Source organism: Eretmochelys imbricata, chromosome 3 (genome assembly GCF_965152235.1).
Source record: "Eretmochelys imbricata isolate rEreImb1 chromosome 3, rEreImb1.hap1, whole genome shotgun sequence".
NCBI classification, from domain to species: Eukaryota; Metazoa; Chordata; order Testudines; family Cheloniidae; genus Eretmochelys; species Eretmochelys imbricata.
Genome location: NC_135574.1, coordinates 39713950 through 40816137, shown reverse-complemented (window position 1 = coordinate 40816137; position 1102188 = coordinate 39713950). Strand labels below are relative to the sequence as shown.

The window sequence follows — 1102188 nt, the reverse complement described above, 5'->3', positions numbered from 1 at the left end:
CGACTGGTTTATGAATGTTATCATTCTTGACATCTGATTTGTGTCCATTTATTCTTTTACGTAGAGACTGTTCAGTTTGCCCAATGTACATGGCAGAGGGGCATTGCTGGCACATGATGGCATATATCACATTGGTAGATGTGCAGGTGAACAAGCCTCTGATAGTGTGGCTGATGTGATTGGGCCCTATGATGGTGTCCCCTAAATAGATATGTGAGCACAGTTGGCAACGGGCTTTCTTGGAAGGATAGGTTCCTGGGTTAGTGGTTCTGTTGTGTGGTGTGTGGTTGCTGGTGAGTATTTGCTTCAGGTTGCGGGGCTGTCTGTAGGCAAGGACTGGCCTGTCTCCCAAGATTTGTGAGAGTGATGGGTTGTCCTTCAGGATAGGTTGTAGATCCTTGATAATACGTTGGAGAGGTTTTAGTTGGGGGCTGAAGGTGACGGCTAGTGGCGTTCTGTTATTTTCTTTGTTGGGCCTGTCCTGTAGTAGGTGACTCCTGGATACTCTTCTGGCTCTGTCAATCTGTTTTTTCTCTTCAGCAGGTGGGAATTGTAGTTGTAAGAATGCTTGATAGAGATCTTGTAGGTGTTTGTCTCTGTCTGAGGGGTTGGAGCAAATGCGGTTGTATCGTAGAGCTTGGCTGTAGACAATGGATCGTGTCGTGTGGTCTGGGTGAAAGCTGGAGGCATGTAGGTAGGAATAGTGGTCAGTAGGTTTCTGGTATAGGGTGGTGTTTATGTGACCATCGCTTATTAGCACTGTAGTGTCCAGGAAGTGGATCTCTTGTGTGGACTGGTCCAGGCTGAGGTTGATGGTGGGATGGAAATTGTTGAAATCATGGTGGAATTCCTCAAGGGCTTCTTTTCCATGGGTCCAGATGATGAAGATGTCATCAATATAGCGCATGTAGAGTAGGAGGATTAGGGGACGAGAGCTGAGGAAGCGTTGTTCTAAGTCAGCCATAAAAATGTTGGCATACTGTGGGGCCATCCGGGTACTCCCATAGCAGTGCTGCTGATTTGAAGGTATAAATTGTCCCCAAATGTGAAATAGATATGGGTGAGGACAAAGTCACAAAGCCAAGCTCTATGATACAACCACATTTGCTCCAACCCCTCAGACAGAGACAAACACCTACAAGATCTCTATCAAGCATTCTTACAACTACAATACCCACCTGCTGAAGTGAAGAAACAGATTGACCAAGCCAGAAGAGTACCCAGGAGTCACCTACTACAGGACAAGCCCAACAAAGAAAATAACAGAACACCACTAGCCGTCACCTTCAGCCCCCAACTAAAACCTCTCCAACGCATTATCAAGGATCTACAACCTATCCTGAAGGACGACCCATCACTCTCACAAATCTTGGGAGACAGGCCAGTCCTTGCCTACAGACAGCCCCGCAACCTGAAGCAAATACTCACCAGCAACCACACACCACACAACAGAACCACTAACCCAGGAACCTATCCTTCCAAGAAAGCCCATTGCCAACTGTGCCCACATATCTATTCAGGGGACACTATCATAGGGCCTAATCACATCAGCCACACTATCAGAGGCTCGTTCACCTGCACATCTACCAATGTGATATATGCCATCATGTGCCAGCAATGCCCCTCTGCCATGTACATTGGGCAAACTGAACAGTCTCTACGTAAAAGAATAAATGGACACAAATCAGATGTCAAGAATGATAACATTCATAAACCAGTCGGAGAACACTTCAATCTCTCTGGTCACTCGATTTCTGATCTCAAAGTGACTATCCTTCAACAAAAAAACTTAGAAAACAGACTCCAACGAGAGACTGCTGAATTGGAATTAATTTGCAAATTGGATACAATTAACTTAGGCTTGAATAGAGACTGGGAGTGGTTGAGTCATTATACTAAATGAAACTATTTCCCCTTGTTTATTCCTCCCTCCATCCCCCTCCCCCCCAACTGTTCCTCAGACGTTCTTGTTAACTCCTGGAAATGGCCCACCTTGATTATCACTTCAAAAGGTTTTCTCTCCCCCCACCCCACTCTCCTGCTGGTAATAGCTCATCTTAAGTGATCACTCTCCTTACAATGTATATTTTTTCATGGTCTGTGTGTATATAAAATCTCCTCACTGTACTTTCCACTTTATGCATCCGATGAAGTGAGCTGGAGCTCACGAAAGCTTATGCTCAAATAAATTGGTTAGTCTCTAAGGTGCCACAAGTACTCCTTTTCTTTTTGCGAATACAGACTAACACGGCTGCTACTCTGAAATTCAACAAAAGAAAATGCTTCTTAAGTTGCCCAGCTTTCATCTACATTTTTAGTTAGGCTGTATTTTACGTATTTGCTCACATTGTGATCATGTACAACTATGCATTATCAGTACACAGGTACACCATACTACTAAACTAGCACTTAAAATCCTCACACCCAAAATGCATGGAAAAAATTACAAGATATATCTTTTGAAGTGACTATAAAATGGTGAATTAAATTAATTTTCATATTACTTAATTTGTTTTAAAATATCAGAAAAAGGAAAATAGAGAAATAAAAATGATATCATTCATAAGCTTTAAGAGCAGAAAAGACCGTTATGATCATCTAGTTCAGGGGTGGGCAAACGTTTTGGCCTGAGGGCCACATCTGGGTATGGAAATTGTATGGTGGGCCATGAATTCTCATGAAATTGGAGTTTAGGTTGCAGGAGGTGGTGAGGGCTCCATCTGGGGGTGCAGGCTCTGGGGTGGGTCCAGAAATGAGGAGTTCAGGGTGCAGGAGGGGGCTCCAGGCTGGGGCATCGGGTTGGGGTGTTTGGGGGCTCCAGCTTGGGGTGCAGGCTCTGGGATGGGTCTGGGGGTGAGGGGTTGGGAATGAGGGGTTGAGGGTGGAGGAGGGTGCTCTGGGCTGGGACCAAGGGGTTCAGAGGGTGAGAGGGGGATCAAGGCTGGGGGTTAGGGTGCAGGAGGAGTTCAGGGGTGCAGGCTCCAGGCAGCACTTACCTCAAGCAGCTCCCAGAAGCAGCGGCATGTCCCTCCTCTGCTTCCTATGCGGAGGCGTGGCCAGGCAGCACATGTGGGGCAAGCCCCAGACCCTGCTCCCCAGTGGGAGCTCGAGGGCTGGATTAAAACATCTGAAGGGCTGGATGTGGCCCCTGGGCCATAGTTTGCTCCCCCCCCCCCCCCCCCGATGTAGTTTGACCTCCTACATAACAGAAGCCATGGAATTTACCCAATAATTTCTTATCAAGCCCATATGCTGTGATTGAGTTAGAGCATGTTTTTAGAATGACCTCCAATCTTAATTTAACGATTTCACGGGATGGAGAATCCACCTCATTCCTTGGTAATCTGATCCAATGGTTAATTATCATTAAGTGTTAAAACTGTGTTCCTTATTTCTAGCCTTAATTTATTTAGCACAGCTTCAAGCCTTTGTCTGACTGCAACATTATAAACATCTCTAATTGTCACAAATCTTCTCTTCATTTAGGTGCTTGTAGATTGTGATCAAATCAACCTATTAATCTTCTCTTCGATAGCTAAATAGATAGAGCATCCTAAATCTTGCACTATAGAGCAGGTTTTCCAGACCCCAAATCCTTCCTGTTCTTTTCTGCCTTTTGTCATGTCTTCTTTTGAGTGTGACCACCAGAACTGGACACCATTCCAGTAGTGCTCACACCAATGCTGTAATTCCTCCTTGCTACTTTTAATAAATTCCCATCCGATGAAGTGAGCTGTAGCTCACGAAAGCTTATGCTCAAATAAATTGGTTAGTCTCTAAGGTGCCACAAGTACTCCTTTTCTTTTTGCGAATACAGACTAACACGGCTGCTACTCTGAAACCATTTATACATCTGTAATTCTTCTGCCAGGTGTTGTCAGCAGCAACAAGTGCCAGGTTCAAATACCTAGAGGATCCTTTAAGGGGTACATCTAAACAGGGATGTGTAGGGTCCCAAGCTCAGGCTCCAGCCCGAGCCCAAATGTCTACACAGCAATTTTTCAGCCCTGGAACCCAAGTCCTGCCAACCTAAATCAACTGATCCCAACCAGCCCCGGGTTTTTTATTCCTGTGTAGATATATCCTAAAATTCTAACAAATACCACCAGGTGGCACCCCTTCCTGGAAAAACTAAGTACCTTCCCTGGGCTCCATTAACAGGCAATATTTCCCCACTCACAAGCACTGAGTTCGTGTATGAAACAGGGGAAACTTTTTAAAGGGGAAAAGGGGATACAGAATCAACTTGGAAGAACAAAATAACAATAGAACTCTCTCTCTCTGCCCCCCGCCCCCCTCCCACAAATACCCACCACCACTGTATGTTCAGCAGTAGTACTTTAACAAAAAGGAGTACTTGTGGCACCTTAGAGACTAACCAATTTATTTGAGCATGAGCTCAAATTGGTTAATAAATTGGTTAGTCTCTAAGGTGCCACAAGTACTCCTTTTCTTTTTGAGAATACAGACTAACACGGCTGTTACTCTGAAACCAGTACTTTAACAGTTTCCCACCTGCTGGTGTCATGCTTTATAAGGCAATGTCCCTTTAACAGTCAAGTTCCCCTCCATATCCACTTACAGCCCACTCACCACTGGTGTCAGCAGTTAGAGAAATCCCAGAGTTCAGGCAAGTCTGTCTCTAGCTTCTAGGGGAAGTATTGATTGGTTCATTAAGGTCAGTACCACCAGCTATGGTGGTTTCAGCTTTATTGGTGCTGGGGGACCTCACTGGAATTCACTCAGCTCTGATGCTGCTCTCTGTTGCTTCAGCAAACATCCACCTTTCACTGCCAAGCCACAAAGCTGTCATTGCACTATCTCTTTGCAATGTGTGTAAGGATTTGTTGCATATAGGGCCCTTGAGCAGAGTCCTTGCCATCTGGAATGCACTCCCTGCCAGAAAGTAAGAACCCCTCTCTCACTGACTTGTATCTATTCCACCATGCAACCATGCTAGACTGGTGTTAGATTAGGATGTCCCCTCACCCAGGTGCCCTTTTGCCACCCAACAAAGATAACATTTCATTGTCCTTTCACCCAAAACTAGCTTTTCTCCAAAGCAACCAAAACTTGCACATAACGAAGATGCAAATGAGGCCTCGCTCATTCATTCTCTTGCCCCTGTTCACAAGTAGATAGTGGCAGAGAGATCCTTCCCTTTCGGTTTCAGAGTAGCAGCCACGTTAGTCTGTATTCGCAAAAAGAAAAGGAGTACTTGTGGCACCTTAGAGACTAACCAATTTATTTGAGCATAAGCTTTCGTGAGCTACAGTTCACTTCATCAGATGCATTCAGTGGAAAATACAGCGGGGAGATTTATATACATAGAAAACATGAAACAATGGGTGTTACCATACAAACTGTAACCAGAGTGATCACTTAAGGTGAGCTATTACCAGCAGGAGAGCGGCGGGGGGGAACCTTTTGTAGTGATAATCAAGGTGGGCCATTTCCAGCAGTTGATAAGGACGTCTGAGGAACGGTGGGGGGGAATAAACATGGGGAAATAGTTTTACTTTGTGTAATGACCCATCCACTCCCAGTCTCTATTCAAGCCTAAATTAATTGTATCCAGTTTGCAAATTAATTCCAATTCAGCAGTCTCTCGTTGGAGTCTGTTTTTGAAGTTTTTTTGTTGAAGTATTGCCACTTTTAGGTCTGTAATCAAGTGACCACAGAGATTGAAGTGTTCTCCAACTGGTTTTTAATGTTATAATTCTTGACGTTTGATTTGTGTCCATTTATTCTTTTACGTACAGACTGTCCAGTTTGCCCAATGTACATGGCAGAGGGGCATTGCTGGCACATGATGGCATATATCACATTGGTAGATGTGCAGGTGAACGAGCCTCTGATATTGTGGCTGATGTGATTAGGCCCTATCATGGGGGTGTCCCCTGAATAAATATGCGGACACAGTTGGCAACAGGCTTTGTTGCAAGGATAGGTTCCTGGGTTAGTGGTTCTGTTGTGTGGTATGTGGTTGCTGTTGAGTATTTGCTTCAGGTTGGGGGGCTGTCTGTAAGCAAAGACTGGCCTGTCTCCCAAGATCTGTGAGAGTGATGGGTCGTCCTTCAGGATAGGTTGTAGTTCCTTGATGATGCGTTGGAGAGGTTTTAGTTGAAACTAAACTGAAGGTGATGGCTAGTGGCGTTGTTATTTTCTTTGTTGGGCCTGTCCTGTAGTAGACTGACAAGGGAGGTGCTGTCGTCATCATGAATAGGTTGTGTGAACATTTTTCACTGTCAGGAAACATTTACATGGGTGAAAAACAGTTTACTCCATCAAACGTAGGCCTTGCAATGATTTTTACAAGTGTGCCTCAGTCTCAGGGGGCTTCACAAGTAAAGCAACAGACGTGTTCCTTTTTTGTATATAAAGACCATGGTCTCACTGCTTTGCCTTCTTTTTTGTTCCCAAAATAAGCAAAATTACACTCCAGTGCCACAGAACATATGTTTAAAGGTACCAACGGTTGAATAACACCTTAGCACAGATCCATTTTAATGCTTCCCATTTTATATAATCTTTGGGGTGTTAGATAAGACCTGTAAGTTTGAAATATATTTGCTTAAATTGTTCATTTCTGAGTAATAAACACATTAATAAAAAAATCAAGATCTGTTCATAGAGAATATACTAGAACTAATGGGGCTTCACACCCAACCACCTCTACTTCCCCTCTTCCAGTGAGCCTTGTGATGTTTATTGATCTCTCTGATCACCTCTTGTGGGTGTCATTGCAGTTGTAGCTACCTAAAATGCCAGCCATCACAAGGTTCATTTATTTGTGTTCTAGCTCCATCCCCAACTATTCATCAGTTTCTGTTTCTTTTAGACTGTAAATCCTCCAAGTCAGGGCTCTCTCTTTATTTGTGTTTGTACAGCACCCAGCACTGTAGAGCACTAAGCCTGGTTAAGAACGTTGTGTGCTAATGTAATACAGAACCTTAATAATACTAATATGGACTTTGCAATTTCTCACCATAAAAATGGATTTCTCATTGTGGCATTGTGTAGTTTAGTTTGAGTAACTGTGAGGAAGGTTGTTGGTTGGAGAGCAATTCATGCAGCAGTCAGATTCAAAAATCCAATAGGCCATGATGGCACAAAAACCTGAGGAAAAACTACTAGTAGCAGCTAAAAAGAATAAAATGTATGTGGAGGAATTGGTTTTATTGAGAGTTTATTACTATTCTACAAAATGCTATTGTTAGAATAGTTATACACAGAGCTATCCTATGAAATACACAACACCCACTTTATACAAATTTACAGTAGTTACATTGTCTGGCCCCTAAATTCATGGATATTCTAATGCTATTCTTGAATGTCAAACATTTCAACTTTTTCAAAATCACTGTTGTTAAAATTAAGAGGAATTCTACTCTATTTCTTCTGTAGTATCTGGGCACCTTCCAGTGACCTCCAGAAGAGCTCTGTGTAACTCGAGAACCTGTCTCTTTCACCAACAGTAGTTACTCCACTAAGAGATATTATCTCACCCGCCTTGTCTTGCTTTCCAATAGTTCCTTAAGCAATGTGACTAAGATCTGCCGTGTGTTGTTTGTTCTGTTATCCTCTCCCTGGAAGAAGCAGTGCTTACAGTGAAGCACACTTGTTTTGGTAGGGTTTTAGACTTTCTGAGTTTTTTTTAATATTATAATTATGTTAATTTTATTTTAATAATATTTAATTTTATTTACGTTAGAGAAGGCACCATCAAAGAAAAGCACCTTGAACTTGGATGTGATGTTCCTTAGGAAGATGTCTGAATAGTTAGCAGGCAGTGGCTTATTAAAAGTGTGTTTTCACAGATAGCCAACATGTAAGTCTGAGCTCTACTTACCAGAAAAGATTATCCTGCTACCATGTGCATTTATTTGACCTTCATGGACAATCACTCATAAAAAGGAGCAAACATATTTCACAACAATATCTGTTTTTCATATGCAACTAACCTGTTTCTCCATTGCAAATAGATAGTCCACGCTGTTCCCTTGTGGAGTGCAGAAGCCAATGGAGGAGATTAATCAGAAGGAAAGGGGAGAGGAAAACAAGCAGCCCTGATGCAAAATCACTAAAATTATTCTGAGACACCTTTATTTTAGAAGTTTTCTAAATGGGAGAACACACAGAGACTGGCTCTCACACATGGCTTACGTGTGTGGGTCTTTATTATCTTGCAGTTGGTCCAAAGAGGACAAAAAAAACCAATATTTTTCAGCAATGTATATCACATCCATGGATTTAAACACAGTTGATGGTTCTTTTTAAAAACACACATCACAGTGTACAGTGGTTTCCTCTTTATTCTAGATTGCGTGTTCTTAGGGAAATAGACTATCTTTGTTGTGTGTCCTATACAGATCCTAGCAAAGGTTTGGTACTCAGAATCATTCCTCTGGTTCAATAAAGGAAATTTTCACACCTGTTCCTGGAGTACTCTGAAGTTACGTTTCCTGTCAGATTCCTGGGTTTGGAGTAATGCAGAAGCTTCAGAATTAGACTCAGCCTCTGTTTTCTCCTATTGGGGCCTCTAGATCTTAAATGCCAAAGAGTTAACATGTAAACATCCTGGAATCACTTGGGCAGATCCTCAATTGATGTTAATTGACCTAGCTACATTAAAGTCCACGGAGCTATGATTCGAAGCCCATAGAACTGTGGACCTGCCCCCATATGTACAATAAACAACAGATAGACGGCAATGACAAACCTAAAATCAGGAATGCCTTATAATAATAAAATGTCTTTTTTAAGGCACAAAACACTTAGGAATCTGAGAGCTTACATTATTTAAAAAAATCAAGCCAATATACAAATATGTAGACTACTCAGGTACGTGTCTCAATACATTGCTGAAAGTCATTAACTGTTATCTGTGAACTAATATTCAGCAGAATTAGTAATCATCTAAATGTCTGCTCAGTAAGAGCGCATCGTATCATCTCTTCAGCCCACCAACTTTGAGAACGATACACCAAGTACATCCGAAATCATAACAAAAGTGCACTGGACCCTGCTAGTTTTATTGTTCTGCCACCAGTTCTGCGAAGGGCCAAATAGTGACAAAAATAGTGGTTTACTTCCTAATGGATTCTCGTCATTATGACATTTAGGGCTAGATCCATAAAAGGACTTTGGAGTCTAAGGGTATGTCTACATTATGAAATTAGGTCGAATTTATAGAAGTCGGTGTTTTAGAAATCATTTTTATATATTCGAGTGTGTGTCCCCCCACAGAAAATGTTCTAAGTGCATTAAGTGCATTAACTCGGCAGAGCGCTTCCACAGTACCGAGGCAAGCGTCGACTTCCGGAGTATTGCACTGTGGGTGGCTATCCCACAGTTCCTGCAGTCTCCGCTGCCCATTGGAATTCTGGGTTGAGATCCCAATGCCTGATGGGGCTAAAACATTGTCGCGGGTGGTTCTGGGTACATATCGTCAAGCCCCCGTTCCCTCCCTCCCTCCGTGAAAGCAAGGGCAGACAATCGTTTTGCGCCTTTTTTCTTCAGTTACCTGTGCAGACGCCATACCACGGCAAGCATGGAGCCCGCTCAGGTAACCGTCAGCGTATGTCTCCTGGGTGCTGGCAGACGTGGTACTGCATTGCTACACAGCAGCATCAACCCCTTGCCTTGTGGCAGCAGACGGTACAGTACGACTGGTAGCCGTCATCGTCATGTCCGAGGTGCTCCTGGCCACGTCGGCCAGGAGCGCCTGGGCAGACATGTGCGCAGGGACTAAATTTGGAGTGACTTGGCCAGGTCATTCTCTTTAGTCCTACAGTCAGTCCTATTGAACCATCTTATGGTGAGCAGGCAGGCGATACGGATTGCTAGCAGTCCTACTGTACCATCTTCTGCCAGGCAGGCAAGAGATGAGGATGGCTAGCAGTCCTATTGTACTATCTTCTGCCGAGCAGCCATGAGATGTGGATGGCTTACAGTCCTTCTGCACCGTCTGCTGCCAACCAAAGATGTAAAAGATAGATGGAGTGGATCAAAACAAGAAATAGACCAGATTTGTTTTGTACTCATTTGCCCCCCCCCGTCTAGGGGACTCATTCCTCTAGGTCACACTGCAGTCACTCACAGAGAAGGTGTAGCGAGGTAAATCTAGCCATGTATCAATCAGAGGCCAGACCAACCTGCTTGTTCCAATAAGAACAATTACTTAGGTGCACCATTTCGTATTGGAACCCTCCGTGAAGTCCTGCCTGAAATACTCATTGATGTAAAGCCACCCCCTTTGTTGATTTTAATTCCCTGTAAGTCAACCCTGTAAGCCATGTCGTCAGTCGTCCCTCCCTCCATCAGAGCAACGGCAGACAATCGTTCCGTGCCTTTTTTCTGTGCGGACACCATACCAAGGCAAGCATGGAGGCCGCTCAGCTCACTTTGGCAATTAGGAGCACAGTAAACACCACGTTATCCAGCGTTATCCAGCACCAGAACCTGGCAGAGCGATACCGGGCGAGGAGGCAATGTCAGCGCGGTCACGTAAGTGATCAGGACATGGACGCAGATTTCTCCCAAAGCACGGGCCCTGCCAATGCATGCATCATGGTGCTAATGGGGCAGGTTCATGTGGTGGAACGCCGATTCTGGGCTCAGGAAACAAGCACAGACTGGTGGGACCGCATAATGTTGCGGGTCTGGGACGATTCCCAGTGGCTGCGAAACTTTTGCATGCGTAAGGGCACTTTCATGGAACTTTGTGACTTGCTTTCCCCTGCCCTGAAGCACATGAACACCAAGATGAGAGCAGCTCTCACAGTTGAGAAGTGAGTGGCAATAGCCCTGTGGAAGCTTACAACGCCAGACAGCTACCTGTCAGTCGGGAATCAATTTGGAGTGGGCACATCTACTGTTGGGACTGCTGTGATGCAAGTAGCCCACGCAATCAAAGATCTGCTGATATCAAGGGTAGCGACCCTGGGAAATGTGCAGGTCATAGTGGATGGCTTTGCTGCAATGGGATTCCCTAACTGTGGTGGGGCCATAGACGGAACCCATACCCTTATCTTGGCACCGGAGCACCAAGCCGACGAGTACATAAACCGCAAGGGGTACTTTTCAATAGTGCTGCAAGCTCTGGTGGATCACAAGGGACATTTCACCAACATCAACATGGGATGGCTGGGAACGGTATATGACGCTCGCATCTTCAGGAACTCTGGTCTGTTTCAAAAGCTGCAGGAAAGGACTTTATTCCCAGACCAGAAAATAACTGTTGGGGATGTCGAAATGCCTATAGTTATCCTTGAGAACCCAGCCTACCCCTTAATGCCATGGCTCATGAAGCTGTACATAGGGAGCCTGGACAGTAGTCAGGAGCTGTTCAACTACAGGCTGAGCAAGTGCAGAATGGTGGTAGAATGTGCATTTGGACGTTTAAGGGTACGCTGGCGCAGTTTACTGACTCACTTAGATCTCAGCAAAACCAATATTCCCACTGTTATTACTGCTTGCTGTGCGCTCCACAATATCTGTGAGAGTAAGGGGGAGATGTTTATGGCGGGGTGGGAGGTTGAGGCAAATCGCCTGGTTGCTGGTTACACGCAGCTAGACACCAGGGCGGTTAAAAGAGCACAGGAGGGTGCGGTACGCATCAGAGAAGCTTTGAAAAGTTTCATGACTGGACAGGCTACGGTGTGAAAGTTCTGTTTGTTTCTCCTTGATGAAACCCCCCACCCGCTGGTTCATTCTACTTTCCTGTAAGCTAACCACCCTCCCCTCCTCCCTTCGATCACCGCTTGCAGAGGCAATAAAGTCATCGTTGCTTCACATTCATGCATTCTTTATTCATTCATCACACAAATAGGGGGATGACTACCAAGGTAGCCCAGGAGGGGTAGTGAAGGAGGGAAGGAAAATGCCACACAGCACTTTAAAAGTTTACAACTTTAAAATTTATTGAATGCCAGCCTTCTGTTTTTTGGGCAATCCTCTGTGGTGGAGTGGCTTGTTGGCCAGAGGCCCCCCACCGCATTCTTGGGCATCTGGGTGGAAGCTATGGAACTTGGGGAGGAGGGTGGTGGTTACACAGGGGGTGTAGTGGCAGTCTGTGCTCCAGCTGCCTTTGCTGCAGCTCAACCATACATTGAGGCATATTGGTTTGATCCTCCAGCAGCCTCAATATTGAATCCTGCCTCCTCTCATCATGCTGCTGCCACATTTGAGCTTCAGCCCTGTCTTCAGCCCGCCACTTACTCTCTTCAGCACGCCACCTCTCCTCCCGGTCATTTTGTGCTTTCCTGCACTCTGACATTATTTGCCTCCACCCATTTGTCTGTGCTCTGTCAGTGTGGGAGGACAGCATGAGCTCAGAGAACATTTCATCACGAGTGCGTTTTTTTTTTCTTTCTAATCTTCACTAGCCTCTGGGAAGGAGAAGATCCTGTGATCATTGAAACACATGCAGCTGGTGGAGAAAAAAAAAGGGACAGCGGTATTTAAAAAGACACATTTTATAAAACAGTGGCTACGCTCTTTCAGGGTAAACCTTGCTGTTAACATTACATACATAGCACATGTGCTTTCGTTACAAGGTCGCATTTTGCCTCCCCCCACCGCGTGGCTACCCCCTCAACCCTCCCCCCTTCCCGTGGCTAACAGCGGGGAACATTTCTGTTCAGCCACAAGCAAACAGCCCAGCAGGAACGGGCACCTCTGAGTGTCCCCTGAAGAAAAGCACCCTATTTCAACCAGGTGACCATGAATGATATCTCACTCTCCTGAGGATAACACAGAGAGATAAAGAATGGATGTTGTTTGAACGCCAGCAAACATACACTGCAATGCTTTGTTGTACAATGATTCCCGAGTACGTGCTACTGGCCTGGAGTGGTAAAGTGTCCTACCATGGAGGATGCAATAAGGCTGCCCTCCCCAGAACCTTTTTGCAAAGGCTTTGGGAGTACAGCCAGGAGAGCCGCAAATGCCAGGGCAAATTAATCCTTTCACATGCTTGCTTTTAAATCATGTATATTTTTTTAAAAGGTACACTCACCGGAGGTCCCTTCTCCGCCTGCCGGGTCCAGGAGGCAGCCTTGGGTGGGTTCGGGGGGTACTGGCTCCAGGTCCAGGGTGAGAAACAGTTCCTGGCTGTTGGGAAAACCGGTTTCTTCACTTGCTTGCTGTGAGCTATCATCATCTTCGTCCCCAAAACCTGCTTCCGTGTTGCCTCCATCTCCATTGAAGGAGTCAAACAACACGGCTAGGGTAGTAGTGGCTGAACCCCCTAAAATGGCATGCAGCTCATCATAGAAGCGGCATGTTTGGGGCTCTGACCCGGAGCGGCCGTTCGCCTCTCTGGTAGGCTTGCCTCAGCTCCTTAAGTTTCACGCGGCACTGCTTTGGGTCCCTGTTATGGCCTCTGTCCTTCATGCCCTGGGAGATTTTGACAAAGGTTTTGGCATTTCGAAAACTGGAATGGAGTTCTGATAGCACTGATTCCTCTCCCCATACAGCGCTCAGATCCCGTACCTCCCGTTCAGTCCATGCTGGAGATCTTTTGTGATTCTGGGACTCCATCATGGTCACCTGCAGCTTGCCACGGTGGACAAACAGGAAATGAGATTCAGAAGTTCGCGGTTCTTTTCCTGTCTACCTGGCCAGTGCATCTGAGTTGAGAGTGCTGTCCAGAGTGGTCACAAAGGAGCACTCTGGGATAGCTCCCGGAGGCCAGTACCATTAATTGTGTCCACAGTACCCCAAATTCGACCCAGCAAGGCCGATTTAAGCGCTAATCCACTTGTCAGGGGTGGAGTAAGGAAATCAATTTTAAGAGCCCTTTAAGTCGAAAAAAAGGGCTTCATCGTGTGGACGGGTGCAGGTTTACATCGATTTAACACTGCTAAATTCGACTTAAGTCCTAGTGTAGACCAGGGCAATCTGCCACATTAGGCACCACTGAGATCCTCAGAATGCTCATTCAACTGCCACTTAACCTTGTAGGTGCCTATGCTTCTACTGCTCAAGTCCCCAGCTGTCTACGTTTCTGCTAGTGAACATATGCACAGTAATCTCAGTTTAGGCAGATGGGTGCCTAGTTCATGCCTAAACCCCAGCGGGATCCTCAAAATAAGCATTCCCCCAGCTATCTCGCCTGTGGGGCCCAACTGAGTAGATGTGCTCTGAGTAAAGCTAACCCCACACAAAACAGCTAGAAGAGGAGATGGTTGTGGTGATGGTGCCCCTAATAATATTTAGGCCGGTGGTTAGACACTCACACAGTTTTTATTTGGCTGGAGGGGGTTTTTTTGGGGAGTGGGGGCTGGGAGGGATTGGCATCAAGGCAATTCATTTAAGCAACATTTTAAAAACAAGTTAATGTTATTTTTTAAAAGGCTGGGATAGTACATCTTTTAAACATTAAATTGTAATTTATTTCACTAGACCTCTTCGGTTAAGATAAACCTGAAAATACTTATACATGTGTAAAGTTACTAACATGCAGGTACTCAAGTAGGGTCTAACTCAGACACAGACCACACGGCTGGGACACACAATACACAGACTCAAGGAGTAATGTCAAAGTGCTGCATTTTTAATCCCCTTTATAAATGAAAAACATTCTGACCCTGCACTGATATTAATGATCTGTAATCATTAAATGGGCAGTTTTCACCTGTTTCTTTATAAACATTGTTAATATGAAGACCTTTATCCTTTAGTTATTCACAATTGCTGAACATGATGTTATCCTTATCAAATGTAACAAAACATTATAAATACACAAAATGATACATTTAGTATATACATTGCAAGCTTATTTAATCACTGCAGGTTATCAGTGGACAAAGTTGAATAGTCAAAAAGCACACATTTCATCAGTAAAACAGTGAATGGAAGAGTCACGCAAATTATAATAATTCCACAAAATACTTTTAATGATGCAAAGAAGCCAGAGTGCCATCTAAAAAAAAAAAATGGTATATTGTACAATGAACCCAACTACATTCAGTATTTTAAAAGACAGTTTAAACGGACTTCTAAATCCATGTCAAGTGGGAGTCTCCCTGAGGGCAAGAGTAGAGTGTTAGAGAAAGAGAGGGCACAGTATATAAATCCTCAATTACTATACAAGAAGAAAAATTTGCAGGACTTGGATACAGTTGGGAATGTAGAGGAGGGCTTGAGAGTTTGGGCTGGAATCTATACAGCATGGATGTCTATGTGCTTAATGCATGATCATGGTAGGTTTGTAGTTAAAAACAAAAACATTTATTTAACAAACGAAAAGAAAACACAACACCAAGTCAATGCAAAGTACACAGCCCAGAAGTGTGGAAATCGGAACAAGATACGTGGCTGGAGTGTTTTGGATCTGTTTGAAAAGGTATGGAGCACTGGCAAGAAGGCTGACAAAAAGTACTACTGTTGTAGCTGTGTTAGCCCCAGGATATTAGAGACACAAGGTGGTTGAGGTAATATCTGATGTTGGTCCAATAAAAGGTATTACCTCAAACACCTTGTTTCTCCAAGAAGCACTAAAATGATTAATCCTGTTCATGACAAAGGCAAAAGATAAAGTCTGGAGCACTGAACTGGGGAAGGGTGTACATTAACTGGCCAGCATTCAGGGTTATCCAAAAATTTTGCAAGTGATGGCAGCAACATACTTGATCCAACTCTTGCTGAAGTCAATGGGAGCTTTTCCATATGGGAGTGTGATGAGGTCCTCCTAAAGGAGTACACTAAGTTTTACATTAGCAAAACCTACAAATGAACTACAATTAGTCTGGGCCTACCACAATAAAGTCTTAGCAGCATTTAGACAGGATTAATATCTCATCCTTCAGAACTAAAGAAACAAAGAAAATAGATGCTACTGGTCTAGGTCCAGAAGAAAGAGAGAGATATCTAGATGTATCTGCATAACAGCAATAAACCTGACCAAACTGCCTACAAGTGGCAGCATAGCTAGTCCAGATAGGTAATTTTGAACACTTAAGGTTACTTGTTGAGATTATAATTTTAGAGGGATTCATGTTATACCAATAAAATAAAAACCAGCAGGATCTTATTAAAGGGGAAAAGGCAAAATACCACATTTATTTTGAATACAGAAAGAATCATAGTAAGCAGTTAGTTATAGCGATAACATTCCATTCAATCTGATATTTATTCACACACACACAGGTTCTGCAAGGTTGTTATCATAGTTACCAGCCTTAGACTTGCTCATGCCAAGCCACTGGCCAGGTGGCCTGGACATGAGGCGGGAGCAGGGCCTTGACAGATGCTCATCTGATGCTCCTGGAAGTTGGTTTGCAGAATCAGACCCCAAAGTTCTCACTTTCTAGAGTCCATTTTTATAGGAATTTCTTCCTATGCCAGTCTATGGGAATTGCTTCATCATGCTGTTGCTGAATCCATCAGCAGATGGCACATTCCTGACGGCTCTGTGCTGCCAGATGTTATCTTGTTCTTTGGTTCTCCCATTCTTGAGGCTGTTGGGTGGATTCCAGTCTGCCCTCCGGGAGTCCTCTGCTTATTTCCACTTGACGCCTTCTTCAGCCGATGGACACTGGATTCTTAGGCTGGCACCTCCCTGATCATTCAGTTATTATCCACACCAAGCATCCATCCACATACATCCTCTATCTCTATTTTAATCACAATTGTTAACAAAGTGAGATGAATACAACAAAAGGGTAGGGAGTCTCTGGGTGTTGTTTCAGAGTATTGCTTTGAGTCTCTCTCTGTGTGAGTGGTTGTTGTTACAAAGAATTGCTTTGAGAACAGACTCTGTCTTAGAATGTACTAACACAATTAGCAGCTTGCAAGTTCCACACAGAGGGAGAGAAATAGTTCCAAAAACCAAGAGACCTCTTAATTAGTAATACCCTGGAATTTAAACTATGGGGAATCAAACTCATTTGTGATTTTAATCCAGAACTTCTTTAATATGATCCACCATTCAGACCAGAAGAACTTCCTTTATCCTTTCATTTAACAAGTTCTGAGCCTCCCTCCTTCTCCACTGCCCCTCTTCAAATAAAGCAAAATAAAGTATACTACACCCAAGATATCTCAGTGCTCAAGGTACGCTATCAAGGTGAAAGTCACATTAATAAAAATAATGCCCTAGCTACATTTTTCACAAGACCAAAGAACACTTCCTCCACCCAAATAAAAATTCAGTTTAGATACATAAACTTCACTCTCTGGCTCTTTTGTGTTAGCAAACACGGGTAGGTTACCAAAATTATTCATAAAATACCAATGAGGTGCAGGATGCTTTAAGAAGTATAAAATATTACAAGGTTCCTGTCCTGAGCATTTTACACTGGCTCCAGGATTATGTTAAAATTTCCTCTCGACCTTTTCCTAAAAAAGAAATGCTATTAAAATTGTATATATATATCTGTGTAATAAAAGGTATTCTGTTCATAACAGGTTTCATAAACTCAGTTTTACAAAACCTATTATTTCCCCAATTGTTTAAAAAAAAAAAAGAAAAAAAAACAAACTACACAGTTCCTTCGAGATACCTATCCAGCTGCCTAATCCCACTGGGGAACACCCTTCCAATATCCTTTTGAATCTCCAGCACTATGGCTAATCTCAGCCCCTCTTTAGCCCCTTGGCTAAAACCAAGGCCACGCAAACTACTACAAAAATTACAAGTATATCCCAATCTCCTGTTTCACCCACTTCTGAGGCTATTTCTCTCCTGTCCTTAGGCCTCTACAAATTCTCCAGTCTCCTGGTTTCAAGAAATTCCCCAACCTCTTTGTCTTCTCATCTCCATGCCTTCTCCAGGTAGCATCTTGCTTCCAAGTGACCAGACTTGCTGAGCACCCAACACTGAAACCTCTGGCAGTGAGGTATGGCCTCTCTACACATTTGGGTCCCAGATTTTCTTTTCTGTTTATGAGGAATTGATTCATCCTCAACTCTTCTCAAGCATTTTGTGTGTGACTTTTCTGCTCCTGAAAAGTGCTTGATTGGATTCCCTAGGGCAGTCAGTTCTTTATCTGCAGGACAGGATCAATGTGTGCCATGCTGCCCAAACAACAAGACTTTACTCTGATCTGGAGGGGCCACACCTATGGATAACAGGGTAACTGATTTTCATGGCCTCTCTCATGAGACTGCCAAAAAGGTGGGGGTTTGGAGTACTGTCCACTGGGAACTGGACTGAGACCACAAAATATATTTCACGTAGTTCATTAGACAGCCTTCAGATAATCACTCTATTGCCATGAACTGAGGCTGGATTTGAACCCAGGATCTAGAGGTGAAAGGGTCTATATCTCAGGAACAGATCTTTGATGTGTTCCCTAATACATTTCTGCTTGGGCCCAACAGCATTCTGAGCATTCAGTATTTCCCCATTCCACCTGGTTATATGTCAGTGAAATGCTTCATTTTACACTACATACAATGTGCTAATTTATGCTTTTCCCTTATAATTAGGAAAACAGTGTATGTTACTCACACGTCCACATACAAAATGGTTAGGAAAATGAGCCTTGACCTAAAATACTTCCATGTGTCTTATAGAAGCTAGTTACTTTGGGAAATAAATTTACAATTAAGCAGAGTTCTTGTCAGATTGTGGGATATGCCCCACGCACATTTTTGTTTTTGCCAGTTTTATATGTTAAAACTAATGCATCACTCCTGCCATTAGGTGCTACTCCTGCACAGAAGAGTCTATTAGTCACTTGTCTACAACCTCAACCAGTACTGGTCCAATCAAGCCTGTAACTGGGTACGATTACTTTAACCAGTTGTCCAAGGCTAGTTAGCCTTAAACCAACAATATTTTCTTTATGTCAGGGAAAGATTTAGGGTTGTGCTAGATAGATGCTAGCAAAGTATTATCATCCTCAATGAGCCATTTTATTGTAAAGAAAATAAAGATCCTAAATAAAAAACCAAAGAAGATGCCAAAAGTATGTTGTAGGAGTGTTATCATACAGAGGAGTGTCCCTGAAGATTAAAGCTCTCTGTGTGGTCATAGAAGAGGTTCCAGAACAGGCAACAACCACATCCTTGACTTGGAGGAAACATCTGCACGAGTGAAAAAGATAGCTCAATTTCCCTCTAGTCAGCTGGCCAACCAACCAGGTTGTCAATCAGTGCCAACAGCTGGGATGATTTTGTGCAATGGACCCTCGTACACTAGAAATTGGTCTAACAAACAGCTCATTATGGACTCTTGTGGTACTTTGCATTTTCATAGATTTTTAAGGCCTGGGGACCAATATGATCATCCTCCTGCATAACCCAGGCCATGGAACCTCACCCAGTGATTTCAGCTCTGCACCAAGCCCACATCTTCTGTTTGATCTACAGCATTCTCTCATATCTTTCAGAAAGATATCTAGTTTTGATTTAAAGGACTTCAAATGATGGAGAATTCGTTATAGCATTTTATGGGCTAATGGTAAAAGCATGGGTCTGGGAGCCAGGTGTTTTGCATTCTAGTCCCACTTTTGCCAATGACTAGCAATTTAACTTTGGACATCTCCCACGCATATTCAGTGGGATTAATGCTAATCTCCTTCATGGAGGAGCTGTGAGGCTTAATTAGCTATTTGTAAAGCACTTGGAGATTCTAAAATGAACAATGGAAGCTTACTTTTCACTGCTAAATGACAGAGCACTGTCCAGCATGAGAAAAAATGCTGGCATAAATCCTGACTGAGTTAAAGATTTTGACTGTTATTTATATTATATATATAAATAAAGCAACAATTTTAAACACTTTTGATAAATGAGTATAGAATACGGATATCAATCTACCAACTGATCAATATGTTTATAAACGTCTTGTAAGTAATTCTATTTTCATGCACTCAGCAGTAAACCTGCCCCATGTTCTTCTGGCCTTATTTTACTGTTACCATAATATCTGTTGCAGCACTATAGCCTCTTCTTTTCACCTGTTTCACCGTTTAATTTTCCAGAAGATCCATTTTTCACTGCTGTCTTTGAAAAGTTCCAGTCAACTGGCCTGAGGAGCTGCTGAGTCTTTTTGTATGTCCAGTATGGGTTAAGTACTATTGTAAGTGCACATAATCCAATGAAAAACACAGTAAAATATGGAAGTCCCATATTTTCCACCACATCATTCCAATTGGAAACGCACACCCACCACATGTGATAAGTAAGGATCATGCGACAGTGAAAAAGGTGGATCATTACCCACTGGTTTGCCTTCCAAAAAAGGGTATTAGACCAGCCAATCTGGAAAAGACAACAAAGAGAAATGAGATTGCTGGTTCAAGATAAGGCAGTCAGTGTTTTCTATAAATAAGACACATTCAGCTTTCCTGTTGTGTTAGATGCAAACAGACATACACATATATTCTCAATCATTTTCCTCTGGAGTGATAAGAGGTGCTATATAAATGTGCAATCTTTTGCACACAAGAATTATAAACCATTTCATAAACTACGGGCATCTAAGCTCCCTCTAAGCTGCGTGGCAGACTATAAAGGGTCACCCAGGCACGCAGCCACAGGGGCCTGAAGAGGAGAGAGGTAGGGGATGGGCAGGGAGGGGAGCAAGTTGGGATATACAGGGCTGCCGTGGGCCTCGGCCCCAGAGCTGCTGCCGGCAGAGAGAGGGCTTGGGGGAGTCCTCTAGCCCCAGTCCCAGGGCTGCGGCAGGTGTGGAGAGGGCTGGGGGAGGGGGAGTCCTCTGGCCCCAGCCCCGAGGTAGCCTGCACCACAAACTCCTCATCCCCAGCCCCACCCCCCCGAGCCTGCACCCCCCCACCCCAATTCTCTGCCCCAGTCCTGAGCCCCTCCCACACCCCTCATCCCCGGCCCCCCCGGAGCCTGCACCCCCAGCAAGAGCCCTCACCCCCCTGCACACCAAGCCCAACCCTCTGCCCTAGCCCTGAGCCCCCCCCCGCACCCCAAACCCCTCATCCTGGCCCACCCAAGAGCCTGCACCACCCACACCACACCCCAACCCTGAGCCCCCTCCCACACTCCAAACCCCTCGGCCCCACCCCTGCCACACATCACCTCCATATTTGTGCACATAACAAAATTCATTCCGTACATGGATATAAAAAAAAATTAGAGGGAACATTGATGGGCATACAGCATCACTTACATGCACATTGTCTTCCTCCATAAACCATTTTGTAAAGTATCCGAACAAAGCACATGTCACAATATTGCAGTGGGGGCTAGTAGGGTCTGGGAATTTTGGCTAACACCACTTAGACAAACGATGACTCTCTGCCTGCTCTAGCATCTATATACACAAAAAGTACCTCCGCGTTTTTTTTAAGTTTTTATCAAAAGCACCTCAGAAGGGCTGAGGCGAGCTGCAGTTTTAAAGAATCCAAATATTTTAGAACTGAAGTTTAAACCACTAAGACGTACCCTTTGGAACTGATTAAGACTTGGGAAGCAGGGCTGTTTTCTTCTTTCCCTACAAGCATGGCAGATTTCTAGTCTATTCTCCCTTCCCCACATCCACAGGGGATATAGAACATACATAAACACTCATGTGAGCACACAGCTTTATTCTCCAGCAGTAATTTAATGGCCTATATCATGATTGTTGGACCTGATGAGCCACTCTCACGTTACTATTTAGACGTAATAAAAAACCTTCTAAAATTAGAATTTAATCATCTAATTTTTGGTCCTATGCACAAGATCCCAACAAGTGAGTCAGAAAACTATTTCTTTTAAATCTCTTACATTTTGTTTCTTTGTTATGAAATAGGGAAAACAAAAAAATGTTTGTTTTACACTAGTTAACTATTTTTAGGGTGTTTCTAATTAAGGATTCTCTTGGTCAATTCATTTCTAGTTTGGAAGAAAAAAAAAAAAAAAAAATCTACCTTCATCCCAGAACTCATCTCCAAATTTGGAGGCCATTATTTATTTGTTTCCAGATATATATGTTCATGGGGAGGGGAGTGAAGGGGCAACATTTTTAGATGATTTTACTACCACCAGTAATTAACACAAAATCATTAGCAAGTTCTTACCTTTAAAAGTACCCAGGAGAAGCAGGTTGAAGGAGTGCTCATCTCAAGTAGCAGTCCAATCAGGGGTAGATAGTGTCCAGATTTTATGTTTGTTATCAGCCCAAGAAAGCCACCAAGGGCCAGTAAATGATGAACTACCAAGAACCCATCAAACGTCTTGAAAACAATATTATTCAGATGAACACCTACATTTTCAAGCAAAAAGAAGCCAGAGGCTATTAAACAATTAAACCAGCTCCACTTTTGCTGTGAATACACTTTGTCAGCTTGAAAAACTGGATCTACAAGCATGGCCCACAACCCAGCTACGCAACTCTGAACTCCAAACACGCCACGTGTGATAGTCATATTCCAGAAGACCTTCTCCTTTGCTGACAAAACACAATAAGTGGCACTGATCCATGAGGACAGCCAGTGAGCTAGAAGAAATACTCCCAGGTAGATGAAAAAACCAGCTGCTAGTAATGTCAAACGAACTTCCCACAGAACATAGTCCCAGTCAAATATGGCTCTGGACATTGCACCATCATTTGCAAGATTCATTTCTTTCTTCTATACTTCGAAATATCAGGAGGGAGTCTGAAGCGCCTTACTCACACGTTGGTCTGTTTTAAGGCTGCTGAGCCTGTGCCATTACATACAGCAGGTACCCATCTGAAATTTAAAAAAGAAGAAGAAAGGAGACTTGGAAAGAATGGTTCTGTGTGTGCGCGCGCATGTATAGAATATAAATAAATAAAACACAGGCACAGCCATTCTTGAAAAAGTCATTTATGAAAGCTCACTAGTTTCACTACAGTAAAGAGTTTGTCCTTCCTGGTCTTTCTTCCCTTCCTGTTACTTCTACATACATAGAATAATTTTTTTTTTTTTTTAAATCTTCAAGTCTTCTGTTGCCTTTCAAAATCATTCCTCAGGAAGACCTAGTAGTGTTAGCAAAACATCTCAACTGTCAATATTGTCACACTGTTAAAATAATTAGACAGTGTATCTGCCAGTTCCTTACAGGATCCTGTTATATGACCAATGTTTATTACTTCTAACAAGGTTCACAATTCAAGTGCAAAGAGCAACAATTACCATGGGCATATTAACAGACCTTTGAAACAAAGAAGAATGTACTTTTTGTCTGTTATAATGAGAAGCTTTTACAGTCTTTTTCTCTATTAAGTCCTATGTTGTGAAAAATAAATACAACTTTTCAAAGTTGTAAAATTAAAAAAAAAGGACAGCCCTGCTTCATAGTTCTTTCTTCTGTGAGTTGTTTTAATTATGTATGTAGGATAAGAGGTGTGCATGTTGTTTTGTTTGCAATTTGGAATATCAGACACCAAAAAGAACAAGGCATAATTTGACAACACCTTATGCTAGTAAATGAGACGATTTACATGAGCAAGGGGCTTGCAGATTATCTGGTGAACAGAACTGTACAGTCAATTTCTGAACAGAATTAGACCACTTTCCAAAAGGTCATTTATTCCTGAAGCTAGCTAACAGGATACGACATAGAGAAACAACCTCTCTATTTCAGAGTAACAGCCGTGTTAGTCTGTCTTCGCAAAAAGAAAAGGAGTACTTGTGGCACCTTAGAGACTAACCAATTTATTTGAGCATGAGCTTTCGTGAGCTACAGCTCACTTCATCGGATGCACACCGTGGAAACTGCAGAAGACATTATATACACACAGAGACCTCCTCCCACCCCACTGTCTTGCTGGTAATAGCTTATCTAAAGTGATCATCAAGTTGGGCCATTTCCAGCACAAATCCAGGTTTTCACACCCTCCGCCCCGCCCCACACAAACTCACTCTCCTGCTGGTAATAGCCCATCCAAAGTGACCACTCTCTTCACAATGTGTATAATAATCAAGGTGGGCCATTTCCTGCACAAATCCAGGTTCTCTCACTCCCTCACCCCCCTCCAAAAACCACACACACACAAACTCACTCTCCTGCTGATAATAGCTTATCCAAAGTGACCACTCTCCCTACAATGTGCATGATAATCACAGTAATATCATTATTAACTATATAGTCCAGAATTTTCAAACTTGGGGGTATAAAGTTACATTAAAACTTCCTCAACATGATGTGGTTTAAAGATGCTGAACTTTTTTGTTTAAAAATATCATAATCACCAGTTCATTTTGCTGATGCATCAGAGTGGAGTCAGCAGTGCACCACCGCTGGACACAGCACATCCTGTCAAATATGGCCATGGGAAGAACTGCCAAAAGAATATCTAATTTAACACAGTTTGGGGGGATGCAGAAGGGGAAGCTATATGGATCGTTAATAACAAATAAAAAGATTCTGTGAAAATGCTCTCCCTCCCTGCTCCCCAATATAATAAATCACAGAAAAGGGGGACAATATCCTCATAGCTACAGAGCAAAGGAATGTTGCTTATCATCATTTACACCAGAGCAATCCCATTGCTTTGCATCTTGGACGAGTGGGAGTTAGTGACACTCTCTCTGCACAGATGTATACAACTATACAACATGAAAGCAAGTAGAGAATCAGGTCCGTTAATGTAAGTGTAAGGGGACCGTTGCCCCCTTACTAACATTCAGTGGGGGTGTTTTGGTTGGCTAGCTCCCAGTACTAAAAGGGGAAGGGTCTATGGGAAACCAGGACCCTGAGACTGATAGTCTCCAGGAACAATGGGGAGAGGCTAATGCTCCAGGTCAGCCTGAATGACAGGGCGTGCAGGCAGGCTAATCAGAGAGTCAGGAGGACAGGGAGGTCCGGTCCGTGTGAGCTGGAATTGCCTAGGTCAGACAGAGTGGGGCCGAGCTAAGGAGAAAGCAGGGGCCCAAGCTGAGCTGGGGAGCAGAGCTGTGCCAGATCCAGAGGGACCAGAAAAGCAGCCCAGAGAGAGCAGACGCTGTCCTGGGAGCAGAGCTGCAGCCCCAAAGCTAGAGGCAAAGCCCAGAGAAAGCAGACGTGCCCTAGGAGCAGAGCCGCAGCAACCAGAGCCCGAGGGGCCAGAAAAGCAGCCCATGAAGCAGGTTAGTGCTGGGAGCAGAGTCACAGAAGCAGCCTGCAGAGCAGACCTGTCCTGGGAGCAGAGCTGCAGCAACCAGAGCCAGAGGGGCCAGAAAAGCAGCCCAGGGAACTGGACGCAGAGCAGCAGCGCTGAGACAGAGTGGTGGAGCTGGGCCTGGAGCAGTCCGGAGCTGGGTGTAGTGAGCAGCTGGGGAAAGCGAGGGGGACCCTGGGCAGCGGGCCCAGCACAGGGAGACACCTCAGCCAAGAGGCTCTGTAGGCCAGGCTTGGATCGTAACCCCGACAGGGTGGGGGCGACACTGGGAAGAAGGGTCCTACCACTTAGAGCCTGAGAGCGTGTGGCCACCACCAGAGCAAGCGTCCAACCCACAGCATCCCTGCAGCACGGCCAGGGCCTGAGAAGAAGGCCTGGGACTTACAAGGAACAGACTGTGAACTGTCCTGACATTCCAGAGACACTGCTTGTGATGTTCCCTGCCAGAGAACAGCTTGATGTGTTTCCTTTAACCTATCCCATTTTTCCTTATTCTTTTTAAAATTAACAGTTGATTAAATAACTTGCATTTCCTTTAACTTGTATATAATGGTCAGTGGGTCAGAGAAGTGCTCAGTGCAGAGAGAGTACCCCAGAGTGGCGACACCCTAGCTCCTGTCCTAGGTGACCACAGCAGGGTTGGGGATCGAGCCCCCCAGGAATCCTGGGCCCAGCCTTGTTGGGGTTACGAGGACTCTGCCAGACAGGAGAGTGGAAGGGGAGTCCTCAAGGGCAGGGAGGCCACTGGGTAAAGGAAGTGGGAGCGAGGACTCAGATCCTTTCACTAGCCCACTTCGCTGGGGCAGTGCAAAAGCCAGGAAAGTTCCCCACAATAGCGGGACTATTCCCCCCACTTACATAAGCATAGATACATTGGTGTGAAGAGAAAGCCCCAAAAACATTTCCTCTCTAAACTCCCCACAAAAAAACAAAACACACTCACCCCACCTACATTCAGAACTCCCCCGACTTCACGCAATGCCATCATACTTCCAAGATAGAGACTTTCCTGAGCATTTAACCGAAACCAGCGGTTACCAGCGCTGTCTAATCCCCATTTCCCCCTCAGAAGAGGAAACAATACAACACCCAGAAAGCATTTGCGAATGAATCAGCTCAGGAGGGGGAAACAACAACAACAACGAAATAACCACGTGCGGGTTCTCCGAGGCCCACCCTTAACATTCAGCAAAGCGAGCGCGATAGTTAATAAACCCCTTCTCCACCCGGCACCTTTTGCTCGCTACTTACTGGCTGGTCTGCTTCAGCAGCACGCAGGCCTCCTGCTGGCTGTGAGCTTTCTCCCCGCGGCCTCTGTGCTTTCCTGTCATGCGCTCAACACACAGCGATCAGCCGACTGCATAGCAGTGCAGTCCGGGCTGCTGCGGCTGCTGCTGCTGCCTTCGCAGAGGCAGCTGGAAAGGAAGTGAAGCAGCCTTGAGTCCCCGCTGCTGCGAAGAGGCGCACCCGCACACGGGATAATGTGCAGCTGCCCCGGTCCCACCCTTTGCGTCTGGCTGACGTAAACCATCGCTCCCGCCCCGGCGGGGGGAGGGGAGCGCCAGGGCGGGGTGTTTGGTGCGCTCCCCTCGCCTTGGAGCACAATTCCGCAGCGCGGGGGGGGTCAGGCCAGGCCAGGCCAGGCCAGGCCAGGCTCTGCCAAGTTTCGTGTCGCACTGAGGGAAAGGGCGATCGCGCCCCGCCCAGCGCGGAGTCCTGACAAAACACTGCACGGTGGAGTGTGTTGTCATGGGCAGCCGCAGCGAGAACCACTGAGCTGTGGAGACACGTGGGAGCTGGAACCGAGGGACAGACCCCTCCAAGACCCCGCTGTGGGGCAGGACGTGTGTGCGTGACCCGCACAGAAATCGTGTGTCACACACGTGGGGTGGCTGTCTCGTATGTGCCCGCCCTGTGGTATGTTGTTATACCATGCCGTGTTATTTTATCAGGGCTGCCACGTTTTGTGCAACTTGGTGTGGGGCATTTCTCAGGGAGAACAGTCGAGTGATTTCCCTCGCGGGGGCGGTAGGAGAGGGGTGTCCAGGGAAATCGGTGGGGATTAGGGTTGTGGAAGGAATCGGGGAAGGACAAGAAGTAAGATGCTTGGGGTTTGTTGAGTGGGGAAGGGAGGAAGAGAATAAATTAACCGGGGTGGGGAAGAGCCTGGACCAGCTGGTGTCCGGAGACAAGAGGTTGGGAAGCTTTGGGATCCTCACCCCTGCCTAATGCGGGGAATGTTTGGAACAGCCTCCCCCCAGCTTGCATTTCTTCCAGTTATCTAGCCCCCTCCCCAGCTCCTTTCCCTGTCTGCCCATCCCCCAGCTTTTCTTCTCCGGGAGTTCGCGTCTCGCTGTTGCCTGGGGCGCCACCATCTGATGTTTGCTGCTGACAGCGGTTCACACGGGCTGAGCACCAGCGTGGGGAGCGGGGCAAGCCCTGGTTAGCGACCTGTAAGTTTGCTTTGCAGTTCTGCCCTAGCCCAATGCTGCAGCCTTTGGGTTCCTGCTTTTTCTGTGTGTTCGTTTATTTAATTCTCAAGATTTCTACCATATTAGGTTTTATTTATTTATTTAAATGTGGGGCTTAAGCAACCTGGCATTGGCCCTCAAGACAAGGTGTTATACCAATAAAATAAAAACCAGCAGGATCTTATTAAAGAGGAAAAGGCAAAATACCACATTTATTGTGAATACAGAAAGAATCATGGTAAGCAGTTAGTTATAGCTATAACATTCCATTCAATGTCATATTTATTCACACATTCATTCATACAAACACACACATACACAGTTTCTGCAAGGTTGTTATCATAGTTACCAGCCTTAGAGTTGCTCATGCCAAGCCACTGGCCAGGTGGCCTGGACATGAGGAGGGAGCAGGGCCTTTCCAGATGCTCATCTGATGCTCCTAGAAGTTGGTTTGCAGAATCAGACCCCCCCAAAGTTCTCACTTTCTAGAGTCCATTTTTATAGGAATTGCTTCATCATGCTGTTGCTGAATCAATCAGCAGATAGCACATTCCTGACTGCTCCGTGCTGCTAGATGAAAAGGAGTACTTGTGGCAACTTAGAGACTAACAAATTTATTTGAGCATAAGCTTTCCTGAGCTACAGCTCACTTCATCGGATGCATTCAGTGGAAAATCCGATGAAGTGAGCTATAGCTCACGAAAACTTATGCTCAAATAAATTGGTTAGTCTCTAAGGTGCCACAAGTACTCCTTTTCTTTTTGCGAATACAGACTAACAGGGCTGTTACTCTGAAACTTGTCATTGTGCTGCTAGATGTTATCTTGTTCTTTGGTTCTCCCATTCTTGAGGCTGTTGGGTGGATTTCAGTCTGCCCTCCTGGAGTCCTCTGCTTATTTCCACTTGACGCCTTCTTCAGCTGATGGACACTGGACTCTTAGGCTGGCACCTCCCTGATCATTCAGTTATTATCCACACCAAGCATCCATCCACATCCATCCTCTATCTCTATTTTAATCACAATTGTTAACAAAGCAAGATGAATACAACAAAAGGGCGGGGAGTCTCCGGGTGCTGTTTCTATTGTTACAAAGTATTGCTTTGAGTCTCTTTCTGTGTGAGTAGTTGTTGTTACAAAGAATTGCTTTGAGAACAGACTCTGTCTTAAAATGTACTAACATAATTAGCAGCTTGCAAGTTTCACACATAGACGGAGAGAAACAGTACCAAAAACCAAGAGACCTCTTAATCCAGTAAAACCCCTGGAATTTAAACTATGGGGAATCAAACTCATTTGTGTTTTTAATACAGAACTTCTTTAATATGATCCAACAAAGGCATTTAATTAGGAACACCCTAATACAGCAGTATAAAGTACATTTAATCCCAATAGATTTAGTCATTTAAATATCTGCAACACAGTTGGTATCTCACTGGCATCTATTCTCTTCCTTTCACACTGACTGCAAACTGGCTCCCAGTTCAGCCAATTTTTCTCTGCCCCTGACAGTTCAGCATTTGTCCCTGCACTGTGTGCTCCAGAGCTTTTCCAAGTCTAGGTTGAAATGTCTCAAGAAATGAGGATAACATTCTCGTTTTATTCAGTTAATAGTTACTGAAATAATTCAGCTGGTACACTTTGTAATTTGTAATTCACCTGTTAGTTTCTTCCCAGTACTTACCCTTGTTGGCAAAGCACCTTAAGGATTAATGGATAAAAAGCTCTGTGTAAGACCTAGGTATTAATTATTCTGCAGTACCATAGTAGACAAGAGAAGTACGTTCAAAGAATTACACTGCTGCCTGTTTTTTACCCCCTGCCTATGTTTCTTCCTTTCTTGTGCTTTCTTGCTCTTTGCAAAATTCCTCTCCTAACTCAGAAACACATTAGAGTGACTGGAATTCAGTAGCTTTCATTTATATCAGTGCACATCACATACCTTATTACTATAATAGATTAAAGCAAAATAGCATGGATTTATTATGGCACACCTGTAATTTTTAGTACACCTTTCAGTTAAAAACAATGCAGAAGGTAGACTTGTTCACAATGTATTTACCCTATAATTTGCAAGGTGTGTTTTTAAAGCCTAGCATCCAACAAATACAATTTCTAAATAGTCATGTACAGCTAACATTTCCAGAAATACCTATGAAACAAGGAGTACTAAGACAAGGGAAAACAATTTAAACTTATGGGCCAAATTCATCTCTGGTGTATCTGTACTGGCTTCAATACAATCACACCAGGGAAGGATTTGGCCTAATTTTTGTAAACAGGTTGTATTATTTTTAAAATCTTAATTTCCTAGCTAGAGATTTTGAAAAATTAAGTTAAATATGCATGTTAAATCAAAGATATGGGTCTTTTCTTTCTGAGTTAGTGTTGGTTTGTACTCTACAGCAAATATTAAAATGGCCAGTAACATATTAAAGCGCAGTATTTTAAGGATGTTTTGTTACAATCATAAATCTAAATGCTGCAATAGTCACATAAAGTGTTAATGATACATTCACATAGGAAGATAGTCAAAAATTGTAACTTACAGTTCACCCAAGGTTTCTCCCTTATTTTTTATCCTCCTCCTTTACAGAGCCTGCTGCTCAACTTTAACTTCTTTTTGCTGCTTCCCGAGAAGAGCAGAAACAAACAATTAGAGATGTGAAACTATCAAATCAGGTGATCAAAAGTCACATTCTATAGTTATAAAACTCTATCCCTTTAGTGCAAAAGGCCAAAGCAATATATAGAAATAGAAACAACCTCTGATTTTATAGTTAAAATTAGCTGATTGTAATTAATTGCTTTGTCTCAGTTTCATGTTTTGAGTGTCAACTGTTAATGAGCAACAAAACTGAACTACCACTCCAGTTTTAATCATACAGTAGGGAAGGATGTCAGTGGACAAACTGTGCATAATCTGTTAGTCTTTAAAGTGCCACCGGACTCCTTGTTGTTTTTGTCAGTGCACAAGATGATCTGATGCTTACAACATGGAGATCAAGGGCCTAATTCACCACTGCAATGCGCCTTGGGTGCTCATTTACACTTCATTATGAATTATTATTTGTATTATGGTAGTGCCTATGGACCAATGAAAAATGTGCCCCAGTGTGCTAGGTGCTGTACAAGGAGAATAGTAGACAGTCCTTGGCCTGAAGAACTTAGAATTTAAATAGACAAGAGAGACAAAGGGTGGATGATTGGGATATAGGAACAATAGTCCTGCTCCTGGACTAGGGGTTAAAATCAGCCCAATAGAAGAATTCAGTATCATCTTAAAGTTGTATCAACGAAACATAGGAAGGTTAGGGAATTGCTTCATTCACTCTCTCCCCTCCCAAAAGCACTGACAAGTCAATTAACAAACACAACTTTGGACCTAATTTCACTATTTTTAATTTTGTTCCAAACCAGTACAAAACATGGTAAGTGAGCAATAAATCCAAGAATTGTGTTTTAAGTTTAGCAAGAATCTAGAGTTCCCACCATCAGCATAATATAAGCAATAGAAATGGATCTGAATTCTTGGAATTGACAGGGCTTTGTCAGGAAAATTAAAGAAGACAGCAACAAGCAGAAACAATTGAGAAAGAGGTAGACAGAAATGAATATTGTTAACATGAACACCCCATCTGACAGTAACAAGAAATAACTAGAAAGAGTAACAGGCCTAAGTTAAAAGAAAAGGAGTACTTGTGGCACCTTAGAGACTAACCAATTTATCTGAGCATAAGCTTTCGTGAACTACAGCTCACTTCATCGGATGCATAAAGTAGAAAGTACAGTGGGGAGATTTATGTACACACAGACCATGAAAAAATACACATTATAAGGAGAGTGATCACTTAAGATGAGCTATTACCAGCAGGAGAGTGGGGTGGGGGGAGAGAAAACCTTTTGAAGTGATAATCAAGGTGTGCCATTTCCAGCACATTTCCAGGAGTTAACAAGAACTTCTGAGGAACAGTGGGGGCAAAGGGGGGAGGAATAAACAAGGGGAAATAGTTTTACTTAGTATAATGACTCATGGGCGGGGGGGGGAGGAATAAACAAGGGGAAATAGTTTTACTTAGTATAATGACTCACGTTGAGTCATTATACTAAGTAAAACTATTTCCCCTCGTTTATTCCTCCCCCCCCGCCCGTGAGTCATTATACTAAGTAAAACTATTTCCCCTTGTTTATTCCTCCCTCCCCCCACCTGCCCCACCTGTTCCTCAGAAGTTCTTGTTAACTCCTGGAAATGTGCTGGAAATGGCACACCTTGACTATCACTTCAAAAGGTTTTCTCTCCCCCCACCCCACTCTCCTGCTGGTAATAGCTCATCTTAAGTGATCACTCTCCTTACAATGTGTATTTTTTCATGGTCTGTGTGTATATAAATCTCCTCACTGTATTTTCTGGACTAACACGACTGCTACTCTAAATACAGACTAACACCACTGCTACTCTGAAACAGGCCTAAGTTAGAAGTTCTAAAGAAAAGTTGCCATGAGCTTGTGATGCTCCCCAGAACTACCCAGATTTCTGAGGCATCTAGTCACTACTTGCCCTTAGTGTGAAACAGTCTTGTCTTTGCCTGCTGTGGTTCTGCTCCCTAAACCCAACAGCCTCTGGACTGCCCTCACCCCCCAACATTGCCTTCCAGTGTTCGCAGACCTAGCCCTCTCTGTGCAGGCTAGTGCTGAGTACACACCAACCCCCTCAGAGTGCTCCCTGCAGTATCCAGCCCCTGTATCTAGACCAGGGATCGGTAAGCCCCCTGGCAGGCCGGGCCAGTTTGTTTACTTGCTGTATCCGCAGGTTCGGCCGATCGCAGCTCCCACTGGCCGCAGTTTGCCGTTCCAGGCCAATGGGGGCTGTGAGAAGCTGCAGCCAGCACATCCTATGGCCTGCGCTGCTTCCTGCAGCCCCCATTGGCCCGGAACAGCAAACCAGAGCCAGTGGGAGCTGCGATCAGCTGAACCTGCGGATGCGGCAGGTAAACAAATCGGCCTGGCCCACCCCGCCAGGGGGCTTGCTCTGGCGGGCCGCGTGCTGAAGATTGCCGATCCCTGATATAGACTCTGACAGTTATTACCAGGTAAGCCATTTCCAAAAAGAGAGAGAGTACACATAGCTTGAGTGGTACAGCTCAGGATCAGGTCCTTTATAACATTACAGCACTGAAATATATTTACAGCGAAAACAATCTTAAGTTTATTAACAGATTAAGACTTCAGACACACTGAGAAAGGAAAATGAGTGGAAACAGATCTGGTTACACATATAAGACAAAACATAAAATACAATCCTAAGTCGATACTTATTAATGGTTATCTTTCCTATTTTATCAAGTAGATATTCTCCCAAAGATCAGGGCCGGCTCCAGCTTTTTTGCCGCGGTGAAGGAAAAAACAAAAAAACCAAGCCTGGTTGAGCTGCCGCTGAAGAGGAAGAGAGAGACTGCAGGGCCTGCCGCCGAATTGCCGCCAAAGACCTGGACGTGCCGCCCCGATGACGGAAGGAGTGCTGCCCCTTTCTATTGGCTGCCCCAGGCACCTGCTTCCTTCGCTGGTGCCTGGAGCCGGCCCTGCCAAGGATTCAGTCTTTGACGGAACTGCTGGTTTTCAGACAAAACCAGGATCCAAATTTTCATGAATATCCCTACACTCTTCCAGTGGTTTCCTCAGTACATGGATTCCAAGATGGCTTTTTGCTTGTCCTTATGCAGTACTGAAGTGTAGTACTTGATAGTATTTAAGTAAGCCAATATAAGCAATACAAGGAAGAAGTTTATAAGGGAGGGGTATACAGCTTCCAAAAAGAACATTGGATCTAATTCTTAGCCTGTACGCTGTATCCAAAAAACAAACATTAAAAATGTGGTGTGATGTTATTGACATAAACTGTGACGGTATAGATCGCTGTTGCAACCAAGGTCCTATAGTTGCATCAAATCTTGTACAAAGGAGGTCAAATAAGGTGTCTATGAAAAGGTTGTAATTTGCTGGTTATGATTATGCTGTCTGTATGTGTGTATCATTTTTGTATTTGAAGTTATGAATATTGGCTATGTACTTGTATCTCAATGTGTTTGATTCTAAGTAGCATCAGTGAAGCATTTGGTCAGCTTCTTGAGAAAGGACTATTCTGAGTAAGTGCCCAGTCAAGAAACATTTGAATGACAATGGACCTTGGGAGACTCCAATCCACATCTGAGGAGCCTTCCTGAGACCGTTCAAGGTAGCATGTGAGCAATGGCTGCTGCCTGCAAACTGAGTCATGCTTGGACATGTGACTTGCCCATGTGACTCCAAACTCCATCTTGCTGCTGTGATTTTCCACAGTAAGAACAAAGGGGTCCTTCCACATGGCAGAGGATATAAAAGGCCCTGGAAACCCCTCCATTTTGTCTTCAGTCCTGCTTCTGAGCTCTGGATGAACTATGCTTGAAACTAAAGCTCTGAACAAAGGATTGAACAACCCATCCAAACTGGGATGTTTGTACTCCAGAGACTTGATTGGTTTAAATCAGCAGTAATCCCATCAAGCCTGAAGCAAGCCTGAACTAAGAACTTTGCAATTATTGTATGTATTTGATTCCATTTAACCAATTCTAACTCTCTTCTATATTTATTTCTTTTTATGAATCAACCTTTAAATTTTAGATTCTAAAGGATTGGCAATGGCGTGATTTGTGGGTAAGATCTAACTGGTATATTGATCTGGGTCTGGGGCTTGGTCCTTTGAGATCAGGAGAACCTCTTTTTATTTTACAGGGGTATTGGTTTTCATAACCATTCATCCCCATAAGGAGCAGTGCTGGTGGTGATACTGGGAAACTGGAGTGTCTAAGGGAATTGCTCGTATGACTTCTGGTTAGCCAGCGGGGTAAAACTGAAGTCCTCTCCATTTGGCTGGTCTGGTGTGCCTTATTAGTAAAGGACCCCTGACCTTGGGCTGTAACTGCCCTGCTCTAAGCAATTTGTCCTGAATTGATACTCTCAGTAGTGTCACACCAAAGGCCGCTTTATTACATGCAGCTAACATAAATTAGGAGAAATCTTAAAGGAAAAAAAACTCTAACAGGTGAGAGAATTTGGGCTTGTGAAGTGGGATTTCTCCTCCTCTCTAGAGACTGAAACCAAGCAACATGGACTGAGGATGCTTTGCATATGCCCAAAACGGAATTATCCTTGGACATGCAGCAGAGACTGCCTGTAGGGAGCCAGGGTGGCTTCCCTCTGAACCAGAGGGTAAAGAGCCTCCCTCTCAACGTGAGTGGGCAGGGCCAGACCAAGTTTATGCCAATCCCCGGAAGGGGAGGGATGGGACAGGAAGTACAAAGGGCAGGGCCCTTTGCCCAGTGGGGAGCGCACCAGGGAGGGAGACAGAGACAGGCTGCTCCCTTGCGATCCTGCTGCCGACCCAGGGGAGGCCCTGGGACAGGAGGAACCTGACCGGGAAGAAGGCCTGTGGCCAGCCACTGTGTACCTGGAGGGGCCCAGCTGTAACCCAGGCCAGCGTGAGTCCGACACAGAGGGGGAGCTGGAGCTGCCAGTGGCAGAATACCCAGACAAGCTGGAGGGACCGGAGAGACCCACTGGAGAGACCGGGTAGGAAGTAGCCTAGGGGCAGAACTGCACCGTGGGGTGGGTGTGTTTGGTCAGTGGGCGCAGATGGCCCCCCGCTGACCGAGCAGCAGGACCTTCGCCTTCTGCCACTGTCAGGGCCCTGGGCTGGAACGCAGTGGAGTTGGGTGGGCCTGCATTCCCCTACCCCGGCCAACCTGCCTTGTGTAGCAGAACCATGCACGACAAACCCGTGCCGGCGCTCCCCTGCCTGAGGGGTGCGCTGCAGACTCGTGCCGGCGCTCCCCTGCCTGAGGGGTGCGCTGCAGACTCGTGCCGGCGCTCCCCTGCCTGAGGGGTGCGCTGCAGACTTGTGCCGGCGCTCCCCTGCCTGAGGGGCGCGCTGCAGACTTCGGCCAGCACACCTTTCCCGCTAATTCCCCAGTGCCCGAAAGGCGTGACTAAGGCCTACCACTGGGACCGTCGCTCTCCATCACCCCCTAGGAGCGCGGAGGACTGACTGAAACCTGTCACAAGTGGTGGAGAATGCGGGCAGGCGATCCCTATTCTTGCAGAAAGGGGTTAGCGCGAGGGGGCCTCTGAAACTCCCCTACTGGAAAGAAGGAGATGGAAAGGCTTATCAAGTTCCTGGCTGAGAGCCAGCAATAGCAGCAGCACCAACTCATACAGCAGCTGGGGGCCCACCAGCAGCAGTTGCTTCAAACCCTGGGGGCCCAGCACCATGAACACCAAACCCAATGCTTCCAGCAGCTTGCAACCCTGTGGCCGGGCCATGGTGGGGGCAACCGGAGAGGGCAGCCACCCTGCCCCCTCCTGCCCCATTGATCCGTCTGGCCAAGATGGGGCCTGAGGATGACCCAGAGGCCTATCTGGTTGGGCACCTGACCAATGGGCGACCCTCCTCACCCCATATCTGAGGGGGCCGGCCCAGAAGGCTTACCGTGGGCTCCTAGATGATGAGGCCCGCATTTACACTCGAGTGAAAACAGCTATCTTGGATGCCTTTGACATTACCCCGGAGACTTTTCGGCGATGGTTTGGGAAAAGGTCTACCCACCGGGCACCAGACCCCGGGCCGTGGCCCAGGAACTGAAGGACGCAGGTACCCAATGGCTCCAACCCGAGCGTCGAACCGCAGCTGAGGTGACTGAACAGGTCATCCTCGAACAATTCGTGCACATCCTCCCACCCCAGGGGAGGGCTTGGGTGTTGCGGCACTGGCCACAAAGTCTGAGCACAGCCATCGCACTTATGGAGGACTTTCTCGAGGCAGAGGCCCCAATAGGACCGGCCGCCTGCCCCCCAAACCCTGGACCCAATGCACAGAAACTTGAAAGGAGGGGGCCCACCTCCCAAACCAACGCACCCCACCGTACCCGACGACCAGATGGCAGCAGGACCGAGATTTCCCGACGCCCCGAGTCCTCACCACGCTTCAGCCCTGGACGCTTAACCCAACCACCGGGCCCCAGCCAACTCTGCAGCCCCACTGGTGCCCCCACGCGGCTGGTGCGCCCAGAGGTAGGACCTTGTTTCCGATGTGACGAGTATGGTCATCTGCAATGGGGCTGTCCTGCGATGGACTGCAACTTTGGTCTGGTGTGCACCGGGGAGTGGCGGGCCTGTCCGCCCTCCATGGCCAAACTGACAGCTCCCATGGAAGTCGCCGGGGTCCCTGTGGTGGGTCTAGTTGATTCAGGCTGTGGGCAGACCCTTGTCCGCCAGGCACTCTTCTTGGACACCAAGCGAACCATTGGGGAAGTACGGATTCAGTGCATCCACGGAGACATAAAATCGTACCCCACGGTTCGGGTCCCCATCACGGTGAACAGAGCAACTCGGTTAATGAATGTGGCGGTGGCATCATCCCTCGCCTATCCAGTGATCCTGGGCCACGACTGGCCAGACTTCGTCTAGGTGCTCCAATCCCTACCCACCAAAGAGGCGCTCGAGGGAGCCCCGCCTGAGAGGAAGACAGGACCTGACTCGAGCTCTGACCCTGGAGCTGACCCAGGTCCCACCCCCGCACCGGGTGGCCTGGAAATGGCTGGTCCCCCTCCTGACCTGGTGGACTTTAGCTGGGATCAAAGGGAGGACCCTACACTCTGGTTTGCCTACGATCAGCTGGCCTGGGTGGATGGTGAGGTCGTGGAGGCGCGGCGCACCACCCAATGGCCCGGGTTTGAACTCAACCACGAGCGGCTCTACCGCCTTGACCAAGACCCCCAGACCCAAGAGGTCTGGACCCAACTCGTGGTCCCCCGTATTCATTGTCGGGCTGTCCTGAAGCTTGCACATGACATCCTGGCTGCTGGCCATTTAGGGCAGGAAAAAACTGTGGCTAGGGTGCTGGCCAGGTTCTTCTGGCCCGGCGTCCACTGTGAGGTGAAGGATTACTGTGTGTCGTGCCCAGACTGCCAAAACTTGCAGCCCGAGCAGGGGTACGGAAGGCCCCCTGGTTCCTTTACCAGTCGTAGGTGTACCGTTTGAGCAGGTAACCATGGACCTGGTCGGGCCTTTTCCAAAAAGTAAGGCAGGCCATCAATACATCCTCGTCCTGATGGACTTCGCCACCCGCTTCCCCGAGGCCGTCCCCTTAAGAAGTATCACCACCTGCACTATCACTGCGGAGCTCTTGAAGATCTTCGCAAGTCAGATTCCCACGGGAGATACTCACTGATCAGGGGACCAACTTCACGTCTAAGCTGTTCCGTCATGTATGTGCCCTATTGGGGATTAAGAAATTGCAGACCTCGGTCTACCATCCCCAGACTGACAGATTGGTCGAACGGTTTAACCGGACCCTGAAGGGAATGTTGCAGCATTTCCATACCCAGGACCTCCGCCAGTGGGACCAGCTGCTCCCTCCTTTACTACTGGCGATTCGAGAAGTCCCACAGGTGTCCACGAAGTTCTCCCCGTTCGAGCTCCTCTATGGATGGCAACCCTGCAGGGTGTTGGACCTCTTGAGGGAGACTTTGGAACACAACCCGTCCGCAACACAGGGTCTCTTGCAATACGTCTTACAACTGCAGGGGCGAGCTCGCGAGGGAGAACTTAAACATAGCCCAAAGAGCCCAGGAGCAGCACTACAATCGGGGCGCCCAGGCTCGATCATTTGGGCCAGGGGACCAAGTGCTCCTCCTGCTCCCCTCGGAGGAATCAAAGCTTTTTGCCCGCTGGCAGGGTCCGTATGAGGTCCTCCGCCAGGTAGGGCCTGTCACCTACGAAATTCGGCAACCTGGTCGCCGTAAGGAAAAACAGATTTACCATGTAAACCTTTTAAAACCCTGGCAGGATTGGGAAGGGCTCCTAGTTGCCCCATATCCCCCCCAAACCAGACCTGGGGCCCCAACCGCCCGAGGAGTCGGATAATGGTGAGCCCCAGCTAGCAGAGACTCACTGTCGAGCAGCAAGAACAGGCACTCTGCTTAGTGAGCGCGTTCCCCAAGACATTCACCATGAAACCCGGGCGGACTACGCTCACCTACCATGTGATCCAGACGGAACCCGGGGTGGTGGTCTGAGAGACAACCCGGCCATTGCCTAGACGAATGTGGGAGGCCGTAGAGGAGGAAGTCCAGGCGATCGTGGATCTGGGTGTTATTGAGTGCTCCTAGAGCGAGTGGCGGAGCCCCGTCGTTCTCATACCAAAGCCAGATGGGAGCCGGCGGTTTTGCATTGACTTCCGGAGGGTAAACGCCATGTCAAAATTTGACGCCTATCCGATGCCCTGCATTGATGAGCTCCTCAACCGGCTCGGGGAGGCCTGTTATATCACCACTTTAGACCTCACCAAGAGGTACTGGCAGATCCCCTTGGATCCCAGGTCCAAGGAGAAGACCGCGTTTGCCACCCCTTCAGAGTTATACCATTTCACCCGGATGCCTTTCGGCCTACATGGGGCCCCAGCAACCTTCCAGCATTTGATGGACCCGGTGTTGCAACCACACACAAAGTACGCTGCGGCCTACCTGAACGATGTGGTCATCTATGGCAATAACTGGGAGGAACATCTTAACCAAGTAGTGGCGGTCCTCCGGGACCTCCGCGCAGCCGGGCTTACGGCCAATCCAAAAAAATGCCGACTTGGGCGGGAGGAAACCACTTACCTGGGCTACACCTTGGGCCGGGGACAGGTCCGCCCCCTCATTGGGAAAGTCCAAGCACTCCAGGAATGTCGGTGCCGACCACGAAGAGGCAGGTGCGTCAATTCTTGGGCTTAGCTGGTTATTACCGGCGGTTTGTACCCCACTTCGCAAGCATTATGGCCCCGCTAACGGAGCTCCTGACGAAGGACAGTCCCCGCCGGGTGCATTGGTCCAACGAGTGCAAACGGCCTTTTGAACTGTCAAAGAACGGCTGTGTAGCGATCCAGTACTCTTCATCCCTGACTTTCATCGTGCCTTTATCGTTCAGGCTGATGCCTCAGGCGTAGGGCTTGGGGCGGTGTAGCCAGATAGCCAGCCTCCCCCCCTCAGACCAGCATTGCTGGAAACACAGGAGGAAGCCGGAACAGGGCACTTAACATATATTCCAGCACAGCCTTTGAAGCTGTGAAAGCACAGATGTGCTGCTACAATGTGCCTCTGGGAACAGATACAACGATTAAGCTCACAGCAGGCAGAGGCCCTGTGACAGACATGGCTCTTAGCCCCTACTAACTAGCGTGATGCACACACACCAACATCCTAGGTGGGAAAATATTTACCCTGATAAAAGAAATGTCCAGTAGTCGACACTTATTGTTTCTCTCCCTTGCAAGTGTAAACTACTCTTGCGAAAGCTGACGTCACCCCGACAGACCAGCCTCAATTTGGCATAAGAAAGGAGAAAGAGAATAAAGGAGTACAGAGGTATAAGTAGGGGACCTACAGCACCATGATTTTTGAGTGCTTTTCACTATCTATCTGCTGGTCAGATAAGTGACAGCCTCCCAAGGCTTCTGCAGCTAAGAGGGTCCCTAAGCCTTGTCCCTTATTCGTCTTTCCGCGGAATTGAGTGACCGATCCTGGCTTGGCACCGCTGGAATTGAGAGATGCAAGGAGGGTAAGAAGCACCCACACCTGATCTCCTATCTTTAGTGTACACATATTTTGAAATAGAGCTCTATACTTTGTTTTCTTTCTTTGGGATTGTGGCTTCAGTTTTGTAACTTGTTTGTGTGTGTAACATCTCTACATTTAAATAAGTAGGCACTAGCAATTTTGTAACCACATGATTAGAATCTAGCTTAATAAATTTTGGTAACCATTTATGCATAAGCCTGACTTGTTTTCTCTGGTTTACTGTAAAGCAGCCAACACAATTAAAGAACCTCAGCTGTTTTGGCTCTAAAGCCTGGCCATTAGGTGAGAGTACTAAGAGCCTAGCGTTGAGTTGTGCCGCCTCCATGGGGCAAACTCTTGGGGCACCTGTCAGTCAATCCTGGCTGCCCGCTGCGAAGGAGCTCTGAGCTCTAGCAGTTAAAGTCACGGGTGTGGATAGGCTCTTAGTGCTGCCATTGGGGCACCTGTCAGTCAGTATTGACTGCCCGCTGCGAAGGAGCTCTGAGCTCTAGCAGTTAAAGTCACGGGTGGTTAGGACCTTGGGGCATCCGTCAGCCTAGCCCGGGCTGCCCGCCGCGAAGGGACAGTGTGTCCTAGCGGTTAAAGTCACGGATGGTATAAACAGGCATAGCTGGCACCTCACCAAACATCCTTGGCCGTCGGCTAACAGGCGGTCCTCTCACAGGAGGTTGACGGGGAGGAACACCCTATTGTTTACCTCAGTCGGAAGCTGTTCCCCAGAGAATGGAACTACTCCGTCGTGGAGAAAGAGGCCCTAGCAGTTAAGTGGGCAGTCGATGCTCTCTGCTACTACATCCTCGGGGCCCCCTTTATACTGGTTACGGACCACGCACCCCTGAAGTGGCTTAATAAGATGAAGGACAATAATGCCAGGCTGATGCGGTTGCATCTAGCCCTGCAGCCCTATGCCTTCACGATTCACCATTGGGCGGGACGAGACAACGCCAATGCGGATTTCCTATCCCGCCTTGGAGAGGGTGAGGACGCCAGCTCCGAAGATCGGGAGCTGGATTTGAGGGGTGGGGTATGTAGGGAGCCAGGGTGGCTTCCCTCCAAACCAGAGGGTAAAGAGCCACCCTCTCAACCTGAGTGGGTGGGGCCGGATCAAGCTTACGCCAATCCCCCACCCAGTGTTACCGTACACACTGTAATGAGAGTGATCAGGTAAGGTGAGCTATTACCAGCAGGAGAGCGGGGGAGGAAAAAACCTTTTGTAGTGATAATCAAGGTGGGCCATTTCCAGCAGTTGACTGTTCCTCAGATGTTCTTGTCAACTGTTGGAAATGGCCCACCTTGATTATCACTACAAAAGGTTTTTTCGGCCCCACACCCCCCCCTTGGTAATAACTCACCTTACCTGATCACTCTCCTTACAGTGTGTATGGTAACACCCACTGTTTCATGTTCTCTATGTATATAAATCTCCCCACTGTATTTTCTACTGAATGCATCCGATGAAGTGAGCTGTAGCTCACGAAAGCTTATGCTCAAATAAATTGGTTAGTCTCTAAGGTGCCACAAGTACTCCTTTTCTAATATGCCACAGTATCTGGGGTCACTTACAGTATCTGACACTACAGCCAGGCTTAGCGAGTGCTGTCTAATAGGTCCTTCATTATTACTATAATTACAATTTCTAGAAGTATTTGAAAATGGCCTTTGGGTTATGTCCTCCTGAATGTGATGTAGATCATGTCTTACCTCATTTCTCAGAGCCAGGTTCATAGTATCAGAGTTCTCCCTGTTCTCCGTGCCTGAGATTTGTTAAGATAGTTAGTTCCTGGGTAACTCCCTGGGTTGCCTTGTAGGAGGTGTAGTCATCTAATCTGTACTATTCCTGGCCTGTTCTCAGGTGAAATCTCTGGCTTTCTGTGGTAAGCCAAAAATACTGACCTACCAGGGAGAGACAAGGCCATTCCCCTGATAGCTATATGTAGCATGGCAGGGTAGCATTGGCTGAGAGTGGCTCTCTTTATGATTTATACAATATGTCAAATATGCCTGATCAGGGGTCTAGGTACCTTTGCTATAAATTAAAAGTACTGTCCTAGTAGTTCAAAGCAAGGTTAACAAAGCCAAAAACCAGAGAGGAAAAACTTATCTCAGTTACAAATACCAGCACGCAGTATAAAGGTCTCAGCCCCCGATCCCAAAACCATGGGGGAGGAAATGGAGAGGGCACTCTATTCTGGTGGATTTTTCCATATGGAAAATTTGATGATCTTTTATGTCGTCACATAGTTTTAACACCAAATTTTGCCTGACATCTTCATCTTTATTGAGATCTGTTCTTCTAATAGCCACTAATCTGCATTCTATATTAAAACCTCTGGGTCTCGATCTCTGGGATACATATATGCACACCCTGCCTCCAGGGCGTCAGCTGCAATACTAAATGCACCATCTCACTTAATAAATTTTATACTAATTTTATAGTATAAATATACTCGTCCAAATCTCTCTAACCACATTGCTTCCTCCCATCTCAAACCCATACAATATGCAAATTTCTTTCCCTTGTCTTCTCCCTGGGTCCCAGCTCCTTAAGAAAAGATGGACTCTCCCTCCCCTCTCTTTTTAGGTGTCTAGAAACAAACACTGGTGGTACTACTATCTCCCCCTTTTGTCCCTAGAAATAAATAAATAATAAATATTAACGTACCCAGGTTTGATGAAACTTCTGGTTATTGTTGGTTCCCACTGAGTAGGATACTGTGGGTGACAGCTCAGCATTCAAGCTCTTCCCTTATGTCTGGACAAGTCTTAACAGTGTTGGGTGCATCAGACCAATCCGCACTGGTAGTCAGACTCTTTCTTCATAGCTTTACTCTTCAGGGGCTGGTCTAACTGGTCTTTTAGGCATAGCCTGCCTCTTCAGAACTTGTTTCTCTACCTTTCTTCTCAGATTCCTCACATCAGGTACATCTGATGCCTCTGTAGGAGCTGGTGAAACAAATCCTTTCATCTGTGTCTCACTTGGGGTATTTATAAGACCTCTTAGGCCACCGTTTCTCACATGTGGCCACCAGGGGGTTTCCCTGCGGCCACGGCAGTTTCCTGGGCAGTGTGTGTGGGGGGAGCATTAGCCCCTGCCCTTCCTCCCTGTTGCTCCTACATGCCCTGCCACTCTGGAGACAAAGGTGGGATGCACAACGCTTAAGGAGCAAGGTGAGGAGGCAAGCAGCAAGATGGGTGGGGGGGGGAGGCAGGGCAGTAAGGAGATGAGCGGCAAGCCAGCAGCAGAGTGAGGAGGCAGGCGGGGGGTCTGGCTGTGAGGAGGTGAGTGGGGGTTCTCGCAGCGGGCTGGGGGGTGAGTGGCGGGTGGGCGAGTGAGAGGAGGCAAGCGGTGGGTGGAGGACTGAGGAGGGATGCAGGAGGCAAGCAGCAGGCAGGGGACTGAGGAGGCAAGCAGTGGGTGCATGGGCAGCAGGTGGAGCCCCCCTTTGGGGAGGCTAACACCCGACTCCACCCCTTCCACCCATGTCTCCCCGCACTCCCAGCAGCCGGATCCCCAAGACCCCAGACTCCCCCTGCAACTGGAGCCACAAGCCCCCCGCCTGGAGAAGCCCCGAGCACCGCCCCCCTCGGCTGGAGGAGCTCCAGGTCGGCCGAAGCCCCAAGCCCCCCTCCACCTGCCTAGAGGAGCCCTGGGTCAGGTGTAGCCGTGCCTCCCCTCCCCAGACCCAAGCCACCCAATTATGTTTTTCATTATTATTTGGACTTCTGTTATGTCAAAGCATTTTTAAATTTATTTCAGAATTGTTGTACAGACAACCACATTTACCAAAAAAGCAAAAGAAACAATAATAAAAAAAGACAAGAACATGCAAAGCACCTTATTTGTGTTTCTATTCTGTTATCTCTGTTCTTTACTAGACCTAACTGTGCATTATTTTTATTGAGTCTGCAAAAAAACCAAAAACAACCCCCCCAACCTTACATAAATAAATTACTATGATTCAGATGTATAATATGTGCATATTACTTTATTAACTTTAGTAAAAATAAATAATTTTAGGAAAAAGTGTCAGTGCAGCCACCAGCAAGAGTTGGTGGCTACACTGAGGTCACCAAAAATTTGTTGCAAGAACCCCTGGCTCAAGATAATTTCTGCTCAGGCAAGGCTAGGAGTTTTGTTTTTGTTTTTTTCCCCCTCTCTCTCAAACTATAGCAACAATTTAGGGAAAGAACTCTGAAGGGTTTATTTAGATTATGCTGGGCCCAGATGTACTAAAAGTTTGGTGCCCCATTCAGATCATCACATACATCTCTAGGTAGAAAATCAGCATTGCACTGTACAATCATTTTCTAATTTAGCTTTGTATTGAGAGTGCCTACCTGTTACTGTTTTGTCTTGTTCTTACACTATTAGATGATTTACACCAACTGATGATCTGGCCCTCCCTCTCTCTTTTGTACTGACACATTCCACTTCTTTCTGCCTAGTCCTTGCTGACTGCTTCAATTTTTCTGAATTATCCCTATCTCTTTTACATTGATTCACATCTGTTCCTGCTGCTTGTGATGAGTTTGTCAGATGTTCCAATTCCGAGTGGATAAAACTGTAGATTCTTGTTAGCCTTCTCTATGGAAATATTCACAACACAGTGAGATAACAGAAGAAACACTTTTTTTTTTCTTTTTTGTGATCCTATTGAAGCCTGCCCACTGCTAAAGGACCTCCCCCCAGCCTAAGGGGAGGATCCACAGGACCTGGAAGCCAAATGATTCCGGGGGGCAACTAATGAGATAACAGGGACAGGAGTGAGGTCAAAGGGTCAAACGAAGGGAACCTGACGGGGACACCAAGCAGAGAACCCCAGACAGTGCCCACTGCTCCTCAAAGGTGTCAAGGGAGCCAGTGGACGCCGCCCGGAGGAACTCTGCCTGGATGTGTGAGTGGACAGAGGATCAGAAATAGGCTCCACAGTCACAGGAGACCCCCTTGATGGGCAAAAGGAAAAGAAGTTGCAGGGTATGAGAGGAACGCAACAGACAAACAGATTTTTAGCAGCCAGTTATATTCTAGTATTCTTACAGGAATCTTTCCATTGACGTCAATGGACTTTGAATAAAACCCACAGTCTTTTCTCTTACATCGCCAAGTGTATCTCTGTTTCCCTGAAAGGAGTATTGTTTTGGCTTCCAAAGCCTAGGATTTAAAAATCTGCAAAATGAGATGATGCAATTGTTTTAACTTCACTAGCAACAACTGTTTAGATTAAGGTCTGGCAGGCTCTTGAGGTCCCAACCCTGCAAAGATTCACTCATATGCTTAAATTGACACATTGAGAGTCAGCCCATTGACTTCAGTGGGACTACTCACAATGGATAAACAAGTACATTTTTTCAGGATAATGGCCAAATCTAGTAAAATGGGTCTAAGGTTTCCTCAGACAAAGATGATGCTATGCATGGTCCCCCTAATGGGCCTAGTGATTGCCAGGCTAGGAAAGTCAAACCTCTTTGCACTCTGCGGTTTATGCTGTCTATACAGTCTTTTGACCATAACCCCTTCTTTTCAGACTGACAATTATTGCCTACAGTGCTTTAGCAATTTGCTAGCTGTAGCAGATATGCTGTTGCTTGCTGCACCATTTCATTTGGAAAGCGCTTGAAGATGTTTTCACTTAGCATTTCCGAGATTCAGCACAATGAGATGTAAAGCATATTCAGTACAGTTTTGCAACACCCGTAAGGCATAATTGATAAGACACATGGGCATTTCTGAACAAAGCACTTTTCACCAGAGAAACTCTCCCCACTTGTATAGAATGACAGTACAGCAAATATGAAGTGGATTTTGTTTCGATCTTAGAAAAGAGGAACAGCTTTTATAACTAGAAGTCTTTTAACCATTCCTAGCTCTTTATGTTGGTGTTTTGGTTGTTACAGCAGAATCATGTAGAACAATGATAAAGACTGAGAATGAAAGCCCTGCTGGGAGGCATATTAAGAGGTCTTTACTGTGAACAGAGAGTAAGCTAAGCTACCAAGGAAAGAGCTGGTACTGTACTTTCAATGCTGCCTATATCAATGTGCAGAGAACAGACACTTGCTCAGCCAGGGCTGCAGGAATCAATGGATCTGATTCTGCATTCTGTTACACCAATGTAAATCAGAAGTAAGTCTACTGTATTCGGTGGACTAACACTGCTGAGAACAGAATATGGGCCAATTAGTTTGTCTCTCTCTGCAACACAGGTTTCACTGTGCAGATCTGGCCATGTGACAGACTGATGGGATGAAGTTGTGAGACCTACACTACTCAAACATTCAAGTACATAAAAGATTGTTACAAAGGAGGAGGGAGAAAATTTTTTCTTCTTAAGCTCTGAGGATAGGACAAGAAGCAATGGTCTTAAATTGCAGAAAGGGCAGTTTAGATTGGACATTAGGAAAAGCTTCCTAACTGTCAGAGTGGTTAAGCACCAGAATAAATTGCCTGGGTAGGTTGTGGAATCTCCATCATTGGGGATTTTTAAGAGCAGGTTTGTCATAAATATAAAGGGAAGGGTAAACCCCTTTGAAATCCCTCCTGGCCAGGGGAAAGCTCCTCTCACCTGTAAAGGGTTAAGAAGCTAAAGGTATCCTCGCTGGCACCTGACCAAAATGACCAATGAGGAGACAAGATACTTTCAAAAGCTGGGAGGAGGGAGAGAAACAAAGGGTCTGTGTCTGTCTGTATGCTGGTTTTCTGCAGGGGATAGACCAGGAATGGAGTCTTAGAACTTTTAGTAAGTAATCTAGCTAGGTATGTGTTAGATTATGATTTCTTTAAATGGCTGAGAAAAGAATTGTGCTGAATAGAATAACTATTTCTGTCTGTGTATCTTTTTTGTAACTTAAGGTTTTGCCTAGAGGGGTTCTCTATGTTTTTGAATCTAATTACCCTGTAAGATATCTACCATCCTGATTTTACAGGGGGGATTTCTTTATTTCTATTTACTTCTATTTTTATTAAAAGTCTTCTTGTAAGAAACTGAATGCTTTTTTATTGTTCTCAGAACCAAGGGTTTGGGTCTGTAGTCACCTAGGCAAATTGGTGAGGCTTTTTACCAAACCTTGTCCAGGAAGTGGGGTGCAGGGTTTTGGGAAGTATTCTGGGGGGAAAGACGCGTCCAAACAGCTCTTCCCCAGTAACCAGTATTAGTTTGGTGGTGGTAGCGGCCAGTCCAAGGACAACGGGGGGGAATATTTTGTACCTTGGGGAAGTTTTGACCTAAGCTGGTAAAGATAAGCTTAGGAGGTTTTTTTCATGCAGGTCCCCACATCTGTACCCTAGAGTTCAGAGTGGGGGAGGAACCTTGACAAGGTTGAACAAACACCTGTCAGGGATGGTCTAGCTAATACTTAGTCCTGCCTTAAGTGCAGGGGACTGGACTAGGTGACCTCTCGAGGTCCCGTCCAGTTCTATGATTCAGTGTTCCACCAACAGCTAGCCCATATCTATAAAGCTTATGTTGTTGATTCAAATTTCCACCTGGCCTTTTTGAAAGTGTCTGACTTTTTGATGGGCTAGTGGGATGTCCTACTGTGACCATCTGTCGCTCTTGTACAGTGGGTGATGAGCAGAGAACACCTAGGGTTTGTATGGAATAAAACTCTCCTTAAGGTCTGCCCTTGTATGTATTAGGACTTTTATTTTAGACTCTATACTTGCAATGATAAAAGTCAAACTCTGATTACATGGATTGCACATTTGCACATGGAATAATTTCATGGGATTTTGCAGCTCTTTCAAATCCACCATACATTTCAAGGGACAGTGCTGTACATTTTAGCCAACAGAGATGATGCTTGCTTCTCATATAGAAATGTGGTGAAGTATGAGTAGGCCCCAAAAATGTATTTCCTAAAAGTAGACTTGACAATTGTCAAGCAAGGCCTGGTAAAATAAAAGGAAACTGAAGTGATACAAATCAGAGGCAAGTTAGAGGTAAATTAGGGCATAACCCCAGGTGATGCTGAACATATGTTTTGGTCCTAACTAGTTTTTATAAGTGTTTTAGATAAGATATTCATGTTTTGGAAAACACTATCTATATTGATAGTTATTGGTATGGCACTGTTGGGGACACTGGGGCATGGCCACTAGGTAACTCGAGGGGATGGAAGACCACGAGTGTCAATGAAGCCCCCCTCGCACTAGGCCCAAGAGTCCTTGGCCCCCCCTCTCCCGCCTGGAGGCACTCACAGCAGCTCTGCATACTAGGCCCAAGTGTCCTTGGCCCCCTGGCCTGGAGGCACACACAGCAGTTATGCTGAGGATCTGCAACAATATGTTGCAGAGTCAGACTGCCTGAAACTAAACAAGGCCAAACAGGGCAGATATGGAAGAAAAATGCTGAATAAAGCAGCTTTATGTATAGTTTAACAAATGATACAAAAAAAAAGGGAACTAGCTGGTAACTGGATTGGCTGGCTATATGGATACTTAGGGCAGCTTGCTATTGGATAAGTATGCTGAAGAAAGGATGTATAAAAGCCTGTGTAACTTCCTGCTCTGTGTGCAGGATTTGAGATTCTATTCTCCCTGTACCTTTTTGAAGCTTTTGAAGAATAAACTTTTCTGCTTCTCCACCCCATTGTGATTATTGGGTGAAGCACACCGGGTAGCGAACCAACCCCTGCTGTTGTTTTGCCTCTCGGCACTGGGTGCCGACAACAGCTTTTGGTGTCCCTGGGTGGGCGACGAGGCTGCTATTTAGCCTTGCCTGGACCCCTCCTGGAGGTCGAGGATTGCGGCGAGAACCGACGCCCACTGCGCACCGGTGAGTTCATCGGGGGGCCTCGGAAGAGACATGGATTCGATCGACCCCAGAGGGCACAACGGTGCAACGCACTCATATAGTGGAGAAGCAGCTGTGGACGACGGTGAGGAACCGGTCTCTTGGACGTAGGGGAGAAACAGCTGCGGACAACAGTAAGGAACCGGTCCCTTGGATAAGGTAGGAACCTTTTGTAATCCGGATTGTATGCTCTGTTGGAACCTGGGGACGGCCAGAGTTACCCTGTAGGTATGGGACAGGGACAGAGCTCAGGGGTTAGGGCACGGTGTACGCCCCTAGAGTGCATTCCAGCAAACTGGAAGGTATTTGGTGCGGATCCGATGACTAAGAGCCAATTAAAACGCTTCTGTACAGTTGACTGGCCTCAATATCAACTAGAGGACCAGGAGTGGTGGCCACCAGGAGGGTCAATTAATTACAACACGATCCTCGAATTACTTTTGTTTTGTCAGTGAATGGGTAAATGGAATAAACATTTCTATGCACAAGCATTTAGGGCTTTAAGAGAGAGAACCTTGACCTGCTACTCACAAACCGGGAAGAATTAGTGGGGGAAGCAAAAGTGGATGGGAATCTGGGAGGCAGTGACCATGAGTTGGTTGAGTTCAGGATCCTGACACAGGGAAGAAAGGTAAGCAGCAGGATACGGACCCTGGACTTCAGGAAAGCAGACTTCGACTCCCTCAGGGAACGGATGGGTAGGATCCCCTGGGGGACAAACATGAAGGGGAAAGGAGTCCAGGAGAGCTGGCTGTATTTCAAGGAATCCCTGTTGTGGTTACAGGGACAAACCATCCCGATGAATCGAAAGAATATGGCAGGGGACCAGCTTGGCTTAATGGTGAAATCCTAGCGGATCTTAAACATAAAAAAGAAGCTTACAAGAAGTGGAAGGTTGGACATATGACCAGAGAAGAGTATAAAAATATTGCTCGGGCATGTAGGAATGAAATCAGGAGGGCCAAATCGCACCTGGAGCTGCAGCTAGCAAGAGATGTCAAGAGTAACAAGAAGGGTTTCTTTAGGTATGTTGGCAACAAGAAGAAAGCCAAGGAAAGTGTGGGCTCCCTCATTCAGTAAGGCAACCTAGTGACAGAGGATGTGGAAAAAGCTAATGTACTCAATGCTTTTTTTGCCTCTGTCTTCACTAACAAGGTCAGCTCCCAGACTGCTGCGCTGGGCATCACAACATGGGGAGTAGATGGCCAGCCCTCTGTGGAGAAAGAGGTGGTTAGGGACTATTTAGAAAAGCTGGACGTGCACAAGTCCATGGGGCCGGACGAGTTGCATCTGAGAGTGCTAAAGGAATTGGCGGCTGTGATTGCGAGCCATTGGCCATTATCTTTGAAAACTTGTGGCGAACGGGGGAAGTCCCAGATGACTGGAAAAAGGCTAATGTAGTGCCAATCTTTAAAAAAGGGAAGAAGGAGGATCCTGGGAACTACAGGCCAGTCAGCCTCACCTCAGTCCCCAGAAAAAATCATGGAGCAGGTCCTCAAAGAATCAATCCTGAAGCACTTAGAGGAGAGGAAAGTGATCAGGAACAGTCAGCATGGATTCACCAAGGGCAAGTCATGCCCGACTAATCTAATTGCCTTCTATGACAAGATAACTGGCTCTGTGGATGAAGGGAAAGCAGTGGATGTATTGTTTCTTGACTTTAGCAAAGCTTTTGACACGGTCTCCCACAGTATTCTTGTCAGCAAGTTAAGGAAGTATGGGCTGGATGAATGCACTATAAGGTGGGTAGAAAGTTGGCTAGATTGTCGGGCTCAATGGGTAGTGATCAATGGCTCCATGTCTAGTTGGCAGCTGGTGTCAAGTGGAGTGCCCCAGGGGTCAGTCCTGGGACCAGTTTTGTTCAATATCTTCATAAATGATCTGGAGGATGGTGTGGATTGCACTCTCAGCAAATTTGCGGATGATACTAAACTAGGAGGAGTGGTAGATATACTGGAGGGCAGGGATAGGATACAGAGGGACCTAGACAAATTGGAGGATTGGGCCAAAAGAAATCTGATGAGGTTCAATAAGGATAAGTGCAGGGTCCTGCATTTAGGACGAAAGAACCCAATGCACAGCTACAGACTAGGGGCCGAATGGCTAGGCAGCAGTTCTGCGGAAAAGGACCTAGGGGTGACAGTGGACGAGAAGCTGGATATGAGTCAGCAGTGTGCCATTGTTGCCAAGAAGGCCAATGGCATTTTGGGATGTATAAGTAGGGGCATAGCGAGCAGATCGAGGGACGTGATCATTCCCCTCTATTCGACATTGGTGAGGCCTCATCTGGAGTACTGTGCCCAGTTTTGGGCTACAAGAAGGATGAGGATAAATTGGAGAGAGTCCAGCGAAGGGCAACAAAAATTATTAGGGGTCTGGAACACATGACTTATGAGGAGAGGCTAAGGGAACTGGGATTGTTTAGTCTGCAGAAGAGAAGAATGAGGGGGAATTTGATAGCTGCTTTCAACTACCTGAGAGGGGTGGTTCCAGAGAGGATGGTTCTAGACTATTCTCAGTGGTGGAAGAGGACAGGACAAGGAGTAATGGTCTCAAGTTGCAGTGGGGGAGGTTTAGGTTGGATATTAGGAAAAACTTTTTCACTAGGAGGGTGGTGAAACACTGGAATGCGTTACCTAGGGAGGTGGTAGAATCTCCTTCCTTAGAAGTTTTTAAGGTCAGGCTTGACAAAGCCCTGGCTGGGATGATTTAATTGGGGATTGGTCCTGCTTTGAGTAGGGGGTTGGACTAGATGACCTCCTGAGGTCCCTTCCAACCCTGATATTCTATGAACAGAGTTGTAATTCTGCAGAGCTGTAATTTGACTCCGACTGGTTCGGTAGTAGCTAACGTTAGTCCCCAGACCCCCACCCCCACTGTAATGGCAGAGCCGGTGTCCCCTTCGGCCCCCACACCCCCACCTTATAAGAGTAGGATGCCTCAGGTTACAGAGAATGCCCCCTCAGTGGGACTCTATCCCTTGCTTACCAAGACTGTTGTGGCTTGCCCAGGGGCAGAGGGACGTCAGGCTACCACTATGCAAGTTTACACTCATGTGCCATTCAATCCAATAGATTTAGCAACTTTTAAAACCAGGCTGGGGAATTCTCCACGAACCCAGGCCGGTTTATTTCAGTCTTTGAGGGGTGCCTCAATAGTCACAAGCCGGATTGAGACGACTGTAATATCCGGATTGAGACAACTGTAATAACCCTGTTGTCTGAGGTACAGCGGAATCAGGTTACAGCTAAGGCAAGGGAAGCGTCAGCTTTCAAGCGAAAGAAAGCAAGCTATCTGTCAAGTTCCTACCCCAAGTAATCGTAAGCGGCTCAGGGCATTTCTGGGTATGGCAGGCTTTTGCAGGATACGGATCCCAGAGTTTGGACTGTGGGCTAAACCCCTGTATGACTGTGTAAAAGGAGCAGATCATGACCCCTTCTATTGGATCCCAGAGGCTGATAGGGCATTTAAAATCCTGAAAAGAAAATCGATGGAAGCCCCGGCACTGGGCCTGCCGGATCGCTCTAAGCCGTTTCAGTTGTATGTACATGAACGAAAGGGGGTGGCCCTAGGAGTGCTCACACAGCTGTTAGGAGCATGGAGACATCCCGTGGCTTATTTTTCTAAGCAACTGGATCAGGTTGCAAAGGATTGGCTGGCATGTTTATGGGCGGTCACAGCTACTGCCCTAGTGCTTGAGGAAGCCGAGAAGCTAACTTTGGGAGGGGTTATGCAAATCTATACTCCCCATATGGTCTGAGCCTTATTGGATGCAAAGGGAGGGCTTTGGCTCACCCAAGCTTGGATTGCCTAGTATCAGGCTAAGCTGTTAGAGAACTCTGAAGTCACCTTACAGCCTTGCCCCAGCCACCCTCTTGTCAGAAACAGAGGAAAAGAAACATGACTGTTTAGAGATCATAGATGCCCAGTACTCCAACTGTCCGGATTTAAAGGATGTACCCCTCCCAAATGCAGATTATGAGTGGTACATTGATGGTAGCAGTACTGTAATAGATGGGCAAAGGAGGGCGGGTTATGCTGTTGTGACCCTCCATGACAATGTGGAAGCTGAAGGTTTGCCTGCTGGGACCTCTGCCCAGCTTGCCGAACTAATAGCCCTGACCCGTGCACTTGAACTGTCAAAAGGAAAGCGGGTCAACATTTTTACCGATTCAAAGTATGCTTTTGGTGTGCTACATGGTCATGCTGGCCTATGGAAGCAAAGGGGAACGCTGACAGCCCAAGGCTCCCCAGTCAAGTACGGGCCCCAAATCCTCCGGCTCCTAGAAGCCGTACAACTTCCCTCAGAAGTGGCGGGTGGTACACTGTAAAGCCCATCAAAGGGAAGATCAAGACGTGGCCAGAGGTAACGCCCGGGCAGATAGAGACGCCAAGCATGCTGCCACCCTGCCATCCCCTCAGACTGAGAACGTCCATATGCATGCCCTTATCCCATCAATAGGGGAGCTTCCAACCCCTCAGTACTCTGGGGAGGAGAGACAGCTAACTGACAAACTTGGTCTCCAGGAAAAGGAGGGATGGCTCCATTCCCCGGAAGGGAAGGTCCTCCTACCAAAGGGCCTGATCCGGCCGGTGCTGCAGAAACTACATCAAACCACTCATGCTGGCAGGGAAGCACTTATCCAGCTAATGGAAAAATACTTTATCACTTCCGGACTCCAACCCCTGGCTGCCCAGGTAAAAGTGGACTGCTTAGTCTGCCAAAAGAATAACCCCCGACCGAGACATCCTGTGCCATCAGCTGCCCTAGAACCCACTCCGGGTCCCGGAAAAGTGTGGCAAATAGACTTTACTGAGTTTCCCCGGGCCCAAGGGTTCAAATATCTCCTTGTCATAGTGGATCGGTTCAGCGGATGGCCAGAAGCCTTCCCATGCCGTAATTGCACTGCCAGAACAGTGGCCCTCAAGTTTGTTAAGGAGATCATTCCTCGCTTTGGACTCCCCCTGTGGATGGAATCTGACAACGGGACACATTTCACGTCAAAAATCATTCAAAGCATCTCACATGCCTTACAGATCCCCTGGAAACTCCATACGCCTTGGCGACCGCAAGCCAGTGGTGTAGTGGAGCGTACCAATCAGACCCTTAAACGGCATCTCTCAAAAGTGTGCCAAGAAGCCTCACTGCGATGGCCTGATGCTTTGCCCCTCATCCTACTTCGTATCCACGTTCTCCCTAAGGGTAGATTGGGGCTTAGTCCCTTTGAAATTATGTTTGGAAGGGCATGGCCTATGAATGGCACCCCGGATCTGTCAGGGGAATGGGAGCTGGGTAATGGTTTTTTGTCACAATATATGTGTTCCCTGTCTGCTGTTCTCTTGTCTCTTCACAGGTATACAAAGGATTCCCAGCCTCTCCCCTTGGACTCTCCCGTCCACTCCTTAAAGCCCGGTGACTCTGTGCTTGTTCATACCTGGAAAGACGAGCCTCTCCAGGAAAAGTGGAAAGGACCCTATACCGTCCTGCTGATCTCCCATACAGCGGCAAAGATCGAGGGACACAAGAACTGGATCCATCACTCTCGTCTGAAGGCAGTACCTGCCCCCTCGTCAGCAGGACAGTGGACCGTCCAACCTGCTGACTCCTCATCTAGTGACGATCTCGGGCTAAAGCTACTGTTTAAAAGTCACAAATAGTGGGCACCTTAACGCTAAAATGGGCCCACCCAGGTACTGGAGACCCTGGGTTGGAAAGACTCTGGTGATAATTAATTGGGCAACATTGTTATTCTCTGTATTGGTATTTCCAAACCGTGCATATCGGGAGCATAACTCCTTTGTTTCGCTTGCGCACCATGTTGCTACTTTAACAAACCAGACTGATTGCTGGGTATGTGCTCCAACTCCACTGTTCCCCAAAATGGGAATGCCCCTTGACATGCTGCCCCTGACCCTAGCAGAATTATCTGCCACCAAAGAGCAGGAAAGAAAGGACTCGCTGTTCTGGAATAAGACCTCTTTACAGCAAGCCACCTATCAGGACCAGGAGTATTCAGTTGCAGTACTCACTGAGGGAGTATTATGTTTTACCCAAAACCAATCTGATGGGCGTCCTGTGGGAAAAAGCTCCTGTGTTATTACACAGTGGGCTGATGGGTATTGGATAAAGACCAAAAGGGGAGGCCAGCAGTGTGGGTGTAATGGTTCCTCCCCTTTTAGGGAAACTCTTACAAATAATCTTACCACAAAAAAAAAGGGTTTGGAAATATAACTTGCTGTCCAGTTAATATCTCCAATGTAGCAAGCCAATGGTGGGCTTGTAGTGGTCCCTATGGCGAGTGTAATTTGGCCGGCACAATTAGAAACACCCCCACTTGTACCCAATCAGGAGGATGGGATGCCCCCTTAGGGGCATATGAACTGTTTGGAAAAACAGCCTTAAATATCCCAGGAATCCCCTTAAGAAACAGTCCTTAATGGGCCCTACGGGGTCACTATTTTGTACGTGGCCGAAAGGCTTACAAGGTGCTGCCAGCCAACTGGACAGGTAGCTGTTATATAGCTCATGGAGTTCCTCATCTGTCAATAACTGCCACACTGCCCAAAGGAAAGATTAGAAATGCCCGAGACGCCTTTGTTGCGTCACGAGAAAAGACCCTGTGGCGACTGACTACGGCATTGGAGGGCAATATGAAGAATTCCCTCACAACCGAGAAGCTTGTAGGGTGCTCTGTATTGGGAATAGCGCCACTGTTTTCAGGGCCAGCCATGGCATGCATAGGCCGCTATACTGTAAGGCTGCAAATGGTACTTGAGAAAGTGACCCTAGAGTTAGAGGACTCGGTTAGTGATTTAGGGTCAGCAGTAAAAACATTAAATAAAGAGGTACAGCAGTTCAGGACGTTTTCCCTCCAAAACAGGCTGGCTTTGGACTATCTCTTGTGCCCTCGTCGGGCCCCGATGTTGTGTATATGTAAATGATAGCAGTTATGAAATCTATGAAAAGGTGGTACAGGCTGAGGGCCATGCCCGAGCCAGAGGACAGGTTGCCTATACTGCCCCAGAGAGCGATTGGTTGCAAAACTTGTTTTCAGGCTGGGGTTTGTCGTCTTGGCTTGGTGGTTAATTTAGCCTGTTATTGAAATTTCTCTTTCCTGTATTGCTTGTATTAATGGTATTATGCTGTGCAGTATCATGTGTCAGGGCCCTTTTGCAAAAGTTAATAAGTCTTCAGGGCTATCACAAAGTGCTTATGCAAAGACCTACTGTAAAAAAAAATAAGTAGCCCAAGTGAGAAAACTCAGAGCCAAGGCTGTTGAGTGTTCTCAAAGGAGGGAGTTGTTGGGGACACTGGGGTATGGCCACTAGGTAACTCGAGGGGATAGAAGACCACGAGTGTCAATGAAGCCCCCTCACACTAGGCCCAAGTGTCCTTGGCCCCCCCTCTCCCGCCTGGAGGCACTCGCAGCAGCTCTGCATACTAGGCCCAAGTGTCCCCCCGGCCTGGAGGCACTCACAGCAGTTATGCTGAGGATCTGCAACAATATGTTGCAGAGTCAGACTGCCTGAAACTAAACAAGGCCAAACAGGGCAGATATGGAAGAAAAATGCTGAATAAAGCAGCTGTATGTATAGTTTAACAAATAATACAAAAAAACAAGGGAACTAGCTGGTAACTGGATTGGCTGGCTATATGGATACTTAGGGCAGCTTGCTATTGGATAAGTATGCTGAAGAAAGGATGTATAAAAGCCTGTGTAACTTCCTGCTCTGTGTGCAGGATTTGAGATTCTATTCTCCCTGTACCTTTTTGTAGCTTCAAATAAACTTTTCTGCTTCTCCACCCTGTTGTAATTATTGGGTGAAGCACACCAGGTAGCGAACCAACCCCTGCTGTTCTTTTGCCTCTCGGCACTGGGTGCTGGCAACAGCACCTACACAGATGTTAATTAAGACAATGCTTAATGTTAAATAGCCAATGAGAAAATAAAAATTTTTTATTGTAAAAAGGTGGATTTAATGCTAACTAATTAAGGGGCATTAATGTAACTGATTATAAAAAGGGTAGTATGCTGAGTTTAGATAGGTGCAGCCATCTACCCATAAGGAACCATGAGAGAAAGGATTATAACAATGCTTCCTATTTAGGATCTGATCTCCCCTGGATGCATCATTTCATCTTAGGATGTGAGTATCAACATAGTGTATGGTTATACTGAAATATGTGCTTGCTTTAACTCGTGGTTTTCAACATTTTTTCATTTTCAGACTCCTAAACATTTCCAAATGGAGGTATGGACCCCTTTGGAAATCTTAGGCATAATCTGCGGACCCCCAAGGGTCTGCAGACCACAGGTTGAAAACCACTGTTCTGTGGTAATGACAACCTTTCACTGACCCATTAGACATAGTCTGTGGGTCTCCAGGGGTTCATGGACCTCAGGTTGAAAGCCATGGCTTGAGCTAATTATTTTATTTTCAATCAAGTCTAATTTTTGTGATGCTGGCAAACTCAGATCCCAACTCTTGCCCAGGAGGCAGGCATAAACTCAGAACTAACAAACTCATAGCTGGAGACCAGACCAGTTCACTTGTATGTTAGTTTTGTTCAAAACAGGTATTAGTTCGATAAGAATATTTAGTGTTTAGGCTCTATAAAATGCAAGTAAGTTGCTGCATGCGTTAATCTCACTTGAAATGTCTGAATTCCATGCAATAAGAAAATATGTAAGTTTTACTTTATAATGTTGAAAATGTTTGTTCTGAACTTGTGAACTCTGGACCAGGAATCGTCACCCCTGCCTATCCAGAAGGGCTGTCAAAATCAGATGGGTCATCAAGGAATATCGCAATACTAAGGATTGGCAAATGGCCCTATTACTACTGGGAAATGCTACGGGCAAGGAAGCTTGTCCTGTGGTCTTAGAAGCTGAATGAAGGAAATAAAACAAAGCCACAGGAAAATTTTCCAACTTTGGCTGTTTGAACTTTGAAGGGACAGAAACTCTAAATTGAAGCTAGAGATCCCCAGGGGCTGCCTCCTGGGGCTGCCCTAAAAAACACTTTGAATTGACAGATCACCACAATTCTGTCACTCTTAGGATTTAGGTGTTAACTCATTTGTGTGTATATGGTTGCTTGCTTTAATCTGTAAATATCTCTTATTCCTTTATCCTAGTTAATAAATCTTCAGATAGTTTATTACAGGATTGGTTACTGGCATTGTCTTTGGTGTAAGACCTAGGGTACCAATTGATCTGGGGTAAGTGACAGGTCTCTTGGGACTGGAGCAACCAGAATGTGATGTGATTTTTTTGGTGGAAATGACCATTTATCACTAAGCTCTGTTTGTCTGGATGGCACGATAGATTGGAGAGTCTAAGGGGACTGTCTGTGACTCCATGGTGAGACTGTTATAATCCAGGAGTTCACGTTTGGTACTGGTTTGGTGAAATCTAATTATAGAACATCTCACCAGTTTGGGGTATATGTCCTGTTTCTGACAGTCTGCCCTGTAGTAGGCACTCACAGTCGTGACTCACTCTAGATAGCATGACAATTTTATCACTCATTGTATCATTCACAGCCCGCCACTAAATTAAATTATCTGTAACCACCCTGGAGGCACAAACCTTCAAGAACTCAGTTTGATTTTATTGCTTCTCTTTAAACTACTAACTGGGAACACAAAAAAATCAAAGGTTACAACATGCTGTCACAAGCTGCTTATGATATACACTGTTAAGAACATAGGGCCTATTTTCTTTTATGTATGTTCATTTTACACTGTTGTTATTCCACTAAAGTCAATGGGTTTACTCCTGATTTACACTTTTATGACAGGAGATTCAGGCCAATAGAAATCACCAGTGAAGGGACGCAATCAGGGCCATGCAGTACATTGCAAATGACTACTCTAATAACAAAAGGAAAGACAGAAACTTCCAGGGAAATCTGATCAGCTGCAATGTTCTCCAGTAGCAACAAGAAGTGAAACACTGAATTCCTGGAATCCAAATATAAGGGGCCGGATCCTATACTTTGCCCTGCTGTGATTTACTCCCTTTCGCAGTAGTTACAAAACAAAGGAAAGTAAAAGTTCTGCATACTCTACATTGTGTACTGCGTGCAGATATATGGGAGTGGTTGGAAGACAGTGGCTGCCAAGGTGAGGTGCAGGTTTGCCTCAGCAACAGATTGCTGGCCAACAGCAATCTAATAAACTAATCATTGGTGACATCAGCTGCATGCATGTAAACTCATCATGTCACACTGGGACAAGGTTCTCAACACCTTAAATGATTTCTTCTTGGAACAGCTAGACCTGGAGCATGGAAGATGAGAAGCTGTTTTCAACTTCATTCAAAGTAGGAGGGGTTAGGTCAAACAGTCCCACCATTTAGCAGCCATCACACTGCATGGGGCTGGTCTTGACTCCCAGAGGAGAGCCCAACGTCCTGGGCAAATCATGTTCTCCATCCTTTATTGGGCAGAGCTGGGCTAATGAAGACAACTGCCCAACTGACTCTAGACAATATGCAGTTACTGCAATGTGTGCCATGTAATGCAATTTCTGATACAAAAGGGTCCTAAGACATCTATCCATTACATTAGAAAGTGTGCTGCAAGGGACCCACAGGAAGGAATACTTGTGCAAATAGTAATCATTACAGCACAGACCAAACTTCCTGCAGGCCAGGCACATTGTATAGCTACAAGGTGTGAAACATGGACTTGTTATCAATGACACATTCAGAAGCCTGACTGCTTCCATTTGTGACACCTACAACAATTCCTTGGTATCAAATGGCAGGACCAGGTTTTCCCACACTGAAGTCCTCGTGAAGGCTGGCTTAGTCGGCATTGAAGCTCATTTGATCTGCGCCCAATGGAGATAGACTGGCCATAAAATTTGAATTCCTGAGATCCATTTACCAAAACAAGTCTTATATTCCAAATTAAGCTCCAGCAACTATAAGCATGGAGCACAGATGAAACGCTTTGGAGTCACAAAAATTTCAGATTCAACCTTTAAACAACTGGTGATTGATCGCATTGCATGGTGCCACTCTAATGGTTGGTGTTCACAACTTTGGGAAGAGTCCCGTTGAACAGCTGGAAGCACGGCACCAGGCAGAGAAAAAAACCTACAGCTCAATTAGCACAGCTAGGGAAATGGCTCTGTGGCCAGTGGTAAAACACAGTGCTTCCTGAATTGGTCTATGGAGTTATGCGAAGACCCATTTGTACAAAGTATGATTGTCAACATCGTCCTCAAAATCAAGGTGACTAGCATCGTGGCTATAAGTGGTAGGAGAAACAAACCCCTGGGACAAAGAACAAAATACAGTAAGATTTGGTTAGAACAGGATGGGAGACACAGAATCCACAACTCCGGCACATGAATGGCTGGTACACAGGGGGGATGCTAGCAGTTGTTGAAATAGCCCCACACCTGAAACCACTACTCATACTTACCCTCACAAGAACATAGCTGTCAGCAAACATCACATGGAAGGGAAGGAACAAACTGTACTAAAGGAGATGGGCAAAGGACTGTCATAGCGCTGCAAATACAAGTGATAAGGGAGTGGTACATGCAGTCCATTAGATAGTTAGACATCCATATTACAAATCCAATGGCCACTTTTCTTGTCTGGTTTCCAGTGTGTAAGAGCTGTGTATGCCTTCAGTCTCACAGCGATTCCTGTAGGCTCAGACAACAGCTTACATCGATTTGATGACCGTAGGCCATGGCATTTGTCAGCCTGTGTGCCACCAATCCTGTTGTACAGAGTTAGGTGAGTCACCATAGCAGTAGCAGTTACATAGGAGGTGTTATCACATAGCTACTCTGTCTGAAGGAACTGAGAGGGACATCAGTCTCCCTAGTAGCTTTACAACTTCAGAATACTGTATAAACATTACCTAATCCTCCCTACATCCTGAACAGAAGGTTAGGACTGTTCTTCCCATTGGACAGATGAAGAAACTGAGTCACACAGAGGTTAAATGAGTCACCCGCAAACAAACAGCAAGTCATTAGTCGAACCAAAATTAGGACTCAAGAATGTGCGACTTCCAGTACAGATCACTAGATTATGCTGCCGTGCATATCCCCCAGGTGCCAGTCCTAGCACTAATTTGTGCTCAGAAATACGCTAATACCATGTGTGATGGGGGTGCGACTCACCACTGCAGCGCCTCTGGCTGGCTGTCTTCGGAATTAGCTCTGCACCCTTTTGGTGGTGCCTTGCCCACTGTCACATCTGCTCCTGGACCACTGTTGCCCCAAATACCGTGGCATCCTCTTCAGGACACAGCTCTCCAACTGTGTCACACTCAGTTCTTCCCCCTTCTGGGGGAACTGGGGTCAACTGTCCAGCCACTTCCTTCAGTGGCAACCACAGCCAATTGTTTGGCTACTTCCTCAGTAGCGAGGGGGGACCCAGGCCCACCCACTACTCCGGGTCCTGGCCCAGGGACCCTGTAGATGGTAGCCACGATCTGTGTCCCCTCCAACCTCTCTGTACCTCTCCCTGGGCCACTTCCCCAAAACCCTCAGCACTTTCTTCACCCTTACCTCAGGGTTTCAGTCTGCCAGTGTTAGCAGCTAGCCAGGAGCTCTCTCTAGCTTCCCTGGTCCCTGCTGGTAGCACTGCTCTGTCCAGGTGCTGGCACTCATTCTTCATGCTAGGAGCCTGATTTTCCCTCCTCAAGCTCCAGGCAGCTACTGAACACTGCTCTGCCCTGCAGTCCTATATGAGCCTATATTGGATAACTTCTCTCAGCCCCTTTCTAATTGACTGCCTCCAACACAGCCTCCCTAGGGCTACATTAACCCCTTACAGGCCAGTGTGGGGCAGGTGCCCCATCACACCAAGATTCACACATGACAGTGCCATAAGTAGTGCCATACCTGGCAGCTGCACATTTATATTCATTGTGGTGTATGTAGCTGTGTTTTAGGAGTATAACACTACAGCTGTGTGATACATAACAAGTTAACCTATTGGCTCACCAGCACATTGCTCCTAGGAAGTGGTGCAGTACCTTCAGAAAGTGTGCAGGGAATGGAAACCAGGAATTTCATGATGGATAATGGCATGAGACACCCATAAGTAGTATGTAAATACAGCCCTAAGTTATGATAGCCTCCCTGGGCTGCCCTGTGGGCAACTGTGCCATGGAGAATGCTCCTTTGTGCTGCTACCATGTCCCCATGCTAGAGCTTTCTGGAGAAGGGCTGGTGAGACTCTTAGGGCAGTATAAGCTACTCAAAGGAATTCTCCCATGGTCAGGCCTAGTGTTTATATTGCCCTGTATTTGGCTGCTGCAACAGCATACAGGGGCTGTGGCAAGATGGAGAATCCCTCCCCAGTGTACTCTGGGATATTGAGGACCAGATGTGGACTCTGGGCTCAGAGCAGAGACTGTAGCTGTGGGGTCACTGCAGTACAGTAAATTCCGCTTATTAGCAACTCCTTGGCTTCCAGCAAAAAGTTGTAGGTAGAGGAGACCCTAAACATAAACTCTTGTATCAGAGGCCCAGTCTGAGGCCTGAAGCCTGAACCAAAGTACTTCCAGGCAGTGTTAAGCAAAGCTGGGCTGTGGGCCAGAGGCAGGTCCCACTCACAGAAGTTGCCAAGAAAAGGTTGTTAGGAGCACGTGCACACACACGTAAGTGCTAACGAGAGGAACTTGTGCCAAGACGGCATCAAAACACTCCACAGACATAACAAGGAACAGGCAGGTGCATCTTAAAGACAAGGTCAAAAGGACAACATGATGGATAGATTTGTTTGAACTATGATGAGTAATCTGTCCTGCAACTGTATAAAAGTAGGTCCGGGAGCGCACATCTTTGTCCAGTCTAGGGGGCCGTGGAGTGTCCCGCCACTGACTGAGCTGTGTCCATTGCCAGGGAGCACATATTCGTAGTATGTCCAGTAGTGTCTATAGGGAACTATTACTGTGCTTCGTTTGACAATAAACCTGGCTTGGGTTCCTTTGTACCTTACTAGACTCTGTGGTTTTGGGGAGTTCTCTCGGGGTCTGCTGTGTCAGCTATCTGCGCAGAGCTGGGGCAGCACACAGAGGGAACACGCACGCAGCCGACTATTATCATCATCGAACAACAGCAGAACACCACACTGGTAGCTATCAACAACAAAAGTTATTACTCGGTAGTTGCTGATAAAGCAGGTGTGTAGGGCAGCAGACAGGGAGGGAAGTGCTGGGATGAGTCTTCCCTGGCTGCAGCCCTGCAAACCTGTCCACAGCCAGGGCGGCAGTAGATAGCTGAAGCCCCGATGAGGGGGCTTTCTATGTGGAGCAAGGGCCCTAGGGATCTGTGGTGCTGCATTATACTCTCTTCAGGAGCCAGGGCTCATAACATCCCAGCGCTTTCTTCCCTGCTTGCAATCTTGTCGCAGAGTGCAGCCTGGAGAAGGCATGGTAAGGTAAAGTGCAGCTCTGACATTCAGGCCGCGTTTCCTTTCCCTACTACTGCCCTGCTCACAGCCTCCCCTGCCACCTCGCAGCCCCTTACCTTCTGGTGCAGTCCCTGGGAACAGGTTTGCCAGGCTGCAGCCCCACAAGGAAGCACTGGGTCAGGGCCACAGGCAAGTTTGCAGGGCTGCAGCCAGGGACGGCATGTCCCAGTGCTTCCTTCCCTGGCTGCAGCCTCACAAACCTGCATGTAGATGGGGACTTTCTTCAAAGAAAGTTGCTAATAAGCAGCATGTCATCGCCACTCTCTGCAACTTCCTTCATCTTGGCTGGAAATTCAGGGTCGTATTCTGCCCTGGAGCTACCTTATCTAATCTAATAAGGTATTTTAAAAGGCCCCTCTCAACAGACCATCCAAAGCTTACTTTCTCAAGAGCTATTACTGGTTTTCATTGCCTCAATTTTTGTGTCCCCAGATTTCCACACCTAAAAGGAACCAGATTTCCAGATATGCTGAACACTCTTCTTCCAAAAATCAGGCCTTTTCTGATGTCTCAAGTTGGTTACCCAATATCACAAGCGTTTTTTAAAATATAGGTGTAACTGCATGCAGGATGGAGGCACACACATCTGATTCACTCTGGCTTCAATGGGAGTTGTGTGTGTGCACAGCACAGGGCAATGAGAGGCCTAAACCTTTTAGGTTGAAGTGCATCATGAGCTTTTAAGTGTATTGGGTAGTGTCCATGAATGCCACTGACTGCTCTCTACTTCACAGACTATTAGACCCACTCCAGTGTTTATGATATAATGGCCCCTTCAAAATCTCATAAATCCCCTCTCAAAACCTAAAATCCTACAAAAACAAGACACTCCACTGTAAACTTCCAACCCTCTCCCCTGGAGGAGAAAACAACCCCGGGTTAGATCTATCATATTACAGGTGTGCAGTGCATCCGATGGCTTCAAAGCCCTCTGTGGCTATGGCTTCAAATCGTTTGCTGAAGCTCTAGTTCACATATAAGCCCCTCACTTCAGTGAGATCTCATATCACCTGGTAAAAAAAGTGCTGGTCATTCAGATTTAAGTGCCATGTTGGCATCTTTAAATTATGCACAATATTTTTTTACATTTTTAAACAGATATGAGAATATCTCCCTTATAGCTTACGTGTTCAGACCACTTCCTCTCTCTTCTCCACACACCTTGTGCACAAACTCTCACATAAGTAAGTGTTTCTCAGAATTGCACACAATTCTATGAACGGAAGGGTCTTATCCTATTTTGTCAAATGGAACCAACCACATAATTTCAATTCCAATGTTTATTTGTGTGACAGAGATGTGTATCTGTGAACAAGAGTTATAAAAAGCCCTAGAGCTGTGTTATCCTATAGAATCAAGTTAAAATTGAAGTTAAAATGTACTTGACAAATATCATGTTAATTAATTATTTGTTTATAATTCTTCTCTGTGGTAGTTAAAGATGAACATTAATACTGAAAGGACTCAGTGAAAAACAGCTGATGTTCCATTCCTTTAAAAGGAAGTTAAGTGCAAGGAGCTTGCATTTTTTAGATCACATGTTTTTAAATTTACTGTAGAGAGAATGATTTTGGATGCCACATTCTCATTTCACAGACTCACATCTGACTTTTGATGTTCCCGCAGGTGTGACCTTGCTGCAATATACATATAATTTACTTTTAAATCTCATACCTGTTACTACAAGATATTCCCGCTGAGCTCTATTACACAACGAGTAGAGTAAGATTTACTGGGCCTGGTTCTGGTCCCCATTGTGGCTGCTTTCCACTGGTTTGCTAAGCAGCTGCTCAGACATGCCACATATCTTCTCAAAAGTGAAGAGGATTTGTCAGATGGAAGTGAAGCTGGGCTCTGGCAATCTTTGGTTGCAGGAACAGCCTCTAGGGAGTGTTACAGATGGGTACAAAGCACAGCTATGAGGCTGCTTGTGCAGAGGGCAGTTCAAACCAGCCCCTGAGTAGCTACTTATATAATCAGCTTTGCTCCCCAGCTGTATGTCCTGCTGAGCAGCTCAACTGGATGCTAGGATCTAGGCCCCTGTATTCTGGAATCACTTTGATTTCCTTTTATCTTGAAATTAAGCTCATTTAAAATTAATAGATTCAAAAAAGTCCACTTAATTAGCAATGTATCAAAAACTTAATAATTCTCTATTACAATTACTATCAATTTTAACTTGATCATTTCCAAATTTTTACTGTGTACTCCTTTTCCCCTCTTACAGTTCCTTTTTCTTTGAATATGATAATTATCTTACTATAAATCACAGAAAATCAATATGTTCCAGGTCCAAAGCCAATGAAAACTAAAGCACTGCAACAGTAGCTCGTAGTGCTTATTGCTGTAAGTAGTATATTAAATAGTTTGTGCATTTCCTATGCCTTGGATTGAGCACATCACATATGTGCATTTTTCTCTAACTGAACTGAAGACCATTATTAGTTTTTTGTTGTAACAAACTGAAAAAGTTGATGGAAAACTGGAATGGTTGATGTTGTTGGGAACATACGTGCACTGTCCTGTATATCCATAAAGAGATACTGCCACCTTGTGTGGAGAAATGTAGATGCTTTTAAATACTCTTTCAATATTTCATCTATTCTAGGGATAATTGCACTGTATAATATATTACAGTTATTGCTGTACTGTGTAACGTGCTTTGGGATACTTGGAGTATGAAAGGTTCCTATAACTAAATGCTGTTCTAGGATCAATACATCCTCCTGTTGTTTGATGCTGAAGTGTTTTAGACCCAGATTTTTAAAGCAATTTAGGCATTGCTGCACTCAGTGTCACAACACCTACCAATCTAGGAGCCTAAATCCTATCAACAGACAATGAGATTTAGGCTCCTAAGTGCTTTTATCCCTTTTAAGACAACAAAGCATAAATATCTTTAAAATGTGAACATCTACATGATGGGATGGGAAATTGATTGGAGCATGCAAGCTCAATCAAACAGAATATGTACAATGATAGACAATTCAATATGCTACCCTAAAGATTAAGTAGAGATTTTATTTTGCAGTATGGCAATTCAACAAAAGAAAATGCTTTTTATGTTGCCTGGCTTTTGTCTATAATTTTAGTCAGGCTATATTTTATCTATTTGTTCACACTGTGAATGTGTACAACTATACAGTAGCCAGTACAGAGGTAAATTTACACCATCTTACTAAACTAGCAATTAAAAGCATCACACCCATGAATGGGAAAAATGAAAAGATGTTTTCTTTTTAAGTAACTTTAAGGTGGTGAGTTTAATTAATATTCTTATTACTTAATTTTTTAAAAAAAAAATCTGCAAGAGGAAAAATAAAGGAAGTTAAGTGATATCACTCATAAGCTTTCAGGCCAGAAGGGACCATTATGATCATCTAGTTTGATCTACTACATCACAGAAGCAATGGAATTTACACAATAATTTTTGCATTAAGCCCATATGCTGTGATTGAGCTACAGCATGATTTAGAATGATGTCCAATTGTGATTTAAAGTAATCAAGTGATGGAGAATCCAACACATACCTTGTAAATTGCCATTGGAGTAATGTTCCTTATTTCTAGCCTTAATTTATCTAGCATCGCTTCCAGCCTATGTCTGCGATATTAAAAAACTCTCTATCAGAAATCTTCTTTTCTAGCAGGTATTTGTAGACTGTTATCAAATTGCCTATTAACCTTCTCTTTGATAGATAAATAGATAAGAGTGTCCTAAGTCTTGCATTGTTAGGTAGGTTTTCAAGAAACTAAATCGTTCCTGTAGCTTTTTTCTGAACCCTTTCCATTTTTGTCTATATCTTCTTTTAAATGTGGCCACCAGAACTGGACACAGCATTTCAGTAATGCTCACACCAATACTGTAATTCCTCCTGCCTACTACTACTCAATATTCCCTTTTATACATCTTTCAGAGTAGCAGCCGTGTTAGTCTGTATCCGCAAAAAGAAAAGGATGCATTCCGATGAAGTGAGCTGTAGTTCACGAAAGCTTCTGCTCAAATAAATGTGTTAGTCTCTAAGGTGCCACAAGTACTCCTTTTCTTTTTATACATCTGTAACCCTTCTGCCTGGTGTTGTCAGCAGCAAGATGAGCTGGGCTCAAATATTTAGAGGTGCCTTTTTAAAAGCTAACAAATGCCACCAGGTGGAGCTACCTCCCAGAAACCTGAGAAAAACTAAAGAAAAGGAGTACTTGTGGCACCTTAGAGACTAACCAATTTATTTGAGCAGAAGCTTTCGTGAGCTACAGCTCACTTCATCGGATGCATTCAGTGGAAAATCCGATGAAGTGAGCTATAGCTCACGAAAGCTCATGCTCAAATAAATTGGTTAGTCTCTAAGGTGCCACAAGTACTCCTTTTCCTTTTGCGAAGACAGACTAACACGGCTGCTACTCTGAAACCTGAGAAAAACTAAATACCTTCTCTGGGCTCCCTTAACAAGCAATACTTCCACACTCACAAACACTGAGTCTGTGTGAAAAAAGGAAAACTGTATAAAGGGAACATAGAATCAACTTGGGTATGGGGGAAAGGAACAATAGAACTCTCTCCACACATACATATATACTCACACATACACTCTCTCTCTCCCTAAAATACCCACCACCACTGTATCTTTCGCAACAGTACTCAGTTCCACACCCGCCAGAGTGAAAATATTGTAAGGCAATGTCCCATTAACAGTCACCTTTCCCCTCCACTACAGTCCACTCATAGCTGGTCTCAGCGGCTAGAGAAGTCCCTGACTTCAGGCAGGTCTGTCTCTGGCTCCTAGGAGAAGTGTTGCTTGGTCTGGTCAGATCAGTACCACCACGTAACCCAGCTATGGTGATTTCAGTTTTTGTGGGTCCACTGGAATTCAGCAAACATCCACCTTTCACTGCCAAGCCACTTCAGATCACAAAGCTGTCACTGTGCTTGCTGCTTCTTTGTAATGTCTACAGGGATTGTGACAGATAGGCCCCTTGAGCAGACTCCTTGACATCTGGGATATACTCCCTGCCACAAAGTAAGAACCCCTCTCTCACTGGCTTGTATCCATACTCCACTACGCAACCACCCCAGACTGGTGTTAGGTCAGGGTGACTCCTCACCCAGGATATATTTGGTGAAGTTCTTTTGCCCTTTTGTCACCCAACAAGGATAGCAACCAAAATAAATAGTTACCTACCTTTCTGTCGCTGTTGTTCTTCAAGATGTGTTGCACATACAATTGTAGATCTGTGCATGCCTTGTGCACAGATTTTTTCCATCAGCAATAGCTGTCAGGATGGCTTGAGGGTACTGTCAGTGTGTGCCACTGCATACTGGTATAAGAGAGCAGAGCACCCTCATCCCCGGCTGCACCCCAGAGCCCGCACCCCCAGCTGGAGCCCTCATCCTCCCCCCTCCCCTGCCCCAACCCCCTTCACCAGCCCTGATCCCCCTCCTGCACCCGGAACTCCTCATTTCTGGCCCCACCCCAGAGCCCGCACCCCCAGCCATAGCCCTCACCCCCTCCTGCACCCAACCCCAATTTCATGAGCATTCACGGCCCGCCATACAATTTCCATACCCAGATGTGGCCCTCGGCCAAAAAGTTTGCCTACCCCTGACTTAAAACCTGGCGAGCGAGGCATCCTGCTGATATCAATCCCAGTGCCAAAAGAGAACAGTCCACAAAGGATGCAAAAAAGAGAAACTTATCACTAGTTTATGTAAAGAACTATCTAACACAGACAGCTGCAGCGGCACAGGAGCTCGCAAACAGAGCTGTAAACAGGGAGTTTCAGTGGGAGTTTGTCTTGTGGTACTTGTTTGGGGTTGGTTTTTGCTGTGGGTGGTGGTGTTTTGGTGTGGTTTGTGTTTCCCAGATTAATAGGATTTAGGTGGGAAGGCTATGACAGATACAGAGGCAGCAGTGGGAGTGACCCATGTAGTGGAAGACACAATGAGGATGACTGGATGTGGAAGCTGCGGTATGTACATGATCTTGGAGAGGGTACCTGGTAAGAGTTTTGTCTGCATGAATTGCCGTCCGATAGAGCTGATGGAGGAAAAGATCTGAGGTCTGGAGATGCAGGTGGAAAGCAGAAAGCCTACAGGGAGTGGAAGATGGGAGGGATCAGCAAGGAAAGCTACCTTATTGAGGTCAGAACATGTAGGGATAAAGTGAGACAGGCTAAAAGTCAAGTAGAGTTGGACCTTGCAAAGGGAATTAAAACCAATAGTAAAAGGCTCTATAGCCATATAAATAAGAAGAAAACAAAGAAGGAAGAAGTGGGACCGCTAAACACTGAGGATGGAGTGGAGGTCAAGGATAATCTAGGCATGGCCCAATATCTAAACAAATACTTTGCCTCAGTCTTTAATAAGGCTAATGAGGATCTTAGGGATAATGGTAGAACAACAAATGGGAATGAGGATATGGAGGTAGATATTACCATATCTGAGGTAGAAGCGAAACTCGAACAGCTTAATGGGACTAAATCAGGGGGCCCAATAATCTTCATCCAAGAATATTAAAGGAATTGGCACATGAAATTGCCACCCCATTAGCAAGAATTTTTAATGAATCTGTAAACTCAGGGGTTGTACTGTATGACTGGAGAATTGCTAACATAGTTCCTATTTTTAAGAAAGGAAAAAAAAGTGATCCAGGTAACTACAGGCCTGTTAGTTTGACATCTGTAGTACGCAAAGTCTTGGAAAAAATTTTGAAGGGGAAAGTAGTTAAGGACATTGAGGTCAGTGGTAAATGGGACAAAATACAACATGGTTTTACAAAAGGTAAATCGTGCCAAACCAACCTGATCTCCTTCTTTGAGAAAGTAACAGATTTTTTAGACAAGGGAAACGCAGTGGATCTAATTTTCCTAGATTTCAGTAAGGCGTTTGATACTGTGCCACATGGGGAATTATTAGTTAAATTGGAAAAGATGGGGATCAATACGAAAATTGAAAGTTGGATAATGAAATGGTTAATAACAAGAATTTTAGTTATAAACTGGGGACGCATCAATTAGAAGTAACGGAGGAGGAGAATGACCTTGGAGTATTGGTTGATCATAGAATGACTATGAGCCGCCAATGTGATATGGCCGTGAAAAAAGCTAATGTGGTCTTGGGATGCATCAGGCGAGGTATTTTCAGTAGAGATAAGGAGGTTTTAGTACCGTTATAGAAAGCACTGGTGAGACCTCATCTGGAATGCTATGTGTGCAGTTTTGGTCTCCCATGTTTAAGAAGGATGAATTCAAACTGGAACAGGTACAGAGAAGCTACTAGGATGATCCAAGGAATGGAAAACCTGTCTTATGAAAAGAGACTCAAGGAGCTTGGCTTGTTTAGCCTAACTAAAAGAAGGTTGAGGGGAGATATGATTGCTCTCTATAAAGACATCAGAGGGATAAATATCGGAGAGGGAGAGGAATTATTTAAGCTCAGTACCAATGTGGACACAAGAACAAATAAACTGGTCATTGGGAAGCTTAGACATGAAATTAGATGAAGGTTTCTAACCATCGGAGGAGTGAAGTTTTGGAATAGCCTTCAAAGGGAAGCTAGTGGGGGCAAAAGACCTATCTGGCTTTAAGATTAAACTCAATAAGTTTATGGAGGAGATGGTATGATGGAATAACATGATTTTGGCAATTAATTGATCTTTAAATATTCATGGTAAATAGGCCCAATGGCCTGTGATGGGATGTTAGATGGGGTGGGATCTGAGTTACTACAGAAAATTCTTTCCTGGGTATCTGGCTGGTGAATCTTGCCCATATGCTCAGGGTTTAGCTGATCGCCATATTTGGGGTTGGGAAGGAATTTTCCTCCAGGGCAGATTGGCAGAGGCCCTGGATGTTTTTCGCCTTCCTCTGTAGCATGGGGCCCGGGTCACTTGCTGCAGGATTCTCTGCTCCTTGAAGTCTTTAAACCACGATTTGAGGACTTCAATAGCTCAGACATAGAAGAGAGGTTTTTTGCAGGAGTGGGTGCATGAGATTCTGTGGCCTGCGTTGTGCAGGAGGTCGGACTAGATGATCATAATGGCCCCTTCTGACCTTAATATCTATGAATCTATGAATTACTAAGTATAACTATTTACAATGAGTGAGCAAACCACTTGAATTAGCAAGTCTGGGATCTCGCTGACAACCATCACTGACAGTAAGAAGGAAAGGGTGGGGAGGGAGAAGGACAGGAGGCTGGGGTGGCTCCCCTCTCTTATACCAGCATGCAGTGGCACATGGTGGTGACAGAGGGTGCTTGAGCCATCCCAACGGAGGGAAAAAAACTACAACATCTGTGCACAAATCACACACAGACCTACAGTGGAATGGACATGAGCAATCACTCAAAGAAGAACTGAGTTGGATCCAAAACAACCAACACTTTCACATAACAAAAATGCAAATAAGGCCTGGCACATTCAGTCTCTTATCCCTGTTCACAAGTAGATGGTGGCAGAGAGTTCATGCCCCTATGGAGTTTCTGTGTTTGGAGTTCTGAAGCTACTTTGGGGTGCTTTTTCCTTTGTTCACCAACAAACAAAAGAATTGAGTGCCCTACCCTCCAGAGCTTCAGGCCACAGGGCTTACACATCTAAGAATCGCATTAGCCCACTTAGCCACAGCACCACACTGGAGCTCCTGTTCAATTGGTTATCTACTATGACCCCTAGCTCCTTTCCAGAGTCACTGCTTTCCAGGATACAGTCCCCCATCCTGTAAATGTAACCTACAAGTTAGAAATGAACTTTCCTTGTTGGATGCTCCTTGTCTACTCAAAATGCAGCCTGTGCAGATATGGCAATGTCCTGCAATGTCCCTGGAAAACCTTATTGAATTAAGTTTCATTATCTTTAGAGCCCGTTGTACGAAATGCAGAGGTTATGTAATACTCTGGGACTGGATGCTCAAAGAACTATATTGAACATTGTGGCAGACAAGAACAGTATTTTGGGACAATGTCTGACATAGATTTCCTGGGAAATATCTAGTGGGCTGTGAATGCAAATTCCTCCCCCACTCCCTCTGGTTATGCAAAATCCCAGCCTTTTGAAGCTGCACCATGAGGAAGGGTCCACTGGAATCTGAAGATCAAAGGCCCATGCTGTAGAAAGAAACAGGCTGATCTACCCCGTCTGGGTGCTAGTTCTGAGCCAAGGCTATTATAGACTTGTAAGCACAGAAAAAACCCTCTGTGGGGTTTGAAATACAGACTCCTACTCCTGTGCTTGTTGTTGCTGAAGGGGTGACCACTGGTAAGTCTTTAGCGTGCATGTAGGAACTTCTATTGTTTTTAAATGTTTTCTCTGCAATGCTTTCACCTTAGGAATAAATGTGCTTGCTTATAAAAGACAGTGTGGTAACTTATAACTGCTGGCAGCTATGCTGTTCATAAGCCTTCAAAAAGAAAGCAAAGCGTAGCTGTTGGCCTGTTCAGGCAGTCTGTATCACTGAGAATATCCTGGAGAGAACCCTGGTCAGGAGGGAGAGAAAATGGATCTCCGTCCAATAGAGGTGACAGCTCGGGAAGCTGAAGTGGGTGTACGCAAGGGATCATGGAGGAGGAATAATGATGCAGTTCCCCTGAATTGTGACACCACCATTAGTTCACTGAACATATCTAGCTTTTTGTGCATGAGAGGCGTATATCAGACTGGCTCTGACTTGATTTAGTGGTGTCAAGGTTCCTTCCCCACTCTGAACTCTAGGGTACAGATGTGGGGACCTGCATGAAAAACCTCCTAAGCTTATCTTTATCAGCTTAGGTCAAAACTTCCCCAAGGTACAAAATATTCCACCCTTTGTCCTTGGATTGGCCGCTACCACCACCAAACTAATACTGGTTACTGGGGAAGAGCTGTTTGGACGCGTCTTTCCCCCCAAAATACTTCCCAAAACCTTGCACCCCACTTCCTGGACCAGGTTTGGTAAAAAGCCTCACCAATTTGCATAGGTGACCACAGACCCAAACCCTTGGATCTGAGAACAATGAAAAAGCATTCAGTTTCTTACAAGAAGACTTTTAATAAAAATAGAAGTAAATAGAAATAAAGAAATTCCCCCTGTAAAATCAGGATGGTAGATATCTTACAGGGTAATTAGATTCAAAAACATAGAGAACCCCTCTAGGCAAAACCTTAAGTTACAAAAAAGATACACAGACAGAAATAGTTATTCTATTCAGCACAATTCTTTTCTCAGCCATTTAAAGAAATCATAATCTAACACATACCTAGCTAGATTACTTACTAAAAGTTCTAAGACTCCATTCCTGGTCTATCCCCAGCAGAAACCAGCATATAGACAGACACACAGACCCTTTGTTTCTCTCCCTCCTCCCAGCTTTTGAAAGTATCTTGTCTCCTCATTGGTCATTTTGGTCAGGTGCCAGGAGGTTACCTTTAGCTTCTTAACCCTTTACAGGTGAGAGGAGCTTTCCCCTGGCCAGGAGGGATTTCAAAGGGGTTTACCCTTCCCTTTATATTTATGACAGTGACAGTACTGGAAGGTTGGCTGGAAAGACCAAATTATTTTACAGGAAGGCATTTCATTCAGCCTCTGGAGACTCTCTCCTTGCTCTCAAGGTGCTCAGAATGGCTCAGGCAGTCACTGTTGAGGTCACAAGCGCACTACAGGCGTTCATATGCTGAGTTTACCATTTGAAAACCAACTTATGACACTTTCAGAGCTACATAGATGGATGTTTTCCAAGCAGCAGACAGACAAATATTGCCATTGACAAGAAATGCATTTATACCTACTATCAAGCAATGGAATAGCTCCAGGATGATCAAGTGCATCCAAAGCTACCCTCCCCCACTAGGCACAGATGGGTCTTGGAGGATAGACTGATCACACCAATTATGCAGGAAATACCATGCGCTCCCAAATCAATCCTTCTGCTAATCAAAATATCATGTGCAAAGACCAGATGCTCACTGTCTCGCAAATGTCTGGCTAGCCATCTGCCTTATACAGAGATGTATTAGTGTGACACAGATGAGGATCAATGTGACAACATGTCTAGCAGTGGAGCCATAGATGGAGATGACCCTGATGATGACTTTGACAAATAAATGTTTTCAGTCCTACATGTCAAAGCTAAGCTCCCTGGGATTACCAAAGGTCAATGTGTTTTTTTTCATGTTAACAATGCATTTCTGTATTCAAGAATAATTAAAAAAAGGGGATATATATTTTAGAAAATAATGAACTATCTACATAATTGTTTTGGGTTGGTCATGCTTCGTACCACTGTGTTCATGGGAGAAAGGGCTTTTGAATAATACCCAGCTTGACCAATTTCTGACAGTTATATTATCAGAATTTCCACTAACAGGAAACCCAGAGATGGGACAAGCGGATGCCAGTGAGACCCACCCTGCCACATTGCAGAGGGTGACACCACTGAAATTATGATTCTCTAGATTTTTACAAATCAAACAATGCCTCCCTTACCTATCGCTAACTTGCCACTTTCCCCAAAATAAGATTTTATTACATAATGCTCTGACATGAATCCTGACTGAGTCAAAGATTGTGTGTGTGTGTATTTTAAATATAGACACAATTTTAAAACACTTTTGATAAAGGAGTATAGTGCACTAATAGCAATCTACATAGCGATCAATATATTCATAGACTTCTTGTAAGTAATTCTGTTTTCATGGACTCAGTAGTAAACCTGCACCATATTCTTCTGGCCATACTTTATTATTATCCCAATAACTGTTGCAACACTATCTCCTCTTCTTTTGGAATGTTTCACTATTTAATTTTCCAGAGGATCCAAAAACAGCAGTGAAAAATGAAAAGTTCCAGTCCACTGGACCAAAGAGCCGCCGAGTTGATCTGTATATCCAGTACGGATTAAGTATTAATGTAAGTGTACTTAACCCCACGAAAAAGACGATAAAATGTGGAAGTCCCAGATTTTCCACGACATCATTCCAATTGGAAATACACACCCACCACATGTGATAAATAAGGACCATGCGGCAGTGTTGCATATGGATCAGTACCCATTGGTTTGCCTTCCATAAAAGGGAATTAGTATAGCCAGTCTGAAGAGAAAAACAACAAAGAAAGAAATGAAATTGCACCTTCAAGATAAAGCAGTCAGCATTTTCTAGAATTAAGATATTGTGACAAAGTTCCTCCTCTGCCTTGGTGGGTCCTGCACTTTTTGGCAGATTTGCTCGCCTCAGAGGTTCTTGGCAGCCCTCAGTTTGGCCGCTTCTGCTAGAGGCTCAAACCTGCTGTTCACTCAGCTAACCTCATCATTGGCCAGCATGGGGGAAAACAGACAACAATCTCCCTAGTCTCTGTTGTCCCACCTAGTGGGTCGGGACAGGCCAGATCCCTTTCCAAATTAGACCTTCCCTTTGGGTGTTGCTCACAGACCAGGTCAACTCCTCCTGTGTCCAATCAGGAGTTTTTTTTGGGGGGGAGGAGGAGTTTGCGGGGGTGGGCACCCTCTACACCAGGTTCCAGCCCAGGGCCCTGTAGATAGCAGCTGTCTATGTCTCCTGTATCAGCTGCACGACAGCTACAACTCCCTGGACTACTTCCTCATGGCCTCCCCCCAGCACCTTCTTTATCCTCACCACAGGATCTTCCTCCTGAGGTCTGATCACACTCGTACTCCTCAGTCCTCCAGCAGCACACCTTCTCACTCTCTGCTCCTTGCACACTCTCCACTAACTGATGGGAGGTCCTTTTAAAACCAGGTGTCCTGATTAGTCTGCCTGCTATAACTGATTCTAGTATGTTCTTAATTGGCTCCAGGTGTCTTAATTAGCTTGCCTGTCTTAATTGGTTCTAGCAGGTGCCTGATTGCTCTAGGGCAGCCCCTGCTCTGGTCACTCAAGGAACAGAAAACTATTCATCTAGTGGCCAGTATATTTGCCTTCTGCCAGACTCCTGTAACCCTCCCCTTAGGCTTCGCCCACCCACTTCCTGGATCCCAATAAGGCCGGACTCCTGTACCCCACTGCTCTGGGTCTGTCATAAACTATATTAACTGTGTTTAGTGTAAACTGCCAAACAAACCTTCTCTAAATCATTTTTCTTGAGTGCCAAGAGATTGCACATTTACATAGCACCTTTTGCCCAGAAGAATTCTAAACCACTTTGCAAACTATGTGCATACAGCATCACTTAGATGCAGCCACCTGTTGGATGGAGGAAGACAATCAAAACAAAGCACATGTTACAAAAGTGCGGGGGGGGGGCTACCAGGGTCTGGGAAGTTTTGGTTAACACCACTCAGGCAAACCATGATTCTCTGACTGCTCTAGCGTCTATATGCACAGATAGGACCTTCATGTTTAAGGTCTCATTAAAAGCACTGCAGAAGGGCTGAGGTGATCCTGCCAAGGCTTGTGGCTGTAATTCTAAAGAGTCCAGATATTTTATAATTTAAGATTAAACTACTAAAAACTTATTGCTGGGAACAGATAACAGTTTGGAAAGCAGGGCCGATTTCTTTTCTCCCCACAAGCATGGAAGATCTCTTCAAGGCTGTTCTCCCTCTCTGCATCCACAGAAGATACATAAACACTTAACAGCTCTAACATTCTCATGTTACTATTTTCACTCTTTAAAAATATCTTTAAAAAAATAGAGTTTAGTCACCTAATCTTTAGTCCTGTGCACTAGATCCCAACTAGTGAGTCTGTAAAGTAATTTTTAAAATCTTCCCTTTTCATTTCTTTGCTACAAAATGGGTAAAAAAAATTTAAAAAACATTTGAACAATATTTAAGTATTTTAGGGTGTTATAATTAAGGATTCCCAGGACTTCAAGTTTGGAAGGAAAATTCTTCCCTGATCCCACCACTAATCTCCCAATTTGAAGGCCAATATTTCTTTGCAGATTTTTTTTTTTTTTTTTTTTGATGGGGAAGCAATGGGAGTTTTACAATGGAAACTTCTATCACCAACAATTAATACAGCAAGTTCTTACCCTTCGAAGTAGCCAGTACATGCAGATTGAAGGAGTGCTCATCTCAAGTAGCAGTCCCATCAGGGGTAGATAGTGTCCAGATTTTATGTTAATTATCAGACCAAGAAGCCCACCAAAGGCAAATAAATGATGAACTACCAAGAACACATCACATGTCCTGAAAACAATATTAGACACATGAACAACTACATTTTCAAACAAGATGAAGCCAGAGGCTATTAAGCAATGAAACCAACTCCACTTTTGCTGTGAATACACTTTGTCAGCTTGGAAAACTGGATCTATGAGCAAGGCCCACAACCCAGCTACACAACTCTGAATTCCAAGCAGGCCACGAGTAATAGCTATATTCGAGAAGACTTTGTCCTTCCCTGACAAAGTGCGATAACTGGCACTGATCCATGAGGCCAGCCAGTGAGCTAGAAGAAATACAATGAGGTAGAAGAAAAATCCAGCTGCTACTAACTTCAAACGAACTTCCCACAGAACATAGTCCCAATCAAATATGACACTCAAGGTTTCAGCAGCATATGCAAAATTCATTTCTTCTCCTCTAATTCAAAATATTTGGAGAGAGTCTGAAGCTTCTCAACCACACGTTGGTCTATCTTAAGGCTATTGAGCCTTTGCTGTTACATGGAGCAGAAACCCACCTGCAATGAAAAAAAAAAAAGATAGAAGAGACTTGTAGAGATTGGCTGCGTGCATTTTACACACACACACACTCACACACACTCCCCATTTATGAAATCTCACTAGTTTCACTACAGTTTAGAGTTTGTTTCTCTTTCCACTGATATTTCCAAACAATTTAGAACTGACATTAAAAAAAACCTACTCAAGGCTGATAATTAGCCTTCAAGAACTCTACTGGGTATATAAAAGAAGATGAGAGAGGGAAACTCTTTGTTTCCTTACTGGCAGAATGATTAGTGTCAATGGATGTTACAGTCACAAAACCTTTACTTTTTGTTCCCAAGTTATATAAAAATATAATACTTTTTCCTCGTCATTTTCCTTACTGGTTTTTCTTCCCTTCCTGTTACTTCTATATACGTAGAATACTCGCTATTCTTTATCTTTTTCAAGTCTTCCTTTGCCTTTATAAATCATCCCTCAAGAAGTCCGTCTGGCTGAAGTGTTTTGCTAACGCTACTGACACCATATTTTTAAAACAATCTTTCACCAGCTTATATGCTACTAGCATCCCCCCCACACCTTCCTCACAGAAGACTTGAAAATTGTTCTATGACCAATGATTTTTACTTCTAACAAAGTTAACATTCTAGGTGTGAACAGAAACAACTCCTATGGACATAAACAAAGGGGGCCAGTGCTAAAGGGAGAAAAAAAAAAACAACTGAGGCTTACAATTCTTTAGCAGCATGTTTAAGCATAACTGAACCTTCATTTTTCACCTGTACAGCCCTCTGGATAGGTCTACACAGTGAGTCTCAAGCTCCGATCTACACACTCGGGCTTGCACCATGGTACTACAGACTCAGGCTCAATCTACAGCACTAAAAACAGCTGTGTAGATGTTCAGGCTCGAACTGGTGCTTGGATTCTGAAATCCAGGGAGGAGGTGAGTTTGAGATCCTGAACCATGACGTCTACAGTGCTGTTTAGTGCCATAGTGTGAGCCTGAGTCTGTAGACTTGGGCTCTGGGACTCACATTTGTTTTAAAACACAGAGTAGACGTACCCTAAGAATTTTTAGGAATCAAACGTACACACCCAGTTTACAGGGTATAGATCAAAACTGCAACAAACCAGCCACTCTGAGCCTGATTCTCATTTACACTAAGGCCACTTTACATGCCTGGAAGTATAAAGGAGCCCTGAATTGTTGGAACAGAATAACATGGTTGTGACGTTATTGACATAAACTGTGACCATACAGATCATTGTTGCAACCAGGGTCCTATGGTTGCACCAGGTCTTGTACAGAGGAGGCCAAGTGGGGTGTCTATGGGAAGGTTGTAGTTTGCTGGTTATGATTATGCTGTCTGTATGTGTGTATCATTTTTTGTATTTGAAGTTATGAATATTGGCTATGTACTTGTTTGATTCTAAGTGGCCTCAGTGAAGCATTTGGTCAGCTTCCTGAGAAAGGACTATTCTCACTAAGTGCCCAATCAAGAAACACTTAGGTGACAATGGACTTTGGGAGATGCCAATCCACATCTGAGCTTTCCTGCAAACGTTCAAACTAACATGTAAACAATGGCGTCAGCCTGCAAAAAGCTGAATCATTCATAGACATGTGACTTGCCCAGGTGACTGCAAACTCCATCTTGTTGAGGAGATTTTACACAGGAGAACAAAGTTCTCCACCCACAAGAGAAAGACTATATAAGGTCCTGGAAACCCCTCCATTTTGTCTTCAGCTGGCTCAAGAGATAGCCTCTCCACCCCAAAGAGATGCCTGAAAGAAACTGGAACAAAGGACAATAACTATGGGGGCATGAGTGATTGCTGGACCCAGACTAGGAAGGAGTCTAGTCTGTGAAAGAAGCTTATTGGAACATCTCTGAGGGTGAGATTTAGCTGCATTTAGTTTCCTACTGTATTAGGCTTAGCCTTGTTTTATTTTGTTTGGTAATTTACTTTATTCTATCTGTTATTACTTGGAACTACTTAAATCACTTTTTGCTTATTAATTAACCCAGAGCAAGTAATTAATTCCTGGGGGAGCAAACAGTTGTGCATATCTCTATCAGTGTTATACAGGGCAAACAATTTATGAGTTTACCCTGTATAAGCTTTATACAGAGTAAAACAGATTTATTTGGGGTTTGGATCCCATTGGGAACTGGGTATCTGGGTGCTAGAGACAAGAGCACTTCTTAAGCTGTTTTCAGTTAGGCCTGCAGCTTTTGGGGGACCTGGTTCAGACCTGGGCCTGTGTTTGCAGCAGGCTAGCGTGTCTGGCTCAGCGAGACGGAGTACTGAAGTCCCAAGCTGCCAGGGAAAACGGGCTCAGAAACGGGCTCAGCACATCAGCTGGCAGTCCCAAGGGGATCTCTGTGACCCTACCCGTCACAGTGGCCTCAATGCAAATGAGAATTGTGTCCTATATCTACGGTACGTATGTACACACACTTTATTATTTTGTTTAGGAAAAAAAGAAAATCAGTAACGTTATAAATATTCTTCATTAGAGGTTTACATAAATGGACCTTTGATACACGCAAGCATGTACTATTAGCCTGTTATAATTAGAACTTTTTAATCTTTTTCTATATTAAGTCACAGTATGAAGAATAAATAAACTTTTCAAAGTTAAAAAAAAAAAAAAAAAAAGACAGCCCTCCTTAGAGTTCTCTCTTCTGTGAGGTGTTTTAATTATGCATGCAGCATCACAGGAATGCACGTTTGTAGTCTTGCATACACAAAGAAAAACAGAAGTAGAAAAACAGAGGTTAACAATGGACAAAGCATGAATTCCCAAGGGATCTTGTAAATAATATGAAGCTAGTATATAAAGAAATAGAAAAAGAGTAAAGTGTGATAGGCTTGCAGCTACAGCTTTGCTTACTAGTAGTTTGTAGCACATGGATAGCTTGTGATTCATACAGGGCCTGTTTCACAGAATTAGTAAGCCAATTATAAAGCATGTGATACAATGTAGAATATAATGCATGTGTTAGTCTGTTTTAGAATATGTATATAATCTGATTTATAACTATGTACTTTGGAGTTGTGATGCACCCTAACCTGCCCCATTACATCTGAGTCTGATCACCTCAGGTACAGATTTCCGAAATGCCAATAGAGAAACTTTAGTAACGAGTCCTGATCTGGACTGAGTTTTTGGATTCCACAGAACTGGATAAAAGTGTTCTTGCAGAACTGAAGTGTTCTGAATCAGTCGAGTGGAAAAGGTCTCGGAGGGAATCCCAACAGTGTTGTTTTGCTTGCAATTTGGAATATCAGACACCAAAAAACAGAACATAATTCTACAAAATGATAGTCTAGTAAATGCATGAGTAAGGGCTTGTAGGATCATCTTGTGAACAAAATTGCATGGTCAACTTCTGAACAGAATTAGACCACATTCTAAAAAGGTCTTTTATTCCTGAAGCTAATTAAGGACATAGAGAAACAACCTCTTTATTGTCCACCCCAGCATCACAATTATTATTAATTGTATCGTCCCGAATTTTTAAGCTTGGGGGCGTAAAGTTAATTAAAATACCCTCCACATGGTATGGTTTAAAGAAGATGAACATTTTATTATGTTTTTGTTTTAAAGTATCCATAAGCACAGGTCCATTTTGCTGACGTATTGGACAAGATTGCCACGACCGCTGGACACAGCACATCCTGTCAATGTGGCCAGGGGAAGAACTGCCCAGAGAGTATCTAATTTCACACAGTTTGACTGGCAGCTCTGGTGGGAGGCAGAAGAGGAAGCCATATGGATAGTTAGCAGTATAGGTAAAAAGCTTCTATAAAGATGCCTTCCTTTCCTGCACCCCAATATAATAAATAACAGAAAAGGAGGATGGCAGTCTTATAGCTAGAGAGCAAAGGAATATTGCTTATTTATATTCTCAGGGGGCCTGATTCTGCTCTCCTTTACACCAGAGCAACCCCAAGGGCCCTTCCTTCCCACTGCCTTGCATCCTGAAACAGTAAGAGTTAAGAATTCTAAGTTGCTAGAATTTTACACTCACTCTGCACAGATATATAGTAGACACCAGAATTACAAACACCTCAGGAATGGAGGTTGTTCATAACTCTGAACAAAATGCTATGTTCTTACTTTCAAAAGCTTACAACTGAACATTGACTTAATACAGCTTTGAAACTTTACGATACAGAAGAAAAATGCTGCTGTCAACCATCTTAATTTAAATGAAACAAGCAAAGAAAGTTTCCTTATCTTGTCAAAAATTTTTTTTAAAGTCTCCCCTTTTTTTCCAGTAGTTCACTTTTAACACAGTACTGTACTGTATTTGGGGTTTTTTTTTTTGGCTCTGCCATTGCCAGATTGCTTACTTCGGGTGTACTGTAGTAAACTGCTTTGCATCCTACTGTACCAGCTACGGGTCCTGAGCATGCTCAGTTCATCTGCTGAAGCCACTGCCCTTCACCCTGCCCTTATTAGCTATATGTATGTGAGAAATTCCTATCTGTAGGATAGTACTACCTGCAGCAGTGACAGGTTCTACTTTGCTAAAAAGGCCATCTGGTGTAGCTAATTCAAGAAGTCTCACATGTAAAAGCAACCTGATAGCTTTCTTTAACAGTGTAACAAGTCTTGTGGATTGGGGGAGGTGGAGGGGGTGGGAGGAGAGTGGTCAACATGGTCTCTCTTGCCTTTAGTGAGGCTTTTGATACAGGTTTCAGAGTAACAGCCGTGTTAGTCTGTATTCGCAAAAAGAAAAGGAGTACTTGTGGCACCTTAGAGACTAACCAGTTTATTTGAGCATGAGCTTTCGTGAGCTACAGCTCACTTCATCAGATACGTACCGTGGAAACTGCAGCAGACTTTATATATACACAGAGAATATGAAACAATACCTCCTCCCACCCCACTGTCCTGCTGGTGATAGCTTATCTAAAGTAATCCTCAGGTTAGGCCATTTCCAGCACAAATCCAGGTTTTCTCACCCTCCACCCCCCCACACAAATTCACTCTCCTGCTGGTGATAGCCCATCCAAAGTGACAACTCTTTACACAATGTGCATGATAATGAAGTTAGGCCATTTCCTGCACAAATCCAGGTTCTCTCACCCCCCTCCAAAAACCCACCCCCATACACACACAGAATCACTCTCCTGCTGGTAATAGCTCGTCCAAACTGACCACTCTCCAAGTTTAAATCCAAGTTAAACCAGAACATCGGGGGGGGGGGGGGGGAGGAAATAACAAGAGGAAATAGGCTACCTTGCATAATGACTTAGCCACTCCCAGTCTCTATTTAAGCCTAAATTAATAGTATCCAATTTGCAAATGAATTCCAATTCAGCAGTTTCTCGCTGGAGTCTGGATTTGAAGTTTTTTTGTTTTAAGATAGCGACCTTCATGTCTGTGATTGCGTGACCAGAGAGATTGAAGTGTTCTCCGACTGGTTTATGAATGTTATAATTCTTGACATCTGATTTGTGTCCATTTATTCTTTTACGTAGAGACTGTCCAGTTTGACCAATGTACATGGCAGAGGGGCATTGCTGGCACATGATGGCATAAATCACATTGGTGGATGTGCAGGTGAACGAGCCTCTGATAGTGTGGCTGATGTTATTAGGCCCTGTGATGGTGTCCCCTGAATAGATATGTGGGCACAATTGGCAACGGGCTTTGTTGCAAGGATAAGTTCCTGGGTTAGTGGTTCTGTTGTGTGGTATGTGGTTGTTGGTGAGTATTTGCTTCAGGTTGCGGGGCTGTCTGTAGGCAAGGACTGGCCTGTCTCCCAAGATTTGTGAGAGTGTTGGGTCATCCTTTAGGATAGGTTGTAGATCCTTAATAATGCGTTGGAGGGGTTTTAGTTGGGGGCTGAAGGTGACGGCTAGTGGCGTTCTGTTATTTTCTTTGTTAGGCCTGTCCTGTAGTAGGTAACTTCTGGGAACTCTTCTGGCTCTATCAATCTGTTTCTTTACTTCCGCCCATGACCTTCTCATAAACAAACTACGGAAATGCAACCTAGATGGAGCTAAAATAACACTGGTGCAAAACTAGTTGGGAAAACAGTTCCGACAGTAGTGATCAGTGATTCACAGGCTGAAAGGGCTGAGTCAGGCTGAAAGGGGATAACAAGTAGCGTTCTCCAGGAATCAGTTCTGGATAGGTTTCTATTCAAAATCTTAATCAATGATTGAGATATGTAATAGAGAGTACACTTACAAAGTTTATGAATGATAACCTAGGAAAGAGTACTGGGGAAAAGGATCTGCAGGTCATAGTGGACCACAAACTGAATATGAGTACTGTGGAAAGGGATCTAGGGGTCCTAGTGGACTACAACCTGAATGAGTGAACAGTGTAACGCTGCTGCAAAAAAACAGAACATCACTCTGGGACGTCCGCTCTACTCTGCGCGGATTAGGTATTGTGTCCAGTTCTGGGTGCCACATTTCAGGAAAGATGTGGACAAATTGGAGAAAGTCCACAGAAGAGGAGGAAAAAAAAGTAAGGTCTAGAAAACATGACCTATGAGGGAAGTAGCATCTTTTTACAAAAGCTGTTTCTTACAATCTAAACCTATCAATAATTGCTACAGATAGCACTTTTCTATCTGTAGCAATTTCACATACACTGCAGTGCAAGGAACTGCTACCTGTAGGCATTTGTTACATCAGTAGCAGTTTACTGCAAGAGCAGTTTCTTACAATCTATACACATCAATAACTCCTACTGGTAGCACATTACTACACTGAGCAGTTTACTACACTACAGCTGTTCCCAAAGAGGTGTATGGTTAGGATGAAAAATCGGGACAGGGGGTGGAGAGTTATAGGACCCTATATAAGAAAGAGACTCCAAAATCGGGACTGCTCCTATAAAATCAGAACATCAGGTCACCCTATGTGTGGTTGACTGAGCAGTTCCTGACTCCGGTAACATTCTCCTGTATATAAATAGGCAACGTATAAGGAAGTGGAGAATCAGGCCATTAACATCAGCATAGTCACAAGGGTGTGAAGAGAAAGCAACAGAAACTTCCCATTCTTACCTCCCCACAAAAAAAGACAAACACCTCCTCACCCCTCCCCAGCTACATACAGCCCTCTAAATATGGTGGTTCACAGGCTGTGTGAAATTCCCCTGACTTCATACAACAGCCTCTCCTGGAAGTAGGATGTTTTCTCAGCATTTAAGCAAAACCAGCAGTTAGTTAACGCTGTCTCATCCCCATTTCCTCCCCCTCCTCACAAGAAGAAACAGTAATGCTACTTACTGGCTGGTCTGCTTCAGTTACTCTGCAGTTCCTGCCCGCAGCCTCTGCGCTTTCCTGTCTTGTGTTCAACAGCTACAATCAGCCGAAAAGTCCGGGCTGCTTCTTCCACCTTTTATGCAGAAGTAGCTGCCCCTAGAATGGAAATGCAACAGCGTGGAGCCCTAGTTCAGCACCGCAGAAAGAAGAGACCCCTGCACCCAGAATAGTGTTACGTTTATCGCTTTTCCTGCCCCACCCTGTTTCCGCCCCACGTAAACTGTAGCTGCTGCCCTGGGGGGAGTGGAGCGCACGAAATAACCCGCACTGGCAAGCCGGACTCTGGGGTTGTTCACAGTTCTCCTTGGATCTTAATTCTGCAGCGCAGGAGGGGGTCAGGCCACACTCTGCCTTGCTGCTGCAGCCAACTTTCGCATTACACTGAGCAAAAGGGCGATCGCCCCCCCCCCACAGAGGCGTGAGAAACATTGCATGGTGGAGTGTGTGTATATATAAAGTCTGCTGCAGTTTCCACGGTATGCATCTGATGAAGTGAGCTGTAGCTCACGAAAGCTCATGCTCAAATAAATTGGTTAGTCTCTAAGGTGCCACAAGGACTCCTTTTCTTTTTGTGTTGTCATTGGCAGCCGCAGGCGGTAGGATGCAAAAACATGTCCGCTGCAAAGCCATCCTGAGCCCAGCTAGAGCCACGGAGAGAAACGTGGAAGCTGGAACCGAGGGAGAGACCGCCACCTCTCCAGTACCCCGCTGTGGGCAGGACGTGTGTCTGTCCTGCCCAGAAATAGTGTGTCACGCGTGTGTTGGCGGTATCGTGCCTCGACTGTGGTATATGAAGGGACCCACGTCTTGGTTTTGTGCAGCTTGGTGTGGGACATTTCTCACCGGCCACAGAATGACAGATTTCCCTCACCGGCCCCGGCAGGGTGGGGATGCGGCAGGATAGTCTCCAACGTGCCCTGCAGAAGCAGGACTGGGGTGCAGTACCGGGTTTACCACGGCACCAGTGGCACCATGGCGCCGGGCCCAGAGTCAGAAGGGGCCCCGGCCAGCCCGATCCCCCGGCCGGCTGAGACGGCCAGGAAAGCTGCCCCCACCCCTGATCCGCCCCCGCCCGGCCTCTTCCTACCCCTGCTCCGCCGCAGCCCCACTCGACTCCTTCCCCTGAGGACTGCAGCCGGTGTCGGGCGTGCACTCACTGAGGGGCAGTAAGTGGAGCGACCCGGCCCCAGCCTGCTCCGCTCCGCCGGCTCCCAGCTGCGCCACCGGTGAGTGCTGGGGGGCGGTTCGCCCCCACCCCCCCCAATCCCGAGCCAGGGGAGCAGAGCAGAGCGGGCTGGGGTCGGGTCACTCCACTTCCCACCGCCCCGTGAGCGCGGGGTCGGGCCTGCCCTGCAATCACTGGGCAGCAGGAAGTGGAATGACCTGGCCCCAGCCCGCTCCCCTGGGTCGTGCTGGGGGGGCAGTTTCCAAGCCTGGGGAGGAGATGGAGTGGTGGGGAAGGGGCATGGGATGGGGAAGAAAAGGGGATAGGGGAAGTGGGGGCAGGGGGGAAGCTGGAGCCCAGCATATGGCATCCCCTTGACCGACTGGGTTACACTTGGAATCACACTTTCAGGCTTTTCTTCCCAACCATAGGGGTATAAACTTTTTTTTTTTTTTAATTACAATTTGAATCACACAAATGTAGGTGCTGGACTGTAAAAAAAAACATCTAGTATTGAGAGAGACTATAAAATCCCACCAGTTGGCAACATACTGTGACAAATTTTATTTACCAAATTAAGTTGGTTCCTCAGGAGAAATTAAGTGCATTCAACTATCTTTGGCATTTTGTGCTAAAAGATCACTGCAACAAAAGCTGGTTTTGAGATACGGATGAGGTGCTTTGTTCCTCAGTAAAGTTTATCTGATCGAAGATTATTCAGGACTAGCCAATTACATCTGGAAACAAGCTCCCTTGTTAAGCAGGCCCATTGAACCCTCACCCTGAAAAGCGCCACCTCCCCTGCATCTGTACCTCCCTGATGAGCCTCAACCACCTCTCCCTGGACTCCCACCCAAATGAACCCCACCTCCCCTGCACCTCGACCCCCCTGCTGAGCCCCAAATACCTTCACCTGGATCCCCTGCAGAGTCCCATTGCCCCTGCACCTGGAAACCGCCCCCCCCCCCCCCAATGAGCTTCTGTGCATCCAGATCTCCCACTGAGCCACCCACACCCAGATTGCCCACAGAGAACTCTCTTACCCCCACCTGGATCCCCCCACACTAAGTCCCTCTGCACTTGGATCCTGCTGCCGGGCTGAGTCTGCTCACCCACATCTGGTGCGCCTGGCACAGGGGGGCAGGGCCCCAGCGCGTTTCTGGGGCACGCCTGGCCCTTGCACTGTGTCAGGGTCAGGTGCAGCCTCACTGCTGAGTCCCTGCCCTGAGGTGGTATGGAGGAAGGCTGTAGGGTATTCTCCCGCCTCATGCAACCAGTGGCCTGTGCTCCCTACTGCCATGTTGGAGCCTCCACATTTATTTATTGACAAATAAAATTTTCAGAATTTTAAAATATTGTTCACAGAATTTTTAATTTTTTGGTGGAGAATCTCCTCAGGAATATGGGGTGCTGTGCAGCTGTGATGGTGGGACTGTGAGGAAGGTGGTGGGCAGTGGGGAGGTCTATGGGCAGGGGGCGCTGGGCGAGTGGTGTGGTGTGCAGAGTGCTGTGCAGTTGTAGTGGGAGGCCAGCCGGGAGGTCTCTGGGAGGGGTGGGGGCTGGGCATAGAGATCTGTGGTAGAGGTCTCTGGGTGAGGGGGCACTGGGCATGGGGGGGGGGGGGGGCTGGGCAGGGGGGTGATGTGGTGCGGGCCTGCCCTCAAGGAGAAGGGGCATGCTGGCAGCACAGGGATGGACAGGCCAGTGTGTGTCTGGCAGTTGCAGGTTCGTAAACAGTGCACTCCTGCTGGCTGCGCAGAGCGGGGCTGCTCTCACCGTGCTGTGCCTCACTGCCCCCAGCCTGCCCTTCACTCTGGAGGCTGACCATCCCACCCCCTGCAACTTGCCCCATGGGGGCCCACAAATATGTTTGGTGCCAGGCCCACAAAAAGTTAATCTGGCCCTGCTGCGGTAGGGATGAGCGGCGGTTGGCGAAGGCAGGGTGACTGGGGAAATCGGTGAGGATTTAGGGTACTAGAGAGAGTCTGGGGGAGCAAGATGCCTGGGGGTTGTTTGGAGAGGGACTGTGGAGGAGAACAGGCTAACTGGGGGTGGGAGGGGAGAAGAGAGAGGAGAGGTGGGTGATGGAGCCTGGACCAGATGGGGAAGGGTGATTGGAAGCATTGAGACCCTCAAGCATTATTGGGGGGGGGGGATTTGGAGCTGCCTCCCCCACCTACATTACTTCCACTTAGCTTCCCCCACTCTAGCTCTGTGCCCCACTATTTAGCTCCTTTCCCTGTCTGCCCCTTCCACCTTCCGCCCAGCCCCCAACTTTGCAGCTCACCAAGTCTCCTCTCGCTGTTGCCTGGAGCGCGACCATCTGCTGCTTCCTGCTGATACTGGCTGGGAACGAGCGTGGGGAGCGGGTTAAGCCATAGTTAGTATGGTTTCAGTTTCATCTTGCAGTTCTCTTGCCTTGGCAAAATGCTGCCGTGCTTGGGTTCTTGCTTTTCAAAAAATTCTTAGAATCTAACATGAATAGAAATATTATGTATTTATTTCTAATTGATGGAACCTAAATTTGTGGCTTAAAGAACCTGATATTGTCCTTTTAATTATCACAAAATTAATTTTAGAAGCCAGGGCCGGCCCACAACATTTTGGCACCTGAAGCGGGGAGCTCAAATGACGCCCCATGCCCACTTGCTTGGGCCAAAGCTTTGAAAGGTCTCAATTCTGCCTTCTTCCTGTTCTACTCCTCTCATGGAAATGCTCTGCTACCTACCCCAATAAAGAAGAACTAACAACTTAAAATGCCTTGTTCAAAAATTTTAGTAACACTTAACTTTCAAATGCCTGAACAGCAAATGTAACTTTTCTTGTCTGCATAGTAAACACTGGCATTTTTATCTGTTTTGTTGGATCATATTAAAGAAGTTCTGTATTAAAATCACAAATGAGTTTGATTTCCCATAGTTTAAATTCCAGGGTATTACTAATTAAGAGCTCTCTTGGTTTTTGGTACTGTTTCTCTCCCTCTATGTGTGAAACTTGCAAGCTGCTAATTGCATTACTACATTCTAAGACAGAGTCTGTTCTCAAAGCAATTTACACAGAGAGAGATTCAAAGCAATACTCTGTAACAACAGAAACAGCACCCAGAGACTCCCCGCCATTTTGTTGTATTAACAATTGTGATTAAAATAGAGATAGAGAATGTATGTGGATGGATGCTTGGTGTGGATAATAACTGAATGATCAGGGAGGTGCCAGCCTAAGAATCCAGTGTCCATCGGCTGAAGAAGGCGTCAAGTGGAAATAAGCAGAGGACCCTCGGAGGGCACACTGGAATCCACCCAACAGCCTCAAGAATGGGAGAACCAAAGAACAAGATAACATCTAGCAGCACGGAGCTGTCAGGAATGTGCTATCTGCTGATTGATTCAGCAAAAGCATGATGAAGCAATTCCCATAGACTGGCATAGGAAGAAATTCCTATAAAAATGGACTCTAGAAAGTGAGAACTTTGGGGTCTGATTCTGCAAACCAACTTCCAGGAGCATCAGATGAGCATCTGACAAGGCCCTGCTCCCTCCTCATGTCCAGGCCACCTCGCCAGTGGCTTGGCATGAGCAACTCTAAGGCTGGTAACTATGATAACAACCTTGCAGAACCTGTGTGTGTTTGTATGAATGAATGTGTGAATAAATATGAGATTGAATGGAATGTTATAGCTATAACTAACTGCTTACTATGATTCTGTCTGTATTCACAATAAATGAGGTATTTTGCCTTTTCCCCTTTAATAAGATCCTGCTGGTTTTTATTTTATTGGTATAACAGTTTGAATAATCACAGTGATGCTTTCCGTACTTTCTTGGTTGCAAAGATTTGAACTGCTTCCTGAAAGTCCACAGTCTGGGCCAGCTCATGCTCTATTGAGATGGTTGCAAGGCCGACCAGCCTCTCCTGTGTCATTGTGGAGCATAGATTTATTTTTATTAACTTCAGCTTGGAGAAGCTGTGTTCTCCACTGGCAACTGTTACAGGAAGCGGCCTCAGTTTGCCTTATGGTAAGGCCAGCCCTGTAGGCAGGATTAAGCTCTCATCCTTCAGAGCTAAAGAAACTTAAAAAGAAAAGATGCTACCAGTCTAGGTCTAGAGAACTGAGAGCAATCTATGTATATCTGCATAACAGCAATAACCTGACCAAATGGTAACTCTGTACACGTAAGTTTACTTGTTGATGTTATAATTTTAGAGGGATACATACCAGGTGAACTTCTCTTATCCTCCCCTTTAACAAGTTCTGAGCCTCCCTCCTTCTCTGCCTCCTTCCCAACCCCCTTCAAATAAAGTAAATGAATTTGATCCAGCTTCTTATATTATGCCCATATCTGGGTGCTCAAGGTACACAACCAAGGTGAAAGTCACATTAATAAAAATAATGCCCTAGCTATATTTTTAACAATACTGAAGAACACTCCTCCCTTCCAAATAAGAATTCGGTTTTGATACATATCAGCTTCTCTTTCTGGTTCTTTTGTGCTAGCAAACACTGGTAGGTGAACAATGTTATTCATTAAATACCACTGATGTGCCGGATGCTTTAGGAGGTATAAAATATAACTAGGCTCCTGCCCTGTCCCTGAGCAGTTTACACTGGCTCAGGAGAATGTTAGGGGAAGGAAATTTACTTTTTCCTAAAGGGAAATACTTTTATTTGAAATTGTAAAAGAGTGTAATATAAGCTATTCTGTTCATTATATGTTTTATAAAATCAGTTTTAGAAAACCTATTTTTCCCTGTTAATACTTAAAAAATAAGAGATACAGCACGCACTGCACAGATCTATGGAAATACCTATTCATCTGCCTAAACCCATTAGGGCCCACCCTTCTAATATCCTTTTGCATCCCCAGCCCTACTGTTAATTCCAGTACTAAAATCAAGGCCGGCTTCACTGAGTACTGCTTCACTGAAGAGACAAAAGCTATACCCTCAAATGATCCAGACACCCAGATACCATACTGCACAATTTCAGGAGAAAGGTACATTCCGACATGGTCAGCCTTTAACTCAGCACTACATGAGGTGCCAGACTTCCTGTCAGAATTTACTACATACATTATACTGAGCATGCTCACATGAACTGAGTACGCTCAGTAACATCTGCTGAAGCCACTGTCCTCACTCTGCCCTTACTTGGAATCAGATTCTGCTGTATGCTCTTTGGCGGAGTAAAAAGGGGGCAAATTGGAGTGGGGGGGGGATAGGCACGGCCTGAGCAGGAGGCGGAAATTTACTGGATGGTGGAGTCAAGCAGCTGGAGGCAGGGGCAGGAGAGGGGCTGAAGAGGAAAATCAGGGATGTGGGGGCTAGAAGCCAGGGTTCACCTCGGGGGACAGCGCTGCAGAACCATGACAGAGGGCAAAGTCCTGGCACAGGGAGGGGCAGAGGGGGGTAACAGTTACCCCAATGGGATGAGCCACCTGCTGTGTTTTCAAAAATAGAGATGGGGGGAAATGGGCTTTTTTATTTCCCTTCGCACAGGACAGTATGCCTCAGCACGGGCTTCCCAGGGCTAGGTTCTTAAAGGCACAGTGTATCCCAATGCTGAGACACTATAGCTCCTCTCTATCTGATATAACATGCTGAGGTGATACAGGAGACTTGATTCAGTGAAATATTTTACATATAGCCCCTCAAAAACTGTGTGTCACATATTTTAAAAATAAAAAGAAGCCCTTATCAGTTTGTCTACATGAAGTCTCATAACAGTTCACAAATTTGTCTTATCTGCTGCGATTCCCTGAATTGTGCTCCTTCCTTGTAATCCATTTTGAATATAGCTTGCTCCTTTTACAAAGTTATTTTTATTACTCTTATTACTCTTACTACGTCATCATTTACCTTTTTTATCATTATGCAGATGCATGTCATCGTGCTATTTTTATTTGAATAGCAAATAGTCATCAAAATATTTATATGTAAATAGTTGCTAGGAGTTTGAGCAATGATTCTAGTATAGCACTAGCTATGTTTTTTACTGTGATTTTTAATTCTAACTTTTTCTTTTTATTTTTATAACACAAGTTTATTCTGTTGGATCATGTGACTTCCAGTCTGACTGATGTCCTGGCCTGTTGTCAAAACTTCACTGGCATTTGATCCACCGAAGGGGATTGCCTTTTGCAACGGTTATTTTGCCTCCCAATCCCAGCCCCAAGTGCTTTTTCACGTCACTGCTTGTGTGTAGAACTTGAGTCTCAAATATTCAATAAGAGCAGTACACTATCTCATATTACATCCATCTCAAGGGCAAAAATCTTCTGTAACTGCTGAACATAAGAACGACCACAGTAGGTGAGACTAATGGTCCATCTAGCCCAGTATCCTGTCTTCCAGCAATGGCCAGTGCCAATGCTTCAGAGGGAATAAACAGAACAGGCAATCATTCAGTGATCCATCCCCCGAAGTCCACTCTCAGCATCTGGCAATCAGAGGTTTAGGAACATCCAGCCTCAGAGCATGGGATTGCATCCCTCATCATCTTGGCTAATAGTCACTGATGGACCGATTGTGAGGAAATTATCAAATTCTTTTTTGAACCAGTTAATAGTTTTGGCTTTCACAACATAATGAAAACACATCTACAACCCCAAGATAGCATGAAAACCACAAGAATTCCAAAATCATGAATTATACACCCTCAAGTCATGACATTAAAAAACAAGAAATTAATTATACTGTTTCTTTTTATGTGCCTCTTTGTTCTTCAGCCTTTAGGATGCAGTAGGCCTAGTTCCACAAAAGCAGGAGCCTAAACACTTGAATGAATTAGACTAGCCTCATACTTTTCCTGTTACCTCTCCCAAACATTTCATATACCTAAGGCCATACCTACATTACAAACTTATATTAACTCAAGTTACATCACCATAGAATCTCCACGTTAGTATGTCACATGTGCGCATGCCGATTTGACTCCTTGTATTGGCACTGAGCATATAGAAATCCTTGTATCGATTAAAAGTGTGGTGCATCATGGATAGATATCCCACTGTGCAACTCGCCACGGTTGACTGTACTGTATTTTTGAAAGTTTTGGCAATGCACACTGGGGCCAAAATGCGTCGCACATTGATCAACTTCACATAGTGTGGTGTTCACCATTCCATAATTTTATACATATCCCATATGTAAAATTATACATAATTTTTGCACCTTTTTTCCTAAATCCCACAAACCCATGTGACCCTCCTCACCATCTGCCATCTCTGACAGAAGCATAGACCCTGCATAGCTCTGACACAGCAAATTGAGCGATACAGAGCATAAAACTGATATGATAATATGAAACCAAGTGTATATATATATGAGCACTAAGTCATTGCAACCATTCATTAAATAGAGAAACGATCACAAAACATGTACAGCAACTGTAAGAAAAAGCGAAACCTACTTCCACATTTCTATTTAGAGTTTTGGTCACAACGTAATCATCATTTGAGTACATTGTATTGATTTTTCAGAGCGCATGGTGTACTGCATATGCTGCAACTTTGTCACTTGCAGAAAAGAAAATGAAGATTGCATGATGGTAAGAACACAACATTGTATGAGAAACACACACTGTATGTTGGAACAGATAAGTAAGCAGAATATGATGGTCTGTCGTACAAAAACAAAAGCCATGGCTCAACATCTAGCCTATTGCATAGAGACCCAATGTAATAACCAGCCTAAGGATCAAGATTCTTGCAATAATTCTAGTAATAAACATTTTCACCGCTGCTGATAGTCATATCTTGAGTAATGATTATATGTTGAAGGAATATCATTTTATAAATGTTATGAGTAAACAGAAATTATGTTTAGTATTGGTAGTTCTGTAATTTCATTTTCTCATCTAGAACTTATCAAAGATCCAGTGTGACTCTTGTAAGAGGAGGGAACATATGCCTTGCCTTCCAGAGGGAACTAATGAAGAAAACCTAATTGATGAGAAGAAAGAGTACAGGTGCAACAAGTATGCATAGTTCAGATGTTAACCTAATATGTACATTATATAATTGTTTTTTTAAGAGAAATATTTTAGTTTTCTTGGAATAACGCAGCTGGAATATAAACAAGTAATAGAGAAGTTTAATTTTACTGTTCATTTCAGTATAGAAAAAAGGTGTTAATAACTATCAATACATATATTTCGATGCTTGTTTTTTAAAATTTTTTGGAACGGAAAGTAAACGGTTCTTGTTTATATACCTGGTTACAATAATAAAGTTTGTAAATACCTCTCTTTGAGTCCATGTTTACAATGGTGATTTCAAAATGGTAGCAAATTGTAACAGGACATCAATATACACCATGGCTTGCTACCTTTCACCTTTGTCCAGGGGTAGCTAATTGAGATGGGTGGTGATGCCCTGTCACAATCTGTAACCCATGGACCAGAGGATGTGAAAGGTACCCTGAATCAGATGATGTGAAAGGGGAGAGGTAGCAAACTGCAACAGATGACCCACCCATCACGATTAGCTACACTGACCAGACAAAAACTCAAAGGTAGCAAATTACGACAGAGGGAACCTACTTCTTCAGAATTCACTATCACTGCCCAAAAATTGGGGAAATGTAGCAAATTCTGATAGGGCAGCTTATGTGTCAGAGGCTATTACTGGTAGCACAATGTGTCGGTAGCGGCTTTTCATGCCTCGCTGGCCAGCCATACATGCTAGACCCAGGGATCGCTCAGTTCAGTTAACATTCCTTATGCAGCTGGAACACATGAACAAATACATTGTCAGAACTGAATAAAAATGACATGGGTGTTTACTGCCCTGTTCAACAGCCGCACTGCCAAGTTTCAATACCTTTTCAGAATGTGACACTACTGGAAGGATGGCTGGAAAGGCCACATTATCTTACAAAAAGAAAAGGAGCACTTGTGGCACCTTAGAGACTAACCAATTTATTTGAGCATAAGCTTTCGTGAGCTACAGCTCACTTCATCGGATGCATACAGTACTCCTTTTCTTTTTGCGAATACAGACTAACACGGCTGTTACTCTGAAACCTGTCATTATCTTACAGGAAGGCATTTCATTCAGACTCCGGAGTCTCTCTCTCCTTGCTCTCAAGGCGCTCAGAATGGCTGAGACAGTCACTGATCAGGTCATAAATGCACACTAGAGGCATTCATATGCCTAGTTTACCATTTGAAGAACAACATTATGACACTTGCAGAGCTATGTTGGTGGATGTTTACCAAGCAGCAGACAAACGGAGAAAAAGCGTCATTGACAAGGGATGCACTTGTACCTGCTGTCAAGAGGGCAAAGTATCAGGCAATAGAATGGCTCTGGGACAATTGACCACATCCAAAACTGTCTTCCCCTATCGGGCACTAATGGGTCTTGGAGGATGGAACGATCACACCAGTTATGCATAAAATACCATGCGCTCCTTCAGCTAATCAAAAGCTCATGTACAAAGACCAGATGCTCACGACCCTGCAAATGTCTGGCTAGCCGTCTGCCTTAACAGAGATGCGTGAGTGTGTTGTGGATGATGATCCATGTGACAACGTGTCTAGCAGTGGAGCCCTAGATGGAGATCACACAGATAATGACTTTGATGAATAAATGTTTTCAGTCCTACATGTCAAGGTTAACTCCCTAGGATTACCACAGGTCAATATCATTTTCATCTAAGCAATGCATCCCTCTGTTAAAGTATAATTTTAAAAAGTTGATATTTCAATATTTTCTCAAATAGATATATACACAATTGTTTTAGGTTTGTCACTATTATGTTCGTGGAGAAGGATGTTATTCAAAAGGCCCTAACTTGACCCATTTCTGACAAAGTTGTATTATCAAAAATTCCACCAGCTGGAGGACCTGGAGATGGCAGCTGAGGGAGGGGAGAAGTGGGTAGGCAGTTAGTCCTTCTTGCCACTGAAATTATGATTCTGTAGATTTTTACATACCTTGCCTTTTTATCACTAATTTGTCACTTCCCCCAGAATGAGATTTTACTACTTTATGCTCAGGCTAAAATTATTGATATGAATCCTGACTGAGTCAAAGATTGTGTGTATGTGTGTGTGTGTGTGTGTGTTTGTGTACTTTAAATATAGACAGAAACAATTTTAAAACACTTTTGATAAATGAGTATAGTACACTGATAGCAACCTGTGAGAGGATCAATATATTCATAGACTTCTTGTAAACAATTTTATTTTCATGGACTTGGAAGTAAACCTGCACCACATTCTTCCAGACAGATTTTCCAGTTACCCTAACAGCTATTGCAGCACTATAACCTCTTCTTCTGAAATGTTTCACTATTTAATTTACCAGAAGATCCATTTTCCACTGCTGTATTTTGAAAGTTCCTATCAACTAGACCAAAGAGCCGCTGAGTTGATCTGTACGTCCAGTATGGATTAAGTATTAATGTAAGTGTACTTAACCCCATGAAAAAGACAACAAAATATGGAAGTCCCAGATTTTCCACCACATCATTCCAATTGGAAATATACACCCACCACATGTGATAAATAAGGACCATGCGGCAGTGAAACATATGGATATTTACCCATTGGTTTGCCTTCCAAAAAAGGGTATTAGCACAGCCAATCTGGAAGAGACAACAACAAAGAAAGAGAAATGAGATTGCAGCTTCAAGATAAGACAGTCAGTGTTTTCTATAAATAAGGGACATATTTAGCTTTCCTGTTGTGTTTAGTGTAAACTGCCATACAAACATTCTTTCAATCATTTTTCTCTTGAGTGCTAAGAGATTGCACATTTATATAGCACCTTTTGTCCAGCAGAATTCTAAACCACTTTGCCACCTGTGTGCATACAACATCACTTAGGTGCAGCCACCTGTTGAAGGGAGAAAGACAATCAAAACAAAGCACCTCTCACAAAAGTTCAGGGTGGCTACCAGGGTCTGGGAAGTTATGGCAAACACCTCCCAAGCAAACCTTGACTCTAACTGCTCTAGCACCTTGTCATAAATATAAAGGGAAGGGTAAACCCCTTTGAAATCCCTCCTGGCCAGGGGAAAGCTCCTCTCACCTGTAAAGGGTTAAGAAGCTAAAGGTAACCTCGCTGGCACCTGACCAAAATGACCAATGAGGAGACAAGATACTTTCAAAAGCTGGGAGGAGGGAGAGAAACAAAGGGTCTGTGTGTCTGTCTATATGCTGGTCTTTACCAGGGCTAGACCAGGAATGGAGTCTTAGAACTTTTAGTAAGTAATCTAGCTAGGTATGTGTTAGATTATGATTTCTTTAAATGGCTGAGAAAAGGATTGTGCTGAATAGAATAACTATTTCTGTCTGTGTATCTTTTTTGTAACTTAAGGTTTTGCCTAGAGGGGTTCTCTATGTTTTTGAATCTAATTACCCTGTAAGATATCTACCATCCTGATTTTACAGGGGGGATTTCTTTATTTCTATTTACTTCTATTTTTATTAAAAGTCTTCTTGTAAGAAACTGAATGCTTTTTCATTGTTCTCAGATCCAAGGGTTTGGGTCTGTGGTCACCTATGCAAATTGGTGAGGCTTTTTATCCAACATTTCCCAGGAAAGGGGGGGTGCAAGTGTTGGGAGGATTGTTCATTGTTCTTAAGATCCAAGGGTCTGGGTCTGTAGTCACCTAGGCAAATTGGTGAGGCTTTTTACCAAACCTTGTCCAGGAAGTGGGGTGCAAGGTTTTGGGAAGTATTTTGGGGGGAAGGACGCGTCCAAACAGCTCTTCCCCAGTAACCAGTATTAGTTTGGTGGTGGTAGCGGCCAATCCAAGGACAACGGGTGGAATATTTTGTACCTTGGGGAAGTTTTGACCTAAGCTGGTAAAGATAAGCTTAGGAGGTTTTTCATGCAGGTCCCCACATCTGTACCCTAGAGTTCAGAGTAGGGGAGGAACCTTGACACACCTACATGCACAGACAGGACCTTCAAGTTTAAGTTCTCATGAAAAGCATCACAGGAGGGCTGAGGTGAACCTGTCGGGGCTTGTGGCTGTAGTTTGAGAGTCCAGATATTTTAGAATTTATGCTTAAACCACTAAGACAGACCGCTTGGAACTCACTGCGGTTTCAGAAGCAGGGCTGATTTCTTCTCTCCCTACAAGCATGGCAGATCTCTTCAAAGCTGCTCTCCCTCTCTGCATCCATAGAATATATATACACACTCAGATGTGTGAGCAAGCATGCACACACCTTTAGTCTCCAGCAGAAACTGAATGGTCTATATTAAGCTTGTTGGAGCTGATGAGCTTGTTACGAATTACACCTGGTAGGACTCGCACACAAGTGCCACGAATTACACCTGGTAGGACTCGCACACAAGTGCCACGAATTACACCTGGTAGGACACGCACAGTTCGAATCTAGGCTGAGGCACAGAAACAAAGTCCACAACTGCAGAGTTCCCAAAAGACACTAAGTTTATTACGCTCGAGCGTGGTGCCCCCCTGCTAGCCAGGAGGGGACCCTGAATGCAGATTATACAAAGATTATATACCTTTTAGCAAAGCATGTTGCCCTCGTGCATCGGAAACCTTAGCCAATAAACAAACCCTTGTTTTATCTACCACCTATCCCTGCTTGGTGCATTCCTCGTGCTATACCAGTATGTTAATTACACAGCATGGTCCTAAAGCCATGCATCAGTAACTTTTATTATCAGGATGGGAGGCCTCACATCAAGGCCAAGAAACCGGGAGTTAAAGACTGACAGAAACCAGATACTGGGAGACAAGGCAGGCTGGAAACAAGGAGGAGGATTTTCACAGGGATTCAATATCTAAGGATTACTCCTCCTGGTGTATGATGTGCTGGCATTTAAACAATGGTGGGCCCCAAACCAAAATGGAGTCACATGTGCTAACTTTTCCTTAACAGTCCTTCCTTTTTTTTTTTGTATGTCAGTAAGCTATATCGGGGCTGAGCAACCGCGCTGCAGGGTTAGCAACTGCCGACAGCACATACTGCAGCATTGTAGGCATACAAAAAATAACGCAAAAACAATAACAGTCAAAAAAAGTAAATACAAAATACGCCGTCCCCAAGTCCCCACATCCGGTAGCCATGAGGTTAGCCAGTCCCAGACCTCCTGGAATCCGGCGCTGGTAGTGTCGAGGCTGATGTGGTGGAATAGGGCTGCCTTTGCTTGAGGATGTGGATGTCAGTTTCCACCCTCTGATGCTGATTTACAAATACGCAACAGCTTGAATTGACCAGAGCACAAACCCCGCCCTGATTTGCAAGGAGATAATCCAGGGCTAGGCGGTTTTGCAATGTAGTTTGGGATAGCTGGGTGACTTCAATTTGAAGGGCAGAGAGAGCATCTGCAGTAGCATTTGCCATTAGTTCCAAAGCAGCTGAAATGTTAACTATAGCTTTTTCCAGCTCGCTTACTCCCAACCATGGCAGAAACCAACGCACAAAGGAGTGAAAGCCTTTGGGCCGATAAGAAAGGGGGTTTAAAGGAATACTTCGTCGGTCCCGCCATACTAGATTGCGGATCTCTCCCCGGGTCAGGTTCTGGTGTACTGTCACGGCGGGTACTATAGCCCCTAAGGTACATATACCACACCATCCTGCTGGGAGAACCTTATAGGCTGTGTGATTGCATAACCAATACCAGCCAGACCCCTCGGGGACTGGCCACGGGGTTCTGGAGTAGGTAGAGGGGCCTCCTGCACCAGAGCTGATTTGGGTGGTGTCCTTGCACCCTACAAAATTCCCTACAAAAACTGTATTTTCTATGCCCTTACGTCGTGACACACATAAAGCATAATTACCCTGGGCCACCATATCAATAGACCATATTTGGATTGTAACATTCCAGTTAAATGTAGTGTTTGCCCATAGCTTGGTTTGGAGCGTTCGATTAAGGGGGATAGGTACCTCTACCAACGGGACCCCCTGACCTAAATATGTGGGGGTATGAATACAAATCCAACACTGCGTTCGATTTACACCCTGTTTGATAGCACGGGTTAAATTTAAAAAGCTATTGCCCTCCCATCCTTGTACTGGACTTGGGAATAGGGAGAGGATCCCCCAGGCAAACCATACCAATGTCGACATCCTCCCCTGTACCATACAAAAAACACTACCCCCAATGTAAGTCCAATAAACAGGAACACAAAAAGTCCTGGTGGGCTATGAAGGTCCCAGTACCTGGAAAGCTCAGTCCATGGGTTGGTTGTAGTGTTCATTCGTGAAGTGGCTCGTCTGCTGGCTCGCCAGGGTCAGGTGGGGGTTCTGTTGCCAACTTGACGTAGCTATGGTGAATCCAGGAACCTTTACCTGTAACTTTTAAAGCAGAATAAGTACATAACAGAACCTGGTACGGCCCCTCCCACTGGGGTTCCAGGGGGTCGGTGCGGGGGATCTTTTTTACCATTACCCAATCCCCTGGCTTAAAGGAATGAACTTGTAACCCTAAGGGTGCGGTTTGAAACAACTGAGCTTCAGACTGGTTGTCAGTCAGCTCCTTTTGCAGTCTAGCAACATATCTGGCCAAAGTTTCATCTCCATCCAAGAGGCTAGCATGTACAGGAACATAAGTTCCCGGGACCAAAGCTGGTCTCCCAAACAGTACCTCAAATGGGGACAGGCCTAGGGGCATGCGTGGCGTTCGTCTTATATGCCATAAAACTATAGGCAAGGCCTCTGGCCACTTAAGTCCAGTTTCCTTACAAAACTTTGCTACCATTGTCTTTATTGTTCGGTTCATGCGTTCCACCTGACCTGCAGACTGGGGGTGGTACGGGGTGTGTAATTGTCGAATAATCCCCAAGCACCGGTACAGTTCCTCCAAAATCTTTGCAGTAAAGTGTGAGCCCCGATCTGAATCAATGACTTCAGGGACACCAAACCTGGGTACAATGTCTTTCATTAAGAACTTGACCACAGATCTTGCATCTGCCTTTCTGGTTGGTATTGCTTCAGGCCATCCGGAAAGTTGGTCCACTATAACAAGGAGGTGGTGAAACCCTGAGCATTTAGGCATTTCTGCGTAGTCCATCTGCAAGCGCTGAAACGGGAAGTTTGCCCAGGGTCTCCCCCCTTTTGAGTTGGCATCGAGCCGAGTCTTAGCAGAGAAGGCCAGGCAAGTAGGGCAGGAGCCAAGAACTCGCTTTACCGTGGGATAAACATGCGGTGCTGCCCAGAACTTTAGTATGGCAGCCACCGTGCCCTGAATACCAGCGTGACCCAGGGAATGAAAATAATGAGCAGCTGCGAGTAGATAACGACGGGGGAGAATAGGTTTGTTCCCGATTCGCCAAACCTTATCGGAGCCCTTAGATCCCTCCCAGCGTTTCCAGTCATGCAGCTCCTCCAAGGATACGTCAGCATACAGCAGTGTCCAGTCAGCAGGTGGGAAGGACACATCCGGGGGGGGGGAAGCCGAAACCAGAAGGGGCTGTAGAGCTGCAGCCTTTGCGGCTGAATCAGCTAATGCATTGCCCTGAGATACAACACTGTTAGACTGCCTGTGCGGATAACAATGAACCACCGCCACCTGACGAGGGGCCTGAATAGCTTCCAAAAGGGCAGAGATTAGAGGGCCATTAGCGATTTTTGTGCCTGAGGAGGTTAAAAATCCTCGTTGCTTCCAGAGCTGGCCTGTAGCATGACAAACCCCAAAAGCATACTTAGAGTCCGTATAAATGGTAACAGTTTTTCCTGAAGACAATAAGCAAGCCCTGGTAAGCGCGTGTAACTCTGCACCCTGGGCGTTGAAGGAAGGTGGTAGAGGGGCAGCCTCGATAACGTCTGCCTGAGAGGTAACCGAATAGCCCGAGACCCGGTGGCCATTTAAATAGTATGAGGACCCATCTGTGAAAAGAAGTAAATCGGGCTCTACTAAAGGGGAGTCCGCTAAATCCGGGTGGGGCTTACCATTCTGCGCGACGACATCCATGCATACATGGTAAGGGGTACCGTCCTCTGGGAGGGGTAGCATTGTGGCTGGATTGAGGATGTTACAGCGGCGTAAAGTAACGTTGTCAGCGGCCAACAGGATTAGTTCATATTTATGAGCCCGCTGTGGAGACAATGCCTGTGTAGAATGCTGTTTTAAAAGAATTTCAACCTCATGAGGGAGCCAGACAGTCAGAGGGTGCCCCAAAACAATAGGTCGTGACCGTTCAACCATGACAGCAGCAGCAGCAACAGACCGTACACAGGAGACAGAGCCCTGAATCACAGGGTCCAGTTGTACTGAATAATAGGCTACGGGGCATGGGCGATCCCCCAGGTATTGCAAAAGGACGCCGCTAGCCACTCCCTGCCGTTCATGAGTGAAAAGAGAAAATGGTTTACCGTAATCCGGGAATCCCAAGGCGGGCGCAGAGATCAGAGCCTTTTTGACGGATTTAAAAGCATCTTCCATTTCCGGGGTCCAGGAGACAGGATCGAGGGTCAGTGTTGTAGTAGCTTGAACTAACGGTTTTACCAATTCTCCAAAAGCCACAACCCAGGGTCGACAGAACCCCGCAGCCCCCAGGAAAGCCCGTAACTGCTTTTTTGTAGTCGGACGTGGGTAATCCTGGATTGCCCGCACCCTATCAGGGGATAGTAAGCGCTCCCCAGGTCTAATTACAAAACCCAAATAAATTACCTGATCTAGGCACAGCTGCAACTTGGATGGGGAAGCACGATGACCCTTATTAGCTAATGCAGTAAGCAAAACAACAGAGTCAATTAAACATGCGTTATAATCTGAGGCAGCGATTAGCAAATCATCCACATACTGAACCAGGACAGACGAACTAGGCAAAACAATGTCTTTTAAATCCTCGGTGAGAATCCGGGAAAAAATAGTAGGGGATCCTGAGAACCCCTGGGGAAGACGCGTCCATGTTAGCTGCTGACCCTTCCAGGTAAATGCGAATAAATATTGAGAATCAGGGTGCAAAGGAATACTGAAAAATGCTGCACACAAATCTATGACAGTAAAGCAAGTGGCTGACTGAGGAATTAGCGTTAGAATAGTGCTCGGATCAGGGACAACTGGATGGGGGGCTATAACATAACCATTTATAGCCCGAAGATCCTGAACTAATCGATAGACTGGACGCCCGTCTGGTCCCGGTTTAGGCTTCCTTACTGGAAGAATGGGAGTATTACAGGGCGAACTGCAAGGGACTAAAACCCCCTGAGTCAAATAACTGTCAATAAGGAGTGAGATGCCTTCTTCCGCCTCCCTCGGCAAGGGGTATTGTTTTACGGACGGAGGCGGTCCGCCCCCTGTTTTCAGACTCACTGGAACTGCTGATTTAAGAAGACTCACATCAGTAGGATTTGTGCTCCACAAAGCGTGGGGAACACTGGACAATTCAGAGGGCACACCAGGAATAGGGGTAACCGATGTCATAAGAGAAGCAACCGCCGAGTCCGGGACGGACATGCGGAGCCCCTCGGGGGCGCAATATATATGTGCCCCCAATTTGCCCAGCACATCCCGCCCGAGGAGGTTTGCGGGGCCCTCCGGCATTACAACAAATCTGTGTGATAGCTTTAAAGAACCAAGCTCGATAGGGACAGGGTAGGATAAAGGGGCCGGGCAGGGATTACCTTCTATACCCTGCACCCAAACCTTGGTATCGGACAGAGAGCCCGGAACAAAAGTTAAAGTGGAGAGAGTGGCCCCAGTATCTACTAGAAAAGGCACAAGGTGTTCCCCAACCTTTAAATAAATTTGTGACTGTAATCCCAAGTCCCATTCCAACTCTCCCAAAGTCCCCAAAACCTCCGCCTCTAGTCACTGGGGGTTAACAAGGTTCTGGGGGGCGTTAGGGGAAAAAGAAGGATTAGCCTCTACCTGGCTGTTCCAAGGAGCCCCTCGGGGAAGCAGGGGACACTCCCTCCTCCAGTGCCCTGGTTGTTTACAATAATTACAATTCCCGTCCCTCATTCTATCCCAACCTCCCCCTCCTCCTGTCCCCCGTCCATGCCCCCTTCCCCTCATCTCTCCGCGCCCTCGCCAATGCTGGTTTCCCGAAGGAGCCTGCAAGGCAGCAGCTAACATACTTACTTCCTCCTTCTTCTGTTTACGTTTTTCCCGTGCTTTTTCCTCGTCCCTGCCGTTAAACACAAAGGTGGCCAGGCGGACAACCTCCTGGAGGGGTTTTCCTGGCCAATCGGGCACATGCTTAGAAAAATATTTTTTTATATCTGATGCTGCCTGATCAACATAAAAGGAGACCATCATAGGACGGTTTTCCTCTGCCTCAGGGTTTATACCGCCCCCATATACACGAACTTGCTTGGACAACCGGGCCAAAAAGGCGGAGGGGTGCTCAGTAAGCTCTTGCTGACATTCACGAATTTTAGACCAGTTAGCCGTTTTACTACCAGCTTTACGTACAGCTTCTAAAAGGCCGTTTCTACCTGCCTTTAAAAGGCCCATTTGAGTAGGCACATTAGGATTCCAATTGGGATCAGTCAGGGGCCAAGAAGCCCGGGTACTATCCTCCCCTGCCCAGCGCCTATTAGCATCCAGAATGGAATATTTTTCGTCAGGGGTAAAAAGTGTGTCCAGGATTACCTGGACATCTCCCCATGTAGGATTAAATGCGGTAAATACAGACCGAATGGTTTGCAGAACCTTCTCTGGATCGTCACGCAGGCGAGGCATCTGCTGTTGCCATGTTACTAAATCGCCTGGGCCAAAAGGGCGGTGAACATAGGGAAAAGCAAACCGTTCACTTCCGTCCGTATTATGAGTAACAAGGGGTTGCTGAATGAGGGGAGCTTGCAGAGTAACCGGTGGGTCAATGGTGGGCCCGCACGGGCAGGGGGGTGGCGAGCAAGGAGATGATAGGCATAAGTCAGAAAGCCGAGGGTAAGCTGGGGGAGGGGCAGAAACAGGCCGGGGAGGAGAAGAAACAGGCATAGCACAGAGCGGGGCTGAAGACCCCTGAGATAGATAGGAAAAGGAGGAGGAAAGAGGACGTCCTTTCGCAAGCGCATAAGCCCAGTTGTCCCATACATACCAATAATCCATTTGGGCTGGAGCTTTGTCCTCCAGCCTTCTTCTAAGCGTTGTTAATGTATCCCCAGCAAAGGACCCATCCGGTGGCCATTCAACAGATGTTTGAGTTGTTAGTGCTGGCCACTCAACCTTACATAAAATAACAGCATTTTTCCTGCCTAACCCATGGGTGCCAGAGATATTCCCCCAATTCTCGAGAATTTCAGCTAGAGGGGTCCCCTTACTTACACTCTGCCCAGAACCCATAATGGGCTACCAAAATAACACAAAATGTGCCACCTTATCGCCTAAGCGACGGCTCACACCCCCCCTCCTCGGAGTTCTCAAAGGTGAACTCACCCTGTGCCGGCTGGAGCTGTCCGAGAGGAGGAGTGTAGTCTCGCTTGTTGGGGCGAGCCTAGAGTCCCTTCGTGGTCGCCAAAACTGTTACGAATTACACCTGGTAGGACACGCACACAAGTGCTACGAATTACACCTGGTAGGACACGCACACAAGTGCTACGAATTACACCTGGTAGGACACGCACACAAATGCTGCGAATTATACCTGATAGGACACGCACACCAGTGCTGCGAATTATACCTGATAGGACACGCACAGTTCGAATCTAGGCTGAGGCACAGAAACAAAGTCCACAACTGCAGAGTTCCCAAAAGACACTAAGTTTATTACGCTCGAGCGTGGTGCCCCCCTGCTAGCCAGGAGGGGACCCTGAATGCAGATTATACAAAGATTATATACCTTTTAGCAAAGAATGTTGCCCTCGTGCATCGGAAACCTTAGCCAATAAACAAACCCTTGTTTTATCTACCACCTATCCCTGCTTGGTGCATTCCTCGTGCTATACCAGTATGTTAATTACACAGCATGGTCCTAAAGCCATGCATCAGTAACTTTTATTATCAGGATGGGAGGCCTCACATCAAGGTCAAGAAACCGGGAGTTAAAGACTGACAGAAACCAGATACTGGGAGACAAGGCAGGCTGGAAACAAGGAGGAGGATTTTCACAGGGATTCAATATCTAAGGATTACTCCTCCTGGTGTATGATGTGCTGGCATTTAAACAATGGTGGGCCCCAAACCAAAATGGAGTCACATGTGCTAACTTTTCCTTAACAAGCTAGTCTTATGTTACTATTTTCAGTCTTAAATATTTTAAAAATAGAGTTTAGTCACCTAATCTTTAGTCCTCTGCACTAGATCTCAACTAGTGAATCTGTAAAGTAATTTTTTAAAAATCTTTCCATTTTCTTTCTTTGTTACAAAGTGGGCAAAATTTTTTAATATCTAACTATTTTAGCATGATATAAATAAGGATTCCCATGGTCATTTCACTTCAAGTTTGGATGGAAAAGTTCTTCCTTGATCCCAGAACTAATCTCTTAATTTGGAGGCCAATATTCCTTTGCAGATATTTTTTGAGCAGGAGGCAATGTGAGCTTTATAATGGAAACTTCTATCACCAATAATAAATACACCAAGTTATTACTTTTAAAAGCACATTGGAGATACAGGTTGAAGGAGCACTCATCTCAAGTAGCAGTCCCATCAGTGGTAGATAGTGTCCAGACTTTATGTTTGTTATCACACCAAGAAGCCCACCAAAGGCAAATAAATAATGAACCACTGAGAACACAACAAACATCCTGAAAACAATATTAGACACATGAATAACTACATTTTCATGCAAGAAGAAGCCAGCAGCTATTAAGCAGTGAAACCAGCTCCACTTTTGCTCCGAATGCACTTGGTCAATTTGAAAAACTGGATCTATGAACAAGGCCCACAAGCCAGCTCCACAACTCTGAACTGCAAACAGGCCACTTGTTATAGACATATTCCAGAAGGCCTTCTCCTTTCCTGACAAAGTGCGATAACTGGCACTGAACCATGACGACAGCAAGTGAGCTAGAAGAAAGAGTCCCAGGTAGATAAAAAAGCCAGCTGCTAGTAACTTCCAACGAACTTCCCACAGAACGTAGTCCCAGTCAAATATGTCTCTGGATGCTGCACTGTTTGCAAGATTCATTTCTTCTTCTTTAATTCGAAATATCTAGAGGGAGTCTGAAGGTTCTCAGCCATGTGTTGGTCTATGTTGAAGCTACTGAGCCTGTGCTGTTGTACGGAGCAGAAACCCATCTGCAATTAAAAAAAAAGAGAGACACATGTACGGAAGGCCCAGTGTATGTATATATATGATCTCCCCATTTATGAAAGCTCCACTAATATTTCCCAACAGTTCAGAACTGACAGAAAGACCTTCAAAATAAAATAACCTACAAAAAGATGGCCCAGTGGGCTAAACACTGTTAGGTGGCTACCTTACTTTTTTCAATAACCTAAAGAAACCACAACTGAGGCGTACAATTCTCCAGCGAAATATTTAAGCATTTCTGAACCTTCATTTTTTCATCTGTAGAGCCCTCTGGAAATGTCTACATCAGTGGTTCCCAAACTTGTTCTGTCGCTTGTGCAGGGAAAGCCCCTGGCGGGCCGGGCCAGTTTGTTTACCCACTGCATCCGCAGGTTCGGCCCATCGCGGCTCCCAGTGGCCGCGGTTCGCTGCTGCAGGCCAATGGGAGCTGCTGGAAGCAGTGGCCAGTAGATCCCTCAGCCTGCGCCGCTTCCAGCAGCTCCCATTGGCCGGGAGCAGCGAACCGCGGCCACTGGGAGCCGCGATCGGCCAAACCTGCGGATGCAGCGGGTAAACAAACCGGCCCGGCCCACCGGGGCTTTCCCTGCACAAGCGGCGGAACAAGTTTGGGAACCACTGGTCTACATTGTATTTGAAAACCTGCAGCAGTGAGTCTCTGAGCCCTGATCTACAGACTTAGGCTTGTTCTATGGCACTAAAAACACCCGTGTAGATGTTTGGGCTTGAGCTTGAGTTCTGGAAACCACGGAAGGGGTAAGTTTGAGCGCCCAAGCTGCAATGTTTACAGTGCTGTTTTGTGCCGTAGCATGAACTTTGGACTCTGAAACTTGCTGCCACTGGTTTTAAAATGCAGCATAGAAATACCCAGGAGGAAGGATGTTCACTGTGGGCTTCAGCCCGGGAAGTGCCAGAGGCTCCAACAGTGGGAACCAGGGACATTGAAGCCCAGGAGGAGACCCAGAAAATGGCGGAGGTCTGCGGAAACCCAGAGTTGCTGGGAGCTATCCGCGCTGAATAGCATGGAAACTCCAGAGATGCTTCATGCTCAACTACAAGGGACAAGGTAGGAAGTAGCCCAGGGGGAGGAGGCAACCACACACCCTGGAACACTCAGAGTATTTCAGTCTGGATCCCTGCTGTCTCTGATTTGCCTCAGCCTGTCTTGTTCATTGGCAGCTGAGACCACCAGTGACCCTGGGGGAGGGTGGGAATACCTGTACTGATTGTCCTTGGCAGGGACATAGTAGTACTTCTCTGCCCGTTTAGGTGTTGGGGCAGAGAGGACGGGGTATGCCACAGTGTCTTGAATTGCTTGAGTACCCCATCATGCACTGGGAGTGCCACCTTAGAGGGAGCTGCAGCAGCCAATATATCAAAAAGGCTGTCCGTAGGCTCCTTAAGCTGCTCTGCCTCCAACCCCAAGTTCGAGGTGACAAATTTGAGGAGCTCCTGGTGGGCTCGAAAATCATCTGGTGGCAGCAGGTTGTCTCATCTGGAGAGGACAAGGAAGAGGCCATCATCACGGGAGGGACTGACTCCTCCTCCACAACCAGGGCAGACGGCCCCAGGGCCATTGTGGGTTTTGGTACCGGGGTCTGGTTTCAATTCAATCTCCGGTGGCCAGGTCGGTGCTAGGCTCTGCCTCTCAGAGACTACTGAGGACATTGGCGAGGAATACGATCCTGACATCGGTGGGAGCCCGTAGGGGTCCAATAAGGCCATTGCACTGGCCATTGTCCCAGTGGCCAACCCATCGATGGACACACAGCGAAGTCTGGTCCAGACGGCCAGTGTCATGAAGGGGAAGGGATAGCTTCCTCCTCTGACTCAGACTCCTCCCTCAGTGACCCAGGAGGAGCTGTTGCTACTGTCTCCAGTTGGCTGTGATGCAGAGACAAAGGTGGTGCTGCACTGGAAACTGGTGGCGGGGGCTGGAGACTGGTGCCAGAGACATACGGTGCGGTGATGGAGAGCGGAGCCAGGGGGCCAATGACCGGGAAGCTGGAGAATGGTGTCATGACGCTGGAGATCAATGCCGTGGATCTGGCGACTGGTGACAGGTCAGGCACCTGCATCAGGTTGAGGCCCACTGGGGCAGCCCCATCGAGGGCTTCGCTCTTGAAGTGACCACCTTCGCCAACTCCACAGACGGGCGAGAGTCTCTAGGCATGGACAGAGCTGAGAATGACATGAGGTCCTTTGCTACCTGAAAAGCCTCCAACATTGAGGGAGCTTGGAGGTGTAGGGGTTCCGAGCTGTTCCCAGGTGTCAGTGGTGGGTCCTTAACAGGCTGGATGCCTTAGAAGGCATAGCTACCGCCAACTACAGCTCTAGGGAAGACGAGCAACCTGGCACGGGTCTCACTTTGTCAGAAGCTCCGCACCTGTCCCTCCGCAGCACTGGGGAGCGTCTCCTGTTGCCGTGCTGTTTTTTGGTGCCTCTTCTTTGGCATAGGGGAAGGGAATGGTGCCAGGAAGAGCCCGATGCTGGCGGAGCACTCCGCACCAAGGCTGACATGCTTGGTGCCAAGTTGGAGTGGCAAAGCTCTGAAGCTGAACGAAGGGCAGCTTCTATTAACAAGGCCTTCAAACAAATATCCCTGTCCTTAAGCATGAGAAGCCTGAAGCCCTTGCAGACCCTGCACTTTCTTTGATGTGAGCTTCCCCGAGGGACTTTAAGCAGCTCACCACTCTAACTGAACTACTGCTAACACTAAAAATTATGTCTAGAGAAAAGTCCAAGGAAGTCCACAGACAAAACCACAAGGGAGCTTCCAGTTGTAAGAGACAGTCCAGCAACCATCACGGGTAGTAAGGAACTGAAAGGGCACGGAGCTGATGGCACCCCATATACCAGCGCATGAGCGCGGGGCACCAGGGGCGCTGGAGCTGTCCGTATGGATACCACAGGAGCTGTCCGTATGGAAAAAGTTCCAGCAGTCATGCACACACCTAGCATGTAATCGACATGAGCAAACACTTGAACTTTTTAATCTTTTTGTGCATTAAGTCATGTTATGAAAAATTTAGGTCCGTCAAGCGATTAAAACAATTAATTGTGATTAATTGCATGATTAATCGTGCTGTTAAACAACAATAGAATACTATTTATATAAATATTTTTGGATGTTTTCCACAATCGCTCAGACAAACAAGTTTGTTTACATTTGCAAGAGATAATGCTGCCCGCTTCTTGTTTACAATGTTACTTGAAAGCAAGAACAGGCATTCACATGGCACTGTTGTAGCTGGTGCTGAAAGATATTTACATGTCAGCTGCTCTAAAGATTCATATGTCCCTTCATGCTTCAACCACCATTCCAGAGGACATGGGTCCATGCTGCTGATGGGTTCTGCTTGATAAAGATCCAAAGCAGTGCAGACTGATGCATGTTCATTTTCATCACCAGAGTCAGATGCCACCAGCAGAAGGTTGATTTTCTTTTTTGGTGGTTTGGGTTCTGTAGTTTCCGCATTGAAGTGTTGCTCTTTTAAGACTTCTGAAAGCATGCTCCACACTCCGTCCTGATCAGATTTTGGAAGGCACTTCAGATTCTTAAATCTTGGGTCAAGTGCTGTAATTATCTTTAGGAAATCTCACATTGGTACCTTCTTTGTGTTTTGTAAAATCCGCAGTGAAAGTGTTCTTAAAACGAACAACATGCTGGGTCATCATTCAAGACTGCTATAACATGAAATATATGGCAGAATGCGGGTAAAACACAGAGCAGGAGACATACAATTCTCCCTCAAGGAGTTCAGTCACAAATTTTAATAACACATTATTTTTTTAACTAGCGTCCTCAGCGTGGAAGCATGTCCTCTGGAATGGTGGCCAAAGCATTGAGGGGCATACAAATGTTTAGCATATCTGGCACGTAAATACCTTGCAGTGCTGGCTACAAAAGTGCCATGCGAACATCTGTTCTCACTTTCAGGTGACACTGTAAATAAGAAGCGGGTAACATTATCTCTCGTAAATGTAAACAAACTTGTTTCTCTTAGCGATTGGCTGAACAAGAAGTAGGACTGAGTGGACTTGTAGGCTCTAAAGTTTTATATTTTGTTTTTGAGTGCAGGTATGCAACAACAAAAATCTACATTTATAAGTTGCGCTTTCACAGTAAAGAGATTGCACTACAATACTTGTATGAGGTGAGTTGAAAAATACTATTTCTTTTGTTTATCATTTTTACAGTGCAAGTATTTGTAATAAAAATAATATAAAGTGAGTACTGTACACTTTGTATTGTGTTGTAATTGAAATCAATATATTTGAAAATATAGAAAAACATCCAAAATATTTAATAGATTTCAATTGGTATTCTATTGTTTAACAGTGCGATTAAAACTGCAATTAATCATTATTACTTTTTTTACTCATGATTAATTTTTTTAGTTAATCACACTAGTTAACTGCAACCAATTGACAGCCCTAGAAACATTATTTAAAGTTTTCAAAGTTTACAAAAAGACAGCCCTGTTTCTTACAGTTCTCTTCTGTGAGGTGTTTTCACAAAGTATGCAGCATCACAGGTGTGCACATTTGCAGGCCTTGCATGCACAAAAATAACAGAAGTAAGGAAACAGGACAAATGGACCAAGCATTAATTCACAAATGTCCCTGGAAATCATATGTAGCTAGTAGATGAAGAAATAGTCAGAAAAAGAGTAAAGTGTGATAAGCTTGCAGCTGCAGCTTTGATTACTAGCACAGTTTGTAGTGCATGGATACCTCATGATGAAGGATACGATTTGGGCATGGATTCCATGACTTTAACAGATCTCTGTAAATTTGGGAGTGCTCTGGCTGTGCAACTCTCCCCCAGTGTGGGGCTCCCCAGAAGCTCCCCCATGCTCCCGGAACAGTGGGGCTCCAGCTGTCAGCCCAACTCCCTCATCTCCAACCCCTTTACCCACAGCGTGGTGGGGCTTAGGCTTTGGCTGTCAGCTCCACGCAGCGTGGCTCAGACTTTGGCTGTCAGCCCCACCATGACTTGATTTTGTACATTTTTACAATGACTGTTCTGTGAATTTGGGTTAATTTAACACAGTTTGACTGGGAGATAGAAGAGGAAGCCATATGGATGCTTAGCAGCATAAGTAAAAAGCTTCTACAGCGATGCCTTCTTTTCCTGCTCCCCAATATAATAAATAACAGAAGCATCCTTATAGCTAGAGAGCAATGGAACATTGTTTGTTTATATTCTCAGAGGGCCTGACTCTGCGCTCCTTTGGACCAGAGTAACTCCACTGGCCCTTCCTTCCCACTGCCTTGCACCTTGGACCGGTGGGGCGGGAGAGTTAAGAATTCTAATCTGGGTGCATTTTGCACTCACCCTGCTCAGATGTAGACAACTATGCACCGTACAAGGAAGTGGGGAATCAGGCCATTAACGTCAGCATAGTTTACACTGGTGTGAAGAGAGAGTCCCAGAAACCTTCCTTTCCCGACAGAGAAAGCAAAACACCCTCCAACCCACTCCCTCCCCTCAGCACAAGCACAGTTACATCCAAGCTGTGTGAAATTCCCCTAACTTCATGCAGTAGCCTCTCTCCAGGAAGTAGGGTGTTTTCTCAGCATTTAACCAAAAACAAAAGTTACTTAACGCGGTCGAATCCCCATTTCCTCCTCCCCACATGAAGGAACAGTACAACACACAGGAAAATATTTGCAAAAGAATCAGAACAGGAGGGGAAAACAACAACAACGAAATGCAGGTTCTCCGAGATGCAGGTTCTCCGAGGCCCGCCCTCAACATTCAGCAAAGTGAGTGCTGTAATTAATAAATCCCTTCTCCACGCGGTAGCCTTTGCAGGCTACTTACTGGCTGGTCTGCTTCACTTGCTCTGCACTTTCTCCCCGCAGCCTCTGTGCTTTCCTCTCACGTACTCAACAGCAGCGACCGGCCGACTGCAAAACAGAGAAGTCCGGGCTGCTTCTTCCACCTTTGCAGAAGCAGCTGCAATAGCCTTGAGTCCCAGCTCCCCACAGCAGCAAGGAGAGACACCTGCACACACGGGATATTGTTGCTTCCTCCTGCCCCAGCCTTTGTTTCTGCCTGAAGCAAACCGTCACGCTCTCCCTGGAGCGGAGAGTGGAGCGCAGCAAATGACCCGCTTTGGCAAGCCCGACTCGGGGGTGGTTGTTCCCAGTTCTTGGATTTGAATTCCGCAGCGCAGGAGCGGGGGTCAGACCACACTCTGCCTCGCCGCTGTATCCAAGTTTCTCGTTGCACTGAACAAAAGGGCGATCGCCCCCAGTACAGAGTCCTGAAGTTTGTTGCACCCTGGAGTGCGTTGCTATTGGCGAGGATGCAAAACGTGTCTGGTGAAAAGCCAGCCTGAGCCCAGCTCGAACCACTGAGCTGTGTAGGAACGTGGGAGCTGGAACCCAGGGACAGACCCCTCCAATACCCCGCTGTGGGCAGGCAGTGTGTGTGTGTGTATCCTGCACTGAAATAGTGTGTCACACACGTGGGTTGGCTGTACCGTGCCTCGACTGTGGTATACGAAGGGGCCCACGTCTTGGTTGTGTGCAGCTTGGTGTGGGACGTTTCTCATTGGCCATAGTCACGGATTTCCCTCTCTGGGTGGCGCCCCTCCCCAGGGCAGGAGCCTCTCCAATGTGCCCTGCAGAAGCAGGACTGGGGCGGGGATGAGCGGGGGTTGGGGAAGGCAGGGTGACTGGGGAAATCGGTGGAGAGTACTGGAGAGAGTCTGGGGGAGCACGCGGAGTAAGGTGCCTGGGGGTTGGGTGGAGGGGGACTGCGGAAGAGAACAGGTTAACGGGGGGTGGGAGGAGGAGAGGCGGGTAACTGAGCCTGGACCAGGTGGGGAAGGGTGATTGGAAGCACTGAGAGCCTCAAGCATTATTGGGGGGAGGGGAGATATTGGAGCAGCCTCCCCCACCTACATTACTTCCACTTAGCTTCCCTCACTCTAGCTCTGTGCCCCATTATTCTGCTCCTTTCCCTGTCTGCCCCTTCCACCTTCCGCCCAGCCCCCAGCTTTGCTGCTCGCCGAGTCTCCTCTCACTGCTGCCCGGAGCGCTGCCACCTGCCGCTTCCTGCTGACACTGGCTGGGAACCAGCGTGGGGAAGTGGGAAGTTGTCCCGGTTAATCTTGTTTCAGTTTCATTTTGCTTATCTTACGCCCTAGCAAAATGCTGCCGTGTTCGCGTTCCTGCTTTTAAAAAAAATCGTAATATTAGGTTTTATGTATCTATTTTTCTCTGACGGAACCTAAAGTTGGGGCTTAACCAATCTGACATTTGTCCCTTTAATTATCACAACATTAATTTTAGAAGCCAACACCCAGATGGCCCTGATCAGGAATTTCCAAGTGCAACTTTCTGGTGACAGCTTCAGAATGAAATTCACCTTGTGAAGGGGTTCAAGTAAGGTTCTATCAGTGATTAGTATTCAGGCTTAAGCAGGTAACGTGAATTTCAGCCCCCCCCCCCCAGAACTTCTCCCCACCCCCTCAACAAGCTTAAACCAGCTTTTCTAGATAGCATTTAGAATACCTTCCATCTATTAACCAGACAGAGTACATGTAGATTCTTCTGTATGTAACCCTTCTACCCATCAAAGTTGACAGCAACAAGGGCTGGGTTCAGTATCAAATTTGGGACAGGGAGTGCCTGGACAGACACTGGAAATGGTATTATTTATGAAACCCTTCTACCAGGTTGAGTCAGCAGCAACAAGGGCTAGCTTCAATATCTAGGGGTTCCTTCTGTCAATACAACACAGATCAGGCTGGAGCCACCACTCGTTAATGTGGGAAAATTACATACCACCCGTGGGTGCCTCTAGAGACAATACTTCCCCTCTCGCAAGCACTGAGTCTGGATATACAAAAGAAAACTTTCATTAAAAAGGGGAAAGGAACGGATCCGGGAATTAATTTGGGAACACACCACAAGCGTGATTCAAAATCATATGACCATGATGAAAACACCCACCCTAGAGTACATTGGGCAATGTCCTTGGCCTCAGGTTCTCAGCTTGCAGTGAGAAAGTCTAACGAACAAATGTTCATTTCACACCCCACTCTCCACTCCCTCCACTGCACCCCTCACAGTTCTTCCCCTTGGTCAGTGAAGACTCATAGTTCAAAGGTGCACTCACATGAGTTCATCTCCCACTCCAGGTATGCCACTCCACCATCGTTCACTCTGCCCCTGCGCTATCAGCCACTGCATCATCCACTCACTTCACCACTGCGCTGTCGGCCACTGGGTCACTGTTCACTCCACCTCTGTATAGCAACATCTGTGATGATGTGATGGGGTGACCACCCCACACAGGACTGGAAGGGGTTAAGATGACCTGATGGGCTAATTAACTCCACAAGCTGCCCCCAGAGGAGAAGCCAGGGAGCAGGGAATTGACTGAAAGCAGGCTCAGCTGGAGGGACCTATATAAGTCAGGAAGCTGGCACAAATGAGGCTTCAGAGGTATAGTCTGTAGTCACTCCTTGGGAGGCATGTCTGGGACTATAAAGGGTCCACAGTTACTCCCTGAAAGGAGAGTGTGGTTTGGCAAACCCAGAGAGGGGAAGAGCCAGAGATGTAGGTAAGGCTCCAGGGAAAAGCAGTGAGGTGTGGGATAGGTCAAACCTTGGCTGCTGATGAGAGGGCCTCTGAGCTGGGACCCAGAGTAGAGGGCCAGCCCAGGTCCTCTACTAGCCATTGATGAAGTTGCACCAGCGGAGCAGGAAGACTCCTTGAGCCCATTTGTTAAGGGAGACTTTGATACCTGGAAGGGGGGAAACACAGATGGTGACCCACCAGGGCTAAGTCATAGAAAGGAGGCTGCGGTTCCTGGAATGAGAGGGATCTGCAGGGTGAGAGGATGACAGAAGAGACCCCACAAGGGGAGGGAACAATGCCTGGCTGGAGCTAATACCCAGGATGGCCATCAGGAGGCACCATCAGCAGCGAGTGAACCCCAGGACAGAAGTTTTGAGGTCCCACCACTTAGCTCAGTGATTTCAGCTTGTTAGTGGGGGAGCCTCACCGCTAGTGCTGGCTGTGGCAGTCTTTCACTGGAGACACTATCCCACAGCAGGCTTAAGCCTAGGCCTGATTATCAGTGATTTCAACTCCAGTGGTCTGTAATTGAGAGTCTTTTGTTTTCTTAAGTTTAATCAGCTCAGTCTTTAAACAGTGGAGGGGGCAAAGTCAAAGGGTGTCTAGGACTGTTAGGCAGAACCCACACCACGATTTACACTTTATTATGAGTTATTATTTGTATTATGGAAGTGCCTAAGGACCAATGGAGAATGGTCTCCCGGGCGCTAGATGTTGTACAAACAGAGTCACAGACAGGTCTGTAGGCCTAACTTGACATGAGTAAGTTGACATAAGTAAGGGGAGGGATAGCTCAGTGGTTTGAGCATTGGCCTGCTGAACCCAGGGTTGTGAGTTCAATCCTTGAGGGGGCCATGTAGGGATGGGGCAAAAATTGGGGATTGGTCCTCCTTTGAGCAGGGGGTTGGACTAGATGACCTCTTGAGGTCTCTTCTAACCCTGATATTCTATGAACTGTGTCTGAGTTCTATGAACTAAGACCTTATAGAAGGTGAATGGAGGACTAAGCTGTAAATAAGGGCTTAACAAGCACTGGACTGGAGTCAGTCTAGCTAAGATAAACAGGGACACCTTAAACTAGGGACAAATAGACCAAATAAACTTGGAATGTGGAGAGCAGCTTATACTTGAAGAGCACATATAGAGCATGATGTAGAGGGAATGGTTTCTGAAAAGCAGCCATGCCAGTAATGAAATGAATAATCTTCCATAATTGGGAAATGTCTTATAATAATCAAATGCCTTCTTTAAGTCACTGTCATAAACATACAGCTAAGGGTAGCATAAAATCCCTCCTTTACCTGTAAAGGGCTAATCAGTTCCATTAACCTAGTTGACACCTAACCAGAAGGATCAATGGGGAAAGAAGATACTTTCAGATCTGGTGGAGGGGAAGGTTTTTGTTTGTGCTCTTTGTTGCTCTCTCTAAGACCAAGAGAGACCAAGCAAGTAATCCAGCTCCTACTGAATGATACATCTAAAAATACAGAAATAGTAAGTAATAGCAAGGAAATGCGTTAGAGTATCTTTTGTTTTAGCTTGTGAATTTTCCCTATGCTAAGAGGAAGGTTTATTCCTGTGTTCTATAACTTTAAAGTTTTGCCTCGAGGGGAATCCTCTGAGTTTGAAATCTTATTACCCTGTAAAATTACCTTCCATCCTGATTTTACAGAGGTCCTTCTTTTACTTTTTTTTCCTTTATAATAAAGTTCATAGAATATCAGGGTTGGAAGGGACCTCAGGAGGTCATCTAGTCCAACCCCCTGCTCAAAGCAGGAAAAATCCCCAACTAAATCATCCCAGCCAGGTCTTTGTCAAGCCTGACCTTAAAAATTTCTAAGGAAGGAGATTCCACCACCTCCCTAGGTAACGCATTCTAGTGTTTCACCACCCTCCTAGTGAAAAAGTTTTTCCTAATATCCAACCTAAACCTCCCCCACTGCAACTTGAGACCATTACTCCTTGTTCTGTCATCAGCTACCACTGAGAACAGTCTAGATCCATCCTCTTTGGAACCCCCTTTCAGGTAGTTGAAAGCAGCTATCAAATCCCCCCTCATTCTTCTCTTCCGCAGACTAAACAATCCCAGTTCCCTCAGCCTCTCCTCATAAGTCATGTGTTCCAGTCCCCTAATCATTTTTGTTGCCCTCCGCTGGACTCTTTCCAATTTTTCCACATCCTTCTTGTAGTGTGGGGCCCAAAACTGGACACAGTACTCCAGATGAGGCCTCACCAATGTCAAATGAGGGGAACGATCATGTCCCTCGATCTGCTGGCAATGCCCCTACGTACACATCCCAAAATGCCACTGGCCTTCTTGACAACAATGGCACACTGTTGACTCATATCCAGCTTCTCGTCCACTGTCACCCCTAGGTCCTTTTCTGCAGAACTGTCCTTGTTGAACCTCCTCAGATTTCTTTTGGCCCAATCTCTAATTTGTCTAGGGCCCTCTGTATCCTATCCCTACACTCCAGGATATCTACTTCTCCTCCCAGTTTAGTGTCATCTGGAAACTTGCTGAGGGTGCAATCCACACCGTCCTCCAGATCATTAATAAAGATATTGAACAAAACCGGCCCCAGGACCGACCCTTGGGGCACTCCACTTGATACCGGCTGCCAGCTAGACATGGAGCCATTGATCACTACCCGTTGAGCCCGACAGTCTAGCCAACTTTCTCTCCACCTTATAGTCCATTCATCCAGCCCATATTTCTTTAACTTGCTGGCAAGAATACTGTGGGAGACCGTGTCAAAAGCTTTGCTAAAGTCAAGGAACAACACGTCCACCGCTTTCCCCTCATCGACAGAGCCATTTATCTCGTCATAGAAGGCAATTAGATTAGTCAGGCATGACTTGCCCTTGGTGAATCCATGCCAACTGTTCCTGATCACTTTCCTCTCCTCTAAGTGCTTCACAATTGATTCCTTGAGGACCTGCTCCATGATTTTTCCAGAGACTGAGGTGAGACTGATTGGCCTGTAGTTCCCAGAATCCTCCTTCTTCCCTTTTTTAAAGACGGGCACTACATTAGCCTTTTTCCAGTCGTCCGGGACTTCCCCGGATCACCATGAGTTTTCAAAGACAATGGCCAATGGCTCTGCAATCACATCCGCCAACTCCTTTAGCACTCTCGGATGCAGCACATCCGGCCCCATGGACTTGTGCTCGTTCAGTTTTTCTAAATAGTTCTGTTTTTAAGAATCTGATTGGGCTTTTAGTGTCCTAAAAACCCAAGGGTCTGATCGGTGCTTACCTTGTTTACTCTCAAGCCTCCCCAGGAAAGGGGGTGAACGGGCTTGGGGGGATATTTTGGGAAAACAGGAACTCCAAGTGGACCATTGCTTAATCTCACTTGGTGGTGGCAGCAATATCGTCCAAGGACAAGGAAGAATTTGTGCCTTGGAAGTTTTTAACCTAAGCTGGTAGAAATAAACTTAGGGAGCCTTGCATGCGGGTCCCCACATCTGTACCCTAGAGTTCAGAGTGGGGAGGGAACCCTGACAGGCACATGACACACTTTGGAATCAGAGATTTTATTTTAAAAAATAGTAATATACAAATATATAGACTACTCAAGTATGCATCTCAATACATTGGTGGAAGTCATTAACTGTTATCTATAAACTATTACTGGGCCATATTAGTAATCATCTAAATGTCAGCTGGGTAAGAGTCCATCCTATCAGCTCTTCAACCCACCAAATTTGAGAACAATACACCAAGTGCATCTGAAATTGCAAGAAGAGTGCACTGACCTTTTCATGATTTCTAGTTTTATTGTTCTGTCACCAGTCCTATGAAAGGCCAAATAGTGTCAGAAATATTGGTTTGTTTCCTAATGGATTCTTGTAATTATGACATTTAGGGCTAGAGCTATAAAAGGACTTAGGAGTCTAACTGCCACTGAGATCCTCAAAACCCTCATTCAGCTGCCACATAACCTTTTAGATGCCTATATGGCCACCATTAAAGTCCCATAAGTGCTTACGTTTCTGCATATGCACAGCCACCTCAGTCTACATGCCAGGTTGCCTAAGCTCATTTCTAAACCCAGGCTGGCTCCTCAGACTAGGCACTCCCCCTGCTACCTTGCCTGTCCGGCCTGATCCAGAAGACCTGGTCCGAGCAAGTCTCACCCCACACAAAACAGCTAGCAGAGGTGGTAATAGTAGTGATGGTGCCTCTAATAACATTTAGCCCAATGGTCAGAGCACTCACCCAGGATATGAGAGAGCTGGGCTCAGTACCCCCTCTGCCTGATATGGAGAAAGATTTTAAACATGGTCTCCCTCCTCTTAGGAGAAACCCTAATCACTGAGATATGGGGTATTCTGGAACCGGTGTCTCTTCTGTTGGAGGCTAGGGACAGTTGTCAAAAGGATAGGAAGTAAGGCGAAGACATTTGCAGGCTTACTTTGTACTTTTATATTTTATACTTCATCAAACACAACAGTATGCTGTGTGTTCCTCTGAGAAGGGCCACATTTTCTTGAGCATCTGGTAGGTGTATGTGCGGTGGGGAATCAGACAGCATAAAGTACCCTGAGCCACGCAGCTTCTCTTTTCTTCAAGTCTCCTCTTAAATCACACACTCTTCAACTTCAACTGGGTCTTTATTTCTCCCCAATCACTCTGCAGTAAAACTTATTGAGTGTAACGCCATTATTTTCAATGATTTCTCAGGTCTTTCATCTACTATCTTGTGTTATTTAATGCTACAAAGTATCTAGGATTACAGCTCAGTAAAAGTAAAATGTAGAGTGTTTATGAATAGATTAATTCTTTGGGGGCCTGTTGCTGTGATGATAAATACAAAAAATATAATTATTGCTCTGCAAGTACTGCTAGAAAATATCACCTAAATATATAATACTACCAATGCTTTTGATTGGTTTTTTTTTTTTTCAGTTTGACACCCCATAAATGACTAGAAATTTGGCAAGACAATGGAAGAAATAATGCCTCATAAAGATATGGATTGTTTCTGTATGACCAACGCTTACTGATGCTAACTCATCGTAGCTAACACAGAATGGATAAAAAACTGTTTGTCTAAAAAAGGATTTCAGTCATTTGTCAGTTTCCCTAAAATCAGTGTAAGCTCTCTTAACCCCATGCCCTGTTTTTTTTCATATTAACCTTTTAAATGTTTAGGATCGTTTAATTTTTTTAAAATGTATGCTATTAAAAACAGAATGTTTAGCAAAAGGATATGGAGAAGCTGTCACTTTTAGGTTTTTTTTTAAAAAAAGCTCAGGAGCAGAGGATGTAGAGGGGGTGGACATGTCTCATCAGGGAACGGTAGTAGTTAACGGCTCCCAGTGTCTGATGCTACAGCTATTATTTCTGTCCTTCATGCAGTTACAAAGCTATGGCTTTTTCTTTTGAAATGTGGTTATTTTTAAAACCCTTCTCAAAATTTGTATATTTCTTCCCAATTTACAAACAATGAGCCGATTTAGAATCCTACATCTTAGCTCTGTAAATAGCCTTTAGAAAGTTTTTATTTGGTTGTGGGTTTTTTGCATGCTGAGCAATTCATTTAGGCAAAACTTTAAAAACAAGCTAATGCTATTTTTTTTTAAAAAAAAAAAGCTTGGGATAGTATCTCTTTGAAACATTGTACTGTAATTTTTATTTCACTAGACCTCTTCCTCTTTGGTTAAGATAAACCTGAAAATGTTTATGCACGTGTGTAACGTTATTCACATACATGTCCTCAGGATCAGGGCCTATCTGAGACACACAATACACAAACTAAAGGAACAATCTCAAAGTGGAGCATTTTTCAAATCACCTGTACACAAGACAAACATTGTGAAGCTGCATTGACATTAATAATCCATAATACATGAAAAGTGGGTAGGTTTTTTTTACTTATCCCTTTCTAATCAATGCTAACATGAAAAGTTTATACTATGGTATTTCCCAGTTGCTGAACTTGAAGTTATCCTTAACCTATGTAATAAAACAGGTCAGCAATCTTTGGCATGTGGCCTATCAGGGTAATCCACAGGTGGGCCATGAGACATTTTGTTTACTTTGACCATTTCAGGCACAGCCACCTTGCAGCTCCCATTGTCAATACACAAATGATATTTTTAGTACATATATTGCAAAGCTTATTTCATCACTGCAAGTCACCAAAAGAAAAATGTTGAACAGTGAAGAAGCAGACATTTCATCAGTAAAACAAATGTACACTCCTGAATTACTATAACCTGGCCATGAAGTCACAAATAGTCCCCTTAGACACTCCTGCCATTCTCTACCACCCAGACAAACTGGACTTTATAATGAAAAGGTTGTTAAAAACAAATTTCATCACACATTAGGTCTTTCAGCCCCAAGGGGTCAGTTACTCACCCAGGTCAATGGATTCTCAGGATCTTCCCCAAAAACAATGCTGTAGCCAATCCTTTAGTAAACTCAAACTAAAGAATTATAAGATAAGAAAGAATATAGAGTTATTGCAAGGTTAAAGCAGATGAACTGTATTACACCTGAATTAGAGTTTGTAGTTCAAATGATAGCAGAGATTAAATAATGTGCCAGTCTTGGAGTCTTTTCATAAATCTCTCAGGGCTTCCCAAAAGGTTTTTTAGGTATCTCAGTCTTGTATGTGGAATACCCCCTGACCGTGTTCAGATGGATCAGAGATAAAAGAATCGCTCTGTGCCTTCTTATAGAAGAAAACAGTCTAGCGCTTGTCTCTAGTCCAGCATAGGTTCGTGCTGTGTTGACTCAATGCAGACAAAGTTTTGTGGATATTTCACTGTCCTACATAATGACCATGCTCTGAAGCTAATGAGCTTCTCATTCAAAGTTTTAAGGCCTCCATTTTCGTTGGTGGGCCATTCCATTACAAAGACATACGAAATCTTATGGTTACAGACATCCATACCTTTCATTAGTTTTCATTAACAATATGATATCCAGTAAATTTTTTTATCTAAATGCTAAATACAGCCTTTTTGGTCTAATGTTGATTAAGAAGAGTTGTATTCATAATGTAGAGGGAATTACCGTTACAAGGCATGAAAAGGATACAGCAACAACAGGTTAATTTAGTTACACTAGCATACTTTGAACTGGATGGAGGGAGACAAAGACAAATACAATTAACATCTATTTTAACACTGAATGGTCTAGATGCAATAATCCCTTTTAACCTTCCCTTGATTTCCCTCAGCCTGTGATTGAATTATTAAACTGCTTGTCTGCCTCATAGGAAGAGTCAAACAAATCAAATTATTCAATAAAATACTTATTGATGCAAACAAGCCAAAAATGGCATATCACCCACAAATGCTTTATTGTACAACGAACCCAACTACATTTAGTGTTTTAAACAACAGTTTAAACAGGCTTGTAAATCCATATCAAGTGGGAATCTCCCAGAGGTCAATGGTAGGACATTCTAGAAAGAGAGGGCACAATACATAAACCCTCAATTACTGTACAAGAAATTTTTTTTATAGGATTTGGTCACAGTTGGCAATCTAGAGGAGGGCTTGAGAGAATGGGCTGGAATGTATAGGACAAGAAAGCCTGTATTGTTGGTACTTCATCAGTGGTTTTCAACTTTTTTTCATTTGTAGATCCCTAAAAAATTTCAAATGGAGGTGCAGACCCCCTTGGAAATTTTAGACAGTCTGCGGACCCTCAGGAGCCTGCAGACCACAGGTTGAAAACCACTGTTCCATGGTAACAACAACCTTTTACAGAACTTAGTCTGTGGACCCCTCTGAGGATCACGGACCACAGGTTGAAAACCACTTTGCTACATCATGGTAGGCTTTGTACGTAAGAATAAAATTGATTTAATAAACAAAGACACAAAAAACACAACAAAAAGTCAATGCACAGAACACAGCACGGGAGTGCTGCAATCAGATAATTAGTACAAGATACTTGGCTGAAGTTTTTGGATCTGTTTGAAAGGATATACAGAAAGATCAGATGCTCACTACTCTGCAAATGTCTAGCCAGACATCTGCCTCATACAGAGATGTGTGACTGGCATGGATGAGGGACAATGTGTCTAGCCCTGGAGGCCTAGACAGAGATGACTCCGATGAGGGATTTGATGAATAAATGTTTTCAGTCCTACATGTGAAGGCTAAACTCCCTAGGATTACTAAAGATCAGTGTGTTTTTCATGCAAGCAAAATGCATCCTTTGTTAAAGTATAATTTAAAAAGTTGGTATTTCAATATTTTGAAATATATTCAAATATTTATCTACATAATTGTTCTGGGCTGGTTATGTTTGGTACCCTTGTGTTCATGGGGAAAAGGACTTTTGAATAATACGCAACTTGACTCATTTCTGTCAAAGTTCTCTTCTCAGAATTTACACCAACGGGAGGACCTGGACCTGGGAGCTGGATGGCAGGGGAGGCAGCCAGTCCTCCCTCCCATGCTGCAGAGGTGACACCATTGAAATTAGGATTCTGTATAATTTTAAAAATGAAATGACACCTCCCTTACGTGTCTATGATTAATTTGCCACTTTCTCCAGAATGAAATTTTTTTACATTATGCTCCCAGGCTAAAATTACTGGGCACGAATCCTGACTGAGACAAAGATTGTGTGTGTATTTTAAATATAGGAAGCAACCATTTTAAAACACTTTTGATTAATGAGTAGAGTGCACTCATAGCAAACTACAGAGGGATCAATATAATCATAGACTTCCTGAAACAATTCTGTTTTCATGCCCTTGGTCATAAACTTGCACCATGTTCTTCTGCCCATATCTTACTGTTACCTTAACAGCTGTTGCAGCACTATATCCTCTTCTTTTGGCATGTTCCACTATTTAATTTTTCAAAGGATCCATTTTTTCACTGCTGTATTTCGAAAGGTCTTGTCAACTGGACCGAAGAGCAGCTGAGTCGATTTGTATATCCAGTATGGATTAAATATTAATGTAAGTATACTTAACTCCACGAAAAAGACAATAAAATATGGAAGTCCCAGACTTGCCACCACATCATTCCAATGGGAAATACACACCCACCACATGTGATAAGTAAGGTCCATGGGGCAGTGTTCCATGTGGATCAGTACCCACTGGTTTGCCTTCCAAAAAAGGATATTAGCAGAGCCAAGCTGGAAGAGACAACAAAGAAAGCTTCAATCTTATTTCTCTTCAAGATGAGGCAGTCAGTGTTTTCTATAAATAAGATACATAGTTAGTTTTCCTGTTGTGTTTAGTGTAAACTGTCAGACAAACATTACATAAGAACAGCCATACAGGGTCAAACCAATGGTCCATCTAGCCCAGTATCCTGTTTTCTGACAGTGGCCAATGCCAGGTGCCTCAGAGGGAATGAACAGAGCAGGTAATCATCAAGTGATCCATCCCCTGTCGCCCATTTCCAGCTTCTGGCAAACACAGACTAAGGAGACTTCAGAGCGTGGTTTTAAATTCCTGCCCATCCTTGCTAAGAGCCATTGATGGACCTATTCTCTATAAACTTATCTCGTTCTTTTTTGAACCTTGTTATAGTCTTGGCCTCACAACATCCTCTGGCAAAGACTTCCACAGGTTGATTGTGCATTGTGTGAAGAAATACTTCCTTTTGTTTGTTTTGAACCTGCTGCCTATTAATTTCATTTGGTGAGCCCTAGTTCTTGTGTTATATGAAGGAGTAAATACCACTTCCTTATTCACTTTCTCCACACCAGTCACGGTTTTATAGACCTCTATAATATCATATCAGTCATCTCTTTTCCAAGCTGAAAAGTCCAGGTCTTATTAATCTCTCCTTATACGGCAGATGTTCTGTACCCCTAATCATTTTTGTTGCCCTTTTCTGAAACTTTTCCAATCCCAATATATCTCTTTTGAGATGGGAGGACCACATCTGCATGCACTATTCAAGATGTGGGCATACCATGGATTTATATAGAGGCAGTATGATATTTTCTGTCTTATTATCTATCCCTTTCTTAATTATGCCCAACATTCTGTTAGTTTTCTGAAAACATCCACTCAGTGTGCAGTGGCAGTCAAGAAAGCTATCTACAATGACTCCAAGATCTGTTTCTTGAGTGGTAGCAGCTAATTTAGACCCTATCATTTTATATGTAGAGGTGGGATTACGTTTTCCAATGTGCATTATTTTGCATTGAATTTCATCTGCCATTTTGTTGACCAGTCACCCAGTTTTGTGAGATCCCTTTGTAACTCTTCGCAATCTGCTTTGGACTTCACTAGCGTGAGTAGTTTTGTATCATCCTCAAATTTTGCCACCTCATTGTATTCCAGATCATTTCTGAATATGTTGAACAGTACTGGTCCTAGTACAGACCCCTGGGGGACATCACTATTTACCTCTCTCCATTCTGAAAACTGACCATTTATTAAACCCTTTTCTCCTCTATCTTTTAACAAGTTATTGATCCACCTTCCCCCCTTATCTCAAGACAGCTTACTTTAGTTAAGAGCCTTTGGTGAGGGACCTTGTCAAAGGATTTCTGAAAATCTAAGTACACTATATCCACTGGATCACCTTTGCCCACATGTTTGTTTGACCCCCTCAAAGAATTTTCGGCGATTGCTGAGGCATGTTTTCCCTTTACAAAAACCACGTTGACTCTTCCCCAACAAATCATGTTCATGTATATGTATGACAATTCTGTTCTTTAGTATAGATTCAACCAATTTGCCCGGTATTGAAGTCAGGCTTACCGGCCTGTAATTGCTGGGCTCACCTCTGGAGCCTTTTTAAAAAATTGGTGTCACATTAGCTATCCTCCAGTCACCTGATACAGAGCTGATTTAAATGATAGGTTACAGAGTTAAGTTAGTAGTTCTGCAATTTCACAGTTGAGTTCCTTCAGAACTCTGGGGTGAAGACCATCTGGTCCTGGTGATTTATTGCTGTTTAATTTATCAATTTGTTCCAAAACCTCCTCTAATGTCACCTAAATCTGGGACTGTTCCTCAAGATTCATTTCTTCTTCTCTAATTCAAAATATTTGGAGGGAGTCTGAAGCTTCTCACCCACACGCTGGTCTGTGTTACAGCTACTGAGCCTGGACTGTTACACAGAGCAGAAACCCACCTGCAGTAAATAAAAAAAATTAAAAAAAGAGAGAGAGACTGGCAGAGAATGGCTGTATGCCTATCTATCTATACATTATCTCCCTATTTATGAAACCTCACTAGCTTCACTACAATTTAGCATTTGTTACTGTTTCCACTAATATTTCCCAACAGTTTAGAAATGACATAAATAAACCTCTTAAAGGCTGATATTTTAACCTTCAAAGTCTCAACCAGGTATATAAAGGAGAAGATGAGACTGTGACAGGTTGCCCCACCTTCTGGGATGCTACCTGATGTATTGGGGTACCACTGAGCCTGCCTGTTCCATCAGCCAGGGCTCCCTCACCCTGTCCTGCTAAGCCAGGCCCTCAAGCCTTCTCTAGTGCACACACACACACACGGGTTGGGAAACACCCAGCTGCAGAAAAACACAGACACTGAAATCAGTACTGCATGGGAAGACTTTCAGCTAAGGAATTGCCCAGCACTCACGTGCACTCCCCCTCTGGAGAGCAAACCTAAAATTGTCTTGTCTTGCGCTGCACAGAGAACTGTAAAGCACAAACTAATTGAAATTCTCACTCTCCCTCAATGTGGAGAGAGAGATGCACAGTTTTTTGCCCCCCACCCCCAGTTATGAATTTCACAAACTGGGTTTAAAACAAAAACAAGTTTATTAAGTACAAGAGGTAGATCTTAAGTGATAAGGAATAGCCAACAGATCAAAGCAGATTACCTTAGTAAATAAACAAAAACCACAAACTGAGCTTAACACAGTAGAAAGGTAGGATATAAATTAGCAAATTTTCACCCTGAGTGATAAACAGGCTGGCAGACTCTTAAGGCACAAGTTGCCTTGGCTTTCCCAGGTTTTCATATACAGGCTAAAGATCCTTCTAGCCTGGGACCATCACTTCCCACAGTTCAGTCCTTGCTGCTTGGGTGTTTCCAGGTATGTTGCTGCAGGGAGAGTGAGGTCCCCCCATGATGTCATTGTCCCCCTTTTATATCTTCTTCCCACTTGCTGGAAAGCTCTTTTGCTGTGACCTGGGCCTCACAGTTCCCATTGTGTAGTGCTATCTCTGAGAGGTTTCTATTGTACGCAGTTCCTGAAGCAATCCTTGTGCTTGTGTGTATTTCCCCAATGAGCCATTAACACTGTTTGGCCTTTTTACTGTTGTGCCTGAAAGGCTGCTTGTGGGTGCTTTCAACCTCACAATGTGTTTCAGTAACACATACATAGCCAAGCTTCATAACTTCACATACGACAATACCACATACAATCCAATGAGATATTAATGTCTAGCAGATCAAGACTTTTAGAGTGATACCTCAACAAGACATACTTTGTACAAAACATATCCTAATTACATGACAGTGGTGAATAGTGGGATGTCAGGGTTTCACAGAGACATATGGAGAGCGAGAGATTCCTTTTTCCTTACTTGCAGAATTATTAATGGAAATGGATGTTACAGTCACCTTTTATTACCTAGTTATACAAAAATGTAAAACCTTTTCCAAGCCATTTTCCCGACTTGTTTTTCCTCCCTTCCTGTTACTTCGGCATATGTAGAATACACACTATTCTTTTGTATCTTCTCCAACTCTTCCTTTGTCTTTATAAATCATTCCTCAAGCAGTCCTTCCAGTTGTAGTGTCTTGATAACACTACTGTCAACACATTTTTAAAATAATCCTTCACCAGTTTATAGGCCAATACCAGTCTCCCCACCCCTTCCTCACAGAACACTTGAAAATTGTTTTATGACCGGTGATTTTTACTTCTAACAAAAGTTAGCAATCCAGGAGTGAACAGAAGCAACTACTGTGGACATAAAAGGAATTAAAACATAACAACAAACAACAACTGAGGCTTACAATTCTTTAGCAGCATGTTTAAGCATCACTGAACCTTCATTTTTTCCCCCAATAAAGCCCTTTGGAAACGTCTTTACTGTATTTTTAAGCCTGCAGTGGTGAGTATGAAAGCTCCAGTCTACACACTCAGGCTTGCACTATGGTGCTACAGACTCAGGCTTGAGCTACAACGCTAAAAGCAGCTGAGTAGATGTTCAGGCTCGAGCTGGAGCTTGGATTCTGAAATCCAGTGAGGAGGTGAGTTTGAGAGCCCGAGCTGCAACATCTGCAGTGCTATTTAGGTCGTAGCTGTTTAGTGTCCGTAGACCTGAGTTCTGATGCTCTCTGCCACTGATTTTAAAATGCAGCATAGATCTACCCTAAGAGTCTTTAGGAATCAAACATACACACCCAGTTTCAGGGTACAAATTTAAGCTCCAGCAAACCATGGGCCTGATTTTCATTTACACTAAGGGCACTTTACACTGCCTGGAAGTATAAAGGAGCCTTGAACTGTTACAGCAGAATAACATGGCCTAAATGTAAATGAGAATTGGGCCCTTTATCTATAGTACATATGTACAAACGCTATTATTTTGTCTAGAAAAAAAAGAAAAAAGTAATATTATAAATATTCTTTATTATATGTTTACATTAATGGACCTTTGATAAATGCAAGCTATACAATTTTTGTCTATTATAATTAGAACTTTTTAATCTTTTTCTGTATTAAGTTATATTACGAAATATAAATAAAACCTTTCAAAGTTAAAAAAAGACAGCCCTGCTTCTTATAGTTCTCTCTTCTGTGAGGTGTTTTAATTATGTATTGTGACAAAGTTCCTCCTCTACCTTGGTGGGTCTTGCGCTTATTGGTGGATTTGCTCGCCTTGGAGCTTCATGGCAGCTCTCAGTTTGGCCGTTTTCATGAACCCACAGTGCAGGTCAACTCCTCCTGTGTCTGACCAGGAGTTGGGAGGTTTGGGAGGAACCCGGGTCTGCCCTCTACTCTGGGTTCCAGTCCACAGCCCTGTGGAATGCAGCTGTCTAGAGTGCATCCTGGAACAGCTGTGTGACAGCTACAACTCCCTGGGCTACTTTCCCATGGCCTTCTCCCAACACCTTCTTTATCCTCACCACAGGAACCTTCCTCCTGGTGTCTGATAATGCTTGTACTCCTCAGTCCTCCAACAGTCCGCGTTCTCATTCTCAGCTCCTAGCGCCTCTTGCTCCCAGCTCCTTACACACGCACCACAAACTGAAATGAGCTCCTTGTTAAACCCAGGTGCCCTGATTAGCCTGCCTTAATTGATTCTAGCAGCTTCTTAATTAGAACACCTGCAGCCAATCAGCCTGTCTGTCTTAATTGTCTCCAGTAGGTTCCTAATTGTTCTGGAACCTTCCCTGTTGGGAAACGGAACGTCTTTTGCTTGCTCCTCAGCTATCTGCTTTCTGTTCTTTTCTAAAGCCCCCTGGCCCGGATTTTTCTTACTTTTTGTACCTGCCTTAGTCCCCCCCCGACCGGGCCAGACGCTTTTTTTGTTTTTTCTTGATTCTTTGTTTTTTTTTTCCCCGTCTACGTCCTTCGCCAGCACCCGCCGCCCCCCACGCCTGCTTTTGGGCGCAGCTACTTGCCTCAGCTGAGCCCCCGGAGGAGGGGGGGGAAGATTGCTGATTTTGCTGTCCGGAGGGGGGAGTGAAAACCCCCAGACCCAGCCGTTTTGCCAGCAGCTCGGACCTTACAACATTCTTAACATGCCGGAAGCCTTGGAACACAGCCAACACAGCCGGAGAAGAAGATTCAGCAGACAGACGAAATAATATAAATCATCGTGAGAGGGCCGTAAGACTGAGTAATTTTCTGAATTACACTCTCGTGGGGGGGAGTTTGACTGTGATTACTCGCGTTTGTGGCGGCACAGGGGGTGTGGCGTGGAGACCCCCACCCCCGATCCATCGGTGCCCCCACCCCCCCCATCGTTATTACAACTGTCACGGCCCCCCGCCGTCTGTCCCTGCTGGCAACCTGCCATCTCCCTTCGGATCCAGCTGTTCGCTTTGGACTTTGCCTTCCGGACCGGACAGAACAGCCGACCAACCGAGACTCTTTGGACAAACGTGTGTGGGTCTGCACCCGCCCCCCCCACCCCCGGATTGCTTATCCCACAGCTTGCCCCTATTACTGGACCCCGATTTTGTTTCCCTCCCCTCCCCCAGTTTAACCCCCTCAGTATTTCTCCCCTCCCTGCCCGCAGCCTAGCGGAAGGAGGGGCTACCTCGTCTTCTCCCCTCCCCCCTCCTCCTTCCGGTGTCTTCCTGTCTCTCCCTGCTTACAATGGCGGGGAACGAGAGCGGCGAGACTGCTTCAACAAACCTAGTTGTCCCTCCCCCACCACCACCCCTGCCCGATCCCCAAGGTCCCCCCCCTACCACTATTGTTAAGATATTTGCCACCCCCCCTGCTGGGGCACCGGTAGCAGGAAGCACCAGGGTGATCGCTGCTGCTGCTGCACCCACTGCCCCCCCAGATTTTAGGAAACTCCCCCCGGTTCGCCGGAAGGGCCAGGGCGGGTGGAAGGGAAAGGGCCCCGCTAAAACCACTGAGCCCTCCCTGGCAGGGGCTGCCCCCACCGCTGTGGCCTCGTCATCAACCGTGGCGCCCCTCCCTGCATTTCCCTCCACCAGCTCTGCGATTGTCCCTCCCCCGGCCCCCAGGACGTATGCCCGGGCGGCAGCGGACTCCCCCCTGCCTGCCGCCTCGTCATCTCGCCCCCCCCCCCGCCTCCGCCACCATCACCAGCGGCCGAGGCCCTTTCCCCGCCTTGACCAGGAAGCACGGCGTCCGTTGCCTCCTGGTGCCCGCCTCGCCCCACGTGGAGACCTACGTGCAGGCGTTGGCGAAGGTGGTAGGACCCACGGCTATTGTGGCGGCCTCCAAGATGTATGGGAAGGTCGTCTTCTTAGCCTCGGAGGATGCCGCCCAGGAGGCGGTAGAGAGGGGCCTGACGGTGGGAGGGGTGTTTGTCCCCCTAGAACCGTTAGAAGATTTGGGCGTTCGCCTCGTCCTTACCTCCGTTCCTCCCTTCCTACCCAATGCTGCCCTGTTACCCGCTCTTTCCACCCTGGGGAAACTTGTTTCTGTCATCAGCCCTCTCCCGTTGGGCTGCAAGGACCCCACCCTCCGTCACATTTTTTCGTTCCGCCGGCAAGTGCAGCTTCTACCACCGGCAGGGGCGCGTGACGAAGAGGCGCTTGAGGGGTCCTTTCTAGTCCCCTACCAGGGAGCCCGCTATCGGGTCTTTTATTCTACCGGAGAGGCCCGGTGTTACCTCTGCCGTTCAGCGGGGCATGTCCGCAGAGACTGCCCTTTGGCCCGGGGGGGAAGGGCACCCGACACCCCCGGGACCCGGCAGGCCATCGGCCCCGTCGCTGCCGACGCCCCTGGCTGCCCAGCACCTGAAACCAACCCTCCTCCTACTCGACCCATCGCTGCTCCCGTCCGGGCCCAAGAGATACCTTCCCTACAACGCCCGGGCGAGCAAGGGAGTTCCACCCTTGCTACTACCACTCCAACAGAGCCCATGGAGGAGGGTGTAGCAAGGATATCATCGGGTATAGGAGAGGGCCCTCCCCAAGGAGAAACCCCCGCCCCTCATGTTGCCTCACCGCTGCCTCCCCGAACCCCTAAACCATCGCCTCCGCCCCCCGACACGACCCCTGCTAACCAGCCCCCAGATGACGCTATGGAGGGCTGGACCTTAGTCCAGGGGAAGCGAGGCAAGCGGAAGGCTCGAGCTCCGCTGCATCCACCCGACGCGGAAGCCCCCCGGAAGACCAGGAAGGGAGGCACTGCTATCGAGCCTCCCGCCACGGCCACGAGCGAGATCCATCCGCTGGTGTCGGGAGAGGAAGACGGACTGGCATCGGAGGGTAGAATCCCCCCTCTACGGGAGACCCTCCCCTCCGAGACTTCTGAGGACCCCCCTGCTGCCTGGACATTACCCGAACCCCTCGCGGACCCCGGGGCGACCGTCGAGGCGGGCCCTAGAGGAGAGGCCCCCGGGGTGGCAGGAGTTGGCCTCTCCCCCGTGTACGCGGAGATTGAGGCCCTAGATTTGACCCCGGTCACCCAGGGAGGGGATGATCTGCTGCCGGCTGGCCTTGAGCTGGGCAGCCTTACCCCAGCCTCCCTTTCCCCATGCTCCCTCCCCCTAATTGCCTTCCCGGGTGAGCACCCTGCAGAAGGCGGTCCACCACCTGATGCCATGGCCGCTAAGACCACCATGGAGCCAGCGCCTAGCATTATTGGGAGCCCCCTCCCTTACCCCTTAACCCTTGACTTTGCTCAGGAAGCACTTTCCTTTAGCTGCTTGCCTCCTGCACCCCAGAGCCTTACCCCTGCCCCTGCCCCCACCCCTGCCCAAGTTCCCTCCTCCTGCAATGTTAATGCCGCCCCTGGGGTTATTTCCTTTCCGCCTTTTGCAGATTCCCCCCAGGGAGCAGTCTTTGCACTTTCTAGCCGCGACCCATTAGGAGTGGCAATTTTTCCCCTGCCATCCCCCTCCACCCCAAGGCGTGAAATGAATTTAATAACTCCAGCCTGTCAGACGCCCCGTCGGTGGTCCGCACCCTGTCTACCCGCCTTAGCGGACCACGAGGCTGCATTAAGAAGCCCATCAGGGAACACCTCGGGAATTGTAACCCCACCCCCCCATGAGCTGCGGCATGCGCTACGGAAGTTCCTAGAGCACACCCGTGGCGCCCGCGATAGGGCACAGCTGGCTCTTCAGCTATGGGGGGACTTTGATCAACTCCTCCAGGCCACAAGGGCCCTTATAAAGGAGGGCAGGGGGCAAGGAAGGCGCGGTGCTGCGGCCTACGAGCGAGCCCGCAGCTTCCGACGCGATCTACTCACCCACGGGATGGGTCACGGGTTGCTGGGCAACCCGCCGGGGGCCCTGAACACCCCCGCCGATACGAGGCCCCCACCCCCCCAGCCCTCCGCATGACGCCTCTTATTATTGCGACCCTGAATACCAGGGGCTGTAGGATGGCTCTCCGCAGGTCCCAGGTGCTCTCTTACCTTCGGGAGGGGAGGTACTCTGTAGTTTTCCTGCAGGAGACCCATACGGACCCGGCCGCCGAGGACAGGTGGCGGCTGGAGTGGGGGGACGGGGTATACTTTAGCCACTTCGCGACCTGGCAAGCTGGAGTGGCGACCCTTTTCTCCCCCGACCTACGGCCTGAGGTGCTAGGGGTCAACGAGGCCGTGCCGGGCCACCTGTTGCACCTTCGAGTCCGTATGGAAGGGCTTGTTGTTAATTTTGTTAATATTTATGCCCCGCAAATGAGCTCCAGGAGGCCACAATTTTATCAGCAGGTGTCCGACTTTCTCGGCACCCTGGATTCGCACGAGTGCCTGGTCCTGGGAGGGGACTTTAACACCACCCTCGAGGAACGGGACCGCTCAGGGGCCGAACCGAGTCCGGCCGCTGCGAATATTCTCCAAGGGATAGTTGACCATCACTCCCTAGTGGACGTCTGGCGTGACCATCACCCAGATGACACCTCCACGTTCACCTTTGTCCGGGTGGAGGCCCATCGGTCACACCACTCTCGTTTGGACCGTATTTATTTATCCCGTTTCCATCTTTCACAGGCCCACTCCTCCACCATTCGGCTGGCCCCATTCTCCGATCATCATTTAGTCACTGTAACGGTCTCCCTTCGTGCAGAGAGACCGGGGCCGGCCTATTGGCACTTTAATAACAGCCTGTTGGAGGACGAGAGCTTTGTGATGTCCTTCCGGGAGTTTTGGCTGGCCTGGCGAGAGCAGTGGCGTGCCTTTCCCTCGGTGCGGCGATGGTGGGATCTCGGAAAGGTGCGCGCCAAGCTCTTCTGCCGTGACTACACTCGGGGCACCAGCCGACGGCGAAATGCGGTGATCGAGCAGTTGGAACGGGAGGTCTTAGAGATGGAGAGGCGCCTGGCCGCCGATCCCGAGGACCCGTCCCTCTGCGGAGCGTGCCGGGAGAAGCGGGAGGAGCTCCGGGCCCTTGAGGACCACCGGGCCCGAGGTGCCTTCGTTCGGTCCCGCATCCGCCTCCTTCGGGAGATGGACCGTGGCTCCCGCTTCTTCTATGCCCTGGAGAAAACGAGGGGGGCCAAGAAACACGTCACCTGCTTTCTTGCGGAAGACGGCACCCCCCTCACGGATCCGGAGGAGATGTGTGGGAGGGCCCGTGACTTCTACACAAGCCTTTTCTCCCCGGACCCGACCGATCCTGACGCTTGCGAGGTGCTCTGGGAGGAACTCCCCACGGTCAGCATGGGCGACCGAGACCGACTAGAGTTGCCTCTCACCCTGGCCGAGTTCTCGGAAGCCCTCCGCCGCATGCCCACCAATAAATCTCCGGGCATGGACGGGCTGACCGTGGAGTTTTACCGCGCGTTCTGGGACATTCTCGGCCCAGACCTAGTCACCGTCTGGGCTGAGTCCTTGCAGAGCGGGGTCCTCCCTCTGTCATGCAGGCGAGCGGTGCTCGCTTTGCTGCCGAAGAAGGGGGACCTCCGCGATCTACGAAACTGGCGTCCCGTCTCACTCCTTAGCACGGATTACAAAATCGTAGCGAAAGCAATCTCGCTGCGGCTAGGGTCCGTGATGGCGGACGTGGTCCACCCAGACCAGACCTATACTGTCCCGGGTCGCAGCATTTTCGACAACCTCTTTCTAGTCCGAGACCTTTTGGAACTCGGGCGGAGAGATGGTCTATCGTTCGCCCTCCTGTCTCTTGATCAGGAGAAGGCGTTCGATAGAGTAGACCATGGGTACCTCCTGGGCACTCTGCAGGCGTTTGGATTTGGACCTCAGTTTGTGAGTTTTCTCCAGGTGCTGTATGCCTCCGCGGAGTGTTTGGTTAGGCTCAACTGGACCCTGACTGAACCGGTCAGCTTCGGGCGAGGAGTGCGGCAGGGGTGCCCCCTCTCGGGCCAGTTGTACGCTCTGGCGATCGAGCCTTTCCTCTGTCTCCTCCGCAGGAGGATGACAGGGTTGGTGCTGCGGGAGCCGGAGCTGCGGCTGGTCCTGTCGGCGTACGCCGATGACGTACTCCTCGTGGTCCAGGACCCGGGCGACTTGGCGCGAGTGGAGGCATGCCAAGCCATCTATTCGGCAGCCTCCTCCGCCCGAGTCAACTGGGTCAAGAGCTCTGGCTTGGCGGTGGGGAACTGGCGGCAGGTAAGCTCCCTCCCATCCGCACTTCAGACCATCCGGTGGAGTGCGGGTCCACTGCTCTATCTCGGCGTTTACCTTTCCGCCACGCATCCTTCCCCGCCGGAGAACTGGCAAAATTTAGAGGGCGGGGTGATAGAGCGGATCCGGAGATGGACGAGGCTCCTCCGATGTCTCTCCCTCCGAGGGAGAGCACTGGTGCTTAACCAACTAGTCCTGTCCACGCTCTGGTACCGGCTCAACACCCTGGCCCCGGCCCCGGGTTTCCTGACCCACCTCCGGAGATTAATTCTAGAGTTCTTCTGGTCAGGAATGCACTGGGCCCCTGTTGGAGTTCTTCATCTACCCCTGAAGGAAGGAGGGCAGGGCCTGAAGTGTCTGTACACTCAGGTCCGCGTTTTCCGCCTCCAGGCCCTGCAGAGGCTCTTTTATAGTGCAAGTAGTTCGGCGTGGAGCATACTGGCGCACGCCTTCCTGCGCCGTTTCCAAGGGCTTCGCTACGACCGGCAGCTCTTTTACCTTTCTCCGAGGGGTTTTCCGCGAGACCTCTCCGGGCTGCCGGTCTTCTACCAGGACCTCCTCCGGACCTGGAAACTGTTTCTAACGACCAGGTCCATGGCGGCCACCGTGGGAGCAGATCTCCTCACGGAGCCCCTGCTACACAACCCCCAGCTCTGTGTGCAGGTGGCGGAGTCCCGCTCGGTGCGCCAGAGGTTGGTCCTGGCGGAAGTCACGAGGGTCGGAGACCTCCTGGACTATGACCGGAGAGACTGGTTGGATCCCCTGACGCTCGCTCGGCGCATGGGGCTCTCCAGCCTCCGTACCCCCCGGCGCGTACTTCAGGAGGTGAAGGCCGCCTTGACCCCCGCTGCTCAGGCTTACGTTAGCCGAGCCTTGTGCGAGGGCGCACCCCGCCCATCCCTTACCCCAGGCCCGCCGGACCTTTCCATCGGGCCCCTACCCCGTAGATCCCAGCAAACCCCTCACCCTTTCACTGCAAGCCGGCTGCACGAACTGCAGCCGGTTAGCTTTCACATTGCACCACGGAAATACTTATATACACTTACACTTCACACCCTTCACGCCCACACCCTGGTGTCCCGCCCTGATACAAAGTGGCGGGATCTCCTGCCACCTTTGGAGGGTGAGCAACCTCGGTGGGCCAGCCTGTATTCCACCTTGGTCCCAAGGCCCGTCGGGGACATCAGTTGGCGGCTCCTTCACGGAGCTGTGAGCACGGGCGTGTTTCTGACACGGTTTACCCCAATTCCGGATACTTGTCCTTTTTGTAATGTGAGGGAAACCCTGGCGCACGTGTATTTAGAGTGTGCCAGATTGCAGCCCCTTTTCCGGCTCCTCACAAATCTTCTGTTACGCTTTTGGCTTCATTTCTCCCCTCACCTTTTTATCTATACACTTCCCATCCGTGGCCCCACAAAGTCGCGGGATCTTCTGGTCAACCTCCTCCTAGCTTTGGCTAAAACAGCCATTTATAAAACCAGAGAGAGGAGGTTGGCCCATGAAACGTCCTGCGATTGTGGGGCCGTTTTCCGATCCTCAGTACATTCACGTATCCGGGCGGAGTTCCTCTGGGCGGCGTCCACCGACTCCCTTGACGCCTTCGAGGAGCGGTGGGCGCTGTCTGGGGTTCTCTGCTTGGTGACCCCGTCCGGTTCCCTCCGTCTGACCCTTTGATTGAGGGGAAGAGCGAGAGACGCCAGCCCCAGCCGTTGCTGCTGTGGATACCATCCTTTCTGTCATCTAGGAGGGGTCCTATAATGCGTGGGTGTCTACCCCCCCACCCCTAAACCGCCCACCCCGCAGCCGTGCCCATCTTACCGGGCACTCTCAGGAGAGGGAGGATCGGTGACACTGGGCGCGGCACTGGGTAACTCGAGGGGGTGGAAGACCACGAGTGTCGAGGAAGCCCCCCCGCTCTAGGCCACCAGGTAACTCAGGAGGGTGGAAGACCACGAGTGTCGAGGAAGCCCCCCCGCTCTGGGCCCAGGCTAGCCTGAACACTTCTCCCTCCTGAAAGCTGCTGTGTTATACCTTCTGATTACGTTGTTTTGTTGCATAGTTGTTTTGTTTTCTTTGGTAATTCTGTAAGCGTTACCAATAAACTTTCTTTCTGTTTCAAAAAAAAAAAAAACCTTCCCTGTTACCTTACCCAGGGAAAAGGGACCTACTTAACCTGGGGCTAATATATCTGCCTTCTATTACTCTCCTGTAGCCATCTGGCCCGACCCTGTCACAGTATTCAGCATCACAGGTGTGCATGTTTGTAGGCCTTGCATGCACAAAGAAAAACAGAAGGAAACAGAGGTTAACAATGTACAGAACATGAATTCACAAGGGGCCTTGTAAATAATATATAGCAAGTAGATGAAGAAATAGTAAGAAAAGTAAAGTGTAATAAGCTTGTTGCTGCAGCTTTACTTACTGGCACAGTTTGTAGTACATGAATAGCTCATGACTGACATAGGGCCTGGTTCACAAAACTAGTACTCCAGTCATGAAGCTTGTGATACAATGTAGAATGTAATGCACATATCCTAGTCTGTTTTAAAATATGATCACAGGTGCAGCTTTCTGAAATGCCAGTAAATAAACCTTTGTGAAAGTCCAAATTTGATGAGTTTTTCGATTCCAGGGAACTGGATGAAGTGTTCTGGATAAGCCAAGTGGAAAAGGTCTCAGAGAGAATCCTGACAATGTTGTTTTACTTGCAAATTGGAGTATTAGACACCAAAAAAATAAAATGAAATAGGGGATAATTCTACAAAACCTTATTCTAGTAAACGGGAGAATTTGCATGAGTATGGGCTTGCAGGATCATCTTGTGAACAGAACTGCTCAGTCAACTTCTGAACAGAATTCGACCACTTTCTAATTAGACCATTTTTTTTATTCCTGAAGCTAGCTAAGACGATAGGATGTACAGAAACAACCTCCCTATTGCCTCTCCAGCATCATAGTTAATATTAACTATATAGTCCAGAATTTTCAAGCTTGGGGGCAAAAAGTTGATTAAAACGTCCTCCACAGGAGGTGATTAAAAGAAGCTGAACGTTTTCTTTCATTTTTGTTCTAACATATCCATGATCACAGGTCCATTTTCCTGATCCATTAGACTAGATCGCTGGAACTGCAGGACACAGCACATTTTATCAAAGTGAGCAAAGGAAGAATTTGAGATATTCCCAGAGAATATCTAATTTAACACACTTTGATTGGGAGCTCTGGTGGGAGGCAGAAGAGGAAGCCATGTGGATCACTAGCAGCATAAATAAAAAGATTCTTCTGATAAGTTTTCCCTCCCTGCTCCCCAGTAAATAACAGAAAAGGAGGATGGCATTCTTATAGGTACAAAGCAAAGACATGTCAAGGTTCCTTCCCCACTCTGAACTCTAGGGTACAGATGTGGGGACCTGCATGAAAACCTCCTAAGCTTACTTCTACCAGCTTAGGTTAAAACTTCCCCAAGGTACAAACTATTTTACCCCTTGCCCTTGGACTTCCACTGCCACCACCAAACGTTTATCTGGGTTTATTGGGAAAACGTTGTTTGGAAATGTCTTTCCCCCCCAAATCCTCCCAACCCTTGCACCCCACTTCCTGGGGAAGGTTTGGTAAAAATCCTCACCAATTTGCATAAGGGACCACAGACCCAAACCCTTGGATCTTAGAACAATGAAAAAAGCATTCAGTTCTTAAAAAGAAACATTTTAATAGAAGAAACAATAAAAAGAATCACCTCTGTAAAATCAGGATGGTAAATACCTTACAGGGTAATTAGATTCAAAACACAGAGAATCCCTCTAGGCAAAACCTTAAGTTACAAAAAGACACACAGACAGGAATATTCATTCTATTCAGCACAACTTAATTTCTCAGCCATTTAAAGAAATCATAATCTAAAGCATATCTAGCTAGATTACTTACTAAGTTCTAAGACTCCATTCCTGTTCTGTCCCCGGCAAAAGCATCACACAGACAGACTCAGACCCTTTGTTTTTCTCCCTCCTCCCAGCTTTTGAAAGTATCTTGTCTCCTCATTGGTCATTTTGGTCAGGTGCCAGCGAGGTTATCCTAGCTTCTTAACCCTTTACAGGTGAAAGGATTTTTCCTCTGGCCAGGAGGGATTTTAAAGGTGTTTACCCTTCCCTTTATATTTATGACACTTAATTATATTATAATTTACACCAGAGAAACTCAACTGTATTGACCCTTATTTTTCCCACTGCCTTGCATCTTGGATAACTGAGAGATAAGGATCCTCATTTGGTAGCATTTTACACTCTCTCTGCACAGATGTATACACCTGTGCACCATACCAGGAAGTGGAGAATCAGGCCATTAGTGTCAGCATATTTACTCTGGTGTGAAGAGAAAGCCCCAGAAACCTTCCTCTCCCACCTCCCCATAAAAAAGACAAAGAAAGCAAAACACCCTTTTCCAGTACCAGCACAGCTAAATACAGCCCTCTAAATACAGTAGTTCACAGGCTGTGTGACATTCCCCTACTTCATGCAGTAACCTCTCTCCTGGAAGTATGACGTTTTCTCAGCATTTAACCAAAACAAGCAGTTATTAGACAATGTTAACTCCCCATTTCCCCCTCCTCACAAGAAGGAACAGTACGACATATGGAAAATATTTGCAAAAGAATCAGTACAGAAGGGAAAAACAACAACAAAATAAGAATATGCAAGTTCGCTGAGGCCCACCCTTTACATTCAGCATGAGTGTTTAATAGTAGAACCTCGGAGTTATGAACACCAGAGTTACAAAGTGACTGGTTAACCACACACCTCATTTGGAACCAGAAGTACGCAATCAGGCAGCAACAGAGACAAAAAAAAAAAAAAGAAAAAAAGAAAAGCAAATACAGTACAGTACTGTGTTAAACATAAACTACTAGAAAAATAAAGGGAATAATTAAACCAAAAGATTTGACAAGGTAAGGTAACTGTTTTTGTGTTTGGTTTCAGAGTAGCAGCCTTGTTAGTCTGTATCCACAAAAAGAACAGGAGTACTTGGGGCACCTTAGAGACTAACCAATTTATTTGAGCATAAGCTTTCGTGGGCTTGTTTCATTTAAATCAAGATGGTTAAAAGCAGCATTTTTCTTCTGCACAGTAAAGTTTCAAAGCTGTGTTAAGTCAATGTTCCGTTGTAAACTTTTGAAAGAACAACCATACATTTTGTTCAGACTTATAAACACCTTCCATTCCTGAGGTGTTCCTAACTCTGAGGTTCTAATGTAGCATCCTTTGCATGCTACTGACTGGCTGGTCTGCTTCAGTTTTTCTGCTCTCAGCCTCTGTTTTTTCCTCTGTGCTTTCCTGTCATGTGCTCAACACCAATGACCAGAAGTCAGAGCCGCTCTTTCCACCTTTGCAGAGGCAGCTAGAAAAAAAATGAAACAGCCTGTAGCGGTTAGAGATACTTGCACACTGGGTAATATTGCCTATTACATCCTCCTGCCCCACCCACTCTTTGTTTCTGCCGGAACTAAACCATCACGCCCTGACAGGAGGAGGGAGTACAGGCAACAAATAACCCGCTTTGACAAGCCAGACTCTGGGGTTGTTCACAGTTCTCCACACACTGCCCTGGTGCTGTAGCCAAGTTTTGCATTGCACTGAGCAAAAGGGCGTTCACCCTCCAGTACAGCGCATGATTGGAAAACATATGACCACGAGTAAAATGCCAGCGTACATTGTGCAGCATCCTTTTCCTCAGTTTCTCACCTTGTGGCATGAAAGTCAAACAAATGTTCCTTTAACACACCACTCCCCTCTCACAGAATCACAGGGTTGGAAGGGACTTCAGGAGGTCATCTAGTCCAACCCCCTGCTCAAAGCAGGACCAATCCCCAATTTTTTCCCCAGATCCCTAAATGGCCCCCTCAAGGACTGAGCTCACAACCTTAGGTTTAGCAGGCCACTGAGCTATCCCTCCCTCCACTTGCACCTTGCTCACAGATGTTGTCCTTGGTTAGTGAAGGCCCAGAATGCAGAGGTGTGTTCACATGAGTTCGCCTCCCAGCCTGCAGAAGAGAATGCATGAAGCAATGCCTCAGCTGTTGCTGCCATGCCACTTTGTGTCGCTGTCTGCTGCCATGCCGGTGTTCACTCCACTGCTGGGTGCTCCGCTGTTGTCCACTCTGCCACTGCGTTGCCGTTCACTCTGCTGCTGCGCTGTAAGCTACTGCATTGTCACTCAAGCACTGTGCCAGTGTAGTCATTCACGCCGCTGCTGTCCCTGTACTGCAACCTCTGCAATATCTTGAGGTACCACCTCTCAACACAGCTCTAAGTGATTTCAGCTTGTTAGTGGGGCAGCCTCTTTCGCTTGTGACGCTGTCCCACAGCAGGTCTAAGGCTTAGTCCTGATTATATGTGATTTCAACTCTAGTGAGCCATAAGGAAACAAAAGACTCTGAGTTTAATTAGGTCTGTCTTTAAACAGTGGAGTGGGGCAAAGTCAAATGGTGTCTAGACTCTTAGGCAGAGCCCACACCACCATTTACACTTTATTATGAATTATCTGTATTATTGCAATGCCTAGAGACCAATGGAGAATGGTGCCCCAGTGCGCTAGGTGCTGTACAAACAGAATCACAGACAGTCCTTTATTGGACTAACTTGACATAAGTAAGACCTTATTTCTCAGTGGGCCTGACTGAACAAGTGAATGGAAGACTAACTTGTAAGTAAGAGTTTAACTAGCATTAGAATAGAGTCAGTTTAGTTATGGTAAGCAGGAACACCCGGGTAGTAGGGACAAATGGACCAACTAATCTTGTAATGTAGAGATCAGGTTATAAGTGAACAGTATATAGAGCATGCTGTACAGGGATTGGTTCCTAAAAGGTAGCCAAGCCAATCATGAAATGCATAATGCAATGTACAGTAAGGAATGCAGGTCTTAGTAATGACGTATATAAGGAAAAGTTTTGTCGTGTAACTTTGGATTTGTAGTGAATCCTGCATCCACCCCCTGCATTTAAGCCTGGCCAGAGTGTGCATAGTGTTGCTATATGTCCAATAAAAGGTACCTGAATGAAAAATTCTGAAGTCAAACTGAGTTTTTGGGAACTGAGTGAAAGAGGGTCTCAGGGGATTCAACATGCTTGCCCTGAAGAACTTAGAATTAAAAAAGACAAAAGAGACAGACAGGGTGGGAGAAAGAGATATAGGAACATAACTCCTCTTTGCTTCCCAGGTTACTCGGGAGCAGGCAACACTCGCATGTATGCCAGAAGGTCTGATGCTGTCAACAGTAGAGGAGATCCTGAGTATCCCAGTGGTGATGTTGCATAGATGAGAATCCTTCTATTTCTATGGAAATTAACCTTGGTGGCATTTCCACCTGGCTGGGCCCTGCACACACACACACACACACACACACAGTCTGACTGTAACAAGAAATAACTAGAAAGAGTAACAGGCCTAAGTTTAGGACGTTCGAAAGAAACATTTCCATGAATTATAACTGAATACAGACTAACACGGCTGCTACTCTGAAACCTGAGTTACTACGTTTAGGTGTATAGAGAAGGGAAACATTTTTCTTCTGATTCTCTGAAGATCTTCCTTTGTCAGGATTCTCAGTCCTGGGTCATGGCACTCAAGGGAGAGAGACAGGCAGAACTTTCCAGTCTCTCAAGATTTCTGAGCTTCCTAAGGGTAGCAGTGGCATGTAGAAGTGTGTACTTTCCTTCCTTCCCTCCCACTGATGGTTGAAACACTACCCCTGAGCTTAACTGCTGCTGTTGAAACTTTCCCTTCTCCTCCTAGTTAGAGCTAAAAGCAAAGGTTCCCCAAAGAACAATAGATCAAGCAACAAAAAACTGAACAATCAAGACCTTAAATGAACAGAAAAATAACAGCCTGAAACTGGAGAGATAGACACCACCTCAAACAGATCTCCCTCCAACCTCTGATGGAGAGGAGTGAACAGATGAGGATCTATCAAGAAGATACTTTCAGAGAATCAGAATCAGCAGGTAATTTGTCTAAAGAGAGCATCTAGCTAGGATTCTCAAGCTAGGGAGTAAGCAGCTGAGGGATACCACAAAACCTAAACAACAACACTAAATGTTGTCAGCAAGAACTAGGCCAATGCAAGCAATGTGAGGAAGAGGTATGACAAGTCTCATGTTCTTTTTGGGAGCTAACTCTTAACCTGTATGGTGTATCCAAAACACAGCAATGTGGCCAACTTAAATTAGGGGACATTCAAAGGAAATAAACCCTAATGGGTGAGAGAGATTGGGCTTGTGAAGTGGGATTCCCTCTCCCCTCTAAAGTCTGAAAGCAAGAAACAGGGTTTTTTAAATGCATGGAGTGAGGATGCTGTACATTTGTCCAAGATGGAATCCTCCTTGGACACGCAACAGAGACTTCCTTACCTGAGATCAAAGGACCCCAATATGGCCTTCCAGATTTAGGCCCGCCAGATTGCATTTTGCAGTAGTACAAACAGGAAGCCATTTTTATATGGTTCACTCAGTGATGTCACTGCCCAAAGAACTGGTGTCAATTAAACAAATAGAATCCTTGAACATAAAGCATATGGAAAAGGACATCTCTGGGATAGACATATGGCCATGGAAAGAGAATAAGTAACTCCTGATGTCAGATAGGAGGGATTGTGGCTGGAGTATGGTGTCTTCCAGGAATTTCATCAACCATTGATGAAATGGTTCCTAAGAAGCTGGTATGAACTAGTGCACATTATAATAGCTTCAAGGGTGCTTTAACATGTGCTATCCCCAGTCAAACCCAGGATTGGGGGAAGGAAAATGGCTGAAAGTCATCTTTGCCCCTCACCTCCTCTGCACCAAGCACAGCTTCCACATCCCTGAGGATCTGACTCTATTTACCAAGTATGATTGGACTTCTCACAGTATCTTTTCTTGACAAATTCTCCAAGAGTACATGAATGAGGGATTGAGATACCTAAGGCTCAAGTATAGCAACAAGTAGAAAGCAGGGCTGTCAATTAATCACAGTAAACTCACACAATTACCTAAAAAAAATTAAGCACAATTACAAAAATTAATCACGATTAATTGCACTGTTAAACAATAGAATACCAATTGAAATTTATTAAATATTTTTCAGATGTTTTATACATTTTCAAATATACAGTGCTCACTTTATATTATTTTTGTTACAAATATTTGCACTGTAAAAATGATAAACAAAAGAAATAGTATTTTTTAATTCACCTCATACAAGTATTGTAGTGCAATCTCTTTATCATGAAAGTGCAACTAACAAATGTAGATTTTTTTTGGTTACATAACTGCTCTGAAAAACAAAACAGTGTAAAACTTTAGAGCCTACAAGTCCACTGAGTCCTACTTCTTGTTCAGCCAATCGCTAAGACAAACAAATTTGTTCACATTTACAGGAGATGCTGTTGCCTGCCTTGTAACCAATCTTGTTTGTCTGAGCAATTGGCTGAAGTAGGACTGAGTGGGCTTGTAGGCTCTAAAGTGTTACATTTTTTTATTTTTCAGAGCAGTTATGTAACAAAACAAAATCTACATTTGTAAGTTGCACTTTCATGATAAAAAGATTGCACTACAGTACTTGTATTAGGTGAATTGAATTGAAAAACACTATTTCTTTTGTTTTTTACACTGCAAATATTTGTAATAAAAATCATATAAAGTGAGCACTGTACTGTTGTAATTGAAATCAATATATTTGAAAATGTAGAAAACATCCAAAAATATTTAAATAAATGGTATTCCATTATTGCTTAACAATGCAATTAATCGCGATTAATTTTTTTAATCGCTTGACAGCCCTAGTAAAAAGGATGGCAAACAGTGTAAGCAGGGTTGAGAAATTCAGTTTAAAAACAGATTTCAGTTATGAGCTTTTAAGATGTATTTTGCAACTTAGTAAATTATGTAACACATTCATGAAATTTGCTCCTTATGCCATGACCAACCCGGGAAAAATATGTGATTTCTCTGCAATTTAAATAGACCACCTTCCTAACAGAACACAATTGTTTTATGACCAATTTTTTTTACTTCTGACAAAGTTAACATTCCAGGTGTGAACAGAAACGACTCCTATGGACATAAATGAAGGGGGCCAGTGCTAAAGGAATAAAAACACAACAACAACAGAGGCTTACAATCCTTTAGCACCATGTTTAAGCATCACTGAACCCTCATTTTTTTCAGCTGTAGAGCCCTCTGGATACACCTACACTGCGTTTTAAAACCCACAACAGTGAGTCTTTGTGCCCCGATCTACAGACTCGGGCTTGCGCTATGGTGCTAAAAACAACTGTGTAAATGTTCAGGCTCAGGCTGGCTTGGGTCTGAAATCCAGGAAGGGGGTGAGTTTGAGAGCCTGAGCCGCAACATTTACAGCCCTGTTTAGTGCCATAGCGTTAGCTGGAATCTGTAAACTTGGTCTCAGAGACTTGCTGCCACTGGTTTTAAAACTCAACACAGACACATCCTAAGAGTCATTAGGAATCAAACGTATGAACACAATTTACAGGGTACAGATCAAAGCTGCAGCAAACCAGCCACTATTGGCCTCCTTCTCAGTTACACTAAGACCACTTTACACTGCCTGGAAGTATGAAGGAGCCTTGAACTGCTGGAGAATAATAACATGGCCTCAATCCCTATCTCTATAGTACACACACTTTATTATTTTGTCTACGAAAAAAGAAAATCAGTAATATTGTAAATATTCTTCTTTATTATATGTTTACATAAATGGACCCTTGATACACACAAGTATGTACTTTTGGTCTGTACAGGTGTAGGAGAGGGCTCCGGGCTGAGGCAGTGGGTTGGGATGTGAGAGAGGGTGAAGGCTCTGGCTGGGTGGTGCAGGCTCTGGAGTGGGGCTGGGGATGGGGGGGTGGAGCCGAGGGGTTAAGAGTATGGAAGGGGGCTCCAGGCTGAGGCAGAAGGTTGGGGTGTGGGAGGGGGTACGGGCTCTGGGCTGGGGATGCGGGTTCCAGGGTGGGGCCAGAAATGAGGGTTTCAGAGTGTGTGAGGGGGCTCCAGGCTGGGACAGGGGGTTGGGGTGCAGGGGATGTGAAGCTGGGGGTGTGGGCTCTGGAGTGGGGCTGGGGATGAGGGGTTTGGGATGTAGGAGGGGGCTCCGGGCTGTGATCGAGGGGTTTGGAGGTGGAGCAGAGCTGGGCAGGGGGTTGCGGGGGGGCAGAGGAGAGGTGCAGGCTCCGGGCAGCGCTTACCTCAAGCAGCTCCCAGAAACAGCGGCATGTCCCCCCTATGGCTCCTACACGGACACATGGCCAGGCGGCTCTGTGCACTGCCCCATCCGCAGGCACCGCCCCCGCAGCTCCCACGGGCCACGGTTCCTGGCCAAAGGGAGCTGCAAAGCCAGCGCTTGGGGTGGGGGCAGCGCACGGAGCTCCCTGGCTGTCCCTATGTGTAGGAGCCAGAGCGGGGGCATGCCGCTGCATCTGGGAGCCACGTGGAGCATGGCAGGCAGAGAACCTGCCTTAGCCCCGCTGCACCGCCGACTGGACTTTTAACCGCCTGGTCAGCAGTGATGACTGAAGCCGCCAGGGTCCCTTTTCGATGGGGTGTTCCGGTCAAAACCAGACACCTGGCAACCCTATTTGTAAATAATATGTAGCTAGTACATAAAGAAATAGAAGAGTAAAGTGTGATAAGCTTGCAGCTGCAGCTTTGCTTACTAGCACAGTTTGTAGTACAAGGATAACTAATGATCTAAACAGGGCCTGGTTCACACAATTAGTAAGCCAAACATAAAGCGTGTGATACAATGTAGAACAAGCGTTCTCAAACTTTATTGCGTCACGACCCCCTTCTGACAACAAAAATTACTACATGACCCCAGGGTGCGTGGGGGGAGACAAAGCCCAAGCCCTGCTGCCTTGGGGAGTGGGGGGCCACAAAGCCAAAGCCCAAGTCTTCAGCCCCAGGCAGGGGGCCTGTAACCTGAGCCCCGCCACCCAGGGCTGAAGCACTCATGTTTCGCCTTGGGTGCTAGGGCTCAGGCTTTGGCCCCAGGCGGTTGGGCTCGGGCTTCACCCCTGGCTCCAGCAAGTCTAATACCAGTCCTGGCAACTCCATTAAAACAGGGTCGCGACCCGCAGTTTGAGAACCACTGATGTAGAATGTAATGCATGTGTTAGTCTGTTTTCGAATAGATAGGTATAAAATCTGATTTACAGCTATGTACTTTGGAGTTGTGATGCACCCTAACCTACCCCCTACACTTGAGCCTGATCACCTCAGGTGCAGATTTCTGAAAAGCCAATCAAGGAACCTTAATGATGAATCCCAACTTGAACTGAGTTTTTGGATTCCACAGAATTGGATAAAGTGTTCTCCCAGAACTGGACCAAATGTTCTGGATAAGTTGAATGGAAAAGGTCTTGCGGGGTGACGGGGGAAATCCCAACAATGCTATTTTGATTGTTATTTGTCATATCAGACACCAAAACAGAGCATAATTCTACAAAACCATAGTCTAGTAAATGGGACTACTTGCATGAGTAAGTGCTTACAGGATCATCTTGTGAAGAAAATTGCACCGTCAACTTCTGAAAAGAATTAGACCACATTCTAAAAGGTCTATTATTCCTGAAGCTAACTCAGAGGGTAGGACTGAGAGAAACAAACTCTTTATTGTCTCTCCCAGCATCACAATTATTACTAATTGTATAGCCCAGAATTTTCAAGCTTGGGGGCATAAAGTTAATAAAAACTTCCTCCACATGATGTGGTTAAAAGAAGCTGAACATTTTCTTTCATTTTTATTTTAAAATATCCATAATCACAGATCCATTTTGATGATGCATTAGACTAGATTGCCATGACCGCTGGACATGTGAATGTGAATGTGGCCAGGAAAATAGCTGCCCAGAGAATATCTTCTAATTTCACATAGCTTAACTGGAAACTCTAGTGGGAGTTAGAAGAGGAACCATGGGGATTGTTAGCAGCATAAATAAAACAATCCTACAGAGATGCTTTGCCTTCCTGCTCCTATAATAAATCACACAAATGAAGATATTATCCCCCTAGCTATAGAGCAAAAGAATGTTGCTTATTTATAGTCTCAGTTACACCAGAGGAAATCCACAGGGCCTTATTTCCCACTGCCTTGCATCTTGGACCACTGAGAGTTAAGGATGCTCATTTGGTAGCATTTTACACTCACTCTGCACTTATGTTCTTATTATACACCTTGGCAAAGTACAAGGAAGTGCAGAATCAGTCTCATTAACGTCAACATATTTACACTGGGGCATAGGTGCAGGGTGTGCTGCAGCACCCCTGGTTTGAAGTGATTTCCATTATACACATGGTTTACAGTTTGGTTCAGTGGATCACAGCACACTCTGTTCTAGCACCCTGCACTGGGGTGAAGAGAAACACCCAGAAACCTTCTTTGCTCAACTCCCCACAAAAAAAGGAAGCAAAACACTTCCCTTTCACCCAGCACCAGCACAGTTACAGACAGACCTCTAAATATAGTGGTTTGCAGTGTGAAATTCCCCTGACTACATGTAATAACAGTTTGGGACTACAATGAGGTAATGCTCACCTGACTCTGAAGGGGGGGGGCAAAGCCAAGAGGGAAGAAAGGACATGATAAAAGGGAGAGACGATTGCCATGCTCTTCCTCTCTCTTCCACCTCCATCTTCAGACACTATCACCAAGCAACTGAAGTGCTGATCAAAGGGGAGAGCCTGGCTGAAGGGCAACCAGACAGCCTATGGTGAGAAGCATCTATGTTTGCACTGAAAATGTTAAAATCAGCTTAGAATGTGTTTTGCTTTTATTTCATTTGACCAAATCTGACTTGTTATGCTTTGATTTATAATCACTTAAAATCTATCTTTTGTAGTTAATAAATTTATTTGGGATAACAAGCCTGGTACATATCAATTTCTTTGTTAAATTGACAAACTCATATAAGCTTGCAGTGTCCAGTGGGCATAACTGAAGGTTCCTAGGGTTGTGTCTGGGACCGGAGATATTGGCTAGTGTCATTCAGTTGCACAATCCAAGCAGTGGCTCACCAAAAGTGCTAACTCACGTAGCTGGGAGCAGCTTCCAGGCTAGAGGCTATGCGTGAACAGCCTGGGAGTGGGGATTCTCACAGCAGAGCAGGGTAAGGCTGGCTCCCAGAGTTGAGAATTGGAGTGACCTAGCAGATCACCAGTCCAGATTTCACCAGGGGAACGTCACACTATGTTGACAACAGGGGGCTCTACTACCCCTGAAATGGATCTTAACTGGCTCCCGGTGGAGCAGATTACGGTCATACCAGTGAAAAAGGTCCACAGTAATTATCTTCAATACACAGCAGTTTATTGAGAAGGAATTACAGAAGTGGTAAAGGGTTATATTAAACACATAACTCCTATGTGAGACATTAAGAGCTATACATTAAGAGCTATACATTCCTCTTAATGAGTCTCTCTTTCACAAACATACATAAAAAGGCCTGCGCTGGTCCCACACAGTTCCTGCTTGGCAAACAGAGAAGGTGGTTGCCAATTTTATAGACGGCTTCTTCTCTCCTGGTCTGTTTTTCTCAGCCCTCTGGTCTGTCTCGGATTCCCTCGAGGCAAGGTCTTGGTTGCCTTGAGGCCCCTCTGGTTCACAGTCCTACTTGAGCCCACGGAACAGAGTTTTGACTACTCTGTCGAGCAGCGTTGCTTCTTCAAACATCAATTAAGGAATCCCAAACACAGTAATTTACTTTGCTTGACTCTTATACTCTTTTTCCTCAGAGGAGTCACATGCCTTAAAAGCATGCCCAGTGGGTGTGTGGTGACTAATTTTTACCTAATTAGTGTTTTAGAAGGAGCTGGGGGTGGTGGTACCAAACGAAGATCACCCCACTTTTACTCATCAGTCATTCACTCTGGCTCTCTGTGTGAGTCCTTGCGATAGGGTCACTATAATCAGGTCGACCTGTGCTCCATGCTAGAACTTTATACATGTGATATTTATTTTTGCATGGGTCCATATTTGCTGACCAATAGGTTCAATATTGATTGTACACGCAGAATTTTCCAGTTTTTTATCAAATTTGCTTCTGCTTAAAGGGAACCTGCTCCCAGGATCCTCTGCAGCCCTTCAGCCATGTTTAACTTATGTCAGGTTATGCTCTCACCGTTCATTCCGTATGGCCACACCAATTTGGCACCATCCCAACAATGCTATTCCCCACTCATCGCTCAGTTCAGTAAACATTCCTTATGGAGCTGGAATATATGAACAAATACATCTTCAAAATTGAATCAAAATGTGTTGTGTCACTAGACCTGGGTCTTTATAGACCTGTTCAACAGCCGCATTGCCAGGTTTCCAGACCCTTTTTGGAATGTGACACTGCTTGGAGGCTGGCTAGAAAGACCAGATGATTTTACAGGAAGGCATTTCATTCAGCCTCCGAAGACTCTGTCCTTGCGCTGAAGGTGCTCACCAATGGCTGAGACAGTCACAGATGAGGACGTAAATGCACTAGAGGCGTACATATGCTCAATTTACCATTTGAAGATGAACATTATGACACTTACAGAGATTCATGGTAGATGTTTAAAAAAAAAAGCAGAAAAATGGAGAAAAATTGCCATTGACAAGAGATGCATTTATGTCTGCTATCAAGAGGGCAAATTATCAAGCAATGGAATGGCTCCAGAATGACTGCGTGCATCTAAAACTTACCCTCTCTTATTGGGGACAGATAGGTCTTGGAGGATGCACTAATTGTACCAGTTATGCATGAAATACCATGCACTCCTAAATCAATCCTTCAGCTAATCAAAATCTCATGCACAAAGACAAGATGCTCAACATCTTGCAGATGTCTGGCCAGCTGTCTGCCTTATACAGAGATGTGTGAGCGTGGCATGGATGAGTATCAATGTGATAACGTGTCTATCACTAGCCCTAGACAGTAATGACACTGATGACAATGTTGACCAATAAATATTTTCAATCCTCCATGTCAAGACTAAACTTGTTAGGATTGCCAAAGGTCAGTGTCTTTTTCATGCAAGCAATGCTTCCTTGTGTTAAAGAACAATTTTAAAAGTTGATATTTCAATATTTTCTCCAATATATATTTACCTAACTGTTTTGGGTTTGTCATGTTTGGTACCATTGTGTTCATGGGAGAAAGGGCTTTGAATAATAGGTAATTTGACCCATTTCTGACAAAGTTCTATCATAAAATTTCCACCAACTGGGAGGACCTGGAGATGGGGAGCAGGGGAGAGGAAAGTCAGTGAATCCCTCCTGCCACGCTACAGACAGTAACATCATTGAAATTATGATTCTGTAGATTTTTATGAATCAAATGACACCACCCTTACATTTCTATCATTAATTTGCCCCTCCCCCTCAGAATGAGATTTTATTACATTATGCTCCCAGACTAAAATTACTGGCATAAATCCTGACTGAGTCAAAGAGTGTGTGTGTATTTTACAGATGGACAGCAACAATTTTAAAACACTTTTGACAAATGAGTATAGTACACTGATAGCAAACTGCAAACAGATCAATACATTCATAGACTTCTTGTAAGCAATTCTATTTTCATGGACTGGCTAGTAAACCTGCACCATTTTCTCCTGGACATATTTTACTGTAACCCGAATAGCTGTTGCAGAACTATATCCTCTTCTTTTGGAATGTTTCACTATTTAAATTTTCATAGGATGCATTTTTCACTGCTGTTTTTGGAAATTTCCTGTCAACTGGACCAAAGAGCCGCTGAGTCGATTTGAATATCCAGTATGGATTAAGTATTAACGTAAGTGTACTTAAACCCATGAAAAAAACAATAAAATATGGAAGTCCCAGATTTTCCACCACATCATTCCAATGGGAAATACACACCCACCACATGTGATAAATAAGGACCATGCGGCAGTGAAGCATATGGATATTTATCCATTGGTTTGCCTTCCAAAAAAGGGTATTAGCACAGCCAATCTGGAAGAGACAACAACAAAGAGAAAGAAATGAGATTGCACCTTCATGTTAAGGCAGTCAGAATTTTCTAGAAATAAGAGACACACATATTTAGTTTTCCTGTTTTGTTTAGTGTAAACTGCCATACAAACATTCTCTCAATCATTTTTCTCTAGACTGCTAAAAGATTGCACATATATATGGCACCTTTTGTCAAGCAGAATTCTAAATCACTTTGCATAATACAGCATCAGTCAGATGCAGCCAGCTGATGATGGAGGAAAATGATCAAAACAAAACATATGTCACAAAAGTGTGCAAGGACTAGCAGGATCTTGGAAGTTTTGGCCAACACCACTCAGGTAGACCATGACTCTCAAATTGCTCTAGCATCTACACATGCAGAAGGGTTGAGGTGATCGTGCCAGGACTTGTGGCTGTAGTTCTAAAGAGTCAGGATATTTTAGGATTTAAGTTTAAACCTCTAAGACAGTGGTTCCCAAACTTGTTCCGCCGCTTGTGCAGGGAAAGCCCCTAGCGGCCCAGGCCAGGCCAGTTTGTTTACCTGCCGCGTCTGCAGGTTCAGCCGAACCTACAGATGCGGCAGGTAAACAAACTGGCCTGGCCCGGCCCGCCAGGGGCTTTCCTTGCACAAGCAGCGGAACAAGTTTGGAAACCACTGCTCCAAGACACACTCTTTGGAACAGATTATGGTTTGGGAAGCAGGGCCGATTTCCTCTCTCCCTACAAGCATGGCAGCTCTTCTCAAGGCTGTTCTCCCTCTCTGCATCCACAGAATATACATAATGTACATAAACACTTGTTTGTGTGTGAGCACACATGGACATATTTTTAATCTCCAGCAGATATGTAATGGTCTGCATTAAGCTTGTTGGAGGTGATCACACATTCTCATGTTACTGTTTTCAGTCTTAAAAAAAAAATCTTTTAAAAATAGAGTTTAATCACCTAATCTTTGCTCCTGTGCACTAGATCCCAACTAGTGAGTCTGTAAACTAATTTCTTAAAATTTCTGTTTCTTTGCTACAAAATGGGTAAAAAAAAAAGTTAAAAGATTTTCCAGAAAATATTTAATTATTGTTAGGGTGTTATAATTAACGATTCCAATGGACACATCACTTCAAGTTTGGAAGAAAAATTTCTTTCTTGACCCCAGAACTAATCTGCCATTTTAGAGGCCAATATTTCTTTGTTTGCTGATTTGTTTTGAGGAGGAGGAACTATGAGGACTATGATGGTAACTTCTCTCACCCATAATTAATACAGCAAGTTCTTACCTTTGCAAGAATAGAGGATATGCAGTGTGAAGGAGTGTTCATCTCAAGTAGCAGACCCATCAGGGGTAGATAGTGTCCAGACTTTATGTTAATTATCAGACCAAGAAGCCCACCAAAGGCAAATAAATGATGAACTCCTTCGAACACATCAAATACCCTGAAAACAATGTTAGACACATTAAAAACGATATTTTCAAGCAAGAAGTAGCCAGCGGCTATTAAGCAATGAAACCAGCTCCATTTTTGCTGTGAATACACTTGGTCAACTTGAAAAACTGGATCTATAAGCAAGGCCCACAAGCCAGCTCCACAACTCTGAACTGCAAATAGGCCACGTGTGATATCCATATTCCAGAAGATCTTCTGCTTTGTTGACAAAGTGCAATAAGTGGCACTGATCCATGAGGACAGCCAGTGAGCTATAAGAAATACTCCCAGGTAACTGAAAAAACCAGCTGCTAGTAACTTCAAACGAACTTCCCACAGAACATAGTTCCAGTCATAAATGGCACTGAACGTTGCACCATCATTTGCAAGATTCATTTCTTCTTCTATTATTCAAAATATCTGGAAGGAGTCTGAAGTGTCTTACTCACACGTTGGTCTACTATAAGACTACTGAGCCTGGGCTGTTACACAGAGCAGAAACCCATCTGCAAATAAATAAAATAAAATAAATAACTCAATACTTGCAGAGAATGGTTGTATGTGTGTGTATATGTGATCTCCCCATTTATGAAAGCTCGCTAGTTTCACTACAGTTTAGCATTTGTTACTGTTTCCACTAGTATTTCCCAACAGTTTAGAACTGACATAAAAAAACCTTGGTCAAGGCTGATAATTAACCTTCAGGGTCTCAACGAGGTACATAAAAGAGAAGATGAGCTATAGAGAGAGACTCCCTGTTTCCTTACTTGCAGAACTATTCATGCCAATGGATGTTACAGTCACAAAACATTCACCTTTTGTTCCCTAGTTATGTAAAAATATAATACCTTTTCCTTATCATTTTCCTTACTGGTTTTTATGTAGACTGCATACAGTTCTTTGTCTTCTTCAAGATTTCCATTGCCTTTATAAATCATTCCTCAAGAAGTCCGTCTGGCTGAAGTGTTTTGCTAACACTACTGACAACACATTTGTAAAACAGTTTATATGCCAAAATCATTCCCCCCCACGCCTTCCTCACGTAACAGTTGAAATCTGCTTTATGACCAATGTTTTTTACTTCTAACAAAGTTAACACTCCAGGTGTGAACAGAAACAACTCCTACATAAACATAAACAAAGGAGGCTAGTGTTAAAGGGAGAAAAACACAACCACAGCCGAGGCTTACAATTCTTTAGCAGCATGTTTAAGCACCATTGAACCTTCATTTTTCACCTGTACAGCCCTCTGGATAGGTCTACACTGTATCTTAAAATCCACAGCAGTGAGTCTCTGAGCCCTGATGTACAGAGTCAGGTTTGCGCTATTGTGCTACAGACTCAGGCTCCTGCTACGGCACTAAAAACAGCTGTGTAGATGTTTGGGCTCCAGTTGGACCTTGGGTTCTGAAATCCATGGAAGGGGTGAGTTTGAGAGCTTCCTGCAGTAACCATTGGCCAGGAATGGCGAACCATGGCCACTGGGAGCTGCAGATGGCCGTGCCTGCAGTCAATGTAGTCAACGGTCAATGTCTCGTGGCCCACCAGTGGATTACCCTGATGGGCCACGAGCGGCCCGTGGGCTGCAGGTTGCCCACCACTGGGTTAGTGCCATAGCATAAGCTTTGGGCTCTGAGCCTCTCTGCCACTGATTTTACAAGGCAACATAGACATGAGTTTTTAGGAATCTATGAGTCTTTAGGAACAAACGTACACGCCCAGTTTACAGGGTACAGATTAAAGCTGCAACAAACCAGCCACTATGGGCCTCATTCTCAGTTACACTAAGGCCACTTTACACTGCGTGGAAGTATAAAGGAGCCTAGAACTGTTGAAGCAGAATAATGTGGGCTAAATGTAAATGAGAACTGAGCCCTATCTCTATAGTACATGTACACACACTTTTTTTTTTAAGAAAATAATATCAGTAATAGTGTAAATATTTTTCTTCATTATATGTTTACATTAACAGAACTTTTGATACATGAAAGTGCATAGTTTTTGTCTGTTATAATTAGAACTTTTTAATCTTTTTCTGTATTAATTCATATTATGAAAAATAATTAAAACTTTTCAAAGAGTACAAAAAGGTAACCCTGCTTCTTACAGTTCTCTCTTCTGTGAGGTGTTTTCACTATGTATGTAGCATCACAGGTAAGCACATTTGTATGCCTTGCATGCGCAAAATAAAACCAGAAATAAGGAAACAGGACAAATGGACAATGGACAAAGCATGAATTCACAAGTGTCCTGTAAATAATAAACAGGAAGTAGATGAAGAAATAGTCAGAAAACTAGTAAAGTATGATAAGCTTGCAGCTGCAGCTTTGCTTACTAGCACAGTTTGTAGTGTATGGATAGTTCATGATGAAGGATACAATTTGGTCATGGAGGTCATGGATTCCATGACTTTAACTGACCTCCGTGACTTTGGCAGGGCTCTGTCTGTGCATGTCCCCCTCTCTGCCCTCAATGTGGCGGGGTTCAGGCTTCGTCTGTCAATCCTTTGCGGTATGGCTCAGGCTTCAACTTCAGTCCCACCGTGACCATAACTGATTTTGTACATTTTTACCATGACTGTGAATTCGGCTTAATTCTACTGTGACAAAATCATATCCATACTCATGATCTATACAGGGCCTGGTTCACACAATAAGCAAGCCAATCATAAAGCCTGTGACACAGTGTAGAATGTAATAAACATGTTAGTCTGGTTTAGAACCTGTATATAATCTGATTTATAACTATGGACTTTGGAACTGTGATGCTCCCTAACCTACCCCACTACACCTGACCTGATCACTGGAGATGCAGCTTTATGAAATACCAATAAAGAAACCTCAGTGACACACCTAGATTTGAACTGAGTTTTTGGATTCCAGAGAACTGGGTGAAGTGTTTTCCCAGAACTGGACAAAGCATTTTGGATAAATCGAATGGAAAAGATCTCAGATGGAATCTCAACAATGTTGTTTTGCTAGCAAATTGGAACATCAGACACCAAAAAAAATAAATAGGGCATAATACTACAAAATCTTATTCTAGTAAACAGGACTACTTGCATGAGAAAGGGCTTGCAGGATCATCTTGTGAATACAATTGCATGGTCAACTTCTGAACAAAATTAGACCACTTTCTAAAAGTTTTATTTTTCCTGAAGCTAACTAAGAGGGTAGGACATACAGAAGTAACCTCTCTATTGCTTCGTCAGCATCACAGTTATTATTAATTGTATAGCCCAGAATTTTCAAGCTTGGGGGCACAAAGTTAATTAAAACTTTCTCCACGAGGTGTTTTAAAGAAGATGAATGTTTTGTTTCTTTGTTTTAAAACATCCATGCCACAGGTCTATTTTGCTGATGCATTAGACTAGATCGCTGTGACTGCTGGACATAGCACATCCCGTCAATATGACCAGGGGAAGAACTAATTTAACACGGTCTGACTGGGACCTCTGGTAGGAGATAGAAGAGGAAGCAATATGGATTGTTAGCAAAACAAGTAAAAAGCTTCTACAGAGATGCTTTCCTTCTCTACTCCTCAATAGAATAAATAACAGAAAAAGAGGATGGCAGCCTAATAGCTAGAGAGCAAAGGAATATTGCTTATTTATATTCTCAGAGGGCCTGATTCTGCTCTCCTTTAAACCACAGTAACTCCACTGGCCCTTCCTTCCCACTGCCTTGCATCTTGGACCAGTTAAGAAGAGTTAAGAATTCTAATTTGATAGCATTTTACATTCACACTGCACAGATGTACACAACTACGCAACATACAAGGAAGTGGAGAATCAGGCCATTAACATCATCATAGTTACACTGGTGTGACGAGAAAGCCCTGAAAACCTTCATATCTCAACTCTCCATATAAAAGACAAAGAAAGCAAAATGCCCCTTCCCTGCCCTCCCCCTGCCCAGCACAGTTACCTACAGCTCTCTAAATACAGTGATTCACAGGCTGTGTGAAATTCCCCTGATTTCAAGAAACAGCCTCTCTCCTGGAAATAGGGTTGCCAGGCGTCCAGTTTTCAGCCGGAACGCCTGGTCGAAAAGGGATCCCGGCACCTCCAGTCAGCACAGCTGACCAGGCTGCTAAAAGTCCAGTTGGCCACAGTGGGGCAGGCAGGCTCCATGCAGCTCTACACAGCTCCTGGGAAGCAATGGCATGTCCCTCCGGCTCCTAGGTGAAGGGGCGGCCAGGGGGACTCTGTGCGCTGCCCCTGCCCGCAAACACCGTCCCAAGTGCCAGCTCTGCAGCTCCCTCCGCACAGAAGCCAGAGGAACATGCCAGCCACTTCCTGGGAGTCGCATGGACTTCCTCCATCCCGGGAAATGCCGGGGCTGCCCAAGGTCAGTGCTGCTCAGACTCCGCACCCCCCCACACACCCCAACCTCCTGCCCCAGCTGTGAACCCCCTCCTGCACTCCAAACCCCTCATCCCTGGCCCCACCACACAGCCCACACCCCCGGCCGGAGCCCTCAGCCCTCCCACACCCCAACCCCCTGCCCCAGCCCGGAGCCCCCTCCCACACTCCAAAATCCTCAGCCCCACTCCCCAGGCTGGAGCCCCCTCCTGCACACCAAACCCCTCATCCTCAGTTCCACCCCAGAGCTCGCACCACCAGCCGGAGCCCTCACCCTTTTCCGCACCCTAAACCCCTGCCTCAGCCCCGTGAAAATGAGAAAGTGAGCTAGGGTGGGGGGAAAGCACAGGAGAGACAGAGGGAGTGGGGGCAGGGCATCGGAGAAGGGGCAGAGCAGGGGTATTTGGCTTTCTGCAATTAGAAAGTTGGCAACGCTATTCTGGAAGTATGATGTTTTCTCAGCATTTAACTAAAACCAGCAGGTAGTTAACACCGTCTAATCCCCACTTCCTCCTCCCACAAGAAGGAACAGTACAACACACAGAAAATATTTGCAAAAGAATCAGTTCAGGAGGGGAAAACAACAACGAAATACCAATATGCAGGTTCTCCTAGGTCCACCCTTTACATTCAGTAAAGTGAGTGCTGTAGTTAATGAAGCCCTTCTCCAGGCACCACCCTTTGCATGCTACATACCGGCTAGTCTGTTTCGGTTGTTCTACAGTTTCTCCCCGCAGCTTCAGTGTTTTCCTGTCATGTGCTCAACAGCAGTGAATTCAGTGAAGTCAGGCCTGCTTCTTCCACCTTTGCAGAGTCAGCTAGGTATAGTTTGACTTCTATATTTGGGAGGCTGGCTCCAGATAGGCCAGTGCGGTGTGCATAGCGAGACGGGCAAATTCTGGGCCTGCCCACAGGAGTGTCATTTCAGATTGGACAGGGGGCACAATTTTAACCATGACTCCAGGGGCTACTTAGGCAACTGAAAACCCTAACATTTTTCCAGATAGTAACTTAGCAATATCTGACAGGAGCACTGTATCTAATTCTTATATCAAGAAAGAAAATTAAATAAATATTAGACCCACTCAGCTCTAACACTAATATGTTCTGACATCTTGTGGCAAGTCACTTAAGGGTCACTGGTTAGGTTTAAAATTGTAATGTATATTCTTACTCAGATACTTTTACTAAAGTCAGAAGGGACCATTATGATCATCTAGTCTGACCTCCTGCATATTGCAGGCCCCAGAACCTCACTCACTCACTCCTGTCATAGATCCAGAACCTCTGGCTGAGTTACTGAAGTCCTCAAATCATGATTTAAAAACTGCAAGTTACAGAGAATTCACCATTTACATTAGTTTAAACCTGCAAGTGACCCCATGCCCCATGCTTGGGGCTGGCGGTAGGGGAGGGAGCTAGGGGGCAGAGAGGGGGTATGGGCTCCTGGGTTAGGGTGCAAGCTCTGGGGTGGGGCTGAGGATGAGGGGTTTGGGATGCAGGAGGGGGCTCCAGGCTAGGGGGTGGGGCCGAGGGGTTTGACGTGTGAGAGGGGGCTCCGGGCAGGGGCAGAGGGTTGGGTTGTGGGAGGGGGTATGAGCTCCGGGTATGGGCTCAGGGGTACAGGCTCCAGGGTGAGGTCAGGGATGATGGGTTTGGGGTGCAGGAGGGGGCACTGGACTGGGGGTGGGTGGGACCGAGATTCAGAGTGCAGAAAGGGCTCAGGGCTGGGCAAGGGGTTAGGGTGCAGGACGGGGGTGTGAGATGCGTGCTCTGGGATGGAGCGGGAGGGGGGTTCCAAACTGGGGTAGGGGGTTGGGGCTTGGGGGGTGGGCTCCGGGCAGCTTTGGCTGGTGCAGTTCGCAGGGGCTCCATGACGTGCTGACCTCAGATGGCCCCTTAAATAGCAGCCTTACCAATTCTTCCCCAGCATTTCCTGGAGATGAAGGAAGCTGGATGCGTCCAGGATTCACTCCCACCGCAGATTCCCAGCCAATGGGAGCTGCGGAGCCAGCGCTCGGGGTGGTGCTGGCAGGAGGCGGCAGCATGCATAGCTCCCCTGCCCCAGGCTGCCCCTGCGCCTAGGAGTCAGATGTGCTGCCGTTTCCTGGGAGCTGTGCGGAGCTGGGCATGGAGCCTGCCTCAGCCCCGCTGCCCCCTCCCCCCGCACAGCCTGGTGCTTGCTACCTGTAGCAGTTACTCATATGAAAGGGATTATAAAAAACTGCTATCTAATGTAGCAAATTCCTACAGACAGCAGTTTCTCGCACTATACCAGCAAAGTGTGTGGTCAGTCACAGTCTGCGGACTCTGGGAATCCAGAGCTGCAGCTACTGCTCCCTGTGCGGCAGTATACTTTCCCCAAGCAGCAATTTTGCTCCCTTAACATCATAATTATCTGCTGCTGCTTGTCACAAGTGTGCTGCAGCCTTTCAATCTGCAGTGCTTCCTTTACCGCTTTTACTTGCAGTGTGGAATTCTCAGTCTTACACTGAGTCTTCTCCCTAAGGCAAAACTCCAGTTGCTGCTGAATCTGATTTAAGGACTCTCCCAACATTTTTGATTCCTCTAACCATAGGCGCCAACTCCATGGGTGCTCTGGGGCTGGAGCACCCACAGAGAAAAAACAGTGAGTGCTGAGCACCCACCGGCAGCCCCGCATCAGCTTCCCCCCACACCCCTAGCACCTGCGGCCCGTCGGTGGGCCCCACAGATCAGCACTTCTCCCTCCCTCCCTGCGCCTCCCGCCCACTGCGATCAGCTGTTTCGTGGCATGCAGGAGGCTGGGAGGGAGGGGGAAGGAGGAAGGATGCGGCACGCTCGCAGGAGGGGGTGGAACTGGGCAGGAAGAGGTGGGGCGGGGTAGAGAGGGGCTGGGAAGAGGCAGGGCAAGGGTGGAGCTGAGTGGGAAGAGGTGGGGGTGGGGCCTTGGGGCAGACCGGGGGCTCAAGCACCCCCGGCACTTTGGAAAGTCGGCACCTGTGCCTCTAATTTCTGCATTCTTAAACTGTACTCCTTATTCAGGGGACCCTTGAACTTGCCCACTGCCCTAATTGGTTCTGGGGTGTAAAGTCTCTGAGAAAGAGGGGTTGTCCCTCTCATAGTACAAATCAGAGGAGTCCTTGTCCCAAGGGTTGGTCCCTTCCTCTTCGTTGCACAATTTAGGGAAATCACCATCAAAGTTTCTTCCTTTGCCTCTTTACTCGCTTTACACCTCTTTTCTCGCTTGCAACGCACTTTTCAGAGCACATTTCTGGCACGGACCAACCATTCTTCTCTTTCGTATCGGTGGGCACAGCTCTTACTGCAGCTTGCCCATCTGATGCTTTTTGTTTCCATGCTGTCACTTCCTGCCTTAACTTGCCCTATTCTAGCAGTGCATCATTCGCTTCTTTCTGCACGGCTACAATCTGAGCTCCTTGTGTTAAGATAGTTGCTCTTAGAGTGTCAGCCTCTACTTTCAGCATATTAGTGTCTGCTTTTAAGTTAGCTGTTTCGGCCTTTGCATTAGCTACTTTCTTTTCTTTCTCCTCTGATTCCTTCTGTGAGGTATGACTCTAGCGCTAACATATGCTATGCTTTCCACATATTAGCCTCCACTCTTAGACTAGCCAATTCCTTGTCCTTGTCTTTTAATGCCTACATTTCTGCCCTCAGATTGTTCACTAATTCTTCTTCTTCTAATTCTTCTTTCCTCATCCTTAGGCTAGTCACTTCTTTATTTAGGATCACAGCTACCATTTGCAAATGTTGTAGAGAAGGAGTTTTCAACCTTTTTCTTGCCGAGGCTCCCTCCGACATGCTATAAAAACTCCAGGATGCAACGGGAGAGGCTCCAGGCTTCAGCCACCAGGAGGCGGGGAAGCTCGGGCATAGGCAAAGTTTGACTGATATTTTGGAGGAGGGGGCAGGGCCTGGCGGGTCTCGGGCCAGCTCCACATGGTGGTGCCCAAGGAGAGGGCATCACTTCCACCCCCTAAATTCATCCCTAGTGTATCTAGACTGCCTTCAATTCAATCACATGAGGGAAGGATTTGACCTAATTTTTGTACATAGTTAGGGTGACCATCCATCCCATTTTTAACGGGACAGTCCTGTATTTAAGTCTTATTGCACGTGTCCCGCCTTTTTTTAAAAAAATGGGCAAATGGTCCCATATTTCCTGATCCCCCTGCTGCTCAGTCAGTGGTCAGTCAGCACAGCCCCAGCCATGTCCTGGCTTGAGCCCTGCTGGCCCCTGACCCCCAAAATAGAAGTCATACTACGCCTATGCCCGAGGCCACCCCCTCCCCCAGACCCCTGAGCCTCCCCTTTCCCTGCTGGACTCTGGAGTTTTTATAGCATGTTGGGGGGGTTTCTGCATAGTTCTGATTGATTGCTGTGGAATACAAGCAATTTTACAAGGTGTCCCATATTCAGCATAGGGAAATACGGTCACCCTATACATAGCTGGAATTATTTTTAAAAGTTTACAAGGTACAGATTAAAGCTTCAACAAACCAGCCACTATGGGCCTTATTCTCATTTACACTAAGGCCACTTTACACTGACTGGAAGTATAAAAGAGCTTTGAATTGCTGGAGCGGAATTATGTGACCTAAATGAAAATTGAGCCCAATATCTAAGGTTCATGTGAACACATTTAATTTTGTCTAGAAAAAAAAAAAAGAAATTATTCATTATATGTTTACATTAACAGACCTTTGATACACACAAATATGTACTTTGTTGTAATCAGAACTGTTTTATCTTTTTCTGTATTAAGTCATATTATGAAAAAATAAATACAATTTTTCAAAGTTTAAAGAAAAGACAGCCCTGTTCTGTGAGGTGTTTTAATTATGTATGCAGCATCCCAGGTCTGCAGGTTTGTAAGCCTTGTATGGACAATGAAAATTAGAAGTAAGAACACAGGACAAATGGACAATGGACAAAGCATGAATTGACAAGGGGCCTTGTGAATAACATGTAGCTAGTAGATAAAGAAATGGAAGATGCGTGATAAGGTTGCCTCTGCCGCTTTGCTTACCAGCACAGTTTGTAGCACATGGATAGCTCATGATGATCTATACAGGGCCTGGTTCACAAAATTGGTAAGCCAATCATAATGCCTGTGATACAATGTAGAATGTAATCTGCATGTGTTAGTCTCTTTTAGAATAGGTGTATAATCTGATTTAAAACTATGTACTTTGGAGTTGTGCACCCTAACCTACCCCACTACACCTGACCTGATCGCCTCAGGTGCAGCTTTCTAAAATGCCAGTAAAGAAACCTCAGTGACAAGCCCAGCTTTGAACTGAGTTTTTGGGTTCCAGAGAACGGGATAGAAGTGTTCTCGCAGAACTGAAGTGTTCTGGATCAGTTGAGTGGAAAAGGTCTTGAAGGGAATCCCAACAATGTTGTTTTGCTTGCAATTTGGAATATCAGACACCAAAGGGCATAATTCTACAAAGCCTTAGTCTAGTAAACGAGACTACTTGCATGAGAAAGAGCTTGCAGGATCATCTTGTGAACAAAATTGCACGGTCAGCTTCTGACCAGAACTGGACCACATTCTAAAAGGTCTTTTATTCCTGAAGCTAACTAAGCGGATAGGACATAGAGACACAACCTGCATATTTCCTCAGCCAGCATCACAGTTAATATTATTAACTATAAAAACAACAAGGAGTCCTTGTGGTACCTTAGAGACTAACAAATTTATTTGGGTATAAGCTTTTGTGGGTTAGAGTCCACAAAAGCTTATGCCCAAATAAATTTGTTTGTTAGTCTGTAAGGTGTCACAAGGATTCCTCGTTGTTTTTACTGACACAGACTAACACAATTACCCCTCTGAAGCCTGTCATCATTAACTATATAGTCCAGAATTTTCAAGCTTGGGGGCATAAAGTTAACTAAAACTTCCTCCACATGCAGTGGTTAAAAGAAGCTCAATGTTTTCTTTCACTTTTGTTTGAAAATATCCATGATCACAGTTCCATTTTGCTGAAGCATTAGACTAGATTGCTGAGACTGCCAGACAGCACATCCTGTGAATATGGGCAGGGGGAGAACTGCCCAGAGTGTATCTCATTTCACACAGTTTGACTGGGAGCTCTAGGGGGAGGCAGAAGAGGAAGACATATGCATTTAGCAGCATAAGTAAACAGATTCTACAGAGATGCTGTCATAAATATAAAGGGAAGGGTAAACCCCTTTGAAATCCCTCCTGGCCAGGGGAAAGCTCCTCTCACCTGTAAAGAGTTAAGAAGCTAAAGGTAACCTCGCTGGCACCTGACCAAAATGACCAATGAGGAGACAAGATACTTTCCAAAGCAGGGAGGAGGGAGAGAAACAAAGGGTCTGTGTCTGTCTGTATGCTGGGTCTTGGCCGGGGATAGACCAGGAATGGAGTCTTAGAACTTTTAGTAAGTAATCTAGCTAGGTATGTGTTAGATTATGATTTCTTTAAATGGCTGAGAAAAGAATTGTGCTGAATAGAATAACTATTTCTGTCTGTGTATCTTTTTTGTAACTTAAGGTTTTGCCTAGAGGGGTTCTCTATGTTTTTGAATCTAATTACCCTGTAAGATATCTACCATCCTGATTTTACAGGGGGGATTTCTTTATTTCTATTTACTTCTATTTTTTATTAAAAGTCTTCTTGTAAAAAACTGAATGCTTTTTCATTGTTCTCAGATCCAAGGGTTTGGGTCTGTGGTCACCTATGCAAATTGGTGAGGCTTTTTATCCAACATTTCCCAGGAAAGGGGGGGTGCAAGTGTTGGGAGGATTGTTCATTGTTCTTAAGATCCAAGGGTCTGGGTCTGTAGTCACCTAGGCAAATTGGTGAGGCTTTTTACCAAACCTTGTCCAGGAAGTGGGGTGCAGGGTTTTGGGAAGTATTTTGGGGGGAAAGACGCGTTCAAACAGCTCTTCCCCAGTAACCAGTATTAGTTTGGTGGTGGTAGCGGCCAGTCCAAGGACAACGGGTGGAATATTTTGTACCTTGGGAAGTTTTGACCTAAGCTGGTAAAGATAAGCTTAGGAGGTTTTTCATGCAGGTCCCCACATCTGTACCCTAGAGTTCAGAGTGGGGGAGGAACCTTGACATGGTGGCATAGTGGTGGGATTAACCTGAAATCATTTTGAGATCCAGTTGAGATTTTTTGAACTAGAAATACAGATTTTAAAAAGGAATTTTTTTTTTCCTTTGGAAAGGAAGTCCAGAAAGCAGCTGAAACTGAAAGCAGCTTTTTTTTCTCTGCTTTGTGGCCAAGCAGAGACAAAAGGGGATATTATCTTTGTGAATTGCAGGTTTTCTTTGCCTGGAGGCAGGGTACTTAACTCCTGCAGGGAAATTCACAGTCTTCCAACCCAGAGTTTTTTTTTCTTTTCTTCCTAAAAGTAAATAGGGGGTGTGTTCTACCCATTTGCTTTTTCTTTGGGCTGGGTAAGCAGGTTTCCAAGTAGTTGGAAGTTTTTTGCTTTAATTTGGGCCCAGAGCAGAGACAAGGGAATTGTCTTTTTCTGTAGGCTGACAATCACTATCAGAGAATAGGTATTCTATTCCAGCACAGCAAAATTTTACAGCCAAGTTTTGTTTCTTTATTTCTAAACCTCGGGTGTAAAGTTAGTTAAAAACAGAGAGGTTAGAATGACCAAATCCTCAGCTCGACTACAGCTGGAATTAGCCAAATTTCAGGCTGAGGAAAAACAAAGGGAACATGAAAGACAGATAGAACTCATGCGGCTGGAGAAGGAAGTACAGGAGGCTGCCCACAAGAGGGAAATGGAGGCAAGGAAGCATGTGGAGGAGGAGAAGGAAAAAGAGAGGAAGCATGTGGAGGAGGAGAAAGAAAAAGAGAGGAAGCATGTGGAGGAGGTGGAGAGGATAAAGGCCCAGCAGAATATACCAACAAACCCTAGCAATCCTTCTCCAGGTACCACTTCCCATCCCAGAAAGTTCCCCACCTACAAGGCAGGTGATGATACTGAGGCCTTCTTAGAAAACTTCGAAAGGGCCTGCCTTGGGTACAACATCTCTACTGACCAATACATGGTAGAGCTGAGGCCGCAGCTCAGTGGACCCTTAGCTGAGGTGGCAGCTGAAATGCCTAAAGAACACATGAACAAGTATGAACTGTTTAAATCCAAGGCGAGAGTCAGAATGGGGATAACACCCGAGCAGTCTCGTCGGAGGTTCAGAGCCCTAAGGTGGAAACCAGACATGTCATTTACCCGACATGCCTACCACATTCTGAAACATTGGGATGCCTGGATATCAGGAGCAAGTGTTGAATCTCCAGAAAATTTGCCCTTCCTAATGCAAATGGAACAATTCTTAGAGGGTGTTCCTGAGGAAATAGAAAGATACATCCTAGATGGGAAACCCAAAACTGTAATCGAGGCAGGAGAGATTGGAGCCAGATGGGTGGAGGTGGCAGAGAAGAAGAAAACTGGTCGCAGTTGGAGCGGAGACCAGAAGGGACCACCCCAGACCACATCCTATTACCGGGGGCCGCCCAAGGCCCCACCTACCTCCCAAAGAACCCTCCAGACCCCTTATCGTCCCGCCACCCCGTTCTCCAGCAACCCTCCTCGCCCCAGTGACCCGTCAGCTGGACGATGTTTTAAATGTAACGAGATGGGGCATGTAAAGGCCAACTGCCCCAAGAACCCCAACAGATTACAGTTCATTGCACCGGAATCACACCAGAGGTCTGCAGGCCCAGATACCTCCCAGATACCCTTGGAGCGGAGGGAAACTGTGAGTGTGGGCGGGAAGAAGGTCACCGCGTGGAGGGACACCGGAGCACAAGTGTCAGCTATCCATGCTTCCTTAGTGGACCCCAATTTAATCAACCCAGAGATCCAAGTGACGATTCAACCCTTCAAGTCCAACTCTTTCAATTTGCCTACAGCCAAGTTGCCTGTCCAGTACAAGGGCTGGTCAGGAATGTGGACTTTTGCAGTCTATGATGATTATCCCATCCCCATGCTGTTGGGGGAAGACTTGGCCAATCATGTGAAGCAGGCCAAGAGGGTGGGAACGGTCACCCGCAGCCAGGCTAAACAAGCCGTGAAGCCTAGCTCTGTTCCGGAAACTTCTATCAGGACCCAGTCAGAGGTGATGGACCCGGACCCCAGGCCAATGTCTGCAACAGCAGTAGTGGATCCAGTCCCAGAGACCCAGACGGAACCAGTCCCAGAACCGGAACCAGCCGAACAACCAACACCAGACCCCGTGTCAGACCTGAATCCAGTACTTGCAACCTCAACACCAGAGGGCCCCACCAAACCTGAACTGGCAGCAGCCGATAACCCTACACAAGAGGCTCAGCCGGAGCCTGAATCCCAACATAGCGCACCAGCGGAGAGCGGTTCACAGTCAACAGAAACAGCTTCATCCCCTATATCGCTTCCAGAGGGACCAAGCCTAGGTCCACAATCCAATGAGGGACTGATGTCTCCAGCATCAAGGGAACAGTTCCAGACCGAACAGGAAGCAGATGAAAGCCTCCAGAGAGCTTGGACGGCGGCACGGAGCAATCCACCGCCTCTCAGCTCTTCTAATCGATCCAGGTTTGTTGTAGAAAGAAGACTTTTATACAAGGAAACTCTTTCTGGGGGACACCAGGAAGACTGGCATCCTCAGAGACAGTTGGTAGTCCCAACTAAATACCGGACCAAGCTCTTGAGCTTAGCCCACGATCACCCTAGTGGCCATGCTGGGGTGAACAGGACCAAAGACCGTTTGGGGGGGTCATTCCACTGGGAGGGAATGGGCAAGGATGTTTCTACCTATGTCCAGTCTTGTGAGGTGTCCCAAAGAGTGGGAAAACCCCAAGACCAGGTCAAAGCCCCTCTCCAGCCACTCCCCATCATTGAAGTTCCATTTCAGCGAGTAGCTGTGGATATTCTGGGTCCTTTTCCGAAAAAAACACCCAGAGGAAAGCAGTACATACTGACTTTCATGGATTTTGCCACCCGATGGCCGGAAGCAGTAGCTCTAAGCAACACCAGGGCTAAAAGTGTGTGCCAGGCACTAGCAGACATTTTTGCCAGGGTAGGTTGGCCCTCTGACATCCTCACAGATGCAGGGACTAATTTCCTGGCAGGAACTATGAAAAACCTTTGGGAAGCTCATGGGGTAAATCACTTGGTTGCCACTCCTTACCACCATCAAACAAATGGCATGGTGGAGAAGTTTAATGGAACTTTGGGGGCCATGATATGTAAATTCGTAAATGAGCACTCCAATGATTGGGACCTAGTGTTGCAGCAGTTGCTCTTTGCCTACAGAGCTGTACCACATCCCAGTTTAGGGTTTTCCCCATTTGAACTTGTATATGGCCGTGAGGTTAAGGGGCCGTTGCAGTTGGTGAAGCAGCAATGGGAGGGATTTACACCTTCTCCAGGAACTAACATTCTGGACTTTGTAACCAACCTACAAAACACCCTCCGAACCTCTTTAGCCCTTGCTAGAGAAAACTTACAGGATGCTCAAAAAGAGCAAAAAGCCTGGTATGATAAACATGCCAGAGAGCGTTCCTTCAAAGTAGGAGACCAGGTCATGGTCTTAAAGGCGCTCCAGGCCCATAAAATGGAAGCATCGTGGGAAGGGCCATTCACGGTCCAGGAGCGCCTGGGAGCTGTTAATTATCTCATAGCATTCCCCACCTCCAACCGAAAGCCTAAGGTGTACCATATTAATTCTCTTAAGCCCTTTTATTCCAGAGAATTAAAGGTTTGTCAGTTTACAGCCCAAGGAGGAGACGACGCTGAGTGGCCTGAAGGTGTCTACTACGAAGGGAAATGTGCTGGTGGTGTGGAAGAGGTGAACCTCTCCATGACCCTTGGGCGTATGCAGCGACAGCAGATCCAGGAGCTGTGCACTAGCTATGCGCCAACGTTCTCAGCCACCCCAGGACTGACTGAACGGGCATACCACTCCATTGACACAGGTAATGCTCACCCAATTAGGGTCCAACCTTACCGGGTGTCTCCTCAAGCTAAAACTGCTATAGAACGGGAGATCCAGGATATGTTACAGATGGGTGTAATCCGCCCCTCTGAAAGTGCATGGGCATCTCCAGTGGTTCTAGTTCCCAAACCAGATGGGGAAATACGTTTTTGCGTGGACTACCGTAAGCTAAATGCTGTAACTCGCCCAGACAACTATCCAATGCCACGCACAGATGAACTATTAGAGAAACTGGGACAGGCCCAGTTCATCTCTACCTTGGACTTAACCAAGGGGTACTGGCAGGTACCGCTAGATGAATCTGCCAAGGAAAGGTCAGCCTTCATCACACATCTCGGGCTGTATGAATTTAATGTACTCCCTTTCGGGCTGCGAAATGCACCCGCCACTTTCCAAAGACTTGTAGATGGTCTCCTAGCGGGATTAGGAGAATATGCAGTCGCCTACCTTGACGATGTGGCCATATTTTCGGATTCCTGGGCAGACCACCTGGAACATCTACAAAAAGTCCTTGAGCGCATAAGGGAGGCAGGACTAACTGTTAAGGCTAAGAAGTGTCAAATAGGCCTAAACAGAGTGACTTACCTCGGACACCAGGTGGGTCAAGGAAGTATCAGCCCCCTACAGGCCAAAGTGGATGCTATCCAAAAGTGGCCTGTCCCAAAGTCAAAGAAACAGGTTCAATCCTTCTTAGGCTTGGCCAGTTATTACAGACGATTTGTACCACACTACAGCCAAATCGCTGCCCCACTGACAGACCTAACCAAAAAGAAACAGCCAAATGCTGTTCAGTGGACCGGAAAGTGTCAGAAGGCCTTTAACAAGCTTAAAGCGACACTCATGTCTGACCCTGTACTAAGGGCCCCAGACTTTGACAAACCGTTCCTAGTAATCACAGATGCATCTGAGCGTGGTGTGGGAGCAGTTTTAATGCAGAAAGGACCTGATCAAGAATTCCACCCTGTAGTGTTTCTCAGCAAAAAACTGTCTGAGAGGGAAAGCAACTGGTCAGTCACTGAAAAAGAATGTTACGCCATTGTCTACGCTCTGGAAAAGCTACGCCCATATGTTTGGGGACGGCGTTTCCACCTGCAAACCGACCATGCTGCACTAAAGTGGCTTCACACCGTCAAAGAAACTAACAAAAAACTTCTTCGGTGGAGTTTAGCTCTCCAAGATTTTGATTTCGACATCCAACACATCTCAGGAGCTTCTAACAAAGTGGCTGATGCACTCTCCCGTGAAAGTTTCCCAGAATCAACTGGTTAAAATCGTCCTTGAGATGTGGAAAATATTGTTAGTCTTTATGTACTTGGTAGTATATTTAGAGATGCATGTGTCTTATTAACTCTGTTTTTCCTAGAGCTCCAGGAAGAAATCCCAGCCAGTGTTTCACCCTAGCTGAGATTTGGGGGGCGTGTCATAAATATAAAGGGAAGGGTAAACCCCTTTGAAATCCCTCCTGGCCAGGGGAAAGCTCCTCTCACCTGTAAAGGGTTAAGAAGCTAAAGGTAACCTCGCTGGCACCTGACCAAAATGACCAATGAGGAGACAAGATACTTTCCAAAGCTGGGAGGAGGGAGAGAAACAAAGGGTCTGTGTCTGTCTGTATGCTGGGTCTTGGCCGGGGATAGACCAGGAATGGAGTCTTAGAACTTTTAGTAAGTAATCTAGCTAAGTATGTGTTAGATTATGATTTCTTTAAATGGCTGAGAAAAGAATTGTGCTGAATAGAATAACTATTTCTGTCTGTGTATCTTTTTTGTAACTTAAGGTTTTGCCTAGAGGGGTTCTCTATGTTTTCTAATCTAATTACCCTGTAAGATATCTACCATCCTGATTTTACAGGGGGGATTTCTTTATTTCTATTTACTTCTATTTTTTATTAAAAGTCTTCTTGTAAGAAACTGAATGCTTTTTCATTGTTCTCAGATCCAAGGGTTTGGGTCTGTGGTCACCTATGCAAATTGGTGAGGCTTTTTATCCAACATTTCCCAGGAAAGGGGGGGTGCAAGTGTTGGGAGGATTGTTCATTGTTCTTAAGATCCAAGGGTCTGGGTCTGTAGTCACCTAGGCAAATTGGTGAGGCTTTTTACCAAACCTTGTCCAGGAAGTGGGGTGCAGGGTTTTGGGAAGTATTTTGGGGGGAAAGACGCGTCCAAACAGCTCTTCCCCAGTAACCAGTATTAGTTTGGTGGTGGTAGCGGCCAGTCCAAGGACAACGGGTGGAATATTTTGTACCTTGGGAAGTTTTGACCTAAGCTGGTAAAGATAAGCTTAGGAGGTTTTTCATGCAGGTCCCCACATCTGTACCCTAGAGTTCAGAGTGGGGGAGGAACCTTGACAGATGCTTTGCCTCTCCGCTCCTTATAGGTACACAGCAAAGGAATATTGCTTATTTATATTCTGAGAGGGCCTGATTCTGCTCTCCTGAACAACTCCACTGGCCTTTCCTTACCACCACCTTGCATCCTGCATCAGGGGGAGAGTTAAGAATTCTAATTTGGTAGCATTTCGCACTCATCCTGCACAGATGTATACAACTAGAGAATGTACAAGGAAGTGGAGAATCAGTCCATTCATATCAGCATAGTTACACTGGGAAAGCCCCAGAAATCTTCCTCTCATATCTCCACAAAAAACGAGAACGAAAGCAAAACGCCCTTCCCCGCAGCACCACCACGGTTACGTACAGCCCTCTAAATACAGTGGTTAACAGGCTGCATGAAATTCCCCTGACTTCATACAATAGTCTCTCCTGGAAGTATGATATTTTGCAGCATTTAACCAAAACCAGCACTCAGTTAACGTTATCTCATCCCCATTTCCTCCTCCTCACAAGAAGGAGCAGCATCGTACAACACACAGAAAATATTTGCAAAAGAATCAATAAAGGAGGGGGAAAGAACAACAACGAAATAACCATATGCAGGTTCTCCTAGGCTCACCCTAAAATGAGTGCTGTAGTTAATAAACCCCTTCTCCACACAGCACCCACTGCATGGTACTTACTGGCTCGTTTCTGCTGTGCTTCCAACTGCAGCAGCGATCAGCCGACTGCAAGATAATGAAGTCAGGGCTGCTTCTTCCACCTTTGCAGAAGCAGCTGCAATGCAACAGCTTGGCGCCTCAGCTCGTCACTACAGTGAACAGCTAATATTGCTTTTCGCTTCCTCCTGCCCCACCCTTTGTTTCGGCTTGACGTAAACCATAGCTTCCTCCCCGGAGGGGAAAGTGGAGCGCACCAAATACCCCGCTTTGGCAAGCGGGACTTTGTGGTTGTTCACAGTTCCCCTTGGAACTTATTTTGCAGTGGCAGGAGTGGGGTCAGACCACAGTCTGCCCTGGTGCTGCAGCCAGGTTTTGTGTTGCACTGAGTAAAAGGGCGATCAACTCCACTAGCGAGTCCTAACAAAACATTGCACAGTGGGGTGTGTTAGTCTCCACAGCCCCGGTTAGTCTCCTTTCAGTTTCACTTTGCGTATCTTATGCCCTAGCAAATGATGCCGTGTTCGGGTTCTTGCTTTTTTAAAAAAATCCTAATAATTCTGTTAATATTAGGTTTTGTTTATTTATTTCTGCTAACGGAACTTAATTTTGGGGCTTAAACACTGTCCTTTTAATTATTAGGAAATTTTAGAAGCCAACATGTCTGTGTGACACTGAGATGGTCCTGATCAATAGTTTCCAAGAGCACACTTTCAATCTCACGACACCTACAGCATGAAATTCACCTCGTGCAGGGGTACAAATAAGGCTCTAGCTAACAGTGATGAGTACTCAGCCTTTAAGTAGGCAAAGTGAATTTCAGCCCTGTTGAACAAGCTTAAACTAGCTTTGATACATCGCATTTAGAACAGGGTCCATCTATTAACCAGATAGAGTAAATGTAAATTATTCTGTAATTTTTCAGTACATGAGCAGTTTTTATTTTACAAAAGATTGCTAGAGTTTTTCATAAATTGCTAAATTCTCCTGCATGTATTTTTTATTCCTAGTGTTGTATTAAAACAATATTCAGATGATTTTATTCACTGTACAAAATGTTTCCCAGTCTTATGACATACTTGCAAGCAGGGATTTCCCTACCCTAGCGCCCCCCCCCCCCCGCAATTTCCCCACCCCACCCCCTAGTTTTGTGAACTAGTTACATGCAATGTTGCCAATTTAGTGATTGTTTGGAAATTTGAATTGAAATTGAAACATTAATACACACTTTAAAAGCATCGGAGTCCTATACTGATTTGTATATTGCGCAAGAGACGTGTAACAGATTTGCAACCCGCACATGATAAGTAAACAAACATGGAGGACTAGAAGTTTAGTCTAGAATCCTGCACGTTCATTTATGACCCAGCCAGACCTATTTCAATGCCCATTTGTCCACGTTGCCACTACCACATGCAAAGCTGGTACATCGGGTGCCTGGGCAGAGACTGGAAATGTTATTATTTATGAAACCCTTCTGCCAGGTGGAGTTGTTGGCAACAAGGGCCAGGTGCAATATCCCAGGGGTTCCTTTTGCTCATACAACACAGAACCAGCTCGGGCCCCACCCAGCAACCTGGGAAAATTACACGCCACCCTTGGGTACCTCTAAGAGGCAATACTTCCCCTCTCGCAAACACTGAGGCCTGGTCTCCACTGGGGGGGCTGGGGGTGAGCTAAGTCGATCTAAGTTACGCAACTTCAGCTACAAAAAAAACGTAGCTGAAGTCGACGTACTTAAAGCTACTTACCACGGTGTCTTCACTGCAGCAGGTCGACTGCTGACGCTCCCCCACAGACTCCACCTACCGGAGTAGAGAACCGGAGTTGACGTGAGAGCGCTCAGTGGTCGATTTATCGTGTCTTCACTAGACGTGATGAATCGACCCCCACTGGATCAATTGCTCCGGAGGTAAGTGTAGACATGCCCCAAGTCTGTATAGAAAAGAAATCTTTTTCCACAGCCTCACATCCCCTCGGGCAGGCAGGTTTGCTGGATTGCAGCCCCAGTAGGAAGCACTGGCCATAGGCAGGTGTGTAGGGCTGCCACCAGGGAATTGGTGGAATTGGTGGAATTGGGATTGGCTCTGAGCAATAGGTTCCCATTAACAGAAGTTGCTAATATCAGGATTGCTATTAATTGTAATCTACTGTACATAGATTCACAGCTTTTGTGGCTCGAAAGGACCTTTGTTATGATAATTCTAGTCTGACATCCTGCATAACACAGGCCATGGGACTTCCCTGAATTAATTCCTTCTTCAGGTCAGTTGTACTACAGCATGGCTAGATTTAAAAATTCCCAGTGATGGAGAATGCACCACAACTGTTGGTAAATTGTTCCAGTGGTTAACAATTACCCTCACTGTTAAAATTTGTATCTTATTTCTAGTCTGAATTTGTCTAGCTTTAGCATCCAACCATGGGATCTTTTTATACCTTTGTCATGTAGGTACTTACAGACTATGATCAAGTCACCCCTTACCCTCCCTTTGGTAAGAAAAATAAATTGATCTCCTTGAATCTATCATTGAGACATGTCTTCCGTTCCTTTAATCATTCTCATGACTCTCTTCCAGTTTTGCCAGCATTGTTCTTGAATTGTGAACACCAGAAAAGGACACTGTAGTGAGGAGGAGTGGCCCCCTCAGATGCAGATGCAGAGGGAACGCTACAAGCTGCCTGGTGGGAGGAGTCAGGAGGGCCACACCATGCACGCCGGAAGCAGAGGGGCAGGACAGGAAGGGGAAATATAAAAGGCCAGCCCAGCTGCACAGTTGGGAAGAAGCCGCTGGAGGCAATAGATGCTTCTTCCTCACTGCTGGAGGTGAGCACCAAGGAGAACTGCTGTTGCCCCAGGGACCAGCAGGAGCTGCCAGGGAGCCCTGTTGCTCTCAAGGCAGAGGAGCTGCTACCACTACCCTTGGCCGTGTACCCAGAGGAGGTTGAGGATGACCCCTGGATCCAGGTACGCCCGAGGGGGAGAGAAGGAAGCAACCCAGGGGAACCAGGCAGTAGTCTGATGGTAGTCTGATGACCTGAAACCAGGTCAGCGTGTTGTGGGTGGATCCCCGCTAACCCAATAGTAGACGGGGCCCTGGGTTGGGACATGATGGGGTTGGGTGGGCCTGCGTCCCCCCGCCACCCTACCCCTGGGGTGGCAGTACTGCCCCCTCAGTAGGCCAGGAGGCCTGTACTCCTCAGCACGCCCCAAACCCGAGCCCCATGGACTGCATGTGTGTGCGGCACTTGCCCCAAACCCGAGCCCCATAGACTGGACTGGGGCTACAGTTAGGCCGTATTGCAGGCCTTAGCCTTAACTGGCAGCTGCCCTGCCCTTCCTAAAGGCTAGGTCACCAGCCAGAGCCCAGACTGTGTACAGCCCGCCCCACTTGAAGGACGCGACCCGCTGTGAATTGCTAATTCTCCCCTCCCCCACACTTTTCTTCTGATTAGAGAAGGCTCTAGAACTCACTGTAGTGAGGAGGCATGGTCCCCTCAGACGCAGACGTGGAGGGATGGCCCCGCCAGCCTACGGACACAGTATTCCATCAGCGGTCACAGCAATGCCAAACACAGAGGTAAAATAACCTCCCTTCTCCTATTGAAGATTCACTCTGTTCAGACATCCAAGGGTCACATTAGCCCTTTTAGCCACAGCATCACACTGGGGGCTCACGTTCAGCTGATTATCCACCACGAGCCCAGATTCTTTTTCAGGATTCTTGCTTTCCAGGACAGAACCTCTCATTCAGTGAGTGCATGTCTACACTACAGCAGCTCCAGTGGCACAGCTATGGTGCTATCGATGCGTCCTACACTGACAGAAGGGTTTTTCCTGTTGCTGGTGTTAATCCATCCCTCTGAGAGGTGGTCGCCAGGTCAAAGGAAGAATCTGATATTTTTAGGTATACATCAGGCCCACATATGGCCGAAATTCTTTGTTCCTATATGGATGACCTTACATTTGGCCATACTGAAACGTACACTGATTCTCATCATATCAAATCTGGTATGTGTTTATTTTTATGTCAGCTCGGAACATCTGCATCCCGTCTCCACTCACTTGCTCCAGCGTTGGAAGTTCCCTGTGACAGAGACTTAATGCAATATTGTGTAAATACTTCTGTATGCATCTTGTTCAGTATCATAGACCCATTCCAGACACACTGTGACAGTGAGAAGGTTCAGTTTGCTTTCCCTCCATTCTTGGGTTCATTCTGGCCCTGCTGAAGGCAAGTTTTGTCACTGATTTCAGTGGGCCCAGGATTTCCCCCTGGGTGTTTAAGTAACCCACACACCTTCTGGGTGTGGTGTTCTGTCCCATCTAGTGGCACTGAGACCACTTAGCGAGAGAGATAAAATGAGTCTGCTCTACAGCCTTAGCTAATAGCCAGTTGGCTTTTAGCTCACGCAGTAGAGGCTCATGCACTAGACTCCAGAGGTCCCTGGTTTGATCCCGCCCACCGAGAACCAGGGTGTGTCGGTGTTACATTTACACTTACACCATTTGTCAACCTTCAAGACTCTTTTTAGACATCTCAGATCAAAGATGCCTTTAGTCTTCCCTCAAATCAATCACTCCACCCCTTCAAATCATTTTTGTTGCTGTTCTCAGAAGTCCTTCCAATTTGTCAATATCTTTCTTGGCATGGCCAGAAATGCAATTTTGAAAAAAAACATTTTGTTAAAAAAAAAAAGAAAATCTGGTGGAATCCAGATCTGTCACCAATACTGTATCTGTTCTTTAACATTATTAGAGGGGGCACTGGTAGCAGCTCCTATATCTAGTTTGCCTAACACTTTCCATTATAAAAGATTTGCAACATTTTTGAGAGACTTTAGCACCTCCACTGTTTGAAGCAGGCTTTTGAAGTTAGGCTGAGATAAAGCTTTGGGGCCAGAGAAATGCCTTTTCTTTTTCTACTGAAATTCCAGTCAGGTTAGATGGAGATATAAGCTTTAGAAGACTCTCATTTCCCTTCTGTCACATGTGCTGTGAGCCACACGTTGGCAGCCTGAACAAATAACACCTGACCATGAACATTATAATATAATGCTGCTACCTGAGAAGGCTGACTCTTGTAGGCCATCCTCCAGCATCTCCCGGGCAGACCACATAGGGATGGAGCAATACTTGCAGGGGCAGGACTCCCTGACAGTGGCCCATCCTACCAGGCACCCTCAAACAGCTGACCATGGCGTGACAGCTCCCCCTGAGTCAGTTTTCCCTTCTTCAGTCCTCAGATCCAACCAAGGCCCATCCTTAGTTTCTGCCACACAGCCACAGAGCAGCAGCCATCAAACCCACCCAGGAAAGGAAAGTTGTCCCTCTCAGTCTAACAAAAGGCCTGCCGCTGGGCGTTATTTATTAATGTAAGTGCATCCATTTTCATGCCCTGCCAAGTGAAACAGTTCTCTGATCCTGAGGTAAAACAAGTACAAAGGCAGCCATCTCAACTGTACTAATCCACAGGTAAAAACGACTAGTTCGAGCAATGAATTTATCTGTGCTTGGTTGAGGCCTAAAGCCTTGCCAAGAGCAGGCATCTGGTCTGCCAGCATCATACTCAGTGCCCTTGCCTTCCGTAGAGATTGGACTGTATACTGGAGAACATGGTCATACAGTACGGCCAAGATTTTCAGAAGGGATTAGTAATTTTGGGGGCCCAATTTGGAACACCTCTGAAAATCAGGCCCCTCTAAGGTGCCTCATATTGGCCACCCAAAATTACTCGTCACCCTTTGAAATCTTGGCCTGTATTCCTACCATTTAGCTATTTTACCCCTTTGATTTCAAACTATGAAAACAAATATAAAATTAATTGTAATTTGATCTCCTTAAAATAACCATAAAGTTGTTTTCCAAAGTCTTATAGCCATATTTCCGGTAACACTAAAAGCGCTGTAAAAAATAATAGGGCTTTCAAGCGATTCAAAAAATTAATTGTGATTCATCGCGCTGTTAAACAATAATGGAATACCATTTATTTAAATATTTTTGGATGTTTTCTACATTTTCAAATATATTGATTTTAATTACAACACAGAATACAAAGTGTACAGTGCTCACTTTATATTTTTTATTATAAATATCTGCACTATAAGAAACAATTAATCAATTCATCTAATACAAGTACTGCAGTGCAATCTCTTTATCATGAAAATTGAACTTACAAATGTAGAATTAGGTACCAAAAAACCTGCATTCAAAAACAAAACAATGTAAAACTTTAGAGCCTATAAGTCCACTCAGTCCTACTTCAGCCAATCGCTCAGACAAAGAAGTTTGGTTACAATTTGCAGGAGATAATGCTACCCGCTTCTTGTTGACAATGTCACCTGAAAGTGAGAACAGGCGTTCGCATGGCACTGGTATAACCGGTGTAGCAAGATATTTACATTCCAGATTCGCTAAAGATTCATGTCCCTTCATGCTTCAACCACTATTCCAGAGGACATCCGTCCATGCTTATGACGGGTTCTGCTCAATAATGATCCAAAGCAGAGCAGACTCATTTTCATCATCTGAGTCAGGTGCCACCAGCAGAAGGTCGATTTTCTTTTTTGGTGATTCGGGTTCTGTAGTTTACGCATCAGAGAGTTGCTCTTTTTAGACTTATGAGAGCATGCTCCACACCTCGTCCCTCTCAAATTATGGATGGCACTTCAGATTCTTAAACCTTGGGTTGAGTGCTGTAGCTATCCTTAGAAATCTCACATTGGTACCTTCTTTGCGTTTTATCATGTCTGCCATGAAAGTGTTCTTAAAACAAACAACATTCTGGGTCATCATCTGAGACTGCTGTAACATGAAATATATGGCAGAATGCAGGTAAAACAGATCAGGAGACATACAATTCTCCCCCAAGGAGTTCAGTCACAAATTTAATTAACGCATTATTTTTTTTAACGAGCATCATTATCATGGAAGCATGACCTCTGGAATGGTAGCTGAAGCATGAATGGGTATACGAATGTTTAGCATATCTGGCACATAAATACCTTGCAATGCCGGCTATGGAAGTGCGATGCAAACACCTGTTCTCACTCTCAGGTGACATTGTAAATAAGAAGCAGGCAGCATTATTTTCTGTAAATGTAAATAAACTTGTTTGTCTGAGCGATTGGCTGAACAAGAAGTACCATTGAGTGGACTTGTAGGCTCAAAAGTTTTACATTGTTTTGTTTTTGAGTGCAGATACGTAACACCAAAAAATCTACATTTGTAAGTTACACTTTCACGATAGATTGCACTACAGTACTTGTATGAGGTGAATTGAAAAATACTATTTCTTTTGTTTATCATTTTTACAGTGCAGATATTTGTAATCAAAAGTAATATAAAGCGAGCACTGTACATTTTGTATTCTGTGTTATAATTGAAATCAATATATTTGAAAATGTAGAAAAACATCCAAAAATATTTTTATAAATATCAATTGGTATTCTATTGTTTAACAGTGTGATTAATCACAATTAATTTTTTAATCAAGATTATTTTTTTTTGAGTTAATCACATGAGTTAACTGCAATTAATCAACAGCCCTAAAAAATAACAACAAAAAAGAAAGTAAAAACCACCTTATACTTACAAGTCTAGATAAATGCTGCTTTACCATGTCACTTTACTGCCATCTTGTGTGAAAGCAGAAACACTACATGAGTTTATTTTCTATGTATCACCAAGAAAAGGTACCCTTAAAATATACTAACAAGAGTCAAAAGGAAAAATGGGGTGGGTGCAGGAGGGGTTATAATAAAATCTGCAATTTAAACATTTGGCCATATTTAGTCCCTCTCAGAGCCTGAGCTTTGAGTACCTTTCAGAGGACCAGGGAAAGGGATTCATTTATCCTCAGCAGGCACCCCAATTTTCTTTGTGGCTAAGAAGGATGGCTTCCTGTGCCCTTGTGCGGACTATCAGGCTCTGAACAAGGTTACCATTCTGAATTGATGCTTTTGGCCACTCATGAATGTATTTATTGAGAGACTTCATTCCACAAACATTTTAACCAACTTGAACCTCTACAGGGTCTACAACCTGGTCTGTGTCCAGGCAGGGAATGAATGGAAAATGATGTTCTACACCCACTACAGGGTCTTCGAATACCTAGCCATTCCCTTCTCGCTATGCAGTGCTCCCACAACCTTTCAGGACTTTATCAACAACACATGTAGGGATATGTTGGACCAGTTTGTAGTTATTTATCTTGATGACATTCTTATCTTTTTTGAGAACCAGACCCTTCCTGACCAACGTGCACTCCATGTTCTGGAAAGGCTCCACCAAAACTACCTCTGTTGTAAATTAGAGAAATGCTAATTCGATTGTCGCACAGTCAAGTTCCTTGGATAGGTAGTGTCCTCAGACAGGTTAACTATGGATCAATGCAAAGTGTCTGGCATCTCCAAGTGGCCTGCTCCCATCGACATATGTGGGGTATAATGGTTCCTCGGCTTCACCAACTTCTATCTGCATTTCATCAAAGGGTTTTCCCACCTGGTAGTTCCAATTACAGCACTCCTTCAGAAGAGGAGCCTGTACATCTGGTCCCCTGAGGCCCAGTCCACCTTTGACCAGCTGAGGAAGGCTTTTACTATTTCTCCCATCCTTGTCTATCCTGACCCTACCAGGGTTTTCATAGTGGAGACTGATGCATCAAACTTTGCTCTAGGAAGTGTGTAGGATTCATGCAGGGTTCATGCACTTGGCAACATTCAGGGCACACCCGGAGTGTTGTGTAGGAGCAGTGCACACACGGCTCCTCTCAAGGGCATGAACCTTGGAATCTCGCCCAGATGACATGAACCGTGGGAAGCCTCCCAGGACTGGGCTCAAGGCCCGAGAGCAAGGAATGCGGTAGATAGATATTGGTAAATAAGAATATTAAACAAAGCCAGTGTATTCCTTTTATCTGTTGGAGTATGTAATGCACAGGAGGAGGGAGAGAAATAAAGGAGAGGGTGGAAAGCTGACAGGCAGACCAGCCCGTCGGCAGACCAGCCTGCTTGCTTGCTTAAAGCCTTGTTCTGTCTTGTATTTGGACCGCAACAGGAACTGTGTTATTGGAATAAGAAGGGCTGTTGACTGGTTTTAATCAACCGGGGACCAGTCCTAGAGATTCTCTCCCTTGTCCCACATCTATCGACAGGGTTTATATGCCCCAACGTAAAATTAACAAAATTTGTGGGTGCAAAACACAAGGTATGTTTATTAATAAAGTAACAGTTAATCAGGTAAGGATAAACAGGTGTAAACTATAAGGACTCCCAACGCAGATAACAAGGAAAACAGGTAAGGGTGAGACTGCGATTCTAGCTGTGACCAAAAAGCGTTTACTTCCTCCCCGGAACAGGTCCCAGGCAGGGGTATGGAGGACTAAAAGGTCTCTACCATCTTCTTGCAGCTTTATCTGAGGACCTCAAGATGGGGACCGGCTCCAGATTCCGTTCAGGTGGATGAGCAGGTGAAGAGTGGACCTCCGGATACAGGCAGGTGTTGGCTCTGTTCAATGTTGATGCCTCTTCTGTTCTTCCCCTGCGACATCATGGGCATAAGTAAAATCCCGAACAAGGATGGCAGTTGGCAGCTCACCCTCGCGTGCAAGTATGATAAACCCTCCCACAACCCTACAGCACGATGCTCAGGCCTGCACACCTGAGGTAAACACAGCACCGCGATATTCCCCTTTCGAGGTAGATAGCAGCACTACCAGCACTTTGCCACGCAGATGGGCAGCCCTGTGTTGCTGACGTGCTAGCCCCAGATATATATATATAAGTGCTAGACCCCCCCCACACACACACACACTTGGTAAGGCAACTCCCATCTTTTCATGTGCTGTGTATTTATACCCGCCTACCGTATTTTCCACTCCATGCATCTAATGAAGTGGGTTTTAGCCCATGAAAGGTTATGCCCAAATAAATTTGTTAGTCTCTAAGGTGCCACAAGGACTCCTCGTTGTTTTTTAGAAAATACATTGACTCTGTGACCTGTGTTCCTGGACCAAAAACCCTCACAGAAGGGCATTCAGTCTCTTTGAGCCCTGACCCTCCCCATCACAGCCCTGGTCAACTGTGTCCCTGGGTTTCACAGTAGAACTACTCTGTTCCCATGGATGTACAGTTGTATTGGTCACTCTCCTGACCAAGATGGCACACTTTTGTGTGGTTCCTACTGCCCTGGGAATCTCCAACCTCTTTCTTGAATATGTCTTCTGTCTCGGTGGATACTGACTGACATTGTATTGGTCCAAGGCCCACAGTTTGTTGCCTGTTTCTGGCAAGAGCTCTTCAAACTCTGGATTGTAGAATGCCTCACCTTGTCTGCATATTATCCACTGCTTAACTGGCAGATGGAGCAGGTAAAATGGATTCTTGAAGAGCACCTCTGATGCATCCTGAATTACCATCAGGGTGACTGGGTCTCCATGCTCCCTTTTAGCAAATTTCCTTATAGCAAAATGATCTATGCCTCCATGCAGCAGAGCCTGTTCTATGCCAATTACAGCTTGCACCCTCACTTCCATCCAGCACTTCCTAAGAGCTCCTCAGTCGCTGAACCTGCTGATCTGGTCACCTGGCTGCATCACATACCACAAGAGCTCATAGACTATCTAGAAGCTGCTAAAATGCTCTATCAGCAGTATAAAGATAAGAGCTGTCAAACCACGCCTAACATAGCTGTCAGGGACAAGGTCTCGGTGCCAACATCTGGTCTCCCCAATCTGTGGCCAGGTTAGGTCATCAGTATGTGAGGTTGTTCAAGATCATCGAGCAGGTCAATCCTGTAACATTCAGGCCTTGTCTGTCAGAGTCAATAAAAATCTACCCAATCCAATATGAGCCAACAATGTGATGCTTTTTCCCTTCTAGCCCTATATTTCTATGATTCTATATGAATTTCCAACATACATTTGTACTCCTGTGGCTAGAACCTGTGACATAGGCCAGTTCTCTACTAAAAAATTATGTCAACCCAGCTACGTTGCTTGGAGATGTGAAAAATCCACACCCCTGAGCAATGTAGCTAAGCCCTGGTGAAGACAGTACTAGGTTGATGGAAGAATTCTTCCATCAACGTTGCTACTGTCTCTCTGGGAGGTGGATTAACCACAGCGACAGAGACAACTCCTCCCATTTCTGTAGTGAGTGTCTACACTGAACTGCTATTGTAGCACAGCTGTAGCATTTCTAATGAAGACGTAGCCTTAGTTCACTTTTGTAGCCATTGCCAATGACCTTTATTTTATTTTTAGTATGTGACACTAAATCCACACTGTAAACTTCAACTGTTGTTCCTCTTTAACTCGTTACTTATCTCTATAACATTACTCAGCACAGAGATTACTAAATCAAAGTAAGAAAGAGATGGTCATCACAGGCATGTTATTGATGCAGCCTAGTGGGTGGAGTGTCTATTTCTAACAGGAAACTGATGTCAAAAGAACTTGAGACAGACGGTACAGATGACAGGGAGCAGCCACTGTCCTCCATACTCTGCTGGAATTCTAACTAGGATCTCTAATAGTTCCTTTTGCTTCTCTGCCTTGATTCTCTCCTCAAACAGTGACTATTAGTAGCCTCTGGGAATTGATCCTTTACTGATGCTTTGAAAGTCCACAAAAGTAAGGCCTAACTCATCTCTGAACTCTTTTCTAGAGAGGTAAACAGAACACATATTTAAACTTCAGAGGATGAGAATGGAGATACCTGCAAGGTCTTTTCCACATCCTATCTGGAAGTTATGTTACAATCCTCATCAGAGAAAGGTTACTGAGCACGGCACAGTGCCACCTGGAAGCTAGATTTCCTTTACTGACTGTTCTTCTCAGCCACAGAAGATGTTGGATACTCCTGGGGGAATTCTGCACCATTGCACGTGCGCAGAATTCATGTCCCCTGCAGATTTCTTTGCTTCCCCACAGAAAAATGACGTTCTGACAGCGAAACTGCAAGAGCAGTCACACACCACTCCCAGCTGCATGGGCACATTGTTTCAGGCACATGGAGCATCCATCAGAGAGGTGAATCACTGCAGGGCTGGGGACACCCCAGCCAATGGCTCCTACCCTGAGCCAGGATCGGCTGCTAGTCCTAGCTGGGTTGGAGTCAGGAGAGGATGGGACTTCCTCTTCCCCTGCAAGAAGTGGCTGAGGTGGTGTCCAACCCATCCCCAGAAACCTCTCCCAGCTGCAGGAAACTCAGCATCCTCCCCTGCTTCCTGCCCACATCAATGCTCAGCTGTGGGGGGAAGGGGGTCACTATACGGAATCCTCTGCAGAGTCCCAGTGCCCCTGCACCTGGAACCCGCCCCCCCGAACAAGCCTCTCTGCATCCAGATTCCCCCACACCTAGACCCACCTACTGAGCTGCCTGCACCCAGATTGTCCTACACAGAATCCTCTCACCCCACACCTGGATCATCCCCATATTGAATCCCTCTACACTTGGATCCTGCCTGGTTGAGCCTGCCCACCCATACCTGGTGCAGAGGGGCAGCGCCCTGGAGTGTTTCTGGGGCAGGCCCAGGCCTTGTGCTGAGATAGGTGCAGCCTCACCACCAACTCAGTGTCTGTGGGGTGGGAAGGCTGCAGGGTGATCTCCCACCTTTGTGCAGCCAGTGGCCTGTGCTTCCCATTTTCATGCGAGAGCCTCTGCATTTATTGATTGACAAATAGAACATGCAGAATTTTAAAATATTGTGTGCAAAATTTTTAATTTTTTGGCACAGAATGCCCTCAGGAGTACTTGAAGAGGGATAGCTGAAATCCTCTCAGGACTCATATATTGAGAGCCTATAGTTACAAAGAAAAAAGCGAGGGATACTAATGGACAATTTGTGGCACCTTAGAGACTAATCAATTTATTTGAGCATAAGCTTTCGTGAGCTACAGCTCACTTCATCGGATGCATCCGATGAAGTGAGCTGTAGCTCACGAAAGCTTATGCTCAAATAAATTGGTTAGTCTCTAAGGTGCCACAAGTACTCCTTTTCTTTTTGCGAATACAGACTAACACGGCTGTTACTCTGAAACCTGTCATAATGGACAATTGTTTTTCTCAAGTCAGCCTTCCATCCACTGTGAAAAAATCAGTCTGCTTTTAACTTGCTGTTCTGAGTTCCCTTTTCATCTCCAGATTCCATTTTTTCTTTCCAAATCACAAAATTAATTTTTAAAGAACTTTGTAAAATGTCACTAATTCTCAGGCCACCAGTCTACATATCCCACAATTTTCCACACACAGAATGGCAGCCTGTTTGCTAAAGCAAAGATTTAATGGCCATCTATTGTAGTATGGTTTCATGTAGCTGACACTCCATTATATTTACAAAATATACCGCAACTGGGAGACTGTGACTTATTATACATTATTGAAATTAGATGCCCTTTTTTGTTGTTCTGTGCTATTTTTGATCTATTGAGTTTTTCATGCACTAACAAGGATTATACATCACCTAGAGCTCTGCTTAGATGTTTTTGTAATTTGAATAAAAAAACAATAAATAAAATAAATGAACACCATATATTTTGTGATGCAGCATCCTTGCTTCTTTTTTTAACTCCCCCTACGCCTTTTTGCTTGTCCAGTAATTTACAATGGGTCTCCAAGTCATTAATTAAAATTAGTGAAGTTCTCCTGTGTTCAGGTAGGAACTTATCTTAATGCCATAGTGTAGAACTCTGCTTGCTTGACTATAAATTCTTGAATTTGCTTGTAGCATCCTCTTGCTTACATGCAACACAAGAGCACTGATATTGGAATAAGAAGGACATGCAAACAGAATGCAAAAGAAATGTAACTCACACTCTGCGGCCCAGGACTTTCTTTGTGACTAGTGGGCTCTGAAGGAAGCTGAGATTTTTCTAGTGGTGACATTTGCCTGGTTCTAAAATGAGCTGTTAGAGCACCTCAGTAAGATGGGTGCAAGAATTTTTAAATATGGGCAAAACAATGTATTTTTCCTTGATCTTGTTTTTGCAACAGGCTAAACTATTTTTGTTGCCATATTGCAAAAACTTCAGCCCGAAGCTGACTCCTGGCATGAAAATTTTCAGGTTAAAGTATGGCAAAATAATAAGCAATTAAAACCAGAGTCTTATGCTATTAACTCTCGGTGGCACTACCCGCTCTGCCTGCAAGTACAGTCACTTTCAATGGTGACTCTTTGTGGGTGTGGGTGCGCGTGGCGGGTGGGAAGGGAGAGGAGATTATACTGAATGTTTCCAAAGGGTTAAAAGAAACGCAAAATAGAAATAAAGGTCCTGATTGCAATGGTATGGAATCCGTCATAGAACTGGATAAAGACCCACATTTAATCTTATGAATAGCTTGTTGCATAGGGCATTTTTTGTTCAAAAGCATATAGACACATGAAAAATGTTGTCGGCTACAATATACATTCAGTACAATTGACAGACACACTAAATAAAGTCTTTTGCCCTCCACTGCCCTCCCAAAAAAACTACATGGACAAGCAAGGAAGCAACTACATCGTCCCCATGGAAAATGCTTTGTTGTTCCACCAGCTGCAGCTAGCTAGTTATATGTAATTAATCCATCTTCATATACCTTTAAGGCTTCAGCTATTTAAGAAAAATTGGGACCGATGGTAAAGCGACTGGAGTAAAATAGCTGAAATAATAGGAGCTACTGCCCCAAACAAAGGTCGCATGCTAAGCCAATCAGGAGCTGAGCTGGGGGGAGGGACGAGCTGAATGACAGTGCTATTCTGTGCCACTGCACAATGCAGAATTTTGCAGAAATTAATGTTGTGTATGCAGAATTTCCTTTTTTCATTCCAGTAATGGGCTGCAGAGCTGTTGGCTGCCATTAGGGGCCGCTGGACCTGACAGAACCCAGCTTGCAAGTAGAAGACAAGGCCGGGGGAGGGGAAAGGAACTGGAGGGGTCCCAGAGGCTGTAGTTCTCAGCATGCCCTGAAGAAAGGAGGAGGTGATACGCAGGAAACTCTGTGCAAGCCCAGGACCGAGCATCAGGCTGTTTCTCCCGCTGGCTGCCTGGGCTCTGGGGGGGTAGAGGGTGTGAGTGTCTGGGCTGGGCAAGGCTGTGGCTGGGCTCTGCAGGGACAGGGTGAGAGTGTCTGGGTCATGGGGGACCTGGCAGTGGACCTCTGGAGAGTAGAGGATGTGAGTGTCTGGGCTTGTGGCTAGGTGCTGGTGGGGAGGAGTGTGAGTGTCTGGAATGTGGGGGAGGGAGTTTCTGCACTTGGCGGGAGGGTGCAGTTGGCCTCTGAGGAGTAGAGAATGTTAGTGTCTGGGCTGGGGGGGCATGGCTGGGCTCGGGCGGGGGGAGAGGAGGGAGAGTTTCTGTGGTGGGGGAGGCTCCCTGAAGCTGGCCTTGGGGGATAGGAGGTGTGAGTGTCTGGGATGGGGGGGGTATGGCTGGGCTCTGTGAGGGAGGCGGTGTGAGTGTCTGGGCTGGGGAGGGCCCCATGGCTGGGCTTTGGGCAGTAGTGGGTGTGAGTGTCTGCCCCCCCCGGTTGGGCTCTGGATGGGAGGGGGCAGAGAAACAGGTTGTCATAGGAGTTTCTTTAACTCTCTGCTACTGTTACAGACATACTTGCTGACAGGTTTTTGAAATAAATAACCAAAATAATTGAAATTGGTTTGATTATATAGTATTATTTTGATAATTAAAATTTGCAGAATTTTAAAATATTGTGCACAGAATTTTTAATTTTTTTGCGCAGGAGTACAGTGCAGAGGGCTGTTTATTGTGTCTGTGGAGCTGTGTGTAAGAGTTTGAGCATGAGAGAGAGCAAGAGCAGACAGAACTAAAAACACCACAGAAGCAGACAAAGCAGAAAGCCCAAGGACAGCTAGGGAAGCACTGAAGCTGAGAACAATCTAAAACAGAGAACTTTTTGGGGAGAGTGCTGGCTGGAGAGAGTCCTGAGATATTGAACAAGGAACCTGTCTCCTGGTTGATTCCTACTGGGTTCAGGAAAACAGAACTTTTGAAATCTAAATATGGGGGATCAGATTATGAGCTGCTCAAATCAGCCGGCACAGCCCATGTGCGCTGGGAATAAGGTGGCATTAACCTTTCTTTATGCTGTCTGAATTTTGGACCTGGCTGAAAATTAGAACAACCCCAGAGGCCTGGGCAGAAACAACTGAGAACATATTCCAAGTAATGTATTTGATTTTCAGCTACTGCAAAAATGTTTGTGAATTTCCTTGTTCTCTGTTACCATCTGTGACAATATGGTTCCCACCCATTTTTGCTCCCTATGTAATTTCCCCTAGGTATTTTCTATGCATACCACACCTTTTTCTTCCTTCCATCCTGACTCAGAGTTGTTGCCACATCTTGCCCCCCATAATCTTTTCCTAGCACAACTGGAAATACAGCATCAGCATAATCAGAAGCATTAAAACTTTCTGCAGAGAGACCAGGGTCCCAGTGTACTATCTGACACAATATTCCATGATGGATCATCCCAGAAAACATCTACAAATGTGTCACTTGTGACAATAAAGTCAAATATCATGCAACTTATGGGCTAGACATACTGTCATACTTCCTGACAGTGAGATGCTAGGTCCCAGAAAAATGAGAAATGGTCGCAACATTTTAGGGCATGCGGGTCAAATGGCACTGAAGTGAAATACTTGTCCTAGTTGTCAAAGGCTCAATGGAAATTGCTTCATATGACAAGTCTTTCGAATTGCCAAGCGGCATGCCTCATGCAATGAAATAGTGCAAATTGCCTTTCCAGTTGTGGAAGCAATTTCTCTTTTGTCGTACTATTTCAATATGTTCTGAAGTGGTTAATTAAAGAGAATACTTTAACTCTGAACATAACAAACTGTTTTGATTATGCTTGGTTTATTTCACAAATGAAAAACATCCATATAAAATATCAAAGATAAGGAGAAAATACCTACATATAGCATCATATTCACTTCAGTCATTTATTCATGATCCTTAAGGTCCCCTCTTTGGCTATGAGGATACAAATCCATACTATCCCCAAGTGTTGGATTCTTTGCTCTTCGATTATGATTATAATCAGAAAGTAAAATCAGATATAGTTGTACAGCTTCCTATGGATTATTACAAAGGATATCTGTACATTGTTTATTCCACCTGCACATAGAATAAGTTAATTGAGATTTCTTGCTGATATGTCTGCTTGAGGAAAGTCATGAGAATAAATGATAAGAGGTCTTGATTTTGACCAAACATTGTGGCATTCTATCCCTCCTACAAAGAAGTAGGTAGCTGTCCTAATTCACAGCCTGCAGGATGCCAGGATGCTGTGAAGTAGTCATCTAAAGCAGGGCTCTCAACCTTTCCAGGCTACTGTATCCCATTCAGGAGTCTGATTTGTCTTGTGTACCCCCAAGTTTCACCTCACTTAAAAAGTACTTGCTTACCAAATCAGACATAAAAAACACAAAAGTGTCACAGCACATTATTACTGAAAAAATTGCTTACTTTCTCATTTTTACCATATAATTCCAAAATAAATCAATTGGAATATAAATATTATTTCAGTGTATAGTATATAGAGCAGCTGTCTGTGTGAAATTTTAGTTTGTACTGACTTTGCAAGTGCTTTTTATGTAGCCGTTTGTAAAAGTAGGCAAATATCTAGACGAGTTGATGTACCCCCTCAGAAGACCTTTGCATACCCATGGTTGATAACCACAGCTCTAAAATCAGATTATTGGCAACCGCTGGAGGCAGGAGCCTTACAGACAGGTTCATAATAGGGACTAATCAAAAGTTGCTTCTTCACATATGTACTTTAAGCAAGATATGGTGAAATAAATTTTTACATCCCCAGAATTAAGCTTACATTCCTGATTTGATCATAAGAAATGTAGAATTTCTAGCTGTATTAATCTGTACATTTCCTTTCCCCAGCAGCTTTCTCTTTAGCTTCCTTTTCAGCTTCCCCTTTCTGTGTTCCTTTCAGCAGTACTCACTGAGCAGCTGTGCATGTAAACACTTTGAATCAGTTCCTCTGCTGGTGTAAATCATTAGCCCCAGTGGAACCACGCTGCCTTTCACCAGCAAGTGGTGCGGTCCATCATATCTATCAGTTTAATTGTATGTATAGATACACTTTAAAAATCAGGTCAGTTTTTTCTAAGGTGTTGTCAATTTCTTTCTAGTTTAGATGCATTTGATCAAATTTATTTGGACATATTCCAATACCAGATAATATTTATGTGTCTTCTTCACTCCTCATTTGGAGTTTGTTTCCTGAACTGTCAAAAGTACATTATGTCACATCTCTAATATTATTTCTGATGTCATTTGTAATACGTCATTGATCTTTACCATATTATTAATAGTTATGTATTCATTGCATTACAGCTTAATTTCCTTTTTATAGCCTTTCATTTAAAGGAGTTTATTATATTGAGTTCCCAGATTCCCTCTAGAGCTGTATTGCAATTGGTGGCCATCATATCACACATCACCGACCTAAATACAGAGATTTCTGAAGCATTTCAGTGCCAGGTTCTGCATCAAGTGTGATGGGGTTCAGCTGCAGTGGCACTGAGTTCTTGTAACATTTTAGGGCCTGATTTTCAGAACTGCTGAGTGTCACAGCTCCAGTTAAAGTTATGGATGCTTAGCACCTCTGAAAATCGGGTCCTTGGGAACCCTGCAGAAGACTGTCGTTAGGTATTTGTAGCTAGTAATAAATAACATTAGCACACAGCAACACTAAACAGTTTAACTGACTACAAACTATTCAGTTTCAAGTATTTGCAATCTGTAAGGGGCCATTATTCTCTGTTAATGAAAAATACTGCATCCACGGGAAATTTCAAAGAGACTTTAGAGAGGCACAATATTATTACTCAAACTGGAACTTGGTCAGGACACCAGGCTTACCAGCTTTGTTCACATGGGAAAAGCTAAGGGATCTTTAATGATCACCAGTAGTCAGGACCTTTCTTTTATGTCTCTGTCTAAAGACTGCACCTCTAGAGTCCCATTTCCTGCTAATACTGTGCTGGGACCTTAGCCCAGTATGGACTCGGGGGGAAGAACATCACCAAGTAAGTCACTAGCACTTCGGTGGCACCTACATTTACCTTGAAGGCCTTTATCGAAGCACTAACCTTGCCTCATGTTGCTTTTCTTTAGATTGGACAGAAACACAGCTCACAGTAATGGCCTACCTTTCTCTACGCTTAAAAGTATAACTATGCTGGCATAGTTAAAGCAGCAACTCCCTCTCCACCTCCGAGTGTGTACACAATTATAGTAGTATAAAAGTGCTTATATCAGGATAGCTTTGCTTATTCCAGTTCTGGAACTGACCTAAGCTATACTGAAATAACTGTATACCTGGATAACTGTGGCCACAACTAGGGCTTTTAGCAGCTGGCATATTTATATTGGCAAATAAGCACACACATCTCAACCCCGTATATGTACATGTCAGTAAAACTATGTAAGTGCAGGCCAGCCCTAAAACTACTGTGCAAGAAACAGTATACTTTTTAAGAAAAACAACATTAACAATTCTGAGAGAATGCATTTCCAGAAAGGATCCTTGATTTTAGAGAACCCCCAAAAGTTGATTAGGGAAATGGGTATTGGAATGGCCACTGCTTGTGATCAAGGCACATCTTGGTTGCAGAATATCAATGCAGAACTGCTACTAATGCCTCTTTCTGCCAAAACAGAACTTGGACTGGAGACAGATACAGACAGAAAGAAAAGCTAGGCTGCCTTAGGCCCTCTCCCTGAATTTCAGTTCTTATAAGAAAATCACAGACTTTTAGCACCGAGAAAAAAATTCTTGGGATTTCCCCCATCTTAATATTAAAAGCAAAAATCCTCTCATCCAAATTGTGGGCAGGCAGACTACTGAGTTTCAAACAGATACTAAGCCAGCTAAGTAATTTCCCCCTAATACGTCTGCCTGCCCCCAATAAATTCATGATTCTCACAGTGTCTCTTGTACCGCCTTCTTCTATTCTCAGAGATTCCAAACTCATCTTCATGCACTCCGACTGGCATATCAAGAAGTGTGGGCAGTGCAAAGCACTACTCAGGTTTTCTTCTGAGACAACTTTGACCATTTGCTCTGGAAGGAGCTGCAAAAACATGACACACTAAAGTTCTTATTGGCTAATTATTTGCTAAAAGGTCAAATACATACATGGAGAAACACTGGGATCCATCTTGTACAACCAATATGATCTTCTGTTGTTTTTTTACATTCCAGTACAAACTAATTGCAAACAATTCAGTTTCAATTATTTTAAATCTGTACGAGGCCATTATTTTCTCTGTTAATGAAGAACAATGAATTGATTCAAAATGTATGCAGATTAGATTCTATATCTCTTGTATGAATATTAATCAAACAGTGTAACTGTTAGTATTGCTCGATTCCAAATTGATTTACCACATTCCTTCAGATATTAAGTATGCATTGCTTTGGCATTCAAACAACTATTTGTTAAAACTATTACATTTAAGTTGAAATTGCAGGTACATGAAACTTTGCATCTGTAAAGTTCTTTCACAGTTATCATATGATTTGTTACACTATAATAGTAGGGGGGTCTACGAGTTTCCTGATTGGGGCGGATATTCATTTTCCTGTGTATTTTCAACTAATGCAAACTGTTGAATTCATTAAAGAGTAAATTCCAGTTTTCTCAAAAAATTTAATTGCAGAATTATGTACAGGAGATGAACATAAACAATACATAAACCAGTTGAAAGAGGCAACTTCATAAAAGAGCCTGGGGCAAAAGAGTGAAGCACATTTTCTTACAATCAGCTGGAGGTGAGTAGAGAATCATGAAAAGGAATAACTCAAGAATAAAACAATTCTCAAATATGTCTTCAAAATAACAAGTAACATTCTGGTAAAGAAGATATTACCTAGAAGCAAGAAATTATTGTAGCAATGAAACAGCATACTGTACATTCAATTTAGGTATCCTGCATGCTACTAAATAGAATTTATCAAAAGAACCATAAAAGCATGAAAAGAGAATTACATAAAATAGTTTAATTCTAGTGAAGTGTAGCTTTGTACAGATGGTGAATATTTGGCACTCAGTTCATCCTCATTGTTGATATGATTTCTTATGTATATATATTTATATATATATATATTTATATATATTTTAATGTTAACTAAACAGCTAGTTTCCTGGTTCTAACATTCCTTGAAATTTTATAGGAGGCATTTAATTTAGTCCTTAGGCCACACTTAAATATTTTGGCATGTTACATGGTAAATGGATGTAGGAGTTTCATCTCTGTACAGAAGAAACTGCACAGTCATAGTGTCTTTTCTTCAAGAAAGAACAGTTCTAGAGCAGTAGAAGTCACATGACTTCAAAGGGAAATTTTGTTAATTGAGAAAAATCGCTATATAAAATGGAGTAAAGAATACATACATGCTGAGCCCTTTTAAAGTGAGATGGCCATACTATTTAAACCTCCAAGGGGAAAATCAAAGATGGAATGAGGATGTGGATTCCACAGGTAACTATAAACAAAGCTAGTAGTTTTCTATGTAATGACAGTTTTCATAGACTTGAGCCCAGTTTCAAGCACTCTGTGGTGACTATGACCTAGTTGAAAGGGAAGATCTACTACAAAAAGATTTGCATGCGCTAACTTCCCCAGTAAGTGATTTCCACTTCAATAGGACATGCTGCATCAGATTCTGATCTCGGTTGTACTGGTACAAATCTGGCATAAACTCTATGGATTTCAGTGGCGTTTATCAGTGTTTACATTAACATAACTGAAATCAGAATCTAGTCCCAAAGCTAAAGAATATTTATCACATAGAGTTGGAGCTTTGATTGCAGTTCAGCCCCAAAGATGGAAACAGCTTTGTGTAGAATGACAAACTAGAAAGAGAAAATTCTCAAAATGGGCTATACTGATTTGTGGATTTTAAACATCTCTGTGGCAAAACTAATGAGCATGTCTTCAAATAAACTCCCATTCGTTCCTCGTTTAAATACTGTCTTGTCTGTCAGCTCAGTGTTAAAAGAGTGCAAGACTGTTTTGCAACAAATTACCAATTTAGAAATGTGACTACCAATGATCGTTAACTGCAGATATAAGGCTAGATTCTCATCTGGCATATATAGGCATTAATGTCAGTGGAGCTACAGGGATTTACACCTGCTGAGACTCTGACCCATAAAGCTCAATTCTGACCTCAGCGAATGGTAAAGGGTACAACACCCGTATCACCAAGGGCAAAATTAGGACCATAATGTCGTTCCCTAGTCATTACCTTTTATGAAAGGTGGTACATGTTTAGTAACAGAGGTTCTGGGATGTGTCTTTCATATGTAATGAAAACATTGTACTGGCCACATACAGTCATTAAGAATTACATTTATTTGATTATTTTGTAAATACAAGGAGGTGTGTTAATCTCAGTATCCCAGAGAAATTCAATGTTGGGCAAGTTTCCTTTTTACTTTCACTTTTACACATAGTGTCCTGAACATACTGTTGTGTAGTGTTTCAGCTGCTATATTTCACCTCAGAGATGGGTGCATTTCAGTGATGGACTAAGTGATCCCTATGCTTCTAGAGAACTTAATTCTAGCTAGGAATTTGGGTGTGCACATGAGCATGCCACAAAAATGTGGCATCATTTATGACGGATGATGGCTACCCCTAATCTGCTCCCGCCCAAATATTGCATAGAGGTTGTCTTATCAATCTTTCATAAAATGAACTGTTAGGGTCATAAAAGGTGTAATCAAAGAGCCTGGTCCACACACGTGCAAATGCCTGCTCTCTACATACAGTTTCAGAATATTTTATTTCTTTTTACTTCTACTTGTGGCCTTACTACAGTCCACAAGGGGGCAGCGAATAGAGCAGGTTTCTCCTATAATACAGGCATACGTTGACTGCTTTTGCAGCAGATAGTCCAGATCATCCTCTGCTGAAAAAACCCATGGGAAGGAGTTCTGGTGGAGGAGATATCTGCTGAAGATCCCTAATGGAGATTCCTCCATATCATCCCTTGTGGGAGAGGGATGGTTTGCCTCAATGGAAAAGACTGAGAGGCGAGATAGAAAAAACCTGGCAAACTTGTACTACCCACATACTCTGTGCCTTCAGCGCCGGTTGTGGCTCCTTCGTGAATCATTATCCAGTTCCCTGATAGCATAGCTCCTAATAGACTCTCCCTTGGCCACAGTGGCCCTAAAGACTATCAAGTATGAAGGAGAGGCAAAGGCTGTTGCTGAAAAGGTGCCATAACCTGAGGATGCACTCTCTCTTCTGCCTAATTTCTTGAGGGACGACCATGTGCATTGCCCCCACCTCTGTTATGGTCATTCCTTTCTCTTGACTCATCCAATTTCTACCTCTTCCTCCTCCAGCCCAGACCCTGGACTATGCAAAGAGGCCTCCATACTGTTCTGAGGGGATTATAAAACTCCCTTTTGGTGTGGAGGGAAAGAGGACATGGTCTAGCCCTATACCAGTTAAACCACTTTCCCTGCATGAGCCAGAATTTTGCCAACCCTTTGCAAACCAGCTAGTAAAGTGCTTTGAGATCCTTCTGGATGAAAGGCACTATATAAATGTAAGTGTTGACCTCCCATACACCAGAGAAGCACCACTCTGAATATTAAAGGAGTTACTGATATTTGTCACCTGAATTTCAATTTATGTGTGACAGCATTGTCTAGTGATTTGCTCTGAAAGCAGTGCGGAGGAATAACTGACTACTGTTGAGCATTTTAACTCAACTATCAATCAGCATTTCTAAAGCCCCTCTCACAGTGGACTTTATGCTTTTATACAATATTAAAGGAGGCAGCTGTACGTAATTTCCTATTGGATAAATTCAGCCTTCAGATTAACATGCACAACACACAATGCAGTCAGACAGGCCAAACTCTGGCCTCCTCCACTGACATTAATTCTGTAGTCCAGGTGTAAACAGGAACAGAATTTGTCTCAGAATGTGCTGCATGCAAATGACTGAGTAAATCTGGTCCTCAGTTTGCTAATATAGCTACCAAGTAGACTAAATACGTACCGGAATAAAACAGTACAGGGACCTAACACAAAGTTGACGTTCAGAAGAGTTGGCAATGAGCAGTAGAACTGGATAATGTGTGTTGTGAGAGAGGAATGAACAAAGAAGCCTAGGAAGAAAGAGAGGCTGTTGAGAAGCAAAAGTCAAAGAAGGATTCGGTGAGATTCCTGGTACATTTATGGCCGATAGCTAAACTACAGTGCATAGTCTCTTAGTAGTAAATTCTATCCCTTTCAATATCACCAGCTGAGTGGAAGTTTCCCCAATTTGTTGAATCAACAGTGTTAACGCAGTGAAAATTAGGGCACTGATTTACTGATACAGCAGGAGTTATGATTTAAAAAAAATAACTTGTGTTATATGAAGTGCATTATCTGTATGAAATCCACACACCTTCCTATTTATGCTTCAATTCTTTTCTAATTGACCTCAAATTTAACATACAGTGACAAAGTTTAAGCATGAACTAAAATGTAATTTTTGGTATTAAACTGTACAACATTTTCAGTTTTTACACACTGCCAAGGGCCATTCTGATCCAAGCTGTCAAGAAACAATAAAATGCGTTTTAACTTATTTCAGCAATTTACAATGAACTTTAAATCTAAAAAAATATACAAAGCAAAAAATAAGTATAACACGTATCGAACCTTAAACCGGTCAGGTCTTGTTCCTACATCAAATATAATACTCTTGAGAATTCTGTTTATTATACTTGTGTTTTACGGACAATGAAATAACAAATGGTGGCTTTCTGTATCTTTCATCCTTTACGGATAAAATCTAGTATACAAATGGCCTAGCTAATGAAATATTTTGTTGTTATGAGAATTCTGACTTTTAAAGATGTTCTAAGTATCTGTAGAGCATGAAGTCGCTAAGAAAGAGATATTCAGCTACACCTCTACCCTGATATAACGCGACCTGATATAACACAGGTTCGCATACAACGCGGTAAAGCAGGCCCTCCCCCCCTCCAAGGTCTGGGAGGCAGGAGCTGTGCAGGGGCACTTCTGGGGGACCTGCAGGCCCAGAGTGGCCCGGGTGATTAGCGGGGGGCCAGGAGCAGCCTGCTTCGCTTCCCTCACTGCGGCCCCAGCCGTGTCGCTCAGGGGAGGGGGCTTGGTGGAAGGGATTCCCCCTCCCCCCCGCACTCATCGGCATGGCGGAAGTGAAGCAGCCCAGCCCCAGCCCGCGGAGTGGAGAGGGCTGGGGCCACGTTGCTCCGCTTCCCGCTGCCGGCGGTGAGTGACTGTCAGGGGGCAGGGGTGTGGATGGTGTCGGGGCAGTCAGGGGACAGGGAGGTTGTGTAGGGTGTGGGGTCCTGGGGGTGATTAGGGACGGGGAGGTTTCTGGAGGGGGCCACCAGGGGACAAGGAGCAGGGGGGCCAAAGCAAGTTCGACATAACGTGGTTTCACATATAACGCAGTAAGATTTTTTGGCTCCTGCGGACCGCGTTATATTGGGGTAGAAGTGTATTATGTTAATAGAACATTGTAAGTTACTGAATTTTCTCCTACATGGTCCTGTAATCCATTCCTATGCATGAAATGAATGCAATTTCCAGATTTGACAGGACCTCTCTATAAGCGATAGTTACTGAATACTGTGTATCTTATAGCAATGATTCAAGCAGGTTGGGTGTGACTGACTTTCAACACAAGTATTATAAACATAATTTTATTTTTTCCAACTAATTAGATGTACAATACATAGGTAAACATGGCTTATCATCTGCCTTTATTGATAGAATGTTACCTGCACAAGTTGAATATATTGCACTTAAAAATGTAACATGCACAGATAATATTTTATCAGATTTAGCAGTAGGCATCTATTTTACTTTTAATTCTTCTTCTTTGGAACAAAGAGGTGGAACAGACAGGGAATCATACATATCCAAAGACTCACGGTGAGCATATTCCCAACATTGCATGGACATTGTAAAATTTAGGGTCTGATTTGCTCACACAGGTCTGTTTTAGCCAGACATTTAGAGTCCAATTTACTGATGACATACTAACATAAAATACCCCAAAATATTTACCAAAATCTGATGTGTAATTAAAACCTTTATGGACTGCTCCAAGTCAACATTATAACATAATCTGGTATCTAAATTTAACAGCTAGTCTAATTTTTACAATTGGACTTTACAAGTTCTGAATACTGACAGGTCAAATGCTGTTTGCCTTAATCATGTGATCCCTTTGTCTTCTGTGGGATTACTGAAGTGAATAAAACAAGTGTGATTTAGCCTGGAAGTATCCAAGGAAATGAGATAAAACATATCAGGTGCCATAAATATATATATAGGTCTATTTTAAATTTCCTACATCTAGGAAATACACTGGCTTTATTTTCATGTGGATAGTTCTAATTCGCAGCTCCACTTAACATTAAATATCACTTTTAAAGACTAAAGATGCCAATAGGTATTTAACATTTGTATTTAAAATAGTACAACAAATATAGGAAGCAGCATCAATATTGTACACTACCCAGGATTCAGCTCTTTCCGTATACAGAAAACGCTTTGAACACCCTGGGGGGTGAGGGTATACTAAGTTTTCATTTATATAAGAATATTTTAGGGAGGGGTTTTTTGTTGTTGTTGTTTTTGGAAGGATATACATTCATCTTGGTTTTTGCTTCCAAATATAGTTTAAGGCTATTTGGTAAAATATATACCAGATATCAGGCTCAATTTACAGAGTTTTCTCCTTACAGAAACTTCTCAGCTATTCAACTCTAAAAATTCATATCTTGAAGCTAAACATGCTTATATCAGCTTTGCTCCAAAACCAGAACTCATGCTTAACAAAATGCTCAGAAGGAAAAAAAACAAAGAAACTATCCCCAGATTTGAAGCAATATCAGATCTATGTAACCTGTGTTACTTAATGTTCTCAGTCATGTGGCAGGCTGCAGGGTGTACCAAGTACATATTTAAAGTGCTCATCAAGGTGAACAAACCAAAGTGCTGGAGTATAATTAAGTAGCTGTTCTGCCTATGGCGAAGTACATAGTATTTGTTAAAGCAGTAAACAAAAAATGAGTTAGTTGGGATGATCTGTGCCATAGTATTCAGAGTAGCAGCCGTGTTAGTCTGTATTCGCAAAAAGAAAAGGAGTACTTGTGGCACCTTAGAGACTAACCATAGTTGTAATACTCTTTTGACCTAGAGCAGGAATCAGAACCCTGGTATCAGGATCTGTGGGTTATATCTTTTATTACATCTTTATCTGAAGATGTCTAAGAGCTGGGATGCTCAATTATGTCTGGGAAGGTAGATGAAGTGGAATAATACAATCTAAATTTATTTCAGATGAACATTTAAAGCCTCTTGATTGTCATGATTCCTACTTTTCTCTTGTAATAATCAGAGGCTTGAAAAAATTACTTTCCTTATATTCCATGTCTGGAAGTCATTTTACAATCAAATCATTCCTTTAAGTCTGACACAAGCAAGAGAATCATCTTGCCTTAACTGATACTGCATAGGAAAAAGATTTCTGGAAAAAAAATGTAAACCACAGTTCACCTTTACCTTAAGATAACCATTTAAACTTAGATATACTTACCACTCACATTCATATTTCTTAAATTGGTTACAACATCACAACTGGCATTTTAAACAAGCAAATATTTTTTTCAAGGATACCCTGGAAACTCAATTGATATAGCATTTTGAGAGTTTAAAATATCACATGTAGCATAGCTTTTGAAATTAAAGAGAGAAGATTGTTGGTAAAATAAAAAGTTAACATATAAAAGAACTGTTAAAATGCAATGAGTGTTCCAAAGGAGTAAGTATAACTGTTCTCTTTACACATCTTGCTACAGAAGATCTAACTTTTTAAGGCTTCCACTTTCCTTTCCCCATCACTCAAGTTTTCTTGCATTATAATTTTGCTTTGATTTCTGAATGTCGTTATACTGCTATCACAAACATTTCTCAGTGGGCATTCCCAATAGGACCAGGTTTGTATGCTTCTTGGTTCCTGATGAACTTCGGAGTTTTAGTGGCTGGATATTCCTGTTCATCTCCAGAAACTTGACTTGACATGAGAGGCCTAATGTTATTCTGCAGTAACAAAGATGGGTAGAATGGCAGAGCACATGGGCAAATATTTTAGCTGGGTTCAAGGAAAAGAAACTGGAGGTCAGAGAGATAAATGGGTTCTTTCTTTCCTGCACTTCACATTTGTAGCACCTTCTACTTGTATTAGCTAATGCCTCTAGTGAATGGTGAGATGCACCCATTTATAGTTTGTTATTCTTATCCTTAATTATCACACAATTTATAAAAATATAAATAACAAAAAAGTAAGCTGGGTTCCATCTCAAGAGGTGTTTCTTGTTGTCCTCTGAGAACATATTGGATAAGTCAGGTCTCAACAAGCCCTATCCATTGTAGCTGATTGTAAGTCAGACAATAAATACAAAAAGAAGTAGTTCTTGCAAGGAGCTCAGCAAACTCTGAGGAAATCAAAAGCATTCCACTGTGCTTATGGCACAAAGAACACAACAGCAAGGGCATATTCAGTGGAGAGAATGAGAAAAAATTACCAGGTAAGTGACAAACTGTACAAGCATTTGTTTTTAAAAAGGACACTCTGCAGCGCTCTGTCTTTAAAGCCGGGTTTGGGCTTCTGGGATATAGATCTCAATGCTGTCTGCCCGCTCTGTGGCTGAATTCTGCCGAAAGGAGGCTGCTCTCTTAGCAGCCATTAGTCGTCTTCTGGCTTCTTGACGTTGTCTGTCAGGTAGGTCGAGAGACTTTTCTCTCGTTATAGGGAATTTTCCTTTTGGGGGCTTCTTTGGTACTGGAGGAGGAACCTTCCTTTCTTCCTACAATGGTTATTGAAAATTGAAAAGTGAGTTAAATGTGAAAGGCACCATATCAATAAAACATGCACATTAGAGAAATGTCAATTGAAAAAATACTTGTCACACAACTAATAAACATGCTCAATTTATACTCTGAGATGAGCTAATTAATGTAAAACATTAATCACCATCAGTTCTGGGGACTCCGGGGGGGTGGGGGGGGAACAGCTATTGCAGAATCCAGTGCAAATTCCAATGCATTGCATTGCAGTACAATAGCACAGTATAAAGAGTGAATCTCCATTTACTCTCATTGCAGGTACTGTACACATGCACGCTGCAAACCTCACTTTCATGTTTGTGATAATTTTATTTTACCTGGCACATCATTATATCCATTATGTTCAGAAGCACAGGCTGATAAGAACTCAGTGTATCTGGATGTTCTGGTCCAATGAAAAGCCTGTCTAAGATTAGCAGGACAGGATTTTAATTAAATTAATCATACTGAGTTTAGCCTCAGCTGGGTATGAGATAGCAGCTGTGTATATATCTCTATTAGTGTAGTCTCCTCTCTGAATTGCAAAAAGGTAACGTACAAAAGCAAACTAGACCGATGGAAATGTAGGGCTAATGGTTCCATACATCAGCCCAGAATACCTTAAAAAAATCATATTGAGAAATTATTAGAATATAAAGTGCTTCTTAATACATGTTTGTATAATGCTTGTGGTAGCTCAATTCTGCAGCTATTAAGCCTGATATTGTTTTGAAAAATGAAATGCAGAGTTTATTTCAAAATTTGGATCTCCTATTTTGACTCATTTGCTGAGTGGGACTGTGAACTGAAAGCTTTGGATGATATGTATCCTCCTGCGTCAGTGGCATTGTTATCATGATGCAGCTTTCCGCCATTAGTACATGTTAATGCTGCAATAATGATCAATACAGTGGGTCACTATTTACATAGGACATTGTTAATTTAATCCACTGCAAGACCTATGTCATAAAGATCTTTTGAGGGGCATGAATTGTGTAGGTTTTCTTATTGCAACTAGTGAACCTAATAGTCAAATGCACTTATCACTGGTTAGATTTTACAGTATTTGGCAGTCTTGTTCCAACTTTCCAAATTAAAGGACTTATTGCAGAGTCCTGAGAGGGGACACAGGCACCGTTCTTCCTGAAAGCATGTTCTGCCAGAATACTTTGTTTTTATTTGCTATTTTCAGCCAGCAGCATTACATCCCAGTGCCCTTCCTCCCATCTTCTCTCTCTTTACTAGGATTTAGTTTCCTCCTTAGACAATCACCAATGCCGCCACTATAATCATCTTTTACTTTCACCCCCACCATCAGCAAAAGCGAAACTCCCTACCCACCAGCTACCTGGCCAAGCAACTCAAGATGAGGAGCAGGCAGTTATACTAAATGCCTGAAGAAGTGAAAGAGCACATCAACTTCTGACAAGATGCCTCCAGTCGCATTCCAAAACCAAATAAGTATTCAGTTGGGGCCAGCTTCACTGACTCTAAGCTAAAGACACCCTCCCTGTTTGTACAATATTGTAATCAGCAGAGATGGAGCCAGGAGCGTAAAGAAGAAAGCAGATACACAGCAATATTGCCACTGTGGCTCATTTGCAATCTGTGCTGCTACTGGTGTGAACAAGGGGGGCCGCAGGGATGTGGAGCCTGAGAGCCCAAGTGCAGACAGCATGAAATTCACAAGGATGCAACCTCTATCCACACAAGGTTCACAGGCTGATCTGCAGTCCTCGAGATTCTCAGAGGGGATGGTGCACAGCCCCAGAGAGCCAGAGATCTTGGGGAGTCAGATCTCCCCATTAGGAAGGAAGTAGAGGATGCAGTCCCCAGATATTAACTGCTCGCAGTGTGACAGCATGAGGGACTTTATTTCAGTTGCATTTTCAATCTGAATGAATCAGAGCATCTTTCAATTCCAATCTGCTCCTAGTCATTTGTTATCAGAATTCAAGGGGCCAAATGACAGTGACTAGGCACAGGGCTGGTAGGGATATTTATACCTTTATTATTTATAGCTTACAATTTAAACCAAAAATGGGAGAAGAAAGCAAAAATAAACCTCAAGGCCCTGATTCTGGACAGTGTCGTCTGTTAATGAGGCAATGGAAAATAGTCACTTTCTATTTTCAGGTTTGAAACCAATCACTTTCTGGACTGACTGTAACACTAGGAGGCCTTATCACTATAATCTGAAGGGAAATTTTATTGTATCTGGCCTGCTTACCTTCCTTTCAGGTGATTCTATTAGTTTCCATTCATTGAGTTTCAGCTGGTGCAGTTCATCAAACTTCATGCTGACGTCTTCAATTGAAAGCTGCAATAAGTCCCAGAATCCTGCTAGGTCCTGGGAAGTTGGCCTTGGCATGGCACTGGGGTCCTGACATATGCACAATAGAGAAAATATAAATAGACTGGAAGCCATTGAACAACGTTCTTTAAAGCGCCTTTGTATACAGTTGAAAATGCCTGGTGACCGTTTCTATTGTTACAGTGATACACAGTGCTAAGGCAATGTAAATTATGAGGCTGGGAACTGTGACTGAAAATATGTGCCTCGCATACAACCCCAAAATCTATGAGTTATACATTATACACTGATTCTTGTAGCTTGTGCAGATTCTTGTGCAAAGCTGACCTGCATTTTTAAAATGTAGTAAGCTGTCATACAGACTATGTTTGCGGATCATTACAGAGGAAGGAGAACATGAGAAACCAATTTTTTTTATCCCACTAGTGATATCTGAGTAGAAGACAAAAATAATCATGTTATGAATTAATTTCGAGCTTATGCTTACTGTTGCTATTACATTTTCTCAGGTCTTAGGGTTTATGTACAGCACAAATATCTTATCTAAGACATTTTAAAAGTTCTATTGGTTGGTCCCAAAAGGGCTGGGCAAGTTCTTCCCTCAAAATATTTTGATTAGGTAGTTTCTATGCCAAGGGCAGGCAGTATGACTTAATGGACAGCCAATAATAGTGGTAATGAATTGGCCTGAAGACCCTTCATCTGATTATGAATCCATTTGGGTACTAAAGGGAAATTATATAAGAAAAGCTATTATGGGGACATAATCCTTTGCTGTGTAGGCATTTTCTTGAGAGTGCTATACCAGCTGGACAACTTTAGAGAGAGATGGCCTGAGTGGTAAGGATCTCTGTGAAGACAGCAGTAAGGAATCTTTCCCTCTAGGCCTCAGAGCAGCCGTGGAGACAATCTACAACCACCACAGTAGACCTTTGCCTGCAGCAGCCTCCACACACACTGTAGCCCAGTCTGTGGGGAGTCAATGGCTTGTGAATCTGATAAGAAGGGGGAAGGACATCCCCCTTCATGAGTAGGTCTCTAATTAGTTCACTTGAAACCCCGCCTTTCGCTGCTAAAGGAAGTATCTTTTTTTATGGGAGCTCAGTGGATTCAGTGGAAACTTCCTGTGGGGAAAGATGACGTTTAGAGGGACTTAAAACATTTAATTTAAAAATTGTGTCTATTCCAACATAATTTGTAGCCTGTGTCCAAGTAAGTCACAGGAGCCAGATCCTGAACTGGTATGTAAACTGGTGTGACTCCACTCATTTTAAGATATTGGTCCCCTATATGCAGTCCACGTCAGGTGAGTCTTGTGGCAATGTACAACATTTAAAATAGCTTTTATTTCAACCTGTTCTTCCTCCACTATAACACAGCCTTCTCAATCCTTCTTGTCATTTTCCCAATTTACATTACAGACCCATAAGAAGATGCCTGCTGGAGGCTACTTATTGTGCGTTGTCATCCCCTTCTGAATTGAAGGCAATGGCTCTTCTGTACACCCAGCTCTGCTCATACCTATTTCAGTACAGTATATTTTCCAACATAGCTGCTGTTGACTGGAGCTTGTTTTGTATTCTCTGGACCACAAGGGGGCTACCTCCTGCTGCTAATATGTATAAATCAATAATGTACATTATTTTCGAAGGGTAACCCCAGCCAAAAGGACTAATATTAGAAACATCTAAGCTTGGAAAAGCCTTGTTCAAGTTTGAATTTATTCAGCAACTTTTCATTTGTTTGTACCTAATTTTGAATTCAGACTTTGCTTCTAAAACTAGATTATTTATGACTGCAGCCTTTATCCTGCAGGGAGCAAAGAACTAACAAAAAGGGCCTTGACAATGCTTATGTGTTGGTCTGCTGCAACCATGACACCCTTGAGTGTGATCTCATTAGATCTCACAAGCTGAGCAGGGTCAGGGCTGAATAGAACATTGGTGAGGAATCATCAAAGAAAACTCAGCAGTTACAAACACTGGTGCAGGTGGTTGTGTAGGGAGTAGTAATGAACCAACAATGCTCTTTCTAGTTGTTAGTATGGGCCAGATTCTCAGCTGATGTAAGTTGGCATATCTCCTTTGAAGTTGAAAGAGCAATGTGATTTACACCAGTTGAGAGTCTTTTCTAAGAGACTTTTAACCAAGAGCTTGACCAATTGTGCTACTCAAAGATCTCAGAGCACTTCTCGCAAGTCTAAGGATGAGGGTTCATTGTCTTAGATAAATTCTTTTTTGGGTAATTATATTCTGTCTTCCTAAATCCTCACTGTAGTTTCAACTGGTATAAGGTGGAATTTTCCCACTTCTTGTCCTAAATATTTATTTAGTCTTATTGTGTGCTGTTGGAAAACTGCTGTGTTCTACCCCAAAGAGAGGCTATTGCATTTAAGTGGTGGATTTAATGCTAAATGATCTGTATCTGGCTAAGTTCCCCACTGACGTCAGTGGGCTGGGATCAGGACCATACACAATATTCAAAGTAAGACATTTTTTAAATGACTTTCTCAGTAACATTTTGGATACAATTTTCAAACCCTGGATGTTTAACTTTGTAGGTGACAAGCAACAAAATGTGCATCTGCAGTGTGAATATACTGCCATGCCTTTAAAAGGTTATTCAGTAAATATTAATGAATGATCAATTTTGTATAGCTAGTCACCTAGGTCATGTCTTCTGTGACACAAGCTACAGAATTTAGCACTTTTTAAATAGAAGCAGAGAGGGAAACAAAAGGTAAAGATTATATTCAACGTTGAAAATGAACCTGAGTAAGTAGGAATGGGTTTATCACAAAATGTACTTCACTAGAAGAATGATGTTCTTGTACAGATAAATATCTTGTACCAACAGTTTCCATATCCCTGATAGCAGTTGTCATATTATATTAATGAAAATAACATTTAGAACTGAATTAGACTCTTGGGGACTTCCAAAACAATCATTTTACCAGATAATGCACTGGAGCTCCTCTAGCTCTAGGACTTTTTATATATCATTGGCTAGGCAAAATATGGGGCCCAATGCTGTAAGCACTCCATGCATTCATTTCCCATTGACTTGACAGGATCAGACCTGTATATATGTAATTATATAACCGAAACACATGCCAATTCTGTTCTCTTTGTACTGAAACTTTAAATCAAGGGAAGTCTTCTCTTCCCTACTACTAAGGTGGCTGCCATTCTCAGTTTAGATACAGAATATTACAAAATGAAGTCACTGTGTTTTCTGTCTCACAGAGAGTTTATATTTGTTTATTTTCTTTAATCTGAAATAAAAGTTGCCTAGCCTGAAATTACGTTTACTCTGTGGGAAAAATAAGAAGCTCCATTCTATATTTTTATGGCCAGACTCAGCTTAAGAAGAAAAAAAGAGAGTTCTAGGACAATAAGGGCCATGGGAACCCTCCAAAGTGAAACGGCAGGACTTGTACAACTTTATGCAGGTGCAGTAACTAGATGGTTAAATTTGGCTCTGAACTGGAATGTTAAAACCAATTTTTTGTGGATCAATGTAGGTATTAACTTGCTTAAACTATCCAGTAATATGTATGCCATGCAGTTGTAGCTGCCAGTCCCAGGATATTGGAGGGATTAGGGAGAGGTGGGTAGGGATATTGACTTACCAGATTCTGTTGACAAAGCCAATAAAACTGCTGGAATTTCTGAGACATAAGGAGCTGAGCACTTCCAACAGCACTTCGGATCTTACCTAGAACTGAACAAGCAGACAGGTTTTTGCCAACCGGTGTCTTTGAAGCAATGTTAATGCAAAACTGTGATGAGATACAAGTACTGAGTTGAACTCCTATTATTTCAGAATATTAGTAACTATTTTGTTATGTTTTAGAGACTATGTAGACAAACTACTTCTGAGGAAGATGCAGTTATCAGGAGACTCTGAGGCTGTGTATAGCATTATACCCAACCTCCCTGCTCCCCTGGCAATAATAAACAATACATTACTAATTGGAAAGAATGCAGGGACGGTTAACGTAGGAAAAGAGGGCAAGCCTAACACTGTCTCCACTTCCTAGGAAATCAAAGATTTGAGAAAATATTAAATAACTTGCTGAGGTAGGCACTCAGATTTTAGTTTTAAGGCAAACCTTGATTTATACAGTAAATGACAAAACCAAAGCTCAGTCCCAAGGGTCATCATCCTGAAGTTATTTTAGCAAATGCTTTAGTCCCTATCCAGCAAAGCACTCAAGTATGCACTTAACTTTAAATACTTCAGCAGCCCATGAAAGTCAATAAGACCAGTGGATTGTCACAAGCACTGTTCTAAATTGTTATTCAACTCCACAGTCCATCAGTTTTTCTAACCTTATCTCACAAGCATCTTCAGGCACAACTAACAATCTGGAGCTCAACCCAATAATATCTTTACTCCACAGTGGAATATGATTTATTGATGATGCTAACAGGCTTGGGATCAGGGCCTAAGAGCACATCGTAGGCAGCAGGGCTCTGTTAACTAGCCAGGGCTTATTCCATGCATTAACATTCTAGTAACTAATTAAAGTACTACATCTTTCTAAAGCACAGTCTCTATAAAATATTAAGTGCTAGCTCATGTGTTAATATCTTAATATAAAATAATTATGAATCAAGAACAATATTGTATTAGTTTTCCTTAAAACATTGTTTTATACTGAAAAGAGACTTTGTAAAATGGCATTCACAAAAACAACAAGGAGTCCGGTGGCATCTTAAAGACTAACAGATTTATTTGAGCATAAGCTTTCGTGGGTAAAAACCCCACTTCTTCAGATGCCTGGAAATGCATTCTGGACTTCTTTGTTAATTGTCTTTGAATGATGTTAATACTAAATTTGCCCAGTTTATGGGTAAAAAGATGATGCCTGCTTTGTAAACCCAGTCTGGGAATCTCACAATCAAAATGTTCTCTCTCCTGGTGAAATCCAACCCCCACTGGAGTTTTGCCATTGATTTCAATGAAGCCAGGATTTCACCTTCTACCTCTGAAAGCTCAAATGATAAAGATCCTTCACTCGGAACTACACTAACAATTCTGTGGATGCTGCCCCGACCCTGACCAGAACCCAGTACCCTACTACAAGAACCTCAGAGGAACCTGAGCCTGAATGCCTCCCAGAGATCTTCCTGGAATGGTGCAGGTACATGTTGACCCATACTTAGGACTATCCATAAAGGCCCAAATTAAACAGAGCACCTAAGCATATGAGCTTACCTTAGAGACTAACAAAGCATATGAGCTTACCTTAGAGACTAGCAAATTTATTTGTAGCTCACGAAAGCTTATGATCAAATAAATTTGTTAGTTTCTAAGGAGCCACAAGTACTCCTTTTCTTTCTACCAAATTCAGTAAACCCTACTATACTGATTTGTGCCAGTCTTGTAGAGGTCTAGAATGATATTTCAGCAGTGCTAGAAACAAAGGACTGAAGCAGATACTATATCAGAAGTACACTGCAACACATCACCTTTCAAAAGTTAGCTCTTAGCAGGGGGTAACATGTTATAGCACTGGGATTGGTGAACCAATATGTATTATTAAGAGCCTACCTTTTGCTACAGTCTTTCTTAACTTTATTTACATTTAAATAAGTAAATCATACTTAGAAAGTTATAACAAGTGAGAATCTCTCTTATTCATGTTTCTCAGCTTTACTGTAATTAAATTAAGTATTAAAATACTTCAGTTCATAATCTTTAGCACAGAATTAATACACAGCCAAAACCTTGTTATTAATTTCATGCATTGGGGAGTTATTCTGATGAGTGCAGATTGATTATCTCCATGAAGGGATGATGAATGTTAGAGACTGTAGAGGTTGAGATGTTTGTAATCCGTAGAAAGAATTTTGCTAATCAATGAACGATGATGAAATTAACCAACATATCTATCAATTCCATATAAGAAAAACCTACTAAGAGAAAATCAAGGTTGTACAGTTAACCACTCAAAAGTCAGGAAATGGTCATGCAACTTTAGCTCTGTTCCCTCATGAGTGTGAATTACAATACACTCTTTAATTAATTAACTAATCTTCTCCCATTGAGTACCACTATTTAGGACCCTGCTCGTGCTCCATCTGAAGAGAATGGGAATTGTACCACTGACTTCAACAGGAATAGGTTCAGGTCTTATAGAGAGATTGTGAAAGTTATTTGTATACAAGATGCACAAATAATGCCACAGAAACTTTTCCACATGGACCAAGCATGTTATAATACTGCAGAAAAAAATCCTGTGTGATGCGAGATCATATTATTTGGGATATATGATGTAATCATACAATCGAATACAGTTCTATATCACATGTGCACAAAGGGGTAGATAAAGGTTATACAGATTTACACAAAAGTAACCATGATTCTGCTTAAGCGCTACTCCCCGTAGGTTAAAATAGTTCTGCTCAGTTGCAGTCGATATGATAATAATGAGGAAACTACCAATAATAAATGTGTTACTGAACCTCTTAAAACACTATCGTTTTTTAATTCTCAGGCATTAACATCTAAGTTATATATAATACATATATATGAAATCATAATTCTATATGAAAGTTGTCATTTTGATTGTAATCTACTTCTAATTTTTTGTGCTTGTGAGTAAATTATATTTAGTACTTACTATATAAATTTTTTTTAAACTTAAATCTTCTTACTGAACTGCAAACCTCGTTCACAACACACATGTTTTTTAGCACTATGTATAGGTTTGTTAGTCTGGGATGGCATTTTATTGCAGCACAAGTTGTGTCAGTTAAAAATGTCAAATAGTGTAACTGTCAAATATGTCTATTTTAGTTCAATAAGTTGTATAACCATGAGAATGGAAGATTAAAAATATATGACATATGTCAGTGGGGTGGTTTGGAAATCAGAAATAAACCTTCCTCTACTGAGTCAGTGGGAGTTTTGCCATTGACTTTAACAAGCACAGAATCAGGCCTATGCCATGAATCTTACATAATTGATAAAGTACACTACAGAGTCTTGACTACACACCAAACCATTGACATTCTAGCTGCTTTTTAAAAATGAAAGTGGGGAGCCGCTGTCTCAAATCTGCAGTGAAATCTTACAGGGCACGCTCAAAAGCACGACACGCTTAATTTTAGCTTGAGTAATCCCACAGCTTTTCATGCTATTGAGATGTTACCTAACTGACAAATTTCCATGGAATTAATCTTACATTATGTCTACTGTCACAAAAGTTGCACAATGGAATCCTTGTGAACAGAATGAGAATATATGTAGATCCACTTTCCAGCTAACTGAAGGAGGATTCAAAGAGGGAGAAGATATAGGCAGAACACTTAATGTGCTAAGAGAGATTCTTAGATTCCTTACACAGTGTTTTATTGGCTTTAAAATACTGTTTTGGGGAAACAAAGATATTCTTTAGCCATTTAATTTTTTATTTAAATTCCAACAGATGCTGATGGACTGGATACCTGAACAGGAAAGGGAAAATATGTAAGTAAGCTTTTTAGTTAAAATAAAAGTATAACTTTTACTTAGAATAAGACACCTGGAACGCTTTCTTATTAATTGGTGGACATAACAAAATATACTAATTGAGATTTTCAGAGCAGTATAGGGGATTTAGCCACACCTCTTTCATTAATTTTAATATATATTGCTTAATTTCCTGCACTGCTTGGGAAATGTGAACCATTTCATTTAGGAAATGTGTCTCCAAAGCATGGATTCAAGACGAACAAGAGCCCAGTTGCAGACTGAGCTTGCTCCCCTCCTGTCCAGGCATCAAGTATTATGCTAATCCCTTCATTGGGAAAGCAATTTTCCCCTCCACTGGGCAGTGTTAGCTTTTAAAAGCTCTAGAGGGCTGCATCCAATTTTCATCATTGTGGGGAAGGGTCACTTCACTGTGGCCCAAGACTGCTGTGGTGAGAAGGGAAGGCAAAGTAAACTTGTTCATTTCTAATGAGAATCTTGCTTTGCTACTGTTAGTATTTGTAACATGCTGCTGGGGATACCCAGAATTGTGAGACACTGTGTTACCTCTCTTCCTCAGCAAGAGTGAGCTGGCAGCTAGACTGTGTGTCAGCTCCCGGTCACCCTAATCTGTCTCCTTCACCAGCAAACTGCTCCAGGCTTGCCTGGCCCAGATCTTGCCTAGCAGGTAACGATCGATAAACTTCAGCCCGAGTGCCTCAGAGATGTTTCTCTGCAATGCACAGCTCCTACCACTGTGCATCCACAGACAATATTAAGATTGCTGCTCTGTTAATTAGTCAGTACATCACATTTTATTAATTTAACTGGGGTAGATACACCCTTCCCTTCAAACACAGCACAGAACTGGCTTGTAATAAATGTAAAACAAGTTTACTAACAAAAGAGCATGGATTAAGTGATACCAACTAAAAGAGATAAAAAGTAGAGATAGTTACAAGCAAATAAAAGTGAAAACATGCATCTGAAAGTCTAAACTTTAATGTAGCAAGTTACAGTCTTTGTTCAAAAAGGTTTATTTTACCCCCAGTCTCTTACCCAACTTTTTACTGGCCAGGACACATCACAGATATCAAATCACTTGGTTTCTTTGTCTCCTAAGGTGAAGGATCAAGATGGAGTATCTCTGTGTTCCTTATATCCCAAAGGGATGTCTCTGTCTTACAAGTCAGGACGGCCTCCTGGGGGCTCAGTCTGCTCTCTCGAGTTCAGCACCAGGATAACCCCTGCTAGTTTAGCAATGGCTTTGTTTACTGCTAATATGTAAATTGAGGTCAATCCACATTCCTTTGTCTAGCACAGACCTGTTTATCGCCTTTACCTAGATTAGGCTGTCTTGTCTTAAACATGCTCTAGTAACATCATACAGAGGGAATTTCTAACTTCACATATAAGGTTAACACATGCATTTTATAATAGTATTAATAATCAGCAGGTTCCTAGCTTTCACATGATACCTTACAAGGCATACTTTGTACAAATATCATTGCAGTTGTATGTAGGGTGTGACTACAGGTGTGCCTAGGGTCACAGTATTTTGCTGCAGATAACCATCTCGTCCCTGAAAATCCAGAGTGGTGCAAATCTATGGGTGCTGCAAGGTAGGTGGAGCGTCTGGTATATAGGTCTTTGTGTGGATTCTGGAGAAACTTGGAAGGAACAGCAGCATGGGAAGGGAGAAAGAGTAACAGGTAACCACAGAAAAGGGGCTCCACCAAGACCTGGAAAGTAGAAGAAATAGTAGCAGAAACAGGTGAGGGAAGGCAAGAGGGAAAGCTGGAGAATCGGAACAGAGGCGTGCAAGCAGGATGGGAAAAAAATAGTGAGGAAAAGGTAGGCATGAGGTGGAATAAGGGTCATGGGAGCAAAACAGGTGGTCGTGGGTGAAGCGAATGTGTCGAGATGATGAGTCAGGAACATACCAAGAAGGTGGGGGAACTGATCAGAGAAGCTAGGAGGAGACGCAACACTGTAAAAGAGGGATAGTCTGCAAGAGAGGAGGAGATGCTGCTTTCTGCCTGTGTAAGAATCAGGATTGCAGTGCAATAGGACCTACCACGAGAAATCCAAATATATACCTTCCACCTGGAGGAATCTACTGTCTTATGGACTGAAGTGGTTACAAAATGAATCAAGGTAGTTTGAACAGTAAATTTCATTCCAAATCTTTCCAAGTCTTGTTTTTTTTTCATACAGAATTCCACAAATAGTAGACTATTTTTTAAAAGTTTGCATTTTAGGCCTACACACACAAGTTGCCCTGATATATGTAAAGGTGTGATTTTAAATCAGTTTAGTTAATTCAGTAAAACTTTGTGTGTGGACACTTAAATTAATTTAAAGTTGGTTTATATGCATTTAGCTGGCCCTGCAAATTTACAGGGCCAAGCTAAACTGATATAAGTCTGTCCACTCAGGAGTTTTCACTAGTTTAATTAACCAATTTAACTAACTTGGTGCAAACTGATATACAGACAAGCCTTTAGTGGGTCTTGAAAGCTGCCAGATTCACAACACTAGAATTTAACTCCTCCCAGTATATTTAGCAATTCAATAGATCCAGCTCAAGTAGCAGCAATGTAGATCTTCTCCATAGTGCTCTGCTAATATGCCTCTCCCATCTAACCTAGAGACACTGCCTCAGGGGCCAAAGGGTATCATAGTTGCCATACCCATTCTGTGGCCTCTCACATCAGCAACAAGCGAGCCAATGGTTAATGTACTTTGTGATATGGAGAATTTTGCCCGAGAAACGCATTGCCACTGACAAGTAATTTTCACCCAAAGCCCTGAACATCTGGAATCAGAGTGCAGTGACATTTGGGCTGTCTTAGGCATTCACTGCGTGTAATTCACCATAGTACTTGGGAATTGGGTACAGTATCTAGACTAGGTTGGGTGACTACACTGAGGCAGAATGAAAATGCTTTTGGACTAGGCATACTTATTTAGGGTACTGTATGAACTGTAAATGTATCTGAGTGTTTATCTACTTTCCCTCATCTCTTAATTTCCATATATTTGAATGTTTGGGTGGCTTTGGCTGTTGGTTTGGCTTTCCACTGTAACATTCCTTGATGTGCTACTCCTGGAGGTATTCTGTGCCTCTGTGTGTGTGCAGAATTCATGTCCCCCCACAGATTTTTTTTTCTCCACAGAAAATACATTCTGACAAAGAGTCACTGCAGTTATGCCTTTTGCCCATCAGGGGCCTCTGTAGCACCAGAACAGAGGGCAACCGGCTCACTGGCCGTAGCAGTGAGCTATGGAGGAAGGAAGGAAGAGGAGGCTGTGTTCCTCACAGCGCCCTGCCCCTGGGGCCAGGTCAGGAGGCACATATGGGTGGGGGGATAGACAGAGCAGGGTACGTGGGGTTGTTGGGGGGGTCACATAGACTGGGGTTCAGAAGGGCTAGTGGAGTGTCATAACCTGGGGTGGGGGCTGAATGGGAGTGGGGAGAGGGATGCAGGGACACATGAGGACACAGGCAGATGTGCCTGACTGATTGGGAGAGGCTAGGGGTCAGCCAGGGTCTGCATGGGGGAGGCTCCCCAACTCCCTAACAGTCCCTTCCCTCCAAAAAAACCCAAAAAATCTGTTCCATACTTCTCTCACACCGAACAACCCTCCTGGTTCACTCACAGGCTCCTCTCCAGAAATTATTTCCCCCTCCGTCAGCTCCTCTGTTACCCCTGACTCCCCCAAGCCTTTGCACTGCTTCTTAGGGGTGCAGGAAACTCTTTTCTGTATTGTAGTTTAAATGAAGTATTATTCAAAGTTCTGTATTAATATGCCTAGAAAGGAATCTATTTGTAAAAAAAAAATCCCGAATCTTTTTTATCATCTGTATTGTTACAGACATACTTGTTGACAAGTATTTTGAAATAAATTACCAAAATAACTGAAACTGGCATGATCATATTGTGTTATTTTGACACATAACATATGCAGAATTTTGCAGAACTTTAAAATATTGTGCACATCATTTTAGATTTTTTACTGCAGAATTCCCTCAGGCATAACAATGCACATAGGTAGTGTCTGCTCGTTAATTTCCAGGTTCTGAAGAAACAGGACAAATGTGGAACTTAAGAGTACCATAGTATTCCTGGCTCCCCTGCCTCTCCCTATGTTGTGGTGTGGTGTCTTTAGCTCCCACAACTCTCAGTGCCCTGCACAGCTTACTTACTCACTGCCTTATTTTGCAAGTCTCCCAGCTGCCATTAGAAATCACTCCCCTGCTGCACTCTGAGCACCACATGGCTCCTCACTCTCTTTGTGCTGTGGAGCTCTGGAACATGGATAGTGATCTTCTCATTACCACCCCTCCAACAGTGGTAAGCCTAACGTAGTTTCCTGAATGCAAAACTGAGACTCTAATTGCTGTTGTTTAGAAACACATATCTTTGCAAAATAGCGTGGGCCACTTTTCCAGTGAACATGGTCAAATGACTTACCCTGGAAACAGCCAGAATTTCCTAACTATAAAAACACCAATATCTACCCACATAAATAATAAATGACATTTACAGAAATAAATGCACTAGTATAATTTACTGTTAACTGAGCAAATAAATAAGTAAATAGATAAATAAAGAGAGGGACTTTGAGACATGAAAGGTTATTTTTGGTGCAGTGATTATTCTTTCCTTCTCAATGAGTGAAGATCTTAAAACAACATTATGGGAGAAAGGCTACAGTAAAAGAAAAAAATCAATAGGGCAATCAAACAGTTTTCTAAGATCTCAAGGCTATTGTCCTAACACACAAAGTGAAATTGCTTTTTAAAACATAACTCTATTTTAAGCCCTCTTTTTCAAGATTATCTGTGAAATATAAATGGTTGTGTAAAGTACGAGGTTCGCCTATGGGATATACATCTATATCTGCACTTGTGGTACAATTAATAGATCTGACACTCAAATAAGGGATTCAGCATTAACAGTGACATTTTGAATGGGCAAACTCTGCTGTGAAGTTTCTTGGGTATAGTATGTTCCAGTGGAAGATGAAAAAATACACTTGGCTGCCTCTGGCCCAGGCACTTCTGATTATTTTCTTCATGGATCTGCCAAATGTTTAAATACATCAAGATAAATTTCATGCTGGGTTATCACTAAACCTGGGGTATGGTAGATAGAATAGCACTCAGTCTGCCAAGGCCTAAATGTGGGATGCAGTGTGTGAAAAAGACCCCAAAATGAATAAAATTATTCATGCAGAAGACTCAAAATGCTGTGGAATTCATTCCTTTAATATAAATAACTCTGTTGATAACTTCATGATTCTTTTTTTTCCTGAAGCAAATCATATCAATGCAAATTTGTTTGTAGTTAATGCATGTAAATTTGGGAGTAAAAGGAGGGATGTCCATTGAAATGAGGGACCTTTGAGACATATAGCTATATAAAGCAGCAGTATGAATGCCACATGTTACAATTAGTTGGAGCCAAAATCTGCTCTCAATTACACCACGTAAACCTGTAATAACTCAATTGACTTCAGTGTCAGCAACAGCAGAATCTCCGCCAACGTGCAGCTCTCTGAAACATAATCCTGTAAAAACAGCATCACAGGGAGTCCATGTTTATTTTATCTCAGTGACTCCATCTCAGCAACAAGAGGCTGGCTTTTCTCCTTCTCTTGCACCACCACCAGTAATAGAGTTGTTCAGCAAATGGGAGAAAAATAAAGTCATGACATTTCAATTCTCATTTCCTCCACATTTATTTTTTGTTGAAATTGTCTCACCAGATCTAAACAGCAATAAAAATGCAGCAAGCCAAATGATGTCCTCATGGACATCTGTCCCACACAACTATCTGAAAAGTATGGTTACACTGGTGCAGCACTGTACTTTATGGTAATCTAAACTGCAGGATGCTATAAGCACAGGGGATGTTAAGGATCCAGATATCAATATTAATCCAACATGACATAATCAAAGCTTCCTAAGGTATTTAGAAGACTGTTTTATGTTCCGGAAAGTAATGACCCCAACCAAATGTAGCTGTATCTACCAGTTGAGGACTGAACAGTGACTGAGAACAACAGAGAACCTTGGAATCTGTGTCTTTGAGCTACTTGACTTCATCAAAGCAAATGATTTACAGATTGCAATAGTACAAGGGCATTCGATTTGGGGGAACTGAGAAATCTGATGAATAAGGTACATGAGAGGGGATATTAAAATCCACCGAAGTCTAGGGAGTCTTAAAAGCCACTCTAACAAAAGCACAATATTATAAAATTATTATTATTATTATTTAATAGCACCTAAGAGTGTACTAAGAAGTTCACAGTATGAAGATAAACTTCCTCATCTGAATTGCTTACAATCCAATCTCAGACATAACACAATGAAAGGAATGACAAAAGAGAAAAGGAGGGGGTTGAGGTGGAAAGACTGGCCTTGCAGCAGTATGATAATGCAGTTACTCAGCAAAGGCTTTTGCACAGCATGCTGGAGCAAAATAATTAAGGGCAAATAAAAATGAATTAATAACAGAACAGCCTGTCTTTCCTCTGAAAAAGAGGAGTCAAGAAATAGAAATGGGACTGTGGACTGTGCGACTGTCCAGAGATGTGAGGGTAAAACATGAATCTGACATAGAAGAGAGGAAGCAGTCAAACAAGAACATTCAGAGTCAGGCAGGGCTTGAAGAGGAAATATGTGGGCAGCAAAAGTCTAAATGAATTGATCCTGTGCCTGAGGAAGTCTGAACTGAAAAAAAACAACTCAAATTGGCTGCGATAGGAACATTGTCATGCAAACTGAAAACTGGCCAAAAAGCCTGTCGACAAAGGCTAAAATATACATGGCAATGGATAGAGTTGTGGGGAGGCATCTAACAGATTGGTAGGAGCAGTTTTATTTATCAGCATCATTCATGCCAACATGGCTCTGGCTCCAAGAAACCTGCATCACTTTTTAGTTCACTCCATCACTTCTCTCATGGTCTCCACAAGAAGCGAGCAAATAATAATGATTCTCTCTAAAAATGCAACAACAAAATGTAACTGAACCATCTAAAAGGACACATGCCCAAATAACTACAGAATCCTGTTGCTGTAACCATTGTCTTTCCTCACTCTATTTCCTCTCCAATCTTTGTTTCCCCCACCATCGCTCCTGCCCCTTTATGCCAGGAAAAGGGCTGGAGTAGAGTAAAAGGGTTCTAAAAGGCCTGGATCCAGCTGGGAGAAAAGTTTTGCGGTGCGGAACTGAAGAAGACTGTTGGAGGCTGTCTCTCAAGAATCCTCTCACATGCCCTGGCACAGGATTGCCAGAAAGGTTGTGTAAGGGGTGGGGCTCAAGCATGTAGCACTAAAGAGATTCTGGGCAATGCTCCTGCCATACTTAGGCATGGGCAGGCTGCCATAAGATAGAAGCTCCTCAGGACTAAATTACACCGAGGCCTGCTATGACCCCTGGAGCAATTCAGAATCAGGTGAGCACAAGAGTGACTTATTGTGACATTAGCTCCTCCTCTCTCTCTTAGAGGCAGAGCACAGAATCTCACTCATGATGTCAAAAACCATGGCTGATCCTGGAACTGACTGTACAGATGGACCCTCTTTGACTTCAGTGGGGCTCCATTCAGATACAGCAGTTTGCCTGCACAGTCAACTGCGGGATTGGGGGCTTTAACTGTAAGCGCCTCAGAGTGGAAACCTTCTCTCTGTTTGTCTTGTAGAGGGTCTAAGACATTTCCAAGTGGTATATAAATTGATTAATATATAAAATTAATATATACAATTAATGATAAATATAAACCACAGCTTCACATTCTCTGTCAAATGTATGTAACAAAAGATACTGAGGTGTTCTTACTTTCTTCAGAAAGATCATTTTCTTCTGCTTCTCTCTCCATCTCTTTACACCATCCTTCCATCCTCTTCGTTTCAGTATGTAGCAACTTCATAAACCAAGACCCATCCCGTCGACATGGGGACATCCGACCAGTTTCAACTGTCTCAATGGCTGGCTCCAGCCAGGGTTCTGGTGGTGGAAGATTTGAGGTGTCAACCTGGGTCCTGTAATCTTCTCTGTAACTGAACAGTCCCTGTGTCCGTACTGTTCTTACTGCACCATATTGGGTAGGAGTGCTAGGCTCTGAATGCCTCTGGAATGATGAACCAAACTGAAGTCCCTTGTCCTCCATTGTTATGTGTCCTGGAAAGCCCTCCAGTTCCAGGTCAGCCTGAACAGCTGCTGTTACACTATTTGAACGTTTAAACCGTCCATGTCTTGGGCAAGGAAAAAAAAAGAAAGAAAAATACGTACATTGAGAGGGAATAATGTACTGGCAAAACACATCTGATTTTCTTTCTGCATCTAATAGTAAAAAATATTTTTGCTGGCATACAGGATATTTTTCAATTAATCTTTGTCAAAATCTACCCTACAACTGATTTAGTTACTTAACGTAAGAGAGTGAATGACAACACAAAAAATCTATATGTCGTCTATCTGGTGTCATTATTGATCTGAACAAAGATATAAATGAAAATGATTTAAACCACCTTTGGAAGCGAATATTGATCTTTTCTCATATTACATTATATTGCACAACATTAATAAACAGAACTTAGAAATCGCACCAAAGACCTGCAGTGCTGCATGTACTGTTGAAATGAAGACTATCAAATAAATATTTACAATTATTTCAAGTACTAAGTGTCTTACTCAAAGACATTCTGAGTTAAGGCTGTCAAGAATTTTGTAATAAATGTAAAAAGTGGTAGGAGGCTGGTGTGGTTTTATGTTTGTTCGCGTTTAAACACTGTATAGAACTATTATGAAATGGTGAGTGTGTCGTGATATACTTACCTTGGATACTGAAATATTAGAATAAATTCATGTTCAATAGTTGTAACAGAGGCTCAAAGGATTGTTCATGAAATATACAGGTCAATTGTTCAATTTTAGCTCATGTCAGTTGTAAGCAAAGGTGATTACTATCCTCAAAGGCTGTTTGATGGCTTCTGTGAAATTAGATAGTAGTCCCAGTCCAAAGCCAGGTGGACAAGTGTCTAAATAAAAAAACCTACCACCACCAGAATTAGCACATTTGTCAGCAGTCTCAGGACAATCCTGGACAAGGATTGATTGACCATGGAAACTGACTCCTAGAAGTAGTCCCTTTAGGTCAGGGTTGAGGTAGGCCCCATCCTGCAAATGGACTGTATAGCATAAAGATTCAGCCATGGGGATCCCTTTGCAGGGCTGGCGCGTCAGTGTGCTTGCACCTATTCTGTGATTCCTCTCATTAAGTAGGAGCACTAAGTTCACCTTACAAACATTAACTTCCTCCCAATCAAAGAAAAAAAACCCTGGAAACTCTGAGTAAATATGAAGGGAGAGCTAAAGCATCTCTTATAACATTAGCAGTTGGCCAACATGCACGTATAAGCCTGGCCTTGTGAATTATTTCTAGACAGCATCATCTACGTGTTTGCTAGCAGTTTGTTCACAAAAGTGTTTTGTCTTCTGAAAGGTTACACTTTTATTTTGCATGAGTTACCGTTTGTCATCTTCCACTTGCACTCCAACGGAATGGTATTCCCGTAGGCCTCTGCTCTCGGTATCTGAATCGGTTGCCGTTTCCACCTAATTCAACACAAAAGATACATCTGCAGAAGTGAACATTGACAATCCAACATTATATCTACCTACCTTTATATCAATTAATTATATATTTCTTTAATCACTTCAAAGAAACACCTAGCCCAGTAAAATCATTTAAATAAGCATTCAGTCTGGCATTATTGTTTTGGTGCTGTGTTTTATAAAACTGCATAACCACTTCTGCTCTGCTCTGTAATTCCCTTTCTTAAATGTATACAGATACAATTACTCAGTTTAATGCAGGCAGAAAGTAAGATTGGCTCGACTATTCTATTATTAGAACTGGGAACCCATAGTTTAGCCCCTTTATATATTATTAGCATACAACCTCATTATTTCCCAGGATTTACAAAATAAAATAAAGAAAATAGCCCCATAAAAATTGCAAGTCATAAAAAGAAATGTTACAATGAATGGATTCTACTGACAACTGTGCCGACAAATAAAGAAATATTTAAGTGATAAAGAAGATACAGCATAATACCATAGCTCACCTTTCTTAACAACATAATCTTGAGAATACTGTATCAACTAAGTCAAGAATTTTTAAATAGTATTCCCCTCTGCAATACTCTTACAAAATATATTCACAATAGAGTTTTCACCTTTATTGGCACTACACATCAAAAAAACGACTACTACTACTACTACAACAAAAATTACTGCAGGCTTTACTATAAACACACACACACACACACACACACACATATGTTGCAGCATGAAAATTATGTGGAATCTAAGGAGAGTCAAAGAAAAAATAATTAAAATAGAACGTTTTTCTCTTTTGGAGGATATTTTGTTTGTTAAACAAAATGAACGGCAGTTACCCATAAGTATAGTTAACATTACAAAAATATGTTTCCATAATATATTGGAAATATATATATTCCATTATATATTAGAAATAATTGTTAACTTAAGATACAGTGTCACTTTGAAATGGGACTGTATAAAACTGGCAACCATTTATTCACCAGGTCTCTCTCTGTGCATTCAGAGTCACATCTGCTGACTTAGAAACAAACATATATTTCTAGTAGCTTTTACTCCTGTTAGTTAATCATGTTGAGCCAACACAGCTAAGGTAGAGTAAACTGGTTTCTATTCCTTCTAGTCCAGTGGTTCTCAACTGTGGTCCACCGCCTGTTCAGGGAAAGCCCCTGGCGCGCCGGGCTGGTTTGTTTACCTGCTGCGTCCGCAGGTTCGGCTGATTGCGGCTCCCACTGGCCACGGTTTGCCACTCCAGACCAAGGGAGCTGCGAGAAGGGCGGCCAGCACGTCCCTCGGCCTGTGCCACTTTCTGCAGCCCCCATTGGCCTGGAGCGGTGAACCACGGCCACTGGGAGCCGCGATCAGCCGAACCTGCGGACCTGGCGGGTAAACAAACCGGCCCGGCGCGCCAGGGGCTTTCCCTGAACAAGCGGTGGACCACAGTTGAGAGCCCCTGTTCTAGTCCATCATCAACAGAATTATTCACTAAATTACATTTAAGAAGCAATAAATTAAACCTGCATAAATATACTGAAGATAATGGTGTTGCACAGATCTCACTAGGAGAATCATCTGAAGATAAAGGTAAGCTCATGGCAATTTAGCCAGATATTTAGCCTCCATGTGGATTGCCCAGTGCCTCAGAAACATCAGAGAAGATTTCCCTATGTGTTCAATGTGGGCTAAATCTTTGCACTAATGGAATGATTTGGGAACATCTCCATGGAGAGAGCATTTCAGAGAGTTCCTCTTCCAAAGTGCCCTCCTATGGGCATTTCTGCAGGAGCTCTGGATGACTATAATTTACCTAATATGTAACTGACACAGGAATTTATAGGAATGTATATATAGTTGATCTACACTGAACTTTTATATGACTGAAAACACAGTTATCAGTAAAATTACAGTCCAGGTGTCAAAATGGCTTTGGCACGAGTTCCTTCTAAACAGGAAACTCTGCCAAATTATCCTCCCATCCAGCTTGCCAAAGCTGACACTAAGTAAATGCTCTGATGATTGCTTTCACATTTTAATACCTTTCATTTGCTTGCTGTGCCCTGCAGCAGGAGGAGGATGCCAAATAAGGACTTTTGATGTAATTTGGAGAGCAAATATTGTAACACCTGACAAACAGAAAACAAACCTGCAAAATGGAAGCAAAGGCTGAAACAAGTAAAAGCAGGAAAACATCAGTTTCATCTAACAATGCGGGGGAGGGGGGGAGTGGTGAACAATTTCTGCGAAACATAGGCAGTGTAAGGTCACCTTCTGCGAAAAAAGGGAGATAATTCAAATTTGATCAGATTGGCCAGGTTTCATTTAGAGCTGGTCGATAATTTTTCAACTAAATGTTTCTTTCTAAAAACAAACAAACAAAAAACAGACTTTTTGTGGAAACGTATCCATTTCAACAAAACCTTCAAGGAAGGTTTCTCAGGATGAAATGTCTGGTCAAAAACAGAGACCCACTCCAGAATAGCTAATAGCCCAGTGGTTGGGGCACTCCCCAGGGATGCAGAAACCCAGGTTCAAATCTCTCTATTTGATTTGAAGCAGGAACTTGACCATGAATCTCCCACATCCCAGGTAAGGGCCCTAACTACTAGGCTCATGGCCATCCTGAGGTGGGTTTCCCTGTTTTTTGTGAAATATTTTGAAAGGTCTTAGTTTCATCTTGATGCAGAACAAAAAACAAATGTAGAGACCTTGAAATATTTTGCAAAACAGAATTCTTGTCTTCCAGCCAGCCTCAGCTTAATTTACATAAGATCGGGCATAGACACCAATGATCCAATTAGCCCAACATCCTGTCTTCTGACAGTGGCTAGTGCCAGATGCTTCAGAGTGAATTAAAAGATCAGGGTAATTATCGAGTGATCCATCCCCTATCATCCAGTCTCAGCTTCTGGCAGTCAGAGGATTAGGGACACCCAGAGCATGAGGCTGTGCCCTGATGATCTTGGCTAATAGCTATTGAGGTACCTAGCAAACTTATCTACAAACTTATCCACAAAGCAAACTTATCCATAAGCAAACTTATCCACAAACTTATCTAGGTCTTTTTTTTAACCCAGTTATACTTTTGGCCTTCATAACATCCCCTGGCAAAGAGTTCCACAGGTTGACTGTGCACTGTGTGAAGAGGTACTTCCTTATGTTTGTTTTAAACCTGCTACCTGTTAATTTCATTGGGTGACCCTGTTTCTTGTGTTATGTAAAGGGGTAAATAACACTTCCTTATTTACTTTCTTCACACCAAAGTCATGATTTTATAGACCTCTATCAGATCCCCCTTTAGTCGTCTCTTTTCTAAGCTTAAGAGTCCCAGTCTTTTTAATCTCTCCTTGAATTTTTGCTGCCCTTCTCTTTACCTTTTCCGATTCTAATATATCTTTTTTGAGTTGGGGCGACAAGAACTGCATGCAGCATTCAAGGTGTGGGCATACCAGAGATTTATATAGTAGCATTGTGATAATTTCTGTCTTATTATCTATCCCTTTCCTAACAGTTTCTAATATTGTTAGCCTTTTTTACTGATGTACATTGAGCAGATGTTTTCAGAGAACTATCCACAATGATTCCAAGATCTCTTTCTTGAGTGGTAACAGCAAACTGAGACGCTGTCATTTCGTATGCATAGTTGGAATTATGTTTTCCAAAGTGCATTACTTTGCATTTATCAACATTGAGTTTCATCTTACATTTTTTTGCCCAGTCACCCAGTTTTGTGAGATCCCTTTGTAACTCTTTGCAGTCTGCTTTGGACTTCACTATCTTGAGTAACTTTGTATCATCTGCAAACTTTACAACCTTACTGTTTACATAATTTTCCAGTTCATTTATGAGTATGTTGAACAACATGGGTCCTAGTACAGATACTTGGAGGAGCCCGTTATTTACCACTTTCCATTGTGAAAACTGACCATTTATTCCTACTCTTCCCCCCCCCCCCGTTTTTTAACCTGTTACTAATCAATAATAGGACCTTCCCTTCTTATCCAATGACTGCTTACTTTGCTTAAGAATTTTTGGTGTGAGGCCTTGTCAAAGGCTTTCTGAAAGTCGCAGTATACTATGTCAACTGAATCACCCTTGTCCACCTGTTTGTTGACCCCCCTCAAAGAATTCTAATAGATTGGTGAGGCATGACTTCCCTTTACAGCATATCATGTTCATCTACATGTCTGGTAATCATGTTCTTTACTATAGTTTCAACCAATTTGTCTGGTACTGAAATTATTTGCCTGGTATCAACTCAGTTCAAGTTATTTGCCTGGTATCAACTCAAGTTCAACTCAGCACAGGGGAAAAGGTAACACGTTTGGTTTTGTCATGTGGCTCCCAAAACTTGGATGAATCTTACCGAAGTAGATTTATTCTCCGTGATCCATGAATATTTTATTACTCACTAGCATGCATTCCAAATAGTTTAATATTTGAAACCCTGGCCATGCCATCAGCAATATGATATATGGTGAAAGACAGTCATGTAGCCCCAGCTCCACAAAGTGACTTAGGTGTTGCAACACTGAGCATCACAACGCCTAACTTTTAGGCACCCAGAAAATCACTGGAACAACACTGGTATCCACAAAGCCTAAGTTAGGTACCTACATTCCCTATATGATGAACAGGGAGAGACAGGTGCCTAAAATGAGATTCACAAAATCCAGCACACTATGTGGGGTGCCACCTAAAGTAAGAAATGGGAGATGCAGAGGAGAGGATGGTGTGCTAAACCACCTTTAAACATCCACCCTTCTTATGTAGTTAGAATCATAGAAATGTAGGGCTGGAAGGGACCTTGAGAGTTATCTAGTCCATCCCCCTGTGCTGAGGCAGGACCATGTATATCTAGAGCATCCCTGACAGGTGCTCTCCTCCAATGTGCTTGCAACCAAGGTCGGTATCATCCAAAATTTTATAAGCATATGTGAACTTTCAGAAAGCCTTTGACAAGGTCCATCACAACAGTCTCTTAAACAAAGTAAGCAGTCATGGGATAAGAGGGAAGGTCCTCTCATGGATCAGTAACTTGTTAAAAGGCAGGAAACAAAGGGCAGAAGTAAATGGTCAGTTTTCAGAGTGGAGAGAGGTAAATAGTGGTGTCCCCCAGTGACCTGTGATCTCTACTCGGACCAGTGCTGTTCAACATATTCATAAATGATTTTGAAAAAAGGGTAAACAATGAGATGGCAAAGTTTGCAGACAATACACCATTACTCAAGAGAGTTAAGTTGAAAGCAGACTGAGAAGAGTTACAAAGGAATTTCACAAAACTGAATAAACGCAGAGCATAAATTAGAGTATAGCTTGATTTGTTTTGCAGCCACTCAACGAACTGAAAAAAAGATACATGAATTGACTAAACTATTTTTTGCAAATTATTTGCTCAGCTCTTTTAGCTATTAATGTTTAGCCAATAAATGGCACCGCTTATTTCAGCATTATTTGTCTGCTCTGAACATTGACTCTGTGAAAATCGCATAATAGAGTTTCAGATTTACTGTCTGTCAATGAATTCCAAACCAAATACGCTCAGTTTTGAAGAAAACAGACCTCAACCTACTATCTGAAAGTAAAGCCGGGCTCTTCCCTTTTCCCTTATCACCACCAGCAATAAAAATTTTTGCAGGCCACATTATGCCTCTCATGACCCCATGCAACCTCATTGCCCGCAGTGGCTTTGCCCTGCTATAACTGCTTGGCTCTGTGTGCAATTATAATTTAATAAACATTTCTGTTGATGGAAAAGAGTTCAGCTCACTCTCCCTTACCTCTATTGGCTTTTCAGAGCTAACAAGAGTAAAAAGCAAGAAAACCTTACTTTTGACACAATAACAAGCAAATCTGACTCTAAACACACAAGGATTAGCACTTACACACACTAATCTGATGTATGAGAAAGTTTCATTTGTACATAGTCACTTTTCAAAGTAGAATAATAGCTTAAAGTAAAACTGCAGTGAGAACTTCCACTGCTTTAATTAACTGAAGGAATATTTACAACTAACAGATGCATATGTTTCAATTTTCAAAACACTTTTTAGAAATGCACATCAGGGATTATCTCTCTCTGTATCTGTGAATGATTTCTGTGTTTTGTAGAGGGGGAGCATTTTACTGCTATAATACTTCTCAGCAGGAAGTCCAGGTTGCTGAATATGGTGGGTGACAAAATAAGTGCTAATTATCAGATAAATGCATGAAGCAGGTTGGAAACTTTCATGGTTCTTTTAAGTGAGTTCTATTGGATAAAAGAAATAATTCAGAAAATTTAGAAAACAGGATTCATATTAAACTAAAGTTAGATTACCAACAACAAATTCTAATACATAACAGAACGGTGACTATTTTCAACATCTTTTATGAATTCAGAGGCTAAATGGCAATTCTTCCGTAACAAACTAAATGAGCAGACAGTCTGCATGACAACATCCTGGATCTTTAGTAATATGAACTTTTCATTATGTTACATGACAATTAAGAAAATCAATAGGATAATTTGTGAAAGAAGATTACATCATTACAAGCTTTTTTTTTTAAAAAAGTCGTTTTGTTTCAACTACAACCACTTCTGCTAAGCTTTTTAGCAAGGGAAGAAATAGCTATTGGATGAGGCAAGTCCATTAATTGGTTACATCCATTATTTTATGTGCACATATGGGCAAAGAACAACTTTAGGGGTCAAATTATGGCTGCTTCACAATGGATGTGCTGGTGGGGGATAGGGCGCACAGGGAGATCCTTCTCTGTGCTCTGCCCTCATTGCTCCCATATTTAGTATCATCAGATAGCCAGTGCTCTTCAAGTACCTAGTGAGTGTGTATGTGTGATGAGGGTGAGGGGGAGTGAGAGTGAAGGTGGGAATGCTAGTGTGACCAACGCTGGTTTCCTGCTCAGAGAAGGTGTGTGTAGGGGTGGTATAAGGAGTGATTATGATTCAAAGATTTTTAGGGCCAGAAGGCACAGCATAGCTCATATAATTCACCAAGTGATTCCTGCATCAAGCCCATAACTTCTGGTTGGGCTACAGCATATTCTTTAGAAAGCCATCCAGTCATATCTTAAAGATGTCAAGTGAGAGAGGATAAGTTGTGTCAATGGTTATTACCTGCACTGGGTGTGTCTACACTTCAATTAAGAACCCCTGGCTGGCCTCTGTCAGCTGACTCGATGCAAACATTTGAGCTCGGATATGGGATCCTGTGGGGAGAGGGACCAGCCTGAGCCCGGGCCCAACCTTCTATGCTGCAATTAAACAGCCCTTAGCTCAAGCCCCATGATCCCAATTTGGCTGACACGGGCCAGCCGCAGGTGTTTGATTGCAGTATACACATACCCACTTTTAAAAATGTGCATTTTATTTCTCGTCTGGATTGAGTTTCCAACCACTGGCTCTTGTTATGCCTCTGTCTGCTAGACTGAAGAACCCTCTGCTATCAGAAACCTTCTCTCCATGTAGGAACTTACAGACCATGATTAAGTCACCATTAAAGCTCTACTTGAATAAACTACGTCGACTAAACTTCATAAGTCTTTTGTTATAAGGCAGATTTTCCAGACCTCCACTAATTCGTGTAGATCTTTTCTGAACCCTTTCCAATTTGTTTACATCTTTTTAAAAGTGTGGACATTAGTATTCCAGTAGTGGTCTCCTAACGAATATACAGAGACAGTAATGCCTCCCTACTTCTAGTAAATATCCCCCCGCTTATACAGCCAAGGTTTGTATTTGCTGTCTTAGGATGCATCTACACACAAAAGTTGTGCTGCTTTAAGTATAGCTGTATAGTTAAAGCAGTACAACCCCCTAGCGTGCATGCAGTTATACTGGTAAAGGTGCTTTATACAGGCATAACTGCATGTTAGGGCTCGAGCCAGTATTGCTGTTTCAGGGAAAAAAAGAAAAGGACAAAATAATCACACTTGACAGTGCAAGATCGTGTTTAGACCAGTCTTTAGCATCAGACTGGCAGCTCATGCTCAGCTGGTCGTTCACCACAGCCCTAACTCCTTTTTTGAGTCACTTCTTTCCAAAGTACAGTTCCCTAGCTTCTGCGCGTGACCAACATTCTTAGCTCCTGGAGTATGACCTTGGATTTAGCTGTAGTAAACTGCATGTTGTTCAAGCTTATCATGCAATACAGATAGCTCTGTAGAAGTGACCTGGCCTTATCGTTATTTGCCACTCCACCAATTTTTGTCTCATCCACAAACTTTAATAGCAACAATTTTATGTTTCCTCCCAGATCATGGATAACAATATTGAACAGCACTTGACCAAGAACAGATCTTGATGTGCCTCCAACAGAAACACCCTCACTGGATGATGATTCTCCATCTACAATTACTTTTTGAATTTGCTCACCTCCATGGTGACAAGGCTGCATTTAGAGGACTGTTTGCTATACCTGTTTAAAAAGTAAAGCAAGGGCATAGGTACAAACATTACCACTTGGGAGGTGCCATGAATGCAACTCTTGCTCTTAAGGTAGTGCTGCAGAAATCTGCATTTTGGAGTTGCCCAAGAAAGGTTGATACCACAGTAGGGTCTTCTAATTAAATGCCTGTATCGTGACTGTGACTCAGGAAAGTGGCACTTGATAGGTTCTTGTCTCACAGAATGCTACTATGAGAGAAAGGAGAAAAATAAAACAAGAAATTTCTAATAATCTCTAATGTTTTCCATGCAATATATACAAAAATAGTGGAATCCACTTCGCCTTTCATCCAAGGCACGTATTCGGTTACATCATGTCATAATGTAAAAAACTCATGGAGTACAGCTGAGACTAATTGTACCACTGCAGCCCATGAAGCTTCATATTACAGCAATCATACAGTGGATTGGCATAACATCATAGAAATGTAGGGCTGGAAATGACCTCAAGAGGTCATCTAGGTCATTTCCCTGTGATGAAGCAGGATTAAGTATACACAGACCATCCCTGACAGGTGCTGTCCTCCAACGTGCTTGTAACCTTCCCATCTTGGGGCAATCTGAAAATTTTAAAAGCATACTATCCACTCCATTATCCAAGTCATTAATGAGGATGGTGAATAGTACCAGACCCAGGACAGATCCCCGCATGACCCCACTAGATACATCCTCTCAGATTAAGAGCAAACCATTGACAACTGGTCTGTGAGTACAGTCTTTCAACCAGTTTTGCACTTACTTTACAGTACTTTCACCTATGTCGTATTTTCCTAGTTTGCTTATGAGAATGTCATGCCAGAGAGTGTCAAGAGCCTTACCAAAAACAAGATATATCACATCTACTGCTTCCCCCCATTCACTAGGCCAGTAACCCTGTCAAAGAAGGAAACTAGCTGGGTTTGGCATGATTTGTTCTTGACAAGTCCATGCTGACTATTCCTTATAATCCTATTATCCTCCAGGTGCTTACTAACTCGTTGCTTAATAATTTGTTCCATTATCTTTCCAGGTATCAAAGTTAAAATGACTGTTCCATAATTCATCAGGTTCTTTTTGTTCCCCTTCTTTAAAGACAGATACTGTCTCCAGTACTGTCCTCTTCCCCAGTCCCAGGTGACCCGTACCTGCTGATAGTGGGAGCGCAGAGTAAGAGCAGCAGCTTCAACAGTCCATGTGAGCATGCTCAGTACAAGCAAAGCAGCAAATCTGGGAGGGCATATGACCCTGTGTGGTACCCCCCCCCCCATGTCACCTCTGCCCAGTCCTCTGGGACCTCACCCAACCTCCAGGAGTTCCCAAATATAAATGCCAACAGTTTCGAGATTGCTTCATCTACTTCCTTAAGTACCCTAGGATGAATTTCATCAGGCCCTGCCGACTTGAATACATCCAACTTATCTACATAATCTTTAGCCCATTCCCTTCCTATTTTGGCTTGCATTCCTTCCCCCTTGTTGTTAATATTAATTGTGTTGAGTATCCGGTCACCATTAACATTTTTAGTGCAGACTAAAGCAAAATAGGTTTTGGATTTGTAACAATTACTATAGAGAGGGTCCTGCAAAAAATAAATACAAATTACCCATTTTGAAGGGTCCCTGTACATGACAAATGAAGGGAAAAGAGTCCATTTTTCTATACTACATATCACAACTTTCTCCAATAATGTAATCATGATTTGGTCTTGGCATACATTGGGTTTGTTTTTATATCAAAGTGCTTTCTTGTAACTCCCATGACTTTCTGGTACTTTCATGACTCTCACTACAGCAATGACAAAACTGCAGACTTAACTGCAATTAATGTAATAGAACAGTGTCTAAATTTTAACCCAAGTTTAACATTTTACAGTTTGCCCATCTTTGGGAATAGCGGGCTATTGAAGTCAATGACAAAACTCCCTGGCTTGAATGGTGCAGGATTAAGGACAGAAAATGTTTCTTTTTCATATAAAGGGCCAGGCTCGGTAGCTGTTCCACATGCAGGAACTCTACAGTTCCACGTGCAGCAGCATTGCTAGATTGGTGTTAATGTTAGTAATCTATCATCTTCACAACCTGTACGGTAGCAAGACTTTCATAGTAGCAGACTGCCTTATGTTTCAGACGGTCTCATATTGTCTAGAACCGTAATAGCAGTCATTTTCACACCAATTTGTTAAATCAGTGCAACATTAATAATGCACTAATTATCCATCCTGGAAGATGCAAAATTTATTAATGCAAATATATTCAGATGCAACATAACAGCACTGCATTGCATTCTAATGAGAAAGCTAATAATGCAGTCTATCAAGGTAATATGTAAATAAAAACCATCCTTATCTTAGGTGCTTTGATGCAGAAGGCTAACGTAACTGAAGTAGTTTAGTCTTATTTCTGAGGCAGGAACTAAATTTTTTCTGTATTTCGAAATAAAATTATTCTACTCTGCTTTATTATTCATAGCAAACAAAGCAACAGGAATATGACAAAGTGTATTTTCTGCTAAGAAATGTTGCCAATGAATATTTTTCACACAGATGTAACATTTGGAACCTACTGGAGAAATCACCAGTACAAATATATTGTGTCCTGGGATAATTTTGTAACTTTAATCTTATATACAAAATCCTCCAAAAGATGCCCAGGAGGTATCTGCACTTCTGAAAATATGTGCTTCAGCCTTTTTAGACTCTGACCTTTCACAAACAGCTTTTATCATTTACAGTGATCAAACCTGAAAACCAGAATTAGGAGCCAAGCACCAAATGCTGTGTGGCTGCAGGTATTCCACTGTGCCTGTGTAAATCACTGCATGGATGTATTAAGGGATTATGAGCACACATTACCAAAAATACTGCACACAAAGAATCATCAGAACCCTACTAAAAATGTTGGTCATCAGCTGTAGGAAGAGACTGATGTAATCAAAGCTTCCGAATTAATTGTTCAAAGACAGGAGTTGAGGGGAGGCACCACTATTGTTATATACCTTTAGTTCCAGCGGCTGTCAAGAACAGACGAGAACCACCACACGTACCTTTCCTGTTTGAACTGTGAATTCTGGGTTAAAAGTCTAAAAGTAACAAAATTATGCACTGCTCTTTTCAGCTTTCCATCATTATCCACTTAGCCCCCTTTTTGAACAACCTCATAGGATGCACTACTGTAATGGATAGTGGCAAGACTTAATTCCTTCCTAAAGCATTTGAAAAGTGATACCTGAGTATTTTGCTGCTAATGTCAAATTGGATTCTAGTCTTTAATATAACCAGCTGTGGCAAAGAACCTTTACACTGAGAGGTGAGCAGGCAATGTTACCCTAATCCTGTGCCTTTTCATAGGTCCAACACCTGAGCTGTGTAACACCAAAATGTTATCATACTGTGATGTCACTTATGAAAGTTCTTCATCTTGGTTGGTTAATCAGTATTTTTTCAGGGAACATATTTAAGCCTAATGGCAATGGAAGAACTGCTGTATAAAAAGAACAGTAGATCCACTTAATGGGCTTGCCTCTTAATGGGGACTACAGGCCATCCACTGGGATGTCTCGATTTACTAGATTCCATTGCACTGTCCTCTGGAATGATGCTGCAATATCAGTACACTCACTGTCACATGTACCCTTATTCCAGGAGTGGTGTAAAAACCCAAGGCAATTACTTTGTGTGTAATGAAAGGCAGAGGAATTTAAACAGATGAGTAGTCCCACTGCAGTTAATGGGAACATTTGCATGCCTAAAGTTAAGTTTATGCCTTAAGTGTTTGCAGGCACAGAGCCTGCTCCTCCCTCCTCAAAAGTTCCCGAACTGTTTGCATGGTTACCTGCAGTATATTTATTAATAATCAACATTTGCTAGAGATATAACTAAATGACAACCAGCACCTAGTGTCTGCCAGTCAGCAGAAGAAATATGATTTAAAATTTGCATTCTAGATCATCATATGTCATTCACCTGAAACTACAGTGTGACAGTATGTTCTATAGACTGGCAGACATTTTGTAACCAAAAAAATATTTTTTGTGTCACACAAATTTACTCAAAGGACTTTCTTATTAATTCTACATAATGTCTGTTCAGTTTACAATTCCCTGTTCATCTATACTGACACATTTTTTATCTTTTTATCCCCAACAAAGCTCCTGGTTCTGGTTTGCTTTGGGTGAGTTGAAGAAGTTATTTTTAAGTAATAATTAAAAAAACCCCAAACCAAACAACCAAACAATAAACACAGAAGCAGCATCAGTACCTATCCCCCATGGTCAAAAAGGAAAGATAATGAAAAAATGCAGTCCAGGATTTTAAAGCTGACATATTTCTATAAAAAAGACTATGAATTCACAGAGTGAAGGAGATGAACATTCTGTTCACCTGTAGATCCTCAATATAATTTCATATCAAGTGTGAATGACAGGTAACCTCCCTAGAGATTTATTCATTCATTTCACTTCCAGGTTATTGCACAGCCACTTTGCCATGATGCGAATTACAATTAATGCTAAGCAGCCAGGGGTTGTTTGTTAAATTATTAGAGTCAGTGAAGCTCAATGACTCATTCTATGCTATTTACAGAACCAAGGCAAGCAATTCATCACAGAACAGATGTTAATGATAGGCTACCTGAATCCCTATAGAGGACCGTCGACTCTTAAGAAACTCCTCAGCTTTTGTCACTAAAATGGCCTTGTCACTGGTTCGTACTGAAGTGATTTGACTCTCAGAAGCATGGCGCTGTGCAGCGGCAGTTTCCATGGCAAGATTCATGGCCTTGTTACTGTCCAAACTGTCTGTAGAGTTGTACATCCCTCGACCATCTTGTGGCCATGGGGAAATCCTCTGAGTCCGGCTATCATGATATGCATCCTGGGTGGATTCTGTGCTGCTCTGTGCTGTAATTGAGATGAGTGGCTTGGAAGTGGTACGTGGGGGTACCGGTGGTGGCGTTTTTTTGTAACTTGTATAAGTTACAGCTACAGAAGGAATAAAGAAAAAAAGAAATCAAGATTAATTTGTTAATGGCAATATTGTGCTTTATTGGAGAAAAATGTAAAACAGAGACTGTGCTACTTAAAAACCAAAGACAATTGCAAAATAGTGTTCATCTGCAAAGCTCGCTATCAGCACAAACTCTTTCTCATCCTAAGATGGGTATCCATAGCAACAGGTTTATTTTATTTCATCAGGGAAGCAAGGATTGAAAACGCTCCTCATACTAAAATGAGAACCCTTGATTACAGTGAAGATGAAAGGAGTTAGCACGGATTTGTGTGTGTGTGTGTGTGTGTCTGAGTACTGAGAGTGATGTTCAGATTTGCACCCGTTAGTGCCCATGGGTTGGTTCTGCATGGGATAAAGCTGATAACAGGAATGAGGGATGATTTTTTCACCTCATGTAATCATTTGAACTCTGGACTCTTCACTGATTCAGTGGGGATTTAAGAAAATGACAGCAATATATTGAAACAAGAAATTCTTCGACAGACTCTTCCACTGAGCAGCAGCACATTACACTTTTGATCTTTTTAATACTAATTTTAGGTTTACTGTTGGATATAGATTTACTATCTAACAATAATATGACTACTTAAATGGGAATAAGGATTAAAATATATATGATTAAAACAAGCTACAAATATTAGTCAAGCAGGAAATTCTGTACATACAAATGTTTCTAAAATGCAAAGGCTAAGAATGACCTTTAAAACCAAAACAGACTAAAGTACTTTAATCTACAGTGACATTTTATCCCTATTCCTGTAGTAAATTTTAAATGCAGTGAGAGTATATTGAAGGGTACTATTTTGAAATAGACAGAACCAGCAAAAGTACAGATCTATAAAGTAGGATGAAATTGATGCTGAAAGAACGGGCTACACATCAGAGGGACAGTGAACTAATATCAACAGGATGAATCAGGTTTGCTTCTGGTTTGATTCTAATCCCATCACCAGCAGAGAGTTTGACAAAGCATCAGGTGCATCAAGGAGAGACTAAAAAAGGGAGAATCCCGACCAGGAGAAATCTTTTGCTTTTTGGTATTTCAGGGAACAGAAAAATAACAGTTTGCAGAGTGGTAGAAAACACTTTATTTATTTTGTGATCACTATCATACCATAAACAATCTGAATTTTTAAATCCAACCCACCTGACTCGAAAGGGGCTGCACTAGTGAGAGGTCCATTCACCAGTTCGTACTGTTTTGGTAGAGGAGTGATTTGTTACTGAAATAGTTAGACCAGTACAACTCCTAGGGTGGATGCAATTATATGGATACAATAGTGCCTTATAGCAGTATAACTTACTCCCCTTCCCATACAGGAATAGCTATAGCACTTTTACATTGATATACTTGTGCCCACATGAGCGGAGTTGTACTACTTTAACTATACCAATGTAGTTAGCGGCACAACTTGTGAGTGCAGATACAGCCTAATAAATCGACTATTAACAGCAAGGCTTTGCATTTTGCAGGATTTCGTAAAGGTGACCCAGGTAAGCCAGGGCCTCACGCAAAGAGTGCCTCCCGCTGTAGAGAGGTCACATGATAAGCGAAGAAATAGGACGATCCAGTTTTTTCCAGCTAGTATGAGGTCTATGTTACAGTTAGAGAGAGAAGGGGCTGGCTAAGAAGCTGCTAGCCATTGTAACTTCTGCTGAGCAAGAATGAGAGGGTTACCACATAGGGAAAGTAGAGCCAGGAGAAAACCGCCATTCTTCCATTTTCTTTTTATCATTGGTAATCACAGATGAAATAAGAAAAAGAGTGAGTACTGGGGAAGAAAACCCTTCAGTAGGAGCCCAGTTTGAACCTACCACTTATTTAAACTGCTCCAATTCTGGTGGAAATTTGAGGAGGCTCTTGCCTTTGAGTTAAAGAAGTTTAAAGGAACAGGGTCAATAGATAGTGCCATCAGATTCAAGAGATGTCAAAGACCTCACAGACCAGACCATCAAATGTTTGAAATACAGAAGGTGTTGTGGTGTTAGTGGTGGGCTGAGTGGACATTGGTGACCAAATTCTAGACACAGGACAAACAGTTCTTGTTTGTCACTGCACTGACTATTGCTACTTTACTTAAAGGGCACTTGTGGTGACATATAGACATAGCAATATTAAACTGATTAGAACTAGTGGGAATGGGCAAATGACAGGTTAATGTGTAAAGTGTTTGAATAAAGAGGAAATATGTTTAAAATGTTGAATTATAAAACTGGAAAGTTCATCATTATACATCCTTACATACTATTCAGAAATCAGATTATGATTTTTCTGCCTAATTCTGGTTTTGCCTTGTCTTGCTTCCTTGACACGGAAGGGAAACTGCAAAACTGGGAAGGGGTCCTGAGTGTAAATCTGAACATGGGGCTCAAAAACATAACTGTTCCAAGTGGGTGCTACCATCTAGGTCTGGTTGTCATTCTTTAGTGGATTGTATGCCCAGGCAACTAGATTCTAGACAGTAAACATTAAGGTTACCGGACTGAAATGGCTGTTCAGGAATACTGAAACAACACTGAATGATCTAGAAAAACATAAAACATTTATCTTTAATCAATAATTACAAATATCTTGATTTATAATTTTAATCAACTATGAATATTTTCACTTCTCCTTAAAACAATGGAATGCCTGTCTCATCAATTTCCCTTAAGCCATCCTTGTCTGTAAACACTAGGGCAACTATTCATAAAAATCAGAATAGACTATAATAAGAACAGACTTTAATAAAAGAGTTTATTTGAGAAAATGAGACTGAAGAGACAGTCCAGTTTCTGAGAGTTGATGCATTTTTTTAAAGCATGGTTGTGCTGTTCCATCACCAAACTTATCTCCTATCAGATTTGTAACTACTGGTTGAGAAGACAAAACCAAATAAAAACAAAACAAAAACACTTTTCAAATGCCAAGTAAGAGGGCAGCTTTTCAGAATATAGTTGTCCTCTCAGAGATGGAGATGACCACAGTATTTGGAAATTATGATAGTATCTGCAAAGCTTAAACTATAGCTCAAATTAATGATGGTGCTAGAAAAGGTAGATGCAGGTGGTCACAGTGCTGGAAAGCATTAGAAATAGGGCTACTGGGATGAAATGAAGTGGGTGAAATCCAGATAAGGAGATTAAACTAAGACAGGTTATCTGTGTTATAACTAATTTATTTTATTTCACCAGCTGTCTTCATCCCAGAGAACAGCAGTGAGCAATGAAGCATATGGTGAATGTAACAGTGAAACCTCATGGGCAAGCATAATCCTAATATACAGGCAATAGGTCCCATTTCTACCTAACAAATGTAAATATTGAACTTGTTCAACATACTTCCACTGTTAGCTTAATTTCTATCTAGCTTTTCTAAAGGTCCTCTCTTAGAAGAATTAGTGTGGTTGTTGTTTGAATATTACTTTTTGGGGGTAAGATTTAAGAGTTACTTCTGTGAACTTAATATTGCTTTTGGCCTTCTGCTGGGTGAGCTGTCTTACAAATACATTTTATGACTTATTTCTGCAAAACACTGGAAAGCATTTGCGTCATAATTTACCCCCCCTGCACCCCTAGATGTGCAATGAGAGGGAGAAACCAGGAAAGAGGTAATGATGAAAAAAGATCTAAGCACATAAGCAATCTTAATATATATTTACAGTGAGACATAGCAGCAAAAAAGTCCAATGAATTTCCAGGTTGCAGACACAGAGAAAGGGTTTCCAACTTTCTAATCGCACAGAACCGAACACCCTTGCCCTGCCCCTTCTCTGAAGCCCTGCCTCGTCTCCAAGGCCCCGCCTCCCACCGTCGCGCTCTCTCCACCACCCTCACTCACTTTCACTGGGATGGGGCAGGGGGTTGGGGTGTGGGACGGGGGTGAGGACTCCGGCTGGGGGTGCAGGCTCTCTGCTGGGGATGAGGGGTTTGGGGTTTAGGAGGGGCTGTGGGCTCCGGCTGGGGGTGTGGACTCTGGGGTGGAGCAGGGATGAGGGGTTTAGGGTGAAGGAGGGGACTCCAGTCTGGGGCAAGAGGTTGGGGTGCAGGAGAGGGTTCGGGGTGCACGGTCCTGGCGGCGCTTACCGCAGCTCCTGAGAAGCGGCAGCCAGGTCCCTGCAGCCCCTAGATGGATGGGCAGTTCCTGACCAATGGGAGCTGCAGAACTTCCCTGGTCGCCCATGCATCTAGGGGCTGCAGGGACCTGGCGGCCACTTCTGGGAGCCATGCAGAGCTAGGGCAGGCAGTGAGCCTGCCTTAGACCCCAGCCCCCACTGCCTGGACTTTTAACGGCCCGGTCTGCAGTGCCAACTGGTGCCGCCAGGGTCCCTTTTCAACCAGAACGGTTGAAAACTGGATGCCTGGCAACCCTACACAGAGATCAGATCATTAGGCAGGGAAGTTAAAATCCATAGCTACACAGCTGGTGAGAGCACACCTGGATCTGTGTTCTATAAGGGCTGCTTTACTGCCAGAGAGAAATAGAAACTTGGAGGCACTAACAAAAATTGTTAAAATACTGGAGGGGCTGATTTATTGGGAAAGATTAAAGGGCCAATCCCAGTGGTTTAATCACTCAAGTAGTTCCAGTGAAGCCAATGGGATTATTTGTATGAACAAGATGAGCAGGATTTTGCTCTAAATGAACACAAAATGTATTGCTTAGCTAAGTGATAGCTAAATAGAAGGTGATGGGGGCAAAAGAACCCTGCAGTAGGCGGATGTGGGAGCTGTCCCCTACATTAGGCCTCATCTTGATCTCTAATATTTACAGATTTGCTAAAACCTGAAGCATCAGGGTTAGTATCCCTTCCAAAACTTTTGTCAGCATTAACTATTATGCCTCTGGATATTCTTCTTATCTATAAAAGTGTCCAATTCCTTCTGAATCTTGCAAAGTTCCTTGCCTCAGTGATCCCCTGCAGCAATGAGTTCCAGAGTCCCCTGTGGCAATGAGTTCTAATTGCATGTTGTGTAAAAAAATATTTCCTTTTCTCAATTTTGAATTTGCCACCTTTTAATTTCATTAAATTTCCCCCTTGTTCTTATGTTCTGACTTGGGGAGAACAGAAGCTCTCAGTCTACCTGCTCTTTACCATTCACTATTTTGTACACTTTTATCAAGCCTCCTTTTATTTGTCTCCTTTCTAACATAAACAATTCCAGTCTTTTCAATCTCTCCTTAACTCAGTTTTTTCCTATACCATTTTTCCTATAATGTTCTATTAGCTCCGAAATCCTGCCCTTCAGTGGAACAATTCACACACCAGTGTGAAGAGGCCTGGAGCAAGTCAGTGCGGCCACTGAATACATAGTGCGAGTTGAGCAGAGGCATGCCCAAGCTTCCTTAGAAATGCCCCGATTCCGTGTTTATGTAAAAGCTTATTTTCAATGTAAAACAGCATTCTTGGATAACACAGAAAATGCCCAATATATTGTGAAACATGCAAAATTTGATGTGAGTTTTTTATTTCCCTATTTTGCATGAATGATTTTGGTGTTTAATCGCTGGCCATTTTCAATACGCTGTGCAACAATCTTGCTGTTGAACACAGAGGCACATACAAAGCAAAAATGACAGATTGGTTCCACACTGACAATTGATCTGTGACATCTGCAGCAGCTGTGAAGCACAAACAGAAAAATGAGTTGGCACCAGTAGTCAAGACATATTATGGGATAGTTTTAACCTGAACACGTAAAGAAGTACGAATGAAAGAGGTTGAGACTGTCTTTCCTTTTACATTTGTAGGTTACCTCAGCAAAGACAGTTTTAAATTTATAAACAGGAAAAACCTTTTTCTGGACATCAGAATTTACAACTTGTCTTCATCAGTTAGTTACTGATCATCCCAAAGCAAGGAAATGAAGTGTACAGGTCAAGATACACAAAAACCTCCCTCCTTATGCTAAATTATACAGATGTCTTATAGGCCCTTTTGAATAACAGTATGGGCTATTTAGATACTTGCCCATTGTTATTACAAACATATACAAGCAATTCCCTTGTGTTTTCCTATTAGAAAATAAATTTTTAGGCAAATTTATGTCAGGACAATAAAATGCTTCTATGTTTATTCACAGTGGACTCGATGTCTAGTTGGCAGCCGGTATCAAGCAGAGTGCCCCAGGGGTTGGTCCTGGGGCCGGTTTTGTTCAAGATCTTTATTAATTATTTGGATGATGGGATTAATTGCACCCTCAGCAAATTCGCAGATGACACTAAGCTGGGGGGCGAGGTAGATACGCTGGAGGGTAGGGATACGGTCCAGCGTGACCTAGACAAATTGGAGGATTGGGCGAAAAGAAATCTGATGACGTTCAACAAGGACAAGTGCAGAGTCCTGCACTTAGGAAGGAAGAATCCCATACACTGCTACGGGCTGGAGACTGACTGGTTAAGAAGCAGTTCTGCAGAAAAGGACCTGGGGATTACAGTGGACGAAAAGCTGGATATGAGTCAACAGTGTGCCCTTGTTGCCAAGAAGGCCAAAGGCATATTGGGCTGTATTAGTAGAAGCATTGCCTGCAGATTGAGGGAAGTATGCCCTTGTTGCCAAGAAGGCCAAAGGCATATTGGGCTGTATTAGTAGGAGCATTGCCTGCAGATCGAGGGAAGTGATTATTCCCATCTATTTGGCACTGGTGAGGCCACGCCTGGAGTATTGTGTCCAGTTTTGGTTCCCCAACTATAGAAGGGATGTGGACAAATTGGAGAGAGTCCAGCGGAGGGCAACAAAAATGATTAGGGAGCTGGGGCACATGACTTACTAGGAGAGGCTGAGGGAACTGGAGTTATTTAGTCTGCAGAAGAGAAGAGTGAGGGGGGATTTGACAGCAGCCTTCAACTACCTGAAGGGGGGTTCCAAAGAGGATGGAGCTAGGCTGTTCTCAGTGGTCACAGATGACAGAACAAGAAGCAATGGTCTCAAGTTGCAGTGTGGGAGGTGCTATCTTCCCTCCAGTTACACGTGGTTTGCACACCCACACAGTGCCAAATTGGCACACTATATAGTCACTTATTACATCACGTATAATATATATATAACTCTCTATCACCACTGAGTTTGGCCCAAATATGCCCATTAATGACGCATCCTCTGAACCATGTTCAACTTTCATTAGTATTTGCATTATGATATCTCTTATGAAGCATAATCAGAAATCAGTATGGTAGGCACTGTACAGATACGTTGTACAGAAGACAATCTCTGCCCCAGAAAGCTTACAGTTTAGGTTTCAGACGGCACACAACTGGTATAAATCCGAAGTATTTCTACTGATTTATCTCTTCAATGAAAGGCATTTTTAGATGTAACTGGTATAACTGAAAGCGGATTTTCTCCCTTAGACCTCGTTGCATTTTGCTGAATTTTCTGAGTATTGTAGAAACAGTTCTAGGAATAATTCAGTTACTCAGTCTAACCAGTTTTTTTCAATGCAAATATAATTTCTACTAGAAATGAAATGCTCTTCAGACTGAGATTATTACAAATAACTAGGCCTAGGATTATCTAAGTGAATCAGAAGATTTCAAGACGAAAGGCAAGAGGTGAGACCTAGTATTTTGGATCGGACATCGAATTTCATGAGGTCACAGTTCAGCCACCTTCAAGGGATGCAGCTTTCTAATTCACCCACAGTTGTCAGTGCATGTGCACAATGTGATCACCCTTTTCTTATGAATCAACATAACCATTAATTTAATGACATTAAACACTAACTCAAGGGGAAGATGCCATTATCCAGGGGAAAGCACAACAGATTTCCTGAGTAACAAGCTTTATTCATCCTGGGTCTGGTTACTTGCTTCAGGAAGATACAATGTGCCCCAGATTTCAGAGGAGCAAGACAACTGAGCTGCTGTTGGAAAGAATGCACTACGTTTTCTCCTGTTCTCTTGACTAGTGCAGAAGGAAGGCGAGGCTAGTACTACCTTGGAACTTCCTTTGCTCTGCCAGAGTGCAAAACCTGCAACTGTGCAAGAGGAAAGTTTCCTTGTGCCAGCCAGTTTAAGGGCGTGACAAAATTTGGACCCAAACATAGAGAGTACTAAATTCATTTTGTGATCTTCTGATCATTATGAGAATTCTTATAATCAAATTCATTTACATCATTGAAAATGGTCACCTATCAAGTGTCCTTAAAGCACCGCCTTGCTTTGTTAGAAATGCTTTCGCATGCAGCAGGAATATGGAACCTTTTTTTTTTTAAGTACTCATGGCTGCAAAAAAAAATCACTTTTAAAAACAAAGAATAATGAACATTAAAAGACTACTGACTGCAGAAAGCAAATGGAGCTTTTGAATTATGATATCTTGAGCACTTAAATGATTTTATTTGCTGATCAAAGGATGACCCCTTTGAGGGATTTCCTATAAATCCATGCCCCATTTGAAGGATAAAAGCCCTTCCTTTAAAAAAGAGGTGTCTGAGACATGGTTTTTATATTTAATAAGCAGGTCATCAATCGACTTCACAATGTGGTCTCTAATGGCCATGTAAAACAACTTTCAGAGATTAGGATAATGTCACATAGGTTCATTTCATATGTACATAGACAAAAGGAAAGTAGAAGTGTGAGATCTAGCCAGTGGTCTCTTACCTGCATCAACACATTTCTGCGCTCAATAATAATGAGATGCTTTAGAAATGATTAGATATAATGACAGGTTTCAGAGTAGCAGCCGTGTTAGTCTGTATTCACAAAAAGAAAAGGAGGACTAGTGGCACCTTAGAGACTAACCAATTTAATAAATAAATTGGTTAGTCTCTAAGGTGCCACTAGCCCTCCTTTTCTTTTTGCGATCAGATATAATGCATATGTGGCTTTGGGTAAACAAAGATGGATCAACTGAAGGAATGGGCAAAAGTTAACATAAATTAGTCACTTGGGGCTAGCCAGAGAGTCTAGTAGCACCTGTAATGCACAGGATCCACATTTACAGTCTTGAGCTTGGTCCCTCTCTTACATGCAGAAACAGTATGTACTCAGTATGGACCGCAAGGAAAAAATGCCTCCCCTTGCTGTGACCCTCCCCACTACCTGACATTGAGTGCTGACGGGCTCCCGAGGGAAAGGAGGTCACCATGATGTAGGGCATTTAAAAAGGAGAGCCACAAGAAACTGGGAGGATTCTGAAACATCTCAAACAAAAATGAGTCTTCTGGGTATAGATCTTAGGGAAATATTCCAATTCGTAGGAATTTTTCATGATCTGAATAGAGGAAAATACATTTTTGCACTTCTCCACAGACAACTGTTACAATGCCCATTCCTTGCCATCCAATTTAATTACTCCATGCAATTATTATTATTTAAAATCAAAACTGATCAGAGAGCAAAAAGCACATGAAAGTCAATTAATCTGGGCCAAAGAAAGTTAAATTGCAGGGAAACTTGTAATTTATAGAATACTATTTAAGACACAAAATAGAAGGAGACACAACACTTGCACCTGGTAAAATCAATAGTATGTGCGCAAAGTGAATGTAAAATGCTACCATATCAGAATGGCAGTGTTTCACAGACATTTTGCATTTACACTGGACAAGTGTAAATTACTACACAAGGTGCAGAGTGGTGGCAAATCAGGCTTCAAGAATATATCCTTGTTATCCACTGGCCCTTCCACCCTGCTGGTCTGCTCTTTGGTTTCTCAGTCATTTCCTGCCTGGGTGCCCACTTCGGCCTTTTGTTCTACTGGAAAAGGATCTTTTCATCCTTATCCTAGGACCAGAGTGCCCCAGACTCCAGAGCCCTTCTCTTTTGGAATATTTCTGGGTGTTTTACTTCTAGGACAGAATTGGATATTGCAAACTTACAACCAAATTCTTTAAAAAACAAGTTATTTTGGAAATTAAGGAAAGAGTATATTTTAAACAAAAATTAATGATTTTCTTATCATAGCTACATTTTTACTTTTCCCCAAAAGCTAATCAGATTGGTGATCTTAATCACCATTCCAGGACAAAGAGCCTTACGTGCTCACATGTTTCCAGAGATCAAATCTGAGGCTTGGGGTATGCTACCAACTTATGTCGGGATAACTATGTTGCTCGGGGTATGCAAAATCCACCCCCTTCAGTGACATAGTTATGCCGACCTAACCCCTGGTGTAGAAAGCAATATGTTGATGAGAGGGTCTCTCCCATTGACATAGTCATCGTCTCTCATGGAGATGGAGTCCCCACACCAATGGGAGAAGCTCTCCTGTTGGCTTAGGTAGCCTCTTCACTAAGCACTACAGTGGAGCAGCGCTGTAAGTGTAATCAAGCCCCTAGTTTGGCCCACTAGCATGCCCTCCTGCCTATTGCCAGGGAGTTTCTCTTGTCTCTCTCTCTCTGTCTCTTTAAAAAGAATCATTCTTGCTGCTTTCCAGAGATGGGCAGGTGGGAAACCGTTAATATAGTCACAGTGACCTGTGTGCTGGTACTTCCTCGGGGAGTACTCTGCTTTCCCTGCACTTCAGTTCTACCAGAACTTTTATCTGTTTTTATTACAGACTAGAGTGAAATCTAGCTAAATATTTAAAGTTAAATAGCTTCTTACATAGTTTGGTTGTTGGGCCATTGTGTTGTAATAGTTCCTATTCATTTTCCCGGCTGGGTCACTCAAAGGTAGATTGGTTGTCAGAGATCAGATTTAACTGATCACAAAATACAATGTTTAGAAATCAAGGATAGGAGTACACATCTGTCACACATCTAATATATAATTAAAAATTGGCCACATATTACCACATTCTGGCACAATCCTTAAGATTAAAAAGCTGCAATTAACCATGTGCTCAGGTTTTTTGATGGAGCGGTTTAGTTACAAAGAATTCTACCATGCCTTTGAGGCACCGGCCTTACTTGGGGGGCAGTACATACATGCTTCATCTCAGGGTATATCTATACGGCCATCAGAGGTGCAGATGCACTGTGTACAGATGTACCCAAGCTAGCTTTCATCTAGATAACACAAGTACCAATAGCAGTGAAGCTGCGGCAGGACAGACTTCAGTGTGGGCTAGCTGCCCAAGGAAGTACCCAACACGCTGGGCAGGTTTGTATAGCTCATGCTGAAGCCCGTGCTGCTGCAGTTTCAATGTTACTGGTACTTGTGCTAGCTAGAGTTAAGATAGTTTGGTTGTGCTGCAATCACACCCCCTCACCCCCCTGACTGCAGTATAGACATACCCTCAGTGGCAGCTCATCTGGAGCATTCTGGCATGCAGCAGAGCAAAGCAACTGCACTGTGTGTTACTCTCTGCAGTCAACCAACTTTGCTGGTCCAGGGCAAGGGTTGCTGGTTGTGATTGGCTTCTGCAGGAAGAGAGGAGATAGCTCCACGATCTCTTTCCCCATGCATAGCCACACAGCAAATCGTAATAATCTGGTCCAAAGTCTTGTCTGAAGACCTGCTGTATAGAAATGTTAATGGATGGGACCAAATCCTATATATTTCTGTAGTTCTGAATTTGCTTGTAAAGTATTAAACATTGGGCCAGATCCTCAGCTGGCGTAAATCAGTGTAGCTCCAATGAAGTCACCAACATGGAAGTCAATGGAGCTAGGCCAATTTGCACCAGGAGAGGATCTGGCACATTATCATTATCACTGTGTGCAGTACAGATGGGCTAGGTTAGTGTCTATTGTGTTTGTATTTAAAAAAATATAGGACTGTTTTCTGAAACACCAGGTCACTGCTGCTGGACAAGTCTTATACCAAATGATACTTTTAATGCAGCATGTGATGTATCATCTGTTCTTGACATCTCAGCACTGAATCGAATCCATGAAGCCATTTGAGACAATACAAAAGATTTATTGTTCATGTGATACGCAAGATGAATTACAAGCCATTGGGTGTGGTGCAGAAATGACTAGTTACAATTCTGTGGCTTACTTGATGATCACAACAGACCCTTCTAGCTGTAAAATCGATGAATCTATGTGATATCGTACAGGAAACCAACAAAACAAATAAACTGGGAAATGTGACCACTAAATTTTGAAAATGTTGAAGTCTAAAGAGTAGCATTTTAACACACAGCAATCTCCTAATTAGAACTTGAAGGAGAACAATATAAAAGGAATTACAATATTCAAGTCATTCAGTGTGTAAATCATTGCCTCCATATTGGAAGAATCTAGCTCTGAAGGTAGCTCATTCTACATAGACGGTAAGATCTATTTTGACAGTGTAATTAATGTTAATCTCAGAACAGAAATGTAAGTCAAGCAAGACATCAAGGTCACACACTGTAAGCGTGTACTAAAGTTAAAAGAGAGATGTGGGCAACACCAACGTTGTGGAATCGTTGATGGACTAGTTACGAAGGGTTCTATTTTAGATCAGTTAATTAGCAAGAAATTATAGTCTAACCAGAATTTAGCATCCTGTAGACAGCAAAGTAGTGTTGACAGCTGTTTCACCGTTCTAGACAATTTCTTTGTTCTTCTAAAATATTTAAATTGCACTACAAAACATGATCTTAGATTTTCAGCAGCAGGAAGGAGGTGGGAAAAATGTGAATTTAATAATGCGGCATTTAAAAATATATTACAAGCATTGAAAATATGTTCTTCACTTATCAAAGGGCAGCAGAGAGGAAAAGGAACTACTGGGTAATCCTGCTCCTATTAAAGTCAATGGGAGTTTTGCCATTGGCTTTAAGTGAAGTAGGATCAGTCCCCATATTAGTATAATTCAGTGTTTCTCAACCCCCTCCCTGGCCCAAGGAGGGTCATGAAATATGATCAGGGGAGTCACAGGTTATTGAATATATTATTACAATCTACAGCCAAGAAAATCTTGTCCCCCAGCCCGCCTTCCCACACACTTTATCCTTCAACGTCAAGTATTTCTGCCAATCTCTAAACACACACATACACACACAGACACACAGGGTTATCATTATGATTGTTGATACGTTTTTACTCTTACTTTTATAGGTGGTTGTGAAAATGTTTGACTTTCATTAAGGAGTCACCAACCTGAAAAAGCTGAGAAATACTGGTATAATCAATTAACCTTAAAAGAAGTATCATGCAATGAAATGGTACAAGATGGTGCAAGATGACAGTTCTCCTAGATTAATGATAATTATAAATTACTAAACCAACTTTAATAATAAAAATAATACAACAATTCATTTTATATGGTGCCTTTCATTTTAAAGGGCTCTACAAACAGCTAACCCACACAATACCCAAGTGAGATGGATAATCATATCCTGTGTGTACAGATGGGGAAACCCACTTACCCAAGGATTCAGGAGTCACTATCAGAGCCCAAAATAGAGTGGCTTCCAGTCCTGTGTTCAGACCAAACATCTGACTCTTTTGTACACAGCATGACTGATACATTTCCCTATATTCAGTATCTCCATAGCCTTGAAGAGGAAGTATAACTCATCTTTATGGTTCAGATGGCAAGAAAAATGCTTGCTGGTTTAGTAACAGGCACTGTGCTGAACTGCAGCTCACCAGCTAAATGAAATATCAGGCATCAGGGGAGTCCTGAAGCATGGTTGTTGGAACATAACCTCACAAGTCTCATTTTCATTAACAGGACTTCTGTGACTAAATACCTACAGATCACACTCAAAACTTCCCCATTTGGATCTAGTTATTAGAGATAGTTTTATAATGACAGAACTGAAAATAATTTTCGGCAGGAGAAAGGAAATCTGAAAGTCCGAGGATATTTTGTTATTGACTGGTGGAATGAACTATAACTAGGGCCCTACCAAATTCACGGTTCATTTTGGTCAATTTCATGGTCATAGGATTTTAAAAATAGTAAATTTCATTATTTCAGCTATTTAAATCTGAAATTTCATGATGTTGTAATAGTAGGGTCCTAACCCCCCAAAAAGTAGTGGGGGGGGTCACAAGGTTATTGTAGGTGGGGTTGTGGTACTGCTACCCTGACTTCTGCGCTGCTGCCTGCAGAGCTGGGCCCTCAATCTGCAGCCACCACTCTCCGGCCGCCCAGCTCTGAAGGCAGCAGCACAGAAATAAGGGTGGCCTGGTATGGTATTGCCACTCTTCTGCGCTGCTGCTGGCGGAGAGCAGCCTTCAGAGCTGGGCACCCGGATAACAGCCGCCGCTCTCTGGCTGCCCAGCTCTGAAGGCAGCAGCGCAGAAGGAAGGCTGGCAATACTGCGACCCCCCTAAAATAGCCTTGCGACCCCCCCACAACTCCTTTTTGGGTGAGGACCCCCAATTTGAGAAACGCTGGTCTCCTCTGTGAAATCTATATAGTATAGGGTAAAAGGACACAAAAGGCCAGATTTCATTGGGGGAGACCAGATTTCATGGTCCATGATGTATTTTTCATGGCCACGAATTTGGTAGAGCCCTAGCTATAACTGAAACTATCTCATGCTATGTGACCAACTGGATTTGGAATTACAGTTCAATTGTTTAATAAATATGGAATTCTATTTATTTTTCACAACCCTTTACTAGTCTGAGTGCAACTGGTTGAGATAGGTTCATTTAACTAAACAAATTCCCCATTATTCACCAGTGGCTATTTGCTAATCCATAGATTCTCCCAGCTACCAGCTGACAAAAAAGGGTCAAATACTGGTTCAAATTATGGTGAATGATTCCAAGGAACAGGTACCTTACAAGTTCCAGAACTGGTTATTGGTCACTTTACCACCCTCTAGAGCAAGAGTTTTCTGCTATACCAATACAACCCTTCCCTCCAGTTGTTAAAACCTAAATGGGTCTGGGATTCCTTCTGAGAGACAGCCTCTCACCTTACATCCCAGTGACTCAGTGAAGATCAACTGCAGTGCACTCGTTATTCATTCCTTTGGGGTAAAATTCTCATAGTCCAGAGTTGGGTCTTTTTTTCATTTAAGAATCCCTGGCTTTGGACCTCATTCCCTTTGGTGGTGCTCCAAGACCAGTTTAACGAGCTTCAGGGCACACAGGAAGATGGTTACTATGCAGATCAGCTCTGTTTGAATGTGGTTGTGTTTTTTTTTCCTCTTTTGGTTTTATTTTAATTGATAGTTTGGGGATTTTTTTTCCTATTAAGGCATTAGGATCAAATCATCTCTCTCTCTCTCTTACTCACACACACACACACACACACACACACGCACAAATCCTCTATCCAAACCTTTAGTGGGCAGCACACACCCGGAACACTACTGAATGACAAGGGGGAAGCAGCAGACACCCGGCTTGCCTTAGAGATGGGACTATGGATGCTAGTATCACCATTTGATGTACTTGTTCAGGTTACTTTGATCCACCTTATCTTGGAAATAAGAAAGTAACAGGAATAGAAACCCTCTCCTTTGCTGCTGAGGGATCTCCTCTATAGCAAGCATTTGGAGGAGACAGATAATTTCATTCTTTAGTGCTTTCTCCTGATACGGATCATTCAAGAAGTATTAGGAAGGGAAGGTTAGGAGACTGCAGAGTGTGAATTGGATGGAATAAACCGTTGAATAACCTCAGAACTGACTGGTCTGAAGTAATTCCACTCCCTGCTGCCTGAAAAAAAGAATGTAAGTGGTTGGAAATGGAGTATACTGGCCTTTTAAACTGTTGAAAAAAATCCACTGGGCCCAGCAGTGTTGCATTCTAGGTTTTTACTCTGGGAACATACCAGGGCAACAAGGAAGGCAGCTAACAAGGAAGAAGAAGTGGTCTCAGGGTTGCAGTGTGCAGTTTGGAAGAAAAATCCAGGCTGCTAACTCTGTTTAGAGCCTGAGGCCACAGTTTCAGAGTGTAGGTGGGTACAAACTCCATATTCCTGCAGTAATGAGGACACACTGAGCATTGTAGTTTCCTGGCAATGCTGAGAGTCATAGAGCAGGATTTCAGCACGGCATGCTGGGAAGCAGATTTTGTATATTAGTAGCTTTCTTCCCTCATAAGGAGAATTTGACAGACCTGCAGAGATCCAGAAATACTAAGGGTCTCTCGCTGAGTGTCATAAATATAAAGGGAAGGGTAAACCCCTTTGAAATCCCTCCTGGCCAGGGGAAAGCTCCTCTCACCTGTAAAGGGTTAAGAAGCTAAAGGTAACCTCGCTGGCACCTGACCAAAATGACCAATGAGGAGACAAGATACTTTCAAAATCTGGGAGGAGGGAGAGAAACAAAGGGTCTGTGTGTCTGTCTTATACTGGTTTCTGCTGGGGATAGACCAGGAATGGAATCTTAGAACTTTTAGTAAGTAATCTAGCTAGGTATGTGTTAGATTATGATTTCTTTAAATGGCTGAGAAAAGAATTATGCTGAATAGAATAACTATTTCTGTCTGTGTATCTTTTTTGTAACTTAAGGTTTTGCCTAGAGAGGTTCTCTATGTTTTTGAATCTAATTACCCTGTAAGATATCTACCATCCTGATTTTACAGGGGGGATTTCTTTATTTCTATTTACTTCTATTTTTATTAAAAGTCTTCTTGTAAAAAACTGAATGCTTTTTCATTGTTCTCAGATCCAAGGGTTTGGGTCTGTGGTCACCTATGCAAATTGGTGAGGCTTTTTATTCAACATTTCCCAGGAAAGGGGGGGTGCAAGTGTTGGGAGGATTGTTCATTGTTCTTAAGATCCAAGGGTCTGGGTCTGTAGTCACCTAGGCAAATTGGTGAGGCTTTTCACCGAACATTGTCCAGGAAGTGGGGTGCAAGGTTTTGGGAAGTATTTTGGGGGGAAAGACGCGTCCAAGCAGCTCTACCCCAGTAACCAGTATTAGTTTGGTGGTGGTAGCGGCCAATCCAAGGACGACGGGTGGAATATTTTGTACCTTGGGGAAGTTTTGACCTAAGCTGGTAAAGATAAGCTTAGGAGGTTTTTCATGCAGGTCCCCACATCTGTACCCTAGAGTTCAGAGTGGGGGAGGAACCTTGACATGGTGGCATAGTGGTGGGATTAACCTGAAATCATTTTGAGATCCAGTTGAGATTTTTTGAACTAGAAATACAGATTTTAAAAAGGAAATTTTTTTTCCTTTGGAAAGGAAGTCCAGAAAGCAGCTGAAACTGAAAGCAGCTTGTTTTTTCTCTGCTTTGTGGCCAAGCAGAGACAAAAGGGGATTATCTTTGTGAATTGCAGGTTTTCTTTGCCTGGAGGCAGGGTACTTAACTCCTGCAGGGAAATTCACAGTCTTCCAACCCAGAGTTTTTTTTTTCTTTTCTTCCTAAAAGTAAATAGGGGGTGTGTGTTCTACCCATTTGCTTTTTCTTTGGGCTGGGTAAGCAGGTTTCCAAGTAGTTGGAAGTTTTTTGCTTTAATTTGGGCCCAGAGCAGAGACAAGGGAATTGTCTTTTTCTGTAGGCTGACAATCACTATCAGAGAATAGGTATTCTATTCCAGCACAGCAAAGTTTTACAGCCAAGTTTTGTTTGTTTATTTCTAAACCTCGGGTGTAAAGTTAGTTAAAAACAGAGAGGTTAGAATGACAAAATCCGCGGCTCGACTACAGCTGGAATTAGCCAAATTTCAGGCTGAGGAAAGACAAAGGGAACATGAAAGACAGATAGAATCATAGAATATCAGGGTTGGAAGGGACCCCAGAAGGTCATCTAGTCCAACCCCCTGCTCGAAGCAGGACCAATTCCCAGTTAAATCATCCCAGCCAGGGCTTTGTCAAGCCTGACCTTAAAAACCTCTAAGGAAGGAGATTCTACCACCTCCCTAGGTAACGCATTCCAGTGTTTCACCACCCTCATAGTGAAAAAGTTTTTCCTAATATCCAATCTAAACCTCCCCCACTGCAACTTGAGACCATTACTCCTTGTTCTGTCATCTGCTACCATTGAGAACAGTTTAGAGCCATCCTCTTTGGAACCCCCTTTCAGGTAGTTGAAAGCAGCTATCAAATCCCCCCTCATTCTTCTCTTCTGCAGACGAAACAATCCCAGCTCCCTCAGCCTCTCCTCATAAGTCATGTGTTCTAGACCCCTAATCATTTTTGTTGCCCTTCGCTGGACTCTCTCCAATCTATCCACATCCTTCTTGTAGTGTGGGGCCCAAAACTGGACACAGTACTCCAGATGAGGCCTCACCAATGTCGAACAGAGGGGAACGATCACGTCCCTCGATCTGCTCGCTATGCCCCTACTTATACATCCCAAAATGCCATTGGCCTTCTTGGCAACAAGGGCACACTGCTGACTCATATCCAGCTTCTCATCCACTGTCATCCCTTGGTCCTTTTCCGCAGAACTGCTGCCTAGCCATTCGGCCCCTAGTTTGTAGCGGTGCATTGGATTCTTCCGTCCTAAGTGCAGGACCCTGCACTTATCCTTATTGAACCTCATCAGATTTCTTTTGGCCCAATCCTCCAATTTGTCTAGGTCCTTCTGTATCCTATCCCTCCCCTCCAGTGTATCTACCACTCCTCCCAGTTTCGTATCATCCGCAAATTTGCTGAGAGTGCAATCTACACCATCCTCCAGATCATTTATGAAGATATTGAACAAAACCGGCCCCAGGACCGACCCCTGGGGCACTCCACTTGACACTCATGCGGCTGAAGAAGGAACAAGAAAGGGAGGCAGCGAGAGAAGCAGAACAACACCAAGCGGCTGCTCACAGGAGAGCTATGGAAGCAAGGGAGAAAGAACTGGAGGAGAAGGAAAAAGAGAGGAAGTATGTGGAGGAGATGGAGAAGATAAAGGCTCAGCAGAATATCCCAACAAACCCTAGTAATCCTTCTCCAAGTACCACTTCCCATCCCAGAAAGTTCCCCACCTACAAGGCAGGTGACGATACTGAGGCCTTCTTAGAAAACTTCGAAAGGGCCTGCCTTGGGTACAACATCTCTACTGACCAATACATGGTAGAGCTGAGGCCGCAGCTCAGTGGACCCTTAGCTGAGGTGGCAGCTGAAATGCCTAAAGAACACATGAACAAGTGTGAACTGTTTAAATCCAAGGCGAGAGTCAGAATGGGGATAACACCTGAGCAGTCTCGTCGGAGGTTCAGAGCCCTAAGGTGGAAACCAGACATGTCATTTACCCGACATGCCTACCACATTGTGAAACATTGGGATGCCTGGATATCACGAGCAAGTGTTGAATCTCCAGTAAATTTGCCCTTCCTAATGCAAATGGAACAATTCTTAGAGGGTGTTCCTGAGGAAATAGAAAGATACATCCTAGATGGGAAACCCAAAACTGTAATTGAGGCAGGAGAGATTGGAGCCAGATGGGTGGAGGTGGCAGAGAAGAAGAAGAAAACTGGTCGCAGTTGGAGCGGAGACCAGAAGGGACCACCCCAGACCACACCCTATTACCGGGGGCCGCCCAAGGCCCCACCTACCTCCCAAAGAACTCTCCAGACCCCTTATCGTCCCACCACCCCATTCTCCAGCAACCCACCTCGCCCCAGTGACCCGTCAGCTGGACGATGTTTTAAATGTAACGAGCTGGGGCATGTAAAGGCCAACTGCCCCAAGAACCCCAACAGATTACAGTTCATTGCACCGGAATCACACCAGAGTTCTGCAGGCCCAGATACCTCCCAGATACCGTTGGAGCGGAGGGAAACTGTGAGTGTGGGCGGGAAGAAGGTCACCGCGTGGAGGGACACCGGAGCACAAGTGTCAGCTATCCATGCTTCCTTAGTGGACCCCAATTTAATCAACCCAGAGATCCAAGTGACGATTCAACCCTTCAAGTCCAACTCTTTCAATTTGCCTACAGCCAAGTTGCCTGTCCAGTACAAGGGCTGGTCAGGAATGTGGACTTTTGCAGTCTATGATGATTATCCCATCCCCATGCTGTTGGGGGAAGACTTGGCCAATCATGTGAAGCAGGCCAAGAGGGTGGGAACGGTCACCCGCAGCCAGGCTAAACAAGCCGTGAGGCCTAGCTCTGTTCCGGAAACTTCTATCAGGACCCAGTCAGAGGTGATGGACCCGGACCCCAGGCCAATGTCTGCAACAGCAGTAGTGGATCCAGTCCCAGAGACCCAGACGGAACCAGTCCCAGAACCGGAACCAGCCGAACAACCAACACCAGACCCCGTGTCAGCACTGAATCCAGTACTTGCAACCTCAACACCAGAGGGCCCCACCGAACCTGAACTGGCAGCAGCCGATAACCCTACACAAGAGGCTCAGCCGGAGCCTGAATCCCAACATAGCGCACCAGCGGAGAGCGGTTCACAGTCAACAGAAACAGCTCCATCCCCTATATCGCTTCCAGAGGGACCAAGCCTAGGTCCACAATCCCATGAGGAACAGATGTCTCCAACATCAAGGGAACAGTTCCAGACTGAACAGGAAGCAGATGAAAGCCTCCAGAGAGCTTGGACGGCGGCACGGAGCAACCCACCGCCTCTCAGCTCTTCTAATCGATCCAGGTTTGTTGTAGAAAGAGGACTTTTATACAAGGAAACTCTTTCTGGTGGACACCAGGAAGACTGGCATCCTCAGAGACAGTTGGTAGTTCCAACTAAATACCGGGCCAAGCTCTTGAGCTTAGCCCACGATCACCCTAGTGGCCATGCTGGGGTGAACAGGACCAAAGACCGTTTGTGGGGGTCATTCCACTGGGAGGGAATGGGCAAGGATGTTTCTACCTATGTCCAGTCTTGTGAGGTGTGCCAAAGAGTGGGAAAGCCCCAAGACCAGGTCAAAGCCCCTCTCCAGCCACTCCCCATCATTGAAGTTCCATTTCAGCGAGTAGCTGTGGATATTCTGGGTCCTTTTCCGAAAAAGACAGCCAGAGGAAAGCAGTACATACTGACTTTCATGGATTTTGCCACCCGATGGCCGGAAGCAGTAGCTCTAAGCAACACCAGGGCTAAAAGTGTGTGCCAGGCACTAGCAGACATTTTTGCCAGGGTAGGTTGGCCCTCCGACATCCTCACAGATGCAGGGACTAATTTCCTGGCAGGAACTATGGAAAACCTTTGGGAAGCTCATGGGGTAAATCACTTGGTTGCCACTCCTTACCACCATCAAACAAATGGCATGGTGGAGAAGTTTAATGGAACTTTGGGGGCCATGATACGTAAATTCGTAAATGAGCACTCCAATGATTGGGACCTAGTGTTGCAGCAGTTGCTCTTTGCCTACAGAGCTGTAGAACACCCCAGTTTAGGATTTTCCCCATTTGAACTTGTATATGGCCGTGAGGTTAAGGGGCCATTGCAGTTGGTGAAGCAGAAATGGGAGGGATTTACACCTTCTCCAGGAACTAACATTCTGGACTTTGTAACCAACCTACAAAACACCCTCCGAACCTCTTTAGCCCTTGCTAAAGAAAACTTACAGGATGCTCAAAAAGAGCAAAAAGCCTGGTATGATAAACATGCCAGAGAGCGTTCCTTCAAAGTAGGGGACCAGGTCATGGTCTTAAAGGCGCTCCAGGCCCATAAAATGGAAGCATCGTGGGAAGGGCCATTCACGGTCCAGGAGCGCCTGGGAGCTGTTAATTATCACATAGCATTCCCCACCTCCAACCGAAAGCCTAAGGTGTACCATATTAATTCTCTTAAGCCCTTTTATTCCAGAGAATTAAAGGTTTGTCAGTTTACAGCCCAGGGAGGAGACGATGCTGAGTGGCCCGAAGGTGTCTACTACGAAGGGAAATGTGCTGGTGGTGTGGAAGAGGTGAACCTCTCCATGATCCTTGGGCGTATGCAGCGACAGCAGATCCAGGAGCTGTGCACTAGCTACGCGCCAACGTTCTCGCCCACCCCAGGACTGACTGAACGGGCATACCACTCCATTGACACAGGTAATGCTCACCCAATTAGGGCCCAACCTTACCGGGTGTCTCCTGAAGCTAAAACTGCTATAGAACGGGAGATCCAGGATATGTTACAGATGGGTGTAATCCGCCCCTCTGAAAGTGCATGGGCATCTCCAGTGGTTCTAGTTCCCAAATCAGATGGGGAAATACGTTTTTGCGTGGACTACCATAAGCTAAATGCTGTAACTCGCCCAGACAACTATCCAATGCCACGCACAGATGAACTATTAGAGAAACTGGGTCGGGCCCAGTTCATCTCTACCTTGGACTTAACCAAGGGGTACTGGCAGGTACCGCTAGATGAATCTGCCAAGGAAAGGTCAGCCTTCATCACACATCTCGGGCTGTATAAATTTAATGTACTCCCTTTTGGGCTGCAAAATGCACCCGCCACTTTCCAAAGACTTGTAGATGGTCTCCTAGTGGGATTAGGAGAATATGCAGTCGCCTACCTTGACGACGTGGCCATATTTTCGGATTCCTGGGCAGACCACCTGGAACATCTACAAAAAGTCCTTGAGTGCATAAGGGAGGCAGGACTAACTGTTAAGGCTAATAGGCCTAAACAGAGTGACTTACCTTGGACACCAGGTGGGTCAAGGAACTATCAGCCCCCTACAGGCCAAAGTGGATGCTATCCAAAAGTGGCCTGTCCCAAAGTCAAAGAAACAGAAAGAAAACAGTCAAAGAAAAGAATCCTTCTTAGGCTTGGCCGGTTATTACAGACGATTTGTACTGCACTACAGCCAAATCGCTGCCCCACTGACAGACCTAACCAAAAAGAAACAGCCAAATGCTGTTCAGTGGACCGGAAAGTGTCAGAAGGCCTTTAACAAGCTTAAAGCGACACTCATGTCTGACCCTGTACTAAGGGCCCCAGACTTTGACAAACCGTTCCTAGTAACCACAGATGCATCCGAGTGTGGTGTGGGAGCAGTTTTAATGCAGAAAGGACCTGATCAAGCATTCCACCCTGTAGTGTTTCTCAGCAAAAAACTGTCTGAGAGGGAAAGCAACTGGTCAGTCACTGAAAAAGAATGTTACGCCATTGTCTACGCTCTGGAAAAGCTACGCCCATATGTTTGGGGACGGCGTTTCCACCTGCAAATCGACCATGCTGCACTGAAGTGGCTTCACACCGTCAAGGAAACTAACAAAAAACTTCTTCGGTGGAGTTTAGCTCTCCAAGATTTTGATTTCGACATCCAACACATCTCAGGAGCTTCTAACAAAGTGGCTGATGCACTCTCCCGTGAAAGTTTCCCAGAATCAACTGGTTAAAATCGTCCTTGAGATGTGGAAAATATTGTTAGTCTTTATGTACTTGGTAGTATATTTAGAGATGCATGTGTCTTATTAACTCTGTTTTTCCTAGAGCTCCAGGAAGAAATCCCAGCCAGTGTTTCACCCTAGCTGAGATTTGGGGGGGCGTGTCATAAATATAAAGGGAAAGGTAAACCCCTTTGAAATCCCTCCTGGCCAGGGGAAAGCTCCTCTCACCTGTAAAGGGTTAAGAAGCTAAAGGTAACCTCGCTGGCACCTGACCAAAATGACCAATGAGGAGACAAGATACTTTCCAAAGCTGGGAGGAGGGAGAGAAACAAAGGGTCTGTGTGTCTGTCTTATATTGGTTTCTGCCGGGGATAGACCAGGAATGGAGTCTTAGAACTTTTAGTAAGTAATCTAGCTAGGTATGTGTTAGTTTATGATTTCTTTAAATGGCTGAGAAAAGAATTATGCTGAATAGAATAACTATTTCTGTCTGTGTATCTTTTTTGTAACTTAAGGTTTTGCCTAGAGGGGTTCTCTATGTTTTTGAATCTAATTACCCTGTAAGATATCTACCATCCTGATTTTACAGGGGGGCTTTCTTTATTTCTATTTACTTCTATTTTTATTAAAAGTCTTCTTGTAAGAAAACTGAATGCTTTTTCATTGGTCTCAGATCCAAGGGTTTGGGTCTGTGGTCACCTATGCCAATTGGTGAGGCTTTTTACCAAACCTTGTCCAGGAAGTGGGGTGCAAGGTTTTGGGAAGTATTTTGGGGGGAAAGACGCGTCCAAACAGCTCTTCCCCAGTAACCAGTATTAGTTTGGTGGTGGTAGCGGCCAATCCAAGGACAACGGGTGGAATATTTTGTACCTTGGGGAAGTTTTGACCTAAGCTGGTAAAGATAAGCTTAGGAGGTTTTTCATGCAGGTCCCCACATCTGTACCCTAGAGTTCAGAGTGGGGGAGGAACCTTGACACTGAGACAGGAAAGTAAGCTGTCAGTTTAAGCTATATTTTTCCTTTCAGGCCAGTGTTGCCCTGGGTAAAGTTTGGGGGTATGCATGTATGATTTTGAACTTAGCTATAAAGAAGAGTTTGTGATATGTAAACAAGAGTGGGGAAAAAGGCATCTTTGGGAATGGGAATTCTTGGTGTTTGTTTTGGACTTTGCCATATACCCTCTTAACCAAAATAAGAACGGGGCTGGGCAGTGGAATCTCAGAATATGGCATCACTACTAGCAGCAGCGACAAGGGTGAGCAGCTTCAGTGACAGTATAGCTACAGTGGCAAAGAGATCACTTGTTCACTCTCCCCACTCCCCTGGGGATGGAGGTTAACCCACTTGAGCACACCCCTGGACTCAGGGACTTCATTGAGCTCAAGCAACAAACTGTGAGTGAGGTGCAACAGTGGGGAGTGGAATGTTAAAGGGACATTTGTCCACTGAACTATCACAGCACAAGATGGGAAACTGAGGCAAAGTGTTGCCCAAGATACAAGGGGGCAAGTGTTTTACTTATTGTCTGCATATTGCCGAGTCATTGTTTTCCCAGATTAATGCTGGACAACACAGCATTAATACTCCCCTTAATAAAATTTTCTTTTGTTATACACTGACTCAATGCTTGTAAGTAGGAAAGTAATGCCTATCACAGGTGCCCAGGGGTGGTGTTTAGTTTTCCCAGATTTCTGGGTGGGGGCTTGAGCTGGTTTTGTTTAAAAATTGAATTCAGCCTTTCCTGCTATTGCCACCACTTGGCAGAAAGGTTACAACATTATCCACTTAACAAAACAATGGAACATAAGAACGGCCATACTGGGTCAGACTAAAGGTCCATCTAGCCCAGTATCCAGTCTTCCAACAGTGGCCAGTGCCTGGTGCCCCAGAGGGAATGAACAGAACAGATAATCATCAAGTGATCCATCCATTCCCAACTTCTGGCCATTCTTATAGAAGATGGACAGAAAGTTCTTAACCACAGTGAAGTATAATTAGTCTTGGCAAGAGTCATACAGACGAGTGGGATTTACCATTGGTCTCCAACAATGTGGACTGCTTTCGGTCATTGTCACTTATTCTCACTGGACCATAAGGATGAGTGGGGCACTGGCTTCTTCCTGATTTAGATAAGGCCAAAAGTATAGGTACTGTCCCTGAGTCTTCATGTTCACATTTGTCGCCAATCTAGTGTTTCCTTTCTTGGAGTAAGATTACATCATTTTGAATTCTACCAAGTAAGTAGCCTCAGTTCGCTGTTTAGGTGGTATGGCAAAAAATAACCCTGTTTTACCACCTGGCTGAGGTTAGGAGAGAGTTTTGCTTCCTCCTACAGAAGAAAAAAATCAATCTGACAAGTAAGGATGGATAGGGATTCGTCCAATGGATAGCCCAGTTTACCGGCACAAAAAGCTAACCCATAGTAATCATGAGTACTCAAGAGCATGTCCTGGGATCACGTATGTCTCTGGAAAGTGGTTTAAATATTGGAAGAGTTGACTATGGTAACCTTCTTTCCAAATGTTATGAGGACATCCTAATGCTTCTAACAGGATGAGCAAATATGTCCCACGTACTATTGAATAAAGCGGTAGCTTTCCTGCCATTCTGAATGAAACCTATGTGTCTATTCACATTTGTAAGCATCTTTTGACAAACTAAGTTTTATAAATGTATATATAAATATACATCCAAAATAGATAGTTCCATAATTAAATTCAGAGATGAAATATTTACATTTTCTCTTACATTATTAAATCTTTTAGCTAAGTCTAGTGCTACAATTTCTAGTCTGTGCTACAATTTCATTTCTTTACAACATTGATAAAAGGCAGCCACGGCTCCTATTACTAATATTTAAACTAATAATGAAATTGTGTTTCCTGTTAATTTTCTAAGAAATGGCTTTAATGACTTTGCCAAGAAGGGCTTATAATAGCAGCAGCGGGGAAAAAATCTGACCAAAATTAATCTTCCTAAAGATTCAAAAGGGTGAATTTGCACTGAAGATTGAAATGGAACTTTAACCTTTGTCGCTTTTATTTGAAAGAAGCCTATGGGCATGTTAAATATCGGCCAGCCTCTTACATTGTATTGTATCTAATAACTTCTTTTACAATTTTCAGATAAGTAAAGGAGGAACTAAGGGGTTATTTGAAATGTAGCAATAATATGAAAAGAAGCATCTGTCTCTAAAGTGCTAAATGCTGAAGAGAGAAATATGAAACAGTTATTCCATGGTTTTACAGCTAATGACTTGTTTGGAAACTGGAAATTTCAATTAATATTGAACCACATAATCAGTGCTCTCCCTTGCAAATCTAATAAATATTTCTGATTTGAATATTTGTCTTAGGTCAGTAACCCCATAAAAGCTACGAACAAACTTGTTCCGTGGCACAGGGATAATAATTTTTATTAGAGAATGTCACAAACTGAAAAATCTGAATACAGATCCAGATTCGGAACCTTCTAAAGTCTATGGGATTTGGAAACAGAGTTCTCTTTAGGGCCCCATTTCTAATTACCAGTTTTCCTATAGTCTTTTTTTTGCTATGGTGTCACTATTCCCTGACCTTGACTAATAAGAAATATTATGTATTTAGACAACAAAATCTATCTGATAAATCATTCCAGAAATAGGAAGGAAATCATGCGTGAAATGAAGGTTAGAGTTTTCAAAACCACATAATTTAACCAGCAGACTGCTAATCAATGTATAGCATTTTTCATGAGGAAAGAACAATGGGACGCAGTCATATTTATTGTCTAATCTGATGATTTTGCCAAACATATCATATTCTATTCAACTTTATGACTCCGGGAAAAAGAAAGTGCTCTCCTGAATCGGAAGGCTGTGTTTAAGCTGGAATGCAAAGTCACAGTATCTCAGGTAGATAAGTCAACCAACTTGTCTTCTAAGTTAGATCTAGAAATGTTCTAACGTCGGTGCCTAAAGTCAGGTATAAAAACCCATATTTAGGCACCCACGTTTGACTGCTTTGGTCTCAGTCCATGCAACAGTATCTTCATATTCATCATACGGTCCTATACAACAGCTGGGAAGAATGTAGTCCCATTGGTGGCTATTAAAAGTTTTATTGCTTTATATATTTTATCCCTTGATGAAAGAGTTATTAAAGCTTCTAAACGTGGGATGGAAATGTGTATACATGTGGTGAGGGAAGTAACAATAACTATTTGTATTTTAGGAGTTGCTTACAATATCTCATTAAGCTGTGTTGTATAAAATGATACATTGAAGATAAAATAACACAGAATGCTCTTGGTAGCACTGTATGCTGATGATAATGAAAGACAACAATTGCTTTCTGCTCAATAGCTCCTACTGCTCTGCTGTATAGTAAATATGTCAAAAATCAATTTAAGTAGGCTTGTTTCATTTTTTGTTTGGGCTATATTTTTACTTTCTGTGAATGTGGAATCTCATTTCAGCAATATGAGGATAGGTCAGTATCACTGAGTGTGACAGGAATATATTTGGGAATGTAAAAATAGATTTGGATAACTTCACAAATGTTATAATGGATTCAGTTTAGTTTTTTAACTTATCTGTACAATATTTGTTCACCTTTCTCTATAAATGACAGTTAAAAATAATAAAATAATAAAATTAATCTCTTTGTTAAGCAACTTAAAAGAAAAAAAGTAGCTCTAAAGGTGTGAAAGAATCCTAAAAATGAGTTGAATAATAATGAATGATAATGATTACTGATGAGTAACAGTGAAGATACGTGAAATATGCCACTGTATATGATCCTTATCTGTCATATCATTTCCAGAGTTAAGTAAGTTACACCCTGCCCTATCCCTAAGAGTTTGGACCAGATATTTAAACCCCATCTTCCCTTCTTGTACCTGCAATTTAAGGGCCTAACTGATTGTGAATGTAACTGATCTCTTTTAGATGTTTAATTTCAAGACAGGCAGGTGCAATCAGTTATTTAAATATCTAAATAACACCATTTTTTGCCTGCAATTATTTGCACTTGCAAAACTGTGCAGGTGAGCAAAGCAGGTGAAGTTAAGTCTATGCTCAAATTCAGGCCCATTATAGTCCAGGCCCACTTACAAGTTCTAATGAAAATGAAATTATTCATAACTACACATTCAAACATGCAGACACTACAGTACAATATTAAAGGAAGGCCTGATTCTCAAGGTACTATATCAAAATAAAAGACAATATCAATTATGATAATTACACAGGGAAAAACAGGCTTTCAGTCTCATGCACCATTTTCCATCCTGATTATTTTTACATGTGAAGGAGGCCAGAATAGATTTTCTTACCTGTTGTTGACCTGACAGTTGAGGTGATGTTGGAAGATCCCATAGCAGGGATACATTCATCATCTTGGGAGTAACCTGCCTGAATGGCCCTCAGGTAACTGTGGCTTCTTGTTCGGAAGCATCCAGGGAGGTCAAGGGCATCCATTGCCTGAGCTTCAACTTCACTAAACACTGATTCACACACCGACTCAAATTGCCCATTGACCTCTGCTTCACTCATCTGAATAAATAACAACAATGCATTTGATTTTTGACTTGCTTTGTTTGTGATCATCATGGCTTCAACGTCTCTCAAGTGGACACCTGTGCGTTGATGAAGAACTGTTTAGCAAATAATTAAAGATTAGGAAACCCTTCTGAACACATTCACATTTTAGCACTTTACATTAGCCATATATAGTATGTTTGAGATGACCATCGTTAGTTTCCATTTGGTTTATTTATATTTAATAAATATGAAGAACACTAACAGATACATCCAAAAATCCAAATCTCTATACACTGATTAGGAAATCTATCCACTATCACAACTGGAGAGACAAGACCCATTCAATACCATTTAATTATACCTGGTCTTTTACCTGAGACATTGAATCAAACGAGTCTGAATTTTCAGACTCTTGAGTTGTATTTACCCTAGCCTGCAAGCATAGTGGAGAAGTGGGCTGAATAGTACCTTCTGTGCACAACTCAACAAATTTACTGGCCACATAGCTTTGTGTGTACAGCACCCTTTAAAGGGGATGTTGCAGATTGTTCTTTTCCCCTTGCTATGCGGGAGCTCCAGGAGCTATCTATGTCACCCAGTGCCACAATTTAAGCCCAAAGTGTGCTAACTGACAGAAGAAAAGAATCACTTGCCACTTGCATTGCAACAGAACAGATGCGTCTGCAGCTGTATGAGTTGCCCTCGATTGGGATGGTGAAGTGTCTGTCTGTGATTGAGAGCTAACACCACACTCTGGACCTTTTTTATTAAAAATTGTCAACACAAATCGGTACCTGGTCCATGAGTAATTGGACATGGGCGAGGCCTTATTTTTTTCTCTAGAGACAGGATTAGGGAGGTAAATGGACCAGCAGGCTGGAAACAGAATGTCTGTATTTAGCTAGGGGCACCAAGGAAACCATTTACCATGGACAAAATAACAATGGATAAGATAAGTTGGGACCATAAAGATGAGGTAAACAGTAAGCTGTACATGGACAGTGCAGGGGGCAGGGATTGGTTTCTATAAAGTACGGTAACTAAGTCAAACCCCAAACACATGTTGGAATGTCTAGTGAATGAAATGTGATGTGTACATGTATATAAAGGAAGGGTTTTTTTGTGTGACTTTGGATGTGTGGTACACCCCATACCCACCCCTTACGGTTGAGTCGGATCAACTCACCATAGCTTTGATGCATGCCAAATAAAGGAACCAAACTGACAAGACTGGAGTGAGACTGAATTCATGGGGAACCAAGTGGAAGAGGCCACAGAGGAACCCTAACATAGCGGTGGCGTGACTTGGATACGCTCGTCTAGAGCTGGTAACATATATACCCTTATATCCTTAGTATGAGGGTCGCAACCTAGCATTAAGAGAAATGGCATTGGTAGGGTTTAAGGGTTTAAATATGAGGAAGTTAGCATCATGCTGGAGAAGTGGATTAAATCTAAGGGAGGACCCTATAGAGAAAGATTAGAGGGAGACTGGATCCAGGTGAAAAAGGAACTCCAGGGAGTCGTATTCAATTTTTTTTAAAAAAGAATATTTGGCAAAGCACAGCAGAGGTCTATTGAATGTCACTGACATTTTCAAAAAATAGGATCCATTGGCAGCCATAAAAATAGCTTCTAGTTTGTTTGTTTTTATATTAATGTAAAGAAAGCCCAGATCAAAGCAGCAGCTTTACAGGGATTATTTCTAGTGGCTAAAACATTACAAACAAAATGTACTACTTTGAAAAATGAATGCTAAAAGCATAAAAAGCAAATGAAAGTTGTAAGAGGAGGAAAGAAACTAAATGGAAAAGATTCCTTAAAAAGTTAAAAAAAGAAATCCAAAGTAAAAAGCAGCCATTCAATTTAGAGAGTACAGTTGTGCAGGCAAAGTATACTAACTTAAGAAATAAGAGCAAAAGTCATAAACAATAAGCTTAGACCACTGAGGAAAAGTCAGCTGAGAAATGTGTTATTCTAGGAAATAAAATAGAAGAGTTATAGTCCCAGAATTTGGCAGCTAGTAAGGTCTAGGGAAATGTCTTATTAAACAGTGAAAAACTGAAGTGACTACTTTAAAAAAAGTACATACAACTAAATTTTTGCACAGATTAACACTGGAGATCTTGGAGGGGAATAAATAGTCAGGGGCAGTAAAAGTAAAAGTGTTAAAAAGGACTTTAGTGTACAAAATGTTAAAAGGGACTTTAAAGTGTTAAGAAAAAGAAAGAAAGAAAAAAGAATACTTGGTTTAATAATGAACCCCAGTTATGGCAATATAACTCAGTGCAGTCATGCCTAGTGAAATTCTTAGTAATCAAACTATGCAAAGGAAGGTCAAGTGGTGACAACTACCACCACTATGCTTTTCTCTCCAACATGACTTACGGCCACTCTAAAAAAAGGGGGTGGGGCACTTTGTGTCTGTAATAAATTAATTGTGCTGGCTGCTGCAGGTATAGGGACAATCTGATTTAAATTGTCTGACTATGGATGAGTTAGTTAAAATCACTGAAGAAATTAGGGATTTCTCTATGGCTTAACTGCTTCTGAATGTAGTAGGGGAAATGCAACCTGGGTACAGCAAAGTAGTGGAAATGTAACCTGTGTAAAAAAATAATTTAAAGCAATGCAAGGGGCATTGATCAGCTCAAACAGCAAACTGTGAAAAAAGAAAAAAATGTTTTAAAAAAACTTCCTGTCAAAAAAAGTGAAGTGTAACAGTCAACTTACTAAAACCTCAAGTAGCTAAAACGCCAAGAAAAAAAGAGAAAGAAAAAAGGAAGTAACAACAGTAAAACAAAATGTTGCTAAAATACAGCGGTTTTTGTATTTTAGCTATTTGAGATTTTAGTAAGTTTATGTTACACTCTATATAGTATACATATTGCTGTAATTGCTTTTAAAGAAGTTTGGCATTAAGTCAATGTGTTCTAATAATAATATCTTGTGTAATATATGAGGGATACATGCTATACAAAGTAAAAGCAGCCTCGAGTGATATGGATCAAGAAAAACTTGCCCTCTTTTATCACCACATAAGAGTTAAAAATTTGGCACAAGATAGGTAACACCAGTTGGAGAAGGGCACGAAAATTAACTAGGGTCCAATACCATGAAGTTAAATGTAAAACCACTGTAACCCATACAGTGTGGAAGAAATTTATTTTCCCTCCTCAAATACTGTGGAAAGACCATGCAAGATCTGGAAAGCCCCAGACTTGTCCTGCTGTTGGCATCTAGGAGACACTTATGGGTGCAGGTGTACTGGTTTACAGACAGAGTTTTCAGCATGTATGTTCATTCTGGGGGAACAGTCTCTAAATTTCACAGTACAGTTGAGATGCTGGGACACTGGTGAAGTAAAAACTGCTCATGGAGGTAATAAGTATTGTGTGGTGGCTGAAGAAGACCACTCCTGGTACAGGCCCTGGAAATGTTATTTTAATTGGCCTATATTTTGTTTCATACCTACATTTCCTGTATTAATAAATGAAAAAGTACCAGTTTTTATAATGTAATTAAAATAAAAGCAAAGTTAAAATTACAGAAGGAGGCTTTAAAGGCAGAGCAAGCCTATAATGTCATGGTAGGATAGACCACCAAACCAGGAAGAAGTGGACAAGGCTTTTTTAAAAAAGAACATTATAATCCAAAATACAGGGTTTGGTGGTGATGGGGAACTTCAATTACCCAGATATCCATTTGGAAAATAATACAGCAAGGCAGATTATCCAGCAAGTTCTTGGAATGCATTGGAAACTATTTTTTCTTTCAGAAGGTAGAGAAAGCAATTAGGAGACAGACTGTTCTAGATTTGATTTTGACAAATAAGGAGGAACTGGTTGAGAATTTGAAAGTGGAAGGCAGCTTGGGTGAAAGTCATCATGAAATGATAGAGTTCATGATTCTAAGGAATAGTAGGAGGGAAAACAGCAGAATTAAGATAACGGATTTCAAGAAGTTAGACTTTAGCAAACTCAGGGTGTTGGTAGGTAAGATACCAAGGGAAGCAAACAGTTCAAGAGAGTTGGCAGTTTTTGAAAGTGATATTATTTAGGGCACAAGAACAAACTATCTCACTATGTAAGAAAGATAAGAAGTATGGCAAGAGACCACCCTGGCTTAGCCAGGAGATCTTCAGTGATCTGAAACTCAAAAAAGAGTCCTACAAAAAGTGGAAACTAGGTCAAATTACAAAGGATGAATATAAAAAACAACACAAGCATGTAGGGACAAAATTAGAAAGGCCAAGGCACAAAATGAGATTAAACTAGCTAGAGACATAAAGGGAAACAAGAAAGCATTCTACAAATACATTAAAAAGCAAGAAGAAAATCAAGGACAGGGTAGGCCCATTACTCAATGAGGGGGAAAGACAATAATAGAAAATATGGAAATGGCAGAAGTGCTAAATGCCTTTTGTGTTTCAGTTTTCACCAAAACGGTTAATAGCAATTGGACGTCTAACAAGTGAATGACAGTGAAAATGAGGTAGGATCTGAGGTTAAAATAAGAAAAGAACAAGTTAAAAGTTACTTAGACAAGTTAGATGTCTTCAAGTTGGCAGGGCCTGATGCAATACATTCTAGAATTCTCAGAGATCTGACTGAAGAGATATCTGAGCCATTAGTGATTATTTTTGAAAACTCATGGAAGATGGGAGAGATTCCTGAGGACTAGAAGAGGGCAAATATAGTGCCAATCTATAAAATGGGGAATAAGGACAACCTGGGGAATTACAGGCCAGTCAGCTTACCTTTGAGTACCTGAAAAGATAATGGAGCAAATAATCAAGCAATCAATTTGCAAACACCTAAAAGATAATAAGATGATAAGTAACTGTCAACATGGATTTGTCAAGAACCAATCATGTCAAACCAACCTGATAGCTTTCTTCGACAGGGTAACAAGCCTTGTGGATGTGGGGAAGTGGTAGATGTGGTATACCTTTACTTTAGTAAGGCTTTTGATACTATCTTGCATGACCTTCTCATAAAGAAACTAGGGAAATATAGCCTAGATGGAGCTACCTAAAGTTGAGGGCATAGCTGGTTGGAAAAACCATTCCCACAGAGTAGTATCAATGGTTTACAGTCAAGCTGGCAGGGCAGAACGAGTGGGGTTGTTTCAAGGAGGAGGGTGAAAAATTGTATTCCTTAACTTCTGAGGACAGAACAAGCAATGGGCTTAAATTGAAGCAAGAGAGGATTAGGTTGGACATTAGGAAAAACTTCCTCAGCGTGCGGGTAGTTAAGCACTGGAACAAATTGCCTAGGGAGGTTGTGGAATCTCTGTCATTGGAGGGTTTTAAGAACAGGTTAGAAAAACACCTGTCAGGAATTGTCTAGTTGTTACTTAGTCCTTCCTTGAGTGCAAGGTACTGGACTAGATGACCTACTGAGGTAGCTTCCAGTCCTACATTTCTAGGATTCTATGTAGAATTACACTCTAGTGGGCTATACCAGAGGAGGCAAGTTTGCACACCCCAGTTCATACACCGAGCCTATTATTAATGTTGGTTCAAATTACTAAAACTACTGTTGTCATGGGGTAAAGAGTAAGTTGTACATGGACAGTGAGTGGACAGAGCATGGTGTACAGGCAGTGATTCCTACAAAGCTACCAAGCCAATGCCAAAATGAGTGATGCAATGTAAAGTGAATGTATGTATATATAGAAGGGGGGGTTCTGTGTACCATAGGTATACCCTATGCCCACCCCTTATGGTTCAGTCTGATTAACTCAGCGTAGGTTTGCTGTATGCCAAATAAAGAAGTTTAAGTGATGAAACTGGAATTACACTGAATTCTTAGGAAACGCAGTGGAAGAGATCTTGGGGAAACCCCAACAGAAATAATCTGCTCTGTACTGACAGAAACTATGTAAATACCATGTGCCACAGCCATAAATGGTGTTAACTGGTGTTGCTCTATTAAATATAGTGAATTAGGCTGATTTAAATCAGCTGAGCATCAGTTCCCACATACTGATTTCATTTTTAAAAACTCTTTCTAGCCCTATTCACGTCATATTTTTCTTTTTTATTATTTTTATTTAGCCAATCACAGCATGGACTGAAATATATTAATGTCAAGTGCCTGGTGTTAAAAAAGAGCTTAGTTTTACTATGTCCATTTACTATCTCTTTTTACACTGGACAATTGTTAATTTCACCATGAATTTGTATGATTCATTTTAGAGACATTCTCGGATAATTATTAGGAATGTACTAAATATCAAATTGTAGCATTTGGCTGGATAAGTGGAAATAATATTCGTCCAAAGAGAATTTAGAAGCTGAATAATGGAGAGAGCAGTAAATGACAATAATATGTATTTTATATAATCATTTATTAAAGCAGAATGAAAGAAACAAAATCATATAAATATCTAGTCAACCTCATAACCTCACCAGCCTCCACATCTGGATGATATTGCTTTTTATTATATATTGTGGTCAATAACTCTTATTCATTTTGGGGGGAAAAATCACTGCAAATTTTCCATAGTTTTCATTAATCAAGCATATAGAAATTTCTTACAGAACCTCTGAGCCCCATGAAAGGCTGTTATTCTAATTTTCTAGAAAGGCATCTTGGCAATTAAGTCCACTGTGAAATGAATTATTTTGTCCTTCATAAAATTATCATTTTTATATTTCTAATAAATGAAGTCTGGGAAGGGAAAAGAAAACTTATTCTAAATCATCTTTTGCTTACATGATTGACCAAGAGAGTTATGATAACTTATGCCAAGATTTTCAAAAGTGACTAGTAATTTTTGGAGCCTCCCAATTTGAGATACTTTAACAGTGCTTAATTCAAAGTATTAACATTCATCACTTTGTGAAAATCAGGGTCCTTGAAGGCATCTCAGGTTGGGCACCCACAAATGGAGGCACCCAGAATCACCTGTAACATTTGAAAACCTTGCCCTCAGTCAATAATTACATGATGAAATTCCTTACTACTTTTTTCAAACAAAGTTTGTTGACACTTGCAAAATAATAATTTTAAAATACAAATTGCAAGAGTGAATATATACTTCTTAAATATATAGTCCATCAGTATCCCTCAATTCAGTCCTGAGCAGTAGAGGGTGGGAAGGGAACCCATTGATATAACAGAAATAAAAACACTGAACTGCTATCATATTGATGGAACATGCAGAGTGCGATGTCATAGGAAGGGACCAGGAAATAGCAAAGGCTCAGAACTTGTTAACTGAATGTATTTAGTTTATATTCTGTGTTATTTAATATATATGTTTCTGAGTTGGAAAAGATTGAACAATGAAATGGCAAAATATGTAGATGACACAAAATTATTTACGTTGGTCAAGACCGAAGGACATACTGAGGAACTTCAGTAGGATCTAATTAAGCAAGATAATTGAGCAAAGGATGGCAAATGAAATTCACTGTGGACAACAGCAAGGTTGCGAATCCTGAAAGAATATGAACCATCATATACACTACTCTAATGAGTTAGGAAAAGGTCCTAATTATTATTAGGGACAGCTCAATGAAAAACACTTTCTCTGTGCATAGTGATTGTCAAATAAGGCAAAGGATATTAATGTATATTAAGGAAGAAACAGAATACTACTTAACATAGTATCATTATATAAAGTGATGGTATACCTCACTGAATTCTGGTCATCCCATCTCGACAAGGATGAAGCAGAAATGGTAAATGTCCAGACAGGGGCAATGACATTTTTTAAAAGCCTGGACAGACTTCGACATGAAGGGACATTGAAAAGGTTAGGTTTGTTTAATTTAGAGAGGTATGAAGATGAAAAGGTGACATGAGAGAGGTATACATAATAATGAATGGTCTAGAGAACAACCTCTGAGTGTTCCTGTTCATGTCCTCTTCCTGTACAAGACAAAGTGGGAACCCAGTGAAACTAAAAGGCAACACTGTATATATTTATATGTAGGGTGGATTTCTTAAAAGGGAAATTCTGATTTTGCAGTTTTTTGGCATAATTTGCAATTTGACTGTCTCTTTTTAATCATACCATCTTCATTCAATATTAAATTACTTGAAGCTTGAATTACTTTGTCACTACTTACATCCTCACTCCTCTAATATTAATCAAGAAAAACAAATTTTCCATTTTTAGTAGCTAGTCCTGTATATGTAAATAGCCCACAGTAAAAGATTTAACAATAGATTCCCACCTGACTAACACAGCTGGCCTGACTGAGTGTGCTCACTGCTCTCATATAGCTCTGATTCCTTGATCGGAACTTTGGGGAATTGTAGTTTGCGGAGGGATCCATGTTGTGGCCCCCAGGCACATCACTTGCAGCTTGAAGGTAGCTCTGACTATAAAAGAAAGGGGAAAAAAGAGGAGGCTATAAAAAAACTCCAGATGGAATCAGTTATGACACTGAAAACAGCAATTGGTATTAGCATCATAAATGCACTCCCTGGGGCCAAATTCTTGATCAACGTAAAAGGAACAGTGCTACTGAAGTCAGGAGAGCTGCATCATTTAATATAAGCAGAGAATCTGGCCTTAAGTTTACTACCAAAATGATTTGAAGCATTCAGCATTTTTACTGTAAATTAATATCACTAATATTCCCCTGGCTACAAATGTTACATTTTACTAAAATAAAATGTGAACATCAATATGAACAACAACTACTGCAGGAATGGAAATGTATCTACAGGGATAAAAATCACTCTTCTCTGTCATCTTGTTTCATCGAGGTGCTGGATTTCAAGATGTCTTATAGGTTAAAAGTATCAATACATTTACAGAAGATCAAAATATCCTGTGGATCAGCTAAAGAACATGATTTGTAATGACACACAGCACAACCGCATAAATCTCCTGAACCGGTCTTTTTACAACACACCTCTCAAGGTACTTTTCCCTGAGTGTCCAGAGCTTACACCACCACCATCACCTCCTGTCCCAGAGGATGGTCTTGTTTAAAGAGACACTGGCTATGTCTTCCCTGCCGAAAAAGTTTTCTTTTTTCTTTAAACATGATAGCTAACCTGCATTAAGTTCTCTTGCTCTCCTAGTGGAGAAAAGACATAAATAGGGTTTACTATGATGTAGCTAAGCAAGGTCAACACTATATTCCCAGCGGCAGCTGACCTGCCCTAGCTACATCACATTAAAAACTACAGAGCCGTGTCTCCAGTAGGATTTTACAGCAGGATACTGCATGTCATTATCTCACTGTAAAGTCATAGGTTTTTAGGCAGCTTGAGCTAAAAGCAGCTGCCCTCAATTCTCCCCTTGCCAATGTCTGCAGTTTTACTACATAAGCCTGGTCTGCTATGCCCATTGCTGTAACTGACTTATGGGACTGGGAAGGAATGTTCCCCTCACTGCTGGATTGATCAGGGTGGGATTTTTTGCCTTTCCCACAGGAGCTCACATACCCAGTGGGTAGGTCAGGAGTTTTAAGGTTCAAGTTGTCTCATCTTAACAGGTGTCCAGGCAGTTGTTCTGTAGTGGGTCCAGTTCTGTGATAGCTGGCACTGGAAGGGGACTCAGGGAAAGCATCACCTGAGGAAGCTGAGGAATGGGGTTGGGGGTCCCAATGTATGGTACAGCAAAGGGATAACACCCTTTCCTCAGCCCCTTAACCCTCAGATGGGAGGAGGGCCGTGGTATCCCAGCAACGGGCTGGGATGAGCTGTGGAGGGCTTAGGGTCTGACTCATTTCCACCGAATGACTAAGAAAGGAATCATGCACTGTACAAGCTGTAGTTCCTAGATAATTTAATACATTTGCTGCCCACTTAAACCACATCCCTCACATCTTGTCTTTCCTTCCATGCTTCTGGGACAAAGATGCTCATTGCTCCCTCTCTCTTACACCTCATGCACTAGCATGGGCACTAAAGCAACCTGCACTTGCATTCCAGGCCTGAGACGAGATCTGTGCATGTCCACAGGGTGCAGGAAAAAGAGCAGGGAGCCTCCGCATCCATTTACAGCATGCTCAAGCACCATGCACAGTCTAGGCACGCTAGGAACAGGGAACTCTAACGCCAACAAGACATGGCAACACTAGACTTCTTTTATCTTGAGTTAATTGGCAATTAATTTGAGGTAGTTAGCGCATTGGTGCCAGTGTGAACACTCCACAAACATTTGATGCAAACTACAGATATTTATTCTTTACCCCAGGTGAAGTAAAGTTCTTTTGTCCCAAGTTAGCAGAATCTTATCATCATTATTATTTGTATTATAGTAGCATCTAGGAGCCTCAATCATGGACCAAGACCGTACTGTGCTAGGCACTGTATAAACAAGAACACAAAAATGGAATGCTAGGTTTGTTCTTTACCCATGGCAGATGGGCAATTAATTCATTTGAGGGTTAAAAAAATACCCTAGTACCAACAAACCCCTACAGTGTTAGGAAACTCAAAATGGGCTGCAATATGGTTCCTTTTCCCCTGTGTTGGTATGTCATGGGGTCAGCACTCTGTTACAACATATAGCATGTAGCAGCAGCTGCTCTGTGCTCGGACCCAACGCTGCTGGAGGCACGGTCTGCCTCATCATCCAACATACTGTGTTTGCACCACTGTACTTCCTCACCACGCCATTGTAGCAGTGGATTAAAGTCAAAGATTGCCTTTTTGCCAAGGAAAAATCACTTTTCTGATCCCAGTGTCTGCTTCTCAGCAGGCTGCTGAATGCTCTACATATATTATTGCAAATAGTGTTAAAATAAATTAAAATAAAAATCATTTTTTAAAATAAAATGAAATAAGCGTCAAAGTTTGGTTTCTAATTTGTCCTCACTGGAACATTTGGAAATGTATTTGTAGATATGGGGTTCAATTAATAAACTTTTTATGTCATTTTCCTGCTGATCAGAATGTGAAATATGATTGACCAATATTATTTATGGACTAAAATTGTGCAACTGTGACAGCCAAAGGTCACAGTTCTACCACTTGATCGAGAAGATAACTGTAATTTATTCTTAGTACCAGAAGATCTTATATTCTCCTCACAGACCAATAGCAGAGGCCAAGACACTGCTAAATGCTGGAGAAGGTCTAACATTCCATACAGCAGAGCTCTATAGTACATATACACACATTCCAGTCATGAGGGTTGCAGCCATTTCCTCTCCTCTTCCCCTGTTGTAGTGGTGGATGTTAATGGAGGAGATTTGGCTACCAGCTCTTTGCCTCTTCAGTTGCTTTCCCAGGAATCCAGGCTCTTTTCCCAATAGATAGCCCAGCATCCATAACGGGAACTGGAAACAAGGAACATCTAGCTCTGCCTAGACCAGCAACTGCCCTGCAGAGCACAGTGTGAGAACCACTGCCCTAAGAAGAAAGGCTTAGGGGTTATTGAGAATTGCTCAGTGCAGATTTCCTATTCTGCCACAGCACTTAGCATACTAAACTGGTTGCTCAGGTGCAACTAAAGAGGGCAACATGCTGTGTTATGATGATATAACTGAACAATGGCATGGCATGGCATCTTCTGGAGTACTGCGAACAGATTTGGTCATTTCACCTTGAAGATACACTGGATTTTGAACAAGTCCAAAGAAGGACAAGAAGGATAGAGACACAGCAAGAAAAAATTTAAGAGCTAGCAAAAACTATTTATTTACCTTTGTAGATGCCCTTAATTTTTTTCTTTTATCTTTTTTCCCATTTAAGGGCAACCACTGGACACTGTATTTATCTCAGGCTTTATTTATGCTTGGAGCTCAGGGTGTGATTTCCATCTTGTGTAGATGTACCTGCACTAGCTCTACTCAAGCTAGTGCACTAGAAATAACAGCGTAGCTGGGGTACTGATGGTGGCTTGGGCTAGCCACCCGAGTATGTATCCAGTGGGTCTAAGTGAGTATATACTCAGGCGGCAATGGACAGGCAGCAATCAGCTGGCTTGCGGCGTTTTGGAGGCAGGAGGGAGGAGCGAGGACTTGGCGCACAGGCTCCCCTTGCCTCCTGAATGCGGCAAGCCAGCTGATTGCCCCGGGCAGGAGGGAGGGGGAGGAGCGAGGACTCAGTGTGCCTTCCCCCTCCCTCCCCTGCCTCCTGCCCACAGCAATCAGCTGGCTTCTGGCATTTAGAAGGGAGGGAGGGTAGGGAAGGAGGCGGAGCCTGTGCACCAAGTCCTCACTCCTCTCCCCCCCCGCCTCCAAAACGCTGCAAGCCAGCTGATTGCCACCGGGGGGGGGGAGGGCAAGGGGGGAGGCGTGCCAAGTCCTTTTGTCTGGCAAAAAAAAATTTCCCTGAAACCTAACCCCCCCATTTACATTAATTCTTACGGGGAAATTGGATTCTCTTAACATTGTTTCACTTAAAGTCACATTTTTCAGGAACATAACTACAACGTTAAGTGAAGAGTTACTGTATTTAGGAACCAGGTCTAATTTTATTTATCCTGAAAAGGAAAAAAAGAGGAGATTTGAGAAAATTATGGAAGACTTAGTGAAATGTAATCTGTCCATCTTTTCCTCCTACCCAATTTTAGAAGAAGAAAAAGGAGATGCTCAAGGAAATTAAAGGGCAGTACTGTATGTTTAGAACCAAAGAAAGGAAGGATTTTTTGTTTTATTGTTTTGACATTTTTAAGGTAGCATAATATCTCGTCAACCTGTGGAATTCATTGAACCAAGGAGTAAACATAAAAACTAGTGTGGCTGAATTTTAAAAGACTGGAATTACTAATAACATCTGCAGTTAGGCAAGATAAGCTAATATCATGGATGATCAAATATCATGCTGTGCCTAGGGATCCATTTCCTCCAGCATTATATATCTAGCTTTGTACTTTATAGCTGAATTTTCAAAAGTAACCGCTGGTTTTCTCTGCTGCCAGAGAAAATAACAATTAGTTTGAACCTTTGTGTCTGCTATGGTCTATTGCTATATTTATTGCAAAGCTAATTTGAAATCAATAATTTTAATCATTATTTTTAAAGTATGCATTTCTGAGGAGAGCGAGGTGCTAACTTCATATGATTTATAAATGGCTGTATCTCTTCAGACTATCATCACAAAAGGGTCTTCTGTTAAGTTAACAGCAAGCACTTTTATTTTCAGAAATCTGCTTTCCTTTACTTTTTATGTGGCTGTTAAACAGATACAATGGACACAAAATATATTCACATTGCAGCACAGGGAAGACACAGGGGTAAGTCGACCTAAGCTGTGTCGACTCCAGCTACGTTGTTCACATAGCTGGAGTAGCGTAACTTAGGTCGACTTACCCCGGTAGTGAAGACAAGCCCTTGGACACCTCTCTAGAGTTACACTGGGAGTTGGTTCAGCCTCTGGAGCAGCCCAGGGCTAGAAGGGTGCAAACGGTATATTGAAACCATGTTAGTTGCATTCTCCAGGGCTGTGAGTTCCGTGCTTAGAGGCGAAGCACAGAATCTCACTGTTGAGTTCCTAAAATTCCACCAAGTTTGTGAAGGGTGTGTCTGATTTACAGGAACCCAATATCATTCAATGGAATTCACTCTGAGGGCAAAACATGCCCTGTAGGACATAGGTAACTGTAATGTTCCAACACTGTATTTCTGACTTTTTAAAAAAATGTCCAGGATCACCACCGTATTAGTACAAAATCTAAGAATGAATGATAACGTTAAAGAAAATACAACCACCTTTAACTGTCAGTAAGTGAGATGCAGAAGCATTATTCTGTGATAAAAAGGTTACATAAAATTTGTTAAAAACCTGAGGCTTCACACTTAACAAGCAGGTATATTAATATTAGCAGTGTTTCATCAGTCATCATAACCTATTTTATTGAGGGATTTGCATTTCAATGGATATTCATTTCTCTACCCAGATGTATCTTAATTCAGTGTTTGGATATGCATAAAATAGCTCAGAAACCTGGATCTTACAAATGAACAGTACCATTCTGTAGAAGCTGAGATTCACACAGTAATTGTGGAGCCCTGCTGACGTCAATGGGGCTTTCTGCATGGGAGAGTGGAAGTGCCCACCTTCAGTCAATTGCAAACCCAGGACTGTAGATACTAAGTTTGACTTTCCCTTAAGGGTAGAATAGCTATTTTGGGTTCCTTGAAATATAGCAGGTGCCTATAAATCTAGTTAATTTCTCTATAGTGGAAAATTTACTTTCTATGCTTTGCCAAACTATAATACTTTCTTTTTGGTCTGACTATGATAGAGATCAGGTTTTGGGCCAAATGAAATTAAAAAGGTTTTCTGCATAGGAAAGTAGCCATCTATTTTCTTTTTTTGACAAACTCATCTTAGATATTGCACATTCCATTTATTAAAGTGAGACCGTGTTAGGAACAGGGCATAGGATGCTGTTTCTTTCCCTGTGAAATTTCTATTAATTATTGGAAGGAAACAGAGGTCCTCTTTTTTATGTCAGAGAAATTTAATGCCTTCTTAATTCTTAATATTATCTTTAAAGGAACACTTAAAGATGATTTAATGGCTGGTTGTTATGGTGAACGATTTATGATGTAAAATTTTGAAAAAAAATTTTTTAACGTTGGTTGTGTTTAGCTGTGATTAATGTATTTAGGCAGGAGCACGACCAACACTGTGATTTATATCATAATTCAGTATGCAGAATATTTTTATTGTAGCAATTTTCTAATCATTACCCTCACTTCATGCTTTGCTTCCCAAAACGGTGGCCTACAGAAATCAGAGATACAGGGTAAAATTGTCAAAAGCCTCTATATGACTTAGGCACCTAAGTCCCATTAACTTTCAATTAAACTTAGGCTTCTACGTCACTTAGGTACTTTTGAAAACTTTACCCATTTTCTCTGACAGGCTGCTTCTTATATTCTTCTGCTTTTACTTGATTTATTTTTCCATTATGTACATATCTATATTTTTGTAACAGGCCCTAATTCAGCAAAACACTTAAACATGGGCTAAAGTCCATCTGTACTGAACAAGGCACGTAAGCAGGTGCTTAAGTTCCATTATAGTTGATGGGATTTAGTTGATGGGATTATAGTTGATGGGACGAAGCACACAAGTACTGTACTGAATAGGGCCCTCACAAGATGACTTCCTGTAACCTAAAAAATGAAATAAAAGTCACATCAGGAAAACCAGAATTTAATTTATGCATTTTTTTCTGCTTCTCTAACTAAAAACATCTTATTTTTCAAATTCTTGCCTCTGGCAGAGAGCATTTATATGCATTGACTTTTTATGGTAGGAGATTAAATAAGAAAAACAAAAACAAAAAAGCCTCTTAACTCAGCCTTTTAAATTAAAAGAAAAGTAAAAGTAAGACACAAGTTGAGAGCAGAAGTGAACAGGCAACTTTGGGAAAAAAAGGCTTTGTCATCAGAAGTTGTAAATTCATGGTTGTGATACTTGCCCTTGTACATGATTGTTTCTGTACATCACTGGGATGAATTACAGGTCTGTGAAGCTTCACACACTCTTGTCAGAGCCTGAAGATTTACCCCCATCACCCACTGACGTTCCCATCCTAATCTGGTGGCCTTGTATTTCAAGCCAATAACATAGTGGTAGTGTTCTCTACTGGTCAGGAGTTTGGGGTTTGGAACGAATTTCGTGGGTTTGGAACGAATGCTGGTAAAGGGCAACATGCTCAGCAACTGGGGGAACAAAGGTATCTTGCATAGTTCAAGACCAACGACTATTCTTTCTGCAAGGAAGAATGGATGGGACTTTCCTCTGAACCCATAAAACAGTGATACTCAACAGGTGGTCCATGGGCCAAATGTGACCTATCAAGGCTTCCTGTGTGGCCCACCAGCTCACCTTAAAAATATTTATAATTAAATTCCCAAACAGTGATGATCGGCCTATCATTTGCCTATGACTTCCTTAGTAAGTAACTTACTGGCAGTGCTTAATTTGTAATGAAAGAAGTGCCGGGCTCAGTCCTGGCAAGCCCCGGCACAAATTAAGCACTGGCTGGGTGGCTGGAGAATGGCCGGGTGCTGGGGTTATGAACTGCCAAGCTTAGAGGTGCCGGGACAAATTCAGCCCTGGAACAAATTGCTTACTGGATCTTAAGTTCTCAAGATCACATTGGCTATGACTGAGCTAGGACACCACCCATTTTTCATTAGTGATGGAAATGGAGCCAAAAATGAATGTGAGTGGGAGTAAACGTCATAAAGTCGAGAGCAAAAAACAAGCTTTTAACCCAAACTGGACAGCAGATTTTCTGCCACCTCATTTAAACACAAAACCTTTGTATTTAATATGCCAAACCACCATATCCATCTATAAGATGGTCAACATGAGCACCACTTTGAATCAAAGCAAAGTAACTTCAACATGGCTTATCCTCCTGGCAGTGTTGCAAGGTGTGACAAACCTGAAAATCTGAAGTCTTCATATCACACTTCAAATGTCATTCTCACAACATCAGTGACTGTGCAGGAAAAAGCAACAGCTGCTCAGAGACATCCTGTGCCTACTGATAGTGGGGAAGCAGAGTGAGGGTGGCTGGCTTCAGCAGTGTTACTGAGATCAGTCTGTGTGACCATGCTCAGTACAAGCAAAGCAGCAAATCCGGGGGGAAGGCACGTGACCCTGCATGTCCCTGTCTCCCATGCATTGCCTTTGCAGCTGGTTCTCTTTGGATAATGTTGGTACTAGCTAAAAAGAAAAAGCCTTTCCTGGATGCCAAGTCTGCGAAGGAGTGCATGTTGGAAATGCTGGAGGAGCTTTTTCACGGAGACAAAAACAAAGATGACATTTCATTGACATTGTGAACCATGTGAAGCAAGATCCCTCTCTGATTCCATGGCAATGTGAAGATTGGAAGTAATTTATGAGGATGATTTGTCAGCCCTCCTTTCCAATAAAAAAAAAAAGCCAAATACATGTCTCTTGCAGTGGACGAATCAAGTGATTTAAGTGACACTGCCCAGCTATCACTGTTTGTTACATTTTATGAGGGTAAAATTTTCAAGGAAGAAGTTTTGTGCTTAATACCATTAGAAACCTACACAACAGGAGAGATCATTTTTGAAAAGGTAAAAGGCATTTTTGAATAAAACAGTTTAGATCTGCAGAAAGTAAACTTACTTGTTACACATGGAGGTCCCTCCAGGACAGGGAAAGAGAAGGGCTTTGCTTCACATTTGGCAGCAATATACCCATCATTCACCAGACTGACCTGGGCAGTAATTTGTCTGGGGACTTTAAAAAAAGAATGGGTCTTGTAATCAGATTGGTGAACTACATATGCTCAACTTCTAGCTTGCAACATCATCTTTTTAAAGCTCTTTTACTTGACGTTTCAGACGAATATAATGACCTGTAGCAGCACAACAATGTTAGTCGGTTAAGGGGGGATACATGTTACAAAGGTTTTCATAGAATCATAGAATATCAGGGTTGGAAGGGACCCCTGAAGGTCATCTAGTCCAACCCCCTGCTCGAAGCAGGACCAATTCCCAGTTAAATCATCCCAGCCAGGGCTTTGTCAAGCCTGACCTTAAAAACTTCCAAGGAAGGAGATTCCACCACCTCCCTAGGCAACGCATTCCAGTGTTTCACCACCCTCTTAGTGAAAAAGTTTTTCCTAATATCCAATCTAAACCTCCCCCACTGCAACTTGAGGCCATTACTCCTCATTCTGTCATCTGCTACCATTGAGAACAGTCTAGAGCCATCCTCTTTGGAACCCCCTTTCAGGTAGTTGAAAGCAGCTATCAAATCCCCCCTCATTCTTCTCTTCTGCAGGCTAAACAATCCCAGCTCCCTCAGCCTCTCCTCATAAGTCATGTGTTCTAGACCCCTAATCATTTTTGTTGCCCTTCGCTGGACTCTCTCCAATTTATCCACATCCTTCTTGTAGTGTGGGGCCCAAAACTGGACACAGTACTCCAGATGAGGCCTCACCAATGTCGAATAGAGGGGGACGATCACGTCCCTCGATCTGCTCGCTATGCCCCTACTTATACATCCCAAAATGCCATTGGCCTTCTTGGCAACAAGGGCACACTGCTGACTCATATCCAGCTTCTCGTCCACTGTCACCCCTAGGTCCTTTTCCGCAGAACTGCTGCCTACCCATTCGGTCCCTAGTCTGTAGCGGTGCATTGGATTCTTCCGTCCTAAGTGCAGGACCCTGCACTTATCCTTATTGAACCTCATCAGATTTCTTTTGGCCCAATCCTCCAATTTGTCTAGGTCCTTCTGTATCCTATCCCTCCCCTCCAGCGTATCTACCACTCCTCCCAGTTTAGTATCGTCCGCAAATTTGCTGAGAGTGCAATCCACACCATCCTCCAGATCATTTATGAAGATATTGAACAAAACTGGCCCCAGGACCGACCCCTGGGGCACTCCACTTGACACCGGCTGCCAACTAGACATGGAGCCATTGATCACTACCCGTTGAGCCCGACAACCTAGCCAGCTTTCTACCCACCCTATAGTGCATTCATCCAGCCCATACTTCCTTAACTTGCTGACAAGAATACTGTGGGAGACCGTGTCAAAAGCTTTGCTAAAGTCAAGAAACAATACATCCACTGCTTTCCCTTCATCCACAGAACCAGTAATCTCATGATAAAAGGCGATTAGATTAGTCAGGCATGACCTTCCCTTGGTGAATCCATGCTGGCTGTTCCTGATCACTTTCCTCTCATGCAAGTACTTCAAGATTGATTCTTTGAGGACCTGCTCCATGATTTTTCCAGGGACTGAGGTGAGGCTGACTGGCCTGTAGTTCCCAGGATCCTCCTTCTTCCCTTTTTTAAAGATTGGCACTACATTAGCCTTTTTCCAGTCATCCGGGACTTCCCTGGTTCGCCACGAGTTTTCAAAGATAATGGCCAATGGCTCTGCAATCACAGCCGCCAATTCCTTCAGCACTCTCGGATGCAACTCGTCCGGCCCCATGGACTTGTGCACGTCCAGCTTTTCTAAATAGTCCCTAACCACCTCTATCTCCACAGAGGGCTGGCCATCTCTTCCCCATTTTGTGATGCCCAGCGTAGCAGTCTGGGAGCTGACCTTGTTAGTGAAAACAGAGGCAAAAAAAGCATTGAGTACATTAGCTTTTTCCACATCCTCTGTCACTAGGTTGCCTCCCTCATTCAGTAAGGGGCCCACACTTTCCTTGGCTTTCTTCTTGTTGCCAACATACCTGAAGAAACCCTTCTTGTTACTCTTGACATCTCTCGCTAGCTGCAGCTCCAGGTGCGATTTGGCCCTCCTGATTTCATTCCTACATGCCCGAGCAATATTTTTATACTTTTCCCTGGTCATATGTCCAACCTTCCACTTCTTGTAAGCTTCTTTTTTATGTTTAAGATCCGCTAGGATTTCACCGTTAAGCCAAGCTGGTCGCCTGCCATATTTACTATTCTTTCGACTCATTGGGATGGTTTGTCCCTGTAACCTCAACAGGGATTCCTTGAAATACAGCCAGCTCTCCTGGACTCCTTTCCCCTTCAAGTTAGTCCCCCAGGGGATCCTGGCCATCCGTTCCCTGAGGGAGTCGAAGTCTGCTTTCCTGAAGTCCAGGGTCCGTATCCTGCTGCTTACCTTTCTTCCCTGCATCAGGATCCTGAACTCAACCAACTCATGGTCACTGCCTCCCAGATTCCCATCCACTTTTGCTTCCCCCACTAATTCTACCCGGTTTGTGAGCAGCAGGTCAAGAAAAGCGCCCCCCCTAGTTGGCTCCTCTAGCACTTGCACCAGGAAATTGTCCCCTACGCTTTCCAAAAACTTCCTGGATTGTCTATGCACCGCAGTATTGCTTTCCCAGCAGATATCAGGAAAATTAAAGTCACCCATGAGAATCAGGGCATGCGATCTAGTAGCTTCCGTGAGCTGCCGGAAGAAAGCCTCATCTACCTCATCCCCCTGGTCCGGTGGTCTATAGCAGACTCCCACCACTACATCACTCTTGTTGCACACACTTCTAAACTTAATCCAGAGACACTCAGGTTTTTCTACAGTTTCGTACCGGAGCTCTGAGCAGTCATACTGCTCCCTTACATACAGTGCTACTCCCCCACCTTTTCTGCCCTGCCTGTCCTTCCTGAACAGTTTATAACCATCCATGACAGTACTCCAGTCATGTGAGTTATCCCACCAAGTCTCTGTGATTCCAATCACATCATAGTTCCTTGACATCACCAGGACCTCCAGTTCTCCCTGCTTGTTTCCAAGGCTTTGTGCATTCGTATATAAGCACTTGAGATAACCTGTTGATCGCCCCTCATTCCCAGTATGAGGCAGGAGCCCTCCCCTCACAGACATTTCTGCCTGTGCTTCCTCCCGGTATCCCTCTTTCCCACTTACCTCAGGACTTTGGTCTCCTTCCCCCGGTGAACCTAGTTTAAAGCCCTCCTCACTAGGTTAGCCAGCCTGCTGGCAAAGATGCTCTTCCCTCTCTTCGTAAGATGGAGCCCGTCTCTGCCCAGCACTCCTCCTTCATGGAACACCATCCCATGGTCAAAGAATCCAAAGCCTTCTCTCCGACACCACCTGCGTAGCCATTCATTGACTTCCACGATTCGACGGTCCCTACCCAGGCCTTTTCCTTCCACGGGGAGGATGGACGAGAACACCACTTGCGCCTCAAACTCCTTTATCCTTCTTCCCAGAGCCACGTAGTCTGCAGTGATCCGCTCAAGGTCATTCTTGGCAGTATCATTGGTGCCCACGTGGAGAAGCAGGAAGGGGTAGCGATCCGAGGGCTTGATGAGTCTCGGCAGTCTCTCCGTCACATCGCGAATCTTAGCCCCCGGCAAGCAGCAGACTTCTCGGTTTTCCCGGTCAGGGCGGCAGATAGATGACTCAGTCCCCTGGAGGAGAGAGTCCCCGACCACCACTACCCGCCTTCTCCTCTTGGGAGTGGTGGTCGTGGAACCCCCAACCTCAGGACATCGCATCTCATGCCTTCCAACCAGCGGAGTCTCCTTCTGCTTTCTCGCCCCAGACATATCATCTGGTCCACTCTCCGCAACGGTACCTGCGGAGAGAACATGAAAGCGGTTAGTTACCTGTGTCTGTGTTACTGGAACCCGGACATTCCGCTTACCTCTTCTGGAGGTCACATGTTGCCAAGCTTCTTCACTGGCCTCTTGGCTCCTCTGTGCAACCTGTTCTATATCTTTAGAGCTTTGTGCCCCTAGAAGCCTATCCTGAGTTTTGTCTAGAAAATCCTCAGTTTCTCGTATGCAACGCAGGGTCGTTATCTGTTGCTCCAGACCTTCAATCTTCTCTTCCAATATGGAGACCAGCTTGCACTTTGTACAGACAAAGTCGCTTCTGTCCTGTGGAAGAAAGACAAACATGGCACATCCAGTGCAGGTCACAACAGCTGAACCGCCCCCTTCCATATCACCTTCCTACTATGAGCTTCCTCAGAGCAGTTTGCAAGACGTAAGCCTCACTGGGCTCACTCCAGGCGAACTCCCAGTTCTTTTTTGAACTTCAAAAAGAAATAATATAATTTCCTTCAAACCACGAGACCAACAAGGGTTGCAAGTTCTTGGAATTTATGAATTATGCCCCCTCTATGTCACAGGTAGCTTTTCTGTGGGATATTACTGGTCACTTCAATTCCCTCAACTTGCAGCTCCAAGGCTGTGCAAGCAGTGTTGGGGAATCTGTTTGAAAAAGTGTGTGCCTTTCAGAGGAATCTTGAAATCTTTCAGACAAGCTTAACAGGAAAGATGTTGCACTTGTTGTGTTGTTTCTACAGATGAAATTTAGTTGAAAACTGAAGTAGAATGAGAAAGCTTGACACATGAGGCCTGGTATGAAGCCTAAGGCCTGAACTAAAGTAGTCAGGACCTGCTGATATAAAGCAAAATCAGGCTGTGAGCCGAACTCAGGTCCTGTTACAAAACATGCCTACTTGCAGGTTCCCAGAACAGGCAAGAACAGGGCTGGTATTTCAAAAATGCAAATGTTCCTAAGAAGTGCTAGGCACAGGACACTCACGTAAACACATTCCAGAAGGGTGGTACCAGAACACCCTGATATCAAGTAAAGTCTAAACACACTTTCCGAAGATAATAGGGACACACTGACTCCTCCTGAAGATAAGATCAGGATGACAGCTAATGGATAGAGACGTTTTAATCAAATTGAACCAACACGTACAATGCAAAGAGTGGTAACTAACCAAGTCAGAGGGGCAACAAGTAACTTACTTGTAACAGTATATAAAAGAGGGGTCACAGAAGGTGTGTCTTTGTCCAGCTGAGAGGGGAACAGAAAGTACCGCTGTTCACTGAGCTGAGTCCATTGTAATGGGCATACATTGATCCAGGAAACCAGGAACATGCTTTGTTGACAATAAACCTGGCCAAGCGTTTTCGCTACTGATCAGAGTCTGTGGTCTTCTTGGGCAGTTCAATCAGAGCCCGCTGTACAGGTTATCTGGCCAGAGCCAGTAGCACGCAGAGAACACACACATGAAACAAACAACTGATGACAAAAACAATGCACGAAATTCTAAACAATCTGACTGAAAATTTTAAAATGTGATTTGAGAATCTTAAAATTCCCAAGGATTTGCTTTTATTTGTTCATGAACGGTTTGCTGGCTCTGCCAATGGACCTTGCCCTTCTGATGCAAAGAACATTCTTGATTCAGTTGATGAAGATGTCTTTCAATTAGAAATTGTAAAGCTCCAGAGCTCAGTTGTCTTCAAAGCAAAACTGAAAGAAGTGAGACTTTGTAATTTCTGGACTCAGTAGGCTGACCAGTTTCAGAATAGCCAGAATCTAGTCTTTTAATGATGTTCAAATCAACATACCTCTGCAAATCTGGATTTTTTACCAGGAACATTATAAAAAACCAACATCACAATCATTTGACAAGTAAGTATCTTCACTAATGCACGCGCCTTCTCCTGACCTCCTACAAATCACTCTTCACAAAGCTTGCCAGAGATTGTCGATGTCACATCTCCCATTAGAGATTGCCAGAAACAAAGGTAATAATGTTGATTTATAAACTTTGTTAGAAGATAGAACAGTAACACGTATGTTGCAATTAAGGTCTTTATGTATTGGCAGCTGAAGTTTTTTTTGTTTTTGTTTTTTTGCCAGCCTTCTGCGCAAATGGCCTGCCTCTTGTCATAAAATTCTCAAATGGGTCCGTGGGTAGATCTAATTGAGTATCACTGGCATAAAAGATACTTTTTACTTTACAGGCTCATGGATTCCAAGGCCAGAATGAATGATTGTGACCTCCTGTATAGCACAGGCCACTTAACTTCCTCAAAATAATTGTTAAAGTATATCTTTCAGACAAACATCCAATCTTGATTTAAAAATTACAGTGATGGTGAATCCACCATAACCCTGGTAAACTGTTCCAAGGGCTAATTATTCTCACTTAAAAAAATCACACCTTCTTTCCAGTCTGAATTTGTCCAGTTTCAACGTCCAGCCATTAGCCAGATGGCTTGCTCTTCAGCACTGCAAAACATCTCTTTTCCCAGGGGCTAAGCCTGTTACCCCTCAAGCATTCTCTCCCAACCCAGGGAGCAGTCTAACCCACATCTCCTGAATGACAGTAGAGGAAGTAGCTATGCCATTGGCCTGGCAATTGCCCTGTTAGTTTGATAAGACTTTGTAAAAAGCTATCTTGTTCTTGGTAAATCTCCGCTTTCAGCCCTTTGGGTAAGTCTACATGGGGATAAAAAACTCGCAGTATGACTGCCAGGGCTGGCCTGAGTCAGCTGACTTGGGGCTCGGGCTGCAGGGCTAAAAATTGCTTTGTAGATGTTCAGACTTGGGCTGGAGACCAAGCTCTGGGACCCTGCAACCCCAGCCTGAGCCTGAATATCTACACAGCAATTTTCAGCTCCAGAGCCTCAGCCCTGCAAGTCTGAGTCAGCTGACCTGGGGGAGCTGTGGATTTTTTGTTCCTGTATAGATGTACCGTCTGAGACTCCTAGCTGGCTGCTAGTTCACTGCAGAAACTTGGAAAGCTGCTAATGAAGTGTGCAGCTGGACTTCTACTGTCAGGAGGATGAAAAAAAGCAAAGATTAATAAAAAGAGCAAATACAAGATTAACATAATTTTTCTGCAGCTAATTATTCTTCCCATCTCCTCAACTGAAATTATTCCGTCAGCACCACACTCTACAGAAGCCATGTCTAAAATAAATACAGAACATATTTTTTAAAAAATAAGTTTTAAACTTAACAATTTAAACAGGGATGGATCAGCTACATGCAGCAAAGGGTGACAGTGAAATAGTGTATTAATTAATATAGCATGGAAGCAGGATTAAATTTGGCCCCTGCATGATCCTTCACAAGACTATACAAAGACAAGCTTCCTGTCTGCATGCCTACCAAGCAGTATTTCATGAGAAGGATGCAATATCTAAACTCACCATAACTGCCACCACCCTGTGAGCATGGGGTGCTGGCCACTGTCAGAGGCAGATGATTGCAGAACAGATCCAGTACAACAAATTCTATATTTCTTTTTTGTTCTTATGTTATACTTGGGCTATAAAGGGTTAAGCTTCAGCAGGAAGTTCAAATGTTTTAAATGACACCATGCAATGTCATACTTCCTGTTCACTCCAATGGACTCACTCACACACATAGACAGGAGAGTCTCTCCTGAATGCAGAATACTGAGTACAGCCAGGCTAAATTATAGCAGTATCAATACTGTGCTTATTTCTTGTTGTTAGCCAAATACATAATTTGTCCTAAATACCTGTCAGATTCATAAATTAAATATCACAACACATACCATATATATCCAATGCATATGGAGGATCTATTGCTATAGTAAAGTCTGTTATTTAGAGAAGCAGTAGGCAAAATATACACAACACATTGTCATTTTTATTGTTACCTGACCTAGCTCATTTTCACTTCACTCTTCATATTTACAAAGGTAAGTTTCTCTTGAGGTGCTTCAAAAGCATAATGGAAAACTCTAGCACCACATGATTATTCATCTGCATGACTGTTGCCAATAAGATCAGAAATTCTATAACTTGAGGTTAAATGCTTTTCTACCAGCAAACAGTGGACTGAATGGAAAAAGTTGGTGTTTTACTTCCTAAAGTCCATATTTTGATGTAGGATCCCAGATTATATATCAGGCAGCCCCCTTGCAAACCTAACCACAAAGCAAAAAATGTTGAATTTTTCCACTCCTGACCAAAGGAAGTCAAGACAATTTCCAAGACAAATATGAGCATTGGCACTATTCCAAGAAGGAACAAACATGAAATAGGACAGATATTTGAATCTGCTTCTGTCTCCAACACAGAAGGCTTTATTATATTATATTTTACTTAAATGCAGTAAATTATACTGGTAAGTCTTTCACACAACGTTATAGCAGTAGGATTTGCACTATTCTAGTGTTTGCTTTCTGTATCATGATACTATTAAAAGAAAATGCATCTGTCAGATGAGAGACTAAGGGACAGATTTTTAAAGGGATTTAAAGGTATGCTATCTTTTGAAAAAGCCACTATCGGAACCTACCTGCATCTTTAGCCACCTAAATACTTAAAAAACCTCTTCCTTAGGGCTTGTCTACATTTAAAATGTCAGTGCAGTTTTTTTTTTTTGAGTCAAAGACATTAGTGCTCTTGTAGAGCTCAATTCTGAACCATTTTATGTACCGGAACAAGGGAGTAAGGAGTATAAGTACCTACTTACTTCTCTTTACAAGCTACCTGATCACTGTGGACAAGCCAATCAATGCAGCTGAGCTGGTGCATCAGGGAACATAACCTGTATCTGGTATGGGGCAAGTTGATAACCAGGAATCAGAAAGTGGCTCTCAGTCACAATCTTGTTCATGGTCTGGTCCTGAAACAGTTCACATACGTGCTGCCCTTGGCTCAGGGCTTGTGGCAAAGCCACAAATAAGCCTTTAATCATTTTCTACAATGCTAAAATGAACCTGATCCTGCTACAATTGAAATCAGCAGCAAATCTGCCATTGATTTCCGTCATTTGTAGTATACTGCATTAGTACTGTTCTGTGTTTTTAATATTTTGGTTTTGTACAGTATATTTGCAAAACATGGCAAAATCGATAGACTATTTTCACAATGACCTACTGATAAGCTCCTGCGTTATGAATACCGTGGATTATAAAAGGCTGCCCTTTATAACATATATCTTATTTAAACATGCGTAATTTTTGATTTCTACGAAGAGAACAGAACGTCCTTTACGTTGCATAAATAAATAGCACACTACACTCTTAGAACTGTCTTCTGAAGCAAGATTTTAGATTCCATGTTGCTTTTATGACATTGGTTATTGTTGGTACTGTGAACATTATTTTTCCTCCAATCTGCTAACTAAATTCTTTTATTTAATGAAGCCAAACAGATGATAATTTAGTTGAGGTTTTTTATTATTACTATTATTATTATAAAAGTGTGCATCACTAAGGTACTGCATATATGGTAATATCTACAGCACAGTTGGTGGATAAAGGTCAAATTGTCAACCAGCCTCAGCCTCAGTTTCTTTGCTTGGTGCATTTCTCACAGAATTCCGAAGCTATGTGGAATGTCCATTAATGGAAGTTGCAGAACTGGAGCGATGCTACCGCTTTGAACATTTACCCCTCAAAAATACTCAAATGTGTAGTGTTGTAATGGTACATTTTTAAAAAAAGACAAAAATAAATACCTACTAGAAGCACAAGGCTGGCTCCATTATGTAAATACACATCCAGACAATTATAATATGTAAAATCATAGAATATAAGGGTTGGAAGGGACCTCAGGAGGTCATCTAGCCCAGCCCCCTGCTCAAAGCAGGACCAACCCCCAATTTTTGCCCCAGATCCCTAAATGGCTCCCTCAAGGATTGAACTCACAACCCTGGGTTTAGCAGGCCAAGGCTCAAACCACTGAGCTATGTACATTACTTATTTGACAGACCACCCATTATGGATGCTCAGAAAAACATGTTATACTGTTTTTTAAATGAGTGTGATACAATATACTTGATACATGGGAAAGTTGCAATATGGAAAGAATCATGTTATAACTAAAAGTTATAGATGACACAAATGTAGTATTGCTGTATTTTTTGCTGTGTGTATTTATCTATTTATATATTAAATATATATATTTCATGAAACCCGTTTGTTGTAATCACATCAAAACATCATAAAAAAATGACCTGAGTCATTGTGGCTTTTAGTAAGATATGTGACAAAGTTTGGTGAAGCTTACTTTGGGTGATCTCCAAGTGGTCTCTGTCCAATGGATTTTAATAATGACTCTGGTCGAACTGCTACCTTTGGTGATGTTTTAGGGCTAGTGTCAGAATCTCCGCTTTCCTCATCTCCCATGGCTTTAATATAACTCCCACTTCTCATTCTCCTGCAGGGGATCTCCTCGTCTTTACCGCCAACAGGGTACCCTCCCCATTCATCTTGAGGCACCTGGTACCAAACACAAAATATGCAGGAATCTCATCATATTTTAAGAGACAGCCTTAGATATTCCACACTTCAAGACATAGTCATTTAGGTTTGACTCTTCAGGCACAATGACACTGGGTAAAATTTTCAAAAGTTCCTAAGTGACATAAGAGCCTAAGTCACACTTTTGAAAGTGGCTTATGTGCATAGGAGCCTAAAACTCATCGAGAGTCAAGCACTTCTGAATACTTTACCCATTATCCTCATATTGGGATTCTGTAGCCTTTCAGACATACCATCGCTAATGAAATATAAAAAAACTGCATTTAAACAACATTAAGATGTAGTTCTGTCACAACCTGATGGAATTCAGAGAGATGACTACTGTTGTTCATGATTCAGACTCTTATGAAACAAGTGTAATGGCAGGAGTTTTCTACAGTAATTTTTGTAAAGAACGATAAATAAATAATTCAGAGAAGGCTGTAGTATAATCTCATTCTATACCAGCAAAACAGGCAATTAATTATTAATACATACATTTTAGGCAGTTTTTGAAATGCTCATTATGTTTAGTTACTAGACAATCCATCACTCCTCACTAGCTTTATACATCAGGAGATCTAGGTTCAAATTCTGACTTAGGAAACAAGTGAAAATGAGTTTGATGGTTACATGCTCATAACTGTCTGCATCACAAATCTTCCAAGTAATTCAGCATGAGATGAAGTCTCTACCCAACGTAAACTCAGAATTGGAAGCAGTGCTGTTTCAAGCTATGATATAGGCATGCAGAAACTCACATGGTTAAAATTAAGGGCATACATTGGTGCTTTGCTAGATCTGGGCCATAGATCTCAGCACCTTGGAAGATCAAGCCCTTTATCAGCATAATGCCTTCACATATTATGTAGAACCATTAAAAAAAATATATATATATAGATACCCTATAAAGCTGGAGGACTGCGAGGTAAGAATCTATAGTGGAGATTCTGAAAAGTCAGAAGGTCTAGTCAAGTCTGTCAAACTAAATATATTTGGGGCTGATCCAAAGTCCATTCAGCTCAATAGAAAGGCTCCCATTGACTTCAACAGGCCTTGCATCAGATCCATGGAGAGTGACACTAACTTATTCTCTAAGCTCCTCACTCTCCAAAATGCACTCATACCCCAAATGTAGGTGAGCAGGACTTGTGCTGTGGACTCCATCCAAAGAGGGTCAAGGGGGAAATGAAAAAAGAGGAGGAGCAAGGGGAGGGGGAGAGAGAGAGACAGAGAGTGAGTGGGAGGGAGACGCTGAACCAAAGACAGAGAGAGACACACGCACACTCTAAACACTAACGGTAACACTTGATAGGGAGAGCAAGCGCAAATCAGAAAAGAAAAACAGCTTGAAAAGAGAAATTGTATTAGAGAAAAATATACTCTGAAGTATTTTAAAAGAAGAAAAAACATAGGGAAAACACCGGCAGGAGAGAGGAAAGAAAAGATGCAACAAGAAGGAAGAATAACAAATAAACAAAAAAGTTGCCATCTGAAGCACAGGAACAAATCTTAAAGTTAGCCAGATTTGGATTTTGGAAGGAGGTGATGGGAAGCTAAGAGAAGAGGGTGATTATTTCTCCCCAAGCTTGAGATCTCTAGATACAATAAATCACCCACATTTTCCTTTTAAAACTAAACACATATGGAAGTTCTCTGTGGGGAAGGATTTTCAAGGTTTGCTGAGAACTCAAGAATATCTGCGAGCAGTGTTAGGGTAACAGAAGGAAATCTTTAACGTTTTGAAAAATCAATACTTTTTCTTAAACTTTATTACAACACATCTGGCAATTCTCTTGACTGCCAAAGACTGAACGATATATTGCTAAAGAATTAGATCAGTAAATTCATTATGATGAAATACTTGATACCAAACAAACTTATTTATACCTTTTGTTTTGTTGCTCGTGTTCTGATGCCGGCATGGCTACGAACAAGGTTCAAGTAACTGAAAAGCATTCTGGTTACTGGCATAGAAGTGGGTTCCTATGTGCTTTATTTCATTTCTCAATTTCCAACATTAAGGATGAATTGCAGCCTCTGGTCTAAACACACTTTTCCAAATGCCCATAACTTATTGTAACAACTTGATTTTGCTCTGAGATTTTCACTGCTTTGTCTCAACTCTAAGATGATTTTTAAAAAAAAAAAAAAAGTGTGAGAAAAATCAGGTCAGTTGTTTTTGAGTTATTCAAGTAAGAAAAAGCCTACTTTCCCCATATGCTCCAATCTGAAATTCTGTACTTCTGTAACTCAAAAATGGCTGAAAGCTAAACATGTTAAAAACAAGTTTATATTTTAAGATTCTTATTTGCGACTCAAGCTCAACTCAAGCCTTGTTTGTAAAGTTATGAATGTTTAAAGTTTGCAATTTCATCCTAACAGCAGTTCTAGCTAGAAAGCTGGTAAACAGCTTTTCCAGGACAAGTTTTCCACCATGGACACATTAATCACATCCTGTTTGGGCTGATTAGATTTGTATGGCTAAGTGACCTGATACAGGTAAAGTTGGTTTTGCAGCTAAGTTCACAAGTACACTGGAATCAGGAAAAGCCCTTCACCGAATTATTCTTGCATGTAATATAACAGAGAGAACACAGGTACACCCAAAACCACTCTGCCCCTTTTACATTAAGAGCCCTTACTGGCTAACAAAAGACCCCTGTGATTGAAAGAAGGTGATTGGTAGTCCAGTCCTCAAAAAGGAAAAAAACCTTCTGGAAGATCCAGAAGAGAGAAAAGGCCACTAACCCCATAGCAAATGGTAACTGTGAGTGGGATTTTCCGGATCCTGGGTAGAAGGAGGGATGTTGCATAGTGGCTCAATGGAAACATGTTTTAGTGGGGTACACATTTCTTCACATGGGACAAGATCCAAGCCCCAGAGAAGATAATTGGAGTCTTTCCATTGACTTCAAAGGACCCTGCATCAGCCCCTGTGAACTTCTTCCTACAAGATTTGAAAAACATGGCAATACTAAAGCTCAGCTTCAGTATGAGCAGGTTAAAGATTCACTTCGGCTCTTTGTACAGTCATTATACTGTAGGTTAAACACCTGCATTTTTTTTTTAAATTCAGCCCATCTCAGATGCCAACATTTTCCTGAAGCACAGCACAGCACAGCATGAACATAGTTCTCCTTTTTTATTATTTTGAAACACTAACAAAAATCTGTTACAGATCGTGTAGGGGGTATTAAATGTATGCATTCCAAAACGTTAAAGTGGTTTTACAGCTTGCAAAAATGCCTTTTACAATAGTTATCAGCCCCTGAAATTCCCATCTGCAGAGTTTGCAACTGCTAATTGGGAATAATTACCCTAATTACCTACTTGCATATAGTGATGAGTGCTGATATTTATAATTTCAAACGAGCCTTCTTCCTGTTCTAGATGTTCCCATAAAAACTTGTATTTGAAGTTTTTATCCACAAAGCAATAAGACTGCATATTACCATATGCATTTTCCTTCAAAAGAACAATAAGCTGATAAGGTCAAGATCTTTTCATTTAATTTGTCATTTGCTGCTGATTTGGTTATAACAATTATGGACAATGATGAGTTTTCTTTAACAAATTCTGTGCTCTTGTGGTGTGAGGAAGAGAAGGGAGTGCAGGAGTTAGGGAATCTCTTCATTCTTGTGTTCCTGTTCCACTGTGGGATCTTAGGCTAATCACTTAGGGTCAGATTTTCCAAAGAGCCCAACCCCAGCATTTGAGATCAGATTTTCACATCAGGCTCAGCTTCCATTTAGGTATGTAGCTAATTTCCTGAGTTTCAGAAGTGTTCCATAGTGCTGGACTCATACAAATCAGGCTGCTTATTTTGGAGTTTAAACAGGAGCTGATGGCTTTTGAAAATCTGGCCTCAGTTGTGGGTTCTAAGCTCCTTTGAAAATCTGACTGAAATCTTTGTTGATCCAAGGTTAAAATGAGCATTACCTACCTCACAGAAACACTGTGATGTTTAATTATCATGTAAATGTAAAATGCTTTGAAATTTTCAGATGAATGGGGCTATATAAGTTAAAATTATCATCAAAATCTTACTTTATTAAGATAAATCTAAAATCTTATCATCATACACAATCTATACATGAAATTAGGCTAGAAATATAAGAACAAGAGTTGAAGCTGTAGCCAAGGATAAAAGTATCAGGTATATTTAGGATATAGAGATGAAATTAATGTTGTAACACAAGACCCATAGTCCCCAGGCTTGTAAAATATTTAGTTTAGCCAAATTAGACTTTAGGAGTTAGGATAAATTACCATAAGTAAGTCAGTAGTAAACCTGCTGAGCTTCTGTTTATGTTTGTGATATGCTGATGTTTTGAAAATAACTGCTGAGTTTGAAAATAACTGCTATACTATACCTACAAGAGATCTGTAGACACCACAAGATGAGGTAGGTAGAGTGAAATGTTGGAGACTTCCTTAATTGCCTGTTCCTATGGTGACAACATGACATAAATGTTAATGAGTATTAGTGGGGTGTGGAAGTTCAAATAAGGAAAAGGGGTCAAAACCTTTATAAATATGTATGAACCCCACTCAGCGTCAGCATAAGACATTATAAAGGCTGTATCACAGTCTGTGTGTCTTGGGGTGGGAGACTCTAGGATGGCAACCACTGGTGGTGATGATGATGGTGACTGTGAGGACTAACACTTCAGGTTTTTCCACAAGGGATGATGTAAGTAATGCAAACATTGTGCATTTTGTACTGGCCTCTCTACTTTACCAGATTGCAGTACGTATTGTTTTGATGGCTAAAAATTATAATCATTATAGAAAGAGCACCATGTAGTCTCTGCTGGGCACCATGGGGTTCCCCCTTCTATTGATAACCACTCTACTGTAGTCAATCTTGGGGGCTAAACTCTCACAGATTACAGTAGAGGTAAACCCTCACTTTGGGATGGGTAATTGGTTAAACTAAGTAACTCATTACTATAGATAAGGCTACACATGCAATTCTTGTTTTCATTTAAAACTTTCTAAGCCTGATCAAGAAGATGCCCCAACAAAAAGGAGAGGGCAAGAACTAAAATTTAGATGACAGATTCCTTTCCTCACCCCCAATCTAAGATTTCTTCAAGAGTACCCAGCATGTCATTGTATATAGCTATAGATGGGCAGATAAATGGAAAAAGGCTAATGTAGTGCCAATCTTTAAAAAAGGGAAGAAGGAGAATCCTGGGAACTACAGGCCAGTCAGCCTCACCTCAGTCCCCGGAAAAATCATGGAGCAGGTCCTCAAAGAATCAATCCTGAAGCACTTATATGAGAGGAAAGTGATCAGGAACAGTCAGCATGGATTCACCAAGGGAAGGTCATGCCTGACTAATCTAATCGCCTTCTATGATGAGATTACTGGTTCTGTGGATGAAGGGAAAGCAGTGGATGTATTGTATCTTGACTTTAGCAAAGCTTTTGACACTGTCTCCCACAGTATTCTTGTCAGCAAGTTAAAGAAGTACGGGCTGGATGAATGCACTATAAGGTGGGTAGAAAGTTGGCTAGATTGCCGGGCTCAACGGGTAGTGATCAATGGCTCCATGTCTAGTTGGCAGCCGGTGTCAAGTGGAGTGCCCCAGGGGTCAGTCCTGGGGCCGGTTTTGTTCAATATCTTCATAAATGATCTGGAGGATGGTGTGGATTGCACTCTCAGCAAATCTGCAGATGATACTAAACTGGGAGGAGTGGTAGATACGCTGGAGGGCAGGGATAGGATACAGAGGACCTAGACAAATTGGAGGATTGGGCCAAAAGAAATCTGATGAGGTTCAATAAGGATAAGTGCAGGGTCCTGCACTTAGGACGGAAGAACCCAATGCACCGCTACAGACTAGGGACCGAATGGGTAGGCAGCAGTTCTGCGGAAAAGGACCTAGGGGTGACAGTGGACGAGAAGCTGGATATGAGTCAGCAGTGTGCCCTTGTTGCCAAGAAGGCCAATGGCATTTTGGGATGTATAAGTAGGGGCATAGCGAGCAGATCAAGGGACGTGATCGTCCCTCTCTATTCGACATTGGTGAGGCCTCATCTGGAGTACTGTGTCCAGTTTTGGGCCCCACACTACAAGAAGGATGTGGATAAATTGGAGAGAGTCCAGCGAAGGGCAACAAAAATGATTAGGGGTCTAGAACACATGACTTATGAGGAGAGGCTGAGGGAGCTGGGATTGTTTAGCCTGCAGAAGAGAAGAATGAGGGGGGATTTGATAGCTGCTTTCAACTACCTGAAAGGGGGTTCCAAAGAGGATGGCTCTAGACTGTTCTCAATGGTTGCAGATGACAGAACGAGGAGTAATGGTCTCAAGTTGCAGTGGGGGAGGTTTAGGTTGGATATTAGGAAAAAATTTTTCACTAGGAGGGTGGTGAAACACTGGAATGCGTTGCCTAGGGAGGTGGTGGAATCTCCTTCCTTAGAAGTTTTTAAGGTCAGGCTTGACAAAGCCCTGGCTGGGATGATTTAATTGGGGATGGGTCCTGCTTTTGAGCAGGGGGTTGGACTAGATGACCTCCTGAGGTCCCTTCCAACCCTGATATTCTGATTCTATGATTCTATGATACTATGAAATGGATGCACTAGAAACTACTTCTAGATGTGTAGAAAATGTCTCTGCAGCCATGAAGAAAACTTCCCAAGATGATAGAGGAACCATTCAACTAGAGTGCTAGCTTTTTTGAAAGACCCACATGCTTCTTCAGAGGGTCCCTATAGGTGAGGGTAAGCAATTCTTCCTAGCATAACCATCCACTACAGAATCTACATTAAGGCTAGTGCCCACACTCTGATTTTGTCATGAGTATAACATGTATAATTTGGAGGAAAAAGTGTATATATTAAAGTAGATATTGATGCTTGCCTGAATGTTTACTAGTTTTTGGTCTGCTGTGTGGGAAGCATGAACACAGATGAGCTTATTCTCTTGAGAGTTAATAGGAAGAACCCAGCATTCCTATGAAGAAGGCTTAGGAGAACCTTAGAGGTTTGCACAGAGCTAGCAGTTTCTCCATGGAAAACTGCCAGGACTAGTCTGGAACTTATTTGCTAGTCCTTGCTCTTGTTTTGCTCTTTGATTTCTCCATTTTGTTTTCTCAGAGAACCCACTTTGGAGGCCTATCCAATCAGAAGAAACTAAACTAGAGAAAGTTCTGGAACAAGAGGGAGCTCGGTCATGCTGTTTTTTTGGAAGACTCCTGAATCGCTGTTCAGAAAATCGAAAAGGACAAAAATACTACCCTGGTCTAAATGTTTTCTTCCTGGGGTGGTGGTGATGGCTCTATAAAACCCAAACTGAGTAGACTATTCCTGGAATTATATGTGAAAGGACAAGAAGAATACTGTGAGCCTGACTGATAGTTACACTGAGACTTGGATTCTTAATAGCTTGTCTCTGTTGGTTGCTTTTTTTCCTGAGGCTTCTTCTTTGCTTTGTGACTTTTCTCTGAATATAGAGGGCTATGCTTTTTGTTTTCTCCTCAAGCAGCACCTGTTCAATAAGCATCTAAAGACAATATTCTATTGCTGCATTTTAAAAAGAAAATAAAAATAAGAGATTCATTAGGTATTGACTGTTTTCCTTGATTTACTGTGTTCTTAGAGGGTAAATGCCACAATGTCATGCTTGGCATTGTGGCAAGCTCCTGTTGGCATATGAAATATTTGCAGCAAAATTTGAAATGGTACAATTGAAAATCTTTTCACCTTAGATTGTGGATTTGAGAATTTGGTCCCAGTTTTGAAGGAAATATTTTTTTCCTGAGAAGACACAAAACCCTGTGAGTAAATGTTTTTTGAACCAGTTACTGGGCCAAAAAAAAAAAAAAAGGGAGAGAAATTCTATGAAAAATATGTATGCAATTTTCCATAAACATAAAAACGCAAATAACTTTATTGTCACAAATTCTAGAATCAGATGTCTCTAACCCCATACAAATTTGACTGGCTCTATCTCCTCCAGCCCTATTGACTATGACTCTCAAGATTTTAGAAGTAGGGAGGAGTTATAGGATGAATCTGTACCTATAAAGAAGGCCTTGTTTCCTTAAATACATAACCTTTTATCTCCTCAACACCATTTTCAGTGCACATATCTTTCTCAATGCACGTTATTTAGTTATTCTGATTTTTTTTAAAGTGCTGATTCATTGCTCTACGTACATGTATTATATAATTAAAAACATTCAAAATGCTTTATAAAATGTACCAGGAATTCCTCCTCAACATCAATGAAAGCCACCCCCTCCATTCCCTTCAAATTTCATAAGCCGCCCCCATCCCTGAACATGTGGGAGAACAGAGAGATCTTGCAGCATGCCCTGAAGGTCAACTGACACTGTCAAACAAGTGGGTAGTTAATTTCAGAGCTGAGGACCCCTTGCTGGGAATGTCCTACCAACAACTCTCCCATTTAAACCAGGAGGACATCATCGTGAGAACCTCACCTGATATAATCTGTCATGGTATCACATGCAGAAGGAGGTGGTCAGATAGATCCCAAACCATTTAGGGCTTTTATAGGTCAAAATCACACCTTCAATTGCACCTGGAAATGACCTGGAAGCCAATGCAGATCACAAAGCACAAGCGTAATATGCTGTGTGTGAGACACTTCATGAAGAAAGTCAGCCGATACATTCTGTATTAGCTGCCATTACCAAACTTTTTTTTCAAGAGTAGCTCCAAGCAGAGCACAACTGCAGGAACTGAAATTTGAGGTGAAGAAGACATGGGTCCCATGTATTCAGGGATTCTGTATCCACAGAATATCCACTTGCTACAGAACTGTGCTCCAAAATCTCAGCTTAAACTGAAAGACATGAATCTAGTATAAATATATGAAGTGTCACCTGCCTTACTCTTCAGAGAGCCTTGAAGCAAAAGCTCAAAGAGGTGTGAAATGCCCCAGTCAGGGCCCCATAGTCTCTGTGATTCCATGGCAAAGGACTCCATAGCCAGAGATGAAGAATGATTTAGTGGCTAAGGTACTAGCATGAGACTCTGGAGATCTGGGTTTGCGTCCCTGCTTTTCCACAAACTTCTTGTGTGACCTTGTCCAAGTCTCTTTGTGCCTCAGGTCCCCATCTGTAAAACAGGGACAACAGAACTTCCCTACCTCACAGGAGTGTTGGGAGGATAAATACATTCTAGATGGTGAAGTGCTCAGATACATACCATGGTAATGGGGCCACACTGTGGCACAGATAAATAGAGGGACTTTTCCAAGTTGCCACAGAATCCAGCCTTTCTGATATGGTAGTTGCTATTTTGTTGTAGCCACACACCCAGCCTTCTGTTTCCCTACCCTTACCAGGACCTGCCTGTAGATGCACCTTGTTCTCCAGCTTTCCCCAAAAGCTGAGTTAATTGAATTACAGAGCAAGTTATAGGGAGCAAAGAAACAGGGCGTAGGGAGCTAGAGCTGGAGTCCAGCTTGTAACCAGGGGGATCTGGAAATGTAGGCTAGCCAGCTGGGCTGCCTGGATGATGGGACAAGGCCCAGAGGACTAGGAAGATGACCAAATGAACCTGACCACAAGCTTCCCTGGCACATATGGGAGGAAAAAGGCTTTGAATGATTCCGGGACCTTTGCCTGGAGTGTGGAGCCAGGCTACCTAGAGGATATAATGGAAACAAAAAAAATCCTTATCCATTCACTATAAAAAGAATCACTGTAAGAATACTCAGATGAATTTTGCATCCATTAGTATTTTAAACCAGGAGCCATAGTTGTGCATCTTTATATGAAGAGGTGCAAATAAAGGTGTTTATATGAGGAGGTGGGAATGAAGGGTATTTCATAGTGACAGACAAAATTACATTGCCCTGGAATTTAAGGGTGGTGGTGGTTTTCATTGTGCCACAGAAGTAGATGGAGCTCTGGGCATATCTTTTTTGCTACAAGTCTTCTCAGGCAAGAAAGGCTGAGTAAAAGCTGACTCTTTTGGAATTATTGGTAACTAACCCCTTCTGAGGAGCTACATCATTCTACCTTTACATTTCTCCAGTCACTCTACCTCATCTAAGGGTAATCATGCGTCTTCCCTCTCTGTGGCCACAAAAGGCCCTGCCTGAAGTACAAGTGGTGTCGTTCTGATGTACAGAGGAAAGAAATCCCACATGCTGGATTCAAGCCCTCTGCAGATGACAGAGCCAAGACTATGGGGCTCCCTCTGCATCTTCCACAGATGGGTTTGGTGTGTGAGAAGGGTGAGTTGGAAGATCAATCACTGACCATTATTTCAAATAGTGAGGACACAGCACAGCCTACAGTAGTAGTCAAGGAGAAGCTCTGCTGTTGCTCTGGAGTCTGGGGAGAAGAGAAAAGCCTTTATTTCCTGCTGCCCTGGAAATCCGCACACCAACTTTGGCTATTCAGACTTGATGAGAGGCAAGAGGATTTGGCCCATAAGGAGCAAGTGACATCCAGGGCATTATTTCTAGATAACCTAGCTGGCCTAATGTACCCTTGCTGCATGAACCAAAAAGTGTAGCCCACTTTTTAAAAATATTCACTTTCAGGACTCCAAAAATCTTAGCTGTTAAACAACTGTAAAATCTACAAGAGTGCATCAGTTTATAATCACTGAGGTACATGCAGAAGATTGTTCATTGTAGGAGTTGTAACAGAAAGCCTATTTTGTGATTGAGTAAAGTAATAATAGAAAAAGAAAAGTTCTCTGACTGCATTTCCGGGCACCAACACTTACTGCACAGCAAACTAGGGTGTAAATCTGCATTGCTGCAGCATGCTGTGCGCTAACTGTTGGGGTGAACCCTGCTACTGTGCACTAGACGTTCCGTAGAGCACATTGACTTACTGCTGTTTCAAGCCACCTATTTATTCCAAGCAAGACACATTTTTCCTCCATGGGCTTTTCCCTCAGTCATTATTTGGGCATTACTGAAATGATAGCACAAATGTCTTTTAAAACCCCTCTTTTTAAAAGAGCTATATAGAAATGCACATATATTTTATCTCTCATCTACTCTTCTCATCCTAACAAATGAGTTTTATGGTTCTGATCAGCTGACTCAAAACTCCATTGGCAATTATTTAGCCGCCAGAGGAAAGTCAGTATTTTTGTTACTTTGCAGCTGTTAGGAGACATTTTACTGTCTGTACAATTCTAAAGGGGGGTATATTTATTCCCTTACTTGAAGTAACAGGGACCATGAATACATTGCCACTAAGATATTTAAGCACATAAGCAACTAACTTCAAAAACATCCTTTAAAGATGGGACTATAAGATGACCCAGAAAGGGTGGTAAAATCGTGACCATTTGGGGTCAGAGTCCATTCTTTAAAAGATGTTTTTAAAGTGAGTGCTGTGACCTCCATGACCGAAAACTGCACTATCTGATCAGCTCAGTCCTAGGCAGCCAAGGGGAGTGTGTGGTTATCTAGCCTCAGTGGCAGTAATCTGAGCAAGCACCCCCCGTACATGTGTGAATTGGTCCAGGGCTCTAGAATATCAAGTTACTTGTGGCTGCAGGCTTCTTGGGCCCCTGCGGGTAGCCCTGGACAAATGTGGCAAAGACCAACTTTCAGCCTACCTCTCTGTTTAATGTTGAACCTTATTTTGACAACAAAAACACACTGGAAATATAAAGGAGAATCATTCTTAATAAAATATTGGTAGGAATACAGCCTCTCTCCCATCCTGGTGACACCACTTGTGCAATAATGTCAACTTGCACTGGCTGTTAGAAGGATATGAAACTATGAATATTTTTGTTACTTTGTTTGGAAAACCAGCTACGGCACATCTGCAGCAGTATTTTAATCAGAAATGGTAAGTGGCTTCTTAGCACTTAGAGGCAGCACGCTATCATGTCATTAATCACTGTAATTACTGGAGACGCTCAGTGGTTTTAGTCATAACCTTGACCAATGGTGGAGTCCATATAATTATTTCACTTTTCTCTTGCAAAGAGCAGCACTTCAGCCTTGGCCATGTAGAGACCTCTGCATCCCTGGAAACTGGGAAGGAGGAGTGTCAGTTTAGTGTAAAGTCCCTAGATCTTTAAAGCCGTTCAGGGAGCAAGTAGAGAATTGTACAGAGATATATAATGGATACTGGGAACATTATGAAATGAATGCATATGAGTAGTTCATTGTAACACACATTAGGGGTAATTTATACTCAATAGTTATTCAGCACTGGAAGTAGTTGTGTATAGTTGGAATATAGGGTTTCATGTGACAAAATCTGGAGCTTGTAATCTGCCTTCGTGACAGTGTAGTGCATATAGAGTTGGGTTAGGATGAATTCCACCCTCCCAGCCATGAGACAGCACACAGCTGTGGCACAGAGCTTCTGAGACTGTAACTCTACCGTATTGAAGCAACAGTGGCCTCAGCGGGGTTCCAAAACTAGGACCTGTGTAAGTGACAATTCAGTGGTCCCCTCCGCTGGCCCCTCCTCAGCGCTCTTCTCCACATCGGCGTACCTAAATCCAGAGTGCAGCCCAACTGACACTGGCTCTGTTTTTTTCAAGATAACATGAAACGGAAGGAGAGATAAACCCAGTGTTTTCCTTTCATGCTACAGAGTCCACTGCTGCTATTATTACCTGCGTGCTAGCAATGTCAATGCAGATAACGGATGACGCTAGCACTTCAATGCATCAGGAAGGCAGAAGGGGGCGGTAGCCATTTTTAGCACAACATGCTAGTTTCTTTTTTAAGTGCTGACTCATTCGCTGTACCATTGATGTGTTTACCTCGATTTTATGCTGCTGCTTCAACTACTGTTGAATGGCTGAGGACGGAATATCCATCAATGGCACATAACACTACGCTCCCAAACTGTACTGATTGTTAGTTGTTCATTTTTGCCTGAAGTACTTTCCTTTTCTCTTCCAGCTCAGAGATATTTGAATACTGGAAACTGTAAAATCCTTTTAAGTTTATAATTTTACTATTGATACTTAGTTCACTTCCAGCTTTCTCCCTGAAAATCCTTGTCACACCTAGGGATTCATGTCAAACAGTAAAATAAATCAAATAATAGGCTTCAGCTTCAAATGTGTTGTACCTACTTAGCCAAAGAATCCAATAATTGAAGATTATAGACATTTCCTTGCTCCCAACATCTTCCTACATAAAGGGATAAATTCTTTGGGGAGCAGCAGCAACCACTATAGTTAAAGCTGCACAAGAGTTTCCATTCTAACCCTCTGTTTTCAGTTATTCATATTTTTTCAAAATTGTCATCTTTCACACTGAAATTTTCCTGGCTTGGTCACTCCCCAAAGATGAAAATCTGAGTACACACAGTTCAGCTGTTTCTCGGCAAGAGGAAGAGTAAGGATGAGACAGTGATTAGGGGGTAGCCTGGGACTTGGGACACCTAGATTTAAGCGCCAGACCTCAGGCCCTGCCACAGAGTTCCTAAGTGACCTCAGGCAAGTCACTGGTCTCTCTGCGCCCCAGATCATCACCTGTAATGGGGGGCAGTAGCATTTCCCTACCTCATAGGGGTGTTGTGAGGATTAATAGATGGACAATTGTGAGGTGCTCCGATACCAAAAGTGATTCAGGCCATATAAATACCCAAGATAAACAGAAAGGAGTTAAAAATATACACTTCCTCTGTGTGAAAAAAAATATCTGCCTAGGATTCCATAGTTACATGGCCACGATCTAAAGGGACAGTTCGAAGTTTAAATTTGGTATGGAAAACACCCTTGTCTTTGAACCTTTGAATGTCACATACTTTTAACGCTATACCCAGAGAGGTTTTACATGGATTTTTTTTTTCTGCAAAACTGATCATGTGGACACCTCAGGTAAATGCTTTGCATGGCTGATTTAGCTGAATAATCAACACCTTAATATCTTCAATTATTCTGAACTAACCAGGATCCATTTCCAAATATGTCTGTCAAAAAGAGGTGCTAGCAGTGCCTTTACTTTTACCACGGGGTCCTGAGAACTGTCTCTACCTTTCTGATTGACCAGCCTGAGTAAATCTTATCATTTAGTAGGCACTCCCATGTAAGGTAGGAAAATATTCTCCAATTTTACACATGATGTAACTGAAGCCAGGGAGATTAACAAATGATTTAATCCACTTCTGATAGGAAATATGTGACAGAGCTGCTAACACAGCCCAACTCTCTTATATGAATGATTCATGTCTCATCTAATAGATAGTACGTCTGAAAGAAAATGCCTCAAAGCTATCTTTTTAATTACGTCATCTGTAGAATGGGATTTCTCATACTTGCTTACCCAACTAGGTCTAGTGCAGAGGTGTCTAACACCCAGCCAGCTTGATGCATTTATGTGACCTACATGTCATGTTCAGAGTCCACAGAATACAAACTTCAATACAAAAATTAACCATCATATTTCTGAAAAAACTCTCTCTAATATAGAGCTACGTGCAGTACTCTTTTTTGGTACTTCTGTGGCTCCTATTATTGTGGCATCTAAGCACCTCACAATCTTTAATGAATTTATCCTTGAAATATCCCATGAGTTAGGAAAGTTCTATTATCCCCATTTTACAGATGCAGATCTGAGGGAGAGGCTAAATGATTTGCCCAACGTCACACAGGAAAGTCTCTGGCAAAGTACAAGCTTGAACCGGGCCTCCCAAATCCTAGTTTAGAATCCTAATCTTTGGACTGTCCTTCCTTTCTAATATTTTCCTGAATTTGCAAACAGCCTAAAATAATGATTTTGAGAAGAATGAAGTCTCCTGCATCACACTCATCTCACTGGGCTGTAGACTCTAAAGCTTAATGATAACGCTTCCAATTTCAGCATTAACTGTTTCACTACTGATCATTTGAGCAGAATGAAGTGTGGGGGAGTGAGGCTAACTGGGGTTAAGAACTGAGAGTTGCTCGGGGGAGAAAGAAGGAGACACAAAGACAGGATTGAGTGAGAGAGAGAGAGCGCAACACAGAAAGGACGGAGAAAAAGAAAGTGAAATAAAGGACAGAAATTGGAAAGATATGGAATGTTTCTACAGATGTTTGACAAGATACAGCTCTTGCAGCATTGGTTGTTGGGGGAGAGTGCTATTTCACAGCTGACCCCCTGGCGGCATGGGTTTGGCCCTGCTGACATGCCATCCTCGTTCCCTCCTGCTTCTCCCAAATTACTTTAAGTAATATTTAACTGCAATCAAGTTATATTCACTTTCTTGGGGCCTAGTCTTTACAAAAATACAGTCTCCCTGGGCATAGCTGGCCCAAACCCTATCCCCTGGTTAAGGGAGTCCACAGCCCTCCTTCATGAGGCTGTGCAGTGCTTCAAGCCAGTTTCCCCAGAGCATCAGTAGCTGGGTTCCAGTGCTGTTTCACAGACTCTCCTTTCTCTCTCCTCCGTTAACAGCTGGGTTTTTATCCTATTCAGGAGATAGCTCTCTGATTAACACCTTGGCCCTATTCCCCTGTTTGTCTGCTGCTCCCTTAAATACCTGGTCCTTAAAAGGGACATGTTGTGGCATAGGGTTGGCTGCATGAAATCCCACTTCCTTCAAGGGGCCAGACCACCCTGTTACAGTCCCGTTCAGCTTGGAGAGACCAAAAGCACTGCACAGGACTAGAACAAACATCCCTCCCTTTATTCTACATTTATTGGCTTCCACAGAAACCAAAGAGATTTGGAGATACTCAAGACACAAAAGGTGAGACGGGATAGAGTGGGTTAATGTATGGGACAAACAATTTCTATAGAGAGAAAATCTGATTTTAAAAGAAAATGAGAGTGAAGGCACTCACAACAGCAATGGAGTTTTCAGGCTAGTTAAGTTGTCTAAATATCAAGATTTGAAATATTTACTCTCCCTGAGGCCATCTATTCAAATTTCAACAGGAATGGCTCACACCTTCATCCTCATGTTAGATACACTAAATGTCATGCAGCTCAGCACCTGAGTTTTTCAGACAAAGCCTTAAAGAGACAGGACCAGATTCACTGGTACCCTCAGCTGCCTGGCACCATTTCAGGGATGCAAAGCAACCCTAAACCCAGTTTCTCCAGCCAATTAAACTACTTTGCATCACGACATCAGAGCAGCAAAAGCAACTGAGCTTACCAGTAAATTTAGCCCCGTGTTGTTAAGAAGGTTTGGGAGGAGACGTGGGAGTGACAGAACAGAAGGAAAGATCTCTCAAGCTCTCACCCTGACTAGCTTAATATCTTTAATTTATAATGGTCTTCTATACATTTATTCTAGACAAAAACTGCTGTGCAAAGTGCCCCTTTCTGTAATCTGAAACACAGACTTCATTAAGATTTAAATACAGTATAAACCCAGGTACTGAAAACAAATTAATTAAAATTAGACTAGTTAACATTATGTCAATTTTATTCACATTTCAATCTGAATCCTATTAATAAAGAATAAATACTGCAGATTTCTCACCTCCAAGATATCTGCAGTAGGTGAATACCATAATGTTTGAGAGACATTTACAGGGCATCCATGTAATTTTACAATGACTTTCTGGCATAAATTATAACTAATTGCTTTTCTATTACAAATATTAACCAAATCTGGCTTTTACCTGAAGGTAATGGCACGGCCTCAAGGAAGGTTTGATTTCCTGATGAACCAGAGGCTTATCTAGGTTAAGGGATGACTTGCGATACGCTTCTTTAGCCTGGCTTACTGTAAGTGTAGACCAAGAACTCCTTTTCATGTATTTACCATCAGGGGTCATTGCTAGCCCTTCACAAGCAGAACATTTCACATCATTGTTACTTTTGGAAGTCTTTAGTGAGAGATCCCCAAAGTGCCCCTGGAGAGCTTCAGGGTAGCAGTGGGAGATATGATCTACATGATGCCTATTAATCACGCTAGGTGTGCGATAAGTGCTATCGCTGTCCAAATTATCATCAGAACTCCACCAGCTACTCATTCCAGATTTATGCTTGGTCTCTGGTTTTCGCTCCTTACTTTTACTCCTTTTGCTATGCTTGGAATGATGTCCATGATGATGGTCGTCCCCTCGACTGTCTCCCTTTGTCCCATTGACATTGCCCTTGGATGATCCTTCCAAAGAATGAGACTTAGTGAAAAGTTTCTGGACTGAATGAACAAGATGGCGTATTCTTCCTGGGCTTTCACTGCGTTGTTCTGCAGCTGTTGAGGTCCTCTGATATTGTAAAGTGTGAAATCCATCCCTGTGGAGAGGAAGTTGTTTCTCAAACTGATCCAGGAGATTGGCAGGAATTCGGTTAATCTTAGGGTTAGCGTGAGACATGACGCAATCGTCCCTCGTTTCGTAATGTGAGCTGTAGTGCATTCTGGGGAAAGTGCTACTTGACATGTGATCGCCCATAACCATGGGCATCATCATGCACTCTGAATGGATGGAGCTTCGTGGTGAGCAGCGATGATGGTCCAGTGGGCAGCTCTCTGTAGGGCTGAGAAGATAGGATTGCCTTGGCTCCTGCCCATGGTGGATATGATCGTGGGTATGTTCACAATCTTCAGGGGATGCTAAGCCACAAGTATGAGCAGAACATAATTGTGATTGGTTACGACTACCAGATAATCCTTTCATGTTCCTCGGAGCAGGCGAGAATCTTTCTTCATTGAAGTGCTGAGAAGGTGACCAGGAGTACTGCTGGTCTGTTGACAGAACACACACAGTTCAGTATTGTAGCTAATTAAAATATTAATTTTAAAAGTACAAATATGAAAATAAAGCATTTTTTTCATAGAAGGTCTCAGGGACTTCAATCAGAGACTTCAATCTCCAAATTAAAGCTGGTTAAATATTTGCTGTGAACAATTTATTTGGTGAATTTAGACCTTTTTTCCTGTTTACAAGTTGTCTACGAACAGATCTAGATTCTTCTGAATGTGTTCATTATGCAAATCCATTCAAATAATTTTGATGGATACATTATGAGCATTTAGTTAATTAATTGATATTTTGACTTCACTACTCAAGCTTTGTGACTGGTCACCTAAGTCATGTGGTATTGTTTCTGTTCCCCAATTGGATGACCTAACTCTTATAAACTGTTTTGTCACAAACTGAACTTCATTTTTGATTAAGTGAATCTCAACAAAAGACCCCGAATTTGCTATTCAAAAACATATATACAAACTAAACTACAAGTAAGAAACAGCAAATAATAAAGGACTATGAACACACTGAATTCAGCCTGGTTTCCATTTCCCTAAACTTTTCATGAGCAGGTGTCTGACATTATTTGAGCATCTCTCATCAGTAATGCTATGTTTTAGTCACAAGTATTTTTAGTGGAAGTCATGGACAGGTCATGGGCAGTAAACAAAAATTCACAGCCTGTGATCTGTCCATGACTTTTATTATATACCCCTGACAAAATTTTGGGGGGAGGGGCAGCTCAGGAGGGCAGCCCCAGGGGGATCTGTGGGTACTTGGGGGAAGGCACAGCCCAGGGGCACCACGGGTGCTCGGGGGGAGGGGGGGCGGGCACTGCGGGTACTGGAGGGAGGGGTTGGCAGGGCTGGGGCAGGTTCCTTACCTGGCTCCTGAGAAGCGGCTACCCCAGCTCCTAGCTTCACATGCAGCTTCCGCTCCACCCCAAGCCCTGGTTTGGCAGCTCCCATTGGCTGGGAACAGCGGCCAATGAGAGCTGCGGGAGCGGTGTTTGCAGGCGCAGGCAGCATGTGGAGATAAGATCTGAGGGATGGGAGTTGCTGTCACCCCTCCGAGGTGACCCCCCAAAGTAAGCACCGCCCCACACCCCAACCCCCAGCCCTGAGCCCCTGAACTCCTGCTGCTGCGAGGTGTGGGGGCCTGAGACTGCCCCAGCAGCAGCCAGTGCGCCTGGCCCAGGGGCTGCCCGAGCTGCTCAGGCTGCCCCCAGTCCAGGTGCACCAGCCGCTGCAGAAGATACAGAGGTCACGGAAAGTCACAGAATCCATGACTTCCGTGACCTCTGTGACAAACACGGAGCCTTACTCATCAGCTACTCAGATGCACTCCCATAGCAGTCACTTTCTTATACTGTACAGTCATCTCCAAAACGTACTATTTGTCTCAATTATACATTTGTCCCAGAGTACTGTAATAAGATAACATTTCTTTCAACCACTCTGTGTTATTAGTGGTGACAGCAGATACCAAATATATACATGTAGAAGCTATTGCTTCTATTATAGTTAATTATTTGCTCCTGTAGTTTTTGTAGTAAAGTTGTGGCTACTAAACAGGAGTGATTACTAATCAAGGGTGGCTTGTAAATGAAGGTATATGGTATTCAGTTTTTGATTAATTCATCTCCTTTTCTTATGCAAGTCCTTGCAGCTGTCAAATTCTGCAAACAAAAATTTGAAAACTCAAGGAATATTTCAGTTTGATTTCGGCATTCATATTCCTCCTCAAAATTCAGCTTATGAAGGCAAACTTTTCAAAAGCCGATAAATATCTAGGCTATTTAAACCAATCCGTTAGAGGATCATCTATGCATTTAAGAATTTACACTTCCAACTCACTTCAGCACCATCTTTTTGCAAACTTGCTCTTGAGAACGCAGTAGTGGGTAAGTTACTGCAGGTGCATGCTACAAACAAGTAGAGACTTCAACTGAAATGGAAGCCGGAGAATATGCTGCTTGTCATAATCTGACATCAGCAACCAGCTTTCAAAGGCAACACAATAGTGAAGGAGTAGCTGGAGTGATCTTTATACACCTGTGAAAAGTCTGTCTCCCCTCTCAGGTCCCCATTGGTTGTCTAAAAATCAAAGCCTGGCTCTGGCTACAGTGCAAATGGGTATCTTCCTCTTTGCAAATAATACAATACCCATGATAAAATAGCAATTCATTGATATTCTTTGGCAAGAGCAAAGTTATAACCAGAGCAGTCTGGTATATTGTTGGATACTTAAGTAATAATTTATTATATTTAATAGAATTTTAAGTAAGGTTTTAAAGGAAATTCAATATTCAATTAAAACAACAAAATCTTATTCTGTATCTTGGGTGAAATCCTGACCTCACAAAAGTCTAAACTGACTTAAATGGGATCAAGATCTCATCCCCGGCTTTACTGTGGTATTAAATTAACCTTTCTCTACTCTTTTCTACTTCTGTTTTGCTTGTATCAATCTATTTTACCTATTTCTGGCCTGTTATCATATTAAAATGAAAACTCATTGTTCTATACACAGATTCTAGTCTATTGTGGTGGTTAGCCCAGAATCTCCAGCACAAATATGGCTACACAAAAGAAACAAAAATAGAAATGTTCCACTGGAATGACCTAATTTTGATTATCCAATGAAAAGCAGAACTATTATATAGACAAAGCAGTAAATTATTATAACAGTCCATTTGGATTTAGTCACATCACTAGCACAGTATTTAATGGTAGTTAACTCACTATATCACCAAGAAGTATCATGAAAATAGTAATACTCCATGCTTTGCATTTACAAAGCATCTCCCATTAAAGGATCTCATAGAACCTAACAAACATTACTGAATTAGTCCTCACAACATCTCTGTGGATAGAGAAGGTATTACTGACCTCTTTTTTAAAGATGGAGAAACTGAAATACACACAAACTTATGGCAACTTTTTCCAAAGTGGCCAGTACTTTTAGTTGACAGCCCAAGAGCAGTGAAAGAAGGCCCCTCAGTCAAATCAAGGAACCAGCAAAAGTCAACTCTCCAGCACCGGTTAGGGTTGCCAACCCTCCCGGATTGGCTGGGAGTCTCCCGGAATCGGCCTCAATCTCCCTGTGACTATTAAAGGCAATACGGGAGATTTTAATAGGCCAAAGTCCGGTTGGCAGCGCAGCAGGGCTAAGGCAGGCTCCCTACCTATCCTTGCTCCTGGTGGCTCCCAGAAGTGACCGACAGGTGCCTGCACCCCCCTAGGCACAGGGGCGGCCAACAGGTCTCTACGTGCTGGCCCCGGCCCGAATGCTAACTCCGCAGCTCCCATTGGCCGGGAACCACAGCCAATGGGAGCTGCGGGGGCAGTGCCTGCAGGCAGGGGCAGAGCATCAAGCCACCCTGGGTGACCCTGAGCCTATGAGCTGGACACGCGAGTCGCTTCTGAGAGCCGCCTGAGGTAAGCGCTGCCCAGCCAGAGCCTGCACCGCAGTAGGTTGCAAATATTTTCAGCTGGCTATAGCTCTAGGGGTGTAATCATGTTAGAATGGGTGATCTAAGAGCAACTTTTCCATCTCTAACGTCTATGATTCTTGCACAGTAAGATTGCACAATGATTGGGTATAATTGCCTGTATACTGTTATATAAAATCACATCTTTCACATACTTGGGTGGGATTTATGTATTTTTGTCACCATTAATTGTGTTCTCATTGACTAATGCGCAACTTTATGACAAAGCATATTTTAAAAAATTAAAAATCAAAACAAAAAGGAGATTTTTTTCCAAGGAAAAATACCTTATAATAAATAAAATTCATAATTACATTGATATGCCAACAATCACCTGCAGCAAGGTCCCAAATCACTCAGCTAAGGACTCTACTTTGGACACAAAACAGAATGTTCTTGGGCATCACTCGTGTCCCATTACCAGTCTTCTAAAGAATTTCATTTACTTATTTACTTTCATTATGAATTTATCAAATTCTTGGGGTTTGTCCTGTACATTTCCTCTCCTCACTATCTGCCCTACTCCTGAGGATCCCAGTACCTGGCCTAATTTGAATATCAATGTCAGAGCAAGCTTAAAAAAAATAATATAAACAAGCCAGAATGTGGCAGAATTTTTGCCTTGTTTCTTAAAGGACACAATAAAAATGACAGAATGATCTTAGTCAGTCACTTTTCTACAAGAGCAGGCCTTATATTTTCTTATAACAATATTTTACATTTTTTCATAATTGAGGATACTAATGTCTCCTACAAATAAAGTTGCACTGCCAGTTAATATACAAAACTAAGGAAGCTTTGAACATAGCAAATTAGAGTAATCCAGACCAGTTTGGCCAGATTAACTAGGGGCTGAGGAAATATATCATATTAATCCTGCAACAAGAGCTGTGGCTTTTACTGGGGTTCTATTGGAGAAAGAGAGGAATCTTTCATTGACTTCAAGGGACTTTGGATGAGGCCATTAGAGACAACAGGACTAGTCCATATATACGATTTATTCCTTTCATGGCAATGACCCAGATATATGTTGGCATACATGGATAGCATATAAGGATGGCCCTTGACCCTTAGTTTGAAGACCTATTAACAATTTTTAAAATCCTGTAAAACTCTTTAAAGCTTCCCTTTCTATGCTATGGAACACTGCACCAAACTTAAACTCTGATGGATGTCAGAATTGCATCCTTTCCCATCCATTTCCTCTATTCCCCCAGCATCTGTCCCCTCCTCTTCCTTCTTCCACCTTCTCCTGGGTACTCCTTTGCACTTTCCAATTTTAAAAATGCTGCTCTTCTATTTCAAGTAGCTGCTAGGCTGTTCTCTTCTCTCTAAGCACTGACCATAATTCTTGAGAACATGCCAGTTTCTCTACCTTGTGTCAGCATCAAGGGAGGGGAGGCAGCTAGCATCAGCTTTAATTACTGAAAGCATTGCTTGAAATTGTGAAGTAGCTCTGTTAACATTAGTGTGCTAGGGCAAGAGACCTGAAAACCTTTAAGCAATGAAAAATCAAGGATCTGCATCTGTAACTTCCTGGAACTCTGCTCTTTGCTAAAGGGAATCAGTGTGAAAAGAACTGGAAATTTCTCAGACATTCAAAGCAAGTATCTATCACTGCAAATTTAGCTCTACAAATCTGTCTGTATGTCTCATATTGAATGCAAATTGAGAAAGCATAAAAAATGATAATGCCTGGAAGTAATGAACCATATCCACTTGTATTGGAAAATTGCTCTGATTTTCATTGAAAAATTAATTTATATTTGCAAATGTTTCATCAGTAAAGCAACACGTATCTGGCTGTTGAATCTTGCCCATATGCTTAGGGTTTAGCTGATCGCCATATTTGGGGTTGGGAAGGAATTTTCCTCCAGGGCAGATTGAAAGAGGCCCTGAAGGTTTTTCGCCTTCCTCTGTAGCATGGGGCACGGGTCACTTGCTGGAGGATTCTCTGCTCCCTGAAGTATTTAAACCACGATTTGAGGACTTCAATAGCTCAGACATAGGTGAGAGGTTTTTCGCAGGAGTGGGTGGGTGAAATTCTGTGGCCTGCGTTGTGCAGGAGGTCAGACTAGATGATCATAATGGTCCCTTCTGACCTTAGTATCGATGAATAAACACACTTAACTGCTCACATTTTAAGTAGACTAGTTCTTTATTTCTAAGTATGCCATGCAAATAACTTAGGAGCCTAACTACTGCACATTGCAGGGACTCTGGCACACTAGTAGGAGGAAAAAGAACTAATAATTTAAAAAAAGCTTGCATGGATGTTTTGCCAATATACAGAGGGAATTTAAAAGAATTCCTCTGTTTTTGCAAAATTTTGAGGACCTCTGTCACTTAGGGCCTGAGCCAATGGTCCTGAACTGAAGAGGTGTTGAGCAACCACACTTCCAGTTGTATTTAATGGAGCTGCAACTGCTCAGCACCTCTGAAATCTTGCCATAGGTTTCAACGGGAGCAGGAACAGGCCGTAGGGCCCATTCCTACAGACATTGTGGCTTTAAAGGGAATTTTGCCTGCATAACAACACCAGAGCAGTTTTCCCCTGTTAAATTTTTTATAACTTATTGTTTAATTGCTTATAACTTATTCCAGCACTGAAATTGAACCTTTTGTTGGTTGCAGTGGTTGACTAATTGGCCAACTGGAAGTAGAGTGACCAGATGTCCCAATTTTATAGGGACAGTCCTGATTTTGGGGCTTTTTCTTATATAGGCACCTATTGCCACCCACCCCAGTCCCGACTTTTTACACTTGCTATCTGGTCACCCTAACTGGAAGGAACAAATACTGGAAAGGAGCTATTCTAGTCTCATGAGATTTCCACTAGATTTTCTAGTCTCAAGGAGCTAGTCTAGTCTCATGAGATTTCCACGTTCAAATAACATTTACATAAGCATCCAAATCATTTGGATGCTTACCTGATCTGAACCTCTGAATTTCAGAGGCTGGCTTTTTACTACCTTTATACTCACCCTGCAGCTGCATTTGCAAATGAGGATGTGTATACAATATACCATATGTATGGATCCAGGCATAACACAATTGCAATTTTATCTGAACCAAGCATTTATGCACTAAGGCCCCAATTTTGCTATTCATCCTGCATGGGGGCATCTCTTGTCCTGCACGGAACCCCAGTGAGATAAATGTAGTGAATGGGGCTGGGTATCGGTGCAGTGGGTGACTGATGCACAGTGAACTACAGAATCAAGGCCTTTGTTACTCTGGAGTATATTTTAATAGAAAGGAAATTCAAGCTCTTTGAATTGCTCTGTGGTACGATAAAGATGTTTCAGGGAAGGGATACCTAATATTAAATCTATATAAAAGCTTTGATAACCCAAGATAACAGTGGGAGGCACAATAAAAAAGATGTCTACGGATAGGGTAACACCTCTACTAGATGACTGTGAAGCTGCAGTGATGGAAGAGAGCCACACATCCTACCTCTAGACTAAAGATAAAGCACTGGATTGCTTTTGCTCCAGTGAAGGGACCAAGAATAAATTTTTGAAAAGTGCTTCTGTGACGTGGGAGGCTAAATCCCATTTTCAAAAATGATTTCAGTATTTAGAAACCTACATCCCATTGAAATTCAATGAGACTAGGGCTCTGTCTGAAGTGCCTGAGCCATTTTTAAAATTGGGTTTTAAGTATCTAAGTCACTTGGGTGTTTTCAAAATTTTACCTCATGTTTCAATTTTAGGCAATTACCATAATTAGGGCTGTCAAGCGATTAAAAAATTAATTTTGTGATTAATCATACTGTTAATAATAGAATACCATTTATTTAAATATTTTAGATGTTTTCTACATTTTCAAATATATTGATTTCAATTATAACATATAATACAAAGTGTACAGTGCTCATTTTATATTTATTTTTATTACAAATATTTGCATTGTAAAAAAAAATTAATAGTATTTTTCAATTCACCTAATACAAGTACTGTAGTGCAATCTCTTTATCATAAAAGTTGAACTTACAAATGTAGAATTATGTAAAAAAAATAACTGCATTCAAAAATAAAATGATGTAAAACTTTAGAGCCTAAAAGTCCACTTAGTCCTATTTCTTGTTCAGCCAATCACTCAAACAAGTTTGTTTACTTTTGCAGGAGATAATGCTGCCCATTTCTTGTTCACAATGTCACCTGAAAGTGAGAACAGGTGTTCTCATGGCCCTGTTGTAGCCGGCGTTGCAAGATATTTACGTGCCAGATGCGCTAAAGATTCATATGGCCCTGAATGTTTTAAAAACCATTCCAGAGGACATGCGTCCATGCTGATGATGGATTCTGCTTGATATAATCCAAAGCAGTGCAGACGAATGCATGTTCATTTTCATCATCTGAGTCAGAAGGTTGATTTTTTTTTTTGGTGGTTTGGGTTCTGTAGTTTCCGCATCCGAGGCTCTTTTAAAACTTCTGAAAGCAATCTCCACACATTGTCCCTCTCAGATTTTGGAAAGCACTTCAGATTCTTAAACCTTGGGTTAAGTGCTGTAGCTATCTTTAGAAATCTCACATTGGTACCTTCTTTGCATTTTGTCAAATCTGCAGCGACAGTGTTCTTAAAATGAACATGTGCTGAGTCATCATTCAAGACTACTATAACATGAAATATATGTCAGAATGCGGGTAGAACAAAGCAGAGACATACAATTCTCCCCCCAAGGAGTTCAGTCACAAATTTAATTAACACATTATTTTTTTAACGAGCTTCATCAGCATGTCCTCTGGAATGGTGGCCGAAGCATGAAGGGGCATACGATGTCTAGCATATCTGGCACATAAATACCTTGCAATGCTGGCTACAAAAGCCCTATGTGAATGCCTGTTCTTTCTGGTGACATTGTAAATAAGAAGTGGGCAGTATTATTTCCTGTAAATGCAAACAAACTTGTTTGTCTTAGCGATTTGCTGAACGAGAAGTAGGATTGAGTAGACTTGTAGGCTCTAAATTTTTTGCGTTGTTTTGTTTTTGACTGCAGTATGTAACAAAAAAAGATCTATATTTGTAAACTGCACTTTCATGATAGAGAGATTGCATTACAGTACTTGGATGAGGTGAATTGAAAAATACAGTTTCTTTTGTTTATTATTTTTACAGTGCAAATATTTGTAATAAAAAATAATATAAAGTGAGCAGTGTACACTTTGTATTCTGTGTTGTAACTGAAATAAATATATTTGAAAATGTAGAAAAACATCCAAAATATTTAATAAATTTAAATTGGAATTCTGTTTAACAATGCAATTAAAACTGCAATTAATTGCGCTTAATTTTTTTGAGTTAATCGCCGGAGTTATTCGACAGCCCTAATCATTATCTAAAGGATACCTCTCATTTTGGGCCCAATCCTGCAGCTTTCTTATCCCACTGACTTGAGTGGAACTACTTGCATAAGTCAAGGATGCAAGACAGAGCCCTTCAGGTGTAAGTTTACCTCCTCATCTTCTTATACACAGAATTTCATGTCAATTTAAGTTATTTACATCCGTTCATAAAGATATTGGACATTCAGTTGTCACTCATCCTATGCTAGAGGACGTATTACAACATTGTCGTTAAAATGTACATTCCCACAGAAATTCTTGTATAAATAATATAACTTAACTGCCTGTTCATTGTACCACAATAAAAAAAAATATTTGGCACAAACACAAATGAAGCTCCCAAGCCCTTCAGACAACCTGCTCCCAGATACCTGGAAAAAAAAGATGGACCTTGCACAATGTCCAAGTAGGTTCACAAATTTATGGGCATCAGAAACCCCAATCATGAATCTGACGTTATGGTTTCAAGTAGACTTAGAACTTGCTATCTTATATAAGTAAAAGAATTGGAATTCACAGGCTTGCAAATGCTATGGGGTCTGATCCTGCAAGCCTGCCACTTGCAGAACTCCCATTTAAGACTGGCCCCTGTAAATCCTTATGCATATAAGTAACTTTACACACATGAACAATCCCACTGAGTTTAATGGGACAACTCATGTGCATAAATGCATGCAGGACTGGATCCTAAGTCAATAAGAGCTCTGCATGTGCAGGAATTGTAGGATGGTACCATATGTTGGTATTTTTACTGACATTTTTCTGCAAAGCTGACTGCATTTAAATCTACAGTACATTTAGCCACAGAAGAAGAGGCCCCAAAACTTCATTTTTTTACATGAAAATTTGGATTCCATAGAATACAACAAAATCTGTGAAAGTAATAATAATACTTAATACTTAGCACTTCACAGTGCTTTACAATTTCAAAGTGCTGAACAAACATTTCATTATTAGTCACAATATCACTGTGAGGGAGGAGGTAAGTGAGCAAAATGATGTTTTAACCCATCATTTTTCACAGAATCTGTCCATATGTGGAATCTAGTGAAAAAATATGAAGATCAGAGCTTGACAAGAACATAAAGCACTGGCTTTTGCTGACCCATGTAAGTGTCATCTTAGAAAGAGCTAAACTAACTTATCAGTTATTTCCTGCCACCTTTTAGAGACAGAGCTGTTTGGAATTGAAAGATGAATACCTTGTAGTTAGTAGGCCAAATACAGCCTGGAAGTAACACCTCAAACTCCACTGACATCACTGAAATTGCAACTGCTTATTCTAGGGCTGAGTTTGGGAAACTCACCAGTTCACCATGAAACTCAGTAAGAAAGGACAGCAAAATCAATCTGTTAGTCTAATTCAAAGACCCATATGAATTTGTCCACTATTCTCCATGTACAGATGAAATCCTGGTCCCATTAAAATCAAGGGCAAACTTCCCATTGACTCCAGTGGAGCCAGGATTTCACCCTAAATGCTTACTGGATCAGCTTTAGCTAGGGTTGAATATTATCAAATTGCAATTTGAGCCTGATTGGTACAAGTACATTAGAAGCCTCGACAAATCACACAGCACAAGAAAGTAACATTCAACAAACTAGACATTTACATGGTACAATTCCAAGTAAGCATTGTTTGACATTTACCAGGCCAAATCATTTAGCAATGGCTATCAGTTTTAATCAGTTTTAAAATTTCTGTCAGATGCCATTTCAAGCCTAATAGGTAGCAGATTTGCTTAAAGTGGAATTGAGTTACCGGGAGGTTGCTGTAGTTGATAGACATTTATGCAAATATTCCCGCAGGTACAGAAAATGGCCATTTTGGTCAAAGAACCTAAAGGCATCATCGACTGATTAATTCTCAAAGTGTTCCCATTTCACTATTTTAATGTGGTTTATTTAAGAAAATGTAAACCATGATAATCTTTCAGATTCCCTATTTTTTTACATCATTCACCCAATGATGTTCCCTAGTCCTACAATCTATGTCTGGTTGAATAACCAGTCCCAGGGGTATTTACGATTTCAAGTTAAAGACAAATTTTTCCTCTTTTTTTCCCCTTACGTTAAATAAATCTAAAGATTTAACCTCATTTTGTTGGAGTGGGAGAGTTATGATGGAAATGGAAAGGATAGGAGAGGAGTTCCTAGGGAGTTGCTGAAAAGGAGGAAAACTGAGGGTGGCCACTAATTGAGGGTTACAGAAGGTGAGGATCAAGCTGGAGGACTATCAGAAAATAGTATGATTTTTCTGAGCCAAGGCAGAAAGTTCAGTAGTGAAATCTTGACTCTTCTGAAGTAAATGGGAGTTTTGCCATTGATTCCAGTGGGGCAAGGATTTCACCTCAAGGATCCAAACCTTTCACTGTTCATCAGAATTGAACCACCAATCCCTTTTGGATTCTTCCCATTTCTCACCATTAATAAACTGCATTGGAAAAATAAAATCTGCATTTCTGAACCTTGTCCTGGCAGTGCTCCTCTGTCTGATTTCAGAAATATGGGAACCTGATGTAAGAGAAAATAAAATGCAGGCTCACTTAAATTACTTCTATGTCAGTTCACTGGGTAAGCATGACCTACCATTTCCAACTCTATTGTATATTGTACCTTTCACAGCACATAAGTGCTTTCATAAAGCTCTTCTGGCCTTAGATATAGTGGATACCATTTAGAGGCCAGCATTTGCCAACAGTTATAATGCAATGGTATCTGAAATATATATCACAAGTCTCCCCTATACTTAGACACCTATAAATGTTGACTTTTTAGATGGTAATAGGTACATAATATATTTCATTTTTCTCATGTAGTTTATAAATATGCTATATTCATAATTCTTAACCAAGCTCAGGCAACATGACAGCAGATGATATTTTGTGTTAATAAATGCAAAGTAATGCATGGTTCATGGAAAAATCTGAATCATTCATACATCTAACTGGGTTCTAAAGTAACTCTAATCATCTTAGGAAAAGGACCTGGCAACCCGCTCAGTGAAGACCTCTGTTCAACATACAGCTGAAGTCAAAAAGCTAACAAAATGCTAGACTACATAAGAAATGGGATGGAGAAAAATATGGAAAATATTATGAAGATGTTATATAAATCAATGGTTCATCCTCCTCTGGAATACTACATGCAATACTGGTCACCCCATCTCAAAAAGCTTTTCAGATTAAAAGGGGTTCAGAGATGAGCATGAAAAAATCATTAGGGGATAGGAAAGCTCTCATCTGAAGAAAAATGGAAAAGATAAGGACTAGCAAGGAAATGATTAAGAAGAGACAATAAAAGTATACAAAAATAATGAATGGTATTGAGAAAGTGGTTAAAGAACTTCTATTCTCACTGTTTCATAACTCAAAACCAAAGGGACATTCAATAAAACTGAAAGGCAGCAAACTGAAAATTGATAAAAGAAAATACTCTTTCACAGACTGTGGAACTCATTGCCTCAGGATGTCACTGAAGTCAAGAGCTTAGCAAGATTCAAAGAGAAATTGCACACATACATGAATAGCAAGAACATCCACAGCTATAATAGTAAGAACTACAACGAGAAGTTTTACAGTGGATCTAAAGCTCATGCTTCAGAGTTTAAGCCAATCTCTAAATATTAAGGGTTAGGTGGAAACTCCCCTAGAGGCCAGATTATACCACCTTTGCCTATTGCAGGATTTCTTGTACCTTCCTCTGAAGTGTCTATCACTGTCCACTGCCAGATACAGGATACTGTAGTACATGGACCACAGCTCTGAGCCAATATGGCAAATTCCTATGTTTGAGCTGCACTCAGCAACAGCATAGAGCCTCTTAACTTCAGCAAGAGCAGATGCTCCTTGAACAGTTGAGAAGCGATGATAAAAGATAGGCAAGGGGGTGGAGCTGGCATTGCAATGGAGGTAACCAGGTGGCTGGAAGCACACACATAGTCTGGGTTTCTGGTTGGTGCCCTCAAAATCTCTCACCAAATCCAAGTCCTGAAAGGGAAGAACTAACTGAACATTTCCCAGCCTCACTGAGCCTTAAATCCCAGGTGGACATTCAGAATTAAAAGACAACATCTGAGATGGTCTGGTTAGGGCAGCAGAGCAGAACTCAAGAGACCTACAGACATCTTATACAGTTTTGGAGAAGTCACTTAATCACTCTGTACCTCAGTTCCCCACCTGTAAAATGACTGAAATAATCCTATTTAGTTTGTTCACTCTTCAGAGCAAGTATAAGGGATTATCTCTCACTGTATGCTATATAAGGCCTCTCACAATGAGGTTCCAATCTAATTTGGGGCCATAGGTGTTACTGAAATACAAATAATAAATTAAAATATAGTTTTATCATAAAAAGACAGTAAATATCCAGTCAAAAGAATGGGAACAAGTACGCAGAGTCTAATACAATATGACAACTGAGCAGTTCATGAGGGGGCACAGCTAAAATTAAACCTGTGTCACTCAGCATTCTTATGCTCTGCCTCGGATATGGCTGTACAGTTGAACAAATCAGTGCCTCATTTGAATGCTGTATTATGCAGATATTCTGACAAGATATTGTCTAATATAAGGGTTAGTGAGAAAATATTGGATAATAGCCCAGAATACAAATATATATTCTTCCAAACACACTTCAAACTCTGAAATCTGTATTGGCCCTTTGAATATGCAGCAAGAGCACAGCAGCCTGGATAAACACAACGCTACAGTGCTGAATATGAGTAAAAGAAAGTTGGACTGTAATTGCTATGATTTTCCTTTGTTATTTGAAACTTTTCATTTGGATGGAGTTTGAGTGTTAGGAAAACAGCAAGAGAAACTGCCATTCAAGCCTAGTTCTTTTACATATGAAAGTGTCAACACAGCTGGTGGATTGTCTTTTTAAGCACTTTGATCTGCTTTGGGAGAGAATTGCACCGTGGACTTTTGCTACAAAGTAGTAGAACTTGTTACCTTTAATGGCTCTTAAATATGCCAGCACATCAAAACAATGGTTCCTCATGTTTGACAGTAGGAACTAATTTAATGCCTGGACATTCCAAGGCAAGTTTTATATATTGTAGATACTGTTCCTAGAAAAGTATATTCTGAGAATCTGTCTATTTGTCCGTAACATCTTCATGTACCTAAGCAGAGGGTGTTCTAATAAATTGTTTCTTTATTTAAAGACTGTCTTTATCAGCCAATGACTATTCTCTGTGCAAATACTGAGATTCCAAAATGGCCCCCAAAAGAAGAAAATAGAGATGCCTTAACCAGAACAAAGAAACTTGATACCTATTAATAACCATCACTGAACGGCAGTAAACTTTAAATGAGAAGGGAAATGTCTATCTGCGATCTTGTATAGGCCTTTTCAAGGTCTCCAGTTGTCCCTTGCTATGGTTAAAGTTACACACAGAGACTTTCACTTAGGAATCCCCAGAAGGATTTCTCATTAAAAAGCCCTCCAAAACTGGCAGATCCCTTTGATCCATGGGAAGCTAGCGCCACTCTGGCTCCTGGCTCCATTTGCTCCCAGGGACCCAGGGCTGTACTAACTTTTTTGAGAGGTTTCAGAGTTGTAGCTATGTTAATCTGTATCAGCAAAAAGAACAAAAAATACTTGTGGCACCTTAGAGACTAACAAATTTATTTGGGCATAAGCTTTCATGGGCTAAACCCACTTCATCAGATGTATGCAGTGGAAAATACAGTAGGAAGTTAGAGAGAACATGAAAAAATGGGGGTTGCCATACCAACTCTAATGAGAGTAATCAATTAAGGTGGGCTATTACCAGCAGGAGAAAAAAAAACTTTTGTGGTGATAATCAGGATGTCCCATTTCAAACAGTTGACAAGAAGGTGTGAGTAACAGTAGGGGAAAAAGAAAAGGAGTAAATTAGCATGGGGAAATAGTTTTTAGTTTGTATAATGACTCATCCACTCCCAGTCTTTATTCAAGCCTAATTTAATGGTGTCCAGTTTGCAAATTAATTCCAGTTCTGCAGTTTCTCGTTTGAGAATTGATACCCTTAATTGATTACTCTCATTAGAGTTGGTATGGCAACCCCCATTTTTTCATGTTCTCTGTGTGTGTATATATATATATCTTCCTACTGTATTTTCCACTGCATGCATCTGATGAAGTGGGTTTAGTCCACAAAAGCTTATGCCCAAATAAATTTGTTAGTCTCTAAGGTGCCACAAGTACTCCTTGTTCTTTTAAACTTTTTAGTAACTTTTGGTACTGAGTGTGAACTGCCCCTGTCCTTCCCTATTTTCTTCCCTGCCTTCCCCAGCTCCATTCCCTTCTTTGTCTACCTGGGCATGTGGAGAGATTCAGGGTGGCTGTATTCACATCCTACATACTGTTGTAATAATCTTTGTAAAAAATATGCCCAGTTTGGTATAATTTGAAAACTAATAACTCACTGAGCATTAATATTCATGTGTGATGTATGAAAATAGCGTGTATTAAGAGTTATGGATATATGCTGGGATTATGACTAAAATGTATTTAACCAGGCATGTCAGGGGCAGATGATAAACAGATCTGCCCTGGCAAAGAAATGAGTTTACTTCTCTGACCAACCCAGTCATCAGGCAGACAATGAAGGCACATTTACATGTAAACAGTAAATAGGGCCATCAAACTAACAAGGAGAATGGGGGAGATTGCAGGAAATAGAACAATTTGCATTTTAGCAGGTACCAGCAGGGGAAGAAAGAGCATGGAGCTTCCTCCACCACTAGACTCCACTTCACATTCCTCACAGTTTGAATAAACTTTACTTTGAGAGTTGACCCTCAGAAGAATCCATTTCAGAGGTTTACTGATCGATAAACACAGGGGGACCGAACCTCAAGTGATAAGCAATTGAATCGAAAAACTCAAGGATCTGAATGTACAGGAGGCTTGGAATTACTTGGACGTATGCCACCAGTAGAAAGAAACCTAGATATAATATATATATTTTTAAAGTTACCATAGGGATAATTACTCCAGCCAGGACAGGCTGGGCATTTTAGAACTCACTACTCAAAGAATTAAATTTAAGCGTAAGAGAGAAATAAAAATTATGAAATGCATAGACCAGTCAAAAAACTAAAACAACACACTTTGAAAGAAGTATCAAGTAATAACAACAACAATAATACAAGTATGTGTTGGGAGGTGAGTGTGAAAGACAGAGAGTGTGTGTGTGTGTGTGCGACAGAGACACACACACAGTGTATGTGTGTGTGTGTGTGTGTGACAGAGAGAGAGAGAGAGACACGCGCTGCCCTGTACGTACACTGCCCTTCGTAGATCGGCACTCAGAAGTCTGAAACCCGCTTAGATAAGTTATATTTTACACAAAGGAAATGCAGTAGATCTAATCTACCTGGATTTCAGTAAGGCACCTGATACAGTTCCACTTGGGAAATTATTAATTAAATTGGAGAAGACAGGGATTAACATGAAAATTGAAAGATGGATAAGGAACTGGTTAAAGGGGAGACTACAATGGGTCATACTGAAAGGTGAACTGTCAGGCTGGAGAGAGGTTACCAGTGGAGTTCCTCAGGAATCGGTCTTGGGACCAATCTTAATTAACATTTTTATTAATGACCTTGGCACAAAAAGTGAGAGCATGCTAATAAAATTTGTGGATGACACAAAGTTGGGAGGACTGGAAATACCATACAAGAACATCTAGACAACCTTGAAAACTGGAGTAATAGAATTGGGATGAAATTTAATAGTGCAAAGTCATGCATTTAGGGACTAACTACAAGAATTTTTGCTACAAGCTGGGGACTTATCAGTTGGAAGTGAGGGAGAAGGAAAAAGACCAGGGCGTACTGGTTGATCACAGGATGACTATGAGCGGCCAATGTGATATGGCTATGAAAAAGGCTAATGCAAACCTAGGATTTCCAATAGAGATAGGGAAGTGTTAGCACCATTATAAACAGCACTGGTGAGACGTCATCTGGAATACTGTGTGAAATTTAGTTTCCCATGTTTAAGAAAAATGAATTCAAACTGGAACAGATGCAGAGAAGGTCTACTAGGATGATCAGAGGAATGGAAACCCTACATTACGAGAGGAGACTCAAAAAGCTTGGCACATTTAGCCAAATCAAATGAAGGCTGAGGGGAGATATGACTGCTCTCTATAAATACAGCAGAGGGATAAATACCAGGGAGGGAGAGAAGTTATTTAAGTTAAGTGTCAGTGTTGACACAAGAACAAATGGCTATAAACTGGCCATCAACAAGTTTAGGATTGAAATTAGATGAAATTTTCTAACACTCAGATGAGTGACATTCTGGAACAGACTTGCAAGGGGAGTGCTGGGAGCAAAAACCTAACTGGCTTCACGACTGAGCTATCATATTGGTTATTAGTGCTATGTTACATTTTAACCTTATGTTTGTAGAGCTGTAGAAAGTGATACTGTTTTAACAAATTTGGAACTAATGCCCAGGCTGGTTTATGTGTCTGTAAGGAGTAGAGCATGACCAGACAGTTGCATAAACAGGCTGAACTCAGGGTCAGCTGAGCCTGTGCATTGGTTGACTTGGGGCTAAAGGTAAGCAGAGGAGAATAGCACCTGTTCCACTGTTGAAACTGTATAGCTAATCAGGGATTTTCAGGAGCTACTGCTTGCCACAACCTCTAACAGCTCTACCACGTATAATGAATTTTCTCTCCCACTCAAGCCACCAGAACTGAAGAGCTTTCTTCATCCTTAATGAGTTCCTACAGAGAGCAGGGAGAGACTGGGAAAAAAAATATTTTCAAATATACTACCATGGTAGGCAGGTGGAAAATACCCTTTTCTCTGCTATCTTCAGACTGAGATTTTTTAACCAGTGTCACTCTCTCTTTTCTACTAGGCTGACAGCTCCATTTTGAGTGTTTGGGAGATAATGCAAGTTCTCAATGCCTCCCCTAATTTTCATTGGGACCTAGTGCACCTATATGGCAGGCAAGGAGGACCGTCATAACCTCAGCCCATGAGAAGGTGTGACTGTGTATGTGCTACATGACAGTCTCCAAAGTGCTGAGCTATAGCCCTGAGAGTGAATGGTCTAATTCTGCCGTTGTCTGATTACTGATGAAGACAAAGTTACTTTTGGCTGTAATGAACTGCACAAAGGAAAGGGAACTGTGTGTGAAACTCTCAGTTTTAAAATTTTCGAGATAGCAAATGAACTCAGAATTGAAGTTTCTGAGCATCTGTATAAGGGCTTGGCTAGAGTTGGGAAATTTGACCTGGTATAATTATGCTGATTTAATTACACTGGTGTAAACCCCTAATGGAGACACACTGCACCAGTGCCAACTGTGACTGGTACTTTGTGAGATTTCCCATGGTCACTTATATCCACACTGGGGCTTGCACTGGCATAGCTATATCAGTTCAAAAATTCCAGTAAAGATAGGGTCTAAGGCTTACTATGGAAGAGCAGCAAGTGGAGGAAAGGACACTGAGTGCAAATCAGGATAATTATTTTGTTTTTAAGGAATAAGAAACCCCAGCATTTTAGCTGTCTGTAATGAGAGTAAATTTAAAACATACAATATGTCCTTGCAAGATGTAAAGACATAAAGACGGAAGGAGGGATAGCTCAGTGGTTTGAGCCTTGGCCTGCTAAACCCAGGGATGTGAGTTCAATCCTTGAGGGGGGCCATTTAGGGATCTGGGGCAAAAATTGGGGATTGGTCCTGCTTTGATCAGGGGGCTGGACTGGATGACCTCCTGAGGTCCCTTCCAACCCTGATATTCTAGATGTAACATCACGCTGAAAGTACTTGTGCATCTCTAGCAAGCTGGCCAGGTAAGAGGGCAAAAATCATTTGTACCAAAAACCAACTTTACTTCTTGACAAACAAATGAATAAATAAAACCACTGTCTATTCAATAGTAGAAATGGGCAAATAATTCATTATGAATATTAGCTCTTTTCCTGTTTGAAAATTGACTGCGAGATGAAGTGGCGCTAAAGCAGAGGAGAATAGCACTTGCCCCACTGTTTTCATTTTCTAAATGAATTATTTGGAATTATGAGCTGCATCATAATTATTGGTCAATAGACATAGGTAAGCAGTTAATTGCCAGGGGTCAGTAATTAAAATCCAGGCTGTTTAATCAGTTTTCATTGGATATTTAGGTCACGTGGCATGGTTCTGTTCCCTGGTTGGATGGGTAACACTTAGAATCAGATTTCAGGTAAGAATATATGCAATTTCAAGTTCAAATTTGTTTTCCAAAAATATTCTCCAATATTTGATTAAAATTCTCTGTGTTTATGGCCATTCCTGACAGTAAATGCTCCACTAAAATATTTGCAGCTGAGGAACAGAAAGGGCACATAGTAGCTATATTTAAAAATATGAATACGTGTTCATAGAACTATTTTTCTTCTTAGTATTTGCACAGGTATAAAATACACAACACAGATATGTAAAGAAATATTAGCACACCTTCTATTTAAGAGGCAGCAGATAAATTTTAAGCTTAAGAGGGACTTTCATGCCTAAATATAAAAGCATAATTTTATATCTTTTTCAGCATATAAGGAGGAAGTATCGTCCTTGGGACTTGTGAGACCTGGCTTCAATTCCCTACCCTGCCACAGACTTCCTGTGTGACCTTATGCAAGTCACTTTGGCTCTTTGTGCCTCAGTTTCCATACGTAAAATGGGAATAATAGCATTTCCCTCCCTGTCAGGGCTATTTTTAGGATAAATACATTAAAGATTCTGAGGTCGTCAGATCCTAATGGGGGCCATATAAGTACCTAAGATCTTTTTTTTCTTAGTGTGTTTACTAATTACAAATTTACATACCACTCCGGCAATCTGGGGTGTGTGGGGAGAAGGCCTCTGAGTCTCATTGACTCCCATTACATTCCATGATGCTCTAATGGTCTGCCATCAGGAATCATTAAGAAGAGAGATGGCCTAGTGGATAGGATACTGGACTGGGATACAGAAGTTTTGAGTTTTATTCACACTTTTTGTGACATCTTAGGCAAGTCTGTAAAATGGGGATAATACTTCCCCCTATTTCACCAGGCAGTTATGAGTGTAAAATCATTTAATAACTGAGAGATGCTCAGTGATAAGGGTTTTATAAGTACCTAGCGAAACATATCAAATTGAAGGATCAGGGTTTAAATGTTTATTTCAGAAAAAGTTGTATCCATCCTAGCTTTCTTTCCTATCAATACTTCCTTAAGTCATAATGTTCAATTTGTGACATTAAAACCATTTTTACAGCAATTCCTCATATGAATAGAGTCAAACACAAGACGCTGCCCGACGAGTAGTAAAAACTTGTAAAACACAAATATCTTTATTGCTACAAATGGGAATTAAAAAAACAACTGTCTCAATACATTTTTAATAATGGTTATCTTTTCCCTATTTATTCCAGTATGAAAATCACCCATTAAAACTTTTTTGAAATGCAGCCTCTCCTCCCACCCCCCACCCCAAACTTTTCTTTTACAATTTGGTCCCTTGAAATATAATACATTTTCCTTATTTCTCTCAGTGACCTTAGGCTAGCATTATTTCTGTCGTGTCCAAAGTGAACAGTCACTTTACAGGCCAAAACGAGATGAGGTCTCTGCTCTACGACTTTACAATTTAAATACTAGCATAAAGCATAGCTTCACAGAATGCTACTCTCTATGGGCCCATCCTACATTAATAATAATATTAATAAAACTGTGTATTTAGAGATCACACATCATCATAGATCTCAACATATTGCATTGCGGCCGGCAAGTTTTAATAACTGAAGTTTTGCAGATCCAGAGATTTAAAGTGACTTGTTCAAGGTCATGCAGCATGTCAGACTTTATGACTCCCACTCTGAGGCCCTTCCTTGTTGACCATGTTGCCTCTCAGTGGATGTTCCCAATGGAAACAATGGGGATTTGGGTATGGGAGGAATGCTGGATCAAGCTGGATAGTAGATTTCATAATAACGAAAGCTCTTTCCATATTGTGATCTCCATTAAACAAACAACAATGTAGAAACCTTTGAAATATTACTCTACAGAATAAAGTGGGTTCAAAAGCTTTGGTAAGCCTTTTTAAAAGAATCCAATAAGCTTTTGGCTGTATAAACTGATGAGCTGTTTTGCAGAATCAATACTATGCCAGAGTTGATCTCGGTCCTGTCCCTTGATAGCTTCTCTCACTTTATGCAGGGGATTATAAATAATTCTATTTGGCACTTACACAGTGCTTTAAAATTTGTGAAATACTGTACACACATTAGTTAATCCTGACAATATCCCTGAAAGCTAGGCAGGTAATATTATCCAAATTTTAGAAACAGGAGAATGGAGGCAGAGAGATTAAGTGATTTGCCCTAGATTAGGGGCAAATCTGTGTCAAAACCAGGACTTCTCGGGTCAGCATTCTATGCCTAGATCAAAAGCCCACACCTATGGGGTTGGAGTTCATCAAAGACATCATGTATTTTTTCTCTACTGCAGACTGTTTCTAATATCATTTTAATATTAGAAAACAGGGGCCTGTTCTCTGCCAATAGGAGACTTCCACTGATTTCAATTGGAATTATCCATATCCTGCTGGGGACAATAGGTGCCTACACTTCTCCTGTACTAACTGTTGTTTGGGTTAGAGTACAAGTGATAAAAGCAAGCTTCCCTTTTAGGATCTGATCTGGTTCCCACTGATTTCAATGAGCACAAGACCAAACGCCTTATCAGAGACATCTTACTCTGGTTCACATAATAATGAATTGGAAATAATGGAACAAATTCTATGGAATCCTCCACCCCCAGTCATGCATACTGAGGCTTTACATAAAATTGCCATGAGGGTGCCTCTTGTCTATCACGTATCTTGGTGATCTGTCAGTTAAGGAAGCAGAATCCCTGGTTTCTTCTGCAGAAGTAAGGTGGGAGGATGCACAACACGTCCATAAGGAAAGAATTAATTGGAAGCTTAAATTGAAACTCACAGAACTTCCTACCCCTACATAGGTTATTCTCCTATATGGGAAGAATGGGGACCTCAGATTCTTTGGACTTAGAATCCAAGAGAACAATACTGTGATGCTGCACCCCATATTCATAAAAATATTGTTGTAATATGAATATGACATAACTTTGCATATGTTTTATGCAAGATGTGACATGTGAGGTATCATTGGAAAGGTTATGATTTGCTGAATGTGATTATCCACTTTGTATGCATGTATCAGTTCTGTACCTGAAGTTAGGAATATTGACTATGTAACAATTACAACTGTGTGTACACTTGGGGAACGCCTACCAGACAGTAGGCAATCAGCCTGAATGGGCCATTAGAAAAGACAACAGAATGTGTCTTTGAAGATGTTGATCTCTCATCATCCTGGAGTTCCTTCCTGTGGACCTTACAAATAAACCTTGTCTCTTGGTGGCTTTAACACTGCAAGGTCATGTGATAACGTTACCTGGTAGGGAGTACCACCTTGGACACTGCTGGTATTTTTTCCATTGGAAACAAAGGATTCCTGCCTTATGTACATCCTATTTGAGGCTGGAAAGTGAGTCAATCAGGGCTCTTCTCCACTGCCTCTCCACACAAGAAGGAAGACTGCTGAAAGCACCAGAAGAAACAAAGGAACTAAGCTGGGGAAAGGCAAGGGCTAAGTCCAGGCTGAGACGGGCTCTAGCTTCTGAAGAGAAATAACTGGAACTCTAAGCAGCAGAAACTCTGCAACCTGCCTTAAACAACATTTAGGGTGAGAAATTACTATTTTTAACCTGTTTCTTTAGTGAATTAAGCTTAGGTTGCGTGTTTTGTTTTATTTGTTCAGTAATCTACTTTATTTTGTTTGCTATCCCTTATAATCACTTAAAATTTACCTTTTTTAGTTAATAAACTTATTTTTTGTTTATTCCAAAACCCAGTTTGTGCAACTGTGGCAGAGGAGGGCAAAGAGCTGTGCATATCTCCCTCCACTTTGAGGGAGGGGGAGATTTTTATGAGCTTACGCTATACAGATCTCTATTCAGTGCAAGACAATATCATTTTGGGTTTACACTCCAGAGGGTGTGTGCACAGGAGAGCTCGGCATTCCCCTAGCTGAGCCCTCCCACAGAGAGTTAATCCCAGACTCTGTGTGATTCTACAGCTGGATGTGTTCCTGCCTCTGTGTGTGCTGGAAAGGGGCTTGAGAGCCTGTCACAGCAGCACAGAGTAAGGTAAACCCAGGCTGGTAGGACAGGCAGGCTCAGTGGGACCCCAGCACATCCGGTGGCACCCCAAAAGGGGGGTCCAACCCAACACAAATACCTTTGTGTGGCATGACTGGTATGACAGCACACAGTATTTAGTGAATGCTTATACTGGAACAATATCATCTCTCTTTGTGTCTTCTGTTCCTTTCCTGATGCAGCTTTTTTTCTGATTGACTGTTCTTTACATTTGCTACTGGTTTTAATGACTTTTATACAATAACCCCACAATCTTTTCCTAATCAGGATGCTGGATGATAGATCAATTTAGCACATATTCCCGAGGCAGGTTTCTTATTCCTTGATTAATTATTTTCCATTAGCTTACATGGAACTCCACTAGCTACTGCCTACCCCATCACCTAAAGGAGCCGCATATTTCTGCACCAGCTTGCATTGACCTATATATTATTTGCTTTGTCTTCAGAAATGCTGCAGGGGAAAGTTCCCAGTAGGTAGGCTGCAGTGGCACAATGTGTCTACAACTCCCACGTGCTAGGGAAGGGGACAGCTGGGAGCCAGAGCGGCATAAAAAGGAGGCGCAGTGTTGCCTCCATTGATAACAATCCGGTGTTGCGTCCATCGATAGAGACTACTGAGCCAGAATTTTAAACCATGCCTACCCCATACAGTATGAGAACACACAGAGGCCGGAGGTGGAAATATTTAACTTGTGACCCCTTACTAAACTGAATAGTTTTCATCACTTCTTAGTACAATCTTCTATCCAGCACTATTAATGCCATATCCCATAACTCTTTCCCTTAACCTTTAATCTCTAATGTGCAATCTTGGTAAATGCACATTTTTCAAAACTCATATATTCTTCTAGTGATATCTACAAAACTCCCACTGACTTCAGTAGGTGCAGAGTTGGGCCAGCACTGATTGCTTTTGAAAATCCCACCCCAAGAGATGAGCTAAACACAATGGCCTCCTGTCCCTGAATCACTACTCCTTAATCGAACTGTGGTCTTCTGGGGTTTTTTTCTTAACCAGACCCTTTAGGATAATGATCAAGATTTACTTTCAGTTTACAATGTAGTGGTCTAGACAGAAATGCTAAATATTCCTAACAAAATGCAAAACTACTCAATAAGAAAAACAAACAGATAAACCACACCCCTAAGATTTTAATTAATTTGAAAATATGCACATATGGGTGAAGACCTTTACTAAGGTACATTAACATTTTGATAAAGACTATATACCTTTTTAGTTTATTTTCCTTTCGGGTCTTTTTTTTTTTTTTTTTTAAAAAGGTTTTCTGTAGTACTTCCCAAATAATTGGGAATTGAATCTAGATAGCTTAGGAAAAATTAAAGCTCCATCAATTTCCTTGCTCACTGCTTGGTTGCATATTATCCAGACCTGATTCTTAGTCTATTTCAAGTGCCTCTAACCTTGCTTAGCATAAAGTTATCTGAGAGAGAATATCTGTACCTAGCTCCTCCTCTGTTGTCCCCGGAAAACTGATCCCCGACTTGAGCAGATCGCCACCCTCTTCCTCTGTAAAGACAGAAACAAAGTAACTATTTAATAACTCTGATATTTCCATATTCCTGGCTATAAGCTCTCCATTCATTTTTAAATGACTCACCATACTGTATGTGCTGAATGATGTGGCCAGAGTGAGGGGAAAGGGATCTTAAATTCTCAAATATTTGTTGCCCTTCTTGCTTTTCTAAATTTATTTTCATGCTTTTTGTTTGGTTTTGTAACTTTCCCACCTAGGCAGATCCTTTGTATCAATAAATGCCTTTTGTTTTAGCTTGCATGTTGCTTTTTCCATCTCTGCTTAGTCCCATTGATTTCTGGTGCCCTTTTAGGTTTTCCTTTTTTAGTTACTTTGGAAAGAATTCTTATTGTAACTTCTCCAGTTGTGTCGTAAATACTTCCCATTTCTCTCTGCTTATTTTACTGCTATAAATGCTTTTCAGCCTATTTTCTTTCACTCACGACTTAATCTTTTGAAGTCTGAATGTATAAGGTCCAGTAATTTTCTGTTTGTGACTCTTCTGCCATTTTAGTTCATTTTAGTTTTGCCATTTTAGTTCTCTTCACCACAGATTTCCTTGTGACCTTAGGCGAGTCACTTAGCCTCACTGTGCCTTAGAATAACTTTACTTGGTCAGAAACTACAGTAACAAAGGGCATATAAGTACCTAAAATTATCCTTATCCTTACATTCTCTATTTTTTGTCATGTCCCTTTTTTGGTCCTTTCTTCACTTTTTTTTCTGATACAGTTCCCAGGAAATTCTTTAAGTCAAAACGGTCTTTCATAGTATTTCTCCCATACCCTGTTTTTTAATCAAAAGTGCAAGTGGTCCAAAGTAGAAGAGTGAGTGGAAGTGAAGGGGGAGGTACTTCCTGTCTACCACTGCTTAGGCAACTGGGAAACGGGGCACACATTTTCAGAGAACAAACACAGTGACATATTGGGCTTCTCTAGACTACTTTTTGTTGAGTTGTAACCTGAGTAGCTGATTTCCAATTAACTCACATTCATGAATACAACTGTTATTCTGAGGTGGACATTCAACATTTGAAATAGGCTACAAATTAGGCCACACCTGCTTTTCTTTTCAGGTACCAAGATTATATAATTACCACATCAGGTATGTAGTTTGTGTGGTTTGACTTATAATGAAAACAAAATTACAGTTTTTGCAGATTTCAATGCTGTATTTAATAAATGTATACACCTTGTATATTTCTTGGCCTAGTAAATTTTCTAGTCTGCTGTTTTTAGTTGGGTTGTAATGTGAATTAACTGATTTCCAATTAACTCAAATTAAATAACATGGTTGCAAATGTTAATTTAGACATTTACAGATGTTTGTTCCTGGTCATGCTTCACTCTAGGCTTCAGCTAATATAACTGATTTTATAAGAGTGGGAAGTAGAATCCAGATAGTGTATGGAAAAAAGAATCAGAAAATATTTTAAAAGTTTCAGAAAAAGTAACATGTATTCCTACACTTATCATAGTTAAATAAACTTTTTCATTCACGTTCAACCTCCTAGAAATCTAGTCAGTCAAATGACAGAAAAGGAATATCATACGATTTTAAAAAATGACTGGCACATGTATTCAAATTAAATTTCATTTGGAGAGGTAATGGACAATTCTAATTGAATATAAGCACAAATTAGACAGTTTCCATGGAGACTGTGTCCATGTGATCTGCATATACTGTAACTCATAAGTGAAGCCTCTAATTCTGCTGCATTGGAGTCTGGAATCAAGAGGAAGGCATGAGAAAAACAGAGTCCCCCCAAAACCCAGAAGATCCTTTAAATTCTTGCAAATAGTTAGCAAATATCACAGGAAACTTGGTGAAAAGGAAGTTTTCTTTTAAGACAGTAATTTTGTGCAAGTAGCTGTATTTTGAAATCACAAATGATGTATCCATCCAAAACACCTAAACCATCATCAAAAGAAAACAAAAAGGAAAACAGAAATGTATGCAGTAACTCCTCCCACGCTAGAAGTCTGTAAAATTCATATTTACTCAACCCCAAACTACACTAAGATTGTAAGAAAATTTCTGAAAATACCCTGCATACGTTTGACGTATTTTAGACAGAAGAGGAATATAATTCTTCTAACTTAATTCTTTTTCAACTGCCCTTGCTGCTAAGGAGCGGGGGCGTGGGAGGGGAGAGGAGAGAATGGCTGCTACACAAGCAAAGGGAGATGAAGAAAATGGTTGAATAAACCCAAAAGAGGTCAGAGAAAAGATGTAGAAATGGGATATTAGCACAAACAATCAAGGAAGGATGGTCTGTGGTTACAGCACAGGATCAAGATTCAGGAGACCATGACTGTGATTCTGGCTCTGACACATGATTTCCTGTGTGACCTTGAACAAGTCATTTAATCTCTCTGTGTCTCAGTTCCCCATCTGTAAAATGAAGATAATCCTTCCCTACCTTATAGGTCCCTTGTAAGAATAAATTCCTTACTGCTTGAGATGCGTTCCACTAGTATAATGTATGGCAGTAGGTAGACAGTTAAATTGCATAAGGATGTAAGAACTGCCATACTGCAGAGTAGTCTTCTGCCTTGAATGGTGGCCAAATGCTTCAGAGCAAGGCATAATACTCATGTAAAACACCTTGATCTATAACTCTGCTGTGGGGGAGAGAATTACTTCCAGTTTATGTTCCAGGCATGAGGAGTAATTCTCCTTATATTTTTTATCATAAATTTATAACTATTCACATGTAACCTCACTGCTTAGATTTTTTTTCCCCCAAATGGCTAGTGTCAGTTCAGTCAGCCTTTGAATAAATTCAGTTCATGCCTTCTGCACTGATGAAGCCAAAGTTAATCAAAGGTCTCAGTGACTGATGTGGCATTACAAGGATAATCTTTGACTGAGGTTCTTAAACGATTACTCCAACATACTGTAATTCCTTTAACAAAGGCATGGATAGCTTTTGTTTGGTCTGGTTACATTTTTTCCTATGAATAATCATTTTTATTACCGACTAACAAAATTAAAATAATCTGTCAGTCATTAGTGTTTTCCCTATGTAATGGTAATGCAGCAGGGCACATTGTGTGGCATGCTCATAGCATTCTTGTGTCATTCTAGCATTCTTCTAACATTCTAAAATACTTACATGCATGGATCATCTGTTACTTTCCTCATCCTAGAACACAGATCCAAATTGTGCCCGCTGCCCCCCCGCCTGCAGTGGCACTAACTCCGGAGGATTTGAAAGCAGCTGCTTTACATGATAATGCTAACCTTAATGTGAAACTACTCGATGAGGGATAAAGTGCAAGGGCTTAGAAAAAAAAAGACATTGACAATAAAGGTGAGATTATGAAAATAGGATGATTTACATTTTAAGGATTTGAATAATATAAAGAACTCACATTCTGCAGACAACAGATACAATTACTAGTTAAGTCTCCTTCAAGTGCACACATTCTCACATTACAGATTAATATAAAGTGAAGTCCAAAATCTGTCCTCAGAAGAACATAACACTCCTGTTGACTTCAATAGGAGTTGTATGCAAGTCTCATGGGGAAAATGAACAGGCTAAAAAATGCCTGGATATCTATTTGCTTTTGTGAAAGCTGAATTTCTAAGAAAGCGATGCGGTGATGCACTCATCTATGAAAGCAGCCATGCCTCAGGCCCCAATTTTCTGTTCTGGCTGAACTCTGCTTGGTGCAGGAATAAGAACATAAGAACGGCCATACTGGGTCAGACCAAAGATCCATGCAGCCCAGTATCCTGTCTACCAAGAATGGCCAATGCCAGGTGCCCCAGAGGGAGTGAACTTAACAGGTGATGATCAAGTGATCTCGTGATCTCTCTCCTGCCATCCATCTCCACCCTCTGACAAACAGAGGCTAGGGACACCATTCCTTACCCATCCTGGCTAATAGCCATTAATGGTCTTAACCTCCATGAATTTATCCAGTTCTCTTTTAAACACTGTTATATGTAAGGGGACTGTTGCCCCCTTACTAACATTCAGTGGGGGTGTTTTGGTTGGCTAGCTCCCAGTACTAAAAAGGGAAGGGTCTATGGGAAATCAGGACCCCGAAACTGATAGTCTCCAGGAACAATGGGGAGAGGCCAACGCTCCAGGTCAGCCTGAATGACAGGGCGGGCCGGCTAATCAGCGAGTCAGGAGGCCAGGGAGGTCCTGCCCTCCGTGTGAGCTGGAATTGCCTGGGTCAGACAGAGTGAGGCCGAGCTAGGGGAAAGCAGGGGCGCAAGCTGCGCTGGGGAGCAGAGCTGTGCCAGATCCAGAGACAGCAGACACTGTCCTGGGAGCAGAGCTGCAGTCCCAAAGCCAGAGGCACAGCCCAGAGAGAGCAGACTTGTCCTGGGAGGAGAGCTGCAGCAACCAGAGCTATAGGGGCCAGAAAAGCAGCCCAGGAAGCAGGTCAGTGCTGGGAGCAGAGTCACAGAAGCAGCCTGCAGAGCAGACCTGTCCTGGGAGCAGAGCTGTAGCAACCAGAGGCAGAGGGGCCAAAGAAGCAGCCCAGGGAGCTGGAGGCAGAGCAGCAGCAGCGCTGAGACTGAGTGGTGGAGCTGGGGCTGGAGCAGTCCGGAGCTGGGTGCGGTGAGCAGCTGGGGAGAGCAAGGGGGACCCTGGGCAGCGAGCCCAGCACAGGGAGACGCCTCAGCCAAGAGGCTCTGTAGGCCAGGCTTGGATCGTAACCCCGACAGGGCGGGGGCGACACGGGGAAGGAGGGTCCTACCACTTAGAGCCTGAGAGCGTGTGGCCACCACCAGAGCAAGCGTCCAACCCACAGCATCCCTGCAGCACAGCCAGGGCCTGAGAAGGCGGCCTGGGACTTACAAGGAACAGACTGTGAACTGCCCTGACATTCCAGAGACACTGTTTGTGATGTTCCCTGCCACAGAGCGGGTTGATGTGTTTCCTTTAACCTTTCCCATTTTTCCTTATTCTTTTTAAAATTAATTGTTGATTAAATAACTTGCATTTGCTTTAAATTGTATGTAATAGTCAGTGGGTCAGAGAAGTGTCCAGTGCAGAGAGAGAGAGTACCCCGGAGTGGGGACACCCTAGTCCCTGTCCTAGGTGACCACAGCAGGGTTGGGGATCGAGCCCCCCAGGAATCCTGGGCCCAGCCTTGTTGGGGTTACGAGGACTCTGCCAGACAGGAGAGTGGAAGGGGAGTCCTCAAGGGCAGGGAGGCCACTGGGTAAAGGAAGTGGGAGCGAGGACTCAGATCCTTTTGCTAGCCCACTTCACTGGGGTAGTGGAGAAGCCAGGAAAGTTCCCCACAATAGCGGGACTATTCCCCCGCTTGCATATAGTCCTAGCCTGAACTGAGGTTCAGCGAGTCGAGGTGGTCACTTTTGCTCCTCATATTCTGGGGCCAGTCAGCAGAAGTTTCAGCCTCCAGTACAGGTTTAAAGCAGTCTCAGATCAACTCTTAACTACCTCCCCACTGTTTATCTGTTCTCCAAGGAACTCTGCTGGCAACCAGGAAGAGCCTCAGCCTTATGAAACACTTCATCTACACTTCAATTTTTTTTATCTGAATTAAAACATATGCTCTTAACTGTTGCTCAGAGCATAAATTGTAAAATAATATTTTAGTGAACATGATTGAGTCCTGGTCCCTTCCTACCTTTATAACAGCAACTGCCTCCTCTTAGGCAGCACCGATTCCCACACCATACCCACCCTGTTCATATAGCATACTTCTACTAATAATAGCCTCCTCCCACATTGTCAATCCCCTGTAACCTTCCGGGGAACAAGCTCCCAATCCAAGTGCAGTAAGGGCTCACCCTCTGCTCATTGACATTCCTTCCAAAGGTGCTCTTCAGCAAGGCTCCCAATCAGTTATCTGCCTTCACCACCACAATGCTGCATAGGAGACAGACTGAGCTAAAATTGATATTAAAATTTGTAAATAAATTAAAAATCGATGAACTGAGTTATCAGCCTCCTCTGGGTCTCCTAGTGCATCTTTCCTTAGCTATGTCTCTCTTTTAGCCTGTAAACTCCTTAGGCAGGTACTGTTCTTTTTTGTGTTTTGTATAGCACCTGGCATACTGCCAGTGCTTAGCAAATAACAGACTACCCTTGTACGTTGTTTTGACAGTATACCAGTGTGTGGCAGATACACAGAGCAGGGGAAGCAGTGGATTTAAATTGGAAACCATGATTGTAACAAAAATTAAAGATTACTTGAAAAGGTTTAAACTCTTGGGGGCCACTTTTTTGGGTGCCCTCCTTGGGTAATGGGAATAAAAAAAGAAATTTTGTCACTTTGCCAAGTTGCTCTTATTTTTCCTATCAACACCACTATTGGTTTTATCCCATTTCCTTTTACATCCCATCTGGCCACTTCACAAACTGGAGAATTCATTGCACATGTAAATTAAGATAATGATTAGTTTGGCTTTTCTCCTTATACAGGCAAAGTTTTCTGATAGGTTATGTTAGTAAATGTTGAATAAGTCCTTGTATTTAATTTAGTCCCGTTTGCTACTATCAGTGCAGCAGATAAGAAAGAAGGATTGATGAAGCCTAGATCTCTCTTTCCAGTCTAATCCTTCCACTTTGTACATACAACATAGTTCCAGCCAGCTGAAACCTGACTACACAATCTGGCTGTTTGAAAATGCTAGTCAGTCACGGAGCCTGTTAAATAAAGCTGAAGAAGTTGCCTGTGTCTGTATGGTTCTATTTCCCAGGAAGCCTAAACGAAATATGCTGTTGGGGATTGCTGGATCCATCTGGGTGCAGCATATCCTCCCTTTTAGCTGGAAAGCATACATAGAGCCCAGGATGCCTTGGCACTGCTCTAGTGATTGCACTCTGAGGTCATGGATCCAGAGGGTAGCCCTTTCAAGCTAGCCAATTAGTGGGTGTTCACAGAGCCAGCCAGAATAGCTACATTGCTTGGACTCCTTTCCGAGCTCCTCCATTTATTTTGTGCAAAACGTTTGCATGCCCACCTCTGCCCCAAGAAGTATTAAGGAGTTTTAAAGATTGTCACAGCAGATACACTTTCAGTCACTGCAGAATTTCAGCAGCCTACTTCCTTAAAAAGCTGATTTGTCCTTACCGAAATCAGCAATGATCTTGTAACGAAAAGAGGAAACCTGCAATAATGGCCCTGTAGAGAAAAACCCTTAGTTCTGTGAGACAGTGTGCTTCATAGATCCTAAAAATTCCCCAAAGCCCTTTTCTGCTGACTTTTCAAAACTAGAAGGGTTCGAGTCCCATTTCAGGCTCCATGGTAGACAACCAAAAATGTACACTGTTAAATAACAATTCGTTACTAAATAAAATTCATTAGCTAAGCAGCACGGATGACGTCCTTATTCAGCAAGCCAAATATTTCTGAATCTCCTGACTAAATCTCCAGTCCTTTGACTTCCTTCTGGGCTGATCGCAGGGCTTTGGCTCCATCCTCCAAGACTTCCTCAATAAAATCAATATGGTAAAAATGTTGTACAGTAGATTGCATTTGTTGGCAACCCCACAGCTGCCAACATTATCCAGCAGCTGCTAATAAGCAGAAGGCAGGTTTACAGGGCAGAAGCCAGGGAAGGAAGCACTGGGATACGCCTTCCCTGGCTGTATTGCTGCAAACCTGCCTGTAGGCAGAGCAGCAGCAGGGAGCAGGAGCTACACCCGAGCCTGGGGCTTTTTACAGGGAGTAGGGATCATGCTGGGCACATGTGGAGCTGTACGTCTCTGTGCACTCTCCAGTGGTCGGGGCTCAGTACGTCCTAGTGCTTCCTTCACTGGGTGCAGTTCCCCAGCAGGACATAGTCCAAAGAGCACAGAAAGAGGTACCATGCACCTCCAACATCCAGGCTGCTGCTCCCCTCCCCATAGCTTCCCCTCCCAGCCTGCAGCCCCTTGCCTCCTGTGTAGTCCCTCTATGCAGACAGGTTTGCGGAGCTGCAGCCCCAAAAGGAAGTGCTGGGACGAGCTGAGAACCGGCCGCAAGCGGGTGTGCAAGCCTGCAGGCAGGGGAGACACGTTCCAGCACACCCTTCCTTGGCTAGAGCCCTGGAAACCGGCCTGAGGTGGGTGCTCAGGACCCTTCACCACTTTCTTCCCTGGCTGCAGCCTCGCAAACCTGCCTGAAGCTGGGGCCTCTCTTCCAAAAATGTTGTTAATAAGCAGCATGCCATTGCTGATATCTGAATCCCACTGACTTGAAAGTCGATGGGATTGGTTCCGGCAAAATGGTGCTATTAAGCAGAAGTTGTCAATATCTGGCTTCCTATTAATCGGAATCTGCTGTATATGTTTTCTGTGCCTATTGTACCCTCCCTCAGATGGGAGCATGTAGAGGGTGCTTTCACAATGATCTTCTGCTGATGTTTATACATTCTTCATACGTCCTTGCTGTACACTGAATGGTAAATGGGGAAGCCATGTCAGGAAACTATGATGAGTAACTCTGGCATCATTGTGTGCTTGTCATTTCAAAACGAATGCTGCATCTTGGTGTCAGAATGCTTGTTTAGTGTGTTAATTTACTTGAAATCTTACTAGAAATGAGATCAAACTGTGGGTCAATGCACAGACTAATGATTAGTGTGGAACTTATGGTAATTCTAGTTGTGAGAATGTACTAGTGGTGAGTCAGACATTATAGGCCCGGAATCTCCTCAGGCAAGACAAATTTCCATTGCTTTCAGTTGAGTTGATCATGTTTGTGGAAGAAGAATCTGGTGCCTGGGTTTTATTCACTGATTTTCAGGTTACATTGACCAGCTACTATACCCCTCTGTATCTCAGCATATCTACCTGGGAAATAGAGATAGGCATTGATCATTTGTAAAACATTTTGAGATCTAAGGCATCATTGTAAGTGCAGTATGAGTCCATCTAGAATGCACTTTAAGTCAGCATTTTAAAATCCAATAACTTCTTGCTTTAAATGATTAAGAACATCATGTCAAATTGTATTAGGCACAACACAATTTTTGTAGCATTGTAGCTGCAAATGGAAAGATAGACAAGCAATGTGCCCTTACTACATTTGCGTCCAATATGTATTACTTGGCTGTAAGAAATATATACAGCTTTATTGTAATTATTACCTAGGAAATCATGGCATTCTACTTTTATAACTGACTGGATTGCAAGAGGCCCACATGTACTTTGAATCACTGCCAGGTTTGTCCCAGTTTTCCAGATGTGCTGTCATAACCTCTAACAACAGAGACAAACTGAATTTGCTGAACAAGAAATATTGGATTAATCATAGTATTCACTGGTTTATGAATACTGAAGACATTTAATATGAGAAGGATCTGTCGCTGATGAGGTATGGAATATGAACAAAAGCAGGAGTTCTCCTTCTGGAACTAAAAGAAAACAGTAATTAGTGTCAATTGTAGCTTTGATCACTTAAAATAAAGCCTTTTGGCACTAGATCACAAAGCCACCATATATTTGTAGAGATGTGACAAGTTTGGGTAGTTTGTTTTTTGCAAATCCGCACTCATATTTTGTAAGCTCCAAACCAACACAATGAAGCTTCTTCTGAATACACATGCCTCGTGAGGAGAGAGAAGATTCAATTAGAAGAGACTCAAAATTGTTCCCCTCTATTCGACACTGGTGAGGTCTCATCTGGAGCACTGTGTCCAGTTTTGGGCCCCACACTACAAGAAGGATGTGGAAAAATTGGAAAACGTCCAGCGGAGGGCAACAAAAATGATTAGGGGACTGGAACACATGACTTATGAGGAGAGGCTGAGAGAACTGGGATTGTTTAGTCTGCGGAAGAGAAGAATGAGGGGGGATTTGATAGCTGCTTTCAACTACCTGAAAGGGGGTTCCAAAGAGGATAGATCTAGACTGTTCTCAGTGGGAGCTGATGACAGAACAAGGAGTAATGATCTCAAGTTGCAGTGGGGGAGGTTTAGGTTGGATATTAGGAAAAACTTTTTCACTAGGAGGGTGGTGAAACACTGGAATGTGTTACCTAGGGAGGTGGTGGACTCTCCTTCCTTAGATATTTTTAAGGTCAGGCTTGACAAAGCCCTGGCTGGGATGATTTAGTTGGGGATTGGTCCTGCTTTGAGCAGAGGGTTGAACTAGATGACCTCCTGAGGTCCGTTCCAACCCTGATATTCTATGATCTGATCTCCTTTAGCATTTTTCTAACCAAGTGGGGAATTTAAGTATCGATTGTAAACAATGCACCATTCCCCCTCAGATATAAGAGTAACCAAAACAAGGAGTCAGAGATCAGTTGCCCCTTTTCAGATATAGTCCTGTCCCTCAGCTCCCATGAGCACTTCAGGGCTTTCACTTTAGTACAGGGACTTTGGGGTCTGGGCCCTTGAAGAGTCAAGGTCTTCCCCAGCTGCACCCCCTACGAAGTTAAAGGCTTCTGTTGTCCGGTCGTTGGGAAGGGGGCAGTGGAGCCCAGGCTCACCCTCTCCACCAGGCTCCAATCCAGGGTCTGATGGCAGGCAGCTACATTCTACACTTTGAGGTGCTACGTAGCTGACCCCAGGACCACTTCCTACCCAAGTTTCCCTTTTCCCCATGGAGTAAATTACAGAATTACACATAAAATCTCTGACCTTCCAGTCAGTCACCAGTCTCTCCTTTGTAGGTTTCTATCGGGTCTGTTTTTCTAGGTCTTTGGCCATGAGAGCTCCTGGGAAGTACTTCCTCATAGCTCAGAGCAGAGGTCTGCTCCCTCCCTGCCTGACCCCTTCTGAGCTACTCTGCATCCCCTTTAAAACCCCACCTCCAGCTGGTGCAGGCTTTGCAGGTGCAACTGGACAGGGCTGCCTGGGCCCAGAGCTGCTCCTTAACCCCTTGCTCTCCAATGTGTGATTTCTATACCCCATCACATACTCCAGTACAAATAAATAATAATAATGATGATGTTGATGCATAAAGAAAAATATAGGGCAGTCTCAAGATGTGTGTGTGGAAAGAGCGGAAAGGGGAGAATCAATGTATAGGATTTTATTTAAAAATGTGTACAAATGTATTTTGTTCATTTCCTAAACACTGAACAAAGAGTAAAGGACAAATCAAAAACTTGACAGGGTCCTTAATGTCTATTTCTGCTCTTAGAATAATGATAGGTTTCAGAGTAACAGCTGTGTTAATCTGTATTCGCAAAAAGAAAAGGAGTAATTGTGGCACCTTAGACACTAACCAGTTTATTTGAGCATAAGCTTTCGTGAGCTACAGCTCACTTCATCGGATGCATACTGTGGAAAAAACAGAAGATGTTTGTTTTTATACACACAAATAATGAAAAAATGGGTGTTTATCACTACAAAAGTTTTCTCTCCCCCCCTCCCACTCTCCTGCTGGTAATAGCTTATGTAAAGTGATCATTTTCCTTCCAGTGTGTATGATAATCAAGGTGGGCCATTTCCAGCATAAATCCAGGTTTTCTCCCCCCCCCCCCCCCCGCCACACAAACCCACTCTCCTGTTGGTAATAGCTTATCTAAAGTGATCACTCTCCTTACAATGTGTATGATAATCAAGGTGGGCCATCTCCAGCACAAATCCAGGGTTTAACAAGAACGTCTGGGGGAGGGGGGGTTAGGAAAACAAGGGGAAATAGGTTACCTTGCATAATGACTTAGCCACTCCCAGTCTCTATTCAAGCCTAAGTTAATTGTATCCAATTTGCAAATGAATTCCAATTCAGCAGTCTCTCGCTGGAGTCTGGATTTGAAGTTTTTCTGTTGTAATATCGCAACTTTCATGTCTGTAATCGCGTGACCAGAGAGATTGAAGTGTTCTCCGACTGGTTTATGAATGTTATAATTCTTGACATCTGATTTGTGTCCATTTATTCTTTTACGTAGAGACTGTCCAGTTTGACCAATGTACATGGCAGAGGAGCATTGCTGGCACATGATGGCATATATCACACTGGTAGATGTGCAGGTGAACGAGCCTCTGATAGTGTGGCTGATGTTATTAGGCCCTGTGATGGTGTCCCCTGAATAGATATGTGGGCACAGTTGGCAACGGGCTTTGTTGCAAGGATAGGTTCCTGGGTTAGTGGTTCTGTTGTGTGGTATATGGTTGCTGGTGAATATTCGCTTCAGGTTGGGGGGCTGTCTGTAGGCAAGGACTGGCCTGTCTCCCAAGATTTGTGAGAGTGTTGGGTCATCCTTCAGGATAGGTTGTAGATCCTTGATAATGTGTTGGAGGGGTTTTAGTTGGGGGCTGAAGGTGACAGCTAGTGGCGTTCTGTTATTTGGGAGTGGCTAAGTCATTATGCAAGGTAACCTATTTCCCCTTGTTTTCCTAACCGCCCCCCCCCCCCCAGATGTTCTTGTTAAACCCTGGATTTGTGCTGGAAATGGCCCACTTTGATTATCATACACATTGTAAGGAGAGTGATCACTTTACATAAGCTATTACCAACAGGAGAGTGGGTTTGTCGGGGGGGGGGTGTTGGGGAGGGGGGAAACTTGTGCTGGAAATGGCCCACCTTGATTATCATACACATTGTAAGGAAAGTGATCACTTTACATAAGCTATTACCAGCAGGAGAGTGGAGTGGGGGGGAGAGAAAACCTTTTGTAGTGATAAACACCCATTTTTTCATGATTTGTGTGTATAAAAACAAACACCTTCTGTTTTTTCCACAGTATGCATCTGATGAAGTGAGCTGTAGCTCATGAAAGTTTATGCTCAAATAAATTGGTTAGTCTCTAAGGTGCCACAAGGACTCATTTCTTTCTTAGAATAATGACACCTTTTTTCACAGATCTGCATTCTGTGTGCATTCAGAGTCATAATTTCTTAATCTGGGAACAAAAGTATGTAACACCATTCACATGTGGTAATCCAGCTAAGATAACACAGCTAAAAAAGAATAAGCCAGATTCTATTCTTTCCAGTTCATCAACAGAATCACTAAGTTCCTGATCCTGCAAGCTATTGTACATGGGCAGACACCTGCAACCATGCAGAGCTGAAGTCAATGGCATTCCACAGAAGCACAGGGGTTCACTTACACAGTACAGCTTACAAAGGCAATCACGTACACCTTAGCTAACCCACTAAAGGCACTGGCATTAGATAAATGTCACTGGAGAATAAATTGGCCTTTTCCCCTGACTTGTAACAATGCATGATCAGGAAAGAACCCCGCCTGAGTCTCGGCTCTTAGGATGAGTTTGCAGTTAGAAGAAAAACTATGTATCTATTTGTAAACTGAAAATATTTGAACTGGAAATGACTGAGCCCCTGTAAACACGTAACTTCACAATTTTATTTTTACAGAGTCACTTAGCAGAAAATAATTTCACTTTAAGCATGTCAGAATACATGCAATAAAATATTAAATATAGTATATTTGTATTCAGTGATTTCTTTTTGAAGTGTATTTGTTTTAATAATCTTTAGGTATAGCATTATACATTTGCTATTGTGTTATTCAATTCTGGGGGACTGGAAGGAGAATTGTGTGGTAGTCTTAAAGTTCACATTGAAAAAGTAAAACCAATTACTGGCCTTCGAAATCATATTTTCTGCTCCATGTCTTTGTTTACTGAAAGATATAAATAGGGGCATAGAGTGGGTCAGGGAAGTGGAACTAGAATATTAACATTATCACTTCTGCTTCAGTGCTTAGTTCAAGACTGAAATGGTAGTGGCAAACTCATTGGCTGAAAATGAATCGGTAGGGTCTGTACAATTCCCAAGGGAAAGGTGTCTACATCTCAAAAACCAACACTCACAATTAGCTGTCTCAGGAAGAAAGGGGAAAGGAGAATAAACTAAGCTCTCAACCATTTAGATGCCCTCTTGGTCAAGGTCGAGTCACATCAGTATGGCAATGTGGGGAATTTTGCCTCCACATGACCATTATTTACATCTAATTAGACAAATTCCAGGGCTGTCCCTCTGGCATTTTAAAAAGATACTGCAATTGCTTTAAAATTTAGAGTTTGTTTTATTTTCCAGAAAGGCATGAATAAGACCCATATGTTTTCAGCCAGTTGGTTCCCCAAGGACGGGATTTCCAATGTGCTTAATTAATGCTTCATTGCTGCTCTGTTAGGACAATGGCAGTGATTAGTTTTAATGTTGGACTTCCAGCTCCAGTTGGTGTACAACCAGTCCACATTCCACCACTGCTCTAACAATTACTAATGGCTTTACTTGGAGAGGAATACAATTTTTGCATTTGTACTCTGGATTCAGGGTAAAAAAATAATCTGAATGAAATTATACAGCCTGTCTACCCACAACCTTCACATCTGAAACAGACCAGAGGGAAATTCAAAGTCACCAAAACCACACCACGTATTAATGTATGACAGAACGAACACGATTGTGTGAAAGTGGACAGCAGTTAAAATTAATTACAGCAAAGTCACATTCAGATAAACAGCATACACAAATCAATTCTACAACCCTTCCTCTCTAGCCTAGAAGGCCTTATCATGTTAAAGCCAACCACTGCCACCACAGGTTTCTCATGCAGGTTATGAAGTCATCTCCTAAAAGAAGTCAGCTATGACTATAAGATAAAACACCTTAATTCCAAAAAAATGTGCATAGCCAGGGAATGCATAAAAAGGATCCATTTGTGAAGCACTAAAATGGCTTCCATTTAAATACTGTAAAATCTTCACCATGAACTAGTGAGGTTTTCATTTTTAAGTGCTATCTGTGTTGAGTAAGGCAGTCAGTCTAAGCATCATCCATACTAAAAGCAGTATTCATTATATCCTAATTTAAATACAAGTCCGACCTGAATGCAAAGCTGAAGTCTTCATTCTACCACTATAATTGCATTAGGCTCTATGTTAAAACTTCTGCATGGACTGAGTATCTTATTTTATAAGATGACTATGTTCTAATGTCAATATACTGACATTTATCAACAGTTATAGTCCTTTAGATATTCCCAGGCTTAATCAGCAAACAAAATGTGTCTGTTTAAAAACTTCTGAAAGATTTCTGAGGAAATGTGTTAAAACATCACGAGAGGTTTTCTTTTGGTTAGTAATGCACAGATGTATCATTGGTAACAGAAATATGTTATATCTTGTCCTCTCATACCCATGCAGATTGTCTGATTTACTGTCTAAGGCCACTTTTGACTCCTGGTTTTTGGGATGAAAGGCATGAGAAATCCCACAGGTTAATGGAGCTAAACTCATTTCTTACACAGAACTATTCCAGGAAGGTGAGGAAACATGTGGGAAGGAAATGTATTTATCATCCCAATCCAGGGATTTATTTCACACATTTTGTTCTAAACTATAATGCTAGGGCACACCTATTGTTTTCTAGTGTTGTGCAACATGCCAAAATTATAATTCATGTATATGTACTCTGTGTATGAAACCTGTCTACAGTACAGCTGGATACATGCTGTACTGTACACACAATAGCAGCCTCTTCATCAGAACAAATTTTTCAATGCCATTCTGGGGAGAGATCCTGCATTCCTGGATTTCAGTGGGACTTTTCGTCGTTCACAGAATGGGAGGATCATCTAGCTCAGTGGTTCTCAACTGTGGTCCACTGCTTGTTCAGGGAAAGTCCCTGGCGCACCGTGCCGGTTTGTTTATCTGCCACGTCCACAGGTTCGGCCAATTGCGGCTCCCACTGGCTGCAGTTCGCCGCTCCAAGCCAATGAGGGCTGTGGTAAGGGCGGCCAGCACATCCCTCGGCCCGCACCGCTTTCTGCAGCCCCCTTTGGCCTGGAGCGGCGAACCGCAGCCAGTGGGAGCCACCATCAGCCGAACCTGTAGTCACGGCAGATAAACAAACCAGCCCGGCGTGCCAGGGGCTTTCCGTGAACAAGCGGTGGACCAGAGTTGAGAACCACTGATCTAGCTAGAGTTATGCCTGTGGAGCATTTAGAACCAATGGGGCTATTTTTCAACTGCCCTGCATCTTGTGTAGTTATTTATTTCTGGGCAAAGTGTGGGCCAAACACGTGTAAGACACTCCTAATGAGAGTAGTAGCATTTTGTGCTTGCTTCGCACAGCTGCAAATGACATCACAAGATGCATAAGAGTTCAGGGGTATTGGATGAGGATTCATTTCATTACATTTGGGAGAAATGTCATAACCACTGATGTAGTTGCTGATACCCATTCTCTGAAGTTTTCAGTTATGGAAGAAAGGGGAAATGAAATTATCCAATTCCAGAGGAAAGTTCCATCTGACATTATGGTATCCTCTAAGAACTCAGGGAGCCTCAGGACATGGAAATTAGGCATCTTTTGTGAAAATTCCAATCTTATCGTTACGGCATGCGAGCAAGAGGCACTTATCAAAAGCTGGTAAGAATAATGCGTAAGCCACCCACAGCTCTCAACTTGGAACCATGCAGAAGAGATCCTCTCTTCTGGGAGCACTAGGGCTATGTGGTCCCACTCCTCCCACAAGCCATGCATGTGGCCTTGGGGCAAGAAATTGCAGGAAGGAACCAGCCAGAGACTTAAGCTAGGTCTACACTAGAAAAGGTTTTCTAATATAGCGATACCAGAAAACCCTCTTAGTGTAATCAGATCTTATGCGGGCAAAAAAGTACTTTTGCTGGTGTAGCTTATACCCATGGTTTCCCAATCAAAATAAACTTTCTTGCTGATTTAACTAAACCAACAGTAGGGGTTTTTCTGGTATAGAAATGTAAAAAAAAATTCACACTCCCAACTTACATAATTATACCAGCAAAAGTTATTAGTGTGGATGTGGCCTTAAACTGGCAGGAGCAGCTGTGAAGTAGTGTAAGCAAGCATGCCGGATAGTGATGTCATCAGGCTGCTTTCTGCAGTCTTCACTCTGAATGTTCTTCTCCACTGTACTGATTGGCTGTTCGCTCCAACCCCCTCCCATCTCCTTCCTCACAGGCTCCAGCTCTTGCTAGCATGCTTCCTTCCTTTGTCTTTCCATTTAGCCACTTCTCTCCTAACAAAACCCCATCCAAAAGAGTTCACAACAAACACAAACCAATAAAAAGCACAATCAGAGAATTTAAAGTTTACAAACCATCATGACTCCCTCTGCTTGTGTGTTGTATCCCTTTCCTCTCTATTTTGTCTTGGCTATTTAGAGTGCAAGCTCTTTGGGGAAAGGACTGTCTCTTATCTTGTGTTTACACAATGCCTTGCACAAGGGGGCCTCATTCTCAGTTAGCCCATAGGCAGTACCATAACAAACATAATACATACATAATCATAATGAAATAAATATGTATGATTGGCCACAAAATTACGGTGCTGCATATAATGCACTTACGACAGAATCATTACAGTGCGGTGCAACACTGAAAAGAAATTCAGACAGCTCCAACTAGACTGAAAGCACTTTAACAATGGCATTTCCCTCCCTCCTCATTTCATGGAAGACAATAAGAGTGAAGATGAGAGACAAGATCAGGAAGAACAATATAAAACATCAAGAAAACAAATGCTTGAGAGTGGTAAGTAGGAAGATGAAATTAAGGCATTTAACTTCAGTTGCTGACAAAGACTGGAATAAAATAAATGGCAAGTAAATATCATGACAAAATATGGAAACACAACAGACTTCCAGATTTTTAAACTCATCAGCCTACGGTAATACTAATACAAAAGTACCTATGAATGGATTAGCAGTGTACCTTTACCCTTGTAGCATGGAGCCTGCATTGGCAACTTGTCTCAACCTGAGGGCCATGAATAACTTGCATATATATTTACTTTAATTTACATGACTCTGAATTGCCCCCAGTGATGAATCCAAAAATAAACAAAACGTAGCATGAATTAAAATAATTGTAACATTACATCCCACATTAATGTAGCTTCTTCAAAAGCACTGTAGTACTGTAAGTGGTTTATATTTTATGATATGTAAGGTACTATAATTACGCTATTGTAAACTATTTCTGGGTCCCTTTCCACTGGTGCCTACTGACTCCCTTTTTCTCTTGGTAGCTTTGTTTCGTCTCCCTGGCATACAACTAGGAGCCATGTGAAGAATTTATGAAAAAGAAAATGTAAACATGAAAAATAAAAGCTATCCACAGAGAGATTTATTAATGGAATAATATTCTTCTAAGGGCAGTGACAGAAGCCCCATTGCTTGTTGTTTGACAATAGACTAGACAAAACTGTGGAAAATATGTCATTTGAAAACATTCTCCATTAGTTGAGGAATATGTTTCTAGACCTTTTCTGTCACTAATTTCTAAGACACCAAAACGTAGGCATAAATGCATAACATTGACAAAAAAATGTTAACGCTGGTGAAATGAGAATTAAATATTATTTTAGCTATATTAGCTGAAACTGATGCAACCCTGTGGTCAGTTTGACAAAATTATGAGCTTGCCATGCCAAAAAACCATGGTGTATACTGATAGGAATATGTTTATATAAAACAAGACCATTTGTAACTTTTTCACAAGAAACCAAAGGAGTCAGAAAAAAATCCAACAAAATGTTTTCATCGGAATTCATGGATTCATCAAAATGTTCCACTTAGATGGTTTGATTTTGACTATTTCCTCCAGAACACTGCTTGCCAGGCAACTTTTGAAACCTGCCTGGTTTCTTGCCAGCTTGCCTGGCTGGCCCACCTGGAGGGCTGCTGGGCCTTCCATGGTCCACAGCTCTAGGGCACCCAGACAGGTGTACTGCCTCAGAGTTGGGGACCCTAGGGACTTTCAGGATCTGTCATTCCAGAACAGCCATTCAGGCAGACTGCTGAAGAACCTGGATCCCAGGGCTTAATGTCCGTGCCCTCAGTGCAGCCTGTCATGCGAACTGTCCCAGAGTCATGCAAGTGAGACTTTCCCTTTCACAGAGATTTTTTGAAATTTTTGGTTTCAAATCTGAATTGAAATGAAACTAAGTTTCAAAATATTTCTCTGTGACTTTTTTTTCTCCTTTGTTTGCTATTCTCCAGTCATACAGTGCCACCCTGATTTGATAGATATTTTTAAAATCCTTGCTACCAAACTTGCAATTTCATGTGCCAGTTCTTTCAGTATTCTGGGATGGAGATTATTGTGTGTGTGTCCCCCCGCCACCCTGACTTGAGCGCATTAAACTCTTTGAGAGTTTTGCTTCCACTTCAGACGTGGTAATTTCTATTTCTGTGTTCTCATTCCCATTAGTCATCCTGCCTTGTCCCTCATGTTCTAGATTGTCATCCTTACTGAAAACTGAGGCAAAGTATTCATTTAGTTTTTGGGCCATACCTAGATTATCCTCAATCTCTATCCTATCCTTGCCGCACGGCAACTCCAGTTCTTCTTTTCTTGTTTCTTTTTATACTTACATGGGGAAAAAACCCTTTTACTATGGATTTGAATTTCCTTTACAAGGTCTAACTCAGCTTGACTTTTGGCCAGTCTCACTTTATCTCTACAATTTCTGACTTCCAAGATGTAGCTTTATTTGCTGATCAATCCCTCCTCCATTCTAGGTAGGCTCTCTGCTTACTCTTATTTCAGAGTAACAGCCGTGTTAGTCTGTATTCGCAAAAAGAAAAGGAGTACTTGTGGCACCTTAGAGACTAACCAATTTATTTGAGCATGAGCTTTCGTGAGCTACAGCTCACTTCATCAGATACATACCGTGGAAACTCTTACTATCATTGAGTTATGTCTGGAGCTCTTCCCTATGTCCCCCCCCACCCCTTACTTAGGATACAAATTCCAGATAGCTTTTGCACTTTTGACTTAAAGAGGACTTATTGTCTTCAACCAGCTCGTCTATAACATCCTCACTACTTAGGCAAAGCAGCCTAAAATAGCATCACCTATTGCTGTTCAGTGACTATTTGCTGAAGAAATCTGCCAGCTATTACATCAGAAAGCCCACAGATGGTACCATTACTAGTAGCATTTGTTCGCTAATATATATCTGGAATGTTAAGGTCTCCCATCAGTTCACAGCCTTTCCATACTTACTCCCCTCACTTTTCCCCCCTCCTTCCCGTCAATATCCCTCATCCTTTTGCTACCCTCTTATCCCTGTTGACTCATCCTTTCCACACTGACCTTGTCTGGAACAAGCATGGCATTTGCCAAGCACCACTCTGACCACTTTATTTTTATGCTATCTCTTTTAGCTACTCTTGTCAGTTTTCTATTTATATTGTAAACTGCTTGGGGCAGGAACCTTGTCACGTTGTGTTTGTACAGCAAGTAACAAAATGAAGCCAAGAATAGAGACTTTGGGTGTTACAATATTTTGGGTCAATACAAACAACAGTAAGAACAAAGAGCCTTTAAAGTGAAGGTAAGGAGCTTGAACTTACTATGGAAGATAATGGGAAAACAAGTGACAGGGAATCACACAGTCAAAGTAATAGAAAAGGAAAATGACGTTACCTATGGCTTTTTGGATACACTGGATGGGAAAGAGAGGAGAGCAGAGAGAGGATGATATTGCTGTGGTTAATAGTGCAGCATATCATGACAGAGAACATGTTTTAGAGACAAGAAGGGGTAGTTTTGAAAAAGGATTTTAAAGAGATGATGACGACAACCAGGTTTCAGAGACTAAGAGAGAAAGGAGTCAAATACAACACTGGGAGCACGTCTGAAACAAGATAAAAAGTTCTGCAGCTACTGATGGGGCTACCAGCAGGCTGCAAAAGTAAACCTTGCAGGTCATATGCAGACTGCATATAAAGACTTTTGTCAGCTAGGAGAGGATCCAGGATTTCCAAGTAATTTCCTACTTGTAGATCATTTGCAGATAATGAATCAGGCCCTAGATAAAGCTATTGATGATCATGAATCATTTTAAATAGACTTTGGCTCTGCAGAACCACTTTTAACTGTGGAGAACACGGAGCAGCAGCAGCTCCAGGCACTGGAGGGATAAAGGAGAAAAGAACAGTATATAAGAATCCAGAAGCATCACTCTCTTAGGTGAATGGCAATGGGCCAAAGCTTGGTGAGGTAAGTGGAGAGACTGAATTGAAGCCTGGAGGTAGATAAAGAGCTGCTTTCACTTCAGGTATTCATTGGAGATCTTAACAACTTTCTGTCAACTTCTTTGTTACCATGCCATAATGGGAAAATTTACCTTTTCAACAGAGATTCAGGCTATAAGATTAAAAAAAGTTTTCCCAATATTTCTCTGATACATATTTTACCTGCCAACAGGCAAAATTCATGTCAAATTCCCCATTTCAATTTTCAAGGGGAAAACGGAAGTAGGTCTAATGCCTGTCTCTTTTGAAAACAGAAAAATTAAGATCAGAGACTTTATGCTAAATATTAATGAAGCAGAGACACAAACACATCTCGGGGAATAAGGTCAGCGTTGGGAGTCAGGAATTCCTGGGTCCAAATCACTGTTCTGCTACTGACTTGCTGTGTGACCTTGAGCAATTCACACAATCATTCCGCCTCAACTTCTCCATCTGTACAATTTACTTATGTGCCCAACACATATTGTGAAGATTAATTCACGGTGCACAGCACTTACAAAGCACCATACAATTGCTAAGAATAATTGCACTATCAAAGGGCCAAATCCTGAGTGTCTGTCTTAAGTTTTACTCAGCAATATAAGTTTTGCAAAGCGGGAATGCTCGCTCCTCAGCCAGCGTGTCTGCAATGACCCTCTGAAAACAACCTTACTGAAACCTGGATGAGACAGAAGCAGTAATTTCAGGGCTATGAGCAAATCTGATCTATTTTGCTGGTGCCACCACTAGTCATCCTTCAGAGTGGGGGGTTGTTCTGGGAAGAGTACGCTTACATAAACCTAGATTTAGGGTGACCTTGGGTTCCCTCCAAATTCAGAACATAGATCTGTTGACCTTCCCTAAGTCCAGCGAAGTATGTTACCAGGTAGATATGTGATATATAAAGTGTTTTATTTTTTGGATATGAAGATAACTGGTTTTCTTCCTGGCATTCTAGTCTTCCATGGTTTTTCATTCAAAATAACTGAAGAAGAGAACACAAAACCTATTGAATGGCTTTCTTTTGGGTGAAAAATTTAATTTCACTCACATGCTATTTTTTATACAGCAGAACAGATATATGTGGGGGAGGTTTTCCAATCTTATGAGAAGAGAGGGTCCCTGCTACAGGGAGCTTACGATTTACGGGCTTGATCCTGCACACACTGATTTCACTCCGAGTAGTTAGACAGATGATTTCAGAGTATGACCTCATCCCATGAAGGGAGGAAGAAGGAAACAGGGAGATAACAAAACAACCATAAGAAAAAAAAATAAGGGGAACAATTTTTCCTTGTCCTTTAAACTCATGTCATATAAAGGGCAAGTGTTAACATGAAATATAAAAAGTGTCCTTATTCACTTCAACTATATTTTAATTTTGTATTTTGGCAGCTAGACTATCTGCCTAGTGTCATATACATTTGAGTTTTCTTTTCAATTTGATAATATAACTTCAGGTTGTGTAGATGCTGATGATGGTAGAAATTTTCAGTGTGTTTAAAAGTAATTGTATTTTATTATTTTTACAGTAAAAATAAGGGGAAGAAATCAGACTTGAGTATGTATTCAGAAGCTATATATGATACCCAAGAGAGAGAAGATGGGTAAGGTAATGGTTTTTATTCAACCAACTTCTGTTGGTGGAAGTCACAGCTAAATACAAGGTAGGACAGATTGTTACACATAGGGGGCTAACACACATATTTAGCTGTGACATTCTGGTTACCTTCTCCAGACCCGAAGAAGAGCTCTGTGAACCTCAAAACCTTGTCTCTTCTACTAACAGACTTTGGCGCAATAAAATATATTACCTCACCCACTTTGTCGCTCTCATATCCTTGGACCAACATCGCTACAACAATATGGCAAATAAACTATAAAATACATGGTAGTTACTGTGACACTCTGGGGTTCAACTCAGACCAGTAAGGGGTTGTGTCACCACCTGCCCTGTAACCTGGGTGCCTCTGTGTCATGCAGCTTTGGTTCAGAGCCCTGACACCAGGAGCATGTTTACAGCACCACAGCCTCAACCCAGGCTTCCACCAACCTGGTTACTCCTTCCAGGGTGACACCAACACCCTCCCAGTCCCAGCTTTTCCCCAAAAATGTCTTTCTCTACCATGCTCAGCCTTTCTTACCGTAGCATCCACAAAACCTTAACAAATTCACTGTTCCTTTAAACAAACTGTACACGGCAGTTTATTACTTAACTGGGATTGGAAAACCTTCTGTTTCAGTCAAAGCACTGAGTTTGTTTGTGGTAAAAGTAAAACATGTTTACTAACAAAATGACATAGGATTAAGTGATACTAAGTATAAGGAATAAGGATGGAGATGGTTGGAAACAAACTAAAGTAAAAATAACTTCTAAGCCTAAAGAAGTTTTTCTCCCCAAAGTCATTCTTTCATCATGGCTGGCCTGTTTTTTAGCCAGAACCCAATACACAGAGCTCAAAGCGCTTTGACTCCTTACGTGAGGGATCAGTTAGGAGTTCTCTCCCCCTCTCTCTACAGTCTAGTAAGCCTATGAAATATATCCTTCTGAAGTGCATCCCTCGAAGTGTAGATGCCATGCTGTCTGATGTAGACGCCAAACTGGCCTCTCCTACACTTGTGATTTTTACAATGCCAGTGAAGGTCTTGGTATTTCTGACACACTGTCCTTGGGCATACCTGGCTTGAGGTGTTAGTCCCTTTTCTTTGTCTGGAAAAACCTGTTTATCAACTTTGACTGACATTTCTGGTTTAAGCACATTTTAGTCACATATTTCCAGCACATCTCTATAATTCTTTGAAGGTTAACAACACATATAACATACAAGAATATTAATTATCAGTGAGTTATGAGTTTTCTAATGATATATTACATGCCAACATTTGGATAAATATCATGAGAACAGTGTGTGAGGTGTAGTGAGTATGTCAGGCCTGACATGAGTTGCTGAGACAGAATAGTGAACCACCACGAGGCTTCTGTGTCACAGTTACTTACGAAACCTTCAGAAGAGGGCTCAAACCCCTAATATGATTATGGTCCCATATTTCAATGCCACGTGAGTTAGACATTTTATAATCATTTGAAAGGAGGCAAACAGCTGGAATTGCCACATTTGGAATGCATCATCTGTAAATATTATACATGACTCTGTTAGCCCTAGACTATGCTGCCCTGGACTATGTGTAAAGCCTGTTTCCACGGCATCCTTTACTTTTAGATGTACTGTGTTCATTATTTAAAAGCCTTATGAAACGCGAAATATTTCTCTGTATTGAGTCATCATAAGCTGAGGGAAGGAGGAAACAAAGTAACGCAAGTTATAAAAAAAATCACTGGACGTCTTCCTCCACTTTCTCCATATCCCACAGGTCACTGCCTTTTAAAAAAAAATTCAGCTTGAGCCTACCTTTATACTACAGGAAGGACCAAGGCACTCCGGTTTACACACACCATTACTGTATTGCTTTAGGTTTTAACTATATTTAAGGCTAAGATTTTGTCACGGATATTTTCAGTAAAAATCACAGAAAGGTCACAAACAAAAAAGAAAAATTCATGGAAGCCGTGACCATTCAGTGACTTTTACTAAAAATGTCCAGGAGAAAATGGGGATCTGCGGATCCCCAGGCTGCCTAAAAGGCGGCAGCTGCACAGTGACTAGGAGTTGCCTGCAGTAGCTGGGGGCTGCGGGATACCCCTGCCACCTGCAGCTCCAATTTTATAGGGACAGTCCCAATATTTGGGACTTTCTCTTCTATAGGCACCTATTACCCCAACCCCATCCCGATTTTTCACACTGGTCACCCTAATTACAACCCTGACTGAGCTCTCCCTTGTGAGTGGTGACCAGGGACTACTAGCGTGAGTGAAAGCGGAACACCTTCAGCCATGTAGGCTGAAAGCATGGGAGGTAGATCAGGGCAGCACCTGAGGAAGAACCCAGGCTAACTCTGCAGTGGAGGAATAACTGATGTTCCCCAGAGAAGACTAAGCTTTTCTTTATTTTAAAGAGGCATTTATATGGCAGTCACCATAGTAATCTAAGTGCCTTTCAAACAGTGATAGATTTAGCCTCACAATTCCCCATAAAGTAGAGAAGTATTTAATATCCCCATTTTGTAGATAGAAAATAGGGAAACTAAAAGATTACAATTCAGATTTTTGAAAGTGACTAGTGATTGTGGAAGTTTCTGGTTTTGGGTGCTTTAAGTGGGACCTGATTTGCAGGCAGTGCTGAACACCAACCCTTTGCAAAATCATGCTTCTTTAAGGGGTCTCAAGTTGGGCAGCCAAAAACTGAAGCACCCAAAATAGCTTGGCATTTCTAAACTTTGTTGTTTGTAAAAAACACCATCCTTCCTCCTTAAGGTCCTAAGGTGATAGTAAGGACATGGATCATGCCTTGGTCAGCACCAAGCATGAGCAAATCCTCATCAAATCAGCAATAAACCATCCACCAGAGTCCATCTGCTAACTGGTATGATGGCCTGGGGAATAATATTCAGAATTGTCGATCTTCTGCTCCTCCCGAAATACAGGCTTCTACCAGTTAAGCTTAGGAGAATCTCTATTAGTTGTAACCACTTTTGAAGGTTTTTATAAGCTTTTCAAATCAGCTGCCGGGGAGACGTTCACAAATGTTTAATTTCTTGATTTTATCCAGTGGAAGGCAGTGCTGCAGAGCCATTGTCATCAGTGCATTACAGTGCCCCAGATGCCATCATCCACTTTGAAGATGAGACCTGTATCATGTGATCTGTTCATGTTCTAGGGCAGAGGTGGTGAAACTCACTGACCCTCTGAGCCACATCTGAAAATCTTCAGAAGTTCGAAAGCTGCAACCCGGCAGCCCTCTGTGGCTGAAGCCCCAGGCTCCCCACCATCTGGTAGGTGGAGAATGGTGGGGTTGGAAGCGGTTCTGCAAGATGCACTTTAACTGTAAAAGAGCCCATGCAGCTCACATACTGCAGTTTGGCCACCCCTGTTCTAGGGCAAAGGTTCCTAGGTCCATGAACCTCTGGTAGTCTACAGCGAGCAGTCTTCTCCTCCCTATTTCCACATGCTAAATGGCATTAAAATGTTAGAATAGTTTTCCAAGACTACTTTCCTATGAAAGCAATTGTTGTAGTTGCTACAGGGATATTATGTAACTAGATGGAGAAGTGGTCTGGGAAACAATCTCTATATTAAAACAGTGGTCCAAAATATTCTGCACCCCCTCTCCTCCTGCCTGGCCTTCTCTTTTCATTCTGGTCTGGTCCTTTTAACAGCTCTTTCTCATGCCATGTGTATTCCTTCACTCCACTGGGGTTTTTATATTTGCCCATCCTCTGCGTTTGTTACTGTAGATAAAAACAAGTCAATAGTCTCTGACTAGTAATCTACATGGTCATGCTAGGGCTGCTGGCTCTGCCTTAAGATGGGGTTGGTTGTTTTCCGTCTGGACGGGGCAAAACAACAACAGGTCATGGCACCTGTATTGTTTGTTAAGTATCCATGATTGTGCTGTCTACAACCATGTCTGCCATGCTGCAGGACTCTGCCTCATCTGTGCTGGAAAGGATTTGCTAACCTTGCTATAGAAGTAAACCTATGGCAAAGATACAGCTTATACAAGGGATATATCTACATTACAATGGCTACAGAGGCACAGCCCCAGAATAGTGCTGCAGTATACACAGTTCCTACATCGATGGAAGGGGTTTTTCCATCGATATAATTAATTCATCTCTCCAAGAGGCATTAACTAGCTCAACGGAAGAATTGTTCCATCGACCTAGCTGCACCTACAGGGAGCATTAGTTCCATCGCTCAGGATGCAAAATTTTTCACAGCCCTGAGCAATGTAGATAGGTTGATCTAATTTTTAGGTGTAGACCAGGCCTGGCAAAAAAAGAGTTATTTTGCCGATATAGCTTAAACCAGTTCCCTGAACGGATTGCGTTATAGCTGCAAAATGACTTTTTTGCAGGTGTAACTGTGCTTGCAGCAGCATAGCTGTTAGTCGGGGGTGAAAGGAAAAAAAAATCACACCTCTGACTGACAGTTATGCTGTTAAAACTTATAAAACAGGCCAGACTTAAGTTATTACTTTGCACCCATGCAGCAGACACCATGATAGCAATCAGATGGACAGTGGTACATATAATAATCATTAAAAATAATCCAGGCATCTCATACATTCTTCACAATGGGTATAGGTCTGTCCATTAGCTACAATGGGACTACACACATCCTTAAAAAGTAACGCATGTTGCTTTGCTGGATTGGGGTCACAGTGCTCAGTACCTGGCAGGACTCAGCCCTTAGTAACATGGGCCCTGATCTTGCTCCTATTTAAATCAACCACAATACTTCCATTGACATCAATGTGCAGAATGGAGGCCTTGAGCAGTCTTTCATTGTCTAAATGGCCATTTACATCCATATTCATTCTTAACCCAGAATTCCCTTACTTACGAGAATTTTAATCAGAACCATTTTTAACATTCTTTTTTTCAACAATCCTGAAGTTGATGAATCAAGTGGCTGACTGCTTTGGAATTTCTATATTCACATCAGCGTGCACCTCAGGAATATCAAACTGCACAACTTTTTAAAGTACTAAAGAGTGCTCTAAAAATTGAAATTTGGTGATTTTCACTGAAAAATACTTCTGAATTTCAACATACAGGAAAGTTATTTGTTAAAATTCATGAAATTCTATAGGTCTACCCGTTATTCCCTTGAGGACTATTGTCCAAGGTGTCCTATCACATTAAAGCATAAAAAACTACAGTATGTTATTCATAAAACCATACAACCTCACAATAGTTAACAAGCACCTTACTTACTTCTATTGATTTTCCTCGTCCCTTGAATTTCATATTAATTTTTTGCTGAACTGATTTTGTAAATCTTGACATGATATTGTTACCAGAAACTGTGATTGGCAAACAGTGGCATCTTGGCCAACTACAATATTTTCAAACACAATGTGATGGCTGATGTCTGTGGGTTACCTAGCAATGATAACAGTAACAAAAGAACAGAAAGATTCCCACAGCGACTCTTCCAGGTATTCCTTCTGTTAATGTTTCACAGGGTTAGCAACTGCATAATTGCATGTATTTTTATGTAATTTAGTGACACAAGTGCATGATTATCACACTGACAGCTTCTCTGAAAATATATTTGCCTTCAACGACTTATCTTTTCAACAATGAGAATCCTGGCAATTTCATTCCGTTTGGCACAAAGCACTTAAATATTATTCACAGGCTGGAAAAACAACAGAACATAAATACCCCACCATTAATGCTGTAGCTTTTCCCCGCCATGTTTACAAGCCCTCAGCTGTGCCACAGCTGATACTAACCTGTTGCTAAGGAAATCAAACGATATGAATAAGCAACCTTATTTTTGGTCTCTTCGAATGTGCCAAGGAGATGGTGCTTTAATAGAATTTCCTTGTGGTTTTTGCAGCAAAATCATTTCGGGCATGTTGGGCCCATGACAAACATACTGAAGGTTCTGATAAATGTGATTCCATCCTATACTGCATTTTGTATTAGCACATATCCTCCACTTTCTTTCTTATTTTTGTCCTTTACACTCTGTTGTTTCCTAATATTATAAAATTGTAGTTAATGGAAAAAAGGAAAAACTTTGTCCACATCTTTGTAGAAATGGATGAATCTATGTAATTGCAGCCTACTTGTCATGACTGGGATGTGGGCGCTCTGGTCTACCAGATAGGACCGGGGATCATGCCTACTGGTCACAGTAGGACTAGGGCCTGGTGGTTGGAGCAGGAGTCAGGCCTAAGGTCAGAGCCAGAGTCAGGAGTCTAGCAAGGGATCAGAACTGGAGTCAAGGATCAGAAGTAAAGCCATTAATCCCTTCATGCTTAAATAGTGCACCTAGACCAATCAGAGGTCACAGGGGGCTGCCAACCAGGTCTCCCATAGCTAGTATTTCATGTGATGCTTAGTTCCACAGGCTTGATAGTGCATAGATCATGGCTGTCCCATGGGTAGTGGCATAGACGTGTCAGTCATAAGGAGCCCTGCAGCCCCAGCATCTAGTTCTCTTGATCCTGTCACTGCTTTATCTGTGGGAATTATTCTGTGTACATGTATTATTCCCTTGAAGTTCACATTTGTTTGTTTTTTATTTAAGGGATGTTGGCTATATTTTCTTGAGAGGAAGGATGGTCTGGTGGTTAGCTCAGAACTTGGGAGACTTAAGTTCCTTGGCCTGCCACAGACTTCCTGTGTGAATTTGGGTACGTCACAGTCACTCTGGGATTCAATTCCTCATCTGTAAAACAAGGTTAAAACCGTACAGGGGTATTGTAAGGACAAATATATTAACAATTGTGAGGTACTCACCTCACATCACAAGGGGGCAAGGGCATATATCTACCATAGATAGAGAAGTTTAAAGGAATGGGTACGCTTCTTAGTTAAAGTAGTTTTATAGGGGAGAGGAAATTTGACAAACCAACCTATTATATATATCCTTGCCTATCATCTTTTCGCTCACAACATCCACTCTGTGCCTACAGATTCCAAGATGAACAGGCAGCTCAAAGCTCCTTACAAATTTCCTATTTGTAATGTAAAGTGCACGTAGAACTGGACAGAATGTATGACACCTCTCTTTGATCTCCACCTTGAGTAAAGTCAAGCAATAAATAAAGTCTGGGAAATAGAAAAGACAGAGGCAGCAGAAATGCCAGTCATTTTCACAGACTAATGATTACCCTTTACTCAGTTTTCCATTGCAATGCAGAAAACATGGTAAAATTAAGAGCATACTGTTAACCCTTTGGCCGAGGAGAAAGCTGAGATTCAGGGCCTTATGGGGTGGTTTCTGTTTGGATGAGAAATTCGTGATATGCAGTCAGATTAACCTTTGATGTAATCCATTTATTTGTAGAAATATACACCAATCCTGATTCCCTGAACCGCAGTAGAACTCTAGGGCAAACAGCCTTTGCAGAAAATCCAAGCTACACACTCCAGCCCTGTGCTCAAGAAGCCTGTCGGTCAGTCTCTGCTTCTTTTCAGGGTCACACTGCAACTGTTTCTCTGTCAGGGCTCACTCAGACCTCCAACTCAACACTATTTCCAGCAGCTTAAAACAAAGGGTCTCTCCAAGATGACATAATATTACATTACTGTTTGGAAACAGCCTCCAATTGAGTGCGTAACCCACAATACCTTTAATTACCCTTTGGGGGTGCTGATTATATATCATTTCAACTTTCTAATGGCAGTTTTGCCCTGGCTGACTAAATCATGGAGTGACAACCATTATAGGTGGTCATTTCCTATTTAAAAACAATATATTATCTTTGCACGTGCTTTTCTAACACAACCGTAATCATAGTGTCTAAGTGTCATAGGAGGATAACTGCGTTATTCAGTCTCCTAAAATGATGATGTAATCTTAGTTAAAGAAAAGAGATTCAATATAAAAAGTCTGTGTACAACGCATCATTTGTAGAGCTACAGCCAGAACACGCTTATGCTGTAACTTTGTAGGCACTAGTGCTACTCTTGTTGAAGGTGATGAGCACACTCCTGTGTGGAGCTGAATGCAGGACTGGGGCCTGTGTTGCCCATCTGTTGCTGTAGAGGCAGTTCAAAGAGACTGCTTAGCCACTGCTTTATTGAGCTACATTTGCCTGAGTATAACTGTTTATACCTTTGTAAAGAAAAACTAACACTGCAATTACTCAATTTAGGAATATAACTATGTGCAAATTTGTAAATGCTCATCATAATGCACTGAAATAATGTAACACCCCCCCCCCAAAAAAAAACAAACAAACAAACAAACAAACTCCAATCCTGGAAAAACTGGGGAGAGTCTCAACCAATACCTCATGTAGATTTTATGAAGTTTCCTGTCTTGTTTTTTACTAGGTTTGTTTTTCTCTATGTAGTCTTTCAGGAAGATGCTTTGCACTTCAGAAGTGGCAGAAGTACCAAGTGATGCAATGGTTGCCATGGTGAGAAGATTTTTTAACTGAATGGCAAAGTGCTGCAATACATAAAATCTGCATACCTTGTTAGCACATAGGTTACCGCCATCCTGGGGCTGCAGTAACATGTAGCCTGTCTTTTGAAAAGCAGAGTATGAAGCTGTGCTTCATTTTCAGTCGCGGCTATTTCTTTTGGGGCTGAGTGCCCCCTTGGGTGCACAACTGAAACATCCACTGAGGCAGAATTCAAATCAGGCACATTAATTACAATTTTTACATGATACAAGCACACCCTAAATTGGTTCTGTTGCATCTGCAATGTGACTTTCACAGGGACACAGAGCATGCTCTTTTTTATCTTTGTATATATTTATTTAGGAATTAGGCCTCCAGTCACACAGAAGCCTTTCTGCCTCCATAGAAAGTATCCAGGTAAACATTTACTATTAATTAATGGTTAAAGATGCCCCTAAGTTTTGGCACTTCAGGAGTACAGTAAATCCTGTTATGTCAAAGACACAAAGGAGTTACATGCATAAAGATGCTGAGCTCACTTTCATCTCTGTTTACTACATCTGTAGCCAAAAGAGCTACATGCAGTGCTGGTGAATGGTGTAATTGATCTCTTTGATGTTCACATTTTATAACAAAGAAATGGGACAGATACCTGAGTTTTGTGGTTTTTAATGATGAAAAGATATAGTCTACCTTCACATTGGGAGAGCTCACACTGATATGACCACATCTATTATTTGTTTTATGGAGACTCAGTTCATAAGGATCCTAAAGTTCAAATGCTTATCTGAACCTCTGATTCTGTCTGCTTTGTCCTTCTTTACCCAAACAGCCTCACATAAGACCATAGATCGTACCACACTTTGGCAGGAAGTACAATCTATGCAGATCCCCTGAATATGGAGAGGAAAACTGGGCCACTCTGCCACCTTTTTCTCCATTTGCCACCAGAAAAGACAGGAGCAGGCAACCTGACCCCATAGGTGCAGGAATTAGGGGTGTGTGTGGGGGTGCTGCAGTACCTCCTACTTTTGTGCGGGGTCCTGGCTGTGGCCCCAGACTTGGCCCCCTTACTCCGTCCATGTTCCCCATTCCCGAAGCCATAGCCCTGCTCCCAGCCACAGCTCTAAGGGGCAGTGAGGGGTGTGGACAGAAGTAAGGGGAGAGCACAGCTCAGCACCCCCACTCTAAAAACTGCTCCAGCGCCATTGCCTGACCCCATACTTGTGTGAAATAGGGGAGGAAAAAAACCTTTCCCTGGCATGATAAAAGGTTTTGTTCAAGTTCAGTTACACGCTCTTCCACATCTGGGGGAGAGATATGAGTACATTTCACACATGTCCCCTGAGTAAGGCACTATTCTAGCCCAAACTCCTGTCTACTTGCCTCTTGCCATGCCCCACAATCACTCTTGATCTCAGGACTGCTTCCTTCTCTCTCCCCAGTAAGGTACCCTGTCCTGTGATTGGTCCCCACCTAGCCTGGGAGGGGGAGTCCCCTAAACCATGGCCGATTGCTCTCTTTCACACACACACACACACACACACACACACACACACACACACACTCTCTCTCTCTCTCTCTCTTACTAGAAGGTGTGTGCTAATGAAGGGGAGGCCAGAATTGGGAAGAACTTCCACATAAGCGGCTGCTGATCAACAGGTTTGGTATTTATGTTCAGAAAAGTTCCCCAGAGTTTAGCTGCTTACCATTATCCACACACACAACAGCTTGGATGCTTCATCTTACAACTGAGCTGCAAGTCTTATACTAGAATAGATTTCAGGTAAGGTTGGGATTACTTCAGCAAAGCTTATTCTTACAGTATTTCTGCACTTCACTCACCTATGATCCCTGCCAGTTAATATTTTAATTTTAGCTAAAAACTTTAAACTTTAACTTTTTGCAGAGGTTATAATTTGAAATGAAAGTTTAGATGTGTATAAGTGGGCCTAATAAGAACCCTCTTTCAGGGGGTGAGAGTGGTCCAGCTACAAAGTTCCTTGGAAATGTTTGGGCTATGACTCAACTTAAGGACAGGATGGCATTAGGCTGACTTTGGCCAGTATTGTACATTACTGGTCAGATTCTGATTTGTATTGACAACGCATAAAAACTCTTAGGCAGAGCTTCCTTTTAAAATCTATTAATTTAAACTATTTCCAGAAAAGGAGAGCATAAGATATAGGTACAGATACATGTTTTCAAATGCGACTAATGATTTTGAGTGCCTAACTGAAGGTGCTCAGCTTTCAAAAAATCTGGCTCAATAAGGTGTCTCAAGTTGTGAACCCCGAACAGAGGCATCCAAAGATCGTCAGGTTTCAGAGTAGCAGCCGTGTTAGTTTGTATCCGCAAAAAGAAAAGGAGTACTTATGGCACCTTAGAGACTAACAAATTTATTTGAGCATAAGCTTTCGTGAGCTACAACTCATTCAGTCACTTTGAAAATTTTGTGAGTTGTCCCTTTCTATGGATTAGTCAAACAAACACGATTCTGCATCTTGAATACTGCATGCAGATGTGGTCGCCCCATCTCAAAAAAGATACATTGGAATTGGAAAAGGTTCAGAAAAGGGCAACAAAAATTATTAGGAGTATGGAATGGCTGACATATGAGGAGAGATTAATAAGACTGGAAATTTTCAGCTTGGAAAAAAGACGACTAAGGGGGGATATGATAGAGGTCTATAAAATCATGACTGATGTGGAGAAAGTAAATAAGGAAGTGTTATTTACTCCTTCTAATAACACAAGAACTAGGGGTCACCCCATGAAATTAATAGGTAGCAGGTTTAAAACAAACAAAAGGAAGTATTTCTTCACATGATGTACAGTCAACCTGTGGAACTCCTTGCCAGAGGATGTTGTGAAGACCAAGACTATAATAGGATTCAAAAAAGAACTAGATAAATTCAGGGAGGATAGGCCCATCAATGGCTATTAGCAGGATGGACACAGATGGTGTCCCTAGCCTCTGTTTGCCAGAAACTGGGAATGGGCAACAGGGGAGAGATCACTTGATGATCACCTGTTCTATTCATTCCCTCTGGGGCACCTGGCATCAGCTATTGTTGGGAGAGAGGACACTAAGCTAGATGGATCTTTGGTCTGACTCAATATGGCTGTTCTTATGCAGAAGCTCCATGATCCTTTCTGGCTCAACAACAATAGAGAATGTTTCCTACATGGTGGCTGAATAGATATTTATGAATTCACCCAAACTCTCATCCTCTTATGGAGTGAAGTCTGTTATTCTACTAGATGATAAATGGGGATGTACAAGCATGCTCACTGCCTCCTCTGGTATCTTATCAGGACTTCAAGTTGACCCACTGCTGTCTTAGAAGAAAAAGACTAATATGGGCCATGTGGCCCAAAGCCTACACATAGGTTCCTATTTTTACTTGTTGCATGTTCTCAGGTCACTTTGCCAGTGCTATAGCTTTTAATTAGATCAGTACTGATTATACAGTTGAGTCACATGTGCTGATTAGTAATGAAGCCAGCTCATATCTGCATTTATAATCGGATATAAAGAGAAATACTTATTATCTTTTTTCCTAGGAGATACAAAAGAAATATTTCATCGAAGGATAAAATGCAGAAAAGTATTCTTGTACTTAGTTATAATAAGGATGAAATTCATTGATCATTCTGATTGGCTGTTCTCCACTGTGAAAGTTTGTTTGTGAACCACACACTCGAAACCACATTGAATAATTTATTAACCTTTCATTAACATGAACTATGTGGTTCCATAGTGTCAAGGAGGTGATTCCAGGCATTGAATATTATGAGATAATTGGTTGTGATTTATTTACCTCGTGATGTCCTGGGCTACATGTAGTCCTGGGCTACATGTCCTGGGTAGTTAGGAAAGACTTCATTGCTAGTGGGTTTGAGCCCAATACTGTAAACCTTCAGTATGAACTTCACAGGAGTCACAAACATGGGACTTGCAGGATTTGATTTGATTTTATGTGGGGATTAATGTCTGGTTGGGAATTACAGGCCTGAGACAAACCTGAACTGGGGAGTAATCCTCAAATTCATATTGGTATTAAAAAAAAGTAATGCAACAGTCCCTGCTGACAGACAAAACAGAAAAAAAGTCTAGGAATGGGCTGGGAGAAAGAGGTAATAGTAAAATGACAGTTTAGCAGATTGAGTACAAGACAAAAGTTGTCTATAATATTACTTAAAAACAGCTGCATTCACAGACAGTCAAATAGAGAAATGTCATTGATTTGAGTGTTAGGCCTTACTTTGCTCAGAAAATTACTTAAATGCAGCAGACTAAAAACATCTTAAAACAACAATATAGCCATTCAACACACTGACACAGATAAACTGTAAGAAGATTTATAATTGCTGCTGTACTGTGAACGTATTCTTTACGTTATATTGCAATACAGTAGTTTTTTACTATTAAAGTGTTTTTCCATTGTGCTACCAGAGGTGTAATATCTCAGTCATCCTAAATTGTACTGGACTAACTGGCATTATAATAAAATGAAATTGTCTCAGTCATTCAGGAGTTCACAAATGCTGTATAGTTAGTGCAGCCCAACATGAGTATTTAGTTGCAAAGAGACTATCTAGGTAATTAAGGTGATCAGGAGCTGTCTCTTAGTCTTTCAGTGTAAGAGCTATAAAATAATATGCTCTCCTGAACAACTGTAATAGTGGTTCAATTTCTTATAACAGACTTATGGCTCCCTGATTCTCAGTCTATTTCTGATATATGTTAGAGCTAGCTAACAGTCTAATGATCATAGACCAGCTGGGTTTAGCCAAGTCAAAGCATGGTCTGGACACTCCTCATTCTCTGAACCTGACACATCTCCACTGGCCCCTTCCACACTTCTTGTACCAGAAGGGGTAACAAGGGAGGTATAGGAACTGGTTATACTCCCTGTTGGTGGTTATGACTCAAGAATTAGTCCCATATCTAAAACTCAGTAACAGAAAATGTTTTCTGTTAAAACCAAAATCTCATGAAACTAACCAGGTTTTAGTTTTTATTATTAACTTGAAACTTGCCAAATTAGAAACTAACATTTAATTTCCCTAGATTATGCTTTCTAAGGCTGCCTATGTGGAACCAACTCCAGGACATCATGAACAATCTGAAGTCCCAAAGAAGAAGACTACAGGCATTCCCTTGTGCAGGTTACAACATCAAGTGATGCAGGTTCGATAACAAGAACAAGAGAAAATACAAATAGACATTCATTTAATGCCACTTTCTGCTATCCTGGTATCCACTTGGGGCTTGAAAAAGTGACCGTTTCATCAAAACTACATTGTTATTGATTATTCACAGGGTAGCAGAACTTGAGAAAAGGCTAATGGACATTAATGCCTATATTTTTTTAAAAAAACAGGTGATGACAGCTGCACTCCGTTTGTTTTATGGAAATATGCGTATGAGTGTGAATATGATGTAACTGGAATATGCTTTATGCAAAAGGTCTCTTGTAAGCTAACATAACAAAAGTTATAACCTTCTGAATATATTCCTCCTATTTGTATGCATGTATCATTCTTGTATCTGAAGCTAGAAATATGAAGTATAACTCTGAGGTCCTATTGTAATTATGCAAAGTGTGGGCCATCAATGGTGGTTTAGAATCTTAATGGCTCCCATTGACTAGGACAATTCATTGTAAATGGTTTATTTACCTGCAAACCTTCCTGTGGTGTGGGTCAACCCAGGAAGAATGAAGACTAGGGGTCTTACAGACCATGTCACATGATCCTGGAATCCATCTAAATCCTGCTGGAACTAACAAGGACTGTAACAGGGGACAGGATTGGGCCCAGACTAAGAAGGAGTCTAGTCTGAAAGAAGCTTATTGGAACATCTCTGAGAGTGAGATATTACCTGTAATCAGTTTCTTAATGTATTAGGTTTAGACTTGCGTGTTTTTGCCTCATTTTGCTAGGTGACTTGCTTTGTTCTGTCTGTTATTACTTGAAACCACTTAAATCCTACTTGTTATACTTAATAAAATCACTTTTGTTTATTAATAAACCCAGAGTAAGTGATCAATACCTGGGGGAGCAAACAGCTGTGCATAGCTCTCTATCGGTGTTATAGAGGGCAGACAATTTATGGATTTACCCTGTATAAGCTTTATACAGAGTAAAATGAATTTATTTGGGGTTTGGATCCCATTGGGAACTAGGTGTCTGGGTGCTGGAGAAGTAATCTGCTGAGCTGTTTTTGGTTAAAGGCTACAGCTTTGGGGGCGTGGCCCAGACCCTGAGTCTGTGTTGCAGCAGGCTAGCATGTCTGGCTCAACAAGGCAGGGTTCTGGAGTCCCAAGCCGGCAGGGAAAATGGACTCAGAGGTTATTTCAGCACATCAAGTGACAGTCCCAAGGCGGTCTCTGTGACCGAACCCATCACAATGGCAACTACAGACCATTTAGTTTAACCCACCCCCAAATAACATACTCAGTTAATCATTAAGAGAAAGATTATGGGCTTGCCTACACTACCGCTTTGGTCAATGTAACTTATGTTGCTCACGAACGCGAAAAACCCATCTCCTGAGCAATGCAACTTACATCGACCTAAGCGCTGTCCACACCAGCACTACGTCGGCAGGAGATGCTCTCCCACCGACACAGCTTCTGCCTTTCGCTGAGGTGAAGTAATTATGCCGATGGGAGAGCACTCTCCTGTTGGCATAGTGCATCTTCACCAGATGTGCTGCAGCTGTGCCAGTGTAGTGTGGTAGTGTAGACTAGCCCAATGTAATTAGAGGACTATGAGCTAAAAAACAAACATCAAGATAGATTTCCTATGAATGTATCTTGTCAGTGAAATATGAATAAGTTTTTTAAAAAGATGATCAAGGAAGTAGATGATGGGAAGGTGATAGAAGCAATCTATCAGAATTTCAGCAATGCAGTTGATAAAGCGTCACATAAGAAACTGATGGATAAAATAGAGGGTAGGCACAAGTACTATACTGACAACTTGGATTAAAACTCGGCTGTCAGCCAGACCTAACAAACATGAAATATTTGGGTAACTGGCTAAGATAAATAGTCCGGGAAGCACAAGCCTCAGCTTCAGCATTTCCAGACATTTGACTTCATCTTAATATTCTCTTAAATATTTTATGTGGAATTTCTTAGGCTTCCTTTAAAAGGAAAAAAAGAGGTCTGGGGAAATCCACAGAAGGAGCTACAGCCTTCATGGTTTTGAAACTCTTCTGGCACAACAGATCCCACCATCTTTGACTAAGCCACAAGAACTCAACAGCATCTGGAACTCAACCCTCTATGCTTATTTCCCCCCATTCCGTCTATTTCCAAACAGCTAAACTGTTCTTCCTCAAACTTAACAGAATAATTCACCTCTGGACAAAAAAAATCACTCAAAAAATTGCAGCCTTAATGGTTAAAGTTTCTGGAAGGTCTGAGCTAACAAAACAAGAAGTTACTTTGGAAATTATTTCATGATCAGGGCCCTGTTGTGAGTGATGCTGTGGAAGACACAGAGTAAAACTTTGGCCCACTGCAGTCAATGGCAAAAGTCCCCTTGACTTCAATAGGAACAAGATTTCAGCCACAGTCTCTGCCCTAAAGTACTCACAGTGTAAGCCCCCACATAATGCTGAGGAGCCCTATTGAAGTCAGTGAGCTTGCATGAAGGTAGGCATGTGAAAAGTGACGATTTCAGGACAAATCTTTGAAACAGAAAGCAAAACTGAGTGGAGAGGCATGAGAATCCATGTGGATTGAAACAAAAGGAAATATTTGCACAAAGGTCATTTCACACAGCCCTCTATGGTTTAAAACTTGCATTTACTTCAGTGGGAGCTGAGGTCCCTCAGCAGCTCAGAGTCGTGAAGGAGGTAAGTATATCTCAGGATCAGACCTTGTGTAACGTATCAGTTTCCATAAAAAAACATACATTTCAGTTTACATTCAGATTTCATGTAAAAAGAGAAACCTATGCAGATTAAAGGAATTGTGACAGAATAAAGCAAAAGAGTATACTTGCCTGACACAAATATCTGCAAAAACATTCTCTAGCTTTATTAATAATAAATGTATAAAGAATATTAACAACTACAAAACAAAAATATGTCATACATAGCTTTTCTTTATTTTGCGATGTTCTAAGTAATTGCTCATGAAAGCTTTAGCCTAGTCTCATAAGACTTACTTACAGAGATGTACATTTTCATTTGGATATGAGATCAAGCCTTTAAAAGTCCCATGAACAGTGTAATGTTTTAATGCATAGCCTGTGTTAGAGGGCTTTTCCTCAACCCTCCCACTGCCCTGGTTTTTGTCACGCAGACAGCAAGCAGCAAAAGACCGGAAGTCCAAAGTGCAGACAATGTGATGTTTACTGGGGTTAGTTTCTAAGCAAGCATATTCCGAAGCCCTTCACACCAGTCGGGCTTATCTCTATACACCAACAGAGTCTGTTCCCCAGTGTTCTGTTCCCAGCTCTGACGCCGCAGAGCGTTTACGCTATGTCCCCCTTCCCAGCTCTGACAACGCAGAACCTTGCCTGTGTCCCTGTTCCCCATTCCCTATTCCCGTTTCCTGTCCCGCCCTAGCAAGCATGATTCCAATTTCCCTTCCCCCCACTTCCTGTTTGACCCCAGTTTACAGAGTAATATTCTCAGCTGTACCTTAACCAATCATTTTACTGAAATTTAACTAACCGATCCTAACATATTGTAACATAATTCTCGAACCAATTATATCCCACTACCCTAATTAACTTACACCTAGCAAAATTAATTATACAGCAGACAGAAACAATTATAGAACCAGACAGATTAACAATAGAAAAGTGGGGGCCATAAAGATAAAACATACAATAATGAGGGTTTCACAACCACAACCATTGATAAGTGATTTCTTGCCAGACAGGATGCTATCTTAAGATCCGTTTCTTTATCTGGTGGTGATGGGTATTATCAGGACAGGATTGTATTCCTAACAGCCCAATTCCACCTTATTTCAGTGTGACTGGTTTGGAATGTGAGGATGTGACTGTTCGCTTCCCAGTTTATGGCTTCCCCTGCTGCTTAGCCAAAGGCCTTAGCCTAAGAACAAGGCCTCAGACTATCCTAGTGAGAGAAAGCCTTTACACAGATGGACTGTGATTTTGAGTCTGTTTTTATACCCCTGTAACTAGCTAAGTGATAAAAATACACCTAAGTTCTTAAAGTATAGGCTTTACAGGCAGGCTTGAATATCTACATTCTAACAGCCTGTACAACAGAAGTATAATATCAAGGAAGTAAATAACTCAAATTTCAGCTTTTATGATATGCATGGATGTATTTTCAGATATAGCACAGTAAATACAAATTGTATGCTGGGCTAGTCTATGCAAAAACATGCTCTTATTAGTTACCTTATCACTGTTTTATCCTCCTGCCACAATGGAACCCTAATTCCTTACTTCTGTAGGTACTACTGTAATCTAAACAAACATTATCATCATGAAGGCAATCTCTGGGAGATAAGGAATAGAGTAACTGCAACAATGCAAAGGATATAGTGGAATAAAATAATATACTGCAAAATAACATGGGAGATGCTTGGAATGAAAGTTACTGATCCTATTCAATGTATATTTGAACTGCCGGCTAGTGCTGGGTGAAATTTTTCAGACAACATTTTTGCCAAAAAATGCAGATTCAGACCAAAACATTCATAAATTTGTGCTGCATTTGCTAAACTGTGTCAGTCAATACAAAACAATGTTTCATTTAGAATTTTATTTAAAAAAACCCTGCAAAATACATTTTGTTTGACCCAAAATTAAGTTTTTTGATTTGCCAAATATACATTACTTACTATTCTAGGATATATATATAACTCTGCTTTCATTTGGGTCATTTGGTTTTTAGAGCAGAAAGTGAATGAATGAAAGGAGGCATTTCGTTTTACTACAAAATGTGGTCAAAAGGAATCACCTACCTTGTCTTATCAGCAATTACTAGTGCGGTTTTCACTTGGCTGCTTAGACTGCCTCTGTCTAAGACATGCGGTAGGATTCAAATTGTTAATGAAAAGGTTTATTAAAGCCAGCTAAAAAAAGAGCATAAAAGGATGTCTGAATAAATAATAGGCCTTCTCTAGGGAAACTCCTTGATGTAATTATATTTTAAATAATGTGTAAAACAATGGTACTTGTTTTAGAAAAAGATGGTTGAAATACCATAATATTCCCCTTGGCCTCCTTTAAATCTTATCTCATTTTATCTTTAACTTCTATATTGGAATTATGCTATAGATTTCCTCCCTCTATTATTTTATGCCAACTACAGACACAATATGAGGGATCAGGGTCTCTCAGGCCCCAATACCAAGTAGACAAATTCATGTATGCATAGATCTGCCTTTTGGGAGGAGTGTACTTTGTTGTTTTAATTTATTTATGAGTATAATCAAGCTGGGAGCATCATCTTCTTTGAAATTTCAGAATACTGACCTAAAAATAATGGCTGTAAACCCTCCTTCAAAATGCCATCACACCTTCGGGAGCAGGATTATATTTCTCCAAACACATACAAGTAACTGCTCATACATGGAAGCAAAAATTTCCAGGGAGCATCTCAGATCTGTATGTTTGTGAGTGCTAAAGTTAGTATAGGGACATGTACACGTTTGAAAATGCAGCCAGTCAGGCATTTCTCTAGACTACTCATGGAGAGAGTGCAAGTTATTCTAAGAGTAGGAAAGTTACATGCTTTTCAGAAATCAGAATAGAAATCTGGGGATAATTTCTGGACTGGTGTTCTAATACAAATACATCCAAAACGCAATGGCTGAGAGAGCCATAAGGCAAAACTGTTATGCTCCAATGCTGGCTCCTCCCTAACTTGTAAAATTCTTTTGTTGTTTATTTGTTATTATATGGTGTTTTTCACCATAACATCTTGGCCCCTAAAATGTCACCAGCCATCCACACATGCCTCATGTACTGAGACATGAGTGGCCATTTCACAGTAAGGGCCTTGCAGACACTATAGACATGCTGGCTTCAAATGTTTTTGTTTCTGTCTTGAGGAACCTATGCTGGAGGCTGTGCAGGAGTCTAGAGTTGGCCAGAATGTGGCTATAAAATGCTGCTATTTTACCACTATGAGGACGTGATCCTGCACTTCTTGCATTTCCAAAACTCAGTAAAGAGCATTGTCCCTTTTTGGAAAATGCCCTTCCTGTGTGGCAAACCATTCTGCATGAGACATGAGTACTTGTAGCAAAGCACTTTTGAAAGTATGATAGAGTCCTGAAGATCAAGTTAGGTGTTTTAAATTACAACTACACTGTATTCACACTTGAGTGTTATGTTGATAGCATACACACAGAGAAGCTAGATAAAAAGATATATACTTTTGCTGGAAGGTTGCAACCTAACATTAATTTATTTCTTAGAAGCCAGAATGTTAACACACACAGTAACCAGAAACAGAGCAGGTTGCTCCTTAAACAAGGAGGCACAACTCTCCCACCTCACTGTAGGCTGTCTGGCTGCAAACTGCTAGGTTCAGATTGCACGTTTCCCCACAGAGCCACCTACCCTGCAAGCAGGACCAGGAAACCCCCACTCTTAAAGTGATAGCTTGCAATTCCAACATAGTCCTCAACACACATTGAGACACTTTCTTGAGGTCTTATTCTGCTCATACTTCCACCAATTTTTCAGTGGTGTTACTCCATTCACTTCACTCATGTGTGAGAAGAATCAACCTCTTGGAATTAAGCAAAAAGTCTGATTCAAAGTCCACTGAAATCAATGGGAATCTTTTCATTGACTTCAGTGGCCTTTAGATTAGGCTCATATAGAGCCAACGTCATCATTTGGCCCCAATGACTACTTTTGAAATATTCCCTTATCAATTCATTAGGAATAGCACTCAAACACAGGATAAAAAAACCCACAGTCTCCCCTCATCCCCCCCCCCCAACCTCCCAAAAAACCCATCACTGAAGGCCTTTGGGGACTTGAAGTAGGAACAACTCAACAACTAGAAACAGCTCACTGCATTTAGTGACTATATATTTAATCATGTATTGAACTGTCATTTACACTTTCTAGGACAGAACAACAACAAAAATCAATTAATTAGGATTAAGGAACATCATTAACATTTTCTATAAATATATAGACAAATAGGTTTATAAAACACAAATAGTGCATGTATATTTTATAGTAAATTACAAAAAGTTTAAGTATGGTAGATATTTTATCAATCATTCTCTGCCCATTTTTCTATTGAATGAATAGATTTGTGTTTCAGAGCTTTCTTTGGACACCATATTTAGTATAATGCTCAGTTCAGCAGAAGATGGGGGCACTTTTGATTTAATTAAAAGAAAAATATTTTTGCAAACCAAGGCTGAAAGATCAAGAGATTAAAGTAAAGCTTGCTCACAAGCTGGCTATTTTCTATCTAACAAGATATTTGCTGGAGTCTGGTTTATATGGTTTAGTGACCACACTAAGTCTGCATTCTATTTGTAGCATTCACTTTTTGCCTGATAAATCTAATGAACAATTTTTCTTCCTATCTCTGGTAAACCAATTTTTCTCAGCATAAAAAGGGTAAAAAAAGAGATTTAATAACTTTGTATATACTGTGAGGCAGCAACTATGTAGCACTGTGGATATATTGCATAAAACGTGCCATTCGATTGCAAACAATGTTGGGTAGTTAAAAGGCTTATCTTTGAGTATCCATAACAACCTGTCATATGGAAGTTAAATGTACTAATTTCCTTTTTGACAACTGACCTATTTTGTATCTTTCCTTGAACTTTACTTAACTTGCTTTCCTTGAAATGTCTTTTTAGAAGCCTGTGGATTTTCATTACTAGCAAACTGAAGAAATGGCTGGATGGAGTTAGCTGGCAGCCTTTGAAGAGAAATTAGAGACTGTTCTGTTTAGTAGCTTGGAGGCAGCAAAGTTCTTTACTGCTGAGATATATTATATGCTCATGTTCTTGTCACAGCATCGGTATAAGTATCAAGCTTGTTCTCTGTTGTATGTTGATAATTTTCTAGCTCTGCCTGTCTGAATTGCTAGGTTCCGGGTGTCATTTTTCTCGTTTCCTGTGGTTTCTCATTTCTCTTTACTTTGGCTATTTTCTCCTTCCTGACTTTTCCTAGAACATAAAGCACTGAACAAATGTAATATTGATGCATGTGGCTTATATTGTAACCCCCTTTGATTTGGGTTTCTATTCTCCCTTATTTCATTGTAACTGTTGTAGTTCTTCATACAATGAAAATATATTTAATTAAAAAAATCAGAGCAAGCAAATACTTTATGAAGAAGAAAGCCATAAGGGGAGAGAGAGAGAGCTACTAATGTCCTTTCATGTTATTTATTGGGATGAGGGGTGTTTTGTTTAGTACTAACATACCCCACTAAAAAGAAAAGGAGTACTAGTGAATACATTGGTTAGTCTCTAAGGTGCCACTAGTACTCCTTTTCTTTTTGCGAATACAGACTAACACAGCTACTACTCTGAATACACCACTAAGTAATCACAAAATACCCACTACTCCACTTCCTGTAAATTAATATCAGATATTATCAACATCCCAGTAACAGCGCTGTGAAGGAATAACAGCAAAAATAACCGATACTGCCATTTCCTCTTTCAGGGATAAAGTAACTGTTCACCTTGCTCTTGAGTTAGTGAGGTACCAGAATGTTACTCTTTGTGAGGCTACCAGAGATTGCTTTACTTGATTTGGAATTAAGTAATACAGTGCTTCTTCATTAAAAGACGATTCTCAAGAGCCAAGAAAAAATAGCTTTGATTTAACTGTAGTGGTTTTTCCTCTTCCTTTTCCTGTTTCTGCTGGAATACAAAGAGCCAGTTGAAGTGGAATGTGACACTGCCCATACTGATAATTGTCTGTTTCAGGCCTTCCACCATTTCAACTGAACTGGGGGGAGGAGAAGGGGTCCAGCAGCAGTGTGCTGACCATGCATATTCTAAACATTGGACAATATAGTTCACTGGACAGAATTTTTACAATCAAGTAAAAAAATAGACATCGTGTGTACCATACTGCGGGAGACCTGTATTTATCCCTTCAAAGAGATCATTTTTGCCATGCCAGTCATTCAGAAAGATCTCACTAGCCTGCTGACAGTACATATGGCAACACCATTTAATTGGGATTTCACAGGTTTCCCCCCACACACACCAGCACATATCCAAATTTTGTGGCACATAAAGACTCGAAAGACAAAAATAACACATTTGAACATTCAGTTTCTATGGAGACTGAAATAAAAGTAAAATGTCTAATGTAGTTCTTATTCTGCCTGATGTTCCATAGATTAGAGTACTTCACAATGCCTTAGGGACAGTTATTATTCCAAAAAAGAATTTTTCTGATATGCAACCATGTGTTCTAGTTACATAAGAATTACTGCTGACAGTTATTCCAACCTCACCCTACCCCACCTTCTTCATTTAGGGTATTTCATGTAATTTTCAATACCAAAATTAGTCAGAACATGTGATGAATTTCAGAGGTCAGGCTCTGAGAACTCTACTGTTTACCCCCAAAGAATTAGAGAATCATGGTTGCCATCCATAAGAGTAAGCAGCTCTAGGATGTCTGATGCTGTTGGCACAGAGTAATGAATGTTACATGAACTGTCTGACCTTTTTATTCAGTATCAGCAAAAAATTCCTGAAAAGCACAGCATTGTGATTAGAGTTGTAGCAGTACTCATGAGACTTCTAGCTGACAGCTGGTACAGAGACCAGCTTAAAAAAAATCCATTTTAATTGGCACGCCATTCAGTCTCAAAGATAATAATTTAAAAGATCCTGTTCAAAGTGATCATCAGCATTAACAGTGTTTTCCTGATTTCTGTGCTTCTTTAAGGCTCATTAGCTAGCCTAACATATCAGCCAACTTTTATTTTGAATATGCTGCAGGTAAATTTTACTGAGATTATAGAATAGACATAAATCTTGTAAACATACAAGATTCAACATATATAAATATGGATTCCATCTAGAGGGCCAGAATCTCAACATAGCTCCACTGATTTCCATGCTGATATGCCTGTTTGCACCAGCTATGGATCTGGCCTGGTTTGTTTTGTTATAAAGAGTTGATTCTCTGGTCCACTAAGCTCAGTTTGTACAAAAATGGAACAAAGTTGCTTAAAAGTGACTGGAGGAGGCTGTGAGGCAAACTTGAAGCCAAACCAGGGCTGTTCACTCAGCTGTCCTCAAACAGCCCGTATTAATTTGAGACCTGGGTTCAGAAGCTCCTCCCCTTAAGCTGGAGGGGGGCCGTTATATGTGGGCAGGCCAGAGGTGAAAATAAGCCGGTACGCCCTGGTACGGCGTACCGGCAAGAGCCGGTGCACTGTACTGGGGCAGCCCGGCTTCCCCAGGGGGCAATTTAAAGGGCCTGGGGCTCTCAGCAGTGGCTGGAGCCCCAGGCCCTTTAAATTGCCTCCAGAGCCTCGCTGCTGGAGCCCTGGGGTAGCAGCTGCAGGGCTCCGGAGGCTATTTAAAGGGCCCGGGGCGCCCCTGTTTCTACTACCCCGGCCCTTTAAATAGCCACCGGAGCCCCACCACCGCTACTCCAGGGACTATTTAAAGGACCAGGGCAGTAGAAGCAGGGGAGCCGCAGACCCTTTAAATAGACTCCAGCTGCTTTTGCTGCCCCGGTCCTTTAAATAGCTGCTGGAGCCCCGCCGCTTCCCCAGGGCTCCAGCAGCTAATTAAAGGACCAGGGCAGTAGAAGCAGGGGAGCCCCGGGCCCTTTAAATAGCCCCCGGAGCCCCGGGCTGCTGCTGCCCCGGTTGGGGGGGGAGGAGGAGGAGAATGGGGGGCACTTACCTTACAGGGTGGGCTGGGGCTGGCTCTGACCCCCTCAGCCCCGCCCCTTCTGCCCTAGGTCCCGCCCTTTCCGGGGCCCAGAGCTGGCCCCAGCGTACTGGTAAGTCACTCGACTTACTTTCACCCCTGGGGCAGGCTTGCATCCACCGATTCCTTTTGACACTTAATAACTGCCTCTCCAACAGAGTTGTAGTGAGTCACCAATCAGGTATGAGGCACCAACTCAGCCGCACTAACTTATTCTTCCTGCAGGTTTCAGAGTAACAGCCATGTTAGTCTGTATTCGCAAAAAGAAAAGGAGTACTTGTGGCAGCTTAGAGACTAACCAATTTATTTGAGCATAAGCTTTCGTGAGCTACAGCTCACTTCATCAGATGCAAACTGTGGAAAGTACAAAAGATCTTTTTATACGCACAAACCATGAAAAAATGGGTGTTTACCACTACAAAAGGTTTTCTCTCCCCCCACCCCACTCTCCTGCTGGTAATAGCTTATCTAAAGTGACCACTCTCCTTACAATGTGTATGATAATCAAGGTGGGCCATCTCCAGCACAAATCCAGGGTTTAACAAGAATGTCTGAGGGGGTGGGGGGTAGGAAGCCACACTATCAGAGGCACATCCACCAATGTGATATATGCCATCATGTGCCAGCAATGCCCCTCTGCCATGTACATTGGTCAAACTGGACAGTCTCTACGTAAAAGTATAAATGGACACAAATCAGATGTCAAGAATTATAAGATTCATAAACCAGTTGGAGAACACTTCAATCTCTCTGGTCACATGATTACAGACATGAAAGTTGCGATATTACAACAGAAAAACTTCAAAACCAGACTCCAGCGAGAAACTGTTGAATTGGAATGCATTTGCAAATTGGATACTATTAACTTAGGCTTGAATAGAGACTGGGAGTGGCTAAGTCATTATGCAAGGTAACCTATTTCCCCTTGTTTTTTCCGACCCCTCCCTCCCCCCAGACGTTCTTGTTAAACCCTGGATTTGTGCTGGAGATGGCCCACCTTGATTATCATACACATTGTAAGGAGAGTGGTCACTTTAGATAAGCTATTACCAGCAGGAGAGTGGGGTGGGGGGAGAGAAAACCTTTTGTAGTGGTAAACACCCATTTTTTCATGGTTTGTGCGTATAAAAAGATCTTCTGTACTTTCCACAGTATGCATCCGATGAAGTGAGCTGTAGCTCACGAAAGCTTATGCTCAAATAAATTGGTTAGTCTCTAAGGTGCCACAAGTACTCCTTTTCTTTATTCTTCCTGCAGTGACTCATTCTTCAGGCATGTGGCAGCAGCCTATCCAGGGGCAGAGTCTAGGTTAGATGTTGCACAGGCTAAGGTATTTCCCCCACCATGCCAGAGCTACAGATCAGTCTGTGCAATAGCACAACCCTGCCAGGAATTCTCTTGGTACCTCAGAGTGTATCAGATTCTTGAGACTCCCAGACTGCTCTTGACCCTCTTCCTGTTCCTGCTCACACTTGCCTGAGCCCTATTCCAGTCTTGTCCTTGCCCTATCCTAATCTAGTTCCAGCCCTGTTGCTGACCTACTCCAGCCTTGCTTCTGCTTCCTCACTCTCCCTGGACCCTCAGACTCTGACTGCCCAGCATCAACCTTTGGCCTGTATCTGGACCCCAGCTACAACACTGACTTGGCTTGTCCCTAGACTCTGACCATCCAGGTTCAACCTCTGGTTTCACCTGGACTCTGGCTACAGTACTGTTTCTGGCTTGACTATGTACTCCAATTTCTGTTCTGATCCTGGCTTGTTCCTTCAAGGAACCACCTTTTCCCAGTCCCGACCAGATGTCCAGCTTTGACCTCAGCTCCAACCACTGTTCCTCCACTTATTCTAATGGTGTAAATTAGTGCTGCTCCTGTTCAACCCTGACTTGCACCAGGGCCATGTGGCTCTGAATTGAAGAGCCACAACTGCCTCCTTGCACCACCTCTTCTCCATAGCCTTGTTTTATTTATGGTTCTATTCTGCACTACTAGTACCGTATATTATCGTTCTTTACTGGCAATGTACACAAGTGATACACTTTCCAACTAACTTAGTGTAGTACCAGCGTTGTTACTGCAGAATAGCTCGTGGAGAATGACTTGGCTTATTCCTCACTAGAACTCAATTGGCAATTTTATAATACATCATAAGGTCTAGGTTTAAATGCCTGAAATGACAGATAAATTTATAGTCACCTTAGAATGGGTATAATCTTTAATTCCTTGCATATCTAAACTTCCATTTGAATCAATGAAAGTTTGGGTGCACATGAATGAAGAATTGGGTGCTTAATAAATAAAAGTTTTACACCATTACAGTACATCAAGACTCCACTGATAACTCATATGAAATTGCATAATAGTGAAAGATGGATGAAGCTTATGGAATACGAGGTAAAACTTTCAAACTAATTACTTAGATGAGTTTATAAATACTTTTGTCCTATAATTTTAAATGCACTATTTTAAAGAGTAAGTCAGTTTAAACTCCTTCCTAGCTGAAGAGGAACCCTTTGCAACATATTAGATACAGAACCACAATCCTAAAAGCAATTAGGCTGATATACAGGCCTGTCGAGAGAAATTTAGGGCCCAGGACATCATATTTGCTGGCACCTCCACCCTCTCATTTCATCCCACTTGCAGATGTTTTGGGGAGCATCCTGAGCTCAGGGGCCCAGTACAATTGCCCCCTTCCTCCACACCCCCATCAGCCCTGTTGACACATAAAGTTCATGTGTATACAGTATATGTGTATATGGTGGGGGTTGGGGGGGAGATTGGACAGAAACACTGGTTACTGGGCATGCATGGGTTGTGAAGGTGGGGGAAATATGCTGCATTGTTACTGCTTTCCCCTTTCATGGTTTTAACATAGCTTGACCCTTTTTTCTACGTATTACCTCCCTGCACATAGTGGAGAACAGCCTAAGTGTGCTCAACTGTAAATATTCTCTAGTCAAAGAAATCAACAGTTAAGGTGGTATTAACATTTAGACCAACCTCAGTTCCTGTTTTACCAGGAGCCTTTCCATTGATTTAAATGGACCTGGGAGCAGGCCATACAGAGAGACTGACAGAATCCAATGTCCTTACAATACCAAAATGTACTCAAAGACATATCTCCCCTTTGGATCCTACAGCATCCATCTATCCAAAATGTACATATCTAGCACACTCAGAGGCATAACCTTAACTCTGCCCGAGATTAAGGTCACTTACTAATGGATATGCTTTCACTTTCTTACTACCTAAATAAACCTGAGTGCTTTTTCTATTATATTAATTCTATCTCTAAAAGATTCTTCAATTATTAAGCATCAGAGGGGTAGCCATGTTAGTCTGGATCTGACTATTAAGCTATCAAGGGCCCAACTGTTCTCACAAGCCCTGTGGTGAGTTGGTGTGCAGCCACCATATCACATGGGATCTAAGGGGGTATTCTGCAGGCTCAGGAGGTGCATACTCCCATGAGAGTGGTGGAGGGAGTGGGCAATGACATGGCCCCACTTTCTCCATTCCTTTTTCACTATAGCTATGCTTGTTTGCTGTATAGAAGTACAAGAGGGGAGGGTCCTCACTGTGCCCTCTCTCATTTGTACACTAGTGAAAAAGTTGTGGATAATCTGATCCTACATATATGTGCTTATCTACAGTAAAACAGTATGGGATTTATAAATTAATAGGGTACTAATTTAGTGCTTGAGAATAGCCATCAGCTCCTTTTCTGAAGAGCTGATGGGAGAGACCAGAGGGGCTGGTGTGATATTTCTGCAAATGGGTAAGAATGATTTTACTTTGTTATTTTTTCAAGAGTTTTGGAACATATAGGGTACCATCAAACAGTTCCAATCCTGAAGGGCCTATGGTCTGCATCTTGCACTACATAACTGTGCTAAAATCCAATCCAGTACTCCTTGTGCACCCAGCACTCCCAGTGGAAGCTCTCTGGAGGAAGGAAAGATGGATTAGACTTTAACCATGTAACTATAAAAATAAAGAATAAAAACAAAATTTATTATTCATCCTTGCTTGAAACAGAGACATGCCACTTTTTAATGCCACTGCATTTCTCACGACAACAGAGTAATAGATTTCTTTTTAATTTTAGAAGTTTCTGTTTGTGATCAGACTTTTTTCTTGCTGGTCATAAAAAAAAGCCTGCAGAGAGACTTAAAGAAACTGTAGTTTTAATAATTCACATTATCATCTCAATACATTCTCACTTCACTCTGCTTCATATCATAGTACACTCTATATTTGAAAATGAACTGCAAAAGATGTTGAACAAGTACTACATGTGTTATTTTAAAGACTGAGGATTGCAATATTGTATGAGAATTCAAAAAAGTCAACCAATAAAAGCTAAAAACTTAAACAACAAAACAAACATTTTACATCAACTTTTTATACTTTGTCGAGACTGAATAAGTCAACATTTATTCAAAGCATAATGTTCATTAACACAGAAAATATACGCAATAGTCAATTAATACAGCCCCACTGCAATCTAACTCTTTGCATTGGTTACTGAAGTTTTACCACTGACTTGAGTGGGGTCAGGATTTCACCCAATAACTTTATTTTCTCTCATAGTAAGACCCGTAAACCTTTATCAGGTTAATTGATACCAAGAGAAGACAGAAATTTAAAAAATGAGACAAAAGAGAAAAGTTTCCGATCAGATTTGAAAACAGAGACAACTGCTGGAAATCTATTGCTGATAACAGAAGGAAAGGCTCCCTTAACAAAAGTAGCAAGATAATGTGCTGGAACATGGTCTATGAGACAGGGTGAGGTAAGTTCAGAGAAATTTGAAAACAAACAGTCAATTTTGAACAGGATCATGAAATGTATCCCCATGAGCCAGTGCTTGGAGAGCAGGGATGACACAGTTAATCTTCTTTGTGCAGGTCAGAAAACAAACAGCAGGGGGCAGATTCTCAGATGATGTTAACTGTCCAAACTCCACTGATTGGTGTCATAGCTCCTCCACGGATGTAAATGGACATAGCTCTGTTAATGTCAATGGAGCTATGATAGTTTACACCAGATCAGGATCTGGCCCCCAGACTTCTGCGCTGGCTGGAGTCTGGAAAGCTCAATCATAAGAAGACTTTAGAGAAGGCAGTTGCAGTGGCCAAGGTGAAAGCAAACTAAGGTATGGATGGGGATTTCAGTCCAGGTACAGGCATTGTCAATAATATGGGGCTGAACCAAAGGTCCACTGAAGTTGATGGGAGCCTTTCCATTGATTTAAATGGATCTGGGAGCCTATACTTTGCACTGCTACCTAGTGGTTGGTGGGGGAGGGATTAAGTTTGCTCTCAGAGTAGACTAGGAGACATAAGTGTGTGTATGTCACTTCCTTGTCTGGAGGGAATAAATAGAGTTGTTAAGAAACTGGCTGAAACTGACCCAGTCCAACAAGGGGTCCAGAGATACAATGCAAGCTCCAATGACTCATGGATTGACACTCTCAGCAAGGACTATGAGCAGAGAACTCAAGAACAAAGGACTGAGAGATATGCAATTGGGAAATAAGTGTGGTCTTTGAGCTCTGGAGGAAGCATGGGCTGTCACCTGGGAACTGACTGAAGGAAGGAAGGAAAATCAGAGAGAGACAGAGCCTGAAAACAGAGTTCATTGCAGCTTGGCTGGTGAATTGTGGCTTGGCCGGTGAATTGTGGCTTGGGCAGAATGAACTATGCTAACCTAAGGACTTCCTATGCTGTGTTCCAGCTGACTAATAAATCCCACTCTGTTTTGAAAGCATGGTTTTGGGTACTTGCAAACAATTGTTGCGGGGCATTAGTCCCTCAAGAGTGTACAAGTGCCTACCAGGAGTCTATCTTCTCACGGGGCAGAGTGCTGAAATAAGAGTGCTAAAGTCCCAGAGGCTGAAACTGGGAGGCTGAGAGTTTGAGTGGCCTACCCTGAAGGAAGAGTGTTATCCCTTGGGTCTGGCACACACGAGGGGTTCCTTCTGGAGACTGTTCAAAAGCTGGAGGTGTAGCACAGATCCTGTGGATCTGTGACAAATGTTATTTTATAATAAACCAAGACAAAATCACTTTGCTTTTTTCAACTACAGGTAGCGTGACCAGATAGCAAATATGGAAATTCAGGACAAGGAGTACGGAGTAATAGGCACCTACTTAAGACAAAGGCCTTAATATCAGGACTGTTCGTATAAAATCGGGACCCCTGGTCACCCTAACTACAGGTATATGAAAAGTAAAGGATTACTATGACATGAGTTGGTTGAGTTCAGGATCCTGACGCAGGGAAGAAAGGTAAGCAGCAGGATACGGACCCTGGACTTCAGGAAAGCAGACTTCGACTCCCTCAGGGAACGGATGGCCAGGATCCCCTGTGGGACTAACATGAAGGGGAAAGGAGTCCAGGAGAGCTGGCTGTATTTCAAGGAATCCCTGTTGAGGTTACAGGGACAAACCATCCTGGTGAGTTGAAAGAATAGTAAATATGGCAGGCGACCAGCTTGGCTTAATGGTGAAATCCTAGCGGATCTTAAACATAAAAAAGAAGCTTACAAGAAGTGGAAGGTTGGACATATGACCAGGGAAGAGTATAAAAATATTGCTCTGGCATGTAGGAATGATATCAGGAGGGCCAAATCGCACCTGGAGCTGCAGCTAGCAAGAGATGTCAAGAGTAACAAGAAGGGTTTCTTCAGGTATGTTGGCAACAAGAAGAAAGCCAAGGAAAGTGTGGGCCCCTTACTGAATGAGGGAGGCAACCTAGTGACAGAGGATGTGGAAAAAGCTAATGTACTCAATGCTTTTTATGCCTCTGTCTTCACTAACAAGGTCAGCTCCCAGACTGCAGCGCTGGGCATCACAAAATGGGGAAGAGATGGCCAGCCCTCTCTGGAGATAGAGGTGGTTAGGGACTATTTAGAAAAGCTGGACGTGCACAAGTCCATGGGGCCGGACGAGTTGCATCCGAGAGTGCTGAAGGAATTGGCGGCTGTGATTGCAGAGCCATTGGCCATTATCTTTGAAAACTCGTGGCGAACGGGGGAAGTCCCGGATGACTGGAAAAAGGCTAATGTAGTGCCAATCTTTAAAAAAGGGAAGAAGGAGGATCCTTGGAACTACAGGCCAGTCAGCCTCACCTCAGTCCCTGGAAAAATCATGGAGCAGGTCCTCAAAGAATCAATCCTGAAGCACTTGCATGAGAGGAAAGTGATCAGGAACAGCCAGCATGGATTCACCAAGGGAAGGTCATGCCTGACTAATCTAATCGCCTTTTATGATGAGATAACTGGTTCTGTGGATGAAGGGAAAGCAGTGGATGTATTGTTTCTTGACTTTAGCAAAGCTTTTGACACTGTCTCCCACAGTATTCTTGTCAGCAAGTTAAGGAGGTATGGGCTGGATGAATGCACTATAAGGTGGGTAGAAAGCTGGCTAGATTGTCGGGCTCAACGGATAGTGATCAATGGCTCCATGTCTAGTTGGCAGCCGGTGTCAAGTGGAGTGCCCCAGGGGTCGGTCCTGGGGCCGGTTTTGTTCAATATCTTCATAAATGATCTGGAGGATGGTGTAGATTGCACTCTCAGCAAATTTGCGGATGATACTAAACTAGGAGGAGTGGTAGATATGCTGGAGGGTAGAGAGAGGATACAGAGGGACCTAGACAAATTGGAGAATTGGGCCAAAAGAAATCTGATGAGTTTCAACAAGGATAAGTGCAGGGTCCTGCACTTAGGACGGAAGAATCCAATGCACCGCTACAGACTAGGGGCTGAATGGCTAGGCAGCAGTTCTGTGGAAAAGGACCTAGGGGTGACAGTGGATGAGAAGCTGGATATGAGTCAGCAGTGTGCCCTTGTTGCCAAGAAGGCCAATGGCATTTTGGGATGTATAAGTAGGGGCATAGCGAACAGATCGAGGGACATGATCGTTCCCCTCTATTCGACATTGGTGAGGCCTCATCTGGAGTACTGTGTCCAGTTTTGGGCCCCACACTACAAGAAGGATGTGGAAAAATTGGAGAGAGTCCAGCGAAGGGCAGCAAAAATGATTAGGGGTCTAGAACACATGACTTATGAGGAGAAGCTGAGGGAGCTGGGATTGTTTAGTCTGCAGAAGAGAAGAATGAGGGGGGATTTGATAGCTGCTTTCAACTACCTGAAAGGGGGTTCCAAAGAGGATGGCTCTAGACTGTTCTCAATGGTAGCAGATGACAGAACAAGGAGTAATGGTCTCAAGTTGCAGTGGGGGAGGTTTAGATTGGATATTAGGAAAAACTTTTTCACTAAGAGGGTGGTGAAACACTGGAATGCGTTACCTAGGGAGGTGGTAGAATCTCCTTCCTTAGAGGTTTTTAAGGTCAGGCTTGACAAAGCCCTGGCTGGGATGATTTAACTGGGAATTGGTCCTGCTTCGAGCAGGGGGTTGGACTAGATGACCTTCATGGGTCCCTTCCAACCCTGATATTCTATGATTCTATGATCTGGGCATTATTTAAAAAGAAATCTGAAATCTCACCTATCACAATCCATATGTAGTGTTGGATCTTTAGTTTTCCAAAAGCTGCTTATTTTAATAATGCTTTGAAATAGGATGTTTTGTTTATTGTAATGAAAACATGAGGCCATTCCATACTTAAAATAATTTAAAGTAGGAGAAAGTTCCCTCACTTAAAAGAAGTTGCCTATACTGTTCAAAGTGACTATTCCATGCTATTAGATGAATGAAAAGTATTATCCTGCTTGAGGGAGAAATACTGTTTGGAACATTTTTACATTAATTTTATTTATGAATATAGAGCTGCATTAATTATTAATTGCTTTCCTCTTTTATTTTTTTTTACATGGATCAGCACTTAATATAAATGCAGTTTTTCCACCCAAGGCAGCCTCAAATCAATTTATTTCCAGTCTCTTGAGTACAGGTAGATAAACCTTAGTTTCTTACTGGGGTGCACAACTTCATAAAACAGTGTCCAGGGGGAAAACAGGCATTTCCAACTCAAGCATATAAAATGTGTGTATTCCAATTTAAAAAAAAAGACAACACAAAACAGTTTCAAACATGAAAATAAATAGTTTGTCTTTGAGAAAACTATAGTACTTGGTACTAAATAAGAAATGAACAGTTATCATAACAGCTGCCTCCTACTATGGTATAGCATGCATGGTACCAATTTGTACTGAATGTTTGCAGAGACAAAAAATTATTATGGATGCATTGATGTGAAATTTCATATAGTGTTAGATTTCACGCAATTTGGATTTTTTTATAGTTTAGTTCAATGTAATAATTTGTTTAATAGAAAGTATTTGAAATTGGGCTCTGACTAAAATTCCCCAGGGTTTCTAATATTTTATCGTGGACTAATATCGATAAACAACATTGCCTTTCTACATAAAAGTGGGTGACAGGTGAATCTTGAGTATAGGGGGTACAATGCAGTTTTTTAAAAGAAATACTTAGGATGAAAGCTCATATTTTGCTGTTATTTGTTGTTACCTCCACAAATAATAATTTAGTGGTAAAGAGACTGTGCAGAAGAGAAGGGTGAGATGAAGTCTAGCGCATGATTGCAATGTCCTGAATACATAGTGTGTGGTAGCCTTGTTCAAAGCTCAGACTTCAAAAATCACATTCTTCTATACCTTTATGTATTTTAAAACATCAGTAATGTCTAACTTAAGTCAGGATGCTATCTCCCCATTGTATTGAAAATTGCTAAGTCTATCTTTATGAGGGATGTTTCCAGGGGATAGTATATTATTTTCTCCAGTAGAATTATTGCTCCATATTGCCAATAAAAATAAAAATCTAAAACTGCAGGAAGTATTAATATTATTATGTTAGCATAAGATGCCATATAAATTCTAGATAAAGTTCTTATATAAAACATTCTACAGTTCCCATAGCAACAGGCAACATACTTGAGCTAACACAGGTGCTTTCCATTCTAAGACTTTCATTGTCATCACAAATACAAAAGTGATTCTTCTAAGAAGCTCATATTGTGACAGATAAAACACCAGAAAACATCTGATGGCGGTATAGCCCTCATTTCAGAGGGAGCTTGACAAATTGTTCCCCTCTCTACCCACCTGACTTTCATAGGGTTTTCTAGGGTGCCCATCACTGCAGTGTTTTAAGTTAAATATGCCAGGCAAGGTTCCTAATCTTCTGCTTTTCTCTATTAATTGATAGAGAAGGCACTAGTTATGATACTCATCTACATGGTTTCCCATCTTCCATTAGTTGGTTATGGTGGGGAAGGTCCAAATGAGAGCCTTTCACCAGGCACTTAAAGTTTGTCAAACTCTGAATTAATCTGACTCCTCAAGTTCCACCCAAGGCAGCCTCAAATCAATTTATTTCCAGTCTCTTGAGTACAGGTAGATAAACCTCAGTTTCTTACTGGGTGCACAACTTCATAAAACAGTGTCCAGGGGGAAAACAGGCATTTCCAACTCAGGAACTGACTGGAACTTGAGGAACAAGCTGGAGCTACTCCCGTGGGCTCCATCTTCCCCCCCACCAGTCAGACAGTATGGGTAACATTCACCCTGTCTTGTTGCAGGAAGGCCAGCACAACAAGTACGCTGAACTGCTTAAGTCTCTTGTGCTTACTCCACCCTAAATGCACTCAAGTCAGATATACACAGTCCCAAGTTCCAAAATGGATCTTATTATCAGGCCTGAAGCACTTTCAATGTTGCATTAAAAAAACCCTGGTTTTTTTCAATACTTCATAATCAGCAAAAAGTGGCTGTGAAAATTTTAAACAGCTGATGTAGCATGATGCCAAAGCATATTCTCCCCAAAGTGATGCTTGATTTCCATACCCAGGTAGTTGTGGCCTAAGTCAGAAGTTTGGAGCACCATAATCTACATATGCTCAGAGCCAGATTGAAATGCCCTGGCTCACAGTGAGAAGTTTATCCTATTCTGAGTAGCGTCTTTTGCCAAAAGTGGTTCCAATGAAGGCAAAAAGACTCTTTCTGCAGAACTACTCAATCATTGAGTCTCATTATGAGTAAGAGTACCACAATCTGTCCCCTTATCATTAATGGTACATTTGAAAGTGATCTTAAGACCACCACTGAGCCTGACACCCATCATAAATCTTTCCCCCAACCCACAATATTTGGATGGTGAAAGTGCAACACTGTTATCTTAACAGCTGTCAATTAATTATGCATGTTTTGGGGATAAAGATAATTTTTTTGACTTTCAATTTATTTTCTCATATTTTTGTGTTGGACAGTGCCTCAAAGGCAAAACTGACAGTTACTTGGACAAGCAAATGTGGTGCTAGAATACAAATACCCAGCACTGTGGGTAAGTACGGGAAACGTGAAACAAAACGAGGAGACAATATTACAGTTCAAGGATGAACATCTGAAGTACAGCTTCTAATGCTGATGAAACTAAACTAAAAGATGCATTTAAAAATTAAATCCTGGCAACTAGTATTTTTCCATCTGCAGTACAGCATCTCTCTGTTTTGTGCACCCATACAAAGTAGTAATCCTTTTTTTTAATTTTGTCTTAACTCCTCCTATCGACCCTTCTTCTGAACATACATGGCCTGCCTCTGATCTCATTTACTCCAGTATCAATCAGGAACAAGTCTAATTAAGTAAAGAGAATTAAACTGATGCAAAACCAGAATTAGGCCTACCAGGTAGAGAAGGAAAATTACCACTACAAATAAATAGTAATTATTATTTCCACAGTAATTTGCTCTATGCATTTTTACTCCACACACAGGCTACTCTACTTGCTCACATATGATAAATAGCAAATTAACCCCTATACTAAGGGTCAGCACAAAGCCATAACGCTCAAGTGGAACTTAAAGAGTGCATTTGCTTTCTACTGACCCACAGCACAGGCATGAATTTCACCCTCATGATGAAGTACTTCCTCCCATACAGATTTCAACACAGTATTCCGCTCTTGAGTCACAGGGCAGGTTATCTGCTCCTAGAGGATAGGATAAGCAGCAAATTTCCTGCATCTGCACAGTGACAAAGTACTAGCCACCAAGCCAGGAACTGGCTGTCTCCATAGTGTACCAGCAGCGCACAAACTCCAATATTAGAAACCCAGAAAAATCACTGATTTTTAATAAACAAATCTCAACTCTAGGACATCAAAGACAACTACAAAATTACAGAATTTTCCAAAATTTCTGGACACAGGACTCATGACAAATGCACCGCTACAGACTAGGGACCGAATGGCTAGGCAGCAGTTCTGCGGAAAAGGACCTAGGGGTGACAGTGGACGAGAAGCTGGATATGAGTCAGCAGTGTGCCCTTGTTGCCAAGAAGGCCAATGGCATTTTGGGATGTGTAAGTAGGGGCATAGCAAGCAGATCGAGGGACGTGATCATTCCCCTCTATTCGACATTGGTGAGGCCTCATCTGGAGTACTGTGTCCAGTTTTGGGCCCCACACTACAAGAAGGATGTGGATAAATTGGAGAGAGTCCAGCGAAGGGCAACAAAAATGATTAGGGGTCTAGAACACATGACTTATGAGGAGAGGCTGAGGGAGCTGGGATTGTTTAGCCTGCAGAAGAGAAGAATGAGGGGGGATTTGATAGCTGCTTTCAACTACCTGAAAGGGGGTTCCAAAGAGGATGGCTCTAGACTGTTCTCAATGGTAGCAGATGACAGAACGAGGAGTAATGGTCTCAAGTTGCAGTGGGGGAGGTTTAGATTGGATATTTGGAAAAACTTTTTCACTAAGAGGGTGGTGAAACACTGGAATGCGTTACCTAGGGAGGTGGTAGAATCTCCTTCCTTAGAGGTTTTTAAGGTCAGGCTTGACAAAGCCCTGGCTGGGATGATTTAACTGGGAATTGGTCCTGCTTCGAGCAGGGGGTTGGACTAGATGACCTTCATGGGTCCCTTCCAACCCTGATATTCTATGATTCTATGACCACGTTAGGTAAGAGGGGGAAAAATCCAATTTTTAAAATATATTGTCTGCAGTAAACCTGATTCTTCTCTGATTTACACTGGAGTAAGATCAGTCAGGCAGCATTTACTGGGCTAACTAAAAAAGAAAAATGGCAAACACAAGCTTTCAAGAATTACACTAAAATCATACCATCCATCAGTCTAATCTTAAAACAGTAAATACTATGGTTTATATTTCTACTTTTAACATTCTTATTATAGTAACTGTCTGGAGAGTAGTTTCATGTCATACCACTACTTATTCTTGTTAAAATCTTTGCAACAGGAAAAGGTATCAGAATTTTATTCTATGCAATACATTAAACTTGTCTTAGTATCCATTCAGTTTTCAGTAAGTTGGTTAGCTGCCAATTCCTTCCCTTCACAGCCTTGGTAACATGTGGGCAAGGCTGGTTGCTTATCGCGTCATGAACTAAGTAGAAGTCATGGCTTTGTCACAGTAAAAAATGTAAATGTTAAAAATGTACTTAGAAAAAAACAAAAAGTGTACTGGTGTCACATTATTTTGAGGACGCTGTCCTTTATGTATAATAATAATGATTAACTAATAGCTTAAAACTATTTTAAAATATAGGTTGCTCTCCCATATTCCACTGTGCTGGATATATAAAGAGCCAAAATTCATAGAGGAACCTTACTTAATATTGAGCTGTCTGGGGTCATAAAGATTATGAATGTTCTTGTAACCCTGACAAAAAGCATACTGTGGTATAGAAAAGTGTATGATACTAAATGAAGCTGTCATTTTGTAAAGTGTTCTGGGAATAATCTACAGCTGGTGTAAATTGGAATTGCTCCACTGAAGTCATGAACTCTGAACTACGGAGCAACATCTATATGATATATGTTTCAGAGCAGCAGCCGTGTTAGTCTGTATCCGCAAAAAGAAAAGGAGGACTTGTGGCACCTTAGAGACTAACAAATTTATTTGAGCATAAGATTTCGTGAGCTACAGCTATATGGTATGTTAGCAAGGTTAGTTAGAAATGTTACCAAATATTTAATAATACCACCTCTGTATTTTAGAGCACCTCGTAGATGAAGGTTTCAAAGCATATGATACATGTTAATGAATTTAGCCTTGGAGATTTTTTATCCATATTTTTAAGATAAGGAAACTAAGTGACTTGCCGAAGATCACATAAGAATCTACTTAGAACTATAACTTCTGACTCTTAGACCACAGACCTTAACAACAGACCATTCTTTCTACTCCAGACAGTATGTTATGCAAAGTAGTTAGTTTCTTTTCAAGCAAATGTAGGATTTAATGCAATATCAGAACAGTACTTTTACATTTTCTGCATGTGTCTAACAGCTACAATAATTTTATACACAATAATTCAGAGAACTGCCAGAACCTATATTTTAAAATATCATGTTGGCAGATTAATGACACAAGCCAACCTAATTGACCACTTCTGCAACCCTTAGTTCAAATTAATTTCCTTTAGGATTTGCCCTTGGCTATAATTCCAATTTTACACCTTCCTTCACATGAGTTCCCATAGAATATAGAATTAGCTTACAACATCTGAATATCATTCTTTTGAAAGAATGGAATAGATTCTTCATTCTGACCTGTTTCCTTCAACATACTGATGCATTGGAGCTATTTAAGATGTATTGCAATTTAACAGGCTTTTGACAATGTCATTTCGAGCTGCGTCCCAGACTAATGTAGAGCAAGAATGGATGACTGACAATGCAGAAAAATCACTGCCTTAGTAGAATGTTCAGAATAACTTGACATGCCCAACATCAGAATTACTGCTGCCTCTGCTGCTCTCAAATAATTATGTTTCAGATTTTCAAGGAAGAAAATGTTTAATTGAATAGAGATCAAGTAATGAATTAATTTATTTTGTAAATCAAAGATACATCATCCTGCAATAACTATGGTCCAGATGAAATTTTCATTTTCTTTTCCTTCAATTCTGTTTTAACGTAAAGAATGAGACATATAATCACGCTGTTTTTATATTGCAGCCTTAATATCAAGCACCCCCAGAGCACTTTACAACAACAATTAATTAATAAAATGACAAACAAAATTAATTAAAAGCACAACTGAAAAAATAAGTCATTAACTTAACATTATATACAGTCAGGAGTTCACCAGACTTTATCTAGAAGGACAGCAAGTTTCACAAATGACTGGGAAGCAAGAGATAAAATCTCTCGCACTTCAGCTATATTCAACTGTTATCAAAGAAAAAAGAAAAGAAAAGAAAAGAAAAGAAAAGCGTGGCGACAGACAAAGGAGATGGAAGCCGACTAATCATGTGGCGAGAAATATACTCCGACTAATCATTTGGCGAGAAATATACTCCTCTGCAGAGGGTCACCACCTTACTTCTCACATGTACCTCTTTTCAAAGAATGTTACTCATTTTGGTTCCAAAGTTATCTTAACTCCAGTGTCCTCTTGGTTTTTCTTGTTGAAAAGTATTTATTTATATCGAAAATAAAGTATTATGAAACTGAGATTATAGAAAGAGTTATTTTCACCAAAGGAAAGAACCCCACATCATTTTCAGATTCCTGCATGAGTAATTTTCTGTGTCCCTCATTTTGGGTCTTTAACACACACTGCGTTCCATGTTTGGCAACAGAGCTTTTGGCAATTTTCTAACAAACCATTTTTAATTGAAATTGAAACATTCCACTGGGAATGTTTTCATTTTGACAAAAAACAGTCATGTTTCCAACAGATGCCTGCCTCGTTTCCTGCCTCCTCAGCAGAATGCCTTTCTGGCTACCAGATAGATCAAGCTCCTTGGCCTTCCAGGCTCCTCAGCAGCTCACCTGGTGGACTGCCACAGAGCCGGGGATCTCAGGGCTTCCAGCCTCTCAGCACCTGAGCAGCTCATCTAGCAAGCTCCTGGGGAGCTCAGGCTCCCAGGCTTCCAAGTGGCTCAATAGGCAGGCTGCTGAGAACTCAGAAAGTCCTGGGAGCTCCAGCTCTCAGGCTCCTTGACAGCTTTCCCAGCAGGCTGCTGCAGATCCAAAAAACTGAAAAGCCCCTGGGAGGTGGGACTGGAACTTTTTGAAAAATTTCATATTAGTTCTTCTGAAACTGATTTCTTTTATATTCCTTCCATGAAAAATTCTGTATCTGTGTCTTTTTGTTCTGATTCCGAATGGTTTTTTTTTTTTTTTTTTTTTTTTTGGAACTGCAAAATTTTCTGTGGAAGAGAAATTCCAGTTCCCACACAGCTCTGCTTGGCAGACTGAGAGTTACGGTCAGCAAAAAGCATATGAACCACTTAAATTCCACTTCAGATGTTGAGGGCTTACGTGAAATTTATTTGGTGTATAGGCCTTTTACTAGCATTCTGCTCAGGTGAAAATTTCATCCAAGTTGAGCCGCGAAAGGCCATGCAAAAAGTATCCAGAATTAATGCAACTTTAAAATTACTGCTGAACCATGGACCAGTGGCACCCACCAAGACAAGTGCAATTTATGAGAATATTCACTCATTTCTGACCTTACCCACAGAATTCTGCAAAATATGGGAAATACCAGGAATAGTCAATGAGTCACAATAGTTCTTTTTGTTTTGTCATCACACCATTCCCTGTACATCGGTGATTTGATGTCTTTACTTTTTGTGTTATCTATCAAGATTGCACTGTTTGTTCCTCAGCTTGGGTCCTCTGCTCTAATTTAGTGTGGTGTAAATCAGGATTAATCCCAATTAAACTTCAGTTTAAGTGTGAGATTGGAATTGAATCAGTCTTCAAGAGGATAGTTAGAAAGTAGCATCTTTATAATATAATATCTCCAACAATGTCTTTGAACAGATTGATTTGTCATCCAAATGGTAATGACTTTAGATGTCACAGATTTTTGATGCTGAGAATCTTGGATTAAACACAGCCCCTGATCATCTGTTTTACAATGTCCACCTCTCCCTAATGTTCCAAAGAATTCTGAAAAACCACACAGAAAATTTAGAGAATGTAGTTAGACAATGTAAGATTTACTCTAACTTATTACTGAATGCCACAGTTGCCAACAGCATGATTGAGCAGGCACTGGCTGGTAAACTATGATTTCAACCACAAGCAATGGAGAAGAATACAATGTTCACATAACATCTAAACTTAACAGGATGGTTAGTCTGAAATACGAACAGTTCAACAGATTACTTACTAGCTGTAACCCGTGGAATAACACACTCTCTCTAAAAGGACAAAGTGCTATTTCTTCAGGTATAAAAGTAGTCATAAACCAACTATCTTTCATTGTCAGGTGCATTCAAGGAGTTAGAATGTATTCTTATTGGCATTTTTTAGCCATCCCTCCCCTAATTCTTCCTGTAAGACAATATACTACAACAGCTGTATGAAGATTCGAGACATATCCTGTTTGCCTCTTGAAAGTCCCTGAGTTACCATGCAAATCTGTATCTAAGGATAGATTTTTGAGTTCTGAGTACAATGCTGAAACCTCAAGTACCACAAACCCTGAAGATTCTTTTGCCAGCATTGGTGAAAAGCTATCAGAATAAAAAATAAGGCATTTTAAAGTTTGGCTTCATTACCCAAAATGAATGAAGAACTGTTGGAACAAGTATTCACCCACAATCTTAATCCTGAAAGAGGTTTGGGCTTCATAAACTGTGAGCTACGCAAAAGATGTGCAAAAGCTCAGCCTTTGGATCTTATTGAAAAGGGCCTATCAGGAAGCTTTTATCAATTTGAGAAGTTAGTAAAGAAAGGAGGAAACATTCCAGAGCTGGTGTTGGAATGGAATTTGAAGAAGATATAACAAAAAGCTAAACTAATACAGAACAATTATACAACCTATTTATCAGCCGAAGGGAGAAAAATCAAGCATCTGGACATCCTGAAGTCTCTAGTAACTTCTATGCAACTATGTCAATTTATATCAGCTGAGAATCTGGCATTATGAATAGACCCTTTTTTTCATCCACGATGATGTGTATTGATATGTATTTGGCAAGTCCTGTGGATGACAAACACAAAAAGAACAGGGTCTACCTGGAAGTGAGATATGCTTGTGATACATCACTTTCTCTACTTAAAACGAGTGACATTTTCCACCTGGTAAAAATCTATCAGAAACTTCTAATAGACACTATTCTACCTATCTCTAATTCTACTTAGGCATGCTGTACTCAAGACACAAGTGACAATACAGGATTTGAATCTTACAGTGGAAAAGATTTCTATACATTATAGATTCCTAAAATCACATCAATTTTAAAATTATATTACTAAGTTTGCCTAATGATTCATGTGAAAAGAATGCCAAAGGCTTGTAGAACATATTTTGTATGAACTTTATATTGCTATTATTATGTTTAAGCACTGAACAGATTAACATTTGTAATACTGGTACTGCAGGAAATAACTATATTGTTGAATCATTTCAAAATTTCTACAATAGTCATGTAGAAAATTCAGACCATATGTACAGCAGAGTTAAAATAGTTGACTTCGTGTTTTTAAATGTGTTTTTCTATCTTAAGTGTTTCTTCTCCATATTTTAAGACCTGCACAACATAAAACAGATTGTTATTAATAACCACCTTTAACCTAAGGCACTATGTAAATAATACAAACAGTCCTATATCTGTCCCAATTTACAAGAGTCTAACATATAGGCCTGAGGCAGAAATTACTGAGGGAGATCCAATGGCCTGTGGTATGCAGGAGGTCAGACTAGATAATCATAATTCATTAACAGATTCAAACGCCAGAAGGGTCCATTGTGATTATCTAGTCCAACCTTGTGAATAAGACAGGCAAAAACTTCCCCGAATCAATTCCTATTTCAACTAGAGCACATCTTTTAGAAACAGATCTAACCTTGATTTAAAAATCACCAGTCATGGAGAATCCATCAAAACCTTTGGCAAATTGCTCTGGGGGTTATTTCCTTTCTGTAAAGTATATATGCCTTATATCCCGTCTGAATTTATCTAGCTTCATATTATACCTTTGTCTGCCGATAGAAGAGCTCGTTATCACATATTTGTTCCCCATGTAGGTACTTATAGACTGTGATCAAGTCACTCCTTAACCTTCTCTTTGTTAAGCTAAATAGATTGAGCTTCCAGCATCTACCACTGTAAGGCATGTTTTCTAACCCTTTGAAGTGAGCTGTAGCTCATGAAAGCTTATGCTCAAATAAATCTGTTAGTCTCTAAGGTGCCACAAGTACTCCTTTTCTTTTTGCGAATACAGACTAACACGGCTGCTACTCTGAAACCTGTTATTTGTTCTTGTGGCTCTTCTCTGAACTCTCTCCAATTTATTAATGTCCTTCTAGAATTGTGGTCACCAGAACTGGACACACCATTCCAGCAGTGGTTGCATCACTGACCAAAAAAAAAGAGATAAAATAACCTCTTTACTCCTATTTGAGATTCCTATTCTGGCATATGAATCTATGAATGTCGAGTCCAAAAACCCTTCTAGTTTTCTGTCTGCTTTGCTTCTGACTGGGAGAGTCACATTGGACTTCTGGGGAAAGTGAATCTATATAGCGAAAGCTGCCAGTAAGGGATTACTGGCATCAGACCCACTTAATTCCTTCCTTTAAAGACTAAAAGCATTAGTGGCAGTTGCCCTTCTTTTTTCCCTTCTCTCCAGCATCACAATGGAGAAAGCACAAGGAGTATATGAGGGAGGAAAGAAGAGGCTGATACAATCTGTCCCTTTAATGCAGCACCGTAGAGCGCAGTCAGGGAAAGAGGGACTAGTAGCATCCAGTCCCATCAATACAGCAGCACCAGAGTGCACCCAGGGGAGCAAGGGGCAGGCCGGGCTTGTTGAGGTCTTGCCCCTCAAGTGAGCTACTTCATTCATTGAAAGGGTGCAGAGCTAAGAGCTGCACATGCTTGCAGGCTGCCTTTGTAGCCCCTCTGGGCAGAATCAGGGTACTCCAAAGGTTTGTGACTTAGATGCAGAGCTCCACGCCGTCCCCGCCCCCCACCCCCCAGCAGCAGCAGCAACAGCAACAGCAACAGGGACCAATCAAAGGAAAGCTGAAGAAGAAGAAAGAAGGAGCTAGCCAGCCCATGATTTCAAGAGGGCAGAAGGTCGGAGCCTGTACTTGGGAGCAAAGGAAGAGGAAGGGTGCTATGCCCTGGCAAGGTAAGTGGGGTAGATAAAAGTGGAAACAGAGGGCTGTCACCTGGAGAAAGGGAGGGAGGGAAGCAAGCAAAAGGGGCTAGCTACTCTCTCATTGTCAGGAGAAGCAGTGGAATGATGGTGCGAGTCATAGCCCAGGAGCTGTTGGGGAGCTAATGTATGTATTGAGGGAATGGAGAGAGCCCCTAATGGATTTGTCAAGAACAAATCATGCCAAACCAACCTCATTTCCTTCTTTGACAGGGTTACTGGCCTAGAGGATGGGGGCAGGGAAGCAGCTGGTATAGCGATATATCTTGATTTTAATAAGGCTGTTGACACTATCCAACATGACAGTCTTATAAGTAAACTAGGGGAGTGTGGTCTATATGAAATTACTGCAAGATGGGTGCATTGCTGGTTGAAAAATAGTACTCAGAGAGAGTTACCAATGGTTTCCTTTCAACCTGGGAACCCATAAGAACGGCCATATTGGGTCAGACCAAAGGTCCATCGAGCCCAGGATCCTGTCTACTGACAGTGGCCAATGCCAGGTGTCCCAGAGGGAATGAACAGAACAGGTAATCTTCAAGTGATCCATCCCCTGTCATCCATTCCTAACTTCTGGCAGTCAGAGGCTAGGGACACCCAGAGTATGGGGTTGCATCCAGTGTTCCCTTCCATGTGCGGAATTAATTTTGTTACGTGCACCACTATGGAGGTGATGTGTGGTGAGGGTGGAGCTGAGGGATTCGGCGTGTGGGAGGTGGCTCAGGGCTGGGGCAGAGGCTTGGGGTGCAGGAGAGTGAGTGCTCTGGCTGGGGGTGTGGATGGTGATGAGGGGTCTGGGGTGCAGGCTGCCCCAGGGCTGCGGTAGGGAGGCAGAGGAGTCCCTCAGCCCTCTCTTGCCATAGCAGCTGGGGGCCAGGTGAGAGGTGCCTCTCCCTGGCCACAGCAGCTCCGGTGGGGCTGGGTTGGGCTAGGCCAGGGAAGAGGCACCTCTCCTGGGCTGCGGCAGTTCTGGCGGGGCTGGGCTGCGCTGGGCCGGGGGAGGGGCTCCTCTCCCTGGCAACTCCGGGGGCCTGGGCTGGGCCAGGCCGGGGAAGGGGCTTCTCTCCCCGGCAGCTCCTGTGGGGCTGATTGGGCCAGGCCATCGGAGAGACGCCTCTCCCTAGCAGCTCTGGCAGGGCTGGGCTGGGGGAGGGGCACCTCTCCCTGGAAGCTCCGGTGGGGCTGGGCTGGGCTGGGCCAGGGAAGGGGCGCCGCTCCCTGCCTGCATGGCTTTTGATAGCCTGCTGTGCAGCCACCTTACAGGGAACTTAGGTTGCATCCCTGACCATCTTGGCTAATAGCCATTGATGGATCTATCCTCCATGAACTTATCTAATTCTTTTTGAACCCTATTATCCTTTTGGCCTTCACAACATCCACTGGCCACAGGTTAGACAGATTGACTGTGCGTCATGTGAAGAAGTACTTCCTTTTGTTTTAAACCTGGTGCCTATTAATTTCATTGGGTGACCCCTGGTTCTTGTGTTATGTGAAGGAGTAACACTTTTATTCACTTTCTCCACACCTTTCATGATTTTATATCCCCCCTTAGTTATCTCTTTTCCAAGCCTGAAAGGTCCTAGTCGAATTAATCTCCCCTCATATGGGCTCTGTTCCATACTCTTAATCATAGCTGTTGCTCTTTTCTGTACCTTTTCCAATTTTAATTTATCTTTTTTGAGATGAGGTGAGCAGAACTTCACAGAGAATTCAAGGTTTAGGCATACCATGGATTTATATAGTGACATAATGATATTTTCTGTCTTATTATCTATCCATTTCCCAGTGGTTCCTAACATTCTGTTAGGTTTTTGACTGCTGCTACACACTGAGCAGATGTTTTCAGAGAATTATCCACAATGACTCCAAGATCTCTTTCTTGAGTGGTAACAACTAATTTAGATATCATCATTTTGTATGTAGAGTTGGGATTATGTTTTCCAATGTGCATTACTTTGCATTTATCAACACTGCATTTCATTAGCCATTTTATTGCCCAGTCACCGCGTTTAGTGAGATCCCTTTGTAACTCTTTGCCGTCTGCTTTGGATTTAACTATCTTGAATAATTTTGTATCATCTATAAATTTTTCCACCTCACTGTGTACTCCTTTTTCTGGCTCATTTATGAATAGGCTGAACAGCACTGGTTCCAGTACAGATTCCTGGGGGACACCACTATTTACCTCTCTCCATTCTGAAAACCGACCATTTATTCCTACCCTTTGTTTCCTAACTTTTCACCAGTTACTGATCCATGAGAGGACCTTCCCTCTTATCCCATGACTGCTTACTTTGCTTAAGAACCTTTGTCAAAGGCTTTCTGAAAGTCCAAGTACACTATATCCACCAAAAAGGATCTGAGGTTTATAGTAGATCACAAATTGAACATGAGCCAATTATGTGATGCTGTTGTGAAAAAGGCTAACATAATTATTGCGTGTACTGACAGTAAGACGCAGGAAGTAACTGTTCCATTCTGCTCAGCACAGGTAAGACCTCAGCTGGAATATTGCATCCTGGTTTGGGCATCTCACTTTAAGAAAGATGTGGACAAACTAGAGAGTCTAGGGGAGAGCAACAAAAATACAAAGACCCATACATTTTGGGTGGTTAGAGTTTCCTCCAATGAAGAGCCTTAAATCTCATAACTAACATGTCCATACAACATAGTGATTTTATGCTAGGGGTGTGAATCCACTTAAAGATCCACAGCTTTAGACCCTTACACCCCCATAGTATCTGTGTGAAGTCAGTGGGGATCCATATGAATATAAACAGGACAAGGGCCTAAGTCAGCAAAGCTAACATAGTTACACCTGTGACTAGCTGAACTACCACAGTAGGAGCCAATTAATAACTAATGACCAAAGATAAGCATACAGTCTTCGCCTCGGGGGCATTGTAAAACATCCCACACTGGGGATAAATCTCTCTGTGAGGAAAAAAAGTGTCCCAGCTCTGCCAGAAAAATTGTGTGCGTGCAGGGGACAGGTTATTTGCTGCATTTGCCAGGGAATGACATCTCTTTCCATAACAAATGCTAACAAACCAAAAGCTGGTGCCTTGGCTAAACTAAGCTATGATGAAGAAACAGCAGCCAACTGAGCAATATCAAGCAGCACTGAAACTGAGGAAATTGTTTCTCTGGGTTAAATAGATCTCCATTTTGAACCTATATAAATCAAATCCCCATTTCCAGGCTTTTACTCCTCATGGACACAGATATTATCAATCTGCATCTCTTTGACGGTCGACTATGCACAGGATATATGTGTCCCTGCCATGCAAAGGGCCACTTGATAGAGTTGCATGTGCTTACACTTGGGATGCATTTGGCCTTTACACTGGATGTTTTCTTAGCAGAACAAACATGGAGTCTCCTTCCCACTACTTTGCTTCACACAAAATAATACTGAAGCCCTACTGTTAGTCTGCTTGAGTAATCTCCTTCTGTTAAAGTGGCCATATTTTCAAACTAAAAAGGCTGTTTTTTGTTGTTTTTAATGAATGTGTACTGATGCTACTTCTGCCAACTTCTGACTCAACAGCGATTTTATTCCTGTCTTAAGAAACAGATTTACAGAACCCTTAGATTGACTGGGGGTACATTACTCCATGAGTATTCTCATTTATACCAGTGGGACTACTCAAAGTACTTAATGAGTAAGGATGGCGAAATCTTGCCCCCACATAAGCATCTGAAAAGCCCAGCACAAAACCGTCCCCTTTCTGTAGTTATTTAAAACAACACATTTATTGATTGCATGAAAACAAAGATAAACTTGATGTGTCCCAAAAGACATTTGGGCACTTAGATATCATATGAAAGACCAAGACTGTTCTAATAAAACGGAGACATACAATCTCTACCTTTGGGTCAACAGCTCCTTGGATACCTAACATGTTATGACTTGGATTTCACCACCTGTTTCATTTTATTGGACTCATTGCTCTACCATGAAGGGAGATTTTGAGTAGAGGTAGACATCTGGACATTTGTAAAACAGAGAAAGCTTGCAGCATTATGGAGACTGCTTATTTAAATGGACTATTGCATCAGAATTTTGATTGATTACGTAAAAACTACATTCCAGGCACAATGTAGAAATTCACTTGATCAATGAGCATCAAATCTAGCTCCTGACTGGAAAATTCCCAACCCAAAATGTTTACATTGGTTAAGCAAATTATGGCTCCGAGGATATAATAATGCTAATCCAGCCATCACAGAGACTATTTTTATTTTAAATCATGTTGGTCATGTCATATTAGATATAATTGTATGCAGGAAAGTTGTGAGAATTACTATAACGGTGTACCCCACCCTGGTTTGTCTCTCTACAGGACACCATCCCGTGATTGTTCAAAACTTCAGCAGGGTGGAAACAGAATCTTACACTTCCTAAATCATGATCCAGGCATAGGCTTGTTAATGTTACCAGATTATTAAACTGATCTCCACTTTGAACTCATTTCAATTATTCTAATTTGGATCTGAAATTTTTAGTTCCACAATCTTTTTCCTTTGGTTTGCTTTTACTTTTTAAAGATGGTGTTATTCCCATTGCAAACAGATTTTCAGTTATATTTTTTTAAGATTGATATTGGTATCTCCTCTTCATGTACCTGCACTAAAAATCTTAAGGCATAGCCTTCACATGAAATGGCATGTGGGGGAAACCACACAATTTGACAAAAAAACAAACAAAGAAAAAAGCATATAAACAAAATAAATATAAAACGCACAAGGTTACACAATATCTAACTGAAACTTTACCTGGAAATGCATGCCCTGTTAGAGAATCCAAACCTGAAATTAAAACAGTGAAAAAAAAATCTTTAACACTAATTTAATTGGTACCAAGATCACGTATCATTAATATAAAATTTGTCACAGGCAGCAAAGATAAAAACCTCATTAGGTAGTGTGTATAAATTTGGGTCCGTATGACATAGAAAAAGCAGTATGTAAATATGAAACTCTTGTACAATTTAACAAGTTCACTTGCTTTGTTATAACAACTTTAATCATGCTTCACTATAGTTAGGTTGGGTTTCGCAAGTAATTCCTTTACAAACCACTGTTTTCAGAGGTTTATTCCTTGAATGTGAACATGCGTTCTGAAGTTGTACATATGAATTTTTAGCCCATAGTAATATTTTTCTTTTTCTTACAAATATAAAAAAAATGATTCTTTAAAGATCTACGTTCAAAAGATGATAAGCCTGATATACTACTGCAGGAGCAGGGAAGTGTAAATTACTCCCTTAATCCAAGGAGAATTCACTTTGAGGGAAAGCAGACAATGATACCAACACAGCAAATCCTTCAGGCTTTTTCCTACTGGTAGGACAAGAATCTAGAATTGTAGCTGTCAGGAGTAGTACCCTGCCATTTACAATTCTATATTTTTAACAGAGACCCATTCGGTAACTTATGAAAGATGCTCTATAACTCACACACTTGTGTTCATATTTAGGTCTGTAGATGGAATTGAACCCAAGCTCTGCTTTGTAAAACAGGGTCACAGAATCATGACTATTTAACAAGACTAGCAAGGGCTCCTTTTGTATTAGGAAGACAAAAGTAAAATATATTTGATTGGCCAAAGAAGTCTTCCTACCTAATGTAATATGGAATGGGGTGTGCAGACCTTTTGATCATACAGCAAAGCCTCATAGGTCAATAGCACCCCATCCCAGTTACGACTATCACCCTCACAATGGTATTATAAAATATATGCCACCATCAAGAGTTCCTTCCTCCCTTCACTCATATTGTGAGATAAAAGTAAGCAGCTGTGTGTTCCCCAGGACAGCAGAGCAGGGGAGTTCTGTGCTTCCCATTAAAAGAGAAGAAGAGAAAAGGTGTTGGAGGAGGAATTGGAGGAGAAAAGCTCAGTGGCGAGTTTACTCCCCTATGTGCTTACTCCCCTATGTGAGTTCACTTGGTGTTATTCTGAAATTATTTTAGTCTTTATTTTTACCTGGAGATGGGTTGCTCAAGGATCTGAGTAAATTTATTAGAAATGTGCAGTAGGAGTTTTAAATAAACACAGCCTTGAAAAAGGATTTTCCTTCCTGTTTGTAACAAACATACAAAAAAGCGGATGTGATTTGAATATTTGTTGATGCAGCTCAAATGTTGAGCCTCCTACAGTACAGTTTTTATTTTTTTTAAAAATAGTTGTGGTGAAAAAATATATCTTCTGCTGGATAGGCTGACACACAGCTTCTCCCATTAGAAGGTAGAAGGAAAACATTCCTGACTGTGATGATATATAAATGTCCAAATGAGAGAAATTTACTGAGTACCAATAACATGCTCAATGCTATAAAAGAACAAAGAAAACATGATTCCTGCCCTAGAAAATACAGCTTTCCAAAAATCATACAAAGACACTGCACACTACACATATTCATGCATGTCAGATCAGTGGTTCTCAACTTTTACCATCTGAGTTACAACAGAAAAACACATTTTTAGATCTCCCTCTCCCATAAGAAAGGGATCATGGTCATGACTACTTTCAGTACCTGTTCATGACACCCTTGACCATCCATGTGTTACAGATTATACACAAGTGCTAACACTCACCTTCCCCCAAGTTAGGCGCCTAAATCCTTTGGTGGATCTGGGGCTTGAGTAATTGCTTGTTTATATAAAATAAAATAAAAATAAAAACATGGACGTAGACTGTTACCTATGAAATACATGTGTACATCCACTGGGACTCTGGGTAGAATGACTGCAAAACTGGATACTCTGCAGGCAATGCACATAATGCATCTGTCTCAAAATAAATCAGCACTAGTTTGTTGTACTACATGAATAGCATGTGTTTATTTCCTTGCAACTAGACCTACATGAGATGAAAATAAGGTAGTTCGTCACCCTCTTACAGCTCTACTGTGTGAAGTTTTGAATAAAGTAAGTCCTCCTTTGCTAGTTGAAACCACTGAATTTTAGGATACATTGAACTCACAAATCATGATCCACAAGCCCCGCTTCCATCATTACTTTCCCACAATAAGTGATATGAACTAAAGAAGGCGAGCAGTGTAAAGGTTTCCCAAATGCAGACAAATACAGTCTGCTGCTCTTCCTTGCTAAAAACTTAAGTACATGCAATTATTACAGTTAATAATGGAATGAAATCTTTGCTGTGCCTGGAACAACTGGGGTTTCCAGTCTCTGCCATAGGGATTCTACAACTCTGTTACACCAATTAAAGGCCAGGATGATAGGAAGGGTTTTGAGCTGCTCTGTTTTGTTTCTTATGCACAGAACTGAAAATGGGAAGAACTGAACTAAAATTAACTAAATTGGTAAGAAACGGGGTGGCAGTGATAGATCATAACATTAAGGTCCATATGTTACCATTAAGCATATATTAAAGAAATAAGAAGATGGTTTATAGTTCAAACGGTTGGTAATTTAAGCGTGCATACAATGTTGGCACACAGCCAAGGACAGAGAGATGGCAGTTTTGGTCTCTGGCTAGTGCATTGGTAGGTGGATATGGACTGAGGTCAAGTAAAGGTCACTCCAACGCTGCAAGGAGAGGTCAGTCCAAAACTAGGTTAGGGTCACCATCCCATAATAGCAAATATCCCATAATACTACAACTTATTGTGTAACAGCTTTAATTGACAGTTATAGACCAATCACAACTGCTAAATGTAAGTATGGACCAATCAGAGAGGGTCTGAAGGTGATTAGAGGATAGGTATGCTAATGCTAGGATTGGGAGACAAGCCAATCAGAACAGGCCAAAAATTTTATAAAAGACAGAGCGAGCAGGCAAAAGTCAGTCAGTCAAGTAAGGAGCAGGAGATAAAGAAGGAGAACCAAAAGAACATCAGAAGAAGCAGCAGCAGTGCTTCTAGTGCAGAGCAGAAGGATCCTGACAAAACAGAGGAAGAATAACCTATGGAGAGTAAGCATGCTAGGTATAGTGTAGGATATAAAACAGAAGTAGGGATAATGAATATGTATGGCTGGGATACTAAAGATGAGTGTCTGTAGTGTGTATGTTTATGTTACCATGTATAAAGTTTAGAGTTTATTAAAATTGCTGGCAATGTCCTACGTATGACTGATCACCATGTGCAGAACATAATCACTTAAGCCATTCCAACTGTATAACATTACAATATTGGGTACTTTAGCTTGTATACCTGTGCTAAGGAATTTATGTTTTAACTGATGTTTAGATGAATTGCATTAGGAAAGGCTGCTTACATTAAATAAAGAAAATACTTTTGGAAAAGTATTGCCTGGGTGTCAATCTTTTGACCAGAGGACTGTATCCATGTTCTCCCAGGAGTGAACAAATCTAGTCTGTTCTGGGGAGTTTCCTGAAGGACATAGGGAGATCCTTGGTTAAGCCTGGCAATTCTACTAGGGCAGGCCGCCTCCTTTCTCCTTGCAGGAACTGATTAACAGGTCAACATCTTGGGAACCTGGAAGTAAGATACAGGAGGGATACTCGGGGATCCCTGAGTCTGTTCTTGGGATAACAAGAAGAAAAGCAATAGTCCTTATTATCAAAAAGACTTTGCATTCCCTGGACTGATTTTCAACTAACTATACGGGATCAGGTGGAATAAAAGTTTCTTGGATTCCATTTATCATATCTGTTGCTCTGATGTGGTGGTTTTCAGTTTGATTCACACAAGATTTCCCAAACAAAAAATAGGAACATTGATTAAAGTGATGTACATGCAGATGAAACACATTTCCAAACAGCATAACTACTATGTCCACAGTAGCAATTAGCAATAAATTATATTCACAAAATGCATACCTGATTGAGACAGTAATTCATTCATTTAAATAGAAGAGAAAAAAGACTGATTTGAAGTTAGTACTGACTTCTATTTACACTGTAGAAAATGTAGATGATTTTAGAAAGGGAATGGGGATATACTGTTCTTTAGTACGTTGCTATCATTTCATTAGCTCAGTGCAGAACAGGCATTGGAGAGAGTACAGGCTTTTTATATAGATAAGATCATTGTTTATTTCTTAGCATTGATTTGATTAGGATTTCCAGCATCACAAAGATGAAGTCTTCTCTATTTCCTGTCTCCAGGGCACAATTCTTCACATTTGAATAATAGCACATATTGTACACTGCCATATGCAGAGCTTCATCTTTCACCTGGGTGGTTCCTCTAAAGCAGGATTTGCACTAAAATAGTGATGTACAATATATCTTCTTCCTGGATTAACATCCCAGGTTCGTACTGCTGCTGCATTGTATTGAAAGAACACTGACACCTACTCTGGAAGCACAGTCGTGATGCCACACTGGGAAATGTATTTCATGTAGAACACATGTAAGTAATTGTAATGTTAGGAATCCTTCCCTGGAATATCAGTGAGATACTGAAATGCCAAATTTAATATCTGTGCACTGATTCATTCATAGCAGAGTGAAGAGAAGCCAAAGAAACTCTAAACTATGCTTCTTTGCAAATATATGTTCCTTGGTTCTAAATGTTCAATAACTTCCCTGCCAGGAATTATATTTTCTCCTCTAATTCTTTGTGGTAGGCAAAAAAATATTACAAGAAGGCTGGATCCTAATTTACTCTGGGCAGGAGAACAAGAAAGCAGCAGTAGAAATAAGGGACCAAGAGTCATTCTGGGTGTGTACTGTAAAATAGCTCAGAGGACCTGGGAACAGTGCATTTTATAGTGGTCCTTTAGAAAGAAAAAGGGGTGGAGTCAAGGGCCGAGGGCTGGATCCAGAAGAACTGCCCTACAAAAGTTTGGGACATGAAGAAGGGATATGAAGAGATGTGAAAGACTGGTCAGGGCCTCACAGAAGCAGGAGAAGTGGAATGGGGATGGACAGCAGAGCTGCAGTGGCTGGAGAACTGGGATGACTTGCACAGGTCAGAAGCTGCAGTTGCAGCTCTTCCAGCCAGGACATGGGAAATAAAAATCTATGTCAGCCAGTGTGGGGATGGGGGAGGGAGCAGAAGCAGTGGTGGAGCAGCAGTTGGAAAGTATCTGAGTTCTAAAGTTATCTATTAAAAGTTGATGAGAGCTTTTGTGTTTTAGTCCCATTATTTTTTCCCCTGATTTAGGAGAAGTGAGACATGAATCTCAAGCTCTTCTCTTGCATGTCCTATCTGGCAGACAAAGTGGGCTGTTTTTGGCAGGATACATTTTCTCCATCTCTTCCATTCTCTATCTCTTCCCTTACTTTGTTGTCTTTTCTCTCTTGTGTTCCATCTCCCCAAGCCTCTCCTGATTTTCTTTCGGTCCCCTCATCCTTCTTAGATTTGGGATGTTGGGAGCTCAGCACCTTCTTCCCTCCCTGGGATCTAGCTGAGACTCTTGTGAAAAACATCTCAAGAGTTGACAAGTCTGCACTCCCTAGAAGAAGATGGCCACTAGTGGATATACCTTTTAGGTTTGGGGACCATCCTTAAATAAAACTAGTAGGTAAGACAGAACGGCATCCGTGCCTCTGTATGATGGCACTATAATGGAAATTTGCTTCCGCTGCAGAAACAATATACTTTTAATTATTAATTAAAAGACTGTTGTTGCTGTAAAGACAATTCCCAAACAATTCTCATTTCTAGACCTAGATCTTCAGTAATTATTGTTATTTTATCCTCTTGCCCCTATCTCAATTAATAAGACTCAGTTTTCAGACTCTTTCTCATGGTCATTGCTACATTATCACACTTGTCTGTCATTATTTCTGTTAACAGTGCAATTATGATTTTTAATGTGAATTTATGTTTTCTATAATGATCCATCTGATAAAAATGGAGAAAAATGAGTCTGTAGATTACACAGACATTCATAATGTTACAGTAGTCAGCTTAAGAACCCCATAAATCATTTGCACTGGTTGTCTGAACTCTGTTTTTTTACCATCTCAGCAATAATGCAAGAAGAAAAATAATAGTTTGGTTAGATAGTTATGAAAACTGTCCAACAATGCACTATATAAAGCTATTTATTTCTTGTTTTTTTTCTAGGTACAGGCATAGTAGTGATTAAACTACACATCAAAATGGGCCATTCAAATCAAATCCACAGGGGCAATCATGTATTGGTTCTGTCAGCTTTCGATCCAGTGCTGTCACTTGTTTCCCAAAGACACTAAATTCATTTTTATCTATTCTGAGTATAACCACATGAACAATGCAAGAACTGTTTGGGATAAATGGTTGTATGGAAAATTAAGTATCTTACTGTTAATAAATCTGATAGTCGGACATCTCTAAAAAGCACAAGTTAAAGTGTCAGGACAAAAATGAACTTAGTATAGCCAAACCAAAGCATTCAAAATTCATGAGTCAAGCCCTCAGAATCATGACACTGGTTTAAAAAAATCACGAGATGACAAAATATAATGAAGGTTGGGTTCTTTTTATTTGTATACTGATTTTTGAGTCTTTAGGCTTGAACTTTCAAGCCTTTCACTGCAACAAGGGCTAGAAACACACTTTTTTAAAAACTAAAGTTGGGATTTTCAGGAGCTGGGGCTATAAAAAAACCCACCAAATATTGAAAGATTTGTGATAAAATCCCAAGAATTGGTAATGTTGTAAAATGTACGCTACCTCCAAAGCTACATTATTCCCGGGACATTGTCAACTTACATAATATTACAAAATTTCTGTACCTATCTTACTAGAAACACCTTATTAACACAGAAAGAACTGTAAAAAATACTGTTGACTCTTGCATTTATTTCAGCTTGGACAATGAAAACCAATTAAATCAATTATCTTTAGTTTAATTAGTTTCACCTCATCATTCTTGGTACTATAGAAACTTCAGTGGAATGTGTATTTGTAAAATAAATAACTCTTGCATGGACTTTTTTAAAAATGGTTTTAGGTTTTAGATTTAACTTCCTCAAAAATGTAAAGCTAAGCTCCAGGTCAACTTTGAATCGACGGAGTCCCATTAAGGCAGCCTTTGATGAGCATACCCAGAAACATTTTTTCAAGAGAGAAAAACTTGGGATCTATTGAAACCAGCCATCTTAACTGGATTGCACTTTATATTGTCCTCCCACATTCCTTCTGTTTTCCTTCCCCCCCCCTTTTTTTTTAAACTCTGCTGACTGAAAAATTACATTTTCTATATATTTAGGTAGTGTTCATTGGTCCATCTTTTTCCTTCTGTTGATCCCAAGCAAGCTGCTTGCTTAATGTTTCTGAGCGTAACCACAGTCTTGAGACTGATTTATCTAAACTCAATAGAGTAAAAAAACCAACCCTATTCTTTAATATCCTACAGAACATTCAGCCACATACAAGTGCCTCAAGTTTGAAATACTAATGCTTTGTACTTGTCTTACTGCCTTTCATCACAGCAATTCAAAGAACATTACACCACATTCCTCTAATTCACACTCTGACAAAACATTGTAACTCAGCAAGGTCCCCACGTACATAATACATAAATGCACACCTGATGCATTAAAAGTAAATGAGAAAAGTCTAAAATTGGTAATAAGGTTTTGTGTTAAGAGTGTCAGAGAAATATGGTGTGTGTATTGTATTATTTAAATGTTGCCAATGCAAGGCAGATTCTTATGAAGGACCATTACTGTGAGGTTTAGGTCTTAGACTCATAGACTTTAAGGTCAGAAGGGATCATCATGATCATCTAGTCTGACCTCCTGCACATTGCAGGCTACAGAACCTTGTCCACCTACGTCCGTGATAGACCCATAACCTGTGGCTGAGTTACTGAAGTCCTCAAATCATTATTTAAAGACTTCAAGTTACAGAGAATCCACCATTTTCACTAGTTTCACAAGTGAACTGGACCCTATGCTGCAGAAAAATTCCCAGCGTCTCTGTCAATCTGACCTGGAAGAAAATTTTTTCCCTACCCCAAATGCAGCAATCAGTTGGACCCCGAGTATGTGGGCACGCTCGATCCTGAGTGATCCCTTTTAAGGGATTGTGTTGGAGATTTAACACTTAAGTAACCTAAACTGCAATGAAACTAAGTTTTTGTTTGATTTATATTGATTTACTGATGGACAAACTAAGACACAGAGGTATACAAGATCCGAAGCTGGTCATTCTGCAGTGGATGGAAGCAAGCACTAAAGGGCTCTGAGAAAGCAAGGTGAAATCTTAAAGCAGAACATGGATAGTTCTTGTGTTCTGAAAATCTCTTGTCTAGCTATTAAACTCCTGAGTCCTCACTTGCAATATTATTAAAAATAAACCGATTTTCACCATAGCCTTTTCTTTCTTTTAAGGAGACTCAAATGAAAGGCTGCTTTTTGACCACTCTCATGATTCCAGGGAAAGCTGTACCTTTAATTTCTCTCTCAGTCCCTCATGTGACAATCTTATATCTACCCTTCTCATACTGTGGAATCCCACAATTCATCCACTTTGAGATAGAATCAACAGGCTACAGCACCTCTGTTTATCAACCAAGTTTCCTCAGCAGGTCCAACTGGGTTTGACCCCTGCCATAGACCTCCACCCGGGAGCCATGACACTAGACAGCTTCTTCAAAACGAAGTAATATTTATTTGTCCATAGGAAAATACCTATAGGATAGCAAAGGTTAAAACTCAAAAGCCTAGCATTTCCCTCATGGCTTAAGTGGGCCAAACTACTATTACTCTGCAGACCTTATATCTCTTTCTTTCCTACCAGAGGCTCGGCTTTTAACTGCTTTCAGTCTCTGTGTTTTGGATTTCTCACCTGGATCCCCTTGAGGCTACAAACTGCAAGGGTCTCCCTCCTCTCAGTCTGACTCCTGATTCCACACTAGTGAAGGTAAATGTCAAAGGAATTAACACAGTGATGCTCAGACTGAGGCTTACAAGTCGCAGGTGAATCTTTAATGTGTCTTTTGTGGCTCTTTGTAGCACATGATATTAAAACACTGTTATATTTAACTCTTAACAAATCTAAGTTATTAACCAATCAGGATGCTTTTGTTATGCTTTTAACCAATTGTAGTTGATAAAATAATATTTCAGTCATTTTGCTGTAAGAATCTATCTATATGAATTGTATAGGAAACCATGAATTCACACTATTGTGGCTCTTTTGGGTAACGTTGATCACTAATTTGGCACCTGAGCCACTGAGGTCTGAGTATCACTGAATTAACATCTACATTGTCCATTTGAATATCAGCAGCTGATGTTGTCTATAGCCATTGACTTTTGTTCCTACAGACTGAGGTCTAACGAAGACTGATTTAACCCTGAGTTAACATTTAGCCAGCAACACAGTAATGACCAAACCCACAGGACTCCATGTTGGCAGGGGGTTAGATTAGATGACCCTTGCCATCCCTTCTAACCCTATGGTTCTATGAATACAGATATCTATATATTCTTTACAAGCCCTTTACTTTTACCCCTGGTTTAGTCATGCCTGAAAACTGGCTTATTTCTAACTAAGTGAAGCTGCGCTTATGAGCGCTGAGTTCTTTTGAAAATACTAGTTAGGTGATAATTCTGTAAGGGGTATTCCCTCAATATTGCTGCAAAATGGCTATCAATAAAATTATAATTTATTCTTATGTTAGGTCCTTATAAACTTGCCTGCACTGTTACTGAATTCAAGAGAGACATGTTTTTCTACATGAGTCTTGGAGAATATAATAATTTACATGCTGACATTTTTGATTGCTTGTTTTATTAAATAAGAAGTTTAGGTTAACTATAGAAATTCAGGTTTCAGAGTAACAGCCGTGTTAGTCTGTATTCGCAAAAAGAAAAGGAGTACTTGTGGCACCTTAGAGACTAACCAATTTATTTGAGCATGAGCTTTCGTGAGCTACAGCTCACTTCATCGGATGCATACCGTGGAAACTGCAGCAGACTTAAAATACACACAGAGAATATGAAACAATACCTCCTCCCACCCCACTGTCCTGCTGGTAATAGCTTATCTAAAGTGATCATCAAGTTGGGCCATTTCCTGCACAAATCCAGGTTCTCTCACCCCCTCATCCCCCTCCCAAAAACCACACACACAAACTCACTATCCTGCTGGTAATTTTTGCCAAAAGACAAGCCGAGCATCAGGAAAGAGAGCACCTTTTTGACTAAAAACCATATTCGTTAAACCCAAGTATGTTTATACAGACTCTAAAATGCAGTTTTTATAACATCAATCTTGGTTTAACTTTCAATACTATATTCTTTTCTGCTATGATTTGGAAGGTGTATTTAAGCATTGGTTACAGTGATCTGTGCTGTGTATAAAATCTATATTAGAAATCTTTAGTTGAACATTGTAAATATACTGCAAATGGCAGGACATAAATCCAAGAACCATTTTGGTCAAAAGACAAACAACCAATGAATTGTCTTATTAAAGAACAGGACATGTCTCTTGTAGAAAATATCATCTGATTCAGATAAGGTTTTATCTAAACAACAGGCTTTACAAAATATTTAGTTGTGAGAAAGATTCCTGACTTTAAAAGAATATAAGGATTCACAAAGAAGTGATTCATAAGGAATGTTACCAAAAGCTACAAACCTAAGTCATAAAAGCAGGCTTCTCTTTACCCCATCCTCCTTTGCAAGAAAAAAACCTCAGTTTCAAAGCCTCCAAAAAAATTATAGAAATACTGAAAATAATTTTTTACAGTTGGAAAAATGAAGTCTTATGGTTGGGAAATGTTTTGTGGAAGACCTTTCTTCTAAACTACCGTTTCTGCATAAAGGTGAAATCTTTCTAATTCCTTAGATTCTTAAAGATGGCATGAGCCTCTTTTGAGATGTATGTTTGCAAACATTTTGCATTTAAATGCAAGCATCTAATGTAATAACTTCCTATCAATGCAATGGTAAGATATTTTATGTATGATATGGCGTTCAGTGACCTCATTTTAACTGATTACTAATGAAAGAAGCCATTTGAGTATAGACTATTTATATTAATTGGGGAATTAATTAGTTATCTGGCAATGCTTAAGCAATTTCCTTACCAAGCAGAGATAGACAAGAGCTCTCTCTCTAAAGACCATTTAAAGAAGAGATGATGCATTCTTGGATGGCTATTTAAAAGACACTAAAAAGAGTTTTAAAAGACTATTTTAGAACTGAAAAACTTTTACATAGAAAGTAAAGGTCGGGACTTATTTGAAATAGAATTTCAGTTGGTATTGGCCCCTAATGAAACTGACCAGGTCTCTCAGAAAGTGGACTGAATTAGAGAAAAAGCTAACTCTAACTTTAAAGATGTTCTGAGGATTTCCTAAAAAGGAATGAGGAGTACTTGTGGCACCTTAGAGACTAACAAATTTATTTGGGCATAAGCTTTCGTGGGCTAAAACCCACTTCATCAGATGCATGCAGTGGAAAATACAGTAGGAAGATATATATACATACACACAGAGAACATGAAAAAATGGGAGTTGCCATACCAACTCTAATGTGATTAATCAATTAAGGTGGGCTATTATCAGCAAGAGAAAAAAAACTTTTGTAGTGATAATCAGGATGGCCCATTTCAAACAGTGGACAAGAAGGTGTGAGTAACAGTAGGGGGAAAATTAGCATGGGGAAATATTACACAAACTAAAAACTATTTCCCCATGCTAATTTTCCCCCTACTGTTATTCACACCTTCTCTTCCACTGTTTGAAATGGGCCATCCTGATTATCACTGTAGTGGGGCGGTCACCCCACTTCGGCTCAGAAGGGGTTAAAAGACCAGCCCTTGGAGAGGGCCAGGGCTGAGAGAAAAGGCTAGGCTGATTGGGGAAACAGCCAGAGCTGGGGCCACGCCCCAATCAGGCCACAGCAGGCCTATAAAAGGGCTGTGAGCCAGGTGCTCAGAGAGACTCTCTTTAGCTTTTGAGAGAGAAGGACTGGCTGCCTGGGAGAAAAGAGTACCTGCAGTGAAGCAGGGCTGGGGAAGAGCCGAAGGAGCTGGGGAGCTCCAGCCTGGAAAACCCCCAGGCTGCAGGCCTTACTAAAGGCCAGGAAAGGTATGGAGGCTACAGAGGTGTAGCCTGGGAATAGGCAGAGGCAGCTTGTCCAACCTCCTTGCCACTGATAGTGTTTTACAGACTGCAGCCTGCCCCAGTGAGTGGGGGCTAGAGGGTGACTGAAGCAAGGAGGGGATAGAGGGTTGGGGGTTCCCCTGGGAGTGGAGACCTAGAATGCAGGGGCACTGCCAGGGGGAAGTACCCCAAGGTAAAGGGGCACCGGGGTCAGGGAGGAACACAGGGCCAGTGGAAGGTGAGACACCGGCCTGCAGGGGGTGCTCCAAGCTGGCTGAACTAATTCCCAAGACAACCAGCAGGAGGTGTGGCACCTGAGAGTCTCAACCTTGCTACAATCACAACAAAAGTTTTTTTTCTCCTGCTGATAATAGCCCACCTTAATTGATTAGTCTTGTTAGAGTTGGTATGGCAGCCCCCATTTTTTCATGTTCTCTGTGTGTGTGTGTGTATACACACACACACCCCTTCCTACTGTATTTTCCACGGCATGCATCTGAAGTGGGTTTTAGCCCACAAAAGCTTATGCCCAAATAAATTTGTTAGTCTCTAAGGTGCCACAAGTACTCCTGATTCTTTCCGCTGATCAGACTAACATGGGTACCACTCTGAAACCTGAGAATAACCTGTTACAGAGACAAAGGCAGTATAACCATCAGCTGAGGAAAAATTACAACTCCACCACATATGTAGTAGCAGATCACCTATTTATCAGCTGAAACTGCTAATAAGCAACCCATGAAGATGCTGAGCCAATGACAGGATAACAACAGCCAAGCCTGAAAAAGGTGTGTTTTCCTTCTTGTATGAGGTTATAAAACCCTCTAGATTGAACAACCAATGCACTCAGATCTTCATCCACTCATCGCAGCCACACATCTTTGCTCAGCCTGTCTCTAGAAGCAAGGCTACTAAGAAGATAGTCACAAAGCGCCATCAAGAAGCAGCAACCTTTCATTTCAGAGGACACCACCACCAAAACTTCAATATGAATTGGTGAGATGAAATTGTAAAGCACTGCCAAGGAATCTGATTTCTACTTTCCTATGATTATTTTAAGGAGAAACTGAAATGCAAATGTAATTTAAAATACTAAAAGCTTCTCTTGTTAGACTCCAAATTGTTTAGACCACGTATTCGTAGAGAGGAGATACAGGCTAACCTTTTGTAAACAGAAGGAAACAGTGGGATTTAATTTTGGTCTGAGATCCTTGCATGAATTCTTTTGAGTAACAAGGTGGGTGAGGTAATATCTTTTATTGGACCAACTTCTGTTGGTGAAAGACAAGCTTTCAGGCTGCAAAGAGCTCTTCTTGAGATCTGTGCAGAAGAATGAAAGATTTTTTTTCTTTTGAGTAACTGATGTAAATACTTCCTTTGCATAGGACTTAATTAAGATTACTCACTTTTGCCCATTTATAACCTGAATGTTATCTATGGTATACCAAACAGGACTCACTATATCCTTAAATGAAATTTGTTTGCCCATCTACAAACTGTTTTGTTTATCTATGATATACAAAGACAGGACCCTCTATTAGTTTTGGGAATATAATACTTCAGTCCCCTTCAAGGTTAGGCCCACTCTCAAAGGTGTAATCTACACATAAGGCTCTCCAGAAGAGATTGTAGCAACCACTGAAATAACCATCGTTTTCTGTTTGTGGGTTTTTTCTTTTCCTTTCTTTTATAAGAGTCAGCATTAATAATTGTGGCGTCCACTAAGGCATGGCAAAGAATGTAGGAGTAGGATTTTATATTTGTATTAGAGATTATGATTGACAGTTATAATGATGTAGCATGTATTAATGTATGATAAGTCATAATGTTTACTATGTAAATATTTAGCATGTTGAAGGCCCAGGCCGCAATGTGAACTGTTCTGGTCACAAGATTTAGTAAGGTTTAATTTACAATGTCTTTTGCTCAATGTAAAACACGGCTGTTTGTAGACCTTTGAAGGTCTCTGTACAAGACTGTGTGAATGAGGAGTGTATGCATCAGGAAAAGATAAGGTGTGAAAGCCATTGTTAAAGTCAGATGGTCAAGGAAGGAGGAGTGAAGAGACTTGGACACCAGAGAACCATCAGAGCACATCCATATTTGAGGAAGGGCAGATTGATGACCCTGTGGTAGAGGCTGGCACCCCTAAAGACAAGGTAATTGATTAAATTGAAACCAGGACAGGATGACCCTCTCGGAAGTGCTTTGGAGTGTTAACATCAAAAGATAACACCAATTAAGGTCATAAATAAAACAGCAAAATCCACAGACTTCAGTGGAGGAAAAGGATAATACGTACAGTGTACTTTGCCATGGAACTTTGGGTTCGTCTTGCCACAACTCCAGGAGCATTGGATCGCGACTGACAGAGGCTGGCTCCCCTCTGCAACCGATCGAGCTGGCCACTAGATTGATCCAGATTCTGGATTGGTAACTATAAACATAGACTGGGGGGACTGTATGCATGGTGTATGTGTTGTGTAATAGAATAGCTATGCTAACTGTTGTATTTTCAATAAATGTGGCGTATTGTCTTTCTTCCCTGAAAAGATCCCATGTGCTTTTTATAAGCATAACATTTTTGGTGGAGAATGCAAAGGGGGAAGAATATGCTTTGTAATAGTTGAAAATACTGCCAAATATTACCAAAAGGTATACCATATGTACAAAGGGATTGATAATTCAGGTGTGCACACCCCCAGTCATAGAAGTGCCAGGCAATAGGGGGAGGATTAGAGTCCTCGCTCTGACCTGTCTGTAAGGCAAAACTACATCTGTAAGATATAGACACAAACTGTCTAGGTATATGACCCAACACTCCTGCAACCAGGGGGTTATAAGGGGGAGGATTAGAGTTCTCACTCCTACCCATTTGTTGGGGAAAATTGCACAGGTGAATATACCCTCAGTTGTAGCAGGATTGAACCCAAAAGGTAGGGGGCTTAGAGTTTCCCCCTCCAGTTCCGTCAGGAAGATTTCTTTTTTAGTGGGTATAGACTTGTGTTTTATAAGTCCCAGCACAAGTGTGGGCATGGAAGAGTTATAAAGGTAAAAGATTCATAAAGAAATAAGTTCAGGTGGTATTTTCTATGTGAGGCCCAACTGAAGGATATAGGAGTGTGGGCAAATAGTGTTAGCACTTGTGTAAGAAATGTTTAAAAGGAAGCAATCCAAAGATGATACTTTGTTAAGAGATGACTCCTTTTAAACAAATCTTGTTCTGTTAAACCAAACTCTGAAGGATATAGGAGTTTGGGCAGTATAGTATTTTTTTGTCAGTGATATTGTGGTGATTTCACAATTTTGAAAGAAATCTTTAAGGAAAGAGACCAGGAGTGGTAGGGGCTAGTTGAGGAGCCCACCCTCCTTGCTAAATTGGTAGTGGACCAAAGTATGTGCCCATGGAAAGGGATGGTTAAGCGAGGAAAGCAGGATTGGGCCCAGACAAGCAGGCAGGCAACAGATAAAGAAATTGGGAAAACAGGTTGGAAACCCTGAGGGCATAGTGGCAGGAGTAAGAAATGGAGTAAGTGCAGGCATGGGGAATTCAGATCCCTGAAACAATACTTGGAATGGTAAAATCTGATTTGATTAAGGTGTCCTTTTGGGAGATAAGCAAGTGATTTAAGGAAAGAGTGAAAAGTTAACTCTACAGAGACTGCAGGGAATTAAGCAGTCAAACTTTTAAAAATGTTAAAGGAAAAGTGTTAGAGAAAAAGCATTCTTGGTTTCCTTGCAGCTATTCTGAAGGAAAAATCGGCCCTTTTCCAAAGGAATGTTTGTAAATAAGCCAGGCAAAAAGAGACAACCTGATTTAAATAATTTGACTATGGACAATTTAGTCAAATTTTCATTTGCTAAAAGAACATAAGGAGTTTCTATTGGAACTTAAGTGCCCCCAAATGTGTAAAGGGAATGTAATCTATGTACAGCTATGTAAAAACGGAGCAGTGTAGAAGAGATGTAAAGAAAATGTGTATGTCTCTGTGTGTAAATATGTAAGGTTCTAAGGACCAACTGATTTTGTTTTGAATAATGCCACTAAAAATCCATTTGACTCCTTAATTCTAAGTTGCAAAACTGTCCGATCTTTTTGCCAGACACAGGTATAGTGTTGTTTGGCTTTGGAAATTGGCATTTAACCCTTAAGGAGTAACTCGATACTTTACAAAATTTAAAATGTTTTTAAATACGACCAAAGTCGTGGCTGCAGCAAAGCAGTCAAAATCAGGAGAATAGGAAGAGATTCTGGATTCCTTTTGTTTGGTTGTTTTTGGTAACAAACTAGCAGATGAGAGCTGTAGTAAAAGAATAAAATTTTAAAAAAGACAGTGCCCCTCTGAAGCAACAGCAGGGGTGAGGTGCACAAAACAAAAATAAGCAGTGGTAGAAACTCTGAGCCTTAAGATGGCTCCATGTAATCAGACTGTCACTTTGATAAGGGTACATGAAAATTCTAAGCACAAAAGAAACAGTTACACCTTAAGTAAAAATTGATATGACTAATATAATATTATCGAAGCTAAACTACAGAAGGAATGTGCATTTTCCCCAGGACATGTGTAGTGTATATTGTAGAAGGGGTAAAAGAAATGCAAACATACCATGCTACTTAATTAAAATCCTATTAGGGCTCCAAAGGGAGCCACAATAGGTTGTGTTTTCTTTTTCAGATCGCTGTATGTTTTGAAAGCGGGAGTTAAAAGTGAAAAGTAATCAAACTCTGAAAGTTGATTGTGTCCCTTTTAAAAACAGAATCTCTGAGCTGCTGATGGCTTTGAAGCCAAAAGCAAGCCAGAAAGCATCTGTGTTGATGCAAATTACCTAATTAATTTAAAAAAACCTGCCCATAAATAAAGCTGCAGATAAAGGACATACCTGGTCAGCAAACAAATTGTCTAAATAAAAGGTATAGTATAACAAGATACCTTTAAATTTATTTCAATGTTTAATAACTAATATTAGCATTAAATCTATTAATGTTAATAAGTACCCCTGTAACAATGTATAGTGTGTATGATTTTTGGAAAATCCTTTCAGGTCATTTGGTAATGATGCTTCTCACTATTACCTATAAATAAACTTAAAGCTTAACACAGCAGGAAAAACATTACAAACCTGGTCTGCTGTATGAAAAGGGAAACTGAGGTACACCACCTCATGAATTTAATAACTGAACAGTGGAACAATTTCCCCTAAACCCCTAAAAGGTAGAAGCCATTAAAACTTGGTGGGCCTATAGAACAAATACAGAAAAGTATGCAGGTAATTCCTCTGTTTTGCCTGCAATCAGCAAGGGTATTTGTAAAAGAAAGGGATATTTTAAGCAATCTGCCACCCCAACAGGGGTAGAAACATATTTTTTGTCTTTCAGAAAATCAGGAAAAGCTGATACCAGCTGAAGAGCAACCCAAAATACCATGACCATCAACTGGCGGGACTGTGTGTGTGTGAGACACTGAAAAGCATATGCTAACTACTGTATTCTCAATAAATGTGGCGTGTTGCCTTCTCCCCTATATAAAAAGTTCACAAGATCTTTTTAAGCATAAGAACCCTATGTGACTGAAATAGCGTGTCAAGTACCCAAACAAGCATTAAGAGAGAAAATTATACCACTTCTTGCTTCTCTAGACTATGAATTTTAGTAGTTTGAGATAAAATTACTTGGCTCTTAAACTGAAATGCCCCTTTCATCCCTACAATTCCCCAGATAACATTTTAAACCAATTTTCTATGAGTCCACAACTTCAAGTGATTTGGACATGCCCACCAACAACTTAATTTGAAAATCAACTAGCTATCAGTATATAGGCATCCAAATGGCTTTTTTTCCCAAAGGCTGCATAGGAGAAATGTGCCTTAAGTGACTTAAGATCATACAGCAATGATGGGAATAAAAAGCAGGCATTCTGACTCCTAATGGCCACATAACCATTAAATTGCATTCACTCCCTACCTGCATACATTTATAAATCATTGCTTTATAAAGCAATGACTGTTTTGCATGAGTTAGTGTAAAACACATGCATGCCAAAACACAGGACAGGCAATGTTAATTTCTGTACTTCATATCATTACTGATAATATTGCAACATCATGCCATCACAATTTGCATCTGTCATAAATATAAAGGGAAGGCTAACCACCTTTAAATCCCTCCTGGCCAGAGGAAAAACCCTTTCACCTGTAAAGGGTTAAGAAGCTAAAGATAACCTTACTGGCACCTGACCAAAATGACCAAAGAGAAAACAAGATACTTTCAAAGCTGGAGTGGGGGACGACACAAAGGGTTCGCTCTTGTGTGTCTTTTGCCGGGGCCAGAGCAGGAATGCAGGTCAGAACTCCTGTAAAGGGTTAATAAGCAATCTAGTTAGATATGTGTTAGATTCTGTTTTGTTTAAATGGCTGATAAAATAAGTTGTGCTGAATGGAATGTATATTCCTGTTTTTGTGTCTTTTTGTAACATACGGTTTTGCCTAAAGGGATTCTCTATGTTTTGAATCTGATTACCCTGTAAGGTATTTACCTGTAAGGTATTTACCATCCTATTTTACAGAGGTGATTCTTTTACTTTTTCTTCAATTAAAATTCTTCTTTTAAGAACCTGATTGCTTTTTCATTGTTCTTAAGATCCAAGGGTTTGGGTCTGTGTTCACCTATGCAAATTGGTGAGGATTTTTATCAAGCCTTCCCCAGGAAGGGGGGTGTAGGGATTTGGGGGAGAAAGAAGTTTCCAAGTAGGCTCTTTCCCTGTTATATTTGTTAGACGCTTGGTGGTGGCAGCAATAAAGTCCAGGGACAAAAGGTAAAATAGTTTGTACCTTGGGGAAGTTTTAACCTAAGCTGGTAAAAATAAGCTTAGGGGGGTTTTCATGCAGGTCCCCTCATCTGTACCCTAGAGTTCAGAGTGGGGAAGGAATCTTGACACATCCCTGCATTTTAAGGCAGGATGATAGATTAAATAGAGTATAAAACAGATTTGTATCTAGTACTTTATGCAAATCTCAATGTAGAGAGATTTGTGGACTAGCAACGGAAGTCTACTGCTCAAATTATGGGTGTGGGCATTGGACACAAGTGCCAGGTTAGATTCAATAGTGATGTAAACAAAGGCTTGTGTTACATGAGAGCTCATTGCATATTAGGTCTAAATGGTAAACTTGTTTAATATAGACTGAATGCAAAAATTAGTGTATGTACAAATTACCTTACATGCAGAAAGTGGTAGCAGGCCAAGCAACTAACAAAGATATAATACAAACTACACCAGCCCTTCACACATGGCATCTTTGTGTCACTCAACAACACCCAATATGTAACATCCAAGAGTGTTTTGGTCATCATGGAATCTGGCCAGAGATGCTTACACCAGGTTTCATTTGGCCCATCATGCCTAGTTGTACACATTTATTTCATTAAAAGTGCACAGTTGCATGCAGTCAGACCTAAGAATATACTTAAAATATGCAGAATGTTATTCCCCAAAAGTTTAAAGCTGACTGTGTTAATTTAATTTATTTGCTAAGTTTTATTTTAACTAACCTAACTCTGCATAAAATATGGGCAGAAAAATGCAGAATGCAATTGTCCCATTTAATGCTACCATTCATGTCAAACATACCAACATATTCCTTTGAGACCATTCCTTCCTGTCTCCTAATTCTTTCATTCTGTCTTAACCCTGCTCTTTTTTTTCTTAACTACTCCATTCCTCTCCTCTGACTTTTCCTGCTTTGCTCAAGTACACTATAGTAAATACTTATCCTGAAATAATAATACTCTCTTGGCCCAACCAACATCTGCAAGCACAACACCAATTTCCTCATCTTTTACATCTAGAATCTTTGAGTGTGCTATCTCCTCCCACTGCATCAGCTTCCTTTCCTCTAATTCTGTTCAGAGCACTCTCCAATTTGGGCTGCAACCCTCCGCTCAACTGAAACGACTCTCACTAACATCATTGATAAAATCGTCCTCACCATCAAAGGGCTTTTTCTGTCTTCATCCTACTTGAGCTTTTGCTTGTATTAGATACCATTGAACACTCTCTCCTCTGTGGGTTTTAGTGACTCTGTGCTCTCCTAGCTCTTCTCTGTAAGGGTAGAGATCATCTTCTATCTGAGGGGTAGCCGTGTTAGTCTGTAGTCACAAAAACAATGAGTCCAGTGGCACCTTAACGACTAACAGATTTATTTGGGCATAAGCTTTCATGGATAAAACAAAACACTTCCTCAGATGCATGGAGTCAAAATTACAAGATTTTCACTCCATGCATCTGAAGAAGTGGGTTTTTTAGCCCATGAAAGCTTATGCCTGATCATCTTCTAGACACTAGTATGGGAATGACCATGCTAATAATTATGTTAAGCCTCTGAGCATATCCTGTGTGAACTGGATGTTTTCCAATGCCTGTGAGGAACCCAGTTGAGCTGAGTGTCACAAAATGGACTCAATTACTGTGACTCAAGGCACCCCTGTATTCACACCCAACATGCTACTGCAATTATTTTTGTACAAAATATGCCTTGTGAGGTATCATTTGAAAACTAACACCACATTGGTCAATAATATTGTAAAATATATGTAACTGTGCTGTATGTGAAATTATGGATATTTAGCGATATTATGCTTTAAAGTCTGAGACTAAAAGTGTTTAAACTAGCCATACTGGGGGAGTTGATAAACGGGTTTTCTCCTGACAAAGAAAAGAGGCAGACAACTCAAAGCAGGTGTGGCCAAATGGGCTATTCATTTGCATGGGAGGCTGAAGGAGGAAGACATAATTTGCATAGTAGTAATCACCATCAGGGTGGGAAGAGCCAGTATGGAGCTTATCCTCCAGACTTCATGGCTCCTTTAGTTAGCATGAACTAAGGAATTTATCTGAGGGTGCCCTTCAGAAAAATACATTTCAATGAATCACTGGACTATACAGAGAGGGGGTGAGAACCCATAAATTATCCTTCATTTTAAGGAGACAAAGAAACTGAGCTATTTGATCCCTGCCATGGGTCCTGGCCAAGCCAGCCAGTAAAAAACTGAGAAGACAACCATGGGTGAGAGAAACCATCTTGAACACAGGCTGTTGCTAGATTAAGTTTTAGAATTTTAAATGCACATTTCACTTTTGTTTGTTTGTAATCATATCTATCTTTATTTCTTTTACTTGGTGTCACTTAAGCCATGCTCTTTGGTTAATAAACTTGTTTTGCTTTTGTTGTAAATCATCAGTGCTGGGTAAGTTCAGTAACGTGGGTGCTTACAGTAAGCTGACACAGGTTGGAGTTTTTTACTGACTCCGCAGAGGCAGCAAACTTAACACTTTTTCTGTGAGGGTCCAGCAAGGGACTGGACTCTACAGTAGGATGATTGGAAAGGTACAAAGGTCAGCCTGCAAGGAGTAACCAAGTTGGGCAAAGCTAGGTTGAGGCTGCTGCTGGCAAGCTGTTGGATATGCACAGCCACCAACGGTTACAAGGCAGATATTCACTGACCCTCTTACTGGCCTGGGTGAACCCCCAAATGTTACTATTACTTATTAGACAGTAGATGGAGCTGTCCCAGTCACAGGGTTAGCTGCGCTGCTGTCAACTCTTGTTGGCTCTCTCCATATCTGCCAGGTCTCAGGCTTTTTCCTCTCCCGGGTGGAACTCCAGAATTCATCCACTTTCACACCTGGAATACAGCAACCTGGCACCAACCACGACTAGTCCCGCAGGTTCCCCTGGGGTTGAACCCTACTTTGGGATTGTCATAAATATAAAGGGAAGGGTAAACCCCTTTAAAATCCCTCCTGGCCACAGGAAAAATCCTCTCACCTGTAAAGGGTTAAGAAGCTAAAGGTAACCTCGCTGGCACCTGACCAAAATGACCAATGAGGAGACAAGATACTTTCAAAAGCTGGGAGGAGGGAGAAAAACAAAGGGTCTGTGTCTGTCTGTATGCTGCTTTTGCCAGGGACAGAACAGGAATGGAGTCTTAGAACTTTTAGTAAGTAATCTAGCTAGGTATGTGTTAGATTATGATTTCTTTAAATGGCTGAGAAAAGAACTGTGCTGAATAGAATGACTATCCCTGTCTGTGTGTCTTTTTTGTAACTTAAGGTTTTGCCTAGAGGGATTCTCTATGTTTTGAATCTAATTACCCTGTAAGGTATCTACCATCCTGATTTTACAGAGGTGATTCCTTTACTTCTATTAAAAGTCTTCTTGTAAGAGAACTGAATGCTTTTTCATTGTTCTAAGATCCAAGGGTTTGGGTCTGTGGTCACCTATGCAAATTGGTGAGGATTTTTACCAAACCTTCCCCAGGAAGTGGGGTGCAAGGGTTGGGAGGATTTTGGGGGGAAAGACGTGTCCAAACTACATTTCCCAGTAAACCCAGTTAAAGTTTGGTGGTGGCAGTGGAAATTCCAAGGGCAAAAGGTAAAATTAATTTGTACATTGGGGAAGTTTTAACCTAAGCTGGTAAAAGTAAGCTTAGGAGGTTTTCATACAGGTCCCCACATCTGTACCCTAGAGTTCAGAGTGGGGAAGGAACCTTGACAGGGATCTTGGACAGCATATGTTTGCAGCGATACAGAAAAAAAGCTTCTTCAGAATAAAGCATCATTTATTTTGCCAAAAGATTTTTGCAGTGCTTAAAGAAGCAGATTTTAAAATGACAATGAGAAGTGTACACATATTCCCTTACCTAAGCTGTTACCTCTCTATCCACAGCTCAGGCAGTGTGCCTAAATCACACCCTACAGACTGTTGTAGTAATCTTTGTACAATATGCCTTCTCTGAGGTATCATCTGAAAACTAATAACTCACTGGTCAATAATATCACAGTAAAATGTGTGTAGCAACATTAGATATAAAGTTATGGACATAAATAGAAGTGATGACTGAAATGCGTTTACCAAACATGTCTAAGGAGGGGGTAAATCTGTTCCTCAAAGACAAAGACAAACTAAAACTTCTAACCAGGTGTCATCAAAGTTGACCGGCAATCACCTGTCAAGTGGCCATTTTTTAGCAATGAAGGGGGGCAGGAACAGATTTGCATTTTAACAACCAACAACACGGAACCTCTTTCACCGTGACACTCCATGTTTCCATCCTCACAGCGGAAAGGAATTTTATCTAGGGATAACCTTCCGGAAAATGGTGACAGGTTTCAGAGTGGTAGCTGTGTTAGTCTGTATCAGCAAAAAGAATGAGGAGTACTTGTGGCACCTTAGAGACTAACAAATTTATTTGAGCATAAGCTTTCGTGGGCTAAAACCCACTTCATCAGATGCATGCAGTAGAAAATACAGTAGGAAGATACACACACACACTATGAAAAAATGGGTGTTGCCATACCAACTATAACGAGAGTAATCAATTAAGGTGAGCTATTATCAACAGGAGAAAAAAACCTTTTGTAGTGATAATCAGGATGGCCCATTTCCAAGAGTTGACAAGAAGGTGTGAGTAACAGTAGGGGGGAAAATAAACATGGGGAAATAGTTTTACTTTGTGTAATGACCCATCCACTCCCAGTCTTTATTAAAGTCTAATTTAATGGTGTCCAGTTTGCAAATTAATTCCAATTCAGCACTTTCTCATTGGAGTCTGTTTCTGAAGTTCTTTTGTTGAAGCATTGTGACTTTTAGGTCTGTAATCGAGTGACCAGGGAGATTGACATGTTCTCTGACTGGTTTTTGAATGTTATAATTCTTGACGTCTGATTTGTGTCCATTTATTCTTCTATGTAGAGACTGTCCAATTTGGCCAATGTACATGGCAGAGGGGCATTGCTGGCACATAATGGCATATCTCTCATTGGCAGATGTGCAGGTGAACGAGCCTCTTATGGTGTGGCTAATGTGATTAGGTCTTATGTTGGTGTCCCCTGAATAGATATGTGGACACAGCTGGCAAAGGGCTTTGTTGCAAGGATAGGTTTCTGGGTTAGTGTTTTTGTTGTGTGGTTGCTGGTGAGTATTTGCTTCAGGTTGGGGGGCTGTCTGTAAGCAAGGACTGGCCTGTCTCCCAAGATCTGTGAAAGTGAGGGATCATCCTTCAGGATAGGTTGTAGATCCTTGATGATGTGCTGGAGAGGTTTTAGATGGGGGCTGAAGGTGACGGCTAGTGGCGTTCTGTTACTTTCTTTGTTGGGCATGTCCTGTAGTAGGTGACTTCTGGGTACTCTTCTGGCTCTGTCAATCTGTTTCTTCACTTCAGCAGGTGGGTATTGTAGTTGTAAGAATGCTTGATAGAGATCTTGTAGGTGTTTGTCTCTGTCTGAGGGGTTGGAGCAAATGTGGTTGTATCTTAGAGCTTGACTGTAGACAAATGGATCATGTGGTGTGGTCTGAATGAAAGCTAGAGGCCTGTAGGTAGGAATAGCGGTCAGTAGGTTTCCGGTATAGGGTGGTGTTTATGTGACCATCACTTATTAGCACTGTAGTGTCAAGGAAGTGGATCTCTTGTGTGGACCGGTCTAGGCTGAGGTTGATGGTGGAATGGAAATTGTTGAAATCATGGTGGAATTCCTCAAGGGCTTCTTTTCCATGGATCCAGATGATGAAGATGTCATCAATGTACCACAAGTAGAGCAGGAGCATTAGGGAAAGAGAGCTGAGAAAATGTTGTTCTAAGTCAGCCATAAAAATGTTGGCATACTGTGGGGCCATGCGGGTACCCATAGCAGTGCCGCTGATTTGAAGGTATACATTGTCCCCAAATGTGAAATAGTTATGGGTGAGGACAAAGTCACAACGTTCAGCCACCAGGTTTGCTGTGACATTATCGGGGATACTGTTCCTCATGGCTTGTAGTCCATCTTTGTGTGGAATGTTGGTGTAGAGGGCTTCTACATCCATAGTGGCCAGGATGGTGTTTTCTGGAAGATCACCCATGGATTGTAGTTTCCTCAGGAAGTCAGTGGTGTCTCGAAGATAGCTGGGAGTGCTGGTAGCGTAGGGCCTGAGGAGGGAGTCTACATAGCCAGACAATCCTGCTGTTAGGGTGCCAATGCCTGAGATGATGGGGCGTCCAGGATTTCCAGGTTTATGGATCTTGGGTAGCAGATAGAATACCCCTGGTTTGGGTTCTAGGGGTGTGTCTGTGTGGATTTGTTCTTGTGCTTTTTCAGGGAGTTTCTTGAGCAGATGGTGTAGTTTCTTTTGGTAATCCTCAGTGGGATCAGAGGGTAATGGCTTGTAGAATGTGGTGTTGGAGAGCTGCCTAGCAGCCTCTCGTTCATATTCCGACCTATTCATGATGATGACGACAGTACCTCCTTTGTCAGCCTTTTTGATTATGATGTCAGAGTTGTTTCTGAGGCTGTGGATGGCAGTGTTTTCTGCACGGCTGAGGTTATGGGGCAAGTGGTGCAGCTTTTCCAGAATTTCAGCCCGTGCATGTCAGCAGAAGCACTCTATGTAGAAGTCCAGTTTGCTGTTTCGACCTCTGGAAAATGCATTTCATTATGGGGGGCAAAAATATCCCAGGTTCTCTCTCCTTCACTCTTCAGCTCTCAAGCTTCCGCCTGAGCTGCAGTGTCTACACAACTATTTTTAGAGCCCCAGCATAAACCCTGCTAGCATGACTCTTTGGGCCTGGGATGGGGGGCTTGGTCCCAGAGGCAGTGTAGACATACTCTGAGTGTCTCAGTCAGACTGCCACCTTTTCACTACCATCCTGGCAGCCTCTGGCAGCTCACAAAAAACACCCCTCCTTTTCTGCCCGAGGCACCTTTTTATCTGGTCAGTGTCTTTTTAGATCTCAGGTTTAGGCTTGGGAAGAGTAAAATATCCTAGCCTGGATGGAGCCAGCTAGGTAACTTGTCCCCGCAGCTGATGGCCCATCCATTGTTACCTTAACTCCTTTGAAGCTGGGTACCTGAGAGTTTGTGTCATTGTTTTACCTCTCCTGCTTGGCCCTTTACCAGGTCCTTTACAGCCTCCTTTGATATAGCTTGATGCATTCAGGCAGACAGCCGTAGACAATTCAACAAGGAAACCAAGTCACACATAATGTTCATATGAAATAAAAACAGACATTTTCTCTGTTTGTCACGTGTGTCATGTTATACGACTAAAAGAGCAACTATTTCCTCTGAGTACACTGGATTTGCAAAGAAACCTTGTAGGAAAAAAATGGCACCTACTTAAGCAACATTGAAATTTCTCACATCACCGTGAAGGCTGCAGAGAAATCACCAACGTGCAGGCAATGATGTGTTCCATGTGGCAAGCCCAAGAGTGCTGCTGGTTAATAATGCTTTTACGTGCGGAAAGGAACAGGAGGCAGAAGATAAAGGGGATTTGGCATAGATTATGCATAAATTTTGTAACCTCCAAAAATGCTACTTTATGAGAGATGTTTAATAGTCTCAGGAGAAATCTGAAGCAAAGCTTGTCTAATTATCAGGAGGATATAAAATAACAGGGCAAAGGCATGCAAAGTGACTAATACAGCTTATTTGAAAAAACACTATAACTTGACTTTCCATACAGAAAATGCAGATATATGACCTCTGTTAGGATTAAAAACCTGCCAAGGCACGAAGCTGGTATAAGTAGTAGTTTGTTGTAAATGCCACAGAACTAAACACAGAGAGTACAGACAACATACTGGGAGAATTCTGAGATGTCTTCCAAGGCATGGGGTGTCTGGAAGGAAGACCACAGATTAAGACTGACAGATTAGTACCAGAAGTGATCCACCCACCAACAAGAAAACTTACTCTAGATTTAGCAGCTAAAGTAAAAATTGAACTTGATTATATGGGAGTTGTTGAAAGTATAGAACAACCTATACACTGAGTTAGTTAATTCCATTATTGCAATAGGAAAGCCAAATAAAATATGGATATGCATTAATACAAATGATTTAAATAAAACAATATAATTAATATTGCTGACAAAATGGCAGTGATGCTTGAAAGAGAAAAAATATTCTCAATATTATATATGGAATATTTTTAGAATCTGAAATAGAAACTTTTAATTAATTGCCTTAATACACTAATAGTCTTTGTGTGTGTAAGCAAATGCTATTTGGAATTAGTTCTACTCCCAAGATGTCTCAGGAAGTTTAAAGTGGTAAAGTTCTAAATGGATGATATTCTAATTTAAAGACAGGACTCTTTTGGAGGCCAAAGGTTTGTCAGATCAACATACTGGTGTTCTGGTTCCAGGAGAAAAAAAATCCCTTTTCAAGTCTGTTTTAATTATGGAGAGATGATTGCAGTCAACTCCAATTATAAAGCCCTATTTTAGCTCTCCCCACCCCAAATCTTGGCTTGGAAAATAAAGTATGATCTGAAAATGGCCAGATTTACTATGAAGGGAAAGGAGAATAGTTAGCTTCAGACTTTGCAGAAACAGTCAAATTTTCTATGAGTTACAGGACATTAAAAATATACCCTAAAATGAAATTTAGATTTCTCTGTCTCCCTCCAGCTCAAACAACTTACTATCCTTTCAAACTTTCCATATATATCCACATGCCCATGGCTATATTTGAAGAGATTAGATTAAAATTAAGCAAATCTATTACTAATTTTTGGGCCCAATCCTCCTTCTACTGATATTGATGGGAGTTTTCTTCTTACTGAGATCAGTGAAAGCAGCATCAGGTCAATAGCTGTCAGCTGTTCTCTCAACACAACTAACAGAAGCCTGTATTTTTAGTTGGGGGAGGTAAGGCGGGGGGATCAGTGGTTGGATTTTTAGCTAGAATGCCAGGTTCAAGTCTCGTCTATGACAGTCTCTGTGCTATTTCATTATGGAGAGGTGATAACCTCTCATTAGTTAAGCTTTCACAATCCCATTTATAAGGCTAATTTTGACCCTCCTAAAAATAGAATTTCTGCTGCTTTCACATTTTTAAAGTGAAGTCTCATTGACAGCTACAATGTTTTATGAAAATTTTGGTTAGATGGATGAAATCTTTGAGATTAAAAGACAAACACAGCTCCTCTTTTAATTTTTGTGTGTCTTAATTTTTCCTTCAGTCCTTTTATTACATTACATCATAGCATTTGAGATGTAGATACCTTTTGACTATGGTTTGTGTAAGAAGCTGTTTTCAAGGGAAGAATAATAAAATATTTAAGGAACTATCATTAACTGTAAATTAAACATGAGTCTCTGTCAATGAAGCAAACAGGAAAAATAACAATGACAGATAATATATTAATGCTGTATTTGTGAGCAAGCTAGGTCTGCTTGGATGAACAGTTAGGTATCAGTACATAACAGTTAGGTTTTACTATAATTTTCAAATATGCAAATAAACAGCTCCAGGATGTAGTAAAATAATCCATCCTGCATACACCACCAAAATGCCCATTTGGCTTATGTACATGTCCAGTCTTCAGAGGAATAACTGAGGTTCAGAGAGTTTAAGTGACTTGATATAGGTGACACAGGCAGCTGCGTCAGAGATGGGACCCTATTTTATCCACTAGACCACAGTGTCTCTCATAGAATTGATTCACATAGTGGCTCGGAGGCCAAATATGAAATGGTAACAGTAGTGCCTCTCAACTTTTGTACAGTGCTTTGAGAGTCGCAGATGACAAGACAAATTGTAAATGCAAAGAATTACCTGCCACTTTTTTTTTTTTAAATAGGGCAACTAAGCCAGAGTGGTTCAGTGACAGCTGCTAGGCATTGTGGTCAAGTTTGTCAGGCACTGGCTCTAGAATCAAGATAATAAGTTCTAGCCTTAGGTTAGACACTTCTTGTGCTATCATTTTTCATGAAGTACTCTTCACCATCATTCAGAATGACAGAAGGCTGTTCTGTGTAAAGTTATGACCTATGCATTTCTTTATATTTGATAAGCATCCCATTTGTTTATTTGGACAAGAAAATATTTTTGATGTGCTTGACTACTCATTTCCTTATTTTTAAGTGCTTGAGTCTGTAAAATATGTGGTAAATTACTGTAATCTAGTTACCTAGCAATCTTAACCGGTCTTTAAAATGAAGTTATTTTTGTTTGTTTTGAATTAAAAAACTCAATCTCGTCTCTACAAAATAATAAAGTGTCCCAGACATCTGAATCCAGATACTACTCACAGTTAAGATATGGTATACTCATCCAGGTCCTTCAAAGTCAGACAGTAAGTCATTCTCTCTGAGGAGGGTCCTTTCTATTATAGAAATAATAACCCTATCTGATCTTACAAGTGTGGCTGCCTTCCCTCTTCCTGCCATCAAAGCAGCGGGAGGGTGGCAGTCATTTCCAAATAACTCATGATATAGAATTTGGACTGCATGCAATGGATGAGGTAAGGCAGCACACAATGAATAATGAACATAATAATCTTACTTATCTGTCTCATTCACTGAGCAACATCCAAGCTATGCACTGAGGGCACAATCATGTTTCCATTGAAGTCAGTAGGAAAACTCCTAGGGTGTAAAACTGACTCCACTAAAGTCAATGGCAAAACTTCCTTTGACTTCAGTGGGATCAGGATTTTGTTCCTATTGATTACAATGGGAGTAGAAGAGAGCCCTAAACAGGGCAGAGGTCTTGTGGGGCAAAATAATACAGTATATGATAATAGAACTAAAATCTGTACCATCCTACATATTTACAAGGGGCAAAGCTAAGGCTGCACTGACATTTCCAGACTTTTGACTGCTTCACTCGGCTACCTTAGAATTCTTTTATAATATTCTTTACGTTTTTTGTACGAAACGTATGATCAGAATAGGTCACATTCTTCTATGATATAATCCCATTGGAGACAGTGGAGTTACTCCAGTATTGCCTTTGGTCCAACATTTAATATACTTACTTTTATAGGTATTAAATAATGAATAGCCATAGTAGCACTTAATAGGCTTAATCCTGGACATAGTCCTTCTGAACATGCTTAGATTAAAAAAAACACACACAAGCACATGGCTGTGGCAGAATAAGCAGTTGAGTTGGACTCTAAGTAATCTCTAGACAACATACCTGAGAGTTGGAAATTAAATCTTGCTACTGATATGCAAACAAGTACACAAAGCATCATATTTGATTTAAAAAGCCAAATTTTCAGTGGCTTGGTCTCCCTTTGAGCCTGCAAATAATCTCTGGTAAAAATCTTAATGAAATATCTAACTATAGATCAGGATGGGGGGCAAGTTGTTAGATGTGCAGCTACTAAGATTTTCACCCCCAGCTTAACCTCTGGATGCAAAAACCTGTATTTACATTTTTGTGGGCACAAATTATAACAACAAATTGAAAGTCTAGGTCTCAGCCGCAAAATAGTCTTGTCATCATACAACACTAATTCGGGAGTTAGTTTTACCCTGGCTTGATATTCAGTCACAGACAGATACCTTGCATCCTTTTTGATGAGACCTAAATTACGACATCAGAGAGGATTCCACTAAAACATATCACACAGTTAGGACCATTGTAAGACTTGAAGGTACGTGATGTCTTGGCATGAAGCATTTTATTTAAACACAGAATAAGAGTAGTTTTCTACTGATCATAAGGTTATAGATGAACACAGAGTATGCCAAATTCTGCACTGTTACTCTTTTGTAACTCTGGAGCATCTCCAGTAAAGTTAATGGAACTACTTTGGAATTACACCAGGGTAACTGAAAGCTGAATCGGGCCCAAAATGTGTAGTTTTCCATAATGGTATTTAAACAGCAACCTCTCCTTTCCATGATTTTAGCATACCTAAATACTGAATGTTCTACACTATTTTATAAAGAGTATTACTTAGATATGGGATGGAATATTCATAAACTGAGTAATTGTGCTCAAAAACTGGATCTGTGTAGTCCCTATTTCTCTAATGGATTGAACCAGACCTCTGGAATACCCCCTGATTTGGGGACAATTTGGATTTAGAATTGACCTTTGTATGTCAGGCTCATCTCTCATTCTTGCATGAGATACTAATTTTCATGTCATGTTAGCAGTAAAGAATACATAGCAGCTGTAACAAAATACGTTCTGCAATTTAAAAGAGCTATCACACAAAATCTTTCAATGGCCCATTACCAGGAAAAGAAACTCTTGTTTCCATTGGTAACAGTAAAAAGTGTTAATTGCCTTTATAGCATTACTTGTGTCACTTTATTTTATAGTATCCCTGCCAGAAACTTGAGTTACACTGCAAGAAAAATCAATATTTCCAGCTACAAACCACTTGTGGTTCTTTTTCTCAAGTTTAAATTTAATGGTTAAACTGAATGGTTTTGTGCTTATTTATTAGGCATAATATCTTCACTGAGTTACATTCATGAAATATTTTATCCATCTTTTGCATTGATTATTTTAATTGTTTTATTGCAATTGAACGTAGCATGTAGAATGTGTGAAAGATTGAAGATATAACAGTGAGGTAAGAGAGAATTGCAGTCAACAGCCCAAGGCAAGTTACGTTCTCAGAATTTGCCTTCAAAATCTTGGGAAAGATACAATCATACTCAAACAATTTTGCATTCTTTATCTTCTTGCTGGGAGGTATATTTTTACTCAAGACTATAGCACTCCAGGGGATGCTTTTCAGGCTGATTTTTATCCTGTAAGCAAATCTGCAGTCTTCCAGTTTTTAAACAAATATATTTTTTCAGTGATTGCAGAAGTGTTAAATCCTTAAGGTGTTTCATCCAAAGCTTTGATTTTTATTTATTGCTTCTGAAACTTGCTTAGAGTCACAAGTGTTATAAATAAACAAACATGATGGTGTTCTATAGTTTCTGTCATAATTGTCAGAGGATTATCTATTATAGATTTCATTTTTGTTTGCTTTCTGTATTTGAATGAACAACACCTTCTTCTTCTCTTACATGGAATCCTAAAATATCTCAATTAACTCTTGGCCCCAAAAGATAAGTATTCTTAGATCCTGTACCTAAAGAGCTCCTAGATAAATATTTTCTACTCCAGTACCACTCTTTCCACTCCACTAGAATCCCTACCATTTTGCTTCTCCTCTTCTCTTGGAGAGCCCTCCCAAATCGTTAGACTTCTCCTTTCTTCTTCCTGCACCAATCACCAAAATACCTTGCTTCCTCTCTTAGCAGGTCAACATCTGAATATTGACGACATGTATCCCCTTCCATTGCTCAACCTCTCTTTCTGCATGTGGCCATTCTGGGTCCTACATCACTTCTCCTCTTCCGCAAGCTTTAGATCCCAACGTGTCCCACCTTTCCCTGATGGTTCCTGGCCACAACAAGGCATGAGAATCAGATCACCATCAGGACAAGAGGTAGGCTGGGACTCATTCCTCAAAAAAGTCCTAACCTGTACTATCCCACAACAGCCAGAAACCCTCCATCCACCACAGCACATTACTTCCCAGCAGTTTGGCAGTAATCACAGCTCTCAGGCTGTACGAGCTGGCTAGCTCCCAGGAAGCAGCCAGTGCTCTAAGGATTAAGGACCAAATTTTGTCCTTGGAAACATGCCCTAGGGCTCCCACTAAATCAGAAGGGATCCTGGTGGATTCAGCCAAGGGCAGAATTAGATCCTAGGTATAATTTATTAATGTGATCAAGTTCACCTCTTCATAAGAGCTCACCATTCTTATTAATGTCAACAACCGTGGAGCAGCACATACCATCTCAACATTTCATCTCAAGAATATAAAAATGTTGTGAACCTTGCCATATTTAGCCTGCAGGAACCAAATGAGCAAGAAAAAAAAACAGTACTAAATGGCTCAGTCATACCTGACACATACTATAACCTCCATTTCAATTTCCCCTCCAATCACCTGGCTGTGTGTGTGTTGAAAATTGGGTAATAACATAATCAATAAAAAATAAAAGAGGGAATTTGATAAAGTAGAACTAAACTGACCTCCTTAAGTATGATGTACATTACCTCAAACTGCTATGGTAATTTTCCAACTTATGCCTTATGGTGTGTTGCATAATAGTTGGAATAAAAAAAAATTAAAAAAAGATTCTTACCAAATTCAAGAACTGTATAAAACTGTGCAACTCAGCATTCCTCCCTCAACCCCCCACTGATTACCCAAGTCCATAAGAAAATACTGAATAGCAATCAAGAGAGATCAATAGTTAGATTTCTTAAACTTCAGTGGCACTCTAAGCTTATGTTGGAGAGTTGCTCTTGGGCTACAGTTCACAAAGAGTTAAGTTAGCAGGCAGTATGACCTAGTGGATAGGTCACTAGATTGGCACCCAGGAAACTTTGATCCTATTTTCAGCTCTGCTGCTGGCCTGCTTGGTGACTTTATGCAAGTCACTTCATGCTTGTTCCTCAGTTTTCCCATCTGTAAAATGGAAATCATTAGACTTATCTGCTCTTTGGAGCTATGCAAGAGCCAAGTATTACTAATTATTAGTATTATACAGTATCACCTTTTCTACTGCAATGTTCATTAATTCTGTCTCAAGCATGTCATTTGTACACAATTAGAATAATGTGTACATGCTGTGTATATTACAGGAAGCTGCCAGCAGTATTTTGAACAAACAGTGGATTGGAGTTTGTCAGCCAGTCAATAATAAATCTATATAGTTTTTATTCTATCAACACAGGAGGACTTTATACAAAGTTGAAATGCACTACAAACAAACCATCTTAAAAAATACTGAATCAAACAGGTAGTTTAAGACTTACAATGGGATAGTGCAATTCAATACAAAAGGTACATTCTATGACTGAGTGCAGAGTGTAAATGCACACAAGCCCTGAGAGAAACAATCTGTTCAGACGGCAGTCCAGATCAAACCAATGTAGAAGAAAAAAATAAGTGAACAAAATAATGTAGAATATTGTAAATAACAAAACCTAGCTGTCAAAGCACTACCTTATATTGAGTCCAAATTGTTCTCTTATTGCCTGCAATGTGATGAATGCTTACAACTCCATACTAAAATCACTGGGATGTGAGGGGAGTGAGCACCTCCCTGGACTAGGCCCTTAATATGACAGTAAAAGTAATGGATATTCTTGCAACTGGTGAAACTACCTATTAAATCCTTTGCTAAGTGTTAATATTGGCAGACTGGCAAACAAAGAGTTGCAAACTGGCATGAAAAGGTTTCATCTTAGTGATTGGCTTAGAAAGTGATGGTCTCTTGACATTAGGACATTTTACATGATCAGTGTAAGCTAAAAAATAAAATGCAGTATTTTATGTGAATGAAACCCTCAGTATTAATGCAAAAAGATTATTTTTTAAAATGATTCAACTGAAATTTATTTTTGGGTTAGAGGCATGGTATGAAGCCAATGTTTCATCTTTCATGAGCTGTAAGAGATGCACAGCTTCAAATATTTCTACTCATTATACTTATTGGTGTATTATATTATTATTATTAATGTTATACTGGAGCTGAGGCCTCCCAGGGAGTGTGTCTTTGATCTATGGGAAGTCACAAAACTCTTTTAAGCTCTGGGCATGATAGCAGCCTTCAATTCAAGCTAAATGAGGGAGCAGTTTATGAATAGCTAAAACAATAGAAGCCACTGCCCAAATCACAGATGAGCATGGCGAGGCCTTAGTAGGAGTTTTGAGCTATGTGGTCTGAGGGGTTTTCCCTGGGGTGTGAGTGGAAATGCAGGGGCTGGATATTGTTTGGTTGAACTGTGCACATGTCTGTTAAGCAGAAAAGCTAGCAGAAAAAGCAGAAAATCAAGAGAAATGCTGATAATGTGACCCTGAAAGAAAGCTGAGAGAGCGCTTTTGGGGCAGAGCGCTGGCTGGAAAGAGGCTTGGAATTATAAGCAAGTAAATAATCTCCTCTTGTTTGATTCCCACTGTTTGGGAAAACAGGACTTCATGAACATTTTTTGTGAGAATACAGGATTGCATCAGAGAAATACCTGATTCCATCATCAATTTCTCCTCCTAATATCAACAACCTGCAAGGCCCCAAATACTACCTCAGCCGAAAAAGGAATAACTCTCTCTCTTATTATTGTTTTTTGTATTACATAAATAATCAGAAATCTGGAATAAGGAGATAAGAATGAGGGGACTTCTCCCACTTCAGTGCATTCAGAGAGAGCACAAGTTTCAGGGTATAAAACTTGAATCTCAGGCAACTGTGACAAAATCTCATTATGCAACAGGAAAAAAAGATCCTGTATACAACAGAAGAATATCAAAAAGATACATTTGAAGGCCACAGAGCCCAAATAACACAGAAAAATGGAGAAAGAGCAGAGACCAGACAGACAAGAAGCCTCAGCATGAAGAAAGGACCAGCAATGAGCCCAGCAGTCAGAAAGAATGTCCTTCAACAAGAAGCCATCATCAAGCCTCAGGCTTCATTTGGTGAGATAAAGTCTTGCATCTGTGGAGCCAAGGATTATGTTAACTTTATTTTTGACCGTTACATTTTATTGTAATTTGAAGTTAAACAAACAGCTTCTGCTATTAAACCTTGAACAACTGGACATCGTGTATCTGTGAAGAAAATATAAGATGGCGGAGTTAAATAAATAGATTTTGTGGCATTGAAACTTGAATGTAAGATTCTTAAATTTTATTTATCCTTTATTAGTATTTATTAGTTGTATGGCAGTAGAGCTTAGAGGCCTTGACCAGGCACTGTACAAACTGATAGTAACATGCCTGTTTTAAATCCCTCTTTAAGTGAGTCAGTGGTGTGACAGACATTTCAATCACCTGCAATATCTTTGGGGACCTGTCATAAATATAAAGGGAAGGGTAACCACCTTTCTGTATACAGAACTATAAAATCCCTCCTCACCAGAGGCAAAACCCTTTCACCTGCAAAGGGTTAAGAAGCTAAAGATAACCTCACTGGCACCTGACCAAAATGACCAATGAGGAGACAAGTCACTTTCAAAGTTGGAGGGTTGCGGGTGGGGGAGAGGGGGGAACAAAGGGCTTGTCTGTATGTGTGATGCTTTTGCTGGGAACAGAACAGGAATGGAGTATTAGAACTTGTTCGTAAGTAATCTAGCTACAAATGCGTTAGATTTCCTTTTGTTTAAATTGCTGGTAAATAAGCTGTGCTGAATGGAATGTATATTCCTGTTTTTGTGTCTTTTTGTAACTTAAGGTTTTGCCTCGAGGGATTCTCTATGTTTTGAATCTGATTACCCCGTAAGGTATTTACCATCCTGATTTTACAGAGGTGATTCTTTTACTTTAATTAAAATTCTTCTTTTAAGATCCTGATTGCTTTTTCATTGTTCTTAAGATCCAAGGGTTTGGGTCGGTGTTCAATTGGTGAGGATTTTTATCAAGCCTTCCTCAGGAAAGGGGGTGTAGGCTTGGGGAGATATTTTGGGGGGAAGACATCTCCAAGTGGGCTCTTTCCCTGTTCTTTATTTAACACACTTGGTGGTGGCAGCATAATGTCCAAGAACAAAAGGTAAAAGTTTGTACCTTGGGGAAGTTTTAACCTAAGCTGGTAAGAATAAGCTTAGGGGGTCTTTCGTGCAGGTCCCCACATCTGTACCCTAGAGTTCAGAGTGGGGAAGGAACCTTGGCAGGACCATACTGTATTAAGTGTATTAATAGTGTATGTATTGCTGAGGGCCTGCAACTGTAAGCGACTGCAGGGGTGAGGGTTCCTATAGCTCCTCCAGGAATCAAAAACAGTGGGGGGTGATTAAGGTGACTCACTTAGGTTGTAAACATCTCCAGAGGGGTGCCACCAGAGAGGCTAGCATATACTGGTTTAAACTGGGGGTTTTTTTTTAAGAGACAAAGTGATTCTGGCACAAAAAGGGTAGATTTAAACTGACTCAGGACCTTCTTTCTGATCCAGCAAATGGACAGGACTTTCTGTACAAGGGAGGCCCCAACCCTGGCAGAAGGGTTGGAATGGCTTTGGCTTACTAAGGCCCAATAAACCAATGGGTGATTCCTGATATGTTTTGTGTGTATTTAAATCGGTTTAATATTTTTATGAGTCTTCTGTAATATTTTTACCTTAAGAATAAATGTACTTGCTTAGAGAGAGTGGTGTGGTAACTTGCAACTTCTGGCAATATGCTGTTCATAGCCCTCAGAGAGAACACAGTGCAGCCTTTAAACCTCCAGTCAGAAAGGAGAGGTATCAGGGTCCCTGCCAGAGACAAGTGATGGCTTAAGACCTGATACCTGAGTGGGAACTCCTGGAGTAGAGCACAGAGGGGGCACACAGGTGCAGTTACCCTGAAATAGAGACAGATGGACTAAGAGAAAGTTGAGAATATTGAGCAATTTGTTTTAGTAATTATTTAAAACATTACTCCAATCCTTGTTGGGGCCTTTGGGTGCTTCCATAGTACAATGAATACAAATAAAAATAATATGGGCTCCTACCAGAGGCAGGATAGAAAATTAGCCTGACCAGCGTTTTCTGGTCAGGTATGGCAGTGTTTCCCAAACTTGGGAAGCCGCTTGCTCAGGGAAAGCCCCTGGCAGGCCAGGCCGGTTTGTTTACCTGCCGCATCCGGAAGTGGGACGTACCGTCCGCCGCTTCCTGCGGCTCCCATTGGCCTGCAGCAGCGAACCGCGGCTAGTGGGAGCCACATTGGCTGAACCTGCAGACGCAGCAGGTAAACAAACCGTCCCGGCCCGCCAGGGGCTTTCTCTGAACAAGTGGCGTTCCAAATTTGAGAAACACCGAGGTATGGCAATTCTTATGCTTGTAAAGGGACACTACTCGCATTCAATGTCAAACATCAGAGAAAGAAGAGGAGTTTCTAAGGTGCCACAAGTACTCCTTTTCTTTTTGCGAATACAGACTAACACGGCTGCTACTCTGAAACATCAGAGAGTTTTCTCACTCCCATAAAAACTAAGTATGAAAACTGGTTTTGTTCTCCTGCAAGAGAACCTTCCATGCAAACAGGATTGTTCCTGTTGGAAAAAAGTTTGGAAGAGAGCATTGGAAATGGCTAAAGTGGAAGTAAAATGACAGGCCTGATTAAAATTACTTAAGCAAATAAATATGGTACTTGTTCACTTTGCTAATACTACTGCCTAACCTTAATATTAAGGGAAACTGAACTGGGGCTTTAGCTTCCTCCTGACAATAAAACGGTGTGAGAATTTCAGAGTAACAGCCGTGTTAGTCTGTATTCGCAAAAAGAAAAGGAGTACTTGTGGCACCTTAGAGACTAACCAATTTATTTGAGCATGAGCTTTCGTGAGCTTTCCGATGAAGTGAGCTGTAGCTCACGAAAGCTCATGCTCAAATAAATTGGTTAGTCTCTAAGGTGCCACAAGTACTCCTTTTCTTGGTGTGAGAATTGTTATGTTCCTCAAAAAACGTACCACAATATTGAGCCCATTTTGCCACCTAGTCCTGGGTGTGGGGGAGGGAGTCTGATGTAAGTGGCAGAGGGCATGGCAAATTAAATCATCCATGCCCCCTGCTTGCTTAACTGACAGAGTTCTTACAAGCAAGTACCCAAGCACTGAATACCAAATAGGAAAGTGGGGCATAAAGGGGTCATTTTGCGGTGCAGGATATTTTACTGCAATATTTTAATGCAATTTAAATGACTGTGCTGATTTCATATTAATTTAAGAGCTTTCATAGTAAATGAACATGAAGCACTAATTCATCAGGATGGGGGGGGAGAATCCTACAATAGCTGCAACTGCAGTTTTATATTACTAATTAGCTACTCAATACAACATACATTAATGCAGCTGTTCTGGTGAACCATTAAACTATAAAGATATGAAGACAATGAAAGGAGAATGACCTTCTATATGTCAGAGTATATTGCTGAAGGCATCTGCAGCTAATGAGCCTGTGCTTGATCATTCAGAAAGAGTAAACAGGTTTATTAGCTTACTCAGCTGGAAAATGCTTACTGGCTGCTGGTCATATGACACCAAATTTAATTCATGGCTCCTTTAGCTCTAAACTGAACACGATGTTTTCAAGCTGTTATTCAAATGTCCTGAAATGTGAGTGGGGAGCAAGGGATTAATGTGAACACTGGAGAGAAAAAAAGTCTCTCTATTTTCTGTCCTAAACTCTTACAACATCTGATTTCAATTTGGGGCTCTGACAACTTTAAGTACCTATTTAAGTACTTGAAGCTATGTCTACACTACAGCTAGGATCCACGCTCTGAGATCGATCCACCGGCGGTCGATTTAGCAGGTCTAGTGAAGACCCGCCAAATCGATAGCAGATCGCTCTCCAGTTGACCCCTGTACTCTACTTCCGACGAGAAGAGTAAAGTAAGTCAACGGGCGAGTTTCTCCCATCGATCCTCCACGGTGTAGACCCTGTGGTAACTTGACCTAAAATACATTGACTCCAGCTACGTTACTAACGCAGCTGGAGTTGCGTAGCGTAGGTTGACTTACCGCGGTAGTGTAGACGTAACCTAAGGAATCAAACAAAGCAATTTCAAAGCTGCCTGAAGTCCATATCAGGGTTACTACAACTGTAAAATTAGAGTCCCGCATAGGTACCTCACATTGTCTTCATAATTTCATATTATCAGACCTAAATCAGCATGTATATTCAGAGTAAAACTATAAAATTTATTTTTCAGAATACATTTCATTGGATCTGATTCTGCCACTCATACTCACATTGAATAGTACCATACTCCACCAGCTATGCACTACATCTGGAATCATGGTCAGGCACTTGAGCCCTCGGACAAGCCTGTACAACCTAGATCCACAGTGGAAGGGACCCTTTACACCCTCCCTCACATTAGATACAGAAGGAGTTTCCATCCACCGCAGTGACACCTTTCCCACCCTAACTCTGGCCCTATGGAAGCCTTTCCACATGGTCTGCTGAGGAAGGAATTGGAGATAAGACTGACTAAAAGGAGCGCTGGGTGGGCAAGGAAGGATACAATTTACACATGTACTTGCTCCTCAGAAATTAGTAAAAAGGAGATAATACAACTTTGGGCCTGTTATTTTTTCCAAGGAACCCTGCTACTCATCAGAGGCCACTGCAACCAGGCAGAAGCTCTAGTAGTACAGATCCAACAGACTCTTGCTTCCAGAGAACCCGAGTGGAGGTGGTCAGGCTCTAGAGCTGATGTAAATGGCCTGGGGTTGCACCAGGTTTAGAGTGTCCCTTGAGGACTTTTCCATAGGGGTGACAAATTCCACCCCCACATTGGACAATATTGGAGAGGTTTCTGCAAAGGGTGTCCTCTGGAGAATTCTTTCCTCTGAAAGTGAGCCCCACTTTGACTGTTTTTTCCATGGGAGGGGATGATCTGGATCTTTTAACTAAGTACACCTAAGAAGGATTCAACAGGTATTTGGGAATCAATCTTGCACCACTGAATTCAATGGGAGCTTTGCCATTGACTTCAATGGGATCAGGATCAAACTCTTTGTTTGGGTACAATAATTCTCTAATATTTCATTCCTTGAGCCACTTCTACTTCTATGCAGTCATATTTGTTGCTACGTTTTTATATATATGTACAGGATGTTTGCCAGAATGAGATTTTAGATCAACAAAATAATGATGTTAATAGAAATGTTTCTGTGGAAACTCAATTGCTTTTTTTTTGCTTTCTGGAGACAAGTAAGTATGGCCATTACCATTAACTCCCAATGTGGCTATTTTGTGATGAAGTTAAAAAAAATAAAAAGGTACTGTAGAAAACAGCAGGGCTTTGCTAAATTCCTGAGTTATGCTTTACAAACCCTAGTAAAATTTGGTAGCTCGTATTGTGGTCTGAAATATTATTCAATTTTGCAAATTGTCCATTTTGTAAATTATGCGATTATTCTGAATATTTTCACGTAATTTTGAGAACTCGAACATCAGAAAAATTTCCCATTATTGTATTTCATTGTACAAACCACAAGCCAGGTTTTGCCGAATGAAACTTGCCTTTTGCTTGTGATAGAATATATGTAAAATTGCCATGACGACAAGTGATTCTAATCAAACTTGCCAGTTTCACTTATCAGTGTGAACCTTCCACACAGTCATACAAATCACATCCAAGAAGTTGCGGGTTTGTGACCTAATCGTCATTTTTTAAAGATATGATACATATATTTAAATGAAGGTAAAGTATGTATATTATAAGTCTGTTTTAAAATAAGTTAATACACATCTTCACTTATAACTGCATATTCAGTATTGCAACTTAAAATGGTATTTACCATATTGATCTGATTACAATACATTTTGGCATTTTCCTGTCCGTTGAATGTAGCTTAGAGGTGAGGGATTTATAGTAAGATAAAATAAATGCTTCCTTTTGAACTTGCCAAGTATAATACATTGCTAAAAGCAGCAGCAATACTGGGTATGATTTTTATTAGAAATTTTATAGTTTTCATATACAATATTAGGTTTAATAATATGTTTCGGATATATGATAAGCATATTAATTCATATTTGCTAACTTACTTAAAGGACAAGTGTACTAAAACTTGATACATCATCCCACACTACAGCTGCCTGCATCAACTGCAAAACCCATATAAAAAAATCCAAATAGCTTTTTCAAGTGAACACATTATTCTTGCAACGCGGCCATGAAGGAAACAAGTTTTATTGAATCTGGCCCTCCAGAAGTAGAATCTAAGTAACTTTCAATAACTTAAATTACTGTATCTTTAACATTTCACCTTTTCATAGAATCATAGAAGATTAGGGCTGGAGGGGACCTCAGGAGGTCATCTAGTCCAACCCCCTGCTCAAAGCAGGGGCAACACCAACTAAATCATCCCAGCCAGGGCTTTGTCAAGCAGGGCCTTAAAAGCCTCTATGGACAGAGATTCCACCACCTCCATACGTAACCTATTCCAGTGTTTCACCACCCTCCTAGTGAAATAGTGTTTCCTAATATCCAATCTAGACCTCCCGCACTGCAACTTGAGACCATTGCTCCTTGTTCTGTCATCTCCCACCACTGAGAAAAAGCCGAGCTCCATCCTCTTTAGAAGGCTGCTATCAAATCCCTCCTCACTCCTCTCTTCTGAAGACAAAAAAATTCCCAGTTCCCTCAGCCTCTCCTCGTAAGTCATGTTCCCAGCCCCCTGATTATTTTCGTTGTCCTCCGCTGGACTTTCTCCAAATTTTCCACATCCTTTCTGAAGTGGGAGGCCCAAAACTGGACACAATATTCCAGATGTGGCCTCACCAGTGCCGAATAAAGGGGAATAATCACTTCCCTCGATCTGCTGGCAATTATCCTATTAATGCAGCCCAATATGCCATTAGCCTTCTTGGCAACAAGGGGCACACTGTTGACTCATATCCAGCTTCTTGTCCACTGTAATCCCCAGGTCCTTTTCTGCAGAACTGCTGTTTAGCCAGTCGGTCCCCAGCCTGTAGCAGTGCATGGGATTCTTCTGTCCTAAGTGCAGGACTGTGCACTTTTTCTTGTTGAACCTCATCAGATTTCTTTTCGCCCAATCCTCCAATTTGTCTAGGTCACTCTGGACCCTATCCCTACCCTCCAGCGTATCTATCTCTCCCCCCAGCTTAGTGTCATCTGCGAACTTTCTGAGGATGCAATCCATCCCATCATCCGGATCATTAATAAAGATCTTGAACAAAAACAGCCCCAGGACCAACCCCTGGGGTACTCCGCTTGATACCAGCTGCCAACAAGACATGGAGCCATTGATCACTAGCCATTGAACCTGACAATCTAGCCAGCTTTCTATCCACCTTATAATCCATTCATCCAATCCTTTTTTAACTTGCTGGCAAGAATACGTGGGAGACCGTATCAAAAGCTTTGCTAAATACAGGGCACATCAAGTCCAGTGCTTTCCCCTTATCCACAGAGCCAGTTAACTCATCATAGAAGGCAATCAGGTTGGTCAGGCATGACTTGCCCTTGTTAAATCCGTGTTGACTGTTCCCGATCACCTTCCTCTCCAAGTGCTTCAAAATGGTTTCCTTGACGACCTGCTCCATGATTTTTCACCATAAATCTTTCTGGTTTTACTTAAAACATGTTAAACATATCCAGCTAGACAGAAATGCCTAATCAAGTGATCTTTTTCGAGAAAATGCTTATTGTAAATAAATAGACTTGTTACTCCTGAATGCAGATCTTTAAGATGCTATTTACTCTTGTTACTCTATTTACTCTCTTTACATCACAAAGGCTACGTCTACACTGTCACTTATGTCGGTATAATTTATGTCGCTGAGGGGTGTGAATAAACTCCGCTCCTGAGCAACATAAATGATACTAACCTAAGCGCCGGTGTGGACAGCACTATATCGGCATGAGAGCTTCTCTCATCAACATAGCGACTGCCACTTATTGAGGGTGGATTAATTAAATCGACAGGAAAACTCCTGGTTTACAGCAGCTACACTAGAGAGCTTACAGCAGCCCAGCTACATTGGTGCAGCTGCGCCGCTGTAAGGTTTCTAGTGTAGCCACAATCTAAATTACACACACACACACTTTTGATGGAAATTATATAATGTATTACTTGTATTATGGTATGGCCTAGAGACCCAAGTCAGGACGTCCATTGTGTTAAAATGCTGAACAGAGACAGTGGCACAGTCCATACCACAAACATCTTATATAAATAAAATCTAAGCATGTGATACTAATTTTGATAAGATTTATAAATATTTCATCATAAACTTCTAATTTTTAGTACATTTACAGCTAATAGACTTTTTATATTGAGGATACTTTAGAAATCTTACACAAACCTTACGCAAAATACACATGTGCAGATACACACACACGTTCACACTCTTCTGTAGTGGAAGACCTATATAAATTGTTATATTCTAAAGTAACAAGCACCCCATAGTATTGGGGGACAAAAGGCCCCCATTGTTGTTTAATTCTCAGGAAGGCTGCGAGTTTATCCCACACACCACAGTGTAGGCTTATTCCCCCAGTATTTTTATGAATATAGATTTTTGCCATATGATACTCTACTCCTAGGCAGGGAAAATGTATAATTTGTAATAAAAGATTAAGAATATTTTAGAATACGATTATTTTACTACTGGATTTTGTATCCAATCATTTAATACTGCCCAGCTCCAGAAGAAATCACTGGAACCATGACACTTAAAGGATCGCTTTCATATTTGTCATCCTCTTTGCAACAGTTTGCCCTTCGAACAGCACCAGGAGAAATATGAGTGTGGTAATTTTTTTGGTTCAGGTTAAAATTAATTTTCAACATCCATCTGGTAGTGGTTATCAGGCTGCTATCCCCAGTATCCTAGCCATTTTTCAGTTTGGTTAATTAAATTCTGCCTCTCTAAAATTTTCATCTGCAGTTTACAATTGCTTATAGTATTATTTACCACTCATTCTAAAGTATGGTGTAGAGTTACTGTGGGATTTCATGTTCTATCCCAGAATCTATATCTATCTAGATATGCCCCATTCACACAATGAATTCCAGGTGGGAAATGGGGCCATAGGCTATTAATCATAAACAGGCATTACATATTAGAGTGGTCATTGTTTTACTGTATGTTGGAGTCATTGTACTTATTAGGACCTTGACACAATCAAACAATTTAAATAAAAAGTGTGTTACATTTAGTTACATATGTTAAGCACAATTATAACTATTATACATCACTTTACTATCACAGAGCACAAATGCTCCAGAATTAATAACAACTTGGTATGGCATACAACCTCACATGGTGGGTGCTAAGTAAAATTTGAAACATCTGACCCCAACTGTGGGCACTGAGCACTTCTGAACTTGGGGCCCTACATACACAACTCCTATAAGAAAGAAATGCCATGTGAATTTAGTCATACGTGTATAAATAAACCCATACATGCCGGGATGTTTACATGGATGAAATTCACCCTAGTACAGAGACCACAGCACCACTTCAGCATTCAAAACAGGAAAAATTCAGACTTGCACTAAAAGGGTATCTTTCTGATCTGTTTGGGCAACAAAAGTGACACAACAGGGCCAGAGCAGGTGCTGAGGATCTGGCCTTGTGATGGGGTGCACAAATCCCACGCTAGAGAAGAAGGAGCAGCTCTTGAAGTGGCCCTGCCCTTCTGCACGGGCAAAGCCTGCACAAGCTGGAGGCAGAGACTGCAAAAGGAGGCTGACAGTGGAAGGGAGCAGACCTATGCTCTGGGCTCTTGGGAGGGAGCCCCCCCCCCAGGAGCACTTGCTGCCTGAGGCTTGGCGATACTGACCACCTAGCCTGCAAAGAAGGGACAGGTGACTTTTGAAGGTCAGAAACTTTAATTTTGTGTTTGGTTCCTTATTTTTCCTGTGGCAAGAAGAGACACTGGTAGGAAGTGATCAAGGGAGGCAGCTACATAGCACCCCAAGGTGCAGATTTTAGCTGCCTAACTTTTGGCCCTGAATTAGAGTCCAGTGGAGAGTGTGGGCCTGGGCTACCCTACCAACTCTTTAGGAGGGGACAATGACCAAAGTCTATCCCTTGCTAGGGAATCTAAATTGGGGAAGATCCTGAAGGTGCAAGGGTCTGGACCCTAAGTCCCCCACCCAAGAAGGAAGTGCTGAAGCCCTTGCTGACTTCTGAAGATTTCCACAAAACTGGATTCCTTATGTGTACCCTGAAAGAGGTGACTTGAATTTGTGACCTGGCCAGAGGGATGAGTTGCCGAAAGGACAGATCCCCCACATAGCGGATCTGAAGTGAGAACAGGGAATGCCTGGGAGGAGGATAGCATGCCACACCCAGCCTGACCATTAGGTGTCACTGCAGGTGAGCATTCCCCTTCACAGGCCTATAACGTCAAATTTTGCAGCTCAATATTGTATTAATTTCTCCACTGGGTTTGTAATGTTTAAAAACAATCATTCTAGTAATGCTGGAATTAAAAGAGCAATGTGTGCTTCTGTACCAGGTCATCTTTGGGGACTGAATGAATTTATAAAATTAATGTTACATATGAGAAAGGGACCCATCTGTCTTTACGTACTATTGTTTCTTAAGTAGTTCTTCACAAGGAAGCGTATATTGTTTACTTTTGCAGGTTTGCCTTATAGCCCAGTGATGTTATGTATGCAGACTTCCAGATCTAACCACCCACATGCAAAACATAGTTTGCATGTGAATCACTCACTGCAGCAGAAAAGACTCACCCGATTTCCAAAAAGGATTATGTGTATCTAAAAGGAAAGCATATATAAGTCGTAAAATAACAGTAGAGGACATTTTTATATATATCACTGTTTGTACTTATTTATTTATCATGGCTATTATGGCAGTGTCAGGGTGCCAACTAAGAATGGGACGCTGTTGTGCTAGGTACTGCAGAAAAACAGAATGAGGGACAGTCATTGCCCCAAAATGGTTTAATCTAAACAGACAAGAGAGACAAACAGTGGGGGGAAATATAGAACACACAATGGGATGGTGACTGTTAATTCTACAATTTTATTTATTTGCTTTTGTTTTATGATGTAAATCCTTTGAGGTTATGTTAGATTGGGATTAGTTAGATGGAAAGGCAAAGGAAGGGAGGGGCCCTAGAGGTTGGAGAAAACAGCCATTAAACACAGGGGAGAGGAAGTTCAGAGTGAAAACTATAGAAAGCAGTGTGATATGAGTGTCTATTAGTCCCTGCTTGAACTTTTCTAAACCTGCTGTGCTGACTTCAGTCTCTGGCTGGCTCCCCCCGCAATCTCTTCCCCAAAGCCCACGGTGGGGAGGAGGAGAAACCACATGGGCCATAGTGGTCCCAGAGGAAGATGGGGTGTCACCTGCACAGTTCAGAGTCTGCTGCTCAATGTTTAAGCAGATACTACTACTACTATTTTTTTTTTTTAAGATGGGATTTCTGTAAAATTCTGGTGGGAGAAGGTACCACAGACTCTGCAGTGAGGATATTGCCTCTTTCAGTGGGCTTTACCATTGACCCTTTTTAAAAATACAGTTATGGAGTCTTCATTACTAGTAACTCATGAAGACATGCTTATCCCAGTGGATATTTGTGATCATATGTATTTTATCATAAAAATAAACATCACAGTGCAACACAGTGTTCTCATTATGCAGCATGTTTGATCATTTTGCCTTCAGTATTTTGTTTTGTTTGCCACCTTCCAGTATACATGCCTTTTCTGTGTCTCCATGTAAGCTACAAGATCCTATTTTTCCATTAGCCTGAAAACCTAAAGAAACCTGCAATGAAATTGATGTGGGTGTTCTGCATCTTGTAAACAGGCCAGGCATATGATAGTCCTTTTCACTTCCCCCACATTTTTCCTCAATATACTTTGGAAAAGAAGAATCAGGCGAACTGTAGGAAAAACACCACAACTCATGCTGTGTGAGGTATTACCTGGCAGAGTTTTGTTCTTGGGAGTTTCAAATAGGTAACTATAAAAAGATCTAAATCCATAACATTTGCTCTTTTGTTGCTTGTTTTAATCTCACTCTCTTCACCTGTGTTGCACTGGGAATGCTTTGGACTGTTGTAGGTGAGATACATGCACCTCAGAAAAAAGTGGAAGATGATGATGGTCAGAAGAGCTAACTATTAAGTACTGTGCTATCAAGAACAGTTCATCTTTTTGCATAAGGCAGTGGGACCCAAGAAAAGTATTTTAGCATTGAAACAGTACACTTATTTACCAGCATACTGTGCTGTAGGATGATCACGTGATGGGTTCCCCCAGGGTACCACCTGGAACTGGGGTACTGCTGAGCCCTCTGACCCACCAGCTTGGGCTCCCTCTCACACTGTGCTGCTGTGACAAGCTGCAGACACGCTCCCGGTATTACACTTCCACCGGCATACACACAGGTCGGGACCTATCCAGCTGCAGTTACATGCAGGCTCTTTGACTTGCTACTGCACGAACCAACAGTAGAAAGGCTAAATCCAAGGTAACACTCAGCTCCCCAGGCAAGCTCAGCTCAGCCCCTGCCCCTCAATGTGGAGAGAAATATGCATCAGCCTCTCTGAGCGAAGATTCCTATGCATTTCACTCCAAACTCACTGGTTTAGATTAAAACATAAAATTTTATTAATCACAAAAGTTAGATTTTAAGTGATTACCTAGCAAATCAACAAAAATGCAACCTAAACTTAATATACTAGATAGATTGGATATGAATTACCAGATTTTCACCCTAACTGATGGTACAGGCAAGATTCTTAAGGTACAAGCTGCATTAGCTTTACAGCTTGGGTTTCTCAGGTCTTTATACACAGGCTAGAAATCTCTTTAGCTTGGGTTCAGCACTTCCCCCAGTTCAGTCTTTGTTCCTCAGGTGTTTCCATGAGTCTTCTCGTGGGGGGAGTGAAGAACTCCAGGTGATGTCTCTCCCTGCCTTATATAGCTTTAGCATATGACAGGAACCCTTTGTTTCAAAACTTGGTTTCCAGACCAGTTTGTGGAAAAATATTGACATCTCAAGATGGAGTCCAGAATCACATGGCCTGGTCACATGTTCTTGTGGAGTCATAGCAGCCATTACTTACACACTGTGTGGAGTGTTGTCAGGAAGACTCACCAGGTGGGAGATAAGCTTCTCCTAAGGCCTACTGGTTATCCTAATGGCTCATTGCCTTGAATAGGCCCTTCCCAACGAGATATCTAGACTGAAAGCATCTTGTCTAGTGGGCGTTACTCAGGAGTAACTACATCTGAAGTAGAGATACATATTCAGTATTTATATCTTCAGATACAAAAATGATAAATGCATACAAATAGGATAATAATATTCAGCAAATCATAACTTTTCCAAATACACTTTACATAACCCATCTTGCATACAATACATCATAATTTTGCTATAATCATATCAGAATTATATCACTATGAATAAAAAGGGGTGCAGTGTCACATATCACTCCTAATTTTATATTATTTGAAAGGAAAGCTTTTGTATTATGTCTATTTTAAAAATAATGTAGGGAAATCCAGCAAATCTGAAACAAGTTGCAGTTACTGGGAGATTAAAAATTAGTTCTTTACTTTCAAACTGGCCTACCTAAGGTAGGTGGACACCTAAATCCATATTTAGACCCTTAAGCTATAGTGGTCTGGTTTTAAGAGTTGCTGAGAAACTTGTAGCTTCTACTGAAGTTCCTGGAAGCAGCAACTCAGAAAAGAGGACACTTGTTTAAGTTCCCAATTTCAGACACCAAGTCTGAAAATTTGGATCTGTATCTGACCAAGCTTTGAGAGGGCTACAGACAAACTGACTCACCTGAAGATCCACATGTACTGGCTCAGAATCAGTGATGAAAGATGAAGAAAATACAGCAGCAAAACAAAATACTTGTTGTTAGATAACAAATATTGCCACATAAAGGACCAAATCCAGTTCTCTTCTGTATGAGAGTGAAGGCTCCCCAGGAAATAAAATGGGTATGCAGAGGCACGCAGGCATAGGTGAGCCAGTGAAGGGAATAGAGACTAAGGGGCTGCATAGGCACATTCAGCTTTTGGGGATGAAGTAACCTATATAAGCGTAACATCGACATACCCCGGTTAGGATCTGTGATCTCTGAACTTAGTGTATAAGCCTCTCCTGCATTAGTTAAAAGCCCCATGCCTCTTAGCCAAGGCTGTAGCAGACTCATCAGTCTCTAGCTGGGGTAGGTTCTACACCAAGGGAGCATGGGTTACATTAGTAGATCTGCAATCACAACGAAGCCTGCTGGTAAGATTTTTGCCCTCTCTCTCCAGCTAGTTAGGCCCCAGGGTTCTTGGCTCAAGTTTGTGTCAAGGAAAATTAATTAGATAAAAGATATTTGAGATTTGTCCTAGAAATACATGTATGAGTAGCCCAGCCATGTGAAAACTAAGACCTGAATTACTAAATTTGCCACTTCTCTTAAAAAAAAAAAAAAAAAAAAAAGGGGGGCGGGGGGAGAAATGCCTAGCTTTGTGTAACTGTTACCACAAGTTCTCCACTTTCTTCACAGTTATATGACCAAATAAGAAAAGTTAAGTTAAGCAGATACAGAACTGAATGTCTCCTTTGGAGAATGAACATGAGTATTGTAGATACATGCCAGGGAAATACCACACTATAGCATAACTATAAGCATTTTTTGATGTCTTCGAGATAAGAAAGCTTTCATGTAAGCAACGTTAGCCCCCCCCACACACACACACATATATACACAGAGCGAGAGAGAGCACGAGTGCGCGTGCTTCGGACTGAAGAAATGTTGAAGGAAAAGAATTAGCAGTTGTGAATATCTGATATCTAAAAGTAGCATAATGTACAGGGATCAAGGATGTGCCATGTTTAGAAAATGTCAGGGTTTTTATGGGCACCCCAGTTAAAAACCATAGAAAAACACAGATATATGCCTATGTAGCCATGGTATATTGTATTTAAAAACCCAGAGACTGGCCAACTCTTCTGGTAACACACTACGTGGCTATGCAGGAGATACTTTCAGGACTAAGGCTCCTACACCAGTGAGGATTGAATATACAAGGGTGGTGGAAGTGTCACCCTCCTGCTACACGCAGATCATAGCTAATGTTACTCTATAATTCACCTCTGAAAAAGCAGCTATGAGTGGTTACAGAGGGAGCTCTGAACTGGCCCCTTTGGCCAGGAAGATGCATATAATAAACTTGATGATTCAGAGAGATAGAAAAATGGAGGAGAGCATGAGGGGTCTGGAGAGAACTTTGAAGAGATACAGGGGACCCCTAGGAAAAAAAAATGTATACTTCTGAATTCAACATGACAATGACTATAATTATACCCCTCAGTAAGCACCCCGCACACACACACACACACACACACACACACACACAGCACTCAACAATGATTTCTAAATGCTTGTTAGTCACTTCTGACTTAATCTACCCATTGTTCCTTGAATATGGATCGCTGAGAATTTTGTGGTCTATTGTAAATTTTGACTGTAGAAGATAAAGGTAACATGTCTGTTTATAGTGCACAGGCAACCAGCCTATCATTAATCCTAACTAATAACTACCGCCCTCACCAAAAACTTGACATCAGGATGAAATTGTCAGAAAAAATATCAAGGGAGGTTTTAGGGACTGCTTTCAGAAGCTGTTCTGAATAACCAAATAATTAATCCTGATATAAATCAGTTGGCTTCTCTCAAAAGTGAGAAATAGTTGGCAATATTATCTTTATAGTACAGTAAAAGCTTTGTTATCTGGCATGTTGCGGGAATGGGGGGTGCCAGTCAGTCAAAAATTCCAGTTAACTAAGAGTTATACTTACCAATGGAATACCAATTTTCAAAGAACTAGAATACAATTAAATGAATAAAGTATAAAATACTATACTGGTTCTCACCAATCCAGTAATGGTACTGCACTGCAGAGTGGTTGGTTTCTTAAAGCACTTAGGTATATTCAGGTAAATTTTTCTATACAGTAGGTTATCTTATGACACTAAATACAGTATCACTACAGGCAGCACATGGCATATGCCCAGATCACTAAAAATACACTTAACACTAAAACTATACTGCAGATAATTTAATCTTTCTTTGATGATTCAGAAGGCACGTCAGGATCTTGCAGTGCCTCAGGGTCATCATTATCAACATCACTCATCATTGTAGAGGTAAATGGTGTAGAAGATTGGGCTGAACCTGTAATGACCCTATGACACACCCTGGAAGCAGTTCTTTTGAATAAATCCCTGATATCAACTTGCTTACTTGTCTGCTTTTTTGCATAAAAGTAGAGGGCAGAATGTGCAATTGCATAACCTCCTGGGCAGTATACTAGTTCCGATTACTAGATTGAAGATTTGTATTGGGAGACATCAGAAATGCTGGTTAATAGAGCTTTCCAGTTGATAAAGTGCCAGATAACACAGCTTTTACTGTACAACTACACTTAGCATTATTCACCATTCCTTTAAATTTAAAATACCATATGTGGAATCTATTCCTACACTGACTTCCTTGTCTAAGTTGCTAAATATTCATAATTATTATTAATTTATATTACAATAGCAACTAAATCCCTAGTCAAGGGCCAGGGACCCAGTGTGTTAGCTGTTGTCAACACACGGAATAAAGCAGACCCTGCCCACGAAAGTTCATACTCTTGGCTCCCGACAAAATGTAACAGGTAGCTGAAAGGGGAACTAAATCAAGGTAACAGTAAAATGAACATACTGTATATTGCAGACCAGGGATTCGGCACGTGGCCCATAAGGGTAATCCGCTGGGGGGCCGTGAGACATTTTGTTTACATTGACTGTCCACAGGCATGGCCTCCCGCAGCTCCTACTGGCCGCAGTTCATCGTTCCTGGGCAGTGGGAGCTGCGGGAAGTGGTGGCCAAGACGTCCCTGCGGCCCGCACCGTTTTCCAGAGCTCCCATTGGCCAGGAACGATGAACTGCAGCCACTGGGAGCTGCGGGAGGCCATGCTTGCGGTCGGACAACGTAAACAAAATGTCTCATGGTTCACCAGCAGATTGCCCCGATGGACCACATGCTTACGGTTGCCGACCCCTGTTGCAGACAATACTCTCAGCTCACCACCTGCCTACCCAAGAATACAATTTAGACTATGTTGTCAGATTGCAGTTCAGCAGCATTTGCCATCTTGTATGAACAATATTTATTACTGACCTGTATTGACAAAGTATTACAGCTCAGTGTTCTTGGTATTTCTAAATTTGACTCTGACAGAAAATGTGACTATTACAGGACAGGAAAGAACATGAGAAGCAAGTTTTAATTAATATAATTACTTCATCAGGTGTATTTCTATTGTGGTTCCACAGGGATTGGTTCTGTTTAACATTTTTATAAATAACCAGGAAGAAAACATAAAATTGTCAGTGATAAAGTTCACAGATCCACCAAAAATTGGGGGAATGGTAACTAAAATGGAATAATCTGGATCATTTGATAATCTGGGCACAAGCAAATCATATGCATTTTAATATGGCTAAGTATATACATCTTGGAACAAAGAACGTAGGCATACTTACAGGATGGGGGACTCTAGCCTACAAAACAGTGCTTCTGAAAAAGATCTGGGGTTTGTGGTAGATAATCAGCTGAACATGAGCATCTAGTATAATGCTGTGGACAAAAGAGCTAATGTGATCCTGAGATGAATAAACAGGGGAATCTTGAGAAGGAGTAGAGAGATTTGCTTCTGTATTTGGCACTGGTGTGACCACTGTTGGAATACTGTGTCCAGGTCTCTGGTCCACAATTCAAGAAGGATGTTGAAAAATTGGAGAGGGTTCAGAGAGGAGCCATGACAATAATTAAAGGATTAGAAAACACGTTTTATAATTGAACTCTCTAAATCTATCTATTTAGCTTAACAAAGAGAAGATTAAGGGGAAACTTGATTACAGTCTATAATTACCTACTTGGGGAAAAATATTTATTAATGGGTTCTTCAATCTAGCAGACAAACAATGTCTGGAAGTTGAAGCTAGACAAATTCAGACTGGAAGTAAGGCACAATATTTTAAGCATGAGAGTAATTAGCCATTGGAATAATTTATCAGGGGTCACGGTGAATTCTCCATAACCGCTGATTTTTAAATCAAGATTGGACGTTTTTCTAAAAGATATGATTTAGGAATTATTTTTGGGAAGTTCTCTGGCCTGTTATATAGGAGGTTGGATTGGATTATCACAATTGTCCTTTCTGGCCTTGAAATCTATGAATCTTTTATAGCCTTTATAAAAAAACATTTAACCATGTCTGGAGAAAAAAAAAACACTAGCCTGTCACGGGTGTCAAACTAGAGGCTGCTGATCAACACTTAGTCAATTAAAACATAAGAACGGTCATACAGGGTCAGACCAAAGGTCCATCTAGCCCAGAATCCTGTCTTCCAACAGTGGCCAATGCCAGGTGCCCCAGAGAGAATGACTAGAACAGGTAATCATCCAGTGATCCATCCCCTGTTGCCCATTCTCAGCTTCTGGCAAACAGAGGCTAGGGACACCATCCCTGCCAACCTTGGCTAATAGCCACTGATGGACCTATCCTCCATGAACTTATCTAGTTCTTTTCTGAACCCTATTATAGTCTTGGTCTTCACAACATCCTCTGGCAAGGAGTTCCACAGGTTGTCTGTGTGATGTGTGAAAAAATAATTCCTTTTGTTTTAAATCTGCTGCCTATTATTTTCATTTGGTGACCCCTAGTTCATGTGTTATGAAAAGGAATAAATTACACTTCCTTCATTACTTTCTCCACATCAGTCATGATTTTATAGACCTCTTTATCATAGCCCCCCTTAGTTGTCTCTTTTCCAAGATGAAAAGTTCCAATCGTATTAATCTCTCCTCATATGTCAGCCGTTCTATATCCCTAATAATTTTTGTTGCTCTTTTCTGAACCTTTTCCAATTCCAATATATCTTTGAGATGAGGTGACCACATCTGCATGCAGTATTCGAGATGTGGGCATACCATGGATTTATATAGAGGCAATATGACATTTTCTGTCTTATTATGTATCCCTTTCTTAATGGATTCCCAATGTTTTGTTCACTTTTTTGACTGCCACTGCACAATAGTGGATGTTTTCAGAGAACTATCCACGAGTCCAAGAACAATTGAGTGGTAACAGCTAATTTAGACCCCATCATTTTATATGTACAGTTGGGATTATGTTTTCCAATGTGCATTACTTTGCATTTACCAACACTGAATTTCATCTGCCATTTTGTTGCCCAGTCACCCAGTTTTGAGTGATCCTTTGGTAGATTTTTGCAGTCTGTTTGGGACTTAACTATCTTGAGTAGTTTTATATTGTTTGAAAATTTTGCCACCACACTATTTACCCCATTTTTCCAGATCATTTATGAATAGGACTTGTCCTAGTACAGACCCTTGGTGGACACCAGGATTTACCTCTCTCCATTTTGAAAACTAACCATTAATTCCTATCCTTTGTTTCCTATCTTTTAACCAGTTACCAATCCATGAGAGGATCTTCCCTCTTATCCCATGACAGCTTGCTTTGCTGAAAGCCTTTGGTGAGGGATCTTGTTAAAGGCTTTCTGAAAATCTAAGTATACTAAATCTACTGGATCCTCCTTGTCCACATGGTTGTTGATCCCCTCACAGAATTCTAGTAGATTGGTTAGGCATTGTTTCCCTTTACAAAAACCATGTTGACTATTCCCCAACAAATTATGTTAATCTATGTGTCTGACAATTTTGTTCTTTACTATAGGTTCAACCAGTTTGCTTAGTATATCACATGTGGAGCCCTTTTTAAAAATTGCATCACATGAGCTATTCTCCAGTCATTTGGTACAGAAGCTGTTTTAAATGATAGGCTACAAACTACAGTTAGTAGTTCTGCAATTTCACATTTGAGTTCCTTCAGAACTCTTGGGTGAATACCATCTGGTTCTGGTGACTTATTACTGTTTAGTTTATTGATTTGTTCCAAAATCTCCTCTAACGACACCCTCTGACGCCATATTATCTTATGCCAACAATTGATACCTGAGCCAATCTGATTTCCTGGCTTGTTTAGCTGAGTTTTAACCTATGATAGGACGGAGTTTGACTTTGGGATGATGTGCCAATTTAGGGAATTCCTCTGTACAAATTATGAATTCTTTGTGAGGTTATGCACTCTATGAATAGATCTGTGCCAAACTGCAAACTCCATTTTGAAGATGCAGCCTTTCGTCTTCTCTATACTTTCACCGCTTTGTTGGACTGCAATTCCAACAGGGGTAGTGGCAAAGACCTAACAATAGGCAGCTGTTACATTGTGATGGACCCTATTCAAAAAGGCAAGGCAAAAGGCTGGTTTCTATTCAGGAAACTGGTTGGTTAGGGAAGAGGTGCAAGATGCAAGGTCTGTGCCCTGAGAGTTTGCCTAGGGAACCAAAGACTTGTGAAGTGGCTGGGCTCTGTTCAGGCTCCAGAGGCTTAAAACACCTAGGGACCCAGCAGCTGGGCCCCTCGACAGTATTCTGGTGGGTGGTCAGTAAGGGAAGCCCAACCGGATCTGTGATAGAAAACAGAACCTTGCAAAAACCATTTAAGGTATAGTTTGACAAGTTTTCTGTTTTAAAATTGTTCTAATACACTTAGAAAACTTCACAAATATTGTTTAAGAAAATAACTAACATCTCTATTGTAACCATACATTTTAAGTTCTTTGGGAAATGACCAAAGAATCTGGATAACACTGGGAGTGAAGCTCAAAAGGGGGAATCCAGTTGCTGAGGTAGGAATCCAGGTGCTGAACTGAGCTGCCAGGGATTCAAGACCCTCTCCTAGTAACATTTCGGATCTGAATTTGCCTGAAAAACTGAGTGCATATGTTAGACTAGTGTGATACAGCATGGCCAGAGGGCAGCAGGAGAGTGTCAGAAGGGAGCCTTATGCCCTGTAGAGGGAAGAAACTTTGCTATAAATTAATTAAAGCACCTGAAGCCAGTCACATGATAAAAACTCCCTGCTTCAATCAGACAAAAGGAGGACTTAAAGGAGAGTGGATTGGTGTTGGAGCAGAGAGCAGTTTGGAAGGAAGCAGAGAATATGGAGAAGTGCTGCGGTGGGCTAAGAAGACCAAGATCCTAGGTAAAGGGACACCTGGTTTGTGCAGAGGGAGGGCAGGAAGCCCCACAAGCTGAAGGGCAGGAGAGGGAAGTAGCCCGGGGAAGGAATCGCTAGTTCTAGTGGTTTACCACTATCCCTAGGGCCCCTGGGCTGGGACCCGGAGTAGAGGGTGTGCCCGGGTCCCTCCCTCTCCACTCCTCTCCTCTAGGACACTAGTGGGGCAGTTAATACCCCAGTTCAGGGGCAAGAAATGGTGCCCTGAACCTCCCCCTCCCTCCCCAAGAAGAGAAAGCGCAAGATCCATCGTAGTAGTGCCAGCAATTTGCCACACTAGGCTGTAGGAAAATCATCCATATGTAGTTCATCAGCAATCCCTTGGAGTTTGAGGATGACTGTCTTCTATAAAAAGAAAGCCAGTTATCACTGGTGGATCTGTAGGTGGCTAATGAGACCAGTCTGGGATCCACAGATCTTGTCACAATTGGGGCAGCAGGTATTTCCCAATGGAAGGAGAGGATCTGGATTGTTGAATCAGGCTGAGGGGCATACTTTCCTCGTTTCTCCATTTCTTGTTGTCTCAGTCGGATCTCAAAATACTTGGATCCTTGCCACAGGGTCCCTTTCCATTTTGCTTGGTTGAGGGGTGGGTTTCCTATAAGCTTGTCAATATTGCACTTCATGTTACCTTATTTGGCTATCACATATATGGTAAATAATTTAGAACCAGATTCTGCCACTTATGCAGAGTATCAATTTACTATGCACATAGTCCTAGTGATTTCAGTGAGATTAACTGCAAAGTAAGGTGCTATATCAGTATGACACAGCATGAATAAGAGAGGCAGAATCTGGTTGTAAGTTTTTGATATAATTACAGGGAAAATATTTTACAAGGAAACTGCTATTGAACAATTTCTCTAATTTATTAGGCACAAATGTATTATCTTACAGCATCAGACATATATGTCCCTTCCCTCCTGGAGACCATCATCCCCACACCATCTGTTATAGAATGTCCAAGAAGATCAAAAAGTGTTCTCCTACTGGCTTTTGTATGTTATCATTCCTGATGTCAGATTTGTGTCCATTTATTCTTTTACGTAGGGACTGTCTGGTTTGGCCAATGTACATGGCAGAGGGGCATTACTGGCACATGATGGCATATATAACGTTAGTAGACGTGCAGGTGAATGAGCCTCTGATGGTGTGGCTGATGTGGTTGGGTCTTCTGATGGTGTCGCTAGAGTAGATATGGGGACAGGGATTGGTTCCTGGGTTTGTTTTTGTGGATGTCAGAGGTTGAAAGCAAACACAAAGCAATGAGAAAGCCAAGAGAGAACAAACAGAACACTGGGCGTCCTTCAGAGGGAGAAGAGAGACTGTTCTTTGGGACCGGCGGGTGAGGGGTGAGAGGGGCTTGGATGTTGTGAGCAAGGAAACTTCCTGCTATTATTTGTTCTTAAAGGCCTTTGTGTACATTCTATGTAAATAAACAAACATGACTGCACCAAAGAAATAGCTGACTTGTATCATCAATTCTTCCTTGATGGCGAGGCTTCAAATATTAAGACCATAAGAATGGCCATGCTGGGTCAGACCAAAGGTCCATCTAGTCCAGTATCCTATCTTCCAAAAGTGGCCAGTGTTAGTGTTTCTGTGGTGTGGCGTGTGGTTGCTGGTGAGTATTTGCTTCAGGTTGCGGGGCTATCTGTAAGCAGGGACTGGCCTGCCTCCAAGGTCTGGGAGAGTGAGGGATCTTTTCCAGGACAGGTTGTAGATCATTGATAATGTGCTGGAGAGATTTTAGCTGGTGGCTGTACGTGTGCCAGCAATGCCCCTCTGCCATGAACACTTCAATCTTCCTGGACATTCTATAACAGATTTGAAAGTAGCTACACTTGAACAAAAAAAAAAAATCAGATACAGACTTCAAAGAGAATCAGTAGAACTAAAATTCATTTGCAAATTTAACACCATTAATCTGAGCTTGAATAGGGACTGGGAGTGGCTGGCTCATTACAAAAGCAGCTTTGCCTCTCCTGGAATTGACTCCTCCTTATCTATTGTTGGGAGTGGACTACATCCACCCTGATCGAATTGGCCCTGTCAGCACTGGTTCTCCACTTGTGAGGTAACCCCCTTCTCTTCATGTGCGGGTATATTTATGTCTGCATCTGTAATTTTCACTCCAGGCATCTGAAGAATTGGGGTTTTTACCCACGAAAGCTTATGTTCAAATAAATCTGTTAGTCTTTAAGGTGCCATCAGACTCCTTGTTGTTCAAGGTAAAGTGGCCCATTAACACCTCTCCAGTCAAAGGGGGGAAAGGGGAAACAATGTTGTCGGGGGAGGGGGGGTGCTTAAATGGGTTATAAGCCATAAATTCAGTGTGTCTATTCAGTCCATGATTGTTAGTGTCTAGCGACATTATGAACTTAAATTCCCAGGCTCATCTTTTGAAGGTTTCCTTTGAGGATGAAGACTGAGAAGTAAGATATAGAGAAGTGGAGAACCTTTTATTCAAGAGTGTTGTAATTATCTTATTTCTCCCACATAGCTGTTATTTTGGGGCACCAAGTCCACTGGATGAGGTACATCACATGTTGTGATAAACATCTGAAGGATTCATAGATCTTGAAAGGTATGTTGTGCGGGGTGTTAATCATCATAGCAATGGAAATATGTCAACAGGTTTTTCATCTGTGGTCTGGCAGGGTCTGGTACCACTTTGACTACCCCAGGGACTTTCTACATGCTTCCCAAGATGCACAAACAAGGGAACCAAGGCAGATCCATCATATTTGGCTACAGCAGTCTTACTGAAGGAATATCAGGACTCTCAGAAACCATCATCAAACCACTCACCACACAAAGGGCCAGCTTTGTCTAAGACACAGCTGACTTCCTCCAGAAAATCCGAAACATTAAAACACCATCTCTCAAAAGACCATCCTGGTCACTATGCATGTCACTTCCCTATACACCAGCATCCCTCACAATGATGACTTTTACAAGACCATGGCCAGCCCTCAGATATCCACTCTAAACACATCACCAAACTCATTCATTTCATGCACCCCAAAAATCAATGGCATACCTTAGATATATCTATGATATTTTCATCTTCTGGAGAGATGACCTAAATGATGAGGATGTGGAAAAAGCTAATGTACTCAATGCTTTTTTTGCCTCTGTTTTCACTAACAAGGTCAGCTCCCAGACTGCTGCGCTGGGCATCACAAAATGGGGAAGAGATGGCCAGCCCTCTGTGGAGATAGAAGTGGTTAGGGACTATTTAGAAAAGCTGGACGTGCACAAGTCCATGGGGCCGGACGAGTTGCATCCGAGAGTGCTGAAGGAATTGGCGGCTGTGATTGCAGAGCCATTGGCCATTATCTTTGAAAACTCGTGGCGAACTGGGGAAGTCCCGGATGACTGGAAAAAGGCTAATGTAGTGCCAATCTTTAAAAAAGGGAAGAAGGAGGATCCTGGGAACTACAGGCCAGTCAGGCTCACCTCAGTCCCTGGAAAAATCATGGAGCAGGTCCTCAAAGAATCAATCTTGAAGTACTTGCATGAGAGGAAAGTGATCAGGAACAGCCAGCATGGATTCACCAAGGGAAGGTCATGCCTGACTAATCTAATCGCCTTTTATCATGAGATTACTGGTTCTGTGGATGAAGGGAAAGCAGTGGATGTATTGTTTCTTGACTTTAGCAAAGCTTTTGACACGGTCTCCCACAGTATTCTTGTCAGCAAGTTAAGGAAGTATGGGCTGGATGAATGCACTATAAGGTGGGTAGAAAGCTGGCTAGATTGTCGGGCTCAACGGGTAGTGATCAATGGCTCCATGTCTAGTTGGCAGCTGGTGTCAAGTGGAGTGCCCCAGGGGTCGGTCCTGGGGCCGGTTTTGTTCAATATCTTCATAAATGATCTGGAGGATGGTGTGGATTGCACTCTCAGCAAATTTGCGGACGATACTAAACTGGGAGGAGTGGTAGATACGCTGGAGGGGAGGGATAGGATACAGAAAGACCTAGACAAATTGGAGGATTGGGCCAAAAGAAATCTGATGAGGTTCAATAAGGATAAGTGCAGGGTCCTGCACTTAGGACGGAAGAATCCAATGCACCGCTACAGACTAGGGACCGAATGGCTAGGCAGCAGTTCTGCGGAAAAGGACCTAGGGGTGACAGTGGACGAGAAGCTGGATATGAGTCAGCAGTGTGCCATTGTTGCCAAGAAGGCCAATGGCATTTTGGGATGTATAAGTAGGGGCATAGCGAGCAGATCGAGGGACGTGATCGTCCCCCTCTATTCGACATTGGTGAGGCCTCATCTGGAGTACTGTGTCCAGTTTTGGGCCCCACACTACAAGAAGGATGTGGATAAATTGGAGAGAGTCCAGCGAAGGGCAACAAAAATGATTAGGGGTCTAGAACACATGACTTATGAGGAGAGGCTGAGGGAGCTGGGATTGTTTAGCCTGCAGAAGAGAAGATTGAGGGGGGATTTGATAACTGCTTTCAACTACCTGAAAGGGGGTTCCAAAGAGGATGGCTCTAGACTGTTCTCAATGGTAGCAGATGACAGAACGAGGAGTAATGGTCTCAAGTTGCAGTGGGGGAGGTTTAGATTGGATATTAGGAAAAACTTTTTCACTAAGAGGGTGGTGAAACACTGGAATGCGTTGCCTAGGGAGGTGGTGGAATCTCCTTCCTTGGAAGTTTTTAAGGTCAGGCTTGACAAAGCCCTGGCTGGGATGATTTAACTGGGAATTGGTCCTGCTTCGAGCAGGGGGTTGGACTAGATGACCTTCAGGGGTCCCTTCCAACCCTGATATTCTATGATTCTAAATTACCTCACAGATTTCCACCACAAATTCAACAACTACCACCCATCCATTAAACTCTCTCTAGAAAACTCCCACACTGGCATCCACTTCCTGGACACCACAATCAGCTTCAACAGTCCTTTGACCCTACAGACAACTGTCTGTTGTCTGGAATGGGTTACGCCTGTGAGTGCCTGCCAGAGGGCAGGATGTCAAAAACAGAGCAGACACTCCAAATCTGTGGTACATTCTATAATTAGATTTCACCACGCCAGTGAAAAGACAAGGGAAGAACTCCTGGATCACTGTAACAGTTTTACCATGCAGTCATAGACAGTCCCCTTAGAATCTCCAGTCAATCTTGCACCAAGACAAGCTGAACTTAGTGATGAATGGTCACTTACACTAAAAAAAAAAAAAAAAAATCACAAAATATTCAGGTTGCTTCCAGTCCCAGGAGACCAGCCACTTATTCCAGATCATTTGGTACCCTAGATCTTACGCTAAATACAACACCTGTAGCCAATCCTGTAATAATTATCTAAAGGTTTATTAACTGGGAAAAATAAATAAGAGTAATTTACAGGTTAAAGCAAACCAACATATACTGTACACACAAATGAGTTGCAATCTAAATTCTAAGAGTGACCAATTCAATTCAAAATGTCTTTCAGAGTGGACCCAGGGGGAACCCTTGGGAATCTGACTTCACTTGAGTGTGTCTGGCTCTGTGAGAGTTCAGACAACTTTAGATGAAAAATATTCATGTCCACTATTTTTATTTCCCTCTTCCAGCACTCAAATGGATGGGGCAAGGTCTTCGGCGCATAATTGTCCCATCCAGACATGGTGAAGTAACAAGGCTTTTGTCTTATAATGGCCCACTTACTTTTCGAAAGTCCTCTCGGCTGGGTGAGGGGGATGATTCCCGAGCCTGGGTTCACAAGTTCAGAGCAAACATTTTCACAGTTACTAAGCAAATCTTATATATTTCCTTATACTATGGAATACAGACATTACAAGCAAGATTAATGCATGCATCAACAGACAAGTATTTCATAGAGTCTAAACACATTCTTATAAGACTAATACTGATTTTGAACAAAATTAACATACAGATGAGCTGGTTTGGTCTCCAGCTATGAGTTTATCAGTTCTTAGATAATGCCTGCAGCCTTGGCAAGAGCTGGCACTTGGTTTACCAGTGTCACAACAGCTATACATAATTGCAATACCTACTTTCACAGATCCCGTAACCACTCCAAATACACCAAGAAACTCTTAGCCAGCCACTCAGACATCACAGAATATGCTCTGGAGCAGAAAATCTGGGATATGCACCTTAACACACATGAAAATGTTGTGCAGTTTTTCTTTGAAGATGAGGACTTGTAACTGTGCACAGGTGGGCCCCTCGATCTTCTGCTGCTTCTGCTCCCACAAACCAGCCAGAAACCTCTGCTTTGGTGCAATCTCCTGTGCTCTTTATTTACAGTACAAGTTCCCACCACCTTGTAGCTGCTGACAGTCTCAGGGACTCCTAGCTTCTGCAGCCAACAGGGGAGAGCAGCCTCTAACTCCCTGGTTCCTCCCCTTCCTCGGCTTCCTTCCTGCCAGCCTTTATGTAGCCCCTGGCTAACGAGGCCAGCAGATGTTCCCTATTTGTTAGTTAGGCCTGGGCTTACTCAGCCAGCTCCAACTCCCCTTTCCTGATTGGCGCTGGTGTGACAGAGGTCTGGCTCAGGGTTTCCTAGCCAGCACCCTGTCACAGGACTCATAGGTCGGACACAGAGTGATCACTTAGTGAAAATTGTTCACCCAGAGGTGTTTTTGTCTTTCACAAAGCAATCACCCTGTATCTGACCTATCCGTCCTCATCCTCAAAGGAAACCTGCACAACATTTTCAAAAGATGAGCCTGAGAGTTTAAAAATCATCACTCTGCTAGACACTAAAAATCACAACCTGAACAGATACTAGATTTATGGCTTATTACAACAATCTGTAACCCATTAACCCCTCTTTTTGTCCTATGTCTGCAGTGGTGTTAACAAGCCACTCTACCTTGAATGGTCCCTTACAATATGTGCTAACTATGCTAAACAATCTGTTCCACCTTGCGTTTTACTGTGACACTAGCAATGTCTTTCCCAGATCTGAAGAAGAGCTCTGTGTGACTTGAAAGCTTGTCTGTCTCACCAACAGAAGTTGGTTCAACAAAAGCGATTACCTCACCCGCCTGGTCTATCACAACATATGGTGTACCTCAACCAGTGCACTAAATGCCCCAATAACAACTATGTGTGTGAAATGAGACAATCACTGTGCTCTTGAATGAAAACACCATTTCACCCACAGGTGAACACTTTTCACAAAGCAACCACTCTATAACTGGCCTCTCAGTCCTCATCCTCAAAGGAAACCTGCACAACACTTTCAAAAGATGAGCCTGGAAGTTTAAGGTCATCATGATTGTTAGGGTCTAGCAACACTGACTGAATAGAGACATTGGATTTATGGCTTATTACCACAGTCTATAACCTGTTATCCCACCCCACCACCTCCATCCCCCTCCCTCTCCTTTGCTAACTATGACAGGGGAGGTTTTACCAGGCCACTTCAGCTTGAATGGTTCCTTGAAATATGTGTTAACTACTTATGCTAAACAATCTGTTCCACCTTGTATTTATCTGTGACACTGAGTACATTTCCTAAACCTGAAGAACACCTCTGCGTAATCAAAAGCTTGTATCTCTCACCACAGAAGTTGATCCAATAAAAGATATTACCTCACCCTCTTTGTTTCTCTCATGTCCAGGGACCAACATGGAATACACGAATGACAAATGGCACACTCTGTCATATCATTTTGTTATTGTTTTCATACAAAGTGAGCAGCAGCAATGACATATAGAATTTATTACTGATTAATATGGAAAAGGCATGTCTATAAAGAGCTCAACAAGAACATTTGGGCATCAATCCTGCTGCCATTGAAATAAATGGAAAAGGAGTACTTGTGGCACCTTAGAGACTAACCAATTTATTTGAGCATAAGAATTTTGCCATTGACTTCAGTGGAAGCAGAATCAGACCCTACATAAATGTGTTCATAACTATGTGATAATAATTCAAAAATTAAGCAGAGATAAGAGTAAGGGTGGCTGAAAATAATGTAGACAGGAAAGAGATTATATTACATAGACTGTCTAGAACAAGGGTTCTTAAACTGGGGTGGGACCCCTCAGGGGGTCATTAGATTATTACATCAGGGGTCACGAGCTGTCAGCCTCCACCTCAAACCCCACTTTGCCTCCAGCATTTATAGTAGTTTTGAATATATAAAAAGTTTTTTTTAATTTATAAGCGGGGGCAGGGGAGGGTCGCACTCAGAGGCTTGCTATGTGAAAGGGGTCACTAGTACAAAACTTTGAGAACCACTGGTCTAGAACATATAAGACAGAATGCCTCTTCTGGAAGTTTCTGCTGGTCAGTCCTGTACCACTGGAACATTTGTTTAAAAAATAAAACCCTAAGCTTTGTACTGGAAAAAAACCTTGTGATTATGAATGGATGCCCTGTTGCATTCCTGAGTTAACAGAAGGGAGTTCTTGAAGAGGCATCAATGGGGAGTTAATTCTAAAGCTTATTTATGTAGCTGTAAAGTGCTGACTAACTAACTATTTCACATCTAATCAAATTAGATGATGAACCACCCAGACTGATGTTATATAACAGATACCTAAGACAGAAAAGATTTGGGCTATTGTCATCATATCCAGCCACTGCATGATTGTTCCTGACAATATTATTTGGGCATAAGCTTTCATGGGTAAAAAAGTGGGTTTTTTTACCCATGATAGCTTATACCCAAATAAATCTGTTAGTCTTCAAGGTGCCACTGGACTCCCTGACAATATTGTTGACCTACCAATCAAGCAGTTAGCCAATATTTGGAGCCTTGCCAGGTTGTTTCCATTAGGAGGTTAGGAGAAAAAATTAGAACATAAGAAGGGACAGGATACAGAGATAAAGTTTCTAGATACCATTAGTGACTGTTTCTTGGGGCAGCTAGTCCTGAAACCCACAAGGGGAGAGACAATTCTTGATTTAGTCCTAAGTGGAACACAGGATCTGATCCAAGAAGTGAATATAGCTGAACCACTTGGTAATAGTGACCATAAATTTCATTATATTAACATCTTTGTGATGACAGGTGAGGGGTGGAGGGGAATACCAAAGAAGCCCACCATTAATTTCAGAAAGGGGGACTACACAAAAATGAGGAAGCTAATTAAACAGAAAATAAAAAGAACAGTCACAAGAATTAATGTTAGGAACCAGTAGGAAAGAGAGAGATAATAAGACAGAAAAATCATAATGCCACTGTGTAAATCCATAGCACACCCACACTTTGAATACTGCATGCAGTTCTGGTCACCCCACCTCAAAAAAGATAGGTTAGAAATGGAAGAGATACAGAGAGGGGCAACAAAAATGATGAAGGGTATGGAACAGCTTCCATAGGAGGAGAGATTAAAAAGACTGGGACTTTTCAGCTTGAAAAAGAGAGGATGGGGGGATATGATAGAGGTCTATAAAATCATGAATGATGTGGAGAAAGTGAATAAGAAAACATTATTTACCCCTTCACATAACACAAGAATCAGGGGTAACCCAATGAAATTAATAGCCATCAGGTGTAAAATAAACAAAAGGAAGTACTTCTTCATACAACACACAGTTAACCTGTGGAACTCATTGCATGGGGATATTGTGAAGGCCAAAACTATAATGGGGTTCAAAAAATAATGAGATAATTTCTTGGAGAATAGGTCCATCAAAGTCTACAGTCAAAATGGGCAGGGAGGGATGCAACCATGAAGCCTCGGATTGCCAGATGCTGGGACTGGACGATAGGGGATGGATCACTTGATAATTGTTCTGTTCTGTTCATTCCCTCTGAAACATCTGGCACTGGCCACTTTTGGAAGATAGGATACTGGACTAGATGGACCATTGGTCTGACCCAGCATGGTCATTCTTATGCTCTTAATATTTGAAGCCTTGCCATCAAGGAAGAATTGATGATACGAGTCAGCTATTTCTTTGGTGCAGTCATGTTTATTTACATAGAATGTACACAAAGGCCTTTAAGAACAAACAATAGCAGGCAGTTTCCTTGCGCACAACATCCAAGCCCCTCTCACCCCTCACCCTGCCGGTCCCAAAGAACAGTCTCTCTTCTCCCTCTGAAGGACACTCAGAGTTCTGGAGTAACAGCCGTGTTAGTCTGTATTCGCAAAAAGAAAAGGAGTACTTGTGGCACCTTAGAGACTAACCAATTTATTTGAGCATGAGCTTTCGTGAGCTACAGCTCACTTCATCGGATGCATACCGTGGAAACTGCAGCAGACTTTATATATACACAGAGAATATGAAACAATACCTCCTCCCACTCCACTGTCCTGCTGGTAATAGCTTATCTAAAGTGATCATCAGGTTAGGCCATTTCCAGCACAAATCCAGGTTTTCTCACCCTCCACCCCCCCACACAAATTCACTCTCCTGCTGGTGATAGCCCATCCAAAGTGACAACTCTTTACACAATGTGCATGATAATCAAGTTGGGCCATTTCCTGCACAAATCCAGGTTCTCCCACTCCCTCACCCCCCTCCAAAAACCCACCCCCATACACACACAAACTCACTCTCCTGCTGGTAATAGCTCATCCAAACTGACCACTCTCCAAGTTTAAATCCAAGTTAAACCAGAACATCTGGGGTGGGGGGGGGTAGGAAAAAACAAGAGGAAATAGGCTACCTTGCATAATGACTTAGCCACTCCCAGCCTCTATTTAAGCCTAAATTAATAGTATCCAATTTGCAAATGAATTCCAATTCAGCAGTTTCTCGCTGGAGTCTGGATTTGAAGTTTTTTTGTTTTAAGATAGCGACCTTCATGTCTGTGATTGCGTGACCAGAGAGATTGAAGTGTTCTCCGACTGGTTTATGAATGTTATAATTCTTGACATCTGATTTGTGTCCACGCAATCACAGACATAAAAGCAATATTCACAGTTGCAATCAGTCAATGCCCATCCCCCTTCATTTACAGTCAATCCCCAGGAGACTCCTCTTACTCTCCTTGAGTTACTTCTTGATCAGGCCCTTTCATCAGGCCCAACAAGGTGGCTTCTATTGTTTCAGCTTTTTACTCTATAAAAGAGCTTAATGGCGTCTTCCATTGAGCTGGAATGAAAAGTGATTACCACATCCATCAGTTTTAGTAATGTCTGTGATTGCCTATAGGTCAAAGACATGACCACTGGCAGCTGCTAACACCTTCCAGAATAACAGTGTATTTTCCAGTCCAGTTTCAAATGTCCACGCAATGAGCGCACAGTTTCCCAAGGGAAGTGGTGTATTTCATAGAGTCCCAGATCTCGCTGTTAGGAAGGTCCCTGATTTTACCAACCTACATTTTTCTGAATTCCATCCCTTTTCTTCCACTGACCACGTCACCCACCCTGCCATCATTGTTCCTCTGCATTATTCTCTCCCTCCTTTTTTCACACTCCCTTGCTTTTATTTATTCACCTTTCTCCTGTAATCTGCCTTATTTCAACTCTGTCTCCATAACAATTTAAAAAAAATAAAAAATGAAAAATGAATATTTTTAGAAAGAGCACTACCAAGCATCTTTGCGAGCAGGCTGGCTAACCTAGTGAGGAGGGCTTTAAACTAGGTTCACCGGGGGAAGGAGACCAAAGCCCTGAGGTAAGTGGGAAAGCGGGATACCGGGAGGAAGCACAGGCAGGAATGTCTGTGAGGGGAGGGCTCCTGCCTCATACTGAGAATGAGGGGCGATCAGCAGGTTATCTCAAGTGCTTATATATGAATGCACAAAGCCTTGGAAACAAGCAGGGAGAACTGGAGGTCCTAGTGATGTCAAGGAATTATGACATGATTGGAATAACAGAGACTTGGTGGGATAACTCACATGACTGGAGTACTGTCATGGATGGTTATAAACTGTTCAGGAAGGACAGGCAGGGCAGAAAAGGTGGGGGAGTAGCACTGTATGTAAGGGAGCAGTATGACTGCTCAGAGCTCCGGTACGAAACTGCAGAAAAACCCGAGTGTCTCTGAATTAAGTTTAGAAGTGTGAGCAACAGGAGTGATGTAGTGGTGGGAGTCTGCTATAGACCACCGGACCAGGGGGATGAGGTGGATGAGGCTTTCTTCCGGCAGCTCGTGGAAGCTACTTGATCACATGCCCTGGTTCTCATGGGTGACTTTAATTTTCCTGATATCTGCTGGGAGAGCAGTACAGCGGTGCATAGTCAATCCAGGAAGTTTTTGGAAAGCGTAGGGGACAATTTCCTGGTGCAAGTGCTAGAGGAGCCAACTAAGGGGGGAGCTTTTCTTGACCTGCTGCTCACAAACCGGGAAGAATTAGTGGGGGAAGCAAAAGTGGATGGGAATCTGGGAGGCAGTGTCCATGAGTTGGTTGAGTTCAGGATCCTGACACAGGGAAGAAAGGTAAGCAGCAGGATACGGACCCTGGACTTCAGGAAAGCAGACTTCGACTCCCTCAGGGAACGGATGGGTAGGATCCCCTGGGGGACTAACATGAAGGGGAAAGGAGTCCAGAAGAGCTGGCTGTATTTCAAGGAATCCCTGTTGAGGTTACAGGGACAAACCATTTCGATGTGTCGAAAGAATAGTAAATATGGCAGGCGACCAGCTTGGCTTAACGGTGAAATCCTAGCGGATCTTAAGCATAAAAAAGAAGCTTACAAGAAGTGGAAGATTGGACATATGACCAGGGAAGAGTATAAAAATATTGCTCGGGCATGTAGGAATGAAATTAGGAGGGCCAAATCGCACCTGGAGCTGCAGCTAGCGAGAGATGTTAAGAGTAACAAGAAGGGTTTCTTCAGGTATGTTGGCAACAAGAAGAAAGCCAAGGAAAGTGTGGGCCCCTTACTGAATGAGGGAGGCAACCTAGTGACAGAGGATGTGCAAAAAGCTAATGTACTCAATGCTTTTTTTGCCTCTGTCTTCACGAACAAGGTCAGCTCCCAGACTGCTGCGCTGGGCATCACAACATGGGGAATAGATGGCCAGCCCTCTGTGGAGAAAGAGGTGGTTAGGGACTATTTAGAAAAGCTGGACGTGCACAAGTCCATGGGGCCGGACGAGTTGCATCCGAGAGTGCTAAAGGAACTGGCGGCTGTGATTGCAGAGCCATTGGCCATTATCTTTGAAAACTCGTGGCGAACGGGGGAAGTCCCGGATGACTGGAAAAAGGCTAATGTAGTGCCAATCTTTAAAAAAGGGAAGAAGGAGGATCCTGGGAACTACAGGCCAGTGAGCCTCACTTCAGTCCCCGGAAAAATCATGGAGCAGGTCCTCAAAGAATCAATCCTGAAGCACTTACATGAGAGGAAAGTGATCAGGAACAGTCAGCATGGATTCACCAAGAGAAGGTCATGCCTGACTAATCTAATTGCCTTCTATGATGAGATTACTGGTTCTGTGGATGAAGGGAAAGCAGTGGATGTATTGTATCTTGACTTTAGCAAAGCTTTTGACACGGTCTCCCACAGTATTCTTGTCAGCAAGTTAAAGAAGTATGGGCTGGATGAATGCACTATAAGGTGGGTAGAAAGTTGGCTAGATTGTCGTGCTCAACGGGTAGTGATCAATGGCTCCATGTCTAGTTGGCAGCCAGTGTCAAGTGGAGTGCCCCAGGGGTCGGTCCTGGGGCCGGTTTTGTTCAATATCTTCATAAATGATCTGGAGGATGGTGTGGATTGCACTCTCAGCAAATTTGCGGATGATACTAAACTGGGAGGAGTGGTAGATATGCTGGAGGGCAGGGATAGGATACAGAGGGACCTAGACAAATTGGAGGATTGGGCCAAAGAAAATCTGATGAGGTTCAATAAGGATAAGTGCAGGGTCCTGCACTTAGGACGGAAGAACCCAATGCACAGCTACAGACTAGGGACCGAATGGCTAGGCAGCAGTTCTGCGGAAAAGGACCTAGGGGTGACAGTGGACGAGAAGCTGGATATGAGTCAGCAGTGTGCCATTGTTGCCAAGAAGGCCAATGGCATTTTGGGATGTATAAGTAGGGGCATAGCCAGCAGATCGAGGGACATGATCGTTCCCCTCTATTCGACATTGGTGAGGCCTAATCTGGAGTACTGTGTCCAGTTTTGGGCCCCACACTACAAGAAGGATGTGGATAAATTGGAGAGAGTCCAGCGAAGGGCAACAAAAATGATTAGGGGTCTGGAACACATGACTTATGAGGAGAGGCTGAGGGAACTGGGATTTTTTAGTCTGCAGAAGAGAAGAATGGGCGGGGATTTGATAGCTGCTTTCAACTACCTGAGAGGTGGTTCCAGAGAGGATGGTTCTAGACTATTCAGTGGTAGAAGAGGACAGGACAAGGAGTAATGGTCTCAAGTTGCAGTGGGGGAGGTTTAGGTTGGATATTAGGAAAAACTTTTTCACTAGGAGCGTGGTGAAACACTGGAATGCGTTGCCTAGGGAGGTGGTGGAATCTCCTTCCTTAGAAGTTTTTAAGGTCAGGCTTGACAAAGCCCTGGCTGGGATGATTTAATTGGGGATGGGTCCTGCTTTTGAGCAGGGGGTTGGACTAGATGACCTCCTGAGGTCCCTTCCAACCCTGATATTCTATGATTCTATGATTCTAAGAGGTACCCATTGTTACCTGATCACTTTGTTTGCATGGCCTGCCCCTTCCTCCAATCTTTTGTCTGTAATCTTGCTTTTATACTGTAAACTCTTCAGGACAGGCACTTTTCTGTGTCCGTGCAGAACCTAGCACCACAAGGTTCTTATAATGATTAGGGCATTTGAATATAATAAATAAATAACCACACTTCTAGCTAGCCTCCAGAATTATGTGTGCCACGAGATAAGGGGCAGAAGCAGAGGAGGAAGATGGGCAACAATTTCCAGGTGTGAAGAGAAGGAGTTTACCATCCACTAATGAGAAGGTATGAGCAAACAAGGAAGATGACAAGGTAAGTTGAACAAGAGAATTACACCAGATTTTTCCTATACTTTGACGCCTGAATTAGAATCAGAGCGCAGCTAGCCAACCAAATAATTTCTTCAACAGTCTGCTCACTGCTTTAAATCTATGTCAGGCATATGGGCAAGGATGACTTCACAAATATATAGAACCAATATTCAAAGTAAGATTGAGGCAGTTCTTTAATTTAAAAGGCAGTTCCATAAGTCAGAAACCATAAATTGGTGGAATTCAACTGTAGTAGTTACAAGTATAAACAGAAGGTAAAGATAATTACTCTTTGTGATGATTTCTCTCTCTGGGAATTTCTGCTTCTGTACTATTTTCATAAAAATTGGGACTCAAGATAAGAGCTCACATTTTTCAGTTATGATGGTAAGAGCATTATTTGACCTCACAGAGTCATAATTAAGGAACAAAAGTTAAAAGCATTGTTTTGAATATTGATTTTTTCTATTAATCAATTTTTTATATTCTTGTATCCAAGTGTCCCTCCACACTCTATGTAAAATAATCAAAGCATCCCTTTGGATGTATCATTGAAAGTTTAATATTGTTTAGGTCTGCACATTCATTCTGTTTTCAAAGTTCAATCAATCCTTTGCTGAGTAATGATTAGTCCCTAGAATGTAATAGGACTAGGCCTTTTTCTGTTTTGTGACAAGAATTTTTACTGTTTTTCTACGTCAGGCATGGTAGCAAATTAAAAATTGCAATTTAGGAAGAAAATTAGTCCTCTTTATCTTAAGACGTTTATTCTCAACAGAGTTTGCAAAGAGATGACTCCATCAATTAGAATGCAGTTTATTTAGGAGTAAACAAAAGCTGTGGACTTGGAGCTGAAGTTAATACAATGTTCATTTCCCAGTTGCAAAGACCTGGTCAGTACTGCTGTGCTACAGTGGAAGGAACCCATCCATCTTGAAAGAATAGTCAAATTAATGTGAGCAGAGCAGATGCCTCAGCTGATCAATAATATCCCCTTGACAGTCACTAACATATGGCAAAACATAACATCTGAAAAACAATGAGGAAGAATAAAACAATAAGCACCTGTTACACTACCCTGATTTTATAGCTAAGGTGACACTTAGCATTTTGAGTTGAATGCAGAGCATCAGATACAAAATTTGATATCTTGTTTAAATGTTTAATCTATACCAAAATCAGTCAAACTGGGGGGTCCTGATCCAAAAGGGAGTCACAAGAAGTGTACCCTCTATTTTTTCTCATGCATGTGCGGAATAAATTTTGTTATGTGCACCAATGTGGAGATGAAGTGTGACACATCACCTCCATACTGGTGCACATAACAAAATTCATGTGGCGGGTATGGGGCCGAGGGGTTCGGAGTGTAGGAGGGGGCTCAGGGCTGGGGCAGAGGTTTGGGGTGCAGGGGGGTGAGGATTCCAGCTGGGGGTGCAGGCTCTGGGCTGGGGATGAGAGGCTTGGGGTGCAGCCTGCCCTGGGTGCGGCAGGTCCGAGGCTGGATTGGGGCCGGGGAGGGGTGCCTCTTCCCCAGCCGCAGCAGGTCTGGGGCTGGGCTGCGGCCGGTTGGGAGAGGCGCCTCTCCTTGCTGTGGCAGGTCTGGAGCCGGGGCCCTGAGCGCCTGCACGGCACGTAATAGGCTGCTGCATGGCCACACCTCTTAGAGGGAATTTAGGTGACAAGGCTATTGTAGGAGGGTTACAAGATCAGAACATAACCAAGGCAGGGTGAGTGGGGCAGCCACTCAGGGTGCAAAGCCAGGGAGGGGAGGAGTAGAAAAAAGGGGCAGAAAATTCCAAAAAACCCCGATACGGGATAGAGCCCTGCAGCGTGCACGGTATTGCAACCTTTTCTTCTGCACTGCTGCTGGCGGCAGCGCTGCCTTCAGAGCTGGGCGGCTGGAGAGCAGCGGCCGCTGGCTGAGCACCCAACTCTGAAAGCAGCGCCACCACTGCCTTACCATTGGGGCTTGCTGTTCAGAAATATTCCAGCAAGTGAACTCACTTGCAGTTTACAGGAGTGTTTCTGCCACCTATAAGGAACAAGTGCCCATTATTAATAGAAAGTAAATTATGAATTAGTGAAAATTAGCATTTGCATTCTTGAACTTCATGGCCTGATATGATTATTGCAGGACAAGGCAAGAACAACAACATTTGCATCAGAAGTCTGAGTCTATGAATTATGCTCATCCAATCAGGAATCAAATGTATCATGTGACCTCTGTGTCCAATATGACTTGAATTTCAATTACTCAATTTACTGAATACTTGCAACAACTTGCACATGGACAGTCTAGACAGTAAAAAGTTTTGGAAGAAATTATTTGCCACGTGATTTTGCATAAGAATAGATTTGAGACAAATATATTGTTCACCAAGAATTTGCAGAGATCGATGAAATTCAACCTGTTATGAAATTCAACCATTACTCACTGCAAAATTGTTCACTCAGCTCTAATTCTTACAATAGTTATTGGTCATAAAGGGTTAGGTTCTGCCTGGCCTTAATGTCAGCTCACCGAAGTCTCCCTCAATCTAAACAACATGCATCTGGCCACATTAAGGGTAATAAATTGCATCTCATAAAGGGGTGCAGAGGTGTAGCTGCCTCTGCAAACCCAAGAACCCTGAAAGTCTTTTTTCTCCAGCCACTCACTATTACTTACTCAGAGCTGTGCCTAACTGCCACAGTGTGGTCCAAAGGAAGCATATTTGTTGCAAAACTGATCATCAGTAAGGACAAAAATCATTTGAACAACTGGGGAAGAATATGTACTACTTCAGACATCCATGCAGGAGAATGGGTCTCCCACTGGCTCCAGATCATGGCTTGCCACAAAGCAGTAACAGAGCAACTACTCTGAAGAAATATACTACTGAATGCAAGAATATTAATAACCTAACAAATGGTATTCTCCAAAAAATATGAATGATCTCTGGAAAAAAAAAAGGAAAAGCGAACAGCAATATTGCATTTTGAAAAAAGGACCAAGTACAGCTAACAAATCACTCAGCAAAACAGAACACAAAGTAGTCTATTACTGTTAGACATTGAAAAGACAACAACCCACTGATCAAAATCTAACAATCTCCCACACAATAGATAGCTCTGTAAGAGTCCCATTAACAGCACACAAAAGCAGCTGCAGTTTCTATAAACCCACAAGGGACATAATACAGGTACACAAAGAAAAGCTGTGTCTATACATGTAAAAGCAACAAACCAGAGAATTGCCTCTACTTCTAGATATTACCTCTACTAGCAAAATTAATATCTGTATTTGTAATTATAAGGCTCTTTGCAAATCAGCAATATATAACTCATAATGGGGCCTGATCCTGATTGGGGCCTCTGGGTACTATTATAATACAAATAATAACAGCAGCAGATAAAAGCTAGAGTAGCACTGCAGAGCTATAAAACAATGTATTTATTCGCATCTGAGAACTTTACGAATATTTACAAACTTAATCCAGGGCAGATTTGCATATTTTCAGTTCTGATCTGAGCAGGGGCGGCTCTACCAATTTTGCCACCCCAAGCAGTCACCGCCGAATTGCTGCCGTGGGACATGGACTGCCACCCCATTCTAGATGCCGCCCCAAGGACCTGCTTGCAAAGCTGGTGCCTGGAGCCAGCCCTGGATCTGAGTCATATTATAACTAGATTAAAACATGCCATGATAGATTGCTGGCATTCAAAAGATGTACAGTATAAACTGCCTCACAGAAAAAATCAGCCATGATAATTCACTGAATCTAGGACAGGAAAGGTACCAGATGCTAAAGGAGGGTCCAGATTTCAGCAGGGATCTGGGGTTTTGGTTTGGGCCATGTCTACCAAAAAATACGTAAACAGAATTTACACCACGTAAAATATACAGTATACCTATATGCATCAGAACAGTTCCCTTTAGTAGCAAAGCTAAACTACACAGTGCTCAGGGTGCAACTTTGATTGGCCCACCAACCCCCCCAAAAGTGAGGAAATTTAAAAGTAAGGCTGCAAATCCAGGTGAAACCCTGGCCTCATCAAAGTGAATGGCAGTACTCTCACTGACTTCACTGAGGCCAGGATTTCACCATCTGTCATGAATCTATTTATTGTGCCTATGTCAGAATGGATTTTCAGCCTTCCCTTTGAACTTCCTTACACTAGTGGCTTTAAATCAGATCCTTTACTATATTTTATTTTGGCATTATCAAAGGAATAATACATGTCTAAAAACAAAAGTTTGTTCACTGGATATTATATTGATAGCTTATTCCTCAAACACATCGAAAAGCTAGGCACAATACATGGCAAAGTGAAAAGAGTTCTTGCCTATTCCATGTGTTCACAGTGACTTACAAATATATTTTAATTTTATTCAAAGACATTCATTCCTCCCTCCAGTATCTCTCTTACACTTAGGTTTTAGCTGCATGTCTCTACACTACTCAACACACTTATAATGTACCCCACACACCGCAGAATCTCCTGTTCACTATGAGCTTTGGTGTGTCATTTGAAGGACTTAAAAATATGCACTAATTCCAGCAAACTTGGTCATCATTTATTATCTTTCAAGAACATCCTTTTTATTTTTGCCTTATAATTGAAAAAGGGAGCAGGGGAGAAAATTTTGAAACTAAAACCCAGGAAATGACATCACTGAAGGAACGTTGGGGAGTTTTTCTTTCTCTCTCTCTTATTATGTATTATTTGTATTTGACATGCTTTGGGACCCCACTGTCCTGGGCATTGTAAAAGCATAAAATTCCTCCCGCATACAGCTTACAGTCTAATAGGGACCAGAAGCGAGGTGTGGGTGGAAATCCCAATGGAGAAGGGAAGGGGTATGTCATAAATATAAAGGGAAGGGTAAACCCCCTTGAAATCCCTCCTGGCCAGGGGAAAGCTCCTCTCACCTGTAAAGGGTTAAGAAGCTAAAGGTAACCTCGCTGGTACCTGACCAAAATGACCAATGAGGAGACAAGATACTTTCAAAAGCTGGGAGGAGGGAGAGAAACAAAGGGGTGTGTGTCTGTCTATATGCTGGTTTCTGCCAGAGATAGACCAGGAATGGAGTCTTAGAACTTTTAGTAAGTAATCTAGCTAGGTATGTGTTAGATTATGATTTCTTTAAATGGCTGAGAAAAGGATTGTGCTGAATAGAATAACTATTTCTGTCTGTGTATCTTTTTTGTAACTTAAGGTTTTGCCTAGAGGGGTTCTCTATGTTTTTGAATCTAATTACCCTGTAAGATATCTACCATCCTGATTTTACAGGGGGGATTTCTTTATTTCTATTTACTTCTATTTTTATTAAAAGTCTTCTTGTAAGAAAACTGAATGCTTTTTCATTGTTCTCAGATCCAAGGGTTTGGGTCTGTGGTCACCTATGCAAATTGGTGAGGCTTTTTATCCAACATTTCCCAGGAAAGGGGGGGTGCAAGTGTTGGGAGGATTGTTCATTGTTCTTAAGATCTAAGGGTCTGGGTCTGTAGTCACCTAGGCAAATTGGTGAGGCTTTGTACCAAACCTTGTCCAGGAAGTGGGGTGCAAGGTTTTGGGAAGTATTTTGGGGGGAAGGATGCGTCCAAACAGCTCTTCCCCAGTAACCAGTATTAGTTTTAGGTGGTAGCGGCCAGTCCAAGGACAACGGGTGGAATATTTTGTACCTTGGGGAAGTTTTGACCTAAGCTGATAAAGATAAGCTTAGGAGGTTTTTCATGCAGGTCCCCACATCTGTACCCTAGAGTTCAGAGTGGGGGAGGAACCTTGACAGGGTAAGACAACAACAACTGCAATAGCAACATTAGATATCAGAATCACTGCTTCCCAGGATAGAGTCCCCCATCCTGTAATTATGGCCTACATTCTTTGTTCCTAGATTTATATACATTTACATTTTGCTGTATTAAAACACATACTGTTTGCTTGTGCCCAGCTTAGCAAGTGATTCAGACAGCTCTGTATCCGTGACCTGTCCTCTTCATTATTTACCACTCCTCAATTTTTGTGTCATCTACAGACTTTATCACTGATGATTTTATGTTTTTTTTCCTGATCATTAATAAAAATGTTAAATAGCATTGGGCCAAGAACTGATCCCTGCTAGAAAACACACCTGCCCAATTATGATTCAATGTTTACAACAGACCCATCAGTTAGCCAGCTTTTAATCCATTTAATGTGTACCATGTTAATTTTATATCATTCTAGTTTTCTCGTCAAAATGTCATGGGGTAACAAGTCAAAGCACCCTAAAGACGTCTAAGTTCATCAACGCTCTTATCTTTGTCAACCAAACTTGTAATCTCATCAAACAATTATATCACGTTAATTTGACAGGATCTATTTTCCATAAACCCATGTAAATTGGCATAATTATATTACCCTCCGTTAATTCTTTATTAACCAAGTCCTGTATCACAGTTCCATTATCTTCCCCAGGATTGATGTCAGACTGCAGGCCTATAATTACCCAGACAGGCCTTTTAAAATATTGAGACATTAACATTCTTCCAGTCTCTTGAAGCTTCCCCAGTGTTCCAAGACTTATTGAAAATCAATAGTAATGGTCCAGTAAGCTACACAGTCAGCTCTTTTAAAACTCTTGGATGCAAGTTATCCGGACCTGCTGTTTAACATCCTCCTAAGATATTAGCAGAATGGAAAGAGTATTATCATCGTCATAAGATAAGACTTCATCATCTGTTCTTTTCCAACAAATACAGAACACGAATATTTATTGAATACTTCTGGCTTTTCTGGGTTATTATAGATAATTCTACTGATTCCATCTAGGAATGGACTTATACAATTGTTAGGATTCTTTTTTGTTTCTAACGTACTTAAGCAACTGCTTCTTATTGTCCTTAATTCTGCTGGCCATAGATTTCTCATTGTGTTCCCTTGCTTCCCTTATCAATTTTCTACAATTCCCAGCTTCTGATTTATATTCATTACCATCAACTTCCCCTTTCTTCCACTTGTTACATTTTTTATTATTATTTTTACAGCTACCTTCATTTCTTCTCTAAAGCAGGTTATTTTTTAACCTTCTTCCTCAGTTGGGGGACTGTGGCTTTTTGGGCATCTAGTGCAGTGTTCTTAAACAATTCCCAATTATCATTCAAATTTTTCTGATTGAATTCTTCCTTTCAGTTGATCGGGTTCATAATTGTTTTCAGCTTTGTGCAGTTGACCCTGTTAAAGCAGCAAGTATATCTATTACTGGTCTGGACTTTATTCTGTTTGCACATTATAAATGTGATCAAGTCCTTTCCACTTGCACCTAAGCTGCCATTAATTTTTAGTTCTGTGATTTAGAATATTTACACAAAAGTATACCTATAATTCAAACCTACCCACAAAAGTAAAGGAAACTGTTTAGTGTTTAAAATTTATAGCTGTGTTTTAGAAAGACACAGATGTTGTCAAAAACAAGAGATGTAGTCAACCAAGTGATAATAGCAACTGTGCATTGGTTTTATAGCTGAAAGACCCAACAGATGGCCCAAGATGGTAGCAAGTGAGCTCAACATGTATGTGATGTGTCTAGTGTTAAAGAACAGGACTACAGTCACAATATTAATTTATTTAACACTGAAATGCTTGGAAGCATGATTATTGCTTTTCTTTCCCACAACACATTTTTAAACACTAGCTGTACTCATGATCAATGCGAATTGCATTGCATAATTCCATTTTGAGCAAGAAAGTCCTGCCAGGCCGGGCCGGTTTGTTTAGCTGCTGCGTCCGCAGGTTTGGCCGATCGCGGCTCCCAGTGGCTGCGGTTCGCTGCTCCAGGCCAATGGGAGATGCTGAAAGCGGCGCGGGCTGAGGGACGTACTGGTACCGGCCCGGCCTGGCAGGGGCTTTCCCTGCACAAGCGGCGGAACAAGTTTGGGAACCACTGCATTAGACTAACAGAGGGATGTGGAATGGAGTAAAAAAAGCCTTGCAATGATGGGAAAATGCCAGCCTGTAATAGCATAAGGAAACCATCCCTTTTCCCAAGAAACTTTCTCCAGTCTTAAGAGCTCTAATAGATTGCATCCTCACATTACTGTTCTGCCAGCAAAGGGACTATTGGCAATAGGGTGACCAGATGTCCCGATTTTATAGGGACGGTCCCGATTTTGGGGGATTTTTCTTATATAGGCACCTATTACTCCCCACCATCTGCCCTGATTTTTCTCACGTGTTATCTGGTCACCTTAACTGGAAATAAAGGCAGATTTTTCATTCATTTCACTGTGATTTTACTGTACACACTTCAGGCAGAAATGATTGTTCTTAATTCAGAGGAACTAATAAAAAGTCAGAACTGAACCAGTTTCGCTTTCCATTTACTTCTCCTGTTAAAACCAAAGGGCCTGATTCTCATCTGGTGTACACTTGCATAGCTCCACTGACTTCAAAGACCCAGCACTGATTTATATCACTGAAGGATCTGGTCCATGATATGATTACACACAACAATAAGCTAATGGAACCATCAAGCATACAAAGAATATCACTTGTAATGTTTGCTACCTTACACTTTCCATTACATATCTTAGTTTTTTATACAGTTTCTGTGATGGGGTGTATAGATCCCATACAGATCAGGAAGATGCCAGTGAGGCCCTGGGAGCAGAGGTAGCCTCTCCCCTGAAACCCTGTCAATCATGTATAGGGAGAAGGCCTATAAAAGGGAGGAAACTGTAGCCATTGGGGGCGTGGGGGAGAATTTAGGATTGCCATAAACAGCAGACTTCAGGAGCAACTCCTGAAGTTACAGAGTGAACTCCCAGCCAGAAGACCTTCACCCTGACACTATAGAGAGTGCAGCAAACTCTCAGGGTAAACCAGACAGACTGAGCTTGACTCAGAAGCCGAGCCAGGGAGATTTCTCGAAACCCATGATGTGGGTGCTGTATCATTGGCATTTTCCCCTACCATCCTTTTGAGGGGCCCTGGGAAGGGCGGGTACCCTTGAATGCATTGGTATTTGTGACTTTCGTTTTGATCCCCCATCTGGAGAGACTTAAGAAGGCCTACAAAGGCCTGCAAGGAACTGGGGCCTGTGTTGGAACCTCCCAATGCAAATAACTGGGTGTGGTCAGGTTCTCCCACTACCTGGGGGAAGAACCACAGGGGACTCTGTTACAGATTCAGATGGTTTTTATATCATCTATCACTGTGGTATTAACATTAGATATGTTAGTAGTTCCACTGACATCAACAGGACTATCTCCATGCTTAATATTAAGCACATGCTAAAATGCTCTGCTGGATTGAGGCAGAAAGTATTCCACTTGTCATCTCAGGGAGAGACTGTGTAAAGTCTCCATACTTCATGGAAGTTCCTAGTAGTCTTTTTAGTTTATCTTTAACATGAACAATTTTCCCCTTGGTAATGAGGTTGGGAAAAACAAAGAAATTCCAAGTTTATTAACAGTGCACTAAACATCTTCAGGAGACTAAGGAAAATCAGCAATACTAGTTTTTGTTGTGTTTTTGTTTTTTTCTTTTTTTGCGGGGGGGCTTCTGGTAATTGGTATTGGTTAGTTTGTTTGCATTATGGGGCAGCGTTCTCTCCTTACCGACTGCAGAAAAGAAAAAACAGCAAAAGAAGGAAAAACACTTAAATATAATAACAATAATGCAGGGTTTCTTTTTGTTTGTGATTTATGCATTTGTTTAACTTTTCTTGATGCAGCTGAGCTAATTATAATAAAGGAACAAATTGTATCCTGGCATAACAAGGTACAACTCCCAATCTTGTTCTTGGATGTTATGTGGTTAAAAAGCCCTCCGCTCCAGTGGAGCCCATATTAATAAAATGTCTAGGCTTGTATCTCCATGTATTTTGATAAATATGCAACACTGAGGATAGCTACAAGATACACACTGGTATATGATCATATAAGGCATTAAAGAATTTAATGCAACATATACAATTTGTAGCAGTAATTGCAATAAATCACTTCACAGCCTTTAAGACTGGTATAGGTTCATCTTACATGCACTTTACTAAAGTAATAAAGACATTTCATTGTCTGCAGTTCCTCTTCTCCCTCCATCACCATCCACAACCAGAAGACCCGTCCATATCTATCCCGATGTTTCCTCTCTCCTTCCTCACCAGTCACCTCTTCTAAATGAGCCTTCTTTCACCTTTCTAGCTTGACTAGTTCCTCTCAAAAATCCCAGTCTGACTTGGCACTCATTTCCCAAAACATGCTCTCTTTCCTTGTACAGCCCCCGGGTTATGCTCCAGCAACCCAACTGATTTAGTAGCAAACTGTACCAAATCTCCTACAGTGACTATTTCGGAAACTTCTCTCTTGGCTAGCCTGGGCACTGGGACAAGATTTCATTTCCTTTGCACTGCAATGACAGCAAAGTCACACCTCTTTAAGTTAATAAGACTGAAAAATGTAAGTGTCGGTGCACAAATGTGTAATGTTTTTAGTGTTTAGGCTCATTGAACACAGCCACTGACTTCATCTCCACACACTGCACTGATAGCAATGTCACATACTCATAAGTTAATGTGTGAGAGAAGAAATAATAATAAAGAAGGATAGCCAGAGGCAGACAGGACCAAGGGCAAAAACAGAAGTTTTAACAATAGTATGGGAGGTTTTCTAAGGTCTGTTTTAAAGTTAGATACAGAACAGAAATACACAATAGCTACCACATAAATGTTTTTACATGTCCATTCTTGCTTTCAGTCCTGCTTGACACTGAACTATGATGGGTGCAGATGCGTGTATGATATACTTGTGGGGAGCGTGTGTGTGCGTGCCCTATCCCTATTATCAAGATACTGACATGCCATGGGAAGACTAGCTGGCCCAATTATTGTAGCCCAATAAATAGCTTCCTGAGTCATGAAAAAGCTAAAAAAAAAAGTACAAATAAACAATAGTATTGAAAATACAAACAAAGAGAAATTCCCATGCTCAGGCCTGGTCTCAGACCAGAATGCTAGGATTTACTTGTAACCCTAACTTACTCTTTTCTCCCTTATGTCTCTAGTTTGCTAATTTACCCAACACCTCCAGAACACTGTGAGAGCTCATCCTAAATGGGCTGATTAAATCACTATTTATCTCTTACCTTCCTGCCTCAACCATTTTACTATGTACTATGGTCTTCCAAAATCTCTGTCTCAGGGTTTCCTGAATGCTGTAGCCAGAACTCTCATTCCAGAAAGCAAGACCACATCACCTCTGTCTTTACTGGCATCCTATCCCACCCTAAATCGTGTTCAAAAGCTAGTTCCTAGCCATTGGCAGTGGGTGAAACGCCGGCTGACGGAGGCTAGCCCCCAGCCGGTCCCACCCCCCCTTCTGGCCCCACCAGCCCACTCTCCCTGCCATCACCAGCCTCCACCCTTGTCCCAGGCCCAGGCCCAGAGTACCGAGTGCTGGCAGGCAGCGCGTGGCCCTCCCCAGCCCTCAAGCCGTGGGCGGGCAGGCAGGCAGCACACGGCTCCCGTGGCCCCAATGCCCCCAGGGCCCCCCGACACAGGGCAGGCAGCCTCAGCACCCCTCCCCTCCCAACCCCCCCCAAGAACTGGGCGGTGGAGCAACACTGGGCAGCCCAAGCCACGCCAAGTCCTGGCCGCAGAAGGACCGAAGAGGAGCAGCCTGCCTGGGCTGGGGCAAAGGGGGAAAGTGCAAGCAGGAAGGGGCTTTGGGGAAGAGCATGGGCAGGGTCAGGGCTGTTTGGGGAAGCACAGCCTTCCCCAACCTATTGGATGCACCACTCATGTTGCTAGCCATTCACTACACTCTGGTTGTGGCCTTCCTGTTGTCCTTTCTTGTCTATTCCCCATTGTTGTGAGGGGTTACTCTTTGTTCTGTGCTGTCCTAAACAACTGGCACATAATCTTCCTGCACTCAGTAATTTTATTTCTATACATCATATGGTAAAACTTTCCTTTACGCCCTCAGTGGTGAAAGAACAGGTTAAGGACTATTTAGAAAAGCTGGACATGCACAAGTCCATGGGTCCAGATCTATGCATCCAAGGGTGCTGAGAGAGTTGGCTGATGTGATTGCAGAGGCATTGACCATTATCTTTGAAAATTCGTGGCGATCGGGGGAGGTCCTGGATGACTGGAAGAAGGCAAATATAGTGCCCATATTTTAAAAAAGGGAAGAAAGAGAACTCAGGGAACTACAGACCGGTCAGCCTCACTTCAGTCCCCGGCAAAATCATGGAGCGGGTCCTCAAGGAATCCATTTTGAAGCACTAGGAGGAGAGGAAGGTGATCAAGAACACCCAACATGGATTCACCAAGGGCAAGTCATGCCTGACCAACCCTGATTGCCTTCTATGATGAGATAACTGGTTCTGTGGATATGAGGAAAGTGGTGGATGTGATATAGCTTGACTTTAGCAAAGCTTTTGATATGGTCTCCCACAATATTGTCGCCAGCAAGTTAAAGAAGTATGGATTGGATGAATGGACTATAAGGTGGATAGAAATCTGGCTAGATTGTCGGGCTCAACAGGTAATGATCAACGACTTGATGTCTAGTTGGCAGCCGGTATCAAGCAGAGTGCCCCACGGGTCAGTCCTGGGGCCAGTTTTGTTCACCATCTTTATGGGATGAATTGCACTCTCAGCAAGTTCGCAGCAAGCTGGGGGGAGAGGTAGGTATGCTGGAGGGTAGGGATAGGGTCCAGAGTGACCTAGACAAATTGGAGGATTGGGCCAAAAGAAATCTGATGAGGTTCAGCAAGGACAAGTACAGAGTCCTGCACTTAGGAAGGAAGAAAGAATCCCATGCACTGCTACAGGCTGGGGACTGATTGGCCAAGCAGCAGTTCTGGAGAAAAGGCCCTGGGGATTACAGTGGACGAGAAGCTGGATATGAGTCAGCAGCATGCCCTCGTTGCCAAGAAGGCCAACGGCATATTGGGCTGTATTACTAGGAGCATTGCCAGCAGATCGAGGGAAATGATTATTCCCCTCGATTCGGCACTGGTGAGGCCACGCCTGGAGTATTGTGTCCAGTTTTGGGCCCCCCACTACAGAAGGGATGTGGACAAATTGGAGAGAATCCAGCAGAGGGCAACGGAAATGATTAGGGGGCTGGGATACATGCTTTATGAGGAGAGGCTGAGGGAACAAGGGTTATTTAGTCTGTAGAAGAGAAGAGTGAGGGGGGATTTGATTGCAGCCTTCAACTACCCGAAGGGGTGGTTCCAAAAAGGATGGAGTTAGGCTGTTCTCAGTGGTGGGAGATGACAGAACAAGAAGCAATGGTCTCAAGTTGCAGTGGGAGAGGTCTAGGTTGGATATTAGGAAACACTATTTCACTAGGAGGGTGGTGAAGCCCTGGAATGGGTTACCTAGGGAGGTGGTGGAATCTGCATCCTTACAGGTTTTTAAGGCCTGGTTTGACAAAGCCCTGGCTGGGATGATTTAGTTGGTGTTGGTCCTGCTTTGAGCAGGGGATTAGACTAGATGACCTCCTAAGGTCTCTTCCAACCCTAATATTCTATGGTTCTCTGTGTAGAGCTTTTTCTGATACTCTATAGGAAGGATGCTATAGATACAAATCACATTCTACTCTGGAATGGATATCACTACTAGCTACACATGGTTTGGAAACAAACCACACCTTTTGTGTTATTTCACAGGAGTTTTGAGTGTGTAGGAACAATTTACAGCAGGGGCTAAGAGTTTTGACAAAAACTAATGCAATGTGGTGCACAGATGAAATCCAGACTCCTATTTCTTATTGGTTGCACTGGATTTTTAATTTAATCACAGCAGGTAGGATAATGTCAGACCTACATGGATTTTAAAAGCTCTTACACATGTATGCATTAACATACTTTTTATTAACTCTATTTAAACCGTTACTGCTTTAGCAGTACTTAACTCATTAACTTGGGAACCACCTTCCATAGCTTGAATATGAAAGTTCCTGTATTCTGTTCCATATTTTTCTTCTGAGTTAATATCTCATTGCTTATAGAAAATTTTTGGTCTAACAACATTTCTGTAGAAAAGAAAAACACAGAAATATTTTAAATTTCTCTTTACGTATTATTTGAATAGGATGCAAATAAAAAATCCCACATATAATTTTTGGCACTCAGTGGAAGCATTTATTATATCTCCCAGTAAATGTTCCTGGTGCAAAATGTATTTGGCCCATTGTACAAAAAGGACATTTATAGAAAATCACTTGAAAAAGTACCCAAGAAGTTACACTAGCTAGAAAATAGTGAAGCCCAGCCAGGGTTCCTCACTCCTCTGCGTGGCCAAGAAATGGATGTAAAAATCCATTACTGAAATGTTGTGCTAATACTGGCTTGTTAACACGAGCAACATGGGCACCAACTCCATGGGTGCTCCAGGGCGCAAGCACTCACAAAAGAAAAAAAAAAGGGGGGGTGCTCAGCAGCCACCAGCCACAGCTTTCCAGCGGGGCCACGGATGAGCTGTTTAGCTGCTGGCAGGGGGCACTTGGGGCAGGGCGGAGAGTAATAAGCAGTGGGCCTAGGGGAGAGGGCATAGTGGGGACAGGAAGAGGTGGAGCAAAGGCAGGGCATCAGGGAGGGGTGGAGCCTCAGGGCAGAGTAGGGGTGGAGCATCCTCGGGGAAAAATAGAAGTCGGCACCTGTGAGAAGCAGTACATTCCCACATAGAGAGTCTGCCAAGTTGTATAGCTGTGGCATTGATATTAAAGGCCCTGTTATTGTTGAATACACTTCTCATGGGGAGGAGAGCTGAGGGATAAGTGTCTTTCTATAGTCTTCCCTTATACAAACAGCACATGTTTGGTCCTTCCAGGCGCTGCTGGAGCGTTATCAGGGCTGTTGCCAAATTATACATTTCTTCTACTGATGTTAAGGGTCCCCTCTATATGTGTCACTGCTGCTTGTGAGGCACTGTGAATCTGTCTCTCTCTGAAACAGCATATGTGCTTCCATCATGCCCCTAAATATTTTACTCAGTGCCTATTTCAACAAAATTTGTAAGTTGGAGTCCCAGGATAATTTTCAGTACAATCTAGCAGCTGAGATTCCCCATGTCCAAAACCGCTTGAAATTGTTTGCGCTTCTTTAGGATTTTGACTAAAGGAACAGCCCCATGTGAAGTGATCTTTCAAAGTTTTCTTCACTGATTACATAGCACTGGCTTCCCTTAGCAGTAAAACAGATTTGAAAACTGAATCGCCTTTAAAAGAGTGAGGGTGTCATTTACAGAAAAAAAGAAAGATTTTTTAAAATGAGCTCCTTTGTAAATTGGCCAGATTTTTTTAACACACTGTGACACTTGCAATCTCTCTCTGCCCTGGCTTTGCCCATCCCTACTTAAGAACATAAGAAGGGCCATACTGGGTCAGACCAAAGGTGTATGTAGCCCAGTATCCTATCTTTCGACAGTGGCCAATGCCAGGTGCCACAGAAGGAATACACAGAATAGGTAATCACCAAGTGATCCATCCCCTGTTGCCCATTCCGAGCTTCTGGCAAACAGAGGCTAGGGACACCATCCCTGTTCATGCTGGGTAAAAGCCATTGATGGACTTCTCCTCCATGAACTTATCTAGTTCTTTTTTGAACCCTGTTATAGTCTTGGCCTTCACAACACCCTCTGACAAGGAGTTCACAGGTTGACTGTGTGTTGTGTGAAGAAATACTTCGTTTTGTTTGTTTTAAACCTGCTGCCTATTAATTTCATTGGGTGACCCCTAGTTCTTATGTTATGGAGAAGGATTAAATAACATTTCCTTTTTTCCTTTCTCCACACCAGTCATGATTTTATAGACAGCTATCATATCCCCTGAGTCATCTCTTTTCCAAGCTGAAAAGTCCCAGTTTTATTAATCTCTCCTCATATGTCAGCCATTCCATACCCCTCATCATTTTTGTTGCCCTTTTCTGAATGTTTTCCAATTCCAATATATCTTTTTTTGAGATGGGGGGACCATATCGGCATGCAGTATTGAAGATGTGGGCGTACCATGGATTTATAGAGAGGCAATATGATATTTTCTGTATTATCATCTCTCCCTTTCCTAATGATTCCCAACAGCCTGTCCGCTTTTTTGACTGCCGCTGCACATTCAGTGGATGTTTTCAGAGAACTATCCACAATGACTCCAAAATCTCTTTCTTGAGTGGTAACAGTTAATTTAGACCCCATCATTTTATACGTATAGTTGGGATTATGTTTTCCAATGTGCATTACTTTGCATTTATCAACATTGAATTTCAATTATGAATACTATATGACAGAGAAGACACATAACTCCAGTACTGATTTAATAACAATGGTGGCTCAGATTCTGCGTTAGTTTCAGAATGCAGTACACACTTCATTTGATCTACCAAGCTCTTCAATCTTTGTCCAAGTGGACTTTCTGACCAAGCCTGCTTTTCAGTCACTACTGACAGTGGAGGTAATCTGATGCTATCCTACATTCATCACCAGTATCTAAACAGTAGGTGCTTGGTGGAATGGCTATTGCTTTAACCATTCATCACATTCTTTGTGGAACTCTACACCCAGCTATATCAGGGATATTCACTCTCTAAATCAGAACTGATAACTCACTTCTTTCCCCTTTGTGCTTTCTGTCATTTTGATCAGCATTCGAGACTGTATTATTAAATGATTGTACATCTTCTGCAAAGTGCCTTGAGATGTAATGGCATGATAAGGTGATACAGCACATAGCTCAAAGCTGTCTTCTCTAGCTGTCTTTTTTACAAGGTACACCAACTCCCTTTCATAAGATGTATAACTTAGTGCACTGCAAAAGGTAAATGCCAGGGCTATTAAGTGATTCTGCAGCTATGGAAAAAGGAATGTACAAGTGAGAGAGCTTCAGGAATTAGGTAACAGACAGTGGAATTGTCATTGGCTAAAAAATGTTACCACTGCAACAGAAGGTTGCAAAATACCATCAAATCTAAGGGATTCTTTGCATTGAACTCAGCCGTGGAGTATCATGCTACCTCAGAAAATGTAGAGAAAAGCTGCTTTATGAAGGATTCCACCCTCTAACACTTGCTTTTATTAAGAAAATGTAATCCCAAAGTGGAATGGAAACTGAATTTTACTTGACATTTCATCTTTCTAGCTGTCAGATCTTTTAATAATCATAATTTGAAAAAAAGAAAACAAATCTTGGTGTAAACAGAATCAAAAGTAGTAGTATATGAGGCAAGATTAAATGGCATATGGGATCAGGGAGATGATAAAGATGTTATGGGAGAAAGTGTGAAAGCCCTTTTGTAAGCAGATTACATAGACAGAATGAAAAGAAGCAGAGTGCATGGTGCAAGTGTAACCCACACACCTTCAGGGCGTGGTGTTCTGTTGCATCTAGTGGCACTGAGACCTCTTAAAGAGAGAGAGAAAATGAGTTTGCACTACAGCCTTAGCTAACAGGCAGTTGGGTTTTAGCTCATGCTGTAGAGGCTCATGCACTAAGCTCCAGAAGTCCCTGGTTCGATCCTGCCTGCCGACTACCAGGGTCTGTCGGTGTTATACAAGCAGGAGAAAAGAGGCAGGAAGTAGAAAGGAACTGAACTGTAAATAGCCTTGAAGGTGAGGAGAAGAGTTTGAATATGATGTAGATACACAGGAGGTGAAAGGAAACAAAAGTGGAAGGATTATTGGTAAGAGTAATGTGAGAGAAAAGTAAGCATGGAGGTGGCATGCTGAGTAGAGGGGAGAAGTGCAACATGATAGTCAAATAGGCCAGAAAGAAACAGGCTGTACTAATCCAGCAGAAGATTACTAGTGCACAGTCAAGGGTTTTGGTAGCAGGGATTGCTTTTGGAAGCAAGGTTTGCTTTTGGAGATGTGCTATGATAAGAAATGTAAGTTAGCAACAGCTTGGATGAAGGAGAGAAAAGCCAAAGAAGAGTTGAGCCCAGGAGAAGGGACAATGGTTGTGTTATCTAGTGTGACGAGAAGGGAGTGGGCAGGGAAGATCTGAAGGGGGAAAGATGATGGTTCTGACAAATGCTGACAGTAAATGAAATTCTCCCTCAGAAAACCAAATGCGTAATTAGTTCTGGTGAGTACTGGTGATCTAACTCTGCAAGGATCTGCTTTTAATATTTCCTCCCTCTTCTTGTTTGAAATGATCAGTTCCAGTGAAAAGCATGTAACATCCAAATACTGTACCTCCTTTACTCCAAGAATTTTTGATAAATTAACTGTATTTTCTGGCACAGTCAATACAATTGTTGCTTATAAGATCACTATGCCCTACAATCAAAAGTGATTAAAAATTATTTGTTTCTTCAAAAATACAATACAAAAAGTCTATTAATATAGGGAAATAGTTTATAAATAAATACAATTATCCCAGTGCTTTAAATCAGAAGTACTGTAGATGCACATTAAAGTTTAGTTCAATAAAATAGTAATCTTTTATGAATTGTCAAGAAAATTACCTACTTCTGAGATAACAGAAAATTTACATGTATCCATTCAGGGGAAAAGTACAGAACAGAACTAAAATATCTTATTCAACACCCCTCCGGTGCAGTCCAGCAGAAAATGAAGAACGCACAATTAGTGACCATCTCTGAAAAGTTTGGTTTAAGTGACTTGACGAGCATCACACAGAAACTCTATGGCAGAGATAGCGAGAGACACCAGTTCTCCAGGGCAGCATCCAACTGACTGAATCGTAAGACCATCCTTTTCTTCCTGCAATCTCCTGCCTCATTCACAACACAACACTGATCCTTCCCCAGAGCAGGTCCATCTTGTGGACCGAATGAGGAAGGGGCTCTGTGGAAAAAGTAGTAGGTAATCATGTAATAAATGACTGTATCATAATACATGCACATATGAGAGCTGGATTAATGTTGCACAGCAAACCTTAAGTTTTGGTACTTCCTAACTTTGGAGCACTTGACTATGCATCCTTCAGTTTTACTGGGTCAGCAAAAGACACACCATGGCCACGGCCCTGCCAAATTTCAAGTCACTGCTCCAATATAAGTCCCTGCTCCCAAAAAAAGTCACCATTTTTTATTTTTTTTTAAACAGAAACAACTTATTTTTCCCAAGCTTCATTCTTGGTAAGGGCTGAACCGTTTTGGCTGAAATTTTCCAAAACCCAGACTGAAGAAGACACCTGGCATGGAAAGTTTCAGCATGAAGGGTTAAATTTGGCAAAGTATAAGCTACTAGGAAACTGAATCTTATAATGCACAGGTTTGGATAATCTTAATAATAGGCAGTGTTAGCGGTCCCACTTTAACATATAAATATGCATACAAAACAAATCAAAGTAGCAGCTTTAGCACCATTCAGTGACATAGCCTCAAATTTCCCTCCAAGACCTGTCAAACATCATTTTCAGACTATTTCAAACCACGGAGCAGAGCAACCTCCAAAGTCTAAGGGACATCACAAAAGCCCTCTATGAGTGTGGTCTGGCTGAAACTATACTCCTTTGCAACTTAGAAAAAAAACCTGTATACTAAATATCCTCACAAGTTCACAAATTGTACCTTAGTCTGTGCAGCTGAACCTGTATGCATTATACCACAGGTTAAAAACAAAAGACGACAACGGCAGAATTTAAAATTTTGCTGTAACTAAATGAGAAAAGTCCTATTCTGCATTAAGAACAAACAATTGAAATTGGATATTTTAGTGTACTTTAATCAGGATCTTTTTATAAAGACCAAGTATGTGAAGTATTTTTCATAACTAAGTACCATATAGTCAAAATTATCTTTGATTAAGATTGAACATGAAACCATTCGGCCTCTAAAAACGCTGCAATGCCATGTGTGATTATGTCAAATTTGATTTCCATTTTTAGTTCCTTCCTAAGTGATTGTCTTCTATCAGCTCCTTATATATTAGATGGTGCTGTTAGTAAGGGTCACTAACTTCCCCTGAAATCTACCTCTGGAAACTGACACATTAGCAGTTATACACATTTTATATTTCTTTTTAATAAAACATTACATTAAAAAACACTTTTGGTACAAGAAGCCCAGTGCAAACTTAAACACTCAAAAGTCAGGAAATGTCAGAAATAAGATTGTTTGTGCGATCATAATGTTATGTGTATGCATTTTGATATGGTCTTTACATTACATGATCACATACTATTTTTTCCCACAGGGCCCCTGCTTCATTCAGTTCATAGGAAACTTACTTCCACATCACCTCTCTCTCTCAGACTTTACACTTAAACATATGTAATGTTACTCTTAACCAAATTGTTTCTGTTATTTTCATCTTCAAATAGCACCATTTAAATAAATACAAAATCAACTCAGATTAAGCATCCATCTTTTCTTTTCTAAGGTCCAGCCCTGCATATTAAGCATATTCATGCATTATTCATGTGAATAGTCCCATGCAAGTATGTGGGTTATTCATATGAGTAAAGCTATGGAAGGGCTTAAGAACCCTCAGGATCAGGGCTGACATGTATATTTATGTCAGAAAATGGGAGCTGATTTTCTGTTGCCCTATACCTTGTATAGTCATCACCTGTGGCAAGTGATTGTAAAGTGGATGTAAAATGCTACTCAATCAGAATGGTGGTAGTTTAACATACTCAGTCTCCTGCCCCACTCTACACCCTCCACTTGCCCCCACACCCCCTCCGGGTTCTATAGTAGTCACATTGCTTCACAAGTTATAAGCCCATAAAGAGGAACATGAAAGAATAAGGATATACAAGGCATGTAACCCCATGCTCTGGGCATCCCTAAACCTCTGACTGCCGGAAGCTGGGACTGGATGACAGATGATGGATCACTCAATAAATTGCCCTGATCTGTTCACTTGATCTGAAGCATCTGGCAACAACCATTGTTGGAAGACAGGATACCAGGCTAGATGGACCACAGGTCTGACCTAGTATGGCCATTTTTGTGTTTTACACTTTCAACTATTCTGATGATGATGTGGGCTCTATCAGCTATTTTTAAAAATAGCACCATTTCAAATTACGTGAGATGGCATTGAGCCTTTGAAGTCCACATAACGGTATGAAAGAGAGTGTATAAGTGTCTGTTCCAGTGTGTGCTGTTTTTCCACTAAAGATGAAATTATTTCAGCTGGTCTATAAAATATCATCTGGCAGCCATACTTCTTAACTTTTCAATTACTTTTCGACCCAAGCAACTGGAAAACAACCAGTAATGACTGGTAACTTTAAATTATAGTTGGCCTGGGCCAGATTCCAAACAGCAACCTAGAATTGAAAAGCTGTGAATCTCATCAACCTCCTTAAACTTTTACTATTACTATCAGAATAATTCTGGAATGATAAATTATGTTAAATAAATCATGCTCATAAACACAATACATTGCATCTTGCAACAAAACCAAACCAAAACCAAGATGAAGAGAGAAGAAACATCTGCAAAAGTGGTCAAAATACATTTAGAATATCTATCCACTCTGAATCCAATCCTGCTCCCATTTAAAAGATATGCCTTTTGAGGATTTACTACTGTTCTTTTTGGGGAGAAATTTTCTTAAAGACCTTTACCCTAGACCAGAGATTCAGATGAAATTATAACAGTAGCACTGCAAATAGGAGAACAGATGCATATTCTGCATACCTTTAGGTTTGTTCCCTTGCAAAAGAATTTGTGTACCAGGAATGCATACTGACCTCAGCAGCAGAACTGCAGATCATGACGTGATTTTACTACAGTACTACAATATAAATCAAAGGAGGTTTGTAATTTCCATTGTGGATTTTGGTGGAGACACATGGGGAATCAGAAGATTCAGACTAAGCCCCAGTCTACACTACAGGGTTAAGTCGAATTTAGCCGCATTAGGTGTCTCCCTTGCGATAACCTCAGGGACGGAGATGATAGGGGGAGCAAAGAAACATTTGCACCTGGGGAGAGATAAAAAGGGAGAGTAAAATTTAAGATGATACATTTCTGAGAACAAAAGGGAGACTCTTTCACAGTGAATCAAACAATTCACAGCAGACAGCACATGTGCTTTAGGTACAAGATCACATTTTGCCTTTTATATTGAGTGCCTGCCAGTAGTTTGACACATCACACACGGCTGGGCAACAGAATTCGGTTTCCAGGCAGCCATGATAAGCCTTTTGGTATGCAGGGTTGGCTTCTTCCACCTTCATAACATGTGGAAATGGTTTCAAACTGCGGCGCCATCCTTTCCCATAACAAGCAATGCTGGTTGGGTTTCGCATTTAAAAGGAGGGGCTGCGGTTTTCGGGTGGATGTGCAGCACACACCTTCCCCCACCTCACCGCATGGCTATTCTCCAGGATGATCCCTGTTAGCCAAGCGCAAACAACCCAGCATGAATGGGGTCCTTTTACTGTTCCCAAACAAAAATTCTCCTATTTCAACCAGGTGACCATGAATGATATCACTCTACTGAGGCTAACACAGAAAGATAAAGACCGAATGTTACTTGAATGCGACCAAAACCCAGGACCATTCGCTGCCATGCTTTGTGCTGCAATGATTCCAGACTACTTGCTATTGGCTTCGCGTGGTAAAGTGTCGTACCGGGGAGGACGAAATAAAGCAGCCCTCCCCAGAAACCTTCTGCAAAGGTTTTCAGAGTACCTCCAGGACAGCTTCATGGAGATGTCCCTGGAGGATTTCCGCTCCGTCCCCAGACACGTTAACAAAATTTTCTAGTAGCTGTACTGGCCGCGAATGCATCCAAATTCTTCAAGGCAAATCAAACATTAAACACTCTTGGTTTTTAAACCCTACACTTTAGTTACAAATGTGCACTCACCAGAGCTGCCTTCTCCAGCTTCAGGGGATCCCGCCTTGGGAGGGTATTGGCTCCAGGGTGATGAAAAGGTCCTGGCTGCCGAGGAGAACGGATTCACCACTTGCCTGCTGTGCATTCTCCTTCTCCTCTTCCTCATCCACAAAATCCTCCTCCCTGTTGCGTGAGACTCCCCCCTTGCAGGTGTCCACGGACAGTGGTGGGGAAGTGGTATGGTCCCCCCCAGAATGAAATGTAGCTGATCATAGAAGCGACATGTATGGGGCTCTGAGCTGGAGCGACCGTTTGCCTCCTTTGTCTTTTGGTAGGCTTGCCTGAGCTCCTTAACTTTCAAGCAGCACTGTTGTGTGTCCCTGTTGTAGCCTCTCTCCACCATGCCCTGTGCGATTTTGGCATATATATTAGCATTTCTTCTTTTTGGTCGGAGTTTGGCCTGCCTGCACGGATGGCGCTGCGATTTGAAACCATTTCCACATGTTATGAAGGTGGAAGAAGCCAACCCTGCATACCAAAAGGCTTACCATGGCTGCCTGGAAACCGAATTCTGTTGCCCAGCCGTGTGTGATGTGTCACCATACTGGCAGGCACTCAATATAAAAGGCAAAATGCGATCTTGTACCTAAAGAAACATGCGCTGTCTGCTGTGAATTGTTTGATTCTCTGTGAAAGAGTTTCCCTTTTGTTCTCAGAAATGTATCATCTTAAATTTTACTCTCCCTTTTTATCTCTCCCCAGGTGCAAACGTTTCTATGCTCCCCCTATCATCTCCGTCCCTGAGGTTATCGCAGATTAGAAGGCGAAAAAAATGCACTCGCAATGACATGTTTTCTGAGCTCATGCAGTCCTGCACTGATAGGGCACAGCTTAATGCATGGCAGTGGCAGAGGCCAGGAAAGCATTAACTGAGTGCAAAAAGCAGAGGCAGGAGGTGATGCTGAGGCTAATGGGGGAGCAAATGGACATGATGAAGCATCTGTTGGAGCTGCAGGAAAGCCAACAAGAGCACAAATCCCTGCTGTATACATTGTATAACCGCCTACCCTCTTCCCCAAGTTCCATATCCTCCTCAGCCAGATGTCCAAGAATGCGGGGGGAGGGGGAAGGAGGACAGGGGGGAGGTGCTTTGGGCACCCAGCCACTCCACTCCAGAGGATGACCCAAGCAACAGAAGGCTGTCATTCAAACAGTTTTGATTTGTAGTGTGGCTACAATAAGCAATGTGGCCTTGTCCTTCCCTCCTCCCACACCCCACCCCATCCATGCTACCTTGTCAGTTATCTCACTTTTTTATAAAGAAAGAATGCATGGTTTCAAAACAATAGTTACTTTATTACCTTTGCCAGCTGTGATCGAAGGTGGGAGGGTGGTTAGCTTACAGGGAATTAAAATCAACAAAGGGGATTTGCAGCAAGGAGAAACACACACAGCTGTCACACCGTAGCCTGGCCAATCATGAAACTGGTTTTCAAAGCCTCTTTGATGAGCAGTGCGCTGAGCTGTGCTCTTCTAATTGCCCTGGTGTCTGGCTGCTCAAAATTGGCCGCCAGGCGATTTGCCTCAACCTCCCATCCTGCCATAAATGTCTCCCCCTTACTCTCACAGATATTATGGAGCACAAAGCAAGCAGCAATAACAATGGGAACATTGGTTGTGCTGAGGTCTAATCTAGTCAGCAAACAGAGCCAGCGAGCTTTTAAACGTCCAAAGGCACATTCTACCACCATTCTGTACTTGCTCAGCCTATAGTTGAACTGCTTCTTACTACTGACCAGGCTGCCTGTGTACGGCTTCATGAGCCATGGGAGCAAGGGGTAGGCTGGGTCCCCAAGGATAACTATTTGCATTTCAACATCCCCAGTGGTAATTTTCTGGTCTGGTAAGTAAGTCCCTTCTTACAATTGCTAGAACAGCCCTGAATTCCTAAGGATGCGAGCATCATGCACCTTTCCCGGCCATCCCACGCTGATGTCGGTGAAATGTCCCTTGTGATCCACCAGTGCTTGCAGCACCATTGAGAAGTACCCCTTGCGGTTTATGTACTAGTTGGCAAGGTGGTCCAGTGCCAAGATAGGGATATGCGTTCCGTCTATCGCCCCACCACAGTTAGGGAACCCCGTTGTAGCAAAGCCATCCAGTATGACCTGCACATTTCTCAGAGTCACTACCCTTGATGGCAGAACGTCAGTGATTGCATTGGCTACTTGGATCACAGCAGTCCCCACAGTAGATTTGCCCACTCCACATTGATTGCTGACTGACCAGTAGCAGTCAGGTGTTGCAAGCTTCCAAAGGGCTATCACTACTCGCTTCTCAACTGTCAGGGCAGCTCTCATCTTGGTATTCCTGTGCTTCAGGGCAGGGAAAAGCAATTCACAAATCTCAAGGAAAGTGGCCGTAAGCATGCGAAAGTTTCGCAGCCACTGTGAATCATCCCATACCTGCAACACTATGCGGTCCCACCAGTCTGTGCTTGTTTGCCGGGCCCAGAATCGGCATTCCACTGTATCAACCAGCCCCACTGCCACCATGATGTCCCAATTGCCACAGCCTGTGCTTTCAGGAATGTCTGTGTCCATGTCCTCATCACAATAATACTCGTGCTGGCATCTCTTAGCCCGGTTCTGCATGTACTCTAGGATAATTCACAAGGTGCTTACAATGCTCATAACAGAGCGGTAAGCTGAGCGGGCTCCATGCTTGCTGTGGTATGGCATCTGCATGGGTAACCCAGGAAAAAAGGCGCGAAACAATTGTCTGCTGTTGCTTTCACGGAGGGAAGGGAGACTGATGACATGTAACCAAAACCACCCTTGACAATGTTTTTGCCTCATCAGGCATTGGGAGCTTAACCCAGAATTCCAATGGGCAGCAGAGACTGCGGGAACTGTGGGATAGCTACCCACAGTGCACCACTCCGTAAGTAGATGCTAGCCACGGTATTGAGGACACACTCTGCCGACTTAATGCTCTTAGTGGGGACGTACACAATCGACTGTATAAAATCAATTTCTAAAAATCGACTTCTATAAAATTGACCTAATTTCATAGTGTAGACATACACTACGAAAATGTATGTGACAATTTCTGTATGTTATTTTCTCTGTTGCTTTCAATAGCCACTTAGAAATAATCATAGAATCACAGAATATTAGAGTTGGAAGAGACCTCAGGAGATCATCGAGTCCAATCCCCAGCTCAAAGCAGGACCAACACCAACTAAATCATCCCAGCCAGGGCTTTGTCAAACCAGGCCTTAAAAGCCTCTAAGGTTACCACCTCCTTAGGTAATCGATTCCAGGGCTTCACCACCCTCCTAGTGAAATAGTGTTTCCTAATATCCAATCTAGACCTCCCCCCACTGCAACTTGAGACCATTGCTTCTTGTTCTGTCATCTCCCACCACTGAGAACAGCCTAACTCCATCCTCTTCGGAACCCCCCTTCGGGTAGTTGAAGACTGCTATCAAATCCTCCCTCACTCTTCTCTTCTGCAGACTAAATAACCCCTGTTCCCTCAGCCTCTCCTCATAAGGCATGTACCCCAGCCCCCTAATCTTTTCCATTGCCCTCTGCTGGACTCTCTCCAATTTGTCCACATCCATTCTGTAGTGGGGGGCCCAAAACTGGACACAGTACTCCAGGCGTGGCCTCACCAGTGCCGAATCGAGAGGAATAATCACTTCCCTCGATCTGTTGGCAATGCTTCTACTAATACAGCCCAATGTGCCACTGGCCTTCTTGGCAACGAGGGCACAGTGCTGACTCATATCCAGCTTCTCGTCCACTGTAATCCCCAGGGCCTTTTCTCCAGAACTGCTGCTTGGCCAGTCGGTCTCCAGCCTGTAGCGGTGCATGGGATTCTTTCTTCCTTCCTAAGTGCAGGACTCTGCACTTGTCCTTGTTGAACCTCATCAGATTTCTTTTGGCCCAATCCTCCAATTTGTTTAGGTCACTCTGGACCTATCCCTACCCTCCAGCATACCTACCTCTCCCCCCAGCTTGCTGCAAACTTGCTGAGAGTGCAATTCATCCCATAAAGATGGTGAACAAAACCGGCCCCAGGACCAGCCCGTGGGGCACTCTGCTTGATACCGGCTGCCAACTAGACATTGAGTCGTTGATCATTACCTGTTGAGCCCGACAATCTAGCCAGCTTTCTATCCACCTTACAGTCCATTCATCCAATCCATACTTCTTTAACTTGCTGGCACAATACTGTGGGAGACCGTATCAAAAGCTTTGCTAAAGTCAAGCTATATCACATCCACCACTTTTCCCCATATCCACAGAACCAGTTATCTCATCATAGAAGGCAATCAGGTTGGTCAGGCATGACTTGCCCTTGGTGAATCCATGTTGACTGATCTTGATCACCTTCCTCTCCTCCAAGTGCTTCAAAATGGATTCCTTGAGGACCCGCTCCATGATTTTGCCGGGGACTGAAGTGAGGCTGACCGGTCTGTAGTTCTCTGGGTTCTTTTTCTTCCCTTTTTTAAAATATGGGCACTATATTTGCCTTTTTCCAATCCTCCGGGACATCCCCCGATCGCCAAGGATTTTCAAAGATAATGGCCAAAGGCTCTGCAATCACACCAGCCAACTCCCTCAGCACCATACATGTTTGTTTTGTATTTTATTCTTTTTTACCCAGCAAGCATTCATTTCTCTTATGATTCCTTTAGGGAACTGCAAACAGCAACATGGCTATGGCTTGTTTAAATTTTCTGTTGACCAGTGTTAAAAGTATGAGGACAGTTTGTTAGTTGACTTGCTCTCTCTCTCAGGAGGCTGCCGGAGTGGCAACCAAGCAACCAACCAGAGTAGTCATTCAGACATCATATAGTCTTGCCTGACAGCAGAGTGAATTTTATATATATCTGCAGTGTGTGTGTGATAAACCTTTATACATATTAGATCCAATTCTGAACCTTAGTTACTTCATAATAGCTCTCTAAATTATAAAGACTCTTTAGAAAGAAAATGAGTCTCAGCTGGATCTCACATGTTTCATTTTTTGTAAAAGCAAGGACTTAACCTGCCACTGGATCTGTATGGGTGCAGTATCTTCCCTTGCAGATCTTTTTTGTGGCTTTAATGTATATAAGGAATGCATGTTTTATATATTATAAGGCAAATCCTGCTCCACACTCCCACTAGGACTACTCATGTGAGAAAGGAGAGCAGGATTTGACCTTGTGTATTTTCAAAACAAGGCTTTGGTTATATTCAAACCAGGCATGTAGATTTGTTCCTGTACTACATTGCCACAAACAAAATGATTTTTTAAAAAAGGCAGACACAATAAGAAGTTACTTCAAAATCTAGTTGACTTTGATAAGAAAGTGACAGTGCAACTTGATCATTTTTTGCAATCCATGTCTGCACAAAGCCAGACTGGAGACAGTATTGATAGTCTTGGCTGGGTCAAAATGACCTGTAGCTCACTAAGATCAGCAGCTACTGAATTATACAAAAGAGACTTTTTATTTGGTATAAGCACTGAATAGTTTGTCCCAATTCAGAAAAGGTTAAGGGATATGCAAAACAGACTGTATTAGTAAACACATCTGTGCAAATCTTGCAAATATGTTCTATTAAAAGAGTAAGAATATTCAACAGGCCTTGCTAAATTGAGACACTGTTCTCCGGACTGGGAGTGCATAGGAGAATGATGATAGACTTATCTATCCATCATCTGAAAAAAGGAAACGACTACTGAAATCACCCTCATTTGAGAAAAGGAATTGATTTCATCAAGAATAATTTTTTACACTCTTCCTTACTATTTCAACAATGTAAGCATCAATCCTACTAAATGGTAATTAACACATCCAATGATCCTCGAAGCATATGTTTTTGTTGTACAGTATAATTACCCATAGCTTTCTACTAAAGAAGGAATTGTGTTAAGATTTATGAGAAAAGTAAAGGATTAAGCAGTTTTTATGTTGAGATTTTTAAAGTGCAGAAAAATGTTTTCTGCACTAGTCAGACAGCCTGGAAAATGCATAAGGTCTTCATGATGTTATGCAATACAAGGATTTAAATAATATGCCATGGTCTTACTGTTGTGGGGCTGTCACTATTCTTCACATACCTTAGGTCATTGCTGGTTGTGAAGTAAGATACCACAGAGCATGACAATGCTAGCTAATGTTCCCACTTTCACAAAGCGCTTACCACCAAGGGTTCACTTTCCTGCATGAGGCTGACAGCTGGCGCTAGTGAGGGCCAATGCCTCTGCTTTCTTAGCTGACAAAAGAACAAATTCGTGCCGGGGAGAAACAGACACAGCGAATTTCATCCATTGTCGGTTCTGGTACACTGTATATTAGAACCGTCCTGCTACACTACATATTAGATTTCAGCGATACAGGAAAGCCTCCGATTTATGTGCTTGAGCTGTGTTTAATTACATGGTAAGGATAATTGCTTATGAAACCATTCACTGATATTCTGTCTTAATCAGATACTTCTAGCAACATAACACATGCTTATTGCATTAAAGTGAAATCCAAACTACAGAAGAAAAATGCTTGAAAAAAGAATCTGTTAAAAAAAAAAATCAGGAGTGGCTGAGCATCTCAGGAGATCGTCATGGCAGTTATTTGCCCTCCCTGTGCAGCTGCCAAATTAAACTTCCACTCTGTCACGCTCAGTTCGGCTCCGGACTAAATTCAGAGGTGATATGTAAAGGTGATGGGCAAGTGACCCACTGGAAAGTGAGTATGAGTCTAGGTAAGTAAGCATATGGGATTCTAGAGGGGGGTCTACCTTGGGGTAAAATACATTTAGAGGAAGCTAAAAGATGGTATAAGTTTCATCAGTTCAGACACCCTTATTTAGGCTGAACTCTCAACTTCACCCTACATTTTTAAGTGCAGAATTCTGGTGCTCTGCAGTCCAGTTTTGAACTGTTGAGTTGCTTGTAGTAGTGAATGGGCTCTGCCTTGAGTGGAGGAGTGAAATGGAGAATGCAGCTTAGCAACATGAGTCTGCCTGTTTCTAAAATAGAAAGCTTTTGTCCTCTACTCACTTGTCTAGAACTGCTTAAATAAAACCCTTATTATATGTGTACCAAAAATAATTACAAAATGTCTAAAGCAAAGCTGGCTTTGTTTTCTTCCAGCACAAGGATTGAAGCAAAGCAAAATGTCGCAATGCCTCCTGTCATAAATATAAAGGGAAGGGTAACCACCTTTCTGTATACAGTGCTATAAAATCCTTCCTGGCCAGAGGCAACATTCTGTTACCTGTGAAAGGTTAAGAAGCTCAGCTAACCTGGCTGGCACCTGACCCAAAGGACCAATAAGGGAACAAGATACTTTCAAATCTTGGGGGAAGGAAGGGTTTTGTTTTGTGCTCTTTTTTTTTTTTATACGTGTTTGTTCTCTCTTGGGACTGAGAGAGGACAGACAAAAATCCATCTTCTCCAACCCATCCTAATCCAAGTCTCCAATATTGCAACCAGTATAGGGTAAGCCAGGCAAGGCGGATTAGTTTATCTTTTGTTTTATGTGAATTTTCCCTGGGTTAAGGGGGAGGTTTATTCCTGTTTTTTCTGTAACTAAGATTTTGCCCAGAGGGGGATCTTCTGTGTTTTGAATCTGAATACCCTGTAAAGTATTTTCCATCCTAATTTTACAGAGGTAATTCTTTTACCTTTTCTTTAATTAAAATTATTTTTAAAAACCTAATTGATTTTTCATTGTTCTTAAAATCCAAGGGTTTGGGTCTGTGTTCACCTGTACAAATTGGTGAGAATTATTTTCAAGCCTTCCCCAGGAAAGGGGTTGTAGGGCTTGGGGGGATATTTTGGGGGAAAAACATCTCCAAGTGGTTTCTTTCCCTGTTCTTTGTTACAAACGCTTGGTGATGGCAGCATACTGTTCAAGGACAAGGCAAAGTTTGTACCTTGGGGAAGTTTTTAACCTGGCACAGGAGCCAGCAAACAGAGCTGTAAACAGGGGAGTTTCAGTGGGATTTTGTATTGTGGTACTTGTTTGGGGTTGGTTTTTGCTGTGGGTGGTGGTATTTTGGTGTGGTTTGTGTTTCCCAGATTAACAGGATTTAGGTGGGAAGGCAATGACAGATACAGAGGCAGCAGTGGGAGTGACCCATGTGGTGGAAGACACAATGAAGATGACTGGATGTGAAAGCTGAGGTATGTACATGATCCTGGAGGGGGTACCTGGTAAGAGTTTTGTCTGCATGAAATGCCGTCTGATAGAGCTGATTGAGGAAAAGATCCAAGGATTGGAGATGCACGTGGAAAGTCTGGCTGAGCTGAGAAGGGGGTTCGAGCAGATTATGGAGCAAAGACATGAGGTAGCTGAAGGGAAAAGCTCAGACTTGCAGATGGGGAGACTGCTGGGTGAGGAAAGTAGACAGTGGAAGCATGTGACTAAAAGAACCAGGCAGAGGAAAAGACGGGCTAGTGAAGGAGAAATAGAGCTCAAGAATAGGTTTGCAGAGTTGGAAAATGAAGAAGGGGCTCAGCAGGTGGTCACTGAAGGTGGAAGGGCAAGGAAGAAGAGAAGAGCAGCTAGCCCTATTGGAAAAGGGGAAGAGCCAATGGAGACTACACCAAATATGAGTCCAGGAAGATACAGGATGGGTTGAAGAGGATTATAAGGGAGAATAGGAATAGAAAGAACTTGTAGCCAGAAGGAACAGGGGATAGACTGGAGAATAGCACAGTCACCAGGAAAAGGCAGGTCTATGTGATCGGGGACTCCTTACTGAGAAGAATAGACAGGCCTGTAACCAGAACTGATCCAGAGAATAGAACGGTGTGCTGTCTTTCAGGTGCTAAGATACGGGATGTAGACCTGAGGTTGAAAAGGATCCTAAAGGGAGTGGGAAAGAATCCCCTAATTATCCTTCATGTGGGAACAAATGATACCGGTAGATTCTTGCTGGAATGTATCAAGGGAGACTATGCTAGGCTGGGGAAGATGCTTAAGGAAATAAAGGCTCAGGTGATCTTTAGTGGGATTCTGCCTGTTCCTAGAGAAGGGCAACAAAGGTGTGACAAGATTATGACTACCAACAGTTGGCTTAGGCAGTGGTGCTATAAGGAGGGCTTTGGGATGTATGGCCACTGGGAGGCATTCATGGACAGAGGACAGTTCTCTTGGGATGGACTTCATCGAAGTAGGGAAGGAAATAGACTTCTAGGATGGAGGCTGACACAACTGATTAAGAGACCTTTAAACTAGGAATTTGGGGGAGATGGTTGGGAGATGTCCAGGTAATCTCCATGCTGGATTTTAGCACTGAGAGGGAAGAAAACAAAGTAAGAAAGGATACAGCCATGGGTAGGAGAATGGACATAAGGAGGAAGGGCAGTGAGGATACAAGTCTAATAGGTCATACTGGTAGAATGACCATGCCCAGTTGGGTACAGAATATGAGTGAGGCCAAACATCAAAAATTAAGATGTTTGTACACCAATGCAAGAAGCCTAGGTAACAAAATGGAGGAACTAGAGCTACTGGTGCAGGAAGTGAAACCAGATATTATAGGGATAACAGAAACATGGTGGAATAATATTCATGACTGGACTACAGGGTATTGAAGGGTATGTGCTGTTTAGGAAAGACAGAAATAAAGGTAAAGGTGGTGGAGTAGCATTGTATATCAGTGATGAGGTGGAATGTAAAGAAATAAGAAGCGATGGAATGGATAAGACAGAGTCCGTCTGGGCAAAAATCACATTGGGGAAGAAAACTAGTAGAGCCTCCCCTGGGATAGTGCTTGGGATGTGCTATAGACTGCCGGGATCTAATTTGGATATGGATAGAGCCCTCTTTAATGTTTTTAATGAAGTAAATACTAATGGAAATTGTGTGATCACGGGAGACTTTAACTTCCCAGATATAGACTGGAGGACGAGTGCTAGTAATAATAATAGGGCTCAGATTTTCCTAGATGCGATAGCTGATGGATTCCTTTAGCAAGTAGTTGCTGAACCGACTAGAGGGGATGCCATTTTAGATTTGGTTTTGGTGAGTAGTGAGGACCTCATAGAAGAAATGGTTGTAGGGGACAACCTTGGTTCAAGTGATCATGAGCTAATTAAGTTCAAACTGAATGGAAGTTCAAACAAAAATAAATCTGTGACTAGGGTTTATTTCAAAAGGGCTGACTTTCAAAAATTAAGGAAATTAGTTAGGGAAGTGGATTGGACTGAAGAACTTATGGAACAAAAGGCAGAGGAGGCCTGGGATTACTTTAAATCAAAGCTGCAAAAGCCATCGGAAGCCTGCATCCCAAGAAAGGGGAAAAAATTCATAGGCAGGACTTGTAGACCAAGCTGGATGAGCAAGTATCTCAGAGAGGTGATTAAGAAAAAGCAGAAAGCCTACAGGGAGTGGAAAATGGGAAAGATCAGCAAGGAAAGCTACCTTATTGAGGTCAGAACATGTAGGGATAAAGTGAAAAAGGCTAAAAGTTAAGTAGAGTTAGACTTTGCAAAAGGGAATTAAAACCAATAGTAAAAGGTTCTATAGCCATATAAATAAGAAGAAAACAAAGAAAGAAGAAGTGGGACCGCTAAACACTGAGGATGGAGTGGAGGTTAAGAATAATCTAGGCATGGCCCAATATCTAAACAAACACTTTGCCTCAGTCTTTAATGAGGCTAATGAGGATCTTAGAGATAATGGTAGCATGACAAATGGGAATGAGGATATGGAGGTAGATATTACCATATCTGAGGTAGAAGAGAAACTCGAACAGCTTAATGGGACTAAATCAGGGGGCCCAGATAATCTTCATCCAAGAATATTAAAGGAATTGGCACATGAAATTGCCAGCCCATTAGCAAGAATTTTTAATGAATCTGTAAACTCAGGGGTTGTTCTGTATGACTGGAGAATTGCTAACATAGTACCTATTTTTAAGAAAGGGGAAAAAAAAGTGATCCGGGTAACTACAGGCCTGTTAGTTTGACATCTGTACTATGCAAGGTCTTGGAAAAAATTTTGAAGGAGAAAGTAGTTAAGGACATTGAGGTCAATGGTAAATGGGACAAAATACAACATGGTTTTACAAAAGGTAGATCGTTTACAAACCAACCTGATCTCCTTCTTTGAGAAAGTAACAGATTTTTTAGACAAAGGAAACCCAGTGGATCTAATTTACCTAGATTTCAGTAAGGCATTTGATATTGTGTCACATTGGGAATTATTAGTTAAATTGGAAAAGATGGGGATCAATATGAAAATTGAAAGGTGGATAAGGAATTGGTTAACAGGGAAACTACAGCGGGTCATACTGAAAGGTGAACTGTCAGGCTGGAGGGAGGTTACCAGTGGAGTTCCTCAGGGATTGGTTTTGGGACCAATCTTATTTAATCTTTTTATTACTGACCTTGGCACAAAAAGTGGGAGTGTACTAATAAAGTTTGCGGACGATACAAAGCTGGGAGGTATTGCCAATTTAGAGAGAGACCGGGATATCATACAGGAAGATCTGGATGACCTTGTAAACTGGAGTAACAGTAATAGGATGAAATTTAATTGTGAGAAGTATAAGGTCATGCATTTAGGGATTAATAACGAAAATTTTAGTTATAAGCTGGGGACACATCAATTAGAAGTAACGGAGGAGGAGGAGGACATTGGAGTATTGGTTGATCACAGAATGACTATGAGCTGCCAATGTGATGTGGCCGTGAAGAAAGCTAATGCGGTCTTGGGATACATCAGGAGAGGTATTTCCAGTAAAGATAAGGAGGTGTTAGTACCATTATACAAGGCACTGGTGAGACCTCACCTGGAATACTGCGTGCAGTTCTGGTCTCCCATGTTTAAGAAGGATGATGTTTAAGAAGGAACATGTACAGAGAAGGGCTACTAGGATGATCCAAGGAATGGAAAACCTGTCTTATGAAAGGAGACTCAAGGAGCTTGGCTTGTTTAGCCTAACCAAAAGAAGGCTGAGGGGAGATATGATTGCTCTCTATAAATATATCAGAGGGATAAATACCGGAGAGGGAGAGGAATTATTTAAGCTCAGTACCAATGTGGACACAAGAACAAATGGATATAAACTGGTCATCAGAAAGTTTAGACTTGAAATTAGACGAAGGTTTCTAAACATCAGAGGAGTGAAGTTCTGGAATAGCCTTCCAAGGGAAGCAGTGGGGGCAAAAGACCTATCTGGCTTTAAGATTAAACTCGATAAGTTTATGGAGGAGATGGTATGATGGGATAACATGATTGTGGCAATTAATTGATCTTCATGGTAACTATTCATGGTAAATAGGCCCAATGGCCTGTGATGGAATGTTAGATGGGGTGGAATCGGAGTTACTACAGAGAATTCTTTCCTGGGTATCTGGCTGGTGAATGTCGCCCATATGCTCAGGGTTTGCTAATCACCATATTTGGGGTCGGGAAGGAATTTTCCTTCAGGGCAGATTGGAAGAGGCCCTGGAGGTTTTTCGCCTTCTTCTGTAGCATGGGACACGGGTCATTTGCTGGAGGATTCTCTCCTCCTTGAAGTCTTTAAACCATGATTTGAGAACTTCAATAGCTCAGACATAGGTGTGAGGTTTATCACAGGAGTGGGTGAGTGAGATTCTGTGGCCTGCATTGTGCAGGAGGTCAGACTAGATGATCATAATGGTCCCTTCTGACCTTAATATCTATGAATCTATGAAACCTAAGAATAAGCTTAGGGGGACTTTCATGCGTGTCCCCACATCTGTACCCTGAGTTCAGAGTGAGGAAGGAACCCTAACACCTCCTTCAAAGTGAAAAACAGCATGAGGAACTGAAAATGATAGACCCCTGAAATTCATACCAGGCAGACAGCCAGTACAAGGCCAATGTACTCAATATGGGACCTAAGTGATGTATGGTAACTAATCCTGAGTTGCCACCAGGATCTCTAGCACTAAAAGCATGGGCCTCTATCATTTGAGTTAATGACAAATAATTATGCGAGCTGGTTTTAGTAACAGTCTCATGTTTTCTGTGGAATAGTCACTAGAGGGGGATGCATGATAGAACACTAATCATGTAGGCTTAATGCTGACCTGCACAAGAATGTGCTCCACCCTCAGTCCCCATGAGTAACAGATCTAATCCCTCTGTCCTTTTAAGGGTCCAAAGCCAAAAACCCCCAAACAAATATATAAAAAATGCAGTTGAAATGTCTGGAGTAAATGGAAGTGTATAACTCCACTTAGAAAAAATACATAAAACAATCCAGAGGAGGAGTTCAATATTCTGTGTGTGTTAGACAATGCAGATTGAACAGACTGGAGCATTTATGAAGGGTTTTTTTTTAAATCTACTCCTTACCTTAAATCAAGAGATGTAAATTGACACCATAACTGCTCAGGAAAAATCGTCCTGGGATGGAGCTATGGGTCATGACTGTTGACTCTTCAATATGTGATGTAGATCATGTGGTTATGTATGTAACTGATGTGTTGTGTTTCAGTACTCTGTATGATGTATACATTTCTAACCAGACAGATCTGAATTAAGCCCCAGTGGCTCCTCCTCAGCCTTTTGGAACACTGTCACTACAGGCTAGGAATCAATTCAGATGGGACTCTGTGTTGGTGTAGCATCCTCTTTCTCCTCTCCCCTCAGTCCCCACCAGAATATATACCAGCTTTGTCCCCTCTAGACCTACTTAGCCTAACACTGTTATTGTAGGTCTGATAGGTCTTAGTTTTCAAAAGAAAAGGAGAAAAACATTCTTAATATGGCACTACAGTAATAAGGAGCACCTGTGCTATCTAATGAGAACTTATACTCAACAAAAAAAATTGATGGAACATGCATGACAGAAGAAACTAGATCTATATAGTTTACATTCCAGTCAATATTTTGAATCTTCCTACACAACCTTCAAAAATCAAAACAGATTAGTAAAGGGAGTGCAAATGTTGAGCTAAAACTGAATGGTTGGTTTTAGAATTCAAATGAGGGCTCCAATCCCCCAAAGATTTGCAGAACATCTGTCACCGTTAGAGTGTGTCGTATGATGTAGTTCATACTTACAGGCAGTGCTTAATTTGTGCCAGGGCTGAGCTCCAGGACCGCTAGGCTTGGCAGTTCATAGCCCTGGTACCTCTGGGATTGCTGCATCAGTTATGAATGTAATGAAATTGCTTGAGCTGCTACACCTCTTTCATTACAAATTAAACACTGCTTACAAGATAGGGAAGCAGTGACTGAAAAAGATTTGGGGGACGTGGTGGATAATCAGCTGCACATGAGTTCCCAGTGTGATGCTCTGGTCAAAAGAGTTACTAATATCCTTGGATACCTAAACGGGGGAATCTCAAGTAGGAGTAGAGAAGTTAGGTTATTTTACCTCTGTACTTGGCACTGGTGTGACTGCTGCTGGAATACTGTGTCCAGATCTGGTGCCAACAATACAAGGATATTGATAAATTGGAGAAGGTTTAGATTGAAGTATTAAAAAACATCCCTTGCATGACTCAGGGAGCTCAGAGTATTTAGCTTAACAAAGAGAAGGTTAAGGGTGACTTTATCACAGAGTATAAGTACCTACATGGGGAACCAATATTTAATACTGGGCTCTTCCATCTAGCAGAGGAAGGTATAATACAATCCAAGGGTGGAAGTTAAAGCTAGACAAATTCAGACTGGAAGTGAGGCTCACATTTTTTAACAGTGAGGGTAATTAGCCACTGGAACAAGTTACCAGAGGTTATGGTGGATTCTCCATCACTGACATTTTTAAATCAAGATTGGATGTTTTTCTAAAATATATGCTCTAGGAGTTATTTTGTGGAAGTTCTGTGGCCTGTGTTATACAGGAGGTCAGACTAGATGATCACAATGAGCCCTTCTGGCCTTGGAATCTATGACTCTATTATGGCAACCATGCAATTACCCACCGATGGGAAGAAGGCCATGAGTGGTTCCCCCAGGAATTATATTTCAAATCTAGAAATGATAATATATTTAGCCTGTAATGTCATTCCAACTGAGTTTTTCTAAAGATGGTGTTGTTAGGCCAAAGCTGCCTGCAGGAACTAAACTAACTCAGCAGCCACTTGGGAGTCCCACTCAGTCCTGCTCAGAAACTTAGCGCTCATCCCTCATTCTCCCCGCCCCCTTAGCAATAGAACCAGAAGTGGAAACAATTTTCTTCCCCCTTTCCTGCAGCTGTTTGAGTCCCAGATGGTTGTAAAGCTGGCCTTGTCCAGGAATGGCATGGTACTGCAACATGCCTTTTGGAAGAGGGTAGTTTAAAATTGGATAGATTAACAAGCCTGGCAGGTATGGGTATAAAAGGCAACATAGTCAGCAAATGATGACCCTCTTCCCCTTATGTAGCTCCTGCTCCTTCCTCTCCTTGCAAGGAATTACCTGCCTGCCTCATCCCTCTGGCAAATAAACTCTCCTCCTCAGGGTGAGATTAGCCGTTAGGCAGTACTCCATGGTGGTGTCCTAGAGTGCCTTACTTCCAGATGCTCTGGCTCCAGCAACACTAACACTTTTCCACCCTTCCAGCTAGCATGCCCCAACTCACCTTCCTGCTGTACAGAGGTCAGTAGTGCTCCCTCCTCAAGGGGAGGATTAGAAGAACTTGTGGAGGCCCCAGAGGTAGGGCCAGAGCTGGCATTTACTGGCCTCATTTGCTAGGTATGTCATTAAACATGCCAGGACTTCCAAAATAGGTGCTGCAACTGAGAGCTCTTCAGGCTAAGTGCTGCCAGTTACTCAATGTTTAGACTTTATAGCACATAGTTCCATGGGGCTCTGACCTGGTTAAGGCCACAAAGCACCATTACAATAGACATGTTAAACAATAAATAATAATGCAGTATATCATGTAATGTCAAAAGGAGACAAAAAAATCAGGATGCAAAGCAATGAAAATGGAATATAATGGCAATATACAGAGAGAAGCACTGGGACAGGTGGGAGAGAGTCAACCAAGAACTGGATATGGGAAAGGAGACAGAAAGAGGAAGGGGAAAATGAGAGAAATCTCTACTTTGAAGAACAAACACTAGAGGGTTAGTGGTTTCTATTTATTCAGGCTCCTAATTGAATTGCTTGAATTACTGATTCTTTACATAGTACAGTTGGTGCACTCAGCATTTTAAAGACATAAGGAGAAAGTTTACAATCGAACAGACTCAAACCAGAACTAAGATTCATTTTTTTTAAACACTGAAGGTAATTAACCATAGAAACAGATTACGAAGGGTTATGGCACTTTTCCCATCACTCAGAGTCTATAAATGAAGAGTAGATGACTTCCTAGAAGACACTGTGTGCCTAGTTCAACCACAAGTTGTTCAGCTACATTCAGGAATCACAGGGAGAAATCAATGGCCTGTGTTATACAGAAAGTGAGACCAGATGATCATAATGGTCCTGACTGGCCATAAAATCTATCAATCTATGAATCTACTGATATCATTTGTGGGAAGGGAAAGTTTGTTAAATTGAGTTAAATGAAATTAAGTGGTTGAAGGGCAGTGGGATGCTAACTGGAAGAGGTGGATTTTAAGGTGTGAAAGAGGACAGAAGCTGTTCAAGGCACAAGGAGCAAGATGACTATATTGTAGATGTTAAAGGTTCTGAAAGGAGGGTAGAGTGTAACATGCCCAGAGTTCTAGATGGGGGCATTTTGATTAAACAAACGTATAGCAGGCCATAGTTCAGCCCCCAACTAAAACCTTTCCAATGCATCATCAAGGATCCACAACCTATCCTGAAGGATAACCCATCACTCTCACAGATCTTTGGAGACAGGCCAGTCCTTGCTTACAGACAGCCCCCCCAACCTGAAGCAAATACTCACCAGCAACCACATACCACACAACAAAAACGACTAACCCAGGAACCTATCCTTGCAACAAAGCCCGTTGCCAACTGTGTCCACAGATCTATTCAGAGGACACCATCATAGGGCCTAATCACATCAGCCACACTATAAGAAGCTCGTTCACCTGCGCATTTACCAATGTGATATATGCCTTCATGTGCCATGTACATTGGTCAAACTGGACAGTCTCTACGTAAAAGAATAAATGGACACAAATCAGACGTCAAGAATTGTAACATTCAAAAACCAGTCGGAGAACACTTCATTCTCTTTGGTCACTCGATTACAGATCTAAAAGTGCAATTCTTCAACAAAAAACTTCAAAAACACACTCTAATGAGAGGCTGCTGAATTGGACTTAATTTGCAAACTGGATACAATTAATTTAGGCCTGAATAAAGACTGGGAGTGGATGTGTCATTACACAAAGTAAAACTATTTCCCCTTGTTTATTCCCCCCCCCTACTGTCCTTGTCAACTGCTGGAAATGGCCCACCTTGATTATCACTACAAAAGGATCCCCCCCCTCCTGCTGGTAATAGCTCACCTTTCCTGATCACTCTTGTTACAGTCTGTATGGTAACACCCATTGTTTTGTGGTCTCTGTGTATATAAAATCTCCCCACTATATTTTCCACTGTATGCATCCGATGAAGTGAGCTGTAGCTCACGAAAGCTTATGCTCTAATACATTTGTTAGTCTCTAAGGTACCACAAGTACTCCTTTTCTTTTTGTGGATACAGACTAACACGACTGCTACTCTGAAATAGACAGGGTTGTCACTATATAGATACTTAAAGGTGAGAGTGAGGAAATGTGAAGATGCTGAGGAATGAGATTGGACAAAGACAAAGGAATATGAGAACTGGGTGACATGCATAGAGTGAAGAGCAAGGATTGTAACTGCAGCTGCAGTATGATGGAGGGACCAGAGTGGAGAGAGAGAGAGAGAGAGAGAGAGAGAAAAGACAGACTGGAGAGTAAATGGCATTAATTCCCTGGCAGATGCCTCATAACTCATGCAGACTCTGCCTTCGGGGGGATTCCCAGTTTATTTGCCTTGTGGGCCGTTATCTTTAATTCTAAGATATAGCACACTCCCAACTTTTAAAATAATGTGTAAAGTTATATATACACCATTCACTATTCTGCTGTTAGCTAGCATTATAATGCACAATTTGTGTATTTACATATTAGATACATAGATTCACAAATAGATGGTTGGATACATCTAGCTAAATACACACATTTTGCACTTCAAAGCAAGTTGGCCCTTTATCTGGTAATTCCTCACACTGGGGAATTGTGCAGCAGGTGAGTAATCGACAGATAATCTACTTAGGTTCTTAGAAACAAGTTTATGAATCTCTATAGAGATTAATAATAAAACATGCTATTCAATTTTGTTCCCCAGGAATACTATAAGTTGGATTTTTGTGTTTGAAAAGCAGGTTAGCATTTAGCTCTTATAGAGAGAGCCAACACTTTTAAAAATTGTTTTATGTAATTACAAAAGTAGTTAAGTGGGTTGTGGGGTGCAGAAATGTACCTGCACAAAACAAAAGCAAAACAAATGTTCATTCAAAACTAATATTACAGAAATGTGTCCTTGTGTTAGATTACTGCCATAGCAACATATTCCCACCACCCTAAGAGTACTCTTTTTCCCTGATTTTTTTTAACCTTATATCAATAAAGGAACAAACAGCAATCAAGTTGCAATCTAAGATAATAAGAATGTCATCTTATGAGCAATGTGGGTGTGAGGCCAGTCAAACTAACCTTTCTACCATGGCTGGTACTTTGCTGTCAAATCACAAAGTGAGGTATCAGAGTAGCAGCCGTGTTAGTCTGTATCCGCAAAAAGAACAGGAGTACTTGTGGCACCTTAGAGACTAACAAATTTATTTGAGCATAAGCTTTCGTGGGCTACAGCCCACTTAGATTCATAGATACTGAGGTCAGAAGGGACCATTATGATCATCTAGTCTGACCTCCTGCACAACGCAGGCCACAGAATTTCACCCACCCACTCCTGCGAAAAACCTCACCTATGTCTGAGCTATTGAAGTCCTCAAATCGTGGTTTAATGACTTCAAGGAGCAGAGAATCCTCCAGCAAGTGACCCATGCCCCATGCTACAGAGGAAGGCGGAAAACCTCCAGGGCCTCTTCCAATCTGCCCTGGAGGAAAATGCCTTCCTGACCCCAAATATGGTGATCAGCTAAACCCTGAGCATATGGGCACTTTCATTGGATGCATGCAGTGGAAAATACAGTAGGACGATTTTTCTACCCAGAGAACATGAAACAATGGGTGTTACCATGCACACTATAACTAGAGTGATCAGTTAAGGTGAGCTATTGCCAGGAGGAGAGAAAAAAAGGCATTATGGCTGTGATTCACCAAAGAACATGTAGACGCCAGTCACTTAAAATTGAGCATATGCTTCAGTGCTCTGCTGAATCAAGACCTTAAATAATAATCTGCTAAATTATTTTAAATAATACTGAGCAATTTACCATAGTTGTATTTTATATTCAGTGATGTGTCTACTGCTCTTGATCCAAGGTGCTGACAGCCAAGTACTTCAGAATGTCTCCTGAGATCCTGCTGAGAGATTTCTTTCTTTCCTCATGGCCTTGTGGGTCAGTAGCATAATGCAAAAGTGTCTTGTGATAATGATACTTTGATTAACTCATAGGCCTATCTACTTCATAATATGGCATGAGCGATCTTTTCACTGCTCCCAAGCCAGACTACAGACTCTCCTTTTCTGGATTCTTTCCATGTACAAAATACTTCAGCTTCTTCTGCTGAAGGTGTTAATAGGAAGTTTGTTCATATTTAGGTACTGAAATATTTATCTTATGCCCATTCCAAACACGGCCCACATCATATTAGTAGTTGCTGCACATCCCAAAACATTTCAACTAACTGTGATTCTGTTGTTTTTATTCAGTCCGCTCAGTCACACTGTGCTTTGGGACAAGCCAAAGCCCAGAGATGTCTATTCTTTGTAGTTACTGAAATACTTCAATCTCCCTAGATCTTTAATAGTTATGCCATCATTGATCAAACTGTTGCCAGTCTGCTGCAGTCCTCCTGAGAGCTGTAACAGTTTTCATTCATCATCACGGAGCCCAAGTAATTGAAGCTCCAGGGCAACTCTGTCAACTGTCATACTTACTGGGATATGATACTTATTGTGTTGTCATGACTGCAGTTTCATGGACAACATGTTAGAGAATGCATTGGAAATGGAGCAAGATCACTCTTTTTACAGATATAGACACTTTTCTATATGAGATGAGTAATAAACTGTTCCTAAATCTTGAATTACAGTTAATTTTGTCATCCGTTCTCTCTGTCCACAGAGCACCAAGCTGATTTTTTCTCCTTTGAATAAGGGCCTGGCAAATAACTGGTAAGTGATCTGAAAGATAATGAGAGGTGATGACCTGATACTTGACTCAGTTTTGTAAGAAATCTACTGTATTGAAGAAGCAAGAAGAACATGAGGTAAATACATAATATTTCAAGAGTGGCAGAAAACTCTTTGTCAGTGTCAATTAATCTAATCTTCCATGTAGATCAGCATTTGGCCTAAACTGCAAAAATCTGTATCTGGATTTGGATCTCAACTTCCCCAAGCTCAAGGGTTTTGCTTCAATTCCAATTTTATGTTTAATTACAATATTATTTGATATCTTTGAACACCTAATTTAAATACCTAGTTTTTCATAACAACAACACACTACAGAGCTGTAAATGTCACTGAGATAGCTGAGCTATTGAGACTGTTACCTCCCATTTCCTTCGTGTGTGTCCACTTGATTTGAGGATCATGACCATTTCATCACTCACCCTAGTAAAACGGTAGGAGTCACAATTAATTTGCCTGTAAACAAAACTGGCTAAGGAATAGGATATTTCTCCCTCTTCTTTATACCTCTCATAAACATTGAAAGCATGAAATTGAACATTAAATGGCCAAGCTTGGATTAGTCAGTTACTGTAGGAAGTCATTTGTTCTAGATCCAAAGTTTGAAATTAACACTTGGGTACAGATGACTACAGGAAAGACTGCTCCAATAGGCTGTACCCACAGGAACCAATCACCTTCCTATTGTTCAAACTGGGACTGTCAACTCAAGCACCTGAGCTGGTGCAACTGCTGCAAGGTCACACAAAGGGTATGTCTACACTGGCAGAGTTACTTTGCCAGCAGTTACAGCACCGCTCAGAGAGTGGTGAAGGGAAACCACTGTTATGTGTTCACACAGTCAGCTGCCTGCACAATAGAGTGTTCACAGTTACGGCACTTGCACTGTTATTTGGAGCGATGCACTCTGGGCAACTATCCCATAAAGCATCTCTTTCTCTCCTTCTGCTAAGAATTGTGGGAAGGCGGAGGGGCATCCTGGGTCCTTTCCCAACGCAGGGCATCCTGGGTCCTGTCCCAATGCCCCTGTGAAGCACTGCTTTGCATCCCAGCAATCCCTGTGCTTCTGTCCGCATTTGGTGCCATCTTTCAATGGTTTGTGTACTGCGCGCTCTGCCTCTTTGGTCTGCAGGAATGGATCCCGCACTATTGGCCAATATGCTGCTCACTCTCACTAACACGTCACAAGTGGCGGTGGAGTTATTCCTTAAACTACAAAGGCAAGAGGAGTTCTACATTGATCTCGCCACACATAGCAGCTACAACACGAGATTGTTTGTGGCATTCATGGAGGTGCTGACCACAGTGGAACGCTGCTTCTGGGCTCGGGAAACAAGCACTGAGTGGTGGGATTGCATCGTCATACATGTCTGGGATGACGAGCAGTGGCTGCAGAACTTTCAGATGAGGAAAGCCACATTCATGGGACTGTGTGATGAGCTCGCTCCAGCCCTGCGGCACAAGGATATGAGAATGAGAGCTGCCCTGTTGTTGGAGAAGCAAGTGGCAATTGCACTGTGGAAGCTGGCTAGTCCAGACTGCTATCAAATGGTCTCTAACCAGTTCAGAATGGGACTCGTTGGACTCATGTTGACGGAAGTGTGCAGGGCCATTAATCGCATCCTGCTCCGAAAGACTGTGACTCTGGGCAACGTGCGTGACAATGCGGATGGCTTTGCACAAATGGGTTTCCCTAACTGCAGAGGGGTGATAGATGGCACACATGTTCCAATTCTGGCACCAGATCACCTAGCCACTGAGTACATTAATTGGAAGTGGTATTTCTCAGTGGTTCTCCAGGCACTTGTGGATCACCATGGGCCTTTCACGGATATTAATGTAGGCTGGTCCAGAAAGGTGCATGATGCATGCATCTTTCGGAACACTAACCTGTTCAGGAAGCTGTAAGCAGAGACTTTCTTCCAGGACCAGCAGATCACCATAGGGGAAGTCGAAATGCCCATTGTGATCCTGAGAGACCATGCCTACCCCTTAATGCTGTGGTTTATGAAGCCATATATGGGCACCTTGACAGTAGCAGGGAGAGTTCAGCAACAGGCTGAGTGAGTGCAGAATGACTGTTGAATGTATTTTTGGCCATTTAAAGGCCCGCTGGCATGGTCTATATGGGAGGCTGGACCTGGCTGATGACGATATTGCTATGCTTACAGCTGTGTGCTGTACACTCCATAATATTTGTGAAGGGAAGAGTGAAAGCTTCACACAGGGCTGTACCACTGAGACTCAGTGCCTAGAGGCTGCATTTGAACAGTCAGAGACCAGGGCTATTAGAGGGGCACAGCATGAGGCCATAAGGATCAGGGATGCCTTGAGGCAGCAATTTGAAGCTGAAAGCCACTAATATTTGTTGCTATGCTCAGGAGTGCAGTGCTTGTAATGCTAGGAGGTGATTGTGATTGGTACAGACGATGCACTGTGAAGGTTTAAGAAAATTTGCTCTTGCTTTGTTGGGCTCTGTTTGCGTTCAATTAATGGAAGAAAGATTGCTTTCAAACCAAAACAATTCTTTTATTAAAATCAACAACTGGAGCAGAGAGACAAAACAAAAAAGACATCAGCACTGTGGGGGATGGGGGAAGGGAGGGTCCCAGGAGGAGGTGAAGTCCCAGGACGGTTAAAGATTTGTGTATGTCCAGGTATCATATGCAACCTTGTCCTTTGGAGTACAGTGAAGTGGGTACTGTTCTTCAGCAGGGCTAAACTGCAGAGGGATGGGTGTTGAGTGCAGAGGGCACTGGGAGTCCGCAGGGCTGGATTGTGATGGGGGAGGAATGGTATGCAGCGGGTACAGACTGGAGCCAAGAGGTTGATAAGAGTGTGTTGGCAGCGTGCGCAAAAAAAGAGTTTTGCGACAGCGGCTGCGGAGCTGCTTGGTTTGCAGTGCTAGTAGCTCCTGGAGCGTGTCTGCTTGGCACTCCATAATGTTTAAGAGCCGCTCCATGGCTTTGTTCTGGCACGCCACATGCTCCTTTTGGTCCTTCCTCTCACTGTCCTGCCACTCCTTCAATTCCTGTTTTTTGGCTGTGGAGTGCATGATGACATCACGCAGAAAGTCATTTTTAGTTCTTCATGGCCACTTTTTAATTCTGCACAGCCATTCAGTCGGCGATAACAAAGAGGGAGGTTGGGCTCCCTAGGTCATATCTGTGAAACCAAAATGCAACATTTTACAGAAGCAGTACTGTTTGCAACACACAGACCACTGATTCCATGATTTAAAACACAGCCACTATTCACATACTTGTCACTAACTGGTTGACCCCAGGCAAGCACACATGAGCCACAAGACCCCCAAAATGGTGAGTAACCGCAGGGGCAGGGGAAATCAGTGTACCAGGATCATACTGTACACTGGTTATGTGGCTCTTGGGGAGACCCAGCCTTATCATCATTACTGTCCTCACATTTTCCACAGGCTGCGTTCATTATGGAAGATATCTTGCTGCTGAGGGAGAGCAGGGAATCAAGGAAGGGTCTTCTCCAAGACTGCAGCTTCCGCCTTGACCCTTATGCGGCTCACCTGTGTGCAGAAATGGTCCCTCCCCACAATGACAGCAGAGTGGCGTAGGAAAGTTACCCTTAATGGGGAAGGAAACAAAGCAACTCTGCCAAAGACCCTGTGGCCGCAGATTACCCAGTATCTCTGTAAGAATTTCATGGAGATCTCTGAGGCAGATTCCCTCAGAAAAGTGAGGGAGTCAATCAACACCCTGTTCCACCGCTCAGAGTAGGCATGTGGTGGTACGTGCATCATACAGACACAAGCCTGATTTCTGCAACCCTCCTGCCCCCAACAACTTGCTTCAGCGATTCCAAAAATCAAAGCCACTTACCAGGGGCCTCCTCTCCTGTTTGCGCTTTGCCAACATCTAACAGCTGAGACTGGCTAGCCTCCTCCGAGATAGAGAAGAACTCCTGGCTGCATGCATCTCTCCCGAGTCGTCCTCTGCCTCTGGGTCCCTTTGCCCCTCCACATGCTTGTCCAAGATCTCCTCCTCCTCCTGGCTTGGTCCACTCTCGACTACCATGCGAGCCATCAAAGTATCCACAGTGGTCTTTAGAGTGGAGGTGGGGTCGCCACCATGTATCACGTCCAGCTCTTTGTAGAACCAGCAGCTCATGGGCTCAGCACTGAGACCAATGCATGTGTCACTGAGCAAACAGGAAGGGGACTTTCAAAATTCCCAAGGAATTTAAAGGATGGGGCTCACGGTTGGTCACCTGAGAGCAGCAGGGCAGTAGAGTTCAAACCGATGACCAGAGAGGCGAGAACAGGCATTGTGGGACACCTCCCCAAAGCCAGTTGCAGTGCTGTAACAACCAGGGTTTCTACACTGGCACTGCGGTGCAGTAGCCCCAGCACAGAAAGCTGTATGCCTCTTCATGGTGGGTTTTTTACAGTGCTGCAACAGCGCAGCTTGGCAGTGTGTACACTTCGGGAGTTACACCGCAGAAAGCAGCTTCACTGTGTAAAAACTTGCCAGTGCAGACAAAGCGCCAGAGGCAGTCAGGATGGTAACCGGAAATGAAAATATATAGGTAAAAACTAGCTCCAGAAACTTCATCCAGAAATGAGCTGGCAATCAGTGCAGTAATATTTTTGTTTTATTATTCCAAGTAATAAACATTAAATTTGCCTTTGTAAATACGGAATCATTAACCCTATTAATTTAGCTTGTGTTCCGTCCAAAACATGACATTTTTGTAAATGCCACCAAAACACTGGTTTTGTTCATTTTGTTTTTGATTATCCACATCAACACTGTTTATGAGGAAAATGTGACAAAGGGAAATATTAGACTTGCAGTTAGTCACTCAGGAGAACATGGAACAATTCACTAACTACGTGATCTCAACTGTATGCAGCAATGTGATGAGTTCTGCTTCATTTCACTCTTCCACCATATATAGCTTGGGACTGCACAAACAGGACAGCAGAGAAGTTCACAGTCATTTACTTCCATTAGTGGAAGCCCATAACACCCCCCACAGATTGCACCTTTTGTTCACAAAACAAACCACACCCCCGAAAAGGTGAGTTTATATTGACTGTTGACACTCAAAGGGGCCCACTTCTGTTCTCAGTTACATTATTGTAAATCAGGAGCAACACTGAAAACTGAAGTCAGTGGAACTGAACAAGTATAAGCAGTATAAAAATAGGTCCAGTATGTGCATCCCTACTGGTATTGCCATAGTATGAATTTTGAGATGGAGACAAATATAACCCTAGTCATGTTAATGTTATTACCTCTTCTCCTGAGCACAGAAGATGTTGAATGAGTTTATTTTAACTAATATTAGAAGTATAAGAAACAGAAATAGCGGTTTGGCAAGAAGTCAATAGTGCTGGGAAGCTAGACTTATCACACTAAGAGCAATCATTTCTCCAATAAATTATGCAACACTCAATAATCAGTATACCTGTGCAAACACGTAAAAGCCCCTGTGTACATATATAAACGCTGTTTAGAGTAGTCTTCATTTTTCTGAAAGGAAACAGAATGAAGAGTGGTGTGGGAATCCAGAGTTATAAATACAAGGTGTGACAGAGGAGATGATTTCCACTGGGCGAAAAATATTGTGTAAGGAGGTAGTGAGTTGGAGGGAATGTTAAAGCTGTGAATATTTACAATGTGTTTACCTATTTCTACATTGGTATGAGAGGAAAAATCCAATGTTTCCTGGAATCACCCTGTTGTGTTCCCACATTTTGGTGTAAAAATAATTACCATTTGTTTCCTTAAATTACACTGCAGTGTTGCTTCTTCTGAAAAGTGTCACTTAACCTGTGCAAATTTTATTTGGCTTGGCTGTAATGTATTATTGATTCTTTTATTAGATCGCTAGGCCAATCAAAAGTGTATCAAGGAAGTTAGCCAAAAAACACAGGAGACTTGACTTTATAGTTCCAATGTACAAACACTGTCATAATACTCCCAGAGATTATTTTAATACATATAATTTTGGGGGCCAGATTCTCAGCCATTGCAAATCAAGCATGCTCCACTGACTTCAATAAAGCTAGACCAATTTACACCAGTTGAGGACCTGCCCTTGATTTTTTATTGCAAAATATTTTTAAAAGCGATTCCCCAAAGGAGTACTCATTTATAATCAGGGGCTATAAACCTACCAAAATATCCTTATCTGGCATACCTACAGCACCCACATATTTTAACAATTGTTTTAGAATATAAAATGCACTGCTTAGTACTACATCTCTGAACGTTTGAAGGTCATCTAGGCATGATTTGTTTTCTGCATAGTTCTCAACTAGAGCACTTATATTCTCTTTAGGCAATGCTATCCATTATAATTTATCCTGGAAAAAGGACCTCTGAGATAGAAAATAATAATCCCCCATATCTTGTTGGTCATTCTCTCCTTTTCTAGCTGGATCATTAGCTGTAATTATATGTTATATTTAATAATGGATCAGACACAGTGGCCTCAAAACACCAGTGTCGAGCCACTTTTGTTCTTTTAATTTATTAATTTTTAAAGTAATTTTCTCACCATTTTCTTTCTAAAGATACCCTTGGAAAAAAATAAACTGACATATAGTGATATAGTCCAGCTGCTACAACTGACAGTCTGTCACTGTGATTTTTCCTAAAAATAATAGTTTATTCATGGGGTTCAGGGTTGGCTTTGAGACACAAGACCCACAAGCATAATTCTTTTGATCATTGTGGATCTCAGCAGACCAGACCAGTTTTCCGCTGTAGAAATAATGCTTGATCGCTACAAGTTCCCTCCAGCCACTTCTTACAGGTAAGCTGGCTCCTCTGCTGAGAAGTCAAGGTGACCTCTACACACAAGGCACACACTCAGTATCATGCGACTCAACATGGTCAAGTGAAATAAGCGTAGGACTGAGAACAAGGGACCTTATATTCTTTGTCTAGCTCAGGTGGTGACTCCCTTGGTCACCCTCATCAAGTCCTGTAGCCTTTCTGACTGTGTTATTTCCATCTGCAACCTCCCTATCTTCCTGCAGAAATGTGATAGTTAGTTAATGACTAGTTAAAATTCTCTACAAAGCCTCAAGCATCCCCCTATACCCTCACTATGGTTGCAGACTTGGCCTTTTGAAAAGTTAAAATGCTGGCAATGATGAACGGCCCCTGGCACAAGGATCTGGGCTCCTGTGTCTTACAGCAGGACGCTAGTGAAAAGTTCCTCAATTCCCCTTTTTCACTATTTAATCAGTTAAGTTTGGTGTGTGTGAAAGAATCCTCTTACTTATCCAACCCCAAATCCTGTGGCTGTTACAGTGGACAGTGATTTAACCATGGTGGACAGGAGTTGGTTGGGCCGGGCAGAATAGAAAAAGTGTTTTACAGGCCTACTCTAAAGCAGGTATTTTATTACAAAAATCACTGTAGGCTTTAATACTACCATCACTAGCCTAAAGTAAATTCTAGTTAGTGACTACTAGCAGCTATCAAAAGATTTGTGCTAGAAATAGACGATCTATATCGGCCAGTTATCCCTGAAGTCAAAGAGAGTTCTGCAATTGCAGGATCTGTCCTCTTCCATGTTTTAAAGGAAAGAGGTGGTTATGGGCTAGAATTCATTATCACTCATTTAAATTCTAAAATATACCACTCCACGGAAAAGGTATCTAAGGCAATTGTTTAGTTTTTCCCCCCAGACCTGTGCTCTCAGCAGCTGGCTAGCTAAAATATACAAAGATGTAGAGTAGGATTCAGATAAAGAAGAAAAAGACAGAAGTTGAACAGATAGACTTTGCTTGATCATAAACTCTCTACTATCTTTGTGTAGGCATAAATTGAATATTTTGACCAAATTCACAAGCACCTTACAGCTAATTTATGCTGCTCCTTTGATGCAAAGCAACCATTAACTTAAACAGCTAGTTAAGCCAAGTTTTCAGCTGCTTTCAGCTACTTATATACCTCCACCTCTCCAAAAAACCTAACAAAAACAAAAAAGAAGCCACATACATGTTTTTCTTCAGCACCAAAGTATTTTACTTTTCTTCCATGCCAATAAAATGATCCAAAGATGATTGAAGAAAAGGTGAAAGTCATAATCTCACGGGCTACAGTTCATGCTCACACTAAACTGTTGAATGAAACAAACTTAGAAGCCTCAGTTCAGTTCATGATTAACAATAATGCACATCATAAATGTGATTCTGTTGCTTTAGTTTTGAGCTCTCTCCCTGAAACATATCAAATGGATATTGAGTTAGAATACTCTTTCTAATCTCTGAACACTGTAACCTCTGCAGGACATCTTTTATATGAGTGATAAAGCAATAATTTGTAAACCAGGTTCAGCTGTGCTCTATTCACAGCTAAACCTGGTTTATAAATACTGACATCCAAGTCCTATCAATAAACTGTAATCTGTTTTGAAAAATTTTGAAAGATGCAGTATTAGCAGTTTCAGAAGTTGCTATTGTAACGCCGACAGACCTCGGTTGTCGGTGGGCGGGACCGAACCCGGGGTCTCTGCAGCTTAGTGAATGAGTCTCTCCACATGAGCTAAAATCCAAGTGCCTGTTAGCTAAAGCTGTAATACAGACTCATTTTATCTCTCTCTCTAAGTGGTCTCGGTGCCACTAGGTGGGACAGAACACCACACCCAGAAGGCGTATGGGTTACACTATGAACAAAGAACATTCAAGTTAAACTTTTATCATGTATGTAATAGTATAATGAAAATATAACATTAAATAAATCCTGTGGGATAAGGGTTTCTACAACATTGTGGAAGGCAAAGGCTTCTCCTTATTAAAACATGGGCACGTTATATAAAAGAAGTTTGTATTGCAATGCACACGAATTAACACAAATGCAACAATGGATGTTTCTTGTAGCCAATTATTTTAGTTTATTATCCATTTATTGTATGATGTTATGATTAATCAATATGTTGTATGACATTCATTTTATCTTAATTAGAGTTCATTTGTAGGATTATAAACATATAAGATTGATAGGACTATAACAGGGTTTAAAAGAGAACTAGATAAATTCAAGTCTTTTAATGGCTATTATCCAGGATGGGTAAGGAATGATGTCCCTAGCCTCTGTTTGTCAGAGGGTGTAGATGGATGGCAGGAGAGAGATCACTGATCATTACCTGTTAGGTTCACTCCCTCTGGAGCACCTGGTGTTGGCCACTGTCGGCAGACAGGATACTGGGCTGGATGGACCTTTGGTCTGACCCAGTATGGCCATTCTTATGATCAGTATTTAGAAGAATCATGTATTAGACCTGAGTAAGACAAGCTAAAATGCAAGAACCTGTAGGCTGAGGCCTACAAGAGTTTAGCTTAGCTATTTTAGGCCATGGAGACAAGAAATGGATGACATAAGTGACCAGAAAATAACCTGATGCCCTAAGATTATGGGAAAAGAGGTACCAAATATTGCAAAAAATTACCCAGAAGGTTAATAAAGATCATATTAATAATCATAAGATAATAAAAATACTGTAAAGGTGCATCTGTCTCCGACATGCATCATAACCACAGCATACTAGTTGTGCGTCAATGCTAATGAGAATAAAGGGAATGTACACAGCCTATAGAAAATTAGGGTTCCTTAACTTTCCAGGGGACACAGACTAATAGGAGAAAAGAGGGTTGACACTTTTATGGACATGTGCACAATGTATGTATAGACAGAATCACATTATAAAAAGGGGATGCCCAGAATGGGAAAATCGAGCTTCCTGTGGGAAACTCCAGGAGGAACCCTCCCTCTACTGATGATCAAGCCATGAGAGACCCATCAGACCCTAACATTATTGTTAAGGATGGGAGTATAACTGTATTTGTAACTTGTGTATAGGTCTGTATAGAATTTCGATATGTTTGGATAATCACAACTTTAATTGTAACTTGAATAAAACTTGTAAAACAGTCTAAACATTGTACTTGTGAATATATGTGTGGTCACTACCCTTGGTCTTTATGTGTTTCTAGAGACTGACACTAAAACAAGTAGCAAAGGTGACTTTCACTCTGTTAAGCTTGAAACTGTAGCTGCCAGAGCTGAACCCACGATGGTGTAATACCATATTACAAAATTCACTTCAAATAAAATAAAAGGGCTGCATTCTAATTTAAAGAATGGGTCCACTCTGAAAAGTGACTAAGTAAAAATGATTCTCCTTTTCTTAGTTAAGCCACCTGTTCCATTTATATATTTGAGTCACATCTGTGACAAAACAGATTTTACTGTCATTACTGCAGAGTTTACGAAGGTAAGAGAAAAGGAGCTGGACTACATTCCATTGTGTATTATATCACAGAACAGTTTATTGCATCACAACAGTTACACCTCTAGAAACACAGTGAAGGCAGTGGATTTGTAAAAGCGGCACTGAGGAAAAAATACTGGGAGTCTAATTTGGCCGGCAGAATCTTTAGCATAGGTGAGAAGGTGTAAGAAGAAAGAATCCACGCTGACTCTCAAATCTCAGCGAGATGGTCCAGGGCCAGCAGTTAGAAAATTATCTTTTTATTTGTAAAATGAGCATATTAGATCTGGAAGTCAAATTAAAAATTGAACTACACAATAACTTATGGTGGGGAGGGGTAGCTCAGTGATTTGAGCACTGGCCTGCTAAACCCAGGGTTGTGAGTTCAATTCTTGAGGGGGCCACTTAGGGATCTGGGGCAAAAATTGGGGATTGGTCCTGCTTTGAGCAGAAGGTTGGACTAGATGACCTCCTGAGGTCCCTTCCAACTCTGATATTCTAGGATTATGATTTATTTCAGAGTCAAGCAAAAATGTTCTAAATACTATGAATGGAGCACCAAAGAGTATGCATATCACAAACCTGTGCAATGCCATTGCAATTAACAGTCATTTGTATCATATAACTTATAATAATAGGCAGTCAGTTACAAAATACAATAAGGTTCCAGCCACATATTCAGTGCTATATATTTATCACAGACAAATTTTGTTTCTAACATTTTATTAGATGTCTGAGCTAGTCTCAGGTCTAAAGAGGATGGGAGAGCTGATGGAAAAGGATCAGAAAGTCCATAAGCCAAAAAGCATTCTGCTTGAAGGTACACGCTTTAAAATTTTATTGCATGGTCTGCACTCCATCTCCACAGAATACTTTGATTAATATCAACAATAGTTCGGCACATGGTAAAAGTGCAGAATTTTCATGGATCATGGAAGTGAATGGTGCCCTAAATTATCTAAAATGTGTGATTCACTGATTCAGTAACACTTCATCTGATACTTTTTGGAATACCAAGGGACAGACAGCATCTTTGCACCTTGCTGGTGAGGAATTCTGCCTGTAAAGCTGGCTTTACTGGTTAGCGCAAGGGGGAAGGGTATTCTCTAGTAGCACAGAAGCTCCTACTAAGGGGTTCTCAACCTATTCACCACTGGGGGCCGCATATGTGACTCTCTAGGTGTTATTTGGAGTGGGCAGCATCTACACAATATATATATTACCTGTGTAGTCCTGAGGATGTCACATGGGCTGCAAATGTGTGCTGATTGGGCCAAGAGTTGAGAACCTCTGCCTACACAAAGGTTGTGTATTCAGTAGAATTCTACACTGTTTCTCATCAATCAAAGGTTGAACAGGGATAGTGAAGATATACAAAGTAACAAGATTGAGGAAAAATTTGGGAGATGTTACTGTGTAACTTAAAGGCTTACAAGTTGCTGCTTTACATATTCCAAGGAATACAGTTTTTTTAAAAAAAGATAAACCTGAGCATTACAATCTATTGAAATGAGCAGTTAAGGGAAAGCAGATAATCTTCAAACACTCAGACTATTCATACAGTCTTAAATAAATAATGGGTAAGATACTGCACTGCATATTCAAAGAACAACCTTAACCCTGCAAAGAAGTTTCAACAAAATGCTGAAGTAGAAGTCGGCATATAAAAAGGAGACTTGAAATCCTCCAACAGCCCTCAGGTAGTGCAGTACTTATGTCCGCTTTTATTTTTAAAAAATGCAGTATAACAAATAGTAGAATAGCAGTAACCAACCAGCCAAAGAATTTATTCCTAAACCAAAGATACCCACATCTTGGAGGTGGTATTGACCTTGTTTATAATGGTTCTGAGCCTGCAAATGCTTAAATATGAATGTAACTTTATTCATGTGGATAGTCCAATTGACATAAATAGAACTAAAGAATGTGTGTAACTTTACTCATATGAACAGACCCATTATTATCCCTAGGAATAGTCACCTTATAAACGTTACACACATCCATAAGTGTTTGCAGAATGTGGGCCCTTGAGACTGACTCTCCAATTATTGAAATGAAACAGGGTTTTGCCATTGACTTCAAATGAGAGCAGGTTAGATGCACATTTATTTTAACCAGTGGCATGTAAAATGAATGGACAGACCTCGCTTTCTGTGGCTGGGATTACATTTCATTTGAACAGATTAATTTGGTTTGTCTTTATCTGCACATCCCCAGTAAAGTGAATGAGGAGTTCAGAAAATGAAGCCCAGTGGTGTAGGATTTCATACATTTGAAAAACAGGGGTATGTGAACAATAATGTGCTGAATTTCTCTTCAACACAAGTGACATATAAAGATAAAGAGAGACTTTGCCCTGGTCTACACTAGGACTTTAGGTTGAATTTAGCAGCGTTAAATCAATGTAAACCTGCACCCGTCCACACGATGAAGCCCTTTATTTCGACTAAAAGGGCTCTTAAAATCGATTTCCTTACTCCACCCCTGACAAGTGGATTAGCACTTAAATCGGCCTTGCCGGGTCGAATTTGGGGTACTGTGGACACAATTCGATGGTATTGGCCACCGGGAGCTATCCCAGAGTGCTCCATTGTGACTGCTCTGGACAGCACTCTCAACTCAGACGCACTGGCCAGGTAGATAGGAAAAGAACTGTGAACTTTTGAATCTTATTTCCTGTTTGGCCAGCGTGGCAAGCTGCAGGTGACCATGCAGAGCTCATCAGCAGAGGTGACCATGATGGAGTCCCAGAATCGCAAAAGAGCTCCAGCATGGACCGAACGGGAGGTACGGGATCTGATCGCTGTATGGGGAGAGGAATCCATGCTATCAGAACTCTGTTCCAGTTTTTGAAATGCCAAAACCTTTGTCAAAATCTCCCAGGGCATGAAGGACAGAGGCCATAACAGGGACCTGAAGCAGTGCCGCATGAAACTTAAGGAGCTGAGGCAAGCCTACCAGAAAACCAGAGAGGCGAACGGCCGCTCCGGGTCAGAGCCCCAAACATTCCGCTTCTATGATGAGCTGCATGCCATTTTAGGGGGTTCAGCCACCACTACCCCAGCCGTGTTGTTTGACTCCTTCAATGGAGATGGAGGCAACACAGAAGCAGGTTTTGGGGACGAAGAAGATGATGATGATGAGGTTGTAGATAGCTCACAGCAAGCAAGTGGAGAAACTGGTTTTCCCGACAGCCAGGAACTGTTTCTCACCCTAGACCTGGAGCCAGTACCCCCCAAACCCACCCAAGGCTGCCTCCTGGACCCGGCAGGGGGAGAAGGGACCTCCGGTGAGTGTACCTTTTAAAATACTATACATGGTTTAAAAGCAAGCATGTGAAAGGATTAATTTGCCCTGGCATTCGCGGCTCTCCTGGATGTACTCCCAAAGCCTTTGCAAAAGGTTTCTGGGGAGGGCAGCCTTATTGTGTCCTCCATGGTAGGACACTTTACCACTCCAGGCCAGTAACACATACTCGGGAATCATTGTACAACAAAGCATTGCAGTGTATGTTTGCTGGCGTTCAAACAACATCCGTTCTTTATCTCTCTGTGTTATCCTCAGGAGAGTGAGATATCATTCATGGTCACCTGGTTGAAATAGGGTGCTTTTCTTCAGGGGACACTCAGAGGTGCCCGTTCCTGCTGGGCTGTTTGCCTGCGGCTGAACAGAAATGTTCCCCGCTGTTAGCCACGGGGAGGGGGGAGGGTTGAGGGGGTAGCCACACAGTGGGGGGAGGCGAAATGCGACCTTGTAACGAAAGCACATGTGCTATGTATGTAATGTTAACAGCAAGGTTTACCCTGAAAGAGTGTAGCCACTGTTTTATAAAATGTGTCTTTTTAAATACCGCTGTCCCTTTTTTTTTCCTCCACCAGCTGCATGTGTTTCAATGATCACAGGATCTTCTCCTTCCCAGAGGCTAGTGAAGATTAGAAAGAAAAAAAACGCACTCGCGATGAAATGTTCTCTGAGCTCATGCTGTCCTCCCACACTGACAGAGCACAGACGAATGCGTGGAGGCAAATAATGTCAGAGTGCAGGAAAGCACAAAATGACCGGGAGGAGAGGTGGCGGGCTGAAGACAGGGCTGAAGCTCAAATGTGGCGGTAACATGATGAGAGGAGGCAGGATTCAATGCTGAGGCTGCTGGAGGATCAAAACAGTATGCTCCAGTGTATGGTTGAGCTGGAGCAAAGGCAGCTGGAGCACTGCCACTACAGCCCCAAGTTCCATAGCCTCCACACCCAGACGCCCAAGAACGCGGTGGGGGGGCCTCTGGCCAACCAGCCACTCCGCCACAGAGGAGTGCCCCAAAAAACAGAAGGCTGGCATTCAATAAATTTTAAAGTTGTAAACTTTTAAAGTGCTGTGTGGCATTTTCCTTCCCTCCTCCACCACCCCTCCTGGGCTACCTTGATAGTCATCCCCCTATTTGTGTGATGAATGAATAAAGAATGCATGAATGTGAAGCAACACTGACTTTATTGCCTCTGCAAGCGGTGATCGAAGGGAGGAGGGGAGGGTGCTTAGCTTACAGGGAAGTAGAGTGAAGCAAGGGGCGGTGGGTTTCATCAATGAGACACAAACAGAACTTTCACACTGTAGCCTGGCTAGTCATGAAACTGGTTTTCAAAGCTTCTCTGATGCGTACCATGCCCTCCTGTGCTCTTCTAACCGCCCTGGTGTCTGGCTGCGCGTAACCAGCAGCCAGGCGATTTGCCTCAACCTCCCACCCCGCCATAAATGTCTCCCCCTTACTGTCACAGATATTGTGGAGTGCACAACAAGCAGTAATAACAGAGGGAATATTGGTTTCACTGAGGTCTAAGCAAGTCAGTAAACTGTGCCAGCGCACCTTTAAACGTCCAAATGCACATTCTACCACCATTCTGCACTTAGGCAGCCTGGACAGTAGTCGGGAGCTGTTCAACTGCAGGCTGAGCGCGTACGGCTTCATGAGCCATGGCATTAAGGGGTAGGCTGGGTCCCCAAGGATAACTATAGGCATTTCAACATCCCCAACAGTTATTTTCTGGTCTGGGAATAAAGTCCCTTCCTGCAGCTTTTGAAACAGACCAGAGTTCCTGAAGATGCGAGCGTCATGTACCATTCCCGGCCATCCCACGCTGATGTTGGTGAAATGTCCCTTGTGATCCACCAGAGCTTGCAGCACTATTGAAAAGTACCCCTTGCGGTTTATGTACTCGCCGGCTTGGTGCTCCAGTGCCAAGATAGGGATATGGGTTCCGTCTATGGCCCCACAACAGTTAGGGAATCCCATTGCAGCAAAGCCATCCACTATGACCTGCACATTTCCCAGGGTCACTACCCTTGATATCTGCAGATCTTTGATTGCGTGGGCTACTTGCATCACAGCAGCCCCCACAGTAGATTTGCCCACTCCAAATTGATTCCCAACTGACCGGTAGCTGTCTGGCGTTGCAAGCTTCCACAGGGTTATCGCCACTTGCTTCTCAACTGTGAGGGCTGCTCTCATCTTGGTATTCATGCGCTTCAGGGCAGGGGCAAGCAAGTCACAAAGTTCCATGAAAGTGCCCTTACTCATGTGAAAGTTTCGCAGCCACTGGGAATCGTCCCAGACCTGCAACACTACGCGGTCCCACCAGTCTGTGCTTGTTTCCCGGGCCCAGAATCGGCATTCCACAGCATGAACCTGCCCCATTAGCACCATGATGCATGCATTGGCAGGGCCCATGCTTTGAGAGAAATCTGTGTCCATGTCCTGATCACTCACGTGACCGCGCTGATGTCGCCTCCTCACCCGGAATCGCTCTGCCAGGTTCTGGTGCTGCATATACTGCTGGATAATGCGTGTGGTGTTTAAATGTGCTCCTAATTGCCAAAGTGAGCTGAGCGGCCTCCATGCTTGCCTTGGTATGGCGTCCGCACAGAAAAAAGGCGCGGAACGATTGTCTGCCGTTGCTCTGACGGAGGGAGGGGCGACTGACGACACGGCTTACAGGGTTGGCTTCAGGGAGCTAAAATCAACAAAGGGGGTGGCTTTACAGCAAGGAGTATTTCAGGCAGGACTTCACGGAGGGTTCCAATAAGAAATGGTGCACCTAAGTTATTGTTCTTATTGGAACAAGGAGGTTAGTCTGGCCTCTGACTGATACATGGCTAGATTTACCTCGCTGCACCTTCTCTGTGAGTGACTGCAGTGTGACCTAGACGAATGAGTCCCCTAGACGGGGGCGGGGGTGGAAGCAAATGAGTACAAAACAAATCTGGTCTATTTCTTGTTTTGATCCACTCCATCTATCGTTTACATCTTTGGCTGGCAGCAGACGGTGCAGAAGGGCTGCAAGTCATCCACATCTCATGGCTGCTCGGCAGAAGACAGTGCAGTAGGACTGCTAGCCATCCTCATCTCTTGCCTGCCTGGCAGAAGATGGTACAGTAGGATTGCTAGCAATTATAAGATGGTTCAATAGGACTGACTGCAGGACTAATGAGAATGACCTGGTCAAGTCACTCCACATTTAGTCCCTGCGCCCATGTCTGCCCAGGCGCTCCTGGCTGATGTGGCCAGGAGCACCTCGGACATGACGATGACGGCTACCAGTCCTATTGTACCGTCTGCTGCCACAAGGCAATGGGTTGCTGCTACTGTGTAGCAATGCAGTACCGTGTTTGCCAGCACCCAGGAGACATACGGTGACACTGAGCTGAGCGGGCTCCATGCTTGCCGTGGTATGGGGTCTGCACAGGTAACTCAGGAAAAAAGGCGCAAAACGATTGTCTGCCCTTGCTTTCACGGAGGGAGGGAGGGAATGGGAGCCTGACAATATGTATCCAGAACCACCCACGACAATGTTTTAGCCCCATCAGGCATTGGGATCTCAACCCAGAATTCCAATGGGCAGCGGAGACTGCAGGAACTGTGGGATAGCTACCCACAGTGCAACACTCCGGAAGTCGACTCTAGCCTCGGTACTGTGGAAGCTCTCTGCCGAGTTAATGCACTTAGAGCATTTTCTGTGGGGACACACACACTCGAATATATAAAACTGATTTCTAAAAAAACGACTTCTATAAATTCTATCTAATTTCGTAGTGTAGACATACCCTTTGTGAAAAAGGATTTGTGCCCTTAAATTAATCTCACCACAAATTAAATCAGTGGGGGCCATTGTCTGGCTTTTTGGAAAGACTTCCTGTTGCAGCGGCAGACAAGATCAGCATGGGGATTCTGACCCATTTCCCCACCCCCCAGGGGACTGGAAGGGAAGGGGGACTATATACGTCCCCACTGGTCCCCAAAAGCCCTCTTACTTGGACCAGGTGGGGCAACACCCACCCTCCTAACCATGTGAGTGGTGAAATACTGGGGTTTTTTGGATTCACTGTGGGCATTGTGCTAGTCATTCATTTCTTGGGGGGCTGGGAAAGAATTTCCACCTGATCATCTGATTGGCCAAGGTGAGGGGGAGTCCCCTTCCCCACAATGAGTTTGGAGGAGAGGGAACTTATCTGGGGTAAAACATGGAATGGCAGTTAGGCTATAATGTTGCAACTCATTATATAAACAGGGTGCTTGTCCAGAGCAGCAGAGGGCCAACTCTCCCCTCCTTTATAGGCCCGCCCCCTTAACCCTCAATTGAGAGGGCTGGGGAATGGTGAGGTCCCAGCAGGGGGTTGGCTGGGGATCAGGATGGGTAATGGGGAGGGCTGGCTGAAGCCCCCTGGGTATATATTTAAATGATTATGGGATTACTTGCACTGTGCACTTTTATCTGCTGAGTACTCCCAGACATTTAAGAATAAAGTTGCTGCCTAATTAAACCACATCCAATGTCTTGCAACATAACCAGATAACATGATATTGCAGCATTTTCAGCATTGCAGCATGTTGAGATCCTTGGTTTAAATTACCAAAGGATCCACTGTAGAGAAAACTTTTATCAAGTGTTAGAACAACACATGCATAAAATACCAATATTGGAAGATTTCACTGTTGCTTCAGCAGTTTGAGAAATGCTCTAGACTGCACTAAGTGTAATCAGCTGCGGAGAGTTTCTTTTCATAAACTAGTCCATTAGCTGACAGACTACCTGAATAAATCACTTCTATGTGCCCAAATGCAGTTTTGAAGACTATCATGTCAATACAATAGCAACATGCTGCTCAACGCTGTTTTAAAATATTAAAATTATTGTAATTTATTAGACAGCATTGCTTAAAAACCATAGCAGACTCCATGAACTGTCATAAGATACATATATTACAGAAGAAAATGACAGGAAGCAGTACATTTCATCTCCTCACATCATGTCAAAAAACAAAACAAAAGCGCACACACACAAAACAAGGCTCAATGAATAATGTAGAAAACATGCTAATTTGTTGCTTTCAAAAGATATTAAAGAACCATGTCAAGATGCATCAACATTAGAGGTATTGAAAGACATACAGGACTACTTGATCTCCATTATATTTCACTGATGCCTGAACACCATTAGGAGCAATGCATACAACTGATGAAAATGCAGTTGAGTTGGTTAATCCAAATTGTCAGCATTTTTATTTTAATATTTTATTAATCTCATTTCAAAAATCTCTAACACATCCTTTTGATTTCCTATGACCATTAGTCTTATTTAAGCTAGGTGAAATATAAATACTATGGAGCCATCATATAGCCATACAGATGGAACAGTATATAGCAATATTAAGAAATTCTTTTGGAACTAAATATTGCCCAGATTCCTTATTTTAATAAGGAAAACAATGAGAATTTCTCCAGAAACACTCATCTTAACCAGAAACACAGCTGGCATGAAAGCTGGCAGTATCTGAAATAGTATAGTTCCAGTACTTTAATAATGACCTTTAAAATGATGGATATTAATTTAAAAAAGGAACTTTTTACATAGAGCAGGGTTTTTTGCAACTAAAAGTTATTCTTCAGTTTAGTTTTTAAATTTTTCAAAATATTACCAGATAATTAAGCATAAGTAGAATTAGGCAGCCAAAAAAGAATTTGAAGAGCAACTAGCCAAAGGCTCAAAAACTAATAGCAAAAAAATGTTTGAGCACATCAGAATCAGTGGGGCTACTGGATAACAGAAGTGCTAAAGGAGCACTCAAGGAAGATAAGGTCCTTGAGGAGAAACTAAATGAATTATTTGCATCAGTCTTCACTGCAGATGTGTGAGGGAGATTCCCACACCTCAGCCATTCTTTTTAGGTGACAAATCTGAGGAACTGTCCCAGACTGAGGTGTCAACAGAGGAGGTATTGGAACAACATGATAAATTAAACAGTAATAAGTTGCCAGGACCAGATGGTATTCACCCAAGAGTTCCGAAAGAACTCAGATATGAAATTGCGGAACTACTAACTGTAGTATGTAACCTATCATTGAAATCAGCTTCAGTACCAGATGACTGGAGGCTCAATTACAGGCCAGTAAGCCTAACTTCAGTACCAACAAATTGGTTGAAACTATAGTAAAGAGTAGAATTATCAGACACATAGATGGACATGATTTGATGGGGACGAGACAACATGGCTTTTGTAAAGAGAAATCATGCCTCACCAATATATTAGAATTCTTTGGAAGGAGTCAACAAACATGCGGACAAGGGTGATCCAGTGAATACTGTGTACTTAGATTTTCAGAAAGCTTCTGACAAGGTCCCTCACCAAAGGCTCTTAAGCAAAGTCAACAGTCATGGGGTAAGAGGGAAGGTCCTCTCATGAATTAGTCACTGGTGAAAAGTTAGGAAACAAAGGATAGGAATAAAAGGGTCAGTTTTCAGACTGGAGAGAGGTAAATAGTGGTGTCCCCCAGGAGTCTGTACTAGGACCAGTGCTGTTCAACATATCCATAAAGAATTTGGAGAAAAGGTGGAAAACAGTGAGTTGACAATATTTGCAGAAAATGCAAAATTACTCCAGATAGTTAAGTCCAAAGCAGACTGTGAAGAGTTAACGAAGGGATCTTACAAAACTGGGTGACTGGGCAACAAAATGTCAGATGAAATTCAGTGTTGATAAATGCAAAGAAATGCACATTACAAAATGTAATCTCCATACAAAATGATGGGGTCTAAATTAGCTGTTGCCACTTGAGAAAAAGATCTCACTCATTCTGGATAGTTCTGACAGTTCTAGATATTTTACACATTTGGCTAGTTGTCCAAAACTCAACAATATTGTTGGTTTTGATTACAAAATATTCATGATTTGTTTTCTTTTATTTGGATAAAACCCTAACAAAATCAGTATTTCTAGTTGTTTTTTCCCCAGATGGGCTGGTAGAAAGATATTAATATGTGGAAATTAGCATATTTATCTGTCCAGGAAAGAAATGATTTAAAAAACGAAAATCACATAAATTCTGATCAGATCAACCACTTGCTAGTGTCAGCAATGGGAAGGTATTTAGAGTCTAGCAATCTTGAAACTTGAGTTTTTTGCCAAAATGTAGTACTTAACACAAGTTGGTTTCTCCTTAGACAAAAATACAACAATCTAGATATGTTCTTCATTTGAAAATGTAAATCTGCAGCAATACAAATAACTCATCTTTTCATTATTAATATGTATCCAATTTGTTACTTCGAAATGTCCGGGGTCAGAACAACTGAACAAGACATCTTCACGAGCTGTAAAGGCAACGAGAATAAACCCATCTTAATTTACAGGCACTTGAAATTAAAACAAAAACATGTATTCCACATCTTGCAGCCCTTCCTCCAACTTTGCAGGACATAATATTATCACATATAATATTCTGTATGCTGATATAACTTTGCACATGCAACCCCAGAATATTTTCTGAAGTTCTTTAATGGTACAATTACGATGACAAGATGACCAGCCCCGATTTGCTGAGTCACCAGTGAGGCTCAGCTGTCTTGTCCGAGCTCACACAGTGTGGAGAGGGAGAAAGGCACCTGAGAATCTGGGCCTAACTCCCATTGATTTCAGTGAATTGGCCCAGATCCTCAAACAGTATTTAGGTACCTAAATTCTTCCCTTCCCACTCACTCAGAGGTTTGACTCTCAGGGACCCACATGATCCAATTAAAATCAAGGTTCACAGAACCATAAGAATTGTCATACCAGATCAGACTAATTAGGACTACATCCAGTATCCTACCTGACTACAGCCAATACCAGATGCTTCAGAGGAATAGGCAAGAAAATGGGTAATTATGGGATAACCTGCTTGTACAGTCAAAGTTTCTTCCTAATCCCTTCAATTAGAGCTTGGTCTCTGCACTAATGCCTAAGAATTTATGTACCTAAAATTTGTTTTTCTTTAATTTTTTTCTAATATAGCTGTGGACATTCTCATTATTCATGGAAGCATCTAGTGCTTTTAAAACCCTCTGTAACTCTTCTCCTCCTCCTCAAAGGTATGTTGTGGCAATGAGTTCCACAGGTGAATTGAGCATTGTGTAAAATAGTATTTCCTTTGATTAGTTTTGAATTTTCAGGCTTTGTAATTCACTCACTGTCCTCTTGCTTTGGTTTAAGTATGAATAATTGAAAGGGCCCATTTTTAATAGAATTTGTTGTTTTGTACTTGTTACGTTCCCTCATTTGCATCCTCTTTAGAATAAAGGATCCCAATCTTTTCAATTTCTATTGATGCAATTTTTTCCTCAATGCATCTGAATTGTATTTGTCATCTGTTTCTACATCTCTGCTATTTCTAATAAATCCTATTTGAGATGGAGTGACTGCCAGATCATCCAACCTGACATTCTGCACATCACAGGCCACTAAACCACACCCAGTTATTCCTGTATTGAGTCCAATGACCTCAATCAGTCTAAAGTATTACAGCCCTTTGGAGACCTAGCTAGTGTGTGCCACAGGCTAAGAATAGGAGATACCAAGGTGCACTATTATGTGCCACAAGCAGAGACCAAGAGGGAAGGAGGGGCATCAATTCCTAACGCCCTTGTAATGGGAACCAATTTGGAGAGATATATCCAGATGAATCCTATCAGTGGGGCCAGAATCATACCATAGCCTCTGACATTACTCTCAAATATATGGCATAGTATTTCTTGTTCCCCACTCCCTCTTCACATCCTAATCTTTTCCATATGCATCAGATGGAGAAAAGGTATCAAACAAATTTCATTGTTCACTTTTAGTGTGATTTAAAGGTAAGCCCTTAAATGAACATCATCTCCCTGATGTTTGTTCTGTAACATGAAGCACTAACAGTAGTTTGTATTTGCTTTAATCAAGGTCTTCATCCTTCTGTTTTTCTGGCAGAGTTGACAGCAGCTTAGTATGGTATATTATCTTCCACTTTTTCTGCCCCTAGTTCTGAAGCCAATTGTGCATAGCTTGATGAATGAACACTCACTCCCTCTCCTTGCATATGGGATGTTCAGAGTAAAAAAAATCTCATCAAAATATGATCTGATATGTAAATTACCTTGTGAATATGTAAATATGTGTATTCCTTAAACTCACTGAAGCAAAAGAGTGTCAGTGGCACTCCAGTGAGTACATATCTAAAAACAACATGTAAAAACAACTACCTTTAAATTCCATATGCAAATTAAGGGCTTCATTCAACCTTTTTTGTGTATATGTGCATAAATACAAAATCACGACAGATCCTGCAATGCTATAAGGTCCGCCAAGATCCTTCTTTTTAGATCTGTCTGAGAGCATAGTCTGAGTGTATGTTTGGAAGTAGTCCTGATAAACTTCCAAAGGGAAGGTTTTAAAGAAAAAAAGGTATTGATCTGTTCAAAGCGACACTTGTATCAAATTCTGAGTGAAAAGAAATGAAAAGTGATGATCTCCAAATAGTCACATAATTGAACATGGGTACTGTTCTGATACTCCATTCATTTAAGACCAGACAGCACAGGGAGCTCTCCACATTCTACAACAATATGAAGCTCTCATATGAATACATCTGGATTTTGGAAAATTCAATCCAAGTTGCTACACACTAAGGGATAGTTTTACACAGGGTTGAAGCCAGTCTCCTTCTTGTAGGCCAAATTTGTGCAGGCATTTTGCACCTTCAAGAAATCAACAACTCAGGGGTGGAGAGAATCTGAATACTTGTCCCTCTGAAGTGCCTGACTGGCATCCAAATGCAGGTAGTAGGTTTGTGGGTACATGCTCAGGTTGTGCCCACATATGAATTGTATATGCAAACTGCACCAATAATTCAAGAGTGGTTGCAATTACTATGGAATACTTGGCCCTAAGATCCCAATTGTAAAGTCTAACCCCTTCATAACATACATTTAAGATATGATTATATTGAATACATACAAAAATATATTAAATATTAAGTTGCTAAGTCAAGCATTTAAAAATTAGGATATGTTAGAATGAAAGTTAACTTAATTGACCTATCTTTTGTATATGTCTTATGAGGCAGTCTTTAATTATATGATCACATACTTTTTTTCCCCCCACAAGACACAGGATGGACCTGCTTTGGGGATGAATCAGGACTGTGTAATAAAGGAAGAGCCTATGACAGATAGGGAAACTTCTTGCAATATCTTTGGGGGTCCATTGTTTTAAATGAATGGTTTGTGTGTGATTGTATTCTACTTCCTGGGGGAGGGCTACCACAACTCCTCCTCAACAACAACAAAAGTGATGATTAATGCAAGTCAGCCAGGCTGAAACCCTGCCAGAGAGGTACCACCTTCTGGGAAAGCTCATATAAGATAGCTGAAACTGGATCTTTCAGAGACTAGACAAAGAAAGGGTTTCTTGGATAAACAGCTTGAGTTTAAACCAACTCTTGGGGTTCTTTCTAATGCAAAAAACAGACAGAACCTTCTGTCCAAGGCTGGGCTCCAATCCTTGTGGAAAGGATGGAAAGACTTGACCTACTAAGGGCCACATAAGGCTAATAGATGACCTTTAGTAAGTTCTTAGCAGATGTGTAGGTTCTTCTACTGTTTTAATGTGTTTTTTTTGTAATGCTTTCCCCATAAGAATAAATGTGCTTGCTTAGGATGAGTTTTGTGGTAACATAACTGCAGACAATACACTGACCATACCCTTCTGAAAGAAAGAAAAGCACAGGTGTGCAGTGAATGAGGTAAGGGATTGCAGAAAGAGAAAAGGATGGTCTCAGGTTTCAAGTAGTTGAATGCTGCCCTTGAGAACTGGATTCTATCCCTGCCTTAGCCACAGAGTTCCTGTATCATGTTAGTCAAGTAACTTAAATCAAACTTGTGACAGGTGGTCACTAATTGTATGTTCCTCCTTTTCTAGTGCCTGATTTAGGACCCTGAGATCTGATTTGTAGAAGTGCTGAGCACTCATAGCTGCCACTGTAAGTCAGTGTGTCAAGGGAGCTGTGCTTTGAACACTAAAGAGCACCATATAGGTTCAATATTGTGAAAGATCAGGTTGTAGGCATTTCACACTAGACATCCAGAAAAAAAAATCACTGGATACTTTGAATTAAGTCTTCAGCTTCCTGCCATTGGTGGTTCTTATGTTGTTCTCTGCTAGATTAAAGACTCCTTGACTACCTGGCATTTTCACTCCATGAAAGTTCTTATACTTTTCAAACAAGTCACCTCTTACTCTTTACCATCCTTTAAATGTGGACACCAAAATTTTACACAGTATTCTAGTATCAGTCTCACCTATAACCTATACAGAAGTAAAAATCACTTCCCTGCTCATATGTATTACTCCCTTGTTTACACGTTTAAGGATTGCATTAGCCCTCTTTGCCACAAGATTGCACTGAGAGCTCATGGTCAGTTGCTAATCCACTCTGACCCCTAAATCTTTTCAGAGTCACTGTGTTCCAGGATCAGCCCCCCCATTTTGTAGGTAAGGCCTCTATTGTTTGTATCTGTAAAACGTTGCATCTGGTTGTATTAAAGTACATTTTGTTTGAATAGACCCAACTTCTCAAGCAACCCAGATCACTCTGTATGACTTCTCTGTCATCATTATTTAGCATTACATCAATATTTGTGTCACCTGCTACTTTTATCTGCAGTGATTTTCTATTTACTTCTGGATCATTGGTAAAAATAGGGAATAGCCCAGGGCTAGTCCCAATCCCTGTAGAATCCTGCTAGAAACACTCAAATTCAGTGATGATTCCTCTTTGACAACTACTTGGAGATTTGTCAGTTAGCCAGTTCTTAGTCCATTTAATTTGTGCTTTATTTTATTGTGCTAATTTTTTAATCAAAATGCAGTGCAGTACTAAGTCAAACACCCTACAAAAGTCAAAGTATATTACATTTATGCAGTTACCTTTGTCAACACAAGGAAAACCATAACAATAGAATACATAAGCTACAAGCTAAAAATGGAAGTGAAAGCTTTATGAGAGTGCTGGCATGCGTTAATATTGTAAGCAATATGAAGATGGAAAAGAATGCATAAGTCTCTCCCCATAACTTAGTTCCATACTTTTAAGGTTCTGAGTAGCTGGAGTGTGCCCTGCTACCAAATGTAGTTTTTGTTTGCTAATTTCCCAATTTTTTTTAATATAGTGTATTTCAGAGGACAGCCCATGAAAGTCAGGAAAAAGAAGAGCTGCATATACCTAGAGATCACAGGGAGCAACTGCTGCTGAAGTTACTCTTGACTTCATCCACACTATTCAAGAACATGAGAAGCTATGTTCTGCCTCAGTAAATTCTTTGTCTACAACATTTTCTCTCTGTTTAAAAAGTTACTCAAAGTCAGTACAGCAAGAGCAACCCTTCATGTTTAGCACCAACAACCTTTCAGCACAAGGGAACTTCGGTGAAGGAATCTGCACCATCCCTCACTTCCCAAAACAGCTTGTAGCCTCTCATGGACTCCTGGAAATTAGATGACACCAGCAGCAGCTACAGCAATAAGGTGAGAATGTCTGTATTGTACCAGCAGATCTGACTAATGCACTCCCCCTTCCCTACTAATATGAGGAATAACTCTCAACAATTAAATATGCTAATGTGGTACAGCTGCAAGTGTGACAATCGCCATCTTAGACAGTAAAAGGGACTGAACTGATGAGCTCTGGATATAAACACTTGAATCTTTACAGCTTGTGCTAAAGAACCAGGCTTTCAAGCTGAATGTTGTCACAGTCTCACATCCTCTGTGAGCTTAGAAAAGGCCATGTTACACATACACTGAACAGTTGATCGCACAAGCAAAATGAGTGATAAATAACAAATATGAAAAATGTATTTTATTGATTCACATGACTATTTACAGATCATAGGGTTTTAAGTAAAAAACCTGTTTTGAAGTGGCCTTTTCGTCATGGGAATCACATAATCCTTACCATGTCTCCAAATAGATCAGCAGCAGGGTTTGAATCTCTTAACTTTCAGATCACTACCTTAAGTTCTTACTATTTGAGCTGCAGGAGTAAGCACAAACTCCTGTCTAGATGAGGCACTGGAGAAGGACTTCACATGCTCTTCCCAGTGTGTTTCACAACTAGTTACTAGTCCACAGTAGAATACTGGTGATCAGAAATCCTGGATTCCTCCTGGTTCTGGCAGAGCAATGTGGTTTATAGTGGCTAGAAATAGGATAACTCAGTGTGACTAAACCCGTATGGAAAGCAATGTGGTATAGTAGATCAGATGGGGGTTTGTCATGTTAAAGACCTGGTGTCCGGGCCTGCCCAACCTTGAATAAACATTCTGCTGATTTATTTTAAAATGGGGGAGGAGGGGAGGAGTGTTCAGAAGCACTTTTCTAACTGTCTTCTAGGGAGGGTTCCCAGCCTTAGTCAATCGTGAGCATAATCAACTGGACAGAAATTTAAACAGCACTTAGAAGAGGTAAGAACCTTGCGGCATCCTCTTTCCTAGATTAGGGAACTGCCCCCTAAGGTACAGGGGTAGAGGATGAAACAGTCTCTGCCTCCCTCCCTTGGAAATGAATATAAATGTATTTTCCATGACTAAAAAAAGTTGGAAAATTCTCTAAAGACAAATACTATCTAGCTGAGCAACAGTGTAGCCAATGGACAGATCCTATAGTGTTTTAGATTTCTGGAGTGGGGAGGAAGAGACAATCCAATGAAATAATTGCCAAAATGGGTGATTTTTGAACTCTCATTAGTCTCTCCCTATCAATTCATTTTTCATCAAACCACAATGAAAAATTCATATAGTGCTCAAAATTTATATTGTGTGTGTGGAGTTTTTTGCCATTTTATTGAGACCGCTACAAAACAAAAGTGTAAAGCTCATGTTAAAATGAAACTCTGTAAAGCAACCTTAACTCTGGTGCAGCTACCACTGCTCCATAATACTATGGTTAAAACCACTGAGTTTGCTCCGCACGTGGAGATCAGAAAGTACACTCAGAAGGAAAGAAAAAACAGACTGTAAAAATCCTTTTCACTTATCTTTGCTGAACTTAATGAGTATGCTTTAAAAACCGTAGCTAAGATTTAACAATTAGCATACCAGCAGCACTGCACTCAAGGAGTTAGTTGGTGCGCCAGAAGAAATTCTCAGCTATAACAGTTTGTTTCTGCTCATCTAAACACTGAATATCAAGTTAATACAGGTCCCACCAACAACACACTCACTGACCATGTGATAGATTTTTTTTAAACACATAAAAATAAAGGGCTTGTTATTGAGTAACTGTTTTTAAAAAAAAGTCTCAACCCTGTTGTTCACTTTTAAGGACATGAATTTTTGAATTCAAGTTTGCAAAACTGAGTATGTACTTCTGGTTTTCTGGGGAAAATGAGCAGGATTGTGGAAAATCAGTTTAGTCATGCACAACAACAACAGTATTAATCCAACACACAATTGTACACAGAGAGATAGTGAAGTCCTCAGTTTGCCACATAAGGCCACTGAACATCTGTTTTATGCTTTTCCTTTATTTGGTCTAACTTTTTATAAAGTGCATGGAAAAAGCACTGCAACTAGAACGGTAGCTTTTTGTAAAAAGAACACAAAAACGTCGAAACAAACCTCTCAGGATGGCTAACAAATCAATACAAGCAGATGAAAAATGTTCTTATGAACTGGATTGTTTCATTAATTGCAACACCCCAAGACTTATGACATCAGACACCATCTTTAAATCTCCTGAATACAGTTATTAGCTTCTCCTCCCCACCTCAAAATATAGAAAGCTTTGTTTTGCTTTTCAGAAACTATTCTGAACAGATAAAGTGCTGAAAAATTAAGCTGCTAGTGCATAATCATGCTTCTGAGTTTTGTAAAATGGATGGACATGGATCCATCATGGCCAGTATTTTGGATTACTTTTGACAGAGAGGTTCCAGATAGCTGAGTTAGAAGATAAAATGTAAGAGGAAAATTGTTTAATAGCAATAAGGGTAATAGAATATGAGGTTTTTCTCCAGTAATGGACTCTTTGCTTCGAAGAGTAAAACCCTCAGATTCACATCAATGCTTATTTAGGTAAATCCTACATCTCATCTTAGTGTTAATCTGGCACTGAAAAATAAATATCATTGGTGCATATGTTTGCATTAATGTTATTGCCTAATTATCCTTGTTTCAAAAGTAGTATTTATTCACTTCACCTGTTAAAAAAGAGCCTCTCTTAGTACTCTGAGTTACAATAAACATGAAAATGTGACCCTTTACAGATTAAGTCATTTTCATTTACATTATCCAATGTCCTTTTTTTTCCAAATAATATCTTCAAGTGCCTCATCAGTGTTTCATATCCCATATTACACTGGCAAACACAAAAACTGAACAAAAAGCAAATATTTCCATTTTTACTATAATGGAATATTTGTCATTTAAGATAATTTCCTTCTGCCTGGAGCGTGTACTGTGCTTTACTCAGTTTAATTTGATTCATTTTGGTATCTAGCACAGCAAAGTGTGAGTGTTTCTTGTGTTAGCATCATTTCTAATACCATGTTCAATCTACTGTTACCCGTACAAATGAACTAACAGACTAAACAGATCACTTGAGTCAAGCCTGTGCACTATCAGCTTTGAAAATGATTAAGAATATAGAAACACACTCACCCTCAGGCTCACCACAGAGTGTACACTGTGACTCTGAAAAGAAAAAAGAAGAGAGATAAAAGTCATTTCTTCTGCTCATATTTGAGATCATTACTTCTGCTCAAGAGATACCAAATCACAATCATTTACAAATGTAACTCAAACTGGCAGTACTCAAACTGTGCATGAATGAGAAGTATCACAAGAATGATAGCTCAGACCAATGGTCCATCTAGCTCAGTATCTTCTTTTTCGACAGTGACCAATGCCACATGCTTCAGAGGGAATGAACAGAACAGGGAAATTATCAAGTGATCCATCCTCTTTCATCCAGCCCCAGCATCTGGCAGTCAGAGTATGGGGTTGCATCCCTGACCATCTTGGCTAATAGCTATTGATGGACCTATCCTCCATGAACTTATCTAATTCTATTTTGAACCCTATTATACTTTTGGCCTTCACAACATCAACTGACCACAAGTTCCACAGATTGACTGTGCATTGTGTGAAGAAGTACTTCCTTTAGTTTGTTTTAAATCTGCTGCCGATAAATTTCATTGGGTGACCCCTGATTCTTGTATTATGTGAAGGGGTAAACAAACACTTCTTTATTCACTTTCTCCATACCACTCATGATTTCATAGATCTCTATCATATCTCCCTTTACTTGTCTCTTTTCCAAACTGACCAGTCCTAGTTTTTTAATCTCTCCTCCTATGAAAGCTGTTCTGTACCCTTCATTATTTTTGTTGTTCTTCTCTGCACCTTTTCAATTTTTAATATATCTTTTTTTATATGGGGTAACCAGAACTGCATGCAGTATTCAAGATGTGGCCATACCATGAATTTATATAATGACATTATGATATTTACTGTCTTAGTATCCAACCCTTTCTTAATGCTTCCTAACATTCAGTTAAGCTTTTTTGAACGATGCTGCACACTGTGTGGATATTTTTCCAAAAACTACCCACGACTCTAAGATTTTTTTCTTGTGTGGTAATAGCAAATTGAAACCTCATAATTTTGTATGTATAGTTGGGGTGGTATTTTCCAATGTGCATTACTTTGCATTTATCATCATTGAATTTCATCTGACATTTTGTTGTCTAGTCACCCAGTTTTGTGAGATCCCTTTGTTAAATCCAAAGGGAACGGCAAAGAGTTAACTATCTTGAGCAACTTTGTGTTGTCTGCAAGCTGTGCCCCCTCACTGTTTACCCCTTTTTCCAGATCATTTATGAAAATACTGAACAGCAGCAGTACCTGTGGGACACTGTTATTTATCTTGGTTCATTCTGAAAAACTGATCACATATTCCTACCCTTTATTTCCTGTCTTTTAATCAGTTATTGATCTTCACGAGAACTTTCCCTCTTATCCCATGACTGCTTGCTTTCTTAAGTCTTTGGTGAGGGATCTTGTCAAAGGCTTTCTGAAGTTCAAGTACACGATAGCCACTGGATCACCCTAGTCCACCAGCTTGTTGAACCCTTCAAAGAATTCTATTAGATTGGTGAGGCATGATTTCCTTTATAAAGTCATGTTGACTCTTCCCCATCAAATCGTGTTCCTCTATCTGTCTGATAATTCTGTTCCTTTACAATAGATTCAACCGCTTTGCCTGGGACTGATGTTAGGCTTACCAGCCTGTAATTGCCAGGATCTTCTCTGGAGCCTCTCTTAAAAATTGGGGTCACATTAGCTATCCTCCAGTCATCTGATAAAGAAGCTAATTTAAGAAGTACCACAGTTCATACTTCCTCAATTTCATATTTGAGTTTCTTCAGAATTCTTGGGTGAATACCATCTGGTCCTGGTGATTTACTACTGTTTAGTTTGATTAATTTGTTCCAAAACATCCTCTATTGACACCTCAATCTGGGACCATTCTTCAGATTTGTCACTTAAAAAGAATGGCTCAAGTGTGGGAATCTCCTTCAGATCATCTACAGTGAAGACTGATGCAAAGAATTCATTTAGCTTCTCTGCATCATCCATGTCTTCCTTCAACAGTACCTCAATCATCCAGCAGCCCCACTGACTGTTTGGTAGGCTTTCTGCTTCTGATGTACTTAATTATTTTGTTGTTAGAATTTGAAGAGCAACTAGCAAAAGACTTTTACCTTATTATACACTTATTATACACTTTTACACTTGAGTTGCCAGAGTTTATGCTCCTTTCTATTTTCCTCAGTACAGTATGTATGACTTTCAGTTTTTAAAGGATGTCTTTTTGCCTCTGCCACTTGTACTTTGTTTAGCCATGGTGTCATTTTTGGTCCTTTTACTGTTTTTTTTTATTTGGGGTATACATTTAATTTGAGCCTCTATTATAGTGTTAAAAAGTTTCCATGCAGTTTGCAGGCATTTCATTCGCATGACTGTTCATTTCAATTTCTGTTTAACTAGCTTCCTCATTTTTATCTAGTTCCCCTTTCTGAAATGAAATGCTACTGTGGTCAGTTTCTGGTATTTCCCCTTCCCCTCCCCCCAGGATATTAAATTTGATTACACTTTGGTCACTATTACTGAGCAGTTCAGTTATATTCACCTCTTGGACCACATCCTGTACTCCATTTAGGATTAAATCCTAAACTCCCCTTGTGGATTCCAGGATTAGCTGCTCCAAGAAGCAGTCATTAATGGTGTCTAGAAATTTTAACTCTGCATCCCATCTTGAGGTGGCTTGTATCCACTCAAATATGGGGATTGTTGAAATCCCCCATTACTGAGTTTGCTATTTTTATAGCCTCTCTAATCACAATTACCATCACCATCCCAGTCATGAGGTTGATAGTATGATTCTACGGTACAATTTGATTCATTTAATATCTTGACTATGTTTTCTTTCACATATAGTGCCACTCACCTACTAGCACAACCTACTCTGTAATTCCTATATATTTTGTACCCTGGTATTACTGTGTCCCATTGATTATCATTGTTCCACCTAAGTTTCTGTGATGCCTATTATATCAATAGCCTCATTTAATACCAGGCATTCAAGCCCACCCATCCTAGTATTTAGACTTCTAGCATTTGTATACAAGCACTCATAAAATTTTTCACTTAATTGTCTGCCTCCATGTGGTATAACTGAATGTGACTCCTTTGTTTGATTGTTTCTCTTCTCTTGTACTTAATCAATTTCTATTGTCTCCTCTTTATCAGGATATAGAGAATCCCTGTTAATAGATCTTCTCCAATGGAATGTCTGTCGGACTCATATGCTCCTCTGCACCAGTCAGCATTCCCCCAGACAGACAGTTTAAAATTTCTTCTACCTTTTTCATTTTACATGCCAGCAATCTTGTTCCATTTTGGTTTAGGTGGAGCCTATCCTTCATGTACAGGCTCTTTCTTCCCCAAAAGGTTCCTAATAAACCTAAAACCCTCCTGCCTACATCATCATCTCATCCACTCACTGAGACCCTAAAGTTCTTCCTAACTGTCCCTGAGCATGGAACTGGAAGCATTTCAGTGAATACCAACATGGAGGTCCTGGACTTTAATCTCTTACCTAAATTTGGCCTCCAGGCCCTCCTACCTTTCCCCTATGTCACTGGTACCTACATGTACCATGGTCACTGGCTACTTCCTAGCACTGCACGTAAGTCTGTCTCGATGTCTTGAGAAATTCATGACCTTCGCACCCTACAGGCAAGTCGCCATGAGAGTCTCCCGGTCAACATAAACTCAGCTATCTGTATGTCTCATGATCAAATTCCCCATTACTATTACCTGACTTCCTAGTAACTGTGATTCCCTCCTGTGGAGAGATATCCTCTTGCTCAGAGGATATCATGATATCTGGAAGGTGAGTTCCAACTATGGGATCATTTCCCTCCTCTTCAGTTTGATGTTCTCCTTTCCCAAGACTTTCATCCTCCTTAACAGCAGAGAGGCTGTCAGACTGCGGGTTGGATTGCTCTATTGTGTCCCTGAAAGTCTCATTCCATTTTTATTACACCAAAATTGCAAAAATTACTTTTAATGAAAATAAAGTTCTGTACAAGGAATTTTTTAAAAATAGGTTTTACTCAAATGTTTAAACAATGACAGATTTGACTCTCAGTTACAGCCATGAAATCCCACAGATTCTAGTGTAGTGCAAGGGTGTAACTAAAAACATTTGGTACCTTAATATTTTGGATAGGGAAAACTGCATGTAGTCATTGGCATCTGAATATATAATGCGCTCTTAACTTTATTACTAAGAATAATAAATAATAATGGGGGCAGAGTTTACACTCTTTTCTTCCAGAAGGTTTCTAAATTCTCTGGGTCAAGTCCTGCAAATTAGTGAATAATATGAGTTATGCCCCTCATTAAAATATTCAGCAATAACACTAAGGAATAAAGACCCCTGATGCTTCTGTCCCTCATGTACATATCCCCAATGCAGTGTTTGGCAAAGCATGCGAGCCCCCCTAGTCACACCTACAACATGCTCCTTTCCTCCTCTCTGAATTTCTCTGTGGGGAAATGCCAATGAGTTCTGCTCCTCAGCAAGGAGGGGAATGCAGAGACTTCTTGCAAAAGATTCCTTCTTCCTGATATCTCAGCGCGTGCTCTCTCTCTCTCTCTCTCTCTCTCTCTCACACACACAGTGTTTCAGCTGAGTTTTCACCCTTACTTGGCAATGAAGGGCTGCCTGTGATTAGGCTGTTTGTCTTACAATGTGTTTTGTATAGCAAACACAAAAAAATCTCTAACCCCTGAAATACCACTACCTCTGGTGTGGTGACTGTATCAAATTGTGGGATAACTCTATAATGTAGGACAAAACCTGAAAAATACCATCATCAGTTGAAATCACAGGGAGTAATTAAATCAGTGGAATATAATGACATTGAAGTAGCCCATTAACATCTCTACTCGTAACTATATAGCACCATATACTTAATGACCACGAACAGTCAGAGCCTCTGCTTATTTCCCAGATGAAACGTGGCAGAGAGACTGCTACAGCCATACTTAGACAGAAGTTCAATACTGACTCACAAAGAACACTGCCATACACTGAATCACCATCCCAGAAACATTTTTTTTAAACTATCCGCATATGTTAAGATTTAATCTGCAAATCTACATTTTCAGATTTTGTCCCTTTAAAAAAAAAAAACGAACAAGAAAACCCAACAACCACCCTCTTCTCCTTGCCAAAATAATGCCACTCCAAGTAAGTATTTTTAAGATGCTCTGCAAATAAATAAGAATAAATTGCATATCGGCAACAAGTACAGCATAGACATAGCCACATGAGTGAGATTTCAAGTCTCCAAGCACAAAAATAAATGTGAACCAATGTCTTAATACTAAAAGTTTAGCAACTAATGTACTCATCCTCTCAGTGGCATATGTTACAGCCTTGACTATGCTTTATCTAGGTAGATGTTACATAAATGAACAGCAGCATTCTCCCCCTCGGCCTCTGCCTCCACCTTTTAAAAGTTTGTTTCCATCAGAATCACATGTAAGTGGTTTTGGTGATGCATATTTTAATTTTCAGTTGGCAGGCACAACTTCTAAAATGTCAATAAAAAAGTATTCATTTAAATCAACCCATAACAGTATTTGTACTGTAACAAGGAACTTCAGAACTTATTCCATAATTCATCCCTTTTATTCCCTTGCCTTTTATTGACTTAACTCTTCCATTGCATTTTGTCCTTTTAGGCCCTGATACCACAAACACTTAAACGAGTATTTAACTTTAAAGCATTAGCACATGTTGACTAATATGTAAAGACTACTCACATGTGTAATTCAATAATTAAGAACAAGACACAATAAAATGATTTGTTAAAACAAGTTTATTTAATTTTATTTCATATTTCTTATTTTTGTTATAGTAATGTGAACAATCTGTCTGATGGGTGGCAAAGTCAGATACACTGATAAGCAGTTCCTTCTGGAAAACTCTGAAACTGATTTTTTTTTTTTAAATACACGTCCTTAAGCAGTAATGGAAGAACCTCAAGAGAGTTTCAACATGACTGATTGAGACACTGCGCCCAAAGTACATTAGCTTGACTAAATTATCTCATCTTCTTTGACTTAAGGGCCCAACCCAATTTCTACTGAATGGCAAATAGTGGACGGGATTTAAAATCCCCTAGAAGCTGTTAGTCTTGACATTAAGGAAGAACCACCTCTGTGTAGGAAAAGGGGCATGGGGGCTGAATTGATTACCAGCTTGACATTTACGGTGAATCCATGATATTATCCAATTTATAGAAGTCTCTCTCAAGACAGAGAGCTAAGCCTGACAAGGCAATCAGAATTTTACAACAGGAAACCAGCAAGCCCTTCCTATATTTTAATACTGTCAGCTGGGTGTAACATGGGAAACAGATGTTTGAGAAGAAAAAGAAGGAAGTTAACAGTGTAAGTAATTAACAGTGCAGTTGGTGGATGGACCAGAAGACTAAACAAAAGGTAAAACAATGTCAAAAAGATAGTGACATATGTTGTGTGCAGTTTAGTAAGGGAATGATGCTGACAAACATGTTGAGGGTCTCTAAAGCACAGAGGTGGACATACTGCCTGCCTCAGTGCCAGGACCGGCTCCAGGCACCAGCGTTCCCAGCAGGTGCTTGGGGCAGTAGTTAGAAAGGGACAGCAGTGTTTCTGCAGCGGCAGCTTCTCCCTTTTGCCATCCGCGGTGGCAGTTTTTTTTCCACTGCTTGGGGCAGCAAAAACTGTAGAGGCGGCCCTGCTCAGTGCCACTACCAGTGGAAAGTTAGAAAACATGTACCAGAGTAAAGCTTAAAAACCAATTTAAATCAGGTGAGACAGGCTTGTTTCTGGGTCCCTGATGGGTGAATGATGCAAGGGGCAGCTCAGAAGATCTCCTTCTCTTTTTTAAAAAAAAAAGTACAGGAGTACTTGTGGCACCTTAGAGACTAACCAATTTATTTGAGCATAAGCTTTCGTGAGCTACATCCGATGAAGTGAGCTGTAGCTCACGAAAGCTTATGCTCAAATAAATTGGTTAGTCTCTAAGGTGCCACAAGTACTCCTTTTCTTTTTGCAAATACAGACTAACACGGCTGCTACTCTGAAACCTTTTTTTTTTTAAGTCTTTCTTCAGGTTTCATTGAGAGAGGCAGCATGGCCATTCATAGCTGCTTATACTGACCTCTGGGAAAGAATGGGCTCCAGACTCAGAACTTCTGGCTCATTTGCTGACCCTGTGTGTTCTATTAATGATTGCTATTCTGGTTTGTAGGCTTTCACAGCATGACCAGTGTGGTGGTCTCATTATTCTCAAGAATTCTCAGCAATGTCTTCCAAAGGTCCTCATTCACTGATGTAATCACCATTCACTGATGGCATCACCATCTTCTTCCTCCCCTGTTTCTAGTGCATCATAGTACCAGTTTGTTTGTTTGGCCAATATTGCTACAGGATTGCTGTAAATCTGTAGCAGAGTATCTACTCTAATAGCACACATTGAAAAATAAGGCTCAATCACCATGGCTAGTGCCAAGTGGAGCTTTCATCTCAAGACTTCACTGGCACTTTCTTCCCCGATTTGTTAGTTTCAGGTCCTTGCTATAAGCAAGTCATAAGCTTCCTCCTTTACCTCTCAGCACACTAAGAGAAGGCTGACTGGGGATTTTCATTTTGAAATTCTCAATTCTTGCCCTGCTGAGAATGAAAAACACTTGAATTGACTGATGTCTCTGTGTGGATTGGGAGGAAGCAGACTAAGTGGATGTTGATGATTCATAAGTGATCTTATGCTTACAAATTTCCTTTATTCCAACCAGCTACTTGTGGAGCACCAGGTCTCCTTAAAGTTCTGCTTGGCTCAATCAGAAAAATAAAAACAATACTTGTTCTATTAGACATGTGAATAAGAAAATGTTTGAGACACTGTATCACGTGATTATTGTTCATAAGAGTACAATTCATTCTAAGAGGTCTCAGTAGTGATTGTATGTTTGAAGATCCAGCATAACTATAGTAAGGTTTCTGTGGATATATCCATTTGAGAAAAACCTTGAAGGCCACACTGGCTTTGCTGGTATGCATGGCAGGACATAATGTATTAGTATGCTACCTATGAGAGAATGAACGATATTCTGTTTGGTATTCACAATAGTACTGTTCTAAAATTAGATCCACTAAGTTTCGAATGACCACACAAAAATACACATTATGGTTGTGTGTACATATGTATCTATAAAAACCAAGGACTTGAAATCTCATTTAAAAGTTATTTCTTAAAAAAGTCTTTCAACTTTTTTTTCTCAGCTAGATCTAATATCTAGGAAGGGAAGATTTCTCTGGGAGGTGGGTCCATATTTCAGTGTTCTCTCTCCTGTCGGTCAATTAGCCCTCAATTCTGTGAGCACTCACATGTGAGTTGCCTGATTAAGGAAGTATTTGTGACAGGGTCATTCCTGGGCTCCTAACAAATTACTTCTGGGTCCCTCGCCAGGTGCAAAAGACAAAACTGTTTTAATTTGGCTGTTCCCCCTTCCAGTGAAGCACCATTTGAAGCAGTCATACTCAGAAACAAACAAGCAAATCACTCATAGCAATTCAAAACAATAGTTCCACGTCAAACCTACCTTCCCTCAGGAAGGTTCTGTCAGGCAGGAGTCTACTCAGTTCCTGGTCCTAGCCAGGCTGCTCTCAAGGAACGGAAGCTGAAGAACTGCTCTCCCTCCCAGCCAGCTCCTAACTGAGCTGGATCCTCCCTTCTCACCTGCCTCTCTAAGCCTGATACCTATTGCACATGGAGCAGGGCAGAGCTGATTGAGCCCACAGCAGATAGTTAACCCTTTACAGTGTTTTTATACCCCATCACAGTATTATGTTAAATATCATGTATTAAATCTACTTGGGGAGTTGAAGGCAGTGTTTCCCACTGCTGATACTGGTCCTTTCACCAGGTTCACAAGAGCTATAGATAGATACCTAGATACAGATTAGCACCTTATTTGTTGTTCCTCTCTTGACCTGAGATTCTCAATTCAGTCTTTAATTCCACCCCCCCCCTTCACAGAATATCAGGGTTGGAAGGGACCTCAGGAGGTCATCTACTCCAACCCCCTGCTCAAAGCAGGACCGATCCCCAATTAAATCATCCCAGCCAGGGCTTTGTCAAGCCTGACCTTAAAAATATCTAAGGAAGGAGATTCCACCACCTCCCTAGGTAACGCATTCCAGTGTTTCACCACCCTCCTAGTGAAAAAGTTTTTCCTAATATCCAACCTAAATCTCCCCCACTGCAACTTGAGACCATTACTCCTTGTCCTGTCATCCGCTACCACTAAGAATAGTCTAGATCCATCCTCTTTGGAACCACTTTTCAGGTAGTTGAAAGCAGCTATCAAATCTCCCCTCATTCTTCTCTTCCGTAGACTAAACAATCCCAGTTCCCTCAGCCTCTCCTCATAAGTCATGTGTTCCAGTCCCCTAATCATTTTTGTTGCCCTCTGCTGGACTCTCTCCAATTTTTCCACATCCTTCTTGTAGTGTGGGGCCAAAACTGGACACAGTACTCCAGATGAGGCCTCAATGTCGAATAGAGGGGAACGATCACGTCCCCCGATCTGCTGGCAATGCCCCTACTTATACATCCCAAAATGCCATTGGCCTTCTTGGCTACAAGGGCACACTGTTGACTCATATCCAGCTTCTTGTCCACTGTAACACCTAGGTCCTTTTCTGCAGAACTGCTGCCTAGCCATTCGGTCCCTAGTCTGTAGCGGTGCAGTGGATTCTTCCGTCCTAAATGCAGGACTCTGCACTTGTCCTTGTTGAACCTCATCAGATTTCTTTTGGCCCAATTCTCCAATTTGTCTAGGTCCCTCTGTATCCTCTCTCTACCCTCCAGCATATCTACCACTCCTCCCAGTTTAGTGTCGTCTGCAAACTTCCTGAGGGTGCAATCCACACCATCCTCCAGATCATTTATGAAGATATTGAACAAAACCGGCCCCAGGACTGACCCTTGGGGCATTCCGCTTGATACTGGCTGCCAACTAGACATGGAGCCATTGATCACTACCCATTGAGCCTGACAATCTAGCCAATTTTCTACCCACCTTATAGTACATTCATCCAGCCCATACTTCTTTAACTTGCTGACAAGAATACTGTGGGAGACTGTGTCGAAAGCTTTGCTAAAGTCAAGGAACAACACGTCCACTGCTTTCCCCTCATCCACAGAACCAGTTATCTCACCATAGAAGGCAATTAGATTAGTCAGGCATGACTTGCCCTTGGTGAATCCATGCTGACTGTTCCTGATCACTTTCCTCTCCTCCAAGTGCTTCAGAATTGATTCCTTGAGGATCTGCTCCATGATTTTTCCGGGTACTCAGGTGAGGCTGACTGGCCTGTAGTTCCCAGGATCCTCCTTCTTCCCTTTTTTAAAGATTGGCACTACATTAGCCTTTTTCCAGTCATCTGGGACCTCCCCCGATCGCCATGAGTTTTCAAAGATAACGGCCAATGTCTCTGCAATCACATCCGCCAACTCCTTTAGCACTCTCGGATGCAATGCATCCAGCCCCATGGACTTGTGGACGTCCAGCTTTTCTAAATAGTCCCGAACCACTTCTTTCTCTACAGAGGGCTGGTCACCTCCTCCCGATACTGTGCTGCCCAGTGCAGTAGTCTGGGAGCTGACCTTGTTCGTGAAGACAGAGGCAAAAAAAGCATTGAGTACATTAGCTTTTTCCACATCCTCTGTCACTAGGTTGCCTCCCTCATTCAGTAAGGGGCCCACACTTTCCTTGACTTTCTTCTTGTTGCCAACATACCTGAAGAAACCCTTCTTGTTACTCTTAACATCTCTTGTTAGCTGCAACTCCAGGTGTGATTTGGCCTTCCTGATTTCACTCCTGCAAGCCTGAGCAACATTTCACTCCTGCATGCCCTTAGTACACTGTTGGAGACATATGGCTAACTAAGGTCCTCTCAATCTTATAAACACTTAATGTGAGCAACTTCTATTGGACTAATAATAGTTATGATTAATTCATGGTTTTAAAGTGATTTGAAGTGGTGTATCTCCACACTGTGTACAAGGACTAAGTATTATTTTTGGAATAAGCATGAAGTAGATAGCTAACATTTTTTGCCTTCACACTGACTTTAATTTCTCCTTGTTTTGACATCAAAAGAAATAATATAAAAAAGTAACAGCTGAATCATGAAAAGCAAAAAAACTCGGAGTTATATTTATCCTTATATTTCAGCATAATGATTTACAAAAGAAAATATGCCAAAAAGGCCAAATATTACTGTTTGTGAAACAGAACATTCATATGTTACACATAGCACACACCACAATTATGATTTGTTATGCCATAAACTGAACTCAAATGGCCAAGTTCATTCCTGGTGTAATTTCACTCAAGTAAATGAATGAGCTAAATTTGGCTTAGTCACTAGTTATTTACCAAACTGACTAACATTTTTTCACAGTTTGAATAGTTTAATTAAGATACACAGAACACACAATATTCTTTTCTTAACCACTTGCTTTTATACAAAGTAACAGTTTTCCCTCTTTAATATGGCCAGAGAAGTCAATAGGCTTCAACATGTAATACAAATAGTTTTACAGAGCCATAGATTTTAAAGCCAGGTGAGAGCATCATCATAATCTAATCTGACCTCCTCTGTAACAAAGGTCAGAACTTCACCCAATAATTTCTGCATCGGGTCCATAACTTCTATTGGGCTATAGCACATATTTTAGAAAGCTATCCAGCCTTCATTAAAGATTGCAAATGATGGAGAATCTACCATGTCTCTAGGTTTGCTTCAATGGTTAATTACTCTCAGTGTTAAAAATGCATCTTATTTTTAGTCTGAATTTGTCTAGCTTGCACTAAAAGATCATAAAATAGACACAACAATCTTCTTCCTATAAAGTAGTATAGGCTAGCCAAGACTTTCAGAAGTGAATAGTGATTTTGGCACTTAAACCGAAGTGCCTCAGAGGATGGATGGTCAGAATGTTCTAAACTGCTATTCCACCAACACTGATATACAGTAACTCCTCACTTAACGTTGTAGTGATGTTCCTGAAAAATGTGACTTTAAGCAAAATGATGTTAAGCAAATACAATTTCCCCATAAGAATTCATGTAAATGGGGGGGGTTAGGTTCCAGGGAACTTTTTCTCACCAGGCAAAAGATTTTATATATATAAAATATATACACACATACATACACACACACAGAGTATAAGTTTTAAACAGTTTAATACTGTACAGAGCAATGATGATGATTGTGAAGCTTGGTTGAGGTGGTGCAGTCAGAGGGTGGGATATTTCCCAGGGAATGCCTTATTGCTAAATGATGAGCTAAATGATGAACTAGAACAGCTGAGCCCTCAAGGGTTAACACATTGTTGTTAATGTAGCCTCACACTCTACAAGGCAGCACAAATGGAGGGAGGGAGACAGCATGGCAGACAGAGACACACCCCCTGTGTGTGTGAGAGAGAGAGAGAGATGCACATTGCCCCTTTAAGAATGCAGACTCCACTCTAAGTACATTGCCTTTTTAAGTAGATCAACAAGTTGAGACAGCCCCTGCTGCCAGCACGCTCCCTCTGTCCTGAGCTCTGTTGCATTTCCGTCCCTGCTATGGAAATGGGGTAAGCGAGGAGCAGGAGCAGACCCTGACATTAGCTTCCCTCTTCCCCGCCCCTGCACAGCAAGCAGGAGGCTCCTGGGAGCAGCTCCAAGGCAGAGGGCAGGAGCAGCACATGGTAGTGGGGGGAGGGACAGCTTTTTCACTTTTTGGCTCTCTGCTCTTTTCCATCTACTGTCTATCTTTGTGCTTTTATCTCTATCATTATTCTTAACTATGAATTTAACAGCGATAATACTAATTTTTCATCACTTTTAAAGACGCTTATTTGTCTTAATTTGTTTCAGTGACAGTAAATGCCCCAAAAGAAAGGTCTTCTCTTGGGAATGAAGAACGTCCTCAAGCACAATTTCACATTCTCCATCTTACTTATTCTTAGCGTATGCACAATGTGCTTTAGGTGGCACATGACCAGGATTCATCAACATTTTTGGTCTTCTGGTGGATCATTAGCTTTCCTGGCTGAGGCCAGGTACTGACAGGGAGTGCAACATGAACGTTGATCCCACTATTTAATTCCTATTAGCCTACATAGTCCATAATCTGAGTGTGATTCATGACCTTGAACTTTTCTCATCCTACTGTATCTCCTCTTTCTGAAAACCTACCTATCACTGTCACTGCAACATGTGTCACTGTCCTGTGTCCTGACTCCATCTCTGCTAAATCATCATTCGCATTTTTGTCTTGACTCATGCAACATTCTTCTCCATGTGGGTCTCCCCATGCTCCACCATGTGCAGAATGCTGCTCTCAGCCGTCTCTCAAGTAAAGAGAAGGATGGCCACACCAGCCCATATTCAAACAAACTCATTCTTTACAGGATCTAGCTCAGAGTTGGTCTCCTTTTTTATAAAAAAAAAAAAATCTTCCTACCTATTAAGGAGGGATGGTCTTGTGATGAAAGCATCATGATAGAACTCAGCAGATCAGGGTTTTGTTATATCTTTTGTGTGATCATGGACTAATCATTTAACCTCTCTCCATCTCAGCTTCCTGTCAGTAAAATACTGACTACAATACTTCCCTGCCTCATAAGAGTGTTTGTGATGTAAAATTCCATAGCACATGAGGTGATCCAATACACTGATGAGCATTCTAAATGAGACTACAAATAAAATATTTCACAGACCGTGTGTGTGTGTGTGTCTCTCTCTCTCTCTCCTCCACTTCCCTATACCCTCACTCTCTGTGTAACACCAGTCTTTTCTGTCTCTCCCTCATGTGATCTGACCACTGTTGATTTGAAGAAACAACTTCTCTTCTGCTGCTCCTGTCTTCTGGAATAACCTTCCTGAATCTCTCTGCCTCAACCACACTCCATCTCATTTTAAACCTCAGCTACAAACATGTGTAGTCTCTCTTGCTTATATTTCTTAAAATTTCCTCTCTTCCAGTTACTACCTAACTCTGTAGGTCACAGGTTTGAATGAAAGAAGCTATAAAAATAAAGTATTATTGCACGGCACTGTGCATGTCACACTGATGAAGAAGGGAGTTCATAGGATTTTGAAAATACACGAATTTACAGAACAGCAAAAACCCATAAGCTACGTAATATAACTGAACACCACTGCTGAAAATCAGAATTCCAAGCATTACAAGAAGAATGGAGATTATTTCTGTTATGGAGTGAAATATAGTTGTCCTCCCAGTAAAATATAGTTTTCTTTGTTAGAACATAAATCTTTGGAATAAAACAAAATCAAGTAGGAATTCCAGTAAACTTTAAAAATCCATTCTAACGTTAGCATTTAATACTTCAAATTTTCATTTCACTGATATCAGAGGAAGAAGGGTGCTGCAACTGTTTGTAATGCAATAGTATTACCATCAGTATGTGTCTACCCTGATGTCACTGAAATGGAATTTACAATTCTTTCTGTGCCATTTAAAGAGAAATAAAGTATCTTGCGATTTAGTGAAGCTAGTAGATAAGGCACAATTTAGGGGTGTGCTGAGAGACCATTAGTCATTTTCAGGATTTTGGTCCAATATTTGTATCTAAACACAACTATGAATAGTGTCCATTAAAGCTGATTGTATTATGAATTGTGTTTCATTCTCTATTTTATGTCTCCCTATTTATGACTCACTATTTTATCTACGATCCCTCTTCTTTTCTTTATCTGGAGCTCTCTCAGCCTGTTGATTTCACACTGTAGCACAGTGCCCTCAGATGAAATGCAAATGTGACAGACCTGTGGAATAAATCCAAAAGATTTTGTGGTGTCCCCCAGGACTCTAATTTCACAACTAGCATGTTTGATTCACTCCAAAGAGCGAGTGAGTCCTTCTGACAGTTTCCCAGTTCAAAATGAATGTGTGAGCATTTCCTGCCCTATGCTCACATATTCACATAACTAAGAGAGAGGTCTCATCTCACACAGATATACATAGGCAGAATTTTTAAACTCTACAAAAATGTCTTTAGGGATCAATTGAGTGAAATGGTGCAAGTACAGAACACTTTGTGAATGCAGGGGTGTCTCGTGACACAAGGTTTCACCAGATCCAGGACTCAGTCCTATTTTTATAGTAAGGGCACTATTAGCCTTATCCAAAGCCCACTGAAGTCAGTGGAAAGGGTCCTGTTTTACCTCCCTGTCATGCAGCCAAGAAGTGGTAAGAATAACTGTGCCAGCATCACTTCCTAATACTATTTAACTATTTCTTATTGATTTTGAGTGTGTTCATGCAAACACTGCAAACAAAAAAAACAGACTCCAGAGAATATTTAAAACATACCAGGGATTAAATAGGAACTTGGCTTATTTCTATGAACAGTCGTAGAAGAGACAAATCTGAACAGATTCAGATAAGTTATGCAGTCAAATAAATAATTATTAATAAAATTTCTATTTTAAAAGACCTTGCCTGAAAAGCACTGCACTAACATTTAAATGCAACAGCCAAACATCAAAGTATCACAGAGAATGTATATAAAAATTGAATGATACTAGCTATTTAGAATCATTGTGACTGTAAGCCAATAAATGCATTTCATCCCTGTGGACCCATTTCTACAAAAACACTTATTACTGAGCACATTGCTTGCTTCCAAGAATAATCTCCTTCATTGCTAGTCTAACTCTGACCCTTCCTTCTGTTCATTTACAGTGTGGCCACTCTTGAATGGGGTGTGTGGTTCCTGCCAAAAGGAAAAGACTTCTTGAATATCTTAGACCTTCCACATCAGTCAATTCTGTTCGCTATCTTCAATTATTTAGATAATGGCATAGAGAGTACGTTTGTAAAGTTTGCGGATTATATCAATCTGGGAGGGGTTGCAAGTGCTTTGGAGAATAGGATTAAAATTCAAAACGATCTGGACAAATGGAGAAATGGTCTGAAGTAAACAGAATGCAATTCAATAAGGACAAATGCAAAGTACTCCTATTAGGAAGGAACAATTAGTTGCACACATACAAAATGAGAAATCTGCCTGTGGAAAGGGATCTGGGTGTCATAGTGGGCCACAAGCTAAATATGAGTTAACATTTAACACTATTGCAAAAAAAGTGAGCATCATTCTGGGATGTGTTAGCAGGAGTGTTGTAAGCAAAACACAAGAAGTAATTCTCTACTTTGCACTGATTAGGCCTCAAATGTAGTACCATGTCCAGTTCTGGGCATATTTCAGGAAAGATGTGGACAAATTGGAGAAAGTTCAAAGAAGAACAACAAGAATGGTTGAAGGTCTAGAGAACATGACCTGTGAGGGAAGATTGAAAAAACTGGGTTTGTTTAGACTGGAGAAGAGAAGACTGAGAGGCAACCTGATAACACTTTTCCAGTAAATAAGAGGTTTTTACAAGGAGGAGGGAGATAAATAGTTCTTGTTAATCTCTGAGGATAGGACATGAAGCAATGGGTTTAAATTGCAGCAAGGACGGTTTAGGTTGGAGATTAGGAAAAACTTCCTGACTGTCAGGGTAGTTAAACTGTGGAATATATTGCCTAGGGAGATTGTGGAATCTCTATCATTGGAGATTTGTAAGAGCAGGTTAGACAAATGTGTCAGAGATGGTTTAGATCAGAGGTTCAGGACCCCTCAGGGGGTCACGAGGTTATTACATGGGGGGGTCGCGAGCTGTCAGCCTCTACCCCAAACCCTGCTTTGCCTCCAGCATTTATAATGGTGTTAAATATACAATAAAGTGTTTTTAATTTATAAGGGGGGGGTCACACGCAGAGGTTAGCTATGTGAAAGGGTTTACTAGTACAAAAGTTTGAGAACCACTGGTCTAGATAATACTTAGCCCTGCAATGAGTGCAGAGGACTGGACTAGTCCCTTCCAGTCCTACGATTCAGCAGGACTCCTAATGACAGCAAGCTCTATACCCACAAGGATCAGGCCCTAAGGATAGAAAACAAAATACCGACTGCAAAGATGGTCAAGAGCTGAAGAGAAAAGGAAAGACCTACTGGCTATATTAGATTAGCAGCTGAACTATATCAGGAAAGATGGCCCAAGTGGGGTGAATGAGTTAAAAATAAATTACAGACATAACTTTTATAACATACATATGTATTCTTATTGTGACTCACATCTTACTTTACTTCAACCACACTATACTCTTTTCTTGTATATACCACCTTCCCTTTTGCTGCTTACATAAAACAATAACTTTGTACAGTCAATTCTGCTAATCTTTAATAAAAACTAGAAATTAAGAATTCACAGTGGCATCAGCAAAAATAAATGGGGAGAGTGTGGAAATGGAATAGAACAACAAAAATGGAAAGTACTTCTTAAAAAGAACTGTGGTCAGTCAATTTTTAGAAAGGGGGAAGGAATAAGGGACAGATGAATGAAGCAGATATTTGTGTAACCAAAATGGTGAATCAATTTATACCTAGAGTCAGGAGTACCACCAAACATACTCCATCTCCATCCCCCTTTTATTTCTTTATTTTCAGTCTGTCTGCTGCATCTTCAGGTTTGGTTTTGCTGCTGGTTTTACTGTTAGCTATTAAAGGATATGCAGAAGAATATACACATGATATCCCCCTCCCACCCAGCAGTGCAAGGGGGGACATCATGAGACAGAAATTGCAACAATTAAACTGACTACAGAGAATGTGCTGCCAAATACACAATAAGCAAGCTCTACTCTCTCATATTTTAGTTATAGTAATCTTAGATGTTCCTTGTAACAATAGCCAGTACAAAGTTTCCAGATGAAGACATGATTTCCAAGTTGAAAATGTTCCACCTAGCCAGGATGGTCAAGACCCAGGACGGCAGATCAAAGACATATGGGATCCCAGAAAATCACTATCATATAGGTTAAAATCCACTTTGAACCCAACCAGGTGTAGTGCTAAGAGCTTAAGGTTCTTCTGAAGATGGAATAATAAAAGGAAAAAATTAAAGGATTTTGGCTAAGGTTATCAGTTAAAAACTGCAACATAAAAACATTTGAGAGAAGAGATAAAGGTTTTATAGTGAAATGTCCAAAAGCATATAAATGGCCGATGGGACCACTAAGAAAATAAGAAAAACACAATTATATAAAACTTCTTTCCTTGTCAAGATTCTAGTCAGGAAAATATCAAAGTAGTTTTTGACAATTATATTTGAGAGGGACGGGGACTAAAACAATATACAATGAAAACAGAATATAAAATGGCCATTAGAGAGAGGAGCCTAAAGCAGAAAAAACTCAACAACTTTGCAATGTTCCAAAAACTTGACAACTAACTTCACAATATCCTTTAAAACAAATGAAATGACAAACAATAAGACGTACGCAGCAATCACTAACACCTAACATTGTATTTTCATTGGGGTGAAATAGTTAATGCTCAAACCATTGCCAGAATGCATTGGCAGTGCTTTCACAGCAGATCTTTCACTATAAAGTGAGTGGCTGGGTCATTACACATATTGAATCTATTTCCCTATGTTAAGTACCCTCACACCTTCTTGTCAACTGTCTAAATGGGCCATCTTGATTATCACTACAAAAAAGTTTTTTTTCTCCTGCTGATAATTGCTCACCTTAATTAATTAGCCTCTTACAGTTTGTATGGCAACTTCCACCTTCTCTGTATGTGTGTGTATATATATATCTTCTTACTATATGTTCCATTCTATTCTATAGAGCAGTTCACATGCTCTATGCATCTGATGAAGTGGGCTGTAGCCCACAAAAGCTTATGCTTTAATAAATTTGTTAGTCTCTAAGGTGCCACAAGTACTCCTGTTCTTTTTATAAAGTTACGTTATAGTTGATAAGCAATAGTAAATAATTGCTCAACCTGTACTTCAAATTCATTTCCAGAATTGGCATTCCTAAAGGTTTGAGAAATAAAATACTTATGATCGCCCACCAAAAAAAAGTATATTTTATTTAAAACAAATCAAAAGAAGTGAAAACCTGCTGTTGATGCAGTTTACCAGAAAGAGAAAAGGACTGGTAAACAGCAGACATCTAATCTGAGTTGAGTCAAGAACTCATGACGTGACTTTGAGCAAGTCCTTTGATCTCCTTATATCTCATTTAACTAAATCATGAACCTGGCTTCTGCTTTTAAGAGAAGCTTCTAAATGTAAGTACATTATGACTACTGACTCAAAAGATCAGATATTAGAATAAATCAGGAGCTATGTATGACTTCACGGTTGCCACTAGGCTGCACACCATGGCTACTTGGGACTCCACTACTGCGGTGGGAATAGACTACAGCAGCGGTTCTCAAACTTCAGCAACCCGAGGACCCACATTTTGATTTAAAAATTTTTGAGGACCCCCAAGCCTCCGTGCTCAGCCCTTGCCCTGCCCCTTCTCTGAGGCCCTGCCCCCCCTGCTTACTTCATCCCCTCTCCCTCCATCACTCGCTCTCCTCCACCCTCTCTCACTTTCAACAGGCTGGGGCAGGGAGTTAAGGTGCAGGAGGGGGTGCAGGGTGAGAGCTCTGGGAGGGAGTTTGGTTGTGGGGTGCAGGCTCTGGGCTGGGGCAGGGATTTGGGGTGTGGGAGGAGTTGAGGGGTGCAGCGGCAGATCCCTCTGGCAGTGGCTCTTAGGTGGTGGTGGAGGTCAGGAAGTCTCCGTGTGCTGCCCCAGCAGCTCCCAGTGGCCTCAGTTCCCAGCAAATGGGAGCTGCGGAGTCGGTGCTTGGGGTGGAAGCAGCACGCAGAGCCCCCTGCCTCCTCTCCTCCCCGGGGCCACAGGGACATGCTGGGCGCTTCCGGGTGCGGCACAGAGCCAGGGCAGGTAGGAAGCCTGTTCCCCGGTGTGCTGGGAGGGAGGGGAAGGAGTTTTTAAGCGGGATCCATGGACCTCAGGGACACACAGGGGCCCACAGACCCCAGTTTGAGAAATGCTGGACTACAGATTTGCCTGCTTCAAAAGCACAGCCCCACACCACTAGAATTAATGGAAACTCTCTTAGCAGTAGACAGACAATCTATAAAGACACACATCTGATAAGTTCTGGATAGCAGCCTGCTCCAAAGCACCCTGAAGTCAACAAGACGCTTTTCACTGACTTCAGTGCGCCTTGGATCAGATATTACACACAGCAGAGTGCAGTAGTACACATACAACCTAGTTATTCATTACTATTTAATCACGGACTATCTTCTAAACTAAGCATACCGTACATATATTACTTTGGAGGTCATTCTCCATCAACAAATTAAAAATTCTGCGCACAATATTTTACAATTCTGCAAAATTCTGCAAATTTTATTTGTCAAATAAATGTGGAGGCTACAGCATGGCATTGAGGAACATAGGCCACTGGCTCCACAGAGGTGGGAGATGACTAAGGCATTTATATTCTCTGGGAGGATAGGGATCTCAGAATGGGCAATAGTACTGTTGTGGAATTCTCTACTCACCTCTGGGGCACCTCCATATGGCTGCATCTGGGGAATAGTTCCATCCAGTATGACAACCCTCTCTATCTCTTGTTCATACTGTTGCCTCTCTCATGTTCCAGGAGTTGCAGTACTTCCTCTTTGAGACTCGGGATGCTCCCTCTTCATGGCTTGGCCCTCTGGCCAGATCACTGTAGTCTTCCCCCATCTGGGGTATCAAAGTCTCACTAGACTGGCTGACCTCATCCCCAGCAGTCCTCCACTTCAAGGCTATGCCACTCCCTTACTGGCTAGTAGGGGAACTTGGGCCCACCCTCTACTCCAGGTCCCAGTCCAGGGGCCTTACAATCAGCAGTCAAGGTCTGCTCTATCTCAAATGCTGCCATTTTCTCTGGGCTCCTTCCTATTCTGCATCTAGCAGCTTCATTCTCCACTACCTCTCTGGGTAACCCTTCCTTCAGGACCTGGATTCCAGGGTGTCTCCCACTGCATTTCCTCCTTTCCCTATGTAAGCCCAGAGAATGACTGTAAGCTTTCACACTGAAGCTTCCATTGGTCCTCACTTGCTGGCCACATATCAGCCCCACTGCTCCTACACAGCTGGGCTCAGCACCTCCTCAATCAGTGCTCCCCTATGAAACCTAATTTTCCCTCAGGTGTGGCCTATCAGATTACTTAACCCATTCTGAGCCACATTAACCCTTTCCAGCCCATCACAGGTACAAACAAGGAAAGGGAGTAATAAGCACAGCTCTGCTGAAATCAATGGAGATACTTGATGGAGGTAAATTGGTGTATCTGGCCCAACCTCGGCCACTTTGCAGATGATAATACAATTATAGACAGAAGCAATAATTTAAAAGAATGCCATCAGATTTAAAAGGAGTTGGATTATTTTTGTGATTGGATGAACAGATGGTGAATGCAGTTTAATGCAGAAAAATGTGAGATAATTAGCATGGGAGCCAGGCATCAAGTTAGAGAATATGTACTAAATGGACATCTTCTCCTGCATGCTGATGAAGAAAAGAATTTGGAGGCTATTGTGAACAAATAATTGAAACTATCAGACCAGTTCACAGCTGCTGTAAGAGGCAAGATGATAATAGGTTATATTAATAGATGCAATATGAAATAAAAGAGGTTATATTATTAATGCCTAACACACTTGTTAAGAACCATCTGGAATGTACAGATCTGGCAAGGGCTGAAGTGGATAGAAAGGAAGTGGTGTTACTGCTCAAAAGCACAATCCTGCAAACAGATCCACAAGTGCAGGTTTTTATTCCTGTGCAGAGTCCCACTGAAATCAACAGGGCTCCATCTTTGCAAGATTCATATTCCCATGATTACTCATTTGCCAAACACATATTCTCCAGTATCACTTCTTATCTGATGGTTTGGTAGCAGCAATTTGGGGTGGAGGATCTGGGTGATGCCTCTGGAAATGCATGCAATTTTAGGACCTGGAGCCTGTAAACTCTTACCAATGTGAGTAGCTTAATCATCTCACCCAAGTGAGCACTGTTAGTCATAACACATGTGAGTCAAGTTAGTCGTGTAGGTGTTTGCGGCATGGACTGGGTACTTCATACAAAGATGGCCATAGAATATTCAGTTTTGGTCAAGTCTTGCACCAACCACAGAAATCATTTGGAGTTTTGACACTGATTTCTTTGTCACTATGTTAACTATGGCATTTAACAATGACTTTATCAGTCATTATATTAATGATAATTTGATCAAATAATCTGACTAATTTAATCTATAATATTTATTCAAGTTTCCTTTAATTGTGTTTGACTCTTAGTTTATTAAAATTATGTTAAATGATCAGCATTTGATTTGATATCTTATCCAGTGCAAGAACACAGATAGGAGAACTATATGCCAAGATCCAAGATAGCTTGTTTATATTCACAAAAAGTCTAGTACTGATAATCTGCAGAGCTCTAGAAACAATTGGAAATAAGAATTTTCTCATAATAATCCCCCATTTTATCCAAAGAAGAAATATTCTGAAGGAAAAAAAACCCCAGAAGAGTCAGAGGAAAAGACATGTTTCTTATGGGCATTTGTTAAGATAAAAAGCTCCAATCCTGCAGAGTGATCTGCCCACACAGCCCCTTACACCTACACAGAGTAACATTGACTTTTTAAACATTTTCTATTAATCAAGATTGAGAATCTTTGGCCCAGAATTTTAAGAAAACTGTGAATCTTTAAATTATTGAATTTCAGCATATTCTCAAAGGGCTTGCTTGTCTTTTGGCTTACACTCCCCCACAAGGCTGTAAGGAAGAGTAAAACCTTCTCCTTATGCTTCTCTGTGGGTTACCTAGATCTTGGATTCAGATGTGCAGGAGCAAACAGATGCTTTGTGCCTGCTACTTCCCACCTGCTCCTTCCCCATACCCAGAGCAAGTGAGTGGGAAGTGAGTGGAGCCTTGTTTTCATTACCAATGCACTGGGGATCAGTGGAAATGAACCAACAAGGGGGAGAGTAGTGATTTGCTGCTGGTATTGCCCACTATTCTTCAGCTATTGGTGCACCTATGTAGCAGAGTTGGTTAAAAAAAAAAACACACCGGAATTTCCATGTCAGGGAAAATTTCAATATTTGACATTTGCTTTCATCCTGAATTGAGACATAGTCAAAATGTTAAATTTTTGTGGAATTATACATTTTGACATTCCTGAATTGAACTACATTGAAACATTTCATTTTGGCTCAGTGCAACATGGAACCGAGTCTGTTTGTGTTGCCACAGTGCCTCATGGGAGTTGTGATTCAGGTGCCTCAAGCCCCCATTCTCTTCTATAGTCTGGGCTTCCTAACTAGACTGCATCTCCCATGATGCACCAGGCATGTGACGCCTATAATGTGCCACAGCATTTTGGAAGACTGTAGGCCAGCCAGAGAGTTTGGCCAATAGACAGAATGGGGGCATAAGGCATCTGAACTACAAATCCCATGAGGTGCCACAGCTATTAAGGGGGATGCAGTTCAATATTGAATTGACTCAAAACAAAACATTTCAACTTAATTCAACAAAATAAAATATTTTGATTTGGGTTGACTGAACCCAAAGTGGAATTACTACATTTCAATTTTCCTGATGGGGGAAAAATTTCAGCAAAATCAAAATGTATCTGGGGAAAAAATGGAGTCTGCAGAAATTGCATTTTCTGTCAAAAAAAGAAAAAAAGATGGATGGAAATTCCTGACCAGTTCTCTTACACAATAACCACCCTTCCATAAAGTATGGCTAATACAATCCTCTCCATGTGCAATAAGGTCTGAATTCAATTAAGCCTTGCCAATACAAATCCAAGTTTCTGCCATCCCAAAAGAACATTTATACCAGTGGTTCTTAATCTGGGGTGCACATACCGCCTGGGGGTGCGAGATGCCCTTTCTGGGGGTGCAAGACATGCCAAATTTTTTTAGAAGGTAAATCATCAAAAACACAAATTAAGCACAGGCACATAAGTACAACTACTTTGTTTCATCAAACCTATGTATTTATTAACATTATACATTTTTTAATGATTACTGTAATATACAAACAAAAAATATATCTAGGTTTAAAGAACTGACCTACTTCAACAATCTTTGATAATGGATGCGAGAACATATTTTGAGAACCAAAGGGGTGCAGGCTGCAGTAAAGGTTAAAAACCACAATTTATACAGTATAATTGCGCTTATTGCTTTTGATTAAACTCTGTCTTTTTTCTAAATTAATTATCATCTTATGCACAGATGGGGAAGCAGGATACAATTTTTTAAAATAAAAAAAAAACGAATTGGAAAAAAAAATCCTTGTGGGCCACTACAGGCTACCTTGTTTCTTTATTACACTTCCAACTTGGGCAATCAGAGCAAGGCTCTCCTTTCTCCTGGTCACTACCCATGTCTATCACACATTTTCTCTCTCCACCGACATGGGCAACCAGACAGACTGTTCTAAAATGGAAAAGCAAACTCCTCTTCCTCACAGACTCAGGTTAGTGACAAGGAGCAGAATGTTTGACTACTATAAAAATACATTACAAAGCATTCAAACATTTAAAACCTACCCATAAAAGAACCTCAGATGCATTATAATGCCCTTTTAAGTGCTCCCTTACTTGTTTCTAGTAGATATTATGAAGTGATGGGGTTTGATGTTTGTTTTGTTTTACTGTCTGGGCAATTTATTGCTGCATAGTTTTTCAAAGAAAAAATGAGTAGTTATGAACTGGACCTAGTGGGTGTCTGAGGCTGAAGATGTTATGATTTTGATTCTAGGAATGGGTGTGAATATGCACTATTAGTTAATATCCATGTGTGTGTGCAAATGGTTTCTAACAGCCTGTTGTGTACAGCCCATTGTAAGCAGGGTGTGGAGTTGCAATGCCCCAACAGGAGCAATCAGAGGCAAAAATTCCAGCATGACCTGAGTGAGGAGCTCACCTATTTCTAATGGTTTCATGCTTGAGGTATGGTGTGAAGTGGAAGCCGGGGCATAGGGTACAAAGCAATCCCTGCACTCTCCTCTACACAGGGACTGAAATGATCACTGGCCCTGATGAGAGCTATGCAAAGGCTCCTTGCACCCTCCCCAACCTGTGCACCTGCATAAATCAGATAGTATCTGTTAAGTGAACACATTCTTCCCACACTTTCATGCTAACTGAAGTAAACAAAACCAAACATTTTCACAAACTTTACATCAATTAAGTGTATCTTATCTGTAGCTCCAAAGACATTTTTAATCGTATGCTTTTAAGCTTCTGTAGCTCCCTAACTTCCTCTCCCACATTGATTATTCCTCAAATATATAGTTACAGTCTTTTAAAAAATAATATTCATTCATTGGAAATTACTATATTTGACAAATACAACTGAGGTGCAGAAGCTCTGTCTCTGTCAGCTACAAACATCTGATCTTTATTGAAATTGATTAAAGAAAACACCTTAGAAGGAGGTGGGAATGGTTTCTCTGTCCCTGTGCCTGTGTTGTCTATCAACTCAGTCTCTTCTGATGAGAGTTTGTGTGTGTTTGTGTAAAGGGGAGTGATGGATTGGCTGGCAAAAAACGTTTTCGGTAAGATATTTGTAGACAATTATCCTCTTTGCTCAAAAATCCCATTATTCTAGGAAAGTTTAATCTTATTATACCTATTTGTTTAATCTTTCATTATGAAGGGAAAACAATGTAGTTACAAATAAACTGAGACCACATTTATAAATTAGATCACAGAGGCTGAAAGATAAAGTATTTATATGAAAAACATTAAGACAGAGCTTAGTTAATGCAGGCATGTGGAAAATACATTAAGATGTATTATGAAAGTAAAATGATGTATAGGGACTCTTATCTAGAATTCATCATGGCAATCTCATATCCCTTGCCAATTTAGAAAAAATTAAGACAATAATCAGTTCAGAAGTTGTAGCCATTTAAAAACATTCATGCTACAATATAACGCCCCCCCCCCCAAATGAAACCATTCTCAGCCAGTTATCACCTCACCCCCTCCTCAGATTTCCATGGGATTTGCAGCATGTCCAAAGAGTTAACAGATCTGAGCTCTGGCAGACCACTGGTAAAGCCAATTCTAAATGAAAGGAGCCTTTCTCAGAGAACGCCCTGCCAGCAGACCCCTCCTGTTTAAACTGAAGGGGCTCCAGTTTGAGTGTCTATTCTGATTGCAACCATGGAAGGGTTGCACAAAGGCAGAGGTGGCAGCCAGTGAGGATTACAGACCATGGGTATAATATGCTCTTTCTGTGAAGCTCCTCTGCTAAAAAAGCAGGTGGCCTCATTCTGCACCAGCTTCAAATTCTGAACAGTCTTAAAGTGCAGCCCAAGGAAGAGCCCACTGCAGAAAGGCACCATTGAGGGGACTGCATTGGGAAGGAAACAGGGACAGAACACTTGAATTATAAATCCTCCCACTACAGTAAAAGTGCTAATTGGCTAAAAAAGTCAGTTTGCATGCATTGGGGGCAGGCTGTGAAGACCCTATTCATGAGGTAGAATTGCATCTCCCTGTGCATCCAGGGCTCTTTTCCATGAATGGTCCATCGTAGCAAGATGTGAGAAGCGGGGTTTAGAAGAAAGCGCAAAGAGGTATGGAACTATGCAAAATCAACCAAACCTCCCATGTGTGGAGGGCATGGTGACTGTGGAGGCTATTATAGCCAATGGATGGCAATAGAATCTCCACTGGCATTCTGTGGCCTGGGAGTGGAGGCAGGATTCCCCATCTTGATGCAAAATAACATGCTGGAACTCTGAGGTATTTCTAACAGCTGGTATTTAAAAAATATATATATGCCCCAGATAAATGTTCCATTCTTCTCCCCCAACGTGTGTGCACTTTTTACATCAACACCTCTCCCACTCGGACACTGTCCTGAGGCCCACCACATACAATGAACAGTTCTACACCTGTGACAGGCTTAAAATTCACTTTCTTGCAATCCCACAGAACTAGTAGCAGGAGCTTCTTCTCACTGGAAAGTTTATTTGGGGGCAATAAGTAACATCAAAGGCTAAATGGGAGTTTTGTCTGAATAGAGACATCTGGATTTTGACCAGATTACTAATACAAATATCAAAACTCCTATTTCTGTGTTTAAAACTGAAATATGCTATCTGGCTATATCAGAAAGGGGAGGATAAATCCAGTCCCCCTTCTTATTTTACGAATCTTTTTTGTTTTAAATTTGTGAGCCTGGCACACTAGAAGACAGTAGATTATTTCACTTGGGATGTGCACCATAATAGTTCAATAGCTACAATATACACATTCTACATTCCTTACTCAAATGAATGACACAAAGATTGGCTGTCATATGTGAAGTCAGTGAACATAACATGCCAAAGACATCAGAACAAAGGAGATAATTTGCAGATGATGTTAGTTATGTGAGAATAACAGTGATATTTTATCACTGCAGAGTCAGAACAATAGAACTAATTTGCAAGATAAAGTTTGAGACAGAAACTAGAAAAATGGCATTTTAAATCATCGTTAGAGTCTTAAGTTTGTGATTTTTACTTTCCTGGAGATTGGTATGATTCACTGTGGAAAGATGAGGCTAGATTAGATATTCTCCTCCACCCAGCAGTACTTTGTGGACTAGATGCACAAAGGGCACTATTAGGTGACTGCCTGGAGATTTAGAAAAATAGCAATCATGTCCAAGTTCATGAACCTCTGAGCGAGTCAGTTCAAGTTTGGATAGGAATGCACGGCAAAGCTTCACCTCTTTTTTTATATTCCTCTCCCCTCTAAGGCACCCTTGGTGTCATGCTGACTCTGACTTCCACAGACTACCAGGATAAGATCCTTCCTTAATTTCCCCTGGGGCACATAGATATCTGATAAGAAAAATAAAAATATTTACCTTTTTTCTTGACTGGTGATTGATTACAGCTGGCTGGAAAGTAGGGAAAACCCCTTTCACAATAAATTTTGGAAAAAGAAAAAGAACAGATTGACTTTTTCTGACCTTCTCTATTTAATATTGAAAAGAATGAGTTTGTATTGATTATGCTAAAGAAGTAAAATATACCCAAGATTTTTCCTGGAAGAATTAAAAAAAGTCTCTTCCAAGTATAAAATTGAAAGAAGTCATCCTTTTAAATGTGATGAGCTGATGTCTTAGTGCATTTCCAAATGTACGGGAGTCCATATGAGAACAAATGCTGTGTCATGGGTTCAAGATTGAGTCAGAGGGGAAAGTGCTATTTTGAGTTAACAAAACCATTTCCAGAAACACATGAATAGGGTCTCCTGTTAAAATATTGACAGGCATGACTTACCCTACTTATTTTATGAGATTTCATAAATTAACCAATTAATTAAGATGCAGGATTAACAGATTAGAAAAAAAAACAGACTTTAATTTACATCATCACTTGATGAAGCTCAGGATATTATAGAGATACCCCTATTGCTTTTTCCTGGGAAGTACTGTTTTAAAAACACTAAAATCCCTATTGTGCAACAGAATCCACATGGGCAGATCCCCATACAGGATAGAGGATTCTATCCTGGGAAGCAGTGACTCTGAAATAGATTTGGGGGTCATGGTGGATAATCAGCTGAACATGAGCTCCCAGAGCAACACTGTGGCCAAAAGGACAAACACAATCCTTGGATGCATAAATGGAAGAATCTCAAGTAGGAGTAGAGAGGTTATTTTACCTCTGTATTTGGCAATGGTGCAAGCATTGCTGGAATACTGTGTCCAGTTCTGGAGACCACAGTTCAAGAAGGATGTTGAAAAATTGGAGAGGGTTCAGAGAAGAGCCCTGAGAATGTTTCAACTCCTTTAATATCTGTTCTAGTGATAGACTCAAGGAACTCACTCTATTTATCTTACCAAAGAGGTGGTTAAGGAATGACTTGATGACAGTCTATAAGTACTTGCATGGAAAACAGGCCCGAGGTGCTGGGGGTAACTGAGGTCATGCTGGGCTGCCTGCTGCACATCCGGGCCCATGTGGAGGGGCTGACCTCAACGTTTACGCCCCAAACACGGGCCTGGACTGGGTGCGCTTTTACCTGCATGTGTCGGCCTTCCTTGGCATCCTGGATCCTCATGAATGCCTGGTTCTGGGTGGGGACTTCAATATCACCCTCAAGGACCGGGACCATTCAGGACTTGAGAGTTCCCAGGCTGCCGCGAGCATCCTCATGGTCCACGATGTCCCTAACTCCCTGGTGGACATCTGGCGCGACCACCACCCAGATGACAGTACCACCTTCACCTACATCTGGGTGGAGGACAATCGGTCGCGCCACTCCAGGTTGGACTGAATTTATTTCTCATGTTTCCATCTGGCACGGGCCAACGCCTCCAGCATCTGGACGGCCTCGTTCTCGGATCACCACTTGGTGACGGGACGGCCTCTCTCAGTTCAGGGGCCGGCCTATTGGCCTTTTAATAACAGCTTGCTGGAGGATGTGGGCTTCGTGGCATCCTTCCAGGAGTTCTGACTGGCCTGGTGGGGGCAGTGACACACCTTTCCCTCAGCACGGCGGTGGTGGGATGTGGGGAAGGTATGCGCATGGGTCTTCTGCCGAGACTACACCCAGGGCGCCAGCTGGCGGAGGGATGCGGTGATAGAGCAGTTGGAGCAGGAGGTCTAAGAGCTAGAGAGGCATCTGGCCTCCAGCCCCAAGGATCCACCCCTCTGTGCAGCGTACCGGGAGAAGCAGGAGGAGCTCCAGATCCTGGAGGACCATTGGGCCCAGGGTGCCTTTGTTCGATCCCGCATCCGTCTCCTTCGGGAGATGGATCGTGGCTCCTGTTTCTTCTAATCTGTGGAGAAAAAGAGGGGGGTCAAAAAGCATGTCACCTGCCTCCTGGCGGAGGATGGCACCCCTCATGGATCCGGAGGAGATGCGTGGAAGGGCCAGGGCCTTCTACGCCAGCCTTTTCTCCCCAGATCCGACCAATGCCGAAGCCTGTAGGGTGCTCTGGACCGAACTCTCGACAGTCAGCATGGGCGACCGAGACCGACTGGAGCTGCCTCTCTCTCTGGCCGAGTTCTCGGAAGCCCTCCATCTCATGCCCACCAACAAATCTCCAGGCATGGAAGGGCTGACCGTGGAGTTCTACTGCGTGTTCTGGGATGTCCTTGGCCCAGACCTTGTCACTGTCTGGGCCGAGTCCTTGAAAAGCAGGGTCCTCCCTCTCTCGTGCAGGCTAGCTATGCTCGCCTTATTGCAGAAGAAGGGGGACCTCCACGACTTACGGAACTGGCGTTCCTTCTCGCTCCTCAGCATGGACTACAAAGTCATAGCAAAGGCCATCTCGCTGTGGCTGGGGTCCGTGCTGGTGGACGTGGTCCATCCCGACCAGACCTACACCATCCCAGACCGGACCATCTTCAATAACTTGTACTTGGTCCCAGACCCTTTGGAGCTGGGGCGTAGGGATGGTCTGTCGTTCGCCCTCCTGTCCCTGGACCAGGAGAAGGCGTTCGGCAGGATGGACAATGGGTATCTCCTGGGCACTCTGCGGGTGTTCGGCTTCGGGCCCCAGTTTGTGGGCTTTCTCCAGGTGCTGTATGCTGAGGCGGAGTGTCTGGTGAGGCTCAACTGGATCCCGAGCCTGTCAGCGTTGGCGGTGGGAGGAGTACTGCAGAGGTGCCCCCTCTCAGGCCAGCTGTATGCTCTGGCGATTGAGCCCTTCCTCGGTCTCCTCTGCCGGCGGTTGACGGGGTTGGTGCTTTGGGAGCCAGAGCTGCGGCTGTTCCTGTCAGCGTATGCCAACAATGTGTTCCTTGTGGCCCAGAACCTGCGTGACCTGGTGCGGGTGGAGGCCTGACAGGCCATTTACTCGGCGGCCTTCTCCGCCCGGGTCAACTGGGTCAAGAGCTCTGGGCTGGTGGTGGGGGACGGGTGGCAGGCGAGCTCCCTCCCACCCGCGCTTCAAGACATCCGGTGGAGCGCGGGTCCAGTGCTCTATCTCGGTGTTTACCTTTCTGCCACATATCCATCTCTGCCAGAGAACTGGCAGGATTTGGAGGCTAGGGTGGGTGAGCGGATGCGGAGATGGACAAGACTGCTGAGAGGGAGGGTGCTGGTGCTGAACCAGCTAGTCCTGAGCCAGTGCCAGAGCATGGACAACACCCTGGTCCCGCCCCCAGGATCCTGACCAGGCTCTAGAGGACAGCCCTGGAGTTTTTCTGGACAGGACTGCACTGGGTCTCTGCAGGGGTCCTGAGTCTTACCCTGGAGGAGGGAGGGCGGGGCCTAGTCTGCCTTCGTAGTCAGGTCCACGTCTTCTGCCTCCAGGCCCTGGTGCAGGTAGTCCGGCACGGAGCATGCTGGCACATGCCTTCCTCCACCACCTCTGAGGGCTCTGATACAACTGGCATCTTTTTTTTTCTTCACCCAAGGGGTCTTCTGCAAGACCTCTCATTGCTGCCGGTCTTCTACCAGGACCTCCTCTAGATCTGGAAGCTCCTTTTGGTGTCCAGGTCTGTTGTGGCCACCGAGGGGGTGGACCTCCTCACAGAGCCCCTGCTACACAACCCCGATCTACGTGTGCAGGTGGCAGAGTCTCCCTCGGTGCACCGGAGGTTGGTCCTGGCAGAAATTACCAGGGTCAGAGACCTTCTGGACTACGACGGGGGGACTGGGTGGATCCCCGTGCGCTCGGTCGGTGCATGGGACTCTGCACCGTTCCGACCCCACTGTGTTTACTCCAGGAGGTGGGCGCTGGCTTGTCGCCCGCTTCTCTCGTCTTCCTACGGCGGGCCCTGCGAAAGGGCGCTCCCCACCCACCCCTCATCCCGGGTCCTCCAGACCTTTTTATTGGGCCCGTGTTCCACGAGCCCCCCTGGGCTTCCCCATTCCCATACTCCGAGCCGACTGTGCACGCTGCAGCCAGTTCGCTTCTGAACCACGCCCAGGGACCAACTGTACACGCTCATGCTCAACACATTGCATTTCCTCACCCTCTCGGCCTGCCCTGATACCAAGTGGCGGGACTATTTACCACTTGTGAAGGGTGAGGAGCCCTGGTGGGCCAGCCTTAAAGCCACTTTGGTCCCAAGGCCCGCCGAGGACATCGGTTGGCAGCTCCTTCATAGAGCCGTGAGCAGGGGCATGTATCTGGCGTGGTTCACCCCTATACCTGAGGCGTACCCCTTCTGCGGCATGAGGGAGAACCTGGCGCACACTTACCTCACATGTGCCAGGTTGCAGCCCCTATGCTGGCTCCTCCAGAACCTCTTGTTGAGGTTCTGGCTGCACTTTTCCCCACACCTGTTCATTTTCGCACACCTTATCCGAGGCCCCACAAAGTCATGAGACCTCCTTGTCAACCTCCTCCTGGCTGTAGCTAAAGTCACCATCTATAACACCAAGAAGAAGATGCTGGATGAGGGGGTGCTCTGCGACTGTGGGGCCTATTTCCATTCCTCCTGGTCTCACGTCTCCGGGCAGAGTTCCACTGGGCAACGTCCGCTGGCTCCCTAGATACCTTTGAGGAGCATTGGGTACTGTCTGGGGTTCTCTGCTCGGTGTCTCTATCTGGTACCCTTATTTTGAACTTGTGACCACCACTCCGATCCCTGTTTTTCATTAGTTGTCCCGCATATTCATTTGGTTCCTTTGTCCAGTGGTCCCTCCTGCTAGGCTGGGGGAGGGGCCTTTAGAAGTGGGCGGGATTGCACCTGCCCACCTCCCAGGTTTTCCAATAAGTCCTCCTACTGCTTGCTGCCAGCTCACCCTTGGGGGCAGCAGCCTACCCACATTAGGCCGGATGACCTGTGTTGGCTTGGTGCTTTGCCCCACACAGAGGTGCCAGAGCTCTGAGACTGCTAATTCCCCTGTGAAGCATTGTACTTCTAGGTACAATGTAGTGAGGGGGTGTGGCCTCTCTTCAAGACTGAAGGGGGAGGGATGGTCACAAACCATTACACATCAATCAAAATATTGACTAGTACCAGATCCTGGACAGGCCCTTGTGGGACCCAACTAGTTACATACTCCCAGTTTGACAGTGAACTGTTAATAACTATTCTTTGAGTACAGTTTTTCAACCAGTTGTGCATTCACATTACAGTGATTTAATCTAGATCACATTTCCCTAGTTTGCTTATTAAAAAGTCATGTGGGATTGTGTCAAAAACCCTTACTAAAATCAAATCTACAGCTTCACTCCTTTGACAGTGCCACCGGCCTAGTAGATGAAGGACAGTAGATTGGTTTGGCATGATTTGTTCTTAATAAATCCATGTTAGCTGTTCCTTCTCACCCTACTATCCTCTAGATAATCAGTTTCTATGTGTTTAATAATTTGTTCTGGTATTTTTCCAGGTATCAAAATTAGGCTGACTGATCTGTAATCCCCCAGTCCTCTTTGTTCCCTTTTTAAAAAATAGCTACTAGGTTTGCACTTCTCCAGTCCTCTGGGACTTGACTCATCCTCCACAAGTTCTAGAAGACAATCACTAATCTTTCCGAGATTGCTTTAGCTAGTCCTTAAGCACCATAGGGTGAATTTCATTAGGCCCTGCAGACTTGAATACACCTAACTTAACCTGTTCTTTCCATATTCTGGTTTGTGTTCCTTCCCTCTTGTTATTAGTTGTGTTAACAATTTGGTCACCATTAACCTTTTCAGTGAAGACTGAAGCAAAACAGACATTCAACACCTTTACTGTCTTTGTGCTGCATGTTATCAGCTCTCCTTCCCCACCAAATAGAAGACCTATATTTTTCTTCATCTCTCTTGCTAGATGTAATTTACTTTGTGCTTTAGCCTCTCTTTTTATCCCTACATGTTTGTTATTCTTTTGTACTCATCCTTAGCAATTTGTTTCTACTTTCTACATCCAATATATGCTAAAAGAAAAGGAGTACTTGTGGCACCTTAGAGACTAACCAGTTTATTTGAGCATGAGCTTTCGTGAGCTCAAATAAACTGGTTAGTCTCTAAGGTGCCACAAGTACTCCTTTTCTTTTTGCGAATACAGACTAACACGGCTGTTACTCTGAAACCTGCCAATATATGCTGTACATTTATTCCCCATAGACCTCCAATCCCTTTAATCCTCCCATACCTCATAACAAAGTGCTTCATTTGGATCCTTCTTCCATGCTGCCCTTTCCATGTAAAGTGTAGCAAGCACTATCCCTCTTCCTCAAGCACAAACATTTAAAAGATAACCAATAGTTACTGAACAGCACAAATACATTAGTTTTGGGTTCTGTTAGTTTTGTATTAAGGCACTGGACTGGATTCAGGATACCTACATTCAGTTCCTTATTCTGGTGATTGACTTTCTGTGCAGCCTCAGGCAAGTCACAATCTCTGTGTGCTTAAGTTCAGCATTGGTAAAATAAAGGAACTGTCACTTTCCTACCTCACATGTGTTTTGTGAGGATAAATCCATAAACACTTTAGAGGTGTTAACTTGTAATACTAGTGTAATTAGGGCTATCAATACCTTAAACTGATACCTTAAACTAGAAACAAGATTTCTGTTTGTCCACAGACTAGACAGGAGCAGGATATGGACGTCCAAACTTCCTCATAATTCCTCAAAATTCCTGCCCACAATTATAGAAATTCTAAGACATCCGTTCTGTTCTGCATATTACAGATTAATTATTCACAAGTATGGCAGAACAGACCTCTTAGAGTTGATGTCATTGGATAAAATGTCAAGGAACTTGCAACTGAGCTGGGAGCTTTGTGGCATGCGCCAGGAAGAGAACAGACCTTCCAGGGATTGCTAGATTCAGTCCTGCGCCAGACTGAAACAGAATCTATCCACTGTATTAAATGATGAGAAGTTTGAGAAATAAAAGATTAGTTCATGGATATGAGTCCAATGTCCAAGATTTTTCAACTTGTAAGCATGGATCATTGATCCAAAATAAAGTGTTATTTATTTGATCTATGCTACCTAATCACATTTGCAGTTTCCTCTAGGAGGTCTAGCTTGTAACTATGCACCCACACACAAGAGTATGGTAGAATAAGAACCCCACACCGACAGCCCTATGCAAGCTACCTAAACTTTGGGCCTGAATGAGTAGGAATAAGTCAGACCATTCACCTGCTTATTCCCTCCTTGGAGCAGATGGGCAGAGAAAGGGCATGGCTGGAACTTTAGCTCTCTACTCCTACTTGTTGACCAGAGCATCTGAGCTGCTGCAGAGGGGTCTTAATTTACTAATAGTAAATCAGCAGTAAATTACTATTTCCCAGGAGCGAGGAGGAAGCAGGGGAGAAAATGTGATTCAGAGGGTATCTGAGTCACCATGCTTCCCAGGGCTAACATCAGGGTAATATAGCATACATTGCTCCTGGCTTGGGGCTGTGCCTAAAGGCATGATGTAGCCCCATATAAAAATAGTAAAATTGTGTCAGCAGTTGCCAGTTTCTCTAAGCAAGCAAACAATGCTTATATAATGCACCTTTAAGAGTTAAGGGAAGAGGAAGAATCTACGAAGTTATGAAGCAGAGCGTTTCCTGTGTTCTTGTACTAAAATAGCCCTGTATTTCATGTTTGTGTCTGTACATAGCACAGGAAGTCCTCTCTGAGGAACAGAAATCCAGATGGGTAGTTTTATAATGATGGTTTAAATGAGATACCATGAATCATGGGTCTGTTATAGGAGTGGGTGGGTGAGGTTCTGTGGCCTACAATGTTCAGAAGGTCAGACTAGATCAGAGGTGGGCAAACTATGGCCCATGGGCCATATCCGGCCCGTCCTGCCCAGCCCCTGAGCTCCCAGCTGGGGAGGCTAGTCTTCAGCCCCTCCTCTGCTGTTCCCCCTCTCCTGCAGCCACGCCTTCGCATGGGCAGTGCTCTGGGCGGCGGGCCTGCATGCTCATGCAGGGCAGCGCGTCTGGCTCCGGCTGGGCAGCGTGGCTCCAGACATGCTGCTCTGAGCGGCATGGTAAGGGGGCTGGGGCCAGGGGATTGGATATGGGGCAGGGAGTCCTGGGGGGCAGTCAGGGGACAGGGAGCAGTTGGGTAGGGCAGAGGTTTGGGGGAGGGGGGGGCAGGCAATGGGGAACAGGGGAGATTGGATAGCGTGTGGGGGTGTGGATAGCGGTCGGGGCAGTCAGGGGACAGGGAGCAACGGGGGTTGATAGGGGTGGGGTTCTGGGGGTCGGTTAGGGGAGGAGGTCCCGGTAGGGGGCGGTCAGGGGACGGGAAGTGGGAGAGGTCGAACAAGGGGTGGGGGCCAGGCTGTTTTGGGGGCACAGCCTTCCCTACCTGGCCCTCCATACAGTTTTGTACCCTGATGTGGCCCTCAGGCCAAAAAGTTTGCCAACCCCTGCACTAGATGATTATGATCCCCTTCTGGCCTTAAAGTCTGAGTGCCTATTCAAAAGAGCATGAGGTTTTAATTAAAAAAAAAAATTGGAAAAAACTATTAGCTAGGTAAAAGAACTTACATAAATGTCTCAAGGTCACTTTCCAACTCAAAGTTACTGGTATGTCAAAGCAGTGGCATGAAATTAGCAGCACTGGTATAACGAAGTTTATGGTGAGCAAGTATCTGACATTCGGTAGCATTTTCCTGCTTCAGCAAAACAATCTACATTTCCCTGTCCAGAGGTACAATAAGTTAGCCACACACCCTGCCTTTTGACACTACTGTCCTTCTTTGTAAGAATAAGGCATGAGTTAAAGTAAAGGGAATGGCAGGGAAGATATCTCCCTCTATGATTTTGTGATGGGGTCTATCAGGACGCCTCTTCTACTTGTTGGAGGTATAAATACCCAGACGCTCCCCACCCAAGAAAAATCCACCCAGACTGGGTAACCAACATGACAGTTCTCCAAAGGCCTACAAGGGCTAGGAGGAAATACTGACCAATCAAGAACCACCAGGACAGTTAAAAAGGCTTGCCCACTTTTGCTCAAAGACTGAGCTGAGCCAGAGGCAGAGCTCCTCAGGGTCAACCCAAAACCTTTCCCAGAGAGTTCCAACAAGCATTTGCATTTTTTCTTCTCCGTTTAACGGTGCAGACAGCTGAATCCTGAGTAGCTATTTTTCTTTTGGAACCAACACCAAGCTTACAGCCCAGGCTGCCCTGTCCCAGGTGGCCAAAAATTGCAAATTAGGTAGGGTGTAGCTACAATACCACATGTGGTCCTTAAGAGGGCACTGCAGAGTAGCTCTGCCTGCCACAGACCTGCTTAAAAAGTAGAGTGGAAAAAAAACAAAACAAAAAATTGCATTTTTAAATTGTATAGGATTTTAATTAAACATGTGGGGAGTTAGCGGAAGCACCACGCATGTATAAATAAGACAAACGGTCCTGGCATGCCAAGGGTTTCTTTCCAGAGGGGGTGAGTGGTTGAGTGGAGGAGGTGAAAGTGAAGCTGAAGGACAAGGAGATTGTAACCCACTTCCCATACTGGGGGTGGGGTCTTTTACATCAGGCTGCACGTGATGTTTATATAAAGTTTATCCTTTTACAATATATACTACATGTTTTATGGGAATGCACCTTCCTCCCATAGTGCAATGTTTACCCTTTACTTCTCATAAAATTATGTTTGCCACATTAATTTTTACATGAAGTCTAACTTCATTTTGTGCTTATAGAGTTTTTATGAACCCGCCCCATCAAAGTGACTGTCTGATTTCTCAGAGCTATTTTAAGGCTCAGTGTTTCTAACACAGCTACTTTTGTGACCCCTCCCCACTTGCTGTTACTTTTGAGGTACACCATGTCTTCAATTTTTTATCCTCCTCCTGCAGCTCTTTCAGCTGTTTTATTAATACAAAAGGATTTAGTGATTTTTTTTTTTTTACTGTCATGGTTCTAGCCATTTCTACCACAACTACAAGCTAGTCCTTATTTAAAAAAGATATTGAATTAAAAAAAACAAAAAAACCACCACACTGAGGTACTTAAATGATTAAATGCTAAGTAATAAATCCAAACAACACCAGCTACTTGTGTCTGGCTCGAGAAGAAATAAAAATTTAGCAAAGACTACCAGGAAACATTGACAGCTGCTCAGAAAGTATATCTGTCAATTTTTGCAACTTTAAATGAAAGAATCAAGTGGATTTTTAGTGGAAATAAAAAAAATGATTTAAAAAACATATACAATGGGACTTTACAAGCCAGCAGTGTTTGTTTAGGTCCTTAAAACCTTGCATAATTACACAGAATGTATTTTGTATTTCTTTTAAATATTTTTCTCAACACCCCTTTTATTGCTCTAATTATTTTTTACAAAACTATTCTCAGATTACATTCCCTCCTTGTACCATCAGAGGCAGCCAAGTTCATACAGAAACCCCTTATTTCCTTTTTAGTGATTTTGACTAAATTGTTCATAGTCAAATGAGTCAAGTCAAATTCTCTCTCTGCCTACAGCAGTCATTTACAATTATTTACAGATCATTCCTTTGGGAAAAGGCCCATTTCCCTTTAGAATCACTGTAAAGGTTCTTGGGGAGAGAAGCATAGTGGTGGGGTCACCACTTGACCTCCCCTTGCATAATTTGTTTGACTACCAGGGTTCCACTGGGTGAGACTACACTGAGTTGCACTGCCATAACCAGGTTTTACTATCAAACCAAGCATTCTTTTTTCCCTTCTTATTGAATGTTATGTTAACTTAACTTTCTTCTTGCATTTCTTTTCTAATACTATTTTCTAGAGTTCCTTTTTCACCCATTCCAGTCTACCCCATCACTTCCCAGGGAGTCCATGGGGACCTCTTCAGATTTAACCCACTCCTCCAGTGCCTTGGGAACCTCAAATTTGAACCCTTCCAATGTCATTGCTCATTGGCTGTGATCCTTGTCAGCAAAGCTACATGTATAATAAACTGTATGTTACCTGCTCCAGACGAATAGGATCTGAGTCAAGGCACCACTATGTTGCGATTCCCTCCAAGACCTCTTTCCACTTGGAGTCCTAAGAACTCAATATTTCATCACTCAAGTATCTTTATTTGGCATACAGCAAAACTATGCTGAGTTGATCAGAATCAGAAATAGGGGGTGGGGATAGGGCATACCACACATCCAAAGTTACACAGAAAACCTCTTCCTTTGTATACATTTACAGGTTACTTTGCATTTACTATACATTGCATCACTTGTTTTGGGATTGGCTTGGTTATTTTGTAGGAACCAATCCCTGTAAAAGGAAGCTCATCCACCTACTGTCCATGCATGATTTACTCTTTACTTAATTTTATGTTCCAGACTTACCTTGTCCATAGGAAATGGCTCCCTGTGCATTCCCTCTTATCTAAAATAGTACAGACATTCTGCCTCTTAGCTTACTGACCCATTTACCTATTTGAGTTAGCACAGATATTCTGTTTCCAGCCTACTAACTCACAGACCTCCCGAATCCTGTCTCCAAAGAAATGAAGTCTCATCCACATCTAATTACTTGCGTCAAGCCAGGCCCATAGTAAGAAATGCTCCACAAGAGCTGTGCCATTCTCCTCTGATGGAGCAGTGAGAGCTCTCCTTCCTGTTTCTATCTACTTTAACCACTGAAATAAGACATCCTGTGCCTGCCCTACCTGTTAGAAAAGCAGGAATGTTCACCCTGCAGGATACATTTCAAAGCTGTATAACTTATTTCTGAATGAAATGTCTACAAATATCAACAGCACTTTTCCTCATCAGGAGCTAAATCCATAAAAAGTTTGGAAATCAAGTCCTTAGCCTAAAAAATCATCTGAGCAATGTCTAATGCACAAAGAAAAAATATGAAAAATGGCCACCCCCTCCGTTCTTGCTGGGGTAACTCTGAAATGACCAAACTAAATTTTTATGAAATTTTCCAAAAATAATTCATTTTAGGCTGAGGAAAAATGAGAAAAGTTTAATCCCAAAAGTCAAATTTTCTAAAAAGTTACAATAATCCAAATATGGGGTGTTGGGCTTAGACAGAAAGTGTGAAGTGTCATCCCAACCATAACTACAGCACAGCCAGAGTGCACACTAGTCACCATTTTAAAAGTCCGCATTTGCCAGTAGTTACAACCTAGTGGCATATGAGACACCATAATTTATTCCTATATTTGTGATAACACTACCATTTCCTATCTAAATTCCCTGAAGTAATAATGGTCAGAAAATGCTGAGTTTTAATAGCATACACTGTCATGTCAAAATCATGTATTTCTTAAATAACTGGCCAGGGCTTTAGTTTCATCTTTTTTCTGTAAGTCTGCCCCCCTGTCCTGTGTCCTACTTTCTTTTCTTACTGTGTCTTTTTCCCACCTCTTTGTGTGCTCACACCTACCCTGTATATTTCAGCCTTACACTATGCATCCGATGAAGTGAGCTGTAGCTCACGAAAGCTTATGCTCAAATAAATTGGTTAGTCTCTAAGGTGCCACAAGTACTCCTTTTCTTTTTACTAAACCACTAGAGCAGCTTCACCTTCATAAAACTGTGAGGAGACAAAAGGCAACTCTTCATTCCCTGTGCCCAGGTGCTGCCCTTACTGAATGAGCCTGGATCTGAGCTCCACATTCAGCAGAGTAAAGCTCCTATTTGAGAGGCTGAAGTAATAGTTCTGGAGGGGGAAAAATGGAACTACATCACACCTACATCCAGTCTGCTGGCCAGCCCACATCCTAAGGAGTGACACCAAACCTCTGCACTCATCTGCAAAAACATGCAGCTATTCCTCCTCAAGAAATGAGATGATGTGACTAGTTTAAAGCTGTAACATCCCCTGGATCACAGATGCAGCTGAAAACCCAGGTTTGTTTGTGATGCTGAACATTCTCTTTCAAGTAGATTCTCTTGTTTAAGTATCCACACACAGAATCAGCCAGGATGGGCCATGCTCTTATAACATGCACAGAATGCCCCAGGCTTTTAGCTAAGTTATGCTCACTCAGGCATAAGGTACAAATATTCCAAAATACATTCACCTTATTGCATTACTTTCTTGATGAACTAATGAAGTGTCCATTTTGAAATCCTGCCAGGGAAATTTAGGTGCCTCACTTTTTGGCTGACAATATCTGGTCAGTTTAAGAACATAACGTAATGTAGTGTGAATACAGAAACATATTTTTATTATGGACATTTCTGACTATCTATGAGTGGGAAGTTTGATAGAAAAGGAACTAGGAAAAAAGAACAGGATGAACAATGTACTCAGAGTAACAGACAGCTAGCCATAATTAATCACATGAAACAGGTAGTGTATGTAGGGAGAAGTTAACACTGGCAACAGTACTCTTGCACTGAACAGCTGGTTTAAGTTAGTGGTTACCTGATTTTGAATATAGTTTGTTAAAAGAGGGAGAGGGCCTCCACAGTCTGCCGCAATAGTGCAGCCAGAACTCCAGGGAAAGACTGGGATATCATTTTAGTACTGTAGGGGGAAAGTAATGAACACATCTTAAATACTCTTTTATACTCTGAAACCCATGCTGAAAAATATACCAAATTCCCTGTTTAGCAATCACACTAAACTGAGAAAGGATTAAACACCAGAAAAACTTTTGAGGAACTTTTGCTATGATCAACCCATCTCTCACTTTTTAGGTTGCCAGCAGCATACTCATCTGTCTCATAAAATCTTCCTCACTAGAATTCCAGCAGTTATTTTTGCCCTTTCAAATGGTACGCCCACTTCTACTCCATTATACTCAGCTGAGCTGTCTTTAGGCTTTCAGATCACTACTCTTAAAGGAAACCTACTTTTAAAAAATATACTTGCTTTATCTTAATTATAAAAATGTGTTAATTAATATAATAATACATTAAAGTAAAGACCACCATCTTATCTTTCTGCTATCTTAGGTTCTGATCCTAAGCCTTGTGCTCATTTGGAGTCCCACATCCTCAAAGGACTTGGTAATGGAACAGGGGACTGCCCACATGGCTCCAGTCACAGGATGAGGATAAGTGTACCGGAACTGAGTAGTCTTCCTTTAAATAATCATGAGTCCCCCAGTGGCACTCACTGTGCTGTTTGTTTTAGAAATCAGCCAGAGATGTAGTAAGTAGGCAGTTAGACCTTTCATATCTGTGTATAGTTAGTAAACACAGTTATGTGGAACCCAACTATGCCCATGCATACCTCCAAGTGTTCTCTAAAGTAAGTTAGGTCCTGCCCTCAATGTGGGAAGGTGCTTCTCTTGAAGGGGGAAAGGCCAGGGGAAGGAATTGCAGAGTGAGTCCACCCAACACTCACTCCACAATGGCAGTTCCCTGTCCTGTGGGCGTGGGAAAGGCCGGGGTGGGAAGTAAGGCTGGGAGCAAGGAGTGAATGGGAGAGCAGCAGGGCTAAGAGGGAACTGAGTCCAGGTAATCCCTTGGGACAGGAGCCATTTTAACTGGGAAAGCAAGTTTTGTAGGTCAAAGCGTGACAGTCCCACGAAACCTGGGACTGTTGGGAGGTCTGCCCATGTGGTTTCTTCATATTGTTGTTGTTGTGTAAAGAGCAGAAGACATAACAAAGGGACTGGATGATGAAGCCAGCGTCTTATGTCTTCCACTTAAGAACATAAGAATGACCCTACTGGGTCAGACCAAAGGTTCATCTAGCCCAGTATCCTGTCTTCTGACAGTGGCCAGTGCCAGGTGCCCCAGAGGGAATGAACAGAACAGGTAATCATTAGGTGATCCATCCCCTGTTGCTCATTACCAGTTCTGGCAAACAGAGGTCTGGGACATCGTATCAGAAAATGCTGCTGCACTATGTACAGAAATATTGCAGTACATACTCTGGTTAAGCGATATCATTAGTAATGTGTACTTTGTGATGCAAAAGTCCCATATAGAAAATAAGAAAAGAGAATTATTATACACTGTATATTTTATTTCCTGCTCTCAGATAAGTTGGCTAAGCTGTTTAACAAAATGGCTATGAAACCTGTGCTTTATTGCTCAGAGTAAGGCAAAAAGTGTTGCACAAATTGCAAATCACAGCTGAGGGGCAACTGTATTCTATTAAACTGACCAAGTGGGATGGAGCCAGGACTACAGGGATCTGTCCCCATCTCTGCACTTGATTCCCTGCATGACCTAAGGCAAGTCATAATTTTTAATCTTCAGTGTTCTAGTTTGAAAGATATGGTGACAATATATCTTTATCACTTTGACAAAGAGCTTTGATTGATACTGTATATTATATAGTAAGCTCAGTGTAAGTGCAAATTATTTTAATATCTTAGTTAAAAATACAAATAGATACTAACATCCTGAATAAGTGTTATATTAACACCGTTTGTATTTATCAGAAATATGGATGTGGAAACCCTGCCCACAGACTCACCTACAAACAAAGCCAGAAGTATACAATTTGAGATGCATGCCCCTATAAAGTGCAGAGAAATACTTCACTCTGTATCTGTATGTTACTGATTCTTGAAATAAAGATCCTAAAGTTACTTTTTAAAGTAATCTTAGTTACTGAAGAGTTTAAAAAAAAGAAAATAGGACAATGTACAATACCTACTATTATACACAGGCCTGGACTCAGGCCTTTAGTCATTTCACATGAGTATTCTCATTCAAATCAGCGGGAGTTTAGCATGTGAAGGACTACAAGTTTGAGGGTCTGAATATGTATTAGAATACTGGCCTATAATTAATCCATCTTGTTCCATTTCCTGTATCCACTAATTTAAGACCACTCCTAGAATCATAGATTATCAGGGTTGGAAGGGACCTCAGGAGGTCATCTGGTCCAACCCCCTACTCAAAGCAATACCAATTCCCAATTAAATCATCCCAGCCAGAGCTTTGTGAAGCCTGACCTTAAAAACTTCTAAGGAAGGAGATTCTACCACCTCCCTAGGTAACGCATTCCAGTGTTTCACCACCCTCCTAGTGAAAAAGTTTTTCCTAATACCCAACCTAAACCTCCCCCACTGCAACTTGAGACCATTACTCCTTGTCCTGTCATCTTCTACCACTGAGAACAGTCTACATCCATCCTCTTTGGAACCACCTCTCAGGTAGTTGAAAGCAGCTATTAAATCCCCCCTCATTCTTCTCTTCTTCAGACTAAACAATCCCAGTTCCCTCAGCCTCTCCTCATAAGTCATGTGTTCCAATCCCCTAATCATAATTTTTGTTGCCCTTCGCTGGACTCTCTCCAATTTATCCACATCCTTCTTGTAGTGTGGGGCCCAAAACTGGACACAGTACTCCAGATGAAGCCTCACCAATGTCGAATAGATGGGAACGATCACATCCCTCGATCTGCTGGCTATGCCCCTACTTATACATCCCAAAATGCTATTGGCCTTCTTGGCAACAAGGGCACACTGTTGACTCATATCCAGCTTCTCGTCCACTGTCACCCCTAGGTCCTTTTCCGCAGAACTGCTGCCTAGCCATTCGGTCCCTAGTCTGTAGCGGTGCATTGGATTCTTCCATCCTAAGTGCATGACCCTGCACTTATCCTTGTTGAACCTCATCAGATTTCTTTTGGCCCAATCCTCCAATTTGTCTAGGTCCCTCTGTATCCTATCCCTACCTGCCACTCCTCCTAGTTTAGTATCATCCGTAAATTTCCTGAGAGTGCAATCCACACCATCCTCCAGATCATTTATGAAGATATTGAATAAAACCGGCCCCAGGACCGACCCTTGGGGCACTCCACTTGATACTGGCTGCCAACTAGACATGGAGACATTGATCACTACCCGTTGAGCCCGACAATCTAGCCAGCTTTCTACCCACCATACAGTGCATTCATCCAGCCCATACTTCTTTAACTTGCTGACAAGAATACTGTGGGAGACCGTGTTGAAAGCTTTGCTAAAGTCAAGAAACTATACATCCACTGCTTTCCCTTCATCCACAGAACCAGTAATCTCATCATAGAAGGCGATTAGATTAGTCAGGCATGACCTTCCCTTGGTGAATCCATGCTGACTGTTCCTGATCACTTTCCTCTCGTGTCAGTGCTTCAGGATAGATTCTTGAGGACCTGCTCCATGATTTTTCTGGGGACTGAGGTGAGGCTGAATGGCCTGTAGTTCCCAGGATCCGCCTTCTTCCCTTTAAAGATTGGCACTACATTAGCCTTTTTCCAGTCATCCGGGACTTCCCCCGTTCGCCACGAGTTTTCAAAGATAATGGCCAATGGCTCTGCAATCACAGCCGCCAATTCCTTTAGCACTCTCGGATGCAACGCATCCGGCCCAATGGACTTGTGCATGTCCAGATTTTCTAAATAGTCCCTAACCACCTCTATCTCCACAGAGGGCTGGCCACCTACTCCCCATGCTGTGTTGCCCAGCGCAGCAGTCTGGGAGCTGACCTTGTTTGTGAAGACAGAGGCAAAAAAAGCATTGAGTACATTAGCTTTTTCCACATCCTCTGTCACTAGGTTGCCTCCCTCATTCAATAAGGGGCCCACTCTTTCCTTGGCTTTCTTCTTGTTACCAACATACCTGAAGAAACCCTTCTTGTTACTCTTAACATCTCTTGCTAGCTGCAGCTCCAGGTGCTATTTGGCCCTCCTGATTTCATTCCTACATGCCCGAGCAACATTTTTATACTCTTCCCTGGTCACTTGTCCAATCTTCCACCTCTTGTAAGCTTCTTTTTTATGTTTAAGATCCGCAAGGATTTCACTGGTTTCAGAGTAACAGCCGTGTTAGTCTGTATTCGCAAAAAGAAAAGGAGTACTTGTGGCACCTTAGAGACTAACCAATTTATTTGAGCATGAGCTTTCGTGAGCTACAGCTCACTTCATCGGATGCATACCGTGGAAACTGCAGCAGACTTTATATATACACACAGAGAATATGAAACAATACCTCCTCCCACCCCACTGTCCTGCTGGTAATAGCTTATCTAAAGTGATCATCAAGTTGGGCCATTTCCAGCACAAATCCAGGTTCTCTCACCCTCCACCCCCCGACACAAATTCACTCTCCTGCTGGTGATAGCCCATCCAAAGTGACAACTCTTTACACAATGTGCATGATAATCAAGGTGGGCCATTTCCTGCACAAATCCAGGTTCTCTCACCCCCTCACCCCCCTCCCAAAAACCACACACACAAACTCACTATCCTGCTGGTAATAGCTCATCCAAAGTGACCATTCTCCCTACAATGTGCATGATAATCAAGGTGGGCCATTTCCAGCACAAATCCAGGTTTTCTCACATCCCCCCCACCCCCATACACACAAACTCACTCTCCTGCTGGTAATAGCTCATCCAAACTGACCACTCTCCAAGTTTAAATCCAAGTTAAACCAGAACATCGGGGGGGGGGGGTAGGAAAAAACAAGAGGAAATAGGCTACCTTGCATAATGACTTAGCCACTCCCAGTCTCTATTTAAGCCTAAATTAATAGTATCCGATTTGCAAATGAACTCCAATTCAGCAGTTTCTCGCTGGAGTCTGGATTTGAAGTTTTTTTGTTTTAAGATAGCGACCTTCATGTCTGTGATTGCGTGACCAGAGAGATTGAAGTGTTCTCCGACTGGTTTATGAATGTTATAATTCTTGACATCTGATTTGTGTCCATTTATTCTTTTATGTAGAGACTGTCCAGTTTGACCAATGTACATGGCAGAGGGGCATTGCTGGCACATGATGGCATATATCACATTGGTGGATGTGCAGGTGAACGAGCCTCTGATAGCGTGGCTGATGTTATTAGGCCCTGTGATGGTGTCCCCTGAATAGATATGTGGCACAATTGGCAACGGGCTTTGTTGCAAGGATAAGTTCCTGGGTTAGTGGTTCTGTTGTGTAGTATGTGGTTGTTGGTGAGTATTTGCTTCAGGTTGCGGGGCTGTCTGTAGGCAAGGACTGGCCTGTCTCCCAAGATTTGTGAGAATGTTGGGTCATCCTTTAGGATAGATTGTAGATCCTTAATAATGCGTTGGAGGGGTTTTAGTTGGGGGCTGAAGGTGACGGCTAGTGGCGTTCTGTTATTTTCTTTGTTAGGCCTGTCCTGTAGTAGGTAACTTCTGGGAACTCTTCTGGCTCTATCAATCTGTTTCTTTACTTCTGCAGGTGGGTATTGTAGTTGTAAGAAAGCTTGACAGAGATCTTGTAGGTGTTTGTCTCTGTCGGAGGGGTTGGAGCAAATGCGGTTGTATCGCAGAGCTTGGCTGTAGACGATGGATCGTGTGGTGTGGTCAGGGTGAAAGCTGGAGGCATGCAGGTAGGAATAGCGGTCAGTAGGTTTCCGGTATAGGGTGGTGTTTATGTGACCATTGTTTATTAGCACTGTAGTGTCCAGGAAGTGGATCTCTTGTGTGGACTGGACCAGGCTGAGGTTGGTGGTGTTAAGCCAAGCTGGTCGCCTGCCATATTTACTATTCTTTCGACACATCGGGATGCTTTGTCCCTGTAACCTCAATAGGGATTCCTTGAAATACAGCCAGCTCTCCTGGACTCCTTTCCCCCTCATGTTATTCCCCCAGGGGATCCTACCCATCTGTTCCCTGAGGGAGTCGAAGTCTGCTTTCCTGAAGTCCAGGGTCCGTATTCTGCTGCTTACCTTTCTTCCCTGTGTCAGGATCCTGAACTCGACCAACTCATGGTCACTGCCTCCCAGATTCCCATCCACTTTTGCTTCCCCCACTAATTCTTCCCGGTTTGTGAGCAGCAGGTCAAGAAAAGCTCTCCCCCTAGTTGGCTCCTCCAGCACTTGCACCAGGAAATTGTCCCCTACATTTTCCAAAAACTTCCTGGAATTTCTGTGCACCACTGTAGGGCTCTCCCAGCAGATATCAGGATGATTAAAGTCGCCCATGAGAACCAGGGCGTGTGATCTAGTAGCTTCTGCGAGTTGCCGGAAGAAAGCCTCATCCACCTTATCCCCCTTGTCCGGTGGTCTATAGCAGACTCCCACCACTACATCACTCCTGTTGCTCACACTTCTAAACTTAATCCAGAGACACTCAGGTTTTTCTGCAGTTTCATACCGGAGCTCTGAGCAGTCATACTGATCCCTTACATACAGTGCTATTCCCCCACCTTTTCTGCCCTGCCTGTCCTTCCTGAACAGTTTATAACCATCCATGACAGTACTCCAGTCATGTGAGTTCTCCCACCAAATCTCTGTTATTCCAATCACGTCATAATTCCTTGACATCACTAGGACCTCCAGTTCACCCTGCTTGTTTCCAAGGCTTTGTACATTTGTATATAGGCACTTGAGATAACCTGCTGATCGCCCCTCATTCTCCGTATGAGGTAGGAGCCCTCCCCTCACAGACGTTCCTGCCTGTGCTTCCTTCCGGTATCCCAAGGAGGAAGCACACTCAAGCAGTCAGCATTTTCTTCTGTTTGTTTTTTTTACAGTTTCTTCCCCTCAAAGCAGACACTGTGCTCTTATATTCCACATCTTTACAGATAACCTTATCACAGCTAAATTAACAGTGCATATTCTCCGCAAACAACCACTCTGAAAGGCTTTTTAGACTATGTTCTAAAGTTAATAATTTATTGTCTTGCTTCATTAATAATAAAAGGTTTAAATTTTGCTACAAACTTTTGTGTAAAGGAGATCTAAGGAAGACCAACTTTGGAAGTGATATATAAAAGCAATACTCCTACAGAGCCATGTTATTTTAAACAAGGAAAACCTGTCTTTATCAGCATTCATGAATAGTAGCTCCTATTGTGGAGCATGACCAAAAGATCATTGACCTCAAAACAGGTTATGCATCTTCAATCCAGAATGCATAACATCTCACAGTCAATTAAGACACAATAGAGCCTGTAATCGTGAAGCCCATTGCCTGATCTGGAGGATCCACATCCAAGGGCATTGCAGCTTAATTGAACTTCAACTTTAGTTCACAGCTGACCTAATAACTTGAATGCTTCAGGTGCTCAGATACCACAGCAATGAGCTCATTAGAAATACTTTGATATACAGATGTCTAATAAATATTGACAACCTTCAGTGATGCTCAAAAGTGAACTACAAAGCTTTTATAAAACAAATCATAAAACAAAAATCAGACCCCAGCCAAAACCCAAAGCCCTCTTTTTTAAAACCACTAGCAAGTGAGAACATGGGCCAGATCCTGGTCCCCACTCCAGCTGCTTTATGCAACTCTAGCAACCATAAGAGACAGTAGAGCCAAACACTAGCATTCCTCCTACCTAGGAGTATCTTTGTGTGGCAGAAAGCTACTGTCCAGGGAAAATGGATCATAGACTATTCCCTGTTGATCCCCAGCTTTTGAGACAGCTCATTGCAAACATGGGTGGATGGTCATAATATAGAGAAGCTCTAGCTGCTCAGTGCTACCACAGTATAAGGCAAGCATAATGGAGGGTGAATACACCACCCACACTCTTCTGCCAGCAGTCACTTGTCCAGATTGGATAACATGGGGCCACATGTTTAGATGTAAAAGGATAACTGGGAAGCTACAGCAGAAAGTATGAGATCATGCATTTGAGCACATAGATTAACTGCACACAAATGTGGATGGGCATTTTTTTAAATGCGCACACTTGTAATAGGTAAGCACCCTCTTTTGCTATACAAGAGCTCAAAGTCAATGAAACAATACGTATTTATACCCATTGGTAACCAGGCTTTCAAATTTTTTGTGCACACTCAGCTTCACAACGGAAAAAGATAAAATAAATAAAAAAAATCAGAAGTTTAGCCCTAGAATTACAATTGTTTTTAAAATTGGAAATCAGCTCTACATTAGTCCTGCAGCAGCTGATAATAAATAAATAATAAATAAGATACTTTACAATTACAGTATTTGGAGCCTTTAATCTGAGGATTTTAATAGTGTTTTGAAAAGCATTAACTAATTAAGTCTGACAACATTACTGCAAAGAGATAAGTCCACATAACTCTGTCTCTTCTTTTTAAGCTCACAATAAAAAAATAAGTGGAAACTTACTTTCAAAGAGAATAAAAATGTTATCTTTTTCCTCTCTCCCTGCTCTGTGCTAGTTTACAATCAGCAAACCTGCCTGTTCTCTCTGGGCACGTCTTCACTGCAGTGTTAGCGCAACATATAACTCAAATGTTGCCCGTAAACCAAGTCCCATCTACATACAAAATTTCCATTTTCAGATTAATCTTGAGCTAGCTAGCCCGGCAGGGCATGTGGGTTGAAGCTTGAGTGCACTGACACGGGTGCTAGGAATGCAGTGAGGACACAGCTACTCTGTGCTGCTAATCCAGTCTGTGCTGATCAGCTGTTATTTTGCAATGTGACTGCTGTCACTCAAGCTAAGCTAACTCAAGAGTAGTTGAGAGTTGGGATAGGGTCCAGAGTGACCTAGACAAACTGAAGGATTGGGCTAAAAGAAATCTGATAATGTTCAACAAGGATTACAGTGGACAAGAAGCTGGATATGAGTGAACAGTGGGCCCCTTGTTGCCAAGAAAGCTAATGGCATACTGGGCTGCATTAGTAGGAGCATTGCCAGCAGATTGAGGGAAGTGATTATTCTGCTCTATTCAGCACTGGTGAGGTCACATCTGGAGTACTGCATCCAGTTTTGGGGCCCCCACTACAGAAATGACGTGGACTAATTGGAGAGACTGTCCAGTGGAGGGCAACAAAAATTATTAGAGGGCTGGGGCACATGATTTATGAAGAGAGGCTGAGGGGACTAGGCTTATTTAGTCTGCAGAAGAGAAGAGTGAGGGGGGATTTGATAGCAGCCTTCAACTACCTGAAGGGGGGTTCCAAAAGAATGGAAGCTAGGCTGTTCTCAGTGGTGGCAGATGACAGAAAAAGGAGCAGTGGTCTCAAGTTGAAGTGAGGGAGGTCTAGGCTGGATATTAGGAAAAATTATTTCACTAGGAGGATGGTGAAGCACTGGAATGCATTATTTAGGGTGGTGATGGAATCTCCAACCTTAGAGGTTTTTAAGGCCCGGCTTGACAAATCCCTGGCTGGGATGATTTAGTTGGGGTTGGTCCTGCTTTGAGTAGGGGGTTGGACTAGATGACCTCCTGAGATCTCTTCCAATCTGAATCTATGATTCTGTGAATGCTGATAACCAAGTCACACCTCTCTCTTTAATTTCTAAGGGGGGGATAGTTTCCTATTTTATATAAATGGGGATTACTGGTTTGGGGAAAGTTGTTCTGAGGGAGGCATCATTTGCCAATCCTAATGAGAGTGTTTATTTTGGGAGGTTTCAGAGTAGCAGCCGTGTTAGTCTGTATTCGCAAAAAGAAAAGGCGTACTAGTGGCACCTTAGAGACTAACCAATTTATTTGAGCATAAGCTTTTCTGAGCTACAGCTCACTTCATCGGATGCATTCAGTGGAAAATAAATAAATTGGTTAGTCTCTAAGGTGCCACTAGTACTCCTTTTCTTTTTATTTTGGGAGTGGCTCTCCACTTCATTTTGGTTTTTGCAACCCTTGCTCTCCTGGTAATTAGGGACATGATGAAAGCTGGTGACTCAGGATGCCTGTATTAGGGTTAAAAGAACGAGGAGTACTTGCGGCACCTTAGAGACTAACACATTTATTTGAGCATAAGATTTCGTGGGCTAAAACCCACTTCATCGGATGCATGCAGTGGAAAATACAGTAGGACGATATACACACACATACAGAGAACATGAAAAAATGGGTGTTGCCATACACGCTATAATGACAGTGATCAATTCAGGTGAGCTAATATCAACAGGAGAAAGATTTTTTTTCTCCTGCTGATAATAGCTCACCTGAACTGATCACTGTCATTATAGTGTGTATGGCAACACCCATTTTTTCATGTTCTCTGTATGTGTGTATATATCATCCTACTGTATTTTCCACTGCATGCATCCGACGAAGTGGGTTTTAGCCCACGAAATCTTATGCTCAAATAAATGTGTTAGTCTCTAAGGTGCCGCAAGTACTCCTCGTTCTTTTTGCTGATACAGCCTAACACGGCTACCACTCTGAAACCTGTATTAGGGTTAAAATGCTTTACAGCAGAGGAGTTGTGTGTGTGTGTGTTGCTGGTGAAACCAGTGAGGATTAACCAGCAGAATGCAGGCTCTGTAGGACCGAGAGAAACCTTTGAAGAAGATCAAACTACTGAAGGGAGGCGAAGTCAATAGTCTAATATAAGTTTAAATATTGCTATATTGGTCTAAGTGCTTACTGGCATCAAGATTTGTGCTCTAGGTCTTAAAAAAATGTCTAGACTGTAATGGCATACCCCTCCCGCATTACATGGATTGCAGTGGGTGTTGTTTGAGACAGGCTGGGGGGATGGGATTTCAATCAAAGGTGGGTTTTTTAGTGGGGGGGCAATGTTGCCTATCACCAGCTCTAGAGGCAGCAGATGGTGCTGTGTGAAGATGCAGCCTGCATTTGCAGGATTGGTGGGTTGCTCTACAATGTGGTCTCCTCTCATACCTCTGGTGCGACAATATTACTCATTAACTTTGTACTGGAAATGGTTTTATATCATGGAAAGGTCCTAAGACAGGATCATTGGGCAGCCAACCTCTCTTATTAAGATCTCAGTTCTATAGAAAGCTTAGAACAGTGCGTTTAGCATTCTCAGAGTCAAAGTACTGAGCAAAGGGCTGTCCTGAGCCTTTCAAGTGGACTACCCAACAATTTGCCCTGGGGTCTGCTGAGAACATCTATTTATCCTATTTAAGACTATGTATTGTGAAGATCTTCTTCTTTCTATTAAAATAAAGCAATTGATTCAAGCCCCAGAAGTGATGTCTCATGGAAAGCTGTTAAATTTAAACCACAATTTTCCACACACCACTTCACATGATTAGGACAATATCACCATCCTCAAGTCTTCAGGCACCATGAGATGAAAAATAGGGGGGCTATTTTATTTCCCTTTGGCCTGTCTGTGGTCATGCAATCTATCTGGTCCTATACGCAATCGCCCTACTTCTAATCCTCTATTCCTGAGGCCAATCAAGGGCCACTCTGCCATCGGAATAATTTAGAGTAGCCTAAGGGCCACAACTTAATTATGCTGGTTGTATGGGTTGCCCCCTTGGGACAATTTCACCTGCTAGGAATTCACTGGAGTGAAGTGTGCCTTGACCCCACTCTCTCATGCCCTCAGCCACAAGCCTGGAATGCCTTCTGTGCTGAGGAGGGGAGCAGAGCCGTCAACTTTACATGACACAGGGCGCCTAAGCAACTCAAAGCAACTGGACAGTGGCTGAACATCTGACCCTATATTTCTAGCTAACTTTTAGCCCAAAATTTCTTAGTAAATTATGCTAAAAATGTGTACTTGTGTTCCCTAATGCTGGTATTATATATAGTTATGCACAACATGACAAGATTAATATTCCAGAGTAAACTTTAAATGAGACTCCTAATTTGAATCACTCTTTCAAGCAATGTTTGCCATCACCACATTCATCATAGGATAGTATGTAGTGAGGTTCAGTTTCTGTATTAGAACTGAGCATGACATTTCTAGAAAGCCTAAAAGAGCCTTAAGTTAAAATTCATGCCAGAAAAAAAAACTAGAAAATACGTATTTTTATATTCAAAATTAAAATGCACATGACAAATGCAGTAGTACAATTCGTGTGACCAATTGAAAATAGCACTTCCTTGAAATGGAGGTATCTGTATTATATCAGTTTTACAAGTTGATTAAGTACAAGACATTTACTGATAAACAAATATTGATTTTTAATAAGGTCACTATGAAGATTTAGTGCTGAGAGGTTAACACCAGAGTATTGGGAATCGGATTTCTATTGACTGCAAAGATCAATAGACTTTAATAGTGACTGAAAAAAAACAAACATTTCAGGTAACATATGTGTTTGTCACATCTATTTTCTACTTCCTTTCAGATGGAGATATGTGAAGGACAGATGCAAAGGGCATGAAAAGCATGAAGATCTGGAGCCTGATTTCTCTCTCAATTATAAAAGGAGGAGAAAGAATGCATAAAACTGGAGGACAGAAGTTAAGGCAATTGGACAATCTATGCAAAATCCCTCTTTAAGACAGCTGCAAAGCCAGCAATGACTGGTATCAAACAGAATACACTGCGACCATATGAAGGGAGTTGCCATAAAACCTTCCTCACCAATGGTGTCTACCAAGAACAAGTAGAGCAAACCACAGCAACTGATATCACTGGGGATGTGAATGTAAAAGCTACCACCACTTCTGCAGCAGACACATGATATTTACAATTCTGGACAAAACAGACCTTGGAATGTGCTATGTAGGAGGAAATGTTATGACCTTTCTGTACCTGCTACTGGTTTGATGGCCTTCTAGAGACTCTTTCTGACAGTACCTCCGAGCCACTGGAGGACTGGATTTGTGCTGCAGTTGGGTTAGACAGGCATTGTACCTGTTGTATCTCGGTTGTTTGTACAGCCATATGGCCTGCCTGTTTGAAAAACCATATAATGCAGTTTGGTGTGCTGCCTCCTTGGCTCCAGAGTACCTGTGCTGGGCTCTCATGTTTGTGAATGCACGGATAGCATAATGGACCTGTACATTCCAGAAGTTTAGGACTCACCCCTCATACTTACCTTACAACCTTGCCACTTTCTGTAAGTAACTGAGCATTTCTTGCTGTCCGGAACAAGCTTACCTTGTCATCTCACTCACCTTCACATCTCCTACCTAGATGAGTGTCTAGCAGCTCTTATTGCCATATCTAATTCCATTGTCCTGCCTACTCTAAATCACAGGCTGAAATGTGCCATTTAAAGTAGCTCCAAGCAGCTTTAAATTGAACCTCCTTTGTGCATTTTATGATTATGGAGGACAGAAATCCACACAGTAGGTTTAATATTGACTGCACCTACATTTGTCCTGGCCATACCCTCTAGTCTCAACTGACTGTGCTCATCAGAACTATTAATCACATACATCACGACAATCAGTGGGAGTATAATAGCAATACTTTCCCCTAGTCTGCATCAATTTACTTTACATCTGGTGCAATATGCAATGGTTGTCTATGTACATTGGAAATTATATTTGGGCCCCTGGAATGAATTTAACAATGCAGGTAATAGTGCCAATATGCAAGATTAAGAAATCCAGTTAAAGAGTGTTCTGACCCCACCTTTTTGTATACAGCCAGTAGGTTCAGAAGCAGGTGGTTATTTATTGGTGAAACAATTATCAGTATTGGCAATGATCAGTTAGGAGTGAGATTTTCAAAAGCATCCAAGGGACTTAGGCACACAGTTCAAAATGACTTAATGGGCTTGTGCTCCTAAATCCCCCTTAGGTAACATTTCAAAAAAGTTCAGTCAAACCAGGGAAAGAAGTTAGTGATTTATTTTGTTTTTACCTCCCTGTCTCATCTTATACTTTGTCTTGTTTATTTAGACTGTAAACAATTCAGGTTAGGGCTTGTTTCACCATGTATTTGTCCAGCAGCTAGGACAATGGGACCTCTATTATTACTTATTTGTATTACACTGGCACCTATAATAAAATATGCTATTTTTCTTACCATTTCTTCATATTTTTCTTTCCCGCAAATGCCTCTAAATCTTATTTCTGTTCTGCCTCTCCCACCAGCATCTCTCCTCCTGCTGGCCTCTCACCTGAGCACTGCCTTGTTTCATTGCTGCTATATTTTGACTTTCCTTGCCCTTTTTTTCATCTTTGACTTTCCTATCCATTTTGCTACTGCACTAAGTTTTGCTTTTACAGAATAAGTTGTATTTGATCCTTTATTAATATTTAAGTTAATGAAAGTATGTCATTTGAGAAGTAGGTCCATCAACTGTCTCTTCCAGTTAGGAATTATGCTAATCCTTTCAGAATTCATAGCATTAGTATTACATTGCCCAGGCATGATAGCTTGAATAAGCTTTCAGGATCTGGTGTGCCACCCATTTCATTGTTCCATAGGGAGGATGATTAAGAATACAAATAGATCATTGGATAAGATCATTTTGCTGAATAAAAGGAAAATGAATTTTTCTTTGGGGCGTATACTGTCTTGTAATGGATTGGTTGAAACTGGTGGGTATAACAGCTGCCCTTCATTCAGGATAAATGTAAAAACAATTGAGTTCCTTTATGAAATGGTAAGCTGAAATAATATTTGCTTCCACCCAAAACAAAGCCACATGCAAGGCTGGAGTAGGAATTAGCTGCATAGCACAAGGAGGGTCACCTGTGATTATGATAAACTCAGGGATGAGGTTTCAGAGTAACAGCCGTGTTAGTCTGTATTCGCAAAAAGAAAAGGAGTACTTGTGGCACCTTAGAGACTAACCAATTTATTTGAGCATGAGCTTTCGTGAGCTACAGCTCACTTCATCAGATACCTGGTATCTGATGAAGTGAGCTGTAGCTCACGAAAGCTCATGCTCAAATAAATTGGTTAGTCTCTAAGGTGCCACAAGTACTCCTTTTCTTTCAGGGATGAGGGAGTGACTGAATTGGAGCAGTGTGTCTGTGTCCGTGTGTGAGAGAGAGAAGCAGTGAGAGACACCACAGAAACAGACACAGAAAAGCCCTGGCGACAGCAGAACAAGGACTGAAAGCCTACAGACAGTGTCTGAGAAAATGCCTCGAGAGAAAACTTTTGGGGCTGAGTGCTGGCTGAAAGAGGCTTGGAGTTGTGAGCAAAGAAACTATCTCCTGTTCGATTCCTCCTGTGTTCAAGAGGACAGGGCGGGGCTGTGTACATGCTTTGTAAATAAAAAAGACTGCATCAAATAAATACCTGACTCCATCACCAATTTCAAGTCCTAATGAAAACAACCCACTGAGATGATTTTTTTCCCTTTTACTCATCACTAGCACCAATACTTTATTTATTCTTAGAGTAAAGATATGAAGATACTCTCCTTCTACCAGTTTCACAACTAAAGTGCAGTTTTGCTCGGAAAAGGAACTATGTAAAAATGATAACTTAGTAATCAACAGAATTGCATTCTGGATACATTCAGTCATATCTTTTTGACTTGAATGACAAAAATAAGTTTGTGATGCTACTCCCCATATTCTTCATAGAAATATTGTTATAAGGTGATATTATCTAGGATGTATTTTATGCAAGATAGGTCTCATGAGATCATTGGAAAGGTTATGATTTACTGAATATGATTATCCTATTTGTATGCATGTATCATTTTTGTATCTAAATTTAGGAATATTGACAATGTAACAATTACAAGTGGGTTTACATCTGGGGAATGCAGAATGCAATCAGTCTGTATGGGCCATTAGGGCGAACAATAGGACTTGAAGATGCTAATCTCCCACCTTCCTGGGAAGTCTTCCTGAGGACTTATGGCTGTTTTGACACTGCAGGGTCATGTGATCATGTCACCTGGTAATGGACTCCATCTTGGACTGCTATTTTTCCACAAATAGGGTGGGGCTCAAACTGGGAAACAAAGGATTCTTGCCATATGTAAATTCTATTTAAGGCAGGGAAGTGAGTTAATCAGGGTCGGTTCTTCATTGAATCCCTGCCCAAGGTGACTGCTGAAAACACCTAAGATTGATCTGGGGAAGAAAGGACTGGAGCTATGCTAGAAGCTGTGTAACCTGTGAAAGGAATACTAGGAGTTCTAAGCTGCAAGCAAGAGCAGTTTGTCTTCAAGAAACGCTGCAACCTGCTTAAAACATTTAGGGTGAGAAATTACTACTTGTAGCCAGTTTCTTTAGTGTAAGCTTAGTTTGCGTGTTTGATTTCTTTGCTCAGTAATCTGCTTTGATCTGTTTGCTGTCCCTTAACACTTAAAATCTATCCTTTGTAGTTAATAAACTTGGGTTTGTTTTCTTTAACCAGTTTGTGCAATTCATAATTGGGGTTCAAAAAGCTGTGAATATCTTCCTCCACATTGAGGGAGGAAGCAAATTTCATGAGCTACACTGTACAGTTTTCTGTGCAGCGCAAGACAATATAATTTTGGGTTTACCCTCCAGAGGGGGTGTGCACTTGAGCACTGGGCGATTTCCAAGCCGAGTCTTCCTATGGAGAGCTGATCTCAATGTCTGTCTTTCTGCAGCTGAGTGTGGCCATAGATGCATGTGTGCTGGAGGAGGTTTGAGGGCCTGGCCCAGCAGGGCAATGTAAGGGAACCCAGACTGGTGGAACTGGCAGGGTCAGTAGTATACCAGCACATCAGGTGGCACCCCAGAGGGCAATCCTTCACAAAGTTATTGTGCTTTTGTTAGATCTACAGAGCCAACACAGTTCAGAAATCAAGCTGGATTCTTCCTCCTCCTGTGTATCCTCAATAGGACTGTTTAGCAAATTCTACTCAGCTAAACCTGCACACAGCTCTTGAAGACATTGGGGTTATGAGGATATCTTTCAGAACAGAACCTCACAGCTCAATTAGTGACTGGAACAGTAAGCATACTTCAGTAAGGAGAGAGGCAAACTTGATTTGCTCAGACTTTACCTTTCTTCCCCTAGATAGAATTACTTTATTCTGAATAGTTAAAAAAAGTGTTTACAGTTATTTACTCAATCCCAAATTTAGCAAAGCCATAACACAGGGAGTTAGAAAATATAATACTATACTCCAGCACAGTCTTGCAGCAAATTAGAGGGGCTGGTGTAAGGAATTTTAAAATGCAGATTTAAGTCATCTTCAGTTAGTTACAAATAGAGTGGTAGTCTTAATGCTGAAAACTATGAGCCAGAGCATGAACCCCAAAATCACTGCCGGAGTGACATAAAGTGACCTTATCATTGCCATGAAGGGAGAGAGCATCCCCCCTGCATGGGAGAATCCTGGACTGACCAGCTTTATGCCAGCTCTTCTGGTCCTTTTGGTGTAGGAGGTATGTTTGGGCTAGCCGAGGCATTCCAAGGAGTGGCTGGAGCATGATGTACTCTGCCAATCCCTGAACAGCAGGATTTTCACCTCAGGACCATTCTAACCAGTATAAATTAGAGCAGTCATTTGGCTAGTCTGATTTATTCCAGGATCTTCTGCCGCCTCACTGCAGAGAGATCAGAGGAAGTGTAAAGGTGACTGAACGTCTCAGTTCCTTTGGGGCCACTGAAGATTGCACCATGTCTTCTATGGGCTGAAAAAACTAAAACACTCAATTTCTTTACTATTTAAGCAGTATCTTTAAGGGGAGAGGAGGGGAAAGCCCTCAGGTAAAATTAGATCAAATTTAATATAAGCTGGGAGGAGAGGTAGATATGCTGGAGTGTAGGGATAGGGTCCAGAGTGACCTAGACAAATTGGAGGAGTGGGCCAAAAGCAATCTGATTAGGTTCAACAAGGACAAGTGCAAAATCCTGTACTTAGGATGGAAGAATCCCGTGCACTGCTACAGGCTGGGGACCGACTGGCTAAACAGCAGTTCTGCAGAAAAGGATCTGGGGATTACAGTGGATGAGAAGCTGGATATGAGTCAACAGAGTGCTCTTGTTGCCAAGAAGGTTAACAGCATATTGGACTCCATTAGCATTGCCAGCAGATCGAGGGAAGTGATTATTCTGCTCTATTCGGCACTGGTGAGGTCACATCTGGCTTACTGCGTCCAGTTTTGGTCCTCACCACTACAGAAAGAATGTGGACAAATTGGAGAGAATCCAGCAGAGGGCAACGAAGATGATTAGGGGGCTGGGGCACATGACTTATGAGGAGAGGCTGAGGGAACAGGCATTATTTAGTCTGCAGAAAAGAAGAGTGACGGGAGTTTTGATAATAGCCTTCAACTTCCTGCAGGGGGGTTCCAAAGAGAATGGAAACTAGGCTGTTCTCAGTGGTGGCAGATAACAGAAAAAGGAGCAATGGTCTCAAGTTGAAGTGAGGGAGGTCTACGTTGATATTAGGAAAAACTATTTCACTAGGAGGGTGGTGAAGCACTGGAATGGATTACTTAAGGAGGTGTAGAAACTCCATCCTTAGAGGTTTTTAAGGCCCGGCTTGACAAATCCCTGGCTGGGATGATTTAGTTGGGGATTGTCCTGCTTTGAGCAGGGGGTTGGACTAGATGACCTCCTGAAGTCTCTTCCAACCCTAATCTTCTATGATTCTAATATAGCATACATTTGGATTATTTATTAAAATTAGTTTGTATGTTCTGAATATGGAATTATCAGTATTTACAGATAGATTTTCAACAGCACATTATGTCTATATCAAGCCTAATGGAATTGAATTCAATTGATAGCAATTCTCAGGGGGGAAAAAAACCTCAATTACATTTGAAAAATTACATATTTTAAATGTATATTAATTTACAAGAAACATTTAAATTTCATTTAAGATTAATTACATGAATAAAAAGGGCCATGTGTGTCAATTTCTGAGGTTTTCATAATTACCTACAGGATAGTTGTTAAAAAAAAATACTATTGTGGCTTAAAAGCTGTTTCAAGGTCTTTTCTTCAGACCTAAGTAAAAGCTTCCTACCTCAAAACATCAGAGGAAATATTTTAACTCACGCATTAATAGATAAATATTTTATTAAGTGAGAACACTACTGTATGTACGCAGAACATGCTCCCACTATTCCTCCATTGTAAGGAACTCCCTGAATATCTGGAATCAGCTCTTTTCCTCTTGTTAATTAGAAGAACAAAGCTTTTTATGAATGCCCAAAGAATGACATTTGCCTGGCAGGCACATCACAATCTGCAGTTTAAAGCCTTTTGCTGGTATGAGGTTATCGAATTCATTTTTTTCATATTTAGAGGATAAAATATTAGATGAATCATTCATCCAAAACAGCACAATTATTAATAGAGTAAATGTTTCTATTGCCTCAGATCTGTTTGCAAGAATGCAATCTCATCCAGAATGGTTTACTTCTCTTCACCTTCAGCCTTGGTGATTTTGTCATATTTATGTTCTCTTAGAATGTTAACTTCTATTAGCTGATCATGAACCACCAACAGGGAAAATATGTCCTGGATTTGCACAGAAGATATTAAAGTAATTTACTAGTAGGTTGTGTGGAAGACAGAAAAGAAATATTATGTTATTTATGGCCTCCTTCATGCCTGGCCAACTTTCTTTTCTTATTAGATCATCTATTCGTGTGTTTTCTCCAGAGGACACTTCTCTCAAACGTGTCCTGCCTTAACTTCTGCGTTTTCTGCTTCAATATATTGAGTTTACCATAAATCTCTTCCTTCTAGATCACATAAATTCATTCTTCAGAGAATATAGGAAGTAGTATGTTATCCTTCAAATTAGAAACTCCAGTTCAAACCCTGATCATTGCCTTGTGATGGAAGGCGAAGCAGTGTGAACTCCGAAAGAGTTCATGATTAGTGCACACTCTTGGCTTCATTGTTTTGATTCCAATTTATTAAATCAGCAGATTTAAACTGCTGGATAGTGTGAGTAGGTGCTTTTCCCAGTGTGTTTTTAAAAGGAACTCACTGCACTGTGCAGAGTCACATATCATAGCTCAAAGAGCAGTGAATCAGATAGGCACTCAGAAACCATGGTAATGGGTGCAGTAAAAGAATGTGAATAGTCAAAACTTGCTTCCCTTCCTGAGGTTTGCTTTTACTTTATTAAAAATAAGATAATGAAGTTCAACTCAAGCCTTTTCCCTTAGCTTGAGAATATAACATTCCAGGCTGCAATCCAGACCAGTGACGGGCTGTGTCACTCCTGCCCTGCAACCTTAGGTGCCTTATAATGCCTTGCTGCTGTCGCTCCCACGTGGGCCATTCACAAACTGCCTTCCAGCATCCAAGCCACATGCTGAGTGTCTTTCTATAGCTGCAGTCTGTCAGCACACTCCAGCCACAGTCTGGCTTCGACCAGTCTTGATTACCACATGCAAGGTGACCCCAACACACTCAGAGTCCTAAATTTCCCCCCACCCCAAATGTCTATTCTGTACTGCACAGTCTAGCCCTCTCCTGGACAGTTCAGATTACAAAGATCTGTTGTCCCTGTAAGGGAACAATATACAACAATTTGCCACCTTAAATGGAGTTATCCACTGTAATGCGGCTAGCCGGGGCTCGACCCTCTCCGGGCCAGCAGGGAGCCACACCAGCTCACGACATACAGATAATGTTTGGGGAAATTAGTCTGGCCATGGGAGTCTCCCTCAGCTGCCCTTGCGGCAACTGGAACAAGCACCGTAAGCCCAAGCCCTAGGTCAGGGCGCGGCAACAATAAGTCAGGTGCTCAGGTTCTCCGGCAGGGGCTGAGCCATAGCAAACAGTATATAGAAATAGGCCCAGGCCTTGGATCAGGGCAGGGCAACCAAGTCAGTAGCTCAGACCCTCAGGCAGGGGCTGAGCAAACAGTTCAATGTGAGCAGGCCCAGGCCTCTAAAGGACCTGGAAGAGGGGGAGACTGCCACCCACAAGTTGGGTGGCAGGGGGGGCCGCAGGCCCTCCCACTCTACTGCATCCCAGCCCAGGGCCCTAGCAGTGGCAGAAGACCCGCTTCTGTGTCAGTGAGGCTCCTGGCCGCAACACACTGTCATAGGCTCTGGCAGTTCCTCAGCCAGACTACAGTCAGCTGCCCCCGGAGTACTTCCTGATTCCCCCTCTTGGGGTACCTGGGTCCAGGCGGTGTCCTCCGCAGCATCCAGCACCATGGGTTCCTCAGGGTAACGGGCAAGTGGCAGGTAAGGCAACTCCTCTAGGTAGCGGCTTCAGGGCAGGTCCGGCAACTCCTCTGGGTAGCCGCCACAGGGCAAGTCAGGCCAATCCTGGCATGCACCTTGGGCCACGGGGGCTTCCCAGTCACAGGCCAGGCTGGAGGCATCTTGCCTCCCCAGCAGCTGGGCCCCCAATGAGCTCTGAGGGTGAGCTTTTATGCTTCCGGGTCACCGCCTGACCCGCTGAGGGGCGGGCACAGAGCTCCCTAGCTCCGTCCACTCCGGCACCCGGATGGCACCCAGCACTCCGGCACCCTCTCCGGGACGGCAGGAAGCCACACTGCCTCACTACACCCACATAGTTCACAACACTAGATTAATATTAATTAAAGAGCAAAAAAACAGGTTTATTTAACTACAGATAGGTTTTGAGTGAGTACAAGTAATAAGGCATTAAAGTTTGAAATGGTTACAGGAAAAATAAAGATAAAACACTTTCTAAATTTAAGAAACTAGCCTTGGTTTAAGGTGAAGTTCTAACCACTGGTTCCCAGTATCATTGCTGACCAAGTATCAGGTCAGGATCTGCATCCAAAGTCTATAGGTTTTTTATTTTGTCTTCTTGATGGAAAAGAGAGAAATGGACCGGGAGAGAGAACCTGGGGAGGGTTTGCTGCTCATTTTTATAGTTCAGACACCCTTTGAAAATGCATTTCCCTGAGAGTGACCCTATATAAAGTTATTTTTAGGCGAGAGCAAAGAGACAGGGAGTCTCGTGGCAGGGAGAGGAGAGGTTGTTTGCTAAGATCAGATTGCTTTGTTCCTCCACCTCCTCCCCTCCCGCACCAGTCCTTGCCAAAGAATGGCCAACTTGATCAGTGATGGCCCATTAGTTTTGATGACACCTGGCTGGGGCCTCAACTTGCCCTTTGTCTTTGAGGAACAGGTTTACCCACTTTCCAGACTTGGCTGATAAACACACGGGAGTCATGATTTCAGCTTATGTTAATCACTTGACATATAATGATGCTATATACATTTTACCATGATATTATTGACCAGTTTTAACTGACACCTTACAAGGCATATTTTGTACAAAGAGTATTACAATAGCATATAGGGTGAGAATACAGGAGTGCCTTCCATCACAGAGTGTCCTTAGGCTTGGGGAGCCTCATGACTTGGAATTCTCAGTTACACTAACGCTCCTTTTCACCACTCTGGCAGCATAAAGAGCCTTAAAATGAGTGTACATGTATTTTAAACCAAATTTAACATCCCTTTATGCTGCCAGAGTGATGCTCCATTTCAAGCTAGCTACTCCCTTATATCTGGCTAGAGGAACAAGCCACCTGCCTCAGTGGGTCAGCCCCCCCACAACATCACCCTTTCCCTACAGTAACATCTGCTAACGGGTGAAGTGTTTCAAGCAAAAACTGACAACCTTTTACAGCTTGTTTAATAAATATTTCATCATTCTAGCTTGGATTACTTACTTCTTCATTTGACTTGACTTTGCTCTCTCTAAATGAGTATCCCATCTCATCCTTCCATCATCCACTAAAAAAGAATTTTCCTTCACTTCTCTCAGAAAACACTCATTTTTTTCTAAGTGTTTCATTTGGTGACCCTGTGTTCTCAGTCTAGTAATACCTACTATTCTATCCTTTCTGGGATGATGAGCAAATTATCATTATTTATTATTTTATGATGTCTAAAAATATCATCATCATCGGCGATCCCGCAAAGTTGAGGATGATTATCTTTCATGGATTGTCCACTTCAAGTTATCTGTGGGTCCGCTGATGACTGATGAGGCCTATTCTAGAGCCACAAACTCTTCCACATTGCAGACATGTATTTCCACATGGGTGAACCTGGGATGTTGGTTCGTGTCAGGGTGTGCTCTTTCTGTTGCTCCCATTTTTCTGTTACATATACCTGGTTCTCAAATTGCAGAGTTCCCTGCCGCAAGCAATTCCTCCATTATTCGGTCCTGGGCTATACATTCCCAGGAGTTAATGTCAATGTTGCATTTCCTCATATTAGCCTTGAGGACATTTCTATAGTGTTTTTTCTGCCATCCTCTAGCATATTTCCCTTGGCTGAATTGAGAACAGAAAACTTATTTTGGCAATCTGCTCGTTATATCAGCTTGCAAGAGGACCCTGATATTAGTGCATCTATCAGCCCATTTAATTTGAATAATCTTACTCATACAGCATTGCTGATACTTTGCCAGCACCTTTAGAGGTCTCCTATATGTTGTCCACATTTCAGCCCCATACAATAGGGTGGGTATCACAACAGCTTTATAAACCAGAAGTTTGGTTTTAATTCTGATGTTGCAATCTTCAAACACGCTCTTTTTCAGATGACCAAGAGCTCGGCTAGCACATTTGAGCTGGTGCTGGATTTCTCCGTCAATGTCACCTGTCTGGGAGAGTTGGCTTCCAAGATATGGGAAATGCACAACATTCTCTAGAAGGTTATCAAGAATCTTTATTGCTGGTGCTAGGAGTTGTGCTTGCTGATAGTGGACCTTTGTCTTCTGGATGTTGTGTGTCAGTCCCACTATCTGGTATGCTTCAGCAAAGACACTGATGACCACCTGAAGATCTGTTTCCGAGTGAGCACACACTACACCGTCGTCCGCATACTGAAGCTGAACGACTAAAGTCAGCAACGTTTTGGTTCTCAATCAAAAGTGGCCCAGGTTGAACAGCTTACCATCCATTTGATAGATTAGCTGCACTGCTGTTGGGATCTTGTCAGTGATCAAATAGATTATCACAGTTAGGAAGTTGGAGAAGAGCATCAGGGCAATGACACAACCCTGCTTAACATCTGTCCTAACCTTACCATAGTAGATCCATTACAAAGGATCACTGCTTTGCAGGACCAGAAATGTAATAGTTGCTTCACAGAACACATGGAAAGAGATTACCTATCTAGATTTATAATGTGGTCCAATGAGTATTGGTGACCAACAGTAGAGAAGGGTATATAGCTATATAAATCTATATTCATATATAAAGAGGGATAACACTATAATTATGGAATAAAAGTCTTTAAAATCTGACCCTTGCATTGGTTCCTGGTTGAAGCCAATTTTACTTCATTATTTAACAGATCAGAAGCTATACTATGTGGCTAGCCAAGCTACTGCTTTTTGGCCATAGTAGAGATAATAAGGTTTACGAGGCTATTATTTTATTATTTGATGGATGCTGACAGTACTTTCAGTGCTGTGCAGAATATAAATATGAGACTGCCAGATGACAACATTTGCTATAGCCTAAGAGGTTGCCATGTGGAAGAGATACCAAATATCACAGGTATGCTACAGAGATTCCAACATGCTGGAATTGCAGTACATGAGAAAATATGCCATGTCAGTGCTTGGGTTATTCACACACTTTGGGACAAGCAGGAAAGGACCAGCAGGTCTCATAATTCTTAGGGTTTTTGTACATGTGTAAACCCTCCATGGGCTCAGCTGCACAAGAGGGAGCACAACTCCTGGAGGTGCTGAGTAACTTCAAGCTCCTGTTGACTTCAATGGAATTTAAAAGCACTCAGCGCCTCCGGGATCTTCTCTGCACCTTGCAGGAGTGACCCCTCTATGGAGCAGATTTAAGCCCTGATACTGCAAATACTTCTGCACGTGCTTAGTTTTACACAGTCAATGGGACTACTCGTGTGAAGTTCAGCATGGGCAGAGTCACGGTCTTACACAGGATCTGTCCTGTTACATACATGTAATAAGGGACTGTTTATTCATCTTATGTCAGGTTTGTCATATTTAGTCTTACCGGGAATGCTAATTAAAATCCCACAGGATCAACTTGGTACATCCACAAAGAAGTAGATAAATTGATAGCCATGAGACTTATAATGTGAGAAAGGGTCTTCTGAGCTAGCTGTTAACCACTTTATATGCACATTTTCTATTTTAAAGATTCCATGTCACTGCATGGAAATAGAGGTTTGCCCCAGTGACCTAGATCAAAATCTCTACGCATCCCAGTTGTACGGCATATCATGTGCCACTTGTCTGCATTTCTCCCACCCTGAAACCATTTCTGTGTATTTCTGTGGTGCTGTACAATGCTTTGGGATCTTTTATGATGAAAGGAATTAAATGTGAAGTAGTTTACTTCACAAAACATAAAATCTCTCTCCCCAAGGTCATATCATCACTGTAAAATTAATAGGAGTAGCTTCTGTGGACAAGGATAGTACATGGCCTTCAGTATCATTAACTGAAGAATTCTCCAATATGTTTCTATGTGACAGAATTCTAGTTTTGTCTAATTCATTACATAATATAGTTTGTATGCTGTTGCTTATAACTATATCGATTTCACTTAATAAACTTAGTTGTTTTGTAAAAAATGCAGTATAAGTTAAGTGTAAAATGTATGCAAAATGTATACCAGTGTATCAGTACACTGTTTGGGCATGCACTCTTGCAATATTACTGTGAGCATACTACTTCGTTGTCACTTTGACAGTCCACATATCCACAATTCACACACAGAAACATGCTATCTCCCCACTTCTTGGCAAACGTTTAATAGCCAAGAGAGTACTTCCATGAAGATCATAATTTCTTTTACAAAATAGTGATGGCTAGTGGCGTTCTGTTATTTTCTTTGTTGGGCCTGTCCTGTAGTAGGTAACTTCTGGGTACTCTTCAGCCCCCAACTAAAACGTCTCCAGCGCATCATCAAGGATCTACAACCTATCCTGAAGGATGACCCATCACTCTCACAGATCTTGGGAGACAGGCCAGTCCTTGCTTACAGACAGCCCCCCAACCTGAAGCAAATACTCACCAGCAACCACATGCCACACAACAAAAACACTAACCCAGGAACCTATCCTTGCAACAAAGCCCGTTGCCAACTGTGTCCACACATCTATTCAGGGGACACCACCACAGGGCCTAATCACATCAACCACACTATCAGAGGCTCGTTCACCTGCACATCTACCAATGTGATATATGCCATCATGTGCAAGCAATGCCCCTCTGCCATGTACATTTGTTTGTACATGGTTTGCCATGTACAAACCGGACAGTCTCTACGTAAAAGAATAAATGGACACAAATTAGACGTCAAGAATTATAACATTCATAAACCAGTCGGAGAACACTTCAATCTCTCTGTTCACTTTATTACAGACCTAAAAGTGGCAATATTACAACAAAAAAAGTCAAAAACAGACTCCAACAAGAGACTGCTGATCTGGAATTAATTTGCAAACTGGATACAATTAACTTAGGCTTGAATAAAGACTGGGAGTGGATGTGTCATTACACAAAGTAAAACTATTTCCCCATGTTTATTTTCCCCCACTACTGTTCTTCACACATTCTTGTCAACTGCTGGAAATGGCCCACCTTGATTATCACTACAAAAGGTTTTTTTTTTCCTCTCCTGCTGGTAATAGCTCATCTTACCTGATCACTCTCATTACAGTGTGTATGGTAACATCCATTGTTTCATGTTCTCTGTGTATATAAAATCCCCTTACTGTATTTTCCACTGCATGCACCCAGTGAAGTGAGCTATAGCTCACGAAAGCTTATGCTCAAATAAATTTGTTAGTCTCTAAGGTGCCACAAGTATTCCTTTTCTTTTTGTGGATACAGACTAACACGGCTGCTACTCTGAGTTCCAGTGAGTGGCTGTCCTGCAAGAGGATGTGGTACTGTAGCCTAAGTCAGAGAGGATGGCAGGCAGCTGCAGCAGCCCTGAGGCATTGGAGTGGCAGCCCAAGCTGAGGTAACTGGCACCCCTAATATAAAATACAGACACCTATACAAATACCCCTAATATAAAATGCACTAAAATACAGACACCCCTAACAATGCCAGTAATCTGTGTATTTGCACAGAGGGAGTTTTAGCGTAGATGGTGCCAAACACCATGGATGCTGCCTTTTGGAGTGACTTATTATTTGTGGCACTTGGCCTACATGCTTGCACTTTTTGTTTGGAAGCCATACACTCAACTGCAGTCTACTGAGGCTATTTGAAACCAGCCCTCACGAAGTCTCTCACACCAATCCTTCACCTCCAAAAACACACAGACTTTCAAGAAGAGAACTGTCTAAAGAAAATTATAGTTTGGATAGTAAATAAAACAGTTCAGATGCACCAGTTCCAAGTACCATGGGTTCCTTACATTATATACCATATATGTAAATTACTGTATGTGATGTACACCGATTTGAAGGATTTTCTACTTTGTCCATGTAAAATGCTCAGGAAATATAGAAGTCATGTTACTAGAATGTAATAAAATTGTAATTCAATAATTTTGTTCAAACTGCTAAACCTCTAATAGAAGGGTGATAGTTTAATACTGTAGTAATATAAGAGAGGGGTTAACACAACATGTAGGAGAAGAATACTGTTAAGTAATTCCATTAATTTACAGAAGGATAAATTCTCTAGTCTTTAATCCTGAAATCAAAGAGAGTTTTTCCTCAAATAAGAAACTAAGAATTTGGCCCAGTGTTATTAAGAATGCTAGTTGTTTTAAAAAAGGAAGCAGTGTCAATGCCCTAGTTTTGTGGGTTCAGATTTTCAAAGTCGATTTAGCCACACACTGTCTATTAATTGTAAAGAAAGACATGCAACTAAATCTCCTGACCTGCTTTGACAATCTCAAACATAATTTAATTGATGTATATACAGAATACTTAAAATAATATATTCTGGATTTAGGAGTATTATTAGCATGCAAACAACTTGATTCTATATATTTGGTACTATGTATACTGCTAGAACAAATAAGATTGTAACCTTGGTTAGATATCTTGATTTGATTTTGTTGGTAGAAAACTTCTCATGTAAGTGAGAGGCTTTTGGAGAGTTTGTTTTCAAAACTTTCAGTGAATTCTTCTCTAGTGACTGCAATTTGGGAGTGTGAAGTGCTGTAAAGTAAATGAAAGCTGACTCGAAACCTTGTAGAGATCTTTGAGATGCTCTCAGGAAAACTCTGAACAGCTATTGAGAGATTATGCATTGTGGAATGGTCATGAATTTAATCTGCTTCCAAATATATGTATTCTGTTACAGTACCATTTTTATCTATTCAATTCAATTAATATATGGCAGATCTACTCATAACTCCTAATGGCATTAGCAGAATACTGTTGAAAGGCTGGGCAGTCATGGAACTACCTATTAGGATCCCCAAATGAGAAGAAACAAGATACTGGCCATGAATCAACCCATACCTACCAGGCTCTGGTAAAGTATTCAATAGAGGTAGCTCTACTATGCTTTTATTTTCTATACCATGCATTTTTTTCTTGAAGTAGGGCCACCGTATAAAGAGACTACAAAGCGACTTTCATTTAAAATCAATTAAGCTTGTATCCCTTCTGGTTGTGAAGATTCCCTTCCAAATATGAGTTGATGCAAGATTGTCTTCCTGAGTCTACAGAGGCAGCGTGAAACAATTGTTCTAGAAAAGGTGTTAAATGAATGGTAGATATGTGGCCATATTCCCTTTGAGAGTCTCCACCTAATATTTCCTCAGGCCAGTGAAACATCTAGCATAATAAAAATAATACTTTGTACATATATAGCACCTTTCATCTGAGATGTTTGAGCACTTCACAAATTTTAACTGAATCCCATAAAGCCCAGATCAGACCATTATTATTCCCATTTTGCAGATGGGAGACATTGATGCCCAGTCAATGATGATGGTTAACCATCACCATGTATACACTGCATTTCATGCATATACAGTATTTCAAAGCTCTTTACAAAGAAGGGTAAGTATAATTTTCTTCATTTTCCAGATGGGGAAATAGAGTCACAGAGAAGTGAAGAGACTGACCCAACATCACACACTAGACCACTGGCAGAGCTGGGACTAGAACCCATGTCTCCTGACTTACAATCCATTGTTTTAGCCACTGGACCCTACTGGTCCCAAAACCTTAACTTCACTGTATCCATGGTATTTAAAATCATAAGGTCTTACTTCTTTACCCAAGACCTAGAAATAGAATACATGCATTCTGACTTCTAGTCTCAAACTTTAATCATTAGACCCCCAAATATCTCTACGGTAAGAGTAATAATAATACACCTACAACCATGTAGGAAATACAGATACTTTTGCTTAGTGAAACTCTGAACAGAAATGTTGAAATAAATGTGCATATTTCAGGAATGTCCTTTTTTAAGAACTGTAACCTCTTTCAAGCAGTGATATAGTTATTGATTGTCACCATAACAAATCTATACTGTAATACCATACAGTTTTTACCAAGTTCCTTTAGTAGTTGAGTATGTCAAATCAATGCACAATATAATTTAAAAAATTACAAAATAATTCATGCATAACGTAAAGTATCAAGCAAGACAAAATTAAATAATATTAAGCTCAGTGGAGATCATTTTTAGGTGGGAATTGAGTTTCTCAAATCTCCTGTGGAAATTTGTGCTATCGCAAAAATAACAGCACAGTTCTCAGTGTAATACTATAAAAATATTCTTAAAAATTAAACTAATCAAAAACATCACTTTGTTTCTATTGAATCTATGTACTCACAGGGGCCCTGTTAACCTAGCATCTGTGATGACGAACCCCTGCACCAGTACAGAGCCCCACTGACTTCAACAGGGCTCCATGCAGGTGCAGGTGTCCACCTGTACGGAGTCACATGCAGGATCAGGGCCAGAGAGTGTGTCTAGGAAACTACTAAACTATTAAACTTTACTACATGGCTATGTTCCTATCTAGAACAACTGTGCTACTTTCAGGCAGCACTGTGTGGTAATGCTGATGACCATTGTATGTGTCGAAGGTAAGTGGATACTACAAAAGAAGAGTGATACAGACAACTGAAACAGAAGCCCTGAGAAAAAAGGAAGGAATGATGCATGGATCACTTGATGATCACCTGTTCTGTTCATTCCTTCTGGGGCACTTGGCATTGGCCACTGTTGGAAGACAAGATACTGGGCTAGACGGATCTTTGGTCTGACCCAGTATGGCCGTTCTTATGTTCATCTATATCATTCTGTATCAGGATGTGTTTTTGCTGCAAGTGTATTGTGAGCTGCCAAGCCCCCTGTAAAATGCACTGTCTATTCCTGAAACCACTTTTCTTGGCATATGTTATTGCTTTCATGCCACAACTTTATGTTAACAGTGATTTCATCTCCTTGTGTTACTTGCAGAGCTCTTGCTAGCTAAACAGATTGTTTTTCTTATCCAGCTCATTTTATACATCATTACCCTACACTTTTCTTCTGTTATGTATTTGTAATTTAACATGACATTAAACTATCTTCATAGTGCAGTGCACTATGACACAGGATTTGATGCCCCCTTTTTAACATCTGCCTCCATGCTGATGTTTCTATTTAAGGGTCTAAAAGAATTCCTATTGAAGTCATTGAATATCTAACTCCCCTTTACTTTCTGCTATGGATAACCTAGCAGCTACTTTAAAAAAAATTCCCTATTAAAATAATCACAAATTAAATATTTATGATGAAAACTCAATGTTTTGGCTTTCCTAAAAAGGCTAATAAGGACATAAGAACGGCCATACTGGGTCAGACCAAAGGTCCATCCAGCCCAGTATCCTGTCTACGACAGTGACCAACGCCAGGTGCCCCAGAGGGAGTGGACCTAACAGGTAAGGATCAAATGATCTCTCTCCTGCCATCCATCTCCACCCTCTGACAAACAGAGGCTAGGGACACCATTCCTTACCCATCTTGGATAATAACCATTAATGGACTTAACCTCCATGAATTTATCCAGTTCTCTTTTAAGCCCTGTTATAGTTCTAGCCTTCACAACCTCCTTAGGCAAGGAGTTCCACAGGTTGACTGTGTGCTGTGCGAAGAAGAACTTCCTTTTATTTGTTTTAAACCTGCTGCCCATTAATTTCATTTGGTGTCCCCCAGTTCTTATGTTATGGGAACAAGTAAATAACTTTTCCTTATTCTCTTTCTCCACACCACTCATGATTTTATTTATCTCTATCATATCCCACCTTAGTCTCCTTTTTTCCAAGCTGAAAAGTCCTAGCCTCATTAATCTCTCCTCATATGGGATCTGTTCCAAACCCCTAATCATTTTAGTTGCCCTTCTCTGAACCTTTTCTAATGCCAGTATATCTTTCTTGAGATGAGACCACATCTGTTCACAGTATTCAAGATGTGGGCGTACCATGGATTTATATAAGGGCAATAAGAAATTCTCCGTCTTATTCTCTATCCCCTTTTTAATGATTCCTCTGGTCCTGTTTGCTTTTTTGTTTGCCGCTGTACACTGCGTGGATATCTTCAGAGAACTATCCACGATGACTCCAAGATCTCTTTCCTGATTAGTCGTAGCTAAATTAGCCCCCATCATATTGTATGTATAGTTGGGGTTATTTTTTCCAGTGTGCATTACTTTACATTTATCCACATTACATTTCATTTGCCATTTTGTTGCCCAATCACTTTGTTTTGTGAGATCTTTTTGAAGTTCTTCACAGTCTTCTTTGGTCTTAACTATTTTGAGCAGTTTAGTATTGTCTGCAAACTTTGCCACCTCCCTGTTTACCCCTTTACCCAGATCATTTATGAATAAGTTGAATAGGATTGGTCCTAGGACTGACCCTTGGAGAACACCTCTAGTTACCCGTCTCCATTCTGAAAATTTACCATTTATTCCTACCCTTTGTTCCCTGTCTTTCAACCAGTTCTCAATCCATGAAAGGATCTTCCCTCTTATCCCATGACAACTTAATTTACATAACAGCCTTTGGTGAGGGACCTTGTCAAAGGCTTTCTGGAAATCTAAGTACACTATGTCCACTGGATCCCCCTTGTCCACATGTTTGTCGACCCCTTCAAAGAACTCTAATAGATTAGTAAGACATGATCTCCCTTTACAGAAACCATGCTGACTTTTGCCCAACAATTTATGTTCTTCTAAGTGTCTGACAATGCTGGCAATGCATTGAGTAAGCATTATATAACCCGACAGTGAGACTGAAGCTACATGTTTTCTTTTCCCTTGATTATGATGCTAACCACATAATAACATGCCAGTTATATAAAACTTGTGTTAAAGAGAGAAGAGTTTTTAAGGAAAATGTTTTACTCCTAGTGGTCCAAGTCCTGAAATCCTTACTCAGGCAAAACTCAAAGTGAAATTCAAGTTCTTTTAAAAAAATAAATAAATCTTTGCTGTTTTCCCATTGCGTTTATTCCTATGCTGTAGAATTTTTCACTCTTTTAAATTCTCCTCTTTTCATATTAATGATGTTGACTCGTACAGTGTTCTTGAGATGTCGTAAATGAAATCCACACTAGAATAGGCTGGAAAGGGAGTAAGAGTCTGTCCTGAAAAGAGAGGCAGAGAACTAAAGGTGTAGGCTGAGAAGGGCTGCCCAGATCTAAGAACCATGGTATCAGATAAACCTGTCTGAAAACATAGGTTGGAGTTTATGTTGTCTTACAGAGCATTTGTTCATTGATAAACTCAAGAGTTTGTTTTGACCCCACACAGAGTGTGCACACTGTGTTTTCACCTGCTTAACATTGTCTTGTAGCCCAGGATTTGAAACACTAACTGCGTGTCTATCCTGGATTTAAACTGAAAAAAGCTTTACATACATTAATACTCATGGAACTTTTTATGAACTGAAGAGCTTTGCCTTGGCATTATGAGTAGAGAATGAAAACTACTGAAGTAGAAGAGCTAAGCAGACTCTGCCAGCCTTTCAACAATTCTGAAAGTTGCAGAAAGCCCAGAAGAAGAAGAGTGGACAACATATGACCAAGGATGAGAATAATCCAATTTTTTCTCCTATTTCCTTTCCTTTTCCTCCTCATATATTTGTTCATCTGACTTTGTCCCAAAAGGAATACTGTAATTGTGGTAAATGGTTCAAATAAAAGAGGGTTATGCTAATTGAACTATGCAAAGATGTTATTGTTCCTGCTTGAGATGGGGTGTCCATCCCACACTTACCGTGAAGGGGTCAATGGAAGCCAGATACAGTCTATATCTCCCTGCCAGATTATATCCTTGATTAGATGGAATCTCACCTGAGCAGAGGTGGACAGGGCTAGTATAAACCCAGGAAGCTGGCAGCAGCAAGGGTGGCTGGGAGGAAGTTTGTGGTCACCCTCTGCTTAGTAGTGCAGGAAGGATGGGAATCAAGGGAAAGAGTAGGATGCTGAAGTCTGGCCCAGAGGCAGGGTATACCCTGAAAAGAGCAAGGTGGAGAAGAGAGCCTGTGGGACATGGAGCAGGGAGGAGCCCAAGGAGGAAGCAGCAAGGTTGGGGACTGAACAGACCTTGGCTGTGTGTTGTAGGGTCCCTGGCCTGGAACCCAGAGTAGAGGGCTGACCCGGGTTCCCCTACCTGCCACTGGGGAAGTGTCACCAGCAGGACAGTGAACTGGATGACTTCCTGGGTCACTGTGGGAGAGAAAGAGACTTTGAAGGGCAAAACCCCAGAAGGGGGGAATGCTGAGTGACCTCACCAGAAGGCTGAGTTATGAAGAGGACGCTGCGGTTACTGCAGTGAGAGGGGGCCATAGGCTGAGAGGGAGATGGTGTGCAACCGCAGAAAGAGGCATCGGCCTCGCACAGCTAATCCCCAGAATGGCCAGGAGGAGACACCATCCTTGCGGTGAGTGGAGCACCCTGTTACACTCCTCCCTTACTGGACAAAATAACCTCAATTTTAATATCCAGAGGCATCTTAACAGAGTAGACTAAAATGCAAGCTAGTTATCAGTTAAAATATGGCCAACGATCAAATCACCTGTTCAATCTGTAAATATGACATTTATGACTGTCATATCAACCTCTTAAAACAAATTTGTTTTGAACAACCTTGACATAGTTGAACCTTTGTTGCTTTCTAGCTGTGAGCTATCGGCTCATGCTACAGGCAAAATCATGGTGTGCTGCTTTTGTATGTATGGCTAAATCACAGTTGTCTTAACTGTGATTCCTACATAAACCTGTGTACAGCTTGCTCTTGCAAACAACAACTCTAACCTCACTATGCTTCAGTGGAGCAAAACTCCAATTGACTTCAGTGGGACCCGAAATGGACCAATGCTCTAGAGAACAACATGTAAGCATTTAACTCATCAGCAGTGATTTAGTCTTCTGTTCTGAAGATACTTTATTTTGCTTTGCAAGAGAACCGAAGCCACCCTTCACCAAAAAATGAATGAAGTTTATACTATCAAACCATACTCCTACTTTGCTCTTAATCAACAGACTATTTCCCAGTGCTGTATATCTATAGGTCAAAATTTACAGCTCTGTAACTTGCTTATTTCTGGGAGGCTTTCTGTGCATGTGTCATGGTTGCTCTTGTTGCCACTGAGGATTTAAAACATTTCTATATTATTTTTAAAATATAATTCCCATCTCTGAAAATACAGAGTTGCAGGCTGTTCAGTCCTGGAGCTCTATTTATTTCTACTTATATACTTTTTGCCACAATCTGCCTTAGTGTGACCCTTAATTTAAGTACGATATTCTCTTTTCTTTCCCAATAAATCCAATCTGTTATGACATGTTTCTTCTCCCCATGATGAACATAAAGGCAAAGAAATATTTCAATTTCTCAGCAATATATGTCTTCTCTGCCACCAAGTCCCTTTCACCCTGCCATGAAGTGTCTACACTTGCAGCAACCGGTCTTCTTATAGATAAGTAAAATTTTGTCTTTACTTTGTTGCAGTCTCTTTTCATTTCCAGTTTTTGCCTCATTTTTATGTGCATTCTTTCACTTCACACTAAGACAATCCCTCTTGCAGAAATAACCCTGGTGATGTATTAATAAGACCCTTGTATTTATATAATGCCTTCTATCCCAAAGCACTTTTCAGTTTACATTGATAAGCTATTAGGGCATGTTTATACAGCGAATTAGGGCATGGCACACTAGAGAACTGTAGTTTCCGACGCCAGCTTGCCATGCAATATCTGTCCACATGGACCCTGCTGATGCACACTAAAAGTTCCCTACAGAAATAAGTCAAAGCACACTAAGGAACTTTCAGTGCACAGTAACAGGGCCCATATTGGCAATCAGTGTACAACACTGTAGATTTGAACCCAGGCTTGTTGCATACTAACTCGTAGTATAGATAAATCCAAAGTGTTATTTCACCAACCAGTGGAATGCAGCTACCTCTGGAGTGAAGCATGGTAACTGCTTAACACCAACATTACTCAACACTTTAGGACAGAAAGTGAAGAATATCAAACAGTGAAACTTCAGCTAGGCAGAATACAATTATGAAACTGGACTAGCCAAGTGCATTGGAGTTAACCTCCTGACAACTGAAATGAAATGCAAGGAAATACAAATGGATATTTAAGGGCCACAAGCATTCAGGTCCTTAATTTCACACCAATACTTTCGGCCCCACAATTTTCTTTTCTTTTATCACTCTTTGTATTCTGATGCTTATTCACACTGGTAATTTTCTCCTTCTAAATTTTGGACATATGCATTCAGCTTCTCTGAAACTTGCCTTGAGGTACTTTCCATTTCCCTCCTACCTCTTCATTTCAGTTTACGGGTGTGATTTGTTCATTATGCATTCCAATTAGTGAAGTGGGTAGTGAGTTGTTACAGTTGATATCCTATGATGGCATCTCCATTTCCTGGGGACTGAAAAGTTGAAAGCCCAATATCATGAATCAAAGATGCCCAAGAGATACAGCAAAAATATAAAGGCCAGCTAGCTTACCACTTAATTGTGGTATATACATAATGAAAACAAATTGTTTATTGAGGAAGTACCATGCAAAGCTTAATTCCATTAGAGTCAGCCAACATTAATTTATAAGAGGAAAGTCTTGCATAATTAAGTCAATAGAGTTCTTTGAACATAATACTGCCATGGTAGATAAGAGAATGATGTAGAAGTTATGTACTTTTCAAGAAACATTTGATAACCAATTATCCTTCATGTGGAACCTTAACATAAAGAAGCCTGACATAGAGTATAAAATAGTTTATAGAACTGGAAATTGCAAGTAGTCCTAAAAGAAAACCAAAAATGATATGACTCTTTTTGGCAACCATAAACCAATAAACTAAATACTATACTCAACCAATCAACTACCAGTCAGGATACTTGGATGCATCAGAATGTTAGAACACAAGTCCCAGGAAGGGACCACATACTGCTGCGTTCAAATGGTTGAGTAGGTATCTTTCAAATTTAACCAAATGTGGTGGGGTGCTTACCCCACACGTGCTGTGAAAGGCTTAATATAGGCCTGTGAGACCAATTAACCAACATGGGTGCACCTCCAGGGTGGGCCAGGCCTAACTCAAGGGGGGGGACTGTTTATTTTCCCCATAAAGAGCTAGATGAGCCCAGTTGTGGGGAGGAGACCTGGAGGAGAGGAGGCGGAAAGTTCACTCTCTCTGGGAAGCAGCCTGAAAGAAGGCTGAGCAGGAGAGGTGAGCAGATAGGCTGTTCCAGAGGTGAGCTGCAAGCCTGACTGGAGCATAGGCCCTGAGGAACTGTAGCCTGCCTGAACCAGAGTGAGGGGAGGACTGTGCCAGCCCCTTATTGAGGTACAAAAGCTAGCGGTTAGACAGGAGAATAGTCTAGACAGAGCATCAGAGGCACACCTCTGAAGAGGTGGCTGCCAGCTGAACCCAGTCAGGCTGAAGGTTTGGTTTTGTATATGCTTGTGTTGGACTTTAGTAAAGTACTCTGTGGCCCCAGAAGGAGCAGAACCCTGCAGAGTAGTCTGGCCAGAGGATGAGGCACTGTGACAGCGAGAATTGGCTGACGGACAGTGGGGGGAAACTGAAGCAAAAGGTGCTGCAATGGTACAAGGGGGCATGTTGGGGCAGCAACTTGCCACACTATGAAATTCATACTTATTCTCAAGCAGGAATGAGAAGTAAGCCTTACTATAAAAATATCTGTACTCGTTTTAAAAAAAGACTGGATATGAAGATACAATATTATGGAAGTGTAGTCAGCCTGCAAGATAAACTCAAAGCTTTGTAAGACTCACAATCTCATTGCTATTTTTTCGATTCACTCCTTTTTTATTAGGAAGTAGTTCCAAGCACTGAAGTCTATTATACTGTGAAATAATCTCCATAGAGAAGTCATGAAATCCTACAATGCTTGGATCATTTAAAACTGGATAAAGAACTAAAAAAGGTGTACCATAGTGAACAATCTTGCATAGGCAGTGAGAGAAATTAGATGGCCTGAATATTATCTTGGCCAGATTTGCAGCTGGTATACGCTGCCATAGTGTCATTGAAATCAAGTCCCTGAAATCACTTGTAAGTCATTTACACCATCTGAGAACATAGCCCTATTACTCTATCTTTTCAGAATGAAGACCCCTACAGGACCTGTGAGTCTGTCATGATTTCAGAGCAATGGTGCTGTACTGAGGTCAATACAGTATTCATGAAGTACCATCCAAACTCTGCAATTACCAACTCAGTTGTTATGTATCTATTTGGAAATTTCTACTAGTAAAATGCCATTTATTCATAAACATTCGAAAAGCTAATCATATCTAACTTTTATGCTTTTGATGAATCTTGAAAAGTTACTGGTTATTCTTCACTTGAAATCCCATGACAAGTTTTTAAATCTAACCTCTGATGTCATTCTACAATGTAAGTGAAAATGATGGACTAAACTGCATCAATGCCTATAAAATTCACTGATTGACTGAATGCTGAAATCATTTCTTTTTTTCCTGCATCCATGTTCATACAGCACATACACAAATCTGCCTTGATTTGAGTTATTTTAATCTTATTCCTATTTTTCCTATCTAGTTTCTATCACTCTATAACAAGCCTATCAGTGTTGTATCTGAGTGCCTATGCTGCATGTGCCCTGTGCACCCACTGAGAAGATCTTCCAAAAAAAAAACCCAACCCCTCCCCCCCCCCCGACACTTTCTCTGAGGCCTACAACCAAATTGGCCTCACACTTAACACCAAGAAAACTAAAGTACTCCACCAACAGGCTCCTGTAATTCAGATCAGTAAAGAGATCCTGAAGAACGTCAAGCACTTCCTTTAACTTGGCAGCTATCTGTTGTAAAAAGCTGATATCGACAGGGAAATTCAACACTGCCTTCAATGCGCCAGTGCAGCTTGTGAACACTTGAGAAAAGGTTTCTTTGAAGATCAGGAGATCAAGAATCAATCCAAGCTTCTCATGTACCAGGCCGTCGTTATTCCTGCTGTCTTGTACGGTGCCAAAATCTGTGCATGTACAGTAGACACTTCAAGGTGCTTGAAAGCTACCATCAACGGTGCCTCCGAAAGATCTTCCAAATCGAGTGGGATGACCGACACACCAACATTAGTGTTCTGTCCCAAGCCAAAACCTCTAGCATTGAAGCTATGGTCATCTGCCACCAACTCCCTTGGGCTGGTCATGTTCTTTGAATGTCTGTAAGTCAACTCTAGAAGCAGGTCATGTTCTTACAACTAAGCCATGACCAATGATCAAGGGGCAGGCTAAAAAAGCATTTCAAAGACACCCTTAAAGCCAACATGAAGAAGTGCAATATTGACATAAACTCATGGGAAAACCAAGCCCTCGATTCACCAAAATAGAAAAGGACTTTGTGGCAAGGATGCCAGTATTTTGAGCTCGAACAGAGACAACAGGAAATGGAGAAACGGGAAAGGAGGAAAAAATATGCAGCAGCCCAATTTAGCAATCCAGGTCTGCCCCTTCCATTGGGAAATGTCTGCCCCAACTGTGACAAGGTTTGTGGATCCCAGATAGGTCTCATTAGTCACCTGCAGATCACCAGCGACAACCGGCTATCATTTTATTGGAGGACCACCATCCTCAAACTCTGAGGGATCAGCGACAGACACTGCATAATGAACCTTCTTCATTCCACATCTTGTCAGCCCTCTGCTTAAGTTACAGGAAAGTATTTGTGATCAGACCCAATTACTCTTTCTTTCTCTTTCTTATATCTATCTACCTTTGTGTTTTCTGCCATAGAGAATACTTCATCACATTGAATTTGAAACTACTTTGATAAGTCTTTTAATTCAAATGCCAGTAAGGTTGGAAAGAAAGACTGTATTTTTTCAGAATTAAAAGTTGTTTGCTGATTATTATCTCATTTTAATAACTCTTCCCAGCTGTCATCCTATTGCCATTTTAAACCAATATGAGCCCCCCCAAAACCCAAGGCCATAAGTAATTTGTCTAAAAAGTTGATACGAGGGATCACAGGCCTTGAACCCAGGTCCATGGGTCCCAAGCCACTGCTCAGCAGCTTGCTTGTATCAACAGGGAGTGGGAAGTGTTGGACCCTAGCTCACTGCACGTACTGCCTATGAAATTCCTGATTAGGAGAGATGTCCAGCCTCTCCGATTGGTTCAGACTTGCTATTTAAGCCATAAGAAGGTACCAGAAGTTGTCCTAAGTGAATTCCTGGCTGGCTGCTACACTGGACATTGCCTCCTCACCTGAGCTCTGCCTTATTCCTGGTTCCTACCCTGCTGCCTTATTCCAGGTCCCTGCCCTGTTTCTGGTTCCCACCCTCCTGACTTGTTCTGGATATTGACTCTGACCCTCGGCTTGGCTCTGGGACCTGACCCCTGCTTTGACCACCACTGCTCTAACCACTAAATCTGACCACAGATGTCCTGGTCCACCACCGTTGACAGAGTATGCTTCAAATATTTCATTTCAATCTTAAAAGCAATTACTTCATCAAAACTATTGGCTTTGACAGTTTTTAATGTACTTTCAAGTCTCATTCTTTCACCTACAATGTTTTGTTGCTTTCTTAATTTTGTAGAGTCAGCATTTTTGCCAAAATATCACTTAGAAGCCATGAGAAAAAGCACATATTCAACTTCCCTTTCACTCCTCCCACTCCGCTTCGCTTACAGTGATGTGTTTAGTTCTTTCCCAACACGAATGTTCCATGCTTTTATTTCCAGAGCATATCTTTTTTAACCTAGCAAAGTCCAGTTACAAGGGGATTAACAGCAACTGATCATATGGGAGGAAACATCTTTGCAGTTTGGACATAAAACTGAAAGCTCATGATGGATAGAATGGAAAAAATAGTGATCACCATTCCAAGAAGTTAACTTATCACATGAGATATGAGAAAAGCTGTCTTGTCTTGAAGACCAGAATGAGAAGGGACATAAAGATACATCTCTGGAAACCAGCACCATAATTTCATCTTAGTCCACACAACTGTCCCAAAGTTTGGAAATGTTCAGCAAGACCTAAGCACAGTGGAGTGATTAAGGTCAATATTTAGCTTTCAGCTTGAATCTCCTAGTTATTATGGTTATTATGGTTAAGTAAGATCTTAAACATTGAAGTCTTGATACTACATGGTGTTGAGCAAATCTTGGGAGCTGAGAACCATCAAATTCCTCTTACTTAAAAACCTGCTCTTATGTGCAGATATTCATTTGTACGCGCAATGGATGTTTGTACAATTTCAACGATCTGGCTTTGTATCTTCTTTAAAAAAATAGATAAAAGTACAAATTGCTGTCATTTGACTTGGCACTGAAATACATTTTGATATGAAAACAAAGTGTTCATAATGTGACTTGGCTGAGCCAAGTGAAATGTAATGCACACATTTTGTTGAAGATACTGAAAATACCAATAAATTCATGATCCCCTCATATTATAAACTTTCCTTTTATGTATTCATGTGACTATTGGATTATTTGGACAAATGCCTGTTGTCTTCAATAGGCAATGGATGGGTCCCAAAGTGAGCGACCAAAAGATGTTTCCAGCTCCAAACAATAAAATAAAATGAGCATATTCATAAACCATGAATTGCAGTGTATAAATTAGCAGTTATAGTGAAAGAGACACAAGCAAGAGAGGAAGCCTCCAACCCTTTTAAAAATGAACCAAAATCAATATTCCTTTTCTATTATCTTTCATCCTGTAAAAAGTCATTTCAACCACAGCTTCCCTCAATTCTCTTCTTGTGATATTAGAGCAATTAACTTTCCACTCATGAAGTCTCTAAAAAATTGTGTGACCTCCAAATATTCTATCTTACAGGTTTTTTCCCCCTTCCTTTAACATATCTACAGATCTTGAAGTGCTGTATCTTTACCCCGCACAGCCGCCATTAAACATAGCAGAATGACAACATTCCTTAAAGCTTATAGTAGGATATCCTCAACATTCTCATTACAAACCAGTGGAATCACTGAACATGTGAACAACTTTTCTGTGAGGGGAAAAATGAATTATACAACCTCCCTTCTCCATTCAGGAAGCCAAATTAGTAGAAAGCGACCGAGATACTTCTCCCAAGAACTTATACAGAATATTGGTTCTTATACATTTTCCTCTTTTTCCTGCTCCTCTTTATGTAGCCAAATGCTACTCAAATTATTCTTGAAAGATTTTATACATTATTAATCTCTTATAAGAAACTCCTGAGAGTAAGCATAAGTCAAATATCACTGAAATTTTAGTCTTTTATCACCCCTTATCTCTGTGTGATCAATGTTCCCTCTAATTTTTGGCAGGCCGTGTGCACAAAAAATTTCTTCTGTGCAAATTGTTGTGCACGTGGTGTTTTGCCGTGTGCACGGGTGTTTAGGATCTGTGTGAGCGTGCACGCACACGTGCACAGCTTAGAGGGAACAGTGGGTATGATATACTGGTTCCAAGTTATTAGCACAATGTATTAAGTACAGTAACTCCTCACTTAAAGTCGTCCCGGTTAACTTGTTTCGTTGTTACGTTGCTGATCAATTAGCGAACATGCTCGTTTAAAGTTGCGCAATGCTCCCTTATAACGTCGTTTGGCAGCCGCCTGCTTTGTCCACTGCTTGCAGGATTCTGTGGAAGGGCAGCCCCTCCTCGTGGAGATTAGAACCGGGGGGGGGGTCCAGCAGCCCCCTCTCCCCATCAGCTCCCCTAAATTCTCTGTAAGGGGAGGGCAGTTCAGCTGTCCCTCCCCCCACTGCTGTGCTGCTCCTGATCTGCCCTCTGCCTTGGAGCTGCTCCGGGGGGCTTCCTGCTTGCTGAGGATGGGGGGGCGGGGAAGAGGGGTGCTGATGTCAGGATGTCCCCCTGTTCCTGTCCCCACTCCACAAAGTGGAGGAGGGGACAGTGCTGGGGACAGAAGAGGGGGGCAGATTCAGGAAGCTGTTGCTTCCTGTCTGCACTGGCTGATCTGCTTAAAAGGGCAACATACTTGATGTGGGGTCAGCGTACGTAAAGGGGCAATGCCCGTCTTTCTCTCTCACTCATGCATGCACCCCCCAGCACTTTGGACAGTCAGCACCTGTGCAGCCATGCATGTGCTGTCAGGAGGAGGGAGAGGTGCACTCCGGCTGGATAGCGTGGGGTCATCATCATGTTCAGTTTTTGCAGGGAAGTGTTTGCAGCTGCTGCCCTGTGTCTATTGTGTTTCCTCCCTCCTGCCTCAGCTCATGCTGCATTGTAGGGTGTGAGGTGAAATTAACAACAGCGTATTAACCCTTGAGGGCTCAGCTGAAAGGCATTCCCTGGGAAATGTTCTACTCTCTTACTCCACCACCTCAACCAAGCTTTACAATCATTCATTGCGGTGTACAATATTAAACTGTTTGTTTAAAATTGTTTAAAACTTATACTGTATATGTATATAATGTATTTTGTCTGGCAAAAAAAAATTCCCTGGAACCAACCCCCCCCATTTACATTAATTCTTATGGGGAAATTGGACTTGCTTAACATCATTTCGCATAAAGTCGCATTTTTCTGGAACATAACTACAACATTAAGTGAGGAGTTACTGTATTCTACTCTGTGATTCTGAAGAGAACAGTGGCAGTTGCTTAAATGATGATAGAGATTAAAGGAACTGTACTGTATTTTTATTCATTGCACTATATGTAGTTCATTAGAATGACCAGGGCTTTGAATTACTCTTACAGCAAGTGCGGACAATTTTTGTAATATACTAAATGGTGGAGAGAGACATTATTGATGGAAAGAGTAGAAAATGATCATGAACAGCTTTCTCTATTAAAATATTTACTTTAGGTGCGAGTGAGCAGGTAACTTTGCCTACCTGTACAGTCCACACTGCACAGAAAGTCCAAACTCATTCCCTTCCAGGAGTTTGGCTTTAACAAAGAAAACAATAAGATTTAAAAAAATCAGCTTGAGGCTTCTTCCCAGATCCAGCTACTCCTAGAGTTTCCCCTTCAAGACCTCTCAGGCCACAACACAGATCCTTCCCCAGGCAGAGAGTGGTTCCCATTTTCCTGGGAGAATCGGCATGTCATCGATTCGCAGCAGGGTATCAGTACCTGCTGACTTGGTAGGGTGTTTCAAGCAAATACTGCTAGCCTGTAACAGTGCCACTGAGAAATCATGGCCGTAGATCCTCCTGAGACAAGGAGGAAATATTGCTATAATCTAGAATTACATTATACCTAATTTTCAGTTTTATATGTTACTTGGTTTAAAATATCCCTGAATCATATGCAATGACTAAGATCCATAAAAGTTATTTGGAGAGGAGACCTTTGAAAGAAAAAAAAGATTGAATAGTGTTCCAAAGTGAAGGCTTTGAGAGATGCGGTCAGCATCTCGTCTTATTTGTTTGTCCACCCCCTCCTATATACCCACTCTGTTCATTCCTTTTTAAGGAATATTATTGTTATACACTTAAACAGAAGAACAGATGGAAGAGAATAACTTTCACTTTTTTCCTTATGATGTATTCTTCCCATTGTGCCATAAATGACGCAATTCGCTTAATTTTATACATGAAAGGTCTTTAGGTTTTAAAGACAAGCAGTCAGCAGAGATGTAAGTCATTCACAATATGTGTATGAATTCATCTCAGAGGAAAAGTCCCTCATATGTTCCACAATATAAACTAAAATAAATAGATGTGATTAATAGTGGAATCTCATGACCTCTGCAAAATAGAAACCTCACTTTTTTTCAAGAACAGATACAGAAATAGATCTAGATACTTTCATACCGAAGGAAACTTTTGTGGTGCTTTTAGACACAATGAGAAATACAATAATTTTTTCAATTGCAGTTGTTTAAGGTTACAGTGGTTTATATACATTAAAACACAGTTAAGTTATTCCAAAGGTAACACCTTTCTGTTCAAGGTATATAGATCATTGGGAAAGATACAAGGATGTCTCATTGAGAGACAGATATTGTCCAGTGGCTTAAACCCACGATTTGAAATTAGGAACCACTGAGCTCAAATCATTGTGCATGGTCATTGACTTGGCTTGGGGCAAGTCCCTTGGGGCAAGTCTCTCCTTTGATAAAATAGCACTAAAATTAATTCATATTACATAATGTGTGTTTACTATGAAAACCACTAACATTAAGTGCTAAGTAGAAGGGGTAAGACAGAGCTTCAGGATTTCCAAATAGGAACTAAACACCAGTGCTAAATTCCACTTATGACTGAACCGAGAAAACATTTCCCAGAAAAGTAAAGGTAACGAAAATGCAAAAATAGTAAGATTATGTTCACAATTTCTTTTTGTACAGTCATTAACTAAGGAATCAATTATTTTATTGTCCTAACCTTGCATAGTTTATTTGGATAATTGCTATTGTTCAAAAGAGCCTAATTTCTGCGAACATGTTGTGGAATTCATCATAGGGCAAAAAGCTCCTAGGCGGGCTACTACTTTAATCTATTTATAGGCCTCTTAAATAATAATGCAGATCAGTTGTATTCACAAAGTAAACATTTTTCTCTTCCTCTGCTTTCACTTTATAGTTTCCCTTTTCCTGGGGTAGATTGTGTTCCCCCGCATAAAAGGTGGTGGATAGCCATTCTTCCGGAAAGGAAACATACCTCAAAGTCACAATTCCTTCCTTGCTCCGGGGGAGTAATAAGGTGCTGCTGGCTCATACCAGTAGCAGATTCCTTCCCTGAATCCTGCGCTGGTACAGCTATGATGGCCGGAGCATTGGAGAGCAGAGCCAAGGTTCTCCATCTACCCACGCCTGTCTGTCTGCACCCTGCACATCTGCTTCAGGGGGGAATTCAGGGGTGCATATTGCTGTTTTACCCCTACATGCCCAGAGTGGTCTGAGGAATCCAAAGATGGGCATGGAGGAGACTCACTTGACCTTACACCTTTAAATGACCATGCAGTTCAGGATATAATCTCACTCTTAGTTAATATGTCAGTAGCAACCAGAGGCCCCAGTACAATGTATTTCTGCCAGGTACTTTACATACATGTATAACTTAGAATGTAAGCTCCTTGGGGCAGGGACTGTCTTTTTGTTTGTAGAGAGACTAGCACTACAGGGTCTTGGTCCATGAGTGGGGATCCCAGGTGCTATGGTAATACAAATAATTAATAATAATACTAATATGACAAAGTCTAAGTATTTAACCCTTTTCGGATGTGTGTAAGATATTATCCAAAACAGAGTTTTAATGTCTTTTAATTTAATCTGTTCAGAAAATAGGTGCCACCTATCTGAAATCACTGCTAAAACTTATCACTAATAAACAGACTTGCTAAATACAATTATTCTTTAAAAAGCAATAATATATATCAAATAATTCCCTTGTCACTTTTCAGTCTATTCTGTTAACAGACTTAAATGTTCTCCAGTCCCCCCGCCCTCCATTCAAATTTAGCCAGGAAGTAAAATAGACAGCTGCGCCTTCTCCTAACTCCAGAACCTCCCCCTAGGTTTGCTGACAGGTAGAGTAATTTTTAAACTGGGAAACTGAATTGAACTTATGCACATACCATGCCTAAAATGCTTACTGAACACTATCTATAAAATTGCAAAGGGAATATTGGATTGATTTTCATTTTTAAGCTAGTTCTGCTCTAGAGAAATACTTGTTTTAAATAATAGTTTATAAAATAAATTTTAAAAAATTAACTGTGTTGTAACTATAGGGGAGTGATTTTACAACCATCTATAGCCATAACGGGGCTTAAGAAACAAGTGCTTCACGCATTAGGAACTTTACAGGCATCTGGTAGCCACTGCACCAGTGCAGTTCAGTCCCAGCTTCCTGGAACAACAAAGGGATGAGACTGATCCCCTTGTGGATGGGACCTCTGCCACTGAGAGTACATGTACATTGCAGCTGGGGTGTGAATGGCACTTCATATAGACATACTCACACTAGCTGTACTCTAGCTAGCTCACTAAAAATAAAATATAAGATGTTGTATGCAGGCTTCACAAGCCCACCTAACCCACGGGAGTAAGTACTTGCTTGTGCAGCCCATACTGAAGCCCGTGTCTCAGCAGCCTTGCTTCTAGCAAGCTAGCTAGAGTGCAGCTAGCATGGGTATGTCTACACAAGCTGCCATTCATACCCGCAGCTGCAGCGTAGGAATACCCTCTCAGGGACTCCACCCAGTACACTCTGGTAATTGTGGAAGAGTGTGTGTGGGTTTTTTTTTCCCCTTTGGTTGGAAGTACTCTAGGCTAGGGATGTATCTCGGAATGGGCCAGAGGATTATGAGAAGTGAGAAGTTGCTTTCTGTATCTTGATTCAGTACTGGTGGGTGTGAGCCTTCCTACTCTTGGTTACGTGTTGACTACTGTCCGCATTCTGTGGCAGAGAGTGGCAGTAACTATAGGAGGTATTCCTCTTCCATTGAGGGTGACATCCCCTTCACTGAATCTTTACTTCCAACTTCCTCCTCTCTTGTTCACACTCACCAATGACCTATCCTCAGTGGTGGGCATGGGGATTGAGTAGGTTGAGCATCATGGGTGTGTGAAAGGTAACAGATGGGTGCCTGAGAAGGAGATTAATTTCACTTCTAGGGTGAAATGAAAGAGGACAGGAGGGTTGGATTTATTGGATTTAGGCAAGGGAGAAGTTATGCAATGCATGTGCCTCCCCAGCATTTTTGGCTCAGTCAGGATCAGGGCCTCATTTTGCTGGATGGTGTACAAAAACAGAAAGACTGTCCCTGCTTTAGGAGATTACTATCTACCGTATGTAGATAGTATGTTTCCATTCAATCTGATCCAGCCAGTGCAGTTGAGCATCTCACCCAGGGTATAGCTAAGACTGGGGCACAGATGACAGCTGGCTGGCTAAGGCACGTCCCCCTATCTTAGAGGGGAGGAGAAAGAAGGTGGAGTCTCCATCTGAGCACCCAGGAAGAGGCGGACATTTTTGTGAGCATTAAGGGTTGACATTTTATCCCCAAATTCTCTCTCACACTTTGGCAGAGGAGTAGAGGGCATTAAAAAGTTGAAAGACAGTCTAAAGACACTCATGATTTTGGGGGGCAATCTCATCATTTTTCAATGTCTGACTCATGATTTTCTATCTTTTGGGTGGGCCTGACTCTGGATCTGCCTCTGCTGGTGGTTGTTCAGATTTGCTGTGGGTTTGGCTAGATTCCCACCTGCTGTTACTAGCAGTCATAGGCAGAAGGTTGCAAGCATCTCTTTCAGGTGTGGATCTCTCTGCCACCATCCACTGCTCAAGACGGGACTGCTTCATGGTGCACTACATTTTAAATTCATCTGTAAACTGAAGGTGGCACTGCATGCTTGGTAAGTGGTGTGAACCCCAATGCACCACAATCTCAGATGGCTGCTGTTGATTTCCCAGTGTATTTTTAATCTCAGTGGCTAGGGACTTGCCCATTTGAGGCACTGTCTTTTCCCAGTTCCATACTGCTAGAGTCTGCAATCAGCAGAGGTGCCTGCGCTGGAGAGCTGCTGGCAGGGAATTCTCTGTCTGGGCCCCTCAGCTTTAGAACATAGCCCTCTAACCTTCATCTACAATAACCTCAATGTATTGACCTTAGGAAATGGTGCAAAACTCATCAGTTCCCGGGGAGGAGAGAGAACAACAAAGAGAAGGTGTGTGATGGGATGTGTGTATCTGTGTTCAATTCCCTGGCTGGATATTTCTGGTTATGGGAATTGGGCTGAAATTGCTGGATGTATAATTTATTAAAGAGACTGTATTTTAAATATCTGGCAAGGCTACAAGTGCTTGGGATTAATGCCTTTTGTTATTCTGTACAGAACAATCATAGAATCATAGAATATCAGGGTTGGAAGGGACCTCAGGAGGTCATCTAGTCCAACCCCATGCTCAAAGCAGGACCAATCCCCAACTAAATCATCCCAGCCAGGGCTTTGTCAAGCCTGACCTTAAAAACTTCTAAGGAAGGAGATTCTACCACCTCCCTAGGTAACCCATACCAGTGTTTCATCACCCTCCTAGTGAAAAAGTTTTTCCTAATATCCAACCTAAACCTCCCGCACTGCAACTTGAGACCATTACTCCTTGTCCTGTCATCTTCTACCACTGAGAATAGTCTAGAGCCATCCTCTTTGGAACCACCTCTCAGGTAGTTGAAAGCAGCTATCAAATCCCCCCTCATTCTTCTCTTCTGCAGACTAAACAATCCCAGTTCCATCAGCCTCTCCTCATAAGTCATGTGTTCCAGTCCCCTAATCATTTTTGTTGTCCTTTGCTGGACTCTTTCCAATTTTTTCACATCCTTCTTGTAGTGTGGGGCCCAAAACTGGACACAGTACTCCAGATGAGGCCTCACCAATGTCGAATAGAGGGGAACAATCACGTCCCTCGATCTGCTGGCTATGCCCCTACTTATACATCCCAAAATGCCACTGGCCTTCTTGGCAACAAGGGCACTGTTGACTCATATCCAGCTTCTCGTCCACTGTCACCCGTAGGTCCTTTTCTGCAGAACTGCTGCCAAGCCATTCGGTCCCTAGTCTGTAGCGGTTCATTGGATTCTTCCGTCCTAAGTGCAGGATCCTGCACTTATCCTTGTTGAACCTCATCAGATTTCTTTTGGCCAATCCTCCAATTTGTCTAGGTCTCTCTGTATCCTTTCCCTACCTGCCACCGTATCTACCACTCCTCCTAGTTTAGTATCATCCGCAAATTTCCTGAGAGTGCAATCCACACCATCCTCCAGATCATTCATGAAGATATTGAACAAAACTGGCCCCAGGACCGACCCTTGGGGTACTCCACTTGATACCAGCTGCCAACTAGACATGGAGACATTGATCACTACCCGTTGAGCCCGACAATCTAACCAACTTTCTACCCACCTTATAGTGCATTCATCCAGCCCATACGTCTTTAACTTGCTGACAAGAATACTGTGGGAGACCATGTCAAAAGCTTTGCTAAAGTCAAGAAACAATACATCCACTGCTTTCCCTTCATCCACAGAACCAGTAATCTCATCATAGAAGGCGATTAGATTAGTCAGGCATGACCTTTCCTTGGTGAATCCATGCTGACTGTTCCTGATCACTTTCCTCTCGTGTAAGTGCTTCAGGATTGATTCCTTGAGGATCTGCTCCATGATTTTTCCGGGGACTGAGGTGAGGCTGACTGGCGTGTAGTTCCCAGGATCCTCCTTCTTCCCTGTTTTAAAGATGGGCAGTACATTAGCCTTTTTCCAGTCATCCAGGACTTCCTTCAATTGCTATGAGTTTTCAAAGATAATGGATAATGGCTCTGCAATCACAGCCGCTAACTCCTTTAGGACTCTCGGATGCAACGCATCCGGCCCCATGGACTTGTGCACGTCCAGCTTTTCTAAATAGTCCCTAACCACTTCTTTCACCACAGAGGGCTGGCCACCTACTCCCCATGCTGTGTTGCTCAGTGCAGCAGTCTGGGAACTGACCTTGTTCGTGAAGACAGAGGCAAAAAAAGCATTGAGTACATTAGCTTTTTCCACATCCTCTGTCACTAGGTTGCCTCCCTCATTCAGTAAAGGGCCCACAGTTTCCTTGGCTTTCTTCTTGTGGCCAACATACCTGAAGAAACCCTTCTTGTTACTCTTAACATCTCTTGCTAGCTGCAGCTCCAGGTGCGATTTGGCCCTTCTGATTTCATTCCTACATGCCGGGGCAACATTTTTATACTCTTCCCTGGTCATTTGTCCAATCTTCCACTTCTTGTAAGCTTCTTTTTTATGCTTAAGATCCGCAAGGATTTCACTGTTAAGCTAAGCTGGTCGCCTGCCATATTTACTATTCTTTCGACACATCGGGATGCTTTGTCCCTGTAACCTCAATAGGGATTCTTTGAAATACAGCCAGCTCTCCTGGACTCCTTTCCCCCTCATGTTATTCCCCCAGGGGATCCTACCCATCCGTTCCCTGAGGGAGTCGAAGTCTGCTTTCCTGAAGTCCAGGGTCCATATTCTGCTGCTTACCTTTCTTCCCTGAGTCAGGATCCTGAACTCGACCAACTCATGGTCACTGCCTCCCAGATTCCCATCCACTTTTGCTTCCCCTACTAATTCTTCCCGGTTTGTGAGCAGCAGGTCAAGAAAAGCTCTCCCCCTAGTTGGCTCCTCCAGCACTTGCACCGGGAAATTGTCCCCTACATTTTCCAAAAACTTCCTGGATTGTCTGTGCACCGCTTTAGGGCTCTCCCAGCAGATATCAGGATGATTAAAGTCGCCCATGAGAACCAGGTGTGCGATCTAGTAGCTTCTGTGAGTTGCCAGAAGAAAGCCTCATCCACCTCATCCCCCTGGGCCGGTGGTCTATAGCAGACTCCCACCACTACATCACTCCTGTTGCTCACACTTCTAAACTTAATCCAGAGACACTCAGGTTTTTCTGCAGTTTCATACCGGAGCTCTGAGCAGTCATACTGCTCCCTTACATACAGTGGTAGTCCCCCACCTTTTCTGCCCTGCCTGTCCTTCCTGAACAGTTTATAAACATCGATGACAGTACTCCAGTCATGTGAGTTATCCCACCAAGTCTCTGTTATTCCAATCACGTCATAATTCCTTGCCTTCACCAGAACCTCCAGTTCTCCCTGCTTGTTTCCAAGGCTTTGTGCATTTGTATATAGGCACTTGAGATAACCTGCTGATCGCCCCTCATTCTCCGTATGAGGTAGGAGCCCTCCCCTCACAGACATTCCTGCCTGTGCTTCCTCCCGGTATCCTGCTTGCCCACTTACCTCAGGGCTTTGGTCTCCTTCCCCTGGTGAACCTAGTTTAAAGCCCTCCTCACTAGGTTAGCTAGCCTGCTCGCAAAGATGCTCTTCCCTCTCTTCGTTAGGTGGAGCCCATCTCTGTCCAGCACTCCTCCTTCATGGAACACCATCCCATGGTCAAAGAATCCAAAGCCTTCTCTCCGACACCACCTGCGTAGCCATTCGTTGACTTCCACGATTTGACGGTCCCTACCCCGGCCTTTTCCTTCCACGGGGAGGATGGACGAGAACACCACTTGCGCCTCAAACTCCTTTATCCTTCTTTATGTTTTTTCTCCGATCTAGACACTGGTGCATCTGTATATAACTTAAAATTTGTATCCACTTTTTCCAGATTCCTGCTTCCTTCCTTTCTAAATTCATCTTGGACAAAATCTTCAGTTTCACTTGCAAACCCATGTGATATTTACAACACATGCACAATCTTATTAGTCAGCAATATTTTCATTCAGCTGCTGCTTTTGCAGCCTCCTGGCAGAGTAACAGTAAACATTCCAGTAACAAACAAGTTTTTAAATGCACCAGACCGTACTACACAGCTGTTGGTGGTCTCTAATCAAACCTTCAAAGGATTTATACAATCTCTGTGGTAGCTTACAATAAAAATCATTACTATATAAAGACATATCAGATCTTGACTTATAGTGGGCCTGACTCTCCTCCAAATTACACCAGTGCTTGTCTATTGATTTCCATGCAGTTTTTCCTGACATGCATTGGTACTCCATTGAATTATGCTGGTATAAGCAATAGGAGAACAAGGCCCATTAAAGCTGCCTAAACAATCTTCTTCCATTGCTTAACTCTAAGACTCAACACTGTGTGTGTCACAATGGGATATCCCCTCACTTCATGTTGCTCACTGAGCATGAGATAGAAGGCTTAGCACATAAAGAACAAAGCATGTTGAGATATCTCACCACAACACACACCCTGAAAAGTCTTACTGGAAATATAAACTGGGCCTAGAGCAGCAATAGGCAAAATAATAAATGGCTACCCCACACTGTGTGTGTGTGTGTGTGTGTGCGCGTGTTTAAAAGCACCACTAAAAATAGCCCCACAAAGTGTAAATAAAAGTAAAAAACCCCTGAAACTTACCTCTTAGTTTACATTGATTTAATACATTTTTTCTTCTATTTTTCCATTTTCCTTGCATCTTGGGAATATAGTGGTTTTCTCCACCCACTTCCTTCCTCTCACCTCCTCCCCCTCCAATCTGGCCTCCTTTCCTTCCCGGGAGGTTTTTAAGCTTTAATTTGAGAGTAAAAAGCTGAAAAATATTTGATAAAATTTGTTTTTAATTAGAGAATTGAGCTCCTCACCATGACTGATACATTTGTGGGAACTGTACCAAACTGCTCGGAGCTACTGCACTGAGTAGCCAGTACTTCTCTATTAAACCCACCCTGTTTATTTTATTCCAGAGTACCACGGAAATGTTATTTTGCTGTTTTATCTGTAGGCATTCCAGTTTAGAAGGCTGCAGCTAGAAATGGAGCTGAATCCTAAAGTTCTCTGAACTTGAAAGTGACTCTGAACCTCAGATACCAGAATTCCAGTGTGGGCCCCATTTCCAGCTAGAACTGGAGTAGGAAGCAACAGCTGTGATTCTAGCAGATGCTAGAATATGATCCCTGTCTTGACCCAGTCACACAGGTTACAAGTCATGTTTTTGTATGAGTTTAACAAGATGTTGGATACCACGTTGAAAATGACCGTTCAGAGTTGGCAGGGAGTTGTATCTTTCTACCACACATGAGTTACTGGAAGAGGAGGAGATGAGTGGAAAGAGAGATTTAATTCATTTGAGTCTGAGACTGAGAGTAGTGAGAGGACTGAGTGGAACACTTTGGAAAGGTCTCCCCTCCAATAGGCAGAAGCCTGGACCTAGTGCAAAGCTAGCAGTTCATGAGCTCAGTGCTGCAAGATTCTGGGCAGCTCCAGGGTATGCCAGGGGCCTGCAACTCCCAGCCATGTCAGTGGGAGCTGAAGGCATTCACTATTTCCAGGAGCAGCTAAGCACCCTACAGGTTCAAGTACTGTAGCCTGTTTGTGCTGTAAATTAGCAGATAACTCCTTGCACTAGGACGGTGGCCCCAAAACTTTTCACAATCATGTCCTCCCCTTACCTCTGTCTGCACCCCCTTTGCCCCAGGAGCCAGGGCCGGGGGCTGAGGGGGCTGCAGACAGGGGTAAGAGGCCGGGGTCGCAAACGGAGGCAGGTCTGGGGCCGGGAACAGAGCTGTGGCCGAGGGCTGGGGCCACAGCCACAGCCGCAGCTGAGGCTAGGGCCAGGGCCAGGGCCAGGGTGGAGCTGGGGGCAGAGCAGGGCTGGGTGGTGCTCCCTCCCCACTCCTTGTGAGGGCTGACCTGGGCCCCACCATGCACTGCCAAATGTTCCTCTGTGCCACCCTAGGAGGGTGTGCCCCACAGTTTGGGGACCTCTGCACTACGAAGTGTTTTGTATCTTGGCTGTATTTTATTTGATATAATCTTTTCCTGATTCTTTGATGAGAGATTCGTCATCTCACACCCTGCATAACTCACCTACCTCTTGAATGTTTACAAGTATTTCAAGGGTGGAGACTGTTTTATTCCCCCTGTCCCCATTGATTACTTAACAAAACTATGTACATTTAGCTCTTTCAATCTTCCCTCATAAGTCAATCTCCCTAACTCCTGAATTCTATTTACTCATCTTTGAACTCCCTCCAATTCACCTGTTCATGTAAAAGATGACAATATCCTCCCTGCTCTGTGGCACGATCCATCTGCACATGCTTCCAAATATTGCATAGGCCCTTTTGCTACCATACTGAATTGCAAACTACTGCCCTGTATCACCTACAGGTGTCTTTCAGGATTACTGTTTTCCAGTATCTACCTACCTACCTAGGATTAATTTATCCCAGATGGATTACCTTCCATTTTCCCACCTGAAATATGTTACTTTTTTGTCCATGTTTCTAATCTTTAAATATCTTGTATTTTCTGTGCTCCCTGCTGTTTACATCATCTGCTGATTTCATTAACATGCTGTTTACTCCTGCTTAATATTGTTAATGAAGCTACTAAATAAGGCCGAACCTATGTCCAATCACTTTGGTACAACCCTGGACAATTGATATTTCCCATCAGGAAAGCTCCTACCATCACATTGGTTCACAACAGACTTACAAACTGATCTGTCAGAACCACTTATTTTAATTGATTTTAGTATATTAATAATTGCAGGATTGATTGCGCTTCATTTGTCATGTGCCATAAAAGCTGTTTGGGAAGCCTGGCATAAAAAGGCTCAGTGTTTATCTAGATACGTGGTTGTACTGGGAGAATGACAGGAGACACTGGATATGTTTAATTAGGCCACAACTTCATTATTAACTGTCTGGGAGTACTCAGCAGATTTAAAAAAAAAAAGAGTACAGTGCAAGTAAATCTATGATCATTTCACTATTTCTCTGGGCAGGGGGTCCATTAGCCCCCATTCCCTTTTCTATCCTGATTCCTAGCCAACCCACTGCTGGGATCTTGCCATGCCCCTCCCTGAATGAGGGTTAAGGTAGACTAGGAATTGTTGTGGGGCAGTTGGGTCCCTGCCATGCCAATCAAGGGAGTTCAACTCCCCATTTCCACTCCTTTAACAAACACCTACTTTAAATCTTTTACAAATCCATTTATCTGATCACTGTATCTCTTTCCTATGGAGTACCTGTACTGGACATTTATCACAAGGAGGTGCCAACTATTAGCTTGGCTGCCTCCCCCATCCCCATACCCCACTGGGTTCCCAGACATCTAATGCCTCCTATAATATTGACCAAAAACGTCAGTCCCCAAGTGTGAAAGGTGAACTCCATCCTCCCTGATAATTCTGGTGCCCCATATGCTATGTCAGGATGCAAAATTACTGATTCCCTTATGACCCCTCATGAATTTGGGTCATAAGAGAGTGGGCGAGAGGGGGCTTTTCCTACCTGGTTTTCCCCTATATACTCTCCTCTCCTTTCTGGTCAGGTCACCTTGGGGGGATGAATCATCATACCCATACCGATCCGCTCTGATCCATGCTTCTCTGCCTCTTAATGAAGTATTCCCTTCCTCAGGCAAGCCAGACAATGCCCCTCTCCAGCCTCTCTCCCTGGCTTAAGGTGCAGTGAGGTCATGGAATTTGGATTGATACTTGTTTCTGTTCTCTTTTTACCTCAACACATTCCAGTTCTCTATTTTACACTACATTTTTTCTCTTTATAGAGCATAGGTGCTTCAATGAACTCCATGAAAACCATAAAACTGATTTGTCTGAAAACTGATAAAAAAAAGTTGGATAGCAAATAAGAACAAAGAACAGTATTAAATAGAAGAATATTATATTTATCTATCTATATATTATAAATACACAACACACACATAGTTACAACTAGAATTCCATTATAATGACCTAACCAAAGAAACAAAAATCAACTTTGAACAGAAACATGCCTTTGTCCTCAAAACTAGCGATTATTCTCGGGTTAATTTTGTTGATTGTTCAAACTTTTTTTCATTATAAGATTTAAAAAAATCCTTGAAATTAGGACAAAAATGTCAGATATTTTTAACCCTCTAAAACTAAAAAAAAATCTTGTCTTTAATATTTCACACTTTTACTACTTAAAATTCCTTATGCGAAGGCCACATTTAGAAAAAATATTGAAAATAAAATAATCTGTATTTTTCATCGTTAGTGATTAGCTCCCTGTCAAAAATACTGGCATGCAAAATTTAAATGTTAAAGTTGTAGCATTTAAAATATAATATATGAGTGAGTTTGTGGAGGAAAAAGCTTCACGGGCAAAGGGACTCTTGAAAGCGATGGACTTCAGCACATATAATTTTTTTGTTAGTTTTTGTTAGTTTGAAAGTTTTTGTTCTCTCCTCACTCCACACTGCTGCTACTTCCCCAGAGAAAGCGAGATCAAGGATCCACATTCCCAGTCAACAGACATTTTCTAAGAGCTACAAACACAGTCAAACATTGAGACCAACAAGACAAGTCCATGCTGTTCTTCTAAGTTCAGGGTCAGTGAACTTGGAAGCCCCCCATGGATTGGAGCAGCTGGGAAATGTCTGGATCTAGAATCTAGGTCTTCAGACTTAGTTTTGAATCAGAGCGAGGAGAGAGCTGATAAGAAAGGAAGACCAGGTATATTTAAGCTCATGAAGTTTTTTCACATAATTCATTATGCACCGAGGTTTTGATTTCAGAGTGTCCTTTCTGTACTGCAAATAATTCAGCAATTCAGTTTTATGCATAGAAAGCTATGCAGAATGAAAAAAGTTCAGTGCTTAAAGACTTGAATGGAGCTTGGTACTCTGGAATCCCGTCTCTAAATCCTCATTTGTGGGAATATGGACCTTAGTAGACCAATGTGGCTTTACCTATGATTTGTTTATTGACAATTCAAGCTGTAAACCCATTTCTAACATGGCTATTTTTCTAGATTATCACATCGTTATATGGCTGAATTGTTCTTTTTCTGTATTGGCTTGCTGTTAACATGACATACCTTTTCTGGTCCATCTTTTATAACGACATGAAGAAAATCACAGTAACTGCAGAACAACCTCTATATACGTTATATTTAAAAAGCTTTGTTCATCCCTGTTCTAACTCCACCAACTTCTGTCAAGAACAGGTTTATGTTTAACTATATCTGTTAGAGTACATAATTTTAGTTAACATCCTTGGTAAAGCAGTGGCAACAAACAAATTTAGTGATTTAAAAAAATTAAAGATGGAATGTAAAGGTCCATAAAGGTAAAACAAAGCACATTCACTGAAATGTCCTAAAGATTAGGCTTAATGTGCTGTCTATTTTACTATGTTAGTTCAGCAACAAAATGAGAATGAGGTGCACAAAAAAAATTATATATTTCTGGGCTACATTATCAGTTACTAGCATACGTGGTAAACACATTTTATTTTATTTATATTATTATTTATTGCCATAGTACCTAGGGACCCCAACCACAGACCAGGACTTCCTTTTGCTAGGTGCTTTAAAAACACACAATAAGACAGTCTTTGCCTAGGGGAGATTACATTGTAAGTGTAAGACAAGAGACAACAAGAGATACAACAGACAGATGGGGAGTGCAAGGAAACAACTAAATAAATCAAAAGCATCAAAAAGCAGCATCAAAAGCAGTGGTCAGCATCAAAAGCAGTGGTCTTAGCACACCAATTGCCTAACAATTATATATCATCTGTTGCATGTAGCAAGGTGACTGTGATGGGATAATCAAACCCCACACTGGACTGGAGGGGGTTGAAGCACAGTTCTGGACCCAGGTGGCCCTACCCCTCCAGCCCTGTAGAGCATGCTCCACTGGAGACAGGGTTGAAAAGGCAGCAACCCAGCTCAGAAGGGAGGAGGCTGGGGAGGGGGACAGACATATCCAGAAGGCTCCTGACAAAGGCGCTGGAGATATCTCCCTGAGGGAATCGGACTATATGCCGAGACTAGCTGGAGCTGACAATTCAGTTTCTTTTTCCCTGATTTTGGACCAGAAGCTGAGGAAGGAAAGCAGTGGCAGGAAGTAAGCCTGGGAAAGTAACTCAGAGGGCCCCTCGGAGGTCAAACATATTGACCTTCCTAGGGTCCTGGGTGAGTGCCCAGTGGAGTGGATGGGTCAGGGCTCCCATACCACTGCCCCAACTTGGGGGGTCCTAGCCACAAGGCCACCCAGCCCAGCAAGAACTCTTACAGTGACTTACAGAATTTCAACATATACACAATATATGACTTCAGTGTTAGACCTGTGCAAGTTCTATCTTACAATACTGGAGCAGAACACCTATTTATTTCAACAGAATATGATTCCCTTCCCATCCCAGCTTCAGTTCTTGGTATTGCCCTGACAAGCTTTGGTTGTCTATTACATTCAGCTGCGGGATATCTTATCTCCATTGAACTAAATGAGAACTCTGTCACAGACACTTCATGGGGTCAAGATTTCCTTCGGTAATAGGAGCGTGCTTTGGCATCATATCACCCTCATGATTCTTATTAAAAACACTTTATACCTTATAGTATACTTCTAATAAAAACAGTAGGGTTTGCACTTATCTTGTGTCCTTAGTCTGTGAATGTCAAAAGCACTTTACTAACACATTAGGCTGTAGGATACAAATGTTGGCTTCAATGGGAGCCCTGGACACCCAGACACAAAACATGGCCCTACATAATTAAGCCCCACAGCACCACCATGTGATAACTAAATGTTATTAACCATCTTTTACAGATGGAGAAACTGAGGCAGAAATTCTGAAGCACTTAGAGGAGAGGAAAGTCATCAGGAACAGTCAGCATGGATTCACCAAGGGCAAGTCATGCCTGACTAATCTAAATGCCTTCTATGATGAGATAACTGGCTCTGTGAATGAGGGGAAAGCGGTGGACGTGTTGTTCCTTGACTTTAGCAAAGCTTTTGACACCGTCTCCCACAGTATTCTTGCCAGCAAGTTAAAGAAGTATGGGCAGCATGAATGGACTATAAGGTGGATAGAAAGTTGGATAGATTGTTGGGCTCAAGGGAAAGTGATCAATGTCTCCATGTCTCGTTGGCAGCCGGTATCAAGTGGAGTGCCCCAAGGGTCGGTCCTGGGGCCGGTTTTTTCAATATCTTCATAAATGATCTGGAGAATGGTGCGGATTGCACTCTCAGCAAGTTTGCAGATGACACTAAACTGGGAGAAGAGGTAGATACCCTGGAGGGTAGGGATAGGATACAGAGGGACCTAGACAAATTGGAGGATTGGGCCAAAAGAAATCTGATGAGGTTCAACAAGGACAAGTGCAGAGTCCTGCACTTAGGACGGAAGAATCCAATGCACCACTACAGACTAGTGACCGAATGGCTCGGCAGCAGTTCTGCAGAAAAGGACCTAGGGGTGACAGTGGACGAGAAGCTGGATATGAGTCAACAGTGTGCCCTTGTTGCCAAGAAGGCCAATGGCATTTTGGGATGTATAAGTAGGGGCATTGCCAGCAGATCGAGGGACGTGATCATTCCCCTCTATTCGACATTGGTGAGGCCTCATCTGGAGTACTGTGTCCAGTTTTGGGCCCCACACTACAAGAAGGATGTGGAAAAATTGGAAAACGTCCAGCGGAGGGCAACAAAAATGATTAGGGGACTGGAACACATGACTTATGAGGAGAGGCTGAGGGAACTGGGATTGTTTAGTCTGCGGAAGAGAAGAATGAGGGGGGATTTGATAGCTGCTTTCAACTACCTGAAAGGGGGTTCCAAAGAGGATGGCTCTAGACTGTTCTCAGTGGTAGCAGATGACAGAACAAGGAGTAATGGTCTCAAGTTGCAGTTGGGGAGGTTTAGGTTGGATATTAGCAAAAACATTTTCACTAGGAGGGTGGTGAAACACTGGAATGCGTTACGTAGGGAGGTGATGGAATCTCCTTCCTTTGAAGTTTTTAAGGTCAGGCTTGACAAAGCCCTGGCTGGGATGATTTAGTTGGGGATTGGTCCTGCTTTGAGCAGGAGGTTGGACTAGATGACCTCCTGAGGTCCCTTCCAACCCTGATATTCTATGATTCTATGAAATAGGTTAAGAGACTTTCTTGTGGTCGAACAGCAAGTCAGTTAGTGTGAAAGGAATAGAATACAGAGATCCTGATCTCTTGGGTTCACCACTATACCATACTTCCTGTTATTTAAGAGGTCTGAAGAATCATATGATTATCTTATCTATCATGCCATATACAACATAAGTAATGGAGGTTAAGATTACACTCCAGCTAAATCATAAGATAACCATGCTGGTCTGTACCATTAAGTTTAGAGAAGATTGTCTGTTTACAGATAGGCCGTGGCCAACAATTCTAACACAATGCTATATACAGTACCAGTCAGTATGTGTCTGTGTCTGTGTCTGCATGAAACAAACAACAGAGAGCACAGTATACTGATTAGGTTCAAATTAAAAGAGAAAAACGCAAAGCGTTGGAAAAACACTGAAGCAGCCTAGCATTGTGATGTGCAGAAGAATGCAAACTGCAGTTCATGGGTGTCTCCATAGAAACAAGACATATTGGAGGGTGTAAGACATTGTCAGAGGACTACAAAATTTAAGCCTCAGCAGAAAACAGAAAAGCACCTCAGGGATTTTTTTTTTAACCCAGGAAACAAATTAATTATTCATTTCCTATCTCTGAAGCATCTATATTTCCAGATGATGAATTATTTGATATACATCAAGTATTAATCTGTGGACCATCCAATCCTGCAATTTGGTAAAACATAGAATCTATATAAAATGTACTGTTAATTTTAAAAAATAGATTTCAGAGTAGCAGCCGTGTTAGTCTGTATCCGTAAAATGAAAAGGCGTACTTGTGGCACCTTAGAGACTAACAAATTTATTAGAGCATAAGCTTTCGTGAGTTACAGCATCCGATGAAGTGAGCTGTAGCTCACGAAAGCTTATGCTCTAATAAATTTGTTAGTCGCTAAGGTGCCACAAATACTCCTTTTCTTTTTAAAAAATAGTAATTCTAATAATGCCGAACAAGTATACAAGTAAACCTGTAATGATGAATAATTAGCAGCTCTATCAATGTACAGTAAATGCTCAACACTGTTTTCATACATGATTTCCACACACTGCTAATTTATGCAGATGAATCCTAGCCTGTTTGCAGGACCTTGTCTTGGACAGTTCATGCAGGCTTCCTGAGGAGAGAAAAAGGAAGCAGAGAGATGCCATTTCAATAAGATGAGACTCTCCAAACCTCTACAGCATTCCTCCTATTTTAAATGAGCAAAGAATCACTGTGTGCAGCTGCAGTAGCTATTTTTAAAGGCTCATCTCCTTAACTAAAAATGCCAGATCTGAAGATCATAGATTCCAAGCCATTGTGATAATCTAGTCTGACCTACTATATAACACAGGCCACAGAACTTCTGCAAAATAATTCCTACAGAATATCTTTTAGAAAAACATCCAGTCCTGATTTAAAAACTGTGATGGAGTCTAAATTTGTCTAGTTTCAACTTCCAGACATGGATCATGTTATACCTTGGATTGAAGAGTCCATTATAAAATATTTGTTCTTCGTGTAGATACTTATAGACAGTAATCAAGTTACCCCTTAACCTTCTCTTTGTTAAGCTAAATATATTGAGCTCTTTGATACTATCATTATACGTCCTGTTTTCCTTTAATCTTTCTTGTGGACCTTCTCTGAACCTTCTCTAATTTAGCAATATCCTTTGTGACTTGTGGGCACCAGAACTGGACACAGTATTTCAGCAGTGGTCACACCAGTGCCAAATATAGAGGTAAAACAACCTGTCTACTCCTACTCAAGATGTTCATCTGATTATCCACCACCTACCCCCTAATCTTTTTCAGAGTCACTGCTTCCCAGGATACAGTCCCCCATCCTGTAAATATGGCCTAATTTATTTGTTCCTAGATGCATACATTTACATTTAGCCATATTAAAATGCATGTTGTTTGCTTGCACTGAGCTTACCAAGCAATCTATAATGTTCTATACCAGTGACCTGTCCTCTTCATTATTTACAACTCCATCCATGTTTGTGTCCTCTGCAAACCTTTATCAATGATGATTTTATTTTTTCTTCCATATCACTGATGAAAATGTTAAATAGAGGAGAGCCAAGAACCAATCGCTGCAGTACACACTGGAAACACACTCTATCAATGCCAATTATCCATTTACAATTTCATTTTGAGACCTATCAGTTAGCTAGTTTTTAATCCATTTCACGAGTGCCATGTTAATTTTATATTATTCTTGTTTTTTTAAATCAAACAGCATACAGAAGTCTAAGTCAATCACATCAATGCTATTATCTTTATCAACCAAGTTGAAATTTCCTCACAAAAAGGTATTAAGTTCATTTGACAAGATCTATTTTCCATAAACCCATGTTGATTTGCATTAAATTACATTAGCCTCATTTAATTATTTATTAATTGAGTCCCATATCAGCTGCTCTATTATCTTGCCTGTGATCACTGTGAGACCAACAAGCCTATAATTACCCAGGTCACCTTGTCTCTCCTTTTTAAAAATTGGCACAATGTTGTCTTTAATCCTGTCCTCTAGAACTTCCCCTGTGCTCCAAGATGTATTGAAAACCAGCATTAATGGTCCAATAAGCTCCTTAGACAACTCTTTTAAAACTTTTTGATGCAAGTTATCTGGACCTGCTGATTTTAAAATGTTTAACTGTTGTACTGTTTAGCATCCTCCAGAGATAGTAGTGGAATGGAAAGGGTGTTTTCATCACCGTATGCTGAGACTATATATCTGTTTCTTTTGCAAATACAGCACAAAAATACATATTGAACACTTCAGCCTTTACTGCATTATTATTGATTGTTTTACTATTTACACCCAGTAACAGACCAATTCTATTTTCAGGGTTCTTTTTGTTCCTAATATACTTTAAAAACTTCTTATTGTCCTTGACTCTGCTTACCATGGATTTCTGATCCCCTTAACAATTTTCTACAATTCCTAACTTCTGATTTATATTCATTACCATCAACTTCCCATTTCTTCCATTAGTTATATATTAAGTTAGAGAAACATAATTTGTTTGTATGTAATCAGGAAACCCAGGCCAATTTCTCTGCTTTGCAAGTTTTGTGGTGGGGTGGAGGCACCATCAGGCACCCAGTTACAGATCCCTGATTTTCTGCCTAGACCTGGCACATGTTAGAGTAGCCTCTAAGCCCATCTGCTAACTAAACATAGGCAGAGTAAAGCATAACCAAGCCACTTCTGTTTACTACCCTAATATATCCCCTTCACCACGGGCTGTAATTGTTAGGAGAGGGCTCACTGGTTCTGTGTCCACTGAGGACTATCTCATGCTGGGGGGAATTCCCAGATAGGAAGATATGTGAGGTTTCCATTCCCTTTGTGCCTTCAAGTAGAGCGAGGCCATGAATTTGCCAGTTTCCAAGAAGCTGAGATGATGGATGCAAATAGCTATTTTGTGCTACAAAGGTGAATAGGGCTTTGATTTGGGTGAGAGATACTCTAACTTTTGACGGAGGTCATTCTGCAGGTTCAAGAACTCCTCTGGGGGCTACATTAGCAAAATCCTTCACCAGTAAAGAATCTTGCCCAACCCAATGCCCTGGCATGGAACATGTTGTTACCTACTAAGATGCCATGTCAGCAGCTATGGTGGCTCCAAAACAACTAGGACTGGGATCCTAGTTGTTTTAAGGTAACTAAAACTGTGAGGGTTGGGGAAAAGAGGAAGAGGATGTTAGGGAGATTCTCAAACCTGAGCCGTCTTTTGTAGGTGACAAATCTGAGGAATTGTCACAGATTGAAGTGACACTAGAGGAGGTTTTGGAATTAATTGAGAGACTTAACAGTAACAAGTCACCGGGACCAGATGGCATTCACCCAAGAGTTCTGAAAGACTTCAAATGTGAAATTGCAGAACTAATAACTACGGTTTGTAATCTGTCCTTTAAATCAGATTACAGTCACTGTACCCAATGACTAGAAGATAGCTAATGTAACGCCAAGATTTAAGAAGGGCTCTAGAGGCGATCCTGGCAATCACAGACCAGAAAGTCTAACGTCAATACCGGGCAAATTAGTTGAAACAATAGTAAAGAATAAAATTGTCAGACACACAGAAGAACATAAATTGTTGCACAAAAGTCAACATGGTTTCTGTAAAGGGAGATCATGTCTTACTAATCTATTAGAGTTCTTTGAGGGGGTCAACAAACATGTGGACAAGGCGGATCCAGTGGACATAGTGTACTTAGATTTCCAGAAAGCCTTTGACAAGGTCCCTCACAAAGGCTCTTATGTAAATTAAGTTGTCATGGGATAAGAGGGAAGATCCTTTCATAGACTGAGAACTGGTTAAAAGACAGGGAACAAAGGGTAGGAATAAATGGTAAATTTTCAGAATGGAGACGGATAACTAGTGGTGTTCCCCAAGGGTCAGTCCTAGGACCAATCCTATTCAACTTATTCATAAATGATCTGGGTAAAGGGGTAAACAGGGAGGTGGCAAAGTTTGCAGACAATACTAAACTGTTCAAGATAGTTAAGACCAAAGCAGACTGAAGAACTTCAAAAAGATCTCACAAAACAAAGTGATTGGGCAACAAAATGGCAAATGAAATGTAATGTGGATAAATGTAAAGTAATGCACACTGGAAAAAATAACCCCAACTATACATACAATATGATGGGGGCTAATTTAGCTACAACTAATCAGGAGAAAGATCTTGGAGTCATTGTGGATAGTTCTCTGAAGACGTCCACGCAGTGTGCAGCAGCAATCAAAAAAGCAAACGGGATGTTAGGAATCATTAAAAAAAGGATAGAGAATAAGACGGAAAATATCTTATTGCCCTTATATAAATCCATGGTACACCCACATCTTGAATACTGTGTACAGATGTGGTCCCCTCAACTCAAAAAAGATATACTGGCATTAGAAAAGGTTCAGAGAAGGGCAACTAAAATGATTAGGGGTTTGGAACGGGTCCCATATGAGGAGAGGTTAAAGAGGATAGGACTTTTCAGCTTGGAAAAGAGGAGACTAAGGTGGGATATGATAGAGGTATATAAAATCATGACTGGTGTAGAGAAAGTGAATAAGGAAAAGTTATTTACTTGTTCCCATAATATAAGAACTAGGGGCCACCAAATGAAATTAATGCGTAGCAGGTTTAAAACAAATAAAAGGAAGTTCTTCTTCACTCAGCGCACAGTCGACCTGTGGAACTCCTTGCCTGAGGAGGTTGTGAAGGCTAGAACTATAACAGGGCTTAAAAGAGAACTGGATAAATTCATGGAGGTTAAGTCCATTAATGGCTATTATCCAGGATGGGTAAGGAATGGTGTCCCTAGCCTCTGTTTGTCAGATAGATGATGGCAGGAGATGGATGGCAGGAGAGAAATCACTAGATCATTACCTGTTAGGTTCACTCCTTCTGGGGCACCTGGCATTGGCCACTGTCGGTAGATAGGATACTGGGCTGGATGGACCTTTGGTCTGACCCAGTATGGCCATTCTTATGTTCTTATGTTCTAATCTTCTAAAAATACCCTATTGGCAGATGAGAATGAGGGGCTACAAAAATACATAGAAGTGGGTGGATAGTATAAGAGGATGTAAGTTAAAGATAAGTGGGGACTGTTTTTATGTTACACCTTCTTCTGGCTCCTCAGGGTATAAGTCATATCCAATTATGTCTCTTAGAGAGCAGCAGAGCTCGTGAATGTAGTCAGTGATTCTGAGAGCAGTATGGAGTCCAAACATCTTATCTGAATTTGACCGAAATTATCCAGGCCCTAGTACTTTCCCAAAGAATGAAGAAAGGACTCTCCCATTTTCTTCAGACTTACTCCAGGATGTATCCAAGAGCAGAAATATTTCTATAATTAATAAAGCATATCACTTTCCAGTAAACAACCAAAACTGATTCCAGACACTTAGGGCTAGGAATAAAAGTGATTATAGCTCAGTTGTGCCCATGTTTATGTTTTTCAATATTTCTAGGAAAAATAAAATGATTGTTATATACACAGGGGAAGAGTGCATGGAAAGACACTTATTTACACCAGAAGAAGATATACAAGTTTTCTGATTTGTGCACAGCAGCTGAAAGCAGCTCATTGGCCACGGGGCTGCTTTTGGTTCACAAATGGCAATCTTGAACACTGCACAAATTGGAGTCAAATGCTAACAATAAAATCTGATTCTCAGAGGAGCTAGGAGAAGTTAAAATTTTCTTAAAAGCATATACATGGGATGAAAATAATTTGGAAGACACAGCAAAAAAACATGAAAAATAGTTACAGTGACTCTGCTCTGGGTGGATAAATGAAGAAAGATCTAGGAGGATGTATTTTTGCTCAATGTCAGTCTTACTATTGACTTTGGATCAGGTGCATAGTTATTGGTTTGATCTTGCAAATCTTGCTCATGTTTCTCATATAATTAAGGACTATTCACAGAATGAGAGCAGTCCATTTAAAAAGCCTGAAGAAAGTTCTGTGTAGGATTTTACATTAAGTTGTTTGCTTTGATGACTTGGAAGACTGACTATGCTTCTCCTTTAAAATTAAAAAAAAATTGACCTGTAAATGCTAAAATATTTCATTTTAATTTACTTTGCAGTGGTCATCTCTCTATTCATCCTGATTAAATATAGATGCTAACAAAGACAAAGAAAGAATAGAGAATTCTGAATTCTACCCCCACATCTCCCTTTTTGTACATGTTGGCCATTTGCATAACAAAATAGTTTAAAAAGAAAAGATCAACATTTGCATTAGTCAAGTTATACATGAATAAAAATGAGACTGAATCACAGATAGGGACACCAAGGGATAGCACTCAGGAACAGTCAGAGGGAGGGAGGGGAGGAGACACACACACACATGCACCCAGAGGGGTAGCATTCAGGAACAGTAAGAGAGAGAGAGACACTAATAAAAATATTACTGAAAAACAGAAAAGGGAAAAATACATGCCAGAGATGTATTTTGCCCAGTGTTTTGTATAGGGCACAACACATGACATGTTGCACACTAATTCTGCTTGAGGAAAATCCCTGATATTACATTGAGAAGTATAAATCAGAACCATGTGTGTTTCCTTGTAAATTTAATTGTCTGTGTGCAAGCTATCAGTCTACCTTTGGACTGGATTTTCCCATCAGTGTATCCTCATGAAGCATTTTATCTGAAACAATATGATTTTATCAATTAGATTATTTCCCCTCCATGATAATCTGAGTAGTTTGACCAAGGCCTGGGCCAGAGTTGCATGACAACAGTATGAAAAATAAGCATTTGCTTTTGAAACAGTACATAATATTTAGCACAGCAGGATGGCTCTTGACAGAGATTCTGAACAATTTTTTTTTCCAGTATGGATCACTTTATAATACAGGACAGTCATGCAGACCACCATCTATTGCTATTTCCATATTGTGGACCTTGTTCTCTCCTATTTGTGATCACACAACATACCTGTGATAACTACAGTAATTATTTACACTCTAGAGGGACATTAAGAAAGTATCTAATATTATTTGTTGCCCTGGATTTGAGGGCTATGTATACCAAAGAATGTGATCAAGCTAATTGCAAGCATATTATGTGCATTCAGCCACCCTGAAGTAATGAAATAGAATGCCACATAGTTAAGGGTTAGACAAGCTTTTAGAAGCAAGGTCAAATCTAGCTACAGTTTTTGCTAATCAGAATGGGAGGAGGGGACAAACAAGTAAACAATTGAGACTAAAAAAGTTAGTGGTTGGAAAACCTTGAGTCTAGACGCCTCTGATATTAAAAGTTTATTGAAAGTTAGAAAAGTGATGATATAGTAGGGGTCATTATGACCTTTGCGTTTCGTAGAAGTTAGTTGTAAAAGATTAGCTAATAGAGTGTACTTTGGGGCAGTCCTCTGAAGCCATCTTGAGAGATGTTTTTTCCTGACACCCTTTTTCCCCGGTGGGTGAGCAACTGGCCACTGAGAACCTGTGTTAATTACTCAATACCGTTCCAGATGTTAGGCAACTATCTGGGATGTGCTAAACCTATTGCTTAGGTTTGTGTGTGCTTAAATCTAATAAACTGCAGTGTTTAGACAAGAGCATGCTTACTTGCATGAATCTTATCAGACGGAAGTGCTGTGTGCCTGGAGTGAAATAGTTAATTTGCCCCTGTTGGGGGTTCTGAAAACCCCAGGTAACACATTTAGCAGTTAGAAACAAGATCAGCCATCATTGTGTCACCAACCAATTCTCCATGTACCACATATGATCCTTGGACTACAATTTGGAGATCACTGGTTCTGGAAATTGGTAGTGGCATACAGGGCTCAGATTACTGATTTAATGACCTACATGAAAGCAGTTTGTGTTCTCAGTATAGTTATTCTTTAAGAGCTGTCCACACCACAGTTGGAAGCTGTGGTAGATCAAGATCATGTCTGAGGCACATCACTGAGGCAGCAATGGGGATTCATGCATGGACACTGTCCATGCTATGCCTGTCTAATACCTTTCATAATCATTACATTCATCTAAAAAAACAGGCATGGATGAGTGCAATTCTGCCATAAAAATGGAGAGACTGAGCGTTATACTGGTCAGTGAGCTATTATTGTTAGTGGAGATTTAATAGTTAACTAGTCCATCAGTGAGCTGATTGTGCACCTAATTTTACAATTTAGAAACACTGTTACATACTTCAGATATCCTTAAGGAAACTCCATGGATGGAACTGAATTGATGGTTACTCCTTTAATAACAATTAAAAACACAGTCTTGACACAATAAGAAAAACCCAGAGAAATGAAGACATTTTGAGTAAAAACTTGGAATTCAACACTGCAGCACAAAGGATAATGATACAAAGTATGCTGAGTACTCATCAGTGGCGTATCTAACTCTCTATGAATGAATGTCACCGTGGTAGGCAATCTTCTATACCCTGGCTGAATGTCTTCAAATTGTCTACATTGGTGTCATCGGTATACTCCAGGATACAAAATCTATGCTTTTTTAGATTTCCCTATGTTTTATTATTTTTATAATTATATAAATTTAATTCCCTTAGTTTTTTTTTCATTTTAAACGGTAGAAAAAATATTAATGTCTTTCATTGTGATGAAGGCTCTGTAGATTTATACTGATGTCACTTTGCAAGCAGGGTTCTAGAAAGACATGCACTAGTACAGTTTGACATTGAAACCATTTAGCCATTGTACATTTGCATTACGTCACAATGCCAATAAATCTGCATCTGCAATATTGGCTTGAAATCAGTGTCACAATGAATTCCCATTCAAGTGAGCTGGGAATTAGCCTTAAATATTCTATATATTATATGGAGTAACTTGTGTTCACAAATACAGCCAAATCCAAATCCTATCCTGGTTAGAGAACACAGACACACTGGCTGATACCTCCTAGAATCATAGAATATCAGGGTTGGAAGGGACCTCAGGAGGTCATCTAGTCCAACCCCATGCTCAAAGCAGGACCAATCCCCAACTAAATCATCCCAGCCAGGGCTTTCTCAAGCCTGACCTTAAAAACCTCAAAGGAAGGCGATTCAACCACCTCCCAAGGTAACGCATTCCAGTGTTTCACCACCCTCCTAGTGAAAAAGTTTTTCCTAATATCCAACCTAAACCTCCCCCACTGCAACTTGAGACCATGACTCCTCGTTCTGTCATCTGCTACCACTGAGAACAGTCTAGATCCATCCTCTTTGGAACCCCCTTTCAGGTAGTTGAAAGCAGCTATCAAATCCCCCCTCATTCTTCTCTTCCGCAGACTAAACAATCCCAGTTCCCTCAGCCTCTCCTCATAAGTCATGTGTTCCAGTCCCCTAATCATTTTTGTTGCCCTCCGCTGGACGCTTTCCAATTTTTCCACATCCTTCTTGAAGTGTGGGGCCCAAAATTGGACACAGTACTCTGGATGAGGCCTCACCGATGTCGAATAGAGGGGAACGATCACGTCCCTCGATCTGCTGGCAATGCCCCTACTTATACAGCCCAAAATGCCGTTAGCCTTCTTGGCAACAAGGGCACACTGTTGACTCATATCCAGCTTCTCGTCCACTGTAACCCATAGGTCTTTTTCTGCACAACTGCTGCCTAGCCATTCGATCCCTAGTCTCCTTTGTAGATAGAATCCTGGAGGGCCAGGTATCATAGAATCATAGAATATCAGGGTTGGAAGGGACCTCAGGAGGTCATCTAGTCCAACCCCCTGCTCAAAAGCAGGACCCATACCCAATTAAATCATTCCAGCCAGGGCTTTGTCAAGCCTGACCTTAAAAACGTCTAAGGAAGGAGATTCCACCACCTCCCTAGGCAAAATAGGGGTGTAGAATAGGGGTGTGGTCAAGATGTGCTGGTATGCACTGACAGCAGCATGCATGCTAGATTTCTGGGGACTGGACTCTCCATGCTTTCTTTTTCCTGGACCATAACCTTTTGGGTTAAATTGTTTAGGCCAACATGTCACTTTCTTCTTTCTAATGATATGGAGATATTCTAGCCCACTGCTTGTATTTGGGAGAGGAGAACATGCCTCACAAGAGCTGGTCAAATTTTTTTGAATGATTTTTTCCATAATAAATGCCCTTTTTCTAAAATTGAAATATGTTATGAAAAATTGCTGATGTCAAAATTTTGGTGTTCCGAAAATAATGCTAGGAAAAAAGACTTGGAATTTCTTGTGAAATGCTTATTGAAAACACTATAAAACTTATCTAAATAGTTACCACATTTGTCAGTTTACTGAAAATTGGGGTTTTGGCAAATCATAAATCTCAACCATTTTGCTAATGTTTTTGATAAATATGTCAAAAAAATAGGAAAAAATGTGTAAAGTTTTGAACATTTGTAATTCAAAACAACTTTGATTTTTTTGTGTACAAATCTAACTCACACTCTTCCACTTTATGTGCACTAGTGTTTCAAAAGGGCAAGTTTTATCCGTGTTTGCTTTTCAATTGTGCATGCTCATAACTAGCTATACTTTCCCATATTTACTATCTAAGGATTAAAAAAACATTTGCTGAGTTATATGACCATCTATATTGGGCACTCATTATTATTCTTTAAATCATTTTTAAAAACAGATCATCAGACCAAGTACAGCATTGAAATCAGAAATAAATGCTACTCTATAAATTGCTCATGTTGAATATTTTGGTAATTAAAAAAATCGTTTTTGGCTCTCTCTTAATATTAGATCATCAGTATAAAAAATACTGTCTATACTCCGTCCAAATATATAACATATGTTTTAAGTTCACTAAATATTTGTTCAAAGTGGAAGACAACAGCTGCTCGCAATGTAGTCACAATATCCCCTCTGTGCCTGATCCAGTCACTGAGAGACATTTTTCTCTGTTATTATTTTCCTGGTGCTGACACAATATAATTGCATGGCAAAAATATTTAATTTTAGCACAAAAACATTACTTTAAAATGGCAGGTTGGAAGTATCCCAGTTATCCAATAGTTCAAATAAAATAATAATAATAATAATATGTAACTCTTTATATAGTGCTTTTCATCAGTGGATCTTAAAGTGGTTTATAAAGAACATTGGAATCATTACCCATTTTACAGATGGGGAAACTAAGGCATCAAAGAGACTTGCCCACATTCACCCAACAGACCAGTGGGAGAACTGGGAATAGATCCATAATGGACTTGATTAGTTCAAAACTTACAACATTTTAAACAAAATTAAAAGCATATTGGCATTGATTTCATGCGACACACATGAAAGTGCTAGATCCATGGTGACTAGGGGTTACAAAATCTTACTGTCTGTACTCCAGGAAAACGGGATTTTCCTTCTTTTAAAATGTAGCACCTGTCCCCAAATTAGATTCTTAATGGAAAACTGACTTGACAAGCGTGATGTAATTTCTTTTGTTTTCAGACTAAATCATTTGAAGATCTCCTAATTGTATTTCTGATTTCAGAACTATCTTGTAATAATGAAGACTGGAAACTCTAGAAAGCAGATACGCTATCTCACCCGTGAGAAAAAAAAAATGAAAACATGCAGCCTAAATAAGATTGCTATCAATACAGGGATATTTAAAGTGCTAAAGGGAACCAGCCAGAAATTTAGAGTTGAAATTTTTAAAGAAGAGTTGTCTAATTAAATTAATACCCTAACATTCTTTTGAAATTCACCACAATTTAGTCAATTAGGAAGGTTTCCAGGGCACCATGCTGCTTACAGACATGTACAGCAGTTCTGCAGCACTTTCAAGCCAAACGAAGCATAACTCATGGGTGTCTTACAGTTTAGCCACATCTGTAGACTTATATCAAGCTGTCTACTCCTTACTGGACACCCATGGGGAGAGTACCAATGAAAACAGGTCTTTCCTCTTGTAGAAATGATTTCCTCTTCCCCCAGCAAGTACAGAAGGACTTGCTGGCGGAGTCAGGTGCAATTTCTATTTAGGTACAAAGTGGCACCCATCTTCATAGTATCTGAGCACCACCCCTGTATATATCCTGAAAACAGCCTTGTGTGAGGTAGGGAATTATCAGTATCCCCATTTTGTAGACAGAGCACTGAAGCACAGACTGATCAAATGGTGGGATCAGCATCACAAAGGAAGTCTGTGGCAGAACCAGATCTTCTGAATCTCACTCTAACACCTACACTACAAGACGTTCCTTCCAGAATCTCCTCTTCATCAGAGAGGATGAATATAACCCAGATTTGTTCTTTCATATGTCCACATCCTTTTTCACTGTTGTCTAGCATATTAATGATGGCATCATAAAACTGAAAGGAGCACATCTGAACCAGTTGGATTATAGTGTGTACTTCAGGCACATGCAGGAAGCTGACATAATTGGCCCATCACACTTCAGGAGTCTGGCATGTTGGTGTCGCAGAGGCAGACCGACAGAATTAGACTCAAAGCTGCTGTGTAGAATGCTGAAGGTTGAGATCTTTATGAAAGGATTAGTGAATGACCCTATGGACCAGATAGTTTTTGTTTGTTTATTTAAGTTAGGAGTGGGGTACTCAAAAGCACTTAAGTAATCAATAAGCAGATGTCCCATTTAGTTTCAAATCCCACCCTAAAAGTACAATGACAATATAACCAGACTTGATCTTTGGCTCACTTAATTACTTGATTTCTTTAAGCAATTGCCCACGTTTTGCTTGAATAATTGCAGATCTAAATAATAAAATCAGGCCAAAATTTCCAGGCCTGCCACTGGAGCGATCATACATCCTAGAGCTCCCATCTGAAGGAGGCATTTGTGGTGTATGCAGGTGTGAAAGATGTGCAGTACACAGAAATCAAGGCACCATTAAGCATCGACATTCTTCCTGTGCCCAGAGTTCAGAAACAGTGGTTGTTCTCACACTACAGAACAGACTCTCAGAGGACAGACATACTGTGCTCTCTCTCTATATCTGACCGAAAGTATGTTAGCTCTTTTTCGTGTTTGGATGATGCATACATAACAGCATTTCTTTGGGAGACCTGGTGAGCAAGGTATGAGCTTCTACGAGAACAGAAACTGCAAGTATCTCTCACTTTTACATAACAAGCGTAGATGTGCTTGGTCCTGTCTTAGCGTGGGGGGCTGGACTAGATGACCTAGATTCATAGATATTAAGGTCAGAAGGGACCATTATGATCATTTAGTCCAACCTCCTGCACAACGCAGGCCACAGAATCTCACCCACCCACTCCTGTGATAAACCTCGCACCTGTGTCTGAGCTATTGAAGTCCTCAAATCGTGGTTTAAAGACTTCAAGGAGCAGAGAATCCTCCAGCAAGTGACCCGTTCCCCATGCTACAGAGGAAGGTGAAAAACCTCCAAGGCCTCTTCCAATCTGCCCTGGAGGAAAATTCCTTCCCAACCCCAAATATGGTGATCAGCTAAACCCTGAGCATATGGGCAAGATTCACCAGCCAGATACCCAGGAAAGAATTTTCTGTAGTAACTCAGATCCCACCCCATCTTGATGTCTCTTCAATTCCTACATTTCTATGATTCTACAATAAAGGCATATTAGTGCTTGCTTACTGAAACACAAACATACACAAACATACAGTCCTCTATTCTCACATTCATAGATTTAATAGAAATCAGTCAGGATCTGGACAACATTGTGTTATCTGGGGTCAGGAGAACAATAAAAGGCAGGTCCTCACTGCACACAAGTTCACATGAAGGATGTGTGAGAGTGGTACTACTTAAAGCTTCCAAGGAATTAGGACCCAAAAGGACTGCAGGAGGTGTTATGCATATTTCAAAGGTGCCTGATCCCAAGCCCATTGAAGTCAAAGGGAAGCCCATAGTCATTTACATCTACAGTACACATGGTGCTTTTTAAGCCCTTCTACATTCTTTTCGGAGGCAGAGTTGCATTACAAGATTGGATTGAATCAGGAATGGAACAAGGAACCTGGCTCCCATAAAACTACATGTGGATTTTCAGTACATGAAAGAAGTGTAAGACTCAGTCTTACCACATTTACATGAATAATCCCAAGGAATTCAATAGACTACATATGTGGGTGCTACAAGATTAGATACTAATTACACAAAATGATTTTATGGCTTTATATATGCGTATTTTTGCTAATTGAAAAAAAAATACATGCTTAAACGTAAGTTTAAACAGAAATTGACATCCGTTTTTGTTCATTTTGTTACTTCATCATCCCAACTCCCATTTGTCTGCTTGATCCATCTACTGAATCCTGTCTGATAGCTAAATTGTAAACTCTCTGGGGCAGAGACTATCTTCTTTGTTATTTGTTTGTATGGGGACTAACACAAGGGGGTCCTAATCCTTGATTTTGGGATTCAAAGGTGCTTCTGTAAAAGAAATCAAAATAATAAACAAGTTTCAGAGTAGCAGCTGTGTTAGTCTGTCTCCGCAAAAAGAAAAGGAGTAGTTGTGGCACCTTAGAGACGAACAAATTTATCTGAGCATAAGCTTTTGTGAGCTACAGCTCACTTCATCGGATGCATTCAGTGGAAAATGCAGTGGGGAGATTTATATACACAGAGAACATGAAACAATGGGTGTTACCAATACACACTGTAACGAGAGCTCCATGTCTAGTTGGCAGCCGGTGTCAAGTGGAGTGCCCCAGGGGTCGGTCCTGGGGCCGGTTTTGTTCAATATCTTCATAAATGATCTGGAGGATGGTGTGGATTGCACTCTCAGCAAATTTGCGGACGATACTAAACTGGGAGGAGTGGTAGATACGCTGGAGGGGAGGGATAGGATACAGAAGGACCTAGACAAATTGGAGGATTGGGCCAAAAGAAATCTGATGAGGTTCAATAAGGATAAGTGCAGGGTCCTGCACTTAGGACGGAAGAATCCAATGCACCGCTACAGACTAGGGACCGAATGGCTAGGCAGCAGTTCTGCGGAAAAGGACCTAGGGGTGACAGTGGACGAGAAGCTGGATATGAGTCAGCAGTGTGCCCTTGTTGCCAAGAAGGCCAATGGCATTTTGGGATGTATACGTAGGGGCATAGCGAGCAGATCGAGGGACGTGATCGTCCCCCTCTATTCGACATTGGTGAGGCCTCATCTGGAGTACTGTGTCCAGTTTTGGGCCCCACACTACAAGAAGGATGTGGATAAATTGGAGAGAGTCCAGCGAAGGGCAACAAAAATGATTAGGGGTCTAGAACACATGACTTATGAGGAGAGGCTGAGGGAGCTGGGATTGTTTAGCCTGCAGAAGAGAAGAATGAGGGGGGATTTGATAGCTGCTTTCAACTACCTGAAAGGGGGTTCCAAAGAGGATGGCTCTAGACTGTTCTCAATGGTAGCAGATGACAGAACGAGGAGTAATGGCCTCAAGTTGCAGTGGGGGAGGTTTAGATTGGATATTAGGAAAAACTTTTTCACTAAGAGGGTGGTGAAACACTGGAATGCGTTGCCTAGGGAGGTGGTGGAATCTCCTTCCTTGGAAGTTTTTAAGGTCAGGCTTGACAAAGCCCTGGCTGGGATGATTTAACTGGGAATTGGTCCTGCTTCGAGCAGGGGGTTGGACTAGATGACCTTCAGGGGTCCCTTCCAACCCTGATATTCTATGATTCTATGATTCTATGAGAGTGATCAGGTAAGGTGAGCTGTTACTAGCAGGAGAGCGGGGGGGGGGGGGAAGGGGAGAACCTTTTGTAGTGGTAATCAAATTCCACCATAATTTTAACAACTTCCATCCCACCATCAACCTCAGCCTGGACCAGTCCACACAAGAGATCCACTTCCTGGACACTATGGTGCTAATAAGCGATGGTCACATAAATACCACCCTATACCAGAAACCTACTGACCACTATGCTTACCTACATGCCTCCAGCTTTCATCCAGACCACACCACACGATCCATTGTCTACAGCCAAGCTCTACGATACAACCGCATTTGCTCCAACCCCTCAGACAGAGACAAACACCTACAAGATTTCTATCAAGCATTCTTACAACTACAATACCCACCTGCTGAAGTGAAGAAACAGATTGACAGAGCCAGAAGAGTACCCAGAAGTTACCTACTACAGGACAGGCCCAACAAAGAAAATAACAGAACGCCACTAGCCATCACCTTCAGCCCCCAACTAAAACCTCTCCAGCGCATCATCAAGCATCTGCAACCTATCCTGAAGGACGACCCATCACTCTCAAAGATCTTGGGAGACAGGCCAGCCCTTGCCTACAGACAGCCCCCCAATCTGAAGCAAATACTCACCAGCAACCACACACCACACAACAAAAACACTAACTCAGGAACCTATCCTTGCAACAAAGCCTGTTGCCAACTGTGTCCACATATTTATTCAGGGGACGCCATCATAGGGCCTAATCATATCAGCCACACTATCAGAAACTCGTTCACCTGCGCATCTACCAATGAGATATATGCCATCATGTGCCAGCAATGCCTCTCTGCCATGTACATTGATCAAACTGGACAGTCTCTACGTAAAAGAATAAATGCACACAAATCAGATGTCAAGAATTATAACATTCAAAAACCAGTCGGATAACACTTCAATCTCTTTGGTCACTCGATTACAGACCTAAAAGTGGCAATTCTTCAAAAAAAACTTCAAAAACAGACTCCAGCGAGAGACTGCTGAATTGGAATTAATTTGCAAACTGGATAGAATTAACTTAGGCTTGAATAAAGACTGGGAGTGGATGTGTCATTACACAAAGTAAAACTATTTCCCCTTGTTTATCCCCCCCCTACTGTCCTTGTCAACTGCTGGAAATGGCCCACCTTGATTATCACTGCAAAAGGTTCCCCACCACCACCCCTGCTGTCCTGCTGGTCATAGCTCACCTTTCCTGATCACTCTTGTTACAGTCTGTACGGTAATACCCATTGTTTCATGTTCTCTGCATATATAAAATCTCCCCAGTATATTTTCCACTGTATGCATCCGATGAAGTGAGCTGTAGCTCACGAAAGTTTATGCTCTAATAAATTTGTTCGTCTCTAAGGTGCCACAAGTCCTCCTTTTCTTTTTGCAGATACAGACTAACACGGCTGCTACTCTGAAACCAATAATAACCAAGTTTCTCTAGTTGTTGCAGCTATATCAAGAGACATAAGGTTGAAAGTTTGGCCCCCAGAATCTCTCTGAAACTTTTCATCTGAGGATAGAATGTGGGCATGTGACAGACATGTGAGAACTGCAGTCTTGAATCATTGGTCACGTTAAGTCTTATTTAATGCTGGCTACAATATAGTACACTATATGGCCTCAGTCTTCAGTCAGACGTTGTCATAGTTGGCTTTCAGTGTCTATTTGGTGGTTGCTGGGAGAAGTGAGGGATAGAAAATCCAGACTTTTTGTATTGTGTTAAATCAATTTTAAACATTATTTGGGAATTCACAAAATCTAGGCTGCCAAAACATTTGGGTTGCAATATTTACAGAAGGGACACCACCAACTTCACCTAGTCAGTTAAAAAAAATTAAAAAGGCATCCACTATGAGTTGAAGGTACTTCACCTGTAGAAATTTGTGGTAATACAATCAGATTTTCCTGTTTTAAGATGTTTTCTCATTTCTGCTGCTATGTGTAAATACCTGCATAAACAGGGGGAAACCAAATGACTGTACACAGAGAACAATAAAGCTGACTAGATACAAAGGGCTGTCAAATACACCAACTGAACAAACAGAAAAAATATTTCTTTCATCTCTTTCAATTACTTCTATCAATTGGAGGCACAAAATACATCTGATACAAGTGTGAATACTGAGCTGACAGTGACCTGTTTAAAGAGATACTGATAAAGATGACAGGCAACTAGAAAAGTAGTTTGGGCTAGAAAAGTAAATTCCATGGAGAACTGTGCAAAGAGGCCAAAAAATTCTGTGCACAGTCAAATGTAGTGCTTACTTGCTTGAGTCCTCATTCATCTGAATGGGACTATTCACAGTAGTAAGCGCTGTGCCTGGTAGTGCAAGCTTGCAGATTTGGGCTATCTCTGAGACAAGAGTTACCAACCAATCGCACTCTCTTCAGTGAGCTGAACGTTTACTTCCCAATCATGGAGACTCACAGGAATGAAAAGACTCAGTGCCACAAAGACAGAAGGCATCAGGCTCCATGCATTGCTACGCTGCCTTCTGCTTCCAAATTGTAGCATGGCTCCTTCAAGAGCCACACTGCACTATCTTTGCTTTGGGTTCCCCTGCAGCTGCACAGTACTAGCCATAGAATGAGAGTTAATCTTGCTTCATACTACATTAATGCCTGATCTGTTTTCTGCTTGCAAACACACTGGTTTCAGAAAAGGGGGAAATATAGGTGCAAATATATAAACCAGAGAATGGCTGGTAACCCTATCAATCATCTCTTGCACCAGTACCCCACAGAACTCCGGCAGGGTCCTAAGGAGCTACAGGTGGATGATGCTACAGCCTCAAAGCTCCCCTTTGTGTCAGCTGAGGAAATCTGCTCTATCTGACTCCCATAGCAACACTCACAGAAGTACAGGGCATTAAGCATCCATTTGCTTTGGTTCACAAGAGCGTGCATCATGCCATCCATTCACTCTGCCTCTTCCCCTCTTATGAGTAGGATTTGTATACAAAGTCCACAGAGTTCTGCTCTTGGAAAATTCCAGTAGCCTGTCTGCTCATAAGAATAGTTCCAGGCAGCTAGCAGGTGAGGAGGTAGGACAGCATCCATTAGCCATGCAATGAAAAATAATGTATTGCCCTCATCTTGATCCCAATGAAGTCAATAGAACTTTTGTTATCAACTTCAGAGGGAGCAGGTTCGGGCCCCCTGTGCCCAGAATTTGATTTGGTGGGTCACCCATCAGATTACCTAAGATTTATACACACTGTTGCTGGTCTCATTTTGGTTGATAGAATGATCAGGATCTAGAGGAAATGTTTGTTACCATACAACAACAGGTTACTAAGAGGCAAGTTTAATTTGGGATCTACCAACCAAGAGTGTTTTTCTAAGAAACTGGACGTTCCTGTACAATATGCATGTGACTTTCAGCTCTGGATTTTTTTTATGGTCATTGGTCATCTTTAAAAGCTTTACAACTTTGCCATTGTAACTAATTACCATTACTTCTTTCTCAGATATTGCAGTAATATTTATTACAGTACTTGCAAATAGCATCTGTCAAGATTTTAATGGTGTTCACTGCACAATTTCATTTCACTACAATAAAGCAATATATGCACTACTTTGTGGCTCCTTCTGTCTTCCCCTAAATGCTTTATGGTGGTTGCTTGATAGTAACAGACTCATTACCCAATTTTTCCTTTGGCAAGATACTACTAAGAAGAATTACTAGCTTGGTAAGCAGAATAACTTTGTTCTTTCCTGTATATTTAGCTGACATTAATACTGTTCTGTATGATTTTCAGCACCTTGTCAGTCTTAATATCCATTTTGTAAATGTACCTGTCGAAGACAGTTAAATTATATCCGAGATACAATTCATGCTAGACCTATGAATACAAATATTTCATTGTTGAATTTATAAATATTTCCTAATGTACAATGAGAAACCAAAAACAATGTAATTAAATTTAACTGCAGCCTTTCTGGTCAATGGTGTGTGGCCTACCATGTACTCTACCCCTCCAGACAAATGTTTGAACCATGCTAATAAAAGTAACACCGGTGGTTACATGATGTATATGAAATTGACAGCCAGCGTAAAATGTCTTTCCATGCAATCATATTATGCTGTCATGTGTATGAAGAGCTCCCCTTTGAAATGAGTGTGGAAAATTAGCAAACATTGTTACCCTCAAATATCTCATTATTATTTAATATTTATATTATGGTAGCACCGAAAGGCCAAAAAAAAGCTGGGCTCATATTTGCTCCTTCATGTGTGAACATAGCTCTTTTATGTCAAGAGTTGACCAGGGGCCTCTATCAGAGATCACTTACCCCAGTATTATCCTAGTGTAATTCCAATGCAATTACTCTTGATTTACTTTGGTGTACATTGGTGAACTAAGATCAGATCCAGGCCTTTGTCCCCTAAGAATATATTTAAATTAGAAACTGTGCAAGTTGTTGTTTTGATTTAAGCTAAGAGCAGCCTTAGAATTAAAAAGCTTAATTTTTTTTTTTTTACTTTCCAAGTGCATAAACCCCAAATTTTTCAGAAAAATATGGTCAAGATACTACTAATATAACACAGCTTCAAAGAATACTTATGAATAAAACCTATGGAATCTCTTTAATATGACACAATCTATATTATATAGCTGTATGACACTAGGGTACAAAATTTCCTTACCTGACATAACTGTTTTGAAATGTGGATCATTGTATATGCTCTTTGCCATGATTACTGATTAAGTTCCCTGTATCTGTTAAATATTTTTCTTTATGAATAGTATTAAAGCAATAATAATATGAAGTTAAAAAAAATAACATGATTGCATAGCTTTCATTCATATGATCTTCAGAATAGCAACTGTTATTCTAATTATGTTGGTTTACTTTGTATTTCATAATTAATAAGCTGTTATCAAATAATTTTCTATTGCAAAAAGGCAATGAAGTATATATCCAAAATTGCTATTAATCTTAATTTCTTGAAAATAAAATTTTAAAATTGTAGATAGTTTAACAAAAAAAATCAAATTGTAACTTGCTCAAAAATATTTTTTCTAAAAGATACACTATATCAACCACCTTTTACCTCAGATTAGATGAACCAGAATACATAAAATGTTGCATGCCAAAATTACAAAGTATGTAGCAGTGTGACATATAATAAATGCAGAAACTGAATTACATCTTTTGCTTAATGTAGATGAATGCAGTCTATGGAAATTCCTTCCTTTCTAGATCACTTTAAGATGTATTTACAATTAAATAACTTTCACAGAATATATTTAGAAAGCCAACTCTATGCATGTTTTAAATTTAAAAATAGTCTTTATTTGGGGAGATGTTAGCAAAAGCAGAGGGTAATGCCTGACAGTAATCTGATGCTTAATGTGCTTATGAGCTGAAGTAATTTCACTTGCCTTCCAGCATTTCAAACACAGTATATGCAATGTAAAACTAGATACCTAGGGCCACAAATTTTGTCGAACATGTAGATTTTATAAATCTAGTAAACATTATTTAACTGCATTTACATATCAAAGCTTGCATTTTAAAATGTACTGTATTGTGAGATGAATAATCATGCTGATCACTTGTTGCTAAATAAAGAGCACAGGAAATGACTGGAAAGCATGCTAGATATTAATCCTATGAACAACTTATGAACAAATGTAAAGCACTGATATTAATGCATGTTTACAGAATAATTACTCAGCTAGTGCACATATCAAGCCTTCCCTAAAACTTAGCAATAGGAATGAAAATAATTGAAGGTCATTAAAACTTGTGAATATATGACAATTATCCTATAGCCTTGTTTTTATATATATAATACACAGTTTACTTCGGTTTTCTTGATCACTAAAGAGGATGCCTTTTGCTACTACATCCCTGTACAAACTTAAAAAAAGAGAAGCTATTTTAGCTAGATACTTGAGAGTTAATTAAAAACATGGGCAGTGTCCATAGTATAATTTTACTAACAACTTTTGATAAGTATAATCTGGTGTGTCAGTGCTAAATATTCAAGACAGAAAAAATGTCAAGTGTTGAAAAGCATGAGCCATGAAAAATAGCTGTGAAGGATGCACATAAATTCATACATATCAATCCATCCAGACACCACTCACTTGTTACAAAGTTTCCTCATTCTAAAGACCCTACTGAATGAATTTTACCAGAAGAGACCTAGTAACCTAGTGATCCTCCAGACCCCTACTTAAACATATTTCTTCTAAAATAATCCTTAGATAAAATTGTAACCGTCACTATACAATTAATATATCAGCTAATTTGGAGTACTATCTTTGAGTGCACTGACACTAGTATTTTAGGTTCAAAGCTTTTTCAAGGGGGTTTCTTTTAGATAGCATATTTTTACCAGTAGTGTTTCTATATTATGAACCAACATAGCACTTCACAGCATACTAAATCTGCCTTTTCTCTTTTATCCCATTCAGAGCAGCTGATAAGAGATACTACTGAATCTTCTTCTGCACTACAGAGAAAACTGCCTTTTGGTAAGGCTTTTCTTTTCACAGCTTTCAATAAAATAAAGGGGTTTGTACCTGCAGGTCCTTATATTTACTAATTCCCATCAGCAACACATCTACTTTAACAGAAGTATCAAAACAAAATGATTCTTGCCTTACAAATTATTACAGGATTTACTGTAATGAAGATTAATACTGGACTGAACTTATTTTATTTTAGTAACACATGTTTAGTTCTAGACTTCTTTATGTGAGCTGTTTTCCTATTTACTGCTACAATTAAGGTATACCATGTAATGCAGCAATATTATAATAAAAAATAATGTAGCAAAAGCATTTTCCTTAAAGACAATACAAGCCTATTGCTTGCATGGGGGAAAAAACATGGTGCAAAGTACTTGGGGAGGAAGAAAGAGAGCATGTATTGGAAATTAACTAGTTTCAGGATAATTAATACATTATTTTCTGACTGATAAAATGGTGTTGAAGAAAGTATACACTGAAGGTAAAAAGTAAGAAATGAGTCATCTTTGACTTACCGTCTTAAAGACTAATGATGTATTACAGGCAGCATCCAAATACAGAGCATGGAGCTTCTCACAAATCAGAAAAATATGCAGTCAATGAACAATTCAAATTCATTGTAAAAAATGCAGGCCAGAAATCAAAGTATGTATCCAGGGGTCTGGTTACTCACAGCTTTGACTTGCCTGCTAGAGAGCTCTGCAAAACAAGTATACTGCAGCAGTGTGGCAAGCATAGGATTGCAATGCATGTCCCATATATTCAAGCATAATAGAAAACATGGTCTGGAGCTTATTCCATGTGGATGTGGGCTTTGTTTTGTGTAGGCAGAAAAAGGAGGGGTTTATTTTTTTCAGATAATAGAATTGGAAATGAAGATTTGTCTTGATTATGGTACAATATGATTCCCCAGGATATCAATTACATAAAGCAGGTGCCTCTGTCTCCTGTTTTCCAGATAAATACTTGTAATCTCATTTAACAAATGATCCCTATTTAGACAGGAGCCACCTATTGTGATGATATCATTTGCTCTAGTATCCATAAATGGACAACTTCCTACACAGCATCACGGCCCCTGACAACACAAATCTTGATAATATTGAGGGGGCAGGGTGATTGATGGGGTCCCATCAATCTACAGCAGCTTCTGCTGATGTGATATCATGAATCCTGCATAATCATCCACAGAGCTGCAAATGAAGAAGAAACTGCCTGGTGGAGCTCATTTTAAAAAAAAAACCTTTTAGAAAAGTGTTGAAGGCAAATAAGATAAAACCACTGGCACCTTCTCAGAATCCTCATGTTTTCAGGGAAGCACTGGGGAGTTTAGAAAAGCGAAATCCATTAGTGGTTAAGATGTGTAGGTGACAGTTTCTTTTTAGCAAAGTAAGAAATACTGTATTTCTTGTTTCTAGCGACTGCAAAACATATATTGACAGCAAAAGTACCAATGCTTCCATGCTGCACATATATTAGGCACCCTTATGGAATATTTTTAGGACTCTGCCTGGCAGTGCTATTTGCTCAGTAGATAAACTTCTAATAAAATATACTTAGACTGTTTTCCTTTTGTGTTTCGAATTCGTTCGGATAGATTCATTTGGTTAAAACTCTGACTGCATCAGAGCAACGCTCAAGCTGAGATTTGCTCAGCAAAGCATTCTGTTAGACATGTTTATTTGTGAAGTTTTCTGGTGGAGGTCACAGCTAGCTAAAATCAGTTGCCACTTTGCCGGTTCCACATGTGGCCCCACTGGTTTCAATAGGACTGTTCGTGGAGTAAGGTACAATTCAATGTGACTAAGGGTGTTGCAAATTGACACATGGTGGGCAAATCAAGATTTGAGGGGACAATTAAAGTAAATGGTAATGCAGGGTGTTCTTACTCTCCGTCTCTCTTTTTTTTTTTTTTTAAGTCTAGTGGCTCGGTTGCTAACAATAGGTAGACACAGTTTTTGTACTTAGTAACTATTATTCCTCTGGTCAACGATTGGTGAAAATGGTGAAATACAAACATTCAAGGCAGAAAAATGTCAAGCATTGAGAAGCACGAGCCACAAAAACTAGGTATGTAAAATGTGCCTTAATCCACACATGGATCTTTAAAAAGGCAAGGGATTGACAAAATAGCCGATGGGTATCTTCCAGAATCTAGCTTAATTGCCCCTGTGCCAAAAAGACCAAGAAGTGGCTCAACTCCTCTTTAGTCCATAAACAGAAGGCTCTATTTCCTGCCATTCAAGACAGTGTACTAGGACCCGTCTACACTATGTCTTGAGCAATGCATATTACAAACACGTTCAAGATGGTTAAGCATGTTTTCTCTGAAAATACAGACAATGCCACTGCAATAACAAGCATAGTTGTAGCTACAATAAATTCCACATCAGTGTGTCCAAGCTTTTCCTCTAAACAAAAAGGCTAATGGGAAAGCATTCAATACACTTTTGCACAGTTTCTTAACACAGTTATAGCATAATTAGTCATAACTGTTTAAATATGGAGCCATACTTGAAAATTACACATTGATAATGGGTAGACTGGTGGCCTTTTAAGAGATTTAATGAAGTATCTTCGTTTCCATGAAAAGCTTTATATCTGTCAGTTATGCACATAGCTACCTCCGAAATTATGTGTTCCTATTACCATTACCCTCATCTTCTTACGCATTCCCTCCATTGTGTACTACACTTGCCTGTTGCATCTTGTTTTTTTAGATTGTAAGCTCTGTGGGGCAGGGAGTGTCCTTTACTATATGTTTGTACAGCACTCAGCATCATGGGGCCCATATTACAAGCAGCACAGCAATAAATAATAACATTTCAGACATGACTAACAAGCTCTGTGACTCACAGCAGGGCTACAGCCACGTCCTGCCCACACCAGTGCTCCCACTGTTCTACCAGTGAAGCTACACTAGTGGTATTGAAATGTGAGAGATTTCCTAAAAAATGTCTAATGTAGACATGGCCTCACAGGGTTCCAAGTGAAGTAGAAAAAGATGTCCATTTGAGAACATTTAAGGGTGATTTAAACACTGGTAAGCGCTTTCCTCCTCATCCTTCGTTTACTGATTGTTTGCTTTTGGCATTGCTTGTCCTCATGTTGCAGCTAGTTCCTCTTTGCTCTGGGTGTGGTGTACAGGCAATGGCAAAAATGCAGCCTTGACAGAGGCATCTGGGGATCATCACACCTTAGGCTTGGTATTGAGATAACATTGGGAGGAAGCAGGAAAGCATAACATTGGGGTCCAGAAGACACTAAGAATTTTCATGCATTTCCATGATAAAATGTGAAGAGAGGCAGTTAAGGAAAAAATGGGACATATGTGGGTGTAAGAGGGATGCAAGACTTCAATTTCTCCATGGCCTAAAAATTGTCATTTTGGCCTGGTGTGAGATTACAAAATGGGAAGGGGAAAGCAGCAACCTAAAATGAAAGTTTGTGAGAGCACCATCATCCACAGAGTAGCCTAAAGAGAAGGCCCATTAAGTGTTTCATGATAAAGATTCTCTGAAGGATATGCCAGAGGTAAAATGAAAATCATTTATTTTCTTACAGCTGGAGCACAATATAGGGTTTCTTGTGGCACCTGAGCCAAGAGACACACATATGACACATCCTGCCACGTTACATTAAACTGGTTTTGTGCTCACCAGCATACATAGCAACAGCAGTACATGAGAGAAGAGACTACCTCCTTATTTGCCTTCCTAAGCAAGGGTGTATGCCAAACGGAGTTAAGGAGCAACACTGACTCTGGGCCTTGTTGGGGAAACCCAGATTTAGCAGTAGGTGAGAGGCAGAACAGTAGGTAGCAGTACCGCATCCTGCTAATTGCTGTCAGAGAGACAGCAGTTAGGGTAGGCTGGGCTGCCCCACTTTGAAGGAAGAGATGAGACCATTTGGGGGTACTGAGAGGAAGAGTTCAGGTGAAGGATTAGGCTGGGAGGCACAGTCACTGCATTGAAAAGGTATCTGGGAAATTCTGTCTGAGGGGAATGGTGATAAATCAGACCAAGTAGAATTGATTGAACAAAAAGATTCTCATAAATGGTAAGATTGTACAGAACATAAAACAAGATCCTAGCCCTTTAAGAGCAAGTGGATTTCTTCTGTCACAATGTAAATTCTTCAGCCAAGCTCACAGGAACACAGTACTTCAGCCAAGCTCACAGGAACAATGTCCATTGTCCACCTCTGATCCTGTCTCTGGATTTCCTTTCTGCCCTTCCTTCCATTCAGGTTTGTCCCTTTCTAGCATACCTGGGAATTAACTTTGTCCCCACATTTGGGCCAGCCCATAAACCTGCATGGATGGTTTAGTTGGGGATTGGTCCTGCTTTGAGCAGGGGGTTGGACTAGATAACCTCCTTAGGTCCCTTCCAACCCTGATATTCTAGGATTCTAGGATTCCTGCACTGGGGGTAAGCAGCTTGGACCTTCTTGAAATTTCTACACCCTACACTAAGTATAACTTATGACCTAAGTGGTGATGGAGTGTCCAAGCCAGCACGGTGGTGACTATGAGCTGATCCCTACATGTACTTGGCTCTCTGAGTTTATGAACTTGAAGGAAAAGATGAGAACACCTGGGGATACTGAGAAGAGAGTTCAGTTGAAGGATTAGGCTGGGAGTCCACTTTGCTTTGAGGAACTAACACAAAGCATCTCATGCCCCATAAGTTTCCGAAGCTCCATTCTAGTAGGGAGGAGAGAGAGCAAGATATTATATCCCAGCCTTAGCTTCCAAAATACACACATTGACATGTCCAAGAGCTAGTTGCTTTTGAGAAGAAACAGAAAGATCTGCTGCAGTGAAATGAGGTTTATCTACTGAATTAACTGAGAGGAAAGGCTGCCATCCCCAGTAGGTGCCATTGTAACTGATATTAATTGGAAATAGAAATATTACAACAAGCAGAAGTATACAACATATGATTTAAAATACACACCACATTGGAATTATTTACCCTTAAACTGCAAACAACCAGTAGTAATAAAAATAAAACAGAGCTCCTCACGTCATCCAGTTACAAGTGCACAGTATGAGAACAATTACTGTGCACTATGTGAAATTTGATGCTTCCTTCTTTAATTGTATTACTAAAGACACCTCTTATTTGTGACTATTAACTAGAAACAGGCAAATTGGCACATGGAAAAAACCTTAGGATATAACCTCCACCTGTAATCTTTTCTCAATTCTAGAACAAAATTGAAGTTTTATCACGGTTCCTGAACATTCAGATTTTGTAAGTTGTTTTCACATTTGGTTTCCAGCCAGGACCAGAAATATCCTGTAAAGGGTAGACATGTAAGGGGTAGACATGTCAGAAATCTCTTGCGGAAGCCTGTTCTTCCAATGTTTCAGCCCAGCTTAGTGGACACATTGGGTTCAGATAACACCACAATGAGGTATACCTAAATTAGGCACGAAAACTTAAGCAATGCTTACACAAACCTACATACTGGACCTTCTGGGAATCACCATCAGAGCTTTAGTATGAACAAAGGGACATTTTCAAACTGTTCAGGCCCAAATGTAATTTACTTTAACACTACTATGATGTTGGGGAACAACCTCTAGTTTCTAATTATTTTTCAAACCTCACTATACACATATTACATAAGTGTTATAATATCCAGTAGGAAAATAAATTACTTTCAATCTTCTACATGAATACTAAAATAATGGAGAATAAAAAACATGCAAAAAACTGTAGATGGAGCAATGAGGTATTTAGTTTTTGCGAAACCTGGCTACTACAGTCTTAAAAATCAAGAAAAGCAGCAGTGGTTTGGATCTAAGTCCATCTTATCTAATTCATTAATAAACAGTAATGTTACTCTCCAGTTAAAACTGAAAGCACAATTACAATGGGCTATCTTGTGTCATACAATCTTCAGTGGAATTTTCCTATTGATTTGGAAAGGGAGTTTTGTTTAAACACTCAGGGCACAATATGGCTTAAGCGTCCATTTAAACTGCCTCTGAATATAAACAGTAACTAAATACAGCCTCCTACAACAAACCTCAACACTGTTATTGAGAGAAAGATATTGCAAAGAGGGGGGGTCCATAGTCATTGTAACATCTACTAAAAAGCAGTTTTACAGCTGTAGGTGAGCCACTGATGATCACCTGCGTCTACAGGTCTAATGCTTGGTGCTGTTGCATCGTTCCTGATAACTGCTGCTGTTCTGGCAAGACAATCCCCCCAGGGACAGCAAGAGGGTCTCTAAAAAGCTAGGGCTCTGTACATTGATGATCAAAGCCATACTTTCACCCCATCAAAGAACCAGGCTGATATGATGTCATAAACTTGTGCTGCTCAGAAAGAGGGTAGTTATGCCTTGGGATAGCTAGGGTTTCTTCATCCCAGCCTCTGTCATTACCCAGCTGCAGTGTGTTGCTGTAATTAAGCCTGGAAGCGATGAATATGTGGATTACATGTCCTCATTCAACAGGAGGAAGCACAATTTACTGGCCAATCAAAAAAGGTAAAAACAAAACAAAACAAAAAAATCCTACCATATTCCTGCCCATTCTGTTATATAAGCCTCCAAGAGCAGAAGAGAATTTAGAAGACTCAAAAACTAGGTAGCACCGTGAAAAAAGGAGGCCAACCATCTTCAATCAAAGGTGGTATTATGGTTTTGGACAACTCTTCAAAATATTTTCCTCTTCTAACCAACATCACCTCAGTCTTACGAGGGTTTCACTTAGAGATTATCTCTGTTCCTGCTAGTCTAAACTTTTTCTTTTTCTTTTAAAATTTGCAACCTGTTTCCTTGCAGAAATAGGCACTAGGCTACTCACAGTGATTATTAGGAAAAAAAATATGCCACTCACTCACCAGACCTGCCCTATCATGTATAAATTTACAGTGGTCAAGATATAAAGCCTTACTGTGTTTAAATTTCAGTCATTATTAAAATGATCCATAACTGAATTGAAGCATTATTTTTAGCCAGACTTACAAATAGTTTTCACAGGTAACATTACCTCAGGCATCCCTGGATTGGGAATGTTAGCTTTGCCTACCCACTTGCAGAGTTTCCACTGATCTGAGTAATAATTACCTGAGGTTACCTGTGCCATGTGCTCAGGGTATATAACATTTTACAATCCTGACCCTTGTCATGCAACTGTGTTCAGGAAATAAAGACCAGTATCTTATCAGCACTCCTATGTGCTGATTTATTATACCCTGGATTAACTGGGTAGTTCAAAGGCTTAAAAGGAACCTCCAACAGTGATTCGTGGTGAAACCATGGCTGTCTTTCTACTTCTCTTGGGGCTTTGTACATGTTCCTCTCCTTGCGTGCCTTTCTGAGGTAATTAGACAGTGACGTCTTTGGTGGAGGTGGAGGAAGAGGGGGGTTCTGATGTGGGACAGGGAGCTGTTGCTAAAAAAGTCATTCTGGTTACGATGGAAATGTTTTGGCATAGAGGAAAATCTTCCAGCATGACCTAAAAGCGATCAGACTCTGGTTAAGTATAGTCTCTTCTGGAATTCTGCTCCCTTGACCAAGAATGTCTTACCCTCCAGCTCTCTCATGTTTAAGCCTAGATTTTGTGAACTGCTGACATTCACCGCAAAGTGCTCTGGCTTGGTCTCACCATGAATTAGAAGATGTTGTAAATCGGTGAAAGGGCCACTGCCATTTCTCCAACAGGACGCAGAGCTGCTGCAGATTCATAAGAGTTTAAGTCCAGAAGTGACCATTAAGAACATCTAGTCTCTATGTCACAGGCCCTTAAATTTCACCCACTTACCCTTGTATTGAGCCCAGTAACTTGTGTTTGGTTAAAGCATAACTTGTGGTTTGGCTAAAGAATATCTAAGCATGTAGCTTTAGGACTGATCAAAGACAGATGTTTTGATACAGAGCTGATTCCTCTCAGCTACCAGATCACATTCGGATGGTACTGGAGACAGCAGACATCTTGGAACACTGGACAGTAAGGCTGCAGCTCTGGGAAGCAGAGGAAGCTCCTAGAACCTGTCCTGAGGGAGGAAAAAGGAGCCTTTCACTTGAGACCCAGGCAAACTTCTGGTTTGAAGAGAGAGCTGGAGGGTCCATGGATCCAGCCTTGGGAAGGTAAGGCCTCAGACAGGCTTGAGTATGATACCAGAGAGAACGGACTCAGGACAAACAGTGTGAAAAGAAAGGGCTCTGAGGAACCCAGTAAATGGCCAGAGGTGGCTAAGGAGGTGGGTTAGGGGTCAGTAGGGCCAGAGGATGGAAGCAGGCACTGGTTCACAGTCCAGCCTGTAGTTATCACTGTTAATTTTGCTATGCACTAACAATGTAATCTATTGCTGTTTAGTGTAATCCCCTTACCTGCATTCCCTTTACATTGTGTCTGACCTCATCTCTGCCAGACTGTAAGTAAAGCTCCCTGCTTGTTTTGTGACCTCTGCAGAGAGTGTCCTTCCTGCATGAAGCCAGTGAGTGTTCGGTGTCTACATGGCTGTAACCGCTGGAGCACCTACAGCACTTGCCTCCAGAGTTTGTGGTGCTGTTGTGACTAGAGTGACTCAGGACACTTAGTCACAGCTGAAACATTTTATGGAGATGTATGTTTTGACACAGCTTTCATCAGGAAGTTGGGAGGGAGGGAGGGAGGGAGGAAGGGAGCAAGCAAAAGTGTGAGCTCATGCTCTATAGCCTAGTGGTTAGGGTAATGGTCTAAAATAGGGGAAATTCTAAATTCCAGATTCTAGTCCCCCTACTGCCTCATTCAGAATGGCTTGGGATGAAAATCTGTGCTCTGAATGTGAAAGGAATATAAATTCCAAAGCCTCAAAAGTTGCTGTGACGTGGAATTGTCATCCTCTGCTCAGCTACAGTCATGGCTACTGGCTCTAACCAATTTCTGAATACGACTGCTTGCTCCGGCCTATCAAAGAAAGGGTGAGATCATTTATTTAAGTCAATTGAGGTAGAATCCTTCAGCTGGTCTGGAAGTGAAAATGAAGAACAGTATTTTTATTTGTTTTGCACTACTGTGACTAAAGACACTTTTGAGAGGCAGTGTGGTCTAGTGGATAGGCACTGGACTAGGCCTCAGGAGACCTGGGTACTGAGCTTGCCACTGACCCGCTGTGTGATCATGGGCATGTTGATTCATCTCGCTGTGCCTCTGTTTCCCCACACAACCTTTGTCTTATCTATTTAGTTTGTAAGCCCTTCAAGACAGAGACTACTTCTTACCATGGGTTTGTATGGTGCCATGCATAACGGGGCCCCAGTCTCTGTTGGAGCCTCTTCAGGATACTGTGATACAAACAACAGCAACAACTTTACACTCTGCTTATTTATCTTCTATAAATTTGAGAGGTCACATTTTAAAATATCAGCAAGTCAATGTTACGCTCCTCAAAGGCCAATCAACCCACTGTGATTTGTTCAAGAGAGTTTTCCAAAGCTTCTGAAATTGGGATAGAAATTAAAGAAGGTGAAGTCGTGGTGCTGAGAGGGGATGCAGTGCACTAGTTCCTTTAATTATTCATTACAGAAAGTGAATTATGAAGCAAATTATTTTGGGCAGGTTTTAACCTTGCAGTCCTCAAAACAATGCATCAGTATTAGGGTGTGCACTTTATTGCTGCCTTACTGAAACACACACCATGCATGGATCTGTGGATGACAAATGTCAAAACAGTGAATAAAGCCTGCTAAAGCTTGCAACACGATATTTAAAAAGGAAGGCTATTTTATCATGTGACTTTGCTTTACTGTCTTAAGAACAAATAGAACCATAGCGAATGCTGCATGTGCTATTTACATGCTTTCAGAAAAGAACAGCTACCGTTTTCATGACAAAGTCTAAGAAAGCTGTGGTTATTTTGTTTCACTGGGTTTTAAAAGCAAAAATAAAAGGCATTCATGAAATCCCATGGCAATGAAATCCCATGCTTTATCATTTTTGGTTCACCTACGTATTTGTTTTTACAGCAGTTTGTTCCCAGTCCAAATAATAAGCTTTTCAGTTTGAGCCAAAGTAGTTTTCTAACCCATTTATGAGTTGTATCACTCCAGAGACTTTGAGCAGAAACTATGATGGCTGAAATGTGCAATAAGAAGACTACTTAGTGGTGGCTACTTAAAATAGTCCTGTTATTTCTGGCACAGCAAACAAAATAGAGGCATGCATTTCACCAAGTCCTGTGTGTCTGCAGAATGATAAAAGGAGCTAGACTCTGCCAATAACAGCAAAAAGGATCAACAAATGAAATCCTCTAGAAATATTACAGAATAGCCTCATGCTGCAAGTATCATGGGGAATCCTGGTAAATCTGGCTACAGGCCTAAGTATAATATGGCAAATATACTGGTTTCATTAATAGATGATCTGTCCCTGACAATGGACAAAGGTAAAGTGTCCATGCTATTTTTTATATATCTGTTGATAGCTTTGAAACCTTTGATCATGAGGGTTTTTTGACTAGACTCGGAAACCTAGCACAGTTGAGTTGTACTTCTGTGATTCTAGTCCTTTTGGGACAGGACACTTATACACCTGAACCCACTGTATCACATTGTTTGCAATGGTTGCCCAAATCTGTTCAGGAAAAGCTCACTGATTTTTAAGTTGCTAGGATGTTGCAGACTAGGACCAAAGAACACTGGCAATGCTTATATGTGCAGAAGTCACTATGGTTACTGCCCGCACTCACTATGCCTAGAATGAAATCCTTCATTTTCATAAGCATTAAAATTCAGCAAATGTGCCAACAATATTGAAACAGAGAGAAACGTTCTTCATGTGATGCAGCTCTCTTAGCTCTGTTGCTTTTATCATTTTAAGTTAGGTCTTTAATCAAAATATAGTTGTGTATATATATAATTATTTTATGCCTGTTTAAAGTGAAAAGACTTGCATTAGAAATCTTGCAGTGTGAATACCTCATTAGATGCAAGTTTCAGCACTCAAAGATGAACAGCTCCCAGTTGCTGAGAATATAAAATCTGCAACCCAGGAAATATTTCATGTGTAATGCCAAATAAGTAGCACTAGTTGTGGCTTTGGCGTGCTGATTCAGAGTAAATGCTCATAATAATATAGGAGTACTTTCAGTCTAAGGGTATGAGCCTGTGCTGTGGGAAAAGTTAGTCTTGGTTAGTTTAATTGTCTCTTGTGATGAAAAATAAATGTATAAATCTAGAATCAAAACTTTAAAACATTACTAGGACTACAAATACATTTTTGTTTTGCTCTATTTTTGGTGTCAGAATGACTATTTTTTTTAATCTTCTTATACGCATTATTTCATTTGCTACCTATACAACATCCACTGGTGAGGTGTTTCACAAGGGTTTTGTTCTCACTTTATACTCCAGAAAACCCCATACACTCTGAGTAAGTTGTGTACACTAGCTGAATCCTTCATGGACACTAAAAATCTTTCCTTACTTTTTCTCTTCCACTAGCTTCTTCTCATTGCAGTTCCTCTCAGGATGTCAAATGACTTTGCTGACCACGATTACCTATTATTCCGAAAACCGGACTAAAAAACAGTCACCACATGCCTACATCTAACTTGGTAACCTGTGCCACCAAATCCTTATTACAGCAAATTCTCTCCAGCAGAGGAACAATGGCCTCTTAAAATTTTCTTTATCCTTCTCTAGTTTTACTTTTCCTTGAAAGGTAGTTCGAGGTCTTTGTACATTAATTTACACCACTGAATTGGAACTTCTTGGTTTCTATGGTACATGGAGCCTGCAGATGAGATGACAATCTAGGAGTTCCTAACAAAAAGAATGTCAAATCAAAGGCGAACAAATGGCTTTGCATTATACAAAATACAATTTTTTGCATAACTTTCCACACTTAACATGAGGACATCTCATGTGTTCTTCCACAGAATCACTTGAGCAGATTGCATTAAATTGCCCTGTTCTCCTTCAGGCAGTAAAGCTAGGATGCACAAGTTCGGCATGAGACATACAAAAAGGTTCATTAACTTATTAGTAGACAATTAACAATTACTATATTGAACTACATTTATAGATATTTAACTACTCTACCATCACAATGGCGGCTATTCTAACAGGGCTTTCACACAGCTTATATGTGCCTCCCTGGGGGGCAACTCACATTTCCCTCCCAGATCCCCCCTTCCCCATACACACACACACACTACATGCATTCTCCTTGTGGTATTGCTCACCCCAAGCATTCAAGAATCATGATTAGCAGCGCCCCCCACCACCAAAAAAAAAATCACGAGAGTGGCTTAAAAATCATGAGAACGTTCTAAAATAGTAAATTTTGGGTTCTATTTGCCTTGGTTCATGATTCCAAGCTTTTCTCAACCACCATGAAGGCTAGAAACTTACTTGTTTTTATTTAAGGAAATTGAAATTCTCATGTAATCACCTGAGTTCAGCATCGTGGACACTCAATGTCACAAGAAATCATGAGTAGGAAACACTCTACTTTTGACGCATAAATCCTATTACTGTTCATGGCAGTTGGGTAAGTCAAGGGGGAACGTATTACGCAGAATTTCAAAGTGGCTCAGCTATTAGTGAAGAATAGCTGAATGCATGGACTGTGTTTACAAGCTTCAAGGAAAAACACACCACAATCTGCCTACCTGCTGCTGCCTTTCATAAGGCTTGGCACCAGCCAGCCAAACTATAGTACACCTTCACTGTAACACTGTTCATAATTACAAACCTTCGGCTATAACGAACCTGGTCCCTGGATCCTAACTACAATACTGTACAAAAAATGGCTTCTGAGCATTCATGCACAATTTTTATCCAGTGCTTCCGAAAAGGAAGTGTCACAAAAAATCGCATTGTGCCTCTGAAACAAAAGCGTCACAAAAGTATGAGCCAGTCCCCCAAAGCGAAAATCAATTTCTGTTGCAGCAAAGCTAGAAATGATTGATCATTTGAAAAAAGGAGCAATGTAGGCAGATCTCAGTCGTGAGGATGGGCTATCAAAAAGCACAATTGGAACATTAAAAAAAATAATCTCCAAGCATTTGTCCATAAAGTCAACACTGACAAAGGACTGTCACAGAAGAAATTAAGAGAATCTGATGATGATGCACTAGATGAAGCAATCTTGTTGTGGTTCCAGCAGTCCAGAAGCAATGGTAATCCTGTATCTGGACTGAGCATCTGCAAAAAAGCAAACATCCAGGCAAAGCAAATTAATCTTGAAACAACATTCAAAGCATTTGATGGATGGCTGTGGCAATGTCAAAAAAGACATGGCATTTGGGAACTGAATGTTGTTGGTGAGTCCTGTTCATGCAATGACAAGGCTACAGGCAGCTTTCTCCCAAAACGAAAGCAACTTTTGTTAGAAGGAGGTTATACGTTGCAGCAGATATACAATGCCGATGAAACAGGGTTGTTTTGGAAATGTGTGCCTGACAGGACATTTTCCCAGAGGGCAGATATAGTGAAGGGATATAAACTGCTGAAGGAAAGGGTGACATTTCTGTTCTGTACATATGCAAGTGGAAGTCACGAAATTATCCCGCTTTGAATCAAGAAGTCACAACAGGCACAATGCTTTCATCACATTAATATGAAGTCACTTCCAGTCAGTTACAAGAACTCCAGAAAAGCCTGGATGATGGGGGGAAATTTTAAACAGTGCTTTTTTGAAGACTATGTCTGTAGTGTTAAGAAACATCAATGTCAAGTGCATCAAAATGGAAGAGCCCAGTGACTCCTGGACAACTACCCACACATCTCCCTGCAACCCACTTAGTGACATCTGATGGAAAAATTAAAGTTGTCTACTTACCTAAAAAGACAATGTCAGAAATCCAGTTGATGGATGGTGGGATTATTGCAGCATTCAAGAAGCAGTACAGAAGAAGGCTACTGAGAGAAATCCTAGTCACAAGGAATACAGGCTATGTGACTTTTTTGACATCCTTCACCCTGAAAGATATGATATATCTTGCAGCTGATGCACGGTCCAGTATTCATTCAGGAAATGTCAAAAACATTTGGAACAAGACATTAGGACCCTCCCTGCAAACTGTCAATCAAGATGCAGAAGTGCTGCAACTGGAAAATAACAACAATGAGCAACTTCTGTCAGATGTCCGGATGCTTCATTTGCTGCATGGTGTAGAGAATCCTGAAGCTGTAGTGAAGGACTGGCTTCATGTGGATGATGAGTGTGCAGTGACCACCATGCTGACAGATGAAGACATTGTTGACAAAGCATTGGGAGCTTAGATGCCCAGGAAAATGAAATTGATGAGGCAAACAAACCAGCGCCCCCTACCCCACTTGCATTTGAGGCAGTTAAGCGGTTAGAGGCTGCTCTTGCATGGATGGAAACATAGGATCTGGAGGCAATAAAAATCCTCCAACGCTGGTTCTCCACTTGTGAGGTAACTCCCTTCTCTTCATGTGTCAGTATAATAGCATCTGTAATTTTCACTCCATGCATCTGAAGAAGTGGGTTTTTTACCCACAAAAGCTTATGCCCAAATAAATCTGTTAATCTTTAAGGTGCCACTGGACTCCTTGTTGTTTTAATAAAAATCCTGGAACTCCATCCAGTGCTGATGTTGGCTCATACAGCTTCCATGCAACCATTACGGCAAAGAAAAATTGATTATTTTTTTTAGAACTGAGACTCAAATCAACATTTGGACTTTTTATTTTTTGAACTGAAACAAAACTGAAAATGTGTTGATAAACTTTTACATTTTTCACATTTGACTGGTTTTGAATGTTCTCTTTCAATTTGGGATTTGTGATTTTTTTTGTACTGTATTCTTTAAGGAAATAATGCAGAATACTGGATGCATGTTACAAATAGTTATTAATTTTTATTATTATTATTAATTGATTCAGCTAACGTCTTTATCCAAGGTAACTTCATTAAGTTACTCCAGCAATGTATCATTCGTTTTGATTGTCCTTTCATTGTAACGAATCCCTGGCTATAACGAACAAAAGGTTTGAATCCCAACAGGTTCATTATAGCAAGGGTCTACTGTAATTTTAAAAGCTACAACAAATACTTCTGAACAGCTCTCTTTTTTAGCATTTTTCAGCAGATATGAATACATGAAATGGGCCTGCCTTCTGATGAAGTACTAGTAATTGCACCGATTGTTGGGTCCAAAACAAATAGAATAGCAATTTAGTACCAGTTTGTCAAAACTGTATAATTGTGGGAGGGGATCATGCTAAATGGCTAATATGCATTTGGAAAGTGCTGCTCCATGGATTTGTTTTGGTAGTTTTGCTGTCGTTCTTCACCTCTTATTTGAACTCCTGGACTATTCGCAGGGAGAAATGCCAAACAATAAAAGTGTGACTATTTTATGCAACGTACTATTAGCTTTGTAATGCCATGTAATATGCAGCATGTGACAGGCTGGTTGGCATGTAAACATTCTCTTTGTTTAATTAACATGCATGCAATGTATCACAAAAATGCTGCAGCCCTATAGCTTTCATTTGGAACCTAACATCTTGACAACAGACTTGACAGGACAGAGGGTGTGGCTGAGATTTTACAAGATGTGGCCCATGTGTGACTTTTAACATTTTGAAAACATGGTCTGGAATAATCCATTATGGAACAACCCTTTGGACTAGCCCTTGCGACAAATATGGATGTGCTTCACTCCGAGTTAGGGATCTTAATCTCTATGAATCTATGAATTATTATTTATGGAGCATTGTACATAACACCACAAATACATAGAAAGCATGGTCCCTCTGTAACATAAAGACTGTGCAGTCTAATACAGACTCACAAATATAGTACATGAGAAGGTAGTACAAAGGGAATGTGGGAATGTCATCATCATGGAGAACCCCACTAACAGGTTAAGAAAAGAGGTGGGTTTTAAGGAAGAAAAACTGAAGATGCAGACGAGAGGCCACCAGGGGACAAAAAGGAAGAGCTTGTTTCAATGCTGGGCATGAAGCCTGGAAGATGATGCTAAGCAAAATGTGGGATAAAGAGATAAAGGAAGTGGCTACGAGTGAGAACTAGGAGGAGTATAGAAAGCTTAAAGAAGAGTATATAGGGCTGAAAGCAGAATTAAAAGGTCATGGCTGTAATTGGGGAGAAATGGACCCTAAAGCCAGGTCCACAATGTCCAAATCTGCATGGAAGACAGAGGAAAATTTGTAATTGTATCCATTGACATGCTCATGTATGGTAATTTACAGGCAAAAGCAAGTTCTGCCATCAGATCTCCAGAAAGATTTCACCCGTAGTAATTATATATTTGTAGTCATCTTTATTGTAACACAAGTGGACAGCTCCATCTAGAGGGCAAACAATCCCTCAGCTGTTCAAATTTTATAACCATATCTCTAAAGCCTTTTATTTATTTTTTATGTCAGTACATAATCACAAAAAATATCCATTCCAGGCACCCTTGACAGATATTTAAAACTCACAGTCCAACTAACATCGTAGTAGCTAACCAAAACCACTTCTCCACAAAGAGAAGCCAGTTCATAGAATCAAATCTCACCTATCGTACTTTCTGTAAAACTTTAATCCCTGAAAAAAAAAAAACGCACCCCCACACCTCCACCAATCCTGCTCCCAACCTCAACCCTTCTCAGTGGCTGCCCATTAGACTGACTTTGCTGAATCCCTAAAAGTCAACAAAACCTGGGCTATTACAAACCTAGTGGAGCAGAGGAAATGAATTCCAAAGTCAAAGGGCATTTGAATGCTTGCCAGTAGTTCCCTCTTTTATATACTAAGAGTTGCAGCTCAGGTGTTTCCCACTGATCTGTCAACAAATAGATAGGTTTACATTTTTATTACATACCAAACTTAAGTCAATAGTTTGAAGTGATAGCTTAAAACTGTTATCATGGACTACTGAGAAGGATGTTTATAGTCCTTTCTGTGGCAAAGACCATCCTTACTGCACTTAGAGTAAGTCAATTTACTATTAATTAATAAATATCTCCAGCCAAACAGCAGCAGCATTATGGAGCAAAGCAATCTCAAAAACAAACACTAAATCACACACCTTAAAAACTGCATTACATTAGAATCTCACCCCACCTCCTCCATTGTTCTGGTTTCGACTCTCTGCCAACCATTTGTCACAGCAGAACTTTCCTGCTGCACTAAACAGACTAAAAAATTTTGCTTTGAATGGCTATTTCTGAACGTTTCGTTTGGCCTTACAGTTACACAGTAAATTAGAACTCAAAAGATGTGCCACAGTTTAATTAACAAAACTAATTCCACTATAGGTCAAGTACTCCTACTATCCATATTTATATAAATAGGGAAAATTCTATACAGACGTCATCCCATTTCCTCAGAATTTTTCAGGCTCCCTAGAAATACACTGCCAGATCTACAGCTGGTATAAATCCGTATTGCTCCACTGAAGCTATTCAGATTTAAACCAGCTGAGGATCTGGGCCACAGCACAGCAAGTAGAGTCTCTGACTGTCATTGCATTAAATTAACTCAGATTACTCATTTATGCCTGTTTAAAAAACGTCATAGTGTATTATGCTCTGCCCATGACTAGCGGATGCATTAGTTTATTGTATTCATTAGTGGGGAAAGGTGGAAATCAGAGAGCGAGTGTACTCACATTAGCACATTATGGAAGTTGTGTAATTAATTTTTACCAGTTCAATATGCACAATTTATAGAAAATTGTTGTAGGTACATGAACTGGGTACCACAAGCAAGACATTTGAAGGGGGAAAGAAAGAACTCACTATATGCTTTATTTGCATGACTGGCTGTCCAATTATTATCTTCTATTGCAAATACAGTAACTTCTCATTTCACATCATCCCGGTTAACACTGTTTCATTGTTACCTCGTTGATCAATTCGAGAACATGCTCATTTAAAGTTGTGCAATGCTCCCTTATAACGTGATTTGGCAGAAGCCTGCTTTGTCCACTGCTTGCAGAAAGAGCCCCGCTGGAGCTAGCTGGTTGGGGCTTGGAACCAGGGTGGACCGGCAGTCCCCATCAGCTCCCCTAAGTTCCCTATGCAGCAACTACCCAGCAGGCTATTAAGTGCTGGGCAGTTCAGGTGTCCCGCCCCACTCTGCCATGTGCTGCTCCTGCCATCTGCCTTGGAGCTGCTCCCAGGAGCCTCCTGCTTGCTGTGCAGTGGGTGGGGCGGAAGAGGGGTGCTGATGTCAGGGTGTCCTCCTCCCCCCACTCCTGTACCCCATCTCCACAGAGCTGGGAAGGGACAGGACAGGACTCAGGATGGAGGGAACTTGCTGATCTACTTAAAAAGGCAGTGTACTTAGAGTGGGGTCAGTATACTTAAAGGGGCGTCACTCTCTCACACACGGTGTGTGTCTGTCTCTCCCTCTCTCTCTCACACACAAACATAGACGGTGTGTGCCTCTGTCTCTCACAGAGACACATGGTGTGTGTCTCTGTCTCTCTCTCTCTCTCTCTGGTCACACAGGCACCCTCCCCCAGCACTTTGGAAAGTGGAGGGAGTGGTGGGCTCCAGTGGGATAGCATGGGTTCATCATCACGTTCAGTTTCTTCCACAGGGAATGTTTGCAGCCACTGCCATGCTGTGTCTCCTCCCTCTATTCCTGCTGCCTTGTAGAGTGTGAGGCTACATTAACAACAGTGTGTTAACCCTTGAGGGCTCAGCCAAGTGCTAGTTCATCATTTAGCAGTAAGGCATTCCTTGGGAAATATCCCACCCTCTGATTCCACCACCTCAACCAAACTTCACAATCATCATTGCTGTGTACAGCATTAAATTGTTTGTTTAAAACTTATACTGGTGAAAAAAATTTCCCTGGAACCTAACCCCCCCATTTACATTAATTCTTACAGGGAAATTGGATTTGTTTAACATCATTGCGCTTAAAGTAGCATTTTTCAGGAACATCACTACAACATTAAGCGAGGAGTTACTGTACTTCCCTGTCTCTGATTTTTCTTATTTATCCTCCCTTTTCTGTGTTCTTTTTACAGTAGGCAAATAAAGCTAAATAAGCTAAACCACCATTTTTTTTACAATTCTACTGACATTTTACTTTTAAAAAATCAGGCATTTCCCCCCTAAAGTAATGCATATTCTTTAAAAGGAGCATCATTACATTCTTTAAACAATTGCTTCTACAATTTCTTCATTCTTTCAAGATTATAACTTGACTAAGAATTCCAAAACATTTTAGCATCCTAATGTTATCCAACACAGAATTCTATAAGTTAATGTACTTTTATATTTAGGATAAAATAAAGAGGCAGGCTACAGGATCCAGATATAAATTAGGTTGAGCTTGAATTAATATGCAAACTAGATACCATTAACTTGGGTTTGAATAGAGACTGGGAGTGGCTGGGTCATTACACATATTGAATCTATTTCCCCATCTTAAGTACCCTCACATCTTCTTGTCAACTCTCTAAATGGGCCATCTTGATTATCACTACAAAAGTTTTTTTCTCTTGCTGATAATAGCTCATTTTAATTAATTAGCCTTTTACAGTTTGTATGGCAACTTCCACCTTCTCTGTATGTATATATATATATATATCTTCTTACTATATGTTCCATTCTATGCATCCGATGAAGTGGGCTGTAGCCTACGAAAGCTTATGCTCTAATAAATTTGTTAGTGTCTAAGGTACCACAAGTACTCCTGTTCTTTTTGCAGATATAAATCAGTGGCTAGAAAGTGGTTAAAGCAAAGAGCTAAGAATTAGAAGATGAGGACTCTATGCTTGGATTTACCACAAACTTGCTTTGTGACTTTAAGCAAATTTAACCTCTCTGTGGCTCATTTTTACCTATTCGTTAATTGGGGAATGACACAGTGACATGGGCCTTCTGTGATAATGGAGACTATTAAGAAATGAGTGGCTGCCTGACTACAAAATTTGTGACAGTTTTCTTGAAATTTTGTAAAAGGAACAGGATTACTTGTGGCACCTTAGAGACTAACAAATTTATTTGTTAGTCTCTAAGGTGCCACAAGTAATCCTGATCTTTTTGCAGATACAGACTAAACTTGAAATTTTTATGGCTACTCTGAAACTTGAAATTTTGTGGCATCTCTTCTGACAGAATTTTGAAGTCATTCATGCTGGGCAAGCTTAACTGGCTTAGACACAATTGCTATGTATGCTCTCATATGTTTTATACATACAAAGTTGCAAAACTGTATGTTACTCAGTGGGGTTGAACATCTGTAAACACACATGTGAAGGAATGTCTATAGGCCAAACAGACATTGACTTTATATGACATTGACTAGTTCTCCTTTTTGTTTTTGCTCAAGTAGTTTCTCAGGCTGTGAACTCAGTATGGTGCCATGAATTCTAATTTGAATTCACAGGTCCTACAGGCATAAACTGACTTTTTGCTCAAATTGCTTGCATTGTACTTCTCTGGCCATGCTGTACAGAATTGTGAATTGTTTTAACGGGGCTTAGTCAAGGCTTGGTCTGCTGGGTAAGGCAGGCTGAACAGCTCCAGAGGTAGAGGCACCAGTGCATCTTATAGCTACCTATTCTCACCATGTCTGAAACAGGTCCTTGCCCTTGTCTTTGGACTTGTCTACACGACGAGTTAGTGCACAGCAAGCTAGGGTGTGAATCTACATTGCACCAGTTAGCCATACACTAACTTGTGTGGATCATACTACAGCAGAGAAAGTTCCGAAGCATGGAGTTAGTGCATGGCAAGTTGTTGCACTTAGATTCACACCATGGCTTGCTGCTTACTAACTCTCTTAGTCTTTTTGCATGGCATTGAGAGTGAGACAGCTGCAACGCACCTTTACAGACACAGAGGTCAGCTGACTTGATTCATACTGAGAAAGAATGATGAAGTCACAGTGCCACTGTTAAATGGCATCCAACTTTTGCAAATGAATGTATTAAGCAGAAGGCCCATTGTAATATCAGCAACTGGTAATCACTCTTCTGGTCGCTATTTTGTTCTGCTTCAATAGGATGCAAACCCATGCAGTGGAAGAAACGGTTACTTACTGTAACTGTGAGTCTTCAAGATGTGATGCAGACATGTATTCCACTTAGCGTGTGTGCACCCTACATGCTGGAACCAGAGATTTCACCTAGCAGCTCCTGTAGAGGGGCAGCACTCACACCTTGTCTCTGTAGCCCCTCCCTTGGCTAGATAAGGTGGCACCACCCTGGACCCCCTCAGTTCCTTTGCACTGAATGTCCAGAGGAAGACGCTAATGCAGAAGGGACAGCAGGTGGGTTGGGGAATACTTGTCTGCATCATATCTCGAAGAACCACATTTACAGTAAGGAACTGTTCCTTCTTCTTTGAGGAGATGGAGACGTGTATTCCACTTAGGTGACCCACAAGCAGTCCAGCTTGTAGAAGGTGGGACTTGGAGCCTATCAGAGTAGGGATTGCAGGACCACCCTTCTGACATTAGCGTCCACTCTGGAACATGCGGTGATAGCATAATAATTGGTAAATGTACGGCTGGATGACCATGTGACTGCCTTACAAATGTCTAATATGGAAATGTCATTGTGGAATTCTACCAACATTGCCTGTGCTCTCATCAAATGAGCCTGTGTCTGCTGAGGAGGCGTAGCTGATGCTTTTTCATATGCAGTCCTGATACAATATGTTATCCATCTAGAGAATGTCGCACCAGAGACTGCTTGTCCCTTCATGTGGTCCACATATGACATAAACAGGTGTGGTGAAGCACGAAATGGTTCAGTCCTGTTCAGATAAAGGCTAGATACTGTCTAACATCTAACATATTGAGGCGCTGCTCCTCCAGGGAGGAACACAGCTTAGGGAAGAATGCAGCCAAGTACACCACTTGATTCGAACGAAACTGAGAGACCACTTTGGATAAGAACTTTGGGTGTGGCCGATGCCTTACCTTGTCCTTGAAGAACTCTATGTACGGTGGCCACGCTGTCGGTGCAAGGACAGTGCAACTCTATGTAAGGAGATTGATCCAGGTGCAAACAGCTGTACCGGAGCACTGTGATGCCTTGACATCAAGGGTGGGGACAGCCACCACAGAAGCATCTGTAGTGTCAATGCATCGGTACTGAGAAGGGTCCTGGTACCAAGGTCCTTGTATTAATTCTGATGCCATTTCCATCCCTACCACTGGGAGGGGTGCACCTGAGTACAGTGCTGAAAGTCCTGACAATTTGGTGGTACGCTCCATCGGGGGAGCCACTGAAGCCACCAGTCTTGGAAAGTCTTGGACCAATGGTAAGGATGGGACCAAAAGGCATAGTAGGTCTGCCACAGCCTGGTATGCTGTCGTCACAGACATAGTTGGCACTGGCATCACTCCCATTGGTACTGGACTAGGTACCAGTCCCCAGCTGGTCCATGCTCTTATTAGGGAAGGCAGAAGAGTCTCCCGTGACCTGCTGTGCTCACAACTGGTCTTATGAGATCTCTTCTTTGATGCTGACAATGGAGAACGACTCCTGTGCCTCTTCAGAGAGGCACCTGTCCCAACGAGAGAAGAGGCAGCACTTTCCGAGTCCAAGGGCGATCTGTGGCCCAAGAAGGGCCTCAGTATCGGGTCAGGCCACATGGCCTGTTTGAGGCGAAGATGCCACGCCACCTCAGTCCTTTCTCTGAAAGATCTACAGTCTGAACCTGCATTCTTTAAGGTGGGCTTTTCCAAGGCAGAGCAAGCACCACGTGTGTGGGTCACTGTTAGGAATCTCCACTCCACACGTAGGGCAATGTTTGAACCCCGATTAGGGCACCATCAGTGAGCACTACCGCTAACACTATATTACTTTTTTTAAAATGACACTAACTAACTAACTATGTACAATAAACTAGGCTAAGAAAGCATGAATACAAGGTTGTGACACTACAACCACACAAAGTTCCAACTCCAGCCAACAGGCGGTGAGAGGGAACTGAGGGGGGCCAGGCCGCTGCCACCTCATGTAGCCAGGAGAGGAGCTACAGCCATGAGCACTGCTTCTCTATGGGTACTGCTAGGCAAAAGTCTCTGGCTCTGGCATGAGGGGCATGCACACACCTAAGTGGAATACATGTCTGCATCTACTCGAAGAACCATCAGTGGGGTAAAGGAAGAGCCCGGCCTGGAAATGCCCTTGGCATCAGCAACTGCCATAGTAGCCTTTGCAAGATGCTGCTGACAACACTTTCAGCCACATAGCCACCCTAACTGTGAGGCTAATACAGCCTAGAAGTATATGGTGTAAGCCTTTGCAAGATGCTGCTGACAACATTTGCAGCCACATAGCTACCCTAGCTGTGAGGACAATACATCCTATTTGACTCTGCAAATTTCACTGGGTTTTAATGGCCTGATATAATGCATGAACAGGTGTCTTTATTACTGTCACTTATTTACATAATCACAAGCACCCACCACAGCTTCAGCCTAGTTATATGTGGTTAGAAAGTCAGGAATACACAGAGGATGATGTAGACTACACTACTCGGCTTTCACGGAAATTTTGGAGGAAGTACTTTTATTAAACCTAATAATCAGTTTATATCATGACACAGAGAAGAACAGTTAGGTGCATGGTGAACAGCCCAGAAAACCTGCAAAATATACAAGCCATATATCATAGCTTGTATACCAAGAAAATCTCAGTTTAGGTCTGAAACTACATCCTTAAATTCATATATCAGTGTATGTGCCATGGTAAGGTAGATGGATTTTACTGTAAAATACTAGATTTCCCATAATATTTGCACTTTGCTTTACTTATCTCCCTGTTTCATCTAAAAACAATAGGACAGCTGAACATCTTCAGTGAAACTTAACCACAATAACATTCATCAGTGTAATCCTGCAATTTCAAATCTTGAAACCAGAATTAGACTATTCCATTCACTGTAAATCAAATGTTCTTGGTCTAAATTAGTCATTTGCTTTTTATGCCAGATAATCCTTCCTGCTATTCACTTTGCAGGGAATATACAGCACAATATGAAGGAATTTATGAGGATCAATACTAAAGGTAGAACTATTAGGATATCTAAAAAAGTGTGTACAGGAGAAGCATCCAGGCAAGCCTATTATATATTTCTTAAATCTTTATAGGCCATAAAGTAAATAGTTTTGCTTGTTTTGCGATGTGTGTTTTTGCCAGCTACTTCCACTGCAGTTTATGTTTAGAAATAGTTCGTAAAATCCAATATTTGGGAAAGTTTAGTTAGAGACACTTTCACACTCTAATAACTGGCAGGAAGGCAAATTAATTTTAATCCCCCCAAAGAACATTTATGTTCATGTTTGCAGTGATCAGAATTACAAGGATACAGTCTGGACTTTTTGTTTGTTTTGTTTTGTTTTAAATACAGCCTGATTCGACTAAAATCTTGCCTCTTCTAGTCCTTTCCTTTTCCAGGACACTTGTTATAGTATGAGACAGTCTTTCATCATTAAAAAGAGCTAAAAGCAAACCCTATAACTTGTAGCATTTTACCCTGCACTTTTCTTACCATCTTCTAACACACTTCTAATTTGCACAAGATAAGATATTTTGCTATTTGGCTTGGAAAGATGCTTGATCCTATGTAGGTTTTCATCAAGGTGAAATAATTCTTCACTGTTTAAAATCAAGCTAAAAGTTCTCTTAATGATGGGGGAGGGAAACACAAGTAAAGTGAATGTAAAATGAGCAAGCTACATAGATCTACATAGCCCAGCATTCCAGCCCTTGTGTCATATGTCATCATTGTTCTGCATGCAGATAGTTAACTCCATCATTTTTATATCACTACACTGATGAAGGGAAGGAGTTGGAAAAAGTGTAAGCAAGTATTATTCTGATTTTTCATTATTATTTTTACTATTTTTACATTAATTTGATAAGAAATATACCACAGGAGCAGGGCTTTGGAGCGGAGCCCGGAGCTGGAGTGCGGAGCAGTGGAGCTGCAGGTTTTTGCCCCGAGCTGGAGCACATAAAATCTTGACTGCTCCACTGCTCCAGGTTTTTTTTTCATTTTCAATCCAAAATGAATGATATTTAGCAAGAAAGTCAAGGTGCCAAAAAGTTTCAGATTGTATAACAATTGATATTAACATCTACTTTACCACTTTACGTAACATGTCACAGTTATTCTCGCTTTGGCTGAAATCAAGATTTAATGAACAGATATAAAATTACAAAGTTTTTTGGAGATATGTTTTATTAAAGAATCAAATAATTATCAGACATCCGGCAACACTGCAGACTGCTCCCACCCTTGTGTCAAGGTTAGGTGAGTACGGATTCGCATAGATTAGTTAGATAGTTAGATTAGTATGTGTTGTTACTTCTTTTGTAAGGGTTGATCAACGACATGCACTGAGTGCTGCGATTTCGGAAAAGTGTGATGCAACATGCAACATTTAAGATATTACAAACAGGTATATTGCAAAAAAATGTTTTTGTTTATTGATATATTAAGATATTGCAAGAGATATTAACCACTTAAGCTCATTTCTCACATGGCCTCCCGTTACCGGTACATTTGTTCATTTGTACATGTTCCCTTATCATTCCGGCGGACTTATTTTATTTTATTTTATTTCTGTTCAACGGTCTTTTGGTAGCGTTGTTTGTAATTTTTAATTACTGAAAAAGTCGCATGCAGCAGGCATATAAATATACAGTAAACATTTTTGCATAAATTAGGAGTGATTTTTGTGATATATCCAGAGTGATTGGAAAATGTCCAACACAACTTTGGGGGTGAATCCTTAGGTCATTTTAAGAAAAAAAGTTTCTGTGAACACGTGTCCTAAAATTCTTCCTAAGGGAGCTACAGTCCCCTCAAGGAGGTGATGAAAAGTTAATTTCTGATTAATATCTCAAAAATGCTTTAATATAAAGTAATGAAATTATGTCTGTGTCTTAGCGTTAGTATGTGCTACCATATTACTTTATCCAAAATTATTTAAACCATAGGAGTCCCAAACTGGTGGTTGGTCATTTTTATTTCAAATTTCAAGAAAGGCTTGACGACTGCCCCTGGCTACGAGAGGTAATATTATGTTCCATAATAAGTTAATAATTTTTGGTTATTATTTATTATTACATTTAAAATTTATGGTTCCAAAGTTGAAAAATAAGTAATAAGTAAAATTGTTTGTGTCATTCTAAGCATCTAAGCAGATTAAAATTTTTAAACAGTTTTCTCAGAAATGGTTAATTATACAAAATAAATTAAGAGTACCATTTTAATGCCTTTTTTAGCATTAAATCATATTCCAGGGTTGTATCTGTTAAATAGTTGAAGATTTAAAAAATATTAAATAAAATTGGCCTAGTCCCCCCAGTTCACGATGCCTGTAGTTTAAATAATTTTATTTGAATGATGTTGCATGATAGAACATTGGAAATAAACTTTAACGGGAAAGCGGATTCAAACTGCAAGCACAGTCCTTTCAGTAAAGAGAACAAATTTTCAGAAATATGTTTTTCCTTCATCAGGCTGGAAACATTGTAAAAGATAGAACCTGTTATTTGCTCTATCTTATATAATCTATTCAGGCTGATGAAGCAAAAACATTTTCTGAAAATTTGTTCTCTTTACTAAAAGGACTGTGCTTGCAATTTGAATCCGCTTTTCCATTAAAGTTTATTTTCAACCTTGTAATGTGTAGCCTTGTTACTTCCCAACAATTAATGTTGTAGAACAGCGATAGCACGTACTAATGCTATGGCACATACCAAATTCCATTGATATATCTATATAAAAGCATTTTTGAGATATTAATTAAAAACGTGGAAAATATTTCAAATATTTTTACTGCAAAATTTCATAAGAAAAACTAACTTGCAATTTATAAATAAATTTTTATATTAATTATTGTGACGGGGCAAGGCGAGATGGTTATAGAAAAGTAGTGGGAGATAAATATATTAGCTCCAGGCTAAACAAATCCCTGGTACCAGATAAGTGAAATGGCAGCTGCTCCAGGTCAATTAAGACACCTGGGGCCAATTAAGAACTTTCCAGAAGGCAGGGAGAATGCTAGGTTGATTGGGACACCTGAAGCCAATCAGGGGCTGGCTGAAACTCATTAAAAGCCTCCCAGTTAGTCAGGTGGGCGTGCATGTCAGGAGCTGTGGGAGGAAATTGCGCTGTTGGAGAGACTGAGTAGTACACACCATATCAGGCACAAGGAAGGAGGCCCTGAGGTAAGGGTGAAGTGAATCTTGAGGAAGCGAGGGCTGCTGTGGGGGGGGAGTAGCCCAGGAAATTGTACATGTCATGTTTCTAAAAGGTCAGCTACCATAGCTGATACTATTAGGGTCACTGGCTGGAACCCGGAGCAGAGGGTGGGCCCGGGCTCCCCCCTTCCTTTGCCCCCTGATTAATCACTGAGACTGGGAGACAATAGAGACGGTGCAAGGAAGGATAACTTCTCCTCACCTCCCTTGCTGGCTTATGATGAAAATGGCTCAGTAGACTGTGACCCTTGTCTCTAGAGAGAGAAGGGTTACGTGGGTCACAGTGAGCCTCTGAGGCTAGCAAAATCCACCAGGAAATGTGGGACCCACGGAGGCAAGGACAGAGCTTTGTCACATTATGTATATTAAAAATACTTCTTACTTCATCAAGACTGCAAGAAACATGTTAAAATATTAAAATATACTTTAATAATAATTTTGTGTAAAAAGAAAATGCAATAATTTTTGTCCAGAAAATCCAAAATAAATTAGAAGTACCTTAAGTGGTTAAGATATCACAAGCAGGTACATTATAAAAAAAATGTAATTATTCTGCTCATTGCTTTTCAAAGATCACAACAAGAAACATTTGGATGCAGAAGCAGCACAAGAAGATTTGGCCATGGCTTCAACAAAAAAATTAAATCTGCCCCCCATGATTGATAGCCGATTTACAGAAAAAGGATCTCAACCACATCTTTACTTTTGAATTTGAAAAGCCCAAATTTGGGCTTTTGGGAAAAGTAAAGAAGTAATCGGCAATGTGCAAGGTGGAAAAGGAAGTGAATGGCAAGCTCAAACCATGTAGCTTCAAGACAAGTGAAGCAAGTGCCATTGTCATAAATATAAAGGGAAGGGTAAACCCCTTTGAAATCCCTCCTGGCCAGGGGAAAGCTCCTCTCACCTGTAAAGGGTTAAGAAGCTAAAGGTAACCTCGCTGGCACCTGACCAAAATGACCAATGAGGGGACAAGATACTTTCAAAAGCTGGGAGGAGGGAGAGAAACAAAGGGTCTGTGTCTGTCTGTATGCTGTGCTTGGCCAGGGATAGACCAGGAATGGAGTCTTAGAACTTTTAGTAAGTAATCTAGCTAGGTATGTGTTAGATTATGATTTCTTTAAATGGCTGAGAAAAGAATTGTGCTGAATAGAATAACTATTTCTGTCTGTGTATCTTTTTTGTAACTTAAGGTTTTGCCTAGAGGGGTTCTCTATGTTTTTGAATCTAATTACCCTGTAAGATATCTACCATCCTGATTTTACAGGGGGGATTTCTTCATTTCTATTTACTTCTATTTTCTATTAAAAGTCTTCTTGTAAAAAACTGAATGTTTTTTCATTGTTCTCAGATCCAAGGGTTTGGGTCTGTGGTCACCTATGCAAATTGGTGAGGCTTTTTATCCAACATTTCCCAGGAAAGGGGGGGGTGCAAGTGTTGGGAGGATTGTTCATTGTTCTTAAGATCCAAGGGTCTGGGTCTGTAGTCACCTAGGCAAATTGGTGAGGCTTTTTACCAAACCTTGTCCAGGAAGTGGGGTGCAGGGTTTTGGGAAGTATTTTGGGGGGAAAGACGCGTCCAAACAGCTCTTCCCCAGTAACCAGTATTAGTTTGGTGGTGGTAGCGGCCATTCCAAGGACCACGGGTGGAATACTTTGTACCTTGGGGAAGTTTTGACCTAAGCTGGTAAAGATAAGCTTAGGGGGTTTTTCATGCAGGTCCCCACATCTGTACCCTAGAGTTCAGAGTTGGGGAGGAACCTTGACATGGTGGCATAGTGGTGGGATTAACCTGAAATCATTTTGAGATCCAGTTGAGATTTTTTGAACTAGAAATACAGATTTTAAAAAGGAATTTTTTTTTTTCCTTTGGAAAGCAGTTGAAACTGAAAGCAGATTGTTTTTCTCTGCTTTGTGGCCAACCAGAGACAAAAGGGGATTATCTTGTGAATTGCAGGTTTTCTTTGCCTGGAGGCAGGGTACTTAACTCCTGCAGGGAAATTCAGTCTTCCAAACCAGAGGTTTTTTTTTTTTTTTTTTTTTCCTTCCTAAAAGTAAATAGGGGGTGTGTGCTCTACCCATTTGCCTGGAGACAAAAGTGGCAGGGGTTTTTTTTTTTGGATTTTGATTTTTTTGTTTTACAAGGAGCACAGGTTTGAAAGGGAATTTTTTTTTTCTTTGGGCTGGGTAAGCAGGTTTCCAAGTAGCTGGAGGTTTTTTGCTTTAAGTTGGGCCCAGAGCAGAGACAAGGGAATTGTCTTTTTCTGTAGGCTGACAATCACTATCAGAGAATAGGTATTCTATTCCAGCACAGCAAAATTTTACAGCCAAGTTTTTTTTTTTTTATTTCTAAACCTCGGGTGTAAAGTTAGTTAAAAACAGAGAGGTTAGAATGACCAAATCCTCAGCTCGACTACAGCTGGAATTAGCCAAATTTCAGGCTGAGGAAAGACAAAGGGAACATGAAAGACAGATAGAACTCATGCGGCTGAAGAAGGAACAAGAAAGGGAGGCAGCGAGAGAAGCAGAACAACACCAAGCGGCTGCTCACAGGAGAGCTATGGAAGAGAGGGACAAAGAACTGGAGGAGAAGGAAAAAGAGAGGAAGTATGTGGAGGAGATGGAGAAGATAAAGGCTCAGCAGAATATCCCAACAAACCCTAGTAATCCTTCTCCAAGTACCACTTCCCATCCCAGAAAGTTCCCCACCTACAAGGCAGGCGATGATACTGAGGCCTTCCTAGAAAACTTCGAAAGGGCCTGCCTTGGGTACAACATCTCTACTGACCAATACATGGTAGAGCTGAGGCCGCAGCTCAGTGGACCCTTAGCTGAGGTGGCAGCTGAAATGCCTAAAGAACACATGAACAAGTATGAACTGTTTAAATCCAAGGCGAGAGTCAGAATGGGGATAACACCCGAGCAGTCTCGTCGGAGGTTCAGAGCCCTAAGGTGGAAACCAGACATGTCATTTACCCGACATGCCTACCACATTGTGAAACATTCGGATGCCTGGATATCAGGAGCAAGTGTTGAATCGCCAGTAAATTTGCCCTTCCTAATGCAAATGGAACAATTCTTAGAGGGTGTTCCTGAGGAAATAGAAAGATACATCCTAGATGGGAAACCCAAAACTGTAATCGAGGCAGGAGAGATTGGAGCCAGATGGGTGGAGGTGGCAGAGAAGAAGAAAACTGGTCGCAGTTGGAGCGGAGACCAGAAGGGACCACCCCAGACCACACCCTATTACCGGGGGCCGCCCAAGGCCCCACCTACCTCCCAAAGAACCCTCCAGACCCCTTATCGTCCTGCCACCCCGTTCTCCAGCAACCCTCCTCGCCCCAGTGACCCATCAGCTGGACGATGTTTTAAATGTAACGAGCTGGGGCATGTAAAGGCCAACTGCCCCAAGAACCCCAACAGATTACAGTTCATTGCACCGGAATCACACCAGAGGTCCACAGGCCCAGATACCTCCCAGATACCCTTGGAGCGGAGGGAAACTGTGAGTGTGGGCGGGAAGAAGGTCACCGCGTGGAGGGACACCGGAGCACAAGTGTCAGCTATCCATGCTTCCTTAGTGGACCCCAATTTAATCAACCCAGAGATCCAAGTGACAATTCAACCCTTCAAGTCCAACTCTTTCAATTTGCCTACAGCCAAGTTGCCTGTCCAGTACAAGGGCTGGTCAGGAATGTGGACTTTTGCAGTCTATGATGATTATCCCATCCCCATGCTGTTGGGGGAAGACTTGGCCAATCATGTGAAGCAGGCCAAGAGGGTGGGAATGGTCACCCGCAGCCAGGCTAAACAAGCCGTGAGGCCTAGCTCTGTTCCGGAAACTTCTATCAGGACCCAGTCAGAGGTGATGGACCCGGACCCCAGGCCAATGTCTGCAACAGCAGTAGTGGATCCAGTCCCAGAGACCCAGATGGAACCAGTCCCAGAACCGGAACCAGCCGAACAACCAACACCAGACCCCGTGCCAGCACTGAATCCAGTACTTGCAACCTCAACACCAGAGGGCCCCACCGAACCTGAACTGGCAGCAGCCGATAACCCTACACAAGAGGCTCAGCCGGAGCCTGAATCCCAACCTAGTGCACCAGCGGAGAGCGGTTCATAGTCAACAGAAACAGCTCCATCCCCTATATCGCCTCCAGAGGGACCAAGCCTAGGTCCACAATCCAATGAGGAACTGATGTCCCCAGCATCAAGGGAACAGTTCCAGACCGAACAGGAAGCAGATGAAAGCCTCCAGAGAGCTTGGACGGTGGCACGGAGCAACCCACCGCCTCTCAGCTCTTCTAATCGATCCAGGTTTGTTGTAGAAAGAGGACTTTTATACAAGGAAACTCTTTCTGGTGGACACCAGGAAGACTGGCATCCTCAGAGACAGTTGGTAGTTCCAACTAAATACCGGGCCAAGCTCTTGAGCTTAGCCCACGATCACCCTAGTGGCCATGCTGGGGTGAACAGGACCAAAGACCGTTTGGGGGGGTCATTCCACTGGGAGGGAATGGGCAAGGATGTTTCTACCTATGTCCAGTTTTGTGAGGTGTGCCAAAGAGTGGGAAAACCCCAAGACCAGGTCAAAGCCCCTCTACAACCACTCCCCATCATTGAAGTTCCATTTCAGCGAGTAGCTGTGGATATTCTGGGTCCTTTTCCGAAAAAGACAGCCAGAGGAAAGCAGTACATACTGACTTTCATGGATTTTGCCACCCGATGGCCGGAAGCAGTAGCTCTAAGCAACACCAGGGCTAAAAGTGTATGCCAGGCACTAGCAGACATTTTTGCCAGGGTAGGTTGGCCCTCCGACATCCTCACAGATACAGGGACTAATTTCCTGGCAGGAACTATGAAAAACCTTTGGGAAGCTCATGGGGTAAATCACTTGGTTGCCACTCCTTACCACCATCAAACAAATGGCATGGTGGAGAAGTTTAATGGAACTTTGGGGGCCATGATACGTAAATTCGTAAATGAGCACTCCAATGATTGGGACCTAGTGTTGCAGCAGTTGCTCTTTGCCTACAGAGCTGTACCACATCCCAGTTTAGGGTTTTCCCCATTTGAACTTGTATATGGCCATGAGGTTAAGGGGCCATTGCAGTTGGTGAAGCAGCAATGGGAGGGATTTACACCTTCTCCAGGAACTAACATTCTGGACTTTGTAACCAACCTACAAAACACCCTCCGAACCTCTTTAGCCCTTGCTAAAGAAAACTTACAGGATGCTCAAAAAGAGCAAAAAGCCTGGTATGATAAACATGCCAGAGAGCGTTCCTTCAGAGTAGGAGACCAGGTCATGGTCTGAAGGGCGCTCCAGGCCCATAAAATGGAAGCATCGTGGGAAGGGCCATTCATGGTCCAGGAGCGCCTGGGAGCTGTTAATTATCTCATAGCATTCCCCACCTCCAACCGAAAGCCTAAGGTGTACCATATTAATTCTCTAAAGCCCTTTTATTCCAGAGAATTAAAGGTTTGTCAGTTTACAGCCCAGGGAGAAGATGATGCTGAGTGGCCTGAAGGTGTCTACTACGAAGGGAAATGTGCTGGTGGTGTGGAAGAGGTGAACCTCTCCATGACCCTTGGGCGTATGCAGCGACAGCAGATCCAGGAGCTGTGCACTAGCTACGCGCCAACGTTCTCAGCCACCCCAGGACTGACTGAACGGGCATACCACTCCATTGACACAGGTAATGCTCACCCAATTAGGGTCCAACCTTACCGGGTGTCTCCTCAAGCTAAAACTGCTATAGAACTGGAGATCCAGGATATGTTACAGATGGGTGTAATCCGCCCCTCTGAAAGTGCATGGGCATCTCCAGTGGTTCTAGTTCCCAAACCAGATGGGGAAATACGTTTTTGCGTGGACTACCGTAAGCTAAATGCTGTAACTCGCCCAGACAACTATCCAATGCCACGCACAGATGAACTGTTAGAGAAACTGGGACGGGCCCAGTTCATCTCTACCTTGGACTTAACAAAGGGGTACTGGCAGGTACCGCTAGATGAATCTGCCAAGGAAAGGTCAGCCTTCATCACACATCTCGGGCTGTATGAATTTAATGTACTCCCTTTCAGGCTGCGAAATGCACCCGCCACTTTCCAAAGACTTGTAGATGGTCTCCTAGCGGGATTAGGAGAATATGCAGTCGCCTACCTTGACGATGTGGCCATATTTTCGGATTCCTGGGCAGACCACCTGGAACATCTACAAAATGTCCTTGAGCGCATAAGGGAGGCAGGACTAACTGTTAAGGCTAAGAAGTGTCAAATAGGCCTAAACAGAGTGACTTACCTTGGACACCAGGTGGGTCAAGGAACTATCAGCCCCCTACAGGCCAAAGTGGATGCTATCCAAAAGTGGCCTGTCCCAAAGTCAAAGAAACAGGTTCAATCCTTCTTAGGCTTGGCCGGTTATTACAGACGATTTGTACCGCACTACAGCCAAATCGCTGCCCCACTGACAGACCTAACCAAAAAGAAACAGCCAAATGCTGTTCAGTGGACCGGAAAGTGTCAGAAGGCCTTTAACAAGCTTAAAGCGACACTCATGTCTGACCCTGTACTAAGGGCCCCAGACTTTGACAAACCGTTCCTAGTAACCACAGATGCATCCGAGCGTGGTGTGGGAGCAGTTTTAATGCAGAAAGGATCTGATCAAGAATTCCACCCTGTAGTGTTTCTCAGCAAAAAACTGTCTGAGAGGGAAAGCAACTGGTCAGTCACTGAAAAAGAATGTTATGCCATTGTCTACGCTCTGGAAAAGCTACGCCCATATGTTTGGGGACGGCGTTTCCACCTGCAAACCGACCATGCTGCACTGAAGTGGCTTCACACCGTCAAGGAAACTAACAAAAAACTTCTTCGGTGGAGTTTAGCTCTCCAAGATTTTGATTTCGACATCCAACACATCTCAGGAGCTTCTAACAAAGTGGCTGATGCACTCTCCCGTGAAAGTTTCCCAGAGTCAACTGGTTAAAATCGTCCTTGAGATGTGGAAAATATTGTTAGTCTTTATGTACTTGGTAGTATATTTAGAGATGCATGTGTCTTATTAACTCTGTTTTTCCTAGAGCTCCAGGAAGAAATCCCAGCCAGTGTTTCACCCTAGCTGAGATTTGGGGGGCGTGTCATAAATATAAAGGGAAGGGTAAACCCCTTTGAAATCCCTCCTGGCCAGGGGAAAGCTCCTCTCACCTGTAAAGGGTTAAGAAGCTAAAGGTAACCTCGCTGGCACCTGACCAAAATGACCAATGAGGGGACAAGATACTTTCAAAAGCTGGGAGGAGGGAGAGAAACAAAGGGTCTGTGTCTGTCTGTATGCTGTGCTTGGCCAGGGATAGACCAGGAATGGAGTCTTAGAACTTTTAGTAAGTAATCTAGCTAGGTATGTGTTAGATTATGATTTCTTTAAATGGCTGAGAAAAGAATTGTGCTGAATAGAATAACTATTTCTGTCTGTGTATCTTTTTTGTAACTTAAGGTTTTGCCTAGAGGGGTTCTCTATGTTTTTGAATCTAATTACCCTGTAAGATATCTACCATCCTGATTTTACAGGGGGGATTTCTTCATTTCTATTTACTTCTATTTTCTATTAAAAGTCTTCTTGTAAAAAACTGAATGTTTTTTCATTGTTCTCAGATCCAAGGGTTTGGGTCTGTGGTCACCTATGCAAATTGGTGAGGCTTTTTATCCAACATTTCCCAGGAAAGGGGGGGGTGCAAGTGTTGGGAGGATTGTTCATTGTTCTTAAGATCCAAGGGTCTGGGTCTGTAGTCACCTAGGCAAATTGGTGAGGCTTTTTACCAAACCTTGTCCAGGAAGTGGGGTGCAGGGTTTTGGGAAGTATTTTGGGGGGAAAGACGCGTCCAAACAGCTCTTCCCCAGTAACCAGTATTAGTTTGGTGGTGGTAGCGGCCATTCCAAGGACCACGGGTGGAATACTTTGTACCTTGGGGAAGTTTTGACCTAAGCTGGTAAAGATAAGCTTAGGAGGTTTTTCATGCAGGTCCCCACATCTGTACCCTAGAGTTCAGAGTGGGGGAGGAACCTTGACAGCCATAAAAAGTTTTAACATTTGACAGCATGCAAAACATAACCATCCTGAAAAGTATGCGGCTCTGGTTACAAAAAAGGACCAGGAAGATAAGGCAAAACAGAAAGCTGACGCGGCTCAATGACGTTCATCTGGCTCTTTGAAAACTCCTGGAGAAAAGATTTTTTGCGGAGCTTCATCTGAAAAAGAAACCCAAAATTGAGCAACAAAACTTGACTCACATTTGACGTCCTCAAAGGTTACAGTCATCATGGATGCCAATACTTTCTGTGAATGGCTGATGGAAATGGTTTGCTTGAGTTCAACACCGCTTGCTACCTTCAGGCTAAAGAACAAAGGATTCCAAAAAATTGCAGGTGAAATGGGTCGCCAGCTTGGCGTTTTGATGGGGCAAGATGAGGTTCGTCATGTAGTTGTCAGCACAGCTGAGTCTGGTCGCGAAGAGCTCAAGAAAGCTTTGGAGCAAAAATTGTGCTACCTGAAAATGGATGTGGCAACCTGTGGAAAGAGATATTTCCTTGCAGTCAATGCTCAGTATTATAAAGAAGGAAAAGATAAAGCTGTAGTAAAAACCTTGGATATAATAGACACTGAAGGGTGTCACAATTCTTCATACGTTTAAAGTCAAGTAAAAGCTATTTTAGAAAAAATTGGGATCAGTGAAATGCAAGTGCTGAGCAGCTGTGTTGACAATGCAGCAAACATGACATGTGCCATCAAAAATTTCAGCGAGGACAATGAAACCATTTCAACCTCTGAGAACAGGGATGTGGACAGAACTGAAGCTATTTTGCCTGATGAAGGAATTAAAGGAATGGATGAAATCGAACTCAACATAGATGCTGCTGCGCAATTGGTTAATGACCCTAACCTCATACTTCCAACATGGCTTCATGAGGATGACTCAAAAGTCCAACTGATGAGGTGTGGTATTCACACTCTCTTCAGTTGGCAATCTGGGATGGACTGAACAAAGAACATGCGAAGAAATTTCTTGCAAAAATTCAACAAGTCATTCTCAAACTATGAACCCCAAGTATTCAAAGTGTTCTGCTTGATCTACATGGGGTAACTCAATCATTGGATACTGTGACTCGCTGGGATTCAACATTTGCGATGATCGATCGGCTTCTCGTTTTTTCAATCTTACTGTGAACAAGTGGCTGCTGCTGGAACAAGAGAACTCAAGTTGACAAAAGCTGAGTGGGACGAAGTGAAGAACCTGCAAGACCTCTTGGCAAAGCCAAACAAAACAACCATGAATCTTCAAGCTGTCGATGTAACCCCGGGAATTTTAAAGAAGGAATGGTGAAAACTGTCAAAATTCTTGCAAGAAAATGGTGGACAAATTGCAGAAGGAATTCTATCCTCCATGCAGAAATGTGAAGAGAAGCTTTTTGACAATATTCATTTCCTTGCTGGAGTTTATGTTGACCCACAGTATTGGATTCTTCTTACCTCAAGGGAAATACCAAAGGCAAAGAAAGGGCTCCTTGATATTGCTAGACAACTCGAAAAACAAAATTGATTGCTACATTTGAACTTGACGAAAGAGGTTGAAGAAAACGAAACACAACAAAAGGAGTCATCAACAATCGAATTTGCGGTTTCGGAATGTTCACATCCTTCAGAAATAGCAGGCTGTTCTCAAACTTTCGTCTCCACTCTGAACTTGTTTGAGCGTCCATCCCTGAGACATCTTCAACCATCACAGGGAAATGGAGATAATTCAAGCACCAATTCTTCAGAAGATGACGCCTTCAAAAAGGAATTGGATAAACAAGAAAGACGCCGGTGAATTTCTGTGATTCATAATTGCAATGAAGCATTATTCAAGAGAAACTTTCTGGAAGATTGTGAGGTGATGGAGTCTATTGGTAGGCTAAAAGTTAAGTCTGTTTTTGAGGCCATTCACAGCTACCCACACCGCATTCAGGCTGCCTGTAGAATTGCTTTGAGCATGCCAACAACTCAAGCTAGTGTAGAGTGACTGTTTTCAGCTTTAAGGTTAATTTTAACCTTAAACATTTGTGGCAGGCTATGAGAGACAACTTGATTGCTGCAATAATTTTTTACAGAATGAATTATGAATGATTCCAGTTTGTATCACTGTTGATGACATTTAAATTGTTTTAAAAGTCTGAATAAAAATAATGTTTTTTTCAAAATTACAGTATGCACTTTTTTATTTAGTTAAAAAATAATTTGAGTCGGAGCGCGGAGCAGAGTCGGAGCGGACCTGGAGCAGTCACTATTGGTGCCGGAGCACAGCTGGAGTGGAGCAATGCAAAAATTTGATTGCTCTAAATCCGTGCACAGGAGCCTAAACCAGTCAGCATTTTTAATAAATGAAATTAATCAATCTGATCCATACTGACTCAGGTCCCCTCTTTACTTAGGCAAAATGTCCATTGATTTCATTGAGTGACTAGGGATCGTTGCAGAGAGCCCACTTTTAACTGAAAAATAACAATACTTTTCTAAAATGCTTTAACTAAAAATATTGGGGTTTCAGCACTGGGGGCTAAACTTCAAATGAACTGCTTGATGATTTGGCACAGCTTAAGGTACTCTTTAAGCTATTGTGAGCAGATCTGTACTTATAATCAGTTACAGTGAAATAGGATAGGATATAAACAGATCAAAACTGGGCCCAGACTCTATGTCAACTGCAGGATCAGGACCTTGGGTGAGAAGAAATATCTAAGATATAAAAGAAAGCTTTTTAGAAAAGGGTTTTCTGCACACTGAAAAAGCATTTTCCTAGTTTAATCTATATACAAGAAACACACTTGAAGAAAATTGAAGATAAATACTGGAATACTTCTTAGACACAGCTACCACATGTCTCTCCAGGGAAATCTAATAGAAGAGAGGTGGCAATGCTCCTTCATAAACACTTCCCTTTTGTTGTTTCAGCACAACTCATAAATAAAGAGTGCAGATATATTTCAGCTAAGCAGCCCTTGAAATACCTAGCCAACGTATATGCTCCCAATGAAGATCAAGCTTCTTTTTTTGATTAGTTTGTTAGTGACTTAGAAAATGTTAGATAAGGGGATATTATTTTAGGGGGAACTTCAACAAAGTGCTTAATTCCATTTTGGATAATGCAAATGTACACAGTGGGCATTTGGGAGGAGCAAGTGCAAATGTGTTGCATCGCTAATTAATCTGGACATCAGAGACTATATTATTCTGCTACTCCTGGATCTTATTCTAGGATTTGTATGACTTTTGTTTCTAAGACCTTGGTTAATTAGAAATAAAAATGGTTATTGGTTGATTAGGACAACAAACCTATTCTGGGAGTTATAAAGATTGGGACTCAGTGGAAAAACAAAGGGCCTGGCAGTAACATAGAGCTTTGCTGTATGACCTTAGAATTTAAGAACTAGAAGAAAATTTTCAGAAATATGTAGAACAAAATTATAAGGAAGTGATCAATGAAAGTGTTCTCTTGGATGCTGGAAAGACAGTAATGAGGGGAACCCTTATATATAAAGTATCATACCTCAAAAAGATGAGAAGTCTTGAAAAAGAGTTTGGTTAAAGAACTCTCTCTTTTGGAAGGTAAACATAAATCAACAGGATCTAAAAGAGTGTATAAGAAAATAATTGAAATAAGAGGGAAGATTAACCTGTTACCACAGACAAGGCTGATTGAACAATTAGCTATATTAAACAAAAATATTATGACAAAGGCAATCAAGTTGATAGGCTTTTAGCCAGACAGTTCAAAAAGAAACAGGATAAATCAGCCATCCCTCTGATTAGAAATAAAAAGAAGATTTAGTAATGGAGAAACATCTCTGAAATGTTTGCTAACTTTTTCCACACTTTGTGTGCTTCAGAACATCCAAATCCTGAATGTGTAGATATTTGAGAAGAGTGAAACTACCTGAGCTCTCAGAGAATGATGAGGCACCCTTGATAGGCCAATTGCTGTTGAGGAAGTTGAAGATGTAATTAAGAAGTTACAATCCAATAAAGGTCCAGGTCCTGATGGGTTTTCTGGGGAATATTATAAAGCTCTAAAGTAAGTGGTGGTCTCTATTTTAACTGAATTGTTTAATGGTATATTTCAAGGGAACAAGATTCCAGACTCATGGAAAGAGGAGAAAACTGGGTCATTCCCAAAGAAGGAAAAGATCTTATTGGGAATCATAATTTCTTTAATTACTATGGATACTAAAATATATGCCATGATGTTAGCAAACAGATTGAGTGTTATCTTGTCCGAATATGTTCACCCTGACCAATGTGGGTTAGTTGTTGGCAGGCTTCTATCTCATAATACCAGAAGAACTATGGATTTGATCTAAAATGCTAATTCTACAAATTCTTCCTGTGTGCTGCTTTCTTTGGATGCTGAAAAAAGCCTCCAACCGGCTGTAGGGGGAATACCTTAGAGTAGACAGATTTTGGTAACGTTTGGTTTTGAAAATCACTTTATAGGGGCGTATTGGCCCTATATACTTATCTTCATGTGTCTGCTTAAGTTAGTGGTCATCAATCTCCTCCTTTTAATTTTTCTAGGGGTATGAGACAGGGTTGCCCATTATCCCTCTCCCCTGTTGTTTGCTTTAGCAATGGAGTCATTTGTAATAAATGTAAGAAACAGTTCCTTGGTAAAGGGTATCAAAACTTCTGGATTAAAAAACAAAATAGCTTTGTATGCTGATGTCTTTTTATAATTAAAGGAAATAGAAGCCTTGTTAAAAATTATAGAACAATCAACTTTGGAATCTGAGCAGGTACCTGGTTTCAAAATACACCTGTGGTTTGCAGTGTCATTGCAGCCATGTTGATCCCAGGATATTAGAGAGACAAGGTGAAGAAGAGCTCTGTGTAGCTCAAAAGCTTGTCTATTTCACCAAGAGAATTGCTCCAATAAAAGATATTACATCACCCACTTTATCTTGACAAAGAACCTGAAATTTGAGGAATTTATATTCCCCAGAGCCTCAGAACAAATAGTTTGGCAGCTAAATAAATTTAAATGGATAAAGTAATCTTTAAAATATTTAGGAATAAATATTTTTGAGAAATATAAAAATCTTTTTTAAGGTAAATTACCCTCTACTGTGAAGTAAAATAGTAAAAGACTTGGAGTAATGGAACAAATAATAAATTTCTTTGCTAGGCAGCATAGCCACAGTAAAGATTAATCTCCTCTCAAACTTGTTACTTTTGTTTCATATCCCTAACATTACATTAAAACATGGCAGGATGCACTATTAAAATTCATAAGGAAATGTAAAAGACAAAGGGTGCGTTATAAAGTTCTGTATAAGGCTACAAAGAGGTATGTTTAGCTTTCCCTAATTTGGCTTATTATTAGGCATCACAATTCAAAGATGTGATCAACTGGGTTAGCAACAGACCATCCAAGCACTGTGGAAAACTCAAACAAGACTGGAACCCAAACAGAGCTATTCATTGTAACTGCTGGGTTAAAAAGAAATTTAGGTCATCAAAAATAAAAAAAACATTACTCATTTATCCCACTTAGCAGCTTTGGACAAATTTTCTAAATTCCTGTCGCCTAGGTCCTCTCCCTTAGCTACTTTAATTAATAATCAGAAATTTATCCCTAGGAAATATCAGAGTGACTATTTGTTGTGGGTAAGCGCTGAGATTACTCAATTTAGACAGTTGCTCCTTGGAAATCATACCAATATGTAGTAATGGAAATAACTTAAAGATCCTATATTTTCAGTATTTACAACTCAGACATTTTATTGTGAAATCTGGACATGAGGCAGCTCTATCTAGACCTTTAAACACAATTAAGAAATTGACCCAGAAGCAAGCTGGAACAAAAAGTTTCTAAGATATATACAATTTTGATTGAAAAGAAAGTTAATAATGAAAAGATGGGAGAGAGATTTGGACAAAGATATTTATCTGGATGAGTGTGTCTTTATATGGGAAAGGAGATATCTGTATCTTCAATTTGTGTAGCTCTTAAAGAAACAATGCATAAATTACTGTATAGATGGCATCTGACTCCAGTTAAGATCCATCATATTTTTTGCTACAAGGAAGGGGTTGGACAGGTTGTGGTGAAAGGGGAACATACTGAAACATGTGGTGGTGGTATCTAGGAATTAAGACTGTTTGTGAAAGAAATTATTAAAAAGATTAATCCTATGACAAAATGCTGGCTTTCTGGAGATGCTCTGACCTGCTTACTTAATGCCCCACTAAAAGATCTATGTTTTAAACAGAATAACAAATTTGCAAGACTTTGTACTGCGCATAATTGGAAAAATGTGACCCTCCCTCCTCTCCTTCTATGCAACTGTGGTATAGTAAAATATGGATTGTCCTTGTAATGGAAACGCTTTCACACCACAGATGTACACAAGAAAAATGCAAAAAAGAGGATAGGTATTTAGAAATTTGATAGGTCTTTTTAGCGTAGTCAGAGAAGGAGACTGTCCCAACCAGCAAGCTAGAATCTTTAGCCTGCTTCTTTGAATATTAACCTGATCCTGAATAAGTAATGTGTGATGTAGTATGCTAACTTTTTATTACAAGTCTGCCTTAATAAAAGGGGATAATGAGTAATGACATGTTCCAAAAGACGGATTGTGCTTCCTGGGTTCTTTATGTCACGGCTGATATTTCTAAAGAGCCTAAAGGTGGGGAGAGGGAGAATAAAGGGTTAAAACCACAACTGAATTCAGACCCCTAAATCCCACTGGCTTCTTTGAAAATCCCAGCCTACCACCCTGTCCCTCTGCCTTGTGTTCGTTCCTTTCATAACCAAAAAACATATTAAAAACAATGAAATGATTCAGTGTCATTATAAAAAGAAAAGGAGTATTTGTGGCACCTTAGAGACTAACAAATTTATTTGAGCATAAGCTTCCGTGAGCTACAGCTCACTTCATCGGATGCTCAGTTGCATCCGATGAAGTGAGCTGTAGCTCACGGAAGCTTATGCTCAAATAAATTGGTTAGTCTCTAAGGTGCCACAAGTACTCCTGTTCTTTTTGCGAATACAGACTAACACGGCTGCTACTCTGAAAAGTGTCATTATAGGATCTGCTGTGAGGATAAAGCAATTCATTTTATATTAATAGTATAAGCTGTATCATATTACATAAATAAAACCCATATAGTGTGATACAACCATCTGCTAGAAAAGTCACAAATTTGACTGCGACAGATGCTATGGAAAACCTACAAAAATACAGGAAGCAGACAACAGGGAACAGTGAGAAGAAAAAGACTTTTCTGGACAGTTTTGCAAGAAAAACATTTCTGTCTTCAAAAAGGAACAAAATCCTTACCATGATCTTATTTGTCTGCAGCACATGCTACAGTTGTGAACCCTTCTCCTTTCCCGTCCCCTTCAGCCCCTTAAGTGGCTCAGAGCTGAAGATAGTGTCTTCACAAGGGATGGGATCTCTACCAGTATGTGCCATTTTCTGCTGCTCAGGCAGTTCTTCAGATATTTTTTTTCTTAATTGTGTAATTTTTCTGGAGCTATAACTTGTCAGCTTTTATTAGCATTTTTGTCAGCACTGCAGCTACGTGCATACATTTAACTGCTAAGCAAAAAAGAGTATGTTCTGCATAGTGCATTCAATTACTGGCATTCCCTGCACCATGCATTGGTACTAATGCATTTACATTATTTAAATTACGTACTTAAACATGAAGAATGATATTATTATGAAAAATATATGTTATTTGTTTGCAGTAGCATGTAGAAGCCACAATCAGGGATGAGGCCTAATTATGCTAGGCATTGTACAGATGGGGCGGGGGTTGGGGGAGTCCTTACTCCAGAGAGCTCAGAATCTAAGAGGAGAGAGAATAAACAGACCTACAGAAATCGGGGGGGACAAGAGTCAACATTAAAACGGAGTTTGAGTATTTAAATAAATGAGTAGTCTAATGGCCACAGGTGACTGCTTGCCTAACCAATACTAGATGGTAGCGATTTACAGGCATTGTGAGACTACTCCCATTGATAAAGTTACTTACGTGCTTAAGCATTTGCTGCATTGAGGCTCAAAGACACAGTCCAATAATGCAGTGTTACAATAGCTTTTCAATTTGGGAGAAGAGATATGTCTACAGCACAGCAGGAAACAATCTTTGTTTCCATTGTCTCCATTTAGGGCCCAGGCAAACTGAGGTCACAAGGATTTGCTTGCTGAAAGTAACTTGAGTTTCATCACTGCCCAGTCTTTGCATTTAACTGCATTTTTGGTTGCTATCATTTAATTATTGCATGCAGAATGATGGGTTATTTGGAGGAGAGTTAGAGTTGATATTCCTGAGTTATATGCATTTGATCATAAGAGAGGCTCCGAATCTCCTTTTGCTTTGATGAAAGATCACTTGGTAAAGAAGTTCAGCATTTGTAGTCCTGAAATATGAGAGCATTCTCTTTCATGTCAAATTTTGTTATTAACGTTCCATTAGCATTAGTTATTATGGCCAGCACTATCAAACTTGGATGCCTAAATAAAGGTACGTTTCAGAGTAGCAGCCGGGTTAGTCTGTATTCGCAAAAGGAAAAGGAGTACTTGTGGCACCTTAGAGACTAACCAATATATTTGAGCATAAGCTTTCGTGAGCTACAGCTCACTTCATCGGATGCATTCAGTGGAAAATACAGTGAGGAGATTTATATACACACAGAACATGAAAAAATGGGTGTGATCATACACACTGTAAGGAGAGTGATCACTTAAGATGAGCTATTACCAGCAGTAAAAGTTAAGGTTGCAGAAAAATAAAGAGGGATTACCAAGCCATCATACTCTCAAATGCAGGACTCTGCTAAGGCACACAGCAACAGCTTTACTACTTCTATTTCTCCATAGCTTTCTTTTCTAGCTTTCACATCTGGGGATGTGCATTTTAGTGTCAGTCTATTTGACCTCCAAGATGGTGAGGCGATGGGAGGGGGCCACAAATACAGAGTCAACTGAGGGCAGGGGACATAGGAAAAGTATAGGGGAATGGGAGCAAAGGTCAAACAGATAAACAAAGGAACTAGAAGTGGACATTAAACAGAGCACAAAAAGATGCCCGACTGCCATCCTTGGAGACCAAAGCCCTCCAACTATATATCAGATACATCTCATGTAGTAGCACCAAATGCTTTCTCTTGCTCTCCCATAAGAACATAAGATCGGTCATACTGGTCAGACCAAAGGTCCATCTTGCCCAGTATCCTGTCTTCTAACATCAAGTGGTCAATTCCCTGTTGCCCATTCCCAAATTCTGGCAAACAGAGGCTAGGGACACTATCCCTGACCATCCTGGCTAATAGCACGCGCTAACCGATGTGTCTGTGTCCTAAACTGGAGGCACCACCTCTCAGGATGGAAAGGCATGTGAGTCAGCAAGCCTATCCATTCCTTCTTGTCTCTTCTGAGATGGGTAAAAATTGTTACAATTTTTGCCAATTGTGCTGATGATTTTCATTATGCACCAGGAACTGGACTGAGATCAAACTTAATTCACACAGACCACTAAGAGACATAAGATAATTTTCTATCAGTATGTAAGCTGGAGAACTTAATTTCTAACTCTAATGTCTTTATACATTCATCACTGAAGATCAAGTCCAAGCCAAATACGAAGTTTGGTTTTCAATTGATTTGAGTGTAAAAAAAAATCTGAAACATTTCTGAACTGGTAAAAGATTTTTTTCCCACAGTTGGTTAACTCAAACGAACCCAACCAGATAAAATATTTTAAAGTAGTCACTTTTAAATTGAGAACCACCATTTGGAAACAACCAACTGTCCCATTGCCCAATGGTTGTTTGTCCAACATATCTATCACCAGGCAACCCTCCTAACATCCTTTACTCCCCACTGCATTCTTCACCTCCTTCATTCTCACTTTTGTGTGATCTATTTATTAGCTATTAGATTTGAATATATCTTATTATTGCTCTGTCTTCGTGATACAAGACAAGGAAAGATCTTGTTCATTATTAGATCTGAGCACTATCATGGTGAAAACAGCAATTCTCCAAGGATCTGAACATCAATCAACATGGTTTTTCTTGTTGGGATTCTTCTAACTAGGAACCAAAGCCTTCCAGGAAAAACTTATTAGATGTGGATTTGGTTGCAGGAAATATTGCAAGTTTACATAATGTAGTGTCTCAGAGGAAAGAAGGGCAGTACAGTGAGACTTCAATAACTCAGTCCTGGAGTCTTTGTTCTGTACTTGTAATGTGGATGTGGGGAAAACTTCATCCACAATGCTTCAGAGAGGGTAAAAACACCACAAGGGACAACATTTTCAAAAGCACTGAACTGACCTGGAGCCTAGCACACTTACAATTCTAACACACATTGGAAACAAATGGGACTTAGGCACTTCTGCAAATAGGACTGTGGGCTCCTACATAGACAAGACTTGGCACCCTTAAGTTTAAAATTGTGTCTTCCATCTTTGCTCTGATCATGATAGAGGAAAATTCCATCCTGATCCTGAAGCTTGCAGCCAATCCAACCCAAAGCATGTGATCAAGATTCACCACTTGTATTTCAATACAAGTTCAAGCATGCAGGATTGAAATTATGAGACACGAGGGATAATTCAGGTCTGAGACCAATAGCTCTCTGAACTATGATAATAAATTAGTGTAATCTTATCTTCTTGTAGAGAGATCCTCAAGCCATATTTCACTGAAAGAGGTCTAACTTCTGATTCCACGATCTTACATCAGCATGACATGACATGACAAAGAAGAACACACACAAACTTTCAGTGGTCCATGAGACTTAAAATTCTGCATGCCCAGGCAAAAGTATTCAAATTTGCCTCATCTGCTATGAAATCAGTGCTTCCTCTAACCTTTCTATGACAAGAGAGAAGCAAGATACAGCACTTTCATGGTTGTCTTGAATTTAGAACTCTTCAAGAGATTCAAAGAGTAGTCCATCAGAACTAAAATCATGATACTAATTCCTTTCATGTTTTATTTGCCTTTGTCGGGATTAATTCCAAAATTAGGTCAGCTGCAGATAGATCAGGAGACCTATAGAAAAAAAACCATCAGAAACATTTTAACATTCAAGAAGATTAAAGTTTCCTCAAAAAAGAGTATTTACTTGGTGGGAGGAAGCCTGCACTCAGTTTCTGATATAATGATGGGGTCAGAAGGGATATTCTATGGGTTTTTGTTTGCATTACAGACAGACAAAGCATTTATGATAAAATAATGTTTGAATATGAAGAGGGAAAAAAATCAACAAACCAACCAACCAAAACCTAATCTGAAATACTAATGGGATATACAAGTGGTAAAATGTAGTTAGTTGTACAATGTGATACTCTATTATGCACAATATGATTTTCTGTGTGGTAGTACAGTGCAGTGGGTTGTGCCTTAGAAGCACTGATAAATACCAAATGCTTTCACAAATGGAACAGAATCTTTCATGATATACACTTGGAAATAAGTGTGGTTCATAACTCCTGCCACAACAGAAGGAAAACTAGAGTAAAAGCTATGCAGATGTGTACATCAACCTCCAAAACTACAAGTAGCTCTCAACACTTCCATGATACTGTACAGCCATAAGAAATCTGGCTTCAATTTGAAGACATCTCAAGTTCGCAAACTCTCTCATGGATAAATAAGACATCTGTAAAATTCCCTCCAACTCTTTCCAATTCCTCACTTGCCGTACACTTTAAGAATTTAGGTCTCTGATCATGAGTATGGGTTTGTCCTAGAAAAGCAAATAAGTATTATTATATACTATTTTTGAATAAAATTTTGCAGCTTTATCAATAGATTTGGGTGCTATAAAACACTGTAAGCAAATACCATGTTATATAGTAATCTTACTTTATATTTCCATCTTTCAGACTGAATTTTTGATGAACATCTTTTCCAGTTGAGTCTGACATTCTGATGTCGTCATACTGAAACAACTGGACAAGGACCTGCTGGCTTCTAGCAACTTGTCCCCTTCAGACATGTCTTCAATGGTCTTATCAACCTCACTATCTGAGTGAAAAAGATGTGCTACATAGTTATGTTAGCTAGTGCAGTACCATTCAGTGTGATGCTTAAAGACTACCACTCAAAGCAGATTCCAAAAATGGTCAATAATTTACAATATCTTGTTCACTTTAGTGGTTACTGCTTTATTTATTTCTCTATTTGGCAGAAATGTATCTTGAATTGAGAATTGGAATCTCGATGCCTGTCTTCTGTAGGCAGAACAGGAATTCAAAGCATTTTTTTTTCCTTTTTAAAAATTTCTGCTTAACTGACTGTTGATCTTGGTCTCTCTCGAGTTCCGTTTGCTTGACATTTTCTCTATTCAATGACTGTGAAAGGAAGTATATTAGATGCTACTATATTGCCAAATTTTCCCCTTAGATGTCGTCAGGGCTCCCCTTAAGATCATCAGATGATAAAATTCAGTCACTAACTTTTTTCATGCTGGCAGTTGCTCATTTCCTTATTTCATGTAGCACAAGAACCAGGGGAATCTTTATAATATTATCCCAAATCTCATGAAATAGTCATCCTCTTTGTTTTTTAATACTGAATTCGTGCCTATGGATCAGCAACTGAAGATACGCTAAGACAAGAATGAATTTTAAGATGACTATCTTATTGCACATAGCAAGTTCCACATTCTTGACAATGATAACTGGTACAGACATCACACACCGCTCTGGTGAAATGAGAGATGTAGGATTGACCTACCCGAAGCAAACCTATGGAGATGATATTTAAAGGGATTCAGAGGTCAAGATTCAACAACTGCGATGTACTCTCTCATTCTCTCCATCTTTAAAAAACTGCATTCTGATACTAGATGCTGCTGTTTTACACAGCTCTTATTGTACCCAATGGTGGTACAGTCTTTTTCAGATCTGCAGACAGCAGTGATGTTTGAGAAATACACCAAGATATATTGGGCACACCAGGGCACAGTTCTGATTTAAATCAGCACAGGGTGGGATGCAGTTTACTTTAGTAAGTTGCTGAGCTAAGCTACATGGGTGTAAGTCCCTCTTCAATCCAGGGCATCTCATCTTATTTAGGGGGCTGCACCAATCTAAGTGCATATTGTCTTAGCATGCACAAGCCATGAGGCTCCAGAGAGCTCCATTAGAGGGCAATGCAGCAGCTACTAGTTAGTCTCTAAGGTGCCACAAGTACTCCTTTTCTTAGAGCCAAGGAGGAAGCCGTTTAGTCCCAAACCCACCCACCAGAGAAGACCAGGACCCTAAACTACACTGGGGAGCATTTTATAGCCTAGAAAAACAGTCATGGAAGCAGAACAACTTTTCAAGTATGCTGACAGTACAGATTTCAAAGACATCTGTCATAAATATAAGGGGAAGGGTAAACACCTTTGAAATTCCTCCTGGCCAGGGGAAAGCTCCTCTCACCTGCAAAGGGTTAAGAAGCTAAAGGTAACCTCGCTGGCACCTGACCAAAATGACCAATGAGGAGACAAGATACTTTCAAAAGCTGGGAGGAGGGAGAGAAACAAAGGGTCTGGGTCTGTCTGTATGCTGTGCTTGGCCAGGGATAGACCAGGAATGGAGTCTTAGAACTTTTCGTAAGTAATCTAGCTAGGTATGTGTTAGATTATGATTTCTTTAAATGGCTGAGAAAAGAATTGTGCTGAATAGAATAACTATTTCTGTCTGTGTATCTTTTTTGTAACTTAAGGTTTTGCCTAGAGGGGTTCTCTATGTTTTTGAATCTAATTACCCTGTAAGATATCTACCATCCTGATTTTACAGGGGGGATTTCTTCATTTCTATTTACTTCTATTTTCTATTAAAAGTCTTCTTGTAAAAAACTGAATGTTTTTTCATTGTTCTCAGATCCAAGGGTTTGGGTCTGTGGTCACCTATGCAAATTGGTGAGGCTTTTTATCCAACATTTCCCAGGAAAGGGGGGGGTGCAAGTGTTGGGAGGATTGTTCATTGTTCTTAAGATCCAAGGGTCTGGGTCTGTAGTCACCTAGGCAAATTGGTGAGGCTTTTTACCAAACCTTGTCCAGGAAGTGGGGTGCAGGGTTTTGGGAAGTATTTTGGGGGGAAGGACGCGTCCAAACAGCTCTTCCCCAGTAACCAGTATTAGTTTGGTGGTGGTAGCGGCCATTCCAAGGACAACGGGTGGAATACTTTGTACCTTGGGGAAGTTTTGACCTAAGCTGGTAAAGATAAGCTTAGGAGGTTTTTCATGCAGGTCCCCACATCTGTACCCTAGAGTTCAGAGTGGGGGAGGAACCTTGACATGGTGGCATAGTGGTGGGATTAACCTGAAATCATTTTGAGATCCAGTTGAGATTTTTTGAACTAGAAATACAGATTTTAAAAAGGAATTTTTTTTTCCTGTGGCTTTGAAGCAGCTTTGAAACTGAAAGCATCTTGGGTTTTCCCTGCTTTGTGGCCAAGCAGAGACAAAAGGGGATTATCTTGTGAATTGCAGGTTTTCTTTGCCTGGAGGCAGGGTACTTAACTCCTGCAGGGAAATTCACAGTCTTCCAACCCAGAGGTTTTTTTTTTTTCTTTTCTTCCTAAAAGTAAATAGGGGGTGTGTGTTCTACCCATTTGCTTTTTCTTTGGGCTGGGTAAGCAGGTTTCCAAGTAGTTTGGAGGTTTTTTGCTTTAAGTTGGGCCCAGAACAGAGACAAGGGAATTGTCTTTTTCTGTAGGCTGACAATCACTATCAGAGAATAGGTATTCTATTCCAGCACAGCAAAATTTTACAGCCAAGTTTTGTTTGTTTATTTCTAAACCTCGGGTGTAAAGTTAGTTAAAAACAGAGAGGTTAGAATGACCAAATCCTCAGCTCGACTACAGCTGGAATTAGCCAAATTTCAGGCTGAGGAAAGACAAAGGGAACATGAAAGACAGATAGAACTCATGCGGCTGAAGAAGGAACAAGAAAGGGAGGCAGAACAACACCAAGCGGCTGCTCACAGGAGAGCTATGGAAGCGAGGGACAAAGAACTGGAGGAGAAGGAAAAAGAGAGGAAGTATGTGGAGGAGATGGAGAAGATAAAGGCTCAGCAGAATATCCCAACAAACCCTAGTAATCCTTCTCCAAGTACCACTTCCCATCCCAGAAAGTTCCCCACCTACAAGGCAGGCGATGATACTGAGGCCTTCCTAGAAAACTTCGAAAGGGCCTGCCTTGGATACAACCTCTCTACTGACCAGTACATGGTAGAGCTGAGGCCGCAGCTCAGTGGACCCTTAGCTGAGGTGGCAGCTGAAATGCCTAAAGAACACATGAACAAGTATGAACTGTTTAAATCCAAGGCGAGAGTCAGAATGGGGATAACACCCGAGCAGTCTCATCGGAGGTTCAGAGCCCTAAGGTGGAAACCAGACATGTCATTTACCCGACATGCCTACCACATTGTGAAACATTGGGATGCCTGGATATCAGGAGCAAGTGTTGAATCTCCAGTAAATTTGCCCTTCCTAATGCAAATGGAACAGTTCTTAGAGGGTGTTCCTGAGGAAATAGAAAGATACATCCTAGATGGGAAACCCAAAACTGTAATCGAGGCAGGAGAGATTGGAGCCAGATGGGTGGAGGTGGCAGAGAAGAAGAAAACTGGTCGCAGTTGGAGCGGAGACCAGAAGGGACCACCCCAGACCACACCCTATTACCGGGGGCCGCCCAAGGCCCCACGTACCTCCCAAAGAACCCTCCAGACCCCTTATCGTCCTGCCACCCCGTTCTCCAGCAACCCTCCTCGCCCCAGTGACCCGTCAGCTGGACGATGTTTTAAATGTAACGAGCTGGGGCATGTAAAGGCCAACTGCCCCAAGAACCCCAACAGATTACAGTTCATTGCACCGGAATCACACCAGAGGTCCACAGGCCCAGATACTTCCCAGATACCCTTAGAGCGGAGGGAAACTGTGAGTGTGGGCGGGAAGAAGGTCACCGCGTGGAGGGACACCGGAGCACAAGTGTCAGCTATCCATGCTTCCTTAGTGGACCCCAATTTAATCAACCCAGAGATCCAAGTGACGATTCAACCCTTCAAGTCCAACTCTTTCAATTTGCCTACAGCCAAGTTGCCTGTCCAGTACAAGGGCTGGTCAGGAATGTGGACTTTTGCAGTCTATGATGATTATCCCATCCCCATGCTGTTGGGGGAAGACTTGGCCAATCATGTGAAGCAGGCCAAGAGGGTGGGAACGGTCACCCGCAGCCAGGCTAAACAAGCCGTGAGGCCTAGCTCTGTTCCGGAAACTGCTATCAGGACCCAGTCAGAGGTGATGGACCTGGACCTTAGGCCAATGTCTGCAACAGCAGTAGTGGATCCAGTCCCAGAGACCCAGACGGAACCAGTCCCAGAACCGGAACCAGCCGAACAACCAACACCAGACCCTGTGTCAGCACTGAATCCAGTACTTGCAACCTCAACACCAGAGGGCCCCACTGAACCTGAACTGGCAGCAGCCGATAACCCTACACAAGAGGCTCAGCCGGAGCCTGAATCCCAAAATAGTGCACCAGCGGAGAGCGGTTCACAGTCAACAGAAACAGCTCCATCCCCTATATTGCTTCCAGAGGGACCAAGCCTAGGTCCACAATCCAATGAGGGACTGATGTCTCCAGCATCAAGGGAACAGTTCCAGACCGAACAGGAAGCAGATGAAAGCCTCCAGAGAGCTTGGACAGCGGCACGGAGCAACCCACCGCCTCTCAGCTCTTCTAATCGATCCAGGTTTGTTGTAGAAAGAGGACTTTTATACAAGGAAACTCTTTCTGGTGGACACCAGGAAGACTGGCATCCTCAGAGACAGTTGGTAGTTCCAACTAAATACCGGGCCAAGCTCTTGAGCTTAGCCCACGATCACCCTAGTGGCCATGCTGGGGTGAACAGGACCAAAGACCGTTTGGGGGGGTCATTCCACTGGGAGGGAATGGGCAAGGATGTTTCTACCTATGTCCAGTCTTGTGAGGTGTGCCAAAGAGTGGGAAAACCCCAAGACCAGGTCAAAGCCCCTCTACAACCACTCCCCATCATTGAAGTTCCATTTCAGCGAGTAGCTGTGGATATTCTGGGTCCTTTTCCGAAAAAGACAGCCAGAGGAAAGCAGTACATACTGACTTTCATGGATTTTGCCACCCGATGGCCGGAAGCAGTAGCTCTAAGCAACACCAGGGCTAAAAGTGTATGCCAGGCACTAGCAGACATTTTTGCCAGGGTAGGTTGGCCCTCCGACATCCTCACAGATGCAGGGACTAATTTCCTGGCAGGAACTATGAAAAACCTTTGGGAAGCTCATGGGGTAAATCACTTGGTTGCCACTCCTTACCACCATCAAACAAATGGCATGGTGGAGAAGTTTAATGGAACTTTGGGGGCCATGATACGTAAATTCGTAAATGAGCACTCCAATGATTGGGACCTAGTGTTGCAGCAGTTGCTCTTTGCCTACAGAGCTGTACCACATCCCAGTTTAGGGTTTTCCCCATTTGAACTTGTATATGGCCGTGAGGTTAAGGGGCCATTGCAGTTGGTGAAGCAGCAATGGGAGGGATTTACACCTTCTCCAGGAACTAACATTCTGGACTTTGTAACCAACCTACAAAACACCCTCCGAACCTCTTTAGCCCTTGCTAAAGAAAACTTACAGGATGCTCAAAAAGAGCAAAAAGCCTGGTATGATAAACATGCCAGAGAGCGTTCCTTCAAAGTAGGAGACCAGGTCATGGTCTTAAGGGCGCTCCAGGCCCATAAAATGGAAGCATCGTGGGAAGGGCCATTCACGGTCCAGGAGCGCCTGGGAGCTGTTAATTATCTCATAGCATTCCCCACCTCCAACCGAAAGCCTAAGGTGTACCATATTAATTCTCTAAAGCCCTTTTATTCCAGAGAATTAAAGGTTTGTCAGTTTACAGCCCAGGGAGAAGATGATGCTGAGTGGCCTGAAGGTGTCTACTACGAAGGGAAATGTGCTGGTGGTGTGGAAGAGGTGAACCTCTCCATGACCCTTGGGCGTATGCAGCGACAGCAGATCCAGGAGCTGTGCACTAGCTACGCGCCAACGTTCTCAGCCACCCCAGGACTGACTGAACGGGCATACCACTCCATTGACACAGGTAATGCTCACCCAATTAGGGTCCAACCTTACCGGGTGTCTCCTCAAGCTAAAACTGCTATAGAACGGGAGATCCAGGATATGTTACAGATGGGTGTAATCCGCCCCTCTGAAAGTGCATGGGCATCTCCAGTGGTTCTAGTTCCCAAACCAGATGGGGAAATACGTTTTTGCGTGGACTACCGTAAGCTGAATGCTGTAACTCGCCCAGACAACTATCCAATGCCACGCACAGATGAACTGTTAGAGAAACTGGGACGGGCCCAGTTCATCTCTACCTTGGACTTAACAAAGGGGTACTGGCAGGTACCGCTAGATGAATCTGCCAAGGAAAGGTCAGCCTTCATCACACATCTCGGGCTGTATGAATTTAATGTACTCCCTTTCGGGCTGCGAAATGCACCCGCCACTTTCCAAAGACTTGTAGATGGTCTCCTAGCGGGATTAGGAGAATATGCAGTCGCCTACCTTGATGATGTGGCCATATTTTCGGATTCCTGGGCAGACCACCTGGAACATCTACAAAAAGTCCTTGAGCGCATAAGGGAGGCAGGACTAACTGTTAAGGCTAAGAAGTGTCAAATAGGCCTAAACAATGTGACTTACCTTGGACACCAGGTGGGTCAAGGAACTATCAGCCCCCTACAGGCCAAAGTGGATGCTATCCAAAAGTGGCCTGTCCCAAAGTCAAAGAAACAGGTTCAATCCTTCTTAGGCTTGGCTGGTTATTACAGACGATTTGTACCGCACTACAGCCAAATCGCTGCCCCACTGACAGACCTAACCAAAAAGAAACAGCCAAATGCTGTTCAGTGGACCGGAAAGTGTCAGAAGGCCTTTAACAAGCTTAAAGCGACACTCATGTCTGACCCTGTACTAAGGGCCCCAGACTTTGACAAACCGTTCCTAGTAACCACAGATGCATCCGAGCGTGGTGTGGGAGCAGTTTTAATGCAGAAAGGACCTGATCAAGAATTCCACCCTGTAGTGTTTCTCAGCAAAAAACTGTCTGAGAGGGAAAGCAACTGGTCAGTCACTGAAAAAGAATGTTATGCCATTGTCTACGCTCTGGAAAAGCTACGCCCATATGTTTGGGGACGGCGTTTCCACCTGCAAACCGACCATGCTGCACTGAAGTGGCTTCACACCGTCAAAGAAACTAACAAAAAACTTCTTCGGTGGAGTTTAGCTCTCCAAGATTTTGATTTCGACATCCAACACATCTCAGGAGCTTCTAACAAAGTGGCTGATGCACTCTCCCGTGAAAGTTTCCCAGAATCAACTGGTTAAAATCGTCCTTAAGATGTGGAAAATATTGTTAGTCTTTATGTACTTGGTAGTATATTTAGAGATGCATGTGTCTTATTAACTCTGTTTTTCCTAGAGCTCCAGGAAGAAATCCCAGCCAGTGTTTCACCCTAGCTGAGATTTGGGGGGCGTGTCATAAATATAAGGGGAAGGGTAAACACCTTTGAAATTCCTCCTGGCCAGGGGAAAGCTCCTCTCACCTGTAAAGGGTTAAGAAGCTAAAGGTAACCTCGCTGGCACCTGACCAAAATGACCAATGAGGAGACAAGATACTTTCAAAAGCTGGGAGGAGGGAGAGAAACAAAGGGTCTGGGTCTGTCTGTATGCTGTGCTTGGCCAGGGATAGACCAGGAATGGAGTCTTAGAACTTTTCGTAAGTAATCTAGCTAGGTATGTGTTAGATTATGATTTCTTTAAATGGCTGAGAAAAGAATTGTGCTGAATAGAATAACTATTTCTGTCTGTGTATCTTTTTTGTAACTTAAGGTTTTGCCTAGAGGGGTTCTCTATGTTTTTGAATCTAATTACCCTGTAAGATATCTACCATCCTGATTTTACAGGGGGGATTTCTTCATTTCTATTTACTTCTATTTTCTATTAAAAGTCTTCTTGTAAAAAACTGAATGTTTTTTCATTGTTCTCAGATCCAAGGGTTTGGGTCTGTGGTCACCTATGCAAATTGGTGAGGCTTTTTATCCAACATTTCCCAGGAAAGGGGGGGGTGCAAGTGTTGGGAGGATTGTTCATTGTTCTTAAGATCCAAGGGTCTGGGTCTGTAGTCACCTAGGCAAATTGGTGAGGCTTTTTACCAAACCTTGTCCAGGAAGTGGGGTGCAGGGTTTTGGGAAGTATTTTGGGGGGAAGGACGCGTCCAAACAGCTCTTCCCCAGTAACCAGTATTAGTTTGGTGGTGGTAGCGGCCATTCCAAGGACAACGGGTGGAATACTTTGTACCTTGGGGAAGTTTTGACCTAAGCTGGTAAAGATAAGCTTAGGAGGTTTTTCATGCAGGTCCCCACATCTGTACCCTAGAGTTCAGAGTGGGGGAGGAACCTTGACAACATCTATATAGGATACTCATCCATATACATACACATCTGATGCCCCTCTACAGAAAGATCAGTACAGCGGAAAGAATGCATGGAAACATGGCCAGTGCCACACACTTTGATGTCTTGGGCTGTTGCTAGATGGTAGTTCATGGGGAAGTCCTTAAAGGGAAAGAATCCTACAGTGCTCACTCCACTGTTGGACAGGAGCTGGTCTGAACTGCTTCGGTGCAACAGTTCCCAGCCCTGGCCACTGTTGCTGTCCGAGCAGTAAAAGGGAATGTACATCTGTAAAGGGGCAAGATGCTCTCCCCTTCAATAGAGGTGATGATGTATGAACAAAAATAATCCATCTTGACTCCCTGATTCCGGGTTCAGATTGCAGGTCTGACCGTTAGGAAAACTGCCTTTTTATTTGTAAAAGAAATTTTGATATGAGAAAATTAATATGACACTTTTAATAAGATATAATTTTGGAGTATTTTTCCCATTGTCTGGTAAATGAGAACTAAGGCCCCAATTCTGCAAACAGTTTCATTTTAATGGTTAGCACCTAAACCTATGTGCAGTAGTTTTGGATACTAGGGCATAAGAGTTTCATATTTGATATGCAAGAGACCATGCTGAAATGAACTAAAACAATATTTATGGAAGCCTACTAATTTGTAATAATGGTGCAATTTTAAAAAAATGCAATCTAGTGTCTAAAATGTTATAATTTAATCTGGTTAAACAGATCTCCAAAACTAGCACCAGAAGTATTCCATGTTTTTATTAGATCTGTTTCCTGAAGTTCATTTTTAGCACCATTTCACTGTTCACCACCTGATTAAATTGCCTACTGTTTCTAATTTAATGAGAGACTGAAAAATTCTGAATGGTAATTGAGGACAGTTGTGTCTTTAAACGAAGAAAGTGTGTGGGTAGCTAGCTGAGGCAGAGAAGAATGCTTATTAGTGTGGAGGTGGAAGAAGGCCTTACAGAGAACAACAAATAAAGTCTATTTTACTGGGAAAATACTGTACTTGATTTATGCTACTCAACTGGAGCTTTATATCTCAAGCCTATATTAGCCAAAATTTCTCCCTCTAATGGCATACAATATGGGAAATCTAATGTTTTGCATTTTACAATATAAAAAAATAGTAAATGTAGCCTGGAACCTGTTAATGTTTTTGTTGTGGACTGCTTTCTTTTGGAAAATAAAATGCTGTTAATGGAATTTGAGGCCATTCTTGATTAATGCAAATATATGAAGAAAGTAGCAGCAGTACAAGTTTTCTCAGCACTATGTCTTACGCTAGAGAACTTGAAAGCAAGAAATGAATCCAATTTGACTTTAGCTGAGTCCTGAGTATTTACTGAACAAGGTCTCTGGAATATGCTGTACTATCTGTAGGGAGTCTTTCACAGTGTCATTTCAATCCCTGGAACCTTTCTTTTTTCTTCTAGTAAAGTAAGTCACACTGTGGAGTTGACATGGATCAGAACACAGATGAAGGGGAAGTTTTCTTATTCAACCTGTTTCTCTTGAAATTTGGCTGTTTCTGTCTTCCTACTTCATCTTGATATCAACATTTTATAGGGAGTCAAGTGAGTAACTGTGTAGAAGTCTGAATTGAAACACATATCTACAAACTTATAATACATCACTAAAGCAATACTGCATTTTATCAAAACACAGTTGCAACCAATTGAAACCTGTTTCTTCAAAGATCACTAGGGGGGAAAAGTTAATTAAGTGGATCCTGGATTGAAAGGAAAAGCAATATAGGAGGGCTTCCAAATTAGCCTATTCTGGTATTGTGATTTGAAGAATCCATTGCCCTTTTTTGGATTTCAGCAGAGAACATCAAGTGAGACAGAAGTTGACTGATATCACTATCTAATAGTGTTCCCCCTTACTGCTCCCACAATACAGACTTGAACAGCAATGACCCCAAAAGAGCTGTTTTGAGTCAGGGATCACCACAACACAGGGGGAGTTTGCTAGGATGTCTCTGTTTCTCCTGATGCAGGACAGATCTTCCAGGAGCAGGATCTGCCTGCTTTGGGGCACGGTGTGCAAATGGAATGGCAAAAAGCATTCAGATTATGATTTAGAACTAGGGACAAAATCTGTCCTCAGTCGTGATTCTGGTTCATGACTATATTCAGTGTCGGAGTTTGTTTGTGCATATATATAGATTTTTATATATAGATTTTTTTTTACACATATATATAGTGTGTAAAAAAAAGTCTTGGTTTTCTTCCCTGATGACAGTTAGTTGTGGGGATTCACAATTGCCTATGGCTGAGTGAAAAGGGCAGATATTAACTTTCTGAAATTCCTCATTCTTTATTGTTCTAGTTCCATGCATTTACAAGGCTCTGTGCAAGTGGCAAAACAATCACCAAGTTCCTGCTCTGAACAGCTTAAAAGATTGACGCATGAGTAAACTAACACAGGACTGTCCTGGATTCCAAGCAGTCAGGAGAGATTTGGACTCCAACAATGGCTTATTTCACTTCAGTTTGAAGGGGGATATTTTTAATGGGGGCAAAGGGGGGAAAGATGAACCATACCTTAGGGTTAGAACACCCCAGGTGAATATAGTATACATTCTGAATCTACTGTTCTATTGGAATTTATCTCCTCCTTTTCTTTTTTCAGTGTTTCTTTTCTCCATTTTTGTTCATTTTTCTCTCAGTTTCACTCATTTTTTCAGTCCCTGAGCAGAATGCAAGCCCAACTACATATCAGTTCTAACTGAACTTCCAAACCTACCTACACTTTCTGAGTGAGTTTGAAATTAAGCAAAGAGAGATTGTGAAACCCTACCAAAGTGTAAGTGATATGTTCAAACTCCACAGCCCCTGGAACCACTGTTATTATTATTGCTTGTATTTAAAGTAGTACTTAGAGGCCACCAATCAAAGATCAGGGATCCACTGTGTGAGGTACTGTACGTATATAAAGCCAATCCCTGATTCAGACAGCCAACAACAGCCTGACACAATGAATAGATGAGGGAAGGTATCAGCAAGACAATTTTGATAATACAAATAAGTAACTGTCATAGCTTTTAATTATGAAAATATAAAAAGGTACCTTATAAAGATATCTTATACAAGGCTGATGAGTCCACATTATTGTGACATCCCCTAGGGTACAATCTGGACTGTGGAACCACTGTGTCCCCTTAATTCTCTAGCCTGGGGTGCCTTTTACTCTGCTTTGCTGTCAGAATAGCCACTCCTGGCCTGCTCACACAGCCTTCAGCATGCAAAATGACACCCAGCTGCATACAAGAATGCTTTCCCAGCCACTCATGAACTATATATAGGGTGACACCTGCAAATCCCCCAGTCCCAGCCTTTCACCCAGAAATGTACATCTTACACTGCTCAGGACCCCCACCCCACCCTGAATAGTGTAAACCAGTGGTGGGCAACCTGCAGCCCACAGGCCACATGCAGCCCATCAGGGTAATCTGACTGTGGGCTGAGAGACATTTTGCTGACGTTGACCGTCCACAGGCACGGCCCTCCGCAGCTGCCAGTGGCTGCGGTTCGCCATTCCCAGCCAATGGGAGGTGTGGGAAGACCCGCAATCAGATTACCCTGATGGGCCGCATGCAGCCACAGGTTGCCTACCACTGGTGTAAGCTCATTAAAATCCATCATTACCTCAAATGAAATGATTATGCACCAGACTTTGAGGAATCTTTACTCAGGTTAACAAACACTTCAATCAAAACACACTGGTTTGATTAAAAAATAGTTTATTAACTAAAGAAAGACAAATTTTAAGTGATTAAAACTGGGTAAAAGCATAAAAAGTCAGAATTGGTTACAAAAGAAATAAAAGATTAACATGCAAGCTATTTCCTAAATGTTACCAAGCTAAATAAAATTTGAAAACAAAAGGATTTCTCTCACCTAAAACTTTCAGCAGTTCATACCAACTGAAAAGCCTTCCATTTTGGACCACTCCCCCCAGTGCAATGATGGTTCTTTGTCTTTCAAATGATTTTACTGCTGTGAATAGAGATGGGGGAGGAGAGGTGTCTAGAGGCATTTCTCCTCCCCCCCACAACTTTTCATACTCTAACTCAGTCGTGGACAACCGCACTGTGTCCCGCAGCTCCTGTTGACTGGGAACGGCAAACTGCAGCCACTGGTGGCTGCGGGCGGCCGTACCTGCAGACTGTCAATGTAAACAGACTGTCTTGCAGCCCACCAGCGGATTACCCTAATGGGCCACATGCAGCCTGCGGGCCGTAGATTGACCACCACTGCTCTAGCTCCTTGTGATGGAAAAGTCTTTGCTGGGTTATGGGGTCAGGCAGTTCCATGGTGTTCGTGAGCTGCCTCCTGTAAATTTCTTCTTTACAACTCCCCTGATGACGAATCTCTGATTAAGCAATTAACAGTTTCTTAACACCTGTGCTTTTTGTATGTTTCTGAGGCGCTAGTCTGTGGGCGTTCCCCAGAACCATAACCCATTTTAGTAATACTATACAGTAAAATTTCAATTTCACATGTAGTGTTGTTACACACATCATAGCAGTACAATGATGTTCAGCAGATTATGATTTTTCAAATGATATCTCACAAGGCATATTTTCTATAAAATATATCATAGCCATATAAAAGTGGTGAACATGACGATTCAGGGTGTTACATGGGATACAGGGTGTCACAATTTCCTTATGGCATCAGCGTGTACATGAGAAGAAGGGAGTGGATGAAATTCATTCATGTCATAGACAGTCTACCAAGGATAAGTGATACTATGATGAAGAAACACATTCCAACAGTACATACAATAACAATCTTTTCTAGTTGCACAAAGGTATTTCCAGTCTGAGGATTTATTTGTGCCTTGAAATGTCTCCCCTCACCCTCCTCCACAAGTTTATTTAGTGTTCTTCTCAGTAGCATCTAATGTTCCTCCCCGTCAAAATGTTTCACCATAAGTGGAAGCTTACTGTTGGCCTGATTAAAGTATGCATCTAACTTTAAATATGTCTTTAGTTTCATTGAAGTCAGTGACACTACTCATATTCTTAAGAGCCTTTCTGAATCTGAGCCTGTACATGCAAATGCATTTTGGAAATTGCAACACTCTGAAATAAGCATGACAATTTTATTATGTTTCACTATAAAAGAAGTTTTATGTATCTGAGTTCATGATATGTAAATCCTGCTCTGTGATCCTGATGGTCATTTAAACTGAGGTCCCTTTCCACCACACTTGCCTTGTAAATAGGCCTTACAGTTATCATAAATAACATCTTATTCCCATTTAATGCCCCCAAACACAATGTGAGAATCATGTCCTGAATCACATCTCATGTAAGAGACATGTTCATTACGTATAATAAAGTATGTGAACATACAGTGTAATGAAGCAGTCACTGGCCCATACTGAGTTTATTTTAATCTGTGAGGTACACACTGTTACTAATTTGGAACATTTTTCAAAGATACAAGGACATTTAGTTACAAAACTACTGTACAACTAATTGATAACTGACAAGAAACTGTTCTGCATAACACTTGTTTCTTCTGGATTTAATTTAACTTTAAAAAATCTGAATATTAATATGCCACAAAAATAGTAGCTTGTGTGTGAAACTGCTGTGTTTCTACTGAAGACACCCCCACTTCCTCCTACCAAACAGCTGTCTACATAATATATTCCATTTTTTTTAAATGCTAGGGCACCAAAGAATGACAGAAGACTGGGAAGTCTTTTTCTTCCTCCCCCACCTGGTTTATTCAAGGCATTTTAATTTATTTTAATTATATTTTATTAATTATAAAACTGCTGTTGTGTTTCATAACTTAGGCCAGATTCTGTAATAAATCAGTATCAAAGATCTACACGTAAGGCTGTGGTCTGAATATCCAAAGAGAAGGAGCTCTCTGTCACCATCTATTGGTGAACTGGAGGAAGAGAAAGAATGAGTCGAACTGTCTGCATGTTTGTTATTGTCATTCCAGTGTGAAAATTCTAGTTATTTTGTTTAAAATTTAAATATTGGAAGTAGGGATAATGAAATTTTATCACCTTTCATGGCAACTGAGCAACAGAACTGTATTCAATATGCCCTGGGTGAGAAGCCATCAGTCTTGGATAGTTGGGTAATGGGACATGGACAAAAACTGGCAAGAAGAGGAGGAGGAATGGGCTCCTATCTTTGGCTACAATTAAATCACTGATGACAAAGACTCTGCTCAAGGTTACTATCTGTCATTTTATTTTGAATAAAGTAAAAAAACACTTTTAGACTGTGAATATAATATCACAACATAATTCAGACTTTTTAAAAAACAAAGGGTCAATACACTTGTGTGTTTGTATCTAGTGATAGAAGTCTAATAGAAATTTGGGGAAATTCCTTTTTCTTCCAGCTTCAGTGGAATGAAACAACAGATTTCAGTGCATAACAAAATCTGTGCTTGGTGGTCCATTTACTTGGATTTGGCTTCTGGGCAAGGATCCAACAGCAGAGAGGTTAAAACTGCTAAATTATATAGTTTGCAGAGTTTGGTACTTGTGCTGATACCAGGATATGAGACACACAAGGTGGATGAGAACATCCATCCAAGACAGATCTGAAGAAGAGCTCTGTGTAAGCTCAAAAGCTTGTCTCTTTCACCAGCAGAAGCTGATTCAATAAAAGACATTACCTCACCCACCTCGTCTCTCTCAAATTATGTGGTCTCCTTTAGATATTCAATAAAAGTACCAGATACATGTTTCCATATAGAATGTGTGTGGGACCTGAATAGGAGCAACAAATAATTATTCCTTTCTCTTATGTGCAAAGATAGCATAGAAACAATGCCAGAGAGACGAAGAAAAGCATTCTTATGTTAATACTAATACTACTAAAAGACTTAGTGCACTGGTAATTGTCATTAACAGAATTTGAAAAGCTAATTTCCCATTTGGATATTAATTAAAATACAATTCACACAATCTAACTTCATTATTAACTGAGGGAAAATACAAGATATGCCACAAAATTACTGTACAGATACACTTATCTTATATCAAAACCTAAACATTGTGCTTTTATGAGTGAAATCAGCATGAGAAGAGAATCAAGAACCTCCACACCAGTAATTGCAGAATGGCCAATACCTAGTCAACATCTGCTCCAACTCAATTAGACTGTTTATTCATTTCATTTCATTGCCACTTTGTAGCCTACAAACAATCATTCTCATTGTTCAACATTCAACAAATGTATAATATTTTAGAAAAAAAGTATTGTATTTTTTTCAGTAGTAGCATAAGAACATGTAATAAAACATCAATCCATACTGCATGTGCAAGAGGAGGTGAATTTATGGTAGCAGACAACCTTTGCTGTTTTCTAGATTTTGTTTTAAAAGAAAATCAAAAGTAGAGAAATTCTATCAATGTGCAACTATTTACTAGACAACAGCACAATGCTCTGTCTTCCATAATACATGCAGTAATTGGGGCAGGAACCCTTGCCTCATTTCACATGCATCTTTACATATTATAAGACAAAGCCCCACCACCTTCCATCTTTGTCTCAGATGACCACAGACACTATCTACCTATCGAGTTTCCTAAATGGTCTGCCCCCAGAGTGTCTGAGCAGCTCCAAAGTAGTTACAGGAACAATAATCTCTCCTCTGCCCTTTTCAGCATATAGAAGTAAATCACTTTTTCATGCATATGTACGTGTCCAAAGAAGTGAGTTTTGTGTGCAGTTTGGAGCGTCAGTAGTCATTCTTATCTTATCCGGTATTCCATGGTTTAGTGCCAGCTCCCAGGAAAGTTCTGTCTCCTGCATACTCAATCTTCTCCACACTGGACCAACCAAACTATTGAACCAATGGAAAGCAGCTGTTGTGAGTGGTGATGGTTACAGAGAATGCCAGACACACCTACATATTAAAATACAAATTCTCACTGACCTGCCTAATGCACGGAAACGTAATTCCACTGTTCTGCCTGTCTTGTTTCATGTGTGGCCAATGGCACTTGACAGATGGTTAATTTTAACATTTAAGAGAAACCTTTATGTGAGAGAGCAGTTTTTAAGATCATTAAGATAATCAAATCAACTCCACTTTTCACCAGGGCACCAAAAGGCATATTTGTGAATCAGGAACTCTGTCCCTGCCAAATTCCAAGTCCTTCCACTTCCTGCTGAGACACTAAAGCTGTTCATGAGAAGATTGCAAAATGTTTTATAATGGCAAAAGGGTATTTTCCCCCCACGCTTCCTCTCTCTTGAAAATGGCTGAACTACTTTTTCCAAAACCCTCAAAACATTGTTTGAGCTGAGAACAAAATTAGCAAATATTAGCATGAAAGATATGAGATTAATAAAAGTTAACAATTGAAAATGACCCCTTCAAATGATCCTTTCTGCAGCCTTAACTATAAAGCTTCACTTATTTTTTAATCTCTATCCTATCTCTAGTAGATATCTATATCTCAGATGCATGATGGCCATTAGGTTTGGGCTGCACTGTATTCAATGTGCAGGTGACACCCAGCTCTATAGTGCCGCTCCATCAGACTGGATAGTGTCATTAACTGGTTTACCTAGTGTCTGATCTGAACTGGGGCTTGGATGAGGACAAGGTGGCAGAGACCCAAGCCTAAGAAGACTGAGGTAATGCTCTTCAGCTAAGAGAGAAACCAGAAAAAAATGGCAGAGATAATAATAACTTCTTCCAGCTCAGGGTGTGTGCCCACCTTTCATTTCTCAGGTTTGCACTGTAGGGGGATTATGTGCTCCTCAGCTGTTTCCAGAGGTCCAAATATGAGCAGTGGCCAGGAATGCTTTTTACTCTATATTTCTGGTGACAGGGCTGTGACCTTTTCTTTCAGATGCTTACTTTCCTACAATAATCCACAACTTGTCACCTCCAGACTGAATTTCAACAATGCACCTTAAGAACACCCAGAAACTAAAAAAGCGTAAAATGTAGATCTCCTGTTGCCTGATCCAAAGCCACTGAAATGAATGAGTCTTTCCACTGACTTCAGCAGGATCTGGAACAGTTTTTCTCCAAGAAAGCACATTCTGTTTTCTTTGGTCTGCATTGGGGACCAAAAATGTTATAAGCGGAACCCTGCTTGCTCTCTCTGCATCAGTTATAGGTGGGGCTGGTATCACCATCGATTAAGGTTGCCTGACAGGTCCCATGATAACACCCTGCTTAAAACTTTACCAAACTGGGTAAATGGGTTGACATTTTCCATGCTAGATGTCTGCCTCAGGCTGAATTTTTCTGTAAAATTTCAGACAAAACAGTTCAGTTGTTATTGAGAACAAGGTTTGGGGAAAATATGTTTGGCCCATGTTAAATAAATTCTAGTGGCCTTTTCCTTGAAAATCTGTAGACACCCCATACATTGGAGAATAGACTTGGAATTTGGAAGGGGGTGGCCTTTGTGGTGGGGATATGGCTTGTGCTGTCCCCATGAAAGTCTGCCAAAATTTGGCCAATTTGCAAAAACATCACACTTGCACATGCTGGATAGAGACAACTTAGATTTTAGCAGCTCGATTCCCCAAAGATTCTGTCCACAGAGTAAACTCCAGCCTGGGGTTCAGCAGGACTTTCATTGCAATTGCAGTTCTGGGCTGGAACTCAGTAACTGAACTGAGAGAAGGGAGCCTGTTTTTCCTGTGCTCTTGGGTATATTTACAGTGCATTTAGACACCGGTGTCTGGCCCATGGCAGCTGACTTGTGTCAGGGGCTTGGACTAAGGGCCTGTTTAATTGCACAGTAGACTTCCAGGCTTGCGCTGCAGTCTGGGCTCCAGGACCCTGTGAGATGAGAGGGTTCCAGTGCTCGGGCTTCAATCTGAACCTCAACATCTACATTGCAATGAAACAACCCAGCAGCCCAAGACCCAGGAGCCCAAGTCAGCTGAAACAGACCAGTCGCAGGTTTTTATTTGCAGACATACCCGCAGCGACCTCCCTGCTAGACCCATGCAGCATGGAGGGAGAAGCCAGCTGATCTGAAAGCAAAAGGAATGAGAGCCAGACTTGCCGGTAGTGTGGGAAATAAAACGGGGCAGGAACCTGGGTGGGAGGAAAGGCTGGCCAGTCAAGGAGACTGGAGCTAGCACAGGGAGACAGGGAGGGAAACAGCGTGGGGGAGACCGGGAACCAGTAGGTGCAGTGGGGGATAATGAGACTGGATGAGAAGTGGTAGGAGGGATATTGGGACTGGGACCATGGAAGCCAGGCTAGAGAAGAAAGATTGGATGAAGAGCTGGGGGGCAGGAAACTGGGATTGGCGAGGCAAGGAAATTGAGGACAAGGAGGTGGGGGGACAGGGATGGAGAGTCCAGAGGGGTAAGACTAGGACTTGCTGGCAAGGAGACTGGCACTGGGATGAGAAACCTGATGAGTCAATACGGGGACTTGGTAGGTGAGACAAATGAGACTGAGACGAGGAGCCAGAGATGGAGAAGACAGGACTGGGACAGGGATAGTTTGGAGGAGATGGGGCAGGAAGGATGAAGCTTGAAGGGGGAACAGACAGAGTCTGCACCCACTAGAGTACACTCCCCTGAGTCTCATTATTCCTTTTCTGTCAGCAAATACCTGGGAAACCCAGAAGCAAGTCCAGGGGAGGGATAGCTTAGTGGTTTGAGCATTGGCTTGCTAAACCCAGGGTTGTGAGTTCAATCCTTAAGGGGGCCATTTAGGCATCTGGAGCAAAAACTAGGGATTGGTCCTGCTTTGAGCAGGGGTTTGGACTAGATGACCTGCTGAGATCCCTTCCAACCCTGTTATTCTATGATCCTAAGTCCCATCCCCCTATAGTGCGGATCCACATGGAGGATGGCAACCTACTCCTGCTATGTTACTCCATTAGCTTAAGCAACAGGGGTCTGTGCAGTGGATCTAAAAGTTCTAAACCTAATGATGGCCCATGTGGATGCCAATATGGTGCCTCATGACGGATTTTCTGTTTTTTCAGTTTGTTTTTCAAAAATCTAGAAAATTGCACACACACCAACGACATTAAAAGAACATTCTTGAGGTTACAAAGTAAAGCACTAAAAATTAGGAAATGCCAGAATTAAGGTAGTTTGTGCAACCTTTATTCAGTCTACTCGTGCATATGTATGTATTATGATACAGTCTTTAGTAACATGATCATATACTATTTCTTCCACAGGACCCCTGCATCACTCAGTGCACAGTGGTTGGACTGTACTCACTAATGAACTCCTTGTGAGGCCTCATTCCTTATTTACTGAATGCTATTCAAACCTTGCTCTGAAGGCAGAATTATTCATTTTGCATGGGCTTTTCTATGGTACTCATCACTATAGGGTCTGAGTGATTCACGAATATTAAATGAGAGAGAGAGAGAGAGAGAGCGCACTTCCCAGGATGTGCAGGTAAGCAGACAGAAATATTGTAAACCTAGAGGATAAATACATATTTTTCATTTTTAAACAAGTTCTCCTCTGACTTGTAAACATGGATGAGATGTGACATGAATGCACTCCGTCTGGAAAAGTAGTGCTTTTACATATTCAACAAATCAAAGATCTATTTCAAATACATATTACAAATAAATAAGAACAATAATGTTTCCAATTTACAACAAACACACAAAGGCAAGTAATCTTAAAAAACCTGAAAATCTCTCTACAAGTGTCTGTGTGGGGATTATTGTGCACATATTCAGGGCAGCACGAATTTGCATCCAAATTAATAGTGCACATGATTAACGTTGACAATACTGATATTTGTACAGCACCTAGCACAATGAGATTGTGGGGTCCTGACTGAGGCCTTTGGTGCTACCAAATACAAATAACGATGCCTAGTTCTACTTCTTACTACTCAATGCCCAAGTTCCAGAGTTTGATACTCTTATTCACACTGTATAGTACCAGTGGTGCAGCTGAAATGAATAGGACCATTTGTGAAGCAAGGCATTACTCAGCATGAGTAAAAGTATCCGAATTTGGCTCCTAAGGAAGAGAGATGGATTGTATGCATCCCTCTGCATTCCCCTCCTCTTCCCCCAATTTTTTTCATATATTATCCATAGATAAACCTCATTTTTTGTAGAGTCATCAATTCACAGGGAGCAAAGTCCCCGTATTACACAATCCTTTGCAGGGCAGGCACACAGTCAATTACTGCCTCATCTGGTTTCATATATGTTCCTCATCTATTTTAGGCTAACTCTTTGCAAGCTATTGTCAGGAGCTTTATATATTTGATAGTGTAATCTTCATTTGCTTATTATTTGTTTTTTATTATTATACCATTATAATCTCATTACAGTCTGTACCAATTTCAATTATTATATTTATTTTTCCTGAGTCATTGTAATTGCTTTAAGTTTTTAATAATGTTTAAAACTTCTCGACTCTGAACAGGCATCATCTTTCCAATTATAAAATTCAGTTAAGGGGTTGTCACTGACTCTTGGATTACACAATAAGTAATCTTTTGCAGTGTGTGATACCTGGAGCATGCCCTGGCCAATGACTCAAGTTTAGGGTTGCCAGGGGTCCAGTTTTCAACCGGAAGCTCCAGTCGACACCATCAACAGGGCCATTAAATGTCCTGTCAGTGGCACAGTGGGGCCCCAGGGCTAAGGCAGGCTCCCTGCCTGCCCTAGCTCCATGCAGCTCCTGGAAGTGGCTGCCAGGTCCCTGTGGCTCTTAGACACATGGGTGGCCAGGGAAGCTCCGCGCGCTCTCTCAGCCCCCAGGGCCAGCTTCGCAGCTTCCATTGGCCAGGAACCGTGACCAATGAGAACTGCGGGGGCGGTGCCTGTGGGGACAAGGGCAGCGTGAAGAGCCTCCCCGGCCACCCATGCGTCTAGGGGCTGCAGGAACCTGGCGGCCACTTCCTGGGAGCCACGGGAAGCGTCACCAGGACCCCGCAGTCCAACCTCCTGCCCCAGTCCAAAGTCCCCTCCCGCACCCAAACTCCCTCCCGGAGCCCGCACCCTGCCTTCTCCACATCCCAACCCCTTGTCCCCACCCCAGAGCCCACACTCCCAACCAGAGTCCTCACCTCCCCACACATCCCAACCTCCTGCCCCAGGCCGGAGCCTCCTCCTGCACCCCAAACCCGTCATCCCTGGCCCCACCCTGGAGCCCACATCTGCAGCCAGGGCCCTCACCTCCCGCACACACCTCAACCCCTGCCCCAGCCCAGAGTCCGCTCCCTCACCCAAACTCCCTCCTGGACCCTGCACCCCCACAATACCACAACTCCCTCCTGCACCCCAAACCCCTCATCCCTGGCCCCACCCCAGAGCCCACAGCGCCAGACAGAGCCCTCACCCTCCCACACTTCAACTGCCTGTACCAGCCTGTAGCCCCCCCCCCGCACCCCAAACCCCTCATCCCCACCCCAGAGCCCACACCCCCAGCCAGAGTTCTGACCCTCCTCCCACCCCCCTCCCCTGGCCTGGTGAAAGTGAGTAAGGATGGGGGAGAGCAAGCAATGGAGGGAGGGGGGATGGAGTGAGCAGGGTGGGGCCCCGGAGAAGGGGTAGGGCAGGGCTTCAGGGAAGGGGCGGGGCAGGAGTGTTCAGTTTTGTGTGATTAGAAAGTTGGCAACCCTACTCAAGCTTTCAAAAGGGGATTCACCATTAATCACTGTACTGTATAATAAACAGACTTACCAATTTATAAAAATTCATGGCAGGACTGTTTTCACATGAGTATGAGAGAAACTCTTTTAAAATACTTAACCAGAAGCCTGGTGTATTTATTTTCCCAGTTATCCAACAGTGGACATCACTATTATTCTGCTATTGAGAAAGCTTTATAATTTTAAATTAAGACAAGAATGTCTGAGTTTACTGTTATGAGTTAAACATTATGTTCATTAGGTTTACAAAATATAGGTAATGATCATGAATATAGGCGAGAAGGAAAAAGTCAAATACCCTTTAGTGACCATGACACTGAATATGAATCTACAAGGAAAATCAGAAGTTAAAGGTAGATAGATTTGTTTCCCCTTCAGATTACCATTCTCAAGTGTGAATTTAGGATAAGGGTGTCCCACAGAAAGTGTCTGCAAGTCACCCCTGCAAGTTGTTCTGCACAAAAGGAACCTGCACCCAATCAAAGCCCCACTAAAATCAATAGGGTTCCATGTGGACAAAGGACCTGTCCACGAGGAATGACTTGCAGAATTGATGTCCCAATTGCTAATGCGTGTAATAATTGATTTTTTAACATTCATGCATTCTGTACTATCATACCCCTAAGATTAAATATATTTGCATGCGTCAGAACTATTGGACTTCAATATTTCCAGAGATACAAATAATTTTAAAATGCTTTTGATGCTGTGATGTTTAAAACATCTTCATTTTTAAAATGAAAATTTGACTGATTACTTCAAAATGCAGGCAACAATTTTTCAAACTGTATGTAAGTTTTTCATTTCAGAAATAGGGAGTTTTGCAAACAGAAGTAGGCCAGATTCAGCAAGGCGATTAGGCACATGCTTAGAATCATCTCTAATCAGAAAAGCACTTACGCACATACATAATTTCTATTCTAATAATGGACAAAATTTGAATGCATAAAGGTTGAAGAAGAGTTCTAATGTTTAAACATATTAAATGTAATGAGAGAAGAAGCATGGAATATGATTTGAGATTCATAACTTAACATCGCATGCAAAGGATAAGAAGTTTATCTAAAAATGTGTATTTAATAGGTATTCACACCTAATAACATTATCTATTAGACACACAACTTCAGAATACTACACATTCTTAATACACTTCTTAATTTCACATTTAATTCAGCCAAACATGCTGTGCCCTGCAGCATCTTCTGTTTAATTTAAAAGATGCATATGTCTCATCTTGATTTTAGTAAGGCTTTAGACAGAGTCCCACATGACTTTCTCAAAAGCAAATTAGGGAAAAGATGGTATCGACGAAATTACTAAAAGGTGGTTGAATAACTGGTTGAAAGATCGTTCTGAAAGAGTAGTTATCAATGGTTTGCTATCAAACTGGGAGGACATACCTATTGTGTCTCGGAGGGGTCTAGTTTAGTACTATTCAATATTTACATGAATGACCTGGATAATGGAGTGGAAATTATGGTTATATAATCTGCAGATGACACCAAACTGGGAGGGGTTGTTAACACTGTGGCCCATAGGATTAGAACTGAAAACAAACTGGACAAACTGGAGAATTTCTTTGAAATCAACAAGATGAAATTCAATAAAGACAAGGGCAAACACTCAGGAAGGAAAAAATCAAATGCACAACCACAAAATGAGGAATAACTGGCTAGGCAGTAGTACTGCTGCAAAGGATCTGGAGTTACAGAGGATCACAAATTGCGTATGAGCCAACAATATGAAGCAGTTGTAAAAAAGGCTAATATTCTGGGAGTCTATTAACAGGAGCATCATATGTAAGGTGTGGGAGGTAACTGTCCTGCTCTCCTCAGCACTGGTGAGGCCTCAGCTGGAGTACAGTGTCCAGCTTTGGGCATCACACTTTAAGAAAAATATGGACAAATTGGAGATAGTCCACAGGAGACCAGTAGAAAGGATAAAGAGTTTAGAAAATATGACTGTAGGGAGCCAGGGTGGTTTCCCTCCGAACCAGAGGGTAAAGAGCCACTCTCTCAGCCTGAGTGGGCGGGGCCAGACCAAGCTTACTCCAACCCCCGGAAGGGGAGGGGTGGGACAGGAACTATAAAGGGCGGGGCCCTTAGCCCAGTCAGGGCAGCACCAGGGAGGGAGAAAGACACAGGCTGTTCCCTCCAGACCCTGCTGCTGAGCCAGGAGACACCTGACCTGGATGAAGGACTGGGGCTACCAGGACTGCCAGCTACCAAGTACCCGGAGAACTGGAGGAGCCAGGCAGTAACCTGGGCCAGTGTGAGCCTGATGCGGAGGGGGAGCTGGAGCTGCCAGCAGTGGAATACCCTGATGAGCTGGAGGGACCAGAGGGACCCGCTTGAGAGACCGGGTAGGAAGTAGCCCAAGGCCAGAACTGCACAGTGCAGTGAGTCAGTATTGGTCAGCGTGTTGCAGATGGCTCCCTGCTGACCCAGTGGTGGGACCTTCTCCTCCTGCCATGGTCAGGGCCCTGGGCTGGAATGCAGTGGAGTTGGGTGGGCCTGCGTTCCCCTACCCTGGCCAACCCGCCTTGGGTAGCAGAATCCCAACAATGCCACGGGCTCTGGCTCACACACCTTCCCCTGCTAATTCCCTAGTGACAGAAAGGTGTGACCAGGGCCTGCCAGTAGGGCAGTAGCTCCCCACCGCCCCCCAGCGGCTCGGTGGACCAACTGAAACCTGTCACAATGACCTATGAGGAAAAGTTAACCACTACAAAAGTTATTTTTCCTCCCTTGGTATCCTGCTGTTAATTGAATTGTCTTGTTAGACTGACCTCACACTTGGTAAGGCAACTCCCATCTTTTCATGTATTTATACCTGCACCTGTATTTTCCAGTCCATGCATCTGATGAAGTGGGTTCTAGCCCACAAAAGCTTATGCCCAAATAAATGTGTTGGTCTCTAAGGTGCCACAAGGACTCCTCATTGTTTTTGCTGATACAGACTAACACGGCTACCACTCTGAAACCTGAGCTTGTTTAGTCTCCAGAAAGGAAGACTGGGGATGGAGAGGACATGACAACAGTCTTCAGATATGTTAAGGGCTGTTATGAAGAGGATGGTGATCCACTGTTCTCCATGTCACTGAAGGCCTGACAAGTAGTAATGGGCTTAATCAGCAGCATAGGAGATTTAGGTTAGATATTAGGAAAAGCTTTCTTACTATAAGGATAGTTAAGTCCTGAAATAGGCTTCCAAGGGAATCCCCATCATTAGAGGTTTTTAAGAACAGGTTGGGCAAACACTTGTCAGGGATGGTCTAGGTGTTCTTGGTCCTGCCTCAGCACAGGGGGCTGGACCAAATGACCTCTTAAAGTCCTCTTCCAGCCCAACACTTCAATGATTCTGTGCTTTGAGTGTGATGTTAGGCACGACCAGGCATATTCCTGGTGTCCTTGAATCCTCTTTTACTTTGAGAAATATTCACTTTGATTTTACTAGGAGCTTTGCATAAGGTCTTTAAGATGGTGTCTATATTACTTTGTACAGTTGGCTGGCTCTCTCAGGAGTAAGCAGAAAGGCACTGTGACATGATACAGAAGAGTGTTTCTAAGAGACAATGCTTCCCAGGGCTACTCCTGGAATGGTGTAGCTTGACTGCAGCTAATTTCAGAATCTATCCCTTAAATAGTTATCATCTGAACACAGGTCCATAACCACTTATCTTCCCAAATTAAGGAGTCTGAGAGTGCATAAAGAAAAGCAGGAAAACTGTAGCAAATAACACGATGACCACGTCAATGGTTTGACAGGGGATGTGTTTTTTAAATTGCTGAGCACAGAAGTTGATGTGAGTTGAGGATGCTCAGCACTTTACAGGAGTCTCTGAGCAACTTGTAGGATTGAGCCCCAATACAATAACCAGTTGCACCATACAATGTTAGAGTAATAAAAATGTGCTAGCTGGAAAAAGTAAATTGCTCAATAGACGATACTAAATATTAACTTTAAAATGTCACCAAAAAGGGAAGTGATCAATCCTAACAAAAAATAGATGGTGACTTATAAACAGAAATATTCCAAGAACCAAATTAAAATGCCACACCTATAGAGAGACAACAGTGAATGCAAGAAACCCTCCAGGGAACAGCCAGCTATTAGGTAAGAAAATCAGCAGAATATCTAAACAAGAAAAAGCTGCTGAGTTTAAAAAAAAAGGATGGGGGGAAAAAATAAAACTACCAACAAAGGGGAAAGATTGAAATTATTGACGACACTGAAACATGAAAAAAGAACCGGTGTGGTCTGTGACTCTTGTTCGAGTCCTGAGGGACTCTCCTCATACAGAAGACTCCACTGCCGCCCTTCTCTTTTTTTTAAGCCAAGGGGATCCATTTTGACTGCCTAATTGTAACCATCACAGTGTGGAACAGGAAGAGAGGTAGGAAAATATCAAGTCACTTAGGGTTTTATAGATCACAACAGACATCTTAAATTCAGTCCAGTAGCCTTCGGCCAGTGCAGATCACTCTGAACTGGTGATGTGTGCTGCTACCGAGAAGGCCTGCTCAGTAAGCAGGTTGCTGCATTACGTGTGCCAGTTTAAAAGTTCTGAATCAGCCCCGTCCATATCCCACATCATCTAAAGCTTCCATGATATGCAATGCACTGCAAGATAAACAGAAAGGGAGCACTATAGACTGATTTCAGTTTAAATGCAGCACAAGCAGCAGGGCCCTACAGCTGTCACTTCTGCTTCTGGTGAGAGAGCCAACATCTCTCCCACTCACTTTCCCTGAGATTTGTGCATCTTCCTAGGGTATTTATAAAGGCAGCTATCACCAAATAAAATTATAATCAATTGATCTAACCTAATACTTAACAGAACAGACATTAAGTGACAAGCACATGAGTCAATTAGTACCCAAAATAATAATAAATAATACCTGCCTCTTATACAGAACTTTTTCATTAGTAGATCTCCAAGTACTTTACAAAGGAGGTCAGTATCATTAACCCATTTTACAGATACAGAAACTGAGGCACAGATGTAGAGTGACTTGCCCAAGGTCACCTTGCAGGCCCAGCTCTCCTGCTCTATCCACTAGGACAAAAACAAATGGAGACTGTCCTTGTTTCCAAACATTCCTAAGCTTATTGACACTTTTCCCAGTTCCATCCCTTTTTAAGTAAGCCACTCCCCTCAGAACATTTCTTCATTTGAAAGATGCTTTTCTTTGTGGACAGATTGTGCCATTACATCAATGGGCTACAGGAAATAACACATTAATAAGTAATAGATATATGCCTCAGGTGAGTTCAACTTCATAGCATCAGCCGTCCAAGAAGCCATCACCATAACCTGTGAGGGCCCAGTCCAATGCCCATTAAAGCTAAAGGAAAATGTCCCGTTGAAATCAATGGGCCAAATGCACAAGATGGAATAGTTTATTGCTATCTGTGTGGTTTGTTCATTTTTCATTTAATCTAAATAGAATATATGAAATATTTTTCTAAGGGGTTAGGTGTCGTTTCAGCCCATTATGAAAAGTAGACTCCTGGACAAGTATATTTACTGATTGTTAATTTATTCTAATACTCTCATTGTACTGTTCCCTGGACCACTTGGCCTCCTTCCCTCAGCAATCTTACCCGACCAAAATCTGGCTGTCCTTCAGCAGCAGTTGTTGGCCCTGAAGCCAACTGAGCTTGCTTTTTTTTTCTTTTTTTTTTTTTTAAGAAAAAACAAACATAATTCTGTGCTGCAATGTAAGCCCAGGGTCAGTTGACCCATATTAGGGACCCATGGGCTTGAGCATCTACATTGCATTTTAACCCTACGTTAAGACTTTTCTAATCTGTGCTTGAATCTTGGGCTCTGGAGTTCACTCTGCAGTGTACAGACCTGAGTCAAAATAACCATATCACAGAGTCCCTAGCATCTCTCTCAGCCCCCCAAAATGTGACCAATCTAGCCCTAGGACCATGGTGCACTGTGAGAAGACCAGAAAGCAGCTCGCTGTGCAGACGTTTGATAGGTTCGCTCTCCATTGCAAAACCGGGAGGCTCTCTGATCATGTGCTTGCAGATTGGTGATCAGAACAGAATGAGCTGACACTGACCTAAGCTACTGCCATTTGCAACGGGTGGGGTGGCTTCCATTTTCAATAGAGTGGATTGCAGATTGTTAGGATAGAGAGGACTAGAAGTTGATCAGTGGAATTTGGGATACTCCCAGATGACTCCCAGAACCCGAGTCCAGTGAAACTGCGTCTACACTGCAAAGCAACAAGACTTGGACCCTGGGTCCCAGTTTAACTTGAGCTTGGACAGTCCAGCCTCTGCATGGTCTTGGGAATCATAGAATCATAGAATATCAGGGTTGGAAGGGACCTCAGGAGGTCATCTAGTCCAACCCCCTGCTCAAAATCCCAGCCAGGGCTTTGTCAAGCCTGACCTTAAAAACTTCTAAGGAAGGAGATTCTACCACCTCCCTAGGTAACTCATTCCAGTGTTTCACCACCCTCCTAGTGAAAACGTTTTTCCTAATATCCAACCTAAACCTCCCCCACTGCAACTTGAGACCATTACTCCTTGTCCTGTCCTCTTCTACCACTGAGAATAGTCTAGAACCATCTTCTCTGGAACCACCTCTCAGGTAGTTGAAAGCAGCTATCAAATCCCCCCTCATTCTTCTCTTCTGCAGACTAAACAATCCCAGTTCCCTCAGCCTCTCCTCATAAGTCATGTGTTCCAGACCCCTAATCATTTTTGTTGCCCTTCGCTGGACTCTCTCCAATTTATCCACATCCTTCTTGTAGTGTGGGGCCCAAAACTGGACACAGTACTCCAGATGAGGCCTCACCAATGTCGAATAGAGGGGGACGATCACGTCCCTCGATCTGCTGGCTATGCCCCTACTTATATATCCCAAAATGCTACTGGCCTTCTTGGCAACAAGGGCACACTGCTGACTCATATCCAGCTTTTCGTCCACTGTCACCCCTAGGTCCTTTTCCGCAGAACTGCTGCCTACCCATTCGGTCCCTAGTCTGTAGCTGTGCATTGGGTTCTTCCGTCCTAAGTGCAGGACCCTGCACTTATCCTTATTGAACCTCATCAGATTTCTTTTGGCCCAATCCTCCAATTTGTCTAGGTCCCTCTGTATCCTATCACTGCCCTCCAGCATATCTACCACTCTACTCTGTAGAGTCTGTGTCAGAGCCCGAGGTTAGTCCAATTGCCTTGTAGGTGCAAGGGACATTAGGCTTGAGCCTGGGCTCAAGCATGGGTTTATGGTGCAACGTAGACATCCCCTAAAAGTCAGTCACTAACCACAGCCTGACTCCACTATAGCTCAGGCCTGCACTGGGGCACTGCGGAGCTCTGCCAACACAGGCTGGAACTCCATGAGGCATTGCATCTGCTAGGCAGATGGGGGAATGTTCTCAATCCCCTTTGGATGGTGCAGCACATACTCCTCTCTGCAGTCAGCCAGCTCTGCTAGCCAGTATGGAGGTGGCAGGGGGAGCGGGAAGAAGGGGCATGGCCAGCACCTTGCTCCTCCCTTGGTGTGCATAGTACTCCAGGAAGTGCTAGGTGGGAGCAATGCCTGTGCTGAGAGTAGTGGAAGGCCTGCAGCAGCACCTGGCTCAAAGTGAAAATGCTGTTTACACTCTCCACTACTGACAGGCATAATCTGGCCCACGAAAGCTATTTCATCTCATGCACTCTTAGCAACTGAACCACATCTTTAAGAGCTATGCCCTTGGAAAGTCATACATAAACAGCCAAGGCACCACACAGGTCCCAAATATTCACAAAAGAAAAGAGCAGGGTTTGTGATTTTTATAAAGCTATTAATCTTTGAAGCACTTTACAAACATTAACAAATAAATCCTCACTGCACTCCTGTGAACTAGGTACGTATTATTAGAAGTAATGTGTAAACTAGAGTTAGGTGAAACTTAAATGTCCGGTTTGCAGGAAGTTTCCACATTTCTTTTCATTTTGACTTGGAACAAATCAAATAATTTTTGAAATTTACCACAAACTAGAATTTCTGAAAAATATTCAGCTTTGGAAAAATTTTGTTTCAGAATTTTGAAGTTTCATTTTGGATGTTATTTTGTGGAGGTTTTTATTTTTATAAATATTATTTTTACATTCTATCATGACATAACCGTATTAGTGTATAACATGCACTACTATTGACATGTCATAATATGACAATATAATAGTTGAAATATTCTATTTAAAAACCATTAAGGACCATTGCTACTTAGTACTGATTGAAACATATCTTTCCTTTTCCAGATGAAAGTGTCTTCTGTTAGCACTGTATGGGAAGAAAATGAACATGTCGGGAAGTGAACAAACAGCTCCCAAAAATGAACATTTTTCATTTTTAAAAAATTGTGGGAATTTTCACTGAAATCGACATTTTGTAAAATATATTTATTTTGATGAAAATGGTATTTTCTGTCAAAGATTCTGGAGAAAAATTCTGATTATCACTAGTATAAACCACTGGTATATACAATCCCATCACTTACTTGTGAGGGTGATCAACCACCAAAGTGAAAGCACCACATATGTTAGCATGGATTTAGCCACAGTGGAAAGAAAAAAAGAATACTGCATGTTGGATGGCAGCACAGTAACACATATAGCACCTGTCATTGGAACAATTTGGATGGATATTAATCAAATGAATACACTATAAAGAAGACTCATATAATGCAGTACATGTTTACTGTATCTTCTTACTATAACAGTTTCCATAGAAACAAGATGGAGTTAGAAAATTTCAGTAGTGGGCAACAAATTCAAATGATTTTTTTTAAATGAATCATTATAGTATATAGTTAGTGCATATATGTATATATACACACACCTGGCATATAAATTTGTTGTAGGCATTTATGCCACAATACATGGTTCACTAGTCCTAATATGTAAGTGCTTATTACTGTACATTATTTCTAAGTCTTCACAGTCACTAAAGATTGAGTTGAAACATGAAAAAGGGGTACATTTAATCTCTTTAAAAACATTTTAAAGAAGGATTTTTTTCCCATTAAATGGGAGAGAATCATCAGCTGTGAAGAAGTTATTTAAAATACAAGAAAATCAACTGGGGACGCGAGAGTGTTATAGACTGAACACAGCCTGAAGAATTTTATTTTAAAAATTCATTCCCGTTTAGTTTGAGGCGGATTTTGATATTTTTTTACCCTTATATTTATATCACCTACAGTTTAATTGTGACGTAATTTCTTATGCACTGTGGGCAGACTTCAGTGACTCACCACCTCCAAATATATTTGTGAAGGTCGTTCATGAATTAGAATTCTATCAACCGGAACCTCCTGCATTGTTCAGGCTATACTTGACATGGAAATTCCAGGCTCATGTAAAATTTTAATGACAGAGTAAGAAGGACTGGCCCTTACAGATTTTAAAAGGAGGCACTGAGATAATATAGTTTAAAACTGTCCACAAATGCCATCAGGGCTCTGAAATCAGGTCTGACAAACCATCTACAATATGCAGCCCTCAAGCCACAGCTGGTTCACCCACTGAGGCCGCTATCAGCGGAATATAGTTATGAGCTATAGCTACAACCCCAGTGATGTTTGGATTGGGCAGGCAGGGGAGTGAGCCACACAGCTCTCAGCTGTTTTTCTCTCATAGCTGCTCCAGCAGTTGACACTCACTGGCACTTCCTGATTTGAATGTTTAACCACACAGTTTTAATATTCTTCTAATATAGTTTTTTGCTTGTTTGAATTAAATGGAGTAAACGATATATGTTATCACCTGCATGCACTAGCAAGTGTGCACGTGATTCTGTGCAAATTGTTATGCTTGCCCATCTAAAGGTTAAATTTTGAATATTTCACCATAAAAGATGTCTTTTGCCAGATGTTTTTCTTTACTGATTTTACAGGAGGGAGAATGTTATGAGGGAATGAATAAATTTTCTGCTCCCTCTTGGTTCTTCAGCTACTTAGGAGATTGTTTGGAGACTGTCAGGAGACTGGGTCTTAGGCAGTCAGGCCTAACTGTCAGAGCAGGAGTAAGGCCTACTGGTTAGAGTAGGAGTCAGCCTAGTGGTCAGAGTCTGAATGCCAGAGCCCATGATCAAGGCAGAGTCAGTCAGGAATTGGAGCTGAAGGTCAGAACTGGGTTATCTGGAGTCAGGGAAGACAGGAGCAGGGCTGGTTTCAAGCAGGAGCAAGGCTGGAATAAGACTGGAACAAGGCCAGGTGCAAGGCAGGGTCTAGGCAAGAGCAAGGCTGGGTGCAGGGCTTGGAGTGAGGCCAACATAAGAAGGCTTAGAATCTGCAAGCATATGTGTTAAGCAGCCCCTGGTCCTCCGCAGCTGCTGGGTTCAAGAGCAAGCCACCTTACTGCCTTAGCCAATGAAGTGGTTTTGCTGTGGCCCAGGTGCACTCATTGGCTGCCCAATGACCAGGCAGGTGCAGCTGCAGGTCCTCATTACTGACAAACCTCTACTGAAAGAACTAACCATCATCTGTGCAAACTATCACAGGGTTTCATATCATACATAGTGCACAGCATGGGCTATACAATAACCACCAGTAACAATATCTATCATGATACACATTATAATGCAGAAACATCTGCCATTTCCTATCACAATGAAAAGGAGACAAATTACAGTACTACCTATGGTAGATGACTGCAGGCACTGGTGACTATTATTGTATTATTATACAATAGTATCCAAAAGGACTGTAAAACCAAGCCAGCCAAGGTTACAAGTAAAGCTATGCAAATTTAGCAAAGTCCTTTTAAACTTATAGGGTAACTATAGCTTGTTTGTTTTTTTAATCCTCACATTTTGATTAATAACAATATAATTCTACAGTTTTTAGTAATAGGAGATGAAATGGGAAGTGAAGGGAAATTTATGTAAAAGGAATAAGCTAGAAAAAAAATATAATCAGAAAAATGTCCCCACGCTCTGAGGGCCCCTTGTATGTATTCTTTGATGAAGGAGGACTTCTCTTCTCAGATCCTCTAGAAAATGGGTATAATTAGAGGAAAGCTCCCATGCTTCTTTGGTGACAGAGAGACTTGCAAGTTCCCTTCAGAAGTTGAGCTTGTGTTTCCCTTTCCCTGCATACTTGGGTTCTCCCCATCTTATTCTTTGCCTTAAGAATGTATCTTCCTGCTCTTCAAAACATAGATAAAAATCACTGGCAAAAGAAAGAAGTCACAGACTAGAACCCAGGTGCTAGAAAAGCAGTAGAGGATCAGGAGAGTAATGGTTCCTTCTCGCCTTCACTTGTTTCTTTTGCTTCTTATTGATGAAATAGGAGCTGTTAGCACATTCTCACTCTGCACCTGTGTTTGCAGACACAGTATCTTGAAAGTACTTCCAAGTCACCTCTTCACATCTGGCAAGCAATCAGATAATATTGAAACAGGAAATGCAGATCTCACTTGAACATTTCCTGTTGTCTTACATAGGTCAGAAGATCATTTCTGGTTTGCTTATAATGGGACCCGGATTTGGCAGTGGGAAGAAAATGCCAGCACAGACTTCTGCACCTATGCAGAATCAATGAGCCCTAAGTCTCCTTTGGCATTACCTATTCTGATTCCTTGAGACCTATGAAAACTCTTTTCTCCTTGCCATTAATTGGTAGCTATTCCACAATATGGTAAGGACTAATATTTTACCATGTATATACACAAGAATTTTACCTTATTGACTTGAAATTGACAAGGAATTTCCATTGTTTGATTTTCTGTTCTCAGTTACATGCTTCCTTTGACTCTGCCCACATACTGCACTGTATTGGCATGCCATGCATTTTGGCCCTGGACTTCAATGCTTTATCCACACAACTCCCACTCAAAAGAATGACCTCATAAAGTAAACTTCTTCTAATGTGATATAGGTACTGCCTGAATACTTATTTAGCAAATAAACTGAACCAGTCAATAAACAAATCTCTGGCTTATTGAAATCAATCATTCTTTTTAACCTGCTGTTTTCATTTAGCTTAATAGTTACCCTCTAACTATATTATAACTATTAGCAGTTGTGTGCAGTTTGTGTTACTTATTGTATATATTTTTTCCTCTTTTTTGAGGTGCTTACTTGTATACATTAGGAATTCTCTATTAATTATGTCAGAAATATAGAGCAAGGTAGTGTTTTCTTTTCTTCTTTTCCTTCTTCTCATCTTCCTCTTCCCCGGAGATGCTATGTTTTGGATAGACTTTCCTAGCTACATAATTAAGTAGCCTCCATCACTGCCTGAAAGAAGACAACAACAACACTCCCTCCCTCCCATTCTGCCTGTAGGATTAATCTTGAGTAAACTAGTAGATTTTTTCCCCTTTTGCATCTGGGTCTAATTGTGTATATGCTAAGATTATTGTGGGAAAGCTGAGTCAGAGATATGGGTTTTATTTTTAATGCAGAAAGGGGTGAAGCTAGTGCACATTCTGGTCTCTTGTGAGAGTGAGTGCTGTAATCCAGAGATGGCTGTCTCCCATACACAAAAAACTCCCCCTATACATCCACAGACTTATGGGTTTGGGGAAACATAACTTTTGTGGGGAAGGTCATGGTCACAGATGGGGAAGTATAACTAGTACCAATCACATGGAGGGATTTGACTGTCATGTGAGAAACCTTGGACTGGACTCTGCATTCAACAGGGAGCCTGTACAAAGACTTGGCAGTGGGGTGATGTGTTCAAAGCACACCTGCGTTACTTAGCAAATGGGCATCTGGGGTTTGTACCAGTTTGAGGTTTTCCAGGGTGATAGATTTCATTCCTAGATGTAATAAAATTACAATATTTAGGCCTAGAGGTCATGAATGTATGCACAACCACCACCTTGGTTAAGTCTGTCTGTGTGGATTGAATTCTGAAGCTATAGATCTGAAGACAGGAACTGCTGCTGCTTGAGAAAATGGATCTGGTCCCTTAGCTTGAAGGCAATAGCAGACTAATAAACCTCTATATCTTCACACTACAGGAGGTCAAAAAGCCACTCTGGGTTCACGTGGGGACCGCAGTAGTCTTCTGACCAGTCACAGATGGAACTTCAAATGTTCACAGTGATGACTATTTTGACATCCAGCAGCACTGAGGAGTCCAAAGGGACCTTGATGATGCAAATGCACTTTACAATCAGCGTATTACAAATAGAGGCTAGAGAGCCTAGGTGCCACACTAATAGGAGTAATAAACTTTCCCCCCTTCCTACCAGCATCACTTTCATCGTGCCAGATTTTGGGCTTTGCCAGCTGCACTTTATCCAGGTGCTGTTCTTATGTAGACATTGGGAAAACTCAGGATGACGTTATTCACATAGGAAATTTAGAGCCTGGTCTAGTCTGCATACTGCTGGTAATTCAGCCCATGTTGTCTCAGCAGCTAACCAATGATTTCATGCAGATGGTGAAGAAGAGAATGTCGAACCAAGCTAGTACTCTGGCAACATTCTGTCAATACAGTAACCAGGTGCCTTCATACAGCTTTTTGAAAAAAGACATGCTTTAACTCATATGAAACCTACTGATCAGGAGAGTTAAAATCCTATTATACCATCTTTACCACATACCTCAATTTTCTGCTCCCTTTTTTTTATTTTAAAAAGATCATTGTATTCCCACTTCTTAGGTTGCATTTCCTTTAAAAAGTGAATTGGTCCTTAGGAGAGTACTGCTTCCTCTGCAAGTGTAGTGCTGCGAAGATATAGAATCATAGGATGGGGGGGGGCATGCCTGGGCTCTGGGGGGAGAGGGAGCCTTTGTCTCGGCTGAGGGAGCCATGGCTGGGCTCTGGGAGAAAGGGGCTTTTTGGGGGAGGGGAGAGAGTATCTGGGCAAGGGGGGCCCTGCAGCTGGGCTCTAGGGGGAGGGGGTAGGTATCTGGGCAAGGGGGCCCCCAGGGCTGGTCAGGAGGGTAGGGAGTTCAGGTGTATTGGCTGGGGAGGAGAAGGGTTGTGGGTGAATGACCCTCCAGCTGGGCTCTGGAGGGGAGGGGGCAGAGAAACAGGAACTTGGTTGTCAGAGGAGTTTTTTGAGTTTCAGATCATTGAAGATCTCCTGATTAAGTCAGAGTGGTCTCTTGCCACACTTTGTATCTTTTCCACGCTACTAAATAGGCAACTTAGCCTATCATAAAGAGGTTGAGGGGGTAGGATACATTTGAAAATAAAATAAGGATGTTTATTTTGTAAAAGTGTGCATTTATAATAAAGATGGCTGTGTTGTAGCATAGTACATCTGGAAACAGAAGTAGTGAGGATCCCTGATCGACCAAAATAAACAGCTTTTATAGGAAGTTTAACATGGACTAAAATCTTTACTTGAGTTCCCCCCCCAAGATTGAAGGTTGCTAGAATAAGGAGTTTTTATACAGGAAGCACAGTCAGTCCCTAGGTGGATGCTTCAGTAATCCCTTTTGGCTAATCAAGAAACACTCAGCTTCAGAGCCTGCTGTCCCCAGCCCTCCTCCACTAAAAGAAGGGTTGATGCGATGCACAGCTTGGGGAAACAGGTGCAACAACCGTGGGGAATGAGGAAGACATGTCTCTCTTAATGGCTAGCCTCTTTGTATCAGGGGGTAGTTCTGTTAGTCTGTATCCACAAAAAACAACAAGGAGTCCGGTGGCACCTTGAAGGCTAACAGATTTATTTCTGTCTCCCTGTGTTTCCCCAATAGTGGAAAAGCAATATAAAACAATTCAAAGAGAGCAGGAGTGGAAAGGAGAAAAAATAATGGATCTTTAGGTTTCAAAAGGATCTTGCATTAGATTCTCAAAGTGCCAAAATTCACTGATGTCACAATTTAAGGAATTTTGATATAGGTCTCTTCAGACAAAAAAAAAAAATTATCATTTTTCCAAAAATTGTTTCTTGTACAGCAATGTGTTTTTTTTAAATGCAGTTGAGATAGACTCCATGTAAATTATGAAATGCATATTTATCAAACTCAAAAGAAAATAAATCCATATAGAGGCTGAATTCTGCCCTTCTGAGCCCTCAGAAGGGCATACGTGGCTTCAATTAAAGCCAGTACACCACAGACCACAATGCAGGAATCCATGCATCTCAAAGTTTTTCATAACCGTACGTCTTGACAAAGCAATTGTTTTACTGAGCACCACCCCTCCCATTCACTACTGCCTACTTCCCCTCCCCTTCATGGCTACACAATCCTTTTCCTGTCCCAGTGATGATCCCATACATACCTAGGCCAAATACAGCAATTACTTTCATGACAATAATATGGAGGATATATTTCATGTATTTTTAGCTTCTATTAATGAAATTTGACAGGAGGAAATAAAGAGCAGAGCAAAGCAATCTAGAGACCATGGTTTGGGAACTTCTGGATTAGATAGAAGATTAAGAAAGTACTTATCCTTGCTTTGTTTTCACCCCTCTAATTCCTATTTCCATGGAAACAGGGCTGGAAAGTACCAGCAGGCAGTCTACAGCTGAGCAGCTGAATGAGAACACTTGTAGAACTCAGCAGGCAGACAGCAGGAGAAGTCTACAAGATCTGGTTTCAAAACCCAGCTATAGATTTTAAGCAAAGGGAAGTATTATGACTAAAGCAAAAAAGGACTTGTCAACAGGTCTGGGTTCTGTCCTTAGCCCTGCCACAGATTTCTGTCTGAAACTGGCAGGGAATTTAACTTCCTCCATTTCCTCATATGTAAAATTGAGGCAGAAAAGTATTATTCACATGACTGGAGTACTGTCATGGATGGTTATAAACTGTTCAGGAACGACAGGCAGGACAGAAAAGGTGGGGGAGTAGCACTGTATGTAAGGGAGCAGTATGACTGCTCAGAGCTCCGGTATGAAACTGCAGAAAAACCTGAGTGTCTCTGGATTAAGAGTGATGTAGTGGTGGGAGTCTACTATAGACCACCGGACCAGGGGGATGAGGCTTTCTTCCGGCAACTTGCAGAAGCTACTAGATCGCACGCCCTGGTTCTTATGGGCGACTTCAATCACCCTGATATCTGCTAGGAGAGCAATACAGCGGTGCACAGACAATCCAGGAAGTTTTGGGGAAAATGTAGGGGACAATTTCCTGGTGCAAGTGCTGGAGGAGCCAACTAGGGGGAGAGCTTTTCTTGACCTGCTGCTCACAAACCGGGAAGAATTAGTAGGGGAAGCAAAAGTGGATGGGAATCTGGGAGGCAGTGACCATGAGTTGGTCGAGTTCAGGATCCTGACACAGGGAAGAAAGGTAACCAGCAGAATACGGACCCTGAACTTCAGGAAAGCAGACTTTGACTCCCTCAGGGAACTGATGGGTAGGATCCCCTGGGAGAACAACATGAGGGGGAAAGGAGTCCAGGAAAGCTAGCTGTATTTCAAAGAATCCCTATTGAGGTTACAGGGACAAACCATCTCGATGTGTAGAAAGAATAGTAAATATGGCAGGCGACCAGCTTGGCTGAACAGTGAAATCCTTGCGGATCTTACACGCAAAAAAGAAGCTTACAAGAAGTGGAAGATTGGACATATGACCAGGGAAGAGTATAAAAATGTTGCTCAGGCATGTAGGAATGAAATCAGGAGGGCCAAATCGCACCTGGAGCTGCAGCTAGCAAGAGATGTTAAGAGTAACAAGAAGGGTTTCTTCAGGTATGTTGGCAACAAGAAGAAAGCCAAGGAACGTGTGGGCCCCTTACTGAATGAGGGAGGCAACCTAGTGACAGAGGAAGTGGAAAAAGCTAATGTACTCAATGCATTTTTTGCCTCTGTCTTCATGAACAAGGTCAGCTCCCAGACTGCTGCACTGGGCAACACAGCATGGGGAGTAGCGGGCCAGCCCTCTGTGGCGAAAGAAGTGGTTAGGGACTATTTAGAAAAGCTGGACGTGCACAAGTCCATGGGGCCGGATGTGTTGCATCCAAGAGTGCTAAAGGAGTTGGCCAATGGCTCTGCAGTCACAGCCGTCATTATCTTTGAAAACTCATGGCGATCGGGGGAAGTCCCGGATGACTGGAAAAAGGCTAATGTAGTGCCCATCTTTAAAAAAGGGAAGAAGGAGGATCCTGGGAACTACAGGTCAGTCAGCCTCACCTCAGTCCCCGGAAAAATCATGGAGCAGGTCCTCAAGGAATCAATCCTGAAGCACTTGGAGGAGAGGAAAGTGACCAGGAACAGTCAGCATGGATTCACCAAGGGAAGGTCATGCCTGACTAATCTAATCGCCTTCTATGGAGGGAAAGCAGTGGATGTATTGTTTCTATGATTCCCTCTTAAAGAGGGCACTGGGCAAAATCCACTATAATTAGCCATGCATTTAAATATACAAGTAAAAGCCTATTTTGTTATTGGTATAGTGTTTTGGTTCCTAAACTCTGTAGTGTTATGCTCTCTGAGAAGTCGTACTGGCTGCTACACAAGTCAAGTACACCTGGTCACAGAAGCCAAAACCAGACTGTCCGGGTAAAACCTGATAGGTGGCAACCCTATCAAGTCCATGGATTTGGAACATTTACCAGCCATTCAGATCACTCATTTAAAAATAAATAATAAATTAATAATAAACCACTGGTTAATATAATAACGGCAAAACCTGCACACTTTCCCGAATCCTGATCCAAAACTCTAACAAAAGCAGCTAAACCAAATGATAAATGAATGTAGATCTACTTTTCAGAGGCAAGCGCGCAAGTTTAATTTCTTTAGTTAAGTCAAGTATAAACAAAATTACATCTGAATATAGGAATTATTTTAAAAATCTACCTTAGATTTTCTCCTAGCAAGTATTTGCTGTTCAAATAAATTGGGGAGGGGCGGGGGGAAGGAAGTGAAATAGCATTTTCTTAGCTAACTACTTTGGCTAAAGAAGTAGATGGTCACCACTGTGGTGTCCCTAATACTACATCTGTGCCAGTTTATCATCAGGTAGAAACCATCAGTTTTGTAAAACAAAGAACATCCAAACAGAGTATGACTGATGTGATTTTAGCCCATGTAATGGCCACATGAAAATGAAAGTGGACATAAACACAGAATAATGAGAGTTTTACTGTTCTGTGAAAATACAATAATGAATAGCAAAAGCTGGAAATTGAATTGATGAAGAATGACACCACATAAATCCATATTTCGCTAGAGTTTCTGTATAACTTTTTTAACCAAACTCTTTATCAAACTCAAATTATCCACATAAAGTTCAATACACTGTTTCAAACCTATGTTTTACTTCAAAATCAGGTATAAACTTCCCCGCAAGGTTTTAGAAGGGCAGGAGGACATCACTAGTTTTAAACCAGGTGGAGAGGAGAGCAAGGCTCACCGTAGCATGGTGTCAACCCATTTAAGGTTTAGCAGATATTAATATTTCTTAAGGAGGCTGTAATGGAAACAACGTATCACTACAAAAGGTTTTCTTCCCCACTCCCTGCTCCCGCTCTCCTGCTGGTATTAGGTCATCTTTAGTGATCACTCTCCTTACAGTGTGTAAGATAACACCCATTGTTTCATGTTCTCTGTGTATATAAATCTCCCCACTGTATTTTCCACTGAATGCATCCGATGAAGTGAGCTGTAGCTCACGAAAGCTCATGCTCAAATAAATTGGTTAGTCTCTAAGGTGCCACAAGTACTCCTTTTCTTTTTGCAAATACAGACTAACCCGGCTGTTACTCTGAATCCTGTAATGGAAACAGTCATTCCAATCTTAGCAAATGTGGAACTACATAAGAGGGACTCAGATGAACAGTGTATTCCACTCAGGTGGAATGAGAAAGGGTAGTACAGAGCATCGAGGACTGTATGATTTGGTTTAATCTGTTCTAGATCTATGTCAGCAATTCACGGTTTGACAGATCAAACCGGCACAAAATACACACAGAGGTCAGTTACCCTACCACCGTTGTTGCATTTCATAAATGTACCCTTGATGAGACAAAAGTAATAGATTGATCATGTTGCACTGCTTTGGGGAGAGCAAATAGTAAGAGGTCATCTACTCCAACCCCCTGCTCAAAGCAGGACCAATCCCAACTAAATCATCCCAGCCAGGGCTTTCTTGAGCCAGGCCTTAAAAACCTCTAAGGATGGAGGTTCCACCACCTCCCTAGGTAACCCATTCCAGGGCTTTACCACCCTCCTAGGGAAATAGTTTTTCCTAATATCCAACCTGGACCTCCCCCACTGTAACTTGAGACCATTACTCCTTGTTCTGTCATCTGCCACCACTGAGAACAGCCTACCTCCATCCTCTTTGGAATCCCGCTTCAGGTGGTTGAAGGCTGCTATCAAATTCCCCCCCTCACTCTTCTCTTCTGCGGACTAAATAACCCGTGTTCCCTCAGCCTCTCCTCGTAAGTCATGTGCCCCAGCCTCCTAATAATTTCCATCGCCCTCTGCTGGACTCTCTCCAGTTTGTCCACATCGTTTCTGCAGTGGGGGCCCAAAACTGGATGCAATAGTCCAGATGTGGCCTCATCAGTGCTGAATAGAGGGGAATAATCACTTCCCTCAATCTGCTGGCAATGCTCCTAATACAGCCCAATATGCTGTTGTAGCCTTCTTGGCAAGAAGGCTACACTGTTGACTCATATCCAGCTTCCCATTCACTGTAATCCACAGGTCCTTTTTGGCAGAACTGCTGCTTATCCAGCCAGTCCCTAGTGTGTAGGGGTGCATGGGATTCTTCTGTCCTAAATGCAGTACTCTGCACTTGTCCTTGTTGAACCTCATCAGATTTCTTTTAGCCCAAGCCTCTAGTTTGTCTTCTCTTTCTAGTACCTGCATTTAAAAAAAAAAAAAAAACTTTTTTCCTTTAACATTTGTGTATTTCATTTCATGCCTTCCCTACCCCACACACTTTGTCCCTCCATCCCTCCCTTAAAAAAACAGAAATGGACCCCACTATTATTTATTAGGATCATCATAGTGCCAAGGAGCAACAGTCACAGACTCCAACATGCAAAGTGCTGTACAAACAAAACAAAACAACACTCTGCCGCAAAGGTCTGACCATCCTAAATCCAAGCACCCTCAAAATTTTGGAGGAGTTTAAAATCTGGACCCAAACCTGCATCTAAAGTTTGCCAGTAAGGTATTTCTCAGGGCTCCATTGTCACCAAGCCCTTCATAGCAAAGACGCCAACTCTGTGGATGCTCCGAGGCTGAAACACCCATGGGGGGGTGGGAGGGAGTTAGTGGGTGTTCAGTACCCAGGAATCAGAGCTTAAAGTGTGGAATTGATGAGTTCTGTGCTGCTGCTAATATCTTCTGCCCTTGGGGCAGAAGGTTTGTTTATAATCAGAGACAGGATGATTAAGATAACAAAAGGCTTGTCATTAAATTAATGGTTGTTGGATGATCCTGAAAGCATTGCCAGGCACTCCAGTTAAAAGATAAGAAACAAAGGGTAGGAACAAATGGTCCATTTTCAGAATGGAAAGAGGTATATAATGGTGTCCCACTAGCGGCTTGTACTGGTCTGGAATCAGTGCTGTTCAACATATTCATCAATGATCTGCAAAAGGAGTAAACAGTGAGGTGGCAAAGTCTGCAGATAGTACAAAATTATTCAAGATAGTTAAGTCCAAAACAGACTGCAAAGAGTTACAAAGGGATCTCACAAAACTGGGTGACTTGGCAACAAAATGGCAGATGAAATTCAGTGTTAAATGCAAAGTAATGCACATGGCAAAATATACTTCCAACAATACATACAAAATGATGGTGCCTAAATTAGCTGTTACCCATCAAGAAAGATCTTGGAGTCATTTGCAGTATTCTGGAAGCACTATGTTTTCCCAAGTACTGCAAATTTATAAGAATCCTTCTCACTGTGCTTGTATCATCCTGAACTGCGGAATGCTCATTCTCCTGCTTCAGAAGACTTAAAAATTATCTCCAGTCATCAATGGGACAGATGCAACTGAATAATGTAGCTGTCCTTAACATGCATCAAAATAATACCAGGGAACCTAGATGGAAATAAGATTGCTGAAACTTTCATCCAAAAAGGTACAGTGAGCCATAAATGTCTTTAAACGGGGAGGTTAGTGAACACAGCTTGTAGGTGATTGCAATGATCTTAATATTCTGTAATTCATGATAACGTAATTATGTAGTTCATAATTGAATCATTAAAATAGTAAAGATAGCAATGATAAACACATTCAATAAGTAGAATATGAAAGAAGTTTATAAATATGCTGAAAATAGCCTCCCCCCAAAACTGGTAGAGTGCCCCCCCCAACACACACACACACCTCTGAAGAGGCACCCACTGGCAAAAAAAACAAAAGTCAGCTCCTATGCTTCATAGCCACATCCCTACCTCAGCACAGTCTGCCAGGACCAGGAGTCCAGTAGCAGAGAGAGAACACAGGTTCTCCACCGATAGCAAGGGTGTGGGAAGTGGACAGGGTGGAACAAGGAAAACCTTAACTCCACTCTCTGCCAAGGGCCAGCCAACAGAGTTGAGCCAGTGAGAGATGGGAAGACTTCTCCTTGCTGGTGTATCTGACTGGAACCCTTTATTCAGAGCTTAGCAAAGGCTCAATTTCTCCTTCTATGAGCCCTGCAATCTATACCCCACAGCTCTGGCTAGAGTCGAATCAAGGCAATATATAGGTCTTCCCCTGAGTTTTCGTTAGCCCTTATTCACTGGAGTCCAACTGCTGCACATGCAGCCTCTTTGCTTACTATTCGATTGCCTCCTGAAAGCAAATGCAAGAAAAATTATGCTTGCTGCCATATTTTATTTTCCAAATATACTATGCATTGTTATGGGAGCTAGGAACACAAATTTACTTTCGGCACGGCTGGCAGCTCTGAATGGTGTAAAAAATTACCAGCTGGGCATATTGTGACATACCAGCCACACACATGCGTGCAGTTTGTACAGCAGTGTCACAAGGCAATTACAGAAGACTGGAGTTATTTATATACAAATTGCATGTGAATGACACTGTACAATGAATGAGATGCACCAAATATAAACAAAAAGAATGGAGGAGAACTCGTGGCACCTTAGAGACTAGCGAATTTATCTGAGCATAAGCTTTCGTGGGCTAAAACCCACCTCATCGGATGCGTGCCGTGGAAAAATACAGTAGGAAGAGGAGCGTGTGTGCGCGTGTGCACGTACACACACAGAACATGAAAAAAAATGGGTGTTGCCATACCCACTTTAACAAGAGCGATCCATAAGGTGAGCTATTATCAGCGGGGGGAGGAGGAGGGGAACCACACACACACACACACACACACACACACACCCTCTTGTAGTGACAATCAGGATAGCCCATTTCCATCAGTTGACAAGTTTTGAGTAACAGTAGTGGGGAAAAAATAGGCATGGGGAAATAGTTTTCCTTAGTGTAATGACCCATCCACTCCCAGTCTTTATTCAAGCCTAATTTAATGATGTCCAGTTTGCAAATGAATTCCAATTCAGCAGTTTCTCATTGGAGTCTGTTTTTGAAGTTTTTTTGTTGTAGTATTACAAATTTTAGGTCTGTAATCGAGTGACCAGGGAAATTGACGTGTTCTCCGGCTGGTTTTTGAATGTTATAATTCTTGATGTCTGATTTGTGTCCATTTATTCTTTTATGTAGAGACTGTCGGGTTTGGCCAATGTACATGGCAGAGGGGCATTGCTGGCACATGATGACGTATATCACATTGGTAGATGTGCAGGTGAACAAGCCTCTGATAGTGTGGCTGATGCGATTAGGTCCTATGATGGCGTCCCCTGAATAGATATGTGGACACAGTTGGCAACGGGCTTTGTTGCAAGGATAGGTTACTGGGTTAGTGTTTCTGTTGTGTGGTTGCTGGTGAGTGTTTGTTTCAGGTTGGGGGGCTGTCAGTAAGCAGGGAATGGCCTGTCTCCCAAGATCTGTGAGAGTGATGGGTCGTCCTTCAGGATCGGTTGTAGATCCTTGATGATGCACTGGAGACGTTTTAGTTGGGGGCTTAAGGTGACGGCTAGTGGCGTTCTGTTACTTTTTGTTGGGCTTGTCCTGCAGTAGGTGACTTCTGGGTACTCTTCTAGCTCTGTCAATCTCTTTCTTCACTTCAGCAGCACTCCTTGTTCTGTCGTCTGCTACCACTGAGAACAGTCTAGATCCATCCTCTTTAGAACCCCTTTCAGGTAGTTGAAAGCAGCTCTCAAATCCCCCCTCATTCTTCTCTTCCGCAGAGTAAACAATCCCAGTTCCCTCAGCCTCTCCTCATAAGTATGTGTTCCAGTCCCCTAATCATTTTTGTTGCCCTCCTCTGGACGCTTTCCAATTTTTCCACATCCTTCCTTGTAGTGTGGGGCCCAAAACTGGACACAGTACTCCAGATGAGGCCTCACCAAAGTCGAATATAGGGGAACGATCACATCCCTCGATCTGCTGGCAATGCCCCTACTTATACATCCCAAAATGACATTGGCCTTCTTGGCAACAAGGGCACACTGTCGACTCATATCCAGCTTCTTGTCCACTGTAACCCCTAGGTCCTTTTCTGCAGAACTGCTGCCTAGCCATTCGGTCCCTAGTCCGTAGCGGTGCTTGGGATTCTTCTGTCCTTGTTGAACCTCATCAGATTTCTTTTGGCCCAATCCTCCAATTTGTCTAGGTCCCTCTTTATCCTATCCTTACCCTCCAGCATATCTACCTCTCCTCCCAGTTTAGTGTCATTGGCAAGGTTGCTGAGGGTTCAATCCACACGATCCTCCAGATCATTAAGGAAGATATTTAACAAAACTGGCCTGAGGACCGACCTTTGGGGCACTCTGCTTGATACTGGCTGCCAACTGGACCTGGAGCCATTGATCACTATCTGTTGAGCCTGACAATCTAGCCAACTTTCTATCCACCTTATGGTCCATTCATCCAGCCCATACATCTTTAACTTGCTGGCAAGAATACTGTGGGAGACAGTGTCAAAAGTTTTGCTAAAGTCAAGGAACAACACGTCCACCGCTTTCCCCTCATCCACAGAGCCAGTTATCTCGTCATAGAAGGCAATTAGATTAGTCAGGCATGACCTTCCCTTGGTGAATCCATGCTGACTCTTCCTGATCACTTTCCTCTCCTCCAAGTGCTTCAGGATTGATTCCTTGAGGACCTGCTCCTTGATTTTCCAGGGACCGAAGTGAGGCTGACTGTAGTTCCCAGGATCCTCCTCCTTCCCTTTCTTAAAGATTGGCACTACATTAGCCTTTTTCCAGTCATCCGGGACTTCCCCCGATCGCCATGAGTTTTCAAAGATAATGGCCAATGGCTCTGCAATCACATCTGCCAACTCCTTTAGCACTCTCGGATGCAGCGCATCCGGCCCCATGGACTTGTGCTCGTCCAGCTTTTCTAAATAGTCCCTAACCACTTCTTTCGCCACAGAGGGCTGGTCACCTATTCCCCATGATGTGCTGCCCAGTGCAGTAGTCTGGGAGCTGACCTTGTTCGTGAAGACAGAGGCAAAAAAAGCATTGAGTACATTAGCTTTTTCCACATCCTTTGTCACTAGGTTGCCTCCCTCATTCAGTAAGGGGCCCACACTTTCCTTGGCTTTCTTCTTGTTGCTAACATACCTGAAGAAACCCTTCTTGTTACTCTTGACATCTCTTGCTAGCTGCAGCTCCAGGTGTTATTTGGCCTTCCTGATTTCACTCCTGCATGCCCGAGCAATATTTTTATTCTCTTCCCTGGCCATTTGTCCAATCTTCCACTTCTTGTAAGCTTCTTTTTTATGTTTAAGATCAGCAAGGATTTCACTGTTAAGCCAAGCTGGTCGCCTGCCATATTTACCATTTCTTTCTACACATCGGGATGGTTTGTCCCTGTAACCTCAATAAGGATTCCTTGAAATACAGCCAGCTCTCCTGGACTCCTTTCCCCCTCATGTTATTCTCCCAGGGGATCCTGCCCATCAGTTCCCCGAGGGAGTCAAAGTCTGCTTTTCTGAAGTCCAGGGTCTGTATTCTGTTGCTCTTTCTTCCCTGTGTCAGGATCCTGAACTCAACCATCTCATGGTCACTGCCTCCCAGGTTCCCATCCACTTTTGCTTTCCCTACTAATTCTTCCCGGTTTGTGAGCAGCAGGTCAAGAAGGGCTCCGCCTCTAGTTGGTTCCTCCAGCACTTGCACCAAGAAATTGTGCCCTACACTTTCTAAAAACTTCCTGGATTGTCTGTGCACCGCTGTATTGCTCTCCCAGCAGATATCAGGGTGATTGAAGTCTCCCATGAGAACCAGGGCCTGCGATCTAGTAACTTCTGTGAGTTGTGGGAAGAAAGCCTCGTCCACCTCATCCCCCTGATCCGGTGGTCTATAGCAGACTCCCACCATGACATCACCCTTGTAGGTATTTGTCTCTGTCTGAGGGGTTGGAGCAGATGCGCTTGTATCTTAGTGCTTGGCTGTAGACAGTGGATCTTGTGGTCTGGATGAAAGCTGGGAGGCATGTAGGTAAGTATAGTGGTCAGTAGATTTCCGGTATAGGACATCCCATGTAGATTGGTCCAGGCTGAGGTTGATGGTGGGATGGAAATTGTTGAAATCATGGTGGAATTCCTCAAGGGCTTCTTTTCCATGGATCCAGATGATGAAGAAGTCATCAATGTACCACAAGTAGAGTAGGGGCATTAGGGAACGAGAGCTGAGGAAGCGTTGTTCTAAGTCAGCCATAAAAAATGTTGGCATACCGTGGGGCCATGAGGGTACCCATAGCAGTGCCGCTGACTTGAAGGTATACATTGTCCCCAAATGTGAAACAGTTATGGGTGAGGACAAAGTCACAAAGTTCAGCCACCAGGGTTGCCGTGACATTATCGGGGATACTGTTCCTGATGGCTTGTAGTCCATCTTTGTGTGGAATGTTGGTGTAGAGGGCTTCTGCGTCCATAGTGGCCAGGATGGTGTTTTCTGGAAGATCACCCATGGATTGTAGTTTCCTCAGGAAGTCAGTGGTGTCTCGAAGATAGCTGGGAGTGCTGGTAGCATAGGGCCTGAGGAGGGAGTCTACATAGCCAGACAATCCTGCTATCAGGGTGCCAATGCCTGAGATGATGGGGCATCCAGGATTTCCAGGTTTATGGATCTTGGGTAGCAGATAGAATACCCCTAGTTGGGGTTCTAGGGGTGTGTCTGGGTGGATTTGTTCTTGTGCTTTTTCAGGGAATTTCTTGAGCAGATGGTATAGTTTCTTTTGGTAACCCTCAGTGGGATCAGAGGGTAATGGCTTGTAGAATGTGGTGTTGGAGAGCTGCCGAGCAGCCTCTTGTTCATATTCCGACCTATTCATGGGGACGACAGCACCTCTGACATCATAATCAAAAAGGCTGACAAAGGAGTTGTTTCTGAGGCTGTGGATGGCAGTGTGTTCTGCATGGCTGAGGTTATGGAGCAAGTGATGCTGCTTTTCCACAATTTCAGCCTGTGCACGTCAGCGGAAGTACTCTATGTAGAAGTCCAGTCTGTTGTTTCGACCTTCAGGAGGAGTCCACGCAGAATCCTCCTTTTTGTAGAGAGCGAGAGCATGTGTGATGTGACAGGGTCAGGCTAAATGGCTACAGAAGAGTAATAGAAGGCATATATTAGTCCCAGATTAAGTCTGTCCCTTTTCCCTGGGTAAGGTGAAGGGGCAGTTCCAGAACAAGCAGGAACTTGCTGGAACCAGTTAAGCCAGGCAGGCTAATTAGGACACCTGGAGCCAATTAAGAAGCTGCTAGAATCAATTAGGACAGGCTGGCTAATCAGGGCACCTGGGTTTAAAAAAGGACCTCACTTCAGTTAGGGAGAGGCATGTAAGGAGCTGGGAGTGAGAGGATGTGCTGCTGGAGGTCTAAGGAGTATAAGGGTTATCAGACACCAGGAGGAAGGTCCTGTGGTGAGGATAAAGAAGGTGCTGGGAGGAGGCCATGGGGAAGTAGCCCGGGGAGTTGTAGCTGTCATGCAGCTGTTACAGGAGGCATTCTAGACAGCTGCAATCCACAGGGCCCTGAGCTGGAACCCAGAGTAGAGGGTGGGCCTAGGTTCCCCACAAACCTCTCAACTCGTGATCAGACACAAGAGTTGACCTGGACTGTGGGTTCCACCAGAGGGGAGGTCTCTGGGCTGTTCCCTGACCTACATGGTGGATCAGCAGAGACTGCAGGTGGTGTTTTTCTCTTTTTCCCCATGCGGGCCAGCGATGAGGTTATCTGAGTGAATGGCAGATTTGAGCCATGAAAGTGGCCAAACTGAGGGCTGTCGTGAATCTCGGAGGCGAGCAAATCTGCCAATGAGTGCGGGACCCACCAAGGTAGAGGAGGAACTTTGTCACAATATCTATCTTCCTACTGTATTTTCCTATGCATGCATCTAATGAAGTGGATTTTAGCCCACGAAAACTTATGCTCAAATAAATTTGTTAGTCTAAGGTGTCACAAGTACTCCTCATTCTTTTTGCTGACACAGACTAACACGGCTACCACTCTGAAACCCGTCACCAAATATAAACAGGTGTCTCTCGCCTAAAACACAGACCAAGATTTTTCAAAACTAGGTGCATTAAGGCACCTAAATAAGGGGCTTGACTGTGAAAGGTCAATGAGTGGTGGGTGTTCAGCATTTTTGAAAGTTGGGCCATTTATCCAAGTGGATGAATTCAAAAGCCTAATTTTAGGCATCAACTTTTGAAAATTTTGGCCTTAATATCTGCAGGACACAATTATGTACCAATGAAATCAGTGTGAATGTCACCATTGACTTCAACAGGATCGGGATCAAGCCCTATGAGTAAGCCAGAGTAATACAGAATACACTAATGAACAAACACCAAATGGAATGTTGTCATTATAGCCATTATCTTGACAGAATTTTTCAAGATAGTTTGAAAACAGGAAGGAAGGAATGAACAAACTTCGGCTTTTACACTCAGTCTGTGTTCACGTTATTAATGATGTCCAAATTTGATAGGCAAGACAATTTTTGTTTTATTATTTTAGGTCTTGCAGTTTAAGAAATATGTAAATGAAATTTCAACTTATCTTTAATTACAATAATATACCCATGAGTCACATGATGTATGGGTCAAGTTCTACATGCAAATAGGCTGAGGGAAAGAAATCAGATTTTAATTTATTTTTTTGAGAAAATGGAAGTGCTTTGTGCATTGATATATGTTCAACAGATCACACAAATGAGTTGTTGTTTGTGTATTTTCTCAAACTCTAAGAAATTAATGCACAACTACTTCCAAGTATTTTAAAATGTTCACACAGTTTGTCACACAACCAAATTTCACCATATTTATGAGGATTAATATGTTTTATAAATCTTGTTTTACGATGACTCCAGGTTTCAAGCAAGGGCTTCTGATGAAATAAATGTATTTCAAATTGATATTTTGTTTTTCAGGGTAGATACAAATATCTCTTCTCACTCACCTTGAGATTTTCCTTCCATATAATTCTTCAAAAGTCAAACTTACCACATCATAATCTATACACAAAAGAGTAAGAACTTACCTAAACTAGTAATTTCACATCATCTTCCACTCTATTCTTTTATGCATTGAGAAACACACTTTAAATAAATACAGTACAAGTATTTATAACTCAAATGTCAGTATGAAAAGTTAAGAACCACAGGGACCCAGCCACAAATGGACTCCAGTGTTAAACCTCTTTGTATTATTAATAATTATTATTTTTCTGGCTAGCAAAGTAGTTCGGGAGTTAACATATTCAACTTTATAAAGCAAGATCTGTTAGCAATTTCCTACAAAGATAATAGCCAAAAATAGAACGTAACTTGTAAACCTATTTCACCTGAAAACGGATCACTTAAACATAGGAATCAACCTACTGTTCGAAATAAATCTCATTTTTCACTTTTCAGTCCTATTCTAGAAACAAGAAATCTTTTCAATCTTATACAATTGTGCTTTCATGTTTCTCTGCATCTCACAAGAAAGGCACATTAACAGATCAAAAAATTAAAAAGGAGAGGTTTACCTGTATTCCTGTCTGGTAAAATACAGCAATGCTTCTGCAAAATGCCAGGCAGAACCTATTGCAACATAAAAAAAAAGAGTTACTACTATTTGAGGGAAGGGTGACATTTATTATTCAACATAAAGGAAATAGTTCTTATAATGCTCTGCGAATCCAGCAGTTCAGTGGAAGTTCAGCTGTATAAAAGCTGAAGTCAATAGGAGTTTTAAACGCCTGATGGCCACAGTGAGGATAGTAGTCTCCTGTCAGCAACAACTTCCTTGCAAAACTATACACCCCCACCTCCCCATGAGTTTAATATTGGGTTTATCATCAAGTATTGACAGACAAGAACATTAAGTGCCTGAGCTGGTATGTCTCCATAAAAATTTTGCATAGCTTGTCTTCAAGGTCATCTAACAAACTGCAGCAAAGAAGATATGAGAAATAAACTCAACTAAAAAATAACAACACTCAGATCAATAGATAGAGAGTATAATCTTCTCTCAATGGGCAATCATTCCCCCTTCAGCTCCTATTACTCTGACACCTCTGAAGAGGTAATATGATGAATGGATAAAGCAAAGGACTGGGCACCAGGAGATGTGTGGATTCTAATCACCCCTTAGATACTGATTCACTATGTGACCTTGAATTAGGGTTGACAACAGTCCCTTATTACAAGGGACATTCCTTATTTTTTCATCTCTGTACAACAAGATTGGGAGCTGATGAGTGCTGAAAGCAGCAACAAGAAATGCCCCTGGTGAATGTTGGTGAGTATTGCTTATTAGTACAGTAAAACCTCAGCGTTATGAGCACCTGAGTTACAAGCTGACTGGTCACCCACACACCTCATCTGGAACTGGAAGTATGCAATCAGGCAGCAGAAAGAAAAAAAGCAAATAATGTACAATACTGTGTTAAACATAAACCACTAAAAAAAACAAACACAGACTTGACAAGGAAAGGCAACTGTTTCTGTGCTTGTTTCATTTAAATTAAGATGGTTAAAAGCAGCATTTTTCTTCTGCAGAGTAAAGTTTCAAAGCTGTATTAAGTTATTGTTCAGTTTTAAACTTTTGTAAGGACAGCCATAATATTTGTTCAGAGTTAAACATTTCAGTTACAACCAACCTCCATTCCCGAGATGTTTGTAACTCTGAGGTTCCACTGTAGTAGTATTTATAATTAATAATGATGATGATGAGGAGGATGATATCAGAAGGCGAGGTGAGGCAGGGGTGCTAAGAAAACAGTCCCTTATTTTTTGTTTTAAAAATACAAAGTTGGCAACCCTACCTTTGGCAAACCACTGATGCCCACAGTAAGAAATGGCCTCTTATTTTAGAGGCCTTTTTCTGGACATAGGACTTGAGATACCTAAGGCTTGATTTGCTGAGGTGCTAACTTTGGGCACCCATTGCCCACTGACTTCAGTTTAAGTTATGCTTCCTAGCATTTCTTAAAATTAGAACCTAGGAACCTAGCCCAGGAAAAACTATAAACACCACATCCAAGTCTCTTCTAGGCCTCTCTTCAGGGCACAGTTCATTATTTCAAACAAAAAAACATGCAAAGTAACAAAAAAAAATATTCCCCGATCAACACAGGCTAGGGGCCCAAAGACCTTTCACTCGGTGATCCTCTCTCCACTCCAGGACTAGTCATAAGAGCCAACCTCCCTCTTGCAGTTCTCCTCCCAAATGAGCACACTCAGCCTTATAAAGGAAATACCTGACCCCTTCCCAGCAGGGTCTGATCATTGAACAGGGCTTTACAGTGGTAGACCACCCTGATACCTTAGACTAGTGTTTCCCAAACTTGGGATGCCGCTTGTTCAGGGAAAGCCCCTGGCGGGCCCAGCGGGTTTGTTTACCTGCCATGTCTTCAGGTTTGGCTGATCACAGCTCCCACTGGCCGCGGTTCACTGTGCCCGTCCAATGGGGTCTGCAGGAAGGGAGGGATGTACTGGATGCAGCTTCCTGCAGCCCCCATCGGCCGGGCACAGCGAACCGCAGCCAGTGGGAGCTGTGATCGGCCGAACCTGCAGACACGGCAGGTAAACAAACCGGCCTAGCCCACCAGGGGCTTTCCCTGAACAAGCGGCGTCCCAAGTTTAGGAAACACTGCCTTAGACCATCCCATACTTTGCTGCACTTTGGGCTACCCACATTTGCCACCCGGATACAAGAATCTAAAAATCATGGTCAGAATTAGAGATCACTTTTGAAAATGTTGACTTATCCTTGTGCCTTGGTTTTCCCATACATACACTTAAGAACATCAGAGCTGCCATACTGGGGCCGGCAATGGTCTATCTTGCCCAGTATCATGTCTCTGGCAGAGAGCATACCAAACAGGACCATTACAAAATGATTAACCCCCTTGTCTTCCACTCTTGGCTTCTGGTAGTCAGTGGTTTAGGGATGCACCGAGCTTGGGGTTGTGTTCCTTACCATCTTGGCTAGCAGTCATTGACAAACCTATCCTCCAGGACTTCACTTCTTTTTTTAAGCCAATTATACGTGAGGCTATCACAACATCCTGTGGCAATGAGTTCCACAGGTCAGTGTTTTATGTGAAAAGGTACTTCCCTTGTTTGTATTAAACCTGCTGCCTAGTAATTTCATCGGTTGATCCCTTGTTTTTGTATTGTGTGGATAAAAACTTCTATAAAATCATGAATAGAGAACTCTACCATAACCCCCCTTAGTCATCTCTTTTCTAAGATGAACAGCCCTAATCTTTCTAGTCTTTCCTCATATGAAAGCCATTGTCTACCCTTGATCAACTTTGTTGCCCTTCTCTGAATCTTTTCCAGTTCCACTGTATCATTTCTGAGATGGGGCAAACAGAACTGGACATAGCATTCAAGGTGTGGCATACTATGGATTTATATATAGGGGCATTACAATACTTTGTTAGCCTTATCCATAGTCTTGTTGACTCCTTCAAAGGATTCTAACAGACTGGTGAAACATGAATTTCCTTTACAAAAGTGTGTTGCCTCTTTCTCTAACAAATCATGTTTATCTATGAACCTGATCATTCTGTTCCCTAATATAGTTTCTACCAATTTGCTTGGTACTGAAGTTAGGCTTACTGGCCTGTAATTGACAGGGTTGCCTTTGGAGCGCTTTTTAAAAAAAATCAGTGTTACATTAGCTATCTTCCAGTCATCTGGTACAGCAAGTTGTAAACTCAGTGGTGCTGTGTTCTGGAACTTCCCCTAATATAGAATCTTCTGAAGAGCTGTTATACACTGAAGTGGTTTTAGTAAAAAACTGCCTTTTCTTTAAAACTGAGAATCTGAAAGGTCACCAAGGGAAAGACATTTTTTTCTAATTGTTTGGATGTAGAGGGGATCTGCATAATCCAAAAGATGTAATATTGGGTCTCTCAATTTATCCCTGACATTGCTGAGATGAACCCCAAAAGCCATCTGATTCAACATCTCTGCCCTCTTTTGGATAGCACAGAAAGCTTGTCACAATCCCCAAGATGACAGGTTTCAGAGTAGCAGCCGTGTTAGTCTGTATCTGCAAAAAGAAAAGGAGTACTTGTGGCACCTTAGAGACTAACAAGTTTATTTGAGCATAAGCTTTTGTGAGCTACAGCTCACTTCATCGGATCCATACAATCCCCAAGATGACACACTTCATAATAAAGATTGTCTGTTTAGTGAGGAGTTCTGGCCTCCCTCTGAGCCAGAGGGGGAGGAATGACTGCCACCACACTACACTGTTTGCAAAGGACAGGACACTCTGGTACACTATTACCTCATATGGAGAGAGAAAATACCTTTACTTGTTTAAAGATGGACAAGATTTCTTATAAACTGAAGATACAGGAACATCAAATGTCACATGTCACGTGTGAGACTACTAGTTGCATCTCCTGTCTTATTGTAAAAGACATGAGCTGGCAAATACCAAGATCCCAAAATGCTCAGCAGGGACTTTGGCACTCTATGTCCCATTGGTGTAAGTGACAGAAGGGGCATGGCTAATGATTAGAGCCGAGAACTTGAGTGTTAGGAATTAGGCTCTTCTCACCTTTGCCACAGATTAGCTGCATGACCTGTGTAAATCACAAAACCTCTATTATAAAAATGGGGACAATAGGTAGCTCTTTCATGGGGTCAGGAGGCTTAATCCATCATTACAAAGCACTCTGATATCCTCAGAAAAAAAAGGTGACTATAAAAGTGCTATCAACCTAAATGTAACTGTGGCTGAAAACTTATATCTGCCGCGGCTACTCCAAAGGGAAGCCAATTAGAAACTATTAAGGTATTGGACAGCCTTTTTTATATCTATCCCTGCAATACCTAGGTGCTGATCACTTAAGACTGACTGAACTCCTTGCAAGTATCAGAAAAGCCTGATTAAGCTCTGACTGAAAAGAGAATACTGCCACTCTCAGAACATACCAGTCAGTCAATCTATAACTGTTGGGGGGTTTATTTTTGTTTTGGCAAAATAGCATCATGGGGGAGCTGGCATTACCACTGTGGTTAGTTTTGCATAATACTTTCTACTAGAAAAAGTTCTTGCAATTTGTTATTTATTGTTTGAGGAAACTTTTGGCCGTGTGCCAAAAGAATAGCTGAACCAAAACAAGACCCAGGCCTGCACTGCCCCCAAAACAGCAGCAGCCCCACAATACTACATGGGGAATGCCTGGGAGCTACCATATAGCTCATTCCCCACTCTGGGGGACATGTGAGAGGAGCTTCCCCAACTTTCAGTGCATTTGAGGGAAGAAAGAGGGCCAGATTGGTTTCCCCCTAACCGTTCCCCAGACCCAGCACATGCCCCAGAAGTCCACTCCTCCTGCTCATCTCCACCCTCCTATGGTAACAGTGCTGCCAGCTAACGTAGTTAATCTTCTAATTCAAGGCTGAGAGTGGCAGTGTTGGTCTCCTTTCAGTTCAAAAGCCGGTTTTTGTGATATTTGAAAGGACTTCAGTGGGTCTTAAGGGATCAGCACCTAGATACTTCAGGGATAGATATAAATAAGTCTGCCAAGTACTTTAATAGTTTTTAATTGGCTTCCTTGGGTTTACACCCAAGAGAGATGACAGCTAGGAGCCAGAAACCTTGTGGGTGCCCTCAATGGCTTGTGGAGGATCAGTTACCCTGAAACCGAGACACAACAGATTTACTTTACAGAGTGGTAGCCGTGTTAGTCTGTATCAGCAAAAAAAAAAAAAAAAAAAAAAACACTAGGAGTACTTGTTAATCTCTAAGGTGCCACAAATTTATCTGGGCATAAACTTTCGTGGGCTAAAACCCACTTCATCGGATGCATGCAGTGGAAAATACAGTAGACAGACACACACCCACCATGAAAAAAAGAGTTGGTATGGCAACACCCATTTTTTCATGTTGTGTGTGTGTTTGTCTACTGTATTTTCCACTGCATGCATCCAATGAAGTGGGTTTTACCCACGAAAGCTTATGCTCAAATAAATTGGTTAGTATCTAAGGTTCTACAAGTACTCTTTGTTCTTTTTTAAAAGATTTACTGTTGTTGCCTGTGCAACCTTGATGCTGCTCCTTTATGCATAAGGATATGGTCTCTAACTACATGATTGCAAACTATTCCCCCTCCCCCCACCCCCACAGGGCCCCTGCCTAATGTGCTTCATTGGACATAGGACACAAGGGGACAGAATTAAGGTTGAACAGGCAACTGCAAAGCTGCCATTTCTGGACTTTTGAGTGATTGCCTTGGCAAGCTAAAATCACGTTATTTAATACACTTTTGTATGCAATATACTTCTGAGTAGTTAAGTTACAGTAAGTATTTTCCTATGGCACTACTTATTAGTGTAAGAGACCTGCAGACCAGAGGCCAAATCCTACTTAACCTAATCATAGAAATAGTCCCACTGAAGCCAATGAGACTACTTAAATAAGTAAGGAGAGCAGGATTTGGACTCAAGTAGCCAAGTGTTCTTATACCAATTCATAAATCAGCTGGAAACTTGAGTTTTAAAAGAATAGCATTATTACCACCATAATTTTCAGAAAACTAAAATTGTTCTATTACATTTCATGGAAGGGTTTTTTTAAGTACCATGTAATACATCTGAACTGACATTCTTTATACCTGTGGATATAAATAACAGCATCAGCGCTTAGGTACTGAGAGTGAAAAATTAAAAGCAGAGAACAAAGAAAATCCTAAAATGAAAAGGGACAATCTTTCAAAGCAGTGTTACACAGACATGGAGATTAGAAAACACAGTCTTATTGAGTTATCTTGTACCACAGCTGAACATTTAGTTCCTTCCCACTCAGGCACAATTTTTTTTTCTGCAAAATCCCAAACCCATGAAGCAGCATAACATATTTCTTAGGAGAGCTTGATTTTTTTTTCAATCAGATTAGAGTGAAATTAAGAAAAACAAAAGCAGACATTAAAGAAAAAGCAAATGTACAGGAGACAGGCTAAAGCTTTAGAACTCAATTATTTGCTCCCATGTAAAACTAGTGTAGAAGAACCAGGCCCTTAGGGCATTTTATTGCCCATTTCCTACATCAGGACTAGAAATATTGCAGAAGAGACTACAACAATTCTTGCGGTCTTTTCTTTACACTGCTGCCCTGTATAAAACCAATTTCTGGCTGGCAGGAGTTTAATATCAACCTCCACATACTGATTTTTATACTGTACCCATCTCCATGGCATCTGAATGCCTCTTCTCACGGCTCTCCTCCCACTTTCTCCCCTCCATTTCTTTACTCAGTAGAGGGAGTCAGAATTCTTTAGCAAATTATCTCCCTTCTCTCCACTTTCTCCTCTCTCCTGCTTTCTTCCTTTAAATTAACTTACATACTGCAATCCTATTTCTTAAAATGCCTTACTTTTCTTTAATTACATAGAGAAGTCTTGGATTCATGTTTTAATTGTTTGCATCTCTACCTGAACAGGTAATCCTCATCCAAATTAGATCAGATCTGGAGTGACTGGAACAGCAGTAAGCACAATTGTAGTATGTTGTAGATAGAGAGATATAAAAATGCAGACACAGAATGGAATGCTGTTTTATATAATGCCCCCTTTCCGCAGCAAAGGTAGAAATACAAGTTCGCAAGACAAAGCCAGCAGGGTTTACCTTCAGTTGTGTGATAGACCCCCGGTGAGCAACTCAGGAATTCCCATACTGGATATCGGACACTTAGTCCAGAATTCCATCTCTGACTGTGCCCAGCATCAGATGCTTCAAAGAAAGGTGGAAGAATATCACCATAAGCAGATGTAGGGTAACCTGTTCCCCCACTTTAGAGACTAACAAATGCCAAAGAATAAGGTTTAAGATCCCTTTCAAAAATTCTCTTGCTGCACAGAATACTTAATGCTAAGATACTTCAGCATATTCCTAGCTTGAAGGAAAAGACAACTGCTCACATGCTTAGTTACAAATGTGCTTATGTACCCAAATCAGAGCCAAAGTTTCTCACAATGTGAAATGAAGAGGTAGAGCATCATGTGTTTTAATGCCGACACTTTAAATCCTATTTTTCCAATTTAAAAAAAAAATATATTCATTTTAGGTCTGATAGGGCAGAGCAAGTTGAGCCATGTCACTTGCCAAGGTCTAGCATTCAGATAACTTCATCTGCAAAAGCATGTTCACTCATACTGCCATAACTTGGGACAGAGTCACTAACAAGACCTGGCATTTTGCTTCTTTTATATTTTCCCCTTTTACTCTGTTTCATCTTTCCCACCCTGAACTGAAAAAAGTTTTTCCTCCCCCCACCCAAGGGTCTCTCAGTCTCCCTCTCTCTCTCTCTCACCGACCCTCCAGTGGTTCTGTGTGATCTCCCCCCTCCGGGGGTTCTAGGAGTACTCCTTTCTTGAATTCACCCCTTCCCTGGGTCTCTTTCTGTTCCTCATCCCCACTCTTCCCATGCTAGGAACACTGTGCCAACCCCTCAGCATAGCAGGGCTCCCAGATTCTCTCCCAACAGGGGATCTGTGCACCCCCATTCCTCCATCTCCACATTCCCCATGCTCTGTACCCACTCATCCGCATGCCACGGGCTATGGAATACCCCGTCTCCCTGCCCACCTTATTAACTAACTGACTGGGAGATAAATCATTCAGGGTATCCTCCTATTAGGAGGATGAGCAAAAGTACTGTTATACTGGAAAGCATCAAACCAGTTGATTGATCGATAAGTCAATTGCAGGGGCACTTGAACCTGTGGCTGTGCTAAATGGATGGCAGGGCTTCCATGTATTCCCTATTTCCCACCCCCTCCCCATCAATAGATTTTTGTCCATTGATGCCTAGAATATTCCCTGAAATTTTGGAATTAATTGGCTGCAGAATTCAGAAGTTACAGTTTGACAGCCAGACAGACAATAATGCCATCAAGTTGAGAGGAATGTATTATAAGCTCAGCCAATAAAATATTTTGTTAAGAAAATACAAATGAGTGCTTTGTGAATTCTGAGCAAGCAACCTTTGAAGTTCTTTAACTTCATTACTTAAATCCTACAAAACCTCTTAGAGGTTGGAAATTATTAAACCCCAGTCCCCTTTACCTCCTTTCACAAACAGAGAATCTAAACTTTTTGTAGTAGAATTATTCTTTCAAGTGACTATGTAAAAATTATAGCAATTTACTCAGCAGTTCTGGTCAGTGTGTGTCTCCAGCCATCCCTATGTCTGTAGTGAGAAGCATGTTTTAATGCTCATTACTCCTGTTACCACTACACAGCTAGTATGGCTGTAAGAGTGAGCTGGATTCTATTTTTTTCTTGTCCATCAACATAGTTGTTTACTAAGTTACAAACAATTACTACTGTGCAAATCAACTGAAGATGAAAAGGTTGCATAGGTCCTAGGTTACTGAGGGCCTAATGGTTTTGTATAGGTGTAACTCAAGACAGAATTTGACCTAGAAAACTTTTATTATAGTAGATATGAGAGAAAAAAGAACCCAGCTTGATTTTAAGATCCCATGGTGAATCCCTGATAAGTCACATCTGACTGAGCAGCAGGTCTATACCTTATTTGCATCCAGTAATCCCCGATTCCCTGGAGCCAGTTCAGCCCCTGGCATAAACTGGAGTAGCCTCAGAGCTGCTATAAATTACAGCTGCCTGCAACCACCTCCAAAGGCCATGCCCTGACATGCCCCCAGAAAAGCCAGCAAGTTTACTTTATATGGTTAAAAGTAACTTGTGGAACACATTGTCATAAAAACAGACTGGATTACAAGAGCTCAGTAGGATTTAAAAGATTAGACATTTATATGGATAAACATCCACAATTATATCACATAAATTAAAAATAATAGGATATGAACTCATTCTTCACGACATTAAGACAGCAGCTAACTGCTGAACATTAAGAAGAAACTTCTCCTATGCAGTGGTTATTCCACAAATATCCACTAATGAGCTTTTTGCCCCTTTATCTGAAGCATCTTGGTACAGGTGAGTTGGAGGCAAGATACTGGACTAGATGATCTAGTTTGATCCAGTAAGGCAAATCCTCTCTTTTTTCTTAAGAGTGTTACAAATTACACCTGATAGGTCACGCACAAGAACTGCTACGAATTATATCTGCTAGGTCACGCACAGTTCGAGTCTAGGCTGAGGCACACCAACAAAGTCCACAACTGTAGAGTTTCCAGAGACACTAAGTTTATTACGCTCAAGTGTGGTGCCCCCCACTAGTCAGGAGGGGACCCCAAATGCAGGTTATACAGAGATTATATATCTTTTAGCAAAGCATGTTGCCCTCGTGCATCGGAAACCTTAGCCAATAGACAAACCCTTCCCTTATCTACCACCTATCCTTGCTAGGTACATTCCCCGTGCTAGACCATTACTTCAACTACACAACATGGTCCTAAAGCAATGCACCAGTAGCCTTTCTTATCAGGATGGGAGGCTCACATCAAGGCCAGAAGGCAGGGAGTTAGGAACAGACAAAGAACAGAAACCGGGAGTCGAGACAGGCTGGAAACAAGGGGGAGGGTTTTCACAGGAATGCAGTATCTAAGGAACAATCCTCCCGGTGCATGATGTGTTTGCTTTTAGACAATGGTGGGCCCCAAACCAAAATGGAGTCACATATGCTAACTTTTCCTTAACAAGAGGCACACCTTTTCACTTGTAAAAGTGGCAGAGTCCTGTGGCACCTTATAGACTAACAGACGTATTGGAGCATGAACTTTCGTGGGTGAACCGTCACCCACAAAAGTTCATGCTCTCGTGGGTGACAGTTCACCCACGAAAGTTCATGCTCCAATACGTCTGTTAGTCTATAAGGTGCCGCAGGACTCTTTGCTGCTTTTACAGATCCAGACTAACACGGCTACCCCTCTGAAGCTTTAAGCTTGTGTTATTTGCAGCTTCTCTGTGCTAAATATTGTTGGTTTCTTCTTTCCCAAACCTAGTGGGATCAGTCTTACTTGTTTTTCAGATTACAGATCATATTTCATTACATTTTGTTTGCTTTTTCATATTTTTCAAATAAGGCTCATGTTTAGTGCAAGATTTCTTCATAATCAGATACAACTTATCCCAAAGTGTCCTTGTATGTACCACTGCAGAATTTGTAATGCTAGTGACTTCTATAACTGTGCTGAAATTTCACTAAGAATTGTCCTTTGCTTCCTCCTGTTATTATAGACGTATTTTCTATTTTTGCCTCTACTGATTTGGGTTTTTTTGCATTTGGAGATTTATTCTGTTTTTCCTTTATTCCTTTCTTTTTGGATATCATACTGTGAGATGCTGAGCATCACGTGAGATGTTGAGAACCCCAACTCCAAGTGATTCATTGGGAGTGGAGGACATTCAGTATCTTGCAGGATGAAACTCTTGCTGCTTTTGGGAGCTATTCCCCACTCCTTACTTAGGACAAATGAGGTATGTAGGACTGAGCCTCTTATAATCACCAGCTTTCTACCAGACTTCCGAAGGGATACTTCTTCTCTAGGGGGGAAAAAAATAGCTCTTCTATTTGCAAGCTGTTGTGAGCTGCAAATTATTATAAATCAAATGTTGTTTTCCTTTATAGCATTACTATATTTCATTTTTCAGAACATACAAACACTAGTGTCAATAGAAGTGCTGAAATGCTGCATAGAAAAGTTGTGTTTGCGGCCTAGACAATGCTCAGCAGATGAAGCTTATTATGGAGCCAATGTGACCAGTTTTCTATCATCAAGAGTATTACATTTCACTATGCTTTTTAGGGGAGACTAGTCTTGATAATATCAGTGAGATCTTTGGTTTCACTACAATTCCCATAACTATTCAAAGGTGATCTAAAATAGCCAGCAACTCCATTCTAAGTATTACTTTATGCCATGCTATTATGTGCCATATCCACAGGGATTAGCAACAGGTTACCAGATTATTTGTGAAATTGCTCTGTGGAATATCTTGTTTAAGACGACCAAGCATAAATAGAGTGATCTTGCTTTCCACTTCTAATCCAGACCTGCATATACTCTATAGCAAAAATTTACCTAAGAGATCTATGTCAAAGCAACACTGGCCTTGCCATTATGAATGGGCTATCTCAGAAACTCAGTACTAGTGCCGGAAATATTGAAGCACTAAAACTTGGGCATTAAGTGCTGCTGAAATTGGCAAAGCATTTGCAATACCTCTCAATCATTCTCTGTTAATTGTCAGCATCTCTGCCATCCTAAAGAAACAATCTTGCATAGTAGCTCTTTATTAGCTCCCATCTGTTGGCAAAGGCAGGCTGTACAAAACTTCTCCCACCCAGAGGGATTCCAATAAAAAGTCTATCTTGTTAGTTGTATTTCACTGTATTGTGATGATATGTCCTGGACTTGTCCAATTATGTTTCTTCAAAATTCTACGAGACTGCTGTTGTCCAATTCTCAGTTTCATATTCATACTGGTCAGCTTTCATATCAAATTACTGTCAAAAAGCACTTGCTAGAGATTCACTTCGTGAGTGGGGAAAAAGCATTTCTCCCCTCTCCCCCGATGCTGCTCTACTATCAGTCTCTGCAAAATTCCACCTTTCCATCTAGATCAGAGGTTTTCAATCTGCGGTACGCAGACCCCTGGAGAGTTCGCAGACTATGTCTAAGATTTCCAAAGTTGTCTGCACACACCTTTATTCAAAAGTTTTTAGGGGTTCACAAATGAAAAAAAAAAAAAGATTGAAAACCACTGATCTAGATAGCAGGAGGATACATGAAACAGGTCCAGGATATTTTGTCATGAAGGACAACCTTTGTTGAACAATTTAGAGGAAATACAGAGAAATCAGATTTAAATTACATACAGTTTTCCTTTTCTTGCCCACTAAAACAAAATCTCTAAGGTTACAAAAGGAAATACTCAGTAATAATCAGAAGTTTGCTGAAAAATATTTTATATGTGAATGTATAATCTATATTCTGGGATCAGAACTTTGTTCTTCTTAATGAAATGAAGCCATCAAATAAGACATTTATATAGCCTTATTTCATTTTCTTCATGTACATGTGTTAAGAGTTGTATTAATTTAGAATTCTCTTTCAGTTGGTAGCAAATCTGCAACCAGAGGGAAATTTTCTAAAACCTTCTCCATGATTAAAAAGAGATCTGGAAGAAGTAACACAGGGCTGTAATTTGAAAAGACATTGTGGGCAAAAGCAATAAAGATTGTTTCCTTCTACCTCCAAAATTAAGGATTAATGGGAGAGGATTTCAGTAATGGCAAACCCAATGAATGTATAGTATATGTTGTATCAAAATCAAATTAAAACAAAGGACAGAGACCCTTCTCCCAACAAAAAGATAAAATCTCATAAGGGATAGATTTTCAACTGGTGTAAATGGATGCAACTCATTGGGTTCAGTTTACACCAGCTTATGATCTGGCCATCAATGTCACAAAGCAAAATGAAGCCCAACTCGGTTTTTAAAACATCACTTCCCGATGTCCCAGGAAAGAAAACATGAGTTAGCTCTACCGCAGATTCTTGTCAATACCAATAAGAGCAGTTACAATAGTCCCAAACTTGAAGACCACTGTTACTTTTAATCACCAAATCCTCACACAGCCATCATATATCATACACATTTTCTGAACACAGCCTTTGAAGAGCAAACATTTATTTTGGGGAAAAAAAACTAAAAAACAAACATCTCAAAAAGGATTGAGGAAGACTGCACCACTTCCTGTTTTTAAATTACTTAAAATAATGCTAGAAGGTAGCCTTTTTTCTATTTGATAATATTTGAAAATAAGAGTTGGCAGCAACAACAACCTCAAGCCTGTCCCTCCTGGATTCCTCTAATATTAGACACCCAAATAGCAAGAGCAACAAAAACAACACTTCTTCCCCCTTTGACTGGTCAGAAGGTTACAACCTATTCTGTCAGATCCAGACCTGGCTATGGAGCTCTATACACTTGTGACCTTCAGATTCAATTATTGTAATTGACTGTACTTATGAAGGAATCCACAGCTACTAAAAATACCCCATCCCTCAAGTAAGTGCAAAACACAGCATGAAAAATGCAGGTCAGTGGGAGCATGTCTAGCTAATTCTCAGACAGTTGTACTGGCTGCCCACTGAATTTCGAGTCCTTATCTTCACAATCTGAGATAGCTTGGTCCCAGCTCATACAAAGACCATGAGTACAATCTCCTGAAGCAGCTGTGATTCTCAAAGATGATGAATTTCCTCAATTAATAAAGTGATTGGGAACGGCAGACAGAGACTTTTCAGCTGACACTACAGTTCTTCCTTCCGGAATACAAGGACAAACCTGACAACGTTCAGGACAAAGTGCAACCCCCAGTGGTTCAGTGTAACCTCCCCTACCACCTGTGCTCTCACACAATCCAGTAGCTATTTACACACACCAATGAATTTGCATGCACTCAGAATAGGGCACTCAAATACAAGGAAGGGCAGGAAAAGAGAGAAGACATTTTAGCTACTCCTACTTGCCTATTAACACCAGGGGAAAGGCGGGGGGGTGTGTAGCAAGGTGATGACTCACCAGTGCAGCATCTCCTGCTGGTCATCTTGGGAATTAGTTCTTTCCAGCCTTCGGAACACCATCTGCAAGCTGGTGTCCCTCCCGGACCCCAGTGCCCCTTTATCTGGGTGTGTTGCCCCCTGGCAGTGTCCCCACACTCTGGGTCTCCCCTTCTAGGGAACCCCCAACTCTCTAAACCCACCTTGTCTCAGTGACTACTGCCAGTCATCATCTAGCCCCCCCCTCACGGGGGTAGATTGCAGTCTGTAATGGCCACTCATCATTGGCAAGGGGTTAGGACCTGCTGCCTTTGCCTATCCTCAGGCAGCCCCTCTGCAGCCCCAGTACCTCTTGGGCCTTTAACAAGGCCTGCAGCCTGGGGGCTTACCAGGCTGGAACTCCCCAGCTCCCTTTGCCCTTCCCCAGTACTGCTCCGCTTCAGGTACCTTGCTCCTAGGCAGCTAGCCCTTCCCACTCCAGGGCTAGAGTGAGACTCCCCTGCTTCTGGCCCACAGCCCTCTTATAAGGCTACTCACTCAGTTTCCCCTAGCTGTAGCCCTCTCCAGGGCTATTTTAACTCCTTCAGCCCTGGAGTGGGGTGACCACCCCGCTACAGGGTGTAACGGGAGGAAATGAAAAAATTAGGTTCCATGTAGAGCATTCACATAGCATATTTAATTCTTTAAGGTGTTCAACGCCATAGTGAGAGGCATAGTATTAATAAAAACCCTCCAGCTACAGAAGTAGGTGAAAACCAAAATGATGTTGCTACCAAAAAAGCAATTTCAAACAAACACAGCCATATGGAATTCCCATTTCAATTTCCTGCTAGCGGATTATTAAGTTTGAATAATGCAGGAATTTGCTGCAACTAGCAAAGGAAAACTGAGAGAAATATAATAGGTACTCACCAACTGGAAGAAAGTGAGAGAACAAGATTCAGCCAGAAGCTGCTAGTTACAAATACCTATTCTAGGGCTGTAGAGGTTTAACTCCATGAAATTTAAAGGGCCAGCCCTAGAAGGGCATGTGGGGAAAAAAGTTCTTATAAAAAGCCAACTTTTCACTGGAGACAGTTGTTGAAGACCATGTGTGTTTAGGAACTTGACTGCGGAATTTGGGATGATTCCAGGATCTGTTGCAGACATTTTGTATTCTAATTAGCAAGTCACGTAGGGCTAAATTCACAAATAATTTGGGCATGGTGATGCTTTGGTGTCCAGAAAATCACTAGAATTCACAAAGCTTGAGTTTGGTGCCTAGCTGCCTGTACAATGAATGGAGGAAAATGACATCTCAGAATGGGATTCACAAAAGCCAGCACAATAGGAGATGCCCAACCGAAGGGTATGTCCGAAGCCCCACCCCTCTCCAAGGTAGGCACCTATGTCTGGGTTACAGGGAGGCTCTTCCCTCTGCTTGGGATTCTCAGCTGCAAACCTGCTCTTGGCAGTAGGCGCCTATGATGTTTCTGCAAGAGGTCAGGCCAGCAGCCCTCCCTCATAATTTTTAGCCCAATGGTGAGAGTACTCACCCAGGATGTGGGAGCCCCTCAATTCAAGTCCCCCCTCTGCCTGAGTGGAGTGAAATGATTTGAAGAGGGATCTGCCACCTGTCACCACTAAGCCAGTCATTCTCAACTAGGGGCATGTGCACTCCTGGGGATATGCAGAGGTCTTCCAGGGTACATCAACTCCTTTTATTTGCCTAGTTTTACAACAGGCTCCAGAGCCCTGCAGCAGGACTGGGAACCTGCTGGACTCACTGCCATAACAGCAGGAGAGGGATTAAAAATTCAACATTGCAGGAGCAGATGGGAGTGGGTATTGCAGGGCGGGACAGGATTGTAGCAGGATTAAAAAAAATAATCCTCCCACGCTGCAAACAATATGAATGCCCTGGCCAGCAGCAACTCAGAAGTAAGGATAGCAATACCATATCATGCCACCCTTACTTCTGTGCTGCTGCTGACGGCAGTGCTGCCTTCAGAGCTGGGTGGCCAGAGAATTTTTAATTGAGATGAAACTTGGGGTATGCAAGACAAGTCAGACTCCTGAAAAGGGTACAGTAGTCTGGAAAGGTTGAGAACCACGGCACTAAACTATGGACATTCTAACGGGGGATGGGGGACGCCTTCAATCTCTCCTGGTGAAGCTGTTGCACTCTGAATAAATACTGAAAGCATCACTGTGCCAGAGAGAGGACACAAGCATGAGAATGACTCTGTCATGTGAGAGGTGGGAGACCAGGATCCAGGCCCCTTACTTCAGTGACTTTTTAAAATTATTTATTCACAGTGGAACAGGTTCAACAGGAGAGAATGAGGTAACTCTACATCAAAATATCCCATAAGCCCATGGTTAGGGCACTCACCTAAACAGAGGCTGATCCATGTTCAAATCCCTTCTCCCCCCCAGGTGAAGAGGGGAAGACTTGAAGTGGAGTCTTCCACATCCCACAATGAGTACCCTAATCCTGGTCTAGAAGTTATTAGAGAAGTCCACCCCCTGTTTTGTGTGAGCTCATCTATAGAGGCCCAGTTATGATGCTCAGAGCACTCTTACTGGATCAGGCCCTGCTGGTGAGTTAAGTGGAGGAATGCCTGTCTTTGTACATCACTCTGGGCTTTAGGAGCCCTGACACACATGCACACAGGCAAATAGATAGGTGCCTCGGGACCTTTTACTGCAAAATTTAGGGACTGAACAAATTTAGACACCTACAAGGTTTAGGGGCAGCTGAGCGGGGACTCTGTGAATTCCAGTGGGGCCTGATTCTGGGATCTAGGTACCTAAAGGGGCAGTTAGGTGCCTAAGACCTTTTGTAAATCTAGCCCTTAAATCTATTTGTACCTAGAAAACAGAGCTATCACTCCTTTTCTCCCATCCTTTTCAGTCTTCTCTAGTTAGATTATAACATGAACAGAGCACAGGTTGCCTCTTCCTATGGATCTGTACTAGGCTTAGCACAATGGGGCCCTGATCTTCGTTGGGGCCGTAATATAAATAAATCACAAGGCAGTCACAAAGGTCCTTCAGAAACGGCTGTTTGGTATGACACTTATCACCGTTATATCACACTGTTCCACATGCAATGCTTGTTTGGTTTGTACTGATACAATATGGACAGAGCACATTAACAGCAAGCATAGTTAAATCTTCTCAGCCCACTGAACTTTAAACCCTACAGTAAACAGGTGGATCATGGCCACTGCAAAGCACACATCTCTTTCCAGTGCAGTGCTGCAAAAGAAAGGTCAGCTGGTGCACTCTTGCTATATATCATACCTTAACAGGAGTAGGACCAGATACAGGGCCTCTGTAGTAGATGACCCCTGACTCAGAATTGCTTCCTCTATTGATATGACATGTCTGGAATTACTTGACCTTTAGGACAAATAGTAAAACTCATCTGTTTACTCAAGGCTTAAAACCCAATCCCACAAAACATGAGCTCAGCAGAAGTCCACAGTAATTCTGACTGATTTGGGGAGGGTAATTAACCATTGGAACAACTTACCAAGGTTGATGGTGAATTCTGTCAATCACTGTCAATTTTTAAATCAAGATTGAATGTTTTTCTAAAGTATATGCTGTAGTTAAAAGAGGAATTGTTCTGGGGAAGTTCTATTGCCTGTATTATACAGGAGGTCAGATAACTTGATCATAGTGGTCCCCCTTCTGACGTTGGAATCTATGAGATTCCCTCCTGGGAGCTCCCAGAAATGCATGCTGCAGTGGATAGAGCATGTACTCTTCTCGTTGCCTGCCCACTGAGGGTTGTACTGGGACTGATGGCCTCAGCTGTGCACCATTCCTTTGCTCCTTCGCCATACTGTAGGTAGCCCCTAAATAGGATTGCAACGTCAAATGGAAGGCTCCATGCAGTCTCTCTCCCAACCCCACCCACATGCAGCTGTCCTGCAGGCTTTTGTCTGGAAAACCACATTGGGATACGTTTATACTCTGGTTTGTCAAGTGAGACATCTATTTAATTTACGGTTGTGCAATTAAATAGTATATTATTTGAATTTACACAAGTACACAGAGAGGATGGGTGTATGTTTTAAGAAAAATGCAAGCAACCTGAGTGCTGGTGTCAAAAGCTTTGGGTGTTATTCCCCTTTGTGTGGAATGTAATACTGCATATGAGATTTATACTAAAGCTTGACAGGCTAAAAGGTTTTGATAACTCTATGCAGTGCAACCAGACAAGCAAATCGATTAAATGGTAAGAGTAGAATTATAATCATCCACTGAATCTCAAGTAGAAACAAGCTGATCCTCATTAAAATTTAAAATGGATAGTTTAGAGCTAGGACATGGAGATATAAAACTGTCCCTATAGCATGCTTTGGTTTATTGCCTAAAGCCACAGGTGTGTAAGAAAAATCCATCTGAAAAGTGATGAGTGAGGTCAAAGTGTGAAAATGCAAAACAATCCATCCTTTTATAGGAGATCAAGAGAAAGACCTTTGAGAATGTCCTTTGACTACAAATACAGTGATATAGTTTAAAAAGCATCCCAAACTATGGAAAGTTCACTAGCATTTAAGGGCTTGGTTCCATGTGAATAGTTTCACTGTGGATAGAGGGGCTACTCACTTTTGTCAGGATTGTATGCAGGATGATACCCTGAATTAGTAGGGAAGTCCTCAGACACTTTATGAATCATGTAATGAATAGACAGTTAACTAGTATACATGATTGCTTTTTAAAGTTACTCTCGTATGCCCAGGGCACATTTTAGTAATTAAGAAGTAGTAGATCTGGAGTGGGATCGGGTGTAGAAAAAGGAAAATTAGGACAAGAGAACTCCTCTCTCTATCAGAATCTGAGCATTATAAAAGTATTTATCCCTTATGGTTCCAAAAATAAATTTTCGAATGTAATCAGGAGTAACAGGCTAAGAGTGTAAAACAACAACTGTAGCCAGAAGTGTAAATTCCTCACCTTCATCTCAATGAGGTATTTACTCTGAAGAGTTAACTGTCAGCACTATTAACTATTCATTTCACTGGCCAGGTTGAGAACAGGACACCAGCCTTGGCATTTCCAGAGATAGCATCTTTATTAATAATAAATAAAATAATAATAATTAATAATAAACAACATCTCGTTCTTATGTAGCACTTTTCATCAGTAGACCTGAAAGACCTTTGAAAAGGAGGGCAGTATCATTATCTCTATTTTACAGATGGGGAAACTGAGGCACAGAGCTGCAAAGTGACTCCCCCAAAATCACCAGGCAGGCCAGTAGCAGAACCAATCCTTCCAAGTCCCAGTTCAGAGTTACATCCACTAAGCTATACTGCCACCCAATGTGATCATCCTTTCGCCCATAATACTACCTGAAGTAGCAGTGCCCCCCCAAGGATTCAAGATTATAGAGAAAGGAACAGAGGTCTTCAAGCAAATCACCCCATCCAGACAAGAGTAAATGACAGCAAAGGAAGAATGAAAGAAAGAACACATAAGGTTTATTTTTAAGAACAGTCATTACTTAAATTTAGGTTTCACAAATTTGCATGCAAAGGACAGGGATGGTAGAGCCTTGTTCGCGCCTTAAGCAATGTTTGACGGTGAAGGAAGGATTCGCATTCATAACATGGTTTGATTTTTTTTTCCTCTAGCGCAAACACACACTTTTTTAATGAATGCCTTTCCCTTAAAACAATAACTTTGGTTTTACTGCCCACCTGAGCTTTGTCTGAAATTGAACAATATTGCAGCTTGTGGCAAAGCCTGGCTCTTTTTCAGGGCTTTGGGAAGGTGGATTTATTGAAGGATAGGTTCTGAGACAGAGTGAGGCATCAGCTGGCTATTATGATTGGACTGATTTGCTTATGGCTATATTCTTTGGGGAGGCAGATTATATAATTTGTGGGGACTATTGTCAATGCCTCTCTTGAAAGCATAGCATAGAAAAAGTAGTCCAAGAGGCAGGAGGGCAAGGATGGTTTTAAGTCACCTTTCCACTGTCTGGATTCTAGGCTAGCTGGGAACTGACAAGACCTCAGTGTAAATTACAGCAGTCCCAGGGCTTGCTCTAATTTAAAGCAGCCTCTTGGGTAATGACCCAGAATCTCCCTAGTGTAATGTGCTATTGAAGATGTGCCTTTTCATCCCTAGATTCCCCCTGTCCTCTTTAAAGAGGCTTCCAAGCTGAGCAGTGTTTACATTCCCCATACACCAACCGGGGAGCATATGGAGACTGGGGTGGCAGGAGAATCTCTCCTTGTATGTGTATCTACATAATGGCAGGCAGTCCAGAGCTTTAAGAAAGGTGCTTTATTTATTATATTAATTATTATTATTATTTTATTTTATAAATCCAAATAAGCAAACTTTGTTAAAGGGAAAATTTTTACCAGCATGGCTTTGGAATAGATATTTGGCTGATTTCAGCCTACTTATTTTTAATTCTTCAATTCATGCTGCCTTCATTTAAGAAAAGGTTAAAAGACAAGCAATGCTGAACTATACAATCAGGCTGACTGATAAGTCCATCCCATTGAAACATACTAAAGAATCAGCATCAGGACTACCAGACAAGCTGTCTCCATTGACATGTGCTCCTGTTTTAGCACTTCAATTATCCTCTTGGGTCATCCCATTTTCAGATGCTTCTGCACTTATATTACCTTGTCATTTGTCTAATCCAGCCCCTTCTCTGTTTTCAGCAACTGAAATCGCTACTTCTCACCTCCCAAACACACGTGCTCCATAATCACTGATGAAACGGCTTCAACCTGCCCCATCAAGAATTATTTGCAAAGGATGCTGGACTATTTTTGAATAGCAACCTTAACACCAGGGTGTTCTGCTATGTACACCTGTGCCAGGTTGCAGCCATATTATGCTTCACTGCATCACAAACGTTATCCAAAAGATTACGGGAAAATGGTATTTTCATCACAAGCATGTTCCAAAGCATGATCAGACAGTTTATTTATTCAAATGTTCAGAAGGGGTGTTAGGATATAGATATTCAGGTCTGTCTGCAAAGGCCTGTACTTTAAGAATTTAGGGTGTATTCTTATCACTTGGCTAGTTAGAGGTATAAAAGAAAGAATCAAAATCACTGTCTGCCAGTGTAAGGGCCTTCTCTTACTGTAAAAAGAAAAGGAGTCCTTGTGGCACCTTAGAGACTAACCAATTTATTTGAGCATGAGCTTTCGTGAGCATCTGATGAAGTGAGCTGTAGCTCACGAAAGCTCATGCTCAAATAAATTGGTTAGTCTCTAAGGTGCCACAAGGACTCCTTTTCTTTTTGCGAATACAGACTAACACGGCTGTTACTCTGAAACTTCTCTTACTGTGACAGTCTGAGGCCCTGTTCTTAGGCTAAGGCCTTTGGCTAAGCATCAGAGGCAGCCATAAGCTGGGAAGCAGCGAACGGTCACATCCTCACATTCCAAACTAGTCACATTGAAAGAAGGTGCTATTGGGCTGTTAGGAATACAATCCTGTCCTGATAATGCCTATCACCCCCAGAGAAAGGGAAGTGCCTAGAAGATGTAAAAGGAAACTTAGTTTGATAGCATCCTGTCTGGCAAGAACTCACTTATCAATACTGGGATGTGAAATCCTCACTTCTGTATTGTTTTGTCATTATAGTTCCCACTTTGCTATTGTTTGCCTGTATAATCTCTGTCTGGTTCTCTGATTGTTTCTGTCTGCTGTATAATTAATTTTGCTGGGTGTAAACTAATTAAGGTGGTGGGATATAATTGGTTACATAATCATGTTACAATATGTTAGGATTGGTTAGTTAAATTTTAGGAAAATGATTGGTTAAGGTATAGCTAAGCCGAACTCAAGTTTTACTATATAGTCTGCAGTCAATCAGGAAGTGAGGGGGTGGGTGTGTGTGGGGAAAATGGGAACAGGGAATGGGGGCAAGGAAATTGGGATCGTGTTTTGCTAAAGGGGGAGATGGGATTGGGGGTAAGGAAATTGGAATCATGTTTTGCTAAAGGGGAAATGGGAACAAGGAATGGGGGTAAGAAAATTGGAATCATGTTTTGCTAAGGGCAGGAATGGGAACAGGGACACAGGTGTAAGGCTCTGTGCTGTCAGAGCTGGGAAGGAGGATACTAAGGAAGGAAACTGGAATCATGCTTGCTGGAAGTTCACCCCAATAAACATCGAATTGTTTGCACCTTTGGACTTCGGGTATTATTGCTCTCTGTTCATGCGAGAAGGACCAGGGAAGGAAGTGAGTGAAGGAATAAGCCCCCTAACAAGGGGTTTTAAACAATTACCGTGGGCAACAGAAACATGGTTCACAAACTTGAGGTTTTTTGTGAAAAAGTCTTTCATGGACCTCCATAAAATACTAGCTATAATCTTGAATCACAGCAAAACAAAATTTTATATAGAACTTTCTGGTGGGGGTTAAGAGGGAGTATACATGGGGACTCTCTTATCAGCCCTAAGAAGAACTAGTGTCATGCCCACATCTGTTTCAGGCCCTTATCTGAGGGTACAATTTATTACTCAAACACAAAAACACATGAAGTGTAACACAAAGCAGTTCCCCTGATGAACACCAGCTGCAGACCCCAGAAACCTTTCCTCTTTCTTGTGTCTTTCAGCTGGAAAAAGACAAAATGCCCCTGCTCCTTCAATCCCTTGCTGAGTCATGACAGTCAGGCAGCCCTTAGTCTTTCATGTGTGTTTCACTCTGTGACTGGGAGCCTGATATTTGAAGTCCACTGCATCAGATTTGGCATAATAAGGTTAGGAAGAACAGCAAGATTCTGTATAAGATTATATAGGGCTATGGTTCTCAACCTCTCCCATGCCATGATGCCATGTTACAACAGAAAAATATTTCAAGGGCTCCCTCCCATGTTACCACAAACAAAGGAAAGGTAGTTATGAAAGTCCCTCTGGATCTATTGGCGATCCACTCATTATACAGGCTGTTCTTGCTCATGGATGTGGTGCAGTTGATTCTTTGATAAAGAGAGGGAGCTCTGTTTAAACTAAGGCTCATCCACCTCAGAGTGCTGGAATCCTGTGGAAAATATGCTGTGCGCTTGTCACCATTAGTGACAAGAAGCTGGAATCATCTAAACTGTTATCTTGGAAACACACAGTGCATAGTTAGCTTACCTAGTGTTCTTGGCAAGAAATAAGATACTTATGAAACACATCAGCAATTCCAAGTTTGTGAATGTAGTTGCAGATTTAAACAACTGACCCTAAAGAAACGGAAGGAACAAACCCTTTGCTTAAACTATTTGCACAATAACGTCATCTTAGAGGACTTCAGGGAGGAGGATTTACAGAAATCAATAGAACTGAAAGAGGCATAGCGAAAAAGGTATTAATTAAGCTGCAAATGCAAGAGTAGATCTCAAGGGACTTGTGTGTTTGGGCTTTGACGGAGCTAGTATAATGAATGGATGTTGTACTGGCACTCAGGAACTCATTTGCAGTTAGTACTCAGCTGCATTTCCATTGTGCAAATCACTATCAAGAGCTCTGATTCAGCAGTCCAACTCCATGCTTAACTTTAACCATGTGCTTAGGTGCTTTGCTGAACTGCATTCTTGACTTTGGTGTCAGTACATCCACTGAGATTCCTGCAGTTCTTGTATGTTAGTGCATGTGATGGGATGTATAAACCTCACATTGGTAGACAAGAGTTAACAGGAGTCTGAAACCTCAATTAGCTCACTTCATTGCACCTGGAGGGATGTCAGACTCAATTACTTATGAGATGCAGCAGGGGAAGGGCTGGGACTGTTTCAGAAAAAGAGTTGTGGTGCTCTAGGGAGCGAGTGGGTGACTGATGAGGGAAGGAGAGATTTGAGGCGAAAGGGGCCCAGAATTCCCTTTCTGTAGGAAAACGACTACAGGAAAGTTATGGAGTTGGAACTAGTCCCGTGGTAGTCCATGAGATGGGCACATGGCTCCAGGGAGGTAGCCCTGTGGGTCGGTGTTTCTGAAGAGGAACAGTGAGCTGTGGAGAACCCAGAGGGACTACAAGCTCAAGCCCAGGTCAGACAGAGGTACCTTAAAATGTGTTTAGTTTCATTTGGGGTTGTGTCTCCCGCTGGGGGATGCAGGGAGGAACCTGAGAGCCTGCTACTCAGAAAGTTGAGTGGGACTGAAGAAAAGTCTAGGAGGGGCAGAAGATATGGTATTGATAACCAGCATTGTGCTGGACACTGTTTATTTGAGACAGTTTCACTTGGAGAGGATGAGTCTTCACATGACTTGGCCAGACAGCCAAGCTATGAGGAGAACTGGCCCACCGCAAGGCCTGAATAGCTGAGAGATGAAGCCACTGACAGGAAGGAAGGTCCTGCAATGCTGTGTCCAGCCACAAGCTGGTGAGTCACTCTTCTACAGAGCACAACTACAAAAACAACATCATAGTATTTCAGCACCCTCACCCCTCAAAAAAGTGACCTTACTAGAACATCATGTAAAAAAATGTCTGAGATGATACCTCTCGGCAGACTTACAACTATTGGATGACTTAATGCTATGATTATTTCCCACAAACTTTATATATTTTGGATATCTGGAGGGCATAAAAGACTGCAACACACCAGGAGATGCAAATAGTCCCCTTTACACTTTGCCGGATGTAGTTCATCATGTCACTTAACATTCCTGAAGCAGCTTTCTGAGAGAGAAAAGGGTCCTGCTGGACTACAGTGCATTCCAACTGACTAGTTGGGGCTAATAGACATTTTTAAATGGTGAAACAGATTTAGGATTAGCTTCAAAATAAGGATGAATTTAACAAATTATTTGCAAAAGCAAAACAAAGTACTGTTGACCCAGAATTGTTAATGTCTCATACTATCAAGTGATGCCATAATCAGCATAATGTAACATCAGGCAATGCCCAGCAATATTACAAACGATGATTTTTTTCCTTCCTTTTATGGATGCTTTATGACATAGATAAGCAATAAATTTGAACCTTAAAGTAACATTTCTTCTAATTATAGTGTCTATGGGGTAGGTCATCAGGCGCAGCTCTAAGCAAGAGGTGGTATATGAACTGCATCATGGCAGAAGTAGCCCCAGGAGGCATTGTGACTCTGAGTCAGAATTTGCATTCTGCTAATAGCAAACTACAACACCCCCTGTGCTGGCTCAGCTTGCTCTGGAGCATATGGGTGGGGAGTATGTGGGCAGGCAGTATCTGCTTACTCCAACCTACCCAGACTCATGTTCTGGGCAGCTCACACGTATAATCCAAGTCAAAAATCTAGCCCGGTACATTTCAGAAAATACAATCACAGTGAATTTAATTTATTTACTGGATTATATTATAAATTCAGGGATCTGTTCTTGATTTCACATACACAAGTGTAAGTGCAGTTTACACTGGTGTAAATGGGGCCTAATTCTGATCTCCAGTCTCTAGCAATCACTAGGAATGGAGGAAATACTGGCAAAGAAAGCAGGTCCTAGCCAATGCAGTCACTGAAACTCTGAGACAGATTCACTGGTATGCTTTGTCTGATTTGTGCTCCTAAGCAAGGTAAAGAAGCCACACTGCTGACTTAACTAGTTGCTGTGCAGAGTGATCAGTAGCTTGCCTCACCAGAGTGGCACAAAGCAGCCAGTCCGTAATGGTGAATCTGGCCTTATGCATCAGCGTGAGACAATATTCCTTCACAATATCCACGTATGAAGGGTATGTGATGCACCTGGGTCACCAATTTTTGGTTGGATGTATTCCTGGAGGTTTCATCATATGATATAATATTTAATTAAAGATTAATCTTTAACTCCTGGAGACTCCAGGCAACCCTAGTTGCACCTGAGATTAGGGTCACTGATAAACTGTTTCAGAGTAACAGCCGTGTTAGTCTGTATTCGCAAAAAGAAAAGGAGTACTTGTGGCACCTTAGAGACTAACCAATTTATTTGAGCATGAGCTTTCGTGAGCTACAGCTCACTTCATCGGATGCATACCATGGAAAGAAGTTTCCACGGTATGCATCCGATGAAGTGAGCCACGGTATGCATCCGATGAAGTGAGCTGTAGCTCACGAAAGCTCATGCTCAAATAAATTGGTTAGTCTCTAAGGTGCCACAAGTACTCCTTTTCTTTTTGATAAACTGTTGTTCTTTCTAGTTTACCTGGGAAACAACTGCTATACTAGAATGAATGGAGGATGTTACAATGGGCTAACATTGTTGTTTCATCATTCAGAGATGACCCTTCAGTCAGAAAGACAGAAAATGAAGCTGACCACTTTGCAAGAGAGACAGGATCTCAGATTATTGCTTGCCTAAAGTATTTGGTGTCAATCAGTCACATGCATGTAACCAGTTTGTGTACTTGTTTATACATACATCATCTATTGTAGCATCACAGATTTGCTAGTTAAAAACCCCTAAAATGAGAATGTAAATTAAGAGGGACAAATCTGTAACTCCTAATCTTTCTGTATCTGTAAACTGATGAGGTGACTTTGTATCTTTCACATCAGCCAAAACTATAATTGACTCTCATAAAAAATAGAAGTTATAATAACGTGCCCATTCCCTTCTCCCAAATTACCCTTCCATAGCTGACTTCAGCCAAAAGGTAGCTGGGTTATTTGGTTTGAGTTCAGGTGTTTTTATTTATGTATTTATTTTTTGTTCCCGTTCTTTTTGGGAAGTTTGAATGAAATCTGTTCAGCTCTCTGAGTTTAGTGTGTAGGATAAAATGTACTGCTTCTTTCTAGGAAAAAAATAACCTAAGGCATTTTTGTGCATAAATATCCCCCAAATAGCTGAAATTTTACATTTCAATTTTCATATAGAAATAGTAGTCAAGAGAAAATAATTGCTTTGTGAGAATGGGGGTGATTGCAGAAGAGAATCTTCACTAGAAATGTTTAGCATGAGGTCAGTGCTATTGTAACCCATATGCTTTACACTGCAGCATTTGACTTTGTTTCTCTAGGGGAGTGGAAGCGAAGCAGCGAGGAGGGGACATGGATGTTAGGGCTAGTCTACTCTTGCGCTGCTGTAATGCTTCAGCGTAGACACTCATTCCAGGGAGGGATGGGTTCTCCCATCAGTGTAGTTAATCCATCTCCCTGAGAGGTAGTAGCTAGGTTGACAGAAGAATTCTTCCGTTGACTTAGCACTGTTTCCACTGGGGGGGGTAGGTCATCTTAACTAATTTGCTCTGGGTGGAATTTTCATACCCCTGAGTGACATACCTGGGTCAACTTAACTTGGCCTTTGTTGGATACTCTGTCTCTGCATCTGTACAGAGGGCACAGCAGGACAACTCAGAAAGACCCAGAACAGGCTGTGGTAGCTACTGGATATGCTCAGTAGCTGTTCTGAGGCTGTATAGGAAGCCTTTATTGGGGGCACCCCCGCGGCAAGTCATACTCTATTCACCATCTGAGCCAACCAAAGAGAAAAGCGGGAGAGCAGAGAGAGAGAAGTTTATAAATAGAGGAGTTAAAAACCACAATGGACTCAGTGGCTGGCTGACACAGGACTAAAAACATGGAATGGCAATACTGGGTCAGACCAGTGGTCCATCTAACCCAGTATCCCTTCTTCCAACAATGGCCAGTGCCAAATGCTTCAGCAGAAATTAACAGAACAGGACAAATATTGAGTGACATTGTCCAGTCCAAGCTTCTGTCAGAAGTTTAGGGACACCCAGAGTATGGGGTTGTGTCCCTGTCCATCTTGGCTATATCCACTGATGGACCAATCGTCCATGAACTCATCTAATTCTTTTTTTGAACCCAGTTATACTTTTGGCCTTCGCTACATCCCCGGCAATGAGTTCCACACATTGATTGTGTGTTGTGTGAAGAAGGACATCCTTATGTTTGTTTTAAACCTGTTCCCTATTAATTTCATTGGGTGACCCCTGGCCCTTCTGTTATATTCAGGGGTAAACACTACTTTTTTCACTTTCTCCACACTATTCATCATTTTATAGACCTATCTCATATCCCCCCTTCAGTCATCTCTTCCAAGATGAACAGTTTCAGTCTTACTAATCTCTCCTTGTATGGAAACTGTTCCATACCCTACATCATTTTTGTTGCCCTTTTCTGTACCTTTTCCAATTCTAATATATCTTTTTTGCGATGAGGCAACCAAAACAGCACACAGCATTCCAGGGGTGGGCATACCATGGATTTATATAGTGGCATTGTGATATTTTTTGTCTTAATATAAATCCCTTTCCTAACATTCTGTTAGCTTTTAAGACTGCCACCACACATTTAGCAGATGTTTTCAGAGAACTATTCAGAATGACTCCAAGATCTTTCTTGAGTGGTAACAGCCAATTTAGAACCCATCGTTTTTTATGTATAGTTGGTATTACATTTTCCAATAAGCATTATTTTGCACTTACCGACATTGAATTTCATCTGCCATTTTATTGCCCTGTTTTATTGCCCTGTCACCTAGTTTTATGAGAACCCTTTGTAACTCTTAGCAGTCAGCTTTAGACTTACCTTGAGTAATTTAGTATCATCTGCGTACTTTTCAATTCACTGTTTACCTCCTTCTTCCAGATCATTTGGGTATATAGTGAACAGCACAAGTCCCAGGATGGATCCTTGGGGGACCCCACTACTTACCTGTCTCCATTGTAAAACTGACCATGTATTCCTGATCCATAAGAGGACCTTCCCCCTTATCCCACTACTTTGCTTAAGAGTCTTTGGTGTGGACCTTGTCAAAGGCCTACTGAAAGTCCAAGTACGTTATATGATCTGGATCACCCTTGTCCACATGCTTGTTGACACCCTCAAAGAATTCTAGTAGACTGGTGAGGCATGATTTCCCTTAAAAAGTCAGTATCTGGCTCAGTTAAAGAGAAAGAATGGGGCAGCAGTTGATTAAGTAAGGGTTTTTAATTCTTGCCCAATTTAGCTGGGATTATAGGGAGACTATGGTGTGCTATCAAATGAGAGCCTTAGAGAGATCCAGGAAGTGGATATTTTATATGATGATTCCAATAACTGTACCACTTTGAACACAGGCTAGAGACCTTGGTTTCACCAGCAACTAAGAGGACCTAAGCTATTAACCCAGGGCTGGAATGCTGCAAGTTGTGGAGATCCCCAGAGTGTTTGCTAGTTGACAGGGTTCTGAAGTGTTTGAAAGGACTGAGACACTGCCATTTCTCAAGCTTTGAAGAGACAGGTGATCCTGCATACTACAGTCATACCATAAAGACTGAGAAATCCTCTCTGAGAGAAGATGAGAGGGGAATGTGTTTTGATGTGTGCTAAAGTATAGAAAATGTTATGAAAATTGACTAGGAACTATTAACATCCATTTATCAGGGTTTTACACACAATAGCCCCAAGGTTTAACTCTGTGTACTACTTTTTGAAAAGTCAGAATTCTGGCCAGTGCTTCAGCAAAGAGTTAAGCTACGGTGAAGGAAAAAAGAGGAGTGTAATAATTATACGGTAGATTCATAGATACATAGATACGAAGATCAGAAGGGACCATTATGATCATCTAGTCCGACCTCCTGCACAACGCAGGCCACAGAATCTCACCCACCCACTCCTGTGAAAAACCTCTCACCTATGTCTGAGCTATTGAAGTCCTCAAATCATGGTTTAAAGACTTCAAGGAGCAGAGAATCCTCCAGCAAGTGACCTGTGCCCCATGCTATAGAGGAAGGTGAAAAACCTGCAGGGCCTCTTTCAATCTGCCCTGGAGGAAAATTCCTTCCCGACCCCAAATATGGCGATCAGCTAAACCCTGAGCATATGGGCAAGATTCACCAGCCAGACACCCAGAAAAGAATTCTCTGAGCACCCCCTGCTTCTCCTCCCCCGCACCTTCTAATTACACTGCAAAGAGCAGGAACTCCATTTTGGCCGGAATCCCATTTACTCCACTCAGCAGCACCAGCAACCTCTACAATTAATAGAACTCCAATAGTTCCTGAAGGAATCCAGATAAGACCTTGGAATCCTTATGGGATAAGCTATACTGTGACAAGGGCAGCTGCACCTCCCAGAGCACATCATTGTTCTTATAGAAATGTAGAGCTGGAAGGGACCTTGAGAAGACATGTATTTTTCCCCTGCCCTCGCCCTTCCATGCTGAAGCAGGACCAAGTAAACCTCCTAGACAAACCCTGACCGGTGTTTGGCTAACCTGTTCTTATAAATCTTCAGTGATGGAGAGTCTACAGCCTCTCATGGACGCCTATTTCAGGGCTCAACTATCCTCATAATTAGGAAGTTATTTCCGAATATCGAGCCTAAATCTCCCTTCCTGCAGATTAAGCCCATTACTTCTCGTCCTGCCTTCAGTGGACATGGAGAAAAATTGATCACCATCCTCTTTATAACAGCCCTTAACATATCTGAAGACTTACCAAGTCCCCACTCGGTCTTCTTTTCTCAAGACTAAATACACCCAGTTTTTTTTTTAACCTTTCCTCCTAGATCAGACTTTTTAAGCCTTTTATCATTTTTGTGGCTTGCCTCTGGACTCTCTCCAATTTGGCCTCATCTTTCTTAAGGTGTGATTCCCAAAACTGGACACTGTACTTCAGCTGAAGCCTCACATGTACCAACTAAACTGGGAAAATTACCTCCATGTCCTACATGCAACATTCCTTTTAATATACCCCAGAATGATATTAGCCTTTTTTGCAACTGCATCACACTGCTGATTCATTTTCATTTGTGATCCACGCTAACCCCCCCACATAGACTCATAGACTTTAAGGTCAAAAGGGACCATTATGATCATCTAGTCTGACCTCGGGCACAACGTAGGTCACAGAATCTCACCCACCCACCCCTGCAATAAACCTCTCACCTATGTTTGAGCTATTGAAGTCCTCAAATCCTGGTTTAAAGACTTTGAGGTGCAGAGAATCCTCCAGCAAGTGACCCGTGCCCCACGCTGCAGGGGAAGGTGAAAAAACCCCAGGGCCTCCGCCAATCTGCCCTGGAGGAAAATTCCTTCCCAACCCCAAATATGGCAATCAGCTGAACCCTGAGCATGTGGGCAAGACTCAACAGCTAGACACCCAGGAAAGAATTCTCTGTAGTAACTCAGATCCCACCCTATCTAACATTCCGTCACGGGCCATTGGGCCTATTTACCACTAATAGTCAAAGATCAATTAATTGCCAAAATCATGTTATCCCATCATACCATCTCCTCCATAAACTTATTGAGCTAAATCTTGAAGCCAGATAGGTCTTTTGCCCCCACTGCTTCCCTTAGAAGGCTGTTCCAGAACTTCACTTCTCTGATGGTTAGAAACCTTCATCTAATTTCAAGTCTAAACTTCCCAAGGACCAGTTTATATCCATTTGTTCTTGTGTCCACATTGGTACTGAACTTAAATAATTCCTCTCCCTCCCTGGTATTTATCCCTCTGATATATTTATAGAGAGCAATCATATCTCCCCTCAGCCTTCTTTTGGTTAGGCTAAACAAGCCAGGCTCCTTGAGTCTCCTTGCATAAGACAGGTTTTCCATTCCTCAAATCATCCTAGTAGCCCTTCTCTGTACCTGTTCCAGTTTGAATTCATCCTTCTTAAACATGGGAGACCAGAACTGCACACAGTATTCCAGGTGAGGTCTCACCAGTGCTTTGTATAACAGTACTAACACCTCCTTACCTTAGTAGAAATACCTCACCTGATGCATCTCAAGACCGCATTAGCTTTTTTCACGGCCATATCACATTGGCGGCTCATAGTCATCCTATGATCAACCAATACTCCAACCTCCTCCATTACTTCTAATTGATGTATCCCCAGCTTATAATTAATATTTTTGTTATTAATCCCTAAATGCATGACCTTACACTTCTCACTATTAAATTTCATCTTATTACTATTACTCCAGTTTACAAGGTCATCCAGATCTTCCTGTATGATATCCTGATCCTTCTCTGAATAGGCAATACCTCCCAGCTTTGTGTCATCCACAAACTTTATTAGCACACTCCCACTTTTTGTGCCGAAGTCAGTAATAAAAAGATTGGTCTCAAAACCGATCTCTGAGGAACTCCACTGGTGACCTCCATCCAGTCTAACAGTTCACCTTTCAGTATGACCCACTGTAGTCTCCCCTTTAACCAGTTCCTTATCCACCTTTCAATTTTCATATTGATCCCCATCTTTTCCAATTTAACTAATAATTCTCCATGTGGAACCGTATCAAATGCCTTATTAAAATCGAGGTAAATTATATCCACTGCATTTCCTTTGTCTAAAAAATCTGTTACCTTCTCAAAGAAGGAGATCAGGTTGGTTTGACACAATCTACCTTTTGTAAACCCATGTTGTATTTTGTACCATTTACCATTGACCTCAATGTCCTTAACTATTTTCCCCTTCAAAATTTTTTTCAAGACCTTGCATAGTACAGATGTCAAACTAACAGGCCTGTAGTTACCCGGATCACTTTTTTCCCTTTCTTAAAAATAGGAACTATGTTAGCAATTCTACAGTCATACAGTACAACCCCTGAGTTTACAGATTCATTAAAAATTCTTGCTAATGGGCTTGCAATTTCATGTGCCAGTTCCTTTAATATTCTCGGATGAAGATTATCTGGGCCCCCCAATTTAGTCCCATTAAGCTGTTTGGGTTTGGCTTCTACCTCTGATATGGTAATATCTACCTCAATATCCTCATTCCCATTTGTTCCCACATAATTTTAGCAGTACTACCATCTAGCTCAGGGGTAGGCAACCTATGGCACGCATGCCAAAGGCGGCAAGTGAGCTGATTTTCAGTGGCACTCACACTGCCCAGGTCCCGGCCACCAGTCCTGGGGGCTCCGCTGCCGGCCTGGGATACCAGCCCCCAGCCCTCTGCCAACCAGGGTTCCGTCCGCTGGCCCAACTCAGCCTGCTGCTGGTCCCAGCCACCAGTCCGGGGGGTTCTGCTGCGGGCTTGGGGTTCTGGCCACCGGCCCGGGGCTCTGCAGCCACCCCCAGCTGTGGCCCACTGGCCCCAGCCTGGAGCAGTGAGGGGTGCAGACAGGGGCAAGAGGGGGCGCAGCTCAGCACCCCCACCTTAAAAAATGTTCCAGCACCACTGTTCTTGGATATTTTTAAGTTCTGATTTGCTTCTTACATCACTATCACGCCATGTGGAACAGCACGCTGCATTTGATGTTGAGATTAGAATGTACATGCAAGAACTGGAATCAGAATTTTCTGAACGATTTCAAGATTTCCAGCAATTTGGTCCAATGCTTTCTTTTCTAATTAAAGCTGAAAAGTTCAATGAAAGCAACTTGAATTTGTCTGTATTTCAGTGGATGGGTGTTCAGTTAAAAAGCTCAGAATTGTGGGCATCAAAGTTTGGAGATCTGCAGATTGCACTTGAAGCTACCGAGAGAGATCATGGAGCCTCTATTCTGACCTGCTGGACGTCCCGGCCAGTGAAATTTTAACTCTTTGAAGAAAATTGCGCTTGCAATGCTTTCAGCATTTGGATCCACATACCTGTGTGAACAGTTATTTTCACACATGAAATCTGTCCTCTGTCCCTCTCAGAGCTGGTTAACAACTGATCACTCAGAAGCCTGTGTGGAGCTTAAAGTATCCAAATATGTACCGGACATTGGAAACTCAGCAAGGAAAAGCAAGGGCAAGGATCACACTAAACTGATAAGATCTGCATTTTAATTTAATTTTTAATGAAGCTTCTTAAACATTTTAAAAACCTTATTTACTTTACATACAACAATAGTTTAGTTGTATATTATAGACTTATAGAAAGAGACCTTCTAAAAACGTTAAAATGTATTACTGGCAAGCAAAACCTTAAATTTAGAGTGAAGAAATGAAGACTCCGCACACCACTTCTGAAAAGCTGCCGACCCCTAATCTAGCTGCTATTCTCCATTTTCTAGTTGTGCGTTTGAGTTGTTTTTCTTCCTAGGTGTAGTACTTTGCACTTGGCTTTGATTTGTTGATTTCAGACCACGTATCCAATTTGTGTAGGTCCTTTTGAATTCTAGTCCTGTCCTCCAAAATGCCAGCAACCCCTCCAGTTATCATTCACAAATTGTATAAACACAATCCCCGCTCCATTATCAAGTAATGAAAATATCAAATACTACACCAAAGACAGACCTCTGTGGGACCCCACTAGATACCTCCTCCCAGTTTGATAGCAAACCCAGAGATAACTGTTCTTTTAGCCATGATTGATAACTGTCTTATGAGATGAACAGGAGAAGCCTGATTTGCAAAGGTGTTGTGCATCCAAAACTCCAACTGGAGAAGAAGTTACTTACCTTGTGCAGTAACAATGGTTCTTCGAGCTGTGTCCCCCTTTGAGAGATCCACTGCAGGTATGTCTGCATCCCCACACTGCTCATCAGAGAATTTTGGTTAGAGTCTGTCCCGCCTGTGTATGCACTGCTCCTCGCCGTGCACACTGGCTAGCCAGCATGCATGGGGATTCCCTCCTCAGTTCCTTCTCTACCGCTAAATCAACTACTAGAACTCCAAAGTAGAGGCGGAGGAAGGTGGGTTGTGGAGTGCTTATAGGGACACACATCTCGAAGAACCATTGTTACTGCACAAGGTGAGTAACTTCTTCTTTGAGCAGTGTCCCTATCGGTGCTCTACTGTAGGCAACTACTGGAGGCTGGGACTTGGGAATCAAGTCTGATATAGATATAGTACTGTGGCACCGAATTTGGCATCTGCAGCCAAATCCCCCAGGATGGCATAATGTTCCGCAAAGGTATGCGCAGATGCCCCAGTGGCTGCTCTACAGATTTCCAATATAAGGATACCCATGGAGATGGTGATGGACGAGGAGACTGATCTTGTAGAATGTGTTCATAGTGAAGATGGGGGTTTTACATTACAAAATTGGTAACAGAATTTAATACAGCCAGAGACCCACTTAGCCCCTGAGCTGAGATCGCAGTACCTTTTTGACTTATCTGCAACCAAGAGGAAAAGTCTTGGAGATTTCCTAAAGGCCTTTGTCCTGTCCAAATAGAAGGTCAAGGCTGTTCTCATGTCAAGCATATGGAGGATGACTTCCCTGTTATCCTCATAAGGTCTGGGATAAAAGGCTGGAAGCTGAATAAGCTGATTCATGTGAAATGCAGAAGTCACCTGGGGGGTGAACTTTGAGATGTGGCCTAAGTGTGACCTTGTCAGGGAAGAACACAGTAAAAGGGGGATGCCCCATCAAAGCCATTATCTCCCCTCTCCTTCTGGCAGAGGTGGTGGCGATGAGGAACACCATCTTCGTGGAAAGGTGAGTTGGTGAACAAGTGGCCACTAGTTCAAATGGCAGTCTAGTCAGTCCTTAATACTAGGTTGAGGTCCCATAGGGGAGTTGGGAGCTTGGGTTGTGGGGAAAGGTTTGCTATGCCCTTAAGGAACCTCTTCCTATCCGGGTGGAAGCAGATTGAGTATCCTTCTACCTCTTGGTGGAAGGTTGCAATTGCTGCTAGATGAACCTTCAGCAAGCTAACAGAGAGACCCAATTTCTTTAAAGTCAACTGCTAGTCTAGGACAACTGGTAGGATGGTCACAATAGGGGTGACACCCTTGGGCTGACACCAACCTCTTCCATTTCTGAAGGTAGGTATGAGTAGGTCCCTTTCTACTGTGTAACAGCAACCCTTGTACCTCCTCAAAGCAAGAAGTCTCCATGTGTTGAATCATGAAGGAGCCATGCTCTAGTCGCAGCATCCACAGACTGGGATGGACAGTGTGTCTCTCGATCTGCAACAGGAGGTCAGTCATGTTGGGAGACTTATTGGTGGACCAAATGCCAACTGTGACAGGTAAGGGTACCACATCTGCCTGAGCCAGGTGGGAGCAATCAGTATGACATTTGCTTTCTCTCTTCTTATTTTCAACTGGACCTTCAGTAATAAAGGGAATGGGGGAAAGGTGTAAAGAAGTCCCTTGTCCCAAGGAAGGAGGAGAGCATCTCAGATGGAGTGTCATCTGATCCCCACCATTGAACAGTACCATAGGCACTGAGTTTCTAATCTGCCCGAGGGGTGCACCCTCCTGACTCTGCCCAGGCCCTGCCCCCTCCCCACCATTCCCCCAAGACCCCACCCATACCCTGCTCCTTCCCACCCCTGCTCCACCCCCACCCTGCCTCTTCCCACTCCGACTCCTCCCCCGAGCATGCTGTGCCCCAACTCCTCCCTCATCCCTCCAGCGCCTCCAGACACCGCAAAACATCTGATCCGCGGCACATGGTAGGCGCTGGAAGGGTGGGGGAGGTGCTGATAGGCAGGACCCACCAGCGGGCAGGAGGCACTGTAGGGAGGGGACATTCTGGTTGGGGGGCTGCTGGTTGGTGCTGAGCACTCACCATTTTTTTTTCCTGTGGGTGTTCCAGCCCCAGAGCACCCACGGAGTTGGTGCCTATGAGCAGTACTGTTGACATTTCTTGTTCTGGTAAGTAGCAAATAAGTCTATTACCAGCATCCCCCATTATTGGAACATGTTGTGTAGTATCACTGATGAGCTCCCATTCGTGCTTGTGTGGGAATTTGTGGCTGAGACTGTTGGCCATCGTATTGTGTATTCCCAGTAGATAGCCGCTAATATTAAGACATTAAGGGAGATGCAACAGTTTCATAGTTTTAATGCCTCTACGCACAAGGAATGAGACCTGGCACCTCCCTGTCAGTTTATGTAATAAATGCAGGCTATATTGTCTTTCATTACCCTTGTGTGCATGTCTTTGTGCTCACTTCCTCTCACTAATCAAGCATTTCTGACTGCTCTAAACTCGAGCAGATTGATGTAGAGACATATATCTGCTGGAGACCATTTGCCCTGTATTGTGCTACTATTGAGATGTACACCCCATCATATGAGGGAATGCATCAGTGGTCAGGAGTAGAGATGGGGAAGACTGAGCAAACGGGATTCCCATGCATACGTTTACCAGGTCCTCTAATGCTGGAATAATCATTGATAGAGTGACTATCTTGAACGTATGTGCTTTGATGTATTTGTTGAGCACTCTGAGGTCCAGTATGGGTCTCCAACCTCACTTTTTCTTTGGTATCAGGAACTAGCGAGAGTAGAAGCCTTTGCCTCAGATATACGGGCACAGACTCTATAGCTCCAACGCTGAGTAGACGGTCCCTGACGAGGGAGGAGGGAAAGGTGTTTGGGGAGGGAGGAGAAATGGATAGCATATCCCAGGTGCTGTGGAATGGGGTAAGGCAGTCTCCGAAAGGACAAACGAGGTCTTCCAGCTTGAGGTGGCAAGGAGAGAAGTTTACAGGTGCCACAACCAAACCATCAAAACTGATGTCGGCTTCTTCCTCTGTGGCTCATAAACTCTTTGTGACAAGTACTGAGACATGTACTGTGGTGATCAAGATTTAAACAGTGGCTTAGGGCTTATTTTCACTTGTGAGCCAATATGTATATCGCTTGGGATTCAAGAGTCGCCCACAAATCCTTCAACATGTGAAGAGATGTGTTGGTCTTTTCAGGGAATAACTTCGTCCCCTCACAAGGAAGATCCTTTGGTTTGGACCTCTTTAGGGAAGCTGGACAAATGCAACCACAGAACCTTTCTCATAACAATGACCGTGGAAATTGAGAGGCCACCGTGTCAGCCACGTCTAATGTGGACTGGAGGGACATTTTAGCCAACAGTTGGCCCTCGTTGATTATGGCCTTGAATTGATCTTTATGGGAGTCCAGAAGCTGTTCAATAAAGGAACCTATTTTTGTATAATTCTTGTAGTTGCATTTTGCTAGCAAGGCCTGGTAACTTGCCACACGGGACTGGAGGGTGGCTGATGCCAAACAGGTCCAGATGTTTCCCATGTCAGTCATACGGGGTAGATTTAAACTGGTGCTGGAGGCCCCTAGAATTAACCACATCTATAATGATGGAATTGGGAGGTGGGTGGGAAAATAAAAATGTCATGTCCTTTGCTGGCACATAATACTTTTTGTCCGCCTGCTTACATGCTGGTGGGATGGATGCAGGTGTATACTATATGACTTTGGGAGGATCCAGAAGTGACTCATTAACTGAGAGGGCCACTCTATAAGAGGTATAGGAGTGTAAAATATCCACCAATTTGTGGTGAGGCTCAATCACTTCCTGTAAGCGTATTTGCAGGGCTTCTGCCACGCTCTGACCTAGGTTCTGGAATCATCAGCTATGGATGGCAGAGGCGCCATCACCTCATTTGGTGAGAACAAACGAGAAATGAGCTCAAGGAGTGTCTTCTCCTCTGCCTCCGCCCCAACTTCCTCCCCCAGCTGCTTAGGAGGTTCCGAAGCTTTCAAAGTCGCAGCTGAAGGAGGATGCCTCCTTGCCTGTCGGTATGCCACACTAGGAGCCTGGAAGACGTGCTGCCTCTGGGCCTGCCAAGGGTCCCAGCATGGCCATTGAGGAGGCTGGCAGCTGGTACCATGGTTGGCTAAGCTATGGAGGCTGAGGGTCAGATGGACAATATGCCTGGTGCCCATAGTGAGATTGGGTTCCATATGGTGGGTTTGAAGAGCAGTGGAAACCCAAATCCTCTCCTCACTTTCCAACTCAGATAATGAGAAAGGTGGTGTGAGGCAGGGATATGCCAGCGAGCCCAGTGCTCTGGGAGAACTCAGTACTGAGGCCCCTGTACTGAGTAGGGGCGAGTCTGGTGCATCAGACACAGATCTGTCACACACTGGAAATCCAGCGGTGTGAATGGTGTCGGTACCGGTAGTGGTTGTCAGTGCTGAGAGGCTTTTACCAATGAGTCAGAGAATTGGACCTGACCGTATGGTCCATCAGTGCCATGCGTACCGGGGCCAGAGCCGATATGTGTGCTGACATAGCCTTTCCCGGGGTGGATCTTCCATACTTCTCATGCCCCACACCAGTACTTCTTTACCCGTGCCCATCAAGTCTTCGGGCAGACGACTTGATTTGTCCTCTCAGGACTGTTCATACCCTGAGTACCAGCTTCAGGTGGCTTTGGCGCCATCAGTACCAATGATACCGATGGAGCTGGAGATCATTTAAAGCTTAATCAGGGTTTGCTACAAGGACTCTCAAACCTTTCCTTAGTGGTCTTAAGTGAGTGTCTCGTCTCCTTGGGATCACCTGCCTTTGAAATAGAAGGCTGCAGTGAGAGTTCTCGCCAGGGCTCCAGAGGTTGAAGAGCCAACCCCATGAGCAGGAGTTTGAGCCTTGTCTCTGTCTTTCCTGGACCTGGGTTTTAATTGCTGGCATCAACCACACTTCTGTGGATTGTGCTTTTCTCCCAGGCAGCAAAGGCACTGTGAGTGTCCATCAGTCTCTAGGATAGATCTCTTGCAACTGAGGCACTTATTGAAGTCTGGAGAGCCAGGCATACCTTTGTGTGGCAGGAGGGGAGTGTGGGGGTGTTTCATTTTTTTTCTTTTTTTCCAGCATGGCCAACAAAAAAACAAAGGAGGTAACAAAGGAAAAGGGCTTCAAGGGAAGCAAAAATTTACAAACGGAACTAACAATCCGTGAATGGCCAGCTATTAGCTCTGTCTCTAGCTAGGAGTGATTGAGAAGCAACTGAGGAGGGAATGCCCGCACAGCCTCTGGCTAGTCTCCCGGCAGGACAGACTGCTACCAAAATTCTCCACTCAGCAGCACCGGGAGCACAGACACATCTACAGTGGAGCACCCATAGGGACATTACTCAAAGAAGAAGTTGATACTCCTCCAGTGTGAAAAATCAGGCTTGTAAGCTGTTAAAATGGGAGCAAGGGGGCCAAAAGGTGCAACTGTTTTCCCCCTATGAAATAAAAGGGAACTTATCTAGTAAGTCACCTTCAGTATCTGTATGAGACTAAGCCCCATCATTCATCTTTAGTAACACATTTTCCTATTGCATGCACAGACTCTTCATAAAACTGAACTTTCTAACACTATTTCCACATAAACGTAGTTTAGTTCTTTTGAGGCCTCAAAAGAAATACATAAGGAAGATGTTAGAATTCTATCATCATCTGAAGGAGAATCATATCTATTCAAAATATCCAATTTAATTAAATTCTTAAAGTTCCTTGCATGGCATAGAAAGTAAGTTAGGTTTACCGTTGTAACATTACCTGCTTCTTCAGTCGAGTTGGCAGAGTGCTGTGGACCACAGGTATGCATCTTGCTGAAGTGGATATTAAGCTGCCTAAGCTTTTGAAAACAGAGCTCTATTCTCTTAGTCTACAGCTATATGTAGGGCTATTCCTCACTTCTGAATGAACCAAAATCTGATGATAAAAAACAATTCAAAATAAGATCACAAACTCAAACAAGTTTCAGAGTAACAGCCGTGTTAGTCAAACAAACTCAAACAAGTATGCCATGAGTTAGTTTTGGCCAGTTCTTTGGCATTTTATAGATATTGTCTTCTTTTCTCATGTTTGGGAGTATTGGTTTCCCTCAATAAACTTAGCTTCACCCTGCACTTATTTCAAATTTCCCAAGTGGACAAAAACTGCTCTGTTGCACAATTCTCTGTGGGTGCAAAGGAGCTGAACGGCCATATATCTGGCTAGGTGGGAATCTCCTTGTAGTGTGTATTTGGCATTGCAGATCTATGCTACCCCTGCAGTTTCTGGCAGAGGGTATGGCCAGGAAAAGGGGTATGGTCAAAGTGCTACAGCACTCTGGCTGAACAACCCCTTGGCTACTATAACTTGCACCAGGTGTCAAACCAGATAGACATAGAATGTGGGGAGCACAAAAGCGGTGTGGTGCTACCTTCACTCCTCTTTAGACATCCCCATTCCCGGGCTGAGCAGAGTTTGATCAGAACAGAGCATCAATCCATTGTTAAGCAAGAGTCTTAACAACAATTTCCTGAATATGCTTTACCTAACATTTCTCATGAGTCAGGTTTTTCCAACTCTCTCTCTTTTTAACAGTGCCTATGAAAACCAGTGTAGCTCAGGAAGTTGCCTTGAATTTAATTTTCTGTGCAATAGCATATGGACCCATGCATGTGAGTTAATTTTATTAAATGCTGGCAATACAATAACACCCTGCTGTCTGCTCATTGGCTCCAAAAATGATGTCTCCTTATTTACTAGATTTAAATGTTCAAATATTGAAGTCAATGAAGAAGATGTCTTACACTAATGCTTTAAGACCAAAATGATAATCTGCAAAGATATGACCAGCAATTTACTGGACTCACTTATGCGTTAGATACATTTTTCTCAAGCTTCTAAGTACATAACAACAGGATCACATCTCCACATTCTCAGTCTAATCATGTATTAGTGTCTTTGTTCTTTCCTGAGGCCTTTTCTCCTTTTCCCATAAATCCAGGTCTGTAGTTGAGACAATCTGATGTAATTGGTCTTTTATGACACAACATCCCTGCATAATGTGGCAGTGGATGACAGAAAAAATATAATTAAAATCAGAGCTACACAAGGCTGCATTTCTTTCTACCCTTCTTATTAGGTGGATAATTGACCCAGAGGGTAAATGAGCAGCAGTTCCTTACAGAATTGTCAGCAGTTCTCTGTGGATCAGCTGATTGTCTAAACCATGAAAGCACTGAAGCCAGCTGAAATGTTATTGTCTATTATGTTGTTATCTGGAGCATAGAATTGAACAAACAATTCCCCCTACAATTGCTTATTTTATTCACTTGCAAAGGAGATTTTAGGTACAGGAGCCCCGGAATGGGGGGCCCAAGGGGCCATGGCCCTCCCACTTTTTGCTACGGGCTTGGCCTCCTGCCCTTCCTCTTCTCCCTGAGATCCCACCCCTCTGCCAGGCCAGATGCTGGAGCCCAGCCTGCAGGGACAGCCTTAGGGAAAATAGCACCCTTGGCAAATTTGTATTTTGGAGAACCCTGGCCCCAGCTGTCTTCCTAGGCTCCCCACCGCCGTCGCCCCAGCCCACGCTGCCTCTCCCTCCACCCTTCATTGCCCCAAACATCCTTCCATGACCTCACACTCCAGGCCCACCCTGCTTCTTGCCTCTTAATCACAGCACCCCCTGACCACGTCTCCCCACTTAGAGCCGGTCTTGCCCTCCAGTGACTCACATCTGGATGCCACGGTGATGAGCATCATAGGAAACCCAACAGCAATCTCATTTATTCCCAGCCAGTGCTACAGGGACCCCTCATCTGGTCATTGAGCAGGATAGCCAAGACAATGTAGTAGGTAGTCTTCTGCACTCTGACGGGGTGAGTGGCCTTTGGGGCAGAGTCCTATCTCTCCTGCACCTGTGAAACTCTCCCACTCAGCATGGCATCTAGCTCCTCTGCCAGAGCCCCAGGGGGTCAGCAGCCCAAGTGGAGGCACAGTGACAGTAGGGCATCACAGGGCGGTGGCAGCAGAGAAGCCTGGTGACCTGAGAGCCCCAGAAATGGGGGAGGGAACCAGAGGTGTACAGATAGAATCACATTGGTGTGGGGATACCAGGGGGGCAGTGGTTCTCCAGAAGGGCAGATCTCTCCCCACCCCAATACTGAGCATCCCCAATATTCAAGTGCCCCTCTGCAGGGAAGAGGGTTATTGGGAGAGGGGGAGGTTAAAATGCTCCAGCGCACTGAAGGTAGCTAGAGTGGGTGGTGAGGATGGAAGGTTGGCTCTGGAAATATCCCCAACCCCCTGCACTAACACCTCCCTTTGGGATGAGTAAGAAAAAGGGGGAGCCCCTGAGAGCTGGGGAGCATGGGGAACTGTGGGGTCAGAGTGTGCCATGCAGGAGAGGGACCTCAAAGATGTGAGGGACACCCTGCAAACTGGGAGGCTGGGGCCTGTGGGGCAGAGAACAGACCACCTGGGAGCTGTATGGGCATGGAGAGGGACTGGGAGCTGTGGGCACAGGGAGAGGCCCCTGGGAGCTGTATGGGCATGGAGAGGGACTGGGAGCTGTGGGCACAGGGAGAGGCCCCTGGGAGCTGGGTGGACATGGAGGGGGCTGGGAGCTGTATGGGCATGGAGAGGGACTGGGAGCTGTGGGCACAGGGAGAGGCCCCTGGGAGCTGGGTGGGCATGGAGGGGGCTGGGAGCTGTAGGCACAGGGAGGCGTACCTGGGAGCTGGGGGCACAGAGAGGAGTCCCCGGGGGCTGGGAGATGTGGGCACAGGGAGGGGTCCCTGGGAGCTGGGGGGAGAGGGAGCTGGGATCTGGGGAACAGGGTCAGGACCCCCTAAGACTTACTAGTCTCTTTGCCCTGCAGTTTTAGTTCCCAGTCCCTTCCCTTCCCAACCTGGAAGAGGCCAGCAACTTCCAACTCCCATTGGCTGGCCAAGATGCCACACTCACCGTCCATTGGGCAGCATGGCTTTCATTCAGGCTGCCCGTGGAAAGAGGAATGGCAGGGCTGGGACAGTCTGGGGGGAGGAAGGGGAAAGAGCCCAGCTCCTAGTTGCAGAGTGAAGAGGCAGGACTTGGAGCCAGGCTGGGAAACCACGTGGGGCGGTGAGCAGGGGGCCTCTGCTAAGGAGCAGGGAAGCAGACACTCCTGCCGTGCCAGGCTGCACCCCGCAGGCAGCAATGGGAAGCCCGAGCCCTTGGCCTCTGCACCACAGAGGCCCCTAGCTACGGCTCCCTGGGCAGGGGCCCACATTGCCCTGCCCTTAGGCCACCCCTGACAGCCAGGGGAAAAGTAGCCCTGGCAGATAGAGGGAGCCACAGACGTTCCACCTGCCTGCGGTCAAGGGGGCAGAGAGCTGCCCCTGGCTCGTGTCCCTCTCCCCTCCCAGGGCAAGTGGAGGGTCCATGGCTCCCGAGAGCTGCCCGCATGGCTCTTGACCCAACCTGGCTCCAGATTCTGGCCTGGCCTGGGGGCAGGTCCTTGGGGGCCAACGAGATGCCTGGGCAGCTGTGGGGAGCTGTGGACCCTCCACCTGCCCTGAATAGGGGGGCCACTCTCAAGGCCCTCCCATTCTGGGCAGGTGGAGGGCCTGGGTTCCCCCGCCTGGATCCAGCTTTGCCAGGGGGAAGGGCAATGCTGGGGGTGGGGGCCTTGTGCCCCTCCCCCAGTTTTAGGAGGAATCCATCACCCCTGCTTAGGTACAAGGTATGACAATTTTGAGAATTTGCTGTTTCAGTGTATTTGGAGTTCATCCATATGTTGTCAGGGCTGTCTCCCAGACCAGGAACAATGGAGGGTCATTAAACCTTAATGGTGCCCATTCAAACAGAAGCCCCTTGGGACTGGATGGTCTGTCTCACCAAGTTTGCTTGAAGGAGCTGGGGTTTGGAGAGTGGGAAATACCCAAACCTGCTGTCATAAATGTAAAGGGAAGGGTAACCACCTGTCTGTATACAGTGCTATAAAATCCCTCCTGACCAGAGGCAAAACCCTTTCACCTGTAAAGGGGTAAGAAGCTAAGGGAACCTCACTGGCACCTGACCCAAAATGACCAATGAGGGGACAAAATACTTTCAAATCTGGAGCAGGGGGAGACAAAAGGTTTTGTCTGTCTGTGTGATGCTTTTGCTGGGAACAGATCAGGAATGCAAGCCTTACAACTCCTGTAAAGATAGTAAGTAATCTAGCTAGAAAATGCGTTAGATTTTCTTTTGTTTAATGGCTTGTAAAATAAGCTGTGCTGGATGGAATGTATATTCCTGGTTTTGTGTCTTTTTGTAACTTAAGCTTTTGCCTAGAGGGATTCTCTATGTTTTGAATCTGATTACCCTATAAAGCATTTACCATCCTGATTTTACAGAGGTGATTCTTTTACCTTTTCTTTAAATAAAATTCTTCTTTTAATAACCTGATTGATTTTTCATTGTTCTTAAGATCCAAGGGTTTGGTCTGTGTTCACCTGTACCAATTGGTGAGGATATTATTATCAAGCCTTCCCCAGAAATGGGGGTGTAGGGCTTGGGGGGATATTTTGCGGGAAGACGTCTCCAAGTGGTCTCTATACCTGTTCTTTGTTTAAAACGCTTGGTGGGGGCAGTTGTTCAAGGACAAGGCAAAGTTGGTACCTTGGGGAAGTTTTTAACTTAAGCGGGTAAGAATAAGCTTAGGGGGTCTTTCTTACAGGTCCTCACATCTGTATCCCAGAGTTCAGAGTGGGAAAGGAACCTTGACACGTGCAAACAAAGAAGTTGGGTGCAGACAAGGCTGCAGATGCAAATCCCCAAAACTCATCTCACTTGCCTCCCTGGGATTTTCACAGGTCAACTTTGGTCCAACTATACAGCCTGATCTATTGCCTCCATATCAAGACAGAGAACATTTCAACCCAAACGATGTCTTGGACAGACCAACTTCTGATTAAGGCAGTGGTCAAAAACCTTCCATTGCCCAGGCAAGAAGAAAGACCAATGATCCTGATGCAACAACAAAGACTCATGGACGCCAACAAATTCCAAAGCCTTCTAAAAGACTACAGCATTCCACCCGCAGACTGAGGAGTTAAGGGCCTGGTGGAACCTTACGATTCCACACTGGCCTTGACCATTGATATGCTGGCCCACCAAATGGGTCCTTCCTCCGCATCACCCACATGGATCTCCTTGGTTTTCTGACACCCTGCAACAGAGAGAGGGATTGAAAATCAAGCACTGATGGTGGAAAACAAACGCTGATACAGAAAAGAAGAAAAAAATTCTTCATTGCCTGTGCTGAGGCTGTATTACTGGACAAGAGAATCTTTCCATCAGCCACGATCAAGGCTTCTGAATCCCACCTCAAGGAGTTATCCAGGGTGGTAAACCGCTTCATCAATTCTGAATGCCTACAACCTGCATCACAACTGAGCTCTTCACAGTGCTTGCTATCATCTTACTTTGCTGACAAGGTCACACACATTTGGGAAGTCTTCTCAAGCAGCATGGGTCCGCTCAAGCACCCATCAAGCAACAGCCGACCTGTATTCCCAGAATCAGTACATTCACTCATTAAGAAGACTCCCCTAAGAACTCTTGACCCAAGACTTGTGAATTTGACCCATGCCCTTCCTGGCTTTGTGAAGGAGTCCATGAACAATTGGTTCCACTCCTAACTGAAATAGCCAGTTCCTCATACAGAGATGGAATCTTCCCTTCCTCTTTCAAACACTTAGTAGTCCAAACAACACTGAAGAAATCCAACATGGATACTTCAGTCCTAGCTAACTACCATCCAATGTCAAACCTCCTATTCCTGAACAAGTTCTTAAAGAAGCTAGGGAAAGGTCAAATGCAAGCTCATCTAACTAACGCCAACATTCTAGACCCAGCATGTTGGATCATATTAAAGAAGTTCTGTATTAAAATCACAAATGAGTTTGATTCCCCATAGTTTAAATTCCAGGGTATTACTAATTAAGAAGTCTCTTGGTTTTTGGTCTCTTGGTTTTACCATTTCTCTCCCTCTCTGTGTGAAACTTGCAAGCTGCTAATTGTGTTGGTACATCCTAAGACAGAATCTGTTCTCAAAGCAATACTTTGTAACAACAACGACTCACACAGAGAGAGACTCAAAGCGATACTTTGTAACAACAGAAACAGCACACAGAGATTCCCCGCCCTTTTGTTGTATTTATCTTGCTTTGTTAACAATTGTGATTAAAATAGAGATAGAGGATGTGTGTGGATGGATGCTTGGTGTGAATAATAAATGAATGATCAGGGAGGTGCCAGCCTAAGAATCCAGTGTCGATCGGCCAAAGAAGGCATCAAGTGGAAACAACCAGAGGACCCCCGGAGGGCAGACTGGAATCCACCCAACAGCCTCAAGGATGGGAGAACTGAAGAACAAGATAACATCTGGCAGCATGGCGCCGTCAGGAATGTGCCATCTGCTGATTGATTCAGCAACAGCATGATGAAGCAATTCCCATAGACTGGCATAGGAATAAATTCCTAGAAAAATGGACTCTAGAAACTGAGAACTTTGGGGTCTGATTCTGCAAACCAACTTCCAGGAGCATCAGATGTGTATCTGACAAGACCCTGCTCCCTCCTCATGTCCAGGCCACCTGGCCAGTGGCTTGGCACGAGCAACTCTAAGGCTGGTAACTATGATAACAACCTTGCAGAACCTGTGTGTGTGTATGAATGAATGTGTGAATAAATATGAAATTGAATGGAATGTTATAGCTATAACTAACTGCCTACTATGATTCTTTCTGATATGATTCACAATAAATGTGGCATTTTGCCTTATCCCCTTTAATAAGATCCTGCTGATTTTTATTTTATTGGTATAACAAGCACAATCTGGATTCAGGCCAGGACAAAGAACTGAAACTGCTTTAAAGGCACTGATGGATTATCTCCTCCTGTCAATGGACAGAGGATTCACGTCCATTCTCATCCTCTTGGACCTCTGCAGTGTCTGACACCATTGTCTGACACTGCTGTCTCATCTGAAAGAGGAGGCAGGATACCACGATGATGCACCAAAATGATTTGAGCACTTTCAGGAGGGATGCACCCAAAGCATCGTGATAAGAAACTGCACTTCCACCACTAGACCCCTCAACTGTGGAGTTCCACAAGGATCAGTTCTCTGGCCCTTTACAAAGTCTACTGCAACCACTACATGAACTGGCCAGAGAACATAGACTCAAGTGCCAGCAATATGCAGATGATACACAGCTCTATCTATTCTTCATCGCATATGACCACACCACTTCCACCAAGATGGCCCAGTGCTTGGATGAGAGTAGCTCATGGATGAAAAACTGGTGGCTGAAGCAAAAGAGAGGTGATGTTGGTGGGCAGAGGAAAGTTTCTAAGGAGTTTGTAGCCATAGTGCAGTTTCCTTTGATTGAAGATTTACATCCATAATAGGTCAGTTCAGTCGGTAGCCTAGGCAAACTCTTGGTTCCTCACTGATGCTGAGCTCTCACAGCAGCATCAGGGAGTAATGCTTTCTACCATGTCTACTTGGCTGGTAAACTCCATCCCATACTGGCAGATGGAGACCTGGACTCATTTATTCATGCCTTTGTCACCTCTCAGATGGACTCCAGCAGTGCGGTATAATTGGGCATGAACCTTCAGCACTCAGGAAAGTCCCGCTGGTACACGACACTGCAGCATGACTCCTCAGCAACATAGGCTACAGTGACCACATCATACTGCTTCTGCATTTTCTACACTGGCTTTCCACAGAACTCGGATTCATGGTCTTGGTCCTTATCTTCAAAGTGCTCCGTGGCTTCAGCCCTGGATACCAAAAAGACCATCTAAAGCTCTAGGACAAAGGCTGTGGTTGTCAACTTCGCTTCTCTGGCCCAACTTCTCTGGGAACTCTCAGCAGTAAGAACAAAGCTTGTTTGTGCAGGAGACAAACTGCTCTGGACATGGTCTGAGACTGTGGTATGAACTCCCCGAAGAACTAAGGGACCATCACAAATCACACCACTTTCCGTTCCAAGTGCAAGGCACATTTCTTTGACTTTGCCTTCTCTAATATGAACACACAGCAACAGGTATATTTAATAATTTTCTTTAAAAAATACTTCCCAAACAAGACACTCCACTCCATATGCTTCTCCTTCTGAGGTGAGGATGACCGAACAAACGACACCTGACAGATGTGTAGTAACATTTGCCTACTGCACAACTGGAAGATGCTCAGATACTATGGTGATAAGCCTGGTATAAAAAGCTATATAGAACGGAAGAGGTGTTAACAGTGAATCTCAAATGCCACTGAGCCTGAGAGCCTCAAGAGAAACTTCGTGGGACTCAGACATGGATGCTTGGGCAGGAGAAAGGAAGAGAGGGACATGTTTTTGCAGCAGGGGGCCTCTTTTTTAAACTGCAGGACCAGTTCACAAAGATAAACTTTGTGGATGACACACAGATGGGGGGAGTGGTAAATAATGGAGAGGACAGGACACTGATAAAAAGCAATCTGGATTGCTTGGTAAGATGGGTGCAGGCAAATAATGTCTTAATAGAATCAAATGTAAAGTTATACATGTAGGAACAAAGAATGCAGGGCATACCTACAGGATGGGGGACTCTATCCTGGGAAGCAGTGACTCTGAAAAATACTTGGGGGTCGCAGTGGGTAATCAGCTGAACATGGGCTTCCAGTGTGATCCTGTGGACAAAGGGGCTATTGTGATCCAAGGATGTATAAACCTGGGAATCTTGAGTATGAATATATTACTGCTGTATTTGGCAATGGTGCAATAGCTGCTGTAGTCACAGAATAATAGAAATTTAGTGTCTGGAAGGGATCTCCAAGTCATCTAGTCCAACCCCCTGGACTAAGGCAGGACCAACCTTTTCTTATAAACCTCCAGCGATGGAGAGTCCACATTTTCCCTGGGAAACCTATTCCAGAGCTTCACTATCCTTACAGTTAGAATTTTTTTCCCTAATATCTAATGTAAATCTCCCTTGCTGTAGATTAATCCCATAACTTCTTGTCCTACCATCATTGGACATGGAGAACAATTGATCACCATCATCTTTATAACAGCCTAACATATTTTAAGACTTATTAGGTCCCCCCTCAGTCTTCTTTTCTCAATACTAAAGATGCCTTGTTTTTTTAAGCTTTCCTCAGAGGTCAGGTTTTCTAAACCTTTCATCATTTGTTGCTCTCCTCTGCATTCTCTTCAAATTGTCCAATCTTTCCTAAAGTATTCCTAATGTGTCTGCTTCTGGAGTCCACAACTGAAGAATGCTGAAAAAATGGAGAGGGTTCAGAAAAGAAGAACAAGAATGATTAAAGGATTAGAAAATCTGCTTTACAATGAGAGATTCCAGGAGCTCAATCTGTTTTTCTTAACAAGTCTTTGTACCTAAAAGGGAAAACAAAGCTTTAATTCTGGGGTCTTCAAACTAGCAGACCATGGTCCATGGCTGGAAGTTGAAGCTACGCAAATTCAGACTAGAAATGAAGTGTACAATTGTAACAGTCAAAGTAATTAACCATTGAAATAACTCATCAAGGGTTTTGGTGGATTCTCCAGCACTGGAAATTAGGCCAAGAAAAGAGACAGTGCCACAGCCTACTCAAACCACAGAAAGCTGAAAAGCACAAGGGCCCAGTTCAGTGGGACCCAAACAGCAGTCTGGTAAATGTCCAGCAGGGGGAGCTTTACCAGGCTGTATGGATGCTGAGCTTCAGTTCATTTGCAAATTTGACACTATCAGCTCAGGATTAAACAAAAAGACTGTGAATGGCTAGCCAACTACAAAAGCAGTTTCTCCTCCCTTGGTGTTCTCACCTCAACTGCTAGAAGAGGGCCTCATCCTCCCTGATTGAACTAACCTTGTTATCCCTAGCCTGATTCCTGCTTGCATATTTATACCTGCCTCTGAGAATTTCCATTACATGCATCCAACGACGTCGGTATTCACCCACAAAAGCTTATGCTCCAATATGTCTGTTAGTCTATAAGGTGCCACAGGACTCTTTGCCGCTTTTACAGATCCAGACTAACACGGCTACCCCTCTGATACATTTCAACATAGTTTGGATAGAAACAAGCATTTTGGCAAGGTATTGTGAACATTACTGCTGCTTTGCACTTAGCTGAATGAACTGTGGAAGCTGCTTATACAAGACATGTGGGAGGCTGTTCGGTGAAAACACAGAGCAAATGGAGAGGTGGGTGGAAAGAGAGATTGGCTAGAGAGAGTGTGGACTGAAGGAGTGTGAAGCTGGCAGCAATAAGCCAGGGGGAAATGTCTATTCTATGGAGAAGAGGGTTAAAACAAATGAAGATTAGATGAGGAAACAAAGCGGAAACAAGAGAGAGCAGAAGTCAGAACAGTGTGACCAACACATCTGGGGACCTTCCCATAATTCATAGTTTGTGACAAAAGAAAAAAAAACTTGCGTAATGGCCTGGCTTAGATACAATAGGCTTGACCAAAACTGGGTACAAGCAGCCAAGGTGGTTTGTAAATAGTGGTATCTAAATTAGGCAATTAAGCCTTTGAAAGGCAGCCATTAATCATCATTAAGGGTCTTCCTATCTTCAGTGGTCCATTTCCTAAATAAATCCTATTGTGGGAGGTGCAGAAAACTGTTTTTTTAAAGCAGGGATAGTGGCCCAGGATGGGGGAGGACTTCATAAGAAAGATCTTTGCAGACAGAGCAGAGAGTTGTGCTGCTCTGGGCAGGCAGTTTGGAGAGGAATTTGCTTTCAAGGGGTGTGAGCTACACACTTTTCTTTTTGTCTCTGTAACTAAAATGCCTTATCTTTTGAGAACTGTCAACCTAGATATGTTAAGCAAACTATTTATTCCATGTTCTTGCTATTTTTAATAAATTTTGCTGCAATGGGTAATTTTGCTCAGACATCTCCCACAAAAAAAAACCCCACAACCCAAGGAGAGATGCTGAAGTGTAAAGAGATTCTAGAATCTATAGTCTCATTCAAGGTGCATGGACAGAAGTGGTGCTTCCAGTAACTTGTGTTGCCATCGAAGTATGGCAAGGGAACACAAAGGGAGACGCTGAAGGATCAAGCAGGAGAGAAGAGCTGGTAAGGGTGTTGGTCACACATTGCAAACCAAAAGATCCCTGTACAAATATATGCACACAAAGGGATGGGGTTTGGGAGGAGAGAGAGAAGTGAATAATTATAGTTCAAGTAACTAAGTGCCGAATTCTAGCATGGCCTAAACATGGTCCAACTCCATTCAATACAATGAGTTACCCTGGGTGTTGGTCAGAGTAGAACTGGGCCAGAAGTAGCAATATCTCAACTACATTAAGAAAAGTACACACAAGTAAGGCTACAATTTAGTCATGGGTATTTTTAATAAAAGTCATGGACAGGTTACAGGCAATAAGCAAAAATTCACAGCCCCATTACCTGTCCATGACCTGTACTATAAATACCCTGACTAAACCTTAGCTGGGAAGCCCCCAGGGCACTGCTGCTCAGGGGGCGCTGCTCTGGGGGACTGCTACTCAGGGAGTAGTGGGCGGTGGGGGGACATTGCTCTGGGGGGGGGTGTCTGGAGGGCTGCTGCTCTGGGAGGGTCCTGGGGGGGCCGCTGCTCTGGGAGAGGCCTGGTGGGGTACTGCTCTGGGAGGAGCTAGCGGCACGAGCTGCCGGGGGCCGCCAAGCAGCAGCTGCTCTGGCCTTCTCCCTGCCACCGCTCCCGCTGCCCCCAGGACCGCTGGTCCCTGGGGCCAACTGCACTGGCCACTGCTTGGGCAGGCCCTGTGGCCAGTGTGCTTATTAAAGCCCCTCCTCCTGGAATCAAAAAATTGCAAGAAAATATAAGTTTGCATTTCAAAAAAAGTTTCTAGACCTCAGGGCTGTGAAGGAAAGGTTGAAAATGTGAAGTGAGTGCAACCAAAAGGCTCAGAAACTAGAAGGCAAATAAAAAAGAATTCAAAATGAATTGTTATTTTTTAAATCATCATTTTTAAACTAGTTTCATGAATTTGGGGGGGGGCTGATTTTTGAAGGGTACAGGCTGGCTGGCAATGATTTAGATGACTAATCACACCCTGTGAATTTCTGACAGTCAAAGTAAACAGTTTGTGAAGAGCCGACAGGCTAGAAAATGTTTGTCTAGACTCTAAACTATTCAGGGAAGTCTTATACAAAACTGTCAAAGATCAGGATCATTTCTTGTGAATGATTCACGAACAGAGAAAAAGAGCTGAATCAATCAAGTTATGTTATTTGCAATATATACTTCCACCAGATGCAGTAGTATCGACAGGAACAAAAAATATACACAATAATGTTTAAACTAAAAGCAAACCAAGAGAGTTTACAGAGATCAGCATATTTAAAATACAAGTAAAAACTGATGAAAGAGCATACGCAGTAAGATTATGCGCCAGAGACAAGAAAACAAACAGGGAAGAATACAAGAGGTAATCAAAAGAATTGGCAAAAAGAAAAGGAGTACTTGTGGCACCTTAGAGACTAACCAATTTATTTGAGCATGAAGGATTGGATAACTTCCTGTGGTAAAGAGGTATGAAATCCTGCTACACAAATCCAAAAAATAGGAGAGCTAGAGGAGTGAGTGTATGCAGAGAATTAGAAATGAGTGAAACATGAAATCAATGGAGAATTAATATGGAAAGCCAAATTAAAAAAGAAATTGGAATATAAGTGGGTAGTATCATATGTGAAAAGGCCTTGAAACAACAAGGTTGAGTCTATAGATAGAAAAATCTTATTAGGCTACCTCGTATATCACCCTGTCAGGGCAAAGGAGTTTCCTGCTGGATACTTTCTAGTGTTTTGCTCAGTATTTTTTTAAAGAGATGGTATGAAAATGTGGATCTAGTGTATGCTCAGTAGTAAATTACAACCCTGCTCACCCAATGTTTGGACTAGATGAGCTCTCGAGGTCCCTTCCAGTTCTATGATTCAGTGTTTATCAGGTAAAGTAAGAAAACACAATGATTACACAGAGGAAAAAGGACTATTGATTTATACGAATATTTGTAGCTATATTAGACAGAGAAAAGTTACAAAGAATATACAGCCTTCTCTATCAGGTTAAAAGAAAAGGAGTACTTGTGGCACCTTAGAGACTAACCAATTTATTTGAGCATGAGCTTTCGTGAGCTACAGCTCACTTCATCGGATGCTCACGAAAGCTCATGCTCAAATAAATTGGTTAGTCTCTAAGGTGCCACATGTACTCCTTTTCTTTTTGCGAATACAGACTAACACGGCTGTTACTCTGAAATCTATCAGGTTAATATGCCTTTTAAACTAATCACTAGAGTTTAGGGTTAAAGGAAAATTTCCCCTGTGGGCATACCACTTTGCAGTTATGCAGCGTGGAAGTTTTATATCTTCCTCTGAAGCAGTATGGCCGTTCCTATGTTCCCAGGGTAGGAAAGAGGAAACATTATTGTAATTGAAGGTCACACCAGAGCAAGTCAAAAAATAAATAAATCAGTGAGTAAAACAGAATGATCTATCTACATTAGAGATTTCTGTAGCACCTGTCCTCTTGCACCCATCACCATATCATCTAAACTGCTCCATAATTTGGATTTGATACTAAAATTCTAAAAGAGATTGTAGATTACATTAAAAAGAGTAAGGAAATGTATTTTATAGCTGTCAGCAGGATAGTTATTTAGGGTCCATCTCTTCCAGCAGATGGAGAGTTAATGCAACTCCCATATTCAGGCAGTGATTAGGGGCAATTGAGATGCAAAGTCCCTCCATAAGACACACACAATGCAGCCTTTCATTAACCCTGTAGCAAGAAGCTCTATCTCTGCTGTAGCAATATGCATGAAACAGGGAAAAAATCAACATACTTGGATTAGCAGGAATAGGGTCACTGGATCCCAGTACTGTCACAGGATAAATGTCTCAGGCTCAGAAAGAAATGTCTTGGCTTCTCTTCTATGTTTATTTTTAATAAATGCCTCAGCATTAAGTACAGCACTGTAACTGTGGGAGACCATTCTCTTGTGACAGCTTTCTATTCCATTGACATTATCTCTTCATTAACTGTGAGTGTGAAGGTTGGTCAAAATAATAGAATAGGCACCTGCCAAAAAGGTCTTTGAGAACTCAGAGGAAAGAAAATGTTTACATCAGTATATGGGGAAAATAAAATCAGTTGATGACTAAGAGCCCTTACACTACATCACACAAAAAAGAAAGCAAAATAAAAAATGGAAAGCTCTGACACACGTACGTTTGGTGGACATGAGTAGCTACAAAATATTTAAGGAGCATAGCTTTGTATGCAGTATCCTTACAAAGCACTGCCAACATAAAAATATGTATTTTAAAGGCTGGTTTTAAATTTCGGTACAAATAAACATTTATTTTACCAAAACAAGGTATTCATAATGTTTATACAAAAAATGTACAAAATATGAAGTGAAAGTAGTCTTCGTTATTTTATCATGGCCTATAGATTTCCAACAGACTACACTGCATATTCCAGCTATTCCCACTATTCATCCGAATCTGAATCTTTTCCACACTGTCAGATGTTCACTTAGGGCACAATAAGGTTCTACCATTCCTGTCCATCACGCTGTTTGCTGGAATGACTACCTTGTTGTGTTTCTGTAACTTAACTTTTGTTCGAGGATAGGTTGTCACTGTCGAGGATAGGTTGCCTGTCACTTAACCCCTAATCTAGAGTACCAGTGGATTGTTTTTAATTTGGTCCCCACCTTTTGCTTTGTACAGCTTTAGTGCCCCTTCCAGGTGTTAAAATTCCCACTGGCATAGCTCTCATGGTCACTGGAACACACAAGCCTTCTCACCATGCCAAGGTGCAGTCCCAGGGAAGGCCTCTGACCTAACATACTGTTCTAACAGGGCTGCTTGAGAGACACCAAATGTGGTGGTTTGGGGATCTGTCTATGACTATGAAGTTACGAAATCCATTTTGATTTTATGACCTCTCTGTTTTATTGTTGTCTTGCAGTGTATCCTCGCATCATCCCTCTTGTGTTATGGAGAAGGGGACTGACAAGCACTGTCTGTTCCTGAATGGGGGGACTAGGTGGATGAGGTAATATCTTTTATTGGACCAACTTCTGTCTCGTCTCTCTCACCAACAGAAGTTGGTCCAATGAAAGATATTACCTCACCCACCTCGTCTCTCTCATATCCTGGGACTGACAGGGCTACAATGACACTTCCTGAATCGGACAGTTGATGAGGATCATCATCAAATGAATAATCTTGGGCAAGCAGGACAATGGAGACTAACAGCCAAGGGCCATTCACTTGCTAATGACTTTTATCAGTTTCACCACGCCCCTGAAACAAAGGTTGTCCTACATGGGAAAGCAGCATGACTGGGTCATGAGATCTCCTGCAGGTGAAATTGAATAAAGATAAGTGAAAAGTACTACACTAAGGAAGGAAAAATCAAATGCACAGCTACACAGTGGGAAATTACTGCCTAGGTGGCAGTACTGCTCAAAAGGTTCCGGGGGTTATAGTGAATTACAGATTGAATATGAGTCAACAATCTGATGCAATTGCAAAAAATTGCTAATATCATTCTGGGGTATATTAACAATGTTGTTGGATATAAGACCCAAAAGGCAATTATCTAGATAAAAAACTGTTCCCTGTGCAGAAAAACTGGTTTAGCAGGGAGGGAGTCACCTTGGCAACAAATTCACCTGGCAGGGGTTTGTGCTCCTATGGGGAAGTTGGCAAAGTTATCACCTGAGACAAGGCTGAAGGTTTTAGAAGGGCAGAAGCTGGTTTGTTAGATAGGGGTCCAGTCCAAGAGAGAGAAGTCACCTAGTATGTAGCATCCTACTGTGTGCTCCTTGGGGAGTTCTGGAAACCAGAAGATTTATGCTTTTGGATGTCGTTCTGAGAGAAGGGTGTGTTTGAGTATCTCAGGGGTCAGTGCTGGGTCCTGAGGGCCTAGGGCAGATGAGCTGAGGAGCACCATTTCTGAACAGGAGTAGCAGACTGACAGTGTGCGAGGAACTGTGCCAGAGAGGCCAAGGGAGGAACCAGTGCTGTAGCCTGCTGAGACTCTAGAAACCTAACACACCCCAGGGGATCCAGAGCACAAAGGCTTACAGCAGTCCTAGTGGATGGCCATGAGGGACCACACGCTAGGATCAGGGACAAAAGGGAACTCAGCTAGAGCCCCAACAAAAAGAGAAGACAGTCTTCAATCCAAAGACAAAATGAAATCTAAGGCCAACGATGTGAGGGTTTTTTAAAATGTAGTTTTTTATCAATATCAGATCCATTCATCGTATACAAATCAGATTAATTATAAACATGACCATGAAAAATTCAATTTGTGCATTAATCTTGGGCATCTAGCTCCTGATTTTCCACTGAGGCCTTAGTGGGTTTTAAGTACTGCATAAGTCTTATGCTGGGTCTTTGCATAAGGGCAAGTTTCACGTAAAGGTCACTGAATAAATTCTCCAGTTATTATCAGTTTTCAAGTATTCAAAATGAACAAGAATTTCCAAAGGCTATGTGTTTGAACTTAATGAATGTAATAAAATAAGTTGGAAAATCAAGGGAATAATTTCATGCATTTAATTATTGCAGTATGTTTTTACTTACAAACTGGTTAAAATGCATCTCTCCTGTTTAAGATCGCTTTTTTAAAAAATATAGAAAAGGCTTTTCTCCTAGAGAACCTACTGAACCATGGCCAACATAGCAGCACTTTAATTAGTTTCTTAATTTATCTCCATTTCCAAATATAATATGGAAAGAACCTTTGTTTCTGGATTTCATGAATATGTTTCTATGCATGCTAAAAACACTTCACTAATCATTTGTACTACAAAGTTTAAAGTGATCTGTTTTTGCAAAAAGCTGAAAATTGTCACAGAACACTTTAAATCATCTTAATTTGCAAACTTCTGGAAGAATTTGCAAGGGTACAGCAAAACTCAAATGTCACTGTAGAGAACATCATGTTTAGCTTTTAAATGGCCTGGACCCATTTAAAAGCTAAACATGATGCTCAATCACTTCAGCTCTCTTTCCAAAGAGACTCATAGAAACCTACCCCTTTCAAAATTAAGATTTTTTTCCCCCAGATCTCTCAGGCATTTGCCAGGTGTGATCCTAGTGTGTCTCAAGTGTGCTCTTGCCTGCCCATGGTAAGATTGCAGCGAGTCTGAGAAAGCACTTCAAAGGCTGTCACTTACCCTTCATTTTCAAATGTCTTTTTACACTAAGTCATCCTCTTGGCATCTCTTGCTCAAGTCACAAATGGAAAGAAGGCTGAGAGGCACTAGGAAGTGCAGCACAGAGAAACATACATCTCAAAGGGAGGTATTTTGGCATAATAAGACACCATAAGTGAGTTTCTAACTTTTGTTGCTAGACTGGACAAAACTGTGCTTTCACAGCCCTAGCAAACTAAGACATTTATTTTGCAACCTCAAAAATTGCCACAAAATGGGATTGTTGTTTTCCGGACAGCTCTATTAAGAACATGCTTATGTGGTTTCCAAAACAGGGATGGACTTACGTACTTGCTTAAGTACTTCCCTGAATCAGGAACTCTGATACATAGTTGAGATATTATTTATTTAGTGCCCAAAAGTGCTAGGCATTTTAAAGACAAATAAGACAAGGCTCTTCCCAAGGACCTTATAATCTAAATAGACAAGGAGTAGCATCAGATGGGATGTGACAAAAGCAAGCGAATGAGCAAATGGTGATGTTCAGCAGATATCATGTTAATTCTATATTTTGTTTTCCTTTTCAATCTGACCACTCCAAGGAGGGTACAAGGCTTGCTAGGGATTGCAGTATTTCCCTATCCTTAGAATGAAAAGTAACTCTGCCACTACATGGCTACAGAAAATTGTTAACTTTTTAAAATGATGCCCACAATCATCACTTGTGCATCAATTACGCATTTCATGCCTGGTATCAATATTAATACTTTGAATCCACAAGGACATTGTTCAGGTGAATAACCACTATGATCCTTATTTTATAAACTAAGGTTTCAGAGTAGCAGCCGTGTTAGTCTGTATTCGCAAAAAGAAAAGGAGTACTTGTGGCACCTTAGAGACTAACCAATTTATTACTGGTTAGTCTCTAAGGTGCCACAAGTACTCCTTTTCTTTTTATAAACTAAGTAACTGAGAAATGGAGTTAACTGATTTGCTCCTGGTAATACACAGGCGAGCTTGGAACAGAATCTAGAGGCTGCTTTCTCTGGGGGTTCTGACCACATTGCACTGCTCCAGTGGTGCACAGAGATGAGGAAGTGGCTATATAGAATCATAGAAGTGGAGGACTGGAAGGTACCTTGATAGGTCATCAGGTCCTATCCCCTGGACTGTGACAGGACTAATTATTATCTAGACCATCTGTCATAAATGTAAAGGGAAGGGTAACCACCTTTCTGTATACAGTGCTATAAAATCCCTCCTGGCCAGAGACAACATCCTGTTACCTGTAAAGGGTTAAGAAGCTCAGCTAACTTGGGGGCGGGGGTGATAGTTCAGTGCTTTGAGCACTGGCCTGCTAAACCCAGGGTTGTGAGTTCAATCCTTGAGGGGGCCATTTAGGGATCTGGGGCAAAAATTGGGGATTGGTCCTGCTTTGAGCAGGGGGTTGGACTAGATGACCTCCTGAGGTCCCTTCCAACCCTGATAGTCTATGAGTCTATGATTCTAACCTGGCTGGCACCTGACCCAAAGGAACAATAAGGGGACAAGATACTTTCAAATCTTGGGGGGAAGGCTTTTGTTTGTGCTCTTTGTTTACATGGTTGTTCTCTCTTGGGACTGAGAGAGGCCAGATAGAAATCCATCTTCTCCAACCCATCCTAATCCAAGTTTCCAATATTGCAGTCAGTATAGGTAAGCCAGGCAAGGCGGATTAGTTTATCTTTTCATAGAATTTCATAGAATCATAGAACTGGAAGGGACCTTGAGAGGCATCTAGTCCAGTCCCCTGCACTCAAGGCAGGACTAAGTATTACCTAGACCATCCCTGACAGGTGTTTGTCCAACCTGCTCTTAAAAGTCCCCAATGATGGAGATTCCACCATTTCCCTAGGCAATTTATTCCAGTGCTTAACCACTCTGACAGTTAGGAAGTTTTTCCTAATGTCCAACCTAAACCGCCCTCGCTGCAATTTAAGCCCATTGCTTCTTGTCTTATCCTCAGAGGTTAAGAACAATAATTTTTCTCCCTCCTCCTTGTGCCTTTTATGTACTTGAAAACTATTAATATGTCCCCACTCAGTCTTCTCTTCTCCAGACTAAACAAACCCAATTTTTTCAATCTTCCCTCAATAGGTCATGTTTTCTAGACCTTTAATCATTTTTGTTGCTCTTCTCTGGATTTTCTCCAATTTCTCCACATCTTTCCTGAAATCTGACACCCAGAACTGGACACAATATTCCCTCCACTTGAGGCCTAATCAGCGCAGAGTAGAGCAGAAGAATTACTTCTCGTGTCTTGCTTACAATACTCCTGCTAATACATCCCAGAAGGATGTTTCCTTCTTTTGCAATAGCGTTACACAGTTGACTCATATTTAGTTTGTGATCCACTATGACCCCCAGATCCTTTTCCACAGTACTCCTTCCTAGGCAGTCATTTCCCATTTTGTATGTGTGCAACTGATTGTTCCTTCCTAAGAGGAGTACTTTGCAAGAAAGGAGAGCAGCAGAATATGGACCCTGGACTTCAGAAAAGCAGACTTTGACTCCTTCAGGGAACTGATGGGGAGGATCCCCTGGGAGAATAACATGAGCGGGAAAGGAGTCCAGGAGAGCTGGCTGTATTTTAAAGAATCCTTATTGAGGTTACACATCATCCCGATGTGTAGAAAGAATGGTAAATATGGCAGGCGACCAGCTTGGCTTAACAGTGAAATCCTTGCTGATCTTAAACACAAAAAAGAAGCTTACAAGAAGTGGAAGATTGGACAAATGACCAGGGAAGAGTATAAAAATATTGCTCGGGCATGCAGGAGTGAAATCAGGAAGGCCAAATCACACCTGGAGTTGCAGCTAACAAGAGATGGTAAGAGTAACAAGAAGGGTTTCTTCAGGTATGTTAGCAACCTTACTATGTGGGCCCCTTACTGAATGAGGGAGGCAACCTAGCCCTCTGTAGAGAAAGAAGTGGTTCGGGACTATTTAGAAAAGCTGGACGAGCACAAGTCCATGGGGCCGGATGCACTGCATCAGAGAGTACTAAAGGAGTTGGCGGATGTGATTGCAGAGCCATTGGCCATTATCTTTGAAAACTCATGGCGATCGGGGGGAAGTCCCGGACGACTGGAAAAAGGCCAATGCAGTGCCCATCTTCAAAAAAGGGAAGAAGGAGGATCCTGGGAACTACAGGCCAATCAGCCTCACCTCAATTTTCCCTGTGTTAAGAAGGAGGTTTATTCCTGTTTTCTGTAACTTTAAGAGGGGGATCCTCTGTGTTTTGAATCTGAATACCCTGTAAAGTATTTTCCATCCTGATTTTACAGAGATGATTTTTACCTTTCTTTTTTTTTTCTTTTAATAAAATCCTTCTTTTAAGAACCAGACTGATTTTTCCATTGTTCCAAGATCCAGGGGTTTGGGTCTTTGATGATTTTGTAACAAATTGGTTAGGATATTATTCTCAAGCCTCCCCAGGAAAGGAGGTGTGTAGGGCTTGGGGGAATATCTGGGGGAAGATGTCTCCAAGTGGTCTCTTCCCTGTTCTTTGTTTAAAACGCTTGGTGGGGGCAGCATACTGTTCAAGGACAAGGCAAAGTTTGTATCTTGGGGAAGTTTGTAACCTAAACTGGTAAGAATAAGCTTAGGGGGTCTTTCATGCGGGTCCCCACATCTGTACTCTAGAGTTCAGAGTGGGGAAGGAACCCTGACACCATCTCTGACAGATGTTTGTCTTACCTCTTCTTAAAAATCTACACTGTACTCTTTATAAAAAACTTTTACATACTTAAAGACTATTATATGTCTCACCCACCCCCAGTCATCTCTTCTCCAGACTAAAGAAAACTATTCTTTTCTATCTTTAATCATTATTGTTGCTGTCTTCTAAACTCTCTCCAATTTGTCCACCTTTTCCGCAAAGCATGGTACCCAGAAGTAGACATAGTACTCTTGCTGAGGCCTTATAAGAGCTGAAAGAGTAGAATTACTTCTCGAATCTTGATCACAACACTCGTTAATACATCCCAGAATGATGTTCACTTTTTTGCAACAGCATTACACTGATGGCTCATAGTTAGTTTGTAGTCTACTATAACCCCCAGGTCCTTTTCTGCAGTACTCCTTCCTATGCAGTCATTTCCCATTTTCTATTTGTGCAATTGATTATTCTTTCCTAAGTGCAGTATTTTGCATTTTTCCTTATTTACTTTCATCCTGTTTATTTCAGACGATTTCTCCAGTTTGTCAAGATCATTTTGAATTCTAATTCAGCCCCTCACAGCGCTTGCAAATCTCTCTGCTTGGTATCACCCACAAACTTGTTTGGGTTTAAGTATCAGGGAGTAGCCATGTTAGTCTGTATCCCCAAAACCAACAGGGAGTCCAGTGGCACCTTAAAGAGTAACAGATTTATTTGGGCATAAGCTTTCGTTGGTAAGAAACCACTTCTTCAGATGCATGGAGTGAAAATTACAGATGCAAGCATTATATACTGACACATGAAGAGAAGGGAGTTACCTCACTAGTGGGGAACCAGTGCTGACAGGGCCAATTCGATCAGGGTGGATGTAGTCCACTCCCAATAATAGATGAGGAGGTGTCAATTCCAGAAGAGGCAAAGCTGCTTTTGTAATGAGCCAGCCACTCCCAGTCCCCATTCAAGCCCAAATTAATGGTGTTAAATTTGCAAACGAATTTTAGTTCTGCTGTTTCTCTTTGAAGTCTGATTCTGAAGTTTTTTTGTTCAAGTATAGCTACTTTCAAATCTGTTATAGAACATCCAGGAAGATTGAAGTGTTCTCCTACTGGCTTTTGTATGTTATCATTCCTGATGTCCGATTTGTGTCCATTTATTCTTTTACATAAGGACTGTCCGGTTTGGCCAATGTACATGGCAGAGGGGCATTGCTGGCACATGATGGCATATATAACATTAGTAGATGTGCAGGTGAATGAGCCTCTGATGGTGTTGCTGATGTGGTTGGGTCCTCTGATGGTGTTGCTAGAGTAGATATGGGGACAGAGTAGGCAACGAGGTTTGCTACAGGGATTGGTTCCTGGGTTAGTGTTTCTGTAGTGTGGTCTGTGGTTGCTGGTGAATATTTGCTTCAGGTTGGGGGGCTGTCTGTAAGCGAGGACTGGCCTGCCTCCCAAGGTCTGTGAAAATGAGGGATCGTTTTCCAGGATACGTTGTAGATCACTGATAATGTGCTGGAGAGGTTTTAGCTGGGGGCTGTATGTGATGGCCAGTGGTGTTCTGTTATTTTCCTTGTTGGGTCTGTCCTGTAGTAGGTGATTTCTGGATACTGCACGGCCTCACAGTATGCCAACATCTTTATGGCTGACTTAGAACAATGCTTCCTCAGCTCTTGTCCCCTAGCATCCCTCCTCTACTCGCGCTACATTGATGACATCTTCATCATATGGACCCACCGGAAGGAGGCCCTTGAAGAATTCCACCTGGCTTTCAACAATTTCCACCCCACCATCAACCTCAGCCTGGACCAGTCCACACAAGAGATCCACTTCCTGGACACTACAGTGCAAATAAGTGATGGTCACATAAACATCACCCTATACCGGAAACCTACTGACCGCTATACTTGCCTCCAGCTTCCATCCAGGACACATCACACAATCCATTGTCTACAGCCAAGCCCTAAGATACAACCAAATTTGCTCCAATCCCTGAGACAGAGACAAACACCTACAAGATCTTTATCAAGCATTTTTAAAACTACAGTACCCACCTGGGGAAGGAAACAGATTGACAGAGTTAGACAGGTACCCAGAAATCACATTACAGAAACACTAACCCAGGAACCAATCCCTGTAGCAAACCTCATTGCCTACTCTGTCCCCATATCTACTCTAGCAACATCATCAGAGGCTCCAACCAAATCAGCCACACCATCATGTGCAAGTAAGGCCCCTCTGCCATGCACACTGGCCAAACCAGACAGTCCCTACATAAAACCTCCTCATCTATTATTGGGAGTGGACTACATCCACCCTGATCAAATTGGCCCTGTCAACACTGGTTCTCCACTTGTGAGGTAACTTCCTTCTCTTCATGTGTCATTATATAATGCCTGCATCTGTAATTTTCACTCCATGCATCTGAAGAAGTGGTTTTTTACCCACGAAAGCTTATGCCCAAATAAATCTGTTAGTCTTTAAGGTGCCACCGGACTCCTTGTTGTTTGGGTTTGTTCATCTAGACTCCTTAATTAGTTGAATTGATTCCCAGTGTCACTGTCTGTTTTAACTTTGTCTTTGTACACAGTGTTTGTCGGTTGTATCCTTGTATAATGCAAGGCACTACAAGGTAAGACTAAAAGCACCTTTCATATAAAGCAATCAAGATGTACTTTAAAAATCCAAAGTACAAACAAACGTGAATCAGAACAGGACTAAGAAAATAAAGATATTAGATTGGATTGAGTCTATTAACCAGAATTATAAATCCCAACCAGGACTATTTTCTTAGCACGCAATACACATTTTAGCTTTTGTTCAGAAATAGTAGCTGGGTCCAGACAACTCATAAGGAAGTAGATCAGAACCAGCGATATAGAGTCTGGCTTGTGCCTTAGTCTCTACTTTTGTGGCCCCAGTCGGAGTTGTGTAAGAATAAGACTCATGAAAAGCCTTACATCCCTTACTGGGCAAAATAAACTTCTAGTGCTGTGAACATCTTATAAAATCCTCTCAAGGAAGCATCCAAACCTTCTCAAACCAAAAACCTAAGTCAACTGTATCTTTGATGTAACTCCACAGAATTCAATTTGACCCCATATATCTGGTTTATCACATATACAATTTGACACTCTATCCCAATGCTTATTGAACATTTAACAAAATAAGCTCCACTTTCATTCAACTTTTTTGGAGTAAACTTTAATTAGAGAAGACTGTGGTATTCTTTAGTGGTTAGGACAAAATGAAATCTTTAAGAAAACTTGATGGTTTGTCATGTAGGATGGGACAGCTTTCTTATGAAAGAAAATGTAAGAATATAACAAAAGGGGGTGTTCATTATCAGTCTAAAAATGCCTTTAGTTGACAGCATAACACAGAATGCAGAGCATCAGACATCTGACCTAAATTGTACTCTGCTTTATAAGGCATTAACCAATTTCAAAGTGATTTAATATTTCCCAGAGAGGCTGTAAAATTTCTTTATAGCTGCAGTTACTCCTTCAGTCTATTGTGAGTGAGTTAAAATAAGAGTAATATCATTGCGCACAAGTTGGAGCCCATGCAAAACTTCTTCAGGGAGACCATAGGATAAGTCATTGCTGTAGTCTAACTGAGCGGTTATCAAAGTGAGCTCTATAGTCCCCATATTACTCTGAAAGTACTTTCTGAAATCTGGAAAGTAATTCGGAAGTGGTAGCACTAGAAGATGATTATAGCCCCAGATAGAGCGAACTCTGCTGTAATCCAACCATAAGAGATCTTGTTTGAAACTGAAAAAAATCAATCAAGTCAGTGTTAACAGAAAATGCATGAGTTGGAATAAATGAGGAAAAACACTGAACGCCTGTGTTTTTTTGGATGTGCCATCCATAAATAAACTTCATTTATTCAAGACAGCAGTACTAAGACCACTGCAGAGTGATCAGTCAGAAGCATGGAATAATTCTGACCGCTATCCTGATAATAGCCATGTTTCAAACTCACAGAGATGAAAAATAGCAGGAGAAGGAAGAAAGCACCACATAGTAAAAGTCCCCCAAATGGTTCCTGGAATATCCTTCAGTGTATGTCAACGAAGACCAGTGAGCCAAATAAAAGGTCAAACTGCTGTCCCATCCAACTGCAAGATTCAAAAGGCTTGATTCTGTGCATTGAGTTCCACTAGGCATAAGAGAAACTGTTAGAAGCCAATTATATCTCCTTCATTCTGTGCCAGGCCAGCTCAAGTAGCAGTCAGTGAGTGCAGTTTAGTAGCTGCTCTAAGTATGCCACCGGCATGAAGTCCTAATCGACCTTACACTTGTTGAGAATCAGTAAAGCAGAGCATACCTTTCAGCATGCCCCCATACCACCATCTCTCTCCCCATGCTGAAGCAAGAGGGGGTTGAGGTCAGGGTTTATGCCTGCAGAGAGTTTCTCTTCACAAGGAGCATTCTCTGCTCTCTATTTACAGATAGCATCCAGCCCCTCTGCACTGATTGTCCTGGAGAGTCTGGCTCAAAGTCAACAAGACACTGGTGAAGCTAGCAAAATCCACCACGTGCTCTGCACAATTTGGAAAGATCTATGTGAATGTCAAAATCTTCACGAAGATTGCTAACCCTTGCAAAAACAGCCCTGAGCTTTGACATGTCCTTGAAACCCTGTAGCATTGTTTTGTTTTCTTGGTAAAACACATGTACCTTTGACTTCCACGTTTTGCCTTCTTTCCCTGTTCAGATACTCCATTTTAGGCACACAAAAATGAATAGGTGTTTTACGGTAAGTGTATAGAAGAATGTGGCATAAAGCAGCACTTACTTCACTTTTATGGGTTGCCCATCTAAATGATTTTTTGTTTGGCATCTGTGCCCCAGTGAAACTATCTTGCCACATTTCCAGCAAGCACATTGACAACTATGCAGTTCTAACGAACAGGCACCAGTGTTGGTAGAATACACTCTACGAGCATCAAAAGGGTGTTTGTGGAAGGCAGGATTCCTAACTGGGAAAATCAAAATGGCTGCTTTTACTATACCACTGCACCACACAGACATAGTTAATTACAAGCCCCCACTACAGTAGCTCAGAACTAAGTTAATATATAATTAAAAAATGAACTGATGGGATAATGTATTTAATTTTATACATAGTTTAAATCTGAGGTAGATTAATGCAAGTTTGGAATTGAATACAACATACAAAAACAAATGAATAAATAAGTTGGGTTTTACAGTATATATGCTAGGAGAAAATGCTCTCTGTATCCACCATAGCATCTCTTTAAAGAATTAACACAAGTGTATATAGTTATTGAAAACCAGTTGCTGATGTCTGGAACATTTTCAGTATGATATTTAATATAAACTGTCACAAATCAGCATCTTAACCAGAATGGGAAATGCACTTTAGTGTTCCGCTTTAGTTGATAGTCAGGTCAACAGCTGTTTCAGGGGACACCTTCTGTAACCTTGTCTTCACTGCTAAGGAAAGGTATGATTTTACCCCAAGGTAACTCACACTCATGCACTATCCCAAGGTAAAGACACAGTAATGACAAAGCACTTCAGTTTTACCTCGAAGTAAACTCACCGAGATCAAACCCAGTTTTACTTTCAGTAAAACTAAAGTGCCTCATCATTACTACTGAGTATTTCCCCCAGGACAGTTCACATGTGTCAGTTTACCTGAGGTAAACATGAGGGCTGTCATGCAATTAAAAAGATTAATCACGATTAATCGCACTGTTAAACAATAATAGAATACCATTTATTTAAATATTTTTGGATGTTTTCTATATTTTAAAATATATTGATTTCAGTTACAACACGGAACACGAAGTGTATAGTGATCACTTTATATTTATTTTTTATTACAAATATTTGTGCTGTAAAAAAAAAAAAACCAATAGTATTTTTCAATTCACTTCATACCAGTACTATAGTGCTATCTCTTTATCATGAAAGTTGAACTTACAAATGTAGAATTGTGTACAAAAAATAACTGCATACAAAAATAAAACAATGTAAAACTTTAGAGCCTACAAGTCTACTCAGTCCTATTTGTTCAGCCAATCACTCAGACAAACAAGTTTGTTTACATTTTCAGGAGATAATGCTGCCCGCTTCTTGTTTACAATGTCACCTGAAAGTGAGAACAGACTTTTGCATGGCACTGTTGAAGCTGGCATCACAAGATATTTACGTTCCAGATATGCTAAAGATTCATATCTTAATCTTCGTCTTCAACCACCATTCCAGAGGACATGCGTCCATGTTGATAATGGGTTCTGCTCAATAACAATCCAAAGCAGTGCAGACCGATGCATGTTCACTTTAATCATCTTAGTCAGATGCCACCAGCAGAAGGTTGATTTTCGTTTTTGGTGGTTCGGGTTCTGTAGTTTCCACATCGGAGTGTTGCTCTTTCAAGACTTCTGAAAGCATGCTGCACACCTCATCCCTCTCAGATTTTGGAAGGCACTTCAGATTCTTGGGTTGAGTGCTGTAGCTATCTTTAGAAATCTAACATTGGTATCTTCTTCGCGTTTTTTTAAATCTGCAGTGAAAGTGTTCTTAAAATGAACAACATATGTTGGGTAATCATCCAAGACAGGTATAATATGAAATACATCATCGAATGTGGGTAAAACAGAGAAGAAGACATACTATTCTCCCCCAAGGAGTTCTGTCAAAATTTAATTAACACATTTTTTTCTAATGAGCGTCATCAGCATGGAAGCATGTCCTCTGGAATGGTGGCCGAAGCATGAAGGGCTTAGCATATCTGGCACGAAAAATACCTTACAATGCTGGCTACAAAAGTGACATATGAATGGCTGTTCTCACTTTCAGGTGACATAGTAAATAAGAAGTGGGCAGCATTATCTTCTGTAAATGTAAACAAACTTGTTTGTCTTAGTGATTGGCTGAACAATAAGTAGGACTGAGCGGACTAGTAGGCTCTAAAGCTTTACGCTGTTTTGGTTTTGAGTGAAGTTATGTAACAAAAAAAATCTACATTTGTAAGTTGCACTTTCACAATAGAGAGATTGCATTATGGTACTTGTATGAGGTGAATTGAAAAATACGATTTCTTTTGTTTATCATTTTCACAGTGCAAATCTTTGCAATAAAAAGAATAATATGAAGTGAGCACTGTACTCTTTGTATTCTGTATTGTAATTTAAATCAGTATATTTGAAAATGTAGAAAAACATCCAAAATATTTAATAAGTTTCAATTGGTATTTTACTGTTTAACAGTTTGATTAAAACTGCGATTAATCATGATTCATTTTTTGAGTTAATCGCGTGAGTTAACTGTGACTAAATGACAGCCCTAGTAAACATGCAACTTTCTTTTAGCAGTGAAGACAAAGCATAAGATATCAGAGATGAAAAAAAGCAGCTAAGCAGTTTCACCTGACTGATAGTTGGGCACAAAGTAATTACTGGTGTGCACACAGCACTTCACACACAGATATATTTAAGAAGAGAGACGTAGATTACATCAAATTCATTATGTGCACACAGGCCCCCAGAAAAAGAAATTTACTCTTACGAAGTAGATTCATTTGATTCAAATATTCAGATTTGATAGTGAGCTTACATGAAGCACACATATTATCATTTTCATGCCCTCAATTCCCACTCTTTGCTTTTAGAGCAGTACAGGATTTAGTGCTCTTCTTCCCATCTGAATGATTTGATGTATTTATAATGCTGGAGCTACTCCTCTGTGGCAAAGATGATCAATTGTGGACGTTCCCATCTTCTTGGGGGCAAAGGGGGGAGGGGCAGGAACACCTTAAGGGGGTGCGAAGGTGCAACCTCCCTCCCTTTCTTTATGGAATGTGGAAAATTATCCCAATACTCATGGGAAGGGATCCCAAAACTTTTTGTTGTCACATGGAGTTGCAGGGCAGAGGGCCAATAAAAGACCTATGAACAACTTAAATCTCACTTAATAGGGTCAAAATAGATTTTCAGCAGGATTTAATTGAGTTAATTAATCCCAAGGTAACTGCACCTCTGACCCCTTCGTGGCCTCTTTGAGGGAACTCTGTGATGCTCTCCCGCTAGACTTTTGCAATTCATCTTGATTATTTTAGCAGGTCTGCCTTTAGTCCTGTTCTCTCATGGGCAATGACAGGATTAACTAGTGACCAACTGTCTCCCATAAAGTAGAGTACTATTTATTCAGAACAAAAGCATACTCTGAAATCTTATTTTAAAAGCAATAAACGGCTTATATTCCGGTTTTAGCGAACAGGAGCAGCTAACAGGGGAGTTTTGCGAGGGAGTTCTCCAGGGGGAGTGTGAGCAGGGGCTAGAACTCAACATTCTTTAAACTTAAAAGCCCCTTGATACAAACAAAACAACAACAAAGGAACCAGCTGCAGGAGTAAAAAGAGAATGCAGGCAGAAGTCCCACAACAGAGTGGTTGCTACCCAGTTTATTGCACCCAATGCAGCATGTATGATTGCTTGCCCTACGGGCAGGTGGCATATATGTGCATTCGGTGCAAGGAGCTCCTGGCCCTCAGAGACCGTGTACGGGCTTTGGAGACCAGAGTGGCTGAACTGGAGGAGCTGAGGGAGACGGAGAGGTACACAGATGAGACTTTCCGGGACACAGTAGAACGGTCCCACCCCCATGGCAAGAACCGCATGGTGACTTGCCTGCCTGGTGCGAAGGTTGCGGATTTCTCGACACATCTAGATAGACTTATGTGTAGTGCTGGGGAGGAGCCAGTGGTAGTGGTACATGTAGGTACCAATGACATAGGCAAGGATATAAGAGAGGTCCTGGAGGCCAAATTTAGGCTGCTAGGTAAGAGATTGAAGTTCACGACCTCCATGATAGCATTCTCTGAGATACTCCAAGTTCCACGCGCAGAGACAGTTAGACAGGCAGAACTCCAGAGTCTTAATCCGTGGATGAGATGATGGTGTAGGGAGGAGAGGTTTAGATTTATTAGGAACTGGGAAAACTTTTGGGAAAGGGGGAGCCTATGCAGGAAGGATAGGCTCCACCTAAACCAAAATGGAACCAGATTGCTGGCACTCAACATTAAAAAGGTTGTAGAGCAATTTTTAAACTAAGGGCTGGGGGAAAGCAGAAAGGTCGGAAGAGCAAATGGTTTGGACATCCCTTAGGAGAGGATCTATTAATAGAGAATCTCTATGTCCTAGTGAGGACGAGAGGATGGAAAATGATAAAATACAGGCAGGGTCTGATCAGAAACGGTCAAATAAAAAAAGAGTCCCATTCAATTACATCGTGTAATGCAACACAACTAAAAGGAGATAAGTTTTTAAAGTGCTTATATACCAATGCTAGAAGTCTAAGTAATAAAACGGGTGAACTATAGTGCCTCGTATTAAATGAGGATATTGAAATAACAGGCATCACAGAAACTTGGTGGAATGAGGATAATCAATGAGATACAGTAATACCAGGGTACAAAATATATAGGAAGGACAGAACAGGTTGTGCTGGTGGGGGAGTGGCATTATATGCGAAAGAAAGCATAGAATCAAATGAAGTAAAAATCTTAAATGAATCAAACTGTACCATAGAATCTCTATGGATAGAAATTCCATGCTCTAATAAAAAGAATATAGAGGCAGGGATATATTACCGACCACCTGACCAGGATAGTGATATTGACTGTGAAATGCTTAGGCAGATTAGAGAGACTAGTAAAATAAAAAACTCAATAATAATAATGGGGGTTTCAATTATCCCCATATTGACTGGCTACATGTCACCTCAGGACGGGATGCAGAGATAAAGTTTCTAGACACCTTAAATGACTGCTTCTTGGAGCAGCTGGTCCTGGAACCCACCAGAGGAGAGGCAATTCTTGATTTAGTCCTAAGTGGAACACAGGATCTGGTCCAAGAAGTGAATATACCTGGACCGCTTGGTAATAGTGACCATAATATAATTAAATTTAATATCCCTATGGCAGGAAAAACACCACAGTAGCCCAACATTGTAGCATTTAATTCAGAAAGGGGAACTACACAAAAATGAGGAGGTTAGTTAAACAGAAATTAAAGGGTAGGGAGCCAAAAGTGAAATCTCTGCAAGCTGCATTGAAACTTTTTAAAGACACCATAATAGAGGCTCAACTTCAGTGTATACCCCTGTCAAGATTCCTTCCCCCTCTGAACTCTAGGGTACAGATGTGGGGACCTGCATGAAAGACCCCCCAAGCTTATTCTTACCTGCTTAGGTTAAAAACTTCCCCAAGGTACAAACTTTGCCTTGTCCTTGAACCCTATGCTGCCACCACCAAGCATGTTAAACAAAAAACAGGGAAAGAGACCACTTGGAGACATCTTCCCGCAAAATATCCCCCCAAGCCCTACACCCTCCTTTCCTGGGAAAGGCTTGATAAAAATCCTCACCAATTTGCATAGGTGAACACAGACTCAAACCCTTGGATCTTAAGAACAATGAAAAATCAATCAGGATCTTAAAAGAAGAATTTTAACTAAAGAAAAGGTAAAAGAATCACCTCTGTAAAATCAGAATGGTAAATACCTTACAGGGTAATCAGATTCAAAACATAGAGTACCCCTCTAGGCAAAAGCTTAAGTTACAAAAAGACACAAAAACAGGAATATACATTCCATTCATCACATCTTATTTTACCAGCCATTAAACAAAAGAAAATCTAACGCATTTCTAGCTAGATTACTTACTAACTAACAGTTGTAAGGCTGCATTCCTGCTCTGTTCCCGGCAAAAGCATCACACAGACAGACAGACCCTTTGTTTCCCCCACTCCAACTTTCAAAGTATCTTGTCTCCTCATTGGTCATTTTGGTCAGGTGCCAGCGAGGTTATCTTAGCGTCTTAACCCTTTACAGGTGAAAGGATTTTGCCTCTGGCAGGAGGGATTTTATAGCACTATATACAGAAAGGTGGTTACCCTTCCCTTTATATTTATGACAAGCCCAAATTAAAATACGTAGTAAGAGAACCAAAAAGAGCCACCATGGCTAAACAACAAAGTAAAAGAAGCAGTGAGAGGCAAAAAGGCATCCTTCAAAAAGTAGAAGTTAAATCCTAGTGAGGAAAATTGAAAGGCGCATAAACACTGGCAAATGAAGTGTAAAAATACAATTAGGAAGGCCAAAAAAGAATTTGAGGCACAGCTAGCCAAAGATTCAAAAAGTAACAGCAAAATTTTTTTAAGTACATCAGAAGCAGGAAGCCTGCTAAACAACCAGTGGGGCCATTGGACAATAGAGGAGCTAAAAGACCACTCAAGGATGATAAGGCCATTGAGGAGAAACTAAATGAATTCTTTGCATCTGTCTTCACGGCTGAGGATGTGAGGGAGATTCCCAAACATGAGCCATTCTTTTTAGGTGACAGATCCGAGGAACTGTCCCAGATTGAGGTAACGTTAGAGGAGGTTTTGGAACAGACTGATAAATTAAACAGCAATAAGTCACCAGGACCAGATGGTATTTACCCAAGAGTTCTGAAGGAACTCAAATGTGAAATTGCAAAACTTCTAACTGTAGTCTGTAACCTATCATTTAAATCGGCTTCTGTACCAGATGACTGGAGGATAGCTAATGTGACGCCAATTTTTAAAAAGAGCTCCAGAGGTGATCCCAGCAATTACAGGCCTGTAAGCCTGACTTCAGTACCGGACAAACTGGTTGAAACTATAATAAAGAACAATATTGACAGACATATAGATTAACATAATTTGTTGAGGAAGAGTCAACATGGTTTTAGTAAAGGGAAATCATGTCTCACCAATCTACTAGAATTCTTTGAGTGGGTCAACAAGCATGTGGACCAAGGGGATCCAGTGTATATAGTGTACTTAGATTTTCAAAAAGCCTTTGACAAGGTCCCTCACCAAAGACTCTTATGCAAAGTAAGCTGCCATGGGATAAGAGGGAAGGTGCTCTCATGGACTGGTAACTGGTTAAAAGATAGGAAACAAAGGGTAGATATAAATGATCATTTCTCAGAATGGGGAAAAGGAAATAGTAGTATCCCCCAGGGGTCTGTTCTGGGTCCAATCCTATTCAACATATTCATAAATGATCTGGAAAAAGGGGTAAACAGTGAGGTGGCAAAATTTGCAAATGATACAAAATTACTAAAGATAGTTAAGATCCAGGCAGACTACAAAGAGATACAAAAGGATCTCTCAAAACTGGGTGACTGGGCAACAAAATGGTAGATGAAATTTAATGTTGATAATGCAAAGTAATGCACATTGGAAAGCATAATCCTGACTATGCATATAAAATGATGGGGCCTAAATTAGCTGCTACCACTCAAGAAAGGGATCTTGGAGTCATTGTGGATAGTTCTCTGAAAACATCCCCAATGTGCAGCGGCAGTCAAAAAAGGGAACAGAATGCTGGGAATAATTAAGAAAGAGATAGATAATAGGACAGAAAATATCTTTTTACCCTCTATATAAATCCATGGTACGCCCACATCTTGAATACTGTGTGCAGATGTGGTCACCCCATCTCAAAAAAGATATACTGGAATTGGAAAAGGCTCAGAAAAGGGCAACAAAACTTATTAGGGGTATGGAACGGCTTCCATATGAGGAGAGATTAATAAGACTGGGACTTTTCAGCTTGGAAAAGAGACGGCTACGGGGAGATATGATTGAGGTCTATAAAATCATGACTGGTTTAGAGAAAGGAAGTGTTATTTACTACTTCTCATAACACAAGAACTAGGGGTCACCAAATGAAATTAATAGGCAGCAGGTTTAAAACAAATAAAAGGAAGTATTTCTTCACACAACGCACAGTCAACCTATGGAACCCCATGCCAGAGGATGTTGCGAAGGCCAAGACCATAAGAGGGTTCAAAAAAGAACTAGATAAATTCATGGAGGATAGGTCGATCAATGGCTATTAGCCAGGATGGGCAGGAATGGTGTCCCTACCTTCTGTTTGCCAGAAGCTGGGAATGAGCAACAGTGGATGGATCACTTGATGATTACCTGTTCTGTTCATTCCCTCTGCGGCACCTGACACCGGACACTGTCAGAAGACAGGATACTGGGCTAGATGGACCTTTGGTCTGACCCAGTAGGGCCATTCTTATGTTCTTATACGTACTTATGTTCTTACTTTACTAGGCAGTCACCCATCTTCCATACTGAGACCCTGATAGGATTAAAGTACTTCAGGTCCTTTCCACAGGGTCTGTCTCTCTTGGTAACAGTTTCACGTCAGTTCTTGAATTGCATGAGATTAGCCTTGTGAGATTTATGGCAATTTCCTGCAAAAACTTTGGCACATCTTACTGAATTAAGTATATATGCATTGTATTAAATGCAAACATTATGTATTATTTTGGACCTGAATGATCAAAGTACTATATGAAACAACGTGGCAGACAAGAATGAACTTTTGGCACAATGTGTGTTCAGAGGACTTCCTGGGAAATATCTAGATGGAAGATGTATGCAAACTGTTGTTCCCCCCCTTTACCCTTTGAAACTATACTCTGAGGAGGGAGTGATTGTCTGTTGATTACCTGTTCCCAAGGTCCCAAGATCAAAGGTTTAAACTGTATAAAGGAGTGGTTCACAGAGTCATAGGAGTGCTTGTTCTGAGCTAATAGGTGTTTTGAACTTGTAACCACAGAAAAACCCCTTTATAGGTGTCATAAATGTAAAGGGAAGGGTAAACACCTTTAAATCCCTCCTGGCCAGAGGAAAAACCCTTTCACCTGTAAAGGGTTAAGAAGCTAAAACAACCTCACTGGCACCTGACCAAAATGACCAATGAGGAGACAAGATACTTTCAAAGCTGGAGGAGGGGGAAACAAAGGGTTCTCTCTGTCTGTGTGTTGTTTTTGCCGGGAACAGAGCAGGAATGCAGGTCAGAACTCCTGTAAAAAGTCAGTAAGCAATCTAGTTAGATGTGCGTTACATTCTGTTTTGTTTAAATGGCTGATAAAATAAGTTGTGCTGTATGGAATGTATATACCTGTTCTTGTGTCTTTTTGTAACTTAAGATTTAGCCTAGAGGGATTCTCTATGTTTTGAATCCGATTACCGTGTAAGGTATTTGCCATTCTGATTTTACAGAGGTGATTCTTTTACTCTTTCTTCAATTAAAATTCTTCTTTTAAGAACCTGATTGATTTTTCATTGTTCTTAAGATCCAAGGGTTTGGGTCTGTGTTCACCTATGCAAACTGGTGAGGATTTTTATCAAGCCTTCCCCAGGAAAGGGGGATGAAGGGCTTGGGGGGATTTTGAGGGGAAAGACGTTTCCAAGTGGGCTCTTCCCTGTTATATTTGTTAGACGCTTGGTGGTGGCAGGAAAAAAGTCCAGGGACAAAAGGTAAAATAATTTGTACCTTGGGGAAGTTTTAACCTAAGCTGGTAAAAATAAGCTTAAGGGGTTTTTCATGCAGGTCCCCACATCTATACCCCAGAGTTCAGAGTGAGGAAGAAACCTTGACAGTAGGATTTGAAGGACTGACTCCTACCGCCCTTGTTGGAATTGGGGGGTGATCTCTGGTAAGCTTATTAGCATATGTATACGTTCTTCTGTTGTTTTTAATATGTTTTCTCTGTAATGCTTTCACCTTAAAAATAAATGTGCTTGCTTAGAAAGGGCTGTGTGGTAACTGTGGGCAATTATGCTGTTTATAGCCTCTGAGGAGAAAGCAAAGCAGGCCTGCTTAGGCAGTCTATCTTGCTGGGGTGCTCATAGTGTAGGCCAGGAACTATGAAGCATGGAAAAACCCCAGCTAGGAGGGAAGGAGATACAGATCTCTGCTCAAGAGAGGTAACAGCTGAGGAGCTGGTGGCCTAGAGTGGGTGCCCCTGCTGGACCATGGAGGGGGAATACAGGTACAGTTGACCTGAATTGTGGTAGACCACCTGGATCAGGGCAATCATCATACTATTTCAGGTTCTTTGACTGCCAACCTCTTGAACCAGGTCAAACCAGTATATGCTGTTTCCCCAGGGGCCAGAACTGCCATATACTTGTTATCCACATTAGGCATTTGCATTAATTCTTCCCCAGTATGACTTTAGTTCTTGTAAAAATATCTTTAAGCCCACCCACTGAGCCAAAAACACACTCCCTAACTAGCTCATGAAGATATACATAACATGTATAGTATAATAGTGATTCAGTAGTCTTTGAAGATTCCATGTGATCATAGTGTGACACCCTGGTACCCCCTTATTCACCATTGTCATATAATTAGGATATGTTTTGCACAAAGTATGTCTTGTGAGGTATCATTCTAAAAGTCTTGATCTGCTAGACATTAATATTGCATTGGATTGTATGTGGTATCATTGTTTGTGAATTTATGAAGTTTGGCTATGTATGTGTTACTGAAACATGTTGTGAGTTTAAAAACACCCACAAGCAGCCTTTCAGGTACAACAGTAAAAAGGCCAAATAATGTTAATGGCTTATTGAGGAAATGCACACAAGCACAAGTATTACCCCAGGAACTGTGTACAACAGAAACCTCTCAGAGATAGCACTACACAATGGGATCTGTGAAACCCAGGTCACAGCAAAAGAGCTTTCTAGCAAGTGAGAAGAAGATATAGAAGGGGGAACGGGCATCATGATGGTACCTCACTCTCCCTACAACAACACACCTGAAAACACCTGAGAAACAAAGACTGAACTGGGGGAAATGATGGTCCCAGGCTAAAGGGATTTTTAGCTGGTGTATGAAAAGCTGGGAAACCCAAGCTGAAAAGCAAAGGCAGCTTGTGCCTTAAGAATCTGCCAGCCTGTTTATCACTCAGGGAGAGAATTTGCTAATTCATATCCTACCTATCTAGTATGTTAAACTCAGCTTGTGGTTTTGTTTATTTACTAGGTAATCTGCTTTGATCTGTTTGCTATCACTTATATAGGGGGTCCCCAGTATACGTCAGGGTTATGTTCTTGAAAAGGGCGACAGATACCGAAACAACTGATACTGGGGAATTTTTCCCCATAAGAAATAATGGAATAACAGGGGGATGTGTTCACAGTGTCACCACATTCGCCTATGACAATGCTCTTTTTGCCTAAACAATGTACCTTTTTACAATGACAGGTTATATAGTACACATTTTACACATAAAACATTGAATAAAATAATGTAGAATCCTACTAACACTGTTCAAACACATAGAACATTTTAATACAGTAAATACACTAAGATAAAACAGTGTCAATTACACTTAATTAGGTAAGGTGGCGCTGGGTATTCTTGGGCTGGCTATTCGGTTGCAGAAGTCCTAAAAAGGATTGTATCAACGTCTGCTCTCCTGCATGAACCTTTGAATGACAGCTCTCCCTGTAGCAAGCCACTGCATCATTGAAACCCTGGAGACTTTGGCAGAACATTCACAAAAAGGATTGCCGCTCTGTATGATTTCCGTCATCTCATCCAGCAATCCAAAGAAACAGGAGAGATTCTTTGCCGTCAGACTCCTGGCTTCCTGCCCTACGTCATCTTCATCATCATCCTTCTTTTCTTAGGCTATCCGTTGTTGGTCCAGCTCAATCAGTTCCTCATTTGTCAGTTCTTCAGCGTGAGACTCCAACAACTCCTCTACATCCTCCTCCTCCACCTCCTTGGAGCCAACATTCTTTGTCAACTTGATGATTTCTTGCTGGAGAGTAGGAATGGCATCAAATCCGACAAAGCTGTGAACAGCGTCTGGCCATGCACGGTGCCAAATGCTGTTCATACATTGCGAAGTGACCTCCTCCCCCAGTGCATCAAAGTTTTTCATGCCATTCAAGATGTTGTAGGAATTTCAAAACTCCTTTACACTGGGCTTTCCTTTACCTGCCGTCTCCTTAATCAGCATGGAGAACATCCTCCGTAGGTAATAAGCCTTGAACGTGGCCTTTACACCCTGGTCCATAGGTTGCAGCAACGATGTTGTGTTGGGTGGCAAAAATAGGACACTGACATTGTGGCAGAGGGCTTCGTAGTGCAGATTGTGGGCACTTGCATTATCCAGCAGAAGGAGAATCTTAAAGGCCAAATTTTCCTTCTGACAGTAAGCCTTAAATTCAGGTACAGCATGGTCTACAAACCACTCATGGAAAATATTGTGTGTTATCCAGTCCTTTCCGTTTGACTTCCAAATTATGGGGAGATGAGACTTAACGTAGCCCCTCATTGCTCTTGGGATTTCACTGTGGTAGGCAAGCAAGGGTTTCAACTTGTAATCACCTTCTGCATTTTTCCCAAGCAGGAGGGTTAAGCAGTCCTTTGAGGCTTTGAATCCGGGAGCAGTCTTCTCATCATGATAAATAAAAGTCCTCGTTGGCATCTTCTTCCAGTAAAGGCCCATCTCATTGTTTTGGAGAATAGCCACCTTCTGAAACAATTTTCTTTAGCTGCGCAGGAAACATTTCAGCCACTTCTTCATCCACATTAGCCGCTTCTCCTGTGAGTTTTACATTATGTAGATTGGCATGCTTCTGGAATCTGTGGAACCACCCATGACTAGCATTGAAGGTCTCCTTTACTGCTATGGAGCTCTCCCCCTCTCCTTCCTTTAAATCATTATATAGGCTTCTGGCCTTTTCCTGAATCAAGCTTAAACTCACAGGCATTTTCTTTTGATGGAGGTCATCAATCCAATCAGCCAGCAAACATTCCATCTTCTCCATTGTACTGCTTCTCTGTTTTGTTATCTTCATCTATGACAATTTCATAGCACTTCTAGTGCTCTCATGAATTTGATCAGCACTCTTAAAAATCCTGTGTGTATCATCATAGCAGGCAAACAGAGAATAAGAGGAATGTTGGCTGCATGCCCACTTCTTTCAGTACGCTTTATAACATCTAATTTCACTTCTAGTGTTACACTTTTACACAGCCTCTTAGACACAGGCCCACTCTCAAGACTTTGAACACGTTTTCCACTCATGATGGGTAGTACTGTATAGTACTGTACTCACAGCCTGCCCCGCCTCTTCTTGCCCAGTTCTGCCGCATTCTCCAAGCTCGCCCCCTCCCTGCTCCTTCGTCTCCCTTCCAGTGTCTCCTGCATGCCGCTGAACAGCTGATCGTGGCAGGCAGGAGGCGCTGGGCGGCGGGGGAGAGGAGTTGATCTCGGCAGACAAGAGGTGCTGGCTGCCGGTGGGTGCTAAGCACCCACAGAAAAGCAACAAAAAAAGTGAAGCAAGTAAATTGCAAACGACAGATACGCAGATCGGGACCAACATGAATCGGAACACATTCCCCTATTGATGAGCGAAGGATATGCGAAACGATGGATAAAGGGGAAGATGCATAGCAGGGACCCCCTGTAATCACTTAAAATCTATATCCTTTTGTAGTTAATAAACTTATTTTATGTTTTAATCCAAATCAGTGTGTGTTTGACTCAGGTGTCTGGGGAAAATCTCAGCTTGGTTACCACAAGTGTGCATGGTCCTCTTCACATTGAGGGACAGGCGGATTGGGTATTAAACCCATATACTGGCCAGATTTGACCAGAGCAGGACAGTACTGCTCTGGGGTCCGAGGCTGGGAGGCTCGTGGTTAAAGAGCCTGCATGTAACTGCAGCTGGGTGTGTCCTTACCTGTGTGAATGCTGGTGAAAGTGCAAGCTGAGAGGGCTTTGCAATTTGTCACAGCAGCACAGTGTGAGAGGGAGCCCAGGCTGCTGGGTCAGACGGCTCAGTGGTATGCCAGTTCCAGGTGGCACCCTGGAGGAACCCATCACACACAGCATCTGTCACATCTCAATATAATAGTGTGTAATAGTGTGAATATTCCATGCTTCCAAAACATCACATCTGTCTCTCATAGGCCTCATGCTGGCTCTCTGCAAAAGGGTGAATTTTAATCTGTGCAGCTATTGTGAGTGTCAACAGGTTAGGGGCACGGTAGCCATCTCAATACAACAGAATAAATAATCTATTAGATCCTATGTGGTTTAACAATAACTAACTGTATTGATGGTTAAAAAATGTTTAATATAAACTAATAGCAGAAAGCTAAGAATTCGATGAAATGCAACACAAAAACTGCCATACACTGAACTGGTAACACCACATACCCGCAAAGCTCATAGACCAAAGGTGGGCAAACTACGGCCCGTGGGCCACATCCAGCCCGTGGCAAAGTCCTGCCCGGCCCCTGATCTCCCGACCGGGGTGGCTAGTCCCCGGTCCCTCCCCCGCTGTCTCCCCTCCCCCGCAGCCATGCTGCTGCATGGGCAGCGCTCTGGCCTGCCACTCCAGTCGGGCAGCGCAGCGGCGTGGCTGGCTCTGGCATGGTAAGGGGGCAGCGATCGGGGGTTAGATAAGGAGAAGGGGGTCCCCAGGGGCAGTCAGGGGACAAGGAGCAGGGAGCAGTTGGATGGCCAGAGGTTAGGGGGGGCAGTCAGGGGACGGGGAGCAGGGGGAGTTGGATATGGGGTGGGGTTCCCGAGGGGCAGTTAGGGGCAGGGGTGTGGATAGGGGTCGTGGCAGTGAGGAACAGGGAGCGAGGGGGATAAGGGGTGGGGTCCCAGGGGGTGGAGGTTCTGGGAGGAGGGTCAGAGGACGGGGAACAGGGTGGATTCGATAGGGCATGGGAGTCCCGAGGGGCCTGTCAGGGAGTGGGGGTGTGGATAGGGGTTGTAGTAGTCGGGGACAGGGAGTGGGGGGGGTTGGATGGGGAGACCTGGCGGGAGCAATTAGAGGCGGGGAGTCCTGGGATGGGGCGGTCAGGGATCAAGGAGCGGGGGGGTTGGATGGTTCGTGGGTTCTGAGGGGGGCGGAAAGTGGGAGGGGGCGGATAGGGGGCAGGGGCCAGGCTGTTTGGGGAGGCACAGCCTTCCCTATCCAGCCCTCCATACAGTTGCGCAACCCCGCTGTGGCCCTTGGGCCAAAAAGTTTGTCCACCCATGTCATAGACAAATGAAAGTGTGATTTTAGAAGCATTCTATATCTGTAGTAAGTTCATTCCAAAATAAGTTGTGCTATTCTGAATTTACGTTTAAATAGGTGAGAATCTAAAACAAAGATCCCATAAAAGATTAAAATTGAATCTAGGTCAGCAAAACAAGAGTAGTTAGGGAATTCACACTGGAAAAAAACTTGAGTCCAGGAGATGGTTTTCAAGGTTATTAACACTGCCTTACATTCAGCCATATGAAGAAGATTAAAAAAGAATGTATATATATTGCTAGGTTTAGACAACATGGTGATCTTTGTAATTCATCCTTAATTACATCTATTATTGTGTTAGTTTATGTATGTTAACATATATCTTCCCCCATGTAGGGACATATCCCATCACACATCAGGACTAGCCTAAGAATGGAATTTAAGACTCTGCTGGCAATTTAATTAGTTTTAATGCTGCAAGGATAAGTAGCCTGCCAGCATTAATGGCCAATACTTTGTTTACAAAACAGATCAAGAAGTGAGAACCATCAAAACAAATGACCTCAACTGCTCAAGGTTAGGGAACTTAAAACATAAAGTTTGAAACAGGAGTCTGAAAAGATAGCGATAATAGTTGGTATATTTCCTTTTGCATGTTGAGTTCCTTTCCAGGAAACTCCTGTATTATCAAACTCATTCCCACAAAACCATTAATGATATTGAAGATATTTTTAAGATGTAAGTATTTGTTGAAATAGTTTATTCAAATTTCTCCAAATTATTCAAATAGTTTATCCAAATTCGTGGGGGTGTTCATATGCTGTTCATTTGATATTTGTGGTGTGTGATTAGTCACCAAAGTCGCATGATATTGTTTCTGCTCTTTGAATGGATGAGTTAAATTTAAATTATCATAATGAACAAATAGCCTCTGGTGTGATTTTTTTTTAGATAAATTGTTCATGTGAATTTCAAGATTCATTTACACTTTCACCAGCACACTGTGGCCATATGAAAAAATGGCCACACAAACAGGGACCAAATACACTTCAATACATGAACCACGTCTGTATTATTCAAACACAAAACTATGATTACAGTCAAGCTCTGTGGTTAATATTCCATACAACTATATGAATAACCCAAAATTTGATTTGCTGGTCCTACCTCTCTCCTGTTACAGTGTTAAAAGAAATTAATTTTTTTTTAAAGCTCACTGTTGTCAAGGGAGCCAGAATTCCAGTAACAAATTGGTCCTTTTAACGTATTCAAAACAACTTAAAGTGAAACTCCAAAAGGACTCTAAATATGGCTTAAGGCGTGGACTTTTTATTTAGTTTCAACTTCTGGATATGCAACAACAACAAACAATAAACAATAAATATAGTTCTTTTATAATTTGATAAAAGTGACATTTCCCCAATTTAAAAAAGTTTATAAAAATACTTCAGGCTTAACAATACTATGTTCAGAAATTTAAAAACAAAAATCCCCAAAACCCACCCACATACAAATACCTGGAGTCTGATCCTTCTCCACTTAGAGAGACAAAGTGGATGAGGTAATATCTTTTATTGGCCCAACTTCTGTTGATGAGAGACACAATATTTCAAGCTTACACACAGCTCTTCTCCCATTAGTTGTTTGCATATTTTAATGATTTGCTCATGTGAGTAAAGGATAAAGGATTTGGCCTCTAATAAATATATTTCTTAAAATGGGATTTTATCTTGACAACACTGACACTTTAATTAGAGCAACACTAGGGGGCACTGCTGTAATAGTCTTTATATGATGTTTGTAAACATAAGTGCACTTCTTTCCACACATTTTAATTTCTTTTGGTTTTAACAAGATTGCAGAATTTGTTGGTTTGTTTTAATATTGAAATGGTAGAAATTAAACTTGGTTGCAATTAAATTGCTAACTTGAATTCTAATTAGAAAATTTTATAATGTAAACGTTCCTATGTCAACAGCCAGCATGAATGTTCAGGATACCAATGGTTCTTCTTTGGGCCAGATTTTGCCACTTCTACTCCCCTGGAGTAGGACCACACTCTTGGAGTAGTCCCACTGATTTCAATATGACTCAGTATCAGTAAGCACAGCAGAACTAGCCCCCATATGATGTTATCTAACACTAGGAATCCAAATAGCCATTTTGTATTCTCAGTGCAGTGGGGAAGCAGTTTCTTCACTGGAAATAAACGCATTTCCTAGGAGGTTAAAATAGTACCTGAGTTGTCCCCATAATGTCTGAGCCTTGTGCACGTTGCAGGCATTCGCAAGTAGCAGCAGTGGATGAACTTGCAGTGGTTACACTCGCACTTCAGAGGATGTGAAATCCTAAGATGAGGAGTGAATAGAAATGGGGAAAAACATGATAAAAATGCAAAAAAAAATCCACCCCCATCAAAAAAAAGGAAAGTATAAATCCATGTGGTGTGCACATAAAACAAAAATAAAACCATGGTCCCAAGCAGCATTTAATTAAATTGAGCACAGCAATGTAGCAGGAAAGCAAGCAAACACAGAGACTGCACATCAACAATCAGACCATGGAAAAAGCTTTAGATGTGTTTAACTTTGCCACTGTGTAGTTGTAACAGTTCTCATCACTTCTTCTGCTCTTTACATGGAAAACCATGAGCTAGTTCCGATTGGATTACAGACAGAATTTAGTGTCTGATTCCTCTGCTTGTGCATTTGCTAAACAGAGTATGTATTGTACATTGGACGCTTACATACAAGTATTGGATTAAAATAAGTATTGCTGTTTCTTAGACTAATCAACGTAGCATTATATTTCATAAATAGCCCCCAACAAACAGAAAATGCAATCCACTAACCTTTCCCTTACAAATCCCAAGAAATGTGAGGCGCATCTCACATAAAAAACAAATAGTGTTTTAATTAAGAAAAAATAATTAATGTAACTTTTCTGATTCTACCAGACAATATATCCTAGGTACAAATCAATAAAATGAGCAATGAGATCACAGTCAATTATGTGGTGAAAGAGAAAAAATATCCATTTCCATTCCCCAGAAAATTAAATACTGGGCTAGATTGTGACTTGGGTTATATGTTCCTGCAGAGATCCCTCTGAAACCTCTACATGGGCTACCCAGACCTTGAGTGTAGCCTCTACTCCCCACACTGAGCCAAAGGGCAGGGAATGGACAGTCTTGACTCTAAAAAAAGGAGTACTTGTGGCACTTGTGGATGCACCCGATGAAGTGAGCTGTAGCTCACGAAAGCTTATGCTCAAATAAATTGGTTAGTCTCTAAGGTGCCACAAGTACTCCTTTTCTTTTTGCGAATACAGACTAACACGGCTGTTTCTAAGGTGCCACATTTCAGAGTAACAGCCGTGTTAGTCTGTATTCGCAAAAAGAAAAGGAGTACTTGTGGCACCTTAGAGACTAACCAATTTATTTGAGCATAAGCTTTCGTGAGCTACAGCTCACTTCATCGGATGCTTATACTCAAATACATTGGTTAGTCTCTATGGTGCCACAAGTACTCCTTTTCTTTTTGTGGATACAGACTAACACGGCTGCTATTCTGAAACCAATCTTGACCACGCCACCTAGTGGAATCTACAGCTCTGAGTTAGGCACCCAGGCTCCCTACACAATGCATGGAGAGAGATAGGTGCCTAAGTACAGGATTCACAGAAGTCAGCATGCTGAGCAGGGAGCTGCCTAAGGCAGCTAATAGAAAATGCTAAGAAGAGGGGTGTTGCCTGATCCCTGCCCCTCAAAGGGAGTTAGGCATTTAATGGGAGGAGTCTCCTTCTGCTCAAGATTCTCAGCCTTGAACTTCTTCCTGGACTTAGTGCTGACCTGGATTAGGCACCCTTTTCACTACATATACATATATACACACACAGGTTCAAAGCATTCATTGGGGCATAACAGGAGTGAGAATTGACTCTATAACCTGGTGATTAGGGCACACAGCTGGGAGGGGGTGTCCTGGGTTCTGGTCCCTGCTCCAATTAATATTTAATTATCTTGTAAAAAGTGGAACAGCTTTGACAAGAGAGATGGAGAGCACCCCAGAACGACCCCGTGGCTAGGGTATGTTACTAGGAGATCTGGGTTCAAATCCCTGCTCTGAATCAGGGGATCAGCATGGGGATTTGAACCCAGGAGAGCCACATCCTGATGAGTGCTCTAGTTATTGAGTAAAGGGGGTGAGGAGCATCACCATGTCTTCCTTCAGCAGTGTTTTATGTGGCACTTGATCTGATAGGCAGCCTCTGGGCATGCCCTCTGGATCGGGCCCCGCAGACAAAATAGGCCAGGGAATACCTAGTTTGTGAATCCTGCTGGGGCTTAGCTGCGAGCTAGGTGCCAGGTGTCAGGACTGAGGGAACTTTGCACATGCTCAGTGGCAGAAACATGGGTGCCTATGGGAATCTACTGGCAAAATCATCGGCACCTAGGGAATTTAGTTCCCCCAGAGTTAAAAGGTAGCTGAGCAGGGTTTTGAGGGTCTAAATTTTTGATTTAGGATGCTAAGTCCCTTTGTGGATCTAGTCCAAGGTTCCTGGGGCTAGCCTTGGAATGGTGCAGCTTACACTCTGCCCACTGCTTGGGGCTGTGTCTAACAGCACACTCCAGCCCTGGGCCTGGAAAGCAGCTATAGCTCCTTAGATTTTTAAAAGTTAAAAGGAACAGAAAGCAGCTAAAGAAAAGCTTAACAAAGAAATATATTGCACCCTATTTTTTACACAGTGGTTATTTTTAATAAAATGCTTACTGCTATAACAATAAATGCATCTGTATTATTGACATAAAAACGTGCCTCTGCAACACTGGATCTCTTTGACATTATTTAAAATAACAATAAAACAAAAACAAACAGGGAGCAAATCCCCAGCTGAAAAACTCCAACAAATCTCCATCCCCAACACAACCCGATGGGTCAGTCTGAGGAACATAAGTCTGATGGGAAAAGAAATAGTCAGTCCTGAAAGGGATGGGGAAGAAACTTCAATTGGTATTGGGACTTCCAGTTTTCAGTAGTCATTGCAGTAAACAGTGTATGTTTAAATACATGCGCAAGAAGAAAGAGAAGAGAAGGGACTAATTGGGTGGAAATAGCCCCAGCAGCTATGACTATATAAGCAAACCGGAAGGCTATGCTGGGAAGGCAGAAGCAGGCAAGACTGGTTGCTACAGTATTCTCTAGAAGTAAGTGAAAAGGCTAGCTATTGATTGTAAGTATAACATATAATAAGGCACAGTGGTGGTTAAAAAGAGCTGGAGGAGTTGTGGTCAGTGACTGATATTGAAAAGAACTCAGGGAACTATCCTATGACAGTACCCTACTGCCAGGCTAAAAGTTACCAGGGAACTCCTACTCCTTCCCTTCTTTGTGGGTTTTTGGGAGAGGAATACCTATGTTCCCCTAGTTCATGCATTGTTCTAGAGTTTAGGAGTCTAGATGCCATTGCCTACACTGAGGCTGCAGAAGCAGAAACATAGGCACATAAACAAAAATCTAGCCACCTACAAGGTTTGCGAGTGGCTGAGCAAGAGTTTTATGAATCCCTGTGGGGCCTGATTCTGGGATGTAGGTGCCTAAAGTGGTAGGTAGACCCTTAAGTGAAGTGAAGTCCTTTTGTGAATCTAGCCCTCTATGCTTCAGTTCCCTATTTGTTAAATGGGGGTGTTATGAACATAAATATATCAAAGGCTGTGAGATGCTCACATAAGTACCAAAGATAGATGTAAGAGTATGTGCTTCTTTTTTTTTTAAGGCTAGTTCTTTGGTTTGACTTATAACTGAATTTTTACATTAGCAAAAAAACTTGTAATTTTTCAACACAAGTTCATTTTTATAAAAGAACCAGTAGTATGACTTTCATATAGCCTTTAGGATCAAAATAAAAATTAGCGTGACTTTGCCTACCAGCATTAAACATTAAATCACAACTCTTCTTCCATCACACTGACAAATATTATCTGCATACACCAAATCATTTGTATACGTTGCAGCTTCCCCGCTACATGTTTCACTGTACATACTATGGACTAGACCCTCACCTGCTATAAATTGGTGCATTTCCACTGAAGTCAAGGGAAACACTGATTTACACCAGTTGAGACTCTGGCTTTACATTGAAAACGGAGTTCATCGTTCAAGAATAAAGTTACAATCTGGCTCTCCCAGTATTTTAGCTCATATTCACATGGAATGATTTCACATATATTCTGAACAAACTGGAAGATACCAAAAGAACTGATGATTAACAATGGATCCAACCACACGTGGCACACAATCATAAAAACACAAACTGTATTGACTATAGTCCTTGTATTATTTAAAGGTGAGGGTGGGCCTTTAGACAATGTTGTGGTTTTCTCAAAGAACATTAAGAGTTAGAAGCCTCAAAATTCAAATGCCAGTTTGTACTTTAAATATCATACCACCTATACAAGCTTGTTCTGCCTCTGCATCAGTGTCACAGAAACAAAAAAACAGAGTCAATCATATCATGACCAGATATACATCCTAATAATACGTGACTAGATAGTGACTTGGACTATGTGCCTTTGCAGAGAATAAGAAGGAGTAAGAGAGCCTCCCCTTAAACTTCTCTGTGGGCCACTCAGGCCTTGGAGCCAGGCCTACATGGATAACCAGGTACTGCCCACCTATTTACTTGAGCTGCCAAAACTCTCAGAGCAAACTAGCAGTAGACTTCACATTTATGTAAAATCTCTCTTTATATATATGCATAAATGTGAATTGATTTGCATAAACATGCCTTGAGATGCTCAGAAAGAGGTGAAGGGGGACAGAGTGAGAAGGGAGAGAGAGACTCCAGTAATTCATCCTCTACCTGCTTCCACTCCCTCCCCCCCATGGAAGCATTTCATTCTTCTTTCCCATCTCAGCATCAACATTTCACACCAACCCCCACCAAAAAAAATAAACTTTGTTGTGCTAAAAATAAACAAATCCCCAACCAATTTCACATCAAAAAGCCCCCTCCCGCCCCCGACTTTTGGAGACCCATGGAATGGAGATCAGTGCAGGGAGGATCATCTTTTCTTTCCAACCTTCCAAACCTGGGGGGAGGGGGGCTAAGATGGACTTGAAGATCTAGGAAGATCTTGGAAGCTGGACTTGAAGATCTAGGAAGATCTAGGAAGATCTTCACTCTCCCCACTTCTCTCTGTGCCCCCCGGACAGCACAAGGAACCATAACAGGACCTGCAGAGCCCGTAGGAACAGCTGATCCCTAACTGGCTGTACTAAGAAGTACCCTCAGCCCATTGGCTGGGAAGTGGGAAGCAGAAGCTCTTCAGGCTTCCTGACTTGAGACACTAGGCTGAACCTGAGCACAGAAAGCAGTTTTGATTGGTTGCTCCTCTTCATGGATCCCTAGCAAGGTCTGAAAACCAGTAGAGTTGGCAGACAGGTCTGTTTACTCCCTCCATGGAGCAAATGTAGGGAATAATGTAAAATCTCCTCATTCCCTTGGCAAACGACTATCCTGCTAGAGCAAGGTTGTCTCTGTTGCATCATGCCTCCTAGCATTACAGCTGGCGTCCTGAAGCTTGCTCACCACCCCTTGTTCAGGGCTGTGCCTAAAATCAAAATCTAGTCCATAATAACTGACTTGAGAAGTGATGTAACTGGACTACCTTATTGTTATTGGCAGACTGTTTGTCCAGCTACTGTAGGTCAAGCACAGTGTAGCATCTTTACATCACTGCAGTAGAGAAGACTCAAGCCTTTCTTAACTTCACAAAAAGACAGGTGATACCAAAAGAGACCACATTCAAAATTCCCCAGAAGGAAAAGGGTTTCTATTAATGCTATAGGGCCTTACTCTCATTTACCTTAAGGTCTTTTACTGATGTAACCATGGGCGCCAGGTTTGTATAATTTTTAGTGCCGCCTAGAACAGGTCCAAGTAGAGCTGTGCCGTCCATAGGACGGACCCCGAAAGCATGGTAAGCCCAAACATTGGTGGAGCCGGGCCCACATTCCTAAATATTGGTGGAACTTGGGCACCATGGGTTCATATAACTCGCTACCTATGGGTGTAACAGTGTCTAAAGAGGGTGTAAATTATATTTTCACTTAGTTTCAGACTCTTTACATTTCCAGAATGGTGTAAAGTGGCCTCAGTGTAAAGGAGAATCTGGCCCACTATGCTCTGCATTTAAACTAATTAATGGCTGGATCAAAAGTTAAGTAGCTTACACATGATTTAGCACAGGGGTAGAGAATCACAGTTTTATAGCATAGGCTTATATATACATTGCCTTTTCTTAGTTCTAAAATTTCTTTCAAATTATAGACTGCTGTTTCAGTGTCTTCAAATAACCACTATATCAAAGCTTTTGCATCAACTATAAATCAAAGAATTGAATGAACAACATATATATTCTATGGTAGATGCTATCCTCCCTGGAAAGTAGAAAGTGCAGTATTCAGGAAAGTAGAGGTGCAGTATTACAGGGTCAATTGGTTAGGTTCCCTTTGAAGTCTGAAGGCTAAAGGATATGTGTAACAGCTTAGACAAGTGTAACCCAGAAAGAATTGAACACTAAAATATCCCTCACTCTAACATTTTTGTGTTACTTTAAGCTAATATACTACATAATTGCTTACTTCTCTTTGAACTTACATGAGACTCAGGGAATTTTAAGCATAAAGCATGCAATACATGAGATAAAAGGAAATGTAAAGCATCTTAACATCAGATGAAGCTTTACAAGTGACAGCTTTAATGTAAAAAGAAAAGGAGTACTTGTGGCACCTTAGAGACTAACCAATTTATTTTAGCATGAGCTTTCGTGAGCTACAGCTCACTTCATCAGATACATACCGTGGAAACTGCAGCAGACTTTATATATACACAGAGAATATGAAACAATACCTCCTCCCACCCCACTGTCCTGCTGGTAATAGCTTATCTAAAGTAATCGTCAGGTTAGGCCATTTCCAGCACAAATCCAGGTTTTCTCACCCTCCACCCCCCCACACAAATTCACTCTCCTGCTGGTGATAGCCCATCCAAAGTGACAACTCTTTACACAATGTGCATGATAATGAAGTTAGGCCATTTCCTGCACAAATCCAGGTTCTCTCACTCCCTCACCCCCCTCCAAAAACCCACCCCCATACACACACAGACTCACTCTCCTGCTGGTAATAGCTCGTCCAAACTGACCACTCTCCAAGTTTAAATCCAAGTTAAACCAGAACATCTGGGGGGGGGGGGGGAGGAAAAAACAAGAGGAAATAGGCTACCTTGCATAATGACTTAGCCACTCCCAGTCTCTATTTAAGCCTAAATTAATAGTATCCAATTTGCAAATGAATTCCAATTCAGCAGTTTCTCGCTGGAGTCTGGATTTGAAGTTTTTTTGTTTTAAGATAGCGACCTTCATGTCTGTGATTGCGTGACCAGAGAGATTGAAGTGTTCTCCGACTGGTTTATGAATGTTATAATTCTTGACATCTGATTTGTGTCCATTTATTCTTTTACGTAGAGACTGTCCAGTTTGACCAATGTACATGGCAGAGGGGCATTGCTGGCACATGATGGCATAAATCACATTGGTGGATGTGCAGGTGAACGAGCCTCTGATAGTGTGGCTGATGTTATTAGGCCCTGTGATGGTGTCCCCTGAATAGATATGTGGGCACAATTGGCAACGGGCTTTGTTGCAAGGATAAGTTCCTGGGTTAGTGGTTCTGTTGTGTGGTATGTGGTTGTTGGTGAGTATTTGCTTCAGGTTGCGGGGCTGTCTGTAGGCAAGGACTGGCCTGTCTCCCAAGATTTGTGAGAGTGTTGGGTCATCCTTTAGGATAGGTTGTAGATCCTTAATAATGCGTTGGAGGGGTTTTAGTTGGGGGCTGAAGGTGACGGCTAGTGGCGTTCTGTTATTTTCTTTGTTAGGCCTGTCCTGCAGTAGGTAACTTCTGGGAACTCTTCTGGCTCTATCAATCTGTTTCTTTACTTCCGCAGGTGAGTATTGTAGTTGTAAGAAAGCTTGACAGAGATCTTGTAGGTGTTTGTCTCTGTCTGAGGGGTTGGAGCAAATGCGGTTGTATCGCAGAGCTTGGCTGTAGACGATGGATCGTGTGGTGTGGTCAGGGTGAAAGCTGGAGGCATGCAGGTAGGAATAGCTGTCAGTAGGTTTCCGGTATAGGGTGGTGTTTATGTGACCATTGTTTATTAGCACTGTAGTGTCCAGGAAGTGGATCTCTTGTGTGGACTGGACCAGGCTGAGGTTGATGGTGGGATGGAAATTGTTGAAATCATGGTGGAATTCCTCAAGGGCTTCTTTTCCATGGGTCCAGATGATGAAGATGTCATCAATATAGCGCAAGTAGAGTAGGGGCTTTAGGGGACGAGAGCTGAGGAAGCGTTGTTCTAAATCAGCCATAAAAATGTTGGCATACTGTGGGGCCATGCGGGTACCCATAGCAGTGCCGCTGATCTGAAGGTATACATTGTCCCCAAATGTGAAATAGTTATGGGTAAGGACAAAGTCACAAAGTTCAGCCACCAGGTTAGCCGTGACATTATCGGGGATAGTGTTCCTGACGGCTTGTAGTACTCCTTTTCTTTTTGCGAATACAGACTAACACGGCTGTTACTCTGAAACCAGCTTTAATGTAGGGATTATCTGTATTTATGAGTACATTTTTTACCTGATAATCAGCAGAATCATTTGCAGACCCTGTGTAGACATGTGTTTGAACATTCATCTAGTCATGTGCATCAGCAAAGGTGCATATGCAACTTGGGAATTTATGTGGTAATATGAATTGGAAAGGAGAAGCATAAATGCATACGCACAAAGATGTGTTTACTGAGGGAATGAAAGTCCCCTTCTCTTTCTATGAAATCTCTCACACCAACACAGATACTAGAAATTTGTTTCTTCTCTGGAGATTGCTAGAAATACTGCATTTTTCATGGTATTTCCTACAGAGATTGATAAAAGCATAGGGTTGCCAGGTATCTGGTTTTCGACTGGAATACCCGGTCAAAAAGGGACACTGGCGGCTCCAGTCAGTATTGCTGACCAGGCCGTTAAAACTCCCAGTTGGCAGGGCAGCAAGGTTCAGGTAGGCTCCTTGCCTACATACAGGGGCAGCCAAGGAGGCTCCTACGCACAGGGGCAGCCAGTGTGGCTCCATACGCTGCCCCCCCTCTGAGCGCCAGCTTTCCAGCTCCCATTGGCATGGAACCGCAGCCAATGGGAGCTGCAGGGGCAGTGCCTGCAGGCACAGGCAGAGTGCACTGCACACGGCGCAGAGCCACCTGGCCTCCCTTGCGTGTAGGAGCCGGACATGCCTGCTGATTCCAGGAGCCACACAGAGCCAGGGCAGGCAGGGAGTCTGCCTCAGCACTGCTGCACCACCAACCGGCAGACACCTGAAATAAGCGCCGCCCAGCTGGAGCCAAAGCCCAAACCACTGCCACAGCCCTGAGCCCCCTTCCGGAGCCCGCACATCACATCCCCTCCCGCCCCCAAACTCCTGTCTCAGCCTTAAGCCCCCTCCCACACCCAAACTACCTCCTGGAGCCTGCATCCCCTCCCGCAACCTAACCTCAACCCTGAGCCCTCTTTTGCACCCAAACTCCCACCGGGAGCCCACACCCTCTCCCACACCCCAACCCCCTGCCCCAGCCCTGAGTCCATTCCTGCACTACAAACCTTCAGCTCTAACCCAACCCAGAGACCCCTCCTACACCCCACACCCCTCATACCTGGCCCCATCCCAGAGCCCGCACCCCCAGTCAGAGCCCTCACCCCCTCCTACACTCCTGCCCTCTGCCCCAGCCCGGAGCACCTTCCCGCACCCTGAACCCCTCATTTCTGGCCCCACCACAGAGCCCACACCCCCAGCTGGAGCCCTTACCCCCTCCTGCACCCCAATCCCCTGCCTCAGCCCAGTGAAAGTGAGTGAGGGTGGAGGAGAGCAAGCGACGGAGGAGGGATGGAGTGAGTGGTGGCAGGGCCACGCAGAAAGGGTGGGCTGGGGTGGGGCCAGGGTGTTCATTTTTATGTGATTATAAAGTTGGTAACTCTATAAAAGCACTTCCATTTTCTATCTAGCCATAGATGTTTAGCCAAGACTCAAGAAATATCGAGCAGCAAAGGTTGTGAATTGGACATAGTGCATGGTGTAAAATGGAGGTGGAATAAGACACAAGTAAGTGTCTCACCAATAATACTTTCAACATGGTGCGGTGAATATTTTCTATGTGGTGAAGTCGAGTGGTTATCTTGTGAATTGCTCAAGTAAACATTTTATATTTCAGGACATCTATCCAGGGAGGAAGCAAAAATAAATCTAAATATCTTAAAAGTTTTGAGGTACTTTTCGCTGAGCCGCATTGAACTGCTGGCTCCGCCTGTCCACAGTGGGTGAGTAATGTAGGAGGCCAACGTTTTTCTTTTGAAAGCTTTTGTAGAACAAATGTGATCAAAACAGCTGAAACTTTCAGACTCTTCAAGTATATACTGATGCCTCTAACATCAAGGTTACAGGACACTTTTCAAAATAGTTTCTTCTTCAAATGCACATCTCTTACTCTTTGAGTGTAGTTCAAAATATTGTGAATTTAAAATCTGTCAATTATGTTAATCTAATTAAAAATGGGCCCTATAAGTAATCTATCACTAGTTGTGTGTCCCATTTTTCCCTGAATAATCTTAACCTAACAACACAGAATCTTCATACTTAAAGTGCAAAACTCAGCTATGATGAATGTGGGGGTGCTCAGTGGTGCATGCTGACTTGTACTCCAAAATGTGGCTTATGTATTGGATTTCTCAGGTGGTGTGTTGGAATGTCAGAGGGGAGCACTCAGTCTTGGCACACTTCGCCATAGTCCCCAGACCAAGGATTGAAGGCCAATGAGGCTGAATGGGTCTAACTGCCAAACAATGAAGCAACTATCATGGGGATTTACTCTGCCTGGGCATCTGGCTGTTTTTTGCCAGATGCCCAGGCAGGCTAAAGTAAAAGGAAGACTTCCACCGAGACCCTGTAACAAAAGTCATCAATGGATATAGGAAGGGAGAGGCTTTGAGAAAAGAGAAGAAATTCTTGAACTGCCTGTACACCCATGCTAGCAGCCTGCATAATAATTGGAATTGCTCTTTATGAGTATAAATTTGATCTAGTTGGTATTACTGAAACCTGGTGGGATGATTCACATGACTGGAATGTTAAAATCAAGAGTTATAACCTATTTAGGAAGGACTGAGTGGGCAAAAGGGGAAAAGGATTGGCACTCTGTCAAAAATCACCTGTTTCGAAGTCACTGATAACTCAGAAGAAAATTGTCTTGAATGCTTACAGATAAATGTCTTAATAGATAAGCACAAGATGGGCTATTAGTTGATGACCACTACAGACAACCAAATCACACTAGGGGACAGGATGGCTGCCTCCTTATGCACCTATGTACAATGTGTGTGTGGTGTTGGTGGGGGGGGGGGGACGACTGATCATGGGAAGGCTTCAATTTGAGCGACTTATGCTGGAGGTCGCATGCTGCCAGTACTAATGCATCCTTGGAATTTCTAAACATTACACTTGAAAATTTCTCAACTCAAAAAGTGTTGTAGCCAACATGGGGGAATTCTACGGCAGACCTTGTCCTAACAGATAAAGAGGAACTGATCACAGAACTAAAAATTATTGGTAGATTAGGTTCAGCTGATCATGATTTGATCCCATTTATAATGTGCAAAGAGAATAACAGAGTGACAGAGTGCTGGGCCTGTGACAGAGTGCTGGGCAATAGCAGCTGTATCAGCACTCTTGTCACTGGATCACCAGTTAAATAACCCCAGAGTGAACGTGAGGGGGAAAACTCTGCCTAACTGATAGATCGAGAATGGGCTGGAGAGAGCTACAAGGCTAACTAATCCATGAGCCCAGAAAGTAAAAAGGGACAGGCAAGAAGAGCTAGGGAGAAGAGGGGGGAAGACAGACTGATTGATTGGCAGGTTTTTGAGAGTCAACACCAGGGGAGATCTCACAAGAGGAATCATAGAAGAATCATAGAAGATTAGGATTGGAAGACACCCCAGGAGGTCACCTAGTCCAACCGCGTGCTCAAAGCAGGACCAACCCCAACTAAACCATCCCAGCCAGGACTTTGTCAAGCTGGGTTCTTAAAAACCTCTAAGGATGGAGATTCCAGTGCTTCACCTCGCTCCTAGTGAAATAGTTTTTCCTAATATCCAACCGAGACCTCCCCCAACTTGAGACCATTGCTCCTTGTTCTGTCATCTGCCACCACTGAGAACAGCCTATCTCCATCCTCTCTGGAACCCCCCTTCAGGTAGTTGAAGGCTGCTATCAAATTTCCCATCACTCTTCTCTTCTGCAGACTAAATAACCCCAGTTCCCTCAGCCCCTGCTCATAAATCATGTGCTTCCGCCCCCTAATCATTTTCATTGCCCTCTGCTGGACTCTCTCCAATTTGTCCACATCCTTTCTGTAGCTGGGGGCCCAACACTGGATGCAATACTCCAGGTGTGGCCTCACCAGTGCTGAATAGAAGGGAATAACCACTTCCCTCAATCTGCCAGCAATGGTCCTACTAATGCAGCCCAATATGCCGTTAACCTTCTTGGCAACAAGGGCACACTGTTGACTCATATCCAGCTTCTCGTCCACTGTAATCCCCAGGTCCTTTTCTGCAGAACTGCCGCTTAGCCAGTCAGTTCCCAGCCTGTAGCAGTGCATGGGATTCTTCCATCCTAAGTGCAGGACTCTGCACTCATCCTTGTTGAACCTCATCAGATTTCTTTTGGCCCAATCCTCCAATTTGTCTAGGTCACTCTGGAACCTATCCCTTCCCTCCAGCGTATCTATCTCTCCCCCCAGCATTGTGTCATCCGCAAACTTGCTGAGGGTGGAATCTAGCACATCATCCAGATCATTAAAGGAAGATGTTGAACAAAACTGGCCCCAGGACCACCCCTGGGACACTTCACATGATGCCAGTTGCCAACTAGACATCGAACCATCTAGACTTCTTCTATCTTCCTCCTCCTTGGTTGAATGAGCTATGAAGTGTATACTATTGTAAATACTGAGCTGCACAATTTGTAAGGCTGGTGGGGAGAACACTGTAAATAAACTGCAAAAGATGTTTGACCAGAACAAGTCCTCCGAGGGGAAAAATCTTAACAATAGTATAAGTCCATCACTGAATGGAAATTGTCAAATTATTAATAATAATGCAGAAAGGGCAGAAATTGTCAATAAATTTGGGGAAAACCCGATGATGTAGTCTCTTCATATGGTGATAACTCTTTCCATTCCACTATTATCTCTGGAGGATATTAAAAAGAAGCTACTAAAGTCTGACATTTTTAAATCAGCAGATCCAGATAAATTTCATCCAAGAATTTCAAAAGAGCTGTTGGAGGAGCTCACTGGACCATTAATGTTGATTTTCAATATCTCTTGGAGAACTAGAGAGGTTCCAGAAGACTGGAAGAAAGCTAACATTGTGTCAATTTTTAAAAAAGGGTAAATGGGTTTACCTGGGTAATTATAGACCTGAGAGCCTGACATGGGATCCTGGCCAAGATAATAGAGCAGCTGATATGAGACTCAATTAAAAAAGAATTAAAGGAAGGTAATCTAATTAATAAAATCAACATGGATTTATGGAAAATAGATCCTGTCAAACTAACTTTTTTATTTTTTGAGATTACAAGTTTGGTTGATAAATGTAATAGGGGTTGGTATAATATAATTGAATATCTGTAAGGCACTTGACTAGGTAACATAAGACATTTTGTTTCAAAAACTAGAACAATATAAAATTAATATGGCACACATTAAACAGATTTAAAAACTAGCTAAATGATAGGTCTCAAAATGTAACTGTAAATGGAGAATCATTATCAAGTAAGTGTGTTTCCAGTGGGGTTCCACTGTGATCAATTCTTGCCCTACACTATTTAACATTTTTTATTAATGACCTGGAAGAAAATCAGTGATGATTTTTATAAAAAGTCTGTAAATGACACAAATTGGGGGAGTAAATAATGAAGAAGACAGATCACTGATCTTGGATTGATCTAAATCACTTGGTAAACTGGAGGCAAGTAAACAATGTGCATTTTAATAGAGCTAAAAGTAAATGTATACATCTAAGAACAAAGAATGTAGGCCTGTCATAAATATAAAGGGAAGGGTAAACCCCTTTGAAATCCCTCCTGGCCAGGGGAAAGCTCCTCTCACCTGTAACGGGTTAAGAAGCTAAAGGTAACCTCGCTGGCACCTGACCAAAATGACCAATGAGGAGACAAGATACTTTCAAAAGCTGGGAGGAGGGAGAGAAACAAAGGGTCTGTGTCTGTCTGTATGCTGGTCTTGGCCAGGGATAGACCAGGAATGGAGTCTTAGAACTTTTAGTAAGTAATCTAGCTACGTATGTGTTAGATTATGATTTCTTTAAATGGCTGAGAAAAGAATTGTGCTGAATAGAATAACTATTTCTGTCTGTGTATCTTTTTTGTAACTTAAGGTTTTGCCTAGAGGGGTTCTCTATGTTTTTTTAATCTAATTACCCTGTGAGATATCTACCATCCTGATTTTACAGGGGGGATTTCTTTATTTCTATTTACTTCTATTTTTTATTAAAAGTCTTCTTGTAAAAAACTGAATGCTTTTTCATTGTTCTCAGATCCAAGGGTTTGGGTCTGTGGTCACCTATGCAAATTGGTGAGGCTTTTTATCCAACATTTCCCAGGAAAGGGGGGGTGCAAGTGTTGGGAGGATTGTTCATTGTTCTTAAGATCCAAGGGTCTGGGTCTGTAGTCACCTAGGCAAATTGGTGAGGCTTTTTACCAAACCTTGTCCAGGAAGTGGGGTGCAGGGTTTTGGGAAGTATTTTGGGGGGAAAGACGCGTCCAAACAGCTCTTCCCCAGTAACCAGTATTAGTTTGGTGGTGGTAGCGGCTAGTCCAAGGACAACGGGGGGAATATTTTGTACCTTGGGGAAGTTTTGACCTAAGCTGGTAAAGATAAGCTTAGGAGGTTTTTCATGCAGGTCCCCACATCTCTACCCTAGAGTTCAGAGTGGGGGAGGAACCTTGACATGGTGGCATAGCGGTGGGATTAACTTGAAATCATTTTGAGATCCAGTTGAGATTTTTTGAACTAGAAATACAGATTTTAAAAAGAAATTATTTTTTCCTTTGGAAAGGAAGTCCAGAAAGCAGTTGAAACTGAAAGCAGATTGTTTTTTCTCTGCTTTGTGGCCAAGCAGAGACAAAAGGGGATTATCTTGTGAATTGCAGGTTTTCTTTGCCTGGAGGCAGGGTACTTAACTCCTGCAGGGAAATTCACAGTCTTCCAACCCAGAGGTTTTTTTTTCTTTTCTTCCTAAAAGTAAATAGGGGGTGTGTGTTCTACCCATTTGCTTTTTCTTTGGGCTGGGTAAGCAGCTTTCCAAGTAGTTGGAGGTTTTTTGCTTTAATTTGGGCCCAGAGCAGAGACAAGGGAATTGTCTTTTTCTGTAGGCTGACAATCACTATCAGAGAATAGATATTCTATTCCAGCACAGCAAAATTTTACAGCCAAGTTTTGTTTGTTTATTTCTAAACCTCGGGTGTAAAGTTAGTTAAAAACAGAGAGGTTAGAATGACCAAATCCTCAGCTCGACTACAGCTGGAATTAGCCAAATTTCAGGCTGAGGAAAAACAAAGGGAACATGAAAGACAGATAGAACTCATGAGGCTGGAGAAGGAGGTACAGGAGGCTGCCCACAAGAGGGAAATGGAGGCAAGGAAGCATGTGGAGGAGGAGAAGGAAAAAGAGAGGAAGCATGTGGAGGAGGTGGAGAGGATAAAGGCCCAGCAGAATATACCAACAAACCCTAGCAATCCTTCTCCAAGTACCACTTCCCATCCCAGAAAGTTCCCCACCTACAAGGCAGGTGATGATACTGAGGCCTTCTTAGAAAACTTCGAAAGGGCCTGCCTTGGGTACAACATCTCTACTGACCAATACATGGTAGAGCTGAGGCCGCAGCTCAGTGGACCCTTAGCTGAGGTGGCAGCTGAAATGCCTAAAGAACACATGAACAAGTATGAACTGTTTAAATCCAAGGCGAGAGTCAGAATGGGGATAACACCCGAGCAGTCTCGTCGGAGGTTCAGAGCCCTAAGGTGGAAACCAGACATGTCATTTACCCGACATGCCTACCACATTGTGAAACATTGGGATGCCTGGATATCAGGAGCAAGTGTTGAATCTCCAGTAAATTTGCCCTTCCTAATGCAAATGGAACAATTCTTAGAGGGTGTTCCTGAGGAAATAGAAAGATACATCCTAGATGGGAAACCCAAAACTGTAATCGAGGCAGGAGAGATTGGAGCCAGATGGGTGGAGGTGGCAGAGAAGAAGAAAACTGGTCGCAGTTGGAGCGGAGACCAGAAGGGACCACCCCAGACCACACCCTATTACCGGGAGCCGCCCAAGGCCCCACCTACCTCCCAAAGAACCCTCCAGACCCCTTATCGTCCCACCACCCCGTTCTCCAGCAACCCTCCTCGCCCCAGTGACCCGTCAGCTGGACGATGTTTTAAGTGTAACGAGCTGGGGCATGTGAAGGCCAACTGCCCCAAGAACCCCAACAGATTACAGTTCATTGCACCGGAATCACACCAGAGGTCCACAGGCCCACAGGCCCAGATACCTCCCAGATACCCTTGGAGTGGAGGGAAACTGTGAGTGTGGGCGGGAAGAAGGTCACCGCGTGGAGGGACACCGGAGCACAAGTGTCAGCTATCCATGCTTCCTTAGTGGACCCCAATTTAATCAACCCAGAGATCCAAGTGACGATTCAACCCTTCAAGTCCAACTCTTTCAATTTGCCTACAGCCAAGTTGCCTGTCCAGTACAAGGGCTGGTCAGGAACATGGACTTTTGCAGTCTATGATGATTATCCCATCCCCATGCTGTTGGGGGAAGACTTGGCCAATCATGTGAAGCAGGCCAAGAGGGTGGGAACAGTCACCCGCAGCCAGGCTAAACAAGCCGTGAGGCCTAGCTCTGTTCCGGAAACTTCTATCAGGGCCCCGTCAGAGGTGATGGACCTGGACACCAGGCCAATGTCTGCAACAGCAGTAGTGGATCCAGTCCCAGAGACCCAGACGGAACCAGTCCCAGAACCGGAACCAGCCGAACAACCAACACCAGACCCCGTGTCAGCACTGAATCCAGTACTTGCAACCTCAGCACCAGAGGGCCCCACCGAACCTGAACTGGCAGCAGCCGATAACCCTACACAAGAGGCTCAGCCGGAGCCTGAATCCCAACATAGTGCACCAGCGGAGAGCGGTTCACAGTCAACAGAAACAGCTCCATCCCCTATATCGCTTCCAGAGGGACCAAGCCTAGGTCCACAATCCCATGAGGAACTGATGTCTCCAGCATCAAGGGAACAGTTCCAGACCGAACAGGAAGCAGATGAAAGCCTCCAGAGAGCTTGGACGGCGGCACGGAGCAACCCACCGCCTCTCAGCTCTTCTAATCGATCCAGGTTTGTTGTAGAAAGAGGACTTTTATACAAGGAAACTCTTTCTGGTGGACACCAGGAAGACTGGCATCCTCAGAGACAGTTGGTAGTTCCAACTAAATACCGGGCCAAGCTCTTGAGCTTAGCCCACGATCACCCTAGTGGCCATGCTGGGGTGAACAGGACCAAAGACCGTTTGGGGGGATCATTCCACTGGGAGGGAATGGGCAAGGATGTTTCTACCTATGTCCAGTCTTGTGAGGTGTGCCAAAGAGTGGGAAAACCCCAAGACCAGGTCAAAGCCCCTCTACAACCACTCCCCATCATTGAAGTTCCATTTCAGCGAGTAGCTGTGGATATTCTGGGTCCTTTTCCGAAAAAGACACCCAGAGGAAAGCAGTACATACTGACTTTCATGGATTTTGCCACCCGATGGCCGGAAGCAGTAGCTCTAAGCAACACCAGGGCTAAAAGTGTATGCCAGGCACTAGCAGACATTTTTGCCCGGGTAGGTTGGCCCTCCGACATCCTCACAGATGCAGGGACTAATTTCCTGGCAGGAACTATGAAAAACCTTTGGGAAGCTCATGGGGTAAATCACTTGGTTGCCACTCCTTACCACCATCAAACAAATGGCATGGTGGAGAAGTTTAATGGAACTTTGGGGGCCGTGATACGTAAATTCGTAAATGAGCACTCCAATGATTGGGACCTAGTGTTGCAGCAGTTGCTCTTTGCCTACAGAGCTGTACCACATCCCAGTTTAGGGTTTTCCCCATTTGAACTTGTATATGGCCGTGAGGTTAAGGGGCCATTGCAGTTGGTGAAGCAGCAATGGGAGGGATTTACACCTTCTCCAGGAACTAACATTCTGGACTTTGTAACCAACCTACAAAACACCCTCCGAACCTCTTTAGCCCTTGCTAGAGAAAACTTACAGGATGCTCAAAAAGAGCAAAAAGCCTGGTATGATAAACATGCCAGAGAGCGTTCCTTCAAAGTAGGAGACCAGGTCATGGTCTTAAGGGCGCTCCAGGCCCATAAAATGGAAGCATCGTGGGAAGGGCCATTCATGGTCCAGGAGCGCCTGGGAGCTGTTAATTATCTCATAGCATTCCCCACCTCCAACCGAAAGCCTAAGGTGTACCATATTAATTCTCTAAAGCCCTTTTATTCCAGAGAATTAAAGGTTTGTCAGTTTACAGCCCAGGGAGGAGACGACGCTGAGTGGCCCGAAGGTGTCTACTACGAAGGGAAATGTGCTGGTGGTGTGGAAGAGGTGAACCTCTCCATGACCCTTGGGCGTATGCAGCGACAGCAGATCCAGGAGCTGTGCACTAGCTACACGCCAACGTTCTCAGCCACCCCAGGACTGACTGAATGGGCATACCACTCCATTGACACAGGTAATGCTCACCCAATTAGGGTCCACCCTTACCGGGTGTCTCCTCAAGCTAAAACTGCTATAGAACGGGAGATCCAGGATATGTTACAGATGGGTGTAATCCGCCCCTCTGAAAGTGCATGGGCATCTCCAGTGGTTCTAGTTCCCAAACCAGATGGGGAAATACGTTTTTGCGTGGACTACCGTAAGCTAAATGCTGTAACTCGCCCAGACAACTATCCCATGCCACGCACAGATGAGCTATTAGAGAAACTGGGACGGGCCCAGTTCATCTCTACCTTGGACTTAACCAAGGGGTACTGGCAGGTACCGCTAGATGAATCTGCCAAGGAAAGGTCAGCCTTCATCACACATCTCGGGCTGTATGAATTTAATGTACTCCCTTTCGGGCTGCGAAATGCACCCGCCACTTTCCAAAGACTTGTAGATGGTCTCCTAGCGGGATCAGGAGAATATGCAGTCGCCTACCTTGACGACGTGGCCATATTTTCGGATTCCTGGGCAGACCACCTGGAACATCTACACAAAGTCCTTGAGCGCATAAGGGAGGCAGGACTAACTGTTAAGGCTAAGAAGTGTCAAATAGGCCTAAACAGAGTGACTTACCTTGGACACCAGGTGGGTCAAGGGACTATCAGCCCCCTACAGGCCAAAGTGGATGCTATCCAAAAGTGGCCTGTCCCAAAGTCAAAGAAACAGGTTCAATCCTTCTTAGGCTTGGCCGGTTATTACAGACGATTTGTACCGCACTACAGCCAAATCGCTTCCCCACTGACAGACCTAACCAAAAAGAAACAGCCAAATGCTGTTCAGTGGACCGGAAAGTGTCAGAAGGCCTTTAACAAGCTTAAAGCGACACTCATGTCTGACCCTGTACTAAGGGCCCCAGACTTTGACAAACCGTTCCTAGTAACCACAGATGCATCCGAGCGTGGTGTGGGAGCAGTTTTAATGCAGAAAGGACCTGATCAAGAATTCCACCCTGTAGTGTTTCTCAGCAAAAAACTGTCTGAGAGGGAAAGCAACTGGTCAGTCACTGAAAAAGAATGTTATGCCATTGTCTACGCTCTGGAAAAGCTACGCCCATATGTTTGGGGACGGCGTTTCCACCTGCAAACCGACCATGCTGCACTAAAGTGGCTTCACACCGTCAAAGAAACTAACAAAAAACTTCTTCGGTGGAGTTTAGCTCTCCAAGATTTTGATTTCGACATCCAACACATCTCAGGAGCTTCTAACAAAGTGGCTGATGCACTCTCCCGTGAAAGTTTCCCAGAATCAACTGGTTAAAATCGTCCTTGAGATGTGGAAAATATTGTTAGTCTTTATGTACTTGGTAGTATATTTAGAGATGCATGTGTCTTATTAACTCTGTTTTTCCTAGAGCTCCAGGAAGAAATCCCAGCCAGTGTTTCACCCTAGCTGAGATTTGGGGGGCGTGTCATAAATATAAAGGGAAGGGTAAACCCCTTTGAAATCCCTCCTGGCCAGGGGAAAGCTCCTCTCACCTGTAACGGGTTAAGAAGCTAAAGGTAACCTCGCTGGCACCTGACCAAAATGACCAATGAGGAGACAAGATACTTTCAAAAGCTGGGAGGAGGGAGAGAAACAAAGGGTCTGTGTCTGTCTGTATGCTGGTCTTGGCCAGGGATAGACCAGGAATGGAGTCTTAGAACTTTTAGTAAGTAATCTAGCTACGTATGTGTTAGATTATGATTTCTTTAAATGGCTGAGAAAAGATTTGTGCTGAATAGAATAACTATTTCTGTCTGTGTATCTTTTTTGTAACTTAAGGTTTTGCCTAGAGGGGTTCTCTATGTTTTTTTAATCTAATTACCCTGTGAGATATCTACCATCCTGATTTTACAGGGGGGATTTCTTTTTCTATTTACTTCTATTTTTTATTAAAAGTCTTCTTGTAAAAAACTGAATGCTTTTTCATTGTTCTCAGATCCAAGGGTTTGGGTCTGTGGTCACCTATGCAAATTGGTGAGGCTTTTTATCCAACATTTCCCAGGAAAGGGGGGGTGCAAGTGTTGGGAGGATTGTTCATTGTTCTTAAGATCCAAGGGTCTGGGTCTGTAGTCACCTAGGCAAATTGGTGAGGCTTTTTACCAAACCTTGTCCAGGAAGTGGGGTGCAGGGTTTTGGGAAGTATTTTGGGGGGAAGGACACGTCCAAACAGCTCTTCCCCAGTAACCAGTATTAGTTTGGTGGTGGTAGCGGCTAGTCCAAGGACAACGGGGGGAATATTTTGTACCTTGGGGAAGTTTTGACCTAAGCTGGTAAAGATAAGCTTAGGAGGTTTTTCATGCAGGTCCCCACATCTGTACCCTAGAGTTCAGAGTGGGGGAGGAACCTTGACAAGGCCATACTTACAGGATAGGAGATTCTATCCTAGGAAGTAATAATTCTGAAAATGATTGGGGGTTGTGGTGGATAATCAGCTGAACATGAGCTCCCAGTGTAACACTGTGGCTGAAAGAACTAATGAAATCCTGGGATGCATAAACAAGAGAATCTTAAGTAAGAGTAGAGAAGTTATTTTATGTCTATATTTGTCACTGGTGCAAGCACTTCTGGAATACCGGGTCCAGTTCTGGTGCCCACAATTCAAGAAGGACGCTGATAAACTGGAGAGGGTTCAGAGAAGAGCCATGAGAATGATTTAAACGATTGGAAATGACAGACTTTAGAGTGACAGACTTGAAGAGCTCATTCTCTTTAGCTTAACAACAAGATGGTTAAAACAAAAGGAGTACTTGTGGCACCTTACATCCGATGAAGTGAGCTGTAGCTCACAAAAGCTTATGCTCAAATAAATTTGTTAGTCTCTAAAGTGCCACAAGTACTCCTTTTCTTTTTGCGAATACAGACTAACACGGCTGCTACTCTGAAAGATGGTTAAAGCGTGACTTAATTAGTTTATAAGCTTCTACATGGGGAACAAATATTTAATAATGGGCTCTTCAATCTAGCAGAGAAAGATATAACATGATCCAACGGCTGGATGCTGAAGCCAGACAAATTCAGACCAGATATAAGGTGTAAATTTTTTGACGGTGAGGGCAATTAACCATTGGAACAATTTACCAAGGGTCATGGTGGATTTTTCATCATCACTCACAATTTTTCAATCAAGATGGATGTTCTTCTAAAAAGATATTGTATGTTCTAGGAATTATTCTGGTGCTCGTGCTGTACGGGAGGTCAGTCTAGATGACCACAACTTCTGGTCTTGGAATCTATGAATCCATAAAAAAGCAGCTTCCCTGAAAGCTGGGACTGGCAGACACTCAGTCTGGAAGACAAACTGGGACAGGTTGGGTCCCAAAAGCTCCTTGGCTTCCTAAAAGAATGTAAGTTGGGTCTGTTCTGTTCCTGCGACTCGAGGGAAGACGATGTAATGTAGCTTGCAGTGGAGTATAAAATCAGATGAGACTAAATATGCATGTAGGTGGCTTGTTCTGAAATCATCTCCTCTCATAGTTTGTTCCACTGGCTACCAAACATACTTGTTTTGAGAAGGCTGTTGGTCACTATATCACTGGTCACAGGCTCGTGAAGGGAAGAAACACAAGTATCTGGGTCAGACCTGCATGGTAATAAGCAGCCGGCATAGATGGGGTGTTGTACCCAAATCTCAGTCTAGGAAAGGGAGAATTGTGTAATTGCACCCCAAGGCAGAAGGGCCTAACATACAATGGAGTGCACTTAGAGAGACCAGAAAGGGGACAGAGGAGCAAGCAGCCCCCTAATCATGACATCAGTCTAAATGATGGAGTTGTGACTCATGACTCCATAATACTTTGAAAACACTAGCTATTATTACTATCTCTCTGTCAACAAAATACATATGTAGCTGCTTTCTAGCAATTACAAAACGACCAGCTATTTTCTAGTATGGAGCTGTATTCCCTGAAATTTTCATTGTTATAAAACAGAAGAGCACTTTATGAAAAAAAATCTTCGAAAACTATAAACTGTTCATTCTAGAGACAAAGGAGAAAATTCTGGCTTAAGCTTTTTAAATTCCACAGGATACTAAGAAAAAGTATGTGTAATATAAACACAGCACTCAGGTATTTTTGAACATCTTCTATTCAAAAATAAATCACTTTCTCTCCAGAGATATTTTTGATGGAGTGAACTGAAAATGTATTATAGGGGAGTAGGAGGCACAGTGGGTGAATACAAAAGCTATTCACCCACGAATGGGGTGTTCAAATCTATAAGGAGGATTGTGTGATAGTCTTGTTTAATGGACATTAGCTAAAATAGATGTCACATAATTCATCATTAGTGGCTACTCTGGAAGGGAGGTAGGTGGTAGTAGTGGGGATTTTTAAGGCAGAGCTGTAGATCAGAATTAAACACAATTACAAACTGGATGGTGAAGCTTGCACAGCACTTCTGTTTCTGGCAAATGCTATCATCCCTCATTTTCATGAGCACAAAAGACAGCGAACATTGTGTTTTTAATTCTTCAGTTTTCAGCCTCAGCTTTCTCCTCTCCGATCCCATGTGGTTTATATGTAACTTTTTTCAAATACTATTCAGTATGTAATTAGAGACTAAAGATTTTTTTAAGATATACTTTGAAATATATAGAGCAATTTTATATTTAATCACTGTTTTGTTAGTATACTATGTGATCTCGCATATAATAAATTATCTTCTCTGAAGCTGATAAGCAAGTTGAAGTGTTTATCTGTAAGGGAGTGTCTATATGTTGTTTAGGGTGACCAGATGGCAAATGTGACAAATCGGGATGGGTTGGGGGGTAATTGGTGCCTATATAAGAAAAAGGCCCAAATATCGGGACTGTCCCTATAAAATTGGGACATCTGGTCACCCTAATGCTGGTAGATTCTCTCCCCAGCCCAGGAAAGAACCTCTGCCACTGCTGAGCCTCTTTCAGACCCTTACCTCAGGGAACAGATTATTATTTGATTACAAAAAAATACACCACAAAGCTATTCCCCTGACCCAAGCAGGCTGCAATGGCTGAGAGGCTTTTATCTTTGTCTTGCCAAACTGTAAAAAAAGAAATACCCCTTCCTTTAAACATATGAGAGATAGGCAGCCCATAACTATTTCCTGGCCGTTTCACCTTCTCACAGTATTGCTACATTCTGCCTCCATGTGTGATTGTCTTTTCTGTAGTTTCCGAGAAGCACAAGGTCACTATGAATCATTTTGTATGGTGTTTTCGCCAAACTAGTTTAAAAAAATAGTAATTACAGGTACAGCCTTGAAGCATTATCTACCATGTGCAAGTTTCTTCAGATTACTGAAATTCATTTAAACTAAATAGCTTTCTCTTTAATTTACTAAACTAAGCAACCAGTAGCTTGCTTTAATTTAGTGAATTAAGCATACATGGCTTAAGCATATTTTTGTTAAAATTTTAAATTATTTTGATTAAGTCCTCATAGTATAATCAACACAATTACTGTTTCAATTATTTTTTGCTAAAGTTACACTCTACCTTTAGAATTATCTTGGCTGAATATCAGCATTTGACTTGCAAAATACAGGGATGGTGTCCAAAAATATGTTCCAGCTAATGTACAGTATGTACTATCAACAGAACAACTCAATTTTGCATTTTAGTTAGATCTGAGTATCCCATATTAAGCTTAGGTCTAGGTTCCAGCTTTTATAACTATATTGTTTAACCATAAAAATGAAGCCAAGATCTAATTTTCTTGGTCACATCAGTGAAAAACAATCAACCTTCATATAAACAAAAATATTGGGTCATATTCATCCTTGGTGTAATTCCATTGATATCAACAAAAATACTCCAAAAAATAATTTAGACTATGAAGTTGTCATTCAGCTATGAATACTTACTATCAAGCTTCCTTATTAAAACACAGTTAGACAAAGCCATTGCTTCATTTAGTGGCTCCAGGCCTGATCCAATGCCCATTCGAATCAATGGGAGTCTTCCCATTGACTTTAATGAGCTTAAATCAGGCCTACAGTGCACCACATGTGAGGTTTACATTCAGAAGCAAATTCAGGATTTATCTTCTTGGCCAGAAAATTGACGCTATCTATTTGAGGTAAGAGCTCCAGGGACTGACCACACAGCTCTGTAGCAAGAGAGGTGGTCAGCTCTCCCAGATCCATGGCCAGTGCAGCACAACAAAATGGGAGGCGGAGGGGGGCAGCGTGGGATTACAAATCATTGCATGAAAGGGCAGCCCAGAATAAAAAAGCTAATGAAAATCCAACAACACATTTTGTTATCTTGATGCTCTGATTCACTGCACTATGCACTTCTCTTATATAATCATCTCCTGCAACACGTAAATAAGTACAATCTGTCTTTCATAGCCAGGAGGCCAATGCAGAAATGACAAGCAGCTGATAAAGAAAAATACCTGTATCTGTGCTATAAACATAATGCAAGTGCAATAAGTTTCCAGGTGCAATTCCAGGTGTTCGTTTTGTCCTGTAAAGCCCCTCCTGGTTTAGGACTAAGAAAGGGTGCTGCTAGCCAATGAATCAAACTGTAAACCCTGTACATGATGGAAATTATTTCAAGCCAGGGGTGTGGCAGCACCTCTAGTTCCAGCATTTATGGGACTATGTTACCTGAGAAATTGCCTCTCTCCCTCTGACGTGCTACCAGAGAAATTGCCTGTCTCCCTCTGTTGTGGAGTCGTGCTACCAGATCAGCGGAGGTGCTCAAGTAGGGTTCCCACAACAAAAGAAGAGGGGACTGCTAGCAGAGCCTTCTCCGTGATAGGCCCTAGGTTTGGAAATCGCTCCCCCTATTGTTTACCTCAGCCCAGATCTGTTGAGTTTTGCAGTATGCTTAGAAAGTTCTCTTCTCTCACTCTTTTTTTTCAGGCTATTGTGGAGGAACAGGCTCAGGGTAATGGTAGTTATTATATTGATGGGCAGTCCTTTTGTATTATTAAATGTGTTTTAACCTATGGGATAGGCAGTCACAGCAAAAGATGGCAGCCGGTAGCTATACTTAGTACAGTCAAAGAAAAAGAAAAAAGGGGATTGGAGGGGAGAACAAAATGTGCTCATCAACTGGTTATTAAATATGTCTGATCAGCACAGGGCCTATTATAAAGGTAAAGATTGGAATATTATATTTGTAATAGCAGTATCCTTCTGCTGATAAAGACAACAAAAACTCGACAAGGTTTCATTTCAGTTGTTTGAAAAAGGAATTATCTGCCTGGTTTTTCTTCTTTTCTCTCTATTTGATTTGTTTCTCATCTGGGACTATGACTTCTCTTCTTTCTGTGTTTCTCTGTTTTTCTCTTTCAGATACTAGTCCCCATTTCCTCCATCTAGCCCATCAAGTTAGGGGATTGAGACAGAAATTACTGGGTGGGGTTTACAGATTCCAAGGCCAAAAGGAACCATGATGATCATCTAGTTTCACCTTCTCTATAACACTGGCCATAGGACTTCCTCAGAATAATTCCATTTGAACGACAGCATATCTTCATTAAATCCAGTCTTGATCTCATGACTCAGCACTCCACCCAGGTCGTTTTAAAAGTCTCTCTCCATCTTGGGTAGCAAAGTCCAACAAATAATCCTAAAACCTTGTATCAGGTCTCTAGCCCCTGACTCAGAGCCTAACGGTCTTTTGCCCCTCTCTCTGGGCTCTGAATTGTCCTGACCTCCTTACAGAAGGAGCCACCTGCTCGCTGGCTGGTAGAAGATGGGTCTGTGTTCCCCCTTGTTGGGTTTCAGTCCAAGGTCTGCTCTGTCAAACAACTTCCACTGCCTCCCTGGACTCCTTCCTACCATTAGCCTGTTCTCAGGCCTTTTCCCCAGCCCCTTTCTTGGCTCTTTGTAATAACACCGCCTCCCAGGGCTTCTCCCTAGAGGTCTGGCTTCTATCCTTTATGACAGGATCCACCAGAGAAGCTTACACCAATCCTGTGTGTTCCAGAAATCTTGACTTTCTAGTGCCCAGAGTGTGACTGCATAGTTCTTCCTCCTCTTCCTGCAGCGCCTTAAATTCTAGTTCAAATGCCCTTTATGCTTTACCACTATTGCCTCTTGTGCTTTATTATCTTTGGCCAATGACAGAGCCAGGTTTTGCTACTGGGGAGGGAAGGGTAAAGAGGGAGCCTGTTCTATGCCCTGGGTTATGCAGGAAGTCAGACTAGATCCGGGCTTCTCAAACTGACGGTTGGGACCCCTCAGGGAGATGCAAGGTTATTACATGGGGGGTTGCAAGCTGTCAGCCTCCACCCCAAACCACGCGTTGCCTCCAGCATTTATAATTGCTGTTAAATACATTTAAAGTGTTTTTAATTTATAAGGGGGGGAGGGGTCACACTCAGAGGCTTGTTATGTGAAACAAAAGTTTGAGAACCACTGGACTAGATGATCTAATGGTCTCTTCTGACCTTAACATTTATGAAGTGCTGTGAGTCTTTCTTCCCCACGCTATGATGTTCTCCTCTTTCTAAAGCATCTTCTAGAAAGAATCAGTTAGCCTTATCCAAGCTGTGTCTGTATCTCACAGCCATACCTGAAGCACAGTGAAATCGGCAGGAGACTATGTTGTGTTCACACTGGCAATGGTGCAATTAGATGGAATGCTGTCATAAATATAAAGGGAAGGGTAAACCCCTTTGAAATCCCTCCTGGCCAGGGGAAAGCTCCTCTCACCTGTAAAGGATTAAGAAGCTAAAGGTAACCTCGCTGGCACCTGACCAAAATGACCAATGAGGAGACAAGATACTTTCAAAAGCTGGGAGGAGGGAGAGAAACAAAGGGTCTGTGTCTGTCTTATGCTGGGTCTTGGCCAGGGATAGACCAGGAATGGAGTCTTAGAACTTTTAGTAAGTAATCTAGCTACGTATGTGTTAGATTATGATTTCTTTAAATGGCTGAGAAAAGAATTGTGCTGAATAGAATAACTATTTCTGTCTATGTATCTTTTTTGTAACTTAAGGTTTTGCCTAGAGGGGTTCTCTATGTTTTTTAATCTAATTACCCTGTAAGATATCTACCATCCTGATTTTACAGGGGGGATTTCTTTATTTCTATTTACTTCTATTTTTTATTAAAAGTCTTCTTGTAAAAAAACTGAATGCTTTTTCATTGTTCTCAGATCCAAGGGTTTGGGTCTGTGGTCACCTATGCAAATTGGTGAGGCTTTTTATCCAACATTTCCCAGGAAAGGGGGGGTGCAAGTGTTGGGAGGATTATTCATTGTTCTTAAGATCCAAGGGTCTGGGTCTGTAGTCACCTAGGCAAATTGGTGAGGCTGTTTACCAAACCTTGTCCAGGAAGTGGGGTGCAAGGTTTTGGGAAGTATTTTGGGGGGAAGGACGCGTCCAAACAGCTCTTCCCCAGTAACCAGTATTAGTTTGGTGGTGGTAGCGGCCAGTCCAAGGACAACGGGTGGAATATTTTTGTACCTTGGGGAAGTTTTGACCTAAGCTGGTAAAGATAAGCTTAGGAGGTTTTTCATGCAGGTCCCCACATCTGTACCCTAGAGTTCAGAGTGGGGGAGGAACCTTGACAAATGCAATACTATACAAGAGCACAGTCTCAATGATACTAACTATATGTAATGTAGGACTCCCCACTCAGCTAAAGAAAGGGAGGAAAAAGCAAACCGGTGTGGGACAACTTGGAATTCACGTGATACTGCACTGAATATGATGCACAGGGATTTTTTCTATACTGATGTGTCCTGTTCAGAAGGACATATCAGAAAATGTGAATAGTTAGAACTGTCAGGATACCAGTGTAACAACTAAAGAAGATATAAAGGGGAAGAGGACTTTGAGTTATTATTCATAAGGCCAACAGAGAATTTTGAGAAAGCTGGAATACCATCTGCAGTACAGAGTGGGAACAAAAGGTGCATTGCAAAACTGCAGAAGCTGGAATAGCATCTGCAGTACATGAGCTTAATCCTGACAACATAAGATTAATTGTGAATAATCTCATTGATTAAAGTAGGTGTGCTCACGTGTGCAAGTGTCTGCAGAATTGTGGAATGCTAAACTGTATTATCCTGTTCAGCCACTTGATGCCACTTTGTAAAATACCTTATTTAAAGTTAACCTTAGCCATACCTGGCAGAGGATTAAAGGACTGTATGATAAACACATCTGGAGCGTATAAGCAAGCTCTGTGACCAGTCCATTTTTGGTTCAGAAGTACATGACAGGATCTGTGTGTCTGTGTTTATACATACATGCACACACACCTCAGCAACCTCTATATTTAGGTTACCTAAAACTTTCAATTATAAAAAATTCTTGTGATGATTTTTGAAGAGTTCTTACATCATTCCCATGGTTTGTTGCAGGACTTAGAAATTTGGCAAGCAAACACGTCGGGGGTCAGGGAGGTGCCTGCCAAATTTGGAATTCACATGCTGCACTGAATGAAGCACAGAGAAAATCATGATTCATAGAGTTTAAGGCCAGAAGGGACTACCAGCTCATGTAGTCTAATCTTCGGTACATCACAGGCCACCAACACACTAAATCCAACAACTGGACATAGTTGGCTTCAGGAGTCTAAACTACTCAGAAAAACCAATGCCAGAAAAGACACTGGATAATCTAGACTGACCCTCTCCATAACACAGGTTATAGAATTTCCCCAAATTAATTGAGTGACACAGGCAGAGAATGGCAGGGAATTGTTTAAGTGAGATATACCCACACGATCCCAGCAAATAACCCATGCCCCACATTGCAGGGGAAGGCAAAAAAAACCTAAAACCAACCAAACAAACAAACAAAAAAGTCACTGACAATCTGACCTGGCAGGAAATTCCTTCCTGCTCCCACCTAAGATGATCAGTTAGACCCCGAACATGTGAGCAAGAACCAGCCAGCCAAGCACCCAAGAAAGAGATTTCTCAGTACCACTTCAGAGCAACAGCCACCCTGTCCTGTGTCCCATCTCCAGATGTTGCTATCTCTGATTCTTGAGACAAAACAAACAAACATAACACAGTAGGAACAAATCCCTTCCTGCTTCCTGCAGCTCACTGGAGATTTTAGTGAAACATGAGATTTTAGGAACATAAGACATAAACCACCAAGGACCCTCAGGTTGTTGAGCCCTGCCCCACCCTCTCAAGCAGAAGTACTACTTCCCCTTCTGCCTTAGCTGTATTGACATCAGAATACTCCATTTCTGACATCTGTAAACTGTTATGGAAATCACTATAATATCATAGATTCCACACACAGACATGATTCTCCCTGCTTTGCCACTTGTACAGTCATTTATTTACACTTTGCTAACTAAGTGCAAAGTGGGTGTAAAACACTAGCATTCTGATGCAATCACGTTTTACATTTTTCCCAGATGAAAAATCGCTTCACAAGGTACAAGGCAGGTGAGATTTAGACCCTGTAATTTCCCTACAGGCACACATACAGAAGAAGAGGATGGGTTAGTGCAAAAAAGATACTTGTACATGTAGCTTTATTAGCAATGATGACTTTCTATACTAAGAGTTGAAAATGAATTAGGAAGTCAAGTGATGACAGGTGTAATAAGAAGCCTCCTTCTCACTGTACTGAATTTGAAATCTTTGTTATTTTCTTATACTTTTCTCTTCATTTTAATTAAAGTAATTTAGTTTACTGAAGGAACATGATGACTTACTGTGCACCTGGAAACATAACACACAGTATTTAAACTAGTTAGGAAAACCAGCAAGTTAGATTCTAAAATTTGCAATACAGAAACCTAAACATACACAGTCACATCCTGGCCCACATTCAAGTCACTCTGAACAGGACAGTTTGGTATTCCAACTGTGTGTGGAAATTCCAATGCTGTAGGCCTCATACCACCCCGGCACACATATCATCCAGGCGCTGGGCTCTGGATTTGGTTCTAAGGGAACAACCCTTCACATCTGAAATCAATGGGGTGTTTCAAATTGAAGTCCTACATTTACACCTGTAATTCCCTACATTCACAGAATGATAGAAATGTAGAGCTGGAAGGGGCCTCAAAAAGTCATCAAGTCCATCCCCCTGAGCTGAGTCTGGATCAAGTATACCTAGACTACCCCTGGTGTTTGTCTAACCTGTTCTTAAAAAACTCTATGAAATATAATATGAATTGTAAGCTACAGAATACTAAAGGAATGTCTTGTGGCTACAGCACAGGAATGGGAATTAGGAGATCTGGGTTCTATTCCCAAATCTGATACATTTATGTAGATTCTAGATTTATTTAGCTCTTTGGGACAAAATAATTTCTTTGTACTTGAATGCAAATCACTTAGCATGCTTTGGCTACTATTATGGAAGTGCCACTCATGGTTCTATAGTAAAGGTTAAGTTGAATTTTGTACTTAAAGCAGGGTTTCAGCTATTTTGTTATGTATTAAGAACGTGTATGCTCCCCAAATTTACAGAACTTACTGTTTGAGTGCATCATTCATTTTCTGAAAAGTTACAAGTAAATTGGCCAGGGCCCTTTGTGAAATTTAGTACCATGTCTGACCATTTCTTTGTCCCAAATGATTTTAATAATAAAATAACACAGACTCTTCAGAATTCCTATATATTTAAAATTCACTAAGACCTTGTGCACAAGCTATATTTGAAGAATCTTTTAAGGATTAATGGGAATTTTTGCTGTATTTTTCATAACAGCTTCTTCAGTAGAGGCTGATCAATAATGTCCTTCATGGAATTCCACAAAGATCTGTCCTCTTTCAAAATGGCTACCATCTTCCGTTGTTCTCCATTACAGTGAAGCTAAAGGACTGCCATTAGCAAAGAGCCCCTTTGCAAAATGAGTTATCACCTCCAAGTGTTCCCACTGAGGCGAAGTGCCAATTTGAAAATAGTAGGCAGACATTTTGGAAGGAGGCAATTTTTTGTGGATTTGGTGGGGAACATTTGCCTTTAGCCTCTCTTGAAGAAGAAACATTCACTTATGAAGAAAGGCAAAAGTGATCATTAATCCTAAACATTTATTTTAAATAATTCTTGCACCAGATCTACTCAACAAGGAGAGGAGGGGGAATATGAAGGAATGTAGGAGGAGGACATTGTGCATGGGCAGAGGAGCAGGTTAGAATTGTGTGTGTGTAGAAGAATGTGAAGGATAGCAGCTGTGAGAAAGTGGCTTATATGTTCTGGTTGCTTTTTGCTGCTCCAGAGTTGATACTCTCTGTGTTTCTTTGAAACTCCCACTTTTGGAAAACAGTCAAGAGCCTGATTCAATCTGGAGAGGGGAATGACTTGTTTCTATGGCTGTTCCCTGATACATAGGGTAGAGCATGGTCGTGTGATGGGGTCATCTGTTCTGGACATTCCCCCAAGTTATTAGCTACAAGATTTTTCTTGTTTGCTTGTTTCTCTAGCAAACTCATGTGGACTATTCCTTTAAGACTTTTTCCTCATGGCTCGATATACTATATCAGGTGTTTGTGTGGAACAACTAGTGGTTTATTTCTTTTTTTCATTAACTGAAAGTGTTTGATATAAAAATGAGTCTTTATAGTCACTGCTTGAATTAGACTCTTTGGAGGTGCTCACTCACCTGATATTTGATGTGGAGTAGAGGATAGTTAAATGCCATACTCTTCAACAACCAACCTTTGGGCTGGAGCTATATATAATCTTCTTAAAAATAATTTAATATCAGAAATGGTTCTGCCTATATTGCACTTGGTGAACTATGGTAAATAACTACAATGATAGGTGAAGCTGCACCCTCTGTGTTACAATGTTTTTGTTGTAATTAAAAAAGAACACTCAGCACTTTAGACATTAACTAATTAATCCTCCCCTCTCCCCTTTGAGTCGATAAGTATCATCACTATACTGATGGCGAAATGGCAGCAGAGACTGAATGACTTTCCCAAGGCCGCAGAAGAAGCTGGTGTTAGAGCCAGGTCTAGAACATAGCAGTGCTATGCTCAGGCTAGCAGTGCACACCCCTCTTGGTTGTGACTCTTTAATTGGTTGTAAAGCACTTTGAAATCCTTAGGTGAAAGGTAATATAGATGTGTGAAGTGATGGTGTTATTAGATCTGATTCTTCTCTGGCTCTGGTTTCTCCCACTCATATTACTTACCTGTGTTTCAGTGATGAGATTTGCATGAACCTCAAATTCCCACAACATATGTTACTATTGGAAGTACTAGACCATTGCCTAACTCTGCTCCCACTGAAGTCAATTGGAGTTATCCCATTGACTTTGATGGGAGCAAAGCTAGCTGAGTGTTTTTGAAAGTCCCAAACAAAATCTCCAAGTAACATTACTGATTTTCTAGAATTCCATTAGTTAATAAAGTCTTAGCAAGATTTGACTGTTCTTGAGGCCTAGAGGGCTGCATTTACAATAATAAACATCAGCAGTTTAATATTAATGACTAAATCCTCAGATGGGGTTCAATTCGTAGATGGAGCCCTACCTCACCAGACATCTTCTCCTTCTGTCTCCCAAGAGGCAACTTTTACAAACCTTTCCTGAAGCACCTGTGCCGGGGAAGAAAAGGCTAAGCTGCAGGAAACACTTTGCTCATCAGGAATCAGGCATTATAATTATTTGCTGTTTATTTGTATTGTGGTAGCGATTCAGAGTCCTAGTCATAGATCCGGACCCACTGTGCTAGGCGCTGTAATAATACAGAACTAAATAACAGTCTCTGCCCTCAAAAAGCTCACAATCTAAGTAGCTGCCATTATACCATGTCACTGTTGTGGAGAACGGAATAAAGTTATGGCCAATTTTCCTTCACTTGGTATATTTACTCTGGGAGTAGGAAATATAAAGAATTATTATGGAGATTGGTTGCTTAGTTCTGCTGTTATAGCCTTCTCTAATTCGTTAATTCAATGTTTTATTTAATTTTTTTTAAAAAGATATTAGTTGATACTAAGAATATGGGGGACTAGATGGAGGAGAAAGAACCGGTTGTACCTTTAAACTTATTAAAGGGTTATTTTGTTGTTCTACAACTCCGTATATTATGCATAAGATTCAACAGAAAAAGATGCATGTTTAAGTGAGAGCATTCACTTCATAAGCATAGATTCAAAACCTAATCCAAAATTCAGTGGAGTCAATAGGAATCTCCGTATGTATTAAGGGGATTTTGGTCAGGCCCCTTCATAGCTAAACATTATTAACATGATCCATTTTGGCCTATTTTTATGCGTGTCCAAACTTCCAAATATGGACAATGTGTACCATTTAACTCCTATTTTAAGATTAGGAAAAAAATTATACTATCACATTCAAACTATGAAATGCTGGTCTTAGTTTGGGAGTGATTATAAATTTTTTTTTGACTGGGTTTGATTAAAATTTATCTCAGTCAATTTTGACTCATCTAAATACAGAATATAAAACACTGACTTCAAGACCTTTTTTTCCATGCTTCAGCCACTCAAGCATTTTTGTTTTACAGTCTGAAACTTGGCAGGCCTTTAAGCCCTAAGGACTAAAGACTTTACTTAATCAGGAATAAAAGGATGTTTTCAATTGGCAAAGATATGTGTTACTGGAAAAGACATAATGAACATGGACAATTCATCATTTTTATGTTCCTAGCATTGCCGAAGTTTAATTTTGACCAAACATTCCATTGCTGTGGCCAATTTATATTTAACTATTAGCACCCATTTTGGCTCATACTAATGGCAAATAGTATTTATTTGGTATGTTAAGTCCCTGTGAATTACTTTAATGGAAAACATCTTTCACTGACATTTGAGAGTCATCTGAAACATAGGTTTTCTGCAATTCTATGTCTAAGGAAGGACAGAAATAAGTATAAAAACACCAATGTATAGACTGCTGCTGTTTATAAAATTGATAGACAAATCAACCAAATACAGGATGCATATATTTTGGGAAGAGTAAATTATGCAGTCAGATCTGTTAAAGCTGAAGATTCTAGGAGACTGTGATGTTGTGTAATTTATAGTGTCAGGTAGCTAGTACTACTCCTGACTACAAATGAAAATTCTTCTGCAGCTTAAAAGGTAGAATTTTGAGATAAACAGTTTACCTGAGATTCATTCCTCACAAGTGAAGAAACATGAAATGAGGCTACTTCTTCATTTGACTCTCACTTGCGGCTAAACATTGCCTTCAGATTACAGGCATGCAACTCTAATTGAAGCCAGTACAATTTATGTACATGTCTGAGGACACATTTTTAGCCTTGCTTATCTTCCTAAATCCTGAATTGCACCTGTGATTCTTACCTACAAAACTTTCTCAATGTCAAGATATTTTATGCATCTGATTCTTTTATATAGTTAACTTCAAGAAGTGATTAGAATGACACAACACTTACCACAAGAAGAGGCACTTCATATGGCTATGAGAAATAGCACCATTAGCACAGACTGCTATCATTGGCTTATTAAGTGCATGCACCAGCTATGCCCTGTACTCCTTCTTACTAGTGATAATCAGCTCCATCTAAGCCCTGGTCTACAATAGGCGGGAGTCGACCTAAGATATGCAACTTCAGCTACATGAATAGCGTAGCTGAAGTCGGCATATCTTAGGTCGACTTACCTGGCAATGAGGACGGTGGCGAGTCAACTGCTGCCGCTCCCCCGTCGACTCTGCTTCCGCCTCTCATGAGCTGGAAGTTCCTGAGTCGACGGGGAGCAAATCCCCGAATATCTCAGCAGGTCAATCCACAGTCAGGTGACCTACTTTAAAAGGCTGACCAGGTACAGAAGCCAACCCCTCCCCCTGCCTTTGGTTCTAATTCAGACTTTTCTCCCTTTAAAAGCCTAATATTAAGTGCAAACAACTCAAGTAAATGCAATGTTAGGAAAGAATTTTTAAATGCACATAGATGAGAATATAAATCTTAAGCACCACATGACAACTGTGGGCCTGAATCCAATCACCAGTGCAAAATCAGTGTAAATCAGGAATAATTCCAATGAATTTGACTGAATTACACTGGTGTCAATCATTGTGAGAGTTGTGTCAAGCCCATGAGCTCTAATCACTTCACCTCTCCTATGAACCTCAGCTCTGAATTTCTTGCTTTTGGAAGCTTTAAAATCTAAACCTTAATATTGAACTAACAGATTTTTTTCATCGAATTTTTGAACAAGCTGACTTGACATAAGGTGTCATGAAGCATTCTGGTAAGAGGCTGGCAATACGGAAAGTAAGACATTCAATATCAAAATGCCTGACTGGATAAGTCTGTTTGTCTGATCTCAATTTCTCAACGTGCATCTTCAAATGTTTCCAAAACCAGGATCTATCCATAACATATCAAGTACTGTTGCTAAATTTTGGCTATGAAAAGCAGATATAAAGCATGAAAAGGAACTAGCAGAACATGTCCATAGAAGTTGCTAGGCAACACTTGATAATAGCATACATATAATATATATGCCATTGGCATTATCCACAAAGTTAAGTGTTTTTCAAGTGTGAATATGAACACCATTCTATACATTCAAATGGAGAATCAATAGTATTAGGCATTTAATGACAAGAGGGGAAGGGAGGAGAGAAGAGAATTAAAAAAAAGTTGACAATTAACATCTGCTCCAGTTTTTAAAAACAGCTTTAAAAGAATTGCTTTGATTATAGAAATCAAGTAGAGTTGCAAGATATATAAGGATGGTATGGTCATGCTTCTTTGCCCTTGTGGGAAGCTATTCAGCAGTATTCTGCACTTGCCAGAGTCTGGAGAGCTGGACCTTGAGGAGACAGCATGGAAAGAATTTGCAACAGTCTAAATGACAAAGGCACGAATGCAGACTTCATCAACGATGAACTTGGCAGTGGAATGTGAAGGTGATGGGAGGAAGACTTGCTGAAACGGATGTGGGAGCAGGGGAGTTTAGGGTCAAGAATTATACATCAAGATACAGACACTGGAGACAAATAGGAAGTCTGAAATGAGAGGGATACAAAAAATGGAGCTGTGCATATCCATATGCCATTTTTATGACTTAAATGAGGTGGGGGTTTTCAAGAAATATTTAACAGAGGTGGATATTAGTTGGTTCAATTGTTGTCAGATGTCATCTGTACTGGCACATAGAATAAGCAATGAGGATCACTTAGTTATTACTCATGTAATTTTGATTTTAAATTTAGTATTGCTATTGTCTGACAGATTTTATTTAAACCGTAAGTACTTTAATCCCCTGAAGTATTCTTAAAATAAATTGTGCAGTATCAGATCTTTCAGAGATAATTTCTAAAAGTTATCAAAATTATATACAGTTTTGTACATGATGAACAGTTAAAGAATCCTTATTCCTTTGTTTGGAATCATTTAAGGAAAGTGCAGAAGAATGTTAACTGTGATTTTCCTAGAGTAAGACAACTCAAAGAAAAGTCTGAATTCTAGTAATGAATGAGGTGGCAAGTTATGACAGGATTTGCACTCTTCATTTGCTTCTCCAGTGCAGAAACAAATGTAAGAAAAATCAAATTTAGACAGCAGAGGGCACCAAAGCTATCGTATCATTGCAACATCTGTCCATAAATACAGAGCCCTACGAAAGTCAGCATCTCTTTGCTCTTATGGCCCTGATTCAACAAGGTACTTAAGCACTTGTAGAACATTAAGCATTTATTTCAATAGGACTACTCACATGCTTAAATTCTGCATGTGCTTAAGCACCTTGCTGAAGCAGGGGTTTAGACACCACTTCATCTGCTTCACAATAAAACTACAGTAACTGCAAACTGATTTCTTGATCTTCTCCCTCTGAAACAGGACAGAGCTCGGAGGCACAGCCATTTTTGATAAATAATTTGCCAAAGTTCCTAAAAACCCTGGGAAGCTGGAACAAAACGTATATATTGGAGTGTTGAGGGGAGAAGATGTAAGAACTAGCATTTTAACCTTTCTTAGAATTCTGGCCTTCCTTTAAGCTCCTGCTCTTGGAAAAACTGCAGTTGAGGTTTATTACTACAAGCTTCGTTGTAGAGCCTATGATAGTCACACACTGTATAACTGCTTAGTGGTAAGACTGCCTGAATGCAGACTCCATAGACAAGGAAGCAGCCTTTGGGGGGACAGATGGATGGACACCCCCCCCCCCAAATTGTGGTCCACAGATTTCCGTATTAATTCCTGCCCATTCCAGCAGCTCAGGAGACTTATATCTGGTAACACTCCATGAAGAGACACTCAAGTGAGCTTAATGACTGAAAATAAGACTTATCCAGCTGGTAACCAGTCTCCATCTATGGGGAGGGGAGGCATAGCTCAGTGGTTTGAGCATTGGCCTGCTAAACCCAGGGTTGTGAGTTCAATCCTTGAGGGGGCCATTTAGGGTTCTGGGTCAAAAATTCGGATTGGTCCTGCTTTGAGCAGGGGGTTGGACTAGATGACCTCCTGAGGTCCCTTCCAACCCTGATATTCTATGATTCTATGATCATAAGCCCAAAGACAATGGATCACATATAATTTGGGAGTTGTGACAGTCTTTCTGTTATGTGTTTGTTCAGCACTTAGCACAGTGAGGCCTTGGTTTAGGATTGGGGCTACTAGGCATTACCACAGTACAAATAATAAATAGTAATAAAATAATAATAAATAATATGGGTAAAATAAAGACTAGGAGGAGTATCATTATCTTAGCAACAAAAACCAGGACCTCTTTGGCAAAGAAACTGGCCTCTGGTAATACCAAATGCTATATAACAGTCAAATCACCTTAGTTTGTGAGAACCAACAAGACCACAGCCCAAGTAAACCCATAACTGGTCACCATTTGGATGGCAGGAAAACAGAGGTGATAATGCATTCCTAAAGAAAAAATTCTTAAAGAAAGATAATTGCTTTTTGTTAAACCTATTTATTACCTGAAAGGGTGAAAAATACTTATTCCCATATATTTAAAAATATCCTTGTAACATGTTTTATAGATAGGGCTACAACAAAAACAGATGAAGTTTGAAGCTTAATATAGTCATAATCCTAAAGTCAATGGGACTTCTCACCTGCTAAATGTTAAGTACCTTGCTTAAGTACTGAGAACTGAGGCCTAAAGACTAGACTGGGACTTCATTTCAAAATCTGGCCTTAGGGAGTTTTTAAGATTATTTTTTGCTCACACACACAAATGGCTGAACATTAATATTTTAAATATTTAAGATGACTAGATGTCACTGAGAAATGGACTAATTTGTGACAACTGAATAAAAATTAACTGAGTTATAAGCATTTAAAAACTCAGGTTTGCACGTGGGAAGTTTTACAATGTTTTACAATGTTCTTATTAGTTTCTTTGAGAGAGGACACATGTTTATTATGGACTTGTCAAATTTGAAGCCACTAGCTTTAAAACTCTGTGACCAACCCCAATCTTTTCTTAATATTTCAATAATTTTCATTGATGTTAATGGGCTACTCAAATGCATAAAGTTAGGCATGTGCTTAAGTATCTTTCTAAATTGGGGCCTAAATGTGTTAAAAGTATATATTTTTTCACCTTCATCTAATTTGAAAATTGGCTGAAATAATTTTGCTTCAACTTTCCCAGATATTTACTTCTTGAATGACAGCAAGCATGAAAAAAGTCAGCCCAGAAATGGAATTTTTCAAAAGTTCTGAGCATGTGAAATTCAGGGGTTAAAATAAAAGCCTTAATTTAATCTTATCTACAGCGATCATTAGCAGGTAGTGCTATTCAGTATCTACTTTGGAAATTCTTCTTAATTCTAGGTGCAGATAGAAAAAGGGGGAAAGGATTCAGAGAATAAGCATTATTTATTTATTCAATGTTATATAATGCTCCTACACACACATACCCTTACTTACAATAAATTACAATCAACCATCAAGATTAAATACTTGCTAACCCAATGTTAGCCAACATTACCAACATCAATCCCTCATTATAAAAAGCAAACTCCAAAACCAACTCAGATGTTAGTTTGAGAATAGAAATGTCTTGGAAGATAGAAGACCCTTGAAGTATGGAGAGATGGCCTCTAAGATACACAGGACCTGGACCATGAAGGGCTGTAGAAATTGCAATCAACCCCTTGAACTGCATCAGGAAACTGAACAGAAGCCAATGCAACCTGTAAAACAAAGGTGTAGTGTACTCCCTGCAAGTATTGCTAAATAAATATACAGATATATTCTGTACCAGCTGAAGTGTCTGAATGATCTGTTGTTACCATCTATAGGGAAAACAAATAGTGAGATTTTTATTAACATATTTATATTATGAAAGTTCTCAAAGAATGTCATTATTGTTTCCTGGTGAAGCACATCTACATTACAGGAAACTATTTTCATTGATTTTTTTTTTTAAATACAAGTCTTTGTTTTTACCTATACATGAGGGAAAATTAACATAATTTTTCTTTGAATAATTGTGAAATGACAATCTAATATATACAGATGGCTAAAGGGTTTGAGTCTATTCCCATTTCAGTCAATGGGAATTTTGCCATATACTTGGATAGGAGCAAGATTGAGCCTGCACATGGAATTTTTTAAATGAAATCAACTGGAATTTCATCTCTAAAATGACTATAATATTATTAGTACTAATTTGTTGTGTCTGGTAATTCTCAGTTCTTTGGTATAGTAATCTTCCATGTCTTTCATTTATTTTATTATGTTTTAGTCACTTATTATAGATTATAGATTTTTATATATTATTTATTATATACTATTTATAGTATATATTATATACTATTTATATACTATTTATTATAGATTTTTTCAGTGAGAAAACATGTAGTTTATTTTTAAAAACATGAGAAATTAAAAAAAAACAGGTACAAAGAGCTTTCTAAGGCTGTGTAGTGAAAAAGTACGTAAAACAGGAAATGCAAAAGTTAAGATTATATGCATAATCTTAACCCCAGCTCCACTCTCCCTTGTAGAGATGCTTTTTAATACTTTAATTAAATGATCACAATGTATTGCTCAAATAATATAACAATTTTTCTAACTTACAATAGAGACCTGCGAACAGCATCTTGTAGTATTGTTTAGCACAAAAAACAATGCATGAAAAATCATTCATATGAAAAGTACACAAAAAAATAAAAGCAACACCCTATAACTAGTTTATAGTAAAATGTAGTAATCCTGGATAACAAAGTGGGTTTTCATAAATAGAGTTTTACAATTAAACACTTGAAAACTTTTTCATCTATCTAGGTATTTAAACCATGTCTGAGCACCTTACAAATTTATTTGCATGAATATATAAAGTTATCTGTTTCTCTACATCTCTCAATGTTCCAGTCATCTGGAATTTGTTGACTTTTCTCAGGGGAGGGAAGGCAAGACTGAAGAAGTGGTTCACATTTTGCTCTGAAGATGTGAATATTCATGATCATTCTGATTTCTTCCTGAAGGGAGTTCCACAGACAAGGGCTTGAGGCCAAGAAAGCTCTGCTGCCTGTCTCCCAAATCTGAGACTGAACTCTGCAGCTGGTAGTTCCATTGTTCCATACAAATGTAGCTGTTGCAGGAAGTTATGATCATGCCAAGTGAGCCATTCCTCCAGGTAACTTGGATGGGCCCTATGAAAGGCTTTGAAGATGAGGAGTGAACTGTAAATTTGATTCATTATTCAGCCAGGACCCAGTGAAGAGATAAGAACACTGGGAAGACGTTTTGTTGTTCAGAGGATAGACCATTGTTTTCTGAACCAGTTGGAGCTTTTTAAGTTATCCAGTTTTATTCCTAGATAAAGTGCATTATAGAAATACAACCTGATAACTACATCATCATCAGTTAGGCTTCTTTAGTACATATTTATGGAAATACAGTTAAATATTGAGCAGTTAGAAACAACTATGTCAGCTTAAAAAAATAAATTTTCAATTTGGTTTAACTTCCTGGATTGAAAATATGTTTTCCTTTCAAATCCTGTAGAAGTGTTCGGGGATCCTTCAGAAACAAAGATCAGGGACACTTCCAGGGGTATGCAAGCAGGGCGGTCTCCCAGGTTGCCAATTTCCAGGAGGTTGCTGTAGTGCTCAGGTTTTTTTTTTTCTCTTCACAGATTGGCCAATTTTTGTTTTTCTCCTCAGCTGCTCATTGGGTGTGGGGGTGAATGGGCAGGGGGTGCCAAACAATGTTTTCTGCCCTGGCCGGCAAAACGGCTAGGGCTGTTCCTGGCAAAGGTGCTAAATAACTTCATTTCCAGCCACCCACCCATATCCTTTCCAGCATAACCATAAAGCTGCAGCTAAAACAATCTTCCTCTCCCACTTCACTAACCATTCACTTCCGTAACTCTTTCTCACTTGTTTCCTCTTTCAACATCAGGTTCAAACACTTCATACTCAAAGCTTTGCACCATTCATGTGTCCATTTTTGTTTCCTTCTACTCCTCCATCACTGTATGCTTCCATCACTCTTATCCTTTGCTTGTTCTCTTTTAAAGTCCCTTTGTCTCTTCTCCTACTCACAGATCCATAATTATTTCCTATCATCTACTTTGCCTGGAACTGCATTCCTCTTCTTGGGTGCCAAGCAATCTCATAACTCTTCTTCAGGTCCCTATCCTCAAGACTCTTGGCTAGCTTTCCAACACTAATCTAAGCCCACTCTTTCACGTGACCTTTAAATTAACACATCATGACAAACAGCAAATGCTTGGTAATACAAAACAGTTTGTGACCAGCTTTCCTTGTAAAGCAATGCTCTCTCAAGCTGGTTGTATTTTAAAGAATCCTTATTGAGGTTACAGGGACAAACCATCCCAATGTGTAGAAAGAATAGTAAATATGGCAGGCGACCTGCTTGGCTTAACAGTGAAATCCTTGCTGATCTTAAACACAAAAAGGAAGCTTACAAGAAGTGGAAGATTGGACAAATGACCAGGGAAGAGTATAAAAATATTGCTCGGGCATGCAGGAGTGAAATCAGGAAGGCCAAATCACACCTGGAGTTGCAGCTAGCAAGAGATGTTAAGAGTAACAAGAAGGGTTTCTTCAGGTATGTTAGCAACAAGAAGAAAGTCAAGGAAAGTGTGGGGCCCTTACTGAATGAGGGAGGCAACCTAGTGACTGAGGATGTGGAAAAAGCTAATGCACTCAATGCTTTTTTTGCCTCTGTCTTCACGAACAAGGTCAGCTCCCAGACTACAGCACTGGGCAGCACAGCATGGGGGAGGAGGTGACCAGCCTTCTGTAGAGAAAGAAGTGGTTCGGGACTATTTAGAAAAGCTGGATGAGCACAAGTCCATGGGGCCGGATGCGCTGCATCTCAGAGTGCTAAAGGAGTTGGCGGATGTGATTGCAGAGCCATTGGCCATTATCTTCGAAAACTCATGGCGATCAGGGGAGGTCCTGGACAACTGGAAAAAGGTTAATGTACCGCCCATCTTTAAAAAAGGGAAGAAGGAGGATCCTGGGAACTACAGGCCAGTCAGCCTCACCTCAGTCCCTGGAAAAATCATGGAGCAGGTCCTCAAGGAATCAATTCTGAAGCACTTTGAGGAGAGGAAAGTGATCAGGAAGAGTCAGCATGGATTCACCAAGGGCAAGTCATGCCTGACTAATCTAATTGCCTTCTATGATGAGATAACTGGCTCTGTGGATGAGGGGAAAGCAGTGGACTTGTTGTTCCTTGACTTTAGCAAAGCTTTTGACACAGTCTCCCACAGCATTCTTGCCAGCAAGTTAAAGAAGTATGGGTGGATAGAAAGCTGGCTAGATTGTCGGGCTCAACGGGTAGTGATCAATGGCTCTATGTCTAGTTGGCAGCCGGTATCAAGCAGAGTGCCCCAAGGGTCGGTCCTGGGGCCGGTTTTGTTCAATATCTTCATTAATGATCTGGAGGATGGTGTGGATTGCACCCTCAGCAAGTTTGCAGATGACGCTAAACTGGGAGGAGAGGTAGATACACTGGAGGGTAGAGATAGGATACAGAGGGCCCGAGACAAATTAGAGGATTGGGCCAAAATAAATCTGATGAGGTTCAACAAGGACAAGTGCAAAGTCCTGCACTTAGGACGGAAGAATCCGATGCACCGCTACAGACTAGGGACCGAATGGCTAGGCAGCAGTTCTGCAGAAAACGACCTAGGGGTTACAGTGGATGAGAAGCTGGATATGAGTCAACAGTGTGCCCTTGTTGCCAAGAAGGCCAGTGGCATTTTGGGATGTATAAGTAGGGGCATTGCCAGCAGATCGAGGGACATGATCGTTCCCCTCTATTCGACATTGGTGGGGCCTCATCTGGAGTACTGTGTCCAGTTTTGGGCCCCACACTACAAGAAGGATGTGAAAAAATTGGAAAACGTCCAGCGGAGGGCAACAAAAATAATTAGGGGACTGGAACACATGACTTATGAGGAGAGGCTGATGGAACTGGGATTGTTTAGTCTGTGGAAGAGAAGAATGAGGGGGGATTTGATAGCTGCTTTCAACTAACTGAAAGGGGGTTCCAAAGAGGATGGATCTAGACTGTTCTCAGTAGTAGCAGATGACAGAACGAGGAGTCATGGTCTCAAGTTGCAGTGGGGGAGGTTTAGGTTGGATATTAGGAAAAACTTTTTCACTAGGAGGGTGGTGAAACACTGGAATGCGTTACCTAGGGAGGTCGTGGAGTCTCCTTCCTTAGGAGTTTTTAAGGTCAGGCTTGACAAAGCCCTGGCTGGGATGATTTAGTTGGGGATTGGTCCTGCTTTGAGCAGGGGGTTGGATTAGATGACCTCCTGAGGTCCCTTCCAACCCTGATATTCTATGGTTCTATGATTCTAAACTGGGAAGTAATGCAACTTTGTCAGTCTTCCTTTTGCTTTGCAATGAACCCATCAATTTAATGAAAGTTTTGTTTCTAACACATCAAGTCTGGTAACTTTCAATAGCTACATACATGCTATGGAATTCCAATAACTCAGACACCACATTTTCTACAGTGCTTTGAGAAAGTGTAGGTGAGGAGTGGGGGGGTTAAAAAGCAATGAAGCATAAATACAATCTTTCTTGGGAAAAATATTTTATTTGTATATACCTATCCTCTTCTAAAGCCACACTACCTCTCTTATGGTCAATTATTTTAAAGCATTAATCAATAAAAATGGTTGAGTATGATTTTTTATTAAAAAACCCAACAAAGTAGACACTATGAAAAGTTATGCAATATTAAAGAAGTCAAAGGGCTGTATTTTCTCTATTTCTAGAAACCTTGGCCTGAAATTAAAAATGGTTACGAGACAGAATGTGTTGTATTTGAGTTAATAACTAAGCTGAAAAGATTATCTGTGGATAAAAGCCAGTAGAGTTCCTGGAAGGAATTTTTGCCTATTACTAATCAAGGGGATCATTAGCTGACAGTTCTAGTGGAGAAACATCTCTATCAAAGTAAGTAAGGCAAAATTCTCCAGTCAGATCTGCATTGTAATTTTAATATTTTGCTCTCCCTCGATTTCATTTGTGGGGCTCCCACTGATATCAATACTATCACCTCTCCCTGAGAGTTGTTTTTTTTCCACAGCCCTGGGCAAGTTCTCCCTACTGGACACTCACCAGGCTGCTGCATTTGAATCCCACACCGGATCATGTGCTTTTGGCTTGCTGAGTCTGAGCAGAGTCCAGGCACTCCCTCTGGCTTTGTGTAAGCAGAGTCAGGATGAGCTCCACCCTGACATCTGGTGGTGAGGTCTGGCAAGTTGTAGAAAAGAACTTAAGGGGCTGATCTCATTTGCATAGACACACCCACCCCGCCTAGAATGAGCCCATAGCTGCCCAAATGGTCACTTTGGCTGCTGTGGGATCCCCAGTGTCTCTGATATTGGGGCAGGAAGAATAAACTGTCATTTTCCTGATTATGGGAATCAAGGACAGTGGAACTGTACTTGGCATTTTGTTATGATGGAGGGACTCACCGTCAACTAAGTAGCACTCGCTAGGCAAGGGACATGGGTTCCAAAAGTCTGTGAATGTAGGGAGGCTGGAGACAGTATCAGTTGGTGTGGGCCTGAAACATCAATTACTTCTCTGTCTTTCTTCGCTGTGGAATATCAGAGCTAATTTTGTGTCTATCAGGAGTCTAACTACAGGTCCTGAACTGAGTTCACTTTGGCCTTATGGTGCATTAGCACTGAGGCTCCTACTACTACAAGCTGAAATCACCAAAGAGCTAAAATTATTAAGAGCTGAAATCACTGAGCACTGTGTTAAGTAGTAGGGAGCCTGAAGATCTATAGCAGAGCGGAGCAGTTTGCGGGACGGTGGGAGTGGCTCGTGGACCGGCTGGTAGAGCAGTTCATGGGACGGCACGAGCTGCTTGCACAGCGGAGCTGTTTGTGGGACAGCTGGTGGAGCGGAGCAGCTCGTGGGGCAGATTGGAGTGAAGCCCTATGGAGCTGTGGGGCAGTCAGCTTCAGATTATGTAAGGTGCCCCTTACCTCTTCCCGCCCCTCTCCCCCACATTTTCACCCAGACTGGGGAATAATGCTCTGCGGATGAACTTTTGAACTCTGCGGCTGGACTTTTGGGTTGCTGGACTCAAGAGACATTTGGGTTGTTGGACTCAAGAATCCGAGGGAAAGGACATGGCCCAATTTGCTGGGGTGGGTCTTTGCTCAGGGTTTGGTTGATGAACCCTAGTTGTGATGTTTTCCCAATTTAATGCTGATGTCGTTTACCTCATGTTATTAAAGATTCTCTGCTACACCAAGACTCTGTGCTTGCGAGAGGGGAAGTATTGCCTCTTTGAGGCACCCAGGGGTGTATGTAAGATTTTCCCAGGTCACTGGGTGGGGGCTCGAGCCAGTTTAGCATTTGCTTTGATGAGAGGGAACCCCTGTGTACTGAACCCGGCCTTTGCTGCTACCAATTCGGCCTGGCAGAAGGGTTACATTTGCATCTCTAGGCATGCTCTCAGAATACAGAGACTCCATCTACCACCTGCTTCTGGGAGCTGGGATTTTGCAGCCCAACTGTCTAGATTTAAATGCCCCAGGCCCCACCCGACACCCCAGTGGCTTGAGCATACCCTTCCCAGAGCTTTAAATGTGTTGGCACTCTAGTTTACAGTTGATCCCATCAGGAACATGTGTCAGTTGAAGCAAACAGAGACAGACTTTGTGTAGAGTTTCTACTGCAATCACTCTTTCATTTAGACACCACAAGAGGTATACTGTACAGATCCAGGCAAAATAAGAAATGCCCGCATAAAAATCCCTGCCTCCGTTCCCTTCCACTTTTGAGCATTCTTTGGGATTTGAGTCAGTGTCCTTTCAGGGTTCTAGATCCTTCTCCAGGACTCCATTCCTCCCAGTCCGACTTCTCTTCCAAATTGCTGACCTCAGCAGACAGCTCCCCTAGCCTTGGTTGGTCCCACTGTCAAAAAGTTCCCTTTCTCTCTACAAAGGTCTGTCTTTTTTCTCTCCCCAACCCGCTGAGCTTTTAAATGCTAGGAATAAGACCTGGATTCTTTGCGCACCTTCTGAGAAAAATTGTACTTCTTCAACGTCCTTCCTGGCAGACAAACTTGGTCAATCTGTTTCCCTGAGGCTTCAGCCACCCATTTAGAGTGAGTCAAGGAATAATTTGATTATTATTTTTTTTTGTCGGAAAATGCTGATTTTTGTCAACTGTAACTTTTCCCAGGAATGTACCAGGTTTGACAAAGCTTTCATCAAGAGACATTTCTCAGGTCCAGGATGGAATTTCTGGTCAGAGAGAGAGAAAGCACACTCACTTCCTCCTCTTGCCAAGATGGCTGAAGCTTGAGGTGGTGGGGCTGGAGGAGGTTTTGTTTCTCCAGTGAGTTCTCTGGATGTAATGGTGAGAGAGTCAAGGACTGTTTGGAGTCTGATGCACAAATTACTTTGCATGGACTGGTGGATCCTGTGGTTCTCTCAGCTGTTTTAGCAACTGATGTTATGAGCCTTGTTACTGTGGGGCCTGGGAGTTGTGCCCCCAGGCCGAAGGCACATTGCGTAATGGAACTGGCCTGCGGCTGTGCTGGGAGTGGGGAGAGAAAGAAGCGGTGTATATGAAGAGGCAATCAATAGGAGTGCATGTTGTTCAAAAGAAAAGAGTTTGCTCTGGAGCTTCCTGCTGTTGTGGAGTAGCTGCCAGAGGGAGCAGATATGGTAGAAGTGGGTTCCCTCTCTCTGGGAAATGATATGCAGAGTGTGTCCTAAGTGTCAAACTGTGCATGGGGTCCTCAGCAGTACAGTGACGCTTTGCCATGGTTGTGGTGTATCACAAATGTAGAGGCAAGTGGCAACTTAGCTGCCACATCTGTGGCTTCCCCTTTCCCTGTGGAAGATGGAGTAGTACTTGTCTCCTCTGTTGCAGGGGCTCCAAGGATAAGGGTCAACTGAAGGGAAAAGTAGCTCAGAAGAGGCATTCTTTAGATTCTGAAGTGGGATCTTTTGGTTTTTTTTGTGATCCTGAGGTCCCCAGCAACACAAAGGGAAGTCCTAGTGCTGTTGTGAGTACAATGGCCTATTTTGAATGAGCATCTGAGGAACAGTGATTATATGAAAGGACGTGGGATATTTGTTTCCAGTCATGGAGCTGCCACAGAATCATATGCAGAAATCACAGCTGGTCAGGATCAGGCTTCTGGTCAGGACTATTCAGAGTTGGAAACATTTTCCTAGGATTTCTTAGGCAAGATACATGATTCAAATGCACTACACAGGAGATGTGGACAAATGTCCCACTAGAGATTTTATTATCGGGACTCTGTTAAAAACTGTAGGATTCTCTCCTACACAATTGAAAGTCATAATTCATGTGCTAGGCGGCAGAGAATCTGATACCAGCTTTTAATCCTAGGGTGAAGTTGAATTTTTCTGGGAATGGTTTGGATTTAAGAAAGGAACGAGGGTCTGAGATGGTACAGTAGCTATTTCTTTATTTCAGCCTTCTATTAACCCAGTTCCTGTTTTTTTCCACAATGAAAATATACAGGGAGCAGATATTCTGCATTGGTTTCCCATTAAGCTTAAATCTAAAATTTACAATACATCTAGGAATTGAAATGGTGAATTTAAAGGCCCCTTCAAACTTTTCCTGATAAATAAAATAGTGCAACATCTTTCCAATATATTATATTTAGGTTCTATGTATGGTTACTGTAGGTATCCCTGGAAGCCACACACTTGTTTTACCTGCGATTCTACAGAGCACTTTAGTGATGACTGTGGGGTGAGAAAAGGCATGCCCTGTTGATCGCATATTCACAAGACTGACAACTGCAGGGACCTTATTAGATGCTATATCTATGGGAACAGTGGACATGTTTATAGAAAGTGCCCAGAAGCATGGGACAATAGGAAAAGATATCACTCCCAGTCATACAAAGCCAGGGGGTCAGAGGATTCCAAGCAGCCCTGCAAGGATTGATGAAGGGCCCATTTTGAGCATCTGGGCCACTCTACCTTTGTGGGAAGGACTGATTTTGTCCTTCACTGATACAGGATTGGGGATGGGTCAGGGAGAGGATGTGGGAACCACTGAGAGTCAGGACGCTAAAGACTGGAGCATTAAACCTGGTAATATGGGGGATGGTCTTGCCTTAGAAACAGAGATAGGGAGGGGGCAAAAGAGAAACTGGGGGAGGAACATCTGCAGACACAATTGGTTACACAGGAATCTCAGGCACCAGGGATGGATAGACAGGCTACTAACAGACTCTCTAGTTAGAGAGCACGTTTTGATGTGCTCATCTTCAGGAACAGCAATGTTTCTTAAATTGGAAAGTGAAACAGAGGATCCAAAGACAATGCTCAGTTTATCCTGAGGGTGGCCTACAGTTGCCTGAATTACATAGAGGGTTGCCAAGTGTCCAGTTTTTAACCAGAACACCCAGTTGAAAAGGGACATAACTGGCTCCGCACAGCTCCCTGGAAGCAGCTGGCATGTCCCTGTGGCCCCTACACGGAGGCGTGGCCAGGGGGCTCACCGCTCTGCCCCTGCCCCCAAGCGCAACTCCGCAGCTCCCATTGGCCGGGAACCGCGGCCAGTGGGAGCTGCAAGGGCAGTGCCTGTGGGCAGGGGCAGTATGCGGTGCCTCCCTGTCGCCCCTCCTCCCCCCACCTAGGGGCCACAGGGACATGCCAGCTTTTTCTGGGAGGTGCTTGAGGTAAGCGCCGCCTGAAGCCCACACCCTGCACCCTCTCCCGTACCCCCTGAACCCCCTCCAGCACCCAAACTCCCTTTCAGAGCCTGCACCTCGCATCCCCTCCTGCACCCCAACCCTCTGCCCCAGCCTTGATCCCCCTTCTGCATCCAAACTCCCTCCTGGAACTTGCACCCCATACCCACTGCCACACCCCAACTCCCTGCCCCAGTTCAGAACCCCATCCCACATGCCAAACACCTTGGCCCCAGACCAGAGCCCACTCCCGCAATCCAAACTCCTCATCCCTAGTCCCACCCCAGAGCTCACAACCCCAGCTGGAGCCCTCACCTCCCCACTGCACCCTAACCCCCTGCCTCAGCCTGGAGCCCCTCCACACCCTGAACCCCTCATTTCTAGCCCCTCACCAGAGCCCTCACCCCATCACATACCCCAGCCCCCCCCCCCCCCGGCTCTAGCCTGGTGAAAATGAGCAAGTGAGTGGGGGTGGGGGAGAGTGAGTAACAGAGGGAAGGGGACCTCAGTAAGGGGTGAGGCAGGGTGGGGGCAAGGGTGTTCAGTTTTGTGCAATTAGAAAGTTGGCAACCCTAATTACATAGGATTTTCACCAATCCAATGAATAACAGGTTTTCTGTATTTGGTGCTGCCTCGGGCAAGGGGGGGGGGGGCAAAGAGAGGAGCTTGTGGACACGTTATAAGCTCATAGGATAGATAAAAACTGATTCATTAAAAAACATCAGATTTTTTAATTGAAATCAGATTTTGTTTAATTAAAATTAAGTACACATTGAAATAAACCTATTTAAAATTAAATCTGGAATTGACAGCCTAAATTAAGGCCCAAATTTATTAAGTTTTAAATTAAATACAAAAATAATTGTAAGTGCTACATGTTAGCTGCCAAGAAAGCTAAACACCTGCAACCAGAGTTTGTTGAAATACTTCTGACAGCAGTAGCCTCTTCTACAGGTGCAGAGAGAATATTTTCTTCATTTCAGTTTATTCAACTAGTTCAGTTCAACTGCTAATTGGTTCAAAGTTAAGAAATCAATTGAGTGCTGACAGAGCAGGAAAACTTGTTTTTCTCTTCCAATTTATAAATAAATACTAGGTAAGATAATTCCTTCATTTAATAAATCAGTTAGTTCTAAGTGCAAAACTTATTTTGATAAACCTTTTTCTTTTGTATCCAGCACTTTTAAGGTAGTTTAATTTAATTATAATAATAATACTAAAACAACTGCTCTTTTGTTCATTTTTATTTGCATTTGTATTTCCATACAAATATAGCTTCACATAAATCATAAGTAAAAATTAATAATCACCTGATAAATAAGAAATGCATCATTCACCATTTTCTAACACAACAAAAAGTAAAAAATAAGAATTTGAATACATGTCAGTTACACTATATACTTGTTTAAATAAATGTGTCTTAATAGTGTGTATCATCCTGGTTAGCAAAAAGAGGCATCAATTCTTAATGTAAAGGCTATATTTAGTTGCAAATCAACATGTTTAGCTGCAAATCAAATGAGAATCAATCTTTCTTGAGGAAAATAACTAAAAAGTACAAATCCAAAACACAATTAAAACTAATGAGTTAAATCAAGGTTTCCTACTTGCTAATTGAAATCATGATTAAAATTGGTGATTTCAGTTGCTTTGATTTGAGTCAATCTGCCCTGCAAGCCCATTTATTGGGGGATGAAGATTGGGGAGTTACTAAACTTGAGCAACTTCAGGAAGAACCATGCTCTTTGGGATCAAGATCTGGGACTTTGAAGATTAATGAATCAGTCAAAAAGAGGGGGGGAGGGGACAAAAAGGAAAGGATGAGAGAAAGGGGTAAATCAGAAGAATTAAAAACAGTACCAAGATAGTCAACTAGACAGGGATTGCAAGTACCTGTGATGACTCAGACCTGAGCCTTTGTTTAGAAGTTACGGAAAATAGCAATTTGGAATGTGCGCTCCATCCTGCATGTGTGCTTGAGGCAAATGGTCTTCAGATTTTGAAGGGTCTTTAGATTTTATATCCATGTTTGGATTTAGTAGAGATCCAAGAAACAAGATTATGTTCTAGGAAAGATGTTTTGGTTGCTCAGAGGACTTGGAGGAGGGGCCCATCCTTCTGGTCCACTGGGCCTGCTACTTATGATGGAGTAATGGTAAGATTTATACATCTGCAATATTGGTGCAGAGAATTGCAGAAATGCAACTAGGAAAGGGGTTGTTATTTGATTTCTATTTTTTGGGTGTGAGGTATCACTGTGTTGCCATTTACAGCCCATAGCATCAAAAGCTGAGGAAAGATCCTTTTTATGGAGGCTATTCCTTTCTTATTGCTGGCTCAACAGCTGGATTTATTTTTGGGCGGGGGGGGAGGTATTTTAACAGTTTAGGTTATTTTGTCTGTTGGTCACTACATATAAAGTCTTACGAGTTGATGAAACGTATTTACAAGCAGTATGAGTTGCCACAAAGTTACAAAATGTTTCGGGCATTCTCATTTAAGAAGGGCTGGGGCTTTTTTTAAAAGGGAATCAAGTAGTCGATTGGACAGGTGTATGTGAACCCTACTTCAGTGATACAAGATGTGGGTGCAGCCTGTAGAGTTCTCTGACCACTGCTTGGTTCAGGTTGAATGGGACTTTTGGCTGAGGTTACTGGACACTAAATATTTGTTTACTCAATGCCGTTGATAATTAGAAAGGTTGAAGGCATCTTTATGGAACGAGAAACTGTCAAGAGTTTTATGCATCCCAGATGAAATGGTGTAAACTGACCATGTGCAACTTGGTGCCCTCTGTATGTTTCTTTCGCAATGTTGAAATACAACTGATTACAAGTGTTATTTAGCATTGCAGAGTCATTTGGGAGTTCATAGTCGACCACAAGCTAGAGAAAAGTAGACAGGAGGATCTTAAAGGAAGAAAGAAATGATTGAATATCAAAGGAGAAAGCTGGAATCAGCTACATTTGAAAAGGACTTCGGGACAAAAGGCAGGGCAGCCTCCTCTGATGTATTTACAGGATGAAAAGGAAAAAATGCAGTGGGATATGGTAGAATTACAGAATCCTAACATGGCAGGTCTGCAGGGACCTGCTGGAACTACCTCAGTATAGCAGAGTATTGCAGTGAGCTCATTCAGGGATAAAACATTCCTCCTTTTCAGCAGCAGCAAGTTGTTGACTATTATTGCACGTTTTCCTGCTTTGGCAGATGAGGAATGGTACTAGCTTGTGAGGCTAACAGGGGAGACAGAAGTTCCTGCAGCTACGTTGTCAACAAAGGAAACTCCCCTTGGGGCTGATGCATAGATGGCAAAATCAGAGATTTGTTGATCCCTTTCCTATGGTGCTTCCATGGACTTTCACCAATGCCTTGACTGGAGGCAAGTTGAAAACTTCCTTTTATGAAGGCCCTTCCCCCCGCCCCCAAACCAGAAAAGGGGGAATTGGAAGATATCAGTAATTGGAGGTCTATTGTCCTTTTGAACATGGATTACAAATTTTTTTGCTTCCATTTTAGCCAAAAGTTTGGGGAAGACAGCAGGGAAACTATTACATCCCAGACACTAAAACGCAGTTAAAGGTTGCAAACACTTTGTGTAGTTTGCAGGAAATATTTGAAATTGGGCTATGGAGAAGATGGGAGAGTAATGTTTAGCCTTAGATCAGGCTAAAGCTTTCAGTAAAGTAAACCTACCATATTTATGGTTGGTCCTGTTCAATATTGTATTTCCCTGCAGTTTATTAACCTGCTACAGATCCTGTATCTTCATGTACTATGTTTCCCCTACTAAATGGGTGGAGGGGAGAAGAGGTACAAGTACATTCTGAAGTAAGACAAGGCAAAAATCTTTAATATGCTAATCCTCAATTCCAGTGAGGTTGTGAAGGATTTTAGTTGTTGCAACTCTCCCTAAAGAGGTCAGTGTTGAGAGTGTATTGATCTACAGAAAGAAGATATTGCAGTAGTCCAGAGATATTAGAGCAGCACTTTTAGAAGTGAATATCTACAAATATTGGGATTTTTTAGGATAAATTCTAAATTAATACTTGGGGGAAACACTGACTGAATTAGTCTTAGATACAGTTATCAAATGTTGCATTATTAGCAGAATTAGGATCTCATCACTGATGGAATTCTTAATTTCTCAGGTTTACTAATTTTTGGGTTCTCACTTCATAACATAAACAATGTTGGACTTTTAAATGCACAGGTGCACTTTCTAAATACTCTACTATAAGCAACTCTGTCAGGAATATCTGCTGAATCTCCAAAATGAACAAATTGTTTTAAGATCCCATATAAAATAATCTACCCAATATTAATGAACAATAGTTATTTTGTCTGAATCTTTGAACCTTCAGCCAAATGGAACTTACTAAAAAATGATTGGTAGTCAGCAGATCATATGTTCTTTGTCTGCTTCCATTTCAGAAAATAAAATCAACAAACTTAAATTTCTGAACCAATTGATTTTGCTGCTTTCTTTCCATTTAGCCATTCTGAGAACTTCATTAATAGTAGGTTCTTTATTATCAAAATCTCTACAAAATTACCCTCTTAAAGCTGAAATAGTTAAGAGCAACTCCTTGGATTGAATGAATATCAGATTCAGTGTTAGATGGAACCTCCAAGACATTAAAATAAATTTTTAAAATTAGTTGCCTTTAAGTAACACACAAATAGCAAATCCAAGTAAGAATTAATCAGCCAGAAAAATGTGCCAGTGGTTAGATGATAGAGCTATGAGCTGCTATGAAAGAAACCATGCAGCCAGCTTCATGTTCCAGCAGCCAGCAAGAGCTGAAAACCGAGAGGTTTGAATTTTACTCCAAAGGGAAAATGAGCTTTATGAGCTTAGCAGCCATCCTTCTCACCAATGAGAGCCCACAAGACTTACCAGCCAGTGGAAAAGAATAATATTTTGCATATATGTAGCATTTTTCAATTGTAGATGACAACATTTTACTAAGGTGGGTAAGCATAATTAAAACTACATGTTACAATCAGAGATCCTATTCAAGAAGGGGGAATAGAAGGAAGAGAATTTATGTAGACAAACAAGAGACCTCAAATGTAATTGTTTTACTAATATCTCCTGTTTTATGAAATAAGATCCAGAAAGCTACTGGTAATGCAGATTTATAAGATTTGGAAGTGAGATGGAGAAAGACAATTCAGATAAGAGGAGAACATCACTTACTTTCCCATCAGAAAGAAAAGGAGTACTTGTGGCACCTTAGAGACTAACCAATTTATTTGAGCATGAGCTTTCGTGAGCTACAGCTCACTTCATCGGATGCATACCGTGGAAACTGCAGCAGACTTTATATATACACAGAGAATATGAAACAATACCTCCTCCCACCCCACTGTCCTGCTGGTAATAGCTTATCTAAGGTAATCATCAGGTTAGGCCATTTCCAGCACAAATCCAGGTTTTCTCACCCTCCACCCCCCCCACACAAATGCACTCTCCTGCTGGTGATAGCCCATCCAAAGTGACAACTCTTTACACAATGTGCATGATAATCAAGTTAGGCCATTTCCTGCACAAATCCAGGTTCTCTCACTCCCTCACCCCCCTCCAAAAACCCACCCCCATACACACACAAACTCACTCTCCTGCTGGTAATAGCTCATCCAAACTGACCACTCTCCAAGTTTAAATCCAAGTTAAACCAGAACATCGGGGGGGCGGTAGGAAAAAACAAGAGGAAATAGGCTACCTTGCATAATGACTTAGCCACTCCCAGTCTCTATTTAAGTAGGCTTAAATAGAGACTGGGAGTGGCTAAGTCATTATGCAAGGTAGCCTATTTCCTCTTGTTTTTTCCTACCCCCTCCCCCCAGATGTTCTGGTTTAACTTGGATTTAAACTTGGAGAGTGGTCAGTTTGGATGAGCTATTACCAGCAGGAGAGTGAGTTTGTGTGTGTATGGGGGTGGGTTTTTGGAGGGGGGTGAGGGAGTGAGAGAACCTGGATTTGTGCAGGAAATGGCCTAACTTGATTATCATGCACATTGTGTAAAGAGTTGTCACTTTGGATGGGCTATCACCAGCAGGAGAGTGCATTTGTGTGGGGGGGTGGAGGGTGAGAAAACCTGGATTTGTGCTGGAAATGGCCTAACCTGATGATTACCTTAGATAAGCTATTACCAGCAGGACAGTGGGGTGGGAGGAGGTATTGTTTCATATTCTCTGTGTATATATAAAGTCTGCTGCAGTTTCCACGGTATGCATCCGATGAAGTGAGCTGTAGCTCACGAAAGCTCATGCTCAAATAAATTGGTTAGTCTCTAAGGTGCCACAAGTACTCCTTTTCTTTTTGCGAATACAGACTAACACGGCTGTTACTCTGAAACCTTTCCCATCAGAGTGAGGATAATTAGTATCATCCTCTATTCATTCATTTAGGGTGAAAACCACTGCTGTGCAGAGAATACAAGATAGGCCTTGTACTGATCCACTGCACAGAGTGAATTTCACCCTTAGGACATATCTGCACTGCAAAAAAGGTGTTCTTAACCCAGTTAAAATAGCAGTGAAGACACAACAACTCAGCTTTTAACTTAGGTTAGCAGTTTGAATTCAACTCAAGGCTGCCCTATAGGCTTACACTTGACCTGTTAACTTGACTTACAGCAATTTGATTTTTATCTTCACTGCTATTTGTTAGCTAAGTCAGGTTATCTAACCCAGGTCAGAACACGTTTTTTTGTTTTGTTTTTTTTGAGTGTAGACAGAACCTTAAGTGAATGAAACAAATGAGTCCGCTTCTCTCCTACTCTTTTAGGGCTCTGTTTAGACAAAATCTGATGTGTACCAAAGTTTATGCTACATAGCTTCATATCCCAGTTGCTTATTAAACCATAAATTGTCAAGGATTGAACAGGGGTAGGGCGTAGGTCTGTTTTTTGGGTTGCCTCGGGAGCGCAAAAAGGAAGTGGAGAGTTCTCTCTCTTTCCTGCCTTCCATTCAAAGAACAACATTCCAGGAACAAAACCTCCACACAGGCTACTGAAGCAATTTGTTTTATGTTGTTTTTATAGGCTACTTGTGAAGGTAGGAGAATGACATGAAAGCTGGGAACTTCATTCTACTCCTTACTGAAACAAGACACCCACTAATACAAAACTGTTCCTCTCTGGTACCTGACTGATGATGATTCTGTAAAGCACCAAATTACCCAACATCATTTGTTTTTTACTTGCTTGAATTTAATACCACAGTACCGTCACTGGCAAAGCAGTCCAACTGCTCACTGTGGAATATAGGTGCACAAACTGATGTGCTCATAGAAGCTGCTCTCATTATACTGCAAATGCCATCTTCAAATGCCATTACTACTTAAAGAGGCAATGTCAATTAATAAAAAAATACTTCCATGAACAAAAATTACCTACTAAAGTTACCCATGACAACTAAGAGTAAAGAGGAAATATTTTGTTTACTCTTTCAATTTGTTTACTTTGAGCCTCTGATAGCATTTTGTATGTAATCAGTTTCACTATTGTCAGATTAGCCAGTTTATTTTTTTTTTAGCAACAGCTGTAAAAGCAGTCACTGGAGTTAGTGGATGCTGACTCCCATTCTGTGATGAGAGTATCAACTATTAGCGTATCTGACCCATATCAGGTGACTGCAGCCTCGAAATAAAGACTCCACTATTCCTCTGTGTCACACATTTCATTATGAAAATGAGAGAGGAAAAATATTTTTAAATGATAGAAGAATGTGGCTATAAAACATAGAAGTTAGTAGGATCTAAGGGCTAGTGTCTTGCTTGAAACTATTTGAGAGACACAAGAGGGTGAGATAATAAAAGATATCTCACCCACCTTGTCTTTCTAATAGCCTGGGACCAACACAGCTAGAACACAAGTTATTTGCAATTCACTTCTCAAAACTCATCAAGACAGAGAAAAAGGAAAAGTCAGTGAGGAAAATGGAATAGTTGGGTAAGCTGTGTAAGAAGTATAGTATCTAGGAAATCAGAGAGCAGATAAAAGCAAAAAGGCAAAAACTGAGAGTCAGAGAAAGAAACATAACAATAATTAGTTCTGCTGAAGTGTAATATGGTGCAGGGGGCACATGCTTAGTATTGAGGTATTTATGGAATGTAGCATGACCATTTGTAGTCACAGTCAGGTCTATTACAATAGGGATTCTGATTCATCCATACCTAGTTATACTTATGTTTGATCATAGCTGTTGACATACTGTCTATGTTATACACAGGTATTCTTAACTAGTGGAGGAAAGGAAGCTGTACGGTTCATGGATATCTGAGTTTAGCAAGGTAAATTATACAGCATTTATTCCCCCCCGACCCCGATATTAAAAGGAAGAGGTCCTCCCTCTATCCTAATAATGAAATACTGTATCAATACAGAAATATTTGTTCTGTATAGTAGATTTCTAACAACTGATATAAAGTATCGTTACCATCATACTTGAGGGGCTAACTTTAGTTTTCTGCTTTAATGGGCCGCAATCGTCTGTTTTATCATGCATGTTTAAATAAGCTAATTCACTATGGTGATGAACGGAAGTAGCTAATAAGGATTGTCTTGTTCATGCACTAAAATTGCAGCAGCTGTTTTTGTTTGACTGATGTTGTTTGAAAGAGGCCCCTGATGGTAAACCATAGAAAAAACAAGGGATGTTTCAATGTTCTCTCTATTACCAAAATTACTTATAGGATTATAACAGTCATAAAAAGAAATTGCTTTGACTACATTTAACTGCAAAAGATTTTCCCCCTTGCATAGTAAAGATAGGTGCACAATTTTAACACTTTTCTTAAACCTAAAAAAAATTATTCCATTGAGTATTCTGCATCATGTATTCTAACAAAGTTCTCTATCAAGCCAAAGTTCCATCATGGAAGATATTATTTATGAATCCCTTTCTAATATTATTGTAGCATCCACTATTAGAGTAAAATGCTGTACTTGTGAAGAGAAGGGATAGCTCTATCAGGATAATCAACATACGATGAAGACAGTAAGGGAGATCTCATAGTGCTGAGTTTCAATGGGAATTTATCATAGGTTCCAAGGCCAGATGGGATCATTGTGATCATCTAGTCTGGCCTCCTCCTTTAAATCATGATTTAAAGACTTCAAGTTACAGAGAATCCACCATTTGCCCTAGTTTAAACCTGTAAGTGATCCATGCCCCATGCTGCAGAGAAGGCAAAAGAAAAAAGTCAGGAAAAGAACCAGGGTCTCTGAGCTGGGGAAAATTCCTTCCTGACCCCACAATACAGGACATAGGAATTAATTCAGGGAAATCCTATTTGAACTCTAATATATCTTTCAGAAAAACATCCAGTATTGATTTAAAAATTGTTGTGAGTGCTCAGCACCTTTCAGAATCACATATGTTGAATACCTAATAAAGCAACCACTTGCCTTCACAGTTATCACATTTTATTAATTAATATTCCAGTAACTTGACTTTAGGCATGAGTGAGGGCTTTATTAGAATACAATTTATGCCTCAAGTGATCTCAGTCAGAGCTGAGGGTGCTCGGGACTTTGCAGATTGAAACCCTACTCAAGCAACTTTTTTTGTCTTGAGAATATACCATATCTAACATTGTTCAAATTCAGTGGGACTTTTTCCTAAGTAAAAGCTGTGAGTGAAATCCTGGCCCCGTTGAAATCACTGGGAGTTTTGCCATTGACTTCAACAGAGCCAGGGCTCCACTCTGTAGATTTTGGCTCTTGCTTAATATAGTACTGCTCCTGATCACCTCTGTTAAGTACTCTTTGTTTACTGAGTGCTTATTTAAAAAAGGTTTCACTGTAAATGTAGTTTAAAATTACACTAGATATTTAAATAATCTGCAAAGTAGGACTACAAATTATAAGAAGCTAGTCAATAAGTATTTCCTACATTTTTTCCTAATGGAAATTAGGTATATTGCTTGAAAAGTGCATGCAAATAGCATTTTATAGCACTAAGGAAAGATGCTAAAAAAAATCTCAAATAGAATCAACTACATTTGACAGATCTAGCCTTTATTTTTTGTTTAGTTAAATTATGCAGACATAATAAATGTATTCTTTATTCTAGGATCACACAGGCTCTGAATATAACACTCAGAATTAACTCTCCAGTGCATAACACTCAGTCATAAAATCATTAACATAATCTGATACAATTTTAAACGACAAACCAGATATCTTCAAGAGCATACAAAATGATTCATGACTAAAAACAACAAAATCCCTTTTAAAAGAAAAAGTAATAAAATCTGGTTGATCTTTTTAAAAATAATGCAGCTGGAAAAATATAAAATTGCATTCATGAAACTAAATACTTTGTTTACTCCATGTGGAATGACTTTTTAATAGGTTTTTTTTATGTATAATTGCTGAGCTCTGAAAGTACAAAAAATGGAAATCTTCTACTACCCCCGTTTTGTCCTAATAACTTTCCAGAGAGAACACAAATACTGAATGGAAATTGATAGCGTACATTAGGTATCTTGAATATATTTGCATTAGAAAATAATTTCAACATCTGCAGCACATCTAGAATCATTTCTTAAAATCAATCCTTTACAGCTAATGTACTCCCATGGTGTATTGCTCAGGACACAGTACAAAGAATTAAGCTCACACCACCCTAGGAAAAAAATAACCCACACCAGGGTTGTCAGTAATCTACAGTTGGGCTCCTTCACATGTTCAAGAAAAGCCCTGGTGTAGAAGTGTTCATACTTCTAGTCATAATCTACATAGACAGGGTGACCAGATGTCCAAATATTAAAGGCTTTGTCTTATATAAGCAACTATTACTCCCCCCATCCTGATTTTTCACACTTGCTATCTGGTCACCCTATGTAGATGATCTGAAGTACTGGATTTCTTCAGATTTTGTCAGTTCTCCAGTTTTGCAGCATTATAACTTCCAGAGAAATATAGATGAAATACACCATCAATTAAAGAGCACTTCAGTTTGATAGTCTTGTTCCTGGGTATACACAATCAAGACTGATTCAAGTTTAGTGGAACACATGATTTTGTTTTAATTTGGAAGTGTGTCAACTATCACTTGCTTCCAAGACATAGTAAACCAATTTAAACCTGTGATGTAGTAAAATACAAATGGAAACAAACTGCAAAAAGGACATAATTAATGTCTGAGTTAAAAAAGAATTTATAATACTAGGGGGAAAATGCCACTAGTTGTATGTATAATGCACTTGAAGATAGACACACATATAAAATGAGTTTACGGATAAGAATACACAAATTACAACTGAAAAAAATCAGGGCCCTAATAGTAAAATCATTAGATTGCAAAGTCTGTCAAAACCTGGACAATGAAAGAAATAAAACATAGTCTCATCATCTTGACTAATTTTTGATATGTATATATTCATCTTTGCATAGTGAGATTTCCCCGTTGAATCAGGATGACTAGATTTGGTCTAAAATTGATATTAGGATTGTTTAAACTTTAAACAAACAATTTAAAGTCCTAATCCTGCAAAGCCTTATTCAAAAGCAGTATTTCCATTGAAGTTAATGGGACTACCCATGTCAGGAGGGACTCTGTATGGGTGCTAAGGATCCAACTGGAGTGGAAAAACTTCACCATCCATTTGATCCTAATCCCTCAGAGTTACAAGGGATAAGAGGAGGGTTGAGGAGAAAATGGCTCTGGGAAGCTTTTTTTAAAGAGGTGCAAATTAGGAGTTCTTTATGCTTTTGCTGGCATATTATTCAGCTGAATTTTGCATAACTGATGTTACTGAACATATTGGTCTTGGTAAAATGATGGGGGGGTAATTATTACTATTTCTGAGATGAAAGATTTGAATACCTACAAATTGTTATTGTACTCCTCCTTTTCCCCTCATCCTCCAATATGTACTTGGTGCATACAAAATTTTAATCTGTTCTCTGCATCTAAAGATGAGATCACACCATCTGAAATTCACTATCTAAATCGTCATGAAATAGAAAATGCAACAAAACACACTGAAATCTGTCGCAATTGCTAACACAGCCTTAGTCACCAGCAGCCACCACAGGACAATTTGGCTGATAGAAAATCCTGATTAATGACTTGTTCATTTTAGCATCAAGGCAACAGGCTGAACTGCTATGACTATTGGCTCTTCCTCTTTACAAGCCTTATATAATCTACTAGTTTCCAAGAGCAACGAAAGATATGGGGGGGGGCATATTAGAAGTATTTTATAACTTTCCAGTCATGATATTCCTACGTAGAGATTAGATCTGACTTTGTTACAGTACGGGGAGAGTGTGGGTGTGGTTCTATCTCCCTAGAGGATTTCTAGAGAGGTGTTCAATCCTTTATTCCACAAAGTAATTAGACATGCTAGTTTGTAATTGATTCCCCACCACAATGAGTGTAGTTAAATTATTTATTTTTTTAATACTTAGTGTACTGTACATAACGTGTTTAGTACATCAAATGCAGCTGCATGAAAATGCCAAGTGCTTAAGTGATTTTGGTTGCCACAAAGGCACTTAACATGCCTTTCTGAAAAGCAATCCTCAATATTTTCTGGTCACTAGTGAGCTGTAGCTCACGAAAGCTTATGCTCAAATAAATTTGTTTTCTTTTTGCGGATACAGACTAACACGGCTGCTACTCTCACCTATCTAGGATATAATTTCGACCTATGGGTCCCCTCCGCCCATCCTTTTATCTCCCTGTTTAGAAAGATAGAGGAAGTCACTGGAGCTTCTTCACCTTACCCAAGTTGGCTACATTGATAAGACACAAGCAATATGATTTATTGCCTTAGCCTTATTTGGTCTCCTATACAAGATGCAGACTGCACTGATCAAGCCAACCGCCCCTCAAAGCCAGAGTTACCCTCCACAACAGGCAGCATCCCAGCTCCAGGCAAGGGACAATGCCAGCAGCATCTCGGTTCCATTTCTTGAAAAGCGTCCGGACTCAGCTATCCAAGCAAGGGAAATGGATCTCCCCTTTTTCGCTAAATCCAAACTCCCTTCAAGCCCCTTTCCTGCCCCTCCTTTCCCTTTAGCAGCACCCTGCGCAGCCCTCTCCATGGTACCCCCTGTTCAGGGCTGAGCCAGTTATCAGTTACCTCCGCACACAGGATAATCACACACACCCCAGCATCCCCCCACCTCCAAACCGTTGCCCCGGGACTAATGCTCATTGCTGGTCCCTTTGAGAACCGCCGCCAGTGCAGTACACCACCGAGAGGACGTGGAGGAGGCGGCTTGGTTACACCAGCCTTTTCTCTGGTTTCAGCCTCACATAGCAACCCTTACAATGATGGTCTGTGAAAACCCACCATCCTCGCTTACAGCACTTTCGTCCCTTCCAGGCAAAGAAATCAGATGCACGGTGTCCCCCTTCCCACATATCAATTCTCCATTCCAGCCAAAAGCCTTACTCTGCCCTACTGCATGGATATAAATCCGGGAGGAGGAGCCCCCCGGGCTGGTCAGTCTGTAACATACCCGTTTAACATGTTCTCTGTGTGTTTCTATCAGGCATGGCGCGCGCGCGCATTTTGTGCAATGCTTCTTTTAATCGCAAATCCCCTCAACCCCTGTTTCACGCTCCAGTCAGCTGTAGGGCTTCCACTTTTGCACGCGGGGCCAAAAAGCGCAATTGTCACCGTCTCTTGCCTTCTGGAAGAAGAGCCGCAGCTGACGGTTTCACACCCTGTGCCGCCGGTCAGCACCTTGGACACCCAGCGGCGGCGGCAGCCCCGTGAGCTTCGCAGCGGCAGCCCCCAAAATCAACTGCATCCTCATCAGTACAGAAGTGCTGGGACCCAAGGGAGCGTAGCGACAACCAACAACCCCAGCAGCAGCTGCTCAAACCCAACATCCCAGCGGTGCTCAGCAGCTGATGCGCCCCCAGGCAATGCAACGAGAAAGACCCTCTCTTGCAACCCTCACGCCGATACCTAACAGAAGCAGCCCCATCCCTAGGACCTGCAACAACCCTGCTAGCACCTGCTGCCGCTCTCTAACGTTGCTCTCCTGAGGCACAGCTGCAGATGCCTCCCGCCCAACCCGACAGCAGCAAAGCAGCTCCTGCTAAGACCAGAATGCCACAAGAAACCCCCGATGCACTCCACCCCTAACAGCCACACCGCCCCCACGATTCCAACAGGATTTAGCTGCGTCCACAAAACAAGCCCAGCAGCAGCTGTACCCTCGCCCCCAAACGCGCTCAGCAGCTGCACTTCTCATGGTTTTTAACAAGAGTCTGTCAGACTTTGCAGCCCAAGATCCACGCTCAGCCCAGTCGTTTCACTCCCGTCTCTTCATGCTGACACCCCAAGTCCTGCATATCCTTGGCCACTGTGCCCCCGGTCTCCCGCCTGCAGAGGCTACATTAGCCCGGGAGCAGCAGTGCCCCCAGCCTGGGGCACTCAGCGGCATGAGACAGAAGATACCCATCACCGTGTCCTTACCTTTTTCAGCGCTGACATTCTAGTACATTATTGATTTAGCAGGTGCCGGGTTGCATGTTGGGCTGGCGGGTCAAGTGAGGGGGAAGCCCGGGCAGGAGGTGGCGGAGGAGGAGCGGGATGTGTATAACATTTCCCCCCCTCGCAGCGGTCACACACGCTGGGGCATTGCACCGCTCGCTATTCCCCTCGCGCGAGCCATGCGCTGCTGCCGCCGGGGCTGCTGCTGAGCTTGCAGCTGTCAAACCCCGCTCTCCACACGGCGCGCGCGCTCTGCGCAGCCGCGCTCCCCCGGCCGGAGCGCGGCAGGCGCGGCGCGGGGGCCGTCCGGACGCAGCCGCCATGCCAGGAAGGTCCGCTCTGCGCCCCGGGCGGGGGCCGCCCCTCCGCCGGCAGCGCCAATGGGCGCCGTCCCCGGCCGGGGGTGGGCGCGGCCGGCTGGAGAGGGAGCTGGAAGGGCGGAAGCCTGGGGCGCGCTGTCAGGGCCTTGCGCCGCGGCCGGAGCTGCGTGTGGGGCCATGTCTGTCGGCAGGAGGCAAGGTGCGGTCGCGGGGCCGGGCTCGCCACGGGGTCGGGGCGCTTCAGGGATCCCCTGCCTGCTCGGGGGCGGTGGGGGCCGGCGGTTCCGCTCGCCCGCTGCTCGGTCCGGGAAACGTTTCCAAAGTTCCCGTGAGCCCTGCCTCAGGGACACACGGGCGCGGAGCCGGCTTCCCCGCGCGCCCGGGCGGTTGCGGGAGCCGGACCGGGAGGCAGCGGGCGGCAGGTTGGGGGTGAGGAGCCCTGGGGCCAGGGACTAGGAGCGGGGAGGAAGCCTGGGGCCTGGATGGGGCTTGTTACTGGCGGGGAGAGCCCAGTAGCCCAGGAAAGGGAGGCTGGAGTGGGGGATTCAGAGTAGCAGCCGTGTTAGTCTGTATCCGCAAAAAGAAAAGGAGGACTTGTGGCACCTTAGAGACTAACGCATTTATTTGAGCATGAGCTTTCGAGAGCTACAGCTCACTTCATCGGATGCGTTCATCGGGGTGGGGGAGTGAGCCTGAAGTAGCTTGTGGGAAGGGTGCTGTCATGGGGTCGGGGGGGAATCGCCCGAAGCAGCCTAGGAGGTGCCAGGGAGAGCTGGGAGAGAGTCTGGGGTGTGCCTACAGTGCCTGTGAGGGTTGGTGGTGATCTGGAACAGCCACTGCTCTACCTCGCCACTTCCCTTCCCCTCCTCCCCCCCACCAGCCGAAGCTCCTGTCCCATGCCAGGGACAGCATGCTGCTCCTGCTTTACTGCCCGCCGCTCCACATGGACTGAGATATAACATGGAGAGGCTGCCTGCAGACCCAGCACCACAACAAATCCGGATAGCAGGGAGGAGAAGCGATAGGAAAAACTTGCTGCATGTACGAAATTCCACGAAGTATGCAGATAGGCAAGGACAGGCATGGAGCTGTCTGTGTGAGTGTCATGTCCAGTGTGTGACACTTAGTAGATCTGCAAGGATAGATTATATTTGTAGATAAACGTGTGGCAGCCTTTGAGTGCTCTAATTAATTGGCCTTGTGTCGTTAGAAAGAGTGCCTTGCAGGGTGTTTTTTTGGGGGGCGGGAGGAAGAGCGGGGATAAGCAACAAGCCATTAAAACAAGATCCTGCCTGCTCTATGTGGACCCTGAAGATTGCAGTAATTTTAGAAGACTAGGTGCTTGTAGCTGTGTTCTTGAGCAAAAGTTACCCTCCTCTTGCTGTGCACTTGCTGCTGCTGCCTCCTTTCACCCCAGAAGTTGAGTTCCTGTTAAGGTTCTGTAATGCTTCTATGCAACCCCTTTCTAAATTCTTCTTAATAGTCTTCCCCTTTCTCTCCCCTCAAAAAACCTTTCTCACTTTTGGCTGAAACTGTCAATGCTTTTTGTTGTCCTCGAGATGAGTGTGTGCGCACAAATGCTTAGAGCTGTTTTGTGCAGTTGGAGTTATAAAATTTTGGGAAAATAGACTTTTTCCTGTTTTTGCAATGTGACTGCCTTTGAGGGATTTTTGGTTTGGGGGGCTTGTTTTTTTGTGTGTATCTATTTGTAAAAATCTGAACATTGAAAGGTGCAGCTTTGCACTTAAATAATCCTAATGGAACAGTGTTACTGCTAAGCTTCTAAAATGCAATTATTTTTCACAATTTTTTATCAGTTTAAAACTTAATATGGAGTAAGAACAATAAAACATTTTATGTTGTAAAGTGTGTATATGCAGCTAGTTAAGTATACCCTGGCTGGTTCTGAATCTTGTAAGTTCTACAAGTCTATCCCCTACAGAGCAAAGACTTTGCAATTTCTGCAAGCCAGATAACTATGGATTGTATTTATTTATTTGAAAAACAAAATAGGAATTATATAAGTCTAATATAATGTTAGGGATCCTGAAATAGTCTGTTAGAGAATCATGGAAGGCATCCTCTTTGAGCCCCTGCTTCATAAAATCTCCTGCAGTCCATATATGTTAGGTTCTTCTCCATCAAACAAGGGAATAAGACAGTGTTCTTCAGGATTAACTCTTCAGGCTCTGCTTCTGTGTCTTCCTTTTATCTTAGCATAAGGAGGAACCAGCCATTGCCTGAAGAAAACTGTAGCCTTAACCTGTGGAGGCTGGCCTGAGACTCTTGATATAAAACTTGCTAATGGAGCCAAGGTTGCCTGGCTGATCCCATTAATTGATATTTCTTTCACGCATCTTCTCTCATGGGGTGATCTGATACTATTGAGAGGAAACTTAAGTAGTTAATAGGGAGAAATGTCTATTTGGAACATCTGTTTTTGTGTATGATAGGAGTAGAACAAATAAGGCAAGCAAGTCCCAATCCTCTTAATTTGGAGGAATTTTCAGTGTTCAGTACGGTGTGTGTAACTCTCCTGTTGTTAACAAATATTTATATGGGCCGCATCTCTGCAGTATTTCCCTGGAATGTGATCTATTTAGCTTCTTGTAAAATAAAGACAACTGAGTGAGTTTCTTCCCTAGGAAAACTGCATGTGTTTTCCCCTCCCTCTTTTAAAAATAAATATTGAACCCATTCATGATGCTCATACAATAAACCAGGGTGTATAAGCATTATATATCTTGTTACTTATAAGGACCTACCTGGGCATTTCCCCCGTACCCCCTCCCCCCAACTGCAAACCAAGGTAGGCATGGAATTTGCCTTCTCCCCACTTGTGGCTCCCTTGGCCTGACTGGAGATGCCCCCTCTCCCCCCGCCCCGTACAATGCCTATTACCATAGTATCTGCACACCTCAGAACACAAACAAATTAATCTCACAGCACTCCTGTGAATTACAACAGTATTACTATTCCCACTTCAGTTTGGGAACTGAGGTATGAAGTGATTCACTTGTCCACTGTCACACATGTAGTCTGTGCCAGTGCTGGAAACTGAACCTAGACTGTCTCCATCTCAGTCTAGTTCTTAACCACAAGACTGTCCTCCTTTCAAGCAGAAAAGATATTGCAATTTGTGCAATAAGTTGTTTCCTTTCTGAACATCTATCAGATTCTTTTATTTTAAATGGTGAAACCTATTTTGAATACCTTTCATCTTATAATTTTCAGTACTGCTCCCATTAGAAACACCATGTTAAAGTATTACTATGTCAGGTCACACATTAAAGAGAGATGTTCACTTCCCAGACTGTGCTCCAAAACTGCCATACTCATGATTGCAGCATCAGACCTTAAATCAGTGAATAAATATTCTCCTTAAACTGTGTCTAAGCCAATGTGTAGTTACTGAACAGCAGCCTAACGTAGGGAATCAGAAGAGAAATGGAACCTAGCTTGTCTAGGCTTTTATAGAGAACCCATCACCTACAGTATCTGTGGAAACCTAAAGTTAGATCTCAACCTAATAGACAATCTTTGTCTCTTCAAAGCAACATGTAAACAAGAATATCTCTCTGGCAGAGACGTTTGCTGGAAACGGAGGGGAGGGGCATGAGGCTGGTATGCTCAGCATTACTGTGTGTGATGAACTTACCTGTATTTTTTATTAATATGCTGCATGTCTATGTGCGTTCATGATAGGTTATTTGTTGTGGAGTTAGGTCAAAAGGGATTGTCAGGGGAACCAAGCAGGAAAGGTAAATCAATGCTCTAAATAAGGAGCATCCCAACAAATACACAAACATGATAGTCAGGCTTATGGTCCTGAAGACGCGACTCCTCTGGTGCCCTAGCTGTCTTGTCAAGGTGAGAAGAGAAAGATCAAAGACAACACGCTAGAGGACCCTGAGCCTAGAAAAGGGTGGCAATTGAGTGAGTGCCCAGAAGTTGCTCACAGTGTCAGCAAGAGCTGGCAGGGTGGCCAAGGAACACACACACAGACCAGCTGTATCTACACTGCAATAAAAAATAAATAAATGGGTTCTTAACTCAGGTTAGCTGACCTGCTTTCAGACTGCATATAAGGCATATGTTTTTAATGGTGAAAGTAATTAGCCATTGGAACAATTTACCAAGGGTCATGGTAAACTCTTCATCCCTGACTATTTTAAAATCAAGATTAGAAGTTTTTCTAAAAGAGTTGCTTTAGGAATTTATAATATACCACAGTACAATCCAGACTAATGGGCAGCAGGGTCACCCCTGCCTTGGTGAAGTAGCTCCCACCTCAGGCACTCACAAACAGCCTTCCACCACCCAAGCCACAAGCTGAGTGTCTTTGTAGTTGCAGCCTCCCAGCCACACCTGGGTTACGCTCTTGCTCTCACCAGCATTGGTTATTTTGCAGGGTGATCCTAACATCCCCAGTACCAGATTTCCCTGCCAGAAATGTATGTCCTATTCTGCCCAGCCCTCACCTAGAGAGTACAAAATATTTGAAGTCTGTTATTTCTTAAAGGGACTAATTTGGCAGTTTATTATCTCAAATAATTATTCAGACACTTCCGTTTCAGACATCTTCTACACCTGTTTGAGCTTTCTTTGTTTCCCTTCCTACTTGATGACTCTATTTGCTGCTTAAATGCAAATTAAGCAGAGCACACATTTCTTTGCCTAGGACAGACCTGTTTGCTGACTTCTGCTTGGGCAGGGCTGTAGGGTTTGGAACACACAGTGTTAAAATCATACAGGGAAATCTTGTAACTTTACAGAGTATTGCTGCAATTTTATCAGAACAATCTTGACTAGCAAATTGAGATTTAAAATGATACCTTATAAGACCTGCCTGTGATATTCCCCTCTGGTGTTATCTGGACTGGTGATCTGCTAGGTCACTCCAATCCTTGACTCTGTGAGCCAGCCTTACCCCTGCTGTGCTGTGAGAACTTCCACTCCTGGGCTCTTCACACACACACAGCCTCTGGCATGTAAGCTGCTCCTTAGATTGTGCAACCAAATGACACTAGCCAATATCTCCGGTCCTAGACACAACCCTAGGAACCTCCATTTTGCAGTGTCCCGTTATGCCAGCTGGATGCTGCAAGCCTATATGAGTTGGTCAGTTTAACAAAGAAATGGATATGTACCGGGCTCGTTGTCCCCAGGAGAGACTCTGACATGCCTCAAACCAAATGCACTGCTTCGGGTAAAATAAACAGATGTATTAACTATAAAGATAGATTTTAAGTGATTATAAGTCAAAGCATAACAAGTGAGATTTGGTCAAATGAAATAAAAGCAAGACGCATTCTAAACTGATCTTAACGCTTTCAGTGCCCTTACAAACTTAGATGCTTCTCACCACAGGCTGTCTGGTGGCTCTTCAGCCAGGCTCTCCCCTTTGATCAGTGCTTCGGTTGCTTGGTGTGGTGTCTGTAGATGTAAGTGAAAGAGAGAGAGAGAGCATGGCAAAGTCTCTCCCTTTTATCATGTTCTTTCTTCCATCGTGGCTTCACCTCTCCCCCACCCCCCTTCAGAGTCAGGTGAGCATTACCTCCTTGCAGTCCCAAACTGGCCAAAACAAGGGGGGTGACTCACTTGAGAGTCCAACAGATCCTTTTGTTGCTGCCTAGGCCAGTGTCTTTTCTTCTGTGAGTCTGGGCTGGGTTTGTCCCATACCTGCCCTGATGAGGTGTGAATTGCCTCTCTGCTCTTGGAGAGTTTTTGCCTGGGCTTATTTTAAGTCACGAGGATACATTTTCAGCCTCATAACTCCATACATGAAATTATAACCTATAACATTACTGTAACAACCATGCTCGGTGCATCATGAGCCTTCCGAAGATACCCGACATGACAAACCTTGCATTGGATACCACACAATCATTTTACAAGAATGAACATCGGGCTGCTGGGTGTTTTCCCCTGAGGTACAGAGCATCACACTTCCCCTCGTAGTTTACTGCAAGAGGGTTAGTCACTGATTAGCTCGAAGGCAATTTGTTATAGTTCTCTTGGGATCCAGCCATTAAGGCTATGAGGCTGTGCAGTTCCATATGTCTGGAGGGTAATAATATGACAAGACAGCCTGATCTAATAAAATCTTCGAACAGAGGTCTCTTAAACATGGCTCCTTAATGGGGGAACATGAGTTTCCAGCTATTAATAAAAGTCATGCTATACATAATTCCAGCAAGCATAGATGGTAAAGTGCCATATATTCAGTACCTTGGAAATACCATTGTGTATATTAGGATTCTGCTTTGACCAGAGAGACAGCTGGCTTTGCGCATAATTCTATGTGAAATACAGTGGAATTTGACATTAACCATGCACTCTTAACAGAATCCTGAAAGAACTGACCGACCATCTTTAGACCACTTATTTTTTGATTTATGCATACAAAAAATAACAGTACTTATCCTACAGATTGTTAGAGCTAGGGATAAGTTTAAAATTAAAAAAATAAAGTTAGCTTATTGGTTAAGGAAATGTGTTTATAAAGAAAGGCCCTGACTAGTAAGAGGGAGGGCCTTAAAAATAATGTTTTAAGGTCAAAAGGAATAAATTGTAGGAAGGATGTCTGATTCAAAGAATAACTAATGAAATAAGGGGAAGTTTCTAAAAAGAAGACCTCGAACTGATAGGAGTGACTGATTTAAAACCATCTGCAATCAAAGAGAATCTGTCTTAAACTGAGCCAGCATGAACCTTCCCATCCCACATATCTATGTGAACCCTGGTGCAATGAAAAAACTGTTGGACAGCAAGGAGGAGGGGGAGGAAAGGTCTTGGGGAGAAAGAAGGTTATAAACCTTATGTGGATTAAGACTGGACATAAGGGTAAACTGTCTCAAGTTGGTTTTTAGCTGAAGTCAGTAATTGGCAATGACATCATTTGTTTGTTAAAAGGAATAAAAAGTCAGCTCTTAAAGGGTTCATTGCTAATACCTACCTGACCACACTGAAGCAAACCAGCATGGTCTAAGCACCTCTTCAGCTAGCCCAGGGATTGGCAACCTTTGGAACGCGGCCCTCCAGGGTAAGCCCCCTGGCGGGCTGGGCCAGTTTGTTTGTGGGAAGTGGCGCAGGGCGAGAGATGTGCTGGCTGCTGCTTCTCGCAGCTCTCATTGGCCTGGAGTGGCAAACCGTGGCCAGTGGGAGCCGCGTTTGGCTGAACCTGTGGACATGGCAGGTAAACAAACCGGCCCGCCCCGCCAGGGGGCTTACTCTGATGGGCCGCGTGCCGAAGGTTGCTAATCCCTGGTCTAGCCCGTTTGTCAGTATCTTGATCAAATACTTATAAATTATTTGTTACTGTTTCGATGTAGTAAATTGCTTATTATTTAGGATTTTTAAGCGTGTTTAAAGCAATTGCATAAAGTCCCATTTGGCCTTTGGATTTAATAAAGGAATTTATAGTTAAATTAGTATTTGGTGATTTCCTGTATTAGTAATCATAATTTCAAATATTATTAATTCCAACACTGTCCTTGACAATATTTAATAATACAGTTCTCATAGTGCACAACTCCCATCAATTTCTTTAGGAAGAAGCAAGTGAACTGTTAACTCAAATGCAGCCAAGATTTTTTCCTCATTGGCCAAAGCAATTCAGCACTACTGATCCAAGTGTTTCCATAGAGACTTGCAACTACCGGATATGACCAAATTTTGATCTTTATGGTAATGTGGCATTTCCTGCACTTCAACCTGTGACCTTGTCTTAAATTCACACTGGCGTTAAATCACATTAATTTCTGACACCTGTACACTTTTGTCACAGAGTATCAAGTGTAATAGAGAAAGTAGTCTTGATTGAAAAGGAAACTGACACAGTACACTTGTGCTACATAGCTCATAATTCACACTATACCAGTCCCAAAAACTAACTAGGGTCAATTATAGTCAGCCAGTCTGTAATCCAATGCAGTGACAAAAATAGATCCACCCACTTGAGCTTCTCATGAGTGGCAGGTTCTGGAAAGACAAACTAAAAGGAATTCTGTGGAAATAGTAGTAGAAAACGTGGATCTTCTTTGCTAACAGGTATTGGGTTTGGTGAAAGATGGTGCGAGGGGTGGGGAGTTATATTATGCAGATTACATTTTAATATCTTTTCAAAACCAAGCAAATTCTGAGCAATCTAGGCTTAAACCTAGCCAAAACTGACAGTTTAGGCTTGGGACCTCTACTTGCACACGATGTGTATTTTTGTTAGATATATCTTTAAAACAAAAAAACCACCATCCCAGATACATGAAAGTATAACCATGCACCAAAATGAGTTATGAAAACACTAATGACTTGCATTAGGAAGGAGGGAAAAGGGTTGGTCTCTCACTGTGTACGAGTATGATTATACTCTTTAATGGCACAATCACTTTTTTTTTTTCTTTCTGTGAACCCTGCCTTATATTGGATGCACAAGGAAGCAGAATTTGCACAGGGAACTAAAAAAGGCTTATATTTCCTCACTCCAGAATGTCTGACCCTAAATGACCCTTACGTCAACCTAAATAATTTGGTCTTTGTGTAAAAACACAAACAAACACACACACACAACGTACTCATTAGAAGGTGTGTAAAAATAATTGTAACTTGGGTATTTTGTTATAGTTTAACATGACTCTTGATTTGCATGATGAAGATTTTCTAAAATGAAAATATATAGAATTCATATATTCTGTTTGGAAATAATTATAGGATCAAGTTATGCTAAAATAGGTGTTGTGGATACCACTGGGGACAGAGAGATGATAATAAGGATATATTGATTAGAAAAACAGTATAAAATAAAGAACTAATGTGGAAAAACTAAAAGGGGAGATTATCCAAAATTTAGACATGGATTAAACAAGAAGAAACCTGTAATTGCTAGAAGAGCTCCTCCCAATAGTAATGTAATTGAAATTCAAGTGGCAGCAAATATGTTCTTTAATTTTATAGATGTATTCATAAGTGTCCATTAGACAAAGTCTCTCAATATTATTAAGTGCCCCACAGGGGCAGCAGTTGTGCTCTGAGGCTGGCTGCGGTTGGCTCTCCACTCCGGATGTTACAATCTCTGGGGTTTCTGCACCCAGGGTGTAACTACAGCTGGGCGATCAGGACAGCTACCCATGGTGCAAAGTGGTGTTGGATCATATTAAAGAAGTTCTGTATTAAAATCACAAATGAGTTTGATTCTCCAGAGTTTAAATTCCAGGGTATTACTAATTAAGAGGTCTCTTGGTTTTTGGAACTGTTTCTCTCCCTCTATGTGTGAAACTTGCAAGCTGCTAATTGTGTTAGTACATTCTAAGACAGAGTCTATTCTCAAAGCAATTCACAGAAAGAGAGACTCAAAGCAATACTCTAACAACAGAAACAGCACCCAGAGACTCCGCACCCTTTTGTTGTATTAACAATTGTGATTAAAATAGAGCTAGAGGATGTATGTGGATGGATGCTTGGTGTGGATAATAACTGAATGATCAGGGGGGTGCCAGCCTAAGAATCCAGTGTCCATCGGCTGAAGAAGGCGTCAAGTGGAAATAACCAGAGGACCCCCCCCGGAGGGCAGACTGGAATCCACCCAACAGCCTCAAGAATGGGAGAACCAAAGAACAAGATAACATCTTGGAGCCGTCAGGAATGTGCTATCTGCTGATTGATTCAGCAACAGCATGATGAAGCAATTCCCATAGACTGGCATAGGAAGAAATTCCTATAAAAATAGACTCTAAAAAGTGAGAACTTTGGGGTCTGATTCTGCAAACCAACTTCCAGGAGCATCAGATGAGCATTTGACAAGGCCCTGCTCCCTCCTCATGTCCAGGCCACATGGCCAGTGGCTTGGCATGAGCAACTCTAAGGCTGGTAACTATGATAACAACCTTGCAGAACCTGTGTGTGTGTGTGTGTGTGTGTGTGTGTGTTTGTATGAATGAATGTGTGAATAAATATGAGATTGAATGGAATGTTATAACTATAACTAACTGCTTACTATGATTCTTTCTGTATTCACAATAAATGTGGTATTTTGCCTTTTTTCCCTTTAATAAGATCCTGCTGGTTTTTATTTTATTGGTACAACAGTGGGGAGCGTGGAAAAATGGGACACTGTGGGTAGCACAATTCCTCCTGGAGCTGCCCCTACCCACAGAGCCTGGCTGCCATGAGATGCTCCCCTGGGCAGTAGCAAGTAAGCATCTTCATTTCAAACAGTTTGAAAACCTCTGTGCTAAATGGAGGTCAGAAATCTGGAGGGCCTTGTGGCTCCACCCCCCACTACCCTGTTTTTTCCTCCCCCAAGGCTTTGTACCTTGAGCGGCTGCCCCACTTGCCCTGCTGTGGTTGTGGCCTTGCATTATCATGACGGCTGGGCCAGAACTGAGTGTCACTGGGACCCCAGAGGTTGCTGTGCCTGGAGCAGGGAGTCGAGCCCAGCCAGCCTCTTGGGACAGGAGCTGCCACGCTACTTTTTCAGACATTCTGGTGACTCAGTTATGGGTTGAGAAACCCTCGTCTAGGCCATCCCTGAGAGGTGTTTTGTCTAACTTGTTCTCAAAAATGACTCCAATGACTGGGATTCCACAACCTCCCTTGTTAACTTCTGTTGACCTCTGAAGCAATTTGGCAATGCATAGTATTACCGTCTCACAGGAAATCTGGACTCAAGCTGTTTGCAACTTTGTGCCCAGGCCAGTGTAGGTTTGCAGGCCCAATTACAGAATGGGGGACTATATTGTGGCAAGCAGTGACTCTGAAAAGGATCTAGGGACTGTAGGGAATAAGCAACAGAACATGAGCTGCCAGTGCAATGCTATAGCAAAAACGATTTAATCAGAGGCAAATTAAGATATATTGGGGCAGTGGGAACGAAGAACACTTGGGCCCACCACATCCCCTCCAGGCATGAGGTCCCACCCCCTGCTCCTCCCCTTTTCCCCCAAGGCTCCATCCCCTGGCCTGACCAGACACCAAGCCATGGTAAGAGCTGTCCAGGGAGTCTGGGCCACTATGGGGAACCCTGGTCCCTCCACCTGCCCTGGGTGGCGTGTCCTGGGAGGGGGGGCAGGGACAAGGGCTGGGGGTTGCTGTCTGGCACTCCAGCCCCCTGTCCAAGGCAGGTGCAGGTTCTGGAGCTCCCCCACAACTGTCTGGGCTCTTTGTGCAGTTCTTACCACAGCCTAGGGCAGTGGTTCCCAAACCGTGGGGCACACCCCGCTAAGGGGGCACAGAGGACTGTTCGGGGGGGGGGGGCATGGCAGGGCCCAGCCCTCTCCCAGCTCTGCTATGGCCCTCCCACCGGCTGTGGCTCTGCTCCCGGCCACACACCCACTCTCAGCCCCTGACTGTGGGCCCCGGCCCCACTCCTGCCCTTCTCCTGGAGATGGAGGGGGTATGGACTGGGTAAGGGGGGACGTGACTAAATTAGTTTGGGGACCCCTGGCCTAGCATGACATATGTCTCATTTTGGCCCCAGACGTCCTAACTTTTTTTGCAAAACTGGGCATTTGTCCCATTTGCTCTCGCCAACTGATCACCAATTCGCAAGAGCAAATGGGACAAATGTCCAGTTTTTCCAAAAAGGAGGGGGGCAGATGAGTGGTGGGCCTTGGGGCGGGGCAGTTATGAGCAGTGGGTCTCGGGCCAGCCCTGTGCAGGGAAGATGAGGGCTTCAGCGAGTGGCTCAGGTCAGCCCCACACGAAGGAGCAGAGAAGGCCAGCTTTGTGCGGGGGCAGGAGAGAGATGGGCTCAGGGGAGCTCCGTGCCACACGGGGGTGGGAAGGAAGGGAGAGGGCTCAGAGCAGCACCACGCCAGGGATGGGAGTGGGTTGAGGGGGCTCAGAGCAGCGCCACGCCGGGGAGGGGAGAGGGGCTCAGGTGAGCTCCGTGCCTGGTGGGGGGGGGGGGAGAGGGGCTCAGTCCAGCGCCACATTGGAGAGGTGCTTCAGTCCAGCGTGGGGCTGGGGTGGGGTCTTTATCCAGCATGCAGGGTGGGAGATCCTTGGGCCACCTCAGTGTGAGGCTTGGACAAGCAGCAGTCAGCCAGCTCTGCCTCAGGGCGACGGGAATTGCTCATCACCTCCACACAGGTTTCTTTGGTTGGGCTGGAGGCAGGGCTGCTGGGGGGAGAGGAGGAGCAGGGGCTGTGGCTAGAGTTCCAGTCACTCCTGTGGGGCTCTCCAATTGGTTGGGTACAGTAATCCGCCACTGGATCTAATGCTATCCTTGTATGTATAATCAGAGGAGTAGCGAGGAGAGGGTGACTCTTACCTCTTATGTACGGCATTGGTGAAATGGACAATGGAATACGGTATCCAGTTCTGGTGTCAACATTTTAAAAAGAAGACTGAGCAATTGGAGAGGTACAGAAAAAAGCCAAAATGATTTGAGAGCTGAAGAAAGTGCCTTAGTGCTGTGATTCCCAAAATTCTTCCACCGCTTGTGCAGGGAAAGCCCCTGGTGGGCCGGGCCGGTTTGTTTACCTGTCATGTCCACAGGTTCAGCCAGTTGTGGCTCCCAGTGGCCGTGGCTCGCTGCCCCAGGCCAATCGGAGCCACTGGAAGTGGCGCAGGCCGAGGAATGTACCAGCTGCCGCTTCCGGTAGCTCCCATTGGCCTGGAGCAATGAACTGCGGCCACTGAAGCCGCGATTTGCCGAACCTGCAGACGTGGCAGGTAAACAAACTGGCCTGGCCCACCAGGGTCTTTTCCTGCGCAAGCGGCGGGGCAAGTTTGGGAACCACTGCCTTAGTGGAAGACTTAAAATTGCTCAATCAGCTCATCTTATCAACAAGAGGATTGAGGGGTAACTTGACTACAGTGTATAAGTACCATTACAAGGAGAGAACACTGCATACTAAGGAATTCTTTAATCTAACAGAGAAACGCATAAGAACCACCATTGGCTGGATCCCAAAGCCAGACAAACTCAAATTAGAAAGTGGGTGCAAAGCTTTAACAGAGGATGATTAACCATTGGAACTGCCAAGGAAAGTGGTGGATTCTCCATCTTTTGATGTCATCAAATTCAGACTGGATGCCTTTTCTAGAAGGAATGCTTTAGCCAAACACAAGTTATTGGAGCTCAGTACAGGGGTAACTGAATGGAATTCTATTTCCTGACAGGAAGACGGAGTAGATGATCTTCTGGCCTTAAAAGCTAGGAATAGTAATTCTACCCAGAAGCCTGTTGCCAGCCAGTGAAAACCCTAAAGCTCTGGTATAACATACTCCCAGTGTGAGACTCCATTTAATAAACGGGCTGTGGCAAACTGCATTAGCTTCAATTTCTTAGTAGTCCTCATGTCACTCCATGCAGAGTTTGTTGTTTTTCAGCAATCTAATCTTGCAGTGACCAAGATAAGGATACAGCTCCTATCTATAATAAACTGCAGCACTTTTCTTGCAGATTTGGGTTGAGACGGGGAGGGTACAACTGCTACGTTAGCATCCAAGAACAGCACAAATGTAATAACACACCTAAAATTGTACAACAGTAGCCCGTCTAAGTCCAGCTGCCACCTGAGCCTGGGGGAGAGAACCCAGAGTTAGATATGACTTGTTATCAGAAGCACTCTATATAATATCATATGCAATATTCCAAGGAATGTGAATGTAGGGAATAAGCACTGAATGGAAAATTGCTTGCTGTTCTGGGCACTTCAGTAGCAGACACTGACTCGTTGGCAGAAGTTCAGAGAGGAGAATGAAAAATTATTAGGAGACAGGAGGGATCGCTCTAGGAGGAAGGATGTCAAGAGCTAAATATGAAAAGGAGTACTTGTGGCACCTTAGAGACTAGAGCTCTGTTGGGTACAAAGGAACTGTGACTAGGAATAATGGGACTACGTTATGAATAAGCTTAGTCTGGATAAGCCTAGGGTGGGAGGAGCACCTTCTTTACAGAGAAGTTTATTATACTATTCAGTAATCTTCCAAGGAAAATTGTGGAAGCTCCTTGACCAGAAATGTTTAAAACAAAGGACAAAACCCTTAAGAAGCCCAGTGAAGAAAAATCATGCAATGCTTTTATATATTTTCTTTCTTGTGTGAGAGATGAACTAGGTAACCTAAAATGTGTTGGGGTTTTATTTTTTTTTCCATCTGTATTTTCTGTGTAGACTACCGAATCAAGATAATCTCTCTTTCCCGCTCTCCTGTCCTATTGTACACTGTCATTCCATACTTGGAGGAACAGATGTTGTTGCATTTTACACATGGAAAGACTTCAGAGGAGGTCCTGACCCCTAGTCGCTTTCCTGTGTAGCCTTTCTTAGTTGAAAAACACTTCTGTGTTTGATGGAGACAGCAATTAAGTAGGGAAAATCTCATGTTTCTAGTCAGTTTTTCCTTTTAATCCAGATGTAATGTGTAGAGCATGTCTGATATTGCTTTCTTTTTGCTGCCCAAGATGTATCTGAATAGGCAGTGGGCAACCAATTGAGTTACACGGCAGGGGTGCTCACAGTATGTATGGCAGGTAGCCAACAGTGTATGTCAGGCACTCCATGCAGAAGGCCTCTGGAGGAAACTCACTCCTCCTACACTGAGCCAAGAAAGGAGCTATTATGATGTTGATTGGGACTTTAATTTTGTGTAATCAACACAAGCAGGATAACTAAACAAATTAGAGTCTCAAATAACCGTTAGATAACTTTAGTAACAGCAGGAGAACCTTTACATCTGGAATTTTATGCTGGTGTTGGCCTATAGTGTTAATTTTTGCCTTATTTTCCAATTTCTCTTGTACAGCTTTGGTTTTGATCAGCACTTTGTGCTGGACAGCGAGTCTATGTGAGTTACAGCTGTCTTTGCATTTCAGTTTTCAGTTTCTCTTACTAATATGGGGTCTGTCTCTTCTGGGAGTGGGTGGGAAGTCTCTGGGTACCACATTGTGTTCTTCTATTATGTGAGTTCAAGCTTGAATTCCTCTCTTATACTGGCTTGCTTTCTCTTTAATGGGGGTTAGTGCTTGGTGCATTGTGTGTGGGGTTTTGTTTTGGTTAAACATTTGTTGCTTTTATTTTTGCAATGTATTATATATCTCTTTCCGTATACGGCTTTTATGTTTAGTTCTGCAGTGACTAATGTTTGTCTAGCAGTTTAGTATCTGTCACAACTTGCTCTCATTGCTAAAAATAGCAGGTGCCTATTGCCCACACAGAGTACCAGGAAAGATAAAACATGTGGTCTGTGGTTGCTGCTTTGGTTGCTTGTACAATTGACAGGTTTCAGAGTAACAGCCGTGTTAGTCTGTATTCGCAAAAAGAAAAGGAGTACTTGTGGCACCTTAGAGACTAACCAATTTATTTGAGCATGAGCTTTCGTGAGCTCAAATGCTCAAATGCTCAAATAAATTGGTTAGTCTCTAAGGTGCCACAAGTACTCCTTTTCTTTTTGTACAATTGAAACATCCCACATTTTTAGTGCTTATTTTTTCATATATTTCAGCCTTTCACCTTGACAAGAACCTGTGAACTACTTATAGATTTCATTTCCCTCCTACCTTATCCAACTAATCCAAGAATCACTACAGCTAAAATTTGTGTCTTTCAATCTTGGATTTAAAATGTCAACTGAAAAATCCACAGGCTGTTTGTGACATGATCACACTGAAATACTATCTTGTATTTCTATGTCAAGCTCTCTAGATCCTCAGACACAAAACACTGGGTACTCATATACAGCTTTGGGCACTCAGCGTTTAGAGATTGCACCTGTGAAGTGCTGAATGTTTACAGCAATGGTTCTCAACCTGTGGCTCAGTCGGCACGCAGCTGCGGCCCATGGGACATCCTCAGGGCCATATAGGTAGTATTGGATGTGGTAAATATGTTGAGAACCACCGGTTTACAGTGTGATGCTGAACATCCTCAACTTTCTTTGGCTTGAATGGGACTTCTGTTAAGTGCAAACCTTGAATTTGTCATTTAGCACCTTTCAAAATATAGCCTTTCTTTAATATATATTTAACTCTATAAAAACCCCTATCCAGTCCCTTCTAATGATTGTACAGCATCTGATTGCAATGTCAGAATGATCACATGGTCTTTAAACCTTTCTTACTCCCTGCTGAAAAGTCTCTCCTCCCGGAAATCTATGCAAACTGACACCTGGCAAAATAAATCAACCTTGCAGGATGTCATGAAGGTCAGAGAATCTGGGTTCTCTTGCAACACAGTGTAGAAGGGAGTTCCAGGATTGATGACCCTTGCTTTAAAAACTGACACAAGCCCCTCCCATTTAAACAAGAGGAATAAAATCCAACTCAGGAAAAGATGTCAGGATGTGTGGGCAGGAGGGCAGTTTGTGCACGCATGCTTCCAGAATCAGCCTATTTTCTTCAATAGTGACAGTAATAAGCTCATAATTTGTTGGAAATTCTGGCTGGCATTGTGGTTGATGGATGGGTTTAATTATGCAAAAATAAAATTGATATTTAAATCCCAGGTCCTTTGCATTTTCATTTTATACATGGATACCATAATTGGAGACTAGCTTGTTGTGGTTTGGCAGCTGTTTTTCTCTCTTGAAATCTACATCTGCTGTTTGTATCTTCTTAATTCATATTTCCGATAAAATGTAACTGGGTTTTTTTTTAAGTCATACTGTTGAAATGGAGCTAAAACACTCCATAACCCTTCATTCTAAATATCATGTGTAGATTACAGGTCTTCATAAAGGGGAGGAAGCCAGGGTACCGAGAGGGAGCCAGGTTTTCAAAAGTGGATTCTAATTTTGGGTGTCTGAACTTGCATATCATAGGGCCTGATTTTCAGAAGTACTAACTAAGCCTATGTAACTTCAGTTGATGTAAGTGGGAGCTGTGGATATTCATTAACTTTGAAGCCAGGCTATCTGCTGGCCCACTGCCTTCATTGTTTGTTTAGATCTTAATCTTCTGCAGATGTATCTGCCTGCTTTTTTTTTTTTTAGGTTAAAATTTTGTTTAATCTCCTTCAGTCCATTATATTTTTCTCTTTGGAGTGTGTTTCAAACGTTAGCAAACTTCCAAAGGAGGCTAAATTAATGTGTTTCTTTTACCTCTTAATGTGTAATGAAGAGCATAGATATAATTTAGCATTCATCCCCATTTTACTCAAGATAAAGCTCCTCCGTCTTGTTTTGATATACTTTGTATTTATCATTGGTTTCCATGTGTAGTCCTTTATTTGGTCTTAAAATCACATGACCGTGCACGTAATCCAATCTGAATTAACTGTCCTAGTAAAATTTCCATTTATGACTACCAAGTTCTGGCACTGAATAAATTAAAACTATTTTTGTTCAAGCCAAAAAATAACCTTACCTAAAAAGGTTATCTCCTTCATAGCCCTAACTTCAAATGTTCTCAGATTTATGTAAATATAGAAAATGGTTTCCTAGATTAGAACATGCTTTCATCTCAGAAGGGTTGTAGGGCACCATTGTGACCAGTGCCAATAATTGTTACTGTCTCACTGAGCAAAGAATATATATTTGTACACTGGAGACACACAGCATGGGGAAAATCTTCTCTGTACTTAACACCGCTACATCTTTCCTAACACTTCTAGGAAGCTTTTCCTTTAATGAATTTAGTGATTGTGAAAGGTGCTGGATTGGAACCAATTTGTTTGGATCCTTATCTGTAGTGGTCACTTGAAAGGGTGACAGAACACAGTAAGTGCAGTCTCTGTTGTTGTAAATTTGGCACCGCTCTTGAGCACAAAACTTTAATTGGGCTAGATTTTGATTTTCCAGAAATATAGCAATGCCAGTGAGTAGGGGCAGGGGGAGAGCAAGGCCACACGCCCTGCCATGTGCAACTGCAGTAGGGCTGCTTAAATCAGAGCTTGACACATGGGAAAGGAAGGCAAAGAGAGCACAAAATGCATGCCTGATGCACTTGCCCTGACTCCCGTGGTACTGTGGAAGTATAACATTGTATAAGTATAACGTTGTATAAGGGGACATGCTGGATACATTATATATGAGGGGGCATGCCAAAACATGTTACAAAGTATCTGAGGGAGCACAGGTAGGGACAGTTAGCTTTTGAATGGAGAAGCAATTAAGATAGAGCCAGCACGTCTAAGAAGCAGGCATCAGAATGGAAGGTATGAAGGGCAATTAGTTAAGTTAACTGGAAGCTGTTAAAGGAGATTGTTAAGGGTGGCAGGTAATTGAAGATACATGAGTGGTCTCAGGGATCTCGAAGGGTGGTGACTAAAATCTTTTTCTTCTTTTGTCTGTAAGTTCTCTGTAACTTGTTCTCCAAAAAACTGTATAAATTAAAAGACACAAGCCCCACTCGGGGGGCTCACTTCTAAATGTATTAGCAGAGCAGCTTTGCTAATAAAACAGAGTGGTCTGATAAACTGTGAGTCTGAGTCAAACTTTGACAGTACATATATACACACACAGGTCAGTAGCAGGGCAAGCAAATGCCCCATCAAAATGGGTGAAATAATTTACCCCTCCTTTCTTTTTTCCCCCTCTCCAAAAGCAGGATGTAGGCGCTGGAGGAACTGAAACTGAGTCACCATTTCTTCTTGGGGCAACAGGTAGTTGCACCATCCCATCCTCTGGACTGAGTCTAAAGGCTCTCTTACCATTTATTCCCCCCCACCACCACATTATTCTCAATACGCTTATTGAATAAGAATCTAAGCCACAGTCGCAATGAAATTATTCCTCTAGTTAATGAATAGAAATTGTGATTACAGCATAAAATGCTTTTTTCCCCTGAATGTCCCACACTCGTTCATACCTTGTCATTTCCTAGAGGCACGAGACTTCATTCATAGTAAAATAATTTAGGCTTTTAAATAGTGCTGTGAGCCAGTTTAAATATTTAAAGAGAATCTTGTTCTGAATGAAATTATAATGGGTGTATGTATACTATGGTAGATGACTGTTTCCCCTCATGTCTTTCAAGTTGCGTAGTGCTAGTCACCACTAAGTGCCAAACTGTGCTCACTTTTCTGATGTAAGTTGTTCAATTGAAGTCAATAGGACTAATCCTATGAGTGAGATGAGCAGAATGTGTCCATAAAATGGGACTGATACTGCTAAGGACCTGGCAAGAGTACTACTACTGATGTCAATGGGACTAGTTATTATAAGTAAGGATAGAAGCATCTGGCACTACATTAGGGACCTGTGATGGGTTGTCACCCCTGGAGTGCAGTCTGAGAGCTGGGGGAACCACTGCACCCCTCTAAGATACACAGCTGGGTGGGGACACATCCAGCCTAACCCAGGCACCGTTATTATCCAACATGACAGCAGGTGGTGCTACCTGAGTGGAAACAACAAACACCAGCCAATTTCCCAGCTCCCCAGGCTCCTTCCCCCACCCCCGTGTATAAACCCAAAATTATACTGTCTTGCATTGTACAGGGAACTGTACAGCGTAAGCTCATAGTTTGCCTGCCTCTCAATGTGGAGTGGAAATGCAATAGGCCCTCTGAGCTAAGATTCCCAAACATTTCACTCCAAACTCACTGGTTTAGATCAAAACATAAAATAAGCTTATTAACTACAAAAGATAGATTTAAAGTGATTATAAGTGATAGCAAACAGATCAAAGCAGATTACCTAGCAAATAAACAAAAGCACAATCTAAGCTTAATATACTAGATTGGATATTAATAGCAGATTCTCGCCCTAAAAATGATACATGCAGGCTGCAGATTCTTAAGGGGCAAGCTGCACTTGCTTTACAGCTTGGAATCCCCAGGTCTTTCATACACAGGCTAGAAATCCCTTTAGCCTGGGTCCAGCACTTCCCTCAGTTCAGTTTTTGTTCCTCAGGTGTTTCCAGGAGTCGTTTTGTGTGGGGAGTGAAGATCCCCAGATGATGTCACTCCCTGCCTGATATAGTTTTAGTATATGGTGGGAACCCTTTGTTTCAAAGCTTGGTTCCCAGGTCAGTTTGTGGAAAAGTACTGACATCCCAAGATGGAGGGCAGCATCATGTGGCCTGGTCACATGTCCTTGTAGAGTCATAGCAGCCATTACTTACAGTAGTGGTGGGAAACCTGCAGGCCGCATGCAGCCCGTCAGGATAATCCACTGGCAGGCCACAAGACAATTTGTTTACATTGATCGTCCACAGTCATGGCTGCCTGCAGCTCCCAGTGGCTGTGATTCGCTGCAGGGACGTGCTGGCCACCGCTTCCCGCAGCTCCCACTGGCCAGGAATGGCGAACCACGGCCACTGGGAGCTGCGGTGGGCCATGCCTACAGACAAACAAAATCAGCAAAATGTCTCGTGGCCCACAATCAGATTACCCTGATGGGCCGCAGATTGCCTGGCTAGAGGGAATACTATTCCTTAAAAATAGCTTTATCATGGAAAAGGGAGCCCTTCCATCCTATCAGCCTGTTAAAGTAATAAAACCCCATTTCTCCAGGCAACATTATAATTATTTCGTTAGAATCCCACAGTAGGTTACCCTGAGGATAGAAGTGCCTTTTCCTGCCAAAACATTAAAATTGGATCAAAGGTTAGATAACTATCTCCAAACCTATTCTCCTCCTCTGCTCTGTAAAAATCTCTGCTTGACCAGGCATATATCATAACCCAAGAGTGTCACACTCTAGACAACAGCTTTCTGTGACTAAAACAAAATATGGTTTAAGTGACTAAAATACTCAGGCATGCTCATTAGGAAGAAGGCAATTTTAGCTATAGCTTGGTTTTATCTAAATGACCTTTGCATTTAAATAACCAATAGCAGTTTGTACTGCAAGCATGAGATGGTAGGGTGAGGTGGAAGGCAAAAGGGCATGTGAGAAATAGAAATAGAAATAATAGTGTTAGCATGTGCTATTGCTACCATTCTCATTACTTTTACATACAAATCATAGAATCATAGAATATCAGGGTTGGAAGGGACCTCAGGAGGTCATCTAGTCCAACCCCCTGCTCAAAGCAGGACCGATCCCCAATTAAATCATCCCAGCCAGGGCTTTGTCAAGCCTGACCTTAAAAACTTGTAAGGAAGGAGATTCCACCACCTCCCTAGGTAACGCATTCCAGTGTTTCACCACCCCCCTAGTGAAAAAGTTTTTTTCCTAATATCCAACCTAAATCTCCCCCACTGCAACTTGAGACCATTACTCCTTGTCCTGTCATCTTCTACCACTGAGAACAGTCTAGAGCCATCCTCTTTGGAACCACCTCTCAGGTAGTTGAAAGCAGCTATCAAATCCCCCCTCATTCTTCTCTTCTGCAGACTAAACAATCCCAGTTCCCTCAGCCTCTCCTCATAACTCATGTGTTCCAGTCCCCTAATCATTTTTATTGCCCTCCACTGGACTCTTTCCAATTTTTCCACATCCTTCTTGTAGTGCGGGGCCCAAAACTGGACACAGTACTTCAGATGAGGCCTTACCAGTGTCGAATAGAGGGGAACAATCACATCCCTCGATCTGCTGGCAATGCCCCTACTTATACATCCCAAAATGCCATTGGCCTTCTTGGCAACAAGGGCACACTGTTGACTCGTATCTAGCTTCTTGTCCACTGTAACCCCTAGGTCCTTTTCTGCAGAACTGCTGCCGAGCCATTTGGTCCCTAGTCTGTAGCGGTGCATTGGATTCTTCTGTCCTAAGTGCAGGACTCTGCACTTGTCCTTGTTGAACCTCACCAGATTTCTTTTGGCCCAATCCTCCAATTTGTCTAGGTCCCTCAGTATCCTATCCCTACCCTACAGCGTATCTACCTCTCCTCCCAGTTTAGTGTCATCTGGAAAGTTGCTGAGGGTGCAGTCCACATCATCCTCCAGATAATTTATGAAGATATTGAACAAAACCGGCCCCAGGACCGACCCTTGGGGCACTCCGCTTGATACCGGCTGCCAACTAGACACGGAGCCATTGATCACTACCTGTTGAGCCCGACAATCTAGCCAGCTTTCTATCCATCTTATCGTCCATTCATCCAGCCCATACTTCTTTAACTTGCTGGCAAGAATACTGTGGGAGACGGTGTCAAAAGCTTTGCTAAAGTCAAGGAACAACACGTCCACTGCTTTCCCTTCATCCACAGAACCAGTTGTCTCGTCATAGAAGGCAATTAGATTAGTCAGGCATGACTTGCCCTTGGTGAATCCATGCTGACTGTTCCTGATTACTTTTCTCTCCTCTAAGTGCTTCAGAATTGATCCTTGAGGATCTGCTCCATAATTTTTGCAGAGACTAAGGTGAGGCTGACTGGCCTGTAGTTCCCAGGATCCTCCTTCTTCCCTTTTTTAAAGATGGGTGGTACATTAACCTTTTTCCAGTTGTCTGGGACCTCCCCTGATCGCCATGAGTTTTCAAAGATAATGGCCAATGGCTCTGCTATCACATCCGCCAACTCCTTTAGCACTCTGAGATGCAGCGCATCCGGCCCCATGGACTTGTGCACATCCAGCTTTTCTAAATAGTCCCGAACCACTTTTTTCTCCATAGGGGCTGGTCACCTTCTCCCCATGCTGTGCTGCCCAGTGCAGTAGTCTGGGAGCTGACCTTGTTCGTGAAGACAGTGGCAAAAAAAGCATTGAGTACGTTAGCTTTTTCCACATCCTCAGTCACTAGGTTGCCTCCCTCATTCAGTAAGGGGCCACATTTTCCTTGACTTTCTTCTTCTTGCTAACATACCTGAAGAAACCCTTCTTGTTACTCTTAACATCTCTTGCTAGCTGCAACTCCAGGTGTGATTTGGCCTTCCTGATTTCACTCCTGCATGCCCGAGCAATATTTTTATACTCATCCCTAGTCATTTGTCCAATCTTCCACTTCTTGTAAGCTTCTTTTTTGTATTTAAGATCAGCAAGGATTTCACTGTTAAGCCAAGCAGGTCGCCTGCTATATTTACTATTCTTTCTACACATCGGGATGGTTTGTCCCTGTAACTTCAATAAGGATTCTTGAAAATACAGCCAGCTCTCCTGGACTCCTTTCCCCCTCATGTTATTCTCCCAGTGCCAACAAGACACTTTAAGCAGTCTTAAGATGCTTGTGTAGCATTCTTGTAAAATGTCCTGTCCTGGCTGCAGAGGATTGCAGCGTACAATTGCTGCCGCGAGCTAACATTTACTCCTTTAGCTCGGAATAGCCAGGGGGAATGCTGGCTATTCCAGGTTCAAAATTTCACTGATGACCCTTGAGGATGGGGGATTTACGTGCAGATGGCAGCTTGCACTTACAGCTGGAGGAAAGGGAAGCAACTCTTAATTGACTAGAGGGTTAAAAAAAGGATCTCAGAATACAGTGATTTACGTCTATTGTAAAGATGTTTCTACTTTTATTTATTACAATTATTTTTATTATCCCATAGTGTTCATAGGGAAAGTACTGAAGAGGCTCTTCGCTGCTACTCCCTCCACTTCTCATGTGCCTGTTCCAAGTGGAGAAGAGATGGTACTAAAAAATCCCACATCAAAACCACAGCAGAAGGATTCTGAGAATACTCAGGCTTCATCAAACTGTGCCAGTTCGGCAGGTAATGTAATCTGCTAATTACTGCAATGTGAAAATACTTGGGTTTTGGTCATTGTTTTTAAAGAGAAAAAAGTTATATATGAACGCATAGTGCAGAGCCTTGTCCTATGTATGCACTGAGCCCCAAATTTTAAACGCAAAATTACTTTTGGGTTTACCCATCAAGTTCCCTGCAGTGCATACCATTCGGCATCTTGATCAAACTAAATTTTTCACTGACAAAAAATCCTTTGTTAATGCAAAGTTAGAGTTGCCTGGTGGTATCGTGTGTCCTTCCAGAATGTCAAGTTCAGCAAGACTCAGAAGTCTGAGAGTTAAGGTATGCACCAGAGCAACCTTGATTTTTGTACATCCTGGTTTTCAGAATTCTGAGTTTTGTTGAACTTGAAATTCTGGAAAGGCACATGATTCTACCAGGCAACCTTAACTCTGCACTAAGAAAAGGATATTTTGTTAGCGAATTTCCTAACTTTTTTTTAAACATAAAAATGCTCTTTGTAGGAGTTCTTTATTTGGACAGCTGTAGTTATTACAGAGGTGTACGGTAAAGATGCTACTGTGACCCGCTAAAGGCCAAAGATGCAATGTGATTCCTAAGTGGTCTGTAGTTTACCCCGCAGTATGTTTTGTTATAATGTAATGGTTTGTACTTTGAAATGTTAGGAGTGTGGAGTGGCTGACAGGACAGGGAGAGAAACTGCGCATTGACTGTTACGGAATGCTGATAGACTTTCTGTTTTGGTTAAGCATGTGAGAGAACAGTGTGTGTGTCCTTCTCTACACAGAACCTTCCCCATATTTCCAGCTAACCCTCCCCTTCCTGTCTTGCAAATCATTATACTCTAGAAGCAAAGTTGTCCATTGCTGTTTGGTGCCCATTGCTGGTGCAAACAAATCATAGGCAGCACTTTTCTTTGCTACATAAGCTGAGCTGTACATTGAGCTGCTTCCCATAGAGAGAGGACTGTGCTGGACTGGCGGAGAGAGGAGGTGGTGGTGGCAGAGGCAGTGAAGGGATTAACATGCATCCAGGGTAATCATTGCTCTAGCTAGGCTCACCCACTTAATCTCCACTCCTGACCAGCCTGCCTGTCCACACCGGGAAGACATGTACCTCAACTTTGTATTTCCTTGGTTAGCCACTCTCCTCATTCTGGAATGCTACTAGGTGCCACTCTTCAGCCTAAACTCAGTGTCAGTTATGTTTTAGAATAATTATTCAGAACCCACACTTACCACAGCCCAGTTCTCCCCTTCCACTGCTTTTGCTGTCATCGCCTCAACTCCCCTCTCTCTGCCAGTCATGGTGGATAATCATGAGTTTCCAGTGCAACACTGTGGCTAAAAAGGCTGTGATCCTTCGATGTTGTAACAGGGTGGCCTTCCCCTTCAAAGGCTGGAGGCCTGGGGGCAGCCAGCCCTGTTTATTTACCCCGTGAACATGAATGAGGGTTATGCTGTACTCCACGAGCATGTAGTGTTAACTCATGAACTAGTGGTCTTCCAACTATGCTGTTCTTTGGACATGTGTACTTGTGCTTAAGTGACAAATTCAGCAAAAAAAAAAAAGTTTCAATTTAGTGTGACAAACATATTTTTCCTCTATCAAAAAGTATGTGGGTAAAATGTACCCCAAACATGTTGTACTGTTATCCTGTATTTTTAGTAGTTCTATATACACTTTTGCCTCTAAGAGAGTATCTTTTATTGTAATAGTGGTGACTGTCTTCCTCACTAGCAAGCTGTTTTTTAACATAAATGTAACTTGCATATGACCATTAATAAAGTATATGTGGGGTAATGTGGGTATGTTGCAATAACTCATGAACTAGTGGTCATCCAACTATGCTGTTTTAGGACATTGCATATACTAACTGATAATGAATTGCAGTGACGGTAGTTGCTGCATACAATTACAATAAGGTAGAAAGTTCTCCAAGGATGTATGAAAATTGCATATGGGCCCACGCTGAATGAGACTCCTGCTAGTTCTTTCAATTTCCTAGTTAAATAAGGTCTTGTTGTGTTTTTTTCATCATAAACATTAAAGAATTATTCTTCACTTCTGAATACACTTGCTGGACAGTCCCCCACAACATAATTGATGTAACTTTCTTTTTTTCTCAACACTGGATGAAGATTAATCAGATGAGGCTGAGAAGGGGACAGCTGTTGGCTATAAAGAGTTGTGGGGGGATGGAGGGAGTAATACAGAGAAGCTGCAGGAAAGAACCATCTACTGCTGTGGCCCTGCGGAAGACAGACTGGATGGGAAGTCCTAGGACTGAAGTAGTGGCTGGGTAGAAAGCCCTATCTGGAAGTTTTTTTTCCTTTGTGAGTTTGTGGTTGTTTAGCCTTTCCCTCCAGGCTCCAATTTTTATCTAAAGTATAATTTGGGTGTGGCTAATTCCCAAGTGAGTGAGATTGGTAGTGTACAGATGTATAAGCAGGGGAATCATGTATGAATAGGAGGTCTATATTAGCTCCCTTAGCAACTGCTCCTGGAAATCCAGTTCTGGTGTCTGCAATTCAAGGATATGGATGAGTTGGAGAGGGCTCAAAGGGCCGTGAGGTGGATTGGAAAACAAGCTCCTCAAGTCTCTCATTATAAGGCATAATCTACTTACCTTAACAAAGAGAAAGTTAAGGGGTGACTTGAACAGTGTCTGTAAGTACCTATATGGGCGAAAATATTAGATAACAGAGGGCTAGCAGACAAATGTATAACAAGATCCAGTGACTGGAAGTTGAAGTTGGACAAATTCAGACTAGAAATTAATATTAGCCAAGATGAGCAGGTATGGTGTCCTCTGTTTGACAGAAGCTGGAAATGGGCAATGGGATGGATCACTTGATGATTATCTGTTCTATTCATTCCCTCTGAATCACCTGGCATTGGTTGCTGTTGGAAGACGAGATACTGGGCTAGATGGACCTTTGGTCCGACCCAGTATGGCCGGTCTCATATTCTTAAATAAGGTGCAAACTTTTAACAGTGACGATAATTAAACATAGAAACAATGTAACAAGGGTATGGTGGATTCTCAATCAGTGGAAATCTTTAAATCAGGGTTGGATTTTTTTTTTTTGTAAAGGATGTGCTCTAATTCAAACAGTAATTAATTCAGTGAAGTCCTATGGCCTATATTATACAGGAGGTTGGACTGGATGATCACAATGGTCCCTTTTGGCCTTATAATGTGTGAAACTGTTTGCCGCTTACTGCTGACCCTCTATTCTCTCTCTCTCGCATGCACACACACACAAACTAGTCAGACTCCCTCACCACTGCTCCAACATTCTGTTCTCTTGCCACCCCAACCTAAAGCCTTCCACATCTCTGCTGCCTCCCGCATCATGGAATTCAGTCTCTGCAACAAGGCCTTCTTGCAGTGTGGAGGAGGAGGAGAACAGTGCTATAAAGGTGACTGAAATGGCTCCCCAGGCATTCAGATTTGTTAGTTGATCTCGGCCTAATTTTTTTTTTCTAGTCTCGATTAGGAACTTCCAAATAATATTTGGCACGGTCACTGACTAAAGTGTGCTTTATATCTTCAATGTCCTTTACAGATATTAACTACTATTTAAAAGAATCCTACAATGTTTGTGAGTAAATATCCTCATTCTCCAACTGGGTAAAACATGAGGCATATAGAAGTGATTTATCTCGCTTTGTCGATGGCAGAACTGTGATTAGAACTGAGGCGTTTTCTTATACCAGGCTGCAATTCAAAGCTAACACCTTCCAAAAAGATGTCTTGTTCCTATGTAAAATAGTAGGTAATTTCACATGGACACAAATCTGTCTCTTCTGAAGACTGTTGCTGTGTTTCCTTTAGACTTCATGCATGAACACAGGCTCTTTTTTTTAAAAATTACCTTCTCGTAGAATAAATGTTTCTCTCTAAAGCCTATGAATAAACTTCTCTGACTAGAGTTTCCTAAATGCGCAAGAAAAAAAGCCCAAAACACAACAATCCCCCTTTCTGGGAGTGCAAGCATTGATATTTTCCCACTTTATGACCAATAAATCCTAATAATGACTTGTTTCAGAGTAGCAGCCGTGTTAGTCTGTATTTGCAAAAAGAAAAGGAGTACTTGTTGCACCTTAGAGACGAACAAATTTATTTGAGCATAAGCTTTTGTGAGCTGCAGCTCACTTCATCGGATGCGTTCAGTGGAAAATACAGTGGGGAGATTTATATACACAGAGAAAATGAAACAATGGGTGTTACCATACACACTGTAAGGAGAGTGATCGCTTAAGATGAGCTAATACCAGCAGGAGAACGTCGGGGGGGTGGGGGGGGAATGGGACCTTTTGTAGTGATAATCAAGGTGGGCCATTTCCAGCAGTTGACAAGAACGTGTGAGGAACGGGGGGGGGGGGGGGGGGGAGGGGGAGGGGAGGGAGGAATAAACATGGGGAAATAGTTTTACTTTGAAAAGTCACTTGAAAAGTGACAATTCTTCAACAAAAAAACTTCAAAAACAGACTCCAACGAGAGACTGCTGAATTGGAATTAATTTGCAAACTGGATACAATTAACTTAGGCTTGAATAGAGACTGGGAGTGGATGTCTCATTACACAAAGTAAAACTATTTCCCCATGTTTATTCCTCCCTCCCCTCCCCCCCCCCCCCCCCCCCCCCCCGTTCCTCACACGTTCTTGTCAACTGCTGGAAATGGCCCACCTTGATTATCACTACAAAAGGTCCCATTCCCCCCCCACCCCCCCGACGTTCTCCTGCTGGTATTAGCTCATCTTAAGCGATCACTCTCCTTACAGTGTGTATGGTAACACCCATTGTTTCATTTTCTCTGTGTATATAAATCTCCCCACTGTATTTTCCACTGAATGCATCTGATGAAGTGAGCTGTAGCTCACTTCAAGCTTATGCTCAAATAAATTTGTTAGTCTCTAAGATGCCACAAGTACTCCTTTTCTTTTTAATAATGACTTGATAGTTGGAATTCTGATAGGGATAAATATCAGTGCTCGTGTTTTGTTGCATTATCACTATAAAGATAAACAAAGAACACTAGCACAGTAAGAGCCCTATTTTTGGAAAGATGCAAAAATAGGAACTCATTGTAAAAGACTGTTTTAGTTTTTAAAAACACTCAGGCAGCACCTGCCTAACTGTTAAAAAAACACTTTTCATAATGTATGGTTTTAAATAGGATACAATTTAAAATTTGTTTTAATTCTCCCAAAAGTGACAAACTGGTAGTACTGCGTAGTATTAGTCATGTGTTGCTGCAAAAGTTCTGGGACGAAAGCTCAGGAAAAAGCCCAAAATAATTGAGAACTTCAGAGAAATCCATGTCCTTTGTGGCGGATGACTTGGAGAGTAGATATCATTCACAAGCTCAATCTAGTCATTATTCCCTTTAGGAAAAGAAAGCTGTTTGGCACTGGAACTAGAAGTTCACTTCTGAATCTAAGAAACACTTGTATCCTTCTCTGCCTTTCTAGGGGGTTCTATTTTTTCCTATTTCTTAGGTCTACCCAGGAAACTAGTATTTTGCCTTTGGTAGCTATCTTTTGGTCTTGAAGGTGCTTATATCCCTACCTGTCTAGAACATTGTACAACTTTTTCAAATTCAAAATTGGTCATGGTAAAATCTTCACTCTTTGACAACGGTCATATAGGCTGAAATGATCGGAAAACTGAACCGTGCTGATATTAGTCCCCTTCAAGTACAGACAGAAAGACAGAATTGTTCTCCATCAAGCTTCCCAAAGTGTTTTCAAATGCCATATTAAATAACATGTTGCAAAACCTGTATCACATCAAAGAAATGCCTGGCAACATGAAGTTTATTAGGAAACTTGTTTCATATGGGCACGAGAGACTCACTTTAATAGACTGCATTAAAACTTTACACCTCCTGGCTGATGGAAGTAATGTTCTTGGCTTCTGACTTTTGTTAAGGCCTGACCTAGCTATAGCAAGGATAAATATTGGGAAAGATGGTTTCTCTTGAAATCTGCAAAGCTGGAACCTGATGGGTGGGGGTTTTTGTCTTTAGAGCTCCAGTCCTGTGGTGGAGGGGCTTTGTAAGTAAGTAGATAGACTATAAAGTAGGCTTGCTCACTTTTGACAGCATATTTCTAAGGGCGTCTTAGAATCATGTTCTCTCTTACAATTGTCTACACTTTCTCACTTGATCTGCACAACAGCCTCATTTGGGATTTGGTACCGATTGATTCTGAGAGGTGCTGAGCAGCAGACCTGTGCTGAGGAAGAAGCTGAAAAATAATTACTCTAAGAACAAGATCTGTAGTGTTCAATTATTCTCTTCTCTGCAAAGCCCACCATCCCACTTGGCTTTTTCTTTTTCTTCACCACTGAGTAAGGGAACAGAAGTGGTTTAAGGTCCTGCAGAAACAAGTCACTTGAATTCTTTTGTCTTTTCAAGTCTGAAGCAGCACTAATGGGGAAGGGAAGCAAACATAACAAATATTATTTAAGTTTAATTAAACAGCTTACGGTGTAGCATACAAGAACTGCATGTAATACTGTATAATTGACCAAAGTACAATTAAAACTCTTGAGAGTATAAACTTCATTCATGATGAATTTCCGAGAGTGAAACAGGCTGAATAAATTCTTTTATATGAGGAACTCCTGTTTCTTCTTTGAGTAGTGTCCCTGTGGGTGCTCCACTTCAGGTGTCAGTGCGTCACTGTGCCACAGATCAGAGATTTTTCAGTAGCAGTGCTCAATCAGGGTGCACGTGCGTGGCAGTCCTCTCACGGTGCCATTGGTGCCTCATGTAGGTTGCACACACCCTGACCCTTCAGTTCCTTCTCAACTGTCCTCAGCTGCAGACGGAGCCTAGTGGCAGTGCTGCTTTTTTTGTTTTTTCTCTCTAGAAATAATTAGATTTGTTTAATTAATTAGTTACCATTTTACCCAAAACCACATGGGAACTCACAAGAGGCCATTCTACACACACTCGATGTCAGACGAGCCATAACATTTTATTTAGACAGAACCAAACCGTTCCAGAAATCCCCAAGACTTTATTTCCACAACAGAACACTCCAAGGGCTGAACGCTATATCAACCAGAGACTATCTAAATGTATCCAACTTTGCTATTGACTGCGCAACAAGGAACCCCCACTGGGGATCTGATCCCACTGTACGCATGACATGGCCACATCTATAGCCTTCCTGAACAATGTCCCTCTAATAGATATATGCAGGGCTACCACATGGGCCTGAGAGCACACCTTTGGAAAACATGATGCCATCACTCAGTGCTCTGTCAGATACTATACTAGGCCTTACCATGCTTTCTGCAACAACACGCATGACACCAAAGCTCCTACCATCCACAGTAGGGCACTGCTCTACAGACACCTGAAGTGGAGCACACACTGGGACGCTACTCGAAGAAGAAGAGGAAGTTGCTCAAGCTTGTGCAGTAACAAGGGTTCTTCGAGATGTGTGTCTCTGTGAGTGCTCCACTACCCACCCTCTTCCCCTCTACTTCAGAATTCGTTCGAGCTCTGCAGTAGAGAAGGAACTAAAGGGTCAGGGTCATGTGTGTGCTACATGAGGTGCCAACGGCACCACGAGGTGACTACTCTGCACACGTGTCCCAGCTGAGCAGTGCTACTGAAAATCTCCAATCTGCGGCGCAGGGACACTCCGACACGTGAAGTGGAGCATCCACAGGGAGACACATCTCGAAGAACCCTTGTTACTGCACAAGGTGAGTAACTTCCTCTTTTATTCAGTGTCAATAGATTATTTTTTTCTAACCCTCCCCCCCCCCTCCCCGGCCACTCCTTAATTTTGACTTATGCAAAATTGTGCTATGTAGGGATACCAGTGCTTTCAAAAGCCTTTTCAGCCTTAATATCAGAACAGGACCTGCACATTTGCTGCCTTTGAGTCTGTCTCTTCTGTAACAGAATATGTTACAGTTTCAGGATAACTGGCCCTCTGACCGCCTGTTGTGTTAATTCTTTGGGCTCATGTATTCCATCTAAATTAAAGATGATAACAGAACCCTGTCACTGTCAAACAACAGCTTTAAACAAGATTCGGTACACAGAGACCTCAGCCTGCATAGTACCATAGAAAACACACCATTAAAAATAGTTTAAACGTTTTATTAAAGATAGAGAAAAGAAGGGGAAAACAGTTCAAGCATTTGAAATGTAAAGTATTAAATAAGGCTTTCATTTTAACAACTCGTTTGTTCCCTGAAAAAAGCCCTTTGTTTGACTGGTTTCAGAGTAACAGCCGTGTTAGTCTGTATTCGCAAAAAGAAAAGGAGTACTTTGTGGCACCTTAGAGACTAACCAATTGATTTGAGCATGAGCTTTCGTGAGCTACAGCTCACTTCATTGGATGCATACCGTGGAAACTGCAGCAGACTTTATATACATACAGAGATCATAAAACAATACCTCCTCCCACCCCACTGTCCTGCTGGTAATAGCTTATCTAAAGTGATCATCAAGTTGGGCCATTTCCAGCACAAATCCAGGTTTTCTCACCCTCCACCCCCCCCACACACAAACTCACTCTCCTGCTGGTAATAGCCAATCCAAAGTGACAACTCTCTACACAATGTGCATGATAATCAAGTTGGGCCATTTCCTGCACAAATCCAGGTTCTCTCACCCCTCACTCCCCTCCAAAAAACACACACACAAACTCACTATCCTGCTGGTAATAGCTCATCCAAAGTGACCACTCTCCAAGTTTAAATCCAAGTTTAATCAGAACGTCTGGGGGCGGGTAGGAAAAAACAAGGGGAAATAGGCTACCTTGCATAATGATTTAGCCACTCCCAGTCTCTATTTAAGCCTAAATTAATAGTATCCAATTTGCAAATGAATTCCAATTCAGCAGTTTCTCGCTGGAGTCTGGATTTGAAGTTTTTTTGTTTTAAGATAGCGACCTTCATGTCTGTGATTGCGTGACCAGAGAGATTGAAGTGTTCTCCGACCAACTGGACCTTACACCTGGGACATTTTTTCAAGAGACTGGGGAGATGAGTTGGTAGAAGCCTAGCCTCTAGTCATCTTTGTTTTCATTAGATATGTTGGAGTATCTGATGGATGAGTCATTGAAAGCCTTCTAGGTTAGCGTCTTTTTATTTCCATTTCTTAAAACTAGTCAGTTATCTTAATTGTCCAATTAGAGCTCATTCCACTGGTGGCTGCTCTTCAGAGGCAAAACCATGGCATTTGGGGTCAAATTTAACATTGTGTCCTCTCATTGTGTCCTCTCACAAGTGCCTGCCTCCTCTACCCTCCCCCACAATACAAAACCATTATTTGAAGTTAGTAGGATTGCTTAAGGTGTAAATCTGTGTTGAATTTGGCATACTATACATTGTGTTTTCCCAAAATATGTCTTACTATCACTGTTGCACTTAACAGGAACTAATTGCTATACTGATTATTTGTCAATTATCCAAAGTAAGGAAGGATATTAGAAGAAAATTCAGTTTAAAAACTAAATCTTTGAGCAAACTTGTACTTTGTATAGGGTTATGGATAACTTTTTTTTTTTTTCCTGTGAATGTTCCAGGAAAAAGTCTCAGTAATGATATAATCAGTTAATCACTGAAGGTAATTAACAAATTGCAGCATAGACGTGGCCTTTTGGATTTGAAGCTGCTGCATTCTATAAAAATTACATTGATTGACAGAGGGTTCTATTATTAGACTTTTGGAAGGAACATTCAACCAATGAGATCTACAGTTCTGGCTGAAATATTTGGCAAAGTGCTAACTTACTTATAAAGCCATATTGGAAATATCACTATGTGCTCTCCCAATATGTCTGAAATCTGTAGACATCTGACAGAAAAAATAATGCTGAACACAAAATATAATTGCCTATGTCACAGTTCAGGGCAATGGCAACCTATATTCCTCCTCCATCCTCCAGCAAGGGCTCCTACTGTAGGCTCCCAGCTCCTCAGCCATCACCTCTGTTGGACAGACACTCATGTCTCTCTCCCTTCTGACCAGGGTTTTTCCAAGCAGCACAGTTCCCTGCCTGCCCTGTGAGTTCCCCAGCAAGGCAAACTGCCTAAGCAGGCCCGCTTTGTTTTCTTCCAGAAGCTATGTAGCAATGTAATTGCCCACAGTTAAGTTACCTTACAGCTCTTTATAAGCAATCACATTTATTTTTAAGGTGAAAGCATTAACGAGAAAATATATTTTAAAAAAATAAAAGAACCAACCTGCATGCTAATAAGCTTACCAGAGATCACCCCCTCACTCCAACAAAGGCTCTGGTAGAAGTCAGTTCTTCAAACCCCACAAAGGATTTTTTCCTGTGGTTACAGGTTCATAACAGCTGTTACCTCAGAACAAGCACCCCTATGGATAGGTTGTCCTTTCTTTTATACAGTCTAGGACAGTGGTGGGCAACCTGCGGCCCACGGGCCGCACGCAGCCCATCATGGTAATTCAGTGGCGGGCCGCCAGGCAGTTTGTTTACATTTGCACAGCCGCCCGCAGCCCCCAGTGGCTGTGGTTTGCCGTTCCCAGCCAATGGAAGCTGTGAGAAGCGGCACGCAGCATGTCCCTGCAGCCCACACTGGTTCCCGAAGCTCTCATTGGCCAGGAATGGTGCACCGCGGCCACTGGGAGCTGTAGGCGGCCATGCAAATGTAAACAAACTGCCTGGCGGCCCACCAGCAGATTACCCTGACGGGCAACCAGTTGCCCACTGCTGGTCTAGGACTTTGATAGTCAGAGACTTTGAGTAGGTAATCAGCCAGAGAGTGCTTCTCTCCTGAGGGCATAGCTTCTAAAGATTGGGTCTGATGGTGAGAATTTACATTCCTCTCCCCCTAGGTATTTCCTAGGAAACCAACTTTATTTTGTCTATCCTGCATGTTCCTTCTTGTCTGGCACATTGTTTAAAATACTCCTTTTGAAGCTCAGAACACTTCCCAAGGTATACACTGGCCATTTCTCCCCCCTAGAGAAGTTATGTAAAATCCCACAATAATAGATAAATGCAAAATTTGTAATACAAATGACTCCACAGCTATTTAAATTTAATTCAATAAGATCTTCCAGAGATATTGCAGGAAATTGGCCAATATATCACAGCCTATATTGATTCACAATAAAGTACATGATAAATAGCTTGATACTTAACTCTATAATTTGTTTTTATCCTTTTATATAAAACAGCTGATGGAGACTAAGCTACTGTATTTACAAAATAGCTTAATTTCAGTTAATGGCCTAATAATGTTGCCTATCATTGTAGGTGATCAGACTTTGGATTTGCTGAAGATCTGTAGCTGGATCCCCTCAGTCATGATTTGTGTATCTTCAAACTGATAGTCAATAAAATGTACTATAATCCTGTCTTGTTTCAATGTTAAAAGGGTGTAGAAATTCCAGTATACAGTAAAAAAATTATCTTCATACTTCAGAATGAGAATTATGCATTGAGCCACATTTTCTTCCTTTTTTGTGACTCCCTTCTAACCAAATTCAGCCCTGCTAAATGCAGCCATGTCACTGACTTTGCTTTCTCTTTAAATTGGTTTCTGGACTTCCAAAAATTCAAAGTGGATTTCTGTTTTCTCTTCCTAATAGCCTTCAGTGGTAGGCTACATATTAAATGCTAAAGGAGTGAAGAGGTAAATGTATAGATTGCAGCATTTTTTTCCCCCAATTATTATCTTTTTCAAATAAACAAGTACTCTGTGCTTACATTAACACACCAAATGTTTAAGTCTGAAAATTTAAATTTTCCATTAGGTAAACTTATCTAGGTTAATAGATTCAAAGGTTGACTGTTCTAAATGAATCCTTTTGCTCAAACTTATAGTTTGGATTAATCCATAGGGAGTCTGTTAGGAAGCTCAGTAGCCTAGAAGCATGCCTTTAAGCTGATCTTCTAAATGGTGATGTCCTGGCCTGAATGGTCCTGGTCAAACTTACTGCAGGCAAATGCATGGAATGGAGGAAAGGAGAGACACATGACAGTGCTGGTTCTTTTTTTCCTCCGTAAGAAGACAGGGAGGAGTTCCTCTGACTACTTGTAAGCCTGCCTGAAAATGTAAAAGTAATTATGTAGGAGAAGTGGGAAGAAGTAGAATTTGCTTCATGTCCTTATACCTTTTGATTCCTTAAGAGGAATAAAAGGTCACTAATTTAGGGCCTTTGTGTGACCCCTTCAGTTTATTATAGCTAAACAGACATGTGTTGACAATATGCTTTTGCTCTAAACTCAATTTTATATAAGGATCATATGCCCAGCTTTGTGTTAAGTACGACAGTTTAATAGAAGAAAAGTCAGGTTAGGAGCATGATTTAATTTTTTTGTAGAAATTTATTTGAAATGAGAGGCAACATATTAGAAGTAATTTAAGAGATCACTGGTTAGTATAAGAAAATACATTTTTAAAAGATATTTAAGAAATCATTGAATCATGGGACTGGAAGGGACCTCGAGAGGTCATCTAGTCCAGTCCCCTGCACTCATGGCAGGACTAAGTATTATCTAGACCATCCCTGACAGGTGTTTGTCTGACTTGCTCTTTAAAATCTTCAATGATGGAGATTCTACAACCTCCCTCGGCAATTTATTCCAGTGCTTAACCACCCTACAGGAAGTTTTTCCTAACCTAAACCTCCTTTGCTGCAATTTAAGCCCATTGCTTCTTTTCCTATCCTCATGGTTAAGAAGAACAATTCTTCTCCCTCCTCCCTGTAACAACCTTTTATGTACTTGAAAACTGTTATCATGTGTCCTCTCAGTCTTCTCTTTTCCAGTCTAAACAAACCCATTTTTTTCAATCTTCCCTCATAGGTCATGTTTTCTGGATCTTTAATCATTTTTGTTGCTCTTCTCTGGTCTTTCTCCAATTTGTCCACATTTTCCTGAAATGTGGTGCCCAGACTGGACATAATACTCCAGTTGAGGCCTAATCAGCATGGAGTAGAGCGAAAGAATTACTTCTCATGTCTTGCTTACAACACTCCTGCTAATACATCTCAGAATGATGTTTGCTTTTTTTGCAACAGCTTTATGCTGTTGACTCAAATTTAGCTTGTAGTCCACTATGACGCCCAAATCCCTTTCCACAGCACTCCTTCCTAGGCAGTTATTTCCCATTTTGCATGTGTGCAACCGATTGTTCCTTCCAAAATGGAGTACTTTGCATTTGTCCTTATTGAATTTCATCCTATTTAGTTCAGACCATTTCTCCAGTTTGTCCAGATCATTTTGTATTTTAATCCTATCTTCCAAAGCACTTGCAACCCGTTCCAGCTTGATATCATCCGCAAACTTTATAAGTGTACTCTCTATGCCATTATCTAAATCATTGATGAAGATATTGAACAGAACTAGACCCAGAACTGATCCCTGCGGGACCCTACTCATTATGTCCTTCCAGCATGACTGTGAACCACTGATAACTACTCTCTGGGCACAGTTTTCCAAACAGTTTTGCACCCACCTTATAATAGCTCCATCTAGGTTGCATTTCCCTAGTTTGCTTATGAGAAGGTCATGCGAGACAGTATCAAAAGCTTTACTAAAGTCAAGATATTACCACATCTACCACTTCCCCCCCACCCCCACATCCACAAGGCTTGTTACCCTGTCAAAGAAAGCTATCAGGTTGGTTAGACACAATTTGTTTTTGACAAATCATGCTGACTGTCACTTACCACCTTATTATCTTCTAGATCAGGGGTTCCCAAACTTGATTCACGGCTTGTTCAGGGTAAGCCTCTGGTGGGCCACAAGACGCTTTGTTTACCTGAAAAAAGAAAAGGAGTACGTGTGGAACCTTAGAGACTAACCAATTCATTTGAGCAAAAGCTTTTGTGAGCTACAGCTCACTTCATCGGATGCATTCAGTGGAAAATACAGTGAGGAGATTTATATAAACACAACATGAAAAAATGTGTGTTATCATACATGCTGTAAGGAGAGTGATCACTTAAGATGAGTTATTACCAGCAGGAGAGCGGGGGGAAGAAAACCTTTTGTAGTGATAATCAAGGTGGGCCATTTCCAGCAGTTGACAAGAATGTGTGAAGAACAGTGTGGGCTTGGGGGGGAAAAATAAACATGGAGAAATAGTTTTACTTTGTGTAATGACCTATCCACTCCCAGTCTCTATTCAAGCCTAAGTTAATTGTATCCAGTTTGCAAATTAATTCCAATTCATCAGTCTCTTGTTAAAGTCTGTTTTTGAAGTCTTTTTGTTGTAATATTGTGACTTTTAGGTCTGTAATCGAGTGACCAGAGAGATTGAAGTGTTCTCCGATTGGTTTATGAATGTTATAATTCGATTGGTTTATGAATGTTATAATTCTTGACATCTGATTTGTGTCCATTTATTCTTTTACGTAGAGACTGTCCAGTTTGACCAATGTACATGGCAGAGGGGCATTCCTGGCACATGATGGCATATATCACATTGGTAGATGAGCAGGTGAACGAGCCTCTGATAGTGTGGCTGATGTGATTAGGCCCTATGATGGGTGTGTCCCCTGAATAGATATGTGGACACAGTTGGCAACGGGCTTTGTTGCAAGGATAGGTTCCTGGGTTAGTGTTTTTGTTATGTGGTGTGTGGTTGCTGGTGAGTATTTGCTTCAGGTTGGGGGGCTGTCTATAGGCAAGGACTGGCCTGTCTCCCAGGATTTGTGAGAGTGATGGGTCGTCCTTCAGGATAGGTTGTAGATCCTTGATGATGCGTTGGAGAGGTTTTAGTTGGGGGCTGAAGGTGATGGCTAGTGGCTTACAGCTCCCAGCGGCCACGGTTCGCAGTTCCCAGCCAATGGGAGCTGCAGGAAGCGGTAGTCTGGCCCTCACCGCTTCCCGCAGCTCTCATTGGCTGCGAGCGGCCGTACCTGCAGACGCTCAGGTAAACAAAGCGTCTTGCGGCCCACCAGGGGCTTACCCTGAACAAGCCGTGAACCGAGTTTGGGAACCCCTGTTCTAGTCATTGCAAATTGATTGCTTAATTATTTGCTCCATTATCTTTCCAGGTACAGAAGTTAAGCTGACTGGTCTGTAATTCCCCGGGTTCTCCTTATTTCTCTTTTTATAGATTGCCACTATATTTGCCCTTTTCCAGGCTTCTGGAATCTCTCCCGTCTTCCATGACTTTTCAAAGATAATGGCTAATGGCTCAGATATCTCCTCAGTCATCTCCTTGAGTATTCTAGGATGCATTTCTTCAAGTCCTGGTGACTTGAAGACATGTAATTTGTCTAAGTAAATTTTAACTTGTTCTTTCCCTATTTTAGCCTCTTCTGATCCTACCTCATTTTCACTGATAGTCACAAAGTTAGATGTGCAAACACCACCAATCTTCTTGGTGAAAACCGAAACAAAGAAGTCATTAAACACCTCTGCCATTTCCACATTTTCTGTTGTTATTTCTCCCCAATGATATATGGGGGGAAAAATGGGCCATGACATATTTTATAGACCGTCTCTGTTTCAGATCTCATTACACCTGATTTTTCCTTTTGTTGAAGGAAATGATTTTCTATTAACATAAATGTGAAAGGAATTGGACACTATCCCTTAGAAGAGGTGAAATATGCTTTTGAACCTTGTGAGTGTCAATATGATGCTACATATGGAATTTGTCTTTTCAGTTTGCTTTTTTTAAAAACCTAGGAAATTATACACACACCTCCCAAAAAAACCATCCCAAACCAAAAACAAAAAAACTATGTTAAAAGAACATTAAGTTTGTAAAATCAAGCACTCAAGGGCTAGGAAATGTTAGAATTAAGGTTGTCTGTGCAACCTGAATTTGACCCTCTTGTGCATATGCATTATGATAGTCTTTAATTCTATGTCCACATACTATTTTGTTTCACAGGACCTCTGCTTCATTCAGTGTACAGAATGGACAACGCTCACTGAATGAGCTGCTATTAAATATTGTGTTTTGAACATTGTTCAGTGCATAACCTCATGCTTTATTTACTGCACACTATTCAAATCCTGCTATGAAGCCAGAATTAGTAATATTCTCATGGGCTATTTTATGGCACTCATCAATATGATACCTGACTGCTTCTCAAACGTTAATTAATCTTCACCGCATCCCTGTGAGATGAAGTATTATCCCCATTTTACAAGTGGGGAACTAAGGCACAGGGAGATTAAGGCTAAATTGTCCACTGATTTTGGGTACCTTGAGATGAGATGCCTAAGACCAGCCTGACTTTTCAGAGTACTTAGCATTATAACACTTCATGTTTGCAAAGCACCGCTCCTATTGACTTCAGACGTAGTTGTGAGTGCTCAGCACTTCTGCAGATCAGATCCGATCAGGCTGGACAAGCATAAAATTAGGTGTACGCAGTTAGTGACCACCTGTGAAAAGTTTGGTTCATGGGACTTGACTAGCATCAGATGGGAGTTCTTTGGCAGAGACAGGGTTAGAGGCCAGTTCTCCAAGGTAGTATTCAACAGCCTTAACCTCCGTTCTCTTTCTGCAGTCTTCTGCTTCATTCACTACAAACCTTCCAATTTCTGCAACAAATGAGGCAGAGGCTTCAGACAGCAGCCTCCTTTACCACACAACTCTGACTGATCCTGAGAGCAAGTTCTGCGCATTGAAGGAGATGCTGATGTTGTGGAAAAAATAGTATGTAATCATGTGATTAAGGTTGCGATGTTACAGTCTTTAATTCTGCCTGTGCAGCCTTTAATTCTAGCACTTCCTACCTTATGAGTAGGGCCCTACCAAATTCACGGTCTATTTTGGTGAATTTCATGGTCATAGGATTTTTAGAATTGTAAATTTCATTATTTCAGCTATTTAAAGCTGAAATTTCATGGTGTTGTAATTGTAGGGATCCTAACCCAAAAAGGAGTTGGGGCAGGAGGGGGAATCACAGTTACCTCCCGCCCTGTGAATCTGTATAGTATAGGGTAAAACCAGATTTCACGGGAGGAGACCAGATTTCAGTAGGTGATGCATTTTTCATGGCTGTGAATTTGGTAGGGCCCTACTTATGAGTGCTTGACTTTGCAACCTTAATTTTTGCTGTGTTATATATAATTAGTTTTTATCCTGTACATTGTCTAACAAATGAATTCTGCACTATTGTGCATGTGCATTATGGAACAGTCTGTGGTCATGTAACTAAAGCCTATATTTTTCCAGGGGATCCTTGCTTCATTCTGTGAACGGGAGGGATGGTGTACACTGAGGAATCAGGGTTGTTCACTGAATGAGGCTATTGTCTGTAGGATCTCTGCCTCAGTTGCTACAGATGCTAGGAGTGTAGTGAATGATTTAGGGAACTATAGGAAGGGCAAGGGTGATATACCTATACAATGTTAGCAAAGACTGAGGGTTTGTCTGCACTTGAAATCCTACAGCAGCACAGCGACAGCTGCACCACTGTAGTGCTTCAGTGTAGACATTGCCTACTCAAACAGAAGGGCTCTCCCATCAACGTAGGTAATCCACCTTCTCTAGAGGTGGTAGCTAGGTCAATGGAAGAATTCTTTGATAGCCTAGCTTTGTCTCACCAGGGGTTAGGTTGACTTAACTATGTCATTCAGGAGTATGGATTTTTCACACCCTGAGGGACATAGCCAGGGTCGACCTAACTTTTAGTGTAGACCAGATCTAAAATACTGTGCATGTTAAAAGATCTATATACCTGTGCCCTAGACCAGTGTTTCCCAAACTTGGGATGCCGCTTGTGCAGGGAAAGCCCCTGGTGGGCCCGGCCAGTTTGTTTACCTGCCGCGTCTGCAGGTTCAGCTGATCGCGGCTTCCACTGGCCGTGGTTCGCTGTGCCCGGCCAATGGAGGCTGCTGGAAGCAGCAGCCAGTACGTCCCTCGGCCCGCACCGCTTCCTGCAGCCCCCATTGGCCGGGCACAGCTAACTGCGGCCAGTGGGAGCTGCAATCGGCCGAACCTGCGGATGCAGCAGGTAAACAAACTGTCTGGGCCCGCCAGGGGCTTTCCCTGAAGTTTGGTAAACACTGCCCTAGACTTTTGATTGAGGAGTACAAATTTAAACACAACTCAAGTAAGCATATGGTAATTTTTTTCAAAGTATTTAAAATTACCCATTGAATGAATCACTTGTCTACCTTGTCACAGAAATTATTGCTGTCCTGCAGAGAATTTGGTGATACATCTTCACAAAAAAGCATATTTTGCGTAAACACCTTTTCCTAGAAACGTTTGAGATTCCTGCAGCATTGGTGCTGCAGTTTACTTTAAATCAATATGAGGCAGTAGCTGTCATCACAATTAACTCAATGGAATTTCTTCAACCATTAGACATGTTTCTCTTTCTTCTTGCATATCTATCCAAACTATAAGTGCTGAAATCTTATTACATAGTGGCACTCTGGAGTCAAAAGATTTAAATTGAAAATGACCTTGCAAATTGTGTTTAATGTTTTGAGTAAACATTTTTTTGTAGGAATCAAATCCAAAGTATCCAAGAATATTGCACTGAAAAATTAGCAAATGTTGATATTGTTCAATAGAGTAAACACATTTACGGACATTCAGATGTCCTTGTCTTTTAATTCTAGCACTGATTAACACTTCATCATTAATCAACACTGGTGAAGAAAAATCAGCCCCAGGTACTGGCCATTCAAGGTTTTGGCATCAGCGTAATGAAATGAATTTATTGAAGAATAGTTTTAAAATTAATTTTGGTGGCTGTTTTTTCCAGAGTGTATAATTAATTAGTTTATATTTTCTATCTTATTATTTCTTTGTTTTCCTTTGTTAGCCTTTAAAATGAAAAGATTTTAATCAGCATCTGTCAAATTTTCTGGCTTGCTCAAAAAAGCAAATGATTTTCCAACACGCTGTCAGAAATTAATGGGTACATCCTAATGATGCATGGAATTGTGATACAGCTTTTCTGAAACCCTGAACTCTCTGAAATGTCCTTATTGCTGAGATGTAGCGCCACAAATTATGTTGAAGTTTCCTTCATTGTTTTTAAAGAGTATTTTATATGAGACACGACCAACTGTGTGGTTCAGCGATCTGTGTACTTGCCTTTCAGGCTAACCAACAGCTGACCTGGTTGATATCCTAATCCAGGGGTGGCCAAACTTGTAGCTCCGGAGCCGCATGCAGCTCTTCATAGGTTGATATGCGGCTCCTTGCATAGGCTCTGACTCCGGGGCTGGAGCTATAGATGCTAACTTTCCAGTGTGATTTGGTGGGGGGTGCTTACTGCTAAACCCCCTGCTCTGCCCCGCCCCAGGCCCTGCCCCCACTCCAGCCCTTCCCCCAAGCCTGCCATGTCCTCACTCTTCTCCCCTCCCCACCACAGCCTCCAGCCCACTGCGTAACAGCTGATTGCTGGAGGCATGGGGAGGAAGCGGGAGACACTGATTAGTGGGGCTTCCGGCAGGCAGGAGGCACTGGAGTTGCGGGGAGCTGATGGGGAGCTGCTGACATATTAGTGTGGCTCTTTGGCAATGTACATTGGTAAATTCTGCCTCCTTCTCAGGCTAAGGTTGTCCATCCCTGGTCAAAGCAATTTGATCTTGGAAAAGTTCATCCTCAGCAATGTGTGCCTTTTCTAGATATCCAAATAGCTAAAATACCATCATTGCATAACAATAGCGACAGCACTGCTGCTGCAGTTTAGTACTGGGATCAGGGAGAAGAGGTACCTCTTACCCAAATCCCCTGCGCCTGACAACCACGTTGTCAGTGTCTGCATTTCAGGGTCATATGGACTGATCCTTCTCTTACCCCTAAGGGCACAAATCACCCCAAAAGGACAGAGAAGTAGAGCCATGGTTCTGCCCTTCACAGTTTGCAGAGATAGCTGGCTACAGAGAGAACACATTGCACCATTCAGAACAATGGTGCGACATGTGCAGGCTTCCCAAGCCTCCTGGACCTCGGGGAAGGATAGTCCACCCTATGTACAATTCCTCCTGTAGTCACTCCAAATTTGGCATTTGGACAAATGCCATAGTCTAGCCCTTGGTGTGTTGAAATGGAATGGTTTCCTCCAATTGAAGCTCAGGGAAGTTGTATGGTTACTGACCCACATCTGTGTGGTTATTTTTCAATGGCTATGTAGTGGTTATATCTCTTGGCTCAACTTGCTCGGATCTCATCTTCCTATGCCAGAACAAATATGCCTCAGCTTCTCACTCTCACCCATTTCCAAGTCCCTTTAGTCCTCTGCTCTTCTGAGCTGCTGAACAAAGCTAGCCTTTTCATTCTCTAAAATGGCTACTTTAAGAGGTGCTGCCAACACCACCACAATGAATCTTTCCTGTGAAAGATATGTAAATGGTGAACAGCGACTTGCTGGGCACTCTCCTCTCATAGAACTCTGCACAGAGCTGAGCCACATCCAGACTGCCACTGTGAACGGAACTATTCAGACCTGGCCAGGTGGTGCTTTTCAGATTCTCTATGAACCTTTCAGAGCCACAGCCAAAGCCGCATCTGAGAAGTCTCTCCAAATAGGGGCAGTAGAACCCCACTTCTTCCTATTGCTTCATTATAGTCTCTGCTGATGGGAAGGAATTTATTACTCCCCATCCATTTTTTAATAAACACTTAATAGAAAAAGTGTTCATTTCATTCAAAGGAGGAGGAAATAAGGCAGTTTAAAAAATATATAACTTAAATGGCACTTGGGGGACACTTCTTCCAAAGCTTAGAAGAAGGAAAGCTCTGAAAATAGGGACAACAAATTTCAGAATAACTTCAGGATCCTCCTTAATTGTTCTGTAGCAACTACAGAATTTAACCTCCATAGTTTGTTTATTCCAGTTGTTTACAAAATAACTTAATAATTCTCCTTGTTTGAAATGCTCTCGGTCTTTTTGATCGGTTTTCCTAGATGTCCTATTGCCATTGTGTCTATGCACAGGTGAAAAACTTGTATGAGCAAATCTATGCAAAAATCAATAGACAGACACTTTGTTTCTGCCTTACAGGTGGAGAAAATGAAATCCTTCTTCCAAGGTTATACACAGTAAGTCTCCCTCCGGATAGCTACGTCCCAGGTAATCCAAGAACAGATAGTCCCACAAATGCTGAACACTCAGAGAGTAGTGATGATGCAGCAGGTAAGGAATTGCTCTAAACGACAGTTTCTATAATACATTTTCTTTAAGAAAGATACGTTAACAACACAATTATCAAGTAAAACCTAACTGGAGCACCCAGGTATTTAACTCTTGCTGCCAGTGGGTGTCGCTGTTTTGCAACAAAAAGAAGTGCCTTTTCTTAAGATATGTGTCCACATGGGCTGACTTTCTATTTTAGAATTAAAGGGCCATATTCTGCACTTAGTAACATCTTTGCAATGCCACAGATGTTAATGAAGTTGCAGAGATGTAACTAAGGGTAGAATTTGACTAGCTCCTTCTTTTGTAGCTCAGGTGCCACATATGAAGAAAGAGCTCAGGTTAGCTGTGCAGTGAAGATGTACTCTAAGGGTTAATTCCTGCTGGAGTTCTCCACATGTACACAGCAACCAAGCAATGGCTGAAGCTCACCCAGTTGCTGATACTCAAATGGACAAGGGAGATAAACTTCAAAAGAATTAGTATCTCCCCCAATATGGAATCAGGACTCTGGCTGACCTGTGGAGGTGCAGTGTGTGAAAATCCCAGCTTCTAACCTCATGGGATCTACAAGCAGGAGTCTGGAAACAAAGAACTTGAAAGCAATTTAAAAGAGCAGCCTGGGGAAATGGGATGGGGGGAAGGAGAGAGAGACACTGGGGAGAGAGAAGCAGACTGTATCTTTGACTTAGTCTACAGGATGAAATTCAATAAGGACAAATGCAAAGTACTTCATTTAGGAAGGAACAATCAGTTGTACACATGCAAAATGGGAAATGGCTGCATAGGAAGGAGTACTGCAGAAAAGGGTCTTGGGGTCATAGTGGACCACAAGCTAAATATGAGTCAACAGTGTAACACTGTTGCAAAAAAAGCAAACATCATTTTGGGATCTATTAGCAGGAGTGTTGTAAGCAAGACATGAGAAGTAATTCTTCCGCTCTACTCCATGCTGATTAGGCCTCAACTGGAATATTGTGACCAGTTCTGGGCGCCACATTTCAGGAAAATGTGGACAAATTGGAGAAAGACCAGAGAATCATAGAATATCAGGGTTGGAAGGGACCCCAGAAGGTCATCTAGTCCAACCCTCTGCTCGAAGCAGGACCAATTCCCAGTTAAATCATCCCAGCCAGGGCTTTGTCAACCTCTAAGGAAGGAGATTCTACCACCTCCCTAGGTAATGCATTCCAGTGTTTCACCACTCTCTTAGTGAAAAAGTTTTTCCTAATATCCAATCTAAACCTCCCCCACTGCAACTTGAGACCATTACTCCTCGTTCTGTTATCTGCTACCATTGAGAACAGTCTAGAGCCATCCTCTTTGGAACCCCCTTTCAGGTAGTTGAAAGCAGCTATCAAATCCCCCCTCATTCTTCTCTTCTGCAGGCTAAACAATCCCAGCTCCCTCAGCCTCTCCTCATAAGTCATGTGTTCTAGACCCCTAATCATTTTTGTTGCCCTTCGCTGGACTCTCTCCAATTTATCCACATAAATAAGAAGAGCAACAAAAATGATTAAACATTTAGAAAATGTGATCTATGAGGGAAGATTGAAAAAATTGGGTTTTTTTAGTCTGGAAAAGAGAAGACAGAGAGGGGACATAACAGTTTTCAAACACACAAAAGGTTGTTACAGGGAGGAGGGAGAAGAATTGTTGTTCTTAACGTCTGAGGATAGGACAAGAAGCAATGGAGGTTTAGGTTGGATGTGAGGAAAAACTTCCTAACTATTCCAGTGCTTAAGAACCCTGACAAATTGCCTAGGGAGGTTGTGGAATCTCCATCATTGGAGATTTTAAAGAGCAGGTCAGACAAACACCTGTCAGGGATGGTCTAGATAATACTTAGTCCTGCCATGAGTACAGAGGACTGGACTAGATGACCTCTCAAGGTCCCTTCCAGTCCTATGATCCTATCATTCAAAAGTCAGGCCAACACAGCTTCATTGGTCAGTGATGTGAAAAAACACACCCTGACAGACATAACTATGCCAGCCTAACCCCAAGTGTGGACACAGTTAAGTCTGCAGAAGAATATGTCCGTCAACTAGCTAATTAGTTTGAGGAGGTGTAGGCTGTGGGGAGGAGTTCAAAAAAAGTTCTTCTGTTGGTGTAGGTTGCATTTACACACTTGGGCGCTATGCTGGCACAGCTAGGCTAATGTAGCTATGCTCGTATAGTCTCTGTAGTGCAGACACAGCCGTGTTCCCTATGAGGAGGAGGAGGGTACCAAGCGTAAGTCAGGCCTGCCTAAATCTTGAGGGAAATGCTAATCTTCAGTGTTTGTTGTTTTAACCCTTTTTTTCTTTGATTGGTATGTTCCTAGAGGTAGGTATGTAATACTTTGTGTTGAACAAGCTTTTCTCTGCTACTACATTTTCATGCTGTTCTCAGTCCGGGAGGGAAGTCTGTAGCACAGCCAAAACACCTGCAGAGTAACCTGCATGTAATGTGGAGACCTAAGAGATGCTGTAATGTGGAGACCTAAGCTCAGAATAGAGCGAATCATGGGATTTCCCTACAGAGACAGAAGGGCAAGCTTGTCACTTGAAAGAGGTGCCCTCAGAGAGAAGGAATGAGGGGTCAAACACATACATTACCCTGGAAATGTGACATCACAAAAAAAAAGTTTAAGGTGATTTTTCTCCGTATAAAGACTGTGGACAGTACAGAAGTATTTCTCATTAAAATCCATTTGTAAAAACAAAATATACGCTAGCAAGCTTATTTTATTAAAATTCTGTTAAGATTTAAAAATAAAAACCAATTTTGCTAAGCCATTTCTCTTCTTCTAATTGCCTTTTAAGGTGGCTGATCTTCCCTTGTAGGAAGCTATTTGAGAACCAAATTTAAATTGTGCACTTTTTTCTTTGTGTTAAATCAGACTTATATTCTGAATAAAAAGCTTATTAATTTGTTTTTTAAGATTTTATTTTAATAACACAATCATCATATGACAGGTTACTGGTTTTCTACTTTGCAGTGCATATAGTTAAAATTTCTTGTCCTAAGTTTCAAGGCCTCGATGAACAATTTCTGCTGACCCCTTTAACTTGGTCTCCTTTCACATCCCTTACACAGACAGGTGTACACGCATGCCCCTTTTCCACATTTCACAAACATGAGTGAATTAGGAATCCTCATGCTTGTGTGGCACTATCATTTTATAAGTGGAGAAAATGAGGCACTTAAATGACTTGAGAGTAAAACATGGGATGATAAAGATCGTCTACTGATTAGAGCACAGGCCTGTGAGTCATCTCAATGCCCTATGCTTTAACTATCAGACCATCTTCATTATGATACCAGTCCTGGACTACTGTGGTTATGTTCCTCATCTGCTGTTTAAATATTTAAAAGTCTAACTGAAGAAATATTTGTGCATATTGGATACCAATATATTTTATAATAATGAAGTGTAAAACGTACAATGGTATTATAGCTCCACCTTTAAAGATAGTACAAACATTGCATTCCAGTTTTTGCAATGACTGCTTTACTGATTTATGCCTCTCGCTTCTTAAGCATCCTTTCATTCTTTTTATTTTAAGTGAATAAATGTGTATATCTAATACATCTGTTTCACTTTGCCAGTTCTGAGCTCACTTTTGTGGTTTAAACTTACTTTTTCCAGTACTCCAAAATTTTTATTGCAAACATAGTTTCTCAACCTCTTTTGGCAAGGAGTGTTCGCACAGAACCACTCATTGACTATTCTGACCATTGGAAGGCAATCTCTGATTTAGCTGATGCCGCCGTCAGATGTTCAGAAGGAGTCAATTTAGAGACTAATCACTTGTACAATAGTTGATAAATGCAATTGTAACAGATTAATACTAATCCGACAAAGATTTACGCATATGCCTAATTTTATGCACATGTGTAGTCCTGTTTGAAATGAAAGCATATAAACTTCACCAGCAACATTAAATCCATGCATAAATCTTTGTGGGATTGAGGCTAAAATCTCAAAGAAGACTCAGACAGTATAGCAGGAACAGTTTAAATAATTGCATGGTGGGGATTTTTCCCTGGGCTTTTTTTAACTAGGTGTAGTTACAGGCTGTAAAAAATACGTAAAACAAAATTTCTTAAGCGAAAGTAACAGCATCCTGTGATGTGATCCTTAGGGCAGACACAAAGCTATCCCATATCACTCACTTAATGCTCTCTTGCTAGCAGAGTCTCAAAGCTCTTAACACATTACAACATATTGCCTAGTGACATTTTACTGATGCTAATTGTTTTCCATTTCTAACTTCCTGGCTCAGGAAAGTTTTTCTTTCTTGATCTGTCTGAAAATATAGAATAAACTATAATAAATAAATAAATATAAATAATAAAATATATATAATATAAATTATAATAAATTTATATTATAATGATATGATTATAATACAATAGAATGAAAAATAATATAAATTATATTATAAACTATAAACATAAATAATATAGATGTATAATATAAAATAATAATAAATAATAAAATATAGATTAGAATAAATATCTTGGACCTGATTCTGGTCTCAGTTATATCCCAGTAGTGACTCTTGAAGTGTAAAATTAGTGTGACAGTGATCAGAACTGGGCCCCAGGTGAAGGTTCACTATTGGGTGTTAACACTCCTATTAATGGATGGCTGATTCTTCATATCAGCGGCTATAATGTTGCTTTGTAAACATATCTGTTGATGTTATAGCTAGATAATTCTTTTGTTATAATATACTGGTAGTGCCCCTACTAACGGCAACATAACACAACTTCTGAAATTAAGACAAAATCTTTTCTGCATATGTAATTCTCTGTTGCAGCAAACCCTTAAGAATAATTTACCCAGGCCAGACTCTGTCTATCTCCACCATCCAGATCAAAGCAGTTCAAATTGAGGAAACAATTCCCTTTTGGCTTAATTCCCATTTTATTTCCTACTTCATCATTTTCCGTTGTGCCAATTGTTTTATTTGGAATTTATGCCAGTAGTAAACAAGACTTCATAGCCGGTGTCACAGTTTAGGGCAACTGTATTTCCCCTCTGTGATCCAGCAAGTGCATCCACTTTAGACTCCCAGCTCCCCAGTTTTAACCTCTACTGAGCAGATACACATGTCTGTCTCCCTCTTGACCAGGATATTTCTAGGTTGCAGAGTTTCCTGTTTACTCTGTGAATTCCTCATCAAGAAAGCTTGCCTCAGCAGGCCTGCTTTGCCTTCATTCCTCAGAGGCAATATACAGTATGACTGCCCAGAGTTAAGTTTCCATACAGCTCTTTCTAAGCAAGCACATCTATTCTTAAGATGAAAGCATTAAAGAGAAAAAGTATTGAAAACAATAAAAGAACCTACACACATGTTAATAAGTTTACGAAAAATCAGCCCAGCTCCAGCAAGGCCTCTGGCAGGTGAACAACTCTTCAACCTTCCTTTCCCCTCTCCCCACTCCCCTGGGATTTTTTTCCTGTGGCTACAAGTTCATAACCACCTTGGCTCAGAACAAGCCTCGCCATGAATCTGAGTCACTGCTTTAAACAGTTTGGGTCTTTGATCTGTCCTCCTGTAACAGGTGATTAGCAGACAAAAGGTTCACAGCTCCAGAAGGAACCTCTGGGCAAAGCTTCAAAAGGCTGAGTTCTTGTGTAACCAAAGGGTTTACATTTGCATTCACCTCCCTCTGGAAATTTCCTGGGAAACCAGCTTAACTTTAAAAGTTCACATTGTTTCAAGTGGTCCCTTTTGAAGCTCATAATATTTCTGCTCGTGGGGGAATTCTGTGCCACTGCACAATACAGGATTTGTGCAGAAATTCTTGTTCTGTGCAGAATTTCCTCCCCCATCCCCAGAAATGGGCTGCAGAGCTGCTGGCCACCACAAGGGGCTGCTGGACCTAGGGTGACCAGATAGCAAGTGTAAAAAATCGGGACCAGGGTGAGGGATAATAGGTACCTATATAAGAAAAGGCCCCCAAAATCGGGACTGTCCCTATAAAATTGGGACATCTGGTCACATTAGCTGGATCTGGCAGCGCCCAGCTTGCAAATAGACACTTTCTGGTAGAGGAGGAGGGAGCTGGAGGATTCTGGGCAGCTGCACATCCTGGCATGCCCTGAAGGAAGGAGGCAGTGTGCAGGAAACTCTACACAAGCCTGGGACCCAGCATCAGGCTGTTTTTCCCTCTGGATCCCTGGGGTCTGGAAAGGTAGGGATTGTGAGTGTCTGAGCTGGGGGGGGGGGGGCGGGGGGGAGTGTCCTACATCTGGCCCCCCATCTGGGCTCTGGATGGAAGGGGACAGAGAAACAGGAACTGGGTTGTCATAGCAGTTTCTTTAACTTCTCCTGGGGGAATTTTTTTGTGTCTATATTGTTACAGACGTAGTTGCTTACAGATATTTTGAAATAAATTACCAAAATAATTGAAACTGGAGTGATTGTGTAGTTTTATTTTGACAAATAAAATATGCAGAATTTTGAAGAATTTTAAAATATTGTGTGCAGAATTTTTTTTGGCACAGAACTCCCCCAGGATTTCCAGAGTTTAGCTTAATCAGATCTCCTCCTTAGAGATGCTACATAAAATCCCACAATAATACGTAAACATTTTAATTGTTAATACTGTGAACTCATAAGATACTTAAACTTTAACTTTATTGAATTAATTCAATAAGGTTTGTCCAGGATATAGCAATTTCGAAATTGCCATATCTGTCACAGAGGGTTCATGCCACTAATCCCCTCTTTGGTTACGTCATTGTGCCCAAGTTCCTCCTTCAGTATTCCTTTCAGGAGTTGCAAAAAGTGTTGAGATGTTACTGTGAGCTGCAGTTACCCAGACAGGAAAAATTGGGTTGGAAAGCCATAGATGCTTTTCTCAAAATCCCGGACAATCTACACAAAATTCCAGACCTTGACTACACAAAGTTCTGTTTGAATTCTTAGCCTGTTCAGGTGTGTTTAGGAGTGTATGAAAATAAATACAATCCTATGTGCACAGAGGAATATGTGCCCTCACACATGCGTCTGTGTATATGCATGATTCTTTGAAAATGTGTATTTATATGCTTGCTTTATAGCTCCTAGAATCATAAAATGTGATCATTTAAAGTGAAACACAGGGTGCTGTGGGCATGTATCAAAATAATTATAGTGACACTCTTTCTTGAATAATATCTGTAAAATGTTCTCATTCATATCCTTTTACTGTGATCCTAGTGTATGGAGTGCTGCCATCAGTTTAGGCATTAAATCTAATTTAGTTCCTTTAGAAGTGCAACAATAGTATAAGGACAAGAGATTAATTGTATTTGGGTACAATATCAATGGTAATTGGATTGTAGAGTTTTCTAGGTTTATTCTGCTGCAAGGTCAGACAGGAACTAGCTAATATATTCCTGCAGGTCAATTTGCCTTCTGAGATATTGCCTCCTGAATTGATGGGTCCTGCTGCTAATCCCACTTTCATTCATCTCGATTTATTTGGCCTGTATAGTTTTTTATTGCCTGATCCAGTGTTCACTGAAGCTCATGGAATGCCATTGATTTTAAAGAGGGAAGATACAACATCATCAGGCATAAAAAATAGGAGCAGATAGCCCTAGAAAAGACATTTTACTACACAAAATTCAGTCATGGTAAAATGGAATATCAAGCCTCTAGGTTGAGAATTTAAACACAACCTGTTTTGTTTTATAAATTGAAATAGTTACATATTAAAATGAAAAAGAGTTTCAGCTTTGGAATGTAGCAGGGTCAGCCCTAAGACCCTGAAAATCTCTATATCCATTATTCCTCTTCCTCTTTTCTGTGATAGTTGCCTTGTGGTTGATCTGACTAGAAGATGAGAATTCTGATTTATGACCGTCTTGTCCAGGCTTGAGTCTGAGGAAGAAAAAGAACAATAAAGTATATCTAGGTGAATATCCATCAGTCTGTTTATTCAAGTGCTTCAAGCTCTTTTCCCTATCATGAAGGATAAATAATATACGTTGCTACTGTATTTAACCTTAGTTTAATTACATATACATCATTGTGACTGCATAAGTTATTTTAAGGTATTTTTGAGGTAAAAGAGGCTTGGGTTGCATCTTGATGCTTCATCTCTGATGCTTGATACTTGTTTTGTACAGTTCCAATACATATAACAGGATTGTCTGAAGATGACTGGGCTCTGCTGTTGGGTTCCTTCTATAAAAGATCTTGTGGGGGAGGAAGGAGGGTTGTTTTGTATTTCCGTACATGTGCTCTTCAAAAGCTGTATTTTCTTTCAAGAGAAACTTGCGACATAGACTCAACAAATATTCTTAAGGTTAGGATCTGAGGGTTGGATGCACAAAATAAGTTAAGCTTTGTGACACTGAGAGTCATACCACCTGGCTTCTAGGCTCCTAGAAAATCGCTAATTCACAAAGCCTGATTTAGGTGCCTAGGCTCCTATACAATGAAAGGGGATAGATAGGCACCTTAGAATTGTGATTCACAAAAACCAATATGCTAGCAACGGAGCTATCTAAGCTAGCAAGTGGGAGATGCCAATGATATGGATGTGTGATAAGACCCACCACTCTCTCTCAGACAGAGGCAACTATTGCTGCTAGCAATTCATAGATGGGGAGGAGGTTGACTTCCCTCATCACTTGTAGCCTGGTGGTTAGAATACTCATTGGGATGTGGAATACCCCTGGATTTAAGTCCCCCCATCCCTATGAGGGGGCGAAAGGATTTGAACCCGGGGTATTCCACATCCCAGGTGAGTACCCTAGCCTCCCAGCTAAAAGTTATGAGGGAGCTCCTTTTTCTCAGCTGTCTTCTGAGATCTCACCTTAGGGGCCCAATCCAGTAGGCAGCCTCTGAGCACAATGTAGACAGCCAAAAGCCTGTCTACCCTGGTTCATTAATTTCTGTAGGGCTTACGTGAGAGGTAGGCATCCAGATGCCTAGAGAGAGGCAGCAATGTGCATGCTCAGAGTAGAAACATTGGCGCCTAAGGAACTTTTACTACAAAAATGTTTTGGGGCCAAGTGAGTTTAAACACCTTCAGGGCTTGGCTGAAGTTTTGTGTATCACAGTGGTCCCAAAAGTGGGACGAAGGCACCTAAAACAGGGACTTCATTTTGAGCAGATATTGAAATATTGGAATTGGGCCATAGTGATCTAAAACCTGATCAGTCATGTTTGATGCATTATAGAGTTCTAAATAGAAGAGAGGTAGGGAAAAATGCAGAGAAGTTCTTACTTTCTCTTACAAATATTTCTCTGTATTCACTGTGATATTACATATTTTTAAACTCACGTAGCTAGCTTTCTTTTAGCGATAGACTTGAAGCTTTCTAACAAGGGCATTAACACAAACTTCAGTGTTGAAGCTATAGATAAGCTATCATCCATCAAATTCTGGTAGCTAGGTCAATATCTTCCTAGCTTCAAGCTCTTTAATTTTGATCTCTGACTCTGCCAATTTTTTTCCATCTTATCTCTTTACTTAAATGTACTTCTTCAGGATAAGCCCCGTGTGATGCACCATCTTGTTTACAAGGGCATTCTGAATGAAAGCAAAGCAATGAGAAGTTGCATTATCATGTATTCACTTACTCTGACTTACTACACAGCATTAGCTGAACTTTTTTATAAAGCTAATGAACTGGAGTTGATCTGCAAACCTTTTATTTCTTCTTTTAAGGTAAGTTAAACAATAATGCTATGCCATGCAATAAAATGTTAACTGTTTTTGTTTAATTTAACTCCTTTTCCTCAAAAAGATAAATCCTTAAAAGGAGCAGTTGCTCCAATATGTTCAGTAATGCTCTCCATGAGAGCCTTTCATAAGCAATGATAGTGTATAACATATAATGTAACTTTATCATGCTTGATGTAAAGCACAGGGATCTACTCTCTCTGTGAAGTGCATTAATATTATGTTTATTTTTTATGTAGTGCCCGAAAGTTTCTTAAGTGTTTTCCTGGATGCAGGGTAGAACAGATCCCTGAACCGGAGATCTTATATCCTAAAACAGGAGCAGGCAAATTTTTTGGGCTGAGGGCCACATCAGGTTTCCGAAATTTTATGGAAGGCCGGTTAGGGGAGGCTGTGCCTCCCTAAACAGCCAGGCGAGGCCCAGTCCCTGCCCCCCTATCCCCTGACAGCCCCCTTGGGGCCCCTGCCTCATCCACTTCTCCCTGTCCCCTGACTGCCCCCCGCAACCCCATCCAACGCCTCCTCTCATTCCTGACTGTCCCCTTGGGACTCCTGCCCCACCCAACGACCTCTTCTCCCTGACCGCCCCCAGAATCCCTGCCTCTGACTCCCCCCTGCCATCCCATCCAACCCCCCCTTTCCTTCCTGATTTCCTTCCGCGGGACCCTTGCCCCCATTCAACCCACCTATTCCCCGCCCTCTGACCACCCTGACCCCTAGCCACACCCCTGCCCCCGACCACACCACCGAACTCCCCTGCCCTCTATCCAACCCCCCCACCCCCTGCCCCCTTACCGCACTGCCTGGAGCACCGGTGGCTGGCAGCATTACAGCCAAACTGCCCAAAGCACCAGGACAGGCAGCTGCACTGCCTGGCTGGAGCCAGCCATGCCACGGCACAGCACAGAGCACTGGGTCAGGCTGTGGCTCTGCAGCTGTGCTGCCCAGCAAGAGCTCGCAACCCCACTGCCCAGAGCACTGTGCCAGCAGCGCAGTGAGCTGAGGCTGCGGGAGAGGGGGAGAGAAGGAGCTGGGGGCTCAGGGGCCGGGCAGGAGGGTTCCACGGGCCGGATGTGGCCTGTGGGCCGTAGTTTGCCCACCTCTGTTCTAAAAAAACAGTATGCAACCAAAAGAATTGGGGAACCTAGATCAACGGATGGGGGCGGGGGAACCCTGCTGCTTTCTTTCTTTCTTGGTTACCCCTCTTTTATTCCTGCCCGATCTCAGTTATGTATTTCCCGGTTTTTAAACTGTAGTGTTATGTATGTAATCTACTATTACTGCCGACGTGATGATGAGCTACGTAATCTCAAGTGAGATGAGACCATATACCATTCTTTCAGTGTAAGAGAGTAGGGCCAGATTGTGGCTTGGCCTATCTGCTCACATAAGGCCCACCCCTGTATTGCCTCTCCAGACTAAGTCCAGGTACAAAGGAGATAGTAAGTTCTGCATTTCCCCCACTGTAACTGGTGGACAGAAAGCTATGGGGAGTAGGTGAAGCCATGGCTTCACCCTCTCCATGTGCTGGCCAGCAAATGTGAACTGTCTTGGAGGATAATAATCTGTTACTGGTATCCATTCAAACAGCTTTGCTGGCTGGCACATTAGGAGGGGAGAGACAAGGCTCTACACACTCCCCATCCTTCTCTGCCTGCTGCCCTCCCATCCTCCCATTTTTAGGGTTTGGGGGTGGAGGGAGAAGAGGAGGAGGAATGGATCTGAAGCATTGCACCAAGGTTTGGGAAGGCTGTGCAGAGGCATGTCAGTGTGCCTTATTTCCTCCTATGTCCCTATGCAGACACATAAGCTGACCCATCATCTAGCCCAAATCTCCTGTACTACACTCTGCCTCTTATACTGGGTAGGTTGCAAAAGTACAATGTAGCCTTACATAAGTACACGTTCCAAATTTCCTTCCTGATAAACTGGGGCGACTAAGCCACTTGGTAATAGAACTGAGCGTTCAGTTTCATGAAGGAGAATCTCATCTTGTGGTTTTACTTTTTTTAAGTATAGTTCTGTTGCAAAAAGAGTTCTGAAAATAGGAACAGCCATACTGGATCAGACTAATGGTCCATCTAGCCCAATATCCTGTCTTCCAACAGTGGCCAATGCCAGGTGCTTTAGAGGGAATGAAAATGTAAATGAAAGTGACTACTGGAGATGAAAAAAACCCAGTACCTCTGCCCCAGGAGGCTGGGGCAGAGAGGGAGAACATAAAGATCACCCTCCTCATACTTTTTACTTACAGTAGAACCTCAGAGTTTACAAACACTTGGGAATGGAGTTTGTAACTCTGAAATGTTGGTAACTGAAGAAAATGCTATGGTTAATCTTTCAAAAGTTTACCACTGAACATTGACTTCATACAGCTTTGAAACTTTATATGCAGAAGAAAAATGCTGATTTCCCTTTTTTAGTAGTTTAACACAGTGCTGTACTGAATTTGCTTTTTTGGTGCGTCTCTGCTGCTGCCAGATTGTGTACTTCTGGTTTCACATGAGGGGTGTGGTTGACAGGTCACTTCGTAACTCTGGTGTTTGTAACTTTGAGGTTCTATTGTAAATAAGTCAGTTAATATAGGGATTTATCCCAAAGAATTCTTAGGGCAGTAATTTGATCCTGTTAGACAAGAATTTTTTACATTTCAGGGAATGGTGGCTCTTCCACAGGTCTTCCCAAAAATATTAGTTAGCTCTGTTTGTAAAACATTCAGCCCTCATTGAAATGGGGATTTTTCTGCCCCTGGCTTACTCAGGCAGCTGCTGCTTCTTGTGCATCTGTTAGGGTTGATTTGTTCAAGAAGATCTGGTGCAGGCATGCGAGGAAGGTTTAGGAATATAAAACTCTGTTGTTGCTGAGGAGATTTATGTTTGAATCATGTGCTTGGCCACTTGCTCACTAGGTTTATTAGAACTTGGAGTGAGTGTACGGAACCAGTGCACCCCACGCCTGTAGCGAGAAAGAGGCTTAGCCTTGCCATGCAGCAACAAGCCTGTTTGTTTGATCAGTAGCAGCGTCTGAGTACAAATGAATATTGCAGCAGTATAGAGCTTATTCAGAAACCAGGAGGGAAAAGAACTAAGGGGAATTGACAGAAATTTTCATGAAGGTACATGAAGTTGGACTCTTACTACTCCTCCCTCCACCCTCTTTGTCCCATATTTGTATTTTTTGTCCCTACCTTCTCTTTTATGTTGTATAAGGTAAACTAGACTATGCAAGCTGCTGTCTACTTTGTGACCCTGAACAACTTGTTTAATCTTTCTGGCCCAGTTTCAGCAAAGCATTTAAGCATGTGCTTAAGTCTTATTGAAGTCAATGAAACTTACAAATGTGCCTAAACTTAAATGCTTTGTTAAACTGGGGCCTCTGTGTTTCAGATTCCTATATGTAACATGGGTATCAGAATACTTGTCCACTTTTGAGAAACACTTTGAGATCTATGGTCGAGTAACACTCTCCAAGTGTGTGATTATTTACTACAGTAACCTGAGATGACCTTGTGGAAGAACAGATTATAATTCTGGATTTTGACCAGTTTGTTTTTAAAAGTATAATTTGAGAGCCTCTTGGAATCTTGACTCAACCACAGTTACTTTTGCTTTCAGTTAATTTAAAATAACTTGAAAAATTTCTGAACAGTTCTTGCTTATCCATCATTAACAAGCTCTGTGAGTAACTTATTAAACACATTAGAATCACACCATATAACTCAGTCATGACAGTGCCACTAATATAATATATTCAGAAAATCGAGATAATTATATTATTTCTCCTCTTGGATACTCTCTCCTTGTCAACATTTGTCTTTGGACTAATGAGAGTTTGAGATTAGTGTTTTTACACACACTCACTCACTCACTCACACTCTCGTTCTCTCTCTCTCCCCCCCCCCCCCCCCACGGCAGATCTTAAAAGATGTAATACTAGAGGCAGAGGCCAGAGTCCCGGGCCCTTTAAATCACCACTGGAGCCCCAGCTGGAGCAGGTTGGGCAGCACGGAATGGCTGGCTTAGGGAGGCTGACCCCCGAGGCCTGCCCCTTCTGCCCGAGGCCCCGCCCCTTCAAGTCTTTTTTTAATCTTACTTTCACCCCTGTCAACAGGGCTGGATGCAATTCACCCAAGGGTACTGTAGGAATTAGCTGAAGAAATCTCAGAACCACTGGCAATAATATTTACACTCCCATGGATGATGGGAGAGGTCCCAGAAGATTGGAGAAGGGCTAATGTAGTGCCTATATTTAAAAGGGAGGGGGAAGGAGGAGCCGGGAAACTATAGACTAGTCAGCCTGACTTTGATATCTGGGAAGCTACTAGAGCAATGTATAAAACATTAAATATGTGAATACCTGGAGGACAATACCTGGAGAACAAATCAGGCCAAACCAGCTTGATTTCCTTCTTTGACAAGTAACTAATTTGGTGGATTGGGAGAATGTGGTAGACATAATATACCTGGACTTCAGCCATGCTTTTGACAGAGTTCAACATGACATTCTGATAAGTAAACTGGAGAAATGTGGGCTTGACAGAATTACCATTAAGTGGATACAGAATTGGTTAAACAACTTTAAACAAATAACTATTAATGGAATGATGTCTGATTGGAGGGAGGTCTCAAGTGGGGTTCCATGGGGATCTGGATCTGGTGTTCAAGATCTTTATTAATGATCTAAATGTAGGTATAGAGAGCATATTGATCAGGTTTGCAGATGACACAAAGCTAGGGAGGGTTGCCAATACTTTGCAGGATGGAGCTGCAATTCAGAGGGATCTTGATAAACTGGAGAACTGGATTATAGACAACAAAATGAAATTCAGCAGACAAATGCAAGGTGTTACACTTAGGGAAGAAAAAACAAATGCGCAGAGTGGGGAGAAACTGGCTTGGCAACAGCACTTCTGAGAAGGATCTGGGAGTTGTGGAGGATCACAACCTCAACATGAGTCAACAATGCGATGTTGTTTCAAAAAAAGCAAATGCAATTTTAGGGTGCATTAACAGAGGCATAGCATGCAAGTCACAGAAGACAATGGTACCGCTCTATGCGGTGCTGGTTAAGCCTCATGCATCCAATGAAGTGAGCTGTAGCTCACGAAAGTTTATGCTCAAATAAATTTGTTAATCTCTAAGGTGCCACAAGTACTCCTTTTTTTTTAACTGGTGTACTGTGTCCAGTTTTGTACACCATTGTATAGAAAGGATGTAAAGAAATTGGAAAGGATCCAGAGGTGAGTAACAAAGATGATCAAAGTTTTATTAAATTATATTTATGTTCAAACTCTATTTAACAAACTTGAACGCTTCCTCAGTGGATGGCACAATTCTTCAGTGAGTTTCATTCTCATCTACATCTCAAAAAAGATATAGTGGAATTAGAAAAGGTTCAGAAAAGGGCAACAAAAATTATTAGGGATAAGGAACAGCTTCTGTGTGAGGAAAGATTAATAAGATTGGGACTTTTCATCTTGGAAAAGAGAAGACAAAGGGGGAATATGATAAAGGTCATAAAATCATGACTGGTGTGGAGAAAGTAAATAAGGAAGTGTTTATTCCTTCTCATAACACAAGAACTAGGGGTCACCAAATGAAATTAATAGGCAGCAAGTTTAAAACAAACTAAAGGAAGTATTTCTTAACACAACACACAGTCAAGCTGTGGAAACTTCTTGCCAGAGGATGCTATGAAGGCCAAGACTATAACAGGGTTCAAAAAAGAACTAGATAAGTTCATGGAGGATAGGTCCATCATGGTGAATCAATGACTATATTAGCCAGGATGGGCAGGGATGGTGTCCCTAGCCTCTGTTTGTTTTCCAGAAGCTGGGAATGGGCGATAGGGGATGGATCACTTGATGATTAATTGTTCTGTTCATTCCCTCTGGGGCACCTGGCATAGGCCACTGTCGGAAGACAGGGTACTGGGCTAGATGGACATTTTGTCTGACCTACTATGGCCATTTGTATGCTCTTATTTTTTGGTGTTATCCTTATTCTCATTCTGTAGTGATATATGAAAAGGGAACTCTTAGCAGAGATTTGATGGCTGTGCAAGGATCTCCAGAAAGATATATTGAAGGATTTATATCTGAGAGAAGAGGATTTGATTATGTATCACTAAGGATGAGAAAGTTCTACCAACTTCTCAGAGATTGAATGTTTGTCTTTCTGAGACTTTCAACTTTCTCCTCTATAGCCAGTTTCTTTTGCTTAAGTGTAGTTGACATTTTGTAATTAGTTGCAGAATAAGGAGCATCACTAACTGCTAGAAATGTTAGATAACTTGGAAGAATTGTCTGAGAAATTTGTGCTTTCAAAGTGTCTTTCCTTGCAGATCCTTGTTAGTTAGCTCTTTTATGCAATTGCTTAAGCTTCTTCCTTTTGCAGTACCTTTTCCCACATATGTCATACTAAGGGATGCAATCACTGCTGTCATTTTTAGATGAAATGTTAATCAGGCAGCTTTATTCAAAGAGTTCAAATAAATACCTAGTGTTTGATTAGTCTTTCTTACTACATTTTGTCTTGAGTTCATGAGAAACTCAAGGTCTGGTGGTGGTCACACACTGTTGTAAATCAGGAGCAGCATCACTTAAGTCAGTGAGATTACTCTAGTTTCATGGTGTTGAGTGGGATCTGAATCAAGTACTCTGCTTGGTTTAAAGTTATCTGGGTGGTGGAGAACTTGTCTTGACTAGTCACTTCCCAGTTCTGCTAAATTTGGAAAGGTAAAGGAAATATAGGGATCATTTTTTTAAAACTTATTAATATGAGGCCTGACTCGAGCACCTTTTTATTAAGGCTCCAATGCAGCAACTTTTTAGCATGTTCATTTCAAGGGAATTAATCAATGCTTGTATTTAGATACATGCTTATGTACCTTGCTGAAGTAGAGCCTAGATGAGTAGTACTCGTGTGCTACTCCAGGCAAAAAGGGCATCACTCTGTCATGACTGAGCTTGTGAAAGTTTCCAGACTGACCTAAATCTACTGAACCCAGTAAAGCTTTGCCTCACTATCCATCCAATGTACTATAACTTTGACATCCCATATAATGGTGATTTTTGATGATGCATATAGCTGTCCAGTAGGCCCTTAAAACAGACTCTTATTTCAGATGAAAACAAGCTTAAATCTCATGTAGATGAGTATGAAACTCACTGAGGAATTGTGCCATCCACTGAGGAAGTGTTCAAGTTTGTTAAACAGAGCATGAATATAAATATAATTTAATAAAAACTATTTCCCCGCCTCAAAGTATAAGTTTGTGTGTAACAGAAGTACCATTCCTTTCATAGCCCTCACCATCTGTAATTCTGTCTGATTCCTAAATGCCAGCATCTCCACAACCACATGTATCATGGTAAGAAGTCTTGAGCTTCTACATACTATTGACTTTTTAAGCTATTCCAAGTGGTGTTAGACATTGTTCTTACAGCAACTGTAAGTACAGTAGGCCTTTTCAGGAACCTAGGAAGACAGAATTTCTACCTAGAGAGCTAGCTGTGGTGTCAGTTAAAGACCATAAATATTAGGATGAGGATGTGGTAAGGAAAGGCAAAGATTACAGCAATTTTACCACACAGTGATTTAGTTTAGGCTTGGGCATATATTAATGGTTCAATGGAGATTTTAAAATTATGCTTATAATATAAATGGTTCACTTTGTGTACGCATTGGAGAAGAGCAAGTCTTAAAGATCTGAATGACAGAACAGTAGGTTATAAAGTATTTGGAGCCAGGACTATGAATTTCTATGAATGTCACGAGATGTAGAGAAACACCACCATCACCCCGCATACACGTAGTGAAGAGACATTTAAAGGTTGTTTATGGCATTTACATTGTTTTATTTAGCTCTGTATAATATATTTCTCCCTTCGCCATCCTGAATTAAGTTCTTAGCTTCTCAAAGGACCTGACTAACCTGTCTCACTTACACTCCTGTAAATCAGGAGTAGCATGAAGTCAGTGGATCTACATGGGTGTCAGACTGGGGTAAGTGGGAGAATTGGGGCCTTTGGCTGACTGTTTTAAATTATATATTTCAGCGTTCCCAAGCTTGTTTGGTTAGACATTTCTTCCCTTTATGATGGGTTGTGCCTATCAGCCCCTTTGTGCTTTCACACCATCCCATGGTTCAAGGGCAGTGTCTCACCAATTTTTTTCTCCCTTTCCTTTCCTGGTTGTTTTCTCATTCTTTATTCTATCTTATACTTTTTCTTTCCTGCCCCCCACCCACCCTGTCTCTTTTCCTCTCTAGACTGCTGCTATATGTTCTCTCTTCCCCTGCAGCTGTGCTGCAGGCTTCCTGTTGTCATAGTGATAGCAGGCAACTTGCAGGAAGGGGAAATGGAGAAAACATGCAGCTTCTGTCTTGTTGCAGGGACCTACAGAGGAGGACAGGCACATGGACCTGCCTCAAGGTCCACCTCATTCAAACCCCTAATGCTGCTAGGAACCGTAGAGGTGTTAGAACGTACCAATTAACCCTTTCCTCATCAGTGCACAATTTCCTTCTGAACCTGTCCTTCCATATTTAAATTGGCCTGCAGCAGCATGATACAGTGAATAGGGCCTTGGACTGGGAGTCAGAAATCCTTAGTTCTGTTTGTGGTGCTGACTCACTGTGACAGACTTTGAGTAATTTGCTTCATCTTTCTACACCTCAGTTTCTCCGCCTGTAATATGGAAATAATTATTCTAACCCTCCTTTTATAGATCTCAAAGAACTTTACAGATTTTTATTCATATATGGTATTCTGATTTTGGCATCAGTTGCGTGGTTGATGGTATGTAAAACTATAATCCCCAATTGCGCCCTCTCTATCTACTAACCTTCCAATATCACCACTGAATATTGTATTGTTTCTCTTACTCACTTAGGCCCACATGTCCACTGGTGCACATCTAATTATTCTCTCTGTTTTGCATACACCAGGCTCAAGCATGAGACCATGAGCCACTGCTACCCCAGAAATGTACATGTGCAAGATGAGGTTGTGTGGTGTCATGTAGGTTTACACATACATTTGGAAGCTTGTGCACCTATGACAGGTGCAATCACTTAAGTGCACATCTACTTGAAGCTGTGGCTCTTACTCTCTAACCTAACTTATTCCAATGGACTTGTTTCAGTTCCCTCTCATCATTAAAAAGGAGGTGAGGGGGAAGAAGCAGTGTGAGTTTGAAATTTCTACTATTGTTAACTTATAACTGCCTAAAGGCTCCAATCAAGATCAGTGGCCCATTGTGTTAGACACTGTACCAATACAGAGGAAGAGACTGTCCCTGATGTGAAGAGCTCTGTCAGTTTTAAGGCATGATTCAACAAGTCCGTGTAACAATCTGCCTGAATAAATGTGGAAGGAAGATGAGGGTGTGATGTTTATGGAAGTATGCTTATGAGTGTAAATATAATGTAACTGGAATATGCTTTATGCAAAAGGTCTCTTGTAAGGTATCATTACAAAGCTTATAATCTACTGAGTGTGTTCATCCTATTTGTATAAATGTATCATTCTTGTATCTGAAGCTAGAAATACAGTAACTCCTCACTTAAAGTCGTCCCGGTTAATGTTGTTTCATTGTTATGTTGCTGATCAATTAGGAAACATGCTCATTTGAAGTTGCACAATGGTCCCTTATAAGTCATTTGGCAGCCTCCTGCTTTGTCCACTGCTTGCAGGAAGAGCAGCCCGTTGCAGCTAGCTGGTGGGGGCTTGGAACCAGGGCGGGCCAGCAGCCCCCCATCAGCTCCCCTCTCCCCTAAGTTCCCTGTACAGCAGCTGCCCAGCAGGCTATCAATTGTCAGCAGTTCAGCTGTCCCTCCCCCCACTGCCATGTGCTGCTCCTGCCCTCTGCCTTGGAGCTGCTCTCCAGAGCCTCCTACTTGGGGGGGGGAGGGAGAGAGGGGGTAATGTCAGGGTGTCCCCCTCCCCCCTGCTCCTGCACCCCGCTTATCCCATCTCTATAGAGTAGGGGACATACACAACAGGGCTCAGGATGCAGGGAGCTTCCTGGCAGCAGCTGCTGCGGTCTCAGCTTGCTGATTAATTTAACAAGGTAGTGTACTTAAGAGTGGTGTCAGTGTACTTAAAGTGGAAATGGGTATCTCTCTCTCTCTCCCACACACAGTGTGTGCCTGTCTCTGTCTGCCATGCTGTCTCCCCTCCCTCCATTCATGCTGCCTTTATAGAGTGTGAGGCTACATTAACAACAGTGAGTTAACCCTTGAGGGCTCAGCCAATTGCTAGTTCATCATTTAGCAGTAAGGCATTCCCTGGGAAATATCCCACCCTCTGACTCCACCACCTCAACCAAGCTTCACAATCATTATTACTGTGTACAGATTAAATTGTTTGTTTAAAACTTATACTCTGTGTGTGTGTGTAAATAGATAGATAGATGTAGTCTCTTGTCTGGCAAAAAAAGAATTCCCTGGAACCTAACACCCCCCCCATTTACATTAATTCTTATGGGGAAATTGGATTCGCTTAATATCGTTTTGCTTGTAGTCGCATTTTTCAGGAACATAACTACAACGTTAAGTGAGGAGTTACTGTATGAAGTATTACTTTAAAGTCCTACTGTAACTATGCAAAGTGTGGGCCATTAATGGTGGCTTGGAATCTTGATGGCTCCCATTAACTAGGACAATTGGTTGTAAATGGTTCTGTTTACTTGTAAGCCTTCCTGTATACCTGGGTGCCAGCCAGCAAGTACTGAAGTCTCAAAGGACATGTGAACATGTCAGATGATGCTGAAATCCATCTTAAACGCTGTGCTTTTCCATTTAGAAGGAAGGGTGAGAACCCAGAGAGAGACAAAGGATTTCCGCCTTGTGCCAAAGATATGAAACGAGGTGGAACAGAACAAAGGGGGCTGGCAGTCATGAGAGATCCTCTGGTTTCCACTTGAGCTGGAACTAACAAGAACTGTACAAGGGGAAAAGATTGGGCCCAGACTAAAAAAGAGTCTAGTCTGTGAAAGAAACTTATTGGAACATCTCTGAGGGTGAGATTTACCTATATTCAGTTTCTTAAATGTATTAGCTTAGATTTGCATGTTTTGTTTTATTTTGCTTGGTAACTTACTTTGTTCTGGCTGTTATTACTTGAAACCACTTAAATTCTACTTTTTATTCTTAATAAAATCACTTTTGTTTGTTAGTAAACCCAGAGTAAGTGATTAATACCTGGGGAGCAAACAGCTCTGGATATCTCTCTACTAGTGTTACTGAGGGTGGACAATTTGAGTTTACCCTGTATAAGCTTTATACAGAGTAAAACAATTTATTTGGGGTTTGGATCCCATTGGGAACTGGTTCTCTGGGTGCTGGAGATAGGTAACCTGCTGAGTGGTTTTCAGTTAAAGCCTGCAGCTTTGGGGGGTTGGTTCAGACCTGGGTGTGTGTGTGTTGCAGCGGACTAGCATGTCTGGCTCAACAAGGCAGGGTTGTGGAGTCCCAAGCCATCAGGGAAACTGGACTCGGAGGTCATTTCAGCACATCAGGTGACAATCCCAAGGTGGTCTCTGTGACTGAATCAGTCACAAAGGGCAACAGGAAAAAGAATGGGCCTTTACATAAACCAGTCATGTGGATGGCTTTAATAATAGAATTCATATATAATGTGTGTGCTCTTTTTTAATAATGTATGTTACAGCATAAGTTATAGAAAACAATGCTGAGGCAGTCTCCATAGGAATCCTCACTGACCTCTGCTGAAAGATAGAATCATGCCAATCCAGCAGTTTCCTTTTTATGGCCGTCTCATTCTACGTGCTGATATAACTATAATGGCCCTTTGTAGGGTCATGGCCACAGGTTGTTACAGCTTTTAGGACACTGGTTCCAATCTGTCACAGGTTAGGAAATTTAATGGCTCAAAGGGTGGTGCTTTAAATGTGTTCGTCACTGACTTCTATCAGCACAGATTAGTAGTGACTGAAAGTCATTGCCATTAAGTGCTGTTGGCTGATCTGTGTGTAATGAGTTGCTAGTGGACAGTCATACTCAATACAACATTCAGCCTTAAAGTTGACTTAACCTGCACTTTGTAGTGTTGTTGTCGCTCTCTTAGTCCCAGGATATTAGAGAGTCAAGGTAGGTGAGGTAATATCTTTTACTGGACCAACTTCTGTTGGTGAAAGAGGCAAGCTTTCAAGCTATGTAGACCTTTTCTGGTCTGCTTAGCTCAAAAGCTTCTCTTTCACTAGCAGAAGTTGGTCCAACAAAAGATACTGATCAGCATTGTTGTGGCTCGTGGGTTTTTGTTTGTTTGTTTTTTTGTTTTTTGAGATACTCAGATGTAGTGGAAAATGTAAGGGTTAAATGGACATGAACTCACTTTTATGAGTTATCTATCTGGAGCAGAGTTGAAGTTACATTTGAGTGGGGTGGTATATTCCAAGAAGTTACACTTAGTTGCTGTATGTATTATACTTATTCTCTAAATAAATAACACCTATGCCCTAATTATTTCTCATCCTGCTGTTGTAATGTACTCCTATCCTGTACTCCATGACCAATATGGTACTATCCAAAATGAATCTGCTGAAATTCTTTCTTTCCCATCAATCAAATCACATCATGTCCTTCTTCGGATTCCTTCACTAGCTTTCCCTTTGGCCGCACAACCAAGTTTGAACTGCCTCCAATGCCTTGTGCAACTCTGCCCTGACCGATGTCTTAGATCTTGTTTCTTATCATGTTGCTAACTCCATTTATGTCAGCCTTACCACCCCATTAATTTCTTTATCTTGTTGCTTGCAATGCTGGTGGCTACAAAATTTGCTGATTATTTTTTTAAATTGAATAACCTCCTGATCTTGTACACCACACAACTCGATGAGCTTAAAAAAACCTCCAGTTTTTCTAACTGCTATGCTTTATGGGTTTGTAATTTTCATGTCCTCTCCTTGTTGTAAAAGTTGAAAATTGTTTACACCATGGTCAGGTGTATTTGGAATAGAACTACTAGTAACTTGGGGCCAGATCATGGCCTGTTGTGGGAAAGTAATAGAGTATGTTACCAGAGTATGTTACTCTGCAGAGGAGTAACGTGCCAGTCAGTGCCAGGGAGCATGCACAGCATCAGGTATAGAGCGGGTGCCATACATATCTATCACCTATTTCCCAGGTTCAGTGGGGAACCAAGAGGCAGATTATGACTAAGCATCAATCTGCTTCTAGGTTGCTTTGACAGTATGCAGCCACATACACAGGCCTTTTATGGCAAAGTCACAATTTAGCCCTTGATAAAAGAAAAGGAGTACTTGTGGCACCTTAGAGACTAACCAATTTATTTGAGCATAAGCTTTCGTGAGCTACAGCTCAAAGCTTATGCTCAAATAAATTGGTTAGTCTCTAAGGTGCCACAAGTACTCCTTTTTGCGAATACAGACTAACACGGCTGTTACTCTGGCCCTTGATAAAGAAAGCCAATAACTTCAGTGGCTGGACCCATAGTTCACAAGCTGCTGCAAGATACTTCGTTGCTTGGACCCAGTGTGATGATGCTATATTTCAAAAACTCCTCCACATGAAATCTGGAAGTTCAGATTGATTCAGGCTTGTTGCTGCCAATGGGCCATTTATTCAGCTAGTGTAATCAGCATAGATTCATTGAAGCAAATGGTGCAATGCCAGTGTCCACCAGCTGGGAATCCAACTGTATGTGTCTGCATTGGTGAAATCAGCCTTTTCCCACCTGTGAATCATTGCCAATATCCAACATTTCCCTTCCTTTGTTGATGCAGAGACTTTGATCCATGCCTTTGTGGTGTCCTCTTGGATCAATTATTATAATGCTTCACTTGGCAATCTAACCCATTTGTTTAATAGGTTTCAATTTAGCTTAGAATTTGATTAATGTTAGGAAGTTCAGATCTGAGTCTGTCTTAGCTCAATCGATCTAATGACCTAGTTAAGTCTTTCATTAATTCTAACCGGCTTTGCTCATATACCTTATAAATAAGGATCAAGTTACCTTCCCGAGTAACTCCTTACTTTCCTGCTTAGTTGATGGTTGTTGGCAAGAGCTTCCTTGCAGTTTCGCCTGGAAAAATGTGTCTCTACTGCTTTTGCTGAGGCCATGTGAGAAATACAGTAGAATCTCAGAGTTATGAACACCAGAGTTAAACTGATCAGTCAACCACACACCTCATTTGGAACTGGAAATACACAATCAGGCAGAAGCAGAGACAAAAAAGGAAATACAATACAGTACTGTGTTAAACTATTAAAAATAAAAGGAAAGTTTAAAAAAAAATTTGACATGGTAACGAAACTGTTTCTGTGCTTGTTTCATTTAAATTAAGATAGTTAAAAGCAGCATTTTTCTTTTGCATAGTAAAGTTTCAAAGCTGTATTAAGTCAATGTTCAGTTGTAAACTTTTGAAAGAACAACCATAATGTTTTGTTCAGAGTTAAGAATATTTCAGAATTACGAACAACCTCCATTCCCGAGGTGTTCGTAACTGTGAGATTCTACTGTATGTTGCTTTTCTAGCCATTATGAACCTGCTTTATGCAACTAGATGCTTCCTTAGGGCAGAGATACCAGGCCTCCACCAAAATAATACTAGGGGATTGAAGTTTCCTCGAAATATTTCATTGGTGGTTATTTACTAAAAAGCTGCATCTATGACACTTTAATAGGGAAGGAGAGAGGAGGTAGCGTAGGTTTGGGAAAGTTCAGATGGAACACTGGATCAAGTATCAGTGTTCCGGTACAGCGTGTTTAATCCCCAATACACAGAAACGAATGTGTATTGTTGTTCTGTTGTATTTCTGACAGATAACAATTACACTGTCAACATGTCAGATATAAAATTAAGAAAAGATTTTCATACTAGGGCTTGAACAATAGAGTGATAATATAGCAAAGGCACAAGTAGTTTCTATTAACTTCTAATGATTTGTACCTTTTGTCACGTTGTCTGGAGTGGCTCAAAACTGAGAGTGCCTGTCTCAGAGCAGACAGTCGGAAAACGAGGACTGACATCCCAAATGATAGATTTATTAACTAAGAAAAGGAAATTAGAGTTATTGAGAGGTTAAAGAGGGCAAACTATATGCACAGGTGAGTCACAGTTTGTAACTCCAAATGGTGGCAGTGATATAATAAACTGATAATTTTCCAAACGTCTTTCAAGGCTACCCAGAATAATTCTGGGGATCTCCATCTTCTCGATCACTTGTTCTGCCCTATTAGGATGTAAACAGTGCAGAGATACAGGATTTTCCTTTGAATCCATATTGGTCAGACCAAAGGTCCATCAAGCCCGATATCCTGTCTTCCGACAGTGGCCAATGCCAGGTGCCCCAAAGGGTATGGACAGAACAGGTGATCATCAAGTGATCCATCCCCTGTCACCCTTTCTCAGCTTCTGGCAAACAGAGGCTAGGGGGGACAGAACACAAGCTAACAGTCTCTCTACACATGTAGCTTTTTCCTTTGATAACAGTGAGTGAGGAAGGCAAATAAACTTTTGACCTCTGACCATATATATAATGGCCAATTCCTGTGAAGTTAGTATTTTCTTTTAAAGTCGGTAAGTTCTTCATTAGCATTTCACAAGATTTTTATTTGATGGATAATTTAGTTGAATGTTTATTACATTATGACAGAAACAGAAGTGAAAACAATGCATGTAACATCCCATTAGTTTTATGAAATTTAAACACCCAAAACAGTTACACATTTGCAATCTCACTGATCCAATACACAAGTGAATTTACCTGAATACACTCTAATATGACCTGTTTCAGAGTAACAGCCGTGTTAGTCTGTAGTCGCAAAAAGAAAAGGAGTACTTGTGGCACCTTAGAGACTAACCAATTTATTTGAGCATAAGCTTTCGTGAGCTACAGCTCGCTTCATCGGATGCATACTGTGGAAACTGCAGAAGACATTATATACACAGAAACCATGAAACAATACCTCCTCCCATCCCACTCTCCTGCTGGTAATAGCTTATCTAAGGTGATCACTCTCCTTACAATGTGTATGATAATCAAGTTGGGTCATTTCCAGACAAATCCAGGTTTTCTCACCCCGCACCCCCCCTCCAACAACCACACACACAAACTCACTCTCCTGCTGGTAATAGCTTATCCAAAGTGACCACTCTCCGTACAATATGCATGATAATCAGGTGGGCCATTTCCAGCACAAATCCAGGTTTTCTCACCCCCCCCCCACACACACACAAACTCACTCTCTTGCTGGTAATAGCTCATGCAAACTGACCACTCTCCTTACAATGTGTATGATTATCAAGGTGGGCCATTTCCAGCATAAATCCAAGTTTAACGTCGGGGGGGGGGGGTAGGAAATAACAAGGAGAAATAGGCTACCTTGCATAATGACTTAGCCACTCCCAGTCTCTATTTAATCCTGAATTAATAGTATACAATTTGCAAATGAATTCCAATTCAGCAGTTTCTCGCTGGAGTCTGAAAACCTGGATTTGTGCTGGAAATGGCCCACCTTGATTTTCATACACATTGTAAGGAGAGTGGTCACTTTGGATAAGCTATTACCAGCAGGAGAGTGGGATGGGAGGAGGTATTGTTTCATGGTCTCTGTGTATATAATGTCTTCTGCAGTTTCCACAGTATGCATCCGATGAAGTGAGCTGTAGCTCACGAAAGCTTATGCTCAAATAAATTGGTTAGTCTCTAAGGTGCCACAAGTACTCCTTTTATTTTTGCTAATATGACCTGGTCAGCCAGCATTTCATCTTCTTAATAAGCACTTAATAAATGTGTATTTCTATCCATCCCAAATATATCATGAGTTAGGACATTTAGCCAAATGCATTTCATGTCATTGTCTCAAACAACTGAGGCAGCTTCAAATCTAGCCTTGCAATGTTTTATAGATCATCTGTATGTATTCATAGAGTTTAAGGCCAGAAGGCACTATTAGCTCATTTAATCTGACCTCCCCATATGTCATAGGACATTAAATTTCATCTGATTACCCTTCTGCTGAGTGCAATAACTGACTTGTGTTCGGTTTAGAGCTGGATTGGAAAAGGTTTTCCCATCCTACACAAATATTTGTGATGTCAACATCGCTCTCTCTATGTGAGTGTGAGAGAGACTCCTTTTCTCCTCAATAGTCCAGTGGTTAAACAGGCACCTCAGATGTGGGGGTCTCAGTTTCAGGTCCCCATTTTGCCTGAATTGGAACAAGGACTTGAACATGTGTCTCCCAGACGAGTGCCCTGACCACTTGGCCATTATGGGGTGTATGTCTCTTTCTCTGATTTTGACCAGAAATTCCATCCTGGACCTGAGAAACTTTCCTGACAAAAATGTTGTCTAAATTGATACATTTCAGGGAAGAGTTTTGATTCTTGTGTTCTGTGATAAAAACTGTTTTGTCAGGAAATTCCCGACCAGCTCTAATTTAGCTAAAGCATGTCTTCTAGAAGGACATCCAGATTTGATTTGAAGACATCATGTGATGGAGCATCCACCACTTCTCTTGGTAGTTTTTTCCAATAATTAATCACCCTCAATGTTTAAAATTTTTAGCCTTATTTCTAATTTGAATTTATGTACTTCAGCATTCAGCCATTGGATCTTGTTATACCTTTCTCCACTAGACTAAAGAGCCCTATAATATCTGCTAGTATTGGAGAGGGAGTTGGTGTACAGAAATTGGAGCAGTGTGATGATAAAGCAGTACAGAGAGGCAGACAGCAATTGTTGCTGCCTACATTATTAATAATAAATCCTATTTCTTATGTAGCATTTCTAATGAGTAGATCTCAAAGCTCTTCATTATCTTTTAATGTATTTATCCTCACAGCATTCCTGTTAGGTAGGGAAGCATTATTATCCCCATTTTACAGATGCGGAACTGAGACATAAAGAAGCTAAGTGACTTACCTAAAGTCACATAGGAAGTCCGTGGTAGAGCAGGGAATTGAATCAAGGTCTCCTACAAACTGGCCAGTCCCCTAACCACTGAACCAGCCTTCCTCTTCCTTCATGTCTGAGTTGGGACACAACGTGTGTAGCTGATGCCTTGAAGGTGGACTTGTCCTAGTGAAGCTTTGCTTTTATTTTTGTACAAAGTACACAAGAACTAGTGTCATCATCATCTTGTTCCCATTACACCTCTGGCATTTTAGGGCAGCAACAAAGCTCCTCCACTTCTGTCTGTTTCTGGCAAGTTTCAATGGTTCCCCAGCTGTGCCCCAGGTTTTTCAGCTCAGCTTCCACAGCTCTTTGCCATGTTGTTTTTGGGTGGCCTCATTTTTGCTTGTATTCAGGTGTCCATCTTATTGCTACTCTGGTGATGGAATCAGTTTCCATCTGAAGCACATGGCTAATCCATCTCCAACTCCTCCTGACAATGATGATGCTCATACCCTCTTGGTTCCATTGTATCAGTAGATCTTGGTTTGAGATTGTTATGGACCAAAAGACATGGAGGATTTTTCTGAGGTGGGTTGTATGAAATGAAGACAGTTTGAATATGTCATACTTTCTCATTTCCCAGCATTCTGTACTGTAAAGGAATGTTGAAAGTACGCAATTCTGATAAATCTTGAGTTTGGTTTTGGTGGTGTATTTTGATGATTTCCAGACTGTATTTAAGCTCCTGAAGGTGTTCCTGGCTGTATTGATTTTGATCCAGATGTCCTGGTTTGTTCGACCATCCTGTTAAAGGTCATGATATCTGTCTTATTGAGATTGATTTTCAGTCCAGTTTTCTGGCTGAATGCATTGAGTCTAGTTGTTTTTTCTTGTATATGGTGTTGGGTATGTGGTAGGAAAGCCAAGTGAGATCATCTGCGAAGTCCAGGTCTTCAAGGGATGAGAAGGGTATCCATTTAATGCCTCTTGGCATGTCTTCTGTTGTACGCTGCATTACCCAGTCAATGGCAATGTTGAAGAGGATTGCAGACATGACACACCCCTGATGTACTCATGTTTTGACTTCAAAACTGAGCTCACTGTGTTCAGCACTGCATATAAAATTGAAATAAAAGCTTTTGATGGTGTTGATTATACGGAGAGGGATTTCATGTGCCCACAGAATGAGCCATAGGCTGGTCCTGTGAAAGCTATCAAAAGCCTTCTCAAAGTTTATGAAGTTTATGTAGAGCTTCTGTTGCCATTCTAAGCATTGTTCTTTTACACACAGCTTCATTCTAAGCATTACTTATCTGTAATAACTAAAATACTTCTCCATATGTTAATCTAAGCAAAGCTTTAATGTATAACTGACTTGAATGTGCAATAGTGTGACTGGTAACAGTTCTATTCCTCTAGTTCAGCGGTGGCCAACCTGTGGCTCCGGAGCTGCATGCGGCTTTTCAGAGTTAATATGCGGTTCCTTGCCTAGGCACTGACTCCGGGGCTGGAGCTACAGATGCTAACTTTCCAGTGTCCCGGGGGATGCTCACTGCTCAACCCCCTGCTCTGCCCCAGGCCCTGCCCCCACTCCACCCCTTCCCCCAAGCCTGCCACACCCTTGCTCCTTCTCCTCCCTCACAGAGCCTCCTGTGCATGCGAAGCAGCTGATTGCGACAGGCAGGAGGCGTTGGGGGCTGGAGGGTGGGAGCTGATGGGGGGCTGCTGACGTATTACTGTGGCTCCTTGGCAATTACATTGGTAAATTCTGGCTCCTTCTCAGGTTCAGGTTGGCCACCCCTGCTCTATAGCTACAGTATTTTTGTGCTTTTTAAAATTCTTTTTAGCACTAGTTTAAATATGCACATATCAAAATGGAACAGTCCTTGCTGAAATATCATGGGTTGTGTAAACTTTCAGTGTATCATGTGTCTTTTTAGGTCAATATATGGAAATTTTGTAATACACTTTCCTTCTTTTAAAGGTACAATACATACTATATAGGAAAACCCACTTATAGTGAAACTGCGCATTTCCACCATATGAATTCTGTTGGTGAACCTGATCTGTTGGTTTTTGTGCTGTCATATAGCTTGTTAGTACAATGGAAGCCCTCTTTTAGCAGCGAGAGCACAAGATGATGAAAAAGGGACAGTTGCTTGCCTGGTGTCATGAGTAGTATGTCTTTCTTTCAGTGACTGAGAGAAGTTGAGCACTATAATTTACAACCTCCTTTGTTCTTGTCTCGTCCCAGCTGCATAGCCAACCTAGGGGGAAGCATATCTGCTTTTTCTCTCCATCAGCTGGCCCTCATTCTCAGTCATGGCCATACTAAGGTCAGTGATATTGCTGCTGTCTCCAGGGAGCTCACAGCCACACACTGCAGTGAATCACTCGGGTCACTTGCTTGCACGATTTTTCAGGAGGTACATACACTCCAGCATGTAACATAGTCCCATAGGCACAGGCCTTGACAAACTCAAATCTCTCCCCCACTCAAGCTCTGAAGCGTGTGCGCTCATCTGAACGTATTGGTGAATCTCACGCCGACCACGTATACATGTCAAGCTGGCTCAGCTGATGTGGAGAGAGTATTTTCAAAATTCGGCTACATCCAAGACTGGGAGAACGAAAAGATTGCTGCGAGCCTGCACTTCGCAGGGCTTTTGGAAATTGCACTGAAAGACTTCGCGTAAGCTAGTGAACGTTTATAAATATTTTAAAATATTGGGCCCAATTATTAAATGTAAATATTTATAGGCTAATAGTTTTAAGTCTACAAAAGTAAACTGTTTATTCAAATGAAAAGGTTTATTTGGGGATTAGAAATATATTGTTTTCTTAAACTCAGAGGTGGCATTGTGTTTTGAGTTCTGTCTTAGTTCTGCAGCAAACCACATTGTATTCCATTCATCAAAGCATTAATTTACTGCATACTTTTTCCCTATCCTTCCGTCCACCAAAATAAACCCCAGTATTTACCCAGAAAAATTAATAGTTTTTTGAACCAATTTTCAGCTGTTTTTGTTGTTGTTGTTGTTGTTGTTGTAATAAACATTCATAAATCCCTGGGGGAAAATTAAATTAAATAAAAACTGAACATGAAAGGCCCTATGAATATTGTACTTGTGTTTTAAAAAAATCAATCCTTTTATTTATTAAAAAATATATACATCCAGTAGATTGGCTGTATATCCTCATATATAAAATTTAAAAAAAAAAAAAGGTGAATGTCACAAGAAACTGAATCCTTTTCACCTCCCAAGTCTCTACAAAAATTTAAAACTGAAAAAAAAAAGCAATTTTTTATCCCCTGCATAATTTACCTTTAAAACTCACTGCTACAGCTGTTTTTGAGGCAAGAGTTTAGCAGAATTAAAAACATGATTAGATGTGTGGATGGGAACATCCACAATTACAAGAGATGAATAAAATGTATAAGGTATATAAAACTTTATTATAGAAGCACCTTGGCTGGCTTCCATCAGAGCAAGGATACCACTAGATGGACCACTGGTCTGAGCTAGATGGACCATTGGTCTAATCTGCTATAACAGTTCTTACTTTTTTAAGCTTAAAAAAGTCTACAATAAATCAACAACAGAAGTGAATTCTAGTGAAAGACCGCTTCAGTGATAGCACCATGGGGCAGCTCTTCATCTGGTGTAAAATGGTCATAGTTTCTTTGACTTCAGTGGAGTTACAACCATTTATACCAACTGAAGATCTGTCCCCATGTCTCCAGCTCCTCACAACTAAGCCAAGAGCCTCAGGATATGTCATCTGCCTCCGTGTTACAGCAGAAGAGAATTAGTCTCTGAGGTCACCAGAATCCCACCCATGCAAGGCTCCCTTTCCATGTGAACAGTAAGGTAAGGTGGTACAAATACTGTCTTGTTTGCAAAGCCTTCTGTGCAGATGTTTCACTACTGTATGTCTACAGTCACTGATTCTTAAAAACTTCCTAGGATCTGGCTGCCCTAAATTGTCAGATTTGAGTTGTGCAATTTAAGCGCAGTGCGAATAAATGCTTTCTCAAAAATAGATGTCAGTCAAATCAGAGAGACAAGAGGGTGTAAGTGGAGTCACAAGGCGTAAAAAGCTTTGTTCTCTAAGAAGATCCCAGGCTCTGGAAATTGTCAGATTAAAATGTTTGGCACAAAGCCATTGCAGATACAACAGCATATCAGTAATGTGATTTGTAACCCTAGCACCACTCTGAACATGTGTAGCTTCGTTGAAAATCAAGTTAGAGGTGCCCTACTTGAGTTGTAATGAAGTCCTGACAGTTCTGAATATCATACTACTGGAGCAATTCTGAAAGTCTTCATATTTTCTGGAAATCAGGAAACCCTACACTTTTCATTCCAGTGTTGAAAGAATGTCAAATGATAAACAAGAAGGAAAAAGGACTCCAAGATATTTGGGCAGGGATAGGACAACAGACAACTCCTACAATGTGTTAAATTGGGGTGTTAAATTGCTGGGATTTTTTAAGTGTTTTAACAATATTGATCATCAGCTTATTTGTAATGTCCCATACTTCTACTCACCACTGGAACAGTAAAACGGTAATGTAACTGGCAAAAAATGCCCACGCTTATTTTAATGGTGAATAATGAATGATAGAGGTAGCATATAAATGCTAACAAACTCGTATAGCAAAGGGGAATTCCAAATCTAGTAACAGAGATTGGATGAGAAGCTACCCATAGAAACTAACAATCTATAAGCAGATAAGGTGAGAAGGAGGTCAGAACAGTGTCAGCCAAATTTACTTGCTGTCACAATCACTACATCAGTCTGTTGTGGCACACAGTATTAAACATTGCTGAAAGGTCAGGAAGGATGAAAGAGAGAGAGTTCCCTTCTCGCTATGTTAAGTAACACACTTGTAAGCTGCCATAAGGCAATCTTGACACTGGGTGCAGACCTCCAGCCACCTAACTACATTCTGTATTTTTGTACCTAATGTAGATAACAGACTGCTTATTATTATTAATGATTCACCAATATAGATAATGAAAACTTCATCCATTTCTCAGTTTGGCATTTAGGTAAATAAAGGTATAAAACACATGAAGACTGCCTGGTTCCCCATTAATGTCCTTATATGTTGATATTGTACAATAAATGATGCAAGGTAAAGGTTTTATATCTTCTAAATAATGGACTTTGGCAGTTGTAATTTGATACCAATCAAATACTGTAATCCACCATAATCCAAAAGGATTGATGGGTAAATGCTAGAAGAAACACTCTGGTCTGCTGTCTTGGTGTATCGAGGTCAAATCATCTTTCAGTTTTTGGCTGTCTTTGACCATTTTCTGTTTGTTTTCAGATTGGAAGAAATCTGACTAAAATTAAACCAGAGGAATTGTGATTTCCTCTGAAGCTTGTGTTCTTCCCTATCACTAAAGAAGTCTTTACGATTAACTAACTGCATACTGAATGGTACACACAATGAGAGAATCAGATCTAGCTCGAGGTACTCCCTACAAAATGCATGTTTCCCAAGCTACACACACACATACAGTAAAACATTTAAGAAAATTAGATCCTTGTTTCTCTGGTACCAAATCTTCTCACATATCAGTGTCTGTCACCCCAAATCTCCAGCTCTGTGTGTGCAAATATGGAGAGGAAGAATGGACTGAGACCGGAAGGGCTGGGTTCCATTCTCAGCTCTACCCCTCACTTCCTGTCTGATCTTGAGCAAGTCAATCAGGGTCTGATCATATGCCCATTGATGTTAATGACAAACCTGCCATTGGCTTCAGTGGTGAGAGATCAAGGGCCAAATTCACAAAGATACTTAGGCAATGAGTCTATTCTCAAAGCCACTGCTTAGCTGTTGCCTAAGTTTCTGCTGGTAGGCATGCACAAAGCTGCCTAAGTCCTGACGCTCACCCACAGCCAACAAGCGGCTCAGAGCTCTGGAAAAACCAGGCCGTGACGCAGGATTCTTAAATTAGTCATTCCACCTGCCCATCTTGTCTGTGGGCTCTGATTCCCTCCTAATGGGGATAACAATATTTCCTTAAATCATGAGCCAGCTGGGAGAATAAATTAATTCATTAAAGCTTGTGAAGTATTCAGATATTTCAGTAATTGGCACTTTATAAATACCTATGTAGACAGAATATCAGAAAAGTGAAAAGAATTACTGTGCATGCTTGTAAAAATTATATGGCCAGTGATAGTTGAAATTGTATGAAGTGAAAAAGATGACACATTTTCAGTCTATAAAGATGCTGGGCAATGCTCCAGCAAATAACAAAAGCAATAGCATCACCACTAATCTTGGTTTATGGTGTTAAATATGTAATGTGAAAAGCTTTATTTTGGATGCAGATGCCGTATTTTTAGGCTTATATGAAGTATAATGTCAAGTGCAGAGAGGTTTGTGTATTTTTCCTTATTACAGCAGGGATCTTATTTCACTGATGGTGCCATATCACTGAACTGAGATAATAAAGTCCATGTCCTTTGTGTTTAAAGGAAGAGGTGCTGAGCAACCCCAGCTCCCCCTGAAGTAAATGGGAGTTAAGGGTGCACTGCACGTGGCAGACTCAAGACCCATAGGTCAAAACTTCCAAGAATCTGCTAACTTTATGTGCTTCTGTGTTTGGATACCCAACCTTGGGACTAATTTTTCAAAGTACTGAGCACTCCCAACTCCAGATCACCACAGTAGCATTTTACACGGGGTATTTATGGTATATCCCTGACTAGAATCCACATATTTGTTAAAATAATTTGTTGTTTAAAAAAATTATAAATATGTACATTTCATAACAAATTTAAATCAATGGGGAAGTTTCTTGAGCCAGATCCTCAGTTGCTTGTAGATCAACATAGGTCTGTTGACATAAATTGGTGCTATGCCAGTTTATACCACTGGAGGACCTGGTCCAGGATGTTCTTCATTCCGTTTCTCAGAATACACCTGGGGTGTAGTTAATGTAGCATTGTGCCTCCTCATCCATGTCTTAGGGCATGTTTACACTTACCTCTGGAGCGATCAATCCACCAGGGGTCTACTAGATGCGATAAATCGACCACCGAGTGCTCTCCCGTCAACTCCGGTACTCCACCGGAGCGAGAAGCATAGGCAGAGTCGATGGGGGAGTGGCAGCAGTCGACTTACCGCAGTGAAGACACCGCGGTAAGTAGTTCTAAGTATGTCGACTTTAGCTACGCTATTTTCGTAGCTGAAGTTGCATAACTTAGACCGATTTAGCTCCCCCCCCCGCCCCCCAGGCCTTATTGCTTACATTAAGAAGTTTCTAACTTAACTATACGTTTTAAGCCATTTAATAAACAAAATGAACTTTGAATATCCAGTGTTAGGAAATAGCTGGCACCTTGAAGCATACCTGTTTTCATCCACTATTTTATGTGTGTACAAATTTTAATCTGAATTAACAGCACAAAACAACCCCTCTGGAGGAGATACTGAAAAATAAAAATACTCCAAAGCTTTGCATTCCTTATAATACTTCATTAGACTTCATTCTCCACTCTTTTAAAAATGGCTATACTGGCAGCTAAAAATTACTAATTGTAGCCTTAGGAACTACATCATAAACAAGGTTACACCATAACTAACAATCAGGCATGCTGTCAGAAATTTAAAAAATCAGTAGAGTTTAGTACAATGCAGTAAATTAAAGAAGATTTTAAAATGTTTAAATATCTGATAAGCATGTTAACTAAAATAGATAAATTAGGGCAGAGTTTCCGTGTTCATCTATATCATTTTGGTCTTTCAGAAGTCCATTTTCAAATTGCAACTAAATTTCTGTTCTTCATACTATTAATTGTTAGGAATTAAAATAAATATCACATTTTTTCCCATTAAATCACTTGTCATTTAATAGTCTGTAATCGATTAGTCCAAATTAGGACTTATAGCCTACATCAATTTATCGTGACTAACTGAAAATGCACATTTTAAATGCTGCTTAAGTGTTTTAATATTCTGGCTTTTCTCATAACTTCTGTTTTATTTTTCTGAGGAAATGGGAACCCTTTGGGTTCTTTAAACTTACAATTCATTGAAGACCAAATCTGAAAAAATGATTGTGAAGACGACTCTGTGAAATGTTAATCTGTGGCCTACAAAACTAGAAGAAAATCAGATTGATTTTATTGAAAATGTGTGGTTTGAAATGTTTAAAATGTCTTCAGTTTTATTCATATAAATTATTGGGGGGGGGAACTCCCAGCAACCACACAAACCTGATGATACTTTCAGTTCAAATACAAGAACACAATCTTATTAAGAAAAGAATCTCCCTGTCTAACATCAATTAAGCTCTGCAGCTGCTAAGTTGTAAAAGTTCTGTGGGCACCCACAGCTTGGTACCTTTACAGCATTTCTGATTCAGTAGCCCTAAAAAAAGGATAATAATTGTCATAAAAACCTGGCTTTAACTTTCATTGCCAATTCTCCCCAGATTGTGAATCTTTAGATCTGCCTACTTTTTTTGCTCTAAGAGTCTGTCTTCACCACAAATTAAGGTGTAATTGTAACATGGGTAGGCAAATCCATGCTAGCTTTGATCTAGTTAGCAAGGATAACAATAGCAGTGAAGACGTGGCGGCACAGCACAGACTAGCAACCCAACTAAGTATTCAGGATCTTAGGTAGGCTTCTACTGGGGCTGCTAGCCTGTGCTGAAATCTGTGCCACCATGTCACTATGGGCCACTCTCATTACAACTACAAAAGTTATTTTTCCTCCCTTGGTATCCTACTGTTAATTGAATTGTCTTGTTAGACTGACCTCACACTTGGTAAGGCAACTCCCATCTTTTCATGTACTTATACCTGCTCCTGTATTTTCCACTCCATGCATCTGATGAAGTGGGTTCTAGCCCATGAAAGCTTATGCCCAAATAAATGTGTTGGTCTCTAAGGTGCCACAAGGACTCCTCGTTGTTTTTGCATGTCTTCAGTACTATCGTTATCTGTGCTAGCTACAGGAAAGTTAGCACAAGTATGCCAACTTATGCTACAGTTACACCTTCAACTTGCAGTGTAGACATCCCCTTTTTGTCAAAATAGTCATTACAAATGGTATTGGGGAACTCCAGTGAGAAAATGTAGGAAGTGCTGGTTAAAGTCTAAATGTGAAGGTGGCTGACTGAAAGGTCCTGGTTGGAAGTCAGTCAAGAAAAGTCAAAATGCATAAAATGGAATTTAAAATAAAAATTGATAGAGATCATTAAGCATTCAAGATACTTATGTTTAAAAAACAAGCCATTGAGTTGTCATAGCTCCAAGAGCCATTCCTATTTTTGTTTAATTGTATTATTTATATTATTGTAGCACCTAAGAGCTCTAATTGTGCGCTAGGACTCCATTGTGCCAGGCACTGTATAAACACAGAGGAAAAATACATTCCCTCCCCGAAAGAGCTTACAATCTAAGTGTAAGCCAAGAGATAACAGATGGAGACAGACTGACAGGAGACTACAAGGAGACGATGAGGCCAGCATTGGTCAGCATGATAGGCTGTTGTCTCTGCACCCCAGCAGCATAACTGTTGTCAGATTTTTGTAGGCATCATGGCAAAAGAGAGTTTTGAATGTGGATAATAAATTTGTTTTGTGGATGTTTATAGGGTGCTCCTCCCAAGCGTGAGGAGCAACATGGGAGAAAGCATAAAGGTGCTTGTCTGAAAATGTAACAAGTGGGTGACAGAGGCTGGCATCCTGGGCTGATTGGAGATGGGAATCAACGTCTCAATAGCAAATGAGCAATGATAGGTAGAATGGGGAATGGGGATAGCCTACGACGGGCTTTTGAAAGTAAGACAAGCAGTTTATGTTTGATGCGATGGAGAAGGGGAAGCCTGTGGAGAGTTGCAAAAAGAGGGGTGACATGGTCAAAGTGACAGGTTAGGAAAAAGATCTTTGCAGCAGCATTTTGAATGGATCTGACCGGGGCAAGACTGTATATGTGAAGGCCAGATTAAAGGATGTGTAGTAATCAAGACTTGAGGTAATCAGATCTTGGATGCAAGTTTTAGCTGAGTGGATGGATAAAGAAAGGCCATGTCTTAGAGATGTTATTCAGAAAGAATCTGCAAGATTTAGAGGTAGCCTGGATATGAGGACCTAGAGCAGCATTTCTCAAATGCAGCCACCAGCAGATTTTTTGGGGGCCATGACAACCTACAAAGTATGGGCAGAGATTATTCGGGGGGGGGCAAAGTAGTGACCACTACCTGCAGGGTCCAGCTGTTGCTCCTGAATAGCTGTTACCAAGGGCAGTGAGATGCGCTACCTTAGTGTTTGTGCTGACACTGCCAGCAGGGGTCAGTGCCCTCACTGCACAGCCTCCTTAGGGGCTCCGGGCATCGCCCCTGGAGACACATAGGGACGGCGTGCAAGGTGTCGGAGGCAGCTCTTGTTGGGCAGTTCCCCCGCTCCCACCCGGCCAGGACACAGGAGCCTGAGACTCCGCAGTCAGCTGGTGAATTCCTTAACCAAGTTCCCTGGGGCAGGCTCTTGCTGAAGGGCCACGGGAGGTGGGGACAGAGAGACAGGTTTGTCAGAGCAGCCCCCAGTAAAAGATGGTGGCCACACTCTGAGGCCTCCAAAAAATTTGTTGTGAGAACCTCTGACCTAGAGAGAGATCTGAGTTGAAGATGGCACCTAGATTATAGATCTGGCTGACAAGCAGGGTGGTGGTGTTGTCCACAGTGACTGAGTAAAGAAGCTTTCTGTAACCACACGTCCCTATGTAAAGTACCAGCACTCCTGATCGCAAATCTATTGAAGTCGGTAGGATTCAAGATGCTTTGGATTGGGGCTTTCATGTATTGGGTATAGATATCACTAGGGAAAACAAATTCATTAGTAGGAGCTCTCTGCAGCCTGTGGATTACTGCAGCCCATGTCTGCATGAAGTAAGAACATAACATGAACTGAGCTGAAACTAGACAAATTCAAATTAGAAATAGGACACAGTTTTAGCAGTGAGGATGATTAACCATTTGAAGAAACTACCAAGGGAAGTTGACATCAAGAGATAGAGAATTGTCTTCATATCGAGGTGGGATATCGTTCTGAATATATGCTTTAGTCAAACATACAAATTATTGGGCTCAATACCAGGGTAACTGGGTGAATTTTAGTGGCCTGTGATATACAGGAGTTGAAACTAGATCAGAGGTCGGCAACCTTTCAGAAGTGGTGTGTCGAGTCTTCATTTATTCACTTTAATTTAAGGTTTTGCATGCCAGTAATACATTTTAACTTTTTTTAGAAGGTCTCTCTCTATAAGTCTGTATATTATATAACTAAACTATTGACGTATGTAAGGTAAACAAGGTTTTCAAAATGTTTAAGAAGCTTCATTTAAAATTAAATTAAAATACTGATCTTACGCCGCCGGCCCACTCAGCCCGCTGCCAACCTGGGGTTCCATTCACCTAGGCTGGCAGTAGGCTGAGAGGGGCCTGCGGCTGGGACCCTGGCTGGCAAGGGGCTGGCAGCCAGAACCCCAGACCAGCAGCGGGCTGAGTGGGGCCAGGGGCCGGGATCCCAGACCGGCAGTGGGCTGAGCGGTTCAGCTCACTGCCACTCAGCCCTCTGCCGGTCTGGGGTTCCGTCCCCGCTGGCTCCTGCCAGCCAGGGTCCCGGCTGCCGGCCCCGCTCAGCCCGCTGCCAGTCTGGCATCCCGGCCCCGTCCACGTAGAGTGGGTACCTACCTTCTCCCTGATTCTAGCCCATTCTCTTCCTCTCTCTTTGCACTGAGCTGAGGGTGGGAGTGCACAGGGCTGGGGGTGAAGGAGCAGGCTGGGGGTTGAAGTGTAGGGTCTGGCCAGGAGCTAAAATGAGGGAGGGGGCTCAGGGTTGGGGCAGGAGGTTTGAGTGGTTGGAGTGCTTACCTGGGCAGCTCCCATTTGGTGCAAGGGGTGCAGGTAGAAATGGGGTGGGGTGTAGGAGCTCCTGTTTGGTGCTCACGGTGGGGGTGAGAATATGGGGGGTGCAAGAGTCCGGGCATGCGGTGTGGGGGGGCTGGGTATGTGTGGGGGTGCTGGAGTCAAGGCTGGGGTCGTGGGGGATGCAGGGGTCAGGGCAGAGGGCTGGGAGTGTGTGAGCAGGGTGCAGGAGTCAGGGCAGAGGGCGTGTGAGGGGGGTTCAGGAGTCAGGGCCTGGAGTGTGGAGGACTGGGTTTATGGGGGGGGGGGGTGCTGGAGTCAGGGCTGGGATCATGGTATGCAGGGGTCAGGGCAGGAGACTGGGGTGTGTGTGAGGGGGGTGCAGGGGTCAGAGCAGAGGGCTGGCGGTGTGGGCTGGGATCGTGGGGGTGCTCCCAGCCCCCTGTCTAGAGCAGCTCATGGCAGGGGTCTGAAGGGGATATGTCCCGATTCCACCCACCTTCCCCAAGGCCCTGTCCCCACCTCTTCTCCACCTCCTCCCCAGAGCAGCGAGAGCGCTCCGGCTCTGCTTCTCCCTCTCCCTCGCAAGGGCCATCAGCTGATCGGCAGCAGAGAGGGAGAGGAGGAAGGGCAGGCAGGTAGCACGGCAGGGAGAGGGGGAGCTTGCCTGCCCTGCAGCAGCAGCTGGCAGTGACAAGCTTCTTCACCCTGCCCCTGTGTGGGGGGCGGAGAAGAGCAGGCCAGGGTGGGCAGGATTTTTAACGACATGCTGCTGCCTGCCAGGGTTTGGCAGCGGGCGCTGAGCGGGGCCGGCGGCTGGGATCCGGTAGGCAGCAGCATGCCATTAAAAATCGGCTCGCATGCCATCTTTGGCACGCGTGCCAGATGTTGCTGACCCCTGAACTAGATGATCTACTGGTCCCTTTTGGCCTTCAGCTCTATAAAACTGTGAAGAATGCGTCTGGTGCAGGCCTACTCAATCTTTTAGGATGGAAAAGTCAGTTTGTCATAGAGAGTTGAGATTTTTACTTTATTATTGTTCGGTTTGTTTTACAGGAGTGCTAAGATATAATAGTCCTTGCCTTGTAGAGCTGATAGTCTTGTTGTCGTCTTCAGCACCAACAAAATTACATATGAGTAAAACCATTACAGCTGCAATTTCTGTGTTTCAGAAAATGAAGAGACTAGAAATACCAAAGTCTAGCGCTATGCTCTTGAGATCTTTTCAGAATTGTTATGATTTCTCATGCACCATAAGTCTTAATGCATTTGCTAGCCACTGTTTTTTCTCTCTTGGACCAGTTACAGCCTGCTGATATAATTTAAGTTACACCAAAAATAGCATATTTTTTCTCTCTCAAACAACCTAAACCAAAGTGAAATTCATCTTCAGTGACTACTTGGTGCACCATGGAAAAATATGTAGTGACAGGGAGCGAAAAAAGAGCTTAAAACACATGGAAAATACGGAGACAACTGATTTCATTTGAACAGAAGATGAATGCTGTTCTCTGAATATAAATACCACAGACATCTTCCAAAAAGCCCATTGTGTGAGCTAGAAAGTCCCTGAGCAAATATGGTAAAGTTGACTGCTGCAGTTGAGGTATCCAATGCATTTTAAAAGAATCTTTTTGTAAACCTGTTATGTACAAGAACTATATTTCTTCAGACATTACACTTGACTCTTTATCTTTCCCCATCTCTACTTTTTTTGTACATAGCTATCTTTTGGGGGATAAGTAGTAAGAAAAATCACAGTACCCTCTTGAGTTTGTGTTGAACCATGTCCAGCTTTGTCTTCCATGTCATAGTCTTCTATGCCCTTGTTATCACCATGTTGTACTGCACACTACTTTGAAAACCACTAGGAAGCTTCAGCTAGTGAAGAACACAGCAACCTTCCTGCTGTCTAGATTGGGTCAACATTAGCACACTGTAGGGGAGATTTTCAAAGGCACATAGGATTTCCAGTGGGAGGTGGGCATGTACCTATTCTTTGTGCCTTTAAAAAAAATCTCTTAATCTGTGCTCTGTGCACTGCACTGTCTTTCTGTCAGTTTGGGGTCCTATTGATTCTAATCTGTAAAGGTCTTCTGGCCTGATTTTCAGAAGTGGTGAGAGCATCCACAACTTGAATTCAAGTTAGTGGGAACTGTGGGTACTCAGTGCCCTAAAAATCTGGCCCTATGTGGTGTAGAACCCATCTACCTTAGGCACCATCTCTTTCCCTAGTGACTGAAGCCAGCTACTGTGCATTTACTCAGTCTCCATGTGGGAGTGAAAGTTAAGTGTTTCAGTGGAGATTATTTAGATGCGTTGATTCACCAGAGACAGTTTGCTGGCATTAAGGTGGCAGTACGAGACACATCTTTTCAGTTGCTGTCAATGAATTTCTCCTTATGGTTGGGCCAGGGAGAAGACACAGAAATGGGGAGTATTTGTCAGGCCTAGTGTGTACAGTTGAAATGCAAGTTTGTATTTAATTGTGTCATGTGGCCAGATGCCATGGGGATCGATGCATAAGAATATCAATTAATGTCAGTATGCAAGAGAAAAGCATTACTATTTAAAATCATTTCTATTTTTCCTTGAAGACCTAAACTGGGCTTCAAATGTATGAATATTGTATAAATGATCCATTCATCCTAATGAATATTAATGATCTGACCCCTTTATTTCAGATAGGAGCAGTGTTTATGATGTCTTTATGATTGTATTCCATTTAACTACACATTTAACATGTTCTTATTAGAATTGCTTATACAATATACATTCTTAGAACATACTAATATCTCAGAAATAACAGACTTCTTGAATCAATAGCAAGAAGTTATTATTAGAGCAAAATTTATGTCACTTGAATTTTTCAAAGAATCCAAGTAGCTCTACAAACTGATATATGGTGCAACGGATCAATCAAAATTAATTTACAGTGGAATCTCACAAATTTGAATATGTATTGCAAGCTGGTGAGTTTTGCTAATTAGGAGAGGTCAGATTCTAATATGTTGGACTCATCTTAAATAGTAATATCTTACTTCTCAGAGAGCCCCTTTGAAATCAGTCAGTAAGTAAAGATGGCAAAATTTGACCCTAAATTTCTCATGTATGGGATCAATGCATGTGATATGACACATCCTGATGGGCAAGCAAGGAGTATAAAGACATAAGCATTCTTATACTGCAGTGTTCCCAAAACTTTTTCTGTCATACCTCCCATTACCCATAATGGTACCTGTCCGTGTCCCCCCTGGGAACCATGGTTGGGAGCTGGGGCCAAAAGCAGGGCCACGGTTGGGAGCCGGGGCCAGGTGTGGTGCCATGGCTGGGGCCCGCGGTAAGGGCTGGGAGCCCCGGTCAGAGTTGCAGCTGGGGGTGGGAGTGGAGCCGCAACGGGGACCGGGAGTGGGCAGGAGGCCACAGCTGGGGCTGGAGGCAGAGTGGGACTGGGTGGCCTTCCCTCTTCGCCCCCTGTGGGGGCTGGCCCAGGCCCCTCTGTGCCCTTACGAACATACTTCTGCACCCCACAGTTTGGAGACCACTGCTATACTGGAACAGGCCAATAGTTCATATGCACAGTAACAATACCTAGGACCAGATGCTTCAGTGAAGGTGAAAGAAAACTTGTGGTGGCAGTTGTGGGCTAATGTTTCCCTCAGACAGAGATTCTTCCTAACCCCAACAGCTGTTAGAGGCTGGCTTATACCCTCAGCCTGAGGGCCTATATAATGTCCAATACTCTTATTTATTTTTTAATATTTCTATTATATAATATAACTAGATATTTCTGTTGTTCTTGCTGTCCATATAAATAGCTAATCCTTTTTTAATCTTTGCAAGGTCATGGCCTCAATATTGTCTTGTGTCAATGAGTTCCACAGGCCCACAGTGCATTTTATGGAAAAAAAAATTTACTTTTCTCCGTTCTGAGTTTGTCATCTTTCAAGTTCATTGAATGTTCCCTTGTTCTTGTATTATGTAACATGATTTTTCTTCTCCCTATAATTCCTTTATTTCATATATTTTTATCATAGCCTCTCTTATTCATCTGGGCTGTAATATAAATCGTCCCACTCTTTTCAGTCTCTCTCCAGATTTTTCCATTCTCTTAATTGTTTTTGTTGCTATTTCCTAACTCCCATCTATTCTGCTGTATTCTAGTGAAAATGGGGTGACAAGAACTGAACATACTAATGCAGAAAAGGAAGTGATATTGATTTATACAATGGCTTTATAATATTTTCTTTACTATTATTGTGAGAGAGCTTTCCCTTCACATTCTCCCCTGGTTCTTGTCATGCAGACAGAAAGCAGAAGACCAGGAGTCCGAAGTGTAGACAATGCAATGTTTATTGGGGTTAGTTTACAGCAAACATGTTCCATAACTCTGACGCTGCAGAGCCTTGTTTTCCAGTGTCTCATCCCCTGCTCCTCAGAAGGCATCATTATACTGGAAATGCATGCCCACAGCCCCACCCCTTACAATTTAGGGTCATGTTGCATTTTGGGTTCTTCATCCCACATCTTCTTTTACCCCATGGGAGGGGTAAGGAGTGAGGTTGTGCTCTGGTCATTAACGGGCATTTCTTTGGTCTTGTAGTGTTTTATACCTTCCCCCAAACCCTTTTGCCCCTCCCGACTGGCTGCTTGATTTTGCCTTGAGATAGGGGTTGAGGCAATCTGAAAGTGTGCTCTGAGTAACATTTTAACTGCTTTTATCTATTCCCATTGTACTAACAGATCCATCTGACTAGGCAGAAGCAACATCACAGTGTCTTTGTCCTTTGTTTACACATATTGGTATAAGAGTATCAAAAGACTATCCCAGGCTAACAAACAGACCTATATGCTAACAATTATCTATCCCATTTCTTATCCATCCTAACATTCTTATTTATTTATTTTTATCAGTAATGCACACTGAGCAAAGATCTTCATTGAGCTGTCCACACTGATGACCAGGTCTTTTTCTTGAGTTGATACAGTCCATTAAGAGCCTAGTATTGAGTTTTTCAAATTATTCCCTCCTGCTGTGTGCATTACTTTGCATTTATCAACACTGAATTTTTTCTGCCATTGAGCATCATATCAGTGGTACAATATCTGATTGGCCAGCAGGGAGTACCATGGAGTAATCAAACAAAGTGGCAAGTTCTTTTGTGAACTCTAATACCAGAAAAATGTAGAAACACTGTAAGATGTTCAGAAAAGACCCACAAGAAATGACTAGAGGACAGGAAGCTTAACTTAAGAAAGATGAAGAGAACTAAGTACACCTTATAAAAATGCTGCCTCTGATTCTGCTCTAACTTACACTGGTGTAAATCAGGTGTGACTCCATTGAAATCAATGGAAGTACACCATTGGGGAGCCAGTATACATGAGAAGAATCAGTTCATTCTGCTTGCTCACCCTGCTGTCTCCAGACCTCCTGCTGTCCTGAGCTACAAAAGATAGGAAAACCTTTGGACTTGACTCAAAATTTCTATTATCTTAAGCCCTTTCCTCCGTTTTGAGACATTTTCTTGGCAGTTTCAAACCTTTTGGGGGTGCCTTGCTCCACGATATGAAATTGTTGCCCTGAGCCTTAGTGGTCTCAGGCTGTCTTAAAAATGTCTTGGAGCATTTGGCAGCTGAAACAGGTTACAGATGCTTTCATGAGCCGAAACTGATGTGCTTATGTAAAGAGACGGTTAAGTAATCTCAGAGAAGAAAAGTTATCAAATTTTACCATAGGATTTACTTATTATTACCAACTTAATCCAGTCAAGGCCAATGTAGATCTTAAAATGCAACATTGGTGCTTTGTTTATATTTTCTTCCCCCATTCATCCCTGCCTTCAGCTCTCATATTTTACTCCGCCAGCACTACAGACTGTATTTTTCCTACATCCCATATGTCAAAATCCTACATAAAGATGTTTAGCTCAAATGTCATGCATGTGAAATGCTCCACAGCCTCCTTCATAGAAGGTATCAAAAATGTCTTTGCAGTGAGTCATCCATAGCTAAAGAGGAATTGAGGGTTGTAAAAGAGAGAAAGTGGCTCAGAGCTAACTGAGTTCGAGACAGAAGAGTCGAATGAAAGCACAAATGAAAAGTCCCCAACTACTGAGAAAATAGAGGCCAAGATTGGAGGGCCAGACAAATTGTGGATGTCAGAGGCAAGCGGACAAAGTGTGCAGAGCAACCAAGAGCGTGCACCTGATTCACTAGCATAACACTGGTGTAATGATGTAGAGAAACTCTTCGATTTCAGCAGAGTAACACTGGTGTAAAACTAGCTTACAGAGAATCAGGACCTGTGTTTTCAGTTGAATTCAGAATGTGAAGATAAAGGATAATAAGGGTTAAGTGGCCTTGCTTTCTGAAGTGAGACAGTAGAATGACAGCAGTGTTCAGGGCCCCCTGAAGTTTGAGAGTAAGGATGTCATTAGACCATAAAAGAGAATTGCAGTTAATTAGACAGAAAAATATTTTAGGCATAAATAAGGATTTCAGCAGCAGTACAGTCAACGTTAGGGTGGATTTTGGCAATCTTCTGTGGGTAGTAACAGGCAAGACTTGCATTCTGAGGAGATGTGTGGGAGAGGAGGTAAGTTCGGTGTTATGGATGATGTCAGAGTTCTGGTTTGGGTGCAAAGCTAAGCTCTGAATAAAGGAGCATGAAAGCCAAAGGAGGGACTTCATCCCCTTGACATTTCAGCCTTTTAAAAAATGAAACAGTCAGGAAGTTATGGTGTTATAGCCAGGGAATGACAGACAAGAGAGGCAGTGAGAGAGATCAGCAATTGTGAGTCAAGGGCATTGTTACCTTAAATGTCTTTCCCCATAAAGATGATGTCCAAGGCCAAAGCTATCAGTGGTGTAAATGGAGAAGAGGAAAGAGCCAAAGACTGAGAACTAAGTTGTGCCTTTCAGGCACAGCCCTACAGTTGGAACATACAGGAGCTCCATCAATTGTTCGTAGGATATTGCACACAATGCTCTTCTGTGCTTGATCAGCTCCACTAGCTGGTGTTCAGATGGGTGGGGTCTTGGCTCTGTTATCAGTCACCAGTGGTAGCCTAGCAGAAGCTCCACCATCGTTATGTTGTGCCCCCATGCGTGGCGAGGGCGGGATGCTTTTTTGTCCTCTTCCCTGAGTAGGGCCATACTTAATATGGCCATGAGTCTTAAAGCCTTTCATACCAATGGGATGAAAAGAAGTCTCCATCAGCAGTGGAAGGAGAGAGACACTGGCCTTCCTGTCTGATGCATTCAAGGAGATGTTTGCAGTGTTGTTGTAGCTATGTTAGTCCCAGGATATTAGAAAGACAAAGTGGGTAAGGCCATTTCTTTTTCTGGACCAATTGGACTCAAGAAGTGTGATACGTAATACTGAAAGCCACACTGAGGAAAGAGAGTAAGATTAGAGGTATCTATATATGTCAGAATTTGGCGGGGGAAGTGGTTAATATCCCTCTTTTAAACCTACAGTGGAGGATTCTTGCGGACAACCCAAGAGAAAGCGCATTCGAAGGACGAAACGAAAGAACAGTGTTGGAAATCCTGATAATTTACATGGAGAACAAACAGAATCTGGGAAGCATGAGACTCTGTTTCAAGATAATTTACAGCTGCAGCAGACAGATGACAGAAAAATAAGCAAAAACAAAAAGAGGAAAATGAAAAAGAAACGACAAAAAGAAAAGATGAGAGCAGCTGGCTTGCTAACAAAAACCACTGGTGTGGATTTTACGTATCAGCCTGAGAAGGACAACAGTGAAGGAGCAGACTTTAAAGACATATATGAAAAAGCAGATGGCATTCTGGACTTCTTGCAGGCAACACAAGAAATCTATTTTGCTGACAGTATGTATCAGCCTTTTTTTCCAGTAACAATAACAGCTTGAAATTAAGGAAAAATATGCTTATTATTTCTATATAAAATGGGCTATATCCATTGCTAGTATAACTGCATTGAAGTCAGTAAGGGTTGCAAGTGCTTAGCACTTCTAAAACTCAGTTCCCTTTTTTAGGTCTCTAAATATGCAAGTAGGTGCACAGATGTAAAAGATGAGATCTCTGGTTCTCCATCTTTAAAATGTGTATAATATTTTGTCATGCATTTTGTGAACCTTCGGTAAAAAGTGCTAAATCATCCAAATTGGTTTTTTTTCCTTCTGTGAATCAACATCCAGATGAATTGCTTGATGTCAGAAACATTCAAATTGCAGAAGTAATTGCTGTTCTAATCTGAGTTTTCTTGTCCTTATTTTCCAACCTGTTTTTCAGGAAGCCTCCCCCTTCTCCAGTGTCTGATTCATTTGTTTCAGAGTAGCAGCCGTGTTAGTCTGTATCTGCAAAAAGAACAGGAGTCCTTGTGGCACCTTAGAGACTAACGCATTTATTTGCGCATAAGCTTTCGTGAGCTAAAACCCACTTCATCGGATGCATGTAGTGGAAAATACAGTAGGAAGATATCTATATCTATATATAGCTCTATATATAGATCCATATATAGATATATACATAGAGAACATGAAACAATGGGTGTTATCATACACACTATAACGAGAGTGATCAGTTAAGGTGAGCTATTACCAGCAGGAGGGGGCGGGGGAGAAAAACCCTTTTGTAGTGATAATCAAGATGGGCTATTTCCCGCAGTTGACAAGAACTTGTGAGGAACAGAATGGGGGAAAAATAAACATGGGGGAAATAGTCGACTGCTGGAAATGGCCCATCTTGATTATCACTACAAAAGAGGTTTGTTTTTTGTTTTAGTTTTTGTTTTTCCTCTCTCCTACTGGTAATAGCTCATCTTAACTGATCACTCTCGTTATAATGTGTATGATAACACCCATTGTTTCATGTTCTCTGTGTGTGTGTGTAGATATCTCTCTAGATAGATAGATAGATATCTATCTTCCTACTGTATTTTCCACTGCATGCATCCGATGAAGTGGGGTTTAGCCCACGAAAGCTTATGCTCAGATAAATTTGTTAGTCTCTAAGGTGCCACAAGTACTACTGTTCTTTATTCATTTGTGATGTACAGGGAGAGCTACAATGACTTGCCAACTCACCAGTCACCCAGAGAAAATGGGGAAGCAGTAGGAGCTTTACTGGAGGACCTAAGGATCTTGTGGATGAGATGCATAGCTCAGGTTTTAGTAACCTGTGGCAATTAAAGATGCTGTAGCACCCTTCAAAGACTATCAAGGTGTTAGATCTGATGTCCTATTATATTCTAATTCAGGTGACTGGGATCAGGCACATCCCTATTGTTTCAAGTGGACACAATATTATTTTCTTGTCCTATTAAAGTATTGTTCTATGGAGCTTCTGTCATGAATCCACTTCAGAAGTAACTAGTGATGAGTGAAGTGATTTTAATTATGGGTGAAGTGATTCCCTGTGCATATTCTAAAGCAATTTAGTATAATGAAGAATGGAACATGCTTTGTAAGTGCAAAATACTGTTGTTTACATTGTTGGGATCCAGAACATAGCTTTAAAACTAGGACGTGTAATGTCACCTTTTCACAACTCACAGCTTTGACATTCCTGGTGGAACTATGTGGAGAATTTTAAATAGTTTGCCTGCATATAAAGTGTCTATCATAAGCCAAAGCTGTTGGACCCCAGTCTCATAAAATTCACCTTTAAGGTATAGAACATCTTTGAAAAATGACTGTAAAAATGGCATTTGGGGAATTCATATTTATTTTTTCCTCAATGATTTTCAGATAAAATTTGTTCAGATTACATGTAAAAAGATGTCTACTCTATCTCAGGTCTGTATGTCTTCACTAGCAACGTTAAAGCACTGCTGTAGCTGTAGCAGCGCTTTAACGTGGCTGTGTAGTCGTGGCACCAGCGCTAGGAGAGAGGTCTGCTCGCATTATAAAAAACCCACCTCCATGAAGGGAATAGCTGCCAGTGCTGGGAGTGTGGCTGGGAGTGTGGCTCCCAGCACTGGTGCACTGTCTACACTGCTACTTTACAGCGCTGAAACTTGCAGCGCTCAGGGGGGTGTTTTTTCACACCCCTGAGTGAGAAATTTGCAGCGCTGTAAAGTGGCAGCGTAGACCAGGCCTAAGCCTGTTATATGAAAGCCAAACACCGTTTTTCAGGCTCATATATTGTCATCAGTAATAAAGATTTTGCAATTAGAATTTATGACTAAATTACGCTCTTGTTTAAATCAGTGTAAATCAAAAGTAATTCAACTGACCTTAATGGAGTTACTCTAGAATTACACTGTTGTAATTAGGAGTATATCTAAATTTGAGCAGGGAGTTGTGATTCACAGTTCGTGTAGACCTGTGTACCCACCCAGACACCTTAGATACTTGGGAAGCTAGCCCAAGCTGCTACCTATGGTACCCCAGTTACACTGTTATTTTCAGCATGCTAGCTCGAGCAGAGCTAGTGCAGGTATATCTACACAAGCTGAGACACTCACCTCCCAGCTCAAATGTACCCTGAGAGTAGAATTTGACTCTTAGTTAACAATTCATTGAGCCAGAATGGAATCCTGTTCACTTTCCCATAGTTGTGTTGGCTGCACAGTTCTAACAAAAAGTATTCAGGCTGTCAGTTTCCAAAATAGGCAAAGCTAAATTCTGTCAGTGATTGACAGATTGGCCCTAACTCCAAAACTGTAGCGCAGACAGTAAACCGAACATGGACCTGGTTATTCACAAAAGAGAAATTGTCAGGCAAAAGCAAATCTATGTTATGGATTAGATGTCGCATCTACATATCACAGTATGACTGACTTGCCTGTTAGACAAATGGGGGTTTATATATAGATCTGAAATTATGCTGTTTGCTTTTATCACAATCTTTCTCATTGGGTACCCCACTTCCCTCCCCATTTTTAGATAAAATTGGAAGCCACTGCTTTCAGCATGATTTTACCAATGACCATGTTGCATTATACCTTTATATTTCTGTTAGAAAGATTAATTAGGAGGAATCTAAACACATCACTTACAAATGTTTTTATTAGAAAAGCTAACTTTAAAGAAATCCTGTCTCGAGGGGGTTATAGGGACAAACCATTCGAAGGTACTGGCATTGGAGAAGTTAGGAGAAGCAACAGCACAGTATGAGAAATCATAGTTTCCTTTCTAATTTTATTGCATGCTATAATATATATTTTCAAAGCATAAATATTAATATACAGGAATAAGATGATCAGTTGTCTCCCAAAAAGCTTTACAGCAGACCCTCTCTCTGTATATGTATATCCATAAAAATATGTGTGTGGTACTGTACACAGACACTTGCTTTGACTATAGTACAGTTTTTTCCCTAGTCCTTCCTACTTTATCATAAATCACAATTTGTTTTTATTAGAAAAGCTAGGTAGCGAGTTTAGATTCCTCACAATTCATTGGTAGTCCTATTGGCGTCGTCTTTACTTTTCATATTCAGCATCTTCCTACCCATCATGTTAAGAAGAAACAGGCTGCATGTCAGTACAGCATGGTATTGGTTTTAAGGAAGTGTAAATAAAAAGGAAGGAAATGTATTTTAAAAGTAAAGGTAATTAACAAATTTTCAATAAACATGGAGAAAGTTCCTAAATTTATTTGGCTTTCTTTGTTCAGCTAAATCAAAATGCACGGATTCAGCTATGAGTTCAGCAACTGTCCAAGAGATTTTACAACATCTTGAATCTCACAGCATGGCTTCCTCAGATGTGACACTTCTACATCAGATGAAATCCCTTGTACTTTTGCAGGATATTGAGAGATTGAAGGGCATTTTGGAACAATTCCAAGAACATTCCATGATGCTGCCAGGTATGTGCAGTTTACTCATCATACTGCTGATGTTCTTCTCAACATTTAGAAATGTTCAAATATTCAAATTTGTCATGATTCTCATACGGGGACAAAACAGTAACTAAATAACTACACAATGGTGAAAGTAAGATTATTACTAGATTATGAAAGCATCGTTCTTCACGGGGAACACATTAATTTGCCTTTTTGTCGGGGGGAAGAGTTATGACTGATATGAAACCACAATAGTGACCCGTACTGTAAGGTGCTGAGTGTCCTCAGCTCTCAAAGAAGTTAGTGAGAGGTGAAGGCTCTCAGAATTGCATAGGAAGAGATCAGCTATTTGAATAGGTTTAGTCCCTGTTTCTTCTCAATGCTTAGAATAAGAAACCAGTATTGTGAACTGTGTATAGTGAATATACCATTGTGTATAGTGCTTTAAAGCATCTTGAAAAGTAATGAGTAAGATAGTGGTAGTTGTGACCTATCAAGATACAATTCAGATGAATGAGTAGTTGTGTCATCCCTGCCATTTAACCTGGGGTGTCCTTTCCAGTGTCTTGCTGCTGTAGCCGCCAACCTGGACTGCTCACAAACAGCCTCCAGCATGGAACTCAATCCCAGCTATGTCTGTGTGTGCTGCAGACAGCCAGGCACACCTTTGATTCTTATCAGTCTTAAAAATTACCACAGGGTGACACCAACACAGTCCTACTCCCAGATTTCCCCCCAGAAATGTGTCCTGAACTGCACAGTCCTCTCCTGGACAATGCAAATATATTAAGTCCGTAACTCATTTTAGGAAATAATATGCACACAATTTGTTACCCCAAATGGAGTTACCCAGATGCTTCAGCTTGAACACACTGGATGAGATAAACCAATAAAACAAGTTTATTAACTACAAAGAAAGAAGTAGTTACAACAAAAATAGAGATAAAAAGCTTACTGGTACCTAACTTAACAAACTATATTAGATTCAAATCAAAGTTTTCTCACTACGTGTTTCAGCAGTCTTACTGGCCAAACTCTTTAGGTCAGGACCCCTCTCCCAGAGTCCAATGGCTGCTTCCTTTGTCTCTTCAGATGTAGTGAATAAGATGGGCCAGGAGAGAGAGGGGTCCCTTGTAGTGTTTTTCCCTCCCTTTTATAGTTTCAGTTCCCCTCTTGGAAAACATTTCCAGCTGAGACGCAGGAGACAAAGGGTCTATGTGGAAAGATATTCCCTGCTGGGTTTTTTTCACCTGTTTGAACTTCCTTTGTTTTCCCTCCCTGTTCGATGACTCTCTTCACTGCTTAAATGCAAATTAAGGGAGGCATACATTCCTTCCTTTGTCTAGGACAGACCTGACTTCTGCCTGGGCAGGGCTGTGGGGTTTGGAACATATGTTAACAACATCATACAGGGGAATCTTATAACCTCACACACAATGTTGCCACACATATTTTACCAGGACAGTACTGACCAGCAAAGTATGAATTTTCAAATGATACTTTACAAGGCATACTTTATACAAAGATTATTACAATAGAGCAGAGGTTCCCAACCTATTTATCATTGTGGGCAGCATATGCCGCTCTTTGTGTTATGTGGGCCACATCCACACCATATAAAAATACTACCTTTATGGCCCTGAGGATGTCATATGGGCCACAGCTGTGTGCCGATTGGGCCACAGTTGGCCCATAGGCCGCGGGTTGAGAAGCACTGCAATAGAGTTTAGGTTATGAATACAGGGCTGTATTCTGTTCCAGTAGTGCAGTAACTGAGTAAGTGAAGACAGTAGCCATTAGATACCTGACAGTAATTCATAGAGGACTGGGCATTAGAACCTACTATAATTTTATGTGATGGTAACACCACAAAGCCCCAGTAGGGTTTTGTGCATCATTTTGCTGTTCAGACCCAGAAAAGAGAGAATCTCTGCCCTGAAGGGTTTACAGTCTGAGGCTATTAACCAGAACTCAGCTATTATTCCTTACTCTTTCAAAAAGTACATTTGAAATTCTTCAATGCTTGAAGACCTGGTGCATTGGCAGTGCATCTGCATGTGGAATAAAATGCATGTGTACAGTAAATGTAAAGAATCATCCTTCACTGTGATCACAGGTGAACTGCTTAAAGTTGGAGCTGGAATTTTAGGGCCAGATTCTGCTACCCTTAAGTATGTTGTGTATCCCACTGATTTCAGAATAAATACTCTCAAAGCAAAATACAACTCAGCATTAATAGGGGTAACAGAATTGGGCCTTTAACAAAAGGCCTAATTCATCTTCCATTAAGTCAATGAGAAGTGAGAGTTGAGTCATGTGCAAAGTCGTTATAGTCACTGTGCGCATGACCCGGAACCCATTGAAGTGAATGGAAATCTTTCAACTGGCTTCAGTGGGCTTTTGGATCAGACTCACCTTTTCTCTGTCTCTCTCTTTTTGGTAAAACACAACTGTTGAATAGAATAAGGAAAAGAAAACAAATTAACTTTGAAAAATTCACTCAGAAAATGTAAAATAAGCATTCACAGCAGAGCTGCCCTTTGAAATAAGTATTTTTTCCTCTTTTAGAAGACTGAAAACATCCCTGTTGGTGTACAGCCTTATTTATTCTCCCAGTTGATTTTCTCCTCATGTCTTTAGTCACTCCTAGTTCAGTTCTACTGTCACTCACACCTATTTTCCACTGGTCAATACAATCAAATTTCTATTCCTCACGTACACCAGTGTGAGAGAAGAATCCAGCCTTCTGTATTTTAAGTGTTGTTATTTAAAGGTCTGCTCTATACTAACTTACCTCAGCAGAGGTAATCACTTTTTAACTTTATTTTTTGAAATCTCAAAGAGCTACAATGTAATGGTAAGAAATTACTTCCGACATAATTTTTTAATTATGTATTTATTTTTCTACCTTTTAATTAATTAACTTTTTTCTTTCATAGTCCAAAAAACCCCAGATTTAATCTACAACAGAAAGCTGATAAAAGCAGACAACCTTCCTTGTAGCTATTACAGAAATTCGCTGCCTCAGCAAACTCCAGCTGCTCATTACAGAAACACAATTCAGGGCTATTCAAAAAGATAAAACATAGAGTACTTCTTAGTAACCCCAATATTTCCCAAACATGAGATCTAAATTCCATCAGGACTTGCTCATATGATTCTCTTGCCTTTGTTTCTAGAGTGTGGGTTTTTGTTTTTTGTTTTTTTTTTTACTGGGCTGTGATGCCCTAGAATAAAGGGTAATTCCTCATTAACTTGGTGAAAAGAAAACAGTTTTTATTAGTATTAGCAAAGAGGCTTATTTTTGCAAAACAAACCCATTTTTTTCTCTTGTGCTTCAAGAAGCAATAAGTTAACAAAAGAACCCCTTTTCCCTGTGGTTATGATTCAGTGTAAGACACCTGGGTCAAATGGCTAATAATTTGTGGGGGGTATTTTTCCTTTAATGAAGGATGTTGCAGTGGGGAGTCATGAAGAAGAATAAATAAAAGTCTTTACGCGGACCCTCTCCTTATACATAATAATGTATCTTCCTCATCTCTGAACTTTATAATGGTGTTATTGCTTTACCCTGTTATAGAAAAGATAATTGAATAAAGCATTTATCTGGAATTCTCTCCACACCTCCCAGAACATTACTGTGATTGGGAGGTATTGTTCAGTAGACAGAAGAAAGAAAAAAGAAAAGAAGGAAAAGGAAATTTACATTTTATTTTAAGTTCTTAGTTCCTATTCTTTGGCAGAGCATGCAATGGTGGTGGAGGAGATGTCCGGAAGAAGAGGTGGGAAACACATCAGAGTTGCAGGGAGAGGACATGGCAGAGACTACTTAGGACAGTGAAACTGTAGAGATGCGCACTTCAAGCTGTCATTCTCTCTCTGGCCCTTAGGACTTTGTACCAAGTGAGGAAACGTACCTGAAAAGAGACGGGGAAATCCAGGACGCCTATGATAATGTGCTGCACTCTAACCAATATAGAGGTGGTCCCCTAGCTCACTCCAGAACCAGAGGAAGGGGATTGGGGGGGCAGACTGAGGGAGTTGGATGGTTTCCACCTCAGTAATCACCCCAAAGTTAGAGGTGATCAAAATTTTCATTTTTAAAAATAAGATTAAAAAATGGCAATTTTTCTAAAAATATTTTTGTTCATTTTCAAAATTTAAAAAAATGTGAAAATGTTTGCAAGGAAAACCTAACATTTTTCACTTCTTTTGAATTTTTTCACAAAAAACGTGTGCCATTTTCTATCCCAGTGGTCTCCAAACTTTTTGGATCACGCACCCCCAGGTCCAGCTCTAGGGAAGCTCCAAAAAAAAAAAAGAGAGTTACCGCCGGCGTGCTGCCGAAGACAGAGCGGGGACAGCTGAGCTGCGGCCGAAGAATCAAAGGTCCGGGAGCGCTGCTGCCATCGTGCCGGCAGCACTCCTCCTGCCGCGCACCCCCTGGGGTGCACGCACCCCACTTTGGAGACCCCTATTCTAGCCCTCTCTACCCAAAATCTTCCATACACCTGAAGAGGGTAGGGATAGGGGTCAAACATAAAGGAATCTCTCATAGAAGTTTCACTCACCTCTTCCAGAAAGTGTGGGAAACAGAATGCTGCTTGTGAGTCTACGTTGGAGGGGAGGTTGAGCTGCTTCATGTCACCTTATTGTGCATGAGTCAAAAAATGGTCTGTGACTAGAAGATAAAGCTTTTATATGCTGTTGGGAATTACAAATTTTAGAATGAGTGATTCTTAGTCCTAATTCTGAGTGTGTGTTAAGAGCATAGGTAATTATCCAATAGAAAAATAATGTCATTATTCCCTGATATATGACCTCTTCAGTTTCTACTCATTAGCTCCCTTCCCTTGTCTGTTAACATTTTCTCTTTGTTGGCGAGTATCAAGTCTAAAATAGACTCCTCTCTTGTTGCCTAGGAAATTATCACTCACTAAAGAGCTGAAAGCTACTTTTTGCTGGTTTTCTTGGAGAGATGTCCTCTAAAAATATTTCATTTGTGTTTTGCAGGCCAGGAAAAGTAATAGTTATGCTGCACCTAGGTACAGTACATATGCCTTCAAATTAATACATCTGCCTTCAAGTTATTCAAAATAACATTTTTGCAGAGTATTCATACAAAAGGAAATAAAATAGGAAAGCTGCATTAAAATGACTTTATAGAGCAGTCTTAAATGTGATAGGTATATCTACGGTACTCATTGCTGTGCTATCAAAAATATAGTTAAATAGACGGGAATCTGTGTGTTAAGGCTGAAGCTCTGGCCATACTGTGCTTTTATATAGCCGCACATTGCTTAGCACAAGCTCAGTTGATATGGAGGTAGATATTACCACATCCGAGGTAGAAGCCAAATTTGAACAGCTTAATGGGACTAAATCAGGGGGGCCCAGATAGTCTTCATCCAAGAATATTAAAGGAACTGGCATATGAAATTGCAAGCCCATTAGCAAAAATTTTTATTGAACCTGTAAACTCAGGGGTTGTACCGTATGACTGGAGAATTGCTAACATAGTTCCTATTTTTAAGAAAGGGGAAAAAAGTGATCCGGGTAACTACAGGCCTGTCAGTTTGACATCTGTAGTATGCACAGGGTTGGAAAAAAATTTTGAAGGGGAAAGTAGTTAAAGGTCAATGGTAAATGGGACAAAATACAACATGGATTTACAAAAGGTAGATTGTGTCAAACCAACCTGATTTCCTTCTTTGAGAAGGTAACAGATATTTTAGACAAAGGAAACGCAGTGGATCTAATTTACCTCGATTTCAGTAAGGCATTTGATATGGTTCCACATGGGGAATTATTAGCTACATTGGAAAAGATGGGGATCAATATGAAAATTGAAAGGTGGATAAGGAACTGGTTAAAGGGGAGACTACAATGGATCACACCGAAAGGTGAACTGTGTCAGGCTGGAAGGAGGTTACTGGTGGAGTTCCTCAGGGATCTGTTTTGGGACCAATCTTTTTTAATCCTTTTTATTACTGACCTTGGCACAAAAAGTGGGAATGCACTAATAAAGTTTGCGGATGACACGAAGCTGGGAGGTATTGCCAATACAGAGAAGGACTGGGATATCATACATGAAGATCTGGATGACCTTGTAAACTGGAGTAACAGTAATAGGATGAAATTTAGTAGTGAAAAGTGCAACGTGATGCATTTAGGGATTAATAACAAGAATTTTTGATATAAACTGGGGACACATCACTTGGAAGTAACAGAGGAGGAGAAGGACCTCGGAGTATTGGTTGATCACAGGATGACTATGAGCCGTCAATGTGATATGGCTGTGCAAAAAGCTAATGCAGTCTTGGGATTCATCAGGCAAGGTATTTCCAATAGAGATAAGGAGGTGTTAGTACCGTTACACAAGGCACTGGTGAGACCTCACCTGGAATACTGTGTGCAGTTCTGGTCTCCCAGGTTTAAGAAAGACGAATTCAGACTGGAACAGGTACAGAGAAGGGCTACTAGGATGATCTGAGGAATGGAAAACCTGTCTTATGAAAGGAGACTCAAAGAGCTTGGCTTGTTTAACCTAAGCAAAAGAAGGCTATGGGGAGATATGATTGCTCTCTATAAATATATCAGAGAGATAAATACCACGGAGGGAGAAGAATTATTTCAGCTCAGTTCCAATGTGGACACAAGAACAAATGGATTAAACTGGCCATCAGGAAGTTTAGACTTGAAATTAGACCAAGGTTTCTAACAATCAGAGGAGTAAAGTTCTGGAACAGCCTTCCAAGGGAAGCAGTGGTGGCAAAAGACCAACTGGCTTCAAGACTAAGCTTGATAAGTTTATGGAAGGGATGATATGATCGGATAGCCTAATTTTGGCAATTAAATGATCTTCAACCATTAGCGGTAGATATGCCCAATGGCCTGTGATGATATGTTAGATGGGGTGGAATCTGAGTTATTACAGAGAATTCTTTCTTGGGTGTCTGGCTGGTGAGTCTTGCCCACATGCTCAGGGTTTAGCTGATCGCCATATTTGGGATTGGGAAGGAATTTTCCTCCAGGGCAGATTGGCAGAGGCCCTGGGTGTTTTTCGCCTTCCTCTGCAGCGTGGGGCACGGGTCACTTGCTGGAGGATTCTCTGCACCTCGAAGTCTTTAAACCACGATTTGAGGACTTCAGTAGCTCAGATATAGGTTAGAGATTTGTTACAGGAGTGGGTGGGTGAGATTCTGTGGCCTGCGTTGTGCAGGAGGTCAGATTAGACGATCATAATGGCCCCTTCTGACCTTAGTCTATGATTCTATGAGTTGGGGCTCTGAATGCAGCTGTAATATAAATAATAATAAATAAAGGGTAGGTGAAATCACTCTCCATTCAGAGAATACCTAAGGAAATGATGCAGATCACAGACTGTTTCAGCCTCAACTATACACTTGTGGTTGTGTCATTTTAATCCACTTTTCAGTGTTGTTGATTACGAAATAATTCAGTGGTTGCACTAAACAGTATAAGGCCAGAGTCAGCCCTGGTACAAGCAACTAATCTATGAAGAGTCGCGCTTGCTTATTCCAGAAATGAATTTGGTCTGTCGTCTTCAAATTTATATTGGTGTCTCAAGCTCCAAGGGTTATTTCTTTTTCTGAAATGGTAATGTCAGATGAAAACATATGTTTATAAAGCTTTTTTTTTAACCTTCAGGTATTTGATTGCTGAAAAATACCACAAAAATATTTCAGGAAGAATTTGTTTTCTTCTTTTCAGATCATGCCAAGATAATCTCTTCTCTATTCCACTACTGGATTACAGATATCCTTCCTGGGAAGAACAGGAAATAAAGCATTTGTGTGTGTCCATCTGTGCAGAGTTAAAATTTAATATACCAACTGTAAACTGAATAGCGAATGTTCAGAAATAGCAGCGTACATGCTGTATATTCAGCAAGGTAAATGAAGTATTTTATATCATTGACTGTCCTCCAAAAGATAATGAGCAATATAAAAGTACTTTGATTTTGTATTTTGGTTGGTTGGGAACATCTTACATGTGGACATGCATCAACCAAATCATTTAACATAGAGCCTGAATCGGCAGTTGGATCTGTGCAAACAGATGCATCTTTTTACGGGATTAGGGACATATGGGATGGTTTCTAGGTGTTCAAAGATTCAAGAGGTACATTAAACTTAAATGTTTATTGGTAATTTCTTTCTAGAAAATGTGCTTCTTAGCCATTATTGTTTGCAGAGTGTCAGAATGTATTCTAGGTGGAATTTATAGCACCACCTGTTGGTAAGGCAGCCCAACACTTCCCATATAAGACCTTTTTTTTTAGTTGCATTTAATTTTGCCAAACTTTAATCACTTGAGCTGAAATTTTCCATGCTGGGTGACCTGCTGCAGGCTGACTTTTTTGGAAAGTTCAGCCACAACAGTTCTGCTGTTTTTGAGAAAGACAAGAAGGAAAATAAAGTTGTTTTTAAAACTCTGAGAACATCTCCTTTCTAGCCATGTTTTTTATTAAACATTTAAATAATTTTAAATTACATATATATTTATAAATTTATTTTTAAAAAATTCTGATTATCTTTTCTTTAGAAAGCTCTAATAAGTTCCTCCATGCACTGTAGCAGGGACCTGAAATTTGGCAAGGGCTGGCGTTTGTGTCAGGGATGTGTCTCTCGGGTCGTTGTGAAAATCTGTCCAAATTTGTCAAAGTTATAAACCTTTGAAATATTGCAGTTTGCAATGCTCGGTAGAGATTTGCTAGAGTTTTATAGCTACCATCTCCAAAGATTCCATCTCCTCACAGTTCCTGTGTGTGACTGGACTGTGCAGGCTCCCTCCAGCCCAGAGCTACAGAGTGAAGTCTGACTTTCCCTATAGTGGTTACTCTGGGCAAGAGTGGATCTGGGCACCAGAAGTGAGCTCAGGGAACCTGTCTCTCCTGTGCCGTTAATAACCCCCATATTGGCACCAAGGCTTGGAGTGAAGAGGTAAACCGGGACCCAACATAAGGAATATGAAGGGATGAGACTAGGACTTACCAGTGCAACTTTCATAATGCATATGCATAAGGGGGCTGAATGAAAGTCTTTAATTACATGATCACATCCTATTTTTTCCACAGGATCCTATCTTATTCAGTGCACAGGATGGACCACTCTGGGGATCGATCAATGTGGTTTTGCAGAAGTGGGAAGGTGTGCAGTGAAGGAAGCAGGGTATTGTTGGAAGAGAAAGGATTGTCTCCTGGTTAAGGCAGCTGAATGCTGCCCTGAAGATCTGAATTTTATGACTGCCTCTGCCACAGAGTTCTTATGCTAGGCAAGTCGCTTAAATCAAACTTTTCACAGGTGGTCACTAATTTTGTTCTTCATTTTCTGTTTACCTGACTTGAGAGGCTGGGGTCTGTTTTGCAGAAATGTTGAGCACTCACAGCTGCAAACATCTGCAAAGCCACTTCATTGTCCTCCTTCAACTCCTTCAATAAAATTCTTCTTTCCTGTGAGGCCTACAAACTTGACAGTTTATTATGCTGACCAAAATTATCTCATAGTTTCCTTGTACTCCCCTGTCGGTCTGTCTGCTCCATTGATCGGCTCTTGTCATATAGTTACATTGTAAGCTCTTTTGGGCAGGGCCGTTCTTTTCTCTGTTTGCACAGTACCTAGCACAGTGGAGTACAGGTCCATGACTGGAACTCCTAAGCTCTACTGCAATACATATAATGATGGTGATAAGTGAAGTCAGTGGGAGCTATGCTTTGAATATATAAAGTGCTATACAATGCTAAGCTCCTTGAAAAGTCAAGCACTGGGTATCTCAGATTGGGAACACAAAATCAGTTGACACTTCTGACCTTGATTTCCTGTGCCTCCGTTCCCCACGCCTTCACATCACAAGGGTGTTGCGAACCTTTGTGAATGTTTGTGAAGTAGTTGGATGCTATAGTGAGGAGCACCATAGAAAAGCCCATGAGGAAATTAATAATTTATTTTTTCAGAGCAGGGTTTGAATAGTGCGCAGAAAATAAGGCATTGCACCGCACAGTGAAAAACTAGGAGAAAACAAAATATTGAATAGCTGCTTATTAAGTGAGCACTGTCCATCCTGTGCACTGAATGAGGCAGGAATCCTAAGCACAGCATACTTGTGTTCATGGAATTAAAAACTATATAATAAAGAACGTGCACAAAGGGTCCAAATTAAGGTTGCATGAGCCAGCAGCTTTAATTTGGCTGCTTGCACTTTGGCAGCACACAGGAAAGGAGAATTAGTCAGTGCTGCTGGCAGCACACCTCAGGCATGTTGGGACTGGATGGGGTGTGGTCCATGGTTCCTATCCATTTACTAACATGCTGTTGCTGGTAAGATGGGCCCGTTACAGTGTAAGAGGATGGAGAGCACTGAGTGATTGGAAGAGAGTGAGATGTATAATAGAAATAGTTTCATATCCATTCCTCCCAGCTCTGGGACCTATTTTATTGAATTGTTCCAGATGGAAGAACATTGTATTAATAATGGTAGAACATTGATCAATGTATTTGATCTTCCACAAACATCTTCTCTATACTGTAATATTAGTTCATTTTTAACTAATCAACATTTAGGTGGATTAGACAGTTTTGTCCTCTATGCAGTTAGGATTGGAATGGAAAAGGTGCTGTCCAAGTAGGAAATGACCGCAACGAGCCAATAGTGAAAGGCTGTGTTCAGTATGATAGAATTCTACGGTTGGAAACTCTAAGCCATGTCTTGTAATAATATTTCCGTTTTAATGCTTGGTCTGTTCCCTCACCATAAAAAGGATTTGATCATGTGCAGTATTCATTTAAAACAGTGCAGCTCAATTTTAAGTTGCTGCATACTTAAAGGGGCCAGACTCTGATACCCTCACTCTCAAGGAAGAACATTTTACTCCATGTGTAATCTCAATGACTTCTGTGGGACTAGTCGCAGAGTAAATTGCTACTCAGTGTGAACAAGGCTATTGGAAGTTGGACCAATAAAAGTTATTACCTCATCTACCTTGTCTCTCTCCTTTTTGTTTGACAGTTTGAATTCTAACCCTTAATCCAGAGGTCCCCAAACTGTGGAGAGCCCCCAGGTAATGTTGGGGCCCAATCAGCTGGGGCCCAATCCAGCCCCCATGGGTGGGGAGCACCACCCAGCTCCTCTCATGGCTCCGGCCCCATACCCTGGGTCCCAGCTGCTGGCCAAGGCTCCACTCCCAGCCCTACCCCTTCCTCCAGTTATGGGCCCAGGGTCAGACCCCTTACCCTGTCCATGTCCCCCCCCCCAGAGCCATATCCCTGCTCCCATCCCTGATTTGGGGGGGATGCAGACAGGGGTAAGGAGGGGCATGAGGTATAAAGTTTGGGGACCACTGCCTTAATCCAATTTAATTAACTGAGTTGCTGGTTTGGTGTTTTGTCTCTTTTTCAGCCATGACAAGCTCCATTTAAACATTGGCATATTAGAATAGAATTAGGACAAAGGGAATATTTCACTCCTCTCCACAATTTTTGTAAATACTCATTAATTAATAAGATTCATTAACTGGTTATCCCTTGTAGTAAAATGCCTTATGTTCCATTCCTCCTCTTCACTTCCAGAAATTCCCAAATGTTTGCTGATTGCTTCTTCAAGAGGCTCCACATTCACCATACACAGTGATGGTGATAGTGGACAGCATTAATCCTTTTGTCTTTTTTTTTTAAGAGACTGATTGTTAGAAAGTGGGGAAGTTCTTGTGTCCCACTTTTTAAAGACTGTTTTGTTGGCATAGCAGAAATTGCTTCATGTGAGCATCTTAACTTTTGTCATTTGTCATGAATAATTTCATGCAGTAGGGAAGAATTTCTATCTAAAGGAAAACACAAATATATAAGAGATTGTTAAGGAAATAGTGACAACTGAGAGATGTTGTTGGTTATTCAAAGTTTGTTGTTCTTCTGTACAATTTGTAATAGTATTTTGAAGCCATTTATTTAAAAATTGAAATGTACCTTTGGGTTACACACTACGATACAAGGATATTGTCTTGTAAACTGTCTAGTCCCAAAAATCATGATAAGAAGTTCCTCATTCAAAAAAAAAGAAGTATTTAATATGAATTAGAAGTGGGGAGAAGGTTGTTTTTAATCTCTTAATTTGTTTTCACTGTAGCCACTGTAAAATCTGTGCATTTTGTGCAAAAAAGTCAAGTACTGCAAACAAAACAAGCCTAAGAAACATTTAATGGTTTAGCCAGTTGGGGTCAATGGTGTTTGATATCTTTATACATGATGTGCAATATGAGATCAATTGTACGCTAATCAAACCTGCTGCTGTTAAACTAACTGGGATTATAAACACAGTTGAGGATAAAATAAAACTGCAGGAGATCTTGGAGAGTTATGAAATTTGGGCCAGTTTCAATCAGATAAAGTTCTCTGTGGATAAATGCAAGGTTATAAGTGTATATTTATGTATGAGTGTATGCAGTAATGCCATACTAAAATATAAGATGGAAGAAAACTGGTTTAAGAGCAGCGTTGCAGAATGAGACTCAGGAGTAATAAATGTGAGTGGACAGCCAGACCATGTGGGTAAATAAAGCAAACCCTGTTTTTTTAGTAATACGACCGGGGTAACTAATATAAGTGTCGTTTTCTTCATAGTTTCCATTTTAACATCCTGTTTTTAGTTCTCAAAACTTACCAAAATTTTGACTTTTCAGGTTGAAATTTTCCAGGCTTGTGGTCACTGCCCAATTAAATTAAAAAGTGAGAAATTCAAAACCAGTAAAAGGAGTACTTTTTCACACATTAAACAGATTAAACTGTGGAACTCCCTGCTACAGGAAATCACTGATGCCAAAAATCTAACATGATTCAAAAAGGGATTGAACATTTATATGGATAACAAGGATATGCAAAGTGATCATTATTAATGGTAAATTTTGGATGAGACATTAGACCTTATGCTCTGTTACAGTTTAGCATAAGGGGGGCAGATTACCCCATCTCTGCCTGTGTTAGGGTTTTTAGCATTCTTTCTGTGAAGTATCTGGCCACTGTGAGAGACAGAATACTAGATTAGATGTACCTTGGGTCTGTATAATAATAAGTATTTTTAGGTGGGTTTTTTGTTTTTAAGTTTTAGCAAAAAAAGTTTATCTGTTTAGAATTCTGAGGAGAGTTGAGGGTATACTCTCCCCTTTATTTTAAATACATCAAAAATCCTGGAACGTTTATTGAAACAGCCCTATAACCAACATTGCTGAATTATGAAAACTGAAAATTGGAATAATCATAGTCCTCATTGAGCAGAAGTGCCTTGTATTGGTTAAATTCTGAATTCATTAAGTCATGAACTTTTCAAAGATGCATGCTGTGCATGTGCAGTACATTTTACATTGGACTTCCTTGCTAAGTTGGTAAGGAGCACAAGTGGGAGCCTTGAAATCATGCATCTTATAAGCTGCTCAGCTCCTAAGGAGTATAAGACAGAGACTTTCACCTCTGGAATGCAAGAGAGGGACAGTGTCCTAAGATATGGAGGGGAGAGGTGTTCCAGCTTCTTCGAGCCAGATAGTTTCAGCAAACATTTGCTATTGTCAATTTTTTGCAAGCCCCCAGAACTTCAAAGCCTGGGAGAGGTAAGTTTTACTTTTTGTTTGTTTGTTTTTCTCTTAAAAGCCCCCCTAGGAAATGCCAAAGAAAAATCAAGAGAATATTAAGGACCAAATAGTGAGTGGCCCACACATGGCTGTGCAGGATCTTCAAGGTGTGCAAGAAGAGCTGTTCGCAATTAGAGCTGGTTTGAACATTTTCAGCAAAATTTCATTTAGCCAAAATATACTATTTTGTCAAAGCTGAAAAGTTTCATGGAGACATGTCAGTTTCAAAAAGTTTTCTTGGGGAAAAGGGGGAGAGACTTTCATGATGTATAGACTGATGGTTATGGCACTGGTCTGGAATGTGGGAGAATCAAGTTCAAATCCTTGCTCTGAGTGATCTGGGATGAAAAAGAATGCTTTTAATCAGACAGCAGACTCTTGATTCGAGTACCCTAACCACCAGGCCACACACCAGCCTTCCACATTTATCAAATCGAAAAGTTCAGGTGATTCTTCCAGTAGTGTCCCTATAGGTACTCTATTGTAGGTGTATTCGTGTCCCTGCACCTCAGATCGGAGATTTTTAGATAACTGTGTCTGTTTGACTCACACATGTGCTCTCCCAGTCTCTTGCTCTGCCCTCAGTTCCTTTTCAACTGCCTTTGGCCTGAGAGAGAGCCTTAGCAAATCCCATTAACAGAGTTTCTTAGTGTTTTCTTGTTTGTTTCCTTCAGTATTAGATGTAGTAATAGAGCTTCCGTTAGTTAGTCTTAATACTGCCTTCTTTTCATTTCTCTCCCCCCCTTCAAAAAAATGACTTTACTTGTAGAATAGTTATTGTCCAAGCCTAAGTTAGTTCTCCTTAGTTTCTTCCCATTCAGGTTGTGAACCCTAAAAGGGTATGCCCAACTCCCCTGGATTTAAACGTTGCCTCTCCAGTGAAGAAACCTTTCCTATCAGCAATGGCCATTCCCACTGCATTCATTGCCTTGGAGAGTCACTCATGTCTCAGAAGTGCACATTTTACCTCAAACTAAAATTGAGAGTTGGAAAGAACCATGGGCAAAAATTAAGACTGCTCATGATGGAAAGCTCACTCCGACCAGCCTCCAACCCTGGACTCAGGACCCGCTGTACAGTGATCCATGACAAGGCCAATTCTGTCAACATCATGGGCTAAGTACTCTCTGATGACTTCAAAGAGGAAATCCTTCGATTTCTCTCAGTCTCAAACAGGCAACAAGTTGCCTGAATAGGGAATCAGCCAAGAGAAAGAGACCCTGACAAGGTCGACTGCCCAACCCACCACTAGGTACCCATGAAGCTGCAGGATCCTCAGGTACCACTACCACTGCTAAGCCCGAAGATCCTAAGGGGCCAGGCTTGGGTAAATTGGTACTGGCAGGGGAAAGAAGCAGCAAAGAATGGTGGTCTAGTTCCTCTAAAGTGGCACTGACAGAGTCTTCTAGAGTCTCAGTCATGGAAGTCTAGGAGTCTAGGACAACATCTGCTGGTCATTTGTTGGAGCACAAAAGACCTCCGGTACCGTTGATTCTGTACACTTCAACAGTTCTTATTCAGCCAGCCTCAGCGGTACCGCCGGCTGTGCTGGTATCACAGGGATTTTGGTTCCCTAAAAACTTGATGATCTCAGAGATGCCTGACTCACCTTTGCTAGGCACCAACTTGACCATGGTACCAGTTACGTCCTATTCCCCTGACTTACATGCGGTGCTGAGACAATCTCCTCCACCATCCATGACTGCTCTACCCTGTTAAGTGACAATAAAGAGCATGATGAGGATGACCTATATTAAGTGTCTGGAAGGCTCTCCATTACAATACCATGGATCTAGCCACCTAGAAACTGATGCACCTTCAGTTTACCATCAGGGGAGACATGGCCCACACAGTTGGTATGGACACCCGTGGATGCCATCACGCCTGCCCTTTGTACCACCTCACTGGTCATACTGGGATCCATGAGTGGCATATAGACACCAATTCTTGAGGACCTCTAGGATCACCCAAAGGGATAAAGGAAGGTGAACTCCCTCAGCTTCATTAGCCAGATCCCCTGATCCTGAAGTGGAGATCTTTGGGGAACAGGAGGAGAGGCTAGACAAGGAGGCTACTCCTGCAACCCACATTTCTTCTTCTTCTCCTGATGAAGCTGTTATGCTTCTACCAACTACAGCAGACAACTTGAAACAGTTCCAAGACCTCTTTTAAGAGAGTAGAAGATTCACTACAAATCCCGTTTGAAGAAGTCAGAGTCACAGCACAAACTGCTTGACATCTTATAGATGTTGTCCTCAGCCAGAATTGCGCTCCCCATCAATGAGGCCTCGTCACCCAGCAAAAACTATATGGCAGACCCAGCCACAATACCCACAAACAGGTGGACAAAAAATATTATATGTCCTCTAAAGACATGGAGTTTTTATTTTCTCAGCCATCCCCGAATTCCCTGGTTTTCAATGCTTTTAACAAATATGGCAGACAGCAGCATGCTAAAATGACAGCATACAACAAAGACTGGAAATGACTGGATTTATTTGAATGGAAATCATATTCATCAGCAACCCTACAATTTAGGATCGCTGATTACTAAGCCCTCATGGTAATTACTGTAAGTTAAATGCCTTTATTGAACATATCAGATCAAAGAGCAGTTTCAGGTGATTATTGCTGAGAGCTCCATGCAAGGACAGCATTACAGGCATCTCTGGATGCTGCTGGTACAGCTGCTTGTTCCATCTTGACAGCAGTGGTCATGAGGAGAGCTTCTTCACTTCATCTCTCCAGCTTTCCGAAGGACGTATAAGCCACAGTGGAGGACCTCCTGAGGGATCAAAATTATTTGCAAAAAGAATCACATCACAGCCTTCTACATCCAAGCAACAATTTGAATGTGCTGGTCGAGGCCCCGAGTTACCACCTGCAATTTCATTTGCTGCAACAACCCAGACATCTCCACCCATTTGGCAACCGCCTTATTCCTTTTCATCAAAACTGGGAGTGTATAACCACAGACAAGTGGGTATTAGAGATCATCTCCAAGGAACATTCAATCTACTTTACCTTCCTCCCTGTATCCACCCCCCCTTCAGGGACCTTTCTCATGAGCACCTTTTACATGAGGGAAACAAACCACCTCCTTAAACTAGGAACTATAGAACCAGTTCCCACACAACACAGAGGGAAGGTGTAACAGGGTGGGGGAACCCCGTCCAGTGCAGGCCAAATCTGTTCCATCCTCCTTAGGGTGTAGGGGCGGGACGTAAGTATCCCACGTTTATGCCTCTGTAGCCAAAGTCAGTGTTTTCACCCCTGTTAGCATGGCAATATGGCCTAGTGGCCAAAGTCAATATATTCGCCCTTATTAGCAGGGCAGCAAGGCCTAGGGACCCAAGTCAATAAATTTGCCCCAGTCAGCCGGGCAGTAAGGCCTAGTGGTCAACAGCAATAGATTCTCCCCAGTCAGCAGGCCGCAAGGCCTAGTGGCCAAGTGGCCCCAGTCAGGAAAGGGGAGGCCGCCATTCACAATGGGGGGGGGTAGCAGCCTGGGTAAAGGGGCCTGGGCCCTCTCTCTCCACTGGGCCACAGCCCAGGGCCCTGGTAGTAGTAAGAGCACGTGCCAATGAGTCAGCGGGGATCTGACCGAAATATGCTGACTCAAAGTTCCGGTTTACTAACCGGGCCATGATCTAATTCCCCTGGGCTGCTTCCTACCATGGTTCCTGCTTCTGTGGTCTAGGCATCTCTGCTGTCTCCAGGTTCCCCAGTCCTCACGGTCCCCGGTGACTCCCAGACTCTGTGAGGCCTCTGTGTATCTTGACGTCTGCCTGGGTTGCAGCATTTCCAGCTCCTCCAGCCTCGGGCTTCAGCTGCAACATGCGTCCTTCCTCCCTGGCGGTCAGCTCAACTGAGCTGTGCTTCTCCCTTATATACTAGTGCATTTGGAGCATGCCCAGTAGCGCTGAGGGGGCGTAGCTGCCTCATATTTGTAAAAATATACTTCAAGCTAGCTACCTTGGCAGGAACCATCCCATCTCTGGATCAGGGGAACTGGTTCTCGGCCTACAAGACCCTTACTTTTATATTAGAATCCACCCATCCCACAAGAAGTTCATAAGATTCACTCTGGGTCAAGATCATGTTGAATATAAGGTGCGCCTGTTTGGTCTCTCATCTGCACTAAGGGTGTTCTCTAAGGTCCTTTCAGTGGTAGCTGCACACCATCACAAACAAGGCATCATGATATGTCTGTATCTAGACGATTGCCTGCTCAAAACACATTTCTTCACTGATGTCTTGAGAGAGACAAAAGATGATAGATCTAATCCTACAGTTGAGACTACAACTAAATACCCCCAAAGTCCACTTTTGACCCCAGTGCAACAACTGGAATTCATAGGAGCCTACCTAGATGCAGTAGAGACCAAAGCCTTCCTCCCATCGTACAGGTTCAACACCTTAGCCAGCTTAATCTCAACAGTTCAGGCCAGTCCCCAAATCTTGACCAGAGCCTGTCTTCAACTACTGGCACACATGGTGGTGGGAACCTTTGTCTTAAATCATGTGAGACCCCACATGCGTTGCCTTCAAGGGTGGCTCAGAATGGTATACATCCCTAGCAGACACAATTAAAACACACTACTTTAAATGCCCTCAGCAGTCAAAAACTTCTTGACTGGTGGACAGATCCTCACAATGTCTGCACAGAAGTCCCCTTCGCTCAACTATGCCAGATACTGATGACAGACACAATCCTAATAGGGTGGGGTGCCCACCTGGACACCTACACCATTCAGGGCAAATAGTCCTCTCTCGAGTCCACACTGGATATCAACTTACTAGAGCTCAGAGCAGTCAGCAACGCTTGCTTACATTTCCTGCCACTGATCAAAAGCAAACATAGATTATGATAGACAAAATTGCATATATGTTCTACATAAACTGCCAGGGAGGAGCAAAATCACCTTCCCTGAATGCCAAGGCCGTGAAACTATGGAACTGGTGCATTCATCAGCATATCAGCAACCTACTTCACAAGCATACAGAATGCTGCAGCAGATATACTCAACAGAAAAATTTCCCAAGATCATGAATGGGAAATAGACACTACCCTGCTTCACAGCATATTCATACAGTGGGGAATTCCAAAGAGAGATCTGTTTGCCACAGCCAAAAACAAGAAATGTTCCCAATTCTGATCCAGGGCAGGCCTGGGTCACCATTCTATCAGAGATGCTTTTATCCTCAAATGGAACAGACAGCTATTTTATGCTTTTCCATCAATATCCAAGGTTATATTCAAGGTTAAAAAAAAAAAAAAAAGGCCAGGTTTATTCTTATAGCTGCCATGTGGCCAAGGCAGACCTGGTTTCCATACTTTTCTCAGTTGGCCCCCCATTCCTCATCTTCTCTCTCAAGACGAGGGCTAGAACCATCATCCCAATCTACAAGTTCTCCGACTCAAAGCGTGGCTCCTCGATGGTTCCAAACCTTAGAAATGAACTGCTCTGGGGATGTGAAGGAGGTACTGTTACATAGCAGGAAAATAACTACTTGTCATACATACATTCAAAAATGGAAGAGATTCCAACTCTGGTCTGATGCAAGACAGGCTACATCTGCATCCTCTCTACTGATTGTGCTATATTACATCTTACAATTAAAGAAATCAGATCTATCTCTAAGCTCAGTAAAAGTACATCTCAGCCATATCCACCTTCCATCAGAAGACAGACGGACATTCTGTGTTTTCTCATCCTACGATGAAAAGGTTTCTTAAAGGTCTGAGTAACCTCTACCCTCAAACCAGAGACCGTACACCAGCATGGGACCTTATCTTTGTCTTAAACAGTCTTACAAAGATTCCATTGAGCCTATGGCCACTTGCTTGCTTCTGCACCTCTTTATGAAAACCATCACGTCTGATCAGAGAATGAGAGAGCTAGGAGCCCTAATGGAGTACCCCCAACCCTTACAATTTTCTCAAGATCATATTATGACCGTACCCCAAATGCCTACCAAAAATACCTTCAGCCTTCCACATCAATCAGCTTATCCACTTCCCAGCCTACTTTCCCAAACTTCACAGGGATAAAAGTGGGGAGGCAACACTGCACACACTCAACATCTGGAGAGCATTAGCATTCTTTTAGGAAACCTCCAAAACTATTCCTCTCCATCACAGACAGATTAAAGGTACCTGGTCTCTAAGCAAAGACTCTCTTTAGGTGGATATTGAACTGCATTATCCACTGCTATCACATGCGTGACCTTCAACCTCCTTCTGGAGCTCGAACTCACTCTGCAAGACTTTTCTCCACTTCCACAGCTTTCCTCAGTAACGTTCTGATCATAGAAATATGCAGAGCAGTGACTCTGGCATCTACTCATACATTTGCTGAAGATTATGCAGTCACCCATGACTCGGCATCTGATGCTATATTTAGCTCGACTGTACTGTCTTCAATATTGGACTCAACTCCAAAGCCCCACCCCATCCATTAGAGGTAGTGCTGTATAGTCACCTAGAGTGAAGCACCCATGAGGACATTATTTGAAGAAGAGGAGGAGGTAGAGGTTACTCACCTTGTGCAGTAACTGTGGTTCTTCGAGATGTGTGTCCTTGTGGGTGCTCCACTACCCACCCTCCGTGCCTCTGCTTCAAAGCTCTTATCAATCAGCTATGTGGTGGTGAAGGACCTAAGGGTGGTTCACCCGCACAGCAATATATAGCAGCAGAGCCTGCGACACAGAGAGCACATGTGCAGGCCAAACAGACACTGCTACCTAAAATCTCTGATCTAAGGTGCAGGGACGTGAATACATCTACAGTGGAGCACCCATAGGGGGACACATTTCGAAGAACCACAGTTACTACATAAGGTGACAGAGTCCTGTGGCACCTTATAGATTAACAGCTATTATTGCTGTTAGTCTGTAAGGTGCCACAGGACTCTCTGCTGCTTTTACTGATCCAGACTAACACGGCTACCCCTCTAATTGACTACATAAGGTGAGTAACCTCTTCTTCTGTCCAAAAACAGACATTTGAGCCCCGTTGTGTTTTTGTGTAAACATTTAAAAGGTTTGGTTTTGTTCCAGTGAGGAATCGTTCTAAACATAGTTGTTCTCCTCCAGTCAGCCCTGCTCACAATAGCGCTCTGGGAAGTTCAGGGCAAGGAGGTGGATGGGCCAAAGATTGAATAGATTGCAGTCCCCACCCCAGGCCTCTGTGCACAAGGAGAGACTGCAGCATAATCTTTCTAGTTTTCTCCTGTGACAGGGGGCCTCTGCACCAATCACCTCTATGCAGAGATGTAGAATAAAAGCCACAATCTAGCCCTATGGTTGCATGCATGGGTTAAACACTCAGAAGTCGGAAAATGCAAAGTTGTCCATGAAGCCTGAACTCTAGCCCTTTGTATGTATGCATTATGATGTAATCTTTCATGACGTGATCACATACAATTTCAGTTTCTCAGATAAAAGTATATACCAAAATTGTGAAACACTTAACTACACATGTAGCATCTTTTACATCATAAAAAAGTCTAGGAAAGGAGTACAAAAATTTCACAGCAAACTACTTGTATAACATGCTACACACGAAGTATAACAGAATAGTAGTCAAAGTTTGCTGACATTTTTACAGTGGGCCACTGAAGGTTGTAGCTAAATAAGCGTTGTAGTTAATTACTTCAGCCCTGACCTGTACCTAATGCAGTTTGTATTGAATACGTTGTGTGCAGCTAATTTTAGTGTCGTAAACTGCTTTATCCTTCTGCATTGCACCTAAGCAATTGTGGTTGAATAGGGCAAGTATAGTATATGAATGATGACAATATTTTCCTTATGGAGGGAAAAAAATCAGATGTCTAAGCCAATACGTATATATTATACTAAACCTTGATGACAGTGGAAACTACTATACATTAAAAAGTGTGGAAAATTGTATAAGATGGGGGGTGTGTGTGTGTGTCTAAAGTTACCGAAAAAATGTGTGAGATGTATTCTATTATTTGAGAAATAGTATGTGATCATGTAATGCAATTGCATTTTAATGAATAGACTCGAGGTGTTAGGATTATACATATATCTTTAAACATTGGCATTTCGTGACTTTAGTGCTTAAATGTGTTACCTTAATATTCTCATTTCCGTTTTTTTGTATGGAATCTATACTTTTTTAAGACCAATCAAATGACAATTTCTCTTTTACTCAGCCTTACTAAGAACACATTGTATAACTACAGCACTGCATCCGAATTATATAGAATAAGCATTGTTTGCTTGGAGTCAAAACAAAGGCTACAAAAATAAAGGGTTGTAGGACATGAATGTGAGACTGAAGGAATCAGATATGTTGATTGTACAGAAAAGGACTCTCAAAGAGGGTATGTGACAGAAGCTAAAAGAAAGGGAAGAATTATGCAGGCTAGCCAAAGGCCATATATGGATTAGTGGTATGAACCTGCATAAATTAAACTTCAAGCTGGGATATTAGGAGAAAAAGTTCCTACAGCAAGGTCAGCCACACGATAGACTTATCTACTTAGGAAAGGTGTTGAGGCACCATCAGTAGATGTACTTAAGAGAAAACTGGATTTGACCCTTGGAGAAGTAGAACACATGAACTCCTAGATGGCTACTGGGACTGGATTTAATGACCCAGGCAGACCCTTCCAGTCCTGAAATCTATGGACATAAGAACAGCCATACTGGGTCAGACCAATGGTCCATCTAGCCCAGTATCCTGTGTTCCAACAATGGCTGGTGCCAGATGCTTCAGAGGGAATGAACAAAACAGGACAATTTCAAGTGACCCATACCTTTTGGCAGTTGGAGGTTTAGGGAGACCTGGAGCATGGGGTTGCATCCCTTACTGTCTTGGCTAATAGCCATTCCTGGACCTATCCCCATAAACTTATCTAATTCTTTTTTGAACCCTGTCATACTTTGAGCCTCAACAACATCTCGTGACAAAGAGATCCACTTCTACGAAAAGTACTTCCTTATGTTTAAATTAAACCTGCTGCCTAATGATTTCATCATGTGATTTCCTAGTTCTTGTATTATGTGAAGGGTAAATAGCACTTAGCTATTCACTTTCTGCGTACCATTCATGATTTTTACACCTCTATCATATCCACCTTTAGTCGTCTCCTAAGCTAAATAGGTCCAGTCTTTATAATATCTCCTCATATGGAAGTTTTACCTTCTGTTAATTTTATGTACCTTTTTTTTTTCTTTTCTTTTTTTTCCCCTGAGATGGGGAACTTCACGCAGTATTCAAGTTGGGTGTGTGAAGCTGGCAGACCCCATGCCAGTTCATATCAAGGCCCCAGGCCTTACTGAACACTGATAGATGCATAGCTGCAAACCAGTCTGACTTACTTGTGTGTTAGTATTGTTAAAACAGATAATAGAGTTATAAGAATGTGTTTAGTGTTTAGACATTATGGAATGCTTTATGTAGGATGCTGCATGTATTAATCCTACTTATAATATCTGTATTCCATGTTACAAGGTGTCAAGGTTCCTCCCCCACTCTGAACTCTAGGGTACAGATGTGGGGACCTGCATGAAAACCTCCTAAGCTTACTTTCACCAGCTTAGGTTAAAGCTTCCCCAAGGTACAAATTACTTTTATCCTTTGTCCCTGGATCTCTACTGCCACCACCAAACTCTAACTGGGTTTACTGGGAAACGTAGTTTGGACACGTCTTTCCCCCCAAAATCCTCCCAACCCTTGCACCCTACTTCCTGGGAAAGGTTTGGTAAAAATCCTCACCAATTTGCATAGGTGACCACAGACCCAAACCCTTGGATCTGAGAACAATGAAAAAGCATTGTTTTCTTACAAGAAGACTTTTAATAGAAGTAAAGGAATCACCTCTGTAATATCAGGATGGTAGATACCTTACAGGGTAATTAGATTCAAAACATAGAGAATCCCTCTAGGCAAAACATTAAGTTACAAAAAAGACACACAGACAGCAATAGTCATTCTATTCAGCGCAGTTCTTTTCTCAGCCATTTAAAGAAATCATAATCTAACACATACCTAGCTAGATTACTTACTAAAGTTCTAAGACTCCATTCCTGGTCTATCCCCGGCAAAAGCAGCATACAGACAGACACAGACCTGTGGCGGTTCAATACAAGACAGGACATGGCTTTAGGCAAGCAAGCAGGCTGGTCTGCTGACGGGATTGCCCCTGTCAGCTTTTCCACCTCTCTTTTATTTCTCTCCCCCCTGCGCATTACATACCCCAACCGACTGCAAAAGGCATCAACAAAGGAAATAATATGACTTTGATTAATATTTCTATTTACTAGCCTCTATCTACTACAATCTTTGTTCTCAGGCCTTGAGCTTAGGCCGAGGAAGCTTCCCACGGTTTATGTCCTTATTTTGACTTCCCAGATGGTCCATGTTTCCATGGTCCATGTCCTTGGACAGAGCAGAGCAATGTGTGCATTGCTCCTACACAACAGTCAGGGTGTGCCCTGACTGTTTCCAGGTGCATGAACGCTACATGAACCCTTCATCCCCCCTTTTGTTTTTATTTGTGCTCGGCCATCTCATGGTAGCCATCAATTTGCTTTTGCAAGTGATTTAACTCCCGGACAGACAAGGACATAACTCGGGGAGCCTGCCAGGGCGGATCTCTGCAAAGCCTTAGCAAAGAGGGAATACATTGTATACAGCAGCAGCAAAATATAAGCCCAACAATTACAAACACAGCATAACCGAAAAGTTGTCGCAGCCATCCTAGAGAGGGCAGCCATCCTGTAAGCCAATTCCAAAAGCCCTCAAACCCCAGATCTTGGCGTATGTGTGCTGTAAGATTGGCCAATTCGGCCAGTCTAGTTTCTATGGAGTGACTATTATCAGTTAAATTAAAGCAACACATATGCTGAAACGTGGAGCAGCCTAGATGGTGTTTCAGGAACAGAAAATCAATGGCTGCTCTGTTATCCAAAATTGCATCCCTTAATTCGTGTTGCTCTGTGTTAAGTAGGGCAATTGCCTGGGATGTTGTATTAATTGCCTTTGCCGCAAAGCATGCCAGGTTATTTAAAGTTCTGGCTGTATAAGTGGCAAGCCCGGGAACTCCAACAATAGAGGCCGCTAAGGCGGTATACTCAGCGCGGCTAAAAAGATCAACATCTGCAACACAGTCTTCTGAAAGGGGTACACCTCTTTTACTGCGCTTTTGGCCGGCAAAAGGCAGAATGAGTGTCATTCTGCTGAGGCAGCAAAGGGTGCCATCGCTTAAATTTGAGGGAATATAACTAAAGGTGCGTGAGCCGCAGGTAAAAAACCACTCTGATGGTAGGATGATATGGCCATAATTGTACGAAACATTCACGGCGTGGGAACAATTTAAAAAGGGTTGAGAAACTTGCCGACAAAGGGCACCTTTGTACTAGTGCAGTTAACCACACGCACACAGGTGACATTGTTGGCCCCGGCCGGGTACGGTGTGTGGAGGGATATGGCCGTGTGAGGCAAAGTATAGTTGGCCGGGCCCCAATTAGCCATACCAGAGTACTGGGAAGAGAGATTCGCGTAAGCAGCGAGCATCATCTCATTCCCTATTTCCTCAGGGTGATGACATACTGGGATAAGGCATGTACCTAACAATTCTCCGGCTGCTACAGAATTACAGAACAGATAAACAAAAGTGGGTAACATTTGCTATTGAAGCCAATCTTTCCCATAGGTTATATATCATTCGGGCTCGTAACGGAGAAAGCGCTCCCGAGCCAACCCCTACAGGAAATAGCAGGCACAAAAGGCATACAATCAATACAGAATTAGCAGTAATTTGGGCAAGAATTGCCACAAACAAAGTCTCAGGAGTCTCTGGCTGTTGGTTTGCTGCCAGCCGTCGTTGAGCGGCGGCGACCAATGCTTTTACTGCTCCCCATGTCACGGGCCGGCTTGGGACACTACGCCTCCTCCGTCTCCGTCCTGCCGTTGTCAACCTGGGAGGCACCGCGTTCTCCTCCAAGGTCAGCTGAAACTCCGGTATGGGGTTCAACAGCCCCTAGTGCTACGCCATGCTGTTTCAGTGCTGGTCGCACACACCAGGCCGGAACCCACAACGGTCCTGCAGGGAGAGACACAGCAGCATATCCCCGACCCCAAGTGATTAGAGGTACTGGGCCCAACCATTGCGGATCGGGCAGCTGATGGTAATAGACATGTGGTCTTTCCAGTACCTCGGATTTATGAAAATGCCGACCCGTGGGGGTCTGCTGATCTGCGTTCAGCGTTAAATTATTTAAAGTAAACAAAAAGATATGCATTTGTTGCTGAATGTCTCCTAAGGTTCGGAGACGCAGCTCCCCTTGTTTTAATTGTTTGTCAAGCAAGGTTTTTAGTGTGCAATTTGCACGTTCAACAATAGCTTGGCCTGTGAAATTATAAGGGATCCCGTGTTTGAGACAGACGTCCCATTGGGCACAAAAGGTGGAAAGGGCTGTGGAGCAATAGGCTGGGCCATTATCCATTTTTATCTGGCTCGGGCGACCCATAACAGCAAAACAGGCTAGCAAATGGTGACTAACTTTGGGAGTGGCTTCCCCACGCTGTGGGGCACCCAGAGGAATCCCGAATAGGTATCAATGGAAACATGTAAAAACGAATAGGGGCGGAATTGTGGCACGTGAGTGACATCCATTTGCCACAGCTGATTCGCTGCGGTACCTCTGGGGTTAACGGCATAAGAAAAGGTAGGGGCAGCAGCAGCACAGTGGGGGCAGGAACGAACAATAGAACGTGCACGATCAGCAGGAATGTAAAACTGTCGGGCCAAAACAGAGGCAGACTGATGAAAAAAGGAATGGCTTTCAATGGGGTCAGAAAAAAGGGAATTTACCTGACCACGTAACGCGCAATCAGCGCGCGCATTGCCTTCAGTAAGTAGCCCAGGCAGAGGGGTATGACTGCGAATATGAGCAACAAAATAAGGGAAATTACGAGTGGTGATGAGATACTGTAAGGACAAAAACAGGCGAAGAAGGTCCGCATCGACCTGAGGGGTAATAAGGGCAAGGGGTAAATGATCAATTACCTGATAAACATAATGCGTGTCCACGATCAAATTAAAGGGACAATCAGCAAAAAATTGAAAGGCCAAAATAACAGCAGCTAATTCCAAGGATTAGTGAAGCTCTCCAAGCGCTGTGCATGCAAATATTGTTGTACAAGTAAATGAAGCGCTTTCAGCTTTTCTAGGGGGAGGGGCCACTAGTCAATCCATACGGGCTCTAAGGATTGCCATACCAATGGTAATGCAGATGGCAAGGTGGGTGAGGGAGGATTTCGGGCCATTATATATTAATATCAAGGGTGGTGTCCAGCTTTGTAAGTAAATCACAGCCCCAAATATTGAGGTGGACAGGGAGTACAAAAGGGCGGATCGTAGCAAGAGCACGGCCTCCTGGTTTAGAGACCGTGACCCAAGACAAACTTTGGCTCCCAGGTTTGCTACCCCCGATCCCCCACAACTCTTTAGAAGGAACTGTTGGCCAACCGACCGGCCACTCCGGATCACAAATCACTGCAACATCAGCTCCAGTGTCCACCAGCCCTGTAAAAGGAACATTATTTAAGAGAAGTGTTAACTGAGGTTTCGAGGGGCGGACCGACATTGTTAAAGCAACAAGTGGAGAGGACGTGTTGTGAGATGGCGACTGAGCCAGTGTCGATCCAAAGCCGCCTCCGCCCCAGGCTCGATCCTCTGCAGCTGGCACCTGATAGGGGACTAAAATCAATTGCGCAATTGACTGTCCATGCGGGAGCGACTGTGGAAGATGGGTCCACACCTGAACCTTAATTATGCCGTTGTAATCGGCGTCAATAACCCCTGGGATGACAAAAAAGCCCTGTTTCCCAGCATGAGCGAGGGAGAACCAGACCCACAAATCCGTCAGGGAGAGGTCCTGTCACCTGGGTAGGTATGGCGCAAACCTCCCCTGGCAACTGAAAATCAGTGTCCTCCTGCATAATCAAATCAAGCCCTGCACTTCCAGCAGTCGCCGCCCTCATGAAGTCTATGGATTTTAAGGCAGAGGAACAGTTGTCTGAGTGGGAAACACCCCCGTTTGGCCCTGGGTTCAGGGGGAACCCGTCGTGCGGTTTCCCGACCCGCTACGACACTGATTAGCCCAGTGATAGCCCTTCCAACACTTGGGGCACTTCTTTGAGGGGCGGGCGGGCGCCGACGATGAGCGGCACTCCCGCTGAAAGTGACCCTCCTTACCACAGCGGTAACGACGCTTCCCCTCCTTCCCGCTTTTCCGCAGGGCGGCAGCCAGAACTCCAGCTTTATGTGCTTGAGTTCCGATGTTTTGGCACACCCGCAGCATGTCCGACAGCTCTAGAACTCCAGCAGTTTGTGCCGCCTGGAGAGCACGGCAGCAATCCTCGTTTGCATTTTCAACTGCCATTTTTAACAGGATCTCCTGAGCTGCTGCAGGGCTATCCACCTGTCGGAGGATAGCCTCCTGCAATCTGTTGGTAAAATCCATAAAGGACTCTGATGCACCCTGACGGATACTGGCAAAGCTTTTGGTAGGCTTGCCTGAATCCGGGACCTTCCAGAAAGCATGCTGGGCACAGGTGGAAATAATGGGGAAGACGGCCTGAGGGAGTTGAGACTGCATCTGAACAGTAGCAAACTGGCCCTCCCCTGCCAACTGCTCATAAATGATACCTTGCTCTCTATATACCTGGGCTTGGCGTTCCGCCGTCTGCCGAAATTCACTAAGCCAAATAACATACTGACTAGGTGTCAGCATCATGCGCAACAGCACCTTCCAATCTTCAGGGATCAGGGAATACCCAGAACCTAGCCCTTCAATGAGACCACGCACATACGTGCTGGTCAGACCGAACTCGCGAATCGCTTTCTTTACCTCTCTGATCACCGAGTAAGGCAAACTGACCCCGTTTGCAACCTGGTTGCCCTGGCCATCATCCTGCCAGGTCACCGGACAGACTGAGACCAGCTCAGCCAGCTCCTCTGCTGTAAGATCTGAGCGAGTCTTCGCTGCATGGACCATTTGTTGCACCAGCAAAAGCCCCTGAGCAGACGCGGATGACCCTCCGGGGGGCCCCGGAGCATGGGGCCCCACGGGGGGAGGGTGATCACACACCAGCTCCAGTGGGGAAGTCCAGGGAGGCGGTGGTAATAGAGGCCCTGGGGGCGAAGCAGGGGGAGGGATGGTTGCAGGAGCGGACGGGGGTGGCGAGATCAGCAGCCCCTCTTGCGGGGGGGGGGGCCTGTCCGAAGCGACACGCTGTATCGCATCGCGGCAGAGGTGCCAGGCGTGTAAAGCCTGCACGGGCGCCCGAGGCTCCTTGTGCAATGTCTGACCCAACCGCTCCCAGTCCGCTAGCTTAAGGGTTCCGGCTTCAGGGTACCATGGGCATTGGGCACTCACCTCCTGTAGCAGGAGAGTGAGTTCTCGAGTGGGGCAGTCATGCTGAGCCTTACGCAGCAAATACTGTAGCTCATTGCGGTGTTGCACTTGCAAAGCAGAGAGGGAGCTTCCCATACTTACCACAATGAAAAATACTCACCGGGATCCACGAAGTGGATGAGTGACGCGTCTGAAACCCTTGCCGGGCGAGGTGAGTGCTGAGGGCCCCACGTTTGGGCGCCAGTTGTGGCGATTCAATACAAGACAGGACATGGCTTTAGGCAAGCAAGCAGGCTGGTCTGCTGACGGGATTGCCCCTGTCAGCTTTTCCACCTCTCTTTTATTTCTCTCCCCCCTGCGCATTACATACCCCAACCGACTGCAAAAGGCATCAACAAAGGAAATAATATGACTTTGATTAATATTCCTATTTACTAGCCTCTATCTACTACAATCTTTGTTCTCAGGCCTTGAGCTTAGGCCGAGGAAGCTTCCCACGGTTGATGTCCTTATTTTGACTTCCCAGATGGTCCATGTCCTTGGACAGAGCAGAGCAATGTGTGCATTGCTCCTACACAACAGTCAGGGTGTGCCCTGACTGTTTCCAGGTGCATGAACGCTACATGAACCCTTCACAGACCCTTTGTTTTTCTCCCTCCTCCCAGCTTTTGAAAGTATCTTGTCTCCTCATTGGTCATTTTGGTCAGGTGCCAGCGAGGTTACCTTTAGCTTCTTAACCCTTTACAGGTGAGAGGAGCTTTCCCCTGGCCAGGAGGGATTTTAAAGGGGTTTACCCTTCCCTTTACATTTATGACACAAGGTAATGTTTAAACATTTGCTCTGTAACTATAAAAATGTTTGCTAAAATTGTAAATCCTCACAGTCAGGACTCTACAAGGACTCCAAAAACTCTTTCTTGAGCAGTAACATCTAATTTAGACCCCATCATTTTGTATGTTTAGTTGGGATCATGTTTTCCAATATGCATTACTTTGCACTTGTCAATATTTTGTCTCTGCCATTTTGTACTCAGTTTAGTGAGATTCCTTTGTAACTCTTCACAATCAGGTTTGGACTTAACTACCTCAAGTAATTTTGTATCATATGCAGAGTTTGCCACCTCACTGTTTACCCCATTTTCTAGATCATTTTTGAATTTGTTGAATAGCACAGGTCCCAGTACATATCCCTGGGGGACCCTGCTATTTACCTCTCTCCATTGTTTTGCTTTGACCAGATTTTGGTTGATAGGTGTTAGATACTTGGGGGACAATACCCCCAGCTGCACCTTATCAGGGAGAGCTTCAAGCCAGAATGTGCCTTCCTGTGATTCAAAGCACCCAGGAGGAGCATGCCCACTTCACCAATCCTTAAGATGGTGCTGTATGCTCTCCCTATGTTACTGGTAAGATCTTCTGATGAGAGTTGGGTCCATGGGCCCACCTTCTCCTTCCCCCTTTCTGCCCCCTTTTGCATAACTAGTATCCCAGGGGGAGCTAAGAGGAAGTAGTCCAGTCTCAGGAGAGTGCAGGGGCTGCAATTATTCCTAGTCCTGGCCCAAAAGATGCAAGAAGGAATACTTATTTATACCCTTCTCCTCAGTCCCCCTCTGTGCAAGGGGCAGACACAATCTGGCTCCAACTGCTTATCAAACGGCTTCAATAATAGACTGCTGTCTGATTTATGCCCCCGCCCAGTGACAATAATAAAATGGAAGTGAATACAAATGCACACCCATGAAGTAACCATCACTAGAAATATTTAACTGATTACCCTTTATTTGAGTTTAGAAAGTGAATCAATAAGTGAATATATAATTGAATAACAGAGGTCGTCACCAAATTCTGTAGACATAATGATAGCTCTTTGATCTATATCTGATCATGCTGAAGGTCCTAAAATGAAGGTCATGTTCAAATCCAGTTGCAATTCAGGAAAAGTATTCTTGCTTATTAGCATTAGTGTAGATTCTGTTTCCACTGGTAAACAGATTAAAATACTTGACATGTTGTTCAATTAAATGTGAGATTGCTAACTGACAGACCCAAGTGTATTGATTTTTCCAGCCACATTAAACTAAATATGTGGCACAGTGTTTCGTTACCTTTTGTGCTTAACCCTTTCACATTAACCCAGTGTAACATGTGTGTGCATCAAATAAAATAATCTTAAACTTCTAAATTGATAGGCATTGGAAAACAGATGGATTCTTCTTGAGGTATTCTGATATATTGTTATCACTAGATGTGTTTAGCCTCTTCCATGAGTCACAGTGTTATCTAGATGGCCAAAGGCATGCAAAAAGACTCCCACTCCATGTTCATTCAGTAAGTGGATAGCTTCATAGAGTTTAAGGCCAAAAGGGACCAATAAATCATCTAGTTTGGCCTCCTGTATATCACGTTAAATGTCATCCACTTACTCCTGTACTGAGCCCAATACCTTGTGTTTGGCTAATGGATATCTTCCAGAAAGGCATCCAGTCTTGATCTGAAGACATCAAGAAATGGAGCATCCACCATGGGAAACAAATATTTAATAACAGGGTCTTCCATCTAGCAGAGAAAGATATAACTCGATCAAATAGCTGAAAGTTGAAGCTAGACAAATTCAGACTGGAAATAAGGCATATATTTTTAACAGTGAGAATAATTAACCACTGAAACAGTTTACCAAGGATCATGATGGATTCTCTATCACTGACTTTTTAAATCAAGATTGGATGTTTTTCTAAAAGATCTGCTCTAGGAATCATTTTGGGAAAATTCTATAGGACACCAGATCGCAATGGTCCCTTATGGCCTGAGAATCTATGAAATTAGGCACATTTTTAGCAAGGAGGGTAATTAGCCATTGGAACAAATTACCCAGGGATAAATAGGTATAGATTGTAATCAAATCAACCCTTAACCTTCTGTTTGTTAAGCTAAATAGATTGAGCTCCTTGAATCTATCACAAAAAGCCACATTTTCTAATTCTTTAATCATTCTCATGGCTCTTCTCGGAATCATCTCCAATTTATCAACATCCTTCCTGAATTGAGAACACCAGAACTGGACACAATATTACAGCAGTGGTCACACCAGTGCCAAATACAGAGGTAAAATAACTGTTCTGCTACTCAAGATTCCCCTATTTATGCATCCCAGGATGGCGTTAGCTCTTTTGGCCACTGTGTCACGCTGGGAGCTCATGTTCAACTGATTGATTATCCATCATGATCCCCAAATCTTTTTCAGAGTCACTGCTTCTCAAAGTAGAGCCCCCCCATTCTGTAAGTCTGGCCTACACTCTTCATTCCCAGATGTGTACATTTAAATTTAGCTTAATTAAAATGCATATTGTTTGCTTGCGCCCAGTTTACCAAGTGATCCAGATCTCTCTGAATCAATGGCCTGTTTTCTTCATTATTTACCACTTTCTGAGTTTTTATGTCATTTGCAAACTCTATCAGTGATAACTGTAGGTTTTTTTCCAACTCATTGATAAAGATGTTAAATAGCACAGGACCAAAAACCAATTCCTGCAGGACCCCACTGGAAACATACCCACTCAATGACCATTCTCTGTTTACAGTTACATTTTCAGACCTATCAGTTAGAATTAGTTTCTACTTTGAGTTTTCCTGGCTTCCACTTCTAGCTGCTGGTTTTATAATGCCTTTCTCAGCTAGATTACAGAGCCCTTTAGTACCCAGTATTTTCTCCCTGTGAAAGTCCTTACACACTGTAATCAAGTCACCTCTCAGTCTTCTTTTTGGTAAACTAAATAGATGGAGCTCTTTAAGTGTCTCACTGTGAGTCTCCAGCCTGTGAATCATTTTTGTGGATCTTTTGTGCACCCTAACAATTTTTCAGTATCTTTTTCAAAATATGGACACCATAGCTGTGTGCAGTATTGCCATGTACAACTCCCTGTTTATACATCCAAAGATTGTATTAACATTTTCTGGCACAGCATCGCACTGGAAGCTCATAATGGGATGGTTGTCCACTATGACCCCCTCAATCCTTTTCAGTCACTACTTTCCAGGAGACAGTTTCCCATTCTGTGGGTATGGCCTATATTCTTTGTTCATGGATGTATACCTTTGCATTTGGCTGTATTAAAATGCATTTTGTTTCAGTGGGCCCAGTTTAACAAGCAATCCAGACTGCTCTGTATGACTGCCTTGTCGTCATCATTTGCCATTCTACTAATCTTTGTGTCATCTCCAAATTTTATCAGCACTAAATTTATATTTACTTCCAGATCAGTGATGAACATATTGAATAGCATCATCTTAACATCAATCTCTGTGGAACCCTCCTAAAAACACCTTCATTTGATGATGATTTTCTATTGATACAAATTTTTTGAGATCTGTTAATCAGTTCTTAACCCGTTTAACCAGTTCTTTATTGATATTATATAATGCCATATTTTTAATTGGAATGTCATGTGTGTTACTAAGTCAAAAACCTTACAAAAGTCTAATAACTAGCCCATATTGATGGTCATAGTATACTACTATCCATAATATTTTCTGAGTGGAACATATTTTAAAAATGCAGTTACACAGAAAGAAGAATAATTGAAAACTGTTTACAACAAACCACCTTTCAATTACATCTTATGTGTTTATTTTAAATTTGCTGCTCTGCAGGGAATGGTTTGTGTTAGTTAAGAGTGTTTATTCAGAAAGGTTCCATGCTTCCAAGCATCAAAGGAAAATTCATATTCATTTTCTTTCTTTGCAAGATGTGATCCATATCATTAACTCTGCCACCAGTAAGGGAGAGTGTTTGTTTCTAATGTTTGCAGTGTTCGATAAGATGATCAGATGAATGTGTCTAGTCTGTACATTATCTGTTCTGTTACATTCAGCTAATAGGGGAGGGAAGGACCTTTGAACTGCACATTAAGTACGGATTAATGATAAAAAAGTGAGATCCAGAAATTAGCCTGAGAATCCACACAGACAGTTTTTATACTACAACAGTCTTTCAGGGCATTACAAAGCAGTTGTGTGTGATAACTTCATGAGTGCATTATGGCAGATTTCCAAAGTACAAAAGCAAAATGTTAGCTGTGACTGCTAGTACAAAGTAACATTTTCTGCACTCAATGCTATTGTTAGGGAACAAGTGCTTTTCACCACGGTGATAGGGGCTCTTAGCTACTGAAATTGCTCAGTGAGGACCAAATTGTACCCAGCCCCGAAGAGGTGGCATCATGGGCCAGGCACAGTCATGATAGGCAGCATTATTTCTTCTCTCAGCTGGTGCTAGGCAGCTGAAAGGGTGTCTGGTGTGAGGGCCCCAATTACCCTTTGCCCAAAGCTGCCCTACTCCAGAGGGGAACACAGGCAGACTCCCAGGAGGATTTCTAAGTCAGACAGAATTCCTGTTGGGGTTCCCATGCCAGCGCAGTGCCTCCTCACCCAACCAACTCCCCCCAGTTCAGGCTGCGTCACAATCTGGCCCTGAAGGTTCACTATGGAAAAACAAAGGAAAAACAGTTGCATAGTAGCACAGTAACAAGCACAATCACAGCAGGACCAATTAAAACAGGAACTAAACATGACAGGAAAGGGAATTTAAAACAAAATGTAACTTGAAGTATCCCATCCTTCCTACTGTAAGGGCCACAATTAGATTTGTTTAGTTTTAAGGGGGAAGGGAGAATTGAAATATTTTGCACCATACACAGTAAAATAAAGGAAACAGAGGGACATGATTTTTATAGCTACATAATGATTGGTTTTCTCGATGTGGATGATGACCGTGAGCCAGTTTCTGCTGCTCTCAAAAGTCTCATTAACATAATAGAATTAGAATAGGATTTGGCCTATTGTGGTCTGTGTGTAAATGACTCACATGTGAAGATAGGAAAGAATGAGTTCCCCCAATGCTGATCCTCACAAAGTGATTTGTGGGATTCTAACAGTTTCTTTGGCTCAGGCCTCCATTGGAAGGTTAAAAAAAAAAAAAAAAGTCTGCCAATATGGCCTGCGAGGGTTCCTTCCTGTCTTCAAATCTGGTTAGCTACTTAGTTTGGCTTATGTGCACAAGCTATCTAAGTTAATCATCTAACCCTGCTTTTAATCAGGGGTATCCTGGCTACCCTAGAAATTGCTTTTACTTAAATCCTATGGAAGGGGATAGGGCCCTGACTCATCTCGTTGGGGAGGATGGCTTTTCAAACTCTTCAAGAGCATTTCCTTTGCTTGGAGCTAATCAGAAAAGAAACTATGAAACCTATAAGCCTACAAAAGCTATAAGCTGTAACAAACCCTAATCAAGTCAATCTTTGTCACTCTTCCTTTTTCGAGAACTGAGAGAAAAACATTTTGAATGAAAATTGTCCATGATCAAGCAGACCATCCAAAAGTCCACTGGAGAAAGGCATCTTACAGTCAGTTCCTTTTCCTTCTCTTCTCTGGGCAATATCCAAATCCATGGACTTGGATATTATCCTAGTCAGAGAACCATGGGCTTTGAATGCCCAGTGCTTCAAAAGCTGCCAATGTGCCCCACAGGAATATTAATTCCCATTCCTAAATCTGATAGTCAGTTCAACACTGTGCATGTGAATAAGAATCATCATAACTGAGCATTCACTCACTGTATACCCTGAGGCATGAGGAATGTATACTCACTGTATACCCTGAGGAATGACTTGGGTCTGACTCTGGACCCAAGAATACTCTGCATCAGGAAAACAGCTGCAAAACTCCCTTTTATTTTGGGGGCAGAGACCCCTTCAGGGCATACATTACAGATGGACAGCTTTATCAGTGCAATGCAGTTCACCATTGTGCTGCAATTGGTAAGACGCACAAACATAAGCTTTCAGCTACCTTTTTTATAGAAACTGCTGCCCATCTGCACCAAGTGCACCTTCCATTTCTAGTGCCCTCTATGTTTGTTGCTTTTCCTTGCTTTTCTATGACAACTAGCAACAGTTTAGTAAGGTGGTCTATGCACCTGTTTCACGGTACCACATTCAGATTAGTGGCCCAGTACGTCTGTATTGCTGCCACTCTTGATTGGGTTAACCTTTGTCTGGGTATGGTGCTTCATCTTGTATGGTGCCAAACAAACTCAGGGAAGTTTCAATAGCTTCCTGAAAATGTGCACTTACTTTCAGCTCAGCAACTGAATTACCTCTGTAGGATAAAGGCTTTTAGTACTGCAGATGTTAGAAATAGATTGATCCTTACACTGTATCACAGAAAGTGTAAGGAATGAAACTTTTGTAAAACTGAACTGCCAGCAGGTTAACGAAGGGCAACTTTTGGCTAACAGTCATTTCAGCACTGTGCCTTCCAACTTGGCCCATGGATTCATCTTGACTCCATGAAGTTGCATGAGCCAAGGAACAATACCATGAATCACACAGTAGCTTAATGTCTATCATTGGCTCAGATGGGAAGAAGCTCATGCTTCTTGGGTCCGGATTTCAGAGCTGGCTTGAGCTGAACTGGTTGATCAAGTCATCAGAAAGCATCAGTCAGTTTTTATAATTACTGCACTTGTCATAAATATAAAGGGAAGGGTAAACCCCTTTGAAATCCCTCCTGGCCAGGGGAAAGCTCCTCTCACCTGTAAAGGGTTAAGAAGCTAAAGGTAACCTCGCTGGCACCTGACCAAAATGACCAATGAGGGGACAAGATACTTTCAAAAGCTGGGAGGAGGGAGAGAAACAAAGGGTCTGTGTCTGTCTGCATGCTGCTTTTGCCAGGGACAGAACAGGAATGGAGTCTTAGAACTTTTAGTAAGTAATCTAGCTAGGTATGTGTTAGATTATGATTTCTTTAAATGGCTGAGAAAAGAATTGTGCTGAATAGAATAACTATTTCTGTCTGTGTATCTTTTTTGTAACTTAAGGTTTTGCCTAGAGGGGTTCTCTATGTTTTTTAATCTAATTACCCTGTAAGATATCTACCATCCTGATTTTACAGGGGGGATTTCTTTATTTCTATTTACTTCTATTTTCTATTAAAAGTTTTCTTGTAAAAAAACTGAATGCTTTTTCATTGTTCTCAGATCCAAGGGTTTGGGTCTGTGGTCACCTATGCAAATTGGTGAGGCTTTTTACCAAACCTTGTCCAGGAAGTGGGGTGCAGGGTTTTGGGAAGTATTTTGGGGGGAAGGACGCGTCCAAACAGCTCTTCCCCAGTAACCAGTATTAGTTTGGTGGTGGTAGCGGCCATTCCAAGGACCACGGGTGGAATACTTTGTACCTTGGGGAAGTTTTGACCTAAGCTGGTAAAGATAAGCTTAGGAGGTTTTTCATGCAGGTCCCCACATCTGTACCCTAGAGTTCAGAGTGGGGGAGGAACCTTGACATGGTGGCATAGTGGTGGGATTAACCTGAAATCATTTTGAGATCCAGTTGAGATTTTTTGAACTAGAAATACAGATTTTAAAAAGGAATTTTTTTTTCCTGTGGCTTTGAAGCAGCTTTGAAACTGAAAGCATCTTGGGTTTTCCCTGCTTTGTGGCCAAACAGAGACAAAAGGGGATTATCTTGTGAATTGCAGGTTTTCTTTGCCTGGAGGCAGGGTACTTAACTCCTGCAGGGAAATTCACAGTCTTCCAACCCAGAGGTTTTTTTTTTTTCTTTTCTTCCTAAAAGTAAATAGGGGGTGTGTGTTCTACCCATTTGCTTTTTCTTTGGGCTGGGTAAGCAGGTTTCCAAGTAGTTTGGAGGTTTTTTGCTTTAAGTTGGGCCCAGAACAGAGACAAGGGAATTGTCTTTTTCTGTAGGCTGACAATCACTATCAGAGAATAGGTATTCTATTCCAGCACAGCAAAATTTTACAGCCAAGTTTTGTTTGTTTATTTCTAAACCTCGGGTGTAAAGTTAGTTAAAAACAGAGAGGTTAGAATGACCAAATCCTCAGCTCGACTACAGCTGGAATTAGCCAAATTTCAGGCTGAGGAAAGACAAAGGGAACATGAAAGACAGATAGAACTCATGCGGCTGAAGAAGGAACAAGAAAGGGAGGCAGAACAACACCAAGCGGCTGCTCACAGGAGAGCTATGGAAGCGAGGGACAAAGAACTGGAGGAGAAGGAAAAAGAGAGGAAGTATGTGGAGGAGATGGAGAAGATAAAGGCTCAGCAGAATATCCCAACAAACCCTAGTAATCCTTCTCCAAGTACCACTTCCCATCCCAGAAAGTTCCCCACCTACAAGGCAGGCGATGATACTGAGGCCTTCCTAGAAAACTTCGAAAGGGCCTGCCTTGGATACAACCTCTCTACTGACCAGTACATGGTAGAGCTGAGGCCGCAGCTCAGTGGACCCTTAGCTGAGGTGGCAGCTGAAATGCCTAAAGAACACATGAACAAGTATGAACTGTTTAAATCCAAGGCGAGAGTCAGAATGGGGATAACACCCGAGCAGTCTCGTCGGAGGTTCAGAGCCCTAAGGTGGAAACCAGACATGTCATTTACCCGACATGCCTACCACATTGTGAAACATTGGGATGCCTGGATATCAGGAGCAAGTGTTGAATCTCCAGTAAATTTGCCCTTCCTAATGCAAATGGAACAATTCTTAGAGGGTGTTCCTGAGGAAATAGAAAGATACATCCTAGATGGGAAACCCAAAACTGTAATCGAGGCAGGAGAGATTGGAGCCAGATGGGTGGAGGTGGCAGAGAAGAAGAAAACTGGTCGCAGTTGGAGCAGAGACCAGAAGGGACCACCCCAGACCACACCCTATTACCGGGGGCCGCCCAAGGCCCCACCTACCTCCCAAAGAACCCTCCAGACCCCTTATCGTCCTGCCACCCCGTTCTCCAGCAACCCTCCTCGCCCCAGTGACCCGTCAGCTGGACGATGTTTTAAATGTAACGAGCTGGGGCATGTAAAGGCCAACTGCCCCAAGAACCCCAACAGATTACAGTTCATTGCACCGGAATCACACCAGAGGTCCACAGGCCCAGATACTTCCCAGATACCCTTAGAGCGGAGGGAAACTGTGAGTGTGGGCGGGAAGAAGGTCACCGCGTGGAGGGACACCGGAGCACAAGTGTCAGCTATCCATGCTTCCTTAGTGGACCCCAATTTAATCAACCCAGAGATCCAAGTGACGATTCAACCCTTCAAGTCCAACTCTTTCAATTTGCCTACAGCCAAGTTGCCTGTCCAGTACAAGGGCTGGTCAGGAATGTGGACTTTTGCAGTCTATGATGATTATCCCATCCCCATGCTGTTGGGGGAAGACTTGGCCAATCATGTGAAGCAGGCCAAGAGGGTGGGAACGGTCACCCGCAGCCAGGCTAAACAAGCCGTGAGGCCTAGCTCTGTTCCGGAAACTGCTATCAGGACCCAGTCAGAGGTGATGGACCTGGACCTTAGGCCAATGTCTGCAACAGCAGTAGTGGATCCAGTCCCAGAGACCCAGACGGAACCAGTCCCAGAACCGGAACCAGCTGAACAACCAACACCAGACCCTGTGTCAGCACTGAATCCAGTACTTGCAACCTCAACACCAGAGGGCTCCACTGAACCTGAACTGGCAGCAGCCGATAACCCTACACAAGAGGCTCAGCCGGAGCCTGAATCCCAACATAGTGCACCAGCGGAGAGCGGTTCACAGTCAACAGAAACAGCTCCATCCCCTATATCGCTTCCAGAGGGACCAAGCCTAGGTCCACAATCCAATGAGGAACTGATGTCCCCAGCATCAAGGGAACAGTTCCAGACCGAACAGGAAGCAGATGAAAGCCTCCAGAGAGCTTGGACGGCGGCACGGAGCAACCCACCGCCTCTCAGCTCTTCTAATCGATCCAGGTTTGTTGTAGAAAGAGGACTTTTATACAAGGAAACTCTTTCTGGTGGACACCAGGAAGACTGGCATCCTCAGAGACAGTTGGTAGTTCCAACTAAATACCGGGCCAAGCTCTTGAGCTTAGCCCACGATCACCCTAGTGGCCATGCTGGGGTGAACAGGACCAAAGACCGTTTGGGGGGGTCATTCCACTGGGAGGGAATGGGCAAGGATGTTTCTACCTATGTCCAGTCTTGTGAGGTGTGCCAAAGAGTGGGAAAACCCCAAGACCAGGTCAAAGCCCCTCTACAACCACTCCCCATCATTGAAGTTCCATTTCAGCGAGTAGCTGTGGATATTCTGGGTCCTTTTCCGAAAAAGACAGCCAGAGGAAAGCAGTACATACTGACTTTCATGGATTTTGCCACCCGATGGCCGGAAGCAGTAGCTCTAAGCAACACCAGGGCTAAAAGTGTATGCCAGGCACTAGCAGACATTTTTGCCAGGGTAGGTTGGCCCTCCGACATCCTCACAGATGCAGGGACTAATTTCCTGGCAGGAACTATGAAAAACCTTTGGGAAGCTCATGGGGTAAATCACTTGGTTGCCACTCCTTACCACCATCAAACAAATGGCATGGTGGAGAAGTTTAATGGAACTTTGGGGGCCATGATACGTAAATTCGTAAATGAGCACTCCAATGATTGGGACCTAGTGTTGCAGCAGTTGCTCTTTGCCTACAGAGCTGTACCACATCCCAGTTTAGGGTTTTCCCCATTTCAACTTGTATATGGCCGTGAGGTTAAGGGGCCATTGCAGTTGGTGAAGCAGCAATGGGAGGGATTTACACCTTCTCCAGGAACTAACATTCTGGACTTTGTAACCAACCTACAAAACACCCTCCGAACCTCTTTAGCCCTTGCTAAAGAAAACTTACAGGATGCTCAAAAAGAGCAAAAAGCCTGGTATGATAAACATGCCAGAGAGCGTTCCTTCAAAGTAGGAGACCAGGTCATGGTCTTAAGGGCGCTCCAGGCCCATAAAATGGAAGCATCGTGGGAAGGGCCATTCACGGTCCAGGAGCGCCTGGGAGCTGTTAATTATCTCATAGCATTCCCCACCTCCAACCGAAAGCCTAAGGTGTACCATATTAATTCTCTAAAGCCCTTTTATTCCAGAGAATTAAAGGTTTGTCAGTTTACAGCCCAAGGAGAAGATGATGCTGAGTGGCCTGAAGGTGTCTACTACGAAGGGAAATGTGGTGGTGGTGTGGAAGAGGTGAACCTCTCCATGACCCTTGGGCGTATGCAGCGACAGCAGATCCAGGAGCTGTGCACTAGCTACGCGCCAACGTTCTCAGCCACCCCAGGACTGACTGAACGGGCATACCACTCCATTGACACAGGTAATGCTCACCCAATTAGGGTTCAACCTTACCGGGTGTCTCCTCAAGCTAAAACTGCTATAGAACGGGAGATCCACGATATGTTACAGATGGGTGTAATCCGCCCCTCTGAAAGTGCATGGGCATCTCCAGCGGTTCTAGTTCCCAAACCAGATGGGGAAATACGTTTTTGCGTGGACTACCGTAAGCTAAATGCTGTAACTCGCCCAGACAACTATCCAATGCCACGCACAGATGAACTGTTAGAGAAACTGGGACGGGCCCAGTTCATCTCTACCTTGGACTTAACAAAGGGGTACTGGCAGGTACCGCTAGATGAATCTGCCAAGGAAAGGTCAGCCTTCATCACACATCTCGGGCTGTATGAATTTAATGTACTCCCTTTCGGGCTGCGAAATGCACCCGCCACTTTCCAAAGACTTGTAGATGGTCTCCTAGCGGGATTAGGAGAATATGCAGTCGCCTACCTTGACGATGTGGCCATATTTTCGGATTCCTGGGCAGACCACCTGGAACATCTACAAAAAGTCCTTGAGCGCATAAGGGAGGCAGGACTAACTGTTAAGGCTAAGAAGTGTCAAATAGGCCTAAACAGAGTGACTTACCTTGGACACCAGGTGGGTCAAGGAACTATCAGCCCCCTACAGGCCAAAGTGGATGCTATCCAAAAGTGGCCTGTCCCAAAGTCAAAGAAACAGGTTCAATCCTTCTTAGGCTTGGCCGGTTATTACAGGCGATTTGTACCGCACTACAGCCAAATCGCTGCCCCACTGACAGACCTAACCAAAAACAAACAGCCAAATGCTGTTCAGTGGACCGGAAAGTGTCAGAAGGCCTTTAACAAGCTTAAAGCGACACTCATGTCTGACCCTGTACTAAGGGCCCCAGACTTTGACAAACCGTTCCTAGTAACCACAGATGCATCCGAGCGTGGTGTGGGAGCAGTTTTAATGCAGAAAGGACCTGATCAAGAATTCCACCCTGTAGTGGTTCTCAGCAAAAAACTGTCTGAGAGGGAAAGCAACTGGTCAGTCACTGAAAAAGAATGTTATGCCATTGTCTACGCTCTGGAAAAGCTACGCCCATATGTTTGGGGACGGCGTTTCCACCTGCAGACCGACCATGCTGCACTAAAATGGCTTCACACCGTCAAAGAAACTAACAAAAAACTTCTTCGGTGGAGTTTAGCTCTCCAAGATTTTGATTTCGACATCCAACACATCTCAGGAGCTTCTAACAAAGTGGCTGATGCACTCTCCCGTGAAAGTTTCCCAGAGTCAACTGGTTAAAATCGTCCTTGAGATGTGGAAAATATTGTTAGTCTTTATGTACTTGGTAGTATATTTAGAGATGCATGTGTCTTATTAACTCTGTTTTTCCTAGAGCTCCAGGAAGAAATCCCAGCGAGTGTTTCACCCTAGCTGAGATTTGGGGGGCGTGTCATAAATATAAAGGGAAGGGTAAACCCCTTTGAAATCCCTCCTGGCCAGGGGAAAGCTCCTCTCACCTGTAAAGGGTTAAGAAGCTAAAGGTAACCTCGCTGGCACCTGACCAAAATGACCAATGAGGGGACAAGATACTTTCAAAAGCTGGGAGGAGGGAGAGAAACAAAGGGTCTGTGTCTGTCTGCATGCTGCTTTTGCCAGGGACAGAACAGGAATGGAGTCTTAGAACTTTTAGTAAGTAATCTAGCTAGGTATGTGTTAGATTATGATTTCTTTAAATGGCTGAGAAAAGAATTGTGCTGAATAGAATAACTATTTCTGTCTGTGTATCTTTTTTGTAACTTAAGGTTTTGCCTAGAGGGGTTCTCTATGTTTTTTAATCTAATTACCCTGTAAGATATCTACCATCCTGATTTTACAGGGGGGATTTCTTTATTTCTATTTACTTCTATTTTCTATTAAAAGTTTTCTTGTAAAAAAACTGAATGCTTTTTCATTGTTCTCAGATCCAAGGGTTTGGGTCTGTGGTCACCTATGCAAATTGGTGAGGCTTTTTACCAAACCTTGTCCAGGAAGTGGGGTGCAGGGTTTTGGGAAGTATTTTGGGGGGAAGGACGCGTCCAAACAGCTCTTCCCCAGTAACCAGTATTAGTTTGGTGGTGGTAGCGGCCATTCCAAGGACCACGGGTGGAATACTTTGTACCTTGGGGAAGTTTTGACCTAAGCTGGTAAAGATAAGCTTAGGAGGTTTTTCATGCAGGTCCCCACATCTGTACCCTAGAGTTCAGAGTGGGGGAGGAACCTTGACAGCACTGCAAAAACAACAAAATCCACAGGTGAAATGCAAAATTGAAACATGCAGTTGAAACCATTGCTTGGGTAAAGGCATTGTCCGTCTGTCAACAGTGAAGCAGGTACCTTGACTGACATTGAAATTGTGTTTAGACTGCAAAATTAACAGTCTTTTAAAAGGAATGAGAGTATGAAATTCTCTGAAGGAAGTATCCCTGCAGTGCAGTCTCAAAGCATTGAGGTGGAAGGGAGTCTAGATCACAATCTTAGGTTCCCACTCTGAATGAAACTCACCAAGCAGAGCCCATGTTTGGGAGTTAGTGAAGATCTAGGGGCCTTTCAAAGACCTTAGCTATGTACTCAGGTGGCTAGCCCTTCTCACAGCTAATGCCACCATGGCTACATGTCTATTTTTAGCATATTGTGTCTTTGGAATTTACACCTCCAGTATAAACATATATTTACAGTGCTTTTTGCTGTATGGGTTATTCAGCACTAGCTGTTTCACACCAACTATTTTGGGCTTTTTCCACCTTGTGAACAAGCCCTAAATAAGGGGTGAATAAAGGGGAAATCATGAATGAAGAGTGAAAGTAGAGGAAGAAAAATAGGAGAGTTTGGTTGAGCTTAGGGGAGAAAGTGGGAGCGGAGGAAGGTGAATGTGAGTGAAGGTCACAAGGACTGCATTTACCACTATAACATTTGTGCTTAGTCTGGTTGTCATTCTGCACACAAGAAAAACGAACATGGGTCCACATGATGGCTTGTAGCCATGTTGAAATCATTTGACACAGCAAAATGATAGAACAGTGGCATCTTTACAATCAAAAGGGCTAGAAACTTTTTTTAGGCCTTTATCCTGGAGAATACAGCAAAATCTTAGGAGAAATCCCAAATCCCCACATCCTGTGGCTGTCAGAAGTGTGGATTTTCACTGTTCCTCCTCTTGCGTTACACTTTCACTCCACAAAGGTATTTAAATTCTTTATATCATTTCCACCTCACCTCACAGTGAGGAGGCCTCAGCAGTTAATCAGAATAAAGGCTGCCTGATGAAAAAATAAACACTGTAGAAATGTTTCACTTTTTAATTAAAATATTTTCTATGATTTAGTTACCTCATGGGTTGTTTTACCCTGTGTTTAAGTTGATGTGAGAATCTTCCAGTGTTCAGCCATAATGTGTACAGCATAATTAATGTACCTTTACTTGAGATTATACTTAAGAATACCTATCTAATCAAGTTAAATAGCCAACAACTGTGCTGGCACAAGGCCATTCCAAAATAATAGATGCCTTGTTAAGGGATTAGGATATTTAAATAAGAACACAGAATGGAAAAGAAAAGACCCATACGTAAGCTACAATGTAGGAATGTGGAAAAAGCTAATGTACTCAATGCTTTTTTTGCCTCTGTCTTCATGAACAAGGTCAGCTCCCAGACTACTGCACCGGGCAGCACAGCATGGGGAGGAGGTGACCAGCCCTCTGTGGAGGAAGGAAGTGGTTCAGGACTATTTAGCAAAGCTGGACAAGCACAAGTCCATGGGGCCGGACGCACTGCATCCGAGGGTGCTAAAGGAGTTGGCGGATGTGATTGTAGAACCATTGGCCATTATCTTTGAAAACTCATGGTGACTGGGGGAGGTCCCAGATGACTGGAAAAAGGTTAATGTACTGCCCATCTTTAAAAAAGAGAAGGAGGAGGATCCAGGGAACTACAGGCCAGTCAGCCTCACCTCAGTCCCTGGAAAAATCATGGAGCAGGTCCTCAAGGAATCAATTTTGAAGCACTTCGAGGAGAGGAAAGTGATCAGGACAGTCAGCATGGATTCACCAAGGGCAAGTCATGCCTGACTAACCTAATTGCCTTCTATGATGAGATAACTGGCTATGTGGATGAGAGGAAAGCAGTGGACATGTTATTCCTTGACTTTAGCTAAGCTTTTGATATGGTCTCCCACAGTATTCTTGCCTGTAAGTTAAAGAAGTACGGGCTGGAAGAATGAACTATAAGGTGGTGTGACAGGGTCGGGCCAGATGGCTACAAGAGAGTGATAGAAGGCAGCTATATTAGCCCCAGGTTAAGTAGGTCCCTTTTCCCTAGGTAAGGTAATAGGGAAGGTTCCAGAAAAATCAGGAACTTTCTGGAAACAATTAAGGCAGACAGGCTGATTAGAACACCTGCAGCCAATCAAGAAGCTGCTAGAATCAATTAAGGCAGGCTAATCAGGGCACCTGGGTTTAAAAAGGAGCTCACTTCAGCTTGTGGTGCGTGTGAGGAGCTAGGAGCAAGAGGCGCAAGAAGCTGAGAGCGAGAAGGTGTACTACTGGAAGACTGAAAAGTACAAGCATTATCAGACATCAGGAGGAAGGTCCTGTGGTGAGAATAAAGAAGGTGTTGGGAGGAGGCCATGGGGAAGTAGCCCAGGGATTTGTAGCTTTCACGCAGCTGTTACAGAAGCCACTGTAGACAGCTGCAATCCACAGGGCCCTGGGCTGGAACCCAGAGTAGAGGGCGGGCCTGGGTTCCCTCAGTCCCCACAACTCCCTACTTGATACCAGAGCAGTTGAACTGGACTGTGGGTTCCACCAGAGGGGAAGGTCCCTGGCCTGTTCCCCGATCCACTAGGTGGATCAGCAGAGACTGTAGGGATTGTTCCTCTTCCTTTCCCCATGCTGGCCAAAGATGAGGCTAACTGAGTGAATGGCAGATTTGAGCCATGAAAGTGGCCAACTGAGGGCTGCCATGAACCTCTGAGGTGAGAAAAATCTGCCAGTAAGCGCAGGACCCACCAAGGCAGAGGAGGAACTTTGTCACAGTGGATAGAAATCTGGCTAGATCATCGGGCTCAAAGGGTAGCAATCAATGGCTCCATGTCTAGTTAGCAGCTGATATCAAGCGGAGTGCCCCAAGGGTCGGTCCTGGGGCCAGTTTTATTCAATATCTTCATTAATGATCTGGAGGATGGCGTGGACTGCACCCTCAGCAAGTTTGCAGATGACGCTAAACTGGGAGGAGCGGTAGATATGCTGGAGGGTAGGGATAGGATACAGAGGGACCTAGACACATTAGAGGATTGGGTCAAAAGAAATCTGATGAGGTTCAACAAGGACCGAGTGGCTAGGCAGCAGTTCTGCAGAAAAGGATCTACGGGTTATGGTGGATGAGAAGCTGGATATGAGTCAGTGTGCTCTTGTTGCCAAGAAGACTAACAGCATTTTGGGCTGTATAAGTAGGAGCATTGCCAGCAGATCGAGGGATGTGATCATTCCCCTCTCTTTGGCATTGGTGAGGCCTCATTTGGAGTACTGTGTCGAGTTTTGGGCCCCACACTACAAGAAGGATGTGGAAAAATTGGAAAGAGTCCAGCGGAGGGCAACAAAAATGATTAGGGGGCTGGAGCATATGACTTATGAGGAGAGGCTGAGGGAACTGGGATTATTTAGTCTGCAGAAGAGAAGAAATGGGGGGGGGGGTGGATTTGATAGCTGCTTTCAACTACCTGAAGGGGGGTTTCAAAGAGGATGGAGCTTGGCTGTTCTCAGTGATGGCAGATGACAGAACAAGGAGCAATGGTCTCAAGTTGCAGTGGAGGAGGTTTAGTTTGGATATTAGGAAAAACTTTTTCACTAGGAGGGTGGTGAAGCACTGGAATGGGTTACCTAGGGAGGTGGTGGAATCTCCACCCTTAGAGGTTTTTAAGGTCAGGATTGGTCCTGCTTTGAGCAGGGGGTTGGACTAGATGACCTCCTGAGGTCCCTTCCAACCCTGATATTCTATGATTCTATGTAAGGCAATTACAAGAGAACAGAAACAACAGTGAATGTGTCAAAAAAGGTGCAAGAATCAAAATTCAGCTGGCAAAGACCTCACCAAAACTCTTTAATGTAAAGTTTTGAATCATCTTCTGTCACACTAAGAAGGCTACAGTACTTTATCTTTTGATATGTTGTTGGAATGCGCTTTCTGTAGTTTAGAGACAGCAAACAAATTCTCTGACATTTAATATTTTATTATTGGCCTGATTCACTATTGTATTTCAATGGAGTTAAACTGGCATAAAACTGGAGTAATACAGTGGTGATTCAGGCCCATGAATGTTTCCCAGGGTAGATACAAGCATGTACAGTTTCTAAATTAGGAACTATTTGTGGATTCTGAAAATCTCCTTATCAATTATTGCTGAATTTAAACAAATAACTTTCTTAAAAGATTATTTAGATACAGGGTAATTTGGGATTTTTGCTCCTTGTTCCAGTACACTTTGCTGAAGCTGTAATAATTAAACATGTCAGTATTTTCCACTTTGATATTAATCCATTGGTTAATTTTGACCTAAATCACATACAAAATATTGTCCATCCCTCCCCCCACCCCCCCCCAAAAAAAAAAATATTTTAAAAAGGCTTCTGTAGCCTTGCTGATCTTGATTTTGGAACTCTCAAGGGATCTGATTTTGGAGGTGACATCTAAATATGTATTGCTAGGTTAAAAAAAAAAACTCGGATTCATGACTCACAACTTCTAAAACAAACCCACATAGAATACATTAACCCACACAATCTGTGTTGGTATGATAAAAATCTGAATGTTTGGTTTGCGGGGAAAAGTGACATGTGGGTTCCAAGAATGACTGGAATTAGGTATTTCTGGTATAAATCAGTGCTCTGGAATTACAGCGGAATAATGTCTATTCTGCTTCATCAACCTACTGTGTGCTCTTAAAACAGCCGCTGTGTTCCACCTGAAACATTTCAGCATTGGGCCAAGTGAATTATATACCATTTTGTAAATCATTAAAACAGAATTTATATGTTGTGTGGACCTTGTATCGGCCCTCTGCATTGGGGGTCATTTCATCTTAAAGGCATATAGCCCTGCATATTCACAAAGGCCTATCACAAGAGGAGCTGAATAAAACTAAAAAGATCCACTACCATACATCTTTAGTGAGCATTGAACAAGATCCTTATTTGTACTATTCAATCGTAGCAGCGAGTGGAGTTGAAGCCACATTGTTGCTGGCAGCCCTCTCTCCCAAAGTAGGGCTAAGAATTGGGCTGGCCAGAAAATGGCAATTCTACTTAGTGAACAATTCTGAGGTTTTGGATTTTGTTTTTGTTTTGGTGAGAAAAGAAAATGAGATCTTTTTGATTTTTTGTGTTTAAAAAACAAAAACCAAAACCTCCCAAAAACGGAGTAAGACCTACCCCAGAATTGTCAATAGCTGCTGTTCAGGGCACTTGTCTGGGAAGTGGGAGACCAGGTTCAAGTCCCTGTTCTGTTTGATTTGAAGCAGGGACGTGTACCTTGGTCTCCTACAGGTAAGTGCCTTAACCACCAGGTTATTGGCTGTTGTGAGGTCTCTCTCTGGCTTTCATTTTGACATGAGAAATTTTTGTCAAACCCAGTACATTTCTGTGAAATATTTAGATTTTGAGAAAACAGCATTTTTAATGGAAAAAGGTTTCTTGAAAATTTTTCGACCCGCTCTGTCTATGAAATGACCCATTTTTCCATACCCTGCACTGTCTCAACATTGAAAGCAGATAAAAAATTGAGAAAATCATCATATGGTTTCTCCAGCCATGCAACAGGTCCCTTGAGAGTTCCAAAAGCAGTGAAGCTGATCTCTCTCACCAACAGAAGATGGCCAATAAAAGATATTACCTCACCCACCTTGTTTCTCCAAAAGCAATGACGTTCACAGAAGGTAAATGACATAGTTGGAACAAGGTTTGCTAGAGTGGCATTTATGGCTGCAGCTAGAGTCTCTCAGTAGAACATTGTACTGTAAGGCAACATTACAATGTAAAGTGTAGTGAGGTTGAACTACTTTGTTGCCAAAGCACTGTGTTGTGTTGAGAAGACACACTGATTTTTACTGGAACACTTTTGTACTGTCACATAACTACAGAATCCATCTGCTAGTCACTAGAATAAAAGTAGCATTGGAAAAAAAGCCACCTCCAGTCATATGATCCTTAAAACGCATGAAATTTAAAGCTCTGATAATAATTTTTTTTTTAATATGGAGAGCTATCTATCTCATAGAACTGGAAGGGACCTTAAAAGGTCATAGAGTCCAGTCCCCTGCCTGCACAGCAGGACCAAGTACTTATTTTTGTCCCAGATCCCTAAATGGCCCCTTCAAGGATTGAACTCACAACGCTGGGTTTAGCAGGTCAAGGCTCAAACCACTGAGCTGTATGCTTCCAAAGGGATGCCGTTCTTCTGCCTGATGATTTAGAGTGCAAGCTTTTTTGTGCAGGGATCATGGCTTTTTTTGTGTTTTTACAGCAGCTAGCACATTGTATGCTGCTGGAAACAACTACTAATAATAAGAAAGTAGTTGCTGTTTTTATAGTACAGATTCTACTGTCAAACTCATTTGTGTGTGTTCAGTGAGTCTAGAGATGCATTCTGTTTCAGTTGGTTTTTCCACTTATAATGAGAAGACGGGCGTGATCCAAAGTCCACGGATGTCAACGGGAGTCTTTCCATTCACTTCAGTGCCCTTGGATCAGGCCCTGAATGTTTCCAGTAATAAAAATGGGTAAAATAAGTCACATGGGGCTATATTCACAAAGGAACTTTGGCGTTGTGATTGCCAAGCATCACAGTGCCTAGCTTTTAGGTGCCCAGAAAATCACTGGGATTCACAAAGCCTGAATTAGCATAGACTCCCTGTACAATAAATGGGGAGAGAGAGGTGCCTAAGAATAAGATTCACATAAGCCAGCATGTTAGGTGGTTCCTTGCCAAAGCTAGCCAATGGGGGATGCCAAGGCAAGGGGTGTGTACTAAGTCCCACCCCTTAGAGAGTTCAGAGCCTAAGTGTCGATGCAGGGAAGTGTCTCCCTCTGGCTGGGAATCTCAGCTGCAAACCCTCTCTTGGCATTGGGTGCCTATGCTGTTTTTGCAAGAAACTGGGTAGGGGTAGGCTCTCCCTCATAATTTCTAGCCCATTGGTTAGGGTGCTCACTTGGGATGTGGGAGACCCCTGCTTCAGGTGCCCTCTCCACCTGAGAGGGAGAAGGGATTTGACCAGGGATGTGCCCTCTGTTAGGGGCTTGCCCTAACCACTGGGCTATAGGATACTCTGGTTTGTTGCAGGGGAGGCTGCTCCACTGTGGATAAATAATGAAAGAATCATTGGGCCAGACAGAGAGCATGAGAGTGACCCGGCAGTCACTTGGGATGTGGGAGCCCCAGAATCCAGTCACCCTGCTCCAGTAACCTTTGTTTTAATTATTTAGCCACAGTGAATGAGGAGAGACAGGCCTAGCTCCATGAGAGGGGCGGGGCTTAGCATACATCTCTCAGCTTCTGCATCTCCCATTGGCTAGCTTAGAAGAAGCATCGTCTAGCCTGCTTGCTTTTGTGTATCCCATTCATAGGTGCCTGTTGCTCCGCATTCATTTTATAAGTGCCTAACGCAGACTTTGTGAATCCCTGTGATTTTCACTGTGCCTAAACTTTAGGCTTATCTAAGATCATGGTCTTACTGTGGGGCTAGGAATAATAAAGCCCAGGACTCTGGGCTCCCAGTCTCCCAGCTGTAAGGAATATAGCAGACACCCTGGGTCTGATTCTGCCCTCAGTTACATTTTTGTTAATCAAAAGTAACTCCACCAAAGTCAATGGAGTTAAAGTGGTCTAAAATTGTTCAGAATGTGTTTTGTGGGCCATATCATCAGCTAGTGATCCTTTTTTTATAGAAGTCTGGGGGCTTGTCTACACAGAGCAGCAATGTGCACCACAGGGGTTTGATTTCTGAAGCACACTAACGTGTTGCACATGCATCATCATCATCAGCGGTCCCTCGATTTGAGGATGATCTCTCCCACAGATTTACATACAGATCCTGAGATGACTCAGGAGTCTGACCCTGGAACACGGATCTGCCTGCAGTGAGTATAGAGATTTCCTGGTGGGTTAGCTGCCTGCTGAGAGAAAGTTCTCTTTTTCCTTCCTTCTCTCTCTCTTTTCGGCTTCAAAGGCAAGGTGCTTCTCCTTGAAGTGGGCCACTGCCTGTTGGAGGATGTGGTACCATTGAGGTCAGTTGGTGGCTTGCTCCTCTCTGCTTGTGATGTCCACATCAGTTTTCTTAGGATATGCTTTCAGTGTGTCTTTGTGGCCTTTCCTTTGACCACCATATGATCTCTGACCATGGGTGAGCTGAGAGTAGAGGACTTGTTTTGGGAGGTGAGAGTCTGGCATCTGCACACAATGTCCAGCCCAGCAGAGTTGGTTCATGAGAATCATTGCTTCAATGCTGGTGACGTTGGCTTCAGTAAGGAGGCTGGCATTAGTGCAGTGATCTTCCCACTTGATGTGAAGGATCTTCCGGAGGCATCGTTGGTGATACCTCTCCAGACTCTTGAGGTGCTGTCAATAGGTCACCCAGGTTTCACATCCAAAAAAGCGTGTAGGAATAATAATTGTCTTATAGACATGGATTTTGGTGTCCTGCCATAGGTCATGGTCTGTGAAAAAGTGTTGGAGTAATTTCCCAAAGGAAGCACTTGCACTCTGGATCCTGTGCTGGATCTCACTGTCTATTTTTGTGTTTTGAGAAAGTTGGCTACCAAGGTAGCAGAAGTACACGATAGTCTCCAAAGTCTGTCCCTCGATGGTGATTTGTGGTGGGTCATGTGCAAGGCCTGAAGCAGGTTGATGGAGCACTTTAGTCTTCTCAACATTGAGTGCAAGTCTTAGGCTTTGGTAAGCTTGTGCAAAAAAAAAAAAATCCAGTGTGGCCTGTATCCTCTTAAACTGATTAATTCCCCTTGCTGAGGAAATATTGTTAGAATATCAGTGTGGTTTTAGACCATCCCGCAGGATAACTGCCAAATCCAGGAAAAGTCTTGGGAGCAAAATCAGGATCTATATATAGCCTTCATCGATTTGACAAAACCCTTCAACTCCATCAATTGTGAAGCCCTCTGGAAGATGCTGGCCAGATTTGGCTGCCCTCCAAAATTTATTAAGGTCTTAAGACTTCTTCATGATCAGATGACTGCCACCATTCTCTGTGATGGCCTGGAGATGGACCCTTTCATCATCAAAACTTGGTTTAAGCAAGGATGCGTTACTGCCCCAACCCTATTCTCCATCTATTTAGCAGTCATTTTTGTCCTCGTTAAAGACTACTTCCCCAATGGAGTTGACATTCAATACAGAATGGATAGGCAGCTTTTTAATCTTCAACATCTCTGCTCAAAGTCTAAAGTCCCTCAGGGCGTCCATTACTGATCTTCAGTATGCTGATGACTCTGCCATCCTCACGCACACTGAGAATGTTGCACTCTATCCATCCCGTGTAGACTCTTCTGGTGTGAACTAAAGGTTCCCTCAATTGCTTATGCAATTGACTTGGGCTTTATTCTGTTTCAATCAGTACTGCCTTAAAGTGCACTGGGGAACTTTGGGGAACGTCCAATGTGCACCAGCAGGCCCTACATGGACCAATTAGTGTACAACACATCAGTGCACTTTAGAAATCACACTCCTGTAGTACACATTGCTCCTCTGTATAGACATGCCCTTAATTAAGCATCTGCTGAAAAGTAAATGAATTACGATAATTCTTGATAACTGGTGTCATTCTGGAATACCTAATGAAGAATCGAAAAGAAATACATTTCATGTTTTTGCTGTATTTAAGTGATGAATATTTCTTCACGAAGCATTACATTTCAATATTCAAGGGCAGATTGTGCTAAGATGGAAAGATCCTCAGCTGCTGTAAATCGGCCTAGTTCCATGGAGTATTTCACATCCTTAGCTGGTGTAAATTTGTGTAGTTTCATTGTGTTCACTGGAGCTATGCTGATTTGCACCAGCTGAGGATCTGGCACTGAGAGAGAGAGAGAGAGAGAGAGAGAGAGTGTGTATATATATATTTGGGGGTAAATTCTGCCTTGCCCTTATTCATGGGGGCACAAATTGATGTAAGGGATCTTCCCCATCCTTACCACAGTCTAGCCCTGAATATTTCTATTTACTAAAAGGGAAATGAATTATAAAAGACCAGATTCTGCCATCCTTACTCACATAGAGTAGCACCTTACCCCATGAGTAAGGAGGGCAGCATTGGGACCAAAGTCACTACAGGTAGATGGCATCCACAATTAAGAGAAAATGTATTTGTATTATTATTATTTATTTGCGTTTGAGTTTTAAAATTAATTGAAAATGTTCAGCCAAGTGATGGGGACCCATTCCATGAGTTAAGGCTGTACCAGTAGAAAAGGGGACCATACCTATGTTGCATACAGAATATATTAGAATACACATAGAAAAGAAACAGCCTACTTCTAAATGTCTACTCAAATTTGTATAACCCTAATATAGCACATCCTTTTAAGTTGGATCATGGCTAAATTAAACTGACTACAGAGTAAATTGCTATTCAGATACAAATATATTTATGTAAGATATTAAATCGGTAGAATCCAATTTGCTTTGTCATTGCACAATGCTTCAATGACCTCCTTCTTTATCTCAAATCCTATCTGTTAAACAGGCTTAGGGCCTTTTGTTCTAAAGCAGGGCAACTGTTCCTTTGTTTTCCTAATGAGCTTCGGACATACCTAAAGAGTTTTCCAGTATTGCAGACATGCCTAGCCCCAGGCATGATAGTTAAGGCCTTCTGCCACACAGAAGCTTTACAGATGGATCACATGTGACAGCTTATGCAATTGACTTGGACTTTATATACTAGTGGGACACTGGCATGTAAAGGGCTTATGGAAAGATCTGCACCAGGTCAGGAAAAATGTACTCATCCCTCTAATATTGCTTCTCAAAGTGCTTTGGCATTATAACAAACCAAATTTGATTTAATTTTTTATTTCAGTAAGATGTCATCTTGTAAAGAAACCCCCAGAGTTTAGTAACACTGTGTTCTAAAATTTTAGGAACTGAAACTCCACGAAAACTCTGGTAAAATGGTTATTCGTCTGCGGAGGATCACGCCTGGGTATATAAGATTATTGCAGGTATGAAAATTCTTTCTTCTTCTTTTCTCTTTTAATTAGAAGTTTGAAATACTGATATCTGTCTTGCTAAAAGGGATTCTAGTTCATAACATCATGTGACCAACCCAAGAGAACATTGGCTTCTGCTGGGTTAACTTTCAGAAGAACTCATAGAAGTCTTAATTAAGCATCTGCTGAAAAGTAAATGAGTTATGATAATGCTTGATAATTGGTGTCGGTCTGGAATACCTAATGCAGAATATTTGGAAGAAGATACATTTTAAATTTTTAATGTATTTAAATGATGAATATTTCTGACTGAAGCTTTAGACTGCAATAACTTAGTGTCTTTAAGACAGTAGAAAAATGCTAACGGCAAAGAGAATGACAGCATTCCAAAACAGCTAAAACAGATCATTAATTAAACATGCCTACCTAGTTTGGTGATTTGGATGAGGAAAGCTGGAACAATTATGAGCTCTGGAAGTGAAGTACCTGAAGAAAGAATTCTGCTAATATATAAAATGCCTTTAAATAAGTTTAATACTTGGGAATAAAATATCAATATAAAGCAGATTGGGAATAAAGGCTGTTGGGGCATCCTCCTTAACTCAGTTCATATTTGCAATATTTACATTTTTTCATCAGTGGGTCCAACAGCTGTAACCAACATAACACACATACTCGAAAGCATGAAGTATTATAGCTTACAGACAGTATGGTTGAGCTCAGGATACTGTTGCAGTCATAACAGAAATTCCTTCCTGTTTGCCTCTGACTTGTGATATCTTTATATAGTAATTTTTTGTGTTGAAATCTTTCTTTTTACACGTTAAAGTATCCTGTTGTCTATGACATTTTCGGGATTAGAGCAGCGAACTCTCATTCAAGCATACATACAAAAACTACGGTCTAGGAGCAATATCCTGGCTCCACTGAGTGAGGGTTTTGCCACTAATTTCACTGAGGCCAGGATTTCGCCCTAGATGAGCAGGGAAAAGAGTGCAAGAAATAAATCCCTGAACGGTGCTTAAACAATATTTAATGTAACAAATGGTGCCACTGGAAAGATACGCAGTACATTTTAACTTATGACTGATGTTCCAAGGACTTAATTAATTAATTTCCATGCATTCATTTCTTTGATTCCTAAGAAGATGTATGTACCAGTCAGCTGTAGTCTCCATTCCTTATTCAGACTTTCAGTAAAGAATTAATGTCTAACATTTAAGGAAGTGAGATTGCGTTAGTAGCTGACTTGTAGAAGGGGAGAAATCTTAATATTTCTCAGTACAAGGAGGTTTTGCCTGATACTTTTCAGCAGAAAGCAGAGTCATGCCACATGAAATAATGTGAAGGGGGGCGGGGGGGAGACTGTCTTGGAAGTTGTAATGAGCTACCTTAGTATCAAACTCAGCAGAACTGGCATGTAACTTGTCCTGGTTTTCCCATAGACTCAAGCTGCTGGAAAAATTGTTATCAACACAACAGACATATTGATGCAACGTACAGCTTTGCTCCTAGGAATGTTTGGGATCAGTATATCTGGTTATAGCACACGCCGGCTAACTCAAGAGAAGAGACTCCCCTTGAACCTTTAAACTGATGGAATATGATCCAAGAAATGAAAGTTTATGTCAACAGAACTGATGAATTATTTGTCTCTCCATTATCAGCTTGGAGGTCATAAGACACTTTTTAAAAGCAAGCTGGAAAAGATGGAAGAAGAGTTGTAGATCTCGCCGGCAAAAACATAAAATAAAATAAAAAAAGACTAATGATTTGGGGAAGCATTAGATTTGCAAGCAAGATGGAGTGTTTGTACATGTGATGGATTTCTGTCAGTATACAGTATGAACACTGAGAGAAATGTAAATGTACGAAGTACAATTAAAATCAGAACAAGTGCAAACAGATTGATGGGGGGTGCTATGCACAATTAGGGTCACCTTTTTTATTGCTTCTGCAAATCATCTACAATACAAAGCCTTGTTTTGAAAGGGAGGGTTGGAAGCAATATATTTTTAATGACAAGCAAATAGCAAAACACATCCCATGGACTGCTGGCACTGTTTATATATATATATATATAGCTATGTGTATTACAGAATTTGCAGGAACTTCCATCTAATATTGCATGTTACATCTACAATCCTTTGGCTACCTTTGTCTGGAAATGTTTATACAAAAATATATTCAGATATTCCAGTGTAATAAACAAAAAAATGCTGCAGATTATATACCGTGCATATGGTATGAAAAAGGAAGGATAATGCCAAAGCAAATATATGAATGTCTTTATTGGTGTTTTATGTCTTGATATGATTATTTTAAGTCTGGTTTGCTTCTGTGCATGTGGCTGTGTAGCTTTTTAAATTTTCTATTCTAGAAGGGAACAGTACAAATAAAGAATTGTCTCTTGTGCAGAGTTCAACCTGTCTGATCACATTCCTCTGCTTAGCCTCTTGATCCCACAACACATATTCTGATTAAAATAGAACTGGAGTTTGTGCTTTTCCCCTCCCCCTCTTATGTTTCTGTGCAATTTTATTTAATGAGCATTTTACTCAGGAAGCTCTATAACTATTATTCATTTTGTTTTAACTGTTTCAGAGATTTTGTGCAAACAGCTTTGTAGGCACTTTTATGTGTCGGAGAAAAACACAGTTCTCACTCTCTGGTTGGGTGCAGCAAGTCAGATATGTAAGTAGTTAGTATTTAAACTCTTGTGTTCTAACCTAATAACCAAATGTAATACTATTTTTCTTTTTTCAATGTTAAAAATTATTTCTTCTGTCAACAATATTTATAGTCTGCCACTAAGGGGCATCCTACACAGCTGAATATTTTCAGGTCTCAAGATTGTTCAGTGCAACATTATAAATCGCAGAGAGATTCAGATTTAAACCCCTCTGTGCTATTTTTGTTTTTTGTTTGTTTGTTTTCCAGAACCATGTGTGATTAAATTCAAGCAAATTAGAAAATGAGTTTTTAGCGGGTCATTTTCTGACAAATTACCTAGCATCTGCTGTCACTTTGTTTCTCCTTAAAATATAAAATGAGGTGGTGGAATAGTCCATCTTTTGCCTTCCTTTGTGAGGAAGTAGAGAAAACTTCATCTTTTAGGCAAAAATAAAAGTAATAGTGCATTTGGAAAATATTTAATCATGTCAGACCTATCGCTGAGGGATTCAGTACATAGATTGTTGCACAAAATGTCTGTATTTCTTACGACTTTCTAATCAATGTACACTACATTGATCAGCTGTATTTTTGTAGGTTTCAGAGTCGCAGCCGTGTTAGTCTGTATTCGCAAAAAGAAAAGGAGTACTTATGGCACCCTAGAGACGAACAAATTTATTTGAGCATAAGCTTTCGTGAGCTAATTAATTAATTTTGTACTGTATCCTGTTTGCCATTCATTCAGCGCCTGTGCAAAGGTGAATATAAGATAACTGGATATTACCACTTCCACTAGCTGTGTTAAAATAAAAGCTTTTGCCTAGATACGTGTATCATATATTGGACCTGCTTTTAAGTAGAACTAAAACAACAAAAGAAAAGGAGTACTTGTGGCACCTTAGAGACTAACAAATTTATTTGAGCATAAGCTTTCGTGAGCTACAGCTCACTTCATCGGATGCATGCAGTGCAAAATACAGTAGGGGGATTTTATATACACAGAGAACGTGAAACAATGGGTGTTACCATACACACTGTAAGGAGAGTGATCAGGTAAGGTGAGCTATTACCAACAGGAGAGGGAAAAAAACCTTTTGTAGTGATAATCAAGGTGGGCCATTTCCAGCAGTTGACAAGAACGTGTGAGGAACAGTAGGTGGGAAAAATAAACATGGGGAAATAGTTTTACTTTGTGTAATGACACATCCACTCCCAGTCTTTATTCAAGCCTAATTTAATGGTGTCCAGTTTGCAAATTAATTCCAATTCATCAGTCTCTCATTGGAGTCTGTTTTTGAAATAAGATGCTCGGAAGATATACTACAACTGTATAAAATGGCTACATTGCAGCTATAATTTCAAAGTTATAAAACTCATGAGGAATGTGTGTTCTTTTTCAGAACATTTGATTTTAATAATTTCGCCAGATTTATTTGGTGCTGATAAAAGTGATGGATTGATTGCACTGGCGACAGACAAGTATAGTGTGGGGAGATTTGACATAAGCATGTGTCTCTAGAACGTCAACAATATCCAGCCACAGGCAACTTATGTGACCACAAAAGTAGTTTTACTATAATCCAAAGTCCCTAGCAGTGCAAAATTAGGGTTGTAGGCAGGCTTAATTTTCAGCATGTTCTTAGGTCCCAATGAAGTAAAAGTGATTTAAGCATGTGCTAAAGTGTCTTGCTGAATCGGGGTACTAATGTGCTGATCTCCTTGCCTCTACTTGAACCTCAAAAAAAAAAATTTGTATTTTCGACATCTTCACCTTTTTAGTGTATATGACTTTAAATTTGAAAATCTTGGCAATTCAGCAATTCATCAGCAATTTAACACAGAGCAAAAGTGTTGAGTGCTTGTAAGTTGAAGCTGCTTACTTAATACTGTAAAGCTTTTTAGAAACACCAGAGATGTATTTAATTTGGCACATAATTTGTTAGTTTTGAGACATTATATGCCAGGAATTACTTTTTATCTTCCCTAGCTGTGTGAAAATATGTAAATAGCAGAGCTGTATGAGTAAACACGAGACCTTACTCACTAATGTGTGTTAAAAGCTGCTTCACAGAATTTATCTCTTGTTTTTATTAACTCTCAAAGTCAGGCACATCTAAATGAATGTCTCTTGATGCCAAACAATCTTTAACTAAACTAATCCACATTGGTCAGCAATAACTTCTCAAATCTGTATTACAGCTTGATGGTTCAAGTTAATTATTATATTCTACCAGCAGCAACCTCAGAAGATTTTGTAACTGTTTAGTTTGCATGCATAAGTGTATCTTTTAAAGTCAAATGAAATGAAAATGTTAAATAGTAAATCAAATATTTTAATTATTCTTCTCATCAGACAGAGATACTGAGATTGGGAAGGGATCCTGTGGAGAAATACACTGGGATTGGTTTGAGCTATTTGAGATAAATGCTGTAGCCCATGTATATCAAAGAATGTCAAGAAGTCAGTACAGAGACTTGAATAATGTGTTTTACTAATGACTTGTGTTTATATATGGATTTACTGAATTTATCTTCTAACATAATGATTCTCAACTTCCTCCATACCTGGACCACCCCAAAACCACCACCTCAGCCCAGCTAGCTGGGATCTAGCTCTCCTTTAGCAATATGGGAAAGATAGTATGATTGCATCTTCCCTGGTACCATTTCACAACCTCTCTCTCCCCCACTCCACCCAGGGGTCACAACCTCAAGGTTGAGAATCCCTGCACTATAATAATGCCGATCTGTAGAGACTCTTGGATATAACAGTAGCTATGCTAGTACTTTGCCTTGGAAAGTATGGGCTGGTACTTCAAACGATTGCTGTGGTTGTGTATCTGTGGCAAACAAAGTTGTGAAATATTTGATCTTGCTTCTATTGAAGTATTGGTATTACCTCAATGGGAGGAAGACTGGGCCCCAAGTATCCAGAGATTGGCTAGGGAACTGCATAGAGACTAAAGGAAAAAGCAATGGAGGTTTTGGAGTTACAGGATATAATTTATATAAACAGCTTGCTAAAATGCTGTCATAAATATAAAGGGAAGGGTAACCACCTTTCTGTATACAGTGCTATAAAATCTCTCCTGGCCAAAGACAAAATCCTTTCACCTGTAAAGGGTTAAGAAGCTAAGATAATCTCGCTGGCACCTGACCCAAAATGACCAATGAGGGGACAAGATACTTTCAAATCTGGAGGGGGGAAAAAGGTTTTGGTCTGTCTGTGTGTTACCTTTGCCAGGAACAGACCAAGGATGCAAGCTCTCCAGCTCCTGTAAAGTTAGTAAGTAATCTAGCTAGAAAATGCGTTAGGTTTTCTTTGTTTTTTGGCTATGCTGGAGGAAATGTGTATTCCTGTTTTTGTGTCTTTTTGTAACTTAAGGTTTTGCCTAGAGGGATTCTCTGTGTTTTGAATCTGACTGCCTGTAAGATTATCTTCCATTCTGATCTTACAGAGTTGTTCTCTTATCTCTTTTTGTTCTTCTAATAAAGTTCTGATTGTTAAGAATCTGATTGGGTTTTTTGGGTCTTAAAAATCCAAGGGGTTTGTGCTCATCTTGTTTATTCTCAAGCCTCCCCAGGAAAGGAGGTGTAAGAGCTTGGGGGGCAGTATTTTGGGGAAATAGGAGCTCCAAGTGGTCCTTTCTCTGTTCTCTGTCTAAAACACTTGGTGGTGGCAGTGTTTTACCTAATCCAAGGACAAAGACTTTGTGCCTTGGGGAAGTTTTTAACTTAAACTGGTAGAAATAAGCTTAGGGTTTTTTTCATCTGTACCCTAGAGTTCAGAGTGGGGAAGAGACCTTGACAAATGCATACACCATAGAACAATTACGCTGAAAACTCAGGAAAGGTAATGAAAAAGATTACTTCAAAGGGGATCCGTGTGGGCTCAGGGGCCTAACTGTTGTACAGTTTGCCTAAGTGATGAACAAATGTGGGAAGAGAACTCAGAAAAAGTATTTCCTGAACTGTGAATCCATTGAAAACAAATTCATGGTGTTCACAATGTTTGTAACTATGATTGTTTAAGTTAGACTCCACAGTGCTCAAATAATAATCCTCATAAAGCTTAAATGGGAAAGTGCACATTTCCTTCCCTGAATTATGTATATGTTTTCACTATGGAGAAGAGATGCTGCAGTTTGAATAATCAAATCACTTGTCTAAGATATTTCCTGCCCTCCAAACACGGTAGGATTTTAGACTTGTAAAATTGCTATCAAGTTTCTAATTAAAAAATGAAAAACCACGAGGGAGGTTTTATCTCTGTCAGATGCTTCACTAGTGTAACTATTGATAACACAACAGTTGCCCCAGGGATGATGATGACCCAGAGAGCCCACATGGGCAGTAAACAGGGAGGCAGTATTGGACTAGTAGATAGGGCATTGGCCTAGGAGTCAGGAAAGCTGCGTTCTAATTCCAGTTCTGCCAGTGATCTGTGGCATGGTCTTGAGTAAGTCTCTATTTCGTCCCTCCCTTTTTTTCTTGTCTGTAAAGTCTATAAGTCTTTCAGGGCAGGGATTTATCTCTCACTCTGTGTTTATGCAGTGCCTGGCATGGTAGAACTCTGATCTTGGTTGGGGCCTATGAGGTGGAACTGAAATGCTGCTTTTACTACTACTAATAATAATCATAAAAAGGAAGCCCAGGTTAATATGGACTTATTCTGTGCAGAAGCTTCCCTTAGAAGATATACCTTTGCATGTCATTATCTGCATTGTTAGATGAATAGACTACATCTAAACTGCAGAGTACCTTTTAATGCTTATACAGGTGTTTGCTTTCAGAAGAGTCCTTTGAGATTTTATACAGATTAGTGATTGCAGGACAAATGGTTTTTTGACAGTGTTTTTGATATTAGTGCTCATCATTTCATGGTCTTTACCCTTTGGTTTAAAAATCGTCAGCAACAGCACCAAGAAATAGAATTAGTGGATACAATTGTCTGTTCTTTTCTATACGACTCTTGTGTTACTGTTCTACAAATACAGTAGTTTAATAAGGTTGCTGAAAGGTAGTTTAATCAAATAGTAGCGTAAGGTTCAAGGAGCTCCATTCACTTCAGCTTTTAACTGAGCATCTAATCACTTACTTCCGCAGTAATCAAGAGCCATATTGTGCCATTGATTTGTAAACAGTGCTTCTCACTGATTCTAATGGAGAATTCTGTTTAAAAATCAGTGACACAATGTGGCCTGAAAGAGATACTTCTTCACTTTCATACTGGAATTTTATGCACACATACATCATTCTTGCCTAAAAGCTGTTACCCAGTAAGTTATGTGAGTGATTTTACTTCAGTCACTCTTGTGATCTTACAAAATACAAGCATTTTAATCTCCATCTTCAATAATAATAATAATAAGCATTTTTCAACTTAAAAAATTCTATGATCAATAACACCCCCAGAATGCACTGCAGGTGGGTAATACTGACAGCCCTATTTTACAGATGTGGGAAACTAAGACAGAGAGGTTCAATTGTGACCAGTGCCACAGAAGAGACCCAAAGTTAGAGCCACAGTATTAGATCTCAGAAGTTCATGGAACTCCCTTCTGTTCACAAAGCACTAGTCCATTCTTCCTTTGTCTAATGGAATGTGAATGTTCTTACTATACATGTAAATGTCCATTTGTTTTTCTTTTAATCCTGCTGATCTCTTCTTTATAAAAGTAGAGGAAGAACCTTGCTGCTAAAGACTTTGGCAATTTAAAAAAGATATCAGAATAAATAAGAGAATTGTCTGTCCTCCAATGTGTATTGTACACCAAGGAATTTACTGATTTGAAATTGTGATGTGGTGATGGTGCAAAACTGGGCAAAGCATAGAACCTTGAGCAGAGTCCCCTCACTACTGGTTGTGAATAATTCAGCGAGCATAGCTCATGCTTACACTTGAGTTATACCTAAGTTACTACAGTGAATTCTTTCCCACGTGTCTGACTGGTGGGTCTCACTGACATGCTCAGGGTCTAACTGATCACCAAATTTGGCGTTGGGAAGGAATTTTCCCTCAGGTCAGATTGTCAGAGATCCTGGGGCTTTTTCACCTTGCTCTGCATCATGGAACATGGGTCACTAGCACGTTTAAACTAGTGTAAATGGTGGATTCTCTATAACTTGAAGTCTTTAAACCATGATTTGAGGACTTCAGTAACTCAGCAAGAGGTTATGGGTCTATTACAGGAGTGGATGGGTGGGTGAAATTTTGTGGCCCATAATGTAAATAAGATGATATTCAGTAAGGAAAAATGCAAAGTGCTCCTCTGAGGAAGGAACTATCAGTTGCAGACATACAAAATGGGAAATGACTGCCTAGGAAGGAGTACTGCAGAAAGGGATCTGGGGGTCATAGTGGATCACAAACTAAATATGAGTCAACAGTGTAACACTGTTGCAAAAAAAGCAAACATCATTCTGGGATGTATTAGCAGGAGTGTTGTAAGCAAAACATGAGAAGTAATTCTTCTGCTCTACTCCACACTGATTAGATCTCAACTGCAGTACTGTGTCCAGGTTCTGGGTGCCACATTTCAGGAAAGATGTGGACAAATTGGAGAAAGTCCAGAGAAGAGCATCAAAAATGATTAAACATCTAGAAAACATGACCTATGAGGGAAGATTGAAAAAAATAGGTTTGTTCAGTCTGGAAAAGAGAAGACAGAGAGGGGACATAACAGTTTTCAAGTACATAAAAGGTTGTTACAATGAGGAGGGAGAAAAATTTTTCTTAACCTTTGAGGATAGGACAAGAAGCAATGGGCTTAACTTGCAGCAAGGGAGGTTTAGATTGGACATTAGGAAAAGCTTCTTAACTGTCAGGGTGGTTAAGCACTGGAATAAATTGCCTAGGGAAATTATGGAATCTCTATCATTGGAGATTTTTAAGAATAGGTTAGACAAACACCTGTCAGGGATGGTCTAGATAATACTTAGTCCTGCCGTGAGTGTAGGGGACTGGAGTAGATGACCTCTCGAGGTCCCTTCCAGTTCTATGATTCTATGTGTAGGAGGTCAGACTAGATGATCACAATGGTCCCTCCTGGCCTTAAACTCTATGAGTCTATGATCTGGATTTCTTTCAAAAAGATAGTAAGAATTCCACCTATTAAAAACTAGTGCATATGATTGTGCTATACTCTCTGAGCCAGACCTGTAGCAACATGAGATCTCTACTTGGCACAGATGGAAAGAAGGGGAGAGCAATGGTGCCTTAAGTCTGTCTTTGTACTACCTTGCTCCCTTGGGTTGCCAGGGGCCATTCAACCCCTTGCATAACTTAGAGCAGCCTCAGAGCTCTTCTAATGTCTCCTGGGTTGTAACAGCCCCCTAAGGATTGGGGTTTCTTAAGTATTATGTGCTCTGGCTGCACATCAAGATACACCAGGGAGATTGGCACAGAGCTGGCAATGGAAGCTCTACACTAGCAGGGATTCACCATACTGACTCCATGTCACCATTCCCCATATCAGCTATCCTGTTAGAGCAGCTTTCTGGTCCCTTTGTACTACAGGATTAGAAAGAGAGATTGAGAGAGAGCATTCAAGGGCAAGGACAGAGCTCTGATACTCAAATTACAGAAGAGCTTAATAATGAAGGGGTGTGAAGAAGAATGCCATTATATAACCTACTCTTTGTGCAAATCCCTGACTCTTACTTATCTAGAAAACAAAATCCTTCCTTGTTTCTTAGTTTCTGTCTGTAGTGTAGATCTGGTAAGAATCTGAACTTTCATCAGACAACTCCGATTCTTTTTTTCCTTTCCTTTCATTCACTTACAGATTACACACTGTGCTTCAGACCTGGAGCTTGCCTTGGTATTATTTTCACCTTTCATCTCTTACTGGAATTTGATAATATCAGGTTTCAAGAGGAGGTTTCTGAATAGAAGCTTTAAGAAACTCTAGGACAGTGTTTCCCAAACTTGGGATGCTGCTTGTTCAGGGAAAGCCCCTGGCGGGCTGGGCCGGTTTGTTTACTTGCTGCGTCCGCAGGTTCTGCCGATCGCGGCTCCCATTGGCCGCAGTTCGCCGCTCTAGGCCAATGCGGGCTGCCGGAAGCGGTGAGGGCCGAGGGACGTACCGGCTGCCACTTCCTGTAGCCCCATTGATCTGGAGCGGTGAACTGCGGCCAGTGGGAGCCGCGATCAGCTGAACCTGCGGATGCGGCAGGTAAAGAAACTGGCCCAGCCCACTAGGGGCTTTCCCTGAACAAGCGGCAGCCCTAGTTTGGGAAACACTGGTCTAGGGGTATTTTCCACATGTAAAATAAAAAGGGTCATTTTCCCCCATAATTTGTAAATCATTGTTCATAACATTTTGAAACATATTTAAATCCCCCCCTCCTTTCCACCCTTTCTGTGTGTGTCCCTGTGTCTCTTTCCTTTGCCATGTAAAAAAGCACAAAGACCTCAACTGATGCTATCTTGCAAAAAGGAGTGAAAGGAAAGGAGATGACCATAATACTGTGAAGAATATAGGAAGCACAATGTGCACCCTCCTGTCTAGCTGAGATGAGCTCAGATAATCCTATGCAGAGGGCCTTGGGATGAATTTGACTATCTAGTGCCGTACACACAGCAGTTTGGCCAAGTGAGGGAAATGGACCAAAGCACCACATTCAAAATGTGTATTGTATCAGGCCTTTGTTGATAGAAAGTATTCAAGGTGAGAATATGCCTTTGATTTACGTAATGGCATTACAATATTTTCTTTATAACTTGTTATCCCTCCTTAACACAGCCTGACTTCTGCTTTGTTGACTGCCATTGTGCATTAAACAAACATTTTCACTGAGCAGTATATCAAGAAGCCCTGGGAGGCAAAAACTCAGAATCCTTGTGTCTGCAAAATGCCGACTAGCTAGAGATGTTCCAGATGGTGGATTAATTAGTGCATTCTCCCAGACGAACACATCCTGCTGTGTGGAACACTCAGCTTGTTTTTCCGAAAATGTCAGCTGAGTTTGAGACTCTTTCCAATGAGTCTGAGGAACTGGAATTGCTGCAGTGGCCAGCAAACCCAACCTCTTCTTTGATAGAGGCTACCCAAATCTCAAAACCGAAGGTTGTCAAGACATGAACAAAAGTCTCTGTATATGAAATAGAACTATGACTTTCATGGTTGATGAATGCTAACGAGGAGTGCTTAGCCTGAAGCCACTGCTAACTTAGACTGTAAATGCCCTTTTCAGAAATGACAGCCTTCCAACCACCCTGAAAATTTCAATAGTCCAACTACATTTCAGGAATCCACAACTCAGCACATACAATCTCATCAACTACCGCCTTGTCCTTTAGCTCCCCTTCTTGGGCAAAGTTATCAAGTCGGTGAACTGACTCTAACAACACCTGATCTTGCCATATCCTGATCTGAATCCTTCCCAGTCAGAATTCATACCAGGATATGGTATGGAGAAGACACTTTTTACACTAATGGATAATCTTCTTTCACTCAGAGAGAGAGGACAAACCTCCATCTTAGTGTTGTTAGATCTAGTCACAGCTTTCAATGCTATTCATCATGAGATGGTCCTGACTCATTTATGAGTCCTGGCAGGGGTGGCTGGAATTGCATTAAGCTGGCTTCCTTCACACCTTCATTGCCAACAATATGCTGATGACACCTACTGCTACATCTCTTTCACATTAACTGCAGGCATTGCCATTGGCCAACTATTTTAGTGCCAGAGAGAAGTAAGTGACTGGCTGAAAAGAAGCGGGCTCCAGCTGAATGCATGTGGGACTGAAATAATGTTGGTACAAATGGAGCAGCAGTAAGCTGTCTTTGCTCATTCTTATTGGATAGATCCCAGAAAGTTATGATGAGTAATTGCTCATTGTGACTTTCAAGAGCTCTCACCTTTATGTTCAGCCATTAACAGAAACAGTGTGATGCTGTAAGCTTTGATGCCAGGCATACCCTGACAATTCCCAGCTGTACATAAATCTAGCAGAGACAGTGCCAGTATCGAGCATCACAGTTCCTGGGAAAAATAAATATCTGGATGAAAAGCAGCTGTCCCAAGTTCAAACTAGGTAAAGCAGATGTGCTGCTCACAAAATGGAGGAAGCAGGTTGAGAAACTGGCTGGGGGTCTGCCATCATTGTTCATTGAGGGCATTTGCTTTCTGATTGTCAAGAGGGTGAACAATGCTGGATCTAGAATGATCTCCAGATCTGGACAGAAGCTCCCAAAACATTGACCTTCTAAGCAGGAATCCTGGAGTCATGTTGTTCAGAACATTAACAGCAATAAGGCACTTTGAGAGGTTCCTGTGTACCAAGAAGGGCAGCTTGGAGTAAACTACTTTGTCCTCCTGGAATGCAATGAGCTACTGGATGGCCATTCTCAAAGTGTGTGAGGCACAGATTGTGATAACAATCTGAGAGTCCCCAGTTTGAATGATTGTTTAACAGCCCTTTCTACCTTCCAGTCCAGAGTGGTCATGAAGAAACACACTAATCTCCAGAGGCAGAGAATTAGAATAGGAAGCCACCACTGAGTCATATTTGCTGTGGGACAACCAGAGGTTGTGGGAGTTGGGGTTCAGCTTAGAGACTGAGGAGGTTCTTTGGCAGAATGGGTGCACAGTCAGGAGTGGCACCGCCTGTTTGCATCATCTTCCCAAAAGGCACAGTCAACTTTGAAGGGGTCCCCCGGGAGAACATAAAGTGCTCTGCCCCACTCGCCAAGGAATTTTCCTCCACTAGAGAAAGAGTTAAGTTTTTTGTCCTGTGGGAGACCAAGTATCTGCACTTCTCCAGCATGATCTCCTAAGGTTTTCTGAGGTGTGTTGAGGGGAGGGGAAGGTATTGTGCTAAAATGCACAGGTCCAGCTCTGAGTCTAGCTCACCCTCTGGATAACTGTATCTGAGGGAGGGCAGCAATAAAGGACAAGGGTTTTGTTGCTTTAGGGGTGGAAAAGAGGTACCTTCAGAAGAAGCAGAATGGCCCATTTAACTTGCTCACTAAGCATGGGGAGCTCTCCAGGGAAGCCTCTTTTGGAGGGGAAGAGAAAAGAGCCATTGTGTGAGAGAGCTTGGAGCCAGCAAAGGCCCTTTGTATCCAAGGATCTTGGATGAAAGGCCTCCCTTGCGCTGATGGTAAGATAGGGCCCTCAGACTGGATATCCTGAGAGCCCCCAATCTGAGATGTAGACCTCCTGAAGATCCCTTTCTTTGGTGTTGGGGCATGGGGGACTTTAAAGCAGCACTGGGGGTACTGAGTCCTAGGATGAGGACTAAATTCAGACATGTTCATTAGATTTAGAACCATCATGTTTTGCACAAGACTGTGGTGAGCAATCTCAGAAACCATCTCTTTTTGTGTGGCCAACTATAACAGCTATACTCTACTGGGGCATTACTACCGCTGAAGGTCCCCAAAGTGAAACTATCAGGGGCTAGGCATTCTCCCTCAGCTATTCTCTACCACAGAAGATCAAACTGAACTTGAGTCCTGCCAACTTTAGGGCAAATGTAGGACACATCTATTTGTATTAGCCTTCCCTAAATCAAGAAGAGAATTGTGCTGCACAGCTGACGTTCTTGGTTCCTTAAAACTAGTCTTAAAACATACCTTTTTATAACCTAGTAACCTTTTAAATTCAGCATTAATATGGCAATACCTTTTTTGTTGAATTCTTTCTGTAAGTGAAGTGTTTGCTATATAGGGGTTGTTACTTATTATTATGTTGTTCAGCCCTAGGTAATGTTAAAGGTTTGTATATAAATATTTTTTTCATTTATTTTCAGTACATGCATCTGTATGTACATAGTTGTGTAATAGCTCTGTGGGTGATTACCTGTAAATCCATGGTGTACTGTAAATACAGTGCTGTGCCTTGTGCTGTGAGAGCTGGCAAGATGCCAAGGACCTGCAATCATCCACTTTATTAAGGGAGAGAGAAATGGAGACATGGTCAATGGTGAGCAAAACTCAAGCTTTATATTTACTTCTGATCGTGGAGATTATTCTTTGCCTCCCTTCCTCATTTGTAAAATGTGGATAATAAAACTTCCTTTCCTCCACTCTTTGTCTATCTCCCCAACTTGGTTTCTAATTTCTTTGTGTTAGGAACCAAATTTTCATGATACATCTGTACAGTGCCTATCACAGTGAGGCCCTGATCCTTGATGGGAGCTGCTAGGTTCTACTTTCATTCAAAAAATAAATCATTTTAATTATAAGTTCTTCAAGGCAGAGTCTCTTAATATCTGTTTGTGCTGTGACTAGCACAATCATAGAATCATAGAAATGTAGGGCTGGAAGGGCCCTTCAGAGGTTATTTGGTCCAGCCTCTTGTCCAGCTGAGGACCAAGAACACCTAGACCATCCCTGACAGGTGTTTGTTCCATCTGTTCTTAAAAACCTCTAATGATAGGGATTCCACGACCTTCCTTGGAAGCCTATTACAGAGCTAAGATCCCTTATAGTTAGAAAGTTTTTCCTAATATTGAACCTTAATTTCCCTTTCTGCAGATTAAGTCTATTACTTCCTGTCCTACCTTCAGTAGAAATGGAGAACAGTTTATCATCATCCTCTTTATAACAGCCCTTAATATATCTGAAGACTGTTATCAGATCCCAACTCACTCTTCTTTTCTCAAGACTAAACATGCCTAGTTTTTAGGTTGTTCACCCCACACTGGAAAGGAAGGAGTTAAAAGCAATCTAGGGAAGCTGCACAGGGAGCAGCCAATTGTCGAGATGCTGTATGGGGCAGCCAATCAGGGCCCAGCGCTTACCTAAAAGGAGCTGCAGGGCCAGAGACAGTCAGTGGTTGCTGTTTGGAGCTCAAGGAGGGAGGATTTGGCTCCTAGAAGGTAGATGGAAGCAAGCACCTTAGACAAAGCAGCTGTTGGTGGGGACTGAGGGAGCAAGAGGGAGCTCCTGGATGGCTGCCCAGACATGTGCCTGGAGGCTCTGAGACGAGGGGGAAGAAGATGCTGGGGCTGCAGGGAAGTGGCCCAGGGAATTGAAGCAGCATTAGTGGAGAATTAAGGAAAGGCAACAGGAGGCTGCTCTCTACAGGGTCCCTCGGCTGGGAACCAGAGTAGTGGGCAGGCCTGGTGATATCGGTCAGCTCTGTGTTCTTGGGGAACCAGGGCGCAGTATCCAGCCTGTCTGACTCATGGAAGACGCCCCCCCCCCCCACAGCCTCTGCTTGAACCAAAACTGATCAAAGAAAAGACTTGCAGAGAGCAGTGAAGGGTGTTTGGAGACACACCTAGACCCCTCCTGACAAGGGTGACAAGAACAAAGGCCACTCCCCTAGCCTCATATGCATGAAAGATGGGACAGGGAGACATCTCCATTAGCATACAGAATGGAGAACAGAGGCAACTCCCCTAGACTCATCTGCATGAAAGATAGGACACGGAGACATCTCCATTAGCATATAGCATCTTTTCTACCTCAGGTATTAACCTTTAGTAATGTAACCGTTATGTTGGTTTAGGCTCTCCTTGTGTAGTTATCACTATTATTCAATCAATAACTTTTGTGGTTAAGCTGGTTGCCCCCCCCCCCCCCGAACTTTACTCTTCTGTGTCTTTAGTTTCCCCATTTACTCTGCAGCAACGCTTCTTTTGCCTAAGCTAAAGATCCCTGTAGCACCCAAAAATCTTGTGCGGTTTGCTCATCAGGTGGGTTAGTACCAGAACAACTGTGATGTGAAAGTGGGGATATGAACCTATGACATACAAGGGGGGCAGCTTGAAAGTGCTGCTCGATCCAGCCTGCTCAGGCGTACTCTATTCCAGTGCGGTACTTGTGGCACATAAGGGTGACAGCTTGAAAGTGCTGATTGACCCAGTCTGCTCAGACTTGCTCTGTTAATGTGTGTGTGTGTGTGTGTGTTCATCTGGTTCTGGGGCTAGAGGAACCCAGCCCTGGGAAACCTAGGTCCTGCAAGATAGCTCTATTGGGAGGGGACTTGCAGAAGGGAGAAGTAGAGCTCTATATGAAAACACAAGTGACATAAGCAGTACATTAATAGAATTACAGAACACCCCCCTCCCCCAAGAAGAGTAGCCCTAATAAATGAGCATACCCCAAAGTAATGGGCAAATCTGGTAACACTGGGTTCCCCCCACGGTGGGGAAGTGGCTGGACAATAGGACTGGGATACTCACCCCTGCAAGGGGGAAACCTGGATGGCGACACAGCAGAGGGCTGAGTCGTGAAGAGCATGCTGCAGTTCTGGAAGCCAAGAGAGGGGCTGTAAGCGGAAGCAGAGATGGAGAGATGGTGTGAAGACTGTCAATGGGGGTGTTGGTCTCAAGCTAATCCCCAGAGCAACCAGGAGGAGGTGCCAGTCCGGCGGCAAGAGGTACACACCATGACAGTCAGGTTTTCTAAAGCTTTTATCATTTTTATTGCTCTCCTCTGGACTCTCTTCAGTTTGTCCACATCTTTCTTAAAATGTGATGCCCAGAACTGGACACAATACTCCACCTGAAGCCTCATCAGTGCCAAGTAGAATGGGATAATTGCCTCTTCTGTCTTACGTATGATGGTCCTGTTAATACACCCCAGGATTATATTAGCCTTTTTTGCAACTGCATCACGTGACTGACTCCTATTCAATTTGTGATCCACCCTAACCCCCAGATCCTTTTCAGAAGTACTACTACTTAGCCAGTTATTCCCCCTTTTGTAGCTGTGCACTTGATTTTTCCTTCCTGAGTGAAGCACTTTCTATTTGTCTTTATTGAATTTCATCTCGTTGATTTCAGACCCATTCTCTAATTTGTCAAGGTCATTTTGAATTCCAATACTGGCCTCCAAAGTGCTTGCAACCCCTCCCCGTTGGGTGTCCTTACAAATTTTAGAAGCATACTCTCCATTCCATTATCCAAGTCGCTAATGAAAATAATGACTGGACCAGACCCAGGGCTGACCCCCTGGGACTCCATTAGATTTGTCCTTGTTTGGCAGTGAGCCCTGATCTTGGTTAGGGTGTTAGTTACTGTAATACAAAAATGTGTAAAAATACAATTGTAAAAACAATTGCCTTTGACAATTTTCTTTCTTAAAAGCTGTTATTAGAACTAGTGACCTTCTGCACACCTGCAGTCCTATCTATCACAAGAGTCCCCACCCCACCCTCTAAGCCCGACATTCCATCTGACACCTCCCTATATTCCATATCTTTCTTTATTAGTTTCTATATTTTTCCCTCCCCAGCTGCTTATGCCGTGTGGTAGGTGTTTTATGGGGAGCGATGGTAGCAGCCTATGATTTATTTATTTATTTATTTGTATTCCAGCAGTTCCTGGAGTCCCCAGCTGAGCTCAGGGCCTTATTGTGCTAGGTCCTATACAAACGTTGATAAGAAACAGTTCCTGCCCCTAAAAGTGTACAAACTAAACAGACAAGAAAAACAAGGGGTGGAAGAAAGAGAGATAATATCCAACCAGAGTGTAACAAATACCTAGGTATTAGCTCAGATGAGCACTTGAATGGTTGAAATTTGAAAGGACAGACCAGTGATCTCTGGTGTTCTCTGATGGAAAAGTCAGAGTTGAATGTTGGGATTTTTTTTCCCTCCTGTACTCAGTGCCTCAGAATGACTGAGTGTACCAAACATCAATACTCCAATTCAACAGGAATGTGGAAATAATTATTCTCTGTCAGTCCGTCACCTTGTTGCAAATATCTGCATTATATAAGAAAATATTGAAATAGAGATGTTGTACCAAGAATCCTGGGATGCTGTACAATTACTGAAGCTGAAACTGGCAGGTTATTTCCTAGTTATCTAATAGATATAATCACTATATGGTTATTTTCTAGGATGAGAATCCATTTACTTGGATGACCTGCATGCCATTATTACCAGAGTGCATGCATTTCCCTGTACCATTATTGCTCAGTAACTACTGTTTTGCAAATCTCTTTATTCTGATGGGCTACTATAATCCCTCTGATCTGACAGGCTCAGATTTTTAATCCGTTTGACTGCAACAAAAACTGTCCTCTTAGTATCTTGTTACCCTCAGAGATACTCTTAAATTGATGTGGAAAGGAAAAAACTACAAACAAGCAAACAAAACAGGGCTGTGAAACTTGTGAAAGGGGAATAGGATGAATTACACGTTAAAAATCAGTTGACTCATTTCCCTCCTTACTTCTGTTTGTCTCTGGTCTCCTCCCCTTCAGGACAGTTCTTATCTCTTTAATAACTGCTTTATCTTGCTGTTTGGTTTAGTTTGTGACTTACATCAATGGTTTATATTGTGCACAGCCGAACTCCTGCCTCCCAATTAAGTTTTTAAACAAATGTAACTAAAAATACACCCAGAACTTGCAATTCCTTACCCATATGAGTAAATCTTTACTCACTGGAGTAATCTCATTGATTTAATCAGGCTACTTCTTCACGGAAAGATTGAACACATGAATAAAGTTTTGGAAGATTAGTTCCATCTAGTGAAGCTGTTCTACTTTGTATGAGACCTGTAAATTCATTGGTACAGAGACAAAGTGGGAATGACTTGATAGCTTAGTGCACTCTCCGGGAGACCCAGATTCCAGTCCCTGCTCCAATTCATGTTTAAATATTTCATATCAAGAGGAACAGATTCAGCAGGAGAGATTAGATACCTAGCCCTATGTGTTTAGCATACTCATGTCAGAGGGGAGAGACATGGGTTCAAGTCCCTGCTCTGAATCCAGCAGAGGGGGGCATTTGAACTTCAGTCTCCCAACTCATAGGCAAGAGTTCTGACCACTGGATTATTGGGATGGAGGTGAGTTATCACCCCCTCTCTGTTTTGTACAAGGCCCCGTCCAGTAAGTGAGCTTCTATGTGGCATTTGAGCATGCCAGCTGGATCAGGCCCAACAAGTGAGCGAGGCAAAGAAACTCCTACCTTACAAATCCCACTGAGGCTTAAGCATGAGTTAGTTGACAAGCAGCTTGGCAGTGTTAGGTGGCTGTGCACATGTCCAGCAGCAGAAATGTAGGCAGCTCGCTGACTTTACTGCTGAAAACGTAGCCATCTAGGTTAGCCTTAGGTGCCTTCAGGGTTAGGTGGCAGTTGATCGGCAGTTCTGTGAATGCCAGTGGTGCCTAAATGTTGGACTGAGGTGCCTGAAGTGCCAATTAGTCAACTGAGTCTCCCTTGTGAATCTAGCTCTTAGCCTCTCAGTGCCTCAGTTACCTATCTGTAAAGTGGGGATAATAGCACTTCCTTGCCTCAAAGAGGAGTTGTAGAGATAAATACATTAAAGATTGGGAAGTGCTCTTATACTATGGCAATGGAGAGCATATAATTCCTTAGAGGAAAGATGCCTCTCCAACTTATGCTAGAGTTGTGCTCTAAAGCAATGGTATTCAACCTGTGGTCCGCAGACTATGTCTAAGGGGGCCATGGATGGTGGCTATGAAAATGCAGTTTCAGATCCCAGAAAAGGCATTCCATTTTTCTGATCAAACAAAAGTAAGTGAAGACCCCCACCTATAGGTCAAAACCCAGCAGCGTTGTCGTTACCATAGAAGCCCACAGTTCAGTGCCCTTTTTCTTGCTGGTTTCAGAGTAACAGCCGTGTTAGTCTGTATTCGCAAAAAGAAATGGAGTACTTGTGGCACCTTAGAGACTAACCAATTTATTTGAGCATGAGCTTTCGTGAGCTACAGCTCACTTTATCAGATGCATCTGATGAAGTGAGCTGTAGCTCACGAAAGTTCATGCTCAAATAAATTGGTTAGTCTCTAAGGTGCCACAAGTACTCCATTTCTTTTTCTTGCTGCGTCAAATGCCATGCTGAGCATGTGCAACATTTATAGTTGAATTCTGTTCAGTCTAAGACGTCCATGGTAAGGGTCGGCAGACCACAGATTGAATTTCCGCACCTCCATTTGAAATTTTGTAGGGATCCACAAATGAAAAAATGTTGAAAACTGCTGCACTAGAGCATAAATGGAATTTAAGCTGTGCATGGGCCTTGTGCATCCCTCCCTGCACAATGGTGAAGCAACCCAACAAATGGGACAGTAGCAACGGGTGACTGAGACTGAGCAGTGAGTTATCTGCTCTCTAGGGTGCTGGGTTGGGACCTTGTGGAGAATGGTGGTCCAGCTCTCCCAACTGTCTGACTCACCATGGATACCGCCAACATGCAGGGAAGTGAATTGGACTGCCGAAGGCCATTACATACTTTAGCCTTACTATTCTCAACCCTGGGACATAAAAACATAAGAACGGCCATACTGGGTCAGACCAATGGTCCATCTAGCCCAGCATGCTGTCTTCCAACAGTGGCCAGTGCTAGGTGCTCCAGATGGAGTGAACAGGTAATCATCAAGTGATCCATCCCCCGTTGCCCATTCCCAGCTTCTGGCAAACAGAGGCTAGGGACACCATCATCCTCCATGAATTTATCTAGTTCTTTTTTGAACAGTAGGGACAGCCCTACTAACTCTGGCCATTGGGCCTTACTGCCCTGGGAAGAAGGGTGGCTACTTAGACTTGGGTCACTGGGCCTTCCTGTCCTGAATCCCAAGATAGCCCTATTGTCTCTGATTGTTGGGCCATACTGCCCTGGGGAGGAGGGCTGCTACTTAGACTTTAGCTACTAGGCCTTATGGTCCTGAAGCCCAGGCCTGCCTTAGTGACTTAGGCTATGGGGCTACACTGCCCTAAGGGGCTGATGTCATAGCCATTTTGTTTCCTCCAGATCATATTGTGATACTTTACTCCAATTTAGTAGCACTTACTTATTGGTATCAATAGGTCTACCAATGGAGGAAGGTACTATTCAGTGTGAGTTAGGGGATCAGAATCTGTTCTTTTTATTGGGGAGATGTTTTTAAAGGCTTTATACATTTTATTGAATCTCATATTCATTGTAAATGCTCCAGGACTGGAACGGTGCTCTGTATAATGCTGAGTAGATTGTCGTTGCAGATAATAAATAATAGTAATGATCTCTGATGAAATAGACATCTCCAAATAAATATTATGCAATCTTGTAGTACCTGCACCACTGCACATATCATTTTTCAGAAAAATAGTAAGAGAAAATCTTTCCTTGCCCATTAGTGGTGCTGCTCCAAGGGAGGATGCATTGATGAGAGTTGAAGTGGCATATGTGAATTTTACTTTTAACTGTTGTGTTGGCCACACGTAAGTTGCCAAGGAAACTATGCACATCTTAGACTTACTGAAGGTAAAAGAGAGTTGACTTGGGCAGTCTGGATGGATCTGTTGCTTGGAGTGGAAGTGAAATCCCAGGCTTGCTTGAGGAGTGAACTGAAAGGCTTGAAGTGTTACCTTACACACTCAGGGAGTGAGCAGCTGGCCAATTGGCAGGTTTGAGACTTTGGATAGCTGCATCATCCATTTTCAAAGCAGAAACTGGGAAGAGAAGCCTAATTTACAGTTTGATGGGGTGTGGTGGCTGCTTGGAATTTCAACTTAAAATTTTAGTTTGGTATCCTCAAAATATATGCATGTTCTTTTAATAATATATCATATTGTTATCCTTTCAAGCCTGCTTCAGTTCCTCTACTCTTTGTGTGTATCTGTATATTGCCCAAGATCTAGTGTTGGACTCTCAGAGAAAATCGGAACCCCTTTTTTTTCTGGTTACACCACCTTATGAAGATAATAGAATTATAGAAAGGGGGAAATGTAATCTAATGTGACTTCTTTTAAGGAACATGACCCAGGGAAACTGCCCATAGCCCCAAATATATTTAAACAATTCAAGGAGTGTTAATGGGCTATCAACAAACTTGTAATTTATTTTCCCTCTGTTGAAATGGTCCAATGAGTTGCGTTTCACAGATAATCGATCATCTAGGGACTGGAATGCATCACAACCTCTTTGTTTGTTCTTAATTCCATCTACACTACAAAATTAGGTTGAATTTATAGAAGTCGTTTTTTTAGAAATCGTTTTTATATAGTCGATTGTGTGTGTCCCCACACAAAATGCTCTAAGTGCACTGTTATGCATAAAGGGGTAGATTTCCAAACAAGCCTCCAAAATGGTGTCTGTAAAATATGTGCATGCAACAGTCCACATGTACAAATTTCTGTATTTGTAAATGTAAATGGGCAGGTTTTGTTTTCATTGAAATTTTACTTTCAAAATAAGTTGCACAAGGAAGGAACAGCAACAAGTGGTGTTGTAGTGAATTCCTTCCACATCTATTTGCAAAACAAAAGAAGAGGCAGAGAAGAAGGAAAAGCCACAAAAAATAAAAACAAACTCCTCACCCAAAGTATTTATTTTTCAAATGATGAGTAAACCATTCTATTGGCAAGTAAATACACCATATCAATTGTTTGAGATGAGAATTAAAAACAGAAAGAAAGAATTTCCTTCTTTAGGGTGGGGGTGCGTGCATGTGGGTGGATGGAGCCATTAAAAGATATTATCTCACCCACCTTGTCTCTCTGGCTCTTTAAACAGCAGAGGAAGGTGAAACGAAATCTAATGGCTGGAAGCTGACACTAGATAAATTCAGACTAAAAATCAGATTAAAACTTTCAACTCTGAGGGTGATTAACCATTGGAACAGTTTACCTGGGGATGTGGTGAATTCTCTGTCACTCAAATTCTTTCAATCAAGATTGGTATCTTTCTAGAAGATATACTTGAACCCAGGCAGAAGCTGTGGGCTTGAGGCAAAAGTCATTGGGTGGTTCTGCCCATTGTTATTCAGGAGGTCAGACCCCATGATCACAATGGTCCCTTCTGGCTTTGAAAAAAATCTACGTGTCTTTGAAAAGCATGCAATGAAATGTGCAGTATTATTAAGGGAGCGAAGGGGTGGTGTGGATGGAGAAGAGTTTTTAAAAGCACTCAGCGGTGGCCTACCTCAGCGAAGTAAATGGTGAAAATTTCATTGACTTCAGTGGGATCAGAGTTCGGCCAATGCTAAGCTCTTTTTGAAATCCCACCCATGTGTGGTTCTTACAGCTCAAGGAATCAAGGCCTCTCCCATGCTATGCTTGTTAAGTGGGGTCCTCTGTAGAAAGCATGTCACGTCAACCACCTCTGCATGCAAACAAGTTTCACTTAGGCAACTCCTTGAAAAATCTGACCCATACATTTGCCATTTTAGATATTTAGATTTATTGGGCCAAATTCACTGTTGATCTAAGTAGGCACAAATGTGATTTCAGTGGGGTTGTGTCCACTGATGCAAGCAATAGAGTTTGTTTGACATCTTAAGACTTACACATTTCCAATAATTTGGCCACTTCCCCATGTAAAACTCCAAACTGAAACTTAGGTCTCCTGAAATACCTCCATTCTTCTCTGGGAAGAATGGGCTTGGACAAACAAAATGCTGTCTGACCAAAAGTCTGCCCTGGTTTTCCCATTGCTTCCTCTGCCCTTAGAAGCAACTGTTCTTTTTGTCTGAAGAATTTCTTCCACAGTCAGCGTGATTGAGGTCTGGGGTACTCAGGTGGCACTGAAAATAGAGTCGACCCTAGGATAGTCAATAGGACATTAGTGTGCTGAGCCAGCATAAGCCCCATTCTGAGACATTGATTGGGTATAAAATGCTGTTCTCCATTTTATGCTTTTTACAGGTAGATAGGCAAGTGAAATACAGAAAGGCATCTCTCCTAGCATAAAAGCCACATACATGCACATTGCAACTGTATCATCTTGAGGCTAAGAAAAAGAGCCTAGTAGTGAAGTACAGACATGTGACTGGGATTCAGTTATAAGATGGATTTGGGGGGACAAATTCTTAAGAGAAAACCATTAGCAGGATCTCCTATATTAAGGATATTCAGGGACAAGAAGATCTATAATGAATTTCTGCTTTTTAGTAGCTATGAGCCTCCATCCTTTATTCACTAACACCCTTTAATCTCCTCTCCTCCGGCTTCTCTTGATAGGTTTATGTATTTTTTTTATTAATGTGGCTTTTTTAGCCGGTGTTTCAGGTTCTATCACTACCTAATTTTATTTATTTCTCATAACATAACCAATACAGATCTTTCCAGCTCATGCCATATGGAACCTAAAACTTGTTGCAGCGTTTGTGAAAAATGGCTGTTTTGTCTGAGGCAGTTTGGTAGACAGACACTTTGACTTCGGTGCTGCTGGATGAGAAATGGTACTTGTTTGAACATCAGGTTTTTTACAAAATATGCCACTATCTCGTTATCAGAGAATGTTAAAATTGTTGAAATGTGTCCCTTGTAATCAAAAAGAACCCCATGATTTTTGAAAAATGTCAATTTCTAAATAAACCCAGCATTGACATAAGTCAGTTTGTATAAGTCCAGATTCTGACACTCTTACTCACATTTAATAGTACATTACACTTCCAGGAGCCTTATTGACCTCAGTGAAACTACTTGGTGTTACTCATTGTGAGGGGGGTGTCAAAATCTGGCCCATAATGTACATAATCTGTACAAATGCCACCTCCTGGTTTTTGCCCTTTGACCTTGAGAAAGTTGTGCAAATGGCACTTACTTACAGTCAATAGGAAGAATCTTTCCTCCTAATTTTTTCTACCCTTATTCATGTATTGATATAGAGAAGGGCAAGCAGGCTTTTGTCTCCCAGATCTTATAACTGTAATGAGAGAGATGCAGGAGTTGGAACAGATAGGGTATGTCTACACTGGCAAAGTTTTTGCATCACAAGTTATACCACTTTTATTAAACCGCTGGAATTAAACCGCTGTTGTGTGTCCACACTGCGCTCCTGTGACATTGGAGCGCATCCACATTAGCAGCTTTTGCAATGGCAAAGAGAGCAGTGCCTTGTGGTAGCTATCCCACTGTGCAACTGGCCACAGGGTGCTTTGGGAAGGGTTTGCAATGCCTTATGGGGCAGGCACAACATCACATGATGCAGGTTTCCCAGTCCCATTGTTCCATGGGCATCTACTCAGGCCGGATTAACTTTTTGTGAGCCCAGCACCATACATATTTATCGGCCTCCATTGGGGAAATAGGGCATGTGATGGGGGGCAGTCGGCAGAGCGAGGGGCCGGTTGGAGGCAATGTGGTGCAGAGCAGCGTGAGAGCCCCACTCAGCCCAGCACAAGGGCACTGTTTACAAACCCACAACTGCTAGACGCACACTGGCCCACCCAGCCCTGCGCTGCCAGCATGCCCCTTCCACACTGTCCCCCTGCCCAGTGCCCTGCCCTTATGCCCAGCACCCCTTCACCAGAGACCTCCCCCACAGATCCCTATGCCCAATGCCAACGGACATGCTATGCCCAGCACCCACTCCCCAGAGACCCCTCCTGCTGACCTTCCACCACAACTGCACAGCACCCTGCACACCATACCCCCTGCCCAACTACCCCACTCACAGATCCCCTAATGTCCAACACCCCCTTGACAGTCCCACCATCACAGCTGTACAGCACCCCATATTCCTGAGGGAATTCTGCATCAAATTCTGTGCATAATATTTTAAAATTCTGCAATTTTTTTTAACAATAAATAAATGTGGAAGCTCCACCATGGTAGTGGGGAGCACAGGCTGCTGGCTGCATGGAGGTGGGAGAATACCCTGCAGCCTGCCCCGCCCCCCCGGGACAGGGACTTGGCAATGAGGCTGAACCTGACCCTTACAGTGCACAAGGGCCATGCCTGCCACAGAAACACCCTGTGCCAGGCACAGCAGATGTGGGCAGGGAGGCTCAGCCTGGCAGCAGGATCCAAGTGCAGAGGGACTTAGTGTGGGGGGGATCCAGATGGGGGTAATAGGGTTCTGTGGGGAGAGGGGGTAAGAGGTAGTCTGGGTGCAGGCAGCTCAGTGGGGGATCTGGATGCACAGGGAGGTTCCAGGTGCAGGGGCAATGGGAGTCTGCAGGGGGTACCAAGTGAAAGTGGTTGGAGCTCGGCAGGGGGAGGGGGAGCTGGGTGCAGGGGAGGTGGGGTTCAGTTGGGTGAGGGTCCAGGTGTAGTGGTTGGAGGTCAGTGGGGAGGGTGTCGGGGGGGCTCCTTGGGGTGGTACAGATGCAGGGGAGGTGGGGCTTGTCAGGATGAGGGTCTGATGGGCCTGCTTAACAGGGGAGCCCCAGCTGCTGCCAAGCGGATCCACATGCTGGGCCCTCGCTTCCCCATCCCATGCCCCTTCCTCAACACTCCATCTCCTGCCCATCCCACCCCCTTCCTTCCCCCGCTTCCCCATCCCCTTCTCTTCCCCATCCCATGCCCCTTCCCCACCACTCCATCTCCCCCCCCCAGGCTTGGGGGTCAGGGGGAAAACTGCCCCCAAGCATGAGCCAGAGAAGCAGGCTGGTGCCGGGTCGCTCCACTTCCGGCCGCCTGGTGATTGCAGGGCGACCCCGACCCTGCACTCATGGCGCAGCGGGAAGTGAAGTGACCCAGCCCCAGCCCGCTCCGCTCTGCTCCCCTGGCTCCCAGCCTTGGGACTTGGGGAGCAAGGGGGAACCACCCCCCAGCACTCACTGGCGGCGCGGCTGGGAGCCGGTGGAGCGGAGCGGGCTGGGGCTGGGTCACTCCAGTTCCCGCCACCCAGTGAGTGCAGGGAGGGCCCGACCCTGCAGTCACGGGGCAGCGGGAAGTGAAGTAACCCAGCCTGCTCTGCTCTGCTCCCCTCACTCCCAGCCTTGGGACTGGGGGACGGGGGAACTGCCCCCCAGCACTCACTGGCAGCATGGAGTGGGCTGAGGTCGGGTCGCTCCACTTCCCACCGCCCCATGACTGCAGCGCGTGCCCGACCCCTGCTGCAGTCCACTGGGATTTGCTCAGGGGAAGGGGTGGAATGGGGGCAGGGCTCTGGCGGAGCAGGGGTAGGAAGAGGCAGGGCGGAACAGGGGCGGGGGCAGCTTTCCTGGCTGGCCCAGCCGGCCTGGGGATCGGACTGGCCGGGGCTCCTCTGACTCTGGGCTCGGCGCTATGGCACCATAAACCCGGTACTGATCCTACTACTTTGCCAGCTGCTTTTCAACTGAAGTGATTGGGGCGGTGTGTGTGTGTGTATGTGGAGGGGGCGAGAGAGACAGTGTGTTTTGGGGCACAGAGACTGTGTCAGCATGCTGTCTTGTAAGTTCAGACAGGGGCAGGAAGCAAGATCAGGACAGCACACAAGGGCTGTCAGAAATGGTGCTTTGAAAGGGGCGGGGCGCATGTCTCCAGGGCAGCCGAGTTCAAAACAGTGAGCAGAGCGGTCACTTGAGGCATTATGGGACAGCTCCAGAGGCCAATTACAGCACAGAAAGCAATCAAGTGTCTACACTGGCATAGAGCACTGGAGCCCCTGTGCAAATAGCCTTACGACTCTCGTCGAGGTGGTTTTCTTTGCAGTCCTGCAACTGAGGAGTTTCTGCGCACAAAGAGGCTTGGCAGTGTGCACACGTCTGCAGTTTGAGTGCAAAAAAGCCGCTTTACTGCGCAGAAACTTGCCAGTGTAGACAAGCCCTTAGTTAGTAGTCAAACTCATTGATCTACAAGTATATGGGCCTGATCTAAAGTTCATTGAAGTCAAGGACAGTCCTTCAATGGGCTTTGGATTTGGATTTAAGTGCATTCTACTGCTGTTAAGGAAACATTACAAAAATGTAGCCGTTCTGTGTGTTGAGTCCCTTTAGGCTCATTTGAAAAAAAGAGAAAAGTTTGAGATGTTTCTAGAAATCAGGGAGGAGGAAACTATTTCATGTATTGATTTTTTTATATAAAAATCTTGCTATTATAAAAGCAGTAAGAAAAATATCAAGGTAGTCTCTTAAGTAGAGACAGCTATCTTTTTCAATTAATAAACTGAAGGCTCATTAATAATAAATAAAGGCCAGATTATGGAGAACCATAGAGGACAATTTTAGAAAACAAAACAAACAAATATCACTGGTCTGATCAGCTAAGTGTCAGTGTGGTTAGAAAATGGCAAAATGCTCATTCTTTTTGGCAAACTGGAAATTTGTTCCTGGCTTTGGTTGACTGATGCTATTTCTGAAAATTCCAACCTGTGAAGTATTGGTCTTCTGGAAAATCTTTAGGGTAATACATATCCTTCCTTTTTCAGTGCCTTCTGAATATTCTGCTTTATCAATTAGAGAATCCCAGTGTCTGGTATTAGTGTCTGGAAGTTTAAAAAGCACATTCATTCTGAGAAATTTTTTTTTACCCCTCTAACTACTCAGTCTAATCAGCTCTTCCTTTACTTTAGTAAAGTGTCTTCACAGTTGTGACAAATAGCAAAGTGAAGAGTGCATATTACTTTTCTTAGGCTATGAATCTTTTATCTCCCTGGGAAACATAATAAAATCCACGTTCTCAGTAAAAGAGCCACCTTTAGAAATCTTTGCTTGGTATTTAATCTTAGTCCACATTATTGCTTAGGAATTCAAAGTATTCCCCAAAGAAAAAATAAACATGGAGACAGAAATGTCAAGGTCAGTGATTCGCAGCAGGATGTCATTAAAAGAAATGGAAGCTTTGTGCTTTCATATCCACTGTTATTTCCTTAACAACAGCATCTTAAATAACATCTTTAACATATAACTGAAAAACCAGCCCGGAAAAAGAACTAGACACCACAGTATAATTTCTCAAAATAAAAATTAATGGTGCTCTGCAAATGCTCATATAATAATACCTCTGATCTCCCACTCTCCTGCATGAAGAACTTGATCCTGCACCCACTTGAGCCAGTTGCAAAACTCCCATTGATGTCAGTGGTTCACAATCAAGGCCTAAGGCTTTATTTGTATACTTCACTGACTCTTGTCTTTATGCCTTGTTTCATACTGCCATTAAAGCTTAGTGCTATATGCCCCATCTAACAGCAATGTAATGTCTTACTCTGGCATCGTTGTTATATTTGCATAGCCTCTGATGAGCATGGTGCCAAAAAATGCATAAGGTCTGATATTTTTGCAGTGTATTAACTCCTCTGACCAGATCCTCAGGTGTGCTAGAATTCCACTAAGAAGAGGGAATTGAACAAGTGGCTTTAAGCATCTTTCTGCTGTCCTGATCCCCAGGGCTTCCAGGAGCCAGGTCATACCGCTGTGTAAATTAGAGCAGACTCAGGGCAGAATGTAACTACCCAAATTAGAATTTGGTCAAAATGGACACATACTCCTGCCAAAAAGTTCCATGGGATATGAAATGACTGCAAATGGTCAGGACCTCTAGCTTTTCATCTCATCTGAATCACAGTACTCCTAGCAGCACAGTGCTCTTGGCCCTCGCACCATGTTAGGACTTTCATTCAGTTCCAATGAAGAAGGAGTCACTAAGATCTACAGCAACATGGGGTTTCCTGGGAAGTCCATCATTGAAATACTAACAAGGCTCAAGCCTGCTTATCTTGTGAGAGTTCTTCAGCCTGAGACAGTAAGACTGCAGGCTAAAGAAAGGAGCTAGCCTTAAGGCTAAGCCTCGCCTTATATTTTCCCTATTACTATCTGGTACTGCAAAGTTTTTTTTAAAAAATGTTATACATTTTAAGTTAAGAAATAAATATATAAGAAGCATTTTCAACAGCATACAATAGGTTTGTTTAAAGTTACTTATCTTACTTCATAGTAAGGCCATGCTCCAATAAGCTTCCATTGTAAAGGTAGAATTACTAGCATTCTGCATGTTGGCATGTTTTGTCTAGGTAAGGTTTACATTATGAATATGCCGAATGTCCATTTTAGGGTTTGTATTTGGAGCATAATGCGAAAGTTGGCAGATTGACAAACTGGCAGCAGAGTTTGTTTAATCAGGTTTATTGAGACATGCAAAATCATTTAAATCTCTTTTTTTTTTTAATTAAAGAGAACATTTTCCCACAGAACCAGAATTAAGTACACATGTAACATTCTCATTGGATCACATTTCTTCATCCAGGAGTGAGAGTACCCTTGCATTTTCATGGTAAGATTGCTCTCCAGAAGCTTGTCCTCTGGAGAGCACAGTATACCTCAGATTGGCAATTTTGTAATCAGCTTGTTGTGATTATGTGCTTGCTGCTATACAAAACACAAAGGAAGAGCCAACTAAAATTTAACCAACCAATTCAGACCAACAAAGTACAACATGTCCAGGAGATGGATCTATCGCCAAGCAAAGCTGAAAACAATATACATGACAGCATAAAATTGATTAAAGCTTGTACTATAGGTTCCATGGAAGAAATGTGTTTCAAGAAGAGATCTGGAGGAAGAGAGGGAGGCTATCTGGTGTACCCAGAGAGGAAGAAATAAGGGGCAGTGTGAAAAAAGGTGAGAAGAGAAAAGTGGGTGATGGATCCAAAGGTAATAGAAATACAGACTTGGCAGAGCAGAAGGAATGAGTTAAAGAGCAGAAATAGATTAGAGTAGATATAGACAGGCACAGAACTGTGCAGATCACTGAAGGTGATGACAAGACGTTTGTGCTTGATGTGGAAGACAATGAGATTTCTTGTAACCTCCTCATTGCATTCTGCAACTGGATCTGCACAGCACAGCAGGTGAGATACACAGGAAGATGATGATTTTTCTGAATCTGGCTGTGGCAAAGTTTGCTCTGTTCTATATCTGATCACCAGTTTTCCTCTTCTGCTGCACTGAATCAGTATCTCTGCAATGAGCAAAGAAAAGAAAGCCTTGAGTCCAAAGGTTCTGAGATTCATAGCGATGCTCTTCAAAGAGGGATGGGCAACTGTCAGTACTGGAATGTAATCTGAAAAAATGGTTATAAATAATATTACAAGAGTGAGGTGGCATGGGGAGAGAGGGGAGTACAGAGGAGAAAGAAGGAAGAATTAGAAGAGATCAGAACCACTTCCATTCAGATGATCTACTATACCTAACCGAGAATTGTTTCTGGGGATTTTAGTGAGAACCCAGAAAGCTAATGTTAGTTCCTTCATTCTGAAGCCCACAGACACCTTCGTATTACAGGGTTGGTTGAAACCAGAGTTTCTTTGTCTAAGACTGTCTATATACAAACACAACCCTGATTACTTAACAAACAATGATAAGTAGATCACTTCCTTTATTCTGCTCTGATGGGGGCTTTTGCTGAATTCAATTACTGAATAACTTATTCCTTTGTTTCATTAGGTCTTCTTGGTCTGATTCTGCTGTCAATTACATTAGTGTAAATCAGGAATGACTCCACTGAACAGTTTGGAATTACCCTGGTGAAAACCTGAAGCAAGTAAGATTTGGATCAAGCCTTCTCTGGTCTCTCAAGCTGTGTCCTTTACTCAGAAGGCAAGTATCATGCCTGTCATTATGTTGATGGATATTATTTTTGTTGACCCTTGGGCCAAGTGGCTACCCAATATTTGGGGTGTAGCTGGGTTGGTTCTGTTAGGACAAAATATTGATGATAGAGTCAGATTTTTTTTGGTGCAATCCTGTTTATTTGTGAGGAATGGACACAAGGCCCTCTTTCCCTGAGCATATTGGGAACAAATAGGAGGCAGTTTTGTTGTTCAGAAATCCAGCCCTATGCCCCAAGCAGCTCAGTTGCTGCTTCTTCTCAGGACCATGCTATCAGTGCTTCTTTAGCTTTCTCCTAGCTTTCTGATTTCTTTCCGCTTCTGACACTCACAGACAGAAACAGCTACAATCCAATCAATGCCCCAAGCCCTGCATTTTCAGTCAGTTTCAGGGAAGCCCCCACTGTTCTCCCTGAGTTACTTTATGCTTGGGCCTTCCCACCTGGTCTAGTGTTTTGGGCATTGGTTTCTATCGTTTCAGCTATAAATAAGTTTAATTGCTTCTTCATTTATCCTGAATGAAAGCCGGCTGGCATGCACGTCAGCTTCAGTGAGGTCCAAAGACACTCCCGCTGGCAACCTTTAACACATTATTTGCATTACAATAAATAATATACAAAATGGCTGTTCCACTCGCTGTACTGATATAAAAGAATGATTATTTACCTTATACTGATGTTTTTATCCATGTGGATCCCACTGTAAGTTCACATGAACCTCCATGTATGCAAGATCCGACTCATTTGAAAAGCAGTATCCATTGGGCCGCACCTGCCATCTGCATGACCCCCATTACCCTCTCTCAACCCCCAAAGGCATAAAGGGCAGAGAAGCCACAATAAACCCTCAGTTTCCTTGATAATTCAGAATCCCAGATAATAAGGACTCTAAAAGAGCAAGGATGGAGGCTGGGTCATGGATCCACTATAAAGTACATAAATGTTCTCTCTTCAAGTATGTGTCTGTGTGGTTCCACTCTGGGTGACTGATATGCAGTGCCCAAGCTGGAAGGTGAGATTGAGTAGTCCGGACACTAACTATAAAGTTATTGCAGCACTACCCTCCTGAAATTAGCATCTGATCTTGCTGCCGGGTCAAGGGCATAGTGTTTAACGAAAGCCAGCAGGTTATTTCATGTAGCTGTCTTGCAAATTTCAGATATGGAGATAGTTCTGAAGCATGCAGCAGGAGCTGTAATGAAGTACACTTTAACACTGAGGAGAGGGGTATATCAGCCATGTGGTATGCAGTGCATAGCCCATTTTGATTTTCTCTGGGAGGAGGTGGCTCGACTCTGAACTACCAGAGATGGCAGTGAAGAGATGGAAAGAGAATCTAAAGGGCTATGTTCTGTCAAGGTATATACTAAGTCCAAGATGTGGATTTTTTTCTCTCCTGGAAGAAAGGAATGAGAGGGTTAATGAGGGCCTGTGGAGCCAATGGGTAATGCCCTGCTCCACCTGCACTAGGTGTCAGACATGGAAAGGGGGGTTAAAGGGAGGAGATCTAGCCTAGTTCAGAGCTGTGCAGGAAGGATAGCAGAGTTCTGCTACTCCTGATGTGAGGGAAACCGGGTTGCAGCCCAGAGACTGAGCTGGC

The 1102188-nt window shown here is 42.4% G+C and overlaps 6 protein-coding genes and 2 long non-coding RNA genes across 21 annotated transcripts; 3 read left to right on the top strand and 5 right to left on the bottom strand.

Annotated features, from left to right (window-relative positions):
* Window positions 1-14539: 14539 nt before the first annotated feature.
* LOC144262617 (protein CLN8-like) lies at window positions 14540-26546 on the bottom strand. Of its 4 annotated transcripts, none has more exons than XM_077812618.1 (3): window positions 26288-26546; window positions 21990-22643; window positions 14540-20217 (listed from the first exon to the last, which is right to left on the bottom strand). In XM_077812618.1, exons 2-3 carry the CDS (start codon window positions 22530-22532, stop codon window positions 19894-19896), a joined length of 867 nt encoding a protein of 288 aa, XP_077668744.1. In that variant the 5' UTR covers window positions 22533-22643; window positions 26288-26546; the 3' UTR covers window positions 14540-19893. The 4 variants fall into 4 exon arrangements, with proteins under 4 accessions (XP_077668744.1, XP_077668745.1, XP_077668747.1 ...); XM_077812619.1 differs by lacking the exon at window positions 26288-26546 and adding an exon at window positions 25989-26121; XM_077812621.1 differs by lacking the exon at window positions 26288-26546 and adding an exon at window positions 25980-26032.
* Window positions 26547-26685: 139 nt separating this feature from the next.
* Window positions 26686-32895, top strand: LOC144262618 (uncharacterized). Of its 2 annotated transcripts, none has more exons than XR_013345569.1 (3): window positions 26686-26953; window positions 30102-30187; window positions 32853-32895. It is a non-coding gene; the product is annotated as an uncharacterized LOC144262618 (long non-coding RNA). The 2 variants fall into 2 exon arrangements; XR_013345570.1 differs by lacking the exon at window positions 26686-26953 and adding an exon at window positions 27260-27489.
* Window positions 32896-73497: 40602 nt separating this feature from the next.
* Window positions 73498-89200, bottom strand: LOC144262614 (protein CLN8-like). Of its 2 annotated transcripts, XM_077812616.1 has the most exons (4): window positions 88760-89200; window positions 85272-85403; window positions 77362-78014; window positions 73498-75458 (listed from the first exon to the last, which is right to left on the bottom strand). In XM_077812616.1, exons 3-4 carry the CDS (start codon window positions 77902-77904, stop codon window positions 75135-75137), a joined length of 867 nt encoding a protein of 288 aa, XP_077668742.1. In that variant the 5' UTR covers window positions 77905-78014; window positions 85272-85403; window positions 88760-89200; the 3' UTR covers window positions 73498-75134. The 2 variants fall into 2 exon arrangements, with proteins under 2 accessions (XP_077668742.1, XP_077668741.1); XM_077812615.1 differs by lacking the exon at window positions 88760-89200 and having other exon boundaries at window positions 85272-85473.
* On the top strand, window positions 86438-95651 carry LOC144262616 (uncharacterized). Of its 3 annotated transcripts, XR_013345568.1 has the most exons (4): window positions 86438-86533; window positions 93951-94018; window positions 94332-94447; window positions 95512-95651. It is a non-coding gene; the product is annotated as an uncharacterized LOC144262616 (long non-coding RNA). The 3 variants fall into 3 exon arrangements; XR_013345566.1 differs by lacking the exon at window positions 86438-86533 and having other exon boundaries at window positions 93848-94018; XR_013345567.1 differs by lacking the exons at window positions 86438-86533; window positions 95512-95651 and having other exon boundaries at window positions 93848-94018; window positions 94332-94713.
* A 1087-nt stretch (window positions 95652-96738) lies between these two features.
* LOC144262615 (protein CLN8-like) lies at window positions 96739-107490 on the bottom strand. The gene is made up of 2 exons (XM_077812617.1): window positions 106942-107490; window positions 96739-97062 (listed from the first exon to the last, which is right to left on the bottom strand). The coding sequence occupies exons 1-2, from the start codon at window positions 107479-107481 to the stop codon at window positions 96739-96741; spliced, it is 864 nt and encodes a 287-aa protein (XP_077668743.1). The 5' UTR covers window positions 107482-107490.
* Window positions 107491-151979: 44489 nt separating this feature from the next.
* On the bottom strand, window positions 151980-173542 carry LOC144262613 (protein CLN8-like). Of its 3 annotated transcripts, none has more exons than XM_077812611.1 (3): window positions 173148-173542; window positions 154657-155309; window positions 151980-153379 (listed from the first exon to the last, which is right to left on the bottom strand). In XM_077812611.1, the coding sequence occupies exons 2-3, from the start codon at window positions 155197-155199 to the stop codon at window positions 153056-153058; spliced, it is 867 nt and encodes a 288-aa protein (XP_077668737.1). In that variant the 5' UTR covers window positions 155200-155309; window positions 173148-173542; the 3' UTR covers window positions 151980-153055. The 3 variants fall into 3 exon arrangements, with proteins under 3 accessions (XP_077668737.1, XP_077668739.1, XP_077668738.1); XM_077812613.1 differs by lacking the exon at window positions 173148-173542 and adding an exon at window positions 159863-160553; XM_077812612.1 differs by lacking the exon at window positions 173148-173542 and adding an exon at window positions 155675-158769.
* Window positions 173543-201816: 28274 nt separating this feature from the next.
* Window positions 201817-918409, bottom strand: DLGAP2 (DLG associated protein 2). Its single transcript, XM_077811569.1, has 14 exons — window positions 918144-918409; window positions 770619-770673; window positions 548615-548647; window positions 404785-404817; window positions 307368-308437; window positions 290590-290801; window positions 271594-271741; window positions 263195-263414; window positions 234522-234871; window positions 221378-221463; window positions 219685-220100; window positions 208000-208091; window positions 204285-204437; window positions 201817-202035 (listed from the first exon to the last, which is right to left on the bottom strand). The coding sequence occupies exons 1-14, from the start codon at window positions 918159-918161 to the stop codon at window positions 201817-201819; spliced, it is 3105 nt and encodes a 1034-aa protein (XP_077667695.1). The 5' UTR covers window positions 918162-918409.
* Window positions 918410-918541: 132 nt separating this feature from the next.
* ERICH1 (glutamate rich 1) lies at window positions 918542-1025280 on the top strand. Of its 5 annotated transcripts, none has more exons than XM_077812606.1 (8): window positions 918610-918680; window positions 919362-919577; window positions 941790-941954; window positions 962914-963045; window positions 1009997-1010371; window positions 1014124-1014318; window positions 1022029-1022209; window positions 1023395-1025280. In XM_077812606.1, exons 1-7 carry the CDS (start codon window positions 918659-918661, stop codon window positions 1022100-1022102), a joined length of 1179 nt encoding a protein of 392 aa, XP_077668732.1. In that variant the 5' UTR covers window positions 918610-918658; the 3' UTR covers window positions 1022103-1022209; window positions 1023395-1025280. The 5 variants fall into 5 exon arrangements, with proteins under 5 accessions (XP_077668734.1, XP_077668735.1, XP_077668732.1 ...); XM_077812610.1 differs by lacking the exon at window positions 919362-919577 and adding an exon at window positions 934121-934288 and having other exon boundaries at window positions 918657-918680; XM_077812608.1 differs by lacking the exon at window positions 919362-919577 and having other exon boundaries at window positions 918542-918680.
* The last annotated feature ends 76908 nt before the right edge of the window (window positions 1025281-1102188 follow it).

Bases quoted from the DNA above. Each gene is read 5' to 3' on its own strand.
- LOC144262617 (XM_077812618.1), bottom strand. From the start codon at position 22,532: ATGAATCTTGCAAATGATGGTGCAATGTCCAGAGCCATATTTGACTGG. The intron at 20,218-21,989 runs GTAAGAACTTGC...TGTCTTTTCCAG, and splicing joins TCTCCTGGGTACTTTTAAAG to ATTGGCTGGTCTAATACCCT.
- DLGAP2 (XM_077811569.1), bottom strand. The intron at 204,438-207,999 runs GTAAGTCAATAT...TGCATATGTCAG, and splicing joins GGCTTTGTCAACAGAATCTG to GACCCCAGTGCCATGCCAAG. The intron at 202,036-204,284 runs GTAAGCAGGCCA...TAACCATTGTAG, and splicing joins TAGAATCACCTGAAAGGAAG to GAAGAAAGGAAGGTTCCTCC.
- ERICH1 (XM_077812606.1), top strand. From the start codon at position 918,659: ATGTCTGTCGGCAGGAGGCAAG. The intron at 941,955-962,913 runs GTAATGTAATCT...TCTGCCTTACAG, and splicing joins AAACTGTGCCAGTTCGGCAG to GTGGAGAAAATGAAATCCTT. The intron at 1,014,319-1,022,028 runs GTATGTGCAGTT...TCTTCTTTTCAG, and splicing joins ACATTCCATGATGCTGCCAG to ATCATGCCAAGATAATCTCT.
- LOC144262614 (XM_077812616.1), bottom strand. From the start codon at position 77,904: ATGAATTTTGCATATGCTGCTGAAACCTTGAGTGTCATATTTGATTGG. The intron at 75,459-77,361 runs GTAAGAACTTGC...TTTTCTCTTCAG, and splicing joins TGTACTGGCTACTTCGAAGG to ACTGGCTATACTAATTCCCT.
- LOC144262613 (XM_077812611.1), bottom strand. From the start codon at position 155,199: ATGAATCTTGCAAATGATGGTGCAACGTTCAGTGCCATTTATGACTGG. The intron at 153,380-154,656 runs GTAAGAACTTGC...TGTCTCTTCCAG, and splicing joins TATCCTCTATTCTTGCAAAG to ATTGGCTGTGCTAATACCCT.
- LOC144262615 (XM_077812617.1), bottom strand. From the start codon at position 107,481: ATGAATCTTGCAAACAGTGCAGCATCCAGAGACATATTTGACTGGGAC. The intron at 97,063-106,941 runs GTAATAACTTGG...TGTCTCTTCCAG, and splicing joins TCTCCAATGTGCTTTTAAAA to ATTGGCTGTGCTAATACCCT.